The sequence below is a fragment of the Pogona vitticeps genome, chromosome 2 (assembly GCF_051106095.1).
Source record: "Pogona vitticeps strain Pit_001003342236 chromosome 2, PviZW2.1, whole genome shotgun sequence".
NCBI classification, from domain to species: Eukaryota; Metazoa; Chordata; class Lepidosauria; order Squamata; family Agamidae; genus Pogona; species Pogona vitticeps.
The window spans coordinates 41,365,093-42,217,247 of record NC_135784.1 but is presented as its reverse complement, the minus strand read 5'-3'; the positions used below and the strand labels follow the sequence as shown (position 1 = coordinate 42,217,247).

The 852,155-nt window shown below is 41.6% G+C and overlaps 1 protein-coding gene and 2 long non-coding RNA genes across 52 annotated transcripts; all 3 read left to right on the top strand.

Moving 5' to 3' along the window:
- The first annotated feature begins 169,998 nt into the window (after positions 1-169,998).
- On the top strand, positions 169,999-771,651 carry MAGI1 (membrane associated guanylate kinase, WW and PDZ domain containing 1). Of its 50 annotated transcripts, none has more exons than XM_072989397.2 (25): positions 170,000-170,449; positions 437,489-437,605; positions 576,959-577,078; positions 605,402-605,608; positions 608,920-609,130; positions 614,788-614,870; positions 620,385-620,420; positions 632,706-632,763; positions 639,215-639,336; positions 644,930-645,022; positions 648,157-648,339; positions 653,490-654,110; positions 689,581-689,612; positions 707,415-707,631; positions 723,337-723,414; positions 736,490-736,581; positions 738,074-738,266; positions 739,942-740,235; positions 746,681-746,884; positions 759,985-760,075; positions 760,220-760,280; positions 761,160-761,306; positions 763,673-763,811; positions 766,942-767,030; positions 768,439-771,651. In XM_072989397.2, the coding sequence occupies exons 1-25, from the start codon at positions 170,134-170,136 to the stop codon at positions 768,493-768,495; spliced, it is 3,861 nt and encodes a 1,286-aa protein (XP_072845498.2). In that variant the 5' UTR covers positions 170,000-170,133; the 3' UTR covers positions 768,496-771,651. The 50 variants fall into 50 exon arrangements, with proteins under 50 accessions (XP_078245005.1, XP_078245004.1, XP_072845498.2 ...); XM_078388862.1 differs by having other exon boundaries at positions 760,217-760,280; XM_078388863.1 differs by having other exon boundaries at positions 648,154-648,339; positions 746,684-746,884.
- Positions 771,652-813,162: 41,511 nt separating this feature from the next.
- On the top strand, positions 813,163-822,551 carry LOC144587643 (uncharacterized). Its single transcript, XR_013542813.1, has 2 exons — positions 813,163-814,241; positions 822,461-822,551. It is a non-coding gene; the product is annotated as an uncharacterized LOC144587643 (long non-coding RNA).
- An 8,905-nt stretch (positions 822,552-831,456) lies between these two features.
- LOC144587642 (uncharacterized) lies at positions 831,457-851,885 on the top strand. Its single transcript, XR_013542812.1, has 2 exons — positions 831,457-844,019; positions 847,348-851,885. It is a non-coding gene; the product is annotated as an uncharacterized LOC144587642 (long non-coding RNA).
- The last annotated feature ends 270 nt before the right edge of the window (positions 851,886-852,155 follow it).

The window sequence follows — 852,155 nt, the reverse complement described above, 5'->3', positions numbered from 1 at the left end:
CCCAGCCTCTGTAGCTCAGGTGTGCCATCCTTTGTTCATGCTTGATGTTTCTCCAGTCAGCAATGACAAAGGGCTACTGAGCTCATACAATATAAGATAAAAATTATAAGTGAGGAGCTATTTTCCTGCTCTTTATTTTCATCAGCTAAGCATCGCTCTCCTAAATGTCACTGCAGGCTGATCGATACTGGCTTTTCAATCTCTTGAAAAGTTTTTAAATTCTTTTTTCGCCCCCGCTGCTTATGTATAGAAATCAATAATAGTTCGCAATTTGTTGAAACGGTGAAACGACCAAGTTGCTACAAATGTATTTCTGATTTCTCCTTGTATTATATTCCCATTCCCTCTGCAAGAATTCAAATGATTTATTTTCAGATTAGAGATCTGCTTAATTGCTTACTTAAAACAAACCTTCAAATAAAGATATCTACCTCTCATTATAGACCGGAACGTTCTAAAAAATAAAATCAATGAAACCACAGCACAGGTTGATAAAATACTGGTTTTATGATGCCATGGAATCTGTGCCGTAATGTGCCATGATTGCTGTGCAGACGTGGGGATTGTGACCACAATGGTAAGTCTTTCCCTTTCTTTCCACATATGCATGTCAGCTCTGCAGATTTTCCAATCCGACGCATATCATCTGGTCTCACCCTTAGTCTGTCGAGAACAGCACAGGCACTCACACCACTTGGGACTGTAAGTAATGCACAAACAAGCTCAACCAGCCATGTGCCCAAAAGGATAGGAGGACATCTACCCCAACTGTAGGAAATGGTGGCACCATTAGCAGCAGGAAAACCATATTCTCCCCTCCCTCCCTGCCCACTCCCTCAGTACAGGATGTGGAGAAGGAGAAGGGTGCAGCAGTGCCCTCCCCTAATGAGGAGGAAGAGGGGAAGTGGAAGACAATTGCCTGGAAGTAGGTGAGGCAGCTATGGCAGCAGTGGCAGGCTACCCTTACCCACTGGACCTCTGGAAAATAAGCTGAAGAAAGCAATATGTAGTGCAGGTGTTGGACAAACTTCTGCCACTGCACCCTCAACAACTACCCTCTTGGGACAGCCTAGGCAAGGCTAGACTTGAGAAGAAGGATGCAGTGCTTCCCCTACCCAACTCCTATGATAAAACCTAGGACAGGAACAGGAGACCATTTATCTGGAGGGAAAAAGAGGAACAGTGGCAGCAATGGTGAGGAGGGATAGAAGGCTCTTCCTACCTCCAGACATGGATATGGTTCTGCCGCAACTGGAACCAAACCGGCTAAAAGCACTCAATGTGGGTGTGCAGAGGAGGAGGAACATTGTGCAGAGGGAGCGGAGGCATGCATAGCTGTGCAGCTCAGAGGGAGCTGCTTGTAACACTGAAATAATGAAGCCAGATTTTATCAAAGGAAGACTTCTAACATGTGTTTTCTGTATGCTGCAGAAATGACTGTCGAACTCCAGGACCAAGAGACCTTGTTCACAGCAGGGCCTATTCTGATCACCAATTCAGTTGTATTAGGAATCTATTTCTATGTCATTAATTGTTTTAAGGGTGTATTGAGAATCTAAGCAGCAATGTCACACATAGAGAATGGGAAGGTTGAGCCAAACTTCAACCAACTTCAACAAAAAGAAAGAAGGCCTAAAACTAAACATGGCCTGGATCCCAATACTGAATAATACAACCTGCAAAAAGGTCAACGAACTCTACCCAGCCACAAGGGCCAGGGATCATTGCACAAAAAAGACCAGCTAATGACACCCATCAATCACAGTGACAGATAATCTCTCTCCCCTTATCACAACAAAAACATGCTAATCACCCTGTCTCCTGAAAAAAGACAAAAGCTGTTCCTACAGCTATAAATACAGTGGTGCCTCGCATTACGTTAATTCATTCCAGCAAAATCGCTGTAGAATGAAAACGTCGTAAAGTGATTTTTAAAAGCCCATAGAAATGCATTAAAACCCAGTTAATGCGTTCCTATGGGCTGGAAACTCACCATCCAGCAAACATCCTCCATAGCGCGCCATTTTCGCTGCCTGTGCAGCGAGGAATCCGTCCCAGAAAACAGCAGGTGGCCATTTTGTGTACCCGGCGGCCATTTTGAAACCGCCGATCAGCTGTTAAAAATCATCGCTTTGCAAGAATCGGTTCCCGAAGCAGGGAACCGATCATCGCAAAGCAAAATTCCCCCATAGGGAACATCATAATTTTTAATCGCAAAAACATCGACGTCAAGCGGTTTCGTTGTTAAACGGAGCGCCCGTCTTGCGGGGCACCACTGTACTCAACTATCCAACAAACAGCAACAGAGCTTGGACAGAGTTCCTACTCCAGTCCTCTGAAGATGCCGGCCACAGAGACTGATGAAACGTCAGGAAGAACAACCTTCAGAACACAGCCAAAGAACCCAAAAAATCCACAACAACCATAAGTTATTTGTCATTAGTTCCCGTTGAAAGTGGCCTGAAAAGTCACTTACAGCTAAATTAAGTCCTGTTGATTTTAATGGGACCTAAGTGTGAGTCACATTCATCTACTTTATGTGATCATTGCATATTTAGTTAGAATCATCTGTACAAGCATGGAAAATTAAAGGACCAAATCCATCTGTTGTTTCTCACCACACTAGTCCCATTGATGAGAGGGACTGCAGTAAGACCATGAACTCAACGGAACTAATCTAGTTGGGATGAGCTAGCTGGCATTCCCAGACAATCTCTTCTGATTTCCAATGAAGTATCCAAGTAAAATGGTTGCAGCAGACACAAAAGAACAGCAATAAGGACTCTTATGGCACCTTTTGTGGGCTAGTTTATGCCATAATAAATTTGCTAGTCTCAAGGTGTCACGAGATTTCTTCAGATTTTATTGGTTTTCCTCACATCTTAAGTTTCTTTCTACATCTTTTTTTCTAATATCCGTATGGCAAAAATCACATATATGATCAACTGTGGAAGACAGTGTAACACTGATTTTTCCACACATAGACAGGCCAGGATTAACCCTCCTCTGTCCAAGTAAGCAAGGTAGGTGAAACACTGCTACTGCAACACCTATTATGACTGCACACTTTCATTACATTGATTCTTCCTTAAGCTTTGCTGAATTTGAATTGACCTGTATAGCTTGCTTGCATCCTGGGTGCCAAAATAAATAATTCCCCCCACATTTCAGCAGGCATTGCATACGGACTGCTAAGCATGACACAGAACTCCTTTGGTTCCTCCCTGCTTGGTCTTCCCACAGATTTCATTGTCGAATGTTTCATTTGTTTTTAAAGCCGTGTTTTGGCATTCACTGTTTTACTACTGTGTTGCCCGAATCTATGTTTGTCATGGGGGGGGAGGGACAGAAGTAAAGAGGAGGATACAGCTGTGAAACAGCTTTTCTTTTCATCCTGCCTTTAAAAAAACACAAAAATAACTTGTTACATAGAGGTGGGAATTCAGCCACATGTGCAAAAGAAACGAAATTTATGAAATCAGGCAAAACCAAAAGAAAGAAAGAAAGAAAGAAAAAGAAAACAAGAGAAAATCATGTGGCTCCTGTTAAAGGCTAACTTTTTTATTTTAATGTAAGCTTTCGTGGACACGTCCACTTTGTTAGATATAAAGAAACAGAATGAAATGCCATGAAATGTAGATGAAATATCAGTCTTTTCACATTCTAAATGGTCATTGGTTGTTGTTGTTTAGTCATTAAGTCATGTCCAACTCTTCGTGACCCCAAGGACCAGAGCACGCCTCCCAGAGTTTGGTCAAATTCATGTTGGTAGTTTTGGTGAACTGTCCAACCATCTCATCCTCTGTCGTCCCCTTTTCCTCTTGCCTTCACACTTTCCCAACATCAGGTCTTTTCCAGGGAGTCTTCTCTTCTCATGAGATGGCCAAAGTACTGGAGCCTCAGCTTCAGGATCTGTTCTTCCAGTGAGCACTGAGAGTTGATTTCCTTCAGAACGGATAGGTTTGTTCTCCTTGCAGTCCAGAGGACTCTCAAGAGCCTCCTCCAGCACCACAATTCAAAAGCATCAATTCTTTGGTGGTCAGCCTTCTTTATGGTTCAGCTCTCATGTCTGTACATCACTAGTTGAAAAACCATAGCTTTGACTATACGGACCTTTGTCGGCAAGGTGATGTCTCCACTTTTTAAGATGTTGGGTCATTGGTTACATGCAGTAATTAGGCCTATATTTGTTTTAAAATTTAAAATTTCCTCAAGAAAACAGAAAACACACCAGGTATGAGCAGAGATTATGGGGGCAGGGTGACAGAAGGGAGAGAAGGGGGGAAATTGAAGATGCAGTTAAACCAAGAGGAGAAAGAAAGAATGAAAGAAGTTAGCAGAGGAACCACATGTGTAGGGAATATAGACCGTTTTTACTTTAGAACCTTGTGACAAGAGTTGGGCTTGGTAGTTGTGAAGAAAACAGCAGCGGCAGTGGATATCTGCTGCTAACAGGGCTGCCTCTTCTAAAACCAAATCTACCAAAGTGTCAGCTTTCCTTCAAGTGTCTGAGAGTGCACTGAGCCAAACTTCTTGTCTTGTCAGCGGCTGCCATCTACAGTTTAAATGACAGGCTGCAGCTTTGTTTTAAAAGGAGCCAGGCAAAAAGGGACAAAGGGGAGAAAAGAAAGATAGCAAGACCCAAGAGTCTTAGTGGGTGATCAGAGGGCTGCAAAGGGCAGTGGTTGTATCGGTAAGAGTCACTTTGCTATGACTGATCTCCCTTAATGCAGACCTTCTACCTGCCTGGGAATTGCTCCCGCATAACCCCACAAAAAGAAACAGACCTACACAGATCAGAGTTGGTCTGGAGTGCATTTCCCCATACATCATGTAACTGGAAATAGATCATGCCAGACCAGTCCGTAAAGGGCTCAAATTGCGATCTGTTTCCCTTGTGATCAAACCTGGAAAAAAGGGGCTACAGACCTGGTATTCGCTGCAGCTTGGCCCCATCTCTATGGATGGCCTAGATGTGTTTTGAAGTCATCCACATAGCAGTGGTCATGTGGATCAAAGGACTAACAGAAATACCTCCCCCCTCAAAAAAAAAGTATATGCCAAGGAACTTTATGTACAAAAATGTGTTGAGTGGAAAACAGATATCTGTTTTCCACTCAACACATTTTTGTACATAAAGTTCCTTGGCATATACTTTTTTTTTGAGGGGGGAGGTATTTCTGTTAGTCCTTTGATCCACATGACCACTGCTATGTGGATGACTTCCACATATATATATACACACACACACTGAAGCAGAAGTAGTATGGAATGAATGTATAACTCTATATGTACATGTACAGCACAAGGTAGAAATACATTGATTACAACATTGCTTAGGACTACTCAGAGTAACAGGGAGTAGGTATGCCATATAGGCATCTGACAAAGAGCCTAGTAGACATGAAACCTCAGCTCTTACAGCGGTATTTCTTCTGGCAATTGAAACCGATGCTACGGTTACCATACCATTAGGAGATCTCTTAAGAGGTGAAACATGTTTGCTTATTCTAGAACGTTTCTTTGGTACCATATTTTGTAATTGTTTTGTAATTGTCAGGAAGTAAACACTGATTGCTGCCACTTCACAGATTGCTGCCTTGTCATGGCGAAGGGGCTTGAGTAACTCAGGAAAGCTATGGGCTATGCCGTGCAGGGACACCCAAGACGGGCGAGTCATAGTGGAGAGTTCCGACTAAACGCAATCCACCTGGAGTAGTAATTGGCAAGCCACTCCAGTATCTTTGCCAAGAATGCCCCATGATCAGAAACAAAAGGCTAAAAGATATGACGCTAGAAGATGGGCCCCTCAGGTCGGAAGGCATCCAACATGCTACTGAGGAAGAGCGGAGGACAAGTACAAGTAGCTCCAGAGCTAATGAAGTGGCTGCGCCAAGGCCGAAAGGACGCTCAGCGGTGGACGTGCCTGGAAGTGAAAGGAAAGTCCGATGCTGCAAAGAAAAATACTGCATAGGAACCTGGAATGTAAGATTTATGAACCTTGGGAAGTTGGATGTGGTCAAAAAGGAGATGGCAAGAATAAACATTGACATTCTGGGCATCAGTGAACTAAAATGGATGGGAATGGGCGAATTCAATTCAGATGATTATCATACTACTATTGTAGGCAAGAATCCCGTAGAAGGAATGGAGTAGCCCTCATAGTCAACAAAAGAGTAGGAAAAGCTGTAATGGGATATAATCTCAAAAATGAGAGAATGATGTCAATACGAATCCAAGGCAGACCTTTCAACATCACAGTAATCCAAGTTAATGCTCCAACCGCCAATGCTGAGGAGACTGAAATTGACCAGTTTTATGAAGATTTACAACACCTTCTAGAAGTGACACCAAAGAAAGATGTTCTTCTCATTATAGGGGATTGGAATGCTAAAGTCGGGAGTCAAGAGATAAAAGAAAGAACAGGAAAGTTGGGCCTGGGTGTTCAAAATGGAGCAGGGCAACGGCTAATAGAGTTTTGTCAAGAGAACAAGCTGGTCATCACAAACACTTTTTTCCAACAACACAAGAAGCGACTCTATACATGGAAATCACCAGATGGGCCATACCGAAATCAGATTGATTATATTCTCTGCAACCAAAGATGGAGAAGCTCTATACAGTCAGCAAAAACAAGACCTGGAGCTGATTGTGGCTCTGATCATCAGCTTCTCATAGCAAAATTCAAGCTTAAACTGAAGAGTGTAGGAAGAACCACTGGGCTCGTCAGGTATAATCTACCTTGAGTTCATTGATGGAAAGGCAGGCCATAGATGTAATAAATAAATAATAAATGAGAGGAGAGGTGATAAGTAAACCTTCGGGGAAAGGCATTCTGTGATATGGACCAAATCCTGGAACAGGTACGGGGAGCATCTGGCAGAAGAATTCCCTAGTCTTAAAAACACCCTGGGACAAGACGGATGTTGCCATATCACTTTCCCATGGAGCAGACCAGATAAAAGTGAATCCACATGACAAAGTGAGCTCCCGTCACTTGTCCCAGCTCCTGCCAACCTAGCAGTTCAAAAGCATGTAAAAATGTGAGTAGATAAATAGGTACCACATCAGTGGGAAGATAACAGTGTTCCGTGTCTTGTCACGCTGGCCACGTGACCATGGAAAATGTCTGCAGACAAATGCTAACTCTAGAGTTAGCAGCGCTAGAGAACTCTGCTCTCTAGCGCTGCCATTAATATCGAGGCCAGCGACATCAGAAAGAACAAGGCCACGGGGGGAGAAGGAAGGACTACTTTGGGCATTGGGTGGGGGGGGTAACTAGTGAGGCTTTATTTTATTTACTTATCTATTTTTATTTTCCTTTTTATTTTGATATTTGATTTAATTATATTTAATTTGCTTGCCTACTTTATGTTCACTATTTATATGCATTGGTATATTGTTTATGGTTAATTTTTATTTTTATTGTTACTATTATTTTTCTCTTCGTTTATTGATTTATTTGTACTAAGTTAAATTTGTCTATTATCTTTCCCTTTCCTTTTCTTTTTCTCCCTTTTTTCCCTTTACCTCCCTCCCTCCCTCCCTCCCTCCTCCCTCTGATGGAATGGAAGGCCTGCCCTCCCAGCGAGGGCCCCCAAAATATTTCTGTGGTCATGGGTAGAGGTAGATATGGCGTGGCCCCAGTCCCTACTCGTGTAAGAAGAACGATGGACAGATGTCTGAAGGCTGTCCACTGTTCTGAGCCTGGGGCCACCCCTCAATATCGAGGCAGCCAAATCAGTCATCCTTCCACTCTACGCCTGGTGTTGTTGAATGCCAGGTCTGTCGCCAATAAGGCCCAGGTGATTTATGACCTTATCCTGGAAGAGGACGCAGACCTGGCCTGCATAACCGAAACATGGATAGGCGGAGAGGGGGGTCCTCCCCTAGCACTCATCTGTCCGCCCGGTTATGCCGTCCAACATCAGGGTAGACTGGAAGGTCGGGGGGGGAGTCGCCATTGTCTATAAATCCATCTTGGAGGTTACTAGGCGCTCCTCGGTGGTAAAGCCGGGTCTGGAGGCCCTCCACGTGTCGATTGGGGCCAGGGATGGTATTGGGATCTTGCTGGGTTACCGTGCTCCCCGCGACCCAGCCATTTCTCTACCGGAGCTGGTGGACTTTGTCTCCGCGGCACTGTTGGGTTCCCCGAAGCTGCTGGTTTTGGGGGACTTCAACGTCCATGCGGGGGCAGAGATTTCCGGACCAGCTCTTGAGTTCTTGGAGACCATGGCCTTCTTGAACATGTCCCAACATGTCACCGGCCCCACCCACGTGCAAAAATATTAAAGGAGGAGGAGGAGATCCCCAGATTCACATTTGTGATACAAAAGTGGCTCCAAGATCTGAAAAGCTTAAAGTGGATGTCTTGGCATTTCTCTGGGATGACACACCAGCATAATACAATGTTTGTTTTCTGTTCCTTCAGTTGGTCGCCTTAGGACCACCTTTGTGTTTATAAAGGTATGGATAGGTCTTTCCAATTTAGTGTCTGGAAATCTCCCACCCTCCCAGCTCTCAAACACCTCGTGTGTGTGTGTGTGCGTGTGTGTGCGTGTGTGTGCGCGTGCGCGTGTGCGTGTGCGTGTGTGCATGTGTGTGCATGTGTGTGCGCGCACGCGCGTGCTATGAGGGTTCCATAGGTTTACTCCATACAAAGAGGTGTTTTGTTTTTACAGGCCCATAATCGATATGTTATCATTTCTTGTCTTGTGCTTACCACAGTGTACCTAAAAATGTCATCCATGAGCTAGTCCTCATTATCTAAAAATCAGAATCAGACTATCAGACCGTGTGGAACTGCTGAATCTAGTCAGCGAAGTCACCTCATGTGGGACTAGGAAGAACAAAAACAAGTATTAGTTCTGGAAACAACTTCGTGCAGTTATTATTTGGAATAATACTTTTCCATAAAATGGCAATGTGATTCAAGAAACATTAGCTGAGAAATAATGTGAGCTTTCATTAAGTGATTTCCATACCACCAAACCAAGAGAGCACTGAAGTGAAAATGCAGTCCTTGCTTCATACCTGCTATGAAGCAGTAGGTTTAACTTTTGGGTGTTTCCTCCTTTTTCCCTTCAGTGGTCTAAGTTATGAATAGTCACCATTCAGTCTGCAGACCCTTTTCTAGCCCAACAGATCTTACCAAAGAAAGCTTCTGCAGAAAGCAATGCACAGACATTTCCTTCCCTTGCCACTAGATGCAGCTCATGCTTCATGATATGCTCCCTTGTACAATGCAGAGCGTTGCCTGCTCAGTTTACTGTGGAGCTTAATTGCACAAGTTCCCCACTCTAAATGCATGAGCTGGACAAGATGGATGTTTGCAATGCTTTGCCCCAGAGCTTCCCACCCAAATGTGCAAATGTTGCTGTTCTTAATTTGCTGCTCTTCAGACCCTTGCCGAACAATGTATCAGATGCCATTTTCACACACTAATCCAGTTTGGGAGCCAAATCTGTTTAGGCATACTGTATCTGCAAAACACATAGAAAATTACTTCATTTTGGAACCTATGAGATTAGATATTGATTGCCTGGATCTGGCTGCTACATCTACTAATAATATAGTTTAGGTTTTCAGCAATTACTGCCTCAGTAATTCCAAAAATAAAGGTGTTGGGAGGTGCAGTATTGGATGGTGATGAGTGGCTCCCCATGGGATATGATGATATTAGAAATGTTAGCTATAATGCCAACACATTGACATGAAATCATCGTTTATTGCTATTGAAAATTAAGGGAGGTAATTTGGTTGGTTGATTCATTCATTTGCTAGGTCATTAATCTGTGAAACATCATTTAGAGTTGCTGAAAAGGAGACAGCAATAAGATAACAGGATGGGAAATGATACAAAAGTAGTACCTGCTGACACTTTTAGCAATTAATGAATTCTAAATGCGTTGCTAAATATTAATACATTAATTAGGGTAAGAAATTAACTTTTAACTTATTTCTAATTGCTGCTTCATTTGGTGAGACAGTACCATTCACAGGTGGCCAATCACAGTACCATTTATCAAGATGGCCAGTCACAATAGCCAGTATCCTGTTTTGTAGCTTCCCCTCTGGTTGCATGTTTCACACTATGAGACAAAGCCAGAACTCTTTCATTAGAGGCATTGATTGATAATTGGCCCAAGAGGGAAAGGACAAGCGAGTGGACTGAACTACTATTATCAAGGAAGCTGAAGGGTACCAAAGCTGTCAGATCTTTCAACATTACATGTTTATTTAATTGTTATATCTTCTATAACTTGGAAATATTGCTTTCTGGACTACAGTTCCCAGAATCCTGTGCCTATGGTGGGTAGAGAGATTCCAGGGAACCATTCTCCAAAAAAGTAACTTTTCTATGCTCTAGTGCCTTCTTTAAAAACTGATATTGTGCTTTAATCCATAGGCAGCATTAGCCTTGGGTGGAGCCAAATTATTCCTTTCTCTGTTTTCTTCTCCTTTTAAGAGAGACAATAGCATTCTGATTTAACTCCCATACTGGTTTGTCGCCTCCACAGTAGTCAGTAGAACATAGACTGGTGTCTACTGCCTGTGCCTGATATGTAGTAGATTTGTAAGTGCTACTGATTCCCAAGCAGGTTAATAACTGAATTAAACTGCTGAAATGAAGTCTTCTAGAGAAAACCAGTGCTTTTGAGTGAAAAGACTGGAGTTTCACTTTGGATGCAGAAAACAAATTGGGCTCAGAAGCACCCAATTCCTTGGTCCTATGAGTTATCTGTCTGCACTGACAACTGTCTCTACTAAGTTAATTCTTTTGTGGTCGATGGGTCCTGAGATTTTCATAAAAGGACAGCGTAGAAGCCTGAAGTCTGTCCACCTGGTTCTAAGTCTTTTGCAAAAAGTGGCTTGCCTTGTAGATAGGGCTGGCTCTATCACTGGGCAGAGTGAGACAACTGCCTCATATGGTATTTTTGGAGGCAGCAGCAGTTGTCCTCCCGATGTTATTCGTAAGCACCCCCTCCTGGTCATTCCCCTCTGTTGAAGACAGATACATGTGTGCCACCTGCCAATCAACTACGCAAGCCTGCTGCCCTCTGGTGTGGGAAGGGATATTATTATTCCATCACAAAAATACATGTAAAATTCAACCGGCAGTCCATTCAGCTTCTGAATATATAGTAGGGTCTTTTGTGGGTGGTTTTTTGTGTTTTTTTTGTGGAGGGGGGCTTGGCAGGCAGAAAAAAATGTCTTGCAGAGTTGTTCAAAGGATGACTGGGATAATGTATGTGATATGCTTGCAAACTCAAAGGTTCTGTATAAGCACCAAGGATTAGTATTGCCACAGAGTAGCTGCTAACCCCTTGAGATCAGACTAATGCCTGGGAGCTTCTATCAGCATAAACTGTCTGCTACACAGTAATTATAAATGGGCTGCACAAGCTAATTGCGTGGATATCTCTTAAAATAATGAAAACCTTTGGATATTTCCTCAGGTGTCGGATGACTTAGAAATTGTATAAGAAGGAACCAGAATCAGGTTAGGAGAGAAAAGAAAGCTTCCGAGAGGAAGGACAGGCAAAGTCCTACAGTCTTCATGGATGAGTGACAGAGCTCTGACCTGAAGGTCCTCTGCCTCTAGATGAGAAAGAAATTGGCAAGACAAAGTCACGTGCTGTCAGAAGGACTGAAAGTTTGCAAGGCTGAGAGGCTCAGCTGAAGGAGAGCAGCCACACTGCAATATGCAGTGTGTTCCCATGTGGTGTAAGTTGTGGATGATAAGGGCATTTGACGAGAGCTAAACTTTTATCTTTTCCCATTATTACTCTCTTTACAGGGAGCACATGAAGTGCATACCAGTGTTCTAGGTATTAACAATCCCCCTCAAGGTTACTTTGACTCAAATAAGAACTGCTGGATAGCTCAATATTTTAGGTATCAGGCCGTAGAGCAGTGGTTCTCAAACTGCCCCCCCCAGATGTTCTTGGGCTCCAGGTCCCAGAAATCCTGGCCACTACAGCAAGTGGTGAAGGCTTCTGGGAATTGCAGTCCAAGATCATCTGGGAACCCCAGTTTGAGAACCACTGCTGTAGAGCCAGACGTTGGGCAGTAGCTTTCCCCACTGTGCTTCCTTGACAGAGGCTGGGCTTGCTGACCCGTAGGATCCCTTCTAGCTTTGCAGTTCTAAGATTATTGTTATTTTAACTCTAATTCCTCTACAGTGTTGTACTATGCTTCCTCAATTTGGTATGGACACGATGGCAGCCTCATGAGTGATGGTATGGTACCAGTTATAGCAGTTCTTGCCAAGCTGCTGAAGCCTTAAGTGTGGAGCTGGTAATGGACTGTGTATGTGCTATGAGAAGACTGAACGTGTTCTACATACACCACAGATGGAGATCCTCCACTTACTCATCCCACTGGAAGAAATGCCTTGTCCCTGAAGAAACAGGCTAAATTAGATTTCCAGTTCCCTGGCCTTTTCTTCTATACATGCCGTTCCTATTTATCCTGCTCTTCATCTCCTCTTTATGGAAGCTGTCCTCTCACATCTGCCTATCTTGTTCATAAACTGCTGAGACTCTGATATAGGCAGCCATATCCAAGGTCGAAAGGACTTTAGAAGGAACTCAGTCCCAGTTCAGAAAGCACAAACCAGAGTCATTTCGTTAAATTTCCTACCAGTTAAGTAGTCAATACACAGGTGAGAGTCTACAGAAAATGTCAAAGCAGTGCAGAACTACTAATTCAGAGCAATAACAAGACAAGAACAATCACATGGCAAACCAATAAACTGTCCAACGTCCCATATAGCAGATTAGTCACACACAAAAATCAGCAGCACAAGATTTGGCGGCCACGAAACAAGCAAGATGAGATATTGATCCCAGGAACTTGATTGACCCAGATCTGAAACTTTGGTGCCTGGGTTCTGAGCCACAACTAGACCTCAGGCGTAGGCTGACACTGTTCCAGACTTTTCAAAAACAGCTAATTTCACTTTATTTTTTTATAAATAACTGATGAATTAATAACTCCCTGAAACTGATGCAAGATTTCTTAATATGAAATGCAGTTGTGATCTATATTGGGGTATACCTACTCTGCAGCTGTTTACAGAGGGAGGTGTGACACTGGTAGAATAAATATCATGGAAAGACAGCAAAGAAGGAGAAAGTTCAGTAATATATGCATATTCCTCCTTCTGAAGCTAGTGCTTTGTGGCAGCTAGGCATGCGTGGACCAATCACTTTCCAAGGAGAGATTTGCCCCTCTGTGCCTCCTGTGGACACCTAGTAAGAGTCCTGTTTGAACTAGAGGACACGTGAAATTCATGTTTCAGCCTTCTCTTCAAAGGCCAATATTTCTGTGTTGCACCTGGACTATTACCCTGTCCTAAGCAAGAATGATTGGAGATGTTAGAAAGCCAAGGAGAGATTTATGGTCCTAATCTGACTTTTCTTCCTGTTTTTCTCATGGCTTCTGATTGCTGCAGCTCCCCAGCTGTGCACATTTTTCAGAAGGAGGAGTAGATGCCCAGATGTCCAAATTTGTTCTCTCTTCATTTCTGTCACTAATAGCATCTTTTAAAATGCACACACGCCTGTGAATTCTTCATTCTGTACCGTGAAGTAAATTAAGCTCTGCTAATGTCAAAAACAGGAAATCTAAACCTGGGTAGAGGGCAAGAAGCCATGCATGCCAGCCCCACCTTCGGCTGCTCACCCTGCTGGGTTGACATCTTAAGTTAGCATTATGCTAGTGGGGGATTCTGGGTGCTGTAGTTTGTAACATAAATTTCCAAGCTCTGCCCAAAAAACCCTGAAATGTAGGGATGACAGGTAATGTGAACACACAGTAGATTTCACACCATTTCAAATGGAGGAATTAGTTTTAAGAATATAAACAGCTAAAATTTTACATCGTTATAAGTGCTCCCTGAAGAGAAAATTACTGTTTAATAAACTACCTCCTCAGCAGTGGGCTGGCAGACTATTCTTACCAATAATGATAAAGTTAAAAGAGATGGAGACGGAAAATTATGGTTCACCTAATAAGAACCAGGTGGCCATTAGGGAAACAGCAAGGCAGGCTTGGATGGCTGCATGCAGCAAAGGAACTGGTGGTGATTGATCAGGAAAGAGATCTTGTGATGGATATCTTGATGAAAAATATCAAACCAATGTGCAGCTGCTTTGAAAAGAGGTGGCTTCCAAGCATGGACCGAATTACTGGTATTTTAAAGGGAATATGCAAAAAAAACGGGACACAGTTCTTTCCATGGGGCAAGAAAGCCATGGGCAGCAGCCTGAGGGGAGTCAGGAACTGTGGGAAAATGTTTATTGAGGATTAAATACAGTATAGCAAATAGGATTGAAACCTTCTCTCACTATTGGGAGAACGATGTGGTATAAATACGCACAAGCGCATACGCATTCCACAAACCTAAGAGCAGACACTGAGAATGCCCTGTCTCATGTCTTCACAAAACAACCCTGTTAAAGTGGTGGAACTGAAAGAAGGCCTCTCCAGTGTTGGATGGTTAACTTGTTTGTATGTTAGTTTGAACACTAACCAATTAGAGGGGAGTTTTGCTGTTCCCCGGCTTTTTGAAACTCCACCCCTGTTTCCACCCCTTCTTGCACACACTTCAAGATGTAACACTCTCTGAGCCTAGATATCTTTATGTTTCTGTTCTTTCTGTATGAAGCTGAAAACCTTTAAGAATGCTAACCCATGTGAGTACAATATAGAGTCCTTTATTTAATACAAAACAGCCTCCTGAGTATTATTTTCCTAAGTGCTAGTGTTTGGGGAGGGGCGGTTACTAGAAAGGAGAACTTCCAGCTGATTCTGCCCAACCGGCTGGCACTTCTTGCTGCGCATTTTAGAGGAATTCAAGCAAGTTCCCATAACTCTCAACACCCAGAAGAGGTGCAGAAGTGAGTCATATGAACTGACACAGCCCTTCAGATAGCCTGTACCCAAGCCACATAGGGCTTTAGAGGTCACAATCAGCACTCTGAATTGGGCCTGGTAACATGCTGGTTTCCATAAAAACAAGCAGTAATTGAGGGGTGGGGCAGTTTTATTTTTAATTAGAGTTCACCAAAAATCACATATTTTGAATGTGGGAGAAAATTAAACTGATAGATTCATTCATCCAAGTACCCTAACTCTCAGCCCCCTCATAAATCTCTAATACTGCCTCTACTGGGAACTTATTCTTGGGACAAAACTGAGTGTGATCGTAAATAAAAAAATAAACTTTCTAATTACACAGTGGATAAAATGTTTCAGTCAAGAACCTACAGAGCAGATTGGCGTCAATTCTCCATCAGTAGACTACCCTTTATTTATAATTTATCTCAGCTGGCACTTACTATTACAATATATTCTGGTAATGAGAAGGAATTAGAAGTTTGATTGACTTACAGTTCTTCATAGATAAAAACAAACATATTGTGTAAAAATGTTTACTTGTTACATCACTATGCTTAACTAGCTTAATTGCTGATTAAGTGACTGGTTACATAGCTGACAGAACACTTCACTCTGTCCACTTCTGGCAGATTCCATTGCTAACACTGACAAAACCCTGACTGTTAAAAAAAAAAGACAGAAAAAAAAAAGAATCTGAGGTAGAAAGGGAAGAATTGGCAGTTACTGAGCTGACTGACATTTAACCCCAGTCTAGAAAAGCCCCTCCCATCCAAAGCCTCTTAAAGGCATCTTATGCAGGTTGCAATATTTCCAACACTTATAGCTGTCCTCTGTAGACAGGGAAGAATTTTGTTTCATTCGTTTTTTATAAAAACTTGCCTAAATTCTAAAATTTCTCTCTAAATGTGAGAGAAATGTCTTAAATGTCTAATTTCAGAGAGATTAAAATTCCCAGATTCATCCATCCATACCCAGGATCCTGAGCTTTAGAGCTGATGCATAAGCAATCATTATCATCTTTGCAGTTTGTAACACTACTTCAACTCTTTGCAGTAAAAGGGTTTAGTACTCAGAAGCCTGAAATGTCACCCTCTGCTTTGCCTCCAAGCAATGCAAACTCTCAACTAGTCACCATGGCAACTGCATGCTCTCCAGCCAGTATCTTCCTGAGAATGAGGAACAGTGTGTGAAAGGGGCCTAACATATACAAATAAGATTTAATAATCATCTTGTTGCTTAGTGTTGCAAGCAACATTCCCTCTAAGCTGTGTGACTCTGGAGGCACGCAGCATTGCACCTCCTTCGCACAGTGTCCCTCTCTGTCTGTGCACCTACAGTGAGTGTTTCCAGCCCCTTTGGTTCTGGTCATGGCTAGAGTCATGCACGGGAGAGCAGAATTGTGCATGCGCAAGGGCAGAGTCATGTGTGCTGAAGGGCAGAGTAGTACCTGCAGGAGGGCGGTGTCACACATACTAGGGCCATAGGCCCAGCCAGCGGGGCTGAAAAGAAGAGGGAATGTTGGTTGCAAGCCCCGACTAGAATAGGTCCATTGGGGATTTGGTGAGTCAGCTTCTCCATAAGTTCCATTGATTCAAATAAACCTACTCTGACTGCAACTGACTGCTCTAAGCAACAGGATGTCAGCTGAAAACTCAGAATGAAACGGTCATGAAATAGGATAAAATAAAAGAGCACAAAGTAAGAGGAGCAGCAGGTTGCAGCAAGTAATAAATCAAAGTAAAACTACCAGAGGTGGGGGAATTTCCAAGATCTAAAAACACTAGGAAAATTTTAAAATACTTATGCCTGGAACAAGGGAAAAAACCTTTCACGTGTCATTAAAAAGAGCATAACGTAGGCCTCAGGCAAGCCTCTGAACAGATCTTGGGCAGATAAAGAGAAGAACTTACCAAAGGGGGGATCAAATAAATCGATGGAGGCTACTAGATAAAATGGTTATATTCCACCTATGGCTACTAGATGGAATGGTTACAGTGCATCTCCAATCAGAGCCAGTATGCATGCTTATACTGGTTGTTGAAGGTTATGAAACAAAGGGGACTGATAACACCCATGATGTGTGACTCTGTAAGCAACTGACTGGCATCTGTAAATACTGTAGAGTGTTGGCCTGAGTGGGCTTTAGTTCTGTTCAAGAGGGCTCCTCTTAGGAGAGTACCCCACAATAATGGTGTCACCGCTGAAAAGGCACTCCGTCTAATAAACACTGCTCTTTTGTCCCCATGCCAAGATCTCCTAGAAGAGGCCTCAGATGATGATGATGACCTTAGTGCCTGAGGAAGCAAATACTTATAGGTAATCTGGTCTGAAATTGATTCTGGCCCACTTTGAATTGGGCTAGAAATTGATTGGTAACCAGTGCAAATTTAGAAATAGTTGTATTACTCTTAAAAAGAAAGTAAATCTTACCATAGTGGGAAAACCGTCACTAAATGAACCCTGTGCCTGTATGGTGAGTCTACTGTCCAAGTGCTAACTGGGGCTATGCATAGGTCCCTTGATTCAGTTCAGAGGTCAACTTGGTGCCCCAAACTGGATTCCATTGGACCCAGGCCTCTTCTATTCCATCCCAAATCCAGATTAAGAGAGAGAGAGAGAGTTGTATTTCCAAAGATCCAGAAACAGCTATACATGGATGGCAACATGGCAGACCTCAAAGGGAGGCATTATCAAGCCAGATTGGAGACATATTGCTTTCCAATTTGAGGGCTAGCTATCTCCAAAGTTTGCTCATTTTCTCTGCTGCTACTGTTGACCATGCAGTCTTCCAGGTCAGGACTGACCATCATTTCTAGTGGACACTTCCCTAAACTTTCCCTGTTTTCTTATAACAGAAATAACATACTAGCTAATGAAAGGGAACCTCAAGAGCAGTAGGGAGAAGAAAGACAATCCAATTGTGCTGAAACTGTAATCAATTAATCTCTCAATGCCAGCACAAGAATATAATTACCTCACAGATGTGCATACACACACCATCCTAAAACTGCATCTTGTAGCATCTTGTATAGGCATCCTTCAGTCTCAAGAGATGATGGTAATGTGCTCTGAATAGAGATCTTGGAACAGTGTCTAGTGTGGCTGAGAAGGTCAATTTGAGAGTGACAATCCCTTCTACACTGAAGACAAATACAGTCTGTCCCCTGTCCAGTTCCCTGATTTTGCTGGTTTTAGGACTGCCTCTTTGCCTTGGCCTGCTGAACAAGGGTCTCTTCAAAATGGGAGATGCCATGCTGCACCGCCTGCTCAGATGTCAAGGTCTGTTGTATTACAAACCTTGTATTACAGAGAAAATGAGCAAACTTTGGAGATAGCTGGCCCTCAAAGCTGAAAGCTATGTGTCTCCAATCTGCCATGATAATGCCTCGTTTGAGGTATGCCATGTTGCCATCCATCTGTTGAGGTCCATTCCAAAGGCCTTCTGATCCCGCTTGCAGCATCTACCCTACCCTAAATTAGCAGCTAAGCCCAATGCAGAAAAACAGAGTGTGCAAGAGAATTTAAAACCCAGTTGAAGGATACTTGGGAAGGAACCCAATGATCCTTCCCAGTTCTGAGCAACTGAAAAATATAAGGGCCCTTGTGTTTTACTAGAGAGTGAAGCTCTTAGACCTCTTCATGGATTGCTGCCTTGTCATGGTGAAGGAGCTCGACTAATTAAGAGAAGCTATGGGCTATGCCGTGCAGGGACATTCAAGACGGACGAGTCATAGTGGAGAGTTCCAACTAAACGCAATCCACCTGGAGCAGGAACTGGCAAGTCAATCCAGTATCTTTGCCAAGAAAACTCCAAGGACAGAAACAAAAGGCTAAAAATGACGCTGGAAGATGAGCCCCTCAGATCAGAAGGCACCCAACATACTACTGAGGAAGAGAGAAGGACAAGGACAAGTAGCTCCAGAGCTAATGAAGTAGTTGGGCCAAAGATGAAAGGACGTTCAGCTGTGGACGCACCTGGAAGTGAAAGGAAAGTCCGATACTGAAAAGAAAAGTACTGGATAGGAACCTGGAATGTAAGATCTATGATCCTTGGTAAGCTGGATGTGATCTAACAGGAGATGGCAAGAATAAACATTGACATCCTGGGCGTCAGTGAACTAAAATGGACAGGAATGAGCGGATTTAATTTGGATGACTATCATATCTACTACTGTGGGCAAGAATCCATAGAAGAAATGGAGTAGCCCTCATAGTCAACAAAAGAGTGGGAAAAGCTGTACCGGGATACAATCTCAAATGCAATAAAATGATTTCAATATGAATCCAAGGCAGACCTTTCAACATCACTGTAATCCAAGTTTATGCACCACCGATGCTGAAGAGGCTGAAACTGACCAATTCTATGAAGACTTACAACACATTCTAGATCCGACACCAAAGAAAGATGTTCCTCTACTTATAGGGGATTAGAATGCTAAAGTCTCCTTCATGGATTGCTGCCTTGTCGTGGCGAAGGGGCTTGAGTAACTCAGAGAAACTATGGGCTATGCCGTGCAGGGACACCCAAGACGGACAGGACATAGTGGAGAGTTCCGACTAAACGCAATCCACCTGGAGTAGGAAATGGCAAGCCACTCCAGTATCTTTGCCAAGAACGCCCCATGATCAGAAACAAAAGGCTAAAAGATATGACGCTGGAAGATGGGCCCCTCAGGTCGGAAGGCGTCCAACATGCTACTGAGGAAGAGCGGAGGACAAGTACAAGTAGCTCCAGAGCTAATGAAGTGGTTGGGCCAAAGCCGAAAGGACGCTCAGTTGTGGACGTGCCTGGAAGTGAAAGGAAAATCCAATGCTGCAAAGAAAAATACTGCATAGGAACCTGGAATGTAAGATCTATCTCCAGCTTGGGAAGCTGGAGGTGGTCAAACAGGAGATGGCAAGAATAAACATCGACATCCTGGGCATCAGTGAACTAAAATGGACAGGAATGGGCGAATTCAGCTCAGATGATTATCATATCTACTATTGTGGGCAAGAATCCCGTAGAAGGAATGGAGTAGCCCTCATAGTCAACAAAAGAGTGGGAAAAGCTGTAATGGGATACAATCTCAAAAATGATAGAATGATGTCAATACGAATCCAAGGCAGACCATTCAACATCACAATAATCCAAGTTTATGCACCAACCAGCATTGCTGAGGAGACTGAAATTGAACAATTCTATGAAGATCTACAACACCTTCTAGAACTGACACCAAAGAAAGATGTTCTTCTCATTCTAGGGGACTGGAATGCTAAAGTAGGGAGCCAAGAGATAAAAGGAACAACAGGGAAGTTTGGCCTTGGAGTTCAGAACGAAGCAGGACAAAGGCTAATAGAGTTTTGTCAAGAGAATAAGCTGGTCATCACAAACACTCTTTTCCAACAACACAAGAGGCGACTCTATACATGGAAATCACCAGATGGGCAATATCGAAATCAGATTGATTATATTCTCTGCAGCCAAAGATGGAGAAGCTCTATACAGTCAGCAAAAACAAGACCTGGAGCTGACTGCGGTTCTGATCATCAGCTTCTCATAGCAAAATTCAAGCTTAGACTGAAGAGATTAGGAAAAACCACTGGGCCACTCAGGTATAATCTAAACCAAATCCCTTATGAATACACAGTGGAAGTAAAGAACAGATTTAAGGAACTAGATTTGGTGGACAGAGTGCCTGAAGAACTTTGGATAGAGGCTCGTAACATTGTCCAGGAGGCAGCAACGAAAACCATCCCAAAGAAAAGGAAATGCAAGAAAGCAAAGTGGCTGTCCAACGAGGCCTTAGAAATAGCAGAGAGGAGAAGGGAAGCAAAATGCAAGGGAGATAGGGAAAGTTACAGAAACTTGAATTCAGACTTCCAAAGAATAGCAAGGAGAGACAAGAGGGCCTTCTTAAATGTACAATGCAAAGAAATAGAGGAAGATAACAGAAAAGGAAAGACCAGAGATCTGTTCAGGAAAATTGGACATATTAGAGGAACATTTTGCGCAAAGATGAACATGATAAAAGACAAAAATGGGAGGGACCTAACAGAAGCAGAAGACGTCAAGAAGAGGTGGCAAGAATACACAGAGGAATTATATCAGAAAGATTTGGATATCCTGGACAACCCAGTCAATGTAGTTGCTGACCTTGAGCCAGACATCCTGGAGAGCGAAGTCAAGTGGGCCTTAGAAAGCCTGGCTAACAACAAGGCCAGTGGAGGTGATGGCATTCCAGTTGAACTATTTAAAATCTTGAAAGATGATGCTGTTAAGGTGCTACATTCAATATGCCAGCAAGTTTGGAAAACTCAACAGTGGCCAGAGGATTGGAAAAGATCAGTCTACATCCCAATCCCAAAGAAAGGCAGTGCCAAAGAATGCTCCAACTACCGTACAATTGCACTCATTTCGCACGCTAGCAAGGTTATGCTCAAAATCCTACAAGGTAGGCTTCAGCAGTATGTGGACCGAGAACTCCCAGAAGTACAAGCTGGATTCCGAAGAGGCAGAGGAACTCGAGACCAAATTGCTAACTTGCGCTGGATTATGGAGAAAGCCAGAGAGTTCCAGAAAAATATCTACTTCTGCTTCATTGACTATGCGAAAGCCTTTGACTGTGTGGACCACAGCAAACTATGGCAAGTTCTTAAAGAAATGGGAGTGCCTGACCACTTTATCTGTCTCCTGAGAAACCTATATGTGGGACAGGAAGCAACAGTTAGAACTGGTCATGGAACAACTGAGTGGTTCAAAATTGGGAAAGGAGTACGGCAAGGCTGTATATTGTCCCCCAGCTTATTTAACTTATATGCAGAATACATCATGCGGAAGGCTGGACTGGAAGAAACCCAAGCCGGAATTAAGATTGCCGGAAGAAATATCAACAACCTCCGATATGCAGATGATACCACTCTGATGGCAGAAAGTGAGGAGGAATTAAAGAACCTTGTAATGAGAGTGAAAGAGGAGAGTGCAAAAAACGGTCTGAAACTCAACATCAAAAAAACCAAGATCATGGCCACTGGTCCCATCACCTCCTGGGAAATAGAAGGGGAAGATATGGAGGCAGTGTCAAATTTTATCTTCCTGGGCTCCATGATTACTTCAGATGGAGACAGCAGCCCTGAAATTAAAAGGCGTCTTCTTCTTGGGAGGAAAGCGATGACAAATCTTGACAGCATCTTGAAAAGCAGAGACATCACCTTGCCAACAAAAGTCCGAATAGTCAAAGCTATGGTTTTTCCTGTCGTGATGTATGGAAGTGAGAGCTGGACCATAAAGAAAGCAGACCGCCGAAGAATTGATGCCTTTGAATTGTGGTGCTGGAGGAGACTCTTGAGAGTCCCCTGGACTGCAAGGAGAACAAACCTATCAGTTCTAAAGGAAATCAACCCTGAATGCTCACTTGAAGGACAGATCCTGAAGCTGAGGCTCCAGTACTTTGGCCATCTGATGAGAAGAAAAGAGTCCTTGGAAAAAACCTTGATGTTAGGAAGGTGTGATGGCAAGAGGAGAAGGGGACGACCAAGGATGAGATGGCTTGACAGTGTCTGCGAAGCAACCAACATGAACCTGACACAACTCCGGGAAGCAGTAGAAGACAGGAGGGCCTGGCGTGCTCTGGTCCATGGGGTCACGAAGAGTCGGACACGACTAAACGACTAAACACACAGAATGCTAAAGTAGGGAGTCAAGAGATAAAAGCAACAACAGGTAAGCTTGGCTTTGGGCAAAGGCTAATAGAGTTTTGTCAAGAGAATAAGCTGGTCATCACAAACACTCTTTTCCAACAACTCAAGAGGCGACTCTACACATGGACATCATCAGATGGGCAATATTGAAATCAGATTGATTATATTCTCTGCAGCCAAAGATGGAGAAGTGAGCAAAAACAAGACCTGGAGCTGATTGTGGCTCTGATCATCAGCTTCTCATATCAAAATTCAAGCTTAAACTGAAGAGAGTAGGAAAACCCACTGGGCTAGTCAGGTATACATAATCTAAACCAAATCCCTTATGAATACACAGTGGAAGTGAAGAACAGATTTAGGGAACTAGATTTGGTGGACAGAGTGCCTGAAGAACTTTGGATAGAAGCTTGTAACATTGTACAGGAGGCAGTAACAAAAACCATCCCAAAGAAAAGAAAATGCAAGAAAGCAAAGTGGCTGTCCAACGAGACCTTAGAAATAGCAGAGAAGAGAAGGGAAACAAAATGCAAGGGAGATAGAGAAAGTTACAGAAAATAGAATGCAGACTTCCAAAGAATAGCAAGGAGAGACAAGAGGGCCTTCTTAAATGAACAGTGCAAAGAAACAGAGGAAAATAACAGAAAAGGAAAAACCAGAGATCTGTTCAGGAAAATTGGAGATATTAAAGGAACATTTTGTGCAAAGATGTACATGATAAAGGACAAAATGGGAGGGACCTAACAGAAGCAGAAGATATCAAGAAGAGGTGGCAAGAAGAATTATACCAGAAAGATTTGGATACTCCGGACAACCAAGACAGTGTGGTTGACCTTGAGCCAGACATCCTGGAGAGTGAAGTCAAGTGGGCCTTAGAAAGTCTGGCTAACAACAAGGCCAGTGGAGGTGATGGCATTCCAGTTGAACTATTTAAAATCTGAAAAGATTATGCTGTTAAGGTGCTACATTCATTATGCCAGCAAGTTTGAAAAACTCAACAGTGGCCAGAGGACTGGAAAAGATCAGTCTACATCCCAATCCCAAAGAAGGGCAGTGCCAAAGAATGCTCCAACTACCGTACAATTGCACTCATTTCACATGCTAGCAAGGTTTTGCTCAAATTCCTCCAAGGTAGGCTTCAGCAGTATGTGGACTGAGAACTCCCAGAAGTACAAGCTGGATTCTGAAGGGGCAGAGGAACTAGAGACCAAATTGCTAACATGCGCTGGATTATGGAGAAAGCCAGAGAGTTCCAGAAAAACATCTTCTGCTTCATTGACTATGCAAAAGCCTTTGACTGTGTGGACTACAGCAAACTATGACAAGTCTTTAAAGAAATGGGAGTGTGTGACCACCTTATCTATCTCCTGAGAAACCTATATGTGGGACAGGAAGCAACAATTAGAACTGGATATGGGACAACTGATTGGTTCAAAATTAGGAAAGGAGTACGACAAAGCTGTATATTGTCCCCTGGCTTATTTAACTTATATGCAGAATACATCATGTGAAAGGCCGGACTGGAGGAATCGCAAACCGGAATTAAGATTGCTGGAAGAAATATCAACAACCTCTGATATGCAGATGATACCACTCTGATGGCAGAAAGTGAAGAGGAATTAAAGAACCTCTTAATGAGGATGAAAGAGAAGAGTGCCAAAAACGGTCTGAAGCTCAACATCAAAAAAACGAAGATCATGGCCACTAGTCCCATCACCTCCTGGGACGTAGAAGGAGAAGATATGAAGGCAGTGACAGATTTTACTTTCTTGGGCTCCATGATCACTGCAGTTGGAGACAGTAGCCCCGAAATTAAAAGACACCTGCTTCTTTGGAGGAAAGTGATGACAAACCTCGCAAACCTGCATCTTAAAAAGCAGAGACATCACCTTGCCGACAAAAGTCTGAATAGTCAAAGCTATGGTTTTTCCCTGTAGTGATGTATGGAAGTGAGAGCTGGACCATAAATAAAGCTGACTGCTGAAAAATTGATGGCTTTGAATTGTGGTACTGGAGGAGGCTGTTGAGAGTCCCCTGGATGCAAGGAACACAAACCTATCAATTCTAAAGGAAATCAACCCTGTGTGCTCACTGGAAGGACAGATCCTGAAGCTGAGGCTCTAATACTTTGGCCATCTCATGAGAAGAGAAGACTCCCTGGAAAAGACCCTGATGTTAGGAAAGTGTGACGGCAAGAGGAGAAGGGGACAACAGAGGACGAGATGGCTGGACAGTGTCATCGAAGCAACCAACATGAATCTGACCCAACTCCGGGAGCAGTGGAGGATAGGAGGGCCTGGCGTGTTCTGGTCCATGGGGTCATGAAGAATCGGACACGACTAAATGACTAAACAGCAACAGAACGAGCTGAAATTTTTAGCATGTATGCATACTGAAATAGCAGCTTTTACACTGGCTGAGGCATGTCATGATGGGAAACCTTGACAACTGAGCGTTCAGCCTGGAGGCAGGCATTGTATCACATCCTCTCCCATTTTGAAGAGACCCTTGTCCAGCAGGCCAAGGCAAAGAAGCAGTCCCCAAACCAGCAAAATCAGGGAGTTGGACAGAGGACAGATTGTATTTGTCTTCTGTGTGGAAGGGACTGTCACTCTCGAATTGACCTTCTCAGCCACACTAGACGCTGTTCCAAGACCTCTATTCAGTACACGTTACCATAGTCTCTCGAGACTGAAGGATGCCTACTAAACGGTTTGAGACCTTGTTACTTATAAGAACGTCTCCCCCCAAGAATATCTACCCATTCAACGTGTTCCTCTCAGGCTTCATTATTAAGAGTGCCTAGCCAAAGAGAAATAAAGAAAAGCAATACTAGGATCCAGACTTTTTCATCATTGGCAACTTCCTCTTGGGACAAACATCTGTTAGAAATAAGACAGGCCACCTCCCTACAGATTTTTTAGAAGTCTATGGTAAACTGAATTGTTTAGGAAAGCCTTTGGCAACATCCTGTGTTCATTTATCAGACCCATATATTATATTTGTTACAGTTGTATTTGTAATTATTTATTATTCTTTATTATGTTACTGCTTTTTAAATCTTGTTATGTTTTATTCAGTTTGGTTTGAATTAATTTATCATGTGTCAGTTTTAGGTCACCTTTCTGTTTTTGTTGTTTGTTTTGTGATTTCTTTTTAATTATTTTAGTTTGGTTGTATGCTATGTTTAAATTATAGAAACTGTTGTGAGTAGTGTTTCACTAAATCAGGCAGTCTATAAGCTATAGAAATAAATGTGAATAAATAAATGAACAAACAAACAAACAAACAAATTCAACATTCAGATTGGAGAAATGAGTGGTTTTCAAATTCTGTCCTGAAGCTCCTATTAGTAAAGCTGAGCAGATGACTCCAAATTCTCATATTATGAGTGATGAAAAATCTTTATTCTCCCCTTTTTCTTCATCGTGAATAATTACTGTATACAGTTGTAGCTTGCCACCTACCTGGACAACTTAGCGAATCCAAGGAGCAAGAGTTTAATTCCTCACTGTGCCTTTGGGAGAAGAGCCAGCCAGTTGGGTAAGCTGCGAAGTGCTACAGCATCACCAGAAGAAGAGAATGGCAAACCACTTCTGAGTACTCCCGTGTACCCAGGAAATCTTGGCAAGGTCTGCCATCAGTTGAAATCAGTTTGACAGCACAAAAATATGCCATCCATTACTCTTTTTGTTTGTTTGTTTGTTTGTTGTAACCTCAATAGCCCCCAAATATTGTAACTTTTCTTGATACGAAAGTTGCTTGATCTGCTTAATCATTTTGGTTTCCCTGTTGTATTCTGTTTCATCTTTACAATATTGTTTCAGGTAGGGCAAACACAACTGTTCACAATATCCCAAGTATATTCCAAATGATATTTTTGTTTCGAATTTATATGGCTCAGTCATTCAGGATATCAGGGCTTCCCTTTGTCTGAACAGCCTACACACACACACACACACACATAGGGTGAAGATCAATAATGTGGGAGGAGCATATTGCTCTTCTCCTATGCTTACTTATACTGGGTAACAGAGCATATGAGTAGGATGTTCCTCTGGGTGTGGTTTGTTCATGGGTTTCCACTTTGTACAACTTGTGGACAGAAAGTGATTGCTCAAGACAGCTATTTAGTAACTGTTTCCCACAGGACTTCATTCACATTGCTCCATCATTCATAACCTTCCACTGGACTGTTATACATTTAAAACTTCTCCCATATATTCATGCTCTCAAACAACATCACAAGGACCTATATAACAAAAAATCCTTTGTTCGTATGCTATGATATTTGCTTTCTTACCATTATACTTTTAGCATATTTTAATTGTTTCTTCTTAGAAATATGAAATTCGTGCAATTGATTTTGTAGCAGAGGCACACATTTGTTTTGCAGTCATTAACTGCACATCTTCTGTACTTTGCCCCTGACTTGTCCTCCCAAAGTAGCTGGCAGGACATGCCCATCCATTAGACCACTGGTTCCCAACCTAGGGATTGGGGCTCCCAAGGGGGATCACAAAGTGTTTTCTTGGGGGAGGGCAGTCACTGCAGTTACATTTGAGTGTTGGCATCCTTCAGTCTCAAGAGACTATGGTAATGTGCTCTGAATTAGAGGACTTGGAACAGCATCTAGTGTGGCTGAGAAGGCCAATGCAAGAGTGACAATGCCTTCCAACTGAAGACAAATATAATCTGTCCCCTGTCCAGGTCCCTGATTTTGCTAGTTTTGGGACTGTCTCTTTGCCTCAGCCTGCTGGACAAGGGTCTCTTCAAAATGGGAGAGGCTGTGATGCGACACCTGCCTCCAGGCTGAACGCTCAGATGTCAAGGTTTCCCATCTGTTAAGGTCCATTCCTGAGGCCTTCAGATCCCGCTTGCAGATATCCTTGTATCGCAGCTGTGGTCTCCCTCTGGGATTCTTTCCCTGCACTAATTCTCCATACAGGAGATCTTTTGGAATCCGACTGTCAGCCATTCTCATGACATGCCCAGGCCAACATAGATGTCACAGTTTCAGTAATGTATATATGCTAAAAATTCCAGCTCATTCTAGGACTACTCTATTTGGAACTTTGTCCTGCCAGGTGATACCAAAAGTACATTGGAGACAACACATATGGGATGTGTTCTGCTTCCTCTCCTTCCGTGCACAAAGGATCCAAGACTCACTGCAGCACAGGAATGTACTCAGGACACAGGCTCTATAGACCTGGATCTTGGTATATGCCGTCACCTTCTTATTAAGCCATACTCTCTTTGTGAGTCTAGAAAACGTGATAGCTGATTCTTGATTCCCAACACCCACCTTAGCCCAGGGTTGCTTAAAATCTGGAGTGCAAAGAGAAGTAAGTTGTACATGTGTGAGTCTTTCTTTGTCACTCCTTGTTAGCAAAGGAGGGGAAATGACCAGTCTTGAATTTTGCAACAACTTGTGGTCAAAGTTGGCACACTTCTTCTCTTTTCCACGGTGTGGCAGATTAGCATGCCCCACTCCAACTCATTTCCTCAGAAACAATGCTGTGGGAGGTGGAAGAGGTTTAGGGACACCCAAGTAAGGGTGGCTCATAGCCTTGCCTATTAGCCCAATCCTCTTCAGATTTACTCAGCAGTCAGTTCTACTGAATTCAGTAAAAGTTAACCCATGAAAAGATTAGTGGTGGGTGTCCTAGTTGGATATTATATAAGGGGGTTGTGAGTTGAAAAGGGTTAGGAAATACTGCATTAGACATTTTTAACAGCTGCTCCTAGCAGCTGGTTTAGGGTGCCATAAAATGCAATGCAGTAGATGTTTTAGTTATTCAGTGTATTATTACTGCATTTTAACTGCCAAGTTATAAGAGCTTGACTTGTTTTTGCCTTTAGTATACCATTTGCTGCTTCTCTGCATCAGGCAGCAAAATGTCTTGCACTGACCTGGTGGCTAACAGTTGTATTATACAATACATTAGAACATTACAGACTCTAGCCCAGTGTTGTCTTCTGGGATTAGCGGCTGTCCTTCAAGATTTCAAGCCCTGAGATTTTTTTCAGGACTGGCAGCTCCTCAAAAACACTGCTGGCACCTTCTATGATATGCCCTCTACTGCTCAGCTTACTTTGATCTGAAAAGAGGTGAAGATGATTCTTGCACATGGGAGCAGATGCAGCCTTGAGTCATAAGAAGCCTTGATGGACCAGACTGAAACCCCATTTAGCCCAGCATCCTCTTTCACAATCCTTTTGCCAAGCCAAGGAAATGAAGGCCATAGACTGTCTCCTGTTCTTGTTCCCCAGTGCTTCTTCTGACTATGGAGACACGAACTCATCATGACTCGTAAGCCAACAATAGCCTTATCCCTCAAGAATTTGTCTGTTTTATTTCTTAATGAGTGTCCTGACATACCATGGCAGCAAATGCTATAAGCGAAAAGGGATGCTGTGTGAAGTGTTTTGGTCTGGCCCTCCGCTGTATATATCTCCCACCATTCAGCTTCCTTAGATGCTCGCACATTCAGATACCTTTCAATCCTGTTATTCTTAATCTTGGAGGACATTACAAAGAACAAGGACAAAAACTGAACTGTGTACATTGTGTTTAAATTCCTAGCCACAATTCTTAGTCCTCCATCTGGAAAACAGAATCTTGGTACATTCTTACAGAACCACAGAGATTTCAATATCTTGCAAATGGTGCTTGTTCGGTTAGAAACCAGCAGGTGATGCTCAAGTCAAAAGCACGAACTGTTTAATTTTGTCCTCTCAACTAATGCACAGTAAGCAGTTGAGTCGTGCTAAAATCATTAGCCTCTGAAGACATCATTTACCCAGAGTGAATCATCCTGAATCTCTTTGCTTTCTGTATACTGCAATTTGATCAGGGAAGAAGGATTGCATAATACAAAACAAAGGAGCAAGAGATTTATCACTGTCGATACTAACCTTATCACTTAGGTAAGACCATCAGATATAAAGTAGAATGTTTGAAAGAATGCAATGAGGATTAGAAAGTGATGTGTCTTGTAAGTCATCTCAATGCTTCCTTGTTCCCTCTTGAATATTAGAGTCTGAACTTGTTTCTGCTTTCTCCTCTTCCATGTTCACGGACTAACATGAGGTTTCTTTAGCATCTTGTAGCATGTCATAAGTTATTGAGTAGAGATGCTTCCTTACAAATGGTTGATATCACCATCCTGAAGGCACTATACACCTATTCCTCCATAATGATCTTTTAAAAATAAAAGATAAGATCAAAGAATTTGTGAGAAAATACAGGGACATTACAATGTTATGAGATCACCATCTGGACACCACGTGCCATGACATTCCATCAATGAAGCAGGTTGACTGCATAAGAATAGTGTTGTCTGGAAAGTACCTTGGCTCTCTTAAGAGGTTTTTAAATATGCAGATAATGTTATCCAAGTTGGTTCAACAACAGATGTAAAGATATGTCCAAAATTCTGATTCTGTGCACGACGTCCTTCTGAGATCTGAAATCAAACCAGATAAGTGTGATCAGTTAGACAATTTAATGTTATCCTTCTGAGATCTCTAACTGCACTTATATCTTAGTATAATAAATTCTTTAAAATTATTGGGAATGAAGCAAGTTATTTTTAAACATGTTTATGCCAGTTGAGCATAAAGTGGGAATGTTTTGTGTGTATGGCAGAGGATTAGATTAGGCGTCCTCAGTCTTGAGAGACTATGGATAGAGCTATGAATAGAGGACTTGGAACAGCGTCTAGTGTAGCTGAGGAAGCCAATTCGAGAGTGAGTTGGCAGAGGAGAGTACAGTTAGACCCTTTCTGGACTGAACACAGTACATTGAATACTGGAGCCAGAGTGACTTACTGGATTCTGGAGCCAAACTTACTCTCAGGATCCTTCAACCAGTATGGCCACTGGGGGTTGCACTTCAAAGAGTATCTTTTACAAGCTGTGGCTCCAGTGGCAGATTATCTACTCTAAAAGCCTTGTACAAGTTAGGTTTTTTGAATGATGGCTTCTCGAGAGCCACGTGGCTGGGAGATTCCGGGACCATAATTTTAAAAGTAACTTTTATAAATCCTACTTGAGGACTTTTGATCTGTCATCTATTCCCAGTTGCTAGCCTTCGACTGCAGATACTCTCAAGAAACCACCAGGACTCAACACTAAGCAGATGGGAAATAATCTCTCTCCTAAAATCCCACAGCACCATTTTATATTCTTTTCCAGTTAATTAATTTTGCTTGATAATATAGATAAAATTAAAATGGAAAACACCAGCCGGTGAATCTGTGGGTGGGGGACTAAGGCCCAGGAAGGTAAAAAGACTTGCCCAAGGTCACAGAATGACGCAAGGATAGAAAAATGGGAACAGGCAGCCCATCTGATACCCCATGTATGTGCTAATTAATGTCTAATCATCCATCTGTAACCACAGCCAAACACTTTAAGAGATTAACACAGTTGGTGTCCTTGGTTGCATTATATCAGCAAATATTCTTGGACTCCTCTGTCCTGCCAAAACAACCTTCAGGGTTGCTAAAAGATCTTGAGGGCTAATTTGAAATCAGCTCATATGGATGAATGGGTGTCAGACCATAGTAGCTGAAAGGGGGTCTCTTCTTGTGCCCAGCCACAAAGATCGACCTGAAAGTCCCTCTTTTGCCACTGGAAAAGACCCTGATGTTGGGAAAGTGTGAAGGCAAGAGGAGAAGGGGATGACAGGGGACGAGATGGCTGGACAGTGTCATCGAAGACAACAACATGGATTTGACCCAACTCCGGGAGGCAGTGGAAGATAGGAGGGCCTGACCTGCTCTGGTCCATGGGGTCACGAACAGTCAGACACGACTTAACGACTAAACAACAAAGTGGCAGTTCTAGCTGCAGGCTTCTCTTTTCCTGTATGCCCAGTTGGCTGCAACTATGTTGTGGGAGTTTTTCGTTCCTCCAGTACCAGATTGGTTCGTGGCCAAAATAAGTATATAGTTGTGGAAAACAAAAACTAATAGGGGAATTTATATTTACAGTTGGACCCCTGTATCTGCAGGGGATCCGTTCCTAGCCCTTCCACTGATGCTGGAAAATGGAGGTTATGGGGATTGCTCTTTTAATAGCAAATGCTATACAGTGGTGCCTCCACTTACGAATGTCCCTACTTACGACCATTTCGAGTTACGTCCATCTTCTGGAACAGATTACGGTCATAAGTCGAGGCACCACTGTTCCTAGCAAGATCTCTGGCTCCCTCTAATGGCCAATTCAGGTAATCGTAATGCTGTATATTTCTCTAGTGTGAATGCTATTCTTAACAGTCTCCAACTCCCTCTAGTGACCATGTCTGGTGACTTCACCTTTAGAAACATATCTCTATGATTTAAAAACAATTTTTTTATGTTTTCAGACTGTGGATAAGGGACTATGGATACTTATCCCATGGATAAGAGGTTCCTACTGCAGGGTTGTCTGATACATTAGTCACTTTAGCAGATTAGATATGTCTGTGACAATAATGGTTCCCAAACTTAGATCCCTTGATGTTACTGGACTTCAACTCCCAGAAGTCCCACCTAGTATGCTTAATGAGTTTGGATTCTAGTAAGGTACTTATGGCCCAGTAGCAATTTTGGCAGCTGTTGCAGGCAATGCACAATGTGCTCTCAAATCAAGTCTGCAAATCAGGATGTGAAAATAGTGGAAATAAGAAATTCGGGCCAGAATCCTAGATTTCCAAGCCCTGGGTAGACCTGCCCTCCACTGCCTTAGTTAGACCTAGTATACTAAAGTACCTTTCTTCTGCTCTCCCAGTGACCTGGTAACAAAACTCCCCATATTAATCCCATTGGTTCACTATTCTTTCCTATAGTGGCAGAAAAGCCCTGTTGGGGTCAGTTGGAGGACGCGGCATGCCTCTAAAATTGGTGCCCTGTGGCAAAGCCGCAGTTACTTAACACAAGTTATGGCCCAGATAGTAGGCCAATAACATACAGCGTCCCAGGCTTTTGAGAATCCATTCTCCAGAACCTCATTGCCAAGGCCCTGCCTCCCCTACCATTATTGTTATGATTTTCAAGCTATCTTTTTAGATGGTTATGTGTGTGCCATTCCAGAACAAATTTATAAAAGACAATGGGAAACAACTGGGCGGGTGAAGACCAGCATCTTCTCTCATGCGCCTGGCTCTCTAATACTTTTTAAAGATGCTAGTTGGAAGACTGTGCATATATAGGTACTGTATCTGCACAACCCCCATTCTAAAGAGGTAGAGGAAATTTCTCTTCAAGAAATGTTCTATACCTGAATGCAAGGTTCTCGGCACAAGAAGGCAGGGCCTCTTTTCTCTCTGGCCTTTTTGAAATTCCCAACATGAACAGGCAGTTCTGATTAGAATCTATACATACCATTCCTTGAGGAATAGATAAGACATAGAAAGACAGCCAGGGAAAAAATTGCTTCCAGTGGCAATTTATGTGGTGATTCTTTATCCACCACAACCCTACATCCCCACCCACCCTCCATGTCGAACAGAAAACACTTCTACTAAGAAAGAAATGAACCACTGGTTTCAGAAATCATTGGACATATTGTTCACATTTTTTAAAAAATACAGACGTTTGGGAATTCGCAAGCTGAACTTTCTAACAGTGCTTGCAAAAAAAAAAAAAGTCTCAGGAAAATCCAAACCCCACACTTCATTAGAGAGTCTAACAAGCGCATCCCTTGGATTGAAGCCTACCTAGAATGATTTAACTGAAAACATATGCCTAGTGGTCTGAGAGATCAAAATCCTGTCTCTTCCTTCAGAGTGGCTGACATTCTGGTGGAGGTGCAGGAACGCGGCAAAGGAAAGGTTGGAATCTTAATACGGTTAAAATGCATGGAGTAAATCCAAAGGGGATTTTGGACTAAGATTCCTGAGGCAGTATGAGCTCTGTAGGTCAATTTCATTTCAGAAGTTCGTGCCTTACCTAAATAACCCATCACCTGTAACATGGAACTGTCGAGGACAATGAGAATATGAGTCAGGCCTTTTACAAAACAACATAATGGCTGATAACACCAATACGTGTCTGTAAGAAGAAATGTTGACTTGTTACTTCTCTGTCCTTTTTGGATGCCAAAAAATGCTTTTGCAAAGCATTTTGAGGGGATTGTTGTGATTAGATTTGAGATTATTTTCTTACTTTTTAGATGACTTCTCTCTCTCTCTCTCTCTCTCTCTCTCTGTCTCTCTCTCTCTCTCACACACACACACACACACACACACACACACACACACACACACACACAGAGCTGCTAGGAAGAAGAATTAAAGAAAAAGTAACTGGCAAAGTAAGCAGTAAATACCAGGCTTTTGAGAAAATATAAATAGTAATGTTTCTTTTTCTGGCTACTGAGCAAGTTAGGTAATTAACTATGTAAAAACGTTTACAAAGTTCTGTAAAAACGTTGAAGCTCTGAGGATTTCATGGACAAAATCATTCTGCAAGAGGGCAGAAGTAGATGTTATAAGAAATAAAGAGGAATTATTGTTCCATGTCTCTTCCCATGGAAAATTTGGATGTGCGAATGTTCATCCTTACAGTCCCCACAGCCAACCTGCCTCTCATAATAATAATTGTGCCATCACGTCAGTTCATACTTATGGTGATCTTTTCCAGCGAATACTCAGGATTCCCTTCTTCTGGGAGCATTTTAGGACTCTGCAGCTTGCCCAAGGCCTCATATGCTGGCTCTACTCACAGGAAGCACAGTGAGGGATCAAACTCCCAAACTCTAGCTCCACAGCCAGATACCTAAACCACTAAGCTTATCCAGCCAGCCTTCCCTAATAAGGAAAGTCCAGAAATGCAGACAGCTGGATCAGTCCATTTCAACAAATGATCAAACTATCCTCAGATTCTTTGCTTTATGAAAGGGGTAACTTGCAATAGCATAATTGCTCTTGGGAAGATTGTTTTCTTACTCGAGTACTGTGAAAATTGCAACTTAGCTCTGGGAGCAAAGCCAATAGGAAGGCCAGAGGTGAGTAGGTGGCTGATGATATCATAGCCCCTGCTACCAAGAAGGTCCCAAGGCTCCAACACTGTCATCCCTGGCTCCACTACATCACTTTTCCCACCACCATTCCAGTCCTATCCTTGTGAATATCTAATATAACATATATTGTAGACTCATAGAATCATGAAGTTGGAAGGGTTCTATAAGGCCATCGAGTCAAATCCTCTGCTCAATACAAGAATACAAATCAAAGTATATCTGCCAGGTGGTTGTCTAAATTTCTCTTGAATACCTCCAACATTGGAGCACTCACCACCTCTCGAGGTAATTGGTTCTATTGTCATACTGCTCTAACAGTTAAGGGAGTTTTTCCTGATATTCAATCAAAATCTGACTTACTGTAACTTGAGCCCATTATTATGTGTCCTGCACTCTGGGATAATGGAGAACAGGTCCTGCCCCTCCTCTGTATGAAAGGCTTTTAGGTATCTGAAATGTGCTATCATATCTCCCCTCAGTCTTCTTTTATTAAGCCTAAACATGCCCAGTTCTTTCAGTCTCTCCTCATAGGGCTTGGTTTCCAGTCCTCTGATGTAGCCCTGTTCGTATCGGGACAGAATAAACGCACAAAGAGGAAGAACAAGCTAGCTCATGATTTCATCATTGCTTTGCTTTTATGAAGGAACAAATCTGATGAGGTGAGATTTGTCAGCCCATGAGGATCTCCACATGAGCCAGAATCTTGATTACCCCCCCCCATGTTCTGGCTTGCACAAATTTCTTCATACCTCTCACACCATGTGAGCAAACAAGTGATACATTAGGTATGTTTGAAGCTAGCTTCCTCTGCCTTTTCACACATTTAGCTGACTTGGTTGCCCAAAAACTGAATAGGGTTGAATAAACCCATTGTCTGTGTCACCTCTCCTTGTTTGGAGCTTGAAAAAAGCACAGCCATCTTAAGTTCTTCTGCAGTGAGAAAGGCAGCATAGAGATGCAAAACAATAAGAAAATAAATAAACATTTTCACTTAATTCCTCATCAAAGGCTGACTAACCGTTACAGTGAGTTGGATGGGGCCTCAGACAGAATAACAGAACTAATTAAGGAACAGGAAGAAGAAATAAATGAACCATACTCACAATGGAAGTATGTGAGAAATTGCGCCCTTACCCACCCCACCCCCATCCCCTGGGGTACTTTTAAACTTGTTCACATATTATTTGAAGTTCCAGGTGGTCAGTGAGGTGGCCAGGTTTACTGACAACAGCATTTTACAGAGTATTGAAAATAAAAGGGATTGTAAAGAGATCTTACTGAACTGGAGGGATTATAATTGCTAAATGAACTATAGGAAGTGTACATAATGCAAGAAACACGGTCTATACTTCTGACTAGAGATTGACACAAACCACTGGTCCATTTATTGGCCAAACAGGTGTTCAGCACTTCAAAGACCTGCCTCCTCTGGCAGACACCCACTCAGAGGCAGCGGCCTGTCTTCCCTGCCCTGCCTCCTCTGGACGCTCCCTCTAAGTGGATTACTCGATGAAGGAGGCAGGGCTTTGAAACGCCGAACACCCGTTTGGCCAATAAACAAATCAGCATGAACTGCCAGACTGGCAGTTCATGCCCATCTCTACTTTCTACTCATACTTGGCTTTACGCTTTCCCCATAATCATGAGTTGTAGTCCAAACCATCTGGAGTGCCAACCATGTACTACACCTACCCTGAATTCTCCAGCCAGTATGGCTGCTTATTCATAGCTAGGATGGGTAGATGAAAAAGAGGTCAATGGCTGCTTAGGAGAGGAATTTTCAGCAGATAGAACTGCTAATTCACCTGCGGAAATATCTTCCTCTGCAAAACTGTGATAGGAATGGGAATTCTGTCTTCTTCTTCATCTGGTCACCCTTTCAGAAGGACAACTATGAGGGGCAGCAGTATGGGTTATAATATTTGCTGTAGATGCCCATGATGTGACGTGGTGGACAGAGTGCCAGACTGGGAGCCAAGAGACCTGTGTTCAAATCCCTGTTTGGCCATGGAAACTCACAAGTTGCTATAATAGTAAATTGCTGCTTGAATATCTCACATACCTGGAAAACCTTAAGTCAGAAGCAACTTGATGGCACATAATAAACAAGTCTATTGCCCAATTCACTTAAAAATAGCATTTACTTGGCTTTTTGGAGTGGGATAAAGTATGTGATCTAAAAGTTCTTATTCTTTCTTGAGACCCCTTTTGAGATCACACAAACTGAGATAAACCCCATAAAATTACAAACATATTCACTGTTTGATATAATTGTGAAGTCTGGGTGAAGATGAGAGTAAAATGAATTATTTCCAGTGAAGCAGGTTGACTGAATTTCCCTCAGGAAAGTGGAGCTTAGAACAGCTAACTTTAACTCTGATGTAAGATGTATCACTTAGGGTACTGGCTCAGCAATGGAAAACTCCAGTTAGTGTAATATTTTTTCTGACCAATATTTTATTTTTGGACAAGAATACAGCTCTCTTTTTAAAAAAAACCACACACTGTGCTTCTTGCCAGGTCTCTGGAGCCAAACTCTGAAGAAGTTTCATATATCTCTGTAAGTTTGTATGTGCGGAGCATAATTCAGAATAGTGACAGATTATAAAGCTAGAAAGATCATTTTAGATAACATTTTTGCCTCTGTATGGTTCCCAATCCATCTCTGTCTGCACCTTGCACCAGCGTAGCAGTTATCTCCTAGGACCCAAGTTCACTGTCAGAGTAAGAAATAAGAAAGAATTGCTTTCATGTCCCATTAGGGAAGAGGTGAATTTAATTTAGTAAAACCTCAAGGGATCATTTTTGAATATATCTGTACACTACAATTAATCATTATCATTTGCACCTCCTCACCCAGATTTCTTTATACCATTTTTATAGACTGCATGGTAATTGCTCTGAAATAATAGAAAACATAAACTGGTTATGCTCAGTGGTACATTTTTTCTTTATCATGTTCAAGAACCAAGGTCAGTGTAGATTTCAGAGGGTCAGGGCAACATACTCACTGAGGGACACCTTTCTGTGTCCCCAGGCCCCATCAGATCAATCTGGAGTTCACAGTGCAGTGCAGTGCTATTGCCTGAACTGGCAGCTCAAACAATCTGCTTTTCTCAGTCTCCATCCCTATTTCACGGAGGTTCTGAATTTGTATCTTCTGGAGGAAGGCTATCCCACTGAAAAGAGTCAAGTCGCCATTTGCATTTCCCACAGTATCCATGAGTAATGTTTCATTGGGAGCATTTTATAAAATAAAATCAAATTAAAAACACAGTTGTCTGATGCTACTTGGTCAAGGAAAATTAGAGGGTGTGTGTGTGTGTGTGTGTGTGTGTGTGTGTGTGTGTGTGTGTGTGTGTGTGTGTGTGTGTGTGTGTGTGTGTGTGTGTGTGTGTGTGTGTGTGTGTGTGTGTAAAAAATAAAATAGTCTGAGGTCTGAACCCCATCAATGCATGTATATGGATGGGAGAGTAAAGAAAGAAAAGGAAAGAAGGAATTTTTAGGAAATCAGAATTCATAGAGCACAGAAAAACCTAGCTCTCTGCAAAAATCAGGAAGGAAAAATTCTGATTAGGGATGTGTAGAATCTCCCAGAAGAAGTAACCTAACCCATGGCAAAAACTGAAAAGTACTGTATCTCAAAGTTACTGCAAAACAGCAAAGTGAGTTTTAAAAAATTCTCTGCCAAGGTGGCATTCCTTTTTGTTCCGTTGAAACCCCTGATTTTCCAGCATTCTGATTGCTGTCTGTCCCCTCATCACTAAAATTTGGTTCTGTGTTGGTAGACAACAAATCAAGAGAAAGAATACTTTGCATCACATTTCTTTATTACTCAGAGGGTAAAGCATCTTTTTTCAAATGATATGATCATAGCAAGGTATGCTCGATGTAATCAAAAAAGAGAACCAATTTTTGTTTTTGTTTTTTATGTTTGGTTTCTCATTATTTCTTAATCATCACATGTTCTTGGACTAAAACTCCCAGAAGCCTTCACCACTACCTGTGCTGGCCAGGATTTCTGGGAGCTATAGTTCAAGAAGCCCTGGGGACCCACGGTTGGGAACTACAGCTTTACAGATCTTCAACTTTCATACTTCCTGACCTCACAGTACTTTGTGTAAAATAGTTCTCTCTGTTCCAGATTTCAATTGCCAAGCCCAGCTGTGCAGCAGATTACATAGGCAAAGGTCCCGTTGCTGGTGTAGCTCAAATGGCATCATTTCTGGCAGCAAATTGCTGAAAGTTACAAAGTCAGTGTAGGCATTGCCTATTGTGTGCTTCACAACTTGCTATACAACAGATAATATATGTCATAACTCGCAGCAATTTGCCACCGTAACTGTGAGTTACACTGTTTCTGACAGGACTTTGGCCATAGACTCTAATCATATTTTTGACACTTTGTTGTTGTTGTTTAGTCATTCCAGAGCACGCCAGGCCTTCCTGTCTTCCACTGCCTCCCGGAGTTTGGTCAAATTCATGTTGGTAGCTTCAGTGACACTGTCCAACCATCTCATCCTCTGTCGTCCCCTTCTCCTCTTGCCTTCTTTTGACACTTAGAGCCTCAGTAATTAAAACACTCAGTTGCCCGCTGCACTTATTAATGTGTTCTTACCAGCTAATCTGCATTAAGTTAAAATTCAAATAGCCTTTTACCTCCAGGGCTTGTGGGAGTAAGAAAAGACTCACAAGGGAAAGGTCTTGGCTTATGTCAGGCACAGTAACCTAAAGGTTCCCGTAAGTTTACAAAGTGGCATTGATGATTTACTTCAGATAGTGGAGCTTGGCTGCTTTCCCATTAAATTCTGAAATATCTCATTAAAGAAGGAAAAGACAAACCGAGGCCAGCCATAGCCTCGGGATGGTTTAATTCCCCATATCTTTGCAAGCCTAGACACCACTGGATTTTTTTTCTTTTTAAAGGGTCAAATAACAGGCAAATAATATTTGGGAGAAAAGGCTTAGAGCTTATTTTATCATTTCTGTGTCCCCCATTCCCTCATCCACCATTTCCTTTCCTATCGAAAAGAATTCAACTGCAAACAATGAGATTTACAACTTTAATTAGGAGGTTTAGGAGAAGCAACCCTTCCATAAATACGCTTGCGAGGTCAATGGAGTTCTGGACCTGAACATATGCAGTGATGCATGTAAGTATATCTTCAGTTTGCTTTATCTTGTCCCAGCCCTTCATTAAGTTGGCTTTGCATGGAGGGACTGGTTTTCCACCTACCACAAGTGACAACAACAAAAGGAAAGAGTTTTCAGGCTATCTTTCTTTGTGTTATCTGTAAACCAACAGAGATTAGTTTCCCCGCCTATGTGCCCACCTTAATTAAGCAAAATGTGCTATTTTCCTCCTTGGAGGTAAAGTCTTAGAATATCTGATAGGTACAAAGGAATATTCATTTGCATTGCTAGCTAATCTTCCTAAAATTTTGTAGTGCATTATATAGGACAGGGGTCCATACAGATTCGCAACAGTAGGATAAGTGCTGATGACAAAACTGCAGGGAATTTTTTTGAAATTGGTTTTCAAAGGGAAAGCCCATAGTGTATTGCTCTACAGAGGGAACACTGGGTTCAAGATAGGCTGCTTACCTGCTTACCTTCAGCATTTACATGAGAAGCAATTGGGGTTTAAAAATACAAATCGCATTGTTAGGCAGTGCCAGTGCTACTTGAGCTGAACCTTCTTGATCTAGGCAATCATATTATGGCAGTCCATCAGATTAGCCCCCTCCCCTCCTGCTTGGACCACAGGCTGCTCATGCTGCCATATATCTCAGATGTATGCTTAGAGCATATGTGCCTCTGTCTGTTGGGCTGCAAGGTTACATATGCAAAGGCTCTGGAGAAAAAAATCACCCTTCCTCTGCAATACAGGATTTATTGACTATAGTAATGTGGAACAGTATGTGGTAGATATGCAGTCATATGAAAAAAAGAGTATACCTTATTTGAATGTTATGGTCTTACATATCAGGACATAATAAAAATCATCTGGCCCTTAGCAGATCTGAAAAGTAGGTAAATACAACATCAGATGAACAACAATACATGATATATAACACCTTGTCATGATTTATTTAACAAAAATAAAGCCAAAATGTAGAAGCCATGTGCGAAAAACTAAGTACACCCTTCCTGCTTCCATGATTATTAAGAAGCTAAGTAGCATCCAGGTGCTGCTAACCAAACAAGTACAGGTACTTGATTATCAGCAAGTGTGACCACCTCTATGAAAGCCGAAGTTTTAGTAATTTGCTGGTCTGGAGCATTTAGGTGTGTGTTAACACAATGCCAAGAAGGAAACATATCAGCAATGATCACAGAGAAGCAATTGTTGCTGCCCATCAATCTGGGAAGGGTTGCATCTGGACAAACCACAAGACTTCTGGAACTATCTCCTTTGGACAGACAAGACCTAAGTGGAGATGTTTGGCTGCAATGCACAGTGCCACATTTTGCAAAAACCAAACACACTGTATCGGCACAAATACCTCATACGTATTGTCAAACACAGTGGCGGAGGGGTGAAGATTTGGGCTTGTTTTGCAGCCAGAGGACCTGGGCACCTAGCAGTCACTGAGTCGACCATGAACTCCTCTGTATCCCAAAGTATTCTAGAGTCAAATGTGAGGCCATCTGTCTGACAGCTAAAGCTTGGCCAAAATTGGGTCATGCAAGAGGACAAGGATTCAAAGCACACAAGCAAATCTACAACAAAATAGCTGGAAAAAAATCAAGATGTTGCAATGGCCCAGTCGAAGTCCAGACCTCAACCTGATTGAAATGCTCTGGTGGGACCTTATGAGAGCTGTGCATAAACAGATGCCAACAAACCTCAGTGAACTGAAGCAACATTGTAAAGAAGAGTGGGCCAAAATTCCTCCACAACAATGTGAAAGGCTAATAAAGTCATATAGAACATTATTACGTCAAGTTAGTGCTGCTAAAGGTGGTTCTACAAACTACTGAATCATAAAGTATACTTAGTTTTTCACACGTTTCCTCTGTGTTGGCTTAATTTTTGTAGAATAAATCATGACACAATGTAATATGTCATGTGTTGTTGTTCATCTGAGGTTGTATTTTACCTAATTTTCAGACCTGCTAAGGACCAGACGATTTTTATTATGCCCTGATATGTAAAATCATTGAATTCAAAGAGGATGTACTTTCTTTTTCACATGACTATACAAAGAAAGCCCCATGCCTTTATAACGGAAGGTGCTGGCAGGTCTCTCAGAGTTTCTTCACCTGATCCACCAATTCCTTGAGGTCTCACTGTCTAGGCCTTCCTAAGCAGAAAGAAAACAACTAATAAGAGGCAGTGCTTTTATACTGACTTATTTTCCTTCCAGCTGACTGGATAGGTCAGTGAGTTAAGTATCTGGCTGTGGAGCGGGAGGCTGGGAGTTCAATTCCCTGCTGTGGATTTCGGGAGAGCCAACCTATAGGGCTGTGGGAAAGATGTACAGTCCCATGATTCCCCCCCCCCCCCAAGGAGGGAATAGTAAACTACACTTCTGAATATTCTATACCTAGAAAACCCTCAAAAGGGTCAACATAATTTCATTCCAGAAGCTAAAATACATTTGGCATCGTTACGAGGAGCTGGTAGCCCTCTTCCTTCCAGACATGGCCTCACTTCTTAGAAGAAGCTACAGACACCTTCTTATCACATACCTGGGAAAGCAGCCCAGTTTATATCGGTGCTACCTGACAACACAAGGATGAGCTAATGGGATAGCTAAACTGAAAAGAATACGTTTTTAACTCTTCAAAGCAATCCATAAAGCCCTGTGACATGAAGGATAGGAAAATTCATATATTGGGTTATTGCAGTGATTGCCTCAGAGGTTTTCCTGGAGGGAGCTGATCTATGCGTATGCAAGGTGGTATCAGTGGAGATACACTTTTCAATTAGCTCTTTAAAAAAGCTTTTAACCAGCAATGGGGAACTTGCAAACCACCACATGTTGCTAGTTCCCCATCATCCCTCACCATTGGCTATGCCAGCAGATTAGAGCTGATCTGAATTGCTGCCAATGACATCTGGAAGCCACATGTTCTTTTGCCCAACTCTAACTCATGTATGGTATGAAAACTCCATTTAGATTGTTACGGTCTAACTGTATGTTGCAAACAGCACATCATTAGGAGCTACCATCTGCAAGTGTTCCAGGACTGTGATTCTGGCTGACCTTTGTGACTGAGCCATCAAAACACAAAACAGCAGATATTAGTTTCCCTGCCTACGCATGGTGTCAAGGTAAATTTACAGGCCTGAGCAGAATAAGGTATGTTAATGAGCAGCCATAATGAACAGGTGTGTAGAAATGCTGAGTCATGATGACTCATGAGGGCTGACCTATATATGATGCAATGTCTAATGTGATTGGACACAGATAGATGTGCATAAGTATATATGTGTACTCTGTACAGTAGATGCACTTCCTCCTGTTCTGATGAGTGTTATGCTGTTATGCTGCCGGATTGGACTGCTGTATACAGCCTGTAAATACACACTGGTGTTGGTAAAGCTGCGTGCGTGTGTGTGATTCTTTTGGACTGCCCTGACTGGACTTTATTCTACTAACTCTGCTGAATTTTCCGTGTTCTTGCACTAACAAAGGGCCTCTTAATTTTGTTCACTGTGGGAAGCCAGGGCTCTGAATGGCAGCAATCCTCAATAAATGGGAATGATGATCATCACCCATCTTTCAGAGAGTTGTTTTATATGTTTTGTTGTTATTATGTGCTGTCAAGCTGGAACCAACTTATGGTGACCATAATAGGGCTTTCCAGGTAAGTGTGGTATTTAAGGAGTGGTTCCACTCCCCCAGTGAGTTTCCATGGCTGAGTGAGGATTCAGACTCAAGCTTCCTGAGCCCTCATCTGCCACTCTATCCATTAGACCACATTGGCCGTATCTACACTGTTTAAACTTGTTACAACTAGAGATGAGAATGAACCACTGGTTCAGTGGTTTGTGGCAGTTCGTTTATCAGCCAAAGAGGTGTTCAGCACTTTGCAGTCCCGCCTCCTCCGTTGGACGCCCACCTGGCTTCCTCTGAGTGGGCAGTTACCAGAGGAGGTAGAGCTACAAAGTGTTGGACACCTGTTCGGCCAATAAACGAAGTGGCACAAACTGTCAAACTTGTGATTCATGCCCATCCCTTGTTACAGGTATCTCTTCATCTGAAATTAAAAAGGGTGATAGGTAGGGTGAGCTCACCTCCTGTCAATATGTGATCATGTGACCACCATGTGAACAAAACAAAGGCCATATGACTTGAAACTATGTATTTTATTATCATATTTAATCTGAAGTGATGCAGTTTGTTGCTGTGTATCCAAATATGACGTAGTGTAAAGGTAAAGGTAAAGGTTCCCCTTGACAATTTTTGTCCAGTCGTGTTCAACTCTAGGGGGCGGTGCTCATCCCTGTTTCCAAGCCATAGAGCCAGCGTTTGTCCGAAGACAATCTTCTGTGGTCACATGGCCAGTGCGACTTAGACACGGAAAGCTGTTACTTTCCCACCGAGTTGGTCCCTATTGATCTACGTGCATTTGCATGCTTTCGAACCGCTAGGTTGGCGGGAGCTGGGACAAGCAACGGGCGCTCACTCCGTCGCGTGGATTTGATCTTACGACTGCTTGGTCTTCTGACCCTGCAGCACAGGCTTCTGCGGTTTAGCCCGCAGCGCCACCACGTCCCTATGCAGTTTGTTGCTGTGTGTCCAAATATGACGTAGTGTACACTGGAATAAAAGATGCCCCTAGTCAATTTACTCTGGAACAAGAAATGGGCCCTTCATATCACTGTTTCCAGAAAGGATATGTTTTATCCACTTGTGATTGGATAAAGAAGATTGTGTGACCCCTTCTATGAACTTGCAAGGACACCAGAGGCCAGCAGGAACAGGTTTTAGAACTCTGTGACCCACATGAACCACTGGGAAGTGAACTATCCTGTCCTATCCTGATTGGCCCAGGAGACCATATGTGGGAACATTTATGCTGCCCATGCTGATTAGTTTTGCAGGCATAGGGGAGCTCATTCTATAGATTACATTTGGTGTCAGCAGTATATTTTGCTTACGCAGACAAATTCTGAGGCCAACATGCAAAGCCTTAACACACCCTTGAAGCCTCTAGAAGTAACTGAACTAGCAGCATAATTTTTTACACATGGTTTCAACCGGAGCTGTGCAACTGATCTGCTCTGGAATCCAATTAGAATATTTGATTCTGATTCAGAAGTATTATGTGAGCCCTGTAGCTGGGAATTAACAGCTTTTGTCAATCAAAACGGCACATAAAGAAGCAGCACAGATCAACCAAATACAGTACAGTGTGCCTTGTCAGTAAGAATTTCAGCTGAGAAAGCGGTAATGCATGTAACCCCTTCCCAAAACTGTGGGAAGAGTGACAGAAGAAGGGATGGCATTTAAAGGAAATTACTTTTAGTTTTAAATTTCTCAGAGTCAGATACAAATGTTGTAACCACTCCAGAACCAAAGACTCTTGGCAAAGCTCATGCCCAGCCATCACTCATATAACTCTGTGATATTATCTCAGCAGGAAACATCCACACTCAGGTATATAGATGCTTAGTGGGTCGACTGTGTGCATTTCTCCAGTACTCCAGTTACAATTTCTGAAATAAGTTTGTTGAGGCTGCCTGCAGCATTCTTGGAGTTGCCATCCAGCAACGAATGGTATACCCAACTGTTTGGCTAATTAAGGGGCCAACGGTCTCACTATTAACTGTCTGAATGTCAAGATCTTCAAAAGTATCTCACTTTAGACTACCAACAGCTCGGAGGCCTGCTTGACAGGCTCGCTGAAAGGGGCTTTCTCTTGCATGGCTCCCAAACCACGAAATGAGATCTCCTCAGAACTGCAGAGAGTTTGCACTCTTGCTGCTTTTAGGAAGGGTGTGAAGACACCTTTTTTGAAACTGGCCTGTGCTTTATTTGTTGGGGTGATTTCACATGTTTTAAGATTTGTTGCCTTTATTTATTTATTTTGATGGGTGAATCAGTTTGCACTGTTGTTTTTATTATGTTTTACAATTGTAAGCTGCCTTGAGTCTCACTTTAGTAGTGGAAAGGAAAGGTGTTACTGATGACGATGACGATTTGGATATGAAGACTAGAATTATGGGGTACTGACAAACATATCTTGAGAACATCAACAGAACCTCCTGTGGGGACAAAATCTCACTGAGCCTTGTGGTGTAGTGATTAAGCTGCAGTACTGCAGTGGAGACTGCTCCTGCCCCAAGTTCAGTCCTGGTAGCAAGCTTGAGCTTGACTCAGCCTTCCATCCTTCTGGTAAATTGAGTATCCAACTCACCGGGGTGGGGGGCAATGTCTAGTCTGGATAATTAAATTGTAAATCGCCCAGAGAATGCTTTAGGCACCATGGGGTTGTATATACGCAGAACACTTTGCTTTGCTTCATTTGTTTTATGAGTTTGAGGTTTATTATCTAATTATTATTATGATGGGGAATGGTGGGGTCAGAGTTTATATTGTATTTATATGAATGAATGAATGAATGAATGAATGAATGAATGAATGAATGAATGAATGAATGAATGAATGAATGAATGTTGTGGGACTTCACCTTCCATCAGTGTGAGCCAGTCAGGAATGGTGGGAACTCTTGTTCAGTGAAATCTGAAAGTCCACAGGATCTAGAACCCTGGTCTAAGTCTATGAGATAAGTGAATGTGGCCAATAACAGAGCCAGCCCTCACGGTAGGCAGGGTCAACAAGCTTCTCAGTTGACAGATGCTGGGATAGGGAATGGAGGGCAGCAACATCTATTGCCAAATCGTTTGTCCTGGGTCCTTGGGTTGTTTCCTTCTTTTAGGGAAGAGGGCTGTGTTTTGTTTTGTGCTCTGTCCTGATCTCCTAAACTTGCTCTGCTGCCCTCAGCTGTTCTGAGCAAAGCCCTGGCCATTCCCATAGATGGAATGGGAGAAGGACCCCATCTTGTCCCTTGCCTTAAGTAGCAAAATATCTTCGGTCAGCCTGCATTAATAGCTATTTATGAACTCCTTTTTTAAAAAAATGCAGTAGGAAAGGAGAGAGCACTGAGCACCGTCATCATGCTGCAAGGTGAGGATGTAATCTTTGCAAAGGAACTTGAGCTTCTGCCAGGTTTTTCATCACAGCAGGGAGGAAGATGGTAGTAAATATTTCAGTGCAGCTTGTCAGTGCCAGTTTGCAGTCAAGTTCATCTCTCTTTACATAAAGCTGGAAGATATATGTCGTACTGAGCAGCATCCATAACTCAGTTGACTGCAACTGAGACACAGAGCCCAATAGACTTTCACCTGTTTATCAGCTGTAGATAAGAAACAACACTTTGGTCTTGGGACTCAGGGGAAACATGTTTCACTGTCTCCCCTCCTCCCAGAAGCAACAAAACTGTCTCCCTATAGTGTTGGACTGCAGCTGCCTTCAGACCCAGTAATTAGGGATGATAAAGGTTCTAGTGGGGGGAGCCACTGTGTCTTAGTGGATAGTGTGTCGTACTAGGACTCAGGGGAGGTGGGTTGGCCATGAAAACTCATGGTGAAATGTCACTCTCATACCACTCCTTGAGCATCTCATGTACCCCCAAAATTCAAATGGAGTCACCACATGTTCTATACAATGATAATTCTGTATTTAGTAGTGATTTCCACTAATTTTTGTTGTTGTTGTTTAGTTAAGTCGTGTCTCACTCTTTGTGACCCCATGGACCAGAGCATGCCAGACCCTCTTGTCTTCCACTGCCTCCCGGAGTTTGGTCAAAGTCATGTTGGTAGCTTCGGCGACACTGTCCAACCATCTCATCCTCTGTCGTCCCCTTCTCCTCTTGCCTTCACACTTTCCCAACATCAGGGTCTTACAACCACAATTCTGTGCACATTAACTTGGTAATAAGCCAAAACAAAATAAAGACCATGTGAGTGGAAATGTTTTTACATATATTTTTAAAATACAGAAATATGACTGGCATATAATAATATTTATTATTTATTTTTATTTAAATTTTTTAAAATCCATCTTTCTTCTTAAAATGGACCCAAGGTGGATTACAACAATTAAAAGACAGTATTTAAGTTAGTAACAATGAGTACACAATCAAAAAGGGTCAATGAATTCAAAACCAAAAAATATAAGCAACAACAAAATGCGTTCCATGGTACAACAATCCATTTGAAAAATTCCACTTAGCAGCCAGTCACTCAGGGAAAGCTTGCCAGAAGAGAAAGGTCTTCAGCTGCTTGCAGAAGGACAGTAAAGATGAAGGCAGTCCAGCCTCCTGTGGGAGGGAGTTCCAGAGTGGGAGCACCAACAGAGAAGGGTCTCTCCTATGTCCCCACCAAATACACCTGTGAAAGGTAGCAGGACCAAGAGGAAGGCTTCTCTTGATGATCTTAACACTCAAGCAGGTTCATAAAGGAATATGCAGCGCTTGAGATAACTGGAGCTCAAGCCATTTAGGACTTGATAGGTTATAACCAGCACTCTGAATGGATTGTCAGCAGTGGAGTTGTTGTAACAGTGGGGTTTTGTGATCCCTGTAACCAGCCCCAGTCAGCAATCTGGCTGCTGTGTTTTAGACCTACTCAAGTTTCCTGACACTTTCCATAGGTAACCCCACATAGAGTGCATTACAGTAATCCAGCCAGGATGTAACTAAGGCATGTGTCAAAGCGGCCAAAGCTGACCTCTCCAGGAACGGGTGCAGCTGGCACACTAGTTTTAACTGTGAAAATGCACTTGTCACCACAGCCAAAACCTCAGCATTTGGACTCAGAAACGCATCCAGGGTTTACCCACAGGGTAGTGTTGTATCTCATATAAAACTGTGTGTATTTCATTCAGCACGAGTATTTACAGAACAATATTTTGTTTTGACATAACAAAGAATTGTTTTCAAACCCTTTTCCAGCTAAACTGATGTATGAGTTTTATTTTTAGACTTGAAGACTGGCAGAGGAACTTACCATTATTGAACTGAAAAAGGTATGCCATGAAAAATATATACAACCAAGAGCTGACAGGCTGAGTGAAAAAGAAAATGGAACAGTGTTCCCATTAATAGAAGGGCACATTCCAGAGGCATTAAATCAATGAGATTTTTGCCCTTGGTCCATGATATATAAGAATAATACAATACACAATAAGTTATATTAAGAACAATTTTGAAGAGGAAAAGCAAGGAGGGATTAAACATGTGCTATTTATTTATTTGTCAGATTTTTAATATGAAACCAAATTATGAACCCCAACTAGAGCAGAGCAATAGAGTAGGCTGACATTTAAATTAGTGTTCTTGACTTAACAAATTCCACTTATTTAATGAATCTATTGGATGAGACTAATATAATTATATTCAATCTCTTAGACTGCCCAGTAACTGGTGTTAGCTGGTGGTTTATAAGTGCATGAAAAATCTAAAAACCATTTTTAAAAGCCAAAGAGAAAATGTCACAAAATGAAATCTGCACCAAGAGGTAACAGAAATGTAGTTTGTAATAAATTATAACCACAGTAAAAGCATTGGCAGAGAAACCTGAACAAAACAGGATAGAGGACTACAATACTAAATGGCTGGAAGAAGTTTTTTGCTAAGTGAGACTCTCTAGGGAGGCAGTTTCACAAAAGGGGAACCACTAGCAAAAAGGCTAGTGCTCCTGTTGTTGTCCCTTGCCATGCCTGATTGAGTAGCAGTATGTGGGGAAGGTCTCGGAAAGTGCCATAATGGGACATAAATATTATTATTCCAAAATACCAGGCACAGTCAATCAAAATTATAAAAACATTGAACTGGTTTTATATAACAGATAGATATACACAAGATCTTGAATTTGTAATTTTCTGACATCTTCTCTACCTGATGTTTTTGGAGGCCAGCAAGATGTTGTTGTTGTTGTTGTTGTTGTTGTTGTTGTTGTTGTTGTTGTTGTTGTTGTTGTTGTTGTTGTTGTTGTTGTTGTTGTTGTTGTTGTTGTTGTTGTTGTTGTTTCTTATATTGAGCCTTTGTTTCTGTTGTTTTCAAAGTATTCTTACCTTGAGAAGTAACTATGAAAGTAACAGGAATAGTTTACTCATTATAATCAATAAAGTGACCAAATTTCTTCTTATTGTTTTTTTTTAATGTATCTTTGTTAGACTCTTATTTGAAAAGTTAATGAGTTACAAGTAACAATGTGACAGGTTTGAGATAAGTAAAGCAAGAATTTATGCAGCTGGGCTAATACAAAGACTCGTATCAGCTGAGAAAGAAATCCCAGGATTGGCTAACCCTGGGATAAAGCAAGCAGACCCAGCACACATACTCTGTGGTGTCATGGTGCTGTGGTTGTGGAAGATGCTGTGTCGCCGTGAAGAATATTGGAGAAGGACTCTGACTGCTGGACTGAATATATGGTATATGACTACTGAATTGATTTACAAGGACTTTGACCTGATTTATGCCTGAACTCTGTTGGAACTGCTGTGTATGACTACGGGACTGGAAACAAGGACAAAGCTGTGTGTGTATGTATATATTCTACAAACAAACTGAGTTAATACAACTTTTCTGCTATCAACCCTGTCTTATTGCCTGGTGTCTTCATCTCTCTGGGGAATTCTACTGCTTAGCGCCACTTAGCGCATCCTGGTAATACTGCAACTCAATGGTTATGGGCCCAGGTATACGCCCAGGAAGCAGCCAAGACGATTGCTGACCTGAGAGAATCCAGAAGAAGTGAGCCAAGACAAGTACAAGCAGCAGAAGTGAGTAAAACAGCTTTATTTACAGTCTGCGAAAATGGCCAGTGAAATAATGATGTCAGGACTGAGTATAAAGAAGCTAAATGGGGAAAACTACTCCACTTGGCAGCAGAAAATCCAGCTACTTATCCAAAAAGAGTCATTGTGGGACATAGTTGAAAATCCACCAGCTGTGTTAAATGAAAGAAAAAATATCCCCATACCTAGGTGGTGGGGATAGGAGGTTTTTAATTCCCCCAAAATGGCCAAAGCAAGGTTGTACCTTATAACATCATAAGAACTGAACAAGATAGCTGCAGCAACTGACTTCTAGCCATAAATTCTCAGCTGTGATGTTAGTACTACAGTAACAACCTAGAAGGACATGGCTGAGGCAGATTAAGGCAATTACTAAATACAGCCCAGCACAAGTTCTTCTAAACACAAACAAGCATGCAAACCACAGATATTTTCAGAAGCTGCTTAAAGGTAGAGAGGAACAGAGGGGCTGATTCATTTGTTCAGATTCATTGCTCAGTGCTCATAGCACCAAGGAATGAGCAGTGTGACTGAAACACCTCTCTGCAACAACACAGATCAAACTGATGTTTCATGTCACCTCAAAGAAATGTTTCAGGCATTCAACAGCAAGTCATTAGGTGGTGAAATATTACATTGCTGTTGTCAACCAGTTGAGAAAGCTACATCTGACTTAGAAAGTTTCTCGATTAGGAGATCATCAGGAAAAACTGAGTGCCAGACAGTGTAAAGTATAATGGCAAGGTATTATAGCTGCACAGTAGAACAGCTGTGTTATTGTGCAGCAGCAAATCAACGTTCCACAAGGCAATTCTAAAAATGGGAACAGCCCAAACAAAAAATTGTAACTTTTAAGCTAGACTTCAGATCAGCACCAAATCTGGCACAGGTGTAGCAGACAGTTTGCTCTTACTCTGTGTTGAATTTGGGGAAGTGGGATCAAAGAGTTTTCAAGGTTTTATTTTTAAAATGTGAAACTGTGTCCCCCAAGATGCAGAAGCAGGCTACCTTGAACATCTCAAGATATAAAATAGCTCACACAAATTGAAAAAGACAATCTTGCTTTTCTTGAAGGCAAGTAGGTTGGTTGCACCCACTTTTTGTTTAACTTGGAAAGAATCCAAGCTGCATGTGCTGAAATATTGATCCTCAAAACATTTCAAAAGGGAAAGAAAACATTTTGTTAAAAGACTGACCATGCATGGAACAGGCTTAACAGCGAGAGCCTTCTATAATAGACATATTGTTGCAGCTTTGTCAACAGGGAAGCGAGATATACAGAGGGCAATGAAAAGTCACAGAAAACAGTCAAATAACAGGTTTTCTTTGAATAGTAAAAACAAAACAAACAAACAAACAAAAACAGGTTTGCTTTATATAGAGAGTAATGTAATGACAGTCCTCCAGAAAGGGACATTTTGCCATGTCTCTCCAGGGAATTATACAATTTTATAAGGCATATTTAAAGTACCTCATCATTACAAAAGGATAAGAGCAGTTGCATTTTCCCCAGCTCTGAGTACTTTCAGCAAACATTCTCTGAGGATTTCTGAGACCAGGCTCCTGACACAACTCCAGGTTTGGGGCATTCTGTTCCTCTGACCCTGTCAGTCAGGACACAAATAGCTGACTTTCAGGAGCAGATCTTTTTAACTCCTTCCTGGCCAAACAGGCACTTGTGCTGGCAAAGATACTCTGTGTCTGGTTGCAAAAATATTTGAAAATGCCCTCAGTGCTTCTGCCATTTCTGTGGCTATCCTGAGAGGTTTTTCTAAAGGCCAGACTATATGCCTCAGGACCAAGTGGGTAGGACACTTTGCTGAAAGTTCTAGTTACCTCTGTGAGTGTATGGACAACAAAGAGCCAGTTGAGGGAAAAGAGAGAAAAGGAAGAGGGCACAGTGGTTGGTTGTATATATAAAAAACACCAGAGTAGAATGAGTTGTAAAGAAATTCTGTACAGCATTGCAGGTGCAAAGTTTTATCAAGGTGATCTTCTGGTGCTGTAAATGCTTGGAGCAAAGGCCATGAATTTTAAATATTCCTTCGTACAGGCCGCTTGACAGCCAACTGCCAAAGGGAAGTTAAAATTACAACCTCAGGACTGAAATGAGATATGGTCAGTCCTTGTGTGTTGCCTTTCTCATGCTAATCATTGTCACGAGGACAGATAAATATGCCATGTCCCAGTCTTGCTGAAAAGGAATTCATTTTTGTTTTTTTGTTTTTTTGAGTTTCAGCTCTAGTGTTCATCTCAGCATTTGTTGTCAGAATGAATTATCATGAACCTGGTGGGGGCTTCTTATATTCTATTGTCCTCTCTCACTCACACTGACATCCAGAGTAGACAATAACAAAATGCCATGACTCCAAGTCTCTGACACTATTACAGCGTATAAGTGAGACTGCCACAAAATGTTGTGTCACAGAGCGTTCCTATTCAGAGTTCCAGCTAACCAGTCAGCCATGACTTTTTTCCAAGATATTGTATCTTGCATTTTCCCTCACCACCACCACCCCAGGTTTTGAAGTTTTTCTCCCAAAGGACAGGTAACTTTCTAAGTCTCTAGAAGTCTCCTTGGAAGACCACAGCTAGCAAAAGTAAGTGAGCCTATTCATGGATGATTTGTGCGGTTTGAACTCAAAAGACATTCTAAAGAAGTTAGAGGTCATAAAGGACTGTTTAATAGCATTAGGTGAACTTGTACTTCCAAATCCAGAGACACTACACCTTCTTCTAACTCTAAATAACAATTTCTGGAGAAAATAAATATAAACAGGCTTCCATAACCCTGATTGTAATTTTCCCAGTGTTAGAAACAGAGTGACAGATGGCAGGGACACTCCTAGAGTTAGAGCAGGTAGGGTCTGCCCACCTAACCCAAAATACCCCAACCCAAAATACTCCCCTCAAACATTGTGGGGGGGGGAACATAATGTCACCTTAGGGGGTCAAAGTCTTGATGGAACTTCATTAGTGCCCCTTCACCATGAGTGTAAATAATGAAGATGTTGATGAACCTGAGGTACAGCAGAGGCTTCTGGGAACAGCAGCTGAGAAAGCACTGTTCTAAGTCCATCTCAAAGTTGTTGGGTTATCGGGAGACATGTGGGTGATCACAGAAAGGATGAGGTAACCACCATTTTGTCTCTGCCTCTGGCAGCAAAATGTCTTGGACAGGCCCTGAGTGTGGTGCATGATGTCAGGACTACACGTAGATTCCTACCTTGCCCTGTTTAAATGCTTGTGGACATATGGCTACAAAGAACTATTTCCTATGATCTGCCATTTCGCTTTCAAGAACCTTCCTTAGCTATACCCATTGCCCCAAACACATTTGTGACAATATGGCAAAATATATGTGCCTCCCACCTGCTAGTGGCATTATGAACGGTCATGAGGAAATAACATTACTGTCAAAGTACAACTCACTGTTCTCTCAATTATTATACTATAAATTCCTGGGAAAATGACCTTTCATAACAGCATGACAAGGAAGTTAGTTGTATAAGTAAAAGTCCAAACTATATGCATGAGCTTTGGAACACAATTATGATGCAGCCAGTCCTAAACTCTGATGAGGCTCCAGGTGGACCTGATTCAACACTTTAGGGCCAACCTCCTGTGCCTCAGTGGAAGCACATGAACATGGGAAGAGCCATGATGGATCAGAACAGAGGTCTATTTACATGCTGTTTCCCACAATGGCTAAACAAATGCCTATATGCAGGTCACCAACAGTTTATAAGCACCTTCCCATTGTTCCCTCAATGCTTAATACTCACTGATGCTGCTGCCTCTTTATCCTGGACTACTTGGTATCATCATTAGAAGCCATTGTCAGCCTATTCCGTCATGAATTTCTTCCGAGAGGCACAATGGGTAATTGAACTCCCAGCCTCTGCCTCCACAACAAGATAAACCACTGAGCTAGGACGCATATTCTAATTGGGCTGGCATTAAGTTCTCAGAGGCCCTTTGTGTTACCTGAAACTTGATCATTAAAAAACAAACAAACTGGTGGATCCAAGGTGACTGTTCTTATCCCTAGGTTTAAACAAACCATACAGGGAGTGCCGCCAGATCACTTTACACCTAAACCTGCGGAGAAAGTTCTCCCCTTAATGGACCTTCCAATGGGAAATAAATTAGTTCTGGCCCATACCTGATTCCCCACTGCTGATTTATTTAACTGGAAACAATTCTTCCACCATATCGAGAGGCCCTTCAGAAGTACCTGGACTTGATCCAATAGATCATTACTACTCTAAGCAGCCTCCTAAGCGAAGATGAGAAATGCTTGCTAAGACCTACGCCTGGTATACTACTCATAGGGTTCAACAAATAGCCGATGGCAATGGAACAGTTGATTGACCTGAAGCAGCAGCCCTCATAAACCGAGTTATTGATCCCAATCCTAATAAGCTTGCTGGGGCCCGCCTGCTGAAAGCAGCAAGACATGCTGTAATTCATGGTCTCAAACTAGGAGTGCCAAAGGCTGTGAAACCTTCAGAGAGTATATGAGATTGTTAAAAAAAGCAAACCCATGGAATCCACAAATGAATTCCTGATGAGGCTCAAGGATGGTTTTTGCCGGTACACTGATCCAGATTTGGAATCAACAGCCAGCTGTGCTACAGGTGCGGCTCCAAAAGCACCCAGCCATGTGTGACTGCAGCCACAGAACTCTCCGAGTCTTGCAGCTGGTCTGGTCAGACAGCTATGCATCAGCTGTAGCACAGTTACACAAAAGCACTTTGCACATGTCTCTCTGCTGTCCGTCTACTCATTGTCTAAGATACAAGGGTGCTTCTGAGGAGAGATGCCTGCTCAATAAAATACTATGTACAACAACTCTGAGTCAAGTTTCTTTATTAGACAAGGTAGCTCAAGGCCATGCTCCTAGGGAAGGATATTGCAGGAAGAAGGGAGGGACAAAAACCCTATTTTGACTCATAATGATGGGAAGGGTGGGAAGGAATGCATGGTTTGCCAATCATGAGCTGTGTGAATGGGATGACTCATGAGGCTGAGGGGGCTGGGAAGACATTGGCATGGATACAGGCTGGTGCCCTAATCATCAGTCAGGGGGTAGGCAAGATATCACTGGGATGGATACAAGCTGGCCCCACCAATTATGAGCCAAGAGGCGAGAGTGGTAGGGATTCAAATTGCCCCCCCAATCATGAACCAGGAAGTAAGTGGCAGGTGGATTGACAGTGGTATGGATTCAAGCTGGCCCTCCAATCATAAGGCACAAATTTAGTATTGTAGAAGGGACCCAAGCTGTCCAATCATGAGTAAAAACAGAAGGGAGAGTCCAAGCGCAAACTCAACATTACCCAACCAGGAAGGAGAGCAGGAAGATGGACAGTGAAAGGGCCAGGCCTTGAACTGTGTAGAGTTCTGTAGAATTGTGTAGAGTTGTGTCAGATGGACAACAGACTATAGGATCCCTGGAAAGCAGCGCCTAGGAATTCTTGCCTGAAATATAACTTTATCCACTCTAGTCACTAACCTTGCCACTAATCATGAGCTAAGGCATGGGGAAGAGGGAGTAATGTGAGGCCATCCTACAGATCAATAAACAGAAGTTTTCTTTGGCTGCCTCCTGTGGTTCTCTCAGACAGTGGGGTGGGTGGACATTTAAATGAGAGAAAGGCAGATGTCATGGGGGCACTCTGACTGCACCAGGTGCACTAGGAGGGGCTTAGCCTTGTTGCAATAGGTTTCATAGCAGCTGCAGAAAGGACTTGTATTTGGGGGAAATAACACACTGTACCTTTAACTGGCATCTCCCTCTTAATTGTGAGAGTCTGGTTCAGCCAGCTTAAAGCCAGCCTGGCTAGTTAGGATTGTGGCCTAAGTCAGTACAAGAAAAAGAAAGGAAGATTTATTTTAATGCTAACATTTTCTGAATTTGGACCAGGGTTCTGTGACATAAATAGTGCTTTGAATGGCAATTAGTTCTCCAACATCTTCTAATATTCCTTTCTTGACTCTTGACCTAAAAAGGGGTAGGTAAATAGCTCCACGTCATTAACTAAGATAGTTAATGGGTGCTCATTTGGAGATACTACTTATAATTTATGAGTTTATAAGAAAAACAAAAACAAAACAGCTCAACAGCAGCCCATGCAGAAGTATTTATGGTCTACAAGACAAGACTTATATTCCACTCTAGCCAGCAGCCTGGCTGGGCTTAAGAGTGTGAGAGACATTTAAATAACTATTGACATACCGCTGAGGACATAATGAGAGAAGGTGTCACATGACCTCTGAGGTCACATGATTGCTGGAGCAACAGTGCTTTGTTCTTGACAGTTGGTCTTTGCCCACTTGCTGCTTTTCTGCCTCAACAGCCATTGGGAGCAGTGTGAGTTAGAGAGACCTTGGCTTTTCAAAATTACTTACATTTACCTTTCATCCGGGCTTAACCGTGGACTTTCTCAGCCATTCAAGTTCATAGTTTGTAGAGATGTACTCTGTATCAACGGACAGGATTGCTTCCTGTTTTGTCTATAGCTCTGGAAACTACATTAAGGCGTTGCCTGGGTAGTGTAGGTTTAAGATGGTGAGGTCTGGCAGGGCAGTTGATGTGGTACTTTTGAGAGGTTGCTGTTCTTTTTTAATGGAGATAAATGGGTTTGTTAGGGGGCAGCCAGATGTAAGCTGGATTTCAATAACAGACTTCCCACACAGATGAGAAAGCGTAGCATTTGTGGGGATCCTTTTCTGGGTGCCCCCTTTCTGATGGAGCCGTGGGTGTACTTGTTGGAAATGAAACAGAAATGTTTCATTTCTGAAACATTTGCCCACTCTGCTTGATTAATCTGTGTATTTCATCCCTAGCGTTCATTAGATTTTATTTCGTTAATCTCCTTCCTTAGTAACTATAATTACAAAAAAACTTTTTGTTTATGTTGTTACATATTGTTTCCAAGCCTGAAGGGTTCCAAAGATTATTGTGTCTGAAATATTTACCCATTTAATGTGTTAATATGCCAGGATCTATTGACTTGTTCAGCTTAATAGTTCTCTTTCTGGGTTGATTTCTCTTGTACAGTATTTATTTCCATATTCATAGTGTTAATTACTTGCTCAAAATTTAAATAGATAGTGGTTTATAAATGTTAATATATATCACATAAATATCTTCTAGGTAAAAGAACATATCTTATGGTTAGGCACTGACCAGGTAAGGGATCAAAACTCAATTTAGATTTGTTTATTTTTTACTACCTTCCCTTCTAATACAGGCCAAGACACCAACCAGGCAAGAGATCAAAATTAATTTTGGTTTATTTGTTCCATTTTCACTGCCTTCCTTCCTTATACAGGCCAAGACACTGACCAGGCAAGAGATCAAAACTAATTTTAGTTTATTTCTTCCTTTTTAACTGCCTTCTCTCCTTATAAATGCCAAGACACTGACCAAGTAAGAGATCAAAACTGGTTTTGGTTCATTTTTTCCAGTTTTACTGCCTTCCCTCCTGTGCTGTGATGTTTTTTGTTTTGTTTTGTTTTGGTGTGATTTTTTCCCAGCCCCATCGTGTTTGGGCTGGCTGTGTGTATCTGGAGGGTGTTTTTGTGTTTTTTTCCCCAGCCCCATGGAGTTCTGCTGGGGCTGGCTGTGTGTGGAGGGGTTGTGTTTCCCCCCCCCCCGTCCCATCGCATTTCGCTGGGGCTGGCTACGTGGGGAGGGTTGTTTTTGAGTGTTTTTTTCCCCATCCTCATCACATTTCACTTGGGCTGGCTGTGTGTGGGGAGGTTGTGTTTTTCTCCCCAGCCCCATGGCGTTCTGCTGGGGTTGGCTGTGTGTGTATGTGGGGGGGGGGTTTGAGTGTTTTTTTCCCAGCCCTATAGCGTGCTGCTGGGGGTGGCTGTGTTTTTTGTTTGTTTGTTTGTTTTGGTGTGTTTGTTTTTTGGCCCCAGCACATTCCTATGGGGCTTGCAGTGTTTTATTTTTATTTTTCCCCCGGTCAGAATGGATTAATGGGGTTTCAATGTATTCCTATGGGAAATGGTGCTTCAACTTACGGCCATTTCAAGTTCTGGAATGGATTATGGTCGTAAATCGAGGCACTACTGTAGTATGGTTGCTGACCTTGAGCCAAATATTCTGGAGAGTGAAGTCAAGGGGGCCTTAGAAAGCATGGCTAACAATGAGGCTAGTGGAGGTGATGGCATTCCAGTGGAACTATTTAAAAACTTAAAAGATGACGCTCTTAAGGTGCTGCACTCCATATGCCAGCAAGTTTGGAAAACTATGCAGTAGCCAGAGGATTGGAAAAGAAAAGTCTACATCCCAATCCCAAAGAAGGGCAATGCCAAAGAATGCTCCAGCTACTGTACAATTGCACTCATTTCCCACGCTAGCAAGGTTATGCTCAAAATCCTACGAGGTAGGCTTCAGCAGTATGTGGACCAAGAACTCCAAGAAGTACAAGTTGGATTTCGAAGGGACAGAGGAACTAGAGACCAAATTGCTAACATGTGCTGGATTATGGAGAAAGCCAAAGAGTTCCAGAAAAACATCTTCTGCTTCATTGACTACGCAAAAATCTTTGACAGTGTGGATGTCACATTCCCGGGGTTACAGCAGGCAAAGTCTGATAAACCAGTCCAGGGTCAGGAATACCAAGAATGCAAAGCCAATGTCCATAAACCAGCTCATAAAATGCAGTCCAAGGTCAGAGTCCACAGTCCAATACACAGCACAGTCCAGGGTCAGAGTCCAGAGTCAGGAACATGTTTTAAGAAGCGTGGATGCAAGCCAGGGGTTTTGACTCATTGCTTCCACAGAAATTCTGGCTGGCTAGGAGCTGTTTTATAGTAAAACAGCTCCTTGAGCTGCTGGAAACCTTTCCATCCTGTTAATACTCAGGGCAAGTTGAACGGATATTTCTCTGGACAACCTGTGAGCGATCCTCTGACCTTTTTGTCCTAAGTCTTTCCCGAAGCCTGACCCGAAGCTTGTCTGCTGGGGAAGGAGAATCTGGAGGCGGTTCAGGTGTTTCTGATCTCTCAGCATTCTCTTCAGCCTCAGTTAACCCTTCTGGTTCCAGGTCTTTGGCTGCACTCATGACAGTAGACCACAACAAACTATGGCAAGTTCTTAAAGAAATGGGAGTGCATGACCACCTTATCTATCTAATGAGAAATCTATATGTGGGACAGGAAGCAGCAGTTAGAACTGGCTATGGAACAACTGATTGGTTCAAAATTGGGAAAGGAGTACGACAAAGCTGTGTATTGCTTCCATGCTTATTTAACATATGCAGAATACATCAAGCGAAAGGCTGGATTGGATGAATTCCAAGCCATAATTAAAATTGCCAGAAGAAATATCAACAACCTCAGATATGCAGATAATACCACTCTGATGGCAGAAAGTGAGGAGGAATTAAAGAACCTTGTAATGAGGGTGAAAGAGGAGAGTGCAAAAATGGTCTGAAGCTTAACATCAAAAAAACTAAGATCATGGCCACTGGTCCCATCACCTCCTGGCAAATAGAAGGGGAAAATATGGAGGCAGTGACATTTCTTTCTTGGGCTCCATGATCATGGCAGATGATCTACCCGGATCACCCGTGCGAGCCAGGAGGTGAGCCTGAGGAGCCTGATGCCGAGAGGGGCCCGGAAGGAAAAGACACAAAACTGGGCCTTCTCGGCGGTGGCTCCTCGCCTCTGGAACAGTCTCCCTCCTGAGATCCGCACGGCCCCCACTTTGGGCACTTTTAAAATAAAAAGATGGCTATTCATTCAGGACTTCCCTCCAGTTAACTTCTGATTTTTCTGTTTATTCTCTCTTTATTTATTTTCTATTCTATCGCTGTATTGTGTATATTACAGTATGATTTATGTAATTTTTTGTATTATTTTATTATTATTATTCTGGAAGCCACCTAGAGTGGTTTTTTAGACCAGATGGGTGGGGGTATAAATAAATAAATAAATAAATAAATAAATAAATAAATAAATAAATAAATAAATAAATAAATAAATAAAGCAGCCACGAAATTAAAAGACGCCTGCTTCTTCAGAGGAAAGCGACGACAAACCTCGACAGTATCTCAAAAAGCAGAGACATCACCTTGCGGACAAAGGTCCACATAGTCAAAGCTGTAGTTATTTCAGTTGCAGTGTATGGAAGTGAGAGCTGGACCATAAAGAAGGCTGACAGCCGAAAAAATTGATGCTTTTGAATTGTGGTGCTGAAGGAGACTCTTGAGAGTCACCTGGACTGCAAGGAGAACAAACCTATCCATTCTGAAGGAAATCAACCCAATTATAAGATCCTTCTGCCCCCAGCCAGCCCTTTTTCCTTTGAGTTAACCTGCCTGCCCTGGGTCCAGTGTGGCTGAGGTAGTCGCTTCAGAGCCGGATAGGAATTTTGGGTCCGTCTCACTTTATTGGCCTCTAAAAGACGGGTGGACGTATTTTTGCCTATCCCACACTATTTACCCATGGGATTCTGAGGGCTATTCTAGATTTGAGTCATGTTTAAATAGGTCAAACTGTCAGGTAGTGAAGAAGAGAAGGCGAGTTTCAGTGAGCTCCCAAAAAGCACATGGGGTCCTACTGCACCCAGCATCACAACAACCAGGATCTAGTGTTACACTTACTGGGATGAGGGGTGAATAGTCCCATTCATTGCATGTCTTAGTTCTAGACAATTGGATGGATGGCAGATAGGGAGGTTTTTCCTCCCAGTCTGTGGCCATCTGGATATGAGCTGTTCAGGGGACAGCTCTGACCAGGGGCTTGGGACTCACCCGCTTAGGATTAGAGAGGGGGTAAGAGATACCCCTAGAGCCTGCCCCAAGGATCCACATGACGTCCAGGCCCCTCTGCAGGATGAGAGTGATTGGAGGTTAAAAGCAAGAAAGTGTGGCCCTAGTTAACTCCAACACCTGTGTCCGTCTCTTTATTTCGGGAGTGGGTGGGCAGAGATTAAATAACACTGGTGGAGGAAATCATTGAATATTAATTTCATGAACTTTAAAATATCATGTGAATAAATCTACAGTGTTTTGGAAATTCATAATATTATTGTATATTCCAAAGTGTCAATAGTCAACAAGGGACCACAGCGGAATATTTTAACTACAAAAATTCTCAAATGCTTTCCAGACAGTTTACATCTCTCCTCTACATTTTCTCTTTTGCATTCTTTTTTAACAGCTCCACAGTTCATCCCAAAAGCAGTCTTGACTGCCACTAGCAAAGTTCCATCTCCCACCCCTCCAAATGTAGGATATCCACAAGACTAATCACAGGCCTGACACTATACTGATTTCCTACTGATTCTGCCTTTTATCACACAAGAGGTGAATTACCAAGACAGGGCTCACATGATCAGCATTGCTGATTTATCAAGAAAACATCAAACTACAGTGGTGCCTTGCTTAACGACGATAATCTGTTCCAGGAAAATCGCCATTAAGCGAAAACATCGTAAAGTGAAAAAAAAAACAATTGAAACGAATCAAAACCCCTTCAATGCATTCCAATGGGGTCAAAACTCACCGTCCAGTGAAGATCCTCCATAGGCCAGCCATTTTTGCTACCTGTCTTGCGAGGAATCCATCCAAGAAAACAGCAGGGAGCCATTTTGTTTACCCGGCGGCCATTTTGAAACAGCCGATCAGCTGTTTTAAAATCGTTGTTTTGCGAAGAATCGGTTCCCGAAGCAGGGTACCGATCATTGTAAAGCGAAAAAAACCCATTTAGACCATCATTTTGCGATCGCAATTGCAATCACAAAAAGATCGTCATAATGCAGTTTCGTTGTAATGCGGGGCAATCGTAAAGCAAGGCATGACTGTAGTGGCATAAGAAAAAAAAAGCTCTCCTCTTTCTCTTGATCCTGAAGGATAGAGATCCAAGGTTTGGACCCTTATAAATTTTAAACAGAAGTTTCCAAGAGCTGCAGATGGAGATGGTTATTTGTAGCAATCTGTGACAGACTGTTACCGCTGATCATACAGGTAAAAGGTAAAATGAATGGAAGACGCAGTGCAGGAAGAATTATCAATTATTGGTCTTGATATAAGAAAATATCATTGTTTAGATTTGTTGCATGCATGGTCAGAATGGCCACAATTACATCCAGCCTCTCAAAGGGATGAGAAGACCACTGTCTCTTCAATTGGACTGGTTGGAGTAAGATGTTCCTTGCTTTAAAATTGAATTTCCTTTTTTCCTTTTTCAGTCTGCATTTGGTCCTGCCATTTGGCAGAAGGGCATGGGTGATTCAGAAGTCATATACAGTGGTGCCTCGCTTAACGAGTGCTTCGCTCAATGATGAATTCGCATAACGATGGCCTTTGCTGGAAATTTTGACGCCTCACCTAACGATGTTTCCTATGGGGGATTTTCACATAACGATGTTTGGGACCTTGCTTCACTTAACGATGACAGTTTTAGGTCCCCTGTTTCGCTTAATGTTTTTTTTTGACAGCCCTGTTTTCGCTATTTTAAAAATATTCTAAAATGTTTAAAATGTTTCTAATCGTTAGTGCACCTAATAAAACCTTCGTTCAAATAATTTGGCTTTTTGAATTTTTGGTGATTTTTTTTCACCATTGAAATGTATTGAATAGGCTCCTATTGGAACTGATTAACTAGTTTTCAATGCATTCCTATGGGAAATGGTGTTTCGCTTAACGATGTTTTCACATAACTATGTTTTTAATGGAACCAATTAACATCATTATGCGAGGCACCACTGTACTTTTTGTTTGTTTCTTGTTTCTTGTTGGCCGTGGCTCTTCGGCCCCAATGGCAGTGGCAAACAATCAGCAGCAGCAAGAAAGGAAAAGGAAAGGAAGAGAGAGGGATCGAGCGACAGACCATCAAGACCAGGGAACGTTTTTACCTTTCACTCCTCCCAAAAATTATACACGCCAACATTACCCCCTTGATTTGAAAGGAAGGCTCTCGGTCATATGCGTCTTGGTCACGCGTCGCCAGTCGAGTGCCGCCACCGAAGCCTCGCCACCCAGGTCAGTCCTTGGCCCCGTGGAGGCGGCTCCTCTTCTCCACTGGCAGCCGGCTCCTAGGCAGCTGTCGAAGAGCAGCAGTTGGCTTGCCTGCCGGGGGGCACCTGCTGCCGCCTCCCGCTCTGGCACCGGTTATGGCGGCTGCTTGCGGGGGCATCTGTGTCGGGCCTTGGTGTCGGGGCTCCCGCGGGCCTCGCAGTCAAAGCGCCGTGACAGCTGCCGCATGGAGGGCAAGAGGCACCAGGAAGCCCGGTGACCGAGCTAGCGCTGTGGCCACCCAATAGGCTCCTCCAGGGATGGGGTGTGGGTCAGAGGTGGCCTGGGCCACTGTCTTGGCCATGCCCATCCCCCTCCACCGCGATGCACCTCTCCAGGCACTGGAAGGAGAGGCTCCTCCTGGCCAGGGTGCTCTGGTTGCTCCCCCTGGCCTCGCCCTCTCGCCCTCCACCATGGCCAGCCTCACCACCTCAGCTGCCCTACGCTGCTGGCTGGGGCCCGTCGCCATCCGCCATCTGCTGTGGCTCGGTTGCAGCCGGGCCAGAGAAGGGGGTGGAAAGGGGCGACTGGGCACCCGGGAACCCCCCCCCACTCCAGGCAGAAGAGGAGGAGGATGGAAGGGGGTTAGGGTTGCATCCTCATTACCCCCAGAATTTTCATTTTTACTCCATTTGGGGTAATTTACCTCTGTTCCCTGTCCACTGTCAAGACGGATGTATGGACGGGCTTGAGCTTTCTGCGGCAGGTTGTAAAAGGAGACGGGGAGGAGAGCACACACAAGAAGGCTGTTCTCTCGGCCTCACCCCTCCCGTGGCACATCTGGGCAGGGAACGGAGGAGGGCCAGTCCAGTCCCGATGACACCAAACCCCTGAGGGAGAAGACTGCCAGGCAGGGAGAGGGCTTCCCTTCTGGACACATGGGCACTTGGGGGGGCAGGCAAGGAGGAAGCCCCACACGTACCAAGTAGGTGCCGCCGCCACTGCTGCTTCCGCTCCAGGTTGGGCTGAAATTAGAAGTCAGACAGATTTTGAGAGTGGGTGAGCGTGTCGCGCTTGTGGGTGGCCGTGTTGCACTCATGCGCATGCGCACAAGCATGACATGCCCCTCAGCAAGCACAACACACACCCGTGCATGCGTGCAGGGGGGCAGAGATCCGTGTCCGCAGCCTACTTAAAGGAAGCTCACGGACCAGCCCTGGGCCGCAGACCAGGGGTTGATGACCCCTGTTTTAAGGAGCCAGACATATCTCTTCTTTATCTTGTGTATGGCTTACCTAAAGCGATATTGGAAGTGACTTGTTAAGACTAAGGTTACACTCAAGAAGACGGATGTGTTTGCATGTCCATGTATATGAAGAACAGAAGAGGGAAAATACCTCCTCGGGTTTTCTAGATTGTCCTTTGCCAGCTCTGACCTGTGCTACCCTTCTGTTGACCTTAGATTGTTATTCTTAGGGTTGTTGCTGTCACGTCCTTCCTTCTCACACCTTTCTCTCATCCTGCAACAAGGAGATATTTTATCTTTGTTCTCTAGAGTTGAAAGGGGCAGCCGTGGCTCATGATATGTTCAATTTAGTTAGCTGGAACTAGAACTTACATCATATTTCCCATCTCATACATACTTTTCTAATAAGCAAAAGCATTCTTATTTTCTTAGAAAGAAGTATGGACCTGATTCCTTTACATAGGGATAAGTGTGCATAGATAATCATTCTGACTTTTAATCCACAAGTTAACATCACTCCTGTACTGCAGTGTGCTTACTCTGCAACAAGCAAAATTATGTTTGCTGTGCTGGAAAGTCTTATGTTTCCATAAGGACTGTTTTAATTTAAGGTTTCAATATATGCCAGCTTGGTTTGTGATGCAAATGTGAAGAGATTTGTATAGCACTAAAATGAACTCATCAGTGGAAGGTTGTGCAGGTAGCAATAAATCATGCCGTTAAGCAAATAATTGCCTGGCTGTTGTATTTGCAGTAAGAGACCTCACAAAAGAAGTCTATTTGTCCCCCTTAATGCTACTTGAAAACAGCCACATTACTCAGTGGAATAAATCCTGTTGCACAGTGTAGCAAGTTGCAACTAGTGTAGATCCATTTTGCGATACAAGGACATCTGCAAGCGAGATCTGAAGGTCTTAGGAATAGACCTCAACAGATGGGAAACCCTGACATCTGAGCGTTCAGCCTGGAGGCAGGCGGTGCATTGTGGCCTCTCCCAATTTGAAGAGACCCTTGTACAGCAGGCCGAGGCAAAGAGGCAGTCTCGAAACCAGCAAAACCAGGGAGCTTTAATGCGTTCCTATGGCTCCCAAACTCACCGTTCAGCGAAGTTCCTCCATAGCGCCGCCATTTTCACGCCCTCGGTAAGCGAGGGCAGGGCGCGAAAACACTTGCGGCTGCCATTTTGGGCACCCGGCGGCCATTTTGGAACCGCCGATCAGCTGTTTAAAAAAACATCTCAATGTGATGTTTTGCCTATTCAGAACATCGCAATGCGATTACATTACCGATGTAAAAAAATAGGTCGCTATGCGGATTCGTCGTTAAACGTTGTGCTCATTAAGCGAGGCACCACTGTATTGGGATTTTGCTGGGCTACCGCGCTCCCCGCAATCCAGCCACTTCCCTTCCGGAGCTGGCCGACTTTGTCTCCGCGGCACTGTTGGGATCCCCGAGGCTTTTGGTCTTGGGTGATTTCAACGTGCATGCGGGGGCAGAGGTCGCGGGGGCAGAGGTCTCGGGACCAGCTCTTGAGTTCCTGGAAACCATGGCTTCCTTGAACATGTCCCAACATGTCAACGGTCCCACCCACATGGGTGGCTACACTTTGGACCTGTTTTTTTTCACTAGTTGGAGTGAGTGTGGTCTGATGGTGACTGACCTTGTGTCGGTCCCCTTGTCATGGTTAGACCACCACCTGATAAAATGTAACCTCACAGTGGCTCTTCCCCCCCCCCCCGCAGGGAGCAGGGACCTATTGTCATGGTCTGCCCTTGAAGGCTACTGGATCCAGGTGTTACGGCTGACCTGGCTAGCGCTCCTGTCGAGGCTCTGGTTGACAGCTGGTCCATCTCTGCCACCAAGGCCATAGACACGATCACGCCTAAATGCCCTCTCCATCGTAGAGCTCGCCCGGGGCCCTGGTTTAACCGGGACCTCCAGGTGCTGAAGCGTATGAGGAGAAGGCTAGAGCGTAGATGGAGGAAGAACCCAATGGATTGTAATTGGATAGCTGTTAAGGTCGCAACTAACCTTTACCTGAATAAGGTAAAGGCTGCATGTTGATCCTTCTTCACTAACCGGATAAGCGAAGCATCAATCAGCAGGCGGAATTATTCCGTATAGTGCGTGACCTATCCGGAACTGGTTCGGGTGACAGGCCTCCCCCTAGTTTCTCACCTGACCAGTTTGCAGCCTTTTAAAAATCTAAAGTGGAGGCCATCCACCGGGAGCTCTCTCCTTATTTGAACACAGTGAGTCGAGCAGAGGTGTCTTGCCCGGTAACTTTCGACACCTTTCAGCCTGTCACGCCTGATTCTGTGGCCAGGGTGCTTGATCGCTGTCAAGCCACCACCTCCTCCTTGGATCCTTGTCCAGCCTGGCTAATCAAAGCAGCCAGGCCGATAACAACAGAATGGGCCACTGCAATAATAAATGGGTCTTTCTTTGAGGGCAGGTTTCCTTCTGCCCTCAAGGAGACACTCATTAGGCCCATAAGAAAGAAACCTAGTTTGGCGGCGGACAAAATTGGCAATTATAGGCCGGCGCCAATGTTTCTTTCATGAGCAAAGTGGTCGAGAGGGTGGTGGCTGACCAGCTTCAAGCACACTTGGATGAAACAGATGCCCTGGATCCATTTCAGTCGGGCTTCAGGCTGCGCCATGGTACAGAGACGGCATTGCTCACCCTGTATGATGACCTGTTGAGGGAGGCTGATAGGGGTAAAATGGCTTTGTTGGTCCTCCTCGACATCTCGGCGGCCTTCAATACCATCGATCACGGTATCCTCCTGGGGAGGCTCTCCGAGTTGGGCATTGGTGGCCTGGCTCCGTTCCTTCTTGGGGGACTGCCCCCAGAGAGTGCAGCTTGGGGAGAGTGTTTCGGCCCCGTGGAGCCTCAGTTGTGGGGTTCCACAGGGGTCGATTATCTCCCCAATGCTGTTTAATATCTATAAGATGCCGCTGGGTGAGGTCATCAGGGGATGTGGAGCATCGTGTCATCAATATGCTGATGACACCCATCTCTACATCTCCTTTTCATCAACTGCAGGTTATGCCGTCCTGTCCCTCCAGCGCTGCCTGGAGGCCGTACTGCAATGGATGCCGGAGAACGGGCTGAGGCTGAACCCGGACAAGACGGAAGTTCTGAGGGTGGGCGGCCCTGTGGATGGTGGCTTCGGTGGCCCCCTCATGTTTGGGGGGGCGGCCCTGGCCGCGAAGAGTGGTGTCCGCAGCCTGGGGGCACACGTGGACCCGACGCTCATCATGGAAACGCAGGTGGTGTCGGTACTCCGCACCATCTTTTTCCACCTTTGGCGGATTGCCCGGCTGCGATCTTACCTCGACACGGGGGCGCTCACCACCTTAGTACATGCGCTCATAATCTCTAGATTAGATCACTGTAACGCGCTCTACATGGCGCTTCCTTTCAGGCTGATGCGGAAACTTCAAGTGGTGCAGAACGCAGCGGTCAGACTCCTTACTGGAGTGAAAAAGTACCATCATATTTCTCCTACCCTGGCCATGCTGCACTGGCTGCCCATCCGTTTCCGCATTGACTTCGAAGTGTTAATGCTTACATTTAAGGCCCTAAACGGTTTAGGACCTCGATACTTGGCGGAACGCCTGCTCCCACTTAGATCTACTCGGATCACCCGCACGAGCCAGGAGGTGAGGCTGAGGAGCCTAACGCCAAGGGAGGCCCGGAAGGAAAGGACACGAAACCGGGCCTTCTCGGCGGTGGCACCTCGGCTCTGGAATAACTTTCCTCTGGCGATCCGTGTGGCCCCTACACTGGGCACTTTTAAATGCCAACTAAAGACATGGTTGTACGTTCAGGCCTTCCCTCCTATCAATACTTGTTAAATTTTTATGGTTTATTGTATATTAGTTATTTTAAGCCGCCCAGAGTGGTCGACCAGACCAGATGGGCGGGATATAAATCAAATAAATAAATAAATCAAATAAATCAAATAAATCAAATAAATCAAATAAATAAATAAATAAATAAATAAATAAATAAATAAATAAATAAATAAATAAATAAATAAATAAATAAATAGAAAGATAAATAGATAAATAAATAAATAAATAAATACCGTTTCCCCCAAAATAAGACATAGCCTGAAAATAAGCCCTAGTATGATTTTTCAAGACACCCCCAAAATAAGCCCCCGTTAAGTGAAACCCCACCCTCCACCCTCATGCAGCAACCAGAAGATGACATGACTGTATTTGAATAAATGTAGATTGTTGTACGTGAAAAAAAAAATAGAACATCCCCTGAAATAAGCCCTAATGCATTTTTGGAGCAAAAATTAATATAAGACCCTTTCTTATTTTGGGGGACACAGAGAAGCACTTTCCAAACAAAACAGCTTTTGTTTTAGCATAGTTTACCTGAAAATATTCTTTATGACAAATTGTGCAAAAATCTTTCACGAGTGTGTGATATTAAAACGATATCATTTGCATGTAGCAGAGCTGACCATTTATGGCAGTGGTTTCCAAATTTTTTCAACTCACGGTTCCCTTTCCTTTCCGATCCTGAGCATGAGGCGTCCTTTCCTCATGCGTGGCTCACCCTCTTCTCTGGGCTTGGTTCCCAGCCTCCTCATCTGGGCCTTCAGTGTCAGGCAGGTGAGCCGGATCCCTCCTCCTCCTCCTCCTCCGCTGCCTCAGGGCGACCTCCAGGCTGTGGCACCTTGCAAGGAGGCAGACCCAGAAAGGGCAGCTACCCACACTCCTGGCAGCTCAACCTCTTCGCCTGCTGTGGGAGGTAGGTGGAGGGGTGTGGATTTGGCCCGAGCCATCTCTTATGAGGGTGGCAACAATGGTGGTGGGGTGTGATAGTTCATCTTTAAGTTACAGGGAATCCCCCAAGATGTTCAGGTGTAGATACGCTGCACATAGTTGGGTGCAGGATGTTCCTACTGGGACCTGAGATGAACTGTCCGGATTGGCTATTGGGTTTCCTTAGAGAGGAAGGTATAGGGAAGGACTTACTCTTGAACCTTGCCTGAAGCCCCATTGCCTTGACTGTTTTGTCACTTCAGCTTAGGGTCACCAGAATAGCAGCAGCCTATTCCCAATATTTCATAATCAAAACATGACACCAGGGGAGCAGGTCCTTGTGATATCACAGAAGTAGGGTAGGCAAATGTTGGAAGGGGAGCAAGCACAACACCCATACAGACATCTTTGCATCACAGCAGAAACACCAACCCCCAACACCATCTGGAAATGACTTTAAAGATATTTCACAGACATGTCCTCCAGCACAAATCACTTTGTGATTTGTCTTCCTACCTGGAAATGTGGAGATGCTTATTAATTATCTGAGATTTCAGCCAGTGCCATGAGATCTTGCAACTTTATCGCAACGTTTCCCCTGCTCTTCCATCTTGTTTCCTGGTTTGTCCTTCAGTCCATATCCCTGCTGGGATGGAAGGTGACCTTGGGCCTTAGGTTTCTTACCAGCTGATTGCAAGAATAGAAAGATGTGTTCACCCTCAGAGGGTTTCCTGAGTGATAGTTAAATGTCATAAATGTGATTTTAAAAATCAAAGTAGCATGAAGCTATAAGGCTGCCTTTTCTTGACTATTGAGCCTTTACGTAGTCTGATGGCTGAAGGAACAACAAGATCCAAGATATGGAAAAGGAGGAACAGGGCTTGAAAGGAAAACTAAGGATCTACCAATGGAAAGTTTTTTCCTTCCTTTTAATATGTGAGCCAAGAGAATGGGCAGGAGGGGAAGGTACTGTATATGCTTAACTTATATTTGAACTTTGTGTGCCATTAAAAGCTGACACTTAACCATGAAAGCAAAGGAATGGAAAGGTACATTATGTACCGGAAGCTATAAAAATATTTGTATTTAGTACCCAAATCCTGGCAGCACACAATGTATTGTCAAGCATTAATCCACAGACTTAAGGCATGCTTCAAATGATAGAAACCACATGATCATCTTTGGTAAACAGCAACGCTCTGAAGATGCATTGATTTGGCACACTTTGTGATTACTTATCAGAATGTTCCCTTTTCCTATCATACTTAATAAAAATAACAACTTCTGCTGCTCCAAAATGTTCCAGACTCCAGAGCTACTCTTTAGATTCATATTTAAAGGAGACCATTTGTGAAAATAAAAGCAAGGACATCTGTCTTCTCCTAAGCCATCAGACTGACAAAAATATTTCCTTTTTCACGCCTATGAAACTGAGAACATAACAAGATGATGTCACCTCATGCCAGAATAGATCTCTCCTGCTTTTCCTATTTGCTAGTAATTGCACGGATGGAAGTATGTATTTGCTAGGTCCATGTATGATTACATTCCCCATTTCCTACAGTCATTTCTGGCTTATACGTCCATCTGTCAGGTTCTCCCACACCAGAGTGTACGTACATCTACACACACACACACACACACAGATAGATAGATATAGAGATAGAGATAGACAGAGATAGAGATAGATAGATAGATAGAGACAGATAGATATAGATATAGATACAGTGGTGCCTCGCATAGCGAGGTTAATCCGTTCCGGATTAACCTTCGCTATAGCGAAACATCGCTAAACGGAATAAAAAAAGCCATAGAAACGCATTGAACTTTGTTCAATGCGTTCCTATGGCTTGAAAACTCACCGTTCAGCGATGTTTCTTCATAGCGCCGCCATTTTCGCGCCCTCGTTAAGCGAGGGCAGGGCGCGAAAATGCGGCGTGGACCTTCCGGCGGCCATTTTGGAACCGCCGATCAGCTGTTCTCCCCGGCTTCGTTATGCGAAGATCGCTAAGCGAATCGCTTAGCGATCTTCGCAAAGCGAAAAAAACCCATGGGGGCCATCGCTGAGCGAATGCTCCAGCGATGGCCCAGAGTGCCTCGTTAAGCGATTTCATCGCTCAGCGAGGCACTCGTTAAGCGAGGCACCACTGTATATAGATATATATAGCTATATATCTGAGATATATTTAATGTGCCTAATTAAAGTTCATTGTGTCCTGAGGGGAGCAACCAAGATAGTCTGGAAACCAAACTCTATGAAAAATGATTGAGGGAGTTGGGCATATTTAACCCAGAGAAAGAAGAGGCCAAGATCTGCTATAATAGCCATCAGGTACTTAATGACAGGCAGCTCTGGTCTAACAAGTTTGGAACATTCTAGGCTACATCTCCAGAGGCAATATCTGAGGCCTATCATTTCTGAGTGGATCTGCAGCCCTTATTTTTGTGCTTGCTTGAAAACAACAAATGCTACAACATCTGCCCATAGAATGTGGGACTTTTCAATTTTTTAAATCCACCACCAAAGCTCTGCAATGCCCTGCTTGAAGAAGACTCATACAGAGTCAAAAGGTAGCTTATGTTTTTGACTTCTTAGTGGTCTAATAAAGATATTACCCTTGCCTTAGGAATTGAACAAATATGGCACAGCTTCCCTTAGCCCTTAGATATTTGAATAGTTGAGAGTTATTTTCTATGTCTCCAGAGGGTAGACTTAAGCATTCATACCCAACATTAAGAAGAAATTCCTGACAGGCAGACCTAGTAAACACCAGAATGAACTGTCTCTGAAGGTGCTAGAAGCTTTTTAACAGAGTTTGGATGGCCAAGTGTCAGGGATGCTTTTGTGATGGTTTTCATGCTACTAAAAGAGTATATAAATGTGCAACCCAGCATGGATGTATATATAAAATTGATTGAGCTGTGTTATTTACGTAATAGAACGTTGTAACCAATCGGATTCTGTCTGATGTTAGCCAATGGGTGTTTGAAAGGGCTAACTGCCAGACAGAAGAAGAAATGACAGTTTGGATGAGGCTGATTCCGCTTCTTCTGTTGGCCTGCTAGCATGACGCTTTTCTCTTGAGAAGTAGTGTTTTCCAGTCATGCTATCTGCTATTAGTCCATTACAAACGGGAGCTATTATGAAACTGTTATAAGTCTGTCATTTTATTTATAACAAATAAAATGTTCAAGGACATTTAGTTTATTGTTCAACATATTATGCAGTAAACATTCTTAATTTTTCCCCCATAATTAAATGAATATTATTTCAACTGCTGGCACACACGAGTTCATACACGTATATTGACAGGGTTTGGTTAAACCTGAAATTGTTAAATGCAGTTTGTACCAGCAGTAAGTATTTACAAGGACCAGCACTGTAAAGGAGACCCAAGCATGAGTAAAAACAGCTGTGGAAGTAGAATGTGCCAGAAGGATGAATATGATTGGCTAACTCTAGTATATAGCTAGAGAACTAGAACACAACAGTGTGGGTTGCTGCTGTGTTGTTGTGAAGTGCTGTAGCCGTGGAGCCAAGCCTGAGAGTTCAGAGGAAGCTGTACCTACGTGTTTGGAGAGTGGAACTCTGGCTGAATGAACTGATATATGGTATATGACTATTTACTGGACTGTGACACTGATTTAAGGTTCTGTGACTGTGAAACTGCTGTGTATAGAACAAGGACTGAAGCTGTAAATAACTGTAAATATTCTGCATATAAACCAAGTATTTCTGCTACAAGAGAGTTTGCTGCCTGTGTCTGCACTTCACTGGGAACTCTGCCGGTTATCACCACCTGGAAAAAATCCTGGTAAAATTCCGCTAACTCTGTCATATATAAAGGGAGAATCTACTCATGATCTATGTGGGTTTTTTAAAATACTCAATAAAATAATTATACTCTTAATCTGGTGTATGTGCAAACTCTCAGAAATTTCAACACATACTTTGATGATTCCATGATTTTAAGGCCTTTTTTTCCCCAAGATGAGCCATCTTTGGCTCACTTTTGCTTCAGGTAATGGGGGCAGGGGCAGGGCAAGGGAAATGTCTGCAAGAAATGCATAAAACTGAGGCAGAGGTAGGCAAAGTGTGATCTATTGGCAGCAAAAAAGGCTGACATGGGCCCGACTAGACTCTTCCTGAATATTAAGCCTTGCTCACACACCACAAATTTTTTAATTTTAAAAAGTACCCCGATTTTATTATATTTGTATCTTTGGGTTTTTTTGTATTTTGTGTAAACCGCCCAGAGTAGACATGTTCTAGATGGGTGGTATATAAGTCTAATAAAATAAATAAATAAAATCTCCCTCTTAAGGGCCACAGGAGATGAATTTAGCCTGTTTTGAGAGCCCTCAGCTGTTTATGGTGAGGAAGGCCTTAAAAAACACTAAGACATTTGAAAGAGGTCAGGGCCCCTTCAAAAAAGAACAAACTGGCTGTCTCTAGCCACTAGATGGCACGAGGGGACCTTTTCAGTTCAAAAGAAAAAAATTTATGAAACCTATTTGGGTGGCTGCTGGAACAAGTGTGACATACCAAGGTCAAGGAGTGTATGCAGATCTCAGACTTCTGAATTGCAGCAGGGCTGTGCTATGTTTTTACTCTACCTTGAAAAGTGCACACCTCGATGTACTCTTTTCACACGTGGACAATACATGATAGACTTTTTGTTTAATTTCTATGCCATCTTTCTCCAGGTGAAAGGGCTCAAGGCAGCTCACAAATAATTAAAACAAGTTGAACTAAAATATAATGTATTATATTTTATATTTTATATATAATGTATATATAAATAATAATGTAAATGGTCCTTTAAATATTTTAAAGCTGTACAAACACACTTGAAAGGAATTTATGCACAGCATCTGGAAATACTAAATCTTGTCCAATTTAGTTATTTAGTTTCAGGCCAAATTAGTTATTAAAAGCCTGTATGAAAAAGGCATGTCTTCAACTATTGCTGAATGAAAATGTCGTAAAGCTCAGTAGAAGATAAATCCAAATCCCTTCTTATCCCCCCAAGTATCTCTGCAAAAATAAATTTTGTTTTGTAATAGTCCTAATTCATCAGGCAAAAACTTTGTTTGTTTCATATACCTTGTTGGTATAACTTTAAGAACTCTGTAGTTATTTTCTGCAAATGTACTCCAAATTAAGATTTATCTGACTTATTTAAATCTTGAATGTAGTTTTGATGCATTATCCCCACATGGCTAGTTTAAATTCTAGTTGATTTTCTTTAACAGCGAAACAAGGACAAATCAGCAAAGGGCAGCAACGATGCTCGTCTGTTCTGCCGTGCTTACAGTAAGCAAAACTCACACCTTTTTACATCCATGCTACAAAATACCTTTGGCTTGTACATCAATGTTGCCTTTTCCCTTTCAATCCTTACGTTGTTTTTCTAATACCATAAGCTACCTAGCAGAGTAATAGTTTAAAAAAAAAATAGCAAAATATTTTTATAAGACTAGCGTAATCAGTTTGGAATGAAGATTCCAAGTATAATTTTTACTGTGCAGAGCAGTTTAGTGGGATGGGTAAAATTAAGCACATCAGAAACATGTGAGTGAATTTGATTTTGACCAGCAGAGGGCAAAAATGCATCCTCTAGTGCAGCGATTCACAACTTTATTTTTTAGTCATGCCCATACACACAACATGAAAGAAAAACAGGACAAATCAAGATTGTATAAGTCACATAAGGAACTTATAAGTTGCTGTGTGGAGTTGGCAGCCCCCTTCAAATGTGTCAGGGTCCTCCAGGGCGCCGTATGCCCCCTCTCCAATTGAGAATGGCTGCTCTAATATCTTGTGCACTGAAGTTGTTTCAGTTTTGCACTGCAATATGGATTTCACGTTGCTCAGTTGTTCTCATCCTTGAATTTTTAACCAGTTTCATTTTTAAAATATTAACAATTGTGACCAACCTTGAGCAGCTGCTGTTGTGAAATCGTGGGTAGGGAAACCTGGGCAATTCCTTTGGTTTAAAAGAAAAGGAACTGTACAGGCATGTAGCTGCTTTTTCCCAGGCAGCAGACATTTAGGCTCCTATTTCTATGATTTAAATAACAGATTTCCATGTATATGTGTGGGAAATGGCAAACCCTTTGTAGTCGGCACCACATATTTTTCCAAGGTTTAACATTTCACCTGTTTCATCTACTGGGAGCCTTGCACACTGGACTGACTGAAACAAAGTATGGACAGTTTTCATAATCTGCAAGAATACCAGACTAAATCAAACCAAACCAAAAACCAAAAAATCCCAAAAGCAAAAACAAAAAATAAAAGACAAAAATGTTGTGGCACCTTTAGGACCAACTGCTATATTTCAATATAAGCCTTCATGGATTAAGTGCACTTCCTAATTTTGACACTAGCTCTCTTAAATCATGTTGGAATTTAGAATCATCAAATCAAATCAGCCATCAATCATGTTTCAAAGAGATGCCATCATGATAGGTTGGTCTCATGAGAAGGGATGAGCCTGAACAGGAGAGAAAACAAAACAAATCCTAGAAAATCTGGGTTCTTTATCACATGTATGACCCACAAAAGTGCAGGAATCTTTTTAATTCCATCACTACTCAACCAAAGCATCAAGGAAGGGGATGGGACTAGCTTCAGTCCTGCAATGAATAGTCCTGGGGAACCGTAGGGAAAGAGAGAGGGAGGGAGGGATGGAGAGTGAGTGATTAGGGAAATAGACAGGCATGGTAAAAACTGGGGAAACCTTAATCCATAGAACAGATATTTTTACAAATCAAGACCCAAAAGTAGATTCTAACGTGCCAGATTTCTTGAGTCACTGTTGGTTCAATGTGCCATCTGTAGCTCTGAAGAATTGGCATGTCATGGCATCCTTCCATATTCACAAGCAATTTTGTAAAATATTTGTTGTATCTATAATGATGCAAAAGAGCCTCAAAGTTCAAATGACAACTTGCTCGCTAGAATCTTCTCTGTTCCGAATTGCTTTTATGAGGTATTTGAGAAACATTGTATAACAAGCAAGCAATATTATGATAGTACCAATACTGTACACTAAAATACATATATGATTGGTTCAAATGCTTTAAAAAGTAAAGATTTTGAGCGACAACTAAAAAGACACCAAGATGCAAAAAAACCCAACAACCACCAAATAATTATAAGCAACCCATGTAACACAATGTTTAATAAGAATATAGATAGAATGAAAAACCAATAAAATGTTTTTTAAAATGTTCTCTGTTCCAGGGGCAACTTGTGGAAGAAGCAGTGGAGGGCAGTTCTCACTACACATACCCTGTCATCAGCTGTTTCTGGCCTGTTGTTTATTCAAGGCAGGAAAAAGAGGAATTTCATTAGATTAGGGCTGGGGAACATGTAGCCCACCAGATGTTACTAAAGGAAGGCCACAGGACTTCCTCCCTTGGATGAGAAGGCTCTTTTATCTTTCAGGTTGCAGAGGACACTCATCTTCTTTGGCTGCCTCCCCCCCCCCGCTGCCCCCCACCAAAAAGACAATCCCACACCAGAAGGAATTTCACTTCTTCTATTCAAAAACTCAGAACGCCTTGTGGAGTCTCAATCTGGTGATCTTCAGTTAATGATGTTGGAAGAGTTGAAAGAGGGGGAAAATACTGTGTTTTATCCTTTCAAATAGAATTTTCGCACTTCAGCATATTGAAAAGGCAATGTGTTTCAGGATGTTCATCTATGGAGCTATTCTTGTTAGCTTTATTGTTGGCTGTTTTCTTCCAATAAGAGGTACTTGTAGCAGCACATCTATAAATGAAGCTACAACTAAGATTGTAACTGTTGGGGGGAATTGTGCCTGTGTGCGGGCGTGCACACACACAGATTCACATCTGTATCTTGCATTTAACTGTGCTTTGTCTTTGGTCACTGGAATGTAAACGTGGCCTTCCATGTTTTCCTCATCAGATTGCCAACCCATGCAATTGTAGGAAAATCCAACTACTGAAGACTAGATGTGCTACTAACAGGGAATATGCCTTTTCCTACACTTCTGATTTTCAAAATGTCATCTACTCTGAGGCACTGCAGAGTTAATTGCATCAATTTAACAAAACCACCATCGCATGTGCTCTTTGACATCTTAGTGCTTCTGCTTTAAGGAAACTCCCCCCAATGCAATTTTGAAAATGCCTTTGATTGCAGCTAACTCTTAGTGCCCTCATTCCTTTTGGATTGTGAAGAAAATATGCCTGGAGTATTTACTTCAGAACTGCCAGTGCCAGATACAAAGGAAGTCCCTTCTTCTTCCCCGCAAAAGTGTTACCCATTGTCTAATGGGACACCTGTATTCTGAACAAGCAGTCCTCCTCCTCAGCTGAATTTGCTTGCATGCTGTAAAAGAAAAAGGGTCAGTCTACAAATGATTCATAAGAGAAGGAGTTCTGAGTTCAAGCTTTGTGAAGATGTTTCTGTTTTCTTCTGTCTCTTTCTCGGTCTCCTTTCTTTTTACACATCAGAACTTTATTTTAGAGAAACTGGTAATTATTTTTTTCTCTTTCTTTTGCATCCTAGTGATGCTTGACACATACGTTCAAGGCAGGAAAAAGCCTTCCCTTTTCTATTTTTTTTTTTTTACAGTTTTCTTTTCCTTCCCATTTTATCACTTTTTCAGCTCAAGTATTACATCTCTGACCCACAAAATACAGATCCTGTCATTATTCCCATATGTATTTGCAAGGCTGCATTCACATGAAATAGACGTGAGAGGTGGTAATGTACTTGTCTGTGAGCTACCAGATGCATCTTCTATATTGCACAGATACATCGTGAGAACAGAAATTTTCTGTTGAAAATGTCTCCTTTAAAAAGATTGTGTTTGGTGGTGTCATGTGGAAACATAGTTGCATTGTTGATCACAGGTATGAACCTATGGGATTATAAGAAGCAACCTGCTTCTTGCAGAATTAGATGTTTCCACATAGTTATATATACTAAGATTTTAGACCTGTGAGTATCTTGCACAAGCATACCCAACAGACATGTAATTATGCCTCTCTACTGAAATTAAGTCTAAGGGTGGCAATTTAAAACGAATCACAGATGGTAGACCAAAACACTACAAAAATTAAAAACCCACATTCCAAGAGCAGCCCTTCCTGTTCTCTGGTATTCATTAATTAACGCTGCCACAAATGGAAAATGTAGTTGCTTAACAAGTGGAAACTTATTGTGGAATCTGCCTTGTTGTAGGCGGCTGATCCATTTAGCTTTATCTCAGAGCAGAGGTGGGCAACCCCCAGAGGTCTAGACCAGTAGTTCTCTAACTGGGGTCCAGAGATGTTCTTTGATTGGAATTCCCCGAAGCTTTCACCATTCGCTGTGCTAGCCAGGATTTCTGGGAGTTGCAGTTCAATCACATCTGGGGACCCAAGTTTGAGAACCACTGATCTAGATCACACAAGTGCACCCCTGGACCTTGGGAAGTTGTACCTGTTCCTGAATCCCAGACTGCCAGAATCTTGTCAACTTTCTTATTAGCTGAAAAAGCCCCCCCCCTTCCACAGGGCTGCATGTAGTCCACTGCCCTCTCAGAGTATGTGTTTGTATCTGTTAAGACTGACTATCTCCTATTCAATTTAAATTGCTTTATTCCCTTCTCAGGGAAGTCAGGCTTACTTCACTTCTTTTGGTTTGTGGTGAGTTTATTAATTCAAGTCTGTTCTTTCTGTGATTTAAAATTCTTCAGGAATGTTATTAAATTATATTTTGCTACTACCATTATGTCAAGAAACTAGGAAATGGGGGAAGATGATTTTAGTTGCCCTTTGAAATACAGGCCTGTTTTAACTTGTACCTGGGATGAGCTGGCCAAAGGAGGGAAGGGTCCATTAATTGGAAGGGTCTGCCATCTGTATTCTTCTCAGCATGAGAAGGGATTTTTAAGGCTACAGACTCCAAGCCTGGTACCAGCTAATTAGCAGAACTGAGTTCAGCTGAAGAGAAGGAAGGGGGAGAGAGTGAAGTTACTTTGAAGAAGCTACTCTCTTCGAGAAGGTTTGGCGTAACTCAAGGCGTGATTGGTGAATTCCCTCAAAAGGTATTGAAAGTGGAATGATTGGTAAAAAATGGAAGAAGAATTTGCTTGGTTTAACCCTATCTCTCTTAGGAGAATGCTATGCTCACCTGCTGCTTTATTACCCAATTTGTACTCTGCATATGTTTTTGAACAATGCTGAAATTTTGACTTATTCCATTAGTGTAGGATGGTTAGATTTCTTGCTTTCTGTGGGAAATGTTCTGAAATTGCCTTTGCCTCAATATCTTTTGACTACTTATTTGCTCCACTTTTTAAAAACTGTTTTGGGATTTTGAAACCATTTTTAGAACTGTTTGGAATGTTATTCTTTTGATTTTCTTTTTGCAACATCCTCAATAAAATAAAAAATTTAAGCAGTTTGGTTATTTTGGAACAAGCAGGTTGATCGGTACTAAAGGAAGACTTTACTCTGACCACCTACTAGATTCCTCGTATTGTGTGGTTGTTTTGGTATTCCTACTCGGCAGGGTTGCCATGCAAGCTTGAATACCTAACTTTGTGAATTTTTGGTAACTCCTGATGAATCAGTCAGAGTGACTTAAGGTGCTGGGAAGGGTAACGGAGCAGGATGATTTCCCTCAACAATTATCTCATTTAGCCCTCTTGGAATTTACACACACCAGGAAAGTTTGGGCAGTGTGGCTCAATGGTTAGTGTGGGCCTCACTGACCCAGTCATAACCTCGACACATTGTTTAAGTGCTCTTTTGCAGCTTTATTCTAATTTTCAGTGTTATCAGTTGAGTTCTTCATGACAGTCTGCTCCTGATCTTCTTTTTCAAGAAGGAATATGTGTAAATAACAAAAGAAAGAAAAAATAATCTATTGATTTCTGGATTGGCCACCTAGTGACATTTACATATACAATTGTCTATTAGGTTGTTTGACATGTGTTTTCAATAAACAGCTTGTTGGGTTCACAGACTTCTAAGAGGCACTCACGTACTTTGTTTCAGGCCATGTTCTTCAATTTCTGCTGTATTTCCTTTTTTTGTCCATTTCCTATGGTTTTTGGCAGCATCCTTTCAGTTTTAACCCAGTTCCTTCATATGCAACACTGCTATTCATGTATTTTCTTCCCATTTCATGAGTAGCTGACCATGTGCATTCTGACTGAGAGTCTCAATCAGAAGAATATTATCTCTTGTTTCATTCTGGATTGTCTCTCAAGAGATACACCATTTAAAAGTATAAAAGAGTCAGAGGCGGTTACTGTCTTCTGCAGTACTAACAAGAGTTAGCCTAAGTGCTACTCATTGTCCATGAATGATCCTCTATCAGTGTGGCCTTTCACTACTACTGCTATCCTTCAAAAATATTTGCATAAGAACATAGTCAGGGTGGACTAGTACACAGGTGAAAGTGGAGTTTTAAGTTTGTTAGCATGAAATGATTTAAGTCTTTAAGGGAAAAAAAACTGTCGGTTGAATTTAGAAATGTTGAAGAAACTATTGTAGCTGGCACAGGATCTGTGTGTCACCTAAGCTAAATGCCCATCCCCTTCATTATCTGGATAACCATATTCTTCACCAGCTGAAGTTTCTGGAAGGGAAAAAATATTGCAGGGAACAATGGGGCCTTCTGCTTCTTGTTAGAAAGAAATGCACTAGACATCTGTCCTTAAACTTTGAGAGGCAAATACCTAGTCACGCCTGTTAAAAACACTCAGTACTTATCCACATATTGAATCTTCACAAATCAAAGCCATACAGACATAAAAGAGGTTATTTTTTTGTGGAAAGTAATGCTCACAGAAATAATATTCTATGAGAAGAGGCCAATGTTTTAATTGGGCTTCTCTCCAGATGGAAATTCCCCACCCACCACCTTGCTTTGTCTACTTTTGCTTATTCTAATAACGCTGCTACTGCTACTTAAGATTCCTACAACTGCAGCTACTTAATAAAAATATGATGGCAGCAACGTGTGAGGTACAGCACAGAAAGTAGGTGTGAAGCTATCTGTGCTTAGAGGAAAAAGTTGAAGGAGAACAATGGAATCAGTAAAAGTGACTGTGGGTGAAACTGGAGGTGTGAAAGGGAATGTGCTGCTATATAAACATAACTGTTTTGTCCGTCTTAATTTGGTAATGGATTGTTAGCCATAAAGAGATGGTGGAAGGCCTCTTTTCCACCATCATCATTATCAGCTCTCTCAGGGGCCTCTCTGCTAGTGTCCCCACTCACAACATTCTTCAAGGAAACCAATTCTTAGGCTTATACCTAAAATCATTTTTTAAAGCTGCTTTTTTTTTAAAAAAAAATCCTGTTTCATAGTGATTGTCGACGAGGCTGCTAGGTTAATCTGTTTCATCTTATGTAGCAAAAATTAAAACAAAGAACTGGGGCAACTTAGAGTGTAACCAATTTATTTCAGTGTGAGTTTTCATGAAGTTTTCAAGGAATAGGGTTGCAGCCTGTGCTGGATGAGGTTACACTCCGTCTGAAAACAAAGTTGTGCAGCTTGGGGGTGCTCCTGGATTTGTCCCAGAGCCTGGATGCCCACGTTTCGGCAGTGGCCAGGAGTTCCTCTGCACAGTTAAAACTAGTGTGCCAGCTGCACTTGTTTCTTGAGAGGCCTGATTTGGCCACAGTGACACATGCCATCTCAGCTGGATTACTGTAACATGCGGGGGGGGGGGCTGCCTTTGGAAAGTGTTTGGAAACTCCAGTGGGTCCAAAATGCTGCAGCCAGATTGCTAACTGCGGCTGATTACAGGGAACACATAACTCCCCTATTACAGCAGATCTACTGGCTGCCAATCCACTTACTGGACACAATTCAAAGTGCTGGTTTGTTTGTTTGTTTGTTTGTTTGTTTGTTTGTTTGTTTTATATCCCGCCTATCTGGTCGGTTAAGACCACTCTAGGCAGCTAACAACATAAAATAAAACAGTGAATATATATAAAACAGTTTTACATAAAATAAACATAATAAAATAGACAAATAGAAGGGAGAAAGAGGGCATCAGGGATTGACTGGAGGGAAGGCCTGCCGAAACATCCATGTTTTAAGTTGATTTTTAAAGGTACCCAGCGAGGGGGCCACACGAATCTCAGGAGGTAGGTTGTTCCAGAGGCGAGGAGCCACCGCTGAGAAGGCCCGATTTCTTGTCTTTTCCTTCCAATGACTGTTTTCAACCCAGAAGAAATTCCACATGTCCAGCTAGCTTGCACAGAATATGGCCCATGTATCTGTTTTGTTCATCAGCTGAATCTGTCAATTGCAGAGAAAATACCTGTCCGGCATTTCAGACCGGCCATTTGTAAATCCTATTTTATGCAAAGAACATAGGGGAACACGTAGCAGCTGAAGGAGCCCTACATTACATTAGCTCTTCCTGAATTTAAACTAGCGAGGGTCACAAAAAAGGGTCTGGAACTTATTTTCAACCCTTGAGTTCCCATTCCTTTCCATCTACAAAGAATGGGCGCACATAACCAAAATCAAATATTGGAAATAAATCATTTTCTTCACTTGTAGCAAAGCCATACATTTCTACACTTTAGAGGGAACTAATTACAATTTGAATTGAATTGAATTTGAATTGTGGTGCTGGGGGAGGCTCTTGAGAGTCTCCTGGACTGCAAGGAGAATGGATCTATCAATTCTAAAGGAAATCAAGCCTGAGTGCTCACTGGAAGGACAGATCCTGAAGCTGAGGCTCCAATACTTTGGCCATCTCATGAGAAGAGAAGGCTCCCTGGAAAATACGCTGATGTTGGGAAAGTGTGAAGGCAGGAGGAGAAGGGGACGACAGAGGATGAGATGGTTGGACAGTGTCATCAAAGCGACCAACATGAATTTAACCCACCTGCGGGAGGCAGTGGAAGACAGGAGGGCCTGGCGTGCTCTGGTCCATGGGGTCACGAAGAGTCGGACATGACTAAACGACTAAACAATTAAAACTTGCAATGTCTTAAAAACACCCCAAACAGAGACCTATATGTTTGGACAAAAGCTGCAGATGTATTTTTGTCATTATCAAGTTACTAAGTGCCAGTACAATAGACATTTTAAGGACTTCCTATGTTGAAAAGATGGATTTCTTTCTGTGGGACTGTGGCTCTGTACTGGGAGGGAGAGTTAATCATTTTTCCCAGTCATGTTTTCCTAAAAACAAAAAACAAAAAAACTCATGATGACCTCCTTATACAGACCAAAGGTGTCACGTCAAAAGTCTTCAATTCAGCCACTTTCTGGAGAAACCAAGTTTCTTTGACTTTGCCTCTAACGATACATTCCTCATTCAACCCTTTACACATACCCTTTTAAAACCATAACTCAGTCTGAAACAGCCAGTTCTTTTGAAACCAAAGTTTGGAACCATTATAGACTAGGTCCTGGGTTCTAATCCCTCCTCAGCCCTGAAGCTTGCTGAGTGATTGTTCTAATTACTCTTGAGGCTGATGTATATTACAGAATTATTTTAACCAAGGTTGTCAAAAAGGAATGCCAGAGTGGGGTAGGTGGGTAGGTGCATGGATATCCCCATGGGATGAAAAATGAAAGGAAAGGAATGAAAAAAAAAAGAATATCTTGGGCTACTGTTGTCTCATGCTCTTACTAGTTCTTTCTTCAGGCTCCACAGACAGATCAGTGTGCCTAGAAGTTGAGAAATAAATCTAGGGTTGTTCTCAGGTATCTCACAACTGGGACGGAACTGAATGGCTACCAGAAAGAGTCACTTTTCCATCATATATTTCTTATTAGCTACCTGCCCCACTTACCTCAGAGATTAAGTTTCTCTCACCATTGATTCAAATTGTTGCCTAAAATGTCCATAAATACACACACCCCGTGGGCCCCTCCATGGCCTTCATAGCCAGTGGTGTGTGTGTGTGTGTGCGTGTGTGTGTGTGCCTTTTGGGACTTGACATATGAACTATTTGGCAGGGTTTAGTCAAGTCATTTATTTATTTGAATCGGTACACAAGCTTTGCCCACTGGATCCAAACATCTCTTCTCCAAATCTACAGTCCCAATGCCCTTTAATGTGCAGCCCTGGAGTGGTTCAACTCATTCTCTGTGGGCTGTACAATGATATTCTGCATAGGCAACAAAATCTTGGTCCATCCTGGCTCCAGAGGCTGCACCTTCCTCTCTTAGCTTAGCACTTCTTTCTCCGCTGCCTCTTCTGAGTCAGGGTTGCTTGGTGCTCTTGCCACATAGAGAATGCCAGCTGGAGTGCAGAGGGTGGCCTGAAGATGATATACCATGGCAGGCCCATAAAGTTTCCCACTCTTGGTTCAGTGTCTACCTTCTACCATATTCTCTGCTTCCCCTCCTCTCTTTCATCCCCTCATCCTCACCTCCTTCTCCTTCCACCCCCTCTCATGATCCCTTCAGTTAACTTTCATCACTAGTGGACAGCTGTTCTTCCTGTATACCTGCTGCTGGGAAACCCACAAGCAATGAAGAAGGGTGCTCCTGAGGGGATGTTGTGGGTTGGTCAGGCCCTTCCTCCTCAACTGGTAACCTCAGATGCCAATATTTGGGCAGCAGGTGCCGCCAATGGTTGTAGGAAGGCAAGGGTCAGCTCCAGCAAGGGTGTCCTCCTTGGCCCCAATCCCCCTAGTTCTTTTTGCTTCTTTGGAAGCATCCAATCAGGAATGCATACAATTCCTAATGGGCTAGGCATTAGTCATAGTCCCCCTTGCCTTCCCATTCTCAGATAAAAAAATAACCTCAGCAACATGAATATTTTAACATGGTAGCTGAAATCGAGGCAGAATTAATCATTACTTCAAGGAGACTTTAAATAGATTGATCCCAGCATTATCACACTGAAACAGTACAAGACTAAGCCGGCGGTGAATTAGAGTCTTTTTGTGTAGGTTGGACTCTGCTGTGTGCAGATGAAGAATCTGTGAGAGACAAGAGGAGTGCACTGACAGCATGAAACCATCCAAACTCCGTTCCAGTGAAACATTATCCTTCTGTTACAGAGGCCACATTGAAGCAGCAGTCTTTTAAGCGCATGTTCTGGTTTCCATCAAAAACAACCATACATTTCCACTTTACTCTTTAGAAAAAGGGTCAGATAACAAAGTGAGAGAAAACACAGAGTGGATCTGATGTCAATACCAAAGCATGTTTCCACTGGACAGGAAGACAACGTTATCCATGGTTTTTCTTAGTTCTCGAACTTACTGAACGCTGAAAGGCTCATTACCAGATATGTATGTTTGCTTTCTAGTGAGAATTTAACATAATTGAAGACAATGTTAGATTTTTGCCTCTTAAAACATGCCCTACTGTAGTCCATGTACAGCTGGGTCAATGGAGATAGTAGCATCATTAACAGTATTGGTTTTATTATTCATTTATATGAATGTCCTTTCAGAATATTTAAAAGTGGGTGTAATTAACCTCAATAGTAATAATTTTTTATTCTGAGGGAAGAGATTTGCTACATAATCCTATGTATATTTATTCAGAACTAACACTGGTTTCATTAAGGCCTACTCTGAAGTAAGTGCATTTAAGACTGCAGTGGCAAATACATGCTTAACTTTCCCCCCCCAAAAAAGCAAGGGCATTCAGAGGACTTAAATTATAGAGGGTTTTTTAAAATGGATTGTTGTGCTCTGTTATTTTAAATGTATTATAGCAATCGGTCTCAACCTTTTTAACACCAGGGACCGGATTAGTTGAAGACCATTCTCCCAAGGACCAGGGGGGTGGCAGGCGTCCATCCATCTGTGGGGGGGAGCATGTGTGCATTTGTGTGTAGGGTGCAGGCAGGGGGCGGGTGTGGTAAGTGCATCTGTGCGTGCATCTGTGTGGGCGGAGAGGTGTGCATGAGGCATACACGCATGTGTCTGTGCGGGTGGGGAGGGGATGCATGCATGCAGGGGAGTGTGGGTGTCTGTGTGGGTGTTCAGGGGCGGGGAAGCATGCGTGCTGGCAGGTGTCCATGCATGTGTGCACATGCACATGCATCCAAATGAGTGGGCAGGAGTACACCCACACGTGCATATGCATGGATGCGTGTGTTCCTTTGGCCCTCAAAGATCTGTCATGGTGGCCCGGTCCTTCCAAGGCCACAGACCGTTACCATTCCACGGCCCAGGGGTTGGGGACCCCTGTTATATTACTGATTTTATCACTGTTTTAATGTAATGTAATGCTTGTTTAATTTTTAAAAAATATTTTTATACCTACTGTTTTTAGCTTTTAAATATTGTCTTTTTAATGATGTGTGCTGCCTTCGGTTCTTTTAAAGGAGAAAGATGGGATAAGAAAGAAAGAAAGAAAGAAAGAAAGAAAGAAAGAAAGAAAGAAAGAAAGAAAGAAAGAAAGAAAGAAAGAAAGAAAGAAAGAAAGAAAGAAAGAAAGAAAGAAAGAAAGAAAGGTGTGAAACACTTTTATTGTCTCTGAAATTTCATTCATACAGAGGAGAGGAGTCTCCTCCAATCCTGTAGCCCCCAAAAGCTACTCCACAGCAAAAAGGATCCGACAGGAGTCTCAAGAACTTCAAGAGGAATCAGAAATTTTTAACTTCTTGAAAAGTTCCACAGCTGATTATTCACAACAGGATTTCCGTCAATAATAACTGGAGAGTACAAAGAAGAAGAAAAATCATCTGTGGAGAAAATATTTGACTTTGTGGTTCATGAAAAGCCATGGATTGTTCTAAAAGTAATGTGTGTGCCAAAACTCTACAACAACAACAGCAAGAGCAAGAGCAAGAGCAACAGCAACAGCAACAACAACAACAACAACAACAACAACACTGGCTGCCAGTCCATTTCTGGCAGAATTCACGGTGGTTCTTATCTATAATGACCTACAGGACTTTGGCTTAGGCTGTCTGAAGGACTACTTCTCCTCATATGAATCTCTGTTCAGGAGAGCCCTTCTCTCCATCCTGCTTTCTTCCTGGCACATTTGGTGAGGATATAAGACAATTTTTTTTCAGTGCCTGATGTCATATGGTGGAATGTTTTCCCCTGGGAAGCCAAGTGGACGCCATCCGTCACATCATTCTGGCAACAGGGAAATAGTTTCATTCTTTCAGGAGTTAAATTGTACAGTAGATAGTACTCTTGTTGTGGAATACTATGTTATGTTTTTTAAGAATATTTTTAAATTACTAGTTTTTAAATACCATTATATATATATTTATTATATGTTTAAGGGAAAATCACAAATACAAAAGCCATTTTAAAACACTGAATGGCAGTAGCAGGGGATAGTGCTTGAGAAGCCCAGCTAACCTTCCAAGTAAACTCACTGAATACAGGATTCTGGGAGCTACAGGCTAAAAATGTAACTTTTCCAGGACCTATCCTGTTCCCCTCCTTATCCACAATACATGCTTCCAACTTAATCAGCCACTACAGAGATATACTGTCCATCTATTTCCTCCATCTATCTGAGTTACCTCAAGTTGAAAACAACTATTGCAATCCCACCAGTGAGGCTGACTTTAAAGATGCTGTGCTCCTATGGCTAGAAATGGAAGACCATATGGCACAGACAGCCCGTCCTTAGAGCTAGGCTACGAATCACATTGTAATGTTGTAGCCTGAAGATTGCAGCATCCAGGCATGCCTGGAAATGGTCAAGCTGGGGAAAGCCGCCTGTTCTAAAACACAAGATCTCATCTTGCAATCTGTTCAATTAATTTCTTTGCCACTAATTTGCTTTCTCCTTTTTCCAACCCCCTCACATCAGCTAGCTGCATCCTGTTGGCTCATAACTATTCAGTATGAACGCACACACATATCGGACAGGCGTACAGTTAAAATCTTATAAACATAATACTGTATCATAACTTGGATTGCTGAGGTAATAAACAGCATAAACAGGAATTCATAACTTGGATTGCTGAGGTAATAAGCAGGAAGCATAGCATGGAAAATATTTTTAAAAAAAAATGAAGAGGAAGAATATTAAATTCATGGAATAAAGTGAACAAAGATTCCTAAAAGTGTTCACTTTTTGACAAACTGAAAAGCTAATTGTGTTCTATAATAGATCTGAACCTGCATCTAGGCAGTAACTTACTTATTATCACACACCTTAAAGTATTTTTCCAACGTCCACCTCCTTATTCTGAAAATTAGGTTGACTGATTCTGTATAAGATCCCTCAGAGCAAGTGATTTGGTGTCACACCCCTTTTTATTTTCAAAAAACTCCATCCGTCCCCATGTTCCTTAATACAGTCCTTTTAACAAAAGCAACCCAAAAACAAACAAACAAAACAATACCTCAGACTGAAATTAAAAAATTACAATCCCAACTTTTTGCAAGTGTCTTCACATACCACGGGGTGTGTGTGGCTCAGGGCTCCCCCACTCCCCATCAGGTCAACTTCGTACATTTCCCACTATGGGTGAAGCAATTACAGTAGACCTGGAGACATCTGGATCAGAACCACATTTGCTAGATTAACCCTTGTAGTTCTTCAGGCCATATTATCTGGGATGGATGAGGAAACCAGCTTTGAGACTACTGGAGCTGGCAAAAGTGAGCTAGCTCGTGCGCATTCACAAACAGCAGCACTCGCACGTGCACACTGGAGCGCTGCACATGCGCAAATCAGCTGTGCAGGGGTGAGTGCATGTGGAGGGGTGTGGTGGGAGATCTGTCTCCGTGGCCCAGTCCAGCTCAGGCCATGGACTGGCACTGGGCCACGGACCGGGGGTTGGGGACCTCTGCCTTAGAGCACTCAAAATTTAGAGGGAGGTGAATCTACTGCTGAGTGTTAGGAAAATAAATGGTGACAGATCTCACCCCTATTCTCTTTTCTTTTTTAAAAAGCAGATTTTTTCTGGGTTTCTCCTCCACATTCTGTCCCTTTTTTTCTTGGGAGGGATCATTCCCCATGTCTTAAAGCCAAGAGGATGAAGGACAAGGCCAACTGCCTAGAGACGGAGATTTGCACATACAACTCTAGAAGGGAGCCTGATGCCATGGGCTGTAGCCGGAAGCAGCTCCAACCCAAGTCCTTGCAATAGTTGTTCATCACCTCTTTCAGGGAGGAACTCAGGTCTAGGAGGGCCTCAGGACTCTTTCCCACACTCACGTCTCCCTCCTCTTCCAGAAGCCAGGAATACCACTTACATCTCCACAAGTTGCTCCCTTAGTGTCATCCTGTTGCTTGTCAATGTGAAGCCAGTGTGGCACACCAGGCTTCCCTCATTCTGGGTGCTGTTTCCTCCACGTACCCCACCAGGAACTCCTCTGCAGCAGTGAAAGGGCTGGCATGGGCTGTGTTGCCTGTGACTTCATCATAACTTATATAGGCACTGGATTATTTTCCCTTCTGCATTAAATGAGTCAACTTCCATGCCCACATGATTTGATTGTGTACAAAAAGAATTGATGGCTAAAATCCAATAGTAAGTCACAGCTAGAATAGGTACACTGAAATCAGTGAGAATTTGCTAAGCTGATTCTTCTGTATGTTCTCTTTAAATAGTCCTACTCTAGATGTGACTTAATACTGGATTTCAGTCAATCTGTCAAACAATCTTAGAGCAAACAAGACATTACATAGATTAGTCACAATTAAACGAAGAAAACTACCTCGTTGGATAGTGAGTGGTTTAGGCAATCTGGCTGCAGAGTGGCCGTTTGATGCTCCACTGTGCCTCATGCAAGTAGAGCCAGTGTGTGTGGCCTTGGGAAAGCTGCAAAGTCCCAAGGTGCCTCCAGAAGGGGATGGCAAACCACTTCTGAGTAAACTTTCTACCTAGAAAACCTTAAAAAGGACCACCATATGTCAGTATGCAATTATAGGTGGCTGAATAGCTCACTGAGTTAAATATCTGGCTGCAGAGGCAGAGGTTGGGAATTCAATTCCCCATTAGACCTCCTGTGAGTAAAGTCAGCCTGTGTAGCCTTGAGAAGCTGCACAGTCCCAGGTGTCCCCCAGAAGAAGGGAATGATAAACCACTTCTGGGTACAGTGGTACCTCGCAAGACAATTACCCCGCAAAACGTTTTTTTCACTACTCGTTGACTTTTTGCGATCACTATAGCGATTCGCAAAATGGATTTTCCTATGGGGGATTTTGCTGGACGATGATTTGGTCCGTGCTTCGCAGACAATTTTTACAGCTGATTGGCAGCTTCGCAAAATGGCTTCCCTATGCGCGATTTTCGCTGGACAACAACTATTTTCCCCCATTGGAACGCATTAAATGGGTTTTAATGCATTCCAATGGAGAAACGCTTTTTGCTAGATGATGTTTTAACAAGACAGCGATTTCAATGGAATGGATTAACATCATCTAGCGAGGCACCACTGTATACTTTTTACCAAGGAAATCCTGGAAAGGACTGCTATAAATCAAAATCAACTTAACAGCATGCAATTATTATTCGAAAAAGGAAAATTCACAATTAGTGAAAATGTCTGAATATCATGGCATGCATTTGTCTTACCTCTATAAGTATGCATGTTAGCTTGCTTGCTTTAGCTATCAGTCTTCAAGACTTAAGCACAGGATCCCCTTGATGTCTGATTTTGCAAACCAAGAAAACAGCTTCAGTCATCTCTCTCTAACTCTAAAATGGTTTGGACCATAACCAGGGACCATAGTAATGATGATGATGATTAATGTAAGAAAACCTCTGCTGCCACCATGCCTGCATTAAGCATAACTAAATATATACATATAATAATAATCTTAAAACTGCCAAGCTGGAATGGGCCCTATGGATCATCAAGTCTACACTCTATCAAGGAAACACAGTGGGAAATTGTAGGTACTTCCAACTTCTGGCTCCACAGACAGAGACCTAAACCAATATCAATGGATTTTATTTTAATGAATCAAAGTAAGCAACTTTCAAAGCCCTGATTAAAATGCAGTTTTGGCCCTCAGCATCATGCAACTTCAGGGGCCTCCTATACATGTGGCGTGCAGGTGCAAATGAACTGAACTCTTGCTACATGCAAGAATTATAGCATAAGAGATAGTCTATAATAGGATCAAAGCTAGCCAGCTAACAGAGAAGAGAAGAGACTCAGAGCCTGGTCACACAACCCCCCCCCCAAAAAAAACCTGGGATTTCACCTGTGTTAAAAACTGTGCTGAGTTTCATGCTCGCACAATGAATTCCAAAGTGCATATTTATTTTCCTCAAAACTGGATTTTTCTCTTAGGAAGTAAGTTAAAATAAATAGCCGCCAGAGGGCTGTTTATATTTGCACACTTCCTAGTCGACTTAAGTTCATGTGAATGTTACAGCCAGTTTTAAAAGAGAGTATTTCAATTGCTCAGTATGAAGGCAGGAAACAACTAAAAATCATGTGACTTGAGTCAGCTAAAATTAAAATGCTACATATTGTGGCTTTTATGAGAAACGTAGATAGACTCTCAGTCATTTTATAAAGTTGGGTCCATTATCAGCACTCACTGGTACCTCTGAAAAAAACAAAAGGGATGTGTCTCCTTTCAGACATTCCTGGAATTCACCTGAGCTTGTCAACATTTGTGCAAGAAATTCAACATTCACCAAACGTTGGCGATTTACTGTAACATAATATGACTTTGAGGTATTCAATGGTGCTATTTTTAAAGAAAACCTCTCTCCACAAAGTTGGAATGAAGAAACTACACATCTGGATTTCATGTGTAGGCCATAAATGAGCTAGAAGGAAGCATCAAGGAAAACAATTAATGTTTGCTAACAATATGCTTACAGTTATACACTGTGTACATTGTTCCTCTCTCTACCCCACCCCACCTCATTTAAGTTTGGTTATAAATGGATGCAAGCCATACATTTTTAAGCTCTCGGGGGGAAAGCAAAGGGATCCAAGAGGAGCAAAACAACATTAAATTTATTCTTGATCTATCAACTCTGTCAGCTAAGCGGTCCCCTAATTATTATTGATTTTCACAATGATGTTTTATTAGGCTTGGCTGTCAATTCCAGTTATAGCGGAAGATATATACATTGAAGCCAACACCATAATCAATGCCATGCCACCATTTCCATTATGCAAACGTCTGCTGATGTGTATGCATGTGGGAATAGACTGAAGGGTAATAGGACAGGGTCTAACTAAAGGGAGGCAAATCCAGTGAAAGACACATTTGAGCCTTGGTGCTTTCAAGAAAAGGAGGGTGTATTAAACGTTTGCCTTGTGGGATAATATGGAAGAAAGAAAGGTAGATTACATTTCTGATTTATGGGATAACATGGAAGGTTGACTAACTATGATTCTAGTGCTCTAAGGCAGAGGTCCCCAACCCCCAGTCCGTGGCCCGGTGCTGGTCCATGGCCTGAGCAGGACTGGGCTGTGGAGACAGGCCTCCCGCCCCACCCCACACACAGCTGATTCGTGTATGTGTGTGCATTCTAGTGCGCCCGTGCTGCGCTGCCGTTTGGGCATCTGCACGAGCATGCTCATTTGCAAGAGTTTGTTTAGAAACTGGACAGGAAACAAACTGGACATGGAACAAACTGGACATGAAATTCTATTTCAAAATACCGAAATACTGGACAACACCAGCAATCATTACGTCAGACTGCACAGGGAAGCCATTGAAATCCACAAGCACCAGCAGAGCTTCAACAAAAAAGAGGAAAGTTTGAAACTCAACAAAACTTGGCTCCCAGCTCTCAAAAATACAGCGTGCAAAAGGTCAACAAACTCTACCCATCCACAAGGACCGGGGATCACTACACACAAAAGACCAGCTAATGACACCCATCAACCACAGTGACAGATAATCTCTCCTTCATCTCACAGCAATACACCCACAAAGACAAAAGCCCATCTCACAGCCATAAATACTCCACTCGCAAGCCAACTACACTAGAGCACAGAGTGGTGTCCTCTGAAGATGCCGGCCACAGAGACTGGCAAAACGTTAGGAAGAACAACCTTCAGAACACGGCCAAAGAGCCCGAAAAACCCACAACAACCATTAGATCCCAGCCATGAAAGCCTACGCGAGAACAAAGGCTTACCAGCAGATTAGGGAAACCCAGTGCAGCTCTTAAGCCAGAGTCCTAAACTGTCCAAATCAAGCCAGTCCAAGAGTCGGGCAACTAAACAGAAGTGTCCAAAGGCCCGATCAGATAAGCCAAAAATCAACAGACAGCAGACAGAGCAGCAAAAGTGAGGATGATGTAAACATAGTCCTAAACTTGGAGGTAGGTGTATGGGGTGGGGAGGTGAGGGGGTGGACTGCCTGAAACCTTGCCTTGAGCTCAGCTGCAGGCATTTGGTAGGAGAGATCAGCTGCTAGTGTTCACTTTATAAGGGCAGCAGTACGCAGGTCAGTTTTTCTTCAAGGTGTGTCAGTTCTTCAACTAATCTGTACACTGAGACTTCAGTAAGCTTGAGTTATTCAAACATAATAGCCAAAATCCTCCTGCATAGCTCTGCAAATAGCACCACTTTTCAGAGGCAATTTCCCCCCTGTTAAGAAATCAATGGCGACATTATCAGTTGCCTGCTGAGTCATACAACTCAGCATGCAATTGATTGTGCTTTCTGAACATGGAGCAATTCATCTCCAAAAGTTAAGCTGTTTGCGCTATGCCAGTGCAAACAGGTAAGGAAATTTATTTTTGTTTATTTAAAATATTTTACCCACCTCTAGCTAGCTATCTCTACAGAAAAAAACAAACTGAAGTACAGTACTGTGCTGCTTTTTAACTGGTACCCACGCTTAAACTTTGCTAATATTTATTTGTTCATTTCCTGGGCTCATCTAGACAAGGTGTGTGGCTTGGATCAATGTGGATGGAAACCATAGTCCCTTTTCTCCATAGATCCAGATGTACTCACCCCAAGCTTCCATACCTGTACTCAATTTTCTTTTAACGCAAACCACATTCTGTGGAAGTGAGTTTCCACTCCATAACACAGCCCTCCCTTCATCCTTCCACGGGTTCCCTCTTGAGCCCTCCCCAGCTCTTGATGCTTGCCCAGAATTTGTCAGCAGTTCTTAGTCAGGTGGTGGAAGCTTTCTTTCTTTCTTTCTTTCTTTCTTTCTTTCTTTCTTTCTTTCTTTCTTTCTTTCTTTCTTTCTTTCTTTCTTTCTTTCTTTCTTTCTTTCTTTTTTTTTTTTTTTTTGAAGAAGGGAGTGTAGGTTTGATGGTTGTTGTGGGTTTTTCGGGTTCTTTGGCCGTGTTCTGAAGGTTGGATTCTAAAGGTTGGCCAAAGAAACTGAAAAACCCACAACAACCATCAGGTCCCGGCCGTGAAAGCCTTTGAGAATACACGGAGTGTAGGTTTCTTCATAACATAGAGAAAAATCTGCAGAATTTGAAAGACAGCTTAGAGCCATCAGTACTTCCCCTTCCCTCCTTCCCCCCCCCGCTGGGTAAAACAGCATGTGACCTTGATCCTGCCACATCTGAAGCAGAGGCCAAGGTGGTGGCACTGGGAAGAACATCTCCACCCCTATTGAGAGAGGCAGGGAAAGGACCCCTCTCCACTTCCACACAGCACATCACACCTGATATCAGGGGAGTTCACATTCTGTAGGCACCCAAAGGCCCAGAGGCAAAAGAAACAAACAAAAACACCACAAACAAAACAGAAACAAACAAAAAAAGACCCTATTTCCAGGTGAGGGGAAATAGCTCTGAAAATAGAAAAGAAGTGGAAAGGTGTGGTTGAAGTTTGCCAGTAGTATCATGTAGCTTTACTAAACAAATCTAAATCAAAGGGCAACGGAATCCCCCCCACCCTTTAATCAGAAGTATGTACAACGTGGGGGGGAGCTCTTTGTTTGAATACTAACTGGGAAATGCTTTTGAGTAGTTTACAAAGATAAATATGAAACTTGAACGCATACAATCTTGATTCATAAAACTGATCGTGAATTATCTGTCACATAAAACATCTAGATTATCTGCTTTTTAAAAGGCGTCAGACGGCGGTTGCAGCCCTGTTCCTCACTTTGCCCTCTTTAGTTTCTGGCCTGCTTGGATAGCCAAAAACAGGAAAATCATGGTGACTGCCTCGGTTCTCCCCTCTTGCGGTCCAATGAAGTGGAGCAAGGACCCTGGAGATACTACAAGAAGCCTGGAAGGAAGACCTGTTGACTTTCACAGAAGTCAGAGCTGAAAACTGCTACAAGGAGCCACAGGCTTCAGCACACGCTGAGATTCAAAGGGCTTACACAAAGAATTGCCTGTCTCTCTTTGAATCTAAGTGCTGTACCTCGAAATATTACAATACAGTATCTGCTTTCCCTGCACCCCATCCCCAACTTATGACCAGGGCAGCAGAAAAGCTGAAGATCTCTATTTTTACTGTTTAGCTTTACAAATCTTATAACCATCTGATGATTGGGGTGTGTGTGTTGTTTGTTTGGTGTTACAGTATTTTTTGTATGCTACAACTCTGTGAAATACACAGTGAACAGACAGGATGAAGCTAATCTGGACAATGTATCAGGTGATCCAAACTGATAATTGATTCAGCCGGATTGATTCCAGAGCTCGGATCAAGCCAAATTCCTAGATTACATATTCCATTTCCCACTGGACAAGCCCAAGATTTTAACAGAAAGCAAGACAGCCGGCATGCAGAATTTAGGGGAAATATTTTTTCCATAGCCTAAGCGGACACTATAAATCTTTAACTTGTTTGTTTTGGCTCTCTATAATTTTTAATAGACATTTACTAGAGCCAAGCTGCTGTGTCCGGCACCGCACGGAGTAATTAACTTTGGCCTGGTGTTTTCAGCCTTTCATAAAACTATATATCATGCTGGTAAATTAATGGCTTTCTAATGATTCTAAGGCTTTTAATGTCTCTTACTGCCAGTATAGAAGGGACATTCTAGTCAACCATGTTAAATACTTACAGGCCATGTCAAATAATGCTCCCATCGGTCAGTGTTTATTTATGATGGCATTAGACTCCTTGTAAATCCTCATTTCGCTTGTAACAAGGAGTAGGAGCAGCAGTGATGGCAAGAGCTGCATTAGTTTCAGAAAAAAAAACAATTAAGGGGAAATTACTCCCAAAGCTACTCTTCCATCTTGGTGATCTGGTTGAGTCGCCATAAGAGGAAAGGAAATCACAGAACTGACTGGATTTTTCACTCATTGGGGTTACTGAATTATCCATACATCAGACATTTTCAAACACTGAAATACAGCGACACAGCTATTTTAAAAGTGAGTGAAATTGAACAAGCAGCACTAAACACTAGACCTGTAAAACAAGAGGGAAAGTCAGAGTTAAAAGAGTGTATACTGTATGAGCCTTGCTCCACATGACCCCCTCCTGAGGCACTGGTATACAATTCCCTTTATCCTCAGCCAGCCTGGTAACTGGAACCCAATGCACTTAGAAGATATTGGGTTGGAGAAGGTTGGTGGACATCTAACAAACTACAATTATGTATTTAAAAAACCCCATGCCTCTGACAACAGTCTCACTTCTCCAATCGCTGTGTGTGTTGCCTCCAATCAAGGGTAGCTCATGACCTGGGTTCTTTTTAAGGAGAAAGGTGGATTAAAAACATTTTAAATGAGATTAATGACAGGGGACCTTCCTCTGAAATTCTAGGGTGAAGCATCCCCTTCCCATCTCAGTCCACGAGCGACCACCCTTGTTTCCACATCCTTCACTCCTAAACTTTGTATATATTCATGTGAACAGGGCTTGAAAAATGGACTTGTCCACTTGTCTATGACAAGTGAAAAATGCTGCTGGATGAGTCACAGCTCCCTCCCTGACTGCCTCCTTACCCTCCGAGTGTCTCTCTTTCTCTAATCCTGCAGTCCTCCCCTCCCCCCTCCCATTGCAAAAGGAAAACTGCCCTCTTATCGTGAGAAGAGAGTTTGAGCGGCAGATAGAGATATAGCTCTGCAGGCAAATGTAGAGTAGTCCCATTCTGGAGAATATGGTGATTCCCCGCTCCCAAATTCAACTGCATGAGGACACATCCTGGGGTGGGAAGGAACAGTGGCTCCTTAACAGGCTGGGCGCTTTTGCTTTCAGTTTTATTCTTGCTGGAGACATTCAAAAGAAAGGCATTCAAAATACAAGCTTCATGACCCCGCAAGCATGCAGGTAATAAAGCAACCCAAGTCTGAGGGTATAAATCACTGATTGCCAATCCCAATAAATTGCAAGGCTATAGTCTGGTCATGCTGACTAGTGAAATTTTTGACTGACTGGTGAGACATTCTAAAATTTTTCAAGCTCTGCATGTGAAGATGGGAGCATCTACGTGCCTTCTGCTTGTGTTCCAATAAGGCATCTACATGTCACAGATATGACAGTTTGATACATTTTAAATGCTGTGAACAGGACGCCTGAGGGAATTCTGGGATCTCTAGTCTGAGGAGATATTTAGACTTCTCTCTTAGAGACCTCTGGTGCTGTAGTTCAAGGGAGTCTCTACTGGAGAATTAAACACGTCTCACTAAACCACAGAATTCTATATTTATTTATTTAAAATATTTTTACCCCTCCTCTCTCCCTCTAGGGATTTATGGATTAGAACCAGCACTTTGAATTGTGCCTGGAAACAGATTGGCAGCCAGTGGAGCTGCTGTAACAGGGGTGTTATGTGATCCATGTAACCAGCCTCAGTTAGCAATCTGGCCGCTGATTTTTAAATCTGCTGAAGTTTCCCGACGCTATCCAGCGGTAGCCCCATGTAGACTGTGTTACAGTAATCCAGCTGGGATGTAACTAAGGCATGTGTCACTGTGCCCAGATCTGATCTTTCCAGGAATGGATGTAGCTGGCACACTGATTTTAATTGTGCAAATGTACTCCTGGCCACCACCGAAACCTCTTCATTCAGGCTCAGAGACAAATCCAACAACAACCTCAAGCTGTGCACCTGTGTTTTTCTGAAGAGTGTAACTCCACCCAGCATAGGCTGCATCCCTATTCCTTCATTAGCCTTTTAACAGACCAGGAACACCTCTGCCTTGTCTGGGCTAAGTTTCAGTTTATTTATCCTCATCCAGTCAATTTCTGATACTGATACCAGGCACTGATCTACAGGTTAGAGTCATGACAGTTAAAGGGGTACCAAACTACCCACACTGTGTAGTATAAATTAGGAAGGCGGCTGAAATATCGAGAAGGACCAACAGAGACATTTTGCCCCTTTTGGCCTCCCTCAGAAGGTTATCAAACAGGGTGACCAATGATGTTTCCATACCGTGGTGGGGCCTGAAGCCTTACTGAATGGATCCAGGGCATTGGTTTCATCCAAAAGGGCCTGGAGCTGGTCAGTTACCACCCTCTCTACCACTCTGCTGAACAAAGAAACATTGGCAACGGGTCTATAATTGCCAATGTTGTCCACCACCAAACTTGGTTTCTTCCTAATGGGCTCAATGAGTGTCTTCTTGAGGGCAAGGGAAACCCTGCCCTCCTGGAGAGACCCATTGATTATTGCAGTGGCCCATTCAGTTGTTATAGGCCTGGCTGCTTTGATTAGCCATGCCAGGCAAGGGTCAAAGGAGGAGGTGGTGGCATGACAGCAATCAAGCACTTTGTCCACCATATCTGGTGTCACAGGCTGAAAGAGATTGTCTCATCAGGCAAGGCAGAGCACTGGATGTCTCTGCTCGACCTACTGTATTCAAAAAAGGAGAAAGATCCCAGCAGGTGGCCTCCACTTTAGATTTTAAAAATGCTGCAAATTGGTCAGGTGAAACGCTAGTAGGAGCCCTATCACTGAGACCAATTCCGGATAGATCGCCAACCATACAGAAAAGTTCCGCCTGCTGATTTAAAGCTTTGCTCATCTGGGCAGCAAAATAAGCTTGACTGGCAGCCCTCACCCTGGTAAGGTAAATGTTTCCAATTATAGCCCATCTGGTTTCGTCTCCAATTGCACTCTAGCCTTCTCCTATTCTGCTTCATAGCTCACAGCTGCTGGTTAAACCAGGGTGCTGAACGAGCTCTGCAATGGAGAGGGCATTTAGGAGCGATTGTGTCAACACCCCTGGTAGCAGCAGCGAGCCAGCCATCTAATATACCATGGGTATCTCTTGCATAGCTACCCAAATGACATGATTTTTGGAGCTGAATTGCCCCAAGTTAGGGAATCACGGTAGACATAAGTATGCAACTGATAATGTCTACAATGATTTCTTAAACTGGGGCAATCCATCTCCAAAAGCCAGGTCATTTATGCAACTCCAGCGTAACTAGGTAAGAGGATTTGGGCCAATGATTCCTTGAACAGAACTCATCCTTCATTTAATTTTGAACTAGCAATTGGGGGATTATGGACTTCGTGGAGGAATGATGGCAGGAGCAAGGATATAAGCAGGTAAGATGTGGGAGAGGTACCGCAGCTCATTGTAAGGACTGTTGAGGCACCATCTTGACCCCACCCACCCCCATGAGCCTTACTTGTTCCTCTGATCCCTGCTTTTCTCTCAGAACTGAGACTCAGTGAAATTTGCAACCAGATTAAAGCAAGTACAGATAGAGCTAAAAGTTATAATGGTAAAATGAAAACACACAAATTGTAATAGTAAAACACTGATGAGTTTTTTAAAAATTTGATAATACATACGAGAAAGAGAGAGAGAGAGAGAATACAACAATTCCTAAAAAGTAACTTTCTCAGCACCAGTAAACTGACAGAACTGAATAAAAATCTACCTGAATACAAATGTCTCTGGCTGCTAGCAGGATACCAGGTAGGAGGGCACCAAGGGGCTTTCCTGGCTAGGGGAGTCTGGGTATTGCGTTTCAAATAACATGTTTTTTTTTCAACCGCTGTGTTTAGGAAAGATCTCTCATTTTCTTGAACTGGCATCAACACCCAAAAAGCAGGTTGAAGAATAGCTCAGGGAGTTAGGGCTGCAGACCCAGAGGTTAGGAGTTCAATTCCACCTCCCAGGAGTGGGAGGCCTATGTTACTTTGGGCAAGCTGCCCAGATCCAGAATGTCGCCAGAAGAGGGGAATGCTAAAACCACTTCTGAGTACTCTTTACCTATAAAACCCTGGAAAAGGTTGCCATAAATCAGAATGAATTTGATGGTGTGTCCTATTAATGTGTGTGTTTTTTTCAACTGTTCTCCCTTAATTGTGTTTAATATTACACCAGTTTATATGTACTTTACTATTAGAGCCCACTGGGCAGAATCCTGTTTCCTTAATGATTGCATGTAAGAGTGATAGCATATATTTTACCTCTCCTCTGGCAAGCTGCCTCTTGCATTGCCCAGAGTTACAGGGACTGCACAATTGGGTGCCTGACTGGTTGTGTATCTGTGTGGGCAAATGGAGGTCTATAGGGTGGGGTGGTGGGAACTGCTGCACCATTGCCGTACATATGCAGCATTTTGCCAGCTGGATTCTTGCAATTGTGTTCTTATTTATTTATTTATTTATTTATTTATTTATTTATTTATTTATTTATTTATTTATTTATTCATTCATTCATTCATTCATTCATTCATTCATTCATTCATTTATTTATTTATTTATTTATTTATTTATTTATTTATTTATTTAAAATTATGTTGTGAGCTGCCTTGGGCCCCAGTGTTGGGAGAAAAGCAAAGTAGAAATAAAATAAGGACATGGGCATCTATGAGGCATGTGAATTAGGACAGTATATCAATAAATGAATGCACACAGCAATAGACAGCCAGCATTTCCATTATTTGATATTAGTATTCATGTTTGTTAGCTACTAGCAGTTTCTGTGTGCAAGAGCATCTGCAGGAATTTATTGGGGCGGGAAAAAGCTGTGTAGTAAAATGTTTGCATAATTCGCCAGCACAGTGCATGCCACCTACACCACAATGCAGCTATTTCTAATTTAATTTTGGATTTTTGAGGACACCGTCCCTGCCCCTCCCCTGGTCGCCCCCATATGTGTGAGATATGAGAGACATAAAATTGACCACTGATGTACCTGGAGGAAATTATGAGAACAACATTCTACGCTTTTAAGATTTCAATGTTGCCTTTTCCCACTTCAGTATTTTTAATCACCCTAAAGCACAGTCACATCCGTGTTTACTGCTCCACTGTGTTTTGTCAGGATACATTCTATGATGCAGGTGTGTTTAGGCTTGAGTGTTGCTGGTTTTTATCAAGGACGGGAGCAGTATCTCAGTGATACTGGGCGGCAATTTAATCTTCCGCCCTCATTGGTTACACTGGCGAGGGCTGCCTCGCACAATGTCTGCAAAGCCATGTGTTCCCAATCAATGGGCTTAGATTCTCCAAGGCAGCTATAAAATGGCATTTGTCAAACTCAACCATTTAAGTGGGCCTCCAGTTCTTTCTCAGCAGCACAGTTGAGAAACTGCAGCATTTGTATTCTGGTAAGCCAGATTTTTTTTAAAAAAAACGGCAAATACATAAAATATATGGTTATGAACAACATTTTGGTTGTGAGCGAAGCTAGGCGAGTTCATACAGGGAGAACGTGAGCAACTGGACCTTAAAAAAAATCATCATCTTAGTTAATTTGTGAAAGTGCCCAAGCCTCTGGAAACCTAAATGAAGTAGTAAATAAAGCTGTTTACTCGACAGTTCACAAGCAGATTAAAGGTAAGGAGAAGAGTCGCATGAGCCTGCAGGGTATTTTAAGAAAGCAATAAAATTGTTGTATCAGATCAACCCAGTTACTTGGAGTCCTGCATCCTGCTTATTGGGATGTGGCGGGATAACAGGCTCATTCGAAAGCCAAACAAATATTAGAGCAGGATTGGGCTGCCGGTGTACCCCAAGGTCATTTCATGCTCTCAGGCCCCCACAGAGCTGTCCTCAATGCCTCTCATGCTGAAAACGAGTCTCTCCTCCCCAGGTTTGGTGCCTTTTGTGTATGAGAGGTGGCAGCCCCCCCCCCCAAAAAAAAGCCCACCTCTAAAACAGCCCAAATAAAAACGTTTTTCTGTTTCCATTGCTGTTGTGAATCTTAGCTGTTTCTGAACTTATCACAACCTGCAATGAGTGCCGGTGGCAAAATTTTGCCCACCTAGGGTTCAAACCAGTTCCTGTCATGGTGCAGAGTTAGAAGGAGGGCGTGAGGAACACTGTCTGTGAGACCCTATTAGACTGCTGATCATAAGTACATGTGCTTCTTCAAAAGGATGGGACGTCCAATCACTGAAACTCCCTAGTCAATAAACAATTCTGTCATTTGGACCAACACCCACATAAGGCAAATAATATCAATCACTTCCATACCACCAGATAACATAAGAAAGTAAAATGACCCCATAAGGGAAAGCTTCCCAATCACCACAAATGGAAGTGGATGGAGCATTTGTTCTGCTTAACATGCCAGGTTCTCCACTGACATTACCGTTATTTTTCCTGCCATCCATACGATGTTTCCCTCATTTCAGTTCATACAAAGCTTTTTCTGTGATTTTGAAACACTTTTAAACCATGTTTTCATTTTAGGAATTTGTACCAAGGATGCACAGTAGTTTAGAAACCACCTAACCCTAACACGTTAATATCACTAACTTATTGGTGGCAAAATGATGTAATAAAAGGTCTAGAAGCATCAATGTGAATTACTATTACAGTATTTCTCTTTCAAGATTCTAACACATGGGTTTGCCAATCAGCCACACAGAAATAAATCTCATCCTTTCATCAACACTACTTAAAAAAAAATTGGGGCCACCACAGAATATCCTGAAAGAGGGTATGGATGGAAGGAATCCTGAAGATGACCACTCCACAATGTAACACTTTGTTGCAGATTTAATTTGTTATCATCAAGTCTTAAGCAAGGCTTTCTTCAGCCCTACATGATCTAGCTTTACTTCGAGACAAGCATTTAACCTCTTCTACTCTATTTAGGACAGATCTGGAAGGACAGATCCTGAAGCTGAGACTTCAATACTTTGGCGATCTCATGAGAAGAGAGGACTCCCTAGAAAAGACCCTGATGTTGGGAAAGTGTGAGAGCAAGAGGAGAAGGGGACGACAGAAGACGAGATGGCTGGACAGTGTTATCGAAGCTACCAACATGACTTTGATCAAACTCAGGGAGGCAGTGGAAAACAGGAGGGCCTGACGTGCTCTGGTCCATGGGGTCACAAAGAGTCAGACACGACTTAACAACTAAACAACAACACTCTATTTACACTACACTTTGAGGAGCAGTTAGCAGGCTTGACTTGGGCATTTTTTTTACAGTTGTCCAGTGATACCTGGTGGTCCACTGTGGTCTATTGATGTTTCTAGTTCTAGTTTTGTTGCAAGATTGGTTGTTCTGTAGTTCCTTTTGGAGGGGGAAGCATTCAGTGGTGTTGCAAAAGCTGAATTCGTATCTGACATCACTGAAGTCCATTCGGCGCATGCTGTGCTTTCAGATCCTCACGTGAAAGCCCTCTTCAGGTATTTTAACATGAGTAGAGAACATGGCGACTCCGCCTTCACCTTTGGCCCCCGGTGACATAACCGGTGCTGAGAAATCACTAGCGTTTCAGACCGACAAACATTGAGAGGGCCACACATTCTGCATTCTTGTGTTATAGGAAGACTGAATAGTCTTTTGGCCGGTGAGTGCTATGGGAGCAAATCCTGCCATAGCCAAAACCAAAGTGCTAGGAGATCTTTGGGTCTTAACGGTACAGAACCTCTTACCAAGTGAGCACTGATTTTTTTTTTTAAAAAGACTTTAAATGTTATCAAGTTAGAAAGTGTTTATTTCCACTTTGCTCTGCTGTGAAAAACTGCATCACTGGGAGAGGGATGTTAAAACTGGGCTCATAAATCGAGGTGCGTTATCAAGCCTATGTTTGTGTTACCTCATGAGCCCTTTTCCTTTCTATTGATTACCGTACTTTTACAGGACTTAATTTGTATGCTGTCCACATCTGACCAAGCCTTGTTGCAGTTATTAACCTATGTTTATACTCTTGTAGAGCTATGCTTGATGCTCAGCACCAGCAAGGTGACAAACCTGCAGTTAAGGAAAATATACGTAATGAAAGACTACATTACAGATAACAGGTTTTCTAAGGTTAGAGAGGGTGAATAGATAGCTCAGTGGTTCTGTTATCTGGCTGTGGAGCCAGAGGCTGGGAGTTCAATATACTGTACCACTGTGCCTCCTGTGAGTAGAGCCAGCCTGTGTGGCCTTGGGCAAGCTGCACAGTCTCAGGATGCCTCCAGAAGAAGGGAAAGTTAAACCATGTTTTGTGTATTGTCTATGCAGAAAACCCTGAAAAGAGCTGCCATAAGTCAGAATAGATGACACATTGATGATGATGATGATGATGATGATGATGATGATGATGATGATGATGATGATGATGATGATGATGATGATGATGATGATGATGAGAGACTGGGGATGGAGGAAGAGACATGGATATCTTGGCTGTAAATTTTGTTATCTGCTGGAGATTTTGCATCATTAAAACTGAAATGTCATAGTATGTCCAGTTTTAGCAAAGCTGTCCCTGTCTGTAGGCAGAGAAAGGCAGCCCTCTCAGTTGTGGGGTATTAGTAAAAGGCAGCAAATTGTTTGCTCCCCCCACCCCTCTATTGTTGTAGTTTTATTGCCAGGAATAGAGAGAGAGCCTTGTTTGGTTTTCCAGAGACCGGAAAGTTACATTCTTGTACTCGTAACTCTTGGGAAACCCCAGTCAACATGGCCACTTGGCTGAGGTAATCTGGGAGTTGTACTCCAAGAAAGCAACTTTTCCCATCTACGGGATTTTCTTACTCAAGTGCTTGAAGAGTATTTGTGTGCTATGCACCTTGAAGAGGGGGAAGGGGGAGAAGGGCCATCTGCTGTTCTGTCTCAGGCAGCAAAATGTCTTGGGCCACTTACACACACACACACACACACACACACACACTAGTACATGAAGAACATACACAGAAGTAGCAGAGAAGAGTTGTGGATCCCATCGCTTGTCTTCTAGGATATAGACTATTTATAGAGAATAGGGATTAATTAGCAATTTATTTATAAAGAGGTATGGCATAATTCCCTTCTAAAACACAGTAACTGAATTTGTAGAGTTCAAGGCAGGAAGCCATGTTGTTGCTTCATCGTTAAGTTGTGTCCGACTCTTCGTGACTTCATGGACCAGAGCACGTCAGGCCCTCCTGTCTTGCACTGCCTCCCGGAGTTTGGTCAAATTCATATTGGTAGCTTTGGTGACACTGTCCAGCCATCTCGTCCTCTGTTGTCCCCTTCTCCTCTTGCCTTCTCACACTTTCCCAACATCAGGGGCTTTTCCAGGGAGTCTTCTCTTCTTATGAGATGGCCAAAGTATTGGAGCCTTATATATCTCTAATAAGAAAGCCTACATGGGAAACACAAATGGAAATGCTATGTTATACATTGCAACTAATTTTAAGCCAGAATACAATGGTCATGAATCCAGTAGGCAAGGGGAGAGGGTTTGGGGGGTTTGGATTTTTTTGGACTAAAAAAATTCTCCATTCTGGGAGTTCTGCTTGAGAGGCCCACACCTCAGTGGGGCTCACCTGGAGAAAAGGCCTAGCTGGACAGACCTTGTGACTCGCTCCGCCAAAGCTACCTGAGCATAGGGTTGCCAGATACTGGGTACTAAATGGAGGACATAGAAAGACAAAAAGGAGGACAAAGGAGGACTTATTGAATTTTTCATTTGAATCATTCCAAATTAAACCCACAATCAATAAAATTTTATTACAATAGCTGCCAATAAATGTCTCTTAGTGAACCGACCAAGAAACAGTATGTTAAAAATTAAAAATCAATTCAACGGAGGCTTTTTTCAAAATACCGGGGGTGGGCGGGCAGGTGGGGCCAGGGAAAGACAGGAGGAAGGGGGTCCTTTCACCTCTCCCCCTCCCATCCAAATTATAACATAAAATATACAAAAGCCTGACATCTGCCTGCCTGATGGAGGACATTAGGCTAAAAAGGAGGACATGTTCTCCTTTTGCCTGACATCTGGCAACCCTACCTGAGCAGAAAGTTCTTTCTGCTCAGGAAGCTAGAGTGGAGCTAGGCCTATGCTAGGCCACAAAGCCTTCCCAGCTAGGTCTTTTCTCTAGGTGAACTACAGAGGTGTGTACAAGTCTGAATCTGACATATAGAACTCCCAAAACAGAAAATAATAAGATTTTTAGTATAAAAAGTTCAAAGCTCAGGAACTTTGAATCCAATTGCTAGTACCACCTTGGGTAGGTTAACTGCATCCATGTGATTTATGCAGGTGTCGGTTTGCCATTCTGCAGTGAATCTGTTCTGGGTGAGACTAGCAGCTGGGTTAAGCCATGGTGTCTACAGCTGCCCTTGGATTTCTCAAGGAACTGTTTATGAGGAGAACCAAACTATTATTATTAGAAATGAATCACAGGGGAATGAGGAAAGGGCAACTGGAAACTACAAAGGGTGATGCTTACAATAAACCAATTCTAAGAGCAAAGTGAATGGTAACATGTCATAAATGTGGGATTACTTTGTTTTGTCACATATAACATAATTTTCCCAGATTTCAGACATGAATTTATGGACATGTAATAATCTCATTTGTACATCAAGATCTATCATGTACCCAGCTATGTGCGGAGGTGAACAAAGAATTTGGATGTAACTAATTATTTGTAACTCATTCTGATTCAATTAATAAATCCGTTTGCTTAATTAAATCAAGCATAATACACTACAGTACATCTTAGATTGTCCTCATCATAACACTGACAGCTTCACAGGTGTTGTGAAGAAAAAGGGCCCATGTGTGTGTATGTGTGTGTAAAGACTATATATATCGGTGCATTCTGTTTTAAAGAACAGGTTTACCAAGATAGATAGGCCTGGTCTTTTTATTAGATTTATTCCCATGTTGTTTCCCAGTGGGTATGCCTTGTGTCTGGAATATGTCTTTCCACCTGCAGTTGATAACCTCAATTCATTTCCTGGTTCTTTTCACTCCACATAATGACCTTCTATCCCATAATAAATTACACTGGAGTTAGAATTCACATCCCTGCATCTCCCTACAAAAAAGCCAACTCACCAATAAACAGTAACAATGTTGGTCTACTCAGGAAAAGAAATAATTTTAAATAAGATCTCTTTAAAAATATGGAATAAGACTATACCTCCTTGACAAGGGCTAGGCTCAATGATCCATAAGGTCCCTTCCAGCTCTGTAGTTTTAAGATTGTATTATTATATATTTCCCTTCACGGATTGCTTCCTTGTCATGACGAAGGGGCTTGAGTAATTCAGAGAAGCTATGGGCTATGCTGTGCAGGGACACCCAAGATGGACAGGTCATAGTGGAGAGTTCTGACTAAATGCTAACCAACTGGAGCAGGAACTGGCAAGCCACTCCAGTGTCTTTGCCAAGAAAACTCCATGGACAGAAACAAAAGGCTAAAAGATATGACGCTGGAAGATGGGGCCCTCAGGTCGGAAGGTGTGACGTTCACCCAGTGTCCCCTGCTTGTTTCCTCCAAACGGAGGGTTCACTCTGGCTATGCACTCTATTTTGCTGCCACCAGTGGATTTCCTCTATCCACACCGTAAAAGACTTTAATCAGACACTTGCTGCCAACAGTACTTGTTTATTAAAAGATATTAGGTTGAATCTGAATCACAGATGTTCTTTAAACATTGTATAGACTCAACATCATTGAAACCTTGTATATTTTGTTACACACTCAATCACCATTTGCTTTATTTATTCACTTTAACCAGATTATTATTATTATTATTATTATTATTATTATTATTATTATTATTATTATTATTATTATTATTATTATTATTATTATTATTATTATTATTGTTGTTGTTGTTGTTGTTGTTGTTGTTGTTGTTGTTGTTGTTGTTGTTGTTGTTGTTGTTGTTGTTGTTGTTGTTGTTATGGTTATGGTTATGGTTATGGTTATGGTTATTATGGTTATTATGGTTATTATGGTTATTATTATGGTTATTATTATTAAATTTATATGCCACCCACAATACCCAGAGGTCTCTGGGTGGCTTACAACATTTAAAATACAATTTATTTATTTATTTATGTATTTATTTATTTATTTATTTATTTATTTATTTATTTATTTATTTGATTTATACCCCGCCTATCTGGTCCAAACGGACCACTCTAGGCGGCTAACAACCATAAAGATAATATAAACAACGAAGACAGACAATTCTAAAAAAGAAGGCACTACATTAAATCATATAATATACAAAACAGAAAACAAAAACAAAAAAAAGGGGGGTCAAGAGGAGTATGATGGAAAGGCCTGCCGGAACAACCAAGTCTTCAATTGCTTCTTAAAGGCACCCAGCGAGGGAGACCTGCGGATCACAGGAGGTAAGTTGTTCCAGAGGCGAGGAGCCACCGCCGAGAAGGCCCGATTTCTTGTCTTCTCCTTCCGGGCCTCCCTCGGCGTTAGGCTCCTCAACCTCACCTCCTGGCTCGCGCGAGTGACACGGGTAGATCTTGGCGGGAGAAGGCGTTCCGCCAAGTATCGAGGCCCTAAACCGTTTAGGGCTTTATACGTGAGCATCAACACTTTGAAGTCGATGCGGAAACGGATGGGCAGCCAATGCAAGGCGGCCAGAGTGGGTGAAATATGTTGGTATTTTTTCACACCACTGATTAATCTGGCCGCCGCATTCTGCACCACCTGTAGTTTCCGCAGCAACCCCAAAGGTAGCCCCACGTAGAGCGCATTACAGTGGTCTAATCTGGAGATTACGAGCGCATGTACCAAGGTAGTGAGCGCCCCCACATCAAGGTAGGGTCGCAGCTGGGCTATCCGCCTAAGGTGAAAAAAGGCGGAACGGACCACTGACGCCACCTGGGACTCCATAGTGAGCGCCGGGTCCAGATGGATCCCCAAGCTGTGAACCACATCCCTGACGGGCAGGGTCACCCCCCCAAAAGAGAGGGGGTTTCCCAAATCCCGAGCTGCGGGGGCGCCCACCCTCAGCACCTCCGTCTTGTCCGGGTTCAGCCTAAGCCCGTTCTCCTGCATCCATTGCAGTACAGTCTCCAGGCAGCGCTGAAGGGACGGAACGGCATCTCCTGTGGTTGGCAAAAAGGAGATATAGAGCTGGGTGTCATCAGCATACTGATGACACTTGACTCCACACCCCCTGATGACCTCTCCCAGCGGCCTCATGTAGATGTTAAACAGCATTGGGGAGATAATCGACCCCTGCGGAACCCCACAATTGAGGATCCACGGGGCCGAGACACTCTCCCCAAGCTGAACTCTCTGAGGACGGTCCTCCAAGAAGGAACGGAGCCAGGACAATGCCAGGCCGCCTATTCCCAACTCGGAGAGCCTCCCCAGGAGGATACCGTGGTCAATGGTATCGAAGGCCGCTGAGATATCAAGGAGGACCAACAGTGACACTTTGCCCCTGTCGGCCTCCCTCAATAGGTCATCACACAGGGCGACCAATGCCGTCTCCGTACCATGGCGCGGCCTGAAGCCCGACTGGAACGGATCCAGGGCATCTGTTTCATCCAGGAGTGCTTGCAGCTGATCGGCCACCACCCTCTCCACCACTTTGCTTAGGAAAGAAACATTGGCGACGGGCCTGTAATTGCCAATTTCGTCCGCCGCCAAACTAGGTTTCTTCCTAATGGGCCTAATGAGTGTATCCTTCAGGGCAGATGGAAATCTGCCCTCAAGGAAAGACCCATTAATTATAGCCGTGGCCCATTCCGTTGTTAAAGGCCTGGCTGATTTGATTAGCCAGGCCGGGCAAGGGTCTAAGGAGGAGGTGGTGGCACGGCAGCGATCAAGCACCCTGGCCACAGTGTCAGGCGTAACAGGCTGAAAGGTATCAAGAATCACCGGGCAAGACGGAGCGCTGGACATCTCTGCTCGACTCACTGTGTTCAAAAAAGGAGAGAGGTCCCGGCGGATGGCCTCCACTTTTGATTTAAAAAATGCTGCAAATTGGTCTGGCGAAAAACTAGAGGGAGGCCCATTGCTCAGACCAACTCCGGATAGGTCGCGTACTATACGGAATAACTCCGCCTGCTGGTTGGAAGCTTCGCTTATCCGGTTAGCGAAGTATGCTCGACTGGCAGCCTTTACCTTAGCCAGGTAAAGGTTAGTAGCGACCTTAACAGCTATCCAATTCAAATCCGTCGGGTCCTTTCTCCATTTGCGCTCTAGCCGTCTCCTGGCCCGCTTCAGTGCCCGGAGATCCTGGTTAAACCAAGGTGCCGGGCGATCTCTGCGGTGGAGAGGGCGTTTAGGAGCGATCGTGTCTGCAGCCCTAGCCGCGGCTGAGAACCAGCCGTCAACCAGAGCCTCGACAGGAGCGTCAGCCAGGTCAGTCGTGACACCTCTCATGGCCTCATTCAGAACAATTAAAGTACCATTAAAATATATATAAAAATTGCCATCGGACCCACAGCTAATATTATTTCAATTAAAAGCCTCTGGAACAGGAAGGTTTTGACATGGTGCCGAAATGTCATCAGTATCGGCGCCAGACGAATCTCAGTCAGGAGGGCATTCCATAGTCTGGGGGCAGCTGCCAAAAAGGCCCTTTGTCTACAAGCCATCCCTCTTACCTCCTTAAGGGACGGCTCTTTCAAAAGGGCCCCCCAGTTAGATTTTTAACTGCCGGGTAGGTTCATATGGAAGGAAGCGGTCCTTCAGGTATCCAGGGCCCAAGCCGTTTAGGGCTTTATATGTCAAAACATTTATCTTTATTAATATCAGTTCTCTCTTATTTCTCTATCTATCTCTCTTTACTCTTCAACCTCTCTCCTTCACACCTCACACTGTCCTTCTCGAACTCACTAACTGATTGACTGAATGATCCCGCCCCTCCAGTCCTCTCATAGGCTCATGCAAATGAGCTCCAGCTATGACAGAAGTGATCTGGGCATTCGTCACAGAAGGCATCCAACATGCTACTGAGGAAGAGTGGAGGGCAAGTACAAGTAGCTCCAGAGCTAATGAAGTGGTTGGGCCAAAGCCGAAAGGACGCTCAGCTGTGGAGGAGCTTGGAAGTGAAAGGAAAGTCCGATGCTGCAAAGAAGAATACTGCATAGGAACCTGGAAAGTAGGATCTATGAACCTTGGCAAGGTGGATGTGGTCAAACAAGAGATGGCAAGAATAAACATTGACATCTTGGGTGTCAGTGAACTAAAGTGGACAGGAATGGGGGAATTCAATACAGACAGTTATCATATCTACTATTGTGGTCAAGAATCCCATAGAAGAAATGGAGTAACACTCATAGTCAACAAAAGAGTGGGAAAAGCTGTACTGGGATACAATCTCAAAAATGATAGAAAGATTTCAATACAAATCCAATGCAGACCTTTCAACATCACAGCAATCCAAGTTTATCCACCAACCATAAATGCTGAAGAGGCTGAAATTGACTTACAACACATTCTAAAACTGACATCAAAGAAAGATGTTCTTTTCATTATAGGGGACTGGAATGCTAAAGTAGGGAATCAAGAGATAAAAGGAATAACAGGTAAGTTTGGCCTTGGATTTGAAAACAAAGCAGGGCAAAGGCTAATAGAGTTTTGTCAAGAGAACACACTGGTTATCACACACTCTTTTCCAACAACACAAGGGGTGACCCTACACATGGACATCACCAGATGGGCAATACCAAAATCAGATTGATTATATTCTATGCAGCCAAAGATGGAGAAGCTCTATACAGTCAGGAAAAAGAAGACCTGGAGCTGACTGCGGCTCTGATCATCAGCTTCTTATAGCAAAATTGAAGCTTAAACTGAGGAAAGTAGGAAAAATCACTGGGCTAGTCAGGCATAATCTAAACCAAATCCCTTATGAATACATCATGGAAGTGAAGAACAGATTTAAGGAACTAGATTTGGTGGACAAAGTGCCTGAAGAACTATGGATGGAGGCTCGTAACATTGTACAGGAAGCAACAACAAAAACCATCCCCTGCTTTCTAAGGCCCACTTGATGTCTTCTGCTTCTGTTAGGTCCCTACCATTTTTGTCCTTTATCATGTCCCTCTTTGCACGAAATGTTCCTTTAACATCTCCAGTTTTCTAGAACAGATATCTGGTTTTTCCCTTTCTATTATTTTCCTCTATTTCTTTGCATTGTTCATTTAAGAAGGCCCTCTTGTCTCTCCTTGCTATTTTTTAGAAGTCTGCATTCCATTTTCTGTAACTTTCCCTATCTCCCTTGCATTTTCTTTCCCTTTACTTCTCTGCTATTTGTAAGGCCTCGTTGGACAGCCACTTTGCTTTCTTGCATTTCCTTTCTGTTGTGATAGTTTTTGTTACTGCCTGACCACATCCACCTTACCAAGGTTCATAGATCTTACATTCCAGATTCCTATGCAGTATTCTTTGCAGCATCTGACTTTTCTTTCACTTCCAAACTTGTCCACAGCTGAGCGTCTTTTCGGCTTTGGCCCAACCACTTTATTAGCTCTGGAGCTACTTGTACTTGACCTCAGCTCTTCCTCAGTAGCAGGTTGGATGCCTTCTGACCTGAGAGGCTCGTCTTCCAGCATCATATCTTTTAGCCTTTTGTTTCTGTCCGTGGGGTTTTCTTGGCAAAGACACTGGAGTGGCTTGCCAGTTCCTGCTCCAGGTGGACAGTGTTTAGTCGGAACTCTCCACTATGACCTGTCCATCTTAGGTGTCCCTGCACGGCATAGCCCATAGCTTCTCTGAATTACTCAAGCCCTTTCACCACAACAACACAGCAATCCATGAAGGAGTGCAGCAAGGCAAGGGGGCATTTCCAGCAACAAGTTAGTGGCTTGCAAAATAAGAGGGCAGAATAATAGCTGCACAATTTGCATCATACCTCGACATCTCCAGAATTTAGAGATCTGCTTTTGAAAACTAAGGCTTGGAAATGCCCTCTTGTCTTGCTTGATATGGACATCCATGGGTGGTCTCAGATTATTTAAAAAGTAACATCATATTACAGAACGTACAATCTGGAGGCTGTTGCAAGTAAGCTTTAACTATAAAAGCCAAAGCCATAACCTGGAACTTTACTTTAAAAAAGTAACTGGTTGCATTACCATTTTGGAAGCAGCAAGAAATCATGATTGATAACTTTGCCTTAACCTTATAGTGATATGTTTCATTGGTGGTTGTCAATATATTATACACATATATAAAATCATAGAGAAATACTCTCTGTTTTCTTCCAGAGGCCATTTCCAATATAGCACTTTGAAAATTATTTTAAAATACTAAAGAAAATTATAAAACAAATACTTGGACTATAAAAGCAGGAGGTAGGAAAGGATTCCTCACATCTCCTTCCAATGTAGCTTTGTGGTGGAGGGGTTTGTTTCAAATTCACCACTTTGTAAGTACCTCTTCTGCATATTTTTAAAGTGTTATTTGTATTTTGTTGAATGAGTTGTTTGTTATGCAAGCATGAGTTGTTTGTTATACAAGCAAAACCAAGGTAGGACTGGCCCTTCTGTTTGGGCTAACTGAAAATAGTTGGTTGCCTGAGGTAAAGCAAGACGTGGCATCACACCCACTCACTTTGAAAGTGCTGAACATCTAAACCAAAATAACCAAGTTATTTTGGCATAGGTACAGAATCTTTTTCCTTAAATTTAGCAACTAAAAAAAAAATGAGTAATGAATAATAGCAAGTTAGGCAATTTAATAACTTGCTTCCCTGTCAAGAGCCTTAAAACCAGCTGCCTGGGGTAACGGAGGAATCTTTACTTTGTCTTGCAGCTAGGTATAAAAATAAAAAATCTTCCATGAACAGAATGCTTTAGGGGGAATTTCGTGTTTTAGTCTAATTCATGGAAAATATCGCATTCCCAACCTCACACCACCTCACCCATTATACATATGAATGTGGTTTTATTGGCAAGATTTGTCCTTGATTGGCAAGATTTAATTAACTGACCCGGAATGAATCAGACAGTTGATAAAGAACTGATAATATTACACAGTGATTGAAAGCGTCACACCCATGGTTAAAATGGTGAACAATGGCCAGAATATGGGGATAGTGATACTCATTTCACTGAAATCCACACTTCTTGCTGCTGAAAAGTAACACCATTGCCCATTGTGGTCTATGAAAGTAGCAAGTAAGAATAATTAATTCTATTTTAAAGTGCTACCATCATGACTTTGCCCAGTGAGAAAACGCCAGAGCCCACTGAACTTGAAATTTGTCTCAAGAGGGGGACCCGAGGTGGCTCACAATATTAAAAGGAAAAGAATTTAAAAATAGTAAGTTAAAAGATTTAAAAACAATTAAACTATATGTAAAAAAAGCAAGGAAACATTAAAACTATCTTAACTCTAAGAAGATATTCATGAATGATTGTTTAAAGCCTGCCTGAAAAGATGGGTGGGTCTTCAGTTGTTGGTGGAAGGAAAAAGGGGAAGGGGGTCAGCCTGATCTCCCGAGGGAGACCCTTCTGTAACCTGGGAGCTGCCACAGAGAAAGCCCTTTCCCATGTCCACATCAGCCGTGCCTGCACTGGCAATGGGACCGAGAGGAGGATCTCCTCTGAAATGGCTGACAACTGCTAGATGCAGCAGGCCCTGGACAGTCTGTGATTCAGGAAACCAAGCTACTGCATGGTGGCTCTGCTGTGCCTGACCCTGAACCTTCAAGGATCTAGGAGAACCTTCCCAGGCAAAAATGGATCTAGAGCTGAATCAGACGAGGATTAACTTTTGGACTTTTCCTGATTTGTCTGCCTCATTGGCAAGTCTGTGGTTACCAGAATCACTGCATTACCTTAGGTTCCCTTGTGCCTCTGAGTCCAGCTTGCCAGAGAACACATCATCCTTGTAACTCTTGCACAAGCAGCAAAAGCAAAGCGTGCTGCTTATATACCTCCCCATAGTGCTTCAAGCACTCTCTGGGCAGTTTACAATTTAATTATGCAAGCTACACATTGCCCTCCGTCAGCAAGCTGAGTACTCAGTTTACTGATCTCAGAAGGATGGAAGGCTCAGTGAACCCTGAGCCAGCTATCTGGGATTGAACCCAGGTTGTGAGCAGAGTTTTGGCTGCAGTACTGCAGTTTAACCACTGCACTAGAAGGCTCAGCACAATTACATCCGAGTAAGCAACATTTATCACATTTGCTTGCTGGCATAGAAACATTTTCCTCCAGTACAAATCAGAGTCTGGATCTGGCAGTTAGATCCACAATACAAATCACTCCAGAAACCTCTGTAAAACCTCTGGCTGGCTGGCTGGATCTACGGCTATATATTAATAGATATAAATTTGGGATTTGTGGGGAGCTCCTCTGCCATGAACACACATGTATCAGAGTGGTTTTTCTCACACACACACACACACACACACACACACACACACACACACACACACACACACACACACACACACACACACACACACACACACAGGTTTCCATGTGCCATCCTGCTGTCTCTCAAAAGATGTTCATTTTCCAGGATCTTTCCATACAAGTTTTGGCAAATTAGTTTCCTAATAGTAATTTTAAAAAGTAATTAAAGTATGTGTTAGATTGAATTCATTACAATCCTTTCCTTTCCTTTCCTCTGTGCGAACAAGGTATTGATTTCACTCTTGACTTGGGGGTTATGTGATTTGATACTTTCCAATTCGCATTAGCCGGGCCTCTGCATGCATGCCATTTATGCTGTTCAGAAAGACCCCAAGAGTACACACTTTTAATCATCTTCAAATCCGCAGGGCTGGGTTTCTGCAGTATTGGATCAGAATATAAACTACAGTAAATTGAAACAGTGCTGGCATGAGGAAGACAGCTTTTTCTATACAATCAGAAAAGTGAGACAGCAGGATGTTTCCTGAATATATTTTTGTACAAGCAGAAGCACACACGCAGCAGAAATTCTATGATACAGGCAGTAATTCAATGGTAATGCTGCTTTATGAAGAAGTTTAGGTTTAATCATTCTGTGATGTGTTTGCTTTGCTCGCTGTGGACATATCAACCATCGTCTGCAAAGAGCTATTTCAGCTATAGACAGGCTTTGGACAGGAATATCAAGGGTCCCAACCATGGACTTCCTTCTTGATAAGACGGGGGTTTTGCAGTCATTAAGGTTGCACAGAACAAGCTAAATTAAAACAGTAAGGATGTGCGCAGACCCCGAAGTCCAGTTTGGATTCTAGTCCAGTGCTTTGGAAAATGCATTCCTTCTGCTCAGACCATTCCAGAGTCAGTCCCCAACAAGAGTTAAGATTCAGAAATCCAAAGGTTTGTATCTTCCATTTACTTGACACGGCAATCCTCCCCTCCGCCCCCAAAGGATATTACATTGCTCTCTTTGTCATAATTTGATAAAATTAGATTTAGTAGTCTTGGGGGGGGGAGATTATATCTGCCACTTTTTTGGGGGGGGGGAGGTGAAACATTTAGGTAGCTTTAAAATCAGGCTTTTAAAAAAAGTAAAGAAAAAAGAACTGCCAAAAATGTGGCTTCTACTGTACAAGGGAATTAATCTGCACATTACATACTACAGAAAAATCTGCTCACACATATGGAATAGGCACAAGTCTGTATAAGACACATGACTGCATAGCCCATGTTTCAGGTGGCTAAACCTGATATGCATAGTGATTCATTGCAACAGCCACAAGTAGTGTCTAAGGCTTAAAAGCAGGAGGGATTTGAACATCCCTATAAAGCTAAAAAGGACTAAACTGGCTATATTTTTAAATCTAGGAAGCAATACTTGCTGGGGCTCAGTAGGCTGAAAGTAGGATGGAGAGAGTTAGAAAGTATAGGGAAAGCAATATGTCAAACCAGAAAGCTGTGAAATATCAGAAGGATACGATCACAGGCTAGTGCTTTGGGATGCCTGACAACCACGCTGAGGCTTTTAAAACAGTGATTTGTTGTGGTAGTGCTGGTGTTAAGAAGGAAGAAGCAACTGTCACAATTTAAATTCCTCTCCCAAATTACTGTGATTTGACAACTCTTCGTAAAATGTGCCCCAGGATTAGAAGGTACTGTATACCTATAAATTATGTCACTCATCCCTATTGAAAGGGAGTGAAATGAATAGGTTTTTTTGGAATGCAATTCAGGAGATGGAAAGAAGAGAAATAAAACTAGTCACAGAGAGAAAGACAAAGTCAAAATACGAAAACCTAAAATATCTTTCTACATCATCTCCTACTGCACTACATTGTATCTACCATGAGAGGCAGGCAAGGCTGGAGCACAAAATTAGTCACTCACCCACTCACCCCATTTCACCAATAATGAGTACCAGGCAACCATCCAATTCTCATTCTACTAAAAAGAATTAAATTATTGCTGTGGCCATTGCAGTTAAAACAGTAAGTTTGTTCCAGCTAGTTACTGCAGTAATTAGAAGAGCTGGCTGTTTTCATGCTCTTATTATGGATCTTCATACATCTGTTTCTGCAGTCAAATGATGCAAAGGAGAAATTTACGGTTGCTGGATAGTTAATTCCAGGGATGGGGGACTCAAATTGTAGGACTCATCATCAGGTTGGACTTAAGTCACCCTGGTCACTTGACTCAGACTCAACTCGTTTTTGTTTTGTTTTGCTTTGTTCTGTTTTAACCATTTGGACTCGGTTTGTGACTTGGAACCCATGCATCCCCTCCCCTTTTTTTCTGGGGAAAACAGCTTGTTTTTAATATGGACTCAGGGTTGGGGTTTATGGCCTCAGTACTTGGTACCAAAGACTGGGATTTGGACTTGGGACTTGGTACCAAAGACTTGCCAACATCCCTGCTTAACTCTAGTCAGAAGTTGCTGAAATTAGAACAAATGATGTATACTCTTATGTAGGTGACTGCCATATACTACAGCAGTATCAAATGTTGAGGTTCAAGAGTGGCCCTACCTACCCAGGATGGCTACTTTACCTTCCTGGACAGGAAAGCCCCCCCCCAAAAGCTTTCTGTTTGTGCTGAGACTGTGGTCACAACAATAACATCTCACTCTTGTGTACTCTTTGGTTATAGTGGACCTTTTACAGGGATGTGGTAGCACTGCGGGTTAAACTGCAGAAGCCTCTGTGCTGCAAGGTCAGAAGACAAGCAGTCATAATATGAAATCCACGCAAAGGAGTGAGCTCCCATTGCTTGTCCCAGCTCCCGCCAACCTAGCAGTTCAAAAGCATGTAAAAATGCGAGTAGGTAAATAGCTACCACCATGGTGGGAAGGTAACGGCGTTCCATGTCTAGTCGCGCTGGCCACGTGACCATGGAAACTGTCTTTGGACAAACACTGGCTCTATGGCTAGGAAATGGGGATGAGCACTGTGCCCTAGAGTCGGACATGACTGGACTAAATGTCAAGAGGAACCTTTAGCTTTACCTTACCTGGACTTTTTTCCTTGCTGTTGGCTCCGCTTTACCTGCTCTTGCTCAGCCATGACAAGGCCAATAAAAATGAAGTGCATGGTGTTATGACGGATAAGAACTGCTGCTTACTTTTAATCTTTCGTCAACTTTAATTTAAATGCTTAATAGAAACCTGACACAACCTCTTTTTTAGAAACACTTCTACTGTTTGATCTTTTAAACAAACAAACCGAGGGCTTAATTTACGAGTGGAAATGTGAGGTGTCTGTCTACTTTATTGTACAGGCGGGCATTAAGTTTTCTAAGTCCAAAAGAACTGCCGTAACTCCCTGTCAGAGGACTGCCAAGCAGCTTAGAAGAAAGGCATGCAGTTTCATCTGCAGCGCTTACTAATGAAATGAGTAATAATTTTATGCAGAGCAGTCTTACCACCCTGTGAAATGATGTATGGACGGTCTGTCAGCTGCATGCAAAATGTCCTCAGTGAAACAAGAACTTTGATATAATGTCTTTTTACTTCACTGATGAGTCACTCTAATAGTCAAGACACATAAAAGCCAGGGAGCTTTTTATACCCAAGATGGGCTAACTACAAAAGAAGCAGAATAACATTACTTTAATCGAAATCAGAAGAGAGCTTTCTTTGAATCAAAGGTGGGTTCTAGTAAGAGCTGGGACAGTTACTTTGAAAAACAATTAGCTACAGTTGTAGTCCACACCCACAAAAATTAGTTGGTTTTCTACCTTGGAACTATAACAGTATGAACAAGTTAAGGTATAGTATAAAAAGAGTGTTGTGATTTCACATTGAGTTCAGTTATAATGTGACGTAATTATGCCTTTGTGTCTTTAAAAAAAAGAATCAATTGAAATAGCATGCTCTTTAGAATTACATAGTTACTCCAAGTTCTGCCCCCCCCCCCACATTGTTTATTATTAGGATGCATGGGTATAGGTTTCTCCACTTGTACCTAAGTGGGCAAGAACACAAACTATGTTTTGCCAAGTTGCTTTTGGCCTATGGGGGCCCTACGACTTTCAAAAGGTGCTGTCATTAACAGCCGTGCTCAGTTCTTGCAAAGTCAACCCTGCGGCTTCCTTCAATCCATCTCATATTCATTCTTCTTCTTTTCCTGCTGCCTTCAGCTTGTCTTAGCCTGTGCAGGAAGGTGCTGTGCCAAGGGGTGCTCACCATTAGGCAGGGTAAAGCAGCTGTCTCAGGCTGCACAAGGGGCAGCCCCAACAACCCCCCAACTGTGCCTTTTAAGTCTCTTGGCCATTCCTTCATGGTGCAAGACAGAGCGGAGTGTGCTATAGCGGCTTGTCCTGCACATTTCATCTATCCTGCAGTGACAACCCCATCCCATCCTTGGTATCAAAGTAAAACAAATGTCAGCCTATACCTGGAATAGATGGGTAGGCTGTTCTCTGCCTCAGGCAGCAAAATAACTTGGGTGGTCCATGTCTACCGTGGTGTTGCATATCAGCCAGAAGCCCCTTGTGTCTGTGGGCCTGTGCCACCCTACAAGTAAGTCAGCAATGGCATCAACCAGTTATTCTTTGGAGGGTTACGAGACTGATCGGAGCAGAGATTCCGAAAGTTATTCATTTAGACTACAGGTCCCACGATCTTCAGGAAGCCAGTCATTGCCCCCAAACTAACGTCACCCTGCTTCAGATTGCAGCGCTTGTTTTCTGCCAGCGGCCGATTGGCATATCTGTGGTTTTCTGCCAGTGATGCAGATGCAAAAACCTGGGTTGCTATACATGTACGGGCTTAGATCAGGCTGAATGCCAGTTATCCATTGGTTTTCTAACTTAGAAACAAAGATTAATCTGAATTAAACACTGTGTTTTAAAAGGGGGGATGTCCAGCATACTGATCTCAACCAACCCTAGTATTACTCTGATTGAACACACATATTATGTAGAAGCAGAATGAGCAACACTGCAAGCATACTCCGTTTTGTTGTTAGAAAAGGAATTAGCTTAGGCAGGGCATCTGGTCTGCCTTCTAAAGTTACGTGCATTTTACCTTTTTATTTCGTTCTCCAGTGTTTATGCCAGCGCACAAAATAAGAAAACACAGATCACAAGATAGTTTCTCCCTCTCTATCCTCTCCCCTTGCCTCCACCCAATGAAGGTGTGAAGCTGCTTCTGTGGGCACAGCTCCACTTTTAAATGCCACAGCCGTGTTATGGGTGGGCAGCTCCATAAATACATACATGAACATGTTTATATCAAGCACCAGCAGGTGTTGCTGTTGCACATCTTCTCTCCAATTCCTAACATCCTTGCTCCACAGAGAGTAGAGAAAGCGAGGGGGAAATGCTTTGCTGGCTGTAATTCTGGGTTCAACATGGCCTGTTACAAAAAGAGGAGGGCAAGAACAGTGGGAGAGTTTGCCTTCTTCCTTAACATTGGGACACAGAGGATTTCCCCCTTGCGAAACTGGAAGTAGAGTTGAAATGAAAATTCCCCACTGCAGCAAGGTGTGTAAAGAAAATCAATGTACAGTGCTCACTCAAGATCCCTTTTGCAAAGGGATGCTTCCTTCCAAGCTTGTATATCATACTTGATTTTGCTCTGCAAAATCCAGGAAACAAAAATTACACTTTATGAAACTCATTCCTGGATGGCTCAAGGCACATTAATGGGGCCACCAGAAAATATTTAACCTAATGATGATGATGATGATGATGATGTGCTATCAAGTCCATTCTGACTTATGGTGACTCTTTTCAGGATTTTCTAGATATTTATTTATTTTATTTTATTTATTATTTGACTTCTACCCCACCTCTCTAGACAGAGTCTACTCGGGGCGGCTTACAAACAGTTATAAAACATCATAAAATATAATCATATAAAATCATCATTATAGCTATCAAAATATATCATAAAACAATCACATGATTAAATCAATAAATTTAGAAGTTCAAGATGGAGGAAAAAGAGAACTAAAGAAAAAAGAAAATCAAGTGTTGACTGGAGGGAAGGCCTGCCTAAAGAGCCAATTCTTTAAAAGTAATCAGAAATGGTTTGCCCTTCCCTTTTTGTGGAGATGCTTCGGGACTGTGCAGCTTGCCCAAGGCTTCACAGGCTGGTTCTTCTTCTGAGAGCCACAGCAAGGAATTGAATCTCCCACCCCTGGTTCTGCAGCCAAACACCTATCTCACTGACCTATCTAGCCAGCTATGATAAGTATTGAGCCTTACCCAGAAAAAAATGAGCTAGGAAGCTATAAATTGCAGGGTGTATTGGTCAATTTGCATATTCAACGGTGCAAAAATCAACTACCTATTATTTTAACTTGATGTTAAACTTGATGTTTCCTGATGTTAGGATGTTAGGAAAGTGTGAAGGCAAGAGGAGAAGGGGACGACAGAGGATGAGATGGTTGGACAGTGTCACCGAAGCTACCAACATTTGAACCAACTCCAGGAGGCAGTGGAGGACAAGAGGGCCTGGCGTGCTTTGGTCCATGGGGTCACAAAGAGTTGGACACAACTAAACAACAACAACAAAATGATTTTAACTTAACTTTCATTTTCTCGTCCAAAGTGAACATGACGGCACCTCCAGAAAAGTTCAGTGTGGAAGAGCATAGGACCATAATCACGTTCCTGTTTCTCCAAGGGAAAGGTGCAAAGCAGATCCATGATGAAATGTCACAAACTATGGGTGACAGTGGCCCTTCATATGCAACAGTTAAACGTTGGGTTGTCATTTTAAAAACTGGCCATTTTGGTGTTGAAAGTGAGAAACCCAGTGGAAGGCCTGTTTCTGTCTCTGTGCCTGCAAATGTGAAAGCCATTCATGACATGATCATGGAGGACCTCCGAATATCAGCCAAAATTAGTCCAATACATCAACAGGCTTCCAGGTTGATCAGTGTAGGTTCTCAGCCCCAAGATTTTCCAGGTCTGCTGAGGAGTCCTGGGAGAGAGTGTGGCCAGCCAGGCATTTCAAATGCTGATGTGAAATATATGGAAAGCCCAGTTTGGGTCTCAGAGCTCTGTGGATGGGTGTGATGTGCAGCCTAGTTAAGTTACTGGTCTGAGCAAGTTAAAGGGAAGGGAAGGTCAGTTGCAGACGTAACAAACATCCATATTCTCAACTGCTCCTTCCACTATCAGGTATATAATTGGCATGTCTGATATTGTTTAACATTTGATAATAAAATTCTCTAATCTAGACTAGTTATCTAGCTGAAATAAAATGTATACATACAGTGGACAGCCATATTAATGGACTGAATACAAGTCAAGTTTTCTTAAGTCACTACTAAATATAATACTCATGCTGTTATCTACTGTTATTTTCCTACACAACTACCAGACCCATCTTTCAGTACAAGGTTCAAAGGTTAAAACTGTTGTTGTTGTTTAGTTGTTAAGTCGTGTCTGACTCCTGTCTTCCACTGCCTCCCAGAACTGGGTCAAATTCATGTTGGTAAAAGTGTTACTATTCCCTATACTTACAGACATTGTCCCTCTGCTGTCGGTATTTACAACACCACAATGGCCCTTCCCACCACCATTTTTTTTATTTTTTATTTTTTATTTTTTGCTTTTGCCTTGTTTTCTGTTTTTTGTCTCTTTTGGGACTGTTTACAAAACCAAACTTCAAAAGAACGGAACACCAAACATATTGCAAATGTGAGATTAGAGATGGGCACAAACTGAACTATGAACTGGGAAAAAACAAAACAAAAAGGTTTGTGGTTTGGTTTGTGCGAGCCGTTTTGCCTAAACGAAGCACTGAAATTCTGCTTTGACACTTCATTTTGCTTTGCCAAAAAGGATCCCCCTTCCTTCTCACTGCCGCCCCCTCGGTCACCCCTCTATCTGGTCCTGCCGCCTCCTCTGATGCCTCCTCTTCCTCCTCCACCATCACCATCTTCAGAGACAGTGGCCCCGGCTTTCCTTCTGGGAGATGGCCCTGCGGTCTCTGCACATGCACACACCTATAGGCCAGCACATGCACAGAGACAGCGGGCCTGGCTCCCGGAAGGGAAGCCGGGCTGCTGGCTCTGAAGATGGTGGTGGTGGAGGAGGAAAAGGAGGCAGAAGAGGAGGCGGCAGGACCAGTTAGGGAGGAGACCGAGGGGCAGTCCATGCCCCTCTCTATGTGAGATGCAATGACTGACTCTTAAAGCTGGCATGAATGTTTTACTTGTGAATTCTGTATTTTACTCTCTATGTCTAAAGAAGTGGACTCGTCCACGAAAGCTCACCTTAAAATATAGCAGTTAGTCTTTAAGGTGCCGTAAGGTTGTTGTTGTTGTTGGTGGTGGTGGTGTTTTTGTTTTTGTTTTGCTTTTTGTCTTCTTAAATTTTTCTTTGGGTTTTGCCTGATATGTGTGAGCAGACCTTTGGTCTGCTCTAGCAAGACTCTTCTTATGTTTCTAGCTTGCTGTTACCTGTACAGGGCAACCTGATATATGGCATCTTACTTTCCTAGACAGGTGGGAGCTGTGCACAGATGCTGCAAGATCTGTGGGTATCAGATAGACTGAAAGTAGAAGAATGCAGTTGAGTCATAAGTGAAGACATCAAGTCAAAATTAGTCTCTGTTAATTACAAAAATAACAGAGACTAATTTTGACTAATTTTGTAATTTTGCAATCCAAAATATATGCTCCGCTGAATTCAGTTAGGCTTAATCCTGCTGGAATTATCGAATGCTCATACTGTCTGTTGCTTTTAAGAAGTTTTGGCTGGTAGGGACCTTTCTAGATAGGGATGAATGTTAGTCAATCCAGTAGCAACCAAATGTTCCCTCTCTGTCTTAGTATTTTGAAGAGAGATGCATGTCTCTGCTCAACTCTTCTTTTTCCACTCTTTTTTTAAATAGCCAGACAGTGCGAAGATAGTCAGAGTCAGTGTTCTGTCACGTAACCAGTAAACATTTTTCTACAAGATGCTGTTTGTTTGAATCCATGAAGAAATTATCATTTTATTCTTTTCTCACCAGTGTCTCTGAGTACGTTATTGAGACAGTAAGTGCCAATTGAGGTAAACCAAGCAATAAGGGTGGTCTTCTGTGGGGAGACTTGAAGCTAATTCTGGACGGCAGGTCCCATAACTGTTTATGCTGTGTAATTAGAGGTTTTTAAGCACAATAAAATGGGACGTGGTGGTGCTGTGGGTTAAACCGCAGAAGCCTCTGTGCTGCAAGGTCAGAAGACCAGCAGTGGTAAGATCAAATTCATGCGACGGAGTGAGCTCCTGTCACTTGTCCCAGCTCCTGCCAACCTAGCAGTTCGAAAGCATGCAAATGTAGGTACAACCATAGTGGGAAGGTAACAGCGTTCTGTATCTAGTGGCGCTGGCCACGTGACCACGGAAGATTGTCTTAGGACAAACACTGGCTCTACGGCTTGGAGATGGGGATGAGCACTGCCCCCTAGAGTCAGACACGACTGGACTAAATGTGAAGGGGAACCTTTACTAAGCACAATAATTTTTCACACACTGCTAATAATTCCCACCCAGGGGAACAGAACAGAGTTTTAGGTTGAAACATGGAGACTTTTTTTTAGAATGAAGAATTCCCCACCCACCAGCATAAAACCACTGAGTTTTATAGGATTTGCGGGAAAGTAAGTGCAGAATTGTAGCCAGCAGGATCCTGCAATTTCAGCAAGTGAGTTCCTTTCTCTGTTTGGACCATGGGCCAACAGTGACTGTAGCCTTAACGTTCTTCAAGATGTTAGCCAATTATTAAATTGTCTGAATCGATAGCTATGTGGTAAAATCAACACTTATTTAAATCTGATTGAGTCAGTGGGCTGCCTTTAGCTGGGAATAGCTTTAGGCCACCACTTTTTGTCACTAGTTTCTATCTGTAGCTGTTCCCTACACATTCCAACCCTAATTATTTTGGAAATGAGTAGGTTTAAAAACATTTAAATAACACTTAAAAAAAATCTTTGGATGGTCTTTGACTCTTACTCATTTTCTCTAAAATTTTCTCTTCATTTTTATAGTCCGGAGATCATTTTTCTGCTAAGACACTGAAGCATTTTATGCTCTGCTGCAATTTAAGCCATTTCCTAATTGCTTAACCCTTTAGAAGGACTGTTTATTTAATGGGTTTATTATACAGGGTAATAGATTCCATTTCTGTTTTACTATTTTTGCTGCTCTTACATTTACATTTTATTGACTTTCCTTCTGGTAATGAAAAAGATATCACTCCCTCTGTCTTACATTAGAAACATCCATTAAGGTGAAAGGACGAATACTGGAACAAAGAAAACCCTTAAAAGTAAGTGTGCATAGTGAATACAATTGATCCCAGGAAACAACTTTGAAAAACTCCTGCCATGTTGCTATTGCTTGTGTTTCAAACTCAAATAATAATAGCAAAAAAATCCATAAACCTTGGAGGCATCCTAAAATTCAGCTGCTAGGTGGCTTCAGGAGGGAGTACAAAAAGAGGAAAAAGTTAGCTGTGAAGCAAAAGGCTTCCTTTCTGAAACCATAAACTTGTGCCACAGGCATACTGCTGTGTTAGAGAGAGTTATGGTTTCTGTAGTACCAGTAGAGAGGAATATCTTTAATTCCCTTAATTGCACAATGAAAGGACAAGTAACTTCAGGAAAACTGAGCATCAGGTTCCCAAATACACACACTACACATATAAGTAATTACAGTATGATCCCCATATCCATGGGGGATCGGTTCCAAGCCCCCTCTGAGGATGCAAAAAAATGTGGATTATGGCAAAGAGTATTTTAATAGGAAACACTATACATAGCATCCCCTTCATGGATTGCTGCCTTGTCGTGGTGAAGGGGCTTGAGTAAGGAACCTTGGTAAGCTGGATGTGGAGAAACAGGAGATGGCAAGAATACACATTTCATGGACCTGTAGTCCATCTCTTTAGCTGAACCTCAAGTAGTAGTTAATTTGGAAAAAAAATATCAATATAATTGATAACTAGTTCTTAAAATGAAACGGGCATACTGTTATCGCTAAAGTACCAACTCCCGTCAGTCCTATTTAGCTCAGCATACGGTGATGGGCAATGAATGCTTAGCAATGTCTGAAGGGACACATATTGTCCACCCTGCCCCAAAATACATTGAAGAAGCCATCACTCCTCCCAAGTATAACTCTTACTGAACCAAGTGAGAATTACCTTTATGATGCAGTGTCTGCATTCAAATTTCTAACCTCTTCCCTCCCAAAACAGAACTCTGTACTGATAGCTTATGTATATCCTGCTCTTCTACAATTGTCCATAGAATAGTACATTAGGATTAACACTTCATTCTGATATGTGTACAGTTTAGGTACATCCACTGTGGTCTGATGCTGTACTCTCATCCCGTAGCACATGCCCATTCTGTTATATAGACAATGGAAGTAGTTTTCTCTTATGTGCATTAAGTACATCTGATCTTCTTCAGAAGATTCCTTATGTCATCTGGTGTTGTCACAATGCTTCTCATATGTGTTTTTATTATTTTCAATAGCAGAGGTTACACACACTTACACCAAATGAACATGTATCACAGTCCTTAAATTGATGATTGGTAGAAACTTCAAAAAAACTAAGATCATGGCCACTGGTCCCATCACCTCCTGGGAAACAGAAGGGGAAGATATGGAGGCAGTGTCAAATTTTATCTTCCTGGGCTCCATGATCACTGCAGATGGAGACAGCAGCCCTGAAATTAAAAGGCGCCTTCTTCTTGGGAGGAAAGCGATGACAAATCTGCACAGCATCTTGAAAAGCAGAGACATCACCTTGCCAACAAAAGTCCGAATAGTCAAAGCTATGGTTTTTCCTGTCGTGATGTATGGAAGTGAGAGCTGGACCATAAAGAAAGCAGACCGCCGAAGAATTGATGCCTTTGAATTGTGGTGCTGGAGGAGGCTCTTGAGAATCCCCTGGACTGCAAGGAGAACAAACCTATCAGTTCTAAAGGAAATCAACCCTGAGTGCTCACTGGAGGGACAGATCCTGAAGCTGAGGCTCCAGTACTTTGGCCATCTAATGAGAAGAAGAGACTCCCTGGAAAAGACCCTGATGTTGGGAAAGTGTGATGGCAAGAGGAGAAGGGGACGACCGAGGATGAGATGGCTGGACAGTGTCTGTGAAGCAACCAACATGAACCTGACACAACTCCGGGAGGCAGTAGAAGACAGGAGGGCCTGGCGTGCTCTGGTCCATGGGGTCACGAAGAGTCGGACACGACTAAACGACTAAACACACAGAAACTTCAAAGCTGCCCACAGTTGTGAGAATGTTTGCATTTAAGACAATGTTGAAATTGCTGAAATTGACCAATGCTGAAATTGACCAATTCTATGAGGCTTACAACACCTTCTAGAACTGACACCAAAGAAAGATGTTTTTGTCATTATAGGAGACTGGAATGCTAAAGTAGGGAGTCAAGAAATAAAAGAAACAACAGATAAGTTTGGCCTTGGAGTTCAAAAGGAAGCAGAGCAAAGCCTAATAGAGTTTTGTCAAGAGAACAAGCTGGTCATCACAAACACTCTTTTCCAACAACACAAGAGGCGACTCTACACATGGACATCACCAGATGAGCAATATCGAAATCAGATTGATTATATTCTCTGCAGCCAAAGATGGAGAAGCTCTATATAGTCAGAAAAAACAAGACCTGGAGCTGATTGTGGCCGTGATCATCAGCTTCTCATAGCAAAATTCAAGCTTAAACTGAAGAGAGTAGGAAAACCCACTGGGTTAGTCAGGTATAATCTAAACCAAATCCCTTATGAATACACAGTGCAAATGAAAAACAGATATACGGAACTAGATTTGGTGGAGAGAGTGCCTGAAGAACTATGGATGGAGGATTGTAACATTGTACAGGAGGCAGCAACAAAAACCATCCCAAAGCAAAGGAAATGCAAGAAAGCAAAGTGGCTGTCCAACGAGGCCTTACAAATCACAGAGAAGAGAAGGAAAACAAAATGCATGGGAGACAGGGAAAGTTAAAGAAAATTGAATGCAGAATTCCAAAGCATAGCAAGGAGAGACAAGAGGGCCTTCTTAAATGAATAGTGCAAAGAAATAGAGGAAAATAATAGAAAAGGAAAAACCAGAGATCTGTTCAGGAAAATTGGAGATATTAAAGGAACATTTTGTGCAAGGATAGACATGATAAAGGACAAAATGGGAGGAACCTAACAGAAGCAGAAGATATCAAGAAGATGTGCCAAGAATACACAGAGGAATTATACCAAAAATATTTAGATATCTCGAACAACCCACTGTAGTGTGGTTGCTGACCTTGAGCCAGACATCCCAGAGAGTGAAGTCAAGTGGGCCTTAGAAAGTCTGGCTAACAACAAGGCCAGTGGAGGTGATGGCATTCAAGCTGAACTATTTAAAATCTTAAAAGATGACACTGTTAAGATGCTACACTCAGTATGCCATCAAGTTTGGAAAACTCAGCATTGGCCAGAGGACTGGAAAAGATCAGTCTTCATCCCAATCCCAAAGAAAGGCAGTGCCAAAGAATGCTCCAACTACCATACAATTCCACTCATTTCACACGCTAGCAAGGTTATGCTCAAAATCCTACAAGGTAGGCTCCAGCTGTATGTGTACCGAGAACTCCCAGAAGTACAAGCTGGATTTCAAAGGGGCAGAGGAACTCGAGACCAAATTGCTAACATGTGCTGGATTATGGGGAAAGCCAAAGAGTTCAAAAAAAATCTGACTATGCAAAAGCCTTTGACTGTGTGGACCACAGCAAACTATGGCAAGTTCTTAAAGAATTGGGAGTGCCTGGCCGCCTTATCTACCTCCTGAGGAATCTATATGAGGGACAGCAAGCAACAGTTAGAACTGTATATGGTACAACTGATTGGTTCAAACTTGGGAAAGGAGTGCAACAAGGCTGTATATTGCCTTCCTGTTTATTTAACGTATATGCAGAATACATCATGCAAAACTCTGGACTGGAGGAATCCCAAACCGGAATTAAGATTTCCGGAAGAAATATCAGCAACCTCAGATATGCAGATGATACCACTCTGATGGCAGAAAGTGAGGAGGAATTAAAGAACCTCTTAATGAGGGTGAAAGTGGAGAGTGCAAAACTGCTCTGAAGCTCAACATCAAAAAACTAAACTCATGACCACTGTTCCCATAATCTCCTGGCAAACAGAAGGGGAAGATATGGAGGCAGTGACAGATTTTACTTTCTTGGCCTCCATGACCACTGCAGATGGTGACAGCAGCCACAAAATTAAAAGACGCCTGCTTCTTGGGAGGAAAGCGATGACAAACCTTGACAGCATCTTAAAAAGCAGAGACATCACCTTGCCAACCAAGATCCACATAGTCAAAGCTATTGGTTTTCCAATAGCGATGTATGGAAGTGAGAGCTGGACCATACAGAAGGCTGACTGCCAAAGAATTAATGCTTTTGATTTGTGGTGCTGGAGGAGAATCTTGAGCGTCCCTTGGACTGCAAGCAGAACAAACCTATCCATTTTGAAGGAAATCCATCCTGAGTGCTCACTGGAAGGACAGATCCTGAAGCCGAGGCTCCAATACTTTGGCCATCTTATGAGAAGACTCCCTGGAAAAGACCCTGATGTTGGGAAAGTGTGAAAGCAAGAGAAGGGGACGACAGAGGACGAGATGGCTGGATGGTGTCACCGAACCTACCAACATGAATTTGACCAAACTCCGGGAGGCAGTGGAAGACAGGAGGACCTGGCGTGCTCTGGTCCATGAGGTCACAAAGACTAAACGACTAAACAACAAATACATAACTCGGTCTCTGCTCCCTCTAGTGGCCAGTTCTGGTAATGGCACCGTGGAAATATTTCTCTAGCAAACACTATGCATAAATTAGTCTATGGCTCCCTCTAGTAGCTAGTTCTATAACTTCAACGTTAGGAATATATTTTTCTGGGAATTTATTTTATAATATTTTTAATATTTTCAGGATAAGTGAATCAATGGATATTGATCCCATGGATATGGGAATCCTACTGCATTCAGACACTGTTTTTAAGATAAAAAGAAACATCGCTCTTTAATCACTGCAGTTGCAGCCTTAAACTTGGTTACAGAAGACTTCAATAAAGTAGAAAGGCTTCAGAGGTTAAGAGAAAGAATGAAGAAAAAATGTTTAAACTATTTTTTTTTTTTAACAAGATGAAGAAAAAGGGAGTGTTTTTCTCAGGCCACTTGGCTGAGAGAGAAAATGGTGGACATAAGAACAAGTGGGGGTTTGAAGGAGCATATTTCCTCTCTAGTTTCCCAAAAGGTTCTTGCAAAACAAAGGCAGTAAAACAATTGAAGATGGGGAGGGGATCATCTTTGCCTCCAAAGAAAAAGTGTTGGTTAATTGGTCAAGAAGGGGGGGGGGAGGTCATGCAAGCTACAGTACCTAGGATGTTGATGTTACAAGCATTTCTTTCCTCTCAGGGAAACATTCATTTATTTGCATGTTGAATGGCACGTAATCTGAACAACATTCATGCTCCTTTATACCTTACTCTGCCATCTGTGGAGGCTCCATTTGAAGAACTGCCAGGGGATCCTTCTCCTACTGAAACATGGTTGTCCAATGGGAGGAGGCATGCACTGTCCATGTGAATCACACAAACCCATCAGTATACAACTTTACTCCTACCCCTAAGAAAAGTTTCTCCAGGTATTCATATTTAGAAGGCCTTCTTCCCTTCAAGGGCTATCCATCAGTGTCTGATTTCAGAATCAAGAACAATGAAGAAGTAGACCTATTAGAAGTAGGCCTAGAAATTTGCCCATCCATAATTGGTCACAATCTTCCTTACTCATCCGATACCCAATTGTATAAATCATTTCTGTTGTTGCATCTGTACATACAAATAGATGCCCTTAAGTGTGTTATTTCTTTGATCTTTTTTTAATTTGTATACTCGCAGTTGTTGCTTTAAAAACTGGCTTTTAATGTTGTAAGCTGACCTGGGTTTATTATTTTTTTTAAGGAGAAAGGCAGGGTAAAAATATTTTACATTCATAAATAAAATATGGGCTTGATGTTTTGCTAGACATTGTCAAGCGATGAACTGCACCTCTTACCTAACATGGCCAGCTGATTAGAAGAAAACAACCTGGCTCTTGACAGCAAATAAAAGTAAAGGTAAAGGTTCCCCTTGACAATTTGTCCAGTCGTGTCCGACTCTAGGGGGCGGTGCTAATCTCTGTTTCCATTCCGTGGTCATGTGGGCAGCGCAACTAGACATGCAATGCCATTACCTTCCCACCAAGGTGGTCCCTATTTATCTACTCGCATTTTGCATGCTTTTGAACCGCTAGGTTGGCGGGAGCTGGGACAAGTGACAGGGGCTCATTCCGTCATGTGGATTCGATCTTACAACTGCAGGTCTTTGACCTTGCAGCACAGAGGCTTCTGTGGTTTAACCCACAGCGCCACCATGTCCCTTTGGCAGCAAATAGATCTGTCCTAATCAGCTGAAGAAACTTTTCTAGGAATAGAGATAAGGCCTAATGTAGGGTAATGCTTGCAGATCAAGCCATATAGGGGATACTTCCCATGCTGGTAATCCTCTATCTACTTCTTGCTCATCCCAATAGCAGAGGAACAAGGAAACAGGCTGAAACGGGCACTATGGCTATACCAGTTGTGCATCATGAGTAGACTCCCTCTGATGGAGATTTGGATCCCCATCAGTAGAGATTCAGATGTGGGTCTCTGTTCTCAGCCACGTTTGGCATCAGCTCTACAAATGGATTCCCTTGCTTCATCTGAATATTGCCTTTTTGCCGCAGAAAAATAATACCTTGGGTCTTTGGGAATTTTTCAAAGACAAAAAGACATTGTGCAGTGCAGAAGTGTTTCAGATGCCTCTTTGATTACTTTTTCTGTTCACTGAAAGAAATCTGCCAGAGAACTTTTCAGTCAGCTATTAAAACTTACTTTCCCTCCCTAGCACTTTGTGTGTGTGTGTGTGTGTGTGTGTGTGTGTGTGTGTGTGTGTGTGTGTGTGTGTGTGTGTGTGTGTGTGTGTGTGTGTGTGTGTGTGTGTGTGTGTGTGTGTGTGTGACAGGTGGGGGTGTTTTAATTTTGGCAGCATCAAAGCAATAAGCCATAAATGAGTCAACCTTCCAAAGGTACAAGTGATGTTAGTGAAAGTATTTCTCAATTCACCTTCATCACAGCCACAATCAGCAATTGCTAATCGCTATTATCAAGCCGGCAATCCAAATTGCAAGCACAAGGAGACAAAGATATATTGAAGGACTTCCAAGTGACCAGCCTCTGAGAGAGGAGGATGCAAATTAGCGACTATTGACCTCAAGAACAACCGTTTGAATAATGAGAGTAGGAAAGCAAAGTAATGATTTACTAGGTCCTTAGAGGGCTGTGGCTCATCATGAGTACAGTCTTATTTATTATGGGTTAAACACAAACAATGCACTTCAGATAATTTCCTGAAGGTAACATGTTTAGTCTGTTGCACAACGCTTCTCCAGAGGATGCCACTGAGTCTTGCAGTGGCAATAGGGATTTTTCTAAATTTTTGTATTCCATGCTCTTGGCAACCTCCAAATGTTACACAAAGGACCTGGGATCCCTCCTGAATCGGGTGAGCTGTGGAATAAAGGAATGGAAGTGGGTAGAGAAGATCCTAGGAATCCAGGCAGAATCATGTCCCATGGGTGGAGCTCCCTTTTTTAAAAAGGTGTTTCAGGAATGAATCCTCAACCTGCCCTATTCCAGTTAGATTCCTCACTGAGGCAGCTATAGCCCTTGTGACAGTGCCCACAACCACACTGAGAGGAGGCTAAAAATATAGGCACTCACAACGATCTCTATGAACAAACCAGTCCCAGCTCTTTTCCTCTTGACCAGGAGCAGGTCTTTTGTTAAGCTAATGGATTGCAATTACCCATTCAAGAACAAACTAACCAGGAATATTTTGCATTGTGCGAGTAGCTCAACCTAATACACTGCTGCAAGAAAAATCCATTTCCTTTCAGCTAGTGTAAGGCTTGCCAGTAAACTCAGAGGAATCAGGGAAGAAACCCCACAAGTGTGTGGAGATGACGTAATCATCCTTGCTAAACCAAAAGATGTGGTGGTTGGCTTCTAGGAGCTCTGGTACTGATTTGGAGGTGGGGAAAAAGGAATATTCTAAAATCTTGGTTGGATTGTATACAGGAAAGATATTGACCAGAATCCTGTTAACTTAACACTCAGCTGGTGGAATGTCAACAGCCTTTTAGTGGTGAATTGCTATCAGCTGAGAAACTGATGCTTGTTTTTCTTGTCACACTGCCGTTTGTAAGTTGGCGCATGACAAGAAAAAAACGAGAGCCAACTTCTTAATTGGCAGCAATTGGCTGTTAAAATTTACACCTTTGGAGGTGTGCCAGCATAAATATGGAACAGAATTCCGGCCATTATATTTTTTCTATAGCATGACTGCATTGAAACATAAGGTCCAGGTCATTAAAAGGAGGTCTCTTCCCATAAAGTCCCTCATTTTCATTAAGATAAGAGTAGTTCTCTGTTCTTCATGGAAAGAAGTCTCACACTATAGGCGTCTTCTATGCCTGCACTCCATTTTTCACTGTCACTAGTCGTGTCTGCAGACATTTTAAATAAGATCATAATTAGTGGTGGTCAAGTCAGTCAGTCTGTCTGATATGCTCAGGCATGTGTGTGTGTTTGGGAAGACTGAGTAAGTTTCTCTCAGCAGTTTAGTTTGACTTAGTTAAGAATTAATGGTTCTATTATTGCCTTACAGCTAGATAAATGAATGCGAGGGCTTGGTGAAAACATTTAACCCTTTGCCCTCACAAGGGTCTGGGTTTCATTCCAAAAAGCTTTCACCCACCCACCCAGGGAATGGACCGAGGCGGAGTTTTGCCAACAGAACTCTCCCTTCAAGTAAATGCTTTTATCTGAAAGGAGAGAAAGCCAATTCATCCATGACCACAACTGATTGTTTATATACAAGGCTGGCTGTTTGCTCATCCTCTGCCACAGAGAATATTTAATGTGCACCAGAGTTTATGCAAAACAACAACCATGTCAGTAGCCCTCAAGATCAGCTGCTGGAGGAGGAATGGCTCCCATCCCAACTGTTCTTTTTATCTTATTTCTTGTCGATGGTGACCTTCACCTCCTTCCCTTCCACTGTGACCCCTAAATGGATTTCAGCATCACTGGCAGCTGAGAAACAGCCATCCTGGCTGTTTTTAGGGTTGAAGAAGCAACTTCAGATGGCTGACAAGGGAAAACCCAGGGAGGAGAGCATCTATGACAGAGGAGTGGTGCCCAAACTGGTGGGCCTTAGGCTGTAGGTTGAACATTCTTGCTTGTGACTTTGTTTAAAGGAACTCCAAGTCCCCACAAAAAAGTTCTTTAGATTCCTTTAAAAAAGTTCTGTATTGTTTTACTGTGACTGTGAGTTACAGATGTTTCTCATTGTCGAGTTTTTCTGTCCATGAATCAGGAAAGAATATCAGACTTCACTTAAATCCACAGTTTTGCCCTCCCTTTATAACAAAAACCTTTTCCATGGGAACAATATCCGGGATGTCTTAATCTCTTGTTTTATTAACTGGTGGTTTTCACATCAAGCTGAAGACGTGTCTTGTTAACCATGGGCTCCATCTGGACGCAGTGCCTCTAACATGCTTCAGGGATTCTGCCTGACAAAATTATTTCTGAAGGTGAAGATGAAACTGAGAGAGAATCTGAGGATTCTTAATCGTGAATCCTGAAATGCTCCCTTTGTCCTGCTTTGCCATGCTTCTCCAAATCCTTTCTGTGGGGCTGGCCTAAAATGTGCTGCTGCCTGAGGTGAAGGACAAGGTGGTCCTCCCACCTCCGTTCTGTAGAGAAGCCCAGTGGCTTGTCAGCTGACTCTTAGTTCAACGCAGTCAACAAAGCTGCATCCCCACCACATCACACCTGAAGACAGACAGCAGGCTAGCTGAAGGGCAGCAGGGTGGGCTATATGGCGGAGAGAGCTCTTCCCTTCCAGCATCTCTCAGCAGATGCTTCCTTGCTCATCAGCATTTTCTTCTTGAGGCGGCTTGCTCCTTTCCCTTGCTAAATGGGAGAGCCAGTGCCAAACTTCTGGATCAGTTCTTTCTTAACAAACAGCATTAAGAGATGTTACAAAGAGGCACTATCAGCCAAATGTGTGTTCCACTCTGCTTCTGTGTAAGACCCAAAGGGAAATTCGTGTAAGGCGAAGGCGCGGACTATGGTCACACTCTTAAAACGTACTGTAGGCTTTTGAACACACACACACACACACACACACACACACACACACACACACACACACACACACACACACACACACACACACACACACACACACGTCCTTCTCTATGTACTATACGGAGTGACCAAGTATAATAATATATTGGCTGTATGAGCAGATAGAATGGCCTGATGAACTAATGGTGTGCAGCACATCAACATGAGCATGTATTGCGGAACTTCCCTCATCACTTATGTTATATGCATTCAGAATAATTAAAAGCAGTGATATCACCCATTGTGTGTGCTGTTTCCTTCCATGACAATGAATGGGCCAATTGACAGAGTGTTCCCCTCCAAGATAGGTACAGATGTTTGTAGCTGTAAGGGCTGAGTGACCTTTGTGGAAGTTACTCTATTTCATTCATAGCTCAAGAAATAAATAGCTTAAATCTGTCCAAGGCCCACATCTGGCATGACTTGATAGCATGGAGGGAAGCAAAGAAGCCCAGACGATGTGATCATTATCAGGTGTTCTTAATATGTTTTAAAAGTTGTTTAAACCAATGCTGTTTTTAACACTATTTAAGTTTAATCATATTTTAATCCTAAAATCTTAATTTATTGTGCTTTTAAGCATGTGTTTCTTTAGCCATTGTACACTGCCTTGAGTCCCTTCCCTGAGAGAAAGGCAAGGTGCAAACAAAGGAAATATATATATATATAAATCAATAATTTCTGTGTAACTAATTGCATTCAAGGTGATAAAAGCTGAAACAGCTTCCTTGTGTTGGTCAGTGTCAGGATACTGAAACCAAAGGCAAGGCACCCTCTCCTCCCCCATTAATCCCATATTTTGTCCCAAATCAAAGGCTCTGGAATTGCAGCTGAAAAATAGCTTTTCCAAACTCTGGTCCTTCCCCCAAGAGAATTTTCATTTAGTTTCTCCTCAAAGAGGTGAGACCCTTAGAACAAAAGAGAAAACTGACACATCCATGACTAAAACAGAGCCCTCTGGCAAATGAAGGATTGCATATGGCAATACCCTTCTCCATGCCATCAAAATAGCATTAAACAGCATTAACCGTTTTTATTTCACAAAAGAAGTTCAGGCTTGTGGGGAAATTGTATGCCTTTAAAATGTATATATCTATGGCAGTAGCAAATGAATATTATAAATGTATATAAATGTATATATCTGTATGCTAGTAGCAGGCATCATGCCCTAGCTGCAAGACACGTACATAACTGCTAACTTCCAGTAACAGATAAATCATTGACCTGCTGTCTATTGTCTCTGGATAATGTAGTTACAGTCTCTACACTGTTGTGTATTCCAGAACCTGTCTAACTTGTCTATGTACTCAGGAAATTATCTGTTGACCATTATCTGTGTCTGTTTACTATTAACTGTCTGTTTACCAGCCTGTCTGTTTACCAACCACTCTGTTTACTGATGCCTGTATATTCAAGGAAATTAACTGTCTCTAACTCTGGTTATTCTGCTGTGTATTCAAGGAAATTAGTTACCTCTGTATTGATTAACTTGTTCAAAGGTAGGGGATACAATAAACTGAGGGAAGGCCGGATCGAAAGGAGAACTCCCACTGAACAGGTGCCTCACGGCAGGCTGTTCTGTATTCATCCGGATCCCATCCTGAAAACCACACTCTGAGTGTCCCGTGTCTCTTTTCCTGTCTCCTTGCTGGTTGAGGAGAAAGATCCCTGCCCTGAGGCTTCATCTGCAAGAGCCCTACTTCCTCTCATCTTGCAGATCCCGACAAAATGGTGCCCTCTCTGAGGTAATTCACCTCTCTGAGGTCCATTCTTGAAGACCACCTACTCATCACGCCCGGTATGGAAGGGCTACAGCGCGCGCACGCATCCTCTGGATCCCGATGAGTAGGACGGAGGTCAACTTTCAACAATTCGCACTCATCTCGCCTGGCACAGGCCCCAAGACGCGTCAATCATCTGCAAGGATCCCTCGGGTGAGTGGAATTTGTCAAGTAAGACACCTACACTTTTAGAAACATGGGAACTTCTTTATCAAATCTTCAGGAACAATTTGTAGTGTGTACTTGCCTCCAAGACACACGTAACATCTTTTTCGATCCAGAATTCGAGGCTAATCTGATTAAACAACTCCCTCAAATTCTGCCTCCGCTCCCTTCAGCCTCTTTGGCTTGCCTGGAGCAGCATGAGAACATCTCCTGGACAATCCAGGATGAATTGAAAGCATTGCCATCTCAGGCAACTGAGATTGATAACCATCCTTCAATGGATACAACAGAAACTTGTCCAGAAACTAGCTGTGCAATTTCTGCTGTCATGCAAGAATCTGCCATAGCAGTTCCTGTTGGATCTGAACTGCCCCCATCTCAAGGCTTTCGCAAACTGCAACTCAGTATTAAAGACACAGAGACAGAGGCTCTCCCAGACTTCTCATCCGTCCAATGGCTTGTCCCTAACGACTGCAAGGCCTTGATAAGAGATTTCTTTCCACCAACAGAAGGACCCATTTGCCCTAAGCAAGTAGAAATTAATGCTGGTGCATCCCCTGATGGTCCTCTAATGTTTAAGGGAGGAGCTGCATTTGTTACTGCTGTTCAGCTAGGCTTCACGACAACAGCTCTAACTCAAGCAGCAGAAGTATCTTTAAACGCATTCCAATCAGCAAATCAAACTGCATGCCTGACTCCCTTCCTTGCTGGTCTGAAAGAATCAGCAGCTACCTCAGTATCTCCGCCGGTTCAGCCAAAGTTGCATTATGTCCCAGCGAATTGGGACCCAGGCCCAGATTTCTTTGATATCATGGACTGGGGTACAAAAGCAGCTTTACAAGCATTAGATGCATCATATAAGGAAGGGGAGGAGGAAGAGAATCTAAGGGAGGTAACTGTTACACACCAACATGAAGCTTGTTTTGAACTGCTTTTTCCATGTGCTAATCCTGTTTGAATGAAAAGTCCTACTCAGCTGGACATTGCAGTTATATAGATCACCAAAGAATGCCTCCCACCTGGACAGTAGAGAGACTAATGCTGCATATTGGGGTGGGAGGAGGCGAACCAGAAAGTTTTTCCCCATCACCTTCCAATCTGGAGAAAGCATTGTTTACACTCAAGCTACTTGTAAGGATCCAAATGATGTCCTGCACACTCTAGGTTCCATGTTCCTAGAACTACAAATCCTATCACACTTTGCATTGCTGAGTTTCCTGCGTAGCTGAGCTTATGGGACTTCATACAAGCCTGCATTCTTGTCTCTGCCTTCCAGGAGTAACGGTGTCACATCCCTGAGAAAATGTTTGTTGCAAATGCTGTAAATTGTCAAAAATGTTTGTTTTTCTTTCTGCAGGATAAGAGTGCATGACATGTGTGTCCTCTGTTAGCCAGATCTTAAAGTATTGAATTTTAGAGAAGCAATTCTTAGTTTTATGCTCAGAATTAACTGCAGTTTTAGCCTTTGAGCTTTTCCTAATATGAATCTAATTTTGTTGTAGACACTGTATGTTTATTCTTTTACATGTCACAGTTTTTCTTGAAAATTATTTTCTAATGTAATATGAAAACTTTGTCTGTTTATCCCTGAGACAGAGAAACATATTATTCCCTACAAGTAGGCCCCACAGTAGGCAATTTTGTACACTGTGATGCTGATACATCTGACATGCTTGCCTGTAGAAACATATTTTCAGTCCAGGGGAAATTTAAGGGCACTAGCAGGCAACTTTTAATTCAGTCAGTTGTACAGTTTAAGAACTTTGCCCCAGAGCCAGGCGGATGCATACCAGCATCATTCTTTACTACTCATCCCTCAAAATAAGTTGCTGTTCTTTTGCCAAGCTCTATATGTATCTCTCCAGTCAAGTATCATACAAGAAATTCATGGTGTGTGTGTCTCCAGTGGGGAAGTTGTCTGTATCACATATTTCTATGCAAAAGTTCTGTATACCTTAAAACTTTTTGCTTTTTTCTATTAGCAGTATGTTGTGCTTATATATCTGTATAATATGTTTTCAATATGTTTTCTTTTCCTGAAAATTGTTAAGTACTCTTGTTATGCAAACATTATTGTAATTGTAATTTTAGCTATCCAATATTGTATTTTCTTTAATCTACACTGTAATGTTGATGTCATCAGAATATGCCATCTAATTCTCTTGTCAAGATTCCAGGTTTCGTTCCATCTGAACAATGTTTTAAAGTTGTAAAGAAAGAGTTTTGCCTCTCAGTGCAACAAAGAAGCAGGTTTGGCTATTTGAACGCTTATTGCAGTGGCCTGGAACATGCTATTCCACCCTCTCATACCTGCACCGGAACCCCCTGGATTTAGAATTTTCAGGAGTTTACAACAGCCATTGTCTTCAACAAAATAAATAAAAAACGGTTGGGATGTGGGGAAATTGTATGCCTTTAAAATGTATATATCTATGGCAGTAGCAAATGAATATTATAAATGTATATAAATGTATATATCTGTATGCTAGTAGCAGGCATCATGCCCTAGCTGCAAGACACGTACATAACTGCTAACTTCCAGTAACAGATAAATCATTGACCTGCTGTCTATTGTCTCTGGATAATGTAGTTACAGTCTCTACACTGTTGTGTATTCCAGAACCTGTCTAACTTGTCTATGTACTCAGGAAATTATCTGTTGACCATTATCTGTGTCTGTTTACTATTAACTGTCTGTTTACCAGCCTGTCTGTTTACCAACCACTCTGTTTACTGATGCCTGTATATTCAAGGAAATTAACTGTCTCTAACTCTGGTTATTCTGCTGTGTATTCAAGGAAATTAGTTACCTCTGTATTGATTAACTTGTTCAAAGGTAGGGGATACAATAAACTGAGGGAAGGCCGGATCGAAAGGAGAACTCCCACTGAACAGGTGCCTCACGGCAGGCTATTCTGTATTCATCCGGATCCCATCCTGAAAACCACACTCTGAGTGTCCCGTGTCTCTTTTCCTGTCTCCTTGCTGGTTGAGGAGAAAGATCCCTGCCCTGAGGCTTCATCTGCAAGAGCCCTACTTCCTCTCATCTTGCAGATCCCGACACAGGCTATAAATGAAAATGAGATATAGTATTGCATAGGTTGCAAGGCATATTGCTGTCCAGATGCACTGGGAATTAGGTACATATATATGTATGGATCTTATATTATATTATATTATAAACATATTGTACCCTCGATACCAGAGGCATGAGCAAATTTGCTGTTTCTGCAAATAAATGCTTTGGGCACTGTCAGATAGTAGAAGAAAGGCAATGAGTTGATTTCTCCCGCCCCTGACTTTTCTGCTTGCACATTTCCAGAAAACTAGTGTTGATTCATAGAGATGGGAACTTTACCAGCAGAAAGGGAGAGGTAATACACGAGTTAAGTCACCCCTTAGAATGTTGTTCATATTAAACAAAATTAGCCAAATTAAAATTGATCCCCCCAATGATTCTGATATCTTTTGACTCCACCAGTTGTGCTTTGCGCGCTCCAGTTCAGACAGCTGCTCTTCTGCCAACACAGCCGGTCCTGTGAAGTTTCTTCTCTGACTTTCCCCATCTTCCTTCTCCTGGGCCGATGCAGAAAAAAAGCAATCCTTATGAAAGCCTTTCCATGAACAGGGAGAAGAGGTTTCCTAAGGGATGAAAAGAGAATCATGATTGGCGATGCAGCCATGAGGAGGCATGTAAAATGGACTATTAGTGTTATTGCGGTCAATGCCATCTAGTCTACTATTACAATAATAAATATGTGCCATCAGGTCAATTCTGACTTAAGGTGACCCTTTCCAGGGTTTTCTAGGTAGAGAATACTCAGAAGTCGTTTACCATTGCCTTCTCCCTGGGGCTCTTCAACATGCCCAAGGCCACATAGGCTGGCTCTACTCACAGGAGGCACAGTGGGGAATTGAACTCCCAACCTCTGGCTCCACAACCAGATACCTAAACCACGGAGATATCTAGCCAAGCCTTACATGGTATTGATATCAACACAGCACTTCTCCACTATATTATCTCAGTCAGGAATGCACAACCTTTAGTTTTGCAACCACATGCTGCCTTTGGCATTTCCCCTTTGCAGTGCCAAGCCGATGGGATGGCAACCCAGCTAATGAGCTGTTCCTGGCTCCCAAGACTGTTATCTCCCCATTTCCTAGACTGATGTGATAATTACGCCCTTCCTGATTAGGACAGGACTGGGCATAGCGACACATGCTTTCGCAAGTCACATCTAGATTGGATTAGTACAATGTACCCCAGATGGGGCAAGCGTTGAAAAAATCTATGGAACATTCTGTTGGTCCAAAATGCAGTTTTGAGAATTCTGAGAGAGAGAGAGAGAGAGAGAGACAGAAAGAGAGAGAGAGAGATCTCCCTGGTATGTGTGTGTGTATATATATATATATACACACACACACACACATATACCAGGGGCACGAGCCAATTTGCTGTTTCTGCAAATAAATGCATATATATAAATATGCCCACAGCATTTATTTGCCCATATATATATTTGCCCATATATATATATTTGCAGAAAGGGGACACATTAAAATCAAAGCATCTACATCATTGCAGTAGGTGTAGATATCATTAGACTTCAGAATGACAGAATGCTGGATGCAGGGAGCATATCCTCCCATGAAAAATGCCTCCGGCAGGCCAAATACACTCCTGCTAACAACACCTGCTGTCATTTCAAGTCATTGCTATACTTTCTCGATCCTCTGAGATTTTCTGCTTTCCATCCCCTCTTTGTAGGCATCCTTCCTTTGAGATCCATTCGGATGAACATTTATTATATCACAAGAATGTTAGCTTGCCTGGCTCAGACTGTAACAGAAGGAAGTAAAGTGTGGTGCTGAAGCCAATGTTTAGATTAATGAAGTATTGGAGGTCAAGAGAAGTGAAAAAGAAGTGGATATATCATCCTTGTGAGGGAGTTGTCTGAACCTGCACTTTCACTGGTGTTGGAGTTTTCTTTACCACATTGGGTGCTGTTTATAGTATGAGTTTTTGGGAGGGACTTTTTCTAGGCTGGGGTGGTTGTGTCCATCCAGCACTAACCAGTCATTCCTTCCAGCTTTTGAATTCAACGGGAGATGGACTCTGTGGAACTTCTAGCTGTGAGTCTCTGTGTTTCTACGGTGTACCAAAAAGAGAATTCTACAAGAAATTCAAAACTCTGCAACATGTCGCTGGTACTCTCTCGGTCTAGGAAGGAGATCAGTTTTCTCTGACTCCATGGGCAAAACAAGTGCCCAGTCCTCAGGTCCCCAAGGTCTACTGTTGCTAAATGGCCTCATGTAGCTTCTGTGTCAGAGCCTGGAAAGTTACTTTTAAGTAGAATTAGCATAATGACATTCATAAATCAGCAGTTACAGTATGTTCTGCAGTTCTTCTATAGTTATACGTCTTAAAACAAATTTCCAAGCTCTGCTGTGAAGGGATACTGTGTGTGTGCGCGTGCGTGGTGTGTGTGTGTGTGTGTGTGTGTGTGTGTGAGAGAGAGAGAGAGAGAGAGAGAGACAGAGACAGAGACAGAGACAGAGACAGAGAGACAGAGAGAGAGAGAGAGACAGAGAGAGAGAGAGAGAGACAGAGAGAAGACTGGATTAGATGAATCTTTAGTCTGATACAGCACAGTTTAACTTAGGTTCTTATTTCTATTGTAGGTTATAAGAAGAAAAGCTAGAATATGTATTTTTATTTGGGGGGTGCAATATGTCTTATTTCCTAGTGTACACTCTGCAATGGCTAATATGATGTTATTTGGTTTGTGCATATCTATTAGTCTTTGAAGTTACAACTCCATGCCCTTAACCCTGTTGCATACTTAACCTGGCATAACTCCAACAGTGTAACTTTCAGAGGTGACTTGCTGCTAGTAAAGACATGCGTATTTTTTTCCTTGTTGCATACAACGTACGATATTGGAATTATGCCGGTGGGCAGGAGTAACAGGGTTCTCATCTTCATTTTTAATTCCGTCCAGATAATGTGGTTTCTTATCTTGAAATAAATATGTAAATAATAATAACAGTTCACAAAGAAGATCTATGAGGAAGGCATTTTACAGTCTTATCACGTAAATAATCTTCCCCTAGTTCCAGCCACAGAGAGAGAGAGAGAGAGAGAGAGAGAGAGAGAAATTAAAGACAACAACAACAACAACAACAACAGCAACAACAACAACAACAGCTGGGACAAAAAGTGCCTCCACAAATCAATTCCATTTCCCTATTGCACTATTTTTCCCCAGCCTCTCTAATTTAGTATGGTAAAATAAAGTAAGATAAAATAAAATATAATGCCTTGTTTTTTAACAATCCATCAAGCCAGGAAATAGAAGTGGTTGGCAATAGGTTGGACCCATTTAGGGGAGGACATTGGATTCCTCAAGAAGTTCAAGAAACAAGACCTCTAACTCTAATTTCATCCCTAACCCTAACCTTTCTGCAAACTCTCAGTATACTGGAAATCCCATGAGATTAGAACGTGTCCCAGAACCCTCTCTCAGTGCAAGATGTTTTATCCGACTCAATAAGGATTAAACAGAGTAAAAGTTCTGTGCATGGAGTTTTCTTGGCAAAGATACTGGAGTGGCTTGCCAGTTCCTGCTCCAAGTGGACAGCGTTTAGTCAGAACTCTCTACTATGACCTGTCCATCTTGGGTGTGGTCAATAGCTTCTCTGAATTACTCAAGCCCTTTCACCACAACAACACAGCAATTCATGAAGGAGTGCAGCAAGGCAAGGGGGCATTTCCAGCAACAAGTTAGTGGCTTGCAAAATAAGAGGGCAGAATAATAGCTGCACAATTTGCATCATACCTCGACATCTCCAGAATTTAGTCAGAACTCTCCACTGTTACCTGTCCGTCTTGGGTGTCCTTGCACGGCATAGCCTGTAACTTCTCTGAATTACTCTCAAGCCCCTTCACCACGACAAGGCAGCAATCTGTGAAGGAGTCCATCTCATGAGAAGAGAAGACTTCCTGGAAAAGACTCTGATGTTGGAAAAGTGTGAAGGCAAGAGGAGAAGGGGACGACAGAGGACGAGATGGTTGGACAGTGTCATCAAAGACAGGAGGTCCTGGCATGCTCTGGTCCATGGGGTCACGAAGAGTAGGACACAACTTAATCACTAAACAACAACAAGAGTAAAAGTAAGGGAAAGTATAAGGGAATTCTATTATTTCTGTTTTGCAAGTGGGAAGCTGAGAATGAGGGCTGATGTGCAGGTTGCATGACAGATGTACAGAAAGGGTAAGAACTGAATCCCTATCAGCAGAGAGGTGGGTAGCTCCATTACCTTTAATTACATAGTAGCTTTCAACAGAGCAGTTTCAGAAAGTCATTTTTCTGTGCACTTCCTGCTTCAGTACTTCACACTGACTTCCCCAGCATGTTGTTGACTCTGCATTATTTAAGTCAAAAGGGATGACTTGGAGGGCATATTTTACAGAACCAATAATTCATACCCTAGTTGACTTCCGCCACCCAAGTAGTGTATTAATGGCTTCATAAAGCACACCCTGGAGTACTTTAACAGGATGATGAGATTGATCTTTGGCTTCACTGTTTAGAACACAACTAGACTTAATTACAGAGGAAGACAATGCTAAGAGGTCTTCCAGTGAAAGAAGCCGATATTGTTCTCTTCTCAAGGCCCAATTGGTTGGCAAATTTTGACCCTTTTTCTTTTCAGAGCTTGTTAGTCAGGGTCTTGGTTCTGATTCACACTTCCCAAACACAGGTGATTCCTTTTCCCTTGAAGATCTGTTTTTTAAAGAATAAATTATCCCCATCTCACTCTCTGATCACTACTGAATCAAGTAATGGGACACAGTATGCCAAAAAACCCTTTAAGGAGGGCTTGGAAAGTTACGTTCAGAAAGGACATGGTTATGGCTTCAGCTCTAGCCCATCTACCCTCAAATACTGTAGTTATAGTCCCTTTTCTTAAAAAGTAAATATTTACTTTGTTTTTATTAAAAACTGGGTAAAACAATTACTTTTTAATTGGTTTTTTTAATTGACTGTTATAAGCCATTGTCCTGTTGTATTGAACACATCTAAATAATGAGGCCACATTTGTTATTATAAAAGCAACATTTAAACAATCAAAAAAATAAAGTGGCCTTATTGATCCATATGGAAACAAAACAAAATCCTAAATCAAGAAATAGATTATACATGGACTAAATGTGGAAAAGCTTTTGAATTCTCTGGAATTCTTTATCATTTGATGAATTGTTCTGAAGAATTCAAATGTTTGCATGTTTTATAAATTCATAGTTGATTCTTTTTTTACATTAAAAAAATTTAAATTAATATAACAAAATATGACAAAAACATAAATGACGAATAGAATCATATCTTAAATATACAGCGTAAGCCACCACCATTAGGAATATATATACACATATATATTCTAATTGATATGTTTCCTCTTAATTTATACCATGTGCCCCATCTCTTTCCGAAAAATATAATGCTTCTTGTATAGAGTTATAACCTTTATGTTTTGTAAATACATATTTTATATAAGAGTTCCAAATCCCATTAAAATTATTTTCTTTCAATAATCCTTTTCTAACTTTCAATTCACAAGTTAATTTATTGTTAATAGCTAGGTTCCACATCTGATACCATTCTTCCAACATCAATTACAGTACTTTTTTTCCAGTTCCTTGCAAATATCAATCTAGCTGCTGTTAACATAATAACGATTCATTCGATTTTTCCCCTATCTAATTGACTGTTTCCAAATATATTTAACAATGCTAACATTGGACATCTTTGTATATCTGTCCCTAGAATTTCTTTAATCTTATTAAATATAATCATCCATTCCTTCTGTCGCTCTTCACGTGCCCACCACATATGATAGTATGTTCTCCTTTCTTTTTTATTCATAGTTGTTTCTAATAAAGGTATTGACAAACTGTGGTGTTCAGATTTTAATTTAAAACCAGTTATAGTTTTACTGCAAAATGAGTGAAATTAACCTTTGATGTGTTACAGGAGTAATGTAACTTAATCATGCCATTTCTATTATATAAAAATAAATTAATTGCAGGAAACTATGTTTTTTTGTAATCAGTTAGTTTCAACCTGTGATTTTAAGGACTTATTTGACTACTGGGATTAGGAAGCCTGCTGTGTTAAAGGATATTGGCAAGCCATATGAATGCAAAAACACTAATTTTGCAGAAATAAAGCAGGATTACTATCTTTGATTACTTGCCTCTAGGTCAGGAGGATGAAGTTTTATTGAAGTATGGATACAGTTGACATGTTGTCCTTTTTTTTACATTTCTTCTATTCACTGCAGATAAAGAAGTGTATATGCATGTGTGTGAGAGTGGGTATAAGAGACTCCTGCAATCAACATATCAATTCCTGGTATATCTAAATAATAAACATGGAGTAAAACTGGACAGTCTCTTTCTGAAATTCTCCCATTGCCAACATAGAGAAAAGCCCAAGTTATATGTGGCTGATTCCACTGAAGGACAAGATGGTGCTGTTCCCTCTTCCACCTGTGAATACTGACTAGGTTGATATTTAGAAATGTTTTGCTTGCTTGTTTGTTTTGGACTCCAACTCCCAGAATTCTCCAAGAATTCCCTAAGTGGAATTCTGGAAGTTCCAGTTCACAGACCCACACCTATAGACACTTACCTTTGGCTCTCTTGGAGAAAGGCTGAGTTCTGAGGCTGCATGGCTCTCTCAGGCCTTGCTTCCTATTGTTAATTAAGTGAAAAATAAACTCCCCTCTACAAGGCCTAAAGTCATTGGTCTCTAGGCCTTGTAAAGGGCACCTCCTGAGAAACGATGACACTCAGGAAACATGGCAGCACTTCCATTTATTATACAGGAAGCAAGGTCCAAGACAGCTGTGCTCCAAGTGAACAAAATGTAGGTATCTGTCAATGTGGGTCTACTGGCTGGAACTCTCAGGATTTCACCTGGGGAGTTTTAGAAGAATTCTGGAAGTTGGAGTTGTTTTTTTTTAAAGGATGAATGGAACATCTCTATTGGTAGCAAAATCTAAAGTCCTACACTAGTGATGATGTAGTATTTTCCATCTCACCTGAGAGCACAATGGCCAGTTTCAGAATGAAGGAAGCACACCACATCTAAATACAGCACTATCCTCCAGATGAGAGGAATTACTAGAGAATTGCTCCTGTCTCTTTCACACTGTCCATTGTTTGCCAACTGATGTGTTCACCTTGCTTTGCCTAATGGTGGAGCTGGACCTGATTACATGATGCGAGACAGGCAGGAAATCTTTTGAAAACTCTCTGCCTTTCCCCCCTGAGAGGAGAAAGTGCTGAGCATCTCCTTGCTCTGATGATTGCATTTTAACCATCCCCTGAATCTGCGGTGGTGCTTCATTAATTAATGTTTGCAAAGTGCTCTGTTGCCCCCTTGTAGCAGAAAAATGCTATTATTAGCATTGTGATGGTTAGCAAAGGAAACGGTCTGTGAGTCTACCGCTTCCACACACTTCCTAAAAGCAAGCTACAGCCTTCTCAGAGAGGCTTTCAGCATGCTGGATGTTAAGAGTACAGTATCTTGCTTAGCTCTTGGGGCAGAGGCAGTGGTGGTGGGGAAGCCCCCCCCCATGTATCCTTGTCTGACATAGGCTAATTTGTGCTACAGAAAGCACAAGCACCAGCTTTCCTGCTGCTACTGCTGCTGCTCTCTCAGTTGTCTATGGGAGAGAGTTGTCAGGTAAAGCATCCTGCTTTTACTGTTCCTATATATCAGAGGAAAACAAGGAATAGTCAGTGGATGGGGGTAGATGTAAAGAACACCTTTCAAGGTACTCAGGGGAAAGATCCATGGCTCCTGCACCTCCCGCAGGGAAGTGAGCAACAACCGTCCCTGGGTTAGCAAACCCATCGCTCTTGGAGTCCCAGGTTTAGTGGCTGGCAAGTTGCTGTGATTGCAGCCTAAGGACAGTGCTGATGAAAGCATTCAGAACTCCTCCATATGTCTTCCTGCCTGGCATTGTGGAGAAGTGATGTTGCTTGCTCTCTAGATCAACTGACTTTCCCCAAAACAATAAGGCAGGTATGGGTAACCTGTGACCCTCCTAATGTTGGTGGACCACAACCCCAGTCAGCCCTAACAAGCATAAGCAAGTACTGAAGCATGATGGGAGTTGTCCCAACCAAAATTGTGGAGGACCACAGTGATGCCATTCCTGCATTAAGGCCTGGATGAATAATGGATGGAAAAATATCTTCCCAAGACAGAGAAACGAAAATCCTTCCTCTGAGCCAAATGAGAAGAATTTATGGTTCTGCTTGTTCTCATACACTAATTTTGGATGGCGTTTTCACTGTCTGCCTAGAGCGATGTCCCAAGACATAATGATGTAAGCCACCTTGGAGCCTTTTGGGGAGAAAAGCGGCATAGAAATATCCCAAATAAATAAAGACAAATATGGGAAGATGAAGGCCCAGATTTGGAAGCCTTGCCATTGACTTCACCAAAAAAATCATCCAACTCTGAGGTTGGATCCTTGTGACGTCACAGAGCCATCTTACCCTGTGGCTACAGAAGGCTTGACAGGCAGTTAAAGAAATCACTCAGATCAACTGTATGCCAGGTGGAGGAAGCAAATGGAATGCGAGGACGGGATCCAGTAGAGCCAAGCCAGGATGAGAAGGCATGTACATTAGCGAAAACCTGCAGATTTGCATCCATAAAAGGAGATCCTTTGGGTGATGGATCTGACGGAATCCACTGAATACTGGTGGACAGAAGCTGGTGGCGTTTGCCAGAGGCTGTTGCCAAGTGGAAATTGGCAGATATTTTCAGGTAGAAACAGGTGTAAGTTCACCTTCTGGAGCTGGCTGGTGGAAGCATGATGGGTATTTGTGGACTGAAGCCAGGGGTATGTCTGTGAGTGGAAAGTGAGTGGCTGATGGAGTGGCTGAGTAACTAGTGGATATTCCTTTGGGGGTTGTCACCTGGGGTGAGTTTGTGAGCACATATGTGAGGCAGAGAATGCAGTTCAGGTGAGTATGTGTGCTTCTGCACTTCCAAGTGGAGACTTGCACTGAGATGAGTAATTATCGTAATGAACCAATATTCAAGGATGAAAGCCAATGGATATTGGCAGGTGGAAGCTTGCATCCTCATTTGGTCCTTAGGAAACTGGTATACATAGTACGCTCTTGGAACTGCAACAGAAGGTGTCTATCTCCAGACTATATCAGATGGAAAGCTCTTTAATTTCTCTATATTGAGAGTGAAGACCAAAGTCCAGCTGAGATGCATGCGGGACGTCCTCTTTGCCGATGACGCAGCCCATTCTGCTAAAGAGCTTCAATAACTTATGAATCGTTTTAGTAAGGTCTGCCAAGATTTTGAACTAACAATCAGCTTGAAGAAAACACAAGTCATGGGCCAGGGCATGGACTCACCTCCCTCTATTACCATCTCTACACAAGAATTGGAGGTTGTTCATGATTTCATGTACCTTGGCTCAACGATCTCTGACACACACTGTCTAGATGTTGAGCTGGATAAACACATTGGCAAAGCAGCTACCATGTTTCTAGATTCAGAAAGAGAGTATGGCTTAATAAGAAGCTGACGGCATATAACAAGATCCAGAGCTATAGAGCCTCTGTCCTGAGCACACTCCTGTACTGCAGTGAGTCCTGGACCCTTTTTGCACGGAAGGAGAGGAAGCTGAACACCTTCCATATGTGCTGTCTCTGATGCATTTTTGGTATCACCTGGGAGGACAAAGTTCCAAATAGAGTAGTCCTAGAATGAGCTGGAATTTTTAGCATATACAGTGGGGTCTTGACTTGAGAACTTAATCCGTATTGGAAGGCGGTTCTCAAGTCAAAAAGTCTGTAAGTCAAGTCTCCATTGACCTACAGTGCATTGAAAACCGATTAATCCCGTAACAGGATGATTTTGTTCCATTTTGGTTTTTTTCTGGTCTGTAAGTCAAATCTCAGTCTGCAAGTCAAACCTAAATTTTGCGGCCAGAGAAGTCTGTAACTCAAAAAGTCTGTAAGTCAAGCCGTCTGTAAGTCAAGGGTCCACTGTATACATTACTGAAACAGCGACATCTACTTTGGCTCGGGCATGTTGTGAGAATGGCTGCCAGTGGGATTCCAAAAGATCTCCTGTATGGAGAATTAGTGCATGGAAAGCACCTCAGAGGGAGATCACAGCTGCGATATAAGTGGGATCTGAAGGCCTTAGGAATGGACCTCAACAGATGGGAAACCCTGACATCTGAGCGTTCAGCCTGGAGGCAGGCGGTGCAGCACGGCCTCTCCCAATTTGAAGAGACCCTTGTTCAGCAGGCTGAGGCAAAGAGGCAGTCCTGAAACCAGCCAAATCAGGGAGCTGGACAGGGGACAGATAATATTTGTCTTCAATATGGAAGGGATTGTCACTCTCGAATTGGCCTTCTCAGCCACACTAGATGCTGTTCTAAGCCCTCCATACAGAACACGTTACCATAGTCTCTCGAGACTGAAGGATGCTACTTCTAGATACCTGTAGAAAATAAATGAGATGCACGATGGTACAATCTTAGCATTTGATTCAGAAAAAAGGATAAAAGGATTTCTCGCTAGTTCTCCTGGAAGCAATGTTTTAAGCTATCATCATGTATTCCTTAGTGTCAATTTGACTTGACTATATTTGTGAAGTCTATGGAATGAGTTCTTCTAACTGGTGCCAGGTGTGAATTGGCATGACCATATTATAACAAGGGCTAATGCATGTGTTTTTCTGAGCCCTGCGTAGTGTGCTGTCTTTGACCTGGTTCTTGGCTGCCTCTCAAGTGAGTCTGCTGTTTCCAAATAATGCCTTCACCATGTGACCTCTACTGAGGCTGCTCACCTTTCACAGATAAGGAAATATACATGGGTGCTTGACCTGTCCTTTGTGTTTTCAGTAAGAGTCTGTCCCAATCCTTGTCTGGCTCTATGGAAATATAGGTTTCCAGATCTCTGCAAAAAAAATTCTTACAAATTAGGAAAATGCAAATGGTTATGATGTCGATGTGCTGTGTGGGTGGGGGTGGTATACTCTACCATTAATTACAGGAATTTGATAGACAGGAGATTTTTCCTTCCACCCTTAGACACCCTTCTAACTCTTGTGCTAGCTCAAGATCAAGTGGGATTTACACCATTACAAATAAGAAAAACAAATCACGGAGAGAAGACAGACTAATTCTGTCCTAGCCAGTCAAAGCTCATAGAAGAGAAATGCAGCCACTCCTCTAAAGTTTCTCTCACGCACAGTCCAAGCAGCAGGCTGTTTAGTGCACTAAATGAGCTAGATCAAAATGAAAAAAAAAGAGAGAGGAAATTCTAGAATGTGAATCTTAGCAACGATGACACAGATCTCCACTTCACTTTACACTGCAGGTGAAATGGCTGGTAGAGCAGTTGCAAGCAAAAGGTGATCTTGGCCTCAGCCCTCCTTAGTGCCTTCCTCCGTGATCTTGGACTTTATTGGAAGGTTCTGCTGACACTCATCTCCTTTGGCACCAAAGGAGTCTTCTGCCTTCCGTGTCTTCAGTTCGAATCTCTGGGTGTCTTCAGTTAATCCTTTTTAACCCCACAAATGCCAGATAGAACATAAACATTCCAGGAGGTTGTTGCTTTGTTTTGTGGGCGACCACCTGCTCTTTGCTCTGCCCCATAGTTGCCCCAGAATTGCATAAATTTGGTTCTCTTTTTTTTTGCTCATTTTTCTGAAAACACTGCACATTCCTAATCACAGCCATTCTGTTGTGTGTTCTGCCCACATGTTCTCTCTAGAGATGGGCACAGACTGCTGAAGCCACGGTACATGTCAGTTAGTCTTGTTTGTATCTTAATCTAGTGTGCTTCTGTCACTATTGGATCAGAATGACAAGGATGATAAAGGATGATAAAGGGTTAGGGTTCCTCTTAAACTAAAGCTACATGAACCAGAAATAGGTTTATGGGATGGGTAAATGTGGAAGAAAGGTTTATGACACCACTGACCAAACTCTCAAATGCATGGGCTGGAAAAGAAGCGGCTGTGTGTTGTAAAAAAGAAAAGTTATTGCCAGAGACTAAATCCTGGCTTGAAAACCCAATAGGCAGGTAAAAGCAGAACTGCAGGTGCAAAGAAGCAGTCCAGACATACAAGAATTCCTGGCACTCTAAAACAGACTTCTTCCATCCTGGCACCCTTCAGAAGGATGCTAGACAACAAACTTCATCACCCTTAACCACTGTGGGACACTGGCTTCACAGTACATTGTAGGTAAACCACTGCTTTTATAGAAAAAAAATTAGAGGAGAGCAACACAGTGCAAAGCTTAAAATGCGGTGGCACGTCCTACCTTTTCTTTTCTTTAGATGCAGGGTCCAGGAGATGTCTGTAATGTTTCGGTTTATTTACAAGCATACAAGTTAAACAAAGGTGAAGGCTCAGCTAAATTTCTACAAACAGCCAGTTCCACTGCCTCACATCTGATCTCCAGAAATACAGTTCCTGAAAGGCATTTTGGAGAGTTCAAAACAAACCTTTTGCCCTTTTCTCAGCTTGCTTCTCCAAAAACTGTTTCTCCTGTTATATTTGTCTTGTGTAAATTCTCTCTTACATCATCCTTGGCTAGAGTGGTGCTTAAGGGAACAAAAAGGTGGCTCTTCTCTTCCAGAAAGGTTTACAGTTAATTTCATGCTTTTGTTGGTCATTTCCCTGAAATCTCCCTAACAAAAGGTATTCCTGGCAACTTGGCCTGTTGACTAAAGCTGGGGAGGGGGCTCCCCCAGTTAGAAAACATATTCAGGAGACAACATGACTGTCTTGAAGCTGGACCATAAAAGAAATTGTGTAGAAGCATGACCTAGTGCAGAAATGTCTGTCTCCAAACAGAAAACACCATGTCCATTTTCAGGATGACCCGACCTGTTCTCCTCTCCCGGCTCTTCCTCCTTCCTCCTTCTTCTCCAGTTAGAAGAATTGCTGCATCAAACTGGGTTACCAAAATGCCAGCCTGATTATTTTTTCCCCCCACAAGACTATGGGTCCGCATGCACAGCCAATCAGATGGAGCTACTAAATGGGGGTTGCATGCAGGAACTGGGCTTCACGTTTAAGAAAATACAGTATAGCTGACCTGTATGTTATCTGTTTGATCACAGAATCATAGAATCATAGAAAAGTGAAGTTGGAAGGGGCCTACAAGGCCATCAAGTCCAGCCCCCTGCTCAATGCAGGACTACAAATCAAAGCATATCTGCCAGGTGTTTATCTAAGTTTTTCCTGAATGCCTCCAATGTTGGAGCACTCACCAACTCCCGAGGTAACTGGTTCCACTGTCGTACTGCTCTAACAGTTAGGAAGGTTTTTTTTCTGATATTCAACTGAAACCTGGCTTCCTTTAACTTGAACCCATTGTTGTGTGTTCTGCACTCTGGGATCATGATGTTATTATTATTCTGTTGCTATTATGTGTTGTTATTATGTGATGTTGTTATTATGTGCCATCAAATTTGCCCCTGACTTACATCAACCTGAAGAATGAAAAATGTCCACCAGGTCCTGTCCCCAACATCCCTATTTAGCTTTTGCAAGCTCAACCCTGTGGGTTTCTTTAAGGAGTCAATACCTCTCTTATTTGGTCTTCCTCTTTCCCTGCTGCCTTCATCCTTTCCCAGCATCATTGTCTTTTTCACCAGAACCCTGGCTTCTCGTGATGTGCTCAAAGTCGGAAAGCCTCAATTTCAATATTTTTGCCTCCAGACAGAGTTCAGGCTTCATTTGCTCTGGGACCCAATTGTTCCTTTTTCTGACGGTTCAGGTATCTACAAAGCTCTTCTTCAGCACTGTATTCCAAACGGATCAATTGTTCCTATCTGCTCTCCTTACTGTCCAGCTTTCACACCCATGCATGGTGATTAGGAATGCTAGAGTGTGGATGATCTTGGTCTCAGTCTCCAGTGACACTTCCTTACACTTGATTATCTTTTCTGTATAGATACTATATTCCAGGATGTCAAATAAGCAGGAAAGTGCAAAACGTGGGTCAGGAATGAGCTTTTTATATCCTGTGCTTAGCTTGCCTCAATCAGTGTTTGAGGTACAACCAGACCTTACTAAAAGTTACTCTTTTTCTGAACTACCACAATTTACACGAACGTGATCATGCTGGAAGGGAAATTTTGGCAATTATAAATTCCAACAAGGACCTTTTCCACATGTAATATGGAAATCTCTGGAAGAAGCCATATCGAGGTCTGGAAACAATGGCTTCTAAAGCCAGACATAAAGACTGTATACAGCTTTACCATGTCCGTGTGCACTCTGCACATTCTCAAAGACATTCTCCCCTTTACTTTTAATTTTATAGGATTAAACACAGGTTTCAGGTCTCCGTCTTGCCTCAAACTGAACACTCCCTGCTGTATGTTTGTGAGGTTTTCCCTTGTTCAAGATGTAAAAACTACGGCCATGATTTCTTGGCCTTTCCTGCTGATAAGAGTAGCAGGGTGTCTCCTCTCATCACCTTCAGGAGCGTCTGAGACAGATGTACTTCCTGGGTGGGTACATGCCAGCCTTGTTACTCTCTCCAAAGGTGCCACAAAGAAAACCACAGGCTTTCTCTAAGAAGGAAAGCAGCTGTTCTCTCTCTCTCCTCTTTCTTGTCTTCATCCACCCTGTTTTTTGTTTTTTGTGTTTTTTTTTGGTCTCTTTCCATATTTCTGACCCTTTATTTGCAGGAGGGCAGATGGCTGTAAACAGATGTTCCTCTTCCCTCCCTTCACACAGGTAGTGGCAGCGACAGTGGCTGTCCCAGTGGCTCCTGCTCCCCAGCACTTGTTCTCCAAGGAAGAGAGCCAGGGAGATTTGCTGATTAACCCAGTTACGGTACTGCTGTAGTTTTGCCTCAAGAACGGATACCCTTCAAGACTGAAAGGATGGAGCCAACAGCAGAGCATCCCCTAAAAGCCCGAAGCATCTGCCAGGGCACCGGGGGGGGGGGGGCTTAGAAAGGGAGGGCGGGAGAAAAGCCATTCCAGTATCACTGGTGCAGAGATCAAGCCCAGCAGCGGCAGAGCCTTTGTAATTAAGGATTAAAATAAAGCATAGAGCAAAACAAAAGCCATGCAGGAGGATGGGGGAGGAGAGGATTGTAGGGTAAAGCTTAAGAAAAGGGAAAAGTAAACAAGGTCTCCTGGTCTGGCAGGCCAGTGTGAAGCCCCTCCCTCTATCTGCCTGGTCTTCCTCCAAGATTCCTGCTCAGGGCCTAAATGACTTTCTGTCCTATTTCAATGGATGGTGAATACTCCAAACAGCCACCATGTGAGACCCTGCCTGGAACCTGTGAATGTGTTTGCAAAGGAGCTTTAAAGAGACATTCAAGTGGTTTAAGCGTGAAGTGGTCTCCTTCTTCCTGAAGAGATGCTAGGATTTATATACAGTATAAGGGGTGTGGGACATGGGACTCAGCAGCCAGCATGGCTAGTGGTCAGGAATGATGAGGGAGGTCATTCCAATGACATCTGAAGGGCCACAGGTTCTCCATTCCAGCAGATAAGTTTCAGGCAAAGATACGGTGCTGTGTAGGGAAGGAGAATATGAAGACATTTACTGAGCATGCAAGCCTTTATAATGAGAACAGGTCTGGCAGTGTGGAAGGTATGACTTGTGACCCAATAGATTAGCTGAATAATTTTATACAATATCCCCTTCTTTCTCATCCTTGCTTCCCCACCATTCTTCTGACTGCAGACTCTCATGCTGTTAGTCACAAGGCCTTTTCTTTTCAAGGAATGGCTTGTTAAAACAGTGTGAAAAGTTGGTTTCAGATTATGAGGAATGGGACAGTGACTGAAATTTGACCCACATCCTTATCCTGAGTTTACACTTTTCTATATCTATATCTGCATATGCATTTGGATGTCTCTCTGTGAATTCCAGGTTAAGATGAGAGATAAAGCTATCTTGAGTTGACTCAAGCTCCCCAAAGTCTGGAAATGGAAAGCTAAGGCTGATGTGTCCAAAGATGTTGTGGAAGATCAAAAATCGTTCTTGCTTGTGACTGATGCTCTGTGTAGGCATCCTTCAATCTCGAGAGATTATGGTAACGTGCTCTGTATGGAGGACTTGGAACAGCGTCTAGTGTGGCTGAGGAGGCCAATTCGAGAGTGACAATCCCTTCCACATTGAAGACAAATCCAATCTGTCCCCTGTCCAGCTCCCTGATTTTGCTGGTTTTGGGACTGCCTCTTTGCCTTGGCCTGCTGGACAAGGGTCTCTTCAAAATGAGAGAAGCCGTGATGCAACGCTTGCCTCCAGGCTGAACGCTCAGATGTCAGGGTTTCCCATTTGTTGAGGTCCATTCCTAAGGCCTTCAGATCCCGCTTGCAGATATCCTTGTATCGCAGCCGTGGTCTCCCTCTGGAGCGATTTCCCTGCACTAATTCTCCATAAAGGAGGTTCTATGGAATCCGACCATCAGCCATTCTCATGACGTGCCCAAGCCAACGTAGACGTTGGTTCAGGGTAATTTATAATACAGCAAAATCTTGCTGACCCACACACAAGCAGATCTGTAATAGGTCAGGATGCTGGTAGACGCTCAGTTCATAGTTTTAAAAAGTTTTTTCTTTCAAAAGGCAACTTCCACATTGATTGGGAGATTCTAGGAGCTGTAACCCAAAAAACAATTTTGTCAAACTTTGGCCCCAATGGGTTCTGTCTAGCTCTATGTCTGACTATATATCCCAGTATACTATATGCTCAAGCTCAGTGGTCTGAGGTAAATTTGGAAGTGCAGGAGCTCTGATTATCTTCCCGGTAGTCATCCTTCTCCATATCAACAACTCTGGAGAAGATCATTTGTAAAAGTAATAATAATCATGTGGAGAATACATGAATGTGGCTTACCATTCCCTTTTACTGAGGGCATTATGGGGCCTGAACTGCTTGCCCATGGTCACACAGGCTGGCTCTAATCTCAGGAGGCACAGTAGGGAATCAAACTCCCAACCTCTGACTCCATAGCCAGATATCTAACTCAATGAGCTATCCAGCCAATTTTGTAAATTTAATGGCTCTTAATGGCCCATTTGAGACCATAATGCCCTCAAAAACTTTGCACTATGTACAACCAGCTGCTTGCAACAACACACTTTTCCTAGGAGAAGCTAATTCTGTCCCAGCTGCTGTGAGGATTTCAACTCAGAAAAAAGGAAAGCCTTAGTCCCTGCTATTGAGAGGGTCTCAGGACTTTAACCCTGTGAACTCTGGTTCCATTATACCCCTGCTCGGCCTGCCCAGGTTCAATCCCAATAAAAGGGGAGATGTGGAAGATCTCTATCTCAGATTCTTGAGAGCTCCTCCCAAGAGCATGTGCTGCTCTATATGGCCAAGCAGGCTGCCAGGCCTAAAGTACCCCTCCCTGATCCTATTAAAACATTTTAACCCACATCTGCCCTGTACAGGGCAGCTCACCACACATTAAAACCTCCTCCTTCCAAGGCAGGGGAATCAAAGCTGACAAAACCAATCCCAAATAATTGCCATTAGGTATGTGACCAGGGCTTTCCGTATCCCCTTCCCTCTTCTCCTGGCTGCCAGAGCAATATATAGTCAACATAATTTTTTTAGAAAAACTCACAAAGGTGCTACATGAGTGGAGTAAGCACACAGATGTCGGCCAGCCAGCAACAATTACTTCAGCGTGTCCACTTTTCCTGGAGTTTCTTTGCAGGCCTTGTTCTGAACAGGGAAAATTCTTTTACCTAAAAGAAAAAGAAACCTGGGGTATCTAGAGATGTTTGCAAAGCCACATTCTCAACTGGAGAGGAGAGACATATAGGGTGTGTGATGCTGCCGCCTCCTCTCCATCTTCAGAAACACTCAGATGTAGAGAGCAGTTGGGGAAACCACCTTCTGCTGAACACGCACCTTCCCCATACAGTATTTGGCTTTGATCCGCATCCCACTCAGCGACTCCTCTGTTTAAACTGCATTTGAGCTACAACTGGCACAGATTCTCTTGTTCATTATTTATTGATTTATTGTTTAGAGGCCAAGCGGTGGTTAATAACATTACGAAACGATGGTCCCCCGAGACACAGGTTTAACAAATGATTCTTGAAAAGAAATCTGTAGAGTAGCCAACTGATCGTGCTCTCTCCCCCCCACACACACGCACACTCCATGGTTTTTGGCTTAGTGCACGCACACATGTGCTGCATGCATGCTCATACATGGATGCGGAGCTAGACTCGGAGGTGAAGCATCTAAAGGGCTGATACTGTGGAACAACCTCCCCGTGAAGCTCTAGAACACACAGGCATGAATTTAATATGGGATCAAGGGAAATTAGAAATCCCAAGGCTTGAATAAAGAGCTATGTTCAGGATGCTGTGTTCAGATGCTTAAATGCACTTCTGATTATATTCTTTGTCATTTACGATGATGATAATGATTTGCATAGCTATACTGTAAAGCCTTAGGGGAAGTAGTTCTTCATGCAGCAAAATTTCCCTGCCAAGGGGAGGATAGATCAGACACATCACCATTCCCAGTCAATGACTGTGTGATTCGGTATCACCATCCTCCAATTTTAGATTATATTGGACACAACCCCTACTGGATACATAGCAAAAACTCGAGGTTGCTCTGTGTAGCCAGTGAAGTGCTAGAAGCCCCAATATTTGCATAATAACCAGCTGAATTTCCTAAATCCCTGGAAGTATAGTCCAAAAAGGCAATTTTCCCAAGAAGTGGGCTATAGTCCATGAAGGTTCGCTGCCCAGAAGCCACTGGCAATGGTGCGGCTAAAAAATATTGTAAATAAATAAATAAATAAATGTGCAGTAATGAACCTGCTAGTTTTTAAGATGAGGTTGCCTCTGGTCCCTACAACACCAGGATACCTTTTCTTAGCTCTGTGTATACCACTGGATTCCAAACCAATTTTGCCAGTGCTCCCCACATCCATGGGTCCTTGTAGAGCAGTGGAGGTAGGTGACTCCTATTTCATGGGGGTGATGAATCCACTCCAGGTTTTTATCTAAATTTTTAAAGCACAACCCAAGATGCTTTACCTTATCTCAAAATAAGTTCAACATCTTGGATAGTGCCTTTAAAATTTGGACTACACCCAAGAGAGGATTCACTTCCCTAAGGAACTGGTGTCCCCAGCTTCTTCTACTCTTGTAGGGAAGGTGCAGCGGCAGGGCCTGCAACACTTTATCTGTCTGAGGCCTCATACATCCCCTTCTTTAAGGTCCCATAGCATTCATTGTTGTTTTAGAATGCAGAATTGCAAGACGTTGGAAAAGAACAGGAGGAAAAATTTGGCGGTTTCTTATGCATAAAATGTCTTCCTTTGTACAAGTCCAGTCATAGGAAGGAAGAATGAAACGTTTTCCCCAGAAGTACTGTGTGAGTATGCATACATTAACTGGCCTAAAGGGTAACTTTATCCTGCTATGTGAAGAGGAAAGTTACTAGGACTGACACCTGTAGAACGCTGAAACAAGGAATGCATTATGAGCCCAGAAGTGAGTGATATACCAGGAGTGGCAGAACAGTGAGGCTGCAACCCTGACCTCATGTAGCTAGGATTAATCCATACAGAGCTCAATAGAACTTACTTCTCAGTAACCCTGTATAGGATTACTGTGCAACAGTACTTTAATTGTCAACAAAAACAAACACCCAGGAAGAAACAGTGTCCCTTATCAACCCGAAAAGGAACTCGTTGTTTAATAAAATAAAGAAAGAATCATATTTTGAAATAATGAATAGGTGATAAACTTTAAAATGATCTCTTTCTAATGTTTGTAGAGTCTTTCTGGGGTACTCCAATGTAAATAATTAACATTTCTATAGCATCAGTATTTTTTTGTTTATCAGGAAAAAAATATCAGGGAAGGCAGAAGGTAGATGTAGAATCGTTTTGAAAATGGAAAACAACCCCTTTATCAAAAATTAACACTGTGTTCCTCAGACAAACTCAAGGTGGAAACTAATATCTGGCAAATACTACCCTAGAATAGCCATTCTCAACCTTTTTTTTTCTTTTTCTTTTGGTCCATGGCATGTTTTAGGTTCCAAGGCCCCATGTCAAACAAGGGAAGCCTTTGGCTGTGTGCAAACAAGGATACAACATAATTTTGACTGATAAACATGAACCGATGTTTATCTGTGCCCCCCTTCAAATGTCCCACCCACCCCCCTTGAGAGTGGCTGCCTTAGAGCCTGCAATTTCTTCCTCATATAACCTCTGAATGAACATGCAGACAGCATGGTTTTATCGACTTCAACATCAAGTCCTCCTCCTCATTTCCCTCTTGCCCAACCTTTTTCTATAGCAGAGACCTAGAAGTCTTGAGAACTTTCACAGAGGATGCTACATGCTTTTCCTTGGCCTGTTAAACCATTAGCTGGCTGGATAGTTCAGTATGTTGGAGGACTCGGCTGTAGAGCTAAGGATGAGGAGTTTAATGTATTCGCGAAGGCTTTCACAGCCGGGATCTGATGGTTGTTGTGGGTTTTTCGGGCTCTTTGGCCGTGTTCTGAAGGTTGTTCTTCCTAACGTTTCACCAGTCTCTGTGGCCGGCGTCTTCAGAGGACAGCACTCAGATGTCCTCTGAAGATGCCGGATGAGGAGTTTGTTTCCCAATATGCCTCCCTGTGGAAAAGCTAGGCTTGTTTACCTTGGTCAAGCAGCAGGCTCCTGAAGTGCAACTAAAAGGAGAGATTGATAGACCACTTCTGAGTACTTGATACCTAAGAAATCCTGGAAAAGGTTGATGTAATTCGGAATTAACTTGACAGCACATAATTATTATGGCTGACCTGATAACTCAGTGGGTTGAAACAGGATTTCCCAGTGTGCCTCCTGGGCAAGGAGCCAGGCTATGTGGCCTTGCGCCACATAAGGGTTAATAAACCACTTCTAATACACCACAAAACCCTAAGAAGAGTCACCATAAGCTGGAATCAACTTGACAAGACATACATTTTACATTAAAGTGTTACCACCACATGAGTTCTGCATCTTGTCTCATGGCTAGCATGGCTACCCCAGCCTTTCAGCTGATCATCGTTACCGCCGCCACCATTTCCTCCTTCCTCCCCTTAATAGAAACAGACCCAGAGGTTAGTGGAATTCAAGGAATAAGTTTTTTAAAGGAAAATTTAAAATATCTGCCACTTTGCAAAGTTAATACCATTCTAATTACAAACTAATTTTCGAGATAGTCCACCTGTAATGGTTCATTCTCCCTGTTCCATTAGCTGTCTGCAGCACACAGTGTAGGAACATTACTTCCATTTTTAACAAAATGGCATTTAGAACAGGAGCTGATACACAGAGACTGAGAGAATAAACTCACCAGCCATTGGCAAAAATAAGATTTTTTTTTTACTAACTTAAGCATTATGTGATTACATGTATTATTACGGGGAAAACTTTTTTCCTTCCTCATGTTTATCTCATGAAGATAAAGTGAGTAGGTGGAAACTGAATATGAGGGGAAGGAGAGATGTGCATGGTGGGTGACTATGACATTCCAGATGTTCTTAGACTGTAACTCCAAGTAACTAGCTTAGCCAAAAAATGAGGTATCATGGGGCCATCAGCCATTCAACAACATCTGGAAGGCTTCCAGTTGCCCATCCCTCTCTGAGATATATGTATAACGCTATGGGGCGGTATATAAGCAGCACACTTTGCTTTGCTTTTTTTTTCTTTTTCTTTTTTTTGCTTTAGTTAAGCCAAGTCACAGAACACATTGCAGATTCCACCATTATAAGTCTCAATGGTCAGTTGCTTATAAAAGTGACACCTGTAGAATTAATAAACCAAAAACAGCACCCGCAATCTACTGGATAAGGTCTCAAAATGTGGCAAATTTCAAAAAATACTGTCAGATCCTGAAGCTGAGGCTCCAATACTTTGGCCATCTCATGAGAAGAGAAGACTCGCTGGAAAAGACCCTGATGTTGGGAAAGTGTGAAGGCAGGAGGAGAAAGGGACGACAGAGGATGAGATGGTTGGACAGTGTCATCGAAGCTACCAACATGAATTTGACCCAACTCCGGGAGACAGTGGAAGACAGGAAGGCCTGGCATGCTCTGGTCTATGGGGTCACAAAGAGTCGGACACAACTTAATGACTGAACAACAACAACAAATGGCAAGTTAAAAAGCACTGAAAATAGAGACAGTGCTACTGTTATGTCCAGTGCTACTTTTTGGAAAGGCTTATCTTATATTTTGGTGAAAACTGTGTGTGTTTAGTCGTTTAGTCGTGTCCGACTCTTTGTGACCCTATGGACCAGAGCACGCCAGGCCCTCCTATCTTCCACTGCCTCCCGGAGTTGTGTCAAATTCATGTTGGTTGCTTCGCAGACACTGTCCAGCCATCTCATCCTCGGTCGTCCCCTTCTCCTCTTGGCGTCACACCTTCCTAACATCAAGGTTTTTTCCAAGGACTCTTTTCTTCTCATGAGATGGCCGAAGTACTGGAGCCTCAGCTTCAGGATCTGTCCTTCCAGTGAGCACTCAGTGTTGATTTCCTTTAGAACTTATAGGTTTGTTCTCCTTGCAGTCCAGGGGACTCTCAAGAGCCTCCTCCAGCACCACAGTTCAAAGGCATCAATTCTTCGGCGGTCTGCTTTCTTTATGGTCCAGCTCTCACTTCCATACATCACGACAGGAAAAACCATAGCTTTGACTATTCAGACTTTTGTTGGCAATGTGATGTCTCTGCTTTTTAAGATGCTTTCAAGATTCGTCATCGCTTTCCTCCCAAGAAGAAGGCGTCTTTTAATTTCGGGGCTGCTGTCTCCATCTGCAGTGATCATGGAGCCCAGGAAAATAAAATCTGTCACTGCCTCCATGTCTTCCCCTTCTATTTCCCAGGAGGTGATGGGACCAGTGGCCATGACCTTAGTTTTTTTGATGTTGAGTTTCAGACCGTTTTTTGCACTCTCCTCTTTCACTCTCATTACAAGGTTCTTTAATTCCTCCTCACTTTCTGCCATCAGAGTGGTATCATCTGCATATCGGAGGTTGTTGATATTTCTTCCGGCAATCTTAATTCCGGCTTGGGTTTCTTCCAGTCCAGCCTTCCGCATGATGTATTCTGCATATAAGTTAAATAAGCTGGGGGACAATATACAGCCTTGTCGCACTCCTTTCCCAATTTTGAACCACTCAGTTGTTCCATGACCAGTTCTAACTGTTGCTTCCTGTCCCACATATAGGTTTCTCAGGAGACAGATAAGGTGGTCAGGCACTCCCATTTCTTTAAGAACTTGTCATAGTTTGCTGTGGTCCACACAGTCAAAGGCTTTTGCATAGTCAATGAAGCAGAAGTAGATATTTTTCTGGAACTCTCTGGCTTTCTCCATAATCCAGCGCAAGTTAGCAATTTGGTCTCTAGTTCCTCTGCCTCTTCGGAATCCATCTTGTACTTCTGGGAGTTCTCGGTCCACATACTGCTGAAGCCTACCTTGGAGGATTTTGAGCATAACTTGCTAGCATGTGAAATGAGTGCAATTGTACGGTAGTTGGAGCATTCTTTGGCACTGCCTTTCTTTGGGATTGGGATGTAGACTGATCTTTTCCAATCCTCTGGCCACTGTTGAGTTTTCCAAACTTGCTGGCATATTGAATGTAGCACCTTAACAGCATCATCTTTCAAGATTTTAAATAGTTCAACTGGAATGCCATCACCTCCACTGGCCTTGTTGTTAGCCAGGCTTTCTAAGGCCCACTTGACTTTGCTCTCCAGGATGTCTGGCTCAAGGTCAGCAGCTACATTGTCTGGGTTGTATGGGATATCCAAATCTTTCTGATATAATTCCTCTGTGTATTCTTGCCACCTCTTCTTGACGTCTTCTGCTTCTGTTAGGTCCCTTCCATTTTTGTCTTTTATCATGTTCATATTTGCGCAAACTACTGTGAAAACTACTGATACCCTTTATTCTGACTTGGGGTGAATGGAAATCCTTTACAGTATCACTTTAATGGAATTCTGAGCAGAAGTTCAAAGGTTATTAGAATTTTTATGCCCTATTAAACCCTGTAGTAGAAAGTATTGGCAAAAGTATACCATGCAGTCTCTGTTCTTCATTCTGAAGCTACAATCTTGACAGTAGTCTGTTGTGTTGTGGTTTTTTTTAAACTATTGCCGTTGGCTATCATTGGAAATCAAAACAGGACTGTTACTTCCCCTCCTCCCTTTTTATTTTATTAGATGGTTTAATAGTCCATTAATTTATAGGAAAATGCCTACTAATCATCAGACAAAGAGATGTGAAGGGTTTGCTTTGGCTTGGAGAGATAGTCTGCATTTTGAAATTTAGATAACCAACAAAATTCCAGAAGATAGGTGGAGTGCAATGGGTGGCTGGGTGAGTGTAATTTACTTCCATTTACCCTCCCCATCTCTAGTCTCATGCCAGCTAATGGTGTAAATCAGTGGTTCCCGACCTTGGGAAACCCAGGCGTTCTTGGAGTGCAGCTCCCAGAAACACTGGCCAACACAGCTAATGGTGAAGGCTTCTGGAAAACACCTGGGTTACCCAACGTTGGGAACCTGTGGTGTAAATGACAAACAGGCACGGATCAAATCACAGGAGATTTCTTCTAGCACTACAGTAAGTCATCGGTGCTTCAGAAAGCAATAAAGGACAAAAAGCAGGTGGGGCACCTTTGTTGCCCCTGGGAATTCCATGCCCCCATCTGATGCTGTGGCTAAAAAAGCCCAAGTCAGATTGTGGACACATAGAGCATCAGACCAAATGCATCTGAACAATGGAAACATTTCAAGAACGCTGTTTATAACACCGACTTGTCCACATTTGGCAAGAAGACCAAAAAGATAGCAGACTGGTTCAAAGCCTTCGGAGGAGCTGATGCCAACCTTTGAGGAAAAGAGGAGAGCTCTAGCAGCATACAAAGCCTGTCCTAGTGAGTACAACTTGCAGGCTTTTCGACTTGCTCGTAGCAAAGTCCAACAGGCTGCCAGGAGATGTTCTAACGATTATTGGCTTCAGCTCTGATCTCAGCGGACCTGTGTAGGGAATATAGGGAACAATGACAGCCACTCTTTGTGGCCTTCATAGATCTTACTAAGGCCTTTGAACTTTAAAATACTTCCCAAGATTGGATTCCACCTCAACTCCTTAATATCATCAGGTCCTTTCATGAGGAAACAAAGGGCACTGTAGTTTTTGATGGCTCAACATTCAAAGCGGAGTGAAACAGGGCTGTGTCCTAGTGCTGAATCTGTTTGAGATCTTTTTTGCTGTCATGCTGGGAAACACTTTTGGAGCTGCAACAGAAGGTGTCTAGCTCCATACTAGATCAGATGGAAAGCTCTTTAATCTCTCCAGATTGAGAATGAAGACCAAAGTACAGCTGAAATGCATGTGAGACTTCCTCTTCGCCAATGATGCAGCTGTTGTTGCCCACTCTGCTGAAGACCTCCAACAACTTTTGAATCCTTTTAGTAAGGCCTACTAAAATTTTGGACTAACATTCAGCCTGAAGAAAGCACAAGTCATGTGACGGGGCGTGAACTCACCTCCCTCTATTACCATTTCTACACAAGAACTGGAGATTGTTCATGACTTTCTGTACCTTGGCTCAACGATCTCTGCCACTCTCTCTGTAGATGTTGAGCTGGATAAACACATTGGCAAAGCAGCTACCATGTTCTCTAGACTCACAAAGAGAGTATGGCTTAATAAGAAGCTGACAGCATATGCAGGTCTATAGAGCCTGTGTCCTGAGCACACTCCTGTACTGCAGTGAGTCCTGAACCATTTGTGTACGGAAGGAGAAGAAGCTGAACACGTTCCATATGTGCTATCTCTGATGGATTTTTGGTATCACCTGGCAGGACAAATACAGAAGTCCTAGAACGAGCTGGAATTTTTAGCATGTATACATTACTGAAACAGCAACATCTACGTTGGCTTGGGTATGTTGTGAGAATGGCTGATGGTCAGATTCCTAAAGATCTCCTGTATGGAGAATTAGTGAAGGGAAATCGCCCCAGAGGGAGACCACAGCTGCAATACAAGGATATCTGCAAGTGGGATCTGAAGGCGTTAGGAATGGACCTCAATAGATGGGAAACCCTGACATCTGAGCATTCAGCCTGGAGGCAGGCGGTGCATCGTGGCCTCTCCAAATTTAAAGAGACACTTGTCCAGCAGGCCGAGGCAAAGAGGCAGTCCCAAAACCAGTAAAATCAGGGATCTGGACAGGGGACAGACTGTATTTGTCTTTAGTGTGGAAGGGATTGTCGCCCTTGAATTGGCCTCCTCAGCCACACTAGACGCTGTTCCAAGTCCTGCATACAGAGCACGTTACCATAATCTTTTGAGACTGAAGGATGCCTGTTACCCTGAACCACACAGAAGTATCTTAAAATGTTAAACTAATCACAGTTACCCCTGATAATCTCTGCTGGCTGGACAGCCCAGTGAGAAGGAACCAGAGAATTGGGAGTTCACTTCCCCACTGAGCTTTGTAGGAGACCAGTTTATGTAGCATGGGAATGTAGAATGGGAAATTCTCTGGATGCTAGGACTGAATTCTATGCTTGTAAAGTGCAAAAAGGATGTGGAGAATAAATGTATCTTTATGTCAAAGTAAGTAAATTAGAAGTTAGACAGATTTGGTCTTTTGCACTTTTGGATCAAAGCCTTGCCATCCACAAAATACATGCCTAAATTTAGTCAAATTCAAATCCAGTACAAATCCAGTTGTATTTTAGGGCCGGGGAGGGGAACGCTTAATCTAACCTGATGAATCCTCAGTTCATGCCACACCTGACCCATCTCTGAAGATCCCTTCTATTTGGGGAAAGCAAATTGATAGTGGAACTCACCCCCCAGGTAAATTGCAGATCCTGCACATCATCCTCTAGAGTAGCTAGAGAAGCGACAGGTAAGCACCTTGACTAGGGAACCAGTAACATAATGGTTCCCACAAACTGGACATCCAACTTTTCAAAGGGCTATTATACATGGTAATGATAATCATTGTGCTGGCCTGGGAATTTTGTCTCCCAAATAACTGTTCTTTCTGTTCATGTAGCACCAGCTATTTTCATTCGGGCTATAGAACCTGTGACTCTTGAGATGTCCATGATATTGTATTGGCCAGACTTGCTGGGGACGATAGGAACAGCAAGATCCGGAGGGCTACACATTTTCCAGACCTGACCCAATGAGGTAAGGCTCTCACCCATTCTGCAAAGGACAAATTGTTGCTGTCCAGATTTAAGGCACAGATCTTGTAACAGGCAAAATGTGTGCAGGGATTTACCAGCACTTTTTAATGCAGGCCATGGACTGTGAGTTAACATCAATGGAACTTTTGCTGGTGACTTACATTGAAGCATATCCTTGCAGATGTAGGTGGCTCATCAGATCAGAGACATTATATTCCAAGTTAGTATACACAGTCATTGTGAATCACTTGAACACACTGAATCAGTGTAAAAAATGGTGCTTTGTGATCCTACAGCTTGCATTGGGCTCCACGTTGTAGAAGCTGGTTTTACAGGACAAATAGGGTCAGCTAACAGTTACACTAATTTGGGCTGCAATGCTACTTTACAATTTCTTGGGAGTAAATCCTCTGGAATTTAATCAAGTGTGCTTCTCCCTATGCTGATTTATTTATTTATTTGATTTATATCCCGCCCATCTGGTATATCTGGGTGGCTTGGGGCTGTGCTGTAGCCAGAGCTTGCAAAAGGTCGGTTTGGGATATCAGATCACTGAAATTCCTCAGCCAGCCCTGCCAGTGGTTACACTGCCTGGCAAATTCTGGGTACCGTCTACCCAAAAGTAACTTTTGCAAGGTCCGGCTGTAGTAGAGAGCTACCCGTGCAATTTCCTGACAAGCCTTTTGCTTGGCTTTCGCTGGGGCCAAACAGGCAGGTAGTAGCTTCACTGATTCGTTTCACCGGGTGCCCTGTTGCACCAGAGCGGGAAAGGTCCGGGGCCGCAGGAGATATGATTTTTTTGGAAATAAAAAAAAATGCAACCTTCCCCGGCCGCGTGTGTGGCACTGTGACCGTCTGGAACAAAGGCCAGCCTTGCAAAACAAAAGGGAGGGGTCTGGGCAAATAAGAAACATCTGGCCAGCCTCGTGTCTCGGCTGGCTGGCCGGCTGCTTACGGGCATCCTGCCTTCAGGGCCGCGGCTTCGCTCGCCGCCGGCGCTTCTGTGCGCCCGTGGGAGAAGGAGGGAGGGAGGAAGGGAGGGAGGGCACCCCCTCGCTTTGCTCCACGGGGAGACCAGGAGGAGGAGGAGGAGGAGGAGGAAGAGGAGGGGGGCGGGGCCACCGCCAAGGGGGCGGGGCCTCGGTCGGGCGCCTGCGCCAGCCGTCCCTATCGGCGCTTTCCCTGCCTTGGCTCCGGCTTGGTGGAAACGACGCGAGCTCCCTGTAACAAAACAAGCGGCGGCTTTGTATTTGCTTAAAGGAGCCGCGGCCGCTCGTCGCCCGAGCCCGGTCGTGGGGAAGGGAGGGAAAAGGACCCAGAGCGGCGCGGGAGGGAGGGAAGAAGAGGCCGGTAGGAGCCCAGGTGATCCGACGCCGGACATCATTTCTCCCCCCGGGACGCGTCGGCGGCGAGAAGGGTTACTTTTGGAGAGGAAAAGGGGGTGGGGGGAAGAAGAAGTGAGAGAGAAGAGAATCCACGGCTGAAAAGAAGCGAAGGGGAGTCCTTGGAAGCGGCGGGACCGGGGGAAGAAGTCCCGGGGAGCGAGCTAAGCTGGGCTGGCGGATCGGCGCGATGGGCGCAAGGTTGGAAGCGGCAGCAGTAGCAGCGGCGGCGGGCAGGCAGCGGACAAACTTTGCGCGGTGATGGCTTGAGGAGGAGCGGCTGGAAAGTTGCAGGGCAGACTGGTTCCTCTGCCCCCCCCAGCAGGCGGACGCTTGGGAAGCCATCCGCGGGGTCCCTCCATCGGTCGGTCGGTCTCTTTCTCTCTCTCTGCCTGGGTGTCCCTGTTTCCTAAACTTCCCCCTCCCTTTTTTTTTTATTTCTCTGCCCCTTCCCTTTGTAAAAAAAGAAAGGAGAAAAGAAGCCGGCCCACCGACCCCACTTTGAGAGACTCGCCATGTCGAAAGTGATCCAGAAGAAGCACCACTGGGCAGCCAAAGTGCACCAGTGCACGGTGAGCCGCAATGCTCAGGGCCAGCTCGGGGTCACCGTCCTGGGGGGAGCGGAATATGGGGAGTTCCCTTACATCGGGGCCCCGGCGGCCGAGGAGAGCCCGGGGGAGACGGCGCTGCCCGGCGGCGAGGGCGCCCTGGGCGAAGGGGAGCTCCTGCTGGAGGTGCAAGGCATCCCCGTGTCGGGCTTGCCCCGCTACGACGTCCTGGGAGTGATCCGGAGCTGCAAGGATCCCATTGTTTTCAAAGCCGTCAGACAAGGTAAAAAAAACAACAACAAGCAAGCAAGCAAAAGCAAGGAGAAACCAGTTGATCTACGTGACTTTTTTTCTTCTTTTAAAGCTCGAGCAGGGTTAAAGTGTGTGTGTTTGTATGTGTGTGTGGGGTGTCGTAGGGAGTTTGATCCGATCCTGTGGAGAGATGGCTGCGGTGCTTGGTCCATAGTCCCTGCCGGGTCCGCGCTGCGTCGTCGTCTTCCCGCGGGGATGCCCTTCGCCGGAGAGACGCTGCAGGTTCTTTCTTGGCTGCCGGAGTTTGCGGCGAGCCCGCCAGATGCGCTGCTGGGGGCGAGGGAGTTTGTCTGGGGGGGGCAGGAACTTGGGCCGCTTGGGTCCGAGGGAGCCCCACGCTCCGGGAGGGGGGTCACTGGCTGGGGATCCTGAAGCCTTTCTGGCCGAGCCGCCGTGGTCTCTCCCCCCCTCCCGCCTCCCCTCCCCCGCATGCGGACTTTGATGCGGACTTCTTTCTGGTGGGGGCGGGGGAGGGCGAAGCTTTCTGAAGAGTCCGGCTGATAGCTTTAGTCATTGGAAGAATTTAATATATATATATTTTTAAATTAAGTCGGATCTTTGCTCTCTCTTGGCTGGAACGGCTGCCGAGTTCGTTGTGGAGAGGAAGCGGTGAAGGGAAGGAAGGCGCTGCCTTTCAGACATGTTCAGAGGCACGGTTCCCCTCAGCCGGCCTCCCGGCGTGCTTGATGGGGGAAGGCTTGTTCATGAGGGCGCGCGGGACTTTTCTCTCAGCTCCCCCTGGGGTTGGTTTTTTGCTGTTTATCGCTGGGCTGGGTCTGTGGGGAGGTACCTGTGCCGTGTGAGCTTCAGTCACGGTTTGAATGGAGTTGTTTTTCTTCCCCACAGAGGCGAAGGTGGGCTCTCGATTGGATTCATAGGGTTGGGAGAACTCCCGTTCAACCCAGCCTGCAGCGAGCAACAGACTTGGGGGAAGCCTGGATGTATTAATTGAAATGTTTTAATGAATCCTTACCTGCCCCATCCCTTGGCCAAGGGCAGTTTTTATATTTTGAAACTTTTAACATAATTGAATCTTCTCAGAATACGTTCAGAAATCTCAAAACTAGGAAAACAGCCATTTAAAAAGCTCCCCTTTCTGTTTTTTTTAAAGAGAACTGATCAGTAGTTTTGTTGGTTCTGAAGGTTGATAAGCTGCATTTTGGAAAGGAGGTTCTTTCAGAAAACCCTGGTTCTAAAACTTCAGAAAACTAAGATTTTGTAGGGGAAAAAAAACCCTGTTTCCCAACTCTCTTCCATTTTCCTGAGTTAGAGCTATCTTCCTTGCAGAGGAAAGGGCAAAGAGATCTGTGGTAACCTAAGGCTGACAAACCTTCTCTGCCATAAACTTGTGTGGAATGGAGTCTTAGTTTACCATATGCATATTAGGAATATACGAGTAGGTTAATCCCTCCTTTCCTCAGAGAAAGCTGCTGTTTCTGCCTTGGAGGGGGCTGGCCTTACATTTCCCAGTCAGCTGGGACTTCCGACACTTTGGCAAGCCAAACAAGTTTTGCTTTTCTTTTGCTCAGCCCATTTTGGGTTGGCTTGCTTGTGTTGGGGATGCCGGGTGAGGTGGTAGCTGGTGTGTTTGCAAAAGGGGAGGGTGGTTTCTGTTAGGAAAAAAAATGCAGAGTAACAGCAGGGTGTGAATGTGTTTCCGATGCTTATCAGTTTTTGAACTAGGATTTTATTCCTCTTCTGAAGATCCCACACAGTCTGGCAAGCAACAGGAAACTCAGTCATTTAGTGGCGGTGATGATGGTGGGGGAAGTCACAGGGCTCTAAAATAATGTGGACTGCCTAGGGTTTTGCTTTTCCCAGAGATTTTTGTGCATTCTCCTTCTGTTGCCCGGAGGTGAATGAAACTGGTTTATTTTCCTTGGCCCATATTGGTTGCAGGTGGGCAGAACCAACTTTAGGGAATGGTTTTCTTTTTTTAAAAAAACTGCTGCTCCTTTCTTGTAATGCTCCTACAAATCGGTCTGTTTCTCTCTCTCTTCATTTTCTCCCCTTGGCTGGTTCCTTGCTTTGTTTGAAAGTAAGCAAATGACCCTAAGAGAAAAAGGATGATGGCCCATCTGCCTTTGTTTTGATGCCAAGGCAGTAATGGAGAATGGCATTTCGATTCACCTGGTAATCTGAGTCCCCTGCATACTTTACCTCCCTTGGGGCCCACTTTTGAGTGAAACCACTTGTACTCCTTGCTTGAGCCCTGGAGGAATTTGATTAAGATGTTCCTTTCGCTTGCCCCCCCTCCTTAAAGTGCATCAGGACCTCTGGCTGTGGATGGTTTTCAAAAGGGTTTTCTCTTCTTTGTCAAATGGCGAGTCCTCCGGTTTAGTGGCAAACCTGATTAGGGAGCCCAAGAGATATTTCATTTGACTGGACCTAGAGGAATTTCCACAGTGAGACTTTCTCTTCCCGTAGTGATCTGTCCCTTCACGTTGGAAAATTTGGTTGCTCTGCTGGAGGATGACTGATGCTTGTGTGTGTGTGTGTGTGTGTTTTAAGGGTAAGCATGTGATTGCCAGCTGCCTCCTTTATTTTGTGTCAAAAGGTTGGCATAGATTCTGCATGGGGAATGGATTATTTCCCCCCCCCCTCGCCTCCCCGCTGCCTGCCAGGAACAGTTTATTTTTCTACTTTGCCGAAATCCCAAGCGTTTCTTCTTCGTTCTGACTTCCCTAGCAACAGGATGCTTCTGGATCGCTTGTAGGCTGCCTGGGGAAGCTCCGTGCTTCCTTCTCTGGACTTGTTCCTTCAGGGTTTTCCCTCTGCCTAGAGATGTTTCAGATCTAGGGAGCGGCCAGGAAAGGCGCCCGGCTTCTCCTTGGCCCTTTTGGTGTTCAAGAGAAGGTACAGATCGTTTTAGGCAGGCAAAGTGGCCGCTTTAGGTGGCTGATTTATGAGAGTCAGAAAAGAGCTGGGACTTGTTCATTGTTATTGTTGTAGTTTTCCTGCCAGATTTGGCGTATTTAATAGGATTTTCTTTCTCATGTATCAAAATAACATGGCTGGCTTTCAGGTAATCTGCAGCTTAAATTGGTTGAGTGGGAGGTGTGCCTCAAGCAGCAGAATGTCTAGGGATGGCACTACATGTATCCTGGCCTTTGGCTTATTGTCTATTGCTAGAAATCAGCAGAACAGCCCGCGATGGTTTCCTTCATTGGTTCTTTCAATATCTTAAAAGTTTTTTTATTTCTTTGCCAAGTGGAATGTTAGGCACAGGTAGCATGATGCAGCCTGTGGTTCGTCCCTGTGTTGGCCCTTGTCATGAGCTGTGCTCCTTAAATCACACCTCCCGTATTCAGAGGCAGCATAGCTTTCTGTATTCTCCCTGCTTGACTAGGAGCCTCCAAGGGACACAGCAGCTAGATTTGATGGACTGTGGGGTTACTCCTGCAGGATGTTTTTATCTCCTCACCTAGCGCTCCACCTGTCAGATGAGAAGGACCAGGAGCTGATATTCTAGAGTTGCTCTCAAAACAGAGTGGGAAAACTTTTGGTCTGCCTTATGTTTTGGATTATAAATCCCTTCATCCCTCAGCATGGGCCATGTTGGCTATTCCTTTTGAGAAATGATGTTCACTGCACCTGGAAAGCCAAATAACTCCTATAATGTATTCGCGAAGCTTTCACAGCCAGGATCTAATGGCTGTTGTAGGTTTTTCGGGTCCTTTGGCCGTGATCTGAAGGTTGTTCTTCCTAATGTTTCACCAGTCTCTGTGGCCAGCATCTTCAGAGGACGGCACTTTTCAGAGCACGCTGTCCTCTGAAGATGCCGGCCACAGAGACTGCCGGAACGTTAGGAAGAACAACCTTCAGAACATGGAAAAAGAGCCCAAAAAACCCACAACAGCCAACTTCTATAACTCCAAACAGCCCAAAAAAACTGCGACAACCAACTCTCACTACTTCCTTAAACTTGTTTCCTTTTTTCTCCCCATGTTTTGCTGTGAACTTGAGGAAATGCTGTCAGGAAAATTGCCTTTATATTATTCTAAGTAGACTTTGGGGATATTTCATGCTGTTCTAATGGTAACTTAGTTTTAAGGTCTCAGTATTGCCTAATTCTGTCCTTCTATCATGTAAGAAGGATGATTTTTTTCTCAGATGGGTTTTGCATCAAAAATTTATATTTGTTGAAGAACATAAGCTGCAAACATAAGCTGCATGTAGTGTTTGTCTCGCAGCAGAAAGTGGAGGGCATACGTTATCCAAATAAAAATATTTTTGTCTACTTTGATGTGTATTGCATATTCTGCTAAGACTTCCCATAATAGGTGGTTAATGCAGGTTCAGTTTTTTCTCTTCCTGTCTGTAACATGTACTCAATATTCTTTACCAAACAGTGACACCTTTATTAGACTACTAAAAAGTCACAAACATAAGCTAGCTTTCAACCCTGTAGAAATCTTCATAAAGGTTTAACAAGTTGTTTGCCATTTTTTTCCATTGGTCTTATAAGGCATCACCCAACATTGCTTTTGGATTGTGTACAATATTGTTTTTGTTATTGTAAAGAAGAAGAGTTAAAAATAAATAGGAAAAACTAACAAAGTACTGTATAGAGACCTGGCAATGGAAACATCTAGCTTGTGGATGAAACACTTTCATAGTGGTGCCCATAGTCATTGGGGCTTTGGGAACAATCTCAAGAAATTTCACACTATTAAAAGCAATTACAGATCTCAGAAATAACACCGTCAGAGCTTTAAAAAGGCAATATTAGGAACAGCATACATACTGTGCCGATATTTAACAGATACTTGGGTTATTGGTTAAAACTTGCCTCTGTTATAGAAAACCAGTCAATGTTTTTATAATTATTTTTTATAATTTTTTATAATTTCGATTGACTGTGCCTGGTGTCTTCTTATCACCACCACCACCACCATCAGCTTTGAACTACATTGCTGGAGGAGGCCCTGTGGATCATCCAGTTCAGCCCTTGTCAAGGAACATAGTGGGGAATCGAACTCCCAACCTCTGGCTCCACAGCCAGAGACCTAAACCCCTGCGCTGTCTTGCAAGGACCATGTGTGTTTTTCTTTGATATTCTGTATTTTTTTTCTTGCAGCCAATGTTGATAATTTTTTACTTCATCAGTTTGTACCATAATTCGACAGTACTCCTGAATATTCCTTGACAAGGGTCTTATGCTATTTAACATCTATATGAGGCCGCTGGGTGGGGTCATCAGGGTGTGTGGTGCTTCGTGTCACCAGTATGCGGATGGCACGCAGCTCTACATCTCCTTTTCGCCAACCGCAGGAGAAGCCATTCTGTGCCTTCAGCGCTGCCTGGGGACTATACTGGAATGGATGCAGGAGAACGGGCTTAGGCTGAACCCGGACAAGACGGAAGTACTGAGGGTGGGCCCTCCCACAGTTGGGGATTTGGGAAACTCCCTCTCTTTTGGGGGGGTGACTCTCCCTGCAAAGGATGGTGTACGCAGCTTGGGGATCCATCTGGACCTGGTGCTCTCCATGGAGTCACAGGTGGCGTCGGTGGTCCGCACCGCCTTTTTTCACCTCAGGTGGATAGCCCAGCTGCGGCCCTACCTGGATGTGGGGGCGCTCACCATCTTAGTACACACGCTCGTAATCTCAAGATTAGACCACTGTAATGCGCTCTACGTGGGGCTTCCTTTGAGGTTGCTGCGGAAATTACAGGTGGTGCAGAATGCGGCGGCAAGATTACTCAGTGGAGTGAAAAAATTCCAACATATTTCACCCACTCTGGCCGCATTGCATTGGCTGCCCATCAGGTTCCGCATTGACTTCAAAGTGTTAACGCTTACGTATAAAGCCCTAAACGGTTTAGGGCCTTGATACCTGGCGGAATGCCTACTCCCACCAAGTTCTACCCGGGTCACACGGGTGAGCCAGGAGGTGAGGCTGAGGAGCTTAACGCCGAGGGAGGCCCGAAAAGAGAAAACAAGAAATAGGGCCTTCTCGGCGGTGGCTCCTCGCCTTTGGAATAACTTACCTCCTGGCATTCGCGGAGCTCCCTCGCTGGGCACCTTTAAGAACCTATTAAAGACTTGGATGTTTCGGCAGGCCTTCTCTCCAGATTACTTTTGATTTTCTTCTCTCCTTTATTGTTTCCCTATTTTTAATTGTTGTTGTAATTATGCTGTTTTATGTTATTGTATTTTATCTCTGTTGTTGGCCACCTAGAGTAGTCCACCACGACTAGATAGGCGGGAAATAAATTAAATAAATAAATAAATAAATAAATAATTTGTCTGGCACACAGATATTTTAAGATAGACAGACATTTATAGGGAACTGTTAAACTGGCCATGGGACGTGGTGGCGCTGTGGGGTAAACTGCAGAAGCCTGTGCTGCAGGGTCGGAAGACCAGCAGTCGTAAGATCGAATCCACGCGATGGAGTGAGCTCCTGTCGCTTTGTCCCAGCTTCTCACCAACCTAAAAGTTTGAAAGCATGTAAATGCGAGTAGATAAATAGGTACCACCTCAGTGGGAAGGTAAAACCGCGCTCTCTAGTCACGCTGGCCACGTGACAACGGAAACTGTCTTCGGATAAGCACTGTCTCTACGGCTTGAAAAATGGAATGAGCACCGCCCCCTAGAGTCGGACACAACTGGACTAAAAATGTCAAGGGGAACCTTTACCTTATTGAACTGGCACATGAATTTAGTGGTAATAATAACAATGTACTACCAAGTCAATTCATATTTATGGCAACCATCTCAGAACTTTCCTTCAGAAGTGGTTTACCAGTTGCTTCTTCTGGTCGTATGCTGTGACTTCACTGCCTGCCTAAGGCCACACAAGTGGCGCAGCATTTGCACCCTTAGCCATCTATGTTCCAATGGATCTTGGATGGTCCCTCCCCTTTCACAGTGAGGATTCAAATGCCTGACTCCTCTCTTGAGGTGTCCCAATGCACTGAGTTATACCAGCTTGAGTCAGGATTCAGGCTTGTAGAAAACTCTCCTGGGTCTAGAGAAGTTCTGCAGAAACTAAAAGGCTCTTCTGTTTCTGCAGGGCAATCCTGAGAAATTCTTTTTGATTCGCCTGTCTTGCCATAGTGTCATCTCGCCATGTCTTGTAGTGTCCCTCAGCTTTCAGGAGTGGCTTCAGACGCAGGGGACTGTGGTGGAATCACAGGAGGAATATGAGAGGAGGAAGTGTCCTCACGATGGTGCCTATTGTTCAGCATTAAGAAGCTTTCTTTATATACTTTTGGAGCCTTGGGGTTGTCATCTAGTACATTGGTTCTTAACCTTGGGTTACTCAGGTGTTTTTGAACTGCAACTCCCAGAAACCCCAGCCAGCACAGCTGGTGGTGAAGGCTTCTGGGAGTTGCAGTCCAAAAACACCTGAATAACCCAAGGTTAAGAACCACTGATCTAGCAGACTGTTGAACTAAAATACTTCACCAAAGGCCATCAGGCTGTCCTTGGGTTCAAGCAAGGATTTGAACCCAGATGTCTCTCATGTTTACAAGAAATCCATTGCACCAAGCTTGATAGGTTGAAATCTCAAGATGCATGGCATGACGCTAATGTTATTTATCTTAAGAACATAGACACACAATAGTCTTGAAGACTGAGAATACAGTACTTCTCATGGTGCACAGACATACTTCTGTTCCAATCCACCAGAGAAACTGGTTTATTAATCTACACAAAAACTTTGCCAGAGGCAAAGTGTGGGATGCATGTATGTATAGCAGTGAGCAGTTATCTGTTCTTCCAGTCTGCTGGGAAGCTCCTCTGCCTAACCCATAAATGGAGAGCGAATTCTCTGGAAATGTTCTGATGGAAAAGGTGAATTCTTCAAGGAATCTTCATGAGGAATGAACAGCCCCATGAGAACATCATAGTTAACTTATGGAGCACAAGATTCAGTTCAGATCTTAGTCTGGTGGTCAGGATTCAGCTCAGACTTGGAAAGACTATCTGATGTTTCTTCACCCTGGATAGGTGCCAAGATTTAGAAAACCATTCTTTATGTCTTGGTTTAATTATCATTTGTGGGGGAAAGGCTATGACTTTTTACAGCCTTTGTTTGATATGAATGCAATTTGCCAGGGTAGTCATTCCTCAGGACCGGGTTACCCCTGTGAAATTACAGACTTACTTACTTACTTACTTACTTACTTACTTACTTACTTACTTACTTACTTACTTACTAACAAACAAACAAACAAACAAACAAACAAACAAACAAACAAACAAACAAACAAACACATACCTTCAGAACATGGCCAAAGAGCCTGAAAAACCCACAACAACCATTAGATCCTGGCCGTGAAAGCCTTCACGAATACAAACTTGTCTCCTTGTTGGCCTGTGTTCAAAAGATGGCAGATAGGGGTGTCCTTAAGTCAAACCTGCAAAGTTTTAGAAGGATTGGTGCACCAGTTTGCATCTTAAGTCATTATTGGGAACGGGGGAAATTACTTGCTTCATTTTCCCCACCACCTCTTTTTATTCTTCACTTGGTCAATTGGCATGAAAATTGCATACATTGTGGTGTATATGTGTCTTAGGCAAAAACATAGCAGCATTCCAGAAATTTATTACAAGCAAAGTGCAATGACTGTCTCAAGGGCCTGTCCTTGCCCCACTCCATCTCAGTAGTATATGCTTGCTATCCTGCTTCACTGTCATAATTGGCTTATATTCTATAGTCTTTTGAGGACTAAGTTTTGTTATCAGTCATAGTAATACTGTATTCATAGATCATAGACTAATTGAGTAGGAAAGGGCTTATACGGCCATCAAGTCCAACCTCCTGCTCGATGCACGAATCCAAATCAAAGCAATGGTGACAGATGGTTATCCAAGTTTCTCTTTAATGTCCCCAGGGTTGGAGTGCTCACTACCTCCCAAGTTAATTGGTTCCACTGTTGGACTGCTCTAACAGTTAATAAGTCTTTCCTGATATTCAGCCTAAATTTGGCTTCCTGAAGCTTGAAACCATTATTATGTGTCCTGCACTCTAGGACGATTGAGAACAAATCCTGCCCTGCCTCCATACTTGACTACCTTTCAAGTATTTTTAAGGTTACATTTAAATTGTGTACTTGTGTTGAATTTTTATTTCTTGTTGTATTTTATCTCGATATTTCCCTCCTAACTGTATAGTGGGTCTGTAGTGTTGTGGTGGCTCTGTGTTGCATCCCAACCAGTCTTCTAGATTCATTAGTCAATATGTTACTCTCTTTCTGCATCACTTTTCCTTTTTACTCAACTTCATTTAAATACCTTTGTTGGAATACTAAAATATTGTAATTAGGTGAGCTTTTAGGTTTTGCAGGATGCGTTATCAACCTGGGCACTGGAGAGCTTGAAATGGAGTATGGAGACAAAGAAGTCCACAATCATCTTGGGTTAGTTGTTGAGGTTGCAGGATCTGTGTTAAAAAACTAAGAGGAAATGGAAGATTCACTGGGTGGCTTTGTCTTTAGAGGTGCAGTAAAGCAACTGACTCTATATATCCTGAGGAGAAACTTGATACCACTACTGCACCTCATGCTGATTGATTGCTTAAGTTTACAGTGTTCATCTTGAGATTTAAAGAAGTATTATTATCCACCTCTAAAAATAGGTACAGAAATCCACGGGATGCTTTAAATGCCAACAGTGAGAATGGTCAAATAAGGCCCTGTCTTTGTTTCCAGTGTAGAGGTTGAAATATTTAAAACCCTGTGGTGAAACTGATAAGAAATGAAATGAGGCTACCTTTCATTGCATGGGGATCAAAGGGTAAAGCCTGAAAATGGGATTAAAGACCATCTTTTTCTACTCTGGTTTTGCTAACTGTGTTTCCTCTTGTGTTTGAATTCTAAAGTTAGTTTTGAATTTCTAGGCTGATGGCTAGAAATTTTGAAATTACTAAGTGGAAGAGTATATGAGAGAAGAGGGTTTGTGTCTTTTAAAAATAGAATAGAAACCAATCTAGTTGAGCTAGTTTCTATTCCACAGTGAGGAAAATCCAAATATTTTTGAAAAGAGGTTTCTTAGTTTCTGGCCCACAGGGTTCAATGAGAGTGCTATCCTCTGTATTCCAGTGCCACATTTTGCTTTAAAAAAAAAACTTCTGAGAAGAGGCACAATTGCAGTTTCCTTCCTAGGCGTGATGTACTGTACTGCAGTTGTAATCAATATAGAAGTTTAGGAATTTGGAAATGTTACTCTTTTTTGTCTGTAGCTACCAAATCTTCCAGTTGACATAAGCACTGGCCTGGGAGAGTATGGGTTCTATAATCCAAAGGAGTGAAGATTCCCAACCCTGGAAGGTGTTACATACCATGATTCCCTAGCTGTGCAGCCACTGTTGGCCTTACTAAGGTTCTCTGGCATTGCTTGCCCCTCTTTCTGTAAAATGGGCACAGTACCTCTTATCAGTACAGATCATGCTGAAGTGTGTGAAAGTCTGGTTACCCAAATGCTTTTAAATGTTATTCTGAAGAACTACGGGTATGTGCCCTTTTCCAGGTAATTTGGGGCACTTTTTGCCCAACTGGGGAAAAAATATTAAGGTTATCAGATGACTTTTTTTAATTTACACCTTCTTGCTTGTCATTTAACATCCAGATGTTGGGCTTAAACCCTTTCTTTCACTTTTTAATGCATTTTTTAAAAAGGGGGCTGCGTTTTAACAATTTGCTGCACGAAGATTAGTGAAGATTAATTTATCTGAGTGATCGATTTAGATTATTTTTGGATTCTTAAGAAAAAAAAAGGAAACAAAGAAAAGAAAGAGAGGCCAGTATGTGAATAAAACAGTGGTTCTATTTACAGCTTGCTGTCATATGCCCTGCTCTGACAACATTAATTTGACCCTGAGATGAATTTGAAAGTAGAAGGATGTAACTGTTGATTTCTGTGCAGGGCTGGCATTAATTACCTCAGCCAGCTGTGGAATGTTGGGCTCAATTACATTTACCAATCTGAATGAAACAGGCTCTTTAAAAGTTATTTGCCTAAGCACTTATTCTGACATCTTTCCCCGGAGGGTGTCTGGGAGGGAGGGATGTGGTGGCTTCCCTCAGTCTGTATTTCTTTTTCCTCCTTCTACTACCCTGTAAAACATTGGAGGAGTTAGTTAAGTTGGGGGAGGGGAGGGGAAAGAGCGAGGCATAACTATCAGCACCTCGGAGTGCTGGGTTCAGCTGCTTTAAGCATACAAGGGGGCAAATTGTTGGCTTTGTTAATAGATAACTGAACACATATTTTGATAAGTACATTATAAACATGGTTGTCGGCTATGGAAAGTGTAAATGGGCAGTGAGGCGTAACTGCATCATGTGGAGAAAGAGGTGCATCATATTGTATTTATGAATGTGCTTTCCAGGTAGATACAAATGAGACTATAAAACGTTAACTTCCTTTTCTTTCCATCAGATTTTAATATGTTCCTTGTCACTGACATCTGTGTAATTGAGAGGTGACATATTTGGAATCTCAGGGCTGCTCCTTCCTGTGTGTTGTAAGGTGGATTTGTTTTAAATGCTTGTTCTCAAATTTGTGTGATTTTAGAGATCAGCTACTGTTGTTTTCTGTTCAAAAAGCTAAACTTACATATATGAACTGATGTGTGTATGGGAAGAGGTTGCACTGTTTTTTTTTAATAGTGGTTATATATACCGTTCAACTAAAGATTAATGACTTATTACTGTGAACTGTATTTGTTTTGTGTCTTTTAACGAGCTAAATGGAAGTCAGTATTGTAGCACAGCAGTTCTGAACTTTTGTTTTTAGCTTGTGGATTTATACTTGTTCTTGTACAGTTTTCCCTACTTCTCTATGTTACTTTTTTAGATTGTTCAGTGCAACAATTCTTTCTTCTGTGTGGCTTTTATATTTGATGAGCAATGTAAGTTTTCTTACCAGAAGACAAGTTCTAAAGATATTAAAATACAGAAAAACAAAAAGCAAAAAAACAAATAAAACAACCTACAACCCAATTAAGATATGGCGTAGAAACAATTTAATAGGCGGTCCGTGCCACACTGATCCAGGTATTTCCCCTCCTTTCCCCTGTCTTCAACCTGCCTTGTTTAATTCTGGCTCTAATGCCGTTGTGTTGCTCATCCTAAGCAAACTGATCCATCTTTAGCACTTTTCACAGCTAGGGTTGTGGCTGGAGGCCAGTGTGGTTCCCAACTTTGGGTCCCCAGATAGTTTTTTGATTCCCCACGATGCCTTCTAGGAAAGAGCCAACCTGTGTGGCCTTGGGCAAGCTCCACATCTCCAGGGTGCCCCCAGAAGAAGAAAAGAGTAAACCACTTCTGTGTGCTCTCTATCTAGAAAACTCTGAAAAAAAGGACAGCAGTAGTCAGACTTGACAGCACACAGTTATTATTATAACACACAGAGTTGTCAGGAAAAATATGGTTCATTTGAAATACTGGAGGAGAGCTTTGCAAATACCCAGAAGACTAACAAGGGGGTCTTTGACTAAATGAAGCCTGCACTCTCTTCAGAAGCAAAAATAACAAAACTGAGGCTATCATGCTTTGGATACATAATGAAAAGACATGACTCACTGGAAAAAGACAATAATGCTGCGAAAAGCAGAAGGCAAACGAGGAAGACCAAATATGAGATGAATTTATCAACAAAGGTGCAGAGTTGAGTTTACAAGAGCTGAGCAGGGCTATTGAGGACAGGCCATTTTGGAGATTACTCGTTCACCTTAAATTGGAGGCAACTTGATGGCATGTGACAATAACATAATGTATGATACTGTATAATCTGCCATAGTGTTGTCATTGACTGTACTTTCCATGGGAAGGTGAACTGCAGTTGAAAGTTAAAGCTTTTGATCCAAAAATGGCAGGTTGATTTAAGAGCAGAAATGCAATGCTTGAATGTTTGTGTGATGTACCTACTGTTCTCAATACTGCTATAGTACGTGATGTGAAACTTAAAACTATACATTTGCATATTGGGAGTTCAAAATGCCAGAATGTGCTCCCTGTGAGCACATACAAGAACCTGGAATTTAAAAAAATGATCCTGTTTGTGGCAAAATCATTAGCAGTGGACTGACGCACATGGTTTTATGTTCTCCACTACAAAGAACAATTTAACATTCTTCCTTTGTACTTTTCGGTGTTAGTTTCAATAATATTTCTGCTTATAATTTTTCTGATATTAATAACATCCTCTAATGGAATAAAATTGGTTTATGTTTTCCACAGTAGGGATAAGTCTTCCAGCTTCATTATGAAATATGGTAATACCTCAGACTTTAATTTTTAGGGATTATTGAATCATAGTACAATTATCTATCAAATTGTAATGTTAATCACAATCAGTGTTTGAAAATTGTTACCATGTACAGTAGTAAATAATGTAACTGTAATTTTGGTTTTTATGGTTCAGCTTAATTTTTTTAATGGTTCAGCTGAAATTGAACTTTGTGTTTTATGTGTGTGCACTTTTGGCCTCTAAAAGGGACTTGGTTTCAGAATTTAGCATTTCCAGCTCATTTTCTCCAGGAGTATCTGACAGCTGCTGCATGATGTTTTTCCCCTTTTAATTTAAAATTGGAGCCACTCTTCTCTTTTTAACAATTTAGAGGATTGCTTAATTACTTTAAGGAAGAGCTAAGAATTTTTTGCTTTTACAGGCCTCTCTTTCATAATCGGAAGGAGACAAGCCTATAGTAAAAACAAGAGAGGCATCTTCTTAACCTGTGGATTTATGGCGACACATGCTTCTGTGGATTGAAGTTCACATTATATGATGAAGCAGGCTAAACAGTTTATCAAAGCATATACCATAGTCAGTCTTTTTGGCCAACATTCAATTATAAGCCCCAACTAGAGCAGCACAACTGCCTGTTCTTGTTAGTTACCCAAAAGCGTAACTTTTGGAGATGAATTGTCTCAAGTTAAGAATTGCATGTAGACATTACCTATTGCGTACTGACTTATCTATAGAGTAGATTACAGAATAATGAGAGATTTCTTAACTCAAGGCAGGTCATGTCCAAAAATTATGCCTTGTGTGGAACTGACAAACATGATTTTGCCCATTGAATCAATGAAACTTACATGAAATATTGTCTCATCAAATACCCATTGATCCAGTGGACTGTTCTAATTGGAATTAACAACCAGATTTAGGCCTGATCTTTAAAAATCTATGATGCATCAGAAATTAACAAACACTGCTGCCTCTCTACAAAGTAGAGAACACTTTTTCATGCAGAGATACATTGAGAATCTTCTTTATGTGGCTAGGTTTTGACTGAAAGAAAAGCAAGAAATCAGTGGAGGAGGGGATGATCTTATCTGTAAGAAAGTGTTTGGCTTTACCAGCCAGTTAATTTTTCTTTGAATTACTGAATATAATTGCACTATGGAGATCATTTAGTCTAACCTCCAGTTCACGCTGGTACTTCAGTTATTGTTTGATTTATCTAACTTGTGGCATATAGTTGGAAATCTAATCTAGCTGTTATCTCCTGTTCTTCCATTCAAATCCCACTTGAGGTGACCTGAACGTTCATCAGGCTGTCTTGTAGCTGCAGTAAAACTTAATTGCAAACGAGGAGCTGGTTTATTTGCATCAAACCAATTGCCTTCTAAGCCTCTACTGATTACTGATGACAGTAACTGTTCGCCCCGTTTCCAGTTTCACTGTCTTAGATGCTTTTAAACTTGTGAAGATGGAATCGCCGATTTGGAAAGGGTATGTTTGACTTTGAGCATTCCTACTCCCCTGTAATAATCTGTAAATGTTTTTCACACACCTGGTCTTACTCTGTTGCATCCAGTGGTGTGTCCCCACTATTGGAATGGACAGTGCTGGCAGATGTTGAGTTTTGTGTGGTTGCAAAGCAAAAAGTGGGGCAGTTTTTTTAAAAAAAGGCTTAGAATTGTAAGCAGGTTCCTGAAAATGGTTGTTGTGGGTTTTTCGGGCTCTTTGGCCGTGTTCTGAAGGTTGTTCTTCCTAACGTTTCACCAGTCTCTGTGACTGGCATCTTCAGAGTTCTGTCCTCTGAAGATGCCGGCCACAGGGACTGGTGAAACGTTAGGAAGAACAACCTTCAGATCACGGCCAAAGAGCCCGAAAAACCCACAACAACCATTAGATCCCGTCCGTGAAAGCCTTCGTGAATATATAAGTTCCTGAAGAATTCCCCTTATCTAAGTAGACCAGCAAAAAAGAATTAATCAGACAATTGCAAAAAGAAGAAGCAATACTCCAAATTGCAGGTGTGTTTACAGCAGCTTTTGACCGGCTGAGGGTTATAGCCCAACTCTGCCCTTACCTATGCAAGGGAGCCCTCAGGACAGTGGTGCGGGCATTAGTCATCTCCTGGATTGACTACCACAATGCTCTCTACGTGGGACTTACCTTGGGGCTGACTTGGAGACTACAACAGGTCAAGAATATGGCAGGCAGACTGGTGGTTATTGTGACCAAGTTTGATCATATTTCCCAGTTCTGGCTTGCCTTGCTGATTATCTATTGTGATCTGGGTCAGGTTCAATGCTTTTGATGCTCACATATTCACAGTTTGGAACCACGTGACTTGCCAGAACGCCTTTTCCCAAGGTCACCTACCAACTCCCCCAAATCCTCCCAGGCAATGCTGCTCTGGGTGGCTACTCCGAAAGAGGCCGGAAATGAATCACAAGAAGCCAGATCGTCTTTGCTGCGGCACCAGCACTTTAGAACTGCAGTACGCCTAACCCCCTCTCACCTAATGTTTTGAAGGCTTATGAAGATGTGGCTTTACAGAGAAGCCTTCCAGTATAATCATGCCTGGTTTTTATGCCTTGTGTATTGCGTTATATATTTTGAGATTGCTCCCCTTGTAGTACAGCATCTGTTTTTATCTGTCGACTGGTTTTACTTTTAATCTTGCTGTTTGTCATGTGTTATTATCATGCTGTCAACTACTCAGAATAGTGTTTTGCTCTAATGGATATTAAACAAATAAATAAACAAACATTTGCTTACAAAACTTTGTGCTCAAAAATTGACATGAAGACTTGGAATTGTTATTGGTAAAAAACCCCAATATCTAATGATAGACAATAGGGTTTTCCCTCCTTACAGCTCATGGCTGAGCTCAATATAACTTCTGTTTCATAAGATGGAGGGCGATCAACAGGGACAAAGTGAAAGACAGAATGTCTCAGAGTGAAGAAGATTGAACACCTGGTGTTGGGAAAGAAAGATGGCTCTTGATTGGTTGTTTAAGAACAACTGGACAAACAAGTTAGTTTTCCTAGGGAGGTTTTCTCTTCTAAAGGGGGTCATGTGGCCAACTATGTTAGTAATTAGTCCGTGCCGATCATACTGGGTTGTTACATATTTCAGCAGTAGAATGGATCCCACCCCTTTCACACCCTTCACAACTGCTTCAGAGGACTGGAAGACCTTCTGGAAAATATTTGGGGAGCTGCCATGGCTTGTGATGGTAGAGGAAGAGAATGTTCCCTTGTATGCATCGAAATGTGGTTGACATATCTTAAACTTCAAAGACTAGAAAAAGTGTAACGCAGATCCCAGAGAAGCTAAATATGTGGAATTAGTTGATATGTGCTATGAGATCTTTTGGTTTGTGCTTTACAAAACATGATATGTCCAAGGAGGGGGAAAAGTTACTTGATACTTCTCACTAGTTCCCAACCAAAAATGTTAGATGTATCTGTCAAAATGCTGCCTACAAAACCTGTATGGGAATGTAGATATAACGAATGTCTACAAAATTTAAATCCTTAGAAGATATGCTGTATTTTGAAATAATATTGAGGGGACCTAGAGGGCTCTACTACTACAGCTGCTGAGCTGGAAGAGACCCTGTGGATCATTGTTTCCAGCCCCTGCCAGGGAGGCATAGTAAGGAATCAAACTCCCAAACTCTGAAATCCCTTACTATTTCTTGCAATTTAGTTTTAAGCATTTCCAGCATGGCTATGTCTTCTGTTATAAGAGCTCCATACAAACTGATGTCATAAGCACTATATATATCCATTCTGCTGATCCTGTACAGTTTAGCTCCAAAATCCTGTGTCCATATGGATTTTTTTTTACAACATGGAAGCAAAATGTCTGAAAAAATTAAAACATTTTCTTCTGAATTTGCTTTGCAGAATTCCCTTTGTTCTTGTGGGCAAGTAGTTTGGGCCATAGAGTTGTACAGATATAAGAGAAAAGAGCGGTTTGTTCAAATCTGCCAAAAGCCTTTGCAATAAGTTGAAGAAAGATGTGTTAATTAAATTTAAAAACAATGGTTGCCATTTCTTCTGACAAAGATGTGTGTAGTGTCCGGTCTGGATGTTCTGCCATGGCTATCTTTCCCAAGCTATCAATGTGTCTTGTGTAGTAAAAGTCAAGAATTGAATGCACTGTAAAGAGCAGGTCTGGATGCTACTTTTCTACTTGAAAATTGTCCTTCCTTCAGATATCCAGCCAAGCACACTAACCAGCCAAGGTCAGCAAGAAGGTAGCATAGGGAAGGAAATAAGTGTCGTTTTGTGATGGGACCATTTTAAGAATGCAAGTCGTTTAAGAATTTAAGAGCTAGTAACATCTCTACTGGTAAAGACCTCATTCTCATTACTAATACATCTGCTCCTTCATGCTAGCAGTAAAGGGTACTATTCATTATTAAGGAGCTATGCTGGGATGGTAGCAAAAGAACACTGAAATATGTTCTTCAGTTCTGTCAAAAGTTCCTCTCTCAACTTTCAGACAAGCCTTTAGTTTCAACATTTGGCCGAAAGTATGGATTGAATGAGTCGGAGCTCTCCCAAAATGAACTTGGGAATGGCCAGAGAAGAAGTGACACGGTTGTTCTCTGTTGTGTCGTGTGAATGCTCAACTTTGCTGTGTACTCCTATTTCTGTTCAAGAGTGCAGTCAAAACAGTAGGACCTCTAGATCAGTGATTCTCAACCTTGAGTAACCCAGGTTTTCTTGGTTTGCAACTCCCAGAAGCCTTCACATCTTACTGTGCTGGCTGGGATTCCCAGGCGTTTCAGTCTAAGAATACTTGGGTTACCCAAGATCCGGAACCACTGCTCTAGGTGAACACCTTTCCAAAGCCTACTCTGGGAGCTGTATGACTGTTTTATTCTCTTATTATGGCATATTAGTAGAGCAGAAGGAAGCAATGCCCATAGTGTGAGAGAATGAAGCAATGTATGATGCATTGGTACCATACTGATTAAAGCTTATGTCTTAAAGTGGATGAGATAGTGGCTGTAGATTTAACCTGCCTCTCCCTTATCCTTTTTCACTGACAAATCCTTGGCACAAGTAACTGCATCACTGTGGTTAGAGAGAGACAGCTGCAGTTCTGCAACTCTGTCCAAACCGTCTCCCTGCTTTGCCTACTGGTAACTTATACCCACTTTACGTGTGAGAGAAGAGTGGGCAGCAGTGGCATGTTTGCTTTCCTATAATAGCAACCTGTTCAAAGGGTGTTCTGAAAGATAAAAGCACATTGACACACCTTGGACTCTGGATAGGAAATAGGCTATATTGGAATCGAAAGGTAACCATTTGGGTGCCAGCTACTCTGAAATTAAAATTTTCAGTTTATTCCAGGACATGATGTATTCAATTGCGTATGGTATGGATTTCAGCAGGTTGACTGTTTTATTTTAATTGTTGGATTGCTAAATATTTTTGACATAGTTTCTATCTATTTTTTAATATTTGTAAACCATCTTAAGTACTGTTCTTTTAGTGGAAAGGCAGGACAGAAATGTTCAATAATTAATAGTAAAGATAACTGCACTTCACTATTTAGTGTTCACCGAGTTCCAGCATCTGTCATTATCATATCCATAATTTTGGGGCCAACTTTTAGCATAGTGGTTAAACTGCTGCACTGAATCCAAAACTATGCTCATGACCCGGGATTCAATCCCAGGTAGCCAACTCAAGGTTAACTCAACCTTCTATCCTTCCGGGGTCAGTAAAATGAGTACCTAGCTCATTGGTGTGCATCCGTGTGTGTGTGTGTGTGTGTGTGTGTGTGTGTGAGTGTGTGAGTGTGTGAGAGTGTGAGTGTGAGTGTGAGTGTGAGTGAGTGAGTGAGTGGAAGAGAGAGAGAGAGAGAGAGAGAGAGAGAGAGTAGCCTGTATAATTAACTTGTAAACCACCCAGAGAGTGCTTTAAGTTCCGTGGGACAGCATATAGGCGCCATGCTTTTTGATTTATGTTGTTTTTCTGTTCAGATGGCACACTTAGGTGCTTAAGGTCCCTTAAGTTCATGATGCACAAAAGCAAACAGTGTTTAAAATCCTGTTGTGCAGCTTTGCACATGCAGCGGAAATGGTGTCATCATCAGAAGCAAATCATTGATTAAAGGCAAATTGCCACTGATTAAATGTGACTTTTAGATGCCCATGATCTGTATGCAATGTGACAGTGCCATAAGAACCCCAAGGTAAACAAAGGAAGCCTTTAATCAGCTGCAATCTGCTGCTGCTGTTGCTGTCATCCCAAGTGCACAGGTAGAGCTATGCAACAGGATTTCAGCGAGAGATTTTGGGAGGGACAGTTACGTCCGTTACAAGCTGCAGTTTTTATTCTTTGTAACAATTTTTGTTAAATTCTTGTCACACTTTTTTTTTGGTAACTTGAACAGCTGCAAAAGAGTTGTGTATTGGAACACCTTGCATAGGTGTTTGAATAGATAATTGGGATTTTTCTCTTCTACCTTTCTGCATTTGTAGCATTAAGCACTTTCATTCCTGAGCTTTTTGTAGCTTTTCTCAGAGTTTATTTCCTTAATGCAATTGGGTGACTTAATAAGTTCTGGGGCTAATCTAGCATTAGGAAAATGCATTTGTCAATAGTTCTTGTCTCAGTCACCAGATTTAGTCAGTCATTTGTTTGACAAAATCGCCTTGAATCATTGTTTCAGTTACTATAGTACTGATGCATCTAGAGATGTATTTCATAGAAATCAACATTCTGTCACTGGGATAAGACACATCTGGTGATTGGAACATATGTAAATTGCAATACAAGCATTATAATTGGCATAAATTGATTGCATGTGCATTTCTGCCATGAACTGATGTTTGTGGAAGAGATTTGGGATGATCATGGCCAGTGTGTGGAACAGGGACGGGTGGGATTGAAGTCTGGAGAAACTTTAGGTTTACAGTATATTTCTGCTTGGACTTTGTGTCTGATGAGCCAGCTGGTGTTATCTCGGGCAAAATTCCGTAGCTGCAAAACTGGGAGGACTACATGTATCTTACAGGTTTTATAGCTTTGAGAGTTTAAATACTCATAAAACGTCACAGATGGAAATGTGAAGCATACTGTAGTCGACTGATTACAACCTGCTGTGAAGATCATATCGAAGCAACATGCTGTTAATTTTAATTATGAGTGGAAACCAACCAACTTCTAAACCATCGTTCGTGGACATAGTTCATGTTTTTTTTTTTTTAAAAAACTAACCTTAGTTTTAAATTAGCCAGACATTTAGAGTTCAAAGAGTGCTGGCAAAGAAAAAGGAGCATGAAAGCCATAGGCTTTTTTTTGGCTCATTGTTGTGATGCAAAACCAGGTTGGGCAAAGCATGGCTTGCAGGGTGCATGATGCCCAACACCATGTTAAAAACCCCAGGTTTCCTTACCCTCTAGGCTAAGAAAATGGTCGTTCTTCTGCTCCTAGAAACCTCTATGAGGAGCCCCATTCCTATGAAAAGAGGCCCACAAATGAATAAACATAGAATTCCAAAAACTGGAAGTGTGGTCTTAAAGACAAAACAGTTCTATCTGCTGTCTTTCAACCTAATGCGCCTCAGTGGGTGGCCATGATGGGAGAACCTGAGATGGGAGGCAGTGGTGGGGGGAGCCTTGTACATGGCCTCAAAGTCCTAGTGGGAAAAATGTAAACTACCCCATTGCTAAACTCGTCATAGGAAGAATTTCATTATGAGAGGGGGAGACAGGTAAGGGAATCCCTTACTTCATCTCTTCCTCTTTCCTTAGACTTCCCTTCTTCTCTACAGTTTCTAGAACTGAGCAGATGTATGTACATTCTCTTAAAATTAATGATATTTGCACCCTGATCCAAGTTCTGTGGGGCACGGTTCCAAGCGGATGAGCTTAATGCCGCAGCTTTATGCACAATAGACTTAAGGCCAGACAATTTTCTCTTGCTTTTATTTTTTACAATGCTGTTACAAGCTATTGAGTTCTGTGAGGTTTCTCTCCAGGGGGGGAATGGCATATGATTGCAGACTTAAATTTTAATGGGTGAAGGAACTGGCTCTTTGGAAGCATAAACTAAATTAGTAAAAGTCTCATTTCTGAAGAGCACCAAGTTGGGGAAGGTTGGTAGAAGGATGCTGTTGTGGAGTGAAATCTCACTTTGGAGGGAAGGGCTATTACTGCTGATGGAAAGGTTGCTTTGTGAAGGAAGAGGCTGTTGGATGTACTGATAAGGAAATATTGGCACACACTCGGAAGCAAAAGGCATTTCAAAGAAGAGTGAAGTTAATGTAATTGAAAAGGATGACTTTGCAATAGCTGAGTTGCTCATGAAATGGAACTGTGTGTATGTCTGTTGTTTCTGCTGCACAAGTTTGTAGTGGTGCATTAGAAATATCACCTCAGCGTTTTGATCTATGGATATTGCTTTAGATGAAGTGGGCCCTATGGCAGAAGACCTTCTTGTGTGGTTTGTTGGGGACAGGTATAACAGGCAATGGTGAGCACAGCTGTTAAAGAGTTTCACAACTTAGCATGTGCAGAGTTGTGATTCTGGATTACAGCTCCCAGAATTTTTCAGGCAGCAAAGGCAGTTACTATGTGCCTGGGGAATTCTGAGAGCTGTAGTCCAGAAACACACATTTGTTGACTTTTGTTCGCAACTAAAAGTAAGGGAATTGGGATCCTGCAAAATCTGCAATTTGGGGTTAACTTGGCATAAGGAAGAGGTGGTCTAGCATAATGATTGAAAAGTTGCATGACTAATGAAGATACTCCTGGCTGGAATTCAGATAAGTGGCCTTAGGCAAGTCACATTGTTTAAATATGAGTCTTGCAGTCTGCAGTATGGGATAATCATGACCTTAGAGGAAGGTTGTAAGGATTACATCAAGATGATACGTGTGAGGCACTTCGAACATTTGAAGGCACCTGACAAATATCACAAATTACTGTTCTCATGACCAAAGAATTAGTTTTTCTGGAACATGTGTGTGGTGAGCAGAGAATATTGTAGTGGGGGTAGTGAGTAGGCGGGTAGGGAGAGTTAAAATGATTCTTTGAAAGGGTAGAAACCTGTTTCTTTTTAAGTCCTATGACCTTCCTAGATGATGGGTCAAAACTAGCTACAGTACTGACTTTTAGCATTCTTTTTAACTCTTGAGGAAACGTCTTTGAATATTCCCCAGTTTGAAAGGTTGTTGTAACATGATTCCTTACATAAAAAGCAAAACAAAACTGTATAGGTCAAGTCTTATTTATTGATTATCAGTATACTGGTAATGAAATTCTACATTCATAGTTGAACCAATTTAGTGCCCTCCCTCACTAGATTGTTGTGAAGGTGTAGTGGTGAGGTTGATGCTGGACCAATGTTACAAGGAAGTTAAGAAGTTGGGGTGAGCATTTGTGACTTGGCACACAATGGTAGATCATAGAATAGTGAAGTTGGCAGGGGCCTACAAGGCCATCAAGTCCAACCCCTTGCTCAGTGCAGGAATACAGATAAAAGGATATCTTCCATGTGATTATCTGTTTTTCTTCAATGCCTCCAGTGTTGGAGCCATCACCATCCCTCAAAGTAATTGGGTGACTATGTTGACTTCTTGACTTGCTGCAATTTGCTGCCAAAGATATATCAGTTTTTATTTGGATATAATATAAAAGGATTGTGGTCAGTGCATTGGTGGAGGATTCCACCTGTTCTTGACTATTTACTCACACCGTCACCTTTTCTTGCTGTACCTCTTGATTCCTTTGTACATAGTACGAGTGGGACTACGTACATGGTCCATGGGGGTTCACTTTCTGGTTCAGCCTGAAATGGTACTGTTGACTTTTCCATCTTTCTCTGCTACATGGATACCTCCAGCTTCAACTGCTTTCTGCAAATAGCAAGCTGGAACAGTTTGCACTGTTCCTTTCTGTTTTGGCTTTCTTCTGTACACTTGCTCTGTTTTCTCATCATTGTTTAATCCAGATTGATTGCTGCCTCAACATATTAGAAGTGCTCTGTCCTGCTTGCAATTAGGGTGGCAATAAGATAGAGAGCTGTCATTTTGGTGGTGCATTGGTTGGGACAGACTTGCAATCCATGTTGGTTTTGTGTCTCTGGGTGTGTAAGCCTACCACCAACTCTGGAAAGTGTTGGGAACCAAGAGGCTGGGATCCACAGTTGTATGTGAAGGGTAGAAAATGCTGTCAACAGAATAGTGAGTGGTGATTACAACATAATGGAACTGACAACAGGAGCACTGCTCCTTCATAGTGAGTTATGGGGAAAAACAGTAAAGAACAGAGTACACAAAAAAAAACTTTTAAAAAGAACTGGGATTTATTTAAGAAGGAGCAGGAAGAGTGGAAGGAGGAAAATAAATATTCAAATGGATTGCAAGCCAGTCCCAACTACCTTAGTCCCAGAGAAAGATGGAAAAGTCAACCGCACCATTTCAGGCTGAACTAAGGTAACATGCTCTGAATTAGAGGTCTTGGAACAGCATCTAGTGTGGCGGAGAAGGCCAATACGAGAGTGACAATCCCTTCCCTGTATATATTGACAGAGAACTCATCCATATTGCTTTACTCATTAAATACAATCTTACATTACAATATTTCTAGTTCTCACATACAGTAGGACCCCCGTATCTGTGGAGGGTTGGTTCCATAATCCACCATGGATGCCTGAAACTACAGATACGAGGGAACCACATACTGAACATACAAGAGGGTGGGACAAAGGCCATGAGGGACCTCCTTGTCTGTTGTAGCTAAGGCTGCAGCAGCTTGTGGATAAGTTAAACCAGGGATACAGGGCTTCTACTATATTCAGAATCAGGTTGTTGTTTCTTGATTCAGATACACGTTTTGTATCTTTCATTTGACCTATCTCCAAACAGATAAACTCTTCTGTGCCAAAGATGGCAGGCTTTACATATTACTGTACAGCCTCTTCCTCTGATGGTAGGACTCTCTGATGGTAGCCCATAGATTCTCTGAATTACTCAAGCTCCTTCGCCATGACAAGGCAGCAATCCATGATGGGGATTTTATCCCTAGAGCTCCTAAAGTTTCCCATCATATTCTGATTTACGTAGCTTGACTGAGCACAGTGAATGTTCTGTCACAACATACTGTGCCTTTTGGAGATCCTTTTATCAATCAGATCAATAACTCACTGCAAATTGTGGGATTTTAGAAATATACCTTTGGACAGTTGCCTGTTCTGAGTACCATTTTGGAGACCCTAATCAGCTGAAGATCTCCTTATCTCAAAATTCTGCGAAACAAGGCAGTTCTTTTTAGATACAGAATGAAACATTTTAAGAACAATCAATTCTTGAAGGTAAGCTGTGTTGTACCATGGCTTAAAATCTGATAAATCTTTAGAAGGCAGGCCTGGTAAGGGTTTGGAGGTTTGGCCTGAGGAATTTTTAGCATACACAAATATTAGTCGTATTGGTGCAATTGTCATTCCTGAAATGTTTGCTGTTCTTGAGGAGGTCTGCTCAGCATCAGAGACTGAAAGACATTGCATAGTAAAACTACAATCTTGTATGGAAAATTGCAACTTTTGAAAACTGTCTATGTTTCTGATTTCTCAGTCCTTTTCTGCACCTGTACTTTCATTATATATTCAACGGACCGAGTAGGAGATTGTCTTGGTAGTGAGATTGACAGGTCATACTTTTGTGTGCTAACAGAACCGTTGAATGCATGTTTATAAAGGTGTAAATTACACAGAGGCAGTCTGGTGGAACTTGGTAATGCATGGGCACAGTAGAAGCATTTGCCGTGTAATCATTTAAAAATGTTGTATGCTGTTCTGGTGCTGCTAGCTACTGGCATTATTAATTTCTGCCTTCCCACTATCAGAATAATAATAACAAGTTAATAATAAGTGTTCTCTTGGGGGAAAAGTAAACAGTTCTAAAGGAGGGCTAGGCATTTCACATAATGGAATTCACAAATCTGAATAACATCCTGAACTTTCACATTCACCTAAGTTAATATTACAGTTAAGCTTTGCAACATGTAGTTACCTCATTTTCATTTTATGTGTAGGATCTCACACATTTTCACAAAAAAGTCTCTGGTGTAAAGCGACACTATTAAAAGTGGGTGTCCGTCCTTGATTCAACTTTTGTATTAAAAGTGTCTGACTAAACAGAGCTTAAAAACCAAGAGAGGAAGAATGACTGTGCACTTGTAGCACCGATGAAAAGAGACACATTTCCTAATGAAGATGTGTCTTGTAGCCGGACTCACAGTGTATTACCTGCATACTAATAATGCTGGATTAGATTAGAGATTAGGCATACTTCAGTCTGGAGAGACTATGGTAACATGCTCTGTATGGAGGACTTGGAACAGCATCTAGTGTGACTGAGAAGGCCAATTCGAGAGTGACAATCCCTTCCACATTGAAGACAAATACAATCTGTCCCCTCTCCAGCACCCTGATTTTGCTCCTTTCAGGACTGCCTCTTTGCCTCGGCCTGCTGGACAAGGGTCTCTTCAAATTGGGAGAGGCCATGATGCATCGCTTACCTCCAGGCTGAATGCTCAGATGTCAGGGTTTCCATCTGTCGAGGTCCATTCCTAAGGCCTTCAGATCCTGCTTGCAGATATCCTTCTATCACAGCTGTGGTCTCCCTCTGGGGTGCTTTCCCTGCACTAATTCTCCATACAGGAGATCTTTTGGAATCTGACCGTCAGCCATTCTCCCAACATGCCTCACTGTAGTACAGGAGTGTACTCAGGGCACAGGCTCTATAGACCTGGATCTTGGTACAGTGGTACCACGCTAGATGACGACCCTGCTAAATGACGAATCTGCATAACAATGACTTTTTGTGATCGTTATAGCGATTTGCAAGACAGTCATTCCAATGGGCGATTTTCACTTGACGATAATGTGGTCCCTCCTTCGTGGACCGTTTATTTGCAAGACGGCGATTTGTACAGCTGATCGGTGGCTTCACAAAATGGCTGCCCTATGTTTTCGGGACCCATGCTTTGCAGGACAGCCATTTTTACAGCTGATCGGTGCTTCACAAAATGGCTGCCCTATGGGCGATCTTCGCAAAATGACAATGTATTTTCCCCATTGGAACACATCAAATGAGTTTCAATGCATTCCAATGGGAAATGGAATGGTTTTCACACAATGATGATTTAGCTAAACAGTGATTTCTATGGAATGGATTATCATCGTCATGCGGGGCACCACTGTATATGTTGTTGGCTTCTTATTAAGCCATACTCTCTTTCTGAGTCTAGAGAACATGGTAGCTGCTTTGCCAATGCGTTTATCGAGCTCAACATCTAGGGAGACGGTGTCAGAGATCGTTGAGCCAAGGTACACAAAGTCATGAACAACCTCCAGTTCTTGTGTGGAGATGGTAATCGAGGGAGGTGAGTCCACGCACTGGCCCATGACTTGTGTTTTCTTCAGGCTGATTGTTAGTTCAAAATCTTGGCAGACCTTACTAAAACGATTCATAAGTTGTTGAAGCTCTTTAGCAGAATGAGCAACAACAGCTGTGTTGTCAGCAAAGAGGAATTCTAGAGGAAGTCTAGAGAGATTAAAGAGCTTTCCATCTGATCTAGTCCGGAGATAGACACCTTCTGTTGCAGTTCCAAAGGCATGCTTCAGCATGACAGCAAAAAAGATCCCAAACAGGGTCAGTGCGAGGACACAGCCCTGTTTCACTCTGCTTCGGATGTCAAGGGGATCTGATGTTGAGTCATCAAAAGCTACAGTGTCCTTCATTTCCTCATTAAAGGACCTGATGATGTTAAGGAGTCGAGGTGGACATCCGATCTTGGGACTTTTAAAAAGGCCATCCTTGCTAACCAAATCAAAGGCCTTTGTGAGATCTATGAAGGCCACAAAGAGTGGCTGTTGTTGTTCCCTGCATTTCTCCTGCAGCTGTCAGAAGGGAGAATACCATGTCAGTGGTGGATCTGTTAGCTCGAAATCCACATTGTGATTCTGGATAGACTGTCTGCAAGCACCTGGAGCCTCTTCAGCACAACACGTGCAAGCAGCTTCCCTACAACGCTGAGAAGAGAGATGCCACGGTAGTTATTTCAGTCACCCCATCTCCTTTGTTCTTACACAGTGTGACAGTGTTTGCATCCTTCAAGTCCTGTGGTACTCCACCTTCCTTTCAGCAAAGACAAAAGCTAATACTACCAGTTAAAACTGTAGATAGACGTAGATTCCCAGTTTTCATTTTTTTAAAAAGTTTTTAGCCCTTCTAGAAATGAAGATACAAGTCCAAACATGCAGTGCTTTACCAGATTGTTTTGCTGAAGATGAGCCTGCTTCTGGTTCATAGGATGTTTAACTAATTACTGACGTATCAGTGATGACTGGCATTTTCAGGGCTTGTGGGAATTAAAATGGTGGAGTGTCCATCTATTTCTGTATTACATGATGCACACTTGGCATGGAGGCATGCTAAGTACCATTGGTATGAACATTTTCAAGTGCAGTGGTGCACAGCAGGGCCTTTTCTTACCTCAAGTGATTTGCAGAAGAGCTTATGTTGCTCTGTAATTGTCCTGTAGCACTTAAGCACAAGATTCCTTTTGGACCTTTTTTTCCTTTTTGTCCATGCACTCTTAATTTCCTCCAAATTACCCATATTGAACTTTAAATTATGTTTGAAAGCCTTTGTAGTTTATAACCATAAATGAATTTGCAGCCAACTGCTGTTGAACATGTCGTAAAGTCTTAGTTAGACATGTCTATCTAAAATGACAAACGACTCAGAATAGTACACTTGTTAATACTTTTTAAATTATTAAAAGCTTTTGCTTTCACTTTCCCAGTCTGGGGCATTTGGAAAACATTTGTGCATTTGACGTTTATGTCTCTACCCTAAAGCTTATGTTTTGTGGTTTCCATACGATCATGTTGAATATTCATGCTCACTTCAGTTAATCTTCTGTTGGTTCTTTGTTAGAGAGAGACCAACTCCTGCCCCCATATGGTTTACTCAAAGTTCTATGAGTTCTGTTTTGTTTCTAAATTTTTAACAAACTTTTGGAGTACCGGCTTTGTAGTAAAAGTGACCAGTCCAAACTGGTTCAGTGCAGTGGAGTGCCTATTTGATGTGTGAAAGAATTCTTTTTTAATGCATTTAAATCCTTCATTTTGAAATGGACCACATGTTCTTGGACCACAACTCCCAGAAATCCTGACCAACATAGCTAGTAGTGAAGGCTTTGGGGAGTTTTATTCCAAGAACATCTGGGGACCCAAGGTTGGGAGCCATTGCATTAGAGAAGGGCAAATGTGTTCCTTGTCAGGTTTATGGACAGATTAATCAGCTTTTGATCAAGATCACTTTCCCATGCACTTACCTGTAAATTCATTCCATCCCATTTACATTGAGCTGCAAATTCTTTGTTTAAAATCCCATGAAGATTTGCACTGACATATATTCATTTCAAAAGCATTTCTCTGAAAACACATGTGTGCTGATTCCCAGACTTGCCATTTTTACTTTTTTTTCCATTAATGAATGATTTCAAATGAGAGTTGAGTAGGCATTTTGCTCCCATGTGTACACTAAACCTATGGTGCCAGGAACCAGACTGCTTTGGCTGGCTTCATCCACAACTTTGTACCCTCACCCCTGATATCTTTCTGTTTAACACAACATCTGCAAAGAAAAGTTGGCCAGAATCTTGTATGTATTTGCGTAACATGTGCACAACTTGTCCTGGCTAATTGCAGCTAACCGAGGAGGTGCTGCAACACATCTATGTTGCACAGCCAGGCATCTGATCAAATATGCCCAGTGGTGCATGTTAGCTGCAGTTAGTGCTGCAGAGTGTGTAAGCCTTGGCTGAAACCCTGTTGCACATGGTGATTGCATCATCATCAGTGCCAAATCACTGCTGATTAAAGACAAATCTCTGCTGATTGAAGGCAGTTTTGGGGTGCACACAACTTGTACACAGTGTGGTGAATTCACACGCACCCCAAAAGCACAAAGGAAGACTTTAATCACGGGTGATAAGCTACCTCTGTTGACATCATCACCACTGTGCAGTTTGGGTTGGCTGATGGAAAATCAACAGGGGATTTAGGGATTTCCCTGGAGCCACCCTAAGTGTGGAATTAGGGATTTCCATCATTTGAGGTGCAGGTAAAGAGTAAACACTGTTCTGTGAACTCTCCAAACCTGGTTCTTGCAATGGTGGGGACACAACAGAATCCCTGTTTCAGATATCCTGGCCCCAAGCTGTTTAGAGCTTTACAGCTGAAAAAGCAGTATCCAGAACTGAGTATGGCAGCAAATTAGAAGCCAGTGCATTAGGCTCAAAACTAGTGTTGTATGCTTTCCAAAGTGCACAACAGATAGCAGTGAGCTGGCAGGGTGTATTACCTGATTTGATTGATGGAGGGGGCAGCACAGCGTGGTAAAGTAGCAACAGGCAGCTATACTTTTGAAATGGGGGGGATCTCTGTTTTGCAAGCAGTAGAGGTTAGTGACTCTGACTTTGGAGGGTGGGGGCAATGAATGGGCTTTAGGCTGAGTTTTACAGGAGCAATGTGAGATGCTGAATCTCTTTGAGAAATAGGTTCAGCAGGATGGAATAACACTCAGACTAAAACCTGGAGCGTGTTCACTGTGTCCATGAAATAGAAGTAATGAGGCTCTTTGTAACGAGAAAGGCACTTGAATGTTGCTTGTGGCTTGCATTGCATGTCGTTCAACTCTGTTGTGTTGGAGGGTTTGGATGCTGGCGTTCCTAAAGCTGACGTTTTATTGTGGAGTCGAGTCCTGAATTTTGGTCAGTTCGCTGTAAGTGGAAAGGAGCGTTTTGGCAGAGAGAGAGAAAGCTAATTGGAAAACTGTAGTGCTCAGGCAGTGCCTCAGGTTCTTCCACATGACATAAGCTTGCAATAAAATAGGTCTTGCCCTGTTGCTCTGCTTGAGGAAATGTCGCTGCTTAACAAGAAGCATCGTGGTTGGCAGAGCCAGGGTGAGCTGAGGACATTCCAGATGCCTTTGCCGTAACTCGAAGGCAAGTTGTAGTCTGGCATTTCTATTTTTACCAGTTTTTCTCTCTTCTCCACCGTTCGTAGTGATTGCTGGATGGGCAGCGCTGACTTGATAGACTTTTGCTTCTGTTTTTTTTCCTCCCCTGTTAGCTGTCAACATAAATGTTGTCTCCAAACGTATTCCTTGGAATAAATTCCAAAGAACCACTTGTATTCTTCCTCCCAGATTGGCAGAAATAGTAAGGTGGCTTATACAAGGTGCATACAGTGGACCCTTGACTTACAGACGGCTTGACTTACAGACTTTTTGAGTTACAGACTTCTCTGGCCGCAAAATTTAGGTTTGACTTGCAGACTGAGATTTGACTTACAGACCAGAAAAAAACCAAAATGGAACAAAACCGGCCTGTTACGGGATTAATCGGTTTTCAATGCACTGTAGGTCAATGGAGACTTGACTTACAGACTTTTTGACTTGAGAACCGCCTTCCAATACGGATTAAGTTCTCAAGTCAAGACCACACTGTACGTCCTTTATAAATAGGAAAGAGTTGGAGTGGAGAGGTGTGGTCCTCTAGATATCTTGGGCCCTCTAAATGTCTTGGATGTCAACCCCCAGAATTCCTGAACCATGACCCTACTAGCTGGGGCTTCTAGGAGAGAAAGTCCAAAACATTTGGAAAAGCTAAACGTTGTGAACCATTGATAGAATGAATGTTGCAAAGCAGTACCTGGGCAGAAGGAGTAGCATAACACTTGTTGTTCTGGCTTAGTGTAGAACTCCTCAGATATGTAGATGTGACACCTTGAAGAGTGGCAGAAGGATAGGATTGTTCTTCTCACCTGTGAACAGATACGTTCAAATGTCTTCTCACAAAGGATGCTTTCTGGTTTCTGAGGTGACATGGTTTCTGGTTGCTCGCAGCTCAGTTTGAAAGGATATGTTCTTTGAATGATAGCTGCCTGTTGATAAGGATTCTTTTCCCTCAATGCCTGTGTTGGATCTGTGTCCTTCCCAGTACAGAGTAAACATTTGCATTTATGCAGTTCCATAGATGTGCCATGAATTGCTGTTGGTCAGCAGGAAGACAGGCATTAAGGAAGGCAGAACTCCAGGGTGTTTGAACCAGCACTGAGATAGAACCAAGCAGTATTTGAATCATTTTATCTAATTGCTTGACATCGTATTGTTGAGACTTGGATTTTGGCTCATCTCTTCAGATCGTATTAGGCTTCCTGAAGGAATTCCATGATCAGTATATGTCAGGGGGTACAGGCCCATTTTGTGTCATTTTTAAACCATGGTGTGGGTGTTCATAAACAAGTGTTGGATTCACACACTTTCTCCTATTAATTCTTTAAAGGGGAAGGAAATTAGAAACTTCCATTTCCAGGTTGCAGCAAACAGATGGGTTGTTTCTCTTGCTGCAGAAGCGGAGGGTTCAAGTCTTCCTGTCGTATGCAAAAGAAGGGACATGTGACCTCACCTCTGGACCTGTATGGGTGTCATTGTTCCCTTTCAGAGTATATTCACAAGAGGGAATGTCTAGATATTTTCCCTGTACAGTATATAGTATCTGCATCTCACTGCCCCTCTTCCAGTAAAGAGTCTGCCCAAGATTTTTCTCTTTTGTGTCGGCTTGCTTGTACATGTGGATGGTTTTGATTATGTGAGGGAGCATTCAGACATGGAGTATCCTATCAGGCCGTCTGCGTGAAATGGTCAATTCCTTGCTTCTCTGTATCTTATAATGTATTTGCGTGTTTATCTCTTACCATACATAAGCCTGACCACTAGCAGAACACCCCTTGGGTGACCCAGACCGTCATCAGTCACAGTCACGTTAATCTATTTTTGTATCACGTTTTCCAGCACTTTGTGCTCAGTGGTATTGAAAAACAAAACAAAAGAATTAAGTATAATCACAATTATAATACATTAGAATAGCAACTCAGTTCAGTTCATTGAAGAGTTTAGCACTTTAATTAAAAGAATACAGCAATTCCAAGTGCTCTGCTAACAATATCAATATTATACCTTGTCTGGTATAATAGTCAAAGGTCATATATTAGGTCATGTGGGAGTGAGATACGAGAGGAAGGACACCATTTTTACTAACAATAACTTGGCCTTGACTATTTTTGTGAAAGCAGTTCATGCACAATGATATTGGGCAACTTAGTAATGTTTCTCCTTCTGCATGAAATCCCTGTTCTCATAAACCTAAGGGTAAACATTGCATTATTGCCATGAGCTAAAAGAATTAGGATTCCCTCAGTAAGAGCCTTGGTTTTTTCAAATGCATTTGAGGACGTAACTCAGGGTACCTTTTATTTGCTTCCCTAATCCTTTTGCAAATTCTGCTGAATCAAACAGAATTGGACCTCCTCTCTCTCTCTCTCTCTCTCTCTCTTTCTCCCCCCCCCGCCCCCAATCCAATTCTATTTGATTCAGCAGAACTTGCAAAAGGATTAGGCAACTGGACATAAAGCCCCTCTTTCACTGTTTATCTCCAGCTATTAAAATTGAATTGAATACTCTGAAGCTGGCAATTATGAAATCTTGGTCCTCTTTACATAACAGACTGGAAATTGGTTTCCTTTCCTCCTCTGACTCTCTTAATTTCTCTTAAGTTCTCTGACTCTCCTTCTCAGCAACATGTGACCTACCTGTACTGCTTTTCATACTCTCTCACAGGACAGAGTGATTTGGAGATGTGTGTGTTTATAATCATGTTTACTTTAAGAAGGGGGGGAAGTAAGTGCTTTTAATTGCATTCCCTGGTCAAAGTACTGTACTACGCTCTCCTCCTGAGGGGGAAATGTCATTAATGTTAGCTCTGAAAACACTAATAAAACTGCTTTTAAAAAACTGATTCTGGAGGGAGTGCTGCACTATTCATGTGGTTTGAATTTTTCTGAACTCAGCTGAAGGCCTTGAATTCTTACTAGTGCCTATAAATTCAGCAAATTCTGTTGAAGACTAAAATAGGTTAACTCTAGGAAAAGAAGTTCATAGTAATGGTGACTCTTACAAACTCTTCACTAACCTTGTAGAGAGCAGTGAGAAGTTATTCTCCCTGGATTTCTTTTCTTCATTTCATCAGTTTCAGAAGTCTTGCACTCAGAAACAATGCCCTGATCTGCATATTGTGCTTTTGATTGAGTAAACCCAAAGGGCTAAATTTAATTTTTAATCTCGGCTACAGTAGGTCCATTGAATCAGTGAGGTTTACAGAAGTGCTGATTTGTAAAAGGCCAGTTGATTCACTGGGTTTACTCTAGTTGGGACTAAAAGTCGGATTTAGCCTCAAGCACCTTACACCCTCAGTTATTGAATTTAAATTGTAATTATAATATACAGTATTTACGTAATGCTTTTATATGCTCAAGAGTTTTATGTGCTGGCTGGAATCCAGTTTGTCGGAGTGTGATGTGAAATTACATTGGCATAAATTTGTTGGTTGTTTATGCCCTGGCAAAGCTGTTGTACTGTTTGATTGTGCAGTGGGTCACAGGGTTCCCATTGTGATTGATTGTGCAGTGCACCACAGAAGTCCTTTGTGATAGCACTTCCACTGTGGCTCTGTTGTAGTTACCAGCAGTTTACGCATAGCTGTGCAACAGGATTTCATCCATGGGTGTTTTTTATTTTTCGTTTGAAGTATACAGTGTATACAAAGTATACAAAGTATACTGTATTCTTTTTGCCTGGAAGAGGCTCCTCAAAGTAGTTTACAAAAATATGCTTGAATGAGATCGCTCCTGCTTTCAGGCTGACGGTGTAAAAGGCATGACACAAAAGGAAACTTTCTCTTGCTGACATAATCTAATACACCAGTAAAGCAGAAGAGTTCTATGCCCAAACTGCAGATCAGAGGATTGAGGCTTAGTCACCTATTAAGCTGTCTGTTGAGTTTAGTACATCCTTGCTATTATAATTATGGCAGGAATGGTTCTCTATCACACAACAACCCCATGAGAGGAACTAGGCTCAGGGATACTGACCATCTCAGGTTTTAGGGTCAAGTGCAAATATTAGTCATGGAATTTGATATGGAAGGAGCCTTGGAGGTCATCTAGTCTGACTTCTTGCTCAGCCAGAAATCTTTGAACTATAGTGTCTCTCCCAAATATCTGCTTAGCAGACATCTGAATACATTTAGCAAAGGAGAATCCATCTTCTCCCAGGGCTATCTGTTCTACTGTAAAGTAATTCTTTAACTTTTAGGATGTCTTTCCTGCTCTTTATTTGAAATCTGCTTTTTTGGGGAATTTATGCCCATTGAATCTTATTCTTATCCGTGGAGCAACAGAGAACAACTCTGATCCCTCTTCCATATTAGAGACTTAGTAATATTTCAACCTGGCTGCCATGTTTCCCTTAATGTTCCCTTTTCCATAGCAAACATATACGCAGTTCTTTAAATAATTCCTTATAAAGTAAGGTAAAGCGCTGCATATGTACTGCCCTATAGTGCTTAGCACACTCTTACTGTTTAATTATGCAGGCTACACATTCAACTCCCTCCCCAAGAGTTGGATTTTCCATTTACTGTACTGACCTTGGATGCATAGAAAACTGAATCAATCTTTAGCTAGCTACCTGAGCCTATTTGGATCAAACTCAGGTCATGAGCAGAGGCTTGATTGCAGATCTGCACTTTAAACACTGTGCCACATGCTCTGGATTTGGTTGGTTACCCAAGTCTGCCCACACTTTGAGTATACCCCATACTGATTCTTTGTAATGCCAGTTCTTAGCTTTTGGCCCTCTAGATGTTTTAGAGTTCATTAGTCGAAACAGCTGGAGGGCCAAAAGTTAAACTCTTGATCCTGGGGTGTACCAGCTTTCTTACCATTTCATGATACTGACTAGGAGGACCAAGGTTCATTTAAACAGCCTAGTTATACTTGGTCCCAACCACTTGAAATACCTCTGTATTGCTGGATTATAACAGTGTGATACCACTTTTAACTATATCCCATGGAATCCTAGGATTTATAATTTGATGAGGTACTTAGATTTTGGTAATTACCTCCTTGAACTACAAATTCTGGGGTTCAGTAGGTTGGAATCGTGGTACCTGAAGTGCTATGTAGTGGTAGGGCTGAGAGAGAGATTGCCCCATGTCTTCTGCCCATCACATTGTGGACGTTTTATTGCCTTGGCATTTTGTACCAGTCTGTTCCTTAACAAATTTTGATTTTGCCACTACTCATTCTAATGACAAGCAGTGTAAGTACTGGAAATATAGTAGTATTTGGTAGTGAACAGCAGGACTTTGCAGTTGATTTAGGATAAAAGTGTGTTCGTAGATTAAAATTTACAGCATCTGGTTCTTTCAGCATAACTAAATGCTTTTATTTAGGCCATCACAGGTTCTTCTGAATTGAAAGGTACATATAAAATTTATGATGGATGCATATTTTTTTTGATACATGCTTCTGTATTTTGGAACAAGATGACTGGAAGTACACTGTATAAGTGAACTGTAAAAGTTCCATTACTTGTATCAGATAATGGAACTGCACCCGCAGTAATCTAGTAAAATAGACATCTTTTAAAATTTACTACCACAGATTTATGAGCTTCCAGGCTTTTTGCAGTGAACAAAATGAATTATTACTTTAAGACAGCCATTGCTTTATTTGGCTAAGGTTTCTTTAGGAAAAAAATAAGTTAGAATAGCTTCAGGCAGTATCGCAAAGTTAAGAAGAGGTTGTTGGAAAAATCAACAAGTTTACTGTTGCCTGACTGAAATTGATTGATTATCATATAAATCATGAACCAGGTTTTCATGCCTAGCCCTTTGCATCATTTCTTCCCACTATGTCACAATTATCTCTAGAAGTTTTCACTGTTGTTGTTACCTTGACCCTAACATGCTTAATTTATGAACTGGGAAACTGTGATCATTGGTGGTTTGGAATGAGTCAGGACTAGAGACTGGGACAAAAAAAAATGGCAATCCATTATTCATCAAGTTTAATGGAGCAACAAATATGAATATACGAATATTCTTCGACGAATCAACGGATTGATCCGCCAGTTTGTCCTACCTAAGATAGGGAAAGGAAGGGGGTGGGAGTATTGGGTGGCTGTGTTGGGTGGTGGCTGCCTTTCTGCCGCCGATCAGCTGATCAGTGGCCAGTAGGCAGAATGGTTTTTGTTTTGTTTTTAAATACAAAGGATGAATAAAAACAGGTAAATAGTCATCCCTTCGTGTTTGTGGGGGGGTCTCTGGAACCCACAAATATGGATCAACAAATATTTAACGAATTGGTTATATTCGTCGGAAAAAGCAATCCGTTTTTATATTCGTCCCCATCTCTAGTCAGGGCTTTGAATCATGACTTCAACATGACACCACCTCCTGGCTTATTCCAAACCTGGTAACTCTAGTTCCTTGACTTATATGTAACAAAAAAAAAGTTACTCTAATTCATCCTAGCAAATTTAAACAATTTCTGTAAAACGGCTGATTTGTTGGGATATGTTTCTTTTTGTCTGTGACACCCCCTCCCCAGACAGTGCTCTGTGTCTGAAATTTTGTATATTGTTTACAATTGCACAGGTGATTATGTCGTAAAGTGCTTGCCTGGTAGGCCTAGTTCTGCATTGATTCTGCAACATAACGTTCCATTTGAGTGTACGATGGTTAAGATATCAGTGATCATTGCCATATACTAAAGGGAAACAGAGTGATAGGAGGACAGGACACAGAAAGCAAACACCTCTTGATATACTGATTTATGATGTTTTGTTTTTGCAGTTTTTTTAAAGAGAAAAAACTACTTCTATTGCACCTCCTAGCTTTTATGCTCCAAATTTCCCTGCTGACCTGAAAGATGTTTAGTTTGGTTTCATACATTTTGTGTGTTATACGTAATTCTGTCATGGACCGTGTGTGCATATATATATATGTAGGGGAAGATCAAAGCTATATATGGGAAGTACGAGATTTAGAGAGAGAGAGAGAGAGAGTATATATATATATAGTTCCTGTGGCAGCAGAAAAACATTCCAAATAATCCACAAAAACCTACTACTGTATATCTCTTAGAGGTGGTTCTGCAGAAAGGCGTGACTCCTTGATGCTGCATTTTTCTAAGGAAAATGCTAGTGGAGTGTGGACATCAAAGGCACATTTCTACTCTGGGGTTTGGAACTGATGACTGAAATCACATACATATTCATACGTTACGTGTGAAGCATCGTTGTTGGTCCAGTGGCGATTATAATGACAGGGACAGCACCCGACACTGTGTGTTACGGCCTAAACACAATTGCTAGTTCCTGCTAGAATAGAGGCTGAAAGAGGATGAAAGAGGAGAGCGCAAGAAATGGTTTGAAGGTCAACATCGAAAAAACTAAGATCATGTCCACTGTTCCCATCACCTCCTGGCAAATAGAAGGGGAAGATATGGAGGCAGTGACAGATTTTACCTTCTTGGGCTCCATGATCACTGCAGATGGTGACAGCAGCCATGAAATTAAAAGACACCTGTTTAATGGGAGGAAAGCGATGACAAACTTAGACAGTATATTAAACAGCAGAGACATCAGCTTGCTGACAAAGGTCTGCATAGCCAAAGCTATGGTTTTTCCAGTAGCGATGTATGGAAGTGAGAGCTGGACCATAAAGAAAGCAGACCGCCGAAGAATTGATGCTTTTGAACTGTGGTGTGGAGGAGACTCGTGAGAGTCCCCTGGACTGCAAAGAGAACAAACCTATCTGTTCTGAAGGAAATCAACCCTGAGTGCTCACTGGAAGGACAGATCCTGAAGCTGAGGCTCCAATACTTTGGCCATCTCATGAGAAGAAAAGAGTCCTTGGAAAAAACCTTGATGTTGGGAAAGAGTGAAGGCAAGAGGAGAAGGGGACGACCGAGGATGAGATGGCTGGACAGTGTCATCGAAGCCACCAACATGAATTTGACCCAACTCTGGGAGGCAGTGGAAGACAGGAGAGCCTGGCATGCTCTGGTCCATGGGGTCACGAAGAGTCAGACACGTCTTAATGACTAAACAACAACAACTAGAATAGACCCACTGAGTGGTGAGTCAATGCCTGTGTAGGTCTGTTTGATTCTGTGTCTGCTCTAGTTGAGAGTAGAGGTTGGACTCAGACTTATGACAGCTGCTGAGGGCAAACCTTGAAATGCAGTCATGCCCCTGGCACAGCAAGTTTCATGCTCTGTGTGCTAAGATGGGGAAATTCACAAGACTCTGATCTCATGTCACATGGATGCATTTTGAATGCCCTTAACTGGGCTTGATCTAAAATACACTCAGTTTAGTGGGTGGGAAGGGATAGCTGGGGAAGGTTATGGGATAATGATTCCAACGTAATTTTGTCCTAACAGGAAGGAAGTGCTGCGTGTAGTCCCTTTGAATATGTTCTCAGTGTTTCAGATGAGAGTGCCAGCTTCTCTGGATGAAGAAAATAGCCTTCTGCCAAATATGGATAAGCTGAGGCTAACAGAGTAACTTTTTGGCAGGCACCCAGGGTCAACACTGATCAGCTTACTTATAATGGGGAATCCGTTGACGAAAACAACTCTTCTCTGCCTCGACTGGCAGGCGGAATAGTTAATGCTTTTATATAAGGCAGCTTAATGGAATGACTCCCATGAACCGTATAGAAATGTTGATGCATTTTAAATGCCCTTAACTGGGCTTGATCTAAAATACACGAGAAGCTCCATGAAGCTTAATACAGCCTGTCTTCTTGATATTCTCTTCTTCAGCACAAATAGGGTGAGGTGGGCATGGAGGAGGTTTGCATGGACCTCTGATTCCCTGGGATGCTCCCTCTTTCTATCTGTGCATTTGTCCCTGTGGGTATGCCCAAATTGTATACTTAAGATGGATAAAACTAAACTCCCCTTGGGACTCCATTAGGTTGAGATCCTGTGGCATACGTTCGCTATTTTAGACCAAAAGTGTTTAATCAGATTTGACTAATAAGAGCCAAGTGGATGTATTTCACTGTTTGTGGACCATGGGGGTGAAGTTTGGGTGACAGGGGTGTAAGATCCAGAGCTTGGGGGAAGTTACATTCTTGGACTGCTGTCTCCACCACGAGTTGCGACTTTTCCGAATTCTGTTTTGCTCTGTGTAACAAATACCCCTTAAAAGTCCTTAACCGAATTGTAATTGTCTATTTGTAGCTCTGCAAGTTATAAACAAAAGTTATAAACAAGTGATTTAAAAAAGCTAAACTGTTTACATCAATTACCAGAAAGCTTCTTAGAAAACATTCATGCGGTTTGAAGAAGTGCTAGACAGAGTAGTAAAAAACCCCTTCTTGTTTGGATAAGGATGTCCCAGTACAGCACAGTGCAGCACAGATCGTGCGGTGTAAGATTTACTAATTAAGGTTATGCATTAACTGGGAGTCCCATTTTTATATATTTGTTTGAACATTCCAACCGAATTCTCAGCAGCAAGGGCCAGCCAAATGAAGAGAGTTTTATGGATTCTCCTGGACTTCCATCCAGAAAGTATAAGGATGTAGCTTCTTGACATGCTTGTTCAAGGCTATTGGGGCTGCAGGAACAATGCTAACCAGAAAGTTTTAATTAAGGGGGGGAATCAGAAAGGTGGGCCAGGCTTATGGGTTCCTCATGGGCAGGTGGGTTGGTGGCTGTGAGGAGGACATTCTGGATCAGACAGACATTAATCCGATCCCGCACAGCTCTTGTTTAGATTCATAAGGCTGGAAACAAGACTTTGAAGCAGACAACGGTTGGGCTACATGTGGCCATTTTTAGCATCTTCCTCCCCATGTTGTGGGGTCAGAATGTCTTTTTCTACCCCCAGTAGAGCATAGGATCACTTGTGCCATGTTTTGATGGGATCCAAGCATATATATAACAAAACCTATTATAGCAAACATTAAAGCAGGACTACAGTTGAACATTAAGAAGACATGAATCGGGACTACAGAACAACTACACACCTTTAATGTTGATAGTTAAGAAACAGAGGTACCTAGAGATTTTGTGTACCTTGGTTCAATCATCTATCCTGATGGAAATGGTGGCCAAGAAATCAGGAGAAGGCTGAGACTTGGAAGGGCAGCAATAAACGAATTAGAAATGCCACCTCACAACTCTCATTAGTATTAGAGATACTCACCATCTTGTTCCTTCTACGTCCTGACTGGGATTGATTTACCCGCCAATTGTCATCCTTGTTTACTAATCGATGCTTCTTGGGAGGGGAACGAAATATCAACAGGGGTCTTAAATTTCATCACCAGAGGTGAAATGCCACACTATCAACAACCTGTGCCCTGGCAAAAAATTTTAGTGTCTTTGTTTTGGGGCCATGTATCACTGTAAATATTTGCCCCACTCTTATGTCAGAAAGAAAGCTCACATTAAAATATATTATTTATGCTTTAAGGTGCCATAACATTTTTGTGTTCTTTATTTTTTAATTTTCCTTTTGGTTTTGCCAGAATTAAAAAAAATCATCATCAAGTGTAAGGATGTGTCACTGGAGACCAGCGCCAAGATCTTCTACACTCTTGCATTCCCAGTCACCACATATGGATGTGAAAGTTGGACAGTAAAGAAAGCTGACAGGGGAAAAAAATGATTAATTTGAAATGTGGTGCTGGAGGACAGCTTTGCAGAGACCCGGGACTGCCAGAAAGACAAACAAGTGGGTCCTAAAGCAAATCAAGCCTGAACTTTCTCTAGAGGCGAAAATAATGAAACTGAGGCTGCCTTTATGAGAAGGCAAGATTTTCTGGAAAAAGTAATATAGTGGTGCCTCGCATAACAATTGCTTCATACAACGACGAATTCACACAGCGATGGGTTTCTTTGAGGAATTTCCCCCATCGTTTAACGATGTTCTCTATGGGGGAATTTCACTTAACAATGTCCCTTTTTTGCTCCTGTAAAAGTATCTTAAACTGTTTGAAACCTGTTTTAAATGCTTGCAGTCGTTAGCCCACCTCCTGAACCCTATGCAAACTTAATTTGGTGTTGTTCTGAGTCGTCGTTAATTTTTGGTGATTTTTTGTTTTTTCTCTCATTGAAATGCATTGGAGGACAGTTCAGTAGAGTTCAATGAGAGAAAAAACAAAAAATCACCAAAAATTAACGACGACTCAGAACAACACCAAATTAAGTTTGCATAGGGTTCAGGAGGTGGGCTAACGATTGCAAGCATTTAAAACATACATACATTTTATTATTACGTCATTGAGCCATACAAAATTGAATACATAACTTCATGTATTAAATTTTGTATGGCTCGATGCCGTAATAATAAAATGTATGTATGCATTTAAAACATGTTCCAAACATTGTAAGACACTTAAAAATGAGCGAAAACAGAATAGCTTCAAAAGCACTACTTTTGAAGTCCTTTCCGACGTCCGTTTTCGCTCATTTTTAAGTTAATTAAAACAGGTTCCAAACATTGTAAGACACTTTTACAGGAGCGAAAAAAGACTTCGCAAAGCCATTGAAATGCATTGAGTCGGCTTCAATGCATTTCAATTGGGGAACCGGGTTTCACTCAACGATGTTTCCTATGGCGATTTTCGCTTAAGGACGGCAATCCGTTCCAATTGGAACGGATTAACCGGTTTTCAATGTATTCCTATGGGAAATGGTGTTTCGCAGAACAATGGTTTCACACAGCAATGAATTTTTTGGAACCAATTAACATCGTTGTGCGAGGCACCACTGTAGTTCTGCAAAAGGTGGAAGGCAGCAGAAAAAGAGAAAGACCAAATACAGGATGGACTGAACTCCCTTAAAGGAAGCCATAGAGTTATGTTTACAAAAATTGAGCAGGGCAGTTGAGGACAGGACGTTTTGGAGATCTCTCATTCATAGGAAGTGACTTGATGGCACATAACATACTGTGCAGTCATTTGGTGGTTTTTTTAAAAAATATGCAGATTAGCCTCTTTGGCCCCACTTACCTGTTTAGTTCTCCCTTGCAAGTATGGCCTATAGACTGCCAACAAACCTGAAAACTGCCGCTCTGAGACTACCCACCCCTGAGCAGACCATGAAGTTCAGAAATGCTCCTGCAGGGCAGCATGACGGAGTGCGCTTCTTTACTTCCCCGCATTGTGTTGTCTTTACAAGGTGCAGATTGTTCAACCCCGATCGCTTTCTTGATTTACTTTTCTCCGTGAGCAACTGGAGTGGGTTGACCGAAGTCTAATGCCTGAACTGTGCCGCAGCAGATGCTAATTAAAAATATATAATGCACCCATGATTAGGTTATAATGATAGTAATCCCCTTATATTTTCTTATTACAGCAGCGTGTGTCAGACCTTAAACTACCTCATGCTTCACTTGAAGCCTTGTAAGTAGCAAACCAGTCATTAACTGCTGATAACCTATTCCTAAAGGATTATTTCCCAAATAGAATAACATGACTGAATAAAGGCGCCAATTTTCCATCTGCTATTGAACTCCTTGGGGTTGTTGGCATTTCTCCCCCCCCTTGTTTGTTCTTCTGCCCAGCTGGTTCCTTTTGCTGAAGAACAATAGTGCCTTGTTCCTGGGGTTGCTCTGTGTTTCCCTCAGACACAAGAAGTTTTCATGCAAGCGTTAGTGGAGGAGAGGGGGAGCAGAAGGGGCGATGAACTGGTTTCTCTCTTGTTAAAATATTTAGGTGCGCCAGCCAAAATTGAGTGCTGTGACTGGACTTGAGTGTGTTTGATTCACAAGGCGGTGATGTAACTGTTGTTTCTTTTCTTCTTCTTTTAAAATAGAATCAGCACCTCTTAACCACCCTCTGTGTGGCAGTTGGAAAATAGCTTAAATAAGAGTTTCATGCTGGATTCTGGTGAAGATGGTGTGAAACCAGTCCGGATCTTGCTGCCCTGAATCTGGCTTTACTGAACTGTTTGTTGGACTGTTTCCATGCCTAGAAAACCGGGATGCTTGTTTAAAATTGCACTTGGCCTATGGAATTTATCTGCACTACAAAATTATAGCTGTTTGGTCCCGTCTGAACTGCCATGGCTCGGTTTCATGGAGTTCTGGGGCATACGGTTTGGTGAGATGCTTAGCAGCAGAGAATTCTAAGAATCTCACCAAACTACAAGTCTTGGGATTCCATGGAATGAACCCCCCCCCCCCGCAGTTCAGATCATGTCGGACTTCTACAAGGGTGAAATGTAGATACCTTTGTGACCAGAAGAGGTGTGTACATTGGGTGTGGCAGATGATAAGGTTCTCAGCAGTGCTTGCTAATCTACAAAGAGGTAATTCAAACATAGTGGCAGTAGATAAGACAAGAGGCACCCCACATTGGAAAGAGAGAGGATTGGTGCTGTTCCCTGCTTGCCAACATACCTCTGTAACTCTAATCTTTAGTTTCCTGTCACCACCTGGTCTGGGCTGTTGAGGAATGGGTGTTGGTCATATGAGGAAAGGTAAAGGAGTCATCTCAGAGGTATCTTCTGCCCCTTCATTTTGTTCCTTAAATAGCAAAAAGTGTGCAGATAATAAAGGCAAATGGCAAAATGCATATTTTTTCTAAGGCCGTCATTCATGAAATGCATAGATTTGATGGACATCTGTAGGTCTCTGATTCTGTTGTGTCCAAAGGCAATCTTTGAACGAAAGCACTGGGAAGAGATAGGATTGGATCTGTTAGCCCCTCTTTGGAGTTGAGTACATTCAGCAGAAGGTGGCAAGGGACTGCAGCTGCATAGACTATGCAATCGTGCTTCAGATCCCTGGGCACATGGGGGTTCCTCATCATAGGTACAGACTGTTTATCTGTACAACGACCTTGCTTTCCTCTGTGCTTGTGGAGGATGAGGAGTCAGGGAAGGAATCGGTGAAGACCTAGTTGTTAGCGAGCAAGAATTCTTAGAATACCAAGTTCTGTATCAAACCAGATCCCATTTTGTGAATGCATGTATGATGTAATAGCCAATGTGTAGATCGCAAATTTTCCTGATAAATATTGTTTGATCTACCAGATAGAAACTGAAATAGGCAGGGAGAAGCTGTTGGGCTTTTTTAACTCACCAGAGACTTGGATCATCTCAACACATCGTAGTTAGTTTTTCAGGTCTCCTCTGGATCTCAGGTGGCAACCATCATCGCTTGGTGTTCCCCTGAGAGAGACTTCCTGTAAACTTCAGTGCCCTGTTGAATAAGGTTGCAAGGAGACAAAGCAGTTATACAGTTTCCTGTCATTTCTTATATAAAGCCATAGCATGTTTGGGAGGATTTACCTAATAAACCTGGTCACTTGTGTGTTTTAATGTATTTAATTATTTCATTTATATACTGCCCCATTAGTGCAGTGCACTATTCCAAGCAGTTTATCAACTAAAAGGGCAATCAAAATAAGCATACAATAACAAAAAAAACCCCAAACCTATTGTGAGAAGGTGGATGGGGAAGAACATCAGATTGTCAGCATGCCATTTACTCTCTTAACGGGAACTGAAAGAATATAGAACCACCTGTTCCTCTGTAGACATTGGGTTGGGAGAATTGTAGATAGAGAACCCCTGAAATACAGGAACACCCCAGAACTGAGGGAACGCGAATGGTGTGGGAATAAGGCTGGAAAAAGACCTGGCTGAAGAACAGGAGGGAGGAGAGGAAAAGGAGAAGAGAAAGAGAAAGGGGAGGGGAACCCAATCTGAGAGCTACCAGAAAGATGGGAGTGGATTCAAACAGAAAAGAGAAGTAGAAAGGGAAAGAAGGGAGTACTGGGAGGGAGATCCAGAACTGGGACCTTTTACTTTATTGCAATTACCTGTGTTTCGGGAGTCCCTCTTACTCACTTTTATTTATTTATTTATTTATTTATTTATTTATTTATTTATTTATTTATTTATTTATTTATTTATTTATTTATTTATTTATTTATTTATTTATTTATTTATTTATTTATTTAATATATCCTGCCTGTCTGGTCAGTTACGACACATGTACCCTATATGGGACCCTAATGGGGGGGGGGATCCATCTCCATTCAGTGGGAGTTGGATTAAAAATGTTGTTAATGTTATAACCAAAGAGATGTCCAGTGAAGTTGAACTATGACTCTCAGAGGTCAGTGTTGAGAAATGAAAAGTTGAATTGAATCAAACTGTTGACTTTAAAAAAAGAGACACCTCCGTCTGTGAATCTGGAGCATCGGGCTCCATGGGGCCAGACCCTCGTTATTTCCGCCAGCGGGGAGATATTCGTATTCACCTACAAATACGAATACCCCCATCTCTAGCTGAGACTAAAGGAGTTACGGAGGTTTACCAGGTATACGAGTTGGGCATGCATTGGCATGGATCCAGTGACCATCTGACTGAACGACACTTCCTTCTACTCACATGTCAGCTGGACTCTTTGAATTTTGGCAAACGTCTGGTGAACCCGAAATGCAGGCCTGGACCTTGTAAAATTGGATTTTCTTCCTGTATCCTCTCAAGTTGGTTTACTTCTTTTGTAAAATCTGTTGGTTTGAGAAATTAAGAGACCCGAGACTTGTCAGGATAGCATTGAAGGAACTGGAGAAGATCATCAAGTGTAATGGTGGGTGCCAAGATGATCTATACTGTTCTGCCCCTGTTACTTTCTGTGGATGTGAAAGCTGGACAATGAAAAAATTCAGTTCATTTGAAATAAAGTGCTGGAAGAGATGATTGTAGATTCTGTGAGCTGCCAGCAAGATGAACCAGTGGGTGCTAAATCAGATTGAGCTTGCACTCTTTCTAGAAGCAAAAATAACAGAACTGGGACTGACATACTTTGGACACATCATGAAAAGACAATGGAAAATGCAATAATGTTGGTAAAGTTGAAGGCAGGAAGAAAAGAGAAAGCCCAAATATGAGATGGACTAATTCCATAAAGGAAGCCACAGTTTGAATTTGCAAGATCTGAGGAGGGCTGTTAATGCCATGACATGTTAGAAGCCACTAATTTCTAGGTTTGCCATATGTTGGAGACAGTTTAATGGCTCATAACAACATATTCCCAGCCTGATAAATGGATCAACATGCCAGCTGATTGATTGCTTTTGGCAGCTGGAGACCTATTAGGTTTGTCATTTGGGACCTATATCCACAAGACAACCTGTTTAATGTAGTAGATACAGTGTCAAGTTGACAGCAAACATCTACAAGCATCTGTATTTACATAGATGGTACGACTACTAAGACTGGCTTGCTAGGGTGAAAAAAAAATCTAGCATCAGCCCATTGAATGGTGTGTGTATCAAGGTGAAAGACTGTGAAGGAACCTGAATTATTGCAGATGAATCAAGCTCTTCAAATGGAATGAAGTCTAATTAAGTCCATCCATCATGAAGAAAACGAATGTGCTTCCAAATTTCCTTCTGCAAGAAGGAATGGTGTGAACTACTAATCCGAAAGTTTGCGTTCAGTTGCCAAGGAGATTAATATAGTTGTAATTAAAGGTATGCAGATGGATTTCAGATGCATTATTTTGGGAGTGGGAGAGGAGACAATGCAACCAGTTTGATGCAGTGTGGGAATGGGCTGGCTCTTGAAAAAAAAAACCTAACATTAATAGAAGAGTGCTAATGGTTTCCATTTGCCCTTAGAAGTTTTTTATTCACATGGTGGCAGACTGAAATCAGTTTGGATAATAATAAAGAGAAGTGGCTTCACCATATCTTGTTAGGACTTACATTTGAAATTACACTGGTCCGCTTTTGGTGAAATGGGCATTCCCGAACTGCACAGACGTTTTGACACATGGCCCTCATAGTTTTGTGGTGCTTGTAAGCACGTAATTGTGTCCTGCATACACCCAGACTTCATAGTAGCATACTTGGCCAGTATAGGTAAAAGGGGGAGGCTTGAAGGCTGGAGAAGCCAGAAACAGTGTTCACAGATCAGGGAGAGCTCTTGAATACACGCTTGTAATGGGAATAATGAGCGTGTTCATATAAGCAGAGGACTTTGCAGTAGGTTGACAAGCAGTGCAGTCTCCACAGAACAATATTTTTTATTAACTGTCTGAGAGAAGGACATTGCACATGACAAGATTATGAACCTGCAGGCTGTATCACCATCTGTCAGGCTGGCTGCTAAGATTTTTATGAAGTGCTTCCATACAATTCTAGCTGCTGAAGGTAAGGTGTGTCACTTTCTAGGGTCAGTTTTGCTTGAGTGGTAAAACCATGCAAACAAAGACTGAATGCCACAGAATCACATTCAAGAAGGCCTGTTCGTTCTTTTCAAGCCTGTCATGCTTGGATACAGACCCACTGGCGTCCCAGTCTGGAAATGGCGGGACTTCCTTACAGCCATGTTTCCATGGCTTGTAAGCAGGTGCAGCGGGTAGATTCTTTCCCCTGCTCCTGCAGGCCATCATCCGTTAATTTACCTTCAGATGCTGACTGCAACTGTTTAATGCTGTCCATGTATTTGTAGCAGCAAAAACGATGAAGCCATATGGTATCATAGAAAAACTAAGAAGTTCTATTTGCCACAAGTTTTCATGGATAGCAGCCCACCTCTTCAAACACTTCATGTGCTTTTGCAGTTGCTGTTGACCATTCGTCAAGTGGTGGCCAATATCATGAAGCTTGCTGTATTCTAGCTAGGCCGATTACTAAGGCTGTACTCAAAGTCATATCAGCCTGGTTGCCCCTACTAGAACTTGTGCTTTGCTGACATAGCTCTAGAGTAGCCATTCTCAAACTTTTTTTTTGGCTACAGCCCTTTTAGGAGCTTTTCTCTGATTTCAAGGGCCCCTGTCAAAAAAGTATAACATGTAAAGCAAAGTGTGCTGCTTATATACTGCCCCATAGCACTTCAAGCACTCTCTGGGAGGTTTACAAGTTAATTATGCAGGCTACATATTGCCCCCCCAGCAAGCTGGGTACTCATTTTACCAACCTCAGGATAGAAAGCTGAGTCAACCTTGAGCCGGCTACCTGGGATTGAACCCCAGGTCGTGAGCACAATTTTGGCTGCAGTACAGCGGTTTAACCACTGTGCCACGAGGCTCATGTACAGATATCTTTCAGAAACTTCTGACATTTTTCAGTCTTCAAATATGCCAAGACCCCCCAGGGAACTATATGGTCATTGTTGAGGATGGCTGCTCCAGAGAGGACAGGGCACCTCCATCCCGTGATGAGTCAGCAGAATAGGACTTCATGGAGAAAGTTACAACAGTTTATGGAAATTAATCTGAAGTGATCTCTCAAGTATTTATAAAATCTAGAACACTAACACTCTGAAATACATTTAGAGCTAGACAAAAGGTGGGACAAAAAAATAAAGTGTTAGCATTTTATTTATTTATTCTATTCTATTCTATTCTATTCTATTCTATTCTATTCTATTCTATTCTATTTGTACCCCGTCTGTCTGGTCAAAACGACCACTCTCACTTTGAACATCTTCCTGCATGTATGTAAGTCTTAAGAGAGATATTTTTACCTTACAGAATGGGAGAAAACTACAATGAAACCCAGGAAGTCACCAAACAATGATGTCTTGGGAAACAGACCAAGCCCATCTGAGGAACTCCAGAGGTTCATATTAGTACAGTATTCCAGGAAAGCTGGATTCAGCCCCAAGGCCTAAATTTTTTCCACAACCATTTTAGCAGTTTGTCAGGGATGCAAAATGATTCTGGTCTTTAGGTCACTGGATGCTTATGTTTCCTTTGCCCTACTATGGTGACCAAAGTGAGAGCTAGCACATATCGGTTAGTTATCATAACCGCCAGAAGTCAGAGTATTGTATGAATATGTATGTGGAGACTGTTACTGTTAATAATTGGTTGTGTTTTTTGTTTTGGGTTTGTTTTTGCCTCCATCTTGATAGTATATTTAACCCAATTGTGAACTTATTAGATCATTTTAGGCAACCTGCTTTTTTTGCGCTGGATTAGAGTTGGAGGAACATCAAATAGGCTATCTTCAGGGGTTCCGCAAGGAAAGCAATATGTCTTAATCTTATGGATTTGCCTGGTTCCTTTTGAAGAAGAAGGTCAATAGAGCATGCAAAGGCACCACAAACATAATTCATTTGTAAATGATTTAATGCCTTACTTGACAAACACATTTACTTGGAAGCAGGTCCTGCTGGTTTCATGGGAAACTAATTCCCAAGTGGGAATGCTTAGAATCAGCATTCTTTATAATAAATTTCTTCCATCTCCCACTTTGCTGGCTATTCGGGCCTGACAGACTATAGCTATAAATGGGATGCATGGAGGATTAAAAGTAATTCATAGAATGATTCAGGAGAAAGGGACTCACACAATGTCTAGATTTATTTAATAGGCTGCTATCATGCCGTCTACTTATTTCATAGTGGCCTCTTTGTGGAGGGGTGTAAATGGGCAATAAATTGCAGCTGCATCTTCATATAGGGCAATTTTGTCTAAGTGTCTAAAATGGATTCTCAATTAAAGAGAATCCATTTCTCTCATCTGATTGTTCTTCTATTCCAAAAATACATTGCTGCCTCGCTTAACGATTACCTCGTTAAATGACGAAACTGCTTTACAATGAAGTTTGTGCGATCGCTATTGTGATCGCAAAATGATGTTCCTATGGGGGAAATCGCTTAACGATGATCGGTTCCCTGCTTCGGGAACCGATTTTTTTTGCTAGACGATGATTTTAAAACAGCTGATTGGCGGATCTAAAATGGCTCCCTGCTGTGCTTTAGGATGGATTCCTCGCTTTACAGGCACTGGAAAATAGCCGCCATATGGAGGATCTTCGCAAAACGAGCAGGTATTTTGCCCATTGGAATGCATTGAACCTGTTTTCAATGTACTGTATTTCGATGGGTTTTTAAATTTTGCTTGACGAGGATTTCGCTTAACAGCGATTTGAACAGAACGAATTATCCTCGTCAAGTGAGGCACCACTGTACTGATTGGTTAGTTTGCATTTTAGAGGCAAAACTGAATGACACCCAGTGTAGTAAAGTACTGTAAAATTTTTGTCTCTTCTGCATATATTACTGATGGATGAGATATTTGATTTCTCCCCTGCTTTATTATCCTACCACAGTATATAATGGAACTTCTGCTTCTAGAATCTGTTTAGCATTGGATGTTAGATGTGGTGAGGAGCAATACTGGGAGGGTTGTTGCCTAAGCATGGGACTCAAATATTTCTTGTACTTCAGCCCTGGGAAGAGACTCTCTGCCCGTTAGGTTCTGTACAGGATGATGTACAAAAGAAGGAAAGAAGGAAAGAAGGAAGGAAAGAAAGAAAGAAAGAAAGAAAGAAAGAAAGAGGATGCTGTAAAAAGAAAAGAAAAATTACTAGTTCCCTAATCTCTTGCTGCTCCCATGGAGGTTAGTCCGTCCCAACCATTTCCTCTGTTTTGGAACAAAATGCCTTCATTCACTACCTGTGAGTAACTGACAACTGTTGTGAGGACTTTGATTTCTTGGCTAAAACCCCCAAACTTCTGGCTGATGGAATTCCTGGTTGCTTAAGTTCAAGAAATATCGAAATTCCATGCCTATTGATGCTTTCAGATCACAGTTGGAAGAACAGTGTGGTTTTCACTATGATCTTATTTTTTCCATGGAGTGTGGAACGACATCCATGGCTGATATGTTATTTATGCCATGTCTGAGACCAACAGTTTAGACCACGACTGGAGGACATCAAGCCCTAGGACCAAATCTATGCCCCCCCCACCTTCTCTTTGATGTTATTTTTCTGTGGTTCCCAGATGTAACATGGGGGTTATTCAATTTAGGATTTTTCGTTGCCTTTGCTAAGACACTGTCATTGGTAGTAAGAGGGTGCCTCCCCCAAGACGTGCTGATAGTTGGAGCCCCATCAATTTGCTTTTTGTGATGCTCATCCCTGGAATTCCTCTCCCCCCCTGGTAATTTATCTGAAATAGTATTTGGCCCTTGAGCTGAAAGAGGTGCAGTACTTCACCTAGAGCAGGCTATGGCCCCCTACCCCTTTTGTTTTCAAAACAAACCTTTTAGGTAGTATGAATTAAAAGATCATGCTTGCCCAAGATCACCACAAAAATATGTATGGTTGAGCCGTGATTTGAACCGACTGCTGCCTAGTCTAAATCCAGTGTTCTAGATCAGTGGTTCTTAACCTTTTTGAAAGAAACGCCCCCTTGAGCCATTGAGGAAGTTATCATCGCCCCCCTCCCTGAGGTGATGATATCTTACCCACCCACCCACCCACCCACCTACCTACCTACCTACCTACCTACCTACCTACCTACCTACCTACCTACCTACCTACCTACCTACCTAGTCTCCCTCCCCACCCGGGTGCGAGGCAGCGCTTCACGGGGCGAGGATGAGGACCCAAGAGACCCTTTCCTTCCACCCGATCCACACTCAGTGCTCCCCTAAAGGAGAAAGGCGAGACGTGGCAGGTAGAAAGAGCTGGATCATCTGGCGGCAGCAGCAGCACCGGATCTACTGCCAGCACTGCGGCTGAGGTCGCCTTCATAGGTTTGGCTCACTCCAGCGCCCCCCTACCGCCCCCTTCTGTTCTTTCGCCCCCACACTGCCCCTTTTCGTTCTACCGCCCCCCTGAAAAATGAAATCGCCCCCTGGGGGGCATTATTGCCCACGTTAAGAACCACTGTTCTAGATATCACATGACTTATGTCTTAGGAAAAATAACAGTCATGCCCGAAATAGTTAAGAATTATGACATACCATCATGTCAATTTTGACTTAGGGTGATACTTTCAAGGGTTTTCCAAGTAGAAATAGTCTGCCATTTCCTTCTCCTGGGCCTACCTTGGACTTATGCAGATTGCCCAAGGCTACCAAGGCAAACTGGATGGGTTGATATCAAAGCATTCCTATTCTGAAGTTGAAGACTTGGGCAAAACATCCCAGGTGTGTGTGTGTGAATCTGAAGAAGTCTCTTGTTGAAAAGAAACAACTCTTGTGTTGGTAATGCCTGTGAACTTGAGAAGAAACTCTTCTCAGCATATCAAAAAAGTGCAATAGCGAACACACTGATCTCTGTGGAAACAGGAGGAAGTAAACTCCTAGGGTGTGGGAGCCCTCTGCCTGCTTTGCTCTTGCTTTTTGAAAGAGCATTTTAGGTATATCTCCTCCACCCCACCTCACCCCAAAACCTGAGCTAGCTATGCATTCCACCAGGGTTAACATGGATCTCCAGTTCTCTGAGGAAAGAATGCAGAGTGTGGCGCATTTGGTGTGTGTATTCTGTGTATTTAATTTCAGCCACATATCCTGTCTTGAGTGATTGTTAACATACTCTGCTGCGGAAAGACTTTTTGCAAAGATTGGGTGGTCTTATGGCTGAAGGATCGGAAGGCAAGGTAACTGGAGCTTCAGTGTTAATTTTAAGGGTCCTTGTGTTTGAAAATAGAGGCCAGAACCACTCTCTGATCAGATCTATAGTTCAGCTTGTTTAGTTCTTTGGGTTTTTTTCTTCCTGTTTTATTTACAGTAGGGCTTTTTGCCTCTTCCCTCCATTTATGCAGTTGTTTTACATTTTGAGTTACTGCTGGGGATTTGTTTAAAGGAAAGCCCTGTGGAGAAAATTCCTTTGAAATTATAGGGATTTTGATTGTATCCTGAGTGTATAGAAGGGTGCCTTCCCCCCCTTTGTTAATTAAGGAAAAACAAAAACCATCTTTGGCGCAGCTGAGATGCAAGAGGATGAAAAATGAGGGTATGCTTTTATTGCTAGATAAGTCGGGAATACAGATAGATTTTCCCCCCTCTAAGATTTCAGCGAGCTAATCATTCCATACTTCGCTTGCAATCATTTTAACAGCCAGTGAGAAGAGGGGTGAGGGGGAAAGTGAAGAAACAACAAATTCTGCTTTCTTTTCATGAGCTCTTGCTCCGATCTTTGGTATTCTTGGAAATCAGCCATAAAATAGTTTTGTATGATTTCAGGCATGGGGGAATTTTTTGCAAACTTATATTAGGGAAAATTGCTCTGGAAAAGTTCCTCCAGCAAGGGAATAAGCACTGGTCCCTAAGAGAGTCTAAAAAGGGGTTTCCCAGCCTTTAGAATTGGCCCTATGGTTGTGTTTTTAGGCATGTGTGAATGGTTGCATTTGAATCCACCTTACAAAATAGATCTGTTTTGGATGCTGGACACAGGAGGAGGTGAACCTATAAGGATAATGCAGGGGTGGGGATGTGTCATCCAACAGATGTTGTTGGATAAATTCCAACCTACGTATGATGCCCTTGATAGGTTTTGGCTGGGAAGAAACTACAATGAATATCAGTCAACTCAGTAGCAGGCAATTGTTCCTTCTTTACCTCAAATTCTTTTTCCAACCTTTCTCTAGTCAGGGTTCTGTCGGTATTAGCAATGGAGTCTGTCAGAAGTAGATAGAGTGATGTTATGTCAGCTATGTAAGACCTAGCTCCTGCTTTACTTTGTGACTGACATCTGTCTTTTCTGGACCAAGTTTCATCCAGTCTGTTACTGACACCAGGCGCTAATCAAGAATCAAGAACAGCTTCCTTTGATTTATAAGGAAAGGAGAAATAGAGTTGGGTGGTATCTATGTATTGTGTCACCAAACTCCAAAACTCCAGACAACCTCTCCCAGGTTAAATGCATGTGGAACAGAGCAGAACCCTGAGGGACACAGAGACCAGTGGCCAGGGTGTTGAACAGGAGCCCCCCAGCACCACCTTCTGAGTTCTTCCCTCCAGGAAAGGACCAAAGCTACCATAAAAACAGTACCTCCAAGTCCCATCTCAGAGAGACAATCCAGAGGGATACAGTGGTCAATGGTACTGAAAGCCACTGAAACGTCCAGCAGGAACATACTTCCCCTATTCCTGGTGTAGATCATCCATCAAGGTGACCAAAGCAGTCCAGTAGTGGAGGAAGGGAGGCGAATTAACTCCACCCTCCCTAGTCACATTCCTGAACACATTAACAAAATGTTAAACCAAAAGCCCTATAATCATGGGTTTTATCCAGCCATCAGTTCTCCATTTGTTTTCAAACTGTAAGGGAACAGTATCGTTTCACCCTCACTCCAAGCAAGAAAATCCGAAGCTACAAACAAAACTCCTAGAGCTTAATTTCCTCTCTGAACAGTGAAGCATCTGCTGAGGATGGCATTTTAATGGATTAGGAGATCCTGATTCAATACCAGTGTGCTGTACTTTATCATCTGTAGGATCAGCATAGTTTAAGGGAGGGAAAACGAAGAACATCAGAACATTGATTTGTACAGAAGAAGAATACATGCAAGTGTTAAACGAAGGATGATTAACTGCCTCTCTTCTTTGTTTGGGTTTGAAACTTTTGCCCTGTTACAAAATAGCTTCCAACATTCTCAGGCTTCTGATTATGGAATTACATTCAGGTTTTTTCCCTTATTGCTTTTAAAAAACTTTTATTTTCTTTTTCTTTTTCTTTTCTTTTTTTGGAGTGCCAAAATGATTTTAACCCAAACCTGAAAAACTGCAGAACATTGAGAGGTGTATCCATGCAAAGGAAAGGCAGCAATAGCTTTTATCTAACAATTATTTAATTGAATTTCCTTTCCAACTAATAACTCTCTAGCAGCTGCCCATCTTGAGAGTGTGGATTGCTTTACTGTGAAAACTTCACTTTCCCACAACATAAACTACTGAGTGACATCAGAAGGCTTAAAAATAATAATAAAAAAGTGTAAAGTTCAACAAAAGTTGGTCTGTGCCAATGAAAGCATTTCATAGTAGGACTCTTAACTAATGTACAGTTGGATTTTTTGCCCCTTGGCCAGTGGGGTTTCCTGACGGCTGCTTAAACTGGGCAAAATCCAAGCTGTCACTCCTGACCTTTTTGGAAGCCTGAATATTTGGCAACTGCTGTTGAAAAGTCAAATGAGCAGAAATATCAGAACAGAAGAAACGGGTTGTAAGTTCATTTGGTTTCAATAGAATCCACTAGATTTTTGTCTCTCTGTGTTAACTCTGTTTTATCCAAATAGGACCATCTTCAAAATGAAATATAATTCAGCTGCTTGTTTCCATTTCACCTGGATTTTTGAGATCAAGGCTGGGGAACCTGTAGGTTTTGACGAAGTGATCCACGTCACCATTAACTGTGCTAGCAGTGATGGATGGGAATTGGAGTACAACAAGGGTCTCTATGGGGGTCAGAGGTTCTTCGGTCTACTATAGATACCTTGACAAGAATGCCACCATGATAGTCTGTTTTTAGCATGAGAATTGAGAAAATTTCAACTATACCAAAAATAAGCACCCACAGAGTTAAAATGCCCTTCTTACAATTTTAGTGCCACTGTGAAGAGGAAGATTTGGTGTGGGTGGGGTGGGCAAGGGTGCCAGATTGATGGCACAGAACTTCTCCTGTCAAAGAAGCGGGATAGTCCTTGTTCTGCCCCTTTGCCAGTTTTGTGGTGGCATTTTTTCTTCTGGGGGTGGTCAGTACCTCTCGCTTTGGCTCCTACCCATCATATTCTCCCTTTTTGGGAGGATGGGAGTGGTTTCAATGTTCTAGGCATTCCAGGGATGCCAGGAGCTGGTAGCAACACACACACACACAAGCCAGTGGCCAGTTTTTTTCTTTGAGCTTCTGAGAATGCTTGGTTTTGAGGAAGTTCAATATAGTGGAGTGCTGCATTAGGTTTTCGAAGCCCACCTTGTGGAGGAATGAAAATGGTGCTTCAGGAATGCTGATGAGGAAACGTTTGCATTGCTTGTTTTCCTCACGGTAAGGTGAGGCTGATAGAGTTGCCGGTTGTCCCACTGCTGCTGACGATCTTCTCAAACCTGGTGCCACCCTTGGTTAATGGACTTCCAGTGGCGCTTCTGATGCTGTTGTATGGGGCTGAAGCTCCTGCTACATTCCTCAGCCCACCCTGACACCCTTTCAAGGGGTCAAGAGGTCCTCTTCATATGGGAAAACTCTGCCCTCGTGTAGTGTGTTTCCAAAGGCAGAGCTCACAAAGTAAATGTTTAATTTACCTGTTGAACTTATCCCAAAAATCCTTGCCTGTTTCCTTTTAGAGTTGCTAATCTCTTCTCAGATCATGACTTTGGGAATGCTGAATTCAGTGAGTAGGTTGAAGTATGCACACACAGTGCTGTGTGGGAAAGGGCTCAGGTTCACAAGCACTTTTAAGTTGCTTGTGCTGTTGTGGAAGGCTTCTGACCTTCTTAGCTGCAAAGAGAGACTCAAGAGTGTGTGGGTTATTTCGGAAGTTGGAATGCTGGCTAAATAGTTTGTGGATAGTTCTTTGGTGAGCAGCTTCGTCGTATTCCATGACTACCTGGCCCAAGCAGTTGAGCAAGGTTCCTGTTAAGCTAGGCGTGCGTGCATGCACACATGACTCCACTTCCCTCCGCGCAGCAATTGTGTAAGGTTCTGGTTGTGATGGAACACAATGCGTGGGGGGGCAGAGTTGTGCATACACACATGTAGGGCTAAAGCAGCAGTGCAAGGGAGCCCCATGCAGCAGGACTGAAAATTGAAGGGTAAGTTTCAGTGGAGCTTTGTAAAAATAAAGGCTTCACGTGCACTTTCTCCATTGGCATACCTTAGGGCAGAAAATTTGGCTTTGGGCATTTTCTGGAGTCCAAAGACAAAGGGGCATTGGGCACTGCTGTGCCAGACGTGAGCCCTCCCGTCAAGCTGGGTGGGGGATTTGGGAGGTAAAGTCTACTCCTTCTGCTTTCATTTTGGCTAGACGTGGGTCAGGCGGTGCCCTTCATGGCCAACACTTCGTTAGGCTGGCCTTCTGTCAAGCCTCCCATTTTGAGCCAGAGCAAAATGAAATGGCCAACCTACCTGTGAATGGCTCCTTTATTTCCCTCCCTCAGAGAACTGGCATCTTAGATCTGTATCATTCTATTTTTGATCTGGCTCAGCGAAACCATTATTTCTGCTAAATCTGTCAAGCATGTGCAAAACTGAATGCATGTAAGCATTGCACTGTTGACTTCCTTGCTGTTTGTCCTTGTTGACATCCTTGTGGCAAAAACAACTTCAGGTCACTGTGAATATAAATAATCCCTGAGTAGATGCTCCCTCTTCAGGGTCCTTCTCAGTAATCCATACTGTGCTTCTCCTACCGGATGGTACCATTACTTTCCCTTGCCCAGGCTATGAAAACTGAGAGCCCCTGTTTGTGACAATACTGCTTATTTAATTGTTCATTGAACAGACTGAGAGAGGGTGATACAGGTTACACCAGTATCAGGTTATACAGGTTATACCAGCCTGTACACATTGACTGGTCCTCAGTGCACGGAGTGTATGGATCAAGACACATATGTTTTTGGCCTGTTCACTGGAGACTGGGGTTGTAGGCAATCTGAAATAGTATACTATTTTATAAAGAGGTGCTACTCATAGGGTTAGTGTTGGAAAATAAAGCTGAAAAATAAAGTACTTTAGTCATCTGAAGATGGCGGCTACAGAGACTGGCGAAACGTTAGGAAGAACAACCTTCAGAACACGGCCAAAGAGCCCGAAAACCCCACAACAACCATTAGATCCCGGCCATGAAAGCCTTCGCGAATACCTGCTTATGTCTCCATGCCATAAACCCTGATGAGGTGAAAGTGTACAGATACATATGTGAGGGCACAATGGCCTACCACAACCTGTCCTTCCTCAGCATCTGCTGGCTGTCATACTTTCCTCATTTCCCCTAACAATAGGGCCGGCCCTGGCTGTTTAGGTGATACTGGTGTGAAGTCATTATCTAGGACCTAAGTTAGCCTCACATACTGCTGGATCGCATACTGTGCATGTAGAGAAGAGGAATCACAGAAACTGATGCAACACATTGACAAGGTGCCTGGCCAGGTACTCAGACAGTTGCCTTATCACACACTCCACACCTCTACAGTTACGTGCAATGTGTCATGGAGCTCCCATGAGCTTTCTCCCAAGTATGTGAAAACGTAATAGGATTCTGTCGTTGGACTCCAGAACACAAGGGCTGGAAATGTTTCCTTTTAAATTGCCATTGAGCCTTTCAAGTCCCAGCTTTTATTTGTTGGGGTCTATTGAATAATTTAAGCTGGTTGAGTAACTCAGTGAGATGGATATCTGGCTTTGGAAATCTCTCCCCCCCCCCCCCTCTTTGAGGTATTCCCTCCTATTATGACTCCTGGTGAGTCAGCCTGTGTATACTTGGACAAGTTGCACAGCCCCAAGCCTATCTAGAAGAAAGAAAGATCGCTGTAAGTCAGAACAGACTTGCTAGCACATATTTATTACAGAATGAATTACGTCAGCACCTCTTACTTGATATATGTGGCACTTGTCTGGCTTTTAATGCACTCTGGCTTGTCTGTGCTTTTTAAATGTGCCATCGGTGTGGTGCACCTGATCCCTGGATGAACCGGTTTGACTAGTGTCACGTGGGATCGAGCCCTGGCTCTCAGCTGGGTTAAAAATGAAGGCTGAGAAATCTTTCGGCCTTGACAACATCGTGTAAACACCGTTTGAGTCAAACAATGTGGCTGCCTAGAAACAGCCGGCCTTGGGAGCTGCTCTCCCTTTGAGGCATGTGGCAGGTCGAGTGCCTCTAGAATGGCAGATCTTGTTTCACTCAGGCGAGCTGGGGATCTTGGAACCTGTTAAGGAAGGGATCTAGTGCCTAGGTAAAATCAAGAGAGCAGAAGAGGAAGGAGTGGGATGGGGTGATCTTTCTAGTACTGTACTGTACTTATTTCCATGCTAACACTTTCCTTTCTGAAAGCCATCCAGTATTTTTGAATCTTGGTTATCAGCTCTTTCCAGTTTTAAAAATCCTAGAGAGGGGTTTTTACATTCTTGCTTCATCCTATCTATTTGATTGTCAAATAAGACACCCAATAAAACATTATTCAGCTTTTAACTTGTGTCCAGATCAAAAGAAAGTAGTTGTAATTGCCCTGCTTTAGGGGGCTGACCATGAGTCCCATCCACACCTACTGTACACACATGGGGGAAATGGCATGTGCAAAGCACATAACATATATTTAAATGAGCCACAAAACCATATCTGTCAGAAGTATTTATACACAAAACTAAAAGCGACATGTCTTGTTTTTCTTGACCTCCCCACTTCCTCACTCCTCTCTCTACCTCTCTGGCTTTCAGTTTTATGGAATGCTGTTATGTATATATATATATGGCTGGAATCCTATTTGGATATCTGCAACAATCTTTATTAGTGCATCTATTTGTAAATGTGAACTGGAATGAAGCAATAGTATGCATCTTTAAATAACTCAAATGCAACACAAAAGTTTGCCCTGACTATAAAGCCAACTCTGCCTTGCAAAATAAGAATGCTGGAAGAACAAGTTAAATTGCAGTTCACTTAGTCAGCTGTATTGGTTAATCCAGATTTGGCTGGCATATTGCACTGTAATGCACAGTGCATGAGTGTTGTGGCTTCTTCTAAAGAGCTGTGCCTGAACCTTCCATCTGCTTAAATTCAGGCAGAGCTGAGAAAGCTTAGTTTCCCTTATGATGGCTTTGAAATTCTGGAAGTTGTAACGTAAAGCCACCGTGTAATCTACTGCACCGTTTTTAGCTGTTTGTACATTGAATGGCTTTTATGGCTGGATTGGTTTTGCTTCAGTTTAATTATTTTATGATGAAATGTGTTTTACTTGTAGCTTTTTTATTTTCTTGTGAAAGTGGGAAGCTGCCTTGAGCATTACTTTGCAGTAGAAAGGTGGGGTGTAAATTATTTAATTAGTTAATTACTTTTGTCTAGTTTTAAGTCGGTGTGGAGGATACAGGGCTACAGCCATTATACCATAAGTCTTTCAAACATGTTGTATCTAGGTAGCGCCTGCACATGGGTTTTGTTGTTGTTACGTGCTATCAAGTCACATGCTGCTTACAGTGACCTTAATAAGGTTTAACATTGTCACTCTCCCTAACTCTTATCCATCACTTTCCCCAGTACACTGGACTGAGTCATGTACATGGATACTACCTGGATCTGGATATAAGTTCATCTTTTATTGATACATACACAGGTTCCTTTGAGAAAGGGTACGTTTTTAGTGAAACTTCTTAATGAAACTGTTACTATAGTTCTTTACTGTAGTTCTCCCATGCCCTTTTAATGTAATAGATTAATGTGTTTTTTAAAAAAATGTCTATTTCCTATGGGCCCTTCTTTTTTGTTTTTTTAAAATAACTTATGTAAAGTACTTTTTTTAAAAAAATGCAGTTTTTGTTCAGAAGGCAGGTCTTCAAGATCAATTTACCATATTTGTGTTAATTTCCCTTGCTTCCACCACTCCTCTGCAGATAAAAAAGGAAGCAATCGAACAGCCCCGGCCTACAGGTCTTTGGCCCAGGGAAAACAAAGTGTCCACAGGGCATGTTGGTGCCATAAACCCATGTCCTGATCACATGTTTTATCCCTATTCCATGATATTTAGAAACCTGCATAACCTAGCAGATGATCTTTGGAATTCTGTTCCTTCCTTTGACCATTTGGCACAACCCCCCCCCCCCAGTCTCTTAGCTACAGGCCCTCCTCCTGCAGTAGGCAGATAATAATAATTGGTTTTAATGTGAATAAATCATCAGTGTGATTTTTCCAAGTATTTACAAATTGGGAGATGTGTGAAGGAAACATTGTTAACCAACAGCAGAGTTAAAAAGAGCATGAAGCATTTGGGTTGATCCTGTTTTGGGAGTTTAGACGCATACCACCCCAGTCATAAACCTGGATGTTTGTTTTTTGTTTTTAGTAGGGTGACAATTATTTTCCACTCAGAAAGACCAAAATAAATGACTTTAAAATATACTGGAGAGTTCTTTCTCCAGAAGAGGGTGTGGCAATGCTCTGACTTCACTTTCTGGCAGAAAGTACTGAAACACCACCAGAGTAAGCCAGTTGGTTACACAACACATGGAAGAAGAGCGGTTTGCCCAATGTTCCTCTGACCTGGATGTCCACAAGGGCTGAAGACTTTCATTGTTAGGTGGAAGCTAGGAATTAGAGTGTGTGTGTGTCTGTGTGTCTGTGTGTGTGTTTTGGCCCATTCTGTACAATTGCCTCTCCCCCCCCCCCGAAGCTCATGCTGTGTGACTCCTTGTCTCATGAGAGCAGAGCATGCCTATTACTGCCTTCTGAGGTGACACTTCTTGTGGGAACAGTGTGTGCTTTGCTTTCTAGCTGAACTGAAATAGCTGCCTTCAGCCAGCCTAGCGAGAATAAGGTCCCTGCCATCATGTCTTTTTGTCTCTCCTGTTGTCTGCTTTCCAGGCCTCCCCATCATTGTTGAACTGTTAAAGGCTGTCTGCTTGTAATGAGGCTTTGTTCCTGACGGCTGAACCTGGCACTGAAAGCCTAGATTGTCTCTTTCTGGAAAGATTTGGTTCTCACAACTCCGCCGGAGGTCAGTTCATGGTCAGGAGGTCAGATATGGTTATGGAGGTTAGGAGGGAGAAAGCATGATGGACTTTACTCCCCCTTTTAAGCTGTTGCTTTTCTCTTCCAAAATTTTTCAGTCCTGTTGCAGCTTTTAAACCTTGCAGCTTGCAGGTGAAACTTTACAGGAACCAAGGAAGGTGTCAGACCCTTCTGCAGCTACAATGCAGATGATAGGGGAAAAGCTGCTTGCAACTGGCATTTACAGAGCTGTAGATACAAGTGTTTTGAGAGAGAGAGAGAGAGAGAGTATGAAAGCCAAAGACAACAAAGATCTCACTGGGCTTTGTACAACCCTCCCTTCCACGCATGGGATCCTGGCCTTTTGCTTCCTCAAATATTTCTGGATAGGTTGTCATTGGATTTTACCTAATTTCCTTGCCTGATGAGAGCAGAGGCGTTAACGGAGAGGGATCTGCTTGTTTTTACTGGCTCAGAGCTATGAGGAAACATAGTTGTGTTTGTCTGCATTATTCCTACAAATGCTGTATGTTGTCCTTAGAAAAAGCTGCTTCATTCATCATGAGCTGACAAACGAGCAAAGTGTTTTGGAAAATAGTAGATTTACAGAGCCTTTTCCAGCCTGTTCTGTTTGGATGGTAAGATAACAGACTACAGTTTTGAAAATATAAGGAAGAGAAAGAAAGCAAACTCTCTGTATACCTTTTTGTGTGTCAGTGGGACCTAAAGGTGAAGGTAAAACTTAGCCTAGCTAATTTTAATCACCAACATCATTTTAGGACTGCAGAGCTGGAAAGGGGCCCTGTGGATCATCGAGTTAAGCCTGTCAAGGAGGCTCAGTAGGAAATCAAATTCCCAACCTCTGGCTGATGTCTTGTTTTGTTTGTTGTTTGCTTGCTTTCTTGCTTCTCTGCCTTGTTTACAGGGGCACTCTTGTTTGCCTCATTTATGGGCATGAGACAAAAAGCCTCGGGATTTTTCTGCTCACCCACAAAATGGATTTCTTCAGTATCTTAACTTAGTTTTTGAATTTGTGAGACTGATTTTTGTTTAACTTCTTTCTTTCTTTCTTTCTTTCTTTCTTTCTTTCTTTCTTTCTTTCTTTCTTTCTTTCTTTCTTTCTTTCTTTCTTTCTTTCTTTCTTTCTTTCTTTCTTTCTTTCTTTCACCCCATGTTGCATGGATTTCTCCCCACGTACAAACATTAGGTAGCTTTTGAGTATTTTTCTAATAAAGCAACCTCCTGTGCTTGTACCAAATTTCATAAAGGGAGAAGACACAAGTTTTGTATGGAGGCATATTGTATAACATGTGAATGTTGACAAAAATTATGTTGTTTTTTTCTTATTCTCACAATAGAAGTAAGAATATCTCATAGATTTAGCAATTTCTCAACAGCCTTACTTGACAAAAAAAAATGAAGCATAAGGATTCCTCACATTTTGATGTGGGCTCTTTGATATACTGTACTGGTTGCTTCAAGAAGGATCTCTCTCTCTCTCTCTCTCTCTCTCTCTCTCTCTCTCTCTCTCTCTCTCTCTGTGTGTGTGTGTGTGTGTTTGTGTGCGTGCGTGCCTGCGTGCGTGCGTAGGTAATTTCAATGTGTAGAAGCCCAGGGATTATCCAGCTTCTTCTCATGCGCCAGAGAAGCAATATGAAGGAAACTGCTGTTGGGTCTTCTCCTGCCATCATTCACTCAGGAGAATAAAAGAAGTGCAATAATGTTCTAAAATAAGGGAATTAATTTATTCCTTCCCCCTCCCCATTTTCTTGGAAGGGTTCTCCTCTAGGCTAATGGAGCCTCAGGGACGGGACAATTATAGAAAGAGGCTAATCAGGTATCTCTGATTTTTATTTGCTGATTTTAAAAATAGTTGTAGAACTCAACAAACAAGGGCTCAGCTGGTAGGTAGATAAATGAAAGCTAGAACAAAGAGATAGAAACTTAGTTGGAACGTATCATTTCCTGTATGGGAAACTCCCCTGCTTCCACACTAGCAATAATGAGTTTGTAAAACCTGTTTCACTCACTCAGCAGCAAAAGAGTTCATCATCCACTGAATAGGCCTGTTTTAGCATGTGGGTAGCTATAAATTCTAGTGGGAGCAGGGCTTTCCACAATATATTTCTATTTCTGAATAGTTAGTGACTCTTGAATTGATATTCTCTTTGCTGAGCTCTTTTATTCCCTGAAGGTGTTAGAACTGCAACAACTCCTGTGGCCCTTCCCCCTTTGAACTTCATACTAGAGTCAAAAAACAGAAACCTAGAATATTTCAGATCCTGTCCCTTCCTGTAGCATTTAACACAAAGAAAGAGGCAGCAGGAAGATCTGTAAAACCTATTAAAAAAACAGAGCCGTCCTAATGTTTGTTAACTGATGGATCTTTTGTTTATTTGAGATGTGCTTTGGCTGACATATGGCTGTAAGCCTGCAGCTCTTCCCCAGTGTATTGTTCCAACAGTTCATCCAATGACAAACATCCTCATCCATTGCATAGTCTAAAAATGTTTGCTCACAAATCTGTGTTGTTATTTAAATCAAAGGTAAAAATGTCTACTTTTATGGCAGCCCCTGTTCATAAGTGAAGCCATGTGAACTTCCCCCAAGGTTCTGTATTTGATAGAAGAGGATTTTTTTCCTGTCACTTGTAAAAATTATGCAGTTAGGACATGGAATTCATAGTTAATCTTTAGTGTGGACAGCAGTTCTAAGAAGATGATGATGATTATGATGATTACTCATTGTTCCTCACATGAAGGCAGGTACAGGAATCAAACAGATATTTCCTATACAAGTTGTACCTATACTCTTATCATGTAGTTGCAACACAATGGTAGTGCAGTCTTTGCATACTAAATGATTTCTGTGCAATCTCTGTCATTTGCACTATTCATTTATTAGTTCATCCTTTGATCTCTCACCTCAACTCCCCCCATGAGGTCAAGGGGGGTTTACATGGCCCTCCTCATCCAAGGTGAGGGACTGTGACTGGCCCATGGTCAACCAGTAGGGGATTTGAAGCCAGGTCTCCTAATTTGTAGCCAAACACTCTACTTACTGCAGCAGCTGTCCTCTTCAGGTAAGGCTGGGAAAGATTCGTACCTGATATCATTGAGAGCCCCTTTCAGTTGGTGCACACATCAGAGAGCTATGCAAGTCAGGGGTGTATGAGACAGTATGAAAGGGTTTTATAGTGGGGTTTTTTTTAACTTTGTTATTCTGAATTTGGGGGTCTAGTAATGGGACTTCTATTTCTTTTTGACTGCATCTATCAGAATCTACCTGCCATTCTCCTGGGTAATTTGTTCCTGTATCGCAACAAATGGCATACTCCATGTGGCAATCAATTGCCATTATTCTGGCCCTTCAAAAAGAAGAAAACTTGGCTTTGGTAATGCCTGGGAGTGGGTCAAGGGACCATAGGAGCTTCATGAGCTCATGGGAACTATCCCTCCCATGTTCCCTTGAGATTCCCTTGAGGACCAGAAGTCCCATCCCTGTTTGAGAATTCCAACTCCTTGAATGCCTTCACATTTTCTGTGGTGACTGGGGCTTCTGGGAACTGAACTCCAACATCATATAAAGAATACTAAAAGCTGAGAATCACTGTCTAGCCACGTTGGGGAGAAAGTGATCTATGCAAACAATAAAGGACACCAGGTTTCATTGTGATTCCTGGAATGCATTGTGTTGCATTTCAAAGTCACGGATGAAGTTAGATTTTGAACTTCTGCCTCAGAATGGCATCCTGAATGTGTATGGAAATTTTGCTCCAATACGCCATATTTGATGGACCCATTGCGCTCCGAATAAGGCAAGAAATAGAGTAGAAACTAACCCGAAAGGATCAGGTTAAAGTAAAGGCCTTTGGCTGGTTAGTAACCTAACGGAGGTCTTGGTTGTACCTCCCCACCCTCCCCGTGTGAGCTGCTTCCTGTCTTTCTTGTTGTTTGTGTATAGCTAAACCATACATGAGAGGAGAGCAACCGTGTCCTTTCAATAAATTTTTGGCTGTTTTGAAAACAGGAATTGAGTCATCGCTTCCAAATGAGGTGGAAGGACCTTGTTGCAGAAGGAGAAAACAGCACATGAATGATAGACCACTGAGACAGGAAAGGCATCGGTCCTGTGCTTGTTGTACTCAAGGCCTTTGTTGTTAATAAGCAGTGGTGTTTCCCTTATAAACATGCATTTTCAACCAGACTTGAAAGCACACCTGGGCATGATGTATCCGAAATATGACTTGCCAGCTAGAGCTTGGGAAGGTCAGCACAGGACAAAACAAAAGAAAGTCACTTGACTTGGTTGTTCTGAATTTAAAGGCCCTGGGGAAAAATGCCCTTAGGACTTTTAAGCAGGGAGAACAATTGGGATTTATTAGCATGTCACGATAGTGTTTGTTTTATTTCTTTGTTGTTGTTGTTTTTAAATTCTGTGGACCTACTCATTGTAACTTAGTACTGGACATTATTAGCTAATATCTGAGTACTTAGCTGGAGTTTTCCACTGGAAGAAAGCACTCTAAAGAAGGGAGCTTGCAATATATATTGCAAGCTCCCTATATATATATATATTTAACAAAAATAGTATTCAGACTGCTCAGAGAGGCCTTTCTCTTGTTCCCACCACCTTTACAAGTGTGTTTGGTAGAGATACGGAAGAGGGCCTTCTCTGTTGCTGCTTCCAGTCTCTGGAACTCCCTCTTCCAAGAAGCTGGACTACCCCCATCTTTAATGTCCTTTTGCAAACAAATGAAGACTGAATGTTCATGAACAGGCTGGTAGTGCACTGATTTAGATTTTGGGCTCAGTGACATATACTTCCCTATATGCAAAGTCTTTCTTTTTCTTTTTATGGATGTTATGAAGATCCAGGGTATTGACCTATTTGTATTGCCATCAGATTTCCAGATTTTAAGATTTAAAATTGCAACAAATGTTTCATATTCTACATGAGCTGGTGTACTTTCTTGTGTTCTTTAATGCCAGTCTCTGTGTACCTGGTTCTTCTTCGTGGTCTCTATGAATGCACACTAATGAGTTTAATCTGTTCCTGCACAGAGGTCTCTGGAATATTCTAGAGCTCAAACATGTGTTTGCCAGGACCCGCCTCCTTAACATACGTGGGCTGCCCATCCTGGCGATTACCTCAGTTTCTTTTTGCCGCCGCTGAGGTCTCATCTTCTGTTGAGCTCTCTGTTCGCACAATCTGGTTCTTTTTCCTGAGGAAACATAATAATAATTGTATCATTTTTACTTAGAATAGACTCTCTTCATTATTCTATTCCTGAGATTTGGATTTTATTTTTTATTTTTTCTCCTTTCCTTCCACTATTTCTCCAACCCACCCTTCCTTTCCATTCCAGCTGTTTATGGCCCTCACAGGGCCATTTAAAAGGTGCACTTGGTGCACAAATATGTTGCCTGTGTCTGACGGCCACGGTTCTTGCCTGTTTCGTCTCCCTAAAGTCATTTCCTAATTTCCTGTCCGTCAGCCTATTGTCCTCCCTACCTTCTTCCCATCACCAGCAACGCATCTCAAGCGATCTCTCCACCTTCTAGATGTGAGAAGAGCTCTGGCGTTCTGTGTCAAAAGAACTGCCCCCTTTCAGAAGTCTGTTTCTATACATTTGCCACATAGAGGAACACATTTATCTCCTCAAACCATCTCACAGTGGATTGTTCAAACCATACGCCCCACCATAAGAGTGGTTTTAACTGACCAGATAGGCGGGATATAAATAAAATAAATAAAATAAATAAAATAATAATAAAAAATATTAGCTTGCTCAAAAGCCTCTGCCTACACAGATTGAGGCTCATTCCACCAGAGCATTAGCCACTTCCACAGCTTTTCTGTGAGGTGTACCTATTCCAGATATTTGCAAGGCTGCTACTTGGTCCACTCCGTCGACGTTTGCATCCCATTATTGTTTGAATGTAGGGGCCAAGGTGGATGCGGCTTTTGGGTCTTGTCCTCATTCTTGCCGTGACGTCCCTCTGCCTGTGAGGCAAGCTTGTTAATCACCCATTAGTGTGCATTCACAGAGACCACGAAGAAGAAATAGAGGTTACTTACCTGTAACTCTGGTTCTTCAAGTGGTCATCTGTGAATTCACACTTCCCGCCCATCCTCCCATCTGTCCGTCAGGTCTGTCTTAATGTGCAGCGGGGGGTTGTTGGGAACTGAGGTAATTGCCAGGATGGGCGGACCACGTATGTTAAGGGGGTGGGTCCTGGCAAACACATGTTTGAGCTCTAGAATATTCCAGAGACTTCTGCACAGGCACAGATTAAACCCATTAGTGTGAATTCACAGATGACCACTCAAAGAACCAGAGTTACAGGTAAGTAACCTCTCTGTTTTTATCACAGGCTAGGTTGTGCAATCTAAATGCTGGGTGAATAGTTGGGGTGGACTGTAAGTTTAGTGCAAAGAGGGTGAAAACTAGGTGGCCTCCAAGAAGCATTTCCAAAAACCAAACATGCCCATTTAGTAGTGTGTGAGCCTGTGTATAACAAATATTTCATTAAGCAATTTTGGTTCAAAATATGGCCTGTGGTCAGACCCATGGCAATTGTTTCAGTTAATCTATATTTTAATTTTGTGGCATATTCCCGGATGACTGGAGTGGTCATAGCTGTTGCCAGTGAAATCCATTTTTCTATATCTGTGTCTTAATTTTATTTCTGTAAATCAGGTTATCTAAGTACAGTTCCACTATAATTAAATTTGTTCTCTCCCTTAAACAAAGCTTGTATTTGGAAAAAAGCAAGTCTTTGATAAAGCTATATGAGGGAGTTTGGTGCTAGCCAAACACATTGTTTTCATCCGTGGGATATGCGTATTTCAGTTTCCCAAACTCTTTAAACCTAGGCAATGGAAGCAGATAAGGAGAGTCCATCAGAAGGGATGGAGTGGATCATTACTTCAGTTTTATGTTTCTATTAGCAGCAGGAAACTTCCAAATATCAAAAAGCAGGATTGACAAAACTCATGCAGGTTGTGGGGCCTGTAGAATCCCCATCCACCAGAATCTCTAGGACCACGTCCGGAAGAGAGCTAGTGTGCTAGATTGGTTAGAGTGCTGAAAACCTGGACTACATTTTTCTACACCACATTATGATAGCAGTTTGATAGCACTTTATTTGTCATGGTTTCATTCTGTAGAAGTGTAGGATTTGAAGTTTGGTGAGGGAATTAGAATTCTCTGCTGTAACACACAGAGATGCACTACAGCACGTGCCCAAACTGGGGAAAAAAAAACCAATGCAGCAGGCGGTGTGCTGCTGCGGCGGGCTGCACCGGAAGTGGGAGCAGAAGGGGGAATCCCGGGCACAGAGGTACCTTGAGACTCCACTCCAGATCCACCACCAGCACCAGCTGCTCCATATCTGCCTGCGGAAGCGCCAGCACCGCAGCTGCAGCTGCTTTCTCAGGTTTGGCTGTGCTGGGGGGGAGTAGCGATCCGGCGACTTACGGCTTGCGTGCCTGCAGAAAGGGCTCCGCGTGCCATCTGTGGCACGTGTGCCATAGGTCCGCCATCGCTCCACTAGAGTTTTCTAGTAGAGCACTCCAAGTACCACACTCTGCAGAAAGCAGATGCCACAGTTAAAAGTATTATCAAACTGCTATGATTGTGCTCCAGTCCTATATTCTAGGACTGGAAACACAGAGGTGCATGTGAATCCCTGCTTAGCTACAGAACTCACTGGTCAGAGATCTCTAGCTAGTTTCCTTGCTTACACACTTTCATTCATGGATCCTGCACTACAGTTGTGAAGATAAAACAAGAGCGAGGGAAGAGACCTGTGTAGGCTGCTATTCCAAGCTCATCAGACAAAAATGATGTCCTCTTGATCTATTGTACTGCTTTCAATCTTCCTGTAGTGAAGTGAGGTGAGTGAATAGGGCAGAACTAAGCCTGGAAAACTAGGATCAGGTTATGATATAACATAAATGTAGGTGGCCGTCCTAATGATTCAGAGAAACAGAGAAAAAGTTGGTATATTGATTTCTGCACCTTTGCACAATTATGTTCATCTATTCCTGTGTTGGCACATGGTGAAGCCTAAATGACTATAGTTGTTAACCATAGCATTATTTTAACAATAAGTTTTACCATTTTTTTGCACTGAGAATCTATTTTGTAAGCTATCATTATTGATACTCGTGTCGCTTTGGTCGTCAGAGGACTTCAAGTAGGCATTTTTTTGGTTCATCTGCAAAATGAGACATGTTGTTCTCTTCTTCTCTATGTCTATAGGGCCCAGCATGTTAATCAGAGCTATTGTCTATGTGATCCATAATTTAGCCCATTGCATCTTCTAGATATTAGAATGAAGGGATAAAACAAAGCCAATGGATTTGAGTCCCGTTTATTTAACATGCTGTGTTTCCAAGTTTCCAGTGCATTTCAAATCTAATTGCCTCTCGTGGGAACTGCTCAGTTCTGTGAGAATATAGATTTCTGCCCCTCAGAGCTTACTAAAGAGTAAATGGACTTATTAACGTTATACACTTAGAAAGTTCTGTTCAGTTTTCCTGAGCGCAGAGTGCTATTTTGGGGCTGAATTCAGTCCTGTCGGCCATTTCTGATTGCGGTCCGGGTGTTTCATGCTGTTCCTTTCATTGTCCTTCAGGGACAAATGTGTGAGACTGGTGGGCACTCAAATAACACAGTGGTTTACTGCCCACTTAAAGAAGAAGGGACATTGTGTGCATGATGAGACACAATTGGTTTGTTTCTTCCCTTGGAAGGAAGAAAAAACAGTAACAGCAACAGGTCCCTGTTGTGAAACTATTGCTTGCTTATTTTCTACGGGGGAGGTGGGGTGGATGTTTGGCTGCCAGCTTGAAGAATAAGGGAGAAATGGGAAACAGAACCATAAAGATCCAGACTGGGCAAATGAGGATCTCCCTTTTAACTATTGCATTACTGGAGTGATTCTCAACCAGAGAGTAATGCCCCACAAGTGGAACGGTATCAGGATTTCAGGAAAAGTTACTTTCATTAAAAAATAGATGTAAAATTGTGCTTTTTAAAATTTTGAAAATAGACAAAAATCTCTATTATATATGAATAGATGAATGAATGAATGAATGAATGAATGAATATTGGCTGTCTTAGAATTCAGTTTTGGGAAAGAAGTAAGATTTGTATGGGTTAAGAAGACAGAGGGATGCTGCATTCAGTCTTATTAACCTTTGAAGTGTGTTGGGGATGGGCAGGCTCTTGGGGATGGCATCCTTTTTAGAAACACATTCGAGGATGATATCAGGAAAAAAATCTCACTGAATTATGAAGAAGTTGTTTACCTTGGAATAATCAAAACAATAGAATTGTGGTGCTCAGCTTTTATATATATATTGAGCATCCCTTCTATTGTTTTGATTATTCCAAGGTAAACAACTTCTTAATTCAGTGAGATTTTTTATATATATAATCATGTAACGTGTGTGATGTAGAGAAGCAGCTTGGGTGAGCTGTGCTCAGGAGCAAAATTATAAGGGACTCAGGAAGTTTGTAGAAAGTGTGTTTCATTGTGCATTTTTGTTCTTGGGGTTTTATAGGAAGGCCAAGTGATATTAGCCGTAGTTGACAGAAGTCTCCTTTTCTTGTAATGCCTAGAGGGACAGCCCTTGGTCTTGCCCCTCTATCATCCCTTTGTTTGTGCAGTGACTCGGGGAGGCTGAAGAAGAAACTTCTGTTGCCACGTAGGCAGAAAATCTGGAAAACCTGAGTTGTTGTGCATATCTAAAGCTTCAGGCTCGTCCATCATCCTGTCAACAAAGTGACAGAGCTAGGTGGTCCCTGGTAAGTCTGTTGAGGCACGTGGGAAGTCAAACAACTGAAAAAGGTTCTATTCTTTTGCCTGCAGCTCTGTTGTGCTTCCCCAGCATTTTAATGCCATTTGCTGCAAACCCATAGATTGGGAGTTCAATTCCCCGCTGTGCATCCCAGAAGAGCCAGCCTGCGTGGCCTTGCCCAAGTTGCACAGTCCCGGGAAGCCCCCAGAAGAAGGGAATGGTAAACCACTTCTGAATACTTTCTACCTAGAAAACCCTGAAAAATAGTTACTATAAGTCAGAACTGACTTGATGGCACACCATTCTTATTCTTAGTATTCACATCTGTTAAGAAGGAAAATATGACATGGCTGGAGAGTATGTTTTGACCGGTAGTATTAGAAGCTGTCTGTCTGGAAGCACCCTCGGAGACTCACAGTTCCTGGCACTTGAGCTTTGCTGAATCATATAGCAGGATGATGAGTGTCTTATTTTGTTTGGCAGGACCTCACTGGAGTTCCCCACAAGTGACCATTTTCTTTCCCTCCCAAATCTGCAGTGCCTTAAACATATCTTTGCCAGCATAGGAAATAGCAGGGTTTTTTTTTTGAACTAGTGTCCAGGGAAAGCAGTGGCTAGTGTCGCTTGAATGAGCCTAGATATCAGCATAGAGCCCGAGAGGTTCGTTGTATCTTATATTTAGTAGGCAGAGGTGAGCCTGCAAGAGAAGAGTGCAAGGAGAAGGCATCGGTGAGCTCCTTCGTTACAATGAGATGTGGTGCACTGAGGGAAGCTATGTTCAGAAGAAAAGCCAGTGAAATCTTCCCTAATGGGATTATCTTTCCCTTTTGTAGTTTCCGTGTTCCGCTGGGCGGAATGTAACCTATTCCGTCTTCTGGAATAATTTGCCTGCGTGTGAGCATGTGTCTGCGTTTTACTGAAGGTTTCAGCTACTCTGTGGAATCTTGTTTTTCCCAAGTTACCCATTTGCAAGATTTGAATTCTCTTTTGAAGACAGACCTGGGTTTTATGTAGTTGTCATCTCAATTTGAGTCAGTCAGATCACAAGGCAGTGCTCTCCCTACACCCACATCCTGCTGTCTCTCTTTATCAGTGAGAGAAAGCAACGATACCCATCAATTCAGAATTCACTCTTGGCACCTATCATTTTGCTGGAGAAAGTTTCTTTCAGATGCTGCAGGAAAACTTTCCTAAGCGGAAAAGCTAAGATCAAACCTTACTAATTTCCATGGGGTGAAAATGGCTGGGGTTTACTTCTTTTGTAGAAAAGTTTCATATCCTGTTGAATGGTTTTATTTTGTTCTGCTCTCTCTCTCTCTCTCTCTCTCTCTCTGTGTGTGTGTGTGTGTGAGTGAGTGACTGAGTGAGTGTGAGTGTGTTTGTGTATATATATCCTATAAGGAAAATACATGCTTGATCTATTGCAGGGTAGGAAGCTTCTGGTTCCTTTTTTGTCCGGAACAGGTCGCTCCATCTTTCCAGCAATTCTGTAAAGTGAATTATTCTTGTTTGGTGGGGGGGAGAAGTTCAGCTTGATGGCCTCTTTCTGAATTGGGTTGAAGAGCAGCTTTTAAGAACAGTATCTGCTAAATACAATATGATTCAAAAATCTGGTGGACAGCTGGTCCACCGCCGCCACCCGGGCAGTCAACACGATCGCGCCCAAACGCCCTCTCCGGCGCAGAACTCGTCCAGCGCCCTGGTTCAACCTGGAGCTCCGGGTGATGAAGCGAATTAGGAGAAGGCTAGAGCATAGATGGAGGAAGAATCCGACGGATAACAACTGGATAGCTGTCAAGGTCGCAACTAACCTTTACCTGAACAAGGTGAAGGCTGCATGTAGATCATTCTTCACTAACCGGATAAGCGAAGCGTCCAACCAGCAGGCGGAGCTTTTCCGTATAGTGCGCAACCTATCCGGAGTTGGTCCGGGTGATGGGCCTCCCCCTAGTTTTTCACCGGACCAATTTGTGCCATTTTTAAAATCTAAAGTGGAGGCCATCCGCCAGGAGCTCTCTCCTTTTTTGAACGCAGTGAATCGAGCTGAGATGTCCAGCGCTCCGTCTTGCTTGGTTATTCTCGACTCTTTCCAGCCAGTAACGCCTGATTCTGTGGCCAGGGTGCTTGACCGCTGTCGGGCCACCACCTCCTCCTTGGACCCTTGCCCGGCCTGGCTAATCAAAGCAGCCAGGCCAAAAACAACTGAATGGGCCACAGCAATAATAAATGGGTCTTTGCTGGAGGGCAGGTTCCCGCCTGCCCTCAAGGAGACATTCATTAGGCCCATATGAAAGAAACCTAGTTTGGCGGCGGACGAAATTGGCAACTATAGGCCCGTCGCCAACATTTCTTTCATGAGCAAAGTGGTGGAGAGGGTGGTGGCAGACCAGCTTCAGGCACTCCTGGATGAAACAGATGCCCTGGATCCATTCCAGTCAGGCTTCAGGCCGCGTCACGGTACAGAGACGGCATTGGTCACTTTTCTCCTATCCTGGCTAGACTGCATTGGCTGCCCATTCGTTTCCGTATTGACTTCAAAGTTTTAATGCTCACTTATAAGGCCCTAAACGGTTTAGGACCTCGATACTTGGCGGAACGCCTTCACCCACCAAGTTCTACCCGGACCACCCGCGCGAGCCAGGAGGTGAGGCTGAGGAGCCTGACGCCGAGGGAGGCCCGGAGGGAGAAGACACGAAACCGGGCCTTCTCGGCGGTGGCTCCTCGCCTTTGGAACAATCTCCCTCCTGAGATTCGCGCGGCCCCTACGCTGGGTACATTCAAAACTCAACTAAAAACATGGCTCTGTGTCAAGGCCTTCCCTCCTGCCAGCACCTAATCTAACTTAATTTATTTTTCTCTTATCTATTTATTATTTACGATTATTTATGATTTTTGTCATTTTCTGTTAATTGATATTTTTAATTTATTTTATTATAATTGTATACATGTTCCTGTTAGCCGCTCAGAGTGGTATAGATTTACCAGATGAGCGGGATATAAATCAAATAAATCAAATAAATAAATAAATAAATAAAATAAAATAAATCTGCTGGGCTACTAGATTCCAGTGGCTGCAGCACTGTCACATTCTTGGTAAGGATGCAAAGCAGGGCCATGTAGATGTCTGCTCCCAGGCAGTGGTCCTTCAAAGGGAGGCCAGACTGGCTCTCCTCAAGTTGCCATGATCTGCCTTGGGTCCAGGAGTTAGGGGTGCCTCAACCTTAGATGTTTGAAAGGTGTCTGTAAGGTAAGTAGAACTCCCAGAATGGAGAATTAGAATATTTACAGTTCAGAATACAGTGGTGCCTCGCATAACGTTTGCTTCGTTTAACGTTTTTTTCGCTTAACGTTTATTTTTTCAGAGTCAGATTGTGCTTCGTATAACGTTTTTCCCTATGGGCGATTTTCACATAGCGATTTTGGGACCATGCTTCGCTTAACGTTTTTGGTTTTAGGTCCCCTGCTTCACTTAACGATGTTCATTTTTTCAATTACAAAAGTGTCTTAACATGTTGAAAAACGGTTTTAAATGCTTGGAATCGTTAGTGCACCTTCTAAAATGTGTGCATACTTAATTTGGTGTTGATCTGACTTTTCGTTAATTTTTTGTGAATTTTTTTCTCCCCCATAGGAAACAATGGAGCTGTCAGATTTTGACAGCTGTCAAAAGTTGGGGGGAAAAATTTAGCATAAATTAACGAAAAGTCAGATCAAAGCCAAATTAACTTTTGCATCCGTTTTAGAGGGTGCAGAAGCTAATCCAAGCATTTAAAACCATTTTTGACCCTTTCATGACACACTTAAATTTGCAAAAATTGACTTCGCAAAGCCATTGAAATGTATTGAGTCGGCTTCAATACATTCCAATGGAGGAAACATTGTATCGTTTAACAGTGTTTCCTATGGGTTTTTTCGCTTAAGGACGCCAATCCGTGCCTATTGGAACGGATTAACCGGTTTCCAATGCATCCCTATGGGAAATGGTGTTTCGCATAAAGTTTTTTTCGCATAAGGTTTTTTTTTTGGAACCAATTAAAAACGTTATGTGAGGCACCACTGTATCTGAAAATTCCGTCCCTACTTGAAAATAGTGTGCATGTTTTACTTGCAGAAGGCCCCTTGTTTAGTCTCTGGCATCTCCAGGTAGGATTAGGAAGAAATCCAGTCTGATGCCTCAGGGAGTCACTATCATTCCGTGGATGGTCCTGAGTTAGATCTACACTATGTCATTGCACATCTCACCGCTGTTGCTACCACATTAACAATTAAAAAAATAAAAAGAACATTGGAAGAAGCAAGTACAAATAAAATGGAGTAATAGGAGCACCTCTGTTACACAACAGTAACAAACAGCAGTTGGGTGACAGTAATTAGCCATGGTTAATTCAGAGGGCTGAGGTCTTAATTCAGAGGGCTGTCTTAAGTCTTCAAGCTAGTAAGTCTCTCCACACGTCAAGATGAATGGAAGAAGAGGAACTTCATGCATTCCTGTTCTTATAGTGTTGAATAAAATGATGCCAGAATTTATTGGTATTGGTTTCTGTGTTGTTTGTGAATGTGCAATTCAGTTTCTCCATTGATGTAAGGGTCCAAAACCTGTTTTCCTAGCAAGATAAATTTTCCCTACCACTTTCCAAGAATGTGATACTGTCTGTCTAGTCACAAGACATAATGATCTACTGTTTCTGTCATAAGATTTTGTTGGCTTCCAGGAATCAAGATAAAAGACTCAATACCTCCCAGAAACCAATTACCTGGGGGTATTGTAGATCAGTGCCAGTCTCCCTAGACCCATTGTAATGTTTAGGACCCAGTTCTTTGATAACATGCCATAATTGGAGAGGGATTTAATAACAGTATCACATGGCTTTGTAGGTTTGTGTTCACAGATGTTATTTGGCACTGATTTAAATGGCAGACTATTTCATAAATATTTTCACATATCATCACTAAAACTGTGGTCTAGGTCGGTTTTCCTATAGGTAATGAAAACACCCTGTCAACTGAACCCTCCACTCTGGAAGCGACTTTAGGTTGCTTTACACAGATGAAGTAGTAGTATACAGTTGAAAAGGTAACAAAGGTTTGGGCAGGGGTTGTAATCTTGATAACTCTCTTCTTCCCAACAAGGGCAGCTGCTATTTTTACCAGTTTTGAAGGGTTGTCTAACTTGGAGAAGTGCAGCAGAGTTTTAATTGAAAAAGTTTGTTTTGTTTAACAGGGCTGGTATAAAGCTTATTTGAGTACAGTAAGCAGACTCTTGGAAACATAGTATTAGTTTGTTTATTTGTTTGTTTGTTTATTGATTGATGGATGGATTGATTGAACTTATACCCAGCGCATCTAGACCGAAGTCTACTCTGGGCAGCTAACAACAATACATAAAAGTACAGTAAAAGCAATATAAAGTAAAAACAGTTATTATTAGTATAATTTAAGATGGTGAAGAATAGATTAGGTGATGACAGGAGGGAAGGCCTGCCTAAAGAGCCAGGTCTTAAGTTTGCTCTTAAAAACACCCAGCGAAGGAGCCAGGCAGATTTCCATGGGTACACTATGCCAGGGGCAAGGGGGCACTGCCAAGAAATAACAACAAAGTTATTTGTTGTTATGTGGTAATGTCCTATGTTTTCATGTTGAGTCTGTGTGAATTTGAGATTTTTCATCACCTGCTCCTGCCTCATAGTCCAGCAAAGTTGTGTAGGATGCTAGAGATCTCTGTTGTCAGACTGGAGATGGAAGCCCCAGCATCCTCTGATAGAGATTGAGTAGACACTTTTGATCCATTAACCCAGAGTCTCCTGTAACAGATTGGCCATGTCTCAATAAATTAGATAAAGGTTCCAAATGCAGCCTCTTGTATTCCAAACTGGCTGTTGAATTCAGCGGTGGTGCGTCAGGATGCCTACCCGTGTTGTATTTTGCTGAAAATGAGGGTGTACAATATGTTGAGATATGGAACCCAATATTTTCCCCTTCCCCTGGTGGTATTGCTTCATATCTTGTCTGACGAGAGGTTCTGGAAAACTCAAAAGTTGCTCATTATTTTTGGATATTTTACTTGCTCCAAGTAAAGTTCTTGCCCATATGTGTCTTTAGGGTTTCTCTATAATTGTCTATTTTTGTTAGTGTTTTTCTGAAGCAAAAGAAGCAGATGAGATTCTGAGAACTATCTGCCATTATGCAATCCTGACCTTTTCCCCCCTTCAACCACAGCTGGAAAAGCCCCAGACAAGTGAATCCTTTGAATCAATTCAATATCTTGTTGTCCTTTTACATGACACTTCAGCCCTCAAATATTTGTGCCACCTCTAGGCTGACCTAAAACAACAGAAAATAATGAAAGGAACTGGCACATCCACTGAAATCTTAGGTCAAAAAAAGGGGAACTGTCATCCCAGGATGTAGAAAATACGTGTTTTTTTTAAAAAATTCAGTGTTATATGTCCAATGTTTTAGCCTTTCAGTCTTACTCAAGGGGTATATGACATAAATTTTTTTAAAAGCACAGCATTGTAACCTACTGGGGACAATGTCATAGGACTGAATTCATACACACAAACATTCAGGTGATCCATCATTTTTGAAACTGTATTATTGTGTTGTTGTTTAGTCGTTAAGTTATGTCCAACTCTTTGTGATCCCATGGACCAGAGTACACCAGGCCTTCCTGTCTTCCACTGCCTTCCGGAGGTTGGTCCAATTCATTTCAGTCACTTCAACGACACTGTCCATCCATCTCGTCCTCTGTCGTCCCCTTCTCCTCCTGCCTTCACACTTTCCCATCATCACGGTCTTTTCCAGGGAGTCTTCTCTTCTCATGAGATGGCCAAAGTATTGGAGCCTCAGCTTCAGGATCTGTCTTTCCACTGAGCAGTCAGGGTTGATTTCCTTCAAAATGAATACATTTGTTCTCCTTGAAATCCAGGGGACTCTCAAGAGCCTCCTCCATCACCACAATTCAAAAGCATCAATTCTTGGGAGGTCAGCCTTCTTTATAGCCCAACTCTTACTTCCATACATCACTACAGGAAAAACCATAGCTTTGACTATGCGGACCTTTGTCGGCAAGGTGATGTCTCTGCTTTTTAAGATGCTGTCTAGGTTTGACATCACTTTCTTCCCAAAAAGCAGGCGTTATTGATTGATTGATTGATTGATTGATATAATTTTTATATATGCCATCCACACTACAAAAAAGTCTCTGGGCAATTTACAACAATTGTAATACATACTGAGCCTCGTGGCGCAGTGGTTAAAACGCTGTACTGCAAGCTAAAACTGTGCTCACGACCTGGGGTTCAAATCCCAGGTAGCCGGCTCAAGGTTGACTCAGCCTTCCATCCTTCCGAGGTCGGTAAAATGAGTACCCAGCTTGCTGGGGGGGGGGCAATGTGTAGCCTGTATAATTAAAAAATTGTAAACCGCCCGGAGAGTGCTTGTAGCGCTATGGGGCGGTATATAAGTCCAATAAATAAATAAATAAATAAATAAATAAATAAATAAATAAATAAATTTAAATGCAATAAAAAATAAAACAATTAAAATACAATTAAAATACATACTTTAAAAATACTCTTTTAATTTTGTGGCTGCTGTCACCATCTGCAGCGATCATGGAGCCCAGGAAAGTAAAATCTTTCACTGCCTCCATATCTTCCCCTTCTATTTGCCAGGAGGTGATGGGAGCAGTGGCCATGGTCTTAATTTTTTTGATGTTGAGCTTCAGACCATTTTTCTGCGCTCTCCTCTTTCACCCTCATTAAGAGGTTCTTTAATTCCTCCACTTTCTACCATCAGAGTGGTATCATCTGCATATTTGAGGTTGTTGATATTTCTTCCGGCAATCTTAATTCCAGTTCAGGATTCCTCCACGCTAGCGTTTCGCGTGATGTATTTTGTATATAAGGTAAATAAGCTGAGGGACAAGATACAACCTTGTTGTATCCCTTTCCCAATTTTGAACCATTCAGTTGTTCCATATCCAGTTCTGACTGTTGCTTCCTGTCCCACATATAGATTTCTCAGGAGATGGATAAGGTGGTCAGGCACTCCCATTTCTTAAAGAACTTGCCATAGTTTGCTGTGGTCGACACAGTCAAAGGCTTTTGTATGGTCAATGAAGCAGAAGTAGATGTTTTTCTGGAACTCTCTGGCTTTCTCCATAATCCAGCACATGTTAGGAATTTGGTCTCTAGTTCCTCTGCCCCTTCGAAATCCAGCTTGTACTTCTGGGAGTTCTCTGTCCACATACTGCTGAAGCCTACCTTGTAGGATTTTGAGTATAACCTTGCTAGCGTGTGAAATGAGTGCAATTGTACAGTAGTTGGAGTATTTTTTTGGCACTGCCCTTCTTTGGGATTGGAATTGGGATGTAGACTGATCTTTTCCAATCCTCTGGCCACTGCTGAGTTTTCCAAACTTGCTGGCATATTGAGTGTATTCTTGCTGGCCTATTCTTGTTTTACTTAGAGCTAAAATAGCAACAAGAACAACAACGATGGTGATAGTGGATGAAGCTGACAGTGATATCAGTTCCAACCCTACTTAGTCTTTTGGAGGCCATATCCAGAATTAGTTCAAATGTCAATTTTTAAGTTACTGAATTGGTCATTTTGCCTTTATTATAATATCCATGCAGCACAGTGGCTACAGAAATATTTTTCCTGTAATTTTACTGCTCCTCTTTCTACACCTTCCTTGACTTTTGATTGCTTTTCAGCCATGTGGCCTCAAATTGGTTGTGAGTTCAGGGGTGGAATGTGCCTTGTCCTGCCTCACAATGGGAAAACATACCGTTGCTCTGCGTCATCCAGTTTTCTGAAACAGGAGAGTCTGTTTAAAAAGTGACTTGGAACAAAGTCCAGTTAAACTGTAATTGATCTTTATCGCTGCCTTAGTAGGTGAGCTGTTAATATGGCAAAGCAGAAAGTATGTGCTCACACAGCTGATCTGATCAGGGTTAAGGTATGAAATATGGCCACAGTTACTCACAAAAGTCGAAGGTTGTGTTTGTGGTGTGGGAATAGATCCAAAGCACCCCGCCTCCCCCTGCCTGTCCTGTTGATCCTGGTGTGTTTCATCATTGGTAAATTCCTTGAACCTAGTATAAAGCACTTCCCTTTGAGTTTTATGTTAGAAAATGCAGTAGATTTTTCTCCTTCTCTTGCAAGGATGAAAATACTGTGTGTGTGTGGGGGAAGAGATATCAGTTATGTGACCATGAACATGTAATTTCTCATCCTCTCTGACTGAAAACACTGAGATACATACAGTATGCACAGCAGTTAGTGGGTCAAAAGCTTCAATGAGACCATTGGACAACCATCTGTCAGATCTGCTTTGATTTCGATTCCAGCCTTGAACCAAGGGGCTGGACTTTATGACCCTTCCAACTCCATTATTCTGTGATTCTAATGTAGGGCCAGGAAACTCCGAGCTATACAGGTGTTGTCTGATTGCAACTCCTGTCAGATCCAGCTATTCATGAAGGGTCATGAGAAGGATAGTTGTTCTATAGTTATGAAGCCAGATTTCCCAGCCTTGCTTTAAGTAGAGGTATTCTCAATGACCTACAGTACTGATTTGGGGACAGTTTCTGAGTCCCAACTCTTCGGAAAGAATACAAGGCAAGTTCAGCTAGAATGGGTCATTGGGATGGTGATTGTTTGGGGAATGTAATCAACAGGAGGAGTCCAGAATATGAGAAGCCTTGACGCTTATAAAAGCTTCCATGGTGGGGGCTAGGAAGGAAATTAGCTTCCCCACCTTGCTTGTCCCTTACAAACTTAAGAGTACGGTCACCTGATGGTGTGCTCACCCTGAATCCCCCCCCCCCCGGCCTAGGGGCTGGAACTACTCTTACCCTGACTTAATCTGTGTGGCTATATCTGTTAGCTAGTGGTTGTAGTTTTGATCTGTTGTAACCCTTCACTCCCTTCACCCAGACTGTGCGCTGAGCCAGGAGAACCAGTCTGCCAGAATGTTGCTCTGTGAAAAGATATACCTGAAATCAGCCAGCTGAAGAGGGTTTTGTGGGTAGACTGGCCTTTGTGCTTAATCCAGGTCCCTTAGAAATGGAGAGTTTTTGGATTGCATAGTTTATCTGGGTCCAATTTGACGGTGAGCTACATATACAGAGGAGAAACACCTTTTTCTTTGCAGGATGATAAAGAGTTATAGATGTAAGAGAGGTGGGATGTATAGCTATTTGCTGAAAAGCTATTAAAGAACTCTGTCCGCACCATGAAGGGTTTACCCTTCAGGAGTTCCCCCCATTCAAGGCCTCTGTTCCACACAACTTTTTGTCATCCCTATCCTTTAATTAGCCTGTCACATGAGAGTAACTCTTGGTTTTGTAACTCTTCAGTGACAGCTAATGAATGTGAACATCCAACTTGCAGCAGGCCTTTACTGTACGGTTGTATACATACACACTCAAACTCCTAGCGTGGGAGCGCCACTTTGGGTCCTTAGAGGTACTGGAGGCAGCCTAACTCTTACACATCAGTTGCCACGGATGGGAACTCAACCTGTGGGAATCGCTGTCAAGTCGGACTTAAGTCACGCCAGTGACTCGACTCAGACTTGACTTGATTTCCCCTCCCCCCACAAAGACGCGTACTCAACTCGCAACTTGGAACCCACCCATTCCCCCCTTTTTTTTCTGGTGGAAAGAGCTTGTTTTGGAGAGGGCCTCAGAACTGGGGCTTGGGACATAGGAATTGGTACCAAAGACTCGGGCTTGGACTTGGACCCAAAGACTTGCCACCATCCCTGTCAGTTGCACACCCAGTTTAGAATGAGTTCTCTGTGTGTGAGATTTGTGTTATAAAGAAAAGCTCCCATTCATTTTCAAAAGGACGCTTTTGGAATGAAGATTGCAGTGTGAGGGCAGTTGGGTATCCAATAGATTTGGAAGCCCAAATTCACATCAGGTTACAGTGCTAAAGCTCCCTGCTTTCCGTGTTAAGGTTGCAATGTGGATATCTCCCTCTGTATTTTTAAATTGTGTGTGTGTGTGTGTGAGAGAGAGAGGGGGGGAGGGAGGGAGGGAGGGAGCGCTGTAGCCCCAGTTCTTAAAAGTGGAACTAGCCTGTAGAGGCTACATGCAGTTCATCCCCCAAAAGCAAAAGAAATTGGCAGACTGGGGTGGGTCTTTAAAAATCCATGAGCCGTCTAAAAAGTGGCTTCAAAAGTGGAACTGTGTAAGTGAGGGAAAGGGCGAATGAAGACCAAATATCTGAAAACTGTGCTGTTTTTAAAAAACGAGAGCAATTCATTTTGACACACTTTATTGCATGCTGTGTTTTAAACACTTGAGTGTAGTCTCATGTTACTCCATAAAGGCAATGGCTTAAGACAGGAAAATGATGAAGTTAAAACGGTTACAACTAAAATATTTATTGCAGCTTAAAGAGAGAGATTAGGGTGTATCAAAATTCAACATAGTTTATTAAAATGGTCAGGCACGGATTTAAAGTTCAAATGTGCCCTCCTTTTTTTAAGATGGACAATAAAGTTTGGTAGGGCTATGTCTGACCATTTTCAAAGCCCTGTTTGATGTGATTAAAAGCTTGGCCTTGTTTGTTCTCATCGGCCTGTACCTTCTGAGCGACATTCTTAAGGAAAAAAAGGCATTCTCAAGTTTCCTGGCATTTCACCATCAAGCCTAAAAGTGCAGTATGATGGCAGTGGAGTATCAAATAGATTAATTATTATTTTTTCGTGTACTACTAATGAATTATGAATTCAAGGTTTGCTGGTGGGGCGCAAGAAAAATATATGCATGAAAGAGAAAGGAACAGGTTTTATTGTTAGAACTCCTCCCACACCGTTTATGGCTACAGAGCATCTTTCTCTCTCTGCGTGGATCCTTTAGGGTTCTACTTTACTCTGTGCTGAGAGGCGGGGTGGATGGTTGAAGTCCACCTTTAATAGTTTTATAGCTATGGCATAGGTTTTAAGGAACCAGAGGTGGGGGAACTCACACCCACATAAATAATATACAACTACACATGACATAGAACCCATGTACATATACTTGACAGGTGTACTTACGAGTGCGTGTACTCACTTGGCTTTGGGCTTGAGAAAACAGAGAAGAATTAACTGATATTTCTGTGTATCATGATTATTTTTGAGTCTTGTATCCCCATATTTGCTGGCCAATTTTACTTTGCTTTATATCTGTCTTTAGCTCTAATAGATTTGGCTAACTGCAGCTGGGCACAAAAGGAATCAATTTTATATATATATAAAATTGGGACGTGGTGGCACTACAGGCTAAACCGCAGGAGCCTGTGCTGCAGGGTCAGAAGACCAGCAGTCGTAACATCGAATCCACGCGACGGAGTGAGTGCCCGTTGCTTGTCTCAGCTCCCGCCAACCTAGCGGTTCGAAAGCATGCCAATGCAAGTAGATTAATAGGGACCACCTCGGTGGGAAGGTAACAGCGTTCCGTGTCTAAGTCGCACTGGCCATGTGACCACGAAAGATTGTTTTCGGACAAAACGCTGGCTCTATGGCTTGGAAACGGGGATGAGCACCGCCCCCTAGAGTCAAACACGACTGGACAAAAATTGTCAAGGGGAACCTTTATTTATTTATTTATTTATTTATTTATTTATTCAATTTATATGCCGCCCAAACTACCCAGAGGTCTCTGGGCGGCTTACAATAATTAAAATTCAATACAGCAAAAGATAAAATAATTAAAATACAATTAAAATACAATTAAAATTGCCATCAGACCCACAGCTAATATAATTTCAATTAAAAGCCTTCTGGAACAGGAAGGTTTTGACCTGGTGCCGAAATGTCATCAGCGTCAGCGCCAGACGAATCTCAGTCGGGAGGGCATTCCATAGTCTGGGGGCAGCTGCCGAAAAGGCCCTTTGTCTACAGCTGTCCCTCTTACCTCCTTAAGGGACGGCTCTTTCAAAAGGGCCCCCTGGCTAGATCTTAACTGCCGGGTAGGTTCATATGGAAGGAGGCGGTCCTTCAGGTATCCAGGGCCCAAGCCGTTTAGGGCTTTATATGTCAAAACAAGCACTTTGAATTGGGCCCGGGCAGCAACTGGTAGCCAATGTAACTTTACCTTTACCTTTAGATATATATATATTCAGTATTTTTTAAATACTCCTCTTGAGGGTTGATTCTAGATTTTTATTCTGAATAACCATCTTTGGGCATTTTGGCAGACGTTCAGAGTTGTGAGTTAGGAATGTGGGAAGTTGTGGGAAGAAACTGAAAATAAAGCTGCCACTCTCAGGTTGTCTGTGTACAGAATGGTGGCGCTCCATGTTTGGAATACTGTACTCTGTATGGTTCTGTCCACGCACCTTGGAAATGACTATGGCAATACTGAAAGAGGTGCAGAAAAGGGTAATTCAAGGATCAAGGGTCTGAAGCAATTCTCCGTGAGAAGCAGTTGCTAGCCATCAAGCTGTTTATTTGACAGGAACAGTGAATAAGAAGAGACAAGAGCGAAGCACATCAGATTATGTGTGGTGTGTGGAGACTTGTTTAGAGGAACTTTTGTTCTTCTCATCCTCTCATATTTGTAGGACTTGGGGGTCACTTGATGAAATTGAATAATGGGAGATTCAGGCTGGGAAGCAATTCCAATTACATACAGTACTTGTGATGTGTCCTCCCTCCGTTTTTCCTTCTTCTTGCTACAAAAAGCTTTTGCATCTCCCTCCAGTCTGAAAAAAAAATTATCTTTCTGGCAGAGTCTGCTTAAATATATTCCAGATCCAGAGGAGTGTTTAGTCAAAAGTGGAAAAAAATGCTTGAGGAAGGAATAAGCTCTTGCCAGGTGTCAGTTAACATCCGATGTACAGTATTTCTTGATGATAGACTAGCTACGACAAAGTATCAGTTGCACGCCTGTCCTGGTGGAAAGTCTGAAATGAACCCTTCCTTTGATCTGCTTATTGTCCTTTGGCAGTGAGGCATTAAAGAAAAAGACTTCATTGACTTGTTAAGTAAGGCACTAATTGATCATTTTGCCACAAGATAGGCGATAGTGTACTAGTTATAATTGTTATTTTGCTTTCTAATGAAGACGTCAAGATTCTGAGAAGAGGTTTAATAGCATTAACCAGAGTGTGCAGTTCACCTTTTATCAAACGAAAAAACCCAAAACAAAACAAAAAAAGTAAGAGACTGTACTGAAACAGTTTGATCATTAATTGTTTTGACTGTATCTGATGTTTCTGGTTATATAGTTATAAAAACTGAAATTGGAAACAGATATCAAGAAATTCTATTTGGCAGTATTACGTTTATAATAATTTTAAATAGGCACTGTGTTCCATTTGGCTTACCTCCTCTTCGGTTTATAACACACCAGGTGTTTCTTTCCCTGTTTAAAATCACAGTGATCATACAGGGCAAGAGTGCAACAACTTTGGGGCATTACTAATCCTGACCTACTCCCTGAGTAGCCCCTGAACCTGGTGGAACCCCATCTGTTTTCCTGCAGGGCCCAGTTGACCAGCTGAGGTGTGTGTGTATGTGTGTGTGTGTGTGCACTATGAGATGCCATTGCACTGAGGATCATGTATGTATGCAGCTCCTAAGTGACATTGCATAGGACTGTTCTGATGTGACCAAAAAATTGAAAACCTCCAACTAGGGCAATGAACAAAAAAAGTAAAGTGAATTAGGGCAGTTGACTTAACTAGATGTGGCATGGATTGATTGTGGAACTAATAATACAAAGCAAGTGCCAAGGCAGTATCGGTTGGGAGAGATTATTTTCTGAACTACAATTCTCAGAATTCTCCAGGTAGCATGGGATGCTACTGGGAATATTCTGAGAATTGTAGTGTGTGTGTCTCTTTCTCACTGTTTTTCTCTCTCTTACTTTTCCAGCCTGTGTCAGCCAGTGAGTGACCTGTAGCTCCCGCCTTTTGGTTTCATTCCATTGTCAAGTGGTATCTTGAACATCATGAGATTATGCTGTAGTGTTTGTGCAGGAAGGAATTTGCTTTTGATCCCCAGGGAAGCTGATAGCCTGTAGTGATCCATTTGTGGCAGGTCTTGACGCTGTTCAAACTTTTTCTAAACTGGGATGAAAAAAGGCTGGGACTGGCATGAATGCAAAATCACGATTCCTCCTCCAGCATTTCACTGAAGGTCATGCTACATGCTTGAACGCTTGTCTCTCCCATCCAAGAGAAAGATCTATTGGGGTAAATTGGCAATAGTAAAAAGCAGCTCTTCAGAGAGCCTTGTTTGGCATATGCATGAAAAGGCTTGGTGCCATTTATTTTAAAATTGGCAAAATAGCACACAACTGTGCACCCAAATGCAGTTAATAGTGACAATAACCCTGACATGTTCCATGCTTGTAATAGGCAAGAATTTACATCCTCTTTATAGTTTCTGGCTTCCACCGGAGGTGCAAATACTTCTGCTCCTGGAACTGTAACTACGGGAAGTTTTAGAAGAAGTGGGGAGATAATCACAATCCTCATTCAAACTATAATACAGTGTAGGTGTTTCTAAGTTTTAAAATAAAGATGTACAGATGAAATTCAGATGAAAGTTCTCATGTGTGTTCCTCCCTAGTGTCTCTAGATGAGACTGTGGCCCTTTCAGTATTGCTGGAGGACAGCTTCCACCACATCTCTGACCATGAATCATGCTGACTGAAAGTGATGGAAGTTGTAGTTCAGTGACTGCTGAAGGCCATGGAGTCCCATTCCTACTCTAGAATCTAGATGAAGACTATTGGTACAGAAGATTTTTGTCTGGAGCCCAAACCGATTGAACCCTCCACTGTGATTTCTAGCTGTATTATGCTAGACTTTATCAGTCAGCTTTGTTCTTGAAAATCTCAGCCTAGGGCCCTCTGGAGGTTGTGGTGGTCTTTACCAGCAGAGGGACAATGGGCGAATACTTCTGTTTTGGAATAACATCACTATTAACCAGGCTTCCAATACTGGGTTACTTATTTTTATGACTTCTGTCATGCACTGTGGTCTTAACAGTACTGTGTCTCTTTGTGGGCTCATATTTATGTTAGTAGGTACATTCGTTCCACGTTTCTGCTACTCCATGGCAGTCTGCAACATAAGTTGATCCTCCTAGAGGCCAGGCCCAATTCCTTTTACATGAATGAGTTTGCAGCTCTTCACATTTGCAGCAGGGTGTATTTATAGCAGTTGCAACATCTGCAGTCAGTCATTAACTTTATTAGGGACCAACCTGAAAGGCGCAAGATGGGAAGATAACCTTCAAGATTGTTTGATCTTCTCATCAGGCAAGGCATTACACAAAACAGCAGGAGGGAAGAAGCTTACTTAATGCTGAGATCATGACACTTGCATATAATTAGGTTATAGCTAAGGTACTGCTGCTGCTGCAGATGCAAAGAAAATACTCAGTTCATAGAATCGTAGAATAATGGGACTGGAAGAGGCAAAGAAGGCCATCATGTCCAACCCCTCGCTAAGTGCAGGAATCCAAATCAAAGCAGATCTGTCCAATTTTCTCCTGGATTCCTCCAGTGTTGCAATGCTTGCCACCTTTCAAAGTAATTGATTCTGTCATACTTGACAGGTTTGAGCTAAACCTGGAGGAATTGTTAAATACAGTTTTGTACTATGCAATAAGTATTTGTAAAGATCATTACTAAAGAAACAAGCAAAGCTAGAATTTATCCAGCTGACTAAATTGTAACAGCTGAGAAAGCAATCCTAGGATTTGCTAACCCTGGGATAAAGCTAGCAGACCTAGCACACACACTCTGTGGTGGTGTGGGTTGGTGTCGTGAATTGCTGTTGTCGTGTTGCTGTGCTGGAGTATCCTGGAAGAAGCCGTGTCTTTGTACTGTATATAGGAAGAAGAACTCTGGCTACTGGACTGAACATATGGTATTTGATTGCCTAACTAATTTACAAGGACTTTGACTCTGATTTATGCATTGAACTCTGTGGAAACTGCTGTGTATGACTTCCGGACTGGAAACAAGGACTAAGCTGTACATGTATGTATATATCCTGTAAATAATACAACTATTCTGCTATCAACACTGCTTTATTGCTTGGCGTCTTCATCTCTCAGGGAAGTTCTTTTGGTTAGTGCCTCCTGGTGCATCCTGGTAATACCGCAACTTTGTCAATACTGATTGACCAGTTACGAGGTTTTCACTGATACTCAACTGAAATCTGGTTTCTTGTAACTTGCGTGCATTATTATGTTTCCTTGTACTCTTAAGATGATTGAGAGCAGATCTTTGAAATATTGATGATCTTTGAACTATTTGAAGAGTGCTATCAAATCTTTTATCCCCATTAAATTTCATTCTGTTGTTTTTAGCCCAGTGCTTAAGCCTGTCAATCTATTTTGAATTTTATTTATATTTTCTAGGGTGCTAGGTGTGCCACCCAATTTTGTGGCTTCTGCAGTTTTATAAGCATTCCCTGCACCCGCCCCCCTCATGTGAATCCTTCATAAAAATGTTGAGAGCTCTGGGCCGAGGACTAAGCCTTGCGGTACCCAACTGTTACCCTCCTGCTTCTAAGGGAAGAGGGGACAACACACTGACAGGGTGCTTCACTTCCCGGCCTTCTTTCTCATGGGGAGGGGGGAAGACTATTTTCTATTTGTTGATGGGATATTGTAATTGCTTATGCACTAGTTTAGTTTATTAATAATATAGTGGGTTAAAATATTATCATAGAATCTTAGATAAGTGTAGTTGGAAGGGGCCTACGAGGCCATCAAGGCCAACCCCCTGCTCAATGCAGGAATATAATCAATATCTGGCAGGTGATTATCCGAGTTTTTCTTGAATGCCTTCAGTGTTGGAGCACTCACCAGCTCCCGAGGTAACTGGTTCCACTGTCGTACTGCTCTAATAGTTAGGAAGGTTTTCCTGATAGTCAACCGAAATCTGGCTTCCTTTTAACTTGAGCCCATCTTTGTGTGTCCTGCACTCTGGGATGATTGAAAAGGGATCTTGCCCCTCCTCTGTATGACAGCCTTTCAAATATTTGAAAAGTGTTATCATATCACCCCTCAGTCTTTTTTTCTCAAGGCTAAACATGCCTAGTTCCTTCAGCCTTTCCTCATAAGGCTTGGTTTCCAGCCCCCTGATCATCTTTGTCGCCCTCCTCTGAACTTGTTCCAATTTGTTAGCATCTTTCTTGAAATGTGGTATCCAAAAGTGGACGCAGTACTCAAGGTGAGGCCTAGCCAGTGCTAAATAGAGGGGGATTTAATAGATGCAACTTAATTGAGACTTAATTTTTGTAAGTTAGCGAGTATGTCTCTGTAATATTTATTGTTACGTATTTTGTGACACTTTAGATACAGTCTTATGTCATTCCTAAGAATTATATTAAGTTTTGTTAGAGCTTTTTAAAGTTTTGATAGAATAATTACTTATATTTTCCATTTCGTTCATTACATTTTCATAGGTGCATTTATATAACATTGTATTAAGTTTTTATAGTTAGGGTTTTTTTGGATATTCAATAGAGAATTTGGTAAATTAAAAAAACCCAATATAACAAATGAGACTTGTACAAGGTGCAAAATATTCCTCTGGGTCATACTGGAATTAACCCTTTTGGGATAAACGCCAGTTGTGACAAATACAAGTTTCTGTTTTTTACCTGGAGGTCTATAAAGTTCTGTAGGACTCTTAGGAGAAGGTTGAGGCATCAGTTTTCTTGACATAACCACCATGTTCCTCTTATTTTTTTCACCCCAAATATATTAATCCAGATGCTCTTGATAGAACAACCAAGCTCATCCTACAGTATTTCTGTACAGGAGTATGTATTTTCGACATATAATACAGTTCCACCTCTCTATTCTTTCTGGTTTTTTTGAACAATCATTGCTGTGTTCCAGTCGTAGGAGTCATTCCATCAAGGTTCAGTTATCAAGTCATATTTACCCTCCTGAACCAAGATTTCCGGTTTTTCTTGTTTGTTTCCCATAGTCTTGGCATTTGTATATAGACACTGGAGGTGGTGTGATTTGTAGTCTGCTTTCCTTCATACATTTTTATGAAGACTATTATTGGGCCCTGTTAGTGCTGCTTGTTCTGTTCCTTCTTACTGTGCATAAGCATTCATTTATCCTCACCACTGGGCTTTGCATCTCCCTCCCTCTTTCAATTCAGTTTCAATCCCTCCTGATGAAGTTCTGATTCCTTCTTCCTATTGATTTTTGGCTTGATAATACACTTTGAGGAGGAGCTTTGAAGCCCCTGAGGTTCGTCATCTCCAGGCAAGAGAAGAGCAATAAAAACTATTTTTTTTTCCTCTTCAAGGTTCTTGCAGGTTACCTCTGTAACAAACCAGTGTCCTTTGCCTTTGCTCACACAGAAACATAGAATGACTGGCTGATGGTTAAAAGAGACACAAATACCCATGCGATGCTTCTAATTCTTAAAACTGCGTAACAGAACTGCAGCCGTCCTCACCTGACACTGGTATGACAAAATGCATAATGTGAATTCTCTCTCTTTTTAGATGCACTAGTTTTCCCAAGAGTGCATTTCCAGTTTTGGTGAAATGCTAATTCATTTTTTTTAAGACAGTGACACTGTCATCTGAGCACAACCTGGCAGTAAATTTTGAATGCACTGATGGCCCAGGTGGAATCTGCGTGGAGAATGCAAACTGCAAGTGGTGAATCTTCTCTGTTGGAGTACAAGGGATAAGGGGAAGATAATCTGCCTGTGTTGTACACCAAGCACCTGACCGAAGTCAGCTGAGTCTCTCCTGATTAAACCAGGTCTAGGGATGTGAGGAAACCAGACAGATGGCACCAGGCTGACTCTGCCTTTCTTGTCTTGGCATTCTTTTGGGTTCATATGCAAGCACAACACAGTTGCAGTTCCAGATGAGTGTTGCAATGCACTGTTTGTGGGACGGCTTTTAGAAGCATTTCATAAGCTTCAGCAGTTGCAGAATGCTTGCGGATCGGGCAGATGGAGCATGCGGACCATTTTGTCCTATTTGCATTGGTCACTGGTGTGTTTCTGGGACTCTGGTTGCTGGCATGTAGAGTACTGTTGTTCTAACACAGGGTGTTGGATATTTGTATTATTTTGTGGAAGCCACTTAAAAGTGGTGTATAAACAAATGACGGCTCTAATCCGTCACATCCCAAGGATATAGAAAACGGTCCCATGTGTTGCATAATACACTGCAGTGGTGCCATGATTGCTACAGGATCTTGATTAGTATCAGTGTGGTTGCTGCCTGAAAGGAAGCACTTTTAAATGGCAGGATGCACCTGTATTGCTCTGTCCTTCTTGTTTATGTATGTGCTGATGTATACAATCTCTTCAAAGACTGTATATTGTGAGATGTGCCCTCCTTCTGTGAACATTGAGAAATTCCAGAGGCCTGGCTGCAGCATTTAATTTCCTTCCGGATGACTGCGTGCTGGACACTCCTGGTGCTTCTGTGATGCCAATTTGTTCACAAATGCACATACTAAGCAAAGAGACAGCCACACACTCAAGTCACACAGATCCATTGTACAGAAGCAAAAGCCATGAATTTGTAGTCTCTCCACCTCGACCCACCCACTACTTATAGGTACCACGTCTCCCCCCCCCCCCCCGGGTGAGCCTGGTTCTCCTGCTGCCAGGTTGTGCTCAGATGACAGAATGCTTTTGGAATCCTCAATGTGTGCTGGTAGTTTGCTTGGTTTTGTCCCTCCTCCTGCATGTAGATACGTCTTTGCTGGTAAAATGTCCATCATAAGGCCCTCATAAGGTCCATCCCATTTATTAGTATGAAATGACCAATAACAAATATTATATTTATAAATATAAATTAACCAGTAGCAAGATGCTTTCTCACTAGTTGGTGAGTTAGCCCCTTTCCAACTTTTGCTGTTGGATTCTGACATTCATCAGTCCCTTCCAGAATGGCTCGGGCATGATGGGGATTGTGTATTTGGAGGACCCAGATCCCCTGCCTTGTGGTATATTGATTGGGAATGGATTCTTCATACACCCTTCCTGATGGATCCTACATGATGTCATCTGTAAATGATAGGCACAGGTACTGTATAGCTTTAAGGAAGTTGCCATTTACTGATGTAGAGGAAAAACAATATTTTTTATTAAAAACAAAAAAGGATTTAATCTCCTGTTTCCATATCTTAGCAGAGTCAGTATGCTTGGTGGGCATGGAATTCTGAATGCCCCAGTTTGGAAGATTAGAAAAATCAAGTTGAAGGAGAGATAGTACCCTAGATGATGGTAGATCTGGCTAAAATCCTGAATAAGAATAATCCACATTGGAATATTTTTGTTGCAGTGCTCCCTTACTGGTTTTAGTAGTGAATTAAGGATTTCCTCTAATAGTGAACTTAGGGCTACGAAGGTCTGTCCCATGCAACTAACTGCCAGTTCTCCCAAAAGTTACAAGCAACTGTGCAGGCTCTCAAAAGCGGACAATCTTCATTTGGCAAGATGGAGAGGGAGAGGGAAGAAAGGATAGGAAGGGAAGGGGAAAGGACCAGGAGAGCTGGATCTCTAGTCCTTGTTATCTACATGTTGGTATGTGGAGTAAAGCAGGGGGTGTTGCAGAGAAGGAACTGGGTGTCATTAGGTAATATTTAGAACTAGAGAGACAGTGTAAAAATAAAGTGATGCATGCTGCTTCTATATAGCATTTAAAGCACTCTCTGGGTAATTTACAAGTTAATTATGCAGCCTACACATTGCCCCCCCCAACCCATATTGAACTGGGTACTCATTTTACTGACCTTGGAAGGATAGAAGCCTGAGTGAACCTTGAGCCTGATACCTGGGATTGAACCCCGGGTTGTGAGCAGAGTTTCGGCTGCAGTACAGCAGTTTAACCACTGTGCCCCGAGTAACACAAACAATGTAACTTTTGGAGGCTCGTTGCCTTCAGAAATCTTTGGAATTGCGTGGCTCCATATGCAGCTGATAATGTTCGCAGTAATTTCTTAACCTGGTGGCAATTTGCATTCAAAATCACTCTGTTTGCATAGCTCTTCAGAAGAATCTTGGCCAGAAATGTTGGACTTTCTATCACGGACCAGTCCACTTGGAGAAGTCCCTCTTGTCTGGGAACAGGGGCTCTTTGCTCAGCAGAGAACCAAGTCACAAGGCAGTCTTTATGGGGAAGAGCACCTCATTTCGTTGCACCCACTTGTGAGCGCAATGACAAATAAATTTCTTATGTTGTCCATGTTAAGAGTTTTTAAGGATTCTGAAAAGGAAGCCAAGGTAGCAGGGCTGCGCAGCTTTTTACCTGTTGTGTTTGATGAAGTCTACTGTCCGGTAATGTAAACGCCTCCCATGTTGGTCCCAGTGCTCAGTGTCTAATTTAGGGAACTGCAGGATCACAAACAAAAGCAGGAGTAGCTGTGTTGGCTCAAAATAATGATCAGCTCAATAAATGCATCATCTCAGTGTGGATTTTTGAATTTGTTTTGTGTACAATATGACCACCCTTGCTTTTTGTTTCTAACTTTTCAATGTAGATGAAGGATTTAGAAGAATGAAAAGGCAGAAGGGCCACTTTTTGCTTTCATTCATTCATTCATTCATTCATTCATTCATTCATTCATTCATTCATTCATTCATTCATTTGATTTATATCCCGCCCATCTGGTATATTTATACCACTCTGAGCGGCTTGCCCTCCTTTCCCATCCCTGTACAGCTATGAAATATTTAGTTGAGTAGAGACAAATGTTTATAACAGAGATCGGCAACCAGAGGCTGTCCTGGCGCTATGGACTAGGACTAGGATCCTTGTAAGCTTCATTCAGCGTGGCCCATGTTTGGGGATTATGGGAGTTGTAGCCCAAAGCATCTGGAGGACAGGAGTTTGTCTGCTCCTGGTCTGCATCAAACCGCAGGAGGACTGTACCCTGCCCTTCCCTCATGTTCAGTGCCTTTGTGTGTTGTTTGTGTTCTCGTGTTGGGCTGGTTGATGTATAGTTTTGATCTGTGGTTAAAATACCTGTGGCATGTGACACTCCGTATTTCACCACAAATTGCAGTATTTGTACATTTAATGGAAAACTGTGACTTCTAATCTGTGGTAATGCTAGCTGCAAACAAGCCTGCAGGCACTTTTTGAGGGATGTAAAAAAATACCACAGAGAGTTTTGATAAGAACAGACTAGTAATAGTAAATTAGTGCAGGGGTGGGCAAGTTATGATACCCTCCCTTCCCCCCAAGATGTTCTTGGACTGTAGCTGCTCTCAGCCGTAACCAGCAGGATGATGGGGGTGCAGGATGATGGGAGTTTGTGGTCCCGCAACATCCGGAGGCCCATATGTTGCCCACCCCTGTAGTGCTTTGATAATATAGTGTTCAGCATTAAGTGAGAAACATGTGGAGGCCAAAAGGGAGCAAATAATTATGAAGTAAGAAGCACAAGGGCATGTGGTGAAAAAAAATCTTTTTTTAAAAAAAGATGGAAATTCACCTCCTGGCCTATTCATTAGAGAACTTCAGAACTATCGTCTTTAAACATACATTTCCCCCAAACCTCAAGAGAAACTAGTGTGTGCTTTGTACTCTGTGTGTGCTTCATTTTGGATAAATCTGATCCTCAGCTAGTGTCTCCAAAGGTCAAATAACACTACAAACAGATTTTTCAAGGAGACATTATTAACAAGCCCTTTTGAATTAGTTCCCTCTTCCTTTGGCCTCATGCTCCAAGGATAAGAATTTTGAAGATGCAGGGTTGCATTAGATGATTTTAGACATATTCTAATATTTTTTAGATTGCAAATTCTATTACCTTCATTTTTCATGATTAACCTCTGTTAAGCCACACCAGACTCTCATGCATAAAACATAAATGGGTAATCTCACTTCAACATCAATTACAAAAACTTTGACTCCAGACACAGTTAATAGCACTATTAATTCATTTATTTGTTTTATCTGTAATTCAGGACATCAATACTTCGCCTGTTCCCAGCATAATGTGACAAACCAGTTAGCAAGCTTAATGGAACTGCTTACTTGATTTCAATTGTGTTTTCAGCTTAATAACAGCCACACACCCTTACTCTGGTGCATACAAACATACATCAGCTTGAATTACTTGTCTTTTAGAATTGTTTTAAAATTTCTATTTTATTTATTATTATTAAACTGCCACTAATGAGATGGCCAAAGTATTGGAGCCTCAGATCCTGAAGCTGAGGCTCCAATACTTTGGCCATCTCATGAGAAGAGAAGACTCCCTGGAAAAGACCCTGATGTTAGGAAAGTGTGAAGGCAAGAGGAGAAGGCGACGACAGAGGATGAGATGGTTGTACAGTGTCTACGAAGCAACCAACATGAATTTGGGAGACAGTGGAAGACAGGAGGGCCTGGCGTGCTCTGGTCCATGAGGGTCACGAAGAGTCGGACACTAACAACTAAACAACAACAACAATGTACATTTTCAGGTGTTTAAAGAGTTCAGTAGTACTAGTGTATCCATGTGCTCTGCTTAAATATTAAGATATGAATAAATCTTAATTGTGTCTGTGTGTGCAGGTGTACATGTGTGTATTGAGGCCAACAGTTATTCACTGTTTTTCAGAACAACTGAAACCTTTTTTTTTTCTGTGAATTTACCTGCTACTTGAGTAGGAAAAAAAACAAGGAAGCAATAGCCGCTGAGGGCTTCTATCATTTTAGTCCCTTTCATTTCAAGTCTGTCTTAAGTTTGTGTGTGTGTGTGTGTGTGTGTGTGTGTGTGTGTATGAGAGAGAGAGAGAAAACACACACACACACACACACACACACACACACACACACACACACACACACACACACACACACACACACACACACACACACACACACACACACACACACACACACACACACACACACCCCAGAGGTAGCCAGAAAGGATACCAAGGGAATGCTGGACTTTGATTTTAGGAATTGTAAAGTTACTGTCCCTGTGAAAAAACCCAAGGGGGAGCATTATATGCCAGACAGCTGGGCCTGAGTCAAAATGTATGATGAATTGAAACTGCCGGTTATTTCTAATGGAAGGAGTTTTTAGTAACCTACTTCGTAGTTGATTCCTTTTTTTTCAGCAACAAATGTATAACAACGTTTGTTGCTAATCCGATTACAGGTAGGATTGAATCATTCCTTATGTTGTGTGCCTGTAACCTTTTAGTGACTTTTCTAGTTATAAGAGTACGTGGCATCTCTAAATTGTTTGGCTGAGGAGGAGTAGTATGTATATGGCACAAGTGCTGGCTGTTACTCTGTCTTTCATTGTAGATTTTGAAGCAGTGATGAGGGGAACAGGAGGCTACAGTATTTCCTTCCGTATCATAGGTCAGAGGCTTGTGAGAATGAGATGGACATGTGTTTTTGAGCAGTTGAAATAGCAACGGTTTAGCTGCTTTTGTGAAGGAGAAAAAACTGCAAATGTAACAATAAGTTGTTTTGGTTTTGGTACTAGACTGGTAGTTCATCACTTTTTAGAAGTTACTTTTCAAGCTCTGAAAGCTGCAGGATGTATACGCAAATGTTTTATTAAAATTGATCAAGAAAAAAAAATGACATATTTTGTGATCCAAAAATTCATTTCAGTGTGAATTTTTTGAGTACTGTGTTTGAAGAACAAGATTGTGTTCCATGAGAACTCACATTGAAATAAATATGGTGATCTAAAGGGTGGTCTTATTTATTTATTTGTTATTCCTGAAGTAGATCAACATAGCTACCTCTCTGAAAATGTACAAAAATGATCAATTCAAGAGAATAAATATATTTCATGTTACTATGATAGTTAATATTTTTCCTTATCTACGTAAGTTTGTTTTTTCTTTGTTGACTTACCTTAGACCATATATTGTATTTCCAAGACCTACAAAGATAACAGAATAGACAGGTGTCACCTAATACTGGAGAAAATATTTTGGGGGGGCTGGATTTCAATCTCTAGCTGCATGGGCTTTTATTCCTTACTGTATTTCATGAACAGTTGGGCTTTCTTGCTCATTTAGCTATCTGTTACTGTACAGTATTTATATTTTAACAGAATTATGCCTGCACCCTCTAGTGGTAGGAAGAAAAATTATATGAGGGAGGTTAAGAGCTCAGAGGCTTAACTGTAGCAGAAAGATGAAGCAAACATAAATTTGGAACAATGTTGTGGAACTGTTTTATGGGCTTGATTAAAATACAGCATCACAGACAACAGTGGTGAAAGGTGGGGGCTTGTTCTGAGATTTACTAAATGGTGGAAGAGAGAGGATGTTAACTCAGAGAGAGGATTCACGACTTGTAACAGAACTTGGTTGGCTGCAAAGATCCAGTCACAGTGAAATACGATGGTGAGTTCTAGATTATTTCTGTAGGGATGCTGATAATGTTTCCCACCCACCCCCAGTACTTTACATCAGTGTAGCTGTATTTTGATGGTCCCTAGGCCTTCTATTTGTGTTTTATGGTTTTCTTTGGTGTTTCAAAACAGAAAATAGAGAGTTCCCCTGTTTAATTCTTATGCAAAGCTGTCAAGGCCTCTCACTTTTTAAAATTACTCTATTGCCGTTCCCTAGCTTGCGTTATTTTTCTGTCATTGTCCATGCTTTGCTGACTATTGCTAAACTCTCTCCCTCATGTGGAACAGAATGAACCTATTTTAAAAAATTTAAGTGACTAGTTAAGGTATGAGAGTTGAACAGAAAGGGCTATATCTTTGTGACAGAACATCTGCTCTCTGCATACAAAATGCCCCAGGTTGAAGTCCTAATGTGTCCATATCAAGCTGGGAGAAAGCCCTACCTACAATTCTAGCCAGCTACTGCCTGTCAGCATTGAGGATAACTCCGTGGTATAAGACAGCTTCCTATCCTCTTACATTCTTAACTCCTTTTCTCCACCACCCCCTTTTTTGCGTGTGTGTGTGTGTTGGTAAGCATGTTGGCTGAGTATTGTGTGGATCCACCAGAACCAGAAGGGAATGTGGGCAGCAAAAGTACAGGAACAGCCAAAATTTCGGTTCTGAAAAAGGTTTGGAACTTTATGGTAGTGTTCTTAGAAAAGACATCCATTCATGTTGCACCAGTGTCTCGACCGGAACAAATGGGTACACAAGAGATAACTTATTTGGGGGTGCTAGCCAAACTTTGGAGTGCCTTCTCTGCCTGTTTGCTTATCTACCAGATGGATGTTTTGTTTTCATCAAATGTTTGTACTGAATTAAAGGTGATTGTTCTGCTGTTATGGTTGCTCTCTCCCAAGTTCCGGATTGAGTCGGCAAACCTGAGGCTGAAGAGGCTGAAGAGGTTCAGACGATGTGAGCTCCAGGATGAGAATATGACTAATGTTGTGTTTGCCACTTCAGTTGCTAATTTATTTAATTCTGTTGCTAAGGTCTCATTTGCACACATTGCTTTCCTACCTTGTGTATATATCTATATGTCTGGGTGTCTCAGGAGCCTTTCCTTGGGAGTTTTAAAAGAGTTGAGCTGTTCAGAAACTGGTTTGTTCACCTGCAGGTTATCTTTCTGTCTTTACTCATAGGCATTTCTGTTTAAGTTAATATAATGGAAAAAGTTCATTTGATTTTATTTATTACATTTCTGTCCCACCCATCTAGTCACCAGGTACTACTCAGGGCAGCTAAAAAGAATTTAAGAAACACAACTACCCACCCCACCCCACAAATAATGAGATCCAAAGTTGTCCTTCTCATGTAGAAAATATACTTTGATCAGGAGCTGCTAGCTTAAAATCTCATTAGAGTTCCTGTTGGCTATATGTATGCAGCAATTGTGAGTAGGGCAGGATTTTTAATTGCCTTTAGGGAGATGGAACAGCCTGATTCTGAAGACAGAGACATGGAGGGTCATTTAAAAACAAGAGGAAAGAAGGAAGGAAAATCAAATCAAAACAGAACAGAACTGGAATTAGTGGACTATTTCTAAGGGACTAAACCCTACTGCAAAGTTCTGTTTGAGGTTTTTCCTTGCCCCTGGACATTTTCTCATAATTAGTCCTATCCTTAGATCAGTATAGTCAATACTTTCATTATCTGATTTGCAATGTCCAGGGAAGAGAGAAGTGAGATAGGAAGCCCCATTTGTTACAGCTGGCTGTATCAGTATTGGCTGGCATAAATGAAGTGCCTATATAATGACTTCAAGCGGAGAGTTTCTTCCTAGGGTCTGTGAACACAGATTGAAAAGTATCACATCAGCCATTGCACCTTGTCTCTATGGTCATTACTTTTAGCTTTTTGTGTGTGTGCTGGAAGAAGCTTGATTTATGTGCATAAGAAACTGAAATGTGTTGGCAAAAGAACTGAATTCTGAGATAATTATAACTGTCAGCCATTGATTCCCATCAATTGCATAATTCCATTCATGTTGTAAAAGAGGCCTAGGGAATGATGGGGAAACTTTTGTTGCACCTGACTGAAATTTTGTTCTGTGTGGTCTGTTCACGCAATGGTCAAGTGTGTTCTTTGCAGAGAAGCTGTGGTTGAGGTGCTTTGCGTGCAGAAAATTTCACATTTACTCCTTGGCATCTCCAGATAAGACTGGGAAAATCCTGCTGCTCCCCAGATTGAATGGTACTGAGCTGAATAATGCTGTGATCTTGCTCTGTGTAAGGTATTTTCTTGGTTTCCTTATTAACTGGCTTTATTTTTAAAGAGCTGAAATGTTTAGTAGGCTAATTTTGCAACTAATACTACATTTTGCATTTGCACAATATTTTTACCATAATGCTGGGAAAACACAGGAGTAAAAACATTGATGTTTCGGCAGGCCTTCCCCCCCTAGTTAATCCCTGATTCCCCTTCTTGTTTCTTTCCTAGTGTTTAAACCAATTGTTGAAAGTTTTTCTTTATGTAATTCTGTTGTATTCATTGTTGTACCCCTTGCTGTAAGCCGCCTAGAGTGGTCTATCGACTAGATAGGCGGGATATTAAATAAATAAATAAATAAATAAATAAATAAATAAATAAATAAATAAATAAATAAATAAATAAATACTGTACTAAAAAGCTAGATTGAGTTGATAGGTAGGAAGTTAAATAAGCAATAATAATTGTGTGCCGTCAAGTCAGTTATGAGTTATGGCAATGAGATATTTTGCATGTTTCCCCTGAAAATGAGTATCTGTCTTTGTCTAATTTTGTTGGTTTTGAACAGGAATGTTGGCAAGTCTTTGGGTCCCGAGTCCCAGATCCGAGTCTTAAGTCTTTGGTACCAAATCCTGAGTCCTGAGTCTCAAGTCCGAGTCCCTATTAAAAACAATCCTCCCCCCCCCGAAAAAAGGGAGGGATAGGTAAGATAAGATAAGATAGATAAGATAAGAAATTTATTTGTCATTGCACTCACAAGTGGGTGCAACGAAATGAGGTGCTCTTCCCCAAGGTAAAAGTGGACAACACCACTACAAAAAAAAGTTTAAAATATACACAACACTCACCATACAAATATAGATACCCCGTTTCTCCCAGCAATTAAAATTCCACCAAAAACTTATGACCCTGCATTTAAACTCAATACTGCACTTGGGTAAAAGCTGTTCTTGAATCTGCTTGTCCTTGCTTTCAATACCCTGAATCTCCTTCTCAATGGCAATAGTTCAAAGAGCTGATGTCCCGGATGAGAGGAGTCTTTCAGTATATTAGATATCTTCCTCTTACATCTGTTCTTATACAATTCTTCCAAAGAGGGGAGTGAACAGCCAATGATGTTTTGGGCCGTCTTGATCACCCCTTGAATTGCCTTTTTCTCTGCCACTGTACAGCTCGTAAACCATACACAGAGACAGTAGGATAATATGCTCTCAATCGAACTCCGATAGAAGGTGATTAACAAATTCTCAGTCAATTGTTGCTTTCTAAGAGTCCTTAGGAAATACAACCGTTGTTGCGCCTTCCTGATTAACGCAGCGGTGTTTGCACTCCAAGTCAGGTCATTTGTTATGATGGTCCCAAGAAACTTACATTCAACCACCTGTTCCACACAAACTCCATCTATATACAGTGGCTGAATGTCTGCTCTTTTTTTCCTATAGTCCACTATAAATTCCTTGGTTTTTTGGATGTTAAATAGAAGACTTGCAACTTGGGACCCACCTAGGATAGGTGGGTCCCAAGTTGCAAGTCATTGAAAAAAAGCAAGCTTGAGTCAGATCTGAGTCATGTCACCGGTACGACTTAAGTCCAGCTTGACAGTGAGTCCTGTGACTTGACCCCCCATCCCTGGTTTGCAAGGTACAGAGCTTGGAAACTTAGCAGCTTTCTGACTTGAACTTAACTATGCTCCTATCAGTTATACCTCTGTTATAAATTAGATTGGGTTGGAAATCTCAGAGAGTCGAGGGGCCAATATTCCATTCTCTGGACCCACCACTGACTGCAACAGACCCCCAAACTGTGAAAAATAGCTCCTTCCAATTTCTGGACATCTAATTTTGTTTTTTTTAATGAGATTTTACTTGGGGTATTGGAAGGCCCTGTGTCCCATTTTAGCACATAAAATGGGACTCCTACTCCTGGGAAAATTATATATATAAATTTATATCAATTATATGTATATAAATGGGATGGCATTATAGGGTCTAGATTGTGTGCTGTCAAGTCAATTCTGACTTCTGGTGACGATTTTCAAGGGTTTTTTTAGGTAGAGAATACTCAGAAGTCATTTATCATTCCATTCCACTCTGGGAGTGCCCTGGGACTGTGCAGCTTACCCAAGGCCATAGAGGTTGATTCTTCTGGAATTTATCTTTGCTTCAGCCTCTGGCTCTGCAGTCAGATTCCTAACTCACTGAACTATTCGGCCAGCATGGGTCGTAAAGGACCCCCTCTAGGTGCTGAGTTTTGGTCATCCTCGAACAAACTGTTTCCATGCATTGTCTATCCCTGATGCCCTGTGCGGAATTGTAACAATGGGTTGGATTGTCTCATAGATCAGAACCTACAGAGACAGCCTTGGCACCTGATGAATGACTACATGGATGATGATCATGTGTTTCCACACTATGATCGCCTCCCACAACCTTAAGACACCAGCCTAGCTGTAAGAGCGGATTTGGCTTGCTACTTGTTTCTGGCAGCTGGTGTCAGCGCAGAGTGGCATCTCAGATGTATAAATGCATCTTGATGGGTGCCTCCTGGGGGAAATGAGGATAGGAAGAAATGGTTAGTAATGCAGAGAGAAGAGCAGTGGCAAGCAGGAAAAAAGACTGTAACTTTGATCCTGTGTTGCTCATTGTGTTGGCAGTGTAACGGCCTGTGTTTCCTGCAAAGGAAATAGGTAATTCTTGTTGTGCCTGGCAGACAAATTGCATAATCTTGAATTAGAAGCTGTCAGATCATTTAGAACAGGATCTGCTTCGGTTTGGCTTTCCTGTGGAAGCAAGCATCTGTGTCTGCCTGTCACCGAGCATTATGCATTGCCTTGATTGGCAGGGAGACTATTAGCTGTCCTCCATGTTTGAAGAATAACATAGCAAACGAATATCTTAATGAGATGGGGGAAAGTTGACATGAGGACATGCCAGAGAGCTTGAAGCTACATTGTGATATAGAAAACAGTAGATGTTCCTCTTCCCCTGTGTAATGCAGCAGGCATTATATTTTAGGCTAAGGATGCAGAATTTTGAGTGCTGCTGAAATATTGCCATCATTATAATGCTTCTACTTAACTGAATTCATGACCTGTCAAGGAAAAGCATTTCTTTTTCTTTCTTTTTTTTTCTGGCAGAGACTATGATAAGGTGAAAGGGCACCACTGTTATCCTTCCTCACCAGATTTATAATTTATATTTATAGCCATATTTCTACTCTGCCTTTCTATACCGACAGTTGTAATCAAACTTGGTTTACAGCATTAAAATGCTGATCTCAGACCGGGGGCTTCAATGTGTGTCCTTCTAGATATTGTTAGATGAAGACTCCCTGCAGCCCTCACCATTAGTTATGCTGCCTGAGGTGAGTGGCAGTCCATTCTACCATTTCTGAAGTAAAACAAGAGTTAATACAGTAAGTAAAATACTGCTCCGGCTTCTACTAATATGTACAATCTAGTGGCATCAAGGGACCAATTTAAAGGCCAAAATACTAGTAGACTAAAATCCAGTTTAAAAGTCAGCCCTTAACATGCCAGTTGCAATAAAAAACCTTTCATTCTCTCAAGGCGGACAGTGAAAGAGCCATATAAATCTCTCGCATGCTTAAGGGCCATTTAATGTTTTGGGCACTGTGGTGTGAAAGTTCATATTTTATGTGCTTACCCATCGCACATCTTCTGTGGAGGAGTGGGGCACATGGGAAGAAGGGCTGAAGAACAGATCTGAGTTTTTCAGCCCCTCATAAAGAAGTGATATGTAAAACTCTGTTCCCAATCATTTAGGATTTTTAAAATCCTAGCTACTCTTTTGAATTGAGCATGTTGCTGTAGGCATCCTTCAGTCTTGAGAGACTATGGTAATGTGCTCTGAATAGAGGTCTTGAAACAACATCTAATGTGGCTGAGAAGCCCAATTCGAAAAAGGATAGTCCCTTCCACACTGAAAACAAATATAATATGTTCCCTGTCCAGCTCCATGCTTTTGCTGGTTTCGGGACTGCGTCTTTTGCCTCGGCCTGCTGGACAAGTGTCTCTTCAAAATGGGAGAGGCCGTGATGCACCGCCTGCCTCCAGGCTGAACACTCAGATGTCAGCGTTTCCCATCTGTTGAGGTCCATTCCTAAGGCCTTCAGATCCCGCTTGCAGATGTCCTTGTATTGCAGCTGTGGTCTCCCTCTGGGGCGATTTCCCTGCACTAATTCTCCATACAGGAGATCTTTTGGAATCCGACTGTCATCCATTCTCACAACATGCCCGAGCCAACGTACACGTTGCTGTTTCAGTAACGCATACATGGTAAAAATTCCAGCTCAAATTGAGCATAGGATGGCCACTTTCACATCATCAAAAGAGAACCGAGAGAGGGAGAGAGGGAGGGAGGGAGAGGGAGAGGGAACAATGGGGATGTTGAATTAAAAATGGATGTTGTAGTTTGAACAGAATTACAATGCTCTGTTGAAGATTGTGTCCAGGTAACAGCAGAGTGTGGCGTCCAGGGGTGAACTGTGGATGGGTAATACCTGTCTCCTTCTTTATGGTTCTCACATAAACTTTGTTAGTCTGTTTCAGCAGCATCAGAAACAAACCCCAAAGTAGTGTGCCCTCTTTGTGACGGAGTCCCGTATTTCAGTGAAGTGGACTAGGTCCATGAAAACTCTCACTGAAATGAGGTGCCACAATATTTTTGCTTTGATTTTGGTTCTGATCTGGTTTTATTTTGCTTTTAAATTCAATTTGGCCTGGGGAGCGGAAGCCTGTCCCCTTGCAGCACTTCAAACTCAGAATGTAGTGAAGTTAGTAAAGAATCTGAAGAATAGTGTAAGTCCAGGTGACCCACATTCGGTAGGAAAGGAAGTTTCTGCAGCAGCATCAATGGCAGCCTCAGCTCATATGCTTTAAGGCAGGTTTGTCTAACCTGCGGCCCGAGGGCTGCATGTGGCCCAGGTTGGCCCGTAATGCGGCCCAGTGCAATTTTTAATTTTAAAAGAACTTCCAAAGTTTCAAGTTACACTGCCTGTGCTTGCGGCCGGAATGCAACTGGGGCAGGTCATAACGGTAGGGGGGGAGAGGGAAGGAAGGAAGGAGTGGGAGGGGAGGGGAGAAGGGGGCTGTGTGACTGCATTGCGCTATCCCCGTCAATAGGTGGACCCCCTCTCGGCCCCATAAAGCCACCGGAGTTGAAGCTGGCAGCCTCTGCTGTCTGAGATCGCAGCTGCCGGTAAGCGCGCTTGGAGCAGGGCTGTGGAGGACGGCTAGGGCTGCCCCCCCCATGCGGCCCAAACCAAATTTATGTGCGGCCCAAACCAAATTTTCATCTTCTAATGTGGCCCAAGGAAGGTGAAAGGTTGGACACCCCTGCTTTAGGGTAACCCAGTCTGGAAATAAATAGAACGTGTGTGACTCTATTTTCTAGGGAAGAGCAGAGTTGGTGTATTAGGCAAAACTATCCTGAAGCTGAGGCTCCAGTACTTTGGCCATCTCATGAGAAGAAAAGAGCCCTTGGAAAAAACCTTGATGTTAGGAAGGTGTGATGGCAAGAGGAGAAGGGGACGACCGAGGATGAGATGGCTGGACAGTGTCTGCGAAGCAACCAACATGAACCTGACACAACTCCGGGAGGCAGTAGAAGACAGGAGGGCCTGGCGTGCTCTGGTCCATGGGGTCACGAAGAGTCGGACACGACTAAACGACTAAACAGACAAACAGACAGATAAAAAGTAGTCTGGCTGCTGCCGCCAGATGAGATGGATGTAAGAGTACACCAAAGCATTACACCATGGGCAAGTAGAACTCTGTCCTCCAAAACAGACGCATGTTTCAGCATAGAGCAGGACCTCCAGCTTGTCTGGAATAAGCTTCCAATTTATTTATTTTGAACCTGTCCAAAACTGTTTCCAGTTTCTACTTGAGAACTTCCACCATTGCCTTCCAAAGATGAGAAATGAGGTGGAGAACGGTGGGTCCTGGTAATTTATTCCTGTAGTGGAATTACTGCATAATTGTGTTAGTGAGTCTATAAACGTTGGCTCGGAGTTGTTGCAAGCTGCTTTGGTTACATGGAGCTGGAAAAATACTGCAGGTAAAATATTCATATCTTTAAAACTGGAGTTGGGTCATGAACTAGCTGTGGCGTGCCTTACAGGAGCAAATGTTACCAGATGGAGAAATATGAGAGTGCCCTCCCCCCTGAAATGAAGTTATCTTTGGTATTGTGGATTGTGAAGATGGTTAAAATGGCTGCGTGCATCTAATTAAGAAAGGAAAACAAGTGGACAGGAACATTTTATGAGAATGGGCTGCCATTCATCTGTTTTATAAAGAAAAGATATAATCAGGGCAGTGCTAGCTATTATTCATTTAATCTGAATTTGATTTAAAAATCAGATATTATTTGGTAAAGTTATTGTTGCGTTTTATATTTATCTTTGATATGGTGATAATCATGTGTAGAATATTTGCATTTTAATCCATAAAGTACCGTACACTGTAATTTGACAGTTGATGTTTAATGTACATATTTATACTATTTCTGATATGATTGATGTTCGTTATATTTCTGAGGGTTAATTTTATGATTTGGAAGTGTAGTGTCCTGGCCACGTGAAGTAACATAATACCACTGTATTGTGGGTGTTTTTTTCTGACCTCGCCTGGAGTACAGTGTGTAGTTTAGGAAATGACAGATTAAAAAGTATATTGATAGTTCTGGAACATGTCCAAAGGAGAGCGACCAAGGTAGTACAAGGTCTGGAAACCAAGCTCAGTGAAGAATGATTGAAGGAGTTATCCGTTTTTAAACAGAGATTGGACAGCCATCTGTTGGGGATGCTTTAGCAATTGATTTCCTGCCTCATTGCATGGTTGGACTTGATGATCTTTGGAGTCCCTTCCAGCTGTACTGTTCTATGATTCTCTCATTGAAATATATGAAGAGTTGAAGACAGAACAATGTATTTCTTGTAACAACTGTGTGCATTTCCTTCTTGATAATTAGTGTGATATCTTCGCTTCAGTTCTGCATTATGTCTGATTTAAGTATTAATCTTTTTTCTCATGTGTGGCTACTGAAAGAGTCAGAGCAGTAGCATTTTTCAATCATTTTGTCCTGAGGGGAAAACACACACATTTTTATTTATTTATTTATTTATTTAATTTATATCCCGCCTATCTGAATCACATAGGACCACTCTAGGCGGCTAGAGTACACATTTGTTTTTAAGTCAAATCATGAATGTGTTTTCTTCTCGTAATCCTGAAGGGTTGGAGTCAAACAGTCAGCAACTCTGAGAAATTAAGAGCAAAATTAGAAATGTGTAAGCAATTTGATCACTGCAGATGGTGACAGCAGCCACGAAATTAAAAGACACCTGCGTCTTGGGAGGAAAGCGATGACAAACCTAGACAGCATCTTAAAAAGAAGAGACATCACCTTGCCAACAAAGGTCCGCATAGTCAAAGCTATGGTTTTTCCAGTATTTATTTATTTATTTTATTTATATCCCACCTATCTGGTAGATGTATGGAAGGGAGAGCTGGACTGTAAAGAAAGCTGACCACTGAAGAATTGAGGCTTTTGAATTATGGTGTTGGAGGAGACTCTTGAGAGTCCCCTGGACTGCAAGGAGAACAAACTGATCCATTCTGAAGGAAATCAACCCTGAGCGCTCCCTGGAAGGACAGATCCCGAAGCTGAGGCTCCAATACTTTGGCCGTCTCATGAGAAGAGAAGACTCCCTGGAAAAGACCCTGATGTTGGGAAAGTGTGATGGCAAGAGGAGAAGGGGATGTCAGAGGACGAGATGGCTGGAAAGTGTCATCAAAGATACCAATATAAATTTGACCCATCTCCGGGAGGCAGTGGAAGACAGGAGGGCCTGGCATGCTCTGGTCCATGGGGTCACGAAGAGTCGGACACAACTAAATGACTAAACAACAACAACAATAAATAATATGAACAAACAAGAATGAAAGAATGCAGGAGGCCCTGTCCTATCCGAGTGTTTTTCTTTTAAGGAAGCAAACCCTGAACTCAGATTCCCTTGAGATTTCAGAGGAACTGTATTAACTTACAGTAACTCTTGAAGAATTTTGAAGATAGGGCAGGAATGGACAAGCAGGAAATACCTGTAAAACATGATGGAGTGCCAGCAAAAGTATTATTCTGACATGTGCCACTAGGTTGAGAGTAACAGCAGAGCATTGTGGAAGGTGTGGGAGAATATTCAGTCTGCTCTTAATCAGGGTTCTGAGGCGTAGGTGTTTTTAATGAAAGGGCTGTGAACACACCTCTGTTGGTTGTCTGGTGTTCATTCCCCCCCCCTTTCAAGAAGCTGATTTGTAAGGCAGTTTGAGACAGGCTCAGAAAGTATCTCCTGGAGGAGACAGAAAGGGAACAAGGGGAACACACAGCTCTGTTTTTAAATAACCTCCAAAGGCTTGGGCTGTAGATCATAGGTTTTCAGAAGGAAACAGGTAAGAAGCTTTTATTATTGTCCCACAAACTTTCTGAGAATATGTAAGGGAATTCCCCCCCCCCCGGGAGTGCGCCTTTTACACAAATGTGGTGAGAAGGAAAAATTGTATCTGCATAGCTTTTTGTTTGAACACTTTTGTGAGGAAGCCATCTTGAAGACAGTTTCAGTGTTTTTGTTTTTGAAAATTTATGAGTTTTTAAAATTAGGTTGAGGTGGATGACTCTAGTCAGGTGGATGGACTTTGGAGTATGACTTCAGTGTACCTGAGCATCATGTATATCTTTGATTCTTTATCAAAGTATAAATAACAAGGGTATCATGCCTTTAATTCCGGTTATACCCAGGCACTGTCATTGGCATGTTGGTATACGCATAGCATTTCCTACCCCTGCCTGTTTTCTTGAAAGAAATAAAACCTGCAGCTCATCCGTTTCTTTTCATCAGGAAATGTGCTTGGATTTTTACCCGCTTTCATTTTTGTTAATAGGGTGAAACCAAATCATAAAACTTGTAGGCTTTGTGAAGCATAGCTGTAGTGACTATAAATACATTAAAGGCCACTTAAACATTTAAATTCTGTATGCAAAGAAAAAATTGATCATGCTAGAATGCAATTCTTCTACTTATAAAGTAGACATATATTTTGCTGTGTTTAAGCTATTTATCTAGTCCAATTTCTGTGCAACAGACTTGAGATTTTATGATTTGCAGGTTTGGAATATTCATATTGCTTAGCGTGACTTGAAAGGTTGCAATAAAACATTAGCTGTATATTATCTGTGTGACTTGAGTGAAATGGAATGGTTGTGTGTTTTTAAAAGCACTTTTTACAGTTCTCACTTTTCTTTCCTTTGATAACGGTGGCCCATTTAAAAGCCTGCGTTACTTATATTGGAGGGTCCTATTTTGTGAAATTTTAGTTCACTGTGTTCTCATGTACACTATCCTTTTAAAGGGCAATTTTAGAACAAACAACATTTACCAAATTTTCAGTTAACGCCAGCTATAGATACAATTACTGTAGTTTGTATTTAGTTGCAAAGTTAATGTTTCAAGTCACTTTTTATGGCAATAAGTTAGGAACTAGACTGAGATGGAACTCCTTTTGTTCACTTTATGAAATTGATAAAACTTAAAACGTTCACTGTCAATGGGTATAACATAGTGCGAGTAAAACAATTTTGATTAAAAAATGATTGTGACCTTAAAGAAAAAGCTAGCATAGCTATTGGAAATGTAGACTACAGTATTATTTCCTATATGTTTATGTAATTAGTGGCTTTTTAAAAGACTTCTATACAATCCAGTTTAAATTTAGTTTTAATTTGTTTCTGAAGATCTTTGTTTTTGTTCTCCCCCCCAGAACACTAGCAAGGCTACTTGTCTGGAAATCTTTGCAACCAGGATAGGTTGAGATTGCCTTCCATGTTTTTAGAAATATCTTCTAACACACTTATATTACAACGTTGTTGTGTGTTTTAGAGCACTATAAAATTGTGACACAGTTTATCACGTTATCAAACAACCTTTTCATAAGGGTTCACGTAGTACAGTATGTGTTCATTTTGGCCTAAGAAACAGTGTGTCACAGTGAATCTGTATTTTGTTGTCATCAATAAGGTAAAATATACCTCTCCTCATATATTCCCTTAGTTGCACTGACAGTCAAGAAACCGAGACCTACCACATTTTTCTGTGTATAAGAAGCCCCAAAATATAAGATGCCCCCCACATTTTTAACCCAAAATTTCTTTCATTGCAAAAAAGTGAAGGGGGAAGGCAGGGATCAAAGCGATCCTTTTTTGTTGCAAAAAGTTGCTTTCCCCCTACACTTTTTGCAAGAAAAAGTGTAAGGGGAAAGCGAGCAAAGGGGGGGCATGGAGCATTGCTTCCCGGCAAGAGCATGCCATGCGAACTCTCAAGCCTTTTTTGGCTTGACAGAGCACATTAGCTGGGACATTTAAGGCAGAAAGGAGGCAGCCAAGACGCGCGATGGTCCCTTCCCTGTGGACGAGCGCCTGGCAAGGCTTCTCATGGCCGGAGAGGAAAAAGCCCGAAGGGAAGACAAACCCGCCTCCGTTGTGCCAGCTAGCGAGAGAACGACCGGATGTCATTGGTGGCATGGCATGCCTCTGAGTCTCCCCTTCCCACCTGCCGTAAACACGAGCGCACCTCCCTTTGTCTCTCCTCAGCCAAAGCAACGACAGGCTAGCAATGAGAGCTGCTGAGTCTTTGAAATGAGCAGCCAATCCAGTCAACGCCGCTGCCTGCAACCTGCTCTGATGACCGGCGGTCCTCCAATCTCCGGGTTGCCAAAGTTCTCAGAGAAAAGTCCTGCTCTCTCTCTCATATACAGTATTATGTTTTGTGGGCCATAAGAGTTATGCATGGATTTTAAACTACATGGTGGTCCAGTGCTCCAACCCCAGTGTTCTCATCACTCCAGGAGGCTACATCAGTGAGTACTAGAGAAGGCTTTCTCACAGTGTCAGCATCCCAATTCTGGAATTCTTTCATTATACAGTGCCTTGGTGGCACTGCCAGATGATAGGTAGGTAGGTAGCTAGGTAGGAAAAGAAAGAAACCTAAAATCATTCTATTTTTCATGTAATCTCTGGAAGTTATAAAGAGATGTCTGGAGCTTGTAATGGCCTTGTTGTAATAATGAATTGAAGCTCAGTCCAAGCAAGATGAAAGTACTGTTTAGGATGAGGAAGGGGATGATGTAGTTTGGGTGACCTTGCACACTTTCCATAAAGGATAGCAAGGGTAGCATTTCTAATTGGGGTAGTTTGACTTTCTCTTTGGTTGCCCTGACAGAATCTTTGTTTTGAAGCATACCTTTCAGACAGCTTATTTTGGGGTGCACCACCAGTGACTTTTCATTCATTCATTCATTCATTCATTCATTCATTCATTCATTCATTCATTCATTCATTCATTCATTTAATTTATACCTCACCCATTGTCACGGTGTTCTTCTGGACCCGGGGGGGGGGCACTGGTGGTGAAGGCGGGAAAGAGACACGGGGGCTCTTCGTAATTTTCAACACAACTGCGTTTATTAACAATTGAACTCAACGCGTCGGAATCAAAAGGGTCTTGCAAACATTCTTCTGGCAACAAACGGTATTTCTTGGGGCGCACACTTAACGGATTCTCGAAACCTTCTAGTAAGGTGCCGGTCCGAACCGTTCCCAATCTGTCATGGGACGGAGGGGGGCACTCCGCACTGCGCATACCGTGCCACAGCACGGGTGCCTCGCCCAATCTCCCTCGGGGGGCTTCTGTTGAAATTCTGGCCCAGGTCTGATTACTCTCCTCCCACCAGGGTGGTTCAGTAGATGGACCGTTACAGTCCATTCTAAAGGCTCGTACTTAGCTCCTCTCCCTCCGGGGAAAATAGGATCCGGGAGCAGACCTCCTCCTGTTACTAGGTTTGGAAAACCCGCGGTATCTCCAGACGCTGTCCCTAATCCGAGCATGGGCTCCGTCTGCACCCCTCGGTTCACCAGTCTCTCTGGGTTCGTATCTGTCCAAACATTAAAGACGCGCACGCTTTTTTCCTCCTTTATCTCCTCCCACAGTATAAGGTCCAACTCCTCCCCCCCTTCGTCAGCAAGACACACCTCCGCAGATCTCTTCTCTACTACATCAGCCTGTTCTATCTCAATCAATACCCCTCCTATACATCCTTTCTCTTCTGTGGTAGTTTCCTTTGTGGAGAACGGCGCACTCCTTGTCTCTCCTTCACACCCATCTAGACCAAAGTCTACTCTGGGCGGCTAATCCTATACCGAGGTAGCTGTGGTTGTCTGTGCTAGATTAGATTATGCAGGATGTGCCTGGGACCACCTCCCTCAAGCATTAGGTGCTTCAGGACATATGGGCCACATTACTAGAATGGTTCAGTTTTAACAGACCCTTAAGGCTCTTTGAAGCTCTGAAGTGCTTATTATCAAGGTATTTGAAGAACCTGCCACTTGCGTTCTGAGATCATTTTTTGAAATTCTTCTCATTGCCCCAAGCACTGGTAATGTTGCATTTTTGACGGTAACAGCAGATCCAAAGGCTATTTTCCCTACAGGGGTGCCAATTCAACAACAGCTCTATAAGGTTGGCTTTTTTTATATAGCCTACCTTTCTATTGCTGGTTGGATAGTGAGTTAGGTATCTGACTGCAGAGCCAGAAGTTGGAAGTTCATTTCCTCACAGTGCATTCCAGAAGAACCAGGCTGTGTAGCTTTGGGCAAGCTGCACTGGCCCAGGGCACCCCCTAAAGAATGAAATGGAACACTTCTGAGTATTCTCTAGCTCGAAAAACCTGAAAACGGTAATTGTAAATCAAAATTGACTTGATGGTCCCCGACAACAACAAATATTTTTGTTGTTGTTGTTGTTGTGAGTTTTTTGGGCTCTTTGGCCGTGAAACCCACAAAAACCATTAGATCCTGGCCGTGAAAGCCTTCGTAACATGTTTTTTTTGCTTATGATTTAGGGGTTGTGTTCATTAAGTTTTGGAATTTGTGCTGCCTCTTTGCTCCAAAGTTTGTTAAGAGGGAGGGTGGCGTATAAGTCCATTTAGTAAATAAGATAAAAATGCAGAGAGGAAGTCTAATGAGCACCAGCCAAGGAAGTCTCTCCTTCCTTCACTCTCTTTTCCCTACCTCCCCACCTTTGAAACTCAAAAACCTGAAGTCTGTAATCCCAATGTGTTTCAGTTGACATCTTACCTTATACCTTGAGGGTGGTTGATGATTAAGAGAGATAAGAGGAGGGGAGGGAAAAAAACATCCAGGAATGCATTCCCTTCAGGCACACTTCGAGGAGAGCCTGCCGGATTGTAGAAATGTGACTCAAAGAGCACAAAATAATGAGAGCTGTATATCATCTGTGATAGTTGCTGATGCTGCAGACATTTTTCATGGGGAAAAAATATTTAAAATGGCTCAGTGTGGAGTGCTGTGTTTTGAAGTAATGGATGATTCATATTTTGTCCACTTTTCATTTTTACACAAGTAACTTTGAGATATTTCTGTAGTGTAGAATGAGAAAAGTTAGTTTGATTTCCTTTGTATCACAACATTCTCTCTGTAGGATCAATGTTATTTTTTAATCTTCCTGGTTACTTGTGCAATCTGGACTGGAGGATTTGTTGCATATTTTAAGGTTGTGAGCAGATGTGGGTTTTTGAATTAGAATTCCCAGAATTCTCAGGACAGCATGGCATCTGGCCTTGCCAACCTGGGGAATCCTGGGCATTGTATTCCAAAAAACACAAATCTTGACACTTCTGTTGAAATGATATTTTCTATTTAGTGAGGTATGTTCAAGTAGTAGAAATTATGGAGAACCAATGATAGTTCATGATCCTATCAAGTACTAAAAATTGAAATGTTTCTCTTTGAATTCTAAAAGTATGTCTTCCTACATTTCTGAAATTATACCCTGACAAATTCCCACTGTGCTTTCTTGCTTTTCTTCTGCAAGCAGACAAGACCTTTCTCTTCAGAGAGTCTGTCTGAGAGGGGCTTTTTAATGAAATGATGGACTTTGTTGCTTTGAATCTGGTTTTGGTGTTTTGTTTACCATTCTTAGAGTGATATTTGTTTGATTCTTTAAAAATATTTGTAAACTTACTGTTTCTAGCTTTTTAATATTGTATTTTAATGATGTAAGCTACCTTGAGTCCTCTTTAAGAAGCAGGTTGGTGTAAAAATATTTTGAAGGAAGGAAGTTGAATAAAGGTGGGGTATGTATGTATGCATGTACAGTCATGCCCTGCTTAACGATTACCCCACATTATGATGAATCCGCTTCACAATGATGTTTTTGCAATTGCAAAACAATGTTTTAAATGGATTTTTTCACTTTGCGAAGATTGGTTCCCTGCTTCAGGAACCAACTCTTTGCATTATGACGATCAAAACAGCTGATTGCCAAGGTTTCAAAATGGCCACCGGGTACTCAAAATGGCTCCCCGCTGTGCTTAGGGACAGATTCCTCACTATACAGGCACCGAAAATGGCCGCCGTATGGAGGATCTTTGCTGGACGGTGAGTTTTTAGCCCATTGGAATGCATTAACCGGGTTTTAATATGTTTCAATGGGTTTTTTATTTTCACTTTACGACATTTTCACTCTACAGCGATTTCGTTGGAACGATTTAACATCGTTAAGCGAGGCACCACTGCATGTACAGTGGGGTCTCTACTTAAGAACTTAATCCGTATTGGAAGGTGGTTCTCAAGTTGAAAAGTTCTTATGTTGAATCTGCATTTCCCATAGGAATGCATTGAAAACCATTTAATCCGTATCTGCTCTTTTCCGTCCATAGAAACTACAGTATAAATGAATGAATGAATGAATGAATGAATGAATGAATATTCCCTCTCTATTTGCCCTATATGTTTGAGATAGCATATCTGCTGTAAGCTTCTCGTTAAATTACTAGTCTGCAGAGGTTTTGGCTATACTGGCTGGGTGAGGCGATACTGTAGTCCCCAAAAGATAACCAAACTATAGAGGAAGTCCCAAGTTCAGTTTTTGGAATCTCTATTTAAAAGGGTCAGAATGTGGGGTTTGTTAGGGTGGACTGTGGAGGGTTGTGGCTCATGGTCAAAGCAGAGACTACCGCATGAAATAAAGGGATAGTTTTTGTATAATGTCTGTGATACCCTCTGTCACTTTCAGCTTTTAATAAGAGAAGAAATTTGCGTTTGGTCATTGTTTATCTGTCTGTGAAAGCTTCTTACACTAAAAATTGCAACAGCAACATGTAATTGAAGAATCCCAGCAAGTTAGAGATCGCCACATCACAACGAAATCATTTTGAGAGATGAAATATATTGCGCTCCAACATTCTTCTGCAAGTTTGGTGCAGATAATTCATTCCAATCCAGCAGGATCCAGAGTGTTGAAATCACAATGAAGGGATTTGCTTTTGTTGACAACAAAAGTTTGGGAAGCTTGTGTCTGGGCATAGGGTGAGAACAAGGCTATGCTCATCTGAAATGTTCCATCATCTTAGCTTTGTTTAGTCAGTCTTTTTACGATTTCAGACTTTACATTTTACTGCACTTCCTTCCAAAGTCCTGCCATGGTAGTTTGTAATACATTAAGTGCCAGCTAGAGAAAGTCATAAAATCAGGGACCATTAAAAAAACAAAACAAAACAAAAAAATCAGTCCCATAAAGAGGGGTTCCTGATGGAACGAAAGCAAGGCTTCATCTCTTGCCTAAAATGTAATCAGTGACAGGTGCCAGCGTTAGACAGCTCTCTGCTTCCAAGGAATTTAGCATTCAAAAAAAGACCATAAGGGGAAAACAAGGAGGAGGGTTAGGAAAACATAGTGAAGAAAGCAGGTGGGCATATTGAAAACTTTGTTATGGTGGTCTTATATGACTCGTGCAATCTGAGGACTCTGACACATCTACTAAACCTGTGATTTATGTCCTGTAATACTCTTAGTATATTATAACTGAAACCACACTTGGGCTCGGTAATGCTGATGGGGAAGACAGCTGGAATCTAAGATTGGCATCTTGTTTTTCAAATATCTTAACTCTGCTAAAAGCATATTTGGGTGCTTGGGGGATATAAGATGCTTTTCGGTGGGGGACATAAGAGGTGCTCATTTGTTGTATTTGATGCATTAAGATAAGCCCTCCACTTAACTTTAGGGAAATTCTCTTCAGCCCTACAAGGGGATATACCTAAATTCTTCAGGCTTTGAATTTAGCTTGAATTCTACATTCTGCAAGTCTCTTTCTCTTGTCATGTGTTGAATTCAAACCCTATTGAAACTGAAATCAAAGTTTTTCGATTTGTGAGCAGAGTTCATGCACAAGACAGAATCCTACTTCTTGACAATTATATCTTTAGACACGTTTCTAGCCTTTGTGGGGTCATAAGACACTGAGTCATGGCAATTTCCACATGAAAAAGTTAAGTTGTTTTTAATTTTAAATTGTTTTCACTGTGCCAAAGCTGCCAAATAGCTGTCTTGGAAAGCCTATTGCTATGTGGGGTACAGTTTTCCTGGAGGGGCATATCCAACTGGTGGGGAAAACAATTTAAAATGTGTGATTATAGAATTTGATATGAAATGTCCCATTTTAAGTTTGGTAGAATGTTAACTGCTAAACATTAAGGCCAGCTTTTGCTGTACCTTAAATCACATACCCCTCCCTGAAAAGACAATTTTGTCTTAACCTGATAGGTCCCACTTTCCTGCTTTATCGGTTGTGTTTACACTTTCCGCCAGTGAGCCTGAAGCTGGCTCTGCCCCTTACTTTCTCTTCACAATAATTTTGTGAGGCCAGTCAGACGGTGACTTGTCCAAGATTACTCAGTGAGTTTCATGGCTGAGAAAGATTTCTTGAGCTATAGCCCAGTCTGTAGTAGTCCCTGTAGCGCTCTGTCACTTATTTATTAATATTACACAGTGCATGCTTTGATTTGGATTCCTACGCTGAGCAGAGGGTTAGACTTTGTGTCCTTATAGGACCCTTCTAACTCCATTGCTTTATTATTCTGTGATCAAGTAATCTATGTTCTTAGTTACAAAGTTATCATTATTATGGGGTGATGTTGATATTTTGGACTATGTCTCATTTCTCACGCTTGTGTCCCCTGTTGCTAGTGTGTGTCAGCTATGTGGGTATAATTAGATGGATGCCAAAACATTGCAGCCTGTATGTCTCCCTTCTAATCCTGTAAAAATGAGTCTGTATTTTTTGGGGAAAGAGAGTGCAAACTATGTTACATATATATGAATGCAAACAGCATAGTAAGTATGATTTAGCGTTTGTTCTGAGGATAATTTTGGCAGCAATCTTGAGGAGATATTAACTGGCTAATTTATTCCATTTTGAAGTTGGTGCTGAGCTGCAAACTTGGCACTCTGAAAGTGCATAAAATTTAGATTAAGCAATCAAAAGAGGAACTTGGTAGTGAAAAACCATAAATCTTACACAAATGCTGTTCTCTTTATTGACTTCATTTCCTTCCTTCCATGCGTAAGGCACATCAGAAGAGCAAATCTTCATAATGGTTGTTGTGGGTTTTTTCGGGCTCTTTGGCCGTGTTCTGAAGGTTGTTCTTCCTAACATTTCGCCAGTCTCTGTGGCCATGGGCATCTTCAGAGGACAGCACTCTGTGCTCTTCATAACCTCCCCACCTTCCCATGTCTCCTGATCGATGCCTGTCTCATTCACTCTATCTGTGTGTACTGTCATTATATCACAATGGAAAAGGACCTTTCCCCTGGTCCTCACTGCCCAATTTAGTGCCCTTTTTTATACTAGAAAGCATAAATTCAGGGTAAAGACACAAGTAGATGCACTGGCTGACATCCTGTCGGACTGTTACGCAGGTGATGTAACTTTTAGACGCAAATTGCCATAAGGTAAGAAATCTATGTAGGCATTGTCTATTGCATGTTGAGTCACATGACTCCATATGCAACACATTTGGGGAAGTTCTGGCTAGCTACATGTTGGCAAACTATTTTATTCACCTGATCCTCACATCCAGTTAGGGACAAAACCTTTCTCCTCCTCCTCTTCTTGTTCTGGTTCTTCTGTATCTGGGGTGGCACTCTTGGTTGGTTCTCCCCCCCCCCCATTGGTTGATGCCTTATACCAGTGATAGTGAACATTTTTGAGCCAGAGTGCCCAAACTGCAACATAAAATCAACTTATTTATTTCAAAGTGCCAACACAGCAATTAAAGCAGAATATTGAGGTTTTAGTTTAGAAGAAACAACTGCTCCTGTACTGCAAGCGTTAAATGCTTGTGTTTTTCCCCCCTATGGGCGATATTAACAAAGAAATGCTTACTGATCCTCCAGTGCCCCATTGGGCTAGACCGGTTGCCATTGCACCCCTCTGCTGGATCACTGCACCAGCAGAGGGGAGTGCCAAAATCTGGGATTGGATGGGTAAGTATTTCTCGATGGTGATTTATGACTCGCGTGTCCACAGAGAGGGCTCTGTGTGCCAGCTATGGCACGTGTGCCATAGGTTCGCCATCGCTGCCTTATACTGAGATCATCTAGCCTGGAATTAGAACATAGAACATTTCCCATGGTCTATATCAGTGGTCTGGGACCAGGGGTAAATTACCCCAAATGGGGTAAAAATGAAAATCCTGGGGGTAATGAGCAAAACCTACATTGTAGGATTTTGAGCATAACCTTGTTAGCGTGTGAAATGAGTGCAATTGTACAGTAGTTGGAGCATTCTTTGGCACTTCCCTTCTTTGGGATTGGGATGTAGTCTGATCTTTTCCATTCCTCTGGCCACTGCTGAGTTTTCCATTGATGATGATAAAAAAAAAATAGTGCACTGGTCTTTGATGTTGGGCTGTGGCACCAGGGTGGGTGACATGATCTTTAGCCTGGTTTGTTCCTTTTTGCAAATCACACACAGAATGATTAAGGTGGTAGGAAAAGCGCCCCCCCCATTGCTAGCACCACTCTGGCAGCCATTGATAATGATTAAATCCTCTGCGAGCTAACAAAAATTTAATGCAACTTCCTAGGCATGTTGGACACCTTACTACCTCCTATACCACCCCATGGCTGGAGTGCAATGTGTTCCAGCAAAAATAGTGCACATCTTTATTAAATTTGGTGCATCCTGCTAGTTCGGTACATAGCCTGGCAGCCATTGATACTTATGATATATCCTGCTAGTTCAATACACAGCCTTTGTAGATTAAATAATATTTTGAATTCAAATAATGTATGATTTCCTTACTTTCAAATCAAGGGGGTAATGTTGGCGTATATAATTTTTTTTTTGGGGGGTAAAAGGTAAAAAAGTTCCCTGACCCCTGGTCTATATAACCAAGAATGGTCATCTCTGACATAACAGCTCTCCAGAATTTCAGGCAGAATCTTTTCCCAGCTTACCTGGAGATCCATCATATTTCCTGACGGCCTCACATCTGAGTCCTAACCAGGCCCAATCTTGTTTAGTTTCTGAAATCCTATGAGATCAAGTGTGTTTGCCAGTGGTACATTCAAAAGGCAGATGACTTTTGGTGTTTGAAGATTCCTTTGTTTTCTGAAGCAATTTGCCACATCATCGGATAAACTCATAAACAGAAATCCAAGTCTCATGAAACTGTCCGCAACCATCACACTAACGTTGATCTAAAACCTAGCTGTGAGGTATCCGCTGTGTTAAATTAGTTGTCAGAATTCTGTAATATCTTATTTCAAACAGCAGGTGGTGGGGATATCAGTTTGAACTCTGTGACCAATGTCAGGAAGGAAATACAGTGCATAGTAAATTAATATAAATAGTGCAAAGCAAGATTTTGTATCACCCTGTCCTTGGACATCTACTACTGTTGGGCCTCTTTATTCCCCTGCTCTCCGGGTGACTATTCAAAATGGAAGATCATTTGTAATCCGAAATGTCATAAACTATAATCCTTTTGCCTCCATCTGCACAATGCCTTGATGTATTTGGATAAATTGACATACTAATCTAGGAAAGGTGGTGATTCACAGAATTCAGTGATAGAATTGTGCATCTATCAGTAAGACACAAGTTAATGTCCTCTTACCTTACGTACTTCTCAGTGTAACAGTAGCTGGAGTTGCTAAAACTCTGTTTTTCAAATCAGATTTTTAAAACTTAAATCTGTTTTTAAACTTTTTTTTATTGTTAAATGGTTTTTTTGAAAGCCCTGTGAGATAAGAGTTCTCACTATGGGATTATAAATTCTAACTGTCATGTTATCAGACAAGATATTCGTATGAAATGATGTTGTAAACAGGATCTATCAGGTCTTCAATTTGGGTCTCAATTTTAAGATGTTCTGTAGGCCGCTAAAGTATATGATTGTTTAGGCTTATCCTTTCTGTCTCCCCTAGCACTCCTTTTAGTAGAAAAATGGTGGAGTTCACAAATCCGATTCTTTTTCTAGAAATACATTTTGTTAGCAGCAGTACATGGAGATGAAATATAACAGACTTGATCAGCCCTGGTTTTCTACTCTGACTGAAGTGTTATACCTGGAGCTTTTGTTTTCTCTCGATCTGGTACAGTGTTGGAAATACTCAGTAGCCCTATCTTGTATAATCTGCAGTATTACTTACAATAATTGACTTGAATTATTCTGATTCTTTTTGAGATGGAAGCCTAGTCATTCTCTCTCTTTAATGTAGTGTAGACAAGGGCAAACCCTTCCCTCTCACTTGGAAAGTGCACATATTTTGGACATTAGAAATGCCAATCAGTAGGGGGAATTACTGCCGGTGGTGTCAAGCTGTATGTTTCCTAAATGGGTGATCTTATCAGTCTCTTGTTTTTTATAAACGCTGAGGCTTGTTCCAATATAATATTTAATTGAGTGAAAAACCACACTGATGCATTGGATCGCACATACAAGAGTTGCTTGCGCAGCTAGTTATGCAACTGCTTACACAGGCAGTTTGTGCAACAAAAATCCATGCCTCCTTTGCACAAACTGTGAAAAATACACAAGTTTGCACTAATGATTTCAGTGGATGCAGGCCTGAAGTTAAGATCTCTATAATACATAGTGAAGTGTTTTTATATCCATTTCTTCTTGTTTTTACCACTAGTTTCAAAACATATCATGTAGAAAACAAGCAATTTGGAAAGAAGAAAAACTTATAGTTGATCAGCTCTCAGGGGAAATTACGTTTTGTGCCTTGTTTTTAATACCACTTCAGGTTCAAGGCTGCGATTGCTCTCAGAAGACAGTTTTCCTTTCCCTGCTAGCGAATTAGGAGCTCTGCTTCTATGTTTCAATTCAATCCAATTGGTTTTGACATGAGTTTTTCCTATTTCTTTCAGCCGTACTTGGGACTATCATTTTCAGCGTATTTATTTTAGCTTGCATTCTGAGCAACTGGCAATAAAGGCTCTGAGTCTCAGCTCGTAACACAGATATTTTTGGGCATGGCTTCGACCATGCATTTGCAGAAGTTTGCAATCAAGGATAATCCTCTTGAGGAAAAAAAAGAATGTGCGGGTTCTTTAATCATATCAGAGTGTTGCACTATTCAGAATCATGGACACACATGAAATAAAGGGAAAACAAAAGCCAATTGAAATGTTAAGACAGTCAGATTGTTTTTGACTTGAAGTGGCCATAGTTTAAGATGTGTGCAGAAACCTTTCCTCAACATCAACCATCCTTCAGGGGGGTTGGCATCCATGAAGTGTCTGAGTTTAGTACTGTTCCAATTCAAGGCTTCTGGAAGTGAATGATTTGCTGGTTGCACACCAGGGTGTGGGTGAGAACTGCATAGATTGGGTGAATCATGCATGTCTTTTTGTGTGCGCACTCTCTTAATATCACAATATGCTCACTCCCAATGTAACATCCTCTGCCCCTAGGAATTCCCCAGTCAGCATGGCCACCAATCATGCTGACGTAGGGGGCTGGGGAGAGGGCATTTAGGAAACTTCACTCCAGAAGAGTAACAATTCCAAGCCTTTGATGCAACCAAGTATTAGCCTGCCTTGTCCTTTGGGAGGAGGGTTTCCAAAGAACCCTCAAACTGGTGAAACATTAGGAAGAAAAACATCCAGGACACGGCCAAACAGCCTGCAAAACCCAGAACAACCATCGGATCCCAGCTGTGAAAGCCTTCGAGAACAAACCCTCAAATCGCCTACTTTCTCTGTCCAAAATGAGTACATCTTGGTCATCAAATGAGTGTCCTTTGTCCTTCAAATGAAGGAACATTGCTGATTTGAGGTGGTTTGAGAGGGGGTCAGGGAGGCCATACGTGGGCATATAGAAGACCCCTCACTCAACAGGGGTGGAGGCCTTAGATACAGTCGGTCTCCTATTTATCATGCTGCCCTTTCATCCCTCCTCAGAAAGATCAGGACCACACCCACTAGAAAGACCAATGATAAGGCTATTAACGATCCATGAAAATTAATGGAGAAGGACGACTGAAGTGGGATTTTCACTCACCCCCCCCTTTGCCTTGTGTCCATCTAATGAACCTGTTCAGACCAGGGGGAAGTGAGACCAACTTGGATGTTATACAAGTATCAGTGGTCTCTTACCAACTCTCTGAAGAAGACCGAAGAAGCTACTTGGTTAAGTAGTGAAAGGTTTCAACCTAATAAGAAGTCCAGTTGTCATGACCCAACTTCGAGATACAGTTGTGCCTCGACTTACGAACATCCTGACATACGACTATTCCGAGTTATGACCAGCTCCTGGAGCTTTAAGTTACAATTTTAAAAAGGCAGGGAAAAAGGTGGGGAATTCAAATTGCTAACTGTTGGTGGTGAAGAGGCTGCTTCTTTGTTGGTTTTTTGCCCCAGCAGTTAGAGAGTGTGCATTCAGAGGAGGCTTTGGACTGTCTGGTAAGGTAAGGTGCTTCTTTCTGTTTTTTAAAAACTGTTCTGGGTGGGTTTTGCAACTTGATTTTGGGCTGGGGGGGTTATGTTTCTGTGCTGTGATGGGTCTTGCAGTCTTTGTTTTTTTTTGGGGGGTTTCGCTTTTCCGATGGGTCTTGTGGAGTTTGTTTGCTTTTTGGTTTTCTTTTCCCATTTCCAAAGGGTCTTGCAGGGTTTGTTTGCTTTTTGCTTTGCTTTTTTCCCATTTCCAAAGGGTCTCGCAGTATCTGATTTTTGCTCTCACTTTTTTGCATTTCCGAAGGGTCTTTCAGTGTTTGTTTGCTTTTCTTTTTCTTTTTCCCTTCGGTCAGAATGGATTAATCATGTTTCCGATGGAGCTTTCAGTGGTTCCCCTCCCGCTTCGGCCGGAAAGGATTAATTGCATTTCAGTGCATTCCTATGGGAAATGGTGCTTCGACTTACGGCCATTTTGAGTTACGACCGGAGTTCCGGAACCAATTAAGTTCATAAGTCGAGGCATCACTACACTTCAGCACTAGTGTTTCTATGGAAAACTTGTTAGAGAGAGTTTTGTTGCTGCTGCTTTTAATATCAGGCTGCAAGGATAATAATATCTGTGAAAGATCTCGGAATTGTGTGAGCTCATAGCTGTCAGTAGATTTATTTTTCCTCCCTTCTGGTGAAGAATTAAAATACCATAAGTTGTTTATTTGCATGAAGTCATGTTATTCTGCTGACATCTGAATCCCCTGTTTTTTATTTGTTTATGTACATATTTTGCAGCCATTATAGTAGAATTTGGGGCCAGTTTGTGACTCTGAGAGGTTCATTCTTTGAATTATCTCTTAATATCATGTGTTCTTCTTGCCACTTTCCCCAAACCCTCCTGTTTAGTATCTCTATCATGTTTAGTCTCCTCTCTTCCTCACTTTTCCTAATGCGTCCTAATAACTTCAGGTTATCCATTTTGATGGAAGTGGCGCCAGTGAAGTGAATAAACACATGAGAGAATGTATAGTAGGATGTGTCTGTGACTGAGGTCTTGGTTAATGGGTCCAGGGTTTACATAGGCTGTACTTTTCTGCTTGTTCTTAAAGCTGATCTAGGGTGTTTTTTAAAAAATCCTCTCTCTTATCCTTCATGCAGAAGTTTTCCAGTCCCCCTGTACATGCCTATCCTCTGTTCTTCTTCTAAGCTCTCTCTGCAATTTGCTGTGTTGAAAAAAATAGGCCCGTATCAAGAACAGGGAGAGTCAATAAATGAATCATAACAAGAAACCAACTTCAAAGCCTTTGTGGTACATTTTCGTTCTAATATTGAAACTTTGTTGGAACACGGATTATTTGTGATGAAGCACACGTGCTGCTTGAGCGTAGCAGGAGGGGGGGTGCATGGGGAGAAGGATGGTGTGCTTCTGAAGTGGTACTGTTTGATTTTCCCATTTCCCTGCCATGGGCTTTCGTTAGATGATTCTGTGGTGGATGGGGGAAGGTTAAATCAAGCTTGTTCAATGAAGGTCTGCAATATTTTGAAAAATGGGATGCCAGTGAGGAAATGTCGGCATGCATAATGCCTGAAAAAGTCTGTGGGTGTTCATAATTGATGATCGAGAGGAGTTTTTATTAATTAGACCATTAGTGGATAGCTATCATGCTCTAGTTGTATGTTTTTTTTTCTTAAAAAAGCAGTAAATCAGCAGAGAAAAATATAGCTAATGGGTTGCAGTGCATTATGTACAGAATAGAACATTTTGATTAAGAACATTTAATTAACCAATACATTTAAAAAAAAGATTTCATGGATTTAATGATTTTCGATTTAGTGAATAGTCTCAGCTGCAGCATAAAATGCTGCCTAAAAATAGTACACGTTCTTTTCAGTTTTCTTGAATTTTAGGTAAGAAAAAAGTCAGGGGGTCAGGTGAGCTCCTATAACTTGTGGATTGTCAAAGTCATGCGTTATAAATAACATTGTAAGTAATGCAGTGTAAGTTATGTGTTACTTTTTAGTGCAGCGAGACTATAGCATTGATCCTTTTGAAAGAAGATCCAGTTCTGTTAGCACCTTTATCTCTAGAGATGAACCTGAATTAAGTTGTCCCTGTGCTGGGTGAGTCATTGTTGCACCTTCACAGGTGTTGTGTGGGCACGGCGCCCTCATGTTTGCCCACTCCTCAAGTGATACGCTCCTCCCTCCCTGCCGCCCCAGCACAACTGGCCATTCATCTTTTGCAGACTGCTCTTCTGCCTTCTGCCTTCCCCCTCAGTCCACCACACAAAGGTAGCAGAGGCAGGAATCCTTGCCCTGCCTCCTCATCTGAGGACATCTTTTTTTAAAAAAGCTTGTAGGTGTCTTAGGCATAAAGAGTCCTGCACCTTGATAACCAAGTGCGTAGGGGCAGAAGTAAGTATTTCATAGTGTGACTTATGTCGTGGCTGCATTTGATTCTGAGCAGAGCCAAAGATGACCCTTTTGTCAGCTTGGTGGGGAGCTTCTTCCCTCTCAGAAGTTTTTTCTGCGGTGACCATTCCCACGTATTGTGTAACTAGCACAGAACAGTTATCTGAGTTTGCTTATATCCTGTCTTTTAGATTTGTCAGGTTATTATTATAAAATGTAAATGATGTACACTTGATTTACATTTTTTGATAGAAAGTTGATGCAGACACATAGTAACTGGCAGAGATGGGGGTACAAATATCCCTGCACAGGTGGCATTAATGAGGGTCCAGCCCCATGGGGCCAGACGGTCCATTCACCGATCTGCCACGGACGCAGACGGTGCGATTCTACCAATGGCTCTGTAGTGTGCGATCCGCTCGCCACTCTTTGACCTTGTAGTGAGGCTTGTCATGCACTGCAGATCCATTCGTAGAATTGTGCTGTCCGCATCCGCGGCGGATAGGTGAGTGGATCCTCGTTAACGCCACCTGTGCAAGGATATTCGTATATGAATACGAATACCCCCATCTCTATTAACTAGTTCAGTGGTTCCCAACCTTGGGTCCCCAGATGTTCTTGGACTCAAGCTCACCACCAGCTGTGCTGGCCAGGATTTCTGGGAGCTGTAGTCCAAGAACATCTGGGGATACAAGGTTGGGAACCACTGAACTAGATCAACCAATCTGGTCTAAGTCGATGCATATCTAAACAAGCAGTCACCTAGAATAATGAAAAGGGAACTGGAATAATGAAGGGCGATGGGGAGAGAGACTTTCCCAGTAACATTACAGCTATCCTAGTGATGGGGGAGGGAATCATTATTTAAACATTTGCAGTTTTTTAACTTAGCCTCAAGAACGCAACCACATATGTTAAGAAAGAAAAGGCAAAGCAGATAAAAAAGTTTGTTTTTTTAAAAAATCTCATAAGAATATTTTTCTTTTTCAAAATCATTTCATAAATATATGTTGGCTGGCTCATGATCTTTGAACACTTGCATTTGGCAGACGTCTTTAACCGCATTCTATAAATCTGATAGCCGTTTTGTATCTCTTGTTGGCAGCTGCGTCCAGTGGCAGGCTGCCAAGGCTGGAGTGAAATCCAAGAAAGGAGATGGGGGGGGGGAACCCTCATTATAGCTGCTGCAATAAATCATGGGAATAGTTCACAAAAAACCTCATCCCTCCCTTCTTCCTAGAGAAGCCCATCACAGGGGCAAAATTACTCCCTTGCCTTGATGTTGAATATGTTTAATTTCATTCAATGTTCAGTGGAATTTTTTAAAAAAAATAATGATGCTCACAGAGTTTTGAGTTTCTCGTAAAATTCCCTTTTGTTACACAGAAGTACAGAGTTCCACAGAAGAGAATGGCTACAAGTTCACATCTTTATCATTAACGGGCGCTTAAATTCTCAAAAATTCACTCAGAGATGTTTGTAGGAGAAAAATAATTTTTAAAACGTTTCTTTACTTACAGTTGCCTGAAGTTACAAATTTCTCTCTGTGTTGCTTTCTTTATTGTGCACATATTGAACAGATCAACAGCAAATAAACAACCGCTTCCAACCAAGGAAAAAAGAGAGGAAAGACAGTCAGCAGAGAGGTGGGGAATCTTTGAAATCAAAGGCTTTAAGGAACAATTGGTTAGTGCTGAACGATCACCCTAGCCCAGAAAATCCCTCCCAGTCACTCAGACCACTGACAACATGTGAGATTGCAAATAGAACTCCAACAGTGTTTCCAGCTATTTATGTTTTTGTGAATTGTAATGGAGGCAGAATGTAATAACAGTGTGATAAGTGTGTCTATGCAACAGGGTGAATAACAGACAGGCTCACAATGTGATATCTTCTTCCTCTCTTTAATCAAAAATGGAAATAGAAAACACTTCTATCGCTAATGTAATTTTCTTCCTAACATTAGATCTGTAACATATTTGCATGCATACATTGACAAGAGCTCTTGCTAAACACTCATCAATATTTGTATTTCATAGGGCTTGGGAAGAAAAGGCAAAATAACTGTTGTACTAATGGAAGGAAGGTTTAGCCCCTCTTTGAGGGGCAAATTTGACACACATTGAACTAGTTTCTTCTTCTTCCCACTGGACCTGAACTCAATCTAAGCACCGGATCAGGAAGAACAGAATTAAAAATAAGGCAGTGTGATGGATTTCGCCAAATGCTACATTCATGAACCTGCTGTCCACCAAATTGTCTGCTGTGATTGAGACAGACTAGTGCTGTATAGCAGTGGTCCCCAACCTTTTTGGGACCGCGGACCGGTTGCGGGACCAGGCTCTGTGCACAGGGGTGTGGGGCAACACCCTCCCGCGCAAGTGTGACACGCCCCCTGTGTGAGCACGACAGGCTCCCGTGAGTGTGACAGGCTCCTGCACAAGCGCAACACGCTGGGGTGGGGGAACGGAGATCCATCTGTGCAGTCCAGTTATGGCAAGCCCATGGACTGGCACCGGGCCGCAGACATGGGGTTGGGGACCCCTGTTATATAGGAATGGGATTTTTGGATTTCTTGAACTAAAAACCCCAAATCTCTATCTCTTTTGGGACTTTTGTCTGACAGACACCTTACGGATACCTAAATGTGGCTCACCTGGGAGAAAGGCCTCAACAGTGGGGAATCAAACTCCCAACGTCTAGCTGTAAACTACTGAGCTATGCCTCCTTAAAAGAGGCAGGACCCAGCGATCTGAAGGGTCCCTTCCATCCCTGCAGTTCTAAGATTCAGATTTAACAGGAAGGCTTTGAGGCTTAGCTACACCTAGCTTCATCCAGGCTTCCTGTTCCTACCCCAGTGGTAGCTGGGAGCTTTCATTCTGAACAGAAAATTAAGTGGAGCTGGGCCTAGCTAAGCTGCAGAGCCTTCTAGTTGTAGGTGAGTCTCCCAGGTGAGTCATGTTTTGGTGTCTCTAAGGTGTCTGTCAGGTAACACTCACAGAAGGGAGAATTATGGGATTTATAGCCCGCTAAGTCCAAAAGTCCCCTCTCTTATGTTACATTGGTGTGGGCAGATTAATAGGCCCCACCCACGTGGGTGGCCACACACTTGATCTGGTTTTTTCTACCAGTGGGAGCGAGAGTGGTCCGATGGTGACTGACCTTGAGTCGGTCCCTCTGTCATGGTCGGATCATCACCTAATAAAATGTAACCTCAACATGGCCCTCCCCCCTCGCAGGGAGCAGGGACCTATTGTTATGGTCCGCCCTCGAAGACTACTGGATCCGAATGGATTCCAGGATGCCATGAGAGGAGTTCCGACTGACCTGGCCGGCGCTCCTGTCGAGGCTCTGACCGTCAGCTGGTTCGCCGCTGCGGCTAGGGCTGTTGACACGATCGCACCTAAGCGCCCTCTCCAACGCAGAGCTCGCCCGGCTCCTTGGTTTAACCAGGACCTCCGGGCGCTGAAGCGGATAAGGAGACGGCTAGAGCGCAAATGGAGAAAGGACCCGACGGATCACAATTGGATTGCTGTTAAAGTCGCCACTAACCTTTACCTGGCTAAGGTAAAGGCTGCCAGTCGAGCATACTTCGCTAACCGGATAAGCGAAGCGTTCTACCAGCAGGCGGAATTATTCCGTATAGTGCGCGACCTATCCGGAATTGGTCCGGGTGATGGGCCTCCCCCTAGTCTTACACCGGACCAATTTGCAGCATTTTTTAAATCTAAAGTGGAGGCCATCCGCCGGGACCTCTCTCCTTATTTGAACACAGTGAGTCGAGCCGAGATGTCCAGCGCTCCGTCTTGCCCGGTAACTTTTGATTCTTTTCAGCCAGTCACGCCTGACACTGTGGCCAGGGCGCTTGATCGCTGTCGTGCCACCACCTCCTCCCTTGACCCTTGCCCGGCCTGGCTAATCAAAGCAGCCAGGCCGATAACAACGGAATGGGCCACTGTAATAATAAATGGGTCTCTCCTTGAGGGCAGATTTCCATCTGCCCTCAAGGAGACACTCATTAGGCCCATTAGGAAGAAACCAAGTTTGGCGGCGGACGAGATTGGCAACTATAGGCCCGTCGCCAATGTTTCTTTCCTAAGCAAGGTGGTTGAGAGGGTGGTGGCCGACCAGCTTCAGGCGCACCTGGATGAAACAGATGCCCTGGATCCATTTCAGTCAGGCTTCAGGCCGCGCCATGGTACAGAAACGGCATTGGTCGCCCTGTGCGATGACCTTTTGAGGGAGGCCGACAGGGGCAACGTGTCCCTGCTGGTCCTCCTCGATATCTCAGTGGCCTTTGATACCATTGACCATGGTATCCTCCTGGGGAGGCTCTCCGAGTTGGGAATTGGTGGCCTGGCATTGGCCTGGCTCCGCTCCTTCTTGGGGGACCGCCCCCAGAGAGTACAGCTTGGGGAGAATGTCTCGGCCCCGTGGAGTCTCAACTGTGGGGTTCCACAGGGGTCGATTATCTCCCCAATGCTATTTAACATCTACATGAGGCCGCTGGGGGGGGTCATCAGGGGATGTGGAGCTCGGTGTCATCAGTATGCTGATGATACTCAGCTGTACATCTCCTTTCCACCTACCACAGGAGATGCCGTTCTGTCCCTTCAGCGCTGCCTGGGGACCGTACTGCAATGGATGCAGGAGAACGGGTTGAGGCTGAACCCGGACAAGACGGAGGTACTGAGGGTGGGCGCTCCCACAGTCGGGTGTTTGGGAAACTTCCTCACTTTTGGGGGGGCGACCCTCCCCGCCAAGGATGGGGTCCGCAGCTTGGGGATCCATCTGGACCCGGCGCTCACCATGGAATCCCAGGTGGCGTTGGTTGTCCGAACCGCCTTTTACCACCTTAGGCGGATAGCCCAGCTGCGGCCCTATCTCGAGGTGGGGGCGCTCACTACGTTGGTGCATGCGCTCGTAATCTCAAGATTAGACCACTGTAATGCGCTCTACGTGGGGCTGCCTTTGAGGCTGCTGCGGAAATTACAGGTGGTGCAGAATGCGGCGGCCAGACTACTCAGTGGTGTGAAAAGGTACCAACACATTTCGCCCACTCTGGCCGCATTGCATTGGCTGCCCATCCGTTTCCGCATCGACTTCAAAGTGTTGACGCTTACTTATAAAGCCCTAAACGGCTTGGGGCCTCGATACTTGGCGGAACGCCTATTTCCACCAAGTTCTACCCGTGTCACTCGCGCGAGTCAGGAGGTGAGGCTGAGGAGCCTAACGCCGAGGGAGGCCCGGAAAGAAAATACAAGAAATCGGGCCTTCTCGGCAGTGGCTCCTCGCCTCTGGAATAACCTTCCCCCTGACATTCGCGCGGCTCCCTCACTGGGTACTTTTAAAAAACAACTAAAAACTTTGATGTACCGGCAGGCTTTCCCGTTTATTAACTCCTGATCACCCTTCCTTTTTCTTCCTTAGTTTTGTCCCATCTTGTCGTAACTTTTCCTTTGTATAATTTATTTTAACCGTATTGTTGTGGTTTATTGTTGTAAGCCGCCTAGAGTAATCTTAATTGATTAGATAGGCGGGATATAAAATAAATAAATAAATAAATAAATAAATAAATAGGAGGATGAATATCTGTAATGGCACCTTACAGATGTCCAGAAGCATTTTGCAGCCTGAGGCAAAGTACAAATACTACTGTATTTGGGTGGACAGAACCTAAGGGGGCTGGCAGGTGAAACTTACTTCAAGATAAGTAAAGCTAAAGGTTCCCGTTGACATTTAGTCCAGTTGTTTCCGGCGCTAGAGCACGGTGCTCATCTCCGTCTTGAAGCTGTAGAGCCAGCGTTTTTGTCCGAAGACAGTTTCCATGGTCACTTTCTCATCGTGGTGGTACCTGTTTATCTACTCACATCCTTACATGCTTTCAAAATGCTAGGTTGTTACCTCAAGATAATTACTCATAATATGATGGGGAACTCCACCTGCAACTGAGGGCAGCAATCCACTTTTTGTCAGTCTGTGCAGCACATATGGGAGTAAAACTGATGTTGTAGGTAGTGGAATCCTGTTCAGAGTTTGGTCGGAAATATTATGGTCCTATTTAAAGTGATGAACCTATTTTGGAGATAGTGTACAGCACCTTGAAGAGCTTCCACAAAGTTTGGACTAAAACCTGGAGCAGATTTCCCCACCCACATGAAATCAGTCTCCTGCCTCCATTTATACACAGCTCTCTCTGCCCAGTGGTAGAACAGCTCCTGTTAATCATCTTGTCTTGGAATGTAACTGGAATCATAAGAAAGAGTGTCCATGAATGCTTGCAATCTGTAGGGCATGAATAGCAGGGGCTTCCAAAGATAGGAGTGGTAGAAATCTTGTCTAACTTACTCAGGTACTCTAACCCAGTGGTTCTTAACCTTTGTTACTCAGATGCTTTTGAACTGCAACTCCCAGAAACCCCAGTCAGCACAGCTGGTGGTGAAGGCTTCTGGGAGTTGCAGTCCAAAACTCCTGAGAAACCCAAGGTTAAGAACCAGTGCTCTAACCCACCAGAGTCTTTTTGAATGTCCTCTGCAGTGGATGCTCCTGCAATCGATTGCAGTGAAAAATGACAATACCAGCTTCACATTCAGAACAGGTGTGCTGGTGTTCAGCTAAAATTGGCCAATAGCTTTCATCTTTCAGAATATGTCAGATTCAAGAGTCTGGTTCTTTGGGTGGAATGCGTAGGATCAGCATGGCGGATGCCTTGGAAATCAGAGGCACAATAGTCTTTATGAAGTCTCTTCCCAGGCCCACTGCCATAGGGTGGAATAAAATGTGGAGCTCCATATTAAGGACAAACCTAAGTGTGACTTGTTTCATTAGTACTGAGAAGGCACAAAGCCACTCCATTATCCTTTCATCTCCTCTCTAAATATCTTGCTTATTACATATAAGCGCAGGAGAGCTTTTCATATTTGGTACTCTGTTCTCTCCCGCTCTTATTTTCCTGGCAGCATTTGCAGACATGCTTTTATCATGGATGGAAGCAGGTATTTCAGAATTCTATCTAACGTGGCAATGTGGTTGACAGATCAGCGTCGGTGCCCTCTGTGATTCGGTGGTAGAAGAGTGAAAGTTTTATACAAGCAGATGGTGTCCTGTCAGCTGCACGCATGCGAAAGAGAGATGGGGCAAGAAGTAAATGAGCAGCTTCTTCAACAGTCCAAACCCCACAAGTCTTCTCTCGGGGTTAAATTAGGGGCAGAATCCTTTTGGTGTTCAAACTGGTGTTAGGAATTGCATAACTTGTTGTTAACTAATGAGGTGCTGGGCTACATCTTGAGAGCATGCCTGGCTATGCCCATGACTGCACAACCGAGATGTATCCCAGCACCTAGTCACGTAGCCCCAGCATTTTACTCAAACCTTGTGTTAAGTGTCAAGAGGATTCTGTACAGATTTCTGTTACAGGTTAAGTGGTCATTACAGCTGAAATATCATTATTATTCCAGAGATTTGCTTTTGTCAGATCTTTATACCCAAAGAACTGGGTAAATTTGTATTTCAGCCAGTTTAGTCTGTATCATAGTGAGTGGCAAGATGGGTGACAAAACCTGAGGTGGAAGTGAAGAGAGAAGAAAGCGTCCCTTTCCTGATGTTTTGCTCTTCCTCATGTGGATATATTGTTCCATGTGTCTTGCATTCCTAATTGAAAATAAGAGCGGTAGGTAAGAAAATGGGGATGGCTCCGCACAAGACTCCAGCCATGTCGCATTAGGCATCTAAATGGGCATCGGTGTGTCAGGTTATAGGACTGTTTGGGCCTGTAGTACTACAGTGGTGCCTCGCTTAACGAGCGCACCGTTTAACGAGGAATCCGCATAGCGACACATTTTTTGCGACTGGTAATGCGATCGCATTGTGATGATTCCAATGGATGAAAATTGCATTGCGATGATCGGTAAGCGTTTCGCTTACCGATCTTCGCATTGTGATGTTCTAAAAACAGCTGATTGGCAGTTCCAAAATGGCCGCTGGAAGAATAAAATGGCCGCCTGCAGCATTTTCACACCCTGCCCTCGCTTACCGAGGCGGCAAAAATGGCGGCCGGATGGGGAATCTTTGCTTACCGCTGAGTTTTCGCCCCATAGGAACGCATTAAACGGAATTTAATGCGTTCCTATGGGGTTTTACATTCCGTATAGCGATGTTTCCGGATAGCGACGTTAATCCTGGAACGGATTAACGTCGCTATGCGGGGCACCACTGTATTTGCAGTTGGTGGGACCCTATTACGATTATGTGTAAAGTAGAATAGGGAGGAAAGAGCAATCTGTTTTGCTATCTTCTAGATAGTGTTTTCCAGAGATCTAGGGGGGACATACATGCCCGTCCTTGGATCTTGTAGGGCAGATTGCTCTCTTGTAGCTAGAAAAATATTTAATAAAAACATTAAAATTGGGGCTGTACGGGGGGGGTGAGATGCGGGTGGCCCACAAAACATGGCAAAATTAGCCTCACACACTGCCAAGGAGACATTTTGAAACATCCCCCCCCCATCCTTTCAGTTTGGTGGGTTTCTGAGAAAGAAGGAGCCCTAAGGACCCACATTTGCGTCCATGGGGCCTCATGTCATATTCCCTTTTCTAGAAGGAGGAATATCAATATTGGGTAAAACACACTCTGTTCATACTGCTGTATCATGTACGGTCGCAGAATTTTACCTTAAAAATAACAATGTGGAATCTCTAATGCTGTTTATATGTTTGTTTTCTTTCTATCCTGCCTTTCTCCAGAGGAGGAGATTGAGAATCAGGGATTGACAGAGGAAGGATGTTGGGGAGGCAGCATATTGCATACTTTGAAACAGGCTAGTGTTTCATTGTACTGTAGGCACTGGAAATCCATAAAATGCATTAAAAAGTTCACAGAGAGCACACACACCCCTTTTTTTAGAGTGAATGATGATATCTGGAGGCTTCTGGGGCTGCATGCATAGGCATCCTTCAGTCTCGAGAGACTATGGTAGCATGCTCTGAATCGAGGAGTGTCCTCTCCAGAGCTTGTAGCCTGGATAAAGTAATATGAAGGATAGCAGCAGATCCCCCCTCTCCACGTTGCTGAAATGGTCCAATGGAAAGGCAAGAGCCAATACAACTGGTTCCAGCAACGTTGCATGAGTTGGCAGAATGACACGAACTGCCTTCGGGACTCCAGCTCCGGATTTTGCCTCTAGGTTAACTCCTGAAGCCTTGATCCTTATTAAAACCAAGCTGTGCAACCCCACATGCCATGTTTACAGGGAACAATGTAGCCATTTTGGTGCCATCACTGCAATATAGAGATAGGGATGACTCCTGTGGAGACTGCAAAATCATTAATTGTGGCTGCATGGAGCTCCAGGCCCTGTTTTCCATCCTTGCTTAAAGTAATATCATATTCTCACATGTGCCTTTTATGTTTGATAGAACAATTCTCATGTTCCCTGTTCTTGAAATGCTTGGTGGGCAACTACTTGAACTTGCTGCCTGGTTTTGGAAAATTGAGTATTTTCTGACCAGGCCAGTACATGGATGAGTGTGATGTTTTCTCTTGCATCAGAGTTGGGATTCCAAATGTATTTCACTATGACAGACCATTTCAGAGCTTTGTGCCTGAAGGCCCCTTTGTTGCTATAAAAGGGTAATGCCATCCTTAGCGCAGCTTTCTGCAAGGCATACACAGAGCAACAGCAGCCAAAGTGAAACGTTGGCTTCTCTGCCCTTTATAACAACTGACGAAGACTGGGAGCAACAAGAAAATCAATTTGCTTTTGTAGTGTACTTAAAAAACAACCAAAACACCCCACACACCCAATTTGTCCAGAACGAAGAACCATTTTCAATTTTGCAAAGCTTGTTGATGAAGGTGACTCAGACAAGGAAAGGCAGAGGAAAAGCTTTGTCTGTTGTTTTCAAAGTGCTTTGCCATGCACACCTTCCTCGTTGGAGTACTTTCGTTCCCCTTGCATCAACAAGTTTGCCGACTCAAAAAGAGCGAATGTGCTGATGTAGCTGATTCATCACTAATTAGGCAATGTTCTGCTAAGGCTAAACTTTGTTTGTCAAAGATGATTTAAATGAGAAAGAAAAAAAGCTTGCTGCAGAGGAGAAAAGGTGAAGCTAGTGTGCCATCATTAACAAGCCTGACACAGTTGTAGTGATCTTTTAAAATAGTTGGAATATACAGAAGTCTTCCTTGTCTGTGTTAGACTGTGGCCAATTTTTCATAGTTGGAAACTGGAACTCTCCCCAACAGACTATCAATTTACTTTCCTTCATGTTGCGGAATAAAATACAGTACGTAACGATCATGCATAAATTTACATAATATATCACAATCAGGCGATTTGGGTATTCTGCCGAAACAGTCACTGACCTGTGTCCATTATTGGGCAAAGTGACAGTATTGCACTATGGATGACTCACAAACAAGGCACTTCTGTGTACCAAATAAAAGTCCATTATTGCGCAGAAGTGGCACATGTGACTGTTCTAATTGCATCTTTTCACATATGTCCCTGGAATGCTTTTCATAGTAGTCCTTCATTTGATGATGCAGGACATCAAAATTTGAAAGACTGCTTAGGCAAACTCCAGTTTAAAGATAAATTGAAATAGGAAGGTGGATTTGGGAATGGTGGTGCTTGGAGTTGTCTTGTCAGTCATAGGCACCTGTAATCCTGCAGAGTTGTCACCTACATCATTTTAAAGAGCTATTCGAAATTTAATCCACTTGTGCCATATATAATTTTGATAAACAAAACAAAACACAACACAGGTGGGATTTCAAAAGGGTCCCAGCAAAACTATTGTCCTTTGCCATTAAGATAGTTCCAGCCATAAAATAAAATAATAATAAAAAAATCCATGTTGTTTTTTCATAGATAAGATAGAGAAGTAGAAGTGACTCTTTGTATGTTATTGAAGATATATTGAAGGTGTGATTTAAATACCAGCTGTGGAGAACAAGCACAAGTAAAAATACAAGAGTATCTTTGCTCCAAACTTGTTCATCATGAGTGCATCTCCAAAATTTAGTTTACTTATGGGTTTTGTTTTGTTTTGTTTTTTTAATATAGGATATGCTAAACAGCTATAGTTAACAAGCAAATAACATGGCTTTCATGTTAGAATTAAGTTCTGTAAGTTTTTCTGGAAAGTTTAAATAGTGTATGAAAGATAAATTCTGGGACAGAGGCAGTCTCTCTCTCTCTCTCTCTCTCTCAAAATGGTCTTATATGGAAGACTTATTTGTTAGGGAAGTTTTATGCAAGGAGGTAGAGGCTCCAGGGTCTGCCTACATTTATGCTTCGATTTCCATTTTTTCTTTATTTATTGAGGAAATTAAACATAATTGGTTCATGTTTATCCAGTTTGTGCACTAACAAACTCTTCAACATAACAGCACCTAAAGAGCTAATCAAAATTCTGTCTGTTGTTTATCTGAACTTCTGTAAAATTGGGATAAATTTTCAAATTGTCAGGAAGTATAGAAAACATGAGTGCACTTGTGTGACTTTTTAAAAAAAGCAGCATGAAACTGACCACTTATCTGGTAACAATTACAAAACCAGTTGTAATTCTTGCTAGCACCCATCTAGCTTAGACCCATTGACTCCATTTGTTAATATCCAGTTAGCTAAACCTGTTGAGAGAGTGCTGGATAGCTCAGTGATTACGAGTGCCTGGCTGCCTAGTTGGGAATTTGATTTCTCATTGTGCCTTCTGGGAGAAGAGCCAGCTTTCAGCCAGCGTGCTCCCAGAAGAATGGAATGGCAAATCACTTCTGAGTACTCTCGACCTAGAAAACCCTGGAAAGGGCCACTATAAATTGGAATTGACTTGACAACCAATAATCATTATAATTTAAAACCCACTGAAGTAGTGACAATTTTTATTGACTAAATGGGGTCTACTCTATTTGAATTTGACCCATGTTGGTGGAGTAGGTGGATAAACAGTAGCCATACAACTGGCTTTTCCTCTTCCTCAGTCACTTCTACTGCAGTGTTCCCATGCTCTGGTGTCCCATTGCTCTCTTTCTTTTGATAATGGCTGCTTTCCAACAGAAATCTGTCCAGTGCAACTTACATCCTCAGAATATACCTTTTTTGAAAAAATAAACAACGAACTCTAAATATTGATTCATTTCAAAGGTTTGTTGACTGACTTCAGATTTAGATTTCATGCAGATTGTAAGCATACATAAATTCAAAGTTATTGGAGTAAATAAGTTTATGCATGTCTGAACCTTGAGATCGATAGGACAGAAGTGAGTTTGGAGCCATCCCACATGTCAACAAACAGTGCATTTCAAGTACAGTGGGGTCTTGACTTGAGAACTTAATCTGTATTGGAAGGTGGTTCTCAAGTCAAAAAGTCTGTAAGTCAAGTCTCCATTGACCTACAGTGCATTGAAAACCGATTAATCCCGTAACAGGCCGTTTTTGTTCCATTTTGGTTTTTTTCTGGTCTGTAAGTCAAACCTAAATTTTGCGGCCAGAGAAGTCTGTAACTCAAAAAGTCTGTAAGTCAAGCTGTCTGTAAGTCAAGGGTCCACTGTATGCTAATTAGAATTCATTACAAAATTGACAATATCAATCAGTGCAACACAATATCAGCCCGTATATTTCTAATTTGTCAAAGTATAACAGTAAATGACTACTCTAATGTGCCAGGAGCAGAAGTTAGGAGGTAGATTGCATAGAGCTGCTCACCTCCCCTGACGCCCTGCCCCCTGATATTTTAAGCTACAATTACAGCCTATTAATCGGTATCTGTGGACAGATGAAAATACAGTAGAGCGGACGTGTAGTCCATTGGATATCAAGAGAATTCTTACACACAACATGACATTTATTAGGTCAGAATCGAGATAGAAGCTTGAAATAAAAGTTGCCAATTTTTAAAAACATTCTCTTGAAATTTTGTTTTGGCTGGTGACCAATATTCCCTCTAAGCTAGGTGGCTGCATGCTTGCACAGTGCTGTATTGGTGCTGCGCACCCACAGTTAGTGTTGCTGCTCATTTGGTTTGGAATTTTGCTCACGCAGGGTGGGGGTGCCACTCTGTGATGGTAGGAAATTAGAGGGAATATTGCTGGTGACGGATACTACTATGGTTTTCCATGCTCACCTGCTTGCATTTACATTTTTGTTCCTGTCTTTTTAAATCAGGAAAAATATGATATTGATGGGAGGGAATCCACGTGACGGAGTGAGCGCCCGTCGCTTGTCCTAGCTCCCGCCAACCTAGCGGTTCAAAAGCATGTAAATGCGAGTAGATAAATAGGGACCACTGCGGTGGGAAGGTAACAGCGTTCCGTGTCTAAGTCGCACTGGCCATGTGACCACAGAAGATTGTCTTCGGACAAAACGCTGGCTCTATAGCTTGGAAACAGGGATGAGCACCGCCCCCTAGAGTCGAACACGACTGGACAAAAATTGTCAAGGGGAACCTTTACCTTTACCTTTACCTAGTTATTTACAGTTACATAGTGAATCAGTGTCTGTAGGTGTGAATCAGTACCTTAAGCAATTTGACTGTATCATCGCACGTGTTTGAACTGCAGTTAAATGCAGAGAGGTCACCTGTTACACGCTGCATTCATAGAGCGACTTTTCTATTTTCAACCGACTTAAAATAAGTATCAAATATTTTACACTTACTAAAAACAATTCTGCAATTCATTCAAGATAAAGTCTCCCTATTTAAAACCACAAATTCAACTCCAACATTCAAAACTACACGCCTGTTTCCCTGTTATAATCCATAACTCTTTCAGAAGTGCTAAGCTGCTAGACACACACCAGCAACAAAGAACAAGTGCACAGCTTCAACAGGAGTCTCTGTTAGGAGGACAGAAGCCAAATCTCCAACAAGGGGCTGAGGATTTATAGCTTTAATTCCACTGTTGCTAATAACAACATTAAATCTGAGGCAGATGTTTGGACATCAAAACAAAGCGATCACTAATAGCATTCCTAAACCCTAAGCGATGCTACTACAAAAGAGCTAGAACACTCTCAAACGTACACAAGCTGACAAGCATGGACTTCCAGCTTGCCAACAGCCTGCAGCTCCACTGAGCAATGTGCAAAAGGGAAGGTCTAGCAAAATTGAGACAGAATTTAAGATAGTGTACATTCATCATCACCTGATGATGGTAGGACAAGAGGGAGGAAGCAAACCTAGCCTCCTGAGTGAAGGCATTCCATAATGTGTGAATAGCCAATGAGAAAGCCCTCTCTTGTGTTTCTCATGGAATATGCTTGTGAAGGGAGAGAATTCGAGAGAAGAGACTCACCTAAAAATCTTAGGAGCTCGGGAGGCAGATAGCCTGGACCTAAGCCATATAGAAGTTTATAGGCTATAACCAGCTTTTGAATTGGGTCCAGAGCAGACTGGCAGGCAGTGAAACTGCTGTGACAGAGGAGTTATATTTCTGCATACCAGAACATATTTTGTTGGTGTTGAATACATTCTTTGTAAAGAGAAAATTAAAATTCCTTAAACTGGGCTGGCAGACGTTAATATGTACAGTATTGTGTTGATATCTCCTGTATCGATTCTCTCTCTTTCACATTTTAAAGTTAATTATTTTCATGGATTTCAATTGTATTTGCTAAACAGGACTCCAGGAATTGACATCTTAACTAAATAGCTTTTTATGCAGCATGCTTGTAGGGAGCTGGTTCATAGCAACAAATGAGCAGTTTCATGGCTTTCAAAAGTTCTTTTTTGTGTGTATGTTGGCAGAAGAGACCTTGGTTGCTGGAATGTAAAATCTGTGTTTTACAAGTGACATTTCCATGAAAATATTTCAGGTCTCTAGAGTGGAAGGAGAACATTGTGGTAGTCACATTGCTAACAGGATCCAACTTAAGTCCCAAAGTTGATTTAAAGTGGTGTGCTTTGAGTATGACTAAATCTGAATCCAGCCATAGGAATGTCTGAGTTCTGTTCTCATATGTATGCTTGTGAGGCCCCCAAGATGGAGGCCCTGGTAGGAGTGCCTTCGCTCCCATCGAGGGCCCAACACACTCAAACATCTCCACCTCCTACACCACCGCGTCGGGAAGAGAAAGGAGTGGAGACCCCTGATTGGGGGAAGGAAACCTCAGAATCCCCTAAGAAGAACAAAGGGGTAGATACTAGCGACCTGGAATCAACCTTGAAAGAGTTAAATATTACCCCTAGGTCTAGGGGAACTTTGGCGGGAAGAAAGGGGGAGGAGATCGAAGCGGCGGTAGGAGATATAAGGGAAAAGTGGGAAGAGATACCGGGCAGTTGGGAATGGATCTGGATGGAAGATCCATGGATGCACAAGTGGGAGCAGGTGCGGGTACCGCGCGAGGAAGCTGAAAAGAGACGACAGCTAGGTCTCAAGCCTCGTCCCTCGTATTGGGGAGAGACAGAAGCCAAAGAGTGGAGACGGAAACTGATGGAAGAGAGAGAAGCGGTGGCCCGTGAGTTGGAGCGTAAAAAGCCATGGCATATAGCCGAGTTACAGAAGTTGGGGGGTTTCCCGGGCCATGGATGGCCGATGATGGAGAGGGGTTGTCCTGGGGGGACTGGAGTGGGGATGAAGAAACCGTTCCCTTAATTGTTTTAGAAGATGAACTGAACCCAGTTCCGAGTTCTGTGAAGCCCTTAACAGGACCATGGAACCTGGAGAACACTAACCCGTTCATTAACAGTTTATGGACACCTTTGAAACCAAGTTTGGAATTGCAAGAGACTTTGAACCCCTTTTTGAACCCCCACCCCCTTAATGTTGATGTAGCAATAAACACGGAACTGTTTGACTTGTTACCACCGTCTCGTCCTTTATTGGAAGTGCATACAGCCCCAGAAAACGAACCTTCACAATAATTATTACGGGTAAAAGTCTTAAGCATTTATGTAGAACCTTTCAGTTGTTCAAAGAACTTCATAGGTATTATGTAATGCTTAAACGTTTGTTACATCTGCATTGATATCTACAGTTGACTACTGGTGAGTGAAAACTAACTGGTCTCACCTTATCAGAGCTCATCCTATAAGCTCATAGCTGAAGTGAGATGTAAATTAGAGCTTTGCTGGATCATAGATTTCACTTTTAGAATCAAATAAGGTGACTAAAGATTTAGCTAGCAGCTGTGCATGTCTCACTTTAGAATAAAAGCACAAGATCTGGTATGCCTAAGGACCCTAACATTAGCTGTTAGGAATTTCCTTATTGTCTTGATTTGTATGTGTTTCCCACATACCTGCAATTTTTAATTGTTAAAATGTATTTTAATTTATCATTTTGTGACGATAAAGATGCAAAAGATTTCATCTGGATTGAGACCACATTTTGGACTGCTCCTCACACAGGAATCCCAAATGGATTTCAATCCATTGCGTTTAATGTGGAGCAAGGAAAAAGAAAGAAGCTGCTGCATTGTTTACTCAGTGTCCACTTGTTAGGCCTCAGCCTCAGTAGCATCTTCCAAGATGGAAAGTATATGATGTTGATAACTGGAAAACATAGGAGAGGAAAGACAAGCTGGGTCAGAACCGAATAAGGCAGGGGAACATTAATCTTCCAGTTCACAGATGGCAATTGGACAATACAGTGGTGCCTCAGCCGCTCAGAGTGGTATAAATATACCAGATGGGCGGGACATAAATAATAAGAGGCCTTTGGGTAGTGTGGGCGGCATAATAAATAAATAAATAAATAAATAAATAAATAAATAAATAAATAAATAAATAAATAAATAAATAAATAAATAAATAAATAAATATGAATGTCCCTATCGATGACCATTTCGAGTTATGACCAGCTCCGGCCGCAAAAGTTTCCTTCTACTTGTGACCAGAGCTTCCACTTACAAACAGAAAAAGGCAGGGAAAAAAAGGCAAGAAATTCAAATTGCTAACTGTAGGTGGCGACGAGCCTGCTTCTTTGTAGCTCTTTCACCCCAGCAGTTAGAGAGTGTGTGATCGGAGGAGGCTTGTGGTGGTACTGTTTTCTGCTTTTTAAAAACTGTTCGGGGTATTTTTGCAGCGTGGTTTTGGGCTCTGGGGTTATGTTTCTGTGCTGTGGTGGGTCTTGGGGGGGTTTGTTTGTTTTCTGGGTTTTTACCGCATTTCCGATGGGTCTTGGGGGGGTTGGTTGATTTTTGGAGTGTTTTTTCCCCATTTTCAATGGGTCTTGCATACTTCTCTTGCCTTTTGCTTTGTTTTCTTTACATTTCCGACCTGCTCCCTTTGTTCTCTTTGCATTTCTTACCTGCTCTGTTTGTTTTCTTTGCATTTCTGGCGTTCTCCTTTTTTTTTTTTTTTTTTTTTTTTTGCATTTCTGACCTGCTCCCTTTGTTCTCTTTCCATTTCTGACCTGCTCCCTTTGTTCTCTTTGCATTTCCAACCTGCTCCATTTGTTTCCTTTGCATTTCTGACCTGCTCCCTTGTTTTCTTTACATTTCCGATGGGTCTTGCACGCTTGATTGCTTCCCCCCCTGCAGTGATTTTTGTTGTTGTGATTTTTTTCTTCGGATGGGACGGATTAATTGCATTCCAATGGGAAATGGTGCTTTGACTTACAACCTTTTTGAGTTACGACCATCTTCTGGAACCAATTAAGTTCGTAAGTCGAGGCACCACAGTAACGGTAATTACTTGTGGACACAGTTAGACAGTAGCCAGAACTCTATTACAGTACTTATGCTGCTTATGTAAGTCAAATGGCACTTATCACTGCAGTGAATTGCTGCTAGTCAAGAAACCTGCCTTTGCATTTTTCATCATGTACCAAGTCACATGACTGGTGTGTGACAAGAAATACAAGCCTAAACTTCTTCGCTAGTGGCAATTTGCTGCTGTGATTTGATTTACAGCACAATGCTTAATAATAGGATGCTAGCCTCTGATTCCAGTTCTTCAGGAAGGCAGGTTATTCGGCAGAAGCTGACTGTTGGGTCTCACTTAATTGATCCTCTGTTAGAGCAGGGATGAGCAGTTCCTGGACCACCAGACCAACCAAAAAAGAGAAACTTGTTTTTAGAACTCATACCCCAAAGTTTCATTTTTGTGTATTCTGGGGCAAAGTTTGCAGCCTTTATTGTAAATTTTCTACCTTTGGAGTCTTAAGGGCAAAAAATGGTATTCATTTTCAGGATTTTTGACAGAGGAATACATGAAAGTCACCAAAAATGGTCATGCAGGGATGCATGCAACCACCAGACTGTATTTGGTTCTTCCCTGTATTGGAGAATGTAATTGATTGAAATCAACATTTTGCTTCTGTTTAAGCATGTCTCTTGCTGAAGTATAAATGCATCCTGTGCCTATTGCTTAGTCAGCTAGGTCACTGGTTGCAGAGCCAAAGCTTTGGCTTCCTTTATGGAGTTAATCTCTCATATTTGGTCTTTCTCTTTTCCTCCTGTCTTCAGCTTTTCCTAACATTATTATTTTTTCCTGCAAGTCTTTTTTTCTCATGATGTGCCCAAATTACAACAGCTTCAGTTTCTATTAATTGATGCATGTTGCTTTATGCACCTAATTTTATCTCAAGATACCTTCAGATTGTTTCCATCTTCAAAAGTTGCCTAAAAATATATGTACCGTATTTTTCTGTCTATAAGATGCTTTGTTGTTGTTTAGTCATTAAGTCGTGTCCAACTCTTCGTGACCCCATGGACCAGAGCACGCCAGGCCCTCCTGTCTTCCGCTGCCTCCCAGAGTTGGGTCAAATTCATGTTGGTAGCTTTGATGACACTGTCCATCCATCTAGTCCTCTGGTGTCCTCTTCTCCTCTTGCCTCCTCACACTTTCCCAACATCAGGGTCTTTTCCAGGGAATCTTTCTTCTCTTGAGGTGGCCAAAGTATTGGAGCTTCAGCTTCAGGATCTGTCCTTTAAGATGCTACTTTTTCCTAAAATCATTACCCTAAAAATTGAGGGGCATCTTTTACACAGAAGTAAGCTGAGATAGCTGAGGACAGAACAAAATGGCACGTATCTTGCCTCTGTAAACAGGCTTCCTTCAGCCACAAGGCTTAGTTTCCTACAGTCAGGAGACTTAGTTTCCTCTAGTCATGAGCCTTATGGAACTGACCTCAGCTGATACCGAACAAACAAATTGGAACACACCTCCTTGGAGGTGTAGCCTGTAGGCTCAAGATTCAACAGAGACAAAATGTCCAACGTTTTGAGCCCAGAGGCTAAATTCTCAAAGCTAAGTTTTCTTAATTTGGGGGTTAGAAAGGAGGGTGTTTCTTATAAATGGGTGTGTGTTATAAATGGAAAATACGGTATGTATTGTGTACTCACAAGTCAGTTCTGACATATGTTGAACTTTTGTAGAGTTTTCAAGGTAGAGAGATATAAGAGTTGTTTACCATTCCCATCTTTTGAGGGCTCCCTGGGACTGTGCAAATTGCCCATGAGTACACAGGTTAGCTCTTATCACAGAGGGCAGAGTGGGAAATCAAACTGCCAATCTCTGGGTCCACAGCTAGATACCTCAACCACTGTGCTATCCAGCCAGCTTGAAGGTGAGGAAAGGGAACATGACCTGATTTTCTAGTTATGGCTCAGAAGTATAAGCATTGGTTTTAAAAAAATGCTTGCAAGAAACCCTATGTAAACACTTGTTTACAAGGCGTGCTTTTTGAGGCTACAAGCTCTTGTGTTTCTGGATTGAGATTTGCTTTAAGTTCTTGTCTATAACTGTCCTACCTAAAATATTTACAACTGGAGTACTGTATATTTTTCTGTATTTGCCTACAGTGGAAATCCAGTCTTCATACATTTTTAAGCATTTCTACTTACAGCTTTTGCTCATAGCTGTGCGAATGATATTCAGAGATCCATAACTTCTCAACAGGTTACACATTTTCAGTATTTTTGGATTTTTAGTCACAGAACATGAATGAATAAAACTTGTAGAATTAGACAAGCTAGTGTTCCCGGGACTCATTTTTCTCTGTTTACTTCACCATGAGTGAAAATAACTATCATGAAGAGAGAGGGGGCAAGTTTGGAAACTATATTTCTGGTGAACCAGGCAGGAGCAAGTAAATGACTTACATCTTGATACCTGGATGAACTTCGATGTGATTGTCATGATTATCTGGTTCACATAGAATAACATTTCAGGGATATATGTTCATCTGTGATCACCACAGAATTAAACTACCAAGGGGTCCTGTGAAGTTTTATAGTGTTCTCAGGACTTTACTCGAGTGTCATTCTTTCAAGTTCGTGATAACAAAGTTGCTTTATGACTTGCCAAGTTCATTTAGAAAAACCTTGAACAAACAATTTAAAGGTATGGTAGTGTCAAAGAAAATTGGGAGACAGAACTGATACAGGGGCTTCTTTTTTGTTGGAGCACAACTTTGTGACTCACCTCCACCATACTTTAGTTTTAAAATGCATAAAATCATAAAATGTCATCTTCATTGGCAACGTTTGCTGTTCTTCTAAAAGTAAGACGGATTTTGTCTTGTGCACCTGCACCATAAATCAGTGAGTGATGAGCTGTTTCACTGTCATGATTATGGGTTTGGTAATGGCTGAACTATGGCAAATATAACTGCTGCAGTTTTTAAAAAAAGATCCCCTCCCCTTCAAAAAAACTTCTCTGCATTTTTACAGAAATAAACTGCATCCTTCCCATTTTCTTATGACACCAATTGATCACTAAAGTTTTTAATTTCATATCCTACTTTTGATTATTGACCAATAACTTATTTCTAGGATTGTGCATTGGTAGAAGTACATGCAATGTAATGTATTCCTCTTGGCCTGCTGACCACAAATATTTCATTTGCAGCCAATCTGTCTCTCTTGCTTATTGCATCTTAGGCCCATGCTTATTATAGTTCCGGAATCTGGATACCTTTCCTTGTGTATGTTGCCCTGAGTAGTAGCTTCGCTACTAGTTGGGCCAAACGAACAAACAAACTTATGAAAACAATACATAATATGGATTTATTAAAAGTCATAAAAATTGTATTAATTTTTTGAATCTCCTCTTAGGATCACTTTGCATACAGAAAGGAGTAAAAGTGTTGTGCTGATTAAAAGGAAAGGCAACACATGATTGTATAGACCAGAATTCAGGAAAGCTACTTTAAAAAAAAATCAGAAAAATGCTTGATGCAGTTCTTGTGTAAAGAGCTACTCAAAGAAAAGGAGGTTCATGGTATGGTAGGAGGATCACACACACACACGCATGCACACACATCTGCGCATGTGCACACACACACACACACACGAAAAATGCAATTGTACTATAGGCGTACCTCCGTTTACATACGCCTTGGTTTACATATTTGTCACTTTACGAACTGAAATCCGTAAGAAGTAATGGCTCGGTTTATGTTTTTTATGTTGTTTTTTTTTTTTTTGCTGCACGAAAAGGACGCATTGTGCCTGGAGGTTTCTAGCACCGCCCCTGTTGGCAATCGGAGTTTTGGTTAATGTAATTTCCCCATTACGTAACGTCTCGGATGACGGATTAATTTTGTAAACCGGGGTACTACTGCAATTGTACTATGCAAGAAAATAAAGAGTAACATATGAAAAATCCAGGATAGCTATCGTCTAATGCATCCAATTTTATCTTTCCTAATTTGTTTTGACCTGTCATGTACATACTGGCTAAAATCCTGTTGCACCATTAAGCAAACTTTGGGAGCAAATTGCTCTAGATATTATTTGTTGCATACAGAAGCCAGTGACTAAGTATGCAACAGATAAAGCCCATGGATATGTTAACACCAATGTGTGTGCAAAAGTTACTCTTATTTGTGTAATTGCACAGCTTGATTTCAGTTACTGAGTTCTGTGCCATAAGGCATTAGGCACCCTATCCATTTCCATGTACCCTGCAAATGTTTGATGAGCATCTTCACCACTCTTATTGTATGGAGTCACTAATTACTACCACATGCTTCCTCCCTTGGGCGGCAGCAGTATTCCTTCCATCCACAGAGACTTCTGAGTTGCCATTTTATAGTCTGTAGTGTCCAGAAGAGCTGCTGTGTTCCATTGGTCCAGAAAAATTGTCGATGGGGAGACGTCTGAGCAGCTTCAAAGACACAGATGCTTTCTATGTATGATATTCTTTGCCTGGTTTGCCTTCCCTTCCTCATAAGCCATCCTTTCATGTTGTACTTTCAAAAGTGCCTTTGGTGTTCTGCTCAGAAATTTCTAATCTTTCCTGACAAGATGGCTCATGGATGGGTGCACCTGGAGCTCTTCTGCCTTCTTTTCTGACAAGGATGCCTGGTTATATTCATTTCTGATGAAGTCTTCTACATATTAAGGCAAGAAAACATTGTATAAACACTGTGAACTATCAGGGCAGCTAACTTATTGATTGTGTTGCTTTATTCTCTTACAGAAAAGGGATGTACAGTATGTACCCTATGTCAGAGTATAGGTCGAAATACTAGAGAATATCGTCTCTTTAAGGAAACTTATGACAAAATAGACACGTCCAGTGGATTTCTGCTAAGAAGTCATTGTACATCTGATGCAATCCAGGTAGCAAGATTGCATCGGCAAGATGGATATCAAAGTAACCAAGTTGATACTTCTGTGGGTCGAGTTTGAAGTTCTGTGTGTGATGCTGTCGGTTTGCTGTCTGGAGTGCTGTAAATAGCTGTTGTAAATATTTTCCTGAAACTACAAGATAAAAGCGTTCGCTGGAAAAAAGGCAACAAATTGTCTGAGGCTTATATTATTTAAATCTCTCAGAGCAAAAGTTCTACTGTGTATTTATTTATTTATTTATTTATTTATTTACTTACTTACTTACTTACTTACTTACTTACTTACTTACTTACTTACTTACTTACTTACTTACTTACTTACTTACAGTATTTATTTATTTATTTATATTTATATTCCGCCCATCTAGACCAAGGGTCTTCTCTGGGCGGTTTTTGGCTGCTAGACTTCAGAAGTGGGCTTTTCTAGTACTCCCAAATAGAGATGGGGGTATTTGTATACGAATACCCCCCCACAGGTGGACATAATGAGGGGACTGGACCATCCACTCACCTGTCCGCTGTTGCCGCAGGCTCTGCTCTCCCTTCCAGTTGCTCCGGAGCTTGCGGTCGACTAGTCGCACGGACCCTCATTATGTTCACCTGTGCATTATGTCCAGCTGTCTCTACTCCCAAGCTTTCTATATATGGTAGCAAGTATTTGATTCTAGCTAGCAGGATCTGATTTTAGTCAGGCTTGGGCATATTGTGGATAAGGCTGTCCTTAGAGCACACCCACCTATTAAAACTGGCACATATAAACTCTGCTGACAAAATGTATTAGCTGAGCAGTTGTGGGTTTTAAATGAGAAACAGATGGAGGAGTGACTTAATAGTTGTTAAAGTAACGGAAGCAGGTCTGCTAGTGTATAGGATAAAGGAATCTGGAAATGGATAGGAGAAAAGAATTACCGACTTGCACTTTTGATGTGTTTGCAGAGAGGAACAGATTAAAGGAGGCAAGTAGAGAACTGCATGGTTTTGGATGGATTTTCTTTGGTCAGATCACAAAGATGTTTGACTGTCTGAGACATATAGTGTGTCTATATGCAAAATTCTTTTGAAATCAGTGAGAAGAGAGATTGATAGTATGTAAATCTGGGAATTTGTAATTATGGTCCAAGCAAAATTACCCATTGGATATGGTAGTACAATGAGTAAAATGTTTCTGATCGTATCTTTAGTATACTTTATAGTTCTGTTCTGCTTTTAGATTGTGATTTTATTACATATCTCCACGTGGCCCCTGTTTGTTTCACCAAGCCAAGACCTCATGCTACATGACCTCACCTGCCACCAGTTGATTACATAAACATTTGTTTTTTTGTTCAGTCGTTTAGTCGTGTCTGACTCTTCGTGACCCCATGGACCACAGCACGCCAGGCCCTCCTATCTTCCACCGCCTCCTGGAGTTGTGTCAAATTCATGTTGGTTGCTTCGATGACACTGTCCAACCATCTCATCCTCGGTCGTCCCCTTCTCCTCTTGCCATCACACTTTCCCAACATCAAAGTCTTTTCCAAGGAGTCTTCTCTTCTCATGAGATGGCCAAAGTACTGGAGCCTCAGCTTCAGGATCTGTCCTTCCAATGAGCACTCGGGGTTGATTTCCTTTAGAATTGATAGGTTTGTTCTCTTTGCAGTCCAGGGAACTCTCAAGAGTCTCCTCCAGCACCACAATTCAAAGGCATCAATTCTTCGGCGGTCAGCTTTCTTTATGGTCCAGCTCTCACTTCTATACAACACTACAGGAAAAAACATAGCTTTGACTATTCGGACTTTTGCTGGCAAGGTGATGTCTCTGCTTTTTAAGATGTTGTCAAGGTTTGTCATTGCTTTCCTCCCAAGAAGCAGGTGTCTTTTAATTTCGTGGCTGCTGTCTCCATCTGCAGTGATCATGGAGCCCAAGAAAGTAAAATCTGTCACTGCCTCCATATCTTCCCCTTCTATTTCCCAGGAGGTGATGGGACCAGTGGCCATGATCTTAGTTTTTTTGATGTTGAGTTTCAGACCGTTTTTTGCACTCTCGTCTTTCACCCTCATTACAAGGTTCTTTAGTTCCTCCTCACTTTCCGCCCTCAGAGTGTATCATCTGCATATCGGAGGTTGTTGATATTTCTTCCTGCAATCTTAATTCCAGTTTGGGATTCCTCCAGTCCAGCCTTCCGCATGATGTATTCTGCATATAAGTTAAATAAGCAGGGAGACAATATACAACCTTGTCGTACTCCTTTCCCAATTTTGAACCAATCCGTTGTTCCATATCCAGTTCTAACTGTTGCTTCCTGTCCCACATATAGGTTTCTCAGGAGATGGATAAGGTGGTCAGGCACGCCCATTTCTTTTAGGACTTGCCATAGTTTGCTGTGGTCCACACAGTCAAAGGCTTTTGCATAGTCAATGAAGCAGAAGTAGATGTTTTTCTGGAACTCTCTGGCTTTCTCCATAATCCAGCGCATGTTGGCAATTTGGTCTCGAGTTCCTCTGCCCCTTCGGAATCCCGCTTGTACTTCTGGGAGTTCTCGGTCCACATACTGCTGAAGCCTACCTTGTATGATTTTGAGCATAACCTTGCTGGCATGTGAGATGAGTGCAATTGTCCGGTAGTTGGAGCATTCTTTGGCACTGCCCTTCTTTGGTATTGGGATGTAGACTGATCTTTTCCAGTCCTCTGGCCACTGTTGAGTTTTCCAAACTTGTTACATCACCTATTATTAATAATCAATGTCCAGGCCATATGTCATTTTAAAAGAACCAAATAGAAATTGTTTATCAACACCGGTGTTGACAATATACCGTATTTTTCGCTCCATAAGACGCACCTTTCCACAAAGCGCACCAAATTTTTAGGAGAAGAAAACAGGAAAAAAATAATTTGTTTTCTTCTCCTAAAAATTGGTGAGCCTTATGGAGAGGTCCATCTTATGTAACACACCCTATGACCCTTTGAAGGCTCACCCTGCCCCCCGGGGGTCAGAGCGGGCGACATCGCCAGTTTCTGGGACTCTGCTGAAGCTTCCCAAGCCTCAAAAGAGTCTGAGAAGCTGGTGATACCCCCCCCTCTGGCCCAGCGGGGGGGGCAGGGTGAGTGTCTAAAGGGTCCTGGGGTGTGTTCAAGGACCCTTTAGAGACTCACGCTGCCCCCCTCAGGAGTCAGAGGGGTCAAAATCGCCACCTTCTGGGACTCTTCATAGGCTTCCCAAGCCTCAAAACACTCCCAGAACCTGGCGATTTCGCCAGGGGCTGGCCCTGTTGGGGGGGGGGTAGGGGGAGCCTGGCAAGGGTCCTGGGAGGCTCCCTTGGACCCTTGCCAGGCTCCCTCCCACCACCCCCATGGGGCCGGGGGGGGGGGTAAAATCGCCGGCTTCTGAGAGTGTTTGGAGGCTTATCAAGCTTCCAAACACTCACAGAACCTGGCGATTTCGCCAGCGCTGGCCCCGTGGGGGGTGGGGGAGCCTTGCAAAGGTCCTGGAAGGCTCACCCAGACCCTTGCGACGCTCCCCCCCCCCACGGGGCAAGCAGCGACGAAATTGTGCCTTTGTTCCATTAGACGCACGGACTTCCTGCCCCACATTTTGGGAGGGAAAAAGTGTGTCTTATGGAGCAAAAAATACGGTAAGCAATGTTGTTAATTCTTAAACAGACATTCTCCTTTATCCCTCTCAACGACCACTCTCCTGCCCAAACTCCAAAACTCTATCTCAGTCTCTTCAACTCCCTATCTAAACTCCTCCTGTTCCTGCTGAGTCTCTTATATCTCGTGATTCGGCCCCTCCAGCACTCCCATTGGTCTGTGCAGATAGCATATGAATATGGGCGGATGGCAACAATCATCATCATCGTTTTAAAACTGCAGAGCTGTAAGGGACACTATGAATCATTGAGTCCAGCCCCTGTAAAAGAGGCTCGGTGGGGAATTGAACTCCCAGCCTCTGGTTCTGCAGCCATATACCTAAAACCACTCAGCTGTCCAGCAGTTCATTGGATACATTAATACTTTAAATAAATTAAATGGCACATATTTTATGATAATTCTCTTTAATACTGTAGAATGTTTTGAAGAGAGTTTTCTTTCTTTCTTTCTTTATTTATTTATTTATTTATTTGCCCAGAGCCGTTCAGATGTCTGTGTTTGGTGATGGCCAACAATTCCAGTCCGTGTTTGTTATTTCCAGTAGCTGGAGGAAACATTAGAAGAAGGATTCACTTGGGTGTTTTCTGTCATGCCTTGTGTAACTTTGCATCCTTTCAGGGACGTTTTTTACTTTGCTGAAAGGGGGAGATTCTTTCTCCACTTCTGCTTCTGTTGCCCAGGTTCAGGTAACCCTTGGTTCCTACGTGTGGAATGTTAATTTTTCTTGTTGCAAAACATATCTGAGAGCACATTTACCCTGAACTATGCTCTTTTTAAAATCTGCTAATATCAGTGTTCCTTACCGACGGTATCATTTAATTAAAGCAATCAAAACCAAGGAGATTAATGGAAGTCCTCAAGGAGAGGTGATGTGGAGTGTAGGAGCTGCTGTGTTCAGACTGACAGTAATTTCCATGTAGTTAGATGCCAAAATGGCAGGACAAATCTTTTTACATAGTCTGTAGGCTAAAACAATTCAAATCCAGGAGCAACCCAATGAGACTTCAGTTATTTGTGTGTTCAGATGTGTTTGTCTTTATTTGAATCTTTTGTACATTTAAAAAAGCGCATTTCTTTATTGTATATTCATGCCCAAGCTGACAGGTTAAACTATCGAAGTATTAATCATACTTTGTACATAGAGACCGTAGCTGAAATAAACTGTTCCCGTAGGAGATGCTCATCTGCTAAATGCCCACCTAAACCGTGCTGACTTATATCTCTTGTAGAAAGATCACCTGCACAGCCCTCCTCCTCAAGCTTTATATCCACTCTAGTACCTACTGCGTAAAACATGATAGCAAACTGTGCTTAGATGCTGGAAAAGAAGTTAGTTCCAGATTTTTTGCTTCTTCCAAGTAGTTCTGCAAGAAATACCCATACAGGGCATGCCAGTGGTCAGCAGTAATTTCTGAAAACGGCTCATTTCTCATGGAACCCCATGATCCCTTTGCACATCTTGACAGTTTCAGAAAGGTTCTGGAATATTGCTCTCTCATACCTTAGTTTAGTTAGGCATCCTTCAGTCTTGAAAGACTATGGTAATGTGCTCTGTATGGAGGACTTGGAACAGCGTCTAGTGTGGCTGAGGAGTCCGATTTGAGAGTGACGATCCCTTCCACACTGAAGACAAATCCAATCTGTCCCCTGTCCAGCTCCCTGATTTTGCTGCTTTTGTGACTTCATCTTTGCCTCGGCCTGCTGGACAAGGGTCTCTTCAAATTGGGAGAGGCCATGATGCAACGCCTGCCTCCAGGCTGAACGCTCAGATGTCTCTCACACCAGCATTATATGAAAAGACTGCTTGTTGAGCATTGTTCCTTACTTGATAGGTTCCATGAGCTTTTTGAGATATGCGGTCAGTTATAATTCACCAGACCGGGCTGGCTCTTTTATTAGACAAGAGCCACAGATTTTATCCCTCTCCATTATCCCCACTCATGCTTTTGCTATTGCTACTCTGGAGATATTAAAATGTCTGGCTCCAAGAGGTCCTATGACTATGTATTTTCTTATCACAGACTTAATTAGTATCCCTTATAGGTTGTGCTTGTCTTATTTTCAGCACAGAAAACGTGATAGAAGTGTCTGGAAAACAGGGGATCATCCAGGACTGAGTGTCACGTTCCCGGGGGTTACAACAGCCGAAGTCCGATAAACCAGTCCAGGGTCAAGAATACCAAGAATGCAAAGCCAATGTCCATAAATTAACTCACAGAAGGAAGTCCAGTGTCAAAGTCCAGAGTCCGATACACAGCGTAGTCCAGAGTCAGAGTCCGAAGTCCAATACCGGCGTAGTTCAAGGGCAGAGTCCAGAGTTAGGAACACGATACAAGAAACGTGGATGCAAGCCAAGGTTTTGACTCCTTGCTTCCACGGAGTTTCTGGCTTCACTGGAAACTGTTTTATAATGAAACAGCTCCTTGAGCTGCTGGAGAGCTTTCTATCCTGCTAATACAGTGGGGTCTCTACTTAAGAACTTAATCCGTATTGGAAGGTGGTTCTCAAGTTGAAAAGTTCTTATGATGAATCTGCATTTCCCATAGGAATGCATTGAAAACCATTTAATCCATATCTGCTCTTTTCCGTCCATAGAAACTACAGTGGAACCTCTACTTAAGAACTTAATCCATTTTGGAATGGTGTTCTTAAGTTGAAACGTTCTTAAGTTGAAGCAAAATTTCCCATAGGAATGGACTGAAAACCAATTAATTCGTTCTGGCTTTTTTTTTGTTATGTAGAGGTGCATTCGTACATTGAAACATTAGTTCCCATAGGAACTAATGCAAAGCTGGTTAATACGTACTCTACCACTAGGGGGAGAATTTTTTTTAACCTAAGATGACCTAAGGTTAAAAAAAGAGCAGGAAAGGTTTTTTTCCTGTTCTTATCTTGGATTTCTGTTCTCAAGTAGAAGCAAAATTTAGCAAATGGAGCTGTTCTTAAGTTGGATTGTTCTTAAGTAGGGATGTTCTTAAGTAGAGACCCCACTGTACTCAGGACTAGATGAACGTAGGTCTCTGTGGAAAGCCTTTGAGCGATCCTCTGATCTTCTTGTCCTAAGTCTTTCCCGAAGCCTGCCCTGAAGCCTGTCTGCTGTGGAGGGAGAATCTGGAGGCGGTTCAGGTATTTCTGATCTCTCCACATTCTCTTCAGCCACAGTTAACCCTTCTGGGTCCAGGTCTTTGGAAGCACTCATGACACCGAGCACAGCAGATGGACCGTTGGATGCAGCACTACTCTGAGTTATATTCCAGAGAGAATGTAGTAACTGAAGAAGCATTAAACAACATTGAGTGCCTGCCTGTCTTGGAAGAGTTGGACAGTGAACCAACCTTAGCAGAAATAAAAGCAGCCTTGGATTCCCTCACTTCCGGAAGGCACCTGGAAAGGATAACATCCCTGTTGAAGTGCTGAAGTGCTTCGTCTTTGCTGGAGGGAAGGTGGAGTACCACAGGACATGAAGGATGCAAACATCGTTGCATTGTACAAGAACAAAGGAGACAGGGGTGACTGCAATAACTACCGTGGCATCTCTCTTCTTAGCGTTGTAGGGAAACTGCTTGCCCGTGTCATGCTGAAGAGGCTCCGAGTTCATGCAGACAGAGTCTATCCAGAATCACAGTGTGGATTTTGAGCCAATAGATCCACCACCGACATGGTATTCTCCCTCAGACAGTTGCAGGAGAAATGCAGGGAACAACAACAGCCACTCTTAGTGGCCTTCATAGACCTTACAAAAGCATTTGACTTGGTTAGCAGGGATGGCCTTTTTAAAATACTTCCCAAGATTGGATGTCCACCTCGTCTCATTAACATCATCAGGTCCTTCAACGATGGAATGAAGGGCACTGTAGTTCTTCATGGCTCAACATCAGATCCCTTTGACATCTGAAGCGGAGTGAAAGAGGGCTTTGTCCTCGCACCAACCCTTTTTGGAATCTTTTTTGCTGTCATGCTGAGGCATGCCTTTGGAACTGCAACAGAAGGTGTCTATCTCCGGACTAGATCAGATGGAAAACTCTTTAATCTCTCTAGATTGACAGCAAAGACCAAAATCCAACTGAAATGCATACAGGACTTCCTCTTCGCAGATGATGCAGCCATTGTTGCCCACTCTGCTGAAGACCTCCAACAACTCATGAATCGCTTTAGCAAGGCCTGCCAAGACTTCGGACTAACAATCAGCCTGAAGAAAACACAAGTCATGGGCCAGGGCGTGAACTCACTGTCATGCACCCATTCCCCTGTTTGTTTCTCCCCACAACCCAGGTTTACTTTCAGGTGTGACATTTATTTTTCAACCCTTTCCTCTTCCACCAGAGGAGTCTCTCCTCGATACATCAAATATGATTCTTAAATCAGGGTTATTCAATGAAACAAAGTTTATTAAAGTCTTCATAAGTAAATCATATAAAGTAAATCATGGATAGTCTTATTTCATTTAATCAGTCAACTGTGCTTTAGTAACATTCCAAAAGATCTCCTGTATGGAGAATTAGTGCAGGGAAATTGCCCCAGAGGGAGACCACAGCTGCGATACAAGGATATCTGCAAGCGGGATCTGAAGGCCTTAGGAATGGATCTCAACAGATGGGAAATCCTGACATCTGAGCATTCAGCCTGGAGGCAGTCGGTGCAGCATGGCCTCTCCCAATTTGAAGAGATCCTTGTCCAGCAGGCCGAGGCAAAGAGGCAGTTATGAAAGCAGCAAAATCAGGAGCTGAACAGGGGACAGATTGGATTTGTCTTCAGTGTGGAAGGGATTGTCACTCTCAAATTGGCCTTCTCAGCCACACTAGACGCTGTTCCAAGTCCTTGATATAGAGCATGATACCATAGTCTTTCAAGACTGAAGGATGCCATCAGTATGTATTAAACAAGGATTAGAATAGTGACTCACAAGTCTGCAATGTACTTTAGCTTTCCTGCCACCCTGAAATATATTACATGGATCTTCTAGGTTTTTTTTTTTTTTTTAATTTCCAGTTAAATTATACACCTGGGTTTTTTCAATAAATTTTCACTGCAGTGACTGTTGATCTGGAGGATGGTCTATGATTCTGCCTTAAGCATGCAGTAACTCTAGGTGGCTCCTTAATTTTGTAACTCTGCAGTTCTGCTTTGAAAAACAAAATACTGATTGTAAACCAAACAACCTTCCTTATCAGTACTGAATCACTTACATCTGTGCTGTCAGTTAATAAAATGTAAATTGGCCATCTAGGATAAAGAACATATGGAAATTCTTCTATGGGGCTTTTTGAGAAAGGCCTGGGAAGAAGTGGTTATTTTTAAAAAGCTTTATTTTGTACTAATAATGTTCCACTTTAATAAGCTTTGTGATTGCAGTGTTCTTGTTTTTACTGTAAATTGCTGTTGTAATCAAAGTGATAACATTTCGGCATTAGTTTACTCATGAAAATGTATTGAAATATTCTCCCTTTACCTACTGCTTGGTACATCTAATTGTAGCTAGTCCCAGGTCACCACAGAAAGACCAAGAGAGTAGATTATGGAATTATTCTAAAAATGCAACTGCTTCTAGCAGTGGGGACGGAAGGGAAAGTGACTCCCTTTCTCCAGTACAGCCTTCCGTGTTTCCTCAGGACTTGTTCTGAGTGGCTGGAACCTGCCCCCTCCATCCTGCAGAAGGTTTCCAGGCAAAACAGTGGCATGTGATGCGACGGGAAAGAAGAGGAAGGGGATAGAACAGTATTGGGTTCCAGCTGTTATGTTTATGTGCCATTGTCATGGTTTCATCAGACAGAACTAGAGATGGACATGAACTGCCGATTCGGCACAAATCGTTTACCGGCCCGGTAGGTTTTCCATGGTTTGGCACCCGGCTCCCTCCAGCAGATGCTCACTCCGAGGGGGTGCCCCAGCTTCCTTGCCTCGTCTTTTCTGGCTGTTGCCTCCAAGTGGTGCCTGCTGGAGGGGGCGGGACGCCAAACTGGGGGGGGGGGGCTAGTAAACGAACTGCACTGAAGCAGTGTAGTAATTGAAGCAAAGCTGATCAGGCTCCTCTCAGGACAAAACAAAACAGCCCAAAAATTGTGAAGAAGCTTTTGAAATTGCCACACCTTTTCAGTTTTGAGCGTAGGTGAAGAAAGGGCAGGATTTATTGAGGCACAGTAATAAAGTCTGATTTATCAGTCTTATGGAATATAGAGGCAGATGCATTTTAAATTGATTAAGCTTTATTAGGGATATGCAGGTATCGTTTTTCTTGGGTTGTTAGAACAACAAATCATATAATGTCCCCGCTCCTGTTGTTAGATTTGTTTCCAACTAACTAATTTAGTTAATCAATTAATCAATTTGGGAATGACTAAGACCAACAAATACATCTTCTGGTTTCAAAGCTTCTAAGTCATCCTTACTAATTTTTCCTGGATGCCACAAAATTCTCCAACAAAATACTATTTTTGACCAAAATCTTCACACTCTTGATTTATCTGCAGGTCCACAGAATACTACTGTTCGTCCCTTTTCACTATTATGGACAGGAAAAATAATGGCTCCTCCAGACCTTAGTGTTCTTTCACACAACGATGTCTGTCAGACCTTGCTTGGAGGTGCTCTGTTTCTCTTACAAGCCTGTTTAAAAGCAGTAAAAGGCATGGAAAAATATTTCGCCTTTAAAACTATATAAAGGAAAAAAGCATTATTTAGCTCTGAGCATAATAAGACACTCAGAAAAACATTTCTAAACAAAGCTCACCCATTTAAATGTTTTCAGTCTAAGTGAAATCTGTATCTGTGGCCTTGGTTAAGATGTACCTCGCAGCCACAACTCACTCTTAATTCCTCTGCCAGAAATCACAGTTATTTATACAGTATGTTCTAAATTTTGTTTATTTACTTCTCCCAAGAAGCAGCGGTGCTTGGTGCTCGTTGCTTAAAAGCCACACTTGTTTATGTGAGCTGCTCAATGGTAACGGGCCCTGCCATTAAGCAGGGAAATAAAAACATTGGTCATACACCTGCCAGGAAGCAAGTATATGCCTGTACTTATACCAGTTCCTTATCAGATGTCAGTGTTCGCTATTTCCATATCTCTTGTGAATGGATAGCAAAAGGAAACAGGAGACTGTCAAAAAATTTCTTTCAGCCTTGCTGGAGCTGGAGCCAATTCATTGTTTTTAAAACACTTGTAGCAAATAAACAATCTCAAATATGATAGAATGGGATACAATCTCAAAAATGATAGAATGATTTCAATACGAATCCAAGGCAAACCTTTCAACATCACAGTAATCCAAGTTTATGTACCAACCTGATGCTGGAGAGGCTGAAATTGACCAATTCTGTGAAGGCTTACAACACCACCTAGAACTGACACCAAAGAAAGATGTTTTTCTCATTATAGGGGAGTAGAATGCTAAAGTAGGGAGTCAAGAGTTAAAAAGAACAAGAGGTACGTTTCGCCTTGGAGTTCAGAATGAAGCAGGGCAAAGGCTGATGGAGTTTGTCAAGAGAACAAGTTGGCACCACAAACACTATTTTCCAACAGACCCTGATGCTGGGAAAGTGTGAAGGCAAGAGGAGAACGGGACGACAGAGGACGAAACGGTTGGACAGTGTCATCGAAGCTACTACCATGAATTTGACCAAACTCCGGGAGGCAGTGGAAGACAGGAGGGCATGGCATGCTCTGGTCCATGGGGTTACAAAGAGTCAGACACAACTCAAAGACTAAACAACAATAAAGCAAATAATATTTTCATCCTGAAATTTTAAAAGTTCTTTATTTTAAAGGCAACTTTAGGGCTGCTCCTATACCCCATGTAATTGTTCTAACACTCTTAAATAGGCAATGTACAGTATCAAACCCTGACATGTCCATGCATTGTGTGATGGGTTCCACTTTAGGACAAACTGGCAAAGCCTACTGCCAATTTACACTTGCCTGAGAAAAATGATGCAAATCTTGGCAGAAAATTACCCTTCATTAATGAGGTTCCTGGATATGTTCCCAGTTACAGAACTAGGAATGTGTCCAGGAGCACAACCAGTACTTTATTAATGAGCAGCAATTTGCTGCCAAGACTTTCCCAAGACTTCCCTTATTTCCCCTATAGGAGCACAAATTGACAATAGGTATTTGGCCATTGTTCTTTTGTTTTACCATTGCTGGAGGGAAAATAGTACTGCAAAGCAAATTGAAGATCTCATTGTTGCAATGATTCCAGGAAACATCAGCTTGTCTTTTTCTACAAGCTTCATTTATCTACAATGGTTTTATGTTCCATATGTGCAAAACACTTCAGAGTTGTCATAAAATACAAAAGTCTGACAGCTGAGAAAAAACTGTAGGAGCAAATATTTTAAAATATCCTTCCTTGAAACTTATAAAAAGATACATTGTGTTAAAACTTAAATTGCAGGCAGAACTTAAATCATGTTTGAATTCAAAATACAGGAGCAAAAGTAGAATAATATATTAAAAAGGGTGCTTTAACTATATACTAAAAATGCAAGAGTTTATAGCTAAAAAAATTACATTTAAAAGCAAAGAATGTATTTTGCCAAAACACCACTTAAAAATAAAATGCATTAGAACTTTAAGTAATCTTTAGTCTTACTTTAAAAGCATGGGAAAATATTAAAGTTGTTAAAAGTAAGGATATATTAATGAAAATTACTTTCTTTGCTTGTAAGCATATTAATACAGTGGTGCCTCGCTTAGCGATCACTCCGTTGAGCGGCGAAATTGCTTAGCGATGGGGTTTTGGCCATCGCAAGAGCGATCGCTTAGCGATGGTCCCTATGGGGAAAATTCGCTTTGCGATGATCGCGGGGAAGCAATCATCGCGAAGCCCCCATTTTCGGCCAGCTGATCAGCGGTTCCAAAATGACCACCTGCTGTGTTGCCTCGCTTTAGAGGCACTGAAAATGGCCACCCCTATGGAGGATCTTCGCATAAGGTTAGTTTTGGAGCCCATAGGAACGCATTAAATGTGTTTTAATGCGTTTCTATGGGCTTTTAAAAATCGCTTAGCGATTAAATCGCTTAGTAAAGTTTTTCCTGGAACGGATTAACGTCGCTAAGCGAGGCACCACTGTAATAGATTTTCTACATGCTCACTCAGCCATCTACCAGTTAAAATGTATCAAAGAAAATTCATGTCGTCGTCTTGTGCTGTTTCATTTTCTTTTTCTTCTCTCCAGGTATTTGGCTTGGCTCAGCTTGGCTGTCCTACATGATATCAGTGTTGTTGGTGTCTGGTGCATGGCGTAATCTGGCATATTCTTGATCTGAATATTATATTCAATTACTGTGTGTGTCTCATATCCCCATATTTATAGTTCTTGCCAATTGTTTGCACGCACGCCCATCTCTTTCTTCTCCAGAAACCTGAAGATCCAGGGATTTGAAATTCCAAGAATATTTTTTCAATGGGAAATTGTGTTGTTTCTGCAGATATTGTGACTCCAGGGGACTGTAATCTGAAATCTGGCAGGCTGCCACTATGGTGATAATAATATTTTTTGTTATGGCTAAAATTCTACAGAACCTGGAAGAATAATGCTCTTTAACGTAAAGACTCTGTAACATGAGGACCTTATAATACTAAGATTCTATATCATCAATTCTGGATGCCACATCTCAAAAAAAGACATAACAGAACTGGAAAAGGTGCAGAAGAGAGTGACTAAAATGATGACTTGGCTGGGGCACCTCCCTTATGAGGAAAGCCTACAATGTCTACCATATATATATATATACATTTGGGGCTCTTTAGTCTAGAGAAAAGGCGCTTGAGGGGGGATCTGATTAAGATGTATAAAATTATGCAGGGGATGGATAATGTGGATAGAGGGAAGCTCTTTTCCCTCTCACACAATATTAGAAGCAGGGGACATCCACTCAAATTGAGTGTTGGGAGAATGAGAAAAGACAAAAGAAAATAGTTGTTTACCCAGTGTGTTGTTAGTCTGTGGAACTCCTTGCCACAGGATGTGGTGATGGCATCTGGCTAGATGCCTTTAAGAGCGGATTGAACAGATTCCTGGAGGAAAAGTCCATCACAGGTTACAAGCCGTGATGGGGATGTAGAATCTCCAGGCTTAAAAGGAAGGTATGTCAAAATGCCAGATGCAGGGGAGGGGTATCAGGAGACAGGTATCTTGTCTCATGTGCTCCCAGAGGCATCTGGTGGGGCCACTGTGAGATACAGGGGGCTGGACTAGATGGGCCCTTGGCCAGATCCAGCAGGGCTCTTCTTATGTTCTTATCAGAATATTGTCACCCTAAAATCCTGAAATGGTAGACTTTTGTGAACTCAGAATATTATAATAGCTGAAATAGAGTATTCCTAGAACAAGTTGGAAATTTTAGCATGTATACATTATTGAAACAGCAACATCTATGTTGGCTTGGGTATGTTGTGAGAATGGCTGATGGTCGGATACCAAAAGATCTCCTGTATGGAGAATTAGTGCTGGACAGTGGACAGATTGGATTTGTTCTCAGTGTGGAAGGGATTGTCACTCTCAAATTGGCCTTCTCAGCCACACTAGACACTGTTCCAAGTCCTCCATACAGAGCACTTGCCATAGTCTCTTGAGACTGAAGGATGTCTACAGCAAAGTGCACTATATAGTACTTATAAATGCTCCTTTTTTCGCATATTGTAACTGAAACATGTTCATTACAACATAAACACATTCAGCTGCCAGGATGTTTATGATTCAGTGATCTTGCTCAGCTTTAAAGCTGGCTAATTGGTTTGATACACCTAATTTTATTTTAGTTTTTAGTTTTTGCAATTACTATAGTAAACTATATTCAGGCCTCAAGTTTAAGTGTACTTTCGATTTCAGGGCTACATTTTCCATACCCACTTTACTGTATTGTAACACTCAATAGACACAAAATGTTAAACTTTGATGTGTAATTTTTTTCCCTCCAGCAATTTTTTGCTGTCTTGGCCTGATTTCTTTTCTGTTATAGTCAGCTTCATACATTCCAGCCCACTAAGTCCTGCTGCGCTCCATCCTGGAGATAAAGTCCACGTGACAATAGATCCATGCATTGAGAGTCATATTTAAAAACTATTAACCACACAGTTTGACTTAAATTTGTGGACAAGTCCTTAAACCACTACATTGGACAGGATGGGGAATTATATCCTATTACGTGAACCCCATGTTGTGCAGCAATATTGGGGCAGGTCTTGGCATTTTGATTCATGGGCGTTTTTCGTTTAGTCGTTTAGTCGTGTCCGACTCTTCGTGACCCCATGGACCAGAGCACGCCAGGCCCTCCTATCTTCTACTGCCTCCCGGAGTTGTGCCAAATTCATGTTGGTTGCTTCGCAGACACTGTCCAGCCATCTCATCCTTGGTCGTCCCCTTCTCCTCTTGCCATCACACTTCACACAACCAGTCCTAAACATATCACCATCAACTCCATGAATTACAGCCCTTTTCTAATTACTGACTTAAACAAAAATAAACCCTCAAAAATAACACCACATTATTATTTTTTTAAGAAAATATAGGTTAGAAGGCCTATTTTGATTGACAGAAGCACAATATTCATAAAAAGGAGATTCTTTGAAGAACAGAGTATATTAAATGTCCCTATGGTCATCACTTGTAGAAATAAGTACAGTTTTTCACAAGTACCAGGCTAATGGACAGCCTGTCAAAACGGATGTACTGAATGCGAAATAGGTGTGGAACAGAGAGGAGAATCTTTGCTGAAACGTTCCGATGAAACTTTATCATGCACTGCCTAAACTGCAAGGTTGACTCTTCTTGCCAGCGTAGCAGATGGTCTGTTAATCATCACAGACAGAAATTATGTTAATTAATGCATTGCAAAATTCAGTCTGGCTGAGTCTTTTTTTTTCTTTTTTAAATGCAGATATGATTGTTGTTTTCTGGAAGGAGAAATTGGAGAATACTTGAATCGATTTATTTTTCTGTCAAAAAAATAGGCCTTCTAACCTATATTTTCTTAAAAAACATTTAATGTGGTGTTATTTTTGAGGGTTTATTTTTGTTTAAGTCAGTAGAAAAGGGCTGTAATTCATGGAGTTGATGGTGATATGTTTAGGACTGGTTGTGTGAAGTAAAAGGCTGTAGCTCAGAGGCACCACCTGGACGTTCATGTAGACAGCCCCGTGTTCTATCTTAAGCATTTTTAGTTAAATGAGCCAAGTCACAAATGAAGCAGTCTGCTTATTTATTTGTTGTTTATTTATTAGGAAGCAAATGAAGGCTTTCAGGAACAGGAAGTGTGTCAAGCGTGTAAAAATGATTGAACCCCACCAAGTTGGTTTTCTGTTGCAGAATGGCCGCGCCATGTTACAGAAACGGCACTGGTCGCCCTTTTAGATGACCTCTTGAGAGAGGCCTACAGGGGAAAAATTTCTCTGCTGGTCCTCGATATCTCAGCTGCCTTTGATACCATCGACCACAGTATCCTCCTGAGGATGGTCTCTGAGCTGGGAATCGGTGGTCAGGCGTTGGCTTGGCTCTGGTCCTTCCTGGGGGACCGTCCTCAGAGAGTTCAGCTTGGGGAGCATGAGTCGGCTCCATGGAGCCTCAATTGTTGGGTTCCACGGGGTTTGATCATCTCTCCAATGCTGTTTAACATCTATATGAGGCCGCTGGATGACATCACCAGGGGGTGTGGAGCATCGTGCCATCAATATGCTGATGGCACTCAGCTCTACACCTCCTTTTTGCCAACTACAGTGGATGCTGTCCTGTCCCTCCAGCACTGTCTGGGGTCTGTACTGCAATGGATGCAGGAAAATGGGCTGAGGCTGAACCTGGACAAGGCGGAGGTCCTGAGGGTGGGTGGGCCTAGCATCAGCGGTTTGGGAAACTCTCTTTTGGGGGGGAGTGACTCTCACCACGAAGAATGAGGTACGCAGCTTGGGGGTCTGTCTGGACCAGGCGCTTCCCTTGGAATCCCAGGTAGCGTCAGTGGTCCGCACCACTTATTTCCATCTCTGGTGGATAGCCCAGCTGCGCCCCTATCTAGATGTTGGGTTACTCACCACTCTGGTCCATGCTCTCGTAATCTCGAGATTAGACCACTGTAATGCTATCTACATGGGACTGCCTTTGAGACCTATGCGGAAACTCCAAATGGTGCAGAATGTGGCGGCCAGACTTCTTAGTGGGGTAAGGAAATATCAACATATTACTCCTACTCTGGCCACCTTGCACTGGCTGCCCGTTCCGTTCTGCATAAATTTCAAAGTTTTAATGCTTACGTATAAAGCCCTAAACAGTTTAGGCCTTGTTACCTGACGGAACGCCTTCTCCCACCTAGAGTGGTCCTGAGCTGACTAGATAGGCGGGATATAAAATAAATAAATAAATAAATAGGTCTACCCGTATCACCCGATCTAGCCAGGAGGTGAGACTGAGGAGCCTAACACCGAGGGAGGCCCGGAAGGAAAAAACAAGGAACCGGGCCTTCTTGGCGGTGGCTCCTCATCTTTGGAATGGGCTCCCTCCTGAGATCCATATGGCCCCTTCCCTGGGCATCTTCAAACGCCAGCTGAAAACCTGGCTGTTCAAGCAAGCCTTTCCCACATCCACCGCCTGATTTTGTTCTCTGTGCCTTCTCCCATCTGGATCATTGTGTTTTTTAGTAATATGTTGTTATGATTTTAAATTGTACTTAGATTTGATATGTTGTCACCTGCCCAGAGTAGTTGGTATGACTCGATGGGCGGGCTATAAATGTAACAAACAAACAAACAAACAAACAAACAAACAAACAAACAAACAAACAAACAAATAAATAAATAAATAAATAAATAAATAAATAAATAAATAAATAAATAAATAAATAAATAAATAAATAAAAAAATATTACTTCCTGCAATGGTATTCTACTAGTATGGATATTTGGCTGAATACAGTGTCAAGAAAAACTTCTTAACTTAATTATTCTGTTCATTCTCTGGCCTTTAATTGGGAACTATATCATCCCGCTCCAAGTAGGAAGGTTCTTGATCATCCCAGTGTACAGGACACATAATAATGGGTTCAAGCTAAAGGAAGCCAGATTTAAGCTGAATATCAGGAAAAACTTCCTTACTGTTAGAGCAGTACGACAGTGGAACCAATTACCTTAGGAGGTGATGAGTGCTCCAGTGCTAAGACGTTAAAGAGAAAATTAGATAACCACCTGGCAGATATCCTTTGATTTTTTTTTCCCTGAGCGGAGCAGGGGGTTGGACATGATGACCTTACAGGCCCCTTCCAACTCAGTTATTCTATGATATCAGGAGCAGCAGATAAATTTAAACAGTATGCCAGTGGAACATTAAGTACAGTCCCTTTTTCCCCTTCCATGTAGGTCAGACATAACGACAGTCACAGATTTCTAGCAGGAAGCTTAGTGCTCAGTTACTTAAAATCCTTGCTTACCACGGATCAGTTGCGAGTTGAGTCACGTGGCTCATTTGCTCCCACTTGATTCTTCTCGCTAGTAGGAGCCTTGCAAGGAACGAGAAATGGATTCTTCAGTGCAGGGACAGGGAATTTGTCCATAAGTAGTCAGGCTCCAAAACAACAATTAAGGATGATAGATAGCTACATCTAGCTATCGCAGCAGCAACTCTTTATTTCCGAACTATATCCTGAGCTGCAGCTCAGAGGCTTTCCTCACAGAACCTGAAATAACATGTGAAACATGTTCACCAAAGGAAAGAAAAAACTGGGATTCTTATGATGCCAGAAGAGTACATTCCCTAAAAACAGGCCCATAACTTAGGTCTATGTCATCCCCACCATAGAACTGCAGAGCTGGAAAGGCGCCTATGGATCCTTGAGTCCAGCCCCTCTCAAGGAGGCACAAGTGGTTATCTGGCATTGTAAAGTTGCATGTTGGTTAAGGAGATGTCCGAGGCTCAGGAAAGATTTATCAAGACATCTGGAATCCTCCTCATGATTTTCCCCTTCCATGGGCATGTTCGCCTTTTGTCATTGTTTAATGCCTTGTAAGGCTTTGCGCATAGACAACAAGTAGCCTAAAAGAAAAAGGGCTTTGGAGCTTTAAGGTGGGAAGAATTGTAAATGTGGTCATGTGTGAAATGGCATCCCCCCCCTTTTGTGTTCTTGCACCTGTGAAACCAATATGCAGAGCCATATTGGCTGTGTTACTGGAGGGAATATTAATCCTCCATGAGTAGGATACACTGGTAGCCTCATCCTCCATGCATGTGTCCGATCTTTTCTGACCAAACTGGTCGTCGTCATCATCATTGTCATCATCATCATCTCTGGTAGCAAATTCCAGCGTATCTCTGTGCTCTGTGGGTTAAGTATGTCTTGTAGCAGTGTCTCTCCCTGTCCCTTCTTGGTGAGCCTCTCTAGTGCTCCCTCGAGTTGCCCTAATAACACGTAGTGGTGACAGAAGTTTGGGGAAATTTGGGCTGCCCCTTGTAATTGAGGGTTGTATTTCATTCTATGGTTCCTGGTGAAAGCTTCAAGAACCCCTGATCAATAAACTTGCACATAGTGTTGTAAATGCTTCTCATTTGCCGTTGCAGTTCCATATTAATGCCTGCCGTGTATCTATCTGTCAGGACCACAGAAGGATCAGCCATGAGATAGCACACCATGGAAGTTAACAGAAGGATGAATCTGGTGTGATGACAGTTGGATGCTTTTGTTTGGTCTCTTGATCCTTGTGCACTGACCTTGAGCCCTGCTGGTTTTTGCCTCAGAAAAGAATTAGCAATTAATTTAAAACTTTGCTTCTTCTTTCTTCTTTTCAACATTGAGGGGGAGAGTCTGGGATATGTAATCAGTATGCATGGGGTAAAATTACAAATCAAGGCGGTGGGTGATTTACAGAAACATGGAGAAATTATTGATGAGTGTATGACTGTTGCAGTCTATTTAAAATTCTAGTGTCCAGGCCTCTTTCTCTCCTTATTTGTCTTTGGACAATGCACGGGGGCAGGAAACCTGTAACACACTACCATAAGCAGTATTAAGTACAGTGGGGTCTCTACTTAAGAACTTAATCCGTATTGGAAGGTGGTTCTCAAGTGGAAAAGTTCTTATGTAGAATCTGCATTTCCCATAGGAATGCATTGAAAACCATTTAATCCGTATCTGCTCTTTTCCGTCCATAGAAACTAATGGGAAGCTGCTATTCCGCCTTCTACCACTAGAGGGGGATTTTTTTCTTTTTTTTCCCCTTAGGTCAGGGAACAGTGTTAAAAGCACTTCTGACGAAGCTAATTTTGAAGCAATGGACTGAAAACCAATTAATCCGTTCTGGCTGTTTTTTTATGTAGAGGTGCGTTCGTACATTGAATCATTAGTTCCCATAGGAACTAATGCAAAGCTGGTTAATACGTACTCTACCACTAGGGGGAGAACTTTTTTTTAACCTAAGATGACCTAAGGTTAAAAAAAGAGCAGGAAAGTTTTTTTTTTTCCTGTTCTTATCTTGGATTTTTGTTCTCAAGTAGAAGCAAAATTTAGCAAATGGAGCTGTTCTTAAGTGGAATTGTTCTTAAGTAGGGACGTTCTTAAGTAGAGACCCCACTGTATAACGATGAATACAGTAAGTAAGAGTATGTTGAGTGAAATGCAGATAGTTGGGCCTTTTTCTATTTAGTAATTTGTGTTATGTTAAAGAATTTCAGCTTCATTTAACTGCAATGTTTTAGTTTTGGACACTATATAGACATAGCAGGTGAATTTTAAATTCCTCTTTTCTTAAAAGTATGACACGAACAATCAAGCCAATATCCCTGCAGAGTATTACAAAAATGTAAACATTTGAAGTAACATTTTTGTTTTTTAACTTCTGTTTTCATGTAAATGAATTATGAATAAGGCCAAAAATCAGCATAGTAGAAAAATCAGAACAGGAAGGCTTAAGAATTAGGTGTGCAGTTGTATTTTTTAAATTCCTAAATGGAGACACACTCTCAGTGCCTCAAGACATGTAGCACAATTATATTCCCAAAGCATTGGAAGCAAGGTGGTGGTGGGGAGGTTGCCTTCCAGAGTTTGCTGTGTGGCGGTCTCCACAGCATCCAGCATTAACACTCTAGGCCTCTTTCATGGCCAAAATCTTTGTTTGTTCCTTTCAGACCCGTTCTCTGATTTGTCTGAATTGTTTCTGTACCTACACAGAGCACGAGAACGGCTGCAGTACTGTTGCGCTTGGTGTAGTGTTAAGGTACGCCTGGAGAACTTCACAGGGAGTTACGCCGCAGCCGTTTACCTATTGCATGCCCCGGCTGCAGAAGAGCATGTTGGACACAACATCTGCCTCGGCACGAATTTCACAACTGCCTCAGCGACTTTTAAGTTACGCAGCTGTAGCTGTGCGACAGGATTTGGGCCAATGATATGTAAGGAACCCCAGAAGTCAGGGAGCAGAGCAGGGAAAGAGATGTACATTGGGGGAGTGTAGGAGGCAATAGAAACTCTTTGGTGTGATCTGGTGACTTAGAAGCTGAAGCTCTTAAAGCAGTGGATAACCACCTAGAGTGATCTTATAGGCCAGATGAGTGGGTTATAAATCCAATCCAATCAATCAATCAATCAATCAATCAATCAATCAATCAATCAATCAATCAATCAATCAATCAATCAATCAATCAATCAATCAATCAATCAATCAATCAATCAATAGTAGAGAAGCTGCTTGAACATATATTAATGGGTAGTCAAGACGGTTTCATTAAAAACTGACCCTGATGGTAGTGTTTACTTCCCTGAGAGTTGCTAGCACAGACATTCCTGATTTCTTTTTTTAGGTTTTGAAGAAGATGTCTTAGTATTGGCATCTGTACCACTACTGCTGTTGTGTGGTTTTCGCACAGATTCTAGTTGTAGCTCAGCAAGGAATAACCCAAATACCCACAGATCAACCCTGGGTTGATCTATGGGTACATATGGATCCTCTGCAAAGACAGAGATTGGAAGTTTGATTCTCTGTTGTGCTTACGTGACAGGAGTTAGACACAGTGATCCATGGGATAGCTTACAGCTCTGTACTTTCAAGATTATTACTGTAGATTATTAATATCCTGTTGTGCCTGCTTTAATAAAGAGGTTCACTGATAGTACCGTCCTAATAGCAATTGATGAGAATATCAGTCACAATTGATATCAAAAGCAGAGTGCATGCTTTCCATTCATTGTTCCTCTGGCTATAGACTCTGACTGTGGGCATGGGAAAGACCAAGGTTGAGTACCACTGACATGAACAGCAGGTGTTGTTTGGGTGAATAGACCATTTTCAGGTTTGGACATTATGTGCCTTTGTATGATTGAGCAGTTTTCTGTGTAACAGAATAGCTTCTCCTTGCCAGTGACTGTAATATATTAATGCCAGTGCCAAACACAAAACAAAACATTTCTGCAAGAAAGAGATTTTTCTTCCAAAGCTATTGGGAACTAATTGGGACACGCAGTCTTAAACACCAAGAATAACGCCTTGGTGTTATGCTACTCTTAAAGCAAATAAGCCAACTCTGTGTGATATAGTTCAGCACATGTGAAGCAACGAGATGCGGCACAGGGAAAGCCGTAGAATCAGTACTGGACGCTTGAAGCCAACCTTTAATGACTACCAAGAGAGGCAGCAGCTAATAGTGAAAAGCTCAAAACGTCTGCATCAAATGCGCCTCCATTCTTTGGCTACAATCTTGGCCTTGCAGATTAAAGTCAAGGAAAAGTTTTTTTTTTCTGAACATCTGTGAATCTTTAAGGAACACCAGAGAATATTGGGATTATCATGTGGAAAATTAGAACTACTCATCTCTTAAAATGGAGGGAAGCCCAGGAAGTCTGGCCCTTGGTTACACAGAGAACTGGGTTCCTGGACGTCATGTAACGGGCTATGCACTAGGTTTGACCAAACCAAAGTGAAATTAAGAAAATGGGGATTTTGCACAGAAACAGTCTGTTATTATGTATTTATTTAAAATATGTATACCTCATCTTCCTCTTCCAATGTGCTGAGAACAAGCAATGTCAATGTACTGTATGCCCCACAGCAAATGTACTATGGAAGATTTGATGCTAGCTGTCCCCACATGCTTTCTTGGGCAAAAAAAAATCCTTATCTGTTTGCCTGGTGTGTGTTTAGGACATTAACAAATATGACTTCCCAAGCTACACACTAGTTACAGCTATATAGCATCTACTCTATTGTTTGGTTATGTTGTTGGTTTTTTTAAAAAGATTCACGTTCTACCATAACACTGTCACATTTGGCTCCTTGAACCTTTCATGGGCTGTCTGTGGGATCAGGAAACGACCACGTAAATGGAGTTGGACAGGACCCCCTCTCGCCCACTAAAGCTGGCGGTCTTGCAGTACAGCTGCCAGTAGAGGAGGCCAAGTGCTGTTTCGCCTGCTCTTTCACAGCTGGGTTGAATCAGAGAGGAATCAAAACTTATTCTAGGCACAAAGCCCTCTGGAACAGCCTCTGAGGCATTGTGGCTTTAGAGAATTGAAGGCTTGTGTATCCTCTCTGGCAGCAGACTCTCTAGTTTCTATTTGATGCACATGGTTGCGGGCAGCCCAACTCAAGACCCCTTTTAACTTGCACCAGAGACATCTGCCTTTGGTTCTTTCAAGATCTGAATTTCAGAGCAGTGTTTTAAGCAGGAATGCCATTCTGAAAGCATTGGCAGATATTGGGTAGCAATAACTCCATGCCTTCCACAGGCATGAAATACTGTCATGGTGCTTTAAGACTAACACATAACCCTTCAGGACTAGAGTCAACAAATGGCGGGTGCATAAAGTGTTGCCCTCCGTTGACAGGATAATTGATTGGGAGTTGCCACCTCTCCAAAATAATTTTATTTTGGGGTGCATTTGTGTGGCATAATGGGTTTAAATAACAAAGATCTGTCAATTCTGTTAGAACTCAAGGGTGATTTTTATGTGCCTATCTTGCACTTAATAGGGAAAGTATGCAGAAAATAAATCTGTTCTATGGACTGGTTCAGGTTGATGGTGGGCTGTATATTAGAAAAGTCTTAGCAGAATTCCTCTTGGACTTCCTTGGACAGATGAGAATGTCATAGATATATTGATAAGGGAGGGGTTGGGAAGAGAGACCTGAGTAAATATCATTTTGAGACACAGATAATATACTGTGAAACCATGTGAATTCCCAAAGTCTAAGCTTTTCAGGTGGAAAAGACATTCCTATAGCAGTAAACTGCTGACAGTATATCAACAATGTGAAATGCTAGTTCTTACCACTGGGATTTCCATTTAGGTGCTTGAATAGCTACTGTAATATGCTTCATGTCTGACATTCAAAGCGGATAATTCACACAGTCATGATGCCATCCCATGTGACTTGTGTGACTTATTTTATGCCTAATAAATTCAAAATAGTGTGGGGAAAAAATAGGAAGTCTCAGAAAAATTTGACCTTGAAAGCAGGAGAGTAGCCTTCAAGCTCTCTTAAGCAAGGAGAGTTCATAGAATAAAGGGAAGGTGAACAGTGCCTAAAATCAAGACTCTTCTTGTTAAAAGAAAACACTGTGCCTTCAGTAGAAGTTTTGTTGCAACTGCATTCCAATATGTCGATATACACGTGCACAGCTGTACTACAGTCGTTCCCAGCCCAACCGCAAATAATGTCAACACTGTAATTGAGCAAAACATACAATGTCAAATCCCTTTTTTTTTTCTTTGCTTTTGGTCTAGGGGAGGTGAAGGGAGGGGGAAGAGAGATTCTTTGTGTGGGGTTGATTCTGGGTGGTAGTGGAAAGAATTTCCTTTCTGGTTGGCTTTCTTCCCTTTCAATAAAAAAAGTTTGCTGCTTAATGAGCGAAAATTGTGTCTGAGCAATTTTTCATCTGCCGGTAATCTTGATGTAATAGGGATGTTGGAGAAAAAAACCCAATTCTTCTTTTGGGGCTCCTGGAATGGGAATAGAAACAGCTTCTGATGCCCGGAGGAATGTGTACATGCACAAATGTATTCATTGGTTGTTTGTTTTTAGGTGATGAAGGCCTCCACAGAACAAGAAATAATTAACCTTCACTTGTGTCCAAAGCAAGAGAGATCTTTCAAGGAGAGAGTGTTCTGCTCAACATGCTTTTAGTCCCCCTCAAATGTCAGCAACAACTTTTAAGCCATTCATTCCCCTCGTTTTTGTTGCATCTGCTTCTAATTTACCTGAAAAGGGAGGGGAATAGACATGCTTCTTCTTTTTTTTTCTTTGGGGCTTATTTACGTTGCATTATCATCTAAGGAATGCGGCTTTGCTGTGCTCAAAGTTGGAGACTCTGTTCTTCTCCTGTGAAAAAGGCTGCATGGAGCTGGACTTGTGAATGTGATTTCCTGTGCCCGGTCTGCTTGCTGCTGTTCGGTCTGTTGTAAAAGGCAGTGCTGTGTTAGTCTTTGGCAACCATTCCTGGCCTATTGTGAAAGACAGAAATGTTTCTGGAACAAGCTGCAAATCCGCCCTTTTACACACCCTTGCACATCCTGTGCCAGTTGGATGGACTAAACAGAAATGTTTTACATTGCTTTAAATGTGCATTGACTGGTGCAGTCCCAGTGGGTTAGAAGAGGCTTTTTGTTGTTGTTGTTAAACTCCAAAGAAGGGGAGGGAATGTAATAATTCCTCTACCTCCCCTTTTTGGTGTGAGGAATCCATAGGATTGCATTTCAAATACCATCCCTTTGGGACTCGGAATGCATGTCATCTGTTGCTCCAGGAGAAGACATTGAAGCAGAGAGGTTCAGTTTCTGTGCGGTTCTAGACCACACACTATTTTAAAAGAGGTGATTTTAATAATAATTGCATGCTGTCAAGTGCATCCTGACTTATGGCGAACCTTTCTAAGATTTTCAAGGTAGGGAATATTCAGAAATGGTTCACCATTCTGTTCCTTCTGCGGGCAGCCCAAAGCTGTGCAGCTTCCCCAAGGTTCCACAGGGTGACTCTTTTCCCAGAAGGCACATTAGGAATTGAACTCGCATTCCCTGGTTGCAGTCAGATCCTTTGTTTTTTTTTTGTTTTTTTTTTTTAAAGAAGCACAGGTAAATTCAGAGGTAGGGCCCGCAACAATTGAAAGTACAGTGGTACCTCGACTTAAGAACTTAATCCGTATTGGGACTGCGTTCTTAAGTCAACACGTTCTTAAGTCGAAGCACCATTTCCCATAGGAATGCATTGAAAACCGATCAGTGTGTTCTGAGAGAAGAAAAAAGACAAAAAGGCAAGGGAAAAGGGCTGGAAATTTGAATGTCCCGCCCTCCCCCCTCCTGCCGTTTTGCCTTCGGAGCTCTCAAAGGGCTTCATCTGATGTCGGGGGAAAAGCCCTTTGAGATTGCTCCGATTGCTCCGTTTGCAGAAATTGCCATTGACTTGCGAACGGAGCCTCGACCTCCGAAGGCAAAAAGGCAGGGGAAAAGGGAAGGAAATTTGTATTTCCCACCCTTTTCGCCTGCCTTTTTTCGTTCGTAGGTCGAGGTTCCATTCACAAGTTGATGCCAATTTTTGCGAATGGAGCCGTTCCCAAGCCAGATTGTTCGTAGGTAGGGACCTCAATAAGTCGAGGTCCCGCTGTATGTCATACTGTAATGCTCATGTTTGCTTTAGCCCAAGTCACTGAAGCACTAAACACCATTGCCCCACCAGTTATGAACATACAGTGGTACCTCGCAAAATGACAAATCTGCATGACAATGAGGTTTTGCAATCACTATAGCAATTCGCAGAACAGTGATTCTAGTGGGCAATTTTTGCTAGACGATGTTTGGGTCCCTGCTTCGCAAACCGGTTTTCGCAAGACAACAATTTTGCCACTGATTGGCGCTTCACAATCGGGTGTTTCTGGGACCAATGCTTCGCAGGGCAGCCATTTTAACAGCTGATCAGCACTTCACAAAATGGCTTCCCTGTGGGCAATCTTCGCAGAACGACGAGAATTTTTCCTCATTGGAACGCATTAAACGGGTTTCAGTGCATTTCAATGGGGAAACGGTTTTCGCTAGATGATGTTTTCGCTAAATAGCTATTTGAATGGGACGGATTATCCTCGTCGTGCGGGCCACCACTGTATTTGTCATATAAATTGTTTTGTGATCTTTTAAAATCAGCAGGACAAGTGAGTAAGGCAGGTGGCAGCAATTCAGATTTGAAAATGGGGAATTGATGATGGTGGTAGGTAAAGAGGGACATGCCAAAGCTACCTGGTGATCTTACAGGAATATAAATTGGGGCCTAGGAGGTTCAAGTTGGATCATTTGGGTTTCCCTCACTATCCAAGATAGTTATTTGCTGTTATAAATGCTTTCAATTTGTTTTTGTATTTTCACAAGCAGCTGTTGGATATACTATAAATAGCATTGTCTCTGTAGCTCAGTCTTTTCCCAAAGGACAGACTGTGACCCTCCAGACAATGCGAAGTGCAAGTGGAGGGGAAAAGATTGCAACTGGAGATTGATAAACAAATAGTCAAGGCGGAAAAACTCTCAGAATCACTGTCCATTATTATAAATTTTTTTTGTAAATCGGGAAAGATGAATGAAGTGTTGGCTGATTGAAGGAAGGCTAATGTCCATATCTTCAGAATGGGCAAAAAAGCACCCTAGGAACTACAGATCAGTCAGCTTGACATCAATCCTAGGGAAAATTCTGTATAAACAGGTCATTCTGCAAGCACCTTGAAAACAATACGTTGACAACATCAAGAACAAATCCTGCCAGACTAATCATATTTGTTTAATTGGGTAACCTCCCTAGTAGATGGTGGGAATGCTGTTAGACATCATATATTTTTACCTCAGCATAACCTTTGACAAAGTGCCCCATGATATTCTGATTAGTAAATTAACAAGATGTGGGCTGGATAGAACAACTGTCAGGTGGATCCACAGTTGGTTACAGAATCATACTTGGAGAGTGATTATCAATACCTTTCAATGGCTCCTTCCCAAACGTGGAACAGGTAATAAGCAGGGTACCACAAAGCACAGTTTTGAGCCCGGTGCTCTTCAACATTTTTTGTAAGTGACTTGGATGAGGAAGTATAGAGAATACTATCAAATTTGCAGATGACAGAAAATTTGGTGGAACAAAGCTTTATGAAGAAAGATGGAAAACACTGGGCATGTTTGGCCTCGAGAAAAGATGACTGAGGGGAGATATGATAGCACTTTTCAAATACTTGAATGATTGTCATACAGAGGAGGGGAAGGATCTGTTCTTGATTATCCCAGAGTTCAGGGCACATAATAATAGGTTCAAATTACAGTTAGCCAGATTTCAGTTGAATATTAGGAAAAACATCCTAACTACTGCATTAGATCAATACCACAGTGTGACCAGTTAGTTACCTTGGGTTGGTAGTAAGCACTCCAGTGCTGAAGGCATTTAACAGAAAATTAGGCAACCATCTGTCAGATATACTGATTTGTATTCCTGCATGGAGCAGGGGTTTGGACTCGATGGTCTTATAGGCTCTTGAATTGAATTAGATGTTCCATTTTGACTGCTTGCTTGGAGCCAAATTATATTTTGCACAAACCTTAGTTTGCTTAATTTGGACATTACAGTAAATATGGTTTGCATAAAACAGGGAGCAGAAGGGAAGGTTTGGAATGCCTGGGGAGAGTGCAGACAACATGTGTTTCTCAGATTGTTGAAAGGCAAGATTAGGAACCAGTATAGTGGTCCCTATTCTTGTTTTCCATCTCTTCTCTATGGAGTACAACTAATTTTCTTCCTCCTTGCAAAATGAAGATCAAATTAAACAAGATGCTTAACTCACTTTCAGAAGCAGTGTTCGTAAAGGTATAAAAGACATCTGAGTATTCTAGCACAAGGTTTTTGTTTTGTGATTGTGCATTGGAAGGTAAACATGGACTTCATTGACAAGTGTTGTTTATGCATAAGGTTCCGAGGATACTGTGTTCCTAGTGGCAAGGCTATGCTATCAGTTTGATCTTAAGTTCTTAACACCTAGTAAAATGAAATAAAAGCATCAGTATCCTTGACTTTGACTAAACTACTCCCATCGCCCCTATGGTTGGGGATGATGGGAGATCAAGTCTAAGACATCAGGATAGCAGCCATCTGGAAAGGGACATCTTCACCTACCTGCAACTCCGGAGGTCCCTAGAGGAGAAGAACTGATTAATATAAATTCACAAAGCCCCTCATCCCAGAGGAAATACAGTGGTGCCTCGCTTGACGACGTTAATTCGTTCCAGCGAAATCACTGTAGTGCGAAATCATCATCAAGCGAAATAAAAAACCCCATTGAAACTCATTGAAAACTGTTCAGTGCATTCCAATGGGCGAAATACCTGCTCGTCCAGCGAAGATCCTCCATACGGTGGCCATTTTTTGGTGCCTGTAATGCGAAGAATCCGTCCCTAACACAGCGGGGAGCCATTTTCTACAGCCGGTGGCCATTTTGAAACCCGATGATCAGCTGTTTGCTGATCATCGTAAAGCGAAAAATCGGTTCCCGAAGTAGGGAACTGATCAATGTTAAGCGAAATTCCCCCCATCTAAACATCATTCTGCGATCGCAAAAGCGATCGCAAAAACTTCAATGTTAAGCGGATTTGTCGTCAAGCAGGGTAATCGTCCAGTGGGGCACCACTGTAAATGTTCCATGTGTGGATGAGACTGAATGATGCCAATGTTTAGTTCAATCTTCCTCAACACAAAGACACACAGATTTTACCTTGAGGAAGGGGAAAGCAGCATGTGTATTTGTCAAAGAATGGAGCTTATTTTCCCCTGGGAGGGTTCAAGATAGGGTAGAATCCACATATCATTGGAAGCGCCTGTTGTTTTCTTCTTCCCCAAGGTAGAGACTCTCTGTGTGAGTTTTTGCATTGTAGCTGGGAGTGTTGAGGGCTTCCAAAGCACTAACACAAGGAGCTTCCAGGGAGCAGTGCCTCTGAGGAGTCTTGTTTTTAAAGGGGATACATATAAATCACCATCGCGATCAATTGTGCGGGGGACTCCCAGATATGAAGGATCTCTTATTATTTTATGTCTGTGATTTTATTATGATTTTACTTGATCATATTTGTATTTTAGATAATTGTGACAGCTTTTAGTCAATACAATAAACTTGAACTTAACATATAAATTATTTCGGATTGCACTTTTATTCCCCAAGCATTGAGACAAACAGCTGGAGCCCCCTTATTTTTTGCTTCATACACTTGTTGGACTTCACATTTTATACACTAAATCATATTTTTCAAATGTTTATGTGTTGTAGAATATTTTGGATTCTATGTTAACATAACCTTTGCAGAAATCAAAGGCATTGTAAGTAGCCATGCTGAGGTGACTGCAAAAATGTAATATTTGTCTCTTCATCTGTTGTGGCATTGGCAATTGTGAATTAAAACATAACTTGCTTAGATCAGAGTAAAACATGCATTCTATGGTAGGCAAAATGGTTGTAGAACAAGATGCAATCAAATGTCATAAGCCAAAGAAAGCCTTATACCAGCCTTTTGCAACCCGATGGCCTCTGCCACAACTTGTCGTACAACTCTCACCATCCCTGTGTTTGGGGATAATGGGAGATAAGATCCAAGATATTTGAATGGCAGCCATCTGGGAAGAGACATACATTGTCACCTCCTCACAGCTCCAGCCAAAATACATTATGCTTTTAGTCATCAGGTTGTTGCTGCTTTTTCCTGCTGTAGCCAGCTGCAGCTGTGTTTGTAAATATAAGCTAGTAGCTCCCTCTGCAGTCGGCATCAGTACAGGTCTCTGTAAAATTGACTGCAAACTCTGAATTCAGTTGTTCAAGTGGGTGGCTTATGATAGTCTTGTGTTTTTATCATCCTGCTTCTCTCTGGGGTGTTTCACATAACTACAACTTTTCAGTCATGAGCAGATTAATTCATTTTGAATATGGGGTTGCAGTCTTGTGCATCTCCAGCTATTTTTATGCATGATGTTCTTTGTATCTCCTATAACACAGTCCTGATACCCCATCCTTAATTTTTTTTAAAAAGGATGGGATATCAAGATTTTACAGTATGAACCGGTTTAAAGTGATCTTTTATGCTAAAGCAAACTATAGGGAGAAGCTGAAGTTTCATCCTTTCTGATTTTCACACCTCATTTATGAAAGTTCTAATTACTGAAATTTTCAACCATTGTTTCCCATTCAAATAAGCCCAAACTCCTGCTCCATAAAATCATGTGTAGAGGCCATTGTGCATGTCTTTTTTTGCAGTTTGCTGGTTGTCTATCAATCAAACAGCAGGTTGTGCAATCAGTTATAAAACTAGCAGATGAAAAAGTGCACAGTAAAGGCAGAAGGCCTGCTGTAACTTGCATGATGCCCTTTATGCAATTTCAAAATGCAAGAGGACTCTACGTAGCTTTAAGTGTTACAGACCTAGCAACTTGACACCCATAATTATTTCCCTTGTGGTTTTGTGTTTTATTTTTAGATAGCAGTCTTACTCATATTGCCTTGAGAATTTAGATCTGATTGAACTCAGTGAACTTGTTTCTGAGGAGAAAGGTGGTTCTCCACAATGGTATATCAATGAAAAACATGCATTTTCTGAAAAATCCGATAGTCTGTACTTGGTCATAAGTTATCTATGTAACAGGTATTCAAAGCCATTTGCTATCATTTTTAGACAATTCATTTTCTGTTTGCTAGGTCTTTTGCAATATGATTTGGCAGCAGTTCTTGTACTCCCAAACACTGTATGAACCATTTTCCTATGTTAACTAAAAGTTCTATTGTTTGCTTTCAAAATAGTTCTAAGGTGCCCTAGTAGGGCAAAGCCATTTTATCACTGTTGTCAACTTTGCATGTCTTGTTTTTCAAGTCTTGTAACAGATGGCACCACAATGTGCACATACTGTATTTAAAAGCTGTTTAGATGTAAAATTAATAAATAAAATGAATAAAGGTGGGACTTGACAAAACCTGAAGAACAGAAATTGCTTCTTTAGCTGTTAGGCTTAGACAGGCATGTAATAAGCTCAGATGAATTTTGTACAACCTGACATCCTGGTGCAGTTTCCATAATTCATGGGTAACATGGCTAGAGGCATGTTGTCAACAAGGTGGACATGAAGTGCAGGAAGGCTTTTACCAGCTTATGGGATATTTGCCTAGGCCATAAACCACAGAGTTGTGTCGACCAGGTTTATAATGGAAAAAGAGTGTTCATGTTACAGGAGATAAGCTGTCAGAATTTGGCTTTTGAGAGTATTCAGCTGAAGGCCTCAAGAACTTTGGCAGTGACCTGGGCAGTCTGGGATAATTTCATGTGCATTGTGTATGGAAGGAGGGCAGTAGAGATCTAGAGTTAGGAACAACTGGATCTAGAGTTCTCCAAACTTGTTGGCTCCTCAACTGTCCATTGGACCATTGGCATTCCATATCTTGCTGGCTGTTATGTTGTAGTTAAGGACATTTACATTGTAGTTTAAGGGCATTTTAATACCCACTCACCTGGTTTCTTGCTAAAAGAATCACATACTCAGTTCGAAATGTGGGAGAGGTAGGCTGCCTCTTCTTGGTGAATCAGCTGGTTGTTGTCTTCATTCTGAGTTGTATGTATGTGACAACAGTTAAGATAGGTTTGTCTTGACGGGTGGGTGATAAATGTTCCAAACTCTACAGCATTTCTAGTTGCATGAAGGATTCATTTCCTCAGCTAGCTATTCATAATTGACAGGTAGGATAACAGCACATTTGAAACATTACAGATACATCTTTTATAGGTGGTCAAACCACTGACTTATGAGAGTACTTAAATCTGCTTCACTGTGTTTATGACAAATCCAGCAAGACACAGAGGTTGCCAGAACTGTCATAAAACTAAAGTCTGCAGCCTTACTGCCAAAGTAATTTGTGGTGAATTATGCTGAGAAAGAAAGAGAAAAAGTAGAAAAATTGATTGACAGGGAATTAAAGAAAAAGTAATGGATGATGAGGAAAATAGCTTGGGAAAAAGCAAACAAGTGTGGGGATTTTATGGGGCAATTTTAGGCAAATCTGCAAGAGCAAAAGTAGTGCTGTTTTATATTCTTTGATAAGAGTTCTTAGCAGAGATGGGCATGAACCTGAGTTCAGAGGTTCTTGCCGATTTATAGGCACGGCACCACAGGTGTGACACATTCCCTTCCCCCACCTCCTCAGCCAGTGACCCACTCATCAGTTGGAGCGTGCTCCTCTCCTCCTCCTCTTCGGTTGTTTGACTAGTCCCCTAGCAGGAGCTCAGGTTTGCCTGTCCTGCCTCCTTGTCTGAGTGGGCGATCAACCAAAGAGGTGGGGCAGGGAAGCCTGTGCTCCTGCTGCAGACTGGCTGAACAGCCAAAAAGGAGGAGGAGGAGGAGGGAATGCACTGGCTGGTGAGTGATGGATCACACCAGGGAGGCGGAAGAAGGGAATTGTTGGTGCGAACCCGCAGGAAACTCTGAACTAAAGTTCATGCTGATGTCTAGTTCTTAGATGCAGAACGACTTCCAGGTATGACTTGGAAAGGCCCCTTACTGAAGACCTGGAGAGCTGCTGCTATTCTGTATAGGTAATGTTGAACTTGAGGGACTGATTGTCTGGCTCCTGTAAACAAGTTTCCTGTGCTGCCATTTGCCTCCTCCTCCTTCATCTTGGTAAATTACTTTTGCTCAGTAAAGATTCTTCTTGGTTGCTTAGAAGATCATCAGCCTTCATTCCCACAGCCCTAAGATACTCTACACAGAACAGGCTCGTTGACCCTTTTTAGTTCAGCCCTCAGGTTCATTATAACATCTGCAAAATCCCAGATTATCTTTTATGAATTCATTGTATCATGACGTGATGAGGTATCTATTATTTTGTAAAGGACAATAGTTTTGTACATTGTATCTTTAGAGGAACCTTTAGACAATAAATAACTGTTCTTCTGAGGATCATCTCTGTATACTTGAAGAAGAGTACCTGTGCTCTGATAGAGTGTTGGAGAGCGTTCTAGGTGATGCATTTAGTTATCAGTGGACACTGTGTAGTACTCTGATAGGTGTTCACCCTAGAATGGCTCAGACTCTCTTCTGTGGCCTCAAGGAAGTCCAGTTTTGGTTGTCAAGCTGACTTCCAAGGATCTGCTTATCTGCTTATTGACTGCCTCCAACCAGATTTCCAAGGAATCTCAGCAAGAATATTAGTCCCACTATCCATGCAATCCAGTTAATTACAATCTATAGCAGCATTTTTTGCTGAGCAGGAGATGGTTTCATTCTGCTACCAGTTTTGTTTGACCAAAGTGGCACAGGCACCACAGGTTTGTAATGTCCATGGACAGGCGTCCAGAAAAGAGCTAAGACTGTACTCTTCTCTCTGATGTCATAGGGCACCAAGAAAGATATAAGCCAGAGCCTCGAGTGAATTGCAAGGAACTACATAGATCCCATAGTGCACTGGAGTGTCATCAGATAGTTCAAATTTCACATGAAGCACACCTAACTAAGATTTTGACCAGCAATGTTCATAGGACCATATTACCTATCAAAATTGATGCAGGTGTCATGAAACTGGTAGACAGGTATATACTGCACTTGTCCACAGATCATGGCAAAATCCATGGCACCTGCAGAGCTCTATATGCTATGCATGCTATGGAAATAGACTCCAAAGTATGAAATGCTAGTTCTTGGTGGATTAATACTTTTTGAAAAACAGTAACTGAATAGAAGTTGCATTCCAAAAGCCATTCTCATAAAATCTAACAATTATGAATGAAGTGAAATATTAGCATCCTTGTATAAGATATACCCTGATGTTGGGAAAGTGTGAAGGCAAGAGGAGAAGGACGACAGAGGACGAGATGGTTGGACAATGCCATTGAAGCTACCGGACATGACTTAACGACTAAACAGCATAATATGTTGCTTTAGAAAGTTGGTGAGATCAGCAGAATATCCTTTAGCAAAGATAGACTCCTCGATATGTTGGTATTTAAAATAATATGCAACCAGAAATTAATGACACATGTTACATTAATTTATGGCAGCTGATGCTGTGAAAGCAGCCTGTTAACTTATTCACTTGAACTGAATTTGATTAGAGACAGTCCTCTGATGAGGAGGGTATAAATCTATCCAAAATGTTTAGATGCATATACCTGCTAAGTACACTTTAGTGAAAATTGCCTTGTCTTTCTCACGTGTTACCACATAATAAATAAAAATAGTGGTTGACAAGCTTTTTTTAGCATCACATTTTTAAAAGCACCCTCTTGTGGCATAGAAGAGCATCTGCAAACTTATTGTAGACATTCCCTAATATTTATTTTCTTTCTTTGTTCATATCAGAAGCACCACAGTACAATTAAATACTGTATATGAACCTGAGGTATCTAATGTGCTTTCCATTTACTAGATAGTTGTATTGAGACATAGACTGAAATAAGGTTACCTAACTTAGTGGGACTAAAGTACAGTCAATTAATGGATGTGGATTTTGTCAGCCAATTCTTCTGGATGCTCCATTACTTCAAATTGGCATACTCTAGTTGCCAATTACTACACTAACATAGGTCACAGCTAGAGCAGACCCATTTGAATCAATGGAACCTACAGAGGAGTTGAATCAGTAAATCTCTGTGATTTTGGTGAGCTGACTCTAGTGTGATTTACTATGCTAAGCAACAAGATTTTCATAATAATGACAAACTATGTTTTATCGTTCATGGAATGAGCTTCAGATTTGTCCCTTTCCCTCTCCTCTTCTGGAATTACTGGGAATTTTATTTCCATTTTAATCTTGAATCTGGGTGGGCTGCAATTGGTTTTAACTGTGGTTTGATGATACAAGTCAGCTTCATAGTTTATGAAGATGACTTGCCTCATGCAGTCATAGTCAATATTAATCACAATTTGGGATACAGATGCCATATTAGAAATAACAATTTAAACAGAAACCAGAAACTTTGCATCTCTCCCTTTGTGGCCGTACTAGGATGAAAAGAGGGGCGCACACAAACACAAGCAAAGTGCTTGTGCCCATAGCACTAAATCGTTGTTGCTCATTATGTCCAAATCAGGCCTGTATGTGGTGTTTCAAGATTTCTGCTTGCAAAGTTTGAAATAAGTATAGAGTATGACCTCTCCTGTTCCAGAAGCAGTAAATTTGTAGATAATCTGCTCAGCAGAATGAGCAATGATTGAGACATTGAATTTAGCTGCAAACATTCCTTGTGCAATGCCCTGTCTGTCTCAACCTTTAGCTGCCTGACATTAAATGGACTTTCTGGCCTTTTGTGCCTAAGCCTAAACCTTTTCAGAATCTAATTGGTACTGGCTTTGAAGTGGGAATGTGAATTGATTTTCTCCTATCCAGCTGGGTTGGAAATACAATCAGAATAATGGTGCCGATGTCACAATTTCATAATGGAGGAGGTCATATCTGCAGTAATGGGTGCTGGAGTGTAAAACGCAAAGATGAAAGAGTCTTAGCCCTCAGCTACCATTGTGCTTTAAGGAAAATGTGTTTTGTTCGAAACCATTATCAAGAGCATTGAAAAGAAATGGCAGGAGGAGTAAGCGGAGAAGCATGAAGCATGTGGCTCTACAGTTTTCGTTGCAACAAACCATGGTTTGATGTGATGTCGGAGCTGAGGTAAAGTCAAAGAAGACAGACAGGGAAAACAAAGGGGCCACGTCTGCAGGAAAGGGATTGGCATGTTTTAGTGACCCCCATGCAAAAATAAAAATGAGTTGGTGGTGTCTGGAACTAATAACTGGATAGGAATTTGGTTTCCAGCCACTTTCTACTCACCATTCTGAGACTGTTGCCAGGGTCTTCTCTATTGTTGTAGGAGTTTAACGACGAATCCGCATAGTGATCTATTTTTTGCGATCGCTAATGCGATCACATTGCGATGTTTAGATAGGGAAAACATCGCATTGTGATAATCGGTAGGCGTTTCACTTACCGATCTTCTCATTGCGATGTTTTAGAACAGCTGATCGGCGGTTCCAAAATGGCCATTGGGTAACCAAAATGGCCACCGCAAGCATTTTCGCGCGCTGCCCTCGCTTACTGAGGTGGCGAAAATGGCGGTGCTATGGAGGATCTTCACTCAACTGTGAGTTTTCGCCCCATAGGAACGCATTAAACGGAGTTTAATGCGTTCCTATGGGGTTTTCCTATCCGTATAGCGATGTTTCAGGATAGGAACAGATTAACATCGCTATGCGGGGCACCACTGTATATGTAGTTTGACCTCAGTTTCTAAGAATACATGTGAATGAGTCACATCCGTGGTTTTTAAAAATTATAAACAGTCTGGCAAAAGACAAATGATGACCATTTTAAATTAATGACATTCTGGATAACATTTTAGTAAATCTGAGCTATTACCTTACATAGTTTAAAGTATCTTCAATAATGTGCTCATATAGAAGTTTTTTTTTAAAAAAAGTTTATTTTCAAGAAAATTAAGTTGTTTATACAAATGTGTGAATTATACAGACATAATTAGATTGCGCAAATGCATGTGTGTGGGTCTGTAACATTCGTGTCAGATATTGAGTGCCAGAGAACTAATGTTATTTATATTAAATGCATTAGTGTACCATAGTTTAACTGCTTAAAAATTGAGTGCATTGAAAAAAATGAATGGCAGAATATCAGTACAGTGTTTTTTTAGGCTGACATTCATATATAATGTTTTTTGTCACTGAGAGGGTAGTATGACGCTCATTAAAAGTAATGCACAAATCTGTCATATGGTATTGAGCTTGCTATATTTCTGTTTGCTGTTAAGCCTCAGGAAAACAGTGGCAGACCAAAGCAAAGTTTTTATCCTTTGCTTCTGCAGCTTGCCCACCCACTCTTGTCATTGGGTTTCCACATTCCACAGTTCCATGTTCCATCTGTCATGGTTTCCTCAGTGCTTTGTTCTTGGCTTTATGGCCTTTAGCAAAGTCGTCTCTTGCTAAATTGGCTGGGCTCCCGATGTTAAGTGAAGAACTTGTTTCTGCTTCAGATCTGATCATAGCCTATGTGATTCTGTCTTTAACTTTTTAACTGGTGGAAGAATTCAGTACTATTTCTAAAATGCTCTGTGGCCAATGAAGATAAATGATGACAGCTCAAGCTGTCTTATGTGCCATTACAGCAATATATTTTTTTTCTGTAGACCAGATGGAAGCACTGAACTTGGCCTTGGTATTCTGTTATGGAATCCACACATTCATTCATTCATTCATTCATTCATTCATTCATTCATTCATTCATTCATTCATTCATTCATTCATTCATTCATTCATTCATTCATATAGGCGACCTCCTGACATTTAAAATTTAAAATATGGTGAGACGATAATTGAACCTTTCTATATAATTGACCATGTGATGGCCACTTTTATCAGACTTTGAGACCACAACACCAGGTACTTAAATCAAACTTATTATACCCCATAGTCATTTGACACATCTGATCATTGATATATCTAATTCATGTATGGAACATGCTCTGATGTTAGAAACTTACAAATTTCTGCTTGGTTGAGGGGGAAATTAAGAAGCTACAGTGGTGCCCTGCTTGATGACGACCCCCGCTTGATGATGAAATCGCTTGATGATGAGTTTTTTGCAATCACTATAGTGATCGCAAAACGATGGTTCCTGTGGGATTTTTTTCTGCTTTACGTCGATTAGGTGCCTGCTTTGCGAACCGTTTGTTCACAAAACGATGTTTTTTCCGGCTCTGCAAAATGGCTTCCCTTTGCAAAATGGCTTCCCTCCCTTCGCAAAATGGCTGTTTTCCGGACAGAAGCTTAGGAAGATAGCGATTTTAAACAGCTGATCGGCGGTTCTCTATGGGCAATCTTCGCTGGACGGTGAGGTATTTCCCCATTGGAACGCATTAACCGGTTTTCAATCCATTCCAATGGGGTTGTTTTTTTTGCTTGACGACGATTTCGCTTAACAGCAATTTTCCTGGAATGGATTATCGTCATCAAGCGGAGCACCACTGTACTTAGATTTTTCTTATTGAAATCAGTGTAGCCAGATTAATAACTGGGGTGAAGAAATTCCAGCACATCTCCCCCACTCTGGCCACCCTTCATTGGTTACCGGTTCGTTTCCTCATCAACTTCAAGGTTATGATGATAACATTCAAAGCCTTAAACAGTCTAGGGCCTTGGTACCTATCAGAACGCCTGCTCCCAGCCAGATCTGTCCGTAATACCCGTTTTTCAAAGGCAGGGTGGTTGTGGGCCTTGACCATGAAGGAGGGAAAGAACAAGAAACTGGGCCTTCTTGGTGGTTGCCCCCTGCCTGTGGAACAATCTGCCTATTGAGATTCCTCTGGCACCCTCGCTGGATGGGTTCAAACGAGCATTGAAGACCTGGCTCTTTCGTCAGGCTTTTCTGGAACACTACGATCTCGCCCTCCCTTTTTGCCATTCTTTTTGCCATCTGTTTTAATTTCATGGATGCAACACGGCCCTTCCCAATTTGAAGAGACCCTTGCCCAGCAGGCCGAGGCAAAGAAGCAGTCACGAAAGCAGCAAAATCAGGGAGCTGGACGGGGTACAGATTTTATTTGTCCTCAGTGTGGAAGGGATTGTCACTCTCGAATTGTCCACACTAGACGCTGTTCCAAGTTCTCCATGCAGAGCATGATACCATAGTCTCTCGAGACTGAAGGATGCCTATGATGATGATGAATCATGTATTAATTTATTTTTATCGTGTTTTTAATATTATTCCTTATATTGTTGTTAGCCACCCAGAGTAGCCTGGTTGCCAGATGGTGTGGATTATAAATTCAAATAATAAATAAATAAGTGCACTTAAAGTGCAGAACTGTGGCTGTGCTGTCTGCCAGGTGATCATCTTTCTAAGACATAGGACCACTCCTTCTTTTATCGCTGTTTGAAACAGCTGTTGCACGATAAAGTAGCATTTAAGGTAGAGCTGCTTGCCAAAACATTGCTATGCATCACGTGGTGTGTCTCTTGAAACCAACACAAGCTGCTGTCAAGCAAGTTAAGTAGGTGTCATGGAAGACGTGTGCACTCTGGTGGGTTGTACATGTTTCATGTGGTAGAAAACAGAAAAATAGTTCCAAAGGGTAATGTAAGCAATGATCATGACAGAGAAGGCAACAGTGTTTTGGAAAGTATAAAACGTTTTAAAACAAATAGGTTAGCCCTCAACTAGAGAACTCAAGAAACTAATTAATTATTTTCTTGTAAGGAATTCTCTTAATTGCAGTTTACATGTTTCATATTTTAATCAGAAAACATTGATTAGAAATGGGCATCACAGGTAGATTGAGGATATTTTTGCTGAAAAGTGACAGTTTCCTCCCGTTCTTCTTGCGTTTGTTTGAAGGCAGTCACCTCATCTCTCACTTCTCCAGGACAAAAGCTTATTGGGTGATTAGGCCCATCGTTGTGCTGGTATGGCAGCTCGAGGTGGAAATCTGACAGTGAGCTGCTTTTCTAAACACGGTGTCCTTGCTGGGTGACTGAGGGTGATGTTGTTTTTAGTACTTTTTTTCATTTTTGAGGGAAAGGTCTCAAAGGGATGGAGAACTTAAAATATGGAGACTGCCTTCTAATCCGCTCATACAGTTGTGGGCAGCATTTACTTTTGCCATCGAGTATTTTTTGATTAAAATATATATGGAACTTTTCTTCCCAGTAGAACAAAAAGAATCATCTATTACCATCTCCACACAAGAATTGGAGGTTGTTTATGACTTTGTGTATCTTGGCTCAACGATCTCTGACACTCTGTTCCTAGATGTCGAGCTGGATAAATGCATTGGCAAAGCAGCTACCATGTTCTCTGGACTCACAAAGAGAGTATGGCTCAATAAGAAGCTGACAACACATACCAAGATCCAGGTCTATAGAGCCTGTGTCCTGAGCACACTCCTGTGCTGCAGTGAGTCCTGGACCCTTTGTGCACGGCAGGAGAGGAAGCTGAACACCTTCCATATGCGTTGCCTCCGACGGATTGTTGGTATCACCTGGCAGGACAAAGTTCCAAATAAAGTAGTCCTAGAATGAGCTGGAATTTTTAGCATATATACATTACTGAAACAGCGACGCCTACGCTGGCTTGGGCATGTTGTGAGAATGGCTGATGGTCGGATTCCAAAAGATCTCCTGTACGGAGAATTAGTGCAGGGAAATCGCCCCAGAGGGAGACCACAGCTGTGATACAAGGACATCTGCAAGTGGGATCTGAAGGCCTTAGGAATGGATCTCAACAGATGGGAAACCCTGACATGTGAGCGTTCAGCCTGGAGGCAGGCACTGCATCACGGCCTCTCCCAATTTGAAGAGACCCTTGTCCAGCAGGCCAAGGCAAAGAGGAAGTCACGAAAGCAGCAAAATCAGGGAGCTGGACAGGGGACAGATTGGATTTGTCCTCAGTGTGGAAGGGATTGTAACTCTCGAATTGCCCTCCTCAGCCACACTAGACGCTGTTCCAAGTCCTCCATACAGAGTACGTTACCATAGTCCTTTGAGACTGAAGGATGCAAATATTTGTTGTTTGTTGAAAAAAATACAGTAAGACATAACAACAGTGTTTGTAAGAACAGGAATCTGTTCATTATTCTCTCTCTCTCTCTCTCTCTCTCTCACACACACACACACACACATACACACACACACACACAAAACAAAGGACATGGATTTGCCTAAAATGCGCACTGTGACTTCCGCGAACATCTTCTATTGTGGTGGTGGTGGTAACAGTGTTGGGTACATGGTTCTCTCCATACTGATAGTCCATAGGGGGCCTTAGTTAAATGCTCTAGCCCCCTACTCTTTCCACTCCTGATCCGAGCTCAAGATCCCATCACTGGGCTGGTAGAGTTCACACTCCATGGCTTGGGGCTACCTTTTCCACACTGACTGCAGCCAGCTAGATGTCCTTTAGGGAAAGCCAGTAATGCCAACTGTTGCAGGCTCTTTATGTTCTCCGAGCTTGTCTGACCTCTTGTGGAGTTCTGCTGAAGGCCTTCCTTTTGCTGCTCCTTCCGTTGTGCCTCCTCTAGTTTGGAATGGGGCTAATGTGCCCTGTGGGTCATCTTGGCACTGAGGGACTGTTGGAGCTGGTGGTATGTCTCCCCTGCACCCTCACTTTAGTAATGCAGAAGGGACCAGTTCCCCAGTACATGGGATTGGACATCCAGAGGCCAATCCTCTTTGAGGACACAGAAGATGGACACCAGTTCCTCCACAGTCCCAAACCATTCCTCCTCCTCCTCCATAGAGGGTGACAAGTCTGAGCCCGAGCTTGCCCTGTCTTTTTCTTTCTCCTCCTCTTCCTCTAAGCACTGGTCCTGCAAACCTGGCCCAGTCTCCACCCCACCCCATAGATGCAGCTCATCACTCTCATAGTTGGTGGTTAACTTCAAGGTCAGTCTTCTGCTTGTATGTCTTTAAACTGAACTTGGACCGAACAGCTCTTCAAATAGAATATTATAGGCCACATGGTTACCTTATCCTAAAGGCTCTGGGTCCACTTGAGCTTATTAGAAATCCCTAAAAGTATATGTTGTGGAAGGCAAGCTGAGCCCGTGTACTGTACCTACTTAATGAGTTCACAGCTGAATTAGAAATGTGAACTGGAAATGTTTTGAGCTCATAAGTTATCTTCTGCCCAGCTGGAGATCTCAGTCTTCTGAATGCTAGGTGTTTCCGAAATCTGTGACAGCTCCTGATAAACTATCTGTAAATAGTTTATCAGGAGCCCTAAAAGGCAATCTTTCTTGTTGCACTTATTATTCTTGTTCCCACATTCATTGGTTTTGAATGGGAAATAAAATAGGGACAATGATGAGTGCCAATCTAAATGATCTTAGATAGCAATCATCAATGTTTTTAAAATAACTGAGGTTGGGGGTTGTAGCGGGCGGGGTTTCAATGTGCTTTGCCAGGTAATATTCCATGAAAAGAGCAGTATATTTTTAGTTAGACAAAAATATTTCACCATGCATTTCTTTTTCTTTTTGTAAGACCTACAGTACTGTATTCTGTTCCTCTTTATTAGTGTAATTATTTCAGGTTAATATGGCTATCATTTTTTTTCTCTTTCATGACTTTGTAGAATGCTATTACCTTTCTGTGAAGAAAAATGTAGATGGCTTTAATAGCACTATTACCATTCTTCAGTGTTTAAATTCCCTATCAAAACTGGTTAAAAGCTGTGATCAGTGTTTAAAATGACTCTCTGGGGAATGCAATAAGATGATTTATAATGTAAATATAAACCTTTAATAGGAATTGAGAATGTCTGTTCTTGCAGATTGTGTATTTTAACTCTCCTGTTACATCTAAGTGGGGTTATTTTGCATGCACCCGTGCCCATGCTGCCTTTTCCAATCCCTTGGTTAACTAGTCCTTTAGCTGTGCACACTGAGAACTAAATATCATAAGAATGTGTTAGCACGTCTTATTCAGTGGCTTTGGTGGTTTCTTCCATCTTTCTCTTCAATGGAGCTCAACTCTTCTCTCCTGTTCTTTTCCAGCTTTCCCTTATTTGCATCTTCTCTTCTCAAATTAAGGCTACCTCCCACTCAGCATTAAATCATTTTCAGTTTTACTTATGATTAGAAATGTACCGTATTTTTTGCTCCCTAAGATGCACTTTTCACCCCCTAAAAAGTGGGGGGGAGTCCGTGCGTCTTATGGAGAGAAGCTGGTGATTTCGCCCCCACTGGCCCCATGGGGGGAGCCTCGCAAGGGTCTGAGGGAGCCTTCCAGGACCCTTGTGAGGCTCCCCCCACCCCCACCCCTGGGGCCAGCAGGGGTGAAATCACCAGCTTCTAGCACCTTTTCTGAGCCTTTTAAGCCTCAGAAAAGTTCCTAGAAGCTGGCGATTTTGCCCCCGCTGGTCCTGTGGGGGGTGGGGGGAGCCTTGCAAGGGGCGGGGGAGCCTTCCAGGACCCTTGCGAGGCTCCCCCCACCCCCACAGGGCCAGCGGGGGCGAAATTGCCAGCTTCCATGACCTTTTTTGAGCCTTTCAAGCCTCAGAAAAGGTCCTAGAAGCTGGCGATTTCGCCCCCCCCGCTGGCCTCGTGGGGGTGGGGGAGTCTCACAAGGGTCCTGGAACAGACCCTAGGACCCTTTGGAGGCTCACCCTGCCCCCCCTGTTGGGCCAGAGAAGGCGAAATCGCCACCTTCTGGGACTCTTTTGAGACTTGGGAAGCTTCAGAAGAGTCCCTGAAGGTGGCGATTTCACCCCCTCTGGCCCCCCGGGGGGGGCAGGGTGAGCCTCCAAAAGGTCCTAGGGTGTGTTCCATAAGACGGACCTCTCCATAAGGCTCACCAAATTTTTAAGAGAAAAAAAAAAGATTTTTATTTTCCAGTTTTCTTCTACTAAAAATTTGGTGCGTCTTATGGAGAGGTGCGTCTTATGGAGCAAAAAATACGTTAGCTCTGTCAGAGTCTTTAGAATAAACCCCAAAGCTATTTTTTAAAAAGTAATACTTTGATAAAGCCCTTTTAAAGTCTTACACCTTGGAATCAGCTCCAAAAATAATTTAAGTTCTAAGTGGAGCTACTTGGCTTTGCTGTTATGAGACGTCAAGTCGCCTCTGACTCATGGCAACTTGCCCTAATTTGAAGAGCTAAAGCGGCAAGAAGCTTTTGGTGGGTAATTCTTTGTTGCTGTCTGCTACATCTCACACTTTTCAGAACTGAACAGAAGATTGGTTACACGCCCATGGCTAAATGTTGGGTTTATACATAGGCATGGTTGTGTGCCTGAGGCAAGTGGAAGTCCCCTGTGGTTCTAAGGAATATAAGCCTTGGGTTTAGTGGAATCACCCTTGGTTGTTTTATAGGTTGTTGCAAGTATTGCTTTTTCCCTCTTGGCTTCTGGGCTGTATTAAGGTAGTGTACAGTTGTCAAGTTCAGGACAAAATGGCTCTGGCCAAATGGGGAATGGTAAACAACAAAAGGGATAAGGGGACAAATGGCGTGCTTAGTATCTGAAGGATGCACTATTGGTGTTCAGAGTTTTGACTTCTTTCCCAGTCTTGTCCCTAGTAGTTCAGAGCATATGGTTACTGACTACATTGGAGGAGCGGAGAGAAAAATTCCTATGGGCTATCCTTTGGGGAGGGGGTTTCCACCATCCTTGTAAACACATAAAATTAAATTTGTTGTCTCTGTCAAATGCTCTGCTCCAGTAGTTCAAATGTTGGCCACGGATAAGGTGTCCACCTACCCATCATAGGTATCCTTCAGTCTCGAGAAACTATGGTAACGTGCTCTGTATGGAGGACTTCGAAGCCGTATGCGAAGTTGGAGTGTCCTCTCCAGAGCACGAAGTCTACCCACCTCTTTGGTTAATATGTATCATAACTTGAAAAAGATATCCAGAGAGGGCTCAAAATGGTTAGAAAATTATACTGTTCTAGAGAACCTTTTAAGTGCCAATGTACATTTTATCTTGGGAATTATTAACAGCCACTCTGAAATGGAGGACAGTACTACTCTTTCCATGCTGGAGATGGGGACTGCCTGAAACAGAGAGAATAGCGGCTTACTTAAGACCACATAGCAGTTATGGCTGATAGAGTATTGGACCCCAGGTCATCTTTCATCACATTTCACAGTTTTGTACGCCACCCTGTATTTAGCCCTGAAATAAAGCAAATACTGCAATGTCAGAAGAACATGGTGACACAAAGGATGTTTTCATATCCCATCCCTCTTTCATAGTGACATTTCTACTTCTAGGACATTTAGAAATGAATGAAACTAGATGTATTTCATGGTGTAAGTTTGGACGCCCATCTGTGATCATGTTTGATTAGTATGCTTGTAGATTAACATATAGTATCGATTAATATCCTGAATGGCAGAGACTGGAGTGTGGAGCTACTTGATCCAGCAGACTTGATATTTTGTTTGGAAATAACACAGTTTCAATCCTCATGATCGCTGGAGGAAAGTCTTGCAAAAGAAATCCTCAAACAAGAGGGAAGTCCAGTTATGCTTAGAAATGGGAGGGTTTTTAGTAGAAGGTACTAATGACAGAGATGCACTAGTCCTGAATACTTTTGGTGACTTCTGGCCCCACTCTTTACGTGAAAAATCACGTGGGTCACTAATGTCCCAAGCTCTTTTTTAAAAAATGCAGTTGAAAGTTTGCAAATATACTAAATATCAGTAGGTACATCTTTGGATACTAGACTTTGGAGAATTTATCGGGTACACTGCCGCATCTGCTCAGCATGTTCTCATTGCTTGTATCCTATTGACGTATGTTCCCGGCTAATGCATTAATGACAAGCTATTGATCCTTTTTGTCTCTGGTATTTATTAGTCATTTAATATGTTTGCTACATGCCACAATGGGAACTTTACAAGATTAATAAAAATTTATGAACTTAATTGCCAGATCGGCTCATGTCATTGCAAGCTTAGCAGCACAGTTATTGGTTCATGACCGCTCAATGATTGCTTGGAATCATTCCAGGCTCATAAAAGCTGTCTGGATTTATACTGGTGGGAAGCTTTTTACTAGAGGAAAGAAGGGTGTTACATTTGTAAGTATGTGACTGTGAGAATTTCAGACTATTTCAAGATGACTTCACATTTCACACAACAAACCACACTTTATCCTGATAGCAACCCTTTGACATAGGTCACCCAGTGAGTTTCATGACCAATTGGAGCTTTGAACCCAGGTCTGCTGGGTACTGGTCCATCACTCTAACACAGGGGTGAGCAATTAATTTCTGTGGGGGGGGGCACATGAAAAATCTGAACTGTGTCCGGGGGCTGAACCAACTTTACTTAAAGATAAAATGGAACAGTGATGTTATAATTGTTTTTATTTTAAACTTGTTAATCTTCACAAATACTAAAGAGGTTTTTTGTGGTATGTTAAAGATAAGCAACTGATCAACTTTAGACAAAAAACTATAAATGGTTTTGATGTTCAAAATTGTCTGTGGGCTGGACAGGAGCAGTTCGCGGGCCGTATGTGGCCCTCAGGCCGCACTTTGCCCAGGTCTGCTCTGACACTACAAGTAAGAAGTACTCTAATTGATTACCTAATTTTTACCTCATCCACTTCTATGTTGTCCAGTTTCTTGAAACAAATTAGCCCAGTTAAATGTCATTAAGTGAAACCATGGAGCTTTCACTGCTGTTGGATTACTCCCATTCTCTACCTCGCTAAGTCCTCTCGAAAGGATGAGGCCAGTGACAATACTGTATACTTGTGGCCCTGACCTTTTGATGGTGATGCAGATCTCTGCTGTGGCCAGGTTTGCCTTGTGTTAACTGAGGCATAAGAAGATGACTCGACCTTTACAGGAAGCCTCTGATAACAGTAGTTCATGTGTTGGTAATCTCAAAGATTGACTATTGCAATGCTCTCTCATTGAAAGGGTATGGCAGCTGCAGAAGATGCAAAACATGGTAGTAGTGGTCAGCTCCTTATGGAAAGCACTACTGGTGGGGATGCACCAGATCTCTTCTCTCCAAATATTCGGAAATCAGTTTAAAACATTTCTTTTTAGAGAAGCATTCCAGGATATAGGTTATTTGTTGGGTTTTAATTTTTCTAGATTTGTTATCACAATCTTTGGTTTGGTGGGGGTTATTGGTATATTTCTGTGGGTTGGGCAAGGTGTGTGCTTATTCTTATCATATTTTGGAAACTACCTAAAGTAGTGGTGTGCCACTAGATGTCACAGTATGCTGAATGAATGAATGAATGAATGAATGAATGAATGAATGAATGAATGAATGAATGAATGAATGAGGTTATTTGTAGAGATTGCTAGAGTTAACAATGTCCTAAGAACCAATGCTATGTTCAGAAAATGCCATTGCAAAGCATACTACTGCCTTCACAGTTTCTGTCCTATATCTGGTTCTGATGAGCGGGGTGGATGAATATATTAATCCCATTTTCTGTAAATGTGAAAAATGGAAGTGTGAAAAATGTAGCAATCATTTAAGTATCTGGCATCTGGCGATGGAGCAGAGTTGCATATCTAGTGGAAATTTATTGATTATTCATTCTTTCCCTCCCACCCTGCCTGGCAAGATATAAATGCTTCTAAAGTTGTTCTAATTGGGAGATGTGTGTGGATTTTAAATGCTGCCTTAAACGGTTGATGCACACACCTTTTGCAAACTTGGTAGAAAGGGCTGATGATTTTGCATATATTTTAAGATAGTAGATGTGCGATTAATTTCTGCAGAGCAGAATGTAAATGTGCATTTCTTCTCTATGTTTTTCAGGTAAGAAATTGCATTCCACTGAGGCGGGCGCCTTTGGGATTTGACAGATGCTTCCTCTTTGCTCTCATTTGTAAGCTGCCAAATCATGCAAAAATGTTCTAGCTTGTGAAATTAGGGACCTTGCCTGTAAGTATCTCGTTTTAAAGAAAAACCAAATTCTTCTTGTGTTGGAACAGAAATCATTTGTAGAACGAGGGTGGAGAGCTGATTGGGGGACATGATTCTGAACTGCTGACCAAGCCCTTCAGAGAATTGAGTCTTGTTTTTAGCTAGAAAAATCCCATGGCAACTTACAGAAATAACTAAAACAAGATAAAAGACCTGTTTTAAACAAAACTGAAGCAAACCAAAACGGAAAAGGAAAAAGAAACCCTGCATGCTAACAAGGGCCAGACGTGATGCACAGAACAGTGTCTTGTGTTGTCATTTTCATCTCTTTCTGCTGAACTCCTACTTTGGATCCTCAGTTGTCGGACTCCAGTGCCCATCATCCTTGGAGAGTTGGGCCAGTGATTGGGTCAATGAGAGAGACAAACATGTGGAGGCCTATGACTGCAAAGGCTGTTTTATAGTTTCCCATGCAATATGATTCTCCCTTACTGCCTCCTTGCAGGACCAAAACCAGCTGTTAATTATTAGATAGCGTTTGGTAAAATATAAGCTGTGAGGAGATTGACACAGAGGCGAACAAGACTGTGCTGTGTTTCATCTGGAGGAATTTATGTTCAGTAAAATATTTCTGTGGGATGGGGAGCTCAGACTCCTCAATGATGTATTAATACTTTAATAATTTGGTTTCTTACTGCAAGAAAAATGTGCATTATGTAGAATATAAGGGCCCTACCACCAAAAAAAATATTGTACAGTGGAATGTTTATTTTCTAGTAACTTCATTCCATTTCATCTCTTACCTGGTTCTCCGTCCGCCACCCATCCATCCACTGCTTGTCAATATTTCATGCCACTGAATTATTATTGGTCTCTTTTGAGGGTAGGACACTTTTCTCCCCTTTACGGCTTTCAAAAATAACATTTTAATACATTTGCAAAACTTGGGGGTTACTCTGTATCTGCTGATATATGTGTTAGTGATTATGTTTTTGGCTCCATTTGTCAAAAGGTAGACTTGAATCAGAAATAGAAGAAACAGAAGTGGCTGCGGAACAAACCTAACGCAGTGCATGCTGTTTCTGCTCAGTTTCCAGCAAAACCTTTCGTTTCTCCATTGGTGTCTTTGGGAAATTCAAACAGCCCTCCCCGAGATGGGATCTCCCAGGAATGTGGGACTGCAGCTGCCATTATTTCCAGGGACACCTTGTTGAGGAAGGCTGCTGTAACTAGGCGTGAGATTTTTGGATTTATTTTCCCCACTACAACTGACACAATTCACCAGGAATTCTCCTAATCAGAATTCTGACAGCTATTCCCAAAACCTCAAGTCCTTTGAAGAGGCTCAGCGCACACAGACTTGAGGCAAAGCATTCCCTTCTTTGTAGCCATTGTAAAAGGGGTGAGTTGGACTTGCTAAACGCCATGAAGTACAGGTGGTTGTGGGAGTAGGGGTTTTTTTGTTTTGCAAACCACTGTGTTCCAAGCCTAATGAGCAGAGAGATTGCCTGTCCCACAAACCCTTTTAGTTAGCATGGAGCTTGGACAGCTATCTATCTATCTATCTATCTATCTATCTATCTATCTATCTATCTATCTATCTATCTATCTATCTATCTATCTATCTATCTATCTATCTATCTATCTATCTATCTATCTATCTATCTATCTGTCTGTCTGTCTGTCTGTCTGTCTGTCTGTCTGTCTGTCTGTCTGTCTGTCTGTCTGTCTGTCTGTCTGTCTGTCTGTTTATTTATGTATTTATGTATTTATTTATTTATTTTATTTAATATGCCTCCCACTCTACCCAAAGGTCTCTGGCCAGCTTACAACAATTAAAATACAATAAAAATACAATAAAACGATAAAAAACAATTAAAATACCATTAAAATAGATACCGTACTCTAAAAATTTCCATCAGGACCCACAGTTGATATTATTTCAATTACAAGCCTTCTGGAACAGAAAGGTTTTGACCTGGCACCAAAATGTCATCAGTGTCAGCGCCAGACAAATCTCAGTCGGGAGGGCATTCGATAGTCTGGAGGCAGCTGCCAAAAAGGCCCTTTGTCTACAAGCCATCCCTCTTACCTCCTTGAGGGACAGCTCTTTCAAAAGGGCCCCTGGCTAGATTTTAACTGCCGGGTAGGCTCATATGGAAGGAGGCGGTCCTTCAGGTATCCAGGGCCCAAGCCGTTTAGGGCTCTATATGTCAAAACAAGCACTTTGAATTGGGCCCGGGCAGCAACTGGTAACCAATGTAATTTAATCAGAATTGGCTGTATATGTCCCCTAGCGGCCCCACCACTCACCAGCCATGCAGCTCGATTGTGGACCAGTTGCAGTCGCTGGACCACCTTCAAAGGCAGCCCTATGTATAGCGCATTACAATAATTTATACGGGATGTTACCAGTGCGTGTGTAACTGTCATGAGGCTCCGCTTGTCCAGGTAGGGCCGTAGCTGGTATAATTTCCGCAGCTGAAGGAAGGCGCCCCAGCCACTAGTCCACCTGGGCTTCCAGAGTTAGACTGGGGTCCAAGGCTGTGGGCCTTGTCCCTTAGGGGGAGTGCAACCCCATTCAAGGCAGGGAAATGGCCCTCCAGCCTGTCTGGCGAAGCACCCACTAACAGCACTTCCATCTTGTCTGGATTGAGTTTCAATTTATTAACCCTCCTCCAGTCCATTATCAGGTCCAGACACAAGTTCAGCACAGAAACCGCCTCACCTGGATTGGTGGGAAATGAGAGGTAGAGCTGACCGTCGTCAGCATATTGCTGACATTTTAATCAACATTACTTCATGCAGTCGTGCTGGACGGCATAGAAATGAAGGGAATCAATCAAACAAACATCAAGTATCCAAGGATATAATTTTGATTACTTATTACATACTGAACAGATTTTAGGTGACTGCAGCAGTGTCAACATGAAGATGGTAACTTTAGGTGCAACAAGAATTTCACATTGGTAGTGACCTTCTACATGGGAGGGTGAATTATGGCAGGTAGCCTATTGCTGTTTGCCCATTTCATCTAAGGCATTGCTTTGCATTGCAGACTGCATCTTCTCTTTGGGACTATTTATGAGTTTTAAAACATTTGCTGCTATAGGAATGATCATCTGAACCAGCCTTTTCAGAGATGGACTCAGGGACTGAAATGAGCTGAAGAGCTCTGTAAAGCTCAACAAAAGCATGGCCTCTTCACTTGCTCTTCTTTGCTCCCAGTAAGTTTATATAAATCATAGCAGGAGTTTATATCTCTTCTTCTAATCATCTGTGAACAATCCAGACCATGTAGTGAGTGTATGTGCTTAAATTATCTTAGAATATCATTTGAACATATACAATAATGGGTCTCTTAGCGGCTCCACACACAGACTATTCCGTGAACTGTGATTGTTAAGGGAAACTTATACATATGAAATAAGAGTGTACTTGACTTCAGCATAATCTGTTGAAGCACCAGTAATAACATTCTAATAGACGGACCTCCATGGGGGTGCCCAATTTAAATAAATCTAAATCTGCCTTAAAAACTTTTATTGATTCAATAGCATTGCTGTTAGCTACAAAGAGAGGCTGACTCCTCTCACCTTCTCTTGCCCTTCTCCTGTCTACACGTCTTTTCTTCCCGACACCTGCTTCTGATGTTCCTCTCTGTAGCTCATATCTGTTAGCAAAGATAGCAACTGCATTAAAAGGGGGCTTTCTTATACGGCCCTGCATCTTTATCTTTCTGGTCCCATTTGCTAATACTTTTGTTTTCCCATTAGTTTGCATGGAGAGCACTATCTCAGATGCAGGTGGGCCATGCAGCGTGACTGTGTGTCCCAACTGAGTAACCCAAGTGAGGAAAAAAAATAATTGACATTATCACTTTGCCAAAATTAGGCACCTTCACAATTATCTAGGCCTTCTCTTTCACAAATAGAGTACAGCCTGCTAGGTATGTGAGATGAAAGTTTGCTGCTGCTGTTGTTTAGTTGTTAAATCATGTCCAACTCTTCTTGACCCCATGGACCAGAGCATGCCAGGACCTCCTGTCTTCCACTGCCTCCCGGAGTTTGGTCAAATTCATGTTGGTAGCTTTGATGACACTGTCCAACCATCTCATCCTCTGTTGTCCCCCTTTCCTCTTGCCTTCACACTTTCCCAACCTCAGGGTCTTTTCCAGGGAGTCTTCGCTTCTCATGAGATGGCCAAAGTATTGGAGCCTCAGCTTCAGGATCTGTCCTTCCAGTGAGCACTCAGGGTTGATTTCCTTCAAAATGGATAGGTTTGTTCTCCTTGCAGTCAAGAGTCTCCACCAGGACCACAATTTAAAAGCATAAATTCTTCATAGTTGAAGAACTATGGATGGAGGCTCATAACATTGTACAGGAGGCACCAACAAAAACCATCCCAAAGAAAAGGAAATGCAAGAAAGCAAAGTGGCTGTCCAACGAGGCCTTACAAATAGCAGAGAAGAGAAGGGAAACAAAATGCAAGGGAGATAGATAAAGTTACAGAAAATGGAATGCAGATTTCCAAAGAATAGCAAGGAGAGACAAGAGGGCCTTCTTAAATGAACAATGTAAAGAAACAGAGGAAAATAATAGAAAGGATAAAAACAGAGATCTGTTCAAGTAAATTGGAGCTATTAAAGGAACATTTTGTGCAAAGAATGACATGATAAAGGAAAAAAATGGGAGGGACCTTGCAGAAGCAGAAGACATCAAGAAACGGTAGTGAGAATACACAGAGAAGTTATACCGGAAAGACCTGGATGTTCTGGACAACCCAGATAGTGTGGCTGCTGACCTTGAGCCAGACATCCTGGAGAGCGAAGTCAAGTGGGCCTTAGAGAGCATGGCTAACAACAAGGCCAGTGGAGGTGATGGCATTCCAGTTTAATTATTTAAAATCTTCAAAGATGACACTGTTAAGGTGCTACACTCAATATGCCAGCAAGTTTGGAAAACTCGACAGTGGCCAGAGGACTGGAAAAGATCAGTCTATATACCAATCCCAAAGAAGGGCAGTGTCAAAGAATGCTCCAACTACCATACAATTGCACTCATTTCACACACTAGCAAGGTTATGCTGAAAATCCTCCAAGGTAGGTTTCAGCAGATTGTGGACCGAGAACTCCCAGAAGTACAAGCTGGATTTTGAAAGGGCAGAGGCACTCGAGACCAAATTGCTAACATGCGTTGGATTATGGAGAAATCCAGAGAGTTCCAGAAAAACAGCTACTTCTGCTTCATTGACTATGCAAAAGCCTTTGACTGTGTGGACCACAACAAACTATGGCAAGTTCTTAAAGAAGTGGGAGTGCCTGACCACCTTATCTGTCTCCTGAGAAGTCTATATGTAGGACAGGAAGCAACAGTTAGAACTGGATATGGAACAACTGATTGGTTCAAAATTGGGAAAGGAGTACGACAAGGCTGTATATTGTGTCCCTGCTTATTTAACTTATAAGCAGAATATATCATGTGAAAGGCTGGACTGGATGAATCCCAAGCCTTTAAATGTAATGAGAGGAAATGGACATACTGGAAGAAATATGAACCTCAGATATGCAGATGATACCACTGTGATGGCAGAAAGTGAGGAGGTATTGAAGAACCTCTGAATGAGGGTGAAAGAGGAGATGAAAGTTAAGACTATGCAAATGTAATTCACATTAATAATTTGCTGGCATATCCTCAAGCCTGTTTCTTATTCAAGAAAAGAGCTAATCATCCAATGTGGTGAGTCTCTTTTTCAATGTGACATTTGCAGCTAGGGCCCAGATATTCTTTTGCAGACATTGGCTTAGTCAATATTATCTAAAAAATTGCTAGCCAGTGTATCAGCAGATACAGGCAAGCTGTCATCTGAACAGATGGCCAGAAATGTTTGGCAGCACAGAACCCTCTGCATGTTAATAAATCAAATATTTTTGCATAAACATGAAATTTAATGGACAAACTTCAGCCATGCTGGAAGTAGAACATGTATACAGAGAATAGATTTTTGTTATAAAGCATATGCATGTGCATATGTAAAATATTCAGCTGTTTAATTTTACACTTGGCCTATTTTGATGGAAATCTCAACTATAAGATGTTTTTAAACAGTGACCAAGAGAAGTGGTTTGTTTCAAGTATTAATTCTTAATATGACAGAATTCCACATCAAAGCTGGATGTTTGCTTTGGGCTAGATTTTTTTGGGGGGGGGCAAACTGGGTGTGACAAGTTACTTCAAAAGCTATAAGACGGAGATTTCAATCACCTTGAAATAATCCCCAGTGAACTCAGAGGGGCTTTGTTTATGTATAGATATGTATAGAACTTTATTCAAGCAGCTCTTATGAGGTTTTTTTGGTGGAGGATGGAAACTCAGTCCCTCTGTCCACACATGTAGTGTGAAAGCTGTATACTGCATTTCATTAAGTGAATTGCTGGCCAGATAGCTAAGTGGGTTGAGTACCTCGCTGTAGAACCAGAAGTCAAGGTTTTGGTTCTCCATTGTGCCTCCTGGGAGAAGAGCCACTATGTGTAGCCTTGAGTCAGTGTCCACTGAAAAGGGGAATAGTAAACTACTTCTGAGAATTTTGTATCTAGAAAAGCTTGGACATTGTCACTTTAAGTCAGAATGAACGTGATGCCACATAAGTATTATTAAGAAGGAAAGATCTGATGTGATCATTTAGTGTGTATTCAGGTATATTGAATACCTGTTGTGTACAGGACGATGGATTCAGAAAAAAAAATAGACTATCTTTCTGTCTGCTGGCATATTGTAATATCTGGAAGTAGAAATTGTTGGAGACATTTAATCTGATCTTTGCCTGCACATTTCCCAAACGTTTCTTTGTCAAACAAACAAATAAAGAAATAAATAAGGTCAAGTCTGAACTCTCACTAGAGCAAAAATGAATCAACTGAAGCTAGCTTACCTTGAACATATAATGAGAATACAAAAGTGACTGGAAAAGACAATAGTGCTGGGAAAAGTGGTGTGGGGGGGCCATTAAGAAAACCTAATATAAGATGGATTGACTCAACAAAGGAATTCACAACTGTTAGTTTCTAAGACCTGAACTTATGAGAAAAAACAATATTGTTAGAAAAAGGTGGTGGGACAGTAGAAAAAAAGAACAGCCTAATATGAGATGTTGTTGGTTTGCAAAATCTGAGCAGAGCTGTTAATAATAGGACATTTGAAATATCAATAATAGAGCAGGAACAGACTTGTTTAAAGGTTATAATATTTTGCTTGGGCTTTGAAGTTCCTTATGGAATGTTGATTTACTTTGCCAGCAGAAGATCAATGCTGCACTCTTGTGCAGTGATAATAACAGCTGTTAGGTTGTGGGTGTGTAACAAGTTGCTTCTTTCAGAAAAGAAAGCCCTAGCCATAATTGCATTTACATTCATATGTACTGTTCACACATCCTTTTCTTTGAACTGGGCTTCATGAAAATTTTAATAAACACATTTAATCATTACATCAATGAATCAGTGAAATTGTATCTTAGTGATATCTTCATTAAACCAACAACTGTCATTTTTTAAGAGTTGGGATAATTATCTGTATCCTCAGGGGAATAACAGTGAAAGCAGTGAAAGTAAAATTGGAAAGCTAGCTACTGAGCTGCCAATCAGTTTTTGGAGAGGTGTAAATTGTGCACTGATTCCATGGGCGAGAACTCTTTAATGAAAGAATGTCATTGATGCCAAGTGGCAGGCTGGATCTTTCTTCAAGAACGTATTATAATACAGAAATGCAGCCCAATTCTGTTTAAACAATAACTGGATATTAGTAACACTATCAACTAAATTTTTTAGCATTATTATAATTTCTTATAATCTTGTTTACAAGAAACTAGTAGATCACATGGCAATTTGGCTGTGGATTATCCATAGGACAATGGGTAGAGATTGCCCGTTTTCGAGCAAGTGGCCTAGAAACAATGAGATTTCAAGCCCTTTTTGGAAATATGCTTAATCAACTGTCCCTCCCCCCCCTCCGAGATTTAAGCTTATCAAGGAGTCACCATTCAAAAGTTGGTGATGACAATGATAGTCAATTATATGGCGAGTGAGATGAATTAAAAAAATCTCTGGAATCCAAGATGAACTATAAAAAACATCCCCTTATTCCATTTCATTCCTATGATGTGGTTACATTGCTAAACATTTATTGCCATTAAGATGGTTTTCTGTAGGGAGAAAAAGCACCCTTTGCTATTATTCCTCTCTTTCCATGCAGTGATTTTTCCCCCTGCCTTTATATCAATGGTTCCCAATCTCGGGTAACCCAGTTGTTCTTGGACTGCAATTGGGAGTTGTAATTCAAAAACACATGGGTTACTCAAGGTTGGGAACCACTGCTTTATACTGATTTAGTGGTTTTCGTTTCTCTGTCTCACTGCAGTTTGGTACTGTATAAAGAATAAACATTGGATGGCTGTATTCTGTGGTCCTAATATGGGATCTAGTTATACCTTCAGCACTTTGGGGATAATGGCACTCATGGATCTATCTTCAAAATGTGCTTTAATTCAGTGTCCCCAAATCAAAGTTTTACAGGGCTTCCAGCCTGTTTAATTTTGGGGTTGCACTTCTGAATGTGCACATATATAATGAGGTGCACATATATGTGGACTTTGAAGACAGAACATTGGATGGATCCAAGGATAATGACAGACTAATCTATTCTTGAGGTAGGGCTGATCATTGTCTGTGTTCATCCCATTTCCAGTGGAAAATAAAAATTATCGGTATATTCTGTCTTTCTCTTTGTAATCTCAAATAGAAGATGCAGCCTTCTCTGCATTATTTTTCCTTATTTGTACACATGTACATGCTTACCACCTCCAGCCATACACGAGGGACATAGAAGCCATTCCCCAGTGCTTGCTTTACATGCACCTTATTTGTGCCTCATGACCCACTGTCTGAAAATTATGAAGTGAGGTGTTTGTTTTGGTATAACACTTGAAAGTTTGAGTCGCCTCATGTTGAATACAGATACTGACCATACTGATGGAGAGCTGGGAACAACAGAACAAGCTCAAGGCTTTCCTTCTTCTTGCGCCACTGTTTCAATAGAAAATCACCGACTCTCCTCAATTAACAAATAAACCCTAGGAAACTAGGAGGTATTTTGTCAAAGCTGGAAGTATTTGAGAAGTGCAGGAGGGGATTCTCAAGCTTTTCTACAGTCTTTGAGGCCAGGCATTGAACAACTGAAATGTAATGTCTGAATTGAACCTCAGATTAATCATCATCTAAGATCATCTTAGATCTGCAGAGCTGGAAGGGACCCTATGGATCTTTGATTGAGTCCAGTCCCAACCTTTGGCTCGGCAGCCAGAGACTTACACCACTGAACAGTCTTATTGCCTTCCCCTGTACCTGTCTAATCATTGTATATACACAACACAAAGGCAAATGCGAGTCACACTCTAATAGTATTTCCAATAGCCTCATCTGAAAAAGGATGAGAATATTGTATTAGGGATTTTTAAGGTTTGTTTTTTTTTACTTTGCTAAGTTAAATATTGGAAATGTTGGTTAACATAAGAAATTTCTTCTTATGATTAACTTTGGGATTTGTAGTTGGCAAAGAATGCATTTTAAACACATAGCTTTTGATATATATTGTAAGACTATGAGATCTCTAATGACTAAAAGCGGGGGAAAGCCATAGCATCTTAATATATAACATCAGAATGGAATATATTAACACATAGTATGCATTGAATTATGTATGGACTTAGCGGGGTGCATCTTTGCTTGATATATCATGGACATAATTTTTTTATTTTTTATAGTGACCTTGTTAAGCATAATCTTCAGAGATTTTTCTTAGCCTCAAAGCAAGTCTCTAGCCTTGTGAGTTGTTTAGTTTGGCTTGTGCTGTGTTCATAGAGATCAGTCAGACCGGCAGTGGAGTTTGTTTGCTCTTGTCTACTTTGATTACTGGCATGTTGCTCTATTTTAAGATCTTTCTCTTTTATTCAAAGATTGGTATAGCTGCGTAAAGGCATTAGTTATAATAAGGGGCAGTATTTGTGTAATATAACCTGGTTTTCTTCCATTATGTGTGTATATTGATCTTTTAATGATTTCTTAAAGTGGTTGTTGCAGTCCTGAAGACTTCCCCAGGGCAATAGATAGTTGAACTTAATTTCATTTAATTATATTTTCATCTTGTCCTTCCTCCTGGAAATTTAGGGTGGTTTCCCACCTGTGCCCATTTCTGTACAACTCCTGCTTGTTTTCTTTCCCCAATAACCCTGTGTAAACGTATTAGGATGAGAGATAGTGATTGGTGCAGCATCTGTTTTCATGTGGTTTTATGGTCTACAGCAAGTGTTTACAAGATTTATATGCTTTGTTGTTTATCTCTCTGTGACCTTTCATGGAGTATTTCAATGGGATTTCATTAATTAGAAGACAGAGTAGAAGAGAGCATGGGAACGTAGGATTACAGCTGACTACACCTACAACATCAGATTCTTGTTACTTGAATGCTGATAGAACAAGGCAAAGGGCATTTAGAGTAATAAACAACAGAAGCATTAAAGTGACTAACATAACATTTGTCTGCCCTTAACATTACCATGCCTTATTTGGCATGCAACTCGTTTTTTTGGCCTCATCACAGCTTAAGGGGTTCCCTATAACATGTTTATGAATCCCACAAGTCATTGAAATTATTTAACTGTTGAATTCAGAAATCCATTTAGATCTGAAAGGGAGACCTATAGAGTGTTAGCAGTTTTTTTATTTCATACAAAATAAAATAAAAATCATCTTTCTGCAGTTGTTCCTCTTTTCTTCCTCTCCTACCTGCTTTTGTTCTTCTAACAATGGTTTGAACTACATGAAGGACAGGATCATAAAACCTCTAAAAGGAATGAAGGTGTGATTCTAAAGTTTAAGAGTTTAGAATCTAAACAATCTGGTAAATGACGGTTTAGAACACCTTAAAATCACATAGAACAATTCTATGGAGATTTACAACACCTTCTAGAACTGACACCAAAGAAAGATGTTCTTCTCATTCTAGGGGACTGGAATGCTAAAGTAGGGAGCCAAGAGATAAAAGGAACAACAGGGAAGTTTGGCCTTGGAGTTCAGAACGAAGCAGGACAAAGGCTAATAGAGTTTTGTCAAGAGAATAAGCTGGTCATCACAAACACTCTTTTCCAACAACACAAGAGGCGACTCTACACATGGAAATCACCAGATGGGCAATATCGAAATCAGATTGATTATATTCTCTGCAGCCAAAGATGGAGAAGCTCTATACAGTCAGCAAAAACAAGACCTGGAGCTGACTGCGGTTCTGATCATCAGCTTCTCATAGCAAAATTCAAGCTTAGACTGAAGAGAGTAGGAAAAACCACTGGGCCACTCAGGTATAATCTAAACCAAATCCCCTATGAATACGCAGTGGAAGTAAAGAACAGATTTAAGGAACTAGATTTGGTGGACAGAGTGCCTGAAGAACTTTGGATAGAGGCTCGTAACATTGTCCAGGAGGCAGCAACAAAAACCATCCCAAAGAAAAGGAAATGCAAGAAAGCAAAGTGGCTGTCCATCGAGGCCTTAGAAATAGCAGAGAGGAGAAGGGAAGCAAAATGCAAGGGAGATAGGGAAAGTTACAGAAAATTGAATGCAGACTTCCAGAGAATAGCAAGGAGAGACAAGAGGGCCTTCTTAAATGAACAATGCAAAGAAATAGAGGAAGATAACAGAAAAGGAAAGACCAGAGATCTGTTCAGGAAAATTGGAGATATTAGAGGAACATTTTGCGCAAAGATGAACATGATAAAAGACAAAAATGGGAGGGACCTAACAGAAGCAGAAGATGTCAAGAAGAGGTGGCAAGAATACACAGAGGAATTATATCAGAAAGATTTGGATATCCCGGACAACCCAGACAATGTAGTTGCTGACCTTGAGCCAGACATCCTGGAGAGCGAAGTCAAGTGGGCCTTAGAAAGCCTGGCTAACAACAAGGCCAGTGGAGGTGATGGCATTCCAGTTGAACTATTTAAAATCTTGAAAGATGATGCTGTTAAGGTGCTACATTCAATATGCCAGCAAGTTTGGAAAACTCAACAGTGGCCAGAGGATTGGAAAAGATCAGTCTACATCCCAATCCCAAAGAAAGGCAGTGCCAAAGAATGCTCCAACTACCGTACAATTGCACTCATTTCGCACGCTAGCAAGGTTATGCTCAAAATCCTGCAAGGTAGGCTTCAGCAGTATGTGGACCGAGAACTCCCAGAAGTACAAGCTGGATTCCGAAGAGGCAGAGGAACTCGAGACCAAATTGCTAACTTGCGCTGGATTATGGAGAAAGCCAGAGAGTTCCAGAAAAATATCTACTTCTGCTTCATTGACTATGCGAAAGCCTTTGACTGTGTGGACCACAGCAAACTATGGCAAGTTCTTAAAGAAATGGGAGTGCCTGACCACCTTGTCTCTCTCCTGAGAAACCTATATGTAGGACAGGAAGCAACAGTTAGAACTGGATATGGATCAACTGAGTGGTTCAAAATTGGGAAAGGAGTACGGCAAGGCTGTATATTGTCTCCCTGTTTATTTAACTTATATGCAGAGTACATCATGCGGAAGGCTGCACTGGAGGAATCCCAAGCTGGAATTAAGATTGCCGGAAGAAATATCAACAACCTCCGATATGCAGATGATACCACTCTGATGGCAGAAAGTGAGGAGGAATTAAAGAACCTTGTAATGAGAGTGAAAGAGGAGAGTGCAAAAAACGGTCTGAAACTCAACATCAAAAAAACTAAGATCATGGCCACTGGTCCCATCACCTCCTGGGAAATAGAAGGTGAAGATATGGAGGCAGTGTCAAATTTTATCTTCCTGGGCTCCATGATCACTGCAGATGGAGACAGCAGCCCTGAAATTAAAAGACGCCTTCTTCTTGGGAGGAAAGCGATGACAAATCTTGACAGCATCTTGAAAAGCAGAGACATCACCTTGCCGACAAAAGTCCGAATAGTCAAAGCTATGGTTTTTCCTGTCGTGATGTATGGAAGTGAGAGCTGGACCATAAAGAAAGCAGACCACCGAAGAATTGATGCCTTTGAATTGTGGTGCTGGAGGAGGCTCTTGAGAATCCCCTGGACTGCAAGGAGAACAAACCTATCAGTTCTAAAGGAAATCAACCCTGAGTGCTCACTGGAAGGACAGATCCTGAAGCTGAGGCTCCAGTACTTTGGCCATCTCATGAGAAGAAAAGAGTCCTTGGAAAAAACCTTGATGTTAGGAAGGTGTGATGGCAAGAGGAGAAGGGGACGACCGAGGATGAGATGGCTGGACAGTGTCTGCGAAGCAACCAACATGAACCTGACACAACTCCGGGAGGCAGTAGAAGACAGAAGGGCCTGGCGTGCTCTGGTCCATGGGGTCACGAAGAGTCGGACACGACTAAACGACTAAACACACAAAACACAAAATCACAGAATTGAAGAATTAGAAAGAACCCCAGAGGTCATCCAGTCCAGCCCTCCAGCAATGCACACCTAAACCGTCCCTGAGAGATAGATGACCCTTCAACATCTGTTTGAAAATATCTAATGAAGGTGAGTCCACCACCTTCAGAGGTAGCCCACGGCGCTGTCAAGCAGCTCTTCTCTAATATTCATTTGGAGTCCCCTTTCGTGTCATATTAATCTGCCTCTGGTTTTCTTGGCTCTCAGTACAAGCTATTGCCGCTTACAAGAGTACATCAAACCGTGGTTTCCCATTATTATTTTCATGCCATTGGCAAACAATGATTTATCCATATAGATGTCACGCCAAAGCATACTCAACCATGCGTTGATGTGTTTGCTAATCCAGTCTTGTCTTCCCTGAATATTACTTCTCCTCGAGGTTGCATAGAAGAATTATCACAGCACAGGTGATTTGGATATGACAAATATGTGTTTCATACTAAGGAATTTATTATTTTACATATTTGCTGAATTATATCAGAGCAATTACATTTGCTGTATTTACAGTATATGCATTTCCCTCTTTTCCCCAAACATGCTCTTTTTGTGCTCTGAGACACTCTTACCGAATCACCCAGTGGGTGGCAGTGTACTAGCTTTGGAAGAGTCCATTGATTCTTGTTCTCCCTCTCCCCTTATTATCCTGAAGGTAGTTGCCATGGTGATCACTGCAGCTTTGATACTTGTGCAGAAGGGAGGAGGGAGATACAGTAGTTATTAAAACTGGGGCTAGAAGAAGCAGGCAGCTACCTGAAGAGTTGCCTCCATTAAGCTTTTCCCCCTCCTTCCTTCCCAGAAGCTCTCTTAAGGAAAGAAATGATGGAAGTCCTTTTAAAAGAAAGGTCATGGATCAATGGTGGCAGGGAGAAATTACAGTAAATATTCTGCTTATCTTTGTGTGCAGTAACCCTCTGTCTGTCCCCTGAGCCAACACTGCTTGAAAAGGAAGCTGATTTTTAAGTTACATAAGTAAATGTAGGCTACGGTGATTTATTATTAACTTGCCAAGCTGTTTATATCCCTGCGCTTCTGAGTATCTAGGCTTAGAAGTCTGAATTTTCTGTGAGAAGCAAGCCTGAAATACGAGCCAGGGTAGAATATCACATACAAATGAGGAAGAGAAATGTGTAAGCCTGAGAGTCACCATGGCTAATTTACAATAGTCTAAAAATATAATCTGGAGGAGGCAATATTCTGAACTGATCCTCTGTCTGAAGCTCCTGTCTGGAAAGTAAAAAAATCTCTCTCTCTCTCTCTCTCTCTCTCTCTCTCTCTCTCTCTCTCTGTGTGTGTGTGTGTGTGTGTGTGTGTGTGAGAGAGAGAGAGAGAGAGAGAGAGAAGGGGAGAGAGAGAGAAGAAGGGTGGGAGGGAAGGACAAGGAGAAGGAGAGAGAATATAAGTGTGTGTTTATATACACAGAGAGCGGTATGCCCTGAATTAAATGCCCAGCTACTGGAATTAATACACTGCACTAACTATTTTTCTTTTCTTCTTTTTTTTTGCATATATTCATGAATATTTGGAAATATAACTACTTTTTAAAGCTGCACAGAAAAACACCCATATTTTGTTGGCTTTCTATGGATTAGTTGGAAGCCGCAATTTCAGATCCTACCCTTTCGAGATAATTCATCCAAGTGAGATTGCAGTGTTGGCAGAAGATACCATGGTGTATTTCTGAACCAAATTAGTGAAAATAGAAAGAAAAGAAAATACATTTTATTTTCAGTATTTGTAAGGAAGGTTCTTAAATTGCGCTAGATGCTGCTTAATACAGTGCTACGCATGGAAAACCTTCTGCAGTGCAATACACACCAGGCAAGCCATAAAACACTATCAGGTTGCTCTTCATCAGTGGTTCCCAACCTTGGATCCCTAGATGTTTTTGGACGACATCTCCCAGAAATCTTGGCCAGCACAGCTAATAGTGAAGGATTTGGAGAGTGTTGGTCCAAGAACATCTGGGGACCCAAGGTTGGGACCATTACTCTTAAGTGAATACCCATGAATATAATTAGCCTGGTTTGCTGAAAAATATTATTTTCAGATTGTTTGTATTATTTCAATACGGTTATTAGTTCATCACATCTAATGAAATAGTCATAGCTGGCGTATTTGTGTGTTAATTAAATGTTGTGTCCATTAATTTATGTTAGAGTTGCATAAATTATCAAAATTTATGTAACCCTAACAAATATGGTTCCACATACCACTTAGCCTTCATGTGATGATGCAATAATGGTCACAAATTACCATACAGCATTATGGTGTCCAGATCATTAGTTGAAGGAAAGGTTGCATGTTGCAAGGATTATGTTAGAGTGAAGCCCCCATGAAATCCTAGTGAGGATCAAGCTAGTGCTGAAGACTTAAGGAAACAATTACTAATTTCCTCCCTCCAAATATGAGTATCTTTAGGTCTAGTCTATTTTCTCCCATGTCAGTCATTATAGGCGATCCTGTGGGGACAAGTAAAAGGGGCAGTTAGTGATAGCCATGAGATGAGGGCTAAACATTCTCCCGATACCTCATCATTTTACTAAGAATCTCCACCTGAGAACCAACACTACTTCATAGCCCAAGTCTAGCTTTTCACATAACTGCCCTTGATTGTGTCCTGGATTCCCAGGTGACAGTGGTGACAAAAAGTGCCTTTGCATAACTCTGCTTCATGTTCCAGCTATGACCTTTTCTGAGTCAACCTGATTTATCAACGATCATCCATGCCTTAGTTACGTTGTGGCGTGGCTACTGCAGTGCACTAGGGCTACCCTTGAAGTGGGTCAGGGATCTTCATTTGATGCAATATACGTCAATAGGTTGCTAATCATGGTATCATGATCATATAACTCTAGTATTAAAATATCTGCATTAGTTGCCTGTTGCTTACCAGGTCCAACTTGGCTTTAGCTTTTAAAGTACCAAGAAAGGTGATGTTATGTTAAGAACACCTACAGTTTCTGAGGCCTACTTACTCAGCATGTAGGAAGGGTCTTCTTCTCTGTGACTCCCAGGCTATGGAGCCATTCCTTCACAGTTGTTGCAATTGGTTTCCATAGATTTTAAGAAGATAGGCATACAATGTTTAACCTGTCTTATTTCCTCTTTCTAAATGTATACTTCCTTCATTTTAATTTTATTGATGCATTTAGTTGATTTCAATGGTATTTGTGGTGGGATTGGTTTAGCTTGATGCATGGCAGAAAGATGAATTACAGTGTCTTACACTGATTTATGAAAAATGGTATTTGGTCAGACCTTCGTAGATCAGGATTCTGACAAATCGCGTCGATTTGTATAAATTTAATAAATTGGTTTATTTGTAGAGCTTCATAATGTTTTTGGAGCTGTGGTATCCCCAATGCACCTTTTTGACCCTGTTTATATTTAACACTATTTATGAATCTTAACCTTCTTTCCCTTTCCTGCAATTAATTTTTCTAGCTTTCCTTGCCATAGTTTTACTTTTTTTAAAAATCTGGCTGTAGTGAAATATTTTGGAATAGAAATTGAAATGTTGGTAATATATATAATTTAATTAGAGCAATTCTTCCCAACATTGATAGGTTCAAATTGACCCACTTTGTCTTTTTTTCTTTTGCTAATTTAAATAATTTTTTATAGTTTCTGTAAATTAATTGATTGAGATTTTTTGTTAGTCATATTCCTAAACATTTAAAACTTGAATAGCATACCTACTCCAAAGTTTAAGGAACCATTTTGACCAATAAAGCAGTTTTTTCCCATTTGTGCACACTTTTGTTAATAATAATAATAATAATAATAATAATAATAATAATAATAATAATAATAATAATAATAATAATAATAATAATAATAATAATAATAATAATAATAATAGTCATCATCATCATCTTGATCATCATAATCATCATGATCATCATAATCATCATGATCATCATGATCATGATCATAATCATAATCAATCAATCTCTGAACTGCAGAGCTCAAAGGGACCCTATGGATCATTGAGTCGAGCCTCTGTCAAGCGGGGATTGAACTCCCAGCCTCTTGCTACACAGCTAGATGCCTAAACGTGAATGCCTAAAAGCTGTTCATCAGTTCCTCTTCTCGTTCATAGGTTTACAATGAGTCTTGTGAGGAAAAGACCAGAGTCTCTTAACTGTTAGAGCACTATGACAATGGAACCAGTCACTTCAGAAAGTGGTGAATGTTCCAGTGCTGGAGGCATTCAAGAGAAAAATTAATAACTATCTGTCAGATCTCCTTTGATCTGGATTCCTGCATTGAACAGGGGGTTGGACTCGGTAGCTTTATAGGCCCCTTCCAATTCAATTATTCTATAATTCTATGACAATAGCCTTAGTTTTTCTTAGTGTACCTTCTCTATTACCTAGTAAACTTGAGTTTACCAAATAATCCTAATATTGTGGGCAGAAAAGATGGAGAATGTGTGGGTCTTGTTGTTGGACCTGAACTCCCATTAGCCCTAGCCAGCATAGAAAACTAGGAGGGATGACAAGGAGTTGCCGTCCAGCAACATGTGGAGGGTCACACAGGTACACTGCACCAGATAACCTACCTTGGAACTGATTCCTGGTACATGGCAGAGTCAAGGGCCAGGGATATTGGCAAGGTTTTGGGTCCAGGTCTTTGGTACCTGAGTCCCAAGCCCCAAGTCCATGTCCCTATTAGAAATAAGCTCCCCCTCCCAGAAAAAATGGAGGGGGTGGGTGGATTCCAAGTTGCAAATTGAGTGGAAGTCATTAAAAACAAAAAAAAAACTGCATCAAGTCACTGGTGCAACTTAAATCCAACTTGACAGCAAGTCGTGCAACTCAAGTCCTCAACCCTGGTCAAGGGTCATTTTGAAAATAGAAAAAGAAGATGATGTACTTTAGGTTTGAACATTGCTTGATTATTCTTTCATTCCTCTTGCCCATTCTGGAACATTTTGCATAAAAGCATTCTCAATCTATTTCATCGTTATCGTTTCTGAAGACAATAGCACCAGTATCAGTACAACGGGTGACAAATATTGTTTTGACAAGCAACTGAACGTCAGTCTGCACACTAAAGAATAAAAGAGCTGCAGGCTTCTGTGAGTAATGGTGAGCGTGGACAAGATAAGGTGTATTTTAAAATAATTGCCAAAAGAAAAGAAAAAAGAAAAAAAGGAAAGATTCAGAATTAGACATGCTGGGCTTCCAGATTCCTTAGGGATGACAGTCCTGATTTTTTAAAATTAGGTCCTATTAATCCTCAAGCATAGAGATTCAGCAGTTTTAAAGAAAATTATCTGGAAATGGAAGATGTTATATGAATATGGAATGAAGTACTCATTCTAGGTAAAGTTTAATTTTGATGAAAGAGAGAGAGAGAGAGAGCAAGAGAGCACCAACATTTGTATTTGTTTGACTCTTTCCTGAAAGGGTAGAGCAGTGTTGAGAAGGAACAAAAGGGCTTTGATCATCTGGAATCTCTCACTGGAGGTGGGAATGTGGCACCCATCCAGTTAGAAGAAACAGAAATAATTCTTGTGCTGTGAATCTGGAAAACAAATGACAGAATGAATTTAGCATGTGTGAGGGGATATCCACCTTCTTACTCTGAGAAGTCTAAGGCAGGATTAGAAGTTCCGATGTTTTGTTTACAGTAGGAACATATGACCTTTCTTTATGCTTGCGTATTTGTAAGTAAAACATGGTGTAAAGCACATAAGATCATGAAGCCACATTATTTAATACTAAAGAATATTGCAGGCTTATAGTACAGTAAATATAAATTGAAATAAAGTACAGTGGTGCCTCGCTTAACGATTGCTTTGTTAAGTGACAAAACCACTATACGATGACTGTTTTGCGATCACTTTTGCGATTGCAAAACGATGTTTTAATAGGCAAAATCTGCTTTGTGACAATTGGTTCCCTGCTTCGGGAACCGATTCTTCGCATTACAACGATTTTAAAACAGCTGATTGGTGGCTTCAGAATGACCGCCCGCTGTATAAAATGGCTCCCCGCTGTGTTTTTGGACAAATTCCTCCCTGTACAGGCACCGAAAATGGCCACCCCTATGGAGGATCTTCGCTCAACAGTTAGTTTTCAGCTCATTGGAACACATTGAATGGGTTTTCAATGCGTTTCAGTGGGATTTTTTATTTCGCTTAACGAGGATTTCGCTCTACAGCAATTTCGCTGGAACGGATTATCCTCGTTTAGTGAGGCACCACTGTATGTACTTTCAGAGTGTTTTCTAACTATATGCAACAGGTAACATTAGAAGTGCTGATAGATATCCCAATGTCACAGCAGGAAGTTTTTTTCCTTTCCCATAATTTGGAAATTGTGTTGTTTTTTTGATTGGTTATCAAGAAGTAGATATCTGCTTCATTGAAAGGTGTGCTAAGGCACAAGGGCCAAGAATCAACTCTATGGAACAATAATGTGAGTTTATAGGTGATCTGTAATCACATTATTGTTTGACCCTTAGGAAAATGGTCTGCTGAACATACAATTGGGACCTCCTAGAATTCCTTGTAGAAAGAAATACTAGAACATTATGCAAGCTCCAAAAGGAATTCTATCATCCCACTTACTGGTTGAAATCCTGATGCTTTGCTATGCAAAAGGTGTAACCTTTGGAGGCAAATAGACTTAAGAAATTGCCATAGACATCTGATAAATACTGATTTGCACAACTTGGCTTGCAAGAGGTAATTCTATGGAGATTTCTTAACTTGAGGCAATTCACCCCCAAAGGTTGCACCTTTTGTGTATCAGTGCACATGATTTCAGCCATTGCCTCTAAAGCATAGTTTGCAGTTGAAATATTCTTGTAACATTACATTTTCTTCTTTATTTTTATCTGTATCTTGTTTTACTTGTCTGTACCTTTTTGTGAGTTGCCTTGATTCCCATCTCTGGAGACAAAGTGGAATGTATGTCATACAAACAAGGAGAGAGTTACGATGGATCGTGGTATGACTATCATGTGCCCATATGAAATTGTCCACATAGTGGCAAAAAACCCTATTTATTTGACTGATCACATAAGTATTTCTTGCATGCTTTTGCCAGAACATGTGAGGAAATTGAGATTGGCTTAACAATAAATAAACTTCTTCCTAATTACAAAGCAGATAAAATGGTTCAATCCAGAATGTACAGAGCAGATTGAGTTTCAAGTCTCCCTCAGTAGACCACCCCTTCTTTGTTAATTTATGTCAAGTGGCACTTACTGTTTCAATACATTCACTCAGAGACTCTGGTAATGAGAAAGAATAAAATGTTTCTGTTTACTTACAGTTCTTTGTAGGTAAAAAAACAAACATACTGTGTAAAAATGTTACTGACTAATTGACTGGTTACATAGCTGACAGAACACATCTCTCTGCCTACTTCTGACGGACTCCATTGCTAACACTGACAGGACCCTGACCAGGGGAGGGGGTGGCAGGAAAAAAAATCTGTGGTACAGAGAGAACAATTGGCTATTACTGAAGTGATTGACATTCAACTCAAGTCCAGAAAAGTTTCTTCCATCCAAAGCCTCTTCAAAGGCATCATATGTAGGTTGCAGTTTATTCTGCAGTATTCTTTTACTTTTACTTTACTTTTATTAGACTTTTACCCCACCCCCCTAGACAAAGTCTACTAGGGGCGGATTACATAAATAATAAAACACAACAATATATTAAACATTGTAGAATCCTACAAAGCTCAAAAACTTAACACTTGTTTCTAAATACATTGCCAAGATAGAATAGTTAAAGGAACAGAAAAAACAGTTAATTGACTGGAGGAAAGGCCTGCCTAAAGAGTCAGGTTTTTAAATGGCTTTTAAAAACACCCAGGGAGGAAGCCAGACGGATTTCAGTTGGGAGGCTATTCCATAGCCGAGGGGCCACTGCCGAGAAGGCCCGGTTTCTTGTTCTTTCCTTCCAGGCCTCTCTCGGCATAAGGCCCCTCAGCCGTCCCTGCTGGCTTTGTCGAGTGATTCGGGTAGACCTGGGTGGGAGAAGGCGATCTGCCAAATATCAAGGTCCCAAACCGTTTAGGGCTTTGTACGTCATCATAAGCACTTTCCCTACATGCTCTCTGTCACATAGCCAGTCTTGCATGGAATGGTGCAAAATCAAGTATGAAACCAGCTTATATGGCCAGTCACACAAAGGGGAGCCCACAGGAAGAGAAAAACCACTGCACAATTGCCCTGAACTGTAATTTTTTTTCAAGCTGAATTTAAGCCTCTGCTTCCAATTTAACACCGCCACTTTACTACATCATTTCACACAGTATCCAGCTGCCACTGTGCTGTACTGTAAGGACATGAACTTAAGAATACTAGCTGTAGAGCACATTTGCTATTTAAATGACAAGAACAAAAGTGGTGGTAAGGATCCAGTTATCTCTGTTGTACCCATCTGGAAATACTGCCACCCAGTCCCTCCAAGTGTGATGCTCCCTCATTGTTTGGATTTGAATCAAGAATCACTACAGTGATTTTGTTGCTTTTATAGTATATTTTAAAAGCAATACATTTGAGTCAAGCACAGCCAAAGGGTTGAAGTGGAAGACCATGCTGAGGTGAGGTTCCAGTACTTGATCGGTAAACCAAAGAAGGAGGAGAGAGAGGGAGAGAGATTGAGAAGCAGAAAAACAAACAGACCCTGAAGTTGGAATCCATGGGTACTGGAAACACTGAATTGAATAAGCTTTTTTTTTGGCACTAGAAAAGCGAGATGTCATAGAGGTGAGGTGAATCAGATCCATTTTGCAGTTGGATATGCATGAAATGTAATTTTACATAATAGAGCAAAAGTTCAGCTATCAAATTAGCTTCACTTTGAAGGAAGGAGGAAAAAGCTTTTACTTTACAGTTGGTCTGGTGAACCTTTGCTTGGCATGCAGGTTCTATTCAGCTTCTGCAAAATGATCAAATACAGGTATTTTCAAAAATGTCCTTCCATAGATGAATGGATCAAAATGGCTGCATTAGTGCACACACTGCTGGCATAACAGCCATCAGTTCAGGAGACTGGAGGAAGGAGAGCAGAAATATGTACAGGGAATTTAGGTGGAGGGCCTCAGGAGAGTGGAATTTCAGCTACACTTTCACATGAAAGGTGCTGGGGAACTGGCAGGCAGTATCACATGATTTAAAATATAATTTTCCCATTGACATTCACAGTATCTTTGTATTGCAGGAAATAGAATTTGTTTTTTTTAAAAATCCTCTCATTTAAGAACATTTCTAATGTTATTGTCTCAGACAAGAGACATTTGTTTTTCCCATTTTCTCACTCGTAGGGATTCTGGCACATTCTAGCACATTCAGTGTGGTATAGGAGTTGTTAGACAAGATGTGTGGGGAGCTAGGTTGAAATCACCCCTCAGCCATGAAACTCAATTGGGTGACTTAGGGCCAGTCACACTCTCTTGGCCTGACTTAGGATAGTTCTAAGTGGAAGTAGGCAGTGATGGGGACTCACGACTGTGACTTGATGTCAAGCTAGACTTAAGTTGTACCTGTGACTTTACTTGGACTTGACTTTGGGGTTTCTGGGGTGACTTGCAACTCGACTTGTGACTGGAATTAATTTGTTTGAGTCATGTTGTCAAGTCCCTATGGCCCCCCCCACCTCCGCCAGCATACATGCTTCTTCTGTCAACACCATCTTCAAGTGCAGCACACTAGAGGGCTTTTCATGGTGACACTCTAGCCTGCTGTAGTCAGAGAGCAGGTCCTCCGACCTGCCTCTTCGTGTAAGTTGCCCTGGTGATGCTCTAGCCTGCTGTAGATCATCACCATGGTGACTTACAGAAAGAGACAGGTTGGAGGACCTGCCCTTGGAGTTCAGCAGGCTAGAACGACACTAGGAAAGGGCCTCTGCCTTCTTCGTGCTTCAGAGGGCCTGCCTGCACTGGCCTGTTCAGCACACACATCAGCTGTTCAGCACATGCATCAGGGGAGGTGGTGGCCTGGCTCCTGAATGGAGTAGTGGCAGGCAGGCCGATAGCAGTAGGGGCAGGCAACGGAAGGCTCAAGCCTCACAGTGACCGGCTGTTGGCACTTCCCGGGCAGGCTGCCCGCAACAGCTTCCCTGCAGGGTAGGGGCACTGGGGGAACCGTTAGGACAGCAACACACCCCTCAGCAAGTGCGACACGCCCTTCCGGGGGAGGCGGGGGCGAAGACTTGTCTCTGTGGCCCAGTTCCGGTAAGCCCACGGACCGGCACCGGGCTGCGGACCGGGGGTTGACGACCCCTGGTTTAGAGGACAGTGAAAAACCTGCACTCATATCTTTTGGGGTTGATCTGAAAAATAAAGAGAGGAAAACGCCATTAATGGCCAGCATTCCAGAAGTCTAGGACTTGGAAAATGTATCCTAGACACCATTATAATTTAACAATCTATTTAAAAAGTATATATTGATAATAATTTTAAAAATCAATTTCCTCTGTTATTTCATAACCAAGCATCTTAAAGCTGATCTCTTCTTTGAACCTTTTAGTTTAGTTTTTTCAGGAGATAGTATTTACGGCGGTCTTATCTCCAGAACATCCTTATTAATTCCAGTCCAGAAATGGTATACCATCTTCTCGTTACCATTGGGGAATCGTCTGTTTTGTTTTCATTATATCTGCACAGCTCGAAGACACTAAGTGATACTTAAAGCATCATGGGATCTGAATTGGTATTTCCAGCTTGCAAAGGATCCAGGCTTTTTGTCAGCTGCACCACATTTATAGGATAACAGAGAGAGCAGTTATAGCTATATCTTACAGGCCTCTCATAGATTAGCCTTTATGTGACCAGAATAATAGGGCAGCTAGGCCTTTGGTCTAATCTAGTACAGCTGTTTGTAGTTTAAGATAAAACCTTCTACCAAGTTCCTTAGCAACAGTTCTCTCTCCGGTTCAATAAATCCAGTACAACTCAAGTGTTTCTAAAATGGGTTAAAATAGATTCTTTCCCTCTTGCACTTAAACATGGGAAAATTCCATGCTATCAATTTATAATGTTTTTTTCCAGATTTTTTGTTTTCTCTTTAACAACAATCTGTTATTTTATTTCTCCCCCAAGGTCTTTACGGTTGCAACATGTGACTCTTTCCCTTGACAAAGCCAGTCTTTCAGTTTCACTTACACCACTTAGAACTCTCTGTTCTCTTATTAATTTTTCTAAATTGCTTCTTATGTGGAGATACAGGCGGGGAAAAAAAGGCAAATATTAATATTTTTGCTGATTATCTGATTATAAGAAAAAGCAGACAAAGACATTTACTATTAATTCTTGATGCGTGCTACTCTTATGATTTGCCATGATATCAAAGCCATTCAACCATTTATGAAGATATGGAACTTTTGAAGTTACATGTGATTATGTTGTCCAACGTGGTCTAATATTAGTTGGTCATAATGACTTGCCCGCAACCCTATTCAAAATTTATTTTCAAAGTGTCTGCTTCAGAAGCCTGTATTTAATAGCCTGATTTCATGTAATGGAAGTTTGGGCGAATATTACATGCTGACTTCTACCAGTAGCTATATATGAAGAACATGCAGAATTTCAAGTAGGTATTTAAAGTGGATGGGGGAATTATTGTTGTGTAGGATCTAAATATTGTGATTTTTCTCAAATTGAATTCTATTTATAATTTTATAGCAGAAGCCAAATGGTTACAGGTGATGCTTCTTCACCCATAAAGTCCTCGTTTTATCCAGGAATGAGATCTTGAGAAGAAAGCTGAGACAGCTTCCTGACTGCAAAATGTTTATTGGTTCCTTTCATGTTGTATGAGATGCACAAGACGTGCTTGTAGGACCAAACATAAAAGTTAACTACTTAGCTGTAATTAGCTTCTTTTTCCCACAAAGAAAGTAAAATTAACTTCTGCTGTGATGTGCCCTTAAAGAGGAATAATTTCATTTTTTAAAAAGGGTAACTGTAACTGTAAAATTGTTTTTATAGTTATGTGATAGAATATCCCATGACTCTAGCTTTGACTTGTGCTGTGCCTCATCCTTCTGTTTTGCATTCTGTTGTGAATTTTTGTTGTTTAGTCATTTAGTCGCGTCCGACCCCATGGACCAGAGCACGCCAGGCCCTCCTGTCTTCCTCTGCCTCCCGGAGTTGGGTCAAATTCATGTTGGTTGCTTCGATGACATTGTCCAACCATCTTGTCCTCTGTCATCCTTTTTCCTGCTCTCACACTTTCCCGACATCAGGGTCTTTCCCAGGGAGTCTTCTCTTCTCATGAGATGGCCAAAGTACTGGAGCCTCAGCTTCAGGATCTGTCCTTCCAATGAGCACTCAGGGTTGATTTCCTTCAGAACGGATAGGTTTGTTCTCCTTGCACTCCAGGGAACTCTCAAGAGCCTCCTTGAGCGCCGCAATTCAAAAGCATCAATTCTTCAGTGGTGAGCTTTCTTTATGGTCCAGCTCTCACTTCCGTACATCACTACAGGAATGGTGAGGTACTAAGGTGAGCGCAGAAGGAGAATATGTTTGTGCTATTAAGCTAAAGTCTTGTAGCATCATTTTTAAAGAAGCAGGAAAGTGGACTTTTATAACTAGAAACTATATGGTGATTAACTGCTTTGTAACCATAACAAGTAATTACTTTTTTAAAAAAGTAATGTTTGAGTTTTGGAGGCATCAGGGACGAGTGATCCTTCAGATATTGTTGCTTGCAGTTTGCTTGTGCCTAGCCTCATGATCTTGACATGTTCTGAAAACTGGAATCTATCTGTGCTTTTCACGCAACAAGAATATGTAATTGACAGTTGGAGATGAGCATTGTGGCTTTCCAACATGTTCCCTGGGTAGGATTGGCTTTAGGTAGAACATATCTGATCCTTGAGTATTTTTTCCCATGCAGGAGTTTTGAGAAGCACGTCCTTAACCTCAGCTGTACAAGTAACGTGTTGTATTAGGTAGGATTAGTAAAATTTGTGTGATTCAGCTAGAGCTGGTTGAAGAAATTGCTGCAGAAGCTAGTTGATTATTTTAATGGTGAGTTTGAGGTGTTATGTTGCTATGGACTATTTACTCCAGTGATTTGTTCATTTAATCAGGGGCTTTCAAAACATTCCTTGTATCTTTTTGTTCAGGAAAGACAGAATTTGTTTCATGGGAATTGATGCCAATGTGTTCTTATACAGTGGTGCCTCACACAACGATGTTAATTGGTTCCAAAAAAATCAACGTTGTGTGAAACATCGTTCTGTGAAACACCATTTCCCATAGGAATGAATTGAAAACCGGTTAATCCGTTCCAATCGGAACGGATTGCCATCGCTGAGTGAAAATCCCCATAGGAAACATCGCTGTGTGAAACAATGTTTCCTATATTGGAATGTATTGAAGCCGACTCAATACATTTCAGTGCCTTTGCGAAGTCCTTTTTCGCTCCTGTAAAAGTGTCTTACAATGTTTGGAAGCTGTTTTAAATGATTGCAATGGTTAGTCCACCTCCTGAAACCTATGCAAACTGATTTTGGTGTTGTTCTGACACTTCGTTAATTTATGATGATTTTTTGTTTTTTCCACTGGAAACCATTAGACAGACCATCCAATGGTTTCCAATGGAGAAAATTCAAAAAATCATCATAAATTAACGAAGTGTCAGAACAACACCAAAATCAGTTTGCATAGGTTTCAGGAGGTGGACTAACCATTGCAATCATTTAAAACAGCTTCCAAACATTGTAAGACACTTTTACAGGAGCGAAAAGGGAGATCGTTGTGTGAAAATCCCCCATAGGAAACATCGCTGTGTGAGGCAGCAAATTTAACAGAAAAAGGCATCGTTGTGTGAATTCATCGTTGTGTGAGGCACTCGTTGTGCGAGGCACCACTGTATTTCAAAGAGCAGGCAAATTCCCTAAAGAAGAAAAAAATGATGTGAAGAAAAAAAGAACTGTGGTTGAACTTGTATCCCAGTAAGTAAAGAAATATGAGCCACAGATCAAGTCCTCATGCTCATTCAGGTTAGCACATTTTTTGTATATTTAACTTCCACCTGAAGTAAATGCTAGGGCTGAGCCCTATCATCATCGTCTCCCTGGGACTAAGGGAGTTAAACATAATGGGAATGTCTTCTCTCACATGCAGATAGGTTGGACTGGTGAAGTATGCATCTGTAGATAGACTTCATTGATAGTCAAATACTGTGTTTTATTTCACCTCTTCTATACCACTAGTGATACATATGTGGGGAATTGGGTGATCAATATGGCAATGCTGTAGTGTCCACTTGGGTGGGAATAAGGTACATGATGGGTGCATAAATGTTCTAAAGGTTTGGGCGAAGTAGGTTGATTTTAGACCTAAATTTCCTCAATTTTACGATGTAGCTTAAACCATGTAGCTTTCTCTTTTTAAGCCAAAGAGCCCCCCTCCCCCAATTTTAGGGAACATTTGACCTTTTTCCTCAGTAGCACCCACTGTTGGTTAGCTTAGCACCTGTGGTAGTGTTACCCATAGTCGTGGGTGTGTAGATATAACCCATGACTAAGGCTGACGAAGGGTGCTGGAAGAGTGAAATTCATCTTTGATTGGCAAGCTCTGAATTAGTATCTGGGATTGTTGCATAGAATAATAGAATACCGTAATGAAGTTGAAAGGGCCCTATAAGACCATCAAGTGCAGTCCCCTGCTCAATGCAGGAATAAAAAAAATCTGCATGTGTCCTTAATGTGACAATGACAAAAGGGCTCCTTGTATATACAAAATTAAAGGTAGCCTTATCTCTGATACACTGGAAGAAAATGCTAGAAAAGGGGTGACAAACTGGGTTTTTAATATGTTAAGAAAGGTCTTAATGGCCAAAACTTTGAACCCCTGCTGTGGTGTTGGTGGCAATAGGAGGACACCTATCTAATTGCTCTCCATTTTCCAAAGTAGAATATGCTTTCCTTTTGCTGCAGAGGCATCTTTGATCAAATTTAAATGTATCAGTTAGAATAATGGTTCAGAGCAGTTATTCTGAGGAAGTAATGAAATGATACTCTTTATAGCAATGACCTCTGTTTACAACTCAGAAGGGATTGCAGGTGTTGATAAAACAAAGTCTTCAGTGGATAGAAAGAGAGTTGCGTTTTTGCTTATTTGTGGCTGTGTTCTCAAATGACCCAAACCCAGCTGGCTTCCATCCCAATCTCTGCCCAGTCCAAGTATTGATTAATGATAGATATGCCTTTGTTCAGACACGATCTGCTGAATTGCATTGTCCTATTGATTGGTTACACAGTGGCTAAATTATACGTCACCATCTGTCATTTATAAAATAAGTGTGATCTAGAGAGCATGGGTGAGAAACATGCGGCCTTCATTGAGGTGTTTGACTGAAACACTGATCAGCCCTGACTAACATAGGCAGTGGTGAAGGATTACTGGAGTTGTAGTTCAGCAGTGTCTGAAAGGCCACCCTGTCCTTGATCCAGATAAATTATTGACACCTTTAGAATGTAAGTACTGTATAATAAATGGGCTGTTTTTTGTTAACAGACTGGGTTATCTTATTGTGGAGCCTATCAATGAAGGTAGTACTGCATGCTGCAGAACTTTGTAAGTGATCATTATTTATTACACACACAAACATATATATGTAAGTAAAATAAGTAGAGTAGAACTGCCATATCCACTAGATCAGAGCCCACAGGTTTACTGCCTGATGATGTTGATGATGATGATGATGATGATGATGATGATGATGATCATCATCATCATCATCATCATCATCATCATCATCATCATCATCATCATCCCAGGGTATATTACTAGGACTAGGCACTACAGGAACCAGAGACTAAGCTGTATACAGGGAAGCTGTATTAAGGGAAATGCCATCATGGCCTGACTTTTCTGAGGGAAGCAAGTTCTGGAAAATGAAAAAGCTACATTTTTTGCAAAGGGAAGTGGACCAGAAGGCTCCCTTCCAAACAGCAAGGCAGGAGTCATAGTCCTTCAGCCAGAGTGGGCCAGGGTTCCCTCTCTGCACCATGCAGGGGCACCAGAGAAACTGTAATTAAGTGCTGCAGGCTACTATTAGTGAGGAAGGGACTGGGGAACAAGGAAAGGATTCTGTGCCCCACCTAGATTGGTTTTCTGGTGGTCCACGGAGCCACAGCACACAGTTTGGGAACCACTGGGTTAGGGCATATAATTACATGTGGATGCAGTTTGCAGCCAGGAACCCATTACAAATATAGATCCAGGACAGAGACAAATAAAATAAACTACACTGCTCTGTTTTGTGGAAGTGAGACCTTCCCTGTTTCAGTCTAAAATGCTTTACAAAGACGAAGATGTGCCAAGTAGCAGGAAGTCTATCACTAGGTAGAAGGAAGTCTATCACTAGTGAAGCAAGCAGCCCTTCAAAGCAAAGAGTTGTTGTCTTCACCCCACCATGTTCACAATCTGGATTCTTCTACCTTTTTTTTACGGAGCGTTGTAGTCCCTTATATCAGAAACTAACTGTAAGCTCCTCCTCTCACTCTGTTTTTTTTAAATGAGGAGCATGAAGATGTGTACTTATAGTCTCCTCCCTGCCTTAACACTTTCCCCATACTAAAACTAACATACTAACAAGTACTGTACAATTACCCATGCTCAAAGCATTTCACAAAATATTATGTGTAAAGACAGTTATCCTGAGTTGATAAGAAAGCAACAGTGGCCGCAATGGTGGTTTGAGTTGTGATGCATCTGATTTGGGAGACAAAGGTGAGAGATAAAACAAACAAACAAACAAATAAATAATTAAAAAGGGAATGAATGAATGGGAAAGAAAGAGCAAACCAATGAAATATTAATTGGGCAACACTTGCTCACACTTTCTCTGCCCCCTCCTCCTCCCTCCTGCCTTTTTTGATCTCTTTTGTATTTAGGAATTGCAATGATCAGTCAAAGACTGTTAATATTCTGATCAAGATCTCTGCCAATGCTGGCAATTGCTACAAGTAATTTTATAAATTATGATCAAATAAGTGCATTATGTAAGTCATTTTAGAATGTCAAGGTACAGCTTTGAATTTGATGTGTGTGTCAGACTCTTATTATGTAGTGTGTAGAAAATGTGGATTTATTTTGCCCCCAGCCTGCTGCAAACATAAAACAAATGTCCACACACTTGATTGATCAAGCAAGTTGCAGAGAATTTTTTCTTTCATTCTGTTGCAAGGGAACTGCTGAGAAACACTTTCATGAAGAGCCATTATTACAAAGCAGACCTGATCACCTGTCTCTGATACCAAGACTTATTACTGCAAAATAAATGGCTTTTGTCAGAATGTAAAATGCTTGGTTCAGGCACAAGGAGGACTTAAAATGGTATCTCTTGCTGTAGCTTTCCCCCTCTATCAGTGGCAATTATTCCTCATCTGAAGTTCATCTAATGACAAAAAATATCCAGCAGTAGATAATTTTCTGCTTAACTGAGGGTGCGACTAGACAGGAGGCTGTCCCAGGTTGATTCAGGGTGGATTTGAAATTTCTTGTGGCAGTTAAACCACTGTTGTCATTCACACAGTATATTTAATAATTCTGGGCACTTCAAATCGCTACAGAGGTCAACAGGATCAAGGGTCTTCCACCCTCCTCTGCCACTAATACCACAATTGGCAAGTGACAGGACTGAATGTATATGATCACCTGTCAGTACTTAAAGGATCTGATACAGTGGGCGGCATGTGCAAAAGTTTATACCACAATAAATTTGTTAGCATTCAAGGTGTTACAAGTCTCTCTGGTTGAGATTGTGTCAACTTCTGATTTTTAGACATCCCATAACAGGGCAGTTTAAATCTTTGGAGTGACACTATGCTGCTGTTGATGTCAACGATTTATCAAACTGCCATGTTATCCAACCAAGTGCTAAATTATAAAACCTTAATTTAAAAAATTATTTGAAGAAGAGACAAAGGGTGTTCTCTTGAGGGAGGATGTTCCCAATATGCTGGTTTATCACTCAGCAGGCATGGTGTGCCAAGACAGGAGAAACATTCCCCTCAAGTGAGTGACCCTTGTCTCTTATTTGAACAATTGTTTATACTTTTTCAGTGTAGCACTATGTTAGATAAGCACAATAGTTTCACAAGTTGTTATATCAGTTCAGTGCTGCATCACTTGCCTATCTTTTAAAAGAAAGATGCTTCCACTGTCAACATCACCCTAGAATACAGCCATCCCCACCCCTTTGACTGAAATAGGTGATCACACATACCAGAAAACAAAACAAAACAAAAAAGATGCAAGAGAAAGCACTAGCGGCTGCTGGATGAAGAAGAGACAATGAATACCCGTAAAAAAAGGATTGGGTTTACTAGTGATTTCTGTATGGTTGACAGAAGATACATCAAATTTAACCATGCCAACTCCAGCTCAAATTGCAGGATAAATTGCAGTGTAGTTCTACTCTTAATAGTATGGATAATAGCAGGAAATGAAGAGAAAGGGAGATGGTAGCAAGAAAGAGAAAAATAATGGTTTTCCCCGCCTTATTGTATAGAAGTTTTTGCATTGAAGAAGAGCAGTTTTGCATGAGGCAAGGAATTATTTCCGTGCAATGCATTGCTGTAGCCGACACCCTGCCTTCCCATATATGTAATGGTATTAGCCTGCACCAATGGGAGCTGTTGGGAGGTGGAGATGGAGAGACCAGAAGAGAGGGGTGAGTCAGAGAAGAGGGTTTTGAGAGCAGATAGAGAGAAAGGTTTGAGGAGAGAGGAAGATAATTTGGGTTTGAGGCAGAGAGAGAATTTGAATGACTAGTTTGAGTGTTATCTGTATTAGTTAAAATTGTTGTTGTTTAGTCGTTTAGTTGTGTCTGACTCCTCATGACCCCATGGACCAGAGCACACCAGGCCTCCTGTCCTCTACTGCCTCCTGGAGTTGGGTCAAATTCACACTAGTAACCTCAATGACAGGCTTACTTAAAATAGAAGAGGTTAAAAAGAAAAATACTGAAGCTTTGTATAAATTTAAGAATGTGCTTAAGAAATATTCCTGAAACAACTTGCAACCATTAAACCTGTTTTTACTTCAAAGTTAAGTACTGAATGGACCTCAGTCTTTCATAGGAAATAGAGTTGGTAAAAAGATCAACTGGTAGCAGCGTGGTAAAGGACGTGTTGGGATACTCCCATGAGCTCTTTGTTTGGTGAAACAAGCAAGGGCCATAAGGGCAAATGTCATAATTGCTTTTGGAGTTCATTCATAATTTTAGAAGACAACAGTGTGAGGGTCCATTACCTGCCTCTGGCAAACTAATCCCTGATTCCCTTTTTTGGTTTGATAATTAAAGTCACATTTTTGGGATCCAAACTGACAATATTTATTTTGGGTACATCTAAAAAAACAATTGTCTTCAACAGGAACAGACTGTCTCTCTTCCTCTCACAATGGCGTGAGGAAGGGGTTGCTTTCTTGTTCCATAAGTGGGTTGATAACACAAAATTCCAGCTGATCAGACATGATCTCAAAGGCAAAGTCCATTAACACCGGGTCTGTTGAAACTGGCAACACGGGCATCTGCTCCGCTCCATGTGTCTCTGACCTGTATATCTCGACTCCCAGGTCTGGGAGCTCCTGTGATTTGGGTTTTTTGTATTCTCTGTCCGAGAAGGTCTTTGCTATCTGGCTCTTTCACGTTTCTCCCTTGCTGTCCTGGCCTTTTCCTCTCTAATCCTCTTTCCCCGCTCTCTTGCCTCCTTTTCACCTGTAAGAGGGTTTGACAGGCACCACTTCACGTCTCCGCCTCTTCCATTGGCACCGTCAGTCTCTCCCATTTGTTTATTCATGGGTTTTCCAGCCAGTCTTCTTCTGTTTCTTTGAGTCTGCTTCTCCCACCTCTACTACGCTTTCCTTTGACACGTCCCCTTTATAGACCTCCTTCCTCTCCTCCCCCTTCACTTCTGCCTTTTCAAACTGCCCTGCCACCTCCTCCACTAATTTTCCCACCTCTTCCATCCCCTTTGGTCTCTCCCTGTCATCCAGCAGAGGCTGTCACCCTCCTTTCCATCTTAGCCTTTCCAGGCTTGGGATCACCACCTGGCTCCACGAGAAGGCATGGTGCTCGGGCACGGATGCTGTCAGGCCTCCTCCTTCCTCACAAACAGAAATAGGCAAGAAATAGAGCAATAGAAACATAAACTCTGCAGCATTTGTTTTTAGCCCAACCTCAGACAGAAGCTTGCCAGTAACAAGCTATGGAACAGAGACATGGACCTACATAGGAGCCAGCCCCTGTGGCGAAACCCAGGTGTTTACTACCCATAACAACTGTGACCAGACTCTGACAATAGGACAAATAATACCACCCCCAACATCAAGATTGACATACCTGTTTATCTTTCAAAGATGAGATGCTATTGATTGTCAGCAGTGGTGTGCTGCGTTTTTCGTACAGCAAACCAGTTTCCTCAGAAGAGAATTGACAGAGATGTGATACCATAAATGGCAATATTAAAAAAGCCAGGTGTGAGTATTTGGGACTCTCTGTCACTTGCTTTGAAATTGCCCTTCTTGAAGAAATGGGAAAGGGAAATTTCCACACAAAACATGTGAAGAACAATTTATTGAGGAGGCCAGTTATTGAGAAGGGGGGAGGTCAAAGGCTTTTTATCAAGGCAGATGTGTTCATCAGTCCCACCATGCAAGGAAATTCTGAATAATCATGGATAAAACAATTATTGTTGCCTGTAGTTTCTGCGTTTTGTACTTGCTCTTTACAGTACTCTTTCTCTGAGCTGTGTTATATAATAACAGGTAATCTGTCACAAGTCTATGTTATTTAGATTGTCATGTTCTGATTTTTAGATCTCCCATAACAAAGCATGCTTAAATCATTGGAGTGATACTATGATGCTGTTGCACAAAATGATGCGCAGAACGATGTTGTGAAGGTTCCATACTTGGCTCTTTGTTTTGCTTCATTTTAAGCCATCAGGGCTAGCAATTTGCTTCTGTGTAATCCTGTGTTATGTGTAATCCTGTGTTAAGAAGTACAGAAGCCGTATTGCATTTACATCATATGGAAGTAACTGAAAGTATTTGATGGCTTTGGGTAGAAGCATGTCTTGTGTCAGTCCTAGCAATAAGGAACTCGGGCTTCATTGCATTTATCAAGTTGCCTCATTGGATCTGCTTTGCTGTTCGTTTTTTCCTGTGCAGCAGGCAGCCACCTATTCACATGAATGAATCTTTAGATGAGAGGACATCATGAGAGAGCGAAGGTTAATGTTTCTGTTCCTTTTGCAAATTGTGCTGTTCTTGAGTGACAGAGTACAATCTCCCCAGATGAACATCAGGCTGGTGTCACGAAAACCTTCAATGTTCTAAAGTTTGCATTTGAAAAAGCTGTGTTGGCACCTCACATCTTGTGTGTCACTACCGTAGTATCAGTAGCAAGGAAGCCAGCAATATGCTGATCATGTTTTTGACATTACAAGCAGTAGCTTCAGCTATGGAAATTTCACTTAATGTCTGCAGTCCAGTGGCAAGATCATAGACTACTTTTCTATGTGATATAGTAGATACCCATCGAGTGTTCTCCTGTTGCAAAACATTGTTTTTACATACTATAGATCAGTGGTGTCGAACTGTGGCCCTCCAGATGTTCTTGGCCTTCAACTCCCAGAAATCCTGGCCAGCAGAGGTGGTGGTGAAGGCTTCTGGGAGTTGAAGTCCAAGAACATCTGGAGGGCCACAGTTCGACACCACTGCTATAGATCATTTTGAGATATCTACTGTGCATGTGCAAGGTTGCTGGAACATGTTCAGAAGAGCCCTGGATGCTCTCCAAGGTATTACTCTCCTATGCATCAGAAAGCCCTCTCTGGACTCAACTGTGCATAATCTCAACAGATAATTACTTGAAGGATGTTGGAATAGTGAGTCCTGCTCTTTTTTTCTGAGACACCAAAGTTCAGGTTGAAATATTACTGAGGAACCTCTGGCCTCGAACCTGAGACCTTTTTCAGGCTCCAGGCCAGAGGTTCCTCAGTGATCTTTCAACCTGATACAGAGGCGGACCTTTGGTTCATGTATCTTTGTACCATCATCACTGACTAGCAGAATGCCACTAAGGTTTCAGGCAGGATTCTTCTCTAGCCCCTACTTGGAGCTCGCTGGTCTTTCTTGGTGGTCTCCCATCCAAATAAAGGCCGGACTCTGCCTAACTTCCAGAATCTGACAAGATTAGTATGTTCCGAGTGATTTAGTGATGCTTCTGGTACCCTCTTCCCCTGCAGTGCTTAAGCTTGTGAAAATTCCTTTTCTCAGTGGAGAGGCAGTGAAGGTTTGGGGATGAGTTTGAGTGGGCGTAGTGTATTTGAGGGGTTGGTAGCTGAGTAAGGAAGGATTACTTTTTCTCCCCAGTGTTATGGAGCTACAATCTCCCCACCCAGCCCCCACCCCATGCTGAAGTGAGCACGGGCAGAAGCCTTCCTTTGCAGCCAGTCCAGGGCTTTCTCCAAACATATTTTTGCTAGCAAGGCAAAAATCTCTTCCATTTTTCTTGTCTAGAATAAAGAGGTCTCCCTGTATATAAAGGGCTCCGAGCACTATTAGTGCCTTCCTCTCTCCTGTTTGAAAAGCACTGAGAAATTCATTTGTGTCTCATCCTGTATTCTTTTTACCTTGATGACCCGGGGGCTTATGCTTAGCAAGCAGGAGGAAAAATAACTTCTTTGTGAACAAGAGAGCTGGGAGATTTGAATGTATCATGAGCTATGTGGTGACTTGGAAGGTCACACATACTTTCTCACATCTAATAAAAAGGCTTTTCAGTTTGGGTCAGATCAGATAAATGGGAAAAAAAGAGACCAAGAGGGAAAGGAAATCCTATTCTGTCAATAAGGAAGATATGGTGAATACTTGTCTCTTTATAATCTTTGGGAGTGGCTGTGGAGTGTGAAGCTGCTAATGGGTTTAAAGGTGGAATCTGTTGAGTTTCCCTTTATGAACCAGTGTGGTGTTGTGGATCCAGGAGCCTTGAGGTCAAATCACTTTGCAGGGTGACAGTGGTAAGCCACTTCGTGAACATCTTACGTATCTTAAAAAACCAATTAGGGTTGACATATTTTGGAAGTGTCTTGGCAGCACATCACAACAGCTATAGAATTATCATCCTGTGCTCATGCATTATGCTTTGTGGTGAATGTTTCTATGCTCTGTTAAAGCAATTGCTGAATTACAATAGTAAGTCACAACTAAAGTAGGCCCATTGAATCAGTGGAGATTTCATGAGTCAACTCCTCCATAAATTCATTTTATTCGGTGGACCTGTTCTAATTGCAGCTTACTATTGGATGTCCACCAATGAGCTATATCTTCTCTCCCCACCTCTTGAAAACAGGATGAATGAGCCTTGATCTTCCAGTGATTTCTGGGCAGTTGTCTTGAGGAGGTAAAGTGCTTTTGCCCAAGCTGCTCCTTGCCACATCTCAGATGACAAAATATTCTCTTTGAAGCAAGTTTACTGTGTAGCATGTGGTGTGCAGGGGTTCTTGGCAATGCAGAGAAGCTGGCAAAGTATATCTAAAGTTCATTCAATATTGATCTTTTCCCAGTGAAACGGAGAGGCAGAAACTTACTTTCTTACTGAGCATCAATCTAACCTTTAAAGAGAATTCGGGGGAAGCGAGAGAGAAAGGGGGAGAGAAGTAAAATAATACTGCCAAGGATTCAGAAATACAAAATATTATTCAGATTGGGGACGTTTTGCACCATGTGTGTGTGTGTGTGTGTGTGTGTGTGTGTGTGTGTGTGTGTGTGTGTGTGTGTGTGTGTGTGTGTGTGTGTGTGTGTGTGTGTGTGTGTGTGTGTGTGTGTGTTTAATGTAGGTACATTAAACATCTTCAACTGATAGTAATTAACAGGCAGTTTGATGCCTGACATTCCACTTCTGGGTCAGAATATAGCCCAATTTCAGTGCCAGCCTGCTAAGTCTAATTAGGATAACTAGTAAGCTGCAGCAGGCAATGGTACACAGACAATGGCCCTGGTTGTTAGATATCAGGCGGATGTCACGGCAGAGATACAGGCTGTACTTGTTCATTTCTATAAGAATTAAACATGCCTTTGCAGGAAGGGTTTGCTGTAGCCTGATACAGCTGGCATAGATTATAAACTTTGTAGATAAATATGCACATAACCTTTCTTTTTATTGTGAATATATTAGTTCTGTTGACTGGCTTGTACTGAGGGTGGCAGCAAAAAAGGACGACCATTGTAACAACATGATATCGTCTAGATGTATTTGAGCAGGCACCCTATGATTTGTGAAGGATAAACTTCCTGATTAAATCTCAATAAATGAATAGAAGGAGGGATGAGAAACACCCCCTTTTTTGAGAAGGTTAAGTCCCTGTGGGCACTGTTTTTGTATGGTGATTTTTTTGAAAATCTTGGAGCATCTAATTATGGACCACAAAAGCCTGATTTTTTAAAAAATATTTATTTACAATTACATTTATGCCTCTCTATCACTCCAAAAGATTTCCGAGAAGCCATACCAAGAAAGACTCTTGGAGTGTCTGAAAACAGCAGTCCCTTTGGAATTCATCTTTTTTTTCTTTATTTCTTTATTTATTTTTTGTTAAAAAGTGTTTATTGTTGCTTGAGACTCCTAGTGTAACTATGCTTTATGTAAAAAACATGGGATAAAATTCACCTTGGGTGACAAGCCTCTCTTTATTAAAAGCGAGAACTGAGGCCAAGAGGCATGCTCTCCCCTCCACCTCACTCCACCCACATTTTATGTTTACATAAGAGCTTAAGAACACACAGGCAGCTTTGAAAAAGTCACATTCATCTGGCGTCTCAAATGAGAAAGTGAAAATTGCTCCAATATAAGTGTCCCATCCCTTCCTGTGCCAGCCACTGATTTAAAAATTACAGGGATTCAGGATTCTCTCATGAGGGTCTGTCAAGTTGTTTGGAGTGAGACCACCCAGAAGAAAAAGAGACAATTTGGCGCTCTCTCTGGAATGTAGAGCTTTTGTGCTTTTGAAGAATGTATTTGAGGTGATTTTCAAATTACGCAGCTCAACGACATAACCAAACATGCTATACTGAACTCCGTTCCCTGCCATGATTGTTATTGTTTTTATAAACTTCAGTTCCTGGGATGTAGTTGTAAATCTGACTACTTTCCCCTGTTTGTGTTATTGAGCAGTAAAGATAGTTGTGCTGAACGAATTGCACCAAAACTTGGGGGCAGCCAGGGAAACTCGTTGGCAGAAGACAAAAGAAACAAAAGAAAGTAGTCCTTTGTTCAGCTCCTACATTGATTTGTGAGGATTATTGTCATAAAATGTGAGGAGGCCACTAGTTATCTTTGATAGCTTTAAAAGACCATTTCATATATCGATGAAAGCAACCTCAGTCAGTGGCTACTTGTCTAGAATTTCACATAGATTCATGTTTTGGAGGTGGTATGTCTCTTAATATTGATTGCTGGAAATTAGCAGGGTGGGACTGTTTTTTTCAAATTCTGTTTGGAAGAAGTTGATTGGCTACCGTGTGAAAAAGGATGCAAAACTGCATAGACTTTCGTCTGATACTTTGAATTATTTCAGGATATGGTATCAGTGCCAGTTTCCTTTTTATGCTCTAATCTTTGTACCCAAGTTCATTTCCAGGTCATTATTTCACTTGTGTGTGCGTGTGTGCGCATGCATGTCTTCAGATGTTAGAATCCCATGGCATAAAAGTACATGGCTGTTGTTCTTCCTTGAAAAGTCTTATCCTGTACCATATTTTAAGCTGGAGATCCCCTGGATGTTGTTGGGTGTTCACATATGGATGGGTAATGAAACAGCACAGCCAAGAGTAAGGGAAGATTCAACTCCATCTGGAGGGTCACACAATTCCCATCCCCGTTTAAAGGACATTCATCCAGTAGGTGCCGGAAGCAAAACAGTGCCAATTTCTAGAATGTCCTTCCCACGAAGGCTGGCTTTGGCTTACCTTCGCTTAGCTTTTGAAGGAAAGACAAGATGTTTTTGTTTCATCAGACTTATGCCAATAGTTCAGTTTAGAGATAAACTTTAAAAGGCATTTTTTTTTTTTTTGCCTTTAGAAAGTGCCACTGAAGAGCTTGGAAAAAAGTTACTTTAGGGAGCATATCTTATCAGTCTGCTTGTGGTTTCACCCTTGCATGAACTGTGAGAGAGGACAGGCATCGCTGATAAGAAGTCCTCAGTGAGATTATGATATACCAGCCCCAGGAGTCAATTTCAGCTGTTGAAACTTTTATGGAAGCATATAGCTTTTGGAGTTTTGTTGGTATAAGCTTTTCATTGTGTAGTTAGCTGTCTTGCTAAATGTGTATTGTTTATTTGCTTTATTGTGTCTAATTAAGGAAGTTTCTTTGGGTTTCGAATAATAGGAAAGTGGAATCAAATTCAGATATACTTCTTATTTTACCATAGTTGCCATGCTTGCTGGTAGCAGGGTGATCTTTTTTAAACCATGGTGTATCAATGAGTTTATCAAACAGTAATATTACTTTTACACACACAAACACAGACAGACAGATAGACAGACAGAGAATTTGATAGTTTGATGCTTAATTGCTTTGATTTACTGAACTTTTGCTCTTAAAAAGATGCCCTAACCAAAGAAGGAGAAAAGCAATGAAATGATCTCCCTTCATTTTGTAGGGGTTAAGAACTATAACTGTATTTTAACGTCTATACTGATTTGGGGATCCTTATTTATTAAACAGATGTTGGAAATTAAGTGATAAAAGCAGGAGTGTAGAGTGTAGCCTTAGTGCCAACCAGGAACACAAGCTTGTATTATTTGAAGTCCTTATTTTAAACTGTTTTTCAGTTTTGGAAGACTGGTCATCAAATTAAACAGAGCATGCAATACAGACTTCCGTACAGAAGCTTGGCAGGGGCCACGATTAATTGGTTCTTTTTTAGTTCCAGATGCCTTTCTTCAAAGCTCTGCATTTAGCAAAAGAGCACCCGCCTGAGACGGTAATGCACTTCACCCTTGAATAGCATGGGTTTTGAGGGCTCTGTCACCAGCAGTGCACTGGCCTCCATTCTAATAGTGGCAGTCTGGCTCGCCCATCTCCTGCCACGTGGCAAGCAGGGAGGATGCTGGGGCATTCCGGGAGACTGGAATGAATCGAGGGAGGGGACTGTGGAGGGGACTGCTCATAAACTGTTTATGCTTTTTAGTTACATTGGGGGGGGCATAAGAGTTATACACAGATTTTGAACTACATGGGGGTCCAGTGCCCCTAATCCTAGCACCGTTGAAAGGAAAAGTGTAGACAGGGACCTGCTTTAGTACATTGATCATAAAGAAGCAGTGATTTACATAACATTGATTAAATTTTTTTTATATCCGGTATTCAAGGCAGTTTACAACCAAGCTCTTGTCCTTTCAGTTGTTCTGATTATAAAGTAAACCATACTTGCGTTTGTTTTTGCTGTAGAACCTACTGTACATTAAATTGCATATGTGGTGAGCTGCTTCATTACTTTTATTATCTTAGTTGTTGCAGTTCAACATTGGCATTATGCATTGAGGAATTTATCCTATAAAGCAATTAGACATCCATTGTAAAAAAAACCTGACCATAATAGCAATCAGATCCCACCTAGACTCAAAATGTATAAAATTGCTTCTAAAAACCTTTCACCTCAAGATCAAGTGGTTCACTACTGTTGTAATTATAGTTCTCAAAAATAATTATTTCTTTGTTATCTTCTAAGTAGGTAGTTACTTTTTGGATAATTAAATATCTGAACATTATAGGCTGTTGTCCGGTACTTTATTCCCATCTACATCATTGTTGGCTGAACGCCCACAACAGATCATGAGACTGAAACCTAATGTATTGTACAAAAGAGCGTGTGAACTTCCTGACATTTCTTTTTCAGTCAGATCTCCTTCACTTGAGGCAGGTCTCAGAACTATGTGAGTAACTGTAAAAATAACTAAAACCATAATGCAAAAGAAATGAAGTTATTCTTTGTTAAGATGTAAGTGTAGAACTGCAGACCTGAAAGGACCCTATAGATCATACTTATGTATATTTTCAATAGTGGAAAGGAGACTTGATTTCAAGTCTCAAGTTAACCAATTACTTTTGTCAAGACCTCATTAATATAGGAACAAAGAAACCAATTAGAAGTCAGGATCTAATATTCTGATTTTTTTTTGAACAATATTCCTCGTTTTTCCCTGATCTAATTTCATGCTATTAAGATGGAAACAAGGCATACATTCTCTAAGAAGAATGATCTGATTGCTATGTAATGTTTTATATCTGCATCTCATTTTTTCTTGCCCTTCCCAGTATCTGTAACAATCACTGTATCATTACTCTTCATTGGATTTCCATTGTAGTAGGATTGCCAGATCTCAGGGCTCTGGCTGAGTTGTCAGAGTATACCACAGTGCTTCTGCACCTCTTTAGGTAGGGAGTGAAACCTCATTGTGAGAAGCCCTGGAGGAGAAAGTTTGATTGTTGCGTGTGTGAGATCAACCTCAATGTCTGGCATCTATTTTTGCCCATTCTCAGCTGGTATGAGGGCTCATTGGTTCAATATATAAGTGTTTGCATTTGTATGGTGTTTTCATAATGTTGGCCCACCAAGATGCCAGGAGTGGTGTAGGGTAGAAATAGCATCTGTGGGTATGTGCAGTTGCTCTCATTTGGAGGAAGGTAAGGGAATGGACCATCAGCACTACAACTGAGAAGGCTGCTAATTTACAAGCTCTGACAGCAATGATGGAGGGCCTGCACAAAAGCTCCCAGTGTACTGTTGCCAAGCTTATCATAAACCCACAACAGTGTAGGTCCTGGAAAAATTCTGTGGAATTGATGCATGCAATACATAAGACAGCACAGAATGCGAGTCCTAATGTGGAAAGTGGCAACACTTACAGCTGTTGTGTGCATTTTTCCACGTGTCCATGTACTGAAAAATATTTTCTGTGTTGAAAAGATGTGTGTGTATGTGTGTGTGTGTGTGTGTGGGGGGTCATTGTTAAAATAGAGAGTTTTGTTCTTGCATAGTTCTCAAACCCAATTCCACTTTCCACTCCCCTCACCCACCATTTCTCACTATCTTCCTTATCCTTTCTGTCTCCATTAACTGTTGTTCCTCTTCTCCATTCATCTTGCATTCTCTTGCTTATTCTCTGTGTCCCTGCCTGCTGTCTTCTCCCTTGCTGGCTCCTTCTTCTATACTCTGTTACCTCCATCTTCTGCTGTTTCCTCCATTGTGTGCTTATTGTAGAGGTCATAAAACTGAAATCTATGTTGCTGGAGGGTGGTGGTATTGGATAACACTGGAATGGTCATATAAATGTAAAATAAGCCATTGTGAAGTGATGGGGGTCTATTGTACTCTTACTAATAGCAAGATGTTGCTGACTTGGTACGGCTAATAGACATAATCTTAGAATTAGACATAATCATAGAAAAGTGAAGTTGGAAGGAGCTGAGGCAACACCTTGGGAGCATTTCAGTATTTAGTATTTTCTCCTTATGTTTGTATTTAGCTATTCTGATACTTAGCTGTGCCTTTCGTTGCTTCTCCTCAACGCTCCTCTAAGTCCATTTATTATAAATATATAATGTTTTAGTTGCAAGTTGTCATTTTGCAGCCTTCCTGCCTTTCTATGGCCTCATTAGCCCTGTTCAAAAAGTGCAATGATCATTTCAGCTAGATCCCTCTGACTGACAGACACTCTAAATTGCCTTGGTGAGGGGCACCAGACTTAAAATTACCAGTTTTGCAATTTTTTAAAATAAAGTGGCCGTAAAGTATAGACAATTGTGGTCCCCTTTGAGAAAAATTACTAAAGGCAGTTGATACCATCATCAGCCGGGTTTACTTCTGTTCCAACAATTTCCATCTGAAAAACGCCATCAGAACAAATCCGTATGAGGAATTTGTTCATACAGCATCTGCATAGGGGAAGAACTCTGATATATTTTCACAAACCCTGGATCCTCAACAAGGTACACCCATTCCGACCCTCGAAACTGAGGGACAGACCTTCAACGTCAAAGTCAACATCGACACCTAAGTCTGTATCGTTCTCAGTTCAGAGAAAGAAGTTAGACCCCACAGACATGCAGTCAAAAAAGTAAAAGACAAAGAAGCCCAAGTCAAATGCAGCTTCCAAAATATTGCCTTCACAGTCTCTCTCTACTCTATCATTTATCTTTTTTGATGAAGGAAACTGAAGACCTGGTATGCCTTGGATTAGCTTCTGAGGAGAACATATTGCGGGGTCAGTCACCAGCCTTTCGCCACTCACCAGAATTGAGCCAGCTTGTGCAAAGGGCTCTAAGTAAGCTTTCTTTTCGCTGTGAAATCCCGGAGGGCGCACAAACAGACAAATTGCCTCCATACCACACAACATCCTTCCCTCCTCCATGGCAACTGTCAAGGAGAACAACTCTCCTTCTGGCAAGAGACATCCTAAGCAGAACCACACTCCCATACGTGGTAAAGAGGCAAGAAATCTTGCACCTTACTATTTCGGTGGCTGCGCCATGGTTTTATCCTGGGCAAGAATGGCACTTCCTGCCACCATTGACGTACAATGATCAGGTGAAACATAGGACTCCATTCTGTGGCTTGCCTCCCTCCTCACTGATGCTGACTCCTTTTGGCTGTCGGCTTCATGGCTATAGAACCTTGGAAATGAGGTTACCCCAGCTAAGGTGCGTAGCACCTAGATCTAAGCAGTCTCGTAGAGAATCAGTTTTAAGATTTCCAGAACTGAGGAGACTTATTCGGATACCTCATACCAACCACCCTTCTTCTTGTTCAGTTTCAAGATCCTGTGAGCCAAAACGCAAGCATTGGATTCTGGTAACATGCCACCCCCAAGAAGCCTGTACTTCCCACCACAGCATATTGACAATAAATTATTATTATTATTATTATTATTATTATTATTATTATTATTATTATTATTATTATTATTATTATTATTATTATTATTATTATTATTATTCAAGCTCATTTGGTCTGGAAATGTCTTGGCTTCAGTGGAAATAGTGCTGTTACACTTTCTAATTGTGTACAGTTTATCGTGACAGTGATCTTTAACAAATTTACTATACAAATTTTAAATTACAGGATGTAATTTGCCCACCAAAATCCTCATTAAGCAGCAGGCTTGAAGGAGGCAGGAAATACAGCACTTGCATGTTGTTAATAATCTTTCCTGATTTTTTTCCTTGTTTGAAAAAAAATCTTATTCTTGGAAACTCATAAGACACACTGCTGAAGGCGTGTGCTTATCAGAAGAGAAAATTGTTGGGTTAGTTCAGAAGCTAAACTTAGCAAGCAAGAAATTAAGGCAAGTCTTGAAAAGAGGAAAGGAATCAAAGAGAAAAAGGTGTGTGGTTTCAGCATGACTTTAGCCAGGTAAGAAAGAATAAAGATGTGCTCGGTTCACAAATGTTCAGAAATGTATAAGTGAAATTATGGTTCCATTGTAATTAAGCCTGCTGAACTGAAAAATGAAAAGAGAAGACTCCCTGGAAAAGAACTTGATGTTGAGAAAGTGTGAGGAGGCAAGAGGAGAAGGGGACGACAGAGGATGGGATAGTTGGACAGTGTCATCGAAGCAACCAACATGAATTTGACCCAACTCTGGGAGGCAGTGGAAGACAGGAGGGCCTGGCGTGCTCTGGTCCATGGGGTCACGAAGAGTCGGACACGACTTAATAACTAAACAACAACAAAATTGAAAAAAGGTGGGGAGGCTGAGCACTTGGTATGTCTGTACGTTGATGCTTGGATGAACTTTGCAGCAAGTGTTTTGTGGTACAGTACTGAATTTTAAAATAGCAAGATGAGAAGTAATAGCCTAATAGCCAAATAGTCATGTTGTTTGCAGTAAAGGCTTAAAGCTAGCCCAGTGTGGTCATCAGGTAAAAGTCTTAATTTTTTTCCTTTATCTGGGAAACCCAGCTTGTCCAGATTAAACCTCCCGTTTGGACGAGAGACAGTTAGCGTGCAAGTCGGCATTAGGTGTTGAAAAGGAAGGTAGAAAAAGGAGATAACAGAGCATATAAAGAGAACCTACATGTATTTTGGGCTGAGAGAGAGAATATCTCCCTTGCTGGTCTCAAGCTCTTTTTTGACAGTTCAGTTTCAAAGAATATATAAGTGGCAGAATATAGCAGCAATTATAGCCAATGCAGTTGCCCCAAAGCTTGTGAATTTCCTCTCATGAGAATCTTAAATCTGTTCTTGTTTCTTCTGCCTGTAAGTAGTAGCACATTCAGCAACAAAAACCTGTCTCATAGCAGCCTAGGGCTTCCTTTTATTTTGAGTGGGAAGGAAGCAAATGTGGCATTTCTTGATTTTACGTTCTGAAAAATAGGGTGTCTGGCTATTATACTGCTAATTCTGTAACTCTCCATGTTATAGTTTTAGGTGCACATCTTAAAGATGTCAGGTGTGCAGGAGAAGAAAATCTATTGTACAAGTACTTTGGAAGCTAGTTGAATGTCAATCCTAGCATGTCAGGCAAAAATAGAACAGACAAAAATGTTGTGGCACCTTCAAGACTAAATGCTATATTTTAATGTGAGCTTTTGTGGACAAGGCCACTTCTGGATAAGCGTGTCTTCCACATGTGGAGAGGACAAGTAAAATTGGCTCCCAGCCAAAACTAAGAAGCCTCCAGTGAACCCATACGTCGTGGAAGGGCAATGATATTAGGAGGTGTAGTCCCACCCCGTGACATCATACAGCCCACAAGCCTACCACTCCATGTTGATGGTTCACCCTTGGTGTACAGTGACTGCCAGGGGTTGAGGGAAGTGTGGATCTTCCTGAGTCCTACCTGGAGATATGGAATGGACCTGTGATCTTCTGGTGCAGTTGACTCATTTTCCTTTGGAACCAAATCAGTGTTTTCACAGCTTCAGACTGGAATTGATAGGGAGTTGTTGACAGTCTTCCATGAGACATTGTCCAGATTTTGCTCATCTTTTGGGTAACTTTCTACAGCTTTTGTGTTTTCCTGACTTGAAGGTAAGACGTTTCATAAAGAGTAGGCATTTTGGTACAGTGGTTGTTAAGAGTTTTGGAGAGTGTCTGGGTTTTTGTTGTTGTTGTTGTTGTTGTTTTTTGAACTCTTTGAATATTCTTAGGCTTGTTTGCTTCGCCTGAATTGTGTTGAGTGTTCAAACACTGAAAATGCCACACATCCGTACAAATTGGGAGCTTGTGTTGAAATATTGATGGGCTTCTGCAAATTGTCTTGATGGATATATATCAAAACTTCACTTTTGTTTTTTTTTCTTCAGTATTGCATTTATAGAGTTGGGGTAGGATTTGGAAGTTTTTGGAAGAGAATACTTCTGCTTATAGAATTCTTGATTAAAAAGTTTTTTTTCTTTTTCTGAGTTGAATTCCAGCTGTAGCCCACATATATTCATGTGTTTTTAAAAAAGCACAAAAAGCAACAGAGATGTAGCCTTGGCTGTTGTAACAACCTCTTCTTTTCTTCTGGCCCCTTTCGGGCTATGACACAGATGAAAGAAACAGAGATAAACTGATGTGTAATAAGCACATTTGTCTTTTATTCTGTTCCCATCCGTCAGGCAATCACCTGCTATCTCATGTCTCTCCACTCCCCCCCACACACACACTTTAAACAGACAGGGATGTGTTGATTTGACTCTTTCTTGGACAAGACCTTCTGTCTCCTGGCTGTAGAACAGCTTGATGTAAAAGCAGAAGAAAATCCCAGTCATGGGTTGTCCTGCCATCTGGCTGCTGTGGAAACAGAGAAACCAACCTTTCCTAATCTTCAGTCCACCGTCAGTGTTGGACTGTGGCTTCATTCATCTCTGACCTTTGGGTATTTTGGCTGGGGATGGTGGAGATTGTAGTCCAAGAACCAAGACTGGGAAAGGCTGGGATTGAGCTTTGTGTTTGTGGGCAAGGTTGTTCTTGTAGTCAAGTTCTTGTTATCCCTGTTTTGAAAATAAATCTGTTAAAAGAGCAACAGTATCATGAGTCGGTCTTTTTCTATTATTATTATTACTATTACCATTACTATTATTAATAATATTAATACTGTATTAATATTAATACTATTAATAATATTATTAATATAAGTATACATATTATTATTATTATTATTATTATTATTATTATTATTATTATTATTATTATTATTATTATTATTATTATTATTATTATTATTGTTATTGTTATTGTTATTGTTATTATTGTTATTATTAATGATAATGGCGACGACGACGACGATGATAATGATGATGATGATGATGATGATGATGATGATGATGATGATGATGATGATAATAATAATAATAATAATAATAAAGTCAGTGGCTAGCATGCTATTAGTGTTTGTGAGGTGCGAGAGCATGTCTTGGTCATGTGTCTGGTCACACATGTAGTTGCCCAACTGAGATGTGCCTAGGCTCAATGAGCTGCAATCAACCATGGCAAGTCATAAAAGCCTTAAATGGACACCAGTAGGATCCTGGCCATCCTCTCTTGGTTAATATAGCTAATGCCCTCTCACTCCCCAGTCATGCCGTGGATGGCCTTTCAATGTTCCTTTATGTTCTGTTTTTATTTTAGTAAATAAATGCTACTGAAACAAGTACTACAATATAGAAAATATAATGGAAATTTAATGTGTATTTACATTTATTTCTGGTTAAGGTATTTGTATTCTTAAGTTATCATTCTAATTTTACTGTTCACAAGGTATTCCATTAACTCCTATGCAATAATGTGAATGTTGCAGAACATATTCAGCATAAGTGGGCAAGAGAGTTTCAGAGTCTTGAAGGCAGTGTTTCACTTGCTTTGAGGGAGCTTTTTTTAATGTTTGCCTTTGGTATGTAAACGGCATAAAAATATTTCATGAATGTGAAGAAGCAAATGAAATTCCAAGTGTCACTTGAATTTAATCACTGAAGATTCCTGCTTAGTTCGACTTTTTTCTAAAATTTATTTTCATGTTAACCCACAATAGTTTATTGACATTCACAACGTAAATACAAATTCAATAGTAGTGTCTAACTTTGTGACTACACTGTGGCAAAAAGGGTGAGAAGTTGTCAGTGCAGTACTGCTTTGCTCTGATGAATTTTTTTCTTGTCATATTTAATATTAGTTTTAGTTAGTGGCAGTTGTATCTTTCATTCCTTGGTCCTCTTTAAATAACAGGTCGTATCTTCGAAATGTTTAGTCACTCTTTAAAAGGGGCAACTCTATCTGTGAAAGATAAAACAATGTTTCCTTGAATCTGTGGTATTTTAAATCCAAGGTGGAGCTAAAATGCGATGATATGTCTGTGGTAACAGAGCACTCAATAACAACAGCAGCAGCAGCAGCAACAACAACAACAATAGTAAAGAACTGGAAAAACTGACAAAGTACCAAGAACAGCATATATACTATGCCGATATTCAACAGATGCTGAGGTTTTTGGCTAAAACTTGTATCTGTTAACAGTATGTATTACCTGTCAATATTTGTATAATTTTGATTGACTGTGCCTAGTGCTTTTTAATCATCATCATCAACTTCATCATCATCCTATTATGATGATGATGATCAGTCAAGTCAATTCTAGTTTATCTTGACCCTTTTTAGTATTTTCTAAGTAGAGTACTCAGAAGCGGTTTACCATTCCCTTCTGGGTTCATTCTGGGACTGTGCAGTTTACACAAGGCAACACAGGCTGGGTCTTTTGGGATTCACAAGGGGGAACCGAATTCATAAGGTCTGGCTCTGAAACTGAGTACTTCTCCCCGAGCTATCCACCCTTTAATCCTCAGTAATCTCACATTGCACTTCTTTGTCCTCCAGGCATCGTACTACCAACATTGCGCATATGTTTATGAAGGGAGAAGAGGGATAAATAAATAATTTTCTCAGGTGGTGGAGTAGTAACAGGTCAGTCCTTCTCTGTCTAACACTGGGAGCACATTAGTTTAAAGCAATTAAAACTCTCTGGGTCCAGAGGGGTTTTTTAAACAGTGATTGCACAGCTGCCTCTGTCAAAACATGTGGTGTGATACCACCCTTTCCTGGAGAGTAGTAAAGAGACAGGTTCAGATGTTATAAAACTTAGTAGTTTAAACATTATAAAACTGAATTTGAGATGCTAGTGGGGGGAACTAAATAACGCTGGGATGTGGTTAACATAAGAACCTCAAAATGAGCGGTCGTAAGTCTATGGTGTACTCTACTTTATCCTCATGGCCATGTCAAGCTGGAGAGAATTTTTTTTTCATTGACAATCTATTAAAAATGAGATATTTTTACCCTGCTTTTATCCAGGGCAAACTATTATGTCTCTAATGCCAGTCAAGCAATAATTATGCAAAATGTATTGAAGTCGGACAGGATGAGAGAGGTTACAGATTCTAATAGTGCAACCTGTTAAAAATGTGCTAAACTCAGAAAATTTCTGTCACATGCCTGACAAAATTTGAGTTAAACATTATAGTCCTACCGTTGGTTCCCCTCCCTTCTCTTTCCACCTGTCTCACTAAAAATATGGTTTCCTTAACAGTTTACTGTGGGGAGATTTTTTTTTTAAAAAAAGTTGATTTAAAGGAGCTGTGTGTTGGTAGAATTTTGCCTCGATTCCATTAACCTCTTGCTTTGAGGGTGTTTGTCCAAGGTTAGTGTGAATTTGAGTGAATTAATGTAATGAATTGAGATATTTGTTATTTCAGTCTACAGAGGTTGGTTCTGGAGGCACCACTAAGGGATATTATCTGGTATCAGAAGTGGGTATTAAGTGAGCAGTTGAAGAGAAATGGGAGGAAGGACAGAACCGAGATGCTGAAAAAGGATGTGTGGGGAACAAAAGCTGCTATCTATTACAGGGTGTGAAGAAGATGGTTGAGGGGCATAAAGAGCATGGAGAAGAAGCATTCCAATCTTGGGTCAATCTGTAGGGCTTCCACACTTTTTCTCTACCTGTCTTCTGTGAAGCCCTGCTTCAGTCACAGGGAATAATTAATCTGCTTCCCCTCTTCCTTTGGTTGCTTATTTATTTATTTAAAATGTTTTGCCACAGCTTTTGTTGCAGGGCTTTAGATGGGGATGTGGGGAGTCACTCCTGTGTCCCTTTCCTGTGCCTTTTTTTTTTTTTTGGCAGAATGCAGTCATTCTCTGCAGGACTGACCTAGGAAGGGAAGGAAATTAATGCATGCCTAAAAGTTCTGCACATCTTGTTGGTCTTGGGTTATGTTCTGTGGCTCGGAGGGCTGCTGCTGATCAACACTAATGTATGCCAGCCATTCACTTCTGCTGGCTGAAGGTCACAGTACAATGACTAATGCATCTTAGTAATTAGCATTATTATTAAATTAGCTTAAGAGTCACTTTATAATTTATATACACGCACATCAATTGTAATTTTTTGAGGGTTTTGCAATTTGTTATGATTTATAATTCTGAATTTTCAGTGCACAGATGCTCTGTGACCTTGGAAGGACAGACAAAGGCAAAAGAAAAATGACAAGGTCCCAAACACTGGAAGAAAAGAAGAGAAGGACTTCACACTTGAAGCCTGGAATTGCCATTTTCTCTAAATCTGGATAACGTGCTGATCATATTATGCATTTTAGATACTCTAATTTGCATAATGTGCAAATTTGAGCAATATGCCAATTAGTATGGGTTTTTCATGTTATGCAGATGTAGCACATTAATATTTGCAATTTTTCAAACAAAAATATTTTAGTGTTAGTATCACTTATATAGTAACTACTGGTCTGAGGGATCTAGCAGAGTGTAATGGGTAAAGTGTAGGCCATGGAACACTGAGATGTGATTGCAGATCCCTTGCTTAGTCGCCAAATGAACCTCGTATCCTTGGGGCGGTCAGCACTTTTCAACCAAGTCTATTTTCCATGGTTGCTTTTAGAATAAAGTGGGAGAGGGGAACCGTGTAAAGCAGCCCTGTATATTTTTGGTATGTATAGATAAAGAATGACATTTTGTCTTAAACACTGAACTTCTCATAAGATGACTGTTACTATATTTATGATTTTTTTACTACTGGCATTCGCATAAGATGACTGTTACTATATTTATGATTTTTTTTACTACTGGCATTCACATAAGATGATTGTTACTATATTTATCATTTTTTTACTACTGTACTGGCAGCCTCATCATAGATCCATGAGAATGCACTAAGTGGCACACTATCACTTGATTTCTAAGCGGAAATGTAGGAGAAAGTGAGGGCAAGCTACAGAAATCAGAGAAAACAACAGAAGTGCCATTCCTTCAAAGACATAGACTAAATATTTTATTATAACTTAAAAACTATAACAAGGAAATATAATAACATGAATGTATTTGTTATATTTGCCTTCTCTTTCTCTCTTGCACCCTCTCAAACATAAAAACAAGTGTGGCTGATGCTTCCTAGCCCTCATAATGAGCTGTGTTTTGCTTCCTTGCTATGCCATATGGGGAGTGAGATTTGTGACACGGCTTGAACATTTACTTTTTGAACTACACCATGTAGAATCCCTCCATCAAAGTGGTGATTGATCATATTGGCTTGGGTCAAATTGCCTAGGGAATTCTGGGATTTGTAGTCCAAGAAAGTAAGTCTGCCTATTTCTACTTCCTGATGAGTGCACATATATCAGTTTGTGCTAAGCTTATTCAGCCTAATGCAGGTTTTATAGACACATAACTGTGCACGTGGAAAATTCCTCATTTCACTTACCTTAAAAATCATAGCTGACAGATGAGTGTTTATTTTCATTACAGTGATGCCCTGCTAGGCGCTTACCACGGTAGATGACAAAATCGCTTCACGATGAGTATTTTGCAATCGCTATTGCAATCACAAAACAGTGTTTAGATGGGGAAAATCCACATCAGTTCCCTGCTTTGGGAACCGATTCGCTTTACAACGATCAAAACAGCTGATCGTCGGGTTTCAAAATGGCTCCCCGCTGTGTTTCCTCACTTTACAGGCATCGAAAAATGGCCGCCCTATGGAGGATCTTCGCTTTGCAATGAAGTGTTTCACCCATTGGAACACATTGAGCGGTTTTCAGTGCATTTCAATGAGCTTTTTACTTTCGCTTGATGACGATTTCATTCTACAGCGATTTTGCTGGAACGGATTATCGTCGTCAAGTGGGGCACCACTGTATTTTATTTTGAACTTTAATAATAGATTTTTAATATAATTAAAATACAGTTAAATGAATGAATGTTGTTCAGATAGTTTGTATCTGTGTTGCACAGACAATAGTTGTAGACACTGTGCAGGTGTATAAAAGTGTGTGGAGACAAACAAACAGGCAAACAAAGGGGAGGGGTGGTTTGCTTTAGTTTCGCAGGCCTGTGTACCTAGTAAAAAACCAAATGTGCTTGTGTGGTATGGAAACAAAGGTATGGTTTGTTTGTTTATTTGATTGCTTGTTTGCTTGAATAATGTCGCACTTTCCTTCAAAACTGGCACTTGGGGCACCTTACAACACGATTAAAAGACAGGTGCAGATAGAAATGAGTAAACTTTTGCTAATGTTTAACACAATCTAACCAATCATGATGTTATAGTAATAATAAGCAGTTTTTAAAAAACTTGAGTTAAAAGAAGCAGGGCTAATCCATCAAAAATCCTTTCTTAGGAGTGGGCTTCAGTAGAAAGAGTAGAAGCGTTCACCCTCCTCTATCAACTTTCAGCAGACGAGTAATATTTTTTTACAGGTTTGTAACTTTTGTGGACCAATTTACAAGATTGATTTAACATATTTTCAGCTGGCTGGTATAAATAGCCTAGAAATAATCTAACTCTGATGACTATTTGAGTTGTGTCTTGTGTATGCATAAGTAAAATGTTGGTAAATAGCCTTGGATAAAATAATTCAGAGGAACCCTGGTAAGTATCTTACCCATGTAAAATCTTACCCATAGTTTTTCCCTTTTGGGAGAACTGAGATCTTAATTCTATGGCTTGGGGAGCTGCCTACCCTTAATTTTTTTTTAAAGGAAGAAACAGATGCAGATTCCTGCCTTCAAAGGTCATTCTTCATCTTTTTATCATCACCGCCATCTTCTGTTTCCCACTGACTCTGTACTGTCCTTGTTCGGTGGGCATAGGCAATGAATGCCTAAACACCCAAGCAGAATGATTTGTCTCTGCTACAGACTGTTTTATCTCCCATTAACAAGGGTGTGTGACATTTGCTGTGTATCAATACTTTGTGACTATAAATGTCAGGCGCACAGGGCCAGTAAGAAAGGAAACAATTTACTTAGAAGGTGGTATTTGGTCTTTCTTTCTTTCAACCTGAAAAATGGCAAGTCACCAGAGTAGTTACTGAATGACAAGAAGGTACCATAAATGCGATGGCGTTTTCCTTTCCTTTTTAACACAGAGCAAAACCATGCTGATGAAATTTATTTTCAGTTTTTTGGTATATTGTTCATTCCTAAGAGTCATGTTTTGTTTACTCAGACGTAGACCTACAATGTTTGTGTCCTGTGACATTCTCATCTACACAGTCTTAAATAAATGTATTCAGATTTCAGCCACTTGCCATGCATGATTATGTCTTTGGGTGTTTTTCCAAAAAATAAACAAGAAACAGTGGAATTTTTTTAAAAAAGGAGAAGCCACCAAAAATCTAACTGGTTCTTCTATTTGAGATAATATAATATAATATAATATAATATAATATAATATAATATAATATAATATAATATAATATAATATAATATAATATAATATAATATAATATAATTGTGAAGGAGTGAGAGATGTAAATAGAAGGCGAGTGAGTGAGCTGTCCCTTCATATGGATGAGACAGAAGAAAAAGACAAGACAACAGAGGGCGTGATAGGAGGGATGGAAGATTTGAGTGTCAAGGGGAAAGAGGAAGTGGGCTTGAAAAGAGAGAAAAAGGGGGTAGAGGTTTTTCTAGCTTCAGAGGAAAAAGATGGGGAGAAGATACAGCAGTTGTCAGTTTGGGAGGAAGAAGAGGAAGGAGATACAAGGGGATCTCAAGTCTTAGGAATACCAGTGAAGGAGGAAAAGAGACTGAAATAGAGAGAGGACAAGGAGAATCATATATAAAGACTAGAGGATTGTTAGCTGACTTTCGTAATCTAAAAGTGGGAGGACTGTTACCTGACCTCCGTAATGTAAAGAGTGGAGAACCAGTGGTGGTCTTCCCTGTCCCTAGAAGAAGGTGGTTCGCCCAGGGCCTTTACCTGCCAGTTCCAAGCTGGAAGGAGATTGAGTTTGCTATCCCTGTTGTGGGACAATTTGTGCAGTCCGGAAGACTCCCTTGAGGAAGCCTACCGATCAGGAGCGTTTTGGACCAGCCCCCAAGTAAATGAAGAGAAGTTGAATAAAGAATCAAGGTTGCTTTGGACTGAGTCCTCATTGAATGTTGGCACAGTTGGCCCTATTGAAGTTGTTGTGGACTCTCCTGATGTTAACTTTAATAAAACGTTAAGCAAAAAAGACGAGACTCCATTATTTGTTCCCGCTGAAAAAGAGGAACTGCTCAAGCTTTGTACTGAATCCAATCACAATAATATACAGTGGTGCCTCACAAGACAATTATAATTCGTTCCGCGAGAAGCGCTGTCTTGCGAAAAAAATCATCTTGCGAGGTTCCCTATGGGAACATCTTGCGAAGGATGGTCATAGGAAAAAAAAACTGTCTTGTGAGGCACCATAGCAATCGCGAAAACCAATCGTCTTGTGGGTTTTTCGTCCCGCGAGGCAATCATCTTGCAAGGCGCCACTGTAATATAATATACTTTTTTAAGATAAAAAAATTTCTGTGTAATGAAATGACAGCCTCTGTTGCCCCCCCCCCCCCCAAATTTGGAGGAAAATCAAAATATTTTCCACTGGAGAGATGGAATTCTCATTGGGAATATTAAAACCTAGCTTTAACCCTAAGCCTCACCCTAACCTTTAGCATACTAGAATTCTCATTGTGGATAAGAAAAACTTTATCATTTGCTCAGCCAAGACTAACCACACACCCCATGCATGAGCATCAGCAAATCCATCACCTGCTCCATGCTGCTCTGCTTTATGCTCAGTGCATTACATTTTTAAAATTATTTAAAACACAATGTTACATTTTGTTTCTTGAGCTATTGTATATTCCTGAGAAGTGACATGCTCACACCGTGGTTTTACATTCTCAAAATGAAAACTTGTTTTTGGATTTTCTTTAATTTTAATTTTATTTATTTATTTATTGTTTTGATGGAGAAGAGGAAAGTGATGTTGAGACTTTTGTCATTGTCACTTGACTAATATGTCATACGGTAGAGGAGTTATCCGTGTATGAAATTCATTACTAGGTTTTGTGAATGTCTTTTCTAGAGAGTTGAAAACATTGCTCAGTAGGAAGGAAATGAAGCTGACATTTCAATTTATACTTCTCTCTCTCTTTTGTTTATGTGCCTACTGAAAGCAAGTTTTGGAGCCGTTTTCCTGAATTTTATAAAGTCTCTTTATGAAATATCTTTTCATTTAAATAAAACTGTTGGCATGAATTGGCATATTGTCAGCATTTTTTTGGTGTCACCCAGTTTCTGAGCTGCCAGAAGGGTCTGTGTGATCTGTACCTCAGACAGGTCACACAGTTCAAATACAGTTTATTTTTGTAATGTACAGCAAATTTATTAAGACTAGGATACGAGTGGCACCACTGCTGAAACAAGTTGCCCTGCTGTTTGAGAAAGGAAGGGAGTCGGCCTGTAACATCTGCAAGAACATCCTCTGGGAAGGAAGAGGAGGAGGAGTTGGACAATAGCCCCGCCTCCTACCTATCTTGGAGGTCCTTCAGCCACTGGGGGCAGCAGTGAGCCACTCAGGCAACATGTATAGTATGTGGCAATGTTTGCTTTGCCAGGATCTCCAGTGCCCTGCTGCCAGAGATGACTACCTTAGTTTGGAATAATGGACATCCCAGTCAGGAGTGGAACGTAATTATGAGAAACCGGTTGTAAAAATGATGGAGTTAGGAAACTCATGAAAGAAAAAGCTGACTGCAGGAATGTTTGAAAATGAAAGTGCATTTTTCACTGTAACCTAATGGAGAAGAATGAGTTTCACATGAACTGTACTTGGCCATGGTTGGCTCGACAAACTATTGGTTGAGTTTTTAAATTATTATATGAGAAGTGAGGGGGACTTGCTGCATACAGTAGATTTGAGGTGCCAGCATTGCAACTCGTGAAGCGGCTCTCCCTCGCCATATGGAAGTTTTCCATGCCATTCAAAGAACGCTATGCAGATCATCTACTGGAGCACCAAGACCTTTGGAGGACAGTCAAATATGTGTATTGACCTGTGTGAGGCTTTCCTCTCTTTATTTTTTTGAAGCTTGCAGTAGAATTAGGGAGGGCAGGGTATCTAACTGCATAGTATCGGGGAGGAGCAGGGTATCTTCCTCGTGTGCTCAGTAATGTTGTCATTTATTAATATGAGTAGAGATATAATTTTCCTTAACCTTGTAGTTATCCACCTTTTACGAGCTGGCTGTTGACAGGTCTGCCTTTACTGTCAGCACATCCAGGCATGGAGATCTGGACAGTCATTAAACATGATTAATGTTTTAATATCTTGAATGTTTCACATGTGAGCTGAAAATCTATCCTGATCTAATTTCTTTGCGCTGCAAATGCAAATATAACTCATTATTTCAAGTTAAAATAGAGTGTAACCGCACACATTAATCTCCTACGGTTGCATCAGAAGAAAAACAGGCCTGATTTTAGTATTGGTGGAGTGTAGGTCAGCAGTCAGCAGCGCTGGTTTATCAAGCTTAATAATTTCTTATCCATTTTATGAAATGTTATTTAATATTCTTCGAAAGTAACAATTAAAATGTTTACTAGTGTGAATTCAGAAAGAAAAAAAAAGAGAGAAGACAAATAAGTACTTGCATTTCATTCACAGGGTCAGTTGAGGAATGTCATCTAATCCAAACAGCACAACAGCTACTTAAAACTGTTGAATTCTGACTCTTATGTACTTTTACATCTCCATTTAGTTGTTTGTTGTCCGTATCTTTGCTAATTTTTTTTTCTGTTTTTATGGAGTTTTATTATTCTGGCACTCTCTGTTTTTGTACGGTTAGATGTTTATGATTTTTATCATATTAACTATTTGATTGTGTAATTTATGTGAACTGCCCAGAGTAGTGCTGTGGCATTTTTTTTTCTTTTGCTTTGTTGTGTGTTTCTTGTTAAAGCTCTCACTTTTCCTGCAAGTTCACTTTTATAGCCAAGTATATGCAGATTGATGAGCTGGTTCTCTATGAGCATGGATTGTTTTTTTATGTCACCCTGCCACCTTAAGCCTCATGAGAAGGTTATGTAAATTTCCTAATTCATCCTCAGCGCCTGTTAGAGACAGGATAGAAGCAGTATTATTTTTTTGGACTAAAATGGTTTGTAGACAGTGATAGACAAATTCATTCTGCAATCTTATATACAGCATTTCTTCAGTTTTATGAAAGTGCATTTCCATCTTTGCATTTGGTGCCAGTAGTAGTAGAGGCTAATGCATTTTATGAGTGTTTAACTTTGATGTAAATTCCTTTTAGTGGATTATTGTTATTTGTTACCTTGAGATATATTTTCTATAGTTGCTCATATTTGTTGTGAATTTATTATGTCCCAATTCAGTCATTTCATTCTGAAAGCTACGAGCTCAAGCTATTTAAGGCTTTTTTTTTTCAGAATAGTGATGATTCATCTACTCTTTCCATTTGTAGGTGGTTGAAGGAAATATCATACGCTGTTCTAAATGTGTTCATCGTTACAGTGCTTGCTATTTTAATAATTTCAGACATTTTATCTTTCCTTCAACTACTCTCACCAGCATGCAGAGTTGACACTTTCACTGAATTTTTTGCTGCTGCCCAAAAGATGCTCCTCCATGGCTTTACCTAGTTTAAAACTAATTTAGACATGGATTGCTGTTGGTATGGTTAGGATTGGAACAAATTACAACCTCTACATGTGCTTCCCTTTAGACCTACCCATCCTTCCCCTTAAAGAGCGACCTAGCACTTTTTTGGACCCCTGTCAGGGAGTTCTACCATTTTGGTGTGAGTTGTAAGGCTCTATCAGGTTTTTGATACTAAATAAAATCATAAAATTGGAAGGGGCCTATAAGGTCAAGGAGTCCACCCCCTCCTCAGTGCAGGAATACAAATCAAAGGATATCTGCCAGGTGGTTGTCCAAATTTCTCTTAAACGCCTCCAGTGTTGGAGCATTCACCATCTTTTGAGGTAATTGCTTCCGTTGCTGTACAGCTCTACAATTAGGAGGTTTTTCCTGATATTCAACTGAAATCTGGCTTCCTATAGCTTCAGCCTGTTATTATGTGTCCTGCACTCTGGGATGATTGAGATCTTGCTCCTCCTCTGTATGACAACAGCCTTTCAAGTACTGTATTTGAAAAGTGCTATCATATCTCCTTTCAGTCTTCTTTTCTTGAGGCTACAGATGCCCAATTATTTCAGTCTTTGCTCATAAGGCTTGGTTTCCAGCCCCCTCCTGATCATCTTGTTGCCCTCCTCTGAACTTGTTCCAATTTGTTAGCATCCTTCTTGAAGTGTGGTGTCCAGAACATACACAGCAAATTGTAGGGGTGAATAGTTGATAGCTCTTGTGCATGGAGGCTAGCAAACTGGTGGAACTAGAAAACTTTGTCAATGTACAGTGAAGGGTGCTAATACAATCTATAAATACTGAAACACTGCTAACAAATAAATCCAGTCCTCTATATTGTCAGAGGTGATGAACAGTATGTCACATTCCCGGAGGTTACAACAGCAGAGTCCGATAAGCCAGTCCTATATCAGGAATTCAGGGAATGCAGAGCCGATATCCAAATACCAAAGGCAACTCACACAACGTAGTCCAAGGTCAGAGTCCAAAGCCAAGGGTCCAGGGAACAAGGTTCAAGGTTTTCAGGAGCGTGGCTGCAAGCCAGAGGTTTGACTTGTTGCTTCCGTGGATTTTCAGCCATCTGAGAGCTGTTTATATAGTAAAAACAGCCCTTGAACTGCTGCAAGCCTTTTCATCCTGTCAGAACTCAGGGCTAGTTTATCGGATGTTTCTGTGGGCAGCCTTCAATCAATCCTCTGACCTTTTTGTCATAAGTCTTCCCTGAAGCCTGGCCCTCAGCCTGTCTATTGGGGGAGGAGAATCTGGAGGCAATTCGGGTGTTTGTATTTTTTTAAATTTTTTATTATATAAAATCTATCCATGTTGATTTAACATTGTGCCACCTGAGTACAGCTTATATTCATTTGTTAAAACAACTACCATACACATTACGCTCCTAATCTATACAACCTCCTTCTAACCATTGATAGAACAAGTCCCATGTTTGATAATATTTTGTATCTTCTTTTCCTTTGATTTTCAGTGTTAGTCTATCCAATTCGGCGCAGTCCAGTATCTTTTTAATTATTTCTTGATTTGTAGGTGTTCCTTCCTTTTTCCAGTACTGTGCATATATAATCCTCGTGGCTGTTAAAATATGCAGTATTAAATATACATTTTGTTTATCAACACTTTCTGGTATTATACCTAACAGAAAGAGCTCTGTACTAAAGTCTACATGCTTTTTAATTATTTTAACAAGCCATGTATGTATTTTGCTCCAAAACCTTTTTGCTTTATCACAAGCCAGAATCAAATTAAAAATGCTTCAAGAATCCAAGGAAAATGGAGGATTTGGTTTATCGGACTGGACCTTATTTTTTTCAGAAACAGAAACAGAGACCTTTATTGGCATGCTGCATAAATAAACATAATAACACAATAAAATACTGGGGAAAGATTCATTACTGGCAAGAGGAGGTGCCAGGAAATCGTAATTGGAGCCCCTTGTTTTGGGGAAGCATGTTGCGGCGTCTCTGAATAATGGCCTGGACGTATCTAGCAGTTGATAGAGTGACTTCCTTACTAAGGTCACATAGAAGGTATTGTATTTTCCTCAGGTCTGCCCATCCGGAATGAGAGGGGAGAATAACCGTCAGATGTGACAGACGGATGTCCTTGTACAGTGTGCAGTAAAATAGCATGTGTTGCAGGGATTCAGTCTTTCCCTGGCCACATGGGCAAACTCTCAGTTCTGTTGGTAAGCCCTTGTACCTACCCTGCGCTAGACTTGATGGTACTATGTTACATCTAGCGAGGGTGAATGCCCAGCGGTCTTGTGGCTGTTCTAGATGATGTAGGTAACTGGGTCTGCATCCGAGGGTAAGGGGTAGCTGAAAGTGCAGCGGGGAGCAGACTTTCAGGGCCGCGCTAAACAGCGTTTGCCCTTCTATGAACTGGACCTTATATTACCAATCATCTGTCCTAACTTGGCTGAAAGAATGGATTACCCTGAAAAACAAAAGACTTCTGTATTTAGAAGGACATGATCTACAGTTAGGTTGGCATGCCTTTTTATGGTATTAGAAAGCTAAAACTCATAGATATTTTCAAAACCACTATATTAGAAACTCCCTGTATATACAGTGGGGTCTCTACTTAAGAACGTCCCTACTTAAGAACAATCCAACTTAAGAACAGCTCCATTTGCTAAATTTTGCTTCTACTTGAGAACAGAAATCCAAGATAAGAACAGGAAAAAAAACCTTTCCTGCTCTTTTTTTAACCTTAGGTCATCTTAGGTTAAAAAAAAATTCTCCCCCTAGTGGTAGAGTACATATTAACCAGCTTTGCATTAGTTCCTGTGGGAACTAATGCTTCAATGTATGAACGCACCTCTACATAACAAAAAAACAGCCAGAACAGATTAATTGGTTTTCAGTCCATTCCTATGGGAAATTTTGCTTCAATTTAAGAATGTTTCAACTTAAGAACACCATTCCAAAACGGATTAAGTTCTTAAGTAGAGGTTCCACTGTAGTTTCTATGGACGGAAAAGAGCAGATACGGATTAAATGGTTTTCAGTGCATTCCTATGGGAAATGCAGATTCAACATAAGAACTTTTCAACTTGAGAACCGCCTTCCAATATGGATTAAGTTCTTAAGTAGAGACCCCACTGTAATATGGGAAAAAATAAAAATGAAAATGTACACAAAAATACCAGGATGGGTTTCACCCATAGAAGCATTTGTCCATCCCAACCTTTTGAATTTTGGGAAAATTCTGACTTATACAGATATTTTAGACATAGATAGGAGATTAAAGCCAAAACAAGATCTTATAGACCAGGGATTAGATGCATCGTGGTGGTCTATAATGCAAATCAAGATATGACAGGGACTTAAAAATGTATGATTTTTATAAAAACAGACAACTTTTGACCAAGTAATGTTAGCATCAGATGATAAACTAATTAGGGTGTTTGTATTTCTGATTGCTCAGCATTCTCCTCAGCTACAGTTAACCCTTCAGGTTCCAGATCTTCAGCTGCACTCATGACACAGTGTTCCCTTAATGGTGGGCCATTGATAGAGTATGGTTTGTGGAAACTGATTCTGATGCTAAGAATTAATGCTCAGAATGCTTACCACATGGGATTATTGGTATCGAGACACTTTGTGGGTATTTAGAGGCAGTAGAGAGTTCTAGGATGCTGCAAAAACTACCATAGGAGGCTACATGTGGCCTCCCAGGCAAATATTGCGAACCATTAGCAGGACATGAGTGCAACTAGCCTCTCGCTCTGAAGTACACCAGCAGATATATATTGGGCCACTCTACCTCTGATGTTGAAGATTATGCATAGCCATTGTGACAAGTAGCCATTTATGCCTCTAAACGTCATGAGTTTGTCTGTTCCCATTTCAGTGTTGTCCACTTGATTAACCATCTGAACATCTTACGGCAGTCAGTACCTGATTTCTAACTTTACACAGTGTGAAGAGTTACTGCTTTTTCTCTCTACTGAATCTCCCACCATTCAAGATTCATATTCTGAATCATAGGAACGAATGCTGTTAGTCATTCCAGCTAGAGTAGCCCAACTGAATTTGTACCAGTGTTGGTTCACTGTTTAACTGTTGATTAATCTAGCTGGCACAGACAGTTGGCTTTTGACTCTTTTTTTCTTTTCAGTCTTGCTGATCTGTTAGACTCGTTTATTGATCCATAAACTGGGGGTGTATATACCAAGCCAAGACATTCTCCTCTTCTGGCACGAATGTGTTTCTGTGTGTTTACTTTTAGAACAAATGTCTGCCAAAAAACAAAAGCAAAACTCATTCATGATTTTTGACCTTAAGCAAGAGAACTCTTAGTCTGTGTAAGAGAATAAAGTCCCAAAACAACAACAACAAATAAATAAATCTGATATAGGTGCATTAAACTCCAGGGAAAAGGTCCCCATAGACTCACTTTGTTTTCCATATATTTAAATATACCAGTTTTGTTGGCAGTGGATGAGAATATGTGTCTGCAATGGAGCAGAACAGACATACTAGGGTCTGGAAGAAGTGGTTGTATGGATTGCAGCTTCCAGAGTGTTTCTTTTTAGGTCAGCAAATATGCTCTCAGAACAACTTCCACCACCGTCAGTATCCCGTGTTCATTCTAAATATGCTATTGCAACCATCGTCTTTTGTGAGTTGACTTTTTGTTCAGTTGCAGTATAGGAGGTCAGACAGTGGAATGAGGTGGGGGAGAATGTGCAGTCTGTGAAATAAGGACACAGGCATTATTCTGCAGAAGCTAGTTAGCTAATTTCACTGGACTGATTTCACTGGGACTGGTGAGCATTTTTGCATTGTGCTCAATAGAAGGGGGAGTGAAAGGTTTTTGTGCTTTTTCTGCAGTGTAAAAAAAATGCTGATTATCTCCCTCACGTAACATGCAATTTTGATTGTACTCTGTCAGTCACAAATGGTTGCTGAGATACAAGAGTCTATTGTATATTTATATATAAATAAGTGTATGTGTTCTGTATCTGAAGAGTCTTTTTACAAAAGAATGAAACAGTGTATGGGGTCCAGCATGCTATTCTCAGCATGCTGGTGGGAACTTCCAGATCTAGGGTTGGCACGGGAAACTCATCCGGATCTGAACTCTAGAATGTTCTGGAGTTCTAGAATATTTTGCTCCGCTGCTATGATCCCAGCACAGATTTGGCCTCCCGTGCTTGCAGTTTTGCACTTGCTTGAGGTCGCGTAATTATTTGTTGTGGCAGTTAGTAGCCTACTCCCCCAGCTTTCCATAATTCAGTTAAAACCTAAAGAAAGATACTGGAAGGTAACTCTTTCTATGGGGCTATTTCAGATTAGGGAATGTGGATAGTCATTGAAGCTGCAGAGGGATGATGAAATGTGCAATAGTGGAGGGGAAAAAACAAATGACACATTGTGCAATGTTGGACACTTTAAAATGCAACCAGAAGGAATTCTAAAAGACCTTAAAAATCAGACAAGAAAAATGTGAGCCTCATTCGTGGGGAAATAAACGTTTTTGGGATATTGGAGGACAAATTATGGCAGAGCAGTGGATTTATCCCCTCCACTCCCACCCAAATCGAACACAGGACTACCATTTCTTATACTGATTACAGGGTTTACATGAGAGGGGTCATATTATGAAAATTTGCACTAGAGACAGCATGTATCTAAAGTTATCTGTTCAAGATACAGACTTGGGAAGATCTGGGAGAGGTGTGGAATCCCAAAGAACGGCAATGTACTGAGGCAAAATTTCTCAAACAACCTTTTTCTAAGAAATGTTCTTTTCATTATGCCCCTAAGAATTGAAAGCCCTTTTTGGAGAGTTATGGTCCTTTTGCAGAATTATGGCCAGATTTCTTTACCTTCTAAAAATGTTATGTTTCGGCTGCTTCCTGGTCCAACCATCAGCATGCCCTAGAATGACAAGTAGTAGAGGCCACTTTACAAGAAGTAAAGTGGAGGCTTAAACCTCCAACACAGTTGATCTTGTTGCCATTTTACGTATATTAACTACAACCCGAAGGTGGATTGGGACCATATTTGGCAGTAAGGGTTAAAGATGGATCAACTCCCTGTGTTTACTCTATTCCCAGGTAAGGGTCTGTGGCTCTTGCAGTCCGTCATTTAGAATAAGACTTTCTTTAAAATCTGTAGTTGCAAGCTGTATGTTTGAGGTATGGGTGAGCAACTTCTAAAGGAACACACTTCTGTCCATCCCTGCTTTAAAATATCTTCTGATTTGATCCTAAGACGGAATGGGGCATACTTTTATGGGAGTCCAGCAAAATGGAATCCAGTATGAAGAGAGGGATATTCAGGTTCCATTCACCCTGGATATTTTATGTGCATATATAACTTATTACTTCTTTATTGTAAACACTCGGCAGGCCTTCCTTAAAAAAGGTTATGAACATACTCGGGGGGGGGGTGTCTTATGGCATTCAGTAGCAAGCCTACATATTATTAAACTCGGCTCTGACAATTAATCATTCGTTTTTGAAAATCAGCACTAAAAATCAGTGTTAAGTCCAGTAAAGTAGAAAACAAACAAAACACACACCACATAATGAATAAACAAAAAAAGAACAAAAAATAAATAATCTCTGATGGATAAATTAAAATAAATTTATTCACGAAGGCTTTCGCGGCCGGCATCTAATGGTTGTTGTGGGTTTTTCAGGCTCTTTGGCCGTGTTCTGAAGGTTGTTCTTCCTGACGTTTCGCCAGTCTCTGTGGCCGGCATCTTCAGAGGACAGCAACCTGTGCTCTGGTGTAGTTGGCTTGGGAGTGCAGTATTTATGGCTGTGAAATAGGCTTTTGTCTTTTTCTGTAGACCAGCTAATAACACCCATCAACCACAGGAACAGATAATCTCTTCCCCTTAGCACAACAATACACCCACAACAATATACACTAATCACCTATCTACAGAAAAAGACAAAAGCCTATCTCACAGCCATAAATACTGCACTCCCAAGCCAACTACACCAGAGCATAGGTTGCTGTCCTCTGAAGATGCCCATGGCCACAGAGACTGGCAAAACGTCAGGAAGAACAACCTTCAGAACATGGCCAAAGAGCCCGAAAAACCCAGAACAACCATAAAATAAATTTAATGATTGCAGCTACAGCAATTTCAGTGCATTGGGTTTCTTTTTTTTCCTCCCTTTTAAAAAATGTGTGCAATATTAACCTGTATTACACTCCTTTTTTGTGAGAGTGAATGAAATGAATGGCTAGAATCTTATTGCCCATGTGTGCCTCCATAAGGGGCACTGTGCAAGTCTTAAAGGTATGCTGCTACTGAGATTCTGGTTGCATGCTTGAGCTTATGCCTGTTCACATGATTGGATATGTACCCAGGAATTCAAGAAGCACCTTACTAGCTTGATTTCTCTTATTCAAACATATATTGACAATAGGATTCTGGTTACCAGTATGTGGAATTATTTTTACTTCCCTCAAGTTATAATAGGGTGAGAAGCCATTTCATCAGGGTTCATTACTTCCACAGCAGTTCGGAACAGGCTGATCCTCAGCCCTCCTACCCAGGATTCAACCCACTCAGTGTGGTCTACTCCTAGAGGAAGTTTATTCATGATTTTCCTTACAGTAGACAATCCAAGTAAGCAACTGAGTATTTCCAAGTAGCTTTCATTCTTTTCTCTTTCAAAAGGAAATTAAAACAGCCATGACAAACAGCAGTTCATTCATCCCTGTTTGTTTCTTTCTTCCCCTCCCGTTGCAAAGACGTCACTGAGCAGTGTTTGACCTGAAAGCCCCGGTACTGGGCAGGCTGTGCAATGGCAGATGTAACAGCCCTGACTTACATAAATCACTCTCTTTTGTCACTGCTGGCATATGGCCAGTGAGTGTTCTAATTATTGAATGGCTTTTATAGCCCCATTACTTATAATCACTTTTGGTCTGCAGCTGGAAGGCCATGATGGAAAAGGATGAAATAATGGAGTGCACAATGTTGTCATTTGTGTAACAGCTCCTGGGATTAGGTGTATGCCAGAAATGATAGTTTGGATGCTTGTAACAAAACACACACACACACGGCAAATCCCATCACCAACTCTGCTTGGCAGCTGTTCTGTTCTTCTGAATATGGTGATTGTATCGGAGGTACTGTCTGTCCATATATCTCAGGTGCTAATCTGAAGCTCTTCACTTTCCCATGAAACCACTGATCTTAGCAACAAAGACATTTCTACCGAGTAAAGATATTTCTAGAGAATGTCACTTGGTCTGGTAGAAACTGAGTGTATTTTTTTTTTCTTCCACAGAGAGCATTGCTTGTTATGGTTGTGAATATTATTGCAACAGAACTGTGCTGCATTACATATTGTAGAAAGGAGATCTCTCCTCATTTTTTTTTGGAATCAAATTCCTTCAGAAGTGTGAGAATAATCTGTATGATGGTTAGAGGATACAAGACCTCCTTTATCTCTCCAAGTATTTTGCTGATATGGTTTGATCACGTTTTTTTACAATTGTAAGGGAGAGTGACATGTCTAAAACAGTTGGAATTGATCAGTAGTTCAGACAGCATGTCAACCTAAGTTCCCCACATTCATGCTCAAACCATAGTTAACCAGGCAAGTATTTCGCATTTGAGGTGTTTGGTATCAGAAGTTATAAAAAATAGCTATTTTCATAAGATTTAAGATGCTTAGGCCTTTGGGCTTCCACTTTTTGATTCAGATAGGGATATTGACATTTTCCGAGATGTTTGGTGCACTGCTTTTTAAAACACTATTGGTTTGATGTGTTTTTGCCACAGGGAGGGCATGCAACTTTATTTTTCTAAGCAGGAAGGTGACTGGGTCTCGAAGATTTATTTTTCCTTTGACCAAAAAAATTCTGTGTTTTAAAATCTCACCTTCTGTGTTAATAATATACTTCTAATCTCAAACAGTCTTTCTAATCTGGGGATGGGGATTCGGTAAAATGTATGTATGTGTCAAGAACAACAACAAGAAGAAAGCACTGTTTATCTGTAGAGCTGTAATGTGGGTCACCGTCCAGAGCACACTGGCCTTGACCTCTCTCTGCCCAGGAAACATTCTGATGCATTTTCTCCAGCATATAGTTTATGACCCTGATTATTGATGCTTGCTGCAAGATATTAACAGAAACGAGGCTGAGGAAAGCTGCAGGCAGCCTAAGTAACTGCTCTGAACACTCAAGTCTATGGAATACCAGTTGCCTCTCAGTTCACCTAGAGTAAGCAAACAAACAAATGTTCAATTTGTAGGGCCCCATCTGCAAGTGTTTGTTCCTCTCAGCTTTGGTAGTCTTGACATCTGTGGCAATGGTGTGCTTTTTGAGACTGAGTAGAATGCGTCTGAATCAAGATGAATTGCAACAAAATTGGATTTGGCACCTTTGCCGTTGGAGGATAGGTAATACGGATTAAGCCGCATATCCATTAGCCCAGAGGTTGCAGTCTGATTCGAAAATAGTAAAGATGAATTGTTGTTATTTTTTGACTTACCTTCCTGTGATCCGTGTACTTCTTTATGTTGACTGTGGTGTGCGCTGACACATCTAAGAGAAGATTTGCATTAGCATTGCCACCTCACACTTCTCTTATGCTAATTATGTCTTCTAAGTTCAAAGTTGACAAAGCACGAAGCTCCCCCCATGAACCAACAAAGCACGAATTTATTTGTTAATTCATGGGGTTTACTTTAAAAAAAAACCCTGACAATGAATACAAACAGGGCAATATTCCCCTCACCATAATCACTGCCGCTGTCTCCAGCTGGCCTCCACAGCCACGGCCTGTAGAAAGGGACACTGGCTACCCTTTGTAAAGATGGCGGCTGCGGCTTCATTTTGGGTAGCGAAGCTGCAGCTGCCATCTTTGCAAAGGGTGTGTGTGGCTGGGGTTGGGTGGTGGCGGGGGGCAGGGGGTGCGGTGGCTAAGGTAGGGAGAGGAAGGGCGGGGGAATAGGCTGTGGGGGTGGGTGGCTGCCTATAGGCTCGCCAATCAGCTGATCGGCAGGCCAGTAGGCAGAATGGGAAAGCCATAGGAAGAGAGGGAAGGCTAGCCTTCCCTCTCTTCCAATGGCGGACGAATAAAAATGGGGCAGTATTCATCCCTTTGTATTCGTGGGGATCTCTGGAACCCACAAATATGGATGAATATTTAATGAATCAGCGATTTCTGACGAATATCGCAATCTGTTTTTTTATTCATCCCCGTGTCTAGTCATAGTAAGGGAGCAAGATATCCACATGTATCTCTTTGGCTGATAGGGGATCCTCTTTCGGTCCCAAGAGTAAGGGTGGGTGGGCAATTAGTTTTTCCCCAAAGACAACATGGTGTTAGCAGCAACTTATTTTTTGATTTGCTATGCTTTTCTCTGTATTGGGAACCTGTGTATGAATAATTCAGATATCTTTGTGTGTTTTTTTTCTTACACAGAGGACCTGAGGATTCACACTGTCTGCTTTGCCCTCATATATGTGCCCACATACACCTTCCTTGAATAGGGTTCTTTTAGCCACCCCCCAAGAAAGTTGTCATACATCTTATCTATTTATGCATGCCAGATCCATCCCATGTGGATTGTTAGCAGTGTTGTGGAGTTGCTGAGGGAGGTTCTTGGAGCTGCGGTCCAAGAAAACTAACTTTTCATGTTTTGATCACACACACTGTAATACAAAACAAAAGCACCTAATTTCCCTGTGAAAGTGCCAGAAGATGTGCAATTAAACTTAAATGGGGTGGCAATGGGATTTGGGAAGGTATTTTAAATCCAGTGGGAATTTGTATTAATGGAATAATTTCATTTCAGCTTAATCATTGCACATGCCTGGAGAATAAATTCCTTGGCCCTTGAGGAACTGTGGAGAGTATAAAAATAGATGAATGTGACAGAGAGAAGAGCTGGTTAATTGTTCCCCTTTTTCAAGGAAAAAAAGCTGGTTGATCCTCTGCCCTGCTAGGAGCTAATTAGTGTGAATTCAATAAGACTAATAAAAATTGCTCTTTCTCAAATCTCAAAGCAATGATTAGTCCAGGAAGTCTCTAATGGAGAACTGGTCCTATAGAAAATCTTGGAAGATTCTTGATTATTATTTTTTAATTAAATGCTGTAAAATCACATTTTGAATACAGCACATCTAGTCCCTGCTGGTCTGTGACAAAATAACTAATGAGTGCGTTTACTGATGTATATGGTTAGGAACACAGAAGTAACCATGTATGGTTTATGTTCTGTATAAATCTTATAAGCTGATACTGCACAACATTCTCCTTTAATATTTCACCTACATGTACAAATATTTCATTATTGTGTAATAAATTTTGAGCTGACTGGATAGCTCAGTGCTTTAGGTATCTGGCTCAGGAGCCAGAGGTTGGGACTTTGATTCCCCACTGTTTACTTACTATGAATCCTGCTTGAACATCAGGAAAAGTGAGATGTAGTTTCACTTTTAGGGCAAAATCTTCTGTCTTCTTAGCACAGCATAATATTTCTGACCTGCTATTGTACAAGCCACGAGGGCCTCCCTAAAACAAAGGAGGCTTATGCTCGCCAAGGAGGTACTGCTTGCTGCTTACTCAGGGTCCCGCAAGGTCCTCCCATGCCTGCAAAAAGTCGCCCTGCAATTGTCCTCATGGGCAAAGCCAGGAGGACTCTGCCCTGGAGACGTTTTAAAGAAGAAAGTATCTTGTTTTGTTTAACTGTCATTAATACTTCCTGGCTGTTGTTAATTCATTTGACAACTTTTGCAGGAAAAGAAAGCACGAGGAAAGGCAGGCAATTCTTTGGGTTGCTGCTTCTCAAACGGCAGTCTGGCCAGAGCTTGGAAGCATCGTTTTGGGGAATGACAGTTCTCAGAATCCCCAATAGAGATGGTCACAAATCTTGGTTCAGGGGTTCATGAGAGTTTCTATGTGCGACACCACAGGTGTTGTTGTGCTTTCCCATCCCCTGCCTCCCCGGCCAGATCCCTCGCTCACCAGCCAGTGCACGCCTCCTCCTCCTTGACTGTTTGACTAATCTCTGGAAGGAACGCGGGCTTCCCTGTCACACCTCCTTGACTGATCACCCACTTAGACAAGGAAGCAGGACAGGCAAACCTGTGCTTCTGCTGGGGACTGTCTGAGCAGCTGAAGAGGAGGCGGAGAGGAGCGAATGGGTCATTGGCTGGGGAGGTGGTATGAATCGGCAGAAACCTCCATACCAAGGTTTGTGCCATCTCTAATCTCCAACCTAGCATAGACAGTTACCATTTCAGGAGCTGTCATATCCTGAAGTAATGCTTCTAAATTCTGATCATAATTGTTCAGATGTTAGATTTGATTATTTCCCTTCCTGCACTTTCCTTCCATCTCCTACTCTTCTGAACTGGTTTTGGTCCTCCAATCCTGGTTTGTTCTCATTTATATCACAAGTGTAGAGTTCATTCTTAATGTCGGTGTGTATTGTCTGCCATTTGATCTAAAAATACCTGATGCATCAAAGTCAATGTGCAGGCCTGATGTACTTTTCCCCCCTCCTGGGTTCCTTATATCCAAACCATCTTATTGGGTTGGTACTCAACGTTGCCTTTGCCCAGTTTGTACTCTAGTTGCACACACAGAAGGAGAATGCTCCTCTTATCTATATCCTTTCATGTTTCAAAGCAAGTTGTTTCTGGGAATGAACCATTTACACAAAAAATGCATTAAAAGCAGCATTCCATAATTCAGAGGATATGCAGCTTGAAAGTCTAATGAATGCTAGGGCTGGAAATATCAGTCCTTTCATGATCAACTATGGTTTTCTTTTCTCTCTCTCTCTCTCTCTCCCCCCTGTAGGAAGTCGTCTGAACAAAGATCTGAGACATTATCTCAACCAGAGATTTCAGAAAGGATCTCCAGATCACGAGCTGCAACAGACTATTAGAGATAACCTTTATCGCCATGCTGTGCCTTGTAAGTAATTAACAAGTCATCTAGTGGATTTGCTATAACAACATTCAAGCCCTTTTGGTGGTAACGTTTTCATGTCTGCCAGTGGGGATGCTGTGTGGAGGCCCCATTTTCATAGCAAGGAGATTACTGTTTTTAGTGGCAGTAGTGGCAGCATGTTTGGATCCCATGCTTGGATGTTTGATAGCAAGAAGAAAGTGATTTGAATGCTGAAGGCCAGAGGTCGGGTGGGAGGTTGGGTGGGAGGGCAGGCGAGAGTGTCACAATCAGAACAGCAGTTGCTTCGACTTTGTTCCACATGCAGGAAATTAGTCCTCTTCTTGCTCATGTGCAGCTCAGAGAGGGGGTTATTCTGGAGCAACACCAGCAGTTGCAATCCCACGCTACTGACAAACTCCATGCGCTTAACCACAAATCATTTCCTTGCTGCTACATCTTTACCCAGAAGGAGGGGGAAACCAAAAAGAATGCTTCCAGCAATGCTGTTATGCCTCCTTTCTTGAAAAAAAAGTGTTATGTGCTGAAGATTAGGCTAGAATCCTGTTGCGGTTTCAGTGAAGTAATGCTCCACCTGAAGTGTTCCAAAATCTCTGCTTTGCTAATGTACAAGCTGAGAGATCACACTCTTGAAATCAGCAGAGTTAATCCTTCTGCCACCTCTGAGAAAAAGGAACTACTTGTGTAGTGGACTGTTAGGCAAGCGGAGCATGGCAACAGGGTTCTGGCCTTCTAAACGAAACAGATGTGCTGTTTGTCTTATTACCAAAGTTTTTTGTTTTTTTAAATACTTCGGGTTGTACCTTTAAAGAATGTATGAAATTATTTTTATTTGTCCGATTCTATCTGTATTACTTTACCAAGTGTCTAGTTTGGGGAATCTGTAGAACATGTCTGTTGGGAGCTTGAATCCTCACTTATGTCATCCATGTATATGACGATGGGGAACTTAAAAATTATTCTCCTCAGTCTACCATTGAACAAAATGCAAATATCTGCTACTTTGTTGCCTGGATTTTCAAAGCTTAGAAAGAGTTATTTACATCATTCTTGGAAGAATAATCAGGTTGTTTTGTGCCTCCTGTGCTTTCCTTCATGGTTTTCACAGTTTTAACACATTATGTAGCCCTTAAGAGGAAGAAAATGGTGTTCCATGTCTTGCTGTTGCCTGGATGCGTGGAATCTTATGGGGCTTAACAATTTCTGGTTAGTGTCTTTCGTTTGGCTTGCGACAACCTAAATCAGTAACAAGGAAAACTTTAGTGATCATTCTTTGCCTCCATAACTTGTAGAGTGGTGTGCCAAAGCTGCATGGTGGCACACCACCACAACACAGCAAATCTGTTTCTAGACATTAAAATTTATGATTCAGGGAGTGTACTGTACTGTAGTTCTTACAATTAAGAGAAGCCTCCTAGCAAAGTGATTAAACTGTAGCACTGCAGTTCACAACCTGAGTTTGATTCCAACAGGATACTGGGTTTAGGTAGCCAACTCGAGGTTGACTCAGCCTTCCATACATCTAAGGTCAGTAAATTGAGTACTCATCAAAGTGTAGCTGGCATAAACAAAACAAAAAAAAAAAATCAACCGCCCAGAGAGTGCTTTAAGTGCTATGGGCCATATATAAGTAGTACATTTGGCTTGGCATTAAGCAGTCACCCCTTCCTGCAAGTACCTCAGCTGCCATTAGTATCCTATAAATCTGTGCATCTTCCTCTTCTTTGCAGCTCCAGTTTCAGATATGGAGAATAAAAGTGAATGAACCTAAGTTTTGTTGGAGCATTTTTCTCCGTTGCCAAGGTTACATTTTGAAATGTAGACTCAATTCTTTTCTTTGATTTTATTGGACTTGACTGTGAGCTAAAATACTTTGCTTGGTTTTTAATCTTACCAAAGGACTTGATTATAGAATTGGATTTATGTAGGCGTGGGTGATCGTTGGGGAGAAAACAACTTTGGTTATTATATTTTACTCTTTAAATGGAGTGGTACTGCTGAAGAAACGATTTTGCTGTTCTCCCATTAATATGAATATGTATGTTTTTGTACCTCAGTTATATAATCAGCAGATAAACCTGGAATGGAGAGTTACTGGTTATGCAATACTACCTTTCTTGATCTGTCTGTTGAATTAACATCCCTCACCCCACATTTTCTGCAAAGGAGCTTTCCTGCAGCTTTGGGATGTGATAAAGAAGCACAAGCATAAAACGGAAGAAAGCTACTCTATGTAGGACTGCTTGAAGGTGCTGAGGAGGGGGAGGGAAAGAGGGGGAGGGTAAGAGGTTTTTTCCAGAGCTGAAGATTAATCTGGCTGCATGCTCATATCTCCCCCCCCTCCGCGCTCCATACTTCAGTACACGTAACCAGAAAATCCAGTGGTCTGGGCCAATCTCTATCGCTAATGGATTATGAAGTTTTATATTTTGAAAATGGAATTCCCTGCTGATTATGTGGTAAACATGCGAAAGGCTCACAAGGTCACTTGCACTGAGCATGCCTTGACTGCTTGCTGATTGTGATTGCTGTAACAAGAAGACACACTGAATGGATGATTAATGGCCTGGCATGCTAGGTTCTTTCTTGCATGATTCATTTGGAAGTCCTTGCAGTTCAGACCAAGATAGCTCAGCTTCATAATGACCACATCCAGTTGGAGCAAAGCTTGGCATGGGAGGGCAATCATAAGGCATTTTCCCTCCCATGGATTCCCCTTCCCACAATCAGTGCAAGGGTGCATATGCAAATAAAAGCCTGCTGCAGTGCTGGGGGGGGGGAAGTAAACCAGATCCTGGCCATTGTATTGCAACTACAAAATAAGTGTCATAAAAACACATGTAACAGAGACGCATGGCAGGGTGGCAAGCACACCACTGCTCTTACAGCAGTTTGCCTTTCTTTGGATGTGGGACTGAGCAGTGTCATAGCTAGCCCAGATTTATCTATCTTAGATTTAATAGTGTTCCTGGAATTTACAAAGCAGAGATGGCCAAAACACAGCCTTCCAGATGCTGGACTGCTTTCAATTGTCCTGGCTAGAGTGGATGGGGGATGTAGCTCATCAACATCTGGAAGGCCACACTTTGCCCACCATGATATAGAGGAATCTGCAGTAGAACGTATGTGATTTAACTTTAGAAATAAATAATATGATTAATTTGTGTCTTTTCAGGTGAGGGAAAAGATGTAAATGCTTATCTTGATGTTTTCTGATAATATGTGAACATCGCTAAGAGTTTCTGCCTTGTCAGCCTAGTTGCTTAACAGGTCTTAAATATAAAATATCTAATAATGGCATTTGTTACCAAAATATGGACAGCGTTTTGTGTCATCCGCTCTGGATTGTTGTAATGTTGTTATGAACTGAAACAGAAGGCCAGTTATCACATATTCTGTCATACTCTTCCCCCTGAGTCCTCTTTTCCCCCCGACTAGAATAGACCTTTGGTCTAGATGGGTGGGAAAGAAATCCAATAAATAAATAAACAACCAAACAAATAAATAAATTTAAAAAGTAGAAGCAAAGTGCAAAAGGCAGACTGCAGTGCAATGAAAGTACTTTCTCATTTTGTGCCTCTGTTATCTGTCTGTCACACTAAGTCAGAGTCTTATTGGGGAAGAGAGTGTCTATATATTCAGAGTGAAATTCATCTGATGATCCTATTATTAGTTCACGGTCATAAAAATTTGCACCAAAGTTCACTGAAAGTAAACTCTCCATAATGAAAGCTTGGTTAGTTCTTGCTTTCTAGATATGATGTGCAATCAAATCCAATGCAAGACCTACCATAAAAGGAAGTAAGTCAAGATACGGTTTCAACCCATGGATGTTTTTTGGACAGGGATTGACTAGTATGGCAGCTGTCCAGGAGGTGGGTGGAGGTTACACACAGCACCTGTGGTTCCTTCTGGAGATCTTCATACGAAGAGGCAGGACTAGCCCAGATTATCTTGCCTAATGAGACTGGAGTAGGACAAATGGTGAACATTTGGCAGCAAATTATCTTAAATTAAAAAATCTGCAGAAACATTTTCTGTTACACACTGAGTTGTATGACTCAGTAATGTGTACAGTGATTTTTTTTTTTACTTGAGGCTATTTGCTCCATTTTTCTAAGCTACACAACAGGATTTCAGCCACTATCTCCATATGTCCACCTGAAGGAACAGGAGATATATAAACATGGAAAGCAATTTCTGACAAGAAAATCATATACTAGACTCTTTATATACTGGTGAGGAACAGCCCAAAAAACTTTTGTTTGTAAACTTTGTTTACATTGTGTAACAGGATTTCAGCTACTAAACAATGACAATCTGCTAACACTTAAAAGAAAAAAAAGTTGCACAAGACATTAAAATGGACAAGAAAATAGGGGTTGCTCTTGGGAAAGCTGGCTTACATGGTGCAGGCTTTACATTTAGTGTATATAAATGTTAAACAGTATTCTAAATAACATGATCTTCTTGATAGAAAAAAGTGTTTTTCTGTTCTGTGTACAGTGTATACAGATAAACACATGTGACCCAACTATATGTAGGTTCTGGGCAAGGGACTTTTTGGTGGTTTCAGGAATGTGTTAAAGTGCATGGCCGGAAGAGGAAGGAGCAAGAGTGGATGTTAGCTTTGTAATTCTTTTTAAGGAAGCTGTAGATTAATTAAAGTGTATTATTTACTCTCATGAATGTTTGTGGGTTGTGTTTATTAAAAAAAACCCATCAAAAGCAAACAAAATTAAGCAGCAAGTGGAAAACAGGAAGAGTGTTTGACTTGGACCTTCCTTTATTTATTCCATAAATTCATGCCTTCGTTTCCCCTCAAAAAATGAATCATTCAAACACATTTATAAAAAATAAAGACAATAATCAATCATTAAAATACATTTCTTATTTTATATGATCCTAATGAGGTTTCCAAGATACGTGATACATTTAAGCAACAATTTTAGCATTGCTATCCCTTTGTAAATTTCTATGCCTAGGCAGGAATTTGAACCCAAATCTTCTGAGTCTTAGGTGGGCACTTTTATGCTGCATATCTTACAACACGATAAGATGAAAAAGAACAAAGAGAAAATTTTAGTAAACAAGTAAAGTTCTTCCATTTCTATGTAGGTTTCTTGGAAGCCTTGTGAAGTATGCGTAAAGAGACAAAACAGGCAGTAATTATGCCAACTCAGTTAAGGCAATCAGTACAGAAGCCATGTTAGATGGAAATGAAAGGTATTCAGCAGTGTTTGTTGTTGTTTAGTCCTTAAGTCATGTCTGACTATTCGTGACCCCATGGACCAGAGCACGCCAGGCCCTCCTGTCTTCCACTGCCTCCCGGAGTTGGGTCAAATTCAGCAGTATTACTTAGTACTTAAAGACATCCATTTCTGAGCTGCCCTTAGAACAGTCAGTCGTTCCCCTCCTTCACAGTTGTTCCAGTGTTAACATGCCTTTAGTTCATGTTTCTGCTGTAAAGTCCCATTCTGGATGGAAGAGAGTGATGGAGGCAAAAAGCACCCAAAGTATGCACACCAGTATTTCCATATCATAGTCTTGTTATATTTCATTCAATTTATCTTAGCTTCCTAAGCAGCTTATCAAAATTGAACATTTTTACGGTATTCTTATCACCTCTTAATGTATGCAAAGATAAATTTAATCACACTGTGCTCTCTCAGGAATTCTCTAAATCTGTTGAAGATTGTGTAGCATTTTGCCAGCACATAGGAAGAACTAATGTGCCATGGATAAATTACATGAGGTGATTTTTCATGAAAACAGCGATGACTGCACAGTGGAGATAGCGTACCTCTGCCGTTCCCATCAGCTATGTTTCGCAGAGAAAAGCTACTCAAGTAATCTCTTTCAAAATTGTTTACAACTTTAACCAAACTAAGGTGTCTAAAGTGTGAGGCAAGTTTCCCTGAGAGAAGCCAAAGACACAGATCTGTTTCCCTATCTGATTCACCTGAATCTTCAGGTGACCAAGAGACTCACTGAAACAAAATAGACTCCTCTTCTAGCTGTGCTGCATAAAGCGACGATGTTGTGTGCTCACCACTTGCTCTTCATGTGTGTTCTTATCAACTTTGTCTTTTCTTTCAACACAACCCTGTTCTTTTGACTTCTTCTGTAACTGCTGCTTATACAGTATATTGACCCATAGTGCTTAAAACACTCTCTGAGCAGATTACAATTTAATTATGCAGGATGCACATTGTCCCCCTCCATGAGCTTCATACCAAGTTACCAACCTCAGAAGGATGGAAGGTTGAATCAACCATGAGCTGGCTACTTGAGTCCAGGATTGAACTCAAGACATGAGTAGAGTCTTTAGTGCAATACTGCAATTTAAGCACTGTGCCACAAGACTTCCACAAGGGCAGCCACCAAATAAAATGATACAGTATTATAGTTGGATTTTGGTCAGCCAAAATCATTTATCTTATAACCTTCAGAACATGTCCAAAGAGCCTGAAAAACCCACAACTATTTATTTTATAATTTGGGGATGTTAACTAAGGACTCAGCCTGTTTTTAAAATGGTGTTAATTGTGTATTCGCGAAGGCTTTCACGGCCAGGATCTAATGGTTGTTGTGGGTTTTTCGGGCTCTTTGGCCGTGTTCTGAAGGTTGTTCTTCCTAATGTTTCGCCAGTCTCTGTGGCCGGCATCTTCAGAGGACAGCACTTTGTGCTCTGGTGTAGCACTCCCAAGCCAACTACACCAGAGCACAGAGTGCTGTCCTCTGAAGATGCCCATGGCCACAGAGACTGGCGAAACGTTAGGAAGAACAACCTTCAGAACATGGCCAAAGAGCCCGAAAAACCCACAACAACCATGTGTTAATTGTATTTTTTTTAATCTATAAAGAACTGGGCACTCGTTCTCACAGATGTAAGAAACCTTAGACATTTCTTGTGGGCTTGTATCATTAAATGTGTCTGTGTACAGTGAGTATTATGAAGATGACAGTGATGAGGTTTGCAGTAACAGTGGATTATGATATTAATAATTCCTCAGTGTAGAAGGCTAGAATAGAGGCTGTCTCCCTTACATCTGTTTTTTTTTTTTCTGTATGGAGGAAATTGTTTGGAGAGCCATTCAACAGAGTTAGTGTGGATTGGTGCCGTTGAGAATCGAGGTCTACCATCTCAGCAAGATTTAATATAAAGCTGGTGAATCTGGCAGCTGTCGGAGCAGTCTATTCAGATGGCTCTTATTATTTCCCTTAGCTCTTTAATGTTCTGTCAACATTTCAGGCTACTGCTTTTCAGATGTGGGAACTCTTTTCAATCTGCACTGATCCTTGCTTGTGCTCATTTATGATAGATACAAAGCTGGCTATCGAGCATTATCATCTAGTTTCACTCTTTCCTAGGGCACTCTGGGCAAAAAGCGTATGTGCTTCTCTGCATGCTGTAGCACTGAAGAAGAAGCAGATAAGTGATACTTACTGATTTCCAGATGTTCAGAAACCAGTCGGTGACCAGTTACTTTTCTCTCCTTCCCTTGCATATTTTAATATTTGGACGTTTCACCCGAACAAATATAATATACATTCTTCAGACTCCTGAAAGTTTTATGTTATTTTGAAGTTAGGGGGAAAGAGAAGTCTCTTCCCATCTGCTTGCCAGCATCATTAAAGAGCTGCTCTAGCTTGAAATTGGCCAAAGATTAAAAGAATACGACAAAGTCAGAGCGAACCCTTTCTGCAGTTCAGCTCATAAGGTTTTTCTGTACCATTTGCCAAGAAGCTTCCCAGTAAATAGTGTGGGAAGGCAGCTGATGGTTTAGGCGTCTTTGTTTCTTTATTAATTCCAAGTACTCTTCAGTTTGCTCCCATAATGATTAAATGCAAAGGGGTTCAGAAGATTACTTTGTTTCCTTATTGTGAAGAATCTGCAGTGTGTATTCAAGTAGTTCTGAAAGGTATTAAGACTGAAAGCCACTAAGCAAGAGAGAAGAAATTGCTATTCAGGGCAGAGTTATTAGTGTTCTTTATAATACAAGGAATATTTAAGATATGCACAAGTCTCTGGGGTTGAATGGGGGTGTGTGTGTCTCTCTCTCTCTTTCATGGAAACAGTGGTGTTCCAAGTGGCAAGCATGGGTTAGGAGGGATTTTTCTGCTTTCTACCAAAAATGCAGTACCATCAAGGGAATGTTGAAAGGGGTCATGGCGGAGCATGTGCACCTCTTCCAGCAGCTAAAGGAGACAGAGCTCTTGCCTGAGCAGGAGTCCTGCAGCAGTTTCAAAGTTACAGGGAAGTGTGAAGGGAGCAATGGACAGCAGCAGCTGACCCTAAACAGGACCTTAGCTTCTGTGCTGTGCAGTGTGGTTCCCAGTCTTACTGTGACTCTTGCCTTCTGTGACTTTGTTTCACCTTCAATTCTCTTAGTTTCTCTCTCTCTCTCTCTCTCTCTCTCTCTCTCTCTCTCTCTCTCTCTCTCACACACACACACACACACACACACACACACACACACACACACACACACCAAAGAATGAAAACAACCCTCCCCAACTACAACCCTTCAAAGCAAAACAAACTTTTTCCTTTGTTTTGCTTTGAAAGGTTGTAGTTGGGGGGGGGGGTTGTTTTCTGTCTTTGTTTTGCATTTGATTTTGTTGAAAAAATGCACTCACCTACCCCAGATAAACTTCCCTCCATCTTCTTAATTTACTTGTGGCTTATAGTGACTTTGATGTAACTTATCCAGCTGCAAAGCATTCATGTAGTTGCATATTTAGGTTGCAATCCGAAGGGCACTTGGTAGGCAGTAAGCCATCTTGATCTCACCAGAATTAAACTCCATAGACACATATGTAGACCTGTCTTCTTTGATGTACAGGAACAGAATTGGGGTGAAGAACCCAGAATCTTTCTATATTAGACTATAACACTGCGTAATGAATGCATGCTAGGAGAAAAGTCTGTCTGTCAGTCTATCTGTCTGTCTATCTATCTATATTTATTATAGTGGCTTTGATGTAATTTATCCAGTTATATATATTTTTTGCCCAGATTCTTCTACCAAGATAAATAAATATCTTCAACTGAAAAAAAAGTTTAAAAAATGGACAGGGTTTTTGGAGAACATTGTTTTCTCCTAACTTCTTGTTGTAAACAAAACAAACATGTTTATGGCAAGTGGATGAAATGTGCTTCCCCCTTTGTTTATTTACATATGTGCAGGTGACAATGCCACAGAATGCCTGCATGCCACAGGTGGAATTCTGCAGGATTCTGCAACAAGAGGTGATTCTGGAAGGCCAAAATGCTCTGTCATGCTACATGTGGATTCCTGTTATGTACAGTATTGTGTCCTATGTTCCTAACACTTCAATAATTTGATTATCAAATCTTCCTCCATTGCCATGGGCCCTGCACATTTACTGATGGTTCCAGATTTATAAGGAGTGTTCCAGTGCTTCACATAGTAAGCATCAGAACTGCTTTGAATCCTGGTTACTCTCATCCATGAGACAGTAGTGTCACTGTATGCCAGAGAGAATGAGAGACTCAATTGCTAAAAATCAATTATCACATAAAGCAAATATTTTCAGTTTTCCTTCTATAAGGGAGAAAATAAATCTCTCTGTTGAGGTCATAGCACTCTGGATATATCTATAATCTAAGGCAGTCCTCCATGAATAATTACAGCTTTGAGTTATGAAGTCAGGATTGCTGGGAAGGTGCCAGAGCAGATTTGTTGAAGAGTGGACGGGAAGGGTTCTGACTCTGATAGTCTTTTAAAAAGCATTGTAATGTCCCAGGCTACACTTAATTAGTGATTTAAGAGCAGACCCAGCTGTTTTACTGAGAATTGTGAAAATTATTATTTAAGTAAGAATGCATAATAAATAGCCCTTAAAGGGCTAATGCATCTTGAAAATGAGACATGCATTATAAAATGATCATTGACTTGGTTCAAACTAACATTGTACTAAAGTATGGCTTAGTCTCTGGGCTCAGACACTTCCTTTCCTCTCTGCTTCATTGGTATTGTTCCGAAAATGAAATTGGAAGCTTTCTCTTCCATTTTAATTAACCATGAGTTCCATAATAACACAGACCTGGGCCAAGTGTGGTTACTTTAAACTATGGTACAAGGAGCAAGGCAATTTGAAAATATAATTAATTACCATAGTGTGTTTCCTTTTTACTGTTATGTATAGTCAAGTTGCTTCTGACCTAATGTGATTCTGTGGATTAATGACCTCCAAAAGGTCCCATCATGAATAGTCGTGCTCAGGTCTTACAAGCTAAAGACTTTGGTTTGTTTTATTGAGTCAATCCATCTCATGTTAGTTCTTTCTCTCTCTTTTTGTCCTCATGATATATCCAAATTGTCTAGTTAGAGTCTGGGTTTGGATTTACATAGCGAAGCCACATAATTGTTTTCCTGGCAGTCATGATATCTGTAAGGCTCTCCTCCTTTTCCACTTGCTCTTTTTAAAAGTTTCACATTCATACATGGCACTTGGAAGTACTGTATTATAGATGATCCTGGCTTTAGTACCCATCAACATTATTCCTACACTTAAGGAACTTTTCTAATTCCTTTACAGTTGTCCTTCTAAGTCTCAGCCTTCTGATTTCTGTGGAATGTATTCTGTATGTTTTTAGTCTGTGGACCATTGCTTTATTTTCCTTATTTGTTGGCAAAGTCAGATTAGAGTCAGATTCAAATTGAGCTACTGGTATCTCAGCTACTGCTAGTGATTTATTTGTTCTCGTTTACTTTTACAGCAGCTTCTACATCTTCATTTTTTTAACTTTAGGTTCTTAGAATTGTTATCCTGGCCTCTCCTCTGTATGTTGTCTCTGTTTTCTCTTTACTTTGTGATCAAATACTATTTCCATCTTTGACCTTTCAGTATTCCTAATCATGGTTTAAAGACCAGCTAATGACACAATCAACCACAGTGACAGATAATTTGTCCTTTTTATCACAACAATACACCCACAACACGACACACTAATCACCCATCTACAGAAAAAGACAAAAGCCCATCTCACAGCCATAAATACTGCACTCCCAAGCCAACTACACCAGAGCACAGAGTGCTGTCCTCTGAAGATGCCAGCCACAGAGACTGGCGAAACGTTAGGAAGAACAACCTTCAGAACACGGCCAAAGAGCCCGAAAAACCCACAACAGCCATTAGATCCCGGCCATGAAAGCCTTTGCGAATACATTGAACGCCTCTACGGGGAGAAAAGAGTCAGACAGACCCAGAGACTAGAAACACTCCGAAGTAAAAGAGCACACCTACTATGTTCCTTAACATTTCTACTACGCTGCAGAGACACAAAAACCATACCAGCCTTCCTCAGGACAAAAAGGACCATCATTTCCCCACAGACCAGCTGCATCTATGAACGCCTGGAACATGCCCTCCTATGGGAAAGAATCCACACAACCCACAAAAAACTGGACTCCACAGACAAAGAACTACTAGGCCTACACATCACTATCAGCCAAAAAATGGGAAGTCAATATTGGGACAAGATTGATACCCTCTCTTACAAAAAGATGGAAAAAGTAATGATGAACCATACAGCCAGACAAAAACAGAAATTCAACAAATGCCAAACAAGCCAACAGAAACCTACACTAGACACCACGCGCATCTTCGTCAACCTATCGGGATGCCAACTCTCCCCAGAAGAAACCTCAGTCTTAAGAAAAGGAGGAAATTTTGCAGTAACACCCAGCAAAATTCCTGTGGAAGACATAATTTCCAACGTGGAATCAGCATTATATAATCTTCCAGAAGAAAAAGCAGAGGAAATAAGAGAAGTGAGTAGGATACTATGGAAAGCAAAAACCCCCAAAAGCAACATAACAAGAAAGGAGATAAATGCCATCAAGTCCCTGAATTCGGACCCGGACATCATCATCCTGCCAGCAGACAAAGGCAATGCCACAGTAATCATGAAAACAGAAGAATACAAGGACAAAATCAGAGAACTTCTAGACCCTACCACCTACAGAAAACTGAAACGGGACCCAACCAACAAAATCACAAAACAAACAAACATACTGATCAGGAGTTCCTCCCTGCACCCCAACGTCCTTCAACAAATCTGCAAGACAGAAGCTCTCCCACCAAGACTATATGGACTCCTCAAAATCCACAAAGACTCAATCCCACTCAGGGCCACTGTAAATTCCATCAGCTCCCCAACATATGAATTAGCCAAACACCTAGCGACCCTCCTACAGACCCACATTGGACAAACCTCATCCTACATCAAAGACTCAGGACATTTCATAAACAAAATCAGCACTCTAAAACTCAACCCTGGGGACAGACTGATCAGCTATTTCCAGTGGGATAATGAATTCTATGAACAGACAGATAGAGTGGCCATGGGGAGTTCCCTCAGCCCGGTTATAGCAAACTTCTACATGGAGCATTTCTCTGGCTTTGGCACCCCTCGTACCCACAGTCTGGTTCTGATATGTGGATGACACCTTTGCAATTTGGAGCCACAGTGAAGAAAAATTGGAAGAATTTCTCAACCATCTCAACAGCATCCACCCAAATATACAGTTCACTATGGAAAAAGAAATAGAGGGCCAACTCTGTTTCATGGTCCTATGTAAAACTGACCAACTGGGACACAAGGTCTACAGAAAACCCACCCACACGGACCGGTATCTACACAAAAACTCCAACCACCACCCACAGCAAAAAAGTGACAAAATCAAAACACTGGTAGACCGTGCAAATCAGTTTCTCAGCACTGAACTCAACCATCTGAATTGGGCCCTACAGGCAAATGGCTACTCCAAAAATGAAATCACAAGAGCCATCAAACCTAGAAAACAACACCTAACTGAAGAAGAAAAACAGCCACCCATAAATAAAGTATTTCTGCCATCAAAGGGGTCACGGACCGCATGGGGAAACTTTTGAAAAAACACAACCTACAAACAGTATTCAAGCCCACCACAAAAATACAACAAATGTTACGGTCAACAAAGGACAGAAGGGACCCCCTCACCACTGCAGGAGTATACCGGATACCTTGCAGTTGTGGCCAGGTATATATTGGAACCACAAAACAAAGCATCCACACCAGAATCAAAGAACATGAGAGACACTGCAGACTAAAACAAACAGAAAAATCTGCAGTAGCTGAACATGCCCTAAAACAAACTGGACATGAAATTCTATTTCAAAATACCGAAATACTGGACAACACCAGCAGTCATTACGTCAGACTGCACAGGGAAGCCATTGAAATCCACAAGCACCAGCAGAACTTCAACAAAAAAGAGGAAAGTTTGAAACTCAACAAAACTTGGCTCCCAGCTCTCAAAAATACAGTGTGCAAAAGGTCAATGAACTCTACCAGCCACAAGGACCAGGGATCACTGCACACAAAAGACCAGCTAATGACACCCATCAACCACAGTGACAGATAATCTCTCCTTCTTATCACAACAATACACCCACAACAAGTCACACTAATCACCCATCTCCTGAATAGGACAAAAGCCTATCTCACAGCCATAAACACTTCCAAGCCAACTACACCAGAGCACAGAGTGCTGTCCTCTGAAGATGCCGGCCACAGAGAGTGGCGAAACATTAGGAAGAACAATCTTCAGAACATGGCCAAAGAGCCCGAAAAACCCGCTACAACCATTAGATCCCGGCTGTGAAAGCCTTCGCAAATACATTTAAATTTCTCTTTGATTTCCTGGATGTTACAAAACTATGCCTCTTTTTTTCCTTGTTCTATTCAATTTCCTTTAAATGATTATTATAGTAGTTCACTATGTGTCAGATGCTGAAAAGTCACATTTAGGATTTTGATCCTATTTCTGTTACCTTTCACTTGTTATCTGCCAATAACTATTTTAAGAAGAACCAGGGTTCTTTAGAGATTTGAGTATTGATAAAAAGGACTCGGAAAACATGGGTTCAAATCCCTGCTTGGCCATGGAAACTCGAGGGGTGGCGGCAGCAATGGTAGATATAGTCCTTAAATATCTCACATACCTTGAAACCAATTAAGATTGCTGAATGTTGGATGAGACTTGATGGCATGGAATAACAATACTAAGAAATGTTGCATTCTTTCCTGAATATATCTCTGGTTTCATTCCAGAATTCGGTTTATTCGTGCAAATGTGTTCTGTACATGAACTGTCAGATCATCAGGAAATGTTACTTGAATTATATTTTTGCATTATGATTGTTGCAGTGTCCTTTAGCATTACTGTTAACTATTCATGGTCTGTACCATGGTCTAGTTTTGCAGAGATAAGAGAGCTTCTCTAGCATTTGCTTTCAATGAGTAGTCTATTTGATTTCTATATTGGCCCTCTGAGAACATCTATGTGTGCAATCATCTGTTAAGTTGCTTGAAGCATGTGTTTGATGTCACAGGATTCCGTAAGCTGTTTTCCTGCTTCATTTCTTTCCCTGCCAAGCTAAGTTATCTGACGATGTTTGATTCTCGTTGATTTCCTAATTTTGTATTTCCGTCACCTACAGTTATCAGCACAATCTGTTTTTGGGGTGTAATCAATGGCCACCTGTGTAAAAGTTTTCAGTTTCTTCTCAGCATCCATATTTGGAGCATAGGAAGTCTGGCTGATATTAGTCAGCCACAGTTTATATTATAGGCCTTAACTGCTTTTGCTATGTCTTTTTTCAGTATTAGAGCCACATCATTTCTTCCAAGTTTGTATACTTCCTAATTTTCTCATAGAAAATGTTTTATTCTAGTCCACATTAGTTTGCTCACACCAAGCACTGCCATGTTTTTAGAATGTTCCATTTCTTGTTTTACAACTTTCATACTTCTTATATTCCAAGTTCCAATTATACATGCCGTGTAGCATTAGACTTTGCTCCTAGACATTCCTTTGGTTTTAATTCAGTTGCTTTGTAGTTATCTTTCACTCTTTTATGGAATCATAGAAAAATGAAATTGGAAAGGGCCTACAAGGCCATCAAGTACAACCCACTGCTCAGTGCAGGAATACAATCAAAGCATATCTGCATATCTTTGTTCCAGTCATCACTGGAGTTATCCATAATGTTCTGCTGATGCAAATATTACTTTCAGAAATGGATAGATGCATCTTGGTCTGGTATAGTCGTGCCCTGCTTTACGATTAGCCCACATTATGACAAATCCGCTTCACGATGACATTTTTGCGATCACAAAACAATGGTCTAAATAGGGTTTTTCGCTTTGCGATGATCGGTTCCCTGCTTCAGGAACCAATTCCTCGCAAAACAAATGTTTTTTTAACAGCTGATCGGCGGTTTCAAAATGGCTGCTGGGTAATTAAAATGGCTCCCTGCTGTGTTTAGGGATGGATTCCTCGCTATACAGGCACCGAAGAGCTGCCTTATGGAGGATCTTTGCTAGACGGTGAGTTTTTAGCCCATTGGAACACATTGAAAGGGCTTTTTATTTCCGCTTTACGATGTTTTCGCTTAACAGCGATTTTCCTGGAACGGATTATCGCCGTTAAACGAGGCACCATTGTACCTTTAGGTTTAACCATTCTGTTTTGAGTGGTCCTGATAGCAGTCTCGATGTCTAACAGAGTCAAGCCTCCTGATGGTAGTATTGCTAATTTTCTGACACAGTCAAATCCACCCCGCTTCCCCACTATATTGAGTTGTATACCAAAGGAAGATTTTCCCCCTATAGATCAACATGGGGGTGGGGGGTGGAATCTAAATCCATTTTCACTCCTCTGCAGGACAAATTCCTTCAGACCATTCCTCTGACATCAGGTGAAGGATGCACTAGGAAGTCATTAGATACCAGTTATTAATTGCATGGAAGCTCTCTGTGGGCTTTCCTTGGCCATTTTTAAATATTACTCTTTTAAGAAAAGAATAAAGGGAAGGTGTTATGAAATGTTATCCTAGAGACTGCAAAGTGAGAAGACAAACTACTGACCCTTTAATGTGAAGTGAACCATCTGTGTTTGATTTCCACGTCTTGCTGAGTTTTCCGTTAATGTGAATTCACAGTTTGTTTTTCCATTTGGTGCTCCCACATGCTAAGTGAATCAGTTCCAATATGTACTGATGCGGCATTTGTTTCCGCCTAAGAACATAAGCATTAAAATGGAACCTTCTTGGCTAACATCTCTAACTTCAATGGATTTAAAGAAGGGCATATTTATAAAATTCCTAATTTGGAGTTTTTCTTCTGTACTGTGAAGTATAGGAAGTAGAAGTTAGACTGGTATTAATGTTCGTATTTTATTTCTCTTCCAAACTTTGTATGTTATCTTATACTTTCAATTAATGCTCAAAATGAAATTGAATGTTGAAAGTTTGCCAAGACCAGTGGTTTTCAATCTTGAATAATTCAGTTGAAGTCTACCTTCTATGAATTGGACTGCAATTCACAGAAGCTTTCACCACTAGCTGTGCTGCCTGGGGTTTCTTGGAGTTGCAGTCAAAAAAAAAAACACCTGGGTTACCGAAGGCTGGGATACACTGTCCTAGACACATTTAATACTGCCCCAGCCCTTTATTTCTACAGCCATTTTTCCCCTCAGTGTACAGTTATTGTAAAATTTCTCACTCTTATGAGAAAAACTGCTTTTGTCTACGAATTTCTATTAACTACCAGGTTCAAGAGCTACAAAGTTTAACTTTGCATTATATGATTTATTCAGGGACCAGATTTGTTAGCAGATCTTGATTTTTTGTTTAGATTGGGTCACTGCAAGAGCTGAAATATTTTCCTGGCTGTAAAACATGGGTGACACATCCAAATTCTGATGGCACTGCTTTTTCCAAATAAGAGTTGGCACATATAACAGTTACCACACAGAGGGGAAGGGGCACCCTGTCACCAGTGCCATCTCTGTCATTAGGCAAAGGAAGGAACTGTTATCATGAGGCCCAGCAATAAGCAAGAATGTCAGTTCCCTAGGCTTTCCTTCCAGTCCCAGCTGCATGTGCTACAAATCCTGTTCTTCTGCATCATTTGCTTTTGGGATTGCCACTGTCGATGCTGAGGTAAGATTCAGCCTGCTTGTACCTTTTGTACATGGACTGAAGGAGTGTATTGTTTTCTCTTTTGCTGTTGCTACCAAAATGTTGTGGAGTGTCCCTGGTTCTGCTTAAAATGGCTCTCATACGGGTTTCACGAACATCCTTTCAACGATACTATGAGTACTCCTCCAGAGTCATTCCAAAGATAGAGGAACTCTTTTTGGATGTGGTTCAGGTCCTTTATACTTGACTCTAAGAGTTTCAGTATCAGGGTGCATTTGTCCTTTGTGAGGCATTCACCAAACATTGTTTTTGTGGATTAACACAGATCTATCTTTCCTATCCTTTGTTGCCTGATCCTTTAATGGCTATGTCAAGAACTGAGGATGGAGCCTTCTGTTAATGTTCTAGTCACTGACTATTTGCTATAAATGGGATGCTTTAGAAGGTACAAACCTGGAGCCAATGGCTGGCTGTAATGGATCCTTTTTTTCAAAAATAGGGAAGTGTATAATGTCTTGCAAAGTATCTTGTGATCAGTAGCGATGCAAAAAAAAAAAAAAAAGGCTGATGGTAGGTATCTGTAGCGTTCGCCCTCGTGCCCCTTGCCTGACTGTCCAAACATAGAGCACAGGAAGGCAAACTACTACTCCTTTTCACCTGCTGCCACCAGTTGATCACTAAATCAGCATTAATTATGGAAGGGTGAAGATGCAGGTCCAAACCTCACTGTCTTTTAAATCAAACTTGTTTATTGATTAGAGAACTTCTATTATCTTCAACCTCAACATTCTATTTGTCATTACAGTTCTTATTCACTTTCCACTCTAATCACACCTCAGATCTCCCAAAATACCATACTCGTATCTCCTTCTCCACTCTCTCACTCTGACTGAATCTTACTGACTGCTTTCCCTCTCTGACTCCACCTCTTTATATCTCTTGACTCCACCTCTCAGCAACATTAGCCTGAAACATGAATATTCATAACTACTTATAATAAGGGTGAACGCTACAGTATCACTTTTGTTACAGACTGTCTGAGAGCTGGAAAATCAAAGCTGTATTACAAGGACAGGTATTGCAAGACCATACTGTATTTACAGTGGGTGCCTCGCTAGACAGTTACCCCGCATGACAGTTTTTTCACTAGACATTGACTTTTTGCGATCGCTATTCCCCCTATGGGGGAATTTCGCTGGACAATGTTTGGTCCCTGCTTTGCAAACTGATTTTCGCTAGATGACGATTTTGACAGCTCCCTCCGCGCTTGCAAAACAGGTGTTTTCGGGACCTAAGCTTCGCAAGACAGTGATTTAAACAGCTGATCGGCGGTTCACAAAGCGGCTTTCCTATGTATGATCTTCGCTAGACAACGACGATTCTTCTCCATTGGAACGCATTAAACAGGTTTCAATGCATTCCAATGGAGAAATGCTTTTCGCTAGATGATGATTTTGCTAAACAGCGATTTCAGCGATAATCTGCTAAACAGATTATCATCGTCTAGCAAGGCACCACTGTATTGACAGTGCACCTGTTGAGATGTTGTGCCAGGAGAAATAAGGCTTTCTGTGGCAGAAGCCTAAGCTAGCTCAGAATAGTTTCTTATTTCCTATTCCAGGGATCTCCAAACTTTACAGTATGAGGGCCACATTATATATTTTACTGATTTTCGAGGGCAGGCGGGAAGGGGGATCCAAGCAATCCCCCACCCCCACTGTCTTTGCAAAGACAGCGGGGGTGGGGAATCACTTGGGTCCGCCTTCCTTTCCCTTCCCTTCCTATGCCTGGGTTGGATAAAAAGGCAAGGCGGGCCAGATGTGGCTTGCAGACTGTAGTTTTGAGACCCCTGCCCTATTCTATAGCCATTACAGACTGTTATTATGACTCATTTTGGCATCTTGCCATTGCAAGAACCAGGTACCAAACAAGCATTTTGTGTTATGTGTGTGCTGTTTGCACACTGTTCTTAAGAAATACAACACACTGCTTTTTCATAAGCTGAGAATTCTGTGGTCTAGAATAGATACAATAGTGGAACTGAAATTAAATGAAATTTTATATTTTGTATCCTGTTTAGGACATTTCTGCCTGGGGGTGGGGGGTAGTGTGTAAATTTTCTTCTGAACCCTAAGCTGGTAGTTCCCAGTCTTGTGTCACCCAAGCGTTTTTGGACTGCAGCTCGAATAGCGGTAAAGGTTTCTGAGAACTGCAATACAAGAACAGCTGGATTTTTCAAGGTTGGGAGTCACTGCCCTAAGTAGTTACAGTCACGTTAGCCTCACCTGGGTGTGTGGTTCCGAAGATTGGAGAGCACTACATTTCCAAAGCATGCCTGTGACATTGGCCTGCACACAAATAAGCAAGTTCATACAATTATCCTTGATATGAAAGGGATAGCTTTCCCCCCAAAAAAGAGAAATAAAATATTTGTTACTTCCCCCCAGACTGTCCTTGTCCTGTTGCAGTGGTATTTCAGGGTTTGCTGTGCAAGGCAGGCCAGAGTGTCTCTGCCTATTCAAAGGGAGGACACAGCTGTTTGCATTTCTCAGATCGCTATTAACATAGCCACCACTGGAGGACTGCTCCTTACCCGTAGATATTTGTTCTGCCCAGCCAATCCAGGGAAGCAGCCTTTGATCTAGGATTAGCTGTTTTCCTCTCATCATTCTGAAATAAATTAAAACCCCCTCCCCAAAACAGATTCTGAACCATTTTGTGTGTGTGTAGAGGAACAGGTGGGAAAGCATCCCAAATGCTGAGGAAGGCTTAATTCCCCAACCATCTGAACCTCCGCCATCAGGAAAACCTTGCGACCCAGCCCTTTCATCAGCACCATTTCTCTACAGTTGCACACTTAACGTTTTCAATAAATACTCCTTTGGGAAGTGAGAGGGAGGCCGTGTAGGTATAGATGTCGTCGGAGGAAGAAGGAAACAAACGAGAAGGCGAAAACTGGGGCAAAGGGAGGGTCTGGTGTCCTGAAATCCATGCTCCTCGGCCCCCCTCCCCCCCAAAAAACACCTCAACCCTGAGCTATTGCATTTGCTATGGATACATTTTAGAGGCATCCATGCCTCCATTTGGGTGTGTGTGTGTGTGTGGGGGGGGAGGGCTGGTCTCTTGGCTCGCCAATGAGGGCAATACCATTTCCCCACTTCCTCGGGCGTCCTGTCGGGCGGGGGCCCAGAGGAAACCAGGCCGGGGTCGGGCGAGGAGCCCCCAGCCACCTGCCGGCCCTTCCCCTGGCCCCACACCCAGGTGCCCTTGGAGCCCTCCGGGCTACGTCGGGTGCCCCCCCCCCTCACGAGGGAGAAGAAGGCGCCGTGAGGGAGTGCTCTTTCCCTCACACTCCCAGCTTTAAACACAGATGGAAGTTGTTGTCATGTGTTAGAAATATCACCAATAATATAAAAGGTAGGCTGCTGCTTGTTTCCCTTTCCGTGCTGTCGGCTCCCGCCGCCGCCAGCCACCGGCTTAACTCGTCCCCATTCTCGCGCCCCATTTTTTTTTTTAATTTTGGTGTCATGTGGCAGAAGCTCTAATGCAAATAAGTCCTGACCACCCCCACCCTTCGACGCCCCCTCTTTTCACGGTTGTGAGCCTTGCATGTCGCCCCCCCCCCGCTCTTTACATTCCCCCCCTCCCTTTTGCGGCAGCTTTGCGAATCATGACAGAGCGGGACTTTTTTAGCGCCACGACTTCACAAAGGAAGGATTAATCCTGGGGTTTGAGCTTGCATCTCCAAGGACCCAGGCAAGTCGGTATGCCGCTCGCTGTCTGTATATATATTTATATACTCTGTGTGTGTGTGTGTGTGTGTGTGTGCAATGTGTGTGTGTGTGTCTGTGCCCGCACCGAGCCTATGCTGGAGGCTGGCGGGGGTGGAAAGGCTCTCTTTGGCAATGCGGAGGCAATAAATGTTTCAGCAGCAAGTGGTGCTAGCCGCGCCAGCCTCTCCGGAGCCAAAATAGCACAGGTTGCTCCTCAGCTTTAGGGCAAGGCGTTGATGGAAGAGGCTGGAAGGAGAGACCGGGGGTGGGGTGGGGAGGACGGGCGAGGAAGGGGCAGGCAGGCAGCCAGAGGAAGCGCCCGCGCCTTCCCCTGTCTGAGTTCAGCCTTGGGAGGACAGATGGCTAGTGCTGCTTGCTTACTGGCTTTTTTTTTTTAATTCATCCAGCAAGCTTTCCGTGAGGCCCCTCGGTGGACGGGTGCACTGTGAAAAGCGGGGTCAATGGGCACGAATAGGTTGAGATCAGGACCAGATGCCTGCTGAACAATGGGGCTTTTGAGCGAGAGGCAAGGGGAAGCGTGGCGCTCGCTTTGTCTTGCCTCCGCATTGCAGGTTGGGATCGGGCAGCTATATTTTAATGAAGTGCATTCCAAAATGTGGTCGTCAGCCTGGGGTGGTTGCTTTGCTTTCTTTGCTTCCCCCCCCCCCGCTTTCAAATCCACCTCTTTCCCGGGGAGGGTGGAGGAAAAGGAGCATGCCAAAAGGAGGTTGGGGGTGCAGGGTGTTGGAAGAGGAGAAAGGGGAGAGCAAGGCAGCAGCTGATGGAGAGTGTGTGTGTGTGTGTGTGTGTGTGTGTGTGTGTGTGTGTGTGGTGTGGTGTGTGTAAGTGTAAGAACAATGCTGTCTCAGTGTTGGTGGGGGAAAGAGAGCTCAAGGGGTGGGGATCCTTCAGTACCCCCTTGTGTATATCAATGGAGGTACAGCAGGTGTGTTTCTTCCATTCTGCCCTCCTTTTAGCCTCAAGAAGGAAGGGGGTGTATTGAGGATGGAGGGGATAAGTAGGGGAATCCTTGTGTGTGAAGCAATTCAGTTGGATCCTTTGAAAAAATGCAGTTGCTGTTCAGGCATCAACACTTTGTCTTAACTGGGAGAAGGGAGAAAAAAAATAAAAAGATCAGCCACCTTTCCAGTCTGTAGATACAGAAGTGTGTGCGCATGCATATGGGCGCGCATGGATGCAAATGAGAGGCAGTGGGCTTATAGAACAGCGCTTGGTTGGTCTGTGAGGTAGACAGCTGTGAGCTGCTACACTTATCGCCTGCTGTGGGTGCCTGATCCTGGCAAGCAAATGATTGAAATGGGAAGAGACTGGATGCTTCGTTAAAGGGACAGTTCATTGGTAAAGCCCAGTGATATAGAAGGTGGAATTATGATGGAAAGAGAGAGATGTGGTAGGAATGTAGGTTTGGTTATTTTTCCCAAAAGAGAGTGAGCATTTGCCAAATGACGGTAGAGAAGGGTTGCTGATTGGCCAAAGAATTAAGAAGGCATCTTTTTTGCATGCTGTTCTTAAATAACCATAACACGTTGCGTTTTCACAAGCTGGGCACTGTGTGGTTTCGAATACATAAAATGGTAAAATTCATATTAAGTGAAATTCTGTATTTTGTTTCCTGTGCAAGACCTTTCTGTCTGGGTGTGGGTTTGTGATTTCCCTCTGTACCCTAAGTAGTTACGGCCATGTTAGCTAGTTTTACCATGGGAGATCAGAGAAGAAAAATGGAGATACAGTTGTTGTGTGTTGACATGTCTTACCTCTGTTTCACAAAATGTATGTTTAGTGCATCAAGTTGCATTCCACTGGGTGGGGGTGGAGGGAGCTGAAATAACAAAAGGACATAATTGATTGTTATCTGTGAATCCTCTAGTAAATTCTCTCTCAAATTTTGTAGATCTTTTGAAAATGCAGTAGTTATTTTATGAGCCAGCACCTGTGGTTAAAATTCCTGATGGTGATTAAATGCTTATACTTCTAGGAGTTCCTGTTTGGTAGATTGTTCAAAATAAAGTGTGCTGTGTAAAAATGATAGTGAAATAAAAACCACGAATGAAAATGTTAACTCTTTGCATGAATTCATGGGCAATTTGTTGCAAAGGCAGAACTGTTAATGACCACAATATTTCCTCATTGGATAGCATTGGAACTACCAGTAAAGGGATTTCCCTTCCCCTTCATTGTGCATGTTTAACAGACATGCCAGATCAAACCAAAGGCCTATCATCTTCAGCATTCATTTCTCATAGTAGCCATCCAGGGGCCTCTGGGAAGCCCCACAAGCAGGGTGTGAGTGCAGTAGGACCCTTTCATTTGTGTTGCTTAGCAACAAATATTCAGCAACATACTGCCTTGTATGCTGGAGGCAATCTGTAGCCATCATGACTTGTAGCCTTATCATTCCGCTCCCCTTCTAAGGCCATCCAAGTTGATAGTTGCCATTTTGTCTTTTGATAATAAATTATGTGCTTATATTACTCTACATGTGAGGAAGAACATTCAAAGGTGGGATACGGGGAAAGCAAGTGATCCCCCATTGAAATAGGTGGGATTAGCTTTGAGGGCAGTCAAGAGGAGTTTGTATCCAAACCCTGCACACCTCATAAAGCATCACCTACTATTGTGTATTTATCATCCTTCTGAGCTACATAGATATCAGCCTGTGTGTGCAAGCAGGCAATGTTTTTAAGTGTAATGTATTTTTAATGCTGACATGAATGCCAATAGCTTCTCAAGATTAATAAATCCAGGCTTTCTACATACTTTGCTTAAATGTTTTGCTGCTGAAGTAGGTCATAAATGCAGATGTGGAGGGAAAAGCTAGAATGGTATATCAACTGCTTTAATGTGACCTCTTACAAATGCCATTTGTGCTAAGGATTGACAGACAGCTGTTTCTACTCAATCTCAGTCTGTTTTGTTGTCCATATTCGTGTGTAGTCTTAACAAAGAAACTTCACATAGAGATCTAGAAGTTGAGTCATGGCAACTGGACTTCTTTCTTGTTAGGCCGAAGTAGCTTCTTCAGTCTGAGGGGAGTTGGTAGGAGATCCCCTGTATATCCTCCAGGTTGGATTCACTCCTCCTGGTCTGAATAGGTTCTTTGGAAAGACAAAGGATTGAGGATGAGGGATAATCCCACTTCCGCAGTCCTTCTCCATCCATTGTCATGGGTCCCTAACGGTCGTTAACAGTGTGCCCTTTCTGGTGTTTGTGGTCCTAATCTTATGGGGACAGATGAAAGGGCAGCATGATAAATAGGAGAAAGATTGTATCTAAGGCCTCCAGCCCTACTGAGTGAAGGATTTTCTATATGTACATGTGTGGCCTCCCTGACCCCTCTCTCAAACCACGTACAGTATCTTCTCCAAAATGAGTACATCTTGGTCATCATATGAGTGTCCTTTATCCTTCAAATGAAGGAACTCTGGTGATTGTGGTCGGGAGCCATCCCCCCCTCCTGTGCTGGGCCATTTCCTGTTTAGTGGCTGCTAGTGCCTGAGCCACCCAAAAGACTGGATACCGAAACACAACAGGAGCAATATAGTCTATGCAATCCAATGCAGAGGAGAGGAGTGTTCGGAGCTCTACATTGGAGAAACCAAACAGGTGCTAAACAGGAGAGGATAGGTGGTTTGAGAGAGGGATCAAGAATCAGGTCAGTTCATATAAAAATCTGCAACACTAGAGATTTACTCAGGATGAAGGTTTTTTTTTCTTGCACAAATTGAATGGCTCTGTCTTTACACAAGTCACTTACCAAACTACCAAATTAAATGTATGATTAAATGTCGTATTCTCCTCCCTATCAGTTGTTCCAGACATTTAGTTCTTTAAAATTATGATGACTCCTATGGCATTATCACAAGCCCCTTAGCAGCCTACTCAGTGGCTCTTTTCTAGTTAGGACTAGCAATTGGATTTAGGCCACACAGAATAGTCACTCTGTTGATGGCTATGGCTTTAGTAAGCCTGTGGAACCTCCGTCAAGAAAGAGGTGTCTTCTCTGTGCTGGAAGTTGCTGGGAGGCAACAGTAGGGAAGAGACCTTAACCTCCGAGTCCTTAGAAAATTTTTCTTCCTTTCCCATAATACTGCAACATGAAGTTGAGTGATAGTAGATTGAAGATAAGTATAAAAAATATTGCTTTATGTAGTGGAGCTAAACTGTGGAATTAAGTCATATAGGATATAAAGATGGCTGCCAGGTTAAATGGTTTTAAAAGAAAATCAGACAAAATTCATGATTAATACCTTCTAGTCTGGATAGCTATCTGTCACCTCTAGTAACAGAGGCAAAATGCATCAGTTGCTGAAGAATGGGAGATGGGGTGGTGGTGTTGCATTTGTTACCTATTTGAGATTGCCCGTGTAACCTGGTTGGCCATTGCAAGGACAGAATGCAGAACTAGATAGGCCTTTGGTATGTTGCAGTGCTCCTAATGTTCTCATCTTCTTGTTCACTCTTATGGGAAAGATGATATGGGCTAGTTGGACCTAACCTAACTGTGACATAGCAATCAAAAGTCGAGGAGAAAACTGCCCTACCGGCAGACCTTTGATAATAGTCTTTGAACAGCTCTTGAAATGAATGTATCTCTGCTTTCCTCTGGTATCTCAAATAAGAGCATAGAGAGAGTTAAATCAGGAAAGCATTCTTTGTAGATTGTGACATGACAGTAGGGAAAGGGAGGAAATTATTGAGGATGGTAAGTCTGCTTTGTACCTTTAAATGTGCAGGAAATCCTACAATTACTTCAAAACTGGACTGTTAATGTAACATTCTTACACAAAATGCAATCTATTTTTACAATCTAAAGTGGTATGTACCACCAATCAGCTGGAGAAGCTGGGGACCTTCACCATACCCCACTGGGATTCCTGCCTGCTTTGCATTTGTTACTCCTGCTCCAGTGATTACTATGATTGGGGATTAATTTTCTCATCCTTTCCTCTGCCTGTACTATAGAACAGGGGTTCCCAACCTTGGATCTTGGCCAGCATGGCTTCTGGGAGTTTTAGTTCCAGAACGTCTTGAGACCCAAAGGTTGGGAATTACTGCTATATGGAGACTGATTCAAGTCCCACAATCCACCCACCGCTGCTAGCTAAGGGCACCCTGTCTTTTTTTGGGGGGGGAATTCACCCATTTCATTGTTGAAAGCAGTGTGCTGTGTACAGTTGCAGAAGATGTACATGGGGAAAGAAAAAGGGGCCCCCAACCCTGAATATTCTTCCCACTTTTGCTGCATGTGGTCAGTGAGAACACATGTCTCACAACATCAAGCAGTTCAGCAGCTGGAGTGATCTGGCTCCTGTCCTGCTGTTTGTAGTTGGTGTACCAGTTCCCGCATAACCCTTGAAAAATTGTGGGTACTTCTAGACAGAGAGGTCCTGCTGCTGTTAGTTAAAAGGCAGTGTCTTTTCCTTTTAACAGATTCTTGCTTGTAAGAAAATACACAGCACATGAAAGCTAGGCCCATGAAGGTGAATGGGCCCAATGAAAATACAGTCTAGAAACACTCTAAATCCTGATTGTACTCAGAGCTGGTGCTCTTCCTCAATGCTCCCACCACCCACACACCATGCATACTCTTAATATGATGCCTCTCCAAGTTCTCCCATATTGACAGTCTGCAGACACTTTGATTGATTTAAAAATGTATACTATTCAGATGAATATCCAGATTTATAAATTGACCTTAGCATATACTTTGCTGAATATAAATGGCCTGCTGTGGCAAAAGCAAGCTTGTCATAGTATTCAGAGTGCCTGGGAAAAGTGTGTATATGGGGGAGGCGGAAGCAAGAGCACGAGGCATTAATTCAGCAATTCAAGCTGTTCAAGGCTCCAGTTCTTTGCCTGACACTAGAAATGATTATGTTGGATTTCATTTTTCTTTCTTTCTTTAAACAACACTTTCCCATAATATAGGTATTGCTTATGCTTTCACTTTGAAGGTCTTGTATGGATGTCTTGCTGTTATCCTTCCTCTGGCTGCTCACCATTGCACCTATGAAATAATTTATGCCATAAATGCTTGGGGAAATAACATGTATGCAATTATGTGCTGTTGACAAAAGAGAATTGAATGTGACGGTGTCAAGAATTTGCCATTTCTTTGTCACTCAAATCTTCTCCTGAAAATCCTCTGCATATATGCTGCTCTTGAATATTCTAGTAGGCATGATGGTTGGTTCACTGTGCTAATCCCACATAGATTCCCTGTCTGCAGCTAATCCTGAGCTGCTGTCATTTGCATACAGGAATAAGACAACCCCGCTCCCATTTTTAATATGCTAGGTTTTCAGCAGGCTGTCATTTTTGTGCATATATAATGTTACTTTTTGCCTTTAATTTATACTTTTATGTTTCATTATTTATCTTATGGAACCAGCACACTGAGTAAAGGCTTTTGCCCTCAGAATGGATGGAAAAATATCCTAGATAGAAGATAATTTTTATTACGTTTTATTGGTCAAATGCTCTTTCAGCAAACAGGATTGGGTATGGCGTTGTAGATTTACCAGTCTCAGGCTACTCGAAGATCACTATTGGAATTATAGAACTAGAGTTTGGTCCACAGCTTTGAACTTGGTTGTCAGGCTAATTTCACACATAGTTACACAACAACAAGAATTATCATACTGTGGGAATTAGGTTTGGCATGAAATAATGAAAAATATCGTGAGAATACAGTACAGTTGGCGGGGTGCATTTGCATATAGTATGGTAACAAAAAGATTTGTGGTTGAAGCAGACCTTCAAAAACACTCTGGCTCAATAGCATACAGCTGTAACACAAGAGCAGTATTCATATCCAACCCTGCTTCAATCTGTTTCACAGGCAGTTAATAAAATTAGTTAGTGATATAAGCAGTAAACAACTAGGGTTCAACCCATGGAACTGGATAGATGATGTAGGTTAGTGTAGTAAGATTCGAGGGAGGGGGAGGGGAAATGGAGTGAGAAATTCAAGAGTTTAGAACAAGATCATATGGAATAAGTACCTGCTATATAATGAGACAGACCTTTGATCTATTTAGCCCAGTATTGCTTACCTAGACTTGTAGTGGCTCTCCGGGCTGATTAGGAGTGGGCTTTGCCAATACCACCTGATATGTGAACATTTAAATGGAGATGCTGAAGACTGATTCAGTCTGAGAGCTACCTAAAGGTAAAGGTAAAGGTTCCCCTTGACAATTTTTGTCCAGTCGTGTTCAACTCTAGGGGGCGATGCTCATCCCCGTTTCCAAGCCATAGAGCCAGCGTTTTGTCCGAAGACAATCTTCCGTGGTCACATGGCCAGTGCGACTTAGACACGGAACGCTGTTACCTTCCCACTGAGGTGGTCCCTATTTATCTACGTGCATTTGCATAGTTTCAAACCTCTAGGTTGGCAGGAGCTGGGACAAGCGATAGGAGCTCACTCCGTCACGTGGATTCGATCTTACGACTGCTTGGTCTTCTGACCCTGCAGCACAGGCTTCTGCGGTTTAGCCCGCAGTGCCACCACGTCCCTGAGAGCTACCTACCACATGCAAATCATGTGCTCTCTCACAAAGCATGGGTATGCTCTCCATGTCTCTGCTGGCATTCTTTGCCTTGGTGAGCAGGTAAGATGTGTACTATGGAAGAACTGTACTATACCATAGATGTCAGATAAAATATATAAACACCAAAAGCAGAGTACAAAGCCTCCAGTTACGATTCTGACATCCTTATGCTAACAAAGATGGATATCTTTTATCCTTCTGGGAAGTCTGATTTCCATGTCTCATGATGGTTTTCACTCTTCCCCTCTGGCTACACCTTATTCCTTTCTCCTTTAGTATTAGACTGTCACCTGGAGCTTTTGTCAGGTCCCCAGTCTTCCCTGCATATCAGCACTGGTGAAAACTCAGGTTATTTTCAAAGAGATCTTTAAAATGCTACACCATTCTTCTTTCCTTTTGTTTTTGTGGATTATTTTAATCTATGGTAAACAAGTAGTAAGTTGGGTTGATAGAAAGTGATTAATTCTGTATATTAATGCAAACTGAAGATATTAAAAATATATAATTCTCTTCAATCTTCTAATGAGGGTGAATTTATTGCAAATAAATTTGACTTGCATCACAAGTTAAATTTATTTATTTATTTATTTATTTATTTATTTATTTATTTATTTATTTATTTATTTATTTATTTATACATACATACATACATACCCCGCCCATCTGGCCTAAAAGGCCACTCATGATTTAAACTAAAAATCAGATTTTTTTGATAATTTAAATAAAACATCAGTTTTTAAAATTTAAATCGTAGTTTAGATCAGCTTGATTTTAGAAAATCATTCATTTTTATCCACCCTGCTTCTAATGCACAGATGTTTTGTTTCCGTCTATTTCGACATATTAGCACTTACCTTCTTTATACAATGTGCTCTTGTCAAGATTTAAATTGCAAAACCAAGTCTATACTATCTTCTGTTTCTACTCAGTCAACACAAAATCTATGCTGATCTTGCAGCCTCCTTTCATTTGCAAATTTCTGCTCTCTGCCAGTGTCGCCACATATCTCTGGAATCACTGGTTTTAATTTCTTAATAAGTGGTATATAACAACTCCCCTGTTCCATCAATTTTATAAATCTATAAAGAGATTTGTAGTGTCTTCAAGTCTGCTCAGATGTATCTGCTGATATGGACAATATACTGTACACAAAACCTTCAATTATGACAACATTAGTTAATTTTTAAGGTGTTGAAAGCCTTTTTTTCTGGAACAGAGTTGCCCTCCTAGTAATCCTCACAAACCTATGAAGCTATATAGATTCCTCCCCTGCTGTGATTCTTAAGATCTAAAAGGAGTTGCATCCTGATATCAGGTCTTTTGAATGCAAATTTCTAGTCCTCTGAGATAGCTTAGTATAATAGTTCATGCCTGTAGGTGTAACTTAATTGCTGTTTCCTTTCTGGAGATCTTTTATTTTATAATTAATGTTTGTTCACATATTTCACTGGTTAGTTGTATATGTTTAGGGGAACCTCAGAATCAGTAGGTGTTTGCTGGAATAATAATAATAATAATAATAATAATAATAATAATAATAATAATAATAATAATAATAATAATAATAATAATAATAATAATAATAATAATAATAATAATAATAATAATAATAATAATAATAATAATAATAAAAGGATGTAATCTGTTGCCTAATTTCCAACCAGCTTGGCAAGTTGGTGTTGGAAGTGCTGTTTCTTCCTTGTTTCAAAAAGTGTGTGTGTGTGTGTGTGTGTGTGTGTGTGTGTGTGTGTGTGTGTGTGTGTGTGTGTAACCCCATTCTCCTCTAAGAATTTATACTTACTTCCTCTTGCCATGAAAGATACACACACACACACACATATACATATACATATACATATACACACACACACACACACACATATATATACATATATACATACATATACATACATATATATATATATACACATACATATATGTGTGTATATATACTGTATGTATGTATATGTGTGTGTATGTGTGTATATATATATGTGTGTGTGTGTATGTATATGTGTGTATATATGTGTGTGTGTGTGTGTGTGTGTGTGTGTGTGTATGTATATATATATATATATATGGATCTTTCATGGCAAGAGGAAGTAAGTATAAATTCTTAGAGGAGATAGGTCAGTGCCTTTTGTTCCTCTGTCAGTATTATTTATGAATGTAGTCTTCTACATTGAGCAAAGTGAAGAGTTGATTTTGTGATTAAAGATTCTTTTTCTGGAACTATGACCCACAGCTGTGTGATGCCTAGATTTAAGGTAGGTTGAACCTGTGAACAGTATTTCTGTTCTTAATTCTTTTAGGAAAATTGGGATGGAAGAAAAACACACTTGTGGTTGTAGAATGGAAAGATAGGCATAGGATTTGTTAAAGTAAACCTAGGTTTGTAAGTTGGGGTTATTTTCTGATCTGAGTTTCAAAATCTTCAAATACCAGTTTAAATGTATATTTCATGTCTAGTGCTAATGTGTGTACAGTATATAGAATATTCATTTTATGCATTTCTCCCCCCCCAAAAAAATATCCTTTCACTTTCAACATGGGTTGTTTTGGGATTTAAGACTGTATTTGCCTTCTTAAGACCTAGCAGGACCTACTGGGCAGTAGGTTCTCCTTCAGCTGTGCATTTTGTGTGCCTGAAGACCTCAGCGTGCACAGCATCAGGCATCTTCCATCTGGCAAGGGGCAAGACATGTCTACTCCTTGTTCATCTTGCACTGGATTTTACCAGATCTTCAGGAAAAAAACCTCACTCATTCTTGTTAGACTGTTTGAGCTGCTGCCTGATAGGAAAGTTTCTTACTCCCTTGAGGCAGTGTGCTACTGATCTAAAGAGTAATTCATCAATGGAAAGTCTTACATGTGTTTTTAACTTGAAGTTATTTTCTTCTCAGGTCTTTAGGATCAGATTTCCTCTTCCTTTTAGACGTTATTTGTATTTCAGAACTGCCAGCATTTCACCTGAAATAAATATTCTTTGCCACACCCTCCCAGGACTAAACATGGTCTTTTTCACAGTTTCCCAAGAGTCTTGGTTTAGTAAATTGCGAGTACAGTAAATTGTACTTGATGGTCCAATTGGGCCCTTTTTAGCTGTATGATTCTACAATTACTTTAGCGTTCTAAGTCAAACAGTGATGATGGCGAAGACTGTCTAATCCTTACGGTCATCTGAAAAAGGAAGTACATTCTCTTTGAATTTTATGGTTTTATGTATCATGACATAATGAAAATCAAATTGTCCTTAGCTGCTCTGTTCTGAAGCAGAACTTCAGATGAACAACAGCACGTGACATTACACTGTATTGTGATTTATTTTACACAAATTAAGTGTAATGTTTCATGTGTTGCTGTTCATCTGAGGTTGAATTTACCTCAGAAAATTTAACTAATTTTCAGATCTGCTAAGAACCAAATGATTTTTATGGTATCCTGATATGTAAAACCATAGAATTCAAAGAGGGTGTAGTTACTTTTTCACAAGACTGTATACCAGACCTGACTAGCAGGCCAGTGTTGTCACTACCATGTTGCCAACAGGAAGCACAGGTTGAGAGAATAGCTCTTTTCCAAAGACTGTCAACTGCATTAATAGCTATGGTGATATTTTAACTTGGGATTTTATTTACATTATCTATTCCTGTTACCTATAGTTCTCCCTCCCCTTCATGGATTTCTGCCTTGTCATGGTGAAGGGGCTTGAGTAGAAGCTATGGGCTATGCTGTGCAAGGACACCCAAGACGGACGGGTCATAGTGAAGAGTTCCGACTAAACACGGTCCACCTGGAGCAAGAACTGGCAAGCCACTCCAGTATCTTTGCCAAGAAAACCCCATGAACAGAAACAAAAGGCTAAAAGAAAGGAGTACGACAAGGCTGTATATTGTCTCCCTGCTTATTTAACTTATATGCAGAATACATCACGTGAAAGGCTGGACTGGATGAATCCCAAACCGGAATTAAGATTGTCGGAAGAAATATCAACAGCCTCAGATATGCAGATGATACCGCTCTGATGGCAGAAAGTCAGGAGGAATTAAAGAACCTCTTAATGAGGGTGAAAGAGGAGAACAAAAAAAATGGTCTGAAACTCATCATAAAAAAAAATGAAGATCATGGCCATTGGCCATCACCTCCTGGCAAATAGAAGGGGAAGATATGGAGGCAGTGACTGATTTTACTTTCTTGGGCTCCATGATCACTGCAGATGGTGACAGCAGTCACGAAATCAAAAGACGTCTGCTTCTTGGGACAGAATCTTAAAAAGACAGAATCTTAAAAAGCAGAGACATCACCTTGTCGACAAAGGTCTGCATAGTCAAAGCTGTGGTTTTTCCAGCAGCGATGTATGGAAGTGAGAGCTGGACCATAAAGAAGCCTGATCGCCGAAGAATGGGTGCTTTTGAATTGTGGTGCTGACTCTTGAGAGTCCCCTGGACTGCGAGGAGATCAAACCTATCAATTTTGAAGGAAATCAAACCTGAGTGCTCACTGGAAGGACAGATCCTGAAGCTGAGGCTCCAATACTTTGGCCATCTCATGAGAAGAGAAGACTCCCTGGAAAAGACCCTGATGTTGGGAAAGTGTGAGAGCAGGAGGAGAAAAGGACGACAGAGGACAAGATGGTTGGACAGTGTCATTGAAGCTACCAACATGAATTTGACCAAACTCCGGGAGGCAGTGGAAGACAGGAGGGCCTGGAGTGCTCTGGTCCATGGCGTCATGAAGAGTCAGACATGACTTAACGAATAAACAACAACAATAGTTCTCCTTATAGGTCTGTCCTTGTGATGCTATTTTTTTAGCCTACTGTCCCAGATTTTTACACCAGAGGAACATTTTGCCAAGTCAAATTGTATGGAAATTGAAAACAACATGACTAGACTTAATATTCTGTCTCACCTCTCCCTTTCGCCTGTATTTGGCCCTCTGTATTTTGGAAATGGATTCCTCTTTCACCAGATGAAAATGGGACATTTGCCAATAAGCCTATGATTGGATAGAAATGACAGCATTGGCAAGATGGCCTCTTTCATTGTATAATTTATCAACCAATTTATCAATGCTTTGGAAGCCCATTGTTATATTCCTCAGTAACAGGCATTAAATGTGGATTTTCCAGTGCCTTACAAGATATTTCAGTGTCCAAAATTATTCCATGAGGGCCTTTTCCACATGTACATCAGCATCATCTTATAACAATAAATTCTTCCATTTTGCCTAACACCTGCAGTGGGTGATTTATTATTAAATGTTTAATGTGCTGTTCTCATGTAATATGTGCCTGATTAATTAGTTTTTAATCTTTTAAATACATTTTTCTAAAAAGTAACGTTGTAAACTGATATTAGGCCAAAATATTGTTTTCAGGAACATTTCCAAGGCTATAAAAGCTGATGCCAACTTCATTTATTGCTAATTCAAAGTCTTCAGAGTTTCCTGTCTTACTGCATATTGCTGGGATTTTAAGTCACCTTTATGTACAAATGTGCTATATTTATGGCTGTAAATGGAAATTAGGCTGCATAATAGTAATTCACTATGATGCTACTGAGGGACAATGTGGTTTTTATCTTAATTGCAATAATGCGGTAGAGATTGGTTAACCAGAAGCTTAGGTGGCACTGTTTTTGAAAGGATATTTGCAGATGGATTTCCTAAAAAGATTAGCCCATGCCCTGAGTAGGAAGTGGCAGGATATAGAGAGTTCTCACTAAAATTCATTTGCAACCCCTCAATAAAAATTGATGTCATAACAAAGCCTATCTCTTTACACTAACTCTGCAGAAGAGAAGGTAGTGGTTTAAGTGATGTCATAATCTTAGAACTGCAGAGCTGGAAAGGATCCTAAGGGTCATTGAATCTAGCCCATGTGAAGGAGGCACAGGAAGCAATCAAACTCCTAACCTCTGTTTCTGCAGTCAGATTCCCAAACCACTGAGCTATCTAGCTGGCGTCATTCCTTTCCTTGCAGAACCTTGCCCTGCAGTTTCCAGATCCTGCAAGACGTGTTTTTGTGTCTGCATCTTCAAATGTAGATTTTTGTTAAAAAAATTATACAGTAACCTCATTCTTTGCTTACCCTCACCACATTTAAGGATTTGTTTGAGAGCATGTAGCGCTTAAGAAAGCCATGCTGTTTTAAAGTGTTGTGAGTGAACCACAGGGTTAGTAACTAGTTGGGTGTGTGGGGTGTGTGCGTGAGAGAGCAATTTTCCTCTTCCATTCTGTCTCCTGAGTTTTGATTTCTGACGTCCTTAACTGCAAAAGTGGCATTCAGACATGTTTCCTGGCAGTTGTTTAAACACTGGTTAGTAAGTTTCTCAGAATGAGAGGATTTGGTGCAGAGATTATGTTTAATGCTTTGTTGGTCCCTCATTGGGTGGAAGTATTTCTACATGGGTTGACTGCTGCTAAGATGACAGCCTGTTCTCTGCTTCCAGCATTGTATTTTAAACTGATAAGTATGAGCTGGTTGGATAACTCACTGACTTGAAGCATCAAGATGTGGAACCTGAGTTTGCATCTTTGATTCCCCACTGCCCACCCCCAGCAGAAAAACCAGCCTGAGTGGTCTTGGACAAGATACATAGTCCCAGGATTTTTAGTAACACATAGGAAACCCTGCCATAAATGAGAATCAATTAGAAGACATGTAGTTACAATGGGAGTTAAAATTTTAGAGAGAAAAGGATTGTTAGGAATTTGTGTCTGTTTCCCAGTGGAAAGTCTAGGTATAGTCTACATATTCTGGCTTGGCTCACCAGTCAACTAATATTCATTGTTATTGCTGATGCCTCCTCTTGAGTCCTGTTCCTTAAGCTGGGCATCTTTCTGCAGGAGGCACTGTGTAAGCAAGTGCAAGGAAACTATTACGGTAACAATGCTTCTTCCGTCAGAAAGAGAGAGAGAGAGAGAGAATGAAGGACTCTGAAAAACCAACAAAAATTAGATTTTTAGACCATAAACCTGTGAGCAGCACCTCTACCCTTTTTTAATATTTTGTATAGGATTAGAGGTTTGTTGGTTTATATGCGACAATAATACTGCTAATATTCAAATGGACCAATGAAATTTCTAAGAAACTCCATTGGGAGCACTGAGGCATAGCCGTGTAGAAGCAACCAATTCATGAATCTCTTGGGATTCTGGGATCATCTGCTGCCTTTTTAATTGCTGTGAAGTTTTTTTTTAACAGTTCTTTTTTGAATTATTATTATTGCAGCATAGCAAAGGATGTTCCATTCCTTTTTATCTTTACTCTTTGTAGTAGTTATTTGATTGGGAGGCTCTTTATCAGAATTTCCTTCCATTTATCTCTCTAATAATTCCTTGTGTTTTTACAGTTTTATTAGTTCAGTGTCTTTGATGTCTTCAACGCCTGCATATCCCAGCCTTTTAAGAAGGACTTGGTGAGAAACTGCCATTGATGTCAAGAATTGTCTGTGTCTTTCCTTCCCCTCCTGGCCACCTTTGTAAATTTGTTTGTGTATCCTAAAGCAGGCTGGCTCAAATGATAACTTCTGAACCTCTTTTTATGCTCATTCTCTTATGCTGTGCATCACTATGTCAGCCTTTTGTTTAGCTGATCAAATAGATTCTTTTTAAATGATGGATTTTTGCACTCATTTCTTTGACACAGCTTACTGCTTCACTGTTTTGAACAAGGGAGGAGCCCTTGCTAGCCTTTGTCTAACTAATCAGCTCCAGATCCTTTTAAAATTATGGCGCATTGTATTCAGTTTGATGTTTCTGTGTTTGGGTGAGTCAAAGGAGGAGGAATAGATTTCCTCTCTCATGTCTTCCACACTCTGTTAGCTTTGTTATTCCTTCCTGCCCACAAAATTGATATGACAAAAGCTCCAATTAAGTGTCCCTCTATCTATCTATCTATCTATCTATCTATCTATCTATCTATCTATCTATCTATCTATCTATCTATCTATCTATCTATCTATCTATCTATCTATCTATCTATCTATCTATCTATCTATCTATCTATCTATCTATCTATCTATCTATCTATCTATCTATCTATCTATCTATCTATCTATCTATCTATCTATCTATCTATCTATCTATCTATCTATCTATCTATCTATCTATCTACAGTATCTGTCTGTCTGTCTAATCTAATCTGCTGACAGTCTCACAACTCTAATGATATCAGAAAGTCCCTTTCATTGACATGTGTGTGTGTGTGTGTGTGTGTGTGTGTGAGAGAGAGAGAGAGAGAGAGAGAGAGAGAGAGAATCTATGATGTTACTATAGTTTTTTTTAATTATTACGGTATAAGCAAGGTGCTACCTTAATGAACCATGATGGTTACATGTACAAATAACCCCAAAGGGGCCATACCCTACAGTTTTAAAGGACAGGTAATAATTTCTTGTCACTTCGTTCACCAGCATGGCTGGCCAAGCTGCATTGAGAGTGGCATGGCCAAAAATGAATGCAGCTAAGCAAAAAGTGTTGTTCCATCAGGCTGTGATATGCATGTCATTCATACACCTTATTTGTTTCCAGATCTTTGTACATAGTACCTTAGGAGCAAGTTCCATGTAATTTTCCACAAATTATGGCTTGCTTTACCAGCTCACTAATATTTCTGGTCATCACTACTCTCTTTACTTGTGAAATCTGTTCTGCAGGAAGCACAACTTTTACACGTGGCTGAGTGTGCAGATTGTGTCCATGGGTTCATTTGTGGTTTATATGGAGTTGGAGTGTCACATGACCCTTTTCCTTTGAGTGTAAGTAAAAGCTTATTTTTGAATGGGGTTGAGGAACATGAATGTTCCATGCTTGTCTTAAAGAAATGGATGCCTAGAGGTGTGCATCTTAATATGACATATTAATAAAGCTGAAATACATATTATTTGTGATGCCCTGAGTATGGGATGCTGTCCTTACGGAGGCATAAGTGGTATCCACACTGCAGTTGTTCTGCATCAGTTCAAAACACTTTTGTACACTGAGGCTACAGAGGTGGCTGAGTCTGTCCATTCTGGGGCTTTTCTCCCTAGTATTTGTAGGATAAAATGGGAGCTATAAAAATGCTTTAATATATATTAGGGTGACTTTTCTTACTGGCTTAGGCAAAGTTTAATCTAACCCAGAGATGCAGTACTATTTCCAGTAGTGTACAAGCCAGCCAAATGTTTTCTTGAAGCTTACTAGCCAGACATTATAGGTACAACTTACTCTTCTTTCTGACTCTGGTATTTCATACTAGTGGTGCACTGCCTTTGGATATATAAGTTCTGTTTAGGCCGGACGGGAGGTATTAGATAGGAAATGTGGCTGAAACTGATAAAAGATGTAGCATGGCAAAGTGAATGGGGCTCATAGAATCTTGGGTATTCCGGAACAAGTTGCTGCCTATGCTACGTAGTATGCTTTCATATGAACAGAGACAATTATGCTGTTTTTGAACAGGACGGTTGTGCATTGAGAGATATAGGCTATACCAGGCTTGTCCAACCTGTGGCCCGAGGGCCGCATGCAGCCCAGGTCAGCTCGTAATGCAGCCCAGTGCCATTTTTTATTTTTAAAGAAATTCCAAAGTTTCAAGTTACACTGCCGGCACTTGCGGACGGAATGTGGCCGGGGCATGTCACAACAGGAGAGGGGGAGAGGGGGAAGGAAGGAGTCGGAGGGGAGGGGACAGGGGGGCTGCGTGACTGCATTGCGCCGTCCACGTCAATAGGTGGACCCCCTCCCGGCCCCATAAAGCCACCGGAGTTGAAGCTGGCAGCCTCTGCTGTCTGAGATCGCAGCTGCCGGTAAGCGCACTTGGAGCGGGGCTGCGGAGGACGGCTAGGGCTGCCCCCCCCCATGTGGGTCAAACCAAATGTATGTGCGGCCCAAACCAAATTTTCATCTTCTAATGTGGCCCAGGGAAGGTGAAAGGTTGGACACCCCTGGGCTATACTGTAGTTGCTAGTCTAAAACATGCTGGGATAAATCCAATTTTTAGTCACATCTCAACTAGACCAGCTGAATCAGTGGGACTTATATAAGTGTTTACTTAGTGAATCTTATTTATTCAATGGCTCTGTTCTACTTTGGTCTAACAATTGGATTTAGGACTCTGTGTCCAGTAATTGTTGGTAGCACAGCATAATAATTGGGTCACTGCTTCTATTTTAGGACTAAGATTATAAATCTTTGGTGGGGAGGTAAGGGTGGTGGCTTAAACAATTTCACTGATTTTCTGATTCCTTATTCAGATCCTAAGTAGCAATTTGAAATTTGAATGGCATTTTATTTCAGTGTCGGTTCCTTTAGAGTTGGTGGCATCTGTTGATTGTTTTGATTTTGGCTGACGACAAATATGAAATACTGCAAGCTGTTAACTACAAAAAACAGCAGATATAATTGTGTCAACTATAAAATACTGTCAAATATAGCAATCAGTTTTCAGTCAAATATTTAAATATCAGTTGCCAAAATTCTGATCAATTGTCTAGTGAAGATTTTGATTATTTAGAGAATAAATAGTGAAAGTTGAACATAAAAATTCACAGAGCAGCTATTTCATCATGTTATTCTGGTACTACAGTGTGATGATGTAGGCAATGCCAAAATATTTTGCATAATGGGTAAAATTTTTCTGACTTTTTGTTTTATTTTCATTTGAGCAGCTGACTCCTATGCTCCATTATAAACTGCTTTTGAACTCTATTCTGATTCAAAGGCTATCTCTTGTGCTCCATGGAATGAGTCACCACACTATTCAGGAAAATCAAGCTTAAAATCCCCTGAGGGGCACATAATTTGTAGTCTTAAAATTCCTAGCTGCTATTTATCCTCTGCAGTAAATGATATTTCTTTAGAATATGGCTGTTGGACTGTTGATTAACTTGGCCAAAAAAATCAAGCTTCTTTGGGTTTTTTAAGCACGGACATTATTTCTTGAGAAGCAGTAGTTGCTACAAAATGTTGCAGCATGGAGTGCTTCTGTGTCCAATTCTAACTACCCAACCATACCCTTCTTTAGGATGTGCAACACCCCACCCAGTTTTATGTCCTTGGACAATTGACACATACTTGTTTAGAGATTGCTCTCCCCTGAAGATTTTTTAAAGATGTTTTGTTTCCTGAACACTTTCTCTGTGTCATTTGATCATGCCTTTATTTCTCACCTTTATAGTATGTCTTCTCCTTACTATGCCTCCTTTGTTTGATATGATCTTGCCCTCTCTATAGTTCAAATCCAGCTTGTGGTGTGAGTGGACTGCTTGAGGAAGCTGCTCTGTCTTTCTGAATTCAGTCTCTATTTCCTTTTTCCTCTTTTTCTAAGTCTCCCCTTTCAAAGTTTGTTCAGCATTTGGAAAGTTTAGGGTTTGCCCCAGAAGTATGTTAGTACAGTGGTGCCCCGCATAGTGATGTTAATCCGTTCCAGGATTAACGTCGCTATCCGGATTCTTCGCTATGCGCAGGGGGGAAGCCATAGGAACGCATTAAACTCCGTTCAATGCATTCCTATTGGGGAAAAACTCACCGGTAAGCGAAGGATCCCCCATCCGGCCGCCATTTTCGCCGCCTTGGTAAGCGAGGCGCGAAAATGCTGCGGGCGGCCATTTTCCCCCAGCTGGGCGGTGCTGGCTTCGGAGCGACCGCCGGGGAAGCCTCCTCCATGGTCTCTCTGAAGCCTTCTCCCCCCAGCTGGGCGGCGCTGGCTTCGGAGCGACCGCCGGGGAAACCTCCTCTGCGATCGCTCCAAAGCACCTGCCAGTCAGCTGGGGGGAAATGGGGCCTATGGGGAAAAATCACATAGGAAACATCGCAATGCGATCGCTTTTGCAATTGCAAAATCCGCATCACTACCCGGATCACCCGATATAGCCAGCAGGGGCGGCTGAGGGGTCTGACGCCGAGAGAGGCCCAGAAGGAAAAAACAAGAAACCGGGCCTTCTCGGCGGTGGTCCCTCGGCTATGGAATAGCCTCCCAACAGCAATTCGGCTGGCACCCTCGCTGGGTGTTTTTAAAAGCCAGTTAAAAACTTGGTTATTCAAGAAGGCCTTCCCTCCAGTTAATTAAGTCTCTCTCTCTCTCTCTCTCTCTCTCTCTCTCTCTCTCTCTCTCTCTCTCTCTCTCTCTCTCTTTTGGCTCTTCCATCTTGGTAATCCTCTCTTTAAATTAATTGTTTTAAATTGAAATTTGTAATTGTATGATTTTATATATTTTATACTGTTTTGTTTTATTTTGTAAGCCGCCCCGAGTAGACATGGTCTAGAGGGGCGGGGTAAAAAGCAAATAAATAAACAAACAAACAAACAAACAAACAAACAAACAAACAAATACGTGGATTCGTCGTTAAACGGGGCACTCGTTATACGAGGCACCACTGTATAATGGTTCCCTCTTCTTTTTTGGATGACACTGTTTTGGCTTTGTAGCAATGAATATACTCACAAACATACTCGTATTAAGAATACACATCTTTACAGTTGGTGAGTATGATCTTGTTGTTCTGTACTGTCAAGTCAGAACCAACATATAGCGATCTGAATAGGCTTTACAGGGTAAGTGAGATATTTAAGCAGTGGCCTTACCAGTTCCAGTCACTCAGTGAGTTTCCGTGCCCAAGTGGGGATTCTAATCCTGTTCTGCAGAGTCCTAGTTTATCACTCTACCCACTACACCATACTGGGAATCTTACATAATTTTAGTATTAATGGTAAAACAGATTGTGAGCATGTGTTGTTAAGAATGATTCTTCTCATCTGCACATTTATAGAGATGTAATTGATTCTCATATGATTAATCATCTTTGGGGAACTTGTCACACCCTAGTATTTTAAATTTCAGCTTCCGCAATTTGCTGGCTGGAACTGATGGGGAAATTAACAGTTTCCACTCCTGTTTTGCTCAGTAACAGTTCTACTTAGAAATAATGCAGGGGCCTGCTGCAGGGTATTGTGTGTGTGATCATTTCTTTAAGGGACATCTCATTTTTAAAAGCTATATGACATATATTTATGAATTGCAACCTAAGTCTTGCTCGTTGCTGATTTTTCATATCCTAATGCAAATAGAAATATTTTCAAGCATTTAAGTATTTCATTTTTCTTGATTAGCACCTTGATACAAAAATTGAGGATGCACATGTGTATGCCTGCACACAAACATCATTTAGAAATTTATATACTAATAAAGATTTGCTTTATTGTAAAAACATTCTGTTAGTACAATTCATAATCTAAATTGGGCGTTTTTAAATAAAATCATTTTTAAAGGAATATTAATATCTGGGTAGTATTTGGGACAATCCTGAAGCCAGGCTGTGCTAACAACTATCACATTATTCTCTGTTTACGGGATTTGTATTAAGAAAGTGCTTCTTTTTATTTATTAAAATAACTTATCATTATAGCATCTTGAAGGACATGTTGGAAAATAAGAATCCCATTATCTCTGTGGGATTCCTTTAGTATAAAATATTTAAAAGTAACATACACCCATTGAATTATGTGCTGACCTATTACTTCAGTAGCTGAACAATTTCCCCTTTGTAAATAGCTGTCTATTGTTGAGTTCCCGGAAGTTTTAAAAATGCTTATCTATACGGAGGCCCAAACCAGATATCCCCATTATGACAAAAACTCTTTATACAGGAACACTTTGATCTGACGATTCTCATGGGTGCTTTCATTATAAGGGACAGGGACTGCCTTGCAATGACTTATCTGATCTACTTTCGTGCTCAGTCTTATTCCTCCCATTTTCAAAAATGGAAAAAGCTGGGGTGATGTACTTTAATAATATTTGTGTAACTTTAAACGGGAAGACATTCTGCAGTGGTACACAGTGACAGTGATTTAGAAAGATAGATGGACACCAGAATAGTCATTTCTGACTCTTCATGACCCCATGGACCAGATAAGGCCCTCTTATCTTCCACTGCCTCCCGGAGTTGTGTCAAATTCATATTGGTTGCTTCGATGACACTGTCCAACCATCTCATCCTCTGTTGTCCCCTTCTCCTCCTGCCATCACATTTTCCTAACATCAAGGTCTTTTCCAAGGAGTCTTCTCTTCTCATCAGATGGCCAAAGTACTAGAGCCTCAGCTTCAGGATCTGTCCTTCCAGTGAGCACTCAGGGTTGATTTCTTTTAGAATTGATAGGTTTGTTTTCCTTGCAGTCCAGAGGACTCTCAAAATCCTCCTCCAGCACCACAATTCGAAAGCATCAATTCTTCGGCAGTCAGCTTTCTTTATGGTCCAGCTCTCACTTCCATACATCACTACAGGGAAAACCATAGCTTTGACTTTGTGGACTTTTGTTTGGCAAGGTGATGTCTCTGCTTTTTAAGATGCTGTCAAGGTTTGTCATGGCTTTCTTCCCAAGAAGCAGGCGTCTTTTAATTTCGTGGCTGCTGTCTCCATCTGCAGTGATCATGGAGCCCAAGAAAGTAAAATTTGACACTGCCTCCATATCTTCCCCTTCTATTTCCCAGGAGGTGATGGGACCAGTGGCCATGATCTTGGTTTCCAGCTTGTACTTCTGGGAGTTCACGGTCCACATTCTTCTGAAGCCTACCTTGGAGGATTTTGAGCATAACCTTGCTAGCGTGTGAAATGAGTGCAATTGTATGGTAGTTGGAGCATTCTTTGGCACTGCCCTTCTTTGGGATTGGGATTGGGATGTAGACTGATCTTTTCCAATCCTCTGGCCACTGTTGAGTTTTCCAAACTTGCTGGCATATTGAATGTAGCACCTTAACAGCGTCATCTTTTAAAATTTTAAATAGTTCAGCTGGAATGCTGTCACGTCCACTGGCCTTGTTGTTAGCCAAACTTTCTAAGGCCCACTTGACTTCACTCTCCAGGATGTCTGGCTCAAGGTCAGCAACCACAGTTTCTGGGTTTTCCGGAATATCCAAATCTTTCTGATATAATTCCTCTGTGTATTCTTGCCACCTCTTCTTGATGTCTTCTGCTTCTGTTAGGTCCCTCCCATTTTTGTCCTTTATCATGTCCATCTTTGCACAAAATGTTCCTCTAATATCTCCAATTTTCCTGAACAGATCTCTGGTTTTTCCTTTTCTATTATTTTCCTCTATTTTTTTACATTGTTCATTTAAGAAGGCCCTCTTGTCTCTCCTTGCTTTTCTTTGGAAGTCTGCATTCAGTTTTCTGTAGCTTTCCCTATCTCCCTTGCATTTTGTTTCCCTTCTCCTCTCTGCTATTTCTAAGGCCTCGTTGGACAGCCACTTTCTTGCATTTCCTTTTCTTTGGGATGGTTTTTGTTGCTGCCTCCTGTACAATGTTACGAGCCTCTATCGATAGTTCTTCAGGCACTCTGTCCACCAAATCTAGTTCCTTAAATCTGTTCTTCACTTCCACTGTGTATTCATAAGGGATTTGGTTTAGATTATACCTGAGTAGCCCAGTGGTTTTACCTACTCTTTTCAGTTTAAGCTTGAATTTTGCTATGAGAAGCTGATGATCAGAGCCACAATCAGCTCCAGGTCTTGTTTTTGCTGACTGTATAGAGCTTCTCCATCTTTGGCTGCAGAGAATATAATCAATCTGATTTCGGTATTGCCCATCTGGTGATGTCCATGTGTAGAGTCACCTCTTGTGTTGCTGGAAGTGAGTGTTTGTCATGAGCAGCTTGTTCTCTTGACAAAACTCTATTAGCCTTTGCCCTGCTTCATTTTGAACTCCAAGGCCAAACTTTCCTGTTGTTCCTTTTATCTCTAGACTCCCTACCTTAGCATTCCAATCCCCTAGAATGAGAAGAACATCTTTCTTTGTTGTCAGTTCTAGAAGGTGTTGTAAATCTTCATAAAATTGGTCAATTTCAGTCTCCTCAGCATTGGTGGTTGGTGCATGAACTTGGATTACTGTGATGTTGAAAGGTCTGCCTTGGATTCGTATTGACATCATTTTATCAATTTTGGGATTATATCCCATTACACTTTTCCCACTCTTTGGTTTGACTATAAGGGCTACTCCATTCCTTCTGCGGGATTGTTGCCCACAATAGTAGATATGATAATCATCTGAGCTGAATTCACCCGTTCCTGTCCATTTTAGTTCACTGAAGCCCAGGATATCAATGTTTATTCTTGGCATCTCTTTTTTGACCACATCCAGCTTCCCAAGGTTCATAGATCTTACATCCCAGGTTCCTATGCAGTATTTTTCTTAGCAGCATTGGACTTTCCTTTCACTTCCAGGCCCGTCTACAGCTGAGCATCCTTTCGGCTTTGGCCCAACCACTTCATTAGCTCTGGAGCTACTTGTACTTGTTCTCCGCTCTTCCTCAGTAGTATGTTGGACACCTTCCGACCTGAGGGTCCCATCTTCCAGCGTCATATTTTTTAGCCTTTTGTTTCTGATCATGGGGCATTCTTGGCAAAGATACTGGAGTGGCTTGCCAATTCCTCCTCCAGGTGGATTGCGTTTAGTCTCCACTATGAACTGTCCGCCTTGGGTGTCCCTGCACAGCAGAGCACATAACCCGAGTAGACATGGTCTAGAGAGGGGGGTATGTATGTATAAATAAATAAATAAATACATACATAAATACATACATACATATATACATGCATACATGTATACATGCATACATACATACATATTTTATTTATTTATTTATTTGATTTATACCCCGCCTATCTGGACCGATGAGTTACTCAAGCCCCTTCGCCACGACAAGGCAGCAATCCGTGAAGGGGCCCAAAACATAACAGATATCAAATGCTAAAAATGGTGGTGGCTAATGCCTGCTGGCATGGGTGGGGTGGAGGTAAGGGATCATCAGATTGGGGTAGTCTCTTGAGTCCACATCAGCCCATATCACAGAAATGGGAATCTGAACCACATTAAGTTTCTCCCAGATTCTCAGTGCCAAGTATGATGCAGAATCCACATATCCAGCAGCAACAACAAAAAGAGTAGATTGGACTTGTGTTTGGATTTTCTAGCAAGAATTCATCTTGCACAGAAATGAAGTGGTTTCCCCATCATAAGTGCAAATTCAGGGATGCTGATTGTGGAAGTGGAATCCACACAACCAGCCAAGAAAAACAACAGTGATTCATATCAACCCATTGCAAAAAAGACACTAAGGGAGCATGCTTGTGAAGCTAGATAGGTGCAGGCAGGAGTTGAATGGCAGTGATGGTGGAGGTGGTATGTTCAGAGATGTGGAAAATCAGGAACTCAGCAGCAACCTCAAGGGACGTCTAAACGTTGCATGAGCACCCCTTTCTATAGCTCGACATACCCTGTTTCCCCCAAAATAAGACCTAACCTGACAATAAGCCCTAGTACAATTTTTCAGGATGCTCATAATATAAGACCTACCTTGAAAATAAGCCCCAGTTAAGTAAAACCCCGCCCTCCACCATTGTGCAGCAACTAGAAGAAGATGACAGGACTGTATTTGAATAAATATAGATTGTTGTACCTGAAAATAAGCCCTTATCTGTTTTTTGGAGCAAAAATTAATATATGACCCTTTTTTGGGGGAAACATGGTAGAAGTAACAAATAGTACAGGAGAAATATCCAGATTGTCCACATATACTCTTCCTTGTTTTTTTCAGGAGGAAGATGGGCATCCATGCATCTCAGTGAGGGGAGGGAGGGTAGTTCCAATCCGTGAAGCCTCCTAGGTTTGTCACTGCTTCTCCTTGTCTGCTTGGTACTGATTTGCCTGCTTTCTCCTGTTAAGCAAAAGAAAATGAGATGTGTTTCCTGATGGAGGAGGACTTTCTGAATATCTTTCCTCCTTTTGATGAGTTTTGGGAGTTGGTACAGATTGATCCCAAATGGAGACTCAAGTGAAAGGTCAGTGGCAGTGCTGGCAAGGGGGAAGAAATAAGTACACTCCGCTGATGCCTGTTTAGCTCCAGGGAATATCTGCAAAGATGTTTCCAAATTTTGTGTGTTTCCTGTGCAAAAGAGCAGTTTTTCTGCAGGAAACATGTCGTTGAGCGACACAGTAAAGCCACATTCAATTTTTATAGTTTTCATTTGAATTTCTACATCATGGTAAACATACCAAAATGAAATTAGCACCCACCCAATGTTCCAGGCTTCCTGTGATTTCTTGGAAATGCTTTTCACTGTGAAATCTTGATTCTTCTGTCATGCTGGGATGTTGTCCGATATTTAGATGTAGTAATGATAATACTAGGTCAGTACTATTTCAGCATCTTATTTCAACAGTCTTATTAAAGTTAATCTGGATTTCATGGTAAAAGTCACTTACTTGCTCTTGCCAGGTTTACAAAAATGTCAAGGTGCAGTAATTAATCAATCTGGTCTTTGGCTCATCAGGAATGTAGCTTCCATACTTGTTCCATCTCTCTTCAGATGATGAGATTATATCACTGTTTTCACTCATAGTGCAGTAAAACAGAAAAATGAATCTGTGCAATATTAGCTAATTCTACAAGCTTTATTCGTCCGCAATACTTCTTCTGTGCATATAAGCATGAAGATACTTCACAGTTGTTGAGAACATCAAAAGACATTCTTACAGCAATCAAAAAAACCCTGTAAATATATATGCTTAAAAATAAACGGAGACTGAACTTAAGTTGTAGGCAGATGCCAAACTTAGACAAACTTAGACAAATTTAAGTTGTAAACGTAGCATAAAAATTGTAGACAAGAACTTAAATCTCAACTTAGTTTGAAAATACAAGAGCTTATAGCTTTAAAAGACACATTTTATTTTAAAAAAAGTTAAAATCAGTAAGGGTAGAAATGCATTTCTTAGCTTTTTACCATATTTGAACACACAATTGGAAAAATACTAAGTTTTCTACTTAATCACCCAGTTATTTGCCAATTAAAATCTATGAAAGAAAATCCATGATTTCTGCATGTTGCCTGTATCTGCAACTGTCATTATCTTTTTCCTCTCCCTCTCCCCAGCTTCATGGCTTGACCTGGTTCTGTTATTTGGTTCTGTTGCAGTGCAGTTTACTTAGTTGACTTGTGCTGCTGACAGCTTGCTTACACCGTACCTGCACTTTTATAGGCATGGATGTTTATATATCCTAATCTATTGGTTAATTTTCTTTATAACAAAAAGATTCCAATAGTAGTAGAAAATCTCAAGAATTCTGCTTGGGAAGTGAACTTTCTCTGATAAGAAGAAACGAGAAAATTCCCTCTTGCCTGCATTTTGTCCTAAGCTAGCAGAATCAATGCAAAATCTCATTGACTTTGCTTTGAAAGGGACCGACACAATGAATCCTTACTGGACTTGCAACAATTGTGGAGCCAGTGGATTTTTCCATCATCATCGTCGTCTAGTCATTTAGTCGTGTCCGACTTTGTGACCCCATGGACCAGAACATGCCAGGCCCTCCTATCTTCCACTGCCTCCCGGAGTTGTGTCAAATTCATATTGGTTGCTTCAATGACACTGGAACAGCTCTCCTCCCACATCAGTTGAGCGTGAGGAAGTTTTGTTTGTAAATTTTCTTTGTGGCTCAATAGTCCAATTTTTCAGTACTGACATGGACAACAGGAAAAGATTGAGCCACCTGGTGTAATAGAAACAGTTCTGAAAAACTGAAGTTCTAGAATGGTGTCTTGGAGTTTTCTATTTTGTCATATTGTATTTTGTTCTCAGAGTCTTGCTTATTGAGGAGTATACTCATATGGTAAGTAAGTAATTATCAAATTCAAATTGAAGTTTCTCCAGTGTGTGGTGTGTGTATACCAAACCAAAGAAGGTGGCAGGGCTAAGGAATAAGGAGAATCAGAAGATGGGATCCTCAAGGCAGGTTGTAGAAATTTGATTGGAGATTAATTAGTAACGCTGAGGAGTTGTCACAAGCCCCCATAAGGCAGGTTGTAGAAATTTGATTGGAGATTAATTAGTAGTGCTGAGGAGTTGTCACAAGCCCCCATATTGTACACTGCTCATCAATGTGGTCTGAATAATGTGTGTAAAAAATGTTGCATACCCTTCAAGTATTGGATGTCATCCTGTTTTAACCTGAAAGACAATGCTAAAGTAAGCCCATTTGAACAGGTGGAACTTTACTCAAGAGTATACTCTCAAAGCCTCATTGATATACTGTAGTGTGATTTACTATGTTAAACAACAGGTCTTTGGCTTAAACGGGTGTTGCTCAGAGAACAGCTTAAATAAATTCATTAGTGGACCCCTTCCGGCTCAAATTTGATGTCGTATTTGGAATAATAGTGAGTCAGTGTCATGTTAGTGAAGGCTGTATTCAGAACATGATTCTGCTTTTCTCTCTTTCCCCTGTGTAACCAAAACATTTACTCTAGAAGATCTTTCAGTGCAGATTTGGAGGATATACTGTACTGGGCACTTCAGGGGAGAAAGAGCCTCTACCTCCTATTTTCACCGACAGAAGACAAGACAGTCATTCTATTACTCTCTGAGAAATGAATGAATGGTCCATAAACAAGATTTGTGGCTCAAATCCCTGTTTTCCCTGTCAGCAATGAAGAAGTGGAATGAAGGAGCACCAAGAAATATCAGGAATACCATACAGTTGGAGGAAGTTTGTTTCTTGTATGGAGGCGAAGTATAATCCATCTCAAGTTTGAAGAGGCTGCACCACTTGTTTGTTGAGGTGTTGAGATTTGGAAGGAATAGTTCATTCACTATGTTTATTGTAGTAATAATAGTAATCATAAAAGAACTTCAAGGAAATAAATGCAATAAAACCAGTGATGCTTATCGGAGCGACTTGACTATCTGGAGGATTTGGAGGTGTTTAGGCGACATAATTGCAAGTTTTTGGCAGCTCTGTTTCTAGCTTCATCATTTTCATGGCCATTAAGTTTGAATGCCTGTCTTCTCCCCACCACCACCGAGAACAGAACGTTTGCTAAGGCACATGCCCACAGATTGTGAAGGAGATTCATTTTATGCAGATCGGTTCCTCGCATGCCTAGTTTTGAGTGTGTTCTGTGAATTGGCAGAAGGTTCAGGTATTTATTACAGTCTCTTCTGGATTATTTTCTGTAAGAAATCACTCTCTGAATGTTCAATTATGGACAAGATTACACAGGTATAAGCATACATGGGCTTCCCTAGATGTATTTAATCACATCACTATGTTTTATGCTATATTATTTAGCTAATATAGACATAAAAATACACCTCTCTGTAGTTTTTGGACAACTAATGACTTCCAAATTTCTTCTGAGCTGCCATTTCATAACATGAAGTATATATGTGTGTGTTTTATTCATTAGAAGTAGATTATGTCATTTCCTTGCAAAGCGACATATCTCAGTAAATAACTTGCTAATGGGATTATTTACAAGGCCTTTGTATGGATAGAGTCTTTTTTGTACCAGTATATATACATGACTTATACATTTAATGCCTTATCTTGGCAAATATACTTGTTATATGATTATGTGAACTACATACATGGTCAGGCAAATTGACTTGGAAGGAGTTCATCAGGCAAGTAGAGAAAATATGGTCCCCTAAATAAAGGTGGGTTTATTCCCAGGGCCAGCAAATATAAGTTTACTGGGGTGTAAGGTACACCAGGCGCAAAAGATCTGGACTCAGCATGCAGAACAGTCTGATTCAACCAAGTCTGAGAGTCATGTAAGAAAAGAAAGTTCAAAGAGCTCCAAGAGCTCATCCACATAATAGAATCAGCAAAAAGGTCAGAATACAGGGGGACCAGGAAACAGAAGAGACACTGTCTCCCAACTATCTCAAGCTGAGCTCCCTCCCTGAGTTCATCGGCTAGCATTTGGCCAGCTTACAGAAGAGCTCAGCCAATGGATTTGGCCAGCTAGTTTTGCCAGGAGGAAGAGGTTTCTCTTAATGATACGACCTACTCCTGAGGAAGCCTCTTCTCCCCAGAACACTTCCTTTCATCTCAGCACATCTTCTTGAAGCTTCTTTTTGAGCCTGTGTCTTTAACCTGCAGTGTTTATGTGAGCGGGGAAGGAATCCAGCCTCTTCTGATTCTGCACCACTTCTATCTGGGGGGGATCTAGCTTTCTGCATCTTGGAGAGTCCATGATCCTTTGTACCTTGGTAGCCCTTCCACTGTGTTGGGATTGGGAGACTCCAACTGGTCCTTACTAGGCAACGTGTCCAGTAACGGCACTACAGCTATGTGAAGGTTTGATCTCTCAAAGGATTTATACTTTCATTGCAACTTTCAGCAAGTTTTCAATGCTGTACGTAATGCACTAATAGAATATAAACAAGGAGAAAATAAAAGCAGAAAGAAAAAAAGCAAGGTTGTGTGGGATCTTTAAAGTGAGCAGGGTCTTTTGTTTTGTTTTTGCTCTTTTCATTGTGAGTTTTCATGGATTACAGTCTGCTTCTTGAGACTAATTTTTGTCCATTCTGGCTGCAGTTTATGGGAATTTTAATCCAAAATGTCTGGAAAGTACTATCACGGAATGACACAATCTCACATCACCACCCTGAGCTCCTTAGAGGATGTTTTAAAAATATAGACAATAAAGCTATTAGTGGCAAAACTAATGAATTATAGTTCACCTGCATCACATGTTATAATATAGGGAACATAATTTCTTCCAGAAAGGCACACACTTTTGCTTTGCATTTCTGATGTGGATATGGATTTCCTGAGTTAAGAGCTCAGATATTGTTTGGACCCCGGCATCCTTCAGCTGCAGTGACCAGAGGGTGCCATATAAAGTAGAGCATCTGGCTAGCATCCTCTACAGATCACTGCTCAGGCTCCAGCAATAAAAGCCTACTAACACCTTGACAATGAGTTTCATTCTCAAGTTCTGCTTAAAGAGAAGGGCCTAAATCTAATTGCAGATCCTGCCTAAAATGTACTTATGAAATCAATTGCTGAATAAAAATCAACACATATACACACACCCCATTGATTCAGTAGGTGTATCTAGTTAATGCACAATAATGTTAATCGATATTTGGCGGAACGCCTGCTTCCACGAAGGTTTACCTGGATCACCCGCACGAGCCAGGAGGTGAGGCTGAGGAGCCTGATGCCGAGAGGCCAGGAAGGAGAAGACACGAAACCGGGCCTTCTCGGCAGTGGCTCCTCGCCTCTGGAACAATCTCCCTCCAGAGATTCGCGCGGCCCCTACACTGGGCATTTTTAAAAACCAATTAAAAACGTGGCTGTTTATCCAGGCCTTCCCTCCAGCCAATTCTTGATTTTCCTTTACTCTTCTATTTTTTATTTTATTTTGTATTATTATGTATTTGATACTGTTTTTATTTTCTGATTTTATATTGTAAGCCGCCTAGAGTGGACCATTGGTCCAGATAGGCGGGATAAAAATCAATCAATCAATCAATCAAACAAACAAACAAACAAACAAACAAACAAACAAATAAATAAATAAATAAATAAATAAATAAATAAATAAATAAATAAATAAATAAATAAATAAATAAATAAATAAATAAAGATTAACAGTTCAATTTAGGGCAGGGATTTCTGAAAGCTACCCTCTTATAAATTAATCCCCAGAAGTCTATGCCTTCTTCTATGTCAAAGCCCTTACAAGTATGATCAGGTTATCATATTCTGCCTGTTCTTGTTTTTCTTCTTCTTTAAACTATACTTCCTGCTCTATTTTCTCACAGAACATTTTTTCTATGCCCTTAATTGGTATTATTCCCTTCCTAAGAATATGTTTTTCTATATGCATTTTAATGTGGTGTTTTTTTTCCTGGACACAGTGCATCAGATAAGTACACAGCCAGAACAAAGTGGAGTCATGTCTTTTATATAATAATTAATTTCACCAATAATCCCAGAATTCTAGCTCCATTTCACTCTTGGTCTAGAAACCAAGGGTGGGGCTGCTAGATATATTCTACATAACTTCTTCACCAGTGAAGTCTGTGAATGTTTTTCCAGTGAGGTCAGTGGGTGAAGTACTGGCAGATCTCCAGCTAGTTCCAGCCAGTCTGTTATTTCAGCCTTGAAAATATAATTCTGGCAGCAATTGATTTTGCTTAAAAGTAACTAGATAGCACCTTGGTACTAGAAATAGATCCAGTCAGTCATAAATTAATATCTCTCTGTGCTAGGAGTTGCCAGACAAAGGTGAAATACAACAACACTCAAGACTGAAAATTTTCCATTGTTACTATGTATTAAAATTCTGAACTGAAAATCTGTCCTTTAAGGCTGGAAATTCCTTCAGGGGCACTTTTAAAGTTCCACTAAGGTAAAGTATAGGGAAGTAAACATATTTATGTAAAACAGAGCTCTGTCTCATTGCTTTCTATGACCTGTGCTGCAGGGTCAGAAGACCAAGCAGTCGTAAGATCGAATCCATGCGACAGAGTGAGCGCCCGTTGCTTGTCCCAGCTCCCGCCAACCTAGTGGTTCGAAAGCATGCAAATGCGAGTAGATAAATAGGTACCATCTCAGTGGGAAGGTAAACAGCGTTCCGTGTCTAAATCACACTGGCCATGTGACCACGGAAGATTGTCTTCGGACAAACGCTGGCTCTATGGCTTGAAGAGCGGGATGAGCGCCGCCCCCTAGAGTCGGACACGACTGGACAAAAATTGTCAAGGGGAACCTTTACCCTTACCTTTACTTTACCTTTTACTCATTGCTTTCTATGACCACAAACATTATTGTGCATTATATTTTGAAAGTCAAATATGGATCCTCTACCGATTGCAAGGGGGGGGTATTCCCCACCTTGTCAATGTCCTGTTTTATTCAAATTTGCATGCATTTATTTGTTGTCTGATTCAACTTTTTCTATAACAAGCATGGGTTGTAACCTTTTCCTCGTTGCAAGTGGCCTAATTGGTACTCATAAAAGTTCTGCATTTTAATATGGTTTTGTTGTTAGCTGCCCTGAGTGGTTTGCATGCAACAAAAATAAAGCTTGGTATTGTATTTTATATAAATAAAATATGCCAAAAACCTCAATAAAATTATTATAGAGACAAAATAATTATGGGTGCTTATGTTTGTGGACCTTTAAGGGCTCAGCAGCTGGGATTTTGATTTACTTCTGTTGCAGTTTTTCCTGCTAAGATGCTTTTCCATAACTGACCATAGTTTAAGCAAAATTTATTTTTATTTATTTTTAAATTTTATTTATTTATATCCCGCCTATCTGGTCAGTTATGACCACTCTAGGCGGTACATGAGTGAGTTTCTTTGAATATGTATTCTCGAAGGCTTTCACGGCTGGGATCTGATGGTTGTTGTGGGTTTTTCCATGTCTTTGGCCATGTTCTGAAGGTTATTCTTCCTAACGTTTCGCCACTCTCTGTGGCCCACCTCTTCAGAGGACAGGAGTCAGAATTTGAATAGCCTATTATGTGATTAGAATAGAGGGACAAAAGATTATCTTTGAATCAGAGGTCTACATAAAGTACTATGAACATCAGGACAGCTAGTGGCAGGCATAGAATCCCAGAATTTGAGGATGTCTCACTAGCTATTTAATTCAAAGCCCTGCTTGGTGTTGGAAATTCAAGTTGCATCATGCCTAACAGATATTTATTTATTTATTGGATTTATATATTACCCATTTAGTGGCAAGCCATCAGTCTAGGCAGTTTACGAACATAGAAACACCCAACCCATCAAACAAACTGCTGGATAGGTCAGAAGCTTAGGTCTCTGGCAATGGAGCCAGATACTGGAAATTTGATTCTCCACTGGGCCTCCTTGATAGGGGTTGGACTTGATGATGCATAAGGTCCCTTCCAGCCATGCAGTTCTAAGATCATTATTATATTTTTTGGAGAAGGTGAAACAGGTTGAAGCAGAACAAACATGGAACAGGGCTTTTCAGGTTTTGGTTCTCCAGATGTTCTGGACTTCAGTACCCAGAAGCCACAGCCATTGGCCATGCTAGTTTGGGTGTTTGGGAACAGAGATTGGAAATATCTGGGCAAGAATTCTGTTGCCTAAACATACAGCAGAAGGAAACAGCAAAACAATTCTGCCCGAGCTTTGGCAGGCACTCCAGCACGTGCCCCTTCTCACATTGGTTGTGAAAGTGATTGAACTGCCCGGAACCTGCCATAGTCGTGGTAGGAAATCATAGCCATAGCACACTTTTCTAGGAAAAGCTGCTGTCAGATATAAGTTCTACTCTAGTATGGACAGGAAGTCCCTTTCTGTTGCCAACCAATCTCTTTAACACTTCTAGCAGTTATTTGTTGGTGTGATCCTGGCTTTGATGGGTACAATATGGATTGATATGGATTTTTTTTTTTTGTCCAGGCATAAAAAAACGGTTTCTGTGCTGTTTGGGCTATGGATATTGGCAATGAAAAATGGATTTTCCACCTTGTTCTTGGACTTCTTTTGGCTTGAGTACAAAAGGCCAGAGGTAGACATGAGTTGTTCCTTGATTGTGCTCTGTTTTAGGATGTGAGTGATAATCTGGATAGTCCCAATTTATTACAAAAATAACTATGCACTGTGCCATAGGATAACATATATCCACTTTGAACTCACACTGCAATTAAGTTATTTCGGGTTCTTCTTTTTGATGAATACGGGCTGTTTAGCTTTGTTTTGGTAACTCCTTGGCTTCTGTTTATTTATTTATAATACTTTACCTAATTAAACAGGCTAAATGTTGAGACTGCTCGGCTTTTTGTTGTTGTTGTTGTTTAGTCGTTAAGTCGTGTCCGACTCTTCGTGACCCCATGGATCAGAGCACTCCAGGCCCTCCTGTCTTCCACTGCCTCCCAGAGTTGAGTCAAATTCATGTTAGTAGCTTCGATGGCACTGTCCAGCCATCTCATCCTCTGTCGTCCCCTTCTCCTCTTGCCCTCACACTTTCCCAACTTCAGGGTCTTTTCCACGGAGTCTTCTCTTCACATGAGATGGCCAAAGTATTGGCACCTCAAAGTATTGGAATTCTCTGGCTTTCTCCATAATCCAGTGCATGTTAGGAATTTGGTCTCTAGTTCTTGACAGCTATATAAAAATGTCTTAGGAGGCAGAGAAAAATGTATGGCAAATGGAAACAGCAAGAGAGACTGAAACAACTAATTTGTAGGTTATTGGGTTGAATGCTCCACTTTGAATGCTTTAGACCTATGATAAAAAAAACTGTATCGTGTAATAGTTTAAACAGGGCTTCATAGGAAATACTGAAGTACCTGGGATGCCTTCTCCAATCTGAATACCTTCAATTTTTGGCACATGGCTCAATAGGCTCACGGGCCATTCTTGTTTCAAGTAACTTTCCTGTGAATAAAGTAATTCCTTAGTTACTTTAATAAGTGGTTCCCAGAAAGAAAACGGCTTTTTAATTTTAATATTCCTTCTACTGATACTTGTGTCGTAGTGTGTATGGTCTGTAGAACAGTATACACTATAACCATTTAGTAGAAATTCACATGTTGCTACTTTGATTATTGTAGCAAAGTTTGGTGTTATTTGTTTCTGAAAGGTTTGAGAGATTTTTGCATTGATGATTGGGGAATGTACAGTGGACCCTCTACTTAAGGAATTAATCCGTATTGGAATGGTGGCTGCAAGTCGAAAAGTCTGTAAGTCGAATCTCCATTGACCTACAATGCACTGAAAACCGATTAATCCCATAACCAGTGTTTTTTATTCTATTTTTATTCCATTTTGGTTTTTTTCTGGTCTGTAAGTCGATTCTCTGGCTGCAAGTCGAATCTAAATTTTGCAGCCAGAGAAGTCTATAACTCGAAAAGTCTGTAAGTCGAGCCGTCTGTAAGTCGAGGGTCCACTGTATAGGAGTGATAAGATAGTAATGGTCTTGTGTTCAGTTAGAAATAGGGGTACTAAAAAGTTATACTGAAATACTTGCTAAAGTACTCTTGAATACAGTAGCTCAGTGTCTTTTGATATATATCGCATGTTATTCAGTTGGTCTCACTAGCATAAATCACCCTCTGATAAATATATGGTGTTCTCTATAACATGCTCCATCTTTGTGGGTACTTGGAGAGCTGACTTCTGACAAAAGAGGCCTGAGCCATTGGTTAAAGTAAAAAAAAAGGAAGTGCATTTTTCAAAGACAATTAAAAAGGTGAAATTTTATGGGAAGTAAGTATAGGGATCACATTGCTATTTTTAAAAAGACTTGCTAAAGCATGTCCTTGTTCACATGGGTCTTAATGAACACAGACTGAGATCTTTCCCCCCAAAGTAGCATCACACAAAATATTCTAAACTCCTGTAGATTTGGAAAATTGCCTTTCCAGGTGGGAAAAGAGTAATTGCAAAAGAATAATACATGTTCTTCTGCAAAGTATCTAATAGAAGAGAAGAATGCTTAGTTACTGTATGAACTCTCATTGCTTGTAGAGATAAAGCCTGAAGTGGTGAATTAGTGTTTCCAAATAAGGATGGAACAGTGTGCCCCGAGAAACAGTAAGGTAGCAGGTTTACCTTGATCCACATTATTCCCTTCTTCGTTACTTGAAAATGACAGAGGATACAGGTCTAGTCTATGAGATTTTTAATTGCAAAAATAAAAATTGCCAATAGGAGGATGTATCTGTTAGGTGTAATCATTGAAAGGACAGGCCATTGAATTAGTGATAGTTGGCAGATAGAATGACTGAATAAAGTCTCCATAGCCAAAGTGATTTGGCTGGAAAAAATAGAATTTGGAAGAGGGAGCCAAATGCTCTGAGGACATTGCCAAACATGCAGAGAGGCAGTTAAAGTTGTAAAATGAGGCAGGGACTTGGGGGCATAGCCATTTAATTGTGATGGATTTTAGACCCTACGACAACCTCAGCACAGTGTTCACAACTCCCTGTTTGTTCAGCACATGCATGGACCTTTGGACTCGGGGTCAGCAGCTAGTAAGGAGTGGCTCAACCTCCTATGAGGCATGGCTGTCCAGAGGAGCAGAATGGAGCCCACATGTTGGGGTAGGTCTGCATGCCATAAAAGGTGACTCAGTATGTGTTTCCCTGGAGAGTGAAGTTATTTCAGGCAAAACGGCACCATGGCTCTAAACAAAGAAAGCACTGGTGTGGTTCATAGACAAGGAGAGCAACACTTGCCTAGGAAGTATGGGGTAGGAATCAAACAGGAAGAGGGAGAAGGTGTTGGGAGCTACTGCCATTGATCCGCTGCGGACGTGGACGCCGTGAGTCTACAAATGGCACCACAGCGTGCAATCTGCTCACCACTCTTCCACCTTGTACTGAGGCTTGTCCTCCTGCCAGGAGGTCTGAGCGGATCGCACGCTGCAGCACCATTTGTAGAATCATGCCGTCCACTTCCGTGACTGATCGGTGAGTGGACCGTCCAGCCCCATGGGGCTGGACCCTCATTAATGCCACCTGTGGCAGGATATTTGTATTCGTATAAGAATACCCCCATCTCTAGTTAGAACCTGCAAATATCCTTAGCTTTTTTTTCTTGTAGTACTACAACAGGTAGTATTAGGAAAGCTTCCCAAGGAAGTTGCAAAAAGACCCCCCAAAAAAGTGTGTGTGTTGAATTATCATAATTAGGCAAATGTCTGAGGTTCAGTCTGCTCAGCTATGCATAGTTTTATTTTTATTGTTTGCAATTTTGGTTTTCACAAAGGTTTATAACCAGCTCTGTGAGCAGTAAAGTCTTCTTGGTCATTTTGTTAAATGAACTAAAAATCCCTCAGTAGGTGGAATCTCGTATATAATTGGGTACAACGTGCTCTGACTTTCACCTGCAGGAAAGACCTTGATAGCTATAAAGTGTCTGATGGCTTCTGTATTGAAGGAGTCTGATATAATTACCCTTCATGGGTGAGGTATCTTACTCGTCTCCTACCTATATTTCTAAAAGATCTGACAAGAATGTATTGTAGTCTGGGGTGACTAGAATCAGATGTTGCTTTATTATTCTTAATTGAGCCCTGTGAGGATGTGGACTGAGCTTTCTTCACTGTCTCAGAGCTGATTCAAATGCTCAGAAAATAAATGTGTTATCAGTTCTCCAGAGACTGTACCAGCTCAAACTGAAGCAGGGGAAAACTGAAGATTTAAATGCTTCATATCTTATATGTAGGAAATTGCTATGTCCAGGAAAAAGGCTACGCTCTGGATTCTTTGGTAAATGTGCCAGCTTTGCATTTCTAGAAGAAATGCATTACATGCTACTTCTGAATGGTTGGATCTGCTCTTAGTCATACACAGTCAGGCTGATGCCATGGTTACAGTGACTGAGTATTTAGGTGCTGCCTGGATAGCTGATTGGTTTAGGTATAAGTTTGTGGAGTCAGAGGTTGGGAGTTTGATTCCCCACGATGTTTCCAGAAGAGCCAACTTGTGTCCTTGGGCAAACTTCACAGTCCCAGGATGCCCTCAGAAGAAGTGAAAGGTAAACTTTCTACCTTGAAAACCCTGAAAAGACATAAGTCAGAACTGATTTGATGGCTCATGATTATTATTATATGTGAATATCTCACATTCAATGGCCACACTTTTATTAAAATATGATATAGCATTATCAATATAACTTTATTAATAAACTTCATCAAGGAAAAGGTTTATTACACAGTGCCTGAAAATTGAAAACAGGAGCCCTGAATGTTAAAATTATGGACTGATGGGAGGTCAGAAATAGAGAAATAGAAATACTTGTGTGTTTCTGAAGATACCATCTCTCACATTAGTAGATGTCTGTTTGTTCAGTTTGGTATAGAAGGAGAAAGCAATCAAAGGCAATAGTTTCCATTTTAAGATTATCTTCCTTGAAAAGATAAGAGGATCAACATGTTTTTTTAGACATCATTTTTCTATCTGTAATTCTGGTTGCCTAAAACACATTAAAAGGTAAAGGTAAAGGTTCCCCTTGACAATTTTTGTCCAGTCGTGTCCGACTCTAGGGGGCGGTGCTCATCCCCGTTTCCAAGCCATAGAGCCAGCATTTTGTCCAAAGATAATCTTCCGTGGTCACATGGCCAGTGCGACTTAGACTGGAATGCTGTTACCTTCCCACCGAGGTGGTCCCTGTTTATCTACTTGCATTTGCATGCTTTCGAACCGCTAGGTTGGCGGAAGCTGGGACAAGCGACGGGCGCTCACTCCGTCACGTGGATTCAGTCTTACGACTGCTTGGTCTTCTGACCCTGCAGCACAGGCTTCTGTGGTTTAACCCGCAGCGCCACCACGTCCCCCACAGCGCCACCACATCCCCCGCAGCGCCACCACGTCCCCCGCAGTGCCACCACGTCACCCACAGCTCCACCACGTCACCTACAACGCCACCACAGTAATGCACGTGTAAATTCCCAGCATTTGAATGTAGGAAATGGGCTTCCTTGTACTATGTTAAGCATAGAATGTATTTGTTTGATAGGAATCCAGCTGCTTCTATTTGCTTTGCTCATGGATCCTCTATGGAGAGAAAGGTGGCATATTAAATGAATGAATCAATGAATGAATCAACAAATGAATGAATTTTCTCAAGAGTTTGAGGATTTAAAGCGGAATAGTTTGCTTTACATGGTGCACATTTTGTCCAGATTTCTATTTATCAATTAGATTTATATACCGCCCATCTAGAATATGTCTTCTCTGGGTGGTTTACATATAACATAAAATTAAATGGAGGTAAAATCCAAATTAATCACAGAAATCATGCAAATGTGAGTAGATAAATAGGTACCACTTCGGTGGGAAGGTAACAGCATTCTGTGTCTAAGTCACACTGGCCATGTGACCATGGAAGATTGTCTTCAGACAAAATGCTGGTTCTATGGCTTGGAAATGGGGATGAGCACCGCCCCCTAGAGTCAAACACGACTGGACAAAAATTGTGAAGGGGAACATTTACCTTTACCTTATGTAATAGTTAGTACCTTGAAATCGATGTGGTAGCAGATAGGTAGCCAGTGTAAGGCGGCCAAGGTGGGGGAAATATGGTGAAATCTTTTCACCCTGTTACTAGCCTGGTCACTGTGTTCTGGACCATCTGGAGCTTTCACATCAGTCTCAAAGGAAGCCCCACATAGAGAGTGTTACAGTAGTCTATTCTTGAGACTATGAGCGCATGGACCAGTGTAGTGAGCACCCCCAGGTCTAGATAGGGACGCAGTTGGTGATCCGCTGAAGATGTAAATGGGCAGATTAAGCCATGGACACTATCTGGGTCTCCATGGTCAGTGCCAGGTCAAGATGAACCCCCAGACTGTGAACTGAATTCTTTGTGGTGAGAGTCACCCCCCAAAAGAGAGGGAGTTCCCCAAACCACTGACGTCAGGGCCATCCACCTGCAGGCCCTCCGTCTTGTCCAGGTTCAACCTTAGTCCATTCAACTGCATCCATTGCAGAACGGTCTCCAGCCCAAGGGATGGAACGGCATCCACTGCAGATGGAAAAAAAGGAGATGTAGAGCTGGGTGTCATCTGCATATTGGTGACACAAAGCTCCACATCGCCATATGACCTCCCCCCAATGGCCTCATATAGATGTTAAACAGCATTGAGGAGATGATTGAACCATGCGGGATCCCACAACTGAGGGACCACGGGACCAATACATTCTCCCCAAGCTGAACTCTCAGGGAATGGCCGTCCAAGAAGGACACGAGCCAAGCGAGAGCAAGGCCCCTAATCCTCAACTCGGAGAGCCTCTCCAGGAGGATACCGTGGTTGACGTTATGAAAGGCTGCTGAGATATCTAGGAGTACGAGTAGGGACATTTTGCCCCTGTCGGCCTCCCTAAGTAGGTCATCCAGCAGGGTGACCAATGCCATTTCCATGCCAGGATGCAGACTGAAGCCCGACTGAAACAGATCCAGGGCATCGGTTTCATCCAAGAGAGCCTGAAGCTGGTCAGTCACCACCCTCTCAAGTACCTTGCTAAGGAAAGAAACATTGGCAACAGGCCTATAATGGCCAATATTATCAGCCACCAAGCTCGGTTTCTTCCTAATGGGTCTAATGAGCAGTTCCTTAAGGGCAAGAAAAACCTTGCACTCAAGAAAAGACCCATTTATTATTTCAGTGTCCCATGCAGTTATCACTGGCCTGGCAGCTTTGATTAGCCAGGCCAGGCAAGGGTCAAGGGAGGAGATGGTGGCTCAGCAGCAATCAAGAACCTTGTCCACCTCTGCAGATGTCACAGGTTGAAACTGAATAATTCTCAGCGGACAAGATACTGCGCTGGATGTCTCAGCTCGATCCACTGTTTTCAAATAGGGTGTGAGATCCCGGTGGATGGCCTCCACTTTTGATTTTAAAAATGCTGCAAATTGGTCACAAGAAATGCTAGATGGAGGCCAATTGTTGTGGCCAATTTCGAATAGGTTATGTACTATGCAGAAAAGTTCTGCCTGTGGATTGGATGCTTCACTTATCTGGACAGCAAAGTAGGTTTTCTCGCAGCCTCTGCCTTAGCAAGGTAGAGGTTAGATGCAACCCTGGCCCCAATCGACATGCAGAGACAGTGAAGAAGGTTCATTGGGGGGGGGGGGAATGTATGTATTGGAGGAGAAATGTATGGATAATGTGAACTTGAAGAGAGACAAATTAAATGAGCTCTAGGTCAAATTCAACCCCAGCCTTAAAAAGCAAACACATCAAACCTAAACTGAGGCTGTGATACTTTGGAACGAGTGCCCCGTAGAGCGATGAATTCGCTCTACGAGGATGTTTTTTTGATCGCTAATGCGATCGCAGAGCGATGGCCTCTATGGCTGAAAATCGCACAGCGAAGGTCGGTAAGCGTTTCGCTTACCGACCTTCGCTTTGCGACCCGCCGATCAGCTGTTCAGCGGGTCCAAAATGGCCGCCGGAAGCCCCAAAATGGCCGCACGCAGCGTTTTCGCGCCCTTGTTAAGCGAGGGGAGGGCGTGAAAATGGCTGCCGGCCATTGGAAAAGCATCGCTGTACAGTGAGTAAAGCTGCTATTGGAACGCATTAAACTAAGTTTAATGCATTCCAATGGCTTTTTCCTTCCCGTACAGCGATGCTTTCACACAGCAAGGGTTAATCCGGAACGGATTAACCTCGCTGTGCGAGGCATCACTGTATTACAAGAAGGCAAGATTCATTGTCTTCCAGACCTAACTCAAGATGAATTAGTACAGTACAATAAAGAAAACCAGAGCCTTATTTTGCAAGACATGATGAGGCTGTTTAAAAAGTGTGCTGCTTATGTATGATCCCATAGTGCTTAAAGCACTCTCTGGGTGGTTTACAATATGATTATGCAGATAACACATTGAGCTGGATGTGCAGGTTACAGATCCTGGAAGGATAGAAAGCAGAGTTTACCTTGGGCCGGCTACCTGAATCTGCTCAGATCAAATGCAGGTCATTAACAGTTTTGTCTGTGGTTCTGCAGTTTAACCACTGTGCCACTAGGCTCTATCATGGGATAATGATAGAATCTTTTGGAGGTTGTTAGTTCAGAGGATAGTCATAAGTTGAAAAGAAATTAATGGAAAATTAGAGCAATTTAGTGGGACTACCAATCAGCTGAGCATTTTGATTAAATTATTTCATAACATTATTAACAGAAACTGGCTGAAATTCCCTTTCATCATTGAGAAGCCACTGGAGGAAATATATTGGAGCTTTTGAACTTTCAGGAGGTCTCATTGTGAAATGTTTTATTTCTGAAAAATCACTGTGGCTGATGATGTTTCAAGATTAAATTGCAATGATATTTAATCAATCAATCAGTCAGTCAGTCAGTCAGTCAGTCAGTCAGTCCCTTACCCAAAATGGCAATACTAGAACTGGCTGATAGTTAATGTGGAAAGGTTTAAGGAGGGCTTTTTAAGCACTGGTCTTAACTGTTTCCACCTTCAGGGTTGTGAGAGCCCTACCTTGCTTCAAGAAGGTATTAGTCATTTCCCTTGTCTACTTGGTCCCACACCCTAGCAGTTGTATAAGCAAACAAGGCCAGGAATTAAACATACAAGCCATGGGTCTTATTTCTCCAAAGATCCTTCCACATCCTCCAGTTCTACAAAATGAAAAGTATCTATTGTCTCTAGAGAAACCGGGGCCTAAGCTACATTCATTGGACCTATATCAACTACATCGTCTAACTCAGTAGATGCAAGTGATTTTCTCTGTGAAATGTCATGCAACTGACTCTCAGGTTTTTCATAGCATCATTTCATGACCAGGTAAATAATAGGCTCATGACTAGAAAGCTCTGCTGGATAACTATGTACAAATAGAATGGTGGCTGAGAAGACAAGTTACCAACCACTTCTGTAACAGAGCTAGCCTTCCAATGGACTCTAGTCAATGTTCAGCCAGATCTGTTTCAATTTTTTTTTGTCATTGTTACTCTAGACACCATCCGGCTCATTTCATCACTGCTAACTTGCTAATGAAGGCAGTTGGCTTCACTCCATGGGAGGAGATGCCTAGGAGTGATTGTATCATCACCCTAGCCATTTCATCAAGGCTTCTACAGGACTGTTTGCCAAGGTAACAGGAAACTCTCCAAGAACCATCAGGAAACCATCTGGATCTATCAGCCTCCTGAGGTGGACCATTTTAATTTGTCCCCCACTGCTGCAGTGATTTTGGGTTCCTGTAAATTTAAATACAGATCTAAAGAGAGACCTACTTGTTATTTCATCAGTTAAACCTGACAGCTTCACAACAATCCTCTGACTTCAGTTAGTCAGTAAGACAGTGGCTTGCTTAGTGAGAGCTGTGTAGTTGGGGATAGGTTTGAATGTGGTTTTGTATGTTTCAGTGGTGTTACAGACACAAACACGAGGGAGCCTTACTTTAAAAAAAAAACCCAGTGTACCAGTGTAAAATCTCCTTTCCAAGTGTACTTGTGTAATATCTTGTTTTCAAATCCAAGAGACAGCTTGCAAGTGGGCAATGAGAATGTGTTTGTTTCCATCTTGAAATGCAAGCTTCCATTCGTAAAGCTAGCCAAGTAAAATAGTGGCAGCTCATACATCTCCCAGATCTACAATTACTTATCAGTATTCTGTGCTGGTAGGAAACAGTGTGTGCCCCACAGCTACGCAAAACAAAATCAAAACAAAAAGAAATAAATACTGTTAACATCTCCATGCTGCTGATACAGATGAAACCAGACTTATTTTTAAAATCAGTCTCCAGAGGTGTTTCATGCAATAAGACTGTTTGTTTTTAACGAAGGGCACAAGGCCAGTTTCTTTCGTACTCCACTGTTCATCCTGTGACAGTGACGTGCAGGACATGAGCTCCTATTTTGACTGATACTTGGAGCTCCAGTCCTCTTTGATGTACATAAGGCATATCTTTCTATATATGTATGTAGATTCTGTGGCAGAGAAGATGGTCCTTGAAATAGCCAGTAGTTCTACATATGTTTAAAGGTAAAGGTATAGACATTTTTAGTCCAGTCATGTCCGACTCTAGGGGGCGGTGCTCATCCCGTTTTCAAGCCGTAGAGCCAGCGCTTGTCCGAAGACAGTTTTCCGTTGTCACGTGGCCAGCGTGACTAGGGAGTGCCGTTTTACCTTCCCACCGAGATAGTACCTATTTATCTACTCGCATTTGCATGCTTTCGAACTGCTAGGTTGGCAAGGAGCTGGGACAAAGCGACGGGAGCTCACTCCGTTGCGTGGATTCGATCTTACGACTGCTTGGTCTTCTGACCCTGCAGCACACAGGCTTCTGCGGTTTAGCCCGCAGCGCCACCTCAAACAGCCAGATTGCATGTTGTGTTCCAATTGGAAATGTGGACACTGTTCCTGTGTCTTAAGTGTATACAATATTAAGGGCATTGAAAACAGGGATCAGAATGACAGGTCTTAGATAATTACTGTATGCTGATGAAGCAGTGGCAGTTCTTTTTCTTTTTTTTTTGGATGGAAGACCTAGTCTACCATTCTCTTGGTACCTTTTTAAATGAGTGTTTCAAAGATAATGTTCTTTGCAAATACTGGAAATTTTAAAGTAAGTAGCAAAGGCAACAATAACAGTAATGAAAAAAAGTGGTTAGGTGAAACAAGATCTTAGATGAATATAGGTCCCTGGCTTCCATGTACCACTGAGGTACCAGGGTAGGAGCTGCTTGGAGGAAATTTCTACAAGTTTTCTTTAACCCCGCCCTCCAAAAAACAGTATATCCCTATCTCCCTATTTTGTAAAATGATCTAAGACACAAAGATAGTTAGCTCCAAGGAGAGGGGGGATTAAAGGTCTATCCCAAGGTGCTAAGACTATAATTTCTTAGAACCTTGCACCACTAAAGCTGTTAAGTTGAAACAGTTTAGGAACAAAAAAAGACATGGCATCAGTATGGCATCAGTATCACAATCTGTGGAGGCACCAGATGTGTCTGGTGAGTCTCTTCCAGAATTGCTGGGAAAGCCTTATTGATAACCCCACCCTATGTCACAGATAGCAGTGACACCAGGAGAATGCAAGATTAAGCATGTGAGGAGGTAATGGGTCCCTCATCAGAAGCTGTAAAAAGTGAAGAGCCAACTGGTTTTGAATGCATCTTTGGAAACTAAGCAAGAAGGAGAGGTAAAATGTTGCTTAAGGATGTGTTGATCTAGCTTTGATGCAAGCATATTTAAAAAAGCATTATCACTGTACTTTGTGACACACTGGTACTATTGAATTATGGATCCCGTTCATTTAACGTTTTACAGTGTGATTGTCTGCTTCATGCTTTCAGGTGAAGGCCAGGGCAATTCTGTCCAGGCACCATTATCATCTTCTTTTATTAATGGTCTAACATCAGTTTCTCTTAAAAATCTCATATACAAAGAAGGAACTGATTGGAAGGTTGTGTAATAAGCTTTTCATGCCCCTGTTGCAATATAAAGTCCTGTAGACCTCATAGATATGGACAGCCAATCCTACCCTTTCTAACTTTGGCAGTATATCTGCTGCCTAGTAGACCTAACCCTATACGTTGGTTATAGAAGTTTCTCAATTGTATGGGAACCTTCTTAAGAAGTACTGGTATGTTGTTTGTTTGGTGAGGGAAATGGTTCCAGTTAACAGCTGTAACACCTGGATTGTAGCATGAAAAACATTGGTTATGGAAAAGAGCTAAAGTTGTTTTAGGATTGTTGCCGTACTTAATTGCAACCCATTCAGTTTTCTGTTCATTACTACTATGCATGTGAAATAGAGGCGGGCATGAGTTTTTATTGTAACTGCCCCCCGCCCAGTTCCACTAGGGAATTCTGCAGTATAAAATTATAAATTTGTAAAGCTCTAAGCTTTATAAGCATATTTGACTAATTGACTATAATCTAGCTCACAGCAGTAACAAAGCACTTTTTGTCTGTGGGTTTGTTTCAAAACTAGTCAGATTAGTTGAGATGTGTGCATGAAGAACAGGCTACCATTCCTCCTGAAGTAGTACCTAGTGACCTGTGAACCAAATGCTTCTACTATATGTCATGTCTATAAGTGCCTATGGCAGACATTTTCAGACTGCCAGTCAAAACATTGTCTAGTTTTCCTTTTAGTATCAGTGGACTGGTTCTGGCTGATATCTGAAATTATAATGTTGACTTAGTGACAGTAATCGGCCCAGCAGGCGGAAGAACCTGGAATTATTCTGTCTACTACTACAGGGTATGCATTGTGCAAAAGATTTTTAGAAAATAGTTTTGAGTTGCAGAGATCAAGCACTGAGGATTGTCTTCCTAGCTGCTAATAGTTTCTGTACTAGAAGCTCTGAGTGACCAGAATAAGGATCAATAAATTCACTTGTCTACATATGGCGTATCAGGGATCAAAAAGTGTGATGTGTCAAGGTAAAATCCCAAAACCAAGCCAACAATCTGAATATTTATTTAATTTTATTTATTTAAAATATTTTTACCTTGTCTTTCTTTTTAAAAGGACCGAAATTGATTATCAGATTTGTTTAAAAGGAAAACGTCCTCGTAGTTCTGCATTTATGTAGGAGTTCAGCTAACCTGCACAACACTTAATTAGCCCAGTATCCTTTATCATAGTTGTCAATCAGATGTGTTCAGGAAGTCCACAAGCAAATCATAAAGGCAGTAAATTTATTTATTTATTTATTTATTGGACTTATATACCGCCCCATAGCGCTACAAGCACTCTCCGGGCAGTTTACAATTTTAATTATACAGGCTACACATTGCCCCCCCCCCCCCAGCAAGCTGGGTACTCATTTTACTGACCTCGGAAGGATGGAAGGCTGAGTCAACCTTGAGCCGGCTACCTGGGATTTGACCCCCAGGTCGTGAGCACAGTTTTAGCTGCAGTACAGCGTTTTAACCACTGTGCCACGAGGCTCATAAAGACTTTCTCCTTGCTGTTGCTCCTCTACCATTGATACAGTATTCTGTGTGGCATATAGTCACTGAACACAGAGATACTTTAAAGCCATCTAAGCTAGTTTTAATTTACATTTAGCTTGCTATGTTTATAACCTGCTTTTTTCAATTCAAGCTAGCATTTGTTCATGGAGTTGCCAGACAGTTCCTTTTACTGAAGACACAGTATGGTTCACCTTGAGTTACACCTATGGCCACTGGTGCTTCCTTGCAATAGTGATTTCCCTAAATTATTATTTGTGTCTACCTAGAATCTACCTGTATTTTCACCATTCATGCATGGCGTAGTTTTAAGCAAGTGAGGGTGTAGTTTAAAGCAATTCAGTTTTCCTCAGCTAAAATGAGAGGAATTATTTATTTATTAGGAATATACTGATCCTTATTTACACAAATCACAAAGTGGGCTACAACAGCACCATAAAACAAGAAAATTATCAAGTTAAACTGTGATGATGAAATATACGAGAAAGTTCAAAGCGTTTCGTGACTGGTGGAAAGTGAAACCAAAAATGATGCTTAATATTGAGGTCTTTTATACCACTGGAGAGAGACTAATACATTGGGTGGACAGCACACCGTGAAGACCCATATCTGTGTTGCAAACTTCCCACTGAATGATAATCTGTAGTCATGTTTCTGACAATCTGATTTCCCTATGGATTGTAGTAGTCTGAGAAGCTAGTATGGGAAGTGTTCCTTGAGGTCTGCACTGAGTAAAGCTTTGTATACTAATTTGTTTATGCTACCAAGTTGGAACTGATTTACTGTGACCCTAATAGTGCTTTCATGATGAGATATTAAAGGGGTGATTTTACTGGTCCCCTTCCCCATTGAGTCTTCACGGCTGAGCAGATATTCAAACCCAGGTCTCCTGAATGCTGGTCCATGTCTCTACCCACTACACCACTACAAATACCAACATCTTAAACCTAATGGATAGGAAAATCAGCAGCTAAGGTGGATGCTTTAACAGAGGTATAAGTAACTCCACTGAAAAAGGTATATCTGCTGGATCCTTTGCCTAATTAAAGGCTTTGTGGCATTCACAAATACATGTTACAGTGATTTAAGTATTGCTTGGTCTAACAGTAGACTTTAGAACGCTTTTGAAATTAGGGAGCTTCTTACATAAGAGTTTAATAAGAGTTATGACTCCTGATGCCACCCAGAAAGTATTTAAATCTGCAAGTATAAATCAGTCTGCTCTTGAAGAGCAATGTCTAATAATTACATTTTAAGCAGAATTGTCAAAGATTCTCTCAGCTCCTAGTAGTTGTTTTAATGAGGGATGTTCAGCTGTAGATTCATTAGTCACTGAGCAATAACGCTGCTAATCTCACCTGAATGAAAGCACAGCAACAGATCTTCTATCTAAATGGCAGTTGGTTGGAGATAACACACTGTGAAGTACAAATGTTGTCAGCAAGTATAATGAACATTTGTTAGTAAAGCAGGATGGAGAACTGCAGGACTTGGGAGTAGACATTTTATAAAGGCTTACATTTCAGTGTTGCCTGGCCATTGATCTGGAATTTTCCCCATCAAAAGTTCTTCCATTTTTTTTATCAGATATTAAAGGCCAACATGTGTGTAGAAGAATAACTAGTAAGTTGTAGTCCTGGGTCTGAGTGAGTGAGTGACAGAATATTATGAATGAGGGAATGCAACTCGCATTTAGTTAAAGTTGTTATCTAAAAGTGATGTTTGAGATTGGATGATAATTTTTCATCTTGGTTGAGAAAAGACAGAGCAAGTGTATTTTCTTAGGACACTTTAACCCTGGGTAACATAGTGAATATCTGTATGAATACTGGTTTTTCATTATGTCCATGATGTTGCTTTAAATAGAATATGATCTCTCTATTCTTATTCTTTTCCTTGTTTCTTCATCTTTTATTACAGTAGACCTGATTGTACTTCTAGAACAGGTGCTGCACTGCAAAGACAGTGCATGCTGAAAAAATACTTGCTCTCAGAAGCTCACTGCATCTGTTAATAATGCTATTGCCATTTGAAACCACATTTTCTGTGCCAGCATTCCCCCGATACACTCCCAAAATGTATACTTGTATATAAGCATGTGACTAAGTATATTGCTTTGTAATCCATGAACTATCACACTGAAATAAATCTTTCAGTCTTTTAGATGGCACAGTCCTTTTTGTAAACTGTTGTTTATTTTTTTATACATGCAAAGACAATGCCTGGAATCCAGTTGTTGCACTCTGACAGCATAATGGGTGATGATGCTATCAACTGGCAACAGTAATATTTAATTTAATGTAAAACTTCCTATCCTGTCATTCAGTTCTGAGGCTCCCTAAGGATCCCATTTGGATTTCCAGTGGCAGCCCTGATCCCAGTGGAAAGATGGCTAGCAATGATCTATGGATATAAAATGCCTTCCCCCACACCCTGAGACTACCAAATGCTTCTCCAGGACAAAGAAGATCCCTAAAGAGCCTTGGGACCTTGGGGAGAGAATAGGAAGTTTTAAATTAAGATAAATTAAAGATTTCCATTGCAGCTGATGACATCATGACCATTTATGCTGGTGGAACTACTCAACAGGATTCCAGCTATTATTTACTTTATTTACTATTTTGTTCCATGGAGTGGAGGAGGGATAAATTTATTTTAATAACAATTTTAAAATGTTTTAATTAGTTCTAAAAAGGTACCCCTTTTAATATTCTCCGTGAAAAGCCAAATTGTTTCAGTGATTTGTCCAACAGAGATACTAATGCGTAGGCAGAATATTGGAAAAGCAGAATGTTTTCATCATCTTCCTCCCACCCTTTTTAAGGTGCTGATCTCTCATCAACTTGATGCTTCTGTAGTCCATTTGTTAGATATTTCATGGGGATAAAAGCATCTGAACTGGGTCAGGTGATACAACTTGTAAGGGAGACCTGCTGATCCAAGTGTTCTAACAAAAAACTTCCAGTTTGTAATATGTTACCTTTGTGTAGATAGATAGATAGAGATATACCACCCACCCATCCATCCATCCACCCACCCATCTCTCTCTCTCTCTCTCTCTCTCTGCTGATTGGGAGGGTCATGTGATTTGTGATGTGAAAGTCTTGTTTATCCAAAGGCCATGTGGAGGTGGGCGGGTGCTTGCCGGAGGGACGGAGAGGGACAGAAGGGACTCACTTCACACAAGAGCTTGGTGTGTGAATAGCTTCAGCACTGACTGAGCTGGAGAACTGGGCACGGGGACTAATTTGCAGTGCCTGTGGGCTAATAAGAAGAAGCAGCTGCTGGTAACAGATTGCTCTGTCGCATATTGATGAGACTGCGAACTGCAATAAAAAAAAGTGGGGATACCATCAGAGTTTTTCTCCTTGTTAACCATCAAAATCTCTGCTTCTCACTCAACGGGTGAAGTTACGTTGAATCAGGTAAAAGGATTTCTGATCTCTCTGTCTCTCTGGATTTGCCCTTGTTGATTGTTTTGATTGACTGTCAGATGGATGGATAGAGGAATGAATGAATAAGGCTGTGGTGAATAATATTCCAGTAGAAACAACCAAACATTTCTGCCAGACTTCAGTTGCTTCTTGGGTAAAAAAATTAAGATAATTTTGTAAAATTGAATTCAATGTAAGTGTTGCCATATTAGGTAAATGAAGACATAGTGCTTGTTGTTGTTTTCCACCCATAAATGCTGTGTTCTGAATAAGCCTCAGTCAGTAAGTTCTTGTTTGCATCTGTCGGTGCACCAGCCAGCCATGTTTTTCATGTGATTATCTACTGTGTTGGCTCTCACTGAGAAAGCTAGGATGCTCGCTGTCGGTTGAGAGGCAGAGCTGTTGCAGAAATGTCCAAAGGGATGAAAATATATTATAGTCCAACATTTGGGGGCATGGAGATTTATTTATTTATTTGCTTGTCTGTTCGTTCGTTCGTTCATTCATTCATTCATACATTCATCTATTTATTTCCTGGGTGAGTGAGAAGCCAGGAATATTTAAATTATTTACTTGTAAGCGGCAAGATAAAAGAATGCCTTCCCTCATCTTTTGCAAAACATTACATTCATTGTTTCTGGTTTATCCGCTATGTCCTATTTGCTTCTTGCATGTAGCTTATTTAAAAAAAAAACGTTTAAATAAAGCTGCAGCTCAGCTAGGGGAACTGTAGAGGCATGGTGGGAAGGATGGCCTTTTGTGTTACCCGCTATTGTACTGTCTCCCTCTTTCTCTCTCTCTTCCCCCCCCCTTCCCTCCCTCCCTTCAGCTTCAGTGAAGAATACCAGCCCTTGTTAGTTAACTGTCTGTTGCCTGAAGAAAAGAAGGGGTTTGTGGAACCTTGTGGTCAGGAAAGAAAGGTAAAATATCTTCCATTCAGAAAGACAGATGAATGCTAAATATCATTCAGAAGCAGTACGTGGAAGAAGGCTGGGTAACTTAGCCAAACCACATATATTATGTGAGTCTGTTTTCCCTCCACCCCAGTGCTTATTGACAAGCTGTTTCCCCACTATCCCTCTTGGCTTCAAGAGTAATTGGAATGTCTATCAAGTTTTCCTCAACTGAAGAATTTTGTGTTTTTCGAGACATTTGTTTGGAACGGTTGTAATAAGCCCATCTAGAAGCATTTTGTAGATGCCTAGAACGAAGTGCCATTCTGTCTTGCATTTGAATTCAGTATTCAAATTCAGTCACTCTAGTGCAGTGTACTCAGATGACTGATATTCTTGGAAATCAGGGAGTGAAGGGGCTGAATGTTAACTGATGGTGGAGAATATCACAATTGCAATAATCCAACTTTCTTCATTTTCTTGTTTTGAATTATTCTCTTGCCACAGGCTTATTGAATTCTAAGTAATCACAATAATATTTTTGCATGTGTTCCTGACATGCTAATTTTTTTTCTTGAACTTTGAGTAAGTGCTGCATTGAAACAAATAGATGAAATGTAAATGGCTGTAATTGCATAGGATGTAATTTTTGTAAACTGGAGTTGATTCAGAAGGGGGTTTGGGACGTTTGTTTTTGCTTCATTCTTTTAATCACAATCAATGTTTCATTTAAACTCGTAATCCTTTCTGAAGGTTTGGAAAATCCTTTAGGTTTGGGGGAAAAAAAGTAAAAATCAAATAAAGTAAGTTTAGCCTGATATTAGTCCACATTCTGGCTCAAGGTTTGCCTTCGAACAAATTTCAGTTTGGGCTGCTTGTTATGTCAGGGTTGAAATGTGAAACTTTAACATACAGTACTGTACACTATCTTTCGAAGGTGCCTTTGGAATTACATTAATATAATGAACCTTTAGTATAACAGATGTCTGTCCCACTGCCACATGGTGATAGGCATAGTCTAAATCTGTCCATAGTCTTGGACTATATTCTTTTGATAGTAGATATTGGGTATGTGCAAAAATGTAGCCTCTTGCCACCCTCTTTTCTTATGTTAGTTTAGGATGGAGGGACCTAATAACTGTTCTTTAAGGGCCAACATCCTGGGGATGTTACCGCATAATATGGGTATTTTGATCCCATGTTGTAATCCATCTTCTTTTCTGTCCCCCACCCCCATGCTTCTGGACTGAGGACAGGTGTTATAACTGTCCCATACACCATCTGCCTTGTGCTTATTGAACTCAGAAAAAGCTTAAACAGTTGTTATGACTTAGCACCAAGCTTTTCAAAGTATGATACAAGCCTCCTGCAGGAAGTATAGAAGATGAATGAATTAATTTCAGTCACCTCTGTGGTAGCTTCCTTCTTTTCTTCTCCAGACCTCTCATTTGTACGGATGTCTCCTGGCATGAAAGCACAGGATTTTTTTTTGTTTTTGTGTTTTGCTTGTTTCTTCTGCCAGCTAATCATATGAGAGCTAGAATTTGGCAGCTCAGTGTCCCCTTTTTTCTGCCTTTTTGCTTCATTAGAAAGAAATCTCTGTTCTGAGCATCTCAAAGTACATCAAGATCTAACAAACCATTTAATCAACCATTTTATACAGAAACTTGTTTGAAATGTATGTGTTTGGTTCATTATTTTCACCAAATCTGAAAAGCTGAATATGCTTTTGAGAACTTTGGAGTTATTGTTTGGGGACTTTTATCCCGAAGTTACTGATATGTCTAGAGATCATCTAATGAATTGTGATTGGCCAATATGTGTGGTTGCTTTGCGGCTGAGTAAAGTTGAGCTAGTAATTTTTGCTCAACTATGTTCCAGTATTATTAGACTAGAAAACTAATTGCCTTGAGTCTTTACATCTATTGCTTTGAAAGTGTATGATCCCATCAGATTTCAGAAGGTAAGCAGGTTGGGGCTGGTGAATACTTGGATGGGAAGCTCACAGGAATCTTTAGATGGGGCCAGGAAAGAATCTTGCCTGAAATCCTGAAGGGCTGCAGAGTAATGGACTAGATGGGTGAATGGTTTGGCTGCATATGAGGTGTTCTGATCCAAATTATAGCATTTATTAGTGGAGGCAGGTTTCAAAAATTGCCCCCACTGCATAGAATTATGCTACATTACTAGCCCCTGCCACAAATGCTCTACCATTCCAGCTATAATTGTACTGTATTCACTAACAGTCTGGCATAGAGCTCATTAAATTCCAAAACATAAACCATCATGTGACCTATGATACCATCTGTTACATGCACTGCTGAAATGATTTTCCTTTACAAAGCAAATCTGCTGGCAGTTCTAAAGCTGTACAGTGTTCCCCGTGCCTCACACAAAAATACAATATATAACTTATCCATTTCCATATAGATGTTCAGAAGAGATGTATAGTAGCTCATAATGATCTTAGTATGCATGTGTTCTCAAACCCTAGATGTTGGAGTTCTGCATGATTAGCTTCAAGATGTTTCTTTTTCTTCCAAACTATGGGCTTTTATGACCACATTTAAATGGCGGGCTCTGTTAGGCTTATTTGCCCACCACCTTCTAGTTTCTTCACTTATGATAGGTAGATATGCTAGTCTTCATGTGATGCTCTGTCTCTTCCATGTCATATCAGCCTGTCCTTTTCGCTATGGTGCTTGCTCAGACACTGGAGTGAAACTATGTGCCTGTTGTGAAGACAGTGGTTTGAGTTTGATTGCCAGACAGTTCACGTACATTGGCCCAATTCAGACATTGCATTCCATATCTAAAAAATGATGGTTTAGAGAATTTATTATTTGTTTGTTTACAATATTTTTTTACCTTGATTTTATCATAAAAAAGAAGCAAAGGTGGCTTACATCATTAAAACACAAGATTAAAAGCTAAAAACAGAAACATGCAATTATTTTTTAAAAAATAACATTGTATTACATTTTATTAAACAGATTTAGAAGCAACAAAATATAGACCATCCTGTTTTAAAACTTCTCTATACATTGCCATCTCTATTATCCCTTTGCTCACCTGACTTAAGGGAAGATTCATTGAATTGTAAAAGCACAGTAGGCTGAGACTTTCTAGAAAGCAGGATTTGAATGTGGCTTGTCCCTTGTTTGGACTCATTTTATGTGGGATGGCAGATGGTTATTCAGCCATTGTTTAGAAACCTGTAGTGAATGAGACTGCACCACATTCCGAGGTAGTCCATTCTGTTGTCCAACAGGTGTTACTGGTAGGAAATATTACCTGTTCTGTTAATATCATTCAAATGTAATATACTCAGGGTGATTTAGCAGTTGCTCTACTCCTTGTATTCGCGAAGGCTTTCACGGCCGGGATCTAATGGTTGTTGTGGGCTTTTCGGGCTCAGAGCCCGAAAAACCCACAACAAGCTCTATTCCTTGCTTGGCTATAAATTGTTCCCTTGCAACAACTCAATTCTGAATAGTAAGACAAGAGAAGTTGCCCCTTTCTTACCTGGAATTATTTCAGACTCTGTGTGTGTTTCTGTTCATGCATGCATATTTCGTTATTTTCTTGGCTTAAAAGGACAAAGAAGAAATAGGCAGCCTATCCTTTCCCTTTCTAATAGATGATAAATTTGGGCAGGCAGAAGCGAGGCATTTCTGTTCTGCTGGACCTAACCTTATTTATTTATTTATTTTTATTCCATTGTGAAGCAGTTGCAAACAACATTGATGATACAGGCCGCATACAGCAATGTAAGCTTCTCAGAATTACATTGCATACCCTGTGGATCACAGTCATAAAATATTCAGTCAAGCACTGGAGTTCACAGCTTTCTGTTCACATAGAACAAGTGCTGCCCCCCTCCCCTGTTCTTCCCTTCCCCCAAGAGTCACAGCTTTTGCATTTGGGAATTAAAATAACTGCAGGCTCTGATTAGTAAAGACATCAGCATGCAAATCTTTGTTGTAGATTCCATGGCAGTTTCACAATTTTGGATCATAGAAGAACCTCACCCTAAATAAACAATTTGTGCTCATAGTGTGCTTTTTCAGATGGTTCTCAACATTTTGAGGTTTTTTTGTGTGTACTTAATTTACATTGCAGTGGACGAGAACAAGTCTTCTAGCTAGTTTCATTGGGTGCCTGAGCATAAAAATTGATCTGGCTCGTTGATTTCACTACATTTCTTTGCTCTCAGTGTAAATTACAGCAGTCAAAGTGTTAAGAAGGAGAGAAATAATTGAGATGAATAGAATGGAGGGAAATAAATGCACAATATTTTAAGAGTATAGGCAGTCTGCATGATAGTTTAAAAATTCAACGCTGTTAACACCCTTAGTTTCACACCAGCTTGTTATAGCACCAGCTATTTTCCTCCATGTTTGGCAGCTGTGATGAATGACTTGTCAAGATTCAGAAACGTATACTGTGATGCAAGCATGTGGGCCAGTTTCCTTGCAGTATAAGCAATGCCAGTTGGGGCTTATCCTGTCACTTTGTCTCCTATTTACCGTTCTTTCCTTATGTTGTAGAAAAATCACACTTTTCAGGTTGTTTGTTCAACTTTTGCTCTTTCAGGGGTGGAGTGGACCTATGAGGATCAGAAAGGCATACAGTGGTATGCTTGAACTAACTTAGGGAATTCACGAATGCCACAAGAGCACATGTGGCTTTAAAGGGGCATTACATAAATTTATAAACTGTTAGATAGCTCAGTGGTTTAGGCATCTGGTTGCGGAGCCAGAGGTTGGTAGATCGATTCCCCACTGGGCCTCCTTGACATGGGTCCGGACTCAATATCCATAGGATCACTTTCAGCTCTGCAGTGATGTTTTGTTGTTGTTGTTGCTGTTGTTGCTGCTGCTGCTGTTGTTGTTTTTATGCTGCATTTCTTCCAACAAGGGACCCAAGGCGTCTCACAGCATTAAAATTCACACAAAAACACAATAAGTTAAATATTAAAAGACAAATTAAACAATATATTATTTAAAATTAAATTAAAAGATGAAAACATGGAAAAGATTAAAATTATCTGCTAAAGTGGGGTTCATGGATTCAGTTATAACTGTTAAAAAACCTGACTGAAGAGATGGGTCTTCAGATTTTTGTCAGAAAGATAACAGGGAAGGGGCCATCCTGATCTCCCGAGGGAGAGCGTTCCATAGCCTGGGAGCTGCCACAGAGAAGGCCCTCTCCCGTATCCCCATCAGCTGTGCTTGTCCTGGCAATGGGACCAAGAGGAGGGCCTCCTCTGCTGAACTTAATCGCCGAGAAGGCACATATAGGAAGATACGGTCCTTCAGGTAGCCTGGACCCAAGCTGTATAGGGCTTTGTACGTAATGAAGAGCACTTTGAATTGGGCCCAAAAACAGACTGGTAGGCAGTGCAGTTCTTGCAACAGGTGCGTTATATCCTCCCTGTAGCTGGTCCCAGTCAGTAGTCTGGCTGCATGCACCAACTAAAGTTTCCGAACAGTCTTCAAAGGCAGCCCCACATAGAGTGTGTTACAGTAATCCAAACAGGATGTAACTAAGGCATATGTCACTGTAGCCAAACCCAACTTCTCAATGATGTATTATATTATATTATTATATTATAGAGGCTGTGTCTCTCTGTCACAATCAACTTGACAGTTTAATTGAAACTTGGTGTTCAAAAAGAACTGGGTTTTTGATCCCCAAGTGCTATGAATAAATAACAGAAGGCTGACTGTCATACTCCGAACCTGTTTCCAAAATTTAGAGGTATTCTAAATGGCTCAACAAAGTAAACAGGATCCATCTGAGCTTGCTCTGACTCTGTGATCTCAATTCTTAGGTTCAAGGTTGATCTGTAGTTACTGCTTGTATGTAGTTCTTTATATATTAGTATGTTCTGCATCTCCTGACCACAAGGGTATTTACCAGGAATCTGTTTATTCACAATTCCGAAGATCTTTGCTGCTTTTGGTCTGACAATTTGTCATAGTTGCCAGGAAATAGGAATATACACAGATCTTTTTTTTCCTAATGTTATGTGAGTTATGAAGTAGGGTTGGGCTGTAATTAAGAAACATTAACAATGACTGGTAAAGAAAATAAAGTATCATTTCCAGAATTTGGAGGTAATTAGTTACAGACCAAGAGTACATTCTAGAATTCATACTAAGTGACCTAACCATAAAAAAAGTAAAAGCAGCAAAAAGGAAAAAAAGAATGCAACTAACAAGATTGCATTATATTATCAGAGGCATCTAATAAAGCAAGAGCAGGTAAATAGATACCACAAAAAATCTCTAAAGAAAATGCATGATAAAGGCACAAGTTATTTCAGAGAAACCACACTCCAGCAGCAGAAAGATTTTTCTCATCAAGAGTCTAAGCCTGTAAAAGAGCATTTTTGTCCTTATGGTAATTTCACACTTAAGTCCTTTTTTAGGCAGCAGTGTATCAAGAGAAACAAAATAGGGAGATTCTCTTTTTCTTCATTGCCACTGCTGTCCTTACTAAAAGAGAGTGCTAAAGGAAACTCAATAGCATTCATATCCCATGGTATCTCCAAGACTGGTGATAGTAATCTTCAATGCCCGCCTCTCCATGCAGCTTTATACCTAGACTCCAACAAAAAATTATATAAAATTCTGCTTCTTACTTCTCTTTTTTCAGATTCTCTAGCTTTTAGCAGTGGCAACAGAACTACTTATCTGCTTTTTTAAAAAGAAAAATAATATTGTCCTAAAACAGCTGGAGAGTTTGCCCTAGAAATTCTGAGACATACAGTTAAGGAGAGTCTTGGTTCCAGGACTATGAATAGGATTTGAGACTTACTACAAGCAAAGTAATGAGTGCCTATAAATAACTCTGTATAACTCTGCCAAATAAACATTGGGATGAGCTGAAGTCACAATTGATCCACTGTGCCAACCATATTGGGAAACCAGTTGTTTCCATTAACAGTGAAAATTCTTGGCAGTGTTAAAGCTTAAATAGAGCATTAAGTGGCATGCATAACTTATTCAGGTCATTTTGCAAAGGGACAAGTTGCAGCCACACCAAATAGCATATGCAATAGTAATCCCTTATTGAAAGGAGATACTGGAGGATGCCTAGGATAACTGTATACATATGTGATTCATTTAAAGAGCGGCCCCCTTTTCACAAGTGTCAGTGCCCATAAACTACAGTATAGGAGGAGTAATGTTGGATCTAAAGCTCTGAACACAGCTTGTCCATTTCTGGGGTGCTGTTGGCAGCAGCCATGTCGGTCTGTTGCAGAAAAAAAAAAACAGTCTTTTGGCACCTTTGACTAACGAGTATTTATGCGAAATGAAACTTATTTAGTCTTTAAGATGCCACAAGACTCTTGGTTGAGGCAAGGTGGTTGTACTTCATCAAATATTAGACAGAGTTTATCATTCTCTTGTGTTATTCTTTGCTCCTAAATTCCTACTGCTAATATGCTGCAAACACTTTGTTTTTTCCACTGAGGCTTCCAAATTAATATTATTGGCATAGAGCTCAGATTTCTCAAAGCTAATCATCATAAAAATATAGTTTAAATGTAGTGATCTGTGGAGGGGTAGGGTTAAAGGGAGCATTTATTATATCTAACCAGGTTTCTTATGTATGCACAGCACTGAGAGGGTTTAGCTCAAAATCAATTAAAATTTACCATTTTAACATATTTCAACAATAGAAATAACCTTAGTTATGTGTGTTTCACATTAGAACCATATGACTGAAAATAGCAATATCAGTTGATATGTATTTGTTGCCAATATGTTCCTGAGACTGCTGGATACTGCTGATTTCAGTAGGACTTCTATGAGCTCTAGAACTGCTCTTTCAACTACATCATGCATGTTTGGAGAACATGTTGGAATAATTTTGTTTTAAACTTTCTCTATTAAAAATACAGGATTGAATAAACCTGTTAGTCCCAAAAAATGAAGACTCATTAGGTGAAATCCTGTTATGTAAGTTACAGTGTGGCTGATTATATGAGAAAAAAAGCATTTCAGATTTCTACTTCAAAAGTCCCAAGCCTCTGACAAAATCCCTTTCATTGTTGGGAAATAATTGGGGACCTTATGATGGCGGAGCGCGCAGAAACAGTCTTTAATTACTAAAGGCAACCTGGTGGTGACAGTTTTCAGCAATTAAAGATCCCTCTCCACCCCACCCCGGTCCTGTGGCTCCCAATAGCTTCTTGGTGATTAATTGATTCTTTGGGAGCCTTGGGACCTTCCTGTGAAAAACTGGAGATTTGCCAGAGCTGATGATGTCATCACCCTTCTGCATTATAACTTTTGGTTTCAGCCATTAAATCAAAAGGACATATAGAAATGATAGCTTAACAAATACTGTTCGTTTGATGGGTCTACTGTACTAGGGACTAACAGTTGGATAGCATTTGTTGAAAAGTGTGGATTAATATTTTGTGATGCATAATTCATATTTTTTACATAATTCTTCTCTTGGTTCATAGAAGTTAGAAGTACTGTACTGTTGAAGATTGGAGTGCACTGAGGTTACAGATGATATGAATGAAAAGTGTACAAATATATAGAGCTAGTTGCCCAGGCACTGACCACAGAAATGTTTTCAGAACACTTTGTATATCATAGAATTGTACTGAAAGAAGACAAGATATTATATATATGTATTAAAAAAAACAGACAGTGGTATAGAAATATAGAGATACACAAATCTCTTACATAAACAGGTTGCTACCATTTGCCCCTTTCCACTCAGATTGACAGTTGAAAATCCTGGCTGCATTGCAAGGGATTATAAAGTAATATGAAATACATGCAGTGGATCTCATTGTGAAGAAATCAAATAATCTGTTATATCTTCATTCTCAGATTCTCAGCTCAACACTGGCTTGTCCTGAAAACATCAGTGAAAGCAGATCTTTGCAATTTCTTCTCTTTAAGAAAGTGTCTGTAATTGTGTTATGTTAAAATCATTAAATCAGGTTTGTAAAGATTTTTTTAAATGCCCTAAATGACTGTGAGTTAAAATCATTCACAGCATGGCTGTATTTTTAGAAGACAAAAGAGATGGGGAGGGGGGAAAAAGAGAGAAAGGGGCTGCATGCTTCATTAAAACTCCACTGGAATGTATTTAGATCACTATGTCATACCAGAACAGTCAGTGCTTAATGTCTTCTCCTCTTAAATGTGTTATTTAAAGTCTTGACACTTGCATTATGGGTTTTAGCTGTTTGTTTTTTATTCGAGATGCACATGCTTGTGGGCCTACATTGAGGATACAGTTGGTGCTGAAAAATTAAAACAACATCAAATGATTAGAATTATTTTCCTATAAAGGCCAAATGGATGTTAATATCCCGAGTGAACTGGTCTCTAGAAATATTCATATGGTTTCTGGACTTAGAAAGTTATACTCTCTGGAATGTTTAGTTGCGTTGGACTCCATACTTAGTCATGCTTAGATTCGCTGATTTCAGTTGGGCTGTTTTTAGCATGAATTCAGTCTATATTCTTGGAGTGGGGTGAACTAATTTTTGAAGGTGCTAACGTTTGCATTTTTTCTTGGACCAGGCGGCATGGGTTAGAAGGTATGTTCTCCTTCTTCCTGGCCACAAATAGAATATTGAGGCTCTAGAGCTGTGCTATATCACTCTATATAGATATGATTAGACTTGGAAGCCATGGTCAGTTATGTGATCACCAGCAATCTGTCCTGTCTCTTTAACAGAAGTCTCTTTTACTTCAAAGTAAGTATTTATATGTGTATACGAACACCACTTTGGCTCACTTCTGTAGGCAGACAGATAGGACAAATCCATTGTTACCCTCTTCACTCCAAATGTTTAGAACTGGAGAAGCTCAGGACAAGCTTGTTTTCATGGGTGACATCCATGAATTTTGGAGTGACTTGATCACCTGCAAAAGGCTGTTCCTCTGCAGCTGGAGGACAGTTTCTGAACAACAGTATTTTATTTTATTTTATTTTTCTTCCCAATGCATTTAAAAATCAATTAAAACAACAAAAGAAAAGCAATTAAAAGCTCAGTAAGATATAATATTGCAAAACAATTAAACAAATAAGAATATTAAACACATCCATTTAAAAACACTAAAGAAAAACATACCCAACCCAGTTTCATTTATACAGCATCACATAATGGTCCATTTATCCAAATTAGGTAAAACCCACCTTAAAAGGAAAGTTCTTGCCTGTTTGCAGAAGGACAAAAGCGAAGGGGGTCAACCTTGCTTCGCAGAGTAGTGTATTGCACAGACTCGTACCAGCTACTGAAAAGGCCTTCACTCACATTCTCTCCAAATGAGGCTATGGGGTTGGTGAGACAAGGAGAATTCCCCCCCCCCTTTTGAAGATCTTAAAAGGAAGGGAAACTCATATGGGATGATACGATCCTTCAGAGATAGCCTAGACCAAAGCCATATAGGGCTTTATGAGTCATGATGACCAACACTTTGAATTGGAAAGAGACTGGCAGCTAATGATGTAAACTGTCTTGGATGCTTTTGAGGAGAAAGTTGGGGTAAAAATATTCTAATAAAATGAATAATAATAAGTTAGCTGTTGTAATAAAAAAGGTATATGCTCCCTGTAGTAACGCCAGTGAGCAGTATGGCTGCAGACTTTTGAACCAGTTAACATTTCTAAACACTTTTCAGAGGCAGCCCTATGTAGAGTCTGGGTGTCTGTGTGAATTTCGTTGCATGTGAATACTATGTATATACTTACAATGACAATAACTTTATTTGAAGAAGCATGTTGTGGTGATCCAGGGAGGATATACCTAAGGCACGTGTCACTGTAGCTGAATCAAACATCTCAAGGAAACCATACTGCTGACATGCACAGCAGGCTGAGGCCATGCCAGCATGCACGCACCCCAGTACTCCTTTAGCAAGCCCAGAAAGGGAGAGTATTGTGCAGTGGAGTGGCCAGTATATCAGCAGAATCCTTTCCTGGACATCCACTCTCTGGTGTACATGCTCAAACCCAGCAGACTGTGGGAGAGGGCACCTCGGGAAGGCGATTAAATTTTGGTAGATTATTGAAACTTCTCCTTCCCACCCTACAAATCTTGCCCACTGCTGCACAGAAAGCTCAGGTGGGAGAAATTCTGACCCCACTCCACCTGCCCAGGTCTCGGTAATGCAATCTAGGGTGAGCATGGTGATCTAGGATCAAATCCTGGATGTTAACTAGCTTATTTTCCACTGATACGGAATTTAGCAATAGCTCCTCTAATCCAGGGGGCTTGTCACTAAGATTGTCCAGGATATTTGAATTAAGGGACAGTTTGGAAGCAACCCACACTCTATTATATGCCATTCTCCCATGATGTTGTCGATGGGTTCTGTGTTTGAATCTTTCTTTGCCTGTTAGTGCTGTCGACCTCCCCTTCTGTCCATGCGAGATTGCTGAGACCCTTTCCAATCCGACCATCCCCAGCTTTTTTTTCCTGGCTTGGAGCAGTGTGAAACTCTTCCAGGTTGTTGTGCCAAGACATATAAATCATTGCACCAGGCGGAATGATAGTGATTGGAACTGTTGGGCCTTCATTCTGCAATATATTGTGAAATCCAGGACATGGTGGTATGTTGCTTTGACACTTTGAAAAACTAAACTCAGTTGTACAGTTGTTTTAGTAGACTGTAAATCTCCTATATTCTCACCTGGTTGTTGTCTCCAGTTCAGCAGGGACTCCATGTTTTTCAGATGGCATTGCTGGGCGAGGGAGTGGGTGTAATCTCAGTCCAAGATTCAGCCAATTCCTGGGAGTACAAGATGAAGATTGTTTCTCCCTGACAAGGAAAAAGGAGAGTGAGGGAAACTGCTTCTTTGTTGTCATAATCAAGAATTCCTGGGAACATAAGCTTTGACCCCGTCATTCCCCCTCATGTAGATAAGGAGGAAAATGAAAATTCAGGTCACCTTTCAGCCGGTGCTCCAAGGAAGTCCAGGATCACTGGCTGAAAGCAGAATATTTCTCTTCCCCTTCTGCTTTTCAAAACAGTGCGCCCCTGAGATCATCCAGATTACAACATGTTTGGAATAGGGAAATCTAAACCCTAATCCATTTCGAAGTAATATAAACTGTTGCTAATATTTTCATTATTGTCACCACTACCACCACCATAATTTAGAGCAGGGGTTTTAAACTCAATTTACCTGGGGGCCGCTGGAGGCAGAGTCTGGGTGAGGCTGGGCCGCATCAGATTTTCCGCCAAGCAGAGCAAGAGCCTGAGGAAGCCGCCCAGGAGTTTCCTTAGCCGACAGACAGGTGGGCTGGCTGGCAGGCTGCAGTTCTGGATGGAGGGTGCAAGAGGTGCTGTCTTGGGAGAGAGCCGGCGAGCGAGGCAAGGCTTTTTTTACTCTTGACAGCAGAGGATGTGTGGGCACTTTGGGGAGGCAGGCAAGGCAAGGGCCACAAACTATCATCTGGGGGGCCGCAAATGGCCCCCGGGCCGCATGTTTGAGACCCCTGATTTAGAGCATCAAGAAACTGTAAATTAAGATATAGTGAGTCTCACTGATCGAACCCCACCCTTCTAAAGCTTCTTTTGTTGGCAAAATGTAATTCTCCTTTTAATAATATTGGGGGAAAATCATGTCATATTCTGCTTTCCCTAACCAATTTGGTTCTTAAATTCACACACTAAAATCTGAAATAGAAGGCTTTAAATTCTTGAAGAGAAAAGCTTGCATAGAGCCCTGATGGAGGTATTTTTCACCTGTGCTTTAATTCTCAGCCTTAAGGGGTTTAAATCAGTCTTTCATATGCCATGGATATATTACTTCATTTCTTTGATTTGTAAATGATGGTATAAGAATTTGGATGAGCTGAATGTTCAGAATTTGCCAGGTCTTTGAGAAGATTAACAACCAATTTGTTGTCGTTCATAGAGAGTTTAGACTATGAGGCCCTTTTATAAGAAATAAATTTGTCCTTTTGAGGTTTGGCATTGAAGATGTATCAGAGTGACAAAAATCACTTAACTCTGTAATTTTTTTCAACCTCCAATTTGCCTCTCTTTTCAAACAACTTCATGAAATACTATGTTTTTGTCAAAATAGCAAAAAAGTTTCAACACAGTTTCAACAGTTGCAAGCGAAGCTTAAAAAGTGGGGTTGGAGCAAATAATTAATTAAAAGATTCAGGCCAGAGCAAAAACACACACAAAGAAGTTGTCTAAACTGTTCTAGTACTCATACTCTACCATAGCCTCGGCACTGTCTCAAAACATAGTTGGGTTGCATTCCTGGCAACAAATAAGCATAGCCTCTCCTAAGAGATAACTAAGCTAACCAAAGTAATTTCTGACAACACTTTAATGCCTAAAGCTTCTACTTCTGGACTCTTCCAGAGAATTTTCAGACTCGGTCCTGGGCTCAGTGCTCTTCAACACTATTATTATTGACCTTGATCATGGGGTGCAGGGAATGCTTGTTGAATTTGCAGCTGACACAAAATTAGTAGAATAGCTAATACCCTGAAAGACAGAAACAACGTTCAAAATGATCTTGATAGACAAGAGCACTGGGCTGAAAACAACAAAATGAAATTCAATAGGGATAAGTGCAAAGTATTTGACCTAGGGAAAACACAAACATACAGTTACAAGATGAGGGATAGCTGGCTCAGTAATACTATGAGTGAGAAGAATCTTGGAATTGTCATAGATCACAAGCTGAATATGAGCCAATAGTGTGATGTGGCTACAAAAAAAGAAAGTCAAATGGTATTTTAGGCTGCATTAGCAGAATCCTGTGAGGTACTCATTTCTCTATGTTTGGCACTGGTTAGGCCTCATCTTAAGTAATGTACAGTGGTGCCCCGCATGACGATGATAATCCGTCCCGTGAAAATTGCTGTTTAGCGAAATCATTGTCATGTGAAAACCCTTTCCCCATTGGAATGCATTGAAACCCGGTTTAATGCATTCCAATGGGGAAAATACCTCGTCGTCCCGTGAAGATCGCCCATAGGGAAGCCATTTTGTGAGCGCTGATCAGCAGTAAAAATGGCTGCCCTGCGAAGCATGGTCCGGAAAACATAGGGCAGCCATTTTGCGGAGCCAAAAAAAATAGTAGTCTTGTGAACAAATGGTTCACGAAGCACGGACCTAATCAAGGTGCAGTGAAAATCCCCCATAGGAATGACTGTTTAGCAATCACAAAAAGTCATCGTTATGCGGATTCGTCATTTAGCAGGGTCGTCGTTTAGTGAGGCACCACTGTATCCAGTTCTGGACACCACAATTCAAGAATGATACTGACAAATTGGTACAAGTTCAGAGGAGTGCAGCAAGGATGATCAGGGAGCTGGATACCAAGCCCTGTGATGAAAGACTGAAAGAAAGTTTAGCCTTGAGTAAAAAAGACTGAGGGGAGATATGGGCGGGATAGAAATGTAATAAATAAATAATAAATAAATAATAAATAAATAATACATACATACATACATACATACATACATACATACATACATACATACATACATACATACATACATACATACATACATACATACTTGAGAGGAAGGACAGGATCTGTTCTCTATCATCCCAGAGTGCAGGCCATGCAACAATGGGCACAACTTACAGGAAGCCAGATTTTGGCTGAATATCAGAAAAAGCTTCCTAACTGGTAGAGCAGTATAGCAATGGAACTAATATACAGTGGTGCCTCGCTTAGCGATTGCCTTGTTTAACGATGTATTCACTTAGCAATGAGGTTTTTGGAGCAATTTTGCACTCCGTTTAGTGATGTTCCCTATGGGGAAATTTCACATAGCGATGTTCGGGACCTTGCCTCGCTTAGCGATAACAGTTTAGGTCCCCTGTTTCTCTTAGCGATGTTCCGTTTTCTCTAATTTAAAAGTGTCTTAAAATGTTCAAAACTGTTTTAAATGCTTGGAATAGTTAGTGCACCTTGTGAAACCTTTGCAAACTGAATTTGGCTTTGTTCTGAGTCTTCGTTAATTTTTGGTGAAATTTTTTCTCCCCCATTGGAATGCATTGAACTGCAGGCTTGACAGAATTTTTTTTGCTACCCTTTCTGCAGAAGGATGCTTCTCTTGGGAGAAAGACCGTTCTGTCACTGGAATGAAAGCAGTTTAATTCAACCCTGTGAATATTCTCCTCCCCCCGCCCCTGATCATCTTAATGGACCACTTTAAAACTGTAGAAAATTCCATCATGCCTGTCTAGAATAACCAAAAGAAAAGGAAGTGTTTCTTTCTCCCCATTTTGAGAGATCCTTACCTGTATCTGAGTTACTTCTTCAGCCCCTGATGGATAATGAACGGAGATCCTTTCCATCTGGGGATGGAATTTTAAGCTCTTTTCAGCTTAACTGACCTGCCTGCTTTATTCCAGTCATAGGCCTCAGAGAGTTTAGTATCTGCATATCCTACCAGATTCTTTAATCAGAATTACTCAATTTTTAAAAGTTCTGACAGTGCCTTGAATCTATTGCTGAAGACAGAACTATATTTACAGCAAGTCCATGGCCACAAACGGATTGTCCTCAGATGTTTAGATAGTGCTGAACTAGAGATGAGCTAGGTGTTTTGAAGTTGAACATTGAGAGCAAATAATGGGGGGGGGGGGGAATGCTGTTTTCTGTATTTAACTGCAGAAATGTATTTCATTATCTGAAAGCATACTACTTGGTAGTGCTGACCTGTAATACGTTAAAGTTTGAAGATAAAGTCCACTTAAGTCCTTATTTAACAAGTTGCGTTTCATCAGCGTGTCTTACAGCTTCAATTTTCTTGAGGTACTTATTGAAAGGAAGAAAGAAGAATAAAAACTCTGTGCAGTCTTCAATGAGAATATAATGAAAAGTGTCCATTAAAAAAAGGCACAGGGAAAAACCAGTAAAGTGCGGTATTGATTCTTATTTTTGGAGGGTAATTGCTGCAAATAAGGTTTGTGGACAGACATAATTCACTCTGAAGCCAGGTCACAACATTCGAAAGGCACTGAGAACTAAAGGCAGAGTTCTAAGCTGCGTGATACTGATACATTGTGAAATGTTACTGCATGTTTTGGAAGAGGAGAGGATGCCTTTCCCTTGATATTAAAGCACTGAAACAACGCAGCAGAGAGAGGGGGAGAAAGAGATTCAGCTTAGATAAGATTTATATTACATTTGCATTGCAGACTATCTGACCGAGGGAATTCAAGTGTCTGGGAATGCTGGGGAAGTGGGATTGTGTAGCTTTTCAAGAAAGAATCATCCTCTTGGCAAAAAATAAAAATGAAAAATAAAAAAGATAAAATTAAAAACAAATATATGTGTGGGATCAGTTTTTAATTGTGGGTATTATATGAAGCAAAAGTGATGTGTGTTATCTATCCCTTTCTTGCTAAATTTCTTTGCAGTAAGGCTGCCAGCCGGACCTCTCTCTGCTATTCTGTTGTCCTGTTTTCCTCCACTTTGTGCATCCTGTCACTCGTCAGCAGTAGCTGATGACGGATGTCAAAGCTATGAGCAAACAGCTAATGATTTGATTACCAGCCTTTCTTTTCCTTCACAGTTTTATAGGGGTGTATTTGTCATGCTTAATATATTTTGGTGCAGTGGTTCTGTGAGAAGCATTGGTTATTTGGAAGAGGTGGTTGAGGTATAGTTTAGGGATTCCCCTAAAGCAGTGGTTCCCAACCTTGGGTATCTGAAATGTTCTTGGATTGCAGTTCTGCAAAGCCTTCACCACCAGCTCTGCTGCCCAGGGCTTCTGGAAGTTGCAGTCCACGAACACCTGGATTACCCAAAATTGGGAGCAACTGCTCTAAAGCAATGAGCTCTCCTGTTCATTAAATGTTTTCTCTGGGTCATATTTTCAATTTGGGGAGCAGTACTACATTAAATGAACAATGACGCCATAAAAGGGATAAATTTCTTTAATACGTTTTATGGTAATACTTTCATTATAGCATATGTATTGCATGTAAAAATAATTTGCATGCAGATAAGAAAAAACCAATCCCTTTTTTACTCTAATTGCAGAATGCATAAAGAATGTTTCCAACAGGAAGGTGTTACTTGTATACTCTTGTGATTCATTCTATTGCATGTGTTCTGTGCTGAAGTGATAGACAGAAGCATGATAAGCATTCTATTTTCAGTAGGATAGACGTATGGTGCAGCTGTGGAGTTTTCAAATTATTATTACAAACTATGGTAATAAAAGGAATGTATATGGGAAAGCTACAATTTTACTAATATGTAATTTGAAGACAAGGGTGGATGATATCTTTGTTAGACCACTAAAATCTTTCACACACATGCTAGATTTTGACAGCTTGTGAGTTGTTGTCCGACTGACCGTTGGTGAACAGAGAATGAGACAGAAAAAAAAATTCGAGTGCCAACATCCATAGTCATGTTTAAATCACATTCCAGTATGGGGACTGAAGAATCCCCATAGCTATGGCAGATTTCAGACTATGTCTTAAGGTATGGATTGTCCCACACTGGTAAACCAGAAAGCTGCCAGTCTTTATCTTTTCAAACAAATACATATTGTCTAACCCACTGGTCCCCAGCCTTGGGCCTCCAGATGTTGTTGGACTTCAACTCCCAGAAATCCTAGCCAGCAGAGGTGGTGTGAAGGCTTCTGGGAGTTGTAGTCCAAGAACATCTGGAGGCCCAAGGTTGAGGACCACTGGTCTAACCCATGAATGCCAAGCAGAAACAGAACTTCCATGACTGCTAGTGATCATAATTGCAGTTATACACAAGATCAGTGATGGAGTAGTAATAGTTGAAAAGTGGTTGTACTGTTTAATGTTTCCACATGTTGAAAATATATTCTATCTCAAATATGTTCTATGTTACAAATGTTTGTACCTTCGTATTGCTAAGTAGTCACAGAATTTGATGGTGCATTTAAGATCCCAAAAGATATCATAGAATATAGGGGAGGTGCCAATACATTCTTTAGCAGCAGTGATGTCTTGCTTTCCCTCAGATCAGGTCAGAAAGGGATGAACAATTAAATGCTTCTTTGGAGAGCACCATTACATTTCTTCAACAATTGACAGTTCTTAACCAGTTGTTTATACTGGCTGTAAAGTTTGGAAAGTCAGAGAAGTATGGGTGTTGGTGATTATACAGCCATGGCCAAAACTATTGGCATCCTTGCAATTCTGTCAGAAATTGCTACCCGTCTCTCAGAAAATGGTTGCAGTTGCAAATGTTTTGGTACTCAGATATTCATTTCTTTGTTTTGAATTGGAACAACACAAAAAAAGCAGAGGATAAAAGTCCAATCTGATACAATCCCACACAGAAACCCAAAAATGCACTGGCCAAAATTATCGGTACCCTGTCTAAATTGCAAGAAATAATTGCTTTTCAAGCATGTGATGCTCCTTTAATTTGGATTTAGACACACCTGTCGCAAGTAAGAGGTGTGGGCAATATAGTAATCCCACTTGCAACCAGTTAAGACAGAGAAAATTTTACTCCATCTTTGTGTTGTATGTGACACTGAGTATGAAGAAAAGCATGAAGTATAAAGAGTTTTCTGTGGATTTGAAAAAATAAATTGTGGGAAAACATTGATAATCTGAAGGCTACAAGTCCATCTCCAGAGATCTTAATGTTCCTGTGTTGAATATGCACAATATCATTAAGAGTTTTCCAGCCCATGGCACTGTAGCTAACCTCCCTGGATGTTGACGGAAGAGCAAAATTACTGAAAAATTGCATTGAAGAGTTGGATACAGAACCCAGGTTAACTTCCCCCCCCCAGCGGCCTCATATAGGGTTCAACAGTGTCAGCTTGCACTATCCGTCACCATCAGAATGAAAAGGGACACTATGGTAGGAGACCCAGGAGGACACCACTGCTGACACAAAGGCATAAAAAAGCAAGACTGGAATGTGCCAAAACTTATGTGACAAAACCCAATCCTTCTGGAAGAATGTACTTTGAACATTTGAGACAAAAGTAGAGCTTTTTGGTCAAGGACATAATGGCACTGTTTACAGAAAAACATGGTGGAGGTTCAAAGATGTTTTGGGGTTCCTTGGGTGTTTCTAGCACTGGATGCCTTGACTGTGTCAATGGTATCATGAAATCTGATGATTACCAAAGAATTTTGGGTGCAACATAATGGCCACTGTCAAGAAGCTGTGTGTCCACCAGAGGTCATGGGTCTTGCAGCAGGACAGTGACCCGAAACACTTCAAAAAGCACTCAGAAATGGTTACAAACAAAGCACTGGAGAGTTCTGAAATGTCCAGTAATGAGTCCAGATCTGAATCCCATAGAACACCTGTGGAGAGATCTCAAAACAGCAGTTAGGAGAAGGCATCCTTCACATCTGAAGGCCCTGGAGCAGTTTGCAAAAGAAGAGTAGTCCAAAATTCCGGTAGAGAGGTGTAAGAAACTCATTCATGGTTACAGGAAGTGATTGATTTCAGTTATTTTTCCGAAGGTGGTGCTACCAAATATTAAGTTAAGAATGCCAATAATTTTGGCTAGTGCATTTTTGGGTTTCTGTTTGGGACTGTATCAGATTTGACATTTCTTCTTTGCTTTTTTGGTGTTGTTCCAACGCAAACCAAAGAAATTAACATGTGAGTACCAAAATTTGCAACTGCAGTAATCTTCTGAGAGAAGGGTTGTATTTTCTGACAGTATTGCAAGGGTGCCAATATTTTAGGCCATGACTGTATTAATCATCAAGTATATTGAAAAGCCTTTGCAAGAACTGCATGTCTTTTTCTAGCATGTGATAGAGTTCCGCTACACCCCTCATTTATTTGGTAATAAAGCCACATAACTATGGTCTTGTTCATTGTCATCTCAGAAAAAGTTACTTTTTGAACTATAGCTCCCTGAATTTCCCAGTCAATGCAGATGATTCTGGAAGCTGTTGTGCAAAAAATGTAACTTTTCTAGACTCTGCCTCAAATCTCTGAAGATGTCTGATAACTGTAGTTAATATCCAAAGAAATGAACATATGAGTACCAAAATTTGCAACTGCCATAATTTTCTGAGAGCCTTCGCGAATACAGTATCCAAAGACTTGGATAAACAAAACAAATTAAAACTCACTAATAACTAATATTATGCAAAACCTTGCTTTATATTCTAAACTGGGGCACTGTTTAATTCATAATGCATCTGAACATTATTTGAGAGGCAAATTTGTTTGTTGAAGTAGACCAAAATGAGATTTATGGATGTTACTATTCAGCAGTCTCCATGTGGATCCAGTTTGGATTCTGTATTTCTAGCCTTTGAGAGTCACCATATTTCATTGTCTCTGCTCTTGCTGGACTCTACAGAACAAGGATTATCTCTCTTCCACACCGTGCAAGCTGCAAAAGAATTTCTTTCTCTTCCCTTACCTACAAAATAGCCCTTGTATGTTCCAAGGATATAATCGGCTGAGAACAACGCTCAAATTTCTCTGGACATGCAGGGGACCTAAAGCATTCAAGCTGGACCTTCAAGCTTCCAGGACCCCTGCTTCCAAGATCAGAAAACATCATAATAATATTATGAGTATTTCTAAAAAATTAGAGTGCTAGAATATTTCACAGAATTGTCTTGATTTTTAAAAAATCCTGCCTTGTTTGTATTTATTTATTTATTTATTTATTTATTTATTTATTTATTTATTTATTTATTTATTTATTTATTTATTTATTTATTTATTTCTATCCCGCCTATCTGGTCATACTAGACCACTCTAGGCGGCTTACAATTGGAGCAACAATAAAATTATTAAAAACATTACAAATAGACAAAAATGGAAATCAAAGAATATAAAAGAAAAATCATCAGGGATTATCTGTTGGGAAAGCCTGCCTATACATCAGTGTTTTCAATTGTTTCTTAAAAATGCCCAGCGAGGGAGCCGCGCGAATCTCAGGAGGTAAGTTGTTCCAGAGGCGAGGAGCCACCGCCGAGAAGGCCCGATTTCTGGTCTTTTCCTTCCGGGCCTCTCTCGGCATCAGGCTCCTCAGCCTCGCCTCCTGGCTCGCACGGGTGACACGGGTAGATCTAGGTGGGAGAAGGCGTTCCACCAAATATTGAGGTCCTAAACCGTTTAGGGCTTTGTAAGTAAGCATCAACACTTTGAAGTCAATGCGGAATCGGATGGGCAGCCAATGCAATGCGGCCAGAGTGGGCGAGATATGTTGGTATCTTCTCACTCCACTGAGTAATCTGGCCGCAGCATTCTGCACCACCTGTAGTTTCCGCAGCAGCCTCAAAGGTAGCCCCACGTAGAGCGCATTGCAGTGGTCTAATCTTGAGATTACAAGCACATGTACCAAAGTGTTGAGAGCCCCCACATCAAGGTAGGGTCGCAGCTGGGCTATCCGCCGAAGATGGAAAAATGCGGTGCGGACCACGGACGCCACCTGGGTTTCCATAGCGAGCGCCAGGTCCAGATGAATCCCCAAGCTGTGAACCCCATCCCTGGCAGGCAGGGTCACTCCCCCAAAAATGAGGGAGTTTCCCAAATCCCCAACTGTGGGAGCGCCCACCCTCAGTACCTCTGTCTTGTCCGGGTTCAGCCTCAGCCCATTCTCCTGCATCCATTCCCGAACGGTCTCCAGGCAGCGCTGAAGGGACAGAACGGCATCTCCTGTAGTTGGAGAAAAGGAGATGTAGAGCTGCGTGTCATCCGCATATTGATGGCACAGGGCTCCACACCCCCTGAATACCCCCCCCCCAGCGGCCTCATATAGATGTTAAACAGCATTGGGGAGAATATCATCATATTCACATGGAATACATATTTGGGGGTGTGATTATCTGTAAGAGCTGGCTAAGTAGCTCAGTTGTTTCGGTATCTGGTTATGGAACCATAGGTTCGGAATTTGATTCCCTGTGGGTCCCTCCTGTGAGTAGAATGAGCCTGGATAGCCTTGGGCAAAACTGCACAGTCCGAGGGAGCCCCCAGAAGAAGGGTAAACCACTTCTGAGTATTCTTTACCTGGAAAAGCCTGAAAAGGTTTGGCATATGTCAGAAATTAATGGAGAGCACATGATTTTGACAATGATGATCATTGCACCTCAATTTCCATTTCAGAAAAATAGCAGTCATATGAACTAAAGTTGGAATGGATGCAAATATTCATACACACACCAATACATATTATGTGTCTTAATTCAAAAAAACCGTGCATATCATAATTTAATGCTGTGGATTACAAATGCTGAAAGATTAACTGTTGAAACGGAGTTGATGGAGGAAGGTGTTCTGCATTTTTACTTTAAAGCAAATTTGAATTGCTAATTATTTATGTGTTAATTTTCTTCCAATAAAGGGACTTAAGGTTAGTTAAAAATATTTAAAAGACAGATACAGCTAAAATATAGAGTGGTTGAAATCTTGTTATGTAGTTATGCAAATAGCCTAACTTTTGGAAATGCCAAACATTAAGAAATCTCTGTAAATCTTTCCTGTTGTATGCTGAGTTGTGACTCAATACAGTGGGGTCTCGACTAACAAACTTAATCCGTATTGGAAGGCAGTTTGTAAGTCGAAAAGTTTGTAAGTCGAATCAACATTTCCTATAGGAATGCACTGAAAACCAATTAATCTGTTCCGGCTGTTTTTGGTTCTTAGGTTGAGGGGCATTTCCCATAGGAACTAAGGCAAAGCCGGTTAATCCGTTCCTACCACTAGGGGCAGAATTTCTTTCTTTTTTTCCTTTTAATCTAAGATGATTTAGGTTTTAAAAAAAGGAAAGAAATGAGGGAGGGAAGGAGGGAACAGACACCTTTTCAACAGAACACCCTGAAAAGCACATTTTCAGCCAAGACAAGTACCTTCTGGAAAAAACCAAGCACCTTTCAGACAACAGATCACCTTGAAAAGCACCTTTTAAATCAAGACAAGCCAATACAAGCACCTTTTGGGGAAAGGGGGGGCAGCAAAGGAGGGAGGGAACACCTTTTAAAAATCCAAAAATCAAAAATTAAAAAAGCGCCAAAAAATAAAAATACAGTCCGTACCGCACTGTACCAGGCAATACCAGCAGTACCAGGCAGTACCAGGCAGTCTGAAGACTGTCTCCAAATCCACTCTCAAAACGCTGGGAAGAGCGAGGAAGTAGATAAGCACCCTCTTCACTGGCCAACGGTTAACTGAAAGTTCAAACTTCATGCTTTCCCCACCTCAAACACATTTTTTTGGTTTGTAACTCGAATCTAAGTGTGCAAGTCGAGTCAATATTTTTCTATCAGAGTGGTTTGTAAGTCGAAATGTTTGTAACAGACCAGCGTTCCTGACGTCGGGGGAGCTGCCTGCAATATCTGCCGTCCCCAGGCACGGGTGAGAGACGTGTCTGGGAGAATTTCTGGCTTGCGCTCCCCGGCCTTTTTCAGGACTGGGACCCTGTTGCTACTGCTCCTGCTGCTTCAGGCCATCCCACCCCCTTCCATAACATCAGCCACCTGGCTGGGAGGGAGGGAGACCATAAAAGCCGGAAGCTTGTGCCAGGGCCCTCACAGACCAGCGTTCCTGACGTCGGGGGAGTTGCCTGCAATATCTGCCGTCCCCAGGCACGGGTGAGAGACGTGTCTGGGAGACTTTCTGGCTTGCGCTCCCCGACCTTTTTCAGGACTGGGACCCTGTTGCTACTGCTCCTGCTGCTTCAGGCCATCCCACCCCCTTCCATAACATCAGCCACCTGGCTGGGAGGGAGGGAGACCATAAAAGCCGGAAGCTTGTGCCAGGGCCCTCACAGACCAGCGTTCCTGACGTCGGGGGAGTTGCCTGCAATATCTGCCGTCCCCAGGCACGGGTGAGAGACGTGTCTGGGAGAATTTCTGGCTTGCGCTCCCCGGCCTTTTTCAGGACTGGGACCCTGTTGCTACTGCTCCTGCTGCTTCAGGCCATCCCACCCCCTTCCATAACATCAGCCACCTGGCTGGGAGGGAGGGAGACCATAAAAGCCGGAAGCTTGTGCCAGGGCCCTCACAGACCAGCGTTCCTGATGTCGGGGGAGTTGCCTGCAATATCTGCCGTCCCCAGGCACGGGTGAGAGACGTGTCTGGGAGAATTTCTGGCTTGCGCTCCCCGGCCTTTTTCAGGACTGGGACCCTGTTGCTACTGCTCCTGCTGCTTCAGGCCATCCCACCCCCTTCCATAACATCAGCCACCTGGCTGGGAGGGAGGGAGACCATAAAAGCCGGAAGCTTGTGCCAGGGCCCTCACAGACCAGCGTTCCTGACGTCGGGGGAGTTGCCTGCAATATCTGCCGTCCCCAGGCACGGGTGAGAGACGTGTCTGGGAGAATTTCTGGCTTGCGCTCCCCGGCCTTTTTCAGGACTGGGACCCTGTTGCTACTGCTCCTGCTGCTTCAGGCCATCCCACCCCCTTCCATAACATCAGCCACCTGGCTGGGAGGGAGGGAGACCATAAAAGCCGGAAGCTTGTGCCAGGGCCCTCACAGACCAGCGTTCCTGACGTCGGGGGAGCTGCCTGCAATATCTGCCGTCCCCAGGCACGGGTGAGAGACGTGTCTGGGAGAATTTCTGGCTTGCGCTCCCCTGCCTTTCAGGACCGAGACCCTGCTGCTGCTGGTGCTGCTGCTTTGGACAAACCCACCCCTTCCTCAACACCAGCCACCTGGCTGGGAGGGGAGAAGGGGCATTAGAAGGGTGTGTGGGTTTGTTCTTGTTTGTTTGTTTTAACTGATAGTATTACTAATTGCCATCAGGTTGCACAGAGACCCACAGTGGACCTGATGGAACAGGAAGGGGGGAGGGCGTTGGAGGGGGCAGCCATTGAGGTGGTGCTGGGTAGGGGAAGGAATGGCGGTGGGGGTAGAACATGCCCGCGTAGGAGAAGAGAGGTTAGATATCTTACATCTATCCCCTCTTCTAGTCCTACCTCCAACCAAATGGTATCAGGCGACCATATCAGCAAACCCTCGAGCCACACGGTGCTGTTGATGAACGCCAGGTCAGTACAAAATAAAACTGCCCTCATCCATGATGTAATTCTGGATGAGGGTGCTGACCTGGCGTGCATTACTGAGACCTGGGTGGGAGAGGAAGGTGGTGTCCCCCTCTCCCAGCTGTGTCCTCCTGGGTACTCAGTCCAGCACCAGTGTCGCTCGGAGGGTCGGGGAGGGGGAGTTGCTATAGTCTATAGGAGTTCTATCTCCTTGACCAGGCTTCCTGTCCCTTTGAGAGGAGGTCTTGAGGGCCTGTATTGTATGTTGGGCTCACGAGACAGATTAGGGATTCTGTTGGTGTACCGCCCACCCTGCTGCGTACCAACAGTCTCCCTACCTGAGCTGACGGAGGCAGTCTCGGACCTGGTGTTGAGGACTCCCAGGCTGCTGGTGCTGGGGGACCTCAACATCCATGCTGAGGCTGCCTTGACCGGGGCGGCTCAGGACTTCATGGCCGCCATGACAACCATGGGGCTGTCTCAATGTGTCATCGGCCCGACACATGAGAAGGGCCACACCTTGGACCTTGTTTTCACAACGGGACTGGAAGATGGTGGTTTGGATGTGGAGGGGCTGGTTGTGACCCCATTGTCATGGTCAGACCACTTCCTGGTCAAGTTTAGTCTATTAGCTTCTTCTTCCCTCTGCAAGGGTGGGGGATCTATTAAGATGATCCGCCCTCGGAGACTTATGGATCCAGATGGATTCCTGAATGCTCTGGGGGAGTATCCGTCTGATATGGTTGGCGCTCCTGTCGAAGCTCAGGTCACCCTATGGAATAGGGAGATGACCCGGGCGGTTGACACGATCGCGCATAAGCGCCCTCTCCCTGCTCGCCGAGCCCAGACAGCTCCCTGGTATACTTCTGAACTGCGGGCGATGAAGCGAGAGGGGAGACGGCTAGAGCGCAGGTGGAGGAAGTCCGGCTGGGAATCTGATCGAACACGACTTAGAGCCCATTATCGGGCCTATTTCGTGGCAATACGGCTGGCGAAACGGCAATATTTCTCCAGCCGCATTGCTTCCTCAGAATGTCGTCCAGCAGAGCTGTTTCGGGTGGTCCGGGATCTTCTTCAACCGGGAAACCCGGTGGAGGTCCCGGACTGCTCATCAGCTCGCTGTGATGAGTTTGCTATTCATTTTGAGGAAAAAATCGCTCAGATTCGCAGTGGGCTGGACTCCACTGTTACTGCAAAATCGGAAGATGTGTCCAGTGTGCCGTGCTTAGGTCAAACTTTAATGGATGAGTTTCAATTGTTGAGACCCGAGGATGTGGACAGGGTGCTTGGATCTGTCCGTTCTACCACCACGCCGCTCGACCCTTGCCCATCTTGGCTAATTGGAAGATCTGCCAGGGGGGTTCGCACTTGGGTCCAGGAGGCCGTGAACGCCTCTCTGAGAGAGGGAGTGGTCCCTACCGCCTTGAAAGAGGCGGTAATTCGACCACTCCTTAAAAAGCCTAACCTGGACCCAAGGCTGGTGGTCAACTACCGACCAGTGGCGAACCTCCCTTATTTGGGCAAGGTGTTGGAGCGGGTTGTGGCCGGGCAACTCCAGGCGCTGCTGGATGAAACGGATTTTCTGGATCCATTTCAGTCGGGTTTCAGGCCGGGTTTTGGTACAGAGACAGCCTTGGTCGCCCTGTATGATGACCTTTGCCGGGAGAGAGACAGGGGGAGTGTGACCCTGTTGATACTCCTGGACCTCTCAGCGGCTTTCGACACCATCGACCATGGTGTCCTTCTGGATAGGCTGGCTGGGTTAGGAGTTGGGGGCACTGTTTTACGGTGGTTCCGCTCCTTCCTAGCTGACCGTATCCAGAGGGTGGTGCTGGGGGACAGTTGCTCTGCCCCATGGCATTTATGTCATGGGGTTCCTCAGGGCTCAATACTGTCCCCCATGCTGTTTAACATCTACATGAAACCGCTGGGAGAGGTCATCAGGAGGTTTGGGCTGAGGAGTCAGCAATATGCTGACGACACTCAGCTCTACCTCTCGTTTTCCACCAATCCAGGTGAGGCGGTTTCTGTGCTGAACTCGTGTCTGGACCTGATAATGGACTGGATGAGGGTTAATAAATTGAAACTCAATCCAGACAAGACGGAAGTGCTGTTAGTGGGTGCTTCGCCGGACAGGTTGGAGGGCCACTTCCCTGTCCTGAATGGGGTTACACTCCCCCTAAGGGACAGGGTCCGCAGCCTGGGGGTGCTCCTGGACCCCAGTCTAACTTTGGAAGCTCAGGTGGACTCGGTGGCCAGGGGTGCCTTCCTTCAGCTGCGGAAATTATACCAGCTACGGCCCTACCTGGACGAGTGGAGTCTCATGAGTGTTACACATGCACTGGTAACATCTCGTATTGATTATTGCAATGCGCTCTACGTGGGGCTGCCTTTGAAGACGGTCCGGCGACTGCAACTGGTTCAGAATCGAGCTGCGCGGCTGGTGAGTGGTGGGGCCGCCAGAGAGCACATCAAGCCGATTCTGTATAATTTACACTGGTTACCAGTTGCTGTCCGGGCCCAATTCAAAGTGCTTGTTTTGACATATAAAGCCCTAAACGGCTTGGGCCCTGGATACTTGAAGGACCGCCTCCTTCCATATGAGCCTACCCGGCTGTTAAGATCTAGCCAGGGGGCCCTTTTGAAAGAGCCATCCCTCAAGGAGGTAAGAGGGATGGCTTGTAGACAAAGGGCCTTCTCGGCAGCTGCCCCCAGACTATGGAACGCCCTCCCAACTGAAATTCGCCTGGCGCCGACACTGATGATATTTCGGCGCCAGGTCAAAACCTTCCTGTTCCAGAAGGCTTTTAATTGAAATAACATTAACTGTGGGTCTTAATGATGGCAATTTTAATTGTATTTTAATTGTATTTTAACTGTATTTTAATCATTTTATTTTATTCCATTGAATTTTAATTGTTGTGAGCCGCCCAGAGACCTTTGGGTAGAGTGGGCGGCATATAAATTAAATAAATAAATAAATAAATAAATAAATAACTCGAGCCGTTTGTAAGTCGAGGGTTGACTGTATGCTACAGAGAACATGGAGAGTTCTTAACCTTCAACAATTTGTCTCTCCAGATTCTGTTCTAGGTTCATTATTATATGCAGAGATATAGCAGTTTCAATTATGATGCAAACTCAGATTTTCCAGCAAAGACACTTAGCTAGTGTCCTAGATAGTATGCCTCAAATGTTTGATGTTAACAAGAATAATATATATATGTCCAAGAAAATAGCTTGGATATATTTTCATAATTTTATTATTTCATGGACATGGGGTAGAAAGTGGTTTTCTTACCAGAAAAATTCATCAGTCTGTTTTATCTTGGCAAGCCTACTTCTTACACTGTTACAGCAATTAGGTCACATAATTGGTTTCTGTTAAAACGTCATGTAAGATATAACATTGCCAGAACTACACATCTTTTTGTTCATCTATTATTGCGCAACCCCCAATAATTTACAACTGTCCACAGGCAGTACATTGCTTGATTTTCTTGAGCAGTGGTCAGGAAACAGGGGTAAATTACCCCAAATGGGGTAAAAATGAAAATCCTGGGGGTAATGACGACGGTTGCGGCAGCGTGACCCTCCTCATTACCCCAAGCCATTTTATTTCCGACAGTACTGTGTGTAGGTGGGCATTCCGTCGTGGGGAGAGCAAGCGCTGGCAAGGAGGCCCCCTTTCCACCCTGCCTCACCTGAGCTCATGGCCGGTAGACCTGCCGGCCCTGTGGTGCCCGCCTCCCTTCACCAAGGATGCGCTTTTCTGGCAGCGTGGCAGCTCCAGACTGGCTGCTTGGGTGGCAGCCACAGGTCCCGGGCGAGTGCAGAGGCGGGGGGGAGGGGTTGGCCATGAATGGCAAGAGCAGAGGAGCCGTGCTGGGAGGGGGCCGGGTAATGTTGGCATATATAATTTTTTGGGGGGGGTAAAAGACAAAAAAGTTCCCTGACCCCTGTTCTTGAGCATCTAAGTTTATTTCATTATTTCTACCTCTGGTTTCTCACTGCAGATAAAATTAATATCAAGTATAATAACAGTTAGCTCAGTTCAGTCCCTCCACCACACTCTTCTAATCAGCAAATCATTTTCTTCTCTTAGCATGTTACCAGTTGTCAGTAGATTATCTATCCTTCAAACTTTCCTCCCCTTCCTTCCAGTTTCACACTTATCATCAGACTGCTAGAGTGTGCAGTGCTGCTTGCCTAATGGCCCAGTCAAGCTTGAAAATATTCTGAAGTTTTTATCTTGTTTCCTGCTTTGCAAGGCTTTGGACAGGATGAAGGTGATGAATTGGAACTGGTGCTTTTAAACATGTTCATAAATTATCTGGGGTTGGGGGTGAAGATTATATGGGCATGTTTGCCAAAAACAAGAAATTATTTAGGGCACGGGGTGGGCAAAATGTGTTCTTCCAGACATTATTGGACTACATAGTGCTAGAACCCATAGACATTTTTTTGTTGCTGGCTGGGGGGGAAAATCTGAAATGAAAAATTAAGTACTTCATCAACCATACAGGAACACTACAGGATTCTCTTCCACAAGGTGTGCTTAACAGACACCAGCTTGCCAGTAAAAGGGGATTAGATTATGAAGGTGAAGTCTATTAATGACTGCTAGTCTTGATGTCCATATACCTCCAGTCTTAGAAGATGTCTCCCTCTGTATATCAGTCACTGGAGAAAAACAGAGGGACCCCTTACTTTCAAGTTCCACCTGTGGAGCACTTGTGGGCTTCTCAAGGCATCTGGTTAGGTGCTGTATGAATGCAGTACTTGACTAGGCTTGACCTTGTGCTCACATGTTTATTGAAAACTGGTGGTTATTTGAGCCCTCGTCCAATATTTGGGCACACTTCTAAGTTTACACGTATGGGAGCCAAGCACCAGCTTTTCTATTTATGAGAGGTAAAGTACTCCTCTGTTGAAGCACTTCTGACTGCTGTCTACCATAAGTAGAGTTTCTTGAGGGAAGGGTGATCTGCAGCTACCTAATTCCCTATCCTCCCCCCCCCCCCGCTGCAGCTACCACTCAGTGGGATTGAGTTCATTAAATGCTGCCCGACGGTACTGTTTTCCAGAGGCATGGCGGAAGGAGACTCATATTAATCAAAAGCATAATTTACAGCTACCTTCCCCATATTTTTGTTTACATGGATGAAGGGCTTTGTGGTTGTTAACCTTGCAAGCAACCCATTATGAAGACAGGAGGAATGTAAATGCCTTTCAGTTTTGACACAGAGAACTGATGTTTCACTATTTCTTCTGGTGTTTACAATGGTGATAGCTATAATTAGAAACAACAGAGATCAAAGCCTTCAAGGTCTGATGTATTCAGATCAAATTCAGCTGTTCTTTATTTGTACAGTTACAGAAACAAAGCATGTGCGATTTTTCTTGTTTTCACTGAAGTGGGAAAGATATCTAGAAAATCTTGCTTATACTATTCAAAAAAATCTCTGAGTGATTTGTATGGGAAGGATGGCTAAAAGAGAGCACTCAATACTTTGTTCTTAAATATTATTTGCGACTTCCAAACTTTCAAGCTTTGCAAAAGTTTAACAAGGAGAAGTGAAGGAATGAAAGATAAGCTTCTCTGGAAAAATAGGTTGCCCTTCCCAGCTAGTCTTCTCCTACAGTGTTCAAATTTGGAGGGCACCTTGAGTTCACACAGCATAATTTTGAACTTCTCAGATCTATCCAATGTGTTAAGTGAATTGTTCACTCTGGATCCATGCCCGTGATGGATGCTCAGAGGTTTTTATACAACAGGGAGAAAAGACAATCTTTGTAGGGCAGAGGGCTATTTTTCAGATTTTGCTGGCAGCAGAATGTGTTTCCAAGGAGATTGTGCTTGAATTAGAACTTAATTTAATTTTATATTATTTTTGTTTTAAATTTAATGTTTTTAAAAAGTACAGTTTTGTTTTCTTGTCTTGTCCAGTGAGTCTTGTCCTTGTTAAATGCCAGATAAATTATACCTTAGTTTACTCATTTTGGCTTCTATCAAGAAAGGTACATGTGAAAGCTTCCCTGTGGATTGTATGCAGCCGGTGCCTGCGTTCCCCCCAGTTCCAGCATCACCCAAGTAATATATTTTATTTACAAGTAATAATATGTTCCCTGACAATAGAAAGTGTTAAGGTCAGCATGACTGGAGTATGTTGGCATCCATTTATATTTACTTTGGTATGATTCTGCAGTTAGATTTCTCTCAGGGTCTTCACCAATATATTTTTGGTCAGGAAAGTGAATCAAAAATAACAAGGGCCATTATTAATAGCAAGCATATGTACGTCTTGTTGTATTTATTTACTATTACACTACTACTCAGTTCCGTGTGACATAGCTTGTTAGAATAAGATATCTTAAGCTGTTAGCTTTGTGTATTGCTTTCTGTAGGAAGCCTACCCTTTACCTGCCAGACAGTACTCTGTCCTTGGCTGTATTCAGAGAAAAGAGATACTAAAGGGGATGTGATCCTGCCCTTCAACTACTCCTTCTCCTTCTTTTCTACCTATTTATTATATTTATTTTATTTATTTATTAGATTTCTATCCCGCCCTTTTAGACAAAGTCTACTCTGGGCGGGTTCCATCAAACATTGTAAACTAAAACAGTTAAAAACAATTCATAACAATAGTGATTAGTAATGCTAAGTAATGCTCAAGATGGGAAAACAGAAAATTATAATAAAAATAAAGTCAAGTATTGACAGGAGGGAAGACCTGCCTAAAGAGCCAAGTTTTTAATTGGCTCTTAAAAACACCCAGCGAGGGAGCCAGGCCGATCACTGATGGGAGGTTATTCCAGAGCCAAGGGGCCACTACCGAGAAGGCCCAGTTTCTTGTTTTTTCTTTCTGGGCTTCTCTTGACATTAGGCCCTTCAACCATCCCTCCTGGCTATGGCGAGTGATTCGGGTAGATCTAGGTGGGAGAAGGCGATCTGCCAGGTATCGAGGTCCATTTGAAGCTTCCACATTAATCTCAAAGGTAACCCCACGTAGAGCGCATCACAGTGGTCTAATCTCAAGATTACAAGCACATGGACTGGTGAGAGCCAGAGAGTGGTGAGAGCCCCGCCATAAATATAGGGTCGCAACTGGGCAGTCTGCCACAGATGGAAATAGGTGGAGCGGGCCACGGACGCCACCTGGGTTTCCATGGTAAGCGCCAGGTCCAGATGTACCCCCAAGCTGCACACCACACTCTTTGTGGTGAGAGTCACCCCCCCAAAAGAGAGGGAGTTTCCCAAACCACCAATGGAGGGGCCAACCACCCTCAAGACCTCTGTCTTGTCCTGGTTCAACCTCAACCCATTCAGCTTCATCCATTGCAGCACAGCCTCCAGACAGTGCTGAAGGGACAGAACGCCATCCACTGAGGTAAGTGAAAAGGAGATGTAGAGCTGAGTGTCATCAGTGTAATGATGGCATGAAGCCCCACACTCCCTGATGACTCCACCCAGCGGCCTCATATAGTTGTTAAAGAGCATTGGGGAAATGATCGACCCCTGCGGAACCCCACAGTTGACACTACACTCGGCTGAAACACTGTCCTCAAGTTGTACTCTCTGGGGATGGTCCTCCAAGAAGGATCAGAACCAGGCGAGCGCCAGGCCACCAATTCCCAACTCTTAGAGCCTCCCAAGGAGGATACTGTGGTCGACGGTGTTGAAGGCGGCTGAGTTATCAAGGAGGACAAACAAGGACATATTGCCCTGGTCAGCCTCCCTCAACAGGTCATCCATCATTGCAACCAGTGCCGTTTCTGTGCCATGGTGTGGCCTGAAGCCTGACTGGAACAGATCCAGTGCATTGGTTTCATCCAAAAGCTTCTGAAGCTGATCAGCCACCACCCTCTCCACCACTTTGCTAAGGAAAAAAACATTGGCGACGGGTCTGTAATTGCCAATATCGTCCATCGCCAAATTTGGTTTCTTCCTGATGGGCCTAATGAGTGTCTCCTCGAGGGCCAGGGGATCCTTTACCTCCTGGAGAGACCCATTAATTATCACTGTGGCCCATTCATTGTTATAGGTCTGGCTGCTTTGATTAGCCAGGCCGGGCAAGGGTCAAGGGAGGAGGTGGTAGCCCGACAGCGATCAGGCACTTTGTCCACCATGTTTGGCGTCACAGGCTGAAAGGATTCAAATCTCACCAGGCAGGACGGAGCGCTGGACATCTCTGCTCGATCCACTGTATTTAAAAAAGGAGAGAGATCCCGGCGGTAGAAGGTAGGACCCAACCTAACAATGGTTTCAAATTACGTACAAGAAAGGAGATTCTGCCTAAATATTAGGAAGAATTTGTTCACTGTAAGAGCTGTAGGACAGTGGAACAAAGTGTCATGGAAGCTAGTAGGCTCTTTTTCACTGTAGGTTTTTAAAGGGAAGTTGGATGAAAGCCATTTGTCAGAGATAATTTAGCTGTGCATTTCCTGCATGGGTGGAGGTTAGACAGAATAGCTCTTGGGGTCCCTTCAAATTATATGATTTTCTCTTTATACTTCTCTATATACAGTACTTTTTAATCTCATGATGAGCTGGGTCTCAGCAGTAAAGCATACAAATTACAGAAAATGATCCATGTGCATGTCAGAGAAGCCAGCCTTGTATCATGCGTGGCATGTGTGAACCACTACTTTCAGAAACAAAAAGGAAATCCTGCAGCAGCCCTTAAGATTCCTTTAACTTGGGCATTCTTCTTGACAGCTTTCACTTCAGCGAGTTAGCCTATGGCAAGATACATGGCGTGCTCTCCTCTTTAAATCCTTGTAGACAGAGTAAGACATTTTCAAGCATTACAAATCAAGTTCATTTTCAGCGATATGAATAACTCAAATTGTGCCTGGCATCCAGGCTCAGGAAACTGCACTCTTCTGTATTTTGCATCTGCATTTTATTTGCAGAGACATCTACATTGCTTTCCTAATGAGAGTTTGGCACCCTGATCCTATGGATATATGCACAGCTTTGACAGCAAAAAGAGTGGTTCATTTCAGTTGTAGCTAAAATGGCACTGTGCACTTAACAAGTAGGACAAGTCCAGCACATTCCAGTGGCTCAATTACTACAGAATAACATGGGCAAAATCGTCTTTGTTACATTGACTGAAGAGTGTCTACCAGCACTATCTTGAATAAACGCAAGCACTATCTGTTTAAAGGGAGTGTGTCCTGGCTTGTTCGGTGGCAAGCCAGAGATCAGGAAAAACACTGTGCCCATGTAGCATCGCACTCTGTGACTTTACAGAGAAATTTAGCCCATAAATATATGGTTGAGCATATAGATTGATCCATGGTGTTTGAAATGTGCTCTAGGATGTATCTATAATACTGTCTCAGTCATGTTATCACCTAATACAAATTTTTGTTCTGGAGTAACAGTGGGATATACTGTGGGCAAAGGCCGGTGTGATGGCAAGTTGGCACTAGTACTGTCAAGGCACTCATAAAATTTCTCTATGGCCCCTCCAGTTCTTTGTTTTCTCCATTGCCATGATTATATATAGGTGTGTATAACTGATTATATAAACAAACCATAGATAACATTATTGAAGTATCCAGCTTGTTAAAATAGTCGAATTATCCAAAGGTTTTTGATTTTTTAAAAGTTTTCTATATTTCATGTACAGTAGTGCCCCACATGACGACGATAATCCGTTCCGGGAAAATCACTGTTAAGCGAAATCGGCATCATGCAAAAAACAATTCCCCATTGGAATGCATTGAAACTCATTTCGTGCTTTCCAATGGGGAAATTACCTCATCGTCCAGCGAAGATCGCCCATAGGGGAAGCCATTTTCCGAGAGCTAATCAGCTGTTAAAATGGCTATCTTGCGAAGCATGGGTCCAGAAAACACAGGGCAGCCATTTTAGGAACCCGACGATCAGCTGTAAAGATTGTCGTCTTGAGAATAAACGGTCCACGAAGCACGGACCTAATCGATGTTCAGTGGAATTCCCCCCTAGGAATGACTGTTTTGCAAATCGCTATAGCGATCACAAAAAGTCACCATCCTGCGGATTCGTCGTACAGCAGGGTAATCGTCTAGTGTGATACCACTGTACATCCATAATTTTAAATTGTGCAATGCTCGGATTCAAAGAAAGAAAGAAAGAGAAGCCAGATTTCTCAGGATTTTAGAGGTGCCACCCACTGCCTGTTTGAACCATCATCTGGCCTGGATTCTAAAGAGCCATTTAAAAAAAAAAGTCAGTCTATAGCTCTTGTGAAACTAGAAACACAAATAAAAATAGTTTTAGAAGAGGTACCCATGTTAGTCTGTGCTAGCAAATAAGGCAAAAACAAAAGAAAAATAAAGACCAAAGAAGACCAAAACGTTGTGCACTTCAAAGATTAACTGCTGTATTTTAAATGTGAGCTTTCGTGGACAAGTTCACTTCGTCAGACTAAAAACTAATGGCAAAAAATAACAGTCAACTCATAAAACAGCTGTATACACCTAATGAACATGAGAAAACTCCATTATTTATTTATACATGCCAGCAACAAGCATGGCTGCTTTATTTTATTTATTTATTTATTTATTTGATTTTTACCCCGCCCCTCTAGACCATGTCTACTCGTGGTTCCTCTCCCTCCATTTTGTTTTTAAAATTATCCTGGAAGTTTGGCTGAGAAGTGTGGACTGGGCCAAGGGTGTGAATGTTGTATTTCTGTGTTCCAAGTCCCACATTCTAACCCTTACACTATATGGCTCCCTCAGATCAGTGGGTACTATATAAATAATATAAAAAAGCTAAAATTTATTAGTATAATAGCAAAAAGAAATTCAATAATTTGCTTAAATTACATAATATGTAAAAGCTAATTAGCTATTGTATAATTAGCTAATAATGCAAATCATCTTACTGCAGAAATGTGGCAACCCTATAACAAATCTAACATTCCAAGCTGTTTTTGTTGCTTAAAATTGCTTTGTGTGCATTTTCTGCAATCTTCACAACAAACCCAGGAGGTAATTATTATACAGTCTTCAAGGAAATCCATGACTTGAAGTTCATTTCCTCAGAATCTGAGGCCTCAGCCTAAGCGTGTTAACTTATATACAGTAATTCACTTTGCACTAACAGAGAAGGAATGAGATTGTGGGGATATTTTGAAGAAAGCATGAAGTGTTTACCATAGAGAAGGATTTTTTAGCTTAGCTTTTTGTCAAAGAGTAAGTCTAGCCAAATGCTTGGACCCAGGCTGATTCAAGCTTAGGATGTTTCCTTTGAAATCAGTGGGACATGTTAGTCATGTCCAAGTCAGGTGCTGTTGATTTCAGAGGGTTTACTTGTGACTAAGTTTGGATTCAAACAAGAAAATACATTTTTTAAAAAATTATGTAAGTTAATAATATTATAGGACTACTGTATACAAAAAAGGTTACTTAAATAATTAAAACCTTTCCATCTCCACTTGAGTAGAGATGAAATAATATGTTTTAATTGGTGGTATTGTTCGGCTTCTGTTTGTTTTCCACCAAATGAAAATATATGTGGCATATTCACTCATTTAGAAAAGACTGCATGAAAAAAATGAATATGTTTTACTTATTAGAATGCTTTATTGAACCGATACGGCAGTACAGGAGCTCCCAGCCTTGGAGCCTGGGTGTTCTTAGTCTGTGACCGTCGGGACCCTAACAATTGGTCATGGTCCTCTGGGGCTTCTAGAGTTGACATCCAACAAGGACTGATCCTCTTAAGCTTAAAGATAGGGTGTGCAACTTCACATTTATTTTTGTTAAACAACAACACTTTGAATTAGATCAAACAAAGACAAGGTGATTTGTTATTCCTGAGAGATGAGGAAAATGAGGCACATTAGATTAAATCTGATGCGGTTATGCACTAGCTTTGGATTTCAAGGCATTGCATTATTTGATAGACTGGGAGCAGCATTCAGAAACTTGCAAGCTGAGGAACGGCAAGTTGCATGAGCTGTACTGGCTGGAGATTATGGAATCTGCAGTCTTGGACAGTGCCAAGTTTCTGAGGCTTGGTCAAAAGCAGTGGCTCTCAACCTTGGGTCCCCAGATGTTCCTGAGCAACAGCTCACAGAAAGCTGGCCAGCGTAGCTAGTGGTGAAGGCTTCTGGGAATTTCAGTCCAAGAACATCTGTGAAGATTGGGAACCATTGGTCTAAAGGAAACTGTAGCTGAGTAGAACTCAGAATCAGAGGTAATTGGTAGTGTAGAGTATGGAGAACAATCTCCTATGGATGCCAAGTCAAATTATTTATGGCTCTATCAAGAAACATTTACTCCCCCAGCTTCTTTGCCTACATGGGTTTCTCCTGAGCAAATGTTTAGAAGCATTAATAATTGTGTTTTCCTCTTCACCTCTAAAAGCTGCCTAATTTGGCTTAGCAGTCAGAGTGAAAAATAATAATTAATGTGACTCATCCATCTAGAAAGTGTAACACATAACACAAAATGAATTGAAATAGTGGCCCAGAAATACAGTATGCCATATACTATGGTACGATTCCCCCATCCCCAACTGTAGGAAGGAAATGATGCAAAAGAACACTTATTCGCTGAATCAACTAGATTTACATTTCATGAAACATAGTTGCCATTTCCTTTTTTCTTCTTCTGATATTTAGCCAGGAAAAAAAACCTGGCTAAAAATGTAGATGAACGTAGTGTCTCTAAACCCAGACTGTAAATAATCCATTGTGTGAGGAAATAGCTGATATTTTAGTTTATCTCAGTAAATGTAGCCGGACATATTGTTCCCTGCGGTCTATTGTATGTAGCTTAAAGAGGCTACCCACAGAGAGGTTTGTGGTATCTCTGTGCACTGGAAAAAATTAACAACTTCCTGGATGAAAAGATACACACACTTCCTTCCGTTTCACCTGGAAATGGTCAAGAAACAAGCAATATAAAAGAAATTGTCATGCTTCATCTCTCAGCATTTCTGAAAAGTTTCCAAATGGATCAAGGTTAAACCTCCAAAAGACTTGTATGGATTCTAAAAGATCTCCTGTATGGAGAATTAGTACAGGGAAAGCGCCCCCAAAGGGAGACCACAGCTGTGATACAAGGATATCTGCAAGTGGGATCTGAGGGCCTTAGGAATGGATTCAACAGATGGGAAACCTTGCCATCTGAGCGTTCAGCTTAGAGGCAGGCGGTGAAGCATGGCCTGTCCCAATTTGAAGAGACCCTTGTTCAGCAGGCCGAGGCCAAGAGGCAGTCCCGAAACCAGCAAAACCAGAGAGCTGGACAGGGGACAGATTGTATTTGTCTTCAGTGTGGAAGGGCTTGTCCCTCTCGAATTGGCCTCCTCGGCCACACTAGATGTTGTTCCAAGACCTCTGTTCAGTCAGAGCACGTTACCGTAGTCTTTCGAGACTGAAGGATGCCTACTACTAAACCTCTATAGAGACTTTGTTGTTCTACAGTACATCAGTCTTCTCAGTTCTCTCTCCCTGGATGATTAAACTGCAGTAGTGCAGTCAAGACTCTGCTCATGATCTGAGTTTGATCCTGATCAGCTCAGGTAGCCAACTCAAGCTTGACTTAGCCTTCCATCCTTCCATGGTTGGTAAAAGGAATACCCAACTTGCGGGGGGGGGGGGCAAAGTGTTGTTTGTATAATTATGTTGTAAGCCACCCATTTATATGCTCTAGCACTGTTGGGCAGTATATAAGCCTGAACAACAACAACTCCCTTTCCTTTTTTCAGTTGCTGTGATTGAACTTCATTTAGGTTTTGAGGCAAAGCGGTTTGCCCTGGATATAAATGTGTTCCCCAGTGGGCCTCCCAGGAGAAGAATCAGCGTGTATGACCTTGGGCGCCGGCTTCACCATCCCAGAAGGACCCCTAGAAGAAGGGAATGGCAAACCCCTTCTAAGTACTTTATCCTAGCAAACATTGAGAAAGAGTGACAGTAGTTTAAATACACTTGATAACTCATCATCATCATCATCATCATCATCATCATCATCATCGATGATGATGATGATGATGATGATGATGATGATGATGATGATGATGATGATGATGATGATGATGATGAAAAACACAGAGTTGTTCCCATCCTGGGGAAAGCAAAAACAGCATCGGCTTTTTCTCTCTGTGTTATGGTACTTAGATGGTGGTCTAAGTAATTATCATCATAGGAGGAATCGATGAACTCTTGTTGACTGTTTAAACAGATAACTCAAGGACTTGTAAAACTTACTTTGTGGACTGCAGTTTTCAGATGGAATTCTGGGAGTTGTAGTCCGAGAAGTAACTTTTCTAAACCTCATCAAATTCCATTAATATCTAAGAAAAAAAATCTTGATTAAAGCAAATATTTGATAAACCATTGTAATTGCTTCTGCAATTCCTTGTTTACTGTTGTAACTTAATTTAGAGTATTAGGCCTGGGGGAATTTGGGGGCTTTTTGTTGTTGTTTGCTTTTGGCACCTTTCTGTAAGCAGGCGCTCTCCATCCTCAGTTTGCTTCCTCTTGTTTAAATTTTGAGTGTATCTGAGCCAAGATAAGCAGTGGTTTCCCTGTGGACAAAAGCCATCTGAACCAAAGGAGAGGGAAGCGAGCAGATGTCCATCTTGCTGAAAATTGGCATGTCACCGGAGCCACAGATTTGTAAGAATACAGTGAGGTTATCCCAGTTGGAAGTCCATTAGGTTTATAGCATTTCACAGCTTGTTCACTGTGGGAAGAGAAGGTACTGTGGAGAAGTTGTCTCTAGCGTGTGTTGCTTAGGAATTGAAGCACATTGAATAAGGGTAGCCCTATAAATATAGTTTGTAAATGTAGTTCTTTGATGTCAAGGTGTTGCAAATAATGAGAATTCCATTCTGTTGTTAAGTAGCGTAGGCCTAGTCTTCTACAATCCAATAGCTCAGTGGTTTAGGTATCTAGCTGTGAAGTCACAGGCTGGGAGTTCGATTTCCCACCATGCCTTATATAGTAAGGTGAGGTGGGTGTTAGAATGGAGTGATTAGTTGGAGATAATCACATTTTAATGCATGCCTGCAAATGCTCCTTACAAACAGAAAAGCACCAGGAAAAGGAACCAAGCTGGAAGCTTTTTCCCTAATGTGTTAATTTTCTAGTTGCAGACTAGGTTTTGTTTACCATTTTTCAGAATGGTGTTTGTTTCTTCTTAATTTTTGTATACTCACTGTTTTTAGCTTTAAATATTGTCTTTTAATGATGTAAGCTGCCTTAGGGAAAAAGGCAGGGTAGAAATATTTTAAATAAATAAATAGATAAAGTTCAAAATTGGTAATCCCGTCAGTGTCCTGAAGTGCCGTCCTCTTATTTTTCTTTCTTTCTTTCTTTCTTTCTTTCTTTCTTTCTTTCTTTCTTTCTTTCTTTCTTTCTTTCTTTCTTTCTTTCTTTCTTTCTTTCTTTCTTTCTTTCTTTCTTTCTTTCATGGAAACTTAGTGCATTGCATCTCCTCATTCTGCAACACCCATTTGCAATTCCATTTCATTGCATTTGCTAATCAGTCTTTCAGACAGTGAAAGTTTTCTTAAAGACAGTAATCCTTTAAGTATTCTTAGAAAGCTAGTGTCCTCAACTTACCTGATCTAACCTGAACTTACCCATGTTCTAACCTTATTGTCCAGGTGACTGCTTTAAGGTATTGTTACATACAGCACTGATGGTACCTGTCTGTCATGGGTTTGGAGGGAAAGTTCCATCCTATGGGGAGTGGAAGGCGGGACATCAGGGGGGAGGAGCTGTACTGTATATATATGTGGAGCTTGTGTGGAGAAGTTTAGAAGCTGGAGTGGGAGTCTGTGTGTCAGACTGGGTACAACTGTGTGTCAGTTAGTACCTACCTGATAGGTTCAGGTTTCTATATAGGTAGCCAGAACTGATAGGTTCAGGGTCTGTGCTTTACTTTAAAGTGTTCTGTGTGAACCAAACTGTTGTATGTATGATTGAGACTAAGCCACGTTACAGTGTCTTATTTACTTGATCTTTTTATTTACCCTGTTTGTTATTTAAATAAACCTTGTTCTTTTGTTTGTTAAAAATCCATTCCTGGTCTGTGTGACTCCTTATAGGGAATGGTTGGTGGCAGCATAATTAGAGTGTGGCATACTCCAGTAGGTCAGGGGTTGCCACATTGATTTGGAGTATGCCACACTCTAATTATGCTGCCACCAACCATTCCCTATAAGGAGTCACACAGACCAGGAATGGATTTTTAACAAACAAAAGAACAAGGTTTATTTAAATAACAAACAGGGTAAATAAAAAGATCAAGTAAATAAGACACTGTAACGTGGCTTAGTCTCAATCATACATACAACAGTTTGGTTCACACAGAACACTTTAAAGTAAAGCACAGACCCTGAACCTATCAGTTCTGGCTACCTATATAGAAACCTGAACCTATCAGGTAGGTACTAACTGACACACAGTTGTACCCAGTCTGACACACAGACTCCCACTCCAGCTTCTAAACTTCTCCACACAAGCTCCACATATATATACAGTACAGCTCCTCCCCCCTGATGTCCCGCCTTCCACTCCCCATAGGATGGAACTTTCCCTCCAAACCCATGACAGACAGGTACCATCAGTGCTGTATGTAACACCTCCCCTCTTTATAAGTTGTTTTGCAGGGGGAAAGCTAAAGTGCTTTTCTCCAAAAAAACAACCAGGATCAAAACACACAAAAACAGTTATACAATAACACAATACCATACTTACTCATACTTACACTCTAGGTTAACCACATCACTTATGCATTTAAACATATTAACATTTACAATACATTAAGTCACCTTTATTAATACAAACCAAGCATGTTTAATAAACAAGTACATTTAACTTTTGGTCACCAAAATATACATAGTCCATGGTTTCTTCGCCGTCTTCATTCTTCGGGTCTTCTTGACAAGGCGTCAGCAACACAGTTCATTGACCCTCTGACCACCTTCACTTCAAAGTCATAATCTTGCAGGTTTAAAGCCCACCTCATAAGTTTACTATTATGGGTTTTCATTGTCTTTAACCACTGCAGTGGTGAGTGGTCGGTGCACAGAACAAAATGTCTTCCCCAGATGTAAGGTTTGGCCTTCTGAATCGCATACACTATGGCCAGGCACTCCTTTTCCACGGTTGCCAAATGTCTCTCACCTTTCTGGAGTTTCCTACTCAGGTAGGACACTGGATGCTGGTCACCATTTTCATCCTCCTGGCAAAGAACTGCTCCTACCCCGCTGTTAGACGCATCGGTGTAGATGATGAACTCCCGGTCGAAGTCTGGAGCACGCAGCACTGGATAATTGATGAGCGCCTCCTTCAACCTCCGGAACGCCTCCTCACAGTCGCTGGTCCACGGGATGCGGTCATCAGTCTTCTTCCGCGTCAGATCAGTCAGCGGAGTCGCCATCTCGCTAAACCTCGGAATGAACTTTCTGTAGTAGCCCACCAACCCAAGAAATGATTTGACTTTTTTCTTGGTGTTGGGTCTGGGCCAATCACGAACGGCTTCTATCTTGGCCTCTAGGGGTTTGATCACTCCTCCCCCTACTATGTGACCCAAGTATTTTATTTCTGGGCTACCCAGCTGCAGTTTGTTCTCTTTGCAGGGCCTAGGCCAAAGCACTTCCTCCCCTGGGTTAAAGTGCCTCTCCCTGGCTTGCTGGTCATACCAGGTTTTCTTTCTGACCTTCTGAGCTTGCAGGTTTTCTGCTGCTAGCTCTAGGTTTCTCTTCAGGTCAGTCATTAAAGTGTCTATATATGTCACAACATCTTGTGGGTCATCCTGGGTGATCTGTTCCCAATTCTGCTTGATTAAATCAAGTGGACCTTTCACCCTTCTCCCAAACAAAAGTTCAAACGGACTGAACCCGGTACTGGCTTGAGGCACTGATCGATAAGCAAACAAAAGGGATTGCAGCTTCTGGTCCCAATTGTTTGGATTCTCTGCCAAGTAAGCCCTAATCATGCGCATCAGAGTCCCATTGAACTTCTCCGTTAACCCATTACTTTCAGGGTGATAGGCAGTGGTTTCCTTGTGTTTAATTCCACAGATTTGCCATAACCGTTTCATGAGCTTCGATGTAAACGATGCGCCCAAATCTGTGATTATTTCTGAGGCAAATCCCATCCTGGACATATACCCCACCAAGGCGTCTGCCACTGTGTTAGTTTCAATGTTAGTCACGGGTATGGCTTCGGGGTACCTCGTGGCATGGTCCACAATGGTGAGAATGAACCGGTTCCCCCTCTTTGTGGCCTTGGGCAAAGGTCCCACAATATCCACTCCTATACATTTGAACGGTGTGTCAATCACAGGCAAAGGGCACAACTTCGCTTTGGTCCTATCACGGTTATTCCCCTGCCTCTGACACACATCACATTGTTTACAGAACTCCTTGATCTGCTTCCCTATTTCAGGCCAGTAAAAATTTTGTGTGATTCTCTGCTGTGTTTTGTTCACCCCTAAGTGCGCAGCAAACATGTCAGAGTGCCCCCTTTGTAAGATCATGGGGCGATACTTTTCAGGTACCACTAGCTGACTTCTGATCCCATCTCCCCCTTTTGAGACATTCCTCAGGGTCTCTCTATATAAAATTCCCTTTTCCTCGCGAAATCTCGCTGGGGTTTCAGGTGTTAGCTGGGTGTCTGTCACCTGTTCAAAACACTTTCGGAGAGTGGCGTCTGCCTTTTGCTCTTGGCCAAATTTGCTGTCTGTGGTTAAGGTTTCCACCACAGCTTCGGAACTACCCTCATCTGCTCCAGCCTTGGGCTCTTCAATACCCCCCTGAACTGTCCCCGTGGTAGCTTGTGAGCGTGTAATCACTAGCACCCGTTTCACATGTTCAGCCAGGTCATTTCCCACGAGCACGGCTGCTGGCAGAGTCGATGAAATCGCTAGCCGCCAAACTCCCCTCCAGCCTTGAAAGCTCACAGGTACCTCAGCTACTGGCAGTGAGATCACCTGCCCCTCAATCCCTGCCACCTTCAGGCTCTCATTTGGGATTATATACTCCCTAGGAATAATATCTGGATGGCACAGGGTCACCTGGGAACAAGTATCCCTTAGCCCCCTATACTGATGGTCAAGTATTCCTACGTCCACCCCTGCAGTCTCAAACAACTGCGAATCTGTCCTCACTAGTAAGCAGCGCTTGACCTCCACAAGAGGACCATTTTCCCCAGCCTGATCAGCAGATGTAACTGTTCCAGATTGAGTAGCCATGGTAATAGGCTCCCTCAATGGGAAGGAGCTTTGCTCTTTCTGGACACAGAACACAGCTTTTGGCTTGGTTCCACTCAAATCATGAGGCAAATTTCCCTTTAGCTGCTTCAATTTCTCACACTCTGAGATTAGATGGCCCTTTCCTTGACAGAAATAACATTTTCTGCTGTACTTGGAGTCTTTCTCATCTGGTTTTGGTTTTCCCTCCAAAATCTGAGGTCTTTGTGGTTTCATGTCTGAGGGCTTCCCTTCAACATGGGCCCCTCCCCCTTGCTGGTTTTTCCCTGGTCCCTGAGAGTACCTGCTGTAGGTTTCTTTGGGTTTACCTACAGATTTCCCCTCAGCACCTAAGGGCTTCCTTATTTGGTAAATAAAATCTGCGATCTCTGCCGCCTCTGTCACCGATTTCGGTCTCCTCTCCCTCACCTGGAACTTCAGTTCCCCATGCAGGACTGAATAAAATTGTTCCAGCGCTATCAGGTCTTTGAGCTGCTGGAAGGTCTCTGTCCCCTCCTGAGACAGCCATTTCTCTAGCAGCCTCACCAGTTGGGCCCCCACTTGGGTAAAAGTCTGCTCTGGTTTCTTTGTGAGTGACCTGAATCTTTGCCTCAGCTGTTCAGCATTTATCCCATGTCTGGCAAACACCAGTTTTTTAAACTCAGCGAAGTCTTTCATCAGTTCCACTGGCATCTCTGCATAGACTTCTGCCAGGCTGCCACTGATCAAAGATCGCATAATGGTCATCTTCTCAGTTTCCCTTATTGAGAAGTCCACAAACGCTCTTTCCACGAGGGAAAAGAACACCTCAGGGCAATCTCCCTTGTGGTACACAGGGAATTTCTTCAAGTCAGTTTTAGACAATTGGCCCACCTCAGAATCTCTATTGTTATTATTGTTCTGGTTCATCATTTCCAATTTTCTTAACTCAAACGCCATCCTTTCTTTTTCCAGAGCAATTTTCTCTCTCTCCCTCTCCATTCTTTCTTCTCTTTCCATTCTCTCTCTCTCTAATTCAAATTGTCTTTGTTTCTCTCTTTCCCTTTCCTCCATCTCCCTCACCCTCAGTTCATGCTGTTGGGCTAGGCGCATTTTTCTGAGTTCTGAGGTCTGTTCTCCCGTGTTCTCATCCTGCACTGAGCCAAATTCCTCCTCAGAACCTTGGTCTACCTGTGGGTCTCTTACTTCCCCCATTTCTGCCATTTGGCTTCGAGTCAAGGGCATAATCCCCCCCCAGAACAGGCTGCCTTCAAAAGTCAAGCCTCAAAATAAAGCGACGACTTTTTTCCTTTTGCCTCAGAAACAGCCTTCTATAGATTGCTGCTGTTCCTTCAGCACTAACTTGCAACTGTTGCCAGGCAGAATCCACCCCCTCTGCTAGGCCTCTCAGCAGACAGGCTAGATCACTGTTACTTCACACAGCTTTGCCTCAGCTCTTTCCCGCCAAAACGGGTTGCCTCAGAGCTCCCTAATCTAGTCCCCAATCTGAGTTGGCACGTTCTTCCACTAGCGTACCTCCCCGTGAGGTAAGCCTAGAAGATTACCTACGCGCCCTCAGATTGTCCCTGACTAGACCCCCCTTGCTCTGGGCACACTTGTCAAGGCTTTGCTGGACCGCTGGACAACTGGACCAGTCGTATCCCACACGCTGGACACCAATCAATGTGGCAACCCCAGACCTACTGGAGTATGCCACACTCTAATTATGCTGCCACCAACCATTCCCTATAAGGAGTCACACAGACCAGGAATGGATTTTTAACAAACAAAAGAACAAGGTTTATTTAAATAACAAACAGGGTAAATAAAAAGATCAAGTAAATAAGACACTGTAACGTGGCTTAGTCTCAATCATACATACAACAGTTTGGTTCACACAGAACACTTTAAAGTAAAGCACAGACCCTGAACCTATCAGTTCTGGCTACCTATGTAGAAACCTGAACCTATCAGGTAGGTACTAACTGACACACAGTTGTACCCAGTCTGACACACAGACTCCCACTCCAGCTTCTAAACTTCTCCACACAAGCTCCACATATATATACAGTACAGCTCCTCCCCCCTGATGTCCCGCCTTCCACTCCCCATAGGATGGAACTTTCCCTCCAAACCCATGACAGACAGGTACCATCAGTGCTGTATGTAACAGGTATTTAAGAAAAAATCCATTGTTTGTTGTCCATAACCAACTATTGTAATATCTTGAGAATCTGCATCTCCAATGTCTCCTCATCTCAAGAACTAACATACCTGTTTTCACAATTGTTTTGTTGCTCAAACATTCAGTTTTGATTGCTTGTGTTTAAAAACCTACTAGTTATGTATTTTTTCCATGTAAAACATTAGAACGATGCTATAGATGGAATGTTGGTCACAAAGCATTCAGATTGAGTGGAGAGTCACATAGAATGCCTTACAATGGAAATTACTGGCTGAAATCTTGTTGCACCGTTCTGCATGTATAATGGAGTTCATCCATAATGCTGATACAAGCACCAAATAAAGTCTTTTAATGCATGGCAATATGTCATTGATGATGACATGATCACCATTGTGCAGGTGGAGCTTCACAATAGAATTTCAGCCATTGAATATTAACCAAAGCATATGTCTTATAGCTCAGGAAAAACTATTTCATAAAGTGTTGAGTGTTGTTTACAAGAATTGTACAAGAAACGCTTGGAAGACATTTGCTGTCTAGGGACTGGAATGACTTGGCTGTTATCCCAGGATCCTTTCTGATTGGATGGAAAATTATATACTTCACTGAATAGTAGCGGCATTCATCTTCTGCAGCATCACAAATACCTCTGACACACCTCTTTAAATCCTGTGGACTGCATTCCCTTGTTTTGGCCATCTCATTCAAAAGGGAATGTGAGTGTAGTGCCTTAGTTGACTATTTTGGATGCTCGTGTGATTAGCCAGCCCTGATTACCAAAGCATAATGGAAGAGATAAACAGAAACAATTTATTGCACATCCCATCCCAGAAGCCTCAGGACAGGAAGAGTATGTTAAAACCTACATCTAGAATTTGTGTTTAAAAGTGAATTAAGTCACGATGAATCCTCCCTGTTCACTAAGTGCTTAAAAATTAGTTACTTTTGCAATGGTTATTGTCTAATCAGTTGACTTCTAATTCGTTTCCAGCCTCAAGAGGGCATTTATTTAGTGTATTCTTCTGCCAACATTTCAGTGAATCTATTTTGCAAAATATTCAGTGGAAACAGAGGGATGTTGCTGGTTTAATTGTAGAATGTGTAGTATGTAAACATTTTAAAGCTTTTTAAAATGGAACTCATATTTTTTTTCAGTATGAAGATTTTTCACTGAATATCAGTGGCTTTTAAATTGTTAGGCAGTTTTCCATTAAAGGTCAAGAATTCTATAAGAGATGATGGGATGAATAAAAGGCTGGCACAGTTGCAGGTTTTCCTCTTGTTTTAGTCAAGCCCTAGTTAGAGAGAATCCCCTTCACGGATTGCTGCCTTGTCGTGGTGAAGGGGCTTGAGTAAATCAGAGAAGCTATGGGCTATGCCGTGCAGGGGCACCCAAGATGGACAGGTCATAGTGTAGAGTTCTGACTAAATGCGATCTACCTGGAGCAGGCACTGGCAAGCCACTCCAGTATCTTTGCCAAGAAAACTCAGTGAACAGAAGCAAAGGGCTAAAAGATATGATGCTAGATGAGCCCCTCAGGTCAGAAGGCATCCAACCTGCTACTGAGGAAGAGTGGAGGATAAGTACAAGTAGCTCCAGAACTAATGAAGTGGTTGGGCCAAAGCCGGAAGGATGCTCAGCTGTGGACGTGCCTGGAAGTGAAAGGAAAGTCCAATGCCGCAAAGAAAAATACTGCATAGGAACCTGGAATGTAAGATCTATGAATCTTGGAAAGCCGGATGTGGTCAAACAGGAGATGGCAAGAATAAACATTGACATCCTGGGCATCAGTGAACTAAAATGTACGGGAGCGGGCAAATTCAATCCAGACGATTATCATATCTACTATTGTGGGCAAGAATCCCGTAAAAGAAATGGAGTAGCCTTGAAAGTCAAGAAAAGCTGTACTGGGATACAGTCTCAAAAATCATAGAAGGATTTCAGTATGAATCCAAGGCAGACCTTTCAACATCACAGTAATCCAGGTTTTTGACCAAACCACCGATGCTGAAGAGGCTGAAATTCACCATTTCTATGAAGACTTACAACACCTTCTAGAATTGACTCAAAAGAAAGATGTTCTTCTCATTATATGGGACTGGAATGCTAAAGTAGGGAATCAAGAGATAATATGAACAACAGGAAAGTTTGGCCTTGGATTTCAAAATGAAGCAGGGCAAAGGCTAATCGAGTTTTGTCAAGAAAACAAGCTGGTCATCACAAACACTCTTCCATCAACACAAGAGGCGACTATGTGTGGGATAGGAAGCAACAGTTAGAAATGGATATGGTACAACTGATTGGTTGTTGTGCGGTTTTTCGCGCTCTTCAAGAAGAGGTGCCAATAATACATAGAGGTATTATACCAGAAAGATCTTGATGTCCCGGATAGCCCAGATAGTGTGGTTGCTGACCTTAAGCCAGACATGCATGGCTAACAACAAGGCCAGTGGAGGTGATGGCATTCCAGTGGAACTATATAAAATCTTAAACGATGACTCTGTTAAGGTGCTATACTCAATATGCCAGCGAGTTTGGAAAACTCAACAGCAAAGTGGCTGTCCAACGAGGCCTTACAAATAGCAGAAAAGAGAAGGGAAACAAAATGCAGGGGAGATAGGGAAAGTTACAGAAAATTGAATGCAGACTTCCAAAGAATAGCAAGAAGAGACAAGAGGGCCTTCTTAAATGAACAGTGCAAAGAAATAGAAAAGGAAAAACCAGAGATCTGTTCAGGAAAATTGGAGATATTAGAGGAAAATTTTGTGCAAAGATGGACATGATAAAAGACAAAAATGGAAGGGACCTCACAGAAGCAGAAGACATCAAGAAGAGGTGGCAAGAATACACAGAAGAATTATATCAGAAAGTTTTGGATATCCCGGACAACCCAGACAATATAGTTGCTGACCTAGAGCCAGACATCCTGGAGAGTGAGGTCAAGTGGGCCTTAGAAAGCCTGGCTAACAACAAGGCCAGTGGAGGTGATGGCATTCCAGTTGAACTATTTAAAATCTTAAAGGATGATGCTGTTAAGATGCTACATTCAATATGCCAACAAGTTTGGAAAACTCAACAGTGGCCAGAGGACTGGAAAAGATCAGTCTACATCCCAATACCAAAGAAGGGCAGTGCCAAAGAATGCTCCAACTACCGGACAATTGCACTCATCTCACACGCCAGCAAGGTTATGCTCAAAATCATACAAGGTAGGCTTCAGCAGTATGTGTCCCGAGAACTCCCAGAAGTGCAAGCGGGATTCCGAAGGGGCAGAGGAACTCGAGACCAAATTGCCAACATGCGCTGGATTATGGAGAAAGCCAGAGAATTCCAGAAAAACATCTACTTCTGCTTCATTGACTATGCAAAAGCCTTTGACTGTGTGGACCATAGCAAACTATGGCAAGTCCTAAAAGAAATGGGCGTGCCTGACCACCTTATCCATCTCCTGAGAAACCTATATGTGGGACAGGAAGCAACAGTTAGAACTGGATATGGAACAACGGATTGGTTCAAAATTGGGAAAGGAGTACGACAAGGCTGTATATTGTCACCCTGCTTATTTAACTTATATGCAGAATACATCATGCAGAAGGCTGGACTGGAGGAATCCCAAGCTGGAATTAAGATTACAGAAAGAAATATCAACAACCTCCGATATGCAGATGATACCACTCTGATGGCGGAAAGTGAGGAGGAACTAAAGAACCTTGTAATGAGGGTGAAAGACGAGAGTGCAAAAAACGGTCTGAAACGTAACATCAAAAAAACTAAGATCATGGCCACTGGTCCCATCACCTCCTGGGAAATAGAAGGGGAAGATATGGAAGCAGTGACAGATTTTACTTTCTGGGGCTCCATGATCACTGCAGATGGTGACAGCAGCCACAAAATTAAAAGATTCCTGCTTCTTGGGAGGAAAGTGATGACACACCTAGACAGCACCTTAAAAAACAGAGACATCGCCTTGCCGACAAAGGTCTGCATCGTCAAAGCTATGGTTTTTCCAGTAGCGATGTACGGATGTGAGAGCTGGACCATACAGAAGACTGACCACCGAAGAATTGATGCTTTTGAGTTGTGGTGCTGGAGGAGGTTCTTGAGAGTCCCCTGGACTGCAAGGAGAACAAACTTATCCATACTAAAGGAAATCAACCCTGAGTACTCAGTGGAAAGGCAGATCCTGAAGCTGAGGCTCCAATACTTTGGCCATCTCATGAGAAGAGAAGACTCCCTGGAAAAGACTCTGATGTTGGGAAAGTGTGAAGGCAAGAGGAGAAGGGGACGACAGAGGACGAGATGGTTGGACAGTGTCATCGAAACTACCAACATAAATTTGACCAAATTCCAGGTGGCAGTGGAAGTCAAGAGGGCCTGGCATGCTCTGGTCCATGGGGTCATGAAAAGTTGGACATGACTTCACGACTAAACAACAACAAGTTAGAGAGAATAACCTGACAAATGAATCTCAGTGTGGAATTATTTTGGATTCGTAAGATTCTCCTATAATTTCAGTGTAAATGGGTAGGGCAGTTGTGGGGGACTTTCGTGTTATGATTATATTTCTTAGGAAGGATCGAGAGGGATTCTGCTCTTCAACTATAATGTCAGTGTTACACCTCCCTATTTATTGGTTTACTAATATTATGTCACAAGCATCTGCAATCTGTAGATGTGTACACAACTATGTGCCAGAAAATCTGTGCATTAGTATATGGGCTATATGCACAGTGCAGAGTGAGGGTTTTTAAGACCACATTTCTGTGCTCTGAGAATTAAAAACAAAAATCCCAGTCACTTTATAAGACAGTAGACTTATTGGGGAGGAGAGGGGCTAAGTTTAGGTGTACAGTCCTAGAGTGCTCCGAGAAAGAATAAAGAACGGTTAAACCATTTCTAGACTTAGAAAACCATGGAAGGAATCACTATAAGTTAGAATCAGCTTGATGGTACTTATTGTTGTTGGCAATGGTAGTTTGGTTGTTTTGAAATAGAGCAAATGTTCTGCAGTCAGAAGGTACAGGTTATCTCCCTGGCATTTTCAGGCTCCAACAATTATTTTCTCACAACTGCTGCCAGTCAGTCTTGACCACTTTGGGGCCAGAGAGACCAAGTGTCCACTAAGTACAAGACAGCTTCGTATGTTTGTAGCATCAGTTGAAACTTTTAAGGAACCTTCCTAAATGTGAAACAAGTAAAACAATACCATATATAATCTTGTGTGGGAGTCATAATCTAACCATGAAATGTTGTTCATGTTAGCAGCACAGAATAGGTAACAAGAGACTTTCCACCCGCAATTCTGATGCATAGACCATGCTTTTCATGGCTTGGCCTTGACTAGTCTTCATCCTCAACAATATTAAATTTAGTAAGTAATGAATAAAGTTAAACCTAAAGAAGACTTTGTAGTCAGCTGGATTAATCAGGGGAAAACATGGATAATACCCCAGCTTCAAACAGCTATTTCTTTCTAACTCTTTTGAAATTGATTTTGCATATATAAAGTCTAGCAACAATATAATTGTGTTATTCAGTAGGTTGTTTGTAGCTTATTACCAGTAATACCTGATAGTTGCCGTCTTCCCAATGAACATACCTTATAGTGAGTCAGACCGTTGACCCACATTGCCCAGTCCTGTTTGAGACTAAGACTCTGCAGTGCCTTGGGCGTTAGAAGTGCCCAGCCTGGAGACTTGAGAGCCTTTTCACAGTAGATCTTAGAAGTAGTATTGTGGAATATTCTCCATGGGAACTATGTGCTTTGCCTCCTACCAAGCATGACTTCTCTTCCTCCAAATAATACTATCAATGCCCTCTTTCAGTTAGAGGGTTTCACTTTGTTCTGTTTCTTAACATCTGTGGATTTTGCTCTCTGGTCTTTTTCTTGGTTCAAGCCTCATTTTTGTTTGTTTGTTTGCAGATATTTATAGGGAACTTAGATCTAAAAAGATACAGTAAGAAAAAAGCACAAAATACAGCATTTATATCTTTGAAGCAGATGAAAGTTGAACTAAATGGAGAAGTTTACAAAAATAGGCACTTTTTTTCAACATGGGTCTAAAACTACAAATTTTTAAAACATGTTGCATTTTTAGCAGAATGGTATTCCACGTAAGAGGTGTCATCCAACATTCCCTCTGATTTTCCGGAGCTCTGCACGGAGTTCCAGATGCAAAAAAAGAAGCATATGGGCAGATACACACTTGACTGTGTGTGCCCAACGGAGTGGTGTGCTCCCATGCACCCACGCAGCTAAGAGGGAATGTTCGTGTCATCACACCAAATACCCTGTTACAGATGGCTGCAGAGCAGACCTTGAGATTAGGTGGCACTACCTATTTACTACCAAGGTGACACTTTTCTAGGGATTTCACAGTGGATGAATATAATAATGGTGTGATGAGAACATCCAGTTGTTGACTGATAATTGAGGTCTAAGATGAAAATAATATGTCAGGAGATGTATGCTACCGCATAGTAAAAACATAAGAAGTTGCCTTGTACTAAGTCAGACTGTTTCTCAGTCTGTCTTTCTGTTGTTTCTCTGATTCTCCTAGGGTTTCAGATATCCCTACTTAGAAATACCAGAGATTAAAATTAGCACTTTTTTTGCATGTAGAGGGCATTCTTAGTCACTAGGCTTTAACTCAGTGTCACACTGAAGTATCACATCTATATTTACTTCTTTGTAATTTTATTTTATTATTTATTTATTTAAAATATTTTTATCCCACTTTTCTCCTCAAAAGGACCCAAGGCAGAAGCTCACCTCATGAAAAAGAAAAGTCTTTGCTTTATGTATGTACAGTAGGTGCCCTATATCTGCAGGACTGATATATGTGGTTTAACTTATCCTTCCTATATATAACATACAGAAGTGCTATACCTGTACATTGACACATTGATCTCGTTTTGTCACATATTTGGTAAAACATGTCATCTATTTTTATCGAATTTTGTAGGGAGTTACAGGTGTACTTTATTCAGGCTTGTCATAGAAGGAAATCCTTAGCTGGCGAACATTTGAGCTGCAGTTCAAATATTATTATGGTTTTGATACCAATTAAACCATGTAGGAGAAAGGACTGGCAGAATTACTTGGGGTCCTGATAAGTATTGAGCCTTTCCCAGAAAGAATTGAGCTAGGAAGCTATAAATTGCACTGTGTATTGGCCAGTTTGTCTCTATTCAACGGTGCAAAAATCAACTACCTGTGATTTTCACTTAACTTTCATTTTCCAATCCAAAGTGAACATGGTGGCACCTCCAGAAAAGTTCAATGTGGAAGAGCATAGGACCATAATCAAGTTCCTGTTTCTCCAAGGGAAAGGTGCAAAGCAGATCCATGATGAAATGTCACAAACTATGGGTGACAGTGGCCCTTCATATACAACAGTTAAACGTTAGGTTGTCAATTTTAAAACTGGCCATTTCGGTGTTGAAAGTGAGAAACCCAGTGGAAGGCCTGTTTCTGTCTCTGTGCCTGCAAATGTGAAAGCCATCCATGACATGATCATGGAGGACCACCGAATATCAGCCAAAAGTATTGATATATATCTGAAAATATCACACAAGAGAGTTGGTGCCATTATCCACAACAACTTGGAAATGAGAAAGCTGGAAGCAAAGTGGATCCCCAAACTTTGGACAACCAAACAAAAGAGGAAATGTGTGGAGTCATCGGTGTCTGTTTTGGAACATTTTGCAAGAAATGAGTCAGATTTCTTGGGCAAACTGGTAACTGGTGATGAGACTTGGATCTACTGTTATGATCCTGAGACAAAGGAACAGTCTAAGGAATGGAGGCACAGTGGTTCCTTCAGGCCAAAAAAGTTCTGAGTGCAAAGGTCGGTGCAGAAGGAAATGGCAACAGTTTTTTGGGATAAGAAGGGAGTTCTGGTGGTGGACTACCTCCAACAGGGTTCAACCATCAATGCAAAATATTACTGTGCTTTATTGATGAAGTTGAGGCAAAACATCAAGGAAAGATGTCGAGGAAAGCTCTCCAAAAGTGTCATCCTCGTCACACACTGCAGGTGAAACAATGGCAAAACTGACCTTAGGCTTTCAAGTGATGCCCCATCCACCCTATTCTCCTGACCTGGCTCCTTCTGACTATTATCTGTTCCCCAAACTTTAAAAAAAAAAAAAAACCCCTAAAAGGACAACAATTTGGGAGTGTTCTGGAGGCAACTAATGCTGCCAATAAGTGGTTACACCAGTAGTCAGAAGAATTTTATTTGCAGAGACTTAAGAAGCTGCAGGACAGATGTCACAAGTGCATTGACTTCCTGGGGGAATATGTAGAATAGTGTGGCATACAGCTTCCTAGCTCAAATTTTTCTGGGAAAGGCTTAATACTTATCAGCACCTCCTCCTATCCTGTGTGGACTTTGTTTTTCCTTCTGAGGCTAGCATTCTACCAGTACTTCCATTAGTTGTAATTAAGCAACTAATGTCTGTCTTCCCTCCTATTTTTTTAGATGTGTATGGCATTTTCCAGCATTGTAATCCCTCATATGAAGAGTATGCCACCAAAACATAGATAGGTTTATGGGTGCTGTGCACCCATGATTTTTTAATTTTTTTTGCTGGACATTTTTTCAGTTCCTTGGCAGAATTGAATGAAATTAGGAAGGATAGTTTTTTTTAAGGGAATCAAGCCTGTCAGGTTTAAGTTGAATAGCTACATGAAGTTTCATGTAAGAGCCTTTCAAAAACATAACACATACAACATATCTTTATCTCTTTTGTGTACAGTTATCAAACAAACAGAGTGATAAATTGAGTGGTTTTTATTGAAGGGGAGCATTCAAAATGTTTCCTTTATTACCACTCTCCTTTTGCAATTGATTAAATTTGTATAAAAATAGCATGCTTTATAGAAGTATCACAAAGGAAGAAAACTGCAGAATTTCTGAATAACAGGTTTAGGGTTGGGGGATTTAAAAAAAACAGTTTTAAGTTTTGTTTCATGCTCAGTTAGCACCAAAGTCATCTAAAGTATTATAGGACAAGTGGGTGTGGAGCACACAGAGGCAAATAAAAGTGGTGTTCATACATTATAGTGAGCATGTATTTGCATTGTATACCTACATGCTCAAGTAACACTGTACAGTATTGGATGAGGTGCTGGTAATTGTTTCCAAGCACTACTGCAATTCTGATGGTGTCAATAATGAGAGAGGTCAAAACAAGTTTTGAAAATAACCAATCCATTTTATAGATTTCTTATCAGGCACCATGAAAAGATGCAGTTTGGCAGTGTGTATATGGAAGGGAATGCACTCATTTTGAGCAGGAATGGGTTGCTTGATCATTTATGTTGCAGTGTATTTATTGGACCGTGCCTCTTCCCCTCTTAACAGTAAATATTACAGGCAAGAAGAATCTTGGAATTGTCGTAGATCATAAGCTGAATATAGGCCAACAGTGTGATGCGGATACAAAAAGGACAAATGCTATTTTAGGCTTCATTAACAGAAGCATAGATTTCAAATCCTGCAAGGTGCTAGTCCCCCTCTATTCAGCACTGGTTAGGCCTCACCTTGAGTATTGCGTCTGCAGGTGGGAAGTTCTGGACACCACACTTCAAGAAGGATGCTAACAAATTGGAACAAGTTCAGATGAAGGCAACAAGGATGATCAGTGGGCTGGAAACCAAGCTCTGTGAGGAAAGACTGAAAGAACTGGGCATGTTTAGCTTTGAGAAAAGAAGACAGATGGGTGATATGATGACAGTTTTCAAATACTTCAAAGGTTGTCATACAGAGGAGGGCCAGGATCTGTTCTCAATCATCCCAGAATCCAGGCCATGCGACATATTCTATGATAATCAAACATAATTATATTCTATGATTCTATGATCTTTGTTCCCTCATGTGAAATATTTTAGTGATGTGGGGATTTTATAACATAAACTAATGGTCAAATTTAGCTTCAAAGATCTGCTGTATAGTCAGTTTTCCCAGCTTCTATGGGAACTGGGCTCAAGCATGCCTCCTTACCAAAGAATCAAACTGACTGCAAGGCACAACTTAGGGCAGACATTTGTTCCGACTGCGAATTCCTTTATGAGCATGAATTGCCTTGGAGCAACAGCTGTTCTTCTGTCCCTCCACCCCCCAATCCCAGCCCAGAGACAAGGGGAAACAGAAGACTCCCATCCCCAGATAGCAGCTGTTCCTCTTCATTGCACACTGGCTGGTTATTGAGAGAAGAGGGCAATGACAGTCTGTAGTTCCCACCTGCAGAAAAGAATTGGAGTGTGCATGTGTGTGGAGGGGATGTAAGGAAGGGTTGTAGAATTCTTTGTTCCCTCCAGGCAAGAGCAAGACAAGGATTTCCCCCCTCTCTCCCTGCAATGTCTCCCATCATTTTTAGGAAATGTCTTAGGGCAAAATTAGCGCACTATTTGTGATCTTTTCTTAATTTGTTCAAACCTGCTTCCCCCCCCCCCCCAAAAAAAACCCCACCATTCTGGCTTGTATTTTTCTTTGCTTGCAAATAACGCCACAAAATACCTTGCCGACTTGGGGGATGGGTGCAGAGGATAGGTTTGTGGTTGTTTGTCCCCAGGGTATAGAGAAAGATTTGCATGCCTGTACTGTGTTTTGTGAGCAGTGGGAGAGTGGTCATGGCAGTGGAGAAACAGTCTGGCTCCCAGTTTGGAGTTGTCTGCCTCTTCCAGTCTTTTCACTGTAGCTGAAATGTTGCCAAGGTTTGTCTTGGTTTTTGTGATTGTAAAATTTCTGTCTTTCCTCTGTGGAGCCCAAGATGACATACACATCCGTCTTCTTTTTTGAACTGCTCCTTCTCCTTACTGGTGTCTATTAGGAATAGATTGACTTGGGTTCAATAAGTTGAAAAGAGTAAAGGAAGATAACAACTTGGAGCCAGAGTCTATCAAACTTAGGTTCCTAGATGTTGATGGTTTGTGATGCCTAGAAGCCCCACAAGGTTAATGATCAGTGTATCTGAAAGTTTCCATCCCACACCATCTAAGAAACCAAGGTAGGGAGCCACCGTTGGACAGAATGTAGAATACAACATACCTGCATCCGCTAGCTCGCACCTGCCCAATATTAGAAGCAGCTTTCCATGACATTTGACCTAGTGTAACAAATACTACAGAGCAAATTGTCCTTGAAGAGTCCTCATGGATTAAGTACCCTAGCTAGCCTGGAAATAATTGCAGGAATTGTCACATAAGTATGAGAAATAAAATAATGTGCAGTTATGGGAGTAGATGATCTTATGGTTCTTCCTCCTGTCTGTCTCTCTTCTGTATGATTAATGCTTTTATTGGATATGGAGAGTCTTATGTTTTGATTGCTGTTTCCCAAGATAAAATATTTCTGCTCCATTGCTGAGCATCTGTTGCAATCTTCCGTCCTTTTCAGCCAAATAAAAGCTAGCTTAGCAATGCCTCCTCCCTGTCTGGTTAGAGACACAACTGATGTTGAACCAGTTCTGTGTTGCAGTTGGATGTGTGTTTTTTTTTTTTTTTTTTTTGGTCACGATTTACTGTGGTACTTCCTAATTATGTGCCACAAATAATTAATTCACATTAATGCCTATCCAGCTAATCAGGTTGTTTCTTTTGTAGATGGAGCAGGTTCTCTCTATTTATTTTATTCTCTTGTTGCCGTCAGCAGAGCTCTAAAATTATTTAGCTGCGATTTAGGTGACAGATGCTGAAGTCAAGCAAAGTATCTGAATTATCAGATGACATGCCAGAAGAAGGTGAACTTTGAATGATACTGAGCTCCCCTGAGTTGTGCAAGATTTTAAGGACAGCATAAATAATGATTTCACTTAGAGTTCAAAAATGGTGTCTGAGGAGAGGAGGGTCCTACTAGAAGCTTCTGGTTAGGAAGACTAGGACGTCATCAGTTCTAAACACTAGCAGGGAGGTACACCCAACAGAAATCACACCTGTAATGTTTCGATTGATTGTATTCACAGGCTCATATATATTGTCTACAGTATAAGCAACGTGCAGTCATTTCAGGTTTTGGCAGAAGGATCTGTTTGAGGAGCCAAACAATAGACGGCAAAATTAGAGAAGATAGAGAGAGAAAAACGGTGTCTGTGTGTGCTCAGGAGTCACACTGAAGGCATGGGTTGAGGACAGCTCTCCATAGTCCAGATATAGAACATAACATTGCCTTGGAACTGATGGGGAAAATACAATGTAAACCATGGTGTTATGCAACAATAGATTGCAAAGTTATTAACTATGAAACTGCTTTGAGAGGTAGATGTCTGGGTGTTTTTAAGTAGAAGTAAAAATGTTAAAAATCTTGTTAGATATGCAGACCTTTCCACAGCATTCGTGCTAGTACTTCCCTCTCAAGAGATAACTTTGGCTTAATTTTGTTTTCTGAACCAGGAAAATAAGACAGGATGATTGGAAAATTGGTAATTATTTTCAAATATTAAACTCCAGAAGCTAGTTTAGGGCTTCAGTGCTATTTATATGCCTCATTTGTGGTGCAATATCAGATAATTATTTTAATCTAACAGGAAGTTAATTAAAGTTTATAAATACCAGCTTCTTGATATGTTGTTCTAAGATCACAGTAAGCAGTTGTTGTTGTTGTTATTGTTATTGTTATTGTGATGATGATGGTGATGATGATGATGATGATGATGATGATGATGATGATTATTATTATTATTATTATTATTATTATTATTATTATTATTATTATTATTATTATTATTATTATTATTATTATTATTATTATTATTATTATTATTATTAATTCAGTCACAAACTATTAACATTTGCTAAGGAAGTTGACAGGAAACTTCCACACATCATGGAGAGTGACAGAAGGAAAGCATGGGCACTGTTATTTTTCATAACATTTTGGCTGAAGTATATTTAGAAATGGGTTGAAATGTTTGTGGCTTGAAGAGAAACCGCTTGTTATAATCCTATATAGCCTTTCCAAGCCTGCTTCCATTAATCGGGTCCTTTACACCAGTGTTCCCCAACCTTGGGCCTCCAGATGTTCTTGGACTACATCTCCCAGAAGCCTTCACCACCACTTCTGTTGGCCAGGATTTCTGGGAGTTGAAGTCCAACAACATCTGGAGGCCCAAGGTTGGGGACCACTGCTTAACACAACTGACACAGGAAATTCCATGCGCCAGCAAAATACTCTCAGCTGGGGAGTCCATCACTGAAAATCATTGTTTAAGATATTATCCAGTTTCCAGCCCCTCCAAGATAGTTACATGGAACAGTCACGTTCGAAGGACCAAGGCAATTGGTCCTCCCACCCCTGTAGTGGCAAATCGCCACTGATTATGGGACATTTTGGAGTGCACATGATCCTTACACAATGTTACAAAGTCATGTGCACCCCAAAATCATCTGAGAAAGCCTTTAACCATCAAATATCTGTGAAGATTCTTAGCCATGACTCAACTTCCAGTTAACCATCAAATATTTACTGCTCTTGCTGACATCATCACAAACACTTACAAATTACAAATAATTTTATTGTTGTTGTAAGTTTATACATAGTATATACATACAATGAAATTCACACAGATACCCAGAGACCAGACCCACATGCACACACATAAAAATCCCCAAACACTCCCCACCCACTCAAAATCCCAAACAAAAAATACAAACATCTACACCACAGGCTAAGTAACATTGTCCAACTATTGACTACTGGTGGTCTTTAAGTTCATTATTATATAGCAGTTATAGTTCTGGGCTAAAAACTATTCAGAAAATGTGTGGTCTGAGTCTTAATTGTTCTGTATCTTCAGCTACATGGAGCTGTGCAACACGATTTCAGCCAGTGAATGAAATTAGTCTTTTTATGACTGCAGAAATGGTTCCTTATAGTGAAAGAAAAAAAGTACAGTACAGGTAATGATCATATGGCTGTCATTATATTCCATGCATTCTGCATCTGTTCCAATTAGTCCCATTTTTATTACTGCCCTTGCTTGGAAAGAGAGATGTAGACTAAAGAGCAAATCCAGAGGTGTGAATAGTAGGTGTTATTCTGAACATTTGCATCTCTAAATATTTCCGTATAAGGAATCCTTGATTTAAAACCAATGCATTTCTAGATTCCGTTGAACAGCTTGCTAAACTCAAGATTGCTGGCCTCCAAAGTATTCTTTGTTTTCATATCAAGTAATTGCCTTCTGGGGATATAATGTACTTCCAATAGAAATTTGCAGACATTTGTTCTGAGGATGGATGATACACCTCCTATAAAAAAAATTCTTGTGTGTTTGGACTGTCAACAAAGCTGTGTTTGCTTGAGAATATTTTCTTGTCAAAGGTTTTGATTTTTGTACTGTTTCAAAAATCTCACAAAATGGCAGTGCCTCTTTTGAATCCTTCCCAGACTTTTTCCCCCTTTTCTTTACATAGTCCAACAGTGTCATTTCTCTATTATGATGACCTCGAAACATCTGTGTGTGGAGTGTTGATTTATGGTGAATGGGTAACTCAGAGTATATTTCTGTTACACAAAACACTCTTTCAGAAAGGAGCAAAAAAAGCTATTGCACTACTTTAAAATTAAGGGCAAAATCCTATTGTGGAAAACCATGTGTTAAGGGCAATCATGCAAGCAGATTTTGTGCTTTTCAGGCTGCTGTTTGCCTGATTGTGTAATCAAATAATGACTGGGTGTACAAACAAAAGTCTGTAATTTGTTCCACACCACTTGTGTGATTGTCCTTAAATAGTCACAGAAGCAACATGATTCTGGCTTGGCATGATTTTCATGGTAGGAGTTTGTTGCAGATGCATGAAATGTTACCTGAGATTGATTATATAGTGATGGTGGCAAGAATACACAGAGGAATTATATCAGAAAAATTTGGATGTCCCGGACAACCCAGACGATGTAGTTGCTGACCTTGAGCCAGACATCCTGGAGAGTGAAGTCAAGTGGGCTTTAGAAAGCCTGGCTGACAACAAGGCCAGTGGAGGTGATGGCATTCCAGTTGAACTATTTAAAATCTTAAAAGGTGATGCTGTTAAGGTGCTACATTCAATATGCCAGCAAATTTGGAAAACTCAGCAGTGGCCAGAGGATTGGAAAAGATCAGTCTGCATCCCAATCCCAAAGAAAGGCAGTGCCAAAGAATGCTCCAACTACCATACAATTGCACTCATTTCACATGCTAGCAAGGTTATGCTCAAAATCCTACAAGGTAGGCTTCAGCAATATGTGGACCGAGAACTCCCAGAAGTATGCGCTGGATTATGGAGAAAGCCAGAGTTCCAGAAAAATATCTACTTCTGCTTCATTGACTATGCAAAAGCCTTTGACTGTGTGGACCACAGCAAACTATGGCAAGTCCTTAAAGAAATGGGAGTGCCTGACCACCTTATCTATCTCCTGAGAAACCTTTATGTGGGACTGGAAGCAACAGTTAGAACTGGATATGGAACAACTGATTGGTTCAAAATTGGGAAAGGAGTACGACAAGGCTGTATATTGTCCCCCGGCTTATTTAACTTATATGCAGAATACATCATACGGAAGGCTGGACTGGAGGAATCCCAAGCCGAAATTAAGATTGCCGGAAGAAATAGCAACAACCTCCGATATGCAGATGATACCGCTCTGATGGCAGAAAGTGAGGATTAATTAAGGAAGCTTGTAATGAGGGTGAAAGAGGAGAGTGCAAAAAACGGCCTGAAGCTCAACATCAAAAAAACTAAGATCATGGCCACTGGTCCCATCACCTCCTGGGAAATAGAAGGGGAAGATATGGAAGCAGTGACAGATTTTACTTTCTTGGGCTCCATGATCACTGCAATTGGTGACAGCAGCCACGAAATTAAATGACACCTGCTTCTTGGGAGGAAAGCGATGACAAACCTCAACAGCATCTTAAAAAGCAGAGATATCACCTTGCCGGCAAAGGTCCGCATAGTCAAAGCTATGGTTTTTGCAGCAGCAATGTATGGAAGTGAGAGCTGGACCATAAAGAAGGCTGACTACCAAAGAATTGATGCTTTTGAATTGTGGTGCTGGAGGAGACTCTTGAGAGTCCCCTGGACTGCAAGGGGAACAAACCTATCCATTTTGAAGGAAATCAACCCTGAGTGCTCCCTGGAAGGACAGATCCTGAAACTGAGGCTCCAATACTTTGGCCATCTCATGAGAAGAGAAGACTCCTTGGAAAAGACCTTGATGTTAGGAAAGGATGACGGCAAGAGAAGAAGGGGACGACAGAGGATGGGATGGCTGGACAGTGTCTGCAAAGCAACCAACATGAAATTGCCAGAACTCCGGGAGGCAGTGGAAGATAGGAGGGCCTGGCATGCTCTGGTCCATGGGGTCATGAAGAGTCAGACACGACTAAATGACTAAACGATGATCTTCTAAGAATTTAAGGGATAGAATCCTAATGTTGATTTACATTTGTAGAAATACAGTACTCTAGGACAAGCATAAACTGGAAATAGGATTCTAGCCACCCAAAGTTTGAATTTTTTCATAAATACAGCTAAAATGTTTGATTGCGGTGGAATCTAAACTGATAGCTTCAACTAACCAACTTGAGAGTTTGGAGTATTAGTTTTTTCAAAGGCTGTTTGGATTAGAAATACCACCGATTTCCCCTCCCCCTTGGTAGACTTTTCCTCTTGAAGAGAGGAATTTTACTACAAGAAACCTATTTACTGTGTAATGTTCTCCAAACTGGATGATTGAGAATTTAGCTTGATTTGTTTTTTTGAAATAACAACATACCAAAATGTGTACATTTCTTTACAACAAGAATGGCAATTAGAAGTGGGAAGAAAACACAACTGAGTGTGATAGGTTAATCCCTAATTATATACACATGTTTGCAGGGAGGGACTGTAAACAGTTGGTGTCAGAAGGAGCTGAAATACAGATGTACAGACAGTGATACAGTCATTTGCTTTTCAGAGGCTTTATTGTTCTTATTTCAGTTGAAATTAGAAATTCCTTCCTGGGACAGGAGAGTGGGACTTCAGACACTCTACTGTGTTTCCCCCAAAATAAGACAGGGTCGTATATTAATTTTTGCTCCCAAAAAGGGCTTATTTTCAGAGGGTGTTTTATTTTACACTCATGTCATCTTCTTCTGGTTTCTGTACAATGCGGCACAATGGTGGAGGGTGGGGTTTCGCTTAACTGGGGCTTATTTTTGAAGTAGGGCTTTTATTATGAGCATCTGAAAAAGCATCCTAGGGCTTATTTTCAGGGTAGGTCTTTTTTCCCGGGGAAACAAGATAGCTGCACATTCATTGTGTAGTCTGTTTTTTGCCACATCCTAGGAGACTTGTGCTTGTTACTATTCAAATGAGTCTAGAAGGATGGACTGAATTTTGTTTCTCTGTGTTTCCTCTTAAATAATGTTGAGAAGGAAAACCCTCCTGGGCTGGTAGTAAGCATCATTTGTACTGATTGTGAACACCCCAGATGGTTTGTTAAAAAAAATCCTTTGCAGTACCATCTGTCAGGCGCCTGTCCAGCCAACAGCCTGTCATTTTACTACAAGAAAGGAGGAGGCGGGGATTCCCTTACCCTTTGTTTGCTTTACTTCCTATTTGAATCCCACTTGGGAACATTTGCATAGACCCAATGAAGCCAAGGGGGGGAATCAATACAGTAGTGCAGAAAATGAGTGTCACTTTCTGTACTTCTACTGCCATGGAGCAAGAGAGACTGCACCGGTGAAAACCTCTGCCGGAAGTTACACTGTAAATTACCAGCTTTTTGAGGTTGGCATACTTCAGCTTTTCTTATGAAGGTCTTCTAGGTGCCCAAATTGTTTGTACCACAGGTAAATCCACTTAAGATTTCAGACACCTGAGTAACATGGATGAATGATGCAAGACCAGTACCTGTTTGATTCAAATGTGCATGGTTGGAAACGCTACAGCTGTATGTCAGTCATGGGAAGTATTCTGTTGTCTGCGTTAACGTCTGATACCAGCAGTTTTCCTCTGCCTGTCTTCAGTGTATGGAAATAATTTTATTTCAATGAACTTTTCAAAGTTGAACATTTTTCCCCAAATGTAGCAGTGTTACAATAGTATCCAGAACCAGCAATATTGGAACTTTGTCTCTCTTCCTCTCCAGCTGCAACATATGTACAGTGGTGCCTCACTTGACGACGTTAATTCATTCCAGCGAAATTGCTGTAGAGCGAGAACGTCGTAAAGCGAAATAAAAAAGCCCATTGAAATGCATTGAAAACCATTCAATTCGTTCCAATGGGCTGAAAACTCACTGTCCAGCGAAGATCCGCCATAGGCGTGGCCATTTTCAATGCCTGTGCAGTGAGGAATCTGTCCCTAAGCACAGCGGGGAGCCATTTTCTTCAGCCGGCAGCCATTTTAAAACCCGACGATCAGCTGTTTTTGATTGTCATAAAGCAAAAATCAGTTCCCGAAGCAGGGAACCAATCATCGCAAAACGGAAAAACCCCATTCAAACCATCATTTTGCAATCGCAAGAGCGATTGCAAAACCTCACAGTCAAGCGGATTTGTCGTTAAATGGGGTAATCGTAAAGCGGGGCACGACCGTCGTGCTGAAAATATATGCTCCGGAGTGTTTCCCAGCCCTCCATAGCAAGCTTTTAGGATGCATAGGGTGATTGTAGGAGAAAATGGTGAATGCTGATGATGATGACAAAAGTAAGACCCAGCAGAAACATACCACTGCCCTTTTTCCTCATTTCAATGGTTACAGATTTCATCGAGAAAACCTAGACTGCGAAATTTTCCCACTGAGGTTGATGGAACTTAAAGGCATTTAGTAGATCTTAATTATTGTTATATAATTATTCAGCTTTCCCCCCCTGAAAGAATGATATCTTCATTGTGGTGTAGTGTTAGAGTAGGATTCAGCAGATCTTCATTCAACCACAGAAACTCACTTGAAATGAGTGGAAATGTTAAACTTCTCCTGGAATATTTCATCTACCGTGAATACTTTAGTAGGGTTACTATAGATAGAAAAGATTTGACAGCACATAAAAATGTAATCAATGTGTATATTGACGTATTACTGTCTATTGCAGTGGTTCACAATCTTGGGTAACCCAGGTGTTCTTGGATTGCAGTTCCTAGAAGCCTTCATCACCAGCTTTGCTAGCCAGGGTTTTTGAAAGCTGCAGTCCAAGAACGCATGGGCTATCCAAGTTTGGAATCACTGCTCTATTGAATAGTGAAACAAGTATACAGTTTTAAAGTACAAACCCAGTTGCTAGTCCCAATTAGAATAGACTGGTTAAATTCATTGTATTTACATAAATGTTGACTTAATAATTTATTCAGTGAGTCTACTCAAATGGGAACTCAGTTTTATTTAGATCTAAGATTTCAGCATGCCAAGAAAATTATGGACACTGACCTGAAACAAATAGAACTATTCAAACGTTTCAGAAAATCAGTCTGCAGTTTTGACAGATGTAATGATGCAATACAAATAAAAGTGGAATGCTAAAATATAGCAGTTGTCCTTAAAAAAAAGGCAGGCTGAAAATGTGGGGCTGAATATTGATGAATATTTCATGCAAGTATTGTCTTTACAGAAGACTTTGTGAAATAAAATACTGCCAAACTGGTCCACGTTTCCCAGTATAAGCTGACTTTGGGATGTGTAAGAGAGAGAGAGTGAGAGAGTGCACTCTCTGTAAAGACAAGTTTGAGAACTTTTTCTTTTTATATGTAATATTGGGGAGGTAGCAGAAAAAGAGAGAGACCAAATAGGAGATGAGTTGAATCAATAAAAGAAACCACAGCCTTGAGTTTGCAAGATCTGAGCTGAGTTGTTTACAACAGGAAGTCACTAAATCATTGGGTTGTCATAAGTTGGAAGTGACTGGATGGTAATTCCTGGAATTCTCCTAGAATTCCCCAGGCAAGATTCTGGGAGTTGCAGCCCACCATTACAGGTCTCTCAGCTTCCACATTCCAGTGCTATGTGAGGAGGTTGGCACACTGCATGTTTCTAGAGGGCTGGGCCGGGCTTACCCTGGAGCTATAGGCACTGCCAACTGGGAGCAGGTGGCCTTACCTGGGGCCCGATGTGCTTTCTTTTCCAGGCTTCACCCTTGCAGCTGTTGCTGGCCAAAGAATCCAGCAGAGGGGAACCTTCACTGACTCTGTCACCTGGACTGCACAGCGCGTACATGCCCTTTCCAGCCCTCTTTCAAAAAAGGGGGCACGGCTCTATCACGGAGCCTCCTGGGAAATGCAGTTCCCTGAATGAGGATGTAGAAGTCTGCACATTTTTGCTCGTTGGCAACAAGTCCCAGGGTTCTATGGATATCTGGGAGTTTCATTTCAATTCTGGGAGGTGCTGCCTGGGGAGATGGGGAGGGGAGAGATTGCAGTCAAAAAAATACAAAAGATCACAACCCTGGCTATGACACACAACTAGTTATTTCCTATGAATTCTCTCTCCTCTCTCCCCCCCCCCCCAAGTTACTGGGGAACAACTAGATTATGTTGTGGCTCTAAACATTGTCCCTTTTGTAGTGTGACTGTAAGAGTTATACTGATTTTGCAATTAACAAAATAACTCGCACAATAGTTACTTTTAAAAATTGCAACTGTAGTGGCAGCTGGTCACTTGGGAAAGGGATTTTAACTGTAGCCAGTTATGTTTCAAGCTCTGGAAGCAACAATCCTTTAGGGAAATGCCCTGGCCCTATAAGATGGTTCCACTAAAAGTAGCATCCTTCCTAGTCATCTGTGAATAATAGCCAGAGAAGAGAAGGCTTCCTGGAGGAAAACTGTATTACTCCATTGCATCAAACACCCCCACCCCACACAGAGTTATGTGGTAATGCAAAACGTACAAATATGTCATGGTATAGGCTATTATGTGCGAAGTTAAGATGTTTTGTTAAGACGTTGGCTTGCGTGTGAAACTGTGATCGTATCAGACACACTCCATATATGTTTCAAATTGTAGTGTCACTTTATTTTGAGTTCTCCACTTTGCTATATGTCTCCCTGACTACAGGTTCCTCAGGAGTATTTTGACACCACAGTTTCTGTTGGTGAGGTCGTAAGATGACATTTCTTTCCTTCTGATGGTACTTCTGCAATGTGAAGACTCATTTGTTTTTTTCCTTCTTCTTCTTACTTAGGCACAACTCGACCTCCAAGAGAAGGAGAAGTGCCTGGTGTGGACTATAACTTTCTGAGTGTACAGGAGTTTCTTGAACTTGAAAAAAGTGGGACTCTTCTTGAAGTAGGAACATATGAAGGTACGTCAGAAGACTAAGTGGTCTCAACAATTCACCCACAGAATGAAGCATTTGAAAAACCTTGCACAAAACTCTAGGATATTTATTGTGACCCAACACCTCCACAAAGAAGCATTTTAAACTTACTCACAATGTAGATGCAGAAATATTCTTGAGGAAGTGTAGGCCTTATGTTTTATCCTTCATCAAAATACTCTCTACACTTGCCTCTTGCATTTTGGGTTTATTTGTTTTAGATTACATATGGCTGTTCCTGTAAAATAGTTATGGGTGAAGTGTGGCCATCCAGATGTTACTGGGCTGCAGCTCTCGTCAGCCCTAGACAGAATAAAAAATGGTTAGGATTGATGGGAAATTGTGGCCCCTACTGCAAGTCCACCCACCCACCCCTACTCTGGATTTCACTCATTCATTAGAGGCCAGTTGGGCAATACTTCTGGGCTGAAACCCATGCACTGCTATTCAGAAGAAATTTAGAATTTAGTGTGGTATATTGCTAATTAGACATACATTTGATTATGCAGTTAGAGTGTGAGTGTGTGCGTGTGGATGTTTATATTTTAACTTGTGTTTGCCAACATTAGGTTATTCAAAAGAAAAAAAAACTTATTTTGAAACACAGGGAAGTTGCTGAAGTAACACAGAGAATCTGAGAAGTAATTTACCCTTTCAATTTCCAAATACTGTAAGTAGAAGTAATGCAGATCGAGGTTTTGTTTGGGTGAAGATTCGGTAAATAAGAATCTCTACATCCAGTCAGCCACAAGAACATCTGTGAGCATTCGTGTCTTTCACTCTCAGATGAGGTGAGAATAATAAAGGGCTTTTTCAGATTTGATTGAAGAATTGTAAAGCACAGCAGGAGGAGGACAGTATTAAAAGAAGATGCAGCTACAGACATTATTACTGTGTGTCTTCAGTGCTGGCTTTTATTCACAAGTTCAATACGACATATCTTTATTTATTATCAGAAATACATTTAAGGGGAATGCATCCCTCTGCAGCCTATAACTCAAAATGGCTGTGCCTGGCGCTTTATAAGTACTTTGAATGTCTGCTCTTGTTAGGAATACTGTACATTTTAAAAAGGAACACAAATATTTTTAAAAAAATGAATCCTTAAAATGTGTCACATGAATATTCTAGCAGTGTGCAGTTTATAGAATGTTGTCAAGTCACGCAATTCCTTTGTATAGTGGTGAAGTGCCACCTTGTGCAGGCTTACTACATTTAAAGATAATTTAAGATACTATGCCTCCTCCTCTGGGCATGAAACATAGATGGTATCAAGAAGAGGGTGAAAGTTGTTCTTAATTTAACACCTCAGCTACAGTGTAGCATGTACGTACAGGTTCTGTTGCATTCTATCACTTTTTTAAAATGATTCATTTTTAAATTATAGGATTTCAAAAATGCGTACATATCTTTTTCTGCACGTATGTGTATTTTTGCATGTATAAATGTGTGTGTATGAACTGTTTCCCCCCAATTCATAGCCCCTAAACCAGCCTGTTCCGATATCTGTATTCTTTATGCATCTTGTGGGGCTGAACATTAACTGTGGTTGTAGTACAGCTCTGTTGCCTCTCCTCGACGCCCACAAAAAATCTTTTTGTGTGTTGCACTACCTCTGCAAATAGCAACGACAGGAATGGCTGAACATCTGGCTACCATTTTGTGGCCTCCCAAGTGGTTCCTGTCTGGTGTCATTACAGGGCATTCTTGTGGTGATGGTGACAGGGAGGCATCCATGAGAAGAATAGTGGATACATTTTGGAAGTAATTCTGCGAAGTTCTAGGGCAGTAAGAAAAAAAAGTAATGCTTCTCCAAAAAAAGACCTCAACATATGCTGAAGACTTTTTTGTTCAGCACATGCCTTTCAGGTTTCCAAGGCTCTCTAAATGCAGCATTTTCAAATGGTCACTGTAGATAACATTTTATTACTGATATAGAGACTTATAACACGGCTGCTTCCTTGTAAGCCCTGTAACAGATATGAGACAAAACAGTGCGTTTCAGCAGCAGGTAAAAGATGAAACTAATATAATGTCATAATTTATCCTGCAATTATGGCAAAGTTCAGTTTATCCATAAACAATGCTTCCATCTTTCTTTCTTTTGGTTAAATCTTTAAATTCATCATAATATTTCAGGGTGGCCTAGAATGAAACAAACAAACAAAAGTCATTAGAAGACCAGACGCTCCATATACTATAAATCTTTCAACATTTGGGGGCCAGATCCCCATTGCAGTATTTAAAAATATAGCAACATCGGTGACAAAAATTATTGTTCCTATTTAGAGGTCTCATTGGATCTGCCAAGAAACAATCCCAGAGGGGTCAATATTCTGTTCCTCCTCCTATCCTTGTAGAAATCACAATATAAGAAGATGCATTTGATTTATATCAAAGTGATTTGAATTAGATTTAAATCACTACTGAGAAAAAAAATCTAGTTTAATCATGTGACTCAACCCCTTGAAAAAGTGTGGTGTAACATTAAAATATATGTATTTTACAATATGTAGTTTTCACAGTCTTCTTGCCCAGACTGACTTCAGCATTGGTATATCTCTACCTGTCAATTCTTCTGGTATCTCAAAGTGTGGAAGGAGGCAGTGGAAAATATGGATTGTGAAAAACATATGTTTTATGATTATAGCATACAGAGGTGCACTTCCTTGAAGGAGAAATGACATGGTTAAATTCAAGTCTTCTGTGTCCTGTGCTACCATTTACAATTTCACAGAGAGATGAGAACTTGGCTTTGTCTACACAGAATGGCACAAGGACAATAGCTGGGGTTGCTCCTCTGACAGAATCCTAGAGATTTTAATAGGCTTTCTAAGAACTGCCAACCTTTTTTCATGAGCTCTAAGAATAACTACAGCTAGGAAATAGGAATAATCTTATCTGCTTTTCCCCCCCTTATTTCCACATTCCACTGTTGACCAGTATGATCGAATCATAGAAAAGTGAAGTTGGAAGGGGCCTACAAGACCATCAAGTCCAACCCCCTGCTCAGTATAGGAAAACAATCAAAGCATATCTGCCATTTGATTATCCAAGTTTTTCTTGAATGCCTGGTTCCATAACTGGTTCCATTATCATACTGCTCTAACACGTTTTTCCTGTTATTCAGCCGAAATCTGGCTTCCTTTAACATGAGTCCATTGTTGCGTGTCCTGCACTCTGGGATGATTGAGAAGAGATCATGCCTCTCCTCTGTATGATAGCCTTTCAAGTATTTGAAAAGTGCTGTCATATCACCCCTCAGTCTTTTTTCCTCAAGGCTAAACATGCCCAGTTCTTTCAGCTTTTCCTCATAAGGCTTGGTTTCCAGCCCCCTTGTTGCCCTACTCTGAAATTGTTCCCATTTGTTAGCATATTTCTTGAAGTGTGGTGTCCAGAACTGGACGCAGTACTCAAGGTGAGGCCTAACCAGTGCTGAATAGAGGGGTACTATTGCACCTTGCAGGATTTGGAAACTATACCTCTATTAATGCAATCTAAAATAGCATTTGCCTTTGGCTGTTGGCTCATATTTAGCTTGTGATCTATGACAATTCCAAGATGCTTCTCACTCATAGTATTACTGAGCCAGCTATCCCTCATCTTGTAACTGTATGTTTGTTTTTTCCCCTAGGTCAAATACTTTGCATTTATCCCTGTTGAATTTCATTCTGTAGCTTTGAGAACTGCAGGGTTTGTCCCCCTGACAGCTGCTGTACTAAGTCCTAGGTGAGACAGAAAGAATAACGTAAATAATATACATAAATGCCTGTGGAACCTCATAAAAAGTGAGGCTATAATCAAAGAATTCATGGATCATATTTATACACATATAGGTGCATTGCTTCATAATATAGAATCAGAATTTATAATCCTAATCTATAAAGGGATATTTTAGCTATAACACATTTAAAATTAATACCATTAAAAAGAAAAATGAATAAGTTAAATGAAAATCAGATAAAAAATTTAAAAAGCATAAATCAAAATATTTTATCCACCCCACAATACAAACACATATGTACTATGGTCTCTGTATCACCACTATCACATGGGCATGCTAAACTAGTCATAATCAAGTTTGGTTTTTAGAAAATCTCCCCCAATAACATTTGATTTTCCATAACTAATAAATAGGTGGTAGTCCCTATGGTAATCCTTAGGACCAGCAATGGTCTCCTGTCTAGTCTGAGACAACTAGACTAGACATGAAACCACTGCTCAGCATAAAGAAGCTAAATCTCTGTCTGGACCAGCTTTAGGAGATGAGAATCTGTTAAACCATAACCCTAAACTGAAGTAAGTTCCCAAAGTAGATACTAAATAATAAAGGATAAATAAGAAAGGAGACTAACGCACAACCTTGTCTGACACCTTGAATGAGTGAGTAGCATTGATAAATCACCATCAGCGTCTCTTGGGGAGAGATGTTAAGGTGATTTTATTAGAAACAATAGATGGAAGGGTCACTAGGAAAATCTTTAACCTTCTTTGAGAGGATTTCTGTTGAATACTGATTATAAAATTGGTAAAAGCCGGGAACAATTTCCCTGCTGATGAGCTGGAATATTTTTCTGTGGTATAAAGGAGAGTGAAGCAGAGATCCAGTGTGAAAAAGCCTTCCTAAAAGTCAATATGTTCCTTATTAATAAGATGAAAAGAGTTAGCTCAGTCTTTCAGTTAGATGGCAAAGTAGGAGATACAGTGGTGCCTCGCATAGCGAGGTTAATCCGTTCCGGATTAACCTTCGCTATGCTGAAGCATCGTTGAACGGATCAAAAAAACCCATTGGAACGCATTAAACATCGTTTAATGCGTTCCAAATGGGCCAAATACTCACCGTTCAGCGAAGCTTCGTAATGGCCGGCAGCCATTTTCGCGCCCTCGCCTCGCTTAACAAGGGCGCGAAAACGCTGCGCGCGGCCATTTTGGGCCATTTCCGGGCTTCCGGTGGCCATTTTGGCCGCCGAACAGCTGATGGTCGGGCTTCGTTTTGCGAAGATCGGTAAGTGAAACGCAGAGCGAATTTAGCCCTATTTTAAAAACGTTAAGCGATCGCATTAGCGATCCGAAAAAAACGGATCGCTATGCGATTTCATCGTTATGCGGTGCGCTCGTTAAGCGAGGCACCACTGTAACATATTTTTCCAGAAATAGAAAGCAGAATTACTGGGTGATAATTGATGGGGTCAGTTTTCAAACTTTTTGTGTTGATAGGGAAATTACTCCATTGAGAAAATAATAGTCCTCTGATTACTCATCACTGAAAAGGTATTTATTTGCTAACCAGTCCAGGTGCTGTTTGGACCTGGCACCTTTCTCGGGTGCAACTGTAGTTTTTTTTACTTTTGATGGGACTTTATAGTGAATCTAATATAGGGCTGTAAAGATAAGTGAGATACTTAAATAGAGGTTTTACCAGTTCCACATCCACAGTGAGTTTCCATGGCTGTATGGGGATTCAAACACAGACCTCCTGTGTCCTAGTCTGTCACCCTATACACTACACCACTTAAGGCTCAAAGGGAACATCTTGCTTCAGTGAAAAAAATGAAGGACTTATTTTTATAGAATTTAAAAATGTTTCATCCATGTGTTCAGTTGAATACTCAGCATGACTTCCCCACATCTAAAAAGAGAACACCTGTCATCATTTGCCAGAAAGTTCTGGTAAAAAGGAGGAGCGGGCCACAAATTAGCAATTGTTAATGCTTCTTATTGAAGGCAGGAGGAGAAGGGGATGACAGAGGAGGAGATGGTTGGACAGTGTCATCAAAGCTACCAACATGAATTTGACCCAACTCCAGGAGGCAGTGGAAGACAGGAGGGCCTGGTGTGCTCTGATCCATGGGGTCACGAAGAGTCGGCCACGACTTAATGACTAAACAACAACAATGCTTCTTCTGCTTCTAGTTTCCAAATATGTTATAAAATCTTTATAGTCTCTTTTAGTCTGATAGTAATCCTAGGTCGATACTGGTTCATTATTTCTTTTGTAAGCATTATAAATACTTCCTTTTTTTTTTTTTTTTTAATAATAATTTTATTTTATTTAGGAACAGGGATAGAGGGTACAGAAAGAAAGAGGGGATAGGAAAGGAAAAATGGTTTTGGGGGATAGGAGAGCATAAAGTATAACATCATCCAATCAATTCATATTACTAATACATATCAACTTTTTGCTTTTTCACAGTTTGATTACCCTCCTGCTTTTATCTTATCATTTAATTTTAATTTTATTCTATGTTATTCCAACATTGTCTGGTAGCTGCTGCCATTTATACAATACATCCCATCGTTCAGTTTCTTTTTGAATTGAACAGCCTTTCAGCCCATCTGACAGAATATCCATTTTTTTCACTTCCCATATTTTCACCATAAAATTATCTGGTTTCAGTATCTCTGCCTCCTTAAGATTTTTGTCATAATGCTTTTTAATTTTGGAAGCTGCATGGGTCACTGGATAACTCTCTACTGCATTCATATTACCTGGTGTCATGTCTAATACAGACGATTCTAAAGTCTGTACAACTTCATTTAAGTTTTGTTTGGCATCTACTGTCCCCTCTTTCGTCCCTTTCATCAAATTTTCTATTTTGCTAAGACCTGCATTCACTTGCTGGAACCCTGTTAATATTAGCCTTTGTATATTAATCTGCCATTCCTTTTCTATTTCTTGCACCACTATTCCAGAACTTTGGGATTGAACAGACCAAGTCTCCATTTGTTCTTTTGAATTTTTGGGGTCCATCTCAGGCTTTGGGGTTTGTATAAATACCACAATAATCACCCCCTAGAAATCCTTCCACAGTTTCCACAATTTTATCAACAATTCAAACCCCTCATCATAAACCTCCCCTTAGATCTCCCTCCAATCTTTGTCCAAATATTGTAGTATAAAAATCAACTTTTAGCCCAGCAAATACAATATCAATTAGAACCGTGACGCAGTTATTTCTTCTTCTCCTGAGTTCAGCAAGCTTCTATTATTAGACTCACACGTGGTCACAAACAAAACAACAGTCACAGAGTCTCAAACTATCCAGTAGATTGTCCTTGGAGCTCGTCTTGTGATCTTCATTAACCCCTTAATGCTCCTTAGTCCAGTTGGCCACGTCAGCTCCTTCTCCCGAAAACCACCAGATTCTATTATTTATAGTTCACAAAGTCCAGAGAAGGCAAAGAGTAACGTATCCCAGCCACACTGCATCCACCGAAGTCTCTTAAATCCAGTCAGACGGTGTTGCTGTCTGGGATTCTTCTCCAGAAACATAAGATTCATTTTTCCATCTCAGACTCTCGGCTTTAGAATCAGCCTGGCGTTTTAATAGTTCACTTGGAGAAGCTTAGTTTCGCTTTTGAGTCAGACTGATAAGATAAACCCGCCGCTGCATTTATTCTTTCCGCCAAATATTTTCATTCTTATTTCAGCTTAATGAGGCTGTTTCATAAATCAGAGGCTTCGGCTTACTTACTTGTTATATATTTTTAGTTTATATTGATTGCTCTCCTCTCCCCCGGTAAAGGGTTCCTCGCGGCTCAGTGCCAAAAAATGGCGCCCGCTCCAGTCCGTGCACGGTGATTTCTTCAGAAGAAAAAAGTCCGGGTCTGCCTCCCTTTCTTCTCCTTCTGCTGCTCACCATCTGCTTCAGAGAGACTTCTTCTAGACTCTCCTTTGATCCCCATTTCAAAAGGGGGATCCCGGACCGGAGGGTTCCAGCTTTTTCCAGAGAGAGCTCCTCTCTGGAGTTGCTGGCAGCACCGCAACAAAGCCCCGCCTCAGCATTATAAATACTTCCTGATTGCTTCTGAAAATGAAAACAGTCGGCTTAAACGAGTTTATCAGAGTGCCTCCTGGGATATTGTTACTCAACAGCTATTGTAGGATTAGGATGAGTTCTCAAAGGTTTCATTTCCTATCTGGGGTGAGGATTTGTACATAGTGCCTTGATAGTACACTGTTGAAGATTCTTCTCTCCTTTAATTATTTAATTAATTAGATTGGTTGGTTGGTTGGTTTATTTCCACCCTGCCTTTGTCTCTGTAGAGGAACTGAAGGTGGCTTACAAGTGATTAGAAAACCCCACAAAGATATAAACAATTTTTTTATAAAAATCAAACTGTTAAAAATGATTAAATATATTAATTATTAGAAGGCAGAAAATAAAAACCTTGTTAAAACTGGTTAAAACACACATTTTAAAAGGATGAAAGAACAATTCGCTCCCTTCCTCAGCAGTACTTTGCAAACTTTGCATATTAAAAGCTTGTCTGAAGAAGAAGGTCTTTGCCTGCTGGCAGAAAGACAGAAGGAAGGGGCCCAGTCTTATCTACTGTGGAAGAGAGATCCAGCCTGCAAGCTGCTATAGAAAAAAAAACATGTCCACACCAAGCATGCTTGTGAGACTGATTGGACTGAGAGAAAGACCTTCCCTGAAAGTCTTAGAGTCCAGGGAGACTGGTATGTATAGATACTGCCCCTCAAATAGCCTAGACCAAAATCATTTAGGGTTCAAGGTTTTATAAGTGAAAACCAGCACTTTGAATTGTGGTGAGAAACACACTGATAGTCAGTGAAGTAGTTGTAATAAGAAATTTCCATTTGCCCTGCAAAGAACCTGGTCAGGAGTCTAGCCTCAGCATCCTGGATCCACTGAATTTCCAAACACTTTCCAAAGGCATCACCATGTAGAATGGGATGCTCTTGTTCAAGAGTACCTCTGTCTTGTCTGAATCAAGCTTTGGCTTGTTTGTTATCTTCCATTATTGACATAAGACTGGTTTAAGACTGAAACAATGTCCCTGGATTTGGATGGAAAAGAGAAATAAGAGTTGGGTGTCATCAGTGCGGTGGAGACACCGAACACAAACTCTGGAAACCTCCCCCAGCAGTTTTATGTAGATGCTAAGTAATATGGGACACAGGAGGCCGATGGCTAAGCTGTCAAAAGGGAATCCTCCAGCATCACCTTCAGAGCTCACCCCTTCAGGAAGCCCTGGATTCACTGCAAAACAGTGCCTCCATCCCACAGAGATTATACAGAGGTATGCCATCAGCAATATTATAAAAAAAATCACTGAGAACCAGCAGGGACATACTTCCTCTGTCTGGTTGATCTTAGAACCATAGGGCTGGATGGGACTTGGAGTAGATCATCTACAACCAAAACAATATCTATCCCATAGCAAGGCCTGAAGCCAGATTAAAATGGATATAGCTTATCCCTATTATTCAGAAACCCTTGGAGTTGTGAAGTTACCACACACTCCAGAACCATTGCAAAGAAATGAACATTTAAGACTGGTCAATAATTGTCTAGTATAGTAGGATTCAGGGAGGGATTTTTCAATAAATATCATATTGTATAACTGCCCTTTTTAGGCAGGCTAGAACACTGCCTTGTACTAAAGAAGCATTCACTGCTCCCTTTACTCTCCCAGCCATTCCCCCGTGGGCTGACTTTGTGAACTAGGAAGGGGGAAAAGAGCCAGTAAGTGAGTAGTGGCTCTACCTCTCTAAGGATCCTATCCACATCGTTGAGCTGCGCAAGTTAGAATTTATTCATTGTCAAAGGAACAGCAGAGGTCAAAGTTACATCCACAGGACCTGCGTTAACTGCAGCAGATCAGGGCAGATCTGAGCAATTTCATCTGCCAAGGGTTGAGCAAATTCTTCACAGTGGGCTGAGGATTGGTCTGTATTCTCTCTTGAAGAGCCACAGCATAACAGGCCCCTTACTGTTTGTGACAGCTGTGTTGAACAGCTGTTCGTAGATGCAATGGCACCAGAGAATAAAGACTTCATTGCTGTTATCAGTATCATGGAGTAGACCCTCCAGTGGGCTCTAGCCAGTATTCAGTCAGTCACAATAAGAGTTTTCCTCCATTTCAGTGTAGTCTCTGTCCAACTCACTTCATCACTACCCACTTCCTTACTATCCCTTCTCACAGAGTAGAACCAAACCAAGGGCCAGTTTGGGTTCACTCTGTGAGATGGGACAATTATGAGCAATTATGTCCACTACTCTGGCCATCTTCTAATTCCAAGGGTCAACTACAGGTTTGATAGAATTAATTGTCCAGGTAGTAGGAAATTGATAATTCCCTAAGAGTCATCAGGAAGTCATTTGGATCCATCAAGCCTTCTGAGGCGAACCATCTTTTCTCAGTCTCCTGTCCCTGCAAAGGTTTTGAGATCCAGTGAACTTTTACTCTATCAGGTAGTTATCAATCCATGACAGTGGAATTACAGAGAGTCTTCCACACCCTGTTGGCTAACATTGCAGTCTGTACAGAAAACCAGGTCCAAGGTCTGACTTGCAACATGAATGGGACTGCATACCGTTTGGGACTGACTCATGGTTATCATGGAATTCCTGAGCCATTCCTGTCATGGATATATATTATAGTCCCCCAGCAGAACAAGCTGAGTGGAGCCCAGTGCCATCCGGAGATCAGCTTAGTAGGCTCAGGAGTGTAAGGAGACCATCATTCAGCAGCATGTGTGGTACATGAACATAATATCTACTCTGTCCTGAGTCCCCACCTTCAGGCACACACACTCTAATCTGGCAAATGGGATGTTGCAGAAATAGTGGCAAAAAAGACTTACCGTATTTTTCTGTGTATAAAACGACACCTTTTCTTTAAATAATTTGAGAAAAATTTGAGAGTCGTTTTATACATGGAAGTCAACTCTTTACTGCTGCCTGGGGCTTAGCAAAAAGGAAGGGGAGGTGTTTCTCTCTTCCTTTTTGCTAAGCTCCGTGTCTTCTCAAAAGGCAAGGAAAAGCAGCAGCAGTCACTTTGACAGTCGCTTTCCTTCCGTGGCCTTTGATCCCTGCTTTTTCTAATTTTGCGTTAGAAAAGGGGGGTTGTCTTATATATTGGGTCGTCTTATAAACTGAAAAAAATATTGTATTCAGTTTTACTTGACCATGTAATTCTGCCACCGTTAGATGCTGCTGAACTAGTATTGTGACAGTTGTTTTTGTAAATTGTCTTGGATCCTTATAAGGAGAAAGGTGGGGTAAAATGTTTTAAATAAATAAATTAAATAAACAGATCTTATGTGACTGCTAGGGATTGCAACCAAGGCAGAAGGGCCACTGTTGTCTCCATTATCAGATGCAAAATTGGTTATCAAGTGCCAGAGAACTACTGAGATACGAATATAACAAATTACGCTGGAACCAATAACAAAATTACCCATATCTTAATGACATTGAGAGTCCCCTGGATTGCAAAGAGAACAAACCTATCCATTCTGAAGTAAATCAACCCTGAGTACTCCCTGGAAGGACAGATCATGAAGCTGAGGCTCCAATACTTTGGCCATTTCATGAGAAGAGAAGACTCCCTGGAAAAGACCCTGGTGTTAGGAAAGTGTGAAGGCAAGAGGAGAAGGGGACAATAGAGGACAAGATGGTTGGACAATGTTATTGAAAGTACCAACATGAATTTGACCAAACTCTGGGAGGCAGTGGAAGACAGGAGGGCCTAGTGTGCTCTGGTCCATGGAGTTATAAAGAGTTGGACATGACTTAACGCCTAAACAACAACAACAACAACAAAAGGGCATTGATTGTTAAAACTGAAGCCATTGAATATTTTAGCTCTTTCTGATGTGAGAAATGCACTAAAGAGATCTTTGGTAGAGTCATGCTTAGAGCTTCTTATCATTAAGGGATTAAATTCATGGCTAACCATTCAAAGTTAAGAGTTCAGAATCTTGGCATTTAGGATAATTAGGGACTGTCCTCAATACACCCCAATATCATAAGATTGAAAGAAAAGGTGAAATTTGAGTTTGAAAGTAGCTATCCACTGCTGTCACATTGTTCTTTTAGACAAGGGGGAATTATATAAATTAAAGACAAGGATCTTTATATTTTTGAGCTAAATAAGGTGGATATCATTAATTATTAGCACACCGGGCGTGATGCATTATTAGATACTTCCAGGAGTGCTGAAATGGAGGTTCCTAGGTTTATTTTTCCAACCTACAACAATCCAGGGTAGAATATATAGTACTACAGAATTAGAAGATCTTGGTAGTAAGTCTTTGCATGAAATTTCCACTTCACCCCTAGAAAGATACAGTGACTAAGCATATGTATTGAAGAAAGATTACTGAAAAAGTTACCAAAAAGAAGAATATTTGGCATCTCAATTTCGTGCTGAAGATGAGATTTTTTTTTGAAAGGATTGGGAAATTCTTCCAATGCTGTCTCAGTATGCTTAAAAGGAGGAGTGCTGACAGTAATCTCAGCCAGAGTAGGGTTTCTTCACAGCCCTGTCCACAAGATAACATGGGGTTTCTTCTGTATGGATCAACTGAATCAAAGTTGGCTTCTTGAGATCCTTTAGGATGATTACTGCTGCCAGCCCACGAGACCTCCCCATTTGATGTGTAAAGAGTTTAAGTGCCATTTCCGGGCCTCTGCATAATGGAAAAGGCAGACAGGAGAAGGCAGCCATGTTAGCGGCCGCCCAACATGAGACACCCGAGTGTCTTGAAGATGCAATTTCTAAAGTCATATTTTCCCTTCTCCATCAAAATGACAGAGCCAAGATTTGGAGTGTCAGAAAGGAAGAAGTCCTTAGTTGCTTCTGTTTAACTGTCTTTTATTTACCTGAGCAACAGGTGAGGGAGACCACAAGGAAGAAAATGGAAAGCCGTGCTTTTCACTCCCTGTTTTTCTGCTACTTAACTTTTCCTCCATCATAGGAACATCAGCCAGGAGAAACTGAAACAAGGGAAATGTGTTTGAATGTACATATAGTGTGTTAGTCTGCACTTACGCACATATCTGTGAAAGAGCATGGAACACCCTTCCGCCTCTGTTCTTTCCTACCTCCCAATAGCTGTCCTGGGATTTTTCTTTTAGTATGTCTGCTAATGTTTGAAAGGGTTCTAGATCTGTCTAAATTTGAAATAGTGTTTTTACCACTTACTCATATATACCAGAATTTGGTCTGGTTTCTATGGTGAATCTGATATTTAATGTTGCTTTTGATAGTTTGCTTTATTATTCATACAGCGTCCTTAGAAAAATAATATTGCCTTGAGTTGTTCAGTAAAGAGAGACTTTATTTTCTCAAAGTTTATAGCTGTGTCTTTTGTCATTTCAAAAAGCAGAGAAATTTCTAAAGAGGAAAGAAGCTTGGATTTAAAGCAAAAAAAAAAAAAAGGTTGAAGCTAGAGGCCCAGTGTTAAAAAAATCCAGGCCTTTAAATCATTGGGCATGCTGATGCACCCTTTTTCTCTCTTAATTTCCCAGCTTAAAGAAACACAAGACCGAGCTTCTTGAGTCCATGGAGGGTGTCAATCACTAATTTGCAAAAGAGAGAACTTTCTGTTTACTCAGGACAAACCCCATTAAGCACAATGAAACTACTATCTCCCTAATTAGAATCAAGTGGACTAGATGGGTAAAGGTTGGATAGGTTTGTGGTGGAAATTTGTAGTTTCTAGTGCTGACCTTAGCAAAGCCTGTGTTTCATTTCAGCTCTTTCATGCCACTACAAATACACTTATAGAAGAGGTTGACTGCAAGTGGTATTATTCATTCATTCATTCATTCATTCATTCATTCATTCATTCATTCATTCATTCATTCATTCATTCATTCATTCATTTAACTTATATGCCGCCTACACTACCCAAAGGTCTCTGGGCGGTTGTTACTTGGGATGGATATTAAGGCAGAAATATGCATCCCTATTTTAAGTGAAGTATGAAGCTGTTAATCTGCGCCTGAAGTCCTTCACTTGTGAGTATGTGTGTAACTTTTCAACAATGTCTGAAATATTGTTGCTTTAGTGTAATGAGCTGCAGCTAGAGTAGGCCCATTAAATCAGTGGGGATTTGATGGTCCATTCCTCCTTATGCTCCAGTGATTCCATGGTCTTATTCTGGTTGCAGCTTACTATACTATAGCATGGGCGGGGCCACAAAGGCAGTTGTCCTGGGCACAAAATTTCAGCCCTGGCATGGAGCCATCAGGCAAGGGTGAGAAAGCACACAAGTCTCACTTCCCCTCTTCTAGCTGCAGATGCCTCATTTGTTCCATTTTCCCCCTCTGACCATGTGGTGGTGGCACAGTTTGATGATGCTCAAGTGGACTCCTTGGAGAGGGCAGCCCAGAGGGAGCAATGGCAGCCCAGCCTCCCTCCCCCAGCATAAACAAAGTGGGTGGGCCACGTGGAGTGGGTTGTGCGGGGAGGGGGTTGTTACACCAGCGCTGAGCCCTCTTCCCTACCAGTACCCAAGGCGACCTTGAGGGAGCGCAATACTTGCCTTGCCCCAGGCGCTGGCAAGTCATCTGATGCCACTGTACTAAGCTACAAGATTTGAGTCATTGGTTGTTGGTTTTGTTTGTTTTGTTAGGATTTAAACTCAAGGTTACCGTATTTTTCGCACCATAAGACGCACTTTCCCCCCACAAAACAGCGGGGTGGAAAGTCTGTGCGTCTTATGGAGCGAAGAAAACAGATTATATTTTCCTGTTTTCTTCTAAAAAATTGGTGCGTCTTATGGAAAGGTGCGTCTTATGGAGCGAAAAATACGGTACTTTTCTCTCTCTTGGGAATATGCATGTGTGTGAATATAAGGAAGGAGGAGTCTGCTTTTGTTTTGACTTCACCCAGTGTTGACATGTGGTTTGGCTCCCAGATGGTTAGTTAACAAGGAAATGTTTGCCTTTAGACTGAACAAACTTCCCTGTTTGTAGGATTTTTCTTCTTTTTGAATTATGTCTAGAAATAACTCTAATAGTGACTAGAGGAGCGTGATTCTATCTCTTTGAATCTGCAGTAGGAGTGTTTGAACAGGATGACGAAGAAATTGTGTTTATGGTCATAATAAGTGATGCCTGAGGCATTAGGGATAGACTTTCTCAAGGAGTGATGTCTACAAAGGGAAGAATTTCCACCATTCATCAAGGTAGCATTTTATCTGCCATTTGACATCTCAGGGCAAAGAAAAACTGCATAGTATTGCTCTTCCAGACTCATATTTCATGCCTCTCAAGGTGCTCTTTTTGAATCTATTTAGCATACTTATATGATCTTTGTATTCTCTTTTTAATTATTTATTTCATTTTTTAAAAAGAGTATACAGTTTCAGGTATGATGTGTTTGTTTCAAGAGAGTAAAAAAATTACGGGTGCTACATCCTGGTTGCTGCTGTTCTTTTTCTTGTTATTTCTTATTAAAATTCTAGTGCCTTAGATGAAGTCTGGAAGAAGTTTCTGATTCCATCCAAAGCAAAAGCAAAGCGTGCTGCTTATAAGTCCAATAAATAAATAAATAAATAAATAAATAAATAAATAAATAATATACCGCCCCATAGTGCTTCAAGCACTCTCTGGGCAGTTTACAATTTAATTATGCCGTCTACACATTGCCCCCCCCCAGCGAGCTGGGTACTCATTTTACCAACTTCGGAAGGATAGAAGGCTGAGTCAACCTTGAGCCGGCTACCTGGGATTGAATCCCAGGTCGTGAGCACAGTTTTGGCTGCAGTACACTTTCAACCAAAAGTGAGGCTTTTGCCACTTGATCATCTGTAGGGTTTGTTTGGACCATAGCAGACTATTGGGAGATCTGGCAAATTTCTCTGCAAGATTAAAATGGATTTCACATATGCCATTAGCTTAACTATGTATTTTTAGACTGTGCCAAAAATCTTCCTGATAGCTATGCTATCATAGTGCAAATGGCATATTTTATGGGGAGCCAAATTGCCTCAAGTTAAGAAATTACCATAGACGTGGTCTGTTGTGCACTCAGTAATGTCTGTAGTGATTTAATCACTTGAGGCGGTTTGCCTCCAACCATTATGCCATTTATATGTGATGAGGATTTTGCCCTGTGAGAATCAGATCAGATTTAGTGATTTGGGAGATTACCTTCCTTTTTGCTTGTAATTTGACTCACCCTTGTAAGTCTCCCTGAAGCAACCTGCAGTGCAACCATCTTTCAGTGGTTCTGTGAATTACAATATAACTCTGGAGATGCACTAACAAACTTTTATTGAAATAGCATTTGACAGTCCTGTGAGAAAAAACAAAATCGTCAAATACTAGGGTAAAAATATTCCATTTTACAAAAATATCACAATAGATTGCAATTCAATGTGCAGGAAGCACAGTAGGAATGTGGCTAGTCCTTGCCAAGAGGGTAGATAAACAATTGATGGGATAAAATCATATCAAGTACTACCTTTATTGCATGTTACAGGAAGAGGAAATTTTCAGGATTGCTTCTGCCTAAGGAAATACCTATGCAACGTACCTGATTTTTCTCTTGTGTTTGGCACAAAAGGAGATGTAATTCGAAAGCAGATGGTGGTAAAGTTGAACTTCTGGATATCTCCATACTGTAGTTTAGGTCTCTGGTTGCAGAAACAGAGTTTGGAATTTTGATTCCCCGCTGTGCCTCTCTGACAGGGGCTGGACTCGATGATCCATAGGGTCCTTTTCAGCTATGCAGTTATGAGAAGAAGAGGTGGAAGAGGAGGAGGAAGAAGAACTAACAAAACACAGAGTTCTGGCAATCAAAACATTTCACTTGTGGTCCCCATAGTCATCAGGGCTTTTTGAACAATATCAAAACGTTTTGTTGTTGTTTAGTTGCTAAGTCGTGTCCGACTCTTCATGACCCAATGGACCAAAAAACAGCAGACCCTCCTGTCTTCCACTGCCTCCCAGAGTTTGGTCAAATTCATGTTGGTAGCTTTGATGACACTGTCCAACCATCTCAGCCTCTGTCGCCCCCTTCTCCCCCTGCCTTCACACTTTCCCAACATCAGCGTCTTTTCCAGGGAGTCTTCTCTTCTCATGAAATGGCCAAAGTATTCGAGCCTCAGCTTCAAGATCTGTCCTTCCAGGGAGCACTCAGGGTTGATTTCCTTTAGAATGGATAGGTTTCTTCTCCTTGCAGTCCAGGGGACTCTCGAGAGCCTCCTCCAACACCACAATTCAAAAGCATCAATTCTTTGGTGGTCAGCTTTCTTTATGGTCCAGTTCTCACTTCCATACATCACTACAGGGAAAACTATAGCTTTGACTATTCGAACTTTTGTTGGCAAGGTGATGTCTCTGCTTTTTAAGATGCTGTCTAGGTTTGTCGTCGCTTTCCTCCCAAAAAGTAGATGTCTTTTAATTTTGTGGCCGTTGTCACCATCTGCAGTGATCATGGAGTCCAAGAAGGTAAAATTTGTGTCTGCCTCCATATCTTCCCCTTCTATTTGCCAGGAGATGATGGGACCAGTGGCCATGATCTTAGGTTTTTTTGATGTTGAGCTTCAGACTATTTTTGCGCTCTCCTCTTTCACCCTCATTAAGAGGTTCTTTAATTCCTCCTCACTTTCTGCCATCAGAGTGGTATCATCTGCATATCTGAGGTTGTTGATATTTCTTCTGGCAATCTTAATTCTGGCTTGGGATTCATCGAGTCCAGCCTTTCACATGATGTATTCTGCATATAAGTTGAATAAGCAGGGAGACAGTATACAGCCTTGTCGTACTCCTTTCCCAATTTTGAACCAATCAGTTGTTCCATATCCAGTTCTAACTGTTGCTTCCTGTCCCACATATAGGTTTCTCAGGAGATAGATAATGTAGTCAGGCACTCCCATTTCTTTAAGGACTTACTATAGTTTGCTGTGGTCCACACAGTTAAAGGCTTTTGCATAGTCAATGAAGCAGAAGCAGATGTTTTTCTGGAACTCTCTAACTTTCTCCATAATCCAGCGCATGTTAGCAATTTGGTCTCTAATTCCTCTGCCCTTTCGAAATCCAGCTTGTACTTCTGGGAGTTCTCGGTCCACATACTGCTGAAGCCTACCTTGGAGGATTTTGAGCATAACCTTGCTAGCGTGTGAAATGAGTGCAATTGTACGGTAGCTGGAGCATTCTTTGGCACTGCCCTTCTTTGGGATTGGGATGTAGACTGATATGGCCACTATTGAGTTTTCCAAACTTGCTGACATATTGAATGTAGCACCTTTACAGCATCATCTTTTAAGATTTTAAATAGTTCAACTGGAATGCCATCACCTCCACTGGCCTTGTTGTTAGTCATGCTTTCTAAGGCCCCCTTGACTTCACTCTGCAGGATGTCTGGCTGAAGCTCAGCAACCACACTGTCTAGGTTGTCTGAGATATCCAAATCTTTCTGATATAATTCCTCTGTGTATTCTTGCCACCTCTTCTTGATGTCTTCTGCTTCTGTGAGGTCCCTCCCATTTTTGTTCTTTATCATATCCATCTTTGCACAAAATGTTCCTTTAATATCTCCAGGTTTGTTTGTTTGTTTTTTTGAACAGCTCTCTCGTTTGTCCCTTTCTATTCTTTTCCTCTATCTCTTAGCACTGTTCATTTAGGAAGGCCCTCTTGTCTCTCCTTGCTGTTGTTTGGAAGTCTGCATTCAATTTTCTGTAACTTTCCCTATCTCCCTTGCATTTTCTTTCCCTTCTTTTCTCTGCTATTTGTAAGGCCTTTTTGGACAGCCATTTTGCTTTCTTGCATTTCCTTTTCTTTGGGATGGTTTTTGTTGCTGTCTCCTGGACAATGTTACGAGCCACCATCCATAGTTCTTCAGGCACTCTGTCCACCAAATCTAGTTCCTTAAATCTATTCTTTACTTCCACTGTGTATTCATAAGGGATTTGGTTTAGATTATACCTGAGTGGCCCAGTGGTTTTTCCTACTTTCTTCAGTTTAAGCTTGGGGGGGGAAAGAACTTTGTTCCCAGTGTAATTTGTAAATCACTATAGTACATATAGAAGACAAGAGGGCCTGGCGTGCTCTGGTCCATGGGGTCACGAAGAGTCAGACATGACTAAACAACAACAACAACATAATACATATATAATTTAAACTCCTTATACAGGGCATTTCTCTCTAAATTGTGGTGGCTGAATGTCCAGTAAATTTAGTTAAGTAAATTTAGGAAAATATGAATACTTGTACAACCGAAGCACTGACTTAACTAATGATTGTGATGATCTTGCATGTATTTTGTGTGTGCGTGTACATGCATGCATGCACACGTACACACATATGTTTGGGCCCCTTTTAAGCTCTGAATTTGTGTTTCTTTACCTTGAAGGTTCCACCCTCCCACATTTTTCCCTTTGAAGGAGTAGTTTCCAGTCTGTGCCTCAATTTGTTCTGCTTTAACTTTGCTTTGACTGTTTTCATTATTTGCAATGGGTGTTTCGTACTAAATCATAGATTAGTGCTTACAGTTTGTGAGTGGATGACTGAAGTAATTGATATAATTAGAAGGTGAAAGAACAAATGGGATACAGCTGGGGAAACTTTGGAATCAGGATGGTGTTCCTGTGAAACATCTGTTGTTTGATAGATCTCTAGGTCAGATCTGTGGTCTGTCATCCAAATATTAACAGAGATTACCAAGCCAGTCCTGAATTGTATGAGCCATTTTAATTTTATTCATTCATTTATTTTCTAACAATCAGGTTTGATCAGTGTACTGTACTACTACTTTTATTTTTATTTTATACGTTTGATAACATATTGGTCAAAATTCTATCAGTGTAGTAAATTGCACTAGAGTTGGGCCATTGAATCAATGGGGATTTGGTGAGTCAACTTCTCCATAAATTCTGTTGATTCAAATAGCATAAGAAGTTACAATTAGAGGAGCCCCATTTGAATCAATGAAATTTGCAGATCAGTTGACTCACTAAATCCTCATTGATTTGGTGGGCCTACTCCAGTGTAACTTACTGTGCTAAGCAACAGAATCTTAGCTATTATGCGATTATGTGTGCAGGGACATTACGAATTGGCAACTCTTTTGTCATTTGTTTTGCCTCATTGTTGGAAAACCAAGTGCAACGTTTTATTGCAATTTTTTGACTAAAGCAAGGTGTGAAAAGCCTTTTTTTAGATGCCTCACCAAAAAGGAGAATGTGATCCTTTGAAGAAAAATGGATTGGGTGCAAAGCAGGAAATTCAAAGGAGTGTGCGATGAACTAAGCTCTTTTGATGGCATAATGTATAAATGTAAAATTGTCATTGATCTTACAGCTACCAGCTCAGTTCGCTTGCAGTTGTCCAAAATGATGAATGAAATGGGAAAGCTATCTTTTAGTTACTTGAGAAGGCTGTGGGTTTGGGGGGGGGCGGTGTAGAAGCCTTGAAGTATGCTTTTTGTACTGTGGAGTCCTGCTTGACTGAAGGTAGTCGGTCAGATGCTGTCCAGTCAATGCCCAGCTTAAAGGTTAATAGCCATAAGTAGAGAAAATGTGGAGCTGGAAGTTCCGCCATCCAAAGTACCAAGTAACCCGAACAGCAGCTGAAACGTCACAGAGGTTACCTAGTTGTAATCTTTTCCACAATGGAGATAGGTTATTATATTTCTGTTTAAATTATTGCTATTATTTATCAATTAACTAAACTATTTCTGAAACAAGTTTCTAAATAATTGCTAGAGGTGTACAGATTTGCGTTTTTCATATGACAGATAATTCTGGTAGTTTTAATCTAGGAAAAACACACAAACCTACATATCTAATAGTTACTAAATTATTATTTGTCTGAACTTCTCAATTTGGTAGTAAATTTATTAATAATTAACTAACTTATAAAGTGATTACTAAATTACTGTGCTACTTAACCGAATTCATTGTTTCCAAACTTCATCAGATCTCTGTCCTCTTCTCTCACTTCTTTTTTTGACAGAGCTCAAGATACCTCCCCTAAGTTTGTTTCCCTACATACTGTACAAAACTGCTACCAGAAGTAGTATTTTCTCCATTTGTCTAGCCTCCTGAGATCACCTGGCGCACTGCCTGATGTTTAGGCTGATCATGAAAATGGTGATGATTTATTAATCCCACATCAATCTCTTTGAAAAATTTTGTCCAACAATATGACAAAAATCACCAAATCAACAAACTACAGAGATAAAAGCAATCGGAAAGATACATTACTTTAGCCTTAATTTTAAAAACCTTAATTTTTTCAGTTCTTAACTCAAATCTAAGTACTTAAGTCAAGTCAATATTTTCCTATGAGAGCGGTTCTTAAATCAAAATGTTCTTAACTCGAGCCGTTCTTAAGTCAAGACCCCACTGTATGTAGAAACAGGAATTTGATGTAGCATTTACTGGGGGAATTAGGGGTGTCTGTGCAACAGACTGGGTTCTATTTGCTCTGCTGTTCTGCTGCCCATCCCATTAATATGAGCTGGGATGTAGACTTTTACACAGCTAGAATTATATTACATGTATCCTAAATTTTCTTGACTGTCTTACAAATGGAGATGAAAGGGGAAGACAAATCCTCAAAAAAAACCCCACCTTTTTTGAACACCAGTTGCTGGCTAGATAGCTCAGTGAATTGGGTACATGGCTGTGGAGGCAGAGGCTAGGAGCGCAGTTCCCTGCTGTGCATCCCAGGAGAGCCAGCTTGCGCGCTCTTAGGCAAACTGTACAGTCCCATCCGGTCCCCAGAACAAGGGAATGGGAAGCCACTTCTGAGCCCTCTCCACCTAGAAAACCCTGAAACATGTTGCCGTGAGGCAGAATTGACTTGATGGCATATAATGATGATGATGATTCTGTTAACCACTGCCTGGTTGAAAACTGTGGGGATGTGATTAGAGCAATAATTGAAGGATTGTGCTACGTAATGGGCAGTCAGCCTGAAGAATTTGTTACAGCCCTGTCAACGGCAGTCCCTTCTATAAACTAAAACAGAGTAAAAGATCTTAAATTTAGATGCTTAAAAAAATCATCATTTGAACCCATACGAGCATTCATGTCACCATCTAACAGGATCAGGGCATCCAAGATGTTCTAAAATAAGAGCTCTTACGTAGTTTTCTAGGGATATCCAGTTTCCCTCAAATTCTGCTTTTCTACCAGTTGGAGTTAAATATACGTTTATAATCAGTAAGTTCCTCTTACACTCTGTAAGGGCTACTACCATAGCCAGTTGTCTCAGGGGAGGTTTCACAAGGGATTTCACCTTCAAGGCAGTTGATATAAAAATACTCAGCCCCCTCTTTCAATCTCCCCAATTCCTTCCCTGGTATTGCATTCACCTTAAAAGAGTTAAGCCCATCTAATACCACATCTGCATCAAACTCAAGTTTCTTGTATGAGAATAATGTCATGTCTATGGCAAAAGAAGGGGATGTCAGGGGTATGAGTCATGAATACATCATGGCCAGCCTGCCTCATTCCATGATTGCAGTTCAATGGTGGCAGTAGATTTCTGGTTGTTTTCAGAATCACACTGTCATGTTTGGTCTCCCATTGCTTTCCTGGTCTTTCATTCCATCTGACGTTGGGATTGTTTCCTCACCAATGAAAGATAGTAGCTCAATGAGAGTCACCAGGGGGCATCAATTTCAGATTTAATATTTGTAGATCCTTCCTGTCCAGACACAAAATCAGTGTTTGTACACAGATGCTTCCGTGTCTTTAAGGAGCCCTCATCTGAGGAGACACATTTGGATTTCCTTTGCCCAAGTGGTCTTTTGCTCTCATCCTGAAAGATTCTATTGGGATATATGCTGAAGGTGGCTAGAAAGCCTCTCATTTTAAGTAGCATCAGCGGGATGTTAGATTGCCAGAATGCCAGTACTAGCCTCCATTTTTAGAAAGAATTTGGGAGTCTCTCATAGCTCTCAAATCAATCTTATGGGCTTCTGACCGAAGAAGAAGGCTTAAAGAGAGTATCGTTGCCTGTCTGTTTCTCCAGCCGCCTGTATTCACCGGCGTCTGTGCTATTTTTAGTGCAACTTTGTTTTTTTTCCCCCCCAACGCAACCTGCCCTCTGTGTTGCGCATGTCAGTAGTCCTTACAACTCAGCCTTGGATGACAAATATTTGCAGAGTTGGGGGTCCCTTTTTTCTGTTGGAGGGAGAGTTACCTCCTTTTTGCATGTAGACTCTGTGGATGCAACTGCTTCAATACCAGCTCCTTCTGACTTTCTCCTTAACAACTCTCCTAGGAATGTCTGTTTTACTGATTAGATTGTACAGCTGTTGGAAAATAGCTCCGACTGCCTCTGCTGTAAGAATCGATTTCCTATCATTTTAACTACATTTGCACTTAAGATTCCTGCTGTGCTCTCTGCAGTTGTGGGAGTGGGAGAGTTGGGAGTCTGCATTGGGCTCCAAGCTGGAGAAAAACACCTCCCCTCCTTTACTATCTGAAGGTCTCTCTTGCTGTTTGGGAGACTGTGCAGCAGAGGCGTTGGGAGAGTTCACTTCTTTCAGCTGCTCCAGCAGGCCAGATCTCCTTTTTCCGCAAAGAGAAAACAGTTGACTTATGTTTCCAGCATTTAACAGGTCATCAATACGGAGTCGTTTTGAAGATTTATGGTAGGTAGTGGGCAGGGAGTCAGCATTTGAATTATTCCTCATTCTTAGTTTTATTCATTGTTTGGGTCTTCTGGAAGCAGGCCCAGTATTTTATCACTCCTTATCTTTTAACTCCCTTCCCTTTTAAAATCCAAACTCTTCTTTTAGTAATTAGTGAAAATAGCGAACAATAAGGCTTTTTAATAATAATAAAAGAAGTTTAAAAGATTAGAGATTGAAAAGGGAGTGGAACTGGGCACAAGTGCTATCCCTCCCTGGAACCGGAACCCCTAAAAGAAAGATCAAGATAAGATAATTACAGAAAGGCAGCATGAGGAAGGGTAGTTTTTTCTCTCTCTGTGTGTATTTCTTCCTTCTCCTGGGTTGCTGTTGTTTTAACTTCTCCCTCTTTCCCATTCCCATTCTGTTAAGTAATCTAGCATTATACATAACAGGAGAATCACTTCTTTGTAATAGAAACTGGGGCTGTTTTCAGGACTTTTCCCCTGAATAAATCATTTCCTTTGAATCTATAATACATATGTGTGTTTTAAAGGTATAGCCACTTTAGCTGCGCTGAAACGTTTATGCATCACTATATAAGGTTTTAACAAGGCTCACTGAGATTTAGTCATTTGTCAAAGGAAATGCAGCCTCTCCCCTACCACACCCGATGCTCAAGACTTGAGGGGGAAAAAAATCTATGATTGTTCCAGCTTGGAATTTAAAATCTCTAATGACCAAAGCAGACACTGTTTTAAAGACACAGCTATGAACTGCAGCTCCCTGTGGCGATCTCCTCTGAAGCCCCTATTCCCTCAGGTCTTTACGAGGTTCTCGCTCTTCTTTCTTCGCTGCCACCAGGTATTGCTGTCTCAATACCATTCAATCAAGGAGACGTGTGTGCTTTTATAACTTAAATGATTTATTATATCAGGGAAGTTGACATATGATTAATAATCAATAAGCAAATCACAGGTTGCTAATCACTTGTACTTGCATCAGTTCTACTTTAACTTTAAACTACAGTGGTGCCTTGCATAGCGAGGTAATCTGTTCCGGATTAACCTTCGCTATAGCGAAACATCGCTGAACGGGACAGGGAAAGCCATTGGAACGCATTAAAGATCGTTTAATGCGTTCCAAAAGGCTCCTTTACTCACCGTTCAGCGAGGTTTCCTATGGCCGGCAGCCATTTTCGCGCCCTCATTGAGCGAGGGGAGGGCGCGAAAACACTGCACGCGGCCATTTTGGGGCTTCAGGTGGCCATTTTGTCCACCAAACAGCTGATCGTCAGAGCTTCGTTTTGCGAAGATCGGTAAGCAAAACGCTTACCGATCTTCGCAAAGCGAATTTCTCCCTATCTAAAACTCGTTGAGCGATCACATTAGCGATACCAAAAAACGGATCGCTATGCGATTTTGTCGTTATACGGTGTGCTCGTTAAGCGTGGCACCACTGTACTACTAACACTCTGTTCCATTCAGCGTTCTTACAGATCTCTAACTCACTCTAAGTTTACTTTTAAGTTTCACACAGTCTCTCACTCACAGAATCTCCCCCCTTGGCACCGCCTTCCGTCCACTCATTGGCTCCTTCTCCACTGCTCAGCTGTGATGGACAGGTGAGGGCAGGGCTGTTCACTACACTCTCCCCCCCATCTCATTTTGCTTTAGAGTGAGTGCTGTGGATTAGCAGTATAGACAACACTCAGTGATTATTATGAAGAGTAGAGATCATGATCGTTCCTATTCAGTGCCGACCTCTAAATGTGTTACTGAAACAAAGATAGTCCAGCTATGACCCAGTTATCAGGTGTGTGACCTGGTGCCCATTTAGACTGTTGGCTGGCCCAGATTCAAAGCTTTCGTTTACACAAAAACGCCTCCAGCCCTCAAAGAATTGGAGGTAGAATATAAAATATGCAGTCACTGTTTTAGTCAATTATTTTGCAAACCAATGACTAAAACAATCATAACTTGACTCATTCTCATTGATATATCAACTGATCGTGCTCTCAAGGATATATATTACAACTGTGGGAAGCTTAGTCTTCAGTGGTTTATAGAGAGCTGTTTGTGGATCTGCCTGTAAAGAAAAATAAATAGCATACAAAAACTCATTCCTGTCTGAAGGGTAAGGGATGAGATGTAAGTAGACATGTGGAGCCCTAATCCAGATTGGTATTTTTCTAATTACAATAAGAAAGAGAGCTGCTTCTTGTATCAGTGGATGGTTTGTTTATTTTCTTCTTCTTTTTCAGTTCACTTGTTTCTTTCATTCAAAAAAGACAATTTTGCAGTCACCCTTGGAATGGCTACAAAGAACATTTAGCTGCCTGTATTTCCCAGGCCTGCTCAGATTTAGCAACAGGTTCTTTCCTAGTCTTCATGGATGTTTCAGGGAAGTATCGCACATCTTATCCTGAGTTCAGCCTTACCATGCATGGAAGGTGCTGGTTTGTTGTTTCCTTCCAATTTTTTTTTTCAAAAATTGTTGATGGGAGGCAGGAGCCAGTACTTTTCCCAGCTGTGGGACTGTTCTGTTGGACTTACTCAAATACCATACCAATCAATCACTATGATCTCATTGCCTGCACGTACAAAGAGAGGCTTCTGAGTCAGGTTTTAGCAAAGAGTATACAGCAGGACCTCTTTAGCTGTGGGATTATTATCCAGGGATTCACTTATCCACAGTCTGAAAGTACAAAAAGTATTAAAAGAAAAAAAATCCTCAAAAACTAGTTTAACATGTGTTATCAGAACTAACCACTAGAGGGAGGGAGAGACTGTGTTAGGAATACTGTATTTTTTAGTGAAGAATACATAGCATGTTATCTGGCTCCCTTTAGTGGCCAATTCTGGCAATGCATGTGAAAAAAAATTCTGTCCCCCCCCCCTTTTACCATGCTCTCTCTCTCTCTCCCTCTCCCTCTCTCTCACCCCTACTGTAGTTTCAGTCAAAGCTCATTATAGTGCTATGCTAAAGAAGTATAACCAGAGATGGTTATTTGAGTCTTAATAGTGGTACTCAACTTTGATGCTAGGAGATACAACTAGTAGGTAAATGGGCTTTATCACTCTTATCAGCAACTCTACAAAGCAAAACCATTTCACTCCATCTCTGGCCTTCGGCCTTTTGCCACCAGTGGATGTTCCAGCTCCCTCTGCTTTGGACGGACGAGCATATGTAAGATCCTCACTTTGCTAACCATAGCTATAAAACAGGAACATTCAATGTGCTTGTCTCTACCTGTTTTATGTGGATTATATGTCCTTTCCTCTTTTGTGGCCTAATTGTGGTGCACCATCAATCACTAAGTTTAGTTTCAACGTTAAAACTTCAGTGGGTTGGTAGGGTTAAAAGCAGTGTTGTAAGTTCAGTTCTAAGCTACTCATGGTTAATGGGAGTTTTGCTGCTTGGATCGAGTCTAAAATGTGCATGTGCATTTAAGAGGACAGCTGTTTGAGTCTAGCTGTGTTTGTCTCCATAGCAGGCTGTCAAGTCTGAACTAAGAGCAGAGATCTAAATGGGGCCATCAGCTGGGAAACAGGGACAGTGGGACTGGCCAGTGGTCAGGAGCCAAGTGTGAATCGGAAAAAAAGGACAACATAAGTGGCAGGTTTAGGGAAAAAGACAGGGGCCAAGAGGAGTATGCCATTGCTTATCAAGAGCTTATGCCTTTCTTCCTGTCCAAGAGGATCCATCTGAGTTAGTGAAGAACTGAATGGCTAAAAACTGCTGTCTGCAATTCAGTATTTTATCACATGGGGGCAGCTGTGCACAGTTCCAACAGCTCCTGGTAATAAGGAGTAGGATTGGAGAAATCCCCCAGCAGTTTTCCCATCTCATGTTCTTTTTTTAATTACTATTCATACATGCAAAACATACAGAATGACAATAATAGGACCTAACAAAACAAACATAAATAATAAAGACAACAAAACGAATCATTCATGCTGCGTATATGGATCAGAGATTTCGCCATCGTCTGGTCATCTAATATCATCAAAGGGCTCTTGTGAACACTAATTCACCAAGACTATTTCTTCCCTTACGTTCCTGTTTGTTTCTGGGCCCAACTGTATAACAGTTTCCAGTTTTCCTTTACAAAGTGTCTTGGTTGATCCCGTACTGCCTCTGAAAGCATATCTAGTTCTGCAATGTCCAGTGGCTTCTTTAATAGCTCCTCCATGGTTGGTATTTCTCCATTCATCCATTTTAGGGCTCAGAGTAACCTGGCTGCTGTGTATATTTACAGTAGTGGACTATATTTAATTTTTTTTTATCAGTAATGTTCAAGGGCCTGAGCTTGACAGCTGAAATCCTGCCCTGGAAAAGCTGGTGCTCCTTCTTGCTGCCATTCTTTTTCCTTTTTAAAAACTTTCCTTTTAGAGAAATCTCACCTTTTAGAAATGTAGTTGAGGTTGTATATTAAAGCAGGTCATCTCTGTCTTTCATCATTTTCCTGGATGAGAGTAGTAATAAATTTTTTATTTTGTGCAGGGCTCACTCTAAATCTGGCACAGTCTGGTGTGGGCTCATGCATGCATCTCTCTCTCTCTCTCTCTCTCTCTCTCTCTCTCTCTTTTAAGGCACAACTACTACTAATTGACATTCAAATGTAATGATGGTTTGGGATTTTTGGCCATTCACCGTGCTTGTTTTTTGTTTTACTTCTTGTACACTTGGTATGCCACATAAAAAGCCAAGCGTTTAAATTTAAATGTGAATACCTTTCAAAAAGGTAAGACAGCACACAGCCTTTTTATGTTTCTCGGTTGCAGGGAAGGCAAGGGGAGTGTACAGAATCTGCTCATATTAGCAAAGAAAGAAAATGCTTTGACTGAGGTGAATGGAGGAGGGAAAGGACAAGCCTTTAATAAGATCAAGTCTGGTGCTTTTTTCCCCCTCTTTTAAACGACAACAACATGCAAATGTGTTTCTATTGCCTAGGTAACTATTATGGAACACCCAAGCCTCCCAGCCAACCCCTCAGTGGGAAAGTGAACAATACTGATGCTTTGCAAAACCTGCAGTCCGGCTCCAAGCAGTCCACCCCCAAACGAACCAAGTCTTACAATGATATGCAAAATGCTGGCATAGTGCATACAGAGAACGAAGAGGAGGAGGATGTTCCTGAAATGAACAGTAGCTTTACAGGTACCTATTTTCTTGGCCTATGGAAGGAATTGGGGAGATTAGGTGAACAGGTCAGTTGTTCTTCTAAAGAAGAATCTTGTATTCAAATGCTTAAAGTATTTATCTAAGCCACAATATAACCTGGATTCCAGAAGTTGACGTGTCTGCTTCTGTCTCATTAATAAGTCATTTAAAATTTATTTTTTCCCCTCATGGAAGCTCACAGGTACTGCAAAGGATTTCGTAGGTGACAGCTATGAATGAGGTTAAGTGGGAGAGAAGCCCAAACCAGAAGCCATTTATTTGATTTCACAGTTAAATGACTTATTAATGAGACAGGAGCAGACAAATTAACTGGGAAAGGGTCTGAGAAGTTAACTTTTGAACTGCTGCTTTTCACAGAGCACATGGAATGAGGCGGAAGATGCTGACTTTGATCTTTTTCCTTTTATTTATCAGATAAGGCTATGATAGGATAATATCCAAAATTGCCATGTGGTCATTTGTTTGGTTTGCAGGACAGGGGGAAGAATCTACTGTCATGTGAGCAGAGGTCTCCTCAAGCATGAGGCATTCCTCTGGTGTGTTGACCCCAGCAACAACTTGTTCCCCCCACATTTTCCCAGATAATCCCTCAGCTCTCCCAAGAGAAATCTGAGGGTAAACAGGAGATATAGGAAGGAGAGGGAATCAACATCTCCCAGATTCACAGATGGAAGCAGTTACATCACTAGAAGGACCTCGATGAATTTCACCATCTGCTGCTTGTGTAGGCATCCTTCATTCTTGAGAGACAATGCGACATGCTCTGAATAGGGGTCTTGGAACAGCGTCTAGTGTGGCTGAGAAGGCCAGTTCAAGAGACACAATCCCTTCCACACTGAAGACAAATACAATCTGTCCCCTATTTAGCTCCCTGGTTTTGCTGGTTTCAGGACTGCCTCTTTGCCTCGGCCTGCTGAAGAAATGTCTCTTCAAATTGGGAGAGGCCATGATGCACCGCCTGCCTCCATGCTGAATACCCAGATGTCAAGTTTTCCCATCTGATGAGGTCCACTCCTAAAGCCTTCAGATCCTGCTTGCAGATATCCTTGTATCGCAGTTGTGGTCTCCCTCTGGGGTGCTTTCCCTGCACTAATTCTTCATACAGATCTTTTGGAATCCGACCGTCAGCCATTCTCACAACATGCCCAAGCCAATGTAGACGTTGCTGTATCAGCTGTGGGGATGGGAGTGCATGTGGGGGGGGAGTTCAACCCGTGGTTGACAACCTCTGCTCCAGAATATAGTTCAGAGTAGTACGGCACCCAGTGTTCCATCTGCTGTGCTTGGTCCTGGATCGTCACGCTTGTAGCAGTCTTCAAAGGAGCAGGTTTCTTCTGTATTGGACTTAAAGCCTGCTTGATACCGTCATACATTCCCTTGATGTTACCTGTATGTGAGAGCAAAGCTGAAGCCAATAATCATTAGAATCTCCTGGCAGTCTGTTGGACTTTCCTACAAGCAACTCGAAGAACCTGCAAGTTGTACTCACTAAGATAGGATGTGTATGCTGCTAGAGCTCTCCTCTTTTCCTTGATGGCTGGCATTAACTCCTCTGAATGGACTTCAAACCAGTCTGCCGTCTTTTTGGTCTTCTTGCCAAATGTGGACAAGGTGGTGTTATAAACAGCATTCTTGATATGTTCCCATCATCCAGGGCACCCCACAGTAGGTGGAACAATGGATCTCAACAGAGTATTTCTAACCGCAAAGCCAACACTGTATAGCCTGGTGTCATTCAATGGTTTTCCCCTGCCAGAAGAATGAGACATTTTTTTCTTTGACAAACCCATGTCTGCCAATCTTGTCCCTTGCAAGGCAACAATGTCCATCTGCAGCCCACCCATGTCGATGACAGCTGTCTTGTGCACGTCGTGTATATCCTGCAGGTTGTCAGACAAGCCAGGGGTCATTGTCCGAACATTCCAGGTGCCCATCTTTAGAGCAGAAGTATTCTTATGATTGTTGCATGGTGTAGGGTTATCGATCTGCTTGTTGGCTTTATCCTAAACCCCACACATCCCATGAGATTAACAGACCGTGGAGAGACAGCACCTTAAGGCTGCCCAGTTTAAGGTGTGCTGTAGCTACCTATTGAGGTGCAATGACCTTTCCCACTGTCGGAAGTAGCCCCTGGCGTCATGCTCTACACCAATTGAGCAGAGACTTATAACCTGTAACTGCTACTTCCCATGTTGTTTCAACACTATATGCAAAACTAGAGTGTCCTCTCCAGGGCATGAAGCCTGGGTAAAATAATATGGAGGATAGGCTGTTACCCAAGCAGCAAATCCCCCCTCTCCACATCACTGAAATAGTCCAATGGAAAGGCAAGAGCCAATACAATTGTTTCCAGCGATGTCGCAGGAGTTGCCAGAGAGTTACTGTACACAGTCACGAGCTGACTTCGGGACTCCGGCTCCGGATTTTGCCTCTAGGTTAACTCCTGAAGCCTTTTCCATGAGTGGATATAGCCACAAGGCAGTGGAGGTTTGAAATCGGAATTTTTCTTCTCCTAGATGGGCTGCCTTCCAAGGGTAACGAGCCCCACCTACCCATCATCTGTTGCTTATAGCTGAATTATATTGAGGACTAGTGGGCATTATATTACTAAGTATCTGCATGCAGTGCTCTTTCCCTCCCTGACACAATCAGAGGAGGTGGGGCAGGGATTCTGCTTGTTAGTGGGAAGCTGCTGGAGGAGGCAGAGAAGGGAAGTCTATCCTTGTCGGAATGGAAGATTGTGCAATGGGGAGGGAAGAAGCATATGGCAGGTCAGTGAAGGCGCCAGCTAGGCGTGAGAGAAGTTATATTAGTAATGGTGCTTCCACACTGATGACTTGGACGACACAGCATAAAGTGCTTTATGCCCATCTCTATTAGTTACTCTATAACTAAATACAAATCCTTTTCTGAATTGAAGTTGACAGTTTGAATATAAATGATAGTGCAGAGAGAAATATTTGTGCATAACTTATACAGGCTGTGGCCAATATTGAAGTCTTAATTATTTCTTAAAATTCACATCACAGTTAGTGTTAGAGTTATTAAATAAATCTCTTCTCCGACTAGGCAGTGTAGCTGTTTGGTTGTTTTTCTGGGTGAAACTAACCTTTCAAACAACAATTCTGAAGGATCTTCACCCATGTTTTTCACAAACCCTTACTAATATCAGAAGTACTTCTATTGGTAGACAAATTGCAGTTGTCTTATGAAATATCACGAATCAGAAATGTACCGTTGACAATCTCTTTTATTTTTATGCATTCATCCGGGTGTTCCTTCTGCAGCAGACTCTGGTGAACAAGAAGAGCACAACACACACAGTATAAGAGAGACAGCTCTCCCATCTGTGCATAGCAGCATCACCATCATTCCCACCACGGAACCTTCTCAGAAGCTCCCTCAATACCTACCTCCTTGTGCAGAGGAAAACTTGGGCCCTCTGCCTGAAAACTGGGAGATGGCCTATACAGAGAATGGAGAAGTCTACTTCATAGAGTAAACATTTATTCATTCTTTATTTTATTGTATTGTCTTTTCTTGTGATGCTGCAAGTTTGTTCCTGTCTATTTTCTGAGCTCATGAAGCAACTGGAGGTGGGCTAAATTGTTAGAGGTCTTTTAAGGTCTATCTATTCTATTTTTATTGTACTTCTTGTACAAATACTGTCTTACAAAGGGGCTCACTTCACTTTTAAAAAGAGAGGGAGAGAGAAAGAGGGACAGAAACAAGCTTTTCAACTAAAACGACAGCAAGATTAACATGGAAATAATAATAAGAAAGACTCGATAATCTAGGAGCTAAATCCAGCCAACATTTGGTGAGCTACGTATAACAACAACCAACCAAACAAAATACAGATATCTGGCAATCGAAACATTGCACTTGTAAATTAAACACACACTGGGAGAGGTCATCAGGAGGTTTGGGCTGAGGAGTCAGCAATAGGCTGACGATACTCAGCTCTACCTCTCATTTTCCACCAATCCAGGTGAGGCGGTTTCTGTGCTGAACTCGTGTCTGGACCTGATAATGGACTGGATGAGGGTTAATAAATTGAAACTCAATCCAGACAAGACGGAAGTGCTGTTAGTGGGTGCTTCACCGGACAGGTTGGAGGGCCATTTCCCTGCCCTGAATGGGGTTACACTCTCCCTACGGGACAGGGTCCGCAGCTTGGGGGTGCTCCTGGACCCCAGTCTAACACTGGAAGCCCAGGTGGACTCGGTGGCCAGGGGCGCCTTCCTTCAGCTGCGGAAATTATACCAGCTGCGGCCCTACCTGGACGAGCGGAGTCTCATGACAGTCACACATTCACTGGTAACATCCCGCATAGATTATTTATTTTATTTATTTATTTATTTGATTTTTACCCCGCCCCTCTAGACCATGTCTACTGCAATGCGCTTTACGTGGGGCTGCCTTTGAAGACGGTCCGGCGACTGCAACTGGTCCAGAATCGAGCTGCGCGGCTGGTGAGTGGTGCAGCCGCCAGGGAACATATCAAGCCGATTCTGTATAAGTTACATTGGCTACCAGTTGCTGCCCGGGCCCAATTCAAAGTGCTTGTTTTGACATGTAAAGCCCTAAACGGCTTGGGCCCTGGATACCTGAAGGACCGCCTCCTTCCATATGAACCTACCCGGCAGTTAAGATCTAACCAGGGGACCCTTTTGAAAGAGCCGTCCCTTAAGGAGATAAGAGGGAGGGCTTGTAGAGAAAGGGCCTTTTCGGCAGCTGCCCCCAGACTATGGAATGCCCTCCCGACTGAGATTTGTCTGGCGCCGACGCTGATGACATTTCGGCGCCCGGTCAAAACCTTCCTGTTCCAACTGGCTTTTAACTGAAATAATATCAGCTGTAGGTCTGATGGCAATTTTTAGAATATATATTTTAATTGCATTTTAATTATTTTGCCCTTTTATTTTGCCTTTTTATTGTATTTTAAATGCTGTAAGCTGCCCAGAGACCTTCGGGTAGTGTGGGCGGCATATAAGTTAAATAAATAAATAAATAAATAAATAAATAAATAAATAAATAAATAAATAAATAAATAAATAAATAAATAAATAAATAAATAAATTTCAGTGGTCCCCATAGTCATTGAGGCTTTCAGAAGAATATCAAGAAATGCCACACAGTATTACATGCAGTTGCAGATTTCAGAAATAACACCATCAGAGTTACAAGACACAGGAATATTAGAAACAGCATAATCCTGCTCCAATATTTAATGGATAGTTATTATTTATTTAAAATATTTTTATCCTGCCTTCTTAAAAAGAACTCAAAGCGGCTTACATGATTAAAAAGATGATATATAGAAGCTAAAAACAGTAGGTATACAAATATTTTTTTAAAAAAATTAAACAAGTATTACTTGTTACTACAACGGTAATAAAATCAACACTAAAACACATTTAAAACAACAGAGCAAAACATTTCTTTTAAAAACCCCTCTCAGACCAGCAGTTATTAAGGGAAAGCCTGCCTGAAGAGAAAGATCTTTTCCTGCTTACAGGAGGACAGCCATGATGAGGCCAGCCTTGCTTCCCATGGGAGGGACTTCTGGTGTCTGGGAGCAACAGCAGAGAAGGCCTTCTGTGTCCCCACCAAGCGCACCAGTGAGGGTGGTGACACCAAGAGAAAGGCCTCTCCTGATTATCTTAAAGTCCAGGCAGGCTCATATATAGAGATGTGTTTTTTTAGATATGTTGGACCCAAGCCATTCTTGTCTGAACCCCATGTTGAGCTGCCTTGAGTTCTCCCCATTGGGCCTATAAATGAGACAAAAAGAATAAAATAATATTTCCTTACCTCCAACCACCAGTCCATCCTTGATAGATCCCATCTTTCAGATAGCTTGCATCCAAGCCGTTTAAGGGTTTATAGGTTAAGACCGGCACTTTGAATTGAGTTTGACAGTTTTAAAGTACAGTAAATGGTGGTGCAGAGAGACATATTTGCACTTGCCCAGTACAGGCTGTGGCCAATATTAAATTCACTGACGGGGCATCTTTATAATGATTTATTAAAATTCACCTCGTAGTATTAGAGATACTTAGGTTTTTGGTTAAAACTTGTATCTGCTATATAATACTACTCAGTGTTTTTATAATTTTGACTGACTGTGTCGATGATGATGATGAAGATGTTACCAATTTAAAGCAGTTGCCAATAGCTGTATATTTCCTTCCTGATTTTGCAAACGTGGAATTTCACACACACACACACAACCAAAATCAGAACTTGACTCTTTGGTCCACTCCCAAGCATCAGCAGTGCTGAGAAATAAGAGGTATAATAATAATTGCATTACAAACACAGTTAAAATCACAGACGTCTATAATCACAGATAACTAAAATCAGAAATCAGTTGCAAACTACATATATCTAACATTACTGATGTATAAAAACACAGATTATAAGTTTCCACCAAAAGACCCCAAAAAACATAGTACAAATAAGAGACAAAGACCAACTGAACACTTTCTTATTCCACAAAGGTTTTTGAGTGGGGAACGTATTGGAGGTTGAAGGACAAGGTAGAGACCAGTTGAAGAAAATCATATCAAAGAAATAATTTGTCAGCAGGGACTTAATTGAGCCCAAGTTAATCTTCCCTTGCTGGAGTATTTTGCTTGGTTAGAGATACTGCAACGAACTTAGTAGCCCTTCTTCCTCTAGCTGGTGTGTGGGACCAACAGGTAACATGGCTTTGGGAAGTTTGAAAGAAATATTTATTCAGAAGTACCTCACACTTCCAGTAGGGCCTTTGCACCTTGGCAGACCTAGTTAACACTATTATTATTCATTTGACTTGCTTGTTGGACTTCTATGCCCTAATATACCAGTTGGAGACTAATTATCCTGTAGGACAGTGGTCCCCAACCTTGGGCCTCCAGATGTTCTTGGACTTCAAGTCCCAGAAAACCTGGCCAGCAGAGGTGGTGATGAAGGCTTCTGGGAGTTGTAGTCCAAGAACATTTGGAGGCCCAAGGTTGGAGACCACTGCTGTAGGACACAAAAGAATTAAAGAGATTAATGCATTTTTGTATTGTGAAGGTGGAATAAAGTAGTGTGTGAAACAGTGACCTTCCACTCAATCTTTCATATTACTTACAATGGATATCAGCAGTGTGACGTCCCTCCTTTGAAAGCAAAACTGTTATTTAGTGGTAAGTATATAAAATGAGCAAGTATATTCTTCACCAAATAATTTCACAGAAAGGTTAACCCATTCCATGAATCTCTTGGGAGATGGAATGGATGGAATTGCCCTGTGCACAGTTCTACAGAATAGGGTTCTGCAGGGCAAAGTGTTGAAGCACCATCATGAGGCATAGCATGAGCCAGCACTTGAATCATTTAATACTCTTCCTTTGCTGTTTGGTAGAAGTCAGAGCCTGCAACTGTAAAAATTACTAAAAAGTTAAAAGATGCACTCACTCATTTTACCAAACTTGGAATGATAGATGGCTGAATCAACATTGAGCTGGGACTGAACCCTGGGTTGTGAGCACAGGTTTGGCTGCAGTACAGCAGTTTAACCACTGTGCCACGAGGCTCCCTAGAGTTAACAGAGTTAACTCCAAACTCTGGTATTGCCTGACCTATGTGCAAGTCATGATTTTTGATTGTCTAGCTGCAACTCAGCCTTTTAAATATTCATTCATACATAGCTGCCTTGGGTCCCTTGTTGGGAGAAATGCAGCATATAAATAAAACTAATAGTAATAATTATTATTCATACACAAAGAGGCTTCAAGTGATGCTGGCCATCTGAAAAGAAGTTCCCAGTTGTTGGGCATAGCCTTTAACTTGGATTGTACCATTTCTGAATCGTTTCACCATGATTTCAGGATGCCTTTCTGCCAGATTCTTCAGCAGCTGTAGGAAGCATGAGTAAAGATGTTAACAAAGACTCACAAGGTTTCTTGTTTGGGATGAAATGGTTGGGTAGTTTTTTTCATCCCACTTAAAACTTGTCAAGTATGTTGAGATTTTTCATTCTTGCATGGGAGCATTTTTGTTTTTCATGAGCAGTGGCAATAGCAAAAGGATTAGCTTTTTAATGGAAAAAAATCCCCACACACAACAAAATGACCCTTATATTTTTCAGAAAATACTTCTTTTCCAAAAGGCTGTACAAAGCCGCTTCTTTGATGTGAAAAACACTCTCCAACTATTTAGAAAAAAAATGCAGAGAATGCCTTGTAAGCCTCTCAATAGAGAGAAAATATTTCACCTTTTTTTGTTCTTACCTACGAGAACTTAAAAAAAAATTAAAGAATTTTTTTTTTACATCCCTACCCCTTATCTGTCAAGATGCTCAGTTTCTGTCCCCATTGTCATGCTTCAGCTCTTGTGAGAGCAGTTACTGCTCCATCCTTAAACTCAAAAGATATTCTTAAGCACATTTAGTTGTTATTAGGAAACTGAACACACTTCCTCCCAGAGATGAAAAGACTGGAGATGAAAAGACTGAGAAGGAGACATGAGAGAGTCATGTAGAATCGGTGTTGTTCTAGAAGAGGTAACTGTGTTACTCAGTCCTATCATATTAAGCCTAAAATAAAAGAAAAATAAAAAAAAATTAAAGCAGACAAAATGTTGTGGCACCCTGAAGACTGCAATGTTTTAATGTGAGCTTTCATGGACAAGTCCATTTCCTCAGACCTAAGAGTGAGACTACATGGCAAATATTTATACATTTTACATGGTTCCCCAAAACAATTAGACTTGTTTGTTTCTTGGACACAAATTGTTGGTAACCTGGCAGTGGCCTTTAAGTCTCCTGTTGACATTAGGTTCCTCTCCCAGAAAGCATTTTTTCTGTAAACAAAGACGATTGGTAGCTAAATTAATCCCAGGCTATAGATAACATAGCAGGAGCAACATAGTAATGAGTACCACTGATTAACACAGTAGCTTGTGAGGTGGTTGTAGTAGGTTATGAAGGAAGTGTAGCTGGGAAATGCCGCAGATACAATACAATGGGAAGTTCGTGTCATATAAAATGTTATTATTTATGTTTTAAGTTAATAAGCCTTCAGTTTAGGTAAACAGAAGTGGTGTTTTTTTTTTCTGTCTCTAATAGTTTGTTTGTTTGTGTGTGTGTTTTTTAAAATCACATTTCAATTTTTGGTTTGCAGCCATAACACTAAAACGACGTCTTGGCTAGATCCACGGTGCCTGAACAAACAGCAAAAGCCTCTAGAAGAATGTGAAGATGACGGTAAGGGAGTAAAAATGCCTAAATGAAATCTGGGAAAATGTTTGGCCTAAACTTGAGATGTTAAAAGTAAAATTATAAAAAGTTCCTATCATGGACTACATTTCCCAGAATCCTTGGGTAAGTGTGGGCATAGACCACATTGGCTAAAAACATTTTCCCCCATGTTCAGCTTGGGGGGCGGGGGGAAAGAAAGAAAAGTTAGCAGTTCCTCCTTCAAAATCAGCTGTCTGCGCTGGGTACTATATTCTGTAACCATGATCTAGCCTTAGTAGAATTACGATATGGATGTTGATATCAGTATGCAGCCATCATAATTACATTTTCCTTTCTTCTGTGCATCTTTCTGTGTGTATGAGAAGCAGGTCTTTGTTATGGCAAGACACTGAATAAAATCTTTCAGAGATTAAGGCAGGAGAGGAGATTTTTATTTGTTTCCTCAGCTAGAGAACTCTTGCATTCTGCGCAGAATCGGCGGAAGGAGCAGATGGTGATACAAAACTGCTACCAGAAGTAGTATTTTCTCCATTTGTCTAGCCTCCTGAGATCACCTGGCGCACTGCCTGATGTTTAGGCTGATCATGAAAATGGTGATGATTTATTAATCCCACATCAATCTCTTTGAAAAATTTTGTCCAACAATATGACAAAAATCACCAAATCAACAAACTTACAAAGATAAAAGCAATCGGAAAGATACATTACTTTAGCCTTAATTTTAAAAACCTGTGGTAAACATTGTAAATAAATATTTATTTATTTATTTATTGGACTTATATACCGCCCCATAGCGCTACAAGCACTCTCCGGTGCTTTCTATATTTCTATATGAAGAAATGAGACATTGTGTGCTCGTAGATATATAGCATGTATCTAAGACTATACATTCTAAGAATCTATGTATATCTAAAAATCTATATATTCTTAGATAATACACAAAGATGATATACAACTGTAACTTGTAAGATTTTGAAAAGTATTGATTTATCTTTAGAATAAATCATTCCAAATGGATGCACATATCAGTAGTAGAGGTGTAGAACTGTCCAATAAAGTTGCATTTGAAATAAAAGGAGAGCAAGAGTTCAAGAAGGCATGGTTTAGATATCGGACTGCAAGACCAGAGGTCAGGATTTCAGTTCCCTACTGTGCTTCCTGTGAGTAGAACGAGCTTGTGTGGCTTTGGGCAAGCTTCACAGTCCCAGAAGGAGGGAATGGTAAACTTCATGAAATGTAAAGTTGCCAGAAGTCAGAATTAACCTGAAGGCACGTGATTATTATTATTATAGATCTTAAGAGTGTTTGTGATGACCAGCTTGTTCTCTTGACTGAACTCTATTAGCCTTTGCCCTGCTTCATTTTGAACTCCAAGGCCAAATTTACCTGTTGTGCCTTTTATCTCTTGACTCCCTACTTTAGCATTCATTCCCCTATAATGAAAAGAACATCTTTCTTTGGTGTCAGTTCTAGAAGGTGTTGGAAGTCTTCATAGAATTGGTCAAGTTCAGCCTCTTGAGCATTTGTGGTTGGTGCATAATCTTGGATGACTGTGATGTTGAAAAGGTCTGCTTCTGATTCATATTGAAATCATTCTATCATTTTTGAGACTGCATCCCAGTACAGCTTTCCCCACTCTTTTGTTGACTGTGAGTGCTACTCCATTTCTTCAATGGGATTCTTGCCCACAATAGTAGATATGATAATCATCTGAATTGAATTTGCCCATTCCCGTCCATTTTAGTTCACTGATGCCCAGGATGTCGATGTTTATTCTTGCTATCTCCTGTTTGACCACATCCAGCTTACCCAGGTTCATAGATCTTACATTCCAGGTTCCTATGCAGTATTTTTCTTTGCAGAATCGGACTTTCCTTTCACTTCCAGGCGTGTCCGCAGCTGAGTGTCCTTTCAGCTTTGGCCCAGCCACCTCATTAGCTCTGAAGCTACTTGTCCTTGTCTTCCGCTCTTCCTCAGTAGCATGCTGGGCACCTTCCGACCTGAGGGGCTCATCTTCCGGCATCATATCTTTTAGCCTTTTGTTTCTGTCCATGGAGTTTTCTTGGCAAAGATACTGGAGTGGCTTGCCAGTTCCTGCTCCAGTTGGTTAGCATTTAGTCAGAACTCTCCACTATGATCTGTCCATCTTGGGTGTCCCTGCATGGCATAACCCATAGCTTCTCCGAATTATTCAAGCCTCTTTGCCACGACAAGGCAGCAATCTGTGAAGGGGCATTTTAGTGAGTTATAATTCCAGTTTGTTAGATCAGTGTTGGCCAAAAGAAGTGTATCTTAAGGCAATGACTTCTGTCTTCTGCTTGGTTTACTGATACATAATCTTTTTTTGCTACACAAGAATTGCATTACATAAGTCTGGTTTAAAATCATTTGTTGGTTAAACTGGTGACAAAATTATAGCTAATTTAATGGTTATGGAAAGCTTGTTTCTATGCCTATATCTCTGTGTAGGATTCTGTGCTTTTATCACTGAATTTTTCCCCCAAACATAAAATGTGACTTCCTTGCAAATATCTTTCAATATTTGTTCAAATAGTAATTAGCACTTAATTGATTTTTGTAACTCAGGCAAAAGTTCCCCATTTAAGAGATATAGGTACTTTTAATGTGGGATATGAAACCAGTGTCACAATTTTTTGTAATCTTTTTCTCTATTTATTAATTTTATTTATATGCCACATTTCTCCCAACAAGGGGCCCAATTGCTTTTGTTAAGTTAGGGGAAGTTAAGAAAAATTAAAAACAGAAATCAGTGAAGTGTTGGTCAGCAAAACATCACGATCCTTTTGCAACACAGAACAATTTTATTCATTTTTTAAAAAAAAAACACATTATCAGGTCTGCTGGATGTTATCATGCGTTTAGCATGCTAAAGTGCTTTAGAGCACTGGAGTGTGTTGTGATCAGAATAGCTGGAGTCTGGTGTTGAGAAGGAAAATAGTTGTTCCTACAGCTGACATGGGAAGAGAACAGGGCAGGGCCAGTTTCAGTCCCCTCTCAGTGTATGTCCATTGGATATTAAAACTGGAAATACCATAGCTCCCTTTCTATAAACATGGGGGATGAAATTCAGGAATGAGCCCGAAGTGGCAATGACCCCCATAGCTACTTTGTCCCTGAGTAGCAAGTTCATTCATTAGTAGTTAGCTGTGCTCTAGAAATGGGTAAACATATGTTTCCTTTTTGAATTTGTCTCCAAAGTTGCTTTTAAAAAGAAACTTCTGTGTTGAAGTTTATATTATACCACTCTCAGCCAGCCACCCTCAAGTGGGTGCCTTTCAACTCCCATAAGCTTCCAGCTAGCAGGAAGAAACTTAGAACTTAGGGCTGCTCTAACTTCTCCTTTTTTATATATGATGCTTGATGACATCTTTAGCCTCTGGCTTAAGTTCACCAGCTTTCTTTTCTACTGAAAACTAGTTAATATGTGAATGGTAGACATAGGCAACATTTATCAATACTGTAATTTCTTCAGAATGAATAGATATGTGTCTGTATGGCCAGTCTCTTCATTTTCTTTCCTGAAATTGCTAACTAGTAAATAATATGTTTGACAAGAGTGTATAAAATCCCAGTTAGTTCACATGCCTTATTTTTTATTCTATATTGCCTTTTCTATTTACGTTGTGATGGACATGCTGTACAAGGATAAACAATAATAAATAGAAGGAAGAGGATTATTTCCATAGGTTCAATATGGTAATTTGATCTCAGAGAAGGAATATCTTATAATGTATTCTCGAAGGCTTTCACGGCCGGGATCTGATGGTTGCTGCGGGTTTTTCGGGCTCTTTGGCCGTGTTCTGAACAACCTTCAGAACACGGCCAAAGAGATTGAAAAACCCACAGCAACCAATATCCTATAACATTACACAGATCATGAATGAAAGATTACAGAGATAAGGTAGAGCTTCATACCAAGTCAGAGCCATAGGTTTATCTAGTCTACTATTTTCTGCTCTGGCAATAACTCTCAGAAATGTTTTACATTCAGACTGCAAAAATTTATTTTTAAAGAAATCCTTGCAATAAACATGCCTAGGATTGCTATTTGGATTTTATGCATTTGAAATATGTGCTGACCCACAGAATTGTGGGTTTCTTCAACTTTGGTGGGTCTCCAAGATTGAATTTAGAATGAAATCCAAGCAAGTTTTCCAATTCTCTTTCATCACAGTTGGAAGGTAGCAATCGTCCTCTTTCCCCTGCATGCTCCTCAAATTCTGCTCTGGCGTTCAGGAAGGAACAGGTTTTTTGAGAGGATCACAGGGGGAAGAAGAGAAGGTGAAAGTCTGATTAGTAAAGTAGACTCCTGCTAATGTGATACTTTCATTTTGACATGTCATAATATCCCTGAGAATCTATTGTTAATTCCCTGAGAATTTAGCTGTTAAAACATATACTATTTAAAAATCATTGTGGATCTTTACACTGTGTCTGACAGCAATGGCATTGTCAATTATAAATTAATCTGCTTGGAAAACGGGATTTGAAATAATGAGCTATTTTTATGTTGACATATCCAATGCATTGAAGATTTTCAAGAACATCTGGCTGATCTGTGCTGAACTGAATCCATTCTCCTTTTTTAATTTGCTTGCAAGTTTTATCATCCCTCATTTGCTGGCTAAAGTTTTGTTTCTTGACAAAATGACATATCCAGTCATTCATGCTATTGTTAGCAGATGGAAACACTGTGCAATAGATAAATGGATAATAGATCCATTTTTTTTTAAAGATAAGGTCTTTACAAGTGGTTGTCCTTTAGCAACAACCATAATGTATAAAGTATACTTTGGGCATATAGATTAAGATGAAAGAGTTCCATGCAGCAATCAACACATAAATTTGCATTTCAGAGTGCAGTCAAGTAACACATTTGCAGTTATGCAGTTATTTGGCTGAGGAAAGATAGGACTATGATGGCAACATCTGTCAAGTCCTGATCCTTTGTAATCCCAGCTCCTTCCAATACACTTTATGTGCAAGTTTGGAACTTTTTGTGGGTTCCATTCTTGCTTAAGAACAAACAAGATTGGTTTTCATATTAACTGTTGTGGGACAAACCTGTTCAATCAATTTAGATATTCTAATTGTTGCAAAGTAACCTTCCTTTCAGGCCTGTTTTCTTGCATTCTCAAAGCCTCTGATTTGTACACAGGAGCTCATCCTGTGCACAAGAACTTTCCAAAATCCATGCAGAGTCTGTAATGGTTTGACCTTTTCTGCAACAGGACACATATATAAGTGGGATGGCTGTGCACCCAGTTGCTCCGAGTGTCTAAAGATCTCAATTTAGGGTGATTATAACAGCTGAGTGAGAGAAGTGGCCACACAATCCCGTCTGACTAAGTTGTCATGGTGTGGGTTTGGGCTATGCTAGTATAAAAGCTGGTGCTGGTTCTGCTATGTGCTGAAGGGGATTTCCTGCTTGGTGCTGGTGTCTGAATTTTTCTTTTAATTTTTTTTCCTATCTCACTTACTGCTCTTCCTTTGGAGAAGAAGGGGTACACACGGAAGAACTGGACAGTGAACTAGGTAAATCATCCATCTCTCATTTATTTTATTTTTTGTTCTGTTGGACTGCACCATTAACTGCTTTAACATCTTTTTTACATATCATTTTTCTTTTTGTTGTTGTTTTTTTTACTGTTACGTAAGACTTAAAATAATAGCAAATGTAACTGGGTTTCTGCACTGAATGTAGCTTTTTGTTTTTGTTTTAAATAAGCATTACCTTTTCAGGCAGATTTGTGGTCCTGTGGCCTTACGGAGTCTTCAACCTTTTCCACGCATTCATTTAATACAGTTTGCTGTATCTGTATATGGCAGTGAGAGACGTGCATATAGATTGGCATATAGATTTTGTTCTAATTAAAGTTGCTTATGTATTCTTTTTTTAAAATATATATAGAGAGAGAATTTGGTACTTTATTTGTAAGCCTGAGTTTGATCTGCAGGGCTTCAGCCATAGCTTAGGGTTGAGTGATGGTGGCCCAGATATCCTTCTGCCATTACTCCTGCATGATGATGTATCATGCCTTGCTGGAACAGAAAGACTTCCTTTTCATCTTTGGTATATGAGATGCCTAAACTATAGCTAACCAGAAACTCAGTGCATTTCAGTGTAGCTGTTCTTGGAACATGACATTCACAGAGTGGAGCAGATTTGCAATATTTAGCAAAATCTGAATGCATGGATGCTTCTGTTTTCGAGCTATTTCTAGTGAAGTTAGAACAATGCTGCCCTTATCAATGCCCTCCAGATGTTTTGATGGTCTTCCTAAACAGCGGATTAGTGAAGGTGTAGATGATGACAATTTGATCTAGAGTAAACTTGTGTCAGTCTGTGGTGCTATCTGTCAGGGCTGGGAAACATGCGGTCCTCCAGAAATCATTGGATTAAAATTTCCATCATCCCTTCCCACGGTCTGTGTTGGCTAAGGCTGATGGGAGTTGCAAGACGTGGAGGGTCATGGATTCCACAGTTCTGATGATAACTACACATTATATATATTTATAATCTTTTTGTTTCTATCTGATTCAGGGTGCACCAGTTACATTCTGAGTAGAAAGTATAAACAGTTGATATAGTGAGAGAATTTGCTGATTAACCAATTATGTCCTATCACATATGGAAGTATGTGTCAGGAAAGGATTTAGTAAGTTTGCTGTGGCATATAATTAAGCCAAATAGATTTTAAAACTCAGCTAGATTAGTGTGAGGCAGTTAATGCATACTCTACAAGGTTTTGCAGTGTAAAAATAGAGACATGCTTGTTACCCCATTCTCATGCCCATCCTTTCCACTGTTACACATTGTTGAGGGCCTCTCTTAACCTTCATACAGGCTACATTAATTTTCTTTGCAGTAATCTCTCCTCTACTGGTACAGCAGCCACAAGCAGACAGTTACTTGTTCAGATTAAAACTAAAGATTTTAGTTAACATTTTAAGAGTCAGGGTTGTCCCATTACAGGGCATGAAATCCTTTGCTCTCCAGAACTATTTCTCCCATCATACCTCACTCTGGGCAGCTGATGGGAATTGCAGTCCAACATGTGGAGGGCCAGTGGTTCCCCAGTCTTATAGCCTGCTATCAGCCACAGCTACAGTATGTGAAATGGCAAGGTGTGTACAGCATGGTCCTTTAGTTTTCATGTGAATCTATTGATACACATGCGTACTAACAGAAAACATGTTCAAAGACCCAATTCATCCTTTTACATTCATACATTTAGTTTCTACAGACTCTGAGAAGGAAGCTGAACCTTGCAGAATGACAATGCTAATGCCTTTCACTAACATAATATTAACAAAGTGTCCCAGAAAAGGAAAATCATAAGAGAGCAAAATAGGCACAGAGTTATCTGGAAGTTGAGTCATGGCAACTGGACTTCTTTTGTATTAAGCAGAAACGTTTCGCTACTCATCCAAGTAGCTTCTTCAGTCTGAGGAGAGTTGGTTCGATCAGGTTCCACTTCCCAACATGGAGGATATATCAGGGGTCTCCTACCAACTCTCCTCAGACTGAAGAAGCTACTTGAGTGAGTAACGAAATGTTTCAACCCAATAAGACCGAAGTCCAGTTGCCATGAGTCAACTTCCAGATAACCTCACCTGGATGACTGGGAATCTTCACAGATATAGGCACAGAGCTGTATCTGAGGGAAAAGCCAGGAAAGAGAGCCTGTCTTTCAGTAATCAGGGACACTAGGAGTATGAGGATCGTATAGGCATTATATCAGGCCAGTGTTAACTAACCTTTCAGAGGATTTGACTTGTACTCACATTCAGTTTATTAAAGCCCCTTGCGTTTGAGGGTATTCTACTGTCATTTTTAACACAGCAAATCTTTTCACTCTTTGTACACTGATGTTTTCGGAGTCAGATGTTTTGAAGGAGAAAAGGGTAATTCATTTCCAATTACTTGAGCCCAGCTGTCAAAGCAGCAGCTCTGCTGCTGGACCAGAGAGGTTCAGATTTGGCAAGGATCAAGGTCAGGCTGGAGCACTATTCCCTGTACGATGTGTGATTACTGGGAAATAGCTTACAGTGGACCATACTACAAGTGGTCGAAAATGCAAACTATCTGCTCATGTGATTATAACCCTGCCTTATCTGGATTCCTTAATCCTAAAAAGCTTGTAGCCCTGTTCACCTAAACACAGTTACATCTCCTTTGCAGACTTTCCATGTCGACATACAGTCGTGCCCCGCTTAACGATTACCCCGTATAACTAATCCACTTCACGACGATGTTTTTGCGATCGCAATTGCAATCGCAAAACAATGTTTTAAATGGAGTTTTTTTGCTTTGCGAAGATCAGTTCCCTGCTTCGGGAACCAATTCTTCGCATTACAACGATCAAAACAGCTGATTGTTGGGTTTTCAAAATGGCCACCAGCTGCTCAAAATGGCTCCCTGCTGTGTTTTTGGACGGATTCCTCGCTCTACAGGCACCAAAAATGGCCGCCCCTATGGAGGATCTTCGCTGGACAGTGAGTTTTCAGCCCATTGGAATGCATTGAACGGTTTTCAATGCATTTCAATGGGCTTTTAAAATTTTGCTTTACAACTTTTTCGCTCTACAGCAATTTCGCTGGAACGAATTAACGTCGTTAAGCGAGGCAGCACTGTAAGTAGGCTGCAAGTGGAGAAATCTGGCTGGAATGTGTGCTCCCTGTTTCCTCCATGCTTGCAACTTCTGAACATGTATCTAAAGGGGTTTCAGTCCAGTTTCAATGTCTTCATTTAAACTTTGATCTGCATGAAAATGAAGTTGTAAACAGAATTTTGCTTTTCATCTCATTACCTTCTGAACAGTACATACATGTGTAGATAATAATGTGGTGTAAGATAAATGTATGTGTGAAATCAGTGCCCCAAGATCATTTTAAAGAACAAGTGGCTTTTTCATTTTACAGATGTTATTCAAGTGGTGTTATTTCTGAGCCTGGCTCTCAAAAGTAGCATGATGGTAGCTACTGCACGTCTTTTCAGATTACACTGGCACTTAAAAATTTGTGCTCTCCACTCACAGAAATTAAACAGAGGCAGCAGCTTCGTGGCCCTAATGGACAGGTGGTGCCTTTTCCTCTTTGGTGGATTGTCAGCACTGTTGTGGGCAATTTTATTCGGATGTTTATTCATAGAATGTAGCACGGAACTGTAACTGTTTTCAAAAGCAATAAGGCTAAAAAGCATCAGGCGAAGATGGAATTTTAAGGACATAGGAGACCGTTGTTTAAAAAATTGGCAAAGGTACCAGATATGAAGACCCTGAAGCCAATTCTTCCTTCCATGGTATTCCCAATAGCTTTAGCATTTATGCTTTTGCAATGTAGCAGACATTCAGGTGGTGATGTTTTAAAAAATTGTGAAATAATTTGAAACATTTCTCATAAATGATTATTTACTTTGAAGTCTCTGCTTGGAGGTTACATGACAAAAGGAAAATTCCTTTGGTAGAGTTTCTTGGTCGAAGAATTGGCATCACTACTGAGATCTCTCAAGCCATGTTCCTCTCTTCTTCCCTCCCCTCTTTCTTCCCCTCTTTTCTTTTCAACAGCTTTCCTTTATCACCTTGCCCTCTTTTGTGCAAGACTGTTGCTCCCTAGAGAAAAAAATGATTTGTGCAGAACTACATTCAGCCAGCTTATCCTTTTTGTTGCCAAGTCTTTTCTCACCACCCCCGGCCACCCCACCCACAATTAACACTGGCTGGTGGTTCCTTTCATTGCACTTCAAGGAACCCAAATACACTTCAGATGGGTATGAAAACAAGAACGCTCTGTGGGCGGAGGAAGTTGGAGGGAAACCTGTCTTTTATTTGCAAACAAGGAACATGTGGAACAGAACTTGTTAAATAATTTTTTTCTTGATTTTTAGCCAATTCTGTATTACAAATACAAACACTGAGTAATTAGCCCATGTGTGTTTATCAGGATTTCATTCCATTTCATTCTGGAGTTGTTTGTGTCCTTATGGTGTTGCGGCTGCAACCCGTGGATAGAACACCAAAGAATACGTACATTGTATTAGTTAGTGTGTAAACTGGTTTTTATAAGCTCTACTCTTGTGTGGACCATCCTAGAAGTAAGCTGTGTTGATCTCAGTAGGATTTACTTTGAAGGAAATACTTGTAGGATGAAGTGAACCAAGGTGCTTATTTGTCATTTCTTGATACGACTCGTAGTCCTTTCTATACTGAAAAAGTATAGCCTGGGAAGAAACAAGACGTCTGACTGCTTCTAGAAAGGACTCTTGTAAAACAAGTGTACACAGTAGGGTTCGAGTTTTGGTTTTGGTTTTGGTGGTTTTTTGTTTTGGTTTGGTTTTTGTGGGAGTGGTTTTTCTAAGCATTAATGAATAGGCCAGGCCAGGCAAATTCTGGGGATTACAAATCCTGTGACACACACCACCAAACTGAGTGTAGTCATTCCTTCAGTCTTGAGAGACTGTGGTAACGTGCTCTGAATAGAGGTCTTGGAACAGCGTCTAGTGTGGCTGAGAAGGCCAATTGGAGAGAGTGACAATGCCCTTCCACACTTCCAATCTGTCCCCTGTTCAGCTACCTGATTTTGCTGGTTTTGGGACTGCCTCTTTGCCTCGGCCTGCTGGACAAGGGTCTCTGCCTGCTGGACAATGGGAGAGGCCATGATGCGCCGCCTGCCTCTAAGCTGAACGCTCAGATGTCAAGGTTTCCCATCTGTTGAGGTCCATTCCTAAGGCCTTCAGATCCCGCTTGCAGCTGCAGTCTCCCTCTGGGGTGATTTCCCTGCATTAATTCTCCACACAGGAGATCTTTTGGAATCCGACCATCCGACCAATCTCACAACATGCCCAAGCCTACGTAGACGTCGCTGTTTCAGTAATGTATACATGCTAAAAATTCCAGCTCGTTCTAGGACTTCTGTATTTGGAACTTTGTCTTGCCAGGTGATACCAAAAATGCATCGGAGGCAACGCATATGGAAGGTCTTCAGCTTCCTCTCCTGTCATGCACAAAGGGTCCAAGACTCACTGCAGCACAGGAATGTACTCAGGACACAGGCTCTATAGACCTGGATCTTGGTATATGCCGTCACCTTCTTATTAAGCCATACCCTCTTTGTGAGTCTAGAGAACATGGTAGCTGCTTTGCCAATGCATTTATCCAGCTCGACACCTAGGGAGAGTGTCAAAGATTGTTGAGCCAAGGTACACAAAGTCATGAACAACTTCCAATTCGTATGTGAAGATCGTAATAAAGGGAGGTCAGCCCCCGCCCTGGCCCATGACTTGTGTTTTCTTCAGGCTGATTGTTAATCCAAAGTCTTGGCAGGCATTGCTAAAACAATTCATGAGTTGTTGGAGGTCTTCAGCAGAATGGGCAACAACAGCTGCATCTTTGGCGAAGAGGAAGTCCAGCATACATTTCAACTGGACTTTGGTCTTCACTCTCAATCTAAAGAGATTAAAGAGCTTTCCATCTGATCTAGTCCGGAGGTAGACACCTTGTTGCAGTTCCGAAAGGGTGCTTCAGCATGACAGCAAAAAAGATCCCAAACAGGGTCAGCACGAGGACAGACCTCTGTTTCACTCCGGTTCGGATGTCAAAGGGATCTGATGTTGAGCCATCAAAAACTAAAGTGCCCTTCATTTCTTCATGAAAGGACCTGATGATGTTAAGAAGTCGAGGTGGACATCCAATTTTAGGAAGTATTTTAAAAACGCCGTCCCTGCTAACCAAATCAAAGGCCTTTGTAAGATCGATGAAGGGCCCAAAGAGTGGCTGTCATTGTTCCCTACATTTCTCCTGCAACTGTCTTAGGAAAATACCATGTCACTGGTGAATCTATTAGCTCAAAATTCACAGTGTGATTTTGGATCGATTCTGTCTGCAAGCACCTGGAGTCTCTTCAGCACAACACGGGCAAGCAGCTTCCCTCATCACTGAGAAGAGAGATGGCATAGTAGCCGCCTAGAGTGGTTGTATGGACCAGATGGGTGGGATATAAATCAAATAAACAAATAAATAAATAAATAAATAAATAGTTTATGTAGTCGCCCTTGGCACCTTTGTTCTTGTACAATGTGACAATGTTTGCATGCTTCATGTCCTGTTGTACTCCTCCTTCCCTCCAGCAAAGACAAAAGATTTCATACAGCTCAGTGGTGATGGTCTCTTTACGTCAACGGGGATGTTATCCTTCCCAGGTGCCTTGCGGGAGGCAAGGGAATCCAAGGCCACTTTTCTGCTAAAGTTGGTTTGCTGTCCAACTCTTCCAAAAAGCAGGCACTCAATGTTATTTAATGCCTCTATGGTTACTACGTTGTCTAGTAGTAACCAACCTTTTTGGGACTGCGGACCCGCTGAGCTTCTGAGGGAGGTGGGGCACCCCCCCACGGGTGCATGTGCACTCTCCCAGGCACATGCGCGAAGCTGCCCGCGCACCAGCCTACCCCTTCACGCAGGCGCTGAGACGCAGGCGTGAAGTGGAGGAGCGCTCATGCAGTCACATGTGTGTGTGCACAAAGCAGCTAGTGGGGAGGGGAGTGCATGGAAGGGGGGGGCGGGAGGTCAACTGGTAGTTGATGACCTCTGCTCTAGAATATAGTTCAGAGTAGTACTGCACCCAGCGTTCCATCTGCAGTGCTTGGTCCTGGATCATCACACCTGTAGCAGTCTTCAAAGGAGCAGATTTCTTCTGTAATGGACCTAAAGCCTGCTTGATACAATCATGCATTCCCTTGATGTTACCTGTGTCCACTGCTCTCTGTATATGAGAGCAGAGCTGAAGCCAATAATTGTTAAAACATCTCCTGGCAGCCTGTGGGACTTTGCTACACGCAACTCGAAGAACCTGCAAGTTGTACTCAGTAGGATAGGCTTTGCTGCTAGAGTTCTCTTCTTTTCCTCGATGGCTGGCATCAACTCCTCATTGGGCTTCAAACCAGTCTGCCGTCTTCTTGCCAAATGTGGACAAGGAGGTGTTATAAACAGCATTCTTGAAATGTTACCATCGTTCAGGTGCATTTACACTAATCGGGCCTGGAAGAGTTTCATGAAGCGCTTGAGCAAATTCCTCCACTTTTCTCTGATCGCGAGTCTTGCTGATGTCAATACGTGGTCTTCCTTCCTTTTTAGTGTGATACAATCTCTTTATTTGCAGTTTTACTCTGCTACACACCAGGGAGTGATCGGTATCGCAATCAGCACCCTGATAACTGTGTGTGATCATAATACTAGGAAGGTTAGAGCATCTAGTGAGGATCAAATTGTGCCGATGCCAATGCTTCGATCTTGGATGTCTCCAAGAGAGTCTGTGTTGAAGCTTCATATTTTAAAGAACTGTTGCTGACACAAAGACCATAATAACAGCAAAACTCCAGCAAGCATTGGCCATTTCTGTTCATCTTCCAAAGCAGCCTAGACAAGTGGGCCAAGAATTGTGATCAGCAGCAACTCGAGCTTTAAAGTCTCTGATAATGAACAATGGCTCTCAATCCAGGATTTTTTTGATAGCAGCTGCCAGATCGTCATAGAATTTTTCTTTGACTTCTGCTGTAGACAACAGTGTTGGTGAATACGCACTAATAAGGGTGACCTGTCTTGATGAATGGAGATGCAGAGACAGTATTCTTTCACTTCCCACAGTAGGTGGAACAATGGATCTCAGCAGAGTATTTCTAGCAGTAAAACCGACACCATATTCCCTGGTTTCATTCAATGGTTTTCCCTGCCAGAAGAATGTGACATTTTTTTCTTTGACAAATCCTATGTCTGGTAGTCTCGTCTCTTGAGGGGCAACAATGTCTATCTGCAGCCCACTCAGTTCCATGTTGATGAAGCTGTCCTGTGCGCATCGTCTATTTCCTGCAGGTCGTCAGAAAAGCCAGGGGTCATTGTACAAGCATTCCAGATGCCCAACTTCAGCATGGATGTTTTCTTATGATTACTGCATGGTGCAGGGTTATTGATCTGCTTGTCAGCTTTCACCCTAAACCCCACTCACCCGTTCAGGTTAACAGACTGTGGCGAGGTAGCACCTTACTGGCTCGGGGCTGCCCAGCTTAAGGCAGCGGTAGCTACCTAGTGAGGTACAAGGACCTCTCCCACTGTCAGAACTAGCCCCTGGTGTCATGCTCTACGCCAATCAAGCAAGGACATATAACTGCTAACTGCCACTTCCCGTGTTGTTTTAACGCTCTATATATAGCTGGAGTGTCCTCTCCAGAGCCTGAAGCCTTGGTAAAATAATATGGAGGACAGACTGTTACCCAAGCAGCAGATCCCCCCTCTCCACATCACTGAAATAGTCCAATGGAAAAGCAAGAGCCAATGCAACTGTTTCCAGCAACGTTGCAGGAGTTGCCAGAACAACACGAACTGCCTCCGGGACTCTGGCTTCAGATTTTGCCTTGAGGTTAACTCCTGAAGCCTTTTCCATCAGTGGATATAGTCATGAAGCAGTGGAGGTTTGAAATCAGAGTTTTCCTTCCTCTAGATGGGCTCCCTTCCAATGCTAACGAGCCCCACCTACCTGGGTGCATAGATTACTGTGCTTTTTGGGCACAGAAAGGAGTATAAAAGGGGTTGAAAAGGAAAGGGAGAGGAAAGGAGCCTGGAAGGGCCAGAGATGGAAAAGGAGAGGAAGGAGTTTGGAAGGGGCAGAGATAGAAGGGGAGAGGAAACTGTGATGCACCAGAAAAAGGCAAAATGAAGAGTGGCCGGGGTGGTGGTGGGACACCTTCCCTCACCTTTATATTGAACACTTGTGAATACTCTCTCCAAGTCTTGTTTTAAATTGTTGTTTTGCTGATGCAGTAGCAGTTTTTAAGAAAAACATTACATTCTGCTACCATAGCAAATATAGTATCACGTAGGTTAGGATACTAGTGAGAGGGCACAAAAATGTTCAAGTGCGACTTGGATCGTGATATTTGCCACTATCCAGGTAGTAAATGATAGGTGATAGGTTTCCGGATGCAGGGACATTTCAGAATGCCTCAAGTGGTATCATGGGTTTTCCTCAGTAAATACACGTCGTCGTCATTTAGTCGTGTCCGACTCTTCGTGACCCCATGGACCAGAGCACACCAGGCCCTCCTATCTTCCACTGCCTCCCAGTAAATACACAGTCACATGTAAAGCCTTATTTCCCAGGTTCATATAAACGGAACTGCTTTTTAAATGCCAGTATTGTTTCTCAGGCAATGAGAGAAGGAGTCTTGTCCCATAGACCTCTGCAGACCTCGTAGCCTGCTTTTGCTGCTCCCACCTGTGGTGTGTGGGCAGAAGGCAAATGAGAATATTATTTGCTAAGTTTGCTTGTTGTTTTGCTACCCCAGCCTGTTGAATATATGTTTGGAGTAAATATAATTCTCCTTAAAACTACCACACAATAACCTAGTTCTCAAGAGCACAAACCTCAGAGCAATTTTTTTTGGGGGGGGGGTAATGGATCATAAATGTTTCATTTGATCAAGTTCTGTTGATCTGTTACACAAAAGGCATAACTTTTGGAGGCAAATTGCCTAAAGATAAGAAATCTCCATAAGACATTATGCATTGCACAGCAAAGTTGTGTGACTCAGTATGCAGTAGATCAGTGGTCCCCAACCTTGGGCCTCCAGATGTTCTTGGCCTTCAACTCCCAGAAATCCTAGCCAGCAGAAGTGGTGGTGAAGGCTTCTGGAAGTTGTAGCCCAGGAACATCTGGAGGCCCAAGGTTGGGGACCACTGCAGTAGATGATACATGCAGAGATTTCTTAACTTGAGGCAGTCCCCGCATCCAAAAGTAACGTTTTGTGGAACAAGAAAGAAGGATTTTGGGCATAGTCCCTAGACTTTTGAGACCTTCGATTTTTACTGAAAGAGCAGGCGAAAGCAAAATAGTCAAGCTAAGAAAGCAAACTCAGATGAAATGGGCTTTCTGCATGGACTAATCATGCTTATAGAAGTCTTTGTGCCTCCAGTTAGCAAACCTGCAGGCATGAAGCTCTCAGCTTTTCCTGAGCAATCTTCCATCATTCGTTGCAAGCACTTTCTCTCCCTGCCGTTGTTTTAAAACTGAAAATTACTTCATGGTGTGATTAGGGGATAATGACTCTTGTGACAAGTTTCGTAACATGATAAAATGACTGCACGTGCACAGAGATTTACGCTGTCAGCTTCTGGGATTCTGATTCCTTTCAGCTGTGATCCTTCTCCCCGCCGTGTTCTCAGTTTCTAAGAGACGGTGGTTACAGGTCGGGCCACGGAAGCAAAATGCTAGGTGCTGGAGGACCAGAACAGGTTTCCCTGTCTCCGGTGTGCTGCTAATGCCTGAGACAAAACTTCTCAATCAGCAGTCAGACTTCTTAGTAGACAACGCTCCCTGTTACATTTCCTGTATCTTGCAATGCCATTGTAATGAACTGGTGGCTCTCTCTAGTGAAAAAGGATTTAAACAAGACAGTGGGTATGCTGATATCTAGATAATGAACATGAAAATTACTTTCATGACTCCCATTAGGTTTTTCTTGTTATTATTGTTCTTGGTGTTCATTTGGCATTCAGATACGTTTGCCAAGCAGAAAATTCTGTTCAAAATTTCACAGGATGCTTAACATGAGTTATTAGGAGAATGGTGAAACAGGCTCTTGATCTGCATGGAAACACTCTTGAAAAAGCAAAAGCAGTTGAAATTACTTTTGAAAAAGAAAGTAACTCATTACTTCATTGTTTGTTGGAAGGGAAAAAAACCTGTTACTCATGAGTGGCACATTGTTTTTAAAGTGGTTTTTTAAAATCATTTTTAAAATGGGGAACAAATTCCATTCTCCTGAATGATCCCCTAATAATGTTTTAAGGTGACAATGTTTGAAGTAAGAAATGGATGCTATTTGTGTTTTGTTTTGTTTTGTTTATCTGTGGCCAGGCTTCTATTGGTTATAGTTGCCTAAGGGAAATCACATAATTCTCAGTGACAGGTTACCACTCATAAACAATTCACTGAGAGCATTCCTGTCTGCATGTCTCATTGTGTGATAAGGTGCACTTTCAGAAACACAACCAGCACCTTGTTAAAAAGCAAAAACTTACCACCAAGACTTAAGCAACTTCTAACCCACAAAAGGAAATTGCCAGTGCATCTGTAAACGCATGTGTACCTGAATGCAATGTAAACACATGTGTACCTGAATGCAATGATGGTGTTAAAAAGCTTTAAAGTAAAGACTTCAAGCTTCCTCACTCAGAAGTAATAATAAGATTCAGTGTAACTTCTTGCATGTTATTCCAAACCCTACAGCAGTCATTCCCAGGTGTTGTTGTGCTAAATCTCCCAGAAGCCTTCACTACTACCTGTGCTGGCCAGGATTTTGGGGGGTTGTAGTCCCAAGACCATCTGGGGGGCCAGGGTTAGGAACCGCTGATCTACAGAGAAGTTTAAGCTGCATTAAACTTTTTAGGCTTTACAGTATCTCTGGACACTCTGCTCTAGTAAGACAGACTAAGAGCCCTTTTTTTCTCACAATCAGTGACTGCATGTTTCTTAACCCGACCAGCAAAATGTGTCAAAACAACCTGTGAAACTATGGATAGACCAAGAAAGTGTTTCTTCCATTAATTAAAAGATAGAGAGAAAGAAAACAAATTGTGCTGTTATTAACTGCATGAATTTTCCTCCCAAATGAGGGAACTTTATATTAACTGCTGTTATATATTTGCTTTAAGTAAAGAATGATGTAGAGTTGTGGAAATCATTATGGGAAAATGGTGGTGGTAAGGGGACAGGCTAAATGTGCAAGCAAAAATAGAACATTTTGAAGAAATCATATTCGTTTGTTTCTAGAATTACCTGCTGGCTGGGAAAAGATTGAAGATCCTGTATACGGTGTCTACTATGTAGAGTAAGTACACAATACAGTATGGACGGATGTGTATGTTCCAGAACACGTTATAGATGAATAAGCTCCACCACTGTGGAAATCCGTTTGAACTGCACATTTGCTGTTGGAAAACTAGCTGCCTTGATTGCTTTCTCATTAATGTAATGTAGTACTATGTCTTGATCTGCAGCTAGCAGTAGATTTGCTCTTTTTATAGCTGCCGAGAGAGAAGCCAGAGTATGTACAAGAAACAGTGCTCTTGTGCTCCCCCTTGTGGTCTTTGCAGGAGATATCATCATTTCAGCCTGTGAGATAGGAATTCCATTTTCTCTGCAAAGAGAGGACTTTACTTTTTCTGCCTGTTAAAATAAAAATGTATTGTGCTGTATGCTGGACATAAAAAGTGTAAGAAACGAATTTCTGGAAGATGATGGGTATAGATCTCATTATTAAAAAGTGAGAGTTTTTTTTTTTTTTAATGGCAGTTCAGAAATATATGGCTTACTATGAAAAGCTGAGGCAAAAGATTTGCAGGTGCTCCGTCTGGATATTCTTAAAAAACTGGCATTCCTGTACATAGCATTCATTTTGACTCTTCTTTTGGATCAAGGTTGCTGGTTTTCATCACGGCCAAAACAGCTCCTGTGAAACCGAGCAATTATGAATCTTTGAATCTGTGAAATAGCAAAAATACATGAAAATGCCTATTAGCTACAACGTCTCCTGCAGTACAAGATCTCCTATGACTAGCCTTCAGCACATGGTTGTTTCAGTTGTATGCTTGGACTGTGTCAATGCTAACCTGGAATAACTGTTTCAGCATCTCTTTTCTAATGTATGCCATTGTTAAGTCAAATGGTGTAAATGCCACTAAATTGTCACTAGTTAAGGAGTTAACACTTGTATGCCTCGTCATGCACCCTTTGAGTGACCTAGCATGCTTAGCTAATGGTAACAGCTCAGTGGTTTACGTATATGGCTGTGGAGCAGATACCCCACTGTGCCTCCCTGACAGGGGACGGACTTGATGATCCATAGAGTCCCTTCCAGTTCTGCAGTTTTCAGATATAATTTGCTGCTGAGATTTACACCATCTGACTTACATTGATATTAGTTAGTACAGTGGTGCCTTGCATAGCGAGGTTAATCCGTTCTGGATTAACCTTCGCTATGTGAAAACTTTGTTAAACGGAAAGTAAAAAGCCAAATCGGCTAAAAACTCACCGTTTAGCGAAGTTTCCTGGGTCCGGCAGCCATTTTTGCGCCCTCGGTAAGCGAGGGGAGGGCGCGAAAACGCTGCGCGCGGCCATTTCTGGCGTCTGGCAGCCATTTTGGAACCGCCAAACAGCTGATCCGCGGCGTCGCAAAGCTAAGATCGGTAAGCGAAACGCTTACCGATCTTCACTATGTGAGTTTCACCCATTGGGGCCAACGCGATGCCTCCGCATTAGCGATCCCGGAAAAGGGATCACTATGCGGATTCGTCGCTATACGAGGCGCTCGTTATGCGAGGCACCACTGTATACAATTCTGGCCACTGACACATGCTTTGTAGCATGAACTAAGCACAATGGGTTGTGTGAATCCTTGCATTAAGATTACAAGAGGAAAGAATTCAGGGTTTGCCTGTAGCCTTTATTTGGTTTCTCCTTTAAAGCTCCAGCTGCCCTTTCTTCACAAAGTTTCTTCTGCTTTGACATCCTTCACAAACCTCTGCCTAAAAACTGGATTGGTACTCACTGGTACAAGTACTGAAGAAGTGTAGAAGATGAGAGCGTAATATGGCTTATCAGGACAAACCAGGTCCTTTTCACCTGCCTTTTTAAGGATCCATCACTGGACTCATCAGTCCTTCTAATTAACTTTATTGATTCAGCCTCCTCCTTGTCACAAAAAGGTGTTTTAATGTTCGAAGATGTGTTAGTGCAACTTTAGAACAAAGATAAAACTTTATCCCATAATTCCATCATTTTTGGAAGCAAGCATTAAGACTCATTCTTAGGATCAATTCTTAGGAGCCATTCACAATATAAAATTTTAAGATGGAATTTTAAAAGAATGATCTTCACTAGATAAGACTTGTGGCCAGTGTGAATACTCGGGGTGTGCCATACAGATATTTTTTTCTACCTGTCAGACCCATCTTTACAGACACCTAAACTTTGCTCACCTGTAGAAGCATCTGACTCAAAGGCTACATGGTGTAGCTGTGGTCTAGCTTCCTGTTAAAAAAGGTAGATGCCCCAGGGCAAGCTGGGAGACTCCTATGCATTAGCCATGGTCTCTTTAGGATAATAAAATACTTGGCAAGGTTAGTACTGTGTATACTGGGCTTTATTTGAGTTTCTGATATTCTCTCTTGCTTCCTTTTTCCCTTAAATGTTATGTCTAATATAATGCTGTACAGCTGGAAAATTTAAAAAACAAATACAGACACTGACATTTCATGTATGCAAGGACATCTTGTCTGTCCAGAGTTGGACATGGATCTCACATTTAAAAAAACATTTTAAAAAAGTGCAAGAAATTCAGGCTAATTGGTTGTTTCCCCATCAATAAAAAAGGGTCAGCATAATCTGGGATGAAATAAATGGTTCTAGGGTTTATCGCTCATCCTGGTAAGGTTGGAGAAATCTTGCTAGGCCTTTAGTGACAAGTGAGCTCTCAGCATTCAGTGAATTGGAGCGAGCCCTGTTGCCCATGCCCAGTGGGAATTCAGAAAATGATTCATTCACATTGTTTTGGCTCAGCAGGCTAATGTTGTTTTCCCAAACATAGTGTCCTCCACCCTCCTGTTAGCTTTGTAAGGTAAAGGTAAAGGTTCCCCTTGACATTTTTAGTCCAGTCGTGTCCGACTCTAGGGGGCGGTGCTCATCCTGTTTTTCAAGCTGTAGAGCCAGGGCTTGTCCGAAGACAGTTTCCGTTGTCACGTGGCCAGCGTGACTAGGGAGCGCCGTTTTACCTTCCCACCGAGGTGGTACCTATTTATCTACTCGCATTTACATGCTTTCGAACTGCTAGGTTTGCGAGGACAAAGTGACAGGAGCTCACTCCATCGAGTGGATTCGATCTTACGACTGCTGGTCTTCTGACCTTGCAGTACAGAGGCTTCTGTGGTTTAGCCCACAGGCTAAGCCAAAAAAAGAAAAAAGAAACACATCACACCCAGATTCCGAGTGCATTACTGTGGTCTGATAATAGTTATTTTGTTTATATATTCCATAACTGCAACAAAGACTGCAGTAACAATGGACAAGACTGTAGATTTTACCTTTTGCTCAAGATTTGTATTTAAAAGACTTAATGGGTGTAAACAATGCATAGGCAGGTACATGGGCATATAAATGGAAGCACTCACCATTTCATGATAAGGAAATCTGAACTGCTCAAAGGGCTGCCTCTTTTGCTGAGGAAATACAGCTTTGTTTCTCATCCACAGCATGACGCCAACATCCATAGCAAGCACAGTAATACTGATGCTGTGTTTGTTTAGAGCCATGGGCAGTGTCTCAAGAGACACGCCCCTGATCCTTTCCTCTTATATGCTACTATGATTACAAGGTTGCATATACAGTGGTGGCTCGCAAGACGAAATTAATCCATTCCACGGTTAATGCCGTCCAGTGAAATTTCATCTTGTGAAGCACGCTTTCCCATAGGGATGCATTGAAATTTAATAAATGCGTTCCTATGGAGGGGGGAAAGTCAGAAACAAACATTTTTTTAAAAAGTCATTTACCAGGTACTCTAGACTGAGCCCAGCTCCTCACAGTGCCGTGGTAGCCCCCGAAAAGCCGGAAAAAGAGTGACAAAGAGCCAAGAGCCTGGACCCAGCAGGGAGGCAGCAGCCATTTTGTGCTCTTCTCCGCTCCCTCCCTGCCTCACAGCTGATCGGCACTGGGTTTTAAGGCTTCCCCCCGGCTTGCCCAGTACCGGAAAAGGCAGGGAAAAAGAGCTGGAAATTTAAAAAGGTGCTTTCCCCCTGCCCCTGGGGAAGCCTCTGAAATTGGCACTTTGCCATGGGATGGGTGGGGGGGGTGAGCCTGCCCCCCACATCCCTTCCCTGCCCCAGCGCCACTTTCAAAGGTCCCCCACCAGTCCTCCGATGGTGCTGGGAAGACTGGCGGGGGACCTCTGAAAGCAGCTCTGGGGGCGAGGTGGGCAAGCCTGCCCCCTGCCACCCCCATGGCAAAGCGCCACTTTCAGAAGCCTCCCAGGGCTTCGTCTTGCGAAGCAGTGCCATAGGAACATTCATTTTGCGAGGCACCAAAACCCTAGCCAGGCACATTCATCTAGCGGGTTTTTCATGCGGCGAAGCGTTCGTCTTGCAAGGCACCACTGTATGTCTTAAATTGTGCTACATACCTGGGCTCCTGTCAACAGATTCCCATCTCATAACTTTGCAGTGTCCAATTGTTTTCAGTGGAACAGTCCTAGACCTGACTGGAGTTTGATTTTGTTTCCTGCTCCTGGGTCAGCCTGGCATGAATCATTTAGGCAGTGTCCGCCTGGTTTTGGCAAGGGTTCATTGAAAACAGTGAAGCTGTGGATACTTTAAAGGCTATCATACAGAGGAGGGGCAGGATCTGTTCTCATTCATTCCAGATTGCAGGACATGCAACGGTGGGCTCAAGTTATAGGAAGCCAGATTTCGGTTGCTATCAGAAAAAACGTCCTATCAAAGCAGTACAGCAATAGAACGAATTACCTTGGGAGGTGGTGAATGCTCCAACACTGGAGAGGCAATCAAGAGAAACTTAAACAACAACCTGGCAGATATCCTTTGATTTATATTCCTGCATAGAGCAGGGGATTGGATTTGATGGCCCTATAAGTTTTTATTTCTTTCATTAGCTCCAGTTCTAATGACATACCAGCTTTTCTTTTATAGATTCATCCTGAGAATCCCCAAATCTTTGTGCTGAATGTTCAGAGGTCAGACGCAGAGCTTCATGATTCTATGATTCTATGTAAATTAGGGGTCCCTATAGAAATGTTGCATTTACAATCCTTAGGTTATAATAAAAGTATAACTTGGTTTTCAAAAGAGGGTTAACTTGGAAATAACAGAGTTAATTTGCGTAGTCTGTTTTTCCAATTTTTTTTTTAAAAAATAACCTTCATGTATTCCGTATTTATAGGATAAAGTTTGGAGGCAATGCATGCTAATTTTATAAGCTCTCTGCTGAAGTTTCGCTTTGTATATGCATCACATTTGTGGTGTTTTAGTTAAACCTCTGAGCAGGTAGCTTTTACAAAGATTTATTGTAGCACAGTAAGTAGTTTGCATGTGCAGTGGTAACCCAGCATGTTGATCAGATATCATTGAGATATCTGCTCTTCTAAATTCCCCTGAGCCAAAGAGTGGCTGCATCTCTGAGAATCAAATTACCATAGGTAGGAGACCAGACAAAGCATTCCTCCTGCTTTAATCTCATTGTTCACAGATAAACTGCTACTTAGATTATTTGTAAGAATTAGTCGTACATCTTCAAGATGTCATGCTAGATAAGCTACTACTTGGCTTAGTGTCTGTTTCTAAGATCAGTATTTTAGACTAACACACAGTAGCCTATATTTTCGAAGGCTTTCACGGCTGGGATCTGATGGTTGTTGTGGGTTTTTCGGGCTCTTTTGCCGTGTTCTGAAGGTGGTTCTTCCTAATGTTTCGCCAGTCTCTGTGGCCGGCATCTTCAGAGGAAAGGAGTCAGAACGCTGTCTGTTCTCTGGTGCAGTTTATTTTGATAGTTGACTATTTATAGCTGTGGGATCAGCTTTTGTCCTTTTCAGGAGATGGGTGATTGTGGTGATCAGTGTGTTTTTTGTTGTGGGTGTATTGCTGCGATAAGAGGGAAAGATTATCCGTCACTGTTATTGATGGGGGTCGTTAGCTGGTCTTTTGTGTTCAGTGATCACCGATCCTTGTAGCTAGGTAGAGTTCATTGACTTTTTGCAGGCTGTATTTTTCAGTGCTGGGAGCCAGGCTTTGTTGAGTTTTAAACTTTCTTTTTTGTTGAAACTCTGCTGGTGTTTGTGGATTTCAGTGGCTTCCCTGTGCAGTCTAACATAATGATTGCTGGTGCTGTGCAGTACTTCAGTATTTTGAAATAGAATTTCGTGTCCAGGTTGTTTTAGGGCATGTTCAGCTACTGCCGATTTTTCCGGTTGTTTTAGTCTGCAGTGTATCTCATGTTCTTTGATTCTGGGGTGGATGCTGCATGTTGTGGTTCCAATGTATACCTGACCACAACTGCAAAGTATCCATTGTCCAGTACTTCAAAATACTGAAGTACTGGACAATACCAGCAATCATTATGTTAGACTGCACAGGGAAGCCATTGAAAGAGCCTGAAAGAGCCAAAGAGCCCGAAAAACCCACAACAACCAACATAGTAGTCTCCTGGAACTTGCATTAAGGCCTTTTTCTTTTGAAACTTCATTGTTCCTTATGAAGAACAACTTTTCTTTTCAGCCACATCAACAGGAAAACACAATATGAGAATCCAGTTCTCGAGGCTAAACGGAAGAAACAACTTGAGCAGCAGCAACAGCAACAGCAGCAACCACCACCACAACCACCACAACCAGCCGAAGGTAAAAATTTCTCATCTCAGTAAGAATCCTGAGGACTGAAATATTTGCTAAACATCAAATGTTCTGCCTTAATTCTGCAATAGCCTAATTTCTTGCTAGGCCAGGGGTCTCCAAACTTTTGACCGTGAGGGCCATACCAGATATTTTCAACATATTTGAGGGCTGAAGGAAGAGGAACGTGTGCGCATATGCATGCATGCAACCCCCTTCCCACACAGATGCCTGCTCCTGCCGCCCACCTGCCCACGTGGGCTGAAAGGAATGGGCAAGATAAAATGGCAAAGCAGGCCGGATGTGGCCCATGGGCTGGAGTTTGGAGACCACTGGGCCAGGCCAAGCTGCCTTCCTATAAAAAGAAACAGCAGTAGTTAAGGCCAGTGAGTCACAGATTTAACCAACTGGAAAACTGATAATAATTAATAATGCAATCTGCGGAAGCTAGTTGAAATAAAGGCCACAATTTAATTTGCTTGAGATTCCTTTAAGTTATGATTTGGCCATTAAAAGTACCTTCCCAGCAGCTATTAAGAATATCTTCTTTCTACAACATTTACAGGCTACCTTTCTGTATTTGGTTTGTTGCATATTGAAAATTGTGACATTTGTGAGCGAACACAAATATAAACAATTGGGGACTTTCATAGAACAAACAAAAAAAGGTGCAAGCTCTTGGTGGCAGAGAAGTGAGGAAAAATATCCTTGCAGTGAGATTTTTCTGCACAAGATTTTTTTTTAACTGCTGAGAAGTCATATGAGATTTCTCAGACATGTTGTGATCATTTTCTTCTGGAAAGAATACCAAGGTGCTTAGGAGTATTACAGTTCTTGCACAGAATGGCATCTTTCCTGCACAGGATTCACTGGAAGAGATGCTAAGCTGCAAAAAATGTGGCAGTTTCCTACATAAAATTGGTAGGTGGGGGGGGGGGGGAGAAGGAGAACAAGACCAGAGTGTCAAATTGGTGAGAAGCTGGGAGATTACATTGGGGCAGGAACAATTTTTGGTGGCATATTGAGGAAGCCTCCGCAGGGAGACCTGGTGTGACAAGATAAAGATCATTATTGCACTCCTTTTTATATTCTAAAATATTGGAAGTACTTGTCCCATTCCCACATGCAATGCATCCATGCTTTTAAAAGCTAAGCAGTTTGTTCTGTCTGTCTGTCTGTCTGTCTGCTTGCCTGCCTGCCTGCCTGCCTGCCTGCCTGCCTGCCTGCCTGCCTGCCTGTCTGTCTGTCTGTCTGTCTGTCTATCTATCTATCTATCTATCTATCTATCTATCTATCTATCTATCTATCTATCTATCTATCTATCTATCTATCTATCTATCTATCTATCTATCTATCTATCTATCTATCTATCTACTTGAAAAGACCCAAAGTGACTTACATAGTTAAAAACAGCATTTAAATTCTAAAAACAGTATATAGATATTTAAAAAGAATTAAATAAGTTCTATATTAAAATGAGATATAATATCAGTATTGAAACACATTTAAAACAACAGAGCACAACCATCCATTAACCCACCCCCCTCAAACCACCAGTCATTAAGGAAAAGGCCTGTCTGAAAAGTCTTTGCCTGCCTGCAGAAGGACAGCCTAGCTTCCTGTGGGAGGGAGTTCCAGAATCTGGATGCAGCGACAGAGAAGGCCTTCTCCCCTGTCTCCACCAAGCACACCTGTAAGGGTGGTGATGATCTTAATGCCTGGGCAGGCTCATAGAGGGAGATGCAGTCTTTTAAAAAGCTTTGGACCTAAGCCGTTTAGGGCTTTATAGGTTAAAACCAACACTTTGAATTGTTCGTGGAAACAGATCAGGAGCCAGTGGGACTGTGGTAACAGGAGTTATATGTTCCCTGTAACTAACCAGCCCCAGTTAACAATCTGGCTTTGCCATTTTGGACCCTATGAAGTTGCAAACACTTTCCCCACATAGTCCCATCCAGGACAAGCGGCAACCCTATTCCTGTTTCTGACTGACCAGGAGCACCTCTGTTTTGCCTAGATGTAGTTTTATTATTTATTTATTTATTTATTTATTTATTTATTTATTTATTTATTTATTTATTTATTTATTTATTTATTTATTTATACCCTGCCTATCTGGCCTAATAGACCACTCTGGGCGGCTTAGTTTCAGTTTATCCACCCTCCTCCAGTCCATTATTGGCACCAGACACTGATTTAGAACCGAAGCAGCTTCCTTGGATTTAGATGGAAAGGAGAGATAGAGTTGGGTCTCATCAGCATACTGGTAACACCAAAATCCAAAAACTCCATACAACTTCTCCCAGTGGTTTTTCGTCGATGTTAAGTAGTATAGGGGACAAAACAGAACTCGAGGGAACACAACAGGCCAATGGCCAGAGTGTCACATGAAAGTCCCCCAGCACCACCCTCTGATTTCTCCCTTCCAGGAAGGACCAGAGCCACTGTAAAACAATGCCTCCAAATGCCGTCCCAGAGACATGGCCTAGAAGGATACCATGGTCTATAGTATCAAAAGCCACTGAGATGTCCAGCAAAACCAACAGGGGGACACTTCCCCGTCCAGTTCCCAGCACAGGGCATCCACAAAGGCAACCAAACCAGGACTGAAGCCAGATTGAAATTGCTCCAGATACAGTGGTGCCCCGCTTGACGATGTTAATTTGTTCCAGCAAAATCGTTGTAGAGCGAAAACATCAAACGAAATTTTAAAAAAACCCATTGAAACGCATTAAAACCTGGTTAATGCGTTCCAATGAGCTGAATACCTGCTCGTCCAGCGAAGATCCTCCATATGGCGGCCATTTTCGGTGCCTGTATAGCGAGGAATCCGTCCTAGAAAACAGCGGGGAGCCATTTTGAAAGCCAGTGGCCATTTTGAAACCCGGCGATCAGCTGATTGCTGATCATCGTAAAGCAAAAAATCAGTTCCCGAAACAGGGAACCAATCAACATGAAGCAAAATCCCCCCTTTAAACATTGTTTTGTGATCGCAAAAACGATCGCAAAAATGTCGACGTAATGTGGATTCATCGTAGAGTGGGGTAATCGTCCAGTGGGGCATGACTGTAATCTGTCTCATCCAGGAACATGCAGTGACTTAATGGGACATATTAACAGATGAAATTTTAAAAAATCCTTAAAAATTCCTCCTTTGTGTACAGTGAACTCAGTTTGGTTCAATGAAAATGGAGATGTTTCTTTCTCAGCCTGTACACAAGCAGGGAAATACTTAAAGTTTTTTCCAACATTTGTATAGCTTTGGTAAATTAAAAATGAAATACTTTAATTTTTGCACAGAAATTAATATAGATTTAATAAAATCCTGGGCAATGGTATCATATATTCCTGAATGACTGCTATAATTGTACCAGCTGAAGCTCCCAAACATTTGGGTCAGCTTTGCAGTTTTGTCCAGTTCATTGCTACAAACTAGTCTCATTTTCTAAAGTCAGAATGAGTGCTTGTAGTTCTGACAATAAAACAAAACAGAGGAACAGAACTTTCTGGATGTATAGGTGAGGAGATTCCTCTTCATAGTAACCACTGAGATGCATATGTGTTAAAATTAGCAATTATATAAATGTTCTAAAATAGCTCTTGTATTTTCTTATACCCTGTAGTATAGTAAAGCCTAGTATATTATGAGAAATTGCCATTTCTTAGAAACTGTGGAGACACAAACTGTCCTCGTAACAAAGAAGGTATCATAATACAATTAAGACAGGCAGCTTCAGATCTGTCCATTGCTTGGACTGATGCCAGATACAAAGGAAATGTTACAAAACATCCTGTAAGGAGGAACTTCAAAGAAAGATTTTGTGGGATGAAAAACTTGAAAGGTTTGCCAGTTTTAATTACTTATTTAGGATGCCTGTGTAACCCTCTATAAAGCTCTCCCATACATTCTGCTTGTTGGATTTCTATACTTGCACCTTAGGGTGTGTATAGATTGATTTCCCTGCTTGCATTAAATGCTTTCCTGATACCTCGCAACTTAAGACATCTTGTGGCTGATTTCTTAGAGGAAAGTATCTGCATTTTTTGGTGTTCACATTAAGGAAAATTGCACAAATAATGTTTTAACACTGCACTTTAACAGGAATAATGTTACTGTTGCACCTTTGTTCCATGGAATTTTAAGTATTAGAAGTGCTGGAGGGGTGGCTTGCATCTTTTTTTAGCCCTTGGCCAGTCCTTTTGTGCTTATTGTGCTTCTCAAAGTAAAAGGATGTTAGTTTTGTGCAGAGCCATTTGCTGATATGCCGACATCAACAAGAAAAGAGATCTCTCCTCTTTTTATTTGCTTAGAACTAAGGAAACTCACAAGGATTCACAGTTTCCTTGTGCAAGTTTCTTCATTGAATGGAGACATCCTAATCAACCAGAAGTGAAGAATTTTGCAAACATTCTTTGCATCCCCAGATGGCAATGGTGATTATGGGGGGTGTCTTCCCATGGCTTAGAGCCTAGTTTCTCACCTCTCTATGTGCATTGGCTGTGTCAGTGAGAAAGAAGAACAGAAATAATGATTCACTCCCCTTCAGAGTTGGTTTTTGCTGTTTTACTTTGATCAGATACGCATTTGGAAATTACATTCTCCACTTGGAGTAGAAAACTTCTCCCACCCTGTCCCATACTATTCTTCCACAGAACTGAATTTTCTTTTTAACAGGAGAAACAGCAGAAAGTTTGATCTTGTACATTTCCTGATTATTTGATTAAGACATGGATTGATTCTAGATTGGCCAGCATCAAGAACTGGTTCTTTGCTTCCATTTCTTGTTTATCTTCTCCCATATTTTTTTCTGAGATACAAAAGAAACAAAGTCCTAGAAAAAAAATAATCCCGGTTTCTGTTGGAAGTTCAAAGAAGCCACTCTGAAACCTTCTGTACCACTACAGTGGCATAAGCTGATGCAATTAATAATGTTTCCTGTATCCTCCTTGCTCTGTGACCAATAAGATGTTGTGTCTCATTATCCACATACACTCGTGCCCCGTTTAACGATTACCCCGCATTACGATGAATCTGCTTTATGATAATGTTTTTATGATCGCAATTGCGATTGCAAAACGATGGTCTAAATGGGGGAATTTTGCTTAGCGATGATCGGTTACCTGCTTCAGGAACCGATTTTTGCTTTACGACGATCAAAAACAGCTGATTGTCGGGTTTTCAGAATGGCCACTGGGTGCTTAAAATGGCTCCCTGCTGTGCTTAGGGATGGATTCCTCGCTATCCAGGCACCGAAAATGGCCACCGTATGGAGGATCTTCTCTGGATGGTGAGTTTTTAGCCCATTGGAACGCATTGAACGGTTTTCAATGCGTTTCAATGGGTTTTTAAATTTCGCTTTACGATGTTTTTGCTTAACAGTGATTTTCCTGGAACGGATTGTCGTTGTTAAGCAAGGCACCACTGTACCAAACACATTCTTGATTACTCTCTTGCTTTCTAATGTTGATGGGGGCGGGAGTTTGTTTAGAGGGATAGATCACTGTTTTGTGGACTGTGAGCTGCATGTTGATACCACCTTCCATGATTCTCAGTGAGGAAAGGGAAAAACCTCCCTCTCTCTCTTTTTCCCCCATTTCTCAGAATGGACAGAAGAACACCCCCCTCTTGCTCCTCCTGCTGTTGCCAACCATGCTCCCAACAACCAAGAAACTGTTCGAGAACCTCCAGCTCAAGGTGAGTTGCTCTACAATTTAGTTACTTCATTACATGAAGAAAATGGGATTCTGACAATCTCGGTTATTTGTTTATCCCTTCCCCCTCAACCGCAAACTTGCAACAAGTCTTGCCCCACTCCATTGTTTCCACTGAATCACCCTATGCTTCCCACAGGTGGCCAGGTAACAGCACCTTTTCTTCCTGAGAAAAACTTGTCATGTGACACGTGTGGCAGCAGTACAAAGAGGACAGTGAAAGAAAAGTGAGAAAGGGCCATTTTCTTAGTGAGGGGTCCCGTTAAGCTCACAAAATAGGTGTCTTGCTCTTCTTTTGCCCCTCAATGACACTGAAGCTATAACAGTAATAAATTTCACATTTAGAGACATATTCAAATGCAGAAGACTGGAAAGACTAGCAACACAACAGAATACAGGAACAACAATGAACTATAGCTCCCAGCCAGTTAAACCTTCTTCTGCATCAACGCAGCTTAAATGCCAAAGCCCTGACTGGCTCAAAAGATCTTTGCCTGCAGGTGGAAGGACAGCAGAGTGGGAGCTGGACTCATGGCCTCACCTGCAGGCAACCTCATCACTACCTGAAGTGGCACAAGGGGCTTTATAGGTCGTACCAATGAAAAGAGGAATCAGGAGGGGATGAGTTCTAGGCAGTTGCGAACCAGTGAGCTTAATATTTTTCCAGGTAAGATAGTGAAAGATATTTTAAAATTGTTATACAGTGGTGCCTTGCATTACGACGTTAATTCATTCCAGCAAATTCGCTGTAGAACGAAAACATTGCAATTAGAAAATAAAAAACCCATTGAAACGCATTAAAACCTGTTTAATGCGTTCCAGTGGGCTAAAAACTCACCGTCCAGCGAAGATCCTCCATAGGGCAGCCATTTTCAGTGGCTGTCTTGCGAGGAATCCATCCCAGAAAACAGCGGGGAGCCATTTTATTTACCCGGTGGCCATTTTGAAACCACCGATTAGCTGTAGGAAAATCGTCGTTTTGTGAAGAATTGGTTCCCGAAGCAGGGAACCGATCATCGCAAAGCGAAAAAAGCCTATTCAGACCATCGTTTTGCGATTGCTAAAGTGATTGCAAAAACATCATTGTAATGCAGTTTCTTCGTAATGCGGGGCAATCGTAAAGGGGGGCACGACTGTATTTTTATCAGGACTATAGAGAGAATGAAGTCTTGCAGTAGAGGTTTTGAGGCCGTCTAAATTATCAAGCATCTAGAAAGACCCTGCTGTAATGGTTTATTTATTTAAAACATTTTCACCCTGCCTTTCTTTTTAAAAGGACCCTGTTTGGGTAGGCACCATGAAAGAAAATAGGGAACTTGCTGCTCTCAGGTGAAAGCAACTTCTGTTTGCCCGCCTTTCAGAAGGTTTAACACACTTGATACTGAGTTCATCGCCTCATTTAGCCATTCACATGGCTAGTTCAGCAAATGACAATCCACTAGAAAAATAACCATCTATTGACAATCTATTGACTTCAGTTCTTTAAAAGATTATTGTTTGAATGAGAACTAAATTTCCAGCAACCTCATGTTGAAAATGGAAAATGAAATGAAAACAGATTTGGAAGCAGGAAAAACATATGAAAACTTTGCAGAGTTATAGTTTTATTATTTTATTAACTTTTTCTTTCTTTTAATTTTTATTATAAGAAGGTACAAATTGTCACATTGATAATTAATTTTAGATTAAAGCACTTTCTTCCAGTTTCCTCTGGCCTGTTCATCTTCTTGCTTAGTGATTATCTTTCTAAAACCTCTTGAGGCTATTAGCATCACTTAAAGCAGTGATATTCTGAGTCACTCTTAAGAGTCATGTTATGTATCACTTTTGTCACTTTGTCTGATGTTCACAGTTATCTCCTTTGGGGAAATATAAGACTGTCTTGTTTATTACTATTTATTTTATTTTTTAAAATAAACTTACTTAGAAGTTGAAAAGTTTACTTACTGCAATGTCTTATCAGTTTCCAGTTTTTAAATTATCCTAAGGAAAACAGTAAATAACCATGACGTCTCTCCTTTGTGAATGAATAGAATAGGTTCTAAAATTAAATGATTGAGAATTTGTTTATCCCTTCTTTTTGTTACATCTACACATTTTTCTAAATGTGCTACATGCTCGGAATCTCTTGCTCAGGTTTCAGCTCCCTTTTCAGGTTTAGCTTAGCGGAGGTCAACTCTCTTGGTGACAATGGACCTTCAGAACTCATAGAAAACACTATTTATAAAGCTAGTGGGTTTTTAAACTATTATTACTCACGTTAGCAAATAGACATAGTTGGGAGGATGCATGCCTCAGTGTCTTCTACTTTCGGTGATATCAGAAAATCCTTTTTTAAAATGTCTGAAAGAGATGTCGCACTGAATTTGATGGATCAGTGAGTTGGCTGACCTTAGCACAGTTTTATAGGTGTCTAAGTCTGCTGTACAAAAAAACACAATAAACAGATCAATATCATCCTACTCTCTGTAATTGTACCAGTCTTATGGCCAGTAGTGTATGAAAAGTTAATTCAAACATGGTCACATAAATATGTAATAGTTTGTGGAAGATTCTGAACAATGGACCATAAATATATCACAATGATTGTCTTTACCCTTATTATCATATATGCATATAAAGTCAGCATCAAGGAATTTGCATATTTAAAAAAGTCTTTAAGTGCAGTGGAAGACATAATAACAGCACCCTGCATTGAAACAAGAACAGTGTTACAATAAAAATTGGGGCTGAAGTTCGCTAAACATAGTTTTAAAATTATATATTTTTTGGTTCTGCACTTTATAATGAGGTTGTATATTACAATAGTATTTTGGTGTATTGCTGCCCGTTATCTTCTTACTGGATGGAATGTATTAATTGCTCTAATTGAATTAACCAAGGAGAGAAATTCACATAATGCATTTTATTTCTGGTTGTTACTTGTAGTGGATGCACTCTGTATTTCCTAGGTGTTTTTACCTGTTTGAAATGGATAGCTCTTTGATGTTTCAAATCTTGTATTGATAGGTTGATTCATTTCATTGGTGGGAAAAGTGGAAAACAGGAAAGAACTGTCCATCTTCTTTTTTTATCCTCTTTCGTCAAATATATAAATCACTGGATTTTTTTCTGCAGGGAAACCATTTTTCACACGGAACCCATCTGAACTGAAAGGAAAATTCATTCACACAAAATTGAGGAAAAGCAGTCGGGGGTTTGGTTTCACTGTTGTTGGCGGAGATGAACCAGATGAATTTCTTCAGATAAAGAGTTTGGTGCTTGATGGACCTGCAGCTCTAGATGGCAAAATGGAAACAGGTAGTTTTATAATTCTGAATGTTTTTAAAAATCATTGAAACTTAAGTAATATTAGCTCTTGAATGGCCAGTGTTACCCAGTGAGTAGATTTCTCAAGATTAATAATAATAATAATAATAATAATAATAATAATAATAATAATAATAATAATAATAATAATAATAATAATAATAATAATAATAATAATAATAATAATAATAATAATAATAATAATAAAATTTACCGTTGGGTGACCGACTCAGAAAACATACTATATGTCTAAAATATGCAAAATGCAATTTAAAAAGCGTACAACAGATAATTAGTTGTGTACTAGTTGTAATATATGGGGAGAATCAGTTACAGCATTTTTATAGCTATCTTTTGAACCATTGGATTGTCTAGGGCAAACTGTTTTGGATAGGGTCTTTGGGGTATAGGGAATCCTTCCTACATATTTGTAAACATTTGTAAACATTTCATCCCTTCGGTTGGGACCACAAAATTTCTCTACGCTTGACAATAGACCACCCTCATTCTAAAACCTGTGACCCGACTGCTTAAGATTTGAGACTCTGAAGAGTTGAGTTATAAAGTGCACATTCTGACATTGGGGGTCTTGAACATGTTGAATTGCCTCTACTTTACCCAGTACATTGTCTGTAAGACAAAACCAATAAAACCTTCCTTCAAATAAGAGCTTCAAAACACTGAAAAAGTGCACTCCAGTTTTTGGGCCACTCAATCAGAAAAGTCTGGTCCATGACAAAATAAGTGATCAAGCTTAGAGTTGTTAAGTGCTGCCCTCTACCACCCCAGTTAGAAGAGATGCCATTTGAAATAAAAGAGAACTAAGAAGAAGGGGAGACAGTTTCTTGATGACCCCTTTTATAGTGCTGGAAAGTTTTGACAGTTTCTGCATCATGGTGGATCAGTAACTGGGTGTTGTACCTTGCTAATCATTTGCTGCAATGCAGTGTTTATTCCACCCTGGCTAGCGGAAGAGCAGAATAGTGTGCAAGGAAGCAGTGTGCCACAACAACTTCAAATTCATCTAACCCATGCGGCATTTATGCAGATTTCCTAACATACTGTATGCTACTGCTAATTTTGATGAACAACAGTTGGCCTGAAAATGTTGCATGTGAACGCCAATAAGACTTCTTCAGAGCCTGTGTACTCGTATGAAGGAAGTAAGGACAGTTAATCCTCTCTTTTCCTTTATACTTCAATACAGTGGTGCCTCGCATAGCGAGGTTAATCCGTTCCGGATTAACCTTCGCTATAGCAAAACATCGCTAAACGGAATTTAAAAAGCCATAGAAACGCATTGAACTTTGTTCAATGCGTTCCTATGGCTTTAAAACTCACCGTTAAGCGATGTTCTTCCATAGCGCCGTCATTTTCGCGCCCTCGGTAAGCGAGGGCAGGGCACAAAAATGCGGCGCGGACCTTCCGGCGGCCATTTTGGAACCGCCGATCAGCTGTTCTCCCCCGCTTCATTATGCGATATTCGCTAAGCGAATATCGCAAAGCGAAAAAACGCCATAGGGGCCATCGCTGAGCGAATGCTCCAGCGATGGCCCAGAGCCGCTCGTTAAGCGATTTCATCGCTCAGCGGGGCGCTCGTTAAGCGAGGCACCACTGTATGTATAATTGATTTCAGAGGTGGAGGACTTCTAGAAGTTCGTGGACCACCATGTGGCCACCCCTGAAGTGCCTCACCTGCTTTCTCTCATCTCCACTTCAAAAACATTGTCTTAGTTTATTTTTCACTGAAAGTTGCCTTGCACCGTCTAGTGGCAATTTTTTTTAAAAAAAGAATGAGAATGGAGCTGCTGCCTGCCCAAATGTGCCAGATTGCCCATGACTCTGAGAGTACACAAAGGAACTTTTTGAGCATTTAAAAAGTTTTTTTCTTTTTAATTTGCAGAACAGGAATGCAAGGAAGCACATTTGAGCTCCTGGGCCCACCCAAAATCTATATATTGAATCTTTCACATTTTGTGAATTCGTAACATGCTAAAGAAGGGAAATTAGGCAAAGAGTGAATCTCCAAATAGACTGTTCAGAAGATTTTTGTGAAATTACTCTGGTGTCACACTTGATTTGGCTTTTCTGAAAAAATGAAAAAGGCTGTGTCTTGGGGGTGGGGGGAGTCAGTTGTCTCATTCAAGAACTGTTGCCTTGAAGGCTATTACCAAATGCTTTAACCTAATGGTTCTTAATCTTTTTTCACAAACCTCTTGAAAACTGAGAGAGGTGATGGCAGACCACTTAATAAACTCTTTTTCTACAGTGACCTCACTCATGTGAAATCTTGAAAAAGAATCTTAACTATCAACATCATTGTCAAAAGTGGTATTGTATTATAAGAGTCACAGACTTTAGGCTGGATAGCTTATGTTAAGGGTCCCTTTTACTCATATATGTTTAGGGGAGATTAGTAGATGCCACTAACACCCAAACTGTGTTAGCTTATTTGATAATCTTGTAGTATAGACAGGCTTTGATAGCAAATGCTGATGATGTGCATGTACAGCTTTTTTAAAAAACCCAAAACCAAACAAGCAAAATTAAATCCATAAAAATGTAATTTAGTAAAACATTTGAATCTGCAAAATCACTAGGGATACTCTGGAAAAAGCTTTGTGCAGAATGCCAGTCAGTTCTGCCTCTTGTATAAACAGTCTTCTCTTCAAGTGTTATAGCATTTGGGTTCATCAGTATGCTTAGAGAGGAATATCCTATAGCCTCATCCCTCTGAAACATTACTTTGCTCAGATGGTGAGCAAGGAGTCTGAAGTAAAGAAATATCCCCTACATGCAAGTTAGAACTCAGGTTTTCCAGTGTTCTTGATCATGTCTAGAGCCTACAAATGAAAAGGCATTTTCCCTCTTCAAACTCATTGATGATTGTCTGGGATGGGGGAGAAGTATGATGGAAAGGCTGGGGCTAGAGGGTGCTCCCCTCTAAGTATGTTGAGGAATCAATGTTAAAACATCTGCATCAGACTCAGATGTATGGAGTTGAAAGGCCAAGTGAACTTACAGAGGTAAAGGCACTTGATAAGTTGTGTAGATAGCTTAGAATCATAGAATAATGCCATTGAAAGGAATCTATAAGGCCACCAAGTTCAGCTTCCTGCTCTAGGATTTTATAAGTTACAGATCTGATAGAAACTAGTTGTACTGTATAATAAAGAATTAATGGCACCAATGACACAAATGGAATATTTCTACATGGACCACCTAAGAGGATAAAAGGCTATATTGGGAACTTGGTAAAGTTCTCTATAGGTCTTCACGTGGCAATAAATTCCCTCCTTTGTAAGACTAAGTGGGTTCTACAACAAAACATGACTCTGAGGGAATAAGTAAACTTGGGGTTTTCATCTTGAACCAAATTTGCTTGAAATATTCCATACCCTCTCTTTTTGTGGAGTGTGCTACATATTATGGCTCATATACAGTTGATGGAGACTGCAGATTCAAAATGACCTGACCAACATCATTCAGTGATTCCATCAGCCATAGATATGAACCCCCAATGCCAAACACTTTAAACTATACTGGCTTTGCTGCCATTTAATATAAAACTCTACTGTGGTCTTCTTCATCTGCTTTTTCTTTATCAATTGGTATTAGATTGCAGGCATAGTCATAGGAGACAAGAATGACAATTGCAATGTTTACACTCTGGTTTTGAATTTTTTTTTTTCTCCCGCCCTTCCTATGTTTGAGAGAGAGAGAGTCCATGCAACTAGGGACTTGGGCATATGATTCTCAAACAGCTCCTTCCTCCAAACTAGTTTTATAAGCTAGAACAGCAGTCTCCAACCTTTTTCGGTCCACGGACAGGCTGGGGAAGGTGGGGCACCCACCGTGCTTGTGCACATGTGCAAATAAGCATGTGCGTGCCTGTGTGAGTGCCATGCTGCTGTTTGTGCATATGCTCTCTTTTTCATGTTCATGCGCAAATGGCAGCACCGCACTTGTCTAGGTGTGCGCATGTGCAAACGGCAGCGCAGTGCTCGCACAGGCGTGCTGGAGCATGCGCGCAGGTGCAAACAGGCTATGCAGGGTGAGTGTGGGGGTGGGGTGGGGCGGGAGTCTTTCTCAGTGGCCTGGTCCGGCTCAGGCCACGGACCAGCACCAGGCTGCGGGCCAGAGGTTGGGGACCTCTGAGCTAGAAGACTTTATAGCAGATGATGTGGCAAACAGTGTGTGTTTGCTGCTCAAATATAGTATTTATTTGAATGCCTTAGTGCAGTGTTCCCCAACTTCAGACCTCCAGATGTTCTTGGACTACAGCTCCCAGAAGCCTTCACCACCATCTCTGCTGGACAGGATTTCTGAAGTCCAAGAACATCTGGAGGCCCAGGGTTGGTGATCCCTGCCTTAGTGGATATACACTCAGGTCAGTAAAGCAGATTTAGAACCTGACTGATTTATTCTGGGGGGTTATTGATCTTTCTTGAGTACAGGGACTGTTGGCATTGCTCAGTGGCACAAATGGGTGCATTAAGTTCCTGAACAGAGAATACTGATAGACACAAGAATTATGGGCTCAAATCCTGTTATGTAATTATGCCAACTGAAGAGAAATGTCGTTCCACAAGGAGGCGAAGACCTTTCTCCTCAGGCAAGCTTTCCCTTAGTGACTGGCTATCTGGGTAGACTTTTAAATGGATTGTTATACTATATTGCTTTGAATGTGTTTTGGTGTTGCTTATGTTTTTAGTATAGTATTTGTTTGACCATTTTTAGTATTTGTATACTCACTGTTGTTCACTTTAGTATTGTCTTTTAATGATATAACCTACCTTGGTTCTTTTTAAGAAAAGAGGGTAATCAATCAATCAATCAATCACAGAAGTATATCAATGAGCACCTGCTTCAATTCTTCATTGCATACCAGTTGTGTGGCTTGGCGTGAACAGTAATCCCTGCAGAAACTTGCTTATTACTGGCAGTTTGCCACTGCGAGTTCTGGCGCAGCCATGCAACAGGATTGTGGCCTTTGTTTTACTGAAGATCAAAATTAAAACCTTTTGTTGAAGACGAAACCATCAGTAAAGCCTTATAAGTGTAGATATCTGACAGCCTTTTAAAGAAGAATATAAACTGAACTTGTAAGCTCACAGAGTTCTTAACCATTTGTTCCACAGGTGACGTTATTGTCAGTGTGAATGACACCTGTGTTCTGGGCCATACACATGCTCAAGTTGTAAAAATCTTCCAATCAATTCCCATTGGTGCCAGCGTGGACCTAGAACTGTGCCGAGGCTACCCTCTGCCTTTTGACCCAGATGATCCCAACACCAGCCTGGTAACATCTGTGGCCATTTTGGATAAAGAACCAATCATTGTGAACGGGCAGGAGAACTACGATTCCCCAGCAAGCCACGGTAGCAAAACGGGGAAAGTCAATGGGATGAAAGAGCCAAGGCCTAGCAGTCCTGCCGAGGTTTCTTCCAACGGATCCCACAGCTATCCTAACGACACCGTCTCTTTGGCTTCTTCTATAGCAACGCAACCTGAACTCATAACTGTACATATAATTAAAGGGCCAATGGGTTTTGGCTTTACTATAGCAGACAGTCCTGGGGGTGGGGGACAGAGAGTGAAGCAAATTGTTGACAGTCCAAGGTGCCGAGGGCTAAAAGAAGGAGATCTTATAGTTGAAGTCAATAAGAAGAATGTGCAGAATCTAACTCACAACCAAGTTGTGGATATGCTGATCGAATGTCCTAAAGGGAGTGAAGTGACGCTGCTCGTGCAACGAGGAGGTAAGTTTGGTGTATTTTGCTTTTTATTTAATGAAAAATAGCACAACTAGCTTAAATGTGCATGTTTTAATTTAAATAATATATATACAGCTACCCCATTAGATGCAAAAATGATAACCATTAGCTTTTAGTTTAAACCATCTTTTAAAACAGCACTGTAAAAATATAGCAGAAACCTGTCCTCGAAGTTTTAAATTTATTTCCAGTTAAGCCTGGTGTTTGATTTTTAAGCACTTGTACCAGTGCATTAGAAAGGAAAGCGACACACAGTATTAATCTTCTCTAAAATAAGATCTCAAAAACTATAGGGAAATTGCTGCTTTTATGAGAGCTGGACATTTGATCTTCCTTGTTATGAAACCCAAATAATGATGAGATGGTCTAATCAGGAATCTACCCATTTTAATGAGAAACTGAAATGGTCAGTCAGCTGAATTTTTATTAATGAGTTTCATTTCTATCCTATCACTTAGCACCATTTTAGTTGATCATCTTGTTGTAAAAATCATAGGAAAAGAATTGATATGACTTTGCCCTAATTACTGTGCTCATTTTTCTGTTTCTAGAAGTAAGATGTTTTGATATATTGTGCCTAAGTACCTTTCCAATGCAATAGAGTGTATGTTCCAGCACTTTTCCTAGATGAAAGAAGGACTGCCTCCCTTCTTTGCCCTTTATTTCCCCTTTCTTCTCCCAGTCCTTCCTGGGCTTTATCTTGCTTTTAAAAATACATATCCCAAAGAAACATTGTGTGGTCTCAGAATCGCTGAGAACATTCTCTCTGGCCAGTTCTAGAGCAGATGCCCATAGTGACCTCAGGGACTGAAATGTGGGTCTTTTCAGTTAATGTTTCCCCCCCTCTTCCTCTCTCTGTCATTATATCTGCAGAGTTAAGAAAAGTTACTGTTTCAAACTGCCTTGCGCAAAATATTGGGGGAGGGGGTTTCTTGGAGTTGAAATCTGAAAAAATAACTTTTCCTAAGCTCTTCATTTCTCTACTACATTCTGATCTCCTTAGTGGAGTTCCCAGCACCATTAGTGTTTAGGGTAGAGATAAGGAAGCACTGTCCTCTTAATACTTATATATATATGAGTTGCAGTGTTGCCTGCTGTACATGCAGATTTTACCAACACCTTTATATTATTTTATAATAATATTATTATATTTTATAATAATAACTTTTGCGCACACAGAATGAAAATTGCTCTGTATACCCTTGCCCAATTCAGTGGTATGTCAGATGCGTTTTGTTTGCCTGCCATGGCTCTGCCACATGTAAACCCACATTGTGCTTGCTCAATGGATAACTTCTGTAGCCATAGTTGAACAGGTCAGAAATATCAGAACCAGTCTGAAGAATAAAAGCTTTGCCCCTGTGCTTCAGGAAAGCTTGACAGCTCACAATGGCTGACTGAAAAAGCAGAAATAATAAACAGTCCTATTTTCAGTTTTCTCAAATGTGTGATGACACAGCAATTTCATTATATACTGCTGCAGTGATACTTCTGTAAATTAATGCAGGAATATTATGGAGCAGACTTCTCCTTACAGTGATCCAGCTCAAAAATGCAGAAGGCATATTGTGGCAAATTTTACAAATGGTTAAATGTTCCTGTGTCTGTTCCTGTGTCTTTGTATGAAGGCAGGCAAAATAGAGACTAGAGTCCACTGTAGTGTTATGATAAGGCTGTGTTAACTAGAAGGATGACTCATTAGCTGCATAATCTCAGTTTTAGAAACAGTGCATTTGTGTGCGTGTGTGTGTGTGTGTGTGTGTGTGTGTGTGTGTGCATGCGTGCACATCTGTGTGTGTCTGCAACACATCCAAAATTTAAATGACAGCATCAAATCTTTTGAAAGCCAGTATGGAGCAGTGGATAGAGTGATGCACTAGGAGGAGATCTTGGTTTGAATACTCACTTCACTGCAGAGAGTGAGGGAGGGGGGGAATGGCAATGATAAAATTGTTCCTTAAGTATCTCACATGCTGTGAAAACCCTATTAGAGTTGCTGTAATATTAATTGCATAAGTTGTCTGCATATAACTAAAAAAAAAAAAGAATTGCTTAGGCCACTTTATTATCTAGCATGTACAAAATGCAATCAGCAGTTTATTGTGGTCACATGAACCCTACAAGTACATAAAGACAGTGAATGCAAAAAGAAAGAACAAGAAACAGAATGATGAAGCACCAGCAAGCAATGCAGCCCTTGTATGTATTGCAGCCAGGAAGAAATTAGCCACGTGAACCATTATATGAGAGTTCTGGTCTGACAGGCAATATGTGACCAGCCACTTATCTGAGCAACCTTGAAATTTAGGCAGCAAGGGGTGAATCAGATTGTTCCTAATTGGTTCCTAAAATGTGTAATAGGAAAAAAAAACTATGTGACAAACACCTGGGGAGCCTGACCTTACATGGGCAGTATCTTTCTTGGTGAGTGTCACATACAGCACTGATGGTACCTGTCTGTCATGGGTTTGGAGGGAAAGTTCCATCCTATGGGGAGTGGAAGGCGGGACATCAGGGGGGAGGAGCTGTACTGTATATATATTTGGAGCTGGTGTGGAGAAGAGGAGTTGGAGTCTGTGTGTCAGACTGAGTACAACTGTGTGTCAGTTAGTACATACCTGATAGGTTCAGGTTTCTATTTAGGTAGCCAGAACTGATAGGTTCAGGGTCTGCGCGTTACCTTAAAGGGTTCTGTGGGAACCAAGCTGTTGTATGTGTGTGATTGGGGTTATGCCACGTTACATTATCCTATTTACCTGATTCTTTTATTTACCCTGTTTGTTATTTCAATAAACCTTGTTCTTTTATTTAGTAAAATCCATTCCTGGTCTGTGTGACTCTTTACAGGGAATGGTTGGTGGCAGCATAATTACAGGGTGGTATACTCCAGTAGGTCTGGGGTTGTCACATTGATTGGTGTCCAGCGTGTGGGATACGACTGGTCCAGTTGTCCAGTGGTCCAGCAAAGCCTTGGCAAGTGTGCCCAGAGCAAGGGGGGTCTAGTCAGGGAAAATCTGAGGGCGCGTAGGTAATCTTCTAGGCTTACCTCACGGGGAGGTAGGCTAGTGGAAGAACGTGCAAACTTAGATTGGGGGGACTAGATTAGGGAGCTCTGAGGCAACCCGTTTTGGCGGGAAAGGGCTGAGGCAAAGCTGCGTGAAGTGACAGTGATCTAGCCTGTCTGCTGAGAGGCCTAGCAGAGGGGGTGAATTCTGCCTGGCAACAGTTGCAAGTTGGTGCTGAAGGAACAGCAGCAGTCTATAGAAGGCTGTTTCTGAGGCAAAAGGAAAAAAGTCGTCGTTTTATTTTGAGGCTTGACTTTTGAAGGCAGCCTGTTCTGGGGGGGGATTATGCCCTTGACTCGAAGCCAGATGGCAGAAATGGGGGAAGTGAGAGAGCCACAGGGAGACCAAGGTTCTGAGGAGGAATTTGGCTCAGTGCAGGAAGAGAGCACGGGAGAACTGACCTCAGAACTCAGGAAAATGCTCCTAGCCCAACAGCATGAACTGAGGGTGAGGGAAATGGAAAAAGAAGAAAGATTAGAGAGAGAAAGAATGGAGGAAAGGGAAAGAGAGAAACAAAGACAATTTGAAATGGAATTAGAGAGAGAGAGAATGGAAAAAGAAGAAAGATTGGAGAGAGAGAGAATGGCGTTTGAGTTAAGAAAATTGGAACTGATGAATCAGAACAATAATAACAATAGAGATTCTGAGGTGGGCCAATTGTCCAAAACTGACCTGAAGAAATTCCCTGTGTACCACAAGGGAGATTGCCCTGAGGTGTTCTTTTCCCTCGTGGAAAGAGCGTTTGTGGACTTCTCAGTAAGGGAAACTGAGAAGATGACCATTATGCGATCTTTAATCAGTGGCAGCCTGGCAGAAGTCTATGCAGAGATGCCAGTAGAACTGCTGAAGGACTTCGCTGAGTTTAAAAAACTGGTGTTTGCCCGACATGGGATAAATGCGGAACAGCTGAGGCAAAGATTCAGGTCACTCACAAAAAAACCAGAGCAGACTTTTACCCAAGTGGGGGCCCAACTGGTGAGGTTGCTAGAGAAATGGCTGTCTCAGGAGGGGACAGAGACCTTCCAGCAGCTCAAAGACCTGATAGCGCTGGAACAATTTTATTCAGTCCTGCATGGGGAACTAAAGTTCCATGTGAGGGAGAGGAAACCTAAATCGGTGGCAGAAGCGGCAGAGATCGCAGATTTTATTTCCCAAATAAGGAAGCCCTTAGGTGCTGAGGGGAAAACTGTGGGTAAGCCCAAAGAAACCTACAGCAGGTACTCTCAGGGACCAGGGAAAAACCAGCAAGGGGGAGGGGCCCATGTTGAAGGGAAGCCCTCAGACATGAAACCACCAAGACCTCAGGTTTTGGAGGGAAAACCAAAACCAGATGAGAAAGACTCCAAGTACAGCAGAAAATGTTATTTCTGTCAAGGAAAGGGCCATCTAATCTCAGAGTGTGAGAAATTAAAGCAGCTAAAGGGAAATTTGCCTCATGATTTGAGTGGAACCAAGCCAAAAGCTGTGTTCTGTGTCCAGACAGAGCAAAGCTCCTTGCCACTGAGGGAGCCTGTTGCCATGGCGACTCACTCTGGACCAGTTACATCTGCTGATCAGGCTGGGGAAAATGGTCCTCTTGTGGAGGTCAAGCGCTGCTTACTAGTGAGGACAGATTCACAATTGTTTGAGACCGCAGGGGTGGACGTAGGAATACTTGACCATCAGTATAGGGGGCTAAGGGATACTTGTTCCCAGGTGACCCTGTGCCATCCAGACATTATTCCTAGGAAGTATATAATCCCAAATGAGAGCCTGAAGGTGGCAGGGATTGAGGGGCAGGTGATCTCACTGCCAGTAGCTGAGGTACCTGTGTGCTTTCAAGGCTGGAGGGGAGTTTGGCGGCTAGCGATTTCATCGACTCTGCCAGCAGCCGTGCTCGTGGGAAATGACCTGGCTGAACATGTGAAACGGGTGCTAGTGATTACACGCTCACAAGCCACCACGGGGACAGTTCAGGGGGGTACTGAAGAGCCCGAGGTTGAAGCAGATGAGGGTAGTCCCGAAGCCGTGGCAGAAACCTTAGCCACGGACAGCAAATTTGGCCAAGAGCAAAAGGCAGACGCCACTCTCCGAAAGTGTTTTGAAAAGGTGACAGACACCCAGCTAACACCTGAAACCCCAGCGAGATTTCGCGAGAAAAAGGGAATTTTATATAGAGAGACCCTGGTGAATATCTCAAAAGGGGGAGATGGGATCAGAAGTCAGCTAGTGGTACCTGAAAAGTATCGCCCCATGATCTTACAAAGGGGGCACTCTGACATGTTTGCTGCGCACTTAGGGGTGAACAAAACACAGCAGAGAATCACGCAAAATTTTTACTGGCCTGAAATAGGGAAGCAGATCAAGGAGTTCTGTAAACAATGTGATGTGTGTCAGAGGCAGGGGAATAACCGTGACAGGACCAAAGCGAAGTTGTGCCCTTTGCCTGTGATTGACACCCCGTTCAAATGTATAGGAGTGGATATTGTGGGACCTTTGCCCAAGGCCACAAAGAGGGGGAACCGGTTCATTCTCACCATTGTGGACCATGCCACAAGGTACCCCGAAGCCATTCCCTTGACTAACATCGAAACTAACACAGTGGCAGATGCCTTGGTGGGGTATATGTCCAGGATGGGATTTGCCTCAGAAATAATCACAGATTTGGGCACATCGTTTACATCAAAGCTCATGAAACGGTTATGGCAAATCTGTGGAATTAAACACAAGGAAACCACTGCCTATCACCCCGAAAGTAATGGGTTAACAGAGAAGTTCAATGGGACTCTGATGCGCATGATTAGGGCTTACTTGGCAGAGAATCCAAACAATTGGGACCAGAAGCTGCAATCCCTTTTGTTTGCTTATCGATCAGTGCCCCAAGCCAGTACCGGGTTCAGTCCGTTTGAACTTTTGTTTGGGAGAAAAGTGAAAGGTCCACTTGATTTAATCAAACAAAATTGGGAGCAGATCACCCAGGATGACCCACAAGATGTTGTGACGTACATAGACACTTTAATGAATGACCTGAAGAGAAACCTAGAGCTAGCAGCAGAAAACCTGCAAGCTCAGAAGGTCAGACAGAAAACCTGGTATGACCAGAAAGCCAGGGAGAGGCACTTTAACCCAGGGGAGGAAGTGCTTTGGCTTAGGCCCTGCAAAGAGAACAAACTGCAGCTCAAATGGGCAGGACCATACAGGGTCATTTCCAAGATGTCAGATCTGAACTACCTTATAGAACAGGAGGAACACCAAACACGAAGGGTGGTACATGTGAATGCCCTGAAACCCTACTACAGAGGGGAACAGAGGGTTTTATTTGCCATAAAAGCAGCTGAGAGTGAGGAAGCTGAATTACCCTTCTGGGAGGGTAGAGGGGAAGTGAAATACAACCCAGATGAGGTGAAGATCAGTCCTGCACTCACCCAAGACCAGCAGCAAGAACTAAAAGTGCTGCTCACTAAATATCACAAGGTTTTTTCGAATAAGCCGGGGATAGTGAAGGGAGTGATGCATCGGATCCACACAGGGGATGCACCCCCGCAAGCAGTATCCCCATACCGAGTGACGGGACCCTATAGGGACAAGGTGCGGAAGGAGCTGGACGAGATGCTTAGGGAGAACATAATCGTCCCCTCTTCTAGTCCTTGGTCCTCTCCGATAGTCCTGGTGGACAAGCCTGATGGGAGCATTAGATTTTGTGTAGATTACCGGAAATTAAACCGCGTAACCACTCCTGATGCCTACCCAATGCCCAGGCTAGACAACCTGATTGAAACCATAGGGGGTTGTCGGTTCATTTCATCGTTGGACCTAGTAAAGGGTTACTGGCAATTAAGGATTGATCCCAGGGATCAGGAAAAGACCGCATTTTGCAGCCCTTTCGGTCTATATGAGTTTAGAGTCCTTAGTTTTGGTCTCAGAAATGCACCAGCCACATTCCAAAGGCTGATGGACCAGACCTTAGCAGGGCTCAGTGACTTTACTGTGGCCTACATTGACGATATAGGGATCTTCAGCAATACCTGGGAAGATCACCTGAAACACCTGGAGATAGTGCTGCAGAGGTTAAGTGCAGCAGGGCTAACGGTAAAGGCAAGCAAGTGTCAGCTGGGTAGCCCAGAAATAAAATACTTGGGTCACATAGTAGGGGGAGGAGTGATCAAACCCCTAGAGGCCAAGATAGAAGCCGTTCGTGATTGGCCCAGACCCAACACCAAGAAAAAAGTCAAATCATTTCTTGGGTTGGTGGGCTACTACAGAAAGTTCATCCCGAGGTTTAGCGAGATGGCGACTCTGACCGATCTGACGCGGAAGAAGACTGATGACCGCATCCCGTGGACCAGCGACTGTGAGGAGGCATTCCAGAGGTTGAAGGAGGCGCTCGTCCATTATCCAGTGCTGCGTGCTCCCGACTTCGACCGGGAGTTCATCATCTACACCGATGCGTCTAACAGCGGGGTAGGAGCAGTTCTTTGCCAGGAGGATGAAAATGGTGACCAGCATCCAGTGTCCTACCTGAGTAGGAAACTCCAGAAAGGTGAGAGACATTTGGCAACCGTGGAAAAGGAGTGCCTGGCCATAGTATACGCGATTCAGAAGGCCAAACCTTACATCTGGGGAAGACATTTTGTTCTGTGCACTGACCACTCACCACTGCAGTGGTTAAAGACAATGAAAACCCATAATAGTAAACTTATGAGGTGGGCTTTAAACCTGCAAGATTATGACTTTGAAGTGAAGGTGGTCAGAGGGTCAATGAACTGTGTTGCTGACGCCTTGTCAAGAAGACCCGACGAGTGAAGACGGCGAAGAAACCATGGACTATGTATATTTTGGTGACCAAAAGTTAAATGTACCTGTTTATTGAACAGGCTTGGTTTGTATTAATAAAGGTAATTTAATGTATTGCAAATATTAATGTTTAAATGCATAATTGATATGTTTGACCTAGAGTGAGTAAGTATGGGTTATGTGATTGTATGATATTGTATAACTGTTGATGTGTTTTGATCCTGGTTGTTTTTTTGGAGAAAAGCACTTTAGCTTTTCCCCTGCAAAACAACTTATAAAGAGGGGAGGTGTCACATACAGCACTGATGGTACCTGTCTGTCATGGGTTTGGAGGGAAAGTTCCATCCTATGGGGAGTGGAAGGCGGGACATCAGGGGGGACGAGCTGTACTGTATATATATTTGGAGCTGGTGTGGAGAAGAGGAGTTGGAGTCTGTGTGTCAGACTGAGTACAACTGTGTGTCAGTTAGTACATACCTGATAGGTTCAGGTTTCTATTTAGGTAGCCAGAACTGATAGGTTCAGGGTCTGTGCGTTACCTTAAAGGGTTCTGTGGGAACCAAGCTGTTGTATGTGTGTGATTGGGGTTATGCCACGTTACATTATCCTATTTACCTGATTCTTTTATTTACCCTGTTTGTTATTTCAATAAACCTTGTTCTTTTATTTAGTAAAATCCATTCCTGGTCTGTGTGACTCCTTACAGGGAATGGTTGGTGGCAGCATAATTACAGGGTGGTATACTCCAGTAGGTCTGGGGTTGTCACAGTGAGCTATTCGCTGAAATCTACCCCGGTGTTAGGCTGAGGGTAAAGCATTGACTCAAGCAAACATAAATGCTCTACAGGCCCAGGGTGATCATAGCATAATTAAATAGCTAGCAGGAGTCCCATATGATGGAAGGTCACCACTTGCCAAAGGAGAGCAGGTTCAGTTTGTTAAAGAGAAGAATTCTTTTTTTCTCAATATCATAAAGTTTCTTGGCAAGTTCTCTATAGGCGTCTTGCTGTCTGAGCATAACAAGAGAATCAAGGGGCATATCCAAGGACCTAATTATAGGTTAGATCAGAGATAGCTGCTTGCCGGGTGTAGGAATAAGTTAGCATAGGGTACACATAACCATAGTGCTCAGCTAAGAGGAGTATCTGCAATCAGAATTTTAAGGTCTGGATCCATGCTCTGGTTTCTGATCGGCCAATATGAGCTTCTAAGTATACAGCTGTGCATCCTACACAATTAGGAGCACCTAGGATACGACGCAGAAAGGTGATTTGTAGATTCTCTGCCTCAGAGTTATACACTCTGGTCCAAACAGGAATGCTTTAGAGTAGTTGGGCACTCATTTTTTGCTTTAAAACCCTAAGTAGCAGAGGGTCCATATTAATATTAAGATCATATTTGTGATGGATAGTCCATGTAGCAGTATACCCAAAATTTAATTCCACATATTTATTCTCTTTAACCTGTTCTAAGGTATGGATCTGTAATGTCCAGTATAATATCTTTCAAGCCTTATAGAACCCCAGAATCTTAGATTTTGCAATGTTAATGGTTAAAAAGTTAGCATCACAGTAAGCTGCAAAGGCCACCAGGAACTGCTTAATGCTGGGTTGAAGATAAATCCACAGCATCATCAATCAGTAGGTAGGAAGGAAGGAAGGAAAGAAGGAAGGAAGGAAGAATAGAGCTGTGGTATCTGCATTCAGGAAAAAAAATTGACAGATGCAGCTGGTCCTATAGGTGTGAGAATTGTTTTAGTGCTAAATGTACCTGTTCTGCATTGCTCCTTCATTTGTGGAAACTATGTTGAATTTATTTAAGTATGATCAGACACCAAACAAGTATACTCTTTTTTAATGTCTTGTGAATTTCGTTGTATGGTATACTGTGTATATACTTACAATGACAATAAATTATATTATTATTATTACTTGTGCTTTTTCCTGTTTGCTTAGGAAAGGCATAGGTCCCTGATTTATGCAGCATACAAATATTATTTTTCTCTTTCCAAGAACCAAATTGGTTTCCTAGTATGATCAAACTCTTTCTTTGTATCTTAGTAGTTTTCTCTGTCTTCTCTTGAAGGAGACCATGGTCCTTTCACCCCTTCTCCCTTTGGTGTCCACAGGAGAGAGTACTAGAGAGAAGCTTTGCTATCAGGCATTTGTTTTATTAATATGGCATTTAGGTTCTGCCAGGATTCTGTGGTCTCCTTTTGCCATGACACAGAAGCCTGGTGACCAGAATTATCAAAAGATTCATCAGTAATAATTACTATTAATAAGGCAGAAGAACATCAGGACAAGATGAGTAATATATGTGAAAAGCTAAGCCGGCTCCAAATTGCTAGTGTATTCTTGACGATTATGCCTAATTTTTAAAATGCAAGGCATACAGCCAGAGGGGGGGGGCATTCTATAAAATATTTACTATATAGTACCTTCAGCTGAAGCACTGATGTCTGATAATTAGATTGCATGTGCCAACAGAACTTCTCTGCTGCTGGTGGTTTAATTAACAGGGAGCTGATGGAAGAGAGGGTGCCTTAGATTAGAAGGAAAAATCACCGTGAAGAAGCTCCTCTTGTGGGAATAAAGTTTGGTAGCCTACAATATGGTCATATGAGCTGTCTCCAAATTTACAGTACTCATAAAAACAAAAGCTTGATCTGTAAGTTACAAACAGGCACAGTAAGCCTCTGGGAAGCGGAACCACGTGGGTGCTGCTTTTGTGCAAATCTTTCCTATGTTGGCCTGATGTCAGCCATTCTGCCACAATCCCACAAAAATGAAGGGTTGTAACATGTGGCTAGTATTTATTCAGCCAAAGAGACAGCTGCTTCCAACAAACAGTGACCCTGTGATATAATCTGGAAGCATTGGATACATTACTATTGTAATACACAAATCAAGCAATTGAGTAAATAAGCCAAATTTGGAAGAAGAGAATAATTATAAATTTTGTCAAAGAAGTAATCTACCCTTGTGCTTACATGCACAAGCACAAGAGTAGATTATTGTGTCTCTGTGTTTTGATACCTTGATGTTATGTATGGGATAGAGTGACAGAGTAGAATTTAGCAGACAGTGGGTCAAATCTCTTCTTGGCCGTGGAAACTCGCTAAAGGCTGGAACTGATAGGACCACTCTTAAAATACAGTAGGACACCCTTATCCATGGGATTAGTATCCACTGATTCATTTATCCACAGCCTGAAAATATTAAAAATATTAAAGGAAAAAACTATGTATTGCTGGAACACATGTATTGCCACTAGAGAAAGCCAGAGACCATGCTATAAATACTTGTTAGTAAAGAATACATACTTGTTAGTGAAGAATACAGTGGTGCCTCGCTTAACGAGCACCCCATTTAACAATGAATCCGCATAGCGATGGAGTATTTGCAATCGCAAAAGTGATTGCATTGCGATGTTTTAAATGGGGGAAAATCGCTTTGCAATGATTGTGAGGAAGCGCTTCCCCACAATCATCCCAAAGGCCTGCCGAAAGAGAGCCCCGAAGCACAGCTGATGGGCGGGGGGTTTGCAAAGATCACGGGGAAGCCAGCTTCGCAAACCCCCCGCCGACTTCGGCACTCTCTCTCTCTCTTTCTCTTCCCCCTCGCAACTCCAGCCTGGGCAGGGAGACTGAGGCACCACGCTGCCACCCTGGCCATGGCAGCGCGGTGCCTCGGTCTCCCTGCCCAGGCTGGACCTGCAAGGGGTGGAGAGAGAGAGAGCGCCAAACAGCTGATCGGCGGTTCCAAAATGGCCGTCCGCTGTGTTGCCTCGCTTTAGAGGCACCGAAAATGGCGGCCAGATGGCGGCCGGATCGCTATAGCGACCGCAAAACTATGGTTCCAATGGGGCTTTTTCGCTGTACGATGATCAGGTCCCTACATAGGGAACCAATTGTTCCCTAGACAAGGATTTAAAACAGCTGATCGGCGCTTGGCAAAATGGCCCCCACTTCGCTTAAAGGACCCATGGGGGGGGAAGCCACTTGATCCTTTGGTATTGTTAAATTCGTCACTCCTTCAGGCAAAGCTGGGGATTTTTCTCCTTTTCCCGTCCCCCCTGCACCACCTTAAATCCGTAGATCCCAGGCAGGAACAGACTATTTCCCAAGGATGAAGGGATATAGAGGCCACCCGGCAAGGTTTAATCCTCTCTCGCAGTCCTTAAAAGAAGATTTACAGGCACCGGAGGGGGGGGGCAACCCAGAGAGAGAGAGAAGTCCTGTCTGCCCTTCCGTCCTCCATCCCGTGGCGTCAAAAAGCCCAACTCTTTCGCTCACCAGTTTACCTCACGGCTGTAACGGGGAAGATGAACTTCTTGGGGGGGGGACTTCTTGTTCAATCAGGAGCCATGCTAACGTGCCTCCAGCAAGGCAAGAGGCGCGAGTGAGAAGTGAGGAGAGGTGGAGGAAGGGGAGATCTCGCCCTTTCCCTCTCTCTCTTCCCCCCCTCCACCTCCACTTCCATCTTGTGGGCAGAGCTGCAGGGGAGGAGGAAGAGGCAACACATTCTGCTGTGAGTGAGCAGCGGGGTTTGCTTTGGGGTCGGATGAAGGAACTCACTTTGAAAAGTGGACGGCACGTGTGCTAGTGAGCAAGCGCAAGAGGAGGGAAGGGGAGTGAGCACGGGAGAGCAAGGAAGCTACAAGAGAGCGAGCCATGGCCGGGAGCTACATGACTGACTGACTGACTGACTGACACCGTACCCCGCCGGCGGGCCCCGCTTGCTTGCTTGCTTCCTCGCTCGCTCGGCTCCCCTCCTTCGTCAAGGCCGACTTTCCGGGAATGTGAGAGAAGGCAGCCACGCCAGGAGGCGGAGGAGGCAGCAGCAACAGCGGCGGCGTCTCTCACCCGGCAGCACCCGTGTCTTTCGGGCGGGAGGCTGTTGGTGGCAGGAGGGTGGGAGAGGGGCCGGTGGAGCCTTGCATGGAACTGAGGGGAGGTTGCCGCCACTTCTGCTCCGCTTCACACCGTGGCCGCCTGTGCTGGAGGGGGGAAGCCAACGAGGCCTACCCGAGAGGGATCCCCATGAGAGACACGCCGCGGCCCAGCTCGCCTTTGCCTCCTCCAGGGATCGGCTCCCTCCTTGATTTCTCTCCTTGTCTTTGGATTCTCGACCAGGAGGCTTCAAGTAGGGATATGTCCTCAGCACCAACTCGCCCATTGGAATGCATTGACTGGTTTTCAATGCATTCCAATGGGTTTTTTTCCGCATGACAATGATTTCGCTGTACAGTGATTTTGCTGGAATGGATTATCGTCGTCATGCGGGGCACTACTGTTTCCTTAAGCTAGGTCAGAAACTGTATCTTTTCTGGAATGTATATGGTTATCTCTGTCCAAGAGATCAATTTACTTAATTTAGACTTCCTCAAGTTGGAGTGAAGGTAACGGCTTCCAAACAAACTAGGATTCAGAAGCTAATCTTAACAATGACTTCATGTCCTGGTTTGTTTGCAGGTTATTAGTCATAGTTTCCTCATGACCCTGTTAAAAGGAAGCAGTGGTTAACTGCTGCCTTCTCTCCCATGTTGTTCAAAAGGAGAAGCAACGTAGGATTATACAGGCTTTGTAAATGAAGTTCCTGCATTACATGCTTTATTGACCCAGAATTTAATAATCCCAGCTAGGCCAGCATGAAGCCTAACTCCTGTGAAAGTGATGTAATGCTCAGGACTGTTCAGTCATATGTGGAACAAGAAATGTTTACCAGATGTGGAGCAAAAAATAAAAGCCCAGTGTTTAAGGTGGATTCAGAAAAGGAAGAGGCAGTAGAGATCATATGTCAAATATATGGTGGCAACAGATAACAGCAGCTTTTGCCTTTGTGGATAATGATAAGCTATGGACTATTCTAACTGAAATGGATATGCCAAAACATTTGACTGTCTGAATATGGAGAAAAGGATACTGTTAGGAGAGAACACTGAGGAACAAAGTTGTTTCCAATTGGCAAAGATGTCCAGATAAGCCTCTACAGTGGTGCCTCGCTTAACAATTTTAATTGGTGCAAAAAAACCACGTTGCTATGGGAAAACATCGCTAAGCGAAACGCATTTTCCCATAGAGATACATTTAAAACTGGATAATCCATTTCAATGGGAACGGATTGCTGTCCTTAAGCAATAATCGCCATAGGAAAAATCGCTAAGTGAAACGCGGTTCCCCAATTGAAATGCATTGAAACCTATTCAGTGCATTTCAATGGGGGGGAAAAATTACAACAAATTCAAAAAGAGTCAGAACAAAGTCAAATTAGTTTAACAAAGGGTTTATTAAGTGCACTTATGATTTCAAGCATTCTAAACCTTTTAAAAACATTTTTAAACATTTAAAAGACAGCCAACACGAGGCTGTCAAAACCATCATTAAGCGAAACAGGGGGACCCAAACTGTCATCGCTATGCGAAGCAAGGTCCCAAACATCGCTATGTGAAAATCGCCCATAGGAAACATCGTTAAACGGAGCGCATGATCACTCCGGAAAACTAACCGTTAAGCGATTACATCGTTAAACAAAGCAATCGCTAAGCGAGGCACCACTGTATTTCCATCTCGTTTCTACTTAATCAATAAGCAGAATATGACAGAAAAAGCTAGATTAGGTTTGGGTGAAGGAGGAATGAAAATTGGTGGAATTAAAATGGAAAGATATACAGATGGCACCATATTACTGGGAGAAAGGAGGAGTAACTTGCAATGAAAGAAACAATGCAAAAGCAACATTTCAGATTAACATTAAGAAGGCAAAAAGAATGACTACAGAAAAACAATATAACCTCAATGATGACAATGAAGAAATCCAATTGTTAAAGGTGTTCTATCCCTTGGTTCAGTTAGTTCAAGTGAAGATTGTGGCCAAGAATTAAACATTTTTTTACAGTTTTGGTCTGTTTCTCACTGGTAAATAAAGAACCCCGCCCATACTGGTATGGTGTGTACACAAGCACTCCAAAGTATAACAGGGTATTTTTATTTACTGGTGAGGAATGGACTGAAACTTGGCATCTTTCCTTACATTATGCAACAGGATTTCAGTTGATAACTCTAACTGTCTGGATTTAGATGGTGCAGACTACAAAACTATGCCATGCCATGGTTTCAAGAGAAAACTTCCTATTCCTCAATATTAATACTAATTAATGTTATGCTTTCATTGTCTTTATTTACAGTTCATTTCCAGTAGCTTGCCATTGTTTCCTGTGTCAAGTTCATGGGGGAATATATGCCCCAACCAACAGCACATTTCCCAACTTCACAGGGTTTGGCTACTTACAGAAGCCTAGTTCTTGCATCCTCCTTCCACAGGGGCCTCTAGAGACTATGATTAGTCATTTTGTGAGTGGAGGTTCACTTCCAGCCTTTCCGTCCCATCACTTAAAACCTTTTGGGGGGGGATGAAAATGGCCCCACATGAACAACTACTAGAGACGGTTCAGAGCATGCACTAGTGTACACAACAAAACTTAAAACGGACTTTGAGAATGCACCTTGTGCAAAAACAACTTATATTTTCCATTCCCTTTACAAACACTCTGCTTATATATATTGCTTGTTTATATATTTCCAATAACTCATAGTCGTTTACAAGTGGTATGGACTTTGCTGGAATGCTAGGAAGGCTGTGGTGGAAAATTAAGCAAATAAGCAATTAGTATAATAGAGATGGAAAAATAATTTTAGCCCTCAGGGAATATGATTGAAATACATTTCCTTGCCATTTGCATAGCCCCATTGTTGTGCAACACGTGCACAGATTCGAGAGTGCAGCTGTTGGGAGAGTATGGTGGGAGTAAGCGTTAGCTAAGAGTCCCTGGAAGTGGAGAAGAGAAATAGCTGCAGAGAAATTGATTAGTTGCTTCCATAGACCCTCCAGAGGGATAAGGAACAAAATGTCTAAAGCCAAGTTTGTTTCTCCCAGAAAGGAAACAGCTCTGACAGATTCCAGAGCCAAGCTGGAATCTAGCAGAGAAACAAGAGTCTTAATCATAGTTATGTGGTGTAAACTTTCATGGACTAAAGCCCTTTTCAAAATGTACTTCAGAAGAAGTGGGCTTAAGTTGGCAAAAGATGATGCTACAATCAGTCTGATAGTCTTTCAGCAACGACAAGGGTGTTGTTTTTCCATGGCCTTAGCAACCCGAGTTTTAATTAAGTCATCACCAAAGCTGTAAATTCTGCTAATGGGGGCTTTTACATTGTGTTGTTTTCAACAATGATGTGTGTTTATTACCTTGAATGCTAATCTTGTGTGAGCACTACAAGCTCGAGCCATCGCTTGGTATTTCGTATCAGATATGATATGATATAACACAAGGTGGCACAGCAGAACCTTCTACTGCGCATTAAACAAGGCAGATTTAACTAGAGATGAGATTCTCCATTGCTCAGCTTTTTCTTCCACACCAGTAAATCAAGCAGACATTAGATTGTCTTGGCTAAAAGAACAGCCATATTTTATTGTACCATGCTAAAGGCAGGTTGTCACGTACAAGTGGCTTTGGAGCATAATTTGGAAAATATGAAATGCTGGGACCACACCTGATCTGGGTGAAAAGATTAGAGTTCAGTGATTGATTAGGCATTCCCATAAACTGTCTACACACCTTGAGGATGAAATGTGTGCCCAGAATAGAAATGGCTTTGTTAGGATAGAAATCCTAAAAGAACATTGATTGGCATGGCCGGTCTTGAGCCTAGCCTTGCTTTTGTTGTTTATTCTGTTGCTTGTGAGAAGGATTGTGCAACCTCTTAGGATTTCAGTGTTCCTTTGTGCTTTAAGGCTTTGAATTCATCTGGCGATAGTTCCGCTGCTCATTTCTTTATCTTCTGCAGTTTTCTTAAATGACAACAAACTATTCGGAGTCTTATGCTTGTTGTCTGCTGTTTTTGTTTGTTCCATTCATATGATTCCCAAGGTGTAGTTATGTGCCTTTGCTCTTGAATTATCCAAAAATTCTTCTCTTCCTTTCTTAATAGCAAATGCCGAAGTCTCCCAATAAATTGTTAGCAGGTTTGTGACTATATATATATATATTGTATCCAGTGTATATGTTGATTACATTATTGAATACGATGCACACTTTACATGCGTGAAAATAATTCAGTTGTATCTCTGAGTTTAGTTGCCTTTAAAAATATAAATCAGATTAATGGATTATAGTTATACTGATGGTTCCTGGATATTATGGTTGGACCCAAAATGCATGTTCTGAAGTACCGTATTTTTCTGTGTATAAAATGACACTTTTCCCTTAAATAATTTGAGAAAAAAATTGAGGGTTGTTTTATACACGGAAGGCAGCTCTTTACCACTGCATTTTGCGAAGGCACAGGGCTTAGCGAAAAGGAAGGTGAGGCATTGCTCCCTCATTTTTTGCTAACCTCTGTGCCGTCTCAAAAGGCAAGGGCGTGCGTGCGGGGCTTAGCAAAAAGGAAGGGGAATCGTGGCTCCCTTCCTTTTTGCTAAGTTCCGTGCCTTCTCAAAAGGCAAGGAGAAGCGGAAGCCACTTTGACAGCCACTTGCCTTGCCTTTTGCCTTCATAGGCATCCTTCATTCTCGAGAGACTATGGTGACATGCTCTGAATTGAGGAGTGTCCTCTCCAGAGCATGAAGCCCGGGTAAGATAATATGGAGGATAGGCTGTTACCCAAGCAGCAGATCCCCCCTCTCCACATTGCTGAAATGGTCCAATGGAAAGGCAAGAGCCAATACGATTGGTTCCAGCAATGTCGCAGGAGTTGGCGGAACGACACGAGCTGCCTTCGGGACTCCAGCTCCGGATTTTGCCTCTAGGTTAACTCCTGAAGCATTTTCCATGAGTGGATATAGTCACAAGGCAGTGGAGGTTTGAAATCAGAGTTTTCCTTCTCCTAGATGGGCTGCCTTCCATGGCTGACAAGCCCCACCTACCCGGCCTGCTCTTTAATAGTGTGGAAGTATGATCTGACCCTTAAAAACCTTCCTGCCTCCCAGGCTTATGCAAATCTAATTGGATTTCCTATTTACCATATTAAGGCCAGAGATAGAATTTGAGAATTTCGCGCACCGTTAAGTGCACGGTCCTGGGATACGCTCTTTTAAAGCAGAAAGTCCCACCCCCTAGGCCCCACCCCCAGGCCATGTGGTGAGGAGACAAAAAGAAACCCCAGGGAAAAAAAAACCTCAGCAAAACATCCATGCAAACCCTGGACCCTTTTCCCTAGGAGGCTGGGCTGAGGGTGAAGGCCAGGTATGTTTGCATGGATGTTTTGCTGAGGTTTTTTTTCTGGGGTTTCTTTTTGTCTCATCACCACATGGCCTGGGGGTGGGGCCTAGGGAGTGGGACTTTCTGCTTTAAAAGAGCATGTCCCAGGACCCTGGACCCTTTTCCCTAGGAAGCTGGGCTGAGGGTGAAGGCCAGGTCTGTTTGCATGGTTTGCCTTTTGCCAAGGCTTAGCAAAAAGGGAAGCCCTTTGATCCCCACTATTTCTAATTTTGGGTTAGAAAAAGGGGGGTCGTCTTATACATTGGGTCATCTTATAAATGGAAAAATACGGTAACATGTATCTGACTTACCGGACATTTACCAAATAGTTATCAAGTGCCTCACTTGAAAGATAGCAGCCCTTGGGGGAGGGGGAATTACAATATACAATTAGAACTAATAAACTAGTGTTGTCATTTTTATTTTTATAATTTTCATATATATTTATTTATTTAGCTAGACAGCTTTTTTTTGGAAGGCCTGTGCACTCACTCTTAATTATTAAGCGTTAAGTAACTCTTAATGCTACTGTAATTTGCTAGAGTTTTTCGTTAAGAGTTCAGCACCCATCCTTGGTCTCGGATCATGCAGTCTCTGAGTGAAGAGAAAGTGTTGTCAGGTTTGATTAGGGGCTTCTGGGAGCTGTCAGGCCAAAACAAAAACAAACAAAGAAGGAACTTTCTGAACTCTGGCTGTAGTAGAGCATGAATGCCTAGGTAGCATGCATTACGCCCTCTGTCATTTCCCCCATTGTAGCTGCCAAATGCAGCAGGGCAGGCTGCTGTAGAATACATGGACATGGTATAGAGCAGTGGTTCTTAACCTTTTTGAAAGAAACGCCCCCTTGAGCCATTGAGGAAGTTATCATCGCCTCCCTCCCCGCGGTGATGATATCTTATTTATTTGTTTGTTTGTTTGTTTAAGACACTTAAATCCAATGACCCCTGAAAACAAAATTAAATTCCAAGAAAATGAAATGCCCCCCAAAAAGTAACATTTAATGATTTAGTTGCAAGTGAATTTTAAGACGCAAAAAGAAATATAAAAAGGGCATAAAAACAAATGCAGGAACTAAAAATTTCAAGACAAAAAGTCTGAAACTAAATTAAAATTGGAGGAAAATATATATATTCATGCACACTGTAAAAAGGCTGCAGCCATCTTCACAGGTTTGGCTTGCTCCAGCGCCCCCCTACCGCCCCCTTCTGCTCCAGTGCCCCCACGCCGCCCCTTTTCGTTCTACCGCCCCCCTGAAAAATGAAATCGCCCCCTGGGGGGCATTATCGCCCACGTTAAGAACCACTGGTATAGAGTAGGCGGTGCAGGGCCTTCAGCAAAGCTGGCTGCTGGTGGAATGAGGCCGTGAACCTTGGGAGCTGAAGACTGTGTTTAGCTTCTCTAGCAGTACACCAAGAAAGTGAACCAAGCAATATAGTTGTGAATCATCAAATCACAAATAACACCTGGATTCAGGTACAAGCTTCAGTTCTATCATGGTAGCTCTCTTCCGCGTTGACTCTCTCGTTTGTATCTGATGTGTAAGAACAGAATGAATCTGAGTGTATAAATATGGGCACCAGTGAACTCAGCAGATGGGAATGAAGAAGGCATCGTAAGACGTCTTAGCCAGGACAGTTGATTACTTTAGTCTCTAACAGCGGAATGTACCCTGTGTTGGTAATGATTGTCTGTTCTATGTAATCACTTACCCCAGAATGAAACATTTAGTAACCCATATCCATCTTTGAAAGAAATTGCACACATTCTCACTTGATACCTAAATACACTACAGTGGACCCTTGACTTACAGACGGCTTGACTTACAGACTTTTTGAGTTACAGACTTCTCTGGTCGCAAAATTTAGGTTTGACTTGCAGACTGAGATTTGACTTACAGACCAGAAAAAAATCAAAATGGAACAAAAACGGCCTGTTACGGGATTAATCGGTTTTCAATGCACTGTAGGTCAATGGAGATTTGACTTACAGACTTTTTGACTTGAGAACCACCTTCCAATACGGATTAAGTTCTCAAGTCAAGACCCCACTGTAATTCCAGTATTTGAGCATTCCCTCCCCCTAAATAAATAAATAATAAATCTCACAATAACTGAATTTATAATTTTTGTATTTTTTTTTGTGGATTCTATTTAGGGTCAACTTAATAAATTATTTGTTAAGGTCACTTTCATGCTTGTTTTGTTTGTTGTTTTGTTCTGGTCTGGTCTGAGTTTTTGTTATTTTTAAGCACAGACAATTTCTGTGCCATTTCAACTTGTAATTACTTCATTTGCCTAAACATTGTTTTAGAAAAATCAGAGCACCAGTACATATAGATTCACTGCTTTGTTTTCTCCTTGTATTGGTTTTAACCAATGCCAGAACTATTTGACTTTTGTAAAGTCCTTGAATGAAATTTTATCAATCCAATATTTTATTTTTTTAACAAAATTGGCCACATTTCATGCAGAGTTAGTTTACCATCTCCTGCCTTCTCCTCCAAAGAGCATTATTGGCCATTAGTGTTAATAATTAAGAGGTTCTTCTTTGCGTTTGGAAGTCAGACATATTGATGTACATTTGCAGAGTAACAGGGAGCTTACATTGGTGAGAAGTTTGCTTTTTGTTTCTAATGTTCATTTTATCTCTCCGTTTAAATATGGATGCCCTTCTTTAAAAAAATAAATAAATCAAGGGATGTACACAGAAGGATGTTCCCAAAAGATTTATTTATCCAGCAAAGATGCCTAGACGTGCCTTATCTCAAATTGTACTTAGTTCCAAAACTCCCTATTGCAAAGGAAGGAAAACTTTTAGTATACGCAGCATATCTAAACTTTGGAGGTATAGTGATTGCTACCTTCTTTCCTTCCTCATGTTCACTCACCAGAGTGAGGGAAGCCACATGCATACACTTTGTTTTTCTATCTGACCGGATCAAAATTATATTTGCAGTGGTACCCCGCATGATGACAATAATGCGTTCCAGCAAAATCGCTGTACAGCGAAATCATCGTCATGCCAAAAAAAACCCCACATTGGAATGCATTGAAAACCGGTCAGTGCGTTCCAGTGGGGGAAATACCTGATCATCCTGCGAAGATCCTCCATAGGGCAGCCATTTTCCGATCCCTGTCTTGCGAAAATAGGTCAGCAAAACGGGTTCATTAAGAGTTGAGCGCTTGTATTTTTTCATTTTAAGATCTGAAAGCGTGTGCACAAAGTAAAAAATGACACAGCACTGCTCGGTTCCATGCAAGGCTCCACCGGCCCCTCTCCCACCCTCCTGCCGCCACCACCCTCCCGCCCCAAAGACATATGTGCCGCCTGGTGAGAGTAGCCGCCTCCGCCTCCTCTGCCTCCTGGTGCAGCTGCCTGCTCTCACATTCCCGGCAAATCGGCCTTGGTGAAGGAGGGGCGCCAAGCAAGCAAGCGGGGCCCGGGCTGCCGGCGGGGTGCGGTGAGGAGGAGGAAACGATGGCTGAGGTGGCTGAGCTTGGGCTCGGTGGCGGCCTTCCTCTCCTGACTCTGCAACATTCACTGTTTCCTATTGTCAGTCAGTCAGTCAGTCACGGAGCTCCCAGCCATGGCTTGCTCTCTCATCGCTCGCTTGCTGTCTCGTGCCCGCGTTCTCTGGCTGACGGGCACCACTGTAGTAGAGTTGAAATGGATCCTCTTGACTTTGCATGATTTTTACAAATGTCCCTCCAGAACACCACTACTCAGGCTTGTCGCACAGTAAAAAATCACAGTGGTATAATCACAGAACATGCCTGTAGATAAAGAAATGATGTATGGTTTGCCTGTGGATTTGTAATAAAAAGCATGAAGATCCTTAAAGTGCCTCAGGGCCATGTTTCTGTGGTACAGTCATGCCTAGGTATCAGCTGGCACATAATTTTTTTTTCTTGGCTCAAACCATAGAGGTAGGTCAAGTCTGTGATTTGATTATGGTTTGGGAGAGATGTTCTCTGTGGAAAACACATACAAATTCAGGGCCGTATTTGTTGCCTTCTCTCTTTCTCTACTTCACTGTTTATCTTACGATTTATTCTTTCTTTTCTGCTTCACTGCTGCTTTCTCTCTCCCACTTTCTTCTGCGGATTCTGAAATTACTATCATCTCAAGAAGAAGCTACAAGCAGGCAGCAGTCAACGAGGGCCTCACAGGTGCCACAACATGGCACATCGGGGAATGCCATGTGCTGTCCTTTTTAAACCTTCTTAGACTCTTCCTTGAGCTAAAGCAATTTTGTTATTTTGTGTCAATATGGAAAAAAAAGCATGTTGAGGTACAGAAAGCTGCAAACATTGTGGGTTAATGGACTTAATTATATTAGTTATCATTTTAAGTTATTGGTTTATTCTTTAAAGTGTATTGGTAGCTGCCACAATGATTAATAAATCATAGACACACCATATATTTCAAGAAAACAAATGATGTATGAAAAGTATTTATTTATAAACACTTTCAGCATTGGCAGTTCTATATAGCATAGTAAATATTTAAGACATTATGAAACAGTATTGTTATTATATAAAAATACTGAATAATGCATGATTTCCCATCTTCCCAAAGTGCTGTGTATTAAGTAGATGAAACTGGTTTAAAACTTAGCTTTAAAAAGCATTGAATAGATAGAATAATGCTTTTTGTTCAGCAGTATATGATCTCAAGGGTAAACTTTTCTGTTGTTGTTGTTTAGTCGTTAAGTCCTGTCCAACTCTTCGTGACCCCATGGACCAGAGCACGCCAGACCCTCCTGTCTTCCACTGCCTCCTGGAGTTTGTTTGTTGCAGCTGGTATCTTCGATGAGACTGTCCAGCCATCTCGTCCTCTGTCATCCCCTTCTCCTCTTGCCCTCACACTTCCTCCACCATCAGGGTCTTTTCCAGGGAGTCTTCTCTTTTCATGAGATGGCCAAAGTATTGGAGCCTCAGTTTCAGGATCTGTCCTTCCAATGAGCACTCAGGGTTGATTTCCATCAGAATTAATAGGTTTGTTCTCCTTGCAGTCCAGGGGACTCTCAAGAGTCTCCTCCAGCAGCACAATTCAAAAGCATCAATTCTTTATGGACCTCTTTATGGTCCAGCTCTCACTTCCATACATCACTACAGGGAAAACCATAGCTTTGACTATGCGGACTTTTGTTGGCAAGGTGATGTCTCTGCTTTTTAAAATGCTATTGAGGTTTGTCATCGCTTTCCTCCCAAGAAGCAGGCGTCTTTGAATTTCGTGGCTGCTGTCTCCATCTGCAGTGATTATGGAGCCCAAGAAAGTAAAATCTGTCACTGACTCCATATCTTCCCATTCTATTTGCTGGGAGGTGATCGGATCAGTGGCCATGATCTTGATGTTGTATTTTTTTTATGTTGCGCTTCAGACCAATTGTTGCACTCTCTTTCACCCTCATTAAGAGGTTCTTTAATTCCTGCTCACTTTCTGCCATCAGAGCGGTATCATCTGCATATCTGAGGTTGTTGATATTTCTTCCGGCAATCTTAATTCCAGTTTGGGATTCCTCCATTCCGGCCTTTCGCATGATGTATTCTGCATATAAGTTGAATAAGCAGGGAGACAATATACAGCCTTGTCGTACTTCTTTACCAATTTTGAACCAATCAGTTGTTCCATATCCAGTTCTAACTGTTGCTTCCTGTCCCACATATAGATTTCTCAGGAGATAGATAAGGTGGTCAGGCACGCCCATTTCTTTAATAACTTGTCATAGTTTGCTCCAATTTTTTGAAGATATCTCTGGTTTTTCCCTTTTTATTATTTTCCTCTATATCTTTGCACTGTTCATTTAAGAAGGCCCTCTTCTCTCTTCTTGCTATTCTTTGGAAGTCAGCATTCAATTTTCTGTAACTTTCCTCCCTATCTCCCTTGCATTTTGTTTCCCTTCTCTTCTCTGCTATTTGTAAGGCCTCCTTGGACAGCCACTTTGCTTTCTTGCATTTCTTGCATTTCCTTTTCTTTGGGATGGTTTTTGTTGCTGCCTCCTGGACAATGTTACGAGCCTCTGTCCAAAGTTCTTCAGGCACTCTGTCCACCAAATCTAGTTCCTTAAATCTGTTCTTTACTTCCACTGTGTATTCATAAGGGATTTGGTTTATATTATACCTGAGTGGCCCAGTGGTTTTTCCTACTTTCCTCAGTTTAAGCTTGAGCTTTGCTATAAGAAGCTGATGATCAGAGCCACAATCAGCTTCAGGTCTTGTTTTTGCTGACTGTATAGAGCTTCTCCATCTTTGGCTGCAGAGAACATAATCGATCTGGTTTTTGTATTGCCCATCTGGTGATTTCCATGTGTAGAGTCACCTCTTGTTTTGTTGGAAGAGAGTGTTTGTGATGACCAGCTTGTTCTCTTGACAAAATTCTATTAGCATTTGCCCTGCTTCATTCTGAACTCCAAGGCCAAACTTACCTGTTGTTCCTTTTATCTCTCGACTCTGTACTTTAGCACAATGGTTCTTAACTTTGGGTTACTCAGGTGTTTTTGAACTGCAACTCCCAGAAACCTCAGCCAGCACAGCTGGTGCTGAAGGCTTCTGGGAGTTGCAGTCCAAAAACACTTGAGTAACCCAAGGTTAAGAACCACTGCTTTAGCATTCCAGTCCCCTATAATGAGAAGAACATCTTTCTTTGGTGTCAGTTCTAGAAGGTGTAGTAGGTCTCCATAGAATTGGTCAACTTTAGCCTCTTCAGCATCGGTGGTTGGTACATAAACGTAGATTACTGTGATGTTGCAAGGTCTGCCTTGGATTCGTATTGAAATCATTCTATCATTTTTGAGACTGCATCCCAGTACAGCTTTCCCCACTCTTTTCTTGACTATGAGGGCTACTCCATTTCTTCTATGGGTTTCTTGCCCACAATAGTAGATATTATAATAGTCTGAATTGAATTTGCCCCTTCCTGTCCATTTTCGTTCACTGATGCCCAGGATGTCAATGTTTATTCTTGGCATCTCCTGTTTGACCACCTCCAGCTTCCCAAGGTTCATAGATCTTACATTCCAGGTTCCTGCGCAGTATTTTTCTTTGCAGCATCGGACTTTCCTTTTACTTCCAGGCACGTCCACAGCTGAGCAACCTTTCGGCTTTGACACAACCACTTCATTAGCTCTGGAGCTACTTGTACTTGTCCTCTGCTTTTCCTCATTAGCATATTGGACACCTTCCAACCTGAGGGGCTCATCTTCCCACATCATATATTTTAGCCTTTTGTTTCTGTCCATGGAGTTTTCTTGGCAAAGATACTGGAGTGGCTTTCCAGTTCCTTCTCCAGGTGGATCACGTTTAGTCAGAACTCTCCACTATGACCTGTCCATCTTGGGTGTCCCTGCATGGCATAGCCCATAGCTTCTCTGAATTACTCAACCCCTTTGCCACAACAAAGCAAGAATCCGTGAACAGGTTTTTAATTCCATTCCATTCAATCAAACCTTATGTTTCCTCCATTTTAGTAGAACCCTATGCAGATACGTTTAGGTTAAACTACAGAAGCCTCTGTGCTGCAAGGTCGGAAGACCAGCAGTCGTAAAATTGAATCCACATTCCCTCTCTTGTCAGGTTCTGAGGCTCCAGAGGACCCCCTTTGCTATGTGGAAGTATTCAGGAGCCTCAACACCAGACTGGGGGAAGTGTTCAGCAGCCAATAATTGCTGCCAGATTGCCACTGCCAGGATTTGGACCTCTGATGACAATCTGATTGCTAAAGGCTCCCCTTCTGCAGTGTCCACAAATGCACAGCAGACTCCTAGGGAGCCTCTCAACTGATTTAAATTAGATATTCTCTTTGCCAGATTATATGGCATAAATCTACAGCAACAGCATTTGAGCCTGCAAATAAGGTTACTCTGTAAACACTGTGTAAACTTGGTGAGTTGCTTTTTAAAAATAATGAGTAACCTTTTAAAATAACCTTATATGGTCTTAGATTTCCTTGGTATAAGTTGATTTCAAGCATTCTGCATGATTGTGTCCATTCTTAGAGAAATGCCTGAAGCTGGCTGTAGAAAGACAAAGACTTGCTTGAAAACTGTCAATATAAAGAGGGAATTCCTTAATTGTGTTTTCTTGTTGGTGGGTAGTAAACATTTTGTACTGTTCCTTGCCTTTTTTGATGAGAGTACGTAATGTAGATTGCAGCACACTTATTTCTTGGCTTGGCACTTCACAGCTGAAACTGAGCTCCTAAAAATGCTGTTTTTAAACTAGGAAGCACCACTATTAATGAGTATTCTGTGATGTTCCTTGTGGTTATACATTTGCAGCTGTTTGCGGTGGGTGTATATTAAATATATATATATATATATTTTAAATTATGTGTATTTGTTTTACTAAAGTGGCAGTTATTGCTTGTTCTGCAGCATACTCTGGCACAAAACACAACCTTCCCTGGATTCATGGGTCTTTGGAGCCCCTGCCAAGCAGTAGTTTGTGTATATTTTCCACGATTTTTCCATGCTGTTTTCAGTCTCTTTTTGGATGGTAGCAGCTGGAATTAATAACAAACATGGAGAAGAAAGGTTTATTCAGTAGTTCAAGTTTATTACATTTTAACACTTAATAACTTTGGTGCTGTAAATTAATCCCTGGCTCATTTTTATAATGGAAATCTCTTTCTTTTTAGCTTTTCAGTTTATTGATTTATTTGGGAATAACTCATTAATAATTTGTGTGTGAGAGATAAAGAGTGAGTGAGAATGTGCATACTTGTGTAAAACCTGACACATTCTCAGAATTGTGCTATTTGTCAAAAGAAAGCACTTATAATTAATGGGAAGCATTCCTAGAACGATTTCTAGTTTTCAGAAGAAGGTATTTCTGATTTATTGAGAGTGTTTCTAATGTACAATATATTAACAATTCTAATTGGGCTCTCATATTCTAGTTCATCTTGTTACAAGAGATGTGATATAAACTCGATGAAAAGATTGGCAAACTATTTGAAGAAAAGAAAGGAAAAACAAAAGATAGGGTGCATGAAAAATGAAACGGGAAGTAAGGTGTTTAAAGACAAACAAATAAGGGAGATCTTTGAAGATTTTTATAGTAATTTATTTAAAGTAAATGAAGAGAAACAATTTGAAGAAGCTATTGTGAACAAAATTAAGAAACAAGATTTAGCAATTTTAAATGAAGAAATCACACAACAAGAAATCTTGACAGTTATTAAAAATTTAAAAAGTAGGAAATCACCAGGCTTAGATGGTTTTACATCAGAATTTTATAAAATGGTGGGGCCTTTAATAGTTCCAGAAATGCAGAGTTTGTTTAACAAGATAATGAAGGGAGGGAGAGCCCCTGAATCATGGAGGAAAACAGAAATTATGATAATCTTGAAACAATCGAGAGACCCGACGGACCCCAACTCTTATAGGCCTATTAGTTTAACAAACCAGGATTATAAAATTTTTGCAAAAATTTTAGCAAATAGATTAGAGAAAATACTCCCAAGATTAATAGGAGAGGATCAATATGGTTTTGTTAAAGGGAGATATATTGGACACCCTATAAGGAATGTGATTAATACTCTACATCACGGAAACAGTGAAGGAAGATTTGCCCTTTTAAAATTAGATGTATATAAGGCATTTGACACTCTAAGTCATGGGTATTTATTTCAAGTACTAAGTAAATTTGGATTTGACGGTCCCTTTTTGATAGCATTAAAAGAAATTTATAGAGAAGGGAAGGCAATGATTAAAGTTAATGATAATTATACAAAAGAAATTTTGCTCCAGAGAGGAGTGAAGCAGGGATGTCCCTTATCCCCAATGCTGTTTGTGTTATCTATGGAACCCTTAGCCGAAAAAATTAGAAGTAGTAGTAAAATAAGAGGATATACAGTAGGGAAAGAGGTAATTAAATTAAATCTGTATGCGGATGATATAATATTGGTGTTACAAAATCCTCTTGATGCAATAAGAGAACTACTGATAATTTTAGAAGAGTTTAAAGAATATTCAGGTTTAGGAGTAAATATTTCGAAATCAGAAATAATGTTTAAAAGGATAGATTTAAAGGAACAAAAAGAAATAGCAAAGCTGACAGGTATGAAATTAGGAATTAGGAGATTAAAGTATTTAGGTATAACAATAACAAAAAGTATTAAAAATTTGATGGGAACTAATTATAAAATAACTTGGAGAAGGATACAGGAAAAACTAAACGAATGGGATAATAGATATATAAGTATTTTAGGGAAAATAAGGGCAATAAAAATGTTTATAATACCAAAGATGTTATATCTATTTCAGGTACTCCCGGAGTACATCCCAAAAAAACAATTAGTTGTATGGGATCAAGAATTAAAAAATTGGGTTTTTGGGAAGAAGAAAGCTAGAATAGTAAAGAGGGTAATATATTCACCACAGGAAGATTTAGGGTGGGGTCTCCCACATTTGGAAAGCTATTACGAAGCTTTTCAAATAAAAATGCTATTGGAATTAGATGGGAAAAGTGTGGAGAAATGGGTAAGATGGGAGGATATAATAAATAAAGGAGTAGGTAAATTTGGAATATTTACACAGAAGGTTAAAAACGACATTAAAAATACAATAGGCCCAAGACAGACAGCACTAACAATATGGGGGGAAAGGCAACTTAATTGGATGCCAAGTCTTTCCAAATGGACCCCACTAGAATCTCTAGGTGAGGATTTGAAAACTGAGAAAACTTTTTGGAAGAAACTAAAAGAAACTGGCTATTATAGAGTGAAGGATTTATATAACCCTCAGGGGACACAGATTCCGGCACAAAATGTAGTAGGACAAGTTGGAAGACAATACTGGTTACAGACTATGGCTTTATATAATATTTTGAAACAGAGAAGGTATTCTGGAATACTAAATAAAGAGGATACCCCGCTAGAAAAACTATATAATAATAAAGAGGATAATAAGAAGGGTATTGCAAGGAAGTTGTACAACTTGATAAATACAGATAAAGATTATATGATTGGGACAATACAAACGAAGTGGGAAAGAGAAATGACATTGTCAGCATACGAAATAGATGGGTTAATGGAAGGCATATTGGAAATCAAAATGGAGAAATTTAGAGAATTGGAGATGAAATTAATATTGAAATGGTATAGGACACCCCCTCAGTTGTCTTATATGATAAAAGGTTTGAATTCAAGTTGCTGGCATTGTAAGAGGAGTAAGGGATATTATGCACATCTTTGGTGCGAATGCCCTAAGGTTATTGAATTTTGGCAGCTGATTTTAGAAAAGGTGAACGCCGTGTGTAATATTAAATTGCAGCTGACTGGGAAAATCTTGTTTATGGGAGTTCTGGGGAATAATAAAGTAAAAAAACCTAAACAGAATTTATTTAAAGCTATGATTATAGCAGCACATGCAGTAATAGCTTATGGGTGGAAGGATGCATCAAAATGGACTTTGGAAAGATGGAATTGGTATTTATATGAATGGATTCAATCAGACATACTGTCGATTTTGACACAGGATAAGGTATGGGAAGAAAAAACATTAGAGATAAGAAAGAAATGGTCGGGATATGTAAGATGGGTAAGAGAAGGGGGGGCCAATAATGTTATATTGGTTAAACTCCAAAAGGTGTGCTCATGGTTGCAGATTTAAAATTAAATGGTCTTTTTTTGGGGGGGGTGGGATAAGGGGGTAGAAATAAATAGGAAAATGATGACTATGTAAAGATAAGAGAAATGGTTATGTATGGATATGTTAATTAAAAAATTAAAAAAAAAAAAAAAAGGATTTCTGGGAGTTGAAGTCCAAGAACATCTGGAGGCCCAAGGTTGGGGACCACTGCACTATAAGACACCTTCCTATATTGTTATGAATTCCAGGAATTCATCTCACTGATTTTCTATTTACTCCTAATATACTCAACAGGCAGGGAATAGTCTTTTGTAAAGAGTTTTCAGGGTTTTGAATGGGGTCTGGTAGTTGGCACACTTTGTAGTTTCTATGCCTTTGTATTACAACATCCAGGTTTTATAAATATTAGATTTTCAAATCTTTTTTGTTACAGGACTATAATCATATAAGTTCTGCAAAAACTGTTAATCAAAATAAAATGACAGTGTGCTGGACTGTAGATTACAAACCATTACAACTATAATATATGCAACAAGAATACAATTCCTCATTGAATTTTTTAGAATGTAATTTTTTTTGTTCTTTTGCTCCTGTATTTTGGATTCAAATGTGATATATTGTAAATTCTGCCCATAAATTAAGTTTTAACACCTGCAAAAAAAAAAAAAAAAAAAAAAAAAAAAAAAAAAAACAAGAGATGTGATATGAGAAAATTGATGTACCAAAGGGTGATAGCAAAGGTGGGACTTGTACTTCATTTGCAGAATCATATCCGTTCCATCTGGAAATGAGATTATGTTGTCTTCTGTAGATTTTATTGTGCAAGTGTAAATTTATAGTGCTGAAAGCAGCTGGATTGGTTCAAATTAAAATGACTCTTTTGACTGAACACTGTGACAGCTATTAGGATACATGGCTAAAGGAGTCAGGAGGACCTAAATTGATCCCTGTATTCCTTCAGGCAGACTTACAAACAGCTAACAACCCCTCTAAAGCATGGCTAACAACAAGGCCAGTGGAGGTGATGGCATTCCAGTTGCACTATTTAAAATCTTAAAAGATGACGCTGTTAAGGTGCTACACTCAATATGCTAGCAAGTTTGGAAAACTCAGCAGTGGCCAGAGTACTGGAAAAGGTCAGTCTACATCCCAATCCCAAAGAAGGGTAGTGCCAAAGAATGCTCCAACCAACGTACAATTGCACTCATTTCACACGCTAGCAAGGTTATACTCAAAATCCTACAAAGCAGGTTTCAGCAGTATGTGGATCGAGAACTCCCAGAAGTACAAGAGGCAGAAGAACTCGAGACCAGATTGCTAACATGCACTGGATTATGGAGAAAGCCAGAGAGTTCCAGAAAAACATCTACTTCTGCTTCATTGACTATGCAAAGGCCTTTGACTGTGTGGACCACAGCAAACTATGGCAAGTCCTTAAAGAAATGGGAGTGCCTGACCACCTTATCTATCTCCTGAGAAACCTATTTGTGGGACAGGAAGCCACAGTTAGAACTGGATATGGAACAACTGATTGGTTCAACATTGGGAAAGGAGTATGACAAGGTTGTATATTGTCCCCCTGCTTATTCAACTTATATGCAGAATACATCATATGAAACACTAGGGTGGAGGAATCCCAAACTGGAATTAAGATTGCTGGAAGAAATATCAACAACCTCAGATATGCGGATGATACCACTCTGATGGCAGAAAGTGAGGAGGAGTTAAAGAACCTCTTAATGAGGGTGAAAGAGGAGAGCGCAAAAATGGTCTGAAGCTCAACATAAAAAAAACCTAAGATCATGGCCACTGGTCCCATCATCTCCTGGCAAATGGAAGGGGAAGATATGGAAGCAGTGACAGATTTTACTTTCTTGGGCTCCATGATCATTGCAATTGGTGACAGCAGCCACGAAATTAAAAGACGCCTGCTTCTTGGGAGGAAAGTGATGACAAACGTAGACAGCATCTTAAAAAGCAGAGACACCACCTTGCCGACAAAGGTCTGCATAGTCAAAGCTATGGTTTCTGCAGCAGCAATATATGGAAGTGAGAGCTGGACCATAAAGAAGGCTGACCTCTGAAGAATTGATGCTTTCAGTTGTGGAGCTGGAGGAGACTCTTGCGAGTCCCCTGGACTGCAAGGAGATCAAACCTATCCATTTTGAAGGAAATCAACCCTGAGTGCTCACTGGAAGGACAGATCCTGAAACTGAGGCTCCAATACTTTGGCCATCTCATGAGAAGAGAAGACTCCCTGGAAAAGACCCTGATGTTGGGTAAGTGTGAGGGCAAGAGGAGAAGGGGATGACAGAGGACGAGATGGCTGGACAGCGGCATTGAAGCTACTAGCATGGATTTGACCAAACTCTGGAAGGCAGTGGAAAAAAGGAAGGCCTGGCGTGCTCTGGTGTTCAAAACCGTTGAATGAGAACCCATGCCTTTGAGAGAATGAGCTCCTATTACTCACAATTAAGACATTTTACAATTATTCTCTCTTTTTGCTTTTTCAATGGAGTAAGAAAAGGAAAGGAGAAATAATACGAAGGCTGCAAATTACAAATGACATCACCTGGATTTCCCGTTCCATGAGGGAGACAGTGTAGTTGCATAATAAAAAAAAAACTGGTCTAAAAGCATTCTGGTAAGATCCCGTTCTTTTCTTCTCCTGAAACAGAAACAGCTAGATTACTCAGAATAGAGTGCCCATCTTTACTCTCTTAAGAAGGAATCTCCTCAGTTTAAATGTCAAAAGATAGTCTCCCTTTTTGGAAGTATCTGCCACTTGAAGGGCTGTGCTGTCCGTGTCTGATTTTGAGGCAAAAAGCACAACAACGGAGATGAAGGACCTTTGAATTGTACACCAATAGTGTGCGAGTTGGACAAAAGATTCAGCAAGCACCTACCATACCTGGCCATTTTTCTCCATTCTAGTGAGATGCATTTTAATTCTAAATCATAATAATATAAATTTGTATATATAATTTTATAGGAAGGAGTATGTTCTCTTTTGTCTTTCTTTTTGCTGATGTATAAGTGGCAACCCTGAAACAGAAATTTATCAGGGCAGAAAAGTTAAGAATGATATCCAAGCATAGACATCTGACTTGTATGTCTATTAACAAGGCAATGTTTGAAATTAGAATTTGAGGTGAGTGGAGGGTTTGCTGGAAGGACCTACCATGCATGGTCAACCATTGTGTGAAGCATTTTTATATAATTTTCCTATAATTTTCCAGTTAATTTATCTACCGCCTGTAGAGCAAGCCCAGATGGGAGCAGTTGGTTGGCATACATCAGCACCTTTTGTTTGTGAACATAAAGCCAGGATTCTTGACTTAGCATTTTATGCATACATGGCTAGAAGTTCCATTAGTATGCTATGTATTCATTGTTTCACAATTTTTCATCACTCAAGAGAGGTGCACAATTTGTTGGTATTGCAACATACAGGAGAATGGCTAATCAGAGTGATAAAATCTCAAGAGCAGTGTATATTTTGATTTTTGTGTTGTCAAATAGTTCATATATTTCATTGTATTAAGGACCTTGCTTCTGGCTGATTTGTTGTAAACCACCATACCTCTTACCTTAGTGCTATCTATCACAAGGACAGGCTTTCTAAGTAGAATCTGAGTCCTTCAAACTGATCATAGCTTATACTGCTTTCCATTTGAAAAAGTATGTGGCCTGAAGGGGAAAATGAAGTATTTCTAGGATGCTACTAGATATGTAAAGTTTTAATGTGCACCATGCCACTGAGAGGTTTCTTTAAGGCCCACTAGTCTCAAGAGAGGTCCATGAGTTAACTTGCTAGCTAGTTACCACAATGCCATGGAATAAACCACTATTGCCATGGAATATGACAATAGCTCTAGTAAAACACTGTTCCTACTATGACTCCATCAGAATGAAAAAAGGTACAGTGGGGTCTTGACTTGAGAACTTAATCCGTATTGGAAGGCGGTTCTCAAGTCAAAAAGTTTGTAAGTCAAGTCTCCATTGACCTACAGTGCATTGAAAACCGATTAATCCCGTAACAGGCCGTTTTTGTTCCATTTTGGTTTTTTTCTGGTCTGTAAGTCAAATCTCAGTCTGCAAGTCAAACCTAAATTTTGCGGCCAGAGAAGTCTGTAACTCAAAAAGTCTGTAAGTCAAGCCGTCTGTAAGTCAAGGGTCCACTGTATTTTGATTCAGCACTCATTTCTGCTAAATCTTATTCTGATATCATGGGTCACAGCTTAAGAACCTCTGCTATGCAAGGAACATTGACTCATATAGTTCCTGGTGATCTGTTATTCAAGAATGTCTTTGTGATTTAATTGTGGATTAGACACTTAACAAAAGCCCTTCTTAATTCCAACATTGGTGTCTGGGTTTCCTTGTTCACACAAAATACTTTCACTCTCAAGAGTAATACTGGTTCAAAAATATATTTTTGTCTTAATACACTGGGAAGGGATAATAAAAGGGAAAGGAAAAACACCACCTCAACTGTTCAAAAATAAAAGTGATGGCAATGTTCACTTTGTAGAATTGCTTTGCAGGTTAATATACAATATGAAGGGGTCTATTTCACTTCAGCAGTTTGGCCCACAGTCCCCCCCCCTCAGATTTCTGAAGTAACTTATTACTTCCCACACCTGCTTAGGGACAAGACAAAGATTATTTGTTATCTGTCCATTGCCATAAGATTGAACCCTATTTCCCATGGGCAATGCTGTGCTACAAACTGCGGTGACAAGGAGAATCCCTTCGTCCAATTTTCCTATCGTCAGTAAAACAATGATATGCGGCAGTTTTATGGGTTTGACTCCAAAATGCAAATACCTCGCCTGAGCTTCCCCTCTGAGTTTTAAAGTGCTTTCTCATTTACATTTTCATCCCTATTAACCCCCCAAAATCTGTTTCTCTTCTCCCTCAGCTTCCATTTGCCTCTCTGTATCCAGAAATAGTTAGCGTTGCTTTCATTGGGAATCCGCTGTGCTTTAGATGAGCACAAGGAGTAGGTAGATCTCTGCATATGATGATGCAGACTGGGGTTGGCAGCCCACTTCAGGGATTTCCAGTAGCGTCCATATTTGTAGCTGACCCTGGTTAGAGATAAATCTTATCTTCCTTTTAGTCTCTTAGTTTTTGCTTTGTTTTTTTTCTTTCCCTGAGCCTATTGTGGGAGGACAAAAGCCAACACAGCTTGTATTTTTAATAAGTGTGTAAAACATCTGTCAGCCTTCCTTCCTGTCTGTCTACCCACCTATCTGTCTATCTTCCCACGGCATTTCTCCACTACCGTTCCGATTGGTCTGATCAATTTGACACGCTGGCCGCGTCAAAAGGTAATATCCTCGGCTTAATTGTAAGCTAAGTCTCTCTTAATCCAGGGGAGCGTTTGAGATTCTATCCAAGTGTTCAATTTCCCAGGCCGCTGAGGTCTGTGGATTTCTTTCTCCAGCCTTCAGGCTGCTGCAGCACAAGTCAGCATAGCTAATGCAGATAGATCTCCTCCTCCTCCTCCCCCCCCTACGCTCTCTCTCTCTCTCTCTTTCCCCTCCTCTCCCCAGCTCTCTTCCCCCCCCCCTGCAAACAAACGCTGTGCTTTGATTCGATATGAACAGACTGGCAACTCCGATGCTAGAGCAAAATCTGACATAACTCTGCAGATGGCTACGTTCGGATGATACACCTAGGATTTTTTTTTCCTTACGAGAGGTAAAGATTTATGCGATAATAATATTTTCCCCCCTTGTGCCATTTTTTTCAGGACTGCCAGCCCCAAAGAAGAGTCCAAAGTCGGTAAGCACTTTCCAAATTACTATACCTGTTTGATTATTTTTGTCAGGGGTGTGGGTGGGCGTTTCTCAATATATAAATTAAAAAAAAAATACTGTGGGAAGCTTGGTGTATGCAAGGTGTTTCTTTTGCCGTGCCTTTCCAACCCCACCCCACTCCCACTGTTTGAAAGTTGCTGGATGACATTCTATTGCTGCACTAATTGTTTTGCATGAATTGTACGGAATGTGAGAGTTGGAGGAATGCTGGGCAGAAAGTGGCTGGTGAGCAAACCGGAGGGAAGGGATGCTTGGGTGGAATTCAGCTTGGTGCCTTTCGTATTTCTACTTCTAACGGACTGAGCTTCATGGGCGTTTAACATATCCTTTAAAATGCCATTGTTTCCTTGTTGAATGATTGTGTGCATGGAGGCTCCTCCTTCTTTTCAGATAGAGCTTCCTAGCAGATTTAAGCCTTATAATGTGATGAATATTTGGAGGGTGGGAGAGGCTGAAGCTTGTTTCCTAACAGCAGCAACCGGGCGGGGGGGAGAACCCCTTTTATAGTACAAAGGTATCATCATAGTGTTTAGCGGTCTGAGCACTGAGAGTATGTGCCCCGTTTCTTTCGCTATGGAGAGCATCCTTTGTTTTTTCTGCCAGGATTTAGTAGCATTATGCTGCAGCTGTAGATTTTATTTGCCCATTGCCTTTTTAGAGGAGAGAGGGGGGAGATCAATATTTTCCTGTCCTTGCTAATCTCCTTTTCTCACAGAGCAGTTACCTCATCGACGTAGCTAATAGCATGGAGGTTATTGCCAGAAAGTATAATTAAAACAGAGAATGTTGCCACTCTGGAGAATACCATAATTAACAGGCTTTCTTGGGGGTTAGCAGTCCAAAGATTGAAAGTTTTCCTAGTTATTTGCAGGGAAGGAGGCATTGAGGAGGTATGCTTGTATCTAGCCGGTCTTTTCAGAGATAAGGAGATTATTGCAGTAATATCAGATTGCTGCAAAACTTCACCGATAGTCTGTTCTGGAGCTCCGCCTTCCTGTTGCCCCACCTTTCGGTGAAAAGCTTAACCATGAGCAAGAAACCTCCTCCTGCTCTCTATTGCAAGTTTCCTGCTCGTCAAAAAGAAAGCCCTGAAATAATTAATGTGGTTCTACTGGCTTAGGGCCGTGCTGATTAAAGGCACGTGACCTGAGGCCTCTACTATTGTCACTTTGCATTAAGGTTGCTGAGGGAGGAAAGCCCAGTTTGCGCTCAGCCTCAAATCCCACAAATGTCAGCCCGTATGGGTTTTACTTCTGTGTCATAGTCAGGGAGGAATTTAGCCTTTGGTTAAAATAGAAGCAAGTGCGTAAAACATGTACAAGCATATTGGGGGGAGCAGAAGTGATAGACGTTAGCTTTCAACCAAAGCAGGGGAGAATTGATTTCCAGTCGGGTTTCTCTCCTCCTGTCTCACTATCCCTGTTAATTAAGTCACAATCTGATGAATGGATTAAAAAGGGGTTGATTTGAAAAACGTCTGCCTTCTTTCCTCCCTGCGATCAAGTTACAGAAAATCTCTTCTACTAATTTGGAGTTGCGTGAATGCCTCTCCAGTGAATGGCAATTCCATAGAAGCTTTAAAATCTTGTGTGTGGAACCTAAATCCTTTGAGAGATAATCCTCTAGTGAACAAAGCGACTGTTTACGAACAGGTGTCATCCTGGAGCCCTTTTCCACTTTTTTCTCCCCCAATCCTGTTTTTGGAAAGGGGTAGCTTCAATGAATTCTTTCTGTTTTAGAAGTCTGCTCTTTCATTAAAGGAAAATAGATCCTCCTGGATGTCATGGTGATAAAAGTATGTTTATCTGTCTCTTTTTCTTCATTTTTTTGAAACTATTTCCAACACATCTCATGTCCTTTGTAGGGAAGTCCACAGAACTTGGACACAGAATTTGCCTAAGTTTTTAAAAAGGCACTCTCAAGATGGGGTGCTTGTTCAGTTAATAATGTAAAAAAATAATAATAATACTTCAGCTGTTGCATTCAATGGTGAGGTATTACCTTGCTATTAAAAAAGGGAACAGAGCTGCAATATCTAAAGCATTTGCCTTACTCTCTATGATTACAGATGAAAGCACTAACTGTAGTGTAATTTAAAATTACCATTATTTTAAAAAGCACAAATAAAATTGAAGGGCGCATTGCTATATTGTTTAAGTAGATTAGTTTAATTTTGCTACAGAGATGAAATGCCCATAATCAATCCAAATGGGAATTCCCACATTTTCATTCTTTTCAAAATGCCATGAAAACTGTTTTGTAGTTTTACTCAGTGAAGCTTACATGTTGACAGCTTAGTGTGAGGATGCAGGCAAGGAAAATGCCAAACATCAGCCCTTGATGTCCCCAAAGGCTACTTCCATGGTTTTGTCGTTGTGTTCTTTTTTTCCATCCACCCTTCCCATTTTGTTTCTACAGGAACCCCTTAAACAATAATTATTCCTTGATCAATAATATATTAGCTGCAGTTTCAGGAGCAATACGCAATCTGTCTCCACTGTATTAAAAGGGATAAGTAGGAGGAACCCTTAACATTTGTCAGTTGTTTGAATAAAAGAGGATATATTTCCTTCTGCAGCAAATGAGTTGACAAATCATAATGTGGCAGATGGAAGCTACTAGGTGTACATCTTAGCATTAACATGTAATGCAGGCAATGAATATGGTCCATGTCAGGGAAGACAACCTCTGAGGATTTAAAGACTAATGTTGTCCTTTCTGTACCTTGACAAGCCATGCTTCCTCTCTTACCTATTCACCTGAAAATAGAAAATGGGAAATCAAACAACTGGAAAGGCAAGTCATGCTATTTGCAATATAAATGTTACTTTATTCTTTCAGAGACCACTTAAAGAAAAGCATTTTTGAAAAAAAAATAGCAACAGGAAATGACTTTGTGGCCCATACTGGGGAGGATCTAAGGGGCAGAAATAACCTATAAGTTATGTATTTACTGGACTATATGTTTCCTACTATATAAAAATCAGTATCAAAGTGGTACTCTGCACACCCAGCCATGCCTTACAGTGGTCCTTAGACAAATTCTGGATGGTGTGAACATCTCTTTCAGTTCTGTGACAATTAGGCTAATGCAAACTCTCCATCTTGGGAATTTGCAGATGACACATAGAACCACATGTAACATCTGACTTTATAAAATTACTAAAAGAAACCAATCCACTGTGTGGCCCAAAGAACTTTTCTTTATATATGAGGAAAGGTTGGCAAAACTGTATAACCTCTCATGGAATTTCCCCATCTTGCTAGTCAAATTCACCAGCAGCTCTCAATAATAATAATAATAATAATAATAATAATAATAATAATAATAATAATAATAATAATAATAATAATAATAATAATAATAATAATAATAATAATAATAATAATGGCAGCCTATCTCACAAAGATCCATATTTGCTCCTACAAGTGAATGAATGGGGCAGGCTGAGAAGCACTAGTACTGTATAAGTTGAAGGCTGGGAATTTGAAAACTGATACTTCTTTGCAACAATTCCCGCTCTGAAGGAGAAGAAGGCAATACTGAAGCAAAAGTAATCAATAGGCTATTCTGTTGGAGGTATTCTATGGAAAATAATACTGTTGAAAGGTAGTTGCTATGTTATCACAGCCTTGGTTCTAGTTAGAGACACAAATGACAAAGGAAAGTAGCTTCCCTTGGAAAAGTATGGCTCATTCATCCCTCCTAAACACCTGGCTACTCTTAACAACCTTTATCGTGTTGAATGTGGCCTTCATTCAGATCTTATTATCGGTCTAGTGCCAGTCACTCAAACAGCCCTCATCCAGATTCTTGCTACTGTGAGATGCTCACCTGTGCATAGTATTTCTCTACAGTAGCACGTGGGCAGGGCTTCAGCATATCAGTTAAGTTCCTTTAGTCCAACAGTTCGTTTTAGGCTTGTGAGATAGAACTTGGGGTTCGTATAGAACAAGCATTGAAGATTTGTCTGCAGCTTGGTGCTTCTGTTAATATATGTTAATGGGACTCTCTTCCGCTGAAGTACATACAGTTGTTAAACTAGCACTATTATGAAACTTGTTTAGTAATAATATACACTGCACCTCATGCACTAGTACATCATTAGAGTAAAATGTTTTCTGGACACAGAAGAAATGTGTAAATAGAGGTTTAGGCTAGGTAGCAGTAGTAATACCCCCGATTTGTATGGTGTTGTGACAGTGGACTTTCTATTTCATTATAGCTTCTGTACCATAGAGGAGTGGTTCTTAACCTTGGGTCCCCAGATGTTCTTGGTCTAAAGCTTCCAGAAGTCTTCAGCACTAGCTGTGCTGGCCAAGATTTCTGATAGTTGTAATCTCTAAACATCTTAGGGCATGGCTATCGAGCTGCCTATCTGAGTTTGAGCCTACCTAGTTATTAAGAACAGCAGGAGAAGCTTGTTGAAGGACACCCCCTGCCCCATCTTTCAGAAGCTGATTGATTGAGAACACAGAATATTATTAGCAGTCCTTCCCAAATTCTAGAAGGTGTTTCTTTTTAAATTGCAACTGGTTCCTACTCTCTCATCTTTCTAAATGTGTGTGAAGACATTTTGATTTGGCCTTTTAAATGGCTTTATTGTTTCTAATTTTGTTTTATTGTTTTACCATGTTTTATACAATGTTTTATATAATTGGTAAGAGGGGAATGTAAACCACTTTTGAGTATTTTCTGGCTGGAAAACCCTGAAAAGGATCACCCTAAGTCAGATGTGCGTAATTATTATAGTATGATTAGTGGTCTTTTTAGTTTTTTACATCCCACTTTTGTAAGGAGAACGAGTACAAAAAGAAAATAAATAAATAACAGCAAAGAACATTCATTGAGCAGCAGCTGGAGGAGGAATGTACAGATCAAAACTAGATGCTTGATGACATCCCACAAAATGCACCTGAGATGGTAGCCTGTTGTCCATCTGTATTATATTTGGAAATAATAATGTAATTATATCTAAACAAATGAAATATATTAGTTTTTTCATCTTTGAAGTCTTCAGTATTTCTTCTGGATTTCATGTTCATCCATAGTAAGCATTGCAAAAATGCTCTTAGTTGAATTCCAGTTCCTTTTACATCATATTATGGATGAGAACTTCTCAGAACCTTTCATTTAATTATACCTCTTCTCTTTCATCATATTGGGTCTTCTGAAGCAGGGTTGGTAACCATGACCACTCTCTGTAAAGATTCGGTGGCAAGCTTGCAATTTTCAAATTCTTTTCATTTTGTGTTGCAAAACATATGGATTCTGTTGTTTTGTTATGACATAAAATCTAAATCTGCAGATTTTCAAGAAATTGTTTTTGAGGGAACATCCAGTTCTTGGATGATCCTTCTTTATGCAAATGGTAATACATGTTTCTGTATCCTCCCACTGCCAATTTAATGAACTTGTTGCCTAGACTGTGTAAACATGTTGCTACAAAATTTTCAAGACAGAAAGAATTTTTCATATCTTAAGGGTATTTTCCTGTTTTCCCCGAGTCTTAATTAGCTGAATTAGCATACTTGGATTAACAGGAACCAGAAGTTGATTTGAGAAATGGTTTTTGCTCTGGAGAGTTTACATGTAACTCATTTTAACTGCATCCTAAATTCATTCTAAAGCTAAATGCTAGAACAGAATAGAATTAGTTTGATTCTATCAAAGATATGTTTACACTGTAAGCCAGTGAGAATATGTTTGGCACCACATAAACATAGCAGATGGTACCTTTCCCTCCAATTTGTGATGCCTTGTCCTTTTGCATGCTGAGGATCACAAGGTTGGTCTCGCCATACACAGTGGCATGCATTTAAATGTTAAAATGGTAGTGTGAGGTGAACCTACAAGAAACTGACTCATGTGGAATACCCAGCTCACAAATGAAATTATTGCCGTTGTAGTGGCCTGAGCTGCTAGGATTATAATGTTTTGTATGAGGGGAGGGGGAGACGCAGAGACATTGTAGAGATGAGGCATCTGCTTGAGCTTCTCACCACATGAAGGTATTATTTTATTATTATTATTTATTTAGCTACTAACTGAGAATTGTGTTAGCTGAGATGCAGGTTGCAACCAGAAGGACTCTTTAAATGTATGCAATATGCAAATCTTAATTTCTTTGGCAGAACAAATAAGTTTGTTTCTGTTTTTTTATGAGTGCTGAGAATGTCCTGGGTGCCCTATTCAGTGGTGTGTATTGAGTGGTGATTTTGAAGGATGACCCACATACTTGAATCTCAACATGCTGTAATTCTCTAATTGAAATCTTACTAATTTGATACCATTGTACATTTTCCTATTTTTCTCTGTCTCTTATGTAGACAGAAAATTATTTACCTATATCAGCCTATATAGTATATAAGATAAAAAGCACAGATGAAAATTTCTGGGTGAAGTCATTAAAAAATATAAAGCAGAATGGATTGGAATTAGGATAAGAACTTTTTTGCCCAAGTTCTCCTGCTCATGTGATGATGATGCTTTAGGGCGCAGGCTGCCAAGCTCTGTACCTGAAAACAATCAAGTCCTTGATCTTCTGGGATAACTGAGAGTTTGTCCAAGTGAGATTGGTTATGGTGTGGCCAGTAGACCCATAACTCTGGAAGAAGCATCTAGTGCTGCTTCCTTTCATGTCTCTTTCTAGACAAGAAAAAGAAATAGGTTTGTCACATGTTGTCTGCTGTATGCTATACTGTATTCTTCCTCCTTTCCTGAGGAAAGAAAAGGAGTGATTGCTAGAAACATTCTCATGTACTGGATTTAGAATCAGCTCTTTATTGCAGGTCTGATGTGTTTGTTCCTGTTTTTCTTTTGGAAAAACATGCCCTAGATACCTGGAGCAGAAGCTAGTTGCACTTCATTTTGACTTGAGCACTTAACAGTACATGTTCCTGCTCTCAGAGAAAGCACAGCACTGTATGGCCAACCCATTGTTCCCCTAGGCAAGTAGAGTAGAACTGACTGTTTAGCTGGTACCCATTTCCCCTTTTGTTTTCTTATTCTTCCCCTCATAAGCACGTATGTAAAAGAGAAATTACAGTGGTGCCTCGCTTGATGATGTTAATCCGTTCCAGCGAAATTGCTGTAGAGCGAAATCATCATCAAGTGGGGGAAAAAACCATTGAAACACGTTGAAAACCGTTCAATGCGTTCCAGTGGGCTAAATACGTAATCATCCAGCAAAGATCCTCCATAGGGTGGCCATTTTCCAGTGCCTTTCTTGCAAAAAATCTGTCCTAAAAACAGCGGGGAGCTATTTTGCATAGTGGGCGGCCATTTTGAGAGCCGCCGATCAGCTGTTTTCAGACCATCATTAAGCAAAAAATCAGTTTCCGAAGCAGGGAACCGATAATCGTTAAGCGAATTTTACCCATTAAAACATCATTTTGAGATCGCAAAAGGGATTGCAGAAACCTCATCGTCAAGCAGATTTGTCATTTAACGAGGTAATCATTAAGCGAGGCACCACTGTATATGAAGACCTGTCAGTCTCCAGCATTAAGACTGCTATGTAAAGTTGTCTGCTACCATCTGGAGAAAAAACAAAGGGCTAATGATAGCTGTTTTTTCTAGTTTTATCTTAACTTTTAGTTTCTGGGGACAGCAGTTGGTGAGGAATAGGGAGGTCAATCCTTGTGTATTAAATTCTTAAGGTGAAAACAATATATATAGTGTATGTTTTTAAAGCTGTCTTCCTGTGGAATGCTATTTGTTAGAGTTTTTGTGCATTTTTAACACCTTGGTACCTTTGGTTTTTGTGCATTTTTAACACCTTGGTACCTTTAAGAGGGATGTGGTGGCGCTGCAGGTTAAACCGCAGAAGCCTCTCTGCTGTAAGATCAGAAGACCAGCAGTCGTAAGATTGAATCCATGCGACGGACTGAGCTCTCGTCGCTTGTCTCAGCTCCTGCCAACCTAGCGGTTTGAAAGCATGCAAATGCGAGTAGATAAATAGGTACCACCATGGTGGGAAGTTGGCAGCATTCCGTGTCTAGTCATGCTGGCCACATGACCATGGAAACTATCTATGGAAAAAAAAAAGCTGGCTCTACGGCTTGGAAACGGGGATGAGCACAGCGCCCTAGAGTTAGACACGACTGGACTAAATGTCAAGGGAAACCCTTTACCTATCTTTTTGTGAAAAATCCACAATGTTTTGTGTGAGATAAAAGGCTTGTAATTAGCACCAAAAGAGCAGACAGGGTGGTCTTTTCACTCTTACACAGAAGTGAAAAATCTTCAGTAGTTAAATCCTCCCCCCCCCCCCCCGGGTGTCTTAATGCACTGAGAAACCTTTTTTTTTTATCAAGGACAAGAAGATTTGTTGGTATTCATTGCACTCTTACAGTGCAGTCCAAACTCAGAGATAAGCTGGATGTAATGGGTTTGGAATCAGGAGAAATCCCTTCTGCTGGCAAAAGTGTCCTTGTGCCAGGACAAACCGTTGTATTAGTTGATCCCAGGCCTGCTGCCATGATTGGATATGCTGCCATCACAGTTGAGAGCAGGCAACAGAAGAACAAGTAAAGGGATAGAAGAGGCAAAGCAGCAGAGAAGCTGAGTTATGCCAGATCCAAACCTCCTCCAGTCCAGACACACTATGCTGGCAGAAAGTTTGGCCAGGTTTCGGGTAGTCCTAAATAATTTTCAACATCCCAAGGCTGAGAGGGTTTGGTTTCAGCCCAGCTTAGCTTGAGCCCTCAGCCATTTTTTTGCTATTTTGGATTGTACCTTTGGTGAGGAAGTGTGTGTGCTTAAAACCGCAGCTCCCTTTTTGAGGAGGATAGTACAGTACTACTCTTCCTCCCACAGTCCCCAGTTTATTGGCCAGCATAAACATTTTGCTCATGTTTTCCCATTCAGGCATTTAAAACCATTGGGAGCATTTAAAACCATATCTTCAATCAGGTCATCTTGAAATTCTGTGTATGGTTTAATGGATGGATTTTGTTCTAATCTGTAACTCTAGTGACAAGTTGGGAGACACAGGAGAGCTAAAATGCTGAAGCAATCTAATGAAAAAAGGAAAAAATGCCTATATTGAGGATTTGTCTCATGATGCTCTTTTTAAATAATCTGTTTTCTAATGCCAAGTACAAACTGGCCACATCTGAGGTGGAGGTGTGTGTGTGTGTGTGTGTGTGTGTGTGTGTGTGTGTGTGTTTGTGTGTGTGTGTGTGTGTTTGTGTGTGTGTGTGTGTGTGTGTGTGTGTGTTTGTGTGTGTGTGTGTGTGTGTGTGTGTGTGTGTGTGTGTGTGTGTGTGTGTGTGTACACATCTGAGCCCCATCAGTAGTTCAGGGTTGACAGCTAGTGAATGCTGTTCAACAGGCCATCTGAAGTCTAGAGTTCATTTTATATTCAATTCATATGCTAGTATGTCATTTTTAAAGATACACCACAGAAGAGTCAGGAGCGTCAAGCTTTCCAGAGCAATTTTGATTAAGGGTGTTACCACACCTCTCAGCAAATAGCTACATTTTAAAACTACTGTACTGTATTCTTGCTTGCTTGCTTTAAGTTAGCTCTTTCTGTCACAAAGGGAAGAACCAAAGATTTTCTAACTTCCTCTCTTTGGCTTCTCTGTCTTTGTTCCTGCTTACTTGTATCTGCCTTGTATAGCTTACTGATAGGTTATAAAACTTGATTGAGACTTTGAATCATTCCATAATGAATCAGATGTGAGCATGGATATTATTACTGCTTTGTCCTAAAAAGTGAATGATGTTAACATGGAATATGGAGTAAACCCTTATGATTATACAAATCAGAGTTTCATAAATCTCTTCATAATTGCAAGAATAGCCTAATTCATACAGCTTCTGTTTGGGCCTTGGCTAGGTTAGGCTAGTGGCTGAGTGGGCCATGTAAGAACTACTTTTTTTAAAAGTGATTTTGCTTTTTTACATTGTGGTATTTAATAGTGTTCTTTGTAGAGCACCACACTTTGCACAAACATTTCTTTTGTATATGTTCTAATGTAGCTTGTGAGCCATCAATTCATTTGAAGGCCCTTCCTTAACCTGTCCCATTTTGTAGCACATTGGGCTCTGAAATTACATACGTTTTGGTGAAACCTGGATTTTTAGTATCTCATACATTGACCTGCATCATTTAACACTTCAGTGTTTTGTCAGTTTTCCTTTGTGTTTTCATATTAATGATCTTAATATAAATTTCTCTGCATTTAGACAAATGTATAAACTTTAAATACATGAAGGTCATTTGAAAAACTAGGTGGGTTTGAACATTCACTCTTTTCAAGCTTTGTTGGAAATTCTGCATTTTTTGCAAATAGTTTCAAAGGTTAATCAAGGAAAAAGCTAGTAACATGCAAACTTTCAAGAAACGTGTTGGTCCTTATGACTCTGGATGTGAACTGTACTGCAAGTGAGCTAGCCGTGCTCTCTCTGCAGAGAGAAATTATTTATTGAGCATTTCAAATGAATTACATAGAAAATGTTCCAGAATCCCTCAGATCTGTTCCTTGGCACATAAAGATAGGGAGGGAGTTGCTTGATTAAAACCAAAATACTGGTTTTGATAATGGGGTGGAATATTTATAGTGAATGACTCTTCTTAATTTATGTGATGCTACTAAATAGTTGAAGGTAAAAACAAACATCTTGATTTCTACATGTTATGATTTTTATGTTGTTATTTACAGCTGTTGATGTCTGGAGGTTAAATGTGCCCTGTGCACCTCCACACATATGTGCTGTGTTCCGGAGGTGGATATCATGGGCAGAGGATGTGGACGAAACTTTTCAAAAACAAAAGATGTGATATAGTAGTGATGAGAGATTTCATTTATCCTGATATCTGTTGAGAGGCAAATTCTGCCAATTATGGAACTTACAAGAAATTCTTGGCTTCCATGGATCATAATTTTCTCCTTCAAAAAGTAGAGAAAGAAAATAGAGAAGCAGTTATCCTTGACTTGATTCTAACCAGTGGTGACAACTTGGTGGAGGAAGTGGCAGTAGGGGGAACTTTGGGTGAGAGTGACTATGTTCTACTAGATTTCTTGATTTCAAAGGAAACCAAAGCAGAGTATATTGGTTCTTCTTTGTGGCGTCTGTGGATGCACACAAATGGGTTGTTCTGCGCCTGCACAGGATGTCTCAGAGGTTTCTAGAGCTTAAAGACATGTGATTAGTAGGACATTCCCCCGTGGAGCGCATGCTCCGCCCTCCAAAAGTTCCCTCAGTTCCTTTTGGCCACCGCTTTGGTTGGACTTTTTTCGGAACGTTAGAGCGATTACTGAAATCAATCCTTTAAACCAATTTGGCTGTTTCCAAATTTGGCTATTTTCAATTATTTATTCCATATTTTCAATCATCTCTTTTATTGGAAGTTCCCCTGTAAGTTATCCACTTCTTTTTTCTTTCATCTACTCCATTCATTTCCTCTTCTTCCTGCAGTTTTTTCTCCCCACCACCTTTCCCTTCCCTTTCCACCTACCTTTTATGGCCCCCCCCAGGGCCCTTCAAGCGGTGCGTGCTTTGCATGAATAAGGTCCCACTTACCGACGGTCACGACTGTTGCCTTTTCTGCTTACGGGAACAACACCAAACACACTCCTGCCTCAAGTGCAAAGCTTACTAAGCCTGCTTTAAAACAATGCCTACAAAGGCTTCGCTCCTACCTTTGGGAATGCTCTATTAATCCGACTTCCCTGGATCCGGCAACCTCTCTAACTCCGCATCCAGAATGTCGAGAAACCCCTTGGCCGATATCGGGCCCGACAACACCGTCCCCTTGACAAAAGGACCTTTCAAAGTCCGCTTCGAAGTCGAGCTTGACCTCCACGTCGAAAGCTCCAACCCATCCCGATGGCTCATCTAAGGAAAAGAAAGATAAAACTAAACCTAAGAAAACTAAGAAGCCTACAAAATCAACTCAAATAGATCCCCCTCAACTGGTGATCCCATCACCCATCCTCAAGGAGTCATCTAGAGGATAGAGATGACCCAACTCTAACACCGGCTCAGGCTGCAGCCTCCATTGCTAGCCTTTTGCAGAGTACTGGCCTATCTCCGGATGATGTTCATTCCAGCCCAGCCTCAGCACATTCAAGCCCTAGATCATCAGGGCAGGCGATACCTATTCAGTTCTCTGATTCGTACTGTCACATCACTCTCTCCGAAAACATAGGACAAAGAGACTACACCTTTCTCCAATCCAATATCTCCCTTTGCACAGGGAATTTTACTATTATCCTGAACCATATCGATATCCAACTAGAGATGACCATGGGGAGCGGTACCATCACTACGATCCCTACTATTCTGAAGACCTGACTGAACAGGTCTATTGTTATGAACCAAGGAGGATGAGATATGCTTCTCCACCCTGATATTCACCTTCCATATCACCTTCACCACCACGACATCGACACACTTCGTCCTCAGCATACCCACTATCAACTCACCATACATCGATCCCTACAAAATCAGCCCTCAAATGTACTCTCCCGGTACCAGATTCTCAACCGCAACCCAAATGAGCTAAGCACTCTTTCAAGCACTCTCGACACCATATTTCTCTCCAAGTCACCACCACCTACAAAGGGCCCCCACCTCCTCCCCCTGACATTGAACAACGTCTGGTATCACAACTACCTCCACCATCAGCATTGGCTACTAAACCACTACACTGATCATCCTCACAATCATCCCTTTCAACTCAAGATGTCCCAGGAATCACCCCCTAATTTGCCTACACCATCTTCTGATGTAGGTAAAAACTACCCTCCATCCCCATCAGAAGATTTCAGATCTTATTCCCAGCTGGTTATGCGAATTGCAAAATTGTTACAACTTGACATCGAAGAACCACTGCCTCAGAAAAAACACCTGGTCTTTGATGATCTTAATCAAGATAAAACACCACCACTTAGTTTGAGTTTGAGTTTCATTCCGGCCATGCTCGATTTAGTAAAGGAATCATGGGACAAACCCCCCTCATCACAGCGAGTAGATTTCGCAGCGAGTAGAAAATCATTATAAAACTCACAGCCCCGTCACAGCTTTCCTTTCCAAACATCCCACACCAAATTCAATTATTGTAGAATCCAATCAATCAAGAATATGTAACAAATAATCTGTGGCTCCCACCAACCGAGAAGGAAAGAAATTTGACATTCGAGCCAGAGCCTTTCTCCCTCACCAAACTAAAACGAGCCATCTGACCGTTCAGTATTGGCGCATCAAGCCCAGCATCTTCTCAGGTTTATGGCTTCTACAACAGCCATTATCCAGCATGCAAGGCTTAAAATGAGGTCCCTACAATCATGGTACCTATCACTATTCAATCCTATAACAGACCACTCTTCCAAACATCTCATAGTAACATCAGAACTCACCAGTCACCTGCTGGACATTTCTTCCTCATTTGATGGTAGGCAGACCCTTCCGACCTCTACAGTTCTCGATAAAGGTTACCATCGGCGCCAGTCCATCAGGATGGGGAGCTCACTGTTGACATCACAAAATACATGGCCTATGGACAAAACAAGAACAATTATTACACATCAACCATCTCAAACTCTTAGCAATTATCAGGGCTTTCCATGCCTTCTTACCTCTCATTGCAGGACAAGCAGTACAGCTAGCTACAGATAATACTGCAGCACTGTACTATATAAACAAGCAGGGAGGTACCCACTCCCTTTCGCTCCTGTATCTGGTGGTCGAACTTTGGGAATGATGCTACCTACACCATATTTTCCCGGTAGCCGTCCATGTCGCCACAAACGACAACCATCCAGACCATCTCAGTCATCTTACCAGAAGGACACACAAGTGGGCATTGAACGACGAACACCAATGGGGTGTTCTATCCATCAATCTCTTTGCCTCAGAGACGCCTTTATGATAGACTGGGTCAGAGGCCTCCTCTACCTATTTCCTCCGACTCCACTCATACAACAAACTGTCATTCAACTTCGACAGTTCCACTCAGATGCCGTCCTCCTCACCCCATGGTGGCCACGTCAACCATGGTTCACCCTGAGATCGAGATCGACCAATGTGTTCCATCTCCCGTCGATCCCCAACCTTCTGACCCAAGACAACGGGATGATTTACCATCCCGACATAGACTCTCTGAACCTGACAGCATGGAGGATATTCCCGCCATACAAAATGTACTAGATCAAGCTTGAAAGCCGTCGACCCAGTGGTTATACCAAAACAAATATAAATCATTCCTCTCCTTTGCTCATTCTCACAACTTGCCCTAGTGCAAGCTAACTAGGTGTGAGCTAGATAGATCAAGGGTCAGGTGGATACACAATTGGCTATAGAATCGTACTCAAGGGTGATGATTAATGTCTCCTTCTCAAACTGGCAGGAGGTAACAAGTGGGGTACCCCAGGGCTCAGTCCTCGGCTCAGTGCTATTCAATATTTTTATTAATGACATGGATCAGGGGATACAGGGAATGTTAATCTATTTGCAGATGACACAAAACTGGGTGGAATAGTCAACATCCTGGAAGACAGAAACAAAATTCAAAATGATCTAGACAGCTTTGAGCACTGGGCTGAAAACAACATAATGAAATTAAGGAGGGATAAGTGCAAAGTACGGCACCTAGGAAAAAGAAACCAAACACATAGTAACAAGATGGGATATATTTGGCCCTACTATGAGCAAGAAAGATCTTGAAATCATCATAGACCACAAGGTGGATATGAGCCAACAATGTGATGTGGCTTCAAAAAAGGCAAAGGCTATTTTAGGCTGCATTAACAGAAGTATAATCTTCAAATCCTGTGAAGTACTAGTTCCCCTCTATTTAGCACTGGTTAGGTCTCATCTTGAATATTGTGTCCTGTTCTGGACATCACACTTCAAGAAGGATGTCAACAAATTCGAACAAGTTCAGAAGAGGGCAATAAGGATGATCAGGGTCTGGAAACCACGTCTTTTAGGAAAGACTGAAAGAATCAGTCACGTTTAGCCTTGAGAAAAGAAGACTGAGGAGAGGTATCATTTTCAAATATTTGAAAGGCTGTTATACAAATGAGAAGCAGGTTCTGTTCTCAATCATCCCAGAGTGCAGGAGCTGCAGCAATGAGCTCAAGTTACAGGAAGCCAGATTTCAGTTGAATATCATGAAAAACTTCCTAACTGTTAGAGCAGTACAGCAGTGGAACCAATTAGTGGTGCCCCGCTTGACGACTACCCCGCTTGACAACAAAATCACTTGACGATGAGTTTTTTGAGATTGCTATAGCAATCACAACACAGTGGTTCCTGTGGGTTTTTTTTTTACTTTACGTCAATTAGATGCCTGCTCTGTGAACCGTTTGTTTGCAAAATGATGGTTTTGGCTTCCCTCCCTTCCCTAGCTGTTTTCTGTACAGAAGCTTCGGAAGACAGCGATTTTAAACTGCTGATCAGCAGTTCTCTATAGGCGATCTTCACTGGACGATGATGTATTTCCCCATTGGAACGCATTAACCAATTTTCAATGCAATCCATTGGAGGTTATTTTTCCGCTTGACGACGATTTGGCTTAACAGCGATTTTACTGGAACGATTATCGTCGTCAAGCGGGGCACCACTGTACCTTGAGAGGTGGTGAATGCTCCAACACTGGAGGCATTCAGTAAAAATTTAGACAAACACCTGGCAGATATCCTGTGATTTGTATTCTTGCACTAAGCAGAGGATTTGACTTGATGGCCTTATTTATTTATTTATTTATTTATTTATTTATTTATTTATTTATTTATTTATTTATTTATTTATTTATTTATTTATTTATTTATTTATTTATTTATTTATTTATTTATTTATTGCATTTATATGCCGCCCATCTAGACATAGTCTACTCTGAGCGGCTCACAACTTAGAAGATAAAAACAATTTAAAATATACAGTTTTACATTAAAAAACAAAATGATATAAAATATAAATTTGCGATTTTAACAGTTAATTTAAAGCAAAGAGTCCCAAGATGGCAAGAAGAAAAGAAGAAAAATAAGAATGACTTAATTGACTGAAGGGAAGGCCTGCTTGAATAGCCAAGTTTTCAGCTGGCTTTTGAAAATGCCCAGCGAGGGTGCCAGCCGAATTTCAGTGGGGAGGGTGTTCCACAGCCGAGGGGCCACCACCGAGAAGGCCCGATTTCTTGTTTTTTCCTTCCAGGCCTCCCTCGGCGTCAGACCCCTCAGCCGTCCCTGCTGGCTGTGTCGGGTGATTCAGGTAGATCTGGGTGGGAGAAGACGATCTGCCAGGTATTGAGGTCCCAAACCGTTTAGGGCTTTATATGTAATCATTAACTTTTATAAGCCCCTTCCAACTTCTGATTCTATGATTCTAGGTATTTTTGGTATCTGGTATTATCATTTACATAGAATGAGAACCCCCTTTTAAAATTTAATTTCACTGAACAAAGCATCTCAGATGTTTCATCCAACAATATTTAATTGAACAGTTTTACTATGTAGCATACACTATCCAAACTTTGTTGTTAACTAGAGTCATCCAATATAATTTCTATAGTTAATCTTTTGTTTAGTGCTTAGTGGTGTACTATATATTAGCAGAGGTTAAGGCAAATGTTGGGATATGGAAATTTCAATCTCACCTTTTCCCATTGTTTGCAAAGAAGACTACCATGACTCAAGCTAATGGCCAGTTTAAATATTCATCCCCATTTTTCTTGTCATACTACCCTGTTTCCCCTAAACCTAACCTGAAAATAAACCCTAGTATGATTTTTCAGGATGCTTGTAATATAAGTCCTACTCCAAAAATAAGCCCTAGTTAAGTGAAACCCCGCCCTCCACCATTGTACAGCAACCAGAAGATGACATGACTGCATTTGAATAAATGTAGATGGTTGTACATGACAAAAATAAAACATCCCCTGAAAATAAGCCCTAATGTGTTTTTTGGAGCAAAAATTAATATAAGACCCTGTCTTATTTTCGGGGAAACAAGGTATTTCTTAACTTCTACTGTGAGATGTTTCATCGATAACAAGTACTCAACCTCTGATAAGTCTTCCTCATAGCTTTGTGCAGCTGCTTCATTGTTTAGGTGAATTTTTAATCCCTTTATTTTGGTTTTTTCTACTGGTTCAACAGTGCAAGACACAAATTTTAAATTGGTTGCGTTAAGGAGGGGGGAGTCTGGTAAGAAAATTGCCTGGTGAAAATCAGTTCAAAATGGAAAACAAAAGTATGCTCAGAATTTTAATCTCTAATAACAGTTTTGGTTTCCAGCATAGGACCCAGGCATCTTCATTCGGATGCTGGAGAAATGACTGCTGTATGTGTGTGAAAATTGCTGAATGCCAATATATGCATATGAGTGTGTACGTATATACATAAAAGAGCGTATATTTATATATCCTTTATTGTTTAGTTCCTGTTTCCCACTCTTGAGTTTTTGGTGCTCTTCTTAACAGAGCGTAAAATATATAGTCATTAAACAATCAAGCAACTTTGACATCTATTATGCCTTCAGATGGAAGGCTGTCTGTTTTTCTCTGTGATGAATCACTTTCATCTGCCTCTTTGTTTTGTCTGCTTGCCACTAAGGAAATTTACCTGGATTCAGCACAAACTGGCAATGGTAGAAGCGAGGGGGGAAAATACAAAAAAAAATAGCTTTATGTATTTTTTTAGGAATATGCAGAAATGCTAAGGGGGGGGAGAAGGCAATTGCTTGCACATAGAGCATTAACCTTCTTGGGGCTCCCCCTCCCTTCCCCTTGTTTTCTGATTTCCTTACTTACAGCAACCACTGGAAAGGAAAGACAGCCAAAACAGTTCTCAGCACAGCGTGTCCAGCCATCATAGTACACACACGGCTTCACCTGTCCATAGCACTCAGGTGCTTCCTGACTACCCTGCCACTGAAGCACCAACTGTGGACCAACCAGACAACACTGGACAGAAGAAGCCAGATCCATTCAAAATCTGGGCCCAGTCCAGGAGCATGTATGAAAGCCGACGTGAGTATCAAATGAGCTGTTGTTATTCTGGTAGTACTATTGTGTTTTATTAATTATATTATGGTGCTTCTGGCACGTATGAATGAAATAAATAAATTCTGGTGACAGTTCTAACCAGCAGCATTTTTTTTTAGCTATTGAAGCTGTTCTTTTAAGAGAATATTTTCTTGGACTGGACAAAAATCATGTACTATTTTTCTTAGTGTGATACATGAGTGGGTGAGACAAGATGTGGCTGGGAATGGTTGGGGGTAAGGAAACACAATAGTGAGAAGCTATAGAGACCATTGGATTAATATATATTGAGATGTATCACTTCTTTTGGTGGTGAAGGAACTTTTGATTGCCTGCAACAAGTGAGTGTACAACATAATTAAATGAAACAACGGGCAAGTCATTTCAGTGTTAAAACCCTCCTCTCCCTGTTTAATTTCTTCTCTCTTCCACTGTCATAAATACATTTATAAATACGGAAATCTTACAGATGTTGAGATCAGGAATGTTGGCTGTCTTCCACTGCATGAGGCTTAACTGTTTAAAAACTGGACTTTGCTTTGAATCCTGAAAAGATATTAATTCAGAAATTATTTTAAATCTAGTGCATGGTACTGTTGTTTGAAAACCTCTAAGGCCATCAAGCATTTTCTTTGCCCATTCATGTATTCCTTTGTATTTCTCTGTTCCCATTAAAGGCTTACCATTTGCTTATTTGCTGGAGTTAAGTTTAAAATAGACATGGGGACGAATTGCCATTTTGGCGAGTTGTTGTGCTTCGTGATCCGTCAAAATTGACGAAGCAAGAAGCACAAATATCCTCCCCATGAACTGATGAAGCACAAATATATTCCTTGGTTCATGGGGGGGGGGAGGTTAGACAGCTGGAGGCTGTCAAAAAAAAAAGCTGACCCCTCCACCCCCACAGCCTGCCCCCCTTCCCACTACCCCTGTAACCTCCCTACCTTGGCTGTGGCAGTCTGCAGCCACCATCCAGCACCACTTGCTGTGATGGCCTCCACTGCTATAGCTTGCCTCAAGGGAATCTTGGTTGCCCTTAGGCTGCCCTTTGCAAAGATGGTGGCTGCAGCTTCCCCTGCCTAAGAGAAGCTGCAGCCGTCATCTTTGCAAAGGGCAGCCTGGATTCCTTTAAGGCAGGCTAAGGGAATTCAGGCTGCCCTTTGCAAAGATGGTGGCTGCAGCTTCCCCTGCACTAAAAGAAGTTGCAGCCACCATCTTTGCAAAGGGCAGCCAATGTCCCTTACAGCAGGCCATTGCTGTGGAGGTCACCACAACGGGTGGTGATAGATGGCTGCAACAACAGACAGCAGTAGATGATGGTGGTGCTGCGTGGTGGTGGATGGAGGCAGTAAGGGGGGGAAGGGGTTAAGTGGCTGTGGGGCTGGCTGCGTGCCTATGGACCCATAGGCAGAATGGGAAAGCCATTTGTATGGGGGACAAATAAAAACGGGGAAATATTTGTCCCTTCGTGTTCGTCAGGGTCTCTGGAACTGACGAATGTGAAGGGAGGAATATTTAACAAATCAGTGATTTGTCATGAATATCGCAATCTTTTTAAATTCGTCCCCATGTCTAGTTTAAAACCAAAGTTGCCCCCACCATTGAAGAAAGGATACAATGTGCTGAGTGCTAACACTCCATGCTGCTGTTCCTACAATGCACAGGCCAAATAGATACAGCAAGCAAGTTTTATTTCGGTTATTAATAGATGCACTTCAGTGATAAATCCGCAGGGTTTTGATTCTACTCCAGGAAAACAAAATGGTTTCCAATCAACTCAATTTCTAAAAGCAAAAACTGACATTCTTCTTCTCCTCCATTTCATTCTGCCAGAACTATAATTCTGTTTTCAGAGTCTTTGACATTCTGTAGAATGAAAAAAATGCTCTTGCTATTCACTATGTAGACCTTGGGCTTTGTGTGTGATTTGTAGTGAGTTAAATAGTCTTACAACAGGATCAGTATGCAGCATAGGTCATTGAAAAGAGGAGGAAATGGAGTCAGAATCTTTGGAACTGTAAATGTATTTCAGCAGCATCGCCTCTTGAGTTCTGCCAATTTTCTTCATGCCATTCATTTCTTTTTTCAGCTGCATGCCATGAAAAATTAATTCCCAGTCTTTTCTCTTATCCTCTTCTACTTTTATGACTGATTTCACAAGAGACATAGATGTCTACAGTTACTCCATACTGCCCTTTGTGCTCCCTGTTCAAATACTTGAATTTTTTTTTAACTCCTTAGAATCATTGTACCCATCATTTTCTACTGTAAAAGTTACTGCCAATGGAAGACAACATAGCTTTGAGCTTTTGAAATAATGTCCAAAGACTTCAGAGTCACAGACACAAGCTACAATGCTACCAAGGAAAGTTCAACTTGGTCTGACCTAGCTATAAAAGCACATTTACTGTCTGCCACATTGCTCCACATTGCTTGAAGCATTGATCTTCCTCTATACCTTTGCTTGTCTTTCTGCGTGCCTTGTCTTTTCAGTTTGTAAGCCAGATGACAGAGTCTACCCCTCATTTTGTTTAACTGATGTCAGTGGCTTTGGAAGGTGAAATTTCTCCACATAGTAGAATGGGAATAGGTTCTCTCTCTTTCTCTCACCGTTCTTTCCCCCACATAAGCATTCAGAAAGAGAGAGAAAGAGCATGACAGCCGGGAAATTCACATCACTGAAATGTTTAAATAGGGCTACATTTCACTATACATTATAGAAGGCAATTTAATGCACTGTTTAGGGTATCAACCGCACGTGTAATGTAATATATACTCTTTACAGTATGAAGACATTGCTATTACCACCCTGTTACTTCCACCACATTAGATTTTTGCCTTCTCTCTTCCCCAGTAGCGTGCCTGCATTGTCATTGTCTATGACCCCCACAGCTATTTAGTACCAGCTAAACAGTTAATTAGAAATTAGCTAATTAGTCATTAGGATTAGCTTAGCAGTAGTAACTGCCGCCTGTTCAGGTTTTTGTTTTGTTTTGTTTTTAATATTCTAGGGAAGGTGCTGCAACACAGATTCTGTTTAGCCTGCCAACTGCACCTATCCAGACAATGCAAGTTGTATACATCTTCAGTTAAGATTGTGGTCAAGGCATATTTTACCTTTATTAAGCTATTGAAGGAGATTTTGGGGACCTAGTGACTTATTTCAAAGGTTTTGCTAAATATCCTAACACTAATCTTTTCTCCTCATTGTACTGTTCATACGTACCACTTCACACTTCATTGTGGGTCGTTGTGTTTGGTTCAGCAAACATAACTTTGTGTTCTCACCTATTGTTCTGCAGAAATAATATTTGCTGATGTACGGGAATGGGGATGGTCTGTCAGATTGGAAGCATGATTGTTATTTCTCAATGTGAAAAGATACTCGGTTCAGAATACAGTGGTGCCTCGCAAGACGATGTTAATTCGTTCCGCAAAAAACGTTGTCTTGTGAAAACATCATCTTGCGAAACGCGGTTCCCCATTGGAATGCATTGAAATCTAATTTAATGCGTTCCAATGGGAAAATAGTCATTTTGCGAAAATCGCCCATAGAAAACATTGTCTTGCAAAACGTGGTTCCCCATTGGAATGCATTGAAATCTACTTAATGTGTTCAATGGAGAAAAATCATTGTCGTGCAAAAATCGTCCATAGAAAACATTGTCTTGGAAAGCGCAACAGAGATTGCAAAAACCATCCCGCGAGGCAATTGTCTTGCGAGGTACCACTGTATTCCTAAAAAGTGGGTGGAGGCAGCTTCCCTAAGCAGGTGCCATTGAAAGCAGCTAAAACTGGCTCCAGTCATAAAACCTTTCGCTTTATAAGACATGTTCCTTACTTACTAGCTCACTGCAGTGTTATTTTTCCTTTAAGTAGTACTCTCCTTTCTTTTCACCACAATTCTGTAGGAGGCAAGACATCCTGCATTAGCAGTGTAGGGCCACTAGAATTCTATTCAATGATGGGATGGTCAAGAAAGTAAGGTACCAATTAAGCAACATTGTTTTGTTATTTAAGGTTTGTTCCACACTGGCACTGTTCTGGAACTTAAAAGGGAGTTTTTTATATCAGCAATAGCAGAGTATCATAGAGGCCACCACTGAGCAGAAAGACTTCTTGTCAAATAATCCCTTATTATTTCTTATGTTACTTCTATAGAGGTTTTTCCATAATAGCTGCATATAGTACAGTCTTCACTTTTTGAATCTTGTTCTTATTCTTCACTAACCAATACTAGAAATATGTCCATTAACCCTTTTTTCCCTTATAGACAAAATTGTCGCAGAATGTATTAGATTAGGAAGTATTAAGGAATCTTTATTAGTTAAGTGTATACTTAAAACAGAAAGCATATTTTTACTCACCGTTGTTTTGACTACATTAGCTGAGAGTATCACTCTACAGAATTTGTTAGTATCTGTTAATTCAGATCTTGCCAGCTAGCTTCTCCAAGTCCTAAGCTCCATAGTCTAGTTCAAGCCTCAGTTGTGCCCAGTTTAATTAATAAATATTAATTCATAGAATCATTAAAGAATTGAGTTGGAGGGGGCCTGTAAGGCCATTGAGTCCAACCCCCTGCTAAATACAGGAATGCAAATCAAAGTAGATAGGACAGATGGTTGTCCAATTTTCCCTTGAATGGCTTGAAAATGATGTTTTAAAATATTTTGGACATACACTAGGTTAAAGGAATAATAGGGAAATTGTCAACAAAGAAAGCATCAGACGTGAATACAGTGCCTCAATTTATTACCATAATCTGTTCCAGAAGATGGCCGTAACTCGAAATTGTCATAAGTCGAAGCACCATTTCCCATAGGAATGCATTGAAGTGCAATTAATCTGTTCCAGCTGAAGAAAAAAATGCAAAAAATCACTGCAAGACCCATTGGAAACATGATTGATCCCTTCCGGCTGAAGGGGGGGAAGCGATCAAGCATGCAAGACCCATTGGAAATGCACAGAAAACAAAGGGACCAGGTCGGAAATGCAAAGAGAACAAAGGAAAAAGCAAGAGAAGCATGCAAGACCATCGGAAATGGGGGGGGACACCAAAAGCAACCAAACCCTCCTAAGACCCATCGGAAATGGGGGGAAAGCCAAAAAATAAACAAACCCCCAAGACCCATTGGAAATGGGAAAAAGTCCAAAGAGCAAACAAATCCCGCAAGACCCATGGGAAAGGGAGGGGGACAAAAAGCAAACAAGCCCCCAAGACCCATTGGAAATGGGAGGAATCCCCCAAAAAGCAAACAAACCCCCCAAGACCCATCGGAAATGGGGGAGAAAGCCAAAAAACAACCAACCCCCCCCCAAGACCCATCGGAAATAGGGGAAAACCCACCAAAAACCAAATAAATTCCCCAAGACCCATCACAACACAGAAACATAACCCCCCCAGCCCAAAACCATGATGCAAAACACCCAGAACAGTTTTTAAAAAGCAGAAAACAGCACCTTACCTTACCAGGCAGCCTTCTCCAATCACACACTCTCTTAACTGCTGGGGCACAAAAGAGCTACAAAGAAGCAGCCTCATTGCCACCTACAGTTAAAAATTTGAATTCCTGCCTTTTTCCCCTGCCTTTTTCTGTTCATAAGTAGAAGCTCCAGTCGCAAGTAGAAGCAAAATTTTGCGGCCGGAGCTGGTCATAACTCGAAATGGTCGTAAGTAGGGACATTCGTAAGTTAAGGCACCACTGTACCTGGATATAAATGTGACTTCAGAAATTGCAGTATTCAGACACCAGTAGGAGAATGCTTCAGACTCTCAGCTGGCTTTGTCTCTGACTTCCAAGCATCTCAGTAGAGCAAAAACCTATGAATAGCAATTAGAATAAGAAACTGCTGAGTTACAGTTCATTAGGATATTCCAGTCTGTCATCACAGATTTTAACCAGGGATAACAGATTCTTATCTCCTGATACTACGTGTGTTACTTTGTTTAACCAGTTCCAGGTTATTTGTGTAAAACATCAAAAGCTTTGTAAATGGCCAGTGTTAATCACTGTCGCTTTCAGAATGTTCTGTATGTAATTTCCTTCACTGTCTTCAGTCCCGTCCCCGAACATCTGTGATGTGTACATACCTGAAAATCTGTGTAACAGGTTATATTGTCATGCAGTAGTCCATGAAAGCTCATGATGTAACATGCTCTTCCCTCTCTAAAGGGCCACAGCTCTGTCATGGTGTGCATCCTGCCTTGTTTGTTTGGCCTTCAAGCCATCACACCATGTAGCTTTAAAAAAAACATGTTAGAATATTATGGAAGATCTGTTTGGAATCCATTTTGGCAATGGGAAATAAATCCTGTTGAGAACACTGGTTTCTCTGCAAAGGCAAATGAGCCTGGCCTCTCAGGGTGAGCTGTTTGCGTATGCCTTCCTTCTGGCAGTCTTCCCAGGAGTGACTTTCACTCACAGTCCTTTCCTTACTTAAGGCAGGGATACAGGCAATATCTTAATCCTGCAGTATAAAAATAGGATATTTCTCTTTCTTTAAGGCCCTAGACAGGCTGCTGAGGCACTCCTGCAAAAGGACAGACCATGCCGCTTCTAATGAACATGAGCTGTTTCCACTATGGAAGAAGCTGGTGTTACAGAATTTCTCCCCGGAGGGTTACCTGGGTTGTTAAGATCAAAACTCCTAATGTTCAAATTCACTTGTTTGTTAAAGGAGAGTTTAGATTCTGTGATTTTTCACATAGCTATTTTAAGACAAAGTATGACTTCATTTTGGTGCTACTGGCATTTCTGCTCACCTTTTGTGTCCTTCTCTCCCCTTTTTGTCACAATTTAGTGTTTTGACTCTTTTGCAGAGGTGAAATTGGCACACATTATTCAAAGTCACAGGAACTTAACCATTACTTTCATTCTTTTTTTAAAACTGCAGTGGAAGAACATATTCTAGATCAGTGGTTCTTAACCTTTGTTACTCAGATGCTTTTGAACTGCAACTCCCAGAAACCCCAGCCAGCACAGTTGGTGGTGAAGACTTCTGGGAGTTGCAGTCCAAAACTCCTGAGTAACCCAAAGTTAAGAACCACTGTTCTAGATTACATATATTGTATGAGTTGGAGATGGTAAATGCTACCAGACAAGCTGAGAACTTCCCTTGTAAGCATTTGTGTCTGAAGAACGCCAAAAACTTATTATTAATATTAATAATAATTGTGTGCTGTCAAGTTGATTCCAACTTATGGTGGCCCTTTAGAAGGTTTTCTAGGTAGAGAGTACCATTCCCTTCTTACTGGGGCATGCTGGGGCTGTGGAGCTTGCCCAAGTTTGCATATGCTGACTCTTCTCCCAGGGGTGGGGGGTAGGAATCAAAGTCCCAGCCTCTGGCTCCACAAGCAGTTACCCAACTCACTGAGCCATCTGGCCAACTAACACAGAATTAGGACCCAGTGATTGCATCTGGGACATGCTCCCAGAGGTTCAAGCAGTCTGTAATCTGGGGTGATCCAAGAATTGTAGAGTCATTTGATGTTTCCAGGGCCTTCTCCAGTACTTCAGGCATAATGGCACTTTTATTAGTAGTGCAGCACCTCCATTGTTTCCGTCACTGAATGCATAGTTATGCCCTACCCTATCTTAGATGCTACCAGGCATAGCTTGTTTCACTCTTGAATTTCATTTGAAATTCAGTTAAATACAAATATTAGACTTAAAGCCTTTAGCAGTAAATCTGGGTGCTATATTATTTTAAGAGTTAGGGAGGTGTAAAACTCAAGCCAGAGAAAATGTAAAGAATGTAGAATTTTGCATCGATTAGGAATAAAGAAACAATACATTTAAATATGTAATTTCCTGCTATCTCAGATTGGTATGATTTATAGGAAAGATTTTACTCCATGTTGGAGTTTTTAACTACAGCATAATTTATCATGTGCATTTTCTCTTACATATCCACTCAAAATTTATTGATTTGAAATATTTTGAAGCCTTACAAGAATTCCCTTGTGTGAAAAATACTTTTTAAAGGAAAATCCTGTAGTCTTAGAAAATATATGAATACCCCCATGTCTAGTCAAGATGATTTAGAAAATGTGATAAGTGATAGCACTTGGAAGGTGAAAATGGCTATGCAAAATAGATGTTGGGGCTAGTGATCAACCTGATTTCTTTTCACATCTCTGCAAAGCTGAGCAGTGAAGCATTCTAAATAGGTTTACTTCTCTTTGAAATGTGTTTGATACGATCAACAGGGCTTGAAAAATTTTAGAATGTCTCACCAATCAGTCAAAAATTTCACCAGTCAGCATGACCGGACTATAGCCTTGCAATTTATGTTAACAAATTTAAACTAGGCACTTGTTTACTTTGATTTCTATGTAGCAATGCGTACAAACCCAAAATAAAGCCCTGCCGATTAATGAAGTAATAAAAATTAGTTTGCTTGATATATCTGTAAATACAATTGAGAGCACCCATCAAAAGTAACCTATGGCCGTTATCAAGTGACGTCAGCAGCAGCAGATTGCCACTAATTAAAGAGTACCTTTTTTCAATTTCAGTGTAACTTCATTCTTCTTGAGTTGCTTGCACCTTAACTTTAAAAAAGAACTCTTTAATTAAGAGCAATCTGCTGGTAATGAGGATATTCCAATTGCATAGGCGGTGTTGCACAATAGGACATCGGCCAAAGAACAGAAAACAATTTCCCCCTAAGGGATTACATTTTATGTTAACTACATAAAATCTAAATCATTATCATCTGTACCAGCTACTTAAATCTAAGCCATTGTCATTATCACCAGTGTGTCTTAGACTCCTTTGAGTTGGGGTCAGTCCATCAGGAACCAACTGCTGAGGTTTTATCTCATTTAGAACTAATGGTATGCAATGGCAGCATTCATGTTGATATAGCTGGGACATTAGAGACAATGGAGACAATGAATAAAACAGGTAACATATAGACAGATGGTCTTTATTCTCATATTCAGTAAGTTTTGCATTCATGACAAGTCTGAAGGTGCTTCTGTACTTTTTTATCTCCAAATTCAACCTCACAGATTCCTGGAGGGAACTCCATCCAAAAGACCATAACTATTAATTTTCTCTTACAGACATATGTTTATTGCTATCTTGACTCCTCCCTTATCTCCAGCTCAGATAGGCATAAACTTGTGGATCAAATAATTGGCATTTCTCTGATTCCAACCATGACCCTGTCTCTGCAGAACTTCATTTACAAGACAGCATCCCTAACTTTTCTCCTAATCAATGTTGCCACTTTTTACCAGGCATAACTCAAAAGAATACATATACCAGGAAAAAAATACCATATTTTTCGCTCCATAAGACGCACCTTTCCATAAGACGCACCAATTTTTTAGGAGAAGAAAACAGGAAAATATAATCTGTTTTCTTTGCTCCATAAGACGCACAGACTTTCCACCCCCTTGTTTTGTGGGGCGAAAGTGTGTCTTATGGTGCGAAATATACGGTAACACCCATGATACAAATATACAGTACACACACTGCCACACTCTTTTAAATCTTGCCTGAATGTGACTGAATACATAGCTAAATCATTTTTCTCCAAGAAAAAGGCATGGGAATACACATATCTAAATTTGTAACAAAAAAAGCCAACACCAGTACTAAAAAAAACCCTACTTTTGGACAGAGCCATCATTTAAGTAACTGCTTGTTTGGCTGAATCCAAAGCGTTTCTTCTGGAGACACACAGTGTCATCTGAGACAGTCAATTCAACGACTCCAAGACTTAGTTCCCAACCAGCAGTCCTTTGGTTTTGTATAGATTAAGTTCAGATTGTTCACTCTTACATCAGTCTGTCACTGAATTAAAGCAGACGCTCAGAACTTTTGAACATGCTTCTGCTTCTGAATTCTCTTTCAAGGACTTAATTTAAAAGAGATTGAACTGAGAATGAGGAAACATCACAAGGCAATTAAAAGCATTCACAAGCATTGCTCAAACGTATACTCTTAATATACCTTGACATAGTGTGAAATATTCAGTATAATAGCATTGAATAATCAACCTGTGGATATCAAAAATTATATCAGTAAGGGCAAGTTAATTCCATTTATGAGCCCCAGGCTTATGTAAATGAAACAAATGTGTATACTGACATTAATTCCATATAATTTTACTTAGACTCTACACCTACTTATCTTCTGTATTGATTCAATCTATATCTATTTATATAATCTACAGTTTTACTTAATGACTAAAATCCTGCTGCTTGCTGTAGTAAGTTACAACTAGAATACACCTATTGAGTCTGTGGAGATTTGTTGAGTCAGTTTCTCTGAGAGTTCCATGGACACAGTGGGTCTGCTCTATTTGTAACTTACTACCAAGATTTCAGCCATAAAATCTACATCTCATTTCAGGAGGTGATAGAACATGATCTTTATTCATATGTTAGCAGTGATAAAAGCACCTTGTTTCATATGTATCTAGATGAAAGTGTAGTTTATTCATGTCATCTCAGTTTCCATTCTCCTTCAACAAAAGTGAGAAAAATAATTATTCCCTACCTGGTAATAATTCTGCTGATTAGTGTAGTAAGTTAAGAACTAACATAGGCCTATTGAATCAGTGTGGGTTTTGTGAGTCAATATCACCATAAGTTCCACTGATTCAATGGGTCTATTCTAATTGCAACTTACTACGTTAAGCAACAGGATTTCAGTCACAGAATCTGCCTCTCTTTGTTTCAGGAGATGATAGAACGTGATTTTTATTCGTGTGCCAGGAGTGATGAAACTTCTTTCACATGTATCTAGATGAAAGTGTAGTAGCATTGTCAGTCATGTTATCTCAGTTTTCATTCTCCTTCAAAAAAAAGAAAAGAAAAGAAAAAGAAAAAGAAAGCAAGTGGAACGGGATTCCAGTTTATAATTTGGCATAACTATTCTAGATTACCCCGTGTGGTGACTTGGGATATCTGGGCTTGAATCCTTGCTCAACTATGGAAAATCACTGTAATGGTGTCATTGGAAAACTACTACTTAAATATCTAATTTACCTTTAAAACCCTATTAGGATTGTTGTGAATTAGATCTGGCTTGATGCCACAGAACACATTCCAGATTACAGTTCAGAACACTGAAAAACTATACTAAAGCCCAAGATCAGCAAAAATTAAAGAAAAAATATTTCTGTTGTTTGCATCTATGAAACTCAATTAGTTAGAAGATATTTTCCAGGCAGGTCTGAAGATGGTTCATGACCAATTTTTGGTAGAAAATGTAAGTATCTTATTTTGATAGGGGTTAAAGTTTACAGGTAAATCCAGCACTTTGTCATTTTTTTTTGTCAGTTGCTTTCTGCAGATGTTGGTGAATGTTAATTTAGGTGGTTTCCTTGCTTGTATTTCGCCTTTTGGGAAGTGTGTGCGTACACATTACATCAAGGGGACCATCTGCTAGTTTGCCTAGTAGTCATGTAACATATCTGTAAATTTTATTAAAATGTAGATATTTAGCCTATGGCTGATGACAGTTATATATTTATTGAGGCACATGCTTAGTAGAAACCTCTGTTGCCTGGCAACAGCTTGAGCTGGAGATGTGTATTGTTTGAAACAGTGAAATAAGGGGCTTGTTGGGGTGAAGGTCCAGCCTCATTTCATAGCTCTGGTAAAGTGTGGGGGGTAATAATGTCAAGGACACAGCCTTGATGCAGGTATATATCATCCGATCTTATTCTTGCTTTTCAACTCTGTGTGTGCGCGCGTGCGCTTGTGTGTCCATGTGTGCATGCTTGCACTATCAATTTATGTCAGTTTTAATAAAAACTCATGGGGCAGTAAATGGAGAAATTTTGAAAATATCTTGAACAAATGCACAAGTGAGCCATTAAAGTCGGGGCTTCCGCCTCTGAAAATTTTCTCTGTTTGGTTCTCCTGTTAGCTCTCTTCTCTCAGACCTGGAAAGAATTGTGCATACTATTTTAAGTCATTCTTCTTGTTAACTGAACTGGCCTGCTGTGAAGGTTTTTCTACTTCCTGGGCAGAAAGACAGAGAAAGAAACAGTAGGGTAAACAAGAAAATAGGAAAGGAATTCAGAAGACACTGAGGGAGAAAACTATCAAGGAATTCAAAATCATTGAAATACTGTAGACATGGGATTTTTTTTCAGATCATCAAGTTTTAAAAATCTTTACTTCCAGTTAATAAATTAGCAATAATTTATATGTGCATTGTTACCCATATGAATGCTAAGTTATTTGTTAATAATCACGAGTCCACGGCATTGAAGTTCTTGTTTTCTATTTCAGGTTTTCTTGACAAGAGAATTGTGCACATAGCTTTCTCAAATTTTCATCAAATTCTATTAAAAATGTTTTATTGGGCTACAAGAATTCTATTGCTGTTATACACTTGTATGAAGGAAGTTGTGTATGTCTTGGCAGCAAATTGCCATTCGTTAGTGAGGTACTGGATGTATTTCTGGGTGCACAACCACAAGTGCACACATATCCAAGAACGCCTCCAGCACCTTGTTACTAAGTCGCAGATTCCTAACAAGATTTGTGGAATTTCCCTTACACAGTTGTAAATCAGCAGCTGGATTGTGGACTTTGCATTAAGGGCTTTTCTTGTTCCCTTGTTTTTGAATATGCTATAGTATCCTATTGTCTTGTCTTAGAGCCCATTGGCTATTGTAGCCCATAAAACTCCTTCAGTCTGCATAGACGTTGTTGATTGTCAGTTGGTGTTTGTAATGTGGGAAGGCAGCTTCAGCTGTATGGACTCCATGTGTCTATTCAGAACAAACACATCTGAGATTTAGCACCACTACTATGCCACTGAGTGTCATTTAGCTCTAAGGTAGTAGTCACTAGGAAGGTACTGCCATCTAGAATACTGTAGTACCCCCATATTACTTAAATCATATGTCTGCTAAGAGGGAGTTTCTGTGAATGTGGAAGGCTCTGAATTCAATTTGTTAAGCTGAAAAATGTTTAAAAAGGGAATATAAGTTTGGGCACATTGTCTTACACACCAGACAACTGTTGTTGTGATTAGTGCATCTTTGTTAGGAAACAGAATTTTGTTTAAGAATGGTCAAATGTTCAGAGATAGAAAGGGAAACTTTAGGAAAATAAGCAAATGTAATCCAATGATTCCTGTTTCTTAGAAATGTATTTCATGAAATATGATTTTCAAACAATCTTATACTTTCTCAAGGATTGCGACAATCTGTTGTTTAGCTGCCTGCATGTTCTGCAAAGCTGTCATATCCTATGTATGGCCATCTGTTAAAACAGCAATGAAAAAATGAATTAATCTGAATTGCACATGTGTTAATGAGCCCCTTTGAAGGGCTTAAGCATGTTTTAATTAAAAGCAAAGAAGAATAGGTTGAGGCTTTCTAAAGCTTTTAAAATGTTGCAGTATTTTTTAATGTTTGATCTTCATTTTTAGTCACACAATAGATTTGTTGTGTGCAAATTGGGTGAAAAATGTAAAAGAACATGAAGCAATTCCTTCATCCGTTATTAAATAGGCTTGAAAAATGTAAGCACAGTGTAACAGGAAATTATGATGAGATAGTTTTTAAAACACATTAATTATTCTGGGGGAAATGAGATAAAGTGTTTGCCCACATTATGTCCGGATCTCAAAATGGCAGCATTTGAACACACTGTCCAAGTATGCCTCTGCTATACACCAAGAGTAAAACAGTTGCCGAGCCTACTTATTATCATATTATTTCAGATCCACACTTTGGATGATGGTTCTGTGGTACAGTGTTCATGGCATTATCTCTTACCCTGAAAATATAGATTTAGATCTTTGCAGGTTATTTGCCTTTAAATCCTTGGGAATGCTCTTTAAAATCAGTATAAATTGTCCAAGTGTATCAAGTGCCTAATATTGGATCAAGGAGCTCGTTTAACAAAAACTATTTTAGCATAGTACATCATAACTAGAGAAGGCCCATATGAATCAGGGAATTTTTTAGAGAAGTTGACTCACTAAATCTGCATTGAGTCAATTGGCCTACTGTAGTGGGATTTATTACACTAAGCAACAGGATTTTGGCCAGTAAATGTAGCATTCTTAGAAACCCCGCTTGTAGCTTAAAAGGTAGCTTGTAGCTTCCTCTGCCTGAAAAGAGGAAGGTCTTTGTCTGAGAATTGAAGAACAAGAGGGGAGGAGGGCGACCTGGCTTCTTGGGAAAACGTTTTCAAAAGCCCAGGAGTAGCTTCTGAGTCGGCTCACTCTTGCATCTTCTCAAACAGTAAGCATCCTGTCAAAAGGGCCTCCTAAGAGAACTTGAAAGACGAGGAAGCTCAAATGAGATGGTATAGTCCTTCAGATAGCCTGGACCCAAGCCATATAGGAGACTTTAACCAGCAATTTAAATTGGGCCCAGAAACAGAATGGCAGCCAATAACACTGTTGTAATAGGAGAAGGCTGTGCTTCCTGTAACCAGTGTTGTGGGATCATGATTCTTTGAGATTGCCAGATATAAATCTGCCTTTTTAAAAACCATTTTAAATATGTTAAGTGATGTAGAAAATGATTGTTTAGATTAATGAAATGTAGTTTGAAGTATAAATAATGCAATATGTTCTTCATGGCCACTAAGATGTTTTAGTTTCTGGAGATTTTTTGTGGCAGGTAGGGTTAGTACACCAAGATGATTCTGAGGGAGGAGAAGGGGAGTAAGTTCAGGTATTCCTTCCTCTAATGGTGAACTTGCATGCTGAGTCCTGACAGGATTAGATTTTTTTAAAAGATTGCTGAAAACTAAGACATGAGATATCAATATATTTCTGGCACTGTGCGCTTTGCAAAAGCACAGAAGAGCCTTCTTAAATATCAGCTTAAGAGAATTGTTCTGATATCCCACCGCCACAAATAAAAAACCTAGTAAACAATGCTTCATAGCTATAGGCGTCAATTGAAAAAAAAGAGTCAGAGGAAGGAGGATAATAGAGGAGGCCAGCATTGCTGATGGGCTAGAATCTTGTGCAGAATCACTCCTGGAACAACTCAAAGATATAACAGAACATATTGTTGCGTTTCCCACTTTCACAATTTTTTATTGATGTGTACATTGGCAAACTTGTACCTATATCTAGTATTTAATGGGGATAACTGACAACATTTAACCTTGTAAAAGTGCATTTTTGTTACTTAATGCAACCATCTTCATACATGTGAATATAAATGTTTGTGCATCATAAAGTAAAATTAGTTTTCCTACTGCTGTATTTATTTTATTTAAGTAAATGTTCCAAAGGCTTATAATTTTTTTATAACAGAAAGCCTTCTGTTTCTTCTGGTTGCTTTTCATTTTAGAAGTAGTATTAAAAACAGTATCTTATTGAAAATCTTTCAGTGTAATTTTCTTCTGTGTATAGATGTTGTTTCCTAATCCAAACAGATAAGTATCCTGTTAAAGTCTGAGCTTTTTTGCAATAAAAGCAAACATTTCACAGTGGTTTTTCTGAAACACAGTTTGAAACTATTTACATTGATTTATATTATGTTTTTGACAACTCGTTTTCACATCAGATATTGTCAGTTATGTAAACAATTGACAAAACAGGGTCTGTTCTAATCCTTAAATGCAAACATGTTTGTAATAATAGGTAAGGAAGCTGAGTCAGAGCTGTTATCAGTGATGACTAAACTGAAATAAACAAGAAAAATCCATTAAGCTTTGCAAAATGTTAAAATTAATATTCACAGCTATGTCACCTTCTCCTGCGACTGGACTGAGCAAGGGTGAAAGAGAGAGAGAAATCAATTCCACGAATTTTGGAGAATGTAAGAATAAGCTGAGCACTTTACTGTATATCTGTCTTGTTGTCCATTTTGTGGTGGTGTTTGTGGTTGGATAGTTCACATGGACTATGTGGGGTGAGAGAGAAAGCATGAGAAGTAATGTAAGTCCAACATGCTTTTCTTAACATTCCATTTTCAAGTAAGAAAACAGATTGGAAAACTTCTAGCCAGAAGAAAGGTTTTGGCTTTGTTCTACAAACATTAGTTGAATGTTGATCAGTATTTTTTTTAAAAAGCCTTACCTAAAGCCATATAGTATTCTTTCTCATCAGCTATTCAAAACTCTCTTTATTACTTTTGCAGTGAAGTCCTTGGGAAACTAATAATAATGTGTGAGCATATATTACCCTCAAGGCATTGGGATTAACACTTTTTTTAAAAAAAAATAAGAATATTAGGACAGAATCAAGAAATTTTGTCACTATATAATACTAAATCAATGCCTCTTTTTTAAAAAGGAGAGCTCTGTATGGAATGTGCTTTAGTTTTCATTAGGTAGGTTTAAATTGAGCACTTTATTATGCTTATCAGCTAATCAGCGTGCTAATCAGTCTGCAAACAATGGTTTACAATTTGATGAAACCAAAAAATGTGAACTAAGTCTTACTAGAAAAAAAAATACGACCAGAATAAATGTGGAAACCAGACTATGTTTAGAAATGGCTTCACGAAAGTCTTGCTTTTACATGGACGAATATTAGCTTCAGTCCTCATACCTGAAGATACATTGTGAGGGCCAGTGTTGTGCAGCAACATTCCCAATTATTGTTTTATGAAATATCATCACTTTGAACAACTAATTACTTTCTAAGCACACAGAAACAATTTCTACTGGTCCCAGCTGGGAGTGAGATTTGAGTGACTAGCACTAGAGTCAGATGCTAATGCTGCTTATTCATATCATTGGATTAATCAATGCAAAAGTCTGTAAAAAGAGTTTTATTTCACTTTTGTCCATGTTATGCATGTGTGTGTTTGTATTTCCCTATGTTCTTAAAATACCTCCACCGAAAAATGCAGTGTTAGTTGGTGTCAGCATTAATGAAAGGAAGGAGGTAGTACACATTTCCTTGTTTCCTTGTATTGCATTAATATAAAGTCCTAGCTGAAGCAAGGGCTTTGGGTCATGCTGGTGTTTCTATTTGATTGCATCGTTTCAAAGCAAACTTATCATTAAATGTTCTAGCCAGTGACTATTAAAATTATAATTTACAACAGCAGAGGTAAAACAATAATAGGATGGACCAATCCATAAGAAATCCTATTAAACAAACACAAATCAATGGATGAATCATTAAGAGAAGCAGAGTAAGTGACTAAGCATGCAAAACCCTAAATATCATACTGCAGCAAGACAACCTCTTAACCTTGAATTGTCATTTTCCTTACAGCAACTCATTCTTAGGAATAAAGATATGAGGATGATCGCATAATCAGCAACTAGCAAGCTGTCTTCTTTACTATATTACTATATAGGAACTGCTCTCCTATGAATTAGAACCACAAAGGGGGAGTGTTATTCAGCATCAGATGTAATTAATTATTTCTACCTGAATCATACAGGTAGCATGATAGTATAACAATGTATCATTTGAACTCAATGTAGAGCCAAATACAGTAGACTTGCATTTCAGAAAGTAAAGCTTTGACTATTGATGGATGTGCTGTTGAAAATTTAACTAATGGTGGTACACTGGAAGATGCTGGGGGGGGCGGAAAGTTCTGTGCTGGTGTCCACCAGAAGCTGTTTCGCTTTTATTAGACAAGCTGTGTATTCTTAACTGGTTTGGTTTGACCCCAAGTGTGAGGCATGGGAAAGAACCTGTGCTATCTTTCTTTTGTATTGGTTATCAAAATGCAAAGGCAAAAAGCAATTAATTTAGGATGCATTCCACCTCCTGTTGTAGCTGGTGGTGCAGTTGCAGTCTCATTGTTTAAATTGGGTTGATAAAAGGCAGTTACCATTTTCAGCAAACAGCCTTTAAATAGCTAATGCTCAACTGATTCCAATTATGCTATTTAATAATATTTATCACCCTATTATTTTTAATTGTGTTTAGAAAATTGTGGGGCCATGGCTCAGTGCATTAATACACGAGTTTTAAAGTACCTTGGTTTAATAAATACCAGTCAATTAGGATGATAGCACTTACCAAATATACACACAAATCAGTGGCTGGAAAACATTATAGAAACAAACACGTATTTGCCTTGTTTCATTTCTGCTAATTTCATTTACACTTTCATTTAGTACTCCTGTTTAAATACGCTTCAGCTGTGAAACTCTGAAAAGAGATAGTAGCTTAGAAATCTTAGGCAAAGCTCCTTTGATGGAGATTGAACAGAGCTCAGTGCTGAATTACAATATAACTCTTTCTTGGTATACTATAATCCACAATGAGTGGCATTTAGAAGACCTGTATTTATGCTGATTTGATTACACTTACTGCCCCCCAACATTCCATTCAGAGTACAGAAACTTGACTTTATATGTGAAAATATCAGCAACAGAGACATGTTTTCACTACATGAACATTTTCATACATAAACATAAAGAATGAAGACATATCTTTGGTGAGCCAGCTAATTCAGTTGATGGGGGATGATTGCAACACTGGTATTGAACAGTAAGCATTTACAGGGTGCCATAGGATTCAAATGAGAATACAGGATATCTGTTTTATTTTATTTGAAAGAATTATATGAAGGTCAGTGAAGCTCACAGGGTAGTTTACAAAAATATGGGTAAAACCTAATTTAAGCGGTCACATGAGTAGAATATATTGAGCAACATATTGAAAGATTAAAATCTAATAACATATATTAAAATCCTAGAGAATAAAAAAATACTTTGCCTTGTCCATGCATTATGTTCAGTAATGTTGATGTCAAGAGACTTCGCAGAGGAAGAAATTCCACAAGTGGGACACCATTGTTAAAAATGCACCCTCTCTTCACAGTTCAGAGACCCTTAGACACACACTTCACCCTGAAGAGACCACGTTGCACATGTGGGTTGGTGTGAGTGCAGAAGCTACTGTTACTTTTACCTTCAACTACATGGCCTTTAAAGGCAAATGGTAGTACTTCGAGCTACCCTCAGAAACCAGTTTCATTGAACTTCTTTCAGAACTGCAATATGTGTTTTTAGTAGTGCATCCCAGTCAACAAACTATCTGTCTTGTTTTGAACCGAAGTTTACAAATTCTGGGTATCTATGAATATGGTCCAGATACATGATGCATCTGAATCATTTTCCTGCTACTTTGCTGGGATAATTCCTGCATCTAAAGAACTTCTTGGTTTTAAAGAGACAAAGGAGATGTGTGTGAACTTTAAGGTGACACAGATCCTGTTGAAATGGTGTTGAGAATTTGTCTAAAATTCTTAAAACATTCTCACAATAACTTTTGAGCAAAGTTATTAACTGTGCTAGGTCATCAGAGCTGTGTGACAACTGATGCAGTGTAATTGCCTCAATTTCATTCTATTGGTGGATCACATTAATTGATAAGTTCATCTACCTTTTGATGATTGTAGCCTTTTGTCTAAGCCTTTTTAAGATGTAGATTTTGAAAGCAGACATTACCCCTTACATTTCCTTTGATTCACCCTTCCATATGTATGGAAGAAGAGTGAGTATCATTATCCATGGCACTTCCCTTTTGTTGTCTTTTTTTCCCTAATTGAGAAAAGTTCATTATCACGAAATCTAATTGCACATGCTATGGATTGACTTCTATGTTTTGGGTTCCTTTATTTGATCTTTCGCTGGATTGAAGAGTCTTCAGCATTGAACATGTTCTCTGACAGAACTTTCGAGGCAGGATTTAACGTAAACTTTTCTGGGCTTATGTCCAGCTCAGATGCATGGAGTAAAGCCATAGTGACCAGACATATAGTATGTGTTTCTCTAGTAAAGCCTGCCTCCATACATCTGAAAAATTAGACTGAAGTCCATCAGACCTGAGCCACATGAGGCTTATTAGGCTTGAAGGTGCCGCAAGACCTTTTGTTGATTTTAGCTTGTTAGACATATCCAAGTGTTCATCTCAACTAAGTAAATCATAATGTTCCTGTATTTACCTACTGAATTTTTGAATTCTTCAGAAGCAGACATTGCCTCAGAGGAAGCATTCACCTGTTCCAGCACACCTATATGTTTCTCTGCTTGCAAAACTGAATTTTGAATGTCTTTGTGGAGCTTCAAACACAACAGCAGCAGGAAGAAAGACAGTTGTCTTGTAGATATTTATAGATATTTAGTCTGTTTAAGAACTTGCTTTCCTCATTATCTATTACACTTTTTTTGAGAAAGTTTGACTTTCGTGTCCGACTCTTCGTGACCCCATGGACCAGAGCACTCCAGGCCCTCCTGTCTTCCACTGTCTTCCACTGCCTCCCGGAGTTGGGTTAAATTCATGTTGGTCGCTTCGATGACACTGTCCAGCCATCTCATCCTCTGTCATCCCCTTCTCCTCCTGCCTTCACACTTTCCCAACATCAGTGTCTTTTCCAGGGAGTCTTCTCTTCTCATGAGATGGCCAAAGTATTGGAGCCTCAGCTTCAGGATCTGTCCTTCCAGTGAGCACTCAGGGTTGATTTCCTTTAGAATGGATGGGTTTGTTCTCCTTGCAGTCCAGGGGACTCTCAAGAGCCTCCTCCAACACCACAATTCAAAAGCATCAATACTTTGGTGGTTTGTTTTCTTTATGGTCCAGCTCTCACTTCCGTACATCACTACAGGGGAAACCATAGCTTTGACTGTGACAAACCCAGACCTACTGGGATCTGCCACACGTTAACTAAGCTGCCACCAACCATTCCCTGTAAGAAGTCACACAGACCAGGGATGGATTTTTAAACAAATAAAAGAATAAGGTTTATTTAAATCACACACAGGGAAAATAAAATGATCAGGTGAATAAGATATAGTAACGTGGCTTAGTCTCATTCATACATGCATACAGTTTGGTTCACACAGAACCCTTAACTTGAAGCACAGACCCTGAACCTATCAGTTCTGGCTAACCATTCAGACACCTGAACCTATCAGGTTGGTACTCTGACACACAGTAGTACCCTGTCTGACACACAGACTCCCACACCAGCTTCTTCTTCCCAGCTGCTGCTTCTTCACATCCCAGCGTCTCCACTTCTCCACACAGGCTTCACATATATATACAGTACAGCCCCTCCTCCTGATGTCCCGCCTTCCACTCCCCATAGGATGGAACTTTCCCTCCAAACCCATGACAGACAGGTAACATCAGTGCTGTATGTAACACCTCCCCTCTTTATAAGTTGTTTTGTAGGGGGAAAGCTAAGGTGCTTTTTCCCAAAAAACAACCTGGATAAAACACACAACAACAGTTATACATACAATATCATACTTACTTATACTTACATTCTAAGTTAACCATATCAATTAGGCATTTAAACATTTACCATATACATTACATCAAGTTACCTTTATTCATACAAACCAAATTCAAAAAAACCAGGTACATTTAACCTTTGGTCACCAAAATATATACATAGTCCATGTTTCTTTCGCCGTCTTCATTCTTCAGGTCTTCTTGACAAGGCGTCAGCAACACAGTTCACTGACCCTTTGACCACCTTCATTTCAAAGTCATAGTCCTGCAGATTTAAAGCCCACCTCATAAGTTTGCTATTGTGGGTTTTCATTGTCTTTAACCATTGCAGTGGTGAATGGTCAGTGCACAGAACAAAATGTCTTCCCCAGATGTAGGGCTTGGCCTTCTGGATCGCGTAGACTATGGCCAAACACTCCTTCTCCACGGTTGCCAAATGTCTCTCACCTTTTTGGAGTTTCCTACTCAGGTAGGACACTGGATGCTGGTCACCATTCTCATCCTCCTGGCACAGAACTGCTCCTACCCCGCTGTTAGACGCATCGGTGTAGATGATGAACTCCCGGTCGAAGTCTGGAGCACGCAGCACTGGATAGTTGATGAGGGCCTCCTTCAACCTCTGGAACGCCTCCTCACAGTCGCTGGTCCACGGGATGCGGTCATCAGTCTTCTTCCTCGTCAGATCGGTCAGCGGAGCCGCAATCTCGCTAAACCTCGGGATGAACTTTCTGTAGTAGCCCACCAACCCAAGAAATGATTTGACTTTTTTCTTGGTGATGGGTCTAGGCCAATCACGAACTGCTTCTATCTTGGCCTCTAGGGGTTTGATCACTCCTCCCCCTACCATGTGACCCAAATATTTTGTTTCTGGGATACCCAGCTGACACTTGCTCTCTTTGCAGGGCCTAGGCCACAGCACTTCCTCCCCTGGGTTAAAGTACCTCTCCCTGCCTTTCTGGTCATCCCAAGCTTTCTTTCTGACCTTTTGAGCTTGCAGGGTCTCTGCTGCTAGCTCTAGGTTTCTCTTTAGGTCATTCCTTAAAGTGCCTATATATGTCACAACGTCTTGTGGGTCATCCTGGGTGATCTGCTCCCAATTTTGTTTGATCAAATCAAGGGGCCCTTTCACCCTTCTCCCAAATAAAAGTTCAAACGGACTGAACCCGGTACTGGCTTGTGGCACTGATCGATAAGCAAACAAAAGGGATTGCAGCTTCTGGTCCCAATTGTTTGGATTCTCTGCCAAGTAAGCCCTAATCATGCGCATTAGAGTCCCATTGAACTTCTCAGTTAACCCATTACTTTCAGGATGATAGGCAGTGGTTTCCTTGTGCTTAATTCCACAGATTTGCCATAAGCGTTTCATGAGCTTTGATGTGAACAATGCGCCCAAATCTGTGATTATTTCTGAGGCAAATCCCATCCTGGACATATACCCCACCAAGGCATCTGCCACTGTGTTAGTTTCAATGTTAGTCAAGGGAATGGCTTCAGGGTACCTCGTGGCATGGTCCACAATGGTGAGAATGAACCTGTTCCCCCTCTTTGTGGCCTTGGGCAAAGGTCCCACTATATCCACCCCTATGCATTTGAACGGAGTGTCAATCACAGGCAAAGGGCACAACTTTGCTTTGGTCCTGTCGCGGTTATTCCCCTGCCTTTGACACACATCACATTGTTTACAGAACTCCCTGATCTGCTTCCCTATGTCAGGCCAGTAAAAATTCTGTGTGATTCTCTGCTGTGTTTTGTTCACCCCTAAGTGTGCAGCAAACATGTCAGAGTGCCCCCTTTGTAAGATCATGGGGCGATACTTTTCAGGTACCACCAGCTGACTTCTGATCCCATCTCCCCCTTTTGAGATATTCCTCAGGGTCTCTCTATACAAAATCCCCTTTTTCTCTAGAAATCTCACTGGGGTTTCAGGTGTTAGCTGGGCGTCAGTCACCTGTTCAAAACACTTTTGGAGAGTGGCGTCTGCCTTTTGCTCTTGTCCAAATCTGCTGTCTGTGGTTAAGGTTTCCACCACAGCTTCTGAACTCCCCCCACCTGCTTCCGTCTCTGGCTCATCATTAACCCCTTGAACTGTCCCCGTGGTGGCTTGTGAACGTGTAATCACTAGCACCTGTTTCACATGTTCAGCCAGGTCATTTCCCACGAGCACGGCTGCTGGCAGAGTCGATGAAATTGCTAGCCGCCAAACTCCCCTCCAGCCTTGAAAGTTGACAGGTACCTCTGCTACCGGCAGAGAGATCACCTGCCCCATCAATCCCTGCCACCTTCATGCTCTCATTTGGGATTACATACTCCCTAGGAATAATATCTGGATGGCACAGGGTCACCTGAGAACAAGTGTCCCGCAGCCCCCGATACTGATGGTCAAGTATTCCTACGTCCACCCCTGCTGTCTCAAACAACTGAGAATCTGTTCTCACCAGCAGGCAGCGCCTGACCTCTACAAGAGGACCATTTTCCTCAGCCTGATCAGCAGATGTAGCTGTTCCAGATTGAGTAGCCATGGCAACAGGCTCCCTCAGTGACAATGAGCCTTGCTCTTTCTGGACACAGAACACAGCTTTTGGCTTGGTTCCACTAGAATCCTGAGGCACAATTCCTTTTAGCTGCTTTAATTTCTCACACTCTGAGATTAGATGGCCCTTTCCCTGACAGAAATAACATTTTCTGGTGTATTTTGAGTCTTTCTCCTCTTGTTTTGGTTTTCCCTCCAACATCTGAGGTCTTGGTTTCATGTCTGAGGGCTTCCCTTCACCATGGGCCCCTCCCCCTTGCTGGCTTTTCCCTGGTCCCTGAGAGTACTTGCTGTAGGTTTCCTTAGGTTTTCCCATCGCTTTCCCCTCACCCAAGGGCTTTCTTATTTGGGAAATAAAATCTGCGATCTCGGCTGCTTCTGCCACAGATTTTGGTTTCCTTTCCCTCACCTGGAATTTCAGTTCCCCATGCAGGACTGAATAGAACTGTTCCAGCGCTATCAAATCTTTAAGCTGCTGAAAGGTCTCTGTCCCCTCCTGAGATAGCCATTTCTCAAGCAGCCTCACCAATTGAGCCCCCACTTGGGTAAAAGTCTGCTCTGGTTTCTTTGTGAGGGACCTGAATCTTTGCCTCAGCTGTTCCGCATTTATCCCATGTCTTGCAAACACCAGTTTTTTAAACTCTGCAAAATCTCTCATCAGTTCCTGTGGCATCTCTGAATAAACCTCAGCCAGGCTACCACTGATTAAAGATCGCATGATGGTCATCTTCTCAGTTTCCCTCACTGAGAAGTCCACAAACGCTCTTTCCACTAAGGAAAAGAACACCTCAGGACAATCTCCCTTGTGGTACACAGGGAATTTCTTCAGGTCAGCTTTAGACAATTGGCCTCCCTCAGAATCCCTATTGTTATTATTGTTCTGGTTCATCAGTTCCAATTTTCTCAACTCAAACGCCATTTTCTCTCTCTCCAATCTTTCTGCTCTTTCCATTCTCTCTCTCTCTAATTCAAATTGCCTTTGTTTCTCTCTTTCCCTTTCCTCCATTTCAAATTGCCTTTCCCTTTCCTCCCTTCTTTCTCTCTCTAATCTTTCCTCCACTTCAAATTGCCTCATCCTCAGTTCATGCTGTTGGGCTATGAGCATTTTTCTGAGTTCTGGGTTCTGTTCTCCTGTGCTGTCACCTTGCACTGAGCCAAATTCATCCTCAGAACCTTGGTCAACCTGGGGGTCTTTCACTTCACCCATTTCTGCCATTTGGCTTCGAGTCAAGGGCATAATCCCCCCCCCCAGAACAGGCTGCTTTAAAAAGTCAAGCCTCAAAATAAAACGACCACTTTTTTTTTCTTTTGCCTCAGAACCAGCTTTCCCTACAGATTGCTGCTGTCCTTCAGCACTACTTGCAACTGTAGCGAGTTAGAGTCTATCCCCCTCTGCTGGGCCTCTCAGCAGGCAGGCTAGATCACTGCTGTTTCACAGTTTTGCCTCAGCTTTTTTCCCGCCAAAAACAGGCTGCCTCAGAGCACCCTAATCTAGTCTCCCCAGTTGGCACGTTCTTCTACTAGCGCACCTCCCCGTGAGGTACACCTAGAAGATTACCTACGCGCCTCAGATTGTCCCTGACTAGACCCCCCTTGCTCTGGGCACACTTGCCAAGGCTTTGCTGGACCGCTGGACAACTGGACCAGTCGTATCCCACACGCTGGACACCAATCAATGTGACAAACCCAGACCTACTGGGATCTGCCACACGTTAACTAAGCTGCCACCAACCATTCCCTATAAGAAGTCACACAGACCAGGGATGGATTTTCAACAAATAAAAGAATAAGGTTTATTTAAAACAACACACAGGGAAAATAAAATGATCAGGTGAATAAGATATAGTAACGTGGCTTAGTCTCATTCATACATGCATACAGTTTGGTTCACACAGAACCCTTAACTTGAAGCACAGACCCTGAACCTATCAGTTCTGGCTAACCATTCAGACACCTGAACCTATCAGGTTGGTACTCTGACACACAGTAGTACCCTGTCTGACACACAGACTCCCACACCAGCTTCTTCTTCCCAGCTGCTGCTTCTTCACATCCCAGCGTCTCTACTTCTCCACACAGGCTTCACATATATATACAGTACAGCCCCTCCTCCTGATGTCCCGCCTTCCACTCCCCATAGGATGGAACTTTCCCTCCAAACCCATGACAGACAGGTAACATCAGTGCTGTATGTAACATTGACTATTCGGACTTTTGTTGGCAAGGTGATGTCTTTGCTTTTAAAAATGCTATCAAGGTTTGTCATCGCTTTCCTCCCAAGAAGCAGGCGTCTTTCAATTTCGTGGCTGCTGTCCCCATCTGCAGTGATCATGGTGCCCAATAAAGTTAAATCTGTCACTGCTTCCATATCTCCCCCTTCTATTTGCCAGGAGGTGATGGGACCAGTGGCCATGATCTTAGTTTTTTTTTTTTTTTATGTTGAGCTTCAGACCATTTTTTGCACTCTCCTCTTTCACCCTCATTACAAGGTTCCTTAATTCCTCCTCACTTTCTGCCATCAGAGTGGTATCATCTCCATTTCTGAGGTTGTTGATATTTCTTCCGGCAATCTTAATTCCGACTTGGGATTCCTCCAGTCCGGCCTTTCACATGATGTATTCTGCATATAAGTTAAATAAGCAGGGGGACATAATAAATATTAAATAAGTTTGAAATTGTTATCAGATATTATTTAATTGGTGTAATTATGAATGCATAAAGCATCAAATAAGAAATGTATTTTAGGAATACAGTAGTGTTTGAACCATTACGCTTTGGTGATTATAGCATTGGTAATTAAGTTGACTAACCTGGATGTTTCAGTGGTCAATTTGTTCCATTGACAGAAGGCTAGAGTGACTTACGTTGAAGAAATAGCCCAGAGAGTGTCTCTCAGTGAACATGTATCTTGCCTGTTGTTATGAGGATAATTTTAAAGCACACTATTTGCTGAAAAAATACAGAACTCTTGTGATTTCGAAACTTATACTGAGTATGAATTAGCATAGTCCATTCCACAACTTGAAGACCTAAAAAACCCAGTATGTGTGACTTTACATCACTGTTTCCTATTTATGTTTCAGTTATATTGGTCTGAAATGGGAGGATTTTGCCAACTACACAATTCACTCATACACCCTCTGATAAAGTATAGGTATGGTTGAGATAACAGAGGCAAAAGCAGTTGCCAGTTAAGAGTGAGTTGGAAGCATTGCCATCCCTTTGAATTCATCTTCTTTAACCACACACAGCATTGGTGACTATAGGACCCCATGAGGGCATTGTTTCATTCATTGCTGTCTGATGTGCTGGGAGAGGGCAAACCTGAAGAAAGAAACACAATGTTAAAAGGAGCAGCAGCCAGAAAAACATCAGCAGTAAACAATAGTAAAAAAAAAAAGTGTTGACAAGGAATTATGGGCAGATATTTCAGACACTCATAGAAGTTTTGCTCTGAATGTATTTGGCGGTGGACCTTTGCCATAGAACCGCTGCTACATCTGTTACTATTACTTAGATGACTAGGGATGTAGTCTGTACCACATAAGGCTCCTGAATCCAAGAATATCTGGTTCTGGTCAATGACCAAATATTAGCTTCTTCTGTGAAAATAATACTTAAATTTAGATGCATAGAAGAAAGATATCGATTTTGACTTGTGCAGGAGAGGTTTTCTAAGGATTGTACCCAGTAACTACATTTATTTATAATATATTCACTGACAATAAGGGAGAAATGCTCTGCAAATTTTAATTATTTCAATCACAGTTGCAGCAAAGAGCTTTCAGTTTGTTCTCTTCCTAATGTTATGAAAAGAAAATCAACTACACTATGTTACTAATGGATTTATATTGTTTCATAGGCCATCATTTGCCTAATGATAAAAGTCTATTTACTCAAGACTTCTAAAAAGAGTTTTGGATTTATTACTGATGCTCGCACTGATGAGTTCTAATATTACACCATTAGACAAACATTTGATTGGCAGTTGTTAGCCATATAAAATAAAAATCATGCCTAATGCAGATTCTTCTAAATCTGTTAGGATAACAAAATCCTAAAATTCAATTTGAGGTGCTAAGTTTCATTGAAGGTCATTAGCAAAAGTTTAAAATATAGAATACAAGATGATGGTGAAATCGTGGGTGCAGAAGATTGTCAAATTTGTTTCTTCACAAAGTTCAGTTTTCTTCAATACTCTTCAACCTATGTGGATCTGCCTTTTGTACAGATATTAAGATACTACATATTTTTCATGTTTTAGCCCAATTCTTATCTCAAAGTCCCATGGTAAAAGACATGCAGATATGCTAGGAATTTCAGCAATACCTTGCAGGTTTGTGAGAATGTTACAGGGTGCGGCAGTATTGCAGTTCTACAGATACATGCATACAGAGTGCAGTTCTACAGATACATGCATACAGAGTGCGTTTTTGTCCTGAACCGGAAAGGAGGGCCATGGTACAATACAGATACCTCAAAAGCCTGTAAGGAGAGAGAGGTTTCATGGGAACCACGATCCTCATCAGTAGATCTGTACCAAGGTGAAATGAGTCATGAACTTTCATGAATTGAAAATTCTGGCATACATAGAGTGGCAATAGAGTTCTTTTGGAGATATACACATCTTCCTTTGAAACTGCACTGCAAATGATTGTTCCACTTTATTCCAAAAGCAACAAATGCATTATCTTTCTGACATGACCTCTTAAGGGACTAAGTAACAGGTAGTATGTGCAACAAATAATAAAGCAAGTGAAATTCATTTCAGTGGGTCTACTTTGAGTGGGTCTAAATCTATAATTAAGCCCCAGGTTTGTTTAACCTGCAGTCCTGTACAGCTGGACATGGTGTATAATTCTTCCAAAGAACAAATGCAAGTGTTTCAGGGTTGTCCCAGTCTGTCCAGGATATGGTCTTCTAGAAGGCTGCAGAGATTGCTGCTTTTTAAAATTAATATAACATAGATAGATGCACACATGTTTACTCATTTGTAAAATGAGTAGTATGATTCATAGGAATTGTAATCACTGCCTAAAAGAAGAGATTTCATCATGTATACATTTCTTTTATAAAACTGAGTTCAAGAAATTCCAGAGTTGGGTATCCAGTTATTATTAAATAATGAGTTTGTAATATTTTCTTGTAGTTCCAGATTACCAAGAACAGGATATCTTTCTGTGGAGAAAAGAAACTGGGTTTGGATTTAGAATTCTTGGTGGAAATGAGCCTGGAGAGCCTGTAAGTTGATAGAAAATTTCCAACTTCTTTAATCTGTTGTCTCTAAACTAGAATCACATGTACTAGCATATATGCCTACATCTCACTTGACGCTACTGAAAAGGTAGCAACCAAAAGAAAGTACTCAGCTGTATTATAAATAACTGGTTAGTGAGAGTGCTGTTCCTCATTCACATGTGAGATGCCTATTTCTACCAGCAACGGGTTTAGCCCCTTGAGCTGTTTTGTAGTACTTATTGACCAGAACATCAAACAGATGTTAGTAACTCTGGTCTGCAGTTGATGTAGGTCAAACTCAAGCCAAGGCTTCTGTTCTCATTACAGTCCCTGAGCTGTATAAGAACAAATTCATTCAGCAGAATTCCACAGGAAATTTTTTAAAAAATGAAGTTAAACAGAGAAAGAAGGACAGAACTATGAGTAAAAGAAAAGAAATCGAAAGGTCTCCATCTATTTAGTCAGTGCACCTCACAGTATTAAAAACAAAATATTAACATAAATTCTATACAATAGAAAGGAATGAAAGCTATGTGGTCAGATGAAAAGATGACCATTTAAAATGCACGTGCAGAAAAAAAGTATTCTTATTAGAGAGGGGCATAAACCACCAGTTCAGCAGTTTAACCAAACACAAGAGGTGTTTGGTGGTTTGGTGCCCTGCCCCGTCCAGTGGGCACCCACTCAGAAGCAGTGCACAGAGGAGGCAGGGCAGGGAAACTGGGACACTGCTTCCAAGTGGGCGCCTGCTAGAAGGGGAAGGGCATTTAACTGCCAAACACCTGTTGCAGCAGAAAATGAACCAGGACAAACCGCTGACCGTTCATGCCCATCTTTAATTCGTACATGAAAAGTCCTGACAGTATACTAATGTGGGATCATGTGGCTTCTACAAGTATTGCCACTGAACATGTCATGTTCTGCAAGAGATTACATATGAGTCTTCACTCCGTATTAAAATTTAGCTTTATTTATGCTATGGGAATGCTTATTCTTATGCTCCAGCATTCTGTTGGAGAAGCTCAAAGTATGTTTGTTTATTTCCATGTTCAGAGATTAGTTGTCTGAGACGGGGAAGTCATGTTTGCTGTAGATGTGAAATGTCGGAACTTTCTGCCTTCATTTTTATGTAACTTGGCTCACTAGTACCCATCCTGTAGATCTGGCTCACTGAATCCTTTCTTTGCCCTTTTAAGGTATGAGGCATAATAACCCACTAGGAGAACTGCTAAACTTACATGACAGTGAATTGCATAGTCCAGTTGGATAGAAGGTATTTGAGTATGGATTGGGGAATAGACAAATTGGCGTCCTCCAGGTGTTTTAAGACTACAGATCCTACAAATATCAGCCATCATAGCCGATGATCAGGGATTATGGGAGCTGTAGTCTAAAACATCTGAAAGACACCATCCTGATTTGTGTGGTGCAAGTTACGACTAGACTACTCTGAAGCTCTAAAAAATTCTCACACACATGGGCATGTTTTTCACAGATTTACATTGGTCACATTGTGCCACTGGGTGCTGCAGATGCAGATGGTCGCCTGCGATCTGGAGACGAATTAATCTGTGTAGATGGAACACCTGTTGTTGGGAAATCTCACCAGCTTGTAGTCCAGCTTATGCAACAGGCTGCTAAGCAAGGCCATGTGAATTTAACTGTCAGGCGTAAAGTAGTGTACACAGGTAGGTTGCAATGTGACTGTGAGCATGTTTTATTTTTACTCTATCAGTGGATAAAAGTGAACTACTTTCTGAAGATCAAAAGCCTCTGTTCTTGCAAAAATAGCAGTACACAGTTTCATTTTTGTGTTTTGTTTTTCATCATCACTTTTTTTTTGTTGCTGAAGCTTCTCAGACATGGAATAAATATAGCTGAATGCTTTTAAAGCTTTCTGGCTGAGAGTTTGACTTTTGCTCATTAGAAGGAATATGCTGCTATCTTCTAAGACAGTGGTCCCCAACCTTAGGCCTCCAGATGTACTTAGACTTCAACTTCCAGAAATCCTTGCCAGCAGAGGTGGTGGTGAAGGCTTCTGGGAGCTGTCGTCCAAGAACATCTGGAGGCCCAAGGTTGGGGACCACTGTTCTAAGGTATATCTTGAGTTTCTTCATTTACTTTAAATATATATATCCTCTAATTTAACTTGAATAAGAAATCCCATGAAATGTACCAACCTGAGGATAGTCAATATGCAGTGCAAAGGAGCATATTATATTAGACAGCAGTGTTAACAGATTGGTAATATTTAACTTGGAGGGTTCTGCCCTGAAAATTGCTGTGCTAGATTTGACCAAGTTTGATTTGTCTAGCAATCTGCTTCCAGAGGATGCTTCAGAGATGGTCTCTAATATATAAATAGCTCATTGCTTATCTCCATATCTGATATGGACTTGATTGAAAATTTGACTGTATTTTGCAGTGATAAACCATAAGGGCAGCAAGTGTGCTGGTTGAGAATTCTTGCTTAACTAGTTAAATGCTGTAGTGCTAAACCATAAATAAAGAAATGCTTTAGAAAGAATAGGCATGTATATATGAGATAGCACAATCAATACTCTTCATTTAGTTTGTTTAAACAAAGTATGCTGGGACTTCAGTTATATCCATTTAGAGCAGAGACTGAAAGGGGACAAATATGTTTTCAAAATATATGCCCCTTGTTTTCCCATTGGACCCATTGGAAGGATTATTTCTCTCTATTTAGAGCTGTCATCAACATGATTCCTCTGAATAAAAATATTTACTTAAAAGTATTATGGTGGAATACAAAATGATATATGTGTGTTTCTACGGGAAAGATTCGTTAGCAGGGGCAAGCAGGCACAAAGTTTCCTGCTTGTGTATATTTACTCATAAGAAAAGTGAAAGTGACTAAATAGATCTTAATCTTATGCTAGGATTGAGAGAAAGAAGTCTCCAGAAGAAGTATTTCTTTGGGAGAGCATTCTGCATGTTGGGTGCCACCACTGAAGAGGCTCTGCTCCAAACTCTAACCCAAGAAAATGCAAGATGTATAGCAAAGAAGCCTTAGATGATCTAAAGAGAAGGAGTAGAAGTCTTTTGGAGGATATTGTATCACAACCCAAACATCTAGACCTCTTCTCATATTTTGACTGCAGCTCCCTTGATCCCTGACTATTAATTGTAATTGTTGAAGCTTATGGGAAATGCAGTCCAGACCAACAGAATGGTTCCAGGTTGGCCAAGGCCAATTTATAGGATACAGACCATGGATTTTGTAATTATGAGTCAACATAAATATAGTCATGTTGATAACTTTCCTTGTTTCTGTGATAACATTTAAAGCATGGGGTTGTTTGAAGGCTCTTAACAGAGAATTACATCTTTCTCAAACAGTTCCAAAAGCAGAGAACGAAGTTCCTTCTCCAGCCTCATCTCATCACAGCAGTAACCAGCCTGCTTCTCTGACGGAGGAGAAACGCACTCCCCAGGGCAGCCAGAACTCGCTCAACACAGTCAGTTCAGGCAGCGGCAGCACCAGTGGAATTGGTAGTGGAGGAGGTGGTGGCAGTGGAGTAGTCAGCACTGTAGTGCAGCCGTACGATGTAGAAATACGCCGGGGAGAAAATGAAGGCTTTGGCTTTGTCATTGTGTCTTCAGTTAGTCGGCCAGAAGCTGGAACAACTTTTGGTAAGTCATGAATATTTTTCTCTTAAGTATTGATTTGACTCTTTTGTTTTGTTTAGGGTTAGGGGCGGACAAAGTGTGGCTCTCTAGATGCTGTTGAACTGCATCTAGAGAGTCTTAACCAGCGGAGCCAGTAACGAGGGATGCTGCGAGATGCAGTCCAGCAACCTCCGAAGGACTGCATTCTGCCCATCCTTTGTTTTGCTTCTTCTTGGCCGTGTTTTACTTTTCTAAACTGGCTGGATAGCCCAGTGAGTTGGATACTTGGCTGCAGAACTAGAGGTTGGGAACTCTTCTCCTGGGGAGAAGAGCCAGCCAATGTTGCCTCAGGCAAGCTGCACAGTCTCAGAAGAATGGAATGGCAAACCACTTCTGATTAATCTGTACCTTGAAAACCCCGGAAAGGATTGTCATAAATCAGAATCAACTTAAAAGTGCGTAATTGTTAATATTAAGGAACCAGATAATTCATTGTGGGTTTAATTAAATATTCCATTAATTTGGGGAATAGGTTCAACATTTCTACATTTTGTCCCTTATTGGCAATCTTGCATCAACCCTCTCCTTCTGATACGAGGCTAACGTAGCTACCCTTGGTTTACAGCAATATCTGTGAGAGGCGTCTGAGTTGGTACATATACAGTTCATATAGTGAGAATAGGAATTACACATTATGTATAGTAATTACATTTCCTGAATATTGCCTGTTTAATTTCATTAATATGCTTAACTAGAAAGTCAAGCATTGGACTTGCCTTCTAACTTTGTTCACAGTTGAATTATGTCTCTTTCTCTTCGGCTCTCTTTCTTCCTCTCCTTCTCTCTCTCTCTCTAAACGCGTGTGTGTGTGTGTGTGTGTGTGTGTGTGTGTGTGTGTGTGTGTGTGTGAGAGAGAGAGAGAGAGAGAGAGAGAGAGAGAGAGAGAGAGAGAGAGAGATGCTTTTCTCCAGAGATGGGAGACTTTGTTTAGAGCAAGCTTCCTCTGCAGCAGATGGATGTCCCTGCCGTAGTAGAGGAGGATTTAAAGAACAAAGGCTATGTTATGTAATGCACATGTTGAATTATTCAGATTAATAAAATAAAATAAAATGCATCCCCTTTTGTATCAATTGAATGGACCTTTGGGGTGAATTAGTATACTAGAAGATTGCATTGGGAAAACACATAGATGTACACATGGGCAAGGAGAGAGGCCACTGGATTATATTTAGCAGCCACAGGAATACTAGACCTAAATTCTGTTTGTGTCCCCTTTATAGGCCCTTTTCAGTCTCTCTGCTGGCTTCTGTATTATGGCCTCTCTAAGGATTGGAAAAGTGCCATTTAGTTCAAGCTCTGGCAACCAATGGGATTATAATGGGGGTCCAGATATGGAGTGGCTCCGGTTTGTCCCAATTTAACATTTTTAGTGCTCGCTAGCCATCTGGCCAATATTGCATTTGAGAAGTTCTTAGCCCACTCACCAGCATATGCACATACATATTTTTATGCTGGCAATCTGTATCCCCAGTGGTTCTGTGCTGGCAATGATATTGAGGGTTATACGATGCCAGTGCATGAAGTAGATAATTTGTAAAACATGACACTATCCATGTGGAAGTATTGCATGGGTAAGTGCTTTGTCCGTGGCTACTTTTTCATAACATCAAGTCTGAGTCTCGACCTTTCATCCAGGGATTTATAGATATGATGTATGTTGCAGACCCTATTCATTCAGAATTGATCTCTTCATCTTAAACAAAATTAAATCTAAATTAATTTGAGTATCAATTTGTGATTTGTTGCAGGATGAGTTTATCTTATAATAAATAAAACATTCCTGCAGGAAAAATAGTATTATGGAGAGGATATTAAAATATGGCCTTAAACCTAAATATAAATAAAGAACTTGAGCTTAACTAGCTCGTTCTAAATATTGAGTTTGGGGGGGGGGGTACTTCTGAGCTATCTGACATTTCTTTTAGTCTTTAAACAATCACCTATTTCATTGCTTTGCTTACCCTATAATGGTTAAGAGGCAATTGCAGTATCCTATTTCAAGTTCTTCCCCACTCAGATAACATTACTGTTAATTATTAGGCATTTCTGAATTACTTTTGCTGAATGGCCAGGAGGTGAAAATACTGACTGAAATCCTGTTACTTAGCATAGTAAAGCATACTGAGTACGCCAATTAAATTAGTGGGGATTTGGTTAGTCAACTTCTCCATAAATTTCATTGATACAAATGGGCCTACTCTAGTTGTGATTTATTACTGTAAGTAACCAGATTTTGGAGCTTGTATCTCTGTATCTGTAGAGCAAAACAAAGGGTATTTGGGATTACACATGTCAGCCGTTCAGTCTTCTAGTAGCCTCTGCAGTGGTTACTAGGAAACCATCATTAGATCTGAAGAGACAAGTGCAGCTGCTAAACTGATCAAGACCCACCTGATAATTCTTTGACATGGAAGGATTACCGTAAAGAGGATATTCCTTCATTGATAGTTTACCACATGGATGCCTATATAGTATTCATATATAGCTTAATGAGAGGGGGTGGCACTAATGCTGACACTTGAACAAAGTCCTCAGAGTGCTTTAAGACTTATAACACCCTTTATAAGTAGTTTGTAGCCCATCACAGCTGACATTTATCCCTGGAAGAATTAATTCCTGTTTGAAATCAGATAACCATGTCAATTGTGGTGTAGTGGCTTTGCCTGTCCAATTCAGTTTGAATATTAGTGGTGACTGTATTCATTTTTGAAAGTAGCTTGAAAGAGTAATTGCTTCTTGGTAGAAATATGGGGATAACATAAAATCTTGATTTTGAGTTTTCCCCTACCCCCCCTGCTCCCATGAAAACATTTCTCCCTCATATTCTGCATGAGATGCTTTTCCTCAGCTACACAGTGCTTGCCTCACTCCTATAGGAGTTTTTGTATTTTTATGTAGGTAGTCTGCTCAGATGGCCAAAAGTAGTTCAAAACTGACTCCCCTCTTTTCAACAGAAAGGGTAGTATTATGATCAGTTGGTTCTTTATAGAATTAACAAAAAAAAGTCCTTCTCATATGAATTGGTTGTTAATTGTAGGGGTAGGTCATGCTCACCATTATATTTTTTATGATAACCCATTTTGTCAGTCACATTGCCTGATAATGCTGAATAGGCAATTGCTGATATTGCCATTTAACTCATCCTTAATTGTGAGATTTTAGGTTCTACACTGTATAGGCATATTTCTAAAACTACTTAAAAATGCACATCAGAAATGTATAATGGATTAATGTTATATTTCTATCCAAAGATAGAAGCCACTGGTTCTGTTGTGTTTGCTTCTAAATGTAATTTGTGGACAGTTCTCAGAGGAGTCTAACTTGGTGTAGAAGCTAAGTGTAAAGAAAGCTAAGTGATGTCAATGGATTTTAAATATGGCCTTTGTCAAAGAGCAGAGCTAAAATAAAGGGCCAGAATTTTGCTGGAAGTCAAAAGGGGAGGAAAGAAAACACCTTTCGTACAACTGGAAGTCTGCTCATGTAGCATTGGATTTTGCCCATTTTCTGTGTATTTATAAAACAATGGAATGAAACAAAAAGTGTGACACCATCGTGTCCCATTGATTCTAGCTTGTCAAAAAAATCATTATGTAGGTCAGACATTGTGTAAACACACAATTAACTAAAAATAGAAGACTTTGACCCAGATCCTACTTCTTCATGGCCACACAGGATGTTTCTGTCTTCAGTTAACCGTGATGAGAGAAGAGAGATAGGGATACCTATTGTTATAATTAAGTTCAATGGAACAATGACAAATGTTTGACAGGCAAAAGTAGAAAATGTTTAAAATTTGTGGATTTCATTAGGAAAATGTTGGCACTGATTTTAGAATTTAGTGGGAACTACTTAGAACATGCTTTAAGCTACTGTAGACTAAATCACACCTGTTGGCTGAAATTTAGTGGAAAGTTGCAATTAGAGTAGGCCCATTGAATCATTGGGTATTTGGTAAGTCAACTCCTCTGTAAGGGCTGTTGATTCAAGGGGTCTACTCTAGTTACACCTTACTACTGCATATCAACTAATTGTTTTCTGTAAGAGAGGGACATGTAACTTTAAAGATCTGAAATATTCCCATTTCACCACTGTATCACATGAAAACTGATCAGTTTGAAGCCATTTGTAGACATTAGAATTCTCAGTTTCATCGGCCTGGTTAGAGAGGAGCACCTAGCCCCACTCCCTGTGATTGCTTTGTTCTCCATAGATTCTGCCTCACATGTAGAGTCTGTTCATAAGCAGGAACCTATTCTCATCAATTTCCTCCATCATTGTGTGAATCAAGTGACAATGGACTGTGCTGGGTACTCCTTTTTAACTAAGTTTAACCAGGAATTCTATGACTGACCAGAGACTTTAGCTGAAGTCTAGATTAGAGATGGGGACGAATATAAAAACAGATCAGCTTTTTTGATTAAAATAGCCAATTTGTTAAATATTTGTCAGTCCATATCATCAAATTTTAAGTCCCAACAAATACAGATTGATGAATATTTTCCCGTTTTTATTCGTCTTTTGTTTAAAAAAAATTTAAACCATTCACCCCCACAGCCAGCACATCCCTACATCTTACCCCCACCCCTGTCCTCTCCCTACCTTAGTCCCTCCCACCCCCACCGACAGCCATTTACCATAATCACCGCCGCCACTGAGGTATCTATCTGCCCTCTGCAGCCATGGCGTGTAAAAAGGGAGACTGGCTGCCTTTTGCAAAGATATCAGCTGCGGCTTCATTTAGGGTAGGGAAAGAGCAGCCAGTCTCCCTTTTTACATGCTGTGGCTGCGGAGGCCAGATGGAGACCTCAGTGGCAGCAGCGGCGATTATAGTAAGGGGGTATCAGCGGTGGTGGAGGGGGCGGTGGTGGTGTAGCAGTGGGGGGTGACAGTGGTAGGGGTGCAGCGGCGGGGGTGTTTTTTAATAACCCCCCATGAATTGACAAATAACTTCATTATTTGTCGCTTCATGAGAGCAACTTCGTGCTTCATGAGTCGTCAACTTTTGACAACTCACAAAAAGCAGGACGATTCGCCAAAATGGTGAGTCATCCCCATCTCTAGTCTAGATCTGTAAACAATCCAAGTACTGTAATCTGTAACAGAAGCAGATTGGTAAGGAAATAAGTTTATTCATTGCCAGGAAATAAGTTCATTCATTGCAGATCACTTGCTACTCTCCTCTTAATGTCAAGGATCCAATGTTGCACTAGCATGCTTCCACTTTCTTCTGTTTTCCTTCCTCCCCAGACCTGTGCCCCAGTTCTTCTGAAGGACCAACGGGTCCTGGCTTCTGCTTCTATTTTTAAACTCACATATATGGACTGTAGACTTTGAAAGCCAATGACAACTTGGCAAAAAATGCATGTAGGTTCTTGGCTTGTAACTTAAAAGTTATTTTGGCAGCCATAGGAAGGGAGAAATCTTTGGGACTTCCTATCTGTTTCGACTGAGATTACAAAAAGGAAAGAGTTGTCAAATAGTTGTTGTAGGTTTTTCAGGCTGTTTGGCCATGCTCTGGAGGTTTTTCTTCCTAACGTTTCTTCAGTCTTTGTGGCCGGCATCTTCAGAGGACAGGAGTTAGAACTCTGTGTGTGTTCTAACACCAGAACGCAGACAAATTGGATCCCGGCCGTGAAAGCCTTCGAGAAGTCATCAAATAGTTTAGAACTGAATGGCTCTAGGAGACCATATCCTACAGTCTTCTCCCATTTTAGTATCTCTGTTCTTTGCCTCAAATAGTTCCTTTGCCCATTGTAGAAAATAAACCCCATTCCCTACTGCTTTTACCCATGTCGTGTTCATTTTATAGGATGGATCACTGTGTGTTCAAGAAATTCAAATAGAACTCTTATTCCTCTGTAGCTATAGAATTATTATCTTTCAAAATGGAGAAAGAACAAAACATTGGCAGAAGCATTAATAGCTACTGGCTGAGACCAAGATGAGATGTTATAAGGTAAAGAAAGAAAAGAAGGATTGCTCTCCCTTCCAGCAGTTTCAAGTTTACAACGCAAATCCTCAGTGATTTCGTATTGGGAACTGCTGAGCACAGCTGCAGCCCATCAAAGGAAGCTGTGCAGTTTTCAGACATATTAATAGGAGAAAGTGTGTGTGCGTTTGGGTGTGTGTGTAAAGAGAAGGGATTGCCAAATGAAGATACAGGAGATGCAGGTTTGTAGGTTCTAATTTGCACTCACAAACTCAATTGCCAATGCTTTGAACAGTGGCAGCAAACTATCCTTTAATAACTTTTGCTTGATGCATTAATTAATTAACCCTTAACCTTCTCTTTCCCCTTTCAACCCTTTTTTTCCTTTCCCCCTTCACCGTGTTCCCAACGTATATAAACAATTTTTTTAAAAAAATTGCACACGCACAAACAAAACAAAACCCAATGTCAATACAAAAGCAGGCAATGCATGTGTGGCCATGCCTCACAAAATAGGTCGGATTATTGAGGGGAGCCCAGCGGATCGCTGCGGGAAGCTGAAAGTGGGGGACCGGATACTGGCCGTTAATGGATGCTCCATCACCAACAAATCCCATTCGGACATCGTCAACCTAATTAAAGAAGCAGGAAATATGGTTACTCTGCGCATTATCCCAGGGGATGGTAAAGTATACATTCTCTCTCTTTTTTTTAACTTTCTCTTCCCAGCCTGCCCTCACCCATGGATTTGGATTACTATGAGCTTTTGTGTTGCTCTGAGTTATGCCAGTCTTGGAGGGCAATGGCAGACTTCAGGGCAATTCTAAAGCTTTGGTCATAGTATGGAGAATATATTTGTGCAGTACTGTTCTTCTGCTTTGGTTTCTGTAGGTATGCTGTTGTTGGTTATGGGTGGTTTTTGAAGAAAAGTAGCCTTTGTTCCCACAAGACTGTGTCATTAATTACGTTGTTAATGTGACTGGTGGAGCAACACTTTTCAGCTCTGATTCATATCTATATAGGTACAGGGCCATGGGCTGCTTGTAGCTCCAAGTGCCCAAACACTGGCACGCTCCCGCACACATCTGAAAAAATCATTTTTTTAAAACATTGGCTTCTACCTTCAGGGGAGTGTGGGGCAATTTTGCCATGTTTTAAAGATGCTTTAGTACGTTTAGGACCCCCCGTGCCCCTCCAAATGGTTTTATTTTAAATAAACACACACACACACACACACACAATTAACTGTTAGAAGCACAAGAGACCTTTTCAGTTTCAAAAACTGGAACAGAAATTTGAGGTAAGGGTAGGATCACAGGGAGATACACGGCCCTGCAAGGAACGGGCACGTGGCCCCTGATGTCTGGAGCTCACCCACCCTGGTATACACCTTTGTCTCACACTCACCCAGCCATCTTTTTCTTCCTCGCATTTGCCTCATCAAAACCCTTAAGACGATCAGTGTGTTTTCACAATGCCGTGCAGTTCAATATTAAGTGGCCAAAAAAGCCATCACCAAAATATAACAGAATTCAAATGGTGAAATGTGAGAGCCACTAGGCAAAATCCTGTTGCATAAAGGTACTGTATGCCCGCAGAAGCTGATGACTTAACTAGGTGACACCAGTGACATCTAATTTAAATTAATTAAAACTTTCCTAACTCCCTCTCTCACACACACATTTCAGGTTATGAAACTCCAGAGGTTCCCTTTTCCTCCGCAGGAGGCTTTGAGAGCCACAGGATAGGGAAACCTTTAATTGCTAAAAAATCACTGTCAAATTGCCACTAGCAGGATTGGGACCGCCTGTGGCAATCTGGCGTGGTTTGTTTTTTTGTTTAGTGATTAAAGGCTTTCCCATCCTGTCCTGAGGCTTCTAAAGGTTTCCCCAGGGCACAAAGTGAGCCCGAGAAAACCTGGGAACCTAAACCAGGGGAATAAGAAGCTTCTGGCTTGTAAATTTATGTCAACAAGATTTTGGCCACGGTTAGTTTCCCTCTGCCATGTTAACTGTAATATCTATCTATCTGTAATACATATCTATAATGATATATTTCATATCACTCCAAAATATATATAATACACTTGTCTGAATAGTTTTGTGGACCAGTGTCATTGTTTGTTCAAAGCACCATAAATTAACATATGTGCATGCTCTACAGCATAATTTTAAAGGATTTATGGGGCATAACCCTAGCCCTGTAATGTGTTATAGGGCTAGCACCATGAACATGTTAATTTATGGTGACACTCCCTGTCTTCTTCCAACCTACATAACCTAAAATAACATTGTGCTTTCTAAAAATCACAACTTTATTTTTTTTTAATGAGATCTCTTTTTCTAGTCCTCATGGTTGCATGAAAAAGCACATATAGTTTTTGCATGAGCAATGTCTTCTGTAGGCTCCGAAATGGAAGCTTCCATTCTTCACTCACAGAAATGGGGCTTCAGAGGTCCTGTGCAACTTGCAGAACGTGTCACTCATTACAACTGTCCTCTTTCCAACTCTTTACCTTTCATCTGTCATATGCACGTCTCGCTGTTCCCACCATCCACTTACTCTCTTTGTCATTATATTAACTCAGTGAAGCAAAACGTTGTGGAAAAATAAGTGAATTCTGAATTAGCACTTAGGGATACAATGCCTGTAAGTAGGTGACATGTAATCTGTATTTCCTTCTTTACTAAGTCCAGTACAAATGTGAATAAGAACTACTATGCTGCAGAAACAGCTGGAAAGCCACTCTCTGCGGATCTAGCAACACTGTGCTCCCTCTACCCCCATCCCAAGTACAGCGTTCAGTGCAATATTGTGAATCAGATTTCCTGGTTCTGGAAATTTCTAGTATCTTTGGGCCTCTTGTTTCCAACTGTAAAAATACTATCACTGAATCTAATGTAATTTTTTTTTCTGTTTTGAATCTGCTTTTATCCTTTGTGATGGTTGTGTGTACAATGGTGAGATACTTCTTTCTCATCTTTTTGTCTGTTCGGATGTACAGTATAACCTGGACATTTTATGTGTGCAAAGAAAGGGCAGGAAACAGAAAGGATAAGCTCATTGCCATGTTTTAAGCCTATTGGAAAGCAGCTTCCTTTTCTCTTCGGATCATAGGAGACTTTAAAAGGCTTTTCTTTAGTTGGGGGAGTGCTCATCTTTTAGCTTTAGAACATACTCCTCCTGAATTGAGGACTTGCTGTTGAGAGAGAAGAGCGCAGAACCAGAAGGTTATAGGGTGAGAGATCGGTAAGATATTTTCATTCAGTGAATTCATTCATTGTATCTGACACATTTGTCTCATTAGTTTAAGGATTTAGCATAAGATTCCACGTTTGAAACAATAATAGTAGAATTACATTTTTTTAGTTCTTAGCTCAGGATAGGTAGGATATTTTAAATAAAGACCTAAAATAATTAATTGCTTGTATTCAGTGAGTGTACTCTTGCTGGACTTGGTGATCCATAGGCTCTCTTCTAGCTCTGCAGTTCTATAATAATGGGATGATTTCAGCTTATCACAAACCCATAAAGCAATAATGCATGCTGTTAATTCAAGCAGGGGTGGGCAGAATCCAGAGTGCTCATTTTTTTTTCTTTTTTTATCAGACACCTAGGATCTACCAACTAAAGAAAGCCTCATGTGAAAGGCACTCATTTGAAATTTAGTGATTCTGAACCCAGAAGTGTGTTGGGTTTTTTTTACCAGAACTAAATTTATTTATTTATTTATTTATTTATTTATTTATTTATTTATTTATTTATTTATTTATTTATTTATTTATTTGATTTTTACCCCGCCCCTCTAGACCATGTCTACTCGGGGCAGCTTACAAAATAAAACAAAACAGTATAAAATATATAAAATCATAAAATTACAAATTTCAATTTAAACAATTAATTTAAAGAGAGGATTACCAAGATGGAATAGCCAAAAAAAAAAAAAAGAGAGAGAGAGAGAGAGAGAGAGAGAGAGAGACTTAATTGACTGAAGGGAAGGCCGCCTTGAATAACCAAGTTTTTAACTGGCTTTTAAAAACACCCAGCAAGGGTGCCAGCCGAATTTCTGTTGGGAGGGCATTCCACAGCGGAGGGGCCACCGCCGAGAAGGCCCGGTTTCTTGTTTTTTCCTTCTGGGCCTCTCTCGGCGTCAGACCCCTCAGCCGCCCCTGCTGGCTATATCGGGTGATCCGGGTAGATCTGGGTGGGAGGTCATAATTGGAGGTCATAATTCACTCCTGGTTGCTCCAGCCTTATTTCATTTCAGCAGTATAATTAAGAGATCATTTTGCTGCAGCTGTTCTTAAATAATCGTGAGTCAGAAATATTGATTAATTTACTTCAAATCAGCCAGAGATCTTCAGTAGATCTAACATGTGCTCAAATTTGTATTAGAGAATTAATAAATAAATGTATCAAAAGGGGGGAAATCCCACAAATTCTCTCTGTAGCTCTGGTGTCCCTCATCTGTTCATCTTTCTTGGGACAATTATAAGTGAGGAAACTGGTTTGACCATTCTTCTGATTACATTACCAGACACTGAAGCTTGAATGTTTCCCCTCTATTGCCAGCCCCATGTGTACTTCAAAATCAATGTATCACTCTTATGCCCTCTAAAATGTAACTTCAAAGCATAAAGAGTTGATTATCACACATGCACACATGCACACAGAGAACAGTTCTCTCTATTGGGGTTCTCTTCCACAGCTGTGACAACCATTTCCATACAGTACCGTATATAATGAGCCTTGAAGGTCTTTTTTACCCCCTGATCTAGAGGCTAAGTTAAACAAATTGTGTTCTGGGGCAAGTAGGTTACTTTTATGTCTTTGGTATTAAACTCATGGGATTGAATATGGCCAGGGACACAGTATTTATTGCATACTGTATTTGCCGGCGTATAAGATGACTTTTTTGGCCCAAACAACATGCCTCCAAATGGGGGGGGGTTCGTCTTCTACGCCGGGTGCACTTCAGTTGGGCCAGGAAGGGGCCGCTGTTGAGTGAGTGACGCGGGGCCGCACCGGCCGGGGAGGAGGGCAGGCAGGCGGTCGGTCCAGATGGAGGGAGGGAAGCAGAGCCGGCCATGCCTGAGCGGCTAGAGCCCGCCGCCGGACAGCCACTTCCCCTCCTCCTCCTCTGCTGCCGCCGCCTGCCTGGCCGCTTCCCCTCCTCCTCGCCCTCCTCGCCACTGAGCCAGCTGCCCGCTCACCCGCCCGCCACTGGATAGCCACTTACCCTCCTCCTCCTCTGCTGCCACCGCCCACCCAGCTGCTTCCCCTCCTCCTCGCCCTCCTCGGGCCTCGTCGCCGGTCATGAACTTCCAGGGCGGGCCCAGGCAGAGCCCCGGGGAACCGCCGCTGGTGCAGCAGCAGAGCCGTCCACTCTATATTTTGAGTGGGGGGGGTCGTCTTATACGCCCAGTCATATTATACGCCAGCAAATACAGACTTATTGGAAGATTTATTTATTTATTGGGGGGGAGAAAATCCATGTATAACTAAAACTGTGCTGCTTGGACCTGTGCATTTCCGGCATCTGTGTTATACTGAGGGTGCCTTAGCCCAGTTGTTTTCTTTCCTACCATCACCCTGACACAGTGGAAGCTGAAGCCTTTTTTTATTAGTAGGCATTGTTAGGGCTTATTTACAACCAGTTATTGCAGTGAGTTTAACTCAGACATCCTGAACATAACTTGACATAACTTGCCACACTGTGGGTAGAATCCAACATTCCCATTCTATTGGCAGAATTACTTCCTTCAGTAGGTCCAGCGGGGGGATTCCACCTCGTGACCTCCTGTGCACCCCTTCAAAACCTGCTCTGGAGTGCTGAGAAACCCTTCACTAGCTGATTGGTGGCAGGAAGGGCTGCAGGAAGGTCAGGTGGGGGGGGGGGGAGAAATCAGCCATCCACTACTATACTGTTGGGCTTAAGAAGTAGTGGCTTGTAGATTGAAGTGGGGAATCACCTCGCCCCAATGTTTCAGTGTGGTAACCCCTGTTCTGATCATGAGCCGTCTGTGTATTTAATAGTCTGTTTAAAAAAAAAATCTGTTTTATTTTATTCATCCTTTCCACTAGGAAATTTGTTTCCGTCTCCTTTCAGCAATTTGTTTCTCATTTGTTTCCTGATCTGTGAGAACCATACATTTTGGTTCTGCAGTGGCGGAGAGCCCTGTGTGTAACATTCTGCCTTTTTTGGTGGGTATTTTGCCCATCACCCATGCCCTTGTGCAACATCCCTAGCTCAAGGGGATAGATCCTGTTTAGTTTCTTCTTTGATCACCATCAGAGTACCCTTATTCAGGACCATTGCCTTAGCTAAATTTTTCTCTAATCAGACTATGAACTTTCTTCTTTTTTCTTCCTCCCTTTCCATGTATTCCACCCAGTTTGAATGTGTCCTACCTTTGATTTGATGTTGTGTACCACTTTTTCCCTGCAAAGTGGCCATGTGTCAGTCTACTCTGCCATGAATGAGTTTACCTTCTCTATGCAGTAGCAGGAGCAAATTCTTTTTTATATACCCTGTTTCCCTGAAAATAAGACAGGGTATTATATTAATTTTTGCTCCAAAATGCATTAGGGCTTATTTTAAGGGGATCTTTTTCCATGTACAACAATCTATGTTTATTCAAATACAGTCATGTCATCTTCTGGTTGCTGCACAATGGTGGAAGGTGGGGTTTCATTTAAGTGGGGCTTATTTTTTGGGTAGGGCTTATATTACAAGTGTAGTGGGCCACTCTGAAGCCTCTACCAATACAGGCCTCCAAGAGTGCTCACTACTATTCTTCACTTGCTGCCACCAACCTATCCTTATTACTCACAAAGGACAAGTTTTTCTTTCAAACAAATAAAGTGTTTATTGATTTGTACAAAATAAAAAGGAGTAAATCACAGGTAATAAATCAAGTTGTTAATCACGTTTCTCAATTACTAGATCACACAGACTTTTCCCTCACTGTCTCTCTCAAATCTATCTCACTATCTCAATCAACTTCTCTCATCTTTTCAAACTCTCAAAAACTTCCCCTTTCACACATCACACACACCTTATATAATCCAGCTCCTCCCCCTTCTGCATCACCCTCCGTCCTCTCATTGGCTGAGGTTCCCCTGCCCAGCTGTGACGGACAGGTGAGAACAGAGCTGTATGCCACAGTGAGCATCCTGAAAAATCATACTAGGGCTTATTTTCAGATTAGGTCTTATTTTAGGGGAAACAGGGTAGGTTGATGCAAAAGGCAATTTAAAAGCATCAAATCTTTACAACATGCAAGGATAGGATTGCAGGCATCCAGGCTATCCATGTTGCGTCTTTATTAACCATAGATTTTGCACATGGAGTCTCAGAGCTCTGAAGAAATCAGGAGAAAATGAACTCAGTTTTTTATGGAATTTCGTTACAGTATGCCAGAAATTGATAAAATGTTGTAAAAATAGAGTAATGTAATGCAGAAATATTCGCAGGAGAAGAAGTACTCTAAATAATTCAACAGGCTTACTATTTTATGAGACTATTCAGGACACGTATCATTTTACTAGAAGTGAACAAAATAGCTGTGCTGCTGATCTGGAGTCTTGCCAGCAGAAACTACAATGTAGCAACAATGTACTTTGGCTATATTTAACATTTTTAGTATCTAAAAAACAAGGGACAACAAAATACTCTGCTTGAGGGAAACCTAGCCTTATGTTGAATTTTCAAGGAATATTTCACAAACCTGAACTCACTGCAGTTTGAAATCAGTATTTGAAATGTGATCTTGCCTGCAATGTTGTATGCATTGTGGGGCCTACAGTTTGCCCATTTTGAGCTGTTTGAACTGTTGTCGCTGTTGTTGTGGGGCCTAGTTCCTTGGAAGCTCCTTTAGAGGAGCTATTGGGGGATTAATGCCTTCTTCACATTGCAGCAAAGGAAAACTGTATTTAATAAACCAGCATCTTAAGGAGAAGATGACACTTGAACTCTTCTCCACAACATTTCATAGCAGATGGGAGGAACTGAAATCTCCAGTTTTCAGAGTTAGAATGAGTAGCCATCAGTGGGAGAGGGGGTTGTTGCTCTAACAATATCTTGCTAGGGTGTGTGCTACTAGTTCTGGAAAGTTGCTAGTGGCTTCCCATTCTGTAAGATTTTGAAGTCAAAACCCGAGACTAAGAGGCACCTCCTTGCAATATCACAGCAACAATTGCAAAATCTTGTATGTTTGTTTGGCAGACAGGCAGACAATATAGAGACTGTGATTAATTTAAAAGCCATGAGTTCCACAGCAACATCTCTACATCCTGAAAGATGTAAGGGCGCTTCTGCAATGGCATGTCCTCAAGCCCTGAGTATGATTCCCCTAGATATAAGGTTAGTTGGGTGGCAGTGTCCTATATAGAGAGATCTGAGGACTAAAGCTGTGGCCTAGAGTCACAGGACAAGAATCTTAGACCAGGGAACTCTATATTCTGCTTGTGGGCTTCCCAGAGGCATCTGGTTGAGTACTACAGAGAATGCAGTGGTGGACAAGCAAAGCAGGACAATTTGTAATTTCATTTGGAAGGAAAGACTGAAACATCCTGCTGTCAACTTGCAATACACAGTCCATTGCAGCAAAATTAGAACACATTTTCTGGCACTTTAAAGACTTTATTATATCTGAAATTTTATTGTATCAGAAGAAGTGTAATGTAGTCTGTGAAGGTAAAGGTAAGTCATATCCGACTCTAGGGGGCGGTGCTCATCCCCATTTCCAAGCCATAGATCCAGCGTTTATCCAAAAACAGTTTCCGTGGTCATGTGTCCAGCGCGGCTAGACACAGAACGCTGTTACCTTCCCACCGAGGTGGTACCTATTTATCTACTGACATTTGCATGCTTTCAAACTGCTAGGTTGGCAGGAGCTGGGACAAGCGACAGGAGCTCACTCCGTTGCGTGGATTTGATCTTACGACTGCTGGTCTTCCAACCTTGCAGCACAGAGGGTTCTACAGTTTAACCCGCAGCGCCACCACTTCCCCTACTCCACGAAAGCTTAGTCAAATAAAAATTGTTAGTCTTTAAGGCGCCACAGAAGTCTTTATTGTTTTTTCCGCAATAGACTAAAACAACTGTACTTCTGGAAATGTAGGCATGCTGTATGAATGAATACATGGTTTTCTTTAACATTTAGCTTGGCTTTCAGTGCTCTAGGATTCTCAGAGAATAGGATTTGTAACTCTATTTTGACCCTTTGGAGATACTATGTATGAACAAGAATAGTGACTGCTTCTGTTTTATTTGGTAGTCCTGGCAACATTGATGCTTGTCTGGAAATATACTGACTTGTCATTTTGCACCTTTCTTATAACATTATGAATCATGAAATAGCTGTTGTCACTGGTGTCATTCTTCCTGCAGCATCTTGAGCATGCTAAGTAAAATACTTAGACTGAATCAATTATGGCTTTTCACTAGTAGAGACCACTTCACTTTCTGTAATACAGAGCTCCCAGATTTCACCAATCTTCCCTGGATTGCTCAAAGCCTGGCCTTCAGTGTTGGTTGATCCTTTAGAAGAGTGTGGGATAAGACACATAAAACTAAGATCAGAGCTGGATTTGACAAAAATGAAATGTCCAATCTTGTATAAACACAATGACTGGTGCTTACTGGTGGTAGTACACCACTGAAATACAAGTTAATGGCTGAAATCTGCTTCTGTAATGGGGATAATATCATCGTAATTGCAATTGCTGTTGATAAAAGGTGATTTCAGGTTACACATCAGTCTTACATAAAGTCTCATGCACCTCAAAATTGCCAAAGGAAGTCTTTAATCAGTGCCAGTTTGCCACTGCTGTTGATACCATTGCCTTTGCATATGCAGAGCTGTGCCTTTGGATTTCAACAGTCGCAATACAGCTCCTTATCCTTTAATACCAAGGTTTTGACTAGAACACAAACCCACTGTTTTTCATCTATTATATATATCTACAACCACGTTACTGTGAAAGGCTGATAGTGGAGGACACCAATTTGGGTAGGCCACCAAGTGCTTAGCAGTTCCTACCATCTCCACTAGCTATCCACACCAAGCCTCACATCCTTTTCCAGAGAGGCTTTGGATAGGTGCCTGTAACTTTGGATAGATGCCTGTGACTACAATAGAGGGCAACGAATAGAAAACATTTATGTTGCGAACTTCCTTAAGCTTTCATATCTTAAGAAAGCCAATCTTTATTTCTTTCTCTAAGAAACACAGTTAGTACATATCTTCCATTATATACTGGAGATGATTTGGGCTATTTGTTTTCCATTCATCACTTCTGCATGCTTTTGTGTGTCAGAAATAGTAAAGATAAGAAACAAAAGTAGTGTGATGATGGCAGTTTGCAGCATCAAAGTGCCCACAGTTCAGTGTAAAACATTAATGTTTCTAAAACATGTAGTTTTATTTTTATGTCTGGTGTGAATACGGAGCAAGAGGCTATGTGGGCAACACATAGCCTAATTACTACATATGGCCTGCAGCATTCCAAATGCAGCCTCGAGCACCACTGCCACGAATTTTCTGGCTTTTTTCTTCCCTCCTCTAAGATTTTTCTGGGAAGCAAGGTGTTCCCAGTTTCTTTCTTTATTTATTTATTATTATTTATTTATTTTATTTCTATCCCGCCTATCTGATCGTATTCAACCACTCTAGGCGGCTTACAATAAAAACAATAATATAATTTTTACAACATTACAACTAGAACATAATAGAGATAGAGAACAAATAAGAAGAACAAATCGTCAAGGGTTTTCTGTTGGGAAGGCCTGCCTATACATCAGTGTTTTTAGTTGTTTCTTAAAAATGCCCAGCGAGGGAGCCGCGCAAATCTCAGGGGGTAAGTTGTTCCAAAGGCGAGGAGCCACCGTCGAGAAGGCCCGATTTCTGGTCTTTTCCTTTTGGGCCTCTCTCGGCGTTAGGCTCCTCAGCCTCACCTCCTGGCTCACGCGAGTGACACGAGTAAATCTTGGTGGGAGAAGGCGTTCCGCCAGGTATCGAGGTCCTAAACCGTTTAGGGCTTTATAGGTAAGCATTAACACTTTGAAATCGATGCGGAATCGGATGGGCAGCCAATGCAATGCGGCCAGAGTGGGTGAGATATGTTGGTATCTTCTCAGTCCACTGAGTAGTCTGGCCGCCGCATTCTGCACCACCTGTAGTTTCTGCAGCAGTCTCAAAGGTAGCCCCACGTAGAGCGCATTACAGTGGTCTAATCTTGAGACTACAAGCGCATGCACCAGAGTGGTGAGAGACCCCACATCAAGGTAGGGCCACAGCTGGGCTATCCGCCTAAGATGGAAGAAAGCGGAGCGGACCACGGATGCCACCTGGGTCTCCATAGTGAGCGCCGGGTCCAGATGGATCCCCAAGCTGCGGACCCCATCCCTGGCGGGCAGAGTCACATTTCTTGTTGTGAAATCTGAAGCATCATTCCTTAAACACTAGGCAGGATTGGTACCATAAATCTTCCTGTAGAAGGTGTTAGATTGACAGTCCCCTTCCTCTGCATGTTTTCACACCTCCATCATGAAAGCAAGAAACGGGGAATCTTTTCTGTTGTAGTTTCCACAATTAGTGCAAAATATTTCTGCACAGCAATAGTGTATTTTCTCTCATGTAAAGTGTCTAGAGCTCCTTATTTTTAAAACATGCACTGATGACTGGCAGGTATCATAATTTCCTGAAATTTGCATAACTTGCACAGTTTGTACAAAAATCATTCTCGCAACTGCTTGAGACTAGCAGAAAATGCCTCATCTTCTCACAGTGAAGGAGAACAAATTTGTAATAACTTGTTCTTTGCATCCCCACACCCAGCTATGAATGGCTGGCAAGTGAATGTGTGAATAGGCTCATTTGAAAGAACTGTGTTTGAAGGGCTTTTTGGTCCAACCATGGTGGTAATTGTTGGCAGTCTGTTCAGTGATCCTGTAGTCATGAAGTGATGAAAAGGTTTAGAATTTCACCTACTGTACTGTTTAGATGTAGGGATGGGGAATCTGGTCCCTGAGATCAAATCTAGCTCTCATAGCATCCCATCTGACTTTCTGGGATGACCCAAATTGCAACACCCCTTTCCCCTTGATACCATTTCAAAGTGTCCCAGCTTTTCTTCTCCAGGAAGGTCAAAATGCCTCTCTTAAGGCCTACTCATTGGCAAGAAATCTTTAAGCCAAAATATGCTGGAGATGGAGGTATTAGTCTCATCCACCACTGGAATGCACCTGAGAACTTGTCTGAAATTGGATTTGGCACCCATCCTAGAAGAGGGTCATCACCTTTGCTTTAGTACAATCAAGTTCTAGATTTCTCTTGATTGACCGTCATTGTTCTTGGTGTTATTTGCCCATATGTTAACTTTGCCAAGTTGAGGGACGTGGTGGCGCTGCGGGCTAAACCGCAGAAGCCTGTGCTGCAGGGTCAGAAGACCAGCAGTCGTAAGATCGAATCCATGCGACGGAGTGAGCGCCCGTCGCTTTGTCCCAGGTCCTCGCCAACCTAGCAGTTCGAAAGCATGTAAATGTGAGTAGATAAATAGGTACCATCTGGGAAGGTAAAACAGTGTTCCCTAGTCATGCTGGCCACGTGACAATGGAAACTGTCTTTGGACAAGCGCTGGCTCTACGGCTTGAAAAAACGGGATGAGCACTGCCCCCTAGAGTCGGACACGACTGGACTAAAAATGTCAAGGAGAACTTTTACCTTTACCTAACTTTGCCAAATGGAGAAGAAATAACCTGTGTGATTTTTTTTAAAAATCAAAGTGGATTCACCAACATCATCTCGATATGGCTTCTGAGCTGATGATGTCACATAGATCTGTAGGTCACTACAACTGAATTAAGTTTACAGGCAAGCCAATAAGCCTAAAGATAGTTGGGAAGGGTGCCAGTGAAGAGAGAAGGAAAGCTATGCTGAGAAGTAGTATTAGCTTCACAAAGAAAATGACACCAAACTGTATTGAAGCAATGTATCTTCTTGCCAAAGTTTTTTTTTAATGGCTTTATGTCCTGCTTCTAAAGCAATTGTTAAAATTAGAGTTACTTGCCTGGATAGAAGTTGTTTACAGTATGAAGCTCAACCAATTTCTTTCACCAGCTGCATCACCACCTTGGTGGAAAAAATTCAATGAGTTGCTGCTGCCCATTTCTCATTTTTAAATAGTGTGGCAGAGTATAATAGTGAAAACCATGTTTTGTGATCTGCCAGATTGACAATACTTGTTCCTCTGCAACCATGAGCACTGTTGTTTCTTTTAAAAAAAATTGTGGGAGGCACAATGCTGCATTTTCTGTGACAAAAAGATAACAGGAACAGAGAACAAAACAAAAACCTTGAACAGTAGAATGAAATTAAAGTAACAGAAAATCCAGAAATATAGAGTTGAACACTAGAAGTGTTCTTCCATACACTACATGTTTTTCTACAGCTTACTGTAAGAGAAGGGGAAATGCCACTACTATTTTCATAGATGAATCATATTTTTTTTCTTAGTACCTTTCCCAAGTATCATAAAGGTCTGGGGGCAATCTCTCTACCAATCTGGTGTTAAAAATATACTTAATAGTTAACTACTTGTATAAGCCACTATCTGTTACTGGATTTCTGAAACATGGGCAGGTACAAATCTCTGCTGGGTAATGTGGTGTTTAAAAATGTTTGATGCCTTTGAATGTGTTACTCTGGGTATAAAGAAGTGCTATGTATCATTACTGCAGGAATTGTCTCATTCACAAAGAGCATCATTTTATTTTACAGAATCCTCCAATGCAACTTTATTGACCAATGCAGAAAAAATTGCAACAATTACAACCACACATACTCCCCAGCAAATGCCACAGGAGACCAGGTCAGCTTTTTATTCTGTTGTGAAAGCATGTTGTTATGCTGTCTCTCCAACATGTACTATATAAATAGTACTTCCTGCAAAACTAATCATTCTCCTTTTTTTATTCCTCTCCCCTCCCCTGCCATCCCTTATTCATTTTAGCAGAAATAACACAAAACCAAAGCAAGATTCCCAGTTTGATTTCAAACCACCGACAACTTCACAGGTAAATGAACCCTTTTCAGATTTGCTTCATTTATGCTGCCCACGGCTTTACTCCAGTGGTTCCAACTTGCATGCATTGAACAAATGTGCATGGTAGGGACTTCCTTAATCCCCTTGGTTTAAGAAATGGAGAATCACTGGTAGAAAAACACTGATGATGTTCCAACTTGAAGGGCAGTTTGTAACAGGCAAACCTGCATCAATCGGGGGGGGGGAGGGAAACAGCTGTTTTGGGGGGTGGGGTGGGGATGGTTTATTTTTAAGAATGAATTGCTTCAGTTTAGCTCAGGACATAAACTGTGTTCCAGACCATACCTTTAGAAGGTGAAAATTCAGTGCAGGAAAGATTTCACAGTGGCTCTCTTGCTATCCATGCTTTCAGTGGCTGTGTGCCAAATACATTGACTTGCATTACTTTTACATATCTGTTAGCTCTCCTTCTACCAATCGCCATAGAAACAACTGAAATTCTTTCTCTTTCGAATGTTACTTTACTCTGTGTAGGAAAATAGAAGATATTTTCTGCATATACAGTATCTTGTTATCTATAACTGTAATCTGTAGTTAAAGATAGCAGTATTGTAGAGGAGAGTTTCTGGTGATTAACATAAAGTAATGACCATTTCAACTGACTTCAAGTCATTGTAAACAATCAGGTCATTTGTTTTTTCTTTCTTTTTTTTAAAAAAGGTCATAATCATTTACTCTCATTTGCGTAAACATAGAGATCATTAAGAATATTAGAAACAAGCATAAATTACTGTATTGTTCATGTTAATAGTCACCTCCCCCCCGCCCACAAAATGTAATAGGATGGCAATGTAATAATCTGAAGATTATGAGAAGTTGGTTCAAATTTATTCTTATTACTTCCCCATAGACGGACCAGGATTTTTACACTGTTGAACTTGAAAGAGGAGCCAAAGGTTTTGGCTTTAGTCTACGAGGTGGCCGAGAATATAATATGGATCTCTATGTTTTGCGGTTAGCAGAGGATGGTCCTGCTGAGAGATGTGGAAAAATGAGGGTATGTCTGTAAAAGGAGACTGTTTCCTATGATCTACCTCTTCCATTAGCAATGAGCAAAGTATTTCAAAGGATTAATCCCAGCCCTCCATTGCCTGCTTCTTCTCTTGGTGTGTTTGAGGGGGAGAAGAATAATTGTTTTAGTCTGAAGGATCTGCTCAAACTAGCATTTCCTGCCCAACCTTCTCTACAAGTCCGTCGGAATCACTTAATGCAGTGGTCCCCAACCTTGGGCCTCCAGATGTTCTTGGACTACAACTCCCAGAAGCCTTCACCACCACCTCTGCTGGCCAGGATTTCTGGGAGTTGAAGTCCAAGAACATCTGGCGGCCCAAGGTTGAGGACCACTGATCTTAATGGATATACTATGGATGTGAAGAATTCTGTCTGAATACTCAATTTTTCTCAGTTTCAGTGTTTTGAGACAAAAAGGAATCTCAGTGAGGAATGTTCAGCTCCCTAAAGAATCCTCACCTCTAGAACAATGAGCCCTTTTGGGAAGCGAGATTTCTCCTATTTGAGCAAAGCATTCTGCACAGACCTAATGAACCCAAGTATTGGCCTGTACATAAACACACGCCTACAGAGTGCAAGGACACAAGTGGCTGATTGATTCAAAAGTGGAAGCAACCTCTCCATTACTACTAAGTCCATGTACCAAAGCAGTAATTTTTGTCCTTTTGGCATAGTGTTGCCATTTATGTTATTTGCTCAACAGTCACTCTTGCAAATGCCAATCAACACTGACAGAAATAGGAGGAGGAAAAATCTTCCCTGCCTAGTTCTCACATGAGAGAATGAAATATGCCACAGCTGGCACCCCCAGAATGTACTTTGAAACAGAACCGTTGGTGGGAAGGCAGAATTCTGGGATAAGGGCCGAAGAGCCTTTAAGCACACCTGGGGTTACCTCTCTATTTTATCCCCAAAGTGCAATTCCTTTTGCTGCTTTAAAGGCTGCTTCCAACATCACACCAGGTTTTAGAATAGCACAGCACGATATCTTGAGGGAGAGGAAACAGGATCTATAAAAAGAGACCTCAAAACCCTATCTGTAGCAGAATGAAGTCACCATATAAATTTTTGAATCTCAGCCCTGGTTTATGAATTTACATGGCGCCCAGCCAAGCCGCAAAGACAAAAAAGGAAGAAAGAGACACTAATTCAGAGACAGCAAAAAGCTTGTATAGGTGCACAAAACATTATTTTTTAAATTAGCGCAATGCACTGAAATAAAATCTTCTCAGGTTCTATAAACCACAGCTTTGTGCTCTATGCTCTTCACTTTTGCAAAGTGATTTCTGAAATTCCCTTAGAGAGGTTTTGAACTACAGGGAGGTTTTAACATGGGAATATTGTCCAATGAGAGTTTTTTCCATATGCTTTTTTGAAGTATGCATCCATATATGTTTCATTTTGGATTGTCTCATTGTAGGGCTTGTAAAATGAGATGTATTGACTCAGTAAAGGAAGCCACAGCCTTTAGTGTGCAGGACCTGATCAGGGCTGCTAATGGTGGAATATTTTTGAGGTTGCTAAGGCACAGAGTAACTGTAAGCTGGAGGCAACTTGACAGCACATAACAACAACATAACATTGTTGTTATGTGCCGTCACGTTGCCTCCAGCTTACAGTGAGAGATCTGTAATGTAGTGGACTAAACATTCCAGCCTATGGCATAATTTGAAAACAGTGCTAAGTATAGTAGCATATTTATTTGTTTGTTTGTTTGTTTGTTTGTTTGTTTGTTTGATTGATTGATTGATTGATTGATTGATTGATTGATTGATTGATTGATTGATTGATTGATTGATTGATTGATTGATTGATTGATTTATACCCCGCCTATCTGGCCCACCGGACCACTCTAGGCGGCTTCCAATATAAAATCAGATAATAAAAACATAGACAAATACATAATAATCAAACAGGAACAGCAGTAAGATAAAGAAGGAAAAGTAAGAGAGAAATCAAGAATTGGCTGGAGGGAAGGCCTGGATAAATAACCATGTTTTTAGTTGGGTATTAAAGGTGCCCAGCGTGGGGGCCGTGCGAATCTCTGGAGGGAGATTGTTACAGAGGCGAGGAGCCACTGCCGAGAAGGCCCAGTTTTGTGTTTTCTCCTTCCGGGCCTCTCGGCATCAGGCTCCTCAGCCTCACCTCCTGACTCGTGCGGGTGATCCGGGTAGACCTTGGTGGGAGGAGGCGTTCCGCCAAATATCGAGGTCCATAGCTTTGGAATTTTACATAGAGCCCAAGTTTAATCCTTGAGGTTTACTATAAACCCAGTTTAGCTCCCATTCTGTTATGTAATGGTTTCCTCCCACCATTTCACTTCAGTCGTGGATTCTTTTATTGTTCTGGCAGATTGGTGATGAAATCCTGGAGATCAATGGAGAAACAACAAAGAACATGAAGCACGCTCGAGCCATAGAACTAATTAAAAATGGTGGCCGTAAAGTTCGCCTATTTCTCAAACGAGGAGATGGCTCTGTACCAGAATATGGTGGGTCAAACTATGAAAACATTCCTTTCCTCCCTCCTGGCATCACACCGTGAATGCTATGTCTCAAGATCTGAAGTGGGGATCCTTTTTTTTTCCTCCCTCTTTCTTTTTTCTCTTTTTTCACCAGTGTCTTACCAACCTTGGCAACAAATGATTAATTGCCTCGCTTGTGCTGAATTTTCTCTACACCTTTTCATCTTTTGCTTGCTACTATGGACTTCTATATGGGGCACAGTGTACAGGCAAGATCATCTTCAAAGCAGTATTTTTGGTGATCAGAGGGGGCAAAAACATAGAGACAAAACAAAAAGGAAAAAAAAAACCCTACTATCCTGTGTGACCAAACAAGGAATGTTTCTTTGAACTGTGCCAAACTCTTTCTCAGCGGATGAATTATTCTCTCGTCTTCTGATGCAGAAATGGGAATCCTGTACTCTTGTTCCGAAAACTACTGTAGCCTTTGTTGGGCTTTTGTCCTTGGCTTTTGTCTGTAATTGTAGGCATGAATTCCAAGATGGTGTCTGGGCTTTTATTGTCCCCTTATATTTATGTAAATACCTATAAATTTATTTTTTAAAAGTATGCAATACAAAAATATATACACTTGGACTTCTCCCCCTGCCACCTCCCTTAACCCTTTAGAATGTCTGTCCACTCACAACTGTGTAAGCTATGAACAAATGCAGATTGCCATTCTCCGTGTTTGTCACTACAGAGGAGGCCTCATCTAACTTTCATGCCAAGACAAGGTCAGCCTTTAAAACAAAAGAAAAAAAAACCAAACTCTCTTGTCCAGGAGTGTATTTGAGTTCCCTAGATACAAGTTTTGGGTGGCTTAGTATTGTATATAATATTATGTCTTATTTATTTGAGATAATTGTTCAAATGTATGCCCTAGATCTAGGGCTTTTCCCAAATATAATTGGTTTCTAACCAGTTATGAATTATAAGCACATAAATGAAGAAATGTCCTTTATACTTCCCCATATTTGAGATAATAATCTATCAGTTATATTCTGTTATGGGGTGGAACAAAAATTCCAATCCATCTCTTTTACTCCTTTCATCCTCAGCAAACAAAATGGGGAATACATGGTTTGATGCTACGGTGATGTAGGGAAAGGGGAGAGTTCCATAGTTTATGTATGGGTATATTCTCACAAATTATTTTTACAGATTGAAATTAATCATCATAAGCCACCTCTCCCCTTCTGCCATCATAGGTTGGCACCAAAATAAACTTGTCTTATGAGCACCAGTGTGGTGTAGTGGATCGAATGACAGACTGAGACCCAGGAGACTTGGGTTCAAATTGCCACTCGACCATGGAAACTCATTTCTTAAACATCTCACATACCTTGAAATCCCTATTAAGATCATCATAAGTCAGATGTGACTTGATGGCACACAACAACATGGTCCAGTACACGCAGATATGTCAGTTCACCTTGTCCAGAAAAATAAGAATTTGGGTTTATAATCAAGATCCACAGTAAGCTATTTGTAAATCCCGTTGAAGGGCTCAACCACTGATTTTAGCAAGTTTCTGGGAAACTTGTGAGAATATACCTAGAGCACATCTGAAAATGGTTTCTTGGTCAGAGGCAATTTGGGAAACATATTTGAAGTACACATAGGAAGGAGCACCATAGCAACTGCTTTTGACAGCGTTTTCCCCAGAAATTTGAGAAGGAAGACTGCTTGGGACAGAGTTAGCTGGAGTTTTTTAGTGAGTAGATGAAGATATGTCCATTGAACACATCACACTTGTTATGCCTTTTAACTCCAATCCCTAATTTTAAAAAAGTATGAATATATTCCACATATGACTTAATCCAATTTGTCATCCCAACTACAGAAGATGTATTCAATCCCTGGGATTTACAAGTGTTGACTTACCTGTCAGCAGTTGATTCGGTGGGTCTACTGTAGTTGAGGTTACCAGTCAGAGTTAGGCTACGGACTTGTTTATCTTTATTTGTAATATTTTCATTTGCCACACAGTTGCACTGGATCTCACATTCAACATGCCCACACAGTTACACTCGAACTGACTGTCTGACTGATTGGCTCTGTACTCTGTTGAAATCCATTTATGTTTTCCCATGAATCAAAAAAAAAAAAAAAAAAACTCCCGTGTTTGCATTCCTGTTGTACAAACCACTCAGGTGGCTATCTTTCAGCAGGACTAAAGTTGTGTGTAATGTTCTTTCTACTCTTGTCTTTTCCTATGCTCTTTGGCTGTAAAGTATTGTATCATATGCTAAACATCGTAAATATAGCCTGTAAAAAAGAAAAGTGCTTCACATCTTCAAGAATGTCTGTTGCACTGAGGATGAAAATCCAACACAGGGCATGGGGTGGGGGCTGCTTCTTTTGTTTGTTTGTTTGTTTGTTCTCTCTCTCCCCCTCCCTCCCTCCCTCTCCCTCTCTCTCTTTCTCTTTTACGTTATGTTTTGGCTGCAAGTGACTTTTTAATCACATAACAAAATTCCATTTCCAAGCCAGGGGCTGCACTGGTGCTGCCATACACCTGTAACATTAGGGGGCTTTACTTCTTCAGTACTGTTCACAGCGCTCACAAACAAGTTGCTTCAAAAATAACATTAGGTTCCAATATTTTTCTGACTTGATTGGAACATGCTTCTCTTACGAGGCTGTATATTTTTGTAATGAGTTTTGTACTTATTTTTAACGTTGTGGTCTTTGGTGGGCTTCTTTTTGTTGTTGTTGATTGTTAACTGTTTTTCCTCTAACATTCTGTCTTGCTGTTCCAATTATGTCTCTTTTTTTCTCCCTCCCTCTCCCTCTCTCTCTCCCCTCCCTTTCTCCCCTCCCTTTCTCCCTCCCTCCCTCAGAATGGATGCTTTAGTTGTCTGGGTTATCTAATCACCTTTTAAAAATGTTTTATTACAAGATGTGACTTTAACAACTGCTGTCTCTGCAGCCTTATATTTGGGTGATGCCTAGACAATCCTGATTGGAAAAAAAATAAACTTTTCTTTATTCTAAGATTTACAAAAATGAAGATTTTTTTTTTCTTTCCTCTTTGTTATAGGGAATCTAAACATTCTACTTTTCTCTTTCTCTTTCTTCTACTTTTCTTGGTGCCGGTTTCTTCCTTCCTCAGCGATGATACCTCCTAATATCGCTGCATGTATGAGAAATGACAAGCTCGGGGAGTCTTGCTTCTACCTTATGGGCCATAATCAAACTACGGTTTGTAGCTAAAATCAATACTAGGTGTTTCTGTGCTGTGGCCTAATTCTCTCCCATTGCTTTCTGCTTTGCTCTACCTCTGTATGTACGGCCATTCATTCTGAGCATCCTACAGTTTCGTGAATTGTAAGTACTCTGTGCATCGTGGTGCCTTGCGACAGACTGAAAGATGCCAAAGTAACCTGAGCCAAGAACAAAATGTGGTCCTTCATTTTTGAAAGCCAGCTGATACAATGGAACTCATAGTTTCCACCTAGATGTCGTCAAAGTACAGGCCTGCACAATACAAAAAATATATATACATACAAGAGAGCTTGCGTCAGAGAAGATTATTTTAACATTCAGGGGCAAAAGGGTTGTCTTGGACTCCAAAGTACTTAGTGGCTTTAGTCATTGTCATTTTTAATTTTCCTAAAACACCTTTTGGCCACTGATTAATTGATTGTAAATCCAGTAAGTTGTTTTTGTAGAAGACATCTGTCTTTTTCTTTAAAAAAAAAACCCAACCATCATATAATACCGCCAAAGCAAACTAACAGCAGTGCTTTGCATTTTTTGTAATGATCCATAATCATCCATTACAAATGATGTTTAATATTTTAAAATTCACTGTGGCACAAATTCTTTGCTTCTTCACCTTGCATCATTTGTGTTTCTGTTGAAGGGTAAACATTATTTGAGAAGACCTATTCTGTACATCTAGACAACCTGCCATTGTTTTAGTAAGATTGAATCATGCCTTCCCTGACCCCACCACCTCTCATTGTGTGTGTTTAAGTTGAATCATTGTGGCAAAACCAAAATTATCCTCAGCGCATTTGCATAGCATATTAAAACTAGGATTAAGTCATATACCTCATTATTTCCAAGAATGAGAACCAAAAGTTTATGGTATAAATGTTACACCACTGAAATCAATATCTTCAAACCACTTCATTCAGTAATATTTTTTCACAGTTACATTATAGAAAGTTTTCAGTGGAAGTTAAAAGCCTTCTTCCCAAGAGGACATTTCTATCTTCTTTTTTTTGCTTGAAACATTCCTTCTTCTTTTTTAAACACTGGGAGATGGCTACTGAAAGGAGAAAGAAGATATGAAGGTGTTAATTCTAAAGGACAACATATTCTCAGTTGAATCTGAGAAAGCTAAAACTCTCTTTTTCCTGATCACGAGGAGACCAGAATCTAACCTAACATGGACATAAACGGGAGAAACACCAATACTAATGCATAGCTCTTGACCTTTGCGGTTGCTCTGAAATTAACAAAAGCTTCAGTTAGTCTCCTACTGACTGCTTTAAAATCATTTGTTTTTGTCACTAATGAAGTCTAAGGAATGAATGACTGGTGTCCAACTTTAAAAATGAAGCCTCTGGTACCAAACATTTTGTTGTTGTCTTTTTTTCAGACCCCAGCAGTGACAGGAACAGCCCAGCCACAGGTTCACAAAATGTATCGGAAGTGAAAAACATGCCATCTGACAGACGACAACACTCATCATTGGAGCCCAGTTATCCACCAGATCTTCACAAATCATCACAACATGGAGAAAAGAGGATATATTTTAAGGACCTAAAAAGCAGCAGAGAGTTTGGCAGACAATCCAATGACCACCATACATGGAACGGAACTTCTAAAAACAGCAATAGCATAACAAGCAGGAGAAAAGACCGGTCACCAGAAGGAAGGCGAGACAGACAACCAGAGAGAATGGTGGTGATCAATGGACAGAAACGGAAATCTCCTGAAAAGAGGAGGGAAGGCACTAGAAGTGCTGACAATACACTGGAGAGAAGGGAGAGGCATGAGAAGAGGAGAGACTTTTCTCCAGAGAGACGGAGAGAGAGGTCACCAACCCGTAGGAGAGAGAGCTCACCCAGCAGAAGGAGGCGGTCACTTGAAAGGCTGATGGACCAGAAGAGGTCACCAGACAGAAAGAGAGAGGGCTCACCCTCTGAAAGAAGAGCAAAATCAACTGACAGGAGAAGGGAGAGGACCCCAGAACGGAGGAGGGAGAAATCTCCTGACAAAAAGAATAGAGAGCATAGAGCTGGCTTCAGAGAGAAGGAAGAGCACACTCTGAAATATGACACTATTAAAAACAACAGGCACCTCCCTGAGCAAAAACGGCGACCCTATAAAGAGTGCAGCACTGACCTCAGTATCTAATGGTTTTCGCCAGCCCAGGATACTGTTTCGCCTTTTCCAACATGAAGAGTTCCCAAGAAGGAAAGGAGCAAACCTGAAATCTGTTTTAGTTTTTGACATCAGATGCCTCCAGCAGCAACAATGCCGATGAAACCTGATCTGTACAAAGTCGTGCCTGGTGTATGACAGCACTAAAATATTTCCAATGTATTCATTAAGCGTACTTGCCAAATGTTCATCCTGAAGGATTATGAAAGCTGTTTGCTCCCATAATCTATAGTCATAATGAGCATAAGTTTATATTTTTGTTGCTTTGCTGTTCCTTTCTTAGTTACTTGGGTGACAAGCATGCCATCTTAAAGAGATTTGTAACCCAACCACACTGGCTTGTTCTTATTGTTGATTTGCTGCAATGATATGTAGGATTTTTCTAAAGAATAGGTTGGAGGAAAGGGGGAGTTGTTAATAAAAATAAGAATAACTGTGGAAAGATGATTCCACCCCCATCACAAATCAATAGCATATTGCTATTGGTAAGATCACTATTTGAAGAGAGTACTGTTGGAATGAAAGATATTTATGCAAATCCAAGAAATAATGGTGTAGGATGATAAGGAATTTATAGAGTGTTCCATGAACAATGTCTACTTTGGGGTCTCCTTTCAAAAGGAAGCAAGGTGGCCAAGGACTGGTAGCCATCATGTATTGTGTCCTGCACAGGATAAACCATCAAGTTTGTTTATCTTGGCAACCCTTAATAATATTTCACTAAGGCAGAACCACTGTGGTTCCTGTTCAACTGGCAGGACTATGCAGATGAAATTGATTAATATTATTTACCTCCTTTCAAGGAAAATTTATGTTAAAGTTGGTTCTGGGTCAGTCTGCATTCTGAAGAACAAACAATCCTTTCATAGACTAGGTTTGAATGCCTAAAGGTGGGGCTGAACATTTTAATACTAGTATTGCCAAATGGAGCTACAGTGGTGCCCCACATGATGACGATAATTCGTTCGTGAAAATCGCTGTTTAGCGAAATCATCGTCTTGCAAAAAACATTTTCTCATTGGAACGCATTGAAACACGTTTAATGCGTTTCAATGGGGAAAAATTGTCATTTTGCGAAGCCGCTGATCAGCTGTAAAATATCGCCATCTTGCAAAAAAACGGTCCATGAAGCATGGACCAAATCATTGTCAAGCGAAAATCGGCTATTGGAATCACTGTTTTGCGAATCACTATAGCGATCGCAAAACCTCATCGTCATGTGGATTCGTCATTTCACGAAGTCGTTGTCTAGCGAGGTACCACTGTATCTCTGTATGCTTCTGGGTTTTGTTTTGTTTTGCTTTTGTTTTATTTTACTAATCACCTGCCCCTTCACCCTTACTTGAGACAAAAGACAAGCATTTGCAAGTTAAACAGGATGTATCAAGGGCAGTCAAAAGACACAGTCTCTGGGAAGCTTGGTTTCAGAGTTGTTAACACCTAGATAATGCTTTCTGCTGTACTTCCGGCTGTTAGAAGTGAGGAGTTAGGGACATGATACAAAGTTCCAAGTTGTATTTTATAATGGCAGGTTTGTGTGGTAGGTCTGCTATAGTGCTGATACGAAATATTAATGGATTACTGCCTAGCTGAGCCAAAAAAAATTGCCGTTACTGTTGGACCACTAAAACGTTTGAAATTGCTGCTTTTTATTTTCCACTTCATTGTTGTGTACATGTATACTGTTTCACCATCTTTCATTCCTTCATTTATTCACATGTGCATACACACACCTTCACAAAGAGCAAGAATTTCAAGTCTATCACTGCTGTTGCCATGGTACTGTAAAGAGAAAGGAAAAAAAAGAGATGGCCAATCATTGTGTGTACAGACTTTAAAATGTAATTAACAGAGCCTGTTGAAAACAAAAATACTGTTGCCTTTTTTCTTGTATAAAAGAGACTTTATGAAAAAATAATTAGCTGTGAGGAATGTGCTAAGTGTTTATATTTCTGAAGAAAATAGAACAAATTGATTCATGGGAATATATTTTAATGTAAACTTAATCAGGTATGTAAAGCTGTTTTAAACAGGAGACTATATAAGTTGGATTGAATCTCATAGCTTTCCTCATGGTGGGGGCCTGCCTGTTGGACTCTTAGGCACCTGTGCGCAATCGGTGTGCTTCGGTCATCCTTCCTTGCAGTGTGCTATAGTCATAATGCTCTTTTCTGTGTCAATGAAAAGCAGTATGTGGGCCAACCTTTTTTTATAAAACACTATGCATATATAAATACTACATTGTTCATAGCTTTATTTGACTTATTTGGGTTTATACATGACATTAGTCTAAGTAGATGTGGACTTTACCCAGTATAAGATTCTTTCCTTGGGACAAAACACTATGTATATGATGTAGCTACTAAGAAGGAAAGAGTCTGTGAATGCTATTTTTATTATCAAATAAAGATTTCCATACAAAGCATATACATGACTGTAGTGGTAAGATTAAGGAAGCACTGCCGCACAATGGGTCCAACTTTATCCTGCTTGTTTTAAAGTGTACATGACAAAAAAAAATGTGACACAAGCCTCCCTTAGGGGGCGCACAGGTTTTAAATCAGGTCTATGAACCTCCTGTTGACTAGGGATGTGTGTTTCTTGCTTGAGTTAGAAGACTACTTATGCCCATCCATGTCAGTGTGACATCTGTGATTGTCTTGCATAGCTAATTGTCCTGTTGCTTGGATGACCATGACTGAACAAGAAGTGAATGGTTGGCATGCAAAAGACACCGGGTTCAATCCCTGGTATTTCCATGATAGGTTAGGACAAGCTCCATCGCTGAGCCGTGAGGAGATAATAACTGGAACAAGCTTATCTGACTTTGCAACACAGTTTTCTGTATGTCCTCTTGTAGATATTTTCCTTGCTTGAAAAATGTTTTCATATGTATCCATACACTTTGGGATATCCTTTCTGGATAATCAGTAGAGCAATGTATTTATTGATCTTCAGCCCAAAAGACATACAGTGAAGTTCTGTCGCTGCCTCTGAGACCACAGATGGAAAGAAAAGGAACATACGTATGTGTTTTCTGCTTCTTGGAGCATACCAGGGCAGAATATATTGTTAATGGCTGTGTATAGGTAGCCAATTTACAATTATTCATCAGTTGCATTATGAATCTGCAAGGTAACTTGAGAAAAATGTTTTTTTAGTCACATCAGAATGCTGCTGGATGTTAATGGGTGAGGGGATCAGATTGTTGTATTTCACATGGAGAAGAAGAATTAGTTCAGCCCCATATGTGACTGGCACACTTTGGACATGCAGCCAACATGCTGTGCATCCATTTTTTCCTGTAAAAGCAAAAAGTGCGCTGCTTATATACTGTCCCACAGTGGTTAAAACACTGTAGGCAGTTTACAATTTAATTATGCAGGCTATACATTCCCCCCTACCCAAAGCAAGCTGGGTACTCAGTTTACTGACTTTGGAATGAACCTCAAGGCGACTACCTGAGATTAAACCCAGGTTATGAGCAGAGTTTTGGCTGCAGTACTGCAGTTTAACCACTGTCCCACAAGGCTCTCTGTAATAACGTCTATTTTCCATAGCTCATACTTTTATAGCTCCCTAGTTTAAAGAGTGGTTTTTGTTAAAAAAAATCAGCTGCTATTAATAAAAATAATTATGTTGCCATCCAGTCGGCAACCTTCCTAGGTTTTTCTTCATGGTCTCTGTGAATGCACATGAATGGGTTAAACTGTGCCTGGGGAGGACTCTTCGGAATATTCTAGAGCTTAAATAATGACCAATTCAACGTCTCCCCATGTCGCACATGCTCCGCCCGCGTGCGGTACCTCAGTTCCTTTTTGCCGCCGCTGCAATTGGACTGCTTCGAATTGCTTAGAGCTAATTCTTCTTTAAAAATTTCTGGTTTGACCTCAGACTGTTTCTGACTAGGATTTTCATCTGGCTTATTGACTTGGACTGAATTGACTTCAATTTCGCTTTGATCCTGATTTTGCTTCCATGATTATTCGGCTTGAGCCTTGGACTGATTAATGTTCTGATTTGGATTACGGATTGGATTTGTACTTGATTCCTCTTATCTGCTTGATTTCTCGGCTTGAATCAGGACTGTTATCTAATGCAGTGGTTCTTAACCTTGGGTTACTCAGGTGTTTTTGGACTGCAACTCCCAGAAGCCTTCACCACCAGCTGTGCTGGCTGGGGTTTTTGGGAGTTGCAGTTCAAAAACACCTGAGTAACCCAAGGTTAAGAACCACTGATCTAATGTCTCCCATGAGTTTTGTCCCTTCATTGAGATCATCTTTTTGGTTCCCACCAAATTTTATGGCCTCTACAGGCCCATTCAACTGTTGCACGCCATGTGCTAACAAAATCCTGTTCACAGACAGCCATGACCACTGCCTGTTTTGTTTGGGGGAAAGACATCAGCCCAATTCTTGTCAGGAGTGCAAGAAACTGACCAAGCCCACTTTAAAGCTTCGTTTACAATGACTCAGTTCCTATCTCTGGGAAAAATTATTAACACCTTCAGGCTCGACAGAGATGGAACCTGCTGTTCCTATTGCTCCCCCTACCCTTCAGCCCGATCCTGCTGCTTCACCAGCACCGGCTACTCCTTCTTCCAAAGCATCCTGTAAATTGTCCAAGTCAAAGAAATCTTCGACACCGGGGTCGATATCAGTACTGAAGGCATCATTTACTAAAGACCTGAAGAAGGAGGAGGTGGTGTCTAAGCATAAAAAATCCATATAAGTCTGTTCAACTGAGGGAGCCTTCTCCAGTTAGAATCACATTGCCCTCACCCATACTAGAGGAGTCTTCCAGGGAACTGTGCGATCCCAAATTGCTTTTGGAGGGACATGGCCTTCTGCCATAGCCACAGGTGTCAAGATCAATCCCAAGCCTGTCTCCAAGTCACAACCGTTCAGAGGCTGAGATGATCTTCAGCCCAGCCTCGGCCTGGGCTGTCTGTTTCTATCGGGCTTATGTCTATCGGGTGGGTGACAATGGGTCAGGTATCAGATTCGGAGGTGTCACTACGACGATCCCCTCCACGGAAACAGCTTATGAAGCATTGGAATGTTTCTCCAGACCGACACCCTTCTTGACATCGGGATGTTATAGTACTCCCACGTCCTTCTCGGCATCAAGCTGCTGCCAAGTATGAGGAACCACCCTATGTAGAAACAGAGTGGCATGGAGTTCAACGTAGATACCAGGGTTATGACATTGATCCCGTATACAGTGTCCCGTATACGACGCCGGGGGTTATGTTAGATCGAAGAGGGTACGTTACATCTATGCCTCTTTGGGGTCGTCCGCGTCTTCTTCACTATCTCTGCGTTGGCATCGAGTTTATCTCCAGGTCAAACTGATGGCCACAAAGCCTGTTTCTAAGCACTACTTTCAACAAGAGCAGCATTCAATCCTTCCAGAGAAGCGTTCTCAAGCACTATCGGTACCATTACCATTGGTATGGCACTCCAGACGTAGAATTGTCGGCACCGGTTCTGAGAGTTCCAACCTCCGCACGAGAACACACAGACGCTCACCCTCACCCCCTCTATCTCTTGATAGAGATTTCAGAGGCTCGTCGGTGTCATCAGTGTCTGAACAGGATCAACAGAGGCATCTAGAGAATCTCCTTCTAACTTGCCCACACCAGACTCGGACGTTGCTGATATACACCCCCTGTCTCCCTCAGAAGACTTCACATCATATTCTCAATTAATACTTTGCATGGCTAAATCACTGGAATTGGACATAAATCAACCACTAGCCCTCAAGCAAGATTTGGTATTTGATGATATAAATCAAGAGAAATCACCTCATTTGAGTTTGGCCTTTATTCCATCAATATTAGACATGATCAAGGAATCCTGGAATCAGCCACCTACATCTTTACAGATTTCAAGAAGAATTGAAAATCATTATAGGACACACAGCAATGATTCATCTTTCCTTAGTAAGCACCCAATGCCAAACTCCATCATTGTCCAGTCCAACCAGTCAAGAGTAGGGAATCAGTCTATGGTGACCCCTACTAACAGGGAGGGTCGTAAATTGGATGTGCTCGGCCATGGCTTATATTTGTTGTCTTACTTTGTTATGAGGGTCATGGGCGTCTATCAGAGGCAGTTATGGAATAAGATCCTTCTAATTCTTCAAGCCGCCCCTGAAGAAACCAGAACCGCTGCCCTCAACACACACTTGGAAGCAACAGCACTAGCTAAGCAGCAACGCCTGGCATCCCGTCATACTGTGGATGCATCTTGCAAGGCTATGACATCAGCCATTGCTCTTCGCAGGTCCACCTGGCTGCGTTCAACAGGCATCAACAATGACACCAGGGCACGGGTTGAAGAGCTTCTGTTTGATGGCGCTGGGCTGTTCAATAAAAAAACTGATGACGTGATGGAGAATCTGCATAAGATCAGAAAAACAGCTCTGTCTTATTACGTCCAACAGCCTACGTTTCAACGTCAGCAATGGTGCAGACCATTCACCTCCCAGCAGTCATAGCAACCTTATGAACAAACCTACCGATCCTACAAACCTCCTCAGGAAAGATCCAATCCTCCTCCATCTTCTGCTATCACGTCCTTCCAACCTCAGGCTTCTGGTCAGCATCGGCAGAATTTCCGTCGCCCTGCCAAGAAGGGCAAACAATACCTTTGACTGTCTTCTACTGAATCCTCCCTTTAATCTATCCTACCTTCCTCGGCTAGCCCCCTTTTTCAACAAGTGGTCTACCATCACCACAAACACTTGGGTGCTCACCATCATACGTTTGGGTTATCTGTTAGAGTTCTCAGATCTTCCTCCTCTCGGTCATCTCAAGATCACTACTTACCTGCTCTAGAGGAAGAAGTCGCTGTTCTTTTTCAGAAACATGCCATTCAATGTGTTACTTCTCAAGATGCACTGGGTGGCTTCTATTCCTGATATTTCATGGTCCCCAAAAGGATGGAGGCCTGCGGCCAATCTTGGATCTCAGGTGCCTCAACACTTACCTTCGTCACAGGTGATTCTGTATGGTCACCTTAGAATCCATCGTACCACTTCTTGCTCCAGGCGATTGGTTCGTCGTGATAGACTTACAGGATGCTTACTTTCACATTACTATCCACGAGCATCATCACAAATATCTCAGGTTCGTTTTCAATGTACCAATTCTTCACCCTCCCATTCAGCCTTGCCACCAACCCAAGGACTTTCACGAAGTGCCTAGCTCCAGTAGTAATCATGGTTTTTCCATACATAGACGGCTGGTTGATTGTCGCTGGCTCTTATGCCAAGGCACAAGAGGACACTTTCACTCTACAAACTTTAACAGATCTAGGCCTTCAAGTCAACGTTACGAAGTCCCATCTTATACCTTCTCAAACCATCAACTATATCGGCACAGTTCTGGACTCCAACAGAGCCAGAGTCTTCCTCCCTGCCGAAAGAATTCACAAATTACATCATGCTATCCATCCTTTTTGACAGGGTGTTGGAACACCACACTCAACATCATCTGGGTCTGATGGCTTCCACCACGTCTGCTCTTCCTCATGCGTGCGTGAAGATGCGCTCCCTGCAGGCATAGTAGTTCAATCCTCTCTTGGACAACCCTGCCAAGCATCTACAGGTCACCCCATAGTTAGCTCAGCAACTAACGCGGTGGACTTTTGTGCCTCGTCTACTGATTGGTCGACCTTTCAAGCCCCTTCAACTGACTGTGCAGGTTACAACAGATGCCAGTGCAACTGGATGGGGCACACATTGTGGTGTTCACATTATCCACACCAGATGGCCCAGCTCAGAGAGGCTGTTGCATATCAATCATCTAGAAATGTTAGCAGTTATCAAGGCTTTCCGTGCTTTCTGGTTGGCCGAGGACTACAAGTGGCTACGGACAACATGACCACTCTGTACTACATAAACAAGCAGGGAGGCTCTCACTCCTTATCCCTCTTATACTTGTGTGAGTGGTGCTACGGCCATCACATATTTCCAATTGCTATCCATGTGACAGAGGACAACGATGTGGCCGATCACCTGAGCCGTCTGACCACTCAGACACACGAATAGGTCCTCAACGACTCGATAGTCACACACATCTGCAGCAGGTGGGGCACACTGACCATCAACGTCTTTGCCACACAGTTCAACGTGAAGTGTGGACAGTTTTGTTCCCAAGCAGGCAGAGGTATGGGATCCTTGGGAGATGCCTTTATGGTGCAGTGGGATGTGGGCCTTCTCTATCTCTTTCCACCCATCCCACTCTTCCAGCGGATGATAATCAAAATTCGCCAATTGAGAGCCGATGCCATCCTGGTGGAGCCATGGTGGCCTCGGCAACCATGGTTTAACACTCTCAAAAACATTGCGGCCGATTTAATGAGATTACCTCACCACCCATCCCTCCTGACTCAGGATGGAGGCAAAGTCTGCCACCCCAATGTCAAACCTCTCCACAATGTGGAGGATTCCCCCACTATAAAAGAAACGCTCGAGAGAGCTAGGAAACCATCAACCAAGTTGTTGTACTCGCATAAATGGTCTGCCTTTACCAAGTTTGCTGAGCTCAGAGATTTTGTTACGGTTCCTGTTTCTTTGAGGACCCGTCTTACCTTCCTTCGTTATTTGTTTGATATGGGTCTGGTGCATGCCACACCTAAAGTTTATGCCCCAGCCATCGTCTCATATCAGCCTGTGGGTTCAGGCGCTTCTCATTTATCCTCTCATCTGACCGTGAAGAAATTCCTTAGAGGTCTGCGTAATATTTGTCCACCTGTGTGACCTCCAGCCCCTCAATGGTCTCTTCAGACTGTTTTAAAGGTGCTTACACATCCTCCATTTGAACCTATGGATTTTACCTCTTTGAAATTACTATCCCTAAAGACGTTTTGTTGGCTATCATGTCTGCACAAAGGGCAAGTGAATTGGCTGCACTGCGGGCTGATACACCTTTTATACATTTTCACCCTGAAAAGGTTATTTTATATCCTGATGTCTCATTCCTCCCTAAAGTGATTTCGGATGCTCACGTTAATCAGCCATTGATTCTCCCTACGTTGTTTCCTAACCCTTTGTCAGATGTTGAGCACATGCGCCATTCCCTTGATGTTCGTTTGGCCTTTTATGTTTCAAGGACTAAAGACTTTCACAAATCTCCCAGATTGCTCATCTGCTTTCATGGACCCCACAAGGTTCATCCGGCTTCTTCCCAATCAATTTCAAGATGGATAGTTTCTCCCATTGCTTTAGCCTATGACCTGTTTGGCAAGACCCCACCAGCTGTGCTGAAAGCACATTCTACCAGAGCCATGGCTATTTCTACCGCATGGCTGCATGGCATTTAACTCTCTGACATCTACACCATTGACCTTTGCTAACTAACTCTGTGAATCCATATGTCCCGCCCAGCCTCCCCACTATCCGTCATGACTTCTTTTGGCATTTAAATTTCAGAGCCATTACAGCGGTGGATATTCAGAACTGAAGTACCGCACGCGGGCGGAGCATGCGTGACATGGGGAGATGTTTAATTGGTCATTATTTAAGCTCTAGAATATTCCAAAGAGTCCTGCGCAGGCACAGTTTAACCCATTCATGTGGATTCACAGAGTACCACTTGAAGAACCACTGGTAAGTAACAGGTAAGTAACCTCTCTATTTTCCAGAGAAAAGTACTCTGAATTAGTTTACCGGTCTCTCCTTTTGATGGCAGTATGGGACTGTGTAGTTTGCCTAAGGCTACACAGGTGGCAGGTTATGCAATGACACCAAGTCTCCCCCTCTCACGTTTTGGATGATCTTGGTAGGCCCTCTCCCAGAAGGCACAGTGGGGATTTGGACTCCTTGTGCACTTTACTTGTCCTTAAAGTTGCTGTTGACAATGTTTTTTCTTTACTGACAGTACCAAGTGTGTGGAACTGGTGGTGCTTTTACCCCACCCCACCCCCCAGAAAAAGTAAATCATTGTCACTTGCTTTGAGTTAAATTACATTCCATTATGGATTAAGAATGGCAGGTTTTGCAGGGTTGTAATGATTGTTGATGCCATGCTTTGAGTCCTCAGATTTGTAGAACTAGGGTCACAGGTACCCAAAGACAAAGGCCAGCCAAAAACATGCTGCTAAGGCAGCATACCCTGTATCCACCGAAATCTATATGCATTGTTTCCAAAGCCACACCTGTATTTTTGGCATCAGAAGCAGGAAATGCCTTTAGCATCTCCCCCATTTTTTTCACACCTTAAGGCCAGAAGCGTTCATCACAATGACTCTCCTTACCACTCTTTCTAGTGATCGGACTGGCCATGGTTTACCATAGCATCTGAAATATTTCACCAAAGCACTCAAGTCTTAGGAGGAGAATCTGCTCACCTCTTTCTTTTCTGCTATTTCTTGAGGACAGCCTGGGGATTTAGATCAGGTGCTTTGTTCACATCCAGCTATTTTACATAATCTCTGGCCCCTCCTAAAATGTGTTTCTTTTTGGCAGGGCATTAATCACAGCTTGCAAAGTACTTCTTCTTTGTGCAAGTAATTCTATTGTGAGGCTTGTGATCACCCCTGCTAATCGTAGGGACTGCAGTTGGATAACCTCTCAAGGATCCTAAGCTGCCCGCTCCCAAACTCACTTGGTGAAGAATTGTGCAGAAAGCAAAATCTTGCATTCTTTTTCCTGATATTCTTAGGAGTTCTCATAAAGATATCCAGCTAAATATTTTGCGGAAGTTTTCCTCATGGAACAACAAGGTTATCTTTGCTTTTTGTTGTTGTTTTAAAAATTATTTATACTCCATTTCCCCACTTGATCTCCCCACACTTTCTTTGTAACTAAAAGTAGTCACCCTGTAATCACATATTTTTCAGTCTAAGCTACAGTAGGCATCCACATTACCTTCCTTAAGAGCAGGTATCAGCAGCAGCAATTTCCCCTAGATTTTCCCTTCAGCCTCTACTAATGTTGGACCAGAGCTTACTTTTTTGCTATTTAGTAGTGTCTACATCTTTTGAAGCACAATTTTCAGGAACTAATTTGATGGTGGTCTTAGAGGTATCAAAAACCAAAGATGTTCCTACATGACATATGAGCCTAGAGGAGGGATTATAACTATGGACCTCTCTAAGTCTCACTTCTGATATTCAATGGATTGTGTTTAACAGCACATTCAAAGCCTAACTCTCTATGTAAAAACATATTGAGTCTGAGTAATGAGTTTTCATTTGATCGATTAAAAAAATCAATCTGCCTTTGTTCCTGATGTGAAAGTTTGATGCTTCTCAAAATTCCTTTTGTCCTTTGCTAGAAAAGAAGCCTCTGTGAGCTTTGGAAATGCTTTTATTAAAAAAGAAAGGAAGAAAGATAAATCAGGAGTAGGTGCTCTGTTGCTGTCTTCTGAGATATCACAATCTGTACACTCCATAGGTGTCGTTAGAATCCACAAAGGAAGCATTATTTGTTCACATGGACTGAATTTTTCTAAATAAGTATGGATAAAAGCTATTATTCTTATAGTCACTTTTATGTCTGAGCCAATTTCTTCATCTTCAGGTCTTTCTGTTCTTCTTGGGACTTGGAAACATCCTTCTTCAACTGAGCCAATGCATTATGCACTTCCAATGTGCCATTATTCTCCTTTGAAAATGAAAGTGGAGATAGGTCTATTCAGCTGTGCATTAAATTGTTTGGAACCCAAGTGTGTTGAAGAGAGTGTACCAGCTCCTTGTCTTTCCATGGTCCCTTCAGCGTTTCACTTTGAAACAAAACCTTTAAAAAATTGTGTTCTTGCTCACATGGATCAGCTGGTCTTCAGAAAACCTAACACAATAATAGAGGGGATGGAGCTAGGGTGCTTGCTTCAACAGATGGTGAACTCTGCATACCTTAAACCATGAATTAATAGCTGGCTGAGATCTTGTATATCTAAGGATCTCCCATACATTTCTCCCATACATCAGAGTAGACTTCAGTCTAGGTGGGCAGGGTATAAATTTAATAAATAAATGAATAAAATAAATTTCTGCCAAGATTGAGATATTCCAAGTTGAACACACCCACTAGCCGCATCATGTTGCAATCTTGATGGTTGAAACAAAGGCAGGAGGAATTCTTGTGAGTACATACTGTATGTTGGAATCTGTAGAATCCAAAGGGCATTGAGACAACAGATTCCTCATCTTGGGCAATAGGAAGCAGTCCGTACTTTAGGGGTTTTGCAGACTGGTGCTAGATTGATAGTTTCAGTTCTTAGGTTCTAGGTTGTCCTCTCCCCCCCCCCTTTTTGTCCCAGATGGATCATGAATTGGAAGACCTAGCAGACTGTGCTGTGCCGTCAAGCCAATTCTGATTTACAGACATCCTTGTAGAGGTATTTGAGATATTTAATTAGAAATTTCACCATTCCCCCTTTCGTTCCAAGCTGAGCAAGGATTTGAATCCAGGCCTCCTGTATCCTACTGCAATACTAAGTCCAGTACACTATGCTGGCAATTGTTCTGGCTGTATTTAAGCTAATACATAGCAATTTAGGAAACTGCCTTATAATAGATTCCGATCATTTGGTTTATCTAGCCCAGTATTGTCCACTCTGCTTGGTAGTGTCTTGCTGGAGTTTGAAGGACAATTCTTTACCTTCCCTGCCTACAAATGCAGGGTATTTAATCTAGGACGGGCTGCATGCAAACAGATGCCACCCACCCCATAAGATCACAAGTTCACATATTAAAGGTTATTTTGGATCCATACTCAAAAGTGCAAATGAACATTGTATCCATCCACTACAGTGGATTTGTGTCCCAGCCTCAACTTTATTGCATCATTTGGGGCATATCCTCTGTTCCCAGCTCTCATGAAATTCCCATTTTTGTCATTACCACTAACCACCTCCTAATGGTAACTATGTGTAAAATGCAGGTACTAAGACACTGCAGAGCAACTATGCAAAAATGGCCAGGGCTGTGCACAAGCCCTCTGATCCAATTTGAAAACCAATCTCAGGGTTTTGGATTATTGCTGTGTTGCAGTCCAGAGCAAGCTGTGGCCCATCCAATTTGATTTTTGTTGCAAATCCGACTTTCACTGGAAAACGGCTTCAACATTTCTGGGTTTGCATTGAAATATATGAGGAGAGTAAACCTGCCAAATTTCAGACAGAGTTGGGGATTTGTGTAGCAATAAAAACAATACAGTAGTGTGTTGTTAGGTTGATTCCAATTTACAGTGACTCTTTCCAGGGTTTTTTTTTTTTAGGTAGAGAGTATTCAGAAATGGTTTAGCATTCCTTTCTTCTGGGGGTGCCCTAGGACTGTGCAGCTTTGCCCAAGGCCACAAAGGCTGGCTTTTCTGGGATGCACAACGGGGAATTGAACTCCCAACTGATGGCTGTTTCACTGAGCTGTCCAGCCAGCTTCCATTTGTGTAGTGGACACCTTTAAAATGTGTTTATTTTCCCATAGCAAAGAAGATGGAAAGCTGAAACAATGGGTACACTGTCTGATTTTATTTGTGTCCCATGTACAAGTCAATTTGCAAATTAGCTTCACACCAAAACAAATCTGCTTTAATCGAGGCCTCAGAAAACTGGTATAAATCAGGCTGATTCAGTCTGAAATTTGAAATTTGTCTGAAATCTGAATCCAGTGCATAGCCAAGCTGAAACCATAGCTGATGTGAAGCTATGTTTCTGTGAGTCCGCTGTTCCTTCCAGAAAACCATTGGAATGTACAAAGATCTCTATTGAAATCAGATCAAAAGGGACTTGCGGTTACACCACTGTAGTGGTACTACATCAAGCTTGGTACTGCCTAAATGGGCAGGCAGCAGCTTCCCAGGGGTTCAACCATGATGTTCCTCTTCCTCATTCCTAAATAAACCTGTGCAAAACATATGCTGTACCTGACTTTCCCACTGCAGGTCCATGAAGAGTCCAGCTGCACAGGGAAGCAAATGCAAATTCGCTCACATTCTCATGGGGGTGAGTGGGATCCGGTTCTATCTGAGGTAAAGTGGCTACACAGAGAGACAGAAAACACCTTTGTTATTGCAGTTTTATTGAAGTGCCTGGAGGTGGTGTCGTTCAGAGGAACTGCCTTTAGAAGCTTATTACCCTTTCCTACGCTTCCTCCCCTTTCCTACCTATTCCCCCTATTATTTGTACCTTAACGCCTATCCCTATGAAAAAGTAATTTAAAAAACAATTAAAAAAGAAGAATTTCCTTCCTCCATTTACTCATTTACTCATCTTTTCTTGCCCACCGGGAGAGTTCGGTAAGTAAGTAAGTAAGTAGGTAGGCAGGCAGGTAGGTGGGCTTTGCCAAAAGTGAGTTTTGGCACTCTGTGCATCCATCCGTGCATGCACGCCCAAGCTCACCTTATCTTCTCCTGAGGCAAAAGGTGAGGAGGAAAGTGCTTTGCCAAAGCACCCGTCTTCCACTCTCTCTGCGTGTGTGCCCCTTTCCTTTCTGCATCAGATCAATCAATCACATGCCTGAAACAGTGCAAAAAGAGTAGAAGGCTCTCTGGTGGGAAGGAAAAACTATGGATTGGGGACGCGGGACTCTAGCTGTTTTGCATTTCCTGTTGCATCATATGACTGATGGGTAAAATGTAAACTGGAGCCTGACCCAAACTCATAGTATTTCCCACATTTTTTTTAGTGTAGTCAGGTTCTAAGTCCAGTATCTTGCCTCTCTCATTGACCCTCCAGATCTCCCTTGGAAACACACACACACACACACACACACAAAGAGAGAGAGAGAGAGAGAGAGAGTATTTCAGTACTGCAGTGAAGACTCTGCTCACAATCTTTCAATCCTGGGCTTATAGCCAGCTCGAGGTTGATTCAACCTTCCATAATTCCAAGGGTGGTAAATCGAATACCCACTTCCCTGGAAGCAAGGGCAATGTGTAGGCTGCATAATTAAATTGTAAAAGTGCTTTAAGCACTATGGGGTGGTATATTAACAGCACACTGTGCTTTGCTTTGCCCTTAGATTTGTTTTCCACTTGAAGAAGCACAGCAATTCCCTGAGATCCCTGCCATCACCCTAAGACTTCGCAACCCCAAGGGTTTTTACACAATGGCTACAGAAAATTAGACCTTTCAGTTAGCTCATCATTACCTTGGGGCTTCCCCCCCCTCCTATTTTTTTCTGAAATGTTAGTAGGGTGTATTTGATGTTTGCCACTACTCTACTGCTTGTACTGGTAGTATTTGTGAGTGGGAGCCTAAGCATGCAAGGCAGTTTATGGCCAGGGAGGGTCCTACCGATTACACAGAGTGCGGCATTCTTGTCTCAAGTAGCAGGACATAACCCAGTGAAACCTCCACCCTCTTTGTCGAACTACATCTTACAGGTAGCTGTCATTAGAAGCTGAAATCCATTAGTATTCTAGAGATGTTTGATCCAGCAAACAGTTGTGATTAACCAGTCATATTTGGAAAAAGATATGTGGACTGTCTTCAGATGAAGGTGTCAGTCTGGAATTCTTGAGATTAAAAATGTTGAAGCAGGAAATATGCAATGCCGTTAAAAGCAGGAGAAGGGAAAGAGACGAAGGAAGATGCTGAGCCAGCACCGATGGAAAAGGACAATTGGCTTTAGAAATGCACGAATCATCATTACCTCTCCTGCTACAAAGTCCTGGATTAAATCATCAGAGTCTCTATGGTGTACAAAGGTGTTTTTGCAGCCTAGTAGTCACACAGTTGCAGGAGTAAGTCACAGAGCCATGGATTTCGGAGCCAAAAAAGAAGAGGAAGAGTCGAAGAGAGAGAGAGAATAGAAGGTTATATATTGGATGAACATATGTACCGCACTGACAGACATCAGAAGAAAGAACCGAGAAAGGAAGAGGATGAAGAAAAATTGTTCATTTTCAGGATATGTACATAGCTCTCCTCTAGCACTATATTTCAAACAAGTCATTTTTTTCCTTTCAGCTTTCTTTGCTGTCCAGTTTTCACATCCATTATTTAGGCATCTGGACAAAGGAAAGAGAAATAAAAGAGATCCTAACTCTACATACTGATGCTGTCTTACCTAGAAGCCCTTCAATGCTACCTGCACCTCAGCCCCCCCCTTCCCCATAACCTCTGTGGCCTGATCCATTTCCATCATTTGCTATGACATGGCCAAATGCATTTCACAGTTTTCAGGAAAGACCTGAATATTGGCATAGGCTCAGGCATGGATCAGGCCAGAATGTTTCCAAAAGGCCACAGGGCAGCTTGTATGCCATTCTTCAGGTATGGACCGAATTGGGGACCAGTGCACGTATCTACAAACAAGGCCCATAGTTAGAATCATAAAATCATGAAGTTAGAAGGGGCCTCAAAGGCCATGAAGTCCAACCACCTGCTCAATGCAGGAATACAAAGCAGATCTGACAGATTGAGTTGACCAATTTTCTCTTGAATGCCTCCAGTGTTGGTCATCTCCTCATGTGAATCACAAAATAAAGCAAACTATTTGTAAATAATGGGGAGTGGTAAAAAGCTTCCGCTGTGATGATCAGATGTTTTCACAACTTGAGAAAGTTTATTTTCTAGTTGTGATTAACTATAATGTATGGTTTGTCTGTCATACAGGGAGATTTCTCCTGCTTAAAGCAAAAAGAGAGTTTGTGCTGTTGTTTTTCATAAATAACACCAAAATACCAAATGGCAGATGTATTCTCCTCTGCTTCTTGTCCAGTCAAAATGCAGTTTATGGTTGCCTGTCAATGGGGCACATAAAAAACTAGTTGATTGTGCAGACTGTTCCCATACATATTTTCCATATGGGTGCTTTCTGAATGTTTTAAGTATTTGGAGCAGGTTGTGGTGTTCCCATTTGTGAAAGCCATTAGCCAGTTTCTGAGGTGAGATCTGATCCAGAAAGGTCTCAAGAGTCCCATTCATTCTGTTAGTTTTAACTAGGTGCAATATTCCTTCCTATTTTTTTTCTTTACAGCAAGAGATAATTAAGGACCTTTAAACTGCCTATTGAGGTATTTCACACACACAAGAATGGCACTCCTGAGGACAGGATGATGTCTGATGTGTTTCTAAATGCAGCTTTGGGAGAGAGAGAAAAAAAGAAACAGAAACTGACACATATAACAGCAATGAGTGTTTTGTTGTTGTTGTTGTTTGGGCCAAAAGGTGCATTTTCCAGCCACAAATGCATAGATCCTAGTTAGTCTGGGGGTGATGAATTAAAGGAAGAATCAGCAAAAAATAGCAGGATCAATGACTCGGCAGTATGATGGGGGTGGGGTGGGGAAACAGGGCAAGTTCTGTTGGAATATTGCTTTTCTCCCAAAAGGACCAGTGTTTCTTGTTAGTTTCTGAGTGCTGTTTTTATAGCAAGCGCCTTTGCATATGAAATACTTAATTTTAATTCTAAGCATATCCAAGTTGAGAGTTCCATATAAGAGCACACGTACAACCAACTAGAAAGCATGGGGCCTGTATTTTATAGGAATGGATAGGCTGTGTCCTATGTAAATGTTATTTTCTTGTTTTCTGGCTAAAGAAGGTATACTTGGATTCCTCCCCCAGGTCTGGGTTGTTGTTTTTTCTCTGAACCCCTTTTGATTAATTTGCCCATTATAGTTTGTGCTGGGAGTGCAATTTCCTGTAGCTCTGGATTAATGAAATTAAATCACAAACACATCATAGCTGCATATTTCCTCCAGGATATCACTTATCTAAGATATATTAGAACACATATTTTTCTGATACATTTAAAAGACACATCTCTTCCAGAATATTTTCCTTATCCCCTGGAGCCCAGTTGAAAGGGTGAAAAGCAAGACTTCAATGGAGTTCTGCTCCTCAAGCAAAAGGCTAATTTTGCAGCTTTTATTCACATTTTAAGTCTTCTCCTTCTCTTTCTTCCTGTCCTCTTTTCATTGACTTCTCTGGATTCTCCTGTCCTTTCTCATTTGTCTTCCATTTCTCTGGTCCCTACTCAATTATGCCTCCGTTTATTCCCACTGTTTTGACTTTTCCCCCTTCTACTTCTTCATATAATACATTTCATTTCTTCAGTGAGGTACCGGTGATTTGCCTTCACGTTTCATCGTTTCTGCTCTTAGATCATAGGTCATTTTTGTAAGGTGTCGTGTGGACCTCTCCGTGGACCTGGGGAGCTCCTGTCCTGGGTCCTGTCTTGCCAACCCACTATACGCCATGCCTTTGCAAACTTATTTGCTGCTTCCAGTTTATGCTGATGATATTATTCACTTCTTTGGCTCTCTCTGTTACTTCCCCTTCCCTGGTATGCCCTTAGCAACATTTGCCAATCCTCTTGATGGTGTGACGGCAGTGCACACGTTTCACCAGACAAAGCTTCCAAGTTCCATCATTAGGTAGGTTGGGAAAAACTCTGCAGAACTGATTCAGGGAATGGTCAGCTCCAAAAGTCTAGATGGGTATTGTCACGTTCCTGCCTGGTCCTTGATTGTTTCACCAAACACAGGGCACCAGCTACACATCTTTCAGCTGCCACCAGTTGATTACATCAACATTATGTAATATTAATAATAGAGATCCAGGCAAGGTGTCATTTTTAAAAGAACCAAATAGAAATTGTTTATTGTTACAGATTATGATAGTTCAAGCAATGTTGTTAACGCTTAACAAACATCCTCCTTCAATATCTCTGCACCACCACTCTCCAGCCCAAACTCCAAAAATTCTCCTGTCTCTCAACTCTCCGTCTCCCTAACTCAAACTCCCCCTCCTCCTAATGAGTCTCTTATACCTTGTGACTCCGCCCCTCCAGCACTCCCATTGGTCTATGCAGAGATTACATGAATATTCATGATTTGGGCGGATGCCACAGGTATAAGGCAGCTTTTTATGTTGGTAGCTGAAATCCTGTCGTTTAGCATAGAAAATCACTATGGTCCGTCCATGGAATAAGGGATTTGAATTCAAATGAGTTTATTGTACTTGCAGTTTACTACACTAGATTAAGCCCCAGTCAGAGTTCAGTAGGCCCATCTGAATCAATGGAAGTTAAGGAGGACTTGGCTCACAAAATCCCTACTGATTCATAGGAGTATTCTACTGCTACTTACTACTCTAAGCAGCAGGATTTCAACCACTGTATACTATTTCTTCTTGGGGATTAAATAGACAAAATGTTGTATTAACTATTCTCGAGCATAAACTGTCACTGTTTCCTTCAGTAAATCACATAATGTATGCCTTTCAACAGGACTACTTCTGCTAAACTCTTCTGTAACCCCTTTTTCTTTCCTGCCTGGTGTACCCTCTCATTGACTGTCAGCTAGAAGACCTCATTTTTCTGGATGCTTTAGACTCTAGAGACAGTATTCCTTCTTTTCCTACTATTCCGTTTATTGGCATATCCTTTTCTGTTTACCATGATTTTTATTTTTTATGTTTTTTGCAACTATGACTCTGTCAATCTCAGTTATCCTCACCTTTCTTCCATACTCTCTTAATCCCTTCCATCGTTCGTTCGTTTAGTCGTGTCCGACTCTTCGTGACCCCATGGACCAGAACACGCCAGGCCCTTCTATCTTCCACTGCCTCCCGGAGTTGTGTCAAATTCATGTTGGTTGCTTCGCAGACACTGTCCAGCCATCTCATCCTCGGTCGTCCCCTTCTCCTCTTGCCTTCGGACTTTCCCAACATCAAGGTTTTTTCTAAGGAGTCTTTTCTTCTCATGAGATGGCCAAAGTACTGGAGCCTCAGCTTCAGGATCTGTCCTTCCAGTGAGCACTCAGGGTTGATTTCCTTTAGAATTGATAGGTTTGTTCTCCTTGCAGTCCAAGGGACTCTCAAGAACCCAGCACCATAATTCAAAGGCAGTCAGCTTTCTTTATGGTCCAGCTCTCACTTCCATACATCACTACAGGAAAAACTATAGCTTTGACTATTCAGACTTTTGTTGGCAAGGTGATGTCTCCGCTTTTTAAGATGCTGTCAAGGTTTGTCATTGCTTTCCTCCCCAGAAGCAGGTGTCTTTTAATTTTGTGGCTGCTCTCTCCATTTGCAGTGACTATGGAGCCCAAGAAAGTAAAATCTGTCACTGCTTCCATATCTTCCCCTTCTATTTGCCAGGACGTGATGGGACCAGTGGCCATGATCTTAGTTTTTTTGATGTTGAGTTTAAGACCGTTTTTTGCACTCTCCTCTTTCACCCTCATTACAAGGTTCTTTAGTTCCTCCTCACTTTCTGCCATCAGAGTGGTATCATCTGCATATCGGAGGTTGTTGATATTTCTTCCGGCAATCTTAATTCCGGCTTGGGATTCCTCCAGTCCAGCCTTCTGCATGATGTATTCTACATATAAATTAAATAAGCCGGGGGACAATATACAGCCTTGTCGTACTCCTTTCCCAATTTTGAACCAATCCGTTGTTCCATATCCAGTTCTAACTGTTGCTTCCTGTCCCACATATAGGTTTCTCAGGAGATGGATAAGGTGGTCAGGCACGCCCATTTCTTTAAGGACTTGCCATAGTTTGCTGTGGTCCACACAGTCAAAGGCTTTTGCATAATCAATGAAGCAGAAGTACTGTAGATGTTTTTCTGGAACTCTCTGGCTTTTCCCATAATCCAGCACATGTTAGCAATTTGGTCTCGAGTTCATCTGCCCCTTCGGAATCCCGCTTGTACTTCTGGGAGTTCTCGGTCCACATATTGCTGAAGCCTACCGTGTAGGATTTTGAGCATAACCTTGCTAGCATGTGAAATGAGTGCAATTGTGCGGTAGTTGGAGCATTCTTTGGCACTTCCCTTCTTTGGTATTGGGATGTAGACTGATTTTTTCCAGTCTTCTGGCCACTGTTGAGTTTTCCAAACTTGCTGGCATATTGAATGTAGCACCTTAACAGCATCATCTTTTAAGATTTTAAATAGTTCCACTGGCATGCCATCACCTCCACTGGCCTTGTTGTTAGCCAGGCTTTCTAAGGCCCACTTGACTTCACTCTCCAGGATGTCTGGCTCTAGGTCAGCAACTGCATTGTCTGGGTTGTCCGGGATATCCAAATCTTTCTGATATAATTCCTCTGTGTATTCTTGCCACCTCTTCTTGATGTCTTCTGCTTCTGTGAGGTCCCTTCCATTTTTGTCCTTTATCATGTCCATCCTTGCACCAAAGATTCCTCTGATATCTCCAATTTTCCTGAACAGATCTCTGGTTTTTCCTTTTCTGTTATTTTCCTCTATTTCTTTGCATTGTTCATTTAAGAAGGCTCTCTTGTCTCTCCTTGCTATTCTTTGGAAGTCTGCATTCAATTTTCTGTAACTTTCCCTATCTCCCCTGCATTTTGTTTTGCTTCTCCTCTCTGCTATTTATAAGGCTTCCTTGGACAGCCACTATGCTTTCTTGCATTTCCTTTTCTTTGGGATGGTTTTTGTTGCTGCCTCCTGTACAATGTTACGAGCCTCTATCCAAAGTTCTTCAGGCACTCTGTCTACCAAATCGAGTTCCTCAAATTTGTTCTTCACTTCCACTGTGTATTCATAAGGGATTTGATTTAGATTATACCTGAGTAGCCCAGTGGTTTTTCCTACTCTCTTCAGTTTAAGCTTGAATTTTGCTATGAGAAGCTGATGATCAGAGCCACAATCAGCTCCAGGTCTTGTTTTTGCTGACTGTATAGAGCTTCTCCATCTTTGGCTGCAGAGAATATAATCAATCTGATTTCGATATTGCCCATCTGGTGATTTCCATGTGTAGAGTCGCCTCTTGTGTTATTGGAAAAGAGTGTTTGTGATGACCAGCTTGTTCTCTTGACAAAACTCTATTAGCCTTTGCCCTGCTTCATTTTGAACTCCAAGGCCAAACTTCCCTGTTGTTCCTTTTATCTCTTGACTCCCTACTTTGGCCTTCCAGTCCCCTAGAATGAGAAGAACATCTTTCTTTGGTGTCAGTTCTAGAAGGTGTTGCAAATCTTCATAAAATTGTTCAATTTCAGTCTCCTCAGCAATGCTGGTTGGTGCATAAACTTGGATTATTGTGATGTTAAAAGGTCTGCCTTGGATTCGTATTGACATCATTCTATCATTTTTGAGATTGTATCCCATTACAGCTTTTCCCACTCTTTTGTTGACTGTGAAGGCTACTCCATTCCTTCTACGGAATTCTTGCCCACAATAGTAGATATGATAATCATCTGAGCTGAATTCGCCCATTCCTGTCCATTTTAGTTCACTGATGCCCAGGATGTCAATGTTTATTCTTGCCATCTCCTGTTTGACCACCTCCAGCTTCTCAAGGTTCATAGATCTTACATTCCAGGTTCCTATGCAATATTTTTCTTTGCAGCATCGGACTTTCCTTTCACTTACAGGCACGTCCACAGCTGAGTGTCCTTTCGGCTTTGGCCCAACCACTTCATTAGCTCTGGAGCTACTTGTACTTGTCCTCCGCTCTTCCTCAGTAGTATGTTTTGACCTGAGGGTCCCATCTTCCAGCGTCATATCTTTTAGCCTTTTGTTTCTGATCATGGGGTTTTCTTGGCAAAAATACTGGAGTGGAATTGCCGGTTCCTACTCCAGGTGGATTGCGTTTAGTCGGAACTCTCCACTATGACCTGTCCGTCTTGGGTGGCCCTGCACGGCATAGCCCATAGCTTCTCTGAGTTGCTCAAGCCCCTTCGCCATGACAAGGCAGCAATCCATGAAGGGAATCCCTTCCATACTCTGCATTATTTCTGAAATGTCTTCTTTTCAAAACAGAACAGGAGAAACAGAAACGCATAACACAATACAGTATTTTCCCCATATTTCACATGAACACTCATTTCCTTTTTCTATGCTGCAGCTTGGTTCTTCCCAAAATTTGCCTCTCTTTAAAAGTTTCCTCTCTTTAAAAAAACACAGTCTCCCCATTCTTATTCTAGCACTTCATTATACTTTTTGCCTTCTGTGCCTTGGCTTAGATTTCAGGTGATGGAACTGCCCAGTTTTCTATTTCCGCAAATGCAACATCATTGGCTTCATAGATTTGGACTGAGCTGGTAATGTCTGACCAGGAAATGGAACATGGAGTCATATTGAATGAAAATGTCAATGCTGTGTGTGACAGCCAAGAAAAGGGCAAATTTTACATACAGATCATTAAGACAGGGATCAGAGAAAATTGCCAGTCCTCCTCATATACATCTGGGATGTGGCCCCCAGTTCAATACAGTTGTGCCTGCAGTTCTGATTTCTACACAGTTCAAAAAAAGTGCAGTAGAGCCAGAGAAGATACAGGAAAGAGCTATTGCATGCAATTTCTCTGTGAGGCATTGCCCATAAATCTGCCAGTGGGGGACAGTAATTTTTCTAACTTAGACATCTGGAGCAAACCAATCAGATGAGATGACACTGGCATTAGTACTAATTGTTGTTACTTGTGGCACACACTTTCTGCTCCAACAGTGCTCTTTTGCATGGCAGTGAGTCTGAAAATCACCTCCAGTTGTATACTGAACAAACAACTCCTAATCTTACAATTATTATTATTATTATTTATTTGATTTATATCCCGCTCATCTGGTCAGATTTACCACTCATTTGGATCATCCAAAGTATGGCACAATGTCTTAATGAAAAAGCTGACTGTACATATTAAAGCCACTTGTACTGTGCAGCCCCAGAATTAATTTTTTTGAGACTTGGATATCAGTTCATTAGCTATGTGAATGTGATTGGTACAAACCCAATCTATATACAAACTCCTGTATGATTTAGTTAGTTTTTGATGCTGAATACTGTCTTTTTTTTAAAAAAAGTATTTGTAATATAAAATACATTAAAATACTACCTTGTGACATCAAGTCACTTCTGATGTATGGTGACTTACGTATATTAATGACATACAAAATGTCATATCATTAACAGCTCAGCTCACATCTTGCAAACCAATATCTCATGTTAGGCTGTTTTTTCTTCCTACTGACCCCTCTTTTCCAGCAATATTGTCTTTTCTGGTCAGTTCTCTATTTTCATTAATATGTCCATGGTAGGATAGGCTCAGGTCTAGAGATGGGGGTATTCGTATTTGCATACGAATACAAATATCCCCGCACAGGTGGACATAATGTGGGTCTGGCCCCCTAGGGTCGGACTGTCTACTCACCAGTCCGTGGGCTCCGTGCTCCCTCCAATTGTTCCAGAGCTTGCAGTCAACTAGCCATTCCTGGCAGAAGGAAGGAAGAGGAGCCTTCCTGCCAGGCTGATGAGTGGCTTGTCGACCATCAGCTCCAGAGCAATTGGAAGGGAGTGCGGAGCTGGCGGCAGCAGCAGACAGGTGAGTGGACAGTCTGGCTCCAGGGGGCCAGACTCTTATGATGTCCTCCTCTGTGGGATAATATCCTTATCTCTACTCAGGTCTTCTAAAGCAAGTTCAGACTTGACTTGATTGAGCACCCCCTTCTCTGCTTTTTCTTTACTGTCTGTGAGATCTTTAAGGATATCTTCCAGCACCACAATTAACTCAAATGAGTTAATTTGTGTCCCTGCCATTCTTCACTGTCTTTATTTAACATCGTATGGATGATTTTGACCTTGGTTTCCAATGACAATCTTTGCTAACCTCAACCTCTCCCCTTTTTTATAATTTCAAAAGATAGGGGACATCTTTCGGAAAACATGCGCATAACATGTTCATAGAGCTTTTGGTCCAATATTTTCTTCTTCAGGTTGCCTATCCCCCAAAAAAGAACATAGCATATTAGTCTGCATTCTGTGTAACAGGCATGACAATATTAGTCAGGGTCAGGAAATGTTATCGGTATGGGATGTTATGCTTCTGTATACATGATTCAAAGTGCCAGGAAATGACCCAATATTGTTGCATTGAATGTTGACAGCACCAATGGCAGCGGTGAAGATGGACTATAGGATACCCGGTTTGGTTCACTTCTATTCACATTTGTCAAAAAGACCCCGAAAATTGCTTTGTGTTTGCTTGAGAAGCAATTAATTGATGAAAAAAGGAGTTAGCTCCTGAGATTTTTCCCTTGTCCAGTGTCACTTTGTGAATGGGAGTGAGCAAAAGAGGTAGAGTATCCTGTAGACCATTTGACTGCTGTCACTGGTGCTGTCAACATTCAGGCTGCCCTTTGCGATATAAAGTTTGGCATCCTTTTTCCTGCTGGCAACGTGGGCACAATATTGTACAGCAATCTTGAGCTATTTCCTGGCTTTTTGTATTGTGGATACAGAAGCACAATGTCCCACAGTCATAAACTGAAGATTTTTGAAGAAGTGAAACATCTCCAGGATTTGTGAATACCAGTGGCTAGAGAACAGCATCTAGAAGAATGTTACTTTACAAATGGCAGAACCTGGAAAAAATTACTTTTGCTCACCACAATTCTCAATGTCTCCTAAAGAGCATAGTATATGGACATGCTGAGAGTTATAGTGCACAAAAGCAACTTTTCCAAGGTTTGGACCAAACATATTATTTGTGAATAAAAAAAACTGAGTTATCAAAGTGAAATATTACATTTTAGACCTTACTGTATTTTTTTCTCTCTGGGTAATTTGATTAATCCTCTAACTTCAATTTTTTTTTTTTTTGCTTGAATCAGATTCTTCTCCATGTCCATTTTTGATCAAAGTGACCTCTAACCCATTCCTTCTTTTGAGTGTGTTCTTCGTCTTGATCAGCCTTATTGTAATTTCTAATTATCCATTCTCTCAGAGCCCTCTCAGAACTCTTGCTTCAGAGACTAATACTGATAGACTTCAAACCAAATTCATCAAAGTGTCCATTATGCCTTGAATGCTTTTGGAGAAAAATCCTAAAGTCTTGTAAGATCAAGAGGAAAAGCTAAATCAAGGCGCTGCATGGTTAGATTCAGACCTTATTTTGTATTTATCGGAAAGATGATCGGCTGCCTTTTATTTGCAGAAAGTTAAATTAAGCTTCAGTAATAATATGCTTCATTCATGCACTTAAGAATAGAGGGAGAGCTTACTGGAATCCAAGCAGTTAACAGACCATTCGACAGAAATGAAACAGATTGTCCATAGGGTGCCCGTTTGTCCTTTCTTTTTTCTTTTATTTTCAGAAGATAGCCTTCTTTTGAAGATGCCCTCTATTAGAAGGGCTGTGCAGTCCACGCCAGCTTCAAACAGGAAGACCCATAAGAAAGGAGAATTGGAGAGCTACAGCTTCCCATCAGCAGTTAGCACATGTCTGACCTATAGACCTGATTAGGCAGCACATGTTTGCTGATGATAGCTTTTGCTACTATATTGAGGTATATAGTATTTTTATTTAAATACTATGTTTAGTTTATTGTTTTATTTTATTGACTTAAATCCTACGCTAAGCATTTAATAAATAAATTAATATTTAATAAATGAATAAAATCATTTTTAGTTATTGTCATTTATTCTAAATGAGTAATTATATGCATAAATTAACATATGCAAATTTTATTGAAGCAGGTGACTTTTTAAAAGGATACATATCTTCTTTTCTTTAATGTGTGTGGGCCCTCTATCTGGTAAGGAGATATACAATGGAAATGAAAGGATAGCCAGCACGTAAGGTCAAAATAGATGATGCCTTCAGCTTATCATTGGAGAGGGAGCTCTCACAAGGGATTAAATTTTATTATCCTAGTATACCAGATGCACTACCTTTGTTTTGTTAGTGGTTATTGAGAGGTAAGCATAGGCTTTTTCTGCAAGTATGATCACTCAGTCATGGTGTCCCACATCTGGAGGGAAATGTGGTATCACCATTTAACTGTGAAGCTGGTACCTCACCTACTTCTGTTGTTCATGGAAGAAACATGTACCAGACATTTGTCACTATACTTGCCCTTGGGAAAATACTTCCCTACCCTGCTTGATCAGCTGTTGGACATGATCTTAAAGCAGTGGTTCCCAACCTTTGGTCTCCAGATGTTCTTCTGCTAAAATTCCCAGAAGCCTTCAACTCTAGCTCTGCTGGCCAGGACTTCTTGTAATTGTAGTCCAAGAACATCTGGGGATCCAAGGTGGAGAACCACTGTCTTAGAGAGATAAGGGCCATGAATTTGCAAAACTCATAAAACCTGCTATGATTCGTTTTGTGGCTAAAATGGTTCTTTTCCACCAGTCCCAAGCATGTTTTGAACCAGTTGGAGCCCTTCCATTCCCTAGATCAGCCAATCTTAACCTTTTTGGGTTTTTTTTTTTTTTGTCGTGGCCATAAACGCACTATGAAAGAAATATAGGCAAGAAGAAGGGAGATTTCATGGGATTAACTCTTCTGAGTGTTTATCTCCTTGCAACGGTGGTGAAGTAGAAACAGTGGGGCATGTTCTCTTCTACTGTCCGACAAATGTGATATCCTTTTGCTGCTCTCCAATAAGGTTTCTTACATTGCTAGCAAAGTGGCCAAATACTGTGCAACAGCTTGCCGCAGACTCCTGACCACATAAGGTCTTTGAGCGCCCCTGCTCTTTTTAGATTCTTGTCTAACTTTCTAGGAGAGTTGGGGTGGCATACTGATCGTTATATGTTTCTCTTAATTTAATCTTATATCATGTGACTGCTGTGATGTTTTGAAATGCTGCTCACTAACTTAGAACCTTGAGTGCTCACTGGAAGGACAGATCCTGAAGCTGAGGCTCCAGTACTTTGGCCATCTCATGAGAAGAAAAGACTCCTTGGAAAAAAAACTTGATGTTAGGAAAGTGTGACGGCAAGAGGAGAAGGGGATGACTGAGGATGAGATGGCTGGACAGTGTCTGCGAAGCAACCAACATGAATTTGACACAACTCCGGGAGGCAGTGGAAGATAGGCGGGCCTGGCGTGCTCTGGTCCATGGGGTCACGAAGAGTCGGACACGACTAAACGACTAAATGAACGTCATAAATGTATTTTTTATCTTCCTGGTCATTGACTGTAATAAATTGTTGTTGTTGTTGTTGTTGTTGTTGTTGTTGTTGTTGTTGTTGTTGTTGTTGTTGTTGTTGTTGTTGTTGTTGTTGTTATCATAGGAAACAAATACAGGCCAAATCAGGTTTGTATAAGTCACACAATGAACCTTATAAGGTGGCATGTGAAGAATTGTTTGTGGTCTGTAGTCCCCTTCAAATGAGTCAGAGCCTCCCAGAGGGCCATGTGGTCCCCACTGAAAATGGTGTTCCTAGATAGTAAACATGTTCTGTGGCCAAAATCAAACTATCAAGGCTTTGGTAAGTATATTTTTGCTGTAAACTGCCAAGAGTGGGCTTTGGCCAGATGGCTGGTAGGAAGCTAAGAGACAACCACCACCAGTATTAATCCCTTGACAGATCTAATACGAGATTATTTATTTCAGTGCAGTTTATAATGCAAGTTAAAACCAATGCAACAATATACAGTAAGCAGATTGCAATCAATTAAACTTAAATAAAAGTAGAATTTCAGAGGAAGCTATTTTATTTATAGTGTTTATGGCACAGCTTCCTTAAGAACAGCCTATTAAATGTTGGAAAGAGCTAGCACACCTTTACTTAGTCCCTGAAAGATAGTGAAGGTGCTTTCTTTCGGGAGGCTCTTCCGCCAAAGGGATATTTTGGGTGGAAATTTCCCCGTCCTCTGTTGTTGATTGCAATCAGAATGGTGTAAATAGGAGATATTTACATTCTAGTAGATTGAAGGAGGAGAAGCAGGTCCTTAACGTACCTTGTATGTTAAGCAAAGCCTCATCGACCAGAAACAAAACGAAGCCCTCATGCGGAACTGATTTTGTGTTCATGTCTACGGATTTGTCAAATTCTTGTAGCACTGTTTGAAAAGACTCCATCAAACGCTAATCTCAATGTTCTTAGTCCTTGTATTATTTTATATTGTATTTTTCATTTACTTTCAGGATTCTTATAGCAGCTTCCCACTTCAGGATGAAGTGCTCAGTTACAATATCACCAACATGACAAACACTGCAAATAAGATAATTGCTACTCACTCACACACCACACCACTAGCTCTTAATATTCATGGGTGGAGAACCTCTGGACCTTCAGAGATGGTTGGCATAAGCGTTATCCAATGCAGCCAATGATCAATGGGGATGGAACTTGCAGGCCAATACCATCTGTAGGACCATGGGTTTCCTATCTTTGATGGGAACCATGAAAAGCAGCTACAGTACAGGTTTCAAGAACTCCACATCTATGATAGGGTGGTCATATGTCCTCCTTTTTGGTGCTATTCTGTCACCATGATTTAAACCCAAGTCTTCTACTTCTGACATATTGTGTGTTACACCATGGAGGTTATCAGGAGATACTTTTATTAGACCAATAAAATCTCAGAAACAAACTACCAACCTGTAGAACTCGAGGTGGGGTTGGGAAATTGCAAAAATAATCTTAGTCAGAGGTTGAAGCTTGGGTATTAAGAGTAATGGATTTATAAAGTTAGATCTTTGTGAAGAGGCTTGGATTGGTAAACATATCTGATCAGACCTCTCGCATTTTTCAAGTAAAATTGTTCAGAGGGTGTCATTTGGTAAGAAAAGATGCAAACTGCATTAACTCACATAACTACTGATGGATGGCAGGAAGACAGTGACATGGCATGTCAACTTTGTAAGAATCTCAGGAATAGACATTCTGAAACCCCTGTTCAGACCAATCCTCTGAAGCAACTGATCATTGCCTAGTGAGATGTTCTGGCAGAACTACATGACCTTTTATTTTCTTTTTATATATATTAATTTCCAGCAAGCTGCAGAAAATACAAGGCAGAGGGCATTTTGGAAAGTTATTAAACATTATGCCTTTAAAAAAAAACTTTATTACGGTCAAAGACCAGCCACAACATTATGCCTTACTGATTTATTTAATTTGTGTATATCTCACCTTTCTCTCAATGTTGTGTCTCAAGTTGGTTACCTATTCACAGTCTTAAAATATTGTGGTAATGTTTAATTATCAGTGTTTGATAAACTGATAAAAAGCGGATGACATAAAGCATAATCAGAAACACCCGAGAAAATGCAACCCAATAAAGGCTCATTGTTCACAAAACAGTTATGTTCTGAATTACTTTACATTACATGTAGCCAAAAGACCTCTGGGGGAGTGGGTTCATGGTTTGGCTTCCATGGCTCCATGAACTAGGCATGTGTGCATGTGCAGACACACACACACACACACACACACACACACACACACACACACACACACACACACACACACACACACACACACACACACACACACACACACACACACACACACAAAAGATCTTTTTTGCATAAAGTAAATAGCATGTAAAATTTTGTTATGTGCTTATTATGTGCACTTCCTTGAGTAAAGGGTCCATGGTATTTCATCAGATTCTCAATGAGATGTATCACCCAAAGCAAGCTTAAGCACCATTATTTTACAATGAGCACTAATACTTGAGAAACTTCAAAATCCATTTGGGTTTTCTTTCTAATTCTTCCCACACACACCCCACAACCTCGCTGCTAGATCTGAGAGCATTTTGTAACATAAGACATTTTCTTTCCTCATGTTCCCCAGCAACAGCTGATTTTAGACCCTTTTATAAGTCCATCAAGCATTTGATTTCCTCCAAAATTCAAAAGCTACGGAGGGGCATTGTTCTGCATTTTTCTTTCACAATACACTTCTTACTGGGCTTTTTGGGAATGACAAATGCTAATTTCCATATGTCCTTTTAATTGGCGAGCTAAAGCTCCTCTTTCCTGCCCCCCACTGCCACTAACCAACTCTCATCTAAACAGAATTTAAAGAGTTGGGTTCATGAATAATTCCTTAGTGGACCACAGTAATGGGTCACCTCATCTTGCCTTAGATCACAGGTTTGGGTTAGAGCTCCACAGAATACTCTACATTCATTTAGAATGCAGTTCCTCTGACATGGTTAGGAAAGTTGCTAAATGCTGATGTACTTATGAGCCTCTTTGGCATTGTTCTAGTTCTTCTGGCCATAGCAGTAGGTGTTGCTGTGCTATGTTTCTCCTTCCCCTTTTCCTTCAGTGACTTTTGGCTTTATATGTACCCAACTAATTAATTTAATTAATTTATTTTATTTATATCCCGCCTATCTGGTTGGGCGAGGACCACTCTAGGCATGATCTTGTTGGCTGTGATGATTTCTTGGGCCACAAGCTCCACTAGACATAAAATAGTTGGGGCGGAGATACTAACAGATGGAAAAGTATGGGCAGGGAAAGAATCCTGTCTTCTCCTGAAAGAGAACTGTTCCTATTGGCTGCGATGCTTAGACCAGACTCTATTTATCTCATTGGCTGGATTTAAAAGGCCCATAATGCCACAGCCACCACTGGAAGAGAAACTGTGGACTGAAAACTACGTGAGTGGGTCCCTTTTAATGACCCAAATTTGAAAAGTTCTCCACAGTGTTCATGGTCAGTGATCATGAAATGAAGCAAATAGTGACTAAGCCTTTACCCTTCAGTAACCATTGGGCTCAGATTGGAAATGGATTGGCTATCTCTCAGCCTGATTATGAGCCCTTCTTAGACTCCTGCCAAGTTCCCAGTGATGTCACTGGGAGTCTTGCACTTGCCATTACACTTGCCATGTCTTATCTGACAGATTCCTCGTAAGAGAAGAACATGCCTCAGCTGGAGGGTTCCAGGGATGGGCTAGTCATCAATCCCAGCTCAGGGATGTCAGAAGTAAACCCTGACCTGCTCAGAGAAGACTCTCTCTCTCACACACACCCCAGATACACAAAACACCAGAGGAAGGTCTGCTCCCTCCCAGTCCTTGGCAGTGAAAGAATATCAAAGTTCAGCAAAAAAATACAGCAGCTGTTGAGTAGGTACTTAACAGCAACTGGTGTAAGGGAGGTACATCAGCAGATACATACAGAAGCCAAAGGTTGAAACCAATGCAAAGCATAAACTGCGGGATAGCTCAATCAGGGGCTTCGGCATCTGCTGAGCCAGAGGGTGGGAGTTCAGTTCGCCACTGTGCCTCCTCGAGAGGGGCTGGACTCAATGATCCATAGGATCCCTTCCAGCTTTGCATCATCAAAGATTATGATGATAATGATGATTAATAAAATGTATTTTCCTGTCTAGCCCTTGTGCCTTCTTTGTGTATTGCTCATCTGATGCATGATTTGACCCAGACTACCTTACATCATGCTTCTACCGAACGTCTGGTTGAATCGCTTACCTGGTAGGCTTGATTCATGGTGGGGTCCCCAGCTGACCACCAGGCAATCCTTCTGCTCACTCTCTGGACACTGGCTCACAGGCATATGCTGTATGACACCAGGACAGCACCATCCAAATCCCACTTAACATCATCCCAGTGCCCTCACACCCTGTTGTGACTTCAAAGGCTGGTCTCTCCCATCCTTTGTTGGCTGCATTTGTTGCAGCGTGGAACAACAGCTAGACCCATCATATGGAAAAAAGGATGTATACAAGGAACGCTGCCTTCCCTAGGGTACCAGATGTTTAAATGAGTGTGTAAACCCTGCAGGGAACTAATCTTCCTTCCTACCTCCCCCAGGAATAGGTGCCTCTGTAATCAGGTTTCAAATTATGCATGGCTTTGTCTAAAAATTCACCAGTCATAAAACAAAGCACGCTGAATGCAAGGTACTTGGGTGAGGATACTCACACATTGTGCCAACATATATCTTTCAACATTTGGAGAAGTAAAAACCTGATCAACTCATTATCTTGTTTGACCGCCATAGCCACCAAGAGCCTGGTTACTGCATCAGCAGTGACTTGTGTACGAAAGAAGGCTGCACCCACATCTTGAAACAAGGGCAAGGTATGGAGAGGTGCGCAGGAGCAGGAAGTTAATGGGTTAAGAATGAGTGAGGAGTCTTCCAAAACAGGGGAATTAGTGGGAGGATCAGGGCACTACTATTATGGCTTCCCAAGACCCACAAGTGCCACCCTAGGCAAGTGTCTCATTCTGTCTAATGGTAGGACCAGCCCTGCCCCTGTGCTGCACACTTTTGCTTTGTACACCTGGAAAGAAAGCGGGTTACAGGTCTTGCTGCTTCACGCTCTTTGGCTAGTAGCAATTATGCCTGCCTGTTCTTCATCACTGCCTCCCATTCAAATCCCCCGCCATCACCACCAAAGCCAAGCTAAGGAAGGACATCCGCTTTTTGTGGTAGCAACAAAGGAGGCAGAAATCCAATTCTGTCTCTTTCATCTAAGATCTGAACTTTTTTGTGTGCTTTATTGGCACTGAAATGTTTCTTTAATGTGAATCTCACCAAGAATGGCCCAAGCAATGACACAATCTTAAAAGAAAACAGGAGATGTTGCCCGTATTTATATGTATTTATTTGGCTGTCTTGAGCCATACAATGAGGAGAATCTATTAGTCAAAACGCTGTCCTGTACGAGATGCAAGGCTGCATCTGTCATGCTTCATGAGGCTGCACAAGCTATTATCCTTTCTGAAAGGCAAAATATTTAACACAGCAGAACATTTGGAACAGCCGTCCGGTGTTGTGTACAGTTGAAATGAAGTCTTCTTCACTTCCTATCCAATCAATCTGTTTGGGCTTTGCTACATCCTTTCAGCCAGTCTATACAGATGCAGCAGAGCAGTATCTCAACAATTTTTGGATCGCAGTGGTTTTTGTCATTTTGCCTCATTGAGGAACCTCTCCAGGACCCTATGGAGATTTCTTGGAAGAGCAATGGGCAGGAATGCTAAACACTTTGTTGAATTTAGCTTTGCTTTGCTTTGTTTTGTTTTGTCCCTTCTTGTCCATCTACTGGGGAAGATAAAGTTTGACTGTTTGGATTGTTTTGCTTGTGTGGAAGTATTATCCTTTGCAGGAATTTTGTATTTCTTTGCTGGCCTTGTCAATTTCATATTCTTACACTGGCCAGTTTCAAATTGTTGTATTAGTGAGCTGTGCATGGGATGGGACTGTCAATATTTGAACTTTTGTATGTAAAATAATTAAGGAGAGTTTTAAGAAGGCAACCTTCTACATACAGTAGTTCTTGACAAAATGAGATTTGAACAGTAGTACTGTATACTAAAAAGGTCATGCATAGAGGCAATGTAAATGAATAAAGCTTGTAGAATTAGGCAAACTAGGAAAAATAGAGTGAATAAGATGTTAATGTTTAGAGGAAGACTTACTTTACCATTAATGAAATAGTGGTTAAACTACTTATACCTTGATGTCCAGATGAATGTTGATTGACGAGGTTATCTAGTTTCACACTAGAATTAATCATTTCAGAGATAAATGTCAGCTATGACAGACCACCACAAACTCACACTGCCAAAGTGTATTAACTCTTTGTATACACTCTAAATTGACCAGTGGAAGAGCCTATAATTGAAATTCACAAAATTCATGTAGAGGATATAGTGTACATTAGGCACAACCAGCACAGGACCTTCAAATTTAATTTGGTGTAGGATTTAGATTAGTCATCCTTCAATCTTGAGAGACTGTGGTACTGAGCTCTGAATAGAGGACTTGGAACAGCATCTAATGTGTCTGAGAGTACCAATTTGAGAGTGACAAGCCCTTCCACACTGAAGACAAATACAGTCTGTCCTCTGACCAGCTCCCTGATTTTGCTGCCTCTTTGCTTGACCTGCTGGACAAGTGTCTCTTCAAAATGGAAGAGGCCATGCTGCACCTCCTGCCTCCAGGCTGAATGCTTAGATGTCAAGGTTTCCCATTTGTTGAGGTCCATTCCTAAGGCTTTTGGTGTAGGAAACTGTCAAGAAAGGCAAACATACTTCTGTTTATGAAGTCCAGAGGGCAGGACAGGCAGAAAACATGACCATAAATTCAAAATACTGTGTAACAACAAAATGAATCCTACAATACAAGAAGAGTCAAGGGAAAAATGACCCATGATCATTATTTTGGTGACTCTGCCTCTGCAAAAGAAGGATCATCACACCTTCATTATTTTCTTTTCTGTTCTAAAAAGGATCAAGTAATGGTCCATAATGTTAAGGGAGTGTGCGTCTGTGACTTTATCTTGTCTCTCGCAGAGTAAAGCGCAGATAAACGCACACAACAGCTTCTTCTTTTCAGCAGTGTATTTACAAAATATATACAGGATATACATACATACAGCACTTCAGTAGCTCAGTATTCAAACCAGCAGCATGACATGCAGACATCAGTACACAGGAGAAGAGAAAGACTGTACAGAGTTCATTTCTTAAATACAATTCTGGCATCAGTCTGGTCCAATCCCGTCTAAGGTGACTTCATGCACACAGGTGTGGCAATCTTCATATTGCAGAGAATTGCATCAGCCAGGGATGAAGGAATGACGTCATCTTAATCTTGTTCTGCACACACACATATTATGTTCAGGCTATATAAAAATTATATACCTTAACACTCCTCCTAATTTTTAAATTGCCTGAACCCATTACACATTCCCAATGCATCTATACACATTTCATGCTTTTGAGCACACAACGGTTTAGTCAATATGTCTGCAATATTTTCTTCAGTCTTACAATATTCTAATTCAATTAGTTTTCCTTTTACAGCTTCCCTTACGTTATGATATTTAATATCAACATGTTTGCTTCTGTTTTTTACTCTATCTGTTTTGGCCATTTGTATACAAGTGGTATTATCTTCCATTACTTTTATTGCATTATCTGTTTTACACTTTAAGTCTTTTGTTAATTGTTTGTACCAAATTAATTCAGAGCATAAATCTGACAAGGCAGCAAACTCTGCTTCAGAAGTTGAGATTGCTACAGAATTTTGCTTTCGTGATTTCCAACCAACTATATTACTTCCAAATTTTACGACAAATCCAGTCATAGATTTTCTGTCTTTTTCATCGTTGGCCCAGTCACTATCCACATAAGCTGACAGTTTTAAATTTTTTGATGGTTGCAAAGTTATATGATAATTATATGTTCCCTTTAGGTATCTAAAAATCCTTTTTAATCCTTGCCAGTGTTTTTCACTAGGTTTTTCTATATATCTACTGAGTATGTTTACTGACGCCGCTATGTCCGGGCGCGTCCAGTTCGCTAGATACATTAGGCTCCCTAATGCTGAGTGATATAATTTATTTTATTTATTTATTTATTGGACTTATATACCGCCCCATAGCGCTACAAGCACTCTCCGGGCGGTTTACAATTTTAATTATAAAGGCTACACATTGCCCCCCCAGCAAGCTGGGTACTCATTTTACCGACCTCGGAAGGATGGAAGGCTGAGTCAACCTTGAGCCGGCTACCTGGGATTTGAACCCCAGGTCGTGAGCACAGTTTTAGCTGCAGTACAGCGTTTTAACCACTGCGCCACGAGGCTCATAAATCTTTATTTTCAAAATCTTTACTTATTTCATCTTCCTTTTGAAAATCTACTGTCATGGGAGTACTCACATTCTTGCACTCTCCCATACAATATTTTTCTAACATTTGTTTTATTTTGTGTTCTTGACTTAATTCAAGTCCATGTTCTGTTTTCTTTATTTGTACACCCAGATAATTTTGTATTGGTCCTAGATTTTTAAATTTGAATTCCTTTTTTAATTGTTTTTCAAACAACTCTACTTGTCTCTGATCTTTTGCTATAAAACATAGGTCATCAACATACGCCAGAAGTATATTTAAATCATTCCCAACTTTCTTGGTATATAAACAAGGGTCTGCTAGACCGTTCTTGTATCCTAGTTTCATCAAAACTTGGTGTAAACAATCATTCCAATTTTTAGCAGATTGTTTCAAACCATAAATTGCCTTGTTTAGCCTGTACACTAGTTCTGGTTTAGTACCCTCAAAACCTGGTGCTTTTGCCATATATAACTCTTCCTTTAAGTCTGCGTTTAAGTATGCAGTTGTTATATCGTAGTGGTAAATTACATAATTTTTACTGACAGCAAAGGCAAGCGTTGTTCTCAATGTCTCAGACCTAACTGTCGGAGAAAATACCTCATCATAATGTATAAACCTTTTCTGTGTAAAACCTTGTGCAACCAACCTTGCTTTATATCTGTAGTTTCCATCATTTTGCAATTTTCTTTTGAACACCCACTTACTACCTATTACCTTATGCTCTGCTGGTAGTTTGGTTTCAGTGAACACGTGATGTTCCTTCATGGAATTCATCTCCTCCTCCATGGCCTCTAACCACTTATTCTTCTCATAATCAGGAAGCTTCAAAACATCTTTATAGTTTCTGGGCTCAATATAAACATTACACACTGTAATACCACTCACTCCAAATCTACTGGGTGGCACACCTTTATTTGCTCTCTGGGACCTCCTGGGACCATGTGAATTAGTGTGTGTTTGTATCTGACTACTTGTGTGTGCTTCCCCCTCTTCGTGTCCTTCCTCATCACTACCTTCTTTTTCTTCCTCTTCTTCTTCTTCTTCTTCTTCATCTGTAGTAGCTCCTCCTTCTTCATCATCAGCACAGGACTTCACGCCTTGCATATGTGTTCCTGTCTGTCTTAATTGACCTTTTCTTTCGTGTAGAGGGATGTATAACTGTGAGTTTGCATGTACTTGGTCCCAGTTTTCCCCTTCATTAAAACTGGCTGACCTAGAGATTATCACACTTCTATCCCCATCAAAAAACCGGTATGCCTTTGAATTGGGTTCATACCCTACAAATGTCATTTTTCTTGTTTTATTTTTACCTTTTCTTCTGAGTTGTTTTGGGATATGCACCCAAGCTGTGCATCCAAACACCCTCAAATATTTTAAACATGGTTTCTTACCGTATAACATGAAATATGGTGTGTCATCTATCGAGGAAGAATAAATTCTGTTAACCAAAAAGTTAGAGGTTAGTATCCCTTCACTCCACAGACCATGACGCAACCCAGAGTCTGCCAACAATGCATTTTTCATCTCTTGTAACACTCTGTTCCGTCTCTCAGCAACACCATTCTGAAATGGGCTATATGGGCTCGTTTTTCTATGTCTAATTCCCAGACTTTCTAACCATCTTTGAAACCTAGTGTTTGTAAACTCCGTACCTCGATCCGTTTGCAACTGCGCCACCTTGTGGCCAAATCTCCTCTCTACTGAAAACAACCATTTTCTAAATGTTTCAAACACTTCTGTTTTAGATTTTAGTGTATAACAATAAGAAAACCTTGTAAAATCATCCACTAGAACCATTGCATATTTCGCTCCTCCTAATGATGGAGGAAATGGTCCCATTAAATCTGCATGAACTAATTCAAATGGCCTGGTTGTGACTCTGTCACTTTTCCTCCCTTTTGGGGCCACATTTGTCTTGCTTCTTTTACAGACATCACAGTCCAAGTAATTTTTGCATTCCTTTATGTTTATATCCCTGGCAAAATGTTCCATTTTCTGTAATGATCTAAAATTTACATGACCCAGCCTCCTATGCAATAAATGTATACAGTTATCATGTTGTGGTTTGTTTGTATGTATCACATGTGCACTTTCATGTGTCTGGCTCTTTAACATGTACAAATTATTTTCTTGCTTCACTTTTGCAACTATTTTACCATTTTTCTTAATTATACACTCCTGTTTCTCAAAAGTGACAGTGAACCCTTGCTCAGCCAACGCTGATACACTTATTATATTAAACGACAATTCAGGAGCGTAAAATACCCCACTTATCTCAGTATTCAACGAAGGAATGTAAACAGTTCCTTGTCCTTCGACGGCTGTCTCTTGTGAATTCGCCATCATCACACTTCTGAGGCTGGTTTCATCTAAAAGACAAAACAAATCTCTATTATTAGTCAAATGCCCTACAGCCCCCGAGTCAATGAGCCATTCCACAGCTTTAGTTTTGCTGTGAACCTTGTCCCTCGTTCCTCTGGTAACCAAGGAGACCGGCCTCATGTCGTTTCTTTGTTGAAACCGTTTGGAGACCTTCTTTTTTCCGTCTCTGTTGCTTGGAGGACTTCCGCTTTTGTCACAGTTCCGTTGCAGGTGATTGGTGGATCCGCAGAGGAAACAGGCTTTCGTCATCATCACTCTTCCTCTTTGTTCTCCGTCCGCCCGCCTCCTGGGCACGCTGCCATCAGCGTATCTCTGTCTCTCATGGTCAGCACGCACGTGGCTTGCCTTTTTGTTCAGCATTCTCTGTTTTAAATGCTGTTCCTCCTGGAGAATTCTGTTTGTCACATATTCTTCTGAAAGCTCTGTTTCCGGCATGCTTTCCAAACTTGTTACTAGCATGGAGTAATCATCATTCAGAGAACTTAGCAAAATATACACGCGCTGTTCCTGAGGGAAGACAACATTCATTAATTGCAGTTGATTAAACATGTCCTTCATATTTTTTAAGTGTTCCGAAGCACACTCATCCAGTTTCATCCTGCATTGGAACAACCTCCTGGTAAGAGAAATCTTTGTGCCTGTCGTCTCCCTCTGATAAATGCCTTTTAGTTTATCCCAAACTGCTTTTGCTGTTGTCAGTCCTTGAATGTGGGTCAGAAGCGAATCTTCAATGGCCAAAATGATCATGGCTAGAGCTCTCTCATGCTCTGCCTCTTCCTCCTCACTGGGCTGCGCTGGGGGGGCTCTAACATAGCGCCACAGAGACTCCTTTCTCAACAACATCTCCGCTTTAACTGCCCACGTTCTATAATTATTTTCATTCAGTCTATTTATGGCCAGGCCACCTATATTTCCTCCCGTGCTGTATGCCATCCTTGCAGCTCTCTGTATCCTTCCCTTCCCCGGGTTTACAGACGAACTGGTTTCACTATCACTGCTGCTTAGGCTCTCCTCCTCTTTCATTTACTCATTTACTCACGTTTGCAGCGCAGCGGAAGCGTGCTGGGCCCATAACCTCTGTTAAGGGAGTGTGCGTCTGTGACTTTATCTTGTCTCTCGCAGAGTAAAGCGCAGATAAACGCACACAACAGCTTCTTCTTTTCAGCAGTGTATTTACAAAATATATACAGGATATACATACATACAGCACTTCAGTAGCTCAGTATTCAAACCAGCAGCATGACATGCAGACATCAGTATACAGGAGAAGAGAAAGACTGTACAGAGTTCATTTCTTAAATACAATTCTGGCATCAGTCTGGTCCAATCCCGTCTAAGGTGACTTCATGCACACAGGTGTGGCAATCTTCATATTGCAGAGAATTGCATCAGCCAGGGATGAAGGAATGACGTCATCTTAATCTTGTTCTGCACACACACATATTATGTTCAGGCTATATAAAAATTATATACCTTAACACATAATGACTGCGGCTTAAGCAATCTGATTACATTCATTGTTTGCAAAGCAAAGAAAGATTTACTCCTAGAAGAGACCACAAAATTTTGCTTCTACTTGGGACTGGAGTTTTGAGTTACAACTAGAAAAAGGCAGGGAAAAATGGTGGGGAATTCAAATTGCTAACTGTTGGTGGTGAAGAGGCTGCTTCTTTATATCTGTTTAGCTCCAACGGTTAGGTTAGAGTGAGTGAGACTGCAGGAGGCTTGGGACTGCCTGGTAAGGTGCTGCTTTCTACTTTTTAAAAAGTTTTCTGGGTGGGTTTTACAGCGTGGTTTTGGGCTGGGTTGTGGGATTATGTTTCTATGCTGTGATGGGTCTTGCAGGGTTTGTTTGTTTTTTGGTGTGCCCCCCCTATTTCTGATGGGTCTTGCATGCTTTGTTTGCTTTTTGCTTTGCTTTTTTTTGCATTTCTGAAGGGTCTTGCACAGTTTATTTGCTTTTCCACCACCACCCCTTTGGCTGGAATGGATTAATCATGTTTCCGATGGGTCGTGCTGTGGTTGTTGTTTTTTTTGGGGGGGGTTGGTGATATTTTTCTCCAGGATGGATTAATTGCATTTCAGTGCATTCCTATGGGATATGGTGCTTCGACTTACAGCCATTTCGAGTTATGACCGAAGTTCTGGAACCAATTAAGTTTGTAAGTCGAGGCACCACTGTACTGAACTATCCAGCAGTTCAATGGTTTAGGTCTCTGGCTGTGGAGTTAGAGTTTGGGAGTTCAATTCCCCACTGTGCCTCTTTGACAGACGCTGGACTCAATGAACCCAAGGGTCCCTAACAGCTCTGCATTTCAAAGATTAAATCTTTCTTATCGCTATTTATCTAGGTGCTACCAAGCAATTCTGCAGAGAATGACATCAACTCTTATGCAATATTTAAGGAGCTGTGTGCAGGATTTCCTGGAAAGAAACTGAGGGCATTTTGCTTGCTGGGCAATCGTGGAAGAAAGCCCTGACGAAAAATACGCTACCAAGAAGCAGATCAATTCACAGCTCTGTCTCATACCATACTGTTGCCATTCTTCCGATGGACAGTTGACTTCTCCATATGTTTTCCAGCAATGGTGAAGGAAAAAGTGTTTCTGGAAGGTGGTATGGAGGATGGTGCAGAAATCATGCTTCATCAAAGGGCTCGTTCTTCCTTGCTTCATTTCTGTACTTGTTACCAGCAGTTTAGCTAACTCCATATGGGAGGGGTGGGGAGGAAGTCCCGCTCCTGCTTGTTTCAGGAGAGAACCATTTCCTCACTTTGTATTTCCCACTCTTCCATTTTCTGGTTCTGCCTCAGCCTTTTATTAGGGAGAGAGCAAACCAGAATGAGCAATGTTCTGTTGATAGCAGTGTTGAATTTATCCCGGGAGGTTAACTGTTTTTAGAAGAAGCTTTTGGATTATTAATATAACATCCACTTTAAAAGAGCCACCAGTGAAAGGCAGTGAGAAGGATCTTGGTAAGGTATTACAGTTGATGAATGGGAAAGCTGTATGGTGCAAAAGCTCTTCCATTACAGATCTAACCAGAGGTTTAAGTACAGTTTGCAAGCTGTTTTTCAACTCTTCACACGGTTGGGTTCCGGGTCTGCTACAGCCGATGCTTCTCAGAAAGCTATAATTGAAATCCTCGATCAAGCACTGTGGCACTTACCTTGGCGTCAAAGAGTTATAGATTTGCCAGTGATGCTGTGGTGTAAGGTGGCAAAGGAGATGCATAATCATCACAGAACTGACAGGTAATATATATTAGGGCAGGTCTGACTGTGGAAAATAAATAAAGCCCAGCAAGGCAATGCGTGGATTTTTTTTTTTCCCGCAAGTGGATGTGTGAGCATTTTGCTTGCTCAGGTGTTTGAGGCTGTGTTAGATTACGTTTCGTTTCCGAAGTTGCTTGCTGTATTCTCCAGAGTCATACTGGAACATGTTCAAGTGTTTTTTTTTTTTTTCAAAACTGAGGCTGCCATGTGTTCACTTTGAGGAATATTGTTTTACTCTTCGATCGACCGCTTTGCTGAAGCTCCAGCATAAGAAAAGAGTAGATGGATTTTTGTTTTGAAACAAAGGGATGTGAAACTCTGCATTGTTTTCCTCTTGGTGAAAAGGCCCACCTCACACTTAGGGAGAGGAGAGTTGTCTTGTGGCAAAATCAGCGCTTTCTCAAAATACAGGTAATCTATGAGAAGCCATTTTATGCTATGTGAAAATTAGCTACAGAAGGAAGCCCTTGAGGGGAAGAGGTATTGTCACTTCCTTTGAGAAGTGGCTGTATGCAGGTTCCTTAAAAAAGGAAAAAAGAAAAAATAAGGTATTCTCAGGTGAAATGTATCAGATTGAGGGCTTCGCTCCTCTGCCAATACAGTATATTACGGAATTACTGGTTAAAGCTTAGAGGAAATGCTGAAATTGTTATAGATAACAAGCTGAATATGAGCCAACAGTGTGATGTGGCTACAAAAAAAAAGCAAATGCTGTTTTAGGCTACATTAACAGAAATATAGTTTCCAAATCCTGAGAGGTACTAGTTCCCATCTTTTCGGCACTGGTTAGGCCTCATCTTGAGTACTGTGTCTAGTTCTGGAAACCGTACTTCACGAAGGATGCTGACAAACTAGAACAAGTTCAGAGGAGGGCAACAAGGATGATCAGGGAGCTGGAAACCAAGCCCTATGAGGAAAGACTGAAAGAAAGCATGCTTAGCCTTGAGAAAAGAAGACTGAGGGGTGATATGATAGCACTTTTCAAATACATACGATGATCAGGATCTGTTCTCAAACATCCCTGAGTGCACGACATGCAACAATGGGCACCAGTATGCTGACGACACACAGCTCTACATCTCCTTTTCATCTACCTCAGTGGATGCCGTTCCGTCCCTTTAGCGCTGCCTGGAGACTGTACTGGAGTGGATGCAGTCGAACGGGTTGAGGCTGAACCCGGACAAGATGGTCTTGAGGGTGGGTGGTCCTTCCATCAGAGGTATAGGTAACTCCCTTTCTTTTGGGGGGGACGACCCTTGCCGCAAAGAGTGAGGTCCGCAGCTTGGGGATACATCTGGACCCGGCACTTACCATGGAAACCCAGGTGGTGTCCGTGGTCTGCTCTGCCTATTTTCATCTATGGCAGATTGCCCAGCTGCGACCATATCTACGTGGGGCTGCCTTTGAGGCTGATGCGGAAACTTCAGATGGTCCACAATGCGCAGCCAGGCTTCTTAGTGGGGTGAGAAAACACCAGCATATCTCCCCCACCCTGGCTGCTTTGCACTGGTTGCCCATCCGTTTCCGCGTTGACTTCAAGTTGTTAATGATCACTTATAAAGCCCTAAACGGTTTGGGACATCAATATTTGGCAGATCGTCTTCTCCCACCCAGATCTACCCGAATCACCCGATGTAGCCAGCAGGGATGGCTGAGGGGCCTGATGCTGAGAGAGGCTCGGAAGGAAAAAACAAGAAACCGGGCCTTCTCAGCGGTAGCCCCTTGGCTGTGGAACACCCTCCCAACAGAAATTCAGCTGGCGCCCTCGCTGGGTGTTTTTAAATGCCAGTTAAAAACTTGGCTATCTAAGCAGGCCTTCCCTCCAGTCAATTAAGTCTTTCTTATTTTTGCCTTCTTATGCTATTCCATCTTGATAATCCTTTCTTTAAATTAATTGTTCTAATTGAAACTGTAATCTGTAATTTTTATGATTTTATATATTGTTACACTGTTCTGTTTTATTTTCTAAGCCGCCCCGAGTAGACATGGTCTAGAGGGGCGGGGTAAAAATCTAATCAATCAATCAATCAATCAATCAATCAATAAACGAACGAACAAACAAACAAATTATTACAGGAAGCCAGATTTTTGTTGCATATCAGAAAAAACTTCCTAATTGTTAGAGCGGTACAGCAAGAGAATCAATTACCTTGAGAGTTGGTGAGTGCTCCAACACTGGAGGCATTCAAGAGAGCTACCTTTGATTCGTATTCCTGCATGGAGCAGGGGTTGAACTCAATGGCCTTATACCCCCCTTCCATCTTCATTATTCTATGATTCTATAATTCTGTGAAATGAGTTTCTGGTTAATATATCACTTTTGCTCTTTATTGCTCTTATTTGAGATGTGCACTAGCAACAAAATTCAGACTTGGAATCTGGAATTACAGCTCTCCGGATTCAGAGTTTTAAAAATCAAAATTTCTACAGTATATATCTGGAATTTCAGTATAGTAAATATTAATATTATGTCATTTCCCTCTTTTAAAAAGCACAAACAAGCAAAACATTTTGCAAGGATTTCCCTGTGTCATCTCCCCAGTGATTGTGCCACACAAAAAGAGTAGACACCAACAGTGCCTAGGCATTGGGAAACGACCGTCATGGGCATACTGACTGAACAGTGGGAATGCCAGCAGTGTCCTGTCAGGGAGAGATAAGCATGTTTTGCCCTCTGGCTGCTCCAGGTGTCATTTGTAAAATGTACCACCTGTGCCCCTGGCCAACTGCTGCTGTACCAGTTGCCTGAAACTCCAGCCCGTCTCTCTTGGGAAACTCATGGCAACTGCAAGAAGGAGATACTGAAGTCTCTGCCCCCACCATCTCTGGTGCTAGAGTGTCTTTAAGTTCCATTTCTCAAATCACTCCAGGATGCCCGAGAAGCAGGTTTCACTTTCTCTTTTTACTTTCCTGGCCTTTTGCTTTCTAATCTATAGGAGGAAATGGGACTCCAAATACTGTATTAGCAGCTATTATTACAGATACACGGAACTAACAAATTCAGTTTCAGATATATTTGGAACCATCCAAATATGGCACGAGTCAGTGAATTCAGAATATTCAGAGCCATCCCAAGACATTTTGCTGTCCAAGGTAAAAGAATGAGATGGCACCCTCCTCCTTTCCATGTATAAAAACCGCCTTGGCACTTGTCCTGTCATTTAACAGAGGCAAGACAAAAAAAGCTACCACTGCACTTGAAGGCAGTGGGCTGGCTCAGAGGGTGGAGAGGTAGACAAAATGTGACCATTCCAGATGCCCAAATGTGGCTGGCAGCATCCCAGAGCCCCTCTACAGCCTCCTTATCCTTTAAATCTCTCCAAGGTTCACTTCCCTCTAGAGCAGTGGCTCCCAACCTCGGGTCCCCAAGGTGTTCTTGGACTGCGGCTCTCAGAAATCCTGGCCAACACAGCTAATGGTGAAGGCTTCTGGGAGTTTTAGTCCAAGAACACCTGGGGACCCAAGATTGGGAACCACTGCACTAGGGAGCACAAGGGACAATTTTGTGAGACCCACACTTCTCTCCAATCCCACTTTATATTATTATTATTATTATTATTATTATTATTATTATTATTATTATTATTATTATTATTATTATTATTATTATTATTATTATTATTATCGTCGTCGTCGTCGTCGTCGTCGTCGTCGTCGTCGTCGTCGTCGTCGTCGTCGTCGTCGTCGTCGTTAATTGGCCACAAGAGGATGTGACGGGGCTATATCAGAAGAAAAAAGGTTCTGTACCTTAGTTGTGGTGATTTCAGAAGTCTTCACTCGAGGGATGATGTTTGTGGAATCAGATTTCCTTTTTCGCTTGAGACTTTCTTCTGCGGCGTGTCTGAAGAGGCAGGGCCTGTTTAGACAGCTGAGAATCAGACATCTGACATTCTCTGAGAGCCACTGTTTCTGCTGATGCACAGTGCTGCCTTGACAAGCGGTATGCTGGTGTTCTGAACAGTACTCACACGTGCAAAAATAAAATTTTAAATTAATGAATCAATTTAATTTAATGAATTAGTCTGAAGGAACAAATATGCTTCTCAGAAAAAGAGCAGCATTTTATAAATTAAAAAACAAATATTAAAATGGAAGTCTTGTAATGATCAGGTCTTAAATATGTGTAGGGAGCCCATGCTTTTTTGCTTTATTTGAAGAAAGAAAGAAATCATTTGAACATTAAATAAATAAATAATATTCAAATCAATTAAAAACAAAAGTCTCTGAAAGGCGAATTAGCTGATTTGCCCATTCCTCTTCCCATTTTATCCATGCCCTTTTGGGAATGCAGCCCATGAGCTCCCACCCAGTCTGAAAAAAGACCCTCATCCCCAATAATTTTGTCCATCTCTAGCGTAGGGCAAGCCACATGCCATCCAATCCTCTTTGCTAGTACCTCCTTGCTCTATCCCAGCATTTGCCATGTAAAGTAAGTACCTGACTTTGCCTAATGTAAAGGCCAGGTTTGCTAAGTGGGGTATATGAGTCAACAACAACCTTGTAAAATAGATTATACTCTGAAATAATTGCTTATCCAAAAGCCATTGTGCAAGGTTCATTCCTGGCAGGATTTCAATCCTGGTTGCTTAGTTCCTAACCTGACCCTCTAACAATGATGCTATGCTAGGGCTGTCATCACCATTCTGCTCTTCCAGAACAACATGATCCTGAGCAAAGAGCATGGCAGTATGCCACCAGGTATAGTCAGAGCCCTCAAAATAATTTGAGAGGGACATGAAAAAGTGTACAGTATTTCTAAAGCCATTTCCCTTGTTGCCAAACCTTGGCTAAATGTTTCTTTCTCCTTTCCCAAACTGGCTGGCCACAATGTGAGCAGAATACTGGATTCAATAGACCGTTGGCCTCATCCAGCAGGCAACTTCTCATGTTCTGATGACCTCTGTGCCCCATTTCTTACTGTTGGAGAGAAAGCTGACCATAACCAGTCCCAACTAATGCATCATAATACAGTATTGGCAACTAGGTAAAAGCTGGAACGGAATAGAACATGCTGGAATGGGGACTTCTGAATAAAAATTGATGCCAAAAATAGTGGAAGGTAATGGACAAACATGTAGAAGATGGATGACGTGATGTATTCACCCCATCAGCTGCTGATCAAGAGCCTTTTCAAAATTAGACACAAAGTGGGTCCTGGAATGTGGCTCCTGAAGCTACTCTATATCTTCCCTTTACTGCAATGGGATGGATGAATTTTCGCATGCTGTCCTACTTCCATATTGCTGCTCTGGGCTTTGTGCACAATTTCAGTTTCCTGCCTGAAATGAATGCTGGAATGTGCTTATTGTGTGGGATTGAAACTGAAATATGCCAGGAAGATCCATGGACTTGCCAGATATGCTCTCTCCCTGGAGGAAGGATTAGGGGTGTGACAGAAGGATTGTCATCGTTCATAAAACCCACGGATGCATATCCCTTTCATTTTCATCCATGTGGGAACAGATGGCACAGCCAATGGAAACTATAAAGAAATCACATCAGACTTTGAAGCTCTAGGACAGAAACTCAAGGTGTTTGGGGCCCAGCTAGTCTTTTTGTGTATCGGGCCAGAACTCAGAAGAGGAATAGAAAGAAAAATACTTGGGTGAATGGCTGGCTATGATATGTGAGGTATTTAGATTTTGGGACCACAGGCTACACTTCCTGGAAGACGGACTGCTGGCAAGCAATGTGTTGCATCTCACAAGGACTGTGAAATATGTGTTTGGCCACAGCAATGAGAACTTCATCAACAAAGTGTTGAACTGTATTGAGAGAGGGAGGGGACTGCTAGGTCAGAGATGCAGTCTTATGTAGAATGAGAGGAACAGAGTGAGCAGCTCTAATGGGGCACACTATTCTTCATAAAAGAAGATGATCATAAAAATATATGAAGGAAAGCAGGCCACAAGTCCCACACTCTCCGGTATCTATATATGCATGCCAGGTATATGAGAAACAAACAAGAAGAACTGGAAATCTTAGTTCAGCAGGGTAAATATGACCTGGTAGGGATAACTGAAACTTGATGGAATGATTCCCACGAGTGGAATACAACAAATGAAGGATATAGATTGTTCTAAAAGAGCAGAAAGAATAAAAGGGGAGGTGGAAATGCAGTATAGTATGTCAAAATATATGTATTCCTGCACAGGAATACTGTAGGATGAGCTTGGTTGTCCCATCGAGAGTGTCTGGATTAATATAATTAGGGTGAAAAACAAAAAGGAATGTGCTAGTTAGAATCTACCATGTGCTGCCCAATCAAGGAGAAGATGTGGCTGAAAGCTTTGAAAAAGAAATTGCAAGAATTTCAAAGCGACATGATGTAGTATCTCATGTCAGGTAGTTGGCCTATTATACTATCCGGGATGGCCATGGGATCTTTCTGGACAGGAAGAAGTATTAGACTGCAACATTCTGCTTTGGTACAAAGATGATTTCCTCTTCTATTTCCTTCTTGTTCACCTATTTTGAGGTGTTAGGTCCCTCAAAATAGCCTCATTAATCAAGGTAGCCGTCACTATTAACTTAGTTCCTGTTGATATCAGTGGGTCTCCCTACAATATTACTCAGGGTAAGATCAACAATGACCTCCTTGCAACAACAATTTGAACGCTTTGTGTCCTTGCCCCTTAATGGATTTTCCTTGGGAAGTAAGATCATGGAAGAAATGGTGAAACAACAAGGGTGGATATTACCCAAAAGACCCTGATGTTGGGAAAGTGTGAAGGCAAGAGGAGAAGGGGATGACAGAGGATGAGATGGCTGGACAGTGTCATCGAAGCAAGCAACATGAATTTGACACAACTCTGGGAGGCAGTGGAAGACAGGAGGGCCTGGCATGCTCTGGTCCATGGGGTCACGAAGAGTCGGATATGACTAAAAGACTAAACAATGACAAACAGCTTTTCAAATTCTGTGAATGAAGCAAGGTGAATGATGTGAGAAAAGCCTTGTCTGGAGCCACTCTGCATCTAACCCTAAGCTGTAATCCAAAACTACAACTTTTCTCAGCCCTGATCCATCCCATCCGCCCCAAAGGGCATCGTGGGTATCTTGCACTCTTGGCTGTTCTTCTGTCCTGACATCAAGTTGCAAGACACAAGTGACTTTCAGTTCTCTTCAGACAGCTGCCCACAGCCCAGCTTTGAGAACCCGGACGTCAAAGTCTTTGACAATCAAAACTGGTTCTTGAAAAACATGCCATGGATGGGAAAGTGACACAAAACAGAGCATAAATCCTCATTTCAGTGTCTTCCACAGCGGTCGAACATTTCCCAGAGCACACCAAGGATGCTAAAAGTCTCTGATGCTCAGCAAAGGGGCTGGGGAAACTGAGTTGATGCCATCCGAAGCCTTGTTGCCTAGAGCACTTTTACCCAGGCTGGTCACAGAATCAACACTTGTCAGAGAAATTCATAAATATGTTTTGTGAGGATTTCTTTATTCTTCCTTTCTGAAAGAAAGCATAACTCCCTGCCGTATTCCACTGGCCTTGAAGTACTTCTGAAGATAATGTTGCTGGGTAGCCCTACTGCAGTGCAATGCTGTTGATGTGCAAATACACTCCGCTGTAGAGAAGCATGCAGGCAACATAAAGCGAGTTTGCCCGCTGTGTTGGTCTCTGCGAACAATCTTGTTTCACCCTATATTTAAAGGGGAGGAAAAAAGGGAAAGAAAAAATGGATCAGAGGGAGAAGCACTTGGTGTACGAGAGATCTAACAGAATTCTTCAAGTAGCAGAATTAGATGGATGGCATACTGTGAGTCCAGTTATTAATTTCTACTTAGTCAAAATAACCAAAGCGAAATGGATTTGCATGCACAGACAGCCATGAACTCTTCTATCTGTCCATGTGCCTGGGTTGTATCCTGAACTTTGCACCTGTCTGACTAAAGGAAGAACAAAGATAGGGCTGAAGGGGAAGGAAAGAACATTTGGTTTTTTTCTGTTCCTCTCAAGCCAAGCACACTCTCCTCCCTCCTTATTCAGCTCTCAGAATGTTCATGGTTTTTACAAAAGAAAATGCTTTCAGTGCTGCTTCCAGGAGCTATGAGTCTTGTGTTGATTTATTGCTTTATACAAGCTTGTGGAGCCAGATCCAAAAGAACTAAAAAGAAATACCTTTGAATAAGGAAAACACCCTTGTTTTCTTGGAGAGGGTCACCCTGTCCTGTTCTACCCTATCTGTAATGATGGCTGTTATTTGGGAGCAAAGCTAGAGGGAGAGATTTTGCCTTCCATGATGTCACTGAGACCCCATCACATTATTAGGAACAGATGCACCAGTGCCATGGATCTGTCTCTTCCCTGTTTGTGTACCGTGGAGGGAAAACATAGTAGCACTTCCCAGTCCTCACTTGTATTTTATGACTTCCCTGTGAATGGAGCAGAAGGGGAACTCTAATGCAGCAAGGTCAAAACATGCTTTCTTCATGACCTGTTCCCAGTAAGATGACAAGTTCGCCTAAGGATTATGAAGAGCCTTCAGACAGTGGTAGGAAATATGGAACTTGATAGAGCAATATTTCTACAGTAAGGATATGTAGAAAACTGAGCTACCGCTGGTTTCAGGGGCCCTTTTTGGGGGGGGGCAGGGGAACCCAACAGTGATATATCCAGAAAAAATGGTATAAGAGAGCAGGTAAAAAGGACAATCCTGTTCATCAATCCTATAAAGCAGCCAAGCATTTATCAGCCTCTGAGCGAACAAATCTGTTTTTTCTAATATGTCCTTCTGGCTCAACACATGTGACTTTTATAAGCAATTAAATTTTAAGATGACTTAAAATTTTAAGATGACTTAGGGATGGGCATGAAACACTGTGCTGGGTTTTCTTAAGACATCAGCGTGGACGTCTACGCTGGCTTGGGCACATTGTGAGAATGGCTGATGGTCGGATTCCAAAGGATCTCCTATATGGAGAATTAGTGCAGGGAAATCGCCCCAGAGGGAGACCACAGCTGCGATACAAGGATATCTGCAAGCGGGATCTGAAGGCCTTAGGAATAGACCTCAACAGATGGGAAACTCTGACATCTGATCGTTCAGCCTGGAGGCAGGCAGTGCATCACGGCCTCTCCCAATTTGAAGAGACCCTTGTCCAACAGGCTGAGGCAAAGAGGAAGTCACAAAGGAAGCAAAACCAGGGAGCTGGACAGGGGACAGATTGGATTTGTCTCCAGTGTGGAAGGGATTGTCACTCTCGAATTGGCCTCCTCAGCCACACTAGACGCTGTTCCAAGTCCTCCATACAGAGCACGATACCATAGTCTTTCGAGACTGAAGGATGCCTACTACTACAGCGTGGCACCACAAATGCTATGTGTTCCCTGCTCCCCCTCTGATGGCACCCCCATTCAACCAGTTGGTACATGTTGCTCTTTCCCTCTTTGTTGCATGATCTTCCAGTCCTTGCAGGAGCATGGACTTCTCTTCTCTGCCTCCTCCAGCAGCTGCCCCCTCACAGGCAGTACTGCAGGAATCCCTGCTCTGCCCCTGTGTTTGAGTGGGCAGCTGCTGGAAGAGGTGTGCAAGGTAAGTCAGTGCTCCTGCCAAGACTGGAAGACTGTGAAACAGGGAAGGATAAGCAAAGTGTGCTAGCTGGTGAGTGGTGATCCTGGTGGCAGGGGAAACAGGGAATACTGTGCTAACAACTTTGGATGACTTGGTACAAAGTGCTTTGTGTCCATCCCTAAAAAGGTGTCTTAGTTTACCTAGAGAGGCACTCTCTGGCCCCTTTCATGTTAAAAAATAAATAAATCTAAACAAGCAGTTACTTATAAAAATGCTGCAAATTCTATTTAAAGAAATACTGTAAATCTTAATGTATGCAGGGTGTTACAGTGTTTCATAGCAGTTTGACATCCACAGTTATAAATACAAGTAGGTCAGACATTTTATTTTTTTAAAAAATGTTATCTACTTATCAAATGCACCATGAAGAAATGCTGAAAAAACAAATTAATTATGAAAGATTAAAAAAAAACTTCTCAGGCATTTAATTCTGAAAGGAATGGCAGAGGCAGAAGAAAACAATCAGAAAATTCAGATAACTATACAATTTGAGGTGAGTTTAAATAAAGACACAGGGGGAAAAATAGGAGTCATGGAGACAATAAATGAGTTATCCTCACAGTCCTCTCTACTGCTACAGCCTTGGGTTTGAATACAAATTAGGATCACAGAAGTAAGTATCCAGAAGTAAGGATTTAAGCTGGACTATTCTCTATTTTTAGGCCCTTGTCTAGTTTTGAGCCTGGATTTAGGGCAGTCTGGACAGTCAGCAGTGGTCAGTGGTTGAACAGCATGCAATTTCTTCTCCCCCTCCCCAAAAAGGAGCTTCCCTTCCTTCTCTCTCCCATTATTTCCCCCCTTCCCCTTTAGGAAGGCCTTGCCTCTACAAGCCTGGCCCCACTGATGAAATAAATTGGGATAAGGATCTCCTCCCCCCTGCCCCACTTTGGTAATATCATGTGGTACTCATGTGACTTTTGGATTGGTGTAAGCGTTTTCACTGTCACCTCCAATATCTTTGCTGCCACTGACAAGATGGCTCTACTCAGTCAGGATAAGGGGGGCAGGGGGAGGGATGAGAGGAAATGGGAGGAAAGGGAAAGTGGGGAACAAGGGGAACAAGGGGAGAGGGTGCAACTAGGCAGGTGACTTCACCAGGACCCCTGTCTTCACCACCTTCACTGCTGCCACCATTGCTTCTGCCGCCTCTGAGCAGGTGGTTCTGCTCAGCAAGGACAGGAAGCAGAGAGAATGCTACTTAGAAGGGGGAGGAGGACGAGGTTGAAAAGGGCTGAAATGGTAAAAAAGGTGAAAGGGATGAGGGAAAGTGGTCTCATGGAGAGAGGGACATGGATGGAAAGGGGCAGGGGGTGTGAGGGGCATGGGGGCAGGTGACAGGGGAATAGAAAGTGGGAAGGATTTGGAAGAAGAGGAGATATTTGTTTAAGGGATGGGGCAGGGGGAGGAAGGGGGCTGAAAGGGGAGGGAAGGAAGGCTTGGCTGAATGGTAGCTGACAGTCAGCTGTCTGGCATCGCGCTGGCTTTTTCTACAAGCAAACTGCAGTGCTTTTTTTAAAAAATCCTGTTATTTGGTATAGTGCTATTTTAGATAGCAGATTTTTTTCAAAAATCATGTGGATTTCAATGAATCAGTTCCATATTCTCCTTAAAATACATGGACCTCTGGTGGAGGAGTAGAAAAACTTGCTCAATGCATGCACATATCTCATGTAAATGCCCAGATTTAAATCAATGTAAAACAATTATGAATTTGTTTTGTTTTATCCACAGTCTTTTGGGATTGCTATGGGAGAGGCGGAAAAGAAGCCCCTGTGCTGTGGAGGAGAGAGATGGGAAGACAAGAAAGAAGAGGGAGTGCAGGCACCACCACCACCCACCACCTCCTCCTCCTTTTGGAAATGCAGGTCCATCTGCATACTTGTAACCTGGATTAAATAAAATTATTATTCCTGTGTACAAGGTACGGGCCCACAGAGAAAGGGTACTCATAACCAAAATTTGGAAAAGTTAACTTTTTGTATTACATCTCTGGAATTCCATATATTGGAGTTAAAAATCCTCCAAACCTTTCAAAGATTCGCTCAGAACCATTTAAACAAACTCAGACAACGAGATGGGATGAGGAGTCTCCCCGAGCAGCCATTGAGTGGTCGGCTGCTGGAGGAGTCAGGGAAGGGCAGCCTGAGCTCATCCCGGACTGGGCAGCTGGCAACAGAGGACAAGCCAGGTGGCGTACAGAGGCTTGTGAGTGGGGCTGCCAGCTGGGGTGGTGGTGGTCAGAAGGAATGCGTGGCAGCTATGACGCCACACAGCATGAATTGTATGATGCGGCATACTTAAGTCATGCCCATCTCTAGTTGTAACCCAGCTCTTGGTCAAAGGAAGCTTTTCTGAAGTAGTTCTCCGCTTATGCCAGAGACAAAGCATTTCAGTCCCTTTCCCCCAGGTTGGGCTTCACAAATTGTGGGAGCAGATCCACCTTTTCCTTCTCCTGTCTCTACACCCACTAATCACAGAAACAACTGCACATTTTGAAATTTAAAAACACTTCCAAGCAGTTTGGTGGGTATTCCAGTAGTGTTCGGCAAATGTATTTTCTTAGTGGAATGAGGGGGAAAATGAGTGCATGGCAGCTGCATGACATCACCTCAGGTTTCCCAAACCCGTGTCAAAATCTTCCTACCAATCCTTGTGGACTTCTGACAGTGCAAGTCAGTCCTCTTTGGGGTTTTATTATATTCATATAAGCCCCATGTCTCTTGTGATTTGCATGATGACAGGCTGACATGTCCTTGATTCCTTCGTCAGAGAGCAACTGCTGTCATTTCTATGTTATGGGAGAAAATTTGTTCCAAGATTGACATGAAGCATGCTATGCAGAACATATAAAGAGATTTCTTTATTTACTAAAATAATGGTGTTGCTTGGGTCTTGCCACTAGCTGGAGAATTGAAATAGAACATTAGTTTCTAATTAGTTTCTACAGACTCTCTCTTGGAGGCATGCCCTGATGTGTCGGGGAAGCTGAGAGCCATGCTTTCAGGAGGTTAGACTCCATTAGGTGGCTGGATTCCTAGCAGGGTCAACCAAGATGGAATGGTTATAGCTGAGCCACCAGACTAAGATGCATTTACCTTTTTCAGAATTAACAGTCACATCAGTAGAAGATAATAAATAATTCCAGTGGTGATGAAGGCTGAGAAGAGAAGGTACTGGGCACTAGCAGTAGTTGAAGGAGATATTGGTGAAGCATCTTCCACAGAAAACTGGAGTGATACTCAATCTAACTTTTGTTATTACTGTATAGCAGAAGGCAATGGTAAACCATTCTTGCCTTGAAAAAAGTCTATGAAGGGACAGTTCAAACTGAAACAAGAGATAGTGCTGGAAGATGGGTCTCAATTAGCTACTTGAGAAAAGCAAAACAGATAAAAAGTAGAGCTGATGCTGATGAAACAGCTCAATTTAAGGCAAAGGGACATTTAGTGGAGAAGCTATATTTTCTTTGCCAAAACAAAAGCATGAATCGGCATTGACCATAATATACAGTATTTAAAAATTATAGTGAAACAGAACTATACAGAAAAGATGCAAGGTTGAAAATTCCTTTCAAGAAGAATCCTAGTTGTGCCTCAATCCTTGATTTCCTTGATATGTAAAAATGTTGTGGACAAGAAGGTGCTGTTAGTACAGAATGTGGAGAAACAGAATGGTTTCCCATAGGCAAAGCTGTTAGACAAAGGTGTATTTTATCTCCCATGTCATACAGAAAGCTGGACTATGTTTAGATGACAGCAGATTGAAAATTGGGGGAAGAAACATCAATAATTTAAGATATGCAGATTACATCGTCTTACTGGCAGAAAGCAGCAATGACTTGAAGCAACTTTTAGTGAAAGGAGAAAGTGCCAAAGCAGGACTGCAGTTGAATAAAAATTGTGACCACAGTAGAATGGAACAACTTTAACACTGATAATGAGGAAATTTGAAGTATTAGGATTTTGTATACCTTGGTTCAATCATCAATCCAAATGAAGACTGCAGCCAAGAAATCAGAAGAAAACTGAGACCTGGAAGGGTAGCAATGAAGAAATTAGACATGACCATCAAGTGTAAGAATGTGTCACTGGAGACTGAGGCCAAGATCCTCAATACTATTCCCCCCCCCCCAATTATTATGTATGAAAGTGAAATCTGGATAGTGAAGAAATCTTGACAGGAAAAAGAAAATCATTTCAAATGTGCTGCTGGAGGAGAGCTTTGCAGATACCCTGGAGCTCAAAAAGGCAAACAAGTGGGTCCTATATTAAATGAAAGCTGAACACTCTATAGAGGTAAAAACGACCAAATCGAGACTGTCATACTTTGGGCACAGCATGAGAAGGCAAGACTTGCTGGAAAGGCAGCAGGAAAGAAAAAGGCCAAATATGAGGGGGATTGACCCCATAAAGGAAGCAACTGGTGACACTTAAGAACAACAGGCGTACAGAGCAATATCAGTCTTGTTTTGCTGTGTTTTAGGTAGTAGTCCAATACTTTCTTGTCTGTCCAGGGTTTGAGATGTTAAACATGACAATTTAAAGATGAAGATTCTGATGTTGTGTTTTATGCTTGTAAATTTTGTTAATGTCATATAGTTTCATAATTCCTTTTGTTTTTACTGGGTAAGCTGCCTGCAGAATATTTATGTTTGAAAGAAAACATACATATTTGTAAAAAACAAAACAGCACTCCCAAGCCAACTACACCAGAGCACAGTGTGCTACTCCTGTCCTCTGAAGATGCCCATGGCCACAGAGACTGGCGAAACGTTAGGAAGAACAACCAGCAGAACACGGCCAAAGAGCCCGAAAAACCCACAACAACCAAAACAGTAAAAACGAGTGTTCAGCATTTGGTCATCAAAATTCAATGTAGAAATGTGTGTTCTCTTGGCTGTACCAGTTGTTGTTCTGTTAGGTTTCATTACCCAGAGATCTTAATGTCATGTTTTTCATGTTCCAGTTTTCCCAGGGCAAAGCCATCTCTACCAGCCACTACTACCATTTCATTCCCCTTTTTCCTGGGGATTTGTCAACAAGAAAGTAAGCAGGGTGTATAAGGAGAGGCTGTAGAGTTAATTTTGCTGCATTCCTGCCACAGTGGCTTGTCTTTTTCTCAATAAGAGAGGGGAAGCAGCACAGAATCACCTCTTCCATTTCAGCTCCCTGGTGTCTCTTTGATTCCCCTGTTGGTCACGAAATCTGTACATCCAGTCAATAACGCTTTTTCATCTCCTCTGCTAAGTACATGCCACCTGCATCATTTCTCTACAAGTGCTTAATTCCTGGCTGCCCTATTTTATGTTCCAAGCGGTGCTGTGTTTTGCATCACTTTCTGGAAATGCTATTCAGTGCTCAAATATAAGTGAACACAAGCTGGTCCTGTTCTTTCTCTTGCATTAATTATATATGTAACTCTTGATTTTTAGTATGTGCTGGAGGGAAGTATACTTGGAAACACACTGAAGCCCTGTTACAATGTTGTTCTTTTTTACATCACTCCCCAAATCCTGCCCTCCCCAAGGTCTAAACACCTCCATCTTTCTCACACATGGCTTGTTACATACAGAATAAAATGCCCTATATATATGTTGCAGCTGTAGAAAAAGTAAAGTAATATTTAATGCCTAGTATGATGGTGGACGAGACGTTTTAGAAGGTCCTCAGCCTTCTAGAAGCTGCTCAGAATTGTTCCTCTTGTTTATTTATCTGAGACTTGAATGTGCTTTAGTTCCTTAAGATGACAATTTGGATCAATCTAGAAAAGAATTTGAATAGTTCTTTTAAATATACATTTTATTATAATTCCAAAATATACTAACATATTCATAATATTGCTAAAATAATAAGTTGCTTTTAGTGGTTTATGAAGCAATCAGCAGCATAATAAAATTACAAGGACTGAAACAACTTAACCCAATCTCATGGGTAAATTGGTGTTCCCTGAGATACTCAAAGATCTTCTAGGCTCCTGCTGGAGAGGAAGGGCAGGGCAAGAGTTAAAGAGGACTGGTCTCTGCTGCTTGCCCTCTATTGTGGGTCAGTTTTAATGAAGCATCGGGAGGGAAAACGAGTACTTCAAGGTACTCAAAGGTTAGATAACCTTCAATGTCCCTTCCCGCTCTCTCATTCTGCATAGATGATACTGGTTGTTAGCTGGGCACTCATAGCATGGCAGGTACAGAAGGAAGCTAGCTTCAGTTGCTCCATTCAGCCATTCTAGTGCACATAATAAGCCTATTCAAGTAAAGAGGCGAAGCTGCCTCTGCTACTGATAGACATTTGGCTTCAGTGTCAGGACCAGAGAGTTCATCAGTAACTTGGACACAGACACCAGACACAGGTGCCACTGGAGACCCTGAGACTCTCTTGTCCGAGGTACGAAAGACTGCTCAGGTCCAAAAGAACCTCATAAGGGTCAAGACCAAGAACTGTGAACCCATGAGCTCCAGCACTTGGATAGTGCACAGTACTCCAAGTGCTCCATGATCCCTAGAGAAGGCATAGTGACACACGCGTGTGCTCTGGAAAGACGGAGAAGTTGCTGGACTTCAGAATAAGAGCTTGCCCCCCCCAAGCATCTTAGAGGGCATCTAAATGGTCAAATACCATGGGATTTGCTCAGCTAATGACATGGGTGAACCTGAAGATCCCCCCCGAGTCTGTATGACATAAAAGATTGAACTGGTCCAACCTATTTAAAGTGAAACTGGCTCCCCCCCCCCCCCCGAGGGCTAGATTCAAATGTGTCTTTAGGCGTTGTTTTCATGCTTTTCAGGGCAGTGAGAGCACACACTCCACCATCATCATTGTACCCATGTTTTGCAGTAAGAGATTGCCAGAACCACAAATTTAGTAGAGTTAACTTAAATAGAAATTATGCAGTGTTGCTCTCTGCTGTATCAAGCAATGAGGCACTGCATTAATATACTTCAGAGATATATGTTCTCTGCACCTACACACAGACAGACACACACATACAAAGAAAAGCGGGGCAAAATGAAAGATGTTTAGGATGCTTCTGTAACCAATGAGCCTTGCAGGTAACCACAAAAGGAAAGGAGAGGCGGAGTCAGAGGAAGGAAAGAAATCTGTGTGTCTGTGTGTGGGTGGATGGGCGGGATTGTGGGTTGCATCGTAAATGGGAAACCGATGAATCATTCTGCAGCCCTTATGTGTCTACTTTTTTGATTTGAAACGTAATGCAGGCTGCAAATTAAATCACAGTAAAGCCAAATCCTCCCGATTCAGCTCTGCAATGTAACTGTGGCCATTTTGTGGGAAGAGGTGGATCGTGCAAGCTATAGTCAGGCCACCAGAGGAATAAAAGCATTCTGTTGTGTGTGAGGCCTTCTCAGTTCGCTTGGACTTCTGGCAAATGCCTTTTTAAAAAAAAGCTGCCTTGGACCTCCACTTACCAGCACAAAGAGAGTTTGGGTGAAGTTGGAACTAAATACACTAGGTGATGCCATGACACACATTGATCACATGAAAAACCTCTTTAGGATTGTACCCTCAACACCAGCAATTTCCTGATATTTGGGGGCTTGAGGAAACATGGGAAGGCCTTAATAGATCATTCTTGGACTTAAAAGGAGTCACAGAAGCCTCTGTAAATGCAATTATATTATAAGAGTATGGAAACTGCTATAATCAAACTGAAAATGGACATTTGATTTTCCAGTCATGAGCAGAATAAGGAGGGCTAAATATTAGAAGCAGGATTAATTATAATATAAGAAAAGACATGCCCAAGCCAACATCTACAATGGCTCGGGCATGTCGTGAGAATGGCTGACGGCTGGATTACAAAATATCTCCTGTATGGAGAATTAGTGCAGGGAAATCTCCCCAGAGGGAGACCACAGCTGTGATACAAGGGTATCTGCAAGTGGGATCTGAAGGCCTTAGGAATGGACCTCAACAGATGGGAAACCTTGACATCTGAGCGTTCAGCCTGGAGGCAGGCGGTACATCATGGCCTCTCCCAATTTGAAGACACTTGTCCAGCAGTCCAAGGCAAAGAGGCAGTCCCGAAACCAGCAGAACCTCTATTCAAAGCATGTTACCATAGTTTCTCAAGACTGAAGGATGCCTACATATAAGAAAAGATGAAATAGTAAGGTAAAAGAGAAAAGATTTAAGTGAAATCTTACAATAGCAATGAGAAGTTTTTTCTATATTAGTGCTGAATTATGCCCTCTGAAAATGTTTGATAGGAGGTTTTAGCTGGGCTCCAAGCTGGGTCTATTATAATCATACATATTGTTTTTCTTTTGAGGAAACATTCTGTCTTCTGATTGTTTTTTTTTAAAGAGAATAAACAATTTTAAAATACTGGAATAGTCTTTTGCAAATTCTTACCAAAAATGTAAATGACAAAAATTATATGAAGCATGCTTCACAATGCTGAATCATTTTCCACCACAGATGTATTTTTCATGAGTTGATTTCTGTATAAAATTATGGTTTCTAAACCAGCATTTCATCAAAGGACCCTAATTTTTAATCAACTTTTAGAACGAACGTGTGAAAGTGCTTGTGGGGAATGTGAAAAAAGCTCTCCGCCCAGATTATGCAAGGGAGTTTGAGACCTGTGTGCATTTGGGACCCAGTCTAAAGGATTCTGTGCATATGTGTGTTGAGCAGCAGACTTGCCCATCTCTGCAGGACTGGGTCACCTGTGACTGCAGCTTCCTGGGAGGAGAAATGTTGGCCTGAGGTTTCTGCTAGCAATGACCTCTTTAAAAGTACAGTGGTGCCCCCCTTGATGATGATAATCCATTCCAGGTAAATCGCTGTTAAGTGAAATTGTCGTTAAGCGAAAAAAACCCTTTGGAATGCATTGAAAACCGGTTAATGTGTTCCAATAGGGAAATGTCCAGCGAAGATGCCCATAGAGAACCACCGATTAGCTGTTTAAAATCGCTGTCTTCTGAAGCAGGGGTCCGGAAAATAGCCATTTTGCGAAGGGAGGGAAGCCATTTTGTGAAGGGAAGCCATTTTGCAGAACCGGAAAAATCATTGTTTAGCGAACAAACGACTCGCGAAGCAGGGACCTAATCAACGTCAAGTGAAAAAACTCCATTGGAACCATCGTTTTGTGATTGCAATAACGATTGCAAAAAACTCATCGTAAAGCAATTTCATTGTCTAACGGGGTCATCAAGCAGGACACCACTGTACTCAGTTTCCCAGTGTTGGAAGCCTACTATCACTATTACTATCATTGTTACTAATATTGGACTATCCCAGTGGCTTCTTGGACTCAGGGAATTGTGGGAAATTTTCTATATCTCTGCTAGTTATTACACACACACACACACATACAGAGAGACAGAGAGAGAGAGAGGAGTGCTATAATTGTAAGGATTCTAATACGGAAACACACTGTATTCATTTTACTTGTTCTATTATGCTACAAGTGACAAAACTATTTTTTTTTAATTACAGGAATCTTTGCAGATTTTCATTTAGTATCAGTTGAGATGCTTGCAGCAAATTCCTTGCAGTTACTTGCATGCACGCATGCATGCACACACACACAGAGAGAGAGAGAGAGAGAGAGAGAGAGAGAGAGAGAGAGAGAGAGAGACCTCTTGCGTTATTCTTAATATTTCCTCTTCATATTACAGGATTAAGTGGCATTATACAACCAATTATATGTTCAGTTTGTTCATTTTTATTTTGCTGATCGTCATCAATGCAGGGACAGTCACACCCTATCGGTATAAAACCTGCCATATCAGCATCACTTCTCCATCAGTTTGCATGCTTTTTTCTTTGTTTCCTTCATGCTAATCCTTGCCACTGGGAAATATCTCGAGTGTAGAATTTTTTTATAGGTGTTCTATTAAAAATGTCCTCATAAAGATACAGATAGAATGCTAATAAAAATATTTTTTCTTCAGATTACTGAGTCCTCAAGACAGTTCCCATCTTACTTTAAAATTATTGCCCATCTGATTTTCAGACCTTCACTATTTCTTATACATTCTAAAGATAACAAACTTGCACAATAAAAAGTTACCAAACAGTTATAACTCACAACTGGGTTGTGTGTGTTTTTTTAAAAAGAACCTCAAAAGAGAGAGAGAGAGAGAGAGAGAGAGAGAGAGAACCAGTCCACACTTTGGTTTTTCCAGTTCGTGCCTGGGCGGGGGGGGGGGGGGCTACCTGCTCCTGCCACCTCCACAGGCGCTGTGGTGGGTGCTTGCTCATAGGCAGTGCCTTGCTCCTGACAAGGAAGCTGGGCCTGCTGCCTTGGAGGATGGCGCCCATGAGGGCAGAGGAGGTGGAGATGGTGGTGGCGGCAGGAGCAGGCAGGCGGATGCAATAGGGGCAGCCGAAAGGGAACAGACAGGTATCCCCTTTTGCCCAAGCAAATGAAAAGCCAAAGGCAAAAAGGTTTGGTGCTTCATTTTGCTTTGGCAAAACAGATTCCCCAAACTGGGTCATGAAGCGAACCATAAACCAGCCCAGTTTGTCGGGGGGTTTTGGGTTGGTGGTTCATTCATGTCCCTCTCTAGTTCTTATCATTAAATATTCCTCGATACATTATCATCTTGCCATGATTTGTCAGTATTGTATTGTATAGTGGCTTTGCCTTGGATGCAGAAGTGGAATAATATCACAAAAGTCTGAGATCAGTTTGTAGTATAATTGATATTATTAGCAATTTTATATGATTTTTTTTTGCATTGTGGGGAGGACATATTTTGAAATTTGAAATGCACACACACACACACACACACACACACACACAGAGAGAGAGAGAGAGAGAGAGAGAGAGAGAGACCACAATTATACTACAAACTGATCTCAGACTTTTGTGATATTATTCCACTTCTGCATCCCTAAAAACTGTCACGCTGACACTGAAACTTAAACCAAATCTCAGCTGGGGATTTCAAAGAAAGCAACATCTACCTGAGTCGGCCCGGTCTCTTTTAGGTTCTCTCTCAGCCCAAACCAAATGGTGGCTGAACAGAGGAATAAGATGACACAGAGCCCTTCCACGCAGGCATGTTCTTATGATGGTCGCCATCCTGCTAAAGGGGCACCGTGCCTCATTCTAGTCACTGGACTATTTGAGAGGAGAATTCTTGGTTCCACCTTTCTCTTTCTCTCAGTCACCCTTGAGTCCTAGTCTTGTTTTTTTCCTGTGTGAAGAAAATGTACACGAAGGCCAGTATCTTAGGCTGATAAAAGCAGATGATCAGCAGATCACAGAAGAGGCATTTTCCTGCCTCCCCATGCAGTCTCCATGTGCCTACAGCTGGATTCTCTATCCTTTCTCTCTCCATCAGCTCTTCTTGGCACCTAAAACTTGAGAGGTTTTCCAGAGCAGATACTGAGGTGTGTAAGGGCTTCAAGGGCACAAGTGATCTGGCCCCTCTGAGATTTTCTGATAGGCTTTGTTCTCTCAGTGCAAGTAGAATCCTATGCAAAGTCTGCACATGTATTTTAAAGCAAAGTAGGAGATGTGTACAGGGAAACTGATTTCCATGCATGTCCCATTTGTCCCTTTCCTCATTACTTTAGAAGCTCTCACCTAGATGATGTGACAAGTACTAATAGGAGTCCTGGCTAAGCCTATGATTGGAACCTTGGGAAAGCGAGTCCACTTATTTTTATTCATGTTCTGGCCCTTAACAACATGGTAACCAATTCCATCTGTCTCGGTAATTAATGCAGAGGCGGTACCAAGGCTTAATGCTGGCAAATGTGGCATTTGACTCAACAAATTGAAAAGGAATGATAAAAGGTGATTAATGTTATAAAAATGCAATTACTGTTTGACATTAGGGAAATTTTCCAGGGCTTCCCCTCGTTCAGGAGGATGTGTGTTGCATACCAGTGGAATTCTATATTGATTGCTGGCACCAAAGAAATTACAAATGTTTTATGATGTATTTCATCTGAGGGGGGGGGAAGGGGGCAAGTGAGTTGCGGTCTCTCATTTATTTACTTCTTGTCTTTCTCTCCATTGTTGGTTGAATCTATACAGAAACCTCTGAAGCCTTTGACATTAAACATTCAGGCTAGGCGAGAGAGTTCCTAGCAAATTTCAGATTCTCTTGAACATCATCTGTTTGAAGGTTCATCTCTGACATTTCATTTCACACTTCCACCCTGGGGGGCGGGATAGAGAAAAAGCAAGTTCATGGTCAAAGTTCTCCAGTTTGGTCCATGTTTTCACTCTTGTGGAGTGCCTTAGAGATGTGCCAGCTGTCTTGAATATGTACTCTGCTTGCCATGTTGATGAGCATGGGAAGCACTCCCAATTAATTTCCTGGCCAGGTGGACAATGCAGTCAAAACATGATCTAGAAAATCTCTAGCAAGATACATTAAAAACAGTAAATGAGGTTCTTCATATGCCCCAGCGGGTGACAGGGCATAACCAGAGATTATCTGAGGTGCAATAAATTTGAGGATTAATCAATATCACAGTGAATAAACAGGGAGTAGGATCCATGAAATGGAGGCATAATGTAAAAGAAACCAGAGGAAAATCAATAACTTTCTAATGTAATAGAACACAGTGATGAAATGAAAAGTATCATGCAGAACAATTCAGATTAGAATATCAGATGAAATCATAGTTATGCACAGCTAGCCCTTTATAAAAAACTATATTTGCCTCTAAACTTCCATCAGGCCTCTAGTTAAAGCTCACGATGTTCCTATCTGTCTAGCAGCTTTCGGCTTAATGATCGGGAAAGAAAGACACATAATTCCCAGATACACGTTCCTGACATTTCAGACGAAATGCACGAAATGCACAGGAAAATTGATCCAGGAAAATACAGACAGGGAAATCAGAAGGAAAAAAAATATATAACATAAAGTAGCAGAGTTACTGCTCTCTCTCCCTCCCTCTCTCTCTATGTGTTTTTTAAAGGAATAAATAATGAAGGAAGTAATAGACTAAAAGTTCACTCAAAGCAGCTAATGGGCCAGAAATCTACCCATGGAAAAGTTAGTTTTTTGTAAAGAAAGAATCACAAAGTGGAGTAATCTAACCCATTGTAAAACTGAAGCTTCTCTCAAAATTAAGGCAAACTAAAGTCCAAAGCAGTCAAAATCAGCTAAAGTAAAAATTACAAAAGAAAATTTGAACTGATGTGCATGTAAGTTTGAGTATGAGTGTGAATATGAGTGTACCTCCAAGTTTTTTCTCTCCCATGCATCAATTATTGTTTGTTTCCCTGACCTTTCCAATGTTCCTACATTCTGACTGGCTTCTTTACCTTCACCACTAAAATTAAGTTCTGCATTGGCAGATAGCAAGTTGGGAGAAAAGGTGCATTGTACCGCATTTTCTTTCTTCCTACAAAGTAAACAATCCCTTTGTCCTGAAACACATGGCGTGATCATAGCACCTTTTCATAGTAGCCTTTGAACATGGAGCCATTGACGGTATCCTACCTTGTAGCCTGTCTATTCTGTTCCATTGTCTTCCAGCTTGGCCGAAGAGATGCACAGCAGGGAACTGAACTCACAACCTCTGCCTCTGCAGCCAGATACCTAACTCACTGAACTATCCAGCCAAAAATCAGCAGACAAATGGGAAAAACTGGGCACACATAGGGAAAAATGTATTTGTGTAGAACTTTGTACTAGCATAAATTGGGTCAGGGCACCAGAGATGATGAATCAAAATCAATTTCAATCTCCCTATTGCCCCCCCCCCCCATTTCCGAGGTTCCCTAGGGCTCCTTTTTGCCCTGGGAAGCCTTTGTAAGCTTTGGGACAAGAGGAAGAAGTCTTGAAAAGTCAAAAATTGGTGCAAGATTGCTGCTGAGGCTCAACATCATGCAATAAAGTTTTGCCCATAAAAGAGTTGGGCCTTGATTATACTGGCAAAAGAAACATTATTTAAATTACATTTACCTTCAATGTTTAAAAGATGTCTCCATTCTGCAAACACAAGCCTGGATTACTTTGCCAGGGAAGTGTGTTTTATAAGTGGACCATGAGCTAAAATACTGTTCTGCTAGGGTTGTTTAAAATAGTACACATGTGAAATTTAGTTTATTCATTTCTGCCATTGTCCACCCCTGTTGCTGCAAATTGCACCTTGGGGTAACTAGCAGAGGCCGTGGGAGAGGAGGCTGGAAGGAAGGAGGAAGGGAAGGTGTGCTGCCAAAGTTGTTTGTAAAAAGCTTGGCTGCTTCTGTCCTTTTAAGAATGCTTTTGCTGGTCTCTGGGAGGCAGAGAGAAGGGAAGAACTCAATCAGGAGGCAGCAGTGGTGATGCGCCATGAAGCCCGGCTGCTGCGTCTTGGAACATTTCTGCCCAGCAAATGTTTGTGCCAGTTTTTCATGTGTCTTGGGTCCCCATAGAGAGGGATGGCAGGTTGGTAGCCATGGAAGCAGAGGGGAACGGGAGGATAAAGGCAGGCAGTAGGAAGGTGAAGGGCGAGGAAGCTGACTTTAGAGTCAATCAGAGATCAGACTGCAGCACATCCCTTTGGTTAGCATTGCAGGTGCACAAGAGAATCAAGTGAAAGGCACCAAGCACTGTTATCTTCTGTGTCAAACTGCTACCAGAAATGATGCAGAAGGCTGTCTTCTGGACCTTTCAGTCAGAAATCCATGGATGTGTATTTGATCTCTGACCCTAGCTGTTGGGTATTAATTCTTCCTTGTAGTCAAAGAAGAGGCATTTCATGTTTGTTGATCTTAATGGTCCATGGAAGGCTATATGTTTCTGTAGTGATCGCCCATGTCACTCATGCCATTCATATTCATGAGCTGATTTGCATGAACCTATGAGAGGACTGGAAATGCGAAGTCAGCAGGTACATGAGGCTTGGCCGGAGAAGGAGGAGTCAGATAGGGTTAGTTAGTCAGAGAGAGAGGAAACAGATACTGGGAGAGATAGAGCTGGTTAAGAAAATAGGTAGAGAAGGTGGTAAAGATAAAGCGAGATAAAAGAAGTATGTACTGAGAGGACTGTTGATATTTTGCTTATCTGAGAAACTTCTGTTATTATTCAATCTGCTTCATTTCAATAAATAAGTTCTGTTTCTGTTCACAAGACAAATGTTCTGAAAAACGTCATTTATATTGTGGATTGAGGTAATCCACTGGTGGCAGCAAAAAGAAAACGCTATGTGAGTCTTTGTGAGGGAAAGACAAACAGGGGCCACAAGGGCAAAAGCCACAGCTTCATATCACCATTTGTTTTTGTTCAACATGCCTTGCAGGTATATTAGGAATCCACAGATATGGAAAGTGCCTCTGAGGAAAGGACAGCAGTGCCGAGACCTGCCTTCTTCTCTGGGCATGTGAGTCAAATGTTTGCCTTTGCTTAAGCTTTCCTTCCTGTTACTTTTGTTCTTCTTCCTGAATGCTTCTTAATCTTTCACCAAAAAGGAGAAAGGGCACTGTAGCTCATCCATGGGTGAGACAATAATTTGCTATTCAGTATTATGTGCCTTGAAGGAACTCCCTTTCAACGGATCATTGGAAGTATGAATACCTGCTTAACTCCAATGATTCCCCCTCTGGATGGGTGGCAACACATAATAGAGGTCAAGAAAGATTGTCATGCCTGCTCTTAACTTCAGTGGCCAGGAGCAATTTGGCTATGGATGAGATATATATAGGAGATTATAATAGCATTTTGTAAGCTTCTGCTTTTAAGCATCACAATTGAGTCTGTTCTGCAGGCAAAGCTGGTGGCTACTATCCAAAGCTTTGATAAATCACTTTATAGCTGACCTAATGAGTTCTTCATGACAGGAACATTTCTGCAGTGGCTCACTCAACCACCCATTTTTTTTCACCAACAGCGATGACTGTGTGTGTGAGAGAGGGTCTGGAGCAGAACAGCAGAGAACTATGCTGCTCAGCAAAGATTAATCTGAGACCTGACTGGTCTAGTTATTGAATGCCAGATGTTCTTCTTTGTGCAAGATATTTGCCAGGTTGTGGTGGTGTAATTTATCTCTACCTCATTAGCTTCTATGCAAGCAACATTGTGGAAATAATAGCATTTCTTAAAATAACTGCGGCAATTAGTATTTTGGTCTTTTCCCATTAAGGTTCAGCCTTATTTTCAGTGTCCCCCCTTCCCCCAATCTGTAAAATGCCTTTTAGTTCGAATTCAAAAGTACTGTATGTAGTTGAAGTGTTATGGAAGAGTGAAAATATCATCGTTAGTCAGGTAGGCTATATGGACGTAGCAGCTCTTCACAACTGGATTAGTGGAAATAAGCTTCAGAGTTGGTGGATACTTAGCTAGGGGCGTGACTGTGCTGCAAAATTCCACCTGGGTTGTGTCAGAGTTGGCAAGGGTTGTGTCATAATTGATTCATTTTCTAGTGATGACATGATGTAAAGTTAATTGCACAGAAGCACAATGCAGCAGTTGTCTGACACAGCACTAAACTTGATGGGTGTGTTTTTTTAAAAAAATAGAAATAGTTCTGAGGAAAGACAACAGGTGTTCACTTGAGGAGGATTATCCCATCGTCATGGCATACTTCATCGTCCTGGAAATGTCGCCATCAATATCACCTTAGGACACCTTGCAAAAAGAGGGGGGAAACAGTTCAAATTCTGGGGACATCAATGTTGTGCTTCTGCATAAAGGGAAAGAGCAAGGAAGGGGTGGAGAAGAAGGTGTTGTTAATTGAATAGGGCTGTGATCCTACTGAAAATTGAACTATTGGGAAGCATGCCATGGACTCTTGAGCTTGGATAATTAATCATGTCCATGAGGAGTACTACAAAGATTTCAGGAGCATCCACTATCCCCAGTAGCCCCTGCCTGATGTTTTAAAAATACCAAAACAAGCTATGTGGTATTGCAGTAAAGTTGCTTCCTAACTGCAAAACCCTTTGAGCTAATATTCCAGTAGGATAGCATTGATTCACTTGATGGGGGCAGACAAAAGGCCAACCAACTATTTTATGCACAGAGGCATTGTGAAAGGATTATCACCAGTGTTGTGGATAGAGTGATGGATTAGGATTTATGAGATATGGGTTCAAACCTTTGCTTGGCCATGGAAGCCCATGGGTCGGAGGAAGAGGTGGAACCTGGAAAGTCACTTTTTAAATATTTCATATCACTTGAAAAACCTATTAGGGTTGCCATAAATCAGACGCCACTTGATCGGCACATAAGAAACAAGCCGTTATTGGAAGTCACTGAATGCAAGTCAGTTTAATGTTCAACAAGATGCATGTTTTTGCACTGGGAAAAGTAAAGCGAATGACCTCCTCAGGTTTCATAGACTTTTCTTTACCTTCTTGGACCTGTGCTCACCTTCTTTTAGCTTTGCTCATTTCAATGCTATTGCTGTTCATTTCATTGCTATTCTTATGCTGGTTATGTCTCTCCTTCCCTCTCACATCTCAATCTTGTCCCTTCAAAGAGGATATATTTTCCCAGTGTTCTCTAGTGATGAAAGGGGCAATCATGATTGGTTGTTGTGGGTTTTTCGGGCTTCTTGGCCGTGTTCTGAAGATGATTTTTCCTAACATTTCGCCAGTCTCTGTGGCCGGCATCTTCAGAACCTTCAGAACACGGCCAAGAAGCCCGAAAAACCCACAACAACCATTAGATCCCGGCCGTGAAAGCCTTCGCGAATACATTGCAATCATGATTCCTGATGTCTCAACTTAGTTAGATCCAGGACTTCTATCATGTTTCCCATCACAATCGTATTCCCTTTAGTAAATGTAAGTTTCCTTATTTTCTGAGAATTGTGGATGTGATTACCATTCTAAGGGAACTGTGCCAGGGGCAATCATTCCAAGCTTCAAAGGGCTGAACACAGAAGTTAACATTGCTGCATGTGTACTCTTCAGCAATAATGACACTCTATTGTCTTTAATTTATCTGAGGTAGTCTGCCTTCCAGATGAATGCTCCAGAGCATTGCTGGTTCCATCATGACTTCCCCTCTTACCTGCAAGTGTGATTCAGAGGATAGACCTTACAACATCATCTTTTGAAGAGTTCTCTAAAAATACCCTTGAGTTTAACCACTTGCCACACCCAGTTTTGGTTTAGGTTTATTTTTCCTTCAGGCAAAAAAAAAAATTGTCCCAATTGTATTCTTCTGATCTTTCGAGGGTCTGTTCCTTCACTCACATTCCTGACAGCTGAAGTTCCTGGAGGTGACAGACAGCTCTGTCAGGGCATTATCTACACCTGCTTATGAAAATTATCCTTTTATCCAGTGCCAGCATTTGGGGGACAGAAGAAAAAAAAAAGAAAACAAAAAAGAAGAAGCTATGTGGTGACAGGACACTGGCAGTTCCAACTATGCTTTGGGAGGGGTGTGTGTGTGTGTGTGTGTGTGTGTGTGTGTGTGTGTGTGTGTGTGTGTGTGTGTGTGTGTGTGTGTGTGTGTAAGTGAGTGAATGTGAACTTCAGAAAATTGCTTTTTTAAAAATCTACAACTCCCAGAATATCCCTCACAGCCAGAATGATGAATGGGTGGAAAAAAAAGTTAACTTTTCCAATCTGTGGTGTATGTTGTGGGGGATTGCTGTACACAATTATCATATATACCATGAGTAAACATCTACAGTTTTAACTTGAGAGTCCAGTGGAATATACATATAAACAGTAAAACTAATTTGAACCAAAGTGTGCATTTGGAATTGGATTTTTAGGAAGAGAGGTTTACCTTGAAGAGAATATTCACGCCAGCCTTTTTGCTGCTGCTTTATGATAGAATTGTGATGTGTTTTTGTAATAACTCTCTGCCATGGATTCTCCCGGTAATTTCCAGCTCACTGTGCATGGCAAGGGATGGCTTTGGACCTAGCTGCAGAACTGCATCAACATCAAAGAACTCATCTGGCCAGCTGGATGAAGGTACAATGAGCATCATGGCACAGGTGCAAACCCAGATGGCTATGTGTGAAGAACGCTGCCCCTGTGTGCAGATTTCCCCTCCTTTGAGCAGCAGTGCAGTTCATTTCATCATTACCTAGCAGCTGGATTTGAACTTGATTGTATGCTGCTTTGAAATGTTGTGTATTATGTGCTGGCGGATTCAAATACCGAAGGGGTTTTTATATTTAAAATGTGTGTTTCATGTGGAACTTATGCATTAGCATGCAGCTAGTCACTCATAAGTGAACTGATTGTGTGTCTATTTCTTAGTCTTACATTCTTGTTTTGTGGGCTGCTTCCCATGCTGTCCCTGCTCCTTGGCATATATTGACTCACATTCTGTTGCTTTTTTTACACATGCGGAAGGCAAAGAGTGTAACATCCACTCACTTCTAACCAGCAGTTAACAAGTCACTGCTGGGATTCTTGTGTGTCCTGTATGTCCACTGACTTAGCAGGCACTTGAGAATCCCAGCAGAGACTTGTTCATTGTGGTCTGAAAGTGAGTAAACGCATTAAAGTCAACAGGATTTCAGACATTATTTCTCTGCATCTGCTGTGTCTCATTAGAGTGCACAGCAGCTGCTGCAGTGAGGATGTGACGTGAAGGACTATGACAGTTGCTCCCTTTTCTGATTTTTCTCTTAGTGCTTGATGTCTCTCAAGTATATCAACCTGGAGCATCCATATGAATGGATGGTGAGTCGCTGGCACAGGTGTCTGCCTCCTGTCCTGAAGAAACTGCATCATCCCATGCCTTCTGAATGTTCCCCAGACTGAGCTGTAACGTTGACTTGCAACCACTACTGAAGATTTCGCATATGGTTAAGTTACAGATCCCTGAAGTCACAATATGTACAGAAACAATACCATTTCATACTTTAAAATATCCTTGTAAATGTCAGAGTCCTGGATCTCCAGGTATCTGCAGAAAAGACTTTGTTTACAGACAGGGGTGGAAGTGAAAGCTATCAGTGAGTTATAAATATTGGGAGACAGAATCCTTATACACAAGGCATTCAACTAATCATGACAAAACAGCTTCACACTGTGGTACACATGCCAATAATGTAGCAGAGCAATTGCACACAGAGCTGCTTCACAAACACCATGGATTTTCCTCCATATATTTTAACTGGCTTGGCTGGGTGAGAATATTATTTCATAATTTGCCTGTGTGTTTATCCACATATGCTAAAAGGCTGAATAAGATATTTTACTCTCATAGATCTTTATGTTTAACAGCTTTGATATTTATTCCATATTTTTAAAGTAGGGATAAAATTACTTGAAATTAAAGTGCTTTTTACTTAGAGATGTATTATCTGTCTTTTGCTTTTTAAATGTGTCTTATTAAGCTATATGTTCTTTCAGGCTACTAGACTATAACTGTTATATATTTAGAATGGGACTTAAATCATTCTTTTAAATATTTTCTTGTACTTTTGCTCCTTTATTTTTGATTGAATTCTGAATTAAGAATTTGCCCACAACTTTAAATTCAGTTTTCATATATTTTAAAGGATTTGTACCTACAGTTTTCTACATAGCTGCAAGAGTCTTGTATTTTACAACTCTGAAGTATTTCGTGCATATGGAGCATAAAAACAATGTAGATAAATAAAGCTTGTAGAATTAGACAAGCTGATGTTGACCAGAGTTATACTTTGATACTAAGATGAAGGTTGATAGGATTGTCAGGGATTGTTTCATTCTGGAACTAACCTTTTATTGGGACATATGCGCACTGTGATCAACACAGGCTTCTGATATTTCCCCATCAGGAAAAGCTCTGTAGGACTCCAAGAGAGGGTCAAACATCAGTTCTCTGATTGTATATCAGTCACTTTGGGGGCATCTTTCATGAAACAGGAATGGGTACAAATACATGTTGATGATTATGACTTGGTATGCTTCTGACCATCTTCACTCTGCCTGTGCTTTCCTTGATAGTAATCCTTATTTTGGACAGTATTCTTCGGCTTTGCAAGAGATACTTGGAATATTTATCTTTTACATTGATACTCTGTCTTTCCTCCCATGATCACAATGTGTACAGATCTCCTCTTTTCTGTTTTGGCCCCACAACTTCCCTTTGAGGGATGAGAGAATATGACAAGACCAGTAAACACCACCACCAAAAAGGGTCCTGCTCCAACACATGAACATACCCATCTGGTTCTCTGTTTGCTGGCTTTTATATACTTATCTGATTTAAACCATGCCTAGATACTATACTCTAATACTCTACTCTCCCCTATGCCCCTTTCACAGCCCACTGGGATAGAAGAAAACTGACTTTGACAGTGAGTTGGAAATAAATATTACCCATATTTTAGATTGCTGTCTGATTTAGAAACACTTCCCTAGCAAATCTTTGGGTATGTATTTGTAAGACTCCTCCCGCTGCTGCTGTTCCCTCAAGCAGACTATAATAGATGGTATTTACTGGGTGGGTTATACATATTTTAGATGGCCTCCCACATTAGCAAAGTTGTTCTACAGCCACAGCAGCATATTCATTTGGGCCCCTTTATGTTTTCACTGCTACGTGAAGAATGCATGTAAAGACTTGTCTGTGGAGAGGCTTGTGAAGGATGGAAGTTGTGTGGAAAATGCTGCTGGGATTTCCCTCTTTGGAACTCTACCAAGAGAGAAATTCAGGCTACAGAAAACTGAGCATCTCCCTTTTGAATTTGCGAAACCGAGCCAGTGTGTGGTTTTTCTTTCTTTATTCTGTGCAAAGTATGAGTTCTCTGTTAAGGCATCTCTTCTTTTGTGTCTAGTTAAAGCTGAATTCTGTTTGCTGAGTGAATGATACAAATTAAATACATTTGCTCTGTGTGTTTGTCCTTGTGCTTATGTTTGACATTCTGTTTTGGTTAATCATAGGCAGGACAAAAAGATTTGCTTCCTGATTTCTGAAAGCACATGCCAACAGCTGCTCCCTCTTAGCTTCTGGGAATCCACATGGCATGGCTCAATGTTTTCTTAGCATACCTCTCCTGTAAGGGCTTGAAATGAGCTTTTAGAACAGTCCAAGGATGCTAAATTCTACAGCTAGTTCCAACTGTTAGCTTTGTAAAAGGTTAGTACAAAATTTACTTACTTACTTACTTACTTACTTACTTACTTACTTACTTACTTACTTACTTACTTACTTACTTACTTACTTACTTACTTACTTACTTACTTACTTACTTACTTACTTACTTACTTACTTACATTTGTATACCGTTCTCCATTAGTACCTAAGAAATTACTCTGGACAGTTTGCAATAATTAACAAAACTAAACTAAATGAAGTGGAAACTATTTAAAACCAAATAATAACTAACCAATAAAACCAGATGGTGCAAACTATAGAACATCAAAATGACAGACAAAAGGTAGTTAGCTAGGATCGGTGTGGAAAGCCTCCCTGAAAAAGAGGGCCAGGTGAAGATCCTGTAGAAGCTGGTTCCACAAGGTTGGGGCCACTGTGAAGAAAGCCCTGCACCTAATAGATGATTTAAGCCCCTCCCTCAAGGTGGCCACCTGAAAGAGCCTTGCCTGTGATGATCTAGTGGGTAGGACAGATGACATAGGGGAAAGATGTTTCTACAAGTAGTGTAGACCCTAACCATGGGCAGCTTTGTACATGAGTGTCAAAACCTTGAACCTGAGACAATGGGTAACCAGTGGAGGTAAGCCAGAACTGGGTTGATATGGTCACGCTTGCTTGCAACAACCAGCTGTCAGGCCATTGTATTCTGAACCTGCTATAGACTCTGGATCAAGGGAAGACTTCAACGGAAGCCCCACATAGAGAGCACCAAGGTTCTGAAGGAGCTCTTGTCTAGGTAGGGGCGTAGTTGGGCAATTAGCCTAAGTTGGTGAAAGGCTGATATGGACATGGCTGCAGTCTGGGACTCCTCAGAGAGAGCCAGTGTAAATGTGTACGTCTGATCCCCTGGGTCTCTCTCTCTAATAATGCTGCATTGTGAGAATGTCAGGACACAAGAATTCTTTTCACCCCAAATTATTTACATATTTTACCTTAATTAGTTGACTAAAGTGTTAAGTCAATATGTTTATTTTACTCATTATCATTTTCAAAATATTTGCATTGTTTTGTGTGCACTGTGCTTTTCTCAGAAAACTCTACAGACCTGAAAATGTGTAGGTGAAATGCCTTTTTTGTTTGCAGTGTTCCATCCAGAGAGGTGCAAAAAGGCCTTTTTAGTTGCCTGGAAAACCCAGCGAAATTCATTTCCATCCTACCCAGTTGCCAGCACAAATTAGCTGAAATGTGGATTACCATAGGTTGGCAGTGCAGAGACAGAAGGCTTCTCCACGTGAGGGAACATGCCACCGAGCAGCCCCTCATGTAAGCAAGCAAGGAAGCAGCCTTTCAGCTTCAGTTCTTGCTCCTGCCAAGGTAACGAGTTCAGTCATTGTTAATGCAGAAAGGGATTTTTGCTTAAGTGAAGCAGAAGAGGCTGGAAACGCTGGTGCCTCAAGAATGGAAATTTGTTACAGAATTTATAAACTCCCCGAAGTGGGATGTGCAAAAAGCCCTTGAAGACTTTCTTTCCTTTTTAATGCCGTCTCCTTCTTGCGCAGATCATGTTCTTCTAGTTCATGGAAATGGCTTGTTATGAAAAGTCTAAAAAGAAAGAAAATCCTTATCGTTCTCAACTAAGTAGACAAAGCAAGCATATTTTAGCTCCAAACAACGGATCAGCCTTCAGCAGACTTTCTCAGGAAGAGAAAGGAAGGTGCAGAATGAACCATTTCAAAAATGTACACCCTTTAAAGTCTTAAATAGAGTAGACTCACTGAAGCAATGGGACCAACGTTGAGGGAGCCTTCAATCAAGTTGTGACGGCAACAGTCCTGTCAAGTGGTTGCCTGTTTAGTAGGTATTTGGTGGCACAATGCCTCTGAGTCTCCTTGACTATCATGGCTAACCGGCCATGCTAAACAAGGTCACCATATATTTCTCTAAGTTTAGTGGCCACCCTTGACCTCCTCTGAGAAACCACAGTTCTTCCCATCTCTGCTGTCCTTAGACCTTTTGTGCTTTCCCCCCACCACTCTTTGCAAAAATCATTAGCTGGGCACCTATTCTAACTCTTCATGTCAGTGAGTTCACATTTACCAACTTTGCACTCTTGCTACTCTTTAAGGCATCCTGTAGTTAGGTCTCTGATCTCCCAAGGTCCAAAATCACCCTTGCCAGGTCTCCCTTCCTTCCTGCTCTCTGTTGATCCTGGCAGGCCAGGCTTAGATTGGGCTGCAGTAGGCATGCCCGTGACATCACAGCCATGTTAGCAGTGGGAGTCAGAGGATTGGGGATGATGGTGTAGTTCCACTAGTTTGCCAGGGATGCAATGATGAGCGGAGGAAGTTCAATATTAATAATAAATGAGTTCAGAAAAGCTGGAAAAGCATGAAACTATATATATCACAGTTTAAATTAAATATTTTGGTTTGATCATTTCTAAATGATTGATTTGATCATTTCTAAATTTCCAGTAAGTTTGAAACACCACTTTTATTTGGATGGGTCTGTATGTCTTTTTGGGTTTCCCCCCTAGTCAGAGTTCTAATTGGCTGTCAAATGAGTAACATCAGTGCTTTAGCTATGTGGCTGTGGAGCCAGAGGTTGGGAGTTTAATTCCCCACTAGGCTATTGGAAGTAGAGCCAGCCTGTGTGGCCTTGGGCAAGCTGCATAGTCCTAGGACGACCCAAGAAAAAGGGAATGGGAAACCACTTCCTGGAAAACCCTGATAAAAAGGGGTGCCATAAGTCAGAATTGACTTGATGATACTTGATTATTATACGTAATTGTTATTATACCTGGCAAAGTCTGGTAGGTAGAGGCACACATAGGGTGCGAGAATGAGTGCAAATTCAAGCAATCCCCTGTGACAAAACACCACAACATGTAACAACAGGTCATACACGATCTTCAGTCCCTTTTGAACAGGATACTCACCTTGCCTCTACTGCTGGGAACCCTATACTTGCTTATGGACGGCTGCTCATCCTGAAAGGAATAGTCATGAACAAGCCTCAGAATACAGTAGAGATATAACAAGTACACTGCAACCTTTTTGATCCTAGCAATTGTTGACACTTTGCCCTGGAAGGGAATCCTCCTGGGACACTCAGAGAGACCAGGAAATTTCCAAGAGCAATGGCAGGGAGAAATGGTGAGCCCTGTTCCTTTCTTCTCCTCTTGATTTTCTGTGGAAGATTAGGTTTGACAGTCTTGAACTGCCTGTGCCTGGGGTGTTATCCTCTGCAAGGATATGCATATCTCTTGTTGCTCTTGTCAATTTGCAGGCTCTTAGACTGAGATCTTTGGCCATCTCATGAGAAGAGAAGACTCCCTGGAAAAGACCCTCATGTTGGGAAAGTGTGAAGGCAAGAGGAGAAGGGGACTACAGGGGATGAGATGGTTGGACAGTGTCACCGAAGCGACCAACATGAATTGGACCCAACTCCAGGAGGCAGTGGGAGACAGGAGGACCTGGCGTGCTTTGGTCCATGGGGTCATGAAGAATCGGACACGACTAAACGACTAAACAACAAACAGCAAGACTGAGATCAGGATCAAATGGTTATGTTAGCCAGCCCTGCATGGGATGGTGGACAACCATTTGAAACTGACCAGCGTAAGAGCCAGAAACTGAGAAGAACAACAGAAAAACCCTACAGAGGATGATGATGACTTCAGGCACAAGCAGCACAGGATTAGTCAACGGAATCCAATGCAGGAAATTGGTGAGAAGGGGGAAATTCTGTTCTGAACCCAGAGAACAAACCAGAGAGGCAACAATGTAAATTCAAATTCCTATGTGATATAATATAATAATGTACAATCATGTGTAATAATGTACACTAATGTAAGAACAACAAAATGAACGTCACAAAACAGGCACAGTTGGGGTGTGGGTGCAGGGGAGGGGTAGAGTCCAGTTCTGGGTGGTTTTGCCTCTACGTCATCTCAACCTCCATTGTTTTCTGCTCTTCATGGGCAAATAATAGATGCTCAAGCATTCCCATTCACTGTTTACTTGCATAGCAGTGCTTAAAATTTATCTAGGTGCTGATAAGGAGTGTTGCACAGAATGGCATCAACCCCTGTTAAGTATATAAGAAATTACGTGCAGGATTTCATGGAAGAAACTGAGGAAATTTTGCTAGCCAGGAATTCCCAGGGAGGGGGAGGGAAGGGGAGGGGAAAGGGCAGAAAAAAGTCCACAGAAATCCATGGGAGACTGACACAAGAACCTGATGATACTGCAGATTTAGATATCAATTTTGCTCCCTTAGCTATACAAGAAGCACTATCAAGTCTAATAATGTGGTCCACATTAGAGATTCATCTTCCGAGACCAAATTTTGCCCACAACATTTTACAAGGGAACAACAGGCCAGTCTGTATCTCAGAAAGCAAATGGACACAAAACTGTCAAAAGAGCGTCATCCAGAAACTGATGAGACAACACTTCAGTCTCTTTGGATATTCTGTCTCTGACTTCAGGGTTGCCATCCTTGAACAAAAGAACTTAAAAGACAGGTTCCAAATGGAAGCAGCTGAATACAAATACACAAACAGGTTCAACTTTATGTCACTCGGCTTAAATAAAGATCAAGGCATCTTTGTTATCTGTATTCATCTGCTCATCTATGAATGTCTGAGTGTACATCTTATTGCTGTATCTCATTTCATCCTGTCTTACTTCCATACTAGAACTGATGAGCATATAAACCCATTGAGGTGTGAGATCTTCCATACTCTGGACTTAAATCAAGACTTCCTTCCAGTATAGGTATATTAATATGTTTATCTGTGCTAGAATGTACCTGTCATCCACCACTGACCTATGAATATTTCCTAACAATCACCACTTAGATCCCTATCTTGTTATCTCTTTGTTCCTTGTGCTAAATTTTAAAAAAACTTCTAATTAAATTTACCTATAATTGTCCTCATGTCATTCCTGATCATGCCTCCTGTGCACTGGGGTAAAATGAACCTCATTTTCATATCTGTCATTGCCAAGGATTGTCCACCAACCTTTAGCAGCCACTGCTTGGCCCTCAACATGACAGATGCCTTGCACCTCCATCATTTTCCATCTTCCACCCTAACACTGTAGAAATGTCTCTGAAATGGGTGATAGTCCATGAAAGCTTATGCCAAATAGAACCTGTTAGCCTTAAAGATGCCATAGTGAAGAATGAATGATTCCCCCCCACCGCCTTCCCACAGAGAATAAAGTAGGAGGTCGGAACAACATTAAACCTATTTTGGTGTGGTCTACATATTCTGTTTCCCACTCTATACTTTATTTACTTTCTGTGTCTTGTTTTTTTTTTTTTAATGTTTTACATAGAAAGGAATTCTCCTGAATTGTGATTTCCCATCTCAAAGGCTGTTTCAGCTAAAGCCAGCTCTGGCCCCCTCCAGACATAAGTGGTGGTTCACTAAACCTGCACCTCCTGATGCTTGTTTACATGCTCAGTGAAAAAGCGCCTTTCCCTAACAAGCCATCCTTCATGAAATCAACAATAAAAGGAGTCACAGAGAGGAAGGCATCAGATGTAGCTGCAGGCAGGAAAGCAAAGTGAGTTTGGTGACCTTGATGTGCACGCTGCAGTTGTTATGGCAACGGGAGAGTGAAGTCACTGTTGCTAAGGCGCTCAGGAGAAAGGCAATTTCCTTTCACTTAATGGTCACTCTTCTGCAATAAGTTAATTTCAAATCTGCTGCAAGCCAAAATTAGAAAAAGACTGAGAGAGAGAGGTAGAGGTCCAAATGAGTCAGCAAAAGAAATCTTAAAATGTTTTGGTAAAATCAGTGTTGCTGTTTGACATGCACATAACAAGTAGTAATCCAGATCAGCAATGCTTTCAGATCTTTCGCGATGGAACAGCCTTATCGGCTGCATAGAGGCAAAGGCTGCTACCTCAGTCTGGTAAAGACCACTTGCCACCTGCCATCAGCACTCCCATATTTCTCTGAAGCAGAGGCTGAACTTGATCACAACACATCAACTTTTCCTTTGCCACTGCTAAGTTTCCAGGTAATAAGTATGTACACCTTTCATACCTCTGTCAGCCAGGACTAAAAGTGTTAATAATTCACAGCTGAATTAGGCTGTGACTACACAGTGAGGGAAATGCAAATCAACTCACCTTCTCTCACTGCAAAGTCTTACTGGGGCATTGGGTTCTCTCCAATATAAGTGGCCACAGAAGCTAGAGGAGAATAAAACACTTACACTTAAAGACCCATTTGAATTGCCTGTAGGTGTTGCAGTTCAAAGAAACTACCTTAAGAAGGATTTCTCTCCTTCCATTTACTTCCTTATCTTGCTGGCTAGAGTTCCGGAAGTTGTTAAAAAAAACAGAGAAGTGATTGAGTAAAGAGGACTGTGGTGAGGGGACCTTTTTTTAGAAAGAAGGAGAGCAGAGGCTTTGCAAAGAGAGGTGAGTACTGCTGGTGTGTGTGTGTGTATGCATGCTTTCTTTCTCTCCACCTTTTTGCCCCTCCCCTTCACATAAACCATTTCCCACTCTCTTTCACTGCCACCTCTCTCACAATCCCTCTTTTCTCTCCCAACCTTTCTCTCCTTTTGCTCTTTCCCCCTCCTTTTATACAGACGAGCCACACTCCCTGTCTGCACAGGACAAAGCCCTTTCAAGTCTTTGTGGCAAGAAAAAGTAATAGCCTCTATGCAGGAGAGTTAAAAAAGGACTTGAAACCTGGATTGATACAATTTAGCCATTGCATCATGCTGGCAGGAAAAATTACATTGATTTTACTCATTTTATAAATGAAGCAAATCCCAAGGTATTTGGTGGTATAGTTGGGCTGTTAGTTTCATTGTCTTACACAGTAAAATCATAAAGTAGGTTTTCCCAGTCTTCTTATGGACAGACACACCATGTTTTATCACAGCACTATGGTTGCTGTTTAGAGATGGGTATGAACTGCCAAACCAGCAGTTCATTCTGGTTTGTCCTTTAACTGAGCAAGTGTTCGGCAGTTTGCTGCCCTGCCTCCTCTGAATGATGACTCTAAGTGGGTGCCTTGCTGGAGGAGGCAGGACTGAGAAGCAACAAACAGCTGTCTAGGATTGTTCTTCATGGCTTCTTATTCAAGTGCTTTGTGGCAGTGTCTGCAAATTTGGAACCAAACATGTTGACCCATTTGACCCATCCCACCTTGCTGTAGCTCTTATCTGAATCTCAACAGGACTTTTATGCTATAAAAGTAGCATTTCAATATTGGTAATGCTTGTGTAGCTTTTGGCTACAGCCATTTGCCAGTTTATTGACAGAACCACATCCAATGGATGAGAGTGAGGAAAAAAGAAGGGGCAGCTCCTTCACACTTTTAACCTACAGGTCAATGCTTGTGGGTGAGAAAACAACTGGGTTTCTGTGCTTCTGTGTCTGTGGCAACTGGTGCGTGCTAGGTTTGGTGGGCACAGTGGCTGATGAGGTGATGAGCAGAGTGGGAGGCAAAAATGTTTTGCTCCCAACACATACATAGTGACTGACACAGGCATCCACATACATGAGCACATATTTAAACATACATGTAGGATAGGTAAGCATTCACCCATGCCCTCCATTGCCTGCACTTCATTCATTCATTCATTCATTCATTCATTCATTCATTCATTCATTCATTCATTCATTCATTCATTCATCCATTCATTCATTCATTTCTATTTACAAGAACCTAACAGCAACAACAGCTGGCAAGATAGCTCCATGGTTTAGGTAATCTGCCTGCAGAGCTAGAGCTTGGGAGTTTGATTCCCCCATTTTGCCTCTTGAAGAGAAGAGCCAGTTTGTGTAACCACGGGCAAGCAGCAGTGTTCCAGGGTGCCTTAAAAAGAAGGGAATGATAAACCACTTCTGAGTACCCTCTATCTGGAAAAAAAAACCTGAAAAGGGTCGCCGTAAGTCAGAATTGACTTGATGGCACGTGGTTATTATTGTGAATAGTAACAACTACATTTGCTGCTGCAACTCCCACTTTTGGAGTTATAGCTAGGCTTTAGGTATGATACGAAACAAGGAAGGATTTACACTTGTGTGCTCCTGCTACTGCTCTTCTGGGGGTATAACTTCCAAAAGGAGAAACCTACTTCTAGGCTGCCCTTTCCTTCCTATTTTTAGTTGCAGTGATTTCAAACGGGGCATCCATAATTCATGTCTACTGTTTCAGTATGATCTCTAAAGTTGTCTCTGATATCTGACATTGCCTGGCACTTCTAGGACATAACCTTACAAGAAAACCAAAAGGCGGTTGAGTCCAGCATTCTCTTGCCACAATGGACAACACGATGTCTATGGGGAAACCCATATTTAAGGTGTGAGCACAAGAGCTGCACCCATTCAGCAACTGCTGTGTGGTTCCTAAATGAGTGGGCCTTAAGGTTCTGCTGCAAGAAACTTAACATCTTTTCACATTATGGTCCATACTTTGATGTCTCAGCATCTTCCTGGGATGCTCTTTTAGAAGCATCCAGCTAAGAGCTGATTTAATGGCTTTGCTATCTCTATGCGGATTTTTCTTCAAGGTGAGTCTGAGACAACCTGCATCTTGGCACCCATCTGCATTTGACTTTAAAAAAACACACACACACTGCTTAGTCTTGGACATATTTTTGCTTGCAATGCAGGTTGTTGTCTATGGAATTAAAGGATACTATTAGAGGATCTGTGAAAGGAACTACAGTAATTACTTATCGGGCTGTTGAGAATGCTGTTGGGCTATTTTTGAAAAAAGTCTGACAGATCACGTAAAGATTTAACCAAACATCCAAAATAACACAAGGACGAGTGCTTAGCTCTCCTAATTGACTAATATCATCCCCATCCCCGTATAATTGTTAAGGAAAGTTTGCCAGTTCAGCAGTAGGACAAAGGATATGGGCACTGGTCCAAATTTGCCAGTTCTCTCAGGCTGGTCTCCATTTCTGGATTGCTTCAAACCACTGTAAGCTGGCTGGCTATCAAGTGCTCTTGCTCCCATGGATAACCTCAAAGCCGGAGCCTCGGGTAACAAATATGTGGGAAACTTTAGCATAAACTTTGTTCCATTTTGTTGTGCAAAGTTATTTTAATAGATGCTATTGATGCCAACTCATATTGTTCTTTTTCTGTTACACAGTGAAGTATGGACGTTCTGTTCTTTGGACTGCAGTTCTGAGAATCCTTCAGCTAACATGGCCATTGATTTTTTTTTTAATTTCCCAAGCTTAGTTGAAGTAACAGCAACATAGATGCATTGGTTGTATAAACATGGAGGAGAGGTGCCAGTAGAAAGCATGTGAAGACAGGATAAGCATAGGTATAACAGGACAGTAACAAACACAATTTAAAGGAACAAAAGAAATCCATTCATCTGAGTGTGCTTACAGAAATGCCGGGAGCAAAGCACAGAAGAGAAACAGCTTTGTAAATACTAGTGTTGTTGCACTGTAAAATAAACATGTCAGAAGAATCCTTTAGAATTCCATAATTTTATGGAATAGC

Excerpts from the sequence above, each read along its gene's own strand:
- MAGI1 (XM_078388844.1), top strand. The coding sequence starts at position 170,134 with ATGTCGAAAGTGATCCAGAAGAAGCACCACTGGGCAGCCAAAGTGCAC. Across the intron at positions 614,871-620,384 it reads AGAAGAATGTGAAGATGACG|AAGGGGTACACACGGAAGAA; the intron begins GTAAGGGAGTAA and ends CCTTTGGAGAAG. Across the intron at positions 723,415-736,489 it reads TTCCACGAATTTTGGAGAAT|TTCCAGATTACCAAGAACAG; the intron begins GTAAGAATAAGC and ends ATTTTCTTGTAG.